This window comes from Hemicordylus capensis, chromosome 5 (genome assembly GCF_027244095.1).
Source record: "Hemicordylus capensis ecotype Gifberg chromosome 5, rHemCap1.1.pri, whole genome shotgun sequence".
Lineage (NCBI taxonomy): Eukaryota > Metazoa > Chordata > Lepidosauria > Squamata > Cordylidae > Hemicordylus > Hemicordylus capensis.
Genome location: NC_069661.1, coordinates 245,147,443 through 246,300,875, shown reverse-complemented (window position 1 = coordinate 246,300,875; position 1,153,433 = coordinate 245,147,443). Strand labels below are relative to the sequence as shown.

Below are 1,153,433 nucleotides of genomic sequence, written 5' to 3'. Positions count from 1 at the left end.
TTGATCAGAACATATTGCTGTCTACATTTCCCTCGGTTTGGTGGACTTTAACTACGGGAGAATGGTTCTTCAATGGCATTCATGAGTAAACACCAGTCATTTTGTTTAATGGTGTTGAATCGGAGGTGAAAATGTTACGCGCCAAGTTACCTCAGAGGCTAATTAGAGGGCTTTTACTTTTCCAGTTTTTATTAATGACCTGTCGGCACTGGATAGTTCATGAAACATTCTACACATTTACATGCTGATGATGTGACCTGGTACACAGCAAGAACACTGTAAGGTTATCAGACCTTGACTATTTTTACTAGAGATTTATGGAGCAATATTCATAATTTAAAGACAGTGTGTTTCCTGCCTCCCCTTCACTAGAAACCAGTTGACTGGCCACCTGATCCTATGTATGTTTACTCAGGAGGAGGCCTTGCTGGAGTAATGGGACTTCCCAGCTGCAGCCTTAAAATTTTTGAGGAGAAAGGGGGGAAAGCATGCAGGGACAATGACATAATTGCAAGAGGATTGGCTATGTTGAAAATATACTCTTCTCAACCAGTGCAGATAGCTATAAGATTCCTACCCCTTCAAAAGCCCAGTGGAAGAAATGTGCCTAGACAGAGTCAATACATGACATTCATGAACTTGGCAAGCACGCTTCTAGTTCCAGCTTCCTCCTCCAAGGTGCCTAGTAGCACGTCATACTCTTGTGACCACCTTGCTCTTAGCAGTCAATGATGTGGAGACAGGGCAGGATGCTATGACATCACTACCTGAGGAAGGTTCTACTAGAGGGTACAGTGTGGGAGGTGTATGGCTGATGCTTTGGGCAGCAAGCAGCTCCACATTGACCGCCACATCTAGAGCCAATTTTCACGATCAATGGAAAGCGGGCTAAGGAAGCTTAGCCTGCTGTCCACGGATCATGGGAACCACCGGGCTCGCAGGCTTTCATACCCCTCCCCTTAGCCCAGGTTAGCAGAGCGAGTGCTCTGCTAACCCGGGTTTTGTGGTCATGTATTGCCACGGCGCAGCTCTGCGCCACAGCAAAATATGAGAAGACCCCCGGCTGGGAGGCTGAAACAAGCCTCCCGGCCCTGGGGGTCTCTCCAGGGTGCCCCGCGTGCTCGCCCAGGGCTGCAGCAGTGCTTGTCTGTAGGGAGAGGGGGCTGAGCCTGCTCTCCTCGCAAACCTCATTTGGCGAGTCTCACTGATCATGAGACTCGCCTCCTAGTCTGACTTTTGCTACGGCTTACAGCACTTTAAACACCATAGGGGCATCGGAAGCTGTCTTACACCAAGTCCGACCATTGGTCAATCTAGCTTTGAGGAGCATAGGGGGGAAGGTGGGGGCACCTGGAGATGTCAGGGATTGAACCTGGGACCTTCTGCATAGGAAGCAGATGCTCTACCACTGAGCTACAGCCCCATCAATATAGCATAGACAAAGCTGGTTTTTTTTTAAATGGAGTAATTATGTGCATTTTTATCCTGCCTTTCCATGCTTTTTTTTTTAAAGCTCGTGTTAAAAACAAACAAGAAAACACATGATATATTTAAAACAGGGGGTGGGGGGAACCCAGCAGATATCATCATCATTATGTGTTGATAATAATCAGCAAACAAGAGTAAAATTCTCCAACCTGGGAGATGAAAGCTTGCTCAAAGATAAAGGTTTTCTGGTGGCCTGCATACTTACTAGCCTTGTAAAACAGACTATTTTGAAGTGTGGTGGTTGGGAAGGAGGAGAACAAAACAAAGTGGTAATTGTATAAATCCATAACAGAAAATTGTTCCTTTCGTTTGGTTGCAGATCAGCAGTTTCTTCAACAACCTTCCCTCTTCAGATGTTATAAAGATATTTTTTTATTAATTAATTTTTACATGTATATCTCACTTTTCCTCTGAGGAAGGAAGTGACATACATGGTCATGTTTATCTTCACAACAACCCTGTGAGGTAAGTTAGGCTAAGAGATGTGACTGGCCCAAGTCCTCTTCAGGTGTTATATCTTCGCCCTCCTGTAGCCATGTGCACCACCTCTTTCTCTCCCTTCACCCCGCTGTACATGGCAACAGTAGGGTGAAGCTATAACATCTGAAGCTGCCTCCAAAGCTACCCAGTGAGTTATATGGCTGAATGGGGATTTGAACTCAAGTCTTCCTGGTCCTAGTTCAACACGCAAAGCACTACACCATGAAACAAGCAGCAACTACCTTCATGAGGTCTAGTGAGTTATATATCACTAAATAATGTTGTGACTGTTTGCATCAACATATTCATTTCCTTCTACTTCCTGTTAGGGAGCTAACACTACTGAGGCAATGATCCACACAAACTGGGAAGTGGGGACTAAGTGCTACATGTTACGACCATGTGGATTATGTCATGCAGACACAGAGGTGATTCTCACAATCACCCAAAAGTGGGTTAGCCCACTTTGGGGTGGCCGTGTGTGGCAACGGGAGCTGCACAGCTCCCGGCAGCCAGCCCTCAAAAATACCCCTTCCCTAAGACGAGGTTAACGGAGCAAGCGTTCCATTAACCATGTCTTTTTGCTCATGTGTTGCTGTGGCGCATGGCGACACACGAGAAGACCCCTGAGCGGGGTCAGGATGCTCACGCGGGGCATCCTGGAACTTCCAGGGGCCACGTGGCCCCTGATCCCCGCAGCCCCTGCCGGCTCTGTGACGGAGTCGACAGTCATGTGGGCGGCCAATTTGTCTGCCCAGGGCTGCCTTTCAATCGTCTGTGGGGAAAGTGGGCTAAGCCCACTCTCCCCGCAAGCTCCCTTCCGGTGAGTTGCACTGATCATGAGACTCGCCTTAGTATGTAAAACATAGACCGGTCGGGTTCAGATGTAACTTGAATCCGGACGATGGAGAACCCACGGTTTCAATTCAAATCTGTAAATGGCATCACAGACCAAGGTCCAGCAACCCCCAGTTCCAGAAGAGGGGAGCTCTTCCCTGCTGCTCGGCTGCCGAGGCCGATCCCAGAAAGCTCCATGGCCAGACTTTGGGCAAAACACCAGCACACCAGTTGTGTGAACAATTGCCCACAATCTTGAAGGCAGCAGGCGGAGTGCAATCGTGCCTTTTCAGAGCAGTCCCCCCATCCTAGGCATGGAAAGGGCATTTAAATATATTCCAGTGCCATGCAATGCCAGCATATCTTCGGACAACGATGGCACTGCTGCCCCCCAAAGAGCCCTGTACCCAACTAGTCCTGTAAAAGCATGATTTGGGGGGCTGGGGTGCGCTATTTCCCTGTTATTCAGGGAAGAGAAGGAAACATGATAAACAGCAGGGGATATATAGATGAGGGGGAACAAAGGATGCTGGGAGTTCTGTCCTGCTGTAATCTAGGATGCTCTTGTGAGGGATCACTCTGGCATAGCAGTCCATGCAAACCAAACTGAACTCCAGCTCCACTGGCAGCTTGCTGCCAGTGGGCTAGCCCTGTCATGAGAGGGCCAGTCTACTGGGGAGGACCACGGGTGTGAGCCCTAGGTCTCCCTTATGACTGCATGCTCATGTGCTGAGCTAACCTACCAAAGGGCCCCCCGTCCGCTTATGTGGGGCTCCCAACTCTCCATGGTAAAAGATAGAACAGAATATTTGCAAACCCCACCCCGTGAAGTCTTGCATGCACCCAAAGGAGATTTTGATGCTCCAAGTGCCATAGCCTGGCCTCGTGCACGGATAGGGGAAACACCAAGTTCTGGGACGGACCTTTAAACACATTCAAAATTCTCAGATTTGGTCCGGCGTTGCACCATATGCAGATCCGCAGGTGCAGGGAATCGCAGGAGAGGGAAGCCCTGATTTCCAGTGACCCTTGCAGAGTGGGGTCACCATTTCAGGGCACAAGCAAGGGCACACATGTCCACATGGGCAGACAGGCTGGCGGGGGGCATGCTTTGACAACTACTTGGTGGCAGTCACCAAGACATGGAGAATAGTCACTGGGGTACCCATCCCTGTGGCTTTTCTTCATAGAGCAACCTAGCTCTATATAGAGCTCCAGTGTCCTGACACGCTTGTGAAGAGTGGTCCGTGGGAGAAGGAGTTGTTTTATAATCATGCATTGTTAACAATTGCTAATCTATGCCCCACCTTGTTCCCCACAGATGGTTCTACTCGTGAAATGTGAGGGGGTTTCACCATGGCCTGGTCTTCTTTTAAGCGAGTGCGGTCCACCTTGGATCAGCATACTCTGTCTTCATAGTAGTCGGCACTCTCCTTTGATAGGAGCACTACTGATCCAGGTGACCAGCCCTGCTCATGAGTAAGCCTAGGGAGCACAAACACACACACCCAATAGGAAGGGGCTGGGGACCCCTTCCCCAACCTTTCTGCGAATAAAATAGAACTTGGCCACTCCGGAATCCCTGCTTGGGGCTGCCTTTTAATCCTGACCCCAGGCAGCCCACCCCCCAGCTATTTTCTCCCCTCCCTGCAGTGTCTGTGCTTGTTCACATATAGTTGCTGCTTCATTCTCAGGGATCAAAACACTTAGTGCCCATCCTGTTGGATGTTCCTCTCCTGGACCTGTGATCAGGTGGTCTGCTTATGTTCCTTGCTGATGGTAGGCTATCCCTCTCATGAGAGGGCCAGTCTACTGGGGAGGACCATGGGGTGTTAGCCCTAGGTCTCCCTTCAGACTGCACAATCAAGAGTTGAGCTAGTATCTCAAAAGGGCCCCCAGCTTGTGTGGGGGCCCCCAACTCTCTATGTTAAAACACAGAACTGCCTCTCCACAGTTGCGGACGGGGCAACACTGGCTGCATGGATGGATCTTTAAACCCTTTCAAAGTTACCAGGTTTAGTCCAGAGTTGCACCATATGCAGATCTGCCAGCACGGGGATTTGTGGAAGAATGGAGCCTTGATTTTCAGCAACCCCTGGAGAGCGGGGTTGCCATTTTGAGGCACAAGCAAGGGCACACATTTCCACATGGGTGGACAGACTGGCAGAAGGAATGCTTTGACAACTACTTGGTGGCAGTCTCCAAGACAGGGAAAGCAGTCACCGGTGTACCCATCCCTGCAGCTTTCCTCCCTGGAGCAACCTGGCTCAATTTAGAGCCCCAATGGCCTGTCATTCTCATGAGAGAGCGGTCCATGGGAGAAGGGGATGTTTTGCTATCAGGCATCATGACTGAATTTGCTTGGGAATTCTCTTCCCTCCCCTCTGATGTCCCATGGCACGAGCTGTGAGGGAATGTCGCCATGGCCTGGCACTCTGTGAGTGAGCGGTCTGCCCCAAATCAGCATCCATTATCATCACATATGTTGAATGGCTCCTTTCACTGGGGCAATGCTGATCCTGCTGTCCGGCCCTTCATATGAATAAGCCTAGGGACTGCAAACCCCCAAAGGGGAAGGGGCTGCACTCCCCCCTTCCTGAATCTTTCTGTGAAAACAGTAGAACTTAGATGCTTGAGAATCCCTGGTTGTGGTTGCCTTTTAAACCTGGCCCCGGGCACCACCCACCCACAGCATTTCTGCTCCTGATGCTGTGATGGGGTGTCATGCTTATGTTGCCACCTGGAGTGTTTGTGTTTGTGCTTGTGAACATATATCATTGTTGCTACTCTCAGGGAGCAAAGCACGTTGTGCCCATCTAGTCATCCCATCCACTTTTCCTCCTGATTGCCAGGTGTAGGAAGTAAGGGACAGAGTGGGAAGAGGGAATGCCCATGTGTGATTGTGCCGCTTGACAGGCTGACAAGCCAGCGGCATCCCTATTGCTGGGCAACTCCATAACTGTGAAGGTGACAGGAGGGGCAGGGCTGATGCTCGGAGAGGTGGCCAGTGAGAAGTGCTGCAGGCATGGAGCAGCCACGATCCCAGGTGCATCTGAGCCACCGCCTCTATGATTGCGGTTTGAAACTTAGCACGAAACTGCATTTATGGCGGTATCTGGGTTTGTACATAATGCTTTGGCGGCCAAACCGGAGGTCTCAGCGGCACACCTTTGTGAAAACTGAAGGTTCTAATTGGAGTTTGGCAAGGCAAACCACAAATCACTTTCAGTCCAAAACCCGCCTTCCCGAATTTGGATGTACTGGAGTTCCAACTTCCTCCTCGTTTAACTCTGGTTTCATGTTGCGTCTGAACCCGGCCTCTATCTCTTAGGAATCACAGGTACTATAGATCTATATATTTTTGTTTGCCCAGAAAAAGATAGGTCCTAAATACCGTACAGCTGTAGACTTCAAAACTTGGTGTGTACAAGTAAAATGGTTAGCTCTAGAACCAAAGTAAGGAATTTGATATTATATTATCTGAGCAGAACTACGCTTGGGGGATATGTTGCAGTATTGGGTACAAAGAGGGTATTCAAAAGCAACTTGTACATATAGTGAGAAAACACATATCCTGGAGAGCTGTGTAAATGTAAAGAAAGCCAGTTCTGTCTAGAATTATACAGAGCAATAATTTAAAATACACTGGAAACATGTTCTTTGATTATGCAAAAAGGTCCTCTCTCCTAGTTCTTTTAGACTCACTAAATACTTGGTGGTTAATAGCAGGATCATGCTTAAATGCCTTTGATGGTTGGTAGCTACTACACTTGTGCAAATTCAGATTTGAAAATTTGGATTTTATCCAGAATTGCCCCAAACTGCTAAAAATCGGTAAAATCTAAATACGATTTTTAAAAATCAGACCAGTAACGTTGGAATTAATTCTGAAATATCAGAATTAATTTTGGAAATATTTTGAAATTAGCAAAATGGAATCGGATACTCCCAATAGAGGTGAATGGGAAAATTGAAAGGAATTAACTAAAAATCTGATTGGTCCTAGAGCCTTAAAGCTTGCCACACTTTTTAGTATTTGCAGAAAAGTACAAAAGGATTTAAAAAAAAAACAAAACAAAAAATTACAATTACAATAAACAGATAAAATTCAGCTCAGGAACAAATATGATACTTCCTTTTGGGGGAGATTATTTCTACTTCACTTAATAAATTTAAAATATTTTTAAATACAATTATAACATACAAATCATTTCCAATCTTTCAGCTCTTACCTATATTTGCTGTTTTTTAAAGTGTGGAATGTCATCCAACATTTCCAAAGTAAGTTGTGTTCCCAAAGTGTGGGTGTGCTACTGTAAATTTTGAATTCCATGAGTACTTCCTTAGGGGCCCACAGCAGCATGGGTGTCGCAGAACCCATGCCTGTTAAATGCCTGTTAAACAGGTGAAGGACACGCTCCTGCAGAATAAACAAATATACAGGTGGAGTGGAGCCCCTAATATGCAATGAGAGAAACAACTCAGGCAGTAACACTTGATATAAAAATAGGTGTCTTACAGGCAGGATCCTGTTTCCATCTGTGAAATATTGGAATGCATGTGGTGTTAGTTTGGGACCAGGATTGCTTGCCGAGTGATTGTTTCCTACCTGCTCAACCTGTAACAATGAACAGACACTGTCAATCTTCAGTTCTTGCTTTCTTCACAAGGAATCCAGTATTGTAGTAAAGTTGTGCCTGAAATGTCTTAGAGCTTAGGGAAGTGGGCACAGTGGCGTCTTACCCCCTGGACTTTTGGGCCAAAGTCCAGGGCCTACACACACACACACACACAAACACCTGCAATCCTCTTTTGTCTGTCCTGGGTGATGTGGTCACCACTGGCCTGCAATGTGCTGGGTGGCTGTGTGTGATTATGACCTGTGCTGGGTGCTCTAGGGACAGTGGGGAAAGAAATATGTGGAATGGTAATATGTTAAGTTATGTGTTCAAATGTTTCTGCTACTGCATATTTGCATAAATATATCTGTTTTATATTCTTACATTCTTGGAGTTCAGTTGCTGTTTGTGCCCTTTAGAATCCACATGTTAAAAATACTGTATTTGTCACGGTGTGTGTAGGGGTATGATGCTTAACTTGCAGTGGTGGGGGTGGGGTGGGAGGCGGGCTCCAAAGCTATTAGGTCCCGGCTCCAAAATTACCTAAGTACACCTCTGAGTGGGCAGCACAAAACAATACTTCAAAGGTCTAAGGTGGCTTTCAAGGAGAGTTGAGTACCACACTGAAAGGGCAAAATAAGGCCCAGTACACCTTTATAAGTTATAGGGAGTCCTTAAAAGAGTCCAGAGCCAATTAAATTGTTTTACACTCCTGCAGTACAAAGATGGCCAAAGAGATTTCACTGGAAACATATTTTTAAAAACAAACAAAAAAACTCCTGGCTTCCTGAATTAGAGCTTTTGTTTAGAAGCTGGAGCAGTCAGCAATGGCTGGGTGGTGAAATATTGCAAGCTTTCATAAAGAGGGTTCATAAAGAGAACACAAACTCAAGAGGAGAACCTCCACTCCATCAAAAATGAGATCAGTTTCTTCTTCTAAATGATATCTGTTATTGTCATTACAACTCCATTTCATAAACATGCAAGTACAATTGAACCAATGCAGAAAAGGTTAATATAAATTACAATGAGTAATTGCTGTGTATAATAAAAACTTACATTGATTAGTGGCATTATTCTTTCTAAGTGGCTGTAAGGATCTGAACCAATAACTATATAACAAACAATTGCCTTGCCTAGTTACAGCATTTCAAGTGTACTTACACTACAAATTGAATTAAATTAATGCATTAGGAATTAAATTGAGTTTGATTGTCATAGCTTCCCACATGGAATTCTGGGAATTGTAGTTTGGAAATTAATATTACCTACCTACCTACCTATCTAGAGGCACAATGCCTCTCAATACCAGTTGTAGGGGAGCAAAAGTAGGAGAGAGGGCATGCACATACCTCTCACCTGTGGGCTCCCCAGAGGCATCTGGTGGGCCACTGTGTGCAACAGGATGCTGGACTAGATGGGCCTTGTGCCTGATCCAGTAGGGCTGTTCTTATGTTCTTATCTATCTATCTATCTATCTATCTATCTATCTATCTATCTATCTAATTAGGTTTCAAACATAAACATACAGGTGAACAAAAAGGAAAAAGCCCAGCTGCCAGGATGAGGAAGTGGCAGTGGCGGGCCTGCTCCACCCTGCCCGCTGGAATGAGGAGGTGGTGGCGAGCTGGCCCAGCCTAGCTGCTGGGATGAGCAGGCAGTGGTGGCGAGGCCAGCCCGGCCACCGGGATGAGGAAGCAGTTGCGGCAGGCTTGGCCCAGCTGCCAGGATGAGGAGGCGGTGGCAGGCTGGCCCTGCCACTGGGATGAGGATGCAGCAGCGGCAGGCGTGGCCCAGCCGCTGGGATGAGGAGGTGGTGGTGGGCTGGCCCAGCCCGGCTGCCGGGATGAGGAGGTGGCAGTGGTAGGCCCGGCCCGGCCTCTGGGATGAGGAGGTGGCTGTGGTGGGCCCGGTCCAGCTGCCTGAATGAGGAGGCGGTGGTAGGCAGGCCCGGCTGCTGGGACGAGGAAGCAGTGGCGGTGTGCCCAGGGCTGCTTTTCGATTTGAAAATGCTTTCACAGCTTTCACCTCCTAATGAATTATCAGCATTTCCACTCAGACTTATATTCTCCAAATTACTTTGGTCCAAAAAGCCCCCAAACCCTAATACCCCCAAATCCTATAGCCCTTTAAAGATAGTTACGCTAACAAGCAGATAATGATGAGCAACCCCATACACCTATATAATGATGATATGAAATAAGAGCATCTCCTTCTTTGTTTGTTTTTTGGAAGATCCTGAAGACGTACCTATTTTCCCAGGCTTTTAACTGAAACCTCATTTTTAAATTTTAATGTGTTTTTATCTATCATGATTTTTATCTTTTTATGCATTTTAGATGTTTATATTCTGTATTATGTTTTTGATTTTGTAAACTGTCTTGAGATTTTATATTAGGCGTATTTTAAAAATCCAATTTAAAAACAAACAAATAATAAACAAACAAACAAACAGTAGCATACTTTTGTCTAAATGCTTATTCCAACATTCACCGTCTTTTTAAACAAGTAAGCGTAAAAGTATAGATTTAAAATGCAACCTCTTTAATATTGTGATAAGCTCCAAATCAAGATTATGCTACTAAATGCAATAGAGTAATCACTTCATAGGGATATACTAATATACTATTATGTATTAAATATATAAACAATAGCTAAAATATTAACAATATAATGCTATCAAAGACATAAAAGCAACCAATGGCTGACATCCAGAAAAAAAGAGTGATGATGGAGGCTGCTCTTAACGCACTAAGAGAAGAGAGCTGGTCTTGTGGTAGCAAGCATGACTTGTCCCCTTAAGCTAAGCAGGATCCTCCCTGGTTGAATACGAAAGAGAGACTAGAAGTGTGAGCACTGGAAGAGATTCCCCTCAGGGGATGGAGCCGCTCTGGGAAGAGCAGAAGGTTTTAAGTTCCCTCCCTGGCTTCTCCAAGATAAGGCTGAGAGAGATTCCTGCCTGCAACCTTGGAGAAGCTGCTGCCAGTCTGTATAGACAATTCTGAGCTAGAAGGTCCTATGGTCTGACTCAGTATATGGCAGCTTCCTATGTTCCTAAGAGACTTCCTCAGCAGTGGAGCATGTGCAAGGAGGGGGGAGCGTGCAGGGGTGGGGGAGCAGGGAGGAGGGAGAGTGTGCAGGGAGGAGACAGTGTGTGCAGGGATGGGTTGCACAACCCTCAGGGACATATTTTGGAAAGGGACAGAGCACTTCTGGAGGCAGGGAAGATCAGCAAAAATCGCCAAAAATTGCATGCACTCTGCTGCTAGTGAGGCCTCCGGCTGCAAGAACACAGCCTCTCACTGCATCAGCCGCAGTTTGGCAAGGGTGTCACAAATGCTTTGTGGGAGGTCCCCAGCCCCTTCACAGAATGACTGTTTGTAGGACTTGTGGGTTGGGAGTCATGATTGTTAAAATAGGTTTGAAGACAATTGAAATTTGAAGTAAACCCCTGCTAATTGAGCAAAGATGCACCTTTGGTGATTCTCTTATATTTAGCGGGGGGCGGGGGGGGGGGGGGGGCGGGAAGCAACTGGCCCTATCCACCCCCAGCACAGCATCCCTCCTGTGGCTGTTGCTGGTGTCTACCTTGTGTTTCTTTTTAGATTGTGAGCTCTTTAGGGACAGGGATCCATCTTATTTATGTATTGTTTATTTTCCTATGTAAACCGCTTTGAGAATTTTGTTGAAGAGTGGTATATAAACAGTAGTAGTACATGCATGGCCTTTCTATACATTTTGTGCTAATGCTAATCACTTCAGCAAGGGAAGAAAGCATGCCTTGTGATACTTAAAGTTAGAATATAGACATCTTCCTGCAAGTGAAAATATCTAATTGAATAATTTTCTCTTTCCCCCTTATGTGCCCAAAAAGCTGCTGAGGAAAAGTGTGAGATATGGCATGATGGATCAACAGAAATTGGAGGGTCTTCTTACATAGACAGACATGTCTTCTGCTCATATAACGGAATCTCTGGATCCCAGCAATTGTCCTTGCCTCTCTGTCTTTAGACTGTAAAACTCGAGCAGTCTGTCCCTCTGCTTAGGGATGGCTACCATAGCTTCCTGGTAGGGCACCTGCTTTGCATGCAGAAGGTCCCAGGTTCAGCACCTCCAGGTTGGGCTAGGAAAGATGCTAGTCTGAAACCCTGGGAAGTGCTGCCAGTCAGACAGTAGTGAGCAAGATGGACCAATGGTCTGACTCACTAGAAGGCAGCTTTTTCTGTTCTTGTTCTTGTAGCTCAGCCTGCAAACCTGTAAAGTGCCTTGTACATTAAGGAGGTCAGCAATAAATGCCAGCTCATAAAGAAAATGGTGTGCATCCAACTTGAGATGCACTTTCACTTGGATAAAATGATACAGCTTTTAAAAAAGCATCCAAGGTTTGTTTGTTTTACTTTGAAAAAAAATTCAGCATAAAACAATTCCAAAGGTATTAAAAAAGTGAAGAAATCATATGTCGGCTATACCTATATTTAGCGAACTGCATAAAAGTTAGTTACATTTTAACCTGATGAGAGGCACACTAAAAGCATATTCTCTCCTCTCCACTTGTTTGCAGAACTCTTTGCTTTTCTTCTCTGGCAATAATGAAATATGCCTCTACGCTTTTCCCTCTATTTGGTTATCAGTAAACCATTGTGCAGCTAACAATGGCTCCTGTTTTTTCCCTCCGCAACGCTTTGTAGAATAATGCTATTCATCCCCATGGAATCGCTGGTTCATAAAAAGGTATTGATGAAAGGTGGGGTAGATTTACTCAAGTTTTCAGTATAATAATCCTATTGTTCGCTCCTTGGGCTTGCCTAACGAAAGGGCCTTAATGTAAACAGCCGAGCCAGTATGCCTTGTGATTATAGACTGAGGGGTCTGTTTGAGGTGGGCATTCCTGCTTTCTTTGATATGACTCATTAAAGCCAAACCAGTGCGGGTATAGTTTACAGTTCTTGCTGTGTTACTTGGTGGCTTGTGTCTGAATTCTTGCGTGTACGCTGAACGGTATTTTGTCTACACTCAGAAGAAAGGGCCTCAGTGCAAAAGGCAGCCTTATGCTTTTCATTAGGTCCCACCTGTCAGCCTAACAAGACCAATGACCTTTAGTCTTTCAGGCCGGCTTGACTAGATGTCTCTTTTACAGAAAGCAAATGTGAAGACTCTTCCCTTTTCAGTTCCTTTGCTTTGCTTTCGGCTACTTTGCAATCACAGTGGAGGGAAATAACATGTACACCCATTATGGACAAGGGACGGGGTAGACTTTTAATGAGACAAGGTGAGATAGTCATCTCAGGTGGCAGATTATCGGGGCACCAGCAGGGTGATAAGATTGTTAAAATTTATTTTGCATATTTCTTTACCACCCAACATAACCATCTCTTTTATTTTTAAGAGAGATTAACTAACAATGTAGACTTTAAAACTTTTTAAACTCAAGGCCTGATCAAACAGGTAAGTCTTGCCACCGGAAGAGCTCCGAAATAAAGAATACATTGAGGTCATTCACACGACTGGGTGGATGGGGAGGCGGGTGGGCAGGAAGGCCTGGCTGCTCTGTCCCACAAGGCTCAGCCTTCTCCTATCACTGCAGAGGCAAAGGTGGCCTTTAGGCTCCCAAAATAAGCTTCATCATGGGAGTTGTAGTGCCAGAGTGCAATCTGCTATCCAACCTGCAGGGCTGAAGAAGACTGTTCTCTAGAGGTCTGCAACATGAAGCCAGCCTCTTCCTTGTGTGTGCACTGCAGTCAGTGACTGGTCTACCCTACAGTACTGAAAATATAGAACAAACTGTGTTCTTTATTCAAAGGTGCTCTTATGCCTGGACTTTGGGGCCAAAGTCCAGGGCCTCCACAGCCCCTGGGCCCCCCCAAATCCTCTTTAGTCTGTTCTGGGTGGTGTGGTCACCCAGTGGAGCATGATGATGCTTCCAACCAAACAAGACATGGAGGTGGACGTGGGGGCTCCAAAGGCCTTTAGGTCCAGGCTCCAAAATTACCTAGGTGCACCTCTGTCTTTATTAAGTTGAAAAAGAACGGGTACGTGTTAACGCGAAATAAAGAACGGTTCTTTGAAACAAATAAGGGGTGGCTGGCAAGCCTAGTCAGCAGTTTCTTAAAAGCAACCAGAGATGGGGAGGCTGCAGTTCTATTAGGGAGTGTGTTCCAAAACCATAGAGAAGGCCCAATTTTGGGTCACCATCAAATGAGTCCATGGCAACCTTCACTGGACACCCCCTGATTATCGCAAGAGGCGGCAGGGTTCATGCTGCCGGCCTATTAAGATGCCTCCTGCCATGGCTACTGGAGCAGCTCTTTGGGACCGATCTGACCTTTGCAGGTTTCCCGAGGAGCAGCTTTCCTCACACTCGCTGAGGAGCTTGCAAGAAGCACAAAGAGAGAAGAGGACGCTGCAAGCAGCCTTCCCTCTTCCCTGTCCCCCTCTGCACTGTTTTCAAAGCTTGCAAGGGGGGTGGGGGGTGGCGGCAAGAGTGGGGTGGCAAGAGGTCCTGGGGCAAAGCCGCATTGGGTGCCTTGCCTAAGGCGCTCCTTGGGCTGCCCCTGGATGAGAGACTTCTCGGGAGTAGCCCCGCTTCCTAGAGAAATCAAAATAGCTCCCTCACGCCCTGGTTGGCATCTAAAGCAACAGCACACTCGTGGAAGGAGCAGATGTGTGGAACACAGCATTGTTGTACTAAAAGCTGGGGAAGTGCAAGGACTTTGCTCTTGTGGAAAAGTTCCTATTAAAACAAATGAGGTGCGCTCCATTTGTGCAACTGCAAGCGTGTTTGTGGCAGTGCAGCAGTAGTCTGGAGTACAAACTTCAGACTTGGTGCACGTTTTGTGCTATGTAAACGTCCTTCCAAAATGCTCTGATGCTCTGGATGTCTGCAACTATTTTAAAAAAGAGCTTTAAAGCACTTTTAAAAAAATTCGCAGAGTGTTCTCTCTTTTTGTTTTCCAGGTTTCTATGAGCTTTAGCAGTTTGTTTTCTGTTTTGATTGTCTGTTGCATATCATTTGTTTTTAGGGACATTGTTTTATTGTGGGTTTTGCTCTGATGTTTTCTTTGTAAGCTGTTTTGAATGATGTTTTGTGTATGTATTTTAATGAAGAGTGGGATATAAATAGAGAAATAAATTAAATAGCCTTTTTTAAAATTTTACCTTTCCTAACATCTTAAAAAGAGTACTTTGTCATGCAACACATCATTCATGTACGGAGTTCACTGCCATTAAATGTGGTGAAGGGCACTGGTTTAGATGGCCTTAAAAGGGGTTACACAGATGTATGGAGGAGGAAAGGTGGCTATTGGTCGTGACGAGTTGGATCTAGCCCCTTAGAGCAGGGGTTTCTCAATCTGTGGTCCTCCAGATGTTGCCAAACTACAACTCCACAATAAATTGTCGCTGGGGGTGATGGGAGCTGTAGCTCAGCAACATCTGGAGGACCAGAGGTTGGGAAACCCTGCCTTAGAGGAAAGGACTCTAGTACTTTAGATTAGTACACTAGTACTTTCTAAGACTGTGGGTACTTTAGTACTTATAGTACTTCCTCCTTCTGGAAGCAACCCTATTTGGTGCACAGATTTTTTTAGCCTCATGGTATTCATTTCCACAACCCTAATCCCTGCCTCAAGGATACTTAGAAGCATGAGCAGGCCAATCTCTCTGTGACTTCCATTTTCCTGTGTCTTTTTCAATGGACACCCACATATTCCTTTTTAACTTCCTCTGCCCTCAATCATAGACTTCACTGATAGATTCACACAGCTTGACCAACTTCTGGTTTCTCTAGGCCCTTGCGTGTTTCTTTTTCCTCCCCTTTGGGGGTGGAATAAGAGCTGCTGTGGAAAATTATGGAGAAACCCAGGATTTTATTGTAGTGGTACATGGGCAGAAAAAGTGGGTTCCCTTCCTAATCCCTGCAGCAAATATATCAGAAAATATGGGAGTTTCCCCTATCCAGAGAATAAGATGAATTTTGCAAAAAAATTAATATCAACATGCCCTGAACATTCTAAAAAATCCTGATCTATGTGACTAGGAAGTCATATAGTTCCGGGAATCTCAGTGAGCCATTTGAGTTTTTAAAAGTCTTTTTTGTTCCAGTTTGCAAACATCGATTTCTGTGGCACCCCTAGTAGTTATGGCTATGTGAAATCCCCACATTCAGAAGCAGTATACTTCTGAATACCAGTTGCTGGTGGGTGGGCAGGTGGCAGGCAATAGCAAGGCAGGTTGATTGTTTTCATCTCCAGCTTGTGGGCTTCCCAGAGGCATCTGACATATCACAGTGAAACAGAATGCTGGTCTTGCTGGGCCTTTGGTCTGATGCCTCTTATGTTCTCATCTTCAAGAACTCTGATTGATTAACTATTGGTTTTTAATTCACCCAATCATTTAAACCTCATCTTGCCCTATCTCACTTGGCCATCTAAATCCATTTTGAACAAAAATTTCCTATGCTGCTTCTGAAAGACACCACAGAGGTGACCAAACAACCCGGGAGCAAGTTCTTCTGTTCCAAAGTAGCTTGGCCATCTCTATGAACTTGCTTAGAGGTAAAAGGAATATTTTTGCCAATCAGCTGCCGTTGTATGGGAACATGCATGTTGGACAGCATGGCAGAATGGTTTTCTGAATGTCTGACATGGGCATTAGCAAATCCCTAGGGGAGAAATTCTGGAGTTGCATGTAGCCATCAAGTGTAGCCCTCTGCGTGCCCTTGAGGCTCTGATGGTGCATAGATGGTAAACCTAAGCTGTCATTCCTTACTGATTTTAAAGATATATTGGAACACAGAGATGGAGGTGGTCTAAAATATGTTGTATCCAAGTACATTATTAGTATTATTAGTATTGTTGTTGCTATTTTATTTATTTAAAATATATACTGCTGTTCAACAAACAACCTGATGGAGCAGGTCACACTAGCTGCCTTTGTGCACAACACCAAACTGGAGGCAAATTCATCTCTGATTTGGCCCCTGTGTCATCTGAATTGCCCCGTAACCTGGGAATGAACCCTCAGTGTGTAGTGAGTTTCATTCACCCAACCGAGGGTCCATTCCAACCGCCGTGATGTCTGGATTCTGAATTAATTCCAAACCGGAGTTAAGGGAGGACGCTCATCCCTTGGACAGCGGCACTATTGGCTGGCGAGGTCTGTCCTTCCAGGCATGGAGGAAGTCCGCACAGCCAGTCCCGCCCTTGTTGCCAGCTCCCAGACTGGAATTTTGATCGTCTGGGAGCGTGGGGTGGGGTGGGGAGTGGGATGGAGGCAAAGTTTGATGTTAAGTATGAAGGCAGCCACTGTTTCACTTCTCCCTCCCATGCAAGCAGGTGGAATGAGTACTGATAGATTGGCTTTGTTGTTGAAAAAGTTTAAGAGCATTGGTAGAAGGTTTGCAATTTGAACCTCCACAACATAGTCGTTATCATTTTTAAAAGTTACCCTACCTTTTTTGAAATCCTCATTTCAAGCCTTGTCCGATCAGACATGACAGCTACATGATCTTCCCTTTACGTTGTTTACGGTTGCATGTTTTATTCCACATTACCCTACTTGGACTAAGTGTGCTGCTGCAATTCTAACCCAGAAGAAATCCCAGAGAAACAGAGCATATACCAAAAATATTGGGGGCCTGTTGTGTTCATAGCCAATCACAGCTCTTTTCTGACTAATGAGAGTTGTGCATATATGGAAGTGGGGGAAAGAGAGGCATCCTTTAGTTAACAGAGCCCTTAATATGTTTTAGTGAGCCAGTGCAGTGTTTTAAAATCTCAAAGCCCCAAGGAGGTAGGAAGGCATTTCTTGGCACTGATGAGGTAGATTCATTGCTTCAGAGTGGATAGCACTTCCTCCTCTTCCATTGGAAATGGATGCAAAAGTCCCAATCATTTACACTAATGAGGAGAAAGTAGGGAAGATGGATGCAAAACGGAAGCCAAATGAGCAAAAAAGAGTAAACCATTCAAGCTGTCAATTCATCACATATAAAACCATCCAGCTAAGAATGTATAAACATTTTATTTCTCTTTATAGGGGCAAATAGTTGTGTCTGCCTCTTGTCATGGGTCAACTTCCATGCCAGACTGATACCATGTCTTGTTTGGATGGAAGTAAAAATGTGAAAATCTCCCGATAAGCCAAAAGAATGAACACGCACACAAAAATATCCATATTTATATATAGTGATGTCAGGGGCATTATTTCTCTCCTTCCCCTCCCTGCCCCTATTATTAATATGATTATTGTTTAACCTTGGCTGGGTTATAATGCTGAACATATGTCTCCTTGGCCTTAATCACCTTGTCAAGTTAAACGATATACTCAACTTCATTTACATGACACACGATCTAATGTTCGAGAACAACAATGCTATTGTAGCACTAACTGAAACGTCTGAGCCGAGCGCCAGGAGAAACCACCAGGCTGATTGCTGAAAGTTCCTGGGAAAGGGGGTTATTCCCTCACCTGCAGTTGGACCATAACACCAACATTGTTACCAACATCTGGCTCTAATCAGCTCGGAGGCCCTGATATGTTACTCCTGTGGCACATAAATTTAGCATTATATTCTTTTTCAAGCATCCCCCCCGCCAACCCATGTCCCACTGCAGCCCATTCTTTTCCCCTTTCAGGTTTTTAAGGACAAGATAGATTCATGGCTCCACAGAGTCTAACAAAATGGAAACCGCAAACAGGCTAAGTTACTGCCAGCTTTCCTAGGCCGTATCTTGCTGGTACGTACCACTTAAATAATGGAATTTTATTATCAATCCCCTCTAGTTACTGTAGAAAGCAAAGGTTTTCTTTCCATGGTGGGGGGATGACGGCCCTATATTTAAAGTAAAACATAGCAAAAGCACTCAGCAGGAGCCAATTTACTGACTATTTACATATATCCCTGTGCAAATTCAAAATGGTGTAGAGTCAAAGACAGATCAGCTTCCAAAATAATGCGCCTATTTTGGGTTATTTTTAAAACACACGTTAGTGCTTTTAATTGAGTGTTTTATAATGGCACTGGCAAGCCTTTGACGAAGGCTGGATTGAAAGATAAATAAGCTGTTGCACAGTTGTGTCACAAGGGTACTATTTCATGCAGATGCAACCAGTTGTTATTATTTACAAAAAATGAAGGTTCATATTTTGCAAAGTGCAAAGCAATGTGGTCTGTGGATCCAGGACAAGCAATGTGGATCCAGGACCAGCAATGGGTTTTATTTATTTTATTTTATTATGTATCTAACATATTTTTATACTGCCCAAAACATACGTCTCTGGGCTGTTTACAACAAAATAAAAACAAAAAGTTTAAAACATTACAACCATTGAAATTTTTTAAAATACAATTTTAAAACAGCATTAAAACCATTAAAACCATATTAATTAAAAGCCTGGGTGAACAGATCCGTTGACTTTTTAAAAGCTGTCAGAGATGAGGAGGCTCTTATTTCAGTAGGAATCGCATTCCAAAGCCTTGGGGCAGCAGCGGAGAAGGCCCGTTCCTGAGTAGCCACCAGATGAGCCGGTTGCGACTGTAGACGGATGAGCCGGTGGCAACTGCAGATGGACCTCTCCTGATGGTCTCAATGAGCAGTGGGGGTCATGACAAAGAAGACATTCTCTTAAATACCCAGGGCCCAAGCCGTTTAGGGCCTTATAGGTTATAACCAACACCTTGTATTTTGCCCAGAAACATATCGGCAGCCAGTGTAGCTCCTTCAGTACGGGAGTAATATGGTCTTTCCGAGATGACCCAGAGACCAACCTCCGAGATGACCCAGAGACCATGTGCTGATGATCCAGATTTGTGTAAAAGAGCAAAATCTAGTCCTGGAATAGTTGAACCATGAGGATTCTCATGACCATTTAACCCTTTTGCCCCAAACTGCCATCATCCTGATAAGTGAAATGCACACATGCAAGGATTATACACTATTTATGCAGCAGTAAGATGTCCATGGCATCTTATTCAGGCATTTGAGAATGTCATGGACAACCAGGAAAACAAGCAAATGGGCCACAGAACAAATCAATCCAGAATTTTCTCTCCAGGCACAAATGACTAGGCTCAACCTATCATACTTCGGTCACATTAAACAAAAACCCAGCTCCCTTGAGAAGTCCAGAATGCTGGGAAAAGTTGAAGGAAAGAGAAGAAGAGGACGACCAGCAGTAAGGTGGATGAACTTAAATTACAACAGCAATTAATACACCACTGAGAGACCTTAAAGGCCAATTTGAAGACAGGTCATCCTGGAGAGAATCTATCTATGTGGTCGCTAAGAGTTGACACCGATATGACGGCACTTAAGCAAGCAAGCAAGCAAGCAAGCAAAGATGTCCAACCCTGATGTTGTGTAACTGCATGTGAAACCAAGATGTATGGAAGTCCCAACCCTCTGTGTTCCTTTTAATATTTGTCTAGGTTCTGCCCCACCTGCCGGCCATTTGACCACTGCTGCTTTACCCACCAGCTTGTCGGAGGCTGGAGAGATGCTCCTAAATGGCAGGACATGTAGAGGAAGCCCAGGGAAGCCACTTGCCTGCTAACATCATGGCTGGCTAGGCTTCCATTGTCAAGGCAATGGAACCACATGAGACATCGTCACAAGATCCAGAAGTCATGCATGAGCTGGTATTGCTACTGATTGTGTGTGTAGCTTGTATATTTAATAATTTAAAAATTGGGGAAGTGTTGGTTGACCTCCTTGCTAACCACGTGGGGAAAGAGGTATCCCTGTAGTGCAGGCCTGCTCAACTTAGACTCCCCAGCTGTTTCTGGACTACAACTCCCATAATCCCCAGTCACAGTGGCCAATAGCCAGGGATTATGGGAAATGTAGGCCAACATCTTCAGGAGGGCCAAAGTTGAGCAGCCCTGCATGTAGCGGATCGCTTCCCTAGCTCTGTAGAGCTGAATGCACAAGCGAGAGGGTGGTTTTTGCTGATCTTTTTTTCTCCTGGAAGTGCCCTGTGCCACCCAAAAATCTGTCCCTGACATTGTGCAGCCCTCAGGGAAATATTTTTGGGTGCCCTCCTTGTGCAGTCAGCTCTATCTAGCTAAAGTAATGAACCCAGCTGCTTATTAAGATCATCTGGGGAGGTCCGATTACGGTTGCCACCAGCTCGTTTGGTGGCACCTTGGGACTGGGCCTTCTCTGAGGCTGCCCAGGGCTTTGGAATACACACCCTGTCAAAATAAGGCTTTTTACTCAAATTAATTTAAAACTGTTTCTATTCTGTGAAATTGTTTTAACTGCTTTTTATTCTGTTTGTAGTTGTTGTATTTTGGATTATGTACACCACCTATAAGATACATATATCAAACGGTATATAAATATGATCAATAAATAAATCAAAGAAGCAATCCACTGCAAGGGCACTTCTCCTCCCTGTGAGTTAGAAGCCATGATTAGTGAAATTGTTGTGTTTCTGGTAAATCCATCCCTTGATCAAGACCAGGCAGGTTCTAGATCAGTTGCAGTTTTGGAGGCAGGGGAGAAAAACAACAAGTAGCAGGAGAATAGAAAGCAGTCTGCACTTGTCTTTCTGTAACCAAGACTTCTCTCGTTCAACGATCAATATTCTTAATTAGACTCCACCACAACTCTTTCCTCCGGATTCTACAGGAATGCCAGCCACTCACTCTCATGAATGGCACACAGATGTCTGACAATGCTGTTTGTGTATCCTTAAGACTGCAAAAGACATGATATAGTGCTGCATGGAGTGAAACCAACACTCAGAAACATCAGTGACTTTTAACTGTAGCAAGCAATTGGCAATATTGATAGCACAGCAATGCCAATGGAAGTAGATGAAATCTGAGCAAGTAGATGGATTTTCCATGCAAATCCACCACCTAGGGACCAGAAAGCTGAATGGAATTTCCTCCTGGGGTTTTGCACATGACTAGTTAGCTCTCAATCCATAGTGCCATATGCAAACCACAGTGATTTTTATAATGTACGTTGATTATCACACTCATAATATTCGTTGGCATAGCTTGTATTTCTCTGCTTTAGTAGATTTCAGTTTTGAAAATAATCTGGATAATCTCCACGTCCTGTATCACCTTTACAACATGGGGTTTTGAGATGCAATCTACCTCCCTTTGAAGGCAACGGCAAAACTCCCATTGATTGTAATGGGCCTGGATTGCACACTTTGTCAGTTAATAAATGCTAAGTACTGTGATTGTTCCTTATGACTTTATTCCCTGTGCTACCATTTTGCAGAGGTATTGTTATCTGAGTGGGAGATTGCTGGGACCCAAAATGATAATTTCTCTTTGAGTAGTCCCATTGTGGATTGCAGCCGTGGTTTGTGGCGCTCTGGAATCTCCTGCATAAATTACATGTTTTCAAACAGGAAGGTCGATTAAATGCGAAAAAGGCCATTATGAAATTGAACCTGCTGCATATTGCCTTTGCATTCTTTCCTAAATATAGACTTGTATTATGTATAAATAATGGCAAATCTATTCTATTGATAGCAAGAGAATAAAGCAAATGTTTCCTGATGATTATCATTTTTAAACATCTCGCTTGGCATACTCCTGAATTGGGGCTTTAGCTGTGATGGATTTTAGCAAACACTGAACACCAGAACAAGTGCTGCATAATGTTAACAATTTAACGTGTATCATCACTTTAATTACTACATTAAACAATGAAGTGCAGTGACTCCAAAACACTGCAGAATCTTCCCCTGAATTAATGTGGAGTCTGCAAAGCCTGGTAGAGATTTGAGAGCCCCCCATCTGTAATCAATCAGCATTCGTTTTGTGTTTGTGGATCCTTTCCTTGGTTATCACAACCAATTAGTACTTATTTCCAAAGGAAACACTTGTAAGAGGCATGACTATTATTATTGGCTAATATTATTTATACAGGTCCATCAATTCACATGGCATTTTATAATATTATAACAAAGAAACATGACCCTAGAGTTTACAGTCTATAGTTGGATGAAGAGGACAGAATGGAGGGAGTGGAAGGAGAGGAAGGTGTTGTATTCTAACCAGTTTCTTTAAGTTTTGTTGTTTAGACATTTGTCCCAGTGGGGATCCTATACAGAGTGTGGTGGGGTGGAGTCAGAAAGGAAAAGGGAGGGAAAGAAGGAGGAAGAAATGGAGTTGTTTTGATATAAACTAGTTAAATCTATATAAGATTACTTTGGGAGAGAAGGAGCTATAAAACAGAAGGGCCTTCTCAGTTGTGACTCCTCAGCTCTGGAATGTCCTCCCAGAAGAACTTCTCCATGCTCTCTCCCTCAGGGATTTTAAAAAAAATCATAAAATTAATTGGTTTAGAGAGGCTTTTTAAAACCTTGATGGGTTTTAATTTTTTTAAATCCAGTTTTAATTTGGTTTGTTTTAGTTGGCATTCTGTTTTAATGTTTTGCTTTTAACTTTAGGTTGTTTTATTGTTTCATCTGTTTATTCTGCTATTGTTGTAAACTGCCTCGAGCAGTATTGTGCCAGAGGGGTGGGAAACAACAACAACAACAACAATTTAAATACTGCTTTTCAACAAAAGTTTCCAAAGTGATTTACACAGAGAAATATTAAATAAATAAGATGGATCCCTGTCCCCAAAGGGGTCACAATCTAAACAAACAAGTAAACAAACAAGAAAGAAGGTAACAAGGCATGGGTATGAGCAAACGATTTTGCAGGTTCTTAGACATGGGGTGGGTTGGGGTGTAAAGTCTCTGTGAAGTGGTGTAGCAATGGTTTCATTGAGAAAGTGGGCTTTGAGGAGGGCTTTGAAGGAAGAGTGTACTGTAGATGTTCTGAGCAGCAAAAGGAGAATGAGTGGGATATTTTTTTCATTCAGCCCACCTAATGAGAAGCTTTTTTTCCACCTCAGTGTTAGAACATCTGCTTAGCATGCAGAAGGCCCAAGGTTCAATCCCCTGCATCTCCAGGTAGGGCTGAGAGAGGCTCCTGCCGGAAATCTTGGAGTGCCGCTCCGAGTCAGTATAGACAATCTGCGCTAGATGGACCAATGCTCTGACTCACTATAAGGCAGTTTCTAATGTGTTCAGTTTATTTGAGATGGAGCCATAGCTCGGTTGGTAGAGCATGTTTCTATGAAAAACGCTGCAGGTTCAGTCCCCAGCATCTTCATGTAGGACATCTCCATGTAGTGACTCTTGCCCAAGGCCTGTCATTGTGGACAATACTGAGCTATTGTAGGAGAAGAATGGCAGTACAGTCCCCAAATAGCAAAGCAAAACCCGTTGGGTGAGAAAGCTGCAAAGCAAGAGGGCTTGAGACAGTTCTTGCGTATTGAAGAACTATAAGGATTTATTTAAAGAAAACGTTACAAACAAATGTGAAAAAGCCTGCAGCTTAATTTCAGCTGTAGCTCACGGCTGAAGAGAGAGCTCAAAACAGCCATCTCTGGAAAGACAAAATGGAGACTTAAACTGGAAGAACAAAGAGGGGAGGAGTCCAGCACTTTTATCCATGATCCTAACCCCCCTGGTGGTCACTATGAGACATTGCAGCCGAGAGCTGATGCTTCCAGGGTCCTAGCTCCAACAGCTACCTGGACCACTGGAATGACTTGGTATAAGGCAGCTTCCAATATTCCTATGCTATGGGGATTTCTTCTGATCAAGCCTGAAGCCCATAGAAAGCTGCCACCTAGTGGAAGGTTAGCATATTCCAGCAGGCAAGCAATCCAAGAATGTTGGAATGTCATAGGAATTGGAGACAAGTAGCTAATCCAAGGGCTGTGAATTATGCATTAGGATAACAAGATCACAGTTTTCTTAGTCAATATCATCTTTTTGCAAGTTTAAAAAAATCCATAAATGAACCGATCACTTCAGTATGACCTATTGTTGTGTCTTTCTGTCATAGATGGAGCCATAGCTCAGTGGTGGAGCATCTGCTTCGCATGCTGACTGTTCTGGGTTCAAAATCTCCAGGCAAGGCTGGGTAAGATCCCTACCTGAAACCAGTCAGAGTAGATCATCCTGAGCTGGATGCACCAATGGTCTGACTTGGTATAAGGCAGCTTCCTGTGCTCCTATTATGTCATGGATTTGCAATTTTGCATGCTGGCGGCAGCAGGGAGGCAGCTAATGGAGCTACTGAATAAAAAAAAAATTCACCTGGCATCTGTTTCCAATTTATCTGAGAGTCAGTTGGACTGATAATTAAATAAACACATAGATGAACGGGACAAGGACAAGCCCTCCTATTCTGCGTATGGCAGTCTCAATTCAATCACCAAAGTCAGCAGGCAGCAAAAATCAGGGCCCAGGGTTCCATTGATTGTTCATCTGCTATCTCATCCATAGTATACACGCTCATTTCATTGTTTTAAGTCTTTTCCCTCTCATTAGAATGAAAGTAAAAGACCATCTGAATGCAGACGAAACATTGCATTTCCTTTTTAAAAAATTGTGCCTCCCCTCCTAATGCCCAGGGGTTCTCAGACTTATATCCACAGATGTTGTTGGACTACAACTACTCATATCATCCCCAGTGACAATGATGGCTGGGGAATGATGGGAATTGTAGTCCAAAAACATCTGGGGGCTCAAGTTTGAGAACCCCTTCAGTAATAGGAAACATAGGAAACATAGGAAACAGCCATATACTGAGTCAGACCATTGGTCCATCTAGCTCAGTATCCCTCAGTGAGGCGAGTCTCACGATCGGTGAGACTCGCCGAAATGGGGTTTGCGGGGAGACCACAGATGATCCTCAGAAAGCTCTGGGCAGCCGGATTGGCCGCCCACACGACTGCCGGCTCCGTCACGGAGCCAGCGCGGGCTGTAGGGATCAGGGGCTGCACGGCCCCCAGAAGTTCCAGGGTGCCTTGCACAAGTGCATGGGGCATCCTGGAGAGACCCTCAGGGCGGAGAGGCTTGTTTCAGCCTCCCGGCAGGGGTCTCTTTGTGTGTTGCCACAGTGCAGAGCCGTTCTGCGGCAATACATGATCAAATAGACGGGGTTAACGGAGCGCTCACTCCGCTAACCTCATCTAAGGGGAGGGTGAATTAGGAGGGTTTGCTGCTGGGAGCTGCGCAGCTTCCACTGCAGCAGACCATCAGCAAATAGCGGGCTAGGCTCCTTTAGACTGTTTTTTGCTGACCGTGAGAATCTCCTCAGTATGTTAGGGATCAAGCCTAGAACCTTCTTTATGCAAAGCAGATGCTCTACCATTGAGTTAAAGCCCCATTCCCAAAGGGAATCTATGAAGCTAGTTTATGCTGAGTCAGGACACTGGTCCTTCAAGCTAAATATTGAAGTCATTCACACAATCAAAATACTGAAGCCATTCTACCCCAGTTTGGGAGCTGTGTGTGCTCCCAATTTTCAGTTGTGTGGAAGCAAGGTAGGAAAGGTAGGAAAACCTGAGTAGAAGTGATTGTGTCGAAGCAAGGTACTTGGAAAAGCTACCCAGGTTTCCCTCCTACCTTGCCATCCTTTGGTATTCTTTAGAAGAGGGCTGCACAACATGAGCCCACAAGCTAAGTGAAACCCACCAGCCCAGGGGTCCCCAGATGGACACTATCCACAAGAAGTCCAACAGCATCAAGAGACTCTCTCTGCCCTATCTTGGAGATGCCAGGGAGGGGACTTCAAAATTTCTGCATGCATGCAGGTGCTTGCAGAGTGGCTCTATCCCCTGAGGGGAGCATCCTACAGTGCTCACACATGTCTCCCATTCAAATGCAAACAAGGGTGGACCCTGCTTAGCAAAGAGAACAATTCATGCTTGCTACCACAAGACAAGCCCTTCTACAGCTAATGGTTCTACTGCTACTACTACAAATATTTATATACTGCTTTTCAACAAAAATTTCCATAGTGGTTTACATAGAGAAATAATCAATCAATCAATCAGTCAGTCAGTCAGTCAGTCATTCAGTCAATAAGATAGATCCCTGTCCCCAACAGGTTCACAGTCTAAAAAGAAACATCAGACAGACACTAGCAACAGTCACTGGAGGGGTATCTTTCAGGGCTTACATATATCTCCCATTCAATGCAAACCAGGATGGACCCTGCTTAGCAAAGTACTCAATTCATGCTTGCTACCACAAGACCAACTCTCCTCCCATCTAGTACCAGCTGTAAGCTAGGGTAGACTAGATGGACCAAAGGATTTACTTAGTCTGCTTCATATGTAGGAGATCTGGCTATGTATCCCGTTCTCAAGCACAAAACAGCTTTTTCTCATGAAGTCATAATTGGAGTGGGATGCTAACTTAACAGGACACATATGCATGCATACTGGGAGAAAGGCTGGACTTCCCTATTCTATTTATATGGTTGAGTTCACCACTGGATTTTGTAATGGGTGTAACGCTAACCAAATTTCATTGTAGGGCAGGGAAGTCATATTGCTTTCCTGAGCACAGCCGGCCATAGCCACAAGACCTCTGCAGTTATGTCTGCAACTTTGGCAGCCAGTGCTTTTGCAAGGGAATTAAATTTGTTCTTCAACTGTTCATTATTTTAACAACCTCCCTGGCTTTCTTTCTGTGGCTTCAGCACTAGTAAAAAAAAAAAAGTACTCTACGTTCCTTCTGCTGAACATGAAATCGTAGACACCCTGTTAAAAGGATTACATCACTGAGCCTGCCTGTTTGGCGGCTGAAGTGAGAAAACAATTGTCAAGTGTATCGCTACGATGTGAGGAGATTTTTCACATTGCTTGTGTTAAATAATTAGGAAGTGAACATTTTCTTCCAAATGCTATCCCTTTGGTGGAGTGGTGCCAGAAATTGTATACTCACTTTCTGCTTTTAGGATACCGAAACAAGCCGTTTCACTTTATTGACAAAGGGACTACTAGAGGCAGTCCTAGGCCTAATGGGAGCCTGTGGGAAATATTAAAATGCTGCCCCTTTCACCAGAGACTCAATGGTGGTGGTGGTGGTGGTGGTGGTATCTATATATATCTTAGGTGTATCCGTAGCTAATCCCATGTGTGGCAGCTCTAGTGAGAGTTCGCAAGCAAGCTGCTGGCAGGGGGAGAGGAAAGCAGCGTCACCAGAGGTGAGGTGGGAAACAAAATGGTGGCAGTGGGGACAAAACGGTGGCAGTGCATGGGGGGCGGGCAGGAGAAAACGGCAGGGGGGTGGGGGGAGAAAACGGCAATGCCGGCAGCAGGCAGAGGAAGAAAACAGTAGTGCTGAGTGGGCAAGAAAATGGCGGTGGTGGGTGGGAGGGCAGGCGGGGGAAGAAAGTGGCACCAGGCGGGTGGGTGGAAACTAGAGGCACAGATGCTCTGTGTCCAGCCCAGCTAGTTCTGTAATATTTAGCAGTGGGGGTGAACCTTGAATGTAAACCACCTGGAGACACAAGTTTTGGGTGGTATAGAAATATTTTAAATAAATAATTTTTAAATTAACTAACTAACTAACTAATTAATTAATTAAAATAAATGTGGGTGTGTGTTCACGTGCTGAAGGATCAGATGTCTTTGAGTTTGTGTCAGACCCCAAAAGGGCTTGCCCCGATTTCTGCTCCTAGCCAGCCTTCCCTGCCACATCCTGCCCCCCCCCCCAATTAAAAAAACCCTTACCTTTGGAAAGAGGGAGGGGGTAACCAATGACAGGGACAACTTCCTAGGAACAGGAGAGGCCTTGTGGGACCTGACCTTAACTGAACAAGTCACTCCTGGAAAATGGACAGCGTTGCTTCCTGCTGGAGATGATGGAATTTGTCACTTGTAATTTTGAAAACTGTGATTACAAAATTGTAATTAGTAATTTTTTTGCATTGAATTGGGAGGCAGAGGAAACTAAAAATCCCATGCTCCTTGTGTATGTTTTCCTGTCATGGAAGCATTGGATTGTAGTTTTCTCTGCCTCTCAATTCAATATAGAGGGGAAAGTGTGTGTGTGTGTGTGTGTGTGTGTGTGTTGTTGTTGTTGTTGTTGGTGGTGGTGGTGGTGGTGGTGGTGAATCCCTAGCAGGAAATAATGTCATTTCCATCTAAGAACGGTGGGATTTAGATGGATGGAAATGCCGGCCCAATGGACCTGCAGTTTCACACCGGCAGGAGGACAGAAGGACAGCCTGCATAGCCAATTGGGCCAGAGTGAGGGAGGAGCTTCCTCCCTCAACTCTGGTCCTGTTGGGCCCAAACTGTGGTGCCATCATTAGAACAGCGGCAAAACTCCACTCTGACCAAAGGTTCAAAGTAGAGTTTGGAGAGGGAAATCACGGGTTGCTTTCCCCCCGCAAACTCCATTTCCCCAAGTTTGGACGTTAAGGTTAGGAAACCGGAGGTGAAGTGACCTCCGATTTCCTTTTTTGTCTGAACTTGTCCAAGATGTCCAGCAACACCTTGGACTTCTCCAGGGCTCTAGGGAACCTTTCCTGCCACTGGTTAACCACAGTGTTTATTTAAGGATTCTAGTGACCGGTAGAAGAAAACTCTGGTTGGCCCCAAATGAGTAGTGAATCTGGGTGGCTTTCTTTTTCCATTGACCCTTTTTGCTTGCGACCTGAAGTCAGTCAGCATGTTAATCAAACCTTGGCCTTGCATTTGTTGAAATTCCCATATGTAGGTCACTTGCAACTCTGAGTATCCTTTTTTCCCAAAGGCTCAAAAACATGGAAGGCACAATCTCTGTGATGCAGCATGAATTGCTAATTTATTTTCCCCCACAGAAATCTATATTCAGTGCATGAACTTGTAAGAAAGAAAGAGGCAAAATATACAGACGTTTCTCTGTGTGTTCTGACAAATATGCTCACACATGCAAAGAGCTACTAAGCTTCCCATAGTTAATAGGGCCCTTGGCGTTTTTTAAGTCTTAGCCTTGAAAAACTAATTTTGTTTTATTCTTCCTCTCTTTCTGTTGTCATTTGGTAAGTGCTGGGGTTTAGTTTAAGTGAAGTTCTTTGTGATCATTCTCCATGAAGGGCGCCACAGAAGTCTTGCAAGCTAATGGAGCCAACTGATTTCCTATGAGCCTCCATTCGGGACCGTTGAACTTACTATCGTTTGAAAAGCAGGGCCGTGTGTGGTTTTTCATCAAGTTTATTTAGAGCCTCCTTTGTTGGTGGTGGTGGCATTTTCCCCAACACTTTATTTGAAATATAAGAAGTGTTTCAAGCACTAAGCCATCACTGCCTTGTTCCTTGCTTTATTCTCCTTTGTGACTGGAACATAGGAAGCTGTCTTATACCTAGTCAGACCATTGCTCCATCTAGCACAATACTATCTAACTGGCAGTGGCTCTCCAAGGTTTCAGGTAGGAGTCTCTCCCAGCCCTACCTGAAAAGACAGCCAGGATCCCTCTGCATACAGGTTTCTTCTGCACGGAACCTTCTGCATACAGAACAGATGCTCTTCAATTGAGCTACAGCCCCATACCCTAAAGGGAATAGCTTACAGAACTCACATGTCATCACCCATCCAAATGCAAATAAGGGGAACCCTGCTTAGCAGAGGGGACAATTTATGCTTGCTATCACAAGACCAGCTCTCCTACACAATGCTCTACCCTTAGAGAAAAGAACTTCCATGTTCAGAAGCAGTATACCTTTGAATACCAGATGCTGGTAGCAGACAGTGATGTAGGTGTATTATATTCTTGTCCTGCTTGTGAGTTCCTGAAGGAGGAGTTTAAAGCCTTGGGTCCCAGATATTATTAGACTATAACTCCCATCATGGGAACATAGGAAGCTGCCATATACCAAGTCAGACCATTGGTCCATCTGGCTCAGTATCACCTACACAGACTGGAAGCGGCTTCTCCAAGGTTGCAGGCAGGAGTCTCTCTCAGCCCTACCTTGGAAATGCCAGGGAGGGAACTTGGAACCTAGATGCTCTTCCCAGAGTGGCTCCATCCCTTGAGGGGAATAACTTGCAGTGCTCACACATCAAGTCTCCCATTCATATGCAACCAGGGCAGACCCTGCTTAGCTAAGGGGACGAGTCATGCTTGCTACCACAAGACCATCATCCCCTTCAGCCAGAGTTTCCGAGAATTCTAGTAGCTTTAGTCCAGCAATATCTAGGGATCTAAGGTTAAGAACTCCTGCCCTGGAGGGATCTTGACTTTTGGGAACAGGAAGAACCCCTGGCAGGTTTCTGCTAATATTCTTATTTATGAATTTGTCTACTTGCCATTTTTCTCCTTCTACACTGGTTAGCCTGAGTGGGATAAAATCCAAGTGAGGGGCCTGGAAACCAAGCCCTATGAGGGATAGTTGAAGGGAGTTGGACATGCTCAGCCTGAAGATGAGGAGTCTAACGGAGATACCATATTTCCCATATTTGGCAAATGTAGACTTCTCTGAGGCTGAAACAATGGCTTCAGAAAAAACTGCAAATCCCAGAAAAACATCCACTACTCCCAGGATTCCAAGGAAAAGGGGGGAAAGTCATTTAAAAAGTCAAACTGTAGAAGATAGATGCCTGCTTTCTTACTGTTGAGAATTAAGATTGAAAGAAAGAGGCTTGTTTCTGGTGCTCTGCCAAAACCTGTAAGGAATTTTAGGGGTGGGGGTGGGGGGATGAAGGATGGGGGTGTTGAAGTGAAGCCTCAGGCGGGCCAAAGGGTTTGACTCAATTTGCTATGCTTCAGTCTCACTTCAGCTCCAACCAGAAAGCGTTTCACTCTGAGCCAAAGTGGGCGAATGCCGAAGAGGACCTGGAAGCTTCACACAATCCTATAAAATAATGCATACATGGACATTGAAAAATATGGCTATCCTACAGGTTCTCTCATAAGAAAGCCAGGAGTGGCTGCTGCTACCTGATGAATGTATACTTTGTGGCACAACTGGGCTTCCTACCAGATCACATATGGAAAGGCCCCAATGGCAAGTATAAGGAATTAATGGAGAAAATGGCCAGCGACACCAGATTTTATGTCAGAATGGTTAAGTGCAAGAGGGACCCTTGGAACTGGCAGAGCAGCCTCAAAGAGTTTTGTCCATCGGGTGTGGCTATCTTGCATCTGATGAGTCTGACGCTGAAAGGGGAGAAGACTTTGGCCATTTTCTCCCTACTTCTCATGTGATGGAAAAGCTGTAACTAGGGTGAAAAGTACTGGGTGTCAGCATAACTGAGAAGACACGGAGGCTGTGATGAAGCCACTGTACTTTTGTTTCTCTTTGGGGAAAGGGTGGGTGACATTTATAGAGTTTTGATTAGGTCAGCCTGCCAACTTGTGGAACATTTTGAAACTTCTTTCCTTCCAGACCATTGCCGAATGCATAACTGCTAAAAATATTAGCCTATTGTAATCTTGTAGTAGGCTGTGTTCAGATGCCAAATTATTTCCCCCTTGCTTTGTTCAGAGAAAGAAATCTTGTGGTGGGGCGTGGGTGTGTTCAATCAGCCAGGAAGGGCGAGGTGGGTTCCTTGTCTGGCTTATTTAATTGCTTCTCTGTATTGGTTTTGCATGGCCTTTCGGTCTGGAAGGGTGTGATTATTCCATATCCTCACCCATCTTAGTTTTGATAGCTCATATTTAGCAAAGTGTTACCCTTATTGTGTGTGCTGTTCTTCCATATTTAAGATCATTCCATAAACCTTGGTAGCATTCTGACCATTATGTTTTATTGTGTTTGTTGGGAGTATCAACAGATACAAGGTGGGGGTGGGGGGGGGAGGCCAGCTAGATATTGACAGAGGATGTTCTAAATGATGGATACTGGCTTGAACTTTGAGTCTTCAGCAACATTACTGAACTATTCTCTATGGGGTTACTGGAAGTTGACAGGTGTTCTATCAACGATTGCTGAGTTGAACAGCATTCTAGAGATTGCAGAAATGGTGAAACCAGTGGACATTATATGTAAGAAGAGAAGTTTTCCGCTTCCATATAAGCTTGTGAAAAATTGGACTCTGCTGATTAATTATTGGAACATTCATTGTGCGTGGATTAGATTAGGAAGACATGTTCTATAACTGTTTTAGAAATCTCAGATAAAAAGGTTCTCAAATTTGGATGTAGGGAATATCCCCAAGTCAAGAGAATGTGATGAAGCTTTCCTTACAACAGAGGACATAGGGTTATTCTCCACATGCACATTAAGCAGTGTGAGAGCCACACCATTGTGGTGCGACCCATGTTGTGTGAATGTTTGTGGGATGACATGGGTGGGGCTTATCATGTGGGCCTTTTCTATGTGTTGCCCCTTCACCCAGTGCAATAAATCCTTCAACTTTGTTACCTTACTTATATCCAGTGCTTTGGATCAGGGGCTGGGATTCTAACGCATTGTTGGTAAATTCTAAATTCAAGACAATGACGTCTTGTTCAGGGTGAAGAACCTATAGCAATATTGTTTGGATGTTCAAAAGAAGGTTTTTGGTCAGATGGAGAGCTCAATTCCTCTATTTTAGGATGATTAATTCTTTAACCCATCTGCTTATATAATGAGAATCCCTAAACATCTACACATAACATAGATTGGAACAGAGGAACATAGTAAGCTGCCATGTATTGAGTCAGACCGTTGGTCTATCTAGCTCTGTATTGTCTTCACAGACTGGCAGCAGTTTCTCCAAGGTTGCAGGCAGACATCTCTCTCAGCCCTGTCTTGGAGATGCTGCCAGGGAGGGAACTTGGAACCTTCTGCTCTTCCCAGAGTGGCTCCATCTCTTGAGGGCAATATCTTACAGTACTCACGCTTCTAGTCTCCCATTCATATGCAACCAGGGCAGACCCTGCTTAGCTAAGGCGATAAGTCATGCTTGCTACCACAAGACCAGCTCTCCCCTAGATGTCCACTATTAGAGAACAGGCCATCCCAAGAGAGGCGCGCTACGTTTGTGGCCCATTAGCAGCTGCCCACCAGCCATTTATTGTAGCTTGGTGGCTTTGCATGCTGAAAGTCTCAGGTTAAATCCTTGGCATCTCCAGTTAAAATGTCCTCAGGCAATTGAGCTGGGAAAGACTTTGGAGAGCATTTTCCAGCCAGAGTAGACAGTACTGGACTAGATGGACCCAGGGGTGGAGCTGTAATTGTGTGCACGGGGGTTCCAAAGACCCGTGTGCAGCTGCTGGTGGAGCCGCTGCACAGCACCCCTTCTCCCCTCCCCTCCCCTGCCGCTGCTGTGGACTATGTGGTGGTGGCAGCCTCCCTGGCAGAGCAGCCTGGGGTAGGCTGCCCTTCCCCGCCTGCTCAGCAGGCCACCACGCATGCACAGCCTCCAGTTGAGAGGTGGGGGCAAGGCAGCCTGCTCCGTCAGGGAGCTGCTGCCACCGCACATGCTCAGTGGAGATAGAAGGGGTGCTGCTTGGGGGGAGGGGCGTTCAAAGCATGGACTGTCTATGCCCTCCCTACGCCACTGGATGGACCAATGATCTGACTCATACTAGTTGCAGTCTGAGTTGTTTTCGAGTGATTTGTTTTTGCTGATGCGCCAGAATAAGCCGCATGATGACTCCTTGCACCAAGGAAGGTTGTTATTCAAGCAATGTTGGGCAATGTTCCATGATAAACCACTGCTTTTGTGCACCAGCTCAAGGCTTGCCTCTCCTTTTGTATTTTTAGGGTTTGGGCGCCGCCTCTTTTCCTTGCCAGGTTGCTGTATTCTATCTTGTTATCTTTCATGTTTTGTTGATTGGATGTTTGTCCCAGTGGGGATCCTGTGGAGAGTGCGAGGTGGGGTGGGGGGTGGAGTCAGAAAGGAAAAGGGAGGAGAAGGAGAAAATTGAGTTGTTGCTGAACAAACCTTTAGTTAAATCTACATAAGTTTTCTTTATGTATATGACAGAAGCAGCTATAAACACAGATCTTGACAGCTGCATTGATTTTGTAGACTCATATACATATATCCGGCTGGGGCAGGGGTTCTCAGACTTGGGTACCCAGAAGATGCTGTTGGGCTTCTAATGGATAGTGGGGTTTTTAGTCCAACAGCATCTGGGGACCAAAGTTTGAAAATCCCTGGGCTGGTGGGTTTCGCTCAGCTTGTGGGCTCATGTTGTACAGCCCTCTTCTAAAGAATGCCAAAGGATGGCAAGGTAGGAGGGAAACCTGGGTAGAAGTGTTTGTGTGGAAGCAAGGTGGGAGGAAAACCTGGATAGCTTTTCCAAGTACCTTGCTTCGACACAATCACTTCTACCCAGGTTTTCCTACCTTTCCCACCTTGCTTCCACACAACAGAAAATTGGGAGCACACAGAGCTCCCAAACCGGTGTAGAACACAGTTTTGATTGTGTGAATGACATAAGAACATAAGAACAGCCCTGCTGGATCAGGCCCAAGGCCCATCTAGTCCAGCATCCTGTTTTGCACTGTGGCCCACCAGATGCCACTAGAAGCCACAGGCAGGAGTTGAGGGTGTGCCCTCTCTCCTGCTGTTACTCCCTAGCAACTGGTACTATTCAGAGGCATCCTGTCTTTGAGGCTGGAGGTGACCTATAGCCTTCTGACTAGTAGCTGTTGATAGACCTCTTCTCCATGAAGTTATCCAAACCCCTCTTAAAGCCATCCAGGTTGTTGGCTTTCACCACATCTTGTGGCAGAGAATTCTACAAGTTGATTATGCATTGTGTGAAAAAGTACTTCCATTTGTTGGTCCTAAATTTCCTGGCAATCAATTTCATGGGATGACCCCTGGTTCTAGTGTTACGTGAGAGGGAGAAGCATTTCTTTCTATCCACTTTCTCCACACCATGCATGATTTTATAGACCTCTAACATGTCTCCCCTCAGTTGTCTTTTTTCTAAACTAAGTAGCCCCAGGTGTTGTAGCCTTGCCTCATAAGGAAGGTGCTCTAGGCTCCTGATCATCTTGGTTGCCCTCTTCTGCACCTTCAATGACTTCAAAATTTAGCTTGAAGGGCCAGTGTCGTGACTCAGCATAAACTAGCTTCATGGATTCCCTTTGGAGATGTGGCTTTAACTCAATGGTTGAACATCTGCTTTGCATAAAGACAGTTCTAGGTTTGTTCCCTAACATCTTCCAGAGCTGTCTGAGAGAAAACCCTCTCTGTCTGAAACCCTAGAGAGCCTTGGCCACTCAGTGTAGACCTAGATTGATCAATGGTCTGACTCAGTAGAAAGCAACTTCCTACGTATCCTTGGACTGATCCAGCAGGACTCTTCTAATGTTATTAAGCTGTTATGCTTGGGTTATAGACATTGGTGTAACATATAATAGTGGCTAGTTTTTTCTTTTTCTTTTTCCTAACACTGAAAAAGAAAATGAAAAGGCATGGTTGTTTTAATTTACCTCATGGTTATAAGCTCTAATTTTCCACTACTTCTGCCAGAAGTACTTTACAGAAAGGGCAATTTTTCAAATGAAGAAGTTGCATATGGGTGGGGGAGAAAAATCCTACATTGGCAAGACTGCATTCATATGGCATATGATAGTACAGCCAAATATGTATATGGATTTTACTGAAATGCCCAGAAGCTGAACAATGTGACAAAACTCTCACGACTTTAAAGGTGCAAATTGATCATTGGACATCTAGCCAATGAAGTTATTAATTGTACACTGGAGGTGAAAATTGGCAATTTAACTACAGTTATCCTTAAGTAGTAATAGTACAGAAATGCAGACTGAAAGCCACGGCTAAAAATATACCAATTCGTGAAAAAAGCGAATTGTACGTTTTGCAAGGATGCTGCTGTTTTCTGTCTGCCTCAGCGGGTCCAGGTTAGCATGGTGATGGCTGCAATATGCAAGGCATGATGAACACAAGCAACTCAGTGCCGGTGCAATGGCATGAGTAAGTGTGTGAGTGTGTTACACAAGTAGGCCTTTATGATGATGAAAAAGGGATGATTTCTGAGTGGTCAGTTGATCCTTCTGCCTATGCTTTACTGCACTGACCAGGAAGCGGTAGCTAGAATTGGTAACTGCATGGACGTGGGGCCAATAAACTGAAGTTCAGTCCAGACAAGACGTGAATGAGTCATTCATCAAGACAGGAAGGTGACTGGGGTTGCATTGCCCTTGAAAACATCAACCTCACAGTCTGGTGGTACTCCTAGATCCAACTTTGTCACTAGAGACCCAAGTGGTGTTTGTGCATCTTTCACCAGCTGTAGCCCCTCCTGGAAAAAAACAGCCTGGCCACAGTTGTCCAGGCTGTTGTGTGCTGCCAACCTCCAGGTTAGATTATTGCAGGGGTTCTCAAACTTGAATCTCCGGATGTTGTTGGTCTTGGAGATGGGGCTGTAGTTCAGTGGTAGAGCATCTCCTGTGCATCTTTTGCATGTAGAAGGCCCTGGGTTCACTCCCTGACATCTACAGAGAGGGCAGGGAAAGACTCCTGCCTGAAACCTTGGGGAAATCATTGCCAGTCAGTGCAGACAATACTGAGATAGATGGATGAGTGTTCGTACTCGGTACAAGGCAGCTTCCAGTGTTCCTGTGTACAACTCCCATTGTTTTACCATTGTGGAATTGTAGTCCAACATCTGGGGACCCAAGTTTGGGCATCCTTAGCCACACATTTTGGCCACACATGTAATGTGTGGTATGTGGAGTTACCCTTGTTTGGCAACTTGACTTAGTTAAAAATATGGCTGCTGTAGTCTTGACTGGAACCAGTCGGTGGGAGTGTATCTCACCATATAACTCAGCTTATGGCAGGAGAGCTGGTCTTGTGGTAGCAAGCATGACTTGTCCCCTTTGCTAAGCAAGCTCTGCCCTGGTTGCATATGAATGGGAGACTATATGTGTGAGCATTGTAAGATATTCCCCTTAGGGAATGGAGCTGCTCTGAGAAGAGCATCTAAAGTTCCAAGTTCCCTCCCTAGCATCTCCAAGAAAGGGCTGAGAGAGATTCCTGTCTGCAACCTTGGAGAAGCCACTGCCAATCTGTGTAGACAATACTGCGCTATATGGATCAATGGTCTGACTCAGTATATGGCAGCTTCCTATGTCCCTATGTCATGCTCAAGGCCTACCATGAATCCCTATTAAAAATGAGTTCCTGACCAAAACTCTACAGCTTATGCACTGTGGTTGGCAGTCCTTAGGCCACCTTTGAGCCCCACCTTTGCCAACCCCTCAACACCAGAGCTTATGCAGAGGAGGAGGAGCCACAACCATGGGATTTGCCAGCTGTCCACGGTGACTTGGAGTTAGTGGTCAGACTGTAGCTCACTACCATCTTCCCATTTTCAGCATGGTCCTCCAGTAAACGTATGTTTCAGCCAGGCTTATGTACTTTAGAGATCACCTCCTCCCCAATATATCAACCTGATATCTGACTAGGATCCCTGTGGAAGTGTCTGACCATATTGAATGTGTGTACCTAAGTTTGTGGACCAGGGATAGACTGGGACTTCTCTTGGTGTACCGATTGCCCTGCTGCCCAGTGGAGTCCCTAACTGAGCTGACGGACTTGGTCTTGGGTTTAGTGTTGGAGTCTCCCAGGTTTGTGGTGCTGGGGGACTTCAATGTCCGCTTTGGGACCAATTTGTCTGGGGCAGCTCAGGAGTTCATAGTGGCCATGACAACAATGGGCCTATCACAAAGGGTCTCGGGACTGATGCACATTGCATATCACATGCTTGATCTGGTCTTTCACTCTGATCTGGGTGGTGTTCCGTGGGTGGGGACTCCTGTGATTTCCCCATTGTCATGGACGGACCACCATCTGGTTAAGGCTGGACTCACAGTCACACCCCACCTTTGCAGGGGCGAGGGGCCCATTAGAATGGTCCACCCAAGAAGGTTATTGGATCCAGCAGGGTTCCAAGAAGCCTTGGAGGGATTTAGTGTTGGCTCTTCCAGTTATCCTGTTGATGCCCTGGTGGAGAACTGGAACAGCAAGTTCACCAGGGCAGTAGACATGATTGCACCTAAGCATTCTCTCTGACCCGCTTCAAAATTGGCCCTTTGGTATATGGAAGATCTACGGGGGCTGAAGCAGAGAGATAGATGATTGGAGCGCAAGTAGAGGAAGATTTGACTCGAATCTGACAGATTACAGCATAGAGCACATTTGAAGATCTATGCTCTGGCAATATGGGTGGCAAAGAAGCAATTCTTTTTGACCCGCATTGCATTCTCAAGTTCACATCCTGCGGAGTTGTCCAGGGTCGTGAGAGGGCTAGTGAGTGCTCCTCCTCCCTTGAATCAGAATTTGGAACCATCTATTACCCACTGTGACGTGTTTAATGATTTCTTTGTGGATAAAATGTCTCATATTCAGGCCGACTTGGATTTAGACCCCACAATTACAACAGTGTCTGAATCAGAGGTGTCCAGCAACTCCTCTTATGTGGTTAGGCTGGATGAGTTTCAGTTTGTGACTCGTGAGGATGTGGACAAGCTGCTTGGAGTGATGCAGCCTACCACCTGTTCTCTTGACCCTTGCCCAACATGGCTAATACTATCTGGCAGGGAGGTTGTTGTAGAAGGCCTGGTAGAGATCTTAAATCCTTCTCTGAGGGAGGGCAGGATGTTTTCTTGTCTTAAGGAGGCAATTATTAGACAACTTCTGAAGAAGCCTGACCTGGATTCCTCAGAGTTGAGCAACTATAGGCCTGTCTCCAACTTTCCATGCCTTGGCAAGGTAATTGACAAGATGGTGGCCTCCCAACTCCAACTCCAGTCAGCAGTCTTCTTCTTCTTCTTCTTCTTCTTCTTCTTCTTCTTCTTCTTCTTCTTCTTCTTCTTCTTCTTCTTCTTCTTCTTCTTCTTCTTCTTCTTCTTCTTCTTCTTCTTCTTCTTCTTCTTCCTCCTTGTTTACAGTCAGACAGGTGTTATTGACTGGTTTGTTTTATCCAGACATCGAGTCCTTCCCAAGGACCTGGGATGGTTGAATTTTATTATCAATGTTGTTGCTGCTGTTATAGATATTGTCGCAGAATATAGGCTGTTCCCAGTAAAGTTGCTTTTTGTAATTGGCTGATGGTGATTTCTGTGGCCCCTATGGTGTTGAGGTGCTCTTCAAGGTCTTTTGGAACTGCACCCAGGGCGCCAATTACCACTGGGATTATTTTGGTCTTCTTCTGCCACAGCCTTTCAATTTCAATTTGTAGATCTTTGTATTTGGTGATTTTTTTCTATTTCTTTTTCTTCTATTCTGCTATCCCCTGGTATTGCTATGTTGATTATTTTAACTTGTTTTTCTTTCGTCTCGACTACAGTTATATCTGGTGTATTTTGTGGCAGATGTTTGTTTGTAGTCGGAAGTCCCATAATATTTTTGCATCTTCATTTTCGACAACTTTTTCAATTTTATGGTCCCACCAATCTTTGGCTACAGCTAGCTTGTATTTTTTGCAGATATTCCAGTGTATCATCTCTGCTTTGTCATGCCTTTGTTTGTAGTCAGTCTGTGCGATCTTTTTACAACAGCTGATAAGGTGGTCCACGGTTTCATCTGCTTCTTTACAAAGGCGCCACTTGCTGTTTGTTGTTGATTTTTCTACTTTTGATCTTATTGCATTTGTTCTTAGTGCCTGTTCTTGTGCAGCCAGTATTAAACTCTCAGTTTCTTTCTTCAAGTTGCCATTCTTAAGCCATTGCCAGGTCTTGGTGATGTCTTTATTATTATTATTATTATTTCTTGTTTACACAGTCAGATAGGTGTTATTGACTGGTTTGTTTTATCCAGACATCGAGTCCTTCCCAAGGACCTGGGATGGCTTTATTTTATTGTCAATTGTTCTAGATATCATCGCAGAATATAGGCTGTTCCCAGTAAAGCTGCTTTTTGTAATTGGCTGATGGTGATTTCTGTGACCCCAATGGTGTTGAGGTGCTCTTCAAGGTCTTTTGGAACTGCACCCAGGGCGCCAATTACCACTGGGATTATTTTGGTCTTTTTCTGCCACAGCCTTTCAATTTCAATTTGTAGATCTTTGTATTTGGTGATTTTTTTCTATTTCTTTTTCTTCTATTCTGCTATCTCCTGGTATTGCTATGTCGATTATTTTGACTTGTTTTTCTTTCTTCTCGACTACAGTTATATCTGGTGTATTGTGTGGCAGATGTTTGTCGGTTTGTAGTTGGAAGTCCCATAATATTTTCACATTTTCGTTTTCTTCAACTTTTTCAATTTTATGGTCCCACCAATCTTTGGCTACAGGTAGCTTGTATTTTTTGCAGATGTTCCAGTGTATCATCCCTGCTACTTGGTCATGCCTTTGTTTGTAGTCAGTCTGTGCGATCTTTTTACAACAGCTGATTAGGTGGTCCACGGTTTCATCTGCTTCTTTACAAAGGCGGCACTCGCTCTTTGTGGTTGATTTTTCTACTTTTGCTCTTATTGCATTTGTTCTTAGTGCCTGTTCTTGTGCAGCCAGTATTAAACCCTCTGTTTCTTTCTTCAAGTTGCCATTGCCAGGTCTTGGTGATGTCTGATTTTCCACTTATATTGTGCAAATATTGACCATGCAGGGGCTTATTTTTCCATTTTTCTGCTCGGTTCTTGAATTGTTCTTTCTTGTAGGCCTGCTTTCTTTCATTGGTGTTGAATAGTTTCACATTATTGACCATTTGAAGTGCAAATTATTATTATTGTTATTACTATTATTATTATCTTGGATGAAACTGATTATCTAGTCCCGTTTCAGACCGGCTTTCGTGTGGGCTATGGGGTGGAGACTGCCTTGTTTGGCATGATGGATGATCTCCAATTGGTAATTGACAGAGGAAGTGTGACTCTGTTGGTCCTTTTGGACCTCTCGGTGGCTTTCTTTTTTAAAAAAAATTAAGATTTTTATTAATTTCTAATACAGAGAATACAAAAGACAAGGGAAAAAACTGAATCAAAAAGATAAAAGACATCTCTAAACTTCTATATGCTATGGTAAAATACAATTGATGAAATACAGATTTACTGTCAATACCATAAGAACTGATCGTGTGAAAGCAATCAGACTGGTTTATGTATTCTTTCCGATATCAAACCGATTTTCAACCAACAGACATTAAATAATTACTTCAATGCAGCTTTTCTTTAGTTAGTACATTCTAAAAAAGAGGGAGGGAGAGAGAGAAAAAAGAGGGAATCTTAAAATTATTATCTTAGAAAAGATTAACACGAATCTTTCAATACTATCGACCATAGTATCCTTCTGGAGCGTCTGAGGGGGTTAGGGGTGGGAGGCACGGCTTTGCACTGCTCCTACCTCACAGGCAGATTCCAGATGGTGTTGCTCGGGGATTGTTCTTCAAAAACTGAATTTCAGTATGGTGTCCCTCAGGGCTCCCTATTGTCTCCCATGTGGTTTAACATCTACATGAAACCACTGGGAGAGATCATCAGGAGATTTGGTGCAGGGTGCTCTCAGTATGCTGATGACACCCAAATCTTTTTCTCCATGTCAACATCATCAGGAGAAGGCTTAACCTCCCTAAATGCCTGCCTGGAGGCAGTGATGGGCTAGATGAAAGGTAACAGGCTGAGGCTGACTCCAGATAAGACAGAGGTACTTATTGTGTGGGGTCAGAACTCAGGAGATGATTTTGATCTGCCCATTCTGGATGGGGTCACACTTCCCCAGAAGGAACAGGTATGCAGTCTGGGGGTGCTTCTGGACCCAAATCTCTCTGGTGTCCCAGGTTGAGGCAGTGGCTAGAGGTGCCTTTTATCAGCTTCATCTAATACGCCAGCTGCGTCCATTTCTTGAGATAAATGACCTCAGAACAGTACTACATCAGCTGGTCACCTCCAGACCTGACTACTGCAATGTGCTCTTTGTGGAGCTGCTTTTGTATGTAGTTCAGAAACTGCAGTTAGTTCTGAATGCAGCAGCCAGGTTGGTCTCTGGGTCATCTCGGAGAGACCATATCACTCCTACCTTAAAAGATCTACACTGGCTGCTGATACGTTTCCGAGCAGAGTACAAGGTTTTGGTTATAACCTATAAAGCCCTAAACAGCCTGGTCCCTAGGTATTTAAGAGAATGTCTTCTTTGCTATGAACCACACTGCCCATTGAGATCATTGAGTGAGGTTTGTCTGCAGTTGCCACCGGCTTGTCTGATGGCTACTCAGGGATGGGCCTTCTCCATTGCTGCCCCGAGGCTTTGGAACACACTTCCTGCTGAAATAAGAGCCTCCCCATCTCTTACAACTTTTAAAAGGGCAGTCAAGATGCATTTGTTCACTCAGGCTTTTAATTAGATACTGTTTTAATTGTGTTTTAATTGTGTTTTAATAGTTTTAACTTTTTAAATTTTAATTGTTGAAGTGTTTTAATATTTTTATTGGTTGTTTTTATTGTCTTGTAAACTGCCAGAGAACTTGCATTTTGGGCAATAATAATAATAATAATAATAATGGGACTTCCGACTACAAACAAACATCTGCCACACAATACACCAGATATAACTGTAGTCGAGAAGAAAGAAAAACAAGTTAAAATAATCAACATAGCAATACCAGGGGATAGCAGAATAGAAGAAAAAGAAATAGAAAAAATCACGAAATACAAAGATCTACAACTTGAAATTGAAAGGCTGTGGCAGAAAAAGACCAAAATAATCCCAGCGGTAATTGGCGCCCTGGGTGCAGTTCCAAAAGACCTTAAAGAGCACCTCAACACCATAGGGGCCACAGAAATCACCATCAGCCAATTACAAAAAGCAACTTTACTGGGAACAGCCTATATTCTGCAACAATATCTATAACAGCAGCAACAACATTGACAATAAAATAAAGCCATCCCAGGTCCTTAGGAAGGACTCGATGTCTGGATAAAACAAACCAGTCAATAACACCTGTCTGACTGTGTAAATAAACAATAAAATAATTATATTAATATCTAAACTCAGTTTGGGGGAACTGGCTCATAAAACTGGGCCACAAGACAACATTTTTTAGGCATCATTCCATCTGCCTTTTGGGGGCTTGTGCTGAATGTTTTATATGAATACTACAAAGCAGCTAGTAAATGCAACTCTGTGTCATTCATCGCAGCAGTTGGATGAAACTCAGTGGTGATTGCAAGCTTAAGGAAAATCCAATACAGGTGGCAGAGGGTATTATTACAATATCATCACTTCCACCTCCTGTGAATGTCGTCAACTGTGTGTTATTGACAACTGTAACTAAACTTAAATTGCCAGAGCGACTCCAATACAATCCCCTTAGCATAGTACTTGAGAGAGGGTTTCCCCCCGTTTCAATGAGAAGAAGAATGTCTCAGTTGAAAAATGTATTCTCTATTGTGCTCCCATCATTAATATTAGAGCTGATAATCCAGAGTAAATAGATAAATTTGGTAGATGTCCCCTGGACTAGATCTTGAGAAGGTTAGGTTCTTAGATCCTTAGGCACAGCAGGCTTGAGGGAAATTTCTGGTAGCTCTTCTGGTCACCCCCATGAAACCTGTCATGTTATGGGAAGTCCTTTCCCATTCTTTGGCTGTATGTGCATGTAATGCAGAACTGCGGGTCTGATGGACCCATCCCCGCTCTCCTGTCTGCATTTGGATAAAACGGAGATCAGGCTCTCTGCAGTCAGGGAGGCTGCAGAAAGGAACTGGCTGTGCAGGCTTCCTTGGTGCTTGAAGGACAGCCCACACAGCCAATCATGGCTGAAAGAGGGAGGAGCTTCCTCCCTCAACTCCAGTTATAACGAATGGAGCCTCCAGTTCTGCATTTGCCTGTAATGCTCCCAAACTCAAACCTTGAGTATGAGCAGCAAACCTCACTACAAGTTGAGAGTTCAAACTGGAGTTTGTGGAGCACAACCTCAGGTCAATTTCCAAATGGGACCAGAGTTGCACGCATTTGGATGTAACAGTTTGGCAACCTCCCACCCTTTCAACTCTGGTTTCATATTAAATGAGAATGTGGCCTTCTTCCTCCTCGCTTGGTCCTCAGTCACATGTCCCCAGTTGCTCACACTACAGTGTGCACACCATGGTTTGCTTTAGGAGGTCAAGGTGTGTATAATCCATGCATCAGAATAAACTCAGGGACATTCACCTCAAATATATCTTTGATGCAATCTTCAACAGAAAAAAATCTGACAAACTACAGATAGTTTAATGACAAGTTGGTATAATTAAAGGCAAATGTACAGTAAGTAAGTGTAATGTTATTAAGCTGGGGGATATTAAGGTGTTGAGGATGGGTTCAGACATCACATGGAACCTCTGCTTAAGCCATGCTCCATGCAATCTCCCTTTGCCACAGGAGTGCACCCTCTCATCTCCCATCCCTGCATAAGCATCCATTTCTTTTCTAGGTTAGAGCTGGAGCTGGTTGTGATGTCTGAACCAACCAATCTCAGATTTTTATAACCCACTTGCTTCAGAGAACAAAGTGAGCTGAAGTGAATTTCAGATTCTGGGTTCTCTGAAGTAAGTAGGTTAGAAGAAGCTAAGATTGGCTGGTTCAGATGTCACAATCAATCTCAGCTTATCTTAATTTAGAAAGGAAGTAGATACTTGAGCTAGAATGGGGACGTTGTGCAGAGCTTGAGTAACAGAAGTTTCAAGTGACATCTCTTAACCCAACAATATTATTCTCTCCCCTCCCCCTCTCTCCTCCCCCTTCTCCTCACCTCCCCCCTCTCTGAAAAGAAAATCTTTTAAAATCTGTGGAGATAGGAACATAGGAAGCTGCCTTATACCGAGTCAGATGATGGGTCCATATGCCTCAGTATTATCTACATTGATTAGCACTGTCTCGCCAAGGTTACAGGCAGGAGACTTTCTCAGTCCTCTCTTGGAGATACCAGGGACAGAACTTGGAACCTTCTGCAAGCAGGCAGATGCTACATGTAGTCACCCATCCAAATGCAAACCAGGGACAAACCCTGCTTAGCCAAGGGGACAATTCATGCTTGCTATTGCAAGATCAGAGCGCCACAGCAAAGACTTTTTTTAATCACTGGCATAGCTAGTGAGGGGGAGGCCTGTGTCCCCCCTGGTGTGGGGCCCCACCAGTGGTGCACGCAAAGCCCCCACTCACCTGCAATAGCAGGGCCTACCCAACTTTGCCTGTCTCCGCTTTTCACTTGCCTCCACCTCCACCCACTGCTATCTCTCCACATCTCCTCCTCCTCCTCCTCCTCTGCCCACACAACATTTGGAAGTGCTCTCAAGCATCATGTGGACAGGAGAAGGAGAGGGGAAGAGGAGGAGACCAATAGATTGGAGGGGGAGGGGGAGCGGATGGGCACCTGGTGGGGATGGGCCTGTGCTCAAGGGACACCCTTGAACACGGCTAGCTCTGCCCCTGCTTTTTATCTGTCAACAGTTTGCCTCCAAAAATATATATTTGCTCCAGTTTACCTCAGTTTACATTGACTCTAATGCACTTGCCTCTCCCTTTTTGGAGGTTAAAAGGGCACTAAGGTTTTTGTGTGTGTTTACATCAGGATTAAATGCACCTCCTATCTATGCCTGTCTTTTTCCTTCTCTCTTGCCCAGGGCACTTGCTTTCAAGTTACTCCTGCTCTGGCTACGGCTGATACATTGAGATGTGGACAGACCCAAGATGGCATCACTGAGCTGTATGTAGATCCTCCCACATGGAGCAACTGTGTCCATGGTGGTGGTGTGTGCCTTATGCCCTCAGTATAAATAAATAAAGTAGTTTTGCTCAACAAAAGCTCTGTTTCACTCTAGCCACATTCTAACATGAAACCGGAGATCCCTTCACCTCCAATTTCTGAAGCTGTACGTCCGAATGCGGGCAACCATAGTTTTGACAAAAAACAGACCTGAAGTTTCCCTCCCTAAACTGTGAAATGAACCTTTGGTTATCATATGGTTTCACTGCCTCCAACTCTTATTACGCAGTGCCAGCATCACATCCGAATGCTGGCACCGCAGTTTCACCCCTCTGAAACTGGAGTTGAGCGAGGAAGCTCTTCCCTCACTCTAGCTCCTATTGGCTGTGTGGGCTGTCCTTCATGAAAGAAGGAAGCCCACTCAGCCAGATCTCCTGCATCTCTGCAGTCAGTGACACTACAGAAAATTAGCTCTCCATTTTGTCCAAATGCAGATGGGAATGCAGATGGGAGGGACTCAGAACCATGTCTGTAGGTGGCCAGTTGATGTCCTTGGTTAAAACTATGGAATGGTGTCTCTACATTATGTGTGTTATATCTCCTCAGAAGTTGAAACTTACCTAAGAGAGTGGAGGGAAACTTTACAGGCATTAGTGAATCACAAGCAATGTTTGAAATGTTATGTAAATGTAAAATATAGTCATTTAACAAACAAAAAAGAAATTGTCCTTTGATAAATTTGCTTCCTATTCTCCTTTAGACACACCTCAGACTATTTGTTTTAACATCTATAGGTTTTTGAAGGGATCTAAATGAGCTTGTAGTATTTGCGATATTTTGATTTATGCCCATTCCCAATCTGCTCTCAGCATTGTTATGTGACATGAGAACAGGGAATTATATATAACTAGTTTAACCCATGCAGAGCATCTGCACGTTAGTACTTGATTGCTCCCCTCACCCCCTGCCACAGCCCCCTCACCTCAGAGATCTCTCCACCCTCACCTGAGCCACACTCCTGCTCTTCCTCCTCCATCCAGTTGCTTCCATCCCCCTCACCCCTCTTGGTCACTCCTCCATCCCTTTACTCCATCCCCCTTACCTCTCTTGATCGTGGCTAGCACAGCATTGCTGGCACCTATTGGCCAAGCTGCAGCCTCCTATCCCCAAAGACCTCCCCACCCTCACCCGAGCCCCACTCCTGCTCCTCCCCACAGGAGCAGCAGCAGCAGTTGATCGGGTTGTTCCTTGCTGCCACCACTGCCATGGCTGCATGTTCCCCTCAGGCTGCTGACAGGCTCGGGCTCGTCCCTTGCCTGCCTGTCTCCCTCCGCCAATGGCCTAAACAGCAGCAGTAGCCCCAAACAGCAGCAGTGGTTGACTGGGTCCTTCCTTGCTGTCGCCACCATGGCTGCTCATTCCCCTCAGGCCACTGACAGGCTCAGGCAGAGGCGTATCTAGGGAAAATAGCACCTAGGGCAAACACTGAAATTGCGCCCCCCTGTCCAAGCGTCTGACACCCATCTTTCAGATAACTTTACCATAATATCAGCTGAAAAATACAAGTCGGGCTCGTTAATCTTTTAATATTTCAAAAACTATTTAGCAGTGGACTTAGCCAGCCCAAAAAATGCTGGAAAAACTACAAATTTCAGTACTGGGGCTCATGAAATACCCAAATACTATGTGGAGGTGTACTTGGAACTAAACAGAAGTGCCTGTCTAATTCCCTACTATGCATTGTAGCATCACTATTTCATAAGTTTTAAAATTTGGCTTTTCCCAGATACTCTGAAAATAATTAAAGGATATGCAGAGTAAACTGTGTCACTGCTTGGAATATATTCTAGTCTTTCAGAAAGACAGTTAAAATGAGAGAAGGAGAGCAAGAAACTCCCAGTGGGCCTTAATACTAAGGATTTCTAACTGATTCAAAGACGAACTCACCATTAATAGCCATTTTATTAAGACATCACATTTAACTCACTTATCACAAGAAGCAAATTAAGAGCAAATGAAAACAATCCTAGCTCATAAGTGTCAGCTCAGTATTCACAAGCCCTGATTCTCTGTACATAGTGCCAATCTGAATATGTGTACAGTGTCTTATATTATTATTATTTTTTTATTTTATTTTTACCTGTAGCCCCTATGGGGGGCTTCCTAAAGGCTAGGGGTTTTTTTTTGCAAAGGTTCCCCCTGACCCAGCTGGCCTCTAGGGCCTCGCAGGTACCATTTGAGCATGTGCAGTGGCCATTTTAAAAAATAATCTTTTTTTTTTTAAAGGCCACTGAAAACAAAATGGCCACCACGCATGCTCAAATGGCCTCTGCAAGGCCTGGCATGACCTAGGGCCTCACAGAGGCCATTTGAGCATGCACGGTGGCCATTTTGTTTTTGGCAGCCATTTTAAAAATTTTAATTTTTTGTTACAAAATGGCGCCCCCCTTCAAGTGGCGCCCAGGGCACATGCCCTGCCTGCCCTACCCTAGATACGCCTCTGGGCTCAGGCCCATCCCTCACCCTTCCTTCTTTCTCTTTTCCCCTTCCTTTCTCTCTCTTTTTCTCTCCTCCACTCATTTCCCCCTTCCTTCCTTCCTTCCTTCCTTCCTTCCTTCTTTCTTGCTCTTTCTCTGTCCCTTTCTGAGTAACATATCTTGTTCATCCTGTTTTCTCCTCTAATTCACACAACAGCAGCCTCCTGAACATCTTCCAGAGTTCTGATTAGTAACAGTTGCATTCCAACTGACCTTAACCAGCACAGGCTCCGCCTCCCTATCAGCATATGGAATCCCCACTGCCCAATCAGGTGCTTTTGCTTACTAACTCTCATGAGAACTGCCACAGATGGGATGAGCCACGGGCATACCTTAGAGAATTAAATATATAGAAGGAGATACTGTACTATTTTGTAGGAGAATGGAAAACTGAACATTCACTGTCATAGCTGAAAAGATTCTAAGTTTTGTTTTTTAAATCCATGTTTGAAATTCTCGTATATGTAGACAAGTGGCTTTAAGAGTGATACCATTAATTTTACATAATTAAAATATAATTACAAACTTTATATTGCATGGCTCTGTATTTGCTCCCCTCAATTGAGAAAAGGCATACCAGCCAAACAAAGGCCATATTCAATTTATACTATCTCCTCTTGGATAGTCAAAGATTTGGTTCTGATTCTGTAGTTTCTTGAGTTTCCTAAGTTGTAGATTCCCCCCCCCCCCTCAGCAACAGCTGTGGTGTAAAATATTCTGAGATAGAATTTTTTATCATAATTAATAATAGATGAAAATTTCTGCGTTTTTGAAGTTCTAAGCCCAATGCTGTTTGATTTACGATGTCCTTATAGTTGTTTTTCTTGCAATTCCATGCCTTTTCCCCCTGTTCGGAGATAGATAGATATATATGCCTTTTGGATTTTTAAATATTATCCTTAGAAGTCATCACTTATCTTTAATTAGGCCCCTTTTCACATTTCACCAACACCTATACCTTAAACAGTCCTGTGGAGTCCTAGAGCTTCATAGGATTTAGAGTACAGGGTTCCAGTTTTTTAAATGACAAGGCAATAATTACATCCAGTCCTCATTTGTGGCTGCTATGGTGGAGCAAACTCCCTCAGCTTTGGCACCTCCGTGTGGGGGCTATACCACATGGTTGTTGCAATTTGTGCACTCAGAATAGTAAGAAAAAGGGCTCCTGTGTGCATTCAGAACGTGGTAGGCCCTGTATGGAGACTCCTCGGCATGAGCATTGCCTGGCCATGAGCCCAGCCGACACAGGAGACTTCACTCTCATCTCCCAGCTTGAGAACTCCATTAAAACCTATCCTTTTAAAAAAAAAATTGACCTATCCTTTTAAAAAAAAAATTAGACCTATGGAAGTCTAATATAAGCTAGCTGGTTATTAGGTTGAGAAAAACTTCCTCCACTAGAGAACTCAGTTCAGAGTTGTTTCAGATATTCTCTGGTAAAGGCAGTGAGGCGTGTCTCATGATTAGTGAGACCCGCTTCGAGAGGATTAGTGGGAAGACCGGGCTTAGCTCTAAGCTCTTCCAGATCGGCCACCCACACGACTGCCAGCTCTGTCACGGAGCTGGTGTGGGATCAGGGGCTGCGTGGCCCCCAGAAGTTCCAGCATGCTTTGCGTCAGTGCGCATAGCATGCTGGAGAGACCCCTGAGCTGGGAGGCTGCTTTTTAGCCTCCTGGTCGGGGGTCTCCTCGTGAGTTGCTGTGGTGCGGAGCTGTGCCGCAGCAGCACATGATCCGGAAACCTTGGTTAGCGGAGCACTCGTTCCACTAACCTGGGCTAAGGGGAGGGCTGCAGAAGTGAGTTACCTGCTGTGAGGCAACCGGGCTTGCCTGGTGGTTCTCACAGTCCGCTAAAGCCGGGCTAGGCTCCCCTAGCCCCATTTTAACCGATTGTGAGAATACCCTCCGGTACAGCTAGAAATTTACTGGCCTGTGGGGCTTCCTGTTAAAATTGGTTTGCCCCATTCACACGTTAAGTTGAACAGTCGTACAACGAGTGTACAGTGTACACGGGTTGCTCACATGTTATGTTGGACATAGGTACAGCCGTGTGAGGAGTCTGTACCCAGGTTCACATTAAAATAAATGGAGGTTCAGTCATTCACACAAACCCTGCATCCAGATGGGATGTCCTGATGAGATTTGTTGGAACCATCAGAAGAATAACAAGTAGTTTTCTGAACCAAGAGCTACTTGATCAGGTGGGAGAGAGGGAGATGGAGAGAGAGGGAGAGAGAGGGGGATAGAGGGAGAGAGCGAGCTTTTAAAGGAAACTCTAGGACATAGTTTGGAAGACAAGGGGCAGGTGTGGATGATACTGTCCCTGCCCACATGCTTAGCAAGGGGATGTGCCTAGATCATGTCTGTCAGGACATCCTCTATGCATGTTCCTTTATTGCACGTGTGTGTGTGTGTGTGTGTATTCATCCAAATGGTCCTTCTACATGCAGTCCACATATTTGTTTAACCTTGAATTTGAAGTGTGTGTAGAGGGGCCATGCAGATGAACTCCCCTACACAATAAAGGGACATGCTAAGTCCTATGCATACCTCATAGGAACATAGGAAGCTGCCATATGCTGAATCAGACCATTGGTCTATCTAGCTCAGTATTGTCATCACAGACGGGCAGTGGCTTCTCCAAGGTTGCAGGCAGGAATCTCTCTCAGCCCTATCTTGGAAATGCTGCCAGGGAGGGAACTTGGAACCTATATGCTCTTCCCAGAGAGGCTCCATCCCCTAAGGGGAATATCTTCCAATGCTCACACATCAAGTCTCACATTCATAGGCAATCAGGGTGCTTAGCTAAGGGGACAAGTCATGCTTGCTACCACAAGACCAGCTCTCCTCTGTGATGTCCATAGAAAAAGAGCAGGATAATAAATGTAATGAGTAAAAAGAGATGTTTGAATCTTATTGTAGAGTCTGACCAGCTGAGAAAGGGGTGGTTTGTGAGACAAAAACATTTCCATTAAGCAGCTGGGGATGATGATAATTGTAGTTCAGCAACATCTGGAGTACCACAGGTTGGGAACCTAGAGAATAGAGAAATTGGCCTTCCCCCAATATTAGAGTCAGTCCTCCCTCCCTCCTTCCCTCCCTTCCATCCAAATTGAGGGAGCAGGCTATCTCTTGGCATGCCAATATAGATATGCAAATCAACTCTTATTTCACTTTGAGGGGCTACATCATGGCCCTTAAGAAAAACCAAGACCATAAGCCTTTTACTTTCCATATACAGTAACCCACCCACCCCCACCCTTCACACAGCTTCCTCTTTCATTGCTGTTCTTTCTGCCTTCATGGCATCCTTTTGTAATTCTGGGTCTTTTCAGCCCACTCCCATGGTTGCTCCTTTAATCGTCTCCAGTGTAATTGCTGGATATTTAGATCAGGCCCTTGTAGTTCCTTGGAGTTAGGCTGCTTTCATGTCGTCTTGGTGTGTGTGTGTGTGTGTGCACGCATTTATAGTTAGGAAGACAGAGCTGTGGAAAAGTTAAGCTGAGGAAGGGAGGAAGAAGTTTGTTGCTAGAGCTACATACACTGTGTCACGCAGCTGTCGGAGGTGGTGGTGTTCTTTTGATCTGCGAGATGCTAATAGGCTGTATTACAATACTGTTCCTGATTCAATAATATCTGTTCGGTTCTTCACACACACGCAAACACACACATACACACACACACTTCTTTGTTGTTCTGGAAGTGCTTTGAAGTTTGTTACCTTTGTAGCCTGTTTCATGCTTCAGGCCTATTACCCTTTTGCTCTTCAATGTTTTCCTCTGTGTTTTGTTATCTATTTATTTATTTATTTATTTGCCTCTGCGTTCCAGCCATTTGGTGGCTCTCTCTGCTTCTTATTGCGATGTTCTCTCTCCACACGGCATGTGCTTAGCAAGAAGAAGGGCTAATATGGCATGGAGGAAATGAATCACTCAATCTGTGTGATTTAGCTTGACTGAAAGCTGCCATCATATGGTAGTCTAATGTGTGATAGCGAGGAGGGTGTCATGGTGAGATTGTTGGACCTGGGAGCTTGGAGATCTGGGCTGGAATTCCCTCTCAGCCAGAGCGCTCACTAAGTGACCTTGTGCTTAGGGGTGCCTCTAGTTTCGGGGCCAACTGTAATGAAGCCAAAACAAAAGCAAGGGCAATCACAGGAATGCAACCAAGCAAAACAAAGAGGAAAGAACCCACCCATGACTAAGACGGAGATATATAAAAGTCGTATATTGCAAAAGACAATTAGGAATATGTACCCCAGGGGGAGAGTAACTGGCCCTATCCACCCTCAGCACAGTACTTCCAGTGACTGTTGCTGGTGTGTGTCTTATGTTTCTTTTTAGAATGTGAGCCCTTTGGGGACAGGGAGCCATCTTATTTGTTTGTTTCTCTTTGTAAACCGCCCTGAGCCATTTCTGGAAGGGTGGTATAGAAATCGATTTAATAAATAATAATAATTAATAAATAGAAAAATAGTAAGATAATTTCTTATTTCTTACAGTTGTAACAAAATTGATAATTGAGCCAAACATAACAATTCAAATTGCAACGCAAATAATAACATATATAATAATAATGATGGTCAAGACATCTGGAGGAGATATTCCTGAAACAAGGCAAAAGGGGCTTGCTCAAGACCTAGATGAAGTAGGTAGCCTCTCATTATTGCCGGACAATACCGAGAGGCTCTATCCAGCCTAAGGAGTGAGGTACTGGTATTATTGTTGGTAGAGGAGGCTGATGAAGCTATCTCCGCGAAATGGCTTATTTCCGGAAGAGCCGTACGACATATGCAGTTTTGATATATGAACTTTGCATTCATCTGTTATGGCATGTGGGGGCGTAGCCTGTGACTGATTATACCTACATTCTACTGTGGCTACACTGAGGCTACACTTGGCTGGACCTATTTTTGGAATCTGATACCTTCCAACTTCTGCACGGACTGTATTGAGAGCACATCATCCACGATTTCTTTTGGCAGCCGTGTTTCAGTCATCATCTTCCTGTGCCAGCTGAGAGTCATACCTACTTCATCTAAGTCTTGAGCAAGAAATAAGAAATTATCTTACTATTTTTCTATTGATTATTAATACATATTCCTAATTGTCTTTTGCAATATATGACTTTTATATATCTCCGTCTTAGTAACGGGTGGGTTCTTTCCTCTTTGTTTTGCTCTAGTTTTGGGGAACAAAGGGGTGGCAAAAAACGTTATTAGGGGAGTGAGAATTTGGCTATACATTAAATACTTTTAGAGCAGAGCTACTCAACTTTGGACCTCTTGCAGATGTTGGCCTACAACTCCCATAATCCCTAGCTATTGGCCCCTGAAGCTGGGGATTATGGGAGTTGTAGTCCAAAAAACAGCTGGGGGGGGCTAAGTTGAGCAGGCCTGTTTAAGGGTAAGGTAATTAATGTTATGAATTCATTAAGCTTATTAATGAAGCTTGTTTGACATTTTCAAACTTATTCAGAAATGGGCCAGACTCCTCTTAGATAATACTAAAGCTATTCTCTCAACTGGGAGGCAGGTAGGGCAGCTGGGCAGGGGAAAGGCTGCACAAAACCTACCTTCTCCCCAGATGGTCCTGCAAGGTGGTGGGAAGCAGGGACTGCACTCCCACGACCCGCACTGCTACACACAGCACGGATCTCTGGAAGCTGGGACAATGTGTCCAAGCTGCCATGCATCCCACAATGCACCATGTGATGAGTGAAGTGCGTTGGGGACCCCCCTCCCAGAAGGGTGCTCTAGGCACAGGGTGCTCTATCAGTGCACTTGGGCTGCACGTCAGTCCCAGGCCAGCTGAAATCTGCAGGGGAGATGACCCCGCACCCCTACCCTGCACACATGGTCTCACCCAACTCAGTTCCTATCCAGAAAGGAAGCTAAGGGGTTGGCCTGGCTCCTGGGAGGCTGCAGAGGTTGCCTAACTACCTGCTGCTTGTTCTGGGGTAGAAGAGCGAATGAATGAGGCTCCTTTAAACAATGGAGACTTTTAGAGATAAATAAAAGCAATGCTTCTCACTCATCAAGCTACAGAACCATAGTATACTGGGACATGTTGATAAATGGGTGAGTCACACAATCGTCCTGGGTGGGCTGGGAGGGTGCAGGGAGAAGGAGGCACTTAACCCACCTTCCCCCCAGATGACCAAACTTTCCTCCATCAGCTGGAGCAGGGCGGAGGGATCTGGGGCCAGAACTTGTTTTTCTGGCCTCCAGGCATCCCTCAATGCAACGCGCGGCACGTGTATTGCATTGGGGATTCCCCTATCAGACAGGCACTCTAGGCACCCATCTCTGTGACTCCTCGAGTTGCACACAGCCCAAGGAATCACTCCGTATGCGGTAGCCAGGGTAAGGGTGTGAGAGCACCCTTCTGCTAAAAGCCGGGTTTGTTAAGGGGGTTAGGCGGGGGGGGGAGTGGAGGGATTCGCAAGGATCCTGCCACTTCTCATGACCAGCCTAACTCTGCTTGGGGCAGTCCAGGCAGGATTAGGTTGGTCATCATGAGAACAGCCTCATAAAGTTGCTCTCTGAGAATAGGGAAGCAAGAGGGGGAGAGGGAAATATTTGGGGGAGAGTTGAATGGAGGCTCTGATCATCTTGTAGTTGTCCCTGCTTAGGCTGGTCACTGGCCTGGTTTAGACATAATGGCCAATCGTGGCATTACCAGCATAAGTTGGCACAGCAATTATAGCTTTACATTTTGGAAGCAAATTCTTACCCACCCCAGCTTATTTAATGTCTAATTCAGGGTCCATTTATGAGCAGGGTCCATAATCCTCTGGCTCAAGCACTCCCCCCCCCCACCTTCGCTTTGCATGCAAGGGAAAGAGATCTAAAGCTCTTCTTTCTGGTTTGTTTCCCCTTTCATCCAAACTCAAGAAACTGCAAGTTTGTACAACCACTTTTAGTCAACAAGCAAGATTATCAGTGATTTCATATCTTCACTTCTTAACTAAATTATTTTTAATCATTTTAACAATTTGTTTTCATCAGGGTTTTGTGCTGTTTTTATTGTGTCATGTATTTTAATCAGTTTTGACTTTTAAATATTTAAAATTTTGTACACCGCCTAGAGATGTGCATATCAGGTGATACAAAAATATGGTGAATAAATAAATAAAATAAAACCAGCTAGTATGTCAAAACCACAGTTTCACGAGTTTGATTAAAATGGGAAACTGTGGTTTGTTGGTTTGTTTATATATTTATATCCTGCTCTTGCTCCAAGGAGCCTAGAACAGAGTACATGTTTAAGTTTATCCTCACAACAACCCTGTGAGGTAGGTTAGGCTAAGAGATACATGACTGGCCCAGTGAGCTTCATGGCTGAATGGGGATTTGAACTTCTGTCTTCCCGGTTCTAGGCCAACACTCTAACCACTATAACTACCAGAAATAGAAGCTTTAAAACTCCTGCAGCGCACATGAAGAGGAAGGATGAGTATGCAGTTTTGAAGTTCATGGAAGTGCAGTTTTGTCCACATTTTCTAAAGAGTTGTGAAATCTGATTCTCAATTTGGGCAAAAGTCTTTGGTGGTTATTACTGGCCATACACAGCCTCTTTCATCAATTCTGTTGAATTCAGTGGAGGCATTGATGTCTCAGTTTGATTCAGCAGGGTGCTGTAATCTAAGCTGGAGAAAAATTCGGGGCTTTTAATACTCACATCTTCTTTGAGGTTGTTAAGCCTCTGGAGCTTTTTTCTGGGCTTATGCTGGTGAACTTTGTTGACATCTCTATTCACAACGCAATTTCTGAACGCCTGGGCTAATTAGGACAACAAACTTAAAAGATTCCAACAGAAACAATATTAATATATTTTTTTTCTTGAAAAGAGCTAGTGGCTTCTACACAGTGCAGTCTACCATCCGTCTAAGTGAGACGACCAAACCTTTGCTGCTGCCTGCAAACCCACAGCATTTCCGTGGCTCCTAAGCACAGCATCATCACTCCAGCAATGAAGCTTCCATTGGGAATCATGGGAGCTTCATTGTGCTTAGAAACAATGTGCTAAGCAATGTGCTTAGAAACCATAGAGGCTCTACATGAATTCAGTTGAGGTATTGACACAGGTGGGGTGGAGTGCTTTTCAGTAGAATGCTGTAGCCTATGGACATCTCTCACAGAAGAATGGTAGACTCAGAATGTGTGTGTGTGTGTGTATGTGTGTGTAAAGGTTTTTTTGTTATATTTAAATGTCTCTAAATCATTGTTCAAGATTCACTCAGCAATTCTTAAATAGTAGGACTAATTAGGAAAGAACTTCAATATTGCAATTTTATTCATTTTAAAAACTATCTTTCTTCATTACAGCTTTTGGTTACTGTTTTTGCACCCTTCCTCTCTTTTAAATACATTTCTTCAGTCTACTGAGGAGACTTCAGTTGTCAGAACCTTTTAACTTCAGCTCATTTAAATATATTTGCCAGTTCCAACACTTGATAATTATGAATACAATTAAGCTTATAGACGGCCTAACAAGCAACAGAAAAAGAGTTTTTGTTCTTATAAAGAGGAAAAACATTTTAAAAAATAGAGAGAGTGAATAATTGTGGGTGATTGTAAATATGACATTATTTATATATACAATTATGGGGCTATTCTCATGATCAGCAAAAATCAGGCTAGGAGAACCGAGCCCGATTTTGGCTGATTGTGTAAACCACTGGGCTTGCAGGCGAGCCCGGTGGCTTACAAGCGGCTAGCCCACTTTTTTAGCCCTCCCCTTAGCCCGGATTTGCAGAGCAAGCACTCCGCAAACCCAGGCTTTTCGATCGTGAGAAGCTGTGGTGTGGCTCCGCGCTGTGGCTACTCATGAGGAGATCCCCGGAGGGGAGGCAAAAAGCCGCATCCCTGCTCCGGGAGTCTCCCCAGTATGCCCTGCGCGCTCGTGCAGGGCATACTGGAGCTTCTGGGGGGCAGCGCGGCCCCCGAGCTCCCCAGCCCCCGCCGGCTCTGTCATGGAGCTAGCAATCGTGTGGGTGGCCGATTCGGCCGCCCAGGGCTCCCTCCCCGCTCACCCTGCTAAACCAGGTCTCACTGATTGTGAGACCCGGCTCCTTGTCTAATTTTACAAGTGCAACACGTTGTGACTCCAGTAAAAAAGTAACAAATGAAATAGCACAAGAGATAACACGATAAATTGTGACTGGGGAGGCTGGGAGTTGTAGTTCAACAACAGCTGGAGAACCTAGGTTGCCTTCCTTGCGCTAGTGCAGGGAATGCCAGACACACACCTCAGGGGCATGTGTTCTAGACTAGTGTGGTGCGAGGTTTTCCAGGGAACATTTGGGCACAGCTTCAAATGTCTCTGTGACTTCATGCAGCTACAGGACTGTCTTGCGCTAGCAGAACTTTGTTCATTGGGCAAGTGCAGCATTCAGTGGGGCACCTAGGCATTTTGGAGCCTGGGCCTACAGGACTTTGGTGGGGCCCCACAGCAACCCCACCACGAGGCCTCCCCGCCACACCATGAGGCCCCCCTGCCACCCCTCGGATGCTCCCTCCCACTGCCCTGCACTTCACACAGCAGCGTTGGCAACCCAGCCACTGGTCCCAGGTTGGGCCTGGCTGGCCACCCGTGACACTTGTGCCAGCACAATGTGACTCAAAATGTCGCAAGCATGTGACATCACGTATTTGCCTTGTGGTAGCAAGCATTACTTGCCCCCTTAGCTAAGCAGGGTCTGCCCTGGTTGCATCTGAATGGGAGACAAGAAGTGCGAGCACTGTAAGAGATTCTCCTCAGGAGATGAAGCCGCTCTGGGAAGAGCATCTAGGTTCCAAGTTCCTTCCCTGGCAGCATCTCCAAGATAGGGCTGAGAGAGCTTCCTGCCTGCAACCTTGGAGAAGCCGCTGCCAGTCTGGGTAGACAATACTGAGCTAGATAGACCAATGGTCTGACTCAGTATATGGCAGCTTCCTGTGTTCCTGTGTTGAATACTTTGTCTTGGAAGTCTGGTCCAAAAAGTGTCCATGGGCCAGCATTAGTCTGGATGTTGGCAGTTGATGGCATGCATTGTTCCCTTGGCAGGAGACATGGCAACAGGGGGATCTTGTTGACATTCCCAGCATTTTCAGTTGCAATGGCCTTTGCCTGGGGATTATGGGACTTGTAGTCAACAACGTCTGGGAATTCCTATTACAAGGAGCACTGCATGGCAGGATGGTGGTAGAGGCAAAGTTGCGTCTTCTGCCTTCTGTTGCAACACCTGTCTGTAAAAGTACCTGGGCCCTATTTTCTTAGTGACTTCTTTCTACATGCCTCATCCCCTTGCAAGAATATTTCACAATATTCTAGATCCTGATGTTGGGGCACGTCCATCGTGTGACACATTATTCTGTGTGTCTGACCACTGAGATTTTCCCCAGATCGTCAGCATGCAGTGAATAGTTGAGGGCAGGGAGGACACAGATGCAATCAAACTTCTGCTGAACAAAGATGTTGAGCAAGACTGACCTTGAGTAAGACATGCAAGTTCTGCACAAGGTTATGTGAATGTGTTGCATTGTATAATACACCAAAAATTTTTAAAAAAAGGGGGGGGAGGCCTCAAGGTCTCTTTCCTCTCCTAACTTCAAAGAAGGGATAATGTATTTTCATCTTGCAGCATTAAAAGTCCTTTTGCAGTCTTGGCAAAAGAGAGTGAATTGTCTCAGGACTCTGCTGCCACAGGAGGTCAAAGAGCCAAATGAGAGGTCAGAGAGTCAGACACTGCAGTGGGGCTTCAAAAACGAAAAGAATAATTCCATCCCATTAATTACATTTGTAGATACAGATGCTTAAGTAGCAGTGTAAGGGCACTGCTAAAGGGTAAAGGAAGGAACTCCAAATTAACCAGTGTTGGTCTTGTCCAAGACGCCAGCTAGATGATCGGTAGCGTAGGGCTGAGGGTCGACTCATACACACAATCCTTGGATGTATCATGGCAGCTTGAAATTGCTTTCTGTAGCCGGGGAAGAAGATTAAGAGGATATGTCCAAGGCCATATGGGAAAGATGGCTTTTGAGGAGGGATGTGAAGAGAGGCAGGCAAGTAACACCATGTACATGACATGTGCACTGACTGAGTTGTATAACTGAGGGATGGGCAACATAAATTTCTCCTCCTCCTAAAAGTTCTGGCAAAGAGTAGAATAGCTTAATTCATTCCTGGGAATGTCTCCAAGCAAGCTTCTCTAGACTTTGCATAGGGCTCCAGAAGAAATACATTCATACTCACCTTTACGTGCAGCCAAACAAACATGCTTCTTTCTGGCTGGGTAGAGCACACGTTAACACAGAAATTGTGAAGAACAAGGAAGATAAATCAGAGTAATAGGTTCTGATATTTAATGGCAGTTTTGCTACAGGGATTTCTGCTAGCTCCCACAGTCCATCTGGAGCTTTCACCAAATGGAATGAAGTCAGTCCTCTCTCTCAAACCTTTTGGTAAAGTTGTGCTTATCCTTCATGGAGATAGCCATTCGTAGCACAATACAAGGTGCCACCTCTCTCCCTGCCTTCACATCTCTCCCCAAACTCCATTTGCCTTTGGCTTATCCCTTTAATTCTCATTCCCAACCATAAACAAGCTTTAGGTACATGTACTTCAGTCAGACTTTTCCTTCCTTCCCCTTGTCTCTCCCTCCTTCTCTTCTCCCCCCCCCTCTCTATTTTAGATTGAAAGGTCCACGGATGAAGAAGATACCTGCCTATTCTGTTCATGTGGCTCTGTAAATGTGTTAGGTACAGCAGATGTCTTTGATACATAAGCAGACAAAAACAAAACATATTTAAAGGGCTCAAAACACTTCCTATAGAGTATTTCAGTAACCTCTAGAACAGCTCTGAGAGACGGACCAGCATTTTTATTTCTAGATATTTCAGATGTGGGGGCTGAGGTTCAGAGAATTTGAGTTTGCCGACGGCTAAGGCCAATATGCTACATCCTAGGACTGACATGATGAAGACAATTACTCAAAGTAGTTCCATCTAAAATTAAAAGGAATTGCCTAACTTGTCCTTTTAATTTCAGTTGGGACTTTGAGTAATTTTCCTCATCGTGTCAGCCAAGGTCTTTTCTATCACCATCTTGTATGCCCTTGATAGCCCACACATTCCTCCCAAAAACACCATTCTCTTGGAAAGGTGCCTCCAGGAGTCCTAAAAAATGCTCCCTAATTGTTCAGCACACCTGTTTCCAAATACCTGGGTTAAAAACTATTTCATTTTCTCCTGTGAGAAGACTATAGTACAAGTCCTGTTAAGCCTTTGACATCCAGCCAAAATAAACATCATTTATATAAATCTGAGTACTATGGACTCTATTCACAAAAAATGCAAAAAAAGGGTGGGGGATGGATATTTTGCACTCCTCCAGTTGAATTTTAAATGGGAATTGGAGTATATTAAAGACCATCTAGTTTGGCGATAACTATCGCAGCTTTGTTAAGTGGCCATAGGATGGAGAACAGAAACATGGGTGAGTGGTTTTGGTAAGCAAACATACAGTATGAAAATTCATTCCAGGGATAGGAGAGATTCTTAGTTACTTTTAAAATGCAAAGCAAATGCACAATTATGATAATGTCTGGCTGTGCAGGGGCCCAAAGGAGAGCAAGGACTTTGTTTGTTTTGCTCGTTACCAAGGGAATTGAGCCTGCAGGAGGTGCTCTTTCCCCAGAAATATTGCAGGACCTGTGATGCAGGGATGCAGGTAGACAGGACTTTGTGTGCCATACCTCAAAAGGGGTGAGCCCTAGAACCTGTAAGCCAGGGCTCAGGTTCATGCAAGCCCATGGAACATCTGAAGTAACTGAATTATCAGCAAACACTTAGTTGTTACTAGGTCTGGGCTTGACCTAAAAAGTTGGATTTCAACATGACATGACACAAAAGTGGCATTTTCAGAAGGGGCGATTTCAGCCCCCATCCCACCAATGTTGTGTGTGTCATGTTGAAGAGCTGAAATGTTTCCTGGAGCCCTCCTGGTGCCCTCTCCTCCCCCCCTCTTCCTCCCCTCTTCCTTCTCCTCCTCCACCACCACCACCTTTTACCAGGTGGGGGCAGACAACAGACCAGGGGCGTAGCAAGGTTGGAGTGGGCCCAGAGACAAGATTTTAAAATGCCCCCCCCCCCACTGAAGCTCAGCTCATGAAGTAAAGAAATCTTAAATGAGGCTGAATAGTGGTAACAAAAAGCATAGTAAAATTTATATCTAATCCATCCATCCATCCATCCATCCATCCATCCATCCATCCAATGTGCCGGAATAGAACATCATCCTAAATTATTTTTTAAAAGGTTTTGTAAATTGTGGGCAATGCAAGACATTTAATGGTACTAGAGAAAGACATCCAGGTCTTAACACTCACATCAATTTCGGAGGATGAATACAACTGAAGGAAGCCTGGGTGGGTGCGTGGCTGGGGGAGTCAGTCATGTGACTTGCCTCTGGGGGGGGGGCAAGGCAAAGGGGCCCCAGACAACTGTCTCCCCTTGCCCTATTATAGTTATGCCCCTGCAACAGACTGCATATTGCTTGATCTCTGCTCTGGAGCAAGGCTGGGGGAGCTGCCTTCTGTGGCTTTCTTTTTTCAAAATTCTAGGTCCTCTGAGGGGTGTGACTGGTGCTTCTGGGATTCATAGTTTTTTCTGAAGCACTTGTGCCATTCACAGGCCCTAGAAGAAAAACTTAAAAAGAAAGAAAGCAGCAGGTGGCACCTGTGTGTGTGTGTATGTGTGTGTTTTAAGGATATGCACAAACTGAGTTTTGCGATTCGATTCGAGTTGAAATAGAATCCACCTGATTCAATTTGAGCTCAAATCTGCTGCCTTGAATCTTGGGTAGATTCTATTCAAATGTATAAGAACAGACCTATTGGATCAGGCCCATTTAGTCCAGCATCCTGTTTCACACAGTGGCCAACCAGATGCCACTGGGAGCTTACAGGCAGGAGTTGAGGGAATGCCCTCTCTCCTGCTGTTATGGCTCTGCAACTAGTATTCAGAGGCATCCTGCCTCTGAGGCTGGAGGTGGCCTATAGCCCTCTGACAAGTAACCATCCTCTCAAAATAGACCTCTCCTCCATGAAGTTATCCAAACCCCTCTTAAAGCCATCCAGGTTGTTGGCTATCACCACATCTTGTGGCAAAGAATTCCACAAGTTTGGAATTTGATTCCATTCAAATTGTCAGCCTAATTTTTAAGGGCTAGGGGCACCATAGTGGGTTGGGTGGTAGGGCCGCATGGGTGCCAACTACCCCCCCAACCCCCCAAAGGAATTGGGCAAAGGGGTGAATTTTTAGGGATTTTTATGTGTATTGAATTTTTAGGAATTTTTATGTGTTGTGTATAGGGAATCCTTATGAAGAAGTTATTTCAAACAGAATCCACACCAAGAAGCAAGGGAGATCATATTATATAGCATATATACACTGATGGGGCATAACATGGCCTGTCTCCAAGAAAGAGGAGTTGTATTAGATAGTTCAATATTAAGAAAAAGGTTATTAAGACTATTAAGAAAAGGATTGAAAATAAAGCTGCCAGTAGTATACTCTATGGAAGGGGTTCCCAACCTTTTAAAATAAGTATATCCTTCCTATCACAAACCTTTAGCTCAAGTAAAACCAAAGAGATTTTGTGCCCTTTCTCACCAATTGGGCTACAGGGTCAGTGGGAGCAGGAAGCCTTAAAAAGCTTACCTCCCCTCAGACAATCCTCATTGATAGCCTGGGTGTGGAGATCACGCAACTAGACGTAAAGCTGCCTCCTCAGGCAGTGTGGAAATCAGGGTATGGGGAGGCATTGACCTACCTCCTGGAACCCCCCCCCCATAATCTATAAGTGTAATGCTTATACTCCCTTCCTTGAAGATGTGTAGAGTGCGCTGAACATGTGCAGAGTGCATCCCCCCATCAGTGTATGGTCACAGCCATTTCAACAGCTTTGGGAGTATCCATCAGGCCTCACAAGGTTGTGAGGCAGTTTTTATGGTGTATCTTCCATGAACGTGCACATGGTAGAAATTAACTACCAGAAAGATGCTGCTGATTCAGGCTGATCAAAACCAGCAAGGGATGTGCCAGAAAGATGCTTCTGCAGTTTAACCCACTTACCAATTACTCTTCCCCCAGCTTTTTGTTTACTTTTTTTTTTTTAACATACACAGCAGTAGTATTTCATTTTGCAGCCTCCTGATGTGATGCCATATAAAAAAAGCAAGGAAGAGTTTACATTGGCAGAGTCCCTGATCTTAGACAAACTGGGTGCCCAGGGGTATTGTAGGGGTTAAGTACCAGTCTGCAGCTACCCCCTTCAGCACCAGTAGGAACACAAGCTAATTACCTCCTAGTATTATTTAATTGCAGGAGTTATTAGTGGAGCAAAAGCAGAGCCAGGTTGCGCTGCATGTTAAATGGGTTTCTTAAATATATTTCTTTCTTTCCAGCGGGATTGAGCTCTCTCTCTCTTTCTCTCTCTGACATATTTTCGTGTTCCCCAAAGCTCACCTACTCTGGTGTGTGTGGTGCCTTTTAATACCTGATTTTACTCTAGGGTTTCTCACCATAGGAAAGGTAGGTGCAAGAACGCTTTTCCCTAAAGGCATTTTAAAAAATGCATGGAGCTCTTTCTTCTTTAAAGCCCAATAGCTTTCTCATGAGGACCAGTAAACACAAGCCCCCCATTCGCATTCAAAATTCTAAGCCCAAAGTGAGATGTGTGAGCAGTAGGGGTGTGCGAACTGGTTCGAATTCGAACCAGGGTGGTTCGGAGGTTCCAATTCGAACTGAACCAGCCATCAGGTTCGAGCTGCAGGTTTGAATTCGAACCGAACCAGGGGGTGGTTCGATTCGAACCAGTTCGGACACCCAAAAATTGGTAGGATGGTAGCTGGAACCCAGGGGTACCTGTCACCCAAACCCCAAAGCAATCAGACACTCGTACGATTTTTTAAATGAATTTTTGAAAATTATTTTTATTTTTTCCTCATAGGATATAATGGGACTCCAACCAGGCCATTATAACTTATTGTGGAGCACCCATGGGTGCCAACAACCACCCAAACCCTGAAGCAATACGACAGTCCTACGATTTGTAATGAATATTTGAAATATTTTTAATTATTTTTCTCATAGAGTATAATGGGACCCGAACCAGTCCATATCCCCTATTGTGGAGCACCTAGGGGCACAAAAGTGGGGTGGGTGGTAGACAGACAGGGGTTCCTACCACCCACAAAACCCCAAGGCAATTGGACACTCCTCTGATTATTGGTGAATTGTTAAAGTATTTTTGAATTCCTCATAGAGAATAATTAGGATTGCAGCAAATGTATAGCTTCACGTTGGGGGGAAAGGGGTGTCGTAGAGTGGAGTGTGGTGGGTGATAGTTCCTAGGGTGGGCAAGGAAGCTATCAGCATTATTTGAAAGGAATTGGGCAAAGGGATGATTTTTAAGTGATTTTTGAAGTTTACGTGTCTTTTAAGGTTTTTCTCCATAAAGAAGCATGGAGGTGTCAGCAAATGTATAGCTTCACGTTGGGGGCAAAGGGGTGGCCTAGAGCAGTGTGAGGTTGGTGGTAGTGCCAGGTAGGGGCAAGGAAGCTACCTGAATTTTTTCAAAGGATTTGGGCAGAGGGTTGATTTTTGGTGAATTGTTGAGGTATACGCGTCTTTAAGGTTTTTCCTCATAATAAGTTATAATGGAGCTTTCAGCAGCCCCATAAGTGCTCTTGGGGGGTGCTGGGGTGGCCCAGAGCGAGTGGTGGTGTAGTGCACATAGGGTGCCAACCACCCCCATGGGTTTCTAACCCATGGGGTACAGGGTTCTGTTGTTTTTGAGGTGTTGTGAGTGTGGATTCTATGATAGCAAATTAGAGTGGATTCATGGTATCTCACTGAAAATCTCATTTGCTATCATAGAATCCACACTCAGAATACCGACTCACAAAAGAGTAAAACAATAAAATAGAGAAAGTATTATAGGATTAATAAAATTCAGTTAAAAACAAGGCCCAGTTAAAATCAGATTTAAAGATTAAATTTGGGATGGAGTGTGACTTCATATGGGGCAGGGGGCATGCATGAACTCAAAATGTGAACTCTCCCTGCTCAAAACATCCAGCCCCATTTCAAACCAGGCCCAGCTCATGTTGAGCTGATTCTAGGGGCGGTCCTTTCATGAGGCAAGGTGAGACACTTGCCTTAGATAGTAGATTATTGGGGTACCCGCAAAGTAGCAAGATGTCACTGCTGTTGGAGTAGCTCTTCAGGACTGAACTGATCTTTGCAAGCTTGCCTAAGAGTGCTTCTCCTCATATTCCTTGCATTGCTTGAAAAAAGCACAAGGAGAGAGGAGGCGGCTGCTGGCAACCTCCCCTCCTCCCCACACCCACACCACTTTCAAAGCTTGCAAGGGCAAGCCACTGATGTGCAGCAAGGCAGGCTTTTGGTGCTGCAATGCCTTGGGCCACCCCTGGATGGGCGGACTCAAAATGGCATCCACAATTTTGCAGGACGGCTTGTTATGCAGACCATCCTGCTGCCCCCAACTCACCTTTCCTAAGCCAAAAAAAGCCTAGCCTTGGAAAATGGAGAGGCCATAATTGACAGTAGGAAGGACTCACTACAACACAAGAATAGCCCTGCAGGGGCTTTCTGTAGATGGAAATAATGTACCAAATGCCATTTTCTGTAGGAATCATGGGACTTGTAGTTTTTCAAAGCAAACATTTTAAAGAGTTAGTTACACAGTTATCTTTGTCTCCTTCCATCTATCAGAGAGGTGGCAGGGGTTGGCCTACTGATAGGAGTGCCCTTCTATTGAGGCTAGGCGAAAATTCACAAATGAGAATTTTTGGCCGAAACTGGGAGCAAATCTTTGTGTGAAAAGAAGTCCAAACCTACATTCCCCATGTTTTGAGGTGATAGTGGTGTTAGTGGCATCATGATGTAGCATTGTGCAGAGAAGCTGCCAGGGGAAGATGGCAGCTGCCAACTGGTGGTCACTAAGAGAACCATAACTGCCCTTGCTACCATAGTTCAATTCAAACATTGAAGCTGTTCACACAGCATGAGCTGCCTCGCATAACCCAGACAGGTTGTGTTGTCTGGAGCACCGAGAGCCCTTGGGTCCTAGTTGCTCCAGACCTGGGTAGCCCAGCCTCTGTACCCAGGTCTTTACTGAGGTAGAATGAAACTACCATTCATTCTACCTAAGTAGGTGATGACGTCTGCGAGCAAGCTAGGTAGCTGTGTTCCTGGCTGGCCGCCATTTTAGGCAGAAATCCAGGGGGAAGGGGTGGCCATGCAGAGTGGAGCAGCTCCAATACTGAAAGCAACAACTCAGCTGCTTCTGCATTTTAGTATGAGCTCCTGGAGAGAAGGGAGTGTGTGCATTCACACACCAGCCAAACATACCCCAAAGTCCCTTCAAGATCCTTGGAAGCACTCCTCTCACAAATCAGGCTTTGTCTTGCAAATCCTAGCTTATCTCGATGTATTTCCAGGTTTTTAAAATGCTGGTTTTCAGCTAGTTTTTCTGAAAACGCTGGAGCAAATAGAGAGAGGCACTGGGTAGAATCGTTAGCATGATATGAAGGATACTCTCTTTAGAAATGTGGATATAGCTCTTTAGTAATGTCTCCCCCCCCCCCGCCCCGCATTGGCTAGAAGGAAAACAGGGAGGCATGCCATGTGAACTTGCATCAAAACAAAACCTGAGAGCAGAGGAGAGGGGCTGCTTCCCTCAATGCCACGAGTGTGATTCAAAGTAGTTTCACTCAACATTTACCCCCGCAGGATGAAGCCATGTGCAAATAACTCCCTGGAGGATCCAGCATGATTTCCCCCCCTCTTGCTGGTGTTCTGGAGCTTGCTGCCTTGCTGCTAGTGTCGACATGTGAGCAGCAGAGCCCAGAGGTGGCTCGAGTCATCTGGAAGGTAGCCATTAGGAGCCTTCCTTTCCTTCATCTCCCATCTGTTTGGTTGTAAGAATGGCTTCATTATGTTGTACGAGTGTACAGATATTTGTACACTTGTACATGTGTTTGTGTGGATGATGGTAACTGTGTTCATTTGAAAATGAACCTGAAATGCATGATACAGATGCAGAGGCCCCTCAAATGCATGATACAAATCGGAAGTGTTCTTCTATACCTGCATTCAACACAACATGTGAATGATCATACCTGTGTACATGTACACTTGCTGTACGAGTGTTGATCATTGCGTATGAATGGGCCTCATGAACTGCCCTGAGCCATTCTGGAAGGGCAGTATACAAATCAAATAAATAAAAATAAAATGAGTATATTTAGAACCCAACAATTTGCCTTGCCTCACCAATCCCACAAAAGAGGGCTACAAAATGGGGGGGGGGGTGTTTTCACCCTAAATCTTTTTAATCAGTTGTTCATTGTGCCATGGAATACCTGATAAAACAATCTCTTTAGAGCTCTATTCACACATTCTTTTCAATGCATGTACAATCTGTGTACAATGTACACATGCACAGACTTGCACACATACTATTATTCATGAATGATGCTCAGTGAATGTAGAATAGTGCATTTCCAATATATACCTGGTCTTGGAGGGAGCCTATACTCAGTCTCCTGTCTAAAATGAATATATGCACTGTATAGTCAGTCACACGAAAGCATATACACATGTATAGATACCTGTACACATGTACAATATAATGTCTGAATAGGGCTTAGGTCAAGAGAACACTGTTCAACAAATATTCAAGTTGCAAATGGGGAGTTACAGTGGGTCTGTTTGCATCAGTCCATGCACCTACCCCAGACCCCATTCTCTTTCAGTTAACAGTAGAGTGGGATGGGGTTTGGAGTAGATGCATGAACTGCTACAATTACAGTAGATCCATCGTAATTCCTCATCTGTCCATGTGAATATTTGTCTAACAATGTCTTCTCAAGCTAGAGGATTGCTTGCCCACTCCTTCCACAGGTTAAATTTAGCATTTAGAACATCATAATTGTTTTCCTTCAGAAAGGGCAGAACACTAGAAATGCAGAAGTGCTGACTGTACACTGGGGAATCATATGACATCAATTCACAAGGAAGGTGCTTATCTTATAGTTTCATATTATAGTGATGGGGAAAACGCAAGCATCTCAGTTTGGAAGGAATGGGTTTCCCCAGAGCTTTATAGAAAAGTCTCCAAAACAGGATTGGACTTTTTCTGGGGTTCCTTAAAGCTCAGAAAGTATCAACCCCTATATAACCATTTGTTAATGTTACTAGATGTTCTTCTCCTGACTGGCTGATATAGGGGCCACCCATTCTGATATCCTGGGTGATACAGGGGTCATCCATTCTTTCCTCCTTTGCCACACATGGCGGTCATTCACACAGCCTGAAAACTGGGAAGGACAAGTGACCTACCTGGGTTTGGGAGCTGGATGGCTCCCAATTTTTGGTTGTGTGGGAGCAAGCAACTAGGTAGGAGGAGTGGAATCTACGTAGGAGGAAAATCTGGGTACAACCTAACTAGGTCTCCTAACCAGCTTTCATACCCAGCATTTGACCAAGGTAGCAATAGCACTTACATTTATATACTGCTCTATAGCTGGAAGCTCTCTAAGCGGTTTACAATGATTTAGCATATTGCCCCCCAACATTCTGGGTACTCATTTTACCGACCTCGGAAGGATGGAAGGCTGAGTCAACCTTGAGCCCCTTGGTCAGGATCGAACTTGTAACCTTCTGGTTACAGGGCGGCAGTTTTACCACTGCGCCACCAGGGGCTCTTTTATAGAGGTAGGAGGAAAAACTGTCCTAACCACAACTAAATATTCCCACAACTAAATATTGGGAGGACACACAGCTTCCAAATATGGATCGGACACTTATCCTACCCAGTTTTTGGTGATGTGAATGACCTCATTACCAAATTCACCAGCTCACATTCCACTCAATGCTCCATCTGTTCAGCAATGGAGTGTTTGCACAATTGCAAAACAGTGTGCTTATATAAGAGCTAGAACTGCATGCAGTGATGTTGCACAAGACACTAGAGTGGAGCAAACACAGACACTCCAGCACCTCCCTCCCCGTGGTGGTGGAGAGACAAAAGGAGGCCATTATTTCTTTTTTGGGGCCTCTATTGCACAGCTGCATCTGTATTAGGGATGTTCATGAACCGTAGTTCATGCACTGGTTCGAATACGAACCGCTTCATGGTTCAATGAACCAGTTCATCCCAGTTCAGCTGGCCCATGAACCGGTTTGGCGGTTTGAGTGGGGCACTGGGGCAGGGTGGGGGGATGCAGTAAGCATCAACTTAAAAAGTTAGTAACACAGTCCCTACCCGCATTTCCGCCACTCCATGCAGCTTCCTGCTGCGGTGACGCTCCACCCAGAAACCCATGTGCAACCCTGGCAGGCACATGGCCTCCACGCATGCACGGAGGCCATGGGCATGCCAGTACTGTGCGCGGGTTGCTGGGGGGAGTGCTGCCACAGCAGGAAGCTGCACAGAGCAGCAGAAACACAGGTAGAGACCTGCACTGCTCACTTTTAAAGGTGCCTCTCACCGCCCCCCTCCCCCGTGCCCCACTCGAACCACCAAACCAGTTCATGTGTTGGCTGAACTGGTTTGTCAAACCACGAACCGGTTCATATTTGAACCAGTGCATGAACTGTGATTCGTGCACATCCCTAATCTGTGCAATTCTACCATCATGTGCAAGAACGCTCCTTTGCAACTGCGCAAATGCTCCGTTGGTAGGCAGATGGAGCACTGCATGGTATTTGAATCATCAAGTTGAAAGGACATAGGGAAGAAGGAAATGGGCCACAGAGAGAGTTGGAGAAAACTGAGAGGAATATATATTTTTTAAACTGCAGTTCCCAGTCCCAAGTTCCTCTCATTAGTCTTCAATGTTTTCTCTACTTTAAGCCCAAACATGCATTCTGGAGCCCATGTCTTAATTTTCTACCATATATTTGTATGATGGTATGGCTGCTGGCTTTGGTCACCTTAAGATTAGACTTTTGCAATGCACTTTAAGTGCGACTGCTCTTGAAAACCATTCAGAAACTTCAGTGAGTGTAGAATGCAGCAGCTAGGCTGATAAGAGGGTCTGCCCCTTTGGGGCCATATGACACCAAGATTGCCGCAATGGCTTCCGATTCATTCCCAGTCTCAGTTAAAGGTGCTGGCTACCTTTAAAGCCCTAAACACAGGCTCTAATATACCAAACATATCAAAAAATACCTCCTCTCGTCATAGGAACCTTCCATGTCTTTGCAATAATCAAGGGAGGCCCTTCTGTGTGTTCTGCCATTAACAGAAGCATGGTTTATGAGCACTCAGGAGTGGGCCGTCTGCTAAACTAATCCCATAAAAGGAGTTGCTGGGCACCTCCACAGTAGACTCTGCAATAACCATGGAATCCAGCTCGGCCCGAATATGAGAAATTTTATCTGCAAAAAAGGTCATTTAAAATGTCACAGCGAGTAACTGATGATTCCAAGTTCAAGGGAGAAGGGTACAGACTAGTCTCCTCATACCCCTAGACAACTCAACTGGATGTGAGTTTGCATGAGCAATGCGGACAGAAAAGGATTGCTTCTTTGCCACCTGCACTGCCAGAGCATAGATCTTTAAATGTGCTCTGTGTTGCCCCCGATCAGATGTGCACCGAGTCTTCCTCCACTTGCACTCTAGTCATCTACCTTGCTGTTTCAGGTCTTGTAAACTCATCTGTCTTTAAAGCAGGTCGGAGAGGAAGCTTAGGAATGATTGTGTCTACTGCTCTAGTGAGTTCATCATTCCATGTTTGCACCAGAGCATCAACAGAATCACTAACAGAGCCAACCCTAAACCCCTCCCAGGCTTCTTGGAATCCTATTGGATCCAATAACCTCCTCGGGAGAACCAACCTAATAGGCCCTTCGCCCCTGCAGAGGTGGACCAAGGCTGTAAGTTCTACTTTATCCACATGGTGATCTGACCATGACAAAGGGGCAATGACAGAAGTTCCCACCCATGGAATACCACCCTGATCAGAGCAAAAGACTAAATCAAGCGTGTGACCAGCATCACGTGTTGGTCCAGAGACTAAATGGGATAGGCTCACAGTCGTCATGGGCGCTATGAACTCTTGGGCTGCTCCCGACAACCCAGTCCCAAAATAAACATTGAAGTCCCCCACCACCAACAACCTGATCCACTCCAATGCCAACTCATCAACCAGGTCCATCAGCTCAATTAGGGGCTCCACTGGGCAGTGGGGTGATCAGTACACCAGCAGAAGTCCCAATTTATCCCTGGTCCCTAGACTTAATATTTATTTATTTATTTGATTTCTATACTGCCCTTCAAAAAATGGCTCAGGGTGGTTTACACAGAGAAATAATAAATAAATAAGATGGACACAATAAGATTGTGACCCCAAAGGGCTCACAATTGAAAAAGAAACACAAGATAGATACCAGCAACAGTCACGGGAGGTCCTGTGCTGGGGCTGGATAGGGCCAGTTACTCTCCCCCTGCTAAATAAAAGAGAATCACCACGTTAAAAGGTGCCTCTTTGCCCAGTTAGCAGGGGTACACACATTCAATAAAGGCCAAATCCCTGACAGGGATCCTGGCAAGGGAGATGGTATTCTTATAGACCACAGCTACCCCACCTCCCCATCCACATCCTCTCACCTGCTCCACCATAGAGTAACTCTCTGGGAGAAGCTGGGACCAAGCCAGACCACTAGCTTCTCCTGACCAGGTCTCAGTAGTACATACCAAGTCAGCTCTTTATGTTCTTACGACACCATGCACAACCTGCAGGGAACAGTGCCTTGCAAGCGCTTGCCCAGCTCATGCACATCCCTGCCAGGGTTGTTAAATGCCCAAAAGCCAGCCTGTTTAGTTGTAGCCGTTACCATAACACCAAGTTGGAAAACACCACTCCTGTTTGGGTTAGGAAGCTGTTGTGACGTGCGGTGGTAGCAGAGCTTAGCAACCTTGGAGCGTCAGGCGGGAGGAGGCAAGGCAGCCCATGGCAGCCACTTGGATGAATGGAACAGTTCACACTGTTGTACATAGATATAGAGGTTAAACCCAAACACATGGGGGGGAAGTGGTGCTGGAAGCACTTGGGAACAGCTGGGTCTGATGAATAACTCAATTGGATGCCATGAGGAACAAATTAAACAAGTGACTGGAGACCAGGCTGCTCCTGTGACAGACACTTTAATCAGGAAGTCAAAGGCTGATTGACAAGATGAAAAGCTGGATGACATGAAAAATGGAAACAGAAGGAACAACACAAGAAAAGGGCACCCTGGGTCAGCATGCTGACAAAAATAATCAAGTACGACAGGCCATAATCCAATCTTTGAATGTTTGGCATGGGGCTAGTTATGAGAGTTTGCAGCCAAGAGGAAAGAAACTATTATTAAGTGAAAGGAACGGGCCGCCTTTCTGGGACTCGCACAGAGGCAACAAATCCACAGATGCCACCCTCCTCCTCCGAGCAAGAGGACAACAAAAAGCTCCTGTTGCATTGCAGAGAGCGACACTCTGATGCACCCGGATGAGCAAAAACAAACAAACAATCAAACAAAAAAAGGTGGAGAATAAGAAAAACGTTGCAGGACTTTGGAAAAAGTATAATGTTTTGAAAACCCAAGGCAGAGGGTGATGATGCTGAAAAGGGCACAAGCTACTCAAGCTACTCAAAGCACAAGCTACTCAAGTGATTAAAAAAAAAAGGTTCTGGCAGCTGCATCCAGTTATTCCTACCTATTCTTGATTTCAGAAATGGGAACAGCTGAGTCCTCCTCATGCAGCTCTCCATATGTCAGTTACTTGAGAGGTATCCCATTGACCCCCCCCATAAAGTAGAGCTGATCCGAAACCCACTCCACTTTTTGTCCTTTTGGTCCTTTTGGGAGGGCCTGGCATGAATTGGGGGGCATGAAGCTATGTCATAATGCTAACACTGTTGTGAGGAAGTTCAGTGGGGGGCGGGGGGGGCGATGGAACTGCTGGGACAGGAGTGCTATTGCTGCCGTACAGATAAAGTAAAGTGTGCCGTCAAGTTGATTTTGACTCCTGGCACCCACAGAGCCCTGTGGTTTTCTTTGGTAGAATACAGGACAGGTTTACCATTGCCTCTTCCTGCAGTGTGTGAGACGATGCCTTTCAGCATCTTCCTATATCTCTGCTGCCTGATATAGTACCAGCGGGGATTCGAACCGGCAACCTCCTGCTTGTTAGGTCAAGGATTTCCCCACTGCACCACTTAAGGGCAAAATAAGCTAAATCAGAGGGACTGGCTTTTGCCCTCTATTTATCCCTAACTTCCCCTAACTCTTTAAACCAAAGTTCTTAGATTAGAATTTTCAGCTCAGCCACAAATGAAACTGCATCCTGGAAATGGCCTCGAAAACTTTATTGGGGGTGGGGGCATGTTCCAGAATTCCTGTCAGTGCTGTCAGGGCCATGGGCATTCATTTCCAAATGTGCAGGATCCGAGCGCACGCTCAGACTCTCTGAGTTCACTCAGTGAAGCTAGAAACTGCAGCTAGGAAGGAGATACGGTTGCTGCACTGGTTGCCTGTTCGCTTCTGCGTCCAATTCAAAGTCCTGGTTCTCACCTACAAAACCCTTATGGACTTAGCACCTGTATATCTCTGGGATTGCCTCTCTCGGCTGGTTGTATCCCGTCCTGTGAGGTCTTCTCAGCTGGCCTTCATTAGTGTCTTGGGCCCTGGTGTAGTGTGTGGTACCTGGGCCCGTTGGAGGGCTGCCTTTGTGGCTACCCCTCTTCTTTGGAACACTCTTTCCCACCAGATTTGTTCAGCCCTCTCCTTAGTGGCTTTTAAGGCCCTTCCTAAGACCTACCTATTTGCCCTGTAATTTTTTTTTTTTTTTAGTTATTATTGGCATTGTTGTTGTTCACCACCTAGAGCAGGGATTCTTGAGCCAAGATTGCAGACTCCTGTTCCGTTCCATGTTACAGATTATTCGTTCAAGGCATAGACCTCTCTGGGTCAAGACCAACACTCTACCCCTATGCAGGCAGTGGCTGGCATACTGTGCATCAGCTCGTGAGCCTAGTAGCATTGCATTTACAAGTCACACAACTTGCTCAAATGCAAAATTTGCACAAAATGTATAACACAGGAGTAGGCCCATTATTTCCAACTGATTTGCTCTTGTGTAACACAATGTGTTCATAATGCCCTTATACAAATCTATGGTGCACTAATCTATGGTGTACTCCACATTTGGAGTACTGTGTACAGTTCTGGTCACCAAACATCAAAAAGGACATAGAACTGGAAAAGGTGGAGAAGAGGGCAACCAAGATGATCAGGGGCCTAGAGCACCCGCGGATGTAATTTCTGTTGCCATTTTTTTTTAAAAGGAGCCATTTTGTGGTCCATTTGTTTTTTTAAAAAACCACTATCCTTTCCCCAGTAAAAAATCACCACAAAATATGCGGATTTTGGACTTCGGAGATCGGGGTGCCCTAGTTTGCGAGAGACTAGGGAGACTACATGTCTGAGTGCTGTAAGATATTCCCCCGAGGGGATGGAGCCACTCTGGGAAGAGCATCTCCATGCTTGCATGCAGAAGATCCCAAGTTCCCTCCCTGGCATCTCCAGAAAGGGCTGAGAAAGACTCCTGCCTGCAACCTTGGAGAAGCCATTTGTAGTCTGGGTAAACAATATTGAGCTAGATGGACCAACTGTCTGACTCAGTAGAAGGCAGCTTCCTATGTTCCTACACACAGTCTGCTGTCTAAGTGCAGAGTTCTCAAGGCCCCTGCTTCTTAACTGTAAATTTGTCTCCTGGTTACATTTACCACACATATAGTCCCCTGTCCTCCTCCCCACAGGTCACCCAGCCTATTCTCCTCAGCCAGGCCAGCAATTTCACTTCTTGGTTCAAAGCAGAGCAGCCAGCTAGCTACAGAGCCAACCTCCTTGCATGCTGGCACAGTGGTGCATGCACAGTCTCCCGTGCGTTTGCTGTTCTCTATGACTACAAACATTTATAGACCACTTTTCAACAGAAGGTTTCACAGTGGTTCCCAAAGAATGGGTCTGGACAGTTGCTCTCCCCATGATAAATAAGAGAGATTTACCACTTAAAGAGCCATCTAATGGTGCAGCAGGGAAGTAATTTGCCTAGGGAGCAAGTGGTTGCAGGTTCGAATCCCTGCTGGTGTGTCCCCCAGACTATTGGGAAACACCTATATCGGGCAGCAGTGATATAAGAAGGTGCTGAAAGGCATCATCTCATACTGTGTGGGAGGCGGCAATGGGAGATCCCTCCTGTATTCTACCAAAGACAACCACATGGCTTTGAGGTCACTAGGAGTCGACACCAACTCGAGGGCACAACTCTACTTTACTACTTTAAAAGGTGCCTTTTTACTCAGCACGGGGAGCTGCTAATTTACTGCTAAATTAGTAAAGTCATATTTATTTATTTATTCTTATCAAATTTGTATACCGCCCCAAACTTTTGTCTCTGGGCAGTTTTAGCTAACTGATAACTGAGTAAAGAAGTTAGTTAGCGAACTGCTAACTTCTCACTGCCACCACCCCTGAAGGAAGGAAGCTGCACCTACTGGGCCCACCTATCCATGCTCCTGCATCACGTTGCTTTGCAACCTGCCACTGAAGTAGAATCTCCCCTCTGGCTTCCCCATTGAATGGATGGTCAGTAGGAAGGGGAAGGATACAGAGGAAGAGAAGCAGCTCATGAGAGCAAAGTGTTCTGAGCAAACAAAATGTTCCAGCTGCTCCCCAGAACTTTGGACAACACAACACATGCAAAACAAGTTGCTTGGTCCCCCAAATTGTTCCATGTCCTCTTATAGCCACCTAATGGGTGCAGCAGGGAAGCAACCTGCCTAGAGAGCAGGAGGCTGTTGGTTCAAATCCCCACTGGTGTGTTTCCCAGAATATAGGAAACTCCTATATTGGGCAGCAGTGATATCAGAAGGTGCTGAAATGCACCATCTCATACTGAGCAGGAGAAGGCAATGGTAAGCCATTCCTGTATTCTACCAAGAAAACCACAGGGCCCTGTGGTCACCAGGAGTCGACACGGACTCGATGACACAACCTTTCCTCTTATAGAGGCCCTAGCTGGCAACCCTACTTTGGTGATGGGGCCATTGCTCAGTGGTAGAACATCTGCCTTGCGTGCAGAAGATCCCAGGTTCAGTTCATGGCCTCTCTAAGATAGGATTGGTGGAGGTTCCTGCATGAAACCTTGGAGAGCCACTGTCAGTCAGTGCAGACGATACTGAGCCAGATGGCCCAATGGTCTGATTTGGTATGAGACAGCTTCTTATGTTTCTATATTCCTAACCTCTTCTATGAAAGAAAAACAAAAAACCCAAGGCAACATCCATGTTGTTAATTATGGCTAAGCCCCTGAAAATTAACAGGACTTAACGTTAGTCATAAGTGACTCTCTTATTGATTTCAATGCTGCTTAGTCATGTCTCATGCCAATGCTCCTTAGTTATGCTGCCCTTTGAGTTCTCATTGTGTCTGTCAAGTGTTCCCCTCCAGCAGAAGAGAATGGGAAGCACCTGCACATATGGAGCATATCAGAGCCACTGGATCATAGCCAATGCCACTAATGTGGCAATAGGTAGATGGAGGCCTAGGGCTGCCAGATGTCTCTTATTTGAACAGAATGTTACTCATTCCATAACAGGGGTTTATAACATTATGCATGGTGTGGATTGAATTCCAAAGTTCTGGGGAGCAGCTGGAACATTTTGTTTGCTCAGAACACTTTGCTCTCATGAGCTGCTTCTCTTCCTCTGTCCCCTTCCCCTTCCTACTGACCATCCATCCAGTGGGGGAGCCAGAAGGGAGGTTCTACTTCAGTGGCAGGTTGCAAAGCCACATGATGCAGGAGCATGGATAGGTGGGCCCAGCAGGTGCAGCTTGCTTCCTTCAGGGGGTGGTGGCACTGAGCAGTCTGCTAACTAACTTCTTTACTCAGTTATCAGTTAGCTAAATGACTTTACTCATTTAGCAGTAAATTAGCAGCTCCCCCTGCTGAGTAAAAAGGCACCTTTTAAAGTGGGTAAAGTAGAGTTGTGCCCTCGAGTCAGTGTCAACTCCTGGGGACCACAGAGTCATGTTGTTGTCTTTGGTAGAATAATTTGGTAAAAATGTCTCCCTCTTTCATAATACAGGAATTCAGAGTTACCCATTAAAATTGATGGACATTAGATTCAGGGCCAACAAGAGACAGGCCTTCTTCACACAGTGCATAATTAATGTAAGGAATTTGCTGCAACAACATGTGGTGGTAGCCACTGGCTTAGATGGCTTCGGGTGGATTAGACAAATTCATGGACAATAGGTGAGCCACAACTGAGTCACAATACCCAAGGAACTTTCTATCTAAAACAGACAGAGAAGCTGGGGGAGGGGGAGAGACAAGAGAGGGTGTGGCCAAATGCTAGTACATGTACCTAAAATCTGGTTATGGTCATGAATGTTGACTAAGAGGATAAACCAAAGGTCGTGTAGAAACAAGTTGTTCTGGTAAGAACTAATCTGCCTATTTTGCTTTCACTATCCCTACAACTAGACTAATTTTGGTCCAAATTGGTTAGACAGTCCAGAAGTTAGTCCGTTTGTGTCTCAAATGTTCATGTGTCCGCTATCTTGAACTGGGGTGGATGACATCATCACAAACTACACCGTTGAGGTTTCCCTATGTATCCCTACAGCGGTAGCAAATTTCGTTCAAATCGTTTAGACAGGTTCACAAGGTAGCCTCAAACGTTCACACATCCACCATCTTGAATCGGGGTGGATGACATCATTACAAACTATGCTTTTGAGCCATACATATGTGTCTCTACAGCTGTAGCAAATTTGGTTCAAATTGTTTAGGCAGTTCATAAGTTAGCCCACTTGTGCCTCAAAGTTCATGCATCCGCCATCTTGAATTGGGGTGGATGATATCATCATAAACTATGCCATTGAGGTGTCCCTATGTGTCCCTACAGCTGTACTCAGTTTGGTTCATATTGCTCCAGACATTGTGAAGTTGATGGGTGGGACACACACACACACACACACACACACACACACACACACACACACACACACTGCCGGGTGATCTTATAAGCTCATTTTCTTAGGCTAAAAAAATGGAATTTGGGGAGAGATATGAAGGAAGGTAGCACTGTGCACTGTGCTGTGAATGACTCTATATGAAGTATAAGCACAACTCATATGTTATGTAGAATCCAAGGGAAAGAGTTGTGGTATGCAAGGACAAGGCAATGGAGTGGAATCAGGAATACTAATAGTTTAATGAAATAGATGTTATGTAAAGAGAGGCAAGTACAGATTGTTTTTCCATGTTCTTGTTGCTGGCTGTTTTGTTAGCCTTGCCTCTACCGCAGGACTGGAATAGAAGTAACTAAAGCCCCATTCAAAAGCTAGTATGGAAAGGAATGTATTAACCAAAAACACCACAGGTTCTTCTCCAGAACGTTTTGGCAGAAGTGGATTGACTTCATTCCATTCAACAAGAACTCCAAATGGATTGTGGAAGCTGAAGATAATTCTTGTAGTAAAAGGACCATTGAAGAGTTAAATATTACAACTTTTATTTATGGGCTGGAGTTAGGCTTGAACTTTACCTCCCTGTTCTTCTCTGTTTCTGTGTTGGTTTCTGCTCTACCCAGCAATAAAGAACCATGTTTGTTTGTCTCCAAGTATACATAAGAATGTACTATATTTCTTTTGTTGTCTTCATGCCCTGCTTGTGGACTTCTTTGAAGTACCTGACTGGCCGTTGCTGGAAAAAGAATGCTGGACTAAATGGAGCTTTGGTCTGATCTAGAAGTGTTGGACTGGTGTGTGTGTGCGTGTCTGTGGAGAGAGAGAGAGAGCGAGATGCAAGTTTTAGGCGGTATAGAAATATTTTAAATAAATACATACATTTTAAATAAAATAAAAATATACTCCACTTTCCTTACTATTTTTCAAGGCTTACTACTGCTGCTGCTGTTGCCACCGCTGCTGCTGCTGCTGCTGATACTACTACTACTACAATAAAGAGGCATTCAATAGAACATTAGGGATGTCTCTACTTAGAAGTCTATAAAATTATGCATGGTGTGGAGAGAGTGGAGAGATAATTTTTTCTCCCTCTCTCATAACTCTTGAACCAGGGGTTTGTCATCCCATGAAACTGATGGCCAAGAAATTTAGGACTAACAAAAGGAAGTACTTTTTAACACAGTGCATAAATAACCTATGGAATTCTCTGCCACAGGATGTGGTGACAGCCACAAGCCTGGATGGCTTTAAAAAGGGCTTAGACAATTTCATACAGGACATATCTATCAATGGCTACTAGTCTGGGACTAGAAGCCACCTCTAGCCTCAGAGGAAAAATGCCTCTGAATACCATTACAGCGATAGCAACAGCAGGAGAGAGGGCATGCCCTCACCTCTTGCCTATGGGCTTCTCAGAGGCATCTGGTGGGCCACTGTGAGAAACAGGATGCTGGACTAGAAAGGCTTTGGGCCTGATCCAGTAGAGCTGTTCTTATGATGCAAAAAAAAAAAAAAAAGAGCAGATCCATCCTCTCTAAGTACTTAGTCAAAAGAGCTTTAGATGTGTTGCCCATTGAATCCTCACTAAAGTATAAGAACAAATTGGTAGTACTTGGTGGTCCATCGTTATAAAAATCTCCCGGATGACTGACACTTCTTTGCCACCACTGGGTGACATAATGCAATGTAGTTATCATGAAGAAGAAAAGTGGCAAAGAGGAAAACCTTTATATCATCTTCAATTTAGACTCCAGTTTTCATGTCACCAAAATGATAGGTTTGAAATGGTTGCTAAATTACTAGAAATTTGGTTTAAGTGAAGAACTTGGTTTTATGCTGGTTCCTTTTGATTGAATCTGTCCGTTGACACCACAGCCAATGAAGCAAGAACGACTGGTCAAAACTGTTGGCACAAGGTATCAACTGATGATAGGCATGGCCTCCTTGATTAGAGATGCGCCAGCTTCCCTACAGCGCCCTACCAAAGTTCCTAGCCATTGATGTGGAAGCATGCCATCCTCAGATCCAAGGAGTTCAGTCTCCATATGTGTCCATCATTGTGCTTTTGATCAAGGCTACCATCAAGAATGACAGTTGTTTTTAACGCCAACTGTGATGCAAACAATAGCAAATGAACTTTGAGAAGCAATTAATTTTTTCTAAGTCACCCAGGATTCATCAGATGGTGGTGAGCTTTTAAGCCACTTCTATTAACCAGTGAACTACAGGTGCAGATTCAGACAAAACACAACATACATCAGTGAGGGATGCCATATGGGTCATTCTGGCAAAAGCTGCCCTTCCTCCCTTCAGGCAAAGTGTCAACAGGAAATCTCAACATGGACAGCACCAGATGGAAACGTGGCCTTAAATGTCTAGGTTGGAGTCCTGGATTTATTGTAGAACTGAAAAGAAAGGGTTGACAGCCAGTCGGGGAACTTGATTCCACAGTGAACGCTTTCCGTTGTGTGTGCTGGTTATCGCTTCCCCATGGTGAATATGGGGCCTCCTCATGACACTGACAATCCCATTATGGTTGGGTAATAAGAGAAACTTTGTGTTTTGCTTTATACAAATTGGGACTGGATCAGATAAATATTGGCCTGGGCTCAGGAAGAAAGCACTGCTGACTCAAAAATGCCAGCATGAGAAGCTCCTTTGTATTGAGTCAGGCCACTGGGCTATCTAGCCCACTATATTATCGACTATGATTGGTGGTAAGTCTCCAGAGAGACAGGCGGAGGCCTTCTCCAGGTTCTGCTACCTGAATTCTTTTAACTGAGATGTCAGAGATTGTATTTAGGTCCTTCTGTAAATAAATAAGACTGTAGCTCTATATTACTATATAGTAGGGATTTGTGAACAGGCTCTATGTCGAACAGGTTCGACATCAAACTGGTTTGGTCCGATGGCTCGATATCGAACTGAACCCCCTCAGTTAGGTTTGCTATCGGACCAAACCCCCTGGATGTTTGGGTGTGTGTGTGTGTTGTGATTAAAAAGAAATGTTAAAAAAAAATTTAAGAATTAAATTTTACTTACTGCCACCCAGTCCGGGGGCTTAGATTCAGCCGCAGGGGGTCTCCTGAAATTCCCTCCCCCCTGGCTGTCCTCAATTTATGTCCAAATTGCCCAGTTTGGACAGTCTTCGCCCCATTCCGGGCTTGCCCTTTGTTGCCGTGGCCATTTTGGAAGCTGTCGCACATGCCCAGTGGGCCTCTGTGTGGCCTGGGCCATGACCTCTGGAGTGCTGCGCCACTTGCCACAGCATGGATCATGTGGGCGTCTGAGTGCTGTGGCTGCCCAGGAATGGGTGGTTGTGTTTTGGTAGGTAGGTACAATCCTGCCTTCCCCCGCCCTCTCTATCCCCAGCCCATGCAGTTGTATAAATGACCCTAATGTATAGTTTAGCCCTCAATCATGGTAAGTTACTAGCTGGCAGAATGCACTAGAGTATGTTAGCCTAGTAACATTGTGTTTGTGGAGTTTGTGAATTTTGCACATGTTGCATTACACAAGAGTAAGCCAACTAGAAATAATAGGCCTACTCTCACATAATGCAACTTGCACAAACACAGTGTTATGAGTCTGAGATACTCTTGTGAAGTATATCAGCCACTGTTAGCACTGGCATCCATGACAACTCCTCTCCCAATACAAGTAGCAGCTAGTGGGATTGATTTTTTGTCAGGAACGTGGTTTGGGTGGAAGCTGTGAAAACACCCTCCACTCATGCCACCCTTCTGATCCTGATTCAGCCTCATCCCCGGTCACTGCTATTTAAAGGGAAAACAAAAAATCAAGGCCCAGCTATGCATTGAAAGTGACAGGTAGTTTCACCTTAAGCATGTGAAAGTGAAATGATTACATGTACTTTCCATGTTTTCCTCTACTGCTATCTCCTTCCCCTTCTTCTGTTGGTTTTCCCTGCATTGGATTTTAGATTGAAAGCCTCTCAGGGCAGGTGCTTGTACTTTTAGACATGGGTGATATAGGCTAGACACAGCACATGGGTGAAGCTATGTAAAATAAAACAAAACTAGCTTATCCACACAGAGCATCTGCACGCTAGTACTTTCCCCTCATCCCCTGCCACAGCCCCCTCACCTCAGAGATCTCCCCACCCTTACCTGAGCAGCACTCCTGCTCCTCCTCCTCCATCCGGTTGCTTCCATCCCCCTCACCCCTCTTGGTCTCTCCGCCATCACTTTACTCCATCCCCCTCACCCATCTTGGTCGCGGCTGTAGTGTTGTTGGCGGGCGCCTATTGGCCAAGCTGTAGCCCCCTATCCCCAGAGACACCTGAGCCCTGCTCATGCTCCTCCCCACAGGAGCAGCGGCAGCAGTGGCTGACCAGGCCCTTCCTTGCTTCTGCCACTGTCATGGCCGCTCGTTTCCCTCAGGCCACTGACAGGCCCCGGCCCATCCCTTGCCTGCCTGCCTCCCTCTGCCAATTCCCTCAGTAGCCCCAAACAGCAGCAGTGGTTGACTGGGCCCTTCCCTGATGCCACCGCCATGGCTGCTTATTCCCCTCAGGCCACTGACAGGCTTGGGCCCGTCCCTCACACTTCCTTCTTTCTCTCTCCCTTCTTTTTCTCTCTTCTCCACTTGCTCTGTCCCTCTCTTTCTTCCCCTCCCTCCCTCTCTCCCTCTCTCCCCCACTTCCTGAGTTAACAGATCTTGTTCATCTTGTTTCGTCGTCTAATTCACACAACGGCAGCCTCCTCCTCCTGAAGGGGCTCTTTCCTCCCTCATGGCCCCTCTCTTTGCAGACCCCTGCCCACCACTATCATTCATATTCATATATATATATATATATATATATATATATATATATAGTCTCCTCTCCTCTACAATCAAGAACATCTTCCGACCAGTAACAGTTGCATTCCAACTGACCTTAACCATCACAGGCTCCTCCCCTTTATGTGCATATGGAATCCCCACTGCCTAATCACCATGGTGCCACAGGCTCCTCCTTCCTATCTGCATATGGAATCCCCACTACCCAATCCCCATGGTGCTTCTGCTCATAAACTCTCTCGAGAGCTGCCATGCATTGGATTAGCCATGGGTATGCCTTAGAGAACTATATATAGAGAATGGGCATGATAGAATATTAGCTGTTTCTAATGCCCTTTCTGGCTATGTGGCATTCTTTGACTGCTGTTGTTTTTATGATGTTGCTATTTCATGACCTTTCTATACTGCTGTTATGCTGTTTTATGGATTCTGAGGGACAGAAATGCCAAGTATAAATATTTTAAGTGAACAAACCAGGCTATGTTGTTGCAGTTCCTGACCCTGGACCCAGACTTAGTGATCAGGGGAAGTGCCTGCCGGGGTACAAGTTCAGTGGCACCCATCCCCTTTAATATTTCACAGAAGAAAATTGGGACATGCTTGTAACACGCTTATAACACCAAGGATCATTGGTAAGGTCTCCACCAATATTGAGCTACATTGAAGCCCCTGCTCTGTCCATTTTACCCTACATTAATTTATTCCGCAAAATCTAGTGGTCTGGATTTAAAAGCAAAATGGCATTGGTCAATTTTGCTGAAGACCAGTTAGCAAAATCTTGGGTGACATCCAGAGGTGTCTACCACTAGTGGTACTGTTGAAGATGTTGCTCTTTAAGCATCGGCTCTCTGCACCTGTTTGTCTTACTGACCACTTTAGGAGTAGAGTTACTGAGTAAAGGAATCCCTCTTGCTTCTGCTCTTTGTCTCTGCTCTGAGCCCACCTGACAGCTCAATTGATATTCTCAGGCTACTTCCTTCCTTCTCCTTCTCTCTCTCTTCCCTAGCACCATGATGTAGCTAAATGCAGGGACACAGACTTTCTGTCCTAGCATGTAATTGTACTAATAAACCATTTTTTACCTTAAACATCCATATCCAGGTATTCTTAACGAGCTGCTCTCTCCTCACACACACATCCTCTGCTGCATAAAACTTGTCCCTCCAACAGGTACTGCTCTTGAAGAAGCAGAAGAATGTTCTGTTAGGTTTTGCAGGGGACCTTTCTCAATCGTGCAAGAGCACAAAAGTGTAATTTTGAGCATCTCCGTGATGGAGCACAGCTATCCAATCTTCCTGCACTAGCACAACTTTGTTCGCTGCAAAAGGGCATTGGTCAGGATGTCAGCCAATGTAACCCCTATTCCGGAGTAGTCCTTTCACTAGTGAAAAACATTGCATACGTTCTTTCATAGGAACATAGGCAGCTGCCATATACTGAGTCAGACCATTGTTCCATCTAGCTCATTATTGTCTACACAGACTGGTGGCACCTTCTTCAAGGTTGCAGGCAGGAGTCTCTCTCTCAGCCCTATCTTGGAGATGCCAAGGAGGGAACTAGGGACCTTCTGCATGCAAGCATACAGGTGCTCTTCCCAGAGCAGCCCTATTCCCTAAGGGATTCCCTTATCTTACAGTGTTCATACATGTAGTATGCAAACCAGGGTGGACCCTGCTTAGCAAAGGGGGACAATTCATGATTGCTACCACAAGACAAGCCCTGTGAGAGCTAATGGTTCTACTACTACAAATATGTATATACCACTTTTCAACAAAAGTTCCCAAAGTGTTTTACAGAGTGGGAGGGAGGGAGGGAGAAATGAAATGGAAAAATAAATAAATAAGATGGATCCCTGTCCACAAAGGGCTCACAATCTAAAAAGAAACATAAAATAGATACAGGTTGAATATCCCTAATCTGGACATCCGAAATCCGAAATATTCCAAAATCCGGAAACCACCACAGCATGCGCCCGCAGCACCAACAAAACATTATTTTCACATGAAATCTGAATTTCATCTCCACCTAAAATGCCATGTTTGAGTCTAACATGACCAGCAACATTATTGTGTTGAAAATGTTCTCGCAATTAGTTTTCATTACATTTACAGCTACCTTTAGTGATCATAAATTCAATGCTTATTTGTTTTTATACTTTAAATAAAACCTAAAAAAATAAAATACAGTGTACAGTAACCTTTCATGTTTAGACTTGGATCCCATGCCCAAGATATCTCATTACATGCAAATATTCCAAAATCCGGAAAAGTCCAAAATCTGGAACACTTATGGTCCCAAGCAGTTAAGATAAGGGATACTCAACCTGTACCAGCAATAGTCAATGGAGGGGTATTGTGCTGGGGGTGGATAGGGCCAGTCGCTCTCCCCTTGCTAAATAAAGAGAATAATCACTTTTTAAAAGTGCCTCTTTGCCCAGTTAGTAGGGGTTCTTCTTCCACTAGCACAACTCTGCAGAGCATTGCCTCCATGAAGACTCCTTCTGCAAGTGACGCTGTGGATGCTACCCATTCTTGGTCAATGAACAATATGTTTTCAACAGTTCAAAAGACACCTCAGCAGCTGCAATGAAATAAGAACATTTGGAGTGTGTGGGTAACTGACCACAAGCCTAACTCCATAACGTTGGTTTCTCCTTTCTGAAATTCAGTGGCATCTTCCATACAAGTGGCTTCTTCTCCCTGCTTGTGTAGCAACTACTGCACCAATCCTTTCTGTGGAAAACAAACGGAAGGGAATTCCTTTGAATGTCTTTTAATAGAAGCCTTTAGTGGAAAATCTTAAACAGAGAGATGCATTTGAAGCTTGCCGTTAATAGCTGCCTGATCTCTAAGGCATGGTTAGTCTGGGGTTTTTGCTGCCCTCCAGGAATTAGGCCTCGATGCTGTATGAGGCCTTCTTATTCCAAAACTGTCTTCATTGTCAAGCAGGAGAAGAGAGTTAGAAACACAGCAGGCCCAAAATAGGTATTATATACAAACAAAAGAGGAAAGGCTAGCATCTCTACGGGTCTTCTTCTATTAAAATATTTCTCCTCTCATATTAAAAAGTTATTTTTCATGAGAAAAAAACCCCCTCATTCTCCTAACCCACCACTTCTTTTTTTTAAAATGATGCCTCCTAGATGAATGTGGAAGCCTTTAGAAGGACCTCCTGCAAAGTAAGCATAAAAGGAAGATTTTATGAGATTGTGTCGGACAAGCTCCTTAATAGGAGAGAAACACCATTGGACCGCAGGTTTAATGTTGGAACAAGAACTGTATGAGTGTCAGTTTAACACATTTTCCAGCCTCCTGGGGGATGAAGGCCCAAGCCTCAATAGATCAGTCAACAACTTTTATCCATTCACACTAGTTGCTTCCCCTTGGATGTCTCAAAATGGGTTCAGCATAAATGGGGCCGAGGATCAAATATTCCTATGAGTGAGATTTGTCTTGTTGTTAACGCACATCAATGACATAAAATATAATCACGTTTGAACCTGGGCTCCTTCAGGTTTCATGTTGATTGAAGAAAAAAAGAACCAGATGTTTCAGCAGCGGGAAATCACAGAGGCGAGATAAATATTCCACAGACCACGACATTTTACAGAAGCGCTTCCAAACAAAATCCATTCTTCCATTTAATATGGGGGGTGTTGTTCATGTAAAATATAATTGGCCCAGGTCAAACAGGACTGTAACCCAGAGAGCTGACTGGCTGTGCTTGCATAATGCTTTCCTCTGCCAAGTTGGTGGCTCCCTCTGGGAAAACGCCATCAGACAAATTAATGCGACCAAACCTCTCTATCAATTTTTTAAATGTAAAGCAATAAAAGCTCAGGAGGAAGAGTCTTTCCCCTTCTGCTGTTCCACAGTTTGCACTAAGAAGTAGCTCCAAGCAAGAACAGTTTAGTTGTAAATAACCATCCCATCAAAACCCACCTTATTGGACCTTCATTTTTCAGAAACTCATTTGCCCGAATCCACATAAGGACGATGCTCATCCTATCCCTGTTAAATGTGACATGCATGGTGTTGTGCACCTCTGTCCAGGGCAATGTTCCCTGTAGCAGGGATTCCCAATGTCGTTGACTACAACTCCCAGCATCTCCAGTGGCAATGGCCTTTGGCTGGCAATTACGGGAGTTGTAGTCAACAGCATCTGGGTATCGCTGATACAGGGAGCACTGGTCCAGGGCCACAGGACATAGTCCTCATTCAGACAAACTACAGGGGCCGGCACGCCATCCATGCACAAGGCCTTCCTCTCCACTATGCAGATAGAAGTGGGTGCTCCAGGGGTTTAGATAAATTCATGGAGGGCAGGTCTATCAATGGCTACTAGTCTGGTGGCTATAGGGCACTTCCAGCCTCAGAGGCAAGATGCCAGTTGCAGGGGAGCAATAGCAGGAGAGAGGGCATGCCCTCAACTCTCGCTTGTGGTCTTCTCAGAGGCATCTGGTGGGCCACTGTGTGAAACAGGATGCTGGACTAGATAGGCTTTGGGCCTGATCCAGCAGGGCTGTTCTTAAGTGTTTATGTTATATAAAACCCTTGTGTTTCACATCTGCTCCAGAAGTTCTGCCAACCTCAAGCACTTCTATTTCATCTCCTGCACTAGGCACTCACCCCAACTCCAAGAGTGGGAATGCACACCCGTGGCCTGGTCTAATCTCATGAGACATACTTGTGATTTCCAGTCCTTCATGGTTGGATATTTTAGAGTGTTCAATAAATTACATATTTTCCAGTTTTTACTTTGATTTTTGAAAAACTCTGTGAATTTTGTGTTGCAGGGAGAGAAGGTTGAGGTTCTACAGGACATCATGACTTGTTACAAGGGTTGTCTTACCAAAAAAGAAGGGGTTTTTTTTGGTGGGTGGGTGTTTAAAAAAAGAGTGGGGAATGCAGCACACTGGTTCTGTGTAACTCAAAAGCCCATCCTCACGGAAGTATTGCATCCCCACTGCAGTGACAATTCTCCCATCATTCCCAATGGAAGAATCACAGCTACAGCCATGACACGTTCCCTTAGGGCCATGAAACCTCTCTGCCTTTGCTAGCAGCCTGGACAGGAGGGATGTGTTAGCCGGCTCGATTTGAACTGTGGTTTGAATCGAACTGCCCTTGTCTGGACTGGTGTCCGAGTTCGAACCCTACCAGCCCTGGGTCTAAAAGAAGCCATCAGAACCAGTTTGGGGATATACTTATAAAAGGGAATCCGGCAAGGATTCCTCTTTACAAATATAGGGGCATTCCTTATAGTAAGGTGTGTGTGTGTAGGGGGAGGGTAATTATTACCTTGACTTTTCCAGTAGGGGGCAGCGGAGGTGGCCCCGGCAGTGACAGTGATGGCATCAGTGGGGGCTCCTCCAACCCCCCGGGCTTCCGGTGAGCAGCCCGGACCAGCTGTGGCCCGGTTCAGGCCTCCATGCATTGCAGCCAACCTGGGCTGCTCTTTGGGAGACAGGTGAGGGGTTTGGAGGAGCCCTCACAGTTGTCTCCACTGGAAAAATCAAGGTACTAAGTACCTTTTCTCTCACCCCTCGCCTTACTATCGGGAATGCCCCTATACTTGTAAAGGGGAATCCTTGCTGGATTCCCCTTTACGAGTATATCCCTGAACCGGCCTGCGAACTGGTTTGGCCCAGTTCGATGGCCGAACCAGACCAGACCCAGTTCAGCCAGACTCGAAAGCATATCGGGCTGGGTCAGTTCGAATCTGGTCCAGATTCGAACTGAACCAGCCAAACCAGTTCCATGCATACCTCTACTTGACAGGCTTTGTAACTGCACAGAACCAGTGCACATACCCTGCTCTTGGATTGGCAGGGCACTGCACAGAATGTAAGTCGCAGATTAGTGTGTCCTCCTCATTTCTCCTTCCAACAAATTGAATGGCATTTTCTGGCAGTTACCATTGGTTGTGTATATGGCAGAGATTCTCAGCCTTGGGTCCTCAGATGTTCTTGGACTACAATTCCCATCATCTCCAGCCACAGTGACTGAAGGCTGATGGGAGTTGTTGTCTAAACCACCCAGAGAACTTGCATTTTGGGCGGTTAAAAAAAATGTGTTCAATAAATAAATAAATAAATACATAAATAATAACAACATCTGAGGACTCAGGGTTAACACCCTCTGGTGTATGGGTGTGCACACTTACACATACAGGTGGTTATTGCATGCAAAGATCTGTGGATATAGCTAAAATATGTACACAAGTACATCCCAGTAATTGCATTAATGTATATTAACCATACCTTCCTTGTAAATGTAGGTTGTAGTCACTGAAAAATCATCATCATACAGGTGTTGACTGCAAATAATTAAAAAGAAATATTTATGTTATGTTTGTGAGTAGTAAACCACCTAACCATATGCCTTGTCAGCGTTTTGAATATGTCTTATTTTAATCAGTGAATTGTTTGGTACGCACCATATCACAACATAAAAATATAAATATCTGTTTGGAATTGATGCATACAGCTCAATTTAAGGGCTTCTTCCGTGATTATACATTATTATAACATGATAACTGATACCTGCTTGGATGTATAGATTCCCTCTGATCCATCTATAGATTAAGGTATGTGGATCAGCTTTCTATGCATATATTCCTAGCTTGGTGGCCAATAGCACATATGGCTCACCAGGTGACCTGCAACTGTTCAGAAAGCCCTATAAAATCAGCAGGAACCATGCCAATTAGTGATTGGATGGAACTGCCATTACTCACATTGCTTCCTTCTCCAGCTAATTGGTGCAATTGCAGTTAATTTGATTTATCACCTTTTTATTCCACCCTTTCTCCAACAGTTCAGGACACTGCACATGCTTCTCCCACCTCACAACAACCCTGCAAAGTAGGCTAGGCTGAAAGAAAATGACAAGGCCAAGGTCATCTAGTGAACATTCTGGCTAAAGGGAGATTTGATTTGAATCCAGTTCAAGTCCAACATAATCCACTACACCACATTGGCTCTTTAATTTACAGTACTATGCCAGAGCCAGTATCTAAAGCAGATTCCAGCTATTGATGGCTCATGTTTAGGTACTCTGTGATCGCAATATTTTTTGTTACCGTTTATTTACAAAAACCAACTTAGCAGCCACATTACATGAAATTCATATACACATTCAATGGTTTGTAATTTATTGTGAACTACTCATTGTCCTGGTTCAAACAAGCATTTGAATCTAGGTTTAATGTGGATTGCCGACATTCATGTGACTGTGAACCCATGCCAAGGTGGTTTATGACCCAAGATGAATCTAAGCAGGGTTTTCTCTAAGGCATGCTCATGTGCATGCACACACAAGGTTTTTGATGTCTGCTCAGTTAATGTTAGATCCCACGATTCCCACCTTCATGTGGGTTCACACAATCACGCTAATATCAGTAACCCACAGTAAACATAGATTCAAATGCTTGTGTGAACCAAACAATTGTCTTTTTCTAATACATTTTTTCATGGATTAGGGGCTGACAAAATGTGCAACATTATGCATGCAGTGGACCGTAGCATCTGCACAGTTCTGCAAGTGCAAAAACGAGCAAATTGAGATGAGTGACAGTGTATATAATGGCTTCAGTGTATAAGTTTAACCCAGAACTTTGGCAGACAGCCCCCTATTGATGGTAGGGACTTGTCGGGGCTGCTGTAGAACGTCAAAGGCATCCCCAACAGTGTAGCAATGAGGCTGCTGGGGAATGCTATCAAACTGCTTCTGGGCAGACATGTAGCCCTCCTTGGCATGGGAAACCATGGAAAGGAGTGTCTGGAAGATGTCTGAAGGCATCCTGTAGCAGCCTCCTCCGACAACACCAGGGCTGCATAACTTCAGCCCTCCAGCTGTTTTTGGACCACAGCTCCCATAATCCCTAGCCACAGTAACTAATAGTCAGGGGTTATGGGAGTTGTAGGCCAACATCTGCAGAAAGGCTGAAGTTGTGCAGCCCTGCACTACACCATTGGGACTGCCTTTCAAGTTGGATTGGTGAATGAGAATGAGAATAAGAGCTATGATCCATACTAATGCTGCACTGGTGCTATGGTTGGGGGGCAATTTTTGCTGATCTTCCCATCCCTCTGAAGCTCACTGTGCCTCCTGAAAATATGCCAGGCAACCCTCAGGGACATATTTTTAGGAGGCACAGTGGTCTTTAGAAGCAAAGAGACATTGAAGCCCTTCTCACAATCAGTGAGAAGGACTACAGGGCTAGCTGTGAGGAGGGCGGATTAAACTCACCCTCCCTGCAGGCGATTGCGCCCACAGATTGCTGGGCAGCTGGATTGGCCACCGAGATGATTACTGGCTCCTGCTTGGAGCCGGGAGGGAGCAGGAGGTTTGGGGGCACCCCAGAACTTCCAGAATGTGACACATGTGTGTGGTGCATTATGGGGAGCCTCCCAATGCTGGTCGGGAGGCTACTTGTGTTGAGAATTCTCTCTGGTAAGAGAAACCCTTTTTCATTATAGCAGAGTGCACAGAGGCACAATACAGCGGAATTTAGTTAGGCATGTGTGTATGCTGAGAGTAAAGTAACTTGGAGCCAGTTCATAGTTTCAAATCAATATAAGTAGCACTTATTAGAAAACATTCTAGATAGGAAAGTGAGGAGATGGGATCTCTAATCTATCTAGCTAGTTGGATGCAGATGGATTCTGCATCTCTGCACACATGGTGCAGGGGAGAGGAGCTTCCATGTTGCAAGGTTGTGTGCGTGAACAGCCTCATTGATTATCATTGCCCTTCCCCAGACACACGATCATTCAGCCTCATTTTTGGGTGCACTCGTGCCCCCAAACCGTGTTGAGCGGCAGGCTAATTAAGAGGGCTCACCACCATGATGCTGCTGGGAGCCATGTGGTTCTCACATGCAGCGAAAACCGGGCTGGGCTTCCCTAGCCCGGTTTTCGCTGCTCCTGAGAATATCTTCTTGATGTGACACAGAAGCATCAATATCATTAGATACATGTAAAGAGGGACATACACTATTTCAAGAGGCTGAAACTGTGTCCCAAATGGAAAGTGTTCGCTCTAGTGCTAGATGCCCACCAGATAATTTCCAACAGATTGTTCTAATGCTTTCCAAAGCAGCCTGGTACTTAAGGATAGAAATAATTGTGAAAATAATAGACTTGGCACTGGCATTATGCAAAATATCACCACTCATTTCTTAAGCGGCCCAAGAGCTGATAGACACATAAAGTGGGATAATTCTGCTGTTAATGTTGTGGCATATTATAAATATTAATTTGATCGCATTAGTCATTAGTTTCATTATTGCTGAGCCACTGTTTTCTCCTCTTCAAATTGCTCAATAATTGCTTATGTTAATGAAAGTACATATTAATGGAGAACGTTGAGCAGACAATGTAACCCAAAATGTCTCTGGCGCTAAATTCGATTGTGACAAAAGCCGGTTAACTAGATCCTTATTTCTCTATTACAGTTTGTGGTAAAATATTCCCATGGTAAGAAAATGACTGTTTTAAATTCAAAGACAATAGACATTCACAATAAGCACTTTTCAGTTCTATTCCGAAAGTTTTCCACAAGTCGTCTTTATTTTTTAATACTACATAGGAAGAGCACATCCCCAATAGTGCCAATAGCCCTTCAGGCTTGGACGAGATCTCGTGGAGGGCGGGGTGGGGAGGCAGTCTCTAATGCCGGTAACAAGGAGGACAATGGGCTCCATGCCTCCCCTCCACTTCAAAATTGAGTGCACATGCGCCAGTCTTAGGATCCTGAGAATGTGCTGAAAGGAGAGGCTCCAAGGTCTGCACTATTTGTGGGGCAAGGTAGATTAAGGTGTGAAGGGGTTGATCTAATGCTAGGGATGTGCATACCGGTTCGATACCGCAGCACCTTCAAGGCAGCTGCAGCTTCAGCCATTGTTGGCGGCAAGTCATTTATTTTAGACTATTTTTATGCCACCCTCGAACTGGGCCTGAACCAGCTTGAATTAGAGCTGAGCCGGGCTCCCTATCTGAAAGGGACAAAAACAAACATGCCCGGTCCGGTTGAAATCTGGTTTGGAATTCGAACCAAACTGGGCAGACCAGTTTTGTGCACATCCCTATCTACTGCCCTTTCCCTCTCATGCAACATTTTCACATTTTGTTTGGAGACAGTGGACTGGGTCTCACTATCCGTGAGACCCGGTTTGGGGAAGTGAGCGGGAAGAGTGGGCTAAGCCCGCTCTTCCTGCTCACGAGCGGGGAGGGAGCCCTGGGCAGCCAGATCGGCCGCCCACATGATTGTCGGCTCCGAGACAGAGCCAGTGGGGGCTGGGGAGCTCGGGGGCTGCGTGGCCACCAGAAGCCCCAGTATGCCCTGCACGAGCACGCAGGGCATACTGGGGATACCCCCAAGCCTGGAGGTTGCTTTTAAGCCTCCCGGCCAGGGGTCTACTCATGAGTAGCCGTGGTGCGGAGCCGCGGTATGTAGCTGCGCCGCGGCTACTCACGAGCAGAAAGCCCGGGTTTGCGGAGCACTCACTCCGCAAACCCGGGCTAAGGGGCGGGCTACAGGAGCGGGTTAGCCGCTCCAGAACCACCGGGCTCGGCTGCAAGCCCGGTGGTTCTTATGATCATTTTTGTGATCGTAAGAATAGCCCCTATAACTTGCACTCACTACACAAATCCAGCTTCAGCACTTCTTATGGACTTAGAGGAAGTCCTTAGAGCAACTAAGACTTAGAGGAACCCCCAGATCACCTGCATTTCCTAGAGCAAATCTCCATGGCTCCTTTTCATTGTGCTTTGAATGCAGATGGTCCCCAACTTACAAACTAGCTGCATTCCAAAAGTTTGTATGTAAGTTGGATGTTTATAACTCGGAACAGGTATAGTTCCTATGAGGGACAGCTTGTTTGTATGTGTAGGTTGCCATTTGTAAGTTGGGGAGTTTATTAATTTATTACATTATAGAGCTTTGTTTGTAGGTATGGGTTGTTTGTAAGTCAGGGAGTGCCTGTAGAATTATAATGTCCTGAGCAGGATCAGTGTCAGTGTTCTGCAGGAAATGTAGTTTCCCCAAGGGCTACTGACATCAGTGGATTTGGATTGGCTCAGAAATAAGTTAAGCTATTCCAAATTTTGTTTAGGTGGGGAGAGAAATAGCTTCGGTTATTCTGAGCCAATCCAATTTGAATGGCTCAAAAGTCTAGAATAGTCTAAAATAAATAATGACTTACCATCAGCAGCAGCAGCTGCAGCTGCCTTGAGGGCACTGCAGTATCAAACCAGTTTGCACATCCTTAGCATTAGATCAGCCCCTTCACACCTTAATCTGCCTTACCTCCTTGCCCCACAAATAGTGCAGACATTGGAGCCTCCCCTTTCAGCACATTCTCCCCCCCGCCCCCGGCCACAGAGATCCCTTCCAGGCCTGTAGGGCTATTTGCACTATTGGGAATGTGCTCTTCCTAGGTGGTATTAAATCATCTAGTGCCAATGCCATTCAAAAATGCTGTCCAGAGGCTTAAAAAATTACTTTGCTCTGCTTAGATGTATCTTTTAATTCCAGTGCTGGTGGAAGAGTATGGTAGACACTGGGTTGCCCTGCTCGAAAAAACCTGGGCTAGAGGGACTTGTGTGAGTTCTTGATCATGCAAAACAGGGTAACACAGCTCCTATCCTGATTTTAATGGTCGTGTGAACACGCTTATATCTACTGAACAGTATTAGCCTTTTAAAAATGAAGGGGGATTCAATCAGGAATCTCCTGCCATCTCATCAAGCTGCACCCTCAGTATGAGATAAGATTTTGAGATGGCCTCACCCATAGTGTGGATTAAGTATATGTATTACTGGTGTGATCAAGAACCAGACTGCCTCAAACCAGGCCGGTTCAAATGGTTCTATCATGAACCACTTTGAACCAGTTCAAGTTGGTTCATCGAACTGACCGGCCTAGCGGATCAGTTCAAATGAACCAGTTTGCATACCTATAGTTCAGTCAGAGGTTGGTTCAAATGGTCTGTGCTAGTATGGATTCTGTAGGGACCAACTTGGATGCTAACTTGGGCATCTTTACCCCTCGGATGCTGAATCTGAAATGTTACTACTGATGCCAGCAGTTTCTCTATCTGTAAAATAACATTGAAAGATGTTCATGCTGACCTTGTCTAGCATCAGTTTGCCTCAGAAATAAGCAGAGCATCCCCCCACCCCAAATCAGAAAATGGCTCAACTCTGAGGCAAATTTGAATTCAGCCTCCTCCTCACAAGCCATCCCTTCCACCTACCCTTGATTTCCTAATTTCCCTTTCGTCCTTTTCCTTTAATCAAAACTGGTCAGTGTGGTGGTATTGGTGGGTGTGGTGCTGGTGCTCTGGCCATGGGAAGGAGGGAGATCTGATCTTTCCCTCCCCTCTGTGACGTGAGCCACTATCCCTAGGGAACATTCAGTATGCTAAGTGGAGACTCTGCCCAAGAAAATTCTCCGATGTATTTCTATGGAAGAACTCTGAAATTCTTTTCAAATTCCTATGACAGCATCTGTCATAGGAAGACTCAGATGGCTCTTGGATAATGTAATTTTCCTGAGGGCTACTGTCTGCAATGGGAGGAGTTTAGAGGATCAGGGTGGATAAGCTAGCATTTTAAACCAGAGATTTGAACCAGATTGTAAACCATAGAAGTACTTGGTCACTTGCAATGCTTGCTCATCTCTCCTTTGAGGAGAGAGCCCTATAGGCACCCAAAGCTTATTTCTAGGCCCAAACCCAGTGAACATTGCTAACCTGACTACTTATATCACTGGTAAGAGTGGGGATGCTCTTTAGAGTGTCTGCTCTGTGGGCATGGCTATTTGGATGCCTGGGTATGCAACTGGTTCCATCAAGTCATGTGATCCAATTTGAGGAACTCGCTGCTGAGGGGGAGACCCGAGTTCAAATCCCCATTCAGCCATGAAACTAACTGGGTGACTCTGAGCCAGTCACTTCTCTCTCAGCCTAACCTACTTCACAGGGTTGTTGTGAAAGAGAAACTCAAGTATGTAGTATACCGCTCTGGGCTCCTTGGAGAAGGAGCGGGATGTAAATGTAAATAATAATAATAATAATAATAATAATAATAATAATAATAATAGCCTCACACATGGATACTAAAATGTTTAGAAACAACTGGTGTCAGCAAAAACATTCAGATATTTATTTAAAAAGCAATGAGCATGTGGAGTACACAGTTAACAATCAATGGCGAGACACTTGGACAGGTTAGCATTAGAAGAGGCATTTTCCAAGGGGACTCACTATCCCCTCTGTTGTTTGTAATCGCCATGACCCCACTTTCACAAATACTCAACAAAACAGGCCTCGGATACCAAACATCTAAAACATCAAGTAAAATCAACCATCTGCTGTACATGGATGATCTGAAGTTGTATGGAAAGTCCCAGTCAGAAATCAAATCACTGCTAAGCACTGTCCGTATATTCAGTAGCGATATAGCAATGGAGTTTGGACTAGACAAGTGTGCTGCATTAATAATGAACAGAGGAAAAATAAGAAAAACAGAAGGAATAGAACTGCCCAATGGAAGCAAGATCAAGAAACTGGAAGAGAAAGAACATTACAAATACCTGGGCATTCTCCAGGCTGATAACATCGCACACACTGAAGTTAAAAGAAAAATTGGAAGTGAATACATCAGGAAAGTTAGAAAAATCCTCAAGTCCAAACTCAATGGTGGGAACACCATACAAGCCATAAACACCTGGGCTATACCTGTTATCAGATACACTGCAGGAATAATAGACTGGACCCAAGCAGAGCTAGAGACGCTGCATCATAAGACCAGGAAAATCATGACCATCAATCATGCTCTGCACCCCCGCAGTGATGTCGATAGGCTATACCTCCCTCGCAGCTCAGGTGGAAGAGGAATGCTGCAAGTCCATCAAACAGTAGAGGAGGAGAAAAGAGGCCATGAAGAATATATCAAGGACAGTGAAGAAGATGCACTTAAAATGGTCAATAACGCAAAACTATTCAACACCAATGAAACAAAGCAGGCCGACAAGAAAGAACAAGTCAAGAACCGAGCAGAAAAAATGGAAAAATAAGCCCCTGCATGGTCAATATTTGCACAATATAAGTGGAAAATCAGACATCACCAAGACCTGGCAATGGCTTAAGAATGGCAACTTGAAGAAAGAAACTGAGGGTTTAATACTGGCTGCACAAGAACAGGCACTAAGAACAAATGCAATAAGAGCCAAAGTCGAAAAATCCACAACAAACAGCAAGTGCCGCCTTTGTAAAGAAGCAGATGAAACCGTGGACCACCTAATCAGCTGTTGTAAGAAGATCGCACAGACTGACTACAAACAAAGGCATGACAAGGTAGCAGGGATGATACACTGGAACATGTATAGAACATAGATACACTGGAACATGAACGACTACAAATAGACAAACATCTGCCACACAATACACCAGATATAACTGTAGTTGAGAAGAAAGAAAAACAAGTCAAAATAATCGACATAGCAATACCAGGGGATAGCAGAATAGAAGAAAAAGAAATAGAAAAAATCACCAAATACAAAGATCTACAAATTGAAATTGAAAGGCTGTGGCAGAAAAAGACCAGAATAATCCCAGTGGTCATTGGCGCCCTGGGTGCAGTTCCAAAAGACCTTGAAGAGCACCTCAACACCACAGGGGCCACAGAAATCACCATCAGCCAATTACAAAAAGCAGCTTTACTGGGAACAGCCTATATTCTGCGACGATATCTTTAACAACTGACAATAAAATTCAGCCATCCCAGGTCCTTGGGAAGGACTCAACCAGTCAGTAACACCTGTCTGACTGTGTAAACAAGAAATAATAATAATATTTTCAACTTGAAAAATGAGGACACTGTTCCCACCAGCATAAAAGGGGTGGGTGGGGAGGGGAAATGTTAAAAGCTATGGAGGCCAGGTCTACCAACTGACTTGAAAGGAGTAGCTGTGGCAGAGGCAGTAGACCTGGCTGCTAGAGCAATGGAGGCCAGGTCTACCCAGAGCCTCTTGCCTGCAGCAAGCAGACCTGGCCTCCCATGCCAGACAAGTCCCAGCCATGGGCATAAATGGCAGCCAGCTTTCTTTCTTGGACTGGTAGCCCTGGCCTCTGGGAACTGGTAGCCCTGACTGCGGGCTTGAAGAGAGCCAGGTCTGCCAGGTGGCTCACACGCGGGGGTGGGCACAGACCAGACAGATTGCCTTTCCTCAAGGACATTTCTCTTTTTCATGGTAATGAGGACATGACCAGGGGAAATGAGGACATATGGTAGCCCTACTCCAAAAAGACCGATTGTTCTGAGCAATTTTAGTACCTGTTGCTGAACAAACACAGAAACAAATAATGTATATTTCAAAATGGAAATTGAATATCATGAACATTGGACATAACCTTACTTAACACTTCCCCATTATCTTTGTTTTGCTTTCTTTCAGATAATTAAAGCTGGCTATTATGGTGCATATTTCTTTAAAAGGAGGACTATAGAGTCATGTTTGGAATATTAAAAGAAGTGCACAGGAACAAACCACTTAGGGGAAACATTTTCTGGGTGATGCATGGTAAGTTACCCTCATGTCATTTTTTAAAGATAATAGGAGCTGTACGACCAATTCCTCCTTACAGTACTCCCTGAAATCCTGCTTCTTTGTCTCTTAGAACAGATACAAATGTTTCTGGTTCATGACACCCCTGGCAAATGACCCATTCAGAATGGCATAAACTAGTCACCAAAAGGGCTCATAGATATCATTTATCTTTATGGAAGTTTCTATTTTGCCTGCTGCATCTGCGGTCCTTGTAATGTTTTACTAAAAGCTTCATAATGATTTGCAATCGAAGGCAAGAAACAAGCGTTGAACCGAAACTGCTCAGTTTTTCGGAAACCTTCAGCAGAGTCAAATAAGACTCCCCTTTGTGGACTTTTTTGGCACTCATATGCATTGCACTTCTTCATTTTCATCATCCTCTTTTTCTTTCACTTACATTGCATGATGTCACCACATTGCCAGATCTGACTGGTGAAGCAGCATTGCAGATATTTTGTACAGGTGTAGAAGAAACCAACAATAAAAAGGAGTTCATATTAGGTGTTTTTTTCAAATCAAAATTAGGACAAGGGAATCTGATTCTCTGTTCAGAAAACTCTTAGTTCTGCATATGGTTAAAGTACTCAACATGTGTATAATTTTATTTACACATTTCAGATTTTTTTTTTTTTTTACAGAACTTTGAATATTTTGGGAAGGATACTATGCTGGAGAGTAGTGAAGGAGGGGAAAGAGAAAGCAAAGAAAATTCCGAGGGTCCGGGACGTGTTTTTTCTGTAAGAGAGTATTTCCAGAGCATGCGAAGAGCTCCATAAGAGCGTCTGCTCTTCAGAAGTATGGAGACTAGAGTGGGGCTATCGCCGGATGTGTACTGTTGTCAAATACAGGGGGTTTCAGCCATGGGTACTTGAACCCCTGGGGGTACTTTGAAGCCTTGTAGGAGGTTCACAGAGAACTGCCTCCTGACTCACTTGCATGCTAGGATGATGGCTTCCTCTCCAGGAGGGGAAGGGGAGGAGTGTCAGGCAACATCCCTTCATCCTCCCCCCGCCATGTGATTGGCGGGCTAGGTGTTCAGGCTCCGCCCACTCCTCTTTCAACCTGACTGACAGGCTCGGCAGTGAGGGAAATGCTGGCTGATGGCTCAGTCTCAGTGTAGCCCTTGCTGCTGAGCTTGTCAGTCAGGCTGAAGGAAGGGTGGGCTGAGCCTGAGAACCTAGTCAGCCATTCATGTGGAAAAGAGGAGGCAGAGGTGGGGCCAGTGGTATGTTGTAGAGCAGGGATTCTCAACGTTGGGTCCCCAGATGTTATTGGACTTCAGCTCCCATAATTCCCAGCCACAGTGGTCTCTGGTTGGGAATTATGGGGGTTGAAGTCCAATAACATCTGGAGACCCAACGTTGAGAATCCCTGTTGTAGAGCACTAGCCATAAGGTTCCAGAGGACAGGAGAAGAAAGGAAGACTCAATGGAGAATTAGATGGTTAGGTTTTTATTTTTGCTTGATTCCAGTGAAGATTCACTTATTTTATTTCTCACCAACTTTGGTCCGATTTTCTTCTGGAGGGTCAAAATTCTTGGATGCCATACGGGGCTGAGTTGAAACGTTAAGGTTGTTCTCATGAGCAGCCTAATCCAGGTTGGGTTAGGCTGCTCGTGTTGAGTGCCAGAATCACTCCCAATCCTGGTGCTCCTGCCCAGCCCAACCCTGCTTTTTGCCCCGGCTCTTAGCTGAGGTTAAAGGCATGAGTGCACCCTTAACACATGGTGCCAGGATCGTATGTGTGCTCAAACTGCTTGCAGCCCAAGCAGACACAGAAACGGGTGTCTGGAACACCCACCTGATGGAGGAAATCCCCCAAAGCACTGAGCACGTTGTGCCTTGTGAGATATCCAGAGGCCGGGAAAATGAGTCCCGGCCTCAATTGATCCACGTTGCTGGGAGCATCGCCGTCCATGTGGGCATGTGGTGGAGTGCCCAAGGCATCACCAGTGATTGTCAGGGGGGGAAGGTAAGCTGGATCGTGCTTTCCCTCCCATACTCCCCATTGTTCACACATGCCTGTGTGAATAGACTTTTTTTTTAGATAGGAGTAACCTTGTTTAAAAAAGGTTGAAAACATCTGTAATACACACTTATTCTCCACTCATTTTCAGTGCAAGAAGGTGAACTAAATTGAGAATGTGGGTGCAAAAGTACTCATGTTGTCTTACCTGTAAAGTGCATTTGCACCCCCTTTCTGCCATACAACGTTGTTATACCATTAGCACACTCATAATGGGTATGGCAGTAGCTGACACAAGATCATGTGCAATGTTCAGAATCCGGATTTTCTCCTCCATACTTTGAAATATAACTTTTGAGATGCAAATTTCAACATGCAAAGGATTTCTCCTCCAAAATTCCTTTAAGATCTAATTAGAATGTTGGAGCAGAGAAAAACACGCTCATAAAATTATTAACCTCTTCTCTGTTCATCTTCTGAAATATTTCCTTTGAGTTCAAAAAGAAAATTAGAATGAGAATTCCAGTCCCACCCACCCCATCGCAGTCAGTTAAGACCACACAATAGCCCTCATCAGTCATTTTGTTGTCCCTGCTTTCAGGTGCCTGCAAACATGCACATAGGTCTATGTGAATGACTATACATGCATTCATTTTGAAAGTGATCTTGGGTGAACCTCTCAAATGCAGGTTACAGATAAGAAGTAAGAAGAAAAACCCTGCTGGATCAGGCCCAAGACCTATTTAGTCCAGCATCCTGTTTCCCACAGTGGCCCACCAGATGCCTCTGAGAGGCCCACAAGCAAAAGATGAAGGCATGCCCTCTCTCCTACTGTTATTCCCTGCATTTGGTATTTAGAGGCATCTTGCCTCTGAGGCTGGAGGTGGCCTACAGCCATCAGACTGTCCTCCATGAATTTGTCTAAGCCCCTTTTAAAGCCATCCAAGCATTAAAGCTCCCCTTTCCACATGCCACAGTCCCTACTCAGATCACCCTTCCTGCAGCACCTATTTAGAGTGGTGGGTGGGAGTCAGCTCTAATGATGTACTTATTGTAACTTGGAGGGCAGGTTCAGATGACACAACAAAAGATGAACTGCTTGTTCCCAGAGTTTGGTGGTAATCCCAAATTCCATTGAGGAGGAACAATGTGCCACCCTAGGTCATGTCATCTGAATCCACCAACTTCTGCCCTGCTTGCAGTTCTGAACCCAACATCTGTAACCAAAATATGAAGATGGTTACAGTTGGGAATCACCAGTAAAGCAGAAGATGCTGTGGCATTGGCAGGTTCAGAGGTAATAACCAATGTTGGCATATCACATACACACACATACACAGAAGCTGGGTTCACCACGAAACTCCGGGAACTGGCAATTTGGATTTTGCTGTGTCATCTGAACCGTCCATAGTTTGGTCCTTAGGTAACCACCCAAAGTGGAGTTGGCTGCTGAAACAGGTGCCCGAGTGCCATTTCACACATTACACAGCTGCTGACTTGTTTGTGCCACCAAGGGTTCACTTAACATAAAGGGAGCCCCTGGTGGTCCCAAGAAAATATAACCCATATAATACATGGGTTCGCAAATACGTAGATGTTGCATGTGTGCTTTTAAGTGCACGGCCCCCGGCAAAGCATAATGTGTGAAAGGATCCAGCCATGAGAGCCCAGGAGATGAAGGAAGACAGCACTTTTGCTGGGGGATAGACTAATGAGGACCCATAAACAAAGACCCCCAAACTGTGAGTCGGTCCACTTAGCAAACTGTTTTAGAAACCATGATGCCAGACAATAGTAATATTAATGGAAACAGGTGAGAATCATACCGGTTATACACTATTCCACTAGAACATACTGGAAATTTTAATTGCTGTGGTAAGCTGAATACACAATAACCAGCCATTATTTGGCCAAACCAAACAGTGAAATAAAGCAATAAATGGCACATTTAGTCATGCGAGGGGGGAATTGGGTAATATATCACCCCAGGGTGTTAGTAATAAAAACCATGACCCAAAACTTAGTCAGCTACATAATTTCACAAAACAAAACACATTAGCTAGCATTTCAATTTTCCTTTCAGATTTTGTTAATAAATTACTAGGTCCACCATAGAAACTTTAAAGGAAGGAAATGACAACACAGAGAACAACTCCCGCCGCCTGTCCGCCTCCCCCCACCCCGCCCCAGTGAATGTGTTCATAGTCTATTAGCCCACATGGCCAGGGAACAAAACCAACACCCTGGGCCTAAACAAATAAGTCACAGTGATGGCATACAGAGTGGCATGCACTGATGTTACCAGCAAGGCATTGTGGGCAGGGTAGCTGAAGGAGAGCTGCCTACAGGATAATGAAATGGTGCAGTTGTAGCTTTGCTCGATGCCTCCCCATGAATATATACCTTGAGTTTCCCACTGGCAGAGGCAGCCACAGCGACATCGGAGGCAGGGGCTCCTCCAACCTCCCCGCTGGCCTCTCAAATGACAGGCCTTGCATGGTGTGATCGGCGTGGTGATGCTGATGGCCTCTGTGCATGTGCAGAGGCCAGTCTAATGGCTTCTTCATGTGTGCAGAGGCCTGAACTGGGATGCAGCTGGTCCAGCCTGTCATTTGGGAGGCCGGTGAGGGGGTCGGAGGAGTCTCTGCCACCACCTCAGATGTCACTGCGGCCATAGCCGCCTCTGCCATCCCCACTGACAGGAAACTAAAGGGAAATATTCCCCTTTTGCCATCCCCTCTTTCTTAGTCTAAGGAATACCCCCTTACTTGTAAAGGGGAATCCTAGCCGGAGGAGGAGGAGGTCAGGAGGAGGAGGTCAGGAGGAGGTCAGGATTGAACTTGGACTGGCACCCCCTCCTTTGGGGGTCAAGCTGGTTTGAGCTTGGACCACCTGAACCGGGCTGGCTTGATGCTGAGCCTGGTTCAATTTGAGCCAGTTCTTACACTCCTAGTCCTGAGTCCCCACCTATTGGATCTCTGTTAGTGGCAGGGCCATGAGCAGGGCCTGGGATGCTGAGCAGACGGCCATGGCAGGTTCCTATCAGACTTACCTCCAAGTAGTGATGGTCAAACTTGCTCAGATACACTCCAGAAATACTCCAAGGAAGACAGATAATTTTGGTGACATCCATGAGATGTCTGAGATATAATCCAGGAGTGGATGAGGCCCCTAATGCACAGTGCACATGTTGACATCATCATTGTGCAAAGGGCCTAAGATTCTCAAGTTCAGTGGTTCCTGAGAGATCTCCTTCCTCTCCTTTCTCAAACTTACCGAGGAAAGGCGAGACAGTAGGGAAGGGAACATCCAGGGATGCCAATAACTGTGGGAGCCACATTTTCCATAATTCCTAGCATCTTCAGATGTTCAGCAAGTTCAGCCACCTCCAATGACTGGGACCACTATGGTCCATGTGAGCCCTCTCCATCACCTCTGCACTTCAATGTCTTTGGTGAAGGGGGCATCTGATAAATTGATCCATTTTGGTCAGAGCCTGAGCTCTAGAGGGACATAAGGCCCATTCATACATGTTTGTTCAGCACTCATAGGAACATGAGAAGTTGCCATATTCTGAGTCAGACCACTGGTCTTTCTAGCTCAGTATTGTTTACACAGACTGGCAGCAGCTTCTCCAAGGTTGCAGGCAGGAATCTCTCTCAACCCTCTTTTGGAGAAGCCAGAGAGGGAACTTGAAACCTTCTGCTCTTTCCAGAGCGGCTCCATCCCCTGAGGAGAATATCTTACAGCGCTCACATGTGGACTCCCATTCAAATGGAACCAGGGCAGACCCTGCTTAGCTAGGGAGTCATGCTTGCTACCACAAGACCAGTTCTCCTCTCAGGTTGCAGGTAGGAATCTTTCTCAGCCCTGTCTTGGAGATGTCAGAGAGGCAACGTGGACCCTTCAGCTCTTCCCAGAGTGGCTCCATCCCCTAAGGGGAATATCTTATAGTGCTCACACACCAAGTCTCCTATTCATATGCAAACAGGGCAGACCCGAGGAACATAGGGAACTGCCGTATACTGAGTCAGTTCATTGGTCTATCTAGCTCAGTATTGTCTACATAGACTGGCGGTGGCTTCTCCAAGGCTGCAGGCAAGAATCTTTCTCAGCCTTATCTTGGAGAAACCAGGGAGGGAACATGAAACCTGCTCTTCCCAGAGCAGTTCCATCCCCTGAGGGGAATATGTTACAGTGCTCACACATCAAGTCTCCTATTCATATGCAACCAGGGCTGACCCTGCTTAGCTAAGGGGACAGGTCATGCTTGCTACCACAAGACCAGCTCTCCTCTCCTGTCCAACAATTCTACAGTGTACACAAGTACAGATCTGTACACTCAGTCATTATGCTGAATGCAGGTATAGAAGTGCATGTCCTGTCTATCTGTACCATGAATTTGAAGGGCACGTATCCAGGTTCACTTTTAAAATGAACACAGGTACAGTCATTCACACATACACATGTACGTGTATAGACATCTGTACACTCATACAACATAATATCTGGATTGGGCTATAGCCCGATTAAGACATTATGCTGTATGGGTGTACAGAGGACTGTACACTTGTATGTGGGTTGGGTGTATGGCTGTTCTCGTGTTCAAGTGAACCTGGATACAGGCCCTTCAAATGCATGGTACAGATATAAAGCATACCTGTGTACCTGCATTCAACATAATTTGTGAATAACTTTACCTGTGTACGGATTTGTAGCTGTGTACACTATACACTCGTTGAACGAGTGCTGAACATAATGGACCTCTTATGTAAAATGGGTCAACAGCTGCCAATTGCCTTGGTTTTGGAAGCCACCCCATCACTATCTCAAAAAAACAAAAAACATTTAAAACAGTAACTAGGAGCCAGTGTTTTGTGCCCTTTGCCTTTTCTTTGCCTCATCAGCTTTGTTGTTGACGAAGATGGCTGTATGTTTTTCATCCGAGCGCTGGCCCTCCTCACACATCTGGAAAAGTGTGCCGCTCTTCATTCTGATCAATGTGTGTCGGTGATAGAAAGTGCGGCGCACACCTAACGTGGCTAACGATGCCCCTGACAAATGGGGAGGGAGTGTGGAGTTGCCCGTGCCTTCCCTTTCTTTATTTCCATTATCCATCAGGCCAGGCCGTAAGGGAATGCCTGGGAACTATGTAATAAGCCACGCTGCTAATGAGGCATAACAAATTTCGGAAGTATCATGTATAATCCTGATCCCTCATTGACACTATTATCGGTAGAGGTTTCAATCCCTCATTTGTTATGTGCTTAATGCAGATGGAAGCGGGTGGGGGGAGCTGTGTTATTCCTCCGTGGTCATTACATTTTTCAGGCACTTGTCATCTTCCAAGACAATAAAACTCTGTAGCAATGTGCTCTGTTTTGCCCCCGTTGTTTCTCAGCGGGACTTGCTGCTTGTTCTCCGAGGAGGTCAGCCAGATTTCTTTCTCACAGTTTCAGCTTCCTTGGGATTATGGCTCTCGCTTTCTCCGTGTGTGAGTGTGTCTGTGTGTGCATGTGTAGCATCAGTAGAACCCAAGATAAACAAATGGGCCCACTTGCTATGGCTCCAGGCCTTCTCTTGCCCTTCACAACACCAAATGGAAAACTGGAGTGGGGTGGAACATTTAATGAGTTGGATTCAGATGCTTGGATAATTGCAGAAAGCCTATTCCGGAATGAAGTGAGAATTCTAAATGGCATCAGCAATCTGATCCCGGACAGAGATCCATCCATGTGGGGAATGAGAGAGCACTTGCCTCTTACCTCTGCCATTTCTAGGGTTTTACAGCAAGGTTCCCAAATTTTTGATTCATGGCACACAACATGGATTCCATCCCCAGCCCCAGATTAAGATTGGAAGCCTTATTCATTTTTGCACTCAAACGTCTATTTTTCTCAAACTAGATGTGATACTATTGGAACTCCCAGTATCTATTTAAAGTGTGCTGTCAAGTCAGTTTTGACTCCTGGTGCCCACAGAGCCCTGTGGTTGTCTTTGGTAGACTACAGGAGGGGTTTACCATTGGCTCCTCCCACACAATATGAGAGGTATAGCCTATCTACATTACTGCAGGGGTGCAGAGCATGATTGATGGTCATTATTTTCCTGGTCTTACAATCTAGCGTCTCTAGCTCTGCCTGGGTCCAGTCTATTATTCCTGCATCTGATAACAGGTATAGCCCAGGTGTTTATGGCTTGTATGGTGTTCCCGCCGTTGAGTTTGGACTTGAGGATTTTTCTAACTCTCCTGATGTATTCACTTCAATTTTTTCTTTTAACTTCAGTATGTGCGATATTATCAGCCTGGAGAATGCCCACGTATATGTAATGTTCTTTTTCTTCCAGGTTCTTGGTGTTACTTCCATTGGGCACTTCTATTCCTTCTGTTTTTGTTATTTTTCCTCTGTTCATTATTAATGCAGCACATTTGTCTAGTCCAAACTCCATTGCTATATCGCTACTGAATATACGGACAGTGTTTAGCAGTGATTTGATTTCTGACTGGGACTTTCCATACAACTTCAAATCGTCCATGTAGAGCAGATGGTTTATTTTGCTTGATGTTAATAATAATAATAATAATAATAATGATGATGATGATGATGATGATGAAATAATAGCAGATGGAGTGATGCAACACTTATTAATTAACAAACAGCTTCCAGTTGAACAGAAAGGAAATTGCCCGAACACCAGAGGCACAAAAGACCAGCTGCTGATTGACAAAATGATTTTAGAAAATTGCAAGAGAAGAAGAAAAAATCAAAGTGCTGCATGGATTGACTACAAGAAAGCCTTCGATTCATTGCCTCACACATGGATACTAAAATGTTTAGAAACAACTGGTGTCAGCAAAAACATTCAGATATTTATATAAAAAAGCAATGAGCATGTGGAGTACACAGTTAACAATCAATGGCAAGACACTTGGACAGGATAGCATTAGAAGAGGCATTTTCCAAGGGGACTCACTATCCCCTCTGTTGTTTGTAATCGCCATGACCCCACTTTCACAAATACTAAACAAAACAGGCCTCAGATACCAAACTTCTAAAACATCGTACATGGACGATCTGAAGTTGTATGGAAAGTCCCAGTCAGAAATCGAATCACTGCTAAGCACTGTCCGTATATTCAGTAGCGATATAGCAATGGAGTTTGGACTAGACAAGTGTGCTGCATTAATAATGAAAAGAGGAAAAATAAGAAAAACAGAAGGAATAGAACTGCCCAATGGAAGCAAGATCAAGAACCTGGAAGAGAAAGAACATTACAAATACCTGGGCATTCTCCAGGCTGATAACATCGCACACACTGAAGTTAAAAGAAAAATTGGAAGTGAATACATCAGGAGAGTTAGAAAAATCCTCAAGTCCAAACTCAATGGCGGGAACACCATACAAGCCATAAACACCTGGGCTATACCTGTTATCAGATATACTGCAGGCATAATAGACTGGACCCAGGCAGAGCTAGAGACGCTAGATTGTAAGACCAGGAAAATCATGACCATCAATCATGCTCTGCATCCCCGCAGTGATGTCGATAGGCTCCCTCGCAGCTCAGGTGGAAGAGGAATGCTGCAAGTCCATCAAACAGTAGAGGTGGAGAAAAGAGGCCTTGAAGAATATATCAAGGACAGTGAAGAAGATGCACTTCAAATGGTCAATAACGCGAAACTATTCAACACCAATGAAACAAAGAAGGCCTACAAGAAAGAACAATTCAAGAACCGAGCAGAAAAATGGAAAAATAAGCCCCTGCATGGTCAATATTTGCACAATATAAGTGGAAAATCAGACATCACCAAGACCTGGCAATGGCTTAAGAATGGTTACTTGAAGAAAGAAACTGAGGGTTTAATACTGGCTGCGCAAGAACAGGCACTAAGAACAAATGCAATAAGAGCCAAAGTCGAAAAATCCACAACAAGCAGCAAGTGCCGCCTTTGTAAAGAAGCAGATGAAACAGTGGACCACCTAATCAGCTGTTGTAAAAAGATCGCACAGACTGACTACGAACAAAGGCATGACAAGGTAGCAGGGATGATACACTGGAACATCTGCAAAAAATACAAGCTACCTGTAGCCAAAAATTGGTGGGACCATAAAATGGAAAAAGTTGAAGAAAATGAAGATGTAAAAATATTATGGGACTTCCGACTACAAACAGACAAACATCTGCCACACAATACCCCAGATATAATTGTAGTTGAGAAGAAAGAAAAACAAGTGAAAATAATCGACATAGCAATACCAGGGGATAGCAGAATAGAAGAAAAAGAAATAGAAAAAATCACCAAATACAAAGATCTACAAATTGAAATTGAAAGGCTGTGGCAGAAGAAGACCAAAATAATCCCAGTGGTAATTGGTGCCCTGGGTGCAGTCCCAAAAGACCCTGAAGAGCACCTCAACACCATAGTGGCCACAGAAATCACCATCAGCCAATTACAAAAAGCAGCTTTACTGGGAACAGCCTATATTCTGTGAAAATATCTATAAGAATTGACAATAAAATTCTGGCATCCCAGGTCCTTGGGAAGGACTCGATGTCTGGATAAAACAAACCAGTCAATAACACCTGTCTGACTGTGTAAACAAGAAATAATAATAGACTTTATATACCGCCTAATATAGAAATCTCTAGGCAGTGAACAGTTATTTAAATTTAATAAATATTTAAACTGAAATATTTCAATAAATAAACTGTGGGACAGCCTAGTTATTGTTGCCTCCCAGTAGTTCCTACCATCGTAGGAACACAAGAAGTTGTCTTATACTGAGTCAAACCTTTGGTCAATCTAGCTCAGCATTGTCTACACTGACTGACAGCGGTTCTCCAAAGTTTCAGGCAGGAGTCTTTCCCAGACCTATCTGAAGATGCCAGGGATTGAACCTGGGACTTTCTACAGGCAAGGCAGATGCTCTGCCTCTGAGCTACAGCCCAAATCCCTTTGGCTAATCAATCAGGACTCATTCTCTTCAATTTATCACTCAAGGACAAACTGAGCTCTCAGGCTGCCTATCCTAACATACTTGGTTCTCTCTGAGCCTCAAGTTCACTAGCCTTGGCACCACAAAGTAAAAAAAAGTTGGACGAGCCATGTCAGTAGTATCCTGTACTACTGGAGGGGTGGGTGGGAAATGAGCCACGCTGCTCTGGTACTGGCAGTCCCAGCCAGGTTGTAACTGAGCCCTGCAGGCTGGTCATTCATCCAGTTGGAGATTTACCACTACCAGTTGACCAGCCTGCAGGGCTCAATTGCAGCTGGGGCAGGGCCAGAAGAGAGCAGCTGCTGGTACCATTTTCCACCCCTCCAGCTTGTTAGTACAGGCCACTACTGAGCTATGTATTATGGCCTAACAAGTGCTTAATAGGGGTGTGCACAAATTGTTTCTTGTGATTCGATTCAACCTCAAATCAAATGACAAAAAATGAATTGATTTATCAAACCAGCCAACCATAGCTGGCTGGTTCAACGAATCAAATCAGAGATTTGAAAAAAAAAATCATGAATCGCCTCGTAGGGATCAATGGGGAACCCCAGTCACCCTATTGCTCCTCATGGGTAGGTCCTAGGGACACCAAAATGGGTTGAGTGTTATGGCATGACCCAACCTACCTACTTCCCAACCCACAAAACAATCGGGCAATCAAGCAATTTTTAATGAAATTTAGAATTTTACCTGGGTCAGTAGATCAAAGACAGCCTCCTGGACATCTTGGTGTTTTATTTTGTTTTAAATTAAAGCCCTAACCTTGATGGGGGGTGAGGGTGGGGAGCAGCACCTTTAAGGGGGTGTGGGGTTGGGGGGTGGTCTATTTATGCTCTGTGTCCCACACACAGCACTATCTGTAGCACTGTGGGGCATGCAGAGAAGGTAGAAAAATTAAATCCCCCCCAATAAAGAAGCAGGTTTTATTGAGGTGTGGGGGGCTGGTTTTGGTGGGGACCAAGTAACAATGGGGAAAGTCCAAGGGAAGGGAAGGCAAAGAAGGGCAGGGGATTACTGTGGCCTCTCTCTATCCCACCCCTCCTGTCCTACAGCGCTGCAAACTAATCCTTCCTTTCCCCAGTTTAAAGGCTCTGTTTAAAGAACTGACCAAGGTGTGGTGAGGTGGTGGTGTCTCACCTATCTGGCATCTTCAGCTGGGGGTTTTCAGCATCATCATTGGCTGGAGACTGCCAGGTGTGGCTCTCAGGGGCACTTATGGTCTGAGCAGACATTCAAAAGCTGGGGTGAGGGCAGGTGGGCATCAGTCAGGTGCCCACCCACCCAAACAATTTTTTAAAAAACCTGAAAAAGGTAAAAAGAGGGAGCCCTGCAGGCTGGGCACGACACACCAGCCTATAAAACCCAAAATTTAATCAACCAGGCACAGGCAGGCAGCACACAGACAGCAGCAGAAAAGGCGACAGCAGGACTGCAAAATAATTTAAATACATACACACAGAGCACACCACAGTTATTGAGAACAAACAAATAAGCAAAGAATAAAATTCCAAGCAGTACCCAGTTAAAAGCCTGGGGGATGCTGGTACAAACTAAAAGAGAGAGAGAAAGAGGGGGGAAAGTTGGCACTGCAAATTAAAAGGATAAAGAATAATAACAGATAAGCCTCTGTTCCCCTCTCCACTTACAGTGTGGGGGCCAAACAGGCAGGAAGGCAGGCCCAGACCACCACCACCACCACTCTGTCCGCAATGCTGCTGCAGTCTCTGATGATCCTCTCCTGAAACACAAAAAGCAATGGCTTTCTCTGTCTCTAAGCAGCCGCTTATATACATTTTGAAACTCCCTCTTTTGGCCTCCTTGCTTCCGGCTCCCTCCCCCCAGCCAATGGGGGCACAGTTGACCATGCCAATACTTGATTTGAAAGATAATAAGCCAACCAAGAAGCAAGGAGATCTCAAGCCAATCTGAAGCCAGTGCCAGGAAACCAATCAATGATCTAAAAACATGGAGACAAAATGGCATCTGCTAATCAAATTGTATGAACCGATTCATGATGAACTGCTGGTGATTTGGTTTTCAGATGAACCAGCCCCTTTATTTAAGGGGTGGTTGAATTCATGAATGAATCTGTGAATCATCCCCAATTCACCATGAATCAATTCACTAGTAAATTGAATTGCACATCCCTAGTGCTTAATAATACCCCCCACCGCCATTTTGCAGCCCCCAAATTAAAGGTTTATTGAGTGGTTGGTAGATTGCAATTGGCATGGGTGCTGGTTAATTGAATAAACCTGTCCTATACAGTCTACGAAAACATACAATTCCCTCCTCCTCTATTCGCACATGCAAATTAGTAAATGTCTGTCAGTTAAAAGCCAGCCAGAAATCCTCCATTTTTCTGGAAATCATCAATCAAAGCCTTTGACTAAAAGGAAAAAAAGGTAGCAAGAATTAAATACATATCTATATGTACTTTTAACCTCTATACAGGCAGTGATCGAATGATGTTGCTCAATTTTCCTTTCACAGTGGAATTCCTCAAAGATATGATAAATCCACAGAAGAACAATGAGATGCCCTGACACCCTGGTATGTTTTTCTAAAATCACACAAAAATGAAGATGCAGAAGATATGCAGCTCAATCTCCATCTCAAAGCTTTGTTAGCTGTAGATGTCTGATGTCTGCCTTGAAGACTAAAAACCCTAAAATCCTAATCTCAGCCATATCTGCCCATATTCAGTGGTGCACCTAGGCAACTTTAGAGCCTGGCACTAAAGGTCTTTGGAGGCTGCCCCTCCTCCACCCCCTTTGTAAGACCCTCCACCCCCAACACCCACCCCCACTGCATAATAAGCTGCAATGCACACCAGAACATGTTTAAGGGAAGCAGGAAACCTTTTTTGTGTTATTATAGAAAGGATTCTGAAGAAGATACTTCCCACTGACCTGCACAGACATATCATATTTTGCATTGAGAGTCCTGGCACTTAAATCCTGGCCGATTAGTACTGGCCGAGTGCGCTACTCATCGCTACTGGTCTGGGCAGCAGCCGAGCGGGCTACTAGTCTGAGAGCAGCTGGCCAGCTTGCAGCCTGCTCACAACCAGCCCACCCACCACACCCACTGATCTCCTGTTGTGCGTGGCTGGGGGGTGGGGCCTGAGAGTCAAGCGGGTTGGCCTGCGGGCAGTCTGCAGCTGCCTGCCTCCATGGCAGTGGTTAAGGCACTGGGCCCAGGCTGAGCCTGGCCGGGACTGGCCGCTTGCCTGGACATTGGCGATGCTCGCAATTGCACAGTGTGCCTCGTCGCATGTGTCACAAATATGTGATGTCACATGCTTGCGGTGCTCACGAGCCGCACTGAGCAGGTGCAAGCATTGCAACATCCAGGCCAGGCCCAGTGGCTTAGCCACTGCCACAGAGAGAGGTGTCTATGGGCTGCCCACAGGCCTGCCTGCTCAGCTCTCAGGCCCAACCTCAGACTGCGCACAACAGGAGATTAAGGGGCGGCAGTGTTCCCTCTAACAGGGATTCCCAGATGTTGTTGATTACAACTCCCATAATCTCCAAGCAAAAGCCATGGCAGCTGGGGGTTCTGGGAGTTGTAGTCAACAACATCTGGGAATCCCTGTTAGAGGGAATATTGGTGGGTGGGCGTGGCAAGCTGTGAGTGGGCTGTGGGCTGGCCAACTGCACACATTTGGAGTCCTCACCAGGACATTTGGATGGCCCCCACGGTGCTGAGGACCGGACTTCAGCCCAGAAGCCCAGTCCAAAGATTGCCTCCGCCCATATTTTTAGGATTCTTTCAGGCTGCTCTAGTTTTCTGATGAATGAGAGGAAATCATGGGAATTAGTGGCTAATGGCGCTCACATGTATAGCACCACTCCAGATGCACATATTTTGGCAGAGGAATGGTCTCAGCAGTTGTCCTCACAGTGAGTTAACAATAGTTCACATAGAACATGATACACTACCAGAGTGGCCAGTTGTCACGATACAACTGTAAGCAGCTGATTTCTGCCTTGACCCCTGGAAAAGCTCCTGGAGAGTATATGGTAGCCCCTGAGGTATATAAACTAAACGTTTATTGGTGGGCCCCTATTCTGGCTAGACTTTTATCAGAAATTGATAATACATTTGTTATACCCTACAATTGGAAACAATTATATACCAAAACGCAGGGGCAGAGCCACCACTGGGTGAACGGGTTCAAAGAACCCAGGCTGCGCCCAGTCAGCAGCAGTGTCTTGTGGCCCCGACCCCCCCCCCCCGCATCTGACATCAGACACGGGGGTGCTGGTTTAGCTCCCAAGCGAGGGCCGCGTGGCCCCCATTCGGGAGTTAAATGGCCGGTGCTGCATTCACGGCACAGCCAGGAGCGGATCTTCCCTCCCTTAAGGCAGGGAAGATCCACTCCTGGCTGCACTGTGAATGCAGCGCCAGCCTCAGTCTATCTCCTGAAGGGGCTGCATGGCCCCTTCGGGAGTTAAATGGCCAGCACTGCGAAAACAGCACCGGTTTGACTCCCAACTCCCGAATAGAGCCGCGGGGCTCCATTCGGGAGCCAGACCACGCCCCCCGCATCTGACGTAAGACGTCGGGGTGGGGTGAGCGGGGCCGCAGCCAAGGCTGCACACAGGCCACTGGCGCTCAGGCTCCGTGCCTGCCGAAAGTTCAAAAAAAGTAATAGGAACCTTCCAACTATTGCCCAATTACTCTCTTAGACATCTCCTCCAAGCTATATGCTCACCTACTTTTGAAGAAGTTGGAAGAATGGAAGGATTCAATAAAACGTTTAAATCCAGAGCAGGCAGGATTCCGTAAAGGACAAAACACGATAGATCGCTGTGTCACCCTGAAGACCCTAATTCAAAAATACACCAATCGTCACAAATACCAACCTGATGTCACATTTATCGATCTTACCTTAGCCTTTGATTCAATCGATCGGTCGCAACTATAGAAGAAACTTGAGATATCTCAGGCATCTTCTTAGGCTATTAATCGAACTACACTCGGATGTCGAGGCTAAGGTGAGAGTGGGCTGACCAGAGTCTTTATCAGATCCCATTTTATTAGAGAGAGGTGTTAAAAAGGCCTGTTTATTTGCTCCATTTTTATTTAATTTTTATATTAATGATATTGTATTTGCCATCAAATCGCAAAATTTCTCCCCCCCCCCAGTGGGTGCAAAGTTTCCATTTTAATGCATGCTGAAGACATGACCCTCATTTCTTCTGCCAAGACTGGCCTCAGAAGAATGTTGGCCAGACTGGCTGATTATAGAGAAAGGGAGAAACTGATGATAGATTACGACAAAATGAAGGTAGTAGTCTTTCGTAGTAGTAACTCCAAACATAGGTGGTCATCAATGCCCAACAAACAGAGCAATGATTCTCCTTCAAATATCTGGGTGGTTTCTTCCATTAGTCCCTTGCATGGAAGACGCACCTTACCACTGGCTTAGCAACTGCTTGACATACAGTGGGGGCCATTCTGAAGTTCTTCTGCTCCAAAAGGAGGGCACCTAATAGCCCATGCACTTAAAATATTCCAGGGCAAGTTGATAGCACAGATGTTGTATGGTGTCATGGTCTAGGGGTGGGATGGGAAGGCCATTGCCCAGCTGGAAACAGTCTAGAACAGAGGTTCTCAACCTTGGGTCCCCAGATGTTGATGGACTTCAACTCCCATAATCCCCAACCCAAGGCTATTGAGGCTGGAGATTATGGGAGTTGAAGTCCAATAACATCTGGGGACCCAAGGTTGAGAATCTCTGGTCTAGAACAATTTCCTTAGGAAGATTTTTGGCCTTCCCCAGGGCATTTCTGCTGCCTATTTGAGAATGGAGGTAGGGCTGTCTTCAATCTCTGTCAGAGTCCATCAAGCATTGTTAAGGTACTTTAAGAAATCATTTAGCCACATCTTGTTATTTACACTATATGGGTGGGAATCAATGGACTAAACTTTTGTCTCACACCCTACAGTTGTACTCCTTGCCTCCTGTGGGGGAATTTAATTCTTGCAGCAGAAACAATATTAGAGATCGGTTCCTTGAACAGGACGGCAGTAAAGACACTGCTGTGGTACAGTCTTCAAAGTTCTCATCCTGATACCATCTTTATAAGAAACATAGAAGTCTCTCACAGTATCTGGATAATATTACCAGTGTACCACTGAGGAAGGCTTTTACAACTTCCTTTTTCCAGACTATGCCCTCAGCATATCTTTAAGGAAGATTTTGCAAATTCCCAATGGAACCGTGCCTTTGTCCTTGTGGCGCTGGTCAAGTGGAAGCCATCATCCACTACATCCTTTATTGCCCTATTTACAATGTGATCAAGGAAAACCCCCACTGATGATAGATAAACTTAAGGGGTCAGATGTAAAACATTTGACCTATCCTTTTGTGGATACGATTCCATATGTCAGCAGTCAAGTTGCCACCTTCGCTATCTTTCTAAAGAAATTTACATGTTCTAACGTGTAGTTTTGGTTTTGGTTCAGCCTAACTGATGTATCATGTAACTTTTCGGTATGTTGTATTCCCCCTCCCACCCATGTTATGTTATGTTATGACATGTGGTCAAAACAATAAACTTATTACTTACTAATACATGATGTCATGTGTTTGCGATGCTCACAAATTGCACTGAGTAGGTGCAAGCATCGCAAATGTCCAGGCGAGCAGCCAGGCCCGGACAGGCCCACTGCCTTAGCTGCTGCTATGGAGGCAGATGGCTGCGGGCTGGATGCAGGCAGGCCCGCTCGGCTCTCAGCCCCCACCCCCAGACTGCACACAACCGGAGTTAAGTGGGTGGGCAGCCACCCACATTTGGAGCCACCACCACCCCTCGTGCTGAGGACCGGACTTCTACCCAGAAGTCAAGTCCAAAGAGCGCCTCTGCCCATATTTTTAGGATTCGTTTGGGCTGCTCTAGTTTTCTGATGAGTCTAAGTCACCCAGTTTGTTCCAGTGGTTTTGGTACAAAGACAGCATTAGTTATGTTCTAAATGAAATGACTCTGCCCATTTCCCTTTGCTGCCCACTATATCTGGAATTGCCTCCTTGGCACGCATGGGGTGCCAGCTTTCTCCCTTTCCTGTCTGAATTCTTCCTCAAAACAGACATAACAACATCAGAAAAGTCTTGCTGGATCAGGCCCAAGGCCTATGTAATCCAGCATCCTGTTTCCCAAAGTGGCCCACCAGATGCCTCTGGGAAGCCACCCATCCAGGGGATGAAGGCATGCCCCCTCTCCTGCTATTGCTCCCCTGCAACTGGTATCTTGCTATGAGTTGGGAGGTCGTCTTTAGACATCAAGACTAGTACCCATTGATAGACCTGTCCCCCATGAATTTGTCTTCAAGCCTTCCAAGCTTGGATGTGGCCATCACCACATCCAATGGCAGAGAATTCCATAGATTCATTATGTGCTGTGTGAAAAAGTACTTCCTTACGCTGGTTTAAATTTCCTGGCAATCAGGGTGGCTCCTTTTCTGCATGCATCATGAACCTGGATCCTGGACACTGACCCCCACCCCCATAGCTGGGGGATGAGGCAGGAGCTTTAGGGGGTGGCATGATTTTTAGGAGAACAAACCCTTGATCCAGACCAGTGTTCCCTGTAACAGGGATTCCCAGATGTTGTTGACTACAACTCCCGTAATCCTTAGCCAAAGGCCACTGCAGCTAGGGATGCTGGGAGTTGTAGCCAACAACTGGGTGACCTTGTGCCACTGGGACTCCCACACCAGGAGAATCAGGGGAATTTGACCCAGCACTTCCACCATGGCCAAAGGACACAGATCTGCTTTTGTCCTCTGATTCGGAATTTGGAGGAGTCCCCCGAGGACCTTTCTATCTCAGGGGTGGGACGGGGGAGAGAGAGCGAGAGAGAGCACACCAGGGTGGAGCAAGAAGAGAGTGAATGGGAAGCAGCTGTATGAATGGGAAGAATATAGTGAATGGGAAGAATATAGCCACCCCCAACTCCCTGTTGTTATAAAAGCTCTCCCATCTCTAGCAGGTTTTAAAAGAACACTCAAGGCACATTTATTTCATCAAGCATTTGAGCAGCTGTACATTGGCTTTTATTGTTGTTCTGCCATTTAAAATTGTTGTTTTAAAATTTTAGCTAGTTTTAATACTGGTTTTATTGTTTATTTTGTAAACCACCATGAGAAGCTGGTATGACGAGTCAGCATAGAAATGTAACAAACAAACAAACAAACAAATAAATACATAAGAACATCATGTCTGATACCTCCTCAAAGAAAAAATAGAGGAGAAATGTGGTGTTTGGGGGTTAAAGCATCTGTTTTGTCCTCAGCGCAGCACCTCTTAAGGGAGGAGACAGAGAGGTGAGTCTCATGATCGGTGAGACCCGCCTTCAGAGGATTTGCGGAGAGAGCAGGCTTAGCCCGCTCTCCCTGCAGACGATCCCCAGACAGCCCAGGGTGGCCGGATTGGCTGCCCACATGACTGCCGGCTCCGTGATGGAGCTGGCAGGGGCCGCGGGGATTGGGGGCTGCGTGGCCCCCAGAAGTTCCAGGATGCCCTGTGCAAGCACACGGGGCATCCTGGAGAGACCCCCAGGGCCGGAAGGCTTGTTTCAGCCTCCCGGCGGGGCTCTCCTCATGTGTTGCTGTGGTGCGGAGCCGCACCATGGCAACACACGATCAAAAAGATGGGGTTAGCTGAGTGCTCGCTCCGCTAACCTCGGCTAAGGGGAAGGGGAATCAGGAGAGTTTGCTGCCGGGAGCTGCGTGACTCCCGTGGCAGCAGATGATCAGCAAAAAGCGGTCTAGGCTCCCTGAGCCCGCTTTTTGCTGTTCATGAGAATCTCCTCAGAGACAAGTACAGCAGAGGTGACCACCCACTGCCCAATCAAACAGGAGGCAGCTGATGAGATTTGGGGATCTGAGCCATCCATTGGGCAGCCAATCCCTATGGGCTACCCCCTAATGACATCCTTGGCGAAGTGCATTCAAAATTACCAACCCTCAGCCAGCCTAGCTCACTCCGGCATCCCGGAGATGATGACGATACAGCAAATGACGACTGCCAGAAAGTGATACAGTGCATATAAACCAAATCCGAGTGCTGCAAAACTGCAGTAAAACTGCATGAGGTCAGTAAAAAGGTAACGTATGCCGTCAAGTCGATTTTGACTCTTGGCGCCCACAGAGCCCTGTGGTTTTCTGGGGTAGAAGTAGCACTGCCAAAAAGTATTCTGTCCTAAAGCACTGCTGCTGAAAAGTGTGGTAAAATACAGCAGTTTCCTTTGTAAGCTGTGATCAGCCGAAGACAGATGTGTGGAAATTAGGACAGCTAGCTGAGGGATCAACCCATTCTGTTTTGTGAAAGGTGAGGCTGAGAAAGTTGGAAGTGAAATTAAGGGCTGGTGTGAAGCTGTGAGAGAAGAGTGCCTCATGCCCAGCAGGAGTAGACCCCATGATAGACATCACATGTAGCTACACTGATAGATCTTGCTCTACGCTTTCTCCGCAGTTCTTTTATTTTCACAAAGCTTCTCCAACTAATTACTCTTTTGGTCAAAGGCAAATGATAACAAAATGATAGCTTTTTATCTTTTGTCTTTGGAGTGCTCCATTGTCCTTGTGAAATGCAGAAAGCCTTGTTGATCTGGAAGCTGGGGAAGTGGAGGAAGAAAGAATTAGATGAGGTCACAGAACCCATGTTTTGCAACCTGACTTGGTGCTAACACCCATTTCTTGTGTTTTAAGCGCTCAGAATTCACACCGACTAATTAGTTTCTTTAATCTGGCAAACAGAAATAGCTCCCTCTTGACTCAGGCACTCTCTTACAGATACAACACCTTGAAGATCAGAGATCTTCATCAGGTATTGTAATATAATAAGCAAGTGAAATGACATTTAGATATTTCTGAGCTGAAAGCCGAGCTAGCGGCTTACATTTTTCTATTTAATCAATAGCTCACATGTGTCAGGGGTGTACTATGTATGTGCCAGTTCTAGGATTCTATTATTCTAGGGCAGAAAAGCTGCAGACTGTGGTATCAGGTGTTAAATTCAGCTTGCTGAAAATCTCAGCTTTCATCTTGGTTTTGTTTTAAACAGCAAGTTTCTAGTCCTCTTGGGTACCCTGATATCCATGAAAACCTGGAAGCAACCATGAAATCTCAGTCAGCAGGGAGACTGCTGAATAAGGTTTTCTGTGGTCAAAGGGTGGGGCTTTAGTGTCCCAGACAGCTCCTTCTTAATACCCATGACTAGCAAAAATAAAAATAAATAAATACATTATGCAACAACAATAGATATCATGCAAATACATTTTGCTGCCATAAGCAGAACACCAAATTATTATTATTGTTGTTGTTATTTGTTGTTTATTATTGGTGGCGGTAGTAGTAGTGTTGTCTGAATATTGATATACTGCTTTGCAACAACAAAAATCCTCAAAGCGGTCTACAGAGGAAAAGGGAATGAGAAGATATTGAGGTCATTCACACAGTCAAAAACTGTGTTCTACTTGGGTGTGGGTGCTCCCAATTTTTGGTTGTGTGGAAGCAAGGTAAGAGGAAAATCTGGGTAGAAGTGATTGTGTGGTAGGAGGAAAAGCTACCTAGTTTATCCTTCTACCTTACTTCCACACAAGCACTTCTACCCAGGTTTTCCTCCTACCTTGCTTCCACACAATCAAAAATTGGGAGCACACACAGCTCCCAAACCTAGGTAGAACACAGTTTTTGATTGTGTGAATGACCTCATTCCCTATCACAAAAGGGTTTAAGGAACACAACAGCAACCAGAAAGGACTTTAAGCTGGGAGGAATTGCCTTCCGCATTCTAAATACAGAGAGCGACAACTTTACAATGTGCCTCTTTCTCCTCTGTACTGTTTATAGTGTATCTCCCCCCTCCCCTCCCCCCTCCTCCTTTCTGTCAAAATCACTCTCCCATTTCCTGCCTTCTTTCAAATCTCCTTCCTTTCCTTCATTTTCTATCCCCACTTTCTTTATATCTCCTTAGGGGACCAATGTGAAACTAAGAGGTTGTTCACATGAGCAGGGGTGCAGGGCAGCGGGCATGTGTGGAGGGAGGCTGGTTTAACTCACCTCCCCGCCCCCCCCAGATGACTTCTCCAATGTTGCTGGGAGTGCCCAGATGATCCATGCTGCATGACTGCAGTGTGGAGCTCTAGAGATCCCACAATGCACCCTGTGACACACGCAATGCATTGAGGGATTTCCCCCAGGAGACAGATACTCTAGGCACCCATCTCTGTGTCTGCTGGGGCTAAACATACATGATCCTAGAACCAGGATAAGGGCTCGCTCAAGCCTTTAACCTTGGCTAAGAGCTGGGTCTGAAAGCAGGGCTAGGTGGTGGTGCACCTCCGGAATCAGGCCTAATCCTGGTGGTTCTCATGCACAGCCTAACCCAGACTGGGCTTCCCTAGTCTGGGTTAGGCTGCATGTGAGAATAACCTCTAAGAGTTTCCATTTGGTTCTTGCTCTACACACATGTAAGGATATGAAACAGGATACGAAGCAAGACCAGAGGGGGAAAATGAAGGAAGGGGCTCAGAAGGGACAAAGTATATCTCTGGGTGGGCAAGCTATGTCCCACACGTTAGAGTTCTGAAACAGAAATTGGGGCAGGGGGGAGCTGAGGAACAACTATTTTTTGGAGGGGGTACTTGCCCACCCTTGCGTCCCTTCTGGAGCCCCCTTTGGTAAATTCATGAACAATGGAGTAAGTATGCAAGTGTGACAAAAGCCCCCAAAATCTACAGCTTTGCTGCCTGAAGCAGCTGACTTCACCTCACTTCAGGACCCTGTTAATATGCTGATTCTGCAAACTTGGTTAATTTGCATACGATGGGAAAGAAAGCAACGAGCTCTCTTTAATATTTCGCATTTTACAGAGAGGACTCACAAGAAACTCCTCTTAAATTATGCTCCTTTGGGAAAGGCCAAATTAACTAGATTGGGCAGTCACATACACTGGACCGGGTCTCACGATCAGTGAGACCCGGTTTGGGGCAGTGAGCGGAAAGAGTGGGCTAAGCCCGATCTTCCCACTCACGAGTGCACAGGGAGCACTGGGCGGCCGGATCAGCCACCCACACGATGGCCAGCTCCGAGACGGAGCCAGTGGGGGGAGTGGAGGACGCACGGCCCCCGCAAGCCCCAGTTTGCCCTGCGTGAGTGCGCAGGGCATGCTGGGGAGACTGCTGGAGCCTTCAGCTTCTCGACTCCTGGATGGGGGTCTACTCGTGAGTAGGCACGGCGCAAAGGCGTGCCACGGCTATTCACGATCCTAAAAAACAGGTTTGCTGGAGCGCTCGCTCTGCAAATCTGCTTTTTAGCAGGGGTGCTCAAACGGGTTACCTGCTCAAGAACCACCGGGCTCGGCTGCAAGCCCGGTGGTTCTTACAGTCAACAAAAATCGGGCTAGCCTCTGATAGCCCAATTTTTGTTGACCGTGAGAATCGCCCCACTGTATGACTGTATGACATAGGAAGAATCGCCCCACTGTATGACTGTATGACATAGTGAGAATCGCCCCACTGTATGACATAGGAAGCAGCATGGTCTATTCTTTGCATGAAAAGGAGCATGTGTGTGTGTGGGCGGCGGGAAAGCAACCCTACCCTCCTCCCCTGCCCTACTTTGCTGTATTGCATTGTTCTGTTTATTTAAGAAACGTATATGCTGTCCTTCAGTTTGACAAACACCCAGGGAAGGCTATAGCACTTGTAAAAACAATACCAGAGTAAGAAAGAGACTTAACAATACCACAGTGAGAAAAGACTTCACCAGGAAAACATTACAGCTGAAATGTTGAAATGAAAAATCTGCCTTTGAAATGTGTAAGAACAGCCAAAGCAGTAAAAGAATCCACAATAAATCCAGCCAGGTCAGTCAATGGTTTGTCAACCGTGTTGAACAAACAGCCCAAATGACATGCAGGGAGACCAGGGCAAATAAAAAGTTCTGTGCCTGGAGCAAAAAAAGACCTCAAGTGCAGCATCAGGAGAGCCTCTCTGGGCAGGTCTTCCACACGAGGTGCCACAACGGAAAAGGTCTTCTCCCCAGCCATCGGCCACCTTAGATCAGAAAGCAGGGGGTACTCAGGACCAAATTAGATAGAGGTTTTCGAACAGATGCTGGATGGCCATCTGTTAGGGATACCGCTGCAGTTTCCTGCATTGAGCAAGGGGTTAGGAACATAGGAAGCTGCCATATACCAAGTCAAACCATTGGTCCATCTAGCTCAGTATTGTCTACACAGACTGGCAGCGGCTGCCTTCAAGGCTGCAGGCAGGAGTGTCTCTCAGCCCTACCTGGAGATGCCAGGGAGGGAACCTGGAAACTTCTGTATGCAAGCAGGCAGGTGCTCTTCCTAGAGCGGCCCCATCTCTGAAGGGGAATATCTTACAGTGCTCACACATGTAGTTTCCCAATCAAATGAAAAGCAGGGTGGATGGGGCCCTGCTTATCAAAAGGGGCAATTCATACTTGCTACCACAAGATCAGCTCTCCTCCCTAGGAGGAGAGAAGACCTCCAAGCCAAGGTCCCTTCCAACTCTAAGGCCCCATTCGGACATCATGCCAAACCAGAGGTAAATGTGCCAGAGATTGTGATCATCCTCAAGTGTGAAGCTGCAGTTTTGTCAGCCAATCATAATTCTGTTTTCGCTCCCAAACCTGGATTCGAACCCTTGGTTTGTAGTGGGTTTCCCTGCTGAAACCTAAGGTTGGAAGGTAGCATAGTATCATCTGAATTCTATAACCCGCTATAACCTCGGTTCTGCATGCAAACTTCTCCCTCCACCGTAGAGAGGCTGGCTCAGAGCAGCCGATAAATGTGTCAGTTGTAGGACCACTGCATTTCTTGCTGGCCACTTCTTGGAGCTGATGCCCTGCCTTTTGCTGTTCCCTTGCTCCTCCTGCCACTGCTTGGCAACAGGGATGATGTGTCCCTGCAGTTCCTACATTTAAAGGGATGGAACGGCATTGGGGAAAGCATGCTTTAAATAAAAGAAGGAGAAGAGACACACGTGCAAGGATCCCTAACACCCGATCTAGCCTCATTTCTGGGACTCTCAGATCTTGTTGATGGATTGTGGTTTCTTTGGCCTTAATGTACACAAAGGTGTGGGGCGGGGGGATGAGATAGAGGTACATGCACGAGAATCCTGGGGGAAGACACTGGACCACAGAAGGGAACAGGCTGCTCATCTGGTACTCCAGGAACAGATCCTATTGATTTCCTAGGAGAAGATATGTATATTAAGGCAGTCAAAGTTTCCTGGGTTTTGGTTCACTGTGACCAATGGTGCCACCAGGCTTGCAGACCCGAGCAAAGCAGTGAGAAACATCCAACACTCTCTCGTTCTCATGCTGGCTTGAGAGAGGGCCAGTCCATCAGCGAAAACAGATACACTAATGTCTTTCAGTTCTCCATTTGACTGCACTCTCATAAGGTAAACCTTCCAGCTATAGGGCCCCCCGCTGCTGTGGGATTCCTGGCACCACTGGTTAACAATAGAACTTATACTCCACCCCTTCCCCCCTTCCCCCCAACCCTTTAGGACTTAAAAGTGGTTCGGGCCACTTTGGGTGTTCAAGCGGTCCAAGGTTCAGTGGGCTGACAATGAAAGACTGGGGATGAATCCTACTTCCCAGGCTAATCAGTACTCTCTGGGTACAACACTCTGGTGGATGCAAACTGGCCACCACAGGACACTCTGGGATGTACACCCATGGATATGGACAGTTCCTGGCCAGTCAGGTGACTGTGAGCAGCAAAACAGAGTATGGAGATGTGTTGCGGGGAGACCAGATTCTTCTCAGGGGCATTTATATTCTTGGTTCCCGGCAGTCACTAAGACTGGCAGGAATGTTGCCGTGAGATCCTTCCTAGGGCTTTGGTGGAACTGTCAACCAGGCCAGGCAGTAAAAGCCCTCCAGCCCATATGCATGTCTCTATGGCCAGGCACTTTCATGAATGAGCGGTCTGCTCCAGAGCAGGAACCATCTTCCTTGCATAAGTGGAATCTCTTATGGATTTAATCCTGCAAAAGGAATGGAGCTTGCTGAGATGCAGGCTGGGTGGACCAGGAAGAGGTTCCTCTGCCCAGAAGCTGGAGGTAGCCAATCTGTAGCTGACCAATAGTCTTTGCTATGTCCTAATGGGGCCCAATATTCTACAATTTTATAGATGTGATGTGGGAGTTTTGCTATTAGAATTTTCAATATCCTTTTTTTTTCCTTTTTCAAAATGCAGGATTGAGGGGAGGCAGATTTAGAAAAGGGCCGTGGCGTGTGGCGGGAGGCAAATTGCCCCTGCACCGATTTCTTGACTTATACCACTTTCCGCCCAAAGCTGCTATCAGCCATGGAGTGGACAATTTATGGCCCAAACTGACACAGCTGACTACTGCTCCACTGCCCTACTTCCATCACCACTCACTCAGTCACCCGGGCAGGCAAGTGATCTGTGATGGCAAGAAACAGTCTAGATTCAGTGACCAACATGGAGTTTCAGTGTGGCAGTGTTACACTGCAGTCTAGAGGCTATTCACACTTGTAGAGGAAACCGGGCTAAGGGAACCCAACCCAGTTTCCTTCATACGTGTGAACCATTGGGAGCCGCACGACTCCCGGTGGTTATCCCGCTTAAGTGCCCTCTGTTAAACGAGGTTAGCAGAGTGAATGCTCCACTAACTGCATTTTGGCGATCGTGAGTCACCGCAGCACAGCTCTGCACCGTGGTGACTCATGAGTAGACCCCCCACCAGGAGGCTGCAGCAAACATCCTGGTGTCGGGGGTCTCCCCAGAATTTTCCATTCTGGGGGCATCCTGGGACTTCCGGGAGCCTGGTGACCCCCTATTCTCAACACCCCTACCAACTCCGTGATGGAGCTGGTAATCGTGTGGGAGGCCAATCCCACTGCCCAGGGCGAGCTCCCTGCAGAGCCCAGTTAGGCTCTACACATGGATTGTGTGTAGAGCCTCTAAAGATGTACTGGCACATGTGAGAGGGGAAACCATCTCCCCTTTATTCTCCAGCTGCCCAAGTCACTTGAAAATATATCCCTGATACTTATCTTTTTGGGTGATGCAGGCAGGTGCATTAGGAAAGGGAGATGGTTTTACTCTTCTCCCAAGTACATCAGGGCTCTTAATGCAGCACTGCTGTACTTGCCTTTCGTTAGTCAGGATGTTGGCCAGTGCGTGTAATGAGGGAATGAAGTTTCTACACCTCACTTGTATAATTTCAATCTCATCATGTAGAAGGTATCTTTTCCACTGGAAATGATGGGGATAATGCTATTACTGTGACGGGGACCGAATTGTTGTCCTGCCCTAGTGGCCGTATTGTGTCACGCCAATGCCAGATTGCTTTTGGCCATGTCAAGCAACTTAGGGCAGTTTGGGAAAGTCCAACAACTTGGGTCCCCAGATGTTGTTGGACTACAACCCACATCCCTTGTCACAATGGCCAAATGGCACATGCTCCGAGGAAAGTCCATTGCTTTCAGGAATCTTGAGAAATGTAGTTCCCAATGAGTGTTCAGCTTTTCTGTTGTCACCAGGAAGGATGATGGGAGTTGTTGTCCTATAATATCTGGGAACCCAAGTTTGAGAAACCATAACTTGGGGTATTCTGTCATGCTTTTGCCTTCCTGATGCCAAGGAAATGAAGCAGCTGACCCTCCTCCTCCTCCACCACACCTCCTCCTCCCCACCTTCCTCCTCCAAATTTCAAGCCACAGGGTGACACTGTTGGTTTCCTGCGGACTTCAGCAGATGGTGTCAACTGCAGTATCAGCTCTCAGGCAAAGCACTGGATTATAATTAACAGAAGTGAGTGAGGCAAAAGTCACATAAAAATTTAATGGCCAGCAGTAAATTATTTTGAAATACAAATTTGCTTTGGACCACTTGCTGCTGAGTCTGTGGTTGGGTGGAGTTCAAGTGCTGGCTGAGCACTGTAGAGAAAGGAATGTCAACTTGTCTCTTCACGTGTGGAAGATACTGGACTTTCTCCAGCAGACTAATACACAAGTCCAGAAGGGAAAGGCCTTAGGACCCAACTAGATGTGACAGAAATTCAAGAGTATTTTTTAACTTGCCTGCTCGATTTACATATGAAAGATGTTTGTGTCTTTCCATTGTTTATATGGTACGATGAAACCATCTCATGAGGTCAGGGGCGGAGCCACCATTGGGCTCAAAGAACCCAGGCCACTGACCAATCAGGGGCCGCAAGAGAGGCCCCGACACGCCCCCCGTGTCTGACGTCAGACGCAGGGGTGGTAGTTTAGCTCCCGAGCGGGGGCCGCACAGCCCCTTCGGGAGCTAAACTAAGGCTGGCACTGTGTTTGCAGTGCCAGCCAGGAGTGGCTTGTCCCTGCAAAGGCAGGGAAGAGTTGCTCCTGGCTGCGTGCTGCAAACGCAGCGCCAGCCTAACTAGCTCCTGAAGGGGCCGCGCGGCCCCTTCAGGAGCTAAAAGACTGGTGCTGCCTTCGCAATGCAGCCCAGGAGCGGCTCTTCCCTGCAGGGAAGAGCTGCTCCTGGGCTGCGATGCGAAGGCAGCGCCAGCCTTAGTTTAACTGCCGAAGGGGCCACGCGGCCCCTTCAGCAGTTAAACTGCAACTCCCGAACGGAGCCTCAAGGCTCCGTTCAGGAGCCAGACCACACACCCCACGTCTGACGTCAGATGCGGGGGCTGGGCTAGCGGGGCACCCGCCGCGGCTGCACACAGACTGCCGGCGAGCTGGCTACGCCCCTGCATGAGGTGATTAAAACACAGGCGGCTGGCCTCAAGGCCTAAACCCTCCCCCAAGCATGTGCAAGAATGTCCATTTATGTCAGAAAGCATAAGAAATGTAGTTCCCCATGGACTACATTTCTATCTTCTATGAAATGTAGAAGCTTGGATAAATTCATGGAGGACAAGTCAATCAGTGGCTACTAGTCTGACAGCTATAGGCCACCTCCAACCTAAGAGGCAAGATGTCTCTAAATACTAATTGCCGAGGAGCAAAAGCAGGAGAGAGGCATGGCCTCACCTCTTGCTTGTGTGGGCTTCCTAGAGGCATCTGGTAAGCCATCATGTGGAACTAAGATGCTGGACTAGATGGGCCTTGGGCTTGATCCAGCAGGGCTGTTCTTAATATTCAGTTTTTCTGTTGATACCAGGAAGCACTGGGCACTTTTGTTAATGGATGTTCATGCACATACCCTCATAAACATCCAGCCGTCAAACATTTTGGTCTCCACTGCCCTCAGGCCTTGCCAACATCCCCATTTCACCAATTTGGGAAAAGCCAACAATGTAGAAGGTGTGGGGCAGGTTTGGTGGAAGCAAATGGAGCCTTGGGATTTTGGCTCAATTCAGAAGGGGTGGGAACATAAGAAGATAGGAAGTGGCCTTATACTGAGGTATCATTATATTATAATGATACCATTGGTCCACCTTGCTCAGGACTGTCATCACTGGCTGCCAGTGTCTTTCCAGGGTTTCAGATGGGGGTCTTTCTCAGCCCTACCTGGAGATGTCAGGGACTGAAGCTAGGGCCTTCTGCATGCAAAGCAGATACTCTACCACTGAGCTACAACCCCATCCTGGAGCTCTCCCTGAATGGAATTTGCTGATCTGGGCCCCCTATTCATAAAATTCAATGCCATATGAATAATTTGTGCTGATCTAAAATATGCAAACCAACAGCAGCCCGTCCAACATGGCCTGCATCGCTGACTAGGCTGCTCATCTCTGCAAGGACAGAAGAAAAAAGAATCGAGTTCCTTTCACTGTTCTGGTTATGTATGGAAGCACTGAAAGAGTTAAAAGCTTGGTGCTGAGGAGGAAACACGGTTAAAAAACAAATCACCTTCATTTCATAATGGACATATGTTAGTGGAGGCCCTTGTTTAAAAAAAGAAAGAAAGAGATAATGCAACACGGAGACAAAAGCGAAGTTGCAGGTATCCTCTGTTTGGATTATGGAGATTAAAAGGCATTTGGAGCATTCTGTGTATTACAGTAATACACAAGGTCAGAAAGTACAGGGCTGAATATTCTGTCCTTGAATGGTTATGATGCTGAGGGAGCTGAACACATTCAGAGGTGACTGATTGACAGTTAATGGGTTAATATTAAGGAGGAAACAACGAAAAGGGATTAAAGGAAGAAATACAAGTCTGCTACAGCACTCGTGCAATACAACTAATACTGTAGTACAACCTTTTCTTTGATGGGGTCGCATTTGAAACCATGGGGCTTTGAGCAACAGCCAGGGCCACGTGGGGTGGGGTGGGGCTGATAATCTTCTCCGGGAGATGTAGGACCATCCCTACATTTTGCATTTCCATTGTTTTTAATTAATAATTTTTCAGGCAGGAGGGACAGTTTTAACAAACATACATTATGACAAAGGAACAAAAAAGTGATCAATTTTTTCACCTTTCAGCATAATACAATATTTCCCTTTCTCCACTTTAGATAGTGTGTATGTATGTATGTATTGTTAAATTTGTATACCACCTTTCATTAAAACAATCTCAAGACGGTCCACACAGAAAAATTAAAACAAGACTATAAAAACTACACAATTAAAATAAGCTAGAATATAAAAACATAGATCTGACTAAAAAGATTTAAAATACAAGCACAATATAACCATACAAAATACAAAGCAACAGCAGTAGAGACAATCATATAAAAGCCTGGGTAAAAAGCCAAGATTTCACATGCTTTCTAAAAACTGTGATGGAGACTGAGGAGCGAATAGCTACTGGGAGAGTGGCACTAGATAGATAGATAGATAGATAGATAGATAGATAGATAGACACACTCACACCCATCACATTCCTCAGAACCCTCCCCTTTAAACAAACAACACAAAAACAAACAAAACAAAAACAAACAACAATAACAACAACAACAATAATAATAATAAATAAAGAATCTAATCACAGTCACTCTGTTGGACTAAGACCAGGGAGACCTGAGTATGAATGTGCGAGCCGGCTAGAGGTCGAGCCAGCTCACACCCAAACCAGCACACTTCGAGGGCTCACCCCTGGTCCGGTTTGGGATTTCTTTCTTTCTTCCTTCCTTTTTAAAGGCGGACTTAACGGCTGCCGAGGACTTTTGTGGCCTCGGGGGGTGCTGCAGTTTCAGACCTCTCTGAGCTTGCAGTAGCCATTTTGGAGGCCACCACACATGCTCATGGGCCATGACTCAGCCATGCAAATGGCCCATACGCATGTGTGGCAGCCTCCAAAATGTCCGTCCAAGCTCAGAGAGGGCTGAAACAGCCCCCAAACAGGCCAAACTGGCATTTGGGAGACTGAAGGGAGGATGTTGGTAGGAGGGAGAATGGCTGGAGTCCCCCTGTGGCTGCTGCAGCACCCCCTGAGGCCACGGAACCCCTTGGTGGTGTAAGTCCACCATTTTTTATTTAAAAACTGAATGTCCCTGGCACCCCTGTACTGGGCCTGAACCAGTTTGAATTCGAATTGATCTGGGACCCCGATTCGGGGTGCAAAAACCAAACATGCCCAGTCTGGTTTGAGTCCAGTTTGGACGAACCAAACCAGGCAAACTGGCTCTGTGCACATCCCTAGACCTGAGTTCAAGTCCCCACTCAGCCATGAGACTCACATGACTGGGTGGGGAGGGTCCAACTCACCTTCCCCTCAGATTATTAAACAAATGCTGCTGGGAGCACAGCTCTCACTTTCAGATGATCCATGTTGCTCCAAGCTGTACAGATCTCTGGAGGCTGTGACACTGTATCCTCCTGGCCTCCGGATATCCCACAATGCACTACAGCGACAGACACGGTGCATTGGGGGATACCCCATGAGACAGACACTCTACGTGCCCATCTCTGTATATGGTCAAGGTGTGTGCAGCCTGAACATAAGTACTGTAGGCCATCTCCAGCCTCAGAGGCAAGATGCCTCTTATGGAATTCTTTGCCTTGGGATGTGGTGATGGTCACTAGCTTGGATGGCTTTAAAAGGGGCTTAGACATATCCATGGAGGACAGGTCTATCAATGGCTACTAGTCTGCTGGCTACAGGCCACTTCCAGCCTCAGAGGCACAATGCCTCTAAATACCAGTTGCAGGGGAGCAACAGCAGGAGGGAGGAGATGCCTTCATCTCTTAGCTGTGGACTTCTCATAGGCAACTGGTGGGCCACTGTGGGAAACAGGATGCTGGATTAGACAAGCTTTGGGCCTGATCCAGCAGGGCTGTTCTTATGTTCTTATGACCTCGTACCTGGGGTAAAGGGCTCACTCACACTCTTTAACCCAGGTAAAAGCCCGGGTATGGAACCTGGGCTTGCGGGGTAGGCAGCACCAGGATTGGGCTTCATCTCGGCACTGTACATGAGCAGCCCTACCCAGGTAGGGCTTCCCTAACTTGGATAGGGATGCTCATGTGGATAGCCTCACTGTGTAACTCTGCGCCGGTCTCTCAGCCTAACCTACCTCACAGTGTTTTGTGAAGATAACACAAACCATGTACACCACTCTGGGCTCTTTGGAAGAAAAGCAGGATATAAATTAGGCTTGTGCATTTCGATTTGGGTACAAAACATTTTGTGCCTGAAAATGGCAATTTCGGAGGTTTTGTAACCAAAACAAAATCAAGAATTAAAAAACAGAGGTTTTTGTTTCCAAATCAAAATGACTGTGTTTCGGACAGAATGCTTTGTTCTTCGGAAAAGCATTCCAATTGAATTTGACTTCTCTGACTCTCCCCACTCCAGCTGAGGCACTGAGTGATTAGCAGAAGATAAGATATGCAAAAAGCTCATGAATGGTTTAGTTAAGTATGTGTTGTATTCAGTGTGGTTGAAATGCAAACTGACCTTGCAAAGGGATTTGGAAGACAGCACTTTGAGACAGAAATACCCAAATATCTTTGGGAGCTCAATGCAATTCCAAAGCTCTTGCTAAAAGCCATGGTATAAATTCTGTGGAGAAGCTTTTTGAGAAGCTGGTTAGGAAAGTTCTGAAATTACACAGGTTTTTCTTTCCAAAGGTTTAGAAAGAATCTCTTGACTTGTTCAGGGGTCTTTTGGAGAGCTATTTTGTTTTTCTTCTGATTTTTATGAGTTATAGTGGTTTTGTTGCCCAAGTTGAGCAGTCTAATGAAATTTAGGCCACAATGTAATTTGGTGGGACATGATGTCTAAGCCAGTGGTTCACAACTTTTGCCATTGCAGGGACAGGTCATCCACATGGGACTACAGGAGACAAAAGGAGGGGGTGGGGAATACCCCTGTCAATCTATTGACATCCCCAGGAATCTTAGTTGCTTCTCTCTTTCTTGTAACCATGATCCATGGTTTTGCACTTTCTTAAATGCAGTGAGGATAAATCTCAACAATTCTGAACAGTAGGCTGATTTGTTTGGGCTACGGCTCACTCCACTTCAGTTAAATGAACATTTGAAGTTGTTCCATAGTACCAAGGCAGTTCATTGGTCTATCTTGCTATCTCAAATGACCTGTGGTCACTGTTCCATGGGGAGGGAGTGTTTTTATTGAAAGATTGCTTGAATCAACAAATGGGTTGTGCTGCTGTGCTAGTGTCACAGGGACAGGCTCACACCCGCTGCAAAATTCTCAAATAACTGTGCCAAAAAATTAAGTATCGTTGTTGTTCATCATTCTCTTCACTCTTTCAACTTGTTTATGTGGGGCTTCAGGGGCAAAACAGTGGGTTGGGTGGCAGTGCCCCAAGGGTGGTGCACCCACATTCCAAATAGGGCAAAGGGCTGATTTCTTAGGAATTTTTGAGGTTTACGCGTCTTTAAGATTTTTTCCCATAGGGAATCATGGAAGTTTCAGCAGCCTCATAACTCCACCTGGGGGGCACTGGGATGGCCTGAAGTGAGTGGTGGTGTAGTGCACAGAGGGTGCCAACCACCCCCCTGGATTGCTAACCCATTTGGGGTACTGGGCTTTATTGTTTCTGAGGTGATGAGTTTAGATTCTCTGGTAGCAAATGAGATTTTTAATGAAAAACCATGAATTCACTCTCATATGCTACTAGAGAATCTACTCTCAGAACACCTCTGGAACAACAAAACCCTGTACTTCATGGGCTGGCATTGGCAACCCATGTGGGTGGTTGGCACCCTATGTGCACTACACCGCCATGTGCTTTGGGCCACCCCAGTGCCCCTCAAGTGGAGTTATGGGACTGCAGAAACCTCCATTATAACCTACGAGGAAAATCTGAAAGATGCATAACTTCATTAATTCTTTAAAAATCAGCCCTTTGCCAAATTCCTCTGAAAAAATTGTGGTAGCTTGGCCTGGACCACGCCTAACCCCCCCCCCCCCCCCGTGAAGCTATACTTTTCCTGAAACCTCCATCATACCCTATGGGGAAAATCTGAAAGACACACAAACTTCAAAAATTCACCAAAAATCAGCAGTTTGCCCAATTCCTTTGAAATTTTTGTGGTAGCTTCCACTCATTGGTCACTATAACCCCCACCCACTCTTTTGACTATGTAACCCATTTTTTAATCTGAATTAATTCAGATTCAGATTCGGATTAATTTGGATGCAAAACAAAACTGGGGTGATTCGGAAGGCTTAATTTCAGACAAAATACAAAATGGGGTTGATTCGGATTTGGTACAAATCGAAACAGAAAAGATACAAAACACACAACCCTCTGGGTACCAGTTGCGGGGGAGTAACAGCAGGAGAGAGGGCATGCCCACAACTCCTGCCTTTGGCTTCCAGCAGCATCTGGTGGGCCACTGTGCGAAACGGGATGCTGGACTAGATGGGCCTTGGGCTGATCCAGCAGGGCTGTTCTTATGTTCTTATGTTCTTAGCAAACAGTGTTCACATGCCACCCATCCAAATGCCAACCAAGGCAAATGCTGCTTAGCAAAGGGGACAATTCATGCTTTCTGCCTCAAGACATGCTCTCCAGCCCTGGGAAATGGAGGTTGCAGTTAGCTATGGATAGCCATATCCTTCATGCATTTGTCTGATCCTTTTTAAAAGGCCAACTAAACTTAGTGGGACAGAAAGGTGGAGTAAGAAATATACAAATTGTATATTTTAATATACACACACTCATATTGGATATAAGCCCCATGAAAAAGCTTAAGTATGCTCCCTCCCATCCTTTCTTCCTCCTTCTCATGCAACACTGGCCAAAAGAAATGAAGAAATGGGCCTGAAATGATCAAATTATGGATTCTTTCCAAGACATCTCCAAGAGTTAAGAACATACCACAATGAACATTGCAAATGTATGCTGCAAAGATCAAAACAAAAGTTGTGGGTCAAGACCAACCACTAACAAATCATCATTGGTCTTTTGAGAAACAAAAAAGATCTTTGTTTATGCCACACTCATCTCAAGACTCAGACTGCTTTGTCTTGTTTTTCACCCACCTAATGCCTTTCTCATTGTTATTGTACAGCTTTTATCTCTGATAAACTCTTGCTTGTAACAAATGATGTGCATTTGCAATTCAGAATCCCTTTTGTCTGTGATCCAGCAGAGCATTCTGTCTTCTCCATGTGTGCTCAGACCTAGGAGCTATGAGTTACATGACAAGGCAAGGATTCAAGGAAACTGTGTCTCAGTTAGTTTGTGGGTTCTGCTGTCACTCCAATATCTCTTGTATTAATCAAGTAGATCAGCAATCTGAGATTCAAGTAGTTGAATTGATCTTGTTCTACTGATGGCTTCTCCATGTGACAATGGACATCTTAGCTTCATCATCTTCAGCCAGCAGGTCTCGATTCAATGGGAAAGGATGTAAAGATACAGAATAAGACCTGGAGAGAGAGTGTATGTGTCCATACTGGGCATTTTCCCTATAAGGTAAAAATATTACATGGGTTGTGGGGAGGAGAAAGCCTTGCCATTCAGGTCTTTAGATGAATCTCTGCATGCCATAATTGATGGTTGTCAATTAAGGAGTAAGTCATGGTTCTTTATTTTTTGCAATATCTTCTGAGGATCTTTGGCTCATGTGGCCTCAAGTTAAAACCCAAATTGTGGATAGGTAGATCTACTACTACTACTACTACTACTACTACTACCTCAAATATTTATATACCGCTTTTCAACAAACAAATTCACAAAGTGGTTTACATGGGAAAAGAAACAAGATGGGCCCCTTTCCCCAAAAGGCTAGCAATCTAAAAAGAAATATATTTTAGACCCCAACAACAGCCACTGGAGAAAACACTATGCTGAGGTTGGATAGGGACAGTTGCTCTCCCCCTGCTAAATATAAGAGTCACCATTTTAAAAGGTGCCTCTCTGCTCAGTTAGCAGGGATAATTAGCAGTTAGCCAGTGCGGTGCAGTGGTTAGAGTGTTGGACTAGTTCTGGGGAGACCTGAGTTCAAATCCTCATTCAGCCATGAAACTCACTGGGTGACTCTGGGCCAGTCATATCTATCTCAGCCTCACCTACCTCACAGGGTTGTTGTGAGGACAAACATAACCATGTACACCACTCTGGGTTCCTTGGGGGAAAAGCGGGATATAAATATAAAATAAATAAAAATAATTCAGGGAACAAGAAACAAGAATGGACTCAGTCCACCAGCAGAGAGAGGAAGTGAGCAAGAGAGCAGGAGAGACAAGTGATGGAGAGCCCATTCTCAAGACATAAGCTGCTTGGGTAGGAGAGAGTTAACCCAAGCAGCTTGTGTTGTCTGGGTGACCAGAAGCCCTCCCGATGCGGCTGCTCTAGACCCAGGTAGCCCAGATCCACTACCCGGGCACAAAGTGTGGCAGAAAGGCAACAGAGCTTGTCCTACCTAACTTTGTGGCCATCTGGAGCACTACCAGGGTTTAAATGGCTGTCAAGACTAGTGGCCATAGAGTCCAGAGTGCAGAGTGGTCAGGGAGAGGAGTACTGCCTCACTGCCGCAGGCTGCCTCTCCACTGCTCGCGTGGTGCATTGTGGGATACAGGAGGACTCCCTCCTCCCGATCCCACTTCAGGAGTCCACTGCAGTGCCAATTGTGTGAGTGTGCAAGCAGTGGAGCCCTGAAGAGGCTACGATCATATGGGGGAAGGTAGGTAGGATCCTGCTTTCCCCCCAGCCCAGCCCACTTTGGTCATGAGAATGACCTTAATGTCTTGTTTTATAAAGCAGAACTTCTGTTAAGAACTTCTGACTGACTCCTAACTAGTAGACATCACTGCCTGGAATAGCGCTATGACACTCTCCATTTATTGCCTCTAGGTAGTGGTGTTCAGAAGATGCGAAGACGTCCTCCACTGCCATAGCAGCACATGCCACTGTTTGATCCTTCCAGAAAGGGAGTACCTTCTGGTCTGTTACTGCTGTTTCTCATGGATATGAGTATGACAATAAGTTATGGAACCCAAGTTAGCAAAAGATTTTGGGCTGCATTCGCACATGACATGAAACCGGAGGTTGCTGGACTTGCGGTTAATTTTTCTAACCATAAATAACATTGCATACATTCATCAAACAGTGGTGTGGCAACCTCCATATTCAGGGCAGGGGAGCCCCTCCCTCTTTATGGTCTGCTAAGGCTGGATCCCAGTGAGCTCCGTTGTGCTAGCATCGCCAGACTGTGGGCAAGGTATCAGAATGTCTCCAGGGCGGCATTCATTGGCCACAATCTTCAAGGGGGCTTGCCAACCACAATTGTGCCTTTCTGGACTGGTCCGCCTGCCCTTGGCAAGGAAAAAGCATTTAAATCCCTTTAAATGCCATGCCATGCAAGCCCTTCTTCTGACGTGATTGCACTGCCACGTGATTCTGACGTGATTGCACTGCCACCTTCATAAGATCCCCACAAGAAAACTGTATTGGAAAAGAACAATGGGGGGGGATCTTGGGGGGCACTGTTTTCCTGTTACTCAGGAAAGTGAAGGGAACATGATGATTTCTTAGGAGGGGTGTGTATATTAAGGAGGGCAAGGGATCCTGGGATCTGGCCTGTTGTGACCAAGCAGGAGAGGATGCGCTTGTGAAGCCTCATCCCAGCACAGTTGTCAATGCAAACCAAACCACACTCCTGCCTCTGTGGCCACTTGCCGCCAGTGGACTAGCACTCACATGAGCAGGCCAGTCCACTGGAGAGGTCCATATGCTCATCAAAACCTTAGATCTTCCATTGGACTTCAAGGATATGAATTAAGCTAACCAACAAAGGGGCCCCCGATTGTGTGGGGCCCCTGCTCATGTGTCTGGGTGTTGTCTGGTGTGCAAATGGGAAGCATCAGGAGTGGGGACAGATCTTTACTCTCATTCAAAATTCCCAGGTTTGGTCTGGTGTGCCATATGCAGATCTGCCACCACAGGGAATCATGGGAGGGAGAAGCCCCACTTTCCTGCAACCTCAGGAGAGTGGGGTCACCATTCCATGCAAAAACAAAGGTGGACATGTTCAAACGGGCAGATGCGCTGACAAAGGCATATCGGGGTACCCATCCCCGTGGCTTGTTTGTATAGAGCAACCTGGCTGGGCGGCATCTGCCATTCGGCACCCATGGCCTGACACTCTTGTGAGAGAGTGGTCCATGGGATAAGGGAGATAGTTGTCACACATTATTAGTGATTCTGCCCAACACCCCTGTCCCAACAGACAGTTCTTCTCATGAGTTGTGAAAGGGTATCCCCATGGGGATACCCTTTCACTCTCATAAGTGAGCAGTCCGCTCAGGAACAGCATCCATCCTCTTCACATATGAAGATTTGCTCCTTTCACTGGGGCAATGCTGATCTTGCTGCCCGGCCCTTCTCATGAATCAACCTAGGAACCATACACATACTCCTAAGGGGAAAGGTCCAGAGCTCTAATGTGGTTGCCCTGCCAGTATCACCATCTCGAAGGGATATGCTTGCAAACATACATCATTGTCGCTTCATTTTCTGAGAGCAAAACACTTAGGCCTGCCTTGCCATCCCATCCCCTTTCTCTCCTAATTGCCATGAGGAGGAATCCTGGGTGGGACTGTGCCACCGTTTCTATGACTGCAGCTCCAGAAAGTGAATGGAACTGCGGTTATGGCGTTGTCCAAATTCAGACATAATTCTGCCACCAAAAAGCCTCATGTTATGTGGTGAAACTCACTACAAACTAAAGGTTTGAAACTGGAGTCTGGCAAGGCAAACCTTGGGTCGCTTTTGCCGCAAAACAACGGTTGCACACATTTGGACGTAATGGAGTTCCAACCTCTGCCCTGTTTAACTGCGGCTTCGTGTTATGTGCGAATGAGGCCTTTGTATTGTTGTCCCATCAGTTGTGCTGCCAACTGGGGAGTGACAGGTAGAAGACAAAGCCAACAAAGAGATGGAATAAAAGCTGCTTGATGGAAAGATATAAAGAGGAGAAAGAGAAATTACTAGCAAGATTTGCGGGGGGAAGTATTACATTGACTGGCAGGACAACTTCTTGAAAAACAAATCAAGTTGCAGTGGATATATGAAAGGAAAACAAGAAGGCTGCTCTCATGAGCAGCCTAACCCAGGCTAGGGCAGTCCAGCCTCTGTTAGGCTGCTCATGAGGAGTGCTGGGATCGTTCCCAATCCCGGTGTTCCTGCCCAGCCTGACCCTGCTTTTTGCCCTGGCTCTTAGCCGAGTTAAGGGCATGAGCATGCCCTTAACCCCAGTGCTGGGATCTATCTCCTGGAGATAGATCTGTTTCACAAGGGTATCCTCCAAGGCACTGTACTCATCACATGGTGCCTTGTGAGATATGTGGAGGCCAGGAAAATGACTCTGGGCCTCTAGTGATACATGCTTCCAGGAGCAGCATGGATCGTCTGAGCATGCAGAGGTGCACCGATGATTATACAGGCAATTTTCGGGGGGGGGGAGGTACATGAAATCCTGCCTCCCCCCACACATACACCTGTCGCAGTCCCCACCCCAGCGGGGAGTGTGTGCATAGCCTTAATGTGCTTTTTGACTATGTGTGTGCATGACTATGTGCTTTTTGATGGGGGCATGAGAAATGAAAAACCACTATCAAGGGTGATGGTCTTAGGTGTTTTTAATTCCTTTGGAGAGATAGGCAAGGGAAATGCATTTTTAGCCTACTTTCCAGTAGGCTTATGAGATCACCCAGCATTTCGTGTTTCTCTGTGTGTGTCCCCCTCTATCATAGGAACATAGGAAACTGCCATTTACTGAGTCAGACCATTGGTCTATTTAGCTCAGTATTGTCTTCACAGACTGGCAGCGGCTTCTCCAAGGTTGCAAATCAAATTCACAATGCCTGGACCAGTATGAATCAAATCAGGTACAGTTGTAGGGACACACAGTGACATCTCAATGATGTAGTTTGTGATGATGTCATCTACCCCGATCCAAGATGGCAGATGTGTGAACTATTGAGATGCAAGTGCACTAACTTATGGATTGTCCAACCAATTTAAACCATATTTGGTACAGTTGTAGTGAGTCACACACAGGGACACCTCAATGGTATAGTTTGTAATGATGTCATCCACCCCAATCCAAGATGGTAGATGCATGCCTTTTTTGTATACATGCCTCCAAGAACTCAGCAGCCTCTCCTCTCATGAGAAGCTCCCGAGCAAAGCAACAGGTGGTGAGTGTCAGGCAATCTTTGAAGGCAGCCAGTTGGAACACAACAACAGGCGGGCAGGCTGCCCTTCATCCGGGCTGGAAGATGGAGCTGAAGCTTCCAAAAAACAGAAGGGGCCAGCTGATAGATTCCAAGCAAGGCAGAGGAGCCAACAGAGTTCAAGTCCTCTTACCTTGCATACTTTTTGCATACTCTACCACTTCATTCACCTCTGTCATGAGGCAACAAGAGGCAGTGACCTCTGGAGACAAGTGTGCTATGGGGTGGCATGTTTGTGTATCTACAGCCCCATGATTCTCATGAGGCTGGGAATGATGCCCTGTGTGTCATTCGCAGGCAGGGAGAAGGCCCCACAAGGCATCTCCTGTACTGAAGGGTGTCTTCCGCCTATCTGCTGTCCGTTCCACAAGATAAGATTTTTTGTTGTAGTCACAGAAGATGAGAGGGCTGGCAGAAAAGGGGAATTCCAGTCAATTGTCCCTTTGGAACATGCCTGTCCTGATTTATGGAATGAGTTGTAGGGGGCTCACACATCTCTGCTCCCCACAATGAATGCAACTCCTCACATCCATGTTCCTGTGATAATTTATGGCTGGTCCTACACTTACAATAGCCACTTTTTGAACATGTATACTAATAAAAAGGAGTCACAAGTGTTCACTGTAATCGAAGTACATTAAAAAATAAGTTGAACATACCTGAAAAGGACAAGGTCAAGTTACGGCTTGAAAAATACTGTCCACAAATCTGAAACTCATAAAAAGCACCTCAATCTCAGTTATGCATTCAAGTCAAAGATGCTGTATTTTAATGAGGTGTATATTCAAAAGACTTAGCTTTGCAAGAGCAATAGATCTGCACCTGGAACTCCTGTGAGTTTATGAAATCCCATATCTATCTGTGACTGAGCACTTCAGAATGTACCAGATAATATCCCATATGTCTGACAGGCATACATTTAAATGTAGGCGTAGAACTTGGATTATTTGGAATTATGCGCCAGTGTTACTGTTACTACTACTACTACTACTACTACTACTACTACTACTACTACTACACTGCCTTTCAACAAAAAGTTCTCAAAGTGGTTTACTTAGAAAAAGAAGAAGATGGTGGTTCCCTATGGGCTCACAGTCTAAAAGAAACACAAGGTAGACACCAGCAACAACCACTGGAGGACACTGTGCTGGGGTTGAATAAGTCCAGTTGCTCTCCTGCTAAGGGTCAGTCCTATGTTTTTAGTGATGTAGGCAAAGTTTGACTTTGGTACTCCATGCCACCAGCCAAGAAGCACAGAGCCCCAGCTTTAACTTGAGCTGTTCATTTATGGAGACAAATGACCAGTTTGTGCTGTCTGAGGATACAGTGGGAGAGAGTTCCCAGTCTATTATAGGGTCAAAACTCTAACACTTCAGAGATGAAAAGATGCTGCTGTTAATTTGGAAATTCAGTCTGAGGCCATTTCTTTTTGGAACGGAATTAGAGACAAGCAAATCAATTTGAATTTAATAGAGCTGATTCAAGGGATTTGAACTTGAATCGAATCACCTTTAGGATAAAGGGGCTGATTTAAGTTCAGATTGAATCAACCCTGATTCGAGCTCAAATCAATTTGAGTGCCATTCTGGCTGACCTTCCCCCTCTTGCTGACTGTTTTTCTGGCACTGGCTTCCAGTCAGCTTGAGATCTCCGCACCTTTTGGTTGGCTTGTTATCATCCAAATCACGGGCAACTGTGCCCCCATTGGCTGGGTGGAGGGAGGAGGGAGGGGAACAAAAAAGGAGGAAATTTCAAAATGTTTTCAAAGGGCCTGGGGAGGGGAGGCAGAGAGAGAGAGCCCTTAGTGTGCCATTGAAGAGGATACATCAGGAGAGGAGGAATGAATCAAGGGATGTAGGTTTTATGGTTTTCTTTTCTCAGCACTGAGTATAATATGCTGTACTATTGCTGCTATATTATTAACTATCTGGTTTTGCTGGATCCTATGGTGGTTTTTTAGGAAAGATTTTAAAAAATTAAAAGTAACCCGCTTGTCCATTTCTTTTATGGGTTGGATGGTAGGCAGCACCTGCCCTACCACCCATCCCACTTTGGTGTCCCTAGGACCTACTCATGGGGAACAATGGGGCGATTCAAGTTCCCCATTGTCCCCTATGGCCAAATCACTTAAATTGATTTGATTCGTAAAAACAGCTGGCAATGGCCACTGTTTTGACTAATTGATTTGACTATTTTGCAATTTGATTTGCGCTCAAATCAAATAGCAAAATCCAATTCGTGCACATCTCTAGAAGGAATGCTGAGGCAGGCAATTCATTTTCAAGAGAGGGAGTGCAGCTTATGAACCTAGCTGTTTATTGGGGGATGAGGCACAATAAGCAAAGAGGATTGTGTATTTTGGGGTGCAGAATGTGCAAGCCCTGTGGGGAGCAGGGTGAGGTATTACATCTTACATTATTACACCACTGTGCCATACTTCAATGGTACAATACAAGAGGGAGAGAAAGAATAATGGGCAGTGCTATATTCTGGCACTATAATGTGCCCCCATTAATTGGTGTCCAAGGCAACCAACTAGGTATGCCTTGTGGATGGGTCAGCCCTGCTCCTACTGCTTAAAATAAAGAGAATCACCAATTGGAAAGATACCTCTTTGTCCAGTTAGCAGGGCAAAGTTCTCACTTCACCTTCCTAGTAAGATGTGAAAGTTGCAAGTATCACATGATTCTCCTTGTAACCTTTTATGTACAATACTTTCCTCCATTTATATGCCTGGATATGAGTCTGTCGATTCTGCCTGTATTTTGTATGAGCAGATACCAACCAAACTGCTACCAGAACTCCCTCAAATGCTAACCCTGTTCAGTCAGTAGGACCATAACAAAGCTGCACACAATTACAGTACATGTCCCACAAGAGAGAATGGAATTCCCACCCCCTGGTGTGTCACTCACCCTCCCGCCCATGCTTTCTATGGTTACAGGCATTCACCTGGAGAGCTGTGATCATGTGATGGTGCCCATTTCAGTGATTAGCAGGCTGGGGTGTGAGCATGCTTACAGCATTTGCCTCTTCAGACAAACGCCTGTAACCGTGAAGAGAACAGGTGGGAGGGTGAGTGACGAGCCTGGGGTGGGAATTCGGTTCCCGCTTTGGACCCCATAACCATGTACACCACTTTTTAAAATAGCTATCTGAACAGGGCTTAATTCAAGTGTGTGAGGGGGGAACACAGCTCTAACAGCCTATCATTATATCTCTCATTATTTGTGACTTGTCATACTCTGTGTTGAAGTGCTGGCATCTATTATGAGGTAATCCCCTGAGTTTTGTCTGACCTCAGCATTTCCTGAGGGATGTTGAGGGTTACTTTTCTTAGCTGCCACCATGATTCCTTCCATCCCATTGGAGGCTCCATAAATTAGTCCCAAGCCTTGCACGATTATTATGAGGTGCTAATTCATAAACTAGTACTGAACTGAAAATTCCCATCAAAGAATCTTTGGTCTCAAATTTTGGGTGGTGAGCAAAATGTGTGTGTGTGTGTGTGAACTAGGGAAAATTTTGAGGGGGGGGGCAGAGAAATGGCGCCCCATCCACTCCACTTCTGCCGCTCCTGCCAGGCCCAGCTGGGTACCCAAGCTGGTCTGCCGAGCTCGCCAACTAGCCCAAAACACATTGCTGTGCCCATAGATGAGTATCTGCAAAGGGAAAGGAGGCGCCCGACCATCTGCAAGACAAAATTGGGTGTTACTTCTGTGGGCCATCACTTCGGCAGTGGGCGTATGTAGCGGCGACATGCAGATGAATGCCATCTCCCTAAGTCCCGGATGCAGTTTTCGGGCAGCCCCGCCGCCGCCGCTGAAGATGCTGCCCCTATCCGAAAGGAGTGGGTGCCATAAACACATGTAAACACATGTTTTTCTGTGAATGACTACCTGTGTCAATTTTCAAAGCTGCCCACTCCCGGCAGATATTCTCAGTTTCAGCTCGCTGTTGGCCTTTAAGAGAGCCCTAAAAACCTACTTGTTTGGCCTGGCCTTCCAAGGTTTTAAAATTGTTTTAAAGTATTTTAATTGGTTTTAAAGGGTTTTGAATTGTTAAAACATTGTTTTTATATTGTTTTAAGCAGTATTAAATGGTGTTTTTAAAAATGTCTTTTTAAACATGTTGTGCACCTCTCAGAGCCTTTGGATGGGGTGGTCTATAAATGTAATAAATAAATAAATGTGAACCTGGGTACAAGTCCCTCAAATGCATGGTACAGTGTGCTTCCGTATCTGTATTCCATATAACAAGTGAATAACTGTACCTGTGCACATTCATTGTACAAGTGTTGAACATAATGTGTGAATAGGGCTCACAATGCAGCGTTATTCTGAGGGGGATTCTCAGGGGGGAAATGGCAGCCACCAGTGGGCTGAGAAATTTCGCAGAATTTCTCAACCCCCCCCCAAATAACCCAAACTGGCTTACCACTTTCCTTACCTATAAACAGGGCAGAAAAATGGGGAAGGGGGACATAATGAGGCTTCATTGTCTAGTGTCTAGCGTAGGGCTACACCACTTGGGCCCTGCAGCTGCTTTTGGACTACAGCTCCCATCATCCCTGACTATTGACCACTGAAGCTGGGGATGATGGGAGTTGTAGTCCAAAACCAGCTGGAGGGCCCAAGTTGTGCACATCTAGCTGGTCTAGCTGGTATGAAAATACTTGTCTCATATTATGGTATGCATAATATCCAGAGATACAGAGAAATGTCTCATTCTCAGATGTTTCTAGGGATCTTGAATTATGTGAACGCCACATATTTCATGTGGAAGTATTCTAAGAACTCTGAGACCCCTGGAATTGAGATCGTCAAGCCAGTTTCAAGCATTTTTATAGATATGTGATATCATAATTTCTTGGGTGCTTTCCTTTGTTCTGTACACTTCAGCAGTTTCCAAATATCTTCACTGTGTGCTTCTCAAACCCTTCAGTCTCAGGCAGTTGAGCCAGAATCGAGCAACCGGGAGTGGAAAGGAGCGTTTTGTCCCCCAAATACCTTAATTGATTTAGCAGCAGTTTTAAAACAAAGTTGAGTATTGTCAGGGATGTTCCTCTGTGGCACTAAATCAAGCTCCTCAAGATGGATTACACGCTATCCACATACTATCTAAAAATCTCAAGGGCTGTTTCTTGTTCAGCAATTTATGATTGCCTTGTTAGAGAATTGCATATCAGGCCCCTCCGGAGTCTAAAGAGAAACCTAGATGAATAGCATGCAGACTCCATCAAACAATTCATTGCATTGTAGAGGGGAGTCCCAAACATATCACGGATAGTCCGTTTTATATGTGCTGCCTTATAGGACAATAATCATTTTATAATATGCCTGATATTTAAATCATATTTATAATAACACAACTTAATGTAACATCCCCTCATAAAGTTATCGGGACATTTTAGAGGATGCATAAAGCACAGGAAAATAGGAAATACTCACTTACAGATTTGCCTACCCGAGAGTTCTGGAAGCAACCTAATGAGGCTGATATACCAAATTCTAAATAGACAGTTTAACTGTTTTAAGTCGTATCTATAATAATTCAAAGATGCGTAAAGAGCTTGTTCACTATGAAAACCTCTTTCTTTAACTAAATATTTGGTTGAGCTTGTAGTAGAAGGGCTCATTTTTAATTCATGGGTTTGTCGTGAGATCAGAACCTTTTAGGGTTTCTGCTCTGAAGGCCTTTCAAAGCATCCAGAGGGGTAAATGTAAGAACCAGTTTCCAGCTCTTCCTCCCCTGTTATTTTTCTATGGAGCAGTCATCACAAAAGAGGATGGGGCTGTAGCTGAGTGGTGGAGCATCTGTTCTGCATGCAGAAGGTCCCAGGTTCAATCCCCAACATCTCCAGGTAGGGCTGGCAAAGACTCCTGCCTGGGTCCTTGGAGAGCCACTGCCAGTCAGTGTGGCCAATATGGTCAGGGATGGTTTAGCATTTTCGTGCACGGAGCAGGAGGTTGGACTAGAAAGCCCCCAAGGTCCCTTCCAACTATAACATACTATGATTCTATGATTCCTTCTCTGCAGACAGACAGGCTCACTCCCTCATCTGGGAAGGAAGAAAAGGGGCCGTCTCTCCCCTCTTCTAGGAATGGAATTCAGCAGTGTGGTTTTCACCACCACATCCGTCCCCTCCTATTGCTGATGGGGCGGGAGGGGAACTGTCTGAAATCTCGTCACCAGGTTGTAGCCAAAGTCTGCAAGCTGGGAGACCCCAGACCAGCACTCTGAAGGAGCAGTTCCTTCTCCCTACTTCTGGTTTCCTTCTAGATGCCTCTGACCCACCATGGAGCAGCTTTCCACATTCTCGCCTTCCCCAACAACCATAGTCCAATGGGACTTCTCTGAAAGAGCCCTACATCATTGCCCATTGCCCAATGGGGAGGATGGGAAAAGGATGAGCTGCCATGGGAGTCTCTTGGCCATGAGACTTGCATGATAGATCCTCCTCCTCTTTCACTGGTCAATGGGAGTGTCCTCTAGAGGCCCTGTAATGACACAGGGGCTCTGGGGAATGCTCCAATTGGCTGATGGAGGGTGCCTGGTGAAGGCATCAGTGGTGTAAATCTCTTGGCCAACTCCTGCCACCAGTTCCATGGGGGTGCGTGAGTACTGTCATTTCAGAAGTTGGCTGCATGGGCTTCTGATGGGCATGGGCCCTCAGACCCAAAACCAACTGGCTGTCCTCAGACACTGCCCCGACCCTTGATGCCAATGTGTTTGGTGGCCATATCCTCCTAGCAATTGTGCACTCTTTCTCTGAAAAGGGCGGCATTGCACACACAAAGATTCCTCCATGGGATTCTCAAAACTGGCTGACCAGGGTTCCAATTTGCATAGAGGAAACTTCCACACATTTAGCACTGCCCGTTTCAGACAAAAGCAGAATATGAGGTCACATGGGGCTGGTGACAAGTGAATGCACCAATATCTGGGATGTAGTTAGTCTGCGAGCCTCTGCTCCCCACTCCCCTGCCATATTTTCATTTGACACATGGGATTTGTGGTCTGAAAAGAGTGAGGACATTGTGGCCTGGTCCACACAATCATTTGAATCTAGGTTTAATGTGGGTTATCAACATTAGTGTGATTGTGTGAACCCACATCAAGGCAGGAAGCTCAGATTCTTCTCAGGACATAAACCAGCTTACTGTAGGCTCACACATTCACACTAATGTCAGTAACAGACATTAAACCTAGATTCAAATGATTGTGTGAACCAGACCAGTGTGTTTCTCTGTCCCCTCCACATCACTGACTGGGGGTCAGGAAGCAGACAACATGCTGACATTGTTTGTGTGCCTGTGCATTATGGGGGGCAGGGGTGGAAATTCAACATGAAGGTGTGTTTTTAGTGGCACTATGATGTCCGTAAAGTATAGTGCTGCCCCCTCTATAAGTGCTTAGGACTGTAGTCTAAATTTGAATTTTCCTGGCGCAGAGCCTACCGAACTCAAAACATGGAAGCCAGCCTTTTGTTTTATGGGGCCGAGTTGATGCAAATATATATCCACTCAAAATCCTCTTTCAACATTTAATTCGAAGTTTTAAAATGAAGGTCTTTTTATCCCTCACAATAGAGCTAATGGTCAGGTTAAGAAAAAATGTTCCAAGGTGTTGGAAGGAATGGAGCTTGTACTTCCAGGTGCATGTTACTGTTGGGCCTTTGCAAGAGGGGATGCAGTATCCGCCTGTTGGATAATTAGAGAGACAGATGGGAGACACAACCAAACAGGGAATTGGGGAAAACTGATGGTAGGGAAAGAGGAGTTATTTTTTGACCAATAAAGTTATGCAGATCTAAGCTGGTTCTGGCTAGTTCTTTACTGTAATCATTTTTCATTGCTGCCAGCCCATTTTCTCTCGAGAGATAGCCAGGAGAATCACAACACCTCTGGGTTCCAGCTACAGTTCTTTTGGGATAGTGCCCCTCTGGCGGCCTCTTCATCATGTGTAGGGTTATTTAAATAGGGCTGCTGGGGACCCTTATTTCAAGGGAACGTTGCTAACTTCAGAGGAGCCATTTCGCACAGACTATAGGCGGGTCTTTTATTTCAGAACACAGCCCTGCTAATGATGGTGATCATATTGATATGACTTCACGTTCATTGAGCATAAAAGCAAGCTAGCCACAACTTCAGAGGGTTCCTAATGAGTTGGCAGTACCATGACTAGATAGCATTTTAACTCTCAGGGCAAGCTCTCAATATGATGCCTCTGCCTCTGGAAGTGACATTGGGGCAAGTTAAGATTGCTTGTGGACCTTTATGTGTCCTGCTACTGAAATTACAAGTCCTCACTGCTCAGACATACTACTCCTGCTCAGGAGCTCTTGTGCCAAAACCCTGCTGGCTGGTGCTGTCAGATGTCACATGTATTCCATGTTCTTCTTCACCATATACTGTATTCAGTATATGAATGTGCTTTCCTGTGTTAGACTGCATGTACAGAGTCAGTGAAAAGCTACAATGGTGATATCCTGCCCGGCTTGCTGTGCTCACTAAAGCCACGCGCCCACAAACACTTCTGGGAGTAAGCCCCATTGTATATTTCTGAGGGAAATTCATGCTTCTGAATAAATATGCATAAAAGTCCTGTCCTATCATGAAATCAGGAGCCCACAAGCTAAGGTGAGGAGAGGCAGGGCAGGGCAACTGGGTTGCAGCACCATGGATAGCTCCCAATGAGCAACTTTGTTCCAACACAGAAACACATGCTGACCACTCCAGATGGCGTCAGCATGTGCCATTCACGCCATTTACATGCTGATGCCACCCACAGGCTGCTGGGAACAGGGAACTTCCTGTTTCTAAGCAAGAAGCAGCTGCATGGCATGCCTTTTCAAAACAGACAGTGCAGCTGCTTAATACAAACAGCACCATGCTGGGGCGGTAAGGGATGGCAGAGGAGCAATGGAGGGGCAAGTAAGACCTGCCTTCCTCCTGTTAAAGTGACCCTCTTGCCCCCACCAAGCTGGGGCAGCTCAAAGTATTTCGGCACATCAAAATAGAGGCGCTGAAATGTTTCGTGCACATCCCTAACCAGATGTGCAATGAGATCTCCAAATACCTTCAGCTCAGAGTACTCCACCCAGGTTCCAATTTTCTGCCTGGAAAGCAGATAACTTTTAAAAAGCAGTCTTCTGACCCAGTTTTGTTCCTAGGGATGATGGGAGTTGTAGTCAAACAACATCTGGGGATCTAATGTTGGGAAGCCCTGGCATCCTTTCTTCAGAGTTCTTCAGTTTTCTTTTTCTGTCTGCTGCTAGCTTTCTGTTCCTTACCTTGTTATGAAATATCATGAAGTCAACCAAAAACTGTATCCTCCCCAGGTCTGGGAGCTGTATGTGGTCCCAGTTATCAGTTTGTGTGGGCACAAACAACTAGGTAGGAGGAGGGAGAAGTGATTGTGTGGAAGCAAGGTAGGAGGAAAAGCTGAGGAGTGGCAGCAGCAGCTATCACTGCCACCAGGCAAGGGAAGATGTGCTGGGCAAATGAGGCTGATATTACATCTTTCTGACTTCAGGTGCCAGCAGTGCATATATTTTGGGATCCTGGGGCTGTGCTGGATCAGAGCAGCTGACTTGTGGATTGCCTGTCTGTCATGGCTGTGCAGTCATGTTGATCTTACAGGCATGTCAGACCTGATGCCCTCCATCGGGCATTATCACAAGGAGTTCTACGACATGAGGGGCCCCTGACAGTTGGAACTCCAACTAAATTCCTACTTGTCATCGCAGAGCAGGTTCAGAATTCCAAAATCCCTGTTGGAGCCCACCACGCAGAAGAGAAACCACTTCTCAGCTGAGAGGCATCTTCCCTTTTGCCTGGCTGGGATTTGCCTGGCTGAGAAACCACTTCTCAGCTGAGAGGCATCTTCCCTTTTGCCTGGCTAGGGATGTGCATAAAACCGGTTCTCCCGGTTCGGTTCGGGTCCGAACCGGGTCCGGACCGGACCGGGGTGGTTCGGTTTTGGTTTTGCCAGACCACCCCCCCGGTCCGGTTCGGTTTCGAACCGGTTCGGATCCGAACCGAACCGGTTCGGATCACAAAAAGTGGCTGGTTTTGAAGGGGACATTGTGTTCTACCTGCCACCCAAATTTCAAGTCGATTGGACCTTCCTCTGATTTTTTACAATTTTTTTTCAAAAAATAAATTTTTGCCCATAACTCACAATGTGGAGCCCTTAGGGGCAAAAAAGCTGGGGTGGGTGGTAGCCACCCATGGGTGTCCTCCACCCCAAAAATCCCAAGGCAATTGGTGGCTCCTAGTATTATTGGTGAATTTCTGAAGAAAAATTTTTTTTCCATTGGCTAGAATGGGGGTTCGGGTCTGCCCCAGACCCACCTCTGTGGGGTGGCAGCACCCCCAAAGTGGGTCCGGGGCCATGGCAAAAATGCCCTCAGTCCCTCCCAGCAATCCCCGTAGAGATAGGAGTGATGGTTCTGTTGTTTTTCTGAGGTATTCTGAGTGTAGATTCTATGATAGCTTATGAGATTTCCAATGAGACACCATGAATCCACTCTCATTTGCTATCACAGAATCCACACTCACTCAGAACACCTCAGAAAAACAACAGAACCATCACTCCTATCTCTACGGGGATTGCTGGGAGGGACTGAGGGCATTTTTGCCATGGCCCCGGACCCACTTTGGGGGTGCTGCCACCCCACAGAGGCGGGTCTGGGGCAGCCCCGAACCCCCATTCTAGCCAATGGAAAAAAAATTTTTCTTCAGAAATTCACCAATAATACTAGGAGCAACCCAACAATTGCCACCCCATCTTTTTGGCGCCTCTCTCTGGGCGCCCTAACACGTAACACCTAGTCAGTCCATCTTAATGCCTACCTACTACCACCACTCCTATCCAAGCAAGTAAGAGGAGGACACTCAGAGAGACAACACCCACTCTCTGATCTAACAAAAAGGCCACAGCTGTGCTGCCTGCCAGCACAGCAGCAGCAGCGGAGCAGCACACTAAGCACAAGAGCAGCACACACAGAGAAGAAGCAGGAGGCGGAGCAGCAGAGCAGCAGACCTGCTGCTCCGCATGATGGGTGACGTGATGCCCAAAGGAACCACCGCCTCACTCAGTGCCTGCCACTGACTAGGCCCGACAGACAGAAGCCAGCCAACCTGCTCTGCTCTGCTCTGATGCTCCCCATGGATGATGCACACACACCCTACATCTGCATCCCAATGACCAGACCAGACCAGACCAAGTGCGCAGAGTCAGCACAGGCCAGCAGCCACCAGCCCAGCAACAACAACAGCTACTACTGCTACCACCACAGCCAGTGTTGCCGCTACAATAACATTCCCAGTCCAGTCACGCGCGCCACAGCCTGAGCCTAGCACACAGCCAACAGCTGCTGCCAGCCAGTGCCTGGCAAGCCCAGCCAACATGAGGAGGAGAGAGCTAACAAGTAGACGGCGCACGCACATCACCAACCCATCACGACGGCGCAACTGCAAGGGGAGAGGGCACAATTACAGGCAGGAGGAGGAGGAGGAGGAGGAGGAGGCGGGCGAGGCAATCCTAGCACAGATTTGAAAGTTTAAAATCCACCAGGACATCTTCTAGAATCTAGACTTCTGTTTTTTCTACCACCAGCTGTAGTGTCTAGTTAGTCAGTGTGCTGTGCAGCTGAGCTGAGCTGAGCTGAGCTGCATGTGAGGAAGGGTGACTGTAGCTAGTTCTTTAGTTTCAGCAGACTGAGCATTGAGCATGGGCAGTGGCCTTGGGAAGCAACACAATTACACGACACTCACCTGCTGCTGCTGGTTCTAGAAGTTGCCTCTTCTCGTCTTCACCTCTTCGTGTGTGTGTGTGTGTGTGTGTGTGTGCAGTGAGTGCATGCCTTTTGCCTTGCTGGAAAGAAATGCTTCTCTGGTCCACCACCACATATCTGCTCAAGGACACAGAGGCCCAAGGCAGAGGTGGTGGCACCAGTGTGAGTGCATGTGTGCTGGTGGTGTTTGCCACCACAGGTGTTTTGTGTGTGTATGTGTGCGCTGCTAGCTAGGAGGGGGGAGGGAGGCAGGGAGGGAGGCTGGGAGGCAGGGGGGAGGAAAGGGGAGGGGGAGAGGGATGTAGAGGGGATTGAAGGGGGGAGGGTCCGGCTCAGAGTTGGTCAGCCACATATTTGTGCACACACGTGCTCACGTGTGTGCTTCGGTGGGAGAGACCAGACTCTCATCATCTGCCAGACCGGGGTTGGGGGCAGTTGAGGCGGTGGTGGGCTGGAAGGGAGGGAGGATGGAAGGTGGTGAAGAGGAAGGGGAGAGGATGAGAGGGGAAGGATGGAGGGAGTTGGAGGGGGGAGGAAAAAAACATGTAGACAGACACACACCACACTACACACAGAAAGCATCCACACACAGAGACAGTGCTAGGCATCCATTCACACAGACAGACAGACAGACAGACACACAACAGGAAGAGACAGACTGAGCCTGCACCACACACACACACACACACAGACCCAATTCCCCCCCTGCACAGTTATCAATCAATATGTTGTGTTGGCAGCCAGTTCATTGCTATTCTGATGGTTTTGGGTTTTTTGCCATCAGCCAACATCAACAGTGACCACAATCAAGATGAACATAAGATGATAATAATTCATTCGTTTCATTTCAAAAAATCACCCAATCATTTTCTCCATGTAAACCAAGCCCCCCACACATGATTTCTGGTGACATTTTCAATAAAATCAATTCATTTGGCATTCATCATTTTGTTCTCCCTTTGTCACCTTTTTTTCTTTCTTTTGCATAATTTTGAGGCTTGATTTTGACATGGGGTTTTTAAAGAAAAAATTATTTACATGTTTATTTACATACAGTATTTACATATCTACACTGCATTTTTGAACGTATACCCGCCGCTGCCGCTAAGTCTAGTACTCCGTGGGCTGTGCTACTTTGGGGGGGTGTGCCGTGCCCACGCCAGGTCCCCAAATGCTGACAGGTGGATAGATAAAGGGCCTGTGCTGGTCAGCATTGGGTTTCTTTTTAGGTGGGCGTGGGCATTGTAAACATCTGGCCAGTCGCAGCACTACAACTACTACTACAACTGCATCTCTGTGTGGGCACACTACACGCTGCGACTGGCTGGCACGGCTCAGCATCTGTCACGTCAGCTCAGCTAGAGGTGGAAGGGGGGAGGGTAGGGATAAGCAGAGGTCGAGCCAGGCAGGTGACCAACCATGGGGCAACCCACGGTAATCACTCGCCCGTCTCAAACTCAAGCTTGGGGTAGCCCAACAAGGGGAGGTTCACCTTAAGGAAGACCAGCTGCTCCACCAGACCAGGGTCCAAGCGGGAGCGAGAGGGTGTCACCACGTCCCCGGCACGTGAAAACACCCGCTCGCTCTGGACACTGGTTGGGGGGCAGGAGAGGAGGCGCACAGCCACCACCGCCAGGTCCGGCCAGACTTGGCGGCGGCTCGCCCAGAACTGTGCGCAGTCCACGCCGTCTCCCTCCACAGGCTCCTCCAAGTACTGCGCAACGCATTGCTCAGCACTGGAGGGGGGCCTGGCAGGTCGAGCCTCCCGCATACCAGGCATGGCGCCATAGCAGAACCGCTGAAACCACTGGGCGGATCTCGAGTCGGTAGCAAATGGCTGCTGCGATGGCGCCGCCTGGGATGCCGCGCTGCTGGACTGGGAAGAGGGAGGGGAAGGGGAAGCTGACGCCGGCTGGCCGCCCATGCTGCTGCTGGGTGCGGGTTGGGCCGCGAGGGCTGCCCCCGCACCACTACCAACACCCTGGTCTCTGCGGGCCCTAGCGGCCTCCTCCTCCCTAACCTTCTCGACCAGGATGCCCTTCCACCTGGGCAAGTCGTCGGCACTCACGGCATTGCCCTTGAGGGCTGGGTGACAGAGACAAGCGAGGACATACTCCTCCCTGTCTCCCAGCACATCAACGAGCCGCTTGTCAACCCCAGACCTCAGCCTCCCAGCCAGAGCACGACCCTCTGGCGTGGTCAGAGAGATATGGAGTCCACCCATCAGCTTCTCGAGACCAACAGCTGTGGGCAGCGCCTGGCTCAAGGGAGTGGTGTCGCCACACAAGCCCTTCGTGGCAAGCTGGAAGGGCTCGAGTGCCGACACCGCCTCGGACATCTGCTTCCACTCTGCGTTCGAGAAGTCGCAGACATCCAAGGACTCGTCCCTCGCCAGGGCGACAAGGGCTCTCTCCTGCTCCAACAGGCGCTGGAACAGGAGGAAGGTGGAGTTCCACCGCGTCTCCACATCCGTAGGGATGAGATGGCGAGGAAGGCCAAGGTCATCCTGCTTCTGGCGAAGCAGTCTCCTGGACTTCTCGCTGCGGTGGAAGTGGGCGGCCAGCTTGCGGGACTTATCCACAAGCGTGGCCGTGGCAGCAACAGCACCTGCGATGGGGCGGGCCCCCTTCTCCTGGGACGCCCTCAGCTCCTTAAGGCCAAGGGCGTCCCTGACGGTCAGATGGAGCGTGTGTGCCATACACCGTATGTTCACACAGTCCATGACTGTCTCGACAGCGGCGGTAACGTTGGCTCCATTGTCGGTGACAATGAAGCCGCGGGAGAGGTGTGGACACCCGCCAATCCACTCCTCTATCTGGCGGTCGAGTACGGCCGCCACCTCCTCCGCGGTGTGCCTCGTGTCCATCGTCTCCACGTGCAGGACGGCCCACCTGTGCCGTAGTGCATCGGGAGCCGCGCCGGACCCGGAAGCATCGCCCGCGGAGGTCCCCTCACTCTCCGGTCCCCACCAGTGGGCAGTGAGGGCCAGGAAAGAAGCGTGCATCCCACTGACACTGGTCCAGAGGTCAGTCGTGAAATGCACGCTTGTCCCGGCCGGAGCTGCACGCAGCTCGGCCGACACGAGCTCCCTGCACCGGCGGTACAGGGAGGGGACCACGTTCCGGCTGAACGTCGTCCTTGAGGGGATGACGTATTCGGGAGCCAGGTATTGGAGAATACGGCGGAAGCCGTTGTTCTCGACCACCTGAAACGGCTGGTCATCGGTGGAAATCATCTCCCCTATGAGGCGGGTGAGGTGATGATGGTCCACGCGAACAATACGCTGGCTGCCCGAGGACTGCGTCCACCGCTGGACGGGCAGTGTAGCCTGCCTGCTGGCTGGCACACTGCCGCTGCCCGCCCTAGTGGCAGATGCACAAGGCGCACTAGCGCTGCCAGCCTGTCCCCTGAGACCTGGGTGGTGACGCTCTAGGTGTCTCCACATAGGCGTCGTACCCAGGTGCGCAGGGTCCCTTCCACGGCTGACAAGCATCCTGCAGTGGACACAGCGGGCGTGGAATGGGTCATCTTGAGGAACCTCAAAATGCACCCATGCACCACTGCCCTTGGCCTCCTGCGCCCTGGGCGCCGTCCTAGGCCGTTTCTCGCAGGGTGGCTGCAGTCCTAGGGGGGGGGGCGGCCGCCGCTGCCTGCCCACTGCTGCCACCCAACCCGCCCCTTCCGCCCTCCACAGCGGAGGAAGGGCCCGGCTGAACTGGCATCGGAGAGGCAGGCCTCTCCTCCACCACCTCGCCAGACCGCTCCCCACCAGAGTGTCGGGCTTCACGAGGGGGGGCCCCACTGAGCGGCGAAAGGATAGGGGGAAGGGGCCCCAGAGGGAGGGAGAACCTGGCTGCATCGCTGCCAGCCGCACGGTCCTCACCGCCCTCTACCTGCTCTTCCAACTCCACAGTCTCCTCCACCTCAACAACTGGCGGTAGCTCAGCAGCACCTGGTGCCGCCGGCGAGGAGGGACCCGCCACAGCCCTAACAGTGCCTCTGCCTCTGCCGCGATTGGCGGCAGCAGGCGTGGGGAACTGAATCCTGCGCACCAAAGATGGGGCCGGAGCAAAGAATTCTCCAATGGGGAGAACTGGGGTGTCCTCAGGCTCCCCGCGTCCTCTCCCTCCCCGTGCCGCAGGCGCACCCCGCACCTGGCCTCTCCCACCTCTGCCTGCCAGCCTTGAGCGAGCCCTGCCCGCCACACGGCGCTCAGACATGCTGCTAGGTCAGAAGGAGGGAGACTTTAGGAGGAAGGCCAGACAGGGTCAAAAAAATAATTTGGAGGGGCTTAGGGGCCAAAAAAAAGGCAGCTGATTTGGAGGCGGCGGGGGGGAAGTTTGTTTTGAAAAAAGGAAGCCAATGGGGGGGAAAGGAAGACTTTTTGATATGGGGGGGGAAGCCAATCGAAGTGAGGGGGAGGGTGTCCTTTTTGAATTTGGGAGTCAACCACCAAGCCAATTGGGGAGATGGGTCTGGGAGGGGTTTTTTTTAGAAAAATAGGGGGTTAAAGGGTGGAACCCCGGTGTGGGAGGGTGGCACGGGCAGTTGGGTGGAGTAGTTGTGGTGTGGGTGGCAAGTTTTTAGCTTTTTTGGGGGGGGGAGTGGATGGGGGGAGGGCACAGCACCTACCGGGGGTGGGGGAGGGATGCAGTCAACGCTTGGGAACCTGCAGATCAAAGGAGGAAACCCTTATTTAGTGAACTGGAACACAAAGTGTGGGTTCTGGGGGGTGGTTCAAACTCAATGCAGCCTATTTAGTGACTCTAAATTGCACACAACCAAAACCAGAACCCAGTCACACCAACACAGAGGTTGAACCCACCCACTCTGTGACTCTGCCTGCCCAATGCCATGGCAAGCAAGCAGCAGCAAACACTTGATGGCAGCCTCATGGATTGAACATCATGATCATCATCATGCGTGTGTATTGGCCCAGCATGTAGTGGCAGCATCAGAGCCCAGCCAGGACCCCACTCAGACTGCCCCAGAGGCAAGGAAGCACTCTGGCATGGCATGGGCCCAGCATGTAGTGGCAGCATCAGAGCCCAGCCAGGACCCCACTCAGACTGCCCCAGAGGCAAGGAAGCACTCTGGCATGGCATGGGCCCAGCATGTAGTGGCAGCATCAGAGACCAGCCAGGACCCCACTCAGACTGCCCCAGAGGCAAGGAAGCACTCTGGCATGGCATGGGCCCAGCAGTGGCAGCATCGCATCAGAACCCTGGACCCCACTCAGACTGCCCCAGAGGCAAGGAAGCACTCTGGAAGGCACCTGTTCAAAAACCACCTGCAAGACGCATGCAATGCAACGCAACACACAGCAGCAATTTCTTTACTGGGCATGGGCATGAAGACACAAGTTTTACAACAGTACATCTCCTCTCCAAGGTTCCCTCCCTCCTCCCCACACCCAAATGCATTTCAGAATAGGGGTGTCCCTATTTAAAACCGCCAGCTAGGGAGAGAAAGGGGCAACAAAAGGTGCACAATCGCACACGCACTAACCCCTCTTCTTCCGGTCCTTCTCCTGCCGCTCACTGCTGGTCACGGATTCGCCGCCGCCAGCCAGCCACCCTGGGCTGAGACACAGCAGGGCGGCCGCACGAGGCACACAGGCAACCGGGGTAGTTCAACAACGATGGAGGGGCAGAAGTGAGGAGACAACACTGTTTGTGTCGCTCAACTCACCCCCAAGCAGAGACAAAATCAACCAAAAACTATAAAAAGAAAAAAAAACCGATGGCAGCCGCCAGGTGGGTAGGCTACTGTGTGTGGCTGCAGCTGTGGGAGAGGAGGTGGAAAGTGAAGGGGAGCAGAGAGAGAAAAGACTAAGAGAGAGAGAAAAGAGAGGGGGGGCAGGGACAAAGAGAAAGAGAGGAGAGAGAGAGAAAAGAAAGAGAGAGAGAGGAGAAAGAGAGATGATAGAGAGAAAGAGGAGAGAGGAGAAGCGCAGCGCAGCAGGGAGGGGGGATTCAGGTGTGGGGGGAGGACACAGCAGTAGCAGCGGTCCAAAGAGGTGGGGGGAGCAGAGAGGGTGTGTGTGGTTGGGGCTAGTGTGTGGCAGGGGGCCTGGGGTAAGTGGAGAGAGTCGGGGGCAAGGAGGAAAAGAGGTGGGGTGGGGGGAGCAGAGAGGGTGTGTGTGGTTGGGGCTAGTGTGTGGCAGGGGGCCTGGGGTAAGTGGAGAGAGTCGGGGGCAAGGAGGAAAAGAGGTGGGGTGGGGGGAGCAGAGAGGGTGTGTGTGGTTGGGGCTAGTGTGTGGCAGGGGGCCTGGGGTAAGTGGAGAGAGTCGGGGGCAAGGAGAAAAAGAGGTGGGGTGGGGGGAGCAGAGAGGGTGTGTGTGGTTGGGGGCTAGTGTGTGGTAGGGGGCCTGGGGTAAGTGGAGAGAGTCAGGGGCAAGGAGGAAAAGAGGTGGGGTGGGGGGAGCAGAGAGGGTGTGTGTGGTTGGGGGCTAGTGTGTGGCAGGGGGCCTGGGGTAAGTGGAGAGAGTCGGGGGCAAGGAGGAAAAGAGGTGGGGTGGGGGGAGCAGAGAGGGTGTGTGTGGTTGGGGGCTAGTGTGTGGCAGGGGGCCTGGGGTAAGTGGAGAGAGTCGGGGGCAAGGAGGAAAAGAGGTGGGGTGGGGGAGCAGAGAGGGTGTGTGTGGTTGGGGCTAGTGTGTGGCAGGGGGCCTGGGGTGAGTGGAGAGAGTCGGGGGCAAGGAGGAAAAGAGGTGGGGTGGGGGGAGCAGAGAGGGTGTGTGTGGTTGGGGGCTAGTCTGTGGCAGGGGGCCTGGGGTAAAAAAAAAAAACAACACCTGGGAACAATGGGCAGAAAGTCTGGGGGGGGGGGAGAGGAACCAACAACAACCAGCAGGGAGGAATGGGACACACACACAGCAAAACCAGAACCAAAAGAAGCTAATTGATTTCACACAAAAACCCAAAGTAACTAAGACAGGACTCAACAGGCAGCAGCAGCAGCACCAGGGAGGATGGGGAACAACACTCAGTCTGGGTGGGAGGGGGCAGGCAGGGCAGGAGTGGAGGAGGAGGTGGCAGTGGGGGGAGTGGGTTTCTGGAGGGGAGGGAGGGGGGAAGCTAGGAGCAGGACCACAGGGGAACAATCAAATTTGAATCCAAACAATCTATACACAAAGTAAAAAAAAGGAAACCAAAGGGCAGCCAGAAAGTCTCAGGGCGGGGGGGGGGGTTTACAACTACCAGGGGGAGGGACTGGGGGAGTGGGTGACACACACAGGGAGCAAAACCAAAACCAGAACCTAATTCCACAAAGAAATCCAAAGAATGCAAGGCTCAACAGGCAGCAGCACAGGAGGGAAACAATCTTATCTGGGTGGGAGGGAGGGAGGGAGGGGGGAAGCTAGGAGCAGGGCCAGAGGGGAACAAATTAACAATCAAAATCAGAACACAAGGAATCAAATTGCAGCAATAATATAAACTAAATCCTCAGAAACACAACTCAGACAGGCAGCCAGCAATAACAATAGCTATTAATTAAAAACCAAAATCAGCAAATATATAAATTTACACAGAAGCAATAATTGAATGCAACTCAAAAAGTGGAACAAAAGTCAGGCAAGGCACAAAAACAGGAAAGCAATGCAGAAGAGGGGGGTGGGGGGGGGGGAAGGAGGGAAAGCCAAAACTTTGGAAGAAGGGTTGAGAGAGAAAGGGTGAAGAGAACAGAAAACACACAACAGGAAAAGTTGGAAAAAGTTGAGGGGAAAGTATTAAAGAGGTTTGGACAGAGACAGACAGAGGGCAGATGGACAAGGTGGCACACAACAACACACACAGAGAGCAGAGAGACAGACACACACTAATGTGACACACAGTCAGCAGGGACTCACAGCAGACACCAGCAGCAAAAGAGCAAGCAAGGTCTCAGAGATGATCCCACAACTGCAGCCAAGAGAAGTTTCCAGAGAAGAGGCTTGGGTTTATATAGGTTTGAAATTCCCTCCTTTGGGAGCCCCCACCTTTGCACTCCCCCACGGCCAACAGGGTGCCAGCTCTCAACAGTGCAACAGCCAAGCAGCCTACCAGACCAAAGGACTCATTCTGGCCAATCAAAGGATCAATAGCGCAGCCAATACAATGCCTGAAAATAGCATCACAAAATGGATGCTAGGAGCAAAAGTTTCAGGAATGAGCCACAAAATGGAGGACACACTTCAAACTTTAAAGGGACACTCCAGAGACTCAATTGAACTCCCGAACCGGTTCGGGAAACCCGAGCCGGTTCGGAGCCGAACCGACTCGGATTCGGTCCGGATCGGTCCCAGAAGGGCCCGATTCGGTCCGGGATCGAACCGCCGGATCCGGACCGGTTCGGGACGAACCGATCCGGATCCGGACCGAACCGCACATCACTATGCCTGGCTGTACCTTGTCCTGGCTGGAGAAGGTACAGAAGAGGGCAACCAAGATGATCAGGGACCTAGAGCACCTTTCTTATGAGGCAAGACTACAATACCTGGGTTTTTTTAGTTGAGAACAAAAGATGACTGCAGGGAGACATGATGAAGTTCTATAAAATCATGCATGGTGTGGAGAAAGTGGAGAGAGAGAAATTCTTTTCCCTCTCACACAACACTAGAACCAGGGGTCACTCCATGAAATTGATTGCCAGGAGGTCTAGGACCAACAAATGGAAGTACTTTTTCACACAACGTGTGATCCACTTGTGGAACTCTCTGCCACAGGATGTGGTGACAGCCAACAACCTGGATGGCTTTAAGAGGGGTTTGGATGACTTCATGGAAGAGGGGTCTATCAATGGCTACTAGTCGGAGGGCTGTGGGCCACTTCCAGCCTCAAAGGCAGGATGCCTCTGAGTACCAGTTGCAGGGGAGTAATGGCAGGAGAGAGGCATGCCCTCAATTCCTGTCTGTGGCTTCCAGCGGCATCTGGTGGGCCACTGTGCGAAACAGGATGCTGGACTAGATGGGCCTTGGGCCTGATCCAGCAGCACTGTTCTTATGTTCTTAAAAGTTAAATCCCCCCAAGCCTCCATTGTTATTGGCTGTGCTCTGTTGACTGACAGGAGGGAAGAACCCCTTCTCAGTCAGCAGAGCCCAGGAAGTGATCTGTGCTTGCTGTGAATATTCCATGGCTGCAAAGCACAAGGTATCTCTGTGGGTATTTTTTGGTTCTGGAGGGAGGTCCGGGCTTCCTCTCCAAACTAACATTTTTGGGTATGACTTGTGGTCCCTTTGAACACCACCAAATGTCCCCACCCACCCTTAATGGTAGCCCGAGGAGGCTCTATGCCTATCCATATGCTTCGTTAGCACACAATTTCTTAATAGATTAATATTAATATTATTTCAAGACATTCCCCACAAATTCTCAGCTTTGTGTCACAATTTTTTTCCCCATAGCATAGCGTGCATGCTGTTGAATTAACATTGTTTTACTAGAATTTTTCTTAGTGGAGCACATTTTCCCCATCAGATTTTCCTAAGCAGAATATCACCTCTATGCCATCTGCAACATGAGTCATGCTTTTCAGCCCACAGCACACAAATGAGTTGCCAATGTGGCAAAACATGCCAAGGGTTCACAGCCACCCCTGTTTTGTTACATGCTGCTCCAGTCCTCTTGCTGCTGGGTGGGGCACTTGTGGCTACCGAAAAGATTTCCAAATACATGTCTTAAATTCCATCCACTTTAAAAGAACTAATTCCTAGCCTAGATCTAAAATTAATATTTTGAACTTACTTGGGGTTTTTTGCATTTTCCATTGCAGAACTATACAGGTTACAACAATTGATCTTCAATATTCCTAGAGGCATTTAGGGACATGACCTCTTAATCCAATGATGATGATGATGATATTTACATACAGTCTACCAGATGTTATTGACTGGATTTGGTACTTTAATTATCAGGCCCTTTCCAAGGATCTAGGAAACTAAAGAAGAACTAAAGATAGTGTCGTAGTATTCATTCTGTCCCGAGTAGTGTGGCCTTCTGTAGTTGATGTGTTGTAATTTTAACAAAGCCCAAGGTTTCAAGATGGTGTTAAAGTTCTTTTGGTACTGCACCAAGGGCACCAACAACTATTGGCACCACCACTGTTTTCTTTTTCCGGAGGCACTCAATTTCAATCTGAAGGTATTTGTATTTAGTCATTTTCTCAAATTGTTTTTTGCCGACTCGTCTATCCCCTGGGATTGCAATATCAATGATCAGAACCTGATTCTTCTTGATGACTGTCAGATCTGTCATATTGTGCACTAAATGCCTATCAGTTTGTATTCTAAAATCACAAAGGATTTTTGCCTTGTCATTTTCTGTGACCTTCTCAATCGGATGATTCCACCAATTCTTGCTTGCCAGCAATTGGTAATTTGTATCATCATCATCATCATCATCACCATCATTTGTTATTAGTATCATTCTTCAACAAAAAAGTTCTCAAAGCAGTTTTGATAAAGAAATAAGATGGCTCCCTGTCCCAAAAGGGACAGTTAAAAACAACACCGCGCACGCACACACGCACACACATACACGCACGACACCAGCAGCAACCACTGGAGGGATGTTGTGTTGGGTCTGGATTGGGACAGTTGATCTCCCCCTTCTAAGTGCAAGAAAATGACAATTTTGAAAGCTGCCTCTGCTCATTTAGCAGGGATTAGACATGTTTATAGTAAAGTGTGATTCAGGTCTGAGGTATACGTTTGCTGGGTGGCATGAGAGCTACTTGCATTTGGTGGGTCCACAGATCACTACAGTAAGTTATAAGAAACCATGTGAGTTGGTTAACTGGCATGGTTCCTTCTCCTTACTGGCCTCCAGATGGGCAAAGACGGAGTGGGCTGAAACCACATCAGTAACCCAGCCTTCTAACAGATATTACTGGAGTGGCATGGGATTCATCCAACGGAAGTGTTCTCACCCTGTTAGGGTGACAAATGAATTGGCCATGGCCATGTACTAGGTGGGACACAATGTGAGAGTGAATGATTTGACACAGCACTGTGCCATCCCAGTGGTTCGATGTTGGATATAAGAAGATCCTTGCTGGATCAGACTAAAGGTCTACCTTGTACAGAATCCTGCATGTCACAGTAGCCACAAAGCTAACAGGCCTCTCCTGTTCTTTGTCCCCCAGCAACTAGTATTCAGAGATATACTGCCTCTTCACTTGGAGGTTCCATTTCACGAAAATTGATTTTATTCATTAGCCCGGTTCAGACATAATGTTATAGAAGTGTACAGATGTCTGTACATTTGTACATGTGTTGGTGTGAAATGACTGCACCTGTGTTCATTTTAAAAGTGAACCTGGATACAGGACCTTCAAATGCATGATACAGACAGGAAGTGTCCTGTATCTTCATTCAACATAACGAGGCTGTTCTCACGAGCAGCCTAGCCCAAGGTAGGGCAGCCTAGCCTGGCCTAGGCTGCTTGTGTGGAGCACTAGGATCTGCACATATCCTGGCACACCTGCCCAGTCTAACCCCAATCCTTAGCCCAGCTCTTAGGTGAGGTTAAAAGTGCAAGCATGCCCTTAACCTGGCTGCTGGGATAGTGTGTCTCTTCAGGCTTCACTCAGCCCAAGGAGACACAGAGTTGGGTGCCTAGAGCGCCCGTCTGATGGGGGTATCCCCCAAAGCACTGTGTTCATTGCGTGGTGGCTTGTGAGATGTCCAGAGGCCAGGTAAATGGGTCCTGGCCTCTGTTGATCCATTCTGCTCCTGGCAGTGAGGGTCATGTAGGCTGGCTCATGCACCAAAGAAACAAAGATCGATCATCTGGGGGAAGGTAGATTGAACCCTGCCTTCCCCCCTCCTACCCACCCAGTTGTGTGAATAGCCCCACATGTGAATGACTGTACTATGAAAAGATCTGTATCTGTGTACACTGTACACTCTTATGAGTGCTGAACATAATGTGTCAATGGGCCTATTGAGAGAGCTATTCTCCATGAATTTGTCTCTTTAAAAAAACACTGGTTTTAGATTATTAGCAATACACAGTAACTTCTAGCAGATGACAAACCAAGCACAAGTATATATCTCCTTCTCTTGATCGCCCCTCCATCATTGACCCCCCTTTCACACACCCCCATAATATGGCTTGATTTCCTTTCATTTCTTGCTTTCAATTTGGAGATATTTTATCTATAGTCATAGGAACATAGGAAGACGCCACATACTGGGGCTATTCTCATGATCGGGGGAAATCGGGCTAGGAAAGCCTAGCCCAATTTTTCCCGATCGTAAGAACCACCGGGCTTGGCTGCAAGCCCGGTGGTTCTTGAGTGGCTAACCCGCTCATGTAGCCCGCCCCTTAGCCCGGGTTTGCGGAGCGAGTGCTCCGCAAACCTGGGCTATCGAATCGTGAGTAGCCTTGGCACGGCTCTGTGCCGCAGCTCTGTGCTGCAGCTACTCACAAGGAGACCCCTGGAGGGGAGGTGAAAAACCTGGCTCCTGGCTCCGGGGGTCTCGCCAGCATGCCCTACACGCTCGCGCAGAGCATGCTAGAGCTTGCGGGGGCCAATTGGCCCCCGCTCCCCCCAGCCCTCGCCGGCTCCATCACAGAATCAGCAATTGTATGGGTGGCTGATCCGGCTGCCCAGGGCTCCCTCCCGCTCGTGTGTGGGGAGAGCGGGCTTAGCTCGCTCTCCCCACTCACTGGAAGAAACCGGGTCTCACTGATCGTGAGACCCAGTCCACTCTGTCAGACCATTGGTCCATCTAGCTCAGTATTGTCTTCACAGACTGGCAGAGGCTTCTCCAAGGTTGCAGGCAAGAATCTCTCTCAGCCCTATCTTGGAGAAGCCCGGAAGGGAACTTGGAACCTTCTGCTATTCCCAGAGAGGCTCCATCCCCTGAGGGGAATATCTTAGCGTGCTCACATGTGGTGTCCCATTCAAATGCAACCAGAGTGGACCCTGCTTAGCTAAGGGGACAAGTCATGCTTGCGACCACAAGACCAGCTGTCCTCTCCTCTCATTAGAGACCACACTTTTGTTAGCCGGTCTCTTTGAGCACCAAGCACTGAAACTCTCCGTCTTGTTTTGGAGGTGTCTAGCATTACCATACAAACACCTATAATTTCCTCTCTCCCCAAAAATCCTATTTAGGAACAATTTCTTCCAACTCAGAAGGACCTCGCACATGATCATGGGGGGTGGTTTGTGGGGGTAAAGTGCTCCTACCCTGGTCCCCACAGATGAGCAAGGCCTCTGTTGTGTTTGGAATTCTCTCTGGTAAGAGAAACCCTTTTTCATTATAGCAGAGTACACAGAGGCACAACACAGCGGAATTTAGTTAGGCATGCGTGTATGCTGAGAGTAAAATAATTTGGAGCCAGTTCGTAGTTTCAAATCAATATAAATGGTATTTATTAGAGAACTCCATTCTAGTTAGGGAAGTGAGGAGTTAGGATCTCTATTCTAGCTAGCTAGCTAGCTGGATGCAGATAGATTCTGCATCTCTGCACACATGGTGCAGGGGAGAGGAGCTTGCATGTTGCAAGGTAGAAGGAAGGGAAGAGAAGGGAAGAGGAAGGAAGTGGCTGGAGGGAAGGAAGTCCCTAGGATTAGCAATCTACATATGAAAGGGATAGTGTCAGAGGAGTAGAGAAGGGATGACCAATGTCTTGACCCTCTAGCCCTCTGACTCACTAGTCTGTCCTCCTATGTCATTGAGACAAGAGACAGCTTATAGTCCTTAACTTCCAACATGTTGGATCTGCAATCTCAGCACCCAGATGATCCAGGCAGCCACAGTCTCTATTTCAAAAATCAGGAGCTGGGTCCTCTGAGAATCAAAAGAGCTATTTGAGCATGTATCGCACTACCAGGAGACTGGTAACCCATATTTCATCAACTGACCCCTGATTGGCCATGAAGGGGCATGAGGCAGGACCAGGCCTACTGAAGACATTGCTAGCAAAGGACCATAGAGAGTGCTGTGCAGAGTGGCACATTCACAGATGTAGCCACAGTGTTATATTACGAACATGGCCGCTCACTCCCAGGGACTCCTAGTAACAGCAAATGCACCCACATAATCAACACTCTGCTATTTTTGTCTGACCTAGGTAAAGAATAAGGTACAGAATCAGGGCTACCCACACTGAGAGAGCTGGTTGGAAGGATTTGAATGGATTCTCACAAGCCTGCAAACCTGAGCTGCATGCCTCCTACCTTCATTTTGGTAATAACTTTAATAACCCCAGAGTATTTTTTTAAAAGCTGGCATTTATTTACTTACTGTGGGGGAATCTGGCAGGCAAGAGCGCAAAGCTGCGGGGATCAAGCGGCCATCCTTGGCGAATGCCAAGGTATGAGGTTGCCAACTCTTATCAGTCCCAACCTCAAGGGCAACCCTGCCCAGCCCAACCAGACCAGGCCCCTGCAGGAGAACAGCAAGACATCGCCAAGGAGCGGCGTAGTCTTGTGAGGAGTCGAAGACATCTTGGGAGATCTCAGGGAGATCTCACAAGATTTTGGCCTGAAATCTTGGCCTGAGCTGAGATCTCGTGAGATTTGCTCTGACTGACAGGGACTATTTAAAGGCCAGCCTGCCCATGGTGAGGGGTCAGTTCCTGAGGAGAGCTCAGCTCACTCTGGCAAGAGCTCAGTGACTCAGTCTGAGGCCTAGGGAAGCATTCTTCTCAGAGTGCTTTGTGAACTGAACAAGCCCCCATGGGAGAAGGCCCCATGTGAGAAAGGCGCACCCTCTCTCTAAATTACTCTGTGGCCTGGCTACGCCATTCCCAGCCCTGCCGACCCACATATGGAGGCAACCGAAGAGGAGCATGACACTTACATACTTGTCATACTTGTCAGATTCCATCTGCCTCACAGAATAAAACTAAACACACATACACACACACACACACACAGAGTGCACATTGGTTAAAAATACAGCATCAATAAAAATAGAATGAAAACAAGAAAACAATTTTAAATGGTAATTATGAGGCAGTATGATGAGTTGGCAAAATATGCCCACTCTGCCACTGAACTATGGCCCCTCCTCAGTGGCTAGAGCCCACTGTCTCTTCCCTGAACCAATGAAGTCTACAGACCATGCCCTCAATTGCCTTCAATGCTGCTTCCCAATCAACTAGGAAACTTGCAGCAGGGCCAGTTTGGTGCCAAAGCTACCAGGAGCAGTCAGCTGACCCCACAGCCTTCTCTTCTTCCCTGCGCTGGGTGGTGCTGAAGCAATCCAACCCAATGCTCACAGCAGGCCAGGACCCAAGACCTCTGTCATAATGAGTGGCCCCCAACAAAAGCTCATTCCCAAGTGGGATCAACAAACATGTATTTTGCCCAAGTCCCTGCATCTCTGCACACATTGTATCCAATCCAAAAGATTGTTTTGCGATGGGTTATCACAGACAATGAGTGTCAAATACGATGTTCCGCAGTGCATATGCACATACAGGGTAAAGTTCTTGGAACGACGCTGCTGGACCTCTTGTCTGTCAATTCATGTTTATTGTCACCAGGAGGCTAACTTTGAAAGGATTGTCTGCAGCACTTTTTGTGACATGAACGCATTCATGTCATTGACAAGGAAAAGAATGTGACACAACGGATGTCTCTGTATCTGAGGTGGCTTATGCCAACGTTCGTTTCTACACCTAAGGGGTGGAATATCTTTTCTGCTTGACGTGGTCTTCGCTTTGACAAATTTCAAGACTGGAGAAAGCATATTTTGGGAAGCTGTTAGCTGCAAAGGTAGGGTTTGGAGCAAGGCTCTTCACTTCTTTTCTATGTTTTAGCCTTTCTGGAGCTCCTGTCAGCCCATGTTCCATTCCCTGGACTTTACCCCCTCCTTATTGCCTTTGTTTTCGGATACATTGCTCAAATTTGTGCCTGGGCATGCTATTACTTCAGTTTGCATTTGAACCAAATACATATGCCCCCTCTTCAGTGGTTGGAATGCATGGTTTCTCCCCCTGAATCACCAAAGCTGGGTCTACAGAATATGCCCCACATTGTCTTCAAAGCTGCTATGCAGTCAGTTTGGAAACTTGCAGGAAACTTGCCTTATACCAAGTTAGTCCATTTGTCCATCATGTAGACCATTGTCTACATTGGCTGGTAGTGGCTCTCCAGGTTTTCTGGCAAGAGTTTTCCCCAACCCTACCTGCCGATGGCAAGGATTGAACCTGGGACCTTCTGCATGCAAAGCAAATGCTCTACTGCTGAGCTATGGTCCCGTCCCTGTTTGATGTATAGATGGCTGCCATGGGCTGCCTCACACAGGCCTGTTCTTCCCTTGAGCAATGCAGCCTCAAGCAGGCACGTACAGATGTACCATCATGGGTCAAACACCACAGACAGAGTGTTCACATTGCTTCATTTCACCAAAGACGGGATGCTTTTCAGAGGAGTAAGCTCACTCATTTATGTATTTTATTTATTATAATGTATTTATTACATTTCTATACCACCCAAAACTTGCATCTCTGGGCAGTTTACAATTAAAAGAATTTGAAACATCAAATCACTTAACCATTAAAAACATTTAAAACATCAAAATTTTTAAAAACAGTTAAAACCCAGTATTTTAAAAATAAATATATAATTTCTTTCTTTCTTTCTTTCTTTCTTTCTTTCTTTCTTTCTTTCTTTCTTTCTTTCTTTCTTTCTTTCTTTCTTTCTTTCTTAGAACCATAGATCTAATTAAAAGCCAAGGTGAATAAATGTGTCTTCAGTGCCTTTTTAAAAGTTGCCAGAGATGGAGAGGTTCATTTCAACAGGGAGTGCATTCCAAAGTCTAGAGGCAGCAACGGAGAAGGCTCATTCTCAAGTGGTCGCCAGACGAGTTGGCAGCACCTGCAGACGAACCTCTCCAGATGAGGTTCTGTTTAATTGGGGATCATCATATATTGAGGCACCAAGTGATGAGACATCAAGTGATAAACATGCACTTGTGACCCTGATCTGAATAATTCTGATACCGCCATGACCTGATCTCCATTATTGGCTAAAGGATCAAGGGACGCACTGGCACTGGCCCAGGAGAAGCTCCACCAGCAAGCAGTAGGGTAGAGTGACCTCACTCACTGGCAGAGGAGCAAGGGCTGCTGATAGGTTGCAAGCTGCCCCCCTCCTCACACCTGCAAAGGGAAGATCAGCTTGGCATTAGCCATTGGCCACAAGACAAACAGTCAGAGGGGCAAGGGAATTGCTTCCCCTTTCTTCCCACAAATATTGGTGTCAAAGTAGTTGTTTTGGGGTTATAGGACAGGGCTGGGCAAACTAGACTGTCTAGCTGTTGTTGGACGACAACTCCCATCACCCCCCAGCCACAAATTGTTTCTTATTCAGTAAATAACAGCCATGGTGGTGCCAGATTCAGATTGTAACCATTGTGTGGGAAGGAAAGGAGCTTGAACCCTATGACCCTGTCATGGACTTAGTCTGGTTTGGGACCCTCTTCAGTTGCTGCTCATTGAATAAGAAACAAGGGCTGACATCCAGCCTAATGCTGCACTAGCTGCACAACAACATTGCTTACATGCAAGAAATCTGTGCAGCCGTGAGAAGTCCCAGGAATGCTCACAGTCGCGCCCTTGTGCAAATGTTCCCTGCAATGTATAGGTACTGAGGAAGTGGTATGGCTTCCCAGCGAGAGGTGCACCACAGGTTATGCCCCTTGTGGTGTAAATGAAAGGACATCTGGAACCCAAGCTTCTGACACAGCACAACTATGGCACAACATTTGCACAAGTATTGATGTCATCCAGGCACTCTAGACCCAACCGTCATACTTCAGATAAGGTGGGTTTGATCCTGATGCAGGACCATGTATCAAGACCAAGGACAAGGGAAAGTTCTACTAACAAAATATCATTACGACATGTGTCCCACAGTGAAGTTTTGCTCATCTAACCCTGATGCTTTAATTTCCCATTGAAATTCCTACACTTTTTTTTTTAACCATCTATACTTGCTTTAAATATCTGTTTGGGCACCATTGGGTAGCAACACTTATGGAGCCCTGAGGAACTTGTCAAGAATGCCCTGGAAATGAAATGCTACTGGAAATTTAGTGAGAGGGTGGGATAATGTGTGTGGGCAGGAAATATATCAGGTCTGAGGGGAAAAAAGAAGCCTGTTAATAGGTGGCGGTAGAGGATGTGATAAGAGTGGCAGATGCCATGTGCCAGTTTGAATGGGAGCCATATTGAACCTATAACATTTTAACACTGTGGAGAGGGATATATAATCATGGGTAGACATCCGAAAGAGCTGGGGTTGATGTAGAAGAGCAAAGGCCGGAGATGAGCAATATATACCAAGGATTCCTGGCCAGCCTGTTCCTTTCATTGCCGCCAGTGTGAAAAAACCAGGCGCCATAAAAGTGGCTTCATTTATTTGTGTTCATTGGAGCCAATTCAGCATACAGAAAGCAATGGGATGGCTATCAGCAGAGCTATTTGACAGAATTCAGAAACAGATAAACAATGAATAGGAAAGCAATTGGGTCATTAGAATAAAAAAAATATCCAAACACAAAATATCGCTCTCCATTATCCTTTTTTGTTTGTTTGTTTGTTTTTAATGGATCTGGCCTTCTGCCTCCATTTTAGCTGGCAGAAGAGGGATATTGGATTCATAGCATCCAATGTGCACTGCACTGAATACTTCAGAAGAGGCCAGGATGATTACCTAGGGAAGAAGCAAGTTCAGCACAGAAAAGCAAGGCCAAAATAACCGGAAGGATGAACTGCAAGTCAACAAAACTATAAGCAATTCTGAGTTGAGCTTCTCCAGGGTTTAATATGGGCCCCAGTACTGTTACTTGAATCCAAGACTAGCCCCCCCACCGCAAATTCTTGGATGTTAGAAATTGGTAAAATTGGTAAAGGTAAAGTGTGCCGTTGAGTCAGTGTTGATTGTTGGAGCCCTGTGGTTGTCTTTGATAAAATACAGGAGGGGGTTTACCATTGCCATCTCCCGCGCAGTAGGAGATGATGCCTTTCAGCATCTTCCTATATCGCTGCTGCCCAATATAGGTGTTTCCCATAGTCTGGGAAACATATCCGCTAGGATTTGAACCAGCAACCTCTGGCTTGCTAGTCAAGCCATTTCCCCGCTGTGCCATTAGGTGGCTACGTTAGAAATGGGGGGGGGGGTAATCTTAATTTCAGGGTCCTCTTCCTTTTGGGTAAATAGTATAATCTATATTTAACCTATATTTTAAAGGAGGTTCATATTAAATTAAAGGTTGTCTTGTATTTTGATAAATTTGGTAGTATGTTATTTTATATAGAAATATGATCAGAGAGTAAAGATTGCATATAAATGGAGAACACAACTGTAGTCTTCACAACACATTTGCACTGTTGGAGTGGAACTGATATGTGGATCTGTTGCACACAGAAACAACTGTGTCCCCTCACATTCATCCTTTGTTATCTGTGCCTCTCTCCTCTCCCTCTGGTCTTATAAGTCTTTAGGCCTAGTTCTCACAAACAACACATAGATAGAACAACTTGTTTCTGGCCTTCACACTGTGGGCGGCACCTCACATAATGAAATGCTCCTCTATAGACACCCTCTGGTTTTTTGCTTGGAAGAGCAGTCGATCATTTGAGAACGCACCTGCACTCTAAAGTTGGACAAGCCAGAAACAGGTTCCCCTCTTTGTAAGGCCTAAAACCTAGGACCAACTACACCAGGGGTGGGCAAACTTGGCCCACCAGCTGTTGTTGAACTACAACTCCCATCATCCCCAGCCACAATTTATTGAGGTTTGGGATTATGGGAGTTGTATTCAGCATATAAATTAAATAAATAAGGAGAAGGTATACAGCCTTGTCTTACTCCTTTGCCGATCTGGAACCAGTCTGTTTCCCCATGTTCTGTCTGTACTGTGGCTTCCTGTACTGTGGATAGGTTTCTCATGAGAGCAATGAGAAGTTCTGGGATGCCCATTTTCCTAAGGATATTCCACAAGTTGACATGGTTGACTCAATCAAAGGCTTTTCTGTAGACAATAAAGCACATATTGACTTCCTTTTGGTATTGTTTGGCTTTCTCAATTATCCAGTGTGCATCAGCAATGATGTCTCTTGTTCCTCGGCCTTTTCTGAAGCCAGCTTGAACATCCAGCATTTCCCTTTCCACGTAGGGCTCTAATGTGGGACTTAATCAACCATTCAAAAAGTTCAACTACAGCAGGTGTGTGTGTGTGTGTGTGTGTGTGTGTGTGTGCGCAAATTTGCCCACCCATGTACTATACAGTGGTACCTTAAACTCATTATTGTCTCTGACACACTTCACTTTTGTCACACAGTAGTAGTGACTGGGAGTGATTTAAAATAGGACTATGTTGGAAGCAATCACGGGTGTAGGAAGCTTGGTGGTGCCCTCCCCCCACCTTTTACTGCCATCTTTGCACTTCCTGCTGTCACCATTGTGCCCTCTGCCCCTGTCTACCTGGGCTTGGTGCTCTGGTGGGGGAGGAGATTCTGGAGAGGGCAAGGGGTCTAGGCGGCCTCCCAGACACTGGCGGCCCAGAGACATTTCCTCCATTTCCAATGGCAGCTAAACCCCTGGACACAATGGATTAAAGGTCCATTAACTTCCAAGCTTGTCGAACTCTATTTGTTTAATTTATACCTCATCCATCCTAAAGTGGCTCAGGGTGGTTTGTATTAAACACGCACACAATAAAACAATTTATATCAAGAAACATTTAAACCATCTTAAAATTAAAACTAAAATGAGATATCATTAAAAGCCAGGGTAAAAGGATGGGTCTTTAAGGCTCTCCTGAAGGCCTCCAAGGAAGACAATCCTCTTATATCCATGGGGAGCGCATTCTACAACCCCAGGTCGCACCCGAAGATGGATGTAATGCACTCTACATGGAGCTGTCTTTGTTCATAGTCCAGAAACTACAGTTGATAATACACAGTGCGGTAACCAGACTGGTCTCCATGAGACCAAAGGGACCATATAACACCTATTCTAAAAGAACTGCACTGGCAGCCGATATGTTACTGAGCAAAATACAAAGTGCTAGTTATTACCTATAAAGCCTTCAATGGCTTGGGTCCAGGGTAATTAAGAGAGCGCTTTCTCTGTCATGAACCCCATTGCCTATTAAGATCATCTGGAAAGGTCTTGTTACAGTTGCCACCAATTCGTTGGGTGACGAATTGGGACTGGGCCTTCTCTGTGGCTCCCCTGGAGCTTTGGAATATGCTCCCTGTCAAAATAAGAGGATATCCTTCTCTGTTTGCTTTTAGGAAGAACTTCAAAACACAAGTTTTCTCAGGCTCTTAACTGAAATTGATTCTAAACTGTTTAATTGTTTTTATCCTATGAGATTTTTTTTTGTTATTCTGTGAAATTGTTTTAATTGTTTTTACTCTGTTTTATATTTGTTGTGTTTTAAAATGTGTACACCACCTAGAGATGCACATATAAGGCAGTATCTTTATATATATCTCCCTAAGGAGTACCCATCGCTAATCCCATGTGTGGCAGCTCTCGCAAGAGTTTGTGAGCAGCTGCAGATTAGTGATGGGGACAGGTGGAAAGAAATTGATGGCCAGGAGAATGGCCAAGCAGGCGGGGAGAAGAAGCAGCGGCCATGCCGGGTGGGGAGGAGAAGTGACAGCCCAGCTGGCTGCCTGCTGAGGGAGAACGAACTGGGGTTGAAGTGGGGGGAACGAAATGAAGATGGTGGGGGAGAGAAAGGGACAACTAGGGGTGCAGATGCTCTGTGCCAGGTCAGCTAGTATAAATATAATACATGAATATAGAAAGATGCTGAAAGGCATCATCTCATACTGCATGGGAGATGACATTGGCAAACCCCTCCTGTATTCTACCAAAGAGAAACACTGGGCTCTGTGGGCCCCAGGAGACTCGACAGCACACTTTACCTTTTACAACACAGTCCGATTCCAGAGTGTCCAGTGATCCAGACCCACAGTCGCTATGTAAGCAATAAAAGTTAAGCCCATCGGGTCTGATGATGCATTGAACAGAATGTGTAGCTTGGCTCTCACAGGACCTGATGATGAAAGAACCTGCAGAACACAAGAGACTCTGAACATAGGAAATGCCCTGATCTCACTTCTATTACTACTACAAATATTTATATCCTGATTTTTCGCAAAATTTCTCAAAAGTGGTTTACACACAAAAATAATTAAATAAATTAAGATGGCTCCCTGCCCTGAAAGGGGAACATAAGGTAGACCCCAGCAATATCCACTGGAGGGATGTTGTCCTGGGGTTGGATAGGGCCAGTTGCTCTCCCCCTGCTAAATAGAAGAGAATCACCACTTTGGAAGGTGCCTCTTTGCTCAGTTAACAGGGGTCAGGCTATTGCTCCATGTAATTCTCAGTGGCAACAGCTTTGCAGGGTTTCAGAAGAGTGGTCTTCTGGTCAGGACTGCTGGGGAGAAGCAGTTGGGCTGGATACTCCTGTATCGAAGACTGTTCGGCTGGATACTCCTGTATTGAGCCCAAAGGGGGCCCACCAGAGGAGGTGCCACCACTCCTGTCTGCAGTGGCCTATGCAATGCCTCACTTCCTCCTTGCCATTGCCACTGCAAGAAGGCCCGTGGAGTGCTGGGTTCAACTACAGAAGCCTTCATTGTTGCTTTTACATGCAGAATTCTAGGCTCATTGAAACAGGATAGCCAACCTTGCAAAATGACACCTCGTCACACTGTGGAATAGGCATCAGTGCAACTCTTCTACACGGCAGGCTTTCTATTCAGACTACATTCCATCTGCAGCATATTGGATGTATCGCCTTGACATCATTTTGCCTTTACCCATATACTGCGGAAATGCCATTCACAGTTTTATAGACTTCCACTGACAGCCTTTTGCCTTTCCTCCAATCACGACGTTGTGTACCCAGACATTTGTTGACATTGTTTCACTGTTCTTCTCTTTGTAGATAGGCAGAGATACTGCCGGGCATTATTTAGAGTTCAGGGTGGATTTGAAAAAAGGAAACTCTTAAAGATTCTGTAAAATTGTAAGAATAACTGTGGAATATAGGAAGCTGCCTTCTACCAAATCAGACCATCTGGTTCAGTATTGTCTACCCAGACTGGCAGCGGCTTCTCCAAGGTTACAGGCAGAAGTCTCTCTCAGTTCTATCTTGGAGATGCTGCCAGGGAGGGAACCTGGAACGTTCTGCATGCAAGCATGCAGACGCTCCTCCACTGACCTATGGCCCCATCCCCTAAGGGGAATATCTTGCCATGCTCACACGTGTAGTCTCCCATTCAAATGCAAACCAGGCTGGATCCTGCATAGCAAAGGGGACAATTCATGCTTGCTACCACAAGACCAGCTTTCCTCCCGTACACCATCCTCTCTGGTTTTCTAACACCTTGGGCATATATCCTTACATGCACATTATTCATTGGAGGATTACGCAGACAAACACAGATGAGGTTCCTTAAGTGTATTAACAGAACTGCACCTGAAAAAAATTGATTGAGTTTTTCACAATGCTATGCTGAAGAGGAACTGCCCTGGAGCACCACTCCATTGAGTGCCACTCCATCTCCTCCCACCGACCACTGCACAGTATGTGAGGATGTGACTTCAGGCGGAGTTCTTAGAAGCAGCAGACAGAGGTGAAACTTCATTTTGACTGCAGCTCTTCAGATGACAAGGGAGAGCTCGCATGATGGAATGATCCTTCCTGATAAAGCAGGGGTTCTTAAACTTGGGTCCCCAGATGTTGTTAGACTTCAACTCCCAGAATCCCCATCCACAATGGCTGACCATTGTGGCTGGGGATTATGGGAGCTGAAGTCCAGCAACGTCTGGGGACCCAAGTTTGATAACACCTGTGATAATGGATTCATGCTAGAAAAACTAGCATATCAGGGGAAAGGCTAGATTAGAAGCATTCTTAATGGCATGCCCGTCTATATATAAGGATATTTTTTTTTTGTATAGAGGAGCATTCAGTCATGTGAATCACCACCTGTTGTCCAAAGTGGTATGGTCCAGACACAGGTTGATCTGCTTCCATGCAAATTAGACCGCAGGCTGACACCCAAACTACATCTCAACATTAATTGCATTCTTGGCCCTGACATGCACCAATGTGAGTGTCTGTAGCTATAAAAAAGCTATAAGCTGTATTGGTTTTTCTGTAACTCTGCATTTTTCTCTCTGTTTCTGTTTCTCTTTGTTTTCCGGTCTCGGACCATAATAAACTTAATCTGAATCTGAATCTCCGAAAGCAAATAGCAGCGTGGCAAGGGGGATTCCAGACTGGGAGTGTGGTTGAGGCAAAGTGCTCTCCCCACACTATGGTTGTGATCAAAAGAAAAACTGATTTCATTTAAGCAAGAAGATAAAAGCAACCCAGGAGCAATAATTCAATTAAAACATCATCATCATCACTACCACCACCACCACCACCACCACCACCATCATCATCATTTGTTAGCCAACCCATAACAAATTGTTCTTTGTGTGGCTCACAACACAACATTAAAAAACATCCAACAACATCTACTTTGGTCTCAGTGGGATTTCCATCCATATCATCCCAGTCCAACGTTTTGTCCACCACAAAAAGGATGGCTAATTTCTGTGGCTGACATATAGAGCAACGAGTATAGGAACACAGCATGCTGTCTTATACTGAGCTAGACCGTTTAGCTCAGTATTGTCTACACTGACTGGCAGCAGCTTCTCCAAGGTTTCAGGCAGGAGCTTTTCCCAGCCCTTGCTGGAGATGCTAGGGATTGAACCTGGGACCTTCTGCATGCAAAGCAGATGCTCAACCACTGAGCTACAGCCCCAAGGAAGTGCCAGTCCAAAGAGCGAGAGCAGCATAACAGAACTTCCCAACCTTTCTGATGTAGTGGAGAAGTGGGCAATTTTTGACACCCTCCCTTCCCCTGGGAGCCCTCTGTACCCTGACAAATGCATAGCCTTCAGGGACATATTTTCAGGTGGCATAGAGGGCTTCCTCTGGAGGGAAGAGCAAAAATTTCCACTTTCCCACTGTACCAGTGCAGTTAGTTGGGAAGTTCTGTTAGGCTACTTTCTCACTGCACTGGTGTATCCATGCTCTGTATGTCTATGTAGGCTCTGTATGCCTGTATTCCCAGGGACAATATTCTGGGTGTCTCAGAAGTATATTGTGCCTCAGAAATTGATTTCCTTATGGAGTGGGCAGGCTCCATAATAAAGTTGGCACCATCTTTCAGCAAGTGTCAGAAATACATAGAGGATTTTAAAAATAATCTCCAAACCATCATTCCCTATATTAAAAATGTTGGGAATAAAACTGGAATAGCTTTTAATGCAAGCTGTGTTTACTAATATGAGCTAATAAAGTCACAGAATGTTGCTTCCTATTGGACTAATGGGTATTGCATTATACTTTATTAATGACACTATATATTTTTACAGTGTGTGCTGTCTAATGCCGAGTGAGAATAAGCATAGAAAAATATGAGGATTTGCTACTCTATTAGAGTAAGAAAAAGCTATAAAAGCAGAAATTTAACTGGAAAGAAAAATGCAAAAGGGATATTTTTAATGAAATGGGTTTCTGGGTGTAATTGAATCATGCTTTAACTACATTTAAGCTCAGCCTGTAGTTTGAAAGTGATAGAGTCTGCTTGCCCGGGATCTTGAAAATGGAAAAAAGAAATTTTAATGCTCTAAAGCAAGTGGAGAGCCAGGGTATTTTTCAGGAAGATTTTTTTTTTCTTGCCCTCATCTGTCTCCTTCTGCCAACATTATCCAAGAAGCTCTTTGCTGATTGGTTGTATAGTCATGACCACTGATGTAATGCTGCAGGGATGGGCAGGGATGCAGTCCCAGTACATTTTTTCCCCTACAGGGTCTCAGCCGGGATGCAAAGCCCATTGCTTTCTAAATGGAAATAATATGCTGCTCTTGCTTTCCCAACAGTTTGTTACATAACCGAATATTGGACTACAATTGATTTAATTACCATTCTTCCTGTCTTCTGTTACAAGGAATCTCCTCCATCCTTTGTGGTTTACAATCCAGACTGCTCTTCTAGCTGAATAACCACAGGAGGTTCAAGCTCTGCAGGATGAGGAAATTGTCTTTGACTTATTGTAAAAGAATCCTCCAAATTATTGCCTCTATGGAAGTGGGAGGCAGGGGCATAACTATAATAGGGCAGGGGGAGACAGTTGTTTGGGGGCCCACTGCCTTGGGGGGGCCCCAGAGGCAAGTCACATGACTGACTCCCCCAGCCACGCACCCACCTGGGCTTCCTTCAGGTGTATTCATCCTCCGAAATTGATGTGAGTGTTAAGACCTGGAGCTACCAGAACAGCATGTCTTTCTCTAGTACCATTAAATGACTTGCATCGTCTACAATTTACAAAATCTTTTTAGGATGATGTCCTGGTGTGGCACATAGGAGACAGATATATATAGCTTTTTGTTACCAATTTTCAGCCTCATTTAAGATTTCTTTACTTCATGAGCTGAGCTTCAGTGAGTGGGGGGGGGGGTGCATTTTAAAATCTTGTCTCTGGGCCCACTCCAACCTTGCTATGCCCCTGGTGGGAAGTGTGGCCATTAGGGTCGGTGTGGCTATGAGGGCAAGGCTACCAGGGTGGGCGTGGCTGTGGGGGCTGTCATGGAGAATGCCTGCATTTCTGATTTTGGGACTACACTACTGGTCACAATTCAGCAAATAGCCACTGTAAAACATCATTCCTCCTCCTCCTCCTCCTCGCAGAGGTGGCACCACCTGACTCAGTGATGCCCTCCCATGCCTCCCTCCTGAGCTACTGGTCTGGTTAAGAGAAGAGGGGTGGACCTCCTAATGGGCTGGCCCTGCTAGGGAGTAAGCAAAAAGCTGGTTATCAGCTTTGCCTGATGCCTAGTAAGGGTGGAAGTTCAGGAAGGGTGGCAGCTTGGCAGCTTCTCCTTGACTTTGTCTCTACAGCCTACCACTACAAAGGCCATTTGACTGCGGAGCACTGCAAACAGGGCAGGAAAAGGGAATCAGAGGATATTCTGGCAATTTCTTTCTATGTGGACGCATTCTGTGTGGATGCTGGGCATTCTCATGCTTAGACTCTGGAGTGGGATCTCCTTTGGGTGCAGAAGAAATTAGTTATGACTAGGATGGGGGAATCCCCATAATGCACTGTGCACTCGCTCAATGCATTATGGGAGTTCTGGGGGCTGAGACAAAGCATCCCAGCCCTCAATCCTCTGCACTGCCTGTGGCTGCCAGCAAGCATGTGGACGGGCAATCAGCCCATCTAGGGATCCAAGAGGAAGGTAAGTGCAAGCAGCCTTCCTCTCTACTCTCCGTCGAGCGCTTTCTCACCAATGGTGAGAAGGGGCTCTTAAACTGTTCGATTAGTAGTATTTAGTCTTTCTTCCTTTCTCTGGTCTGTGATCAAGAGAGAGCAATGTAAAGAAATAGCCTAACTTTAGTTCAAGGATTCCCAAAACATCATTGAAATAAAGGGGGTATTTTTTTTAAATAGTGCTGAACAGGTGAGAAAAAATTGAGTAGTTTTCGTTCAGCCCCTGTTATGATGCTTCTCTATAGAGTGGAGGACTTCTCTCGTTTACAAGAAATGTTGGGCCAGCTGGCACATGGAGGGAATCACTTGGCTTAAGGCTGTACAACTTTTCAGAACTTGTGGAATGAAGCAGCCCCCAGCCTAGAATTAGACCAATTAGGCTGAATGATTGTAATGCTGCAACAATTATCTGCCTTGAAAGTCAGCCAGAGGAGATTATACCTGTAAAACCTCGTGGAATGCACTGAAGGTGCCAACAGCCAAAAAGAAGAAATGCAGACCCATAAAACTCATGATTCAGTGTGCAGCAAAACAGGCCCTTTGGTGCAAGGTAAATTTAAAAAAAAATCCCACAAAACAGTGTAACTGACAGGGGTTGGCTTCATTCATAAGTTTTGTTCAAATCTTCTCCATGCATAGACAAAAAGTGTGAATGGAGATCTATAGCTATGCCTGCTAGCCCTGTGCCCTGGCATCTTTCTGCCCACTGGTTTAACCCCTGACCACTACGTTTCAACTGTACACTCATTGGCTCTTCCACACAATCAGGAATCCTGTCACAAATATCTGGGAACCCAAATCTGAGAATCGGAATTAGTAGAAGAACACAAGAAAAACCCCATGCATTATACCAGGGGTTCTCAAAGTTGGGTCTCCAGATGTTGTTGGACTGCAACTCTCATCATCCCCAACCACACTGTTAAAGGCCATTGTGGCTGGGAATGATTGGAGCTGTGGTGCAACAACATCTGGGGACCCAACTTTGAGAACCCCTGCCTCACCCCATTTCACATCCTTGTGGAATCCTCTATGTGTTAGGGCAGGGATTCTCAGCGTTGGGTCCCCAGATGTTATTGGACTTCAAATCCCATAATCCTCAGCCAAAGGCCACTGGGCCTGGGGATTATGGGAGTTGAAGTCCAATAACATCTGGGGACCCAACATTGAGAATCCCTGCTTTAGGATGACATGGTGCCTCCTGCCAAGTCAGACCATTGGCCCATCTAGCCTAGTACTATCCACTCTGAGTTCTCCAGGGTCCTTATTTGGATAGGATATACGAAGTAGGGGTTGGGGCTGTGGCTCAGTCATAGAGCATCTGCTCTGCATGCACAAGGTCCCAGGTTCAATCCCTGGCATCTCCAGGTAGGGCTGGGAAAGACTCCTGCTTGAAACCTCCGAGAAACCACTTCCAGGCTGTGCAGACAATACAGCGCTAGATGGACCAACGGTCTTACTTGGTGTAAGGCAGCTTTCTATGCCCCTAGGTTTGCATTATACTGAGCATGAACACTGATGGGCAGCAACTCTCCTCGTTTCCATATGGGTCTTTCTTTGCCCTACCTGGAGATACTAGGTTTGAACCTGAGACATTCTGCATAGAAAGCAGCTCCTCTCTGACTGAATGATGGTCCCTCCCCAAAGCTGGCCAATAAGGTATGCAATCCAACAGGGTGCAAATTTCATTCGTCCCACTATGTTCAGTGAGGCTTACTCTGAAGTAAACAGATAGTGGATTGCAACTGTATGTTCTAGGAGATAAGGATGGAATGTTAGGCTATGATCTCAGGAGCCTCTAATCCCAAGGGTGCAGAGCATCCAGAGGTCAGAGTTTGAGCCCAGTTCATGTCTGGTCCCAGGTTAAATCCCCAGCATTTCCAATTAAAAGGATAATGGATAGCAGAGCTGGACAAGATCATTGGCATAAGACCCTGGAGAGCCAGGGACGATCAGAATAGACAACAGACAGACGAGGGCTGCACAACTTTGACCCAGCAGCTATTGGACAACAAGGGCTTGTAATTGTAGAAAATTTGCTAGTACTTGAGTTTTGTTTGTTTGTTGTTTTGTTTTGTTGCCAGGGCTTGTTTTGGTGGTTGTGTGGCTTTCCGTTTCAGTGGGCTGCCAGATATCCCACAATGCACCATGTGAGCAGCATGGTGCACTGGGATGCCTCTCTGCTGCCAGGCTGCTCCTTCACCTGTCCCTTATGGCCAAGATGGCTGACGGCAGCCCAAGCACCTACACAACCAGCGAATGAGGTAAGAGGCACATGCTTGTCTTCCTATCTCACTGTAAGCCTGAGTTTAGAATCAGGGGCAGATTTGGGACAAACAAACTGAAGGAGGGGGAGGTTTTGTGGGGCTGGTAACTCTTTATGGGAGAAGTCCCAGTCTATGTTCTGTGTCTGTGTTTGGTTTTTGCCAGGGCTTGTTTTGGTGGCTGTGTGGCTTTCTGTTTTAGTTTCTCTTTTGTCAGGAGAGAGACAGTAGGGGGGGCCAGTTAGGGCTGAGCTGAGTTACACCTGGTTGGAGGGGTCACATTGCTGTTGAGCCTGGTTGCCTCAGTTTGAAGCATACTGTCTGCATAGTATGCAGATGGCCAGGGAACTTAGCGACCAGAACCTAGTGAACAGGAATTAACAAACAGGTATCATAGGAGTTTTGTGGGGAAGTGTGCAGGAGAGTTGGAAGAAGCCCTTCTTGATCACATGGAGCCCAGTGGGAAGATAAGATAAGGACTACTCCCTCTTTTATATTCTCGGGAAAGAATGTTTAAACTTTTGAATATCTAACAAATATTATCTTCTAGATGGACAGAAGGCATTGGTGTGTGCTCAATGCAAGGAGTAGGGCTGTGCACAAAATTGCTTGGCTTGGTTCGGTTTGAGTCTGGATCTGACTCAAACTGCACTGGGCATGTTAGGTTTTGCACACTCCCGAACACCCCCCTCCCTGGCTCAGCTCAGGTTTGAGCCAGTTTGGGGTTCTAAATGTGAATCTTTTAAAAAATACCTCACCGCTGAGTCTGGGTTCTCCAGTGGCCTCCAGAGGGTTTTGATATGATGGCAGGGGGGGTTCAGAAGGTTTCCCCTCCCACTCCTGGCCTCCACCAGTCTTCTTTGGGCCATTAAGGCCCATTTTGGGGCCTTTCCGGCCATCTCCCAACTTGCGGTGGCCATTTTGATGGCTGCTGTGCATGTGCACTGGCTATTTGTGTGCCTGGGTTGTGAAAGAGGCCCTGTTTAGCTCAAGGGCGAGCCATCAAACAGGCTCAATTTGATGGCAAACTGGCTCAACTTTGAACCGGTTCACACATCCCTAGCAAGTAGCTCCTGGCTCTTAGGAAATAAGTTTGTTCCTTCAAAGCCAAGGTGGCTGATCTGAAGAAGCTCAGAAAGTCAGAGAGATAGGTGGAAGAAACCTTTAGGAACGTGATAGAGGCATCCCATTCCCAGGTTGATGGCTCCTCTGCTGTCATGGAACTAGACTGCTGGCACTTAAAATCAAAAAGGTCACAGAGCAGCTTCTAAAATGAAACCTGGTGGATAGCTGACAGGAGCAGGGCAGTATCTGGCTCAGCAAATGCCATCCCTTAAGGTACAAGGTTGTAAATACTTTAGATAAACCAAAAGGTTACAGAGTAAAACCAGGAAAAGAGCAGACAGAAGGATGTGCTAGCTGTACAGAGATCAAATGGCCATAAGAAAGATAGCATACTCCAGGTAAGAGATTCAGGATACAGGTGTTTATATGCCAATGTCAGAGGTTTCTGAGCTAAGATGAGTGAGGTAGAGTGTTTGGTTACTAAAGAAAACATAGATGTCATGGAAACATGGTGGAACAGTGAGAACCAGTAGGATACTGTTATCCCTGGATATAAACTCTATAGAAAGGACAGGGTGGGATGTAGCACTGGAGTAGCACTGTATGTTAAAGAAGGGATAGAATCTAACAAGCTAGAAAACTAAGGAAGTCTGGAGTCCTCCACAGAAATTATGTGGGTGACAACACAAGGCCTGAAAGGAAATGTGCTACTAGGAATGTGCTATCACCATCCTGATCAAAATGCTGACAGTGACTGGGAGTTGCAGGAGGAAATCAGGGAGGCGTCAAAGAGAGACAGAGCTGTAATGATGGGTGACTTCAATTACCCACACATACTCGGTAAATTCAGATTCAAATAATGACAAAGAGGCCAAGTTTCTAGATACAATGAACAACTGCGCCCTAGAACAGTTAGTCATGGAACCAACCAGGTGACCTTGGACTTATCCTGAGTGGTGCCCAGGACCTGGTGTGAGATGTGAGTCTCGTGGAACCTTTAGGGAACAGTGACCATAGTGTGATCAAATTCAGCATATATGTGAGGAGAGAATCACCAAGGAAGTCTAACACAGACACTTTGAGCTTCAGATGCAGACACAACTCTAAAATGAGGAGTTTGATGAAAAGAAATCTGAAAGGGAAGATCAAGAGAGTCACTTTGCTGCAGAATGCATGGAGTTTATTTATGTAAAGCCACAACAATAGAATCCCAATTAAAATATATACCAAAAAGGAGGAAAGGTACCAACAAGTCCAGAAGAATGCCAGCATGGCTTACAAGTGAAGTCAAGGAAGTTGTAAAGCGGGGAGAAGAATTCTTTCAGAAATTGGAAGGCCTGCCCAAATGAACAGAACAGAAAGGAACACAAACTCTGGCAAAGGAGACAATAAAGAAGGTGAAAAGAGAGTTTGAGGAACATTTAGCTAAAAACATCAAGGGGGAAAACAAAAACTTCTTTAAATACTTAACAAGAAGCAGGAAACCTGCCAGGGAGGCAGTTGGACCATTAGATGATGAGGGAGTGAAAGGGATTATTATGGAGGATCTGGAAATTGCAGAGAAGCTAAATGGGTTCTTTGTATCTGTTTTCATGGCAGAGGATTATGAGTGTATACCTGTTCCTGAACTGAGTTTCTCAGGGACAGAGGTTAAAGAACTGAGTCAGATAGAGGTGATGAGATATGATGTTCTAAACTGTCTGAAAAAAATAAAAATTAACATCACCAGGACCAGATGGCATCCACCCAAGAGTTCTGAAGGAACTCAAATGTGAGATTGCCTATCTCCTTGCAAAAATATGTAACTTATCCCTACAATCAGGCTCTGTACCAGAGGACTGGAAAATAGCCATCATAATACTGATTTTCAAAAAGGGATCCAGGTGAGATCTGGGAAACTACAGGCCAGTTAGTTTAATGTCTGTGCTGGGAAAATTGATGGAGAGCATTCTCAAGGATAAAATTTATAGAAAAACAAGCCCTGCTGAAGGAGAACCAGCATGGCTTCTGCAAAGGTAAATCTTGCCTCACCAACCTTTTGGAGTTCATTGAGAGTGTCAACAGGCGGAGTGTCAACAGGATTAAGGTGATCCAGTTGACATAGTATACTTGGACTTTCAAAAAGCTTTCAACAAAGTTCCTCATCAGAGACCCTTGAGAAAACTCAGCAGTCATGGGATAAAGGTTCATGTATGGATTGGTAAATGGTTGAAGGACAGGAAAGAGAGGGTATGTATAAATTGACAGTTCTCTAAATAGAGGGAAGTAAGAAGTGGGGTCCCCCAGGGATCTGTACTTGGGACCAGTGCTTTTTAATTTATTAATAAATGATCTAGAAATTGGGGTAAGCATCGAGGTTGCAAAAGACACCAAACTATTTAGGGTAGTGAAATCCAAAACAGATTGCGAGGACCTCTAAAAGGATCTCTCCAAACTGGGGGAATGGGCAACAAAATGGCAGATGCGGTTTAATGTTAACAAGTGTAAAGTGATATTGGGGCAAACAATCCCAGCTTCATATATATGCTGATGGCATGTGAGCTGTCGGTGACTGACCAGGAGAGAGATCTTGGGATTGTGGTGGACAGCTCATTGAATGTGTCGACTCAATGTGTGGCAGCTGTGAATAAGGCCAATTCCATGCTTAGAATCATTAGGATGGGGATTGAAAATAGAACTGGTAATATCATAATGCCCTTATCTAAATCTATGGTGCAGCTATGTTTGGAGTACTGTGTACAGTTCTGACCACCATACCTTAGAAAGGACATTGTAGAACTGGAGAAGGTGTGGAAGTGGGCAACAAAGATGATCGGGGGCCTAGAGCATCTTCTTTACTAATTGAGGCTACAACACCTGGGGCTTTTTAGTCTAGCAAAATATATGACTGAGGGGCGACATAATAGAGGTCTATAAAATTATGCATGGTGTGGAGAGAGAGAAATTTTTCTCCCTCTTGCATAACTCTAGAATGAGGGGTCATCCCTTGAAACTGATTGCCAAGAAATTTAGGCTCGACAAAAGCAAGTACTTTTTCACACAATGCATAATCAACCTATGGAATTATCTGCCACAAGATATGGTGACAGCAGCCAGCCTGAATGGCTTTAAGAAGGGCTTAGATAAATTCATAGAGGACAGGTCTATCAATGGCTACTAGTTTGGTGGCTGGCTATAGGCTATTCTCAGCCTCAGAGGCAAGATGCCTCTAAATACCAGTTGCAGGGGAGCAACAGCAGGAGAGAGGGCATGCCCAGAGGCATCTGGCTTCCCAGAGGCATCTAGTGGACAACTGTTTGAAATGGGATGCTGGACTAGATAGGCCTTGGACCTCATCCATCAGGGCTGTTCTTATATGCCCATCATCCCCAGCCAGTGGTCTGTAGTTAGAGATGATGCTAATTGTAGTCCATCAACAGCTGGAAGGCCAAAGTTGGGCAGCCCTGAGGTACAACAATGGTGTGACTCAAGATAGAATAGTTTGAGATGTATTTTCTGTTTCTGCAATCTGTTCCCCTGTCAACATCATTCATGTTAGTTATTGAAGCTGGGACCTTCTGCATGGATGTAAGTGCTGTTCCCCTGAGGTCTTCTCTCCATCACCTCTTGCAGTTCATCCACAGGTTGAAAAGGTAAGTACTTTCATCTCCCAAGGGCAGGCTTTATAGCCCTTGTTATTTAAAAGCTTGCCTTTGGAAGACAAGCTCAAAATACACTTGCAAGAGGATTCTTTCCAGAAAAATATTATTATTTTGTAGTGGTAGCCAGAGATGTTCAGTTCTGGCTTCTAACCAATGAGAGAGAGAACTAAATTAATTTGAGAAGCAAAATGCATTGAGCAGGGGGGAGCTGACAGATAAGCAGTCATGGGAATCCATCTAGATAGAGGACAAATTAGAAGAACTTGACTTTCGTCTAACCCTTAATCTATTTATAGGAGGGAGAACCGGGGAATGAAGTACAGTACCTCTCAAAAGAAGTTTAAGTCAACAACTAAAATTAATTGCCTTCACCTTCAGGCTGTAGTGTTTGTGTGCCGGCAGCTTATGAACTTCTGCTGGTAGACTGCTAGAATTTGGGTTAAAAATATGGTGACAGAGCAGATTTTGCTTGATGAGCAGGAAACCAAACATGTTTTGCAGAACCTGCTTCATGAAATCAGGCCTGCCATGGTTGTGTCTTCTGCCAGCATTACCTTTGTCAGGCATTCTCCTCTATGCAATCATTGAACTCCTGGAGCGGGGAGTGGTACCCAGACCCTCAGTTTGAAACACTCTTTGGCTCCACCTCCTGACCACCATGTATTGGATGGAAGGTCTGAAAGGGATCTGGTGTGTGATCAGCTGAATGTGCTTGGTGTCCTTTCCATGCATCCAGGCAAATGCATGGATGTTGGGGCACATATCCTGGAAATGGACCAGGAACATGAAGAAAGGAAGGAACACTCAGTTGTATCTCTCTTTTTCATCAGATGCAGGTGAGGCGGTGACTACCCTGAATCAGTGCCTGGATGCAGTAATGGACTGGATGAGGGTGAACAAGCTGAGACTCAATCCAGACAAGACAGAAGTACTGCTGATCAGTGGTTCCTCTGCCCAGGTGAATGATGTTCAGCCTGTTCTAGATGGGGTTGTTCTAGATGGGGTTCCCACCGAAGGGCCAGGTTCTCAGTCTGGGGGGTGCTCATCGATCCAGCATTGTCAGTAGAGGCTCAAGTGGCCTCTGTGGCTCGGGGTGCTTTTTATCAGCTTCAGCTGATACGCCAACTGCGACCTTACCTGGACAGCGATAGCCTGGCCACAGTTACTCATGCTCTGGTAACCTCTCACTTAGATTCCTGCAATGTGTTGTACATGGGGCCGGAAACTGCAGCTGGTACAAAATAGGGCTGCAAGATTATTAACTGGGACTGGATATTTTGATCATATGACGCCAGCTGTACTGGCTCCTGGTCTTAACCTTTAAAGCCCTAAGTGGCTTGGGACCGGGTTACCTGAGAGAGGACCTTGTCCCATATGTCTGAACCAGGACCTTAAGACCTTTGGAGGTCCTCCTCCAAGTGCCCCTGTCAAATGAGGTGAGGTGGGTGGCTACTAGAGAGAGGGCTTTTTTGGTGGTTGCATCCCATTTATGGAATAGCCTCCACAGTGAGGTTAGCTTGGCTTCATCACTTTGTTCTTTTAGATGCCAGGTAAAGACCTTTTTGTTCACTGTCCGGCTTCATGTCCCTGTCCACTTTACCAAACCTGGCAAGGCTTACCGGCATCACTCTGTGCCTCCTCCATCCCAGGCTGCTTTCTCCTTGTGTCTGCTCCTCTCTGGGGGCCCCTGACACTCTCCACCCGCCAGCCTCTCATCCCCGGCCGGCTCCTTATATGCCTCCTCACAGGCTATGCATCGCCCGCCCCCAATTATGGGGCCACCGCCCCTCTTTATTCCCTGTAATTGCCTACCCTTTACAGCTGCTGCCAATGCATCTCCACCTCCTCCCTCCTCCTGCTCAGATCCCCTCCCTTCAGGAGGCATGCTGCTGAAGGCATCCTGCGCTTCTCCTTCGGCTCTTTCCAGGCTCTGCTCCTCCTCCACTGGAGTGGAGTCCCTGCCTGTTGACTGTCTTTCCTCCACTTCTCCCCAGCTGCCACCTGTCCCTGTCTCCTTGGGCCCCCTCACCATTCCATCCCCGGGGGTAAGGACAGAAAGGTGAGTGATCGTCTGTGGGGAAGGTTGGGAAAACCCGCTCTCCCTGCAGACCTCGGAAGAGCTCTTCTCACTGATTGGGATAAGAGCGCCAAGGTCTGATTCAGTACATGGTAGCTTTATATTTTTAAAAGGTTCCCTGAGTGGCAACCTTATCTGCAGACCTATAGAATAAATATTCTTTACCTTAAAAAAAAAAAAACCTACTAAAAGCATCTGGTTGCTATAACAACAGTATTGTCAAGGAGTTCATGGCTTCCTTAGTTGGTTGTTTCTTAATGGCTGAGCAGAATAGATTAGCTAATAATTCAACAAATAGATAAATTCCACACATTCTGATGCTATTGTGTGACTTTGACCCCATCCCACCCCCTAACCTGGTCTATACCCCAGGAGATCCCCCCCCCGCAACCTTCATTTTATTTGTATGGTTATTTAGTTTTATAGTCCACTTTATATGGGGGGCGGGGGAGATTACACCTTTTTATTCTATCAAAAGGAAGATGTGACCAATGTTCAATAGTGTTGACCTTTGTATCCAGATGTGGACTTCCAGATGAAAAGCACATTTCATTGGGGTATCCTTTTTGTGTGTAGAAGTCCAAAATTTGGGTTTGTGGGAAGGAGAGAAAATAATGCAGATGCCTAAACCTAATTTGCAAAATAGGTTCAGGGATATGGGCCTAAGACAGCCTGGCTGTACAATCAACAGAGTCAAATGGTAAAGCTTTTTCTGGTGTGTGCCACTTTAAACTGTGGGTTTGACTGTACCACTTCAAGCCACTACAAATTGTGGTGAAGGCCTCTAGCTAGTATATATGGCTTTTTCAAGGATTTAACAGATAGGTCTGTCAGTGATTATTAGCCATTAGCAATACATCAGGAATAATTAAGATCAACTCCCCTGTTAACTGAGCAAAGAGGCACATTTTAAAGTGGTGATTCTGTTGTATTTAGCAGGAGGATAGCAACTGCCCCTCTCAAACCCCAGCACGTCACTCCAGTGGCTGTTGCTGGTGTCTACTTTTTGGTTTTTTTAATAGATCATGAGCCCTTTTGGGAAGGGAACCAGCTTATTTATTTATTTTCTCTACGTAACGCACTTTGAGAACTTCGTTGAAAAGCAGTATATAAATATCTGCTGCTGTTGCAGCAGCAGCAGCAATTGGATTTATATACCCCTTTCCCATAACATACTCAAAGCAGCACAGAAGGTTTTAAAAAATGCAACAGAAACAATGCACACACGATTTAAAACAAGTAATGTTCATATATGTTCATGTGGCAGAAGGTGAAAAAGATATTTCGGACTCACACCTCCTGTTTGAGCAGCAGGTGGAAGCTACGGCCAGAAGTGCTTTTGCCCAGCTTCATCTGGTCCTCCAATTACGCCCTAACCTTGATCGGCAGGCATTAATGACAGTGACCCATGCCCTTGTTATCTCCCATTTAGACTATTGTAATGCTCTCTATCTAGGGTTACCTTTGAGGATGATCAGGAAGCTGGGAAGAGCAGAAGGTTTCAAGTTCCCTCTCTGGCTACTTCAAGATAGGGCTGAGAGAGACTCCTGCCTGCAACCTTGGAGAAGCCGCTGCCAGTCTGTGAAGACAATACTGAGCTAGATAGACCAAGGGTCTGACTCAGTATATGGCAGTTTCCTATGTTCCTATGAATGCAGTGGCTCGCCTACTCATGGGTGCCAGAAAACATGACAGGGTAACACCTCTCCGGCAGTCATTGCACTGGTTGCCTATTCGCTTCCGAGCTCAATTGAAGGTCCTGGTTCTGACCTTCAAAGCCTTGCGGGGCCTGGTGCCTGTCTACTTACAGACCCGCCTCTCCCATCCATTTACATCCCATCCAGTTAGATCATCTCAGATGGCCCTTTTGTCAGTCCCTGATTTCCAAGATGTTTGGGGCTCTAGGACCCGGAAAAGGACCTTTTTGGTTGCTGCCCTGCTCCTTTGGAACGCTCTCCCCCTCCAGATGCATTTAGCCCCTTCCTTACCGATCTTCAAATCGCTACTGAAGACTTTTCTTTTTCGCCAGGCTTTTGCCCTGTAGTTCATTTTTCTGTTCTTTGAGAGTTACTCTAGTTTTTAATTTAGAATGTAATTTTTAATGTTTCCTGTTTGCATGTTGTTGTGCACTGCCCGGAGTCTTCGGAGTGGGTGGTATATTAAATGTCGCTAATAAATAAATAAAACAAACAAACAAACAAACAAACAAACAAACAAACAAACAAACCCTCCCTGTACACAACTGTTCTGGGTGGGCTCACAGAACCTCTAAAAAGATTCTATCTATCTATCTATCTATCTATCTATCTATCTATCTATCTAATTAATTAAAATCAAGCCTCACTTAAAACCAAATTTAAAATTACAAGTTAAGAAGTTAAAATCCAGATAGATAGATAGATAGAAGCTGCAGCTAAAACATTAAAATAGAGAGATGGGTTTAAAGAGATGAGAGATTAAAAGAGATGGGTCTTCAGGAATTTCTTAAAAACCCTGAAGGATAGAGTTCTTCTGGGAGGGCATTCCAAGGCTATGGGCCACAACCAAAAAGGCCCTGTCTCTAGTCCCTGCCAACTGAATCAGTGGCAGAGCCATATGACAGCCATTTAGGGTTTTACAGGTAACTATCAGCACCTTGACTTGAGCCCAGAAACTAATCAAGAGCCAATACAGATGGAAAAGCAGGGGAGCCTGAGGGTCCTTCTACTGGATACCCGAAAGCAGCCTGGCCTCTGCTGCCTTTGCTCAGCGGTGGCTTTACAACCAGCTGTGCACTTTCCTACAGCCAAGTGGATCTGATCACTACTGTCCAGGTGTGACTATTGCAACTCGTTCTACATGGGGCTGACCAGCTGCAGTTTCCAAATGCTTCCCGTTTTAATTCTGGAAATGGCATTAATTGTGATCCGCTTTCAAATTGTGCCTATATGTATGTACGTGTTTATTTCTGCAGTGTTTATTGGAAGCCTTAAATTCCCCTCCCATTGTTTGTAAATATTCCCCACAACTTGTCTGTTTTTATGTATTAATATGTATCTGCTCATTTATTTTGGGTAGCAACCTGTTTTATAGCAATATTTTAATAAAAATCTGTGAAACAGGCGGGAAAAGTAAACCACAATACAAACAAACATGAGCTGTGTGGGGATGAAAAATGTAAGTGGAATTCCACTGCACGCTACACAGAAAAGAGGAAAACTTAAAGCATCAATGGGGGACACACAAGTTATTGAAGACTGACAGGGAAATGGCTGACATCCAGACAGTGATGCACAGGCTGAATAATGGTTTCCATTTGCAATGGCAAAGCAGCAATTCTCACCAATTCTCCCTTCTTTCTTCAGCCCTCTACGTATCCTGAAACATAAAGGGCTGCAGAAAATCCTCAGGAACGTATTTCCGTGAGGCACAAATTGCCAAAGAAGCAAGAGTGGAGCAGTGATTCTGTGCACACAGCCTTAGTCTGAGTATCAACCAATATTTATTTCTCCCTCCTAGCATCTGGCGGGAAATCATTGCATGCCCTATCTATCTATCTATCTATCTATTTATCATATTTTTATACTGCCTGATATGTACATCTCTAGGCAATGTACAAAGTTTAAAACAATATAAAAAGTCACTGATTAAAATCCACAAAAAACTATTTGTTTGTTTGTTTGTTTGTTTGTTTGATTTCTAGACCGCCCTTATATAATAGCTCAGGGCGGTTCACAAATATCATAAAACAGTTAAAATCAATCAATGATCAGGAATGAAAATTTTAAAATACAATAAAGCAGCTAAAAAATAAAACAATTCAAAACCTTATAAAAACCCGATACATTAAAAACCCTTTAAAACAATTTTAAAAGCCTGGAAGGCCAGGCCGAACAGGTAGGTCTTTAGGGCTCTCCTGAATTCTAATAAAGAATTAAAATTACAGATGTCTGCAGGGAGCGCATTCCACAATCTAGGAGCGGCTACAGAGAAGGCCCGTCTCTGGGTTGCCACCAGACGAGCTGATGGCAACTGGAGCCGGACCTCCTCAGATGATCTTAGCGTGCGTTGGGGATCAGACCGAAGAAGGCGCTCTCTAAGGTATCCTGGAACTAAGCCGTTCAGGGCTTTAAAGGTAATAACCAGCACTTTGTATTTTGCTCGGAAACATATCGGCAGCCAGTGCAGCTGTTTCGAAACAGGCATAATATGGTCTCTCCAAGTCTGATATTGTTTTCATTGTTGTGTTTAGAATATTGTTTTTAAAATTGTTTTTTTTTTAATTGTTGTGTTTTAAGTTTTGTTTTGTTTTGTTTTTAACTAACATTTTATGTTTGTTTTTATCTGATTATGAACCACCCAGAGACGTAAGTTTTGGGCGGTATAAAAATATGTTTAAATAAATAAATAAATAAATAAATAAAGGTTTCCCCTCCCCCCACCATCCTTCAAAATATGGGCCGTTCAGCCGTTCTTCAGCCCATTTGGGCCTTTCTATTATGGAGGCCACCATGCCTGCACAATGGGCCTCTGTGTGGCCTGCCTCCCTCCCCCAACCTCGGAGAACTCCCCGGAGGGGATAAGTTTAAAAATAAAATTTACAAAAAACATTCACAACCCCCCCTCCCCCCCAAAATGGGCCAGCGTGGCGGGGGGGGGGGGCGAACTTTTTTTAAAAAAATTTTTTTTTACTTCGAACTGGTTTGGTACCAAACCTGTTTGCACATCCCTAGCATAAAGCTGCCCACAGCCTTACCAATCTCTTCTTCAGAAGCCTCAGAAAATGGGAACAAGTAGCCCTGCCCAAAAGATGGTTTTAAAAATAAATTGTGCTTTTCCTTGACTTTTCATAGGATTTTAGAAAGTTTGTAAATGGTTTGAAACCTGCGAGGAGTTTAAGTACGAGAAAGACAGAGATGCCTGGAGAGTTATTAAAAGCAGGAAATAGCAGCCATTTAAAGAAAATAAGACACATTTGTAATGTCTAAGCACCAGAAAGCCCTGCCCCCTTGAAGCCCGCAACTACATTATCTCATGAGAAACATTTCCATTTGCCCTCCCCCTGTATTGTTCATTTCACTCGCTTGTTGTGTCTTTTTGTTAATCAGCTTTTAAGCACTCCAAGGCAAGGACTATCTTTTCCTCTGTCAGTGTGGGCAAGCATTTAGCACTACAGGGACCCAGTGGAGATTGGGCTGTTCTGAGACAGAAATAATAAAGTGGCATAAAGGTTGGAGGGAGCGGGGAGAGAAAGGGAAATGAACAATAAACTTGTTCATGAAAAAAGACCAACACTGTCACTCTGAAGCTATTCTCACGAGCAGCAGCAACCGGGCGAAGGGAGCCCAGCCCGGTTTCTGTTGCTGGTGTGCGCCAACAGGAGCTGCGTGGCTCCGGCAGCAGCTCAGCGGCAAACCCGCTTATGGAGCCTGCCGCTTCACCCGCGTTTGGGGTGCGAGTGCGGGGGAAAAACCAATGGATCATGTGTCTGCCACACACTCGGAGAGGGGGGAAGGGGGGGTCCCAGAAATGCACCGCTCACTTGCGTGGTGCATTACTGGGGCTCCAGGGGGTGTGGCGCTGCATGGTAGCTCTTCCTTTCACCCGACTCCTGGAGCTGCCAGGTGAGGCGTGGGCAGACAGCAGGAGAGCCACCACTCATCTGCACCGCCCATCCACCCGCCCACAGCCCTGGCTGTGATCATTTGAGGGGAGGTAAGCACTTTTGGGCTTCCTCCCCACAAAAGAGAGTAGCCTTCTCACGTAATTGTGAGAAGAGCTTCTTTGTCTTCCATGACACAGGTTTAAAGGTGAAAAATGACTTCCGAATTTGTTTCGTTCGGCAAATTGACTTCCAGATTCGCAAACCTGCATGCAAGATACAAGGTGGGTTCAGATGGCTGCCAGAACGTCAGGAAAGTCAGGTGGGTTCAGATGGCTGCCGGAACGTCAGGAAAGTCAGGTGGGTTCAGATGGCTGCCGGAATTATCAGTGACAATATCAGCAAGCAGGAGTCTGTGCTCTCGACAGGTGGGTTGTGTGAACCCACTCAAGGCCGCTTCCCTGGGCCCATTGTTCTCCAAACTTCTGCCTGACTCCATGATTTGAAGTTGGGTGGGGAACGTGGGGACAAGGTTGGGCAGAGGGCTAGAGAAATGGACTTGGGTGGGTTGGCATGAGGTGCCCTCTGAGAGCGTACGCTCCCAGTTCCCAAATTTTCTCTGCCCTCCTGACTTGCCAGCAGTCATCTGAACCCACCTACAGGATGTTTTCTTTGAAATTTTGAATATTCATAGAGCTGCAACGTTTAGTTTATTAATCAGGTTAGATGATTTTACAGGTTCTGAACTATTAAAACGGATAATCCCCAATTTATGGGGCAACAGGTTTCTGAATAAAAGATTTTCTTAAAAAATCTTTTTGAATAAAATATTTTTCTTAAATGGTAGGTACCATCTTAAAAAGAGGGGGAAAGAGAATAATGTTCTATTTCCAAAAGGTTTCGAGGTAGAACTTCTTCAAGGGAAAGTATGCCAAGGTCAAAAGACAAAAAACTTATGGAGAGATGTTTTATCTGAAAAAGTGCCTACAATGACAAGCACAACCCAAGCACACTTTACTTTCCCCCTTCAGAACCCTTGTTTTTATTCATACGCAAATGCATGCAACTTTCATTATTAATTATCAATTAAAACTCATAAGTTTAATCAACTGAGGCTGCACTAGTGAGTCAGTCCTGTTGAATTTAGGAGAACTTAACCAATTAACTGATGGGGCAACAAGTATGTTAGATCACTGGGGAACTGCTCATGTAACCCCTTGCATGCACAACTCATGATCCAAGTAGGGATTTGCCTGCAGGTCCCCACTTGGACCGGGGCCTTAGTGTTCCCTGCAGAACCCTAACTGGATTGGGGTCTTAGACTTTCACATCAAATCATAGAGGCTGATCTCATGCGTAGCCTAAACCAGGCCCAGCCTGGGTTAGACTGCGCATGAGAACCACCGGGATTGATCGGGCCTGATCTCAGTGGGGTCAGCACCATCTAGCTCGGATTTTTAGTCTGGCTCCTAGTTGGGGTGAAGGGAGCACGGACTCCCTTATCCTGGGCTTCCTAATCGTGTATCTCCTCAGGCTGTGTTCAGTTTGAGGAGACATAGAGACAAGTGCCTAGAGAGCCCATCCCCTGGAGGGAAATCCCCCAATGCATCTCGCTCGGTACAGTGTGGGATAACTGGAGGCCAGGACGCATCATACTGGTTCTCCAGAGATGGATCATGTGGGAATGCAGATGGCACTCCCAACACATTTCGTCAATCATCTTGAGTGGGGGGAGGTGAGTGAAGTGAAGCTTTTACCCCACCCACTTGTGTGGACGACCTCATCGAATACCAATACTATATATTTATACCTGATCCAGCATGGGGCTATCCCCAGGCATGCTGTCTCTTGCTGACTTTAAACTGTTTTAACAGTCATTTCCCCTCACCCCCACTGGAGAGTGTAGTTATGTGAAGGTAAGGATAGAGATCTCCAATGAAGAATTCCTATAACTCTCACTAAACTATAATTCCCAGGGTTGTGTGTGTGTTTTTTTAAGGAAGCTATTGTGTTGTCCGATGTGATGGTTTTATTTATAGGTTATGTATCCACAGAGGTGGTGTTTGTATTCATAGGGTTGATACAGCTCCCTGGCAGAGCTATTAATACAGCCTTACAGATGGATTTCTCCTAGGCCACGGGAAGAGAGGTCCAGGGTAGGTTGGAGATCGAGTGCAGAGTTAATTTACTGGGCCTGAATGCAACAGGGCAGAAGAGCTGGTCTTGTGGTCGTGGGCATGAATTGTCTCCTTTGCTAAGCAGGTCTTGCCCTGGTTTGCATTTGGATGGGTGACTACATGTGAGCATTGTCTGCTGGAAGAAATTCTGCTTAGTGGGTGGGGCCATTGCTCAGTGATAGAGCACCTGCTTGCATGCAGAAGATCTCCTAAGAGAACTGCCTTGGGGTGTTTGTTCAGCACCCCAATGTTCAGGCTTTGTGGAGGAATTAGCTCTAAAAGGGGGTCAGTTCCATATCAGTGTTAATTTGTGCAAATGATTGGACTCAGTATATGACTGGACTGAGACAAGATTTTTAGTTTCACAGTACAAAGAAGATTTTTATTGTAGGGAGGGGTACAAAGAAGAGAGAGAAATGTGGTTAAAGCAATATTACTATCAAAAATATGTTTCTAAATAAACCAACTACAATGAGGCGTTTTAGCTTAAAGTCTGAATTGAGTAAGTTCCCAGGTGGGCAAGAGAAAGAGGCTTGAGAGAAAGATGGGGGTAGCTTAGATCTAAGAAAGGGATAGAGTGAGCCTAGTTGCAGGGCAAACATTCACCTTCACCTGATCTGGACGACGGGACCTCACGACTCTGGGGAGGGTTGCAGAGTCTCGTTCCTCTGAGACAGTGTGATTGGAAGCGGGGGGTTGCAGAGATTATTTGAGGGAGAGGTGCCCACGGGGAGGGTACCTCCATGGGTCCAGCTTCCTATGGCGGCTAGGCGAGCTGGATGGATCGGCAGAAGGGCGGCAAGAAAAACTGGACACCCCCTGTTGCGTTGGCGGGTGGACAGCAGATCGCCCAAGCTGCTAGTGATTTCAAGCTCTTTGTTGGTTGCAAGAGAACACAAGGAGTGCTCAATGGAGTCCCAAGTAGAAAACCCAAGAAGATCGTAGGGAGCACCCAATGGAGTCCCAAGTGTAAAACACAAGGTAATACAGTGGATGATGGAAGTAGGGATACTTATATCCCAATTCCTAGCAGGATTCCTTCTGCTCTTGCTGTCATTATTAATCAGAAGTGCCAGGCTGGATCTTCACAGAATGCATTGTGTCTGATCACTCTTTCTTGGGTGTAAGAATGTGTGAATCACCGGGGCAAGCCATGGCTGATTGTTACGAACAGCAAGAGTACACAGGCATGCAAAAGAGTATCTGTTCCTGGACGGACTCTCCAGTAATCCAAAAACTAACTTCAATGGATACACCTTGAGGTCCACGTCACTGACTCATCCTCTTTTATGATGGGGACACCATTGCCTTATCTACCTTTTTCCTGCATGGTTTAATTGGCTCATTAGCATGTCATTTTCTCTTGCGAGAGGATGAGGGGAGTTAAGGCCCCTGAGTTCATAGTGGCCTTGAATGCGAGTTAACCCGCTGTAGTTAATTCTGGGGGCTGCTTAGCTGGGGCTTCCGCAAAGGGAGGGTGTGTGTGTGCATCTTGGTCCCAATTTGCTTTGTTTGAAGCCAAATCTAGGGGTTACTAGCCCATTGCCAGCTAAGTGACCTGTCTCCCATGTGTACCATAAACTGGAAGCTCATGTTGCTGTGAAGCTCCTGAGCATACCAAGAGTGCAATCTCCAAGCCTGGAGATGCAACTGCAAACAGTGAGGCCCTGGGAGCCTGGCAAAATAAGCATAGCTGGTAACAAATCCCAGTTTTAATCTCTGGTATCTCCAGGTAGGACTGGGAAAGACTCTTGCCTGAAACCTTGGAGAGCTGCTGCCAGTCAGTGCAGACATTCCCGAGGTAGATGGGCCAATGCTCTGACTCAGTATAAGGCAACTTCTTATATTCCTAACACAACTAGAACAGTTATACTGCAGGGAGACATGATAGAGGTCTATAAAATCTTGTGTGGTGTGGAGAACGTGGATAGAGAGAAATTCTTCTACCTCTCCCATAACACTAGAACCAGGGGTCATCTCATGTGGCAGGAAATCTAGGACCAACAAACGGAAGTACTTTTTCACACAATGCATAATCAACTTGTGGAATTCTCTGCCACAAGATGTGGTGACAGCCAACAACCTGGATGGCTTTAAGAGGAGTTTGGATAACTTCATGGAGGAGAGGTCTATCATCGGCTACTAGTTGGAGGGCTAAAGGCCACCTCCAGCCTCAAAGGCAGGATGCCTCTGAGTACCAGTTGCAGGGGAGTAACAGCAGGAGAGAGGACATGCCCTCAACTCCTGCCTGTGGCTTCCAGCGGCATCTTTCACTGTGTGAAACAGGATGCTGGACTAGATGGGCCTTCTTGGGCCTGATCCAGCAGAGCTGTTCTTATTTATTTTATTTTATTTATTTAATGCATTTTTATACCGCCCTAACCCAAGGTCTCAGGGTGGTGTACAACAAATAAAAACAAAACATTAAAATTAATTAAATATTAAAAACAGCTTAAAACAAATCAATAAATAATCCAGAAGTTAAAAAATTACAAAGTTAAAAAGCTAAAAGGCCTGGATAAAAAGATAAGTCTTTAGAGACTTTTAAAAAGCTGCTAGAGATGGGGAGACTCTTATTCCCACGGGAAGCACATTCCAAAGTCTCGGGGTGACAACAGAGAAGGCCCGTCCCTGGGTGGCCACCAGACGACATGAAGGTAGCCACAGACGAGCCTTCCCTGATGTACGCAGTGGACGATGGGGATCATGCAGAAGAAGATGCTCTCTTAAGTACCGTGGGCCTAAGCTGTTTAGGACTTTATAGGTTATTACCAGCACTTTGTATTTTGCCCGGAAACTTATTGGCAGCCAGTGCAACTCCCGTAATGTAGGAGTAATATGGTCTCTTCGGGAATGACCCGGAGACCAACCTGGCTGCTGCATTTTGTACTAATTGCAGTTTCCGGACTACGTACAAAGTCAGCCCCACATAGAGCGCATTGCAGTAATCAAGTCTGGAGGTTACCAACAAGTGTACTACTGTTTTGAGATCATGAACCTCAAGAAATGGACGCAGCTGGCGTATCAACCGAAGCTGATAGAAAGCGCTTCTAGCCACTGCCTCAACCTGGGGAACCAGGGAACAGGTGTGGCTCCAGAAGCACTCCCAAACTGCGTACCTGTTCCTTCTGAGGAAGTGTGACCCCATCTAGAACAGGTAGATCAATATCGCTTCCTGAGTAACGACCCCACACAATAAGTACCTCCGTCTTGTCTGGATTCAGTCTCAGTTTGTTATCCCCCATCCAGCATTCAGTCTCAGTTTGTTATCCCCCATCCTTCTCCTGATGATGTTGACATGGAGAAATAGATTTGGGTGTCATCAGCATACTGATAACACCCAGCACCAAATCTCTGGATGATCTCTCCCAACGTAGATATTGAAAAGCATTGGAGACAGTATGGAGCCCTGAGGGACCCCATATAAAAGCTCAGATTTTGAAGAGCAACAGTCTCCAAGCAACACCATCTGGGATCTGCCAGAAAGGTAGTAGCGGAACCACTGCAAAGCAGTGCCTCCCACCCCCAACTCCCTCAGATGTTCCAGAAGGATACTATGGTCGATAGTATCGAAAGCCACCGAGAGATCCAAAAGGACCAACAGAGTCATCCTTCCTCTGTCAAGTCCCAATTGGAGATCATCCATCAGGCTGACCAAGGCAGTCTCCACCCCATGGCCCGTCCGAAAACCAGTTTGAAATGGGTCTAGATAGTCAGTTTCCTCCAAGACCGCCTGGGGCTGAGAGGCCACCACCCTCTCAAACACCTTGCCCAACCATGGGAGGTTGGAGACAGGCCTGTAGCTACTAAACTCTGAGGGGTCCAAGGCAGGCTTCTTAAGGATAGGTCTAATAATTGCCTCCTTTAAACAAGGAGGCAACCTGCCCTCTCTCAGAGAGGTATTTATAATTGCCACTAGGCTCACCACAACAACCCTCTTGCTAGATAGTATAAGCCACTTTGGGCAAGAATCAAGCAGACAGGTGGTAGGACGCACCGTTCCGAGCAGCTTGTCCACATCCTCAGGAGTCACAAACTGAAATTGCTCCAGTCTAACCACACAAGAGGAGTTGTTGGATACCTCTGCATCTGACACTGTGATAACTGTGGAGTCTAAATCTAGATCGACCTGAATACGAGAGACTTTGTCCACAAAAAACTCATTAAAAGGGTTGCAGCGGGCAACTGATGGTTCCAAATTCGAATTCAGGGGAGCAGGGGGCCCTACTAGCCCCCTCACAACCCTGAACAGCTCCGCTGGACGAGAGCCTGCGGAAGAATATGGGCAGAAAAGAAACACTTCTTTGCTGCACGTATAGCCAGAGCATAGATCTTATGTTCTTATACTCGTATGAAGCCAGTGTGAGCTGGTGGTGCACATATGTCATAGTACTGGGCTATTCAAATCTCCCTCTCCCTCTCTGCAGCCTTTGTAGGCCGGTTTTGATTCTCCCAGCATCTGCTGCCATGTGTTTGGAAAGCAGATGCGATGCTAAATGCTTTTGGGCTGGCTGGCCTGAACCAACGCTGATGTGATTTATACGCCACCAAACAAGGTAGGTCCTCCCCTCTGCTTCACGGCGAAAGAATATGACGGTGCTGTCGCTGGTATGGCCTTCTGACTAGCTAAGCTTAATCGAGCTTCCCAATCAGGTCCCATTTATAAATACTTCATTATTAATAAAGCAGAGCAATTTGAAGCAAGGCTGAAAGATGATTTATGCTCACGTGCTAGGCAAGCCTATCAATTTAATAATATCGGCGCCTTCTAACGTGCCTTGTAACAGCTTGTCGCACCATCATCTGTTAAGCATTTCCTCTTAATGCATTTCATACTGGGCCTTGTAATAATTTGCTGGAGGATGCAGCTGCGTCTATTAAGCTTCCCCACCAATCAATATGAATAGCGCATTTTCTAAAATGGAAGCAGAAATTAAACGGTTTCTGGATCGTCTAACTAGAAACAGAGTTTGTCTCTCAGCTAGAGGGGAAATGCAGCTTTCGGAGAACATGACAGGAAGCGTTCGAAGAACCTTCAATATTTCACCACTGAAAATAGGGACCCGCCTGGAATTGTGTATGGGGTGTGGCCAAGCAACCTGGGAGGTGTGGTTTACAAGTCTGACTAGAAGCATGCCACAAATGGAAAGTAGGTAATAAAGTGCACACTGAGCACATTACTCCAGATTACCAAAGCAGATGAGCCCAGCCCAGCCCCTCCGACATTTTGCAGATGAAAACAGAGACACACTTGTAACATCCAAGACTCACACCAAGGATTGCTGTCCAAGTGCTGCCATCCACCCTATGCTGTGCAATGCATAGTATCGTAGCATTGTGTATCCGTAGGAATATAGGAAGCTGCCTTGCACCGAGTCAGACCATCGGTTCATCTATCTCAGCATTGTCTACACCAGGGATTCTCAATGTTGGGTCCCCAGATGTTATTGGACTTCAACTCCCATAATCCCCAGCCCCAGTGGCCTTTAGTTGGGGATTATGGGAGTTGGTCCAATAACATCTGGGGACCCAACATTGAGAATCCCTGGTCTACACTGACTGGCAGCAGCTTCTCCAAGGTTGCAGGCAGGAGTTTCTCCCAGCTCTACTTGGAGATGTGAAGGATTGGACCAGGGACCTTCTCCATGCAAAGGAGGTACTCTATCAGTGAGCTACAGCCAGAGGTGCACCTAGGTCATTTTGGAGTCTGGACCTAAAGGCCTTTGGAGGCCCTCCCCCTCCCTGCAACTTAAGCATCATCATACTCAGTTGGGTGACCACAACACCTGGAACAGAAAAAAGAGGATTTGGGGGGCCCCAGGGGCTGTGGAGGCCCTGGACTTTGGCCCCAAAGTCCAGGGGTAAGAGCACCTCTGTTCAGGATCAAAGCCAGATAGATGATAGATAGATAGATAGATAGATAGATAGATAGATAGATAGATAGATAGATAGATAGATATCCTTTGGACTTATAGCCTGACCTCATCACAAATGCACAGGCAGATAAACAGTCTGTCCCTAAATCTAAATGGAGAAACGATTTCACGGGTTCCCAACTCTGGATCCCCAAATGTTGTTGGATTACAGCTCCCATCATCTCCAACCACAATGGCCCTGGCCATTGTAGCTGGGGATGATGGGGGCTGTAGTCCAACAACTTCGGGAGACTCAAGGTTGGAGACTCTATATTAAATCATGAATTGCATAAAGGCCAATATCATTCAATGGTCAGAGTAGGGTCACCAGCAGTCCCTCATTAGCAGGGATGTCCCTCATTTGAGTCCAAAATTGTCTATCCCTTACAGGACACCATTTGTCCTTTATTTTTTATCTAATGGGAAGAACCTATGACTTAAGTCCAGGTGCAAGAGCGCCTTTGGCTACAGCCCCATTCCGTTTGCAAGTAAGTTTACTAGAGACACAATGCATCCACCTACCCACTTGGGGACTGAGTTTCTAGAGATTGGTGCAGGAGCTGAATTCTGAAGAATGACAGCTTTAGTTAACTATGAGCAAAATGGAACACGGCATCCCAAAAGACAAATCAGAACAACACAGAAACCCTGATTAACCAGGGACATTTTTTAAAAAGAAAACCAAAATAGCTGTCGCCGTGCAGGTGCACTGTTCTACAAATGCCTCACATTGTGCAAATGTGTTTGGAAATAATAGCCATTCACACGACCATGCATACGTGGGTACAGACTCTGACCTGGATATGCATGGTTGTATGAATGGTCATGTGTACACATGCATACCTGGTCGTGTGTACCATACATACCTGAGTACAAACTCTGACCTGGGTAGGCATGGTCATGTGAATGGGTGGGTGTACCATGCATATCCCATGAATAGTCATGTGTACTATGCATATGTGGGTGCAGACTCTGACCTGAATATACATGGTTGTGTGAGTGGGCATGTATACACATGCCCATTCACACAGCCATGCATACCCAGGTCAGAGAGCTGGTCTTATGGTAGCAAGCATGACTTGTCCCCTTAAGCTAAGCAGGATCTGCCCTGGTTGCATACGAAAGGGAGACTAGAAGTGTGAGAGCTGTAAGATATTCCCCTTAGGGGATGGAGCCGCTCTGGGAAGAGCAGAAGGTTCCAAGTCCCCTCCTTGGCAGCATCTCCAAATAAGGCTGAGAGAGATTCCTGCCTGCAACCTTGGAGAAGTTGCTTCCAGTCTGTGTAGACAATACTGAGCTAGATAGACCAATGGTCTGACTCAGTATATGGCAGCTTCCTATGTTCCTATGTTCCAGAGACTGTACCCAGGTATATATGGCTGTATGAATGGGGTGGCAGTGTCACACAATGGTGTTTGCACAATGTTAGGCATTTGTGGAACAGAGTTCTTGCACAACTGTATTGATTTTGTTTTTTTAAGCCAGCAGCAGTGTGGGCGATGCAGGAACTGTGGGGTGAAAAGGTAGCAGCCCTGAATCTGCATCTCCTCGGGCAGAAGGTGAGGTTGTACTCCTCTCCTGCTCCTCATTTGCCTGGCTTCCTTTTAAAAAAACTGTCTTCACAGTCCTCTTACATCTGCGATTTAATCTTAAAAAAAAAAAAAAAGCGGCACCCTGCAATGTTATTGGAGATTAAATTCTTAATTATAAATTTCCTTGCATTTGTGAGTTTGCCTCAGATCCTTAACATTTTTTAATGTCATTTTTATGTGAATTTCCATGCTATTTTAATTCATTAGTCACGGGCTATCATTTTTCGATGTAATTACTGTAATTTCATCAAGTGACATAATTACAGTAAATACTTGAAGCAATTGCCATTCGTATGGAAGGGAAAGAGAAAGATCTGGAGGTGTAATAATGTGATCTAATAAACTATTTACGATGTGGAAAGATAAATTATGATGACATATTTACTGCATGTAATGACATAACTGAGTTCTGTCAGCAGGCCGAGGGAGGCTGCGGATGACATACATGAAACAAGCAATGACATCATTGTCATTTTGGTAACTTTGAAAGAAAGTTGGATGGAGATGTGGTGATCCCATTTGTCATATTTCAAAGGCCTGGTCTTTACACCTCAGTTCTTCTGATCCAGGGATCCCTTGTGGTCCCTTGAGCTCCAGTGCTCATATGGAGCTGCCCCATCCAATGGAAGGACCACCAGCTGTGTGCATGTGAAAATATGCACATGTGCAGTGAAAACCATCCTTGATATGAATGAGGAAGCTAGCTCATCCAAGAACATCCTGCTTGCATCTCAGCAGATGGACAGAACTCTCTAGCAGACCCTGTCAGGATCCACCCTTACTAAGGATGTGGATCCAAGTAAGACTCCTCTGTGAAGGAGACTCCTCTGGAGACTCCTCTGTGAAGGAGGAGCTGCCCCCTGTGGGACCTTCCAGCACTGATGAGGAGCTTTTGGTGACCGCAGATCCTGAGGAACAACTGGTGTTGGAGTGGATGCTCCTTCCAAGCAACCTGAGCTCTTGGGTTGCCTAGTGCCGCACTGAGATCCCTGTTTCAGCTCTGGACCCTCCTCCATCACCCATGGAACTCAGGAGCAGTGGCAGTTACAAATCAGGGCTGTCCTTCCAATGGGCCTCCTCAAGAGGAGGAAGAAGCAAGATCTGATTAATCTCCTCAAGCAGGACCCTGAGAGGGTCTGAGGACTATAGGCCACCTCCAGCTTCGAAGGTAAGATGCTTCTGAATACCACTTCCAGGGGAGCAATAGCAGTGGGGAGGGCACACCTGCATCTCTTGCCTATGGGCTTCCTAGAAGGATCTGGTGGGCCACTGTGGGAAACAGGATGCTGGGCTAGATGGTCCTTGGGCCTGATTTACTAGGGCTGATCTTATGTTCTTAGAGAACCAGGAAAGGCTTCCTCCTATTATATACACTCTTCTGCTTCAGCCAGGCCTATGCTGGTGCAACAGCTCTACATTAGGTGTCCTACACAGAATCAGCTGTTCTCTGCTCCAGCGTCAGCCTCCCAGTCCAATCCCCTGCTTCACTATCTGGATTCCAATTTGCAACTTCAGCCCACCTCTTCTGTCCTCTGTACTGACTTTTGTTCCAGCCTAGATCCAAACTCCACATCTTGTGCCTCTTATGATTCTCTCTTAGCTTCCATTGGGCAATAAGTATGGATAGGCATATTGACCACAGAAACTGCTGACTTCCTGCAGTGTAGGGAGGCTGACGGCAGCCTATGTGCAGGGGCAGCTATAGCCCCCTGGCCCCACCCCCCATGTCTGATGTCAGATGCAGGGGCCCGGCTAGCCACGCCCCCACATCAGACGCAGGGGATGTGGTCTCCCTCCCAAATGGTTGCCAAATGGGGAGGAGCGTTGGACAGCGTGGGCCAGAGAGACTCTCCCTCCTTAAAGGGAGTGCTGCCAATGCAGCGTGTGGCCAGAGGCGTAACTAGGGAAAACGGCTCCCGGGGCAAGCACTGAAATGGCGCCCCCCGCCCCCCCGCCCCCCCAACATACTACATTATACTTAGGTTTTTCCTCACAAGCGCCCGCCGCCGCTGCCAAGCCAGGCCACTGACTGGCCGCCAGGCGCCAGCAAAGCAATGGGGGGGGGGTGCAGGTGGCGCGGAAGGGACCGCTCGTGGGGAAGGGGGCACCGATGCGCTCCCTTGACTGCTGCAGCGCTGCTGCACTGAGCAGGAAACATTTGTATTAACAAAAAAATATTTTTTTTTTTAAAAAAAATTGGTCATGGCGGTGCCCCCCACGTGACCAGAAAAGATGGCGCCCGGGGCACGTGCCCCCCCTGCCCCCCTATAGTTACGCCTCTGAGCGTGGCTGATCTCTCTCCTAAATGGGGCTGCATGGAGACCAGGAGCATGGTCTCCAGGAACGAGACCAGGAGCGTGGTCCAGCGAAACCAGGAGCATGGGCTTGGCACCAGGAGTGATGCCAAGGCAGCGTGAGCCAATTTCAGCTCCAAATGGGGCCGTATGGCCCCGTTTGGGACTGAAATAATGCCCCCTGCATCTGACATCAGACATGGGGGATGTGTCTGGGGCTGGGCTTGCGGCCCCCGATTGCTGGCAACCCAGGTTCTTTGAACCCCTTCACCCAATGGTGGTTCCGCCCCTGCTGACTTCTCAGCAGTACTGGCAGCAAGACTGCCCCCAATTTCTTATGCAGCCCAAACAGGAAATGGATGGAGGGATGGTTTACTGCTCCCTGAGATCAACCATTCATCAGAGTTTGAGGTCCTGATGAAGAAAAACGTAACACTTTCCATATACTTTCACTTGACCCCTCTTATAACTTGAGTTCAGCCAAGCCGGCTTGCAATATTGCATGATTGCATGGAATGGCATAGGAATATATTGTAGCAGAATTGCTTAAGGTCAATTCAGCTGGATGTGCATTAGCCAATCAAGTTATTTGGAGATCAACCAGGACATCGATTCCCAGAAACATTGCCCCTTGCTGGCTCTGTTGGAGTCCATTCAAGTAGTTGATCAGGAAGTCTCAGAACACAGCCTTGGTTGAAACTTCATGGAAATGATGGGAACTGGCACGGGGGAGGGGGTTTAAGGATCAAAGCTAAAAGCCACAGTCCTCAGCCCAATCCAGACCCTTGCCCTCAGAGACATAACAGGCAGCTGATTTCTTCCAGATTCACACTTGGCTTGTAATAACAGTCCAAGAAGGGAAGATGCCATAGACACCAAGAGAAGCTGACTTCCTGGGATTAGTAGTGGTTCTGGAGGTGCAACTTTTGTCAAGGTCTGTGGCACTGGAGAGAAGATTAGAGACTCCTTCTCCTGCATCATGGTCCCAAGCATATTTGCTCTTCCTGCATTTGCTGTTTAATTTAGAGTGGGGGTGGGAGATCCAGGAGCCCACACTATATGTTTAGCATAACATTTATTTTGTCAATGTTCTGAAGAGTGGGGTTTCCATTTTCTAAATACATCTTATATCTATGTCCAAAATAAATAGAAATGCTATGAACCTTATAGATGCATAACTGGGGGACCTGTGGGCCTGCACGGGTAACCTGCAGATAATCTGATATCACAAAAATCTCAAGGAAAAAAACCTCAGGAGACCAACCCCACAACCCCACCAAAACATGTTTCAAAGTAATGTAATGAAACAGAATTTTCAGACTCAGAGGGAAGTTAACAGGCAACCAGGTGAGTGGAGCTAATGGAACTCAGTGGTGAAGTGCCTGGGGGAGGAGAAGGGCTTGAACAAAAAGAGTGAGGAATTTCTCACCTTAAAAAATACTCCCTCAAGACAGTCACAACCCTTTCTGCTTCGGAGGGGGAAAGGGGTTTAAACCTTACACCTTGCTCAGGTGCACACTGCAACATTTTGTTGTGGGTTTATACTTGTAAAAAATAAATATGAATGTTGTAAATAAATAAATATATAAACAAACAATGTGCATCCCGTGGCCCCTACAAGACAAAAACAGCCAGTCAAATGTCACGTGGAGTCAGCTCTTAGTTTGGAGAGCTTTTGCTCAAATTAGTTTGCGATTCTTGCTCTTTTGCAGCTGCACTTTTTCCATTCTTGGTGGCTTGCAATATTTATTTTTTGTCCAAAAAGCAGCAAGCTGGGTGTCTTTTTACAGGAGGATAGATGATGTTGAACAATTTGCCAGCATGACAGACTAAATCAGTCTCCGAGAGCTAAACGAAGCCATGGGAAACCACATCCCCTTCCAAAGATGGCGCTTGTATTGCTCAGATGGTCAGAAGCGCACCCCTTGCCAGAGAAATGACAGAGAGTTACACTAATTCAAAGTGATTCAATCAAGAGAGATGAGGCTATCACCGGCTACTTTCAGTGCCCTAAATCTGACTGACAGATCATACTATTAGGCTGAATGAAGAGATTTTGCACATATTTCTCCCCCATCAAGAGCGATGGCTAGGGGTGACTGTGGTTAGCTGCAACAAAGACGCATGCCAGAGTCTTTAGAATGCAGCGGGGTTGCCAGCCATCTTGCGCTTGAAGGGTTGTCGAATGGCGGCCGGCAATTAAACAGCCCTGACATAAAATTGAAAGGTTTGGAGGAATGGCAAAATGCTCAGCCTTTCATCTCAATTTGCAACAAAAAGAGCACTAATGTGGATATTGCGCGGGCTCAATCAGCAGCATGGCCGCTTCCCAACGGTATTTTGAGAAGGGGTCAGAGTTTCCCACAGAAAATGTTGTCCATTTGTGATCCTTGCCAAAGCCGAGATTTGGATATCATGAAAGACTGAAAAACATCCAGAATGCACAAAGGGTTTATGTTTCAGCACCAGGGCTGTTGAACAAAAAAATGAGTTCAGAACAAACAAATATATGGACCTCAAAATAGCTGGGCCCATGAATCCATTTCTGAAGATTTCATCTTGTGTAGGCCTCCTTCCTGGCTCAGACTGCCTCTCTTCTACCAGTAGTACCAGGCATTGCCCTCCCATTCTAGGATCATGGCTTCCATCCACTTAAAACAAGGTTTTTGATTTATCATCCTGATTTTTGGGCTGGTGGCAGCTTGTATCTCTACATTCCTGCCCCGGTCCTGACCCAAGAATGATCTGTCTAGAGGTCACCACGAGATCCTACAACACATTTGGAGCCTTCGGCAGTGTTCCCTCTAACAGGGATTCCCAGATGTTGTGGACTACAACTCCCAGAATCTCCAGCTGCAATGGCTTTTGCTTGGGTATTATGGGAGTTGTAGGCAACAACATCTGGGAATCCCTGTTAGAGGGAACACTGGTCTTCAATTACTCTTGCTGCATTCATGGTCTTTCAAGGTGTGTTAGCTGGTCAATGAAATTTGCCTGCTGATGAGAGCTCCCCACACTTAGACAGGATATGGGTAATTTTTCGACTGTGGGCTTCTGTGCAAAGCCTTCACTTCAGGGGCGTAGCGATCATTGAGCAAGGGGAGACAACTGTTCCTAGGCCCCAAGGGTCTGGGGGACCCCCAAGGCTCCCCCCCCCTCAGCCATGACATCCTCTTGCCCCCTCCCGCACCCCCACCCGGTTTGAAACGCTGGCTGGGGAGGGATGGATGCTCCCATTGGGCATTGGCCCCTCCCCTACATATAATGTCAGATGCAAGGGGGCAGGGCCTGTGCCGAGAACATGACAGCCCCGGCAGAGTTTCATTTCCCCTGCCCACTCCCTTTCAGTGATTTCATCAACCACTGACAGAGGAAATACAACTCAGCCAGGGCTGTGACAGCCCTGTTCTAGGCACTGGCCCCACACCCCTTGGATCTAACATCAGACACAGGAGGTGTGGCTTGGGGCATGCACATGCTCTGTGCATGTGACGGAATGCCCCTGGGGTGAGGGTACCACTGTCAGACTTTGTCCCCCGGCCCCCACCAAGCTCCATACACCTCTGCTTCACCTTACAGCTTGCACTAAACAATTTCAGGGCCAGGTCTCAGCTCCCAAAAGTTATCTGGAAAGAAACCACTCAAGCACGTGCAGAGTTCCTTTCCTTTACTACTAACGCAGTCCCACTGTGCATTTTTAATCAGACAGAAATCTTACTGATGTCAATGAATGCAAAGTCAAGCAAGATGAGAGAATAGCGCTTTTAATCTGATCTCCTGCCCCTTTATATTTCTTTAAAAAGCACCTGTAGGCTGGAACAAGACTGTGAAGCTACAGCAGAAGAAGAGTTAATCCTTTCCTTGGTGTAGGGAACTCTACACCAAGAGTTCCCAACCTTAGGTTCCCAGCTCGCATTGGACTACAATTCCCATCATCCAAAGGGTATTGTCACTAGGGGTGATGGGAGTTGTAGTCAAACACCAGCTGGGGACCCAAGGTTGAGAACGGAAACAATTTCCCGCCAAATAAAGTGGTCCCTCAGCTGACATTTACCTCATTAGGGAAAACATATCTATGATTTCCCTAAGGGGGCGGGCCTTCCTGCCTTCCTTCCCCTCTCTCTTCCCCTCTCCCTCTCATTCAGTCATGAGTCTCCCAAAGCAGCTAACATAAAATACAAACCAAACCCACAGCAGATAAAATTATCGGCCCACCTGAAACGTTACCCATAAAAGAGAGATCCAGCTAACATCAAGCAAGCTTAAAGCCAAAGCCCTGCTGAAACCAAATCACTTCCAGATGGTAGCAGGATGCCAGTGACAAAGGAGCCAAGCAGTTCTTGAGGCAAGGAGTTCCAAAGGATGGATGCCACACCTGAGAAAATACACTCATGCATTGCCACCAATGGCACCTGGGAGGCAAGATGTCCAAGAGTGCCTCTCCCAATAACCTTTGTGGATGACCCAGATTATACAGGGAAAGGAAGCCCTTTCACAGCTCTTCCACAAGATGTACATCTACAACCAGTGTGAGATTTACATCATGAAAACAGTGCAAGGTGGGAGAAATCAATCTCCCTCTCCTGGCCTATGGTCCCAATCCCACTGGCCTCCCACAACTGCTTTTTAAAGCAATTTTAAAATGCAAGATCAAATCAAAAAATTAGAGTCCTTTCTCCCATGCAAGTGTCTTTACAGTTGTATTCTTTACCAGTTTTGAGGTCCCTGGCCTTTGCATGCACAATTTGTGTGCCAGAGTGCCTGGCTTGAGCAATAATATTTCCCTTAAAAAAAAAAAAAATTCCTTTTACAACTTTATCGACTAATGATGAGGGTTGTGCTTTCTTACAGCTGAAATGTTTAAAACTATTATCAACAGAAGAGCCTGCAACTTTCTCATGAGAGGAGAGCTGGTCTTGTGGTAGCCAGCCTGCAGTGTCCTCTTTGCTAAGCTGGGTCCACCCTGGTTTGCATTTGAATGGGAGATTGCATGTGTGAGCACTGTAAGAGATTCCCCTTGGGGATGGAGCTGCTCTGGGAAGAACATCAAGTTTCCAAGTTCCCTCCCTGGCATCTCCAAGATAGGGCGAGAGCAGAGGCATATCTAGGGAAAATAGCACCTAGGGCAAGCACTGAAATTGCGCCCCCTGTCCAAACATCTGACACCAATCTTTCAGATAACTTTACCATAATATCAGCTGAAAAATACAAGTCAAGCTCGTTAATCTTTTAATATTTCAAAAAACTATTTAGCAGTGGGCATAGCCAGACCAAAAAATGCTGGAGAACTACAAATTTCAGTATGCTGGGGCTCATGAAATACCCAAATACTATGTGGAGGTGTACTTGGAAAACTAAACAGAAGTGCCTGTCTAATTCTCTACTATGCCTTATAGCATCACTATTACATAAGTTTTAAAAATAAATGGAGAATTTGACTTTTCCCAGATACTCTGAAAATAATTAAAGGCTATGCAGAGTAAACTGTGTCATGGCTTGGAATATATTCTAGTCTTCCAGAAAGACAGTTGAAATGAAAGAAAGAGAGCAAGAAACTCCCAGTGGGCCTTAATACTCAGGATTTCACACTGATTCAAAGACAAACTCACCATTAATAGCCATATTATTAAGACATCACATTTAACTCACTTATCACAAGAAGCAAAGTAAGAGCAAATGAATACAATCCTAGCTCATAAGCTTCAGCTCAGTATTCACAAGCCCCAATTCTCTGTACATAGTGCCAAACTGAATATGTGTACATTAACTTATATTATATTAATTTTTTTAAAAAAGTTTACCTGTATCCCCTTTGGGGTGCTTCCTAAAGGCCATGGGGGGGGGTCTGCAAAGGTTCCCCCTCCCCCCGTTGGCCTCTAGGGCCTCGCAGGGACCATTTGAGCATATGCGGTAGCCATTTTTTTAAAAAAATTTGAAAACAGAATGGCTGCTGAAAACAAAATGGCCGCCATGCATGCTCAAATGGCTTCTGTGAGACCTGGCATGGCCTAGGGCTTCACAGAGGCCATTTGAGCATCCGTGGTGGCCTTTTTGTTTTCAGCAGCCATTTTTTTTTTAATTTTAAAAATGGTGCCCCCTTCAAGTGGCCCCCAGGGCACATGCCCTGCCTGCGCTACCCTAGATACGCCCCTGGGCAAGAGAGACTCCGGCCTGCAACTCTGGAGAAGCTGCTGCCAGTCTGCTTAGATAATACTGAGCTACATAGACCAATGGTCTGACTCAGTATATGGCAGCTTCCCATGTGAAGGAAACTTTAAGATGTAAAGCCAAATTATGGCAAAGTACATGAAAATGAGAGAGAGAGAGAGAGAGAGAGAGAGAGGTTTCAAGGCTGAAAGCTCCACAGTGCATCTTCATATTGTATTTCTCAGGGATCACCTTAACAAAATAAAGCGTTGGAAGGGAAATTGCACTCACAGACAGCTTGTTCCGGCTGTCTTATTGACAAACTGACTTATGATTTGATCAAATTGAATACAGATAGCATTTGTATCGCCCCTCCTCCACCCCCAAAGTAGCAGGCACCTGGAGAATAATGCATGAAGTCCATCAACAGCCTCCTTCAGCTGTCATTTAGACATTGATATGCCTGGAAGAAAAGAGAAGTTTGACATCTGTTTTGATCCTGCTGTCAGGATTGTCTTTATTGTCTGCTGGGGAGTTGCTGGTATAATTTGCTCCTCCCTGATATGATAATATAGATTGCCCTCTTGTATTCACTCGAAAGAATGTAGGTTACCTGCTCAGCCCACCTCCTACAGAAAATGTCTCATTTGTGCAGGCGAGAAACAAAGCTGTGGGGAGAATGCAGATCATTCATACTTCACTCCGACACTAATTCCTTTTCAGGGAAACTCAGAAACTCAATCAAGAACAAGCTTCCTCCAGAAGTTTGAAACTTCACAAGAAAGAAAGTCATTGCAGCTGCTTGTGGAAGCGGAGGTGTTTTTAAAAATCCCCATGAACACTCTTGGTTTTTTTTTTACAAGAGACTTTAAAAAATATATGTATGTGTAAATACCCCTTCTAACTGAACAAAGAGGCACCTTTTAAAGTGGTGGTTCTCTTATATTTAACAATAGGAGAGCAACTGGCCCTATCCAACCCCAACACAGCATCCTTCCAGTGGCTGTTACGGGTGTCTGCATTATGTTTCTTTCTCGAGTGTGAGTGAGCTCTTTGGGGACAGGGAACCATCCTATTTATTATCTGCTTTTCCGTGTAAACCACTTTGAGAATTGTTGTTGTTGTTGTTGCTGCTGCTGTTGTTATTATTATTGTTATTAATTCAATTTCTATACCGCCCTTCCAAAAATGGCTCAGGGCGGTTTACACAGAGAAATAATAAATAAATAAGATAAATAAGATGGATCCCTGTCCCCAAAAGGCTCACAATAAAAAAAGCAACGTAAGATAAGACACCAGCCAACAGTCACTGGAGGTACTGTGCTGGGGGTGGATAGGGCCAGTTACTCTCCCCCTGCTAAATAAAGAGAATCACCACGGTTTTTGAAATGCAATATATAGATATTTGATGTAGCAGTAATAGTAGTAAATAATTTAAAAAATCTCCCTTACAGGGTGATCCTAACCATGTTTATGCAGAAATAAGTTCCATTTAGTTCAAAGTTGCCTGGGATTTCAGCCTTGGGTTGATATGGAAGTATGTAATTGCTATTTATTTTATCCGGAGACCCAGTTTGGCCTCCGGGTCATCTTGAAGAGACCATATTATACCTATGTTAAAAGAACTACACTGACTACCAATATGTTCCCGGGCAAAATACAAAGTACTGGCTATAACCTATAAAGCCTTAAAGAGTTTAGGCCCAGGGTATTGAAGAGAATGCCTTCTCCATTATTTTATTTATTTATTATTTATTTAGCACATTTTCATACCGCCCTAACCCAAGGTCTCAGGGCGGTTCACAACAAACAAATACTAAAAACAATTTAAAACAAATAATAAACAATCAAAAGTTAAAAAAATTAAAAGTTAAAAAGCTAAAAAGCTTGAGTAAAAAGATAAGTCTTTAGATCCTTTCCCACGGGAAGTGTGTTCCAAAGCCTTGGGGCGACAACAGAGAAGGCCCGTCCCTGGTGGCCACCAGGTGACATGAAGGTAGCCACAGACGAGCCTCCCCTGATGAACGCAGTGGACGATGGGGATCATGCAGAAGAAGATGCTCTCTTAAGTACCGTGGGCCTAAGCTGTTTAGGGCTTTATAGGTTATAACCAGCACTTTGTATTTTGCCCGGAAACCTATCGGCAGCTAGTGCAACTCCTGTAATATAGGAGTAGCTAGTTTTGGGGTTAGTTGGGAGAATTTGTTTGGCTGGTCCTCCCACAGCTCTCTCACTCACTCTGTCCCCCCCACAACAGCTCTCTTGCTCGCTCTGCCCCCCCCCACACTGCCTCTCTTGCTCCCTCCTCTGTTTCCACCCCTCTCTCTCTTTTTCTCTCTCTCATTCGTGCTCCCACCCCGCCTCCGCTTTTTAGCCTGCTTGTGTTTTCCCTGCTGGCCGTTGCCGCATCCTCCTTCCTCCAGTCCCTGGTGTCGGGCCGCCAAGCATTTAGCCAGCTCCTTCCTGCAGCCCTCCCTCTAGAGAGCATCTTCCGAAGCGGCCAACTGTTTGTCTCTGCCCAGCCAGGCTCCCCCGCTTTCTCTCCCCTCCCTTCTGCCCCAGTCTGTTCAGTTCTCCTCTCCACTTGCCCACTTTCCTTCCTTCCTTTTCCTCCCCAAACGGCCACTTCCCTACGCGGCCAACCAGACAATCCGGTGCCTCCACTGCCCAGCCAATCCGCTGGGTTGCTGGGACACATCCCCACAGAGTCTACGATAATTAATATAATAGATATGGTCTCTTCGAGATGACCCGGAGACCAACCTGGCTGCCGCATTTTTTACTAATTGTAGTTTCTGGACTATGTACAAAGGCAGCCCCACATAGAGCGCATTGCAGTAATCAAGTGTGGAGGTTACCAACAAGTGTACTACTGTTTTGAGATCATGAACCTCAAGAAACGGACGCAGCTGGCGTATCAACCGAAGCTGATAGAAAGCGCTTCTGGCCACTGCCTCAACCTGGGAAACCAGGGAGAGGTGTGGATCCAGAAGCACTCCCAGACTGCATACCTGTTCCTTCTGAGGAAGTGTGACCCCATCTAGAACAGGTAGATCAATATCGCTTCCCAAGTGACGACCACGCACAATAAGTACCTCCGTCTTGTCTGGATTCAATCTCAGTTTGTTATCCCTCATCCATCCCATTACTGCTTCCAAGCAGGCATTCAGGGAGGATATGCCTTCTCCTGACGATGTTGACATGGAGAAATAGATTTGGGTGTCATCAGCATACTGATAACACCCAGCACCAAATCTCTGGATGATCTCTCCCAATGGTTTCATGTAGATATTAAAAAGCATTGGAGACAGTATGGAGCCCTGAGGGACACCATCCGAAAGTTCAGATTTTGAAGAACAAGAGTATCCAAGGGACACCATCTGGAATCTGTCCAAGAGGTAAGAGTGGAACCATCGCAAAGCAGGGCCTCCCATCCCCAACCCCCTCAGATGCTCCAGAAGGGTACTATTGTCAATAATACCCAAAGCCACCAAGAAATCCAAAAGGACTGACAGGGTCACCCTCTATCGTTCCATCAGGCTGACCAAGGCAGCCTCTGGTGCGGGATCTTCTTGTATGTCTTTTTCAGATAGTGAGCCCCTTTGGGACAGAAACCATCTTCTCATTCCTTTTGCTTTAGAATGCTTCTTATTCTTAACTGTTTTAAGAACATTTTGTAAACAAAGTATGCCAATAGCCATGCAGCTGAGAACAGAATTTTTTTCAGCAATTTGGAAGTGTGTGTGTGTGTGTGGAGGAATCATGGGTGAACTTACACACACACACACACAACCTCCTCAACTTGCTTTGGAGTACCTCAGAAATGGTACTTCTAGACTGCAGATCAGAAAATAGCTTGTCATTTCTGAAACAGCTTGTCTTATTTCTTATTTAAACTTTTAAAATTGAATTTGGCTTACACTGACCCCATCCCCATGAGCTTCCAACCCTGCCTGGCCCAGCCAGGGATGGTGCTCCAGGGGGAAACTTCTCTCCCTTCCTTCTCCCTGCATATTGTTGACACTGTCATCAGCTGCACCAGCCCAGGAAGTGAGGGGTGGATGGAGGTGGAGTGGGCTTGGGACACTTTTGAGTCCTACCTGGCTAGAAGAGGACATAATGTTCATGTTATAGTAGAGGCGTGTATTACAAAGCCGCCTCTCCTTTACCTGGGACAGCCTGGCCTGCTGTTCCACCACCGCCTTCCACCCCCAGCGGCCAGACCGGGCTTTGCTGCCACCGCTGTCGCCTCCCCCTTACCTGGGACAGCCCGGCCTAGCCAGGACGGCCCGCAACTGCCACCATCCTCCACCATTTTTTTTTGCCCCGAACTCTCTCGCCCAATGCCAGGAACTCTCGCAAGAGTTCTGCCACCAAATCCTGGGCACGCATGCCAGCTAAGAGAATTAAATATATAGATGGGTAGAATGATTCTCTGAACCATTCTTTCCTATGCTAAATCATGCAGGAGAATAGTCTTTTACAAGTCAAGTCATAATATAAGCACCATGCCGAGAATGCAGCCTCCCTGTCATCACTGGGGATGTGCTGACAAGTGCATGTAGAAAGGTAATTCAGATGAACACGCCTCTCACATGATTAATGGGTGTGCTGAGAGTGTGTTGCTATGTCCATTGGTAATGCCAGGATGGGTGTGTTCTTGCCAGAGCCCCAACATTATCATACATGCAGGGTTGTGTTGATCTGAACTGGCCCATTATGTTGTCTTGAGTGTACCATGTCTGTAAACACAGAAACATTTTTGTGGGAATGACCAGAGGCGCTGTGAGGCCTGGACCTTGGGGCACAAGTCCGAGGCTCCCGCCTCCCCACTACCCTGGAGGGCCCGCGCTCGGGATCGTCAGCAGCTGGCACGGGCTCTGCATAACCTCCCTTCCCTGAGAGTTTTCCCCTGGGTCCTGGCAGGCTGCTGCTGCTCCCCTCAACTGCTGATCCGCTGCTTGGTGGGTGAGTGAGGCTAGCACAGTGGCCTCTTCCTGCCTCATGGCTCTTCAGCAGCATGGGATGAGATGAAGGCTTCCCAGCAGCAGAGGGCTGGGCTTGGGAGGCAGGAGGCCAGTGCTGGCTGCCCCCAGACTTGAGCAAGCCCTCTGCTCTGCCGCCTCTGCCACTGCCTGCTTGTGTGCTGTGTCTGCCTCGTTGTGGGAGCCACCCAGAAGGTGCATGAGTGGGATTATATGGGACTTCTGTATGGATTATCTCTGCACCCCCCTTGTTTTTCTGAGATGCCTTGGCCTAGGGCTTAGAATAGATCGTAAAAGAATATTCTCCTGCATTATTTAGCACAGGAGGGAATATTTAAGAGAATTATTCTACTCACTCTATTAAGTGTATCAGAGAATATTCTTCTACAAGTCTGTCTTTGATATTCAGCACAGATGCAGGGCATAATGGAAGGGCTTTGTATATTTAATTTGAAGCAGATTGGTCAATTAATTTATTTTTAATGATTTTTTATTCCCCCCCCCAAAAACCTTTCAAAAAGTCATATAAGTGGCTTTTTTCATGGCAGAAAAATGGCAAAAAACTTCTTGAACTTAATTCTGCCTCCCCCGGACCATCATTCCACCCCCACATGGAGAAATCTGTCCTTTGCCTTTATAAAATAGAAAAAGGTGAAGCATCCCGCTTTTCTCTGCAACCCTTTAGATCTCCTGGAATGGCTTGGCCTAGGGCTTTGATACTGGGAGCGGTTGTATGGCAGAATGGGAGGGCTATGTATATTTAATCTGAAGTAGATCAGCCAATGTATTGATTTTTAATAATTTCTGGATGTTTTTTAAACAGTGGGAATTGCGTGCTCAATAATGCTGTGTGAAACCATGATATATGTGTTTGAGTGTGTGTGTGTGTGTGTGTGTGTGAGAGAGAGAGAGATCAGAGGTTTGGTTTGTGAGATAACTCAGTCAGACATTTTGGCATTAAGAACTTGCAAACAGAAGCACAGTCTAGGTAAAGAACACATTTGTTGTTTTTATTGGTGCCTTGCAGGGCAAATAATACTGAAAAAGGGAAATGAAAAAAAGAACCAACTCCCCACTCCCCCCAAACCAGGATTCTGGCAACCCACATCTTAGAATTTTTTAAAGAGTACATCAACTCATTTTTTTTTATTTACTGTGGCGTGAATGATAACATAAAACCAAAACATGAAAATATACAACTTATATTACACTATGTGTTATGAACAAAATATAAATCTATAACTCTATGTTATATTTACATAATTATTTTCTTTTTATTAAATTTCAAGTGAGATGGTAGGTTGCACACGTACTTTGTTTTAAGCTCCAAGCATTTGATTGTCTCTCTTTTTTTCTTTTTTCTGCATTTTTCTTCTTTTCGGCTTATAATTTTTTTTTTAAAAAAAAAGTTTGGAGAAATAAGCGCTTTAGAACCAACAGAGCTAGAGAAATATATATTCACCCTGATCTGAGAAGCGCTGCTCATGAATGGAAACAGGTGGCTTATATATTCTTAGATCTCTCCTAATGCCAATGCAAATGGGTATGTATGTAATGTTAATACACCTTGTATGCACTGATGGGTGATTGGTGCTGTCAATTACTGTTAAGCGTGTTGAGGGGATGAGGGTGCCAGGTTCAGTCTAGGGCTCTCTCATCCCTGCCTTCAACTCACTGCCTGACAGGTGGTAAGTGCTGTCAGTTGATAGTGCTGATTACTTGATTGGCCGAGGGAGAGGGAAAGCTCCACACGAGCAGGAGAGGACAACAGCTCCCTCTTCCACTCCAGATTCTTGGATCAAGGAGATTATCTCTAATGGAATATGTCATACAATAAGAGGATTGTGTGTGAGCTTAGCGACGGTGGGGGCTGCTCCACTGATTGCCTGGATCGAGGCCTCTATAAGACTTCTGTTCCACCCAAGTGAAAGGCATGAAGTCACTGTACAGTGTTTGGCAGATTGGCCCTTGTATCAGTAAGCTATTCTTTTTTAAAAGCTGGGAGGCCAGGGAGATAAACTGATCAGTGGACAAAACAAATTCTTGCAAATAAAATCCAGAAGAAAAGGTGCACATGTAGAAATGAAGCCGAACGCACACTTCTCAGGATGACCCATAATGGAAAATAGGTGCTGCCATTGAACATGATCTCAGTTTCCATTATGGTAAGAGTCTCCACTGGAGGATAATAATAATTTGTCCAGCCTTTGTTTGAAAACTTCTAGAAAAGGATCTCCTTCTTCTAGAGGTTGTCAAACAGAGGCTGGGCAGCCGTCCATCAGGGATGCTGCAGCAGTTTCCTGCACTAAACAGGGGGCTAAAGGAGAAGACCTCCAAGATCCCTTCCAGCTCTAACATTCTATGATCCCATTATGATAAGCTAAAGCATTTTTGTAAGGTGCATGTCTGTCTGGCTCCTTTCCAATGAACTACTTCAAAATTATCCACCGCTCAGAACTTGGTGGCTGTTCTCTCACCACACAGAGAGGAAACTAACCATTTCACAAACGTAAAGTCCTCATAGCTTGCTACATGGGAGTAGATGATTGACTGGAGGCAGGTTGCCAAAGCACACTTTTTAAAACACACACACAAATAACTCCTGATCATCACCAGACACACTCCACTATGTGGATATGGCTGCCAGCATTTCTCAGGACCCCTAGTGTTTCTGAAGAAATGCCTACACTACTGAGGAAATTGCATCCAGCCATATATGTGGCTTGCTTGATTGGTCAATCCACACAATACATTTCTCTGTGCTTGCCAAAGGATATGGGAGGAGCACCTGTGTGTTCCACTCGGGTTCTGACCCCGCTATTGCTAACCACGTTGAAGTCTATCTAAACCACTGGGCCTAGGAAATTCACTAATTTCAACAGAACTTAATGCAATTAACTTCTTCTGGGAGGTAGCCAAAGAGGTCGTGCAAACTGGCCCTGCATATCAGATTTCAAAGATGGTATTAGCGAGATGGGGTAAGGGGCCTATCACTGCTTCCCTGTGGGCACGTCTGAGGGCTGGACCCCATGATCAGTTTTATACTGGGGAAGTGATCCAAATGAATATTGTTGTGTGAGTTCTTTTTCTTCTCTGGGCAGCTGGTGAAATGGTTGGGCACATCTTGCAAAACATACCCGCATTTCACAGTCTGACCATGCTTGAGAGCTGAAACGCATTGTGGGTAGGTGGAGGGTTTCTTAAGTAAATTATTCTAGTTTAAAATGTCTTACAAAAATTCGCAACCCAGCGAAAATGAAGCACTTGCAAATTTTGTCCATTTCAGTGGGACACATTTAAACACATAACTCAACTCTTCACTTCATGCAATGGAATGTAAATGTTCATAACTTGGGCGGTATAGTGCTCCAAATGCATATTGTCTATATTTGTTTTTCCCCTCAGTACCCGCAGTTATGAACATTGTTGGATTCAGGACCTTTACAAAAGATATATCACCTAAAACAGTTGAAATTGGCATGACTTGAAATTTAAAGGCAGAATTGAGCCAAAGTTAAGCACCATTCGAAGTTCTATTGACTGTAACTGGGAGAATATTAAGCATATGTTTAACACAGTTAGTCATGGTTAACAAACCCCACTGGATTCAACAGGATTTAAGCATAACTGTATCTCTTTGAATTGGGACCAAAATTGTGTGGATCACAACTTGAGTGTTGGTAAAAGAGAGAGAAAGAGATTTGGGGGGGCACAGAATCTAATACAGCAATGCTTCAAGACTGTACTTTAAACTAGCACTACAAGAGTTCTGTGCTTTATGAGCTGAACACATTTGGATTCAAGCTTGGTGAATTGACTCAATCAGAAAGGAGAAACCAAACATTTCACCCTTATTAAACCATGTCTTTAAAGAGACGCTATTGTGTGGTTGCCATTAATTCTAGGGGATAAGTTTTTGCTAAGAGAAGCTTACGTTTGTACTGAGTGTAATTATTTTCAACTTTAGAAGAAACGTGATGTCAGAGACTTCTTTGGGAGAACAATAAGTGTTCATCTCCTTTGGATTATGTTACCAAGTGGGGGGGTGGGTGGGTTTGAAAATGTGTTGTAAGAAGGTTAAAGACAATTTCTTTTGTTAAAAAATAATTAATTGAAGGAAGTCTACTGCCAAAACCCAATCTCTGAAACATTGTCACCGAAGAAAGAATTCCCCCCTATCCATTCATTAATAAGAGGATTTGGTTACTCAACTAATTAAATACTGTAATAATAGTTAGTGTCCCCTTTGAGATTAATACAGCAGAACAGTTACAGAAAGATGTTAAATGCACTTAGCAATCCTATTTTGCCAATATAAAGCATGAACAATTTGTGTGTGTGTGTGTGTGTGTGTGTGTGTGTGTGAGGAAAGAATATATTTCATTGCACTTATAAGCTGATAATTTTGAAATATTTTCTTTCTCATTTTTGCCTGTGTTTATGTTATTCTACAAGATCATACAGTGTCAGGGAGGAGAAAGGTATTGCATTAAAAGACAAATGGCCAACATATAGACCAATTAACTGTATGTGGGAGGATGTTGTACTAGCTGTTGCAATGGCTACTAGTCTGAGGGCTACAGACTACCTCCAGCCTCAGAGGTAGGATGCCTGAGAGTACCAGTTGCAGGGGAGCAACAGCAGGAAAGAGGCATGCCCCTCGCCTGTGGGCTTCTTAGAGGCCTCTGGAAGGACACTGTGTGAAACAGGATGGTGGACTAGATGGGCCTTGGGCCTGATTCATCAAGGCTGTTCTTATGTTCATTAGCAGTTGCATTAGGTCTGGAGCTTGCATTGCAGACTAGTGTTGTTTGACTGCATCATGCCTCATTTATTTTAATGGGAATTTTTGTGAAAGAGCACTATAGCACAGGTGCACTCTTGTGAAAATCCCCCACTTTAGCACAACTAAGCCATCCTCTTGCACTAGCACAAGAGTGCTCGTTCCACATGTGGTTTTTTGTTCTGGATGTCGGACAATGGCCACAGTTCAGTTAAAGTTAACTATCACTAAGTTTCATTGAAAATGACGGGAATTAAGTTAATCCCACCTGTTCTCCTGATTTCAATGGGATTTTCAGTACAATTCTTCTAACCATATTTACACATTTAGTCATGATTAACTTTATCTGGATCAGGGCCACTAGGATAAAAATGTAAGACTTCAACCCCCACAAAACAATAATTTATAAGATTCTTAGCTGGACAGGAAGAGGTGGCTTGAAAATATATTGGGAGGATATTGGAGGGGTATGTCACCTTAAGTGGCACAGTGGGAAAATGCTTTACTAACAAGCAGAAGGTTGCCGGCTTGAAGCCCTGCTGGTACTATTTTGGGCAGCAGCGATCTAGGAAGATGCTGAAAGGCATCATCTCATACTGTGTGGGAGGAGGCAATGGTAAACCCCTCCTGTAGTCTACCCAAGGAAAACCACAGGGCTCTGTGGGCGCCAGGAGTTGAAATCAACTTGATGGCACACTTTACTTTTACCTTTATTGGAGGGGTACAAAACCAGTGGGTCTTAATGCTCAAGGATCAGACACAATCTAATCAGAATTAAGCCCTTTTTATTTCACTGATTTCCGTGGGGAGCTTGAAACATGTGCTAGCATGCTTGCTGTTAGCTAGATCATGCCTAATACTCCTAGTACTGATCTCAGAGCCAACCTGTTAAATTTGAGACTTGCTATCCTAGGATAAAATCTCCATATCTGCCCAGATCTACTTTCTTTCCTGTTCAGGCAAGCCAAGATGAATCTACCCATGCAACAGTTGACATGAGACTAAAGTTGAGACTGGTTGAATGGATCCACCCTTCATATTATTTCTTATGGCTACCTCATTAGGAAGTTTGAGTCCAAACCTTGAAAACTCTGCCTTACATACAGTGAATTGGCTTAATATAAAAGCACTTTCTCCCCCCATAAAAAAGCATGCTTTCCCCCATGAAATGGAGATCAGTACTATTCCAGTTACTCACAGAAGTGGTCCATGTTTACACAAGATTTTTCAACTGCTTAGACCCAGCTGAGCAAACGCTTGCAAGCACAGACCCACTGGAATCAATCTAGGACAGCCAATGCAGTAATAGAAGTCCAATGCAATTTTGAGTGGGGCAATCAGATCTACATTACGGAATAAAATCTCATTCCCTTTTGAAGCTTGCCTCAGTGGAGCGGGGGATGCAAGTAAGAGGTCTGCATGCATTTATAAGTGCTTGCATCACAGGAACACTCAAGAAGACATATTCCCCATAAGTAGTGTGTTTATGACTTGCTCCAACCATGCCTACCTTGGTGGAAGCAACCTGGAGCTAAAACAAAGTATTCATGTTGTCCAAAGTCACATAATTAACCCAGACTATAGAAGATGTTGGGAATTGTGTCCAGCAAATGTGAGGTTGAACCCACAAGAGTCAGGAATATTTTGTTCACAAAGACAGGGAACATCTGATTTAGTTTTTTGTCCTTTTAGAAAAAGATATATATATATTCTAAAATGTCATTAAATAACCCAAACCAAATAAGTATTGAATCAATTCCATTATTCACCTCACTGTAAGAAAAGTCTGAACTTGATGGGACAGTGGGCCCAACATTATTATTTTTTAAAAGGAATAGGGGGGGAAAGGGGGAAAAAGTTGTTGCTGTTCTCCTATTATATATCAAAAGGAAATGAAGAGGATACTTGGGTGGGAGGGGGACACACAAATCCTTAACAGCTGTACTTGTTGTCTGTGATAACTGCCAAATCAGAAATAATAACATATTGCAGAAAAAGAGAGGGCAATAAATTATGCATATTTTGCTATCTGGGAACAGCTGACCATTATTATTCTTATTATAAGTACCATTACAACACTAGCATGAAGAGGCAGTTCAACGGAAAAAAATTAAACCTCACAGTCATCAAATACAACCAATACAAAACAAGACATCTCTGACATAGCGGACATGATGCACTAACTCTGAACGTCAACCCAGAGCAAGTCTTTTGAGAGAGAGAGAGGGCGGGGGGATTGCTGAAGCAGAGGTGGAAATCATAAAAGCAAAGATGTTCATCATACAGGTGTGATTATAAGTGATATAACACGCATCTTATCTGTTCACCAAAGTATTGTCAAAACTCTTCAGTGACTCGGGGGAATTGTTTGGTTTGCCAGAAGTCTGCACAGGGAGCCCTGTGTTTGTCGAAACATTTTGACTTGATCAATGAGAGCACAATTCTTCAAAGGGTTACTAAGGATGGATGGAGACTGGCTGATCAGTTCCGAAACTGGTCTTTACCCTTGGAGTCCCTTCCCTACCAAGTCCAAGCCTAGATCACCCTCAGATCTAGACTTCACTTTGAATGTTCCAAGTACATGTTCTGTATCAATGCCAGGAGATCTGTAGGTGCCACCATTTTTGCAAATCTGAGGGCAAATAAAACAGTTGTACTATCAATATCTAATATTATACAAAATGATGGTAATGACTTCCAATGACAATATCACCACCTTGGAAACAATGTCCTGTGCCTGCAGGACTGTTGTCAGATATGGCTTGCCACCATATTGGACACACTCAGGCAAATACATTATAGTCACTGAATATGACCAGATATTTTCAAGAGTGTGTCGACCATGAGACACTCATTTTGTGCCAGCACCACCCATCTCATTGATCCCTACACAATTATTTTAAGAGTTCACACATACAAATGAGAAGTATCAATTGTTCAGTTATCACCTGATGGAAAATGTACAAGTGATGTATATTGCCTGTGTGACTTGCCAACATACGTACAGAGATGGAAGGAACCTCCAAGTCAACAAACCCGGCCCCAAATCTCAATAACTAAGTATCCCTTGAATGGTACTAATCCAGTCTGTCCTGGCAAAAGGAATGAGGATGATTCCACACCTGCTGTTAGTAATTTATTGCACTGAATCAACCCGTTCTTTCTCATTTAGGAATATTTCCTGAATTTCCGATGCTGGCTGCATTGGTAAATGAGGATGTAGGATAGGGCATCTTGACTGCTTGGCCTGTGTAAGAACACAGCCTTTTGAATTACACCAGTGTTGTGCAATGGTGTTACTACTGAAGGGTGTGGTGTCACATCTCGGGAAGAGAATTTCAACATCTGTCGGGTTTCTAGAGCACCTGATGCACCGCAGAAATGGTTGGAAAAGGGACATGCTGAAAACAGAGCGCAGACAGACGTAGGAATGCACCATGCTAAGCGGATTCTGGCTGTATCTGTGCTAAACCCCAGAATTCTGCATCAAGATAACCTGAATTCTGCAACCTATGTAAATGAGGCAGAGGAAGCAAACACCCAAATGCTCTCTTTCCCCACATAATTTATCCGGTGGCAGGCCAAAGAATGAGAATGAGCATTAAAGCCTCACTCCCAAACTGCTGGAAATGTTATTCGGCAACTCCTCTAAACGTCTGAGATTGCACCAGGCATTGCCCACTCAACACTCCAGGCTATCTGGGTGGAGATAAGGGATAGAAACTTGATTTTTAACATGTAAATGCTGGAGCATATGTGTGGCATTTTCTATGGAGAACTGCCATATACAATGCATAGGATTCATAGCAGCACACTGAATATAAGAATGAGCCTCTTCAATTTGCTTCACTTATGAGTCTCATGTATTTCTACATTAGAACACGCCACTCTGTGAATTGCTGCCACAATAGAGTTTCTTAAAGCAGAGGTGCCAGGCTGCCGTACAGAAACCACTTATTCTGAAATCGGGATGCCCATCACTGTGGTTGCCCGTGGTTCTGGACTGCCATCTGAAAGCCAGAATCACTGCTTATGCCAATGTACTTTGATTTAAGCTATTGTACTCCTATGGATTTCAGCTGGTTGACATGCTGGTCTTAAGAATATTACATGAGAATAAAGCACATGGATTTCATAGCTTTCACTTCCTCATTATGACAGGGAGCCAAGCTTACATAGATTCAGCTCATGGAGCACCATGAGAACAGCATTCTGTCTCATTCCCTCCAGCTTGGGAGAGAGCTCAACAGGGAGAATTCTCAATGGGATGGAATTGTGCATACTAAACATTCTCTGCATTGGAGCGAATAAGGCAATGTTGGACACTGGAGATCTAGATGCACATGTCTATGTGCAGGGCGGTATAGAAATTGAATTAATAATAATCAAATAATAATAATAGGGACTAATAGCCCAATCCTACACAGGTTTACTCAGAAGTGTCCCACTGTGTTCAGTGGGGCTTGTTCCTAGGAAAGTGTGGATTGGATTGCAGCCTAAATCAACTTAAATGTCAGTACCTGGATTTAGTTAGTTTGTGAATCAGAACCTATTTGTTTCTGTTGTCTATCTGCCATACAAAAATAATGTCTCAATGACATTGGGACAATGTCACGTATCACAGTGCTGGACTGATCTGGCCATTGCTATGTCTCATTCTAAGGCCCATTTCAGACACCTGGACCTGCTATAATGTATGTTGGATGGCAGAGGCTTCTGACTAGGCTTCAGAAGTGTGTGCCCTGATATTAGAAGCATGACATCTTAAGTAAAATGTCCCAACCAGTCTGCATAATCCTCTCACTCCTTTAAGGAAGATGAAGAGTTTACACATACTGGGTGAATCATGCCTGCATTTGTCCAGCTCATCCAAGATGCCATTTTTATGAGTTTGAACAGCTCTGCTTCTGACTTCAGTCACTGCCTGACACCTGAACGACAATGCTGTGGGTTCTGAATGTCTGAATGCAAGGCATTGACCAATCCTCACCCCTTTTATTCCAATATTAATATTAGAAGGGTAACCCTTTCTATTCCTCAGCACTGTATTTAATACATAAACAGTGGGCCATCTCCTTTTATATGCGGCAATTTGAAGTGTCAATTAAGGACATCATGTAGACTCAATCATTTCAAGAAGGTGGGACCATCATCCAGTAACTTATTTCCCCCCTAACAATTGCTGGGTCTTTATTCTTATTAGTACCATGAACACACACACACAAAAACGTACACGCATACACAAATCCAAGATCATAAAGTATTTTTTCTAAATATTGTTCTTATATTTATCTCTCTCTCTCTCTCCTTTTCTCTCTCTCGCTGTTTCACCTGAGAATGGCACCTACAGTTTCCTTTAGAGTAAAAAATAAAACTTAAAATTAAAAAAAAAAATCTAATTGCACCAGCTGCTGGTAATCAGGTTCTTCAAGAGATTGTCTAAGACTCAGCACTGCCCTAACTTAAGACTGAAGATGATATGTAAGAAAAGAAGAAACAATATCCAACTGAGGGAACAAAAACGTGAAATGGAAGTAGTTCAGCACATTAGTACAAATTTGGCACTTGCTCAGAGACTACATCTGGTGTGCAATTGGTGAAAAGATGCCCTGCCTAGAAAGAGAAGGACTGGTTGTGGAGATGGTAGCAACAGAAGTACATGATGTCCAGTTATAGTCCATATGGCAGTATATGCTCAGTTCCTGACCCTCACTGACCAGTAGAGATCAAGATAAGATGAGGGCACATGAATCCTCTAGGCGCTTTTTAGGTCAAGTGGCAACTGATGACCAGGGAACCCATCAATGATGGGTGTAGATCAAGGAGGAAGGGAGGCCAAATGCAGAGCCAAGTGATTGCATTATTTGGGACTAAATGGTGCATTTTTTTGGAGGGGAAGGACCAGAGTTCAGTAGTAGAGTGCATACCTTAAATGCAGATGATCTCAGGTAGAATCCTAAAGTTCAGACCTTTGGCTGAAACCTTGCGGACAACCTGGCAGCTGGAGAAGGCCACACACACATGGAGCAGTGATCCCGCTTCCCATGCCTGCATTCAGTGAACACAGGCAAAAGTAAAATAAGCTGAGGGCTAGTGTATGAGCTGTAACTCTATAAAACCATGCAGAAGCTTGTGCAATAATTAATAGAATTATCTGCACAATAATTCATAGAACCATAGAACAGAGTTGGAAGGGATCTTGGAGGGCTTCTAATCCAGCCCTCTGCTCAGTGCAGGAAACTGCTACAGCAGAGAACTGGACTAGAAGACCCTGAGGGACCTTCCAACTCTACAGCTGGTTTACACCAATGTAGACCTCTACAGGGCTTTGTACAGGTGTAGTACTGCAGCTCCAGTAGGATGTGCCCGGATCTCTTCCTTGCCACTGACCAGTATAGCAGTGAATTAGAACACACAATGCCACATGAACCAAAATGGGTTCTGTCCCCACATTCCAGCCAGACACATATGCGTCTTGAACACTCTCTCTGGAAAGGAGGAGGGAAAGAAGGTAGGAAAGTTGGAGGGGGAAGTATAAAGAATTTTTATCATCTCTTTTGTTTTCCCTGTCAGGTGCATTACCTCCCCCGTCCCCGACCGAAAGAAATATATTTTTTTTAAACTGTAGCACAAAACAACAGAACACATTCACAAGCCACTTGTTGGCACTGTGTACCTGAGTGAGAATTTTCTAGAACATTGTAGAACAAACAGCCATAAAGTTTATTTGGAAAAAAAATAATAATAAAAGGTTGAACGGGTAAGACTTCAGTGCTTGGGTATAGCAGCTGAATTACTGGCATTATTTTACCCATAGCTTATTTTCGTCCTTTTTGTTGTTGTTGTTGTTAGTTGTCTTCCTTGTCATGGTTTCTTCCTCTGAGCCTTGGTCTCTTTTTGAAACTTTTGTTTTGTTTAAAACAAAAAAATGTTTGTTTTAAAAAGTTTTCGATGCAGGCTGATCTCTATTAATCAGCAGACGTCCCAACTAGTTAAGACTAAGAGTTTAAGTAACAGTCAGTGTAGGAGGATGAAGTTCATGTGCTTGGCCACTGGGTAAGAAACCAGTTGGGGCTTTCCAATGAAGTCCTCCAAGGTCAATACCAAGAATTTAGACCCCTTATCAGTTGGCTTGTCCTGCAATGTGATTTTCACTGTCACTGCCATAGTCCACATCGGGGTCATCCTCCTCTTCGTCGTACTCATCATACATTTCACCGTTGATGTCGTCGGTCTGCATCTCCTCTTTGATGTGAGAAGTCTCCTCACTTTTGATGCCGTAAGTGCTCTGGATAACGGGCATGCCAGGCTCTGGGCTGCTGGACACACTCGAATGCTCCGAGGGCAGATGTGGGGAAGGCATTCCTGCCATCGTAATGGCTCCAGGATAGACAACACCGGCTGTAGCAATGGGAATCTGTGCTTGCTGTCTGTGGGCAGAAAGGGAGAACAATAAAGGAAAGAGTTACAAATGGGGAAGGGTATCTTCTCATCAGTGGTTCTTTTCATTTTTATGGACCCTCAGCTGTAATTTTGGGATCATAACCTGTTCCCAAGGGGGTATTACATTCCCCCTTACCTATGCCAATTTATACTCCATGTATTTTTCTGCAATCAGGACTGCTGTGAGGGATTGGCATGGTTGGGCCCCTGCTGAGACCAAGGCCCCTACAGGGGACCCATGACCAGAGACCCCCTGGTCACTCCTGACCACTACTGCCAATCCATTGCCCAGAGGTGCTGAATGAGTGGAAAACAGTGGTGAGAAGGAGGAGTTGCTGTCACCTGCTTGTGCCCCTGTTTGCCTATCCGCTTCCTACCTGGCAAATCAGCAGAGAATGCTGGTGAGGAGCAACAACAGAAGCCAGCAGTAGAGATGTGCAAACAGCACATCATGAAAACAGCATGAACGGTTTGGTTCGATGGTTCAGGGTCGAACCGAACCACCCGTTTGGTCCGGCCCTGGACTGAAACCACCCTTCCTGGCCCGTTTGGGTGGTTTGCGAGTTTCTTAAAAAATTTTTTTAAAAAACTTGCCCCCTCCGGGGTTATTCTCTACAGTGGTGGGGGAAGGGGGTCCATGGAGGTTTCCCCTCCCCCCCACCAGCCTCCCTTCTGTTCAAAACCGGCAGGTGGAGGCGGAAATCTCCGTGGACCCCCCGCCTCAGAGAACACCCCGGAGGGAAGGGGTAAGTTCAGCTAGTAAGAAAATAATTTCTTATTGAAATTAATGGGACAAGTTTACTTCAAATAGGATTAACTTCAAAATGTTTATTTCAGTGGGAGTACTCATGAGTACGTTAGTTTGGAGTAAGCCACTGCCTGGAGTAGCCTGTCTCATTACTGTAACATTCCAATTTGTATGTGGACATCCACTCACCCAGTCTCTATGGGGAGTTTGAGCTGAGAAGGGGTACACTTCTTTTAAAAGGCTGGGACCCGCTACTGTAGGGCATAGTGAGGAAAAAACATGGTGGCTGCCACAAGAACGTGGTGGCCAACATAATTTCCCCCACAATGCCCCACTGCACACCCAATGTCTGGGGCATTGGGTGGGGGAAACATAGTGGCTCCAGAAGCTCCTTTTAAAAACAGTTTAATAACATAGATCTATTTTTTAAAGTTCGTGAACCCCCCTGAACCGAACTGGGGGGGGGTTCAAGGGGGTGCTGGATCAAACTGGCCCAGTCCAGTTCGGACTCAAACCGAACCAGACCAACTGGTTCTGTGCACACACCTAGCCAACAGCAATAGCAGTGAGGAAACAGTAAGCCCACTGAAGAAGGCACCTTGATTTAGGTTATCTTGCTCGAGGGGCCCCCCGCCAACACCTGGAGCCAACACTGTCTAAAATAAAAGGGTTGAATGTTATGTGGTGTTTCTATTTTGTCTTCCCTATGCTTCCCAACATGTGGGTGTTCTGTCCACTTGGGGACAGATCATACCCAACACTGTCTCATATAGACAAATCTCATATACCAGATTTCGCTTTTATAAAAAATAATGCCAGCCGGGGTCTAACAGACTCCAATATTTTTAATTTTTTTTAAAAAAAAGTTTCTATAGGCACTGGTTGGCATCTTTTTCTTTCTTTTTAAAAATCTAAATAGGTTGTATGAGATTTGTCAAATATATGAGACAATGAATAGCTTCCAGGCTAACACTGCTCTTGCATTAGAAAATTTTGCATTTTCCAGATCCTCCCTTTCCTCTGATGCCCCTGATGCCCCTTGAAAATAAGTCCCTAGCTGGGGGGGGGGGGGGTGGCCCTCAGGGACATAAATCAGGGCAGCAGAGGGAAGGAGGAATTCAGAAAAATTGTTGCATGCGTGAAACATGAGGTCAGCATCTATCTGAATGCTGCTCAGTTTCTAGTTATGGAACAACAGAAATTGCATTAATGTTTATAGTATGGGATAAAACTATAATGTGCTGGTATCTGGGGGTCTATAAATTTTATGTTATTCATTTATTTATTTCTTATACCCAACACTATAAGCGAAGTCTTCAGGGTGGCCAAAAACAACAGTCAAAAAATTAATAAAACATAACCAGCCCAATAAACAATAGCATAAAAACAACAGGCTTAACACAGCAGAAAAATAAAACCACCAAATAAAACCAGCTCAGCTGACATTTAAGAAGGCCTGGGAAAATAAAAGGGCTGTTGCCTGGCACCCAAAAGAGAAGAGAGTGTTCACACTTTACTGGGGAAGCATGGGCTCCAGTCTTGAGGAAGTGGCAATTCTACCCACCGCCCCCCCTCAAGAACCAACAGAAAAGACAGAGGGCTTTGCATGGCACTGAAATCCCACACACGGGAGGTTTGGAGCTAAGTAAGAAGGACATCCTTTTCATGTACAAAGGTCTGGGATAACAAGGCTAGAAAAGACCGTTGTCCTTGAAGATTGATTGTGTCCCCCTGTTTGCTTTCCTGTTGTATGCCGTTGGGTGGCCATGGGGATTGGGCATTTAAATGTTGAAACCAGCATTTTATATTGAGACTGGAAATCCAGTTCTGTGCCAAGGAAGAGGGCAGCTGGGTAAGGGGGGGCTGCTCCTTGCTGCCAGCACTGCTCCTGCTGCCTCCTGCTCACTTGCTCAGCTGGATGAGCAGAGGGAGGAGCTGCTAGTCCTTCAAGTCACTTCTCACTTTTGGGTGAGGAGGAACTGAGGAAGATGAAGGGAACTGAGGAAGATGAACTTCCAAGATATGTTGCCAAGATCCCGCCCCACCCCCTCAAACTGGAACTGCTCCCACACTGAGAAAAAACTCCACTTGAGAAATAGGAGAGCTTCTGCCAATTAATGCAGACAAGTGGCCTAAGCTGGAAAAGGCCAGTTTCATATAACAACTTTATTTGTGCGGACACCCCATAACAAATTGTTTTCTGGGCAGTTCACAAAATAAAACAATAAAACAAAACATTCAGTGAAGAACATCTAAAAACAAAGACAAAAACTACCAATAACAAGAAACCAGATGTATTTTAAAACATTTTAAAAGCCTGGGTGAACAGAATGGTCTTCAGTTGGTGTCTAAAAGAGTGCAATGCTGGTGCCAGGTGAGCCCCACTGGGGAGGCTGTTCCATAAATGGGGTGCTACCACTGGAAAGGCTCCCTCCCTTATAGACATCCACTTCACCTCATTTGGTGAGGTCACTCGGAGCAGGGCTTCTGTCGAGGAAGATCTTAAAGCCCAAGTAAGGACATATGGGGGCAAGGTTCCCCTTCAAGTAACCTGGTCCCAAGCCATTTAGGGATTTAAATGTTAAAACCAGCATTTTAAATTGAGACCGGAAATACACCAGGAGCGAGTACAACTGACAAAGCACCAGCATAATGTGATCAAAACACCCAGTCCCAGTTATATATTAATAATCTTCATCCAACCATAGGGAAGCAGCATCCCTGTTGCTCTATCAATGTACGGATCAGACCTAAGGCAGCTTTTTAAAAAATCATATATCCTGATGTCTGGAAGCTCTACCCAGTCCTTGAGGAGTTCCCAAAGTATAAGGACAACTCTTGTTCTCATTTTCCTATGCAAGCATAAAGGGAGGACGTGCCCCACTCAATGCCTCTGCTTAAAATCCCCTTTTCAGCCTCTGAAGGCTTGGAAATACATGCAAACGTAATAAAAGCACTGAGTTATTTTAGGCCATCTAAATTCCTTTCCCAAATCTTGGAACGCCGGCTGTGTTTATATCCTCAAGAAGCTCCAGGGTCCCTGCAAGCCTAGCGGTTTAGCGCTGATGCTCCTTTTGTTGTCTTGCGACACAGACTAATTCAATTGCGATAATATTGTGCAGAACATGCTTCACATTGTAATGTCATCAGAGGTGTGTCCATCTGTACCGAAAAGCTTTGCCACAGGAGACAGGAGGGGAATCTCCAGAGAGGAGCATGCTTAATTGAGAGTGAAACCTTGCCCTGGTCCTTTACGCTGCACGTACAATAAGCCTCAGAATGATCCCGAAGGCCATGGCTGGCTCTGCACTCCTTGCTATATTTCTAAATCTCTTGCTTCTTGTTTTCAAAGAGAAGGAGTTCAGGCATGTAAATATTAGAAAAGCAGACTTATTTGGCACTGAGGGGACAGATTATCAGTTATTACCTTTTGTCCATCCCAAGAAGGGAGTATAGCACTAACTATCAGTTTGGGAGGAAGTTCTCCATGCACAGAAGTATGTGCAAAGATCTGTGAATCAGGGGCATTTTATTAGGACTGGGAACATACCCCAAAATTGGATCAGATCTGAATAAGATTTGATCGAGTTTTGAAAATATTGGAATTGGATTCTTGGGATCCTCGAGGTGTCAGATGTCAGAAATCCAACTTAACATTGGTTCATTCCCCATAGAGGTCAATGGGGAAATGAAAAAAGAAATATCAGGAAAAGCAAAAGGGGTCTAGGACTTCAAAATTCAGCACAAGTGAGGTACAGGCTGGAAGGACCCTGTGTATCGAATTTAAAGTGAACCCGACAATCCTGCAATTTTTAATTTTTTTTAATTTTTTTTTAGGTATTCTTGCACAAGTGCACCATTCTGGCACTGGTAGAATGCTGCTCTTTGTATGTAGTAAGAACACAACCCATTTGTAAGTTACATAGGAACATAGGAAGCTGCCATATACCGAGTCAGACTATTGGTCTATCTAGCTCAGTATTGTCTTCACAGGTTATGTTCCAAAAGTTAGTTTCTAAGTTGGATATTCATAACTTGGAAACATATAGGTCCCAGGAGCAAGGACTTGTTTGTATGTGCGGGTTCACATTTGTAAGTTGGGGACTTCCTTTATGTAATACATTATGGAGTTTTGTTTGTCTGTACAGATGTTTGTAACTCGGGAAGTGCCTGCACTGTGGCACTAGCCTTGATTCAGCATCAATAACCTAATAATTGTACAAACATAGCAAAGGAGTAGGGGTGTGCACAACACCAGCTTGGCCTGTTTGGTTCGAATTCGAACCCAATTTGAACCAAGTTGGGTAGGTTCGGTTTTGTTCAAACCGCCACCCACCACTCCAGTTCAAATTCAAACCCAACTTGAACTGGTTCTAAGAGGCTCTGCATAGGGTATAATGGAGACTCGAACCGGCCCATTATTCCCTCTGCAGAGCACCCAGGTTTTGTGCCCTTAGGTGCTCTGCATAGGGAATAATGGGCCAGTTTGAGTCCTCATTATTCCCTATGGGGAAAATGCAAACAATGTAAAAATCATTAAAAATCGCAGGAGTGTCCAATTGCTTTGGGGTTCTATGGGTTGTAGGTTCCTCCATGCTAAAAAAATTAATAAATCTGGCACATAGAACATTGGCAGCAGTGAGAGAAGGCAGAAGTGGAATCAACAGAGATTCCCAAAATCATTCCTGCCAGACATCCTGGGTCTTGACTACAAGTCCAGAATCCCAAGCAGGAAATGATGGTCCACACATTGCTTCCAGCCAAGGAAGAGGCACTGCAAACACCCATGGGGCATTGTTTCTAGGGTTGTGTGAAGCTTCATTGGCCAATCGATTTAAAGGAGACTCAGGTTGATTCAGTCACTGAAGTTTTGATTCTGAATTGAGCTGGCAGACCCACCAGTTTGGTTTGCATCAAAGCAACTATTCATGAACCGGGCTGATTCTCTTCTGAAGTGATGCTGCCACTTCAGCCTCTTCCCTCATCTTGCCACCCTCCCCTAACCTCTCTAGGTACTTAGTAGGCATGGGCTACTTTATTACAGGCTAGCATTATTTTTATTTTATAGCTGCCTTCAAATATCTGAAGGGTGTGTCACACAGAAGAAGGAGAGGACTTGTTCTCTGTTTCTCCTAAGGGCAGGAACAGAACCAATGAGCTGAAATTACAAGAAGCAAATTTAGGCAACACTAACTTTAAGAGCTGTTTGATAGTGGAACTGTCTGCCTCATGCAGCAGTAGGTTCTCTTTTACTGGAGGTTTCAAAACAGAGGCTAGATGGCCATCTGTCAGGGATTATAGTAGATTATTGCACTGAGCCAGGGATCGTATTAGATCAGGGCTGCAAAACGTCAGCCCTCTAGCTCTTGTCCAGGGGTGATGGGCATTGTAGTCCAAACCCATCACCCCTAGCCACAGTGGCCAATAGTCAGGAATGATGGGAGCTGTAGGAGGGTCAAAGTTGTGCAGCCCTGAACTAGGCAATCTCTCTACAGTCCTTTCCACCTCGAACATTCTATGATTCTACGACTGCAGCCTTCATAGCTGATTGTGACAGACCCAATGTCCTTCAGTCAGAGCATCCCAAATCAGATCCTGTTAGCTGTTCCTATTTAGTAAAACTCATTTGGGTACATCCTTCTGTTATGCCTGAAATGAAACTACCTCTAACTCACCCCCCCCCCCAAGAGAGTATCTGGCAGACTCAATAAGGAAGTTGAATAACATTTCAAATCTTGCAAGGTTAATTTCCCCCCTAACATTGTCAAGCATCGGTGTCGGCGAGATAAGTGGAATTTTTTGAGGCTTTGTTGCTGCCTATTCTTTCTCTGAAAGGTCCTCCCCTCTCTCTCTTTTTAATCTCCTGATGCCAAGGGTTGGCCGGCTTCCCTATGTTTGTTTCAGTGCTTACCAATGGGATCACCGGACTTGCCAACACCACAGGGTTAAGCGGCTCAGATTTCTGGGCTGAGCTGCTTATTATTACAATGCACACTGTAACTGTTTAAAAAACTGCCTGGTGACACTTAGCAGTAGCTGGACAGATTCATCTCTCTTCATCGTTCCTGACATCCATTAACCAGACTCAAGCAGCCGGCTCTTGCTCCAAAAACATTGGGTACCATCCAGCTGCAGCAAAGCATTTTTTAAGTCTCCTTGATTTCAGCAGGAGAGATTTAAACCTGCGCTTAATTCTCACATGGGGGGTGGGGGGAATCAATGAGTCTCAAAAGTGCTTAACTTTGACTAAATTCTGTATGTATTCAGATACTAGCTTAGGAAAAAGAAAGCTTTCTCGTGGTTGAGATGGACTTTGGCTGTGTGTGTGTGTGTGTGTGTGTGTGTGTGTTTAAATTTGCTAGCAAGATGTCAGTCATAATATTATACCCATTCTTCCTGGGAGGGGATGTGGGGAGGAAGTCTATTAATGCTGGAACCCTTGGTGGTGGGCATAGGCATTGCTGGGTATTAAAAGATCCAGTCCCCAGGCTCACAGTCTCCTTTTGAGCATTAAATTAAACCATATCTCCTCAAGAATAATTACATGTATTTTTTTTAAGGTATCTAATATAATACAGCACCTATGAAGGTGGAAGCAGCAGAGAGTTTGGTGAGGCCAGGAGCAGGTCCCTCCACTGCTGAACTTCCTTTCTGGAAGAGGTAAGAGAGGAGGCAGGTGGCTGATGAGATTTGGGGCTCTGAGCAATTCATGGGGGGCCCATGCCCCATGGGCCACCCCCTAATGATGACCTTGGTGGTGATGATCTAACGGGCTGTGCATGCTCTGCATTATAACTATGACTGGGTCAGACTTTCAGTGATTCTATCTAATTTGGTTGGGGGTTCAGCAATGAAGAGGGGGTGAAACAATGGCAGCCTCTTTGTATTTTGGGGGCTGGGGGTGTGATTTGGAGAGATGGGGTACAAAGGTCATCAGTGCCCCTCTTGGCGCTTAAGACTGGGTGCCACGATTTCCCCCCAGAATGCTCTTGAGAATGATGCTGTCATGATGCAGTGTTGTTCCAAGGCATTCATGGGGCGGGGGGATGGGTGGGGGGAGAAAGTAGCCAATGGCTAAAAGAACCAGGAGGAGCACTGGTGAGTTTTCACTCTGACTCCCTGAAAATCTCACTCCCTACCCCCAAAAACATCAAAATGGATTGGCCTCAAGGTCACAGCCTGTGAATGAGGTCATGAAACTGGTGGGTGGGTGGGACATTTTGGCTCAGCTTTAAATTTGCAGCTCAGATCTTTAACATGCCAGATGTGTTGCTTTATCATGGAATTACGGCCCCTCCTCAAGATGGTGCCAGAAGCCAAGTCATGAGCATGGAAGTTGATGCACACGGATTGAACCTAGGACCTTACGTATGCAGAGCAGATGCCCCACCACTGTGCTGCTGCCCCATTTCCTAAGGGGAACTTCTTACAGCAGACCGTGCTCACATGTAGTCTCCCATTCAAATGCAACCCAGGGCAGGCCCTTCTTAGCAAAGGGGACCATTCATGCTCACTACTGCCAGATCAGCTCTCATGCAGACAATTTGTTTCTCAGAGGCTTAAGGGAGGGTGGCCAGAGCTTTCTGTAAGGCTCCCATGTGCTGAAGTGGTTATGTAAGGAAGCCCTGAGTCAGGAAGAAAGGGATTCAAGAAGAATCTCCCAGAAAATCTTAAAGTAAAGTTGTGCCATCAAGTCGGTGTCAACCCCTGCAGACCACAGAGCCCTGTGGTTGTCTTTGGTTGAATACAGGAGGGGTTTACCATTGCCTCCTCCCATGCAGTCTGAGATGATGCCTTTCAGCACCTTCCTATATCACTGCTGCCTGACAGAGGTGCAACCTCTTGCTCCCTAGGCAAGTTACTTCCCCACTGCACCATTAGGAAAACCCTGGATTACACAGAGGCAGCAAAAGTCTTCTGTCAGGAGCTCCATTGCCCGACTCCGCTGACCTTCCCAGCCAAAGCTGATATCTCTGCTGACTCAGTACTGCTGCAGCTCCTGGAGCAGCTCTCTCCCATTGGTGCTGAGCCAGCCAGAAGCTGCTGCAATGAGCCACAAGGCATTCCTGGCCAAGCCCAGAGAAACAGCTGAACCTCTCACCACGCTTCAGGTGGGTTTGATCCTCTAGGGAGTGAAGGTGGGGGGAAACTCAGGGAGAGACACAAGGTGTGGGGGAGGGCTATTTAGTCAGGGGAAGAGTGAGGCAGTTAAGGAGGTGAGGAATGGCTGGCTTTTGACTTGGGGTTAGCAGCCAAAGGAAAGAAGCCATAACAGAAAAGGAGGAGGAAGAAGGAGGACAGGCCGATCAATGGCTACTAGTCTGATGGCTATAGACCATCTCCAGCCTCAGAGGCATGATGCCTCTCAATACCAGTTACAGGGGAGCAACAGCAGGAGAGAGGGCATGCCCTCACCTCTTGCCTGAGGCATCTTGTGGGCCACTGTGTGAATTAGGATGCTGGACTAGATGGGCTTTGTGCCTGATCCAGCAGGGCAGTTCTTATGTTTTTAAGGTAAAGAGAAACCTTCTACCCTCCATTTTTGAGGCCTTGGGGTTGGCGGTGGGGGGTGGAGCAAGAAAGGGGATCCAAGGGAGGCCATCCCTACCCTGATCCCTGACAACTTGCAATGCTGAAGCACACGATACCCCTCCCAGCAGAACAAATGTATCACGCCATGGAGGGCCCATACCCGACATTGAAATACTGCCTCATTTCTTGACGCCTGTTGCGCATGATTGCCTTATATTCGCCGATCCTCAACTTCTTCCCGTCCACTAAGCAAGTGCGCTTCGGCCTGGGCTTGTACTTGTAATCTGGGTACTTCTCCAGGTGCTGCTTGCTGAGGCGGGCCTGCTCCTCGTAGTATGGCTGTTTTTCAAGGTTCGTCATAGCTTTCCAGCGAGAGCCTGTCATGAGAAGAACGGCAATGAGATCTGGCTCTCCCAGAGTGTGTGCAGGACCATGGAAGCCCCCACCAGAAGAGCTTACCCATATCCTACTGCAATGTAAAACAGAAATAAATACCTAGGTATCCTGCCTCCACTGCTTTCCCTTTCTTCTCTTGTCTCCCCTGTGCCAAGTTTTAGATTACATACTTCTCAGGGCAGGGACCTGTCCTCTTGTGCTATGCAACTGCCATGCATATGGATGCTATCACCACTAACAATACTAATAATGCCATATATGTTCATAAGTGTGCAATCTCTACCATGGTTTAGAATCATATTTATATTTCTGTCTATAGGATACATTGTGTTGGTCCCTGAGAATGAATGACAGAAGTTACTGAAGTTATGTCTCTTATGGGAACAATTTATCCTGCTGTGAGAGAAACAGTGCCAAGGCAATGCTTTCTTAACATTTGGGAGAATAAAAATATTACAACTGGAAGAACAATATTCATTTGCCTTCCAGATTGCTGTGCCCAGTGGAGCTGGGTGGGGAGATGTTGTTCTTCAGAAATACTCATGATGCTCATAAATCTGGCTTGGAAGATCTGCGGGGGGTGGGTGCAGGAAAGAAAAGAAATGACCCAATGGGATATTACTCAGTCAAACCTCACAACATCCAGTCTTTTGGGAGAAACCAAGATGAGCCTGGCTCCAAAAGCAAAAGTTGGATGGAAAGTATTTCTGTGTTTCAGTGGGGAAAATGTCACAAGGACCTTGAGGGGGCTGAACAAGTCATAACTTGGTAGACAGTGTTTTCCTTCCCACTTGCTGTCTTTAGCTCATTCTGTTACTTGCACTATGTCTAGGTCATTGTACCCCATAGATAGCTTTTAATATACAAAAAGCTGACATCTCCTCTCTTTGCAAACACTCCTCCCTCCTCCCCCACAAATTCCAGAAAAATACTTAGGCTCTTGCAGGAAAGTCTCATTAGGGTAACAGGGAGTTGATCACTTGGTCATGCTAGGAATCTGGTGACCTTCCCTTCTGAGAGGGGCAAAGACACCCTGGAAGTCAAGCATGAATCTGGCAAGGGGAAGGCAATGCGCCTACATATAGAGACACATTTATTCCTTCTTCCTCCTATCAGGTGATGCGGAAGGCCAAGAGCATCAGCAGTTAGTACAACCAGCCATTGCCAACTGCATGATGGACAGGAATGAGCTCAGTTGCTGTAACATGAAGCCCAGGACAATCCTGCTCCTCCCTTGACCCATGGCAGTATGTATCTATCAATTCATGTGCTCTCTTTCCACATGCCATAGCAACAGCTGTCTGAGAGTTTGGTGTGTGCTGGCCACCACTAGCTCATTATAACAGGCAACTCCCTAGTTGACTGTCATCATCAACTCTGTAGCTCATTTCAGTGTACCAAGGATTTGCAGAGAACCCCATGAGGAATTTCATTCATTTTCTAGCTTCACATGGAGTGCTGGCCCAAGCCTGAGGTTGTTGTGAGCTGCTGCAGGCCTGCGTGCATGCACAAGCCCTGCTTCTGGTCTCAGTAATGACATGCCAAGGTTAGTGGGCTTGTACAACATGCCCAGTCTAGGCATATCCTGCTCGACTTGCAGCTTGGAACTGGAGACCTGCAACTTAGATGTGTTGCTCAGATACTGTAACAGATGTCTGGTTCCATGCCATGAGTAGGGCAGAATATACTGAGATTGGCGGGTTCATAAAACATGTCCAACCTTGGCATAGCATTACCAGGATTCAAGGGCTTGCATGCATGCTTGGGGCAGCAGCAGCTCTAGGCAACCTCAGGTTTGGCGCTGTGTGTGAAGCCAGCCACAGAAACCAAGAAGGGATCTGAATTCTTTCTCTTCCTCTCCCTTAACCATGCACCTTGTGTCTTAATTCAGTGATTATTATTTCTTACAAGTCTCTCCTGCCTCTCTTCCATAATAGAACTCAAGGCAACATACATACAATTCTCCCATCCAGGCACTTGACCAGACCCTGACCTGCTTAGCTTCAGCAAAGTTGTTGCATGGAGTGCCTTTAGACCATGCCCTAAGACTTACCCGCCTAATCTCTATTCCCAACTGACTCCAAACCTATGCAACTCAAATGAAATCCATGTGCGCATAAGAGCACTGGTTCTTATTCACCTCTTTTCACCTACATACTTCTCCTCCACTCCTCTCCCTTTGCTGAAATCTAGAATGTAACCTCCTTGGGGCAAGGACTGCTCCTTTTTTGTTATCTCACTCCACAAAGCACCACATATATTGCTAGTTCTGTGTAACAATAAATGAGGATGATGTGGATGGTGAAGAAAAACATGACATTATTATACCACACTACTTTTGCAAGAGTTGACTTATCCATATACTCTTCTCCCAGCCCTCCCAGCAATAAAAGCTTCCCTGTCCCACACTTTACCCTTTGTTATAAAAATCTCTGAGCGTGGAAAATTTATTTGTATTAAAATTAACTACATTAGAAATAAACAAAATCACAACAAGCAGAGTGGGAAAATGGAAAGGCGCAAGCACCTCAAAAACACATGACTAGGTATCTTCACAAGTTGTTTCTTCTCTTTTTTGCAAAAAATAAATAAAAATCGGGTACATTTTATGTAGAAAGGAACAGATGGATGACAATCATGTGCGCAGCTGACTTTGCTAACAAATCCATGCATCCATGGTATTTTTTTTTAAAGCTTAAATCCATAATACCACAGTGTCAAAAATCTAATCCCTGGAGTGTGGCAATGCCAGAAAGGGCACACTTCCTAATGTACTACCAAAGTCACACATGCGCGTGCACACACACACGTGCACGTGTAGTCGAGCAACCGCCTCATCAAAAGCACCGTCAATTACACTTCAGACATCCGACCCCAGTACAACGCTAGAAGAAATAAGCAGCCGGTGATGGTGAATTGAACAATCGTGGCTTCCTTGCAAAGAGACCCAACTACCTGGTTGAGCTGTGAGATTCTACTCACTCTCCTTCCCCAAGTTAATAGAGAGCTCCCTGCTGAGTTCAAAACCTGGCCTTTGACAATTCAGAAGGGACCTTTGCAACATTTCCATCAAGAAAGAGGAGAGCATCTCGCCCTCCTTTATTGCAGGGGAGGAAGAGATTTCCCCCTCTTCCTCTGATGTTTCAAAGAAAAATGATCTCTCTCTCTCACTCTCTCTTTCAAACCTCACTGCTCTCACAGCATAAGGAGTATGGGAGTGAAGCAGGACTGTCATCTCCACGAGAATCTGGAACGGATTTGCACGCTATACTCCACCTACTGTATTTTTAATCAGAAAAAGATGCCCCCGATACGCTAGCTGCCCTTCCCGGGCCACCCCCGCCCCCCGCGCACAGGCTCAGTCTAGTGCTAAACAGTAAAAGGTGATTCCTTATGTTAAAAATTTCAGCCGAAATGGCTTATTAAAACCAGATTTGGAGGGTATTATAAAATGCTTAGAAGCCCTTTAAAATGTCAACGCGGATCCCCCAGAGACTGAGTAAAATGTCAGCCCGGCTCAAGCGCCTATTTTAAGCGGAATGAATTAGCAGTGGGCTGTTGGAGGTTGTTATCCAAAAACAATCAGTTAAGACAGGGAAACATCTCGCTCCCTTTGTACTTTCTGTATGAAAGATGGGATGGGGAGTGTGTGTGTGTGTGTGTGTGTGTGTGTGTGTGTGTGTGTGTAGGGGGTGATCTGGCCAATTTCTGAAGATGGTTACTTAAAGGCAAGTTTAATCAGGACCACTCTGAAATCCAGAGGCTGAGCCAAACAGCTTGCATCGCAGACTCATATGCCTAATCTCACAGTTGTAACTGGCCTTAAATCCTTTCCACTGGTGTATATACATTTTATCAGCCCTGGAACAAATGTAGACTCCTTATCTCACTTCTTCTGACTAATCTAATCAATTCAGGTGCCCTACTAAAGCCGTCCTACCTGCCATCTATAACCAACAGTTAGCATGCGGGCCTCTGCGTGTCAGTTCCACAGGAAATCAATAGCAGTCGCTAATCCTGCTCTTTAGGGCAAATCTGCAGGTCCAATCAAGCCAATCTGCACATTATGCAGAAGGAGATGGGAGAGTTCTGGACTGCACCACTTTCAGAGTGAAAGAGGTGTGCATTATTTTTGGATGCTTCCTTATGTGTAAGAAAAACACCCCTCACTGCAAATAATGAACTAGAGAGAAAGATTAGCCCAACTCTCTTCTTGACATGCTAGTTTACTATTTACAAAGAGCTTTTCACATGGGGGTACATTCAAAAATGTCATCACTGGCTGACATCTTAACATGTGCAAATAAAGAAAGCAGTGCTTGTGAGGCAGCTTTGGGTTCTAGTCCCTGCTTTTCCATGGACTTACCAAAAGTCATTGGCTAGCATCTGCTACTGCAACATGTGCCAGCATAAGGCACCTCTTCCCTTTTTCCTCCCTACTGAAACTCTCTAATTCCCCCCAAAAGTAATTGTTGGGGGTCAGGAGATCTTTGGCAATGGTGTGTGATGTGATGTGGGGGGTTGTGAGGGGAAAGGGGGTACAAAAACTGCAAGGCACACTGCAAGCAGAGGCACCACTCCACTTGTGGTTTTGGGGTAGGCAATCCTCTTCCTGCAGCCCCTTGTGTACTGTATTCATGCCATTGCCAAAGGTCTCCTGATCCTCAGAGAGCTCCAGAGAGCACACCCCTGGAAGAGGTGGGAAAGCTACCTTGTGCTGATGCTTCAGCGGTACTTCAACTGTTGCCTACCAGCGTTCCCTCTGACAGAGATTCCCAAATGTTGACTACCGCCATTACTATGAATACTCATATGCTGGTCTTCAACCAAAGTTATCAAATCAGATAAATAAATAAAACATAAATAAGTCAGGATGGCATTCGGCTGGGAATGATGGGAGTTATAGTCAACAATATCCAGGATTCCCTGCTATAGGGAACACTGCTACTTACAACATCTTGCTGTCTCTGAAAACTGGACATTTTGTACTTGAGTAAAGGTGCCCAAATGCAGCACTCAAAAATGCTGCATCAGTTGAGAAAGGTGCACTGGTTTATTTATTAGGCACGCGTCTCTTCAGACTAGTCAGAAGTAGCAGCCTGGTCCTTTTTCAGTTGTGATGACCAAATGAAGAGGCCTTAAACTAAGGCTGCATCACCTGTGCATTCACAACATATGGATGGGGAGTGGAGCTGTGCTGGTCACCCCCACCCAGGCCTGCACTCCCACAAGCTCCACCTCCATGATCAGGATTCCTGATTACATGGAAGATTCTAGACACCACAATTCCACTTCACTTTGAAATTGAAGGGGACAGGGTGGAGCTTGAAGGAATGCAGCCACCGAGGACCAGATGGTGCATGCTACTCCTCTTCCATGGAGGGGGATGTGAGCATAGTCCTACTGAGTCAAATCCTTGGTCCACATTACTGTCTATTCTGACTGGCAGCAGCTGTACAAGGCTGTAAGCAGAGATCTTTTTAACTCCACTCCCTGAAGTTCTCTTAGGTGGAAATGCAGGGACTGAACTTGAGACCTTGGACATGCACAGTATGTGCTCTCCCACTGAACTATAGCCCCTCCCTGGTGCTACTTCCAAGTGTTTAACTAGGACTTCTTCTGACTTCTTTTATGCTTCCTTTCAATATGTTCTGGTTTCCCATCTCAAAAGAATTTAACATTAGTCCATTACATAAATATGGATGCATCTCAGGGAATCGGAGAATCATTGGTAATGCTGATTATTCCCAGATGAAGGGGGGCATGGGAAGGTCCCTTTGGCAGTCCCAAACCTACTTAATTTCTAGAGATGTGCACAAAACAAATTTTTGATTCATTTTGGATTCAAATCAAATTCTGAAAACTTGTTTAAAATTCAAATCAAAATTGAATCTGGTCCAAGAATCGATTCAAATTAAAATTGAATTTGAATCTTTCTGACATGTTTTGGTGCCTTTTTTAACCAATCAGGCGGCCTGAATGGTTTAAAAAAGGTACCAAATGGGTCTCAAATTGAATTCAAATCAAATTTCAAAAAATCAAATTGAATTTGAATCGAATTGCCCTTTTAAGTGGTAATTTGATTCAAATGCAAATCTTTTGAATCACTCAGATTCAAATAGATATGAATTCAAATCGAGTTGCACATCCCTGTTAATTTCTTTAAGCCAGCCTGATGATAAAGGCACAGCAGGCACAGCAAAAATAAAATGTGGCAACCCTCTGGGAAAAGGTGCTCCATAATAATTTGAGCAGGGATATGGTCATAAAGAAGGTCCTGAATGAAGAGGAAAGATGGATTCATGGAATAAAGAAGGCTAGGAAGCACTGGAAGAGAGTCTCCTTGTGTTTACTCTCCCTTGGATTTGGACTGGTGCCTAGGGAAAATATTTCCATGCCTAGTCAAAGAGCTCTGCTTCTGTTTGATTTCCTTACCCAGTATTTTGCTGATGTTGGAGTTGTGCATATCAGGGAAGGCCTGTAGGATCTTCCTTCGTTCGTCTTTGGCCCACACCATGAAGGCATTCATTGGGCGCTTGATATGGGGCTCATTGCTCCCACGACCTCTGGATTCCCGGTAAATCCGAGATTCTGAAACCCCTGCGCTTCCTAAAAAGTCAATGTAAAGTGGGGGGGGGGGAAGGAAAGGAAAATAGATTAATTCGGTATTTTTTAGCTGCCCTTCATACAAACTGGAAGACTCATTCATTTGAAATGGACTTTAAATGATTTTTCCGGATGGCTTCTCTTTAAAGCAAGCAGAGTAGAATCAAGAGAACAATCATCTCCATACTGGGCCCACAATGTCTTAGCATGGCAGAGGAGCAGGCATGCACCCCTCTACTCAACCACATGCAATATAAGCTTTGATGGTAGTTCACACTAAGGCTCAGATGCACAGAACCCCAGTTATTCGATCTTTCCTCTCTCTCTCTTTTTGAAAAAAAGAGGAAGAGTTGTACCAACTGAGCCTTCATGTGGACCATCTGCCACAGGTTATCTTTGTGCGCAGCAGACAGGAGGGAAACATGCCCATTCCTCCATCACATAAAAAGGATCACTGCCAAGGTAAGTGGAGGAAATGGGATATGGGCATATTCTCAGTTCTCACATCTGTCTCTGAGTGATGTAGTTTTGGAATGGCAATGCATGTTATCTTGAGAAAAATACATCAATTTTGGAATTGCTTCTGAAGTTTTGCTTTAGATTGGCCCGTGTCAATGCCTACAACACCAGCAAGTTGTGTATTTAGCATCACCAAAGAGTCATTCTGAAAACACATGGGTGGCAGGCAGTGCACCATCAGCATCATAAAGGTGCATTTGTGACGGTCTCTCCTATACATGCATTCTACATTCAGAGTTGCATGGGAACAGTAGTCCCTATGAAATCATTAACCCATGCTGGTGCTTGGAGGTCTCTACAGGATCCTGAAGATCTATAATCCTTGGCATCTCCAGGTAGGGCTGGAAAATAGTTCTTTTCTGAGAGCTGCTGCCACTCAATGTATATCGAGCTAGATGGAACAATGGTTGAACTCAGTTGCATATATACAGATTCTGAGAAGCCCTCCAAATTTGGGCAGCCTCTGGATCCTGTAGCCAAATGCGGGCACCAGAGTTTATCAGCAGAATTCCTCCTCCCAAATGTGACCCAAATTTGGAGGACCTCCTAGCTGTAAGAGAAATTCACTAGAAAATTGGATATTCAGGGAGGTTGAAGGATCAATTAACAGATCTGAAGATAAAGTTGAGACATCACCAGTTGGAATGGGTATCCTATACTTTACTTTGAGGCAGAGTGGTGGGCTGGATGATAGAAAAGATCCCGTCTAGTGCTAAAATTCTATCTACATGCACAAATGAAATTCCCAACATAGCACCCATGATTTTCAGTGACAGCAGAGATGCATTCCTCAGTGTCCCATTTATTGCAGTGTTATGAGACATTAATTTTTGATGGTAACGACCCATGGCCATCTTATAAATTATCTAAAGTGGCTGGATCTTTTAGGCCTTAATTAACAGAACTACCAAATTTTGGCCAGTGGAAATTTTCTCCCCTGTTGTTTGAAAGAAATTGGAAGAACCTTCCTTTCATCCTGCCTATTTCACAGCAAGAAAATGAACACCCAGTTCAGGTAAATGTTTCTCTTTGCAAGCACCCTCTATGCCAGGGCTGCTCAACTTCGGCCCTCTTGCAGATGTTGGCCTACAACTCCCATAATCTCATGGGAGGATCCTACAGCTCCGACTATTGGCCACTGTGGTTGGGGGTTATGGGAGCTGTAGTCCAAAACCAGCTGGAGGGCCAAAGTTGAGCAGCCCTGCGCACACCCAATATGGAGCCCCAGACAATTCTGTTCTAGTGAGTATATATGCAGGATATAATTACAGTATTTGGGAACAGAAGATTTTCCCCACATTGCTCATGCTGTGTGTGTGTGTGTGTGTGCGCGCGCGCGTGCGCACACGTGTGAAAGAAATGTGCTGTGTGTGAAAGAAATGTGCTATGTGAAAATGAGCACTTGCAGATTTGCTCTTATATTTTTGCAATGGTAGAGAAAGAAAATGTTTCAAAAAATTCCATTACATCCAAACAAGCTTCCAAAATCCCAGTGAAATTCTAATTCATAGGCTTTCCATCTGATCTGATCCCAAATCTATTTCTGTCTGAGTCTTTCTTCATCTCACCTTTACAGAGCCAAAGAGATGTTCTCTGCCCAACCTTGACAAATGTAGTTGACCAGAATTCAACACAGGCCTGCATCACCACACAAGATTCCACTTGACTACCAGCTCTTTTGACTGGGTGCTTCCTCCTTAAGCTTAAGTACCAGTGAGAGCAATGCCCTGTTCTCCACTGATGGTGGGTGCTCAGGCACAGCTGGAAATAAGGCAAGTGCTTCATTACTGACCGTCAGAGTCTCCGCTCATGTTGAAATCCATCATAGTGTGGCTAAACTTCCCGTCTTCATTCTGTTTCACTGCCAATTGTTGAGTCAGGTTCTCCAGTGTCGTTTTGTCCTGGGTGGGGTAAGAAGAGAGGGCACAAAGCAGTCTTTTTATTAACATGCAACTCAACTGCGAAGTTCATAGGTAATTTGAAAGATTCCCCAGAGAAAGAGGATTAGCAAATAAGAAAGAGGACTGTTAGTTGGAAAAGTAAATTAAAGGGAGGAAAGCACAATTATTTTGTGGGAAGTGTAATAAACTGGAAGTATTATGGCTTGAATATTCACCCCTTCGATTTAAAAGGATGGCTTATTAAGCAATGGTGCGTGAACTCCCCAAAACTTGTGAAATCCAGACTGGTTGGACATCTACTCATCAGAATGCCCGACTAGCATGTTTCTTAATCAGCTCCAATGTTTCTGCTAGAAATCACTGTACTGCTGAGGAATATTTAGTTCATTTTCTTACTCACCAAGCCACAGGGCCACTTAAGAGGTTAATTTTTCTGCCATATCAATTAATACTTGTCTTTGAAAAACCTTGTAAAACCTAATCGTGCAGCAATCCATGGAAAAGTAAGTGCATTCCAGGGCTATTTCTGATATTAGTTTTCCCCTATTCTCTGCTAAGATACAAGAAGGCTACTGGGGAAATGGCTGAAGTCTAAGGCTGAGTCAAAATTCTCTGTGGCTGTCCCAGGGCTTTGGAATATGCTCCCTGCTGAAATACGAGCATCTCCTTCTCTGTTTGTTTTCAGGAAGACCCTCAAGACTCTCCGGTTCTTGACAGCTTTTAATTAGTATTTTAATAATTTAATAATGATTTTTAAATAATAACTTATTTAATAACTGTTTTATACTGTTGTTTTTATTGTGTCTTGTGTATTTTAATCTGCGTTGATTTTTAAATATTTTAAATTTGGACACTGCCTAGAGATGTACATATCAGGCGGTATTAAAATATGATAAATAAACAGAATGGTCACTGTGGACATAGGCTGTGAATGGGACTCCCCTCCTCTGGTGCTTTCTCCGGGACTGAAAAAAAGGGGCAAAGAGTTTGCCCTACTATCACAATGCTGTTGCTGCTAGGCACTATGCTCTTTTCCCTCTACATTTTACTTGTAAGATGCCAAAGGGAGAGCAAGAACCATCCTCCTCATTTTCATTTGGCTTCATGATGATGCCGTTTAGCCAATGAGATTGGGCTCCATCTGGGCTGTACAGCTTTGGCCTTCCAGTTGTTGTCAGACTACAAGTCCTATCATCACTGACTATTAGCCACTGTGACTGGGGATGATGGGAGTCATCACTGACTAGTCATCACTGATAGTCATCACTGAGTATTAGCCACTGTGACTGGGGATGATGGGATGATGGTCCAACAACAGCTGGAGGGTGCAGTTGTGTAGTCCTGGGTTACATGATGACATCAGCCACAACAGAGGGCAGGCAATGCTCCCTGCCTTCATTCTGATCTGTGGTTGGAAAAAAGAAATAGAGAGAAAAAGAAAGGAAAGTAGAAGGAAACCGGATCAGCAGTAGAAGAAAACATGACCACCACTGTGATAAATGAGGTGAATACATCACCCCTTTGTTTACAGCATGCACCCAGTAACAGCTGACAGCATGTTCACTTTTAAGAGAACAAAAAGGCTGCGAAAGCTGGCAAAAAAGGTGAGTGGGGAATGGTCATCCACTCTCCTCAAAACCCCCTTTCAAGCCACAAAATTATGCTAGTAGGCTTTTGACTTGGCCCTAATGAAGACACAGGATGGGATTCAAAGAGTGCCTTCGGCTGATCCAGCAAAAAAACATGACCCACCAAACTGAATGGATCTCCACTACCCATTGATGATAACTCTTGCTGGACCACCATCCGTGGCGGATGGACTGAGTTTGGCTTGGTGGCTCACAAGTCCTGCAGGCCTGCTTCCGGCACAGGAAAGCACTTCTGTGTGGGCTCCAGCAGATTTCTTCTGCCAGCGGCAACTCCTTGCCCTGCATCCAAGGCTGTTCTCAAAGATCCCTCGAGTTTGGGGAGCGGGCTGTGCCTGGCATGGCAGCAGCTGGCAAGGCAGCCTCAGAGACCCTGTTGTGCACTCAGAGCTCTCTGGCATGTGCTCAGTGTGTGTTTACAAACACGTGTCTCCGAGGAGTCCCTCCTATGTCTGAAAACATTATGTGGCAATGATTAGCAATTGGATTTGGCTCGGGGAAGGAGGCATCCACTGCGAGGCCTCAGAAGAGACTTGGCAGGACGCGTGTCTTCCTCCACGCGAGGTGCCTGCACTAAACACTGCTGCAAAACCTTTTCTGGCATGGAGCACTGCCGCACCCCCAAAACCGCCATGCAGAAAGCAAAAGTGGCCCTCCATTTTGAAGTTGCTCAGCTTAACTTTGATGGCATTTCACTGCCTCCCTTTGCAGAATGCTGAAGCGAGAAAAGAGGGGGGGAATCGAGACTTCACTTCAGTGACAAGGTGACCCCCTAACCTCCCACTACTAAAACATGCAGTATAATAAAATAATTCAATTAGTCACCATAAAAAGGAAAGTTGAGATAAATTCTCAGAGGATGTCACTCCAAAACCGAGCAATGTCAAAACAGTCGGCAATGCTTTTGTTATGCCCCTTTGAGCCATGACTTAAGTGAACCTTCAGTCAATCTCTGTGCAGAGGAGAGGGAGAGGGATGGCATGTGGGAGCTGGCGGTGGGGCGGGGGAGGTGAACGATGAGTCACCAAAAAGCTTTAATTATAAAAGAGTGGAGCAGCCTCCAAGGCCAGAGCGGCCTAGCCATTGCACTCAATAAATCGTTGCTACTGAAGCAAGGAACAAAATAAGATGGCTGAAGGAAAACAAAAGCAAAACAAGAACACCCTGGTGAGCAAAAGAGGTTGTTTTATTTTAAAACAAAGGACACCACAATCCATAAATTACACGATAGGAATCAAGGAGGGGGCACTGTTCAATTAAAATCTCTGCCGGGACATAGTAGGGGCGAGAAGGGGAGAATGGGTGAGGTTTTTTTTTTTAAAGGAATGATTAATGAATGATATTTTGACTCTGTGGTGTGTGTTGCAAAGAGAGGATCACCAAAGCATTCTGAGAGGTTATATTAATTCCAACACCATTGTTTATGGACATTAGTCAAAACGATTGGGTGTGTGTGTGACCCATCACGAAAGCTGTTGGAAGGAGAAAAATGCACCTGTCCTACAATTAACTACATGCAAATGCCACATTATGAGTCAAAATATGTGGTGCAATGATAGCCCCTTATAAAATATGCATGTCCACCAACTGCATAAGTATCTGAAAAGTCACATTCATTTTAAGCAAGAGCCCACCACACAAGGTGCAATTTGTACCTGTATAGCTAAGTACACACACATGCACAGAATTTCACAGATCAAAGTATTTATCTATTCATTCATTCATTTTTCTTTCTATCAAGTTTGTATGCTGCCCCAAACTTCCATCCCTGGGTGACAATGAGAGCTGGTTTTGTGTAGTGGCTAACAGCTCTTGATCTGTGACTCAGTTTAGCTCCATTTCAACTCTTGTCTCCACCATGATTTTCCTAAGTAGCCTTATACAAACCTCTCTCTCTCTCTCTCTCTCTCTCTCTCTCTCTCTCTCTCTCAACCTCAGTCACCACTAAATCTGCAATTGACCTACCTTAGAGGGCCCAGACATATGGAACATATCTCTCTAGTCTTAACACACCTGCACCAACTCTCAGTCTTTTTTCAGGCCAATTCAAGATGGCTTGGGACCTAAATGACTTCGGACTATGGCTGTGCATAGACTGGTGCAGTCTGAATTTGAACCAAGTTTGGACTGAACCATGGGTATTCAAACTGGTTCAGCTGAACCGATTGGTTGGGCCAATCAGTCCAATGAACCAGCTTGAACCGGTTCAAAGTGATTCACCATAGAACTGCTTGAACTGGCCTGGTTTGCAGCGGTCCGGTTTGCGATTGAACTGGTTCTGCACATCCCTACTTGGGACCAGAATACCTCAGAACCGGCTGCTCCCACATGAACCTGCCCAGGTACAAAGATCCGCATCAAAGGCCCTTCTACAGGCCCTCCCACTGCTATCTGGTTAGCTGGGTGGTGACCCCTGTGAGGGCCTTCTTGGTTGTGGTGCCCCATCTTTGGAACACACCTGTAATTCCTCCTTTCATTCACATCTCTCCCCCTTTCTTCCATGTTAGAGAGAGAAGAAGAAAAGCAGAATAGTGCCATTTTGCTAATCGGCCCACCATCTGCCACCTGAAGGGGCCCACTTTACAGTCATTGTTCCAGTGGTTGTTGCTGGTGTCCACCATATTTCTTTTTCAGATCGTGAGCCCTTTGGGGACAGGGAGACATCGTTATTTACTTGCTTGCTTGCTTATTATTCTACATAAACCACTTTGAGAACTTTTGTTGAGAAGTAATATATACATCGTAGTAGTGGTGGTGGTGGTAATAATAAGAAAGCCATTATTGGCAAGAGAGCTCCATGTGTGCACTGGAGTTCTGCTAACTAAAAAAAAATTGTGGATCAGTTATTGAAGCCAATGACTATTCACTTTCACAGTAATAAATATCAACTACCACAGAGGTTCCCAACCTTGGGTTCCCAGTTGTTTCATAGGAAGCTCCCTTATGTTGAGTCAGACCATTGGTCCATCGAGTGGAGCTCAGTATTGTATACACCAACTCGCAATGACTCTCTGGGGTTTCATGCGGGAGTCTTTCCCACCTCTATTTCGAAATGCCAGGGATTTAAACTGGGACCTTCTGCATGAAAAGCAGATGCTCTACCATGGAGCTATGGTCCTTCCTTCTACATGTTCTAATGTTAGGAACATAGGAAGTTGCCATATACTGAGTCAGACCATTAGTCTATCAAGCTCAGTATTGTCTTCACAGACTGGCAGTGGCTTCTCCAAGGTTGCAGGCAGGAATCTCTCTCAGCCCTATTTTAGAGATGGCAGGGAAGGAACTTGGAACCTAGATGCTCTTCCCAGAGCGGCTCTATCCCCTGAGGGGAATATCTTACAGTGCTCACACTTCTAGTCTCCCATTCATATGCAACCAAGGCAGACCCTGTTTAGCTAAGGGGACAAGTCATGCTTGTTACCACAAGACCAGCTCTCCTCTCCAAGGATGATCAAGTTAGACTGCAACTCGATCATCCCCAATAGCCAAAGGTTGTGTCTAGGGACAATGATAGTTTTAGTCCAATAACATGTAGGGACCCAAGACTGGGAATCCCTGAGCTAGCATGTTTGACCAATGACTTGTTGGTTTTATATCCTGTTTTTCAACAACAACAAGTTCCTAAAGCAGTTACATAGCAAATGGAATAGGAATATGTTTCCCTGTTCCACAGTGGCTCACAGTCTAAAAAAGTCCAGAAGTCTAAAAATATCTGGCCACGTCCCATCATCATCCATTTTGTTCCTGTTTTCTTAAAACAATAGTAGCACAACAGACCAATCTAGAATTGGGAATTGCAGTGCAGAAACAGGGGGTGTTTAGGGATGTTGGTATAGCAGGGCTGCACAATTTTGACCCTCCTGAAGATGTTGGACAAATCTCTCATCATCCCTGACTATTGGTCACTGTGGCTGGGGATGATGGGAGTTGTAGCCAGCGTGGTGTAGTGGTTAGCGTGCTGGATTAGGATCGGGGAGACCCGAGTTCAAATCCTCATTCAGCCATGAAACTAGCTGGGTGACTCTGGGCCAGTCACTTCTCTCTCAGCCTAACCTACTTCACAGGGTTGTTGTGAAAGAGAAACTCAAGTATGTAGTACACCACTCTGGGCTCCTTGGAGGAAGAGCGGGATATAAATGTAAATAATGATGATGATGACGACAACAACAACAACAACAACAACAAACAACAACAGCTGGAGGGCCAGAGTTGTGCAGCCCTGTGGTACAGGCTCCCAAGAGTGCATTACTGATGGGATGCTGCCACCAACCTCTCCATTGTTCTTTTCCTAAAATAAACAACATAACCGTAGCTTTTGTGATGCACTCTGCACCACATGAGCACATAGTCCAGTTGAGGATTTCCGTTCCCTCTCAGCCCAATGCAGCAACAGGCATCAGTGCAAAGTGCAGCATGAAAGTGACAGTTATGCTGTTTACTTTTAGGAGAAGGAAAAACAAGAGGTGGGTGGCAATATCCCATCAGCTGGGCTATTTTGAGAGGGCATTTTCATTTTTGTTCATGACATCACTCAGGCGACAAAGGAAAAGGATACGCTTTCCCACTCCTTCCCACTCGCTAATTATCTGCAGCACACTTATAGAAGGACAACCCACCTTCATCTTGCAAAATCTATTTAGCAGTTCCAAATGGGAAAGCACAAAGGTTTCAGGTTTACACATCAAAATGCACCCATTAATCATGGCTGGCTTCATGGAGTGTAGCCAGTTTTGAAACATTAAACTAACTTTTCTTTTTTCTCAATATTATCACTGTACCCATTGGCAGAGGCGATACCATGGGTCTGTTATACAGTGGCATACATCAGCTCTGAAAGCCTGCTAAGGCATAGTGCAGGGTGTGAGGGCTAAACAATACATTAAGGGTGCATCCAATCGAGAACTGACCCATGGATTTGTCGCAGTGTAGATAGTGATATTCAGAACACAAGTTCTGTAGTTTCATTGAGTTTCCTTAGGAATTCCCTTGGAAACCTTTGAAGTTTCTAGTTTTCCTTGGAACTCTTCAGATGTTGTTGTTTTGTTGTTGTTGTTCCCTGGTCAGCAAATTCTCCTCAAAATCTCACTTCAGGCAAAATTAAGTGGCAGCTGCAACCCCAGACTTTATCAGTAGTGTGAAGTTTTCCCCCACTACTAGTTTCAGACTCCTGTGAGTGCATCCAGTGCTGGTGAAGAGCAATGGCACTCACAACACAGCTTGACTAACAAATTTTTCATTTTCGAAGGTAGGGATGTTTGGAACTTCCTCAAGAATGTTCACTATTCTATTTTATTTTATTTTTAAATCAAAACTCCCTTTTTGCTCCCTCAAAATTCCATGGATGTTTCACCCATGCCAAGACTTCTAACTTGTCTTGAAATTTTGATTTAGGTTGAATTTGGTGGTAAAGTGTAGACATACCCTTAGACTGGTTGGAGAGACTCCATGCCATTAGGCTGAACTATGTGAAAAGTATCTTCCAAATAGCACGGTTGACATGTGGCGCCTGGCCTCACACAAATTATTTTCAGCAGCCCCTGTGCCGAGGCCATAACATCTGAACTGGCCTTTAGTTCCCTAGTTTGTAGTTGAATTAATTGCATGTACACACAAATACTTCAGCCTAACTGGGTGATGGATCAAGCTTCAAGTGCAGGGGTTGTTTCCCCCCTTCTTGTAATGATCTACAGCGGGGTTGGGCCAAGTGAATACCAGGCCGACAGTGGCATTCCTCCTGTTGAGACGTCCTCTTGGCCAGGGTACTTGGCAAAATCCTAGAGAGCTGTGAACTCAGTGTGGGCCTCGGTTGCCAAAAAAGCTCTTCTCCAACTGCATAATTCAAGGTTAAAATTTCACTTCAGCTATCCACCCTCGATGCTGAGCTCACCGCCCCTCCCCTCTGCCTCAAAGACAGGAATACATTTCATTCACATTTGTTTCCTTGCTGAGTAAAAAAAAAAAAATTTTTTTTCACACTTATGGGGATGCAAGCCAGCCCAGAGTGCCAAGAAGCGCCGGCTTAGGCACAGCTCCCCAACCTCATGTTCTGCTCTGCTTCGTGCCAAATGCAGTGAGAGACCAAGCTAAGAAGGAGGGGGAGAAATCCTAGAGGTCTGGCAAAGCCTAACTCCCAATCTGCACACATGAAACTGTATTGCAAATTGCTCTTAAAACAGTCCTTGCCTCACTGGTGGGACTGAGAATGGGTGGATACAGGCTGCCATTTGCTGTGCTAACATACCACAGTGCACTCAGGGCCACTTGGTAAAGTGGCTGTCCCTTGGTAAGCTGGCTCATGCCTCTTCCCTTCCCTTTATCTCTGATCAAGCATGGCAGGGTGGTAAAATTCTCCTCATCAGTCGATATGATGATACAGATGGCTGGCTTCTCAAGGGGTTGCATTAAAATTTTACATATAGACTAGCTGGCCCAGCATCTGTGCACTAGTTCTCCCTGTCTTTCCTGCCCACTGCCAATCCGGCTCCTTGCGCCGCCTTCCCCTTGCCCCAGCCACCCCCTGCCATCCGGGATGGCAGCAGAAGTGGAAAAACCTCCACTGGTCCCCCAACAGTTGATTTAGCCCCCTGCCCTACCTCCCCCTACTGCCCCTTCGCCTTAAGCCACCCCATGGTGGCGGAGAGGATAGGTGACGACAGGGCACTGGCAGCAGAGATGGTGGTGAAAGCTCCTCCCATGGGCCTGCCTGCCACCCAGTTGACAGGCTGGGCCGTTTATGGGCCATTTCGGGGCTCTCTCAGAGAGCCCCGAAATGTGGGACCACAGAAGGAGCTTTCTCAGCCCCCTCCACCACCAGCGCCACGCCCTGTCGTAGCCATCTCTACCGCCATTCCCGCCTCAGACAGAGGTTGTATGTGTAAGCACTGCTCCCGCATTTTCATTGGATGTGGCGGGGACGTGAGTGGGGCTTGCCACGTACAACCTTAGTGTATTATATAGATCGATCGATGAATTTATGGGTGGTGTTGTGTGTGTGTGTGTGTGTGTGTGTGTGTGTGTGTGTGTGTGTGTGTGTAAACACTTATAACCTGCTCTTTCACCCAGTTTGGGCCCTCAGGATGGATTACACAGAATATTATCAATCAACTAAACCTGACCCCCTGCTAACTGAGCAAAGAGGAACCTTTAAAAGTGGTGATTCTCCTACATTTAGCAGGGGAAGAGAAAGTGGTCCTATCCATCCCCAGCACAGTATCCCATATCTGCCAACATGTCCCTATTTTCCCATTCACCTGATTGGGAAAATAGGGACATGTTAGCAGGTATGGTGTGGTGTTTTTGGTTAACTCATTCTTTGCAGCAGGCCAACATTTGAATGGGGCTTTAGTTACTTTTATTCCAGTCCTGGAGTGGAGGCGGGGCTAACAAACAGCGAGCAGCAAGAGCACGGAAAAACAGTCTGCACTTGCCTCTCTGTACATAATATCTAATTAAACTCATAATATTCCTGATTCTTCTCCACTGCCTTGTTCTTGCAAACGCCTTCCCTTGGATTCTACATAGGGTATCCCGCCAGTGGTTGTTACTGGTGTTTACCTTCTGTTTCTTTTTATATTGTGAGCCCTTTGGGGAAAGAGCCATCTTTATTTATTAACTATTATTTTTCTGTGTAAACTGCTTTGAGAACTTTTGCTGAAAAAAAGTATGTTAACATTCATAGCAGCAGCAGCAACAAAAACAACAACAACAACAAAGCACAAATATAACAGCCAACCACCATGGCAGTCAAAAGTAAAACAAACCCACAGCAAACTCATCAATAGGCAACAGCTAAAAATGCATAAACAGAGTTGCTTTTAATCACCTCTTAAACGCATTGGGAGCCCCTGGTAGCGCAGTAGTAAAACTGCTGCCCTGTAACCAGAAGGTTACAAGTTCGATCCTGACCAGGGGCTCAAGGTTGACTCAGCCTTCCATCCTTCCGAGGTCAGTAAAATGAGTACCCAGAATGTTGGGGGGCAATATGCTAAATCATTGTAAACCGCTTAGAGAGCTCCGGCTATAGAGCGGTATATAAATGTAAGTGCTATTGCTATTTGGTAAAAAGGTGAATCTCCAAAGCAAAGAATTCCATGGTCTGGGTGCTGCTATGGGAAAGGGGTTAACATAAGTCCCAGTTTTCTGCACCTTATGAGGCAAAGGAACTTGTCATGCAATTATGACATGTCCTTGCTGCTGACTGAAGCAGTGCAGGAAGGTTCGTGTGGGAGAAGATAGTCCTTCATATCCATGGTAGTTAGTTGCCACATTTCTTTATATTAATTAAAGATATATTCACCCCACCTTCCTGCCCCATCAACAGGACTCCCAAAGTGGCTAACAACCAAAGACTAAAAGCAGAGCAATGTAACAATGTTAATTAGAATTTCAAAACATTAGGCCTGTGCGCAGCCCAAAAACTTGGCTCTCAACTGACCCTGCTCCGAAAGTGGTACTACTGACCATGGCTGGAGCCTCAGAAAAGACTACCAATTCCAGAAGCACCTACGCTACACACAGGACCTAGAAGGGACTTTTTTTTTTTTACAGGGGGGAAGTTTCCTTTAATCTGAAGCTGTAGAAAGCAACTAACTGTATGTGTTCCCTCCAGATCAAAGATCAAGCAACATGCAGCCTGTCTCTTCTCCCCATGAAAAAGTGAAGGAGGAGGAGGAGGAGGAGGAGGAGGGCAGCAAGAGGAGGAGGGCAGCAAGAGGGAGGTCCAACAGACTTGTTGAATCTCTGAAGAATGTTCTCAATGACGGCAGGGAGCTTTCCGACAATTCTGACTGTTGGAGGCTCCTTGCTGTTATGACAGAACTCCCTCTGACAATTTCAGACAGAGGGCACGTTGTACAGTCCTGCAAAAAACTCTCTCTCTCTCTCTCTCTCTCTCTCTCTCTCTCTCTCTCTGTGTGTGTGTTTGTGTGTGTATAGTTTAGTTTTAGAGCCAGAGAGAAATAAGGAGAACTGGATTCAGTTATTGTCCAGGCCAAAAAGCACACTGGAACAGCATATGTTTATTTTGCACCTAAATGCCAACAGGGAGGGAGCCAAATGAGTTCCATACCCTGGGTGCCACCACCAAGAAGACTCTATCCTGGGTACCCAGCAGTTTCAGCTGGGAGTGGAAATGGAGCAAGGCCTTCATCAACAACTGAAGCAAGCAGGTAGAATACTATGGGGGGTGGGGGCTGGTCCTTTCAGAATTGGGCTCCAAAACCATTTGAGACTTGGAAAGAGTTTGCTGGCGAGGGGGACACATGATCCAGAAAAGATGCAGCAACATGGATTTGTACCAACTGAATCTCCTGAGTTGTTCACACAGGAAGCCCCAAACAATGTGTCTGGAGCCTAACCTGGATTAAACATGGCATATGTGACAATGGTGTTGGTGCACCTGACATCAGCCTGAGCTGTGCTAAAGCTATTTATTGATGTCTGAATTCACCCACGTAAATTGGCACTGTGGTTCTATTCCCTACCTCACCTGAGTGGTTTCCAGATAGCAAGCTTTACACTGCTGTAGTGACCAGCCTCTCTACCCTCTAGTTAACTGGAAGTGAACCCTTGACTGACAGGCTAGTGAACTCCAGGGCTCAGCCAATCAGCACACCAGGTGGGTGGGACCTAGAGAGCTGTTGCCAGGAAGAAGAGTGTTCTTTGTGAGAGGAGAAGGTAGGCTAGAGGTGCACAGGAGGACATGTGGCCATAGAGTCTGGCTGCAGGAGAATAACTGCAGATCCTTGAAATACAAGAGAGCAGGAAGATTGAATTCTCATCAGGAGTTTGGTGAGTTCAAGGAAAGGAGCCAGGGTTTATGGCTTTGGGAAGTTTAGCATAGGGATCAGTTTTTTTAGTCAGAATGGGCATTAGGGATGTTATATTGCTTTGTGTGTGTGTGCTCTGCATATTCTGGATACTGTTCTATTATAGTTTACCTGCAATGTAACTGAAATAAGAAACACTAGGTCAATAAACCTATGGTGTTGCAAAAGCCGCTGTAAACATTTAAGCATGCATTAAGACTACATATTCCTATTAAGTATTCTTAACTGTATCTAAAATCTGAGAAAGCATAAGATGGAAGCAATCTGTAGTAATTCAAGAAAACTGGGTTTTTTTAGTTCTTTCCTTTTTGCAAGCCTCTCCGAGTCAGTTTTTAACTCAGGAAAGGGGGCGGATTTCTCTGGTGCAAACATGTCCTCAAACTTTCAACAACTATCAGTTTTCTCACCACGTGTAGGCTTGCACGGGGAAGATTTTTGTACTTGTCCAAGAGCCAAATTAAGAGAGGTTTTTTCTGGATTATCCCACCCCAAGCCCAAATATTTTCTGTAAACTAAAGGGGTGGTGGTGGCAGCATTTTGAACCTACTGATAATACAGAATTGTTTTAGGAGAAGCCTAGCCAGGCAGCTCATCAGGGATGATTCAGCATTTCTTTCGCTCACATGGGCTTACTCCAAGACAAAGGCTTTAATCTGCTACAACCGCAAAAAGTGGTGTAAACTGCAACGTTTTGTGGTGCTGATTTAAAACTGCAGTTGAAATCCGTTGCCTCCTACAATGGGCAAATATGGCTTCTTCTTCTTCTTTTTGTAATGCAGATACGATGTTATAGGGCTGTAACGCAGCAATAAAAATGAAAGAAGGCATCAGAAATGTGAATGGCACCTTGTTTACAGCACAGGGACTGTGATGTCAAGACACAGGCAGTATGGAAGGACAACTAAGGGATATGTTGTGACACTGTGGCAGTGTGCAATCTTCAGTGTTTCTGTTGATTAATGGGAAGGGGGCATGGTGAAGAAATGGGGGAGGTGTGAGGCATGGCCACCCTGCACATTTTTTGTTCCCCTTTCTTAGCTTTGGGTTTTTCTCACAGGGTGAGTATGGGGATAGGGCTGTAGCTCAGTGGCAGAACATCTTCTTTGCATGCAGAAGGTTCCAGGTTCAATCTCTGGAATCTCCAGGTAGGACTGGGAAAGACTCTTGCCTGAAACCTTGGAGAAGCTGCTGCCAGTTGGCGCAGACAGTACTGAAGGAGATGGGTGATTGTTCTGACTTTCCTGGGTTTCCTGTGTTCCTATATATGATTATGCTAGTTACAGAACCATTCAGTCTGTCCCTTTAGGCTGTTCCAATGGTGGAGCTACAGCACTATCTCCCCTGCATCCCGGACTTTGTCCTGATAATGACAGTTACCAAGAGAAACATGTCATAAAACAAAAACACGATTAATTGTCGCAACAGGCTGTTCTGGGCTTAAATAGCATTTACAGAGCTGTAAAGCTCATACGTGAAATGATAAAATGGAGTGAGACTTTCAGATGTTGACTCAGTTATTGTTAAACCTCCTTCTGGCTGCCCTGTTTTATTGTCTTCTACTATACTGATGAAGAGGGAAACTGCAACAAAGAAGGGCTTTAACCTTTCTTATATAAACTCCCCGGACCACCAGAGTAGACGAAAGATTATTTATAATGTAACTAAGATTTATCAGTCGGGATTTTCTGCTTTTCTTGTTTGCATTGAAGCTAAAAATGAAGAAACAATGCATTCTCTACCCCACCCCCCTCAATCTCGCCCTTGCTTATCCAAGATCTCTGATGGGAACATAAAAATAAGTCACCCGTAGGAGCTAAAAGTAGAATTAAGGGAAAGAGAAAAAAGTAAAAAGTTATCAGCCTTATTTTAAGGCCCCTCTTTAGGGCTGGACTGTATGGCAGTTTTAAAGAGTTATTATCCAGTCTAACTCTGGGCTGGGAATCCTAAAGGTGTGAGTGGCTTTTAAAAGATCCATTCAAAAACCAGGATCCATTCAATGTTTAGCTGAGGGCAGGTTCTCATACCTCCAAAGCATAGTCAAGAATGATACATTGAAACTGGTTCTTATTCACACTGGGTCATGATCATTTCAAAACATTCATTCAGTAAACAAATATTTTGTAACATACACAGCCATTTTAAAATGTTAAGTACTTCAAAGCCTTTCATGAGTTTCGCCTTTACAACAACCCTATCAGTATTTAAGAGAACGTCTTCTTTGCTATGATTCCCACCTCCCATTAAGATCATCTGGAGAGGTTCATCTGCAGTTGCCACTGGCTCATTTGTTGGCTGCTCAGGGACGAGGCTTTGGAACACGCTCCCTGTTGAAATAAGAGTTACCCCATCTCTGACAATTTTTTAAAAGCCAATTAAGACACATTTGTTCACCCAAGCATTTAATTAGATTTACAGTTTTAATACTTTTAACTTGTTTTAAGTTTTAAATTGTTTTTAATGTTTAAATTTTGTTTTGATTATATTTTTTTTGTGAACCACCCAGAGACGTAAGTTTTGGGCAGTCTAGAAATCTGTTAGATGAATGAATGAATAAATAAAGTAGGTAGGTAGGTAGGTAAGTAAGGTAGGCCATTATTGGCCACTGGGGCTACTGTTGTGGTGAGGGCAAAATCTGCCTTTCAGTATGACATTAATTGAATTGCCCTCCATTGATCCCAAGGAGAGAAAGGAACACTGTGTCTCTCCATGCACAAATGCACAATTTCCAGGCATTTTATAATAATATAATAAGGATGTGCCCTGAGAGGAAGGAAGCACCCAGGCCAGGGGAGAGCATAACATTGGCTCCCATAGAGACCAGCTCTGGCCCGTGATGACTGTTGGGGCGGCCCCTCCCCAGCTTCCCAGGAGTACCGAAAGACCTCTGTGCCCGAAGAGCAAGGCGAGAAAGGAGGCACCCAGGTCTGGGGGCTCTTGTCCTTACCTCTTAAAAAAACCATCAAAAACCATCAATGGACTGAGATGATAACACTTTGTAAATCTTATATAACGTCTGGGTTTGTTGTTTAATATTGTAAACTGCTTTGGGTGCCTTTGTCAAGGCAGAAAAGCAGCATAAAAATTCAACAAATAATAAATGAATGAATGAATGGATGAATGAATGAATGTATAAAAGATGCAGTCCTCCCGCCACACACATCTGGCTTGGCACACATGACAGACAGACGGTTGTGCTAGAAAAAACAAAATGGTACACTCTGGTGTGGTGTTATACACACACTGATGTCCACTGAAATCGATGGGGACTGAATGTGCTGGATTTGAATCCTCTTTTGGTGCCTGTCTCCATGCATTTATATACAATGTGTGAAGGGGGATTGGACTGAGCCTCCCAGCCCCACCCCAATGTCTGTGCACCTTTTGTCTCCACCATCTGCAGACTGAGTGGAAAGTACAGCTGTGGGCACATAGAGGCACATCTCCAGACCAGCCGGAGCCCCGAATCACAGGGATGGAGTTGTAGCCCAGTGACAGAGCATTTGCTTTGCAAGCAGAAGGTCCCAGGTTCACTCCCTGGCAGCATCTCCACTTAGGGCAGAGAGAGACTCTTGGAGAGCCACTGCCAGTCAGAGTAGACAATATACTGAGCTAGATAGACCAATGGTATGATTCGGTTTAATACCATTTCCTGGCCTGGTTCGCACAATCATTTGAATCTAGGTTAGATGTGGGTTACTGACATCAGAATGATTCTGTGAACTCATGCCAAGGTAGTGTATGGCCCACAGTGAACCAGAGATTCCTGCCTTGGCATCAGTTCACACAATCATGCTTATGTCGGTAACCTACATTAAACTAGACTCTAATTATTGTGAACCAGGCCTCTGTGTATTGGGGTTCCCATTGGCGAGAAGAGCTTATGCTCATGCAGTTGAATTGTGCTTGGGCCCCCTTTGCCAACGTTCCAGCCCAAGCCTGGATATTGGGGGTAGAAGTGGGAGGTGCAATACCACTTCCCCCCACTGAATATATAGGCAAATCTAAGTAGAGAGATTCTATTATGCATTGTAATAAGTGGATACTGGTTGTGTGTGTGTGTGTGTGTTTGCTTAACAATTCCTGTAAAGTTTCCTCCTAGCGCCCTATAGCTTTCTTCCTAACTGGGGAGAACATGCAGAGGAATCCTTGCAATCAAGGGGTTAACCTTTCGATGAAAAGGGTGGCAAACCAAAAATGAAGAGAAATGAAAATCACAGCCCACACAGGATAGGGAGTAGCTGCCTTCATGTAAACAGAAAGTCGGGACACAGGCTGTGCTGTGCTGGTAATTGTTTACTAAACAATAGGGTGACTCAGTTACTTAGCAGTGCTGCATATGTATTAAGTGGCTCAGCCTCTGTTCTTTCAGCCACAGCTTCCCTGGGAATATATGAAAGAAACCATGAAGGCTCAATGCTTTCCCCATCATACTTCCATGCTTCAGAAGGGCCATAGCTTCCCATCCCAGTCAAGCACCTAAAAAGTACAGCAGTCACCCACTTAATGAAAATGTAGTCAACTAATAAAATGGGGTTTAATCAATCGATCGATTACATCTGTGCATTACTAAAAGAATAACTTTGAAGACGGAAAGCAAGCATGCTTCCTTTGTCCTTAGATAGTGCATGTACATGAGGAGAGGTATTCTCTCCTGTGTGAGTAAGAAGGGAGAAGGCCTCTTCTAGGATGGTGGCTTATATCTGCTATTTGTGTAAGTACTTTTAAAGGTCCTTTACCTTGTGTTGGCCAGTTAATCAGGACTGGATTTAGTCAGTTAAAAGGGGTTTTGATTGAATAATCCCACTAACGAGTTGATTAAAAGTTTCAGTCCTACATTAGATTTGTAATTTTTCTACCCTTTCAGAAAAATGCCTGGCTGGGCATGGTACAAATGTCTTGCATATGAACATATGTGGCTTGTTGCACTATATTTAGTGGAGGGAAAGAGGCAGTCAGGGAGGAGACCATTTAACTTGCCATATTATCTGCTCTGTCTTTTATTTGTGTTAGGATGATTTATTGTATTTTATTGTCTTTTACTCTTTTATTGTGGATTCTATCTATCTATCTATCTATCTATCTATCTATCTATCTATCTGACAAATTTCTATACTGCCTAAAACTCATGTCTCTGGGTGGTTTACATTAAAAATAAGATTAAAACAAAATTAAAACTTAAAAACAATATAAAATTTAAAATATGTTAAAAATGTTAACAATTAAAATTGTAAATCTAATTAAAAGCCTGGGTAAACAGATGAGTCTTGACTAACCTTTTAAAAGTGGTCAGAGACAAAGAGGCTCTTATTTCAACAGGGAGCGCATTCCAAAGCCTCAGGGCAGCAACGGAGAAGGCCTGTCCCTGAGTAGCCATCAGACGGGCCGGTGGCAACTGCAGATGGACCCCTCCAGATGATCTTAATGGGCGGTGGGGATCATGGCAAAGGAGACATTCTCTTAAATACCTTGGTCCTAGGCCGTTTAGGGCGTTATGCTTGAATTGCAAGTTGCCCTGAGCAGCAGTGTGCTGGAGGAGTGGGATATAAATAGTTTAAGTAAATAAATAAATTCTGAAGCCCTACTTGTGGCCGAGATGGGTACAGGATGGAGGAAAAACTTGTGGGATATGTAGACCCTCTCCCCTCCAGAAATGAAGATTAGGGAGGCTAAGAGGCTATTCTCACGATCGGCTAAAATTGGGCTAGGGGAGCCTAGCCTGATTTTAGCAGAACGTAAGAACCACTGGGCTTGCAGGCGAGCCCAGTTGCCTCAAAGTGGGTAACCTGCTTGCGACACCCTCCCCTTAGCCCAGGTTTGCGGAGCAAGCACTCCACTAACCAGGGTTTCCGGATCATGTGTTGCCACATTGCAGCTCCATGGCGTGGCAACTCACAAGGAGTCCCCGACCGAGAGGCTAAAAAGTAGCCTCCCAGCTTGGGGGTCTCTCCAGCATGCCCTGCGCACTTGCTCAGAGCATGCTGGAACTTCCGGGGGCTGTGCGGCCCCTGAACTCCCAAGCCCCTGCTGGCTCTGTGATGGAGTCAACAGTCGTGTGGGCAGCCAATCCAGTCGTCTGTGGGGAGAGCGGGCTAAGCTCTGGGCGAGTCTCACCAATCATGAGACTCGCCTCCAAGAGGAATTCAGAAGAGGGGCAGGAAGACCTCCCTCTGAGATCAAGGAAGGAGACATGGGGCAGGCACCAAACCCCCACAGCAGTTAAGCTTTTTGTGGATAACATGGGTGTCATGTGCATCATGATTCAGATCTACATCATACTACTAAGAGAGTGATGCTTAAGCTTTTGAATGAGGAATATCAGAAGCATGTAAGACAATTGCAGATAATCTATGTGCTGTGTGCAGCAATGCTCCAGAGCTGCATTGCAAACACTGCCTATTTGTTTTTGTGGACCAGGGTCCCAGTCTGAGATTGGGAAGGGAAAAAGAGTCATAGAAATAAAAGAGAAAGGTTTAGACACATTCCCAGGCCTGGCAGGTTTCCTTACAAGGATGCTAGATGTCGCCTGCCACTCAGTTACATTCTAGTGATGGCAGAAGGTGTCAGACTGACAGCTTGAGAAACAGGGGAAACCTAACCCTCTTCTCAGTGTAATTTGTATCAATTTCAGATCCATTGGCCTGCATGGATATGATGGGGGAAACAGACCAAGCTCTATTTAAAATCTGGCATCTTCTAAACCATCTTCTATTGGAAGAATGCACGATACCAAAGACAGCCAGACTGGGGAAGGTCTATGCGATAACAACCGTCTTTACTGCTGATAGGCCCAGAATATCGATATCAGCAATGTTTTTAGTTATCTTAAAGAATGTTGGGGGCAATATGCTAAAATCATTGTAAACCGCTTAGAGAGCTCCGGCTATAGAGCAGTATATAAATGTAAGTGCTATCTTAGAATGCACAGACCACTTTGGTACCCATTGGGGACTCGAGGCAATCCGCAGCAGTAACCACAAAACCAAACACAGAAGCAAAAACGCCAATGGAATAGAAAAGTCATTCATACCAAAATAAAATAATAATAATTATTATTCAATAAAGCGACAGTCTAAGCAATAGTACAATTAGGAGCAAAAACAACAGGCCACTCCACAAAACTATTACGGCAGGTCAAAGGCTCAAGGAAAGAGAGTAGTCTTGGCAGTCATTCTAAAACTGTTATCACTGGGATCCGTTGAGCCTCACCTCACGGGGGAGTTCCATAACCTGGGTATAGTGTCTTAGAAGGCCTTGTCCCGAAGGCCTTACCTCTAATTTTATGTATGTATTTATTTGTTTGTTTATTTGAGACATTTAATATACCGCCCACTCCGAAGACTCCAGGCAGTGCACAAAAACATGTAAACAAGGCAACATTGAAAATTACAATCTAAATTAAAAACTAAAGTAACTAACAAAAAACAAATAAAGTAAACTACAGGGCAAAAGCCTGGAGAAAAAGAAAAGTCTTCAATAGAGATCTGAAGACCAGTAAGGAAGGGGCTAGACTATCTGAACGTATCTAATGATGGTGGAATGTGGAGCAGGGCCTTTCCAGATGGTCTCCATGGGTGGGCAGTCTCATATGGGGACAACTGGCTCCTTAAATACCCTGGGCCCAAACCATTTAGGGCTTACAAGTTCATCACCGACAACATCCTTGGAAACGAACTGGGGGGCTAGTTAGGGCTGCAAACATTCTATCACCCAAATAGGGAATACAGGGGAACCAGCTGCTCTGTGCTCCTCTCCCATGCTGCTGCTGCTGCATTGCCTCTTGCCAGCTCCACCTCCTCTCCCTACAGCTGACTGGCAGGCGGGCACATCCTGGATGGGCGTGGCTTGATTATGCTGGATGTGGAGTTCCTCCAACTGTTGGCTCTCTCAGGGTGGTTGGAGCAGCCATGAGGCTCAATGGTGCCTCGTCTGAGGCTGATTGAGTAAACCTTGGACAAGGACACATGGAAATAGGGGACAAATGGCATCCCTTATAGGACAAATGAGTTTTTATTTAAATATGGGATGTCCTAGCTAATACAGGACTGTTGGCAACCCTAGGGGAAGGATAATATGGTCCCAATAATGCCACCATCCCGAGCAATGCAACACCTGCATTTTGTACCAACTGCAGTTCCTAAACAAATTTCAAGGGCAACTTCATATAGGGCATGTTGCAATTGTCCAGTTTGGATGTGACCAATAGCAAAATGGGCTCTCAGGTGAGGGCTGTGGAACTCTCTCCCTGCTTGTGACTTACCTCCCTGCAGCTTCTCCCCCGCCAGCTACTTTTCGCTCGTTCAGCTTCCCATAGCAGAAGTGTCTTTCAGAAATGTCAGCCTCTCTCCCCACCCACTCAACCATGCTAAAGATACTATAATTTTCCTTAATCTGGAAACTGTGAACAAATATGAGCTCCTTCACTGTCTGTTTTGCCTAGTAGATCTGCTGGCTTCTGTGCAAGTTAGTAGATAAGGTCCACAGAATCATGTTGGTGGTAGCAAAGTTCCTGGTAGTGGCAGAGAAGAGCAGAAGAAAGCCGGAGCAGACTAGAAGGTAACTGGTGAAGTGAGCTTGTTAGGATCTTAACTTCCAGTCACTTACATCTTGCTTTATCTTGGCTATATGCTGTATTGTTCTGTCCTGGTTTGTATGTTTCTGGATGCAAGGTGATTCCTTGGTGTATTTAACAGGGCAGGTTTCCACTGTTACTAGGAAGGTGTTTCTGGACACCGCATCAGACACTGCAGCAATTGTGGAGTCTGAATCAAAGTCGGTCCAAATACAAGATATTTTATCCACACATAACTCATTAAAAATGTCATGGCGGGTAACTGATGGTTCCAAATTCTGAATCAAGGGAGGAGGGGTATGTACTGGCCCTCTCACAACCCTGAACAGCTCCGCTGGACATGAGCCTGTGGATACAATATGGGCAGAAAAGCCAAACTTCTTTGCCGCCCGTATCACCTGAGCATAGGTCTTCAAATGTGCTCTATGTTGTAATCTGCCTTCACCCTGACATTTGTAACCTAAGACTGAAGTTGATTGGAGAAAGTCAGCCTGAAGTCAGTACGTCCAGCCACCAACCAAAGTCAGATCACATTCCCATCACCAATTCCCGAACAACATGCTGCAATCATGAGGTTGCATGACATGCCCCCCTCAAGATCATATACTTACCGGGAATTTCTGATTCCCAGCTTTATGCTGCCCTGAAACTCTGCAATACATTCCCTGCTGAAATAAGAGCCTCCCCATCTCTGACAACTTTTTCAAAGTCTCTAAAGATGTATTTTTTCACTTAAGCTTTTTAACTGGACTGTGGTTTTAAATTGTTTTAAGGTTTTCATTTTTAATCTGTTTTACGTTCTTGTAAACTGCCCAGAGACAGAATTTTGGGGGTCTACAAATCTGGAATAAACAAACAAACAAACAAATAATGTCCGGCTGCGAATTAGAAGTTGGCATGTTCAGACAACATGCCTGCCAGGAATGCCTGATCACCAGGAACCTCTGATTCCCAGCTTACTGACTTCCCAGTGATGGTGTGAACCCATCCACAGTCTGGTCTGTTGACCATTATAAATGGATGGATTGATTAATGGGATCATGTTCTTATTATAACAACTGACCTTCAATTTCCCCCCAGGTAAAGGAGATAACTCCCTTACAAGATATTAACTTGTCAAAGATGTTGCAGATTTTCAGAAATGTCAAAGGGAGGCAATTCTCTCTCTCTCAGTTTACTTTATAAAAATAAAGACATCCATGTGAAAATAGCGAGGAGGGGAAACATTCCCAAATCCATCTCATAATCAATCCCTACCATGCGTGGGCACTCGCTAGCTGTGAGCTGTGGCAGCATGACAAATATAGCAAAACCAAAAAGCAAGCTACAATGGAAGGGAGAAGGGGGAAAAAAAAATCTTTCGCTGACCATCTGTGAAAACAAGGCATGTGGCCATTAAATGCAGAGGCCATAAATACGCACAAATGCTAAGAACCAAATGGCAAAAAGAGAGAGTAAGCTCTAAGCTCGAATCAAATCAACAAAAGCGACAAAAGGGGCCATTTCAGGTGTGTTTGAAGAAAGACAGAGCACAGGGCCGGGCCGCTGTTGCTTAGTAAGGTTGGCGAAATGTTAATGGGTGACACAGAGAAGGCAGTACTGCTCCTGTTTTGCTTCTGTCTCCTCCCTGCAGGGGAGCTGAGTGCAACCTCACAAAAGCTGAGAGAATGGTAAGGGTCAGGACTGTGATTCAGAATTGACAATAGCCCTCTGCAGACGGGAATTTAAAAGGACAGTGTATACTGCCCAAAGCAGCAATGGAAGTTACCCACCACTGCCACTGGCACATGGATCATTCCCCTCACTCCCTGTCCCATGCCACTCATGCTTACAGCATTTTTCTGAAGAGGCGAGTGCTGTTTTAGCAGGTCGGCAGGTGCTTCCGTGTTCGGAGGCAATGTATGAGGAGAAGTTCCAGAAACTGGGTTCATAGAAACTATGAAGAGAAGTTATAGAAAACTGGGTATATTTCACCTGGAGAAGAGAAAGCTGAGGGGGACATGATAGCACTGTTCAAATATCTGAAGCACTGTCACATAGACTAAGGCAAAAAATTGCTCTCTGTTGCACGAGGGAGCAGGATTGGATCTAAAAGGCATAGGTTTCAGGAGGGTAGATTTGGGTTGAATATGAGAAACCTTTAGCAGAGCAGTTTGATCATTGCCTGAACTGCGGGTGGGGTGGGTGGGCTTTCCCTGGCTGGAGTTCTTCATACAGATTAACTGCCTCCAAGTTGTTGTCAACCTGGTTCCAGTGTCAAACTGCTCTTATCGTTAAGAAATTTCACTGAATGTTCAACTGAAATCTACCATCCCGAAACTCCATTAGCACTTCAAAAACTAGCCCAATGAGAGGATCCCCATCACTGCTGGGGATGTTCTTGGACTAGAAGGGCCGGCCAGTTCTATGATCCTGTGATTCTAAATTGAAATGTTTAAGGCTGGGTGAAAACCAAATTCACTTAGATGCTTAAGGCTGAGGAAAATTTAAATTCTATATCAGCCTGATATCTATTTCCATGATTTTTTTTAAAAAACGACAATAATAAAGGAATAAAGCTACCATGCAATGAGGTGAGGAGCAGGAATGACCCACCATAAATACATTCACTCAGGGGTCCTAGTTTTGGTTGCCCAGATGTTGTTGGACTACAACTCCCATCATGCACAACCACAATGGCTGAAGGGAGATCTACTATGTCAACATCTGAGGAATGAGGGTTGACAACCTCTGCAGAAACTCTTCAAATAAATAGTCACCCCATGAAAGCACCCCATGAAAGCTGCTGACCAGACCTAGTAACAGCATGATGTATGGGTGATGACGTAATACCTACACACCCTGTCGGCATGTTGTTGCAAGCTGTCTGGTCGCTGTTGATAGGATTGTGTAACGTCTCCCTCCAGTACACTACTGCTCGGGGCAGCTCACAACAATAAAACAGATAAGATGTAAAATAAAACTAAGAACATTAACCAAATTAAGTTAAACGTCCAGGCTAAAAACCACAATCAGAATTACCTTTGCTGTTTTATAAGTTCCAAATCAAAAGTTATTTTAAAAGCTAAAAGCTAAGAATTATAAACAATTTCAGGTAAGGCTCCCACTTGGGCAAAAGATCTGGTAGAGGAAGTTTGATATGGTTAGCAAGATTTCTCAGCAGGGGGGAGTGAGTTCATGCATCTCTGCTCTCAAGCTCTTTGCCGTGCAGAAAAAAGCAATTGAATACAGACTGTATCATTATTATTGGAATGTATCTCCCTGTCCTCAGGATGGGGTGTGTGTTTGCATACAGGAGGATCTCACTATTCACTGGACCAGCACTCACAGTTTCGGGTATCTGCAGTCGGGTAATTAGTACCTGACCTCGGTATACATGGGGGGAAATGTAGAAAAAAGGGTTAAACCCACATATCTGTGGGCTGGGGGTGGCCGGAAATGACCTTGGAGGTCATTTCCGGTCACCATTTTGACCGCCGGAGAGATTGGGAGCCATTTTATGGCCCGAACTGGAGACAAAACTTATGTTTTGGGGGTGATTTTGGGTCTTGTGGGTGAGGGTGTAGCACAGCAGGATATGGAAGAACACCTTGAGGGGCCATTTGGGGGTGATTGCAGGGAAAATGGGGCAAAATCTGCCATTTTCAGGCAATGTTTGGCATCAGGGAACCTACCCCGCCCCCCGCTGATTCTGATTGCCCTAATGTCCTGTTATTCGTAAATTCACTATCTGCCCCCTCCCGCTGTGGAATGGAACCCCCGTGAATAACAGGCTCCTCCTGTATTACTTTCTCTCTGCATGGGAGGCAGGGAAGGGGCACATGCAGTTGAGACTCTTACCAAATTCAGATCTCTCCCTTACAAATAATACTGAACATATACCTAGATACTTTCACCCATAATACCAAAGAGCTCTATACAAATCTATAGCCCTGTTCAGACATTACAATGTACTTGCATACAGATGTCTGTACAAAAGTATGTGATTTGTGTGAATGACTGCACCTGTGTTTCTTTTTAAAAGTAAGCCTGGATACGGCCCCCTTAAAATGTGATAGGAACTTCCTATTAGGAAGTGTCCTGCTGTATGTGAGTTGAATATAATGTGTGAACAACTAAATGTGAGCACACTGTGTACAGATAGTATATCAAGGCTTGACAAATCCCAGGTGCCAGGGAACCATGGTACCTAGAAATTTAACTGTGGTGCCTAGACCAGGATATTCGGAGGTAGAGTTGTTTAATAAAATTTTTACTTGTTTCAGGTAGCCCTGTTTCTGTTGTTTCTTGTAAAGTGGACAAAGAAATATGCATTTACTCTCCCCTTCACAGATTCCATCTCTAAGTTCAGAAATGGGAGGAGAGATGGTCTTGTGATGACGAGCATGAATTGTCCTTTTTTGCTAAGCAGGGTCTGCCCTGGCTTGCATTTGAATGGGAGACTACATGTCTGAGCACCGTGTAAGATATTCCCCTCAAGGGATGGAGCCGCTCTGGAAAGAGAACCTGCATGTAGAAGATTCCACGTTCCCTCCCTTGCATCTCCAAGGTAGGGCTGAGAGAGACTCCTACCTTCAATCTTAGAAAAGCTGCTGCCAGTCTGTGTAGACAATATGGAGTTAGCTGGACCAGTGGTCTGACTCAGTATAAGGCAGCTTCCTATGTTTCTAATCTTGTCATGTATACATTGTCTGGATCCCAAATTTTTGGGCTGGCTCCTAGACCCAATTTTTGTTGTTGTTGTCAAGGCCTGTAAGTACTGTGTTAACATCAGGGGAATAGCTATAACTGAACAAGTTGGGGCGGGAGCTTCCAGCTGGGGGTGCTAGAAGAAGGCAGGGAGGTGGGGGTGGGCAGGTGTCTATCTTTTGTGCCAGAGTCCACTCCAACCTTGTTACACATCTGCATAACATATGAACAGAACTTATGTTGTAGCCAACTCTACATAGGTTTAACATTCACATTCAAGATCAATTTTTTAAAAACAAAACAAAGTGATTTAAGCTTCACACACCCAGACTGCATGCAAAGAATAGCTGCTGATCAAAGAACAGTCAGCAAGATGGAATTAGCTGCCATCTGTTTCCTTGGCAGAGCAGAGGGAAGCTGCAGGTATACAATCCCCTCTCCTCTAACCTTCACCTACATGGTAGCGGCTGGCTTCTGAAGATTGATGGGAGAGGTGACACTACCTAGAGATCAAAGCCACACACACAACTCTTGGTGGAACATTCATGCAGGGACAGAGAGACCTGATGACTGGGTTGTGAATGCGAGACAAAATGACAATTCTGTGCCAAGGGAAACCAAGTCCTGCATCAAGAAGAAATGAATTCTGCAACCTTCATCTATTATGCAAATGAGCCTGTTTTTGCATATTCTGCTTCTACCAGTCACAAGGAAGGGCACATCCAGCTTCTCAAATATTCCATGAAAAAGGTCCTTTGAAATAGGAAGCTCCCAGGAATCCAGATATTCTCCTTCAATCACTTTCTGAGTCGCTTTTTTTTTTGCTCAAGAGCATCTTAAAGAGCTAACACTGCTCATCCCCATCCATCAGGCTGCCAGAGTAGCATCAGGAGAGCATGATGGATGTAAAATTATCACAGGGCTGCCACCCAATACACTTGGTGCCATTTGTAACTAGTGCTGGAACTGACACACTCCCCCCACCCTGCCCCGCATTATTAAACATCCACATTAAGTCAACACTGGTCTCTGTCATTTCAAGTCTGGTGCTCAGTTAAACTCAAGAGGAGAAAGTGGGAGATGTGGGAGTCTAGAGGAGATAAATTGAAAAGAGGAAAAGGTGGACTTGAGAGAGAAAAGAAGCCTGGATTGCATTCTCTCGAAGCTCCCAGAAATAAAACCTTGCTTTCATGTTGGAATAAATCCTTTTGGAAAAGGGGATGCAACATCTAGGTCAGCAATGCAAATAAAAAGGAGAACTGAGCTAAAAAATTAAGGAACAATTAAATAAGGATAGATTTGGGGATTTACTTTGGGGGTTGAATTCTGAGAGGGCAAGCTATACATTCTTTGCTCAGCCCTGTGCTCCAGCCAAAAATGGCATCCCTGTGTTGAGACCTTGCCCTCTCCCACATAACATTTAGGTTAACTGGTGTGATGCCATCATACTTTACATTTCCACATCACTTGCAGCTGCTGATGGGGAAGGAGGACTTGGAAACAGATAATATGATGGCATCAGAACATGGGGTTAAAGTGATGCTGATTTCAGTGGCAGCCCCATGTGGAGAAGAACATTGGTCCTGCCCTGAATGGACTTGTTTGTCACAGTGGAAGTTGTCTAAATATGTGTGTGGAAAAGAAACAGATGTACAGGTGAAACTCAGAAAATTAGAATATCGTGCAAAAGTCCATTAATTTCAGTAATGCAAATTCAAAGGTGAAACTGATATATGAGACAGACGCATTACATGCAAAGCAAGATAAGTCAAGCCTTAATTTGTTATAATTGTGATGATCATGGCATACAGCTCATGAAAACCCCAAATCCACAATCCCAGAAAATTAGAATATTACATGGAACCAAGAAGACAGGGATTGTAGAATAGAACAATATCGGACCTCTGAAAAGTATAAGCATGCATATGTATTCAGTACTTGGTTTGGGCCCCTTTTGCAGCAATTACTGCCTCAATGCGGCGTGGCATGGATGCTATCAGCCTGTGGCACTGATGAGGTATTATGGAAGACCAGGATGCTTCATTAGCGGCCTTCAGCTCTTCTGCATTGTTTGGTCTCATGTCTCTCATCCTTCTCTTGGCAATGCCCCATAGATTCTCTATGGGGTCAGGTCAGGCGAGTTTGCTGGCCAATCAAGCACAGTACACTGTATACTTTTCAGAGGTCCGATATTGTTCTATTCTACAATCCTTGTCTTCTTGGTTCCATGTAATATTCTAATTTTCTGGGATTGTGGATGTGGGGTTTTCATGAGCTGTACGCCATGATCATCACAATTATAACAAATTAAGGCTTGACTTATCTCGCTTTGCATGTAATGCGTCTGTCTCATATATCAGTTTCACCTTTTAATTTGCATTACTGAAATTAATGGACTTTTGCACGATATTCTAATTTTCCAAGTTTCACCTGTATTGTGTAGGAAGCTGTCTTATACTAAGATCATTCTCACGACCATTGAAGCCCAGAAGGGAGGGTGTGAGGGGAAGGCAAGATTGAGCTTACCTTCCCCCCAGATGACCTTCTTGTGGTTTTGGCTGTCTCCTGGCCGCAGGGCTATCTGGAGGCTGGGAAAATGTGTCCCAGCCTCCAGAGATCCCTAAACGCACTGTGCAACAAGTGCTGTGCATTGGGGGATTTCCCCTCAAGCTGGGCACGCTAGATGCCCGGCTTTGTACCTGCTCAGGATGCCTGCAGCCAGAGCATACACACGACCCTGAACCTGGGTAAAAGAGTGATTTACACAGGTAAAAGGCTGGGTAAAAATCCTGGGCTACCCAGCACTAGATCTGGCCTCAATTCTAGAGGCAGCACTAGAATTGCCCTCAATCCCAGCATTTCACACGAGCAACCCTACCAAGGTAGGGCTGCTCGTGTGAACAGCCTCACTGAGTCAGACCATTGATCCATCTGGCTCAGTACTGTCTACACAAGCGGGAGGCAATCTTTCAAAATGTCATTCCAAGAGGTGATTCTCACGATCACCAAAAAGCAGGCTAAGTGAGAATGATCCTGAGAGACCTTTTGCATGCAAGAAGATGCTCTTCTACTAAGCCATAGTCCTTCCCTTAGTGTTTTGCTGAGAGGGTATTTCTACCAGGGTTGCCTCTAGAGTTATCTGGGAGTGAGCCTTAGGCTCCTGTCTCCCTCCCTGACTTCTCCTCTGATCACAGGGGGAAAGTGTTGAGTGGGACAGCCTGTTTGTTTTCTGTGTAAGCACAAAAAATACATAACATTTAGTACAGGCCAGAGAGCCAGTGTGGTGTCGTGGTTACAGTCAGGGCCAGCCTACACACTGAGCCCATCCACATGAGCATGAAAAAAGAGGGTGGAAGGCAGCATTCATGGTTGTGCGATTCATGACTGTGCAATTCTGATTTTTATTTGAAGTGCAGTGTACATGCAGCCTTGATCACATACTGTACATATACTGTATATATACGGTTGGCGGGGACTAGAGACAGGGCCTTTTCGGTTGTGGCCCCTCGGCTTTGGAATGCCCTCCCTGAAGAGCTTCGCCATGCTCCCTCCATCAGTGTTTTTAAAAAACATCACAAAATGCACCTTTTTAAGGATACTTTTTAATGCTCTGTTATTGTTTTGTTATATCTGGTAGGGTCTTTAGCTTTTTCTAATTTTCAGTTTTAATTTGAATCTAATAATGGTGGTTTTTAATCTTACTTAAAAAAATAGTTAATTTTATTACTTTTATTAATAATAAATTTGATGAAATGTCAGGCTTTTAACTGAAATTTATTTCAACCTGTTTGTTTTTATCATCATGAAATTATTAACTTTTTATTCTGTGAAATTGTTTTGTTTTTACTCTTTTATAGTTGCTGTGTTTTAAACTGTGTACACCACCTAGAGATACACATATCTGGAGATATATATAAATCAGAGAGAGAGAGACTCCTGCATTGTGCCAGATTCTTCTTAAGGCAATGTGGAAAAGTAGATAATTCTCAACTATATGGAGGGCAAGGTTACATGTTTCTAAAGCTGTGCAAGCATGGCTCTCTCTGGATGTTAATCTGCACTATCGGAACAAGACTTTTTTTAAAGCTATTGTTTTGTAGATACAGCAAGTATCAAGTTATAATTAACTGGAGGTGACAATTATAAATACAACTGTGTCCCCAGGTTTCTAAGAAACCAGAAAAACACTAACCACGCACATGCTTCTTTCTTTGGTTGAACCTCTTCCAAGGAAAGTAAAGACATTTTAAAAATATGTTTTATTGCCTCTTTAATTAAACTATGTTTCAATCCAAGCTGCATTCATTATGTGCATGTATATAAAATGGCAAGAGTTGTTTTTTGTTTTGTTTTTTAAATAGGGCTAGCCATCACAAAGGGATCCAGCTTGAGACAAGTTAGACAACTCATTTACAGTTCTCTTCCGAAAAGGAATTATTTTGAGGCTGGCCACTGGCATTTCCAAAACCCTGGTCCTTACAGGATCTTTCTGCCAGATGCATGCCTTTTCTAGATAATTCCTTACTTACACAGCAGTGATGGTGGTGGTGGAGATTCATACAAAAGCAGATGTGGTGATAGTCAGGCTTGAGGGAGGTCTAGACCTCAATTAGAGTGGGCTTCTCCCAATAAGGAAGAAAGCCAGGGAGAATCAAATCCTTGTGGCCCAATCCAGAGTGAAGGGCAGGGTTTCGTGGACAACAGCCTTCAGGGGTGTAGGGGAGGGGTGTGTTGGAGTTCATTTCTTCCCTGGAGGCCTCTGGGTGAGCTCTGATCAGCAGCTACTGTAGGGAAAAGGGAGACAAACAGCCTTGGGCTGGGAATCAGCTGGGAGTTTTTTACCTGGTAGGAAAGATAGGGGCTAGTTTAGCTAGATGCGTCAGGGAATTTATTTTTCTTTAAGTGCTTGGATCTGACTTCATGGTACTTGTTTCTTGGGAAGGAATCATTTTATTTGAATGGAAGCAGCGATTGTTGATTTCCTTACCACCAAATTATTAATAAATTGTTGTTGTTGTTGTTATAGAGTGTCACTCCTTACTGCGTTCTGCCCTAGTCATACACTCTTGAAGGCCTAAGACTGCTCAAGCCTTCTTGTAAGGGAGGGATTTTCCACTTTACTCTCCCAGGATAGCCTCTTGGAAGAGTGAATCAGCTCATATAAAAAGTGGATGGTGGCTGCTACCCAGAACTCCTCACAGCTAGAGGATGGATTTCCTGTCCTTCATGAATTTGTCTAAGCCCCTTTTAACGCCATCCAAGCTAGTGGCCATCACCACATCCCATGGCAGAGAATTCCATAGATTAATTATGAGCGGTGTGGAAAAGTACTTCCTTTTGTTGGTCCTAAATTTACCGGCCTTCAGTTTCATGGGATAACCCCTGGTTCTATCCACTCTCTCTACTCTATGCATAATTTTATACACCTCTATCATGTATCTGCATAGTCACCTTTTTTCCAAACTAAAAAGCTCCAGATAATGTAGCTTTGCTTTGTAAGGAAGGTGCCCCAGGCCCAATAATCTTGGTTACCCTCTTCTTAACCTTTTCCAGTTCTACAGCGTCCTTAAGATGCAGTGATTAGAACTGTACATGGTACTCCAAATATGGCCACACCATAGATTTGTATAAGGGCATTATGATATTAGCAGTTTTATTTTCGACTCCCTTTCTAATGATCCCTAGCATGGAATTGACCTTTTTCACAGCTGCCGTGCACTGAGTCAACACTTTCAATGAGCTGCCCACCACAACTCCAAGATCTCTCTCCTAGACAGTCACTGACAGCTTGGACAAATTACACAAATGGAGTTGTGGCTGTACTGTTGCACAACTGCGCTTGGAAGGATTCTTCCTCTTTGCACAACTGCATAGACATTAGAATCATGACTCAAAGCCATGACCCTCCACCCATCCTGGAGGACTTCTCAGACAAAGAGGAGTTTGAGCTGCAGGAACCCAACATTCACAGCCAGGAACCTGCTACAGAGAACTCCTCAGAAGAGGAGGAAGACGGGGCCCGTGAATCCAAACCCCAGCCCTCTTGGACACTGCACTGCCCTCTGACTCTGAAGCATCTGCCAGTGAGATGAAGACCGTTAAGTCCTGGCAGGATCAGAGGCATAACTGAGATCCCTTTACCATACCTGTTCCTGGGAGAGGAGTTACATCCATCTAGACCAGGGGTTGTATTGTATCAGCCTAAGGCCTTTGTTAGAGCTCCCGTGGACTGGTGATTTTACCTGATTGTATTCCCAGCTTCAACCAGTCTGACCTCTCCTTGTTTCACCATGCTTCTGGCTAGCTCCATATATCTGTTGATTACTGGTTTGACCTTGGCCCGCTTGACCTTGCTTCTGTCTTGACTACTGTACCCACTTGACGACTGGTTTGATCTTGCCTCCTTGACTTCGTTTCTTCCTTGTCCTTTGCATATCTGGACTGTTGGTGAGACTTTGGCCTGCTTGATGCTGCTCCTGCCCTGACCTTGTACCAGCTGAGCTACAGCCTCATTTTAAGTACTGTGAATGTCCAGAGCAACTAATTGTGTGAAAGCGCAGCCATGATTTCCAATAGCCACACTATTGCTAGAATAAAATTTTAGACGAGAAGAGTTAAAACCACTTCAAATCCTGTTCATTAATGGTCATAGCAGAGAAGACCTGCCAGATGGGCGTAACTATAATAGGGCAAGGGGAGACATTTGTCTGGGGGCCCACTGCCTTGGCCCCCCCCAGAGGCAAGTCACATGACTGACTCCCCCAGCTGAGCACCCGCCCAGGCTTCCTTCAGTTGTATTCATCCTCCGAAACTGATGTGAGTATTAAGACCTGGAGCTACCAGAACAGCATGTCCTTCTCTAGTACCATTAAATGACTTGCATCATCCACAATTTACAAAACCTTTTAAAAAATAATTTAGGATGATGTTCTATTGTGGCACATAGGATATAGATATAGATATATATGCTTTTTGTTACCACTATTCAGCCTCATTTAAGATTGCTTTACTTCATGAGCTGAGCTTCAGTGAGGGGGGGCCATTTTAAAATCTTGTCTCTGGGCCCACTCCAACCTTGCTACGTCCCTGCTGCCAGAACAAAAATGTCTTTAGCAGGTGCCAGAAGGTCACTGAAGAGTGGGGAAGCCCAATCTCTCATGGAAAGGAGTAATGATGGGTGTCCAACTAGCCTGAGAACCTTTGCTGGTCTTTTGCACCAAATTTCTCCATGGAGTCATTGCAAGTCTCTCCTGAGGAGGAATTTCCAAATTTGAAGTTTCACCTTATAACAACATTTGGCAGTGACTCCAATCTTGGGTTTTGTCCTCTATAAGGAAAGTTGTTCCAAGAGTTCTGGTATCTCAACAGAACATCTGGAGGAGAAGTGTAGAAGCTCCCAGAAAATTTTCACTTGTCTTATAAAAACTTATGAGTGCCCCTGAGCTTTCTCATATGCTTCTCCTTGAGAGGAACCCTGACATTTGCTTTGGATTTTACCTTTTTGAAATGTCTGGGTCAACCCTAATGTGTTGAGAGGAAGATGACACCCAGCTCACAGTCTAACCACCTATGTTAATGTTTCTCTGGGATGCAGAGTTTGGGAGATATGAAGGGTATCTACAAACATCTGAAGGGCGGCCACACTGAAGGCAGACTGGACTAGTTCTCTGTTGCTCCAGAGAGCAGGACTAGAACCACTGGGTTGAAATGAGAAGGAAGCAAATTGAAGCTAGATATAAGGAAGAATTTCCTAACTGACAGTGGAACAGTCTCCCTCATTCAGTGGTAGACTCTCCTTCTCTACAGGTTTTCCTACAGAGACTGGGCGACGATCGGTGAGGGATGCTATAGCATTTTCCTGCCCTGAGCAGGAAGCCTTTCCAAGGGCCCTTCCAACTGGAAGGCTCTATGACTTTGTGATATGCAGAACCCATTGAGAAATTCTGCTAGCCTGGTTGAAATTGCTAGTGTTCTTCAACATTCTCCGGATATTTTTGCCTGAGTGGGAACCTCCACCTCGAGATTCTGCTGAGGGGGGAATCTGGTGGCAGCCCCATAAACAGCAACACTTCCTTTCCTGTGGTACAGAGCCTTGAAAGGAGATCTCTACCCCCTCTGAGACGAAGGCATGAAATGAGCCAGGGAGACAGGGGAGACGGGGCTTGACGATCGAAAAGCGGCAGACTAAAGTGAACACAGATGATGGCTCCTGTTACTTAATCAAAAACGCTGAAGCGGAGTCACCGGGGCCAGCACAAAGTCATGTGTTAGAACAACAGCTGATCTGTATTAAAGAAGATTAACTCACAGTGCCACGGCGGAGGGCCCTGGCTTGTTTTATGCACTTCCCCTGCCATACAAGCCGTCAGCACAATTACTGCCCTCCAAAGTGAATGACTGATCTGTAACCACAGCTAAACAGCAGGCTGCTTAGGGGCCTGGCCTGCTTCATGAAGATGAATTTCCATACCATCAAAGTGCTTTTAATGGGCTCCCTGATCCCAACCACACGGCCCCGCTTTGCAAGTATATAGAACTCGGGATGAAGGCTTCCTGTCCAAAAGGATTTGGTCGGTTGTCACTTGACAATTCCCAGCTTGCACAGGGGAGGAAAGGGAGGGGGAGAGATAGGTAGACTTGTCTCTGCTTTGGAGGATTAGAGAGAGAGAGAGAGAGAGAGAGAGAAGGGTACAGATGCTTTCTGAATGCAACTAACTGCTGTATCCACAGCTGAATTCAATGCGCTTAACAAATAACGGCAATTTAGCTATGCTTGCAAGGAGTAGCTTGAGTCACTTTGCATTAGCATCTGGCTGAGTGTTAAAGTCATTTCTACATGGGGAGCAGAGAAAAGGAATTTCTGCTCCGAGCATCCTTTCAAGAATGCTTAAATATTTGAATATAAATTCCTTTGTGCTTGTGATCACTTCGTCTTATATCTGACACTCCACTCTCTCCCCATGCGGTACCACTCTCCCCCTCCCCCTCTCCTTTTTGGTGCTCTTCAATCTGTAACACCATCAACATTCATCCTTCATCCCCCCCCCGGCTCCCCACTCCCTCCCTTGCAAAAATGCCCTTATTCCTCTAGAAGAGATCTTATGGAGTGACAGATACCTATCACACTGAGGACTTTTTGTCTTTCCAGTTCTCTCTGGAAAATGCCTGAAATTGCAGCAATTTCCCCGTATTTTACACTTGGGGATTATTCACAAAGTACATTCTACCCATTGGTCTCTGTATGGAGAGGTCACTGTTGAGCTGGCTGGAAGCAGAGTAAGAGGGAGCCATGGGCATGATGAGCCCCCTCTCTGAAATCAAGAGGAGACCGTCTCCCCCAAAGTGGGCCACACCACATTTATTCCCCAGTTTATATAATAAGAAGTGAGAGGGCTCAAAGTGGTCTGGAAGCTGCACTCTGCAACCTAGGTTAACTTCCCCCTCAATGCATGTGGGGTGGCTGTGGGTTATCCAGGGACAACCCAGATGTTATGATCAGTGTGTAGCTGCCTCCCAAAATGGCACCTCAACATTTCCCCCTCCCTCTGTAAAACCAAGCAGAATTTGCTTGATGTCACCATGGTGCGGGCTTCTGCATCTTTCCTGCCTCTCCCCAACCAATGGCAGCCAATGATGTGGGGTACGGAAAAGGAGCATGGGGTGATGTTGCAATATCAGGTAAATTCTACCAGATGTTAGGGAAGGGCAAAGGGGAATGGAAGGGCAGGGGGGGCTGGAACTCAAGAAGCCTTTTGCTGAGTCTGACCATTGGTCCGTCTAGCTCAGTATTGGCTGGGACCTTCTGTATGCAAGCAGATGCTCTACCACTGAGCTACATCCCCATCCCCTAAGGGGAATATCTTACAACAGACAGTGCTCATAAGTAGTCACACATCAAAATGCTAACCATGCTCATTACCACAAAACCAGCTTTCCTCCCCAACGCATAGGTGCCGTTTTCAGTAGATTACTGCAACCAGTATATGCCTAGAAGCATTCTGCTTTGGTGCTACTTTGCTTTTTGCAGATATGAGTTCTGGCACTGAAAACAGGTTCTGTGGCAAGCCCTGGTTCAAAGGCTACTGGTCCTTACACAAGCTACTGGCCCCCAAGACCAAGCTTTATGTCATTCCCCCCATCCAGTAACCCCATTAACAGGGATTCCCAGAGTGTTGTTGACTACCACTCTCAGCATCTACAGCTGCAACGGCCTTTGGTTGGGGATTATGGGAGTTGTAGTTAACAACATCTGGGAATCTCTGTTTTGGGGAACACTGCCTCTCATCTTTCCACCCTGAGCCAAAATTACATTAATTCTGGTCATGGGACAAAATAGGAAATACTGACAGGCAGGGGAGGAAACAGCATGTCAGCAAGAGGCTCTGCACTTGACCTCTGTGAATTCATTGGCTCTTCTGCACAGAGCCAATGAACATGTGGAGGTTGGGGTGGAGCCTGCTGTTGCCATCTCAGTCACCCCGTAGCTCAGTGGTAGAGCATCTACTCTGTATGCAGAAGGTCCCAGGTTCAATTCCTGGCATCTCCAGGTAGGGCTGGAAGAGACTCCTCCCGGAAACCTCAGAGAACTGCTGCCAGTCAGTGCAGACAGCACTGAGCTAGATGGACAAACATCAGTGCCTTGGTATCAGACAGTTTCATATTAGGGGTGTGCACAGAACCGTCTGGCCTGGTTTGGTTTGAGGCTGAACCAGCCTCAAACAGAACCGGGCCAGTTCGGTCTGGCCCCCATTGACCCCCCCACCCCGCATTCCAGTCCGGCAGGTCCACAAACTTAAAAAAATTTTTTTTTAATGAAAAGTAACTACCTGTAGCCCCTCAGGGGGCTTGCTGTAGCCGTGGGGGGAGGGGGGGCTGTGAGGGTTCCCTCTCCCCCCGCCGGCCTCCCTCATCACCTCCGCGGCTGGGTAAATATAGTCTTTTTGGCCCTTTCAGGCCTCCGTAAAGGCGAGTGGCAGCCATTCCAGATGGAACTGGGATGGAACCGGGTGCGTGTGTGTGTGTGTGTGTGTGTGTGTGTGTGTGTGTTTCAGTTCAATCACGAACCCCCGGACCGAGCCGTCGGACCGTGGACTGCTGGACCAGTTCTGCACATCCCTGGCTACCTGGTCTGATATGCAAACCTGGGACACTGCAGCAGAATAAAGAGTGCCAGTGTGAGTCCCAAGGTAAGCGCTACTCAGAACTGCAAATGTATCTCCCCCTCAATTATGCCAAAGAACAACTAGTGTGTCATCCTGCTGGGGGAAATCAAGCTAATATAGCAACATTGCCAATGGTCCAGGTTCTTTCCATTTTTTTTCCTGCCCCAGCTGGCAGAACTCCATTTCCCTTGTTATAAATATGGCAGAGAAAGGAAGCAGTGAGTCGATTCACACACTCAGCAAGGGGCAGAGAAATTCACAGGGGAGGCTCAAGACAAAGACCAAAAAAAAAAGGGGGGGGGGAGAAAACTCCAAGAAGTTACAGACTCTCCAATGCACTATCGTTTCATGGGGAGAAAGCAACATTTTGTCCGCTGGGACTTCCGTATGCCTGGGTTCAGATCCTTGCGCAGATATGAAGCTCAGAGGGTGGCCTTGGGCAAGTGGCCATCTCTCCTATGTCCTAGCACTGGAGTTGCTTTGATGGGGTGTGTCTTGGTCTTTTTCCAAAAGAAGACTTTTTAAAGGCAGAACTCTATGCTCTCTAGTGATGAGCAAGAGCCTCATGCCTTGTGTCAGATTTGCTCAGAAATACATCAAGCTACTTTTGTGGAGAAGTAACTTGGCTTATTTCTGAGCCAATCCAAAATATATATAAATGATGCTCACTCCCACTTCACAAACTGGGAAATATCCTGACTTATTTCTAAGCTAATCTGAATTCATCCCCGCATCTATCCAGTCCCATAGCTGCCATTCTGTAGCCAAAGGTGGTGGAGGCTTGCAAGACTCTGCAAATGTGAGCTTTGGGGCCAAGGAGAAGACCTGCCAATGGAGCACAAGCCCTTGCAGACGTTTCTAAAGGCAAGATGGTCTTCAGCAGTGTCCTCTTTGGAGACACCCTCCTTTCAGCTGAGCACTACTAAGTTGTCTCTGGGTCTGAGCCTGGCAAACCCTTCCGGCATCTCTAATGATCTCAGCTGAAAAATCTCAGTTTAGGTTCTATAAACCCCACTGGGACTGCTGCAATGCAGACAGGGGTAGCCCTTTCATAAGGCCAGGTGAGGCAGTCACCTTGGGTGGCAGATTATTGGGGTGTCAAGATGTCCCCATGCTGTCACGATTGGAGCAGCTCTTTGGGACTGAACTCACCCTTACAAACTTTTCAAGGAGTGCTTCTTCTCACACTCCTTCCAAAGCTTGAGGAATCACAAGGAGAGAAGATGAGTCTGCTGGCAACTTCACCTGCTTCCCATATACTTTCAAATCTTGCAAAGGTTGGTTTTGAAAGGGGCCTGGCTCCCACAGATGAGTGAGGCAAGGCAGCATTGTGTGCCTTGCTTCAGGCACCAATACCTTGGGTCACCCCTGGCTTCAGAGGACCGTGGTTAAAGGATCAGATGCCAGCCATAGGATTATACATTGTCCTCAACAGTTTTACTACCTTTATATTCTGTCCTCCCTCCAAGGAGCTCAGTGAGATATACATAAATATCTCCCTCTTTCTGTTTTGAAATTGGTTAGGCTGAGAGATGATGAATGGCCAGAAGTTATCCAGTGGGATAACTTCATGGGGATTTGAACTTGGATCTCCCAGCTGGAGTTTGACACTCAGACCTCTGGTTCTCCAGCTAAAGACTATAGGAGAGTGTGGTCCTATGGCCTTCTGCTGATCTCTTAACTACAGCAAAGAGATTTGGTGTTCTGTCTTTACCAGCCCTATATACCCTAACCATCTGCTTGCACTGTACTTTTGATTTCCTTTCTTCTCTGCCTATGCAAAGCTGGTGGGGGGGGGGATATTTACTTTGTCAGTTCCCGGGTGTTTCTGTTTCTGCTGAGTCATCTAACATGACTTGACAGAGCACCGTTGCAGTGGTTGCCAACCAGGCATGACAGCTTCAATTGCCCCATCACCAGAAGCTTAGCCCCAGTATCAGCAAAAGCTTTTGCTCCCAGAAAAGCTTGAATAATATGTTTCAAATCCAGCTCATCTCCCCAACACATGTAAGTATTTCCAAAAAAAGCACTTTTCCACTTGGACCCAGATACTTCAAGGATCACTCAGGCATAATGCGCATTGACAGCCTAGGATAGAGAATTAAAAATCTCCCAAGTTTTTGTTAGGTTCCCTCCCCCGCCAATAAAAGGGCTTAATAGTGATTTATTCTTTGCCATCTTCAAGTCTGTGGGTGGATTTTATTTAAAAAAAACTGGCAGAAACTGTTCATTACAGAAGAAATACATTGAATCCAAATAGTATTTGCTAAGCACCATACCAACAACTTAAACTGCCCCAGCTACTGAGGTAGGGGATGGAAACCTTTATTGATTCAGAGGTTATCAAAGATAATAAGGCCCTATCCACCCCCAGCACGGAATCTCCAGTGACTGTTGCTGGTGTCGATCTTATTTTTCTTTTTAGATTGTGAGCCCTTTGGGGACAGGGATCCATCTTATTTATTTATTATTTCTCTGTGTAAACTTCCCTGAGCCATTTTTGGAAGGGAGGTATAGAAATCCAATAAACAAACAAACAAACAAACAAACAAACAAACAAACAAACAAATAAACAAGCTCTTTCTGTCTATGCATGGACAAGGGCTCCAGAGAGTATTTCTGCAATGGGTCTTGTCCAGTGAGTCTTAGGTCACTGGCCTTCAGTTCACCCACCTCTACACATCCAAAATAGGAAAACATGCCAACACTTACATGCTTGATCATTTATTCTGGGAAGAAAAGGAAGCAAGTCACCAAGAAACCCAGGTTCTCCCCCTCTACCCAGTCATTTCAGCCTCTCAGTCTTAAGCCCTGAGGGGAAAGATCTCTCCCCATGTTCAGTGCTTGCTTCTCCTGACAAATGCTCAATGCGGCAAGCTGCAGGAAGCATGACCAAGGAGCATGTTCGCACAAAGGGTGGTGGGGCATGGCTATCTGGTGTGCTCCTATTTGCCCACTTCATGAGTTCACCGCCTGCAGGTGGTGAACGCCTGGACAGAATTGCACCTACACTGAGTAAAAGGAGCTTCAATCCCGGGTTACAGCCTTGAAAGCAGGTTTCTACTCTAAAAATGACTGTTAGCTTGGATCCGGAAGGACAGGATGAAAAGAAAATTCTATGCTAAAGTATACTCTGTGGCTCCATGGCTATAGAGTATAAGACATTTTCCTCCTTTGACAGCTTGGGCAAATACATCTACAGTAACAATTCATTCCACAAGCCCATCCTGTCACCACTACGAGTTCTGCCACGTGCAAAGATGATTCTTCCAAGCTACCGGTTACTGGATCATTAAGACTAGAGAGATATAGGCACGGTTAGAACATCAGAACAGCCCTGCTGGATCCGGCCCAATGCCCATCTGGTCCAGCATCCTGTTTCACACAGTGGCCCACCAGATGATGCTGGAAGCCTACAGGCAGGAGTTGAGGGCATGCCTTCCCTCCTGGTGTTACTCCCTTGCAACTGGTACTCAGAGGCATCCTGCCTTTGAGGCTGGAGGTGGCCTATAGTCCTCCAACTAGTAGCAGATGATAGACCTCCATGAAGTTAGGACCCCTCTTAAAGCCATCCAGGTTGTTGGCTGTCACCACATCTTGTGGCAGAGAATTCCACAAGTTGATTATGCATTGTGTGAAAAAATACTTCCATTCATTGGTCCTAAATTTCCTAGCAATCAATTTCATGGGATGACCCCTGGTTCTAGTGTTAGGGTTAGGGTTAGGGAATTTCTCTCTATCTAGTGTTAGGGTTAGGGTTAGGGAATTTCTCTCTATCCACTTTCTCCACACCATGCACGATTGTATAGACCTCTATCATTTCTCACCACAGCCGTCTTTTTTCTAAACTAAATAGCCCTAACCAAAATAGGTTGTGACATCATGTGATAAGGTCAACTTCTACCATGCTCCAAGTCACAGATCTGTTTAACAGAATTGAGTGCAGAGGGTATAGGCCCCTCCCCATACTTGAGGGCAGTTATCATGATCAACATTAGAATAGGGTAAGCCTCCTTCCCTAATTCAGGAGCAGGGTACACTCATGATTTTCAGTCATGTGTTAGATAAAACCAAGTTTGCAGGTGGGGAACTTGATCATCTGTCCAGTCTCAGATAGGCAGGCTGATTTTATGGCTTACCTCATTCAGAAGCTGGGGGCGGAATCTGGGTAGGACATGTTTATCCTATGCATATGGGGCTTGATGATGATGATGATTATTATTATATTATTATTATTATTAATTCAATTTTTATACCACCCTACCAAAGCTGACTCAGGGCGGTTTACAAATAAAACAAAGACAGTTAAAATCAATCAACAATTAAAAATATAAAATACCATAAAACAATTAAACAATAAAACAGTTTAAAACCCTGAAAAACCAGGTACATTAAAAACCCTTTACAACAATTAAAAAACCCTGGAAGGCCAGGCCAAACAGATAGGTCTTAAGGGCTCTCCTAAAAACCAATAAAGAGTTCTAATTATAGATTTCTGCAGGGAGCACATTCCACAGTCCAGGAGCGGCTACAGAGAAGATGATCACCAAGCTCCCCCAATCCAGCCTTGTTTTTATTTAACACATGATCAAAACCCGGGAGCATGCCCAGCTCCTGAAGTAGAAGGCTTCTCCTACCATGTGAATGGCTTTTTATCTTCTTAAGTTGTCCACCAGAGATGAATTAAGCATACCCCAAACGTGTAACATGTAATTATGACCAACATGAATTATGACCAACATGCAAACACATGCCTCATTTGTGGCCTCCTTCTCTTGGTGGTAAACTCAGCTTTGCTATTGCATAATGTGCAAAATGGCCCAAAGAGGTAAATGCCTATGCAACTCATAGATCATTATACCTAAATGGGCCTCCAGTTCAGCTATTCTGTGGAGTATTAGCATTATGGTTAATCCAGACCTGCTGAAATAAGTCAGTGGAGCTGCAGTTTCCTACAGTGAATCCACACTTGAGAAACTGGAACAGACAGCTGGAACCAAATTGCCAATAGTAACCCAAATGGGAATCTTGGGCACTGACCTTGTCTGTCCTGCAGTTATTCAGACCCAGATTATTTGCAACAGCGACCTTTCCATCAAGAACTTGTTGCTCCCTCCGTAGCTGTTCCTTCATCTGCCGGGCCTCCTGGATTGCCTTGGTAACAGCATCATGGTCGTTTAAGTAACCTGACGACGTGATAGAAGAAAGAATATCTAGAAAGAGGGTGAGGAGACAAGGCAGACAAACAGAATCAAGGTTACCAGGAAACGTACACCATGATCATCAAAACGTTCAGATGCCTTCCCGAATGGATGTCAGATGATGAACAAACTCATCAGCTGTTGTCAGTGCCTTGAACATGATTTGGGATGGATCATCCTGTTCATTTGCATAAACTGTCTCATATTTAATTCATTCAATCAGAGGACTAAAACAAACATTTGAGTATTACTACTACTACAAATATTTATATACCGCTTTTCAACAAACACTATCTCACTGTTATTGTGAGGCTATTTAAAGTTTGAGGATATTAAATATTTTTTTAACCAAATGGCACAAGCAAATTATGCACTGTTAGCAACAAATGATTAGCTGGGGTCCACATTAGATGTTTCAGTTTTCTTGGATTGGCAGCGAGCCACGGTTATTCGTGTTTTATAGAGAGAGGACTATGATCAAAATTAGTTATGTCTGACAATGAAGCACTCGTGCATCAGGAGAAGCACCAGAGCTTCTGAAAAGTTCCAAATTAACACTGCCGCAGTGCTTGTGTGTGTGTGTGTGTGGGGGGGTGAATTTCAGCAACCTCCTGTTCCCATGGAATCCCACAGTGTCACCCAAAAATATGTCCCCAAAGGCTGTGCAACCTTCAAGGACATATTTTCAGGAGGCACAGAGCATTTCCTGGAGAATTTGATTCCACCTGAATTAGTTGATTTTTTTCAGAAGCATGCTTTGAATTCCAAGAAGCTTTGAACTCTGCCTAAATAAAGGGATTCAGTTATATGTATTTTGGGACACCCCCCCCCCATAAATCCCAGGATCCTTTTGAGTTCTTTTTGGGGAGTTTTCTTAGCAACTCAAGATAGCTAAGCAGCTGGTTAAAGTAAACAGTGTTGTGACTTCTAAAATGGTTGGGGAGGGGAGTCCCTGGTACCTGATCTTTAACCCCTGTGACTGCTTAAGATATGATAGCAAGCAATTTGAAAGAAAGGACACCTGCTCCAAGTTTACCTCTGTAATCACTAATATCATGCATTCACTTAGTTATTGCAAACAATCCTGATAACACTGTTGTCCAATGGCTGCATTCCTGTGCTGTATGAAGTGCAATGTGGAACCACTATTCTAATGGTGCTCTCAGCTGATTGTGGGACAGCAAAGTCTCAGCAGCATGAAAGGGCCCTTGTGTGGAAGCAACCACTGAAGCCTCATCTACACATGAAGCAGGTGCTAGAAACCAGAGGCAGTAGAGTGGACTCTGTGGGTGTGTGATGCATTTTGTAACACTTCCGCCACCTCCCTGTAAGTAAAAACCTGTAGCATCAGAAAAAGAGATGCTATGCTAATTTCTGTTTCTGCAAAGATTTCTTTACACGGGGAGCATACAAAAATGTGACAAACCCCCCCCCCAGCAATCTGAAGTGGTATAATCCATTCCACTACCTTGTCACCTCATTCTGCTGTGTGTGAAGGCCTGGCCTCAAACAGTCCCTCAAAACCCTTCTGTTGAACAAAGCCATTCTTTGAGGACATTCACACAATCAAAAATTGTGTTCTATCCAAGGTTGGGAGCTGTGTGTGCTCCCAATTTTTGCTTGTATGGAAACAAGGTAGGAGAAAAACCTGGGTAGAAGTGATTGTGTGGAAGCAAGGTAGAAGGAAAACCTGGGTGGCTTTTCCTCCTACCTTGCTTCCATTCAACCAAAAATTGGGAGCACACACAGCTCCCAAACCTGGGAAGAACACAGTTTTTAATTGTATGATGACCTATACCTCTTTGAGTACCTAAACCACAGACCAACTATATGTACTATCTGTCACCTGACAGGACTCATATTCTGAGCAGTGAAACGTGGATAGGTCAGTACGCCTGTGCTGTTGTGGAATAGGGCTGTTCTGCTGTGACTTCCAACTGCACGATCACAGTTCTGCCACACCACATCCATTATTCCCAATGGATGTAGTGCCGTGATTGTGCAATTTTAGGTCGCTGTGGAACAGCCCTGTTCCGCAACAGGATGGGCAGGCACTCAACATGTAGTAATTCATGTATGAAATCTGTTGCATGATGTAAGGGCTATTCCTTTTAGGAAAGCAAAGCAAAGGAAACGACTCACATTGAGCAGGGGTCTCCAACCCTGGGCCCCCAGATTTGTCAACTACAACTCTCGTCATCCCTACAATGATGGGAGTTGTGGATTACAGTGATAGAAGTCATAGCCCAACAACATCTGGGTACCCAGGTCTGGAAACCCCTGATATAATGAATAGTACTAATAACGGGTATCAGCCACAGGCAGTATCTGAATGGAATCTCTGTATACCTCTGAATACTAGGGGATATAGAGACAACAACAGTGGACGACCATAACCTTCATGCCTGGCTTGGGGAGCTTCCCAAGAGGCACCTCACTGGCCACTAAAGGAGGACAAGACTGACTTTCATTCTAAACCCTCAAAGCAAACCGTGTGCTCTTAAAGCAGCCCTTTCCCCCTGCTCCACAATCCACCCCTTTGCCCACTGGGTAGGAATGAGATCAGACCCAGTCAACACCGAACACTGTACATTTTGTACCATGACGGCACTATATTAAATACAATGCCATCAAGTAGATAGTGGAAATATAATTACCCTTCCTAATGCAGATAGGGCAGGTTTATTAATCTGGGGCAGACGGAATTAAAATATCTCCCGCCTCCTTCCTTAAACCTCACAAAGACGTTAATAAACCACAGGTGGTGATGTTTTGCGATGCAATATGACGGCTGAGCAGATAAATCTCCTCCACAGAATGTCACCCCCCCACACTCCCACCCAGCCTCCACGCACCACCTGTCATTCAGAAATGCACAAGGAGCCACAGTGCTGCGGACTTGAGACGCCCACTCTACTAGTGCTAGGTTGGATGTTCACTCCTTGGTTGCAGTGTACACACATACACACACACACTCTCTATACCAACCTAGGCTTTAGCTGTAGTAGCAACTGGCACGACTCCCTTTTGAAACATTACAAGCATGCGCGAACGTCCTTTAAATTTCAAATATGTCATTTTGTCATTGGTTTTCTCTCGCCCCCCCTCAACTGCTCTAACGTCCCATAGATTATACTCATTACGATCTGCACGTGTTTTGCAGCTTGCAAGGTTGATGGGAAAATACTCCAGACCTATTTAGATGCGGGGGGCGGGGGGAGAAGCTAATATAAACCATTTTGCTACCTGTTTTCCTTGCCCTTCCCCACCCGCCCTGCCCCTTTGCTCACCTTTTAAATTAGGGCACGGAGATGGATTTTTAAAAATAAATAATAATGCCCAAAAGCCCTGGAACTGTAACATGAAATTGCCTGGAAAAAGGGCTTCTGTTTGTGACATGAGGCTAAATCTAACCAGATCTATTGGTGAATTGTAACAGATGGAGGGGCTGTGAGACAGAAGGCTGGCACTAATCACACGCAAAATGACCGGCTTGCCTCAACATGTTCCATGGATTCCAGCAAACTTTACACCCTAATCCATTTTTAGAACAAAAAACATCTGGGCCATAAATCCTCTAATCTGCCAAAACACGCTATTAAATCCCATGATTTGTTGAAAAACACTAAGATTAAAGAAAGGAAATATAAAATGGCTAACTGCCGCGTTAGGAAAGTGTTATTAATACTCTTTTCTTTTGTCTCAATTATGAATGTTCAGTTCCTAAAGAGCCTTGTCTAATCATGTCAGATTACACATCCTTGTTGTACTGTTTGCGCCTTCGATCTGATCTGCCGATTGCCCAAGAATGTACAATGTTATTGTCTTCTCTTGCACTCTCGGCTTTAAATCATTTCAGGGGAAAGAAGCTGATGTCAGATTAGTTCAGACTAGCACTGCTGGAAGGTTTCGGTTGTTTCTTTTCTTTTCTTTTTTTTAATACATGCCTTTAAAAATCATTTTAAAAGGAATGGAGTTGGCAATTCTGGCTTCCTTTGGAAATCGAAACCTTGGAGTTTGGGCAAGTTCCAACTCTGGCATGGGTGGAGAAGCCATGGTTAGAACTAGTCTATGCAGAACGAGGTGGTAAGATCCAGACCTCGTTGACACACAAAGCAAAACGAAGCAGTGGTGGAATCCTGCAGTGGCAGAGCGGGTAGTACTGTTTCAGACTGCAGATGCAGGGTGCATTTTTTAAATGCTTCCCCAGAATAAATTAACACCCCCTCTGCAAATAGAAAACTAGAACATCAGTGAAAAATGTTCCAGGCCACCCTGTTCCCTGCTCAGCTAGATTTTTACTTGTGGGAAAGGTTTTTTTTTTTTACATCAAACAGTGTGCCTCTTAGAAATGAAAAACATGATCAGGAGAATCATGTCATGTGGCTTTCGCTGGGTTGTACTATTTCAGATTACTGGGGAGAGATTGCATGTCTGAAGGTTCAGACATGAAGAAACAGCAGATCCTCCTTGCACACAGAAATATAGCATGTCACAGGGAAATGTTCTAGCCTAGCCCTTCCTTAACCTATCTGACTTCACAGAGATAGTGAGGTGCTTCACACAACATATGTGAAGCTCTTGACAGGGTTCTGCGAGGGAGAGCGGTCTTAGCCCACTCTCCCTGCAGATGAGCAGCCACCCATTGCTGGGTGGCCGCATTGGCCGCCCACACGGCTGTTGGCTCCGTCACGGAGCTGGCTGGGTCTGTGGGGATCGGGGGCCGCACAGCCACTGGAAGTTCCAGGATGCCCTGCACAAGCACAAGGGGCATCCTGGAGAGACCCCCGAGTCCAGGAGGCTCTTTACACCCTCCTGGTCAGGGGTCTACTCGTGTGCCATGGCAACACACGAGCAAAAAAACAAGGTTAACGGAGCGATCACTCTGTTAACCTCATTTAAGGGGAGGGGGACTTAATGAGGCTAGCTGCTGGGAGCCACATGGCTCCTGTTGCAGCGCACGATCACCCAAAAGCGGGCTGAGCTCCCTTAGCCCACTTTTGGGTGATCATGGGAATAGCCTCTGTGTATGTGTGTGTGTATCCATCCATCCATCCATCCATCCATCCATCCATCCATCCATCCATCCATCCATCCATAATATAGATAGATAGCTCCTGTCTGCCATCCTACACATACAGTCTGAAACAGATGTGGGGACAGGTGCTGGGCTCCTACATCTGTCTGGGAGGGTGCCACCTTCCTGCCTGCCTTCAAATTCTCAGGGAGGAAAGGGAATTTATCTTATTTATTCATTCGTTCGATTTCTATACCGCCCTTCCAAAAATGGTTCAGGGCAGTTTACACAGAGAAATAATAAATAAATAAGATGGCTCCCTGTCCCCAAAGGGCTCATAATCTAAAAAGAAACACAAGATAGACAACAGCAACAGCCACTGGAGGGATCCTGTGCTGGGATTGGAGAGGGCCAGTTACTCTCCCCCTGCTGAATAAAGAGAATCACCATATTAAAAGGTGCCTCTTTGCCCAGTTAGCAGGCGTGGCTAACTTTCAAGCACCTGGATCTTCCTCCTCCTGCTACCCCAGACTTTTGAGAGTCAGATAAGAGCTGTCTCCTCCTTGGCAGCCTCCCTCCTTCTGATCAATCCAGTGCAGCTAGCGACACATGTATGCAGGACGCTCCCAGTGTCTCTGGGGACATCCAGGGTGCTCTGAGAACACGTTGCTTTGGCAACCCATCTGCCAACACTTTCAGTGGCTGATGCAGCACTAGCCACTCTGTAGCTTTCTTTGGGGTACTTGGGGGCCTCTGCTCTTGGTGTCCCCCAATCCTAATTTCAATGGAGGAGGGTAAATCACAGATCTTGAGCCCCACAACAGAGGGAACAGGATCCACATTCCTGTCCTCAGCTCAGCAAAAATTGCACCCAGTGATTCTGCTGCTAACGTGGATGAGTTCTTGTATAGCCCTGGTGGTGTATCAGAAAATCGACATAGGATGTTTTCCTGAGAATGCAGAATAATCCTCACACTTTCAGACAATATAATATCCATATCCAACATGTTTTTAACACAGCTACTGAACAAATAGTTGCTCAGAAACCACCCAGTGCCCTCACTTAAAGCAGGTATGCTGCTTTTAAACTAAATTATCCCCCGCTTTCCAGAAGATTTTGCTTATGAACCAGAAGCCCTGCCCTCCTCCAGATTATTTGGGGTCCCCACCCCCACCCCAAGCACTGCTATCTTTGAAAGAGTTTGGCACCAGGCAGTGAAAAAAAGCAAGCAACCTGTATGTTTTTCAAAAGCTGCCAAGATGCTGGTGTGTAGGGAAATGATTAATATAGATGCCAGTGGAATGTAAATTATTATTTTTGCTTAGGGTTGGTGGCGAATCATTGACTGGAAAAGGAAATCGCATTACACAAAATGCATTTAGCGATGGAGATTGCCAAGTTGCATTTATAGATGGGGAAAATAATGCAGGAAGATGGGAGGTAGGCAGTTGAAGCTGATTTTGGTCATTATGGGTGTATAGGTAAATAAGTATACACTTGTACTTTCAAAACGTCTTGAGGCCCAATAAAGACTTCTTCTTTTTTTAATGTGCAACTGCACACAAAACATGAATTAAAAAAAAGAGGTGTAGTTCTAAAAGCCAGACTCCTCTAGAACCAAGATCCTGATCAATCGCACCTATTTCTTCTCCCCCTGCCAAAGATGCTGCCTGCAGACTCCATTTCTACTCCCCACAGAATCTTCACCAAAGAACTCTTCTCTAGTAGTTCTGTCAATGTTCTGAGGATTTCCCCCAGTTCTAAGTAGGCTTTTGCATGTCCTAGAATGTGACTCTAGGACACAAAGTATGTGTGTGTAGTCAACTAAAATGCAGGTGTGTGGTGTTGTGGTGCAGGCTATGCATGTGGATTACACTTACATACTATTGTACCATGGAATTATCCTTTTTAAAAGTCCTGGGGCCAACCATGATTTGTAGAGGAGAAGCATCAGGTTGGGGCATGTTTAACTCTTCCACTGCCTTGCACCTTTCCACTGCACCCATCCAAAGGTGCCCTCCCCCCCCACACCCCCCCCACAGCTAAGTGCATGTTTGTCAGATCAAGTGGGAAAGCAGCTTCTGGAGTGATCAGAGGGGAAAGTTAAGCATGACTACCTACTGCTTCTCCCCTGAAAATCACACCACCCTCCTTGATGCTCTGCAACACAGAAGTGGTGTGTGGGATGCATTGCTAGCTTGGTCTATCCACACCCATGCTTGCCCCTGAAAGAGTAGCTCATACTATAGATTTAGAGCAGTAATGGGAACTGGGGAGATGGTAATTGGTCAACTCATAGAAGAACTCAGCTGGATTTCTGCAAATCTCCACAACCAGACAATGGAACTTTACCAAGTACAATAATGCTATATATGCTATATATGCCCCATATGCTAACTGGGCAAAGAGGCACCTTTTACCATGGTGATTCTCTTTATTTAGCAGGGAGAGAGTAACTGGCCCTATCCACCCCCAGCACAGTACTTCCAGTGACTGTTGCTGGTGTGTGTCTTATGTTTCTTTTTAGAATGTGAGCCCTTTGGGGACAGGGAGCCATCTTATTTGTTTTATTTCTCTTTGTAAAGAGCCATTTTTGGAAGGGCGGTATAGAAATCGAATTAATAATAATAATAATAATAATAATAATAATAATAATAATGCAGTATTGATGATAAAATTCTGGCATCCCAGGTCCTTGGGAAGGACTCGATGTCTGGATAAAACAAACCAGTCAACAACACCTGTCTGACTGTGTAAACAAGAAATAATAAAGACTGGATTTTCATCAGTCCTGAGCCCTGTACAGAAATTATCCTGTGTCTACATTCAGATGTATGTACAAACATACATGTTTTCATGTGAATGACTGTACCTGCCTTCATTTTAAAAGTGAACCTGGTACAGGCCCTATGAAATGCAGGATGCAGGTCAGAAATGCGTTGCTGTACCGGCATTCAGCATAACATGTGAATAAGTGTACCTTTGTGCAAATTTGTACCTGTGTGCACTGTACATAGACTATGAGTATTGAACATAATGTGTGAATAGGGCTCTGGTCCCAACTCAATCTCAGTAAGATGGAGATGCAGTAGGTAGGTGGGTCAGTTGGGTTGGTGGCCGGCCTGTTTTGGATGGGGTGACACACCACTTAAAAGAAGAGCTTCATAGTCCCAGGTTGCTATTAGATCCAGCCCTATCACTGGAGGTCCAAGTGACTTCTGGGCTGATGGAGTACCTACAGACTCAGACAGACAGAGCCCGGTTTAAACTCATGCTTTAGTAACATCCTATTTGGATTACTGCAAACCATTGTACGTGAGGCTGCCCTTGAAGACAGTTCAGAAACTACCATTAGTACAAAATATAGCAGCTAGGTTACTAACTGGTACCAGATAGATGGATGCAACACTTTTCGCTGGATCATTTAGTGGCTCATTAGTGGCTCATGACAGTTCAGAAACTACCATTAGTACAAAATATAGCAGCTAGGTTGCTAACTGGTACCAGATAGATGGATGCAACACATTTAGTGGATCATTACAGTGGCTCTCTGTGAATTTCTTGTCCCAATTCAAAGTGCTTATCTCAACTTTAATGTTTTAAACAGATTTAGGCCAAGGTTCAGGGCTTTTTCAGTTGTGGTACCCCATCTCTGGAACTCTTTCTCCAGTGAGGCTTGCCAGACACCAAGTCCGTTAGCATTCTTTTTGGCACCAGCTAGAAACCTTTCTATTTTCCAGACTTTTTAGTTTCTGAGCTTTTATGTATTGTTTTGAACTGGATTTTATTGTTTTCTGCTGCTCCGGATGTATGCAGTTATTCTTTTATTGCTGTTTGACTATTTTAGACTTCTATTAGTGAATCCGAGAGACTACTGTCTGAAAAGCAGGTTAAATGTTCCTGAATAAACAAATAAAACAAAAAGACGTTGGAAGAAGCATCAAATCCTCCTGTTCAGGCTGGTGGCTGGGATTTAGCAAGGAAGTGTGTTATGATTCAATAGGTTTTATATACAGTACGTTGCTGATGTTGCAAATAGCTGAGTAGAGAGCAAGATCTGGACATCTACCATCCATGACTGTGTCTCCTCCTGCAAACTACCAGCCAAAGAGTCCCCTGCTTTAAAAGAATTAAAAAAGGCAGGCTCCATTATCCTAGACAGCACGCACAGCAATACTATTCTGTAACCTCAAAAAGTCCCTTCCTATATCTGTCGCGTGAAGATATACGGAGGCGAAGTCTATGTCATTAACAATAACTTAAGTATGTTATCTTTTGGTCCACAGTTTCCCATGGTTTATTAATGGTATAACACATTAATTCTCCTTACAAGAGTGACCTTTACAACTCCAGTCATCCTCACAGCTTTTATCCAATTACATTATCACTCATTACAGGTACAGCCTTTCAAAATCTACATTTCACCGAAAGAGAGGGGAGGAAATGGCAGGGATTCCAAATGCAGGAAAGAGACCAGAAAGTGGGAAAGAAAAGATTGTATCTGGAAAATTAAGAAGTGCATGCTGCAGCAACTCTGAGGCTGGCCAAAGCTGCTGAGGGCCAAACGACACATTATGTTAATTGCATTATTGGCCTTGACATGCTTGTTTTCCTTGCTGGAACAGAAGCTGCAGGTGGAGTCTAGGACCAGGATCCATCTGGATCAGGACCATGGCATGGGGGAGGGGGCTTTGCTCTTCCCACCATCTCATTTTGGATTGATGCCCATGGCTAGTATTTGCCCAGGAGGGAATGGCACCAATAGAACTTTGCCTCCCCGGGAAAACAATGTGTATGTGCACATTAGTTAGGATGTCTGCCACTGCCTTTAAGTGTTTTATGCTAATGATACATACCTCACTACTTGCTTTCCAGAGAGTGGTCAAAACTTGGCTTTTAAAGCCAGCCTTTTGGTGGCATTGATTGCGGTGTGGAGACTAAGAGTACACTGGGAGAGCGGGGCATGTATGTCAACATGGACAGTAGAGTTAAAAAGTTCCTTTTTTGGTGCTTGTATGTGTTTATGGTCTTAGTTGATTTTAATTTTTTAATGGAATTGTATTTTATTAACTGTTATAAACCACCTTGGGATAAGTTTTATGAAAAGCAGTATATAAATTAAATTAAATTAAATTAGATAGATAGATAGAGCATTTAAAACAACTTGCAAAAGGGGGATATTTATCTTTCGTTTCCCGCTGGTTGGGATGGCAGAGACGGCAGCCACGGCATCATGGGAGGCCTCCCAAATGTCAAGCCGGGCCGACTGTGGCCCGTTTGGGGCCTCTGTGCATGCACAGAGGCCATTTGCATCACCACACAAATTGCCTGTGCAGAGGAGCAAACCAGACTGCAGCCAGCCCGCCCTGTCATTTGGGAGGAGGAGCCCACACCATGGCCGCCTCAGCCACCGGGAAACTAAAGGTAAATATTCCCCTTTCGCTCCCCCCCTTCTTAGTCTAGGCAATCCCCCTTTACTTCTAAAGGGGAATCCTAGCCAGGTTCCACTTTACAAGTATACCCCCCAAGCTGGCTCTTTGAACTGGGAGGCAGTCCGGTTCGAATTCAGATTGTCACACACACCCCTTTGGGAGGCTGATCTATTTTGAACTTGGAGTGCCCGAACTGCGCCGGCTCAACGTCGAGCCCAGCTCGATACAAGCTGGCTCGCACATCCCTAAATACGTTCCAATTGTCCCAGTACCTTTGCATTCATCAGGGAGAACCCTGCAAGGCACAAGTAGTTTACTCTCCACTGATCAGCTGAGTGTAACATGGTCCACCCACCCACCCAGCATTCTTCCAGCTTTCTAAGATAAAGGGCTAGAGACCCATTTGTTCTATAGGAAAGCTGAGTGTTCAAGGAAGGACTTACCCTTACATAGGAACCTGCCTCATACTGAGTCAGACCATTGGTTCATCTTGCTCAGCATTGTTTACTCTGAGTGACAGCAGATCTCCAAGGTTCCAGGCAGCAGTCTTCCCTGCCCTACCCAGAGATGCCAGGGACATATCCTGCAACCTTTCACATGCCAAGCAGGTGTCCTAACACTGAGCTACAGCCTCATTTCCAGCCCTCCTGGGGGCTAATATGGCATGGACAACTATGCTCCCCTACCAAAACTGCAAGGATGAGAACTTACCTATTGTGTTGACTCTGGCGGAAGGACTCGCTAACGCTGCTGGCACAGAAGATTTGAGTGAGCTGCTCCCACTGTTTATTCTCAGTGCTGGCATATGAGGAGAGGTGGGTGATGTGGGAGACTTTCCATCAGCTGTCTTGGGCTTTGCCGAGAGGTTCAGCGGCTGGGCCACGTCATCCTGAAACAGGTGTAAGAAGATGAGACCGGTAAGACAAAATGCACAGGGGCTACTCCCTCCACGGCTCCAGACAAAGGCGGATGCATGGAGATATTCACTTATAGTTCATTAAGGGCATTAAAATATATCAGTGGGTGCAATGCCACTGAACTTCTTCTGATGGGGGAGGAAAATGCCTGTGAAGGCAGTAAGCAGAAATGGAACGAAGGGATGGTATATGTACATAGTGGAACATAGAAACATAGGAAGCTGCCATATACTGAGTTGGACCATTGGTCCATCTAGCTCAGTATTGTCGACACCAGGGATTCTCAATGTTGGGTCCCCAGATGTTATTGGACTTTAACTCCCATAATTCCCAACCAAAGGCCACTGGGGCTGGGGATTATGGGAGTTGAAGTCCAATAACATCTGGGGACCCAACATTGAGAATCCCTGGTCTACACAGGCTGGGAGTGGCTTCTCCAAGGTTGCAGGCAGGAATCTCTCTCAGCTCTATCTTGGAGATGCTGGCAGGGAGGGAACTTGGAACCTAGATGCTCTTCCCGGAGCGGCTCCATCCCCTAAGGGGAATCTCTTACAGCGCTCACACATCAATTCTCCCATTCATATGCAACCAGGGCAGACCCTGCTTAGCTAAGGGGTGAAGTCATGCCTGCTACCACAAGACCAGCTCTCCTCCCGCAAACATTTGCCAAATGTTAGCATAACATAGTGGAATGCCACCCATTCTTGGGTGTGGAGAGGCCTGGAAGGAGGCCTGAGCAACCACCATCAGGGGATGGAGGGAGGATTTGGACCCACCAGAATGGTGTCCCCAAGTTTAGTGCTTCACTTTCCCCCACAGAAGGGAATGGGAGCTGTGCATTCATGTCTGAAGAAGGAAAGGTGTGTACTCCGCTGGGCTTGGTGCTTGACTGGGGTGGGCAAACCTGGCCCTCCAACTGTTGTACTACAACTCCCCTCTAAAACCATCAAAGTACAATAATAGTTATACAATCTACCCATCATTTCTTTCTGATTGGCTTTTATCTTTCGCATTCAGTTTGAGACACTATGCTTGAGACCCCCGTGATATCAGAGGGTGCATTTGATCCAATACGGGGATGGGAACAATGATAGTGGTAGTGGTACTTTTACTCATTTAAAATAGTTATACCCTGCCCCTCGCAACATGAATGAAATAGACACAATGTACCAAAAAAGACCAATGAAGTTAAACAAGTTAACTTCATTAAGTCAACATGAACCAGTGGGAGGGCAGGACACGGAGTTGATGCCACATAAGTCAGGCCTTGGTGGCAGCTCATTTCCCCCCCCTCCCCATCAGCAATCAGCCAATGGGAGCACTACCCCCTTTTTGGAGGTGCTCCCATTGAAAAAGGCAGTGGTGACACAAGTCAACTGATCTCCTGCTGTCCACAGGCACAAAGTGGTCAGCTGGTCCCAGGTGGGCTCTTGTGTGGGGGTCTGTGGGTCAGTGTTCCCTCTAAGGCATGTGCACATGCGCACGTGCACATGCTCACAAGTATTTTGATGCCACCTCAGTTCATTATAGATCCCACTCAGGTCGAGTCAGGAAGGCCCCATTCTGAATGCATGTGCCCACATACTATCTTCATATTGCCACTCAGAACAGAATCCCTTCCGCACACAAATGAGAAAAATCAGAAAGAACACTGCTGGGGATCCTCACCTTTGGCCATGGCCACAGACCAGCAAGTAGGTGGGCAAAAAAGAGGAGGCCCTTTCCGCTTCTTTTTAATACTCTTGAACAAGCAAGCTTCTGAACCAGTCGCCTTTATTCTACATACATATACCTGATTTCTCTTTTTGTAACTGTCAACAGTTAAATCTCAATTTTAATGCAGAATAAACATGGCAATCAAGGAAGAGGTAGACTAAAAAGTGTCATCTTAAAAATGATGGTTAAGCTTCCTTAGACACAGCTGGTGCATAATAATTATAGTTATAATTATAATAAAGCCAGGGGAAACAGGGAAGGGTTTTATTCTCTCACACATGCAAGTATTAGAGATGTATTCCTGAGACAGGAGCAATCTTGAGAGTAGTCCAATTGACTGATAAAACCTTAATAGGTGCTGGTGGGAAAAGGGTATTATTAAAGATTAATAATTATTTATTATTATTTGTTATGCATATAGTGTTACCCTTATATATGAAGCCTGACAAAAGGTCTTAGCTGAAAGAGCAGTCCAGAAGATCGGTACCACTACCAAGCAGGCCCTGCTCCTGCTATAGGGAGAAGATGCATTGTAAGATCTATTTGCATGGCCAGGGGCTTCTACCATTACCCAACAGCATGGGAAGGAGTGCCATCAAAGTGTCATAAGAAACCAATTTTAATTATGCTATTTCCCCATTCCCTTTCTTTTCTTTCTAGTTTGCTTTCCCCCGGCTCAAGATAGAAGCAAGCTCTTCGGTATGGATCATTCGTCTCAATTAAGCATGGAGAATCTTCTTGAATATGGCTGTCTAGATTTATTGATGCATGTTCTACCACCGTTTTGAGAGCCTCTCTATCAAGATAGTTCAATGTTAGGATAAAGTCAATTTACACTGAATCAAAGCAACAGAACAGAGTAGGTTTGACTAAGTCAAACATTTACTTCCCTATCTGCTGAAAAGATAAACGCTTAGAGAGCAAAAGAAGTTATGACCCAGAATTTTAAAAAATAATCTAAACACAGATATAATGAAAACAAAATGTGATAAAGGATAAAGGTTGCAAACTGTTTTCTTTGAAAGATGGCATATTTGGTTAGCAAAGAAAACCCCTCACACACAGGCATACACAGAAAAATAATAATCTGGACATTAAACAGAAAGATTGCCAACAAGGCCACTTAAGCAAACATTTCTTTTGCTAGAATAGATTTAGCAGAACTAAGAGATGTAATTGAGATTTCAGGCTTGCCCACAGTAATAATCTCAGTGCAAACTCCTTCAAGCAACAATCACTGTTTTCACGGAGTAGTGAGAACTAAGCCATACCAGTACTGAGTCAAGGACCTGGCCAGCACATGCCACAGAATAAGCAATGAATGGCTGCATTCACATGTAAGAGGGAACTGGAGTTGCAGGGGCCTGAGGTATCCTTACTGTTATGTCCACACGCATTCAATTCCTGTCCCATCCATTCTGCAACCCGAGGTTTGGCTCTGGAGTCTCCAATTTACATAATTGTAAGAGTTTCTGCCTCTCCTGTCCAACTTCAACCTGCCCTGTGAAGTCGTCTCAGGTGGACGTTCTCAGAGTTCCAGGCCTGGGGGAGGTACGTGGGGCCCAGGCTTGTGGGAGGGCCTTCTCTGGTGCAGCCCCCTCCTTATGGAACACCTTGCCTCCTGAGATTTGTAATGCCTCCTCCCTTCTGTCCTTTAAGAAGCTTCTGAAAACTTATCTATTTGGCCAGGCTCTTAGTTTTTAGTGTGTGTGCTCCCTAACCCCCCCGCCCACACTTCGTCTTCGCTGTTGTTGTTTTAATTTATGTAAACTGCCTCGAGTCTAAGGAAGTCAGGAGGTCAATAAATTTGCTAAATAAAACAAACAAACAAACAAACAAACAAATAAAATTTGAGCCCTCGGTTTGTAGTGAGTTTCACTGCTCAAAACCAAGGGTCCACAGAGCCTCTGTTGTATCCAAATGCAGCACTGGAGGCTACATTGGGCTGGGCTGGAGTTGAGGGAGGAACCTCCTCCCTCTTTCCCTGTGTGATTGGCTATGTGGGTTGTCCATCAAGCAAGACTGGCACCCATCTCCAGTCGTCTGAAGGTGGACCATTCACCTTACAAGCACAGCAGCCTCCTACCTTGTTCTGCTGCCTTCTTTGGGAACAAAAGCCCCGAACCCAGAACTAATCTGGATTTGTGCCTTTATAACAAAAAAGATTTAGAACTCCTGGAAGGATTGGAAAGTTGCAGCCAGTGCCTTCTCAAGAACTGCTTGGCGGGGTTGGGGGGGATAGGTGGGTGACAATCCAGATCAGGACTGTGGCAGAATCAGAGCCTCCTCCCAGTGTTGCAGTCCTGATCTGGATCACCCTCCCCCTGCAACGGCTGTTTAGATCATGACAATTAAGCATCTCAGGGACAAGGATGTTATTCACATAAGGTATAGTTTGGCCCTGAGTGGACATAAGGTGATCGAAAAGCTATATCGGTGATGGCACATTCATACATCCTGCAGACATCATGCAATATGTTAACCAGCTCTACATTTCAGAGGTACAACCCACTTATTGGTCCCCTTGTCACAGGGCAGTTTGGAGAACTCCTGATTCAGATGTTAGCTTGCTAGCTATTAACTCTGCGTTAGTCACAGGAGGGAGAGGTGATTCTTAACACTCTCCCCTTCACTCTGAATCTGCTGAGGGCTATGCAATCCCCAGGGACCTATTTCTGGCAGGCACAGTGGGCTTTAGAATGAAGGCAGGATCAACAAAATCCCCCCTCCCCACTGGGGAGCCCAGTGCTAGCAGCATGAGCACTGCATCAGTCTGGATATCAGCCACTGTCAATCAATTTCATAGGAACGTAAGAGGCTGTTTCATATTGCGCCATTGGTCTCGGACCACTGGTCCATTTCGCTCAGTATTGTCAACACAGACTGGCAGTGGCTTCTCCAAGGTTACAGGCAGGAGTTTCTCTCAGCACTATTTGGAGATGCCAGGGAGGGAACTTGGGACCTTCTCCATGCAAGCATGCAGATGCTCTTCCCAGAGCAGCTCCATCCCATACGGGAATATCCTCCAGTACTCATACACGTGGAAGCTATTCTCACAATGGGGGAAAAACTGGACTAAAGAATCACAGCCCTCTCCCCGCACAAGCCCTACAGGCTCTCCACACTGCTTGTGTGGAGAGCGTCGTAGTCTCCCATTCAAATGCAAACCAAGGTGGGCCCTGCTTAACAAAGTGGACAAATTCAGGCTTGCTATCACAAGACCAGCTCCTCTCCCGGAACGATATGCCTATGTTTTGTAAGCTAAATATATTGGATGAGATGACGCGCAGCCTCCTGTCAGCAGTAAAGACCTGCTGGGGTTGTTCAAGCAACCCAGAGGGCACAGTGATGGGGTTGAGGAAGGACATTAAAACCACTTCTGGGCAGCAGTGCAGTGCTCCTTGACATGCGGAAACAAGGGAAGTAGCACTGAACGACTGCCCGGAAGCATCTTCCCTAGCAACCCTGTTGTGAACCTTTTAAGTTGCTCAGCGGCCCTGGAGGATCCCTAGCACCAACAGAGGGCTGCCTGTCTTGTTCGCTGCTGAGTTCTGTCAGACTTTAGCGGTACTCTTTGTTTCTGCTGAAAAGCCCCTCCATTTCAGCCACAAAGAGCCGTCAGGGGCAGTGTTCCCTCTAACAGGGATTCTCAGATGTTGTTGACTACAGCTCTCAGAATCCCCAGCCAAAGGCCACTGCAGCTGGGGATGCTGGAAGTTGTAGTACACAACATCTGGGAATGCGTTTTAGAGGGAACAGTGGTCAGGGGGCCTTGGCACGATCCTGCTGCAAATGGAAGGTGCCACTTAACCAGGGGCTTGCACAATCCAGGGACTTCGCTGAGCATCATGTGAATGAGAGCACTATTGAAATGACCTGGCAGAAGCGCAGCAGAGTCTGTTCTACTAAAGAGGCTTTTCATGACCTCTGGGAACACATCCAGTGCATATTGCAGCCTATCTGAATGACCTTGATGGGAAGAAATTACAGCCAAACCTAGATAGATACAAGGAAGCACAGAGGGAGGGTTAGTTTTTAAAGGAATGGACCCCTGCCGCTTTGGAAACAAAGCCCCAGACCCGCTCCCCCTCCCAGCTTATTTTTCCCCCTTTCATGGAGATCTTCATTTCATCAGAAATGCACAATATGGTGCATTTCCTGGCACATCTGGGGCCACAGACAATCGGGCCATTGTCATTCGCTGAACAATGCCGCCAGTCACTGGCTTATCTCAGTGGCTGGCAGCTTCCAAAAATGCCTGACCAGTAAATATATCAATAATGGACATCCAGTGGCAACTGGCACACAGAAGTATAGCCGTCCCCACCACAGCCTCCAGAGGTTGCCTGTGCGCGCACACACAAACACACACACACAAACACACACACACACACTGGTAGTTTTCTTCCCTCTCTCTGCTTTTCTGATCCCATAAGCGGTCCTGAAATTATCAGCAGAGATAAGAAGTGGAGAGCGAAAGGCAGTTGTGAAATATGTTGTGTAAATGAATTATGCTGCTGATATTATCCTCCCTGATGAAATAACTGCATTAAATTAAGCAGGGATGTTCACATGACAGGATGGCGGAATTAGATAATTCTCTTCAGCCCACCCTTCAGCTCCAGCACTTCCCCCCCTGCCTCCCCCCACCCCGTTCTTAAGTTCTGATTAAGAATAATGCATCCCTTTTCTCGAGGAGGGAATTGATGCATCTGTGGAAAAAAGAGGGGAAAGAAAGGACAGAAAGACATCTAAATTATAAATTTTAGCCAACATATAGGGGGAAATCCAAATCATTTTTAAAAAACCCTAGAAATGTACAGAATTGTCCTTGAACTGTTATTTCTTTGGTAACATTTTAAATGGGCAAAATACTTTGTGATGTTGATCAGCCACAAAGCAACCCTAGGAAGTAGGATGCTACCCTTTTCTGGCTTCCAAGTAGAGGAAAAGATGATGGCAAAACATAAGAACAGCCTTGTTGGATCAGAGCAAAAATCTTCTGGGCCAAGCAGATGCCTCTGAAAAACTCAAAACACAAAACATCATGGCAACAGCAATCCCATTTGCCTCCAGCCTCCTGTAGTCAGAAGTATGCTACATGTCCACAGAGATGGGATCATATCATATTTCACCACTGCAGATTGACCGATCTTCTATGAATTGTCTACACCTTTCAAAAAGCAATCTGAGCTAGTGACTATAATCATATCTTGTGATAATGAATTCCATAAGTGAACGATGCATTGTATGAAGATGTATTTCCTTTCGTCTGAAGGTTGCAGGTTCTCTCAGATCTTACTGCCAAGCCAATCCCATGACCCTAACTTGTACATGAAACCATTCTCTCTGTTCATTCAACATAATTTCGTTTGCATGCTTCTCTCTTCAGCAGCTGACTTATTCCATGTGCCTTTTAATGAAACGGCCACACTGTTGCACAAGAGCGCCTGTGTGCAAATGCAGGAACTTGGGCAAATGGAGTTGTGGGTTGGGCAACCATTAGAAAGATAGGCTCTCTATTGTGCAACACAATGTTTGTGTTTGCACAAGAGCACATTTGTGTAACTACATGCACGTTGCATTAAAAGGCACACAGAATGTTTCGCTGGATGTGAGCCATAGCCTTCTTCCTAAACTAAGAAAGACTCCAATCAGGGGCAGATTAAGATTTGCCACCCCAGTGGCAAGAAAGGAAGTAGGGGGGAGTTTAAATCATTTTTTTAATGTTTAAAGTATGCGCATATGCACAGAAAGGCCTTAACCCAGGCAATTGCAGTCATTTGGGAGGTGAGCGGGCCAACATATTCTTTGAACTCACCTGCTCTATTACAGCTCCACCCATGGGAAGATGTTCCAACTTCTCCATCATTTTGGCTACCTTCTCCTGCACCCTTCCCTGCTCTGCAATATAATTTTTTGGAGTTGGGGATGGGGACCCAAATCAAAACGTTCAGCTGGCAGAAGGTCCCATGTTCTCACTCAGAATGTGATAGAGCACATGATACTGCCACCTTCTTGATGCAGGCCTTGGTGTGGTCAGTGTCTAGGTGAGAGACCCATGCATGCCACTTTTGGGGATGGGGCCAAAGCTCAGCAGTAGAGCATCTGCGTTGCTCTACGTGCAGAAAGTCCCAGGTTCCATCCCTGGCATCATTCCCGGGTAGGGCTGAGGACAACTCCTGTCTGACACCCTCGAGAAGCTGCTGGAGACACGAATGAGCTAGATGGACCAATGGTTTGACTTGGAATGTTCCTAGGATGTTCCTAGGGTATCACACGAAATCCTACAAGAGACCTTACTAATATGATTCTTGCTGCCATAACACTTAAGTGATTACACTGTCAGGCATCTCATGCAAATCTTGTCCCTCAAATGCAAGGGCAGTGGAATTTGTTTATTTATTTATTCATTCCTTACATTTCTAGACCCACCCATACAAAAAAGTCCCTGGGCCATTTGCAATCTAAAATGTGTTGTGGAAGGTGTGGCGACTGCGCATCTCATACTAACATCTCTTGGAATGCACATGTGTGTGCAGCATTTAGACATATAGCAAATACACGGAAGCCGCCGTGCTGCATGCTCAGCACATGCAGTTTGCCATGTTGAGTAGATTAGCCTTGAAGTCTTTACATGGCACATTCCAAAGTGATTTGTATTTCTGACTAGTTCCTTTTGGAATATCAATGCAATTTAATGCGTTTGCTGCTTGACTGCACTTCTTCCTCTGCCTCTCAATACCAGCTGCAGGGGAGAAACAGCCGGAGAGAGGGCATGCCTTCAGCACTTGCCTGCGGACTTCTCAGGAGCATCTGGTAGGCCACTGTGTGAAGCAGGATGCTGGACTAGATGGACCTTGGGGCTGATCCAGCAGGACTGTTTTTATGTTCTTGATCCTTTTGCGGAAGGATATTTCTGTGTCTGGCTTTCAGGTTTTGCCATTCCACAACTTTTGCCTTGCACACACTGGAGGGTGGGAGCTGCAGTCCCCAAGAGCATTGAGCTCTTTGCAGTTATGCCAGCTCTAGAGATATGACTTAATCACTCTGCTTCCGCATCAGGTTCATCCCTCTTTTATAGTTTGCAGCTGGCTGTCAGGCAAACAACAAATGCGACTTTTAATTTTCTGTTTCAGTCACCTCCCCCATCCCTGCTCCCCTCCTTGCTCATCATCCTTTGTTTCCTTACCATGATGCCTTGCTGCTTCAATGAAAATATGGTATTTGGTTACAATGACCTGTTTGCTTGCCCAGAAGGCAAATGCTTGTCTATTCCATATGCTGTTTTGCTGAGATAGCGAGTCGGCATGTTTTCTTCCCCAATGCATTTGGCACGGTGGTTTCTCCGTGTTTTATACACAATTCATCAAGAGAGTAAAAAGGTGAAAATGGAGGAGGCAGAGGAACCTTTCTTGACAGCAATATGACCAGGGCACATCTGAATTGTCTGGAACCCACAAAATCTCACATCTCTGTTTTACAGAGACCTCTAGAACCCGCAGATGCAGGAATGCAAGGGACTCACCAGGATTCACCTGGCTAAATGCATCCTGCCTGTGTCTCAATAAGTCTCCTGTTTTTGCCAATTGCCAGAGACTCTCAAGCCCCTAGCAGGTAACCACACGTGCATTCATCCTGGTGGATCACGAGCTCTGCTTCTGACTGCCACTTCCCTCCTGTCTGTGCAGGCAGGCTCTCCCTTCAAGAGCATCTGCAAGTGCTAGTAAAGACAGCTTCCATTCTGTAGTCATAAACACATTCCTGGCTGCCAATGGAAGCCCCTCTCCAATGATTATTAAAGTGCGTACACCAAGAAGCCTCACACAGTCCTGTGGCATTCCCGACTGCTTCCTGAATGCCCCCTCTCCCTGCCATACAATTATTATTCAAGTGTGTGAAAACATGGAAGTTCCACATGTTCTTGGCTGCCACTGGAAATCCTCTCCTTCCTCGGCCTAAGGCTGGATCGAAACATACAGCATTACATTATGGAAATGAGGTGTTTGTTTATTTGGGGTGGGTTCACACTTAACGCAGAACCTAGGGTTGAAGTGAGTTTCAGGTCTAAGATTCCCTGAAGTAAAAGGGCAAGACTGATGGTTTTATGTGTCACAACCAATCACAGCATAGACTAACCTACACAGGAAGTAGGCGTACACACGGGAATGGGAGGGGGAGCGCATTCTCCCAGGGCGGAGAGACGTCACACGGACCTAACACATCCTAATCTAAAAGATGCTTATACCACCTTTTAGACCAAGATCTAACAAGGATGCTAATAATCACAGAAATGGAAAGCCAGCTTGGTGTAGTGGTTAGAGTGCTGGACTAGGACCGGGGAGACCCGAGTTCAAATCCCCATTCAGCCATGAGACTTGCTGGGTGACTCTGGGCCAGTCACTTCCCTCTCGGCCTAACCTACTTCACAGGGTTGTTGTGAGGTGAAACCTAAGTATGTAGTACACCGCTCTGGGCTCTGTGGAGGAAGAGCGGGATATAAAATGTAAATAAATAAATAGATACAGTAAATAAATAAAATTAATAAAATAACAGCGTAAAATCATACCCAGAGTAGTTATATAAAACAGCAGCAGTAAACACAGAGCAGTTCCTTGTGAAACGGGAATGTTTTAACAGCAACTTTAGAAGCATCCAGGGTGGCAGTCTTCCAGACTGCCCTGAAGAGAGAGTTCCACAGCTGGAGGTACCACCAGAGAAGAAACCAGGCCTGGTCACTAGGCCTGGGCAATTCTTCTGTTCCAAAGGATCAAAGCTGAATAAATCCTACTGTGTGCTTGGCCCTCTGTGAAGGCTGGAGGAGAGCGGGTCTTGTGGTAGCAAGCATGAAATGTCCCCCTTGCTAAGCAGGGTCTGCCCTGGTTTGCATATGAATGGGAGACTACGTGTGTGAGCACTGTAAGGTATTCCCCTTCGGGGATGGGGCTGCTCTGGGGAGAGCACCTGCCTGCTTGCATGCAGAAGTTTCCAAGTTCCCTCCCTGGCAGCATCTCCAAGATAGGGCTGCTGAGAGAGACTCCTGCCTGCAAACTTGGAGATGCTGCCGTCAGTCTGTGTAGACAATACTGAGCTAGATGGACCAGTGGTCTGACTCGGGAGAAGGCAGCTTCCTATGTTCTTCCAAATGACCATGGAAATTCCATGCATTACTATGGCCCATTAGAAGGAACCAGGGCTTTCGAGTGGGCATTTCCTGTCATTCATTTTAATATATTCCCTAGAGCATCTGCTTTGCATGCAGAAGGTTCCAAGTTTCTTCCCCACTGGCACCTCCAAGATAGGGCTGAGAAAGACTCCTGCCTGCAAACCTGAAGAAACAGTCAGTCAGTCTAGGTAGACAATACTGAGCTAGGTGGACCAACGGTTTGACTTGGTAGAAGCCTAGAAGGCAGCTTCCTATGTCTTCACATTCCTCAGACAGCAGGTCCTCCCGCTTAACTCTATGGAGAGTGATATCCGCAAGGCGCTGGCATGGGTAGCACTCTATGGGGAAATCTCTGGGAAGGACTATGCACTCCAGCATTTCACTTGTGGATGCCTGTGTGGGCATCACTGATAACATCATTGGAGCTGTGCTCCACTCCTAATGTTTTTAACACCCCATCCCAGCTCTGTACAGATACTGCTCTGCATGGAGGAAAGTGGGGGGCTGCTACCTTTGTGTAGGGGCATGCAGGTAGTGCAATTTATTTGGCTTCAATCTTTCAGGGAGGAATAGCTGCACCGGCTCCTGGACGCCACCAATCAAACAGAAGTCAATGGCAGGCCGGAGAGCAGTGCTTGTTAGGACAATTCAAGAGTGTGAAGGGGGAACTCCCATAACTCAGCATTCTACCCCAGCTGTGCCTTGCACTTTTTTTTTTTTTTTGAGAACTTGTTAGCTTGAGTGGTCTGTAAATATAAAGAACTCAATTGTCACTTTTATTTATGGTCATTAAACCAAACAGAGAATAAAAACTAGTAATACACACACACACACACACACACACACACACACACACACACACACACACAGAGTTTCCAATATTATCATCCTGTTTAACACGGCCAATGCTTTACTGTCTATTCCTAAAATTCCTGGGCTCTGTGTATCTCAGTAGGGAGCATCTTCTCCCATATGTTCCTCCCTGTTCTTTAGGGTTTCCTGATGCCGCCCTGTACTGTTTTCATTCATTTCCCAATTTTTGTTTTTTGGAAGCACAGACCAGGGTTTTCTTGAGGGTGAAACTCACCACATGTGGGACTCCCTAAAGTTGTTCACACGGCCGTTACTGAGGTGGGGAGGCAGGATCGAACCTATTTCCCCCCAGACGATCATTCATTTTCTGTGTGGCACACGGCCATACAATCCACACTGCCCTGAGCAGCACGGATCTCCAGAAGCCGGGAAAATGAAGCCTGGCCTCCAGATATCCCTAAACGCATCATGCGAGGAGTGTGGTGCATTGAGGGATTTCCCCTCTGACCAGATGCTCTAGGCGCCCACCAATTTTTTAATACTGGGTTTTAAATGATTTTAATTAAGTGATTTGATGTTTTAAATGATTGTCATTGTAAACTGCCCAGATACGCAAGTTTTGGGTGGTATAGAAATATTTCAAATAAATAAATAAATAAATAAAGTAAGTTCAGGAGAGCTGCTGCTAGTAGGAACGTGCACGGAACCAGGCGAGGTTCGATGGGGTGTGTGTGTGTGTGCCGCTTTAAGAGTGGGGGAGGGTGCACTTACCCTTCCCTTTGCTTTCCCCCTGCCAGCACTCTGGAAGTATCCAATGCACCTGTGTGCGCCGGGCATGGGCAGCACATTGCGTTGGATATTTCCAGTTGTATCTGGTAAATCAGGGCAATGGGGCGGCAGGGAGGTACGCTGCCATCCCAATGGACTTTAGAAAAAAGGAGTGCCAGTGGGGGAAGAGTGGAGGGAGAGGTAGGAGCACCCTCCCCCGCTTTTAAAGCAGGACACACACACACCCCTTCCACCAAACCGGCGGAACCGGCCGCTGTTCAAATCGGTTCCATTGACATCCCTAGCTGCTAGTTAGTACAGACATGCATTGAAAAAGATGGACCAATGGTCCGTTTCATTATAAGGCAGCTTCACGTACTGTATTCATCTGGCAGCCCCAAAGTAGAGTATTCTCTACTTTTATCCGATAAAGATGCTTTTGATTTCAAAAGGTCAGTGACTAAATTGAACATTAGTGCTGTGGGAGTAGGGTGCAATTTGGTTGATATTCATCATTTTGAAAGCATCCTGCTATTTTATATGATATTGGGATCTGGTATATTTCACTATATCGTTTAAGTGAAAGGTGTCATATTGTTGCCATTTTGCAGATGGGGAAGTGAAGTGGAGGAGTGGTTTAGGAACATAGGAAGCTGCCTTGTAGAGAGAGTCCAGTATTGTTCCAACTAGTGTTGACATTGGCTGACAATGTCAATGGCTTCTCCATTTCAGGCAGAAGTCTCTCCTAGCCTTACCTGGAGATGATGCCAGGGACTGAACCTGGGTCCTTCTTGTTCTACCACTGAGATATGGTCCTATCCTCTAAGGGGAATTATCTTACAGCAGACAGTGGTCACATGTAGTCACTGATCCAAATGCAAACCAGGGCTGACCCTGCTTAGCAAAGGGGACAAGATATGCTTGCGACCACAAGACCAGGTCTTCTCCCTGGGTTGTTCAAGGTCTGGGCCCACTGAGCTAAGGTGGAGCTTGAGGTGGAACTCAACCCTCTGCTTTGGTTCTATATCACTAGCTCATTGGCTTTATTTATATTTAGCAAAATTAAGATGTCATCTTTCCCAAGGAAGGTGCTGTCACTGAATTACTAGCAGAAGCCACAACTTCTGTTCTGTGGTTCTTTGTGGCAACCCTGTGAGTTTACTTATGAGCATCTCTTATGTGAGATATAGAATTGCAACAAGACCAGAAAAAACACATGAGATCACCACAGCCCATAGAATTACACTGCAGTGTAGGCTAACGAGGCACAGGCCTGTTAGGGCAGAACATAAGAAGGAACACCATGCCACGAAGAACAGTTTTGGAACAAGGGGAATGTGCTTGCAAGTCTGCAATATCACCCCAGTAAAATCCCACCAGTAAAATCAGGTAAAATCCCAAATAACTTCTCAACACTCCATAAAACAAAATAACAGGGCTTTTTAAAATGTGCAACCAGACACAAAAAGTGCAGTTCCGATTTTTTAAAAAAATATATATTTTTTAAAAGTGCAGTTCTAAAAGAACATTTGTGCAGTCCAACAATTCAAGCCATGAAAAAGTTCTATTAAGTTGGATCAGGGGTTTCCAACCTTGGCTTCCCAGATGTTGGTGAACCACAACTTCCATCATCCCTTTGGAACCACTGGGCCCAGGATGGAAAGCCCTGTGTTAGATGCTGTAAAAAGTGACTGATAACAATGAGAAAAGTCAAGTGAGTAGCAGACCCTGATCAATGATACACATTCCTCCCCCCACTGCCAAAGACACTTCCCACAGACTCCACTGCTACTTCTGACAGAGCCTTCACTAACAAATCGAACTCTTCTGCAACAGTGCTGTCAAATTCTAAATTTCCTGCAGAGAAGCCCTGCAAGGGAAGTTCTTCATACTCTGTTCCAGGCAAATGAGCACCAGCAACTCCTCTTTTAGAAACTCCCCATCACTGACTTTGGGGCATATTAAATGGCTCCTCCAGATAACTTTTAATAATTAGAGCATTGTTCAGCCGGGTTTCCCACACCACAGCTGCTTTGTTTCAGGGCTATCTAGCCCTTTGTTGCTCCCCTAGCAATTGCCATAAATAGGTTCAGGCTAGCTGCTAAACAGGAAATGTGTGTCTAAGCTACAGATCAGCAGGGATCAACACAGCATCTGCAAATCCCTAGGAGAGGCCAGGAGCCAATTCCTTACTTTGTCTATACAATACACAACATTTCCCCAAAGGTAAGTGTGTGAGAGTGAAAGATACACACAGAGAAATGATATTGAAACTAGAAGGGAGATTCCACCCCCTTCAATAGGAACTCTTCTCCTCCATGTTGAATAGGCAGCATTCGGTGCAAATAACAGTAATTGACAAAGCTCTATCAACACTCATTAATTAATTAACTCTAGAGCAACATCATTATCCCCACATTGAAAAGATGACCCAAGCACCCAGCTTAAGGAGTGACTTTCTCATTGCCACAAAGGAAATAAATTGCAGAATCAGACATGAGAGAATATAGGGAGAGTCGGACAGAATGAGGCAGGTGCTGCTACAGTATTCAGGATATGCAGGACAGAGTTACCACTGGGAACATTTTGAAGGCAAAAGTGATGCATATTGGGGAGAAAAACCCCAGCTTCACATATATGCTGATGAGATATGAGCTGTTGGTGACTGACCAGGAGAGGGATCTTGAGGTCATGGTGGACAGCTCATTCAAGGTTTTGACTCAATGTACGGCAGCTGTGAAAAATGCCAATTCTTTGCTAAGGATCATTAGGAAGGAGATTGAAAATAAAACTGCTAATGTTATAATGCCCTTATACAAAACTATGGTGCAGACACACTTGGAGTACTGTGTACAATTCTGATCACCATACCTATAGAAGGACATTGTAGAACTGGAAAAGGTGCAGAAGAGGGCAACCAAGATGATCAGCAGCCTAGAGTACCTTCCTTATGAGGCAAGAATACAACACCTGGGGCTTTTTAGTTTAGAAAAACAGATAACTGCGGAGAGACATGGTAGAGGTCTATAAAATCATGCATGGTGTAGAGAAAGTTAAGAGAAAGCATTTTTTCTCCCTCTCACATAACACTAGAATCAGGGGGTCATCCCATGAAATTGATTGCCAAGAAATTTAGGACCAGCAAATTGAAGTTTTCAATTTGTGCATTTTTCACACAATGCACAATCAACTTGTGGAATTCTCTGCCACAAGATGTGGTGACCGCCAACAACCTGGATGGCTTTAAGAGGGGTCTGGATAATTTCATGGTCTATCAACAGCTACTAGTGAGAAGGCTATAGGCCACCTCCAGCCTCAGAGGTAGGATGCCTCTCAATACCAGTTGCAAAGGAGTAACAGCAGGAGAGATGCTGTAGCCTCCCAGAGGGATCTGGTGGGCCACTGTGAAACAGGTTGTTTGACTAAATGGGCCTTGGGCCTGATCCAGCAGTGCTGTTCTTATGTTCTTATGAACATGAGCAAGAAAAGCTGGATAGACTGCCTTCTCTAGAACATTTCCTCCTTAATATGTCTTTTTAGAAGTCAGTGGCCAAAGACAAAAGGGAGGAGGAAGGAAGTGATCTATACAATATGAATATTCCAAAAGGAGCTGTCACTAGTTTTCCATTATCTCTCCAGCTCAGATTAGGAAACATGTTGACCATGGTGGTGGGGGGGGGAGGCACACTGAACATAATACAATAACAGTGATAATGTGCTCAAAGCACATCAGATATACTACTATCTACCACTAGATAATATATTACATATATTAGCTCAGTACTCTTTGAAAAACCATCTAAGTAAAGCCAATATTATTATTCCTGAGTTACATTGAAAATATGTGCCCCAGACCCTGACCCCATTCTGAAGAAGAGGAATACAAGCTTACTGTAGCTTCCATCAGATGCTTGGACCCTGAGGGACTGCCAGAAGATGCCCCTTCTAATGATCCCTGCCAGAGGATGCTATAGTACCGAGGGATCCACTGTCCCCTATTGGGATACCAACTCCAGTTCGAGACCATTCCTCACTATCCCTGAGGCCTCAGGAGCAACAATGACAACCCTGTCACTGACAATCCCTAGGATTCTGCATGGACCCACTATTGAACATGTTTTATTATTCTGCCTGTTCTATAAGGATATTCGTGAATCTTTCATCACACCCTTGCTTTGTAAATTTCCTGGTCGACAAGGAGCAATTTTATTGTTCCTTGTTGCTTTTGGACTCAGAGTTTGTAATTACATCTAATGTGGCTAAATTCTGTGCTGCTGCCATAAATATACGTCACCGGATGGTTAATAAGGACATATTATTGTTTTAATTTTTATTATCACTATGTTTCTGATTTTGTTAAAAATCTTAATTAATTTTAACTTTAACCTATTCTAATGATATATACTCTATTTACTGTTGTATAATTGTAACCTTTTTCTTTTGTTCTGGCTTGTGGCTGTAACATTAAAGAACTTGAACTTGAACTTGACAACAGGTCCATGAAGAATCCTAGAATGGCACCCAATGCAGCTTCCTTCCATCAGCCCTACATGGGAGGGGAGAGCAAGCTGAAGTGCCTATTTGGGATTAGGATCCTGCTGAGACCCAGGAAGAGGCAGAGCACCAGCTCAGCTACAAAACCCTCTAGTCTCTCCCTGTTTGCCACTGGTGCAACGGCTCCATGCTAACTGTGTCTCTGTTGAACCTGGAACTTTCTGGACAGCATCACAGTTGGTCCAGGCCTCCTTGACCACTACCTGCTCCTGTTGGTTGTGTGCTCATGCACAGTTTGGGCTTGGCAGAAATGAAGAGTGAGCTTCCATAAGCTATTTGGTTGGCCAGTATGTAGGAAACAGGATCCTGGATTAGATGGACTTTTGGTTTGCTCCAGTGGTGATTTTATGTTCCTTGTCCCCACAGATTCACTAAGGTCTTTCACATAATCAAAAACTGTGTTCGACCCGGGTTTGGGAGCTGTGTGTGCTCCCAATTTTCAGTTATGTGGAAGCAAGGTAAGAGGAAAACCTGGGTAGAAGCGATTGTGTGGAAGCAAAGTAGGAGAAAAAGCTATCCAGGTTCTCCTCCTACCTTGCTTCCACACAATCACTTCTACCCAGGTTTTCTTTTTACCTTGCTTTCACACAACTGAAAATTGGGAGCACACACAGCTCCCAAACCCGGGTAGAACACTATTTTTGGCTGTGTGAATGACTTCACTGTCTAAAAAGGAACACAAGGGATGCACCAGCACTGGAGGGATAAGGTTGGATCAGGACATTGAAAAGTGTCTCTTTGCCCAGTTAGCAGGGAAGGCAATATATAAACAGTATTTTGCATTCAAACTTGTCCTTGTTATTCTCCCCCCAAATTATAGGGTGTTTCATACAACCTAGCACTGAAAAAGAAAGAAAGAAAGAAAGAAAAGAAGGAAGGAAGGAAGGAAGGAAGGAAGGAGGGAGGGTGGGGGAAGGGCCACCTGAGATTTTCAGGAGAAGTGAAACAAGTTTCTTTAAGACAAGTGAAATTTCTCAGGGTTTTTTCCCTCCACATTCCTATTTTCATAAAAAGTAGGTTTTCTGAAATTAAAATTTATAAAATGTTTTTAATATCTAATTTCATTGTAAAACCCCACTTCCTGAAATACAACATACACACTTCCTCTTTCCCAGCAAACACAATCTTAGTAAAGGGCCAGGGACCAGAAAGATACAGTATATGCTCAAAATGCGAGGAAGGAGCCTGGGAAGAAACCAAACAAGGACCTGAAAAGCCACACAGCACCACACACGGCTACATTTTAAATGAACAACAAGAAAACAGAAGCCACGCTGATCAAAGTCTACCACCTCCTCTCTGCTGTGGATGACACCTATGCTGGAAGCATCCCACCACCTCAACCCCACTCCCACAAAAGGAATTAATTTCAAAAAGAAGGCAGACCAAAGCACATCGATATCAAAACAAATTAGCAGCAGACCCCTCGTCCTGCTGGGGTGGTATAAAAGAGAAACAAGCAAAGGTCCACAAAGCCCCAGATTCGAGGGGTATGAAAATAAGAGAGAAAGAGAGAGAGAGAGAGAGAAAGCTGCAGACAAGTCAAAGGAGCTTTAAAGGAACAAAAATTCAAACAGCTTGGACAACCCACAGAGGACAGAACACAGATTCCTTTTCAAAAACCAGCTGCGCTGCTCCTGACTTTGTGTCTCTCCCTATGTTGCCTACATAGACATGTGTCAATGCATGTATGCAGCACAGAACATGATGTGTGGCAATCCAAAGTGCAGTCCTGCATCCCCCACCCCGCCCACAAGCTTAAGTCAATTTATAGCCTGATCCTGTGTTTACTCAGCAGTAAATTCCACAGAGTTCAATGAGACTTGCTTCATAGAATGTGTGGTTAGCTTACAGCTCAAACCTATGCATGTTTGTTTGTGTATTTGATTTCTATACTGCCCTTCCAAAAATGGCTCATGGAGGTTTACATTAAAGCGACTGCATGTTTCAGCAGGAGCAAGTCCTTACTTGGGACTTTCTCCCAAGTAGGTGTGCATAGGATTACAGTCAGAGTCTCACTTTGATCATTGCAGGCTGTAACCTTAAGTACACTTACTAGGGAGTAAGCATGATTACTTATAAATATGCCCCACTGTGTTCAATCCTTAGTAAGTGTACACAGCCTGAAATGCTCAAGTTGAGACTAAGGCTATAATCTGATGTGCCCTTAAACATGCATAGAACTGGGCTGTCAGTGGGACACATCCCCTGATGTTAAGCATGTTTACTTGGAAGGTAAATCTGCTGAAAAAAATTAAAAACCTGCTTTCAGGAGCAAGTATAAAATCTTCTGTCTAAGGACTTTGGCTTAAAGGATAGAAGGACACACCCATGAGATATTCGGCTGGTCATAACAGCACCGCCTCCAAAGTCTTTAAATGTTTCTTTTGAAGAAGAACCTCTAAATTGCTTTAAATGAAACTCAGTGACCACCTTGGGATGCACAGATTGCAAAATGTTATCACTCTGACAAGATTGTCTAGAACACCCCAGAGATACTTATGGATTATGCCTCCCTTAATATTCTGGAAAACACACACACACAGTGCTTTGGTTAAACTTTAAAATAAAATAATCAAAAGATTCTTTTCGAAAGAGGGCAATTGTCTCTAAAACTATAGCATCATACATTTACAGTTCATCTATTCTTTTCAGAACTGAAGGAAATGTTGAAGACTTCCAACTACATTGCCATCACTTAGACAGAACACAGTCACCTCCCAGAAGCTTTAAAACCCCCTCAAGATATGAAAAACAGAAAGAAGATGCTAGGAGACCTTTAATCTTCCCCGTGGCTTGGCCAAAGGGTCCTAGTCCAGTCCCAGCCTGCTTCAAGTAGGCTGAACTGTGTCAGAAGCTACCTTTGGGCTATTTTTTGATGATTTATACTGACATCTTCAGATCGCCTTAAAAAAAAAAAGATAACCCCCAATGCAAAAATTAAGATTGTCATTGTCTTACTGGCAACATCCTAAGGGTAGCAGATGTCTTTTGAAACAAAACATCAATAAAGTTATTTGCCTCTTGATATACTGTGTCATTTAAGGACCGTTTGATGCCAGAAAAAAGTAGCTTAGCTTTTTCACGACTTTTCTTGGAGAGTCAGCCCTTTCTCATCTAAGGTACCGTAGACACTAGGATCCAACCTTTCAGTGATGGAGAGCTTATCTGTACCATGGACCTGAATTGGTTTTCTAGTTATTCCTTCTCCCTGAGAAAATCTGGGAACTGTAGTTCCCATCTGTAGTAGTCCCCATGGGATCTGTAGTTCCCATGGGATCTGAGCTGTCGGTGACTGACCAGGAGAGGGAACTTGGGGTCATGGTGGACAGACAGCTCATTGAAACTGTCGACGCAATGTGCGGCAGCTGTGAAAAAGGCCAATTCCATGCTAGGGATCATTAGGAAGGGGATTGAAAATAAAACTGATAATATTATAATGCCATTAAACAAACTATGGTGAGGCCATACCTGGAGTACTGCATACAATTCTGATCACCATACCTAAAGAAGGACATTGTAGAACTGGAAAAGGTGCAACCAAGATGATCAGGGGTCTAGAGCACATTTCTTATGAGTTAAGGCTACAACACCTGGGCCTATTTAGTTTAGAAAAAAGATGACTGTGGGGAGACATGATGGAGGTCTATAAAATCATGCATGGTGTGGAGAAAGTGGGTAGAGAAAAAGTCTTCTCCCTCTCACACAGCACTAGAACTAGGGATCATCCCATGAAATTGATTGCCAGAAAATCTAGTATCAGCAAATGGAAGTACTTTTTCACACAACGCATAATCAACTTGTGGAATTCTCTGCCACAAGATGTGGTGACAGCCAACAACCTGGATGGCTTTAAGAGGGGCTTGGATAACTTCATGGAGGAGAGCTCTATCAACGGCTACTAGTCGGAGGGCTACAGTCCACCTCCAGCCTCAAAGGCAAGATGCCTCTGCGTACCAGTTGCAGGGGAGTAACAGCAGGAGAGAGGGCACACCCTCAACTCCTGCCTGTGGCTTCCAGAGGCATCTGGTGGGCCACTGTGTGAAACAGGAAGCTGGACTAGATGGGCCTTGGGCCTGATCCAGCAGGGCTATTCTTATGTCCTTATGTTCCCATCTATGGGTGGTTGTCTTAGGCAGTGGATTATCAGGAGTGGTGGTGGTGGTGGAAACGGTGGCCGGAGCTGAAGCTGGGAGGGTTGCTTAAGGCTACCCAGTATGTAGTTACCCAGTGGGTGAGCTAACATTTGAACAAGGAGACTTCCAGCTCATGCTAAGAACATAAGAACAGTCCCTCTGGATCAGGTCCAAGGCTAATATAGTTTAGCATCCTCTTTCCCACAGTGGCCCACCAGATGCCACTGAGAAGCCCACGGGCCAGAGATGAAGGCAGGCCCCCACTCCTGCACTTGCTCCCCTGCAACTTGTATTCAGAGGCATCCTGCCTCAGAGCTTGGAAGTGGCCTATAGCCATCAGACTAGCAGCCATGGATAGACCAGTCCTCCATGAATTTGTCCAAGCCCCTTTTAAAGCCATCCAAGCGGGTGGCCATCTCCACATCCCGTGGCAGAGAATTCCATAGATTAATTATGCGCTGTGTGAAAAAGCACTTTCTTTGGTTGGTCATAAATTTCCTGGCCACCCGTTTCATAAGTAGTACGCTATACTAGCTCCCTGTTGCTAGTCAATGCCTTCACGTGCTAATCCCAATAAGCTTTGATTGCCCTCAGTGAAGGGAACAAGACAAGTGGGAGGCCATCTCCCAGAATATCACAACATTTCGTGTTTCCAATTATGAGCTGTAGCTTCTTGTCAGGTTGCGTCTTGCTTAACACATTTCCCTGCTCATTATTTCATGCTGAGCTACACTGTTCAAAAGCTGGTCCAACTCAGGCCTCTTTCCATAATAAACTGGAGCCAGCTACCATGCGGTACAGTGCTGACCTCCAAGACTGCAAATGAGATGTTGTCTAACAAGACAAGGTGAACCATCTCCCAGTCAAATGCTGCTATTTGTCAATATGTTGGATCCCAGGTATTCCTGCAAAGAGAAGTGTAATGTTGATGTTTAGGCCTGTCTGATCACTATACCACTGAAGCACTATACCACACTGACTCTCTCTAAAGCAGTGTTTCCCACCCTTTTCATCCCAGGGCACACTTAAATTAAAACAAACTGGGCCATACTCCATGATCTTATTTTATTTATGTGCCCTTCCTAACTGGGAGTCAGCTCCAAAAGTGGAGAGTTTAAATTCCTTGCTTTGGGAGCTGACTCACTTCCTTAATCACCAGGAGTGGTGTGCTTTTTCTGGTTCATTCTGGGATGAGTCTGCTCCCAAAGCAAGAAGTTTAAATCCCCTACTTTCAGAGCTGACTCAGAGCAAGTCAGAGTGGCACATCAGCCAGAGTCCTGCAGTACTTGAGTGTGCCATGGCATACCAGTTCGGAAATGCTGCTGTAATGAATGGAGAACACAATTTGGAAAGCAGAACTGGAGGGCAGAGGAGGTGTGCTTAGTCCCTTCTCCAACAACCCCTTCTTCTCCTGCACTCTCCTTCTGTAGCTGCCTCTACCCAACAAGAGTTTCCAGATGAATGTTTACAGCAGTTGGGAGAGAAATAGCCTGGGAAGAACACTTTGGGGAGATCACACCTCTTGTCCACCACTTTTCCTTCCCAACTCACCTAGTTTGGTGTCAGGGAATGCTTTGAAAAGGAATTAATTTCAAGAATCAAAATTCATTCAGCTCTTCTTTGTGGAGATGCATGACCATGGAAACCATCAAGTGGATGATGTTTACTCAAATGTTAAAAATATTCCTTTCCACACAGCACCTCCCTACATGCTGCACGCTGACTTTATGATGCCGCATTCCTCCATCCATCCCCCTGTTGACATATTTCTTTCCCCTGCGTAAAATATTTGTAAGTAGTTGGGGGAGAAAATCTCCAGAGATACTTGAGGGAGCTTTTTGTGCCAATTTTCCCATGGATATGTCATGTTGAGTCTCATCTGTCACTGCAACTCCAGTGGTGTCATCTTTGCACAAAATCATGCAATGCAACAGGACTGACAGATGTGTGATGTGGCTCGTCATTTTGCAGCATGTCAGCTGGAAGGCTGAGCAAACCCATTTGTTATAGATCTATTCTCCCCTCACCTCATCTTCACCTAGAACTCCACTGCAAAAATCACTGGCCCATGCAGCCCCATCACATCTCTACCCTGGCTTCCCACCTCCTTTACAGCCAGCAGAAACACCTTGTCTTTACCTTTAATGCTTCCCATGACCTTATCCCCCCTTACTTTTCTACTCTCATTCTCAAATACAGTATATTCCTCCCTGCTCTGCACTTCCTCCTCCAACTCTATTACCTTGAGCCGCAAAGACTGCCCATTTGCATGGATGGGGCTAATAGTGGTGGAGAATCTGTGCAGTGGTGGAGAATCTGCTTTGCATGCAGGAGGTCCCAGGTTCAACTGCTGGCAGCATCTCCAGGTAGGGCTGGGAAAGACTGCTGCGGAAAACTTGGAGTACTGCTGCTAGTCAGAGTAGAGAATACTGAGCTAGAGGAGCCAAGCCTCTGGCTTGGTATAAAACAATCTCCTATGTCCCTATCCCTTGCTGCCCATTATGTTCTCCCAGAACACCTACCTAGGGTTTGTTTCAGGACTAAGGGGTAATGCCCATGGCTGTTTTTCCAGGGGTGTGGGTGGCTGAAAGGAGAGAGAGAGAGAGAGAGAGGAGAGAGAGAGAGAGAGAGAGAGAGAGAGAGAGAGAGAGAGAGAGAGAGAGAGAGATGGCACAGTAATGGCAGCGAAAGACAACGATTGATGGTGCAGGATGCCTGTCGCCTGATATAGCAAGCAGCAGAGCCAGCTGGAGAACAGAGTGTTGTGTGCTGCGGAAGAGGCCACTGAGGGGCCAGATCAGCAGGCAATAGGCAATGAGCTACCTCTGCTCTGGGTCCCCCCTGCCCCACAAATACTTATATCCAATCACATTCATTCTTGGGAATGATGGAGAAAATGCAAAATTTGAAGCATATCCATTTGAATCTTTGCATGCTGAACTGAGATGGGGAAACCTGTTTAAGCATTTTTTTAAAACGACAAATTCATTTCCACTCTACAAAGAGTTAACATTGCTGGCAAAGGCCAAAGAACAACAAGCCTATCAGTTTTGTTTCAGATTTCATGCTGCCCTACAGTTACACTTTTATGACCCAGTTAGGAATTTCTGGCCAGATGGATGCAGCAATACTATTTGCGATCCTAATGGCTATAAAAGTTGTGAAGGTTTGGCTTGTTGTCCAATAGATATGCTATAAAATGATATTCTTCCTCTGGTTGCTTCATGCACAAAATAGTGTTTTGATGCCCGTCTCCCCCCCCTTCCCCTCTCTCTTTAGTGAGGCTCTACCTCCCACTCATCCCTGCATTCCAATATCCAGGGACTTTGGAGAAACAGTGGCTGACGTACAGAGCACCTGTGCAGTCAGAGAGCAGCCTAACAGAACTTCCCAACTAAACCAGTAAAGCAGTGAAACAGGAAAACCAGTGAAGAAGGGAAGCAACCATTTTAGAAATATGTCCCCAAGGGCTGCACAGCTCTCAGGCACATATTTTCATATAGCAGAGAGGGCTTCCTGGGAAAGGGGGGCATTAAAAAATAGTGGCCTCCCTGTTCATTGTTGCAGTTAGTTGAGAAGTTCTGTCAGGCTGCTCTCTCACTGCACATGTACATCCTTGCTCTGTATGCCAGTCTCTGAAACCAGGAAAGGAACAGGATGGTGTATATATCATTTCCATATCTGGCCAAGTCAAAGTGTTCTTAAGGATTTGAGTCAAATCTGGATATGTACTGCATATTTACCATGATGTATTTATCTATTTAAAAATCAATCAAATCAATCAATATAAATCAATCAAATAAAAAATAAATACATATTTGTCACTTTTGAATTCCACTATTTCTCCAAGGAGTTCAGAGCAGCAGGATCTGGACTTCTTTTTCTTCTCAGAACAAAGAAGAGGTGTGGTAGCTCAGGGACAGAGCACATACTTTTTATTCAGAAGGCTTCAGTTTCAGTCCCTGGCATCTCCAGTTACCACATAGGTTTTCAATATCGGGTCCTCAGATGTTGTTGGACTGCGTCTACCACCATCCAAGAACATCTGGACTCAAGCTTGAGAACCCCTTAGTTACAAGAATCTCAGGAAGCTGGTCAGGAAAAGTCATCCGACTGAGAACCTGGAGAGCTACTGCTCATAAGATACTGGATTAGATGAGAAGGAGAGCTGGTCTTGTGGTAGCAAGCATGACTTGTCCCCTTAGCTAAGCAGGGTCTGCCTTGGTTACATATGAATGCGAGACTTGATGTGTGAGCACTGTAAGATAATCCCCTTAGGTGGTAGAGCCGCTCTGGGAAGAGCATCTAGGTTCCAAGTTCCCTCCCTGGCAGCATCTCCAAGATAGGGCTGAGAGAGATTCCTGCCTGCAACCTTGGAGAAGCCGCTGCCAGTCTGTGTAGACAATACTGAGCTAGATGGACCAATGGTCTGACTCAGTGAGGCTATTCACACTATGGGAGAAAATCGGGCTAGCGGAGGCTAGCCCAATTTCCTCCCATTGTGAGAACCACCGGGCTTGGCTGTGAGCCCGGAGGTTCTTCAGCAGGTAACTCGCTAAAGTACCCCTGCCCTTAGAGCAGGTTTGTGGGGAGAGCGCTCCACAAACCCGGGTTTTTTAAATCATGTGTTGCCGCCAGCTCTGTAACGGAGCCAGCAGTCGTGTGGGCAGCCGATTCGGCCGCCCGGAGCAGGGTCGTCTGCGGGGAGAGTGGGCTAAGCCCGCTCTCCCTGCTAACCCTGCCGAGGCAGCTCCCACTGACCTGGGAACCGCCTCAGCATATGGCAGTTTCCTAAGTTCCTATTAGTCTGTTTCAATATGAGGCACCTTTGTTATCTATATAAAAAAACTCAATGAGTTAGACTTGTCTGAGAGATAGTGAATTGGCAAGCGTCGCCTAGCAAGGGGTTTGACACAGGATTTCCCACATTCACCTCCAACACGCTAGTTTCTATACCAGATTGAGTCTACTAAGTCCCCCTTGACATGCACCTCCAGATACATGCTACTTCCACTGCGGTTACTCTCACACTGTCCTGGTTCCAGGTGGAGCCCTTCATCTTTGCTACTATCCTGGAGGTGTACTTCAAAGTCCATGGAAGCAACACCCAGTCCTGGAAGATGTGCTGTTTACATGGTATGCTAATCATCGGCACTATGTGGTGAAACACAGAAGAGAATGTGAACAGCTAAAGAGGTCTTCCATTTATATCCTCTCTTATTCCAAAGGCTCAAGGGAAGTACTAGCTTTCTCTCCACTATATTCATCATTGTGACAGTCCTAAGAACTGCATCATTATTTGCAGTTTCAGAAATGGGGAATGGATGTAGACAGCTAATTAATTAGTCCAAAGCCAATGTCAGAGTTCCCTGTAGCTGGGACTCTGTTTCACACTGCCCCTTGTGGTGACTCATTGCACTACAGAAGCTTTCCAGTTTCTGTCTATGCCCTATGCTGGTCCTGCCCTGTGAAGCCTGTTATTGGCTGCCCTGGAGACAGGAAGGATGTAAGCGGCTTCCCATCTAAAACAGGCCTTGCTTCAAAGTCCCTTTGTTCTAGTGTGTTTGTCTTCTTGTGTCTCCTGTTGATACGGCTTCAACGAATGAATGCATTTCTTTATTACGGCCAGAGGCCAGCAAAAGATATGGCTTGACCTTTGGCTTGTTCCTGACTCCTGTTCTGACCCTGGTGCTCCTGACTGTCTACTGGGTTTGATTCCTGGCTCTTGGCTCCTATCTAGACCTTCTGACTCCTGACCATCTATCTCCATCAATCCACAGGGCAACTTTGACTTAGATGTTTTCCCCTAGTTGTCTTCATATGGGTTCAGCCCCCCTCTACAGAGACCAATGCAGTCCTGTTAGAATATATTGTATAGGAAATCAGGAGTGCCTAGCTTCAACACCCTGTCTTATTGGAACTCCAGTTTACAGTATCCAAAGCCAACAACTCTTTCTGGGCTGTTTCTGTCTCTAGTTAAAAGGCTGAAGTCTCTTTTATCATCCACAGTTCAGTCTGGTGATCAGAGAAGTTAAGATGAGAGAATAAAGCCCCCTTCTTTGCTTAAGGATTCAGACCAATGTCTGAGAGGCTACTGCTCTCAAAGATAACAAGATTTTGTAAGTCCAGCTGGTTAGCATCATTTGCAGTTTGCCCGAATCACATTTGCTTTTTCTTGTCACAATTCCCAGGTGCAACTGCTGAGCAAATAGTAACATCCCTACCCAAGAGTATTTGAAAAGAACAAAAAAAAAATGATTTGGACAATCTGTGTGCTGTCACTGTTGATGGGGACACTATTGTGACTTGGGCAAAAGGCTGGGTCATAATAAGGTTAAAAGGAAGACAGCCGGGAAATGGCGATTCTTGCTACGTTTCACACTGAACTGGCCGTTGTTTTCACAGAGGCTTCAGACAATGTGCTGTGCCTTGTCAACTACCAAGAGACATTTAGCCAGCTTCACAAGCTGTGCCAGAAATTCGCTTGAGCCCAGAGAAACCTTGAGAGGAAAATATAAAGGACCTTGATTTTTACACCTTACCGGTGGATAAATGCTGTCTGCATTTATGTGAGGTTAAAATAAAAAGAAGGAAGATTTCACACAGTGTAACACCACACAACTCCTACATTGTTCCTCTGTTCTGTGTTAAAAGGCATGACCCAACATCTATCAGTGCTAACAGGAGGCGACACACATAGCTATAAATGTACTTCCCCATCCTATGAACTCATCATCAGCTGCTACAGAGGAAACTACCGTTCACACTGTGGATGCAAAGACTGTGTTGTCCGTTGGCTACTGGTGTGTTTCGAGGAACAATGGAAAGAGCGCTGATTTATTGTTGACCTTCCAAAGCCCCAAGTGGCTTGTGACCAGGATACTTGGCAGACCACCTACTTTTCTAGGGACCAGTCTGCTCCAAAGGCTCTGTCCTGGGCGCCCCTGTGGATGTCAGCTGGCTAGTAGCCAGGAACAAAGACTTCTTGGAGATGGCAACCTGTCTGTGGAATATGCTTCCCAAACAGGTTGGGGAGGCATTAATACTCATGGCATTCACACATCAGGTTTAAGTCCTTTTAATTCCAGAGGCTTTTCGGTGAGTCACCTGCGAGTTGACCTGCTTTTTAATCTGCGGCTTTTATTTGATTTTATAATTATTAAATTGTTTTTATTGTTAGACAGTGTACGTTGCTTTGGAGAGTCATAGATAGATAAGAAGTTTTAACCCTCTTCCTCATTTCTATGCTCATTGTTTTGTTTTTGTTTTGTTTATTGAAAGCATCTATCTATCTACAAATCTCCAAAGCAACTTACAATGTTGTTAAATAACAATGCTATTTTAATACAATAAAAACAATAAAAACTCCATGCCTTGAGTCAAGAAGTTTTAACCCTCTTCCCCAGTTTCTAAGCTTATTGTTTTTGTTTTGTTTATTGAAAGCATCTATCTATCTATCTATCTATCTATCTATCTATCTATCTATCTATCTATCTATCTATCACATCGACTTTTCCCACCAGTCCTTTATCTGGGTGCCCACAGAATCCAGAGCCGCCTCCTCAACCTTCTGAGTCCCCTCTTGACTCTTGGCCACCTTACATAGTACAAAAGAAGCTGCTTTATACCAAGTCAGACCAGCGGCCCATCTTGCTCAGTACGGGCTTCTCGACTGGTAGGAGTTATCCACAGTTTCAGGCAGGCAGGCAGGCAGTTTTTCCCAGCCTTCCTTGAGGATGCTGGGGATTGGGGCCAGCTGCATGCAAAGCATATGTTCGCTCTTCCACTGAGATATGGACCCATCCCCTACTACCCTGCAGCCCATTCCTCTTCTTATTTGGCCCTTAGCCATCCCACTTCCATAAACAACGCTGTACAGTTCACATATGCTCTATACTGCACATACACATTTTGCCATATAGTGAATTCAGATTATTGGTCCATCTAACTTGGCACTGTCTACACCAGGGCTGCTCAACTTCGGCTGTCCTGCAGATGTTAGCTTACAACTCCCATAACCACTGGCTATTGGCCACTGTGGCTGAGGATTATGGTAGGTGTAGTCCAAAAACAGCTGGGGGGCTTAAGTTGAGCAGGCCTGGTCTACACTGACTGACAGAAGCTTACCAGGGTTCCAGACTGTTTTTCTCCCATTCGTACACTGGAGAGGCCATGGACTGTACCAGGGAGCTTCTGCATGCAAAATATGTACCCCTGAGCTTCAGCAATATACCCTGTGCCAGTCCCCCCAGTGTTGTGAAATGCTGTAGCAAGGTCCTGTTTGACAATCTCATGGAAGCACCAAGCACCAGTTCCTTAGCCACAGCGATTCATTCTCATTCTTCTGCTGCAGAATCTTCCAGCTTCCCTTTGCCCCTCCTATGAGTGTCCTGCCCCATCCCATCACATGTTTCTGATGTTTTGTTGTTGTTCTAAAGTGTATCTTAATTCGAACCATAAGCCCCTTGGTAGATCCTTTGGGCTAAAAGGCAAGGTAAAATGATTTTAATATAGCCATACATGAACAATGACATAATGGTTCAGCCAATAGCCACTCAGGGGGAAAGCCAAACTAAATGAGATGATGGAGAACTGTAATATGCTTACATTTGGTGGGTGGGGGAGCAACAGCAAAAATGAAATAATTCAGATCAGATGTGCTAGGGGAGAGTTTTTAAGCCATTCCCCATCCCATTTTAAAATGGAAATCACCCCTCCTCTGAAATGGCCTTTGTCCCTATTAGGGAAAACACAGAGGTAGTTTAAAATAGCAGCTTCGGAGGGGACAATTATCACTGGGGGAAAGGTACAGGGGAACGGGGATGAACACCCGCTTCTCCTTATGAGAATCTGAATCCGATCTGAACCAGGCCCTGCTTTTTATCAAATGTTAAAGAGATGGAAGATCTGGCCTGCATGAGCCCTGTTCAGACATTATGCTGAACCTGCATTCAGATGTCTGCGCACATGTACATGTGTTTGTGTGAATGACCTGTACCTGTGTTCATTTTAAAAGTGAACCTGGATACAGGCCCCCTGAAATGCAGGATAAAAATAGAAAGCGTACTGCCATACCTGTGTTCAGCATAACATGTGAGTAACTGCACCTGTGTACAGATCTACACCTGTGAACACTGTGCACTCATTGTCCAAAGCCCCATTCAGAGATTATGAGAGGAGGCTGTACAGCCCCTGAAAACGACGTGGAAGCCCCACCCACCATGCCAATCACTCTCCCCGGCCGAGCACACCTGTCACGTTTACAGCCTTCATCTGAAGAGGCAAAGGCTGTAAGGATGATGGAGGGGTGCTTTCATGATCAGGAGGCTCGGGCACCAATCATGCTGCCGTGACCAGGAGGCTAATTGGTTTAATGTTTAAATGATTTTAATTGTAAATCACCCAGAAACACAGGCTTTGGGCAGTAGAGAAATATGTTAAATAAAAATTCATAAAAATAAATAAAAATCATGTTTACAGCCTTTGTCTCTTCAGACGAAGGCTGTAAGTGTCATGGGAGAGGAGAGCTGGTCTTGTGGTCACAAGCATGACTTGTCTCCTTAGCTAAGCAGGGTCTGCCCTGGTTGTATTTGAATGGGAGACTTGGTGTGTGAGCACTGGAAGATCTTCCCTTTAGGGGATGGAGCTGCTCTGGGAAGAGCATCCTAGGTTCCGAGTTACCTCCCTGGTGGCTTCTCCAAGATAGGGCTGAGAGAGACTCCTGCCTGCAAACTTGAAGAAGCTGCTGCCAGTCTGTGTAGACAATACTGAGCTCGATAGACCAATGGTCAGACTCAGTATATGGCAGCTTCCTATGTTCCTATGGACCTGCCCAGCAGGGGAGAGTGATTGATGCGCCAGGCAAGACTCCCACCTCATTTTTGCAGGCTGTGCTCAAGTACAGCCTTCTCTCATAACATCTGAATGAGGCTCAAGTCTTGAACCTAGTGTGTAAATAAGACTGTTGTATCAACTCATTTGGCTTTCAGACACTTTATTATCATGCCTGGCCAATCCCGAGGGGCCCAAGTTGTATGGCAAACTATGCTGGAGAACAGAGTAGACCCAATAATACCAAGGCTAGACATCCCACTAAGGGAAGGACCATAGATCAGTGATAGAGCATCTGCTGGGCATGCAAAATGTCCCAGGTTCCATCCCTGCCAGCATCTCCAGATAGGGCTGGGAGAAATCCATCCCTGAAACCTTGGAGAGCTGCTGCCAGTCAGTGTGGACAATACTGAACGAGATGGACCAATGGTCTGGCTCGGTATAAGTCAGCTTCCTTTGTTCCTACTCAATATTCTGAAAGCCATGATGCTAGATGAGCAGAAGTGAAGTTGAATATTGAGGGTCATATCTGCAGAGGAGGAGGAAAAGGGCAACACAACAGCGTGAGTGGAAGACGCCAAGGACTCCTGCCTAGTCCAGTGTTCAAACAACTGGTGAAGACCACTGATAAACAGTTTGCCAGCATGGCAGCTTAAGGCGTTCCAGTGATGTGCTCAAGTCTTACGTAGATTTAAACGACGATCCTTGGCAGGTTCCCACAGAGGATTCTCAGCACTTCTAGGGCCAGCAGTCATTCCATCTGCTGCCGACGCTGACTTTGAACAATCCTTGCAGAAAAGCAACTGAGCTGTAACTCCCGAGGTTCTTCTCCAAGGAAGCTAGCAAGGAAAGAGACCTCTCCTTTCCCTCTGAGAGCCACTTGCCCAGACCTCCCAGTAACTGCAGGTGGAGACACCTTCCTTGGTAGAAAGACTTGGATGCTCCCCCCCCCCCCGCCCATTGTGCCAGCATAAACAGAGGCTTGCAGATGGGGATTCAGCAAAACAACAGCTTCTTGAAGGTCATCCGGGGAGGGGGGGGAGCCTGAACAGTTCCTGGATGGAAATGTGGCCTACTGTGATTTTATGAAATTTCCGCCATCTCACAGGAGTACCAAGATTCTTCATGGAGAGATTTAGGTTTGTGGGGTGGGGGGTGGGGGTGGGGGAGGATGTTGGTCTTTGCTGCTAAACAGCTAAAATACACCAGTAGACTGCACTACAATTCTGTCAGGTCTGATGTTGTACACATTGGTCTGGTTCATATGTAGCAAGTTATGGTGACAAAGTTATGCTTGTTACAAGCAGCAGCTGGCGTGAACCTAAGACTCAAGTACTCCCTGCTGCCCTTCAAGTGCAAGGGAGAGAAGACTGAAACCTTCAATTTGAAGTTGGTTGTAACCCACAGTGTTTCACCATGTCTGAGTCCAGGGAACTGTGGCGTGTTATAAATCATGAAAAGAAGCTTCCTATCTCCTCCCTACATTCATGAAGACGGGAAGGAAGGAAGGAAGGAAGGAGAGCTGGTCTTGTCCCCTTAGCTAAGCAGGGTCTGCCCTGGTTGCATTTGAATGGGAGACTACATGTGAGCACTGTAAGATATTCCCTTTAGGGGATGGAGCCGCTCTGGGAAGAATATCTAGGTTCCAAGTTCCCTCCTTGGCATCTCCAGGAATTCCTGCCTGCAACCTTGGAGGAGCCACTGCCAGTCTGTGTAGACAATACTGAGCTAGCTGGACCAATGGTCTGACGGTATATGGCAGCTTCCTATGTTACTCCTGTTTTGCTAAAGGCTATGATCCTAAGCGCATGTAATTCTGATGCCTACGATCAGTCTGCAAGCATTCATCCTATTAAATGTCCTTACTTTTTAACTGACCTTAATAAGTTACGATTGGCTTGCAGACACACACCCTGCTTCTGAAGCCAGTGCAGCAAAGGCACACTACATGAAAACCTACAGCCAAGAGAGAAGAACCAGTAGTTGCATGCAGTGAAGAGGGGGTAGCTCAGTCAGCAATCATAGGTGTGAGGACATGGAGGTTACATCCTTCTGTTTTCATCTATGAAACGTTAGAAGGTACAAGAACATAGCATCCATCTCATGGCATCTTAAGCAGGTGGAACCAACTGGCCAGCGTCTCTTTACAGCATGGGCCACAAGGAATTTGGGAGTACAGAGATCCAATGGAAAAAACAAGCAAATAAACTGATATCTCTCTTCCCCCCAACCTGCCAACACAGATGTATTGAGACCCACTGCTGTAAACTGCTTTGGCTGGCCCCGTTTTGTCCTCGGAGCTATCCTTGCAATCACCATTTTCTTCTGGGCCCCTTTCAAAAGGCTTCTTTTAATCAACATCAGAGACTCCCAGAAAAATGTCCCTTTGGCTCCCTTTGTATGATAAATAAATTGTGTTGCTGTGCTTTAGTTCAAAGCTCAGGACTATACTCACCCAACTCCACGGGAGGATCAGGTGACCTTTCTTCAATTCAGCTCCCCCCCTCCCCCCTTTCCTCTCCGTGTGTTGTGGAGGACAGACAAAGTGATATGTCTGTCATACGCCATTACCATTAGAACAGAATCTTGTTCTTTTATTACAACTGAACTCTGCCGGATTTCTCAGCAGGAATGCTAAGTGAAATCAATGTCTTGGATTTCCAGCTTGAGCTTGGAGGTCACAGCCACTCTATCATTTCTCAGCATTATCCCTTCCCTTCACCCCCCTCCTTCTCTCTCTGAGTCTCCAACTGGCACACAGCAGATTGAAAACAGCATGCTTCAGAGGGATCATGCTGCACAATTTTACAGCCTTTTGGAGGCCCCCTTCCTATATCTCCCCTTCCTATATATATCCCCAGGACCGCTCCCCCATTTGCATCTACATTCTGTTTGTGTCTGTTGACAGAACTATAAGACAAAAGGCACTGAAACACCTAAGAAAAGTGTGGTGGGTAGCTGGGGGAATAAAGAAGGAAAGAAGAGTGTGATTGCCGCAAGTAGGGAGTATGGTGTGTTTTTTTTTTGAAAGAAAGATGACAGGTAGGCCTTTGAATTAGCATGAGCGGTACAAATGCTGTGCTACCTAACAGGTATTCTGTTAGAGTTGATTTCTTTTGGCTCAATCCAATGCTGAGATGTTAAGGCCAGGGAATCTCTTTAACAAGCTGCTGAAAGCATACAGGAAACCCCTTGTAAGCAGCACACAAGGAAAAAGAGTTCTCTTGTTATTTGTGTGTGTGGTGGCAGCAGATTGCTATGAGCCCAGTGACTGACAGCTTTTCAGCGGCTTCCTGTAGTGAGGAAAGAACGCTAAAGTATTTTATGGGGGAATGGTGGAATTATGTACAGATCCATGCAAGTGCCTCTTCCAACTCAAAGTGAGTCTGGCACAACTAAATATATGAAGATGCTACATAATGGGTTAGGCTGCTGGTCCATCTCGCCCAGTACTGTTTAAACAGGATGTGAAGAAAACTGATCAAAAGAAAGTTTATCTCCCTCTTTCATAATATTAAAACTGACTGGCAGCAAATTCTGGGTAGACTTCAGAGAGGGGGAAGTACTTAATAATTTGAGAAATTCACTGCCGTGGGATGTGGAGACGGCCACTAGATTTTATGGACTTCAGAAGGGAGTTAGGGAAGTTCAAGAAAGACATCAGTGGCTCTGACTCCTGAAGGCTATATGAAAACATCAATGTTCAGAGGCAGCATGGCACTGAATCCCAATTGCTGAGAAGCAACAGTGGGAGAAGGCCAGTGTGGGGGAAAGAATGCTGGCCTAGGTGGACCTTTTGGTCTGAAACAAGAAGGCTTTCTCTGCTGAAAGAAGTCCAAGAGGCTATTTCCACGTGTGGCTAAAATCGGGCTAGGGACACCCAACCCAATTTTAGCCACGTGTGAGAACCAATAGGAGTCATGTGGCTCCCGACGGCGGCTCGGCGGCAAACCCTCCTGGGTAGCCCACCTCCTAACCCAGGTTTCGGGTGCGAGGTGATTGTGTGTTGTTGCAGCGCGGCTTCGCACCACACTGACTCAGTAGTAGGCCCCTGACAGGGTGGCTACAACAAGCCTCCCAGCATCGGGAGGCTCCCCAGAAGGCACCATGCACTTGCCGGGAGGCCCCCAAACCCTGCTGCTCACACCGGCTCTGTGATGACCGAGCAATTGTCTGCGGGGCGAGCGGGTCAAACCTGCGTGCGTCAATGTAACATATATTACATTTAATGTAACATATATTACATTAAATCCTGTGTGCTTTAATGTAACATGCATACTACATGCAGCTGTACAATGGTATGGCCAGGATTTCTAATAGCTGTAATATCACGCAACTCTGCATCACTATGTGATGGCTAGGGAAGGAATTTGTGCACCAGGGCAACTTGGCCGGGGAGGTTTCATCCACCCGTTGGCTGAAGAATTTGGCCAGTCTCACTCTAGCAGGTGTTGGGATCACAGGCCTAGATTGGCTCAGATGGCCTGGTTCTTTTTCTGCACACAAGATCACGTATGGCACATGAAGAATGCTCCGATGGTTTTTCATGTCCATCTTTCCCAACAGGACTTAGCTCCTCCACACTAGTCAATTTCATCTTGGGATAATATAGATCATTACATCAGTGACATTATATAATTGGATGGCTATTTTTAATCCGAGGCTCTCAAATGGTGGGCTAAAACAACCGGAGACACGTGTCAGTTCAAGGAATCCACTGTGATGTGATGAAAGAATGTGGACAGCAGGCTAGAGGACACAGAAGGAAGGGAAGATCATATTTTTGTCAGGCCTCATGACTTAACCATGAATGCTTTATACTTCAGCCCTATCTACAGTTGCTGAAAGCATGTCTCAGTATTCTGAAAGGAATGCACTGTCAACAATAGGTACAGCAAAAAAGAAGTGGGTAATAGTTAATTTTTAGAATGAGAGGTAATGGGGCTTAGGTTCATCTGGAAATCATGGCCCCCAAGCCTATTCCAAGCTCCCACATTGTACGGCAATCACATAGAAGACATGCAGACATGGTATTAACATATATGACAAAGCTGGGATGGCCCATCTTACAGTACCTTGCTTTTGGGTGGAGGGCTGTTTGTGCTCTTGTCGGTATGGATGCTGGTAGGCGATACTGCTGCACCAATGTTGGTTTGTGGGATGCCGGGTATTTTCCCACCTGGGGATACTTGCATCGCAGCAAGCTGGGCAGCATACAACTGCTGCAGGGGGAGAAAAGGGCAGAAAGTGAGGGAAAGAAGAAGAGGTCACCAGGGTTGGGAACCAACAGTAGTCGAAGAAACCCTCCTCCCTACCAGGATGCCCTCCCAAGTGAATGGTGACCAGCTACAAAGGAGGATGCAGTTCCTGTATGTTTAGTAGTTCTGTAGAAGGAGGAAAAATATGGAGGTGCATCTTGTTAGAAAGAAGTAAGAAAAGCTGCACCCACTAATATTATTTAAGGTATATCTTTATACACCATTTTTTATCCATGTGATCCAGTTTGATCCATGTTTTTTTTTTTTAAATACAAGGACGCTGACAATAGCATAAAATTGCCTCCTCCCATGTGAAGCTGCCAGATCTACTTCTGAGGCTCTGTTCCTCAAATCCTCTCCCTACCAAATTAGAAGTGCGGTGGGTGGGCATGAGAGACAGGGTCTCCCAAGGGACATCAATCTCTTCCCTTTGCTACTTTTTTTCAGTGGGTGGCCAATATTCTCTCTCTTTCTCTCTCTCTCCTAATTCACCACTCAAAATTCTATTTGCTGCTGTTGTTATATTCATCTCTAATTAATGTTATGTTTCTTTAGATTTGAGTTATTTTGAATTATGAATGCTTAATTTTATTTTTTGGACCATTGTTTAGTCACTTTGAATATTTATGATCAAGATTTCATCTTTACCTTCAAAACTCACTGTGGCCTTGCTTTCTCATATCTTAAAGTGGTATACAAGTTTGATAAATAAATAAGTAAATAAATAAATATCCCAGCACTTTCCTGTGACCTTCAGTTGTCCAGCTCTACCACCTTCAGGTGTTCAAAGGTCTACTCCTCCCTCAGAGGACTATGCTCTTCCTCCCTTGCTGCCTCCGATGCATGGAACTGCCTCCCAGAATGCCCATGTGATGCTGCCTCTCTTCCTTCAAAACCTTCTTCAAGTTTCCCCATGATGTCTTTGGCACAACCCCCTAGCAGCTTCCATGCCCTACTGTAACTAAGTACATGCAACTAAAATAATAGTACATTTCCCCCTTCTACCCATACTGACATTTCTCCCCCCTTCACCTGTTTGTTTGTTTTTTTAAACTTGGCTGATATTCTAACTATGTTACTCAACAGAAGTCCTACTGAAATTGCTATGTAGTCCTTTAGAGCAAGGGTTCTCAAATGGTGGTACTCCAAATGTTGCTAAACTACAACTCCCATCATCCCCTGTGGGGCTGGTGATGATGGGAGTTGTAGTTCAGCAACAGCTGGAGTACCACAGGTTGGTAGCCCCTGTTTACCCAATGGTTGGGTACCACTGGTTGGGAACCCCCTCAGTAACTCCTGAATAGGACTACTGAGTAACTTAACCTAGAAGTCAGCCTTTGCTGACCTATCTGTTTTCTAGATCATAAGCCCTTCTGGTAGGGACCTGGACCCTGTTTATATACATAAACTGTCATGTACCTATATAGATGGTGCATACCACTACTACTGCTACTAATGATAACAATAAATATAGTAATTCATAAGCAAAAATTCTCTATTAAAACATTTCACAAACACAACAGAAAAAGACAGTACAAATCAGCAACTACAGACAAAAGTCAACAAAATCAGTGGAGAACACCAGCAGCAATACTCAGGGCTACAATTCTTTTTAATGGTACTTAAAATGATTCTGAAAGAGCACAGCTGTAGGTTGGTCTCTAAAGCTCAGCAGGGATATAGCAGACTGTGTCTCCCTAAGGAAGGAAGGAAGGAATTGAAAAGTCTATAGGGCTATGCACATGATCTGAGTGCAGGTGGGCGGGTGGGGTGGAAGGCAGGGTCCAACTCACCTTCCCCCCAGACGATCCAGAGAATGGTTCATGCTCACAATTGTCTGGGAGTGTGGCTCACGCTCCCAGACAATCCACGCTGCTCCAAGCAGCGTAGGTCTTCGGAAACCAGGACGATGCACCCCAGCCTCCGGATATCCCACAATGCACTGCATCCATCTCCGTGTCTGCCCTAGCCTGAGTTAGGCTGCACATGTGATAGGCTCTTTGCCTTTTTAGCCACTCACTTGACTCTAGGGATGCTGGGAAAGTTATCTGAGCTCAGGCCTGAAATTCTTGGAGTTCAGAAAGCTCCCCTCCATCCTGCATGATGTCTCTGCTGATTCTCCCATTGCTCCAACAGCACCAAGACCAGTAAGGAAAGGTGAGGGGCTGATGAAGTGGCAGAGAACTCCTCCAAGCCACCCAGATTGGCTTGGCAAATGGTCTGAGTTCTTCCTGATTTGCAGGCGAAGAATTGAGATCCTCTCTCAGCCAGCCAGCGATGAGCTGAGGTGTACTTTCTGAATACTTTTCAAAGGCAACCATAAAACATATTGCAGTGATCTTGTCCTGATGTTCCGAGAGTATGCCTAACCACAGCCCAATCTTTCACATGTCAGCACAACTATTAAAGCCCTACCAGCATTGCTTTGATAGCATAAGGCACTTGCATGCTTTAGGCTGAAGGCAAGATCTCTCTCTCCTGTTCCCTTTCTCTGAGGCTCCATATTTTGTTCCATTATTTGGAACTAAATAGACACAATCTAAGAGGCACTCCAAAATCCTCATTTTTGTTCTACTCTCTTCAAGTGATATTAAGAGCCCCTGGTGGCGCAGTGGTAAAACTGCCGCCCTGTAACCAGAAGGTTACAAGTTCGATCCTGACCAGGGGCTCAAGGTTGACTCAGCCTTCCATCCTTCCGAGGTCGGTAAAATGAGTACCCAGAATGTTGGGGGTAATATGCTAAATCATTGTAAACCGCTTAGAGAGCTTCCAGCTATAGAGCGGTATATAAATGTAAGTGCTATTGCTATTGCTAAGTGCTATTATATTTCCCAAACTCCCCTTATTTTTCTACTTATTTAAATTTATATCCCAAATAAGATTTACTCAAAATCTGAACCCCAAAGGAATTTAGCTATTGCAAGCAGCTCTGCTGTAACCTAGGACCTCACTTTAAGAACCCTCAATAAAATGAATGCATTATACAGCAATCAACCTGGCTTTGCCAACGAGTATACCCTTGGAAAGGAGCTACAGACAACGTTGAGTCTCTGATTAATGTTCCTGTATACTACAGAGTCTTCAAACACCACTGTGTCACATATTCACATGTCTACATTTTTAGGAGCATACTTAAAAAATATTAAGTGTACACTTAAAAAACATGTAGAACTGGAAAAGGTGCAAAAGAAGGCAACCAAGATGATCAGGGACCTAGAGCAGGGTTTCTTAACCTTGGGCCCCCAGATATTCTTGGACTACAACCCCCAGAATCCCCAGACATGGCCTTTGTGGCTGGGGATTCTGGGAGTTGTAGTCCAACAACATATGGGGGCCCAAGGTTAAACTCTGGCCTAGAGCACCTTTCTTATGAGGCAAGGCTACAACGCCTGGGGTGATTTAGTTTAGAAAAAAGATGACTGAGGGGAGACATGATAGAGGTCTATAAAATTATGCATGGTGTGGAGAAAGCAGATAGAGAGAAATGCTTATCCCTCTCACATAACACTAGAACCAAGGGTCATCCCATGAAATTGATTGCCATGAAATTTAGGACCAGAAAACAGAAGTATTTTTTCACACAACACATAATCAACTTGAGGAATTCTCTGCCACAAGATGTGGTGACAGCCAACAACCTGGATGGCTTTAAGAGGGGCTTGGATAACTTCATGGAGAAGAGCTCTATCAATGGCTAATAGCCGGAGGGCTATAGGCCACCTCCAGCTCAAAGGCAAGATGCCTCTGAATAGTACCAGTTGCAGGGGAGTAACAGCAGGAGAGAGGGCATGCCCTCAGCTCCTGCCTGTAGGCTTCTAATGGCATCTGGTGGGCTACTGTGCGAAACAGGATGCTGGACTAGATGGGCCTTGGGCCTGATCCAGCAGCGCTGTTCTTATCTTCTTATGTAATGTGTGAAATGACCCTAAGGTGAAACTGTTCAGGAAAAAGAAAAAGAAAAAAAGAAATCAGAAGGGGAATGAAACGGGATGCAAACTAACTAAATAGTGGCAAGATATATAGTAAGTTGCTGCAGCCTGAAATACTCGTAGGGTAGGGTAATGGGTTAGAAAAATGGGCTATGTATCAGCAACATGCTTTAACCCATTATTTAAAGGACAAGGTGAACAATATTACACACATCTGCTGAAGAAGTTTACCATTGCAATGCTAAGTATAACCATGATGGGCAGGATAACAAACAGAGCAAGGACAAAGACACAGCCATACCATGATCAACGGTATGATCAGGTATTGTTGTGATTAGGTGATCTTCTTTTAACATTGACTGTTTACTTTAGCACAGCACTGAAGGTTTGAGGGCAGCAGGCTACGGAATGCTAAACACAGCATGTAAATTCCAAAAATGAGTCTGGAACAGCATTTCAAGGTGACCAGGGAGGATGCAAGACCCTCACAGATTTCCAATAACTTTCAAAGAAAGTGTGTGTGGGGTGGGTGGGGGGTGGGTGGGCTACATATGTGTTTCTCCCTCTGTGACACCTGTAACCCAGAGATGTCTTTCACCCCAGATGCCCTTAGTACAGTTCCTAGGACAGGTTAAAACCCAGGCTCCCGAGAGCCCCCAGGCAAGGTCATGAGCCCATAGCTCAGTGAAAGATTGCCTGCTTTGAATACAGAAAGACTCAGGTTCGGCCCACATCATTTCAATTTAAGAGGACAGCAGGACGAGAGAGAATTCAGCCTGAGATTCTGGAGAGCCAATAAGTTTATTCACATGACCGAAATCCCTGATGGCTAGGGAGGACTGGGATGGGAGGAAGGCAAAAGTATACCTACCTTCCCCCAAATGATCTTCCTGATCCCACCACCATGTAAATGATCACTGCTGTGGTGAGTGGCATGGTATTTTGGAGGCTGGGGAAATGCTGTCTGGCCTTCAGAAATCCCACAATGCACCTTGGTGCACTGGGGTTTCCCCCCTCAAGCTGGGCACTCCAGGCACCCAGCTTTGTGTCTGTTTGGGCTGTAGGCAGCCCAAGCAGATACACAACCAGGATCCGTGGTAGAAGAGCGTGCTCATGCCTTTCTACCTGGGTAATAACTCAGGGGGGATTTCTGGGCTACCCAGCAGGCAGCACCAGGAACGGCGACAATCCTGGAGCTTCACATGAGCAGCCTTACCAGGTAGGGCTGCTCGTGTGAACAGCCTCACTGTCTACTCTGAGTAGGCATATTGGGTTAGATCAGGGGTTCTTAGCCTAGAGCAGGGATCCTCAACATTAGGCCCCCCAATGTTCTTGGACTTCAACTCCCATAATCCCCAGCCAAAGGCCACTGGGCCTGGGGATTATGGGAGTTGAAGTCCAAGAACATCTGGGGGCCCAACGTTGAGGATCCCTGGCCTAGAGTACATGGGGCATTAATTTGCTTCCTGGTGAGTCAGAATAAAGTTCTTGAAAGTAACTATCCTGAGTGGGTTTTCCCCCACTCTATTTTTTTTACCAGAGCCTTATGGAAATATGCTAGCTACATGGGGTTGTGTGGGGGGGAGGTTCCCATGGTTTCCTTGTTCCACCAGGAAGCTGATAGTCACAGCAGCCTCACTCACCTGACTAGATTCAGCAACTGGCCCAAATAGACTAACACCCTTCTCTATTTTTCCTTTGGAGCATAATAAATGCATGGCTATTAAACTTCAGGCAGCCTAAGACTAGGGATGTGCCACAACCTTGTTCCCAGGTTCTAAATGGTCTTTCAGCTTCTCCCCGACCCCGCAAATTGCTTTGAACAACTCTTTTGGCAAAATTTTGGTGATCGCCTACCCAAGATGCTCCATTAGAAGTCCAACTCCCTGCACTCTCCCTCAGCACACACAAGGGCTTGTAAATTAGGTTGCTAACTTCTGATCTTGAAGACTCTGGTGCTAGGGCAGTGCCAGAGTGTGTGTGGATGAATGTGTGGGTCACTGTGTGGGGTGGATACAAGGAAGTGTGAGAGTACTCCCCACACCTGCCATTACCACCACCAAAACCAGCATCTGTCAGGCACTATGGGACTTCAGCTGGGAGGCCTGCTGACCAGACAGTGGCTCTCTGAGCAACAGGGGCTGCTGGTTGGAAGAGAGAACTACAACTACAGTCAAGTCTTTGACCAAGCAGATCATGGTCCTTTTAGTCTTTGAAATCCGGTGCTGCTGGACTCAATCAGATCCTTAGGAAGGATATGAAAACTTGCAGATCTGCTGACCACTCAATCTGGGCAATTTCTTGCTAGAGATGGGGCACCTGGTCCTACCTCTATACATCCAGATTTCTGCCCTCACACTTCCTGCTTGCCAACTTTCTCCCCCTTTGTCTCTGGCCTGTAGCTTCCTTTTAGCCTTCTTGCCCACAGTATCCAACTGACTTTGGCCTAGGAGCCTGATACCACCCACTCTGCCTTCCTCCACTGTACACAGCCTTTTGCTGATGGTGATGGAGGAATAGGTACATGCAATCTGCCATTTCAAATGGGGCCGAGTTCCACAACCTGGTGTCCTGGTATGCAAGCATCATTTACATCAGGCATCCCCAAACTGCGGCCCTCCAGATGTTGCTGAACTACAACTCCCAGCATCCCTAGCCACAATTTATTGTGTCTGGGTATGCTGGGAGTTGTAGTTCAGCAACATCTGGAGGGCCGCAGTTTGGGGATGCCTGATCTACATAGTTTAAGCATGCACACTATGTGAAAATGATGCAACTGGCTTTCACTTAAAATATTCTTGCAACCAAACCCAATTTCTGGCTTTCATGCAAAAAAAAAAAAAAAAAAAAGTGGCAAGAGGCCCAGAGGTCACAAAGCTGGCCAGGTTGGTTTTCTTCCCTAGTCAGCTGGCAACCCTCCTTGAAAGGCCTAAGGCTACCCAAGGATGAACTAGTTCCAAGATGTGACATCACTTGGATTGAATTGCCTGGGCTCATCCCTCCTTGTTTAGTCAATGACATTCTTCTTGCAGACCTGCCATGCCTTGTAACGCGGAATGAAATGTACAATATGCAGGATGGGGCGCAGCATGTTAATATTTTTAGACAAGATTGAACTTTGACATTATTGAATCTGTCTGTTCAAATTTAATCATTCCAGGGCAGGACAACGTCTGGCTCAAGACCAGGAAAGGACACTGGAATGACCGCATGCTGTGAATCAAGATGCTTAACTGACAACTATTTAGAGAATGAAAAGTTATGGCACCCTCAAGCAATCAAACAAAGGACCGTGTCTACTCAAAGGTCTATAATTGAGAGCTCCAAAATTTGGATTAATTCTATGCTCTAGGGATGCTGCCAACAGTCTCTATGGCAGAGCGATGCAGTGAAACACAAGCTGTATTTTGCCATCTTCCCATAAGTGTACGTTCTCCATGTCTTGAGTGCTTTTCCTAATGGCGAAGACAGAACTTGCAGTATTAAATAAGTAGATCTAGAGCCAATTTAATTTGCAACATTTGTTTCAAATGGCTGCTTGGCGGGGCGGGGAGAGGAAGGGCCGGACTGTTTTGTGATGCTGAGCGACACTGCCCAGAAATAGAATGCAAAGTCAGATGTTAAGCCAAGTCTTCATGAACATTTTAGTGGTCATCCTAACTCTTGGAAGACTCAGCTTACATATCTTATGTACATGTATAGTTGCCACCTCTTCTGTAGCTGCTCCCAAAGTACTACCGAAATGCATATCAAAGTACTATATGGATATGCATATAGTTACAAACAGCCTTGGTAATATTGGCTTCATTAGAACCCACCAATGTGATAACACCAAGCAGAACAAAGGTAGGACCTGTGACTGAAGTGTAATTCAGTCACAGGTCCCATCTTCGATATTCAACATAATTTATAAGGCAACTGATAGGGACTATCATAATCCCTGAAGTCAACTGATAATTAACATAATCCCTGGGAAAAGGCACACATATCATACACCACAGGTAGCAGAAACTTGAACATGATCTAGCTGGTGGACCAATGGCCAATTTACGGTGAACTATGTAAACCTGGTTGCTGGGATGGGATCCTAGGATTCTCTGAAAGAATCTAGAAACTTTATATCGAGTCAAACTCATTGATCTTAGGAGTGTGCACGGAATCAGTTTTGGTGGTTTGATTTGAATTTGAACTGAACCACCGGTCCACAAACTGGTTTGGTTGAACCGGTCAGTGGTTCAATTTGTCCATTCATTTGAACCGGTTTGAGGAGCTATGCTTGTAAAGGGGAATCTGGGAACACTTTTAAAAGTGTTCTAAGGGCAGCGGGGTAGGGGTGGGGGTGGAGAGAGGGGACTTACCAGTGGTGCTGGCAGAGCAGAAGTGGCTCCTCTATACTCTGCTGGTGGTACCTCCCAGCAGAATGGCCCACACAGCAGGCCGATTCCAGTCTCCACTGGGATGCTGCCCAGCCCGCTGTGTGGACCACACTGCTTGTGGGGTGGTGGTGGGAGTCAGCAGGAGTTAGAGGAGGTGCCGCTGCTAACGGGCCGTCTCTCCGCCCCTCCACTGCCCTTAGAACCCTTTTAAAGGCAAGATTTCCCTTTGCTGGTAGAGGGGAATCCTCACTGGATTCCCCTTTACAAGCATAGACCTTCAAACCAGGTCAAAATGGTCCATATTGGACCGGGCCCAGTTAGGTTCAAACTCAGACTGGCTGCCTTTTGTTGTTGTTGTTGTTAGTCCAGTTCAGTCTGAGTTCGAACTGGGCTGGTTTGAATCGAACTCTGTTTGATTTGAACCGGTTCTGCACACCCCTAGTGCATGTCGCTCAGTACTGTTGTCTACACTGACTGTCAGCACCTCTGCAGAGTTTCAGGCAGGGATCCTTTCCAGCTCTACCTGGAGTTGCCAAGGACTGAACAAGGGACCTGCTGCATGCAAAGCAGGTGATTTGCCACTAAGCAATAGCCTTCATGTCTAATCAGAAGCAAGTCTCATTGAATTTAATAGGACTTACTTCCAAGTAACTGTGTATAGAATTGCCGACTAGTTTTAATACACTCTTTAATCATAAGAATTCCAATGATGAAAGAAGTAAATAAAAAACTGAAGTACGTCTGTCCTAGGCATGCCAGTTTTTGTACCCTTCCTGTCGACTAATCTTCGTGCATATTATAAACTCAGAAAACCATTTTCCTTAAATGCAGAAGCCAGTGCTGTTCTAGTGATTTGTAAGAAAATGAACTGACACAAAATCCAACTTAATTCCATTCTCCTCTGCCATCAATATTCTCCATAGCACCATCAATATCCTTTTCCCCCAAGATGCCAGAGTGTTTTTTCTTTACCTTGTTATGCACAGCCCAACTATATGTTTAGTAAAGTAAGTGTGCTGTCGAGTCAGTGTCAACTCCTGGCACTCACAGAGCCCTGTGGTTGTCTTTGGTAGAATACAGGAGGGGTTTACCATTGCCATATCCCACGCAGTATGAGATTATGCCTTTCAGCATCTTCCAATATCGCTGCTGGCCAAAATAGGTGTTTCCCATAATCTGGGAAACATACCAGTGGGGATTCGAACCGGCAAACTCTGGCTTGATAATCAAGTCATTTCCCTGCTGTGCCATTAGGTGGCTATCTGTTTAGTACTTATTAGGGATGTGCAAAATGTTTTGGGCATAGAACGATCTGTGCCCGAAACAGCAAATTTCGGGTGATTCAGGGCCGAACCGAATCACCCACGAAAAGATCCAAGAAATTTCGGGCACGAGCCGAATCACCCGAAAATTCGGGTGATTCGGACCTCCATTTTTTTTGCCTTCTTTCCCCCCCTCCGTTTTGAGCTATAACATCTATTTGAATTTCCTGCCTTTTTGCATCCCATTGACACAAATGCAAAAAGGTCGGATGTGATGTCTGCTCGAATTTCGGGTGCCAGGGGCAAAATAGCGGGGTGGGTGGTAGTGCCCAATGGGTGGAGGTTACCACCCCAATTGCAGAGGGATTGGGCAAAGGGCTGCATTTTGGTGAATTTCTGAAGTTTTAGTGTCTTTGGGGCAGATAGGGGCATAACGTGGGATCTGTGCCAAAAGGGTGGGGTGGTTTGGTAGTGCCTAATGGGTGGAGGCTACCACCCCAATTTCAGAGTGATTGGGCAGAGGGCTGATTTTTGGTGAATTTCTGAAGTTTACGCGTCTTTAAGGTGTTCCCCATGAAGGGTGTATCGCTTTACATTGGGGGGAAAGGGGTGTCCTAGAGTGGGGTGGGGTTGGAGGTAGTGCCGGGTTGGGGCAAGGAAGCTACCTGAATTTTTTCAAAGGATTTGGGCAGAGGGCTGATTTTTGGTTAATTGTTGAAGTTTTTGCGTCTTTAAGGTTTTTCCTCATAATAAGTTATAATGGAGCTTTCATCAGCCCCATAAGTGCACTTAGGGGGTGCTGGGGTGGCCCAGAGCGAGTGGTGGTGTAGTGCACATAGGGTGCCAACCACCCCCATGGGTTTCTAACCCATGGGGTGCAGGGTTCTGTTGTTTCTGAGGTTTTCTGAGTGTGGATTCTATGATAGCAAATGAGATTTTCAATGAGACACCATGAATCCACTCTAATTTGCTATCATAGAATTCACACTCAGAAAACCTCTGAAACAACAGAACCCTGTACCCCATGGGTTAGAAACCAATGGGGGTGGTTGGCACCCTATGTGCACTACACCACCACTCGCTCTGGGCCACCCCAGCACCCCCCAAGTGCACTTATGGGGCTGCTGAAAGCTCCATTATAACTTATGAGGAAAAACCTTAAAGACGTGTGAACTTCAACAATTCGCCAAAAATCAGCCCTCTGCCCAAATCCTTTGAAAAAATTCAGGTAGATTCCTTGCCCCTACCCGGCACTACCACCAACCCCACCTGGCACTAGGACACCCCTTTCCCCCCGACATGAAGCAATAAACCCTTCATGGGGGAAAACCTTAAAGACGCATAAACTTCAGAAATTCACCAAAAATCAGCCCTTTGCCCAATACCTCTGCAATTGGGGTTGTAACCTCCACCTATTAGGCACTACCACCCCACCCCACTCTTTTGACCCAGATCCCACTTTATGCCCCCTATCTGCCCCAAAGACACTAAAACTTCAAAAATTCACCAAAAATCAGCCCTTTGACAAATCCCCCTGAAATCTGGATGGTAGCCTTGACCCATTGGGCACTACCACCCCACCCCACAATTTTGCTCCTGGGACCAGTTTTTTTACCCAAATCGATTCAGTTTGGGATTTAATCCGAATCTGAACCGAATCAGGGGTGATTCGGGTAGCCCATATTCGGGCACAGAACAGAACGGGGGTGATTCGGTTCGGGTCCCAAACCGAATCGCCGAAAACCCGAATTGCACACCCCTAATACTTATAGCCTTATAGCTCTCTTTTCAGATTCTCTGCTTGTATTCAAAATTACCTGCTTTATATCCTACAGGTGATAGAATCTGTGGAACAAAACTTAGGCTCTCAGTCCCCTAGTTCCTTTTGAAACCCAGTCATTTCCTGAAACCTGGTATGGGTTCCTGATAAATTATCATGATTTTGGAGGATGCTCACAACTGGACATTATGTTGGTTAACAGCTGCCTGCAACTTAGGTTTCCCTTGCTTCTCCCCTAGCTGCTAGACAACCTAGACCTGCTTTTCATGCCTTCAGCTGCAAGACCTTTCTGCCACATGATACAAATATTTGCAACTGCAAGCCATGCAGATAGCATCCAGATGGATCCTTACAATCATCCCTTATGAGATCCAGATGTCAGATCCAGAAATTCCACCTGTGTGGATATCTGTCTGATAATCAAATGCAGTCATTAACTTTGAATTTAAATTTTAAAAAATTAAAAACTTAACCCTGATCTGCTGAGTAGCACATGGGTGTAGCCCAGAAAAACCTGGAAAGTGATGAGCAGAGCCAGGGCAACATAAGGCAGATCAGGGATGGTGTCATGACAAAATTTGACAGCTATGTGTTGGAGTCATAGCAGAATGATTTGGTTAAGCCTGATCAGATCTGGTAGGTCAAGGGCAAAGCTCTGAAGAATCTGGAATGTTTCGATTTTCAGTCCCAAATAGTGGTTATTGATGGTATCTGGTGTTAATGGTCACACCAGGAACACGTGGGCTATTGAGCAACCCTATTATCTGAAAGGAATCCAAACTTTCCCCTAAAATGAGATGGTTACTATGGGTAGGTTCAGATGACAGCTGGGAAGTCCTGAAGCCAGGAAAATGTAGAATGTTGGGAACTGCAAGCATGCGTTCTCGGCGGACACATTGCGCAAACCTGCCCAAGTCCAGTTCCTGTGATGTCCGACCGACATTCTGCCAATTTCCTCCAGCCAACTACCTCCACCCAAATACACCCAACTGTATGTATTTTAATTTTTTTAATTAGATCTGTTTTTAGCATATTTTAATTGTGTAATTTTATAGTCTTGTTTTAACTTTTTCTATGTGAACCGCCTTATGATTGTTTTAATGAAAGGTGGTATATAAATTTAACAATTAATTAATTAATCAATCAATTAATTAATTAATTAACAGTTCCAAGTGGGAAGATGAAGTCAGGCAGAAGGTCAGGTGGACGGCATGGAAACCAGACCTGGGCAGTGAACCATGACACACCTGCCAGGAACATGCGTTCATGGTCCCAAACATTCTACTGACATCCTCCTGGCTTTGGGACTTGCCAGTGGTCATCTGAACTTGACACATGTATTCATATTAATTTATGTACTTACCACATTCCTATCCCATGGTTCTACCAAGGGGTTCAGGATGGTTATTAGTCCATATCAGTAGGCTACACGGGGAGGTGCTGAGTGGGGAATGGAATCCAGGTCTGCCCAGTGTAAGTCCAACACTCATCTTAAGAGCTCTCATTGGGTTAGAGGAAGAAATGGTTTATTTAATTTATATACCGCCTATCTCTGAGGTTCTAGGCAGTTCACAACAGTGAATCCATTTTAATAATGTCAATGATTTCCCATTTTGCTTGTCCCTGCACATGTGATGACCTCAGTTAGATGAGTTAATTTGACAGGGGCCCTGTCCCTTATCTATTGTTCCTCCCTTAGTTTTATGGTTTAAACTAGGTGCCTTCCACCGCTACTGTCATGTTATACATTTATGATTTTAGAACTATTACTAGAATGTTGACCTTCTGTACTTAAGGAAATGTTGTCAGTCCTGAGCCAGCACCTTAAACCATCTATAATCATCACCTGCATAATAAACAGCAATATTCTGCTAAACTCTCCAAAAGATTGTGAAACAGCTCTTGGGCTGATGGCACTGCAGTACATCAGAAGTTCAGCCAGGAGGTTAGGCTGCCTTTGAGATCTTTCCCCTGGGGCATTGTTATTATATGTTAACAATGCTCATTATGGCTTCGAGGCCACATTAAAGATGAATTCTTGTTCTATTAACAAGGGAAACGGGAATGTGGCATAATAGCTATTTTTAAATTATTTTGGGGGAAAATAATATTAGCTATTTTAACATTAAGTAGATATATGTGCTTCACACTACAACCATATTATTAAAAATCACTTTAAGAGCCAACAGGATTCATATTTGTAGGTGGGGGACAAGGGAGAATAAAACCAAATTGAAATTAAAAACAGCAATGGAAACATCGTGCCGTGATGGGCTCAATTTCGCCCTGGGTGTAAAAGCAACGACCTCCAACAGATTGACTCTATGGAACCAGGGACACATTTCAGTCTCTGAATCTATGAATTGTGTCAACATTCATATTCTATATCATTCACAGACCCGTCATTAAAAATACACACACGAGTGGGTCTTGTTCTGATTTGCTGGTATGCATTTCTACACTGCATAGGTCTGATTTGTTTACATAACTGAATAGAAATGCTATGGAGCTGGATCCTCCTGGTTTCAAAAGCATTAATGTAATCTTCTTCCATTTGCATGATTTTGTAAAGAAACTTATTTGTCAAGTGACACCACCATAAACACTAACTTTAAAAAAATGAAGATAGTCCAAAATAGGAGACACCCCTGCCAACAACTACTAGTAGTGTATGGCAAAACCATTGAGCAACATGGTGCTAAACCGAGAGAAGAAAACTTCAACAACACAGACTTGCTATCTCTGCAGAGAAATGTCAGTTTTGCACACACTTGCTGACATACTTGGGACACACAATATCTCAGAGTGGCATACATCCCCAAACAGACTTCGTGAAAGGTATTCGGGAAGTACCAGAGCCACACAACAAGGATGCACATCAATCATTTTGAAGACCATGAGTATTACTCTAAATTTGCTAGACAATTTGCCTCAAAAGTTGCTCAATTGCATTTTCTTTTAAAAAAGAATGTTGCATTTAACTGGGATACATCTTGAAAGGCTAGTTTTCAGACTACCAAATCGGCCATTGCTGACAGCCCTGCTCTCACTTCTTTTGACACCGACAGGCACACTATTGTAACCACTGATGCATCTGAATATGGTTTGGGTGCTGTCTTGACCCAGCAAAAAGGGGGACAGGGAAGTTACAGTTGCCTTTGCTTCCAGAGTGCTTACTGCATCTAAGAAAATGTAATCTGTCATTGAAAAGAAGCTCTAGCATGTTCCTGGGCAGAGAGACACTTCAGGATTTACTTGTGGGGCAGAAAATTCACTTTACGGTCAGACCTATCTGCTTTATTTACTACTTGGGCATAAAGCTGAGCAACCTCAATAGCAGCCAAATGGATCACTAGACATGGACTCTGATTTCCAAGTGGAATATCTGTCAGGTATTCAGAATACAACTGCAGATTGCTTATCTCGAGTACCACTTCCAGGCCAAGAGGAGATCCCAGGATGAAGGAGTAGGAATTGCACACATAGCTTCATCCACTCATGGACTGATCACGTCTTCTGAATGGAAAGTGGTCCTCAGTATTGACCAAGTGCTTACTGAATTTAAACCTTACTTAACTAACAGATGGCCATGCAAAAAGAGGATACTTGAACATCTTCAACCACACATGCACGTAGCGAGTGGCTTTCTCTTCTCAATGAGCTGGTACTGAGGACTGATTGTTTGGTGGTGCCAACCTTCTTACAAGCAAAAGTGATCAAAATGGCCCATAATGGTCACCTGGGCATGAGCTTGACTAAAAGGAGAATCGGAGGACATTTTTGGTGGCCAGGTATGGATAAACACATTGAAAATGTAATCAGGCACTGCATGGCTTGTGCTGTATGTGACAAATCACAAAATATTTTTACCACCCCTTTGACTCCAGCAGAGTATCCCAATGGTCCCTGGGGAAATCTTGCTTTGGATATAATGGGGCCTTTTGATAGCCACCCACAAAACAAAGATTTGTTACAGAGATGGGTGATTACTATTCCAGGTGGCCAGAAGTTTCATTTCCCAACAACATTACGGCAAACGAGGTGATCCAGTTCATGGCTGCAGTTTTTGAGAGGCAAGGTCTTCCTAAAGATCTAGTGATTGACAATGGGACACAGCTTACGTCATTTGAAATGGAGCAATACTTGCATAAACATGGGATAAAACACAAGATTCTTTCCATGTACCATCCTTGAGGGGATGGCTTAGTGGAATAAATGAACAGATTAGTGAAAGAAAGTTTACAACTGGCTACTATGCAACAACAACCCTGGAAAGAGGGAATTCTATTTGAAACTCTATTTGCTTATCAAACTACTCAGAGGTGCTCTTAGGACCAGGCCACAGAGATCTATCCTGGTCCTCCGCTGCCTGAGGGGCAGCTCTGAGTAGTGCTGGTAGCGGTGGTCATCTGCGCAGGCTGCCGCCGCAACAATGGACAGGGGACAGGTAGGAGTGGGGATGCCACACTGTGCAACTCCACCCTGCCGGAGTGGGACTTGGGAGTGGCTGCTGGGCTTGACCTCTCAGCCCAGCGGCCCCTGAGAACTGCAATGAGCTTCCTCGCAGTTCTTGTGAGGATGCTGTCCATTCTCACGAGTAATGGCGTCCCCATGAGAACTGTGAGGAAGCTCCTCGTAGTTCTCAAGGGCTGCTGGGCTGAGAGGTCAAGCCCAGCAACCACACCCAGTGGAGGAGCAGCCCAGCAGAGGAGCACTGCGTGGCATCCCCACTCCACATCCCCACTACCACCCGGCCCCCCACCTACAGGTGAAACTCGGAAAATTAGAATATTGTGCAAAAGTCCATTAATTTCAGTAATGCAAATTAAAAGGTGAAACTGATATATGAGACAGACGCATTACATGCAAAGCGAGATAAGTCAAGCCTTAATTTGTTATAATTGTGATGATCATGGCGTACAGCTCATGAAAACCCCAAATCCACAATCTCAGAAAATTAGAATATTACATGGAACCAAGAAGACAAGGATTGAAGAATAGAACAATATCGGACCTCTGAAAAGTATACAGTGTACTGTGCTTGATTGGACAGCAAACTCGCCTGACCTGACCCCATAGAGAATCTATGGGGCATTGCCAAGAGAAGGATGAGAGACATCAGACCAAACAATGCAGAATTGCTGAAGGCCGCTAATGAAGCATCCTGGTCTTCCATAATACCTCATCAGTGCCACAGGCTGATAGCATCCATGCCACGCCACACTGAGGCAGTAATTTCTGCAAAAGGGGCCCAAACCAAGTACTGAATACATTTTCAGAGGTCACGCAATAGTGCAGCCTTAATCTGGAACTCAGCCTTGCTGCACAAGCGCAGTGAGGGTCTGGATGCCGGTCCATAACAATAAAATCAAAATCACAGAAAGCAATTTTGAAGAATGGGTTTCTTCAACTTTCACGGTGAAAATCGAATAAATCAAGAGTGAAAACAATAAAATAAGTTAAAGCACCCATAGGAAACATTGTTGCTGGCACTGAAAGGTCTCTGTTCCAATTCGGTTTCAATCAAAATCTCAACCACAGAGGGGATGGAAAGACCACAATCCCTTGTTATTTCCTTCAACCATTTATATCAGTGCTCATCACTATTTTCCAAGCACTATTTTCCAAGCACTTTGGCAAAAAAGCTTCAATGTGAGGGCATTTCCCCCTGTGCTTTTCCCAGTGCTGGGAGGGCTCTTTAAGAAAGATGGAGTCCTGTCTTAAGAGCCCTAGGAGGAAAGCACTGGGAAGAGCTACACATACTAGTAAGTAAGTCCAGCCTGTGGGCTTCCAGAAGCATCTGGTGGGTCATTGCTGGACTAGATGGGCCTTGGGCCTGATTCAGCAGGCAGCAGGACTGTTCTTATGTTCAGTGCTCTGTGCACACCTTCCAAGATGGCGCAGGGGCTCAAAATGGCTCCATTTCCATTAAATGACTGGCGCTGGGCAAAGTGCAACACTGCATGGTGAGAATGGTCACCTCCACATGGTGATGGACTGTGCAGAATATGCAGCTTTGGCTGAAAATTCACACAGGGCCCCTCAAAAATTAATCAGGGGGCCACACTTAGGGTTGGTGGGAACTGCCACTGGCCCCCAGGACTTACACTGAAGAACACTGATTTATAGTAATGTTTATGTACTGTCATCCCTCACCAATTGTGGTTTCCCCAATTGTGGTTTGGAGTATCTGTGACTGGGAAATTGTGATCGGTCTTGCCAACTGAGAATCTGAGTATGTATGTATGTATGTATTATTTTTAAATATTTATACCACCTTTCATTAACACAATCCCAAGGCGGAGTATATATGATTGGTGAGATTTTTTAGTGATGGGGGAGGTTCTGATTTTTGTGGTTCAGAGGTTCAATTCTCTCATTCCTGTTGCTGACCCTGCCGACTCCTCATGATTTAAAGTACCTTTGAGTGATTTTGTGAGGTTCAAAAATTTCCAGAGGTTTAATCTGCTCATGCTGACTCTTGGCAATTTTAAGGGATTTTTGCTGATTTTCTAGTATTTTTTCTTTATTTTTAGGTATTTTCACAATCGCGATTCCCCTAACTCCCTGTTTCCCATTAGTTTTAATGCCTCGCCAAATACAAATTTGCCAATTGCAGGGTTTTCCAGGAATTGAACACTTGCAGTTGGTGAGGGATGAAATGAAAATGTATTTCATTTATATCCCACAGCATACTTTGGGTTTGCAGGCAGTTTCTCACACAGGCCTGATCTGCTCAGCTTCATCAAGGTGGCTGTACCACATGCCTACACCCTGGGATAGTCAGAGCCTTTACATGTGACATAGTCACATTCATTCAATCTATTGCCTGTTCAGTGCTATTCAGTTACCATGACTGCTTTGTAGAGTGCAATGTAGCATCTGAAGGAACTCTAAAGCCCAGACCTCATGGCTCCAGCTCCCTTCTGCTCTGACTGCAAGATCTCCTTCCATGTTGTTCACATGCAGGAACTTATCACTAGGCACTTCCTATCATCAGCTTATAAAATTTGTTACTCAGCTTCTGCGATAATGCATCACTGTGAAGTTAGCGGACCAGATTGCCTCTCCCTTTGCAAATTAAGAATAGCAAACTGGACGGTTGCCCAAATAAGTCACATATTTGTACATAACAATGTTCACGCCATGTGACAGTAATTGAAATGGAGTGAAAAGACTTGAAAGCTGGCCAGAAAGGAAATTTGATAGGGTCATCTGGGTAAACACTGTTGGCTGATACATTCCATATGAATGTGTTGTCCGATGTAAGCAATGTAAATGCTCCAAGTGAACAAAGAAAGCCACACCGTCAGATTATCCACAGTCTTATCTGGTGGCCTGAAATCTCAGTGCAGTTGAGCCCTGCTGTTTTTCCTAGGGAAACAGCTAAAAAGGGAGAAGGCACACATAAGCATGAATCAGTTTTTTGGTTTTTTTAAGGGCAGAAAAGGACATCGCTCTTTTGCACAGTACATGAACTTAAAGGAAGGCCCAATGGAAGCAATGTGCCAAAGCTTTCAGTGTCAGAAAAAGGAAAGCCTTTCTATAGCGTTAACAGGTATCCACTCTGATGACGAAGGCATACAGTTTTGTGCCTAACATATTTCTAAAACTTCTCAGGAGCTGGGATCAAGGGTTGGAATGCTCTGAAGTAGGGGTGTGCCCAAAACGGATTTTACATTTTGTTTCGAGCCTGAAACAATACTCAGACATCTGAAAGGTTTAAGCGAAACAGCCATCGATCCGGTTGTTTCGAGGGAACAGAACTTGAAGTGTTCCAAATGTTTCAACCATAGGGAACAATGGGGAAACTCAAAACACCCCATTGTTCTTCATGGGTAGTTCCTAGGGATATCAACGTGGGTGGTATGGCATGATAGGTTCTACTTACCACCCAACCGACAAAATAAATTGACAAGCAGGCAATTTTAATTTTTTTTTTTACCTTTCCCCCAAACACCCATAGGATTGAAAGCCAGTACAATCAGCAAGGGAAAAAAGAGGCCTCCAAAATGGTGAATGAAACAAAAAACGGTTTCAAATCGAAACAGGGTCATTTTGTTCTGAGATGAAAACAGGCCCTTTCTTTAAAGGGCACTGGGTGTGCATGGAACCAGTTTGGTCTGAATCTGGATCAAATTTGAACTGGCCCAGTCCGGTTCATGGGTATACTTCTAAAGGGGAATCCGGTGAGGATTCCCCTTTACAAGTAAAGGGGGATTCCTTATCGTTAGTATTGGGGGAGGGTGAGCGAAAGAGTCCTTAGTACCTTTTATTTTCAGGTGGAGGCAAGTCTCTGGGGACATTGGAGGTTGGAGTGGTGGGGGCTCCTCCAAGCCCCTCACCAGCCTCCTGAATGATAGGTCAGGCTGGCTGTGGCCCGGTTCAGACTTCGGCGCACAAGCATACCCCTGAAGTGTCCCATAGACCAGTTCTTAGACCCAGGGCCGGTCTAGTTCGAACGCAAACCAGCACTCCCCTTTGTGGGGTGGGACCAAACTCAGACCACCCAAAGAGGGCCTTAAATTTGCCACCACCAGTGGCTGCGGTGGTTGCTGGGGATGGCTTCAGAGCAGGAAGGGGGAGCCCTGCTGCCACCCCCAACCACTGCAGCTGCCACCAAATTTGAGGTAAAATTTTACTTTCCATTCACCCCAGCTCTTTTTATTTATGTCCTTTACTTGTTTGGCCTGGCCTTCCAAGGTTTTTAAATTGTTTTTAAGAATTTTAATTTGTTTTAAATGGCTCTGAATTGTTTTAAAATTGATTTTATATTGTTTTAAGCAGTGTGTTTTTTAAATGGTGTTTTTATCTTTTTAAAATTTGTTGTGCACCTCCCAAAGCCATTGGATGGGGTGGTCTAGAAATGCAATGCAATGCAATCAAGTTGCACAACTGCATCCACCTCACTTTTGCAGCTATGCAAGAGCACACTTGCACAACTGTGCACACATTTTGTTTCAGTGTGTGTGCAACATTGCACAATATGTCAGCCATAATGTCCTGCCTAGAGAAGCTTGCCTGACACTAACTCTGATGTCTTTTTGGTACCAGGTGAAGACTTTTTAAAAAATAGTCCAGGCATTTCAGCATGCTTTATACGTGGCTTTTATAGTTCTGTTGAACTGTGTTGATCTTATGCTTGCCATTTCTGCGATTATTCCATGGATTTTATGTTGAATTTTATGCATTTTATGTGGCTTTTAACTGCAAGTTACTCTGCGGATTTACATTGAAAGGTGGCCATTACATATATTAAATACAATAAAATATTGATCCCCTTTGTTTTACGTTCTAAAAACCATACTTATTGCCTCTGTTTGTTGCTTCTTGCTTGTTTGATATTGCTTTCTTATTACCTGATAGGCCCCTTTGGATTTTGCTTTTAACAAAAAGGAGGGCTAGAGATAATTTAAATAAATAAAATACGATACACAAACTTGCCCCCTCAAAATGAAAAACAAACAATTCTCCTTATGTAGAATAGAGGGCCTGTGAATATCTTCCTGTCACATCCTATTAAGCGCTTCTCAGAAAGACAAAAAGGACCCTTAGTACCACTCCTAGAAATGAGCCCAGCCTAAGGTCTTACTTGGAGGGAAAATGTATATTTTCTTCCCAAACTTAAATGTACCCCCACTCCCCCATCACCATTTCAACATTTCCCTTCCAAATTCATATCTGCCTTTTGCGGGTGCCCCTTCCCAGCACCTCATGTGGGGCTGTGAGCTCTCCGAGCTAACCCATAAGGCATACGTGTCAACCTCTTTCATCTCTGCCTGAACTGGAGGGGGAGAACCGATTGACTGTGCGTGCGCATGCACACACACTCCTCTGATGAACGAAGGCTGTGCAGAGAGCAATGAGTGTCTGTTGTCGTCACCATCACTGTCGCTTGTGCCTTTATCTGGATCAGTTGACTGACAGTAATGGAGAACCGAAAATGTGACACAGTTCACAGAACAAATTAAGCTTTTTGAACCAGCCAAGCAAATGCCAGCGAGTCCTCGGCTAACCACAGAGTGGGTTAATTTGTGAAGGATATTGGACTTTTCTTTAGGGCTAGTCTTAATTTTCATGATAAATATACCGAAACATTAAAAATTCAATTACAATACAAATTTGCAGTGATAAACTGTGGTCTTAAGTTTTCCAGTAAAAGTGCTAGATTTGACATGAGAGAGGAATTTTATATTTCACACACACACACACACACACACACACACACACACACACACACACACACACCATTCTTCTTTCTCTCTGTGTAATATATCCACACAAGATATGGCCTCCTGCAGAGAAAACTATTACAAAGGGTTCTGGCAGAAAATTAGCACCTGTCTCTTGCCTCTAGGACTGGATTAATTGACATGCAGAATGAGGAGGGTTGGATATAACCATGTTAAGTGATGCCCCATTTCATGACCCATATGGCGGCTTCTCCCCTCCACTTGCTTGCACACACAGACACACACACACACCCCACCATCACAACATTCTCTGATTTCCAAATCCAACATGCAAGCATATCACAACACTGAAAAGAATGACCATTTTACCCTACATGATGGTTAGTACACCTGGTTATAGTCAATCTTGTCTTCATAATTCTGCTACCTAAAGTATGAGTGACACAAAAATGAAAGGAACTACAAGCATCCAAGTGACATTGATAACTTAGGGAACTAAGGGATGAAATGAATGCTGCACTCTCTCTGTCACTTTCCCCTCGGCTGAGGTTCTGGACACATGCTTGCCACATTACCAGGTGTTAATGGTACATTAACATTAATTACATTACAGTAATTACATTAGCCAGCGTGGTGTAGTGGTTAGAGTGCTGGACTAGGACCGGGGAGACCCGAGTTAAAATCCCCATTCAGCCATGATACTAGCTGGGTGACTCTGGGCCAGTCACTTCTCTCTCAGCCTAACCTACTTCACAGGGTTGTTGTGAGGAAAAACTCAAGTATGTAGTACACCGCTCTGGGCTCCTTGGAGGAAGAGCGGGATATAAATGTAATAATAATGAATCAATGAAAAAACAACCTTGGAGGAGGAACAGTGTTGGGTGGAGAAAGGGTTAAGCACACAGCTACCTGCCTGTGGTTTCAAGCTGAATGCTGTCCTTTCAATTTGCTGCTCTCCATAAGAACATCAGAGCATAGGAAGCTGCCGTATACTGAGTCAAACTATTGCTGCATCTAGCTCAGTATTGTCGGCACTGACTGGCAGTAGCCTCTCCAAGGTTTCAGGCAGGAATCTTTCCCAGCCCTACTTGGAGATGCCAGGGATTGAACCTGAGGCTTTCTGCATGCTAAGCAGATGCTCTACCATTGAACTACAGTCCCACCCCCAGAAGAGCACTGCCGGATCAGACCAATGGTCTATCCAGTTGCCCAGAATCCTGCTTTCTACAGTAGCCAACCAGATTTGCCTCCATAAGCTATTAGTATCCACAGGCAGACCATGAGGCAATAGTCCTCTTCTGCTATTGGTCATCAGCAACCAGTGGCTAAAGTTGCCATTCTTGTGTTAAATGCAGGCACAACATAATGTCTGGATAGGTCTATAGTGATTTTGATTTCTGTGTATGTGAAAATACAACACAAGTTGGCTCAGAAGTCCTGCCCTTCCAACAATCTGCCCTTCCAACGATCCAAATTCCAGTCTGTCAGCCAAAATCCAACTTTGCTACTCACTGATATAACAGAGCAAACCAGGGCATTTTTTAAAAAAACAACCAAGAAATGTGTTGCATCTCCCAAGTTATTACAACGTCACCCCAAATCATTATAAACTGAAATTACTGTCCATATGTACAAGAGTTTTCAATTGCTAACAATGAGATTAATTAAGAAAGACCCTAATCCACATGCTAAAAATTAATTATTTGCAAATTTGCAGTTAACAGGAGGAGAGTAAGTAGAACAATTTTTAATAGGGTAAAAAACGTGTCTTATCTTTCTTGTATCAAAAGCAACACTAAAGCAGATATTAACAAACACCCTCCTCCCCACACCCACCCACACACACATTCTCCCAAGCTTCCAGTTGAAGATGTGACTGACGAGGGAACATGGAATTTTTCCAGCAGATAAAATGCAAAAACTCATATATAGTCACAACACCACAAACTACTTGCATGTCCCATCAGCTTCTTGGGTCTGATAAGAGGTTTAATGAGCAAGGGACGTGCTAAACGGGATGTACATGAAGAATGCCAAGGGAAAAGAAGTTGCTATAACAGACTAAAGTTTAGGAAAATCCAAAGAGATCCAAATATTGCTAGTCTTCCCAACTCATTAAATAGTTTTAGCCGATTAATCAGCTGCCTTTTAAACAATTAGGTAATTGATTACACTTATATAAATCTGCATTTTAATCAAAGCTTAGCATAGGTGTCTTTTTTATATTGAAGAAAGAGGGATATCAAATTGGGGGCGGAGGGAGACTGAAACCAAATGAGTCAGTCGAAGTCCCCATCTTATATATAATGCTGCCACTCCTTCATAACTTGTTTCTGGGTTGGGAGGTGCATTCTTTGCCCATGGACATTATGCTGTATGAGTGTAGAGATTCATGCACGTATTGTATGGATGACTGGACATTTTTAAAGCGAACCTGGATACAGGCCCTTCAAACAAATGGTATAGGTAGGAAGTGTACTTCTGTACCTGTGTTCAACATAACATGTGAATGACTGTACTGGTGTACAGATCTGTACCTTGTAAACGGTAAACCCGTCGTACAAGTGTTGAACGTAATGCATGAATGGGCCTGTGTTGATTGAAATTGGGTGCTGGGGTGTGGGTGTGTATATCAGTGTCTAGAGAGCCCCTCTTATGTTTGGTCAGAGTCCCGTGAATCCTCTTGGATGATTGTAGGCTCTTGCATATGAAAAGCACATGACCCTTAATCGTTAGTGCCACAAGTCTCTTTTATTTTAACTATTATGATTCTCAGCTAATCCTGTGCTTTATATCACAGGTGTAGAACATTTATTGCTAAGTATATCATGCTTTCGGCTGCCACAAAATTTCACCCATATTTGGGGTTCTCTCTTCAGGTGAAACATCTGTGGAGTTCCAAGGGAAGCCAGAGTGTCAAGGAAACTAGAGGAACTCCTTAGGGCACACCCCTGCACATCTCTTGTTATATTGCCTTTTTCTCTTTGTTAACTGCAGGGTTTGCCACACCAAGAATGAAATTTGCATTATCTGAGCAGCCACTGTACTTGGCATTTCTCCACCAAGCATGCCTAGTGCATTGTGACACTACAGCATTTTTTGCTGGTGCCTTAAGTATCAGATGTCCCCCTATTGTTCACAGAAGACAACGCTGGCTGACAGCAGGTTGGGGAGAGGGAGAGAAATTGCCACCGCTTTTCTTGTTCCCCATAAGCCATCTCCTTTTACTGAACAGCATTCCCATGCAATATGTTCCAACAGCTGACTCCCCATATGACATTCAGTCTTCTCTACTGAGTCTTGAGATGCTGTTCCAAGCAGTCACAAAGGATACACATTTTTCCAGTGTTTTCAGGTTATCAGTCAAGAAACAATTTCATTAGAATGTGTCAGTGGCCAGCATCTTATTAAAGCCGAAGTCCCGCATTAGAAGTGCAAGCTGAGCTCCAGACTAATGCAGCACCTGCATTCAAATGGGAGTGGTGGGTGGTGGACACATTTCAATGACTCCCCCTTCCCTCAGAAGACTTCTGTGCACTGTGCCACCCAAAAAATATGTCCTTGAGGAATGCATGACACTCAGGGACATATATTCGGGTGGCACAGAACATTTCTGGAGGAAAAGGAGGTCATCAAATCCTTCCACTTGCACAAACACTAGTGCTATGTTAGTCCAACCTATCAGCAGCACCAGCACATTTCAGATACCACTTATGCTTCATTAGTCAAGAAAATGGCCACAATAACTGGTAGCCTACCCTTCACTCTGACATGTTGGTTTCCTACATGCTCAATATTTTCATATATGGAAAGCATTGCAACCATACGAGTTCTCACATGCTTTGTAAAGTGCTACAGTCCACACACAGGCAAGAAGAAGTGGACAGTTTTCACAATGGAAGGAAGGAAGGAAGAAGTGGGGTCCCCCAGGGATCTCTACTGGGCCCAGTGCTCTTTAACTTGTTCATAAATTATCTAGAAGTGGGGCTAAGCAGCAAAGTGGCCAAATTTACATATGACACTAAACTATTTAGGATAGTGAAATCCAAAATAGATTGTGAGGAACTCCCAAAGGATCTCCCCAAACTGGGTGAATAGGTGACAAACTGGCAGATGAGGTTCAATGTAAGCAAGTGTGAAATGGTGCATATTGGGGCAAAAAAAAAACCCCAACTTAACACATGCACTGATGGGGTCTGAGCTGTCAGTGACTATAACCAGGAGAGAGATCTTGGGGTTGTGGTGGACAGCTCATTGAAAGTGTCAACTCAGTGTGCAGCAACTGTGGAAAAGGCCAATTCCATGCTAGGAATCATTTGGAAGGGGACTGAAAATAAAAAAGTTAATATTATAATGCCATTAGAATCTATCTGTGTGGTCGCTGAGAGTTGACACCGACCTGATGGCACTTAATCAATCAATCAGTCATACAAATCTATGGTGCGGCCACATTTGGAGTACTGAGTACAGTTCTGGTCACTGTATCTTAAGAAGGACATTGTAGAATGAGAAAAGGACCTCCTTCAGTGGCCCTGCTCCGAGTGCCCCTGCCAATAAATGATGATGATGATGATGATGATGATGATGATGATGATGATGATGATGATGCAGAAGAAGGCAACAAAGATGATCAGGGGCCTGGAGCGCCTTCCTTATGAGGCAAGGCTGCAATATCTGGGGCTTTTTAGTTTGGAAAAGAGCCGACTACAGGGAGACATGATAGAGGTATATAAAATTATGCATGGGGTAGAGAGAGTGGACAGAGAGACATTTTTCTCGCTCTCTCACAACACTAGAACCAGGGGTTATCCTATGAAACTGAAGGCCAGGACATTTAGGACCAACAAAGGATGTGCTTTCCCCACACAGCACATAATTAATCTATTGAATTCTCTGCCATGGGTTGTGATGACCACTAGCTTGTATGGTTTTAAAAGGGGCTTGGGCAAACACATGGAGAACAGGTCTATTGAGGGCTACTAGGCTGGTGGCTATAGGCCACCTCTAGCCACAGAGGCAAGATGCCTCTAAATATCAGTTGCAGAGGAGCAACAGCAAGAGAGAAGGCATGCCCTCCCCTCTTGCCTGTGGGCTTCTCAGAGGCATCTGGTGGGCCCCTGTGTGAAACAGGATGCTGGACTAGATAGGCCTTTGGCTTGATCCAGCAGGGCTGTTCTTATGTTCTTATTATCCAAGTCACTTCATTCAGTTATCTGGTCTGTGTGTGTCTGAGTACTCTGCCATTGAATTGCTGATAGTCTCTGGGACTAGTTTCTGCCTTGGGTTTCCCCATCTGTAAAAAGGGTAGATGTTTTCTGGAATGTCTCCATAATGCTTAATGGAAGTGAATGCTTCTCCTTGAAAAAACATCAGCATAGAAACCAAGCTGATCAGGGAGAAGGATAGGCTAGAACTTTTCTCTCCAATATCTGGTTTTCTGTGTGCAGGGAATTCATATGTGCCTCCACCTGCAGTCTATCTTGAACATATGAGCTCGTGCTTTTGAATTTGGAGTGTGTGGAAGAGGATTCACATGGTGAAAATAAAAACAGGGCAAACTATAAAGGACACTGAAGCTATTCTCACGACCAGCAGGAACCTGGCCCGCCCAGCGACAGGTACATGATCATCAGTGGGGAGAGTAGGTCAAAGCCACTCTCCCCACAAACCTCCTCCCGGCGCTTCACACTGCTCGTGTGAAGAGCCTCACTGTGTCTGAATTGTGTCCCACTGTGTCTGAGTTGTGTCTCACTGTGTCTGAGTTGTGGTCTACAACTCCCATCATCTCCAGCCACAATGGTCATCGTGGGACTTATGGGAACAAAGTCATTGCATCTGCCATCTACTGGGTGTCCTGGGAGTGAAAAAAAGATAAGCCATGTGTATATGTGGTTTGGGGGAAGCATAACATCCAGATTTTTGAGCCTAAAGTTCTCCGAAGAAAATGTCTGCCTCAACCTTATTAATAATATCAATCTACTTTACAGAGTTGCTCTAGGGATTACTAAAATAATCTGTGTGAAGAAGAATTTTGAGAATGTTCTAAAAGATGTATATCAACTATGATTAGTTTAAGGGGTTGTGGGGGACATATAGGTTGCAGATGCAATATCAACCTACTGAAGCAGAAATGGTATATAACAGAATCCTGCCCTCAGTACCAAAAAGTGGGGTCCAATCCACCCAGTTAAGCTTTTCCAAGTCACATTGATTCAAGCATTTGCATCCAGAGGGCTGGGAAAGTGCCTGGCTTTGACTGAATCGGGCCCTTCATTGAAAAGAAAAAGAGGAGATACTACTTTTGTGAGACTAATGTATGGGAGAAGCCGGAATGGGCAGTCCAGCATCATCCTTAAATAAGCCCGCAAGGCTGTTATCTGTTATCATTAGCTGACACGATACCAAAGACCTTGCCAGACGTACCGCCCCCTCCTCTCCTGACCATCCTCCCATCCATGTTAGCTTCTCTTCCAGATTCTGATGACTGCTTATGAGCTCAGCTGTCTTTCCTTCCCACTGGGGAAGGATCGATGGGATGCAGCAACCCCAACCTCGGTGACCTTTGAATGTGACAAGATTTTTGGTCAGGCCTACTAAATGGAAGCCATGGTGTATTGAGGACTGCCTCGGGGTGAAACTTCCAGTGAATTTATTATCTCCCAATGCCCTTTGGACTGCTTCCCACCATCAAACACCATGGCAGCCCTCGGAACAGGAAGAAATACATTAACTGGAATCTGATCGTTTTAAAAGGTTACAGATGCCCAAATATAATTTAATTTCATACTTGCCCTTTGAGGGTTTGGTGTATATTTTCATTTTATGACTGCAAATGATAAAGCTCTTAAGATTCCAGGCAATAAAAAGGGGAGGAGGGTGGAAGTATTTTAAGGGCTGGAACTCTGGTCTCGGTGCAGCCCATGAATGAAGTGATGAATCAGCTATTGTTTCTCTCTCTCTAAAATAAATAAATAAATAAAAATTTGAAATTTCACTCTGTTCATATTTGCCCCTCCTCTGTGTCATGTCCACAAGCTACAGTGCTACGTAGTGCCTGGGACCGAAGAAGCTCCTTTAAGTGTGACCAAGGATTTGGGTGTGCTCAGAGAGATTTTTGACCTTTTTTTAAAAAAAATGAACAATCTCATAGGATCAGAGGAAGCTGCCTTACATCAAGTCAGACCATTGGTGCAGTAAGCTCAGTAATATCTACTGAGCGCTATCATCACAGCTCTACCACTGAGCTCCACCCCCTTCTCCCCTCTTCCAGAATGTATATGTACATCGGACTATAAACACAGACGTTATTAGGGACACATACACAAAAGGAGACATGGTGATCCCATAAGCTTCCTTCCCTTCAGAAAGTAGATTAAAATAAAGTAACAGTTCATAGAAACAGAGGAAGCTGCCTTATACTGAGTCAGACCCTAGGTCCATCTAGCTCAGTATTGTCTACACAGACTGGCAGCGGCTTCTCCAAGGTTGCAGGCAGGAGTCTTTCTCAGCCCTGTCTTGGAAATGCTGCTATGGAGGGAACCTAGGACCTTCTGTATGCAAAGTAGATGCTCTGCCACTGGGCGAGGGTTGCGGCTCCTTTCCATGCCATATCACAACGTACTTCCCCAAATCCCTCATTTTCAAAAGCACTTTGCCATGCACTATTGAGAGCTGTTAGCGAAACACAAGCATGGGGACACAGAACTAGCTGTGCGGTTCTTTGGCACATGGTCAATCTAATCACTCATGGAACACCATATTTTGCCTTGAGGTATCATTTGCCTGGCACATCATAGCCCTGAGCCCCTTCCCGGAACACCTATGTTGGGCTATGGATGCTTTCAGAATTCTCCCCTATTCAAATCTCTCCCCAGATTTTGGAGTTTGGAACTACCTGATCATATTTTTGAACTAGAACCAATGCATTAGAAACCCTATCATTGTCAGAACTATTTCTGAAAGAACTGGAAATGTTATGATGCTTATGGATAGATACCCAGAGTGTCTGCAGGCAAGTGGGAGGTATTGACAGACGTGAAGTGACCAGCAGATATGTCAATGTTCAAAATTCTGAAGAAAAAAATGTAAGGGGGCAAAACAACAACAACCAAAAACCCACCCCAAACCCAAACCTGTCCCCATGTTAGTCAATGAGATGGAATGTTTTTCGGCTCAGTTAAGTTTAACAGACAAGCAAGTGGGTTGAGCTGATGGAACTCTGTGGCAAGGTGGTCGGGCGTGGGGGGGGGGGGCGGAACAAAAAGATGGGAAATTTCTTCACTTGAAGAACATTCCCTCAAGACAGTCGCAACCTCTTCTGCTTCTGGTGGGGGGGGGAGCTGCTGAAAACCTTCACCATCCTCAGGCACAGGTTCAGGTAACACATGCATAGCATGGAGATACTGTGGCATTTTGGTGAGGCTGCATACTTTTTTTTAAAGTTTTCCAAATATTGGGAGAGTGGTATGCATGCATAGTTTGCAACCGACTTCAGTTCCTTCATGACATTTGTGTCTTTCCTCCCCATGACAGACCAATGCACATAAGCCAGCGTGGTGTAGTGGTTAGAGTGGTGGACTAGGACCAGGGAGACCCAAGTTCAAATCCCCATTCAGCCATGAGACTTGCTGGGTGACTCTGGGCCAGTCACTTCTCTCTCAGCCTAACCTACTTCACAGGGTTGTTGTGAGGAGAAACTTGAGTATGTAGTATACCGTTCTGGGCTCCTTGGAGGAAGAGCGGGATATAAAATGTAAAAATGAAAAAATAATAAAAAAATAATAAAACTTTGCCAAAAGTTAACATGATGTGATTGCACGAGGGCCGTATCGATTCATTCTGTGTGGTATTTCACCACATCAGTAAAATACCACACAGACACAGACACACACACAATGTTGTTGCAGTCATACATATGATTAGATCAACATTGCTTCCTGCCCCTCCATCTTTTATCAATGCACATATTAACATCAGCTACATAGAGAGGGGAGATGAAAATGTACTTAAAAGAACTGGGAGTTACAGCAAAACGCTCATGCTCCAATTCAGGAATCAATTTGAGGAATTCTCCAAGTTACACAGGAATTCAGAAGTGGAATGCGGGACTGAGCAAGCCAGATGAACAATACAGAACAGAATGCGGGAAATCCTATCATCCCTATGATGGGGTCGCTTCTCTTTTCCTTCAAACCCTCTTTCAAAACCTGCCTTATCTGTGAAGCCTTTGGCTTAACCCCTTAATCCTGACCGCCAACTGCACCAGTGGTTGAACTGAACTTGGATGCTCTCCAGCTAAGGCTAAGCACTTCTGAGACCCATTTATTTCAATGGAAGCATTAAGAATGTTCTCACTCTCCCCCCACTGAAATCAATGGGATTTAAATGAGTTATCTTTGGCTTAATCATGTCTCGTGCTTTTATGCGATTCCCCGATTTTGCTTCCCACTGTGCTTTCGGCTTCAAATGCCATCCTCTTGGCTATTGCTATGTTGTTTCACTAGCCATCCTCCCCAACATTTTTCCTCTTCCCCTCTTGAGATCTTTACTGTTCCTCCACTATGTGGGAAATGGGATTTATTTATTTATTTATTTATTTGCTTTATAAGCAAATAAAATCCCATTCTCCACATACATAGCAGAAGAACAAGGAGGGAGGGGAGAAGAGAGAGAAAAGTGGGGAAGGGAGAAGAGGAGAGAAAAGAGGAGACAAATGAGAAAAGGTTATTTTATCCTCAACTGTGGCTAAAATTAAAACTTGGAAACTGCTAGCACTGAATGCAGAGGGCCAGATGCTCGTCTCCTCGAGCAGGTGTGCTGGGGGTGGGGGATGGAGAGCCCCCCTCTCACCACTGAGCACCTGCTTTGGAGGAATGTTAGCATCTCAGTGTTTAAGCTCTTGGAGCCAAAGGTTCAGAGAAGACTTAGGATTATTAGTAGCATTTTCTAACCCATTGAGGAGTGAAACATGGCTTCCCAAAGTGGCATGCACAAACTGGGCATCCGACAGTGGAGCAAGGGAGAAAAATTAAATGCACACAGGGGACAAAAAGAAGTCAGTCCATAATGTGCAGGAGATCTCTCTCTCTCTCTCTCTCTCTCTCTCTCTCTCATTCTCAGCATTTGTATTCCACAGACTTAAATTAATCGGATCAGCAGCAGCCCCAGAAAAATACTGGGGGGAGACAAATGGTACAACGTGCATTTCTGGAGTGGGGAAAGCTTTGTTAGATTGCTTAAAGAATAATAATGGTGCCTTTCACATTAATGCTTCCATCCTAAATATAAACAGATGTGAGCCCATGGGGAACTCCTCTTTATATATCGATATATCTATATATCAGTGCTGGATATGAATATTATAATAAAGGAAAAGACACTGGATATTTTAAAAGTGTCATTTCTTCAAGTTATCACAGGAGTTGTGCCAGGGAGTGAGTTCCTTCTTTAAGGGGGCACTTGCCACCTCCAGGTTTTATTGTCATTCCTTCTCCCCAGAGATTGCTGGGAAGTGTAATTCTAAAAGTGGAGAAGAGGGATCTCTAAAGAGATTTCTAAGCATCTTCAGACAGTACCAGGATTCATCGAGTGAAGTAATTATAGCTGAGCTGGTTTCAAAGCAAAATACAGGGTGCTAGAAGGCCGAAGCTCCTGAGATCCAGCCATCATTGGCCAGGCGTCTGAGCAACCCCACTGGAACAACGGAGGGATTCTTGGGATCAGAATTCCAAGTAGATGAGTCCCATGGCAATCTCAACACAGTATTTAGAATCTGAGCTCTGGATAAAATAGAGAGACCCAGTCAGAGGCATAGTGGAGTGTTCAGCTCTTGTGTTACAGAAAGAAGTACGGAGACAAGACTAATAAATGTTAGAGTCCCTTAGCCAGAAGTACACCATACTTTGGGGGAGAAAAGGAAAATTTTGCTGGCTACTGATGGCTTTTACTGTGTTATTTGTATTACTTAAATGATGTGTATTATTTAACTTTTGCTAGTTGGGGTAGGGAGGAGAAGTTCACAGTGCATTTTCAGGGAATACAAACTACTACTGTTAAGACAGCTGTAAAGCCTGATGCCAATTTAGTAATTGCAATGCGGCATACAACATTAGGCATGTCACATTGCTACTATTAACTTTTACAGCACGATCAACATACATGGTGTTTTGCAGAGTAATGGACGCAGGAAAGATAAGTCCCTGCCCATAGGAACCTAGGAAGCTGCCCTATACTGAGTCAGACCATAGGTCCATCTAGCTCAGTATTGTCCACACAGACTGGCAGCGGCTTCTCCAAGGTTGCAGGCAGGAATCTCTCTCAGCCCTATCTTGGAGAAGCCAGGGAGGGAACTTGGAGCAAAGAGCTTACAGTGTAGATTTTGATAGTGGGGGAAACAGCAGTAGGAAAGAAGGGAAGGAAAACGGGAGAACAATATTAGAACTCTAATTTCAAAACTGCACTGGGCTTGGGCTATGCCAATATCCCCTGAGAAACAAATTCATAAATCAATGTCTCCTGTGAGCCCAAAGTACCCATGGAAGGAGTTATTAATTATTTATCATCATCATCATCATTACATTTTATATCCTGCTCTTCCTCCAAGGAGCCCAGAGTGGTGTACTACATACTTAAGTTTCTCCTCACAACAACCATGTGAAGTAGGTTAGGCTGAGAGAGAAGTGACTGGCCCAGAGTCACCCAGCAAGTCTCATGGCTGAATGGGGATTTGAACTCAGGTCTCCCTGGTCCTAGTCCAGCATTCTAACCACTACACCCTGCTGGGGTCAGGTAAGCCCATTGCATTTCTCCACTGGAAGGTCATTCACATGACCAACAGGGCTGGGGGGGGGGGAGAGGAGCCTACCTTTCTTCCCCCACATGATCTGAGCCCACTGACTGGACCATTTATATGAACATATGATGCTGCCTTATCCTCAGTCAGACCAGTGATCCATCAAGTTCACTGCACTGAATAGCATCAGCCTTTTCGGATTTCGGGTGGATCCAGCCCTTCCTGGAGTTGCCAGGGTCCTTTTGGATGCAAAAACAGGTGTTCTACCATTGATCTAAAGCCCCTCCCCAAGGTGAAACTAGGACCTTTCTCTCTGACATTACATTTTCTACATAGAGGATTTTTCTTTTGTCTGGAGAAGCATTCAATAATGTGAGCTCCTGACAAAGTGATGTGACAGAATGTGTTGTCTTCAGAGAAAATCAGTGGGCTGCTGAGAGGGCAGGTGGTTCCCACCATTCTGAAAAGATGCATTTGTGTGGCCAGTAAGAGTGAAATATGTCTACTGTTTTAATTGAGAAAAGGCATTCGAAGTTTGGGGAGACAGTACACTAAAGGAATCAGAGACAGCAGAGAAAAGCCTGTGTTGATATCTCCTAGGATTCTGGAAGGAGGAATATACTGAGCACTAAATTCTTCAACATCTACAAACTTTCGCTTGTCTCCTAGAATAAAAGCAGCCTTTGAGATTCCCCCAAAGGGATGGATGCAATAATAGATTATCAAAGCAGATGTGATGACGAAAAGTCTCTATTCCCTGTTACATCCAATCTGTGCACTTTATTTTTATTTATTTTTTTCTGGTTAAAGGTTATGTTTAATAGACCCAAATGCTGAAAACAGAGGTCCATGTTGGGTGTGAGTCATCATATGACATGGTCTTCTTCACAGAGATTACAGGGATATTTGTCACATCACTACAGAACAAAAAGCTTTAATATATAATTGGCTGTTCCCAATTTTCCTCCATTTATGAATGCATTTGCCCTGTAACGGGACATCCGGATGAAGTGGAGACTGGCTCAATACAGCCGACAGAGTCTTCTGCTGCCTGCCACAGCTACTTAAGAGTGTCAGCCACTTAAGCAAGAGTCATCTAAATTTAATGCCTTATAAATAATCGAGGAATGTTCTGCTCTACTCTCTGCCTGCTTAACCTCAAAAAGTGGGGGGGGGAGTGTAACCATTCCCCCTGCCCACTTTCCTACAAGAAGAAAGAAATTAGAGATGGCCTGACCTCTTTGAGGCTGCTTGCCAGGCAGATACACACTTGTGCTTGCTTGCTTTTTGGCTCCTTGTCTCCAAAGATGCTCCAAATGGGTGCTGACTCAGTGTTGGTGTCAGGGCCAGGCCAAGGCTGTGGGCTGCCAGATACAAATGCGGCCCTGGAGGGGGAGCCTTTCCAGCCTAGGTTCTCTGCTGTCTCTTCCTGGAACCTCTTAACAATGGCTACTAGTCCTGGTGGCTATAGGCTAACTCTAGAGTCAGAGGCAGGATCTCTTTGAATGCCAGATGCAGGAGAGGGGATGCACCTTCATCTCTTGGTTGAGCGGCTTCCTGGAGTTATTTACTGAGCCACTGTGAGAAAGAGGATGCTGGACTAGATCAGGGATTCTCAACGTTGGGTCCCCAGATGCTATTGGACTTCAGCTCCCATAATCCTCAGCCTCTGTGGCCTTTGGTTGGGGATTATGGGAGTTGAAGTCCAATAACATCTGGGGACCCAACGTTGAGAATCCCTGGACTAGATGGACCTTAGGCCTTATCCAGCGAGGCTCTTCTTCTGTTCTTAACTGGGTGCAAGAGAGGTGTTGAGCAGAAGAAGGTTTTGTTCTGTTGACTAGGCTAGAGCAGAAAGCTACCTTCCTGCTATTTATACAGTGGCTGGACAGTCCAGAATGTCCATATTGCCTGCCAATCATAAAGGGCTGGTTTTGCCCAGCCCTATTTGCTTCCAGGGGCATAACTATAATATAATATAATAATAGGGCAAAGTGAGACAGTTGTCTGGGGGCCCACTGTCTTGGGGGCCCCCCAAAGGCAAGTCACATGTCTGACTCCCCCAGCCGCACACCCTCCCAGGCTTCCTTCAGTTGTATTCATCCTCCGAAACTGATGTGAGTGTTAAGTCCTGGAGCTACCAGAACAGCATGTCTTTCTCTGGTACCATTAAATGACTTGCATCATCCACAATTTACAAAACCCTTTTAAAAATAATTTAGGATGATGTTCTATTGTGGCACATAAGTTGTATATATATGTGTGTGTGTGTGTGTGTGTGTGTGTGTGCGCGCGCGCGCGCGCGCGTGCACGTATACACACACACACACACAATGCTTTTTGTCTTTTTGTTGCCACTATTCAGCCTCATTTAAGATGTCTTTACTTCATGAGCTGAGCTTCAGTGAGGGGGGTGCATTTTAAAATCTTGTGTTCTGGGCCCACTCCAACCTTGCTACGCCCCTGTTTCCTTCTGTGCCCGACAAAGGCTTTGAGCAAGACAGTCTGAGCCTAGCCTCAGTCCATGAGGCTCCTCTTTCCAGTCTCACAATCCCTGGCAACTGGCAGACCATGTAGAAGCCACTTTAAATGGCTTCCCTGAGGGCTGCTTGGGGTCTTCAGACTGCACGGTGGGAAATCCAAGTCATGTATTCCCTACGGGAAATGGGTCAGTGGCAAATACCACATTAGTGGCAAAAGCACTAAACTCCCCAGCCCGACTAAGGTTCTAGCTTCCTGCTGCAGTTAGGAAGGCTTGCCAACGGATCGGAAAACATCACAGCCGGGCTCTTCTGTTTTGTTTTCAGCTTCCAGGCCAATGGTCAGAATGGTCTGTGTAAATGGTAGAGTCTTGGGCTGGTTACCAGAACTGCTTGTGTAAAGCTGGAGCATTTGAGGAATAGGCAACAGCAACATTGTCATTCTGGGCCAGTTCTCACAATTAAATATGTAAAGGAAATAGTAAAGGAAAAGGATTTCCAGTAAAGGAAAATCCAAGATCCTGGCAGCTTGTGCTCCCATGGAGGGTGTGGTGAGAATCTAGGAAAAACCAGCAATCTCTGGTTGGCACTGCACCAACCTGGCATTCATCTGGGATCATTAATCTGAGGTTTAAACTATGGTTATTGGTCCTATGAAAATGCTGGGTAGGCTTGGTGCTGCTGACCAGAGAGTGGGTAAAATTTCCGGGTTCTCGTAACATGCTCACAGGAGCACGTCCACCACTGGGATCATGGGTTTTTGTTTACCAGCCATGGGAAACTGCAGCCTCTCCTCATTGGGCCAAACCCCTAGCCCCAGTCTGAGAAACACTGGCAAACATTCTGTGCAGGAGAATGTTGGCATTAGGCACCTGCTGGGACTCACGATGTTGCACAAGAGTTTTGTTGTGCAACAAAACATCATCCGTGCAATGCTACTGCCATGGTTTCCAGTGGAAGTAGTGCTGTGCAACTGTACAAATGCTATTTTAGGCCGCTGGGTGGCTGACCTCTTGTGCAACACGATGGGGTTGACTTCCATGAGTGCAGCCGCCTCAGTGGCTTATTGACACCTGCCTTTCAACACACGCAACATTGGCCATTGAAATCTGAATGTGATTACCGTAGCTATCGTGGGGTTTTTTTTTTGGGGGGGGGAATAAACATTGTTCAAGAAGACAGAGGAAAAGGGACAGATAGAAAAATGGAAACAATGTGTCTGCAAGACCAGATATTGGGGATAGCTTTGGACTGAAGCTATTTCATCATGGAATGAAGGTTGTCACGTTCAAGCTGAATGTTTGCCGATAGGAAAACAGCACCAAGAAGGGCCTTGCTTGTGCTGTTCTTATTGTCCAAATGTCAAACAGCTCCTGGGAAGCCTAGGGGTGGTAATAGCTGGGAAAGCAGCTCTTCACAGGTTCTTCCTGAAGGGGATTTTGGAGGGGCGGTGGAAGGAACGGCTGGCTTCTGAGATTCCTGCCTGCCAGGATTTGGGAAAGGCAGAGAGAAAACAGAACGCCTGCTCCATGGTTTCAGGCCTATTTGCATACATTCTTTAGTATTCCAAATGTCTTTTGATGTAATTGAATTGTTGTTTCTGCCTCTATTAATACATATGCAAATGAGCCAGCACTGCAGCTGTGCTGTATTAATCATATGTGTGCTTCTGTCTGTCTGCCCTGCAGGCTCAGGGTTGGGAAGAGGAGGGGGGAGAGAGGGAAATGCAAGCACTTTAACCTACAAGGAAGCTCACTCATGCAGACAGAGGTCTGCTAGCCAGATAGAGCAGAGAGGTCCCCTCTGCCTGCCTGACACCTCCCAGGATGGGGACATTCTGATGGAGGTGCAGAGTTAGGCACAAATGGCCATTAGCTTAGCAGCCGCTTCTCGCTTCCTGTGCAGATAGCCAAGTACAAAAGATGTGGGCTTATTGTAAGTTTGAAGGGATGCACATGGAACATTGGCTGCATGTCCCTGGAAACTGCTTGGACATGGTAGCACAAAAGAAGAGGAGAAATGCCTTCTTGGATCAGGCAAGGGTGGTTCTTTCATGAGGCAAAGTGAGGCATTCGCCTCAGGTGGCAGATTATTGGGGCACCAGCTGCCATTCTCTTCCAAATTTCTCCCATGGGCCCCCACATCTAAATATTTCGAAGGAACATTCCAAATTTAACACACATAGGCTCTTCACATTTGGCTCGGCTTGGACTTCTATGTTTCTATCTACTTGGGTATCCCTATACAAGCATAGAATTTAAAGGAAGAATCAGGCCCTAGAATAAAATAAAACAGGTATATATATTTCAGGTGAAGAGAAGTCAGGGCTTGTGGCCTTACAGTGGGTGTCATGATATGACCTACTAAAGAATTTTTGAAAAGTTAATCTCACTATCCCATATATTACCAGCAACTAAACCCAAATATCAAAATAGTCAGCATTTAAAAAATTCAGTGGATAATTAGCAAACATGCAGGATGCAGTTTTCAAGAAAGACAGCTGGTAGCGTGCCAGCAAAATGAGAAAGTGTGCAGGGAAGCACCAGGATTAGCCACAAATCTAGTTCGCATCAACTGAACAAAGTGCAAAAAGGTACAGTTAAAACTATGCAGGTGATAACGTATTTTCCTCAAATCTGGGGGTGGAATCTCATTTAGATTGGAGTTTCACATGGAGGCCTCCAAGAAGTCCTTCCCTCTGGCAATGATTCATGTGTGTGTGGGTGTAACATTTAAAAGTCCCTTACCCTATGCTCCACCCCATCATGTGCAAACTATGTATGCCAACAACAGTGTTGACAGGAATGTAACACCTTTCAAACAACCATGTCCTACACGGCTGGCTGACTCTTCTGCAAAAGAAAGCTATGCACAGGCATGCACATTGGATCCTTGTGCATCTATTTCACCCTAGCTTCCTGCTGTCATGAACATATGAGGCTGCCTCATACTGAATCAGACCACTGGCCCATCTAGCTTAGTATTATCTCTATCAGGGCTTTCCAGCCTTGAGCTTGAATTACAACTCCCAACATCTCCAGCAACAATGGCCTGATGCCTTTAGGGAATGCGGCCCAAGCTTGGTGGGGAAGCATCTGATTTGAGTGCAGAAGGTTCCAGGTTCAATTCTGGGCATCTCCAGACAGGGCTGAGAAAGACCCGGGCCTGGAACCTTGGAGAGTTACTGGCAGTCCCTGTAGACCAGAGTTGCACAACTCAAATGCTTTGGTGGGCTGGATCCAACCATGACTTTGGCTGCAGGGGCCAAGGTCAATTTCCAACACATTATTACACTAAAATGAATTATTAAAAATGTTGTTAATGGTTGGAGTCCGGGGGTGGGGGTGGGGGAGAGGGATGGTGTGGTGTCAGTGAACTCAGGCTGAGGGGCAGAGGACATCTAGACACATAGGAACATAGGAAGTTGCCATATACCGAGTCACACCATAAGTCCATCTAGCTCACTTTTGTCTACACAGACTGGCAACGACTTCTCCAAGGTTGCAGGCAGGAGTTTCTCTCAGCCCTATCTTGGAGACGCTGCCAGGGAGGGAACTTGGAATTTTCTGCTCCTTCCAGAGCAGCTCCATCTCCTAATGGGGATGTGCTCACACATCAAATCTCCCATTCATATGCAACCAGGGTGGACCCTGCTTAGCTAAGAGGACAAGTCATGCTCGCTACCAGAAGACCAGCTCCCCACTAGTGGCCAGTTGCATTGAGCCACTGCCCAAGTGCTTATCATGGCTTCTGCTGTTGTTGCAGGATTTCCCTACTTGTGGACAAAGGAAAAAGTCACTGTGGGCTGGATCTGGCCCCTGGACCTTATGTTGTGCAGATCTGCTGTAGACAGTACTGAGCGAGATGGACCAATGATCTGACTCAGTATAAGGTAGTCCTGGTGAAAGGAGAGCTGGCCTTGTGGTAACAAGCATGACTTGTCCCCTTAGCTAAGCAGGGTCCCTCCCTGGTTGCATATGAATGGGAGACTAAAAGTGTGAGCACTGTAAGATATTCCCCTCAGGGGAGCGAGCCACTCTGGGAAGAGCAGAAGGTTCCAAGTTCTCTCCTTGGCTTCTCCAAGATAGGACTGAGAGAGATTCCTGCCTGCAACCTTGGAGAAGTCGCTGCCAGCCTGTGAAGACAATACTGAGCTAGATAGACCTATAGACTCAGTATATGGCAGCTTCCTATGTTCCTATGTGTCCCTATGGCTGGGGATGGTGGGAACTGTAGTCCAACAGCATCTTGGGACTCAAGGTTGGGAAACCCAGGTTGGGAACCCCTGGTCTACGTTAACTTGCAGTAGCTCTCAAGATGACAGATGGGGACCTTTCCCACCCTAGCTAGAGATGCCAAGGATTGAATGCAAGTTCTCTTGCATACAAGGCTGTGCTACTGAGCCACGATCTCAACATGGTGTGCACATTGTTTTCCCACACACAAATTCTTCCCATGTGATGCATTAAGAGGCTAAGATATAGAAATCCCCCCACCCCACCTCTTGTTTCTGTCTGCTTTTGAAGAATATACTGGGTTTACCTGCAAAACTGCACAGCACTCTATCAAAGGCAGGCATGAGTTTCTCTGCTGGCAACTGCAAAGTACATTTTATCCACCATGAAAAGAAAAAGGATTTATTGCAGCTGATAGGTTTGGTGGATCATTCCTTCATGCAATCTATCATTGTCTCAAGCCCCCAGCAGGTGTTTTTCATCATAAGGACTAGCAACATTCCAGAGTCAGAAAAGACTTTTCTTAGAAGGGCTAATCTGGTTATGTTATTCATTAGACTCCTTTTTACAAATGGCAGCTGACAAGAACTTATGTGCCTGCATAGGGAAATTATATCACCCATACATACACAACTAGGGATATCGCCTTACTGTCCTGTTTAAAGGGACAGGGTGCTGGAGATCCAGGCGAGGGTGAATAAGGGAGTGGGGAAGTTGGAGTCCAGTGGACTGGTCTCCTCCCTCCATCACTGAGAAGCAAGGTAGGAGAAAGGCCAGAAGTTAGGGTGAGCCAACAAGCCAGCCCCCATACTCCCTATTCTTCATCTTCAGCTTTCTGGGCATACAACATGAGGATGGGCCATTTAGCTCTATGGTAGAGCACATGCTTGGTATCCTGGCATCTCGAGTGAAAAGGGTCAGGAAGCAGGTGGAAGAAAAGAACCCTCCACCTGAGACTTTTGGGAGGGGCTGCCAGTCGATGTAGGTAAGAATGGGCTAGGCAGATAGGTGGACCAAAGGCCCGCCCAGACAAGGCAGATTCATATATTCAGCTTTATGGCTGGTTCTCTACCTTGAATGACACACGTTCTATCATGCATGATGCTTCTTCATGCTCCTGGCAAGAGTGTCCAACTTGGGATGACCCATGCTCTAGTACAGGAGTTTCCAACCAGATGCTGTTGGACAACTGTCTGGTGAGGCCAGCTGTCCTTACTTCCGAGGACAGAGTGGTGAGGGGGCCCAAGGTGACAGGGATGGGTGGAGGCTGGGGAGAAGCGGAGGAAAGACTGCCAACGGGCAGGGACTCTGCTCCAGTGGAGGAGGAGCAGAGCCCTGAAAAGGCCAAAGGGGAGGTGTGCGAGGATAACATCAGCAGCACAATTCCCAAAGGGAGGGGGTCTGAGCAGGATGAGGGAGAAGCGGGAGGGGCATTGGCAACATCTGCAAAGGGTGGACAATAACAGGGAATAAAGAGGGGCGTTGGCCCCATAATTGGGGTGGGTGATGCATAGCCTGTGAGGAGGCATAAAAGGAGCCGGCCAGGGATGAGAGGCTGCGGGTGGAGTGTCAGGGGCCTCTGGAGAGGGGCAGACACAAGGAGCAAGCAGCCTGGGATGGAGGAGGCACAGTGTAGGTGAGATCTAACACTAAAGAGAATGCATCCTACTCTTTTCCTCACATGGCACACCCATATGAAACTGCCAGGGACCTCTATTCCACATCTCAGACCTTGCTTGTGGCCCCACCACCGACTGAGATCCGGCTGGCAGGGCCTAGTGACAGGGCCTTTTCGGTAGTGGCCCCTCGGCTTTGGAATGCTCTCCCCTATGAACTTCATCATGTTCCCTCCCTTTGAGTTATTAAGGAACACTTAGCTTCATCTTTTTAGAGACTCTTTTTAGTTTTTATTCTTCAGTGGTTTTTTAAAATCGGTAAATCTGGTTTTAACTGGGTCTAGTTTTTGAACTGAATTTTATTAATTTTATATTGTTTTACCTGTGTTGTTTTCTTTGTGAGCTGCCTGAGGCAATACTGTAGTAGAGGGGTGAAATACAGATATTTAAAATCAATAAATAATAATACATAAATCTATTGATGCCCATCTCTCGTGATGGTGGATGACCAATGGTCATTGACTCACAAGAATGTATCTGGGAGTATATGAAATGTGTACTCCTTCCACAAACCTCTGCAGCACTGCATACTTGCTTTCTATGGGAATCCCTGGACTTCAGAAGAGAAGCCGGTTCCTCATATTTGCAGCTGTAGTAGCAAGAGGTGAACACATTAATTAGCATTAATATTGCATTATTTAACAAGGACACCTAAAAGGGGTAGAATTTGTTCACCAATGCTAGGGCTAAATCCTCAGCTGCTGTTTATGGGCATCAATCCATTAGTGCCAATGGAAGGGCATCTATTCTCTGCAGCTGGAGAACTGGCCCTTGATCTCCACCAATCCCTTATAAAATGGGCATTTTGGCTACCCCTTGGGCAGAACAGGTGGTGAGTATCTTGCAGCCAACGCACCTAAATATAGCAGCAGAGATAAATGGGGGGTGCAATGCCCAATCTAGGTTAATATCATACATTTGAGACCAATTTTAGGGTCTAGCCAACAGGAAATATTCATACTATGCTGCCTTATTAACTCATCGTCATTATCATCTTCGGCATTTGTGATGTCCATCAAGAAATGTGCATATTAATATTAAAGGAATCTAGTGAGCTAATGGCGGATGGATGGCTGCCATCTTTCCGCAATGCTAATCTGAAACACTGCAGTACGAGGACTTGTTATTTTCCATTTACATTGCCCAGATGTTTATTCTCGGACTGGAAATCCAGTTTTGCTTTGATTTTCCCCAAGCGTAAGTGGACTGTGGCGGTTCTCTAATATAGCAATTAAACCATGCATTAATGATTCATTCTCCTGCAAATTAAGACATTTAAAGAGAGCAGGTAGAGAAGCAGCAAAGAAAACAGAGAAAGCTCAGTTGGCCCCAGTTATTTCAGATTCAATGCTTAGCTGGTACTTTATTTAAAGCTGTGTCCTGGCTACTGAATATATCTCTGTCTAGAAAATTCTTGATCTTCTTGCAGAAATAATATTGGGTTTATTAATAGCCATGTAGTACACCTTAAGTGGCGCAGCGGGGAAATGCTTGTCTAACAAGCAGAAGGTTGCTGATTCGAATCCCCACTGGTACTATATCAGGCAGCAGTGATATAGGTAGATGCTGAAAGACATCATCTCATACTACACAGGAGTAGGCAATGGTAAACCACAGGGCTCTGTGGGCACCAGGAGTCAAAATCGACTTGATGGCACACTTTACTTTGCATGGCTATTAGCCAACAGCATGACATGAAGAGTGCATTTAGCATACTACGTTGGCTCTCTCTGTCCTATGACAATAAAACTCTCCACGTCCTGAGGGGGATGGAGTAAGGACTGCACAGGCAGGCACCAGGTCATCCAACTGCAATTGTGCAGCAACTCACCTGGGACATACTTGCCACACCTGGCTCCTCCTCCTCTCTCCTGGCTCTGTAACAGGACCTGCAGTCCTGAGAAGGAGAGAGTAAAGAAAATGCCACCAGGCAGGCAACAGAGCACTCGATGGATTATGCCAGCAGTTGTGAAAATGAGATAAGTTGAAAGATGATGAGAACAGACACAATACTTTGGCGTCGGGAGGTGGGAGGAAATGTCACCTTGAGTAATAAGCATTGGAGTGGGCAGAAGCAGACTCCATTTAATTGTGTTTTATTCTTCCACACAAGTTGCCCCAGGGGTTCTTCTGGACTGAGAATGAAATCAAATAAAATTCAACCACCTTTTGGCTACATTACGGCCCACACCACCCTTATATTCACTGCACTGCCCCAAATACCAGCTCAATAATGCTTTCATATCCATAGACTTCCATAGAGAAATGGTCAGCATCCTAGCCAGAAAGTTAATACTAGGGAAGCAATCTTTATGATAGTTACGATTAATTCACAGTAGTAACTGGGCAAAGCAGGATTCCAGACATTTGGATGGGAGCAGAGGGACATTTAGGTAACTTCGGAGCCTGGACCTAAAGGTCTTTGGAAGGCCCCCCACCCCCCCTGCAAGTTAAGCATCATCACACACACACACACACACACACACACACACACACACACACACACACACACACACACCATGATGCATGCAGTATTTTTTAACGTGTGGGTTCTTGAGGGCACAAACATCAACTAAACTCACAAGAATGTAAGACTACAAAACAGGCATATTTATGCAAATATGCATTAGCAAAAACATTTCAACACACAACTGAACATCTTCCCATCCCACATATTTCTTCCTCCACTCCCTCTCTGTCTCTAAAGCCGAGGTCACCCCTAGGCTGCTCAGCATAGCACATGCTGGCGGCGTGGCATGGCAACCACTGCACCTGGGACTAAAGAGGATTTGGTGGCCTCCAGGGGGCGTGGAGGCCCCGGACTTCTGCCCAGAGGTCCAGGGGCAAGAGCACCTCTGGAGCGGGGGGAGGCAGACTTCAGGGCAGGATCCAGATCTAAGAGAGTCTTTGGCAAGATGACCTCTCCTACCCATTTGGACCTCCATGTCCTTAATATGTTGGGGGATGCAAGCTTATTTCATTTTTACCCAGTGAGTGGCAGTAACACTGTTTTTGGCAGTGGTTGTCACCGGCCATGATTTCCTCCCACAAAAGGCATGCCCAGAGCGCTGGAAAGTGTGGTCCTTCCCAAGGCTGACATAAGAACATAAGAACAGCCCTGCTGGATCAGGCCCAAGGCCCATCTAGTCCAGCATCCTGTTTCGCACAGTGGCCCACCAGATGCCTCTGGGAAGCCCACAGGCAAGAGGTGAGAGCATGCCATCTCTCCTGTTGTTACTCCCCTGCAACTGGTACTCAGAGTCATCCTGCCTTTGAGGCTGGAGGTCGCCCACAGCCCACTGACTAGAAGCCGTTGATAGACCTCTTCTCCATGTAGTTATCAAAACCCCACTTAAAGCCATCCAGGTTGTTGGCTGTCACCACATCTCGTGGCAGAGAATTCCACAAGTTGATGATGCGTTGTGTGAAAAAGTCCTTCCGTTTGTTGGTCCTAGATTTCCCGGCAATCAGTTTCATGAGAAGACCCCTGGTTCTTGTGTTATGGGAGAGTGAGAAGATATTCTCTATCCACTTTCTCCACACCGTGCATGGTTTTATAGACCTCTATCATGTCTCCCCGCAGTGGTCTTTTTTCTAAACTAAAAAGCCCCAGGTGTTGTAGTCTTGCCTCATAAGAAAGGTGCTCTAGGCCCCTGATCATCTTGGTTGCCCTCTTCTGCACTTTTTCCAGTTTAACAATGTCCTTTTTTAGATGTGGCAACCAGAATTGTACGCAGTACTCCAGGTGTGGCCGCACCATAGTTTTTTATAAGGGCATTATAATATTATCAGTTTTATTTTCAATCCCCTTCCTAATGATCCCTAGCATGGAATTTGCCTTTTTCACAGCTGCCACACATTGAGTTGACACTTTCAACGGGCTTTATTCATAAAGCTCTATGGAGAAAGTACTGGGAAGTAGGGATGTGTGAAACGTTTCAGGTACAGAACGATGCAAATGAGATTTTCAATGAGACACCATGAATCCACTCTCATTTGCTATCATAGAATCTACACTCAGAACACCTCAGAAACAACAGAACCCTGTACCCCGTGGGTTAGAAACCCATGGGGTTGGTTGGCACCCTATGTGCACTACACCACCACTCGCTCTGGGCCACCCCAGCACCCCCCAAGTGCACTTAAGGGGCTGCTGAAAGCTCCATTATGCCTTATGAGGAAAAACCTTAAAGACACGTAAACTTCAACAATTCACCAAAAATCAGCCCTCTGCCCAAATCCTTTGAAAAAATTCAGGTAGCTTCCTTGCCCCTACCTTGCACTACTACCAACCCCACACTGCTCTAGGCCACCCCTTTCCCCCTGATGTGAAGCGATAACCCTCCATTATACCTAATGGGGGAAACCTTAAAGATGGGTAAACTTCAACAATTCACCAAAAATCAGCCCTTTGCCCAATCACTCTGAAATTGGGGTGGTAGCCTCGACCCATTGGGCACTACCACCCCACCCCACTCTTTTGTCCCCAGGACCCATTTTTTAATCTGAATTGTTTCAGATTCGGATTCGGATTAATTCGGATCCGAATCGAATCGGGGGTGATTCGGAAGGGCCAGATTCGGATCCAAAATGAATCGGGGGTGTTTCAATTCGGATCCGAATTGAAACACCAAAAATCCGAATTGCACACCCCTACTGGGAAGGACTACACTTCCCTTTGCCCCACCAAGTGTGCCTTCCCAGATGTTACTATGGCTCAATAGGGTTTTGTTTCTTTTCACACACACCCTTGCCCCACTCCCACCCCCCAGTGCTGTGTGGAGGTCAGTGCAGTGGGTAATGACTCCCACAGTGACGGTTTTCGGCTGAAGTTGCCCCTGCTTGAAAAATCGTGAAGCCCTAGTCCTGCAGGCGAACAGCTTGCAGCAGCCATGAAGGTCCCCGGTAAGACGTGTGGACACACCCACACCCTCCTGAGAAATATTTCTAGTAGAACCAAATCTCTGGTTGCTTCTCTCAAATTTCCTTGGATGTTCCAACCAGGGAAGAGCCTTTCAAATTTGCCTCAAACCTTCAGTTTAGGAAAGATTTGGTGCCATCTCTCCCAAACATGTGACCTTACGGCCGACGCAAGTTCGAGCAAAGAGTGCCTTTGAAAGCACTGCGGGAGCCAGTGACCAGGACAGCGATTAGCTTCATTGCTGCAAAGAACGCTGACAAAGTCTCCCCTTTATCCAGCCCAAAGAAGTTCAAATACAGATGGTCTGAATGCCAACTCCTCTCACACGGCAAGCTCCATTCAGCTCAGAGTCTCCACTGCTACAAACAGGGAGGGCAGTTCAATGTACCTGCTCATCCAGTCATTAGCCGCTTGGCAGGCAGTGCCAATGAGGGCAACCAATTAGCACTAACTGTGACAGGTAGGACATCGCAGTGGGGGACTCCTGGAGAGAAGAAGGAGAGGAAGGGCTTCAAAACACATGTCCTCTCAAAGCAGGGCTGGCAGGGGTCTTTCAATGCGGAGAGCATGTGTCAGCCTCTGCTCAGAAGTGACAAGGTTGTCATTTTCTCTTTTTCATCACCTCGCCACACAAACCTGCCTTGCTTTTGCTGCCGACACACAAAGATTTGGAAAGGACTAAAAGAGCAAAGTGTGTGTGTGGGGTGGGGTGGGGTGGGGGATCAAGGGAGAGAGAACATGGGCATGCAGCCCCAACACGATACTTTTCATGGCACTGCCTGTATGCAAAGCCCCTCTTGCCACTCAGCGGTCGTGTGAGAGAAAAGCCAAATAGACAACAAAAGATGTATTCCACATCAGTTACACAGAACTGCCTGCCTGAATCTGTCTCATGTCACAAATAACTCTTCTGGCTCAAAAGTATGCATCGTGCTTCTTTCACACCAGCAGTCAATCCAATGATAAGACAACGCATTCTGCAGTCTTGCGCATGCTTTTCTCCTGATCAGCAACAGTTCTGAAAGACTGAAGCATGGAATAATAGGCAGTGATATAGTCTCACACGAACAGTGTAACTGAAATCACTTAATTTCGAATACTTTATCGCATGCTTTAGTGGGGGTCGGCCGGGCCCAGGGTCACAATGGCGTCAGAATGGCCACATCTCTCAGCCAAATTTGCTACCATGCTCACAGGTCACTCTGCCACTGCCTCCTCTATCCCATTGCATCCACAGAGGGAAATTCCCCCCTAGAGGCCTCTGCAATGAAGCAGGAGCCTTCTGGGTAAGCCACCATTTTTGAGTGGAAGGGCTCTGGGAGGAGACCACAACAAACTGGTTTGCAGTCTTTTTAGGCCTATTGATGCCAAAAAAGAGACACACACTGCACACACAATAAGTCTTGGGAAGCCCACCCAGATATGAGGGAGCCCGTGGATAGCCATTTGCCAAAGGGCTCCACAAACCTGCAGGGCTTTGCTCTTTATCATGTCAGTCAAAGTAATTCATGGGTGAACTGTTTCCGTCTTCTGTGCCCTCTCTCTGGGTGTCCCCTGACATGTAGACCACACTCAACTGACTGACCATTGTCCACCAGGCCAACCTTTGGGCCGCTACTCATGCACAGTGTCCCTATCAGTGAGATGTTGGAGGGAACCCCACTCTAAACCATAACTTTGTATTTGTTCTTGGACTTTCCAATGTGGCCATTTTCCCACTGACCAGTTTCATTGTTTTAATTTTCTCACAGTAGTTGCCAGTTTGAATCCCCGCTGGTATGTTCCCCAGACTATGGGAAACACCTATATGGGGCAGCAGTGATATAGGAAGATGATGAAAGGCATCATCTCATACTGCACGGGAGATGGCAATGGTAAACCCCTCCTGTATTCTACCAAAGACAAACCACAGGGCTCTGTGGTCGACTTGCCAGGAGTCGACACCGACTCGACGGCACAACTTTACCTTTAGCTGGGCCTTTGGTTTGCCCAGCCAGGTCTAGAAAAACAGGCAGATCCTGCCCATTCCTTGTATTGCTAGTCATCAAGCTCTGGTCAGAGCTCCTCTTTTGCTTTGTGTCTCTGTCTTCCAGTCTTTGCATTTGGTGTGATTATTTGCAGGACTTTATGAGGACTGAAGGTTATCCCCCAGAAACGAATCCGGGAGGAAGACAGATATATACAGCACTGCTTCTATGGCCCCTGTGACTCTCGCACTGCCCATGGTATTTGTATCCCATACAATCAGAGGCTAAACCACAGCATCACTTTTCATATAAAGACACAATAGGGGCGAATATATTAACCTCGGCAAGCGTACACATTGACAGTGCTTTCTCTGGTGCTCAGCTGACTAAACTCCAGAAGAGCTCCATCTTAATTGTCTTCCATCCTCTCCCCTGCTCATTAAGAGTGACTTATTATGCTGATCTTATGTCATGCACAGCTCACAGCAGTGCTGGGATTCTCAGACTCTCTCACCGTGACGGGGTCATCCCATCCACCAGACAGACAGGGCGACCAGCAGGCAAGATCTAGCAACCAGCTCCTAAAAAGGCAGATCCAGTTCACAGGACCAATTTTTACATGGTGAGTTGGTCTTGCAAAGTCTCTGATAGGCTGAAATAATAATTTATCATGCCTTGGCAAGCTTATAAAAATCCTACCGATTTTTTTTTAAAAAAGATTTCCGAGGATGTGGCAAGCTGTGATCTGGAAGTGTTGGGAAATTCACAAGATTGGTTCATTATATTGAAATTTTCCAAGAAGGTCATCTCACAATGATTCTGAATAATAGTTGTATCACTGGGTTGGGATGGCGGGGGGTGGGTGGGGGGACTTGCAGACAGGGAATATGGTATGGTGGAAATGAGGATTCACGAACTGGCACTGGAATTTGCTGTGGATCAAGCTGGCAGTCATATTAAACTAATCATAGGTGGAACACAAGCATTAAGTATCTATGGCCAATAGCTTTCCATGAAAAGTCCCTGGAACTGAAGACATCTTTCAAAATCCCTTGAGAGCCTGAAGGTAATACCCTGCATTTCAGGATTAAAACCTATGAGTCTCCTTTAAAATCCAGCTGCTAAGCCTTAGGCTTCCTTGCCTCTCTGTGACATCAGTTCAGCAATGGCAACCGGCATAACCATAACACATTGGCCTACCGACCCCAACTGGGATGTCAGAGCAGCGTCTCACTCCTGGAAGAGACTCAATTTTTGTGTGTGTGTGAATGTCTTAACTTTTATAATATAGGTAAGGCAGGGATCTTCTTCATCACCAGTAAAAATTGCCATGGGTTCAGATTGATGAACTATCTGATTCAGCACTGTCTTCAGCAGTAGGTTCTCCTGGAGGTTTTCCACACGGGGCTTTTAAAGCCCTTTAACTTGCATCTCCTCCGAAATAGAGGGGGTGCATTCACATATCAGCTAGATTTACCCCAAAGTCCCTGAGAGTTATCAGGGAGCAGCTCACACACAATTCGAGCTTTTCACTGTGCGTTAGAGTACAGCTCGATTTATATCCAGAGTAAAAAAAATCCACTATTTGCATCTGGGTTTTTTTGGGATGAGTTCACAGTAAAGCCTCCAAGTAAACTTGTGGTAAAGCCTGCTGTGTAGAAGTCCCAAGAAAGCTACAAAACCACCAGCCGGTGCATTCAGCCACAGGTGGCACCAGCCCCACCTTCAACACAGAGACTGGCTGCACTGTGACCCAAGTCCTACCCTGTATACATCTTGAACTCCGTGATGGAAGGGAGGCGGGATATAAATGTAACAAATGAATATCAAAAGGAAATAGCCATTGAGAGACCCCTCTTTTGTGAGGGGTCTTACAAAGCCACGGATGTCACCAGATCTTGTGGTAACACATAAACGAAGCATGTGTTGTGTGAAGAGGCACTGCCTTCCATCCCTCCTAAACTTAACCAACTGCCCAGCAGTTTCACTGAATGGCTTCAAGTTCCAGTATTCTGAGAAGGAGTCGATCATTCCTCCCTGCTTTGCAACGTGCTGCTGTGACTCCAAGTCTTTACTCAGAACCATGGGAGAGAAAGAAAAGGACAAATGTGTGTACTACTACTATTATTATTATTTTTGCTTGCTAAGCCAAAAGCATCACAATTAACGCTGGTGTGGGAACAACATTTGCAAAATCCTCCCTCTCCCAGGTGAAAAGAAAGCCATCTCCAGATGTAGATTTGTAAATGAAAAGGGGGTGTGCCAAAAAGGAAAGAAAGAAAGCACATTGTGGATTTGGTGGGGTTCGAATGGGAGAGAAAACTGTTTTCCATATTTATTTAACCTTTGCCTCTTCCGGCATTGTCTCCAGACTTACCTGCAGTTGGAGCGGGCCTAAGCCGGGGGTTGCCGCGGCAGCAGCTGCCATGGTTGTTGGGATCAGCTGAACAGGGTAAGGGTCACCTAAGTAAGAGAATAATAGAGGCGTCAGCACCTTTTATCTACTCTCCACCTGCAAATTAAACTCCTGCATTCACTCCTTCCAAAAGCCTTCTTTTGTGTGCCTTGCTGAGGCCTAATGAAAAGCTCCATTGTGAAGCCTTTTACTAACACTCTTCACAATTCTGGCTGAGAGAGGAATGTGAATAAAAGGCACAGGCAATTAAGGCGGAAACCTCATCCTTTTTCATGATGTATTTAGGGAAATGGGGAGGGGGGGAGTACACACTGATCAGAAGGCTGAGCTTCCAAAAAGAAAGAAGAAGAAAGAACACACGAAGGGGAAAGGAAAGGAAAGGAAAACAGAACAACCTTGATAAGATCACAGCATCAGATGGGGACAAATTTAAAGGGCTGTCCAGAGTGGAAAGTTAACCAAACAGAGCTCATGGAGGGTAAAGCAAGCATCCTGGAGACTTAACACATAACCCCAATGTTTCACAGATGAAAATAGGAATGCTCTTATGCATTTTTAACGCCTCATGCTCAGGATCATTGCTTAAGGCTGTAGTCCCAAACACATTTACCTAGGAGTAAGTCCTGGTGAGCACAATGGGACATACTTCTGAATAAACATGCATAGGTTCCCTACTACGTAATACTGAATACGTAATACTTTTCTGCCGGTTGTATGTTGTACTGATTTACTCTGCACTGGCTTCTGAAGTAGCTGCCGTACAGAAATGGATCATAACAATTTCTTTAAAAAAATGTTTTAATTTCACCGGGGATCTGGCTGGGCTTTGTTTGAGGTCTCAAACCTAATTAATCTCTCAAACCTGATTAATTTCTGCAGGCAGAAAACTCCAAAGATGTGAGGACACTCCAAAAAGTTCATATACCATTTTGATGGGCTTTTAACAGTGGGTAGGGCCTTTTTGGAGTGGCTCCACATCTTTGGAACTTGCTGCCAGCAGAGATTAATCAGGTTAGAGAGCTCGCCTCTGTTAGCTGAGCTCAGCTAGCAGCTGAGCAGACAATCAAGAATAGCATTTCCTAAACAGATGGGAGACTATTTGGCTAATTTCTGAGCCCATCCAAATTTGGCCGGACACCCCCCCCATTAAGTCCCCAAACTGTCCCCTCTCTCTTACACCTCACTGCCTTCCAACCCAACTCATGTCAGAAACTCCTGCCCCTTTCTTCTAAACTTTGCCCACTGGTTCAATCAGTGAGGGAAGAGGTTATTCTATCCCTCCTTACCCTCTCTAGCCAGCATCTGATATGCTGTGGAGACTCTGATTGCCCCTAGGAAATGTAGTTTTCACAGGGTTACCGACATTACATTTTTCAAAGGCTTCTCTATGCAGCATGCTAATACCAGCTGGAAAAGGGAGGGAGGGAGGGAGAGACCTCCCCTTCCCACTGTAGCTGAAAGCTTTCCCAAGTGAGGGAGGGACAGATTGCCCATCTCTACAGATTACTGGGCCCATTTAATTTGTTGACTGAGTCCTCGATAGCTTGTCAAAGGCACAAATGCCTTTGCTTGGAAAAAGGTAACTCTTTATCTTGTGAGCATAGCATATAATTATTGTTAGGCCTAAATCCAGGAAATAACTACAACAAATGTTCCTGAAAACACACTGAGTAGCACCGAGACTAACCGTGCCCTCACATTAGAACATTTTGAATGTGCAGTGATTTTTGTCAGCACCCCCTTCCCACTGATGTCCCAGAATGCCCCCTGAAAATGTTCCTGAGGGCTGGAGGATCCTCAGGGACATGCATGTGTGTGTGTAGCGGGGAGGGGGAGTAGCACAGGAGGTTTGCAAAAAATTGTTGCACAAGTGAAACCTTCTAATGGAACATTTGTAAAGCAGCATTATTTTGGATGCCCCCCCTTTTTTTTTGCATTTTAAATATATTCAAGAAAAAGATCTTGTCTCCTCTTTCCCCCTGCCCCCCAAATCTGAAATCATATCCATTGCTATTTTTTTGCAGAAAACAATGAAGCAAGCCATTAAAGTATAGAGATGCAGTTAGCACAGATGTGCTGTGCCTTATATATTCCTGCTCCCTCCAAATGACAAAATGTTTAAAATGCTTTCCACTCCATTAGCAAAGCCCATTGGAGCATTTGTGCATGGCCCACCAATGTGCGGAAAGAAATTACTACCCGGCAAAATCTTTGGAAACAAGACTTACAATGGCACACATATGTTAGGAAGGCGCAATGGAAGGCCATGGCACATTTGATTGAACGGGCACAATAAGTTTCCCTTCAGTATCTGCTTTTTTAGCAAAGAAAGCAAAGGCGTCATTTTTTAAAAGGCCACATTGCAACACCACATTGTATCATTGTTAGTGATCGGTGTGAAATGTTTCCCATGACCTCACGTTGAAAGGAGCAGGAGGATGACACCATTCCAAATGGTTCTGTACATCTGCTTTCATGGAAGTGACTGATATTTCAATTTTCCTGTGTTATGGTCCGGTTCACACCTGCACCATCATCTGATGATGACAGCATCAACAGATGATTTGCATGTGTGAATGGCCCATTACAGACAGAGCAGCACAAACCGAATAGGAACATAGGAAGCTGCCATATACTGAGTCAGACCATTGGTGTATCTAGCTCAGGATTGTCTTCACAGACTGGCAGCAGCTTCTCCAAGGTTGCAGGCAGGAATCTCTCTCAACCCTATCATGGAGATGCCAGGGAGGGAACTTGAAACCTTCTGCTCTTTCCAGAGTGGCTCCATCCCCCGAGGGGAATATCTTACAGTGCCCACACTTCCTAGTCTCCCTTTCATATGCAACCAGGGTGGACCCTGCTTAACTAAGGGGACAAGTCATGCTTGCTACAACAAGACTAGCTCTCTTCCATATCTTTTCTCACACAGTGCTTTTAAGCAAAGACTGTCCATCCATTCAGTTGCCGGTGATCAAGTCTAGTTAACTCAAGTCAGGTATATGCATATACCAGGCGTACAACTCCCACAGCCACAGGGTCAAAGGGTGCCTTCTCATATTGAGGCTATTCTGAGTGGGGCGGGGGGGGGGGGAACCCGACAGCACAATTTTAACCCCATATTAATCAGCATGATTTTTAACCATCCTGAACTAGAACATTTTTTAACCCAATGTTGATGTTGTCTTAAGTAAGGCTGCTTGCTGATTAAAGGATTTTGAATTGATTAATCACCTGCCTTTTAACCAATTCATATTTAAATATGTTTTCAAGTCACCAACTCCTCATTGGTGAGGCCTTTTTTGAGTACAGAAAGCAAGATAATAACAGCTTATTGTTTAATAAACATACAACTCATGGATAGAAGGGAAAGCCATCTTATCTGTATGATGTTATGAGCTGATGTAGTGAAATAGCAAAGATAACTGGGATGTAAGAATCGATTTGTTGCTGAATCGATGTGACTCAAATCTAGGTGATTGAGTGATTCAACCTCGAATCGAATCACCCTTGAAGATGCTTACCAGATTCAAAGTCAAATCGAATCACCTTCGATTTGAGCTCGAATCAGTTTGGTGATCAGTGCCTCCATTTTGTCACCAGCAATCTCCATTTTGTCCCCTCCAAGCTTCTGCCATAACTGCCAGGGGTGCATTTTTAGGAATTTTAATGTGGATTCTTGGTTGTGAAATGACTTCTTAATAGGGATTCCCTATCAAGAAGTCATTTCACAGCTGAGAATCCAAAACACATAACAATTCATAAAAATTCACCCCTTTAACCAATTCCTTTGTGGGTTGGGTAGCACTTGTCACCCATGGGGCCCTGCCACCCAATCTGCTTTGGTGCCCCCTAAAACATTCAGGCAAATTGATTCAAATTAGAATAGAATCAAATTAGAATAGAATCAACCCAGATTCGAGGGCAGCAGATTTGAGCTTGAATCGAATCAGGCTGATTCAATTCAAACTCTAATTGAATCACAAAAATCAATTTGTGCACATTCCTAAAAGAGACTAAGTTATGAATCAAGACGTTCTGAGTAAGAATCTCATCTTTATCCATGAACTCACTACATGGCTTTAAGCAAAGCACGTTTATGAGCTTCAGCCTCAAATTCGCAATATGGGGAGAATAATATTTAACTACCTTCCAGGATTGTTGTAAGGATTCAACAAGATAATATGTATGCAATACTTTGACCACTATAAAAGCATTTATAAACACTTGACAACAGCAACAATTTATATTATATTTTTCAGTTTGTAACTCCTACAATCAAGTAGCCCCTAAAGGTGAACAAGGATGCCCCAAATGTTTGGCTGAGTGCCCCAAACTCTTGCCTGCCTAACTAGTCTCTACGCCCCTAACTAGTCCCTCCAACCCACCCCCCACTGACCTTGTTTGGAAAAAGCAGGGGATGGTGATAAGGAGGCATGCTTTGGACTGGAATTTTAAAAAAAATTCCAGCCAAGCAGGTGGTCCCTGTCACTATCTCTTCCATTGTTAAGCCTCTGTACCCCTCTCTCTGAGGGAAGGATGAAGCACCACATTTCCTTCTCATTCCCTGTTCCTTTCTTTTCCGTTTGTGTGCAACAAGGAGAGGAAGGTGTTTGTGCTGGGGTCTGGCTCTTCTGGTCCATGGTTGTTGGGCCCAATGGATGGGGCAGTAGCCAGTAGGGATGTGTAAAACATTTCGAGCTTTAATTTATTCAAACTCAAAACGGGCCGAGTGTTTCGGACTCAAAATGAAACACCCTTAAAATAAAGGGCCTGATTTGAGCTTGAATTGAAATGACCCTATTTCGAGCTCGAATTGGTTCGAGTGTTTCAAGTGCCATTTTGCTGATTACCCCCACCCCCACTCCACTTGCTGATTGGTTTTCTGGCACTGGCTTCTTATTGGTTTGAGATCTCCTTGCTTCTTGGTTGGCTTGTTATCATTCATATCAAGTGTTATCATGGGCAACTGGGTCCACATTGGCTGGGGGGCAGGAGGTGGGAGGCCAAAGAAGGGTGTTTCATATGTGTTTAAACCGGGATTCCAGTCTAGAGTGAGCACTTAGGGTGTCTGTCTCTTCAAGAGGATAATACATCGGGCTGGATTGCTGGATCAGAGACTGCAGCAACACTGAGAGCTGAGTGGTGGTAGACTGGTGGACTGGGCCTCAGAGACAGAGAGTGCCTACTGACCTCCCCCCCCCTTGATTCCTTTCCTTTTGCAGTGCCAATAACTGCTTTTCTCTTCTTTTTCTACTTTTATTTTAATTGCACCAGAAGCCCCAGAGGCTTTAATTGGGTGCTGCTTTGAATGTTTTCTTCTTCTGTTGATTTCTCCTTCTTCTTGCTACTAGCCAGTCTCCAGTGGCTTTAATAACTGGGGTGCTGTGCTAGTTCCCCCCACTTCCCTTTGCAGCCCCAGGCTGTGCCTCCTGGTGGATATTGCACTTCATTTTTTGTTTTTGTAGGCTGGTGTGTTGTGACTTCTGTCTGGTGCCCAGTCTGCCAGGATCTCTCTGTTTCCCTTTCCTTTTTATCTTTATTTTATATTTGGGGTAAGTAGTGCGCACATACCCTTCCCCAGCTGTTTAGTACCGGTGTCTGCTCAGCCCAAGATTAACACCTGGTGGCCAGACTCCAGCAGAAGATGCTGGAATGTAAGCCTCCACAACCCCCTTGGTCAAGTTATTAGAGAAATTAGAGCTCTTTAAATAGGACCTAGTTTGGGGAAGGGATTAGGTGGGTACCAAGCAGGCCCTAGTACTGTAGGAAAGGAGGGGTGGGTGAACTTAGGAGAGGCCACAGTAATCCCCTCTCCCTTCCCTTCCCTTCAACTTACCCCATTATTGCTCACTCAGTAATTTATTACGGGGCAGTTAACAAATAAGGTTTACTACTACGACTACGACTACTACTACTTTATTACTCCAGCACCTGCAGGAGATGGTCACTCATGCCATGGCAAGGAGGTGTGGCTTGGAAGTGTGTAACCTATCCAACGAGAACTGGGTGCTCAATTCCGAGATTGTTCAGCACTTGAGCCATTCTTTGTTGCCACCAAGAGCTTGTGTGCCAAGACAGCAACGCTGAGCCAGGCTTTGCCCACTGCTCTTCTCCTCAAGAAGCTGATGGGTGAGCTCCGGACCATGCTGACCACTGAGGAAGCAATCGCCTTAGCAGGTTGGCAGAGGACTGGAGTGTTGGATTGTCTCAAGACACCGTTGGATGCATCAGCAGCACATGTTTTGTCCTGCCTATTTGCCCCAAGGATGAAGGGCAAAGCCTTCACCCTTGATGAGCTGCCCAGGTGCAGGGACCTCCTAGCTGAAGAGGTTAGGTGAGCCTAGAAGAGGATGCTGGGCACAACCAGGAGGAGGGTGCTGGAGCGCCTACTGCTAGTGCATACTCCACCGCTGCTTCCTGGTCCAGCAGCACGATGTCCCCAACAGTGCCAAGTGAACCAGTAGTTCTGCCTCAGTGTTCCACCCAGTTGTTCACAGAGGGCTTCCTTGGTGGGCTTCCTTCCTTGGGAGGAGCCTAGTGAGCCTGGTAGCAGTGCTGTGCAGTGTGTTCTGCAGTACTTGCAGGAGCCAGTGGCAGGCCGGGGCATGGAACCGATCCAGTTTTGGGCAATGTGTCATCAAGTCTGGTTGGATTGGTAGCGGTTTGCCAAAAAGTGCAAAGAGTGAGAGGGTGTGCTCAGTGGCTGGGGATGTGGTGACATCCCATTGTGCATGCTGGATGTTGACCTAGTGGAGCACCTGGTCTTCCTGAAGGCCAACCTCCCACTGCTGGGCTATCCAGAGCTGGCCATGGAGGGCGAGTAACATGGTCACCCCCAACCACTGCAACACCACTGGGTGATTTTTAAGAAGTGGGCAATGTTTAACTAATTTTAACCTTTTCCCAAACCCCCATAGGAGCTTATGGGGTGTTTTTTGTGAATGGTTTAAAAAAATTAAAAATCACTCACTTGCCCATTTCTTTTGTGGGTTGGGTGGTAGGTAGCACCCATCACGCCCTACCAACCACTTTGGTGTCCCTAGGAGATACCCATGGGGAACAAGTTCCTCACTATTCCCTAAGGCTGAAAAACTCAAAACGCTCAAATCGTTTTGAGGTTTTCATCGAAACAGCTGGCTTAATTTTGTTTATTTATTGTTAAATTTATATACCACCTTTCATTAAAATAATCACAGGGCCTGGCCACTGATTTGTCCAATTGTTTCAAGGATTTTGCAATTCATTTTGAGCTCAAAACAAATTGCAGAATACATTTTGTGCACATCCTTAGTAGGCAGCCCTCATGCCTCACTGGTTCAATGACCCAGGAGACCCCCCCCCCCAAAAAAAAACTTCATTTTTAAAAAATAGTACAGCTTCAAAGTTGTTGTAAAGAGGGAGAGGGAAAGGAAGAGGGGAAGGAAGGAAGGAAGGAAGGAAGGAAGGAAGGAAGGAAGGAAGGAAGGAAGGAAGGAAGGAAGGAGTGAGATACTAATGCATAATAATCCCTCACCAAATTTCATGTAGTGGTATGAAATTTGAAAATAAAGATGTATCCGGTCCTACAAGAACCCTAGCAGCAACCATGACCAAAACATGCAAGATACAGCAAGGAAGTATTGGTGAGCAATGGCTTCAAAACCTGGAAGAGAGTGTTGGATTTCTTCAGAGAGATTTAATTATTAAATTAACAGATTTAATTATCAACATGGAAGAGGCAAAGGTCCTTTGCCAGGCCCTGTGAGCCCAGGCCCCAAGCCCTTTAAGGATCTATATGCCTTAAGCACCTAGCTACTGCCCCTGTTGCTCATGTTCACTTCCACACTCAGTATCTGGAGAGCAGTAGCCCCAGAGAGCACCAGATTCATGACTAGTATTACTGGGAGGTGAAAGGGCTGGAGTTTGGTGGACTTTCTTGGAGTGTCAAGGCAATCTTGCTATGGCACATGGGACTCTGGTTCAGGGGTACCCCAAGGTATCGCAGTGCCTAAGATGAGGTGAGAAGTTCTGCTTTGCTCCATGCCCCTGGTGGGGACCAGCCCCTGGTGGGGACCAGCCTCCTTTCAGAATCAACCTTTGTAAGTCTTGAAGGTGGCACAGAGAGTAAAGGAGGGAAGAGTTAAGGGAGTTTAAGAGAGGAGAGGTGGTCTAAAGGAGGAGAGCTGGTCTTGTGGTAGCAAGCATGATTTGACCCCTTAGCTAAGCTGGGTCCATCCTGGTTGCATATGAATAGGAGACTTGAGGTGTGAGCATGGTAAGATATTTCCCTTAGGAGACTGGGCTGCTCTGGGAAGAGCATCTAGGTTCCAAGTCCCTTCCCTGGCATCTCCAAGATAGGGCTGAGAGAGATTCCTGCCTGCAACCTTGGAGAAGCCGCTGCCAGTCTGTGTATACAATACTGTGCTAAATGGACCTATGATCTGACTCAGTATATGTCAGGTTCCTATGTTCCTATGAAGGTTGCCACTAGCCTCTTCTTCTCTGCTTGTACTTAGTACAAGTTTTGGAAGGAGCATGAGGAGAGGCGCTCTTTGCAAAACTTGCAAGGGTCAGATCAGTTCAAATATCTGCTCTGATGGCAGTGATGGGAGACATTTTGCCAGCTGGCTGCTGCCCCAATAATCTGTCACCTGAGAGAACTGCCTCACTTTGCCTCATGAAAGCGCCACCCTGGTCTAGTTGCAGCACAGTGGTAACGCATGTGGAAATCCCGAGATCAGTGAAAAACCTCACATTTTGAATCCAAGAAGAAGCAGGTTTGAATCCACTCATTGTGTATTCTACCATCTGCAGTGTATATGGCCTGCCCTGTCCTGCTTGGTCTCTCCTATCATGCTTTCTCAAAACATGCCTGTACAGATCTGGTTATGGGTAACCTTCTACCCTTATGAAGAGATACCAAACATGCCCTCTGCCAAGGCTGACTATATTGACAGTGTGGTACACTACATAATAAAACAGTCTTATTTCTCGTCTCCCTCTCCCCATCAGGGTTTGGCAGTTGTTAATGACCTGAGCATCAGCTGACAGTACTTAAATTGGGGCGGTGGGTGGGGGGGAATTAGCCAAGAGCCTTTTTGAAGCCCTGCCTTTGGACTTTGTGTACAAGAGGCAGTATAATACAGCCCACATGATACCCCATTAAACAATGAAACATGTGACAAACTAAAAAACAGAGATACATCAGCAAATGTGCCCAGGGAAGTTTATGGTATTTAAATCCTAAACATTAATTTTATTGTCCTGTACGAGAAACCAATTAACTGAGAGTTTCATATTTTTTTTTAATTGGATGTAGAGGATATTGTTCAGAAACCCGACAAACGGTAAATTCAGCATATTTTAATTTTATTAGCCTTGGCTTTTCCACCCTCATACCCGTTTGTGCCAAGTTTAAAGAGTAATTAGATATTTCATCAATAACTGTGTTGGGGCTTTTTGTAAATTTAGTTTTTTTAAAAAATGTTTCCATCCACAGAGAATTGATATGTAAGGATGACACAATGTCGCTATTGTCTAATCAACTCCCCTCCAATTAGATATGGCTTGAACAGGGACCAAAATACTGCTTCCACGAAGTCCAAACTGATGACATCTGACTCAGCATACAAATGATCTAGCCAAAGCTCAGTCTTTTTAATCCCCACAGATTTCAGTGGGAGAGATGTAAGCAAATGTCTAACTCTCCCATGTAAATAAATGGGACTGAAATGTGATTAACTTTGGATGGTCCAAGCCAAACATCATGTGTGACCATGCATATTTGTTCACAATGGGCAAATATTCCTCACATGGGGTTAAGTGGCATAGGTAGGGCAAGGGTCATGGCTCAATGATAGAGGACATGATTTGTATACAGGTAGAGGTTCATTTAGCCACAGACTTTGGGGAAGAGGTCCGTGGCCTCCTGCTTCCTGGAGGGTCTCCAAATGCTCTGGGGCCCTCCCCAAGGCCCCACGGCTCCTGCCCTGCTATGTCTGCTATGGAGAGGCCTCCAGATCATTTGGAGGCCCCCCCCCAGGAGGAAGGAGCAATAGCGGGGGGAGGTATAGTCTCTTTTTACAAAATTGAGGGGGGGCCTCACAGCAGGGTGGGGGCCTCGCAGCGGGGGACCCTCCGAAGCCTTTCAGGTCTGGGCTCCAAAATTACCTAGGTGTGCCACTGTATACAGGAAGTCCCAGGTTGGCCAATTCAAACAGGCCGTATTCTTAAAAAAATGTAAGCACAACTTGAACTTTATTTGGTTTAATAATCAAATCAAGTGCTCATGGGACAGGGCCTTCTCAGTTATTGCCCCCATACTTTGGAATGCTCTCCTGGTGGGCACCTGCTCCTCAGTCTCCATCACAGCTTTTTTCCAAGCTTTTTTACCCAAGCTTTTATATGACTGTTTTGTTGCTACTGCTTTGTATCATATGGTTATATTGTACATGTTTTTTAAATGTTTTAATTAGATTTGTATTTTTATATTCCAATTTAATTTTTATTGTGCACGCAGTTTTTATTGTTTCATATTGTTTTAACTGTCTTGTAAAGTGCCTTGAGATTATTTTAATGAAAGGCTATACAAAATTATACAAAATTAACAATAAATACATAAAAAAAATTTAGAAAATTGATTCCTTGTTTTTTTTTTTAAAAAAAGGCAGAAGAACTAAAGAAACAACTTTAGGGACTGCGAGGAGGGGTATATGATGCAACACAGGCCCACTCAGTGTAATACAACCTTAATCTCTGCCTCCAACACAGAACTGGTTTTTGTGTCCCGACAGAAGGTTATATTGATGAATATGATCATCCTGAGAACGAACTGTATAGATGAATGAAATGAATGTTTTTCAACCAGCAGCTATGTTTTAATTCACCGGTAGTTCATTAATAGCCAAAGACCTTGTACTCCCCACCACCACCAGCTTGCCCCAGTGCTCTAATGCAGCAGTTTTCAAATCCTGTGTTCCAAGGAAACCTGGAGGTTCCTCAGAAAATTATGAATGGTTGTTCAAGAAGAAGGTCAGTAAGGATGATCTGCAAGCTCTAGTAATGAAAGTCAAGGAGCACAGTGAAAAAATGGGGCTACAACAAAATGTAAAGAAGACTAAACTAATGACGACGGGTACAGCAACCAGCCTCAGAACTGACAATGAAGACACTGAAGTGGTGGATAGCTTCTGCCTTTTAGGATTGAACATCAACAGTAAAGGAACCAGCAGTCAAGAAATATGCTGCAGACTAGCACTTGGTAGCGTTGCAATGAAGGCCTTGGAAAGGATATTTTGATGCTGTGACATGTCTACACCTACAAAGATTAGAATCGTTCAGACCATGATTTTTCCTGTGGCACTCTACGGATGCGAAAGCTGGACTTTGAAGAAGCAAGATCGAAAAAGCATTGACGCTTTTGAACTTTGGTGTGGGAGAAGACTTTTGAGGATACCATGGACAGCCAGGAAAACAAACGAATGGATCACAGAACAAATCAATCCAGAATTTTCACTCGAGGCACAAATGACCAGGCTCAAACTAGCATACTTCGGACACATGATGCCAAAACCCAGCTCCCTTGAGAAGTCCATAATGCTGGGAAAAGTTGAAGAAAAGAGAAGAAGAGGATGACCAGCAGCAACGTGGATGGACTCGATCATGACAGCAATGAATGCACCACTGAGAGACCTTAAAGGCCAAATTGAAGACAGATCATCCTGGAGAAAATCTATCTATGTGGTAGCTAGGAGTCAATACCAACTTGATGGCAGTTAATCAATCAATCAAATGGTGGCCAAGATTTCCTATCAATTCCATCAATTGATAGAATAGCTAAATGTCTGTCCATGCAAATGTGTGGAGTGCCTTGTTCAAATAATACCTGCCCCTTGTAATTCATGTACAGTCATGTTGGGAATCCAAGCGTCTTCCTTCAAAATAAGATTTGTATTGCAAGAGAATTTAATTTTTGAATGAAAGTTATGCAAATGTGAAAAATAAAGAAGTTATTAGTATGTATGTTTTTGTGTGTGTTTACAAATAATGTATATTATATTGAAATGTTAAGGAGGCCCCGCACATGCTGATTCGCCCCCAGTCCCACGCCTTCATAGGGACAGCCCTGCAATTACTGCTAGGGAATCTCAAGAAAGTGTATGCTTCATGTTTCTTTGCTTACTGGATTCAGCAAGGAGACACCAAGAACTGTTTCCCAAGCTCCCCCAAGAGCAAGACTCTTCTGGGCATGCTCATAAAGAATCTAGGAGGCAGTTCTCATGACCAAATGGTGGTGGGCTGGAGAGAAGTTAGGATCCTACCTTCCTGCTCCCAGATGACCAGAGCCTCCTTTTGGCTCTGCAGCTCACATGCCCACATGAACGCCACAGTGGCGCTCTCCGTAGCTGAAATCGGGAGCTGGGACCTCCAGGTATTCCACAATGCATTGCATGAGCAGCCCTTAGTGCAACAGCTATCCTCTTCCTGGACCAGCTTTCCACCCAACTCCATGGTTAACATGGCCACTGGCAGCGAGGGAACAGCTTAAAATGCGCCAGCTGCACAGACAACCGAAACAAAATGTAGGCCAGGCTCCAATTTTGTCCTACCTCACTTTTAACCTGGATAGCAGATCTGGGCTACCCAGGTTTTGAACCACTGGGTCAGGAGGACTCTTGCTGCCCCAAATGACCACCGGTTCCTGGGTTAACGCTTTCCTACCCAGGATTCCGTGGTTGTGAGAATAGGTTCTAGGAGTAAGCTGAATTCAAATAAGACATCTAGGTCACCACTCAACCCGACACACGCCAGCCCTAACTGTCAGCTCTCCAACTTTCCCAGCAGTGTTCCCTCTAATTTTTATCATCGGTGAGTTTTGTTCTGGGCAGCAGTATCAAGGCAATGTGTGCGTGTGACTCTCTCCCCCCCCCACACACATGGAAAGAATTGATGCATTTTTAAATCTCCCCCCCCCCCGCCCCCAGGCCCCCACCTTGACATTTTGCCAGCACCCTGTTTCCTCCTCTCCCTGGCCAGGAAGCATTGCCCCATTTCTCACTCTCCCCAACCGGGCTGCTACCGCCACCTCCCTCCCCTCCCCCACAGCCGGACACAGTGGGCTTTGCCCCCTTTTTATATCTTCTGAAAGCCCGCTGCGCAGTGTGGTGGGATTGTGGGGGGGGGTGGCGGCGACGGGCTCCTTCCACCTCCCCTCCTCTCAAGTGACTGCACAGGCTCTTCTGACTGCAGCCCGTTTCCGGCTTTCCAAGCCCGTGCTGCAGTCACTGGAGAGGAGAGGAGGGGGAAGGGAGCTTGCCACCACCCACTATCTCGCCACACTGCACAGTGGGCTTTCAGAGGTTAAAAAAGGGGGCAAAGCCCACTGTGCCCAGCCGGAGGGGAGGGAGAGAGGTGGCAGTCCAGCTGGGGAGAGGGGGAAACAGGGTGCCGGGCAGTTGGGCGGCAGTGGCAGAGACTGGGCGCCTGCCAGAAATTGCTGCGCAGGGGCCTGGAGGTTTGTGTGTTGGTGCGCACGTGCACCTTAGAGGGAACAGTGCTTGCCAGGATACATTTTGAGAAAGGATGGGGTTGGAAGAGAACCAGCAGAAAGGACTGAGTGCTGGCTCCTGAAAGTTTGCTCTTTTCTAACTTCTTTTAAAAGTTTCCAAAACCCGAGCTTTTCCTGAACATTCTCCGAGGAAGCTGAGAAAAACTGAACAAATTATTGTTCAATCATGGCATTCACCCATCCTAATTTCTGGTGGCTGCCCCACAACCTCCGAGATCCATCAAAGCCTCCACCTGAGTGTCTTTTTAAACAATTGTAACACCATTTTGTTCAGAATTGACCTTTGGTGATTGGACTTTTAATTCTTGTTATATTTCATTATTTTGCTAATTTGAATTGGTTAGCGTGCAAATGTGTGCGTGCATGTGTGTGTTAGGAATATAGGAAGCTGCCATATACCAAGTCAGACCACTGGTCCATCTAGCTCAGAATTGTCCACACAGACTGGCAGCGGCTTCTCCAAGGTTGCAGGCAGGAATCTCTCTCAGCCCTATTTTGGAGATGCTGCCAGGGAGGGAACTTGGAAACCTCTGCATGCAAGCAGGCAGATGTTCTTCCCAGAGTGGCCCCATCCCCTGAAAGGAATATCGTACAGTGCTTACAAATGTTGTCTCCCATTCATCTAAGCAAAATCAAATCAATTTCATTTTCCAAAACCACCCTAAAGCCTGGGAGTATGATGCGCTAAAACAAATACATCTGTCACCTAAGCACAGCTTTTAAAACTCAGTAGCAGAGCACCTGGGTTTGGCCTGCAGAGAGGGTCCCTGCCAGCATCTCCAGGTAGGGTTGGGGGAAAACCCATCTTGGACCTGGAAAGGCATTGCCAGTCAGTGTAGAAAATATTGAGCTAAAGCAGTTCATATACAGAAAAGAAATACATGATGTCAAACTTCTCCCTGACATGCAGCTATTAAATGCCTAAAGGCATCCTTTGGGCATAAGGAAAGCCTAGTTCAGTTTTCTTTTTCATGGACATAAAAAACCACCCCTGTGATGACATGCGACTCTCATGGATGTGATGTGCTGCGCAATTGCCCTGCTGTTAATATACTAGCAGCTGAAAAGCAAACACACATATGTAGCGTCACACTATGTTAAACATGGGATGAATTGAATCTGCCTGATATGTTTAATGGGATGCATTCTTGACCTTTTCCAGGCCCACAAATATAGCCACAGTGATATTCAACAAGGCTTTAAGTTACACGTTTTCCAACATGAATCACTGCCTCTCCCCTTTGAGGAAGAAAGGGTACAAAAACACTATGGATACTACTGGATGAAGTAAAGAACATTGATTCCTAGTCTGCACCTAGTCCGAAGAAAGGAAGATCTGTTCATTGTGGTCAATTTTGTATGTATTCATAAAAAGCCACAGCCAATCCAGGGCAAGCCACTGTCTGGGGACAAACTGATCTGAACTGCACTCTGACAGTGGGTGAACACAGATGTTCATTTTACCGAGTGGTAACTTACTATGGTTTGTTTTTATATATAATTACATTGTAAGCTATTTGTGAAAACCTTCCTCACTCTTCTGTTGCCTCAGATTTCTCATGAGGTTTGAAAATATGGTAAAATTATTCTCAGTATTTGGCAGGGAAATCTTACCAAGTGGTTTTCTATGGAAAGTTACCTCTTGTTCAATGACTGCCTGTATTCACCCTCTGCGAGCACTATGAAACACTACACCATGACTCAGCCCTTGCAAAATGTTTTCCACAAGCATTTTTCACAATGTAAAAAAACACACCAAAAAACACCATCATCACTTTTGCAGCACTCCTTGCAAAAATGTGTGCACTTATTTACACTGCCTTCACTCTCAATTGTCTTTACTCACCCTCAGTGGCATCATCATGTAGTCAAATCTGACTGGCTATGTAGTTCTGTGGTGTCGAACTGTGTGATTCCCGATTGGGTGGGATTGCCCATATGACTTTGGGCAAAAAACATAGCATAGTTTTTGAACTTGTAAGTAGATTTGTATTTTTATGTTTCATTTTAATGTTTTCATTGCTTAATTTTTATAGTCTTATATTGTTTTAAATGTTTTGTAAACTGCCTTGAGATTGTTTGTAATGAAAGGTGGTATAAAAATTTAACAATAAATAAAAATAAATACATAAACGACTGATCCACCAAGGAGAAAGCAGCAGCATCCAGAAGGGGGTGAAATGGTGCTGAAGCAGCATCAGACATGGGTGAGTGGGGGGTGGCATAGAACAGAGTGTTTGCACAATATGGATTTTTGGGGGGATATCTCTTTGCCACTAAAATTGTTAATTTTTATCCCAAACTGGGGAATATTTCATGCAGCTCTAGTATTATATGCCCTTATGTCCCCAGGTAATCCTTGCCATTTCCTGTTCAGCCAAGAGGTGTATATAGAATTACCCTATAGCTCTCTATATTATGTTTATGAAGTTCAGAAAGAATATATTCAACCTTGAAGATTAACACTTTAGAATAGACTTATCATCAGCTCAGTCCTTGTGCCTTGGAAATGAATTCAACTGCTCCTTGCGCGAGTACCGGGCTAACAAAAAACAATTGACGAATTCATGAGTTAGTCAATGATACACTGATGTGAACATAATAAAGCCAAACAGAGGGACCAAAGACGGAGGTTCCCACAGAACAAGAGGGCCTCAGATAGCTAGATAGGAAACTGATGTCAGCAGAGTTAGATAAGCGGAAATGAATGCAACCAGTTTTATGAAATTCATGATGAAGATAAATCTATTTGCTGAAATGAAGACATTTCAGATCCCTCCTTTTTTAGATAGATAGATAGATAGATAGATAGATAGATAGATAGATAGATAGATAGATAGATAGATAGATAGCTTGCTTGCCCATGTCAGTGGCAGGCACACACAAAGTTCTAAATAAAGCTTAAATAAAATTGTCCAAAATGACAGACATAAACATGCACACAAACACGGACTTCTTTGCAAGAAATGCCTTCAAGGATTAATCTGCTACAGTTTTCAACCTTAGACTGTTATAAAGATACTCATGCTTTGTGTTAGCCCATAAATTGAGAGGCATATGCTACCCTTGATCTATGCACAGAACTCCTGTTGAGATTCATGAGACTTGCATGTTGTTTGGAATTTGCTTGCAAAAAGGGCAAATTAAACCTCTTCATTAAGTAGGGAACAGGCTGTTTTAGAGGAAAATCTTATTTTGCCTACAACAGTGTTAAGATATTTGGGGGGGTTGAGTGTGTGTGGGGGAGGGGAGGGGAGAAGAGGAATCATTTCAAACAATGGATGCTTTCCGACGATGATAAGCATGTATTTCAAAGGTATCCGATCAATTTGTTTGGGTTTTATGCTTCCAAATGTCATTACCCCTTGGGGGGGAAATCACACACACACACAGATACACACACACACACACACGAAATAAACAACATAAAATGAAGCCACAAAGTCTTCTCCTCTGTATCATGTGGTGAGGGTGAAGAGAGCGTTCTCATAGGAATCATGTGCGACTCCATCATTGGGCTGTTTCTACAGGAACAGTGAACTACCATATTTTATGGACTATAAGACTCACTTTTTTCCTCGAAAAATATCTGCCAAAATTCAGGAGCGTCTTATGTTTTAACAGTTTAATATGTTAAAACTCTGAAAAACTGGATTAAAATTAAGGTGCGTCTTATAGTCTGTAGTATCTTATAGTCCGTAAAATACGGTATTGCCTAGCCGGCAGCCTCCCTCTGGTAGCCCTGGGACAAATGTCACACCTTGTCCTGTTGCAGGACTGCATAACTGCCGCCCACCTGCAGATGTTGGACTAAAACTCCCCTCACCCCTGGCTTTTCTGCTATTGTGGCTGAGGATTATGGGAAGTGTAGTCCAGAAACAGCCAGAGGGGTGAGGTTGTGCAGCACTATCTGGTGTAACTACCACCCCACCCGCTGCTATACTTCTTTGAGGGTGTGTACATGGGCCCCTGTACAAACAAAACCTTGAATGCATGGAGGTCAGGGTGGGGCGAGTAGGCCTGAATTTGATCTCTCTCCTTGCTAAGCAATTCTTTGTCCTATACAGAAAATGAGCAGGAGAGGAGAGCTGGTCTTGTGGTAGCAAGCATGATTGTCCCCTTACCTAAGCAGGGTCTGCCCTGGTTGTGTATGAAAGGGAGACTAGAAGTGTGAGCACTGTAAGATATTCCCCTCAGGGGATGGAGCCGCTCTGTGAAGAGCATCTAGATTCCAAGTTCCCTCCCTGGCATCTCCAAGATAGGGCTGAGAGAGATTCCTGCCTGCAACCTTGAAGAAGCCACTGCCAGTCTGTGAAGACAATACTGAGATATACCAGTGGTGTGATTCAATATATGGCAGCTTCCTATGTTCCTATGAGCATCTGCACAGCGTTCTGCTGAATTTGTAGTTGAGATGAGACCGGGAACCTCACGAGACGCTTTCTTTCTTTCTTTCTTTCTTTCTTTCTTTCTTTCTTTCTTTCTTTCTTTCTTTCTTTCTTTCTTTCTTTCTTTCTTTTTTGGCCTAGGCCAGCTCTTGCTCTGCCTAGTTTGAAAATATGTTTCACATCATCCAAGATGGGGGCAGGGGGAGGGGGAAGCAAAAAGCAAACATAGACTGGACTTACTGCAACCTGCTTTGTAGCTGAAACCGGGAGGAAGGAGAAATCCTTGCTGGGCTGCTGCTGCTAGAGTTCGCTGATCTGGAGGGAATACTGGGATCATTAATGGCGGCAACTGACCTTGGACCTGCTGAACAGGAGAAGCAAAATCAAACCAGGAATCATGGCCCTCCCTTGGTGTCAAGTTTGTATAGTCTTGTGGATGCATTTATGCTGGGGAGGATCAGATCATTTCCAGGTTACCATTCCAATGCAGGGCTCAGGATGTGCACTGATCCATGATGGAACGGTTGCGCATGGGCACATACATGTGCACACAAAGACACACAAGCTTCCCTATTCCTTTCACTGCAAGGGGGAGCTCCACACACATTCTTTTCAACACCTGGAGTTGACCCCCATCCATTGACATGACTGTAAGCTCTTGAATGTGACTTCCTGTAAACACGGGCTCTCATCCAAAGGTTCATTTGCAGCCCCAGAAGAAATATGGCACATTATGGGACAACTTGTGACCTTCCAAGTCAATTTCACCCTACCAGCTATGTATGGTGCCTCATCAGGGCTTGAGAGATCTTCTGCGGTGTGCCTACCTGGGACCACAAGCAAACTAAAAACGGGCAGTGTGCCCTGCTCGGCAGCCTTGCATCTTGCTGCCCCTTGTGGCAGCCTGCTATATTATAGGTTTCTATGAGTTTCTATATGAGTATAGAAACTCATAGGTTTCTGAAGCCCTGGGCCAGTCCTGTTCTAGGGAATTCCCCTGTAGCAGGAAGTATCAGCTAGCTGAGGCAGGCCTTGCCTCAGTATCAAGGTGTGCTTGTGATCTACTTGTGATCACAGATGTTGTTGACTACAACTCCCAGAATCCCCAGCTGCAGTGGATTTTGCTTGGGTATTATGGGAGTTGTAATCAACAACATCTTGGAATCTTTCTTAGAGGGAACACTGCTTGTGATAGTCTTGCTGTTTCTTCTGACTGCTCCTTGGCTTGACCTTTGGTGTGCTCCTGGCCAGCCTTTTGATTCCTGGCAACCACTTGCTTTGACCCTTCGTGTGTTTCTGGCTCCTGACTTCTGTTTGACTCTCAGTGTCTTCCTGGCTCGTGGCTTCTGTCTTAATCCTCCGGGTCCCAGTGGGCTGCCAAGTATCACCTCTGGTGAGCTCCTGACTCTCCCGGGTCTGGCTTTGGACTTGCATCCCCTGGCAGTCAGGTTCTCCATGGCTTACATTCATTGGCTCAGAAATAAGCCAAGCCACTTTACCCCTTGCCAAAAATGTGTTTTTTTAAAGCTTGACTTATTTTTGAGTCAATGCAAATTGAGAAATAAACTGTTCCCACTCTGTGAGCCCCCAAATCCTTTGCCTCCCCTTCCCTCTGTGCCAGCAATAGGCTCTTCCCCTCCCCATCCTCTTCCCCTATCCACTCCTCTGTGATGTGCGGCCTCTAACGTCCCCTGGGAAATGTAGATTTCTCAAAGGTTACTGACATTACTGTTGCTAATGTGGAATATCCAGACCAGAATATCACGCAGGCACATCCTAGATTCATCAGTGGTATGCATGCCAGTGATTGGCACTTGTAGGGGTCTACAGATACACATTCAGTTACACATAAAATACATAAGAGATACACCTACAGCACTAACACAACACGGACCCGTATTTATTCATTGTGGTTTACTAATAACCTTCCCCCACTTCTTGACAAAAATTCCCATTTACATTTTTTAAAGTCACACACACAGTTCAAAAATAACAGTCGTACATGCATCTCATGCCATTCGCGAAGTGAACTTTTAACACCTACAGCGGCTCTTGTGAGATTCCCCCACCACCCGAGGACTAGAATCTTTGCCTAAAATATCTCACTAGCCAGGGATTCATGCCAATAATTCAAACAGACCAGGAAACTAGCAGCTTCCACTATTCTGCTTGCTATTCTGCTTGCTCCATATGTGGAGTGATTCCACTGAAGTATCCGGGGGTGTATTCTCCCCACCCGAAGCACCACTGTTCTACTCGTGTGCTAAATTCTGGCTAGAGCTCGAGGGAGACTCTGGTCACACTTTAGCACTCTGGAACATGCTTCTTCCAAGGCTTCTTGTGCACAGGCCACATTTGGTAGAAGCAGAGAAACAGCATAACAGTCCAGAGCTTGGGGAGGCATGTGATATCACACATTGATATCACAGCATTGATGGCTGGATGCCCAAACAGCATGGTAGGGGAGAGAAGGACTATGCCAGCCAAAAATAGAGCTGCTTCATGACCAGAGATAGCAAGGTTGCACCTCCAGTTTCTAACATGACTGACCTCTGCCATCCCTCCTTATCTTTTTTTTATTTTTATTATTATTATTATTATTATTATTATTAATTCAATTTCTATACCGCCCTTCCAAAAATGGCTCGGGGCGGTTTACATAGAGAAATAATAAATAAATAAGATAGCTCCCTGTCCCCAAGGGCTCACAAGCCAAAAAGAAACATAAGATAGACACCAGCAACAGTCAAGGGAGGTACTATGCTGGGGGTGGACAGGGTCAGTTAATCTCCCCCTGAGAAAGTCTGGGGTAGTGTACAAATTTGGAGCAGTGTACGAAAGTTTGGGGCAGTGTAAAAATTTGATAAATAAATAAATAAATAAATAAATAAATAAATAAAGTAAAGTAAAGAGAATCACCACGTTAAAAGGTGCCCCTTTGCCAAGTTAGCATTCTCACCGAGTTAACTGACACTGTACTCCGGGTTCGCCACTTAACCACCCTGGAATAATCCCATTTCTGCCTCCATGTGATGTTCTTTTCTTTCTTTTTTAAATGACAAAGAAACTCCTTTCTCCTTTTAGAACAAAAATGAACAGCCGAGTGGAATTTTTGCATCGTATTCTTCGGCAACAAGCCATGGAACTTAAAAAAAAAAAAAGGGTTCCAAGGATGAAAGTGACTTTGCCAAGCAAAGAAGCTTCAAAACAGAACTCAAAACACTAATAGAGAGACAGATGGTTCCACTGAAGGCTTTGCTGCCAAAAGAAAAAAAATATATACAAAAAAAAGAGTGATGTTATTGAAGCTGACTGGAAAGTTCTCTGATGACTGCAAATACAGTACTCTGGTCCCATTTCAAGTGTTAACTCTGCCTCCAGGGCTAATATAAACTAAAGCAACACACACACGCACACACACTGATGCACAGTCTCTGCCAAGCCCATAAGGTAGCACAAGTCCACACTTGATTTCAAGTGACTTCTGGATCTCCTAGCAAAACAAGCATTGCACTCCTGAGGTCCCATTTGGGAGAGAAGCCACAAGGAAAACAACCTTTGCCAAAAAAAAAAAAAAAAGCATTGTCACATTTTCTCATACAAATTTCCCACCTCCAGTCTAAATACAAAGAGGGCTTCACAAAATAAAAATTAAAAAACCCATCTTGGCATCAGATGACAAAACTCTGCAGAGTAATGGAGGTAGGGAAAGAAGAAAGGTGAGGATGGTTTGCATGGAGACCAAAATAACTCAGTCAAAACAATGTAATTTTCATTCCAAGCTGGAACGCAGGGAGTGGGAAAGGGAGAGCTTTAATACCTGTGCTCCATTTCCTTTCTAAAGTAAATAAGTGCCAAGGTAATTTCATTGTTATCAAAATATTACAGGAGGATGAAATGTGAAGCAAAGGCTGGTTTCGCCCTAAATGCCCTAAATATTTTTGAGGGAAACTTTCGACAAGATTTGTTTACCCAGACTTGTTGCTAGGTTACAGATATGAAAAAAATGAAGCCCAATCCTTACCCCCATTTCTTAGACGATAATTATTTTAACTCTGTTTTATAGAAAATCACATTGACGCAAAATTCCTTGTCTCTCCCTCCCACACGCGCACCCCCAAAATATCCCCTAGTAACTTGTTGATCCTAGATTTAGAGTTTTTAGGACTACTTAGGACTTGTAATCAGGGCTCATTTCAGACCCTGCCATATGGTCTACCAATGTATGTCCACCAGAAAAAAGAGATCTGTGTACGCAGATATAAATAGTTATCAATAGTAGAACATTTGTATCGTCAACGTACAGTCTTGGGGCAGAGCAGTACGAAACAGAGACTCATTCCCACATCCCAACACACTCACAGTGGGAGAGCTGACAGTAGGGACTGGTTTACTAGTGTCCAGGATGGGCTTTCCTATCATTGCAACGGTATCACCCAATGCAATGCTTTGCCCATAGAAGCAAATTGCAATTTATTGTGTATAACAGGGATTCTCAACATTGGGTCCCCAGATGTTATTGGACCTCAACTCCCATAATTCCCAGCTACAGTGGCCTTTGGCTAGGGATTATGGGAGCTGAAGTCCAATAACATCTGGGGACCCAACGTTGAGAATCCCTGGTGTATAATGAAGAAAGCAGAGGTAGGCTTTCGGGAATGCAGCTGGAGTCGAAACTAAACTTGCTCTTGATATCTGGCATGTGGAAAGGATTGTCCCCTCTTCCTAGACTGCATTTCTTCTTACGTTAAGCCATTTTCAGAAATTATTCGCATTTAGTTGTCCGTTGGGATGTGTGAGTTGGCTCGCTTTGATCCAGGCTTGACATCAAGCCGGCTTAGTTCGACCAGTCCGAGTTTGAACTGGACTGGCCCCCAGTTCGAAGAACCACTTCGTGGGCCAGCTCAGGGTATACTTGTAAAGGGAGTCCTTAAGGATTCCCCTTGATAAGTAAAGGAGCATCCCTAATCTGAACTTAAAGGTGTGTGTATGGGGGGGGGGGTTGAGAGAAAGTGGCCTCTGTACCTTTAGCAGATGCTGCAAGAGAGGTGGCATAGGAGGTGGCCAGACAGCAGTGAAGCATCATTGGCGGGTGGTGGTGTGGTGGTGCCAGGGCCCCTCAAGGCCCCTACCAGCCTCCCAAATGACAGCTTGGGCCAGCTGCAGCCCAGTTGGGCCTCTGTGCATGAACAGAGGCCATTTGCATCAGCATGTGCACTGCTCCGAGGCCATCCCGGCCTCTGGGTATCCCACAGTATACCACAGTCAGTGGTGTAGAGGATCCTGAGGTGGACCAATGGCCTGACTCGGTATAAGGCAGCTTCCTATGTTCATGTTTACAACTGCAGAGGAAGTAGGACTGTGGATCTTCCTGGTCAGGGGGAAGAGAACCTGAGGAGAAAGTATACGGTAGGGACAGCTCTCTTTCCATTGGCTGAGGACAAGGGGCCCCAAGGCTAGCGCAAGCACATTTCACTAAATCTGGAGCTTGTGTTCCAGATGAGTGTTGCACTTGCACAGCAAGGTATTTTATTATTATTATTTTTACATTTATATCCCGCTCTTCCTCCAAGGATCCCACAACCTGTGGCATGCCTCCTGTGTTTTTCAAGGAACTTTGCGCAAGAGCGCCATTCAAAAAATCCCTGTGATTTAGCGGGGTTCCATATAATCATCTCCAGTCCAATGCAGATTCAATTTCAGAATTCCCCATCACCAGCAATGATCTGGTTATGTTCAGGGACACCAGCTATCAGTGGCAACTTGAATCCCAGGTCTTCCCTACTTTTCTCACAGCATGAAGAGTTTCTTACCAACCCCAAGGTGTGATTCAGTGTTGCTGAGAAACAAATGACACCCATGATGTGGCTTGGCTAACAACCAGTATTCACATTTTCTCTGGGAACCCAGGTCATGATATGGAGCATCCCTTAAGGAATTTTGCTTAGTTTCCCCAACACTCTTTTTGTTTCTTTTGCAATCCCTTGTTTCTCCCAAGCAGGAATCTCAAAGTGTCATGACACTGAGGTGAAATGTGATGTTCACTCTACTCATGAGAGTACCAAACACAGGGACATGGGTGACAGGGATGCCAAATGACCAGAAAAATACAAATGGCCTACTCCTTTGCATTTAACACAAGAGTGGTTTGTGGAAAGTCAGTGAGTGAAGCCTTTATAAGAACTATGCTGGATCAGGCCCAAGGCTTATCTAGTCTAGCATCCTGTTTCTCACAGTGGCGCACCAGATGCGTCTGAGGAGCTCACAGGCAAAAGATGAAGGCATGACCTCTCTTCCACTGTTGCTCCCCTGCAAATGGTATTCAAAGGCATCCTGCCTCTGAGCCTGGAGGTAGCCTATAGACATCAAGGCTAGTAGCCATTGGTAGCCCTGTTCCCTATGAATTCGTCTAAGCCCCTTTGGAGCCAAGCATTATCACCTGCTAATTGTTACAGACCAAATGTAAATGACATTGGAACAGGGGTCAATTAAAAAAAACTGGGAATCCTGTAATAGGCAGATCTTAAAACATGGCTTATCAACTGTTCACTATTAAAAGTGAGAATACTAAAGCATTGCTCTTAGTACCACAGTAACTTCTTTTAGCCACTAGAGGCAGGATGAGTTGTTAATAGGTCTGTCTTTGTCAGTTTGAACTGCTCAGTTGTTGTTGAAGGCTAGTACCTGTTTGGATACGTTGTTCAATAGCTCTCTCTTAGTATGTGATGTTTAGTTTCTCAATAATGGCTTTTTAAAAAACTCAAGCTTATGTTAAGGGAGGAGATCTGGTCTACGGGAGGAGAGCTGGTCTTGTGGTAGCAAGCATGAATTGTCGCCTTTGCTAAGCAGGGTCCACCCTGGTTGCATTTGAAGGGGAGACCACATGTGAGCATCGTAATATATTCCCCTTAGGGGATGGAGCTGCTCCGGGAAGAGCATCTGCCTACTTGCATGCAGAATGTCCCAAGTTCCCTCCCAGGCAGCATCTCCAAGATAGGGCTGAGAGAGACTCCTGCCTGCAACCTGGGAGAAGGCGCCCCCAGTCTGTGTAGACAATACTGAGCTAGATGGACCAAGGGTGTGACTCAGTATATGACAGCTGCCTATGTTCCTATGTCTCCAGATAATCTCTTGGGCTGAATTTCTTTACTGCCAGAGCATGCTCCGCTGCGTGAGGACTTTAAAGCATCCCCTCAACACTCACTATATAACTGAGTCCCTCCTCGTACACATAAAGACTATTGTCATGTTAAAACAAAAATGTCGCTTTTTGCACACGGTGGTTCTAGAAGTGGATAAGAAGGGTTTGCTCCCAAATATAGCTGTTATTGCAGCAAGAAAGTGACTGTGCAATGTCACTCCTCTGGAAATGGGGTGGGGGGAGAAACCCTGCAATCGTTTCATTAATAACTAATGTCTCCTCACAGCATACGATGGAACGTACAACTTCCAGATGCTTGTTTAATGCGGCAACTGATAAGCTTCGGCCCTGTGCGGGGCACCTCAGCAGTAAGCAGCTCAGGGAAACATTTGTCAGTGAAAGGAAAACAGGTGTGGGTGGCTTGACGGCGAGCGCTTTCCCTGCCCATGGATAACTTGGAGGATAATTCCTCAAGCTGCAAAGGCAGCCGAATGCCTCTGTGCCACATTGCTTCAGTTCTTAAGACGCTGGGAAGAATTTGGCATTCATGTGGCAAATAAATTATTTACATTAGAAGAAATAACTGCAGAGATTGTGAAACTCTTCCACATCTGCAGAGAGAAATAAAACCGTTTTATTTCCAAAGCCTTCGATTACAGTTCTCAAATGTGGACCAACAGAATGGCAATCAGGACGAAAGGATGCCCAGTGTTCTTCCCATAGAAGTAAATTTACTCCCACAGAAGGAAATAAATAAATAAATAAATAAATAAATAAATAAATTCTGCACCCGGCCATCCTGACGTGCACTGGGAGCCCATGTGGAATGCTTTTCTTCCCCCATGTGCTGGAGGGGTTGGAAAACTGGCCAGAGGCATAGCCAGGTTGAATGGGCCCTGGGACAAGAAGTGAAGATGGGGCCCTGGACTCTTCTCCACCATGTCTTTGCTGCAGAACTATGAACATGGTGAACAACAAAAGGTTCATGCTGCGTCTTTTTGCTCACTGCTGCAAATAGAGCCAGCGTGGTGTAGTGGTTAGAGTGCTGGCCTAGGACCGGGGAGACCCGAGTTCAAATCCTCATTCAGCCATGAAACTAGCTGGGTGACTCTGGGCCAGTCACTTCTCTCTCAGCCTAACCTACTTCACAGGGTTGTTGTCAAAGAGAAACTCAAGTATGTAGTACACCGCTCTGGGCTCCTTGGAGGAAGAGCGGGATATAAATGTAAAAATAATAATAATATCAGAAAGTCCCCACACTCCAATCAGGAGCCAGCAGCTTATCAATGAGGCAGGAGGGGAAGAGTGAAGAATGGGCTTCTGCCCTGCCAGTGGCATCCAGTCCATCATGCGCCCAGGGATATTTGTCGTTCCCTTGTTCAATTATAGTGATGCACTGGGAAAGGCCATGTGTGAGTCCGAGACTACCCCTCAGGGAGAAGAGCTGGTTTGGGAAGGAGAGCTGGTCTTGTGGTAGTGAGCATGCATGGATCCACCCTGGTTTGCAATTTGATTGGTGACTACATGTGAGTGCTGTGTGCTACATGTGATATCTCCCCCAGAGGATGGAGCCATAGTTTAGTGGTAGAATATCTGCTTCCCCTCCCTCAGAGGCTCAGGGACATTGACCCCCCCACCACATTCAATTATAGCCACACCTCTGGTATAGGGACAAACACTACAGAAATGATAAACAGCTAAATTTCTTAGAGATCATAGTATTTTATATTTACAGTAAGATTTTGTGACTTAACATAACTCAGTCTTAATGGTGCAGCTGTTCTCACAACTATAAAAACTGGGCTGGAAAAAGCAAACACAGGTGTCTGGGGTTTTTTTGGTCTCCACTGGGACTTGTACGTCATCCAAACTGAGGTAGTACATAAAGAGCTCCTGTCCTACCTCAGAGTTCGGTTGTGAGGGTGCTTGGCCATTTTCAGAGCCTCCTGGATGTTGGTGGCCATTTTTATCTTTAAGTCCTATATTGAGGTACCACAGAAAATCTCCTCTGCCTGGCCCCTCTAGCTGCAGTACTCTATGATAAAGATGGCCACTGGCAGACTCAGCTTTGTTTTCCTTTCCTGGAGCCCCAAGTGCCATGGTCATCTGTGGGGTGAGTTGCCATAGACACACAGAGCCTCTGCTGTGTGTCGGGATTGCAGAAGCCGATTTTCCCTTCCCCAGACCACCCGTGGACAATTGTGTATATGATCTCATGGTATTGTAGGTTTAAGGAACATTTTCTTTTCAAAATTCTCCTTTTAAATCTACCCGATAATAAAGTATATTAAAAAATGATAAACAGCTAAGGTCACATTCCACCAGGAAGTCAGCCTGTGCAAACCTCACTAAAATTGAACTATATATTACTATGTTCTTGAATAATTACAATAAGAAAACAGTAACAATAATTACAAGAACAAGAGTATTAAACAAACCAATGTGTTTAATTAATTTGGTGGTTTTTGATACCATCAACCATGATAACCTTCTGGGTTGCTCGAGAGAGGTGGGATTAGGTGGCACTGTGGTTCTGTTCCTACCTCTCAGGTGGATTCCAGATGGTGTCACTAGGAGACTGCTGTTCTGCAATGTGAGAGTTACTGTATGGAGTTCCACAAGACTCCAAACTGTCCCCAATACTCTTGAACATCTACACGAAACTGCTGGCAGAGATTATCAGAAGATTTGGTGCACGGTGTTATAATATGCTGATGACACCCAAATCTATTCCTACCTATTAACTTCCTTGGGAAATGGCATAACTTCCTCAAATGCCTGCCTGGAGGTGGTAATGGGCTGGATGGGTGGGGTGGGTGGGGTTCAAGACCCAAGAAACAGTTTAGATCAGCCTGTTCTGGATGAGGTTAGACTCCCCCTAAAATATCAGGTATGTAGCTTGGGAGTGCTCCTGGATCCAAAACTCTCTCAGGTTTCTCAGATTGAGGGAGTGACCAGAAGTGTTTTTATCATCTTCGGCCGATATATCACCTATGCCCATTTCTGGAGGTAAATGACCTTAAAGCAATGGTGCATATGCTGGTAACCTATAGGCTTGACTACTGTAATGCCCTCTACATGGGGCTGCCTTTGTACATAGTCTGGAAACTACAACTGGTAGAGAATGCACCAGCCAGGTTGGTCTCTGGGACAACATGAAGGGACCATATTACACCAATTCTGAAAGAATTTCACTGGCTGACTATTTGTTTCTGAGTGAAATACAAAGTGCTGGTCATTACCTATAAAGCCCTGAACAGCTGAGGTCTAGATTACTTAAGAGAGCATCTTCTTTGTCATGAACCTATTAAGGTCATCTGGGGAGGTCTGGAACCAAGAAGACAAGGATTGAAGAATAGAACAATATCGGACCTCTGAAAAGTATAAGCATGCATATGTATTCAGTACTTGGTTTGGGCCCCTTTTGCAGCAATTACTGCCTCAATGCGGCGTGGCATGGATGCTATCAGCCTGTGGCACTGATGAGGTATTATGGAAGACCAGGATGCTTCATTAGCGGCCTTCAGCTCTTCTGCATTGTTTGGTCTCATGTCTCTCATCCTTCTCTTGGCAATGCCCCATAGATTCTCTATGGGGTCAGGTCAGGCGAGTTTGACCTGACCCCATAGAGATCAAGCACAGTACACTGTCAAGCACAGTACACTGTATACTTTTCAGAGGTCCGATATTGTTCTATTCTTCAATCCTTGTCTTCTTGGTTCCATGTAATATTCTAATTTTCTGAGATTGTGGATTTGGGGTTTTCATGAGCTGTACGCCATGATCATCACAATTATAACAAATTAAGGCTTGACTTATCTCGCTTTGCATGTAATGCGTCTGTCTCATATATCAGTTTCACCTTTTAATTTGCATTACTGAAATTAATGGACTTTTGCACGATATTCTAATTTTCCGAGTTTCACCTGTAGGTCTGGGTCTGGTTGGTGACTGGATGAGAAACCCTATGTATGCCCCCTTGAGCTCCATCTTGGAAGAAAGGTAGGGCAAAAATAAATAACCCCCCATCCATTTCTGTGGGACAACAGCAGGTGGTACTGCAGAATGAACACCTCTCCCCATAACAGCAACCGAAGAAGCTTGAATAAGAATCCAAAAGTTATTCCCTCAGCCACTTATTTCATCTATACAGATTGTGTGCACAGCAAAGTCTGCTTAGTGATATAAAACTTTACTCTGCAGATTCACATATTATGTATATGGGTTTGTACCTTTCTTTTCGCTTCCCATTTCTTTTCCATGTCAATAACAGCACATATATTCTTTCCTAATTTCTGACCAATAACATTGTTATATCTTTCAGAAAGGAGCCTAATGTTGTTCTGTTGGTTTTTTGAAAATATGTTTTTCTCTTCTTTCAGTATCTTTTTCCCCCTGACAAGTAGTTATCTCGTTAAGATAGCAGTGTTTGCTTTAATTAATGTGTAGGCGGGTGGGCAAGAATGAGAGGTTATCTAATAGTATGCAGTGGGCAGCAATTCAAAGCTAGCTCTGTTTTTGCATGATGTATTGGCACTGACACAAAGAAAAGTCTACAGCAAGTCACTCACTTTAAGTGATATCCATCCATCTATCGAGAAAGAAAAATAAAGTTGATTTTGGAGGCTGAGCTGAATTTAATCTTGTATGAAACACCGATGCTTGAGTTCAGTAGCTGGGCAAGGATCCTAAGTCCAACCCAACCAGGTTCATGATCCCAAGAGGATTCGGAGGTTGTGTGTATCAAAAAGACACATGGCCAGCTGCTTTTGAAAGTGAGGGGAGTTTCAAAAGCAGCTTCTGATACAGCATGGAGTTTGATGTTCAAAGGGGAGAAATGGTCAAAAGCTCCATTGCACACACATGCATGGGCACACAAACGCATGCCCATTCACACAAATCTTTGGACAGGCCTGAGTAGCTCTTAGATTCCTGCCTCAATCTTTTGCTGAGCTTTAGAACTGCTGCACATGGAATAGCTACTGAAAATGGGATGTTTCTCATCAGTCGTAGTGCACTGTTTTTCATTGTAAGGCCCAGAGGCCAGTGGTGACTCCCGTCAACACTGAATGTGGCTCCCAGAGACTACAGGATTTATTGGGCATGAGTGAAGCTCTGGCCCAAACAGAACACTCTGCACAATCTGCCCCCCACTACCCCTGGAACTATGTGGAGGTGACCATTCTTATCATGTCTTGATGCCCTTTCCCCAGTGTTGGGAGGGGCTCCTTTAAGGGAAACGAAGCCCTCTTGAGCCACTGTGCCATCTCGGAAGGTGTCAACAGATTGTTGGGAAGTGTCGTGCTGTTAAGAGAGGGCGCCATCTCTCTTAAAGGGCCCTGCCAGCAAAGAGAAGAGTACATCACTGCTCAGAGATCAGCACAATGGAAAATAGCTCTCACACTGAAAGCTCTTTTGTCAGAGTGGATCCTGATTGAAAAACAGCCAAGATCACTGCTGTAGAAGCTGCCTCCACATGGCAAGATTTCGCCCTATGCTCATTTCTTTTCAGCCTTCTCAGGTCTGGGATCCCCCTTTAAGCCCAGCTTGCAAAATGGAACCCATTGCACTTGTCCACAATTTGTCCATTGTTCTACTCTGTCTGGCATGACCCAATGCAAAGGAGGACAAGCCTCTCCTCTCTTTAAGAGTCATAAAAAAGAAGTGGTGCCATAGCTGTGGAACATCCTTTCCTGGAAGCCTCACCAAACCTCATCAATGTGCTAACCCCATCACCCCTGCTAACTGGGCAAAGAGGCACCTTTTACTGTGGTGATTCTCTTTATTTAGCAGGGGGAGAGTAACTGGCCCTATCCACCCCCAGCACAGGACCTCCAGTGACTGTTGCTGGTGTCTATCTTGTGTTTCTTTTTAGAATGTGAGCCCTTTGGGGACAGGGATCCATCTTATTTGTTTGTTATTTCTCTGTGTAAACCGCCCTGAGCCATTTTTGGAAGGGCGGTATAGAAATTGAATTGTTGTTGTTGTTGTTGTTGTTGTTGTTGTTATTATTATTATTATTAATGTGAACCTCTGTCTGTTTGGTGAAAGCATGGCTTCTGGTGATAGGTGATGACTGCTTATGTTGATTATCTAGAACAGGGTTTCTCAACGTGTGGGCCCCCAGATGTTATTGGACTTCAACTCCCATAATCCCCAGCCCCAGTGGCCTTTGGTTGGAAATTATGGGAGTTGAAGTCCAATTACATCTGGGGACCCACACGTTGAGAACCCCTGATCTAGATTGCTGCTAAGATTAGGTGCTTTTTGTTGGTTGCGTTTTTGGTTAAAAGGGATTTTGTTTGATATTTTAAAATGATTTTATTTTTTGTATCATAAGAACAGCCCTGCTGGATCAGGCCCAAGGCTATCTAGTCCAGCATCCTGTTTCACATATTGGCCCACCAGATGCTTTTAGATTGCCCACAGGCAAGAGGCGAGGGCATGCCTTTTCTCCTGCTGTGGATCCCCTGCAACTGGTATTTGGAGGCATCTTGCCTCTTAGGCTGTAGGTGGCCTGTAGCCACCAGGCTAGAAGCCATTGATAATCCTGACCTCTGTGAATTTATCTGTTTTGAAGCCACCCAAGCTTGTGGCCATCAGCATATTCCATGGCAGATAGTCCCATAGATTAATTATGCACTGTTTGAAAAAGTACTTCCTTTTGTTTATCCTAAATTTCCTGGCCCTCAGTTTCATGGGATGACCCCTGGTTCTAGTGTTGTGAGAGAGGGAGAAAAGTTTTTCTCTCTCCACTATCTCTAATCCATGCACAATTTTATACACCTCTATCAGGTCTTTTATACACCTCCAGCAGTTGCCTCTGTTCAAAACTAAAAGGTCCCAGGTGTTGTAGTCTCACCTTATAAGGAAGGTGCTGTAGGCCCCTGATCATCTTGGTTGCCCTCTTCTGCACTTTTTCCAGTTCAACAATGTCCTTTTTTAGATGTGGCGACCAGAACTGTACGCAGTACTCCAGGTGTGGCCACACCATAGTTTTGTATAAGGGCATTATAATATTAGCTGTTTTATTTTCAACCCCCTTCCTAATGATCCCTAGCATGGAATTGGCCTTTTTCACAGCTGCCGCACATTGAGTTGACACTATCAACGGGCTGTCCACCATGACCCCAACATCTCTCTACTGGTCATTCACTGACAGCTCAGACCCCATCAGTGCATGTGTGAAGTTTTGGAGGTGGGTTGCCCCAATATGAACCACTTTACACTTCCTTACATTGAGCCACATTTGCCATTTTGTCACCTGCTCACCCAGTTTGGAGATATCCCTTTGGAGCTCCTCACAATCTGTTTTAGATTTCACTAAACAGTTTAGTGTCATCTACAAATTTGGCCAATTTGTTGCTTACCCCCATTTCTAGATCATGTATGAACAAATTAAAGAGCACTTGTCCCAGTACAGGTCTCTGGGGAATCCCACTTCTTATTTCCCTCCATTGTGAAAACTGTTCATTTATTATTTATTTATTTATTTATTTATTTATTTATTTAATGCATTTTTATACTGCCCTCACCCAAGGTCTCAGGGCGGTGTACAACAAATAAAAACAAAACATTAAAATCAATTAAATATTAAAAACATCTTAAAACAAATCAATAAATAATATTCAAGACCATGTATGAACAAATTAAAGAGCACTTGTCTTTATTCATACATAATCTAGAACATTTATTTCTACCTTCAATTTCCTGTCCTTCAACCAGTTACCAATCTACACATGAATCTGCCATTAGGTGCCTTTCAGCTTTCTTTCAAAAAAAAAAAAAAAAAAAAGGTGGAACAGCATTCCTCCCCCACCTCCCATATATATTAGTGAAGTCGATATTTTAGCAGGTGCAAGTTGTCATGCTGGGGTACAAAATTATCCCAGCTGAACTTGCGCCTCCTACATCATTCTTAAAGGTAAAGGAGTTCTGGCGCTCTCTTGTATCGTTGTCTTCTCTCCACCTCCATTTTTTCTCTTGAATGAAGACCAATGCTGCACATCTCTTTAAAAAGTTTGCAGCAGAGTGGAGAAAATCCACCAGTCCACGTGATGACTTGAGATATAGCAACATATTTAAATGGCAAAGTTGACACATGGCGCCATTCATTGTGAATGACGCACATGGGTTTCAGTGGCCGAGTTTTTCGACAAGGAACACACCAATCCTTTCCTGATTTTTGCTTCTGTACTACTTATGAGGAAACTGTTTAAATGTGTGTGCACCATTCCTATCTGAGAATGATAACCATGCATTTTCCCATTTCACCCTGGCTACTCTTGATAGCTAAGATCAAAATCTAATGTGTGAGACAGTTCTAATGCAATGTAGGGGAGGAAATGTGTTAGTGGGCTAACCAGGCTTGATTTGGGGCCAATCTGGTCAATACAGGAAAACTCTAAGGTCACAATATAGCAACAGAAGGTGATGGAAGAGACCATTTCCTGCCTGGGACCCTGAAGAGCTGCTGCCAGTCAGAGCAGACAATGCTGAACTAGATGGGCCATTGACCTGACTCAGTATAAGACAGATTCAAATGTTAAACTATACTTCTATCACCATGTGCTGAACAGGGACACCCACCTCCTGCTACCCAAAATGGGAAGCCACCTTTCAAACTCTGAGAACCTTCCAGAGCAAGTTACATATGGGGCTGCTATTCTAGGGAAACATGTTGTCATTCCATTAGGCATGTCTGAAAGAGCTCTCTGGATTGTGGCTGATTACTGAAGCCTAGTGGTAGGTTCCTCTAATCAAATCAGACATGACTGAGTGTACGGGTAGCTTGCAATGACATCAGTTTTCACAGCTTTAGTTGCTACAACAGTTTAATGTCATCCTTTCCTCAAGATGACACATTTTGTAATTATTTTATATTGAATATTATCGCTCCAATATGATTGTTTGTAAAAATGATTCCACAGTTAACCATGATGGACAAATGGCGAAAGGAAACCAAAATCAATGGGAAGGAAACTCTCTTTGGTGCACATACTACAAGTCACTTTTATCCTGCTCTACCTCCAAGAAGCTCGGGTTGGTGTAAAGCAGGGCTGCACAAGTTCGGCCCTCCAGTTGTGTTTTTGGACTACAACTCCCATAATCCCCATACACAGTGACCAACATCAGGAATTATGGTAGGCCAACAACTGCAGGAGGACCAAAGTTGTGCAGCCCTGGTGTGACGGTTACTTCCCACCCGATTTTATACATACAACAATCCTGTGAGGTAGGATGGACTACAAGAGACTGAGTGGCCCAAGGATATTCAGTGGACTTCATAGCTGAATGGAGATTATAACTTCGATTTCCCTGTTTATAATCCATCACTCTAAGCCAGTGGTTCCCAACCTGGGTTCCTCCAGATGTTGCTGCACTACAACTCCCAGCACCCCCAACCATGATAAATTGTAGCTGGGAATGATGGGAGTTGTAGTTCAGCAACATCTGGAGGAATCTTGGTTAGGAGCCACTGCTCTAACCACTACATCTTACTGTTTTGTTTTGTTTATAAATACAAATATACGTACTCATGATACTTTTAAAGACTGGCGATATATATGTTCCCAGTTATGAAAAAAGCCTCCAATTGCTGTCCAGAGACTGGCATGATGAGAACATGTTTTTGTTCTTTCAGCTGTTTGGGCTTGCATCTGATCACCACCAAGGGAACTATTCAGAAACAGAGTTTCATTTCACAGTTAACAATTCAGTTTTGTAAACAAAGCACAGAACAGTTAGAGCAGGTTTGTTCTCCAAGTGTTCACCATCCATCTCAAGTCCTTAAGTGTCCTCAAGATGAGGAGAGGGCCATAGCTCAATGGCAGAGTAGCTGTTTTGCATACAGAAGGCCCCAGGTTCAGGCCTCAGATACAGCTGGGAAAGGCTCCTCTCTGAAGCCTGGGAAAGTGCTCCAGTCAGTGGAAATCAAGGACAGCTAGATGGACTTGAGCCAGCAGCGCACTGCAGCCCCTAAAAAAGCCAACGCAGTCTTGGGCTGCGTCAACAGAGGCAGAGTGTCCAGATCATGAGAAGAAATCAGCCTGATTCGGACATTACGCTGCATGCGTGTACACTCATACAAGTGGACACGTGTGTCGGTACACTCATACATGTGTTTGTGTGAATGATTGTACCTGCATTCATGTTAAAAGTGGATCTGGGTACAGGCCCCTCAAATACACGGCACAAATGGGGAGTGTAGGGCTGTACCTGTGTGCAACGTAACATGTGAATAGCTGAACCTGCGTACAGATCTGTACCTGGGTACACTGTGTCCTCATTACAGGAGTGTTGAGCATAACGCATGAATTGGGCTATAGTTTCACTCTATTTTGTGCTGGTCAGACCTCACTTAGAATACTGCCCAACATGCTTTATGAATTTCTCAAATTTACGACTACATTTCAATAGGATTTCCTCCAGTAAATTTAGTCAGGATGTCAATCACTGTGTCCAGTTCTGTGGATCAAATTTTTCAAAGGACAATGATAAACTGGAATGGATTCAGAGGAGGTTCTGGAAACCAAATCCTATGATGGATGGTTAAAGGAACTAGGTACACTTAACCTGGAAAAGAGAAGACCAAGGGGAAATATGACAGCTGTGGTAAAATATCTGAAAGGCTGTCGCCTAGTAGAAGTGGAATTGTTCTCTATTGCATCTGAAGGCAGGACTAGAACCAATGACAGAGGCAGATGTAGGGCTGACATTAGAATGGATTTCCTAACCATAATAGGAACTTCGCACTGAGGAGATTCTCACGATCAGCAAAAAGCGGGCTAAGGGAGCCTAACCCGCTTTTTGCTGATTGTCTGCTGCCAGGGGAGCCACGCAGCACCCGGCAGCAAACTCTCCGAATTCCCCCTCCCCTTAGCCAAGGTTAGCAGAGCGAGCACTCTGCTAACCCCGACTTTCTGATCGTGTATTGCCACAGCAACACACAAGGAGACCCCCGCTGGGAGGCTGAAACAAGCCTCCCGATCTTGGGGGTCTCTCCAGGATGCCCCGCGCATTCACGCGGGGCATCCCGGAACTTCCAGGGGCCACGTGGCCCCCGATCCCTGCAGCCCCCGCCAGCTCCATGATGGAGCCGGCAGTTGTGTGGGTGGCCGATCCGGCCGCCCAGGGCTGCCAGCTTGATTGTCTGCTGGGAGAGCAGGCAAAGCCTGGCAAGTCTCACCGATTGTGAGACTCGCCTCACTCTTTGAGAAGTGAGCCAGTCTGCCTCATGCAGAGGTGGGCTCTCTTCTGCTAGATAACCATCTGTTAGGGATGCTGCAGCAGAAACTGAGACTAGGAGTCCGCTAAGTTCCCTTCCAGCTCTATAAGTCTCTGATTCTGACCCATAGATGGACTCTGTAGGCAGCAACTTCATATGATGCAAAGAAATGTAGGGCAGAGGAGCCTGGGAATTGTTCTCCAGCTCGGGTATTAATCCAAGCCAGAGCTCATCTGAGAGGGCTCTGCTCCAGGTGCTGACAATGAGGGAGGCTCAGCTGTCATGCCCACAGGACAGGGCCTTCTCTGTTGCTGCCCCCAGACTCTGCAATGCTCTCCTTCGTTCTTCAGTCTCCATCACAGTTTTTAGAAAGCGTGTTAAATCGAGGCTTTTTACTCAGGCTTTTACATGTTGGTCTCTTCTGCTGTTGCTTTGTATTTTGTTTGATTATATTGTCTTTGCATTTTAAATATTTTTAGTCAAATCTATGTTTTTTAAAATATTTTTAGCTTAATATTTTAATTGTTGTATTTTTTATAGTCTTGTTTTAATTTTTCTATGTGAACTGCCTTGAGATTGTTTTAATGAAAGGTGGTATAGACATTCAACAATAAATAAAAATAAATAAGAATGTGGGTGCTCCTGATGCACACATCTTCTTTCAGGTGAGCATTATGAGCCCCTGAAGCTCATTTCTGGGCCATGCCTAGTGAAAACATAAAATGTGAAGGGGATGAAAGTCACAGAAAAAGGGGCAAGAGAAAAGCATGATCCCTACGAGTCTCTGCAACAGGTTTTGCAGTACCTGTGGCCCTCTATACCTCATTCTTCACCTACTTCACAGGGTAGTTGTGAGGAGAAACTCAAGTATGTAGTACTCCGCTCTGGGCTCCTTGGAGGAGGAGCGGGATATCAGTGTGAAAATAAATAAATAAATTCCGTGAAGCCACCATTCCTGCAACATATTTTATATGCTCTGCAGGTTAGTGTGATGTGGTCCAGTGGCCATGAATAAGAGCTTCAAAGTCCCATGTTCAAAGCTCACCTGTGCCATGAATTCCCTTAGACAGCCTGAGCAAAGGCACTGCCTCGCGGCTTCAATGCCCCATCTGCCACATGGGAATAAGAATGCTGACCTATCTTACAGAGAGGTTGTAAGCATTGCAAATACTGTTGTAAGTAGTACAACATGGATATTGCTTTGAATATGTAAAAAAGGACTGTATACATGCTCAATATCTTCAGACACAGGAACTGAAAAAAAGGAAACCATTTTGCTGTGCAAGAGCTGTCCCAATAGATCTGCACAAGACTTTGGACCAAATTTTTAAATAAGAAACAATTTAAGGGGTGTTTTTTTAGTACGTTATTATGGCAGAGAACTTCAGATGCAATTAATTGCAGGTGCAAATGATAGGGTTTCAGAATCTGGCTACCTGCTTCCCCCCTCCACCTCAGTGCAAATCAGGTTATTAGCCATAAAAATCCTATTATTCATGACTGCCTTTAATTGCAAGCACAAAAATTAGGGACTGCCTCAAACCTTATTTGGGCTATTTTCTCAGTGGCCCGTCCTCCCCTTTTCCTCCTCCTCCTCCTCCACTTCCTTTCCCTGTTGGCAATACCAGGACAACAAAGGCACAAAGAGAACAACGAAACAGAGTTTGTTTCATGTGTCCTTTTCCGTCAGGACTATCAAATCATCTTTCAAGCAAGGGGAATTATCATTATACCATCATTTAAAAACAAAAACAAAAGACAACTGGATTCAGGAAATCTTGTCAAATGTTTGCAGCCTGCATCCTTCTCCAGTAGCTCGCTGTGAATTTGGCTCAGTCCAGAATCTAGTTTGCGAGTGGGAGTGAATTCCGCTTTAGAACTCTCAGACAATATCTGATTGGTATGCAGTGGGGGAGGGAATGGGTGGAGGATCTCACACACACACACACCACACACAAACCCACACCTGCAACAGCAGAGAGGAAATAAGAGAAAAGACAATATAATGAAGTTAAGACTCTTTGGGTATTGATATTTTCTTCTGAAAACGGAAATAGTTCTTGGAATGTATGACTGGTTTTTCTTTCCCCCCAGATTGCTGGTCTTTAAATACACAGCGATTGCACTTCTAGCTCCATTTCTAAGCAGCTATAGGTATTAGAGGATAATTTACATGCAATTTGCATTTTTTTTGTGCCTGTGGTTTTGGTAAGTCTTCCAAACCTAATGACTGTTCCTTTTGGCCAGCAACATAAATGCTGTAATCACACAATTATTGTGCTGGGAACAGTTTAATTCAGCATTTTGTCCTCAACCACAGAACAATTACTCAACAATTTTGGTTAACCGTATGAGCTTTTGCAGCCTGGAGAGGAAGCCGCGTATTCACAAGATCTATTGTCTTACACAAAGGTGCAGCTACCCTTGATTCTTATCTGCTCCAACTTCCAGCGTCACTCAGCTCTTTAGGGGGACTTCCACGTCCTCTCCAGCTAATGAAAATGAATGACTCCAAGACTTGCTTTATTAGCTTATTCATCTCTATCTGCTGAACACTTTTAATTACTCATTTGCTTATCAAGAGAAAGGTTTTTCGTGCACGTGTCTGAGAAGCAAGGAAAAATGTCCAAAAATTAGTTTAACCCTCTGTTTCCAGCATCAATCAAGGACGTTTAAAATTCAGGACAACCCCGGCTTTCCAAAAGCAAAGAGAAAGCTGCTGTTTCCTTACTCGTAAAACAGCAGAGGTGCTAGATCTGAACATAGATAACAAACTGAACAGATTTTTAACACTATATTAAACATGTTTACTCAGAAATAAGTCCCAATGACTACTATAGGACTTACTCTCCAGTAGATACACTTAGGAGTTCAGTCTTAAAGTTTCATGCTGGTTAGGAAAATTGATATTCCATAGCCAATGTGGACTCACTGCCTTACTGAGTGGGGTCCCCACCACAACATCATAGACAATTGAAGGTATTTCACAGTGTACATTGCCTATCCTCTTTAACCTTTACAGCTTTTGAATAAGCTGATGAACGTATGTTTGACATCCTTACAGGATGTTTCTGGAATACCTGGATGGGAAATCCCCTGGCTATTATGAAGCTGGAAAGATGTATTTAGTTTGGCCACTAAAACTATCCATTTAAATTAGAAGCCCACTCCTTCACTAAGGCTTGGGATGGATAAGAAATAATAGGAAACATGCATACAGAGTATAGATCAGGGGTGACCAGGGGCAGTTGCTAGACTACAATTACCATCCAACCTGGTCCAACTACAAGTACAACCTGGTCCTACAACTACCATCCAACCAACCTACAACTGCAACCTGGTCCTACAACTACCATCCACATCCTCCAGGCTGGACTACAATGACCATTAGCTACCAACTCCACAATAAATAGGCAGCTGGGAATTATGGGAATTGTAGTCCAGCAATGCCTGGATAGCCTCTGGTTGGCCACTCCTGCTACAGATCCAGTCTTGAGGTCATCATTGGTTGATGCATTGGTGGGAACCTCATTGTTGACGGGAAGCTTAAGATGCAAATTATCAAAACATCATGCATTTGCTGCTGATCAAACAACATTTGCTGCTCATGCTCATCCTAACTTGACCCCGTCTCTCCCTCCCAACCCCTTTGTCCTTACTCCTCATCTAAATTTAGATGGGGGGGGTTTCCATCCAAGGCGAGTAGCAGTGGGATCCAGCTGCCTTATTCTCTGTGCTTTTGTGGGTCTTACCAGAGGAAGGAGCTGCTGGCCTGCTTTCCCCTGCACATCAGCTCCACCCCTGTTGATGGCAAGAGGGTGGTACTGCAACTACCAGCTCAGCAGAGGACAAGGGACACAAGAGACCAACAAGGTACCACTTTATCCCACTTTATCTCCTAAAGCGCAAACTGAGCTGTTCTCAACTGCCTGGCCTGGCTGGCTCAACTGCCAGCTCACCCACCATCAGCCCCAGCAGACTGTACGTATGCTCCAATGCAAAACCACTGACTGTGCAGGAACAGTGATACAGGGTTATCCCCTGCTAACTGAGCAACGAGGCACCTTTTTAAAGTGATGATTCTCTTTATTTAGCAGGGGGAGAGGAACTGGCCCCCATCCATCCCCAGCACAGCATCCCTCCAGTGGCTGTCGGTGGTGTCTATCTAATGTTTCTTTTTAGACTGTGAGCCCGCTAGGGACGAGGAGCCATTTTATTTACTTCTTTATAGCTATCATCGTATATAAATATTCATCGTATCGTATTATGCTGCAGGATTCCAAGTTAAGGAAGTTGCCACCAGCTCCTGTTCTTCTAAGGCAGGGGTAGGCAACCTAAGGTCTCCATTTTTTGCTCAACTACAACTCCCATCATCCCCAGCTACAACAAATTGTGGCTGCACATGATGGGAATTGTACTTTAACAACATCTGGAGAGCCAAGGTTGCCTACCTCTGTTCTAAGGCCTATTTAGTGAGCAATCATAGCTAGGTACAGGGAGTCCCAACCTTGGGTCCCTAGATGTTGTTGGACTACAAATCCCGTCATCGCCATCCACAGTGGGCAACATGGCCGGGGATGCTGGGAGTTGTAGTTGTAGGGAGTTGTAGAGGGCCCAAGGTTGGGAACGCCTGGTTTAGAAGCAGACCACAGGCTTTGCATGCAGAAGGCTCCAGGTTCCATCCCTGCAGCCCCCAGGTCCTCAAGTCATAGGGCTTGGATAGAGTGCCTCTGTCCTGGAAACCTGCACGACTCCAAGTAGAGAATACTGGCAAGATGGTCTCTCAACAGAAGGCAGCTTCGTGTGGTCCTCTCATAAGGCAAAGCTTTGCCCCGACTGTTCGTTCCATCCAGGACACAGCCGGCCCTGTATCTTCTAAGTCACAAAACCAAGGCAGCGGACATGGCACAGGAATCCTCCGCAGACCACACCAGAAGACGTAACAGACCAGTAATGATGCCTTTCACCTGGTCCCACCTCCGCTCCCAATCCACAAGAAGGGGCTGACAAACCACAGGTAGCCCGCAGCCCGAAGCGGTCCACCCCCGCTCAAAGAATTATTACATCAGATTTTTTGCTGAAGACGACTGCATTAAACCGCAGTGCAGCTGTTTTACAGGCCCCAGAAACTCTTTCCATCTCCCCCCCCCCAGAATGCAGGAAAGCAAACTTGCAGCAATGTTACCTAGCCGCAAGTCGTGCCTGTGTGTGGCCGTGGTTAATGAAAAACAGCTGCGCTACAGGCACACAATTTGGACTAAAACAATTAAAGGGGTCTTTGGCTTCTGGCTTGGGGGTGAGGCGGAGAGGAAGCTATATTTACCTAATTGACTGACTTCCTTAGAAGCACAGCTACTTGTTATGTGTGCAAGAATGTAGCAGTTGATACTTTCAGCTTCTATAAAAAGTTGACAACTAGAACAAAAGGGTTTTTTAAAAAAATTAAACCCTCTCTCTTTACATCTGACAGCATGCCCTTGGATTTATTTAATTGCCCTTGGATTTAAATATTTATTAAAAAGTCAGTCCGTTTTTCCAGCCAAGTTTATGTATGTGAACAAAACCTCCTCCGAAAGAATGGTTTGTATTCTTTCTTTCTTTCTTTCTTTCTTTTATTGTTTCAGAGTCTACAGTTCCAACAAGTGGTGGTAAGAAGTTTCAGGGCAGCCTTTCACAGGGTCAGTTTACTTGTGAGGAGAACGTGCTGGAGACACATGGAACTTTTTGTACTAAATGGCTTATTTGCAAATATACAGGCTGTAAACACGATGCCGCTACTACCACTCTCCTTACTCCGAACGTTTTCCTTTTTCCCGCCCACTTTCCAACTGTAGAGCTTGTTTCTTTCAGGCCTCACCCAGGCAGGCGAGGTGGGGCACACATTCCGGAGGCTTGGAGCAGCCACCAGTCATCAAATGCTATTAACCAGGACCCTATTGCACACCACGTGCCAGGCTGTTGTTATACAAAAATGAGAGGGTGGGTTATGGGGATGGGGTCGTAGCTCAGTGGAAGAGCATCTGCTTTGCATCCAGGAGGCCCCAGGTTCAAACTCTGGCATCTCCAGGTAGAGCGGGGAAAGGCCCCGGTTTGACACCTTGGAGAGCTGCTGCCAGTCTGTGCAGACAATAGTGAGCTAGATGGACTATTAGCCTGACTCGATATAAGGCAGCTTCCTATGTTCACTATTCTATAAAGATTTTCTAACATATACTACCCTTTGGCTTCAAGGCTGAATGAACATAAATGAGCTTACACAGGCTAATTTATCCTTCTGCCCACACAAATTTTATATGTGTGTATATTTGTGTATATGTGTGTATGTGTGTGTGAGTGTTTATTTTTCCTATACCGCCCTTCCAAAAATGGCTCAGGGTGGTTTATAAATAACATGGGTTTGGGGGAACCACCTCAGCCAACAACCTGGGATGATCATAATGCCTGAACACCACGTGTGCACACTCTTATCCACTATACTAGATCAGACAGAAAGATGATAGACCAGTCAGACCCATACCAACCAATCAATGAAGCAGGTACTTAAGAAAGAAAGATTGCAGTAAGTAGTAAACTACTACCAGGGGTGTAGCTAGGGGATGGGGGCCTGTGTTCACCTGTCTCCCTGGCAGACCTTTGGAGGGAGGGAGAAAATAGGAAAATAGGGAGGGGTGGAGCTGGGGAGTCCTTAGAAGAGAGGAAACCCTTCAAAAGGGCAGTTTGGAGGGGATCCTTACCTGCTTTTTAAGAGATCTGCTCCCTGCCGGCTGCCCCGAGCCATTCATTCACATCCCTAGGCTGTTCCTCCCATTAAAGTCATCTAGGCTAGTGGCCATCACCACAATTCGTGACAATAAATCCTGTATACTAATCATGTGCTGTGTACACACTTCCTGCTGAAATAAGAGCCTCCCCATCTCTTACAACTTTTAAAAGGGCAGTCAAGAGGCATTTGTTCATCCAGGCTTTTCATTAGATACTGTTTTAATTGTGTTTTAATTGTGTTTTAATAGTTTTAACTTTTAATTTTATTTGTTGAAATGTTTTAATCTCTTATTGGCTGTTTTTATTGTTTTGTAAACTGCCCAGAGAACTTGCTTTTTGGGCAGAATAGAAATGTATGAGAGAGAGAGAGAGAGAGAGAGAGAGAGAGAGAGAGAGAGAGAGAGAGAGAGAGAGAGAGAGAGACCATTCTGCTGCCTGTCCTGATTTGAGTGCCAATTTTAGTGGATGGCCCCATTCTGTCCCCCCAACCCACAAACACATAATCATGTAAGCCCCTGTCATGGACCACCCAGACATTTTTTCCTAAACTAAAATGCCCCAAATGCCTTAGTCTTACCTTGTAGGAATGAGGTTCCAACCCAGGGGCATAGCTACAACTGAACAGGGGTGGGAGGGTACAAATGTCCTTGCACCCCAAGGGAGGGGGCTGCACTGGCTGTGTGAAATCTTGCTTTTTACTCTTCTTCTCATGCCCCTCTGAAGAAGAACAAGGCAGTGAGGCAGGCAGAGGCACCTCTTCACCTTTTGCCCCAGGGCCCACTCCAATGTTGCTACGCCCTCGCTCCAACCCTCTGATCATTCTGATTTCTGCATCCTGATCCACTGGCTGTTATTGCCACTCTAATGAATGCTTCCTACTGCACACAGAAAACGGCATGTATCAGGGATCTAGCCTAGCCTGCCTGAATGCTAGCTTTCTGTGGAGAGGGAAATGGCTTGAATATAGCAGCATTCGTGTGAGCATCTGTCTGAAGTCGGAAGCAGTACAGCCCAGTCAGCTTTGCCTCCTCTATTAGAAGAGCTAGACCAGGCTCTCCAACCTATCAGGAAGAAACACAAAAACAGCTGCCCACACCACACACCAGCCGTGATATCTGTAACATGCCTATTAACCATGAAAGGAAGTTTTAGGGAAACTATTTCCTCTGCCTCGTCATCATTGGGGATATTTTTTTATTTTCTTCCCACCCCATCCTTTGGGGGAGAAGAGCAAAAGGATTGTGTTTTCTCTCTCTCCCCCCTCTCTCTTCCCCCCTTTTCTCTTTCCAATCAGTGCTCTGCCGATCATCCTTCACATTTTAGCCTCTGCCCTAGAATACTCTCTGGACAATAGTATTGGTTCCATCTGTGCTCTCCATTAAACCCTGCTAATCCTTCTAGGAACAGCTGGACATTGTGGATTCTCTACACACAGAAAAGTCTTTTTGTGGAAACCGTTGGCTACAATTACGCTGAGGCTGCGTATTCCCACTTCATGCCTGCAAAAGTCTTTTGTTGGGGCGAAAGCCTTAGAATGTTGTCCTAATAAGCGAATGGAACAATGCATTAAAAGTGAAAGTGGGCAACCCATGTCTAAGTGGAAAGTTTTTGACCTTTACATACTCAAGTTTCTCCCCATAATGATGAGAGCTAGAACCTTTTAAAAAAAAGCCCAAGGTTCTAGCTGGCTTTGAGGTACTTCTAGTCGTGCCTCCAGAATCTCAGTTGCTCAAACATGGTTGGTATCATTTGGGCATCCGGTATCCAGAAGTGCCTCCAGTATCTTGGTTATAAACCTCTGAGGCAGTGTTCTTCACTATTTTTCAAGCAAAAATAGTGACGAAAACCCATCAATGTGAGAGATGTTTCCCACTGTGCTGAACTCTGCATGGTATCGCACTTTTCTCAATGTTAGGAGGGCCCTTTAAGAGAGACGGAGGCCTCTCTTAAGAGCTCTAGGAAGAAAGCACTAGGGAGGACTACATTTCCCAGCACTCTGTGCATGCTTTCCAAGATGGAGCAGGAGCTCAAAAGGGCTCTGTTTCCCTTTAGAGCACCCAGCACTGGGCAAAGCACAGCACTGCACAATAAGAACGGTCATCTCCACATGGTGCCAGGGGGACTGTGCAGAATATGCAGCTTTGGCCAAAGCTTGACACAGGTCCAATAAATGATTAGTCAAGGGCCCACGTTTAGAATTGATGAGGGACTGGCTGGGCCTTGCAATGAAGAACTCTGCCCTAAGGTATCATTTGTGGGATGAAGAGGCTGCCGAAGGGTGGTACTTGTGGTAGAGGGGACATAGGAACATAGGAACCTGCCATATACTGAGTCAGACCATTGGTTTATCTCAGGGTTTCTTAACCTTGAGCCCCCAGATGTTGTTGGACTACAACTCCCATCATCCACAGACATGGCCTTTGTGGCTCGGGATGATGGGAGCTGTAGTCCAACAACATCTGGGGGCTCAAAGTTAAGTTAAGAAACCCTGGTCTATCTAGCTCAGTATTGCCTTCACAGACTGGCAGGGGCTTCTCCAAGGTTGCAGGCAGGAATCTCTCTCAGCCCTATCTTGGCGATGCTGCCAGGGAGGGAACTTGGAACCTAAATGCTCTTCCCAGAGCAGCTCCATCCCCTGAGGGGAAGATCTTCCAGTGCTCACACTTCTTCCGGTGCTCACACTTATAGTCTCCCATTCATATGCAACCAGGGTGGACCCTGCTTAGCTAAGGGGACAAGTCATGCTTGCTACCACAAGACCAGCTCTCCTCCTTTTACAGAGAGGACACTTTACAGGCAGCACACTTGGAGAGCCAGTGTGGCGTAGTAGATTATTGGCAGCACTAGATGGGCACCTGCATGTGAATGGAAAGTCACAGACAGGTCCCGCCCCACAGTAGCAGCTACCCCAGTAGCTAATGAGTCAGGGGGGCACCAAAGGGGTTGCGCTTCTCCCCCCCCCCGCCCCTGCATCACGCTGCCTGCTGGCTGGCCATTTGTCAGGTAGAGCCACACAGTTAACCGTGCAGCTCTACCTGACAAATGACTAGCCCACGGGCAGTGTGGCCTTCAGGTGGGGTGGGAGGGGGAGAGAGGAGCAACCTGAGCTGCCAGAAAGCAGAGGCATCTGCATGTCCGTTGGCATCCCCTGGACCATTAGGATGAGCCACGACTGCAGTACCCAATGCACAGTGCATTTTAGGGGAGTCAGTTCACAGCCATCCAGTGTTGAGTGTGCGCACATGCAGAGAAGTCAAGTGAGGTGTGTGCATTCAACAACAACAACAACAACAACAACAACAATAACAGTGTCCACAGCGGTGTACATAGAGAAATAACAAATAAATAAGATGGCTCCCTGTCCCCAAAGGGCTCACAATCTAAAAAGAAACATAAGATAGACACCAGCAACAGCTAAAGGAGGGGTGCTGTGGTGGGGCTGGATAGGGCCAGTTGCTCTCCCCCTGCTCAATAAAGAGAACCACCACATTGAAAAGGTGCCTCTTTGCCCAGTTAGCAGGGGTAGCTAACACTATCCACATGCAAGGCTGGCTTCAGGGCCCTTCGGCACATAGCTCTCCACATGCCCCCTTCATCTCGCGGGAGTGGCCACAAGACAGTTGACCTACTTCCAGCATGCCAAGGATAAGGACACAGAAGTGGCCCCAGGGATCAGCACTGGGGCTTTCTGAGGATCCTGTGCCCATAGAAATGGCCCAGTAATGCCGACCCCTACTGCTGCCCATGCGCATGTAGAAAACAGTCCCACCCCGCCAAAATCAGCTGGCCTGTAGTGAAGCACTCAACTTACTAGGAGCAAATAACAGTACCCTGTTAATGGTACCACCTGTGCGCTGTGCCAGAGGACCAAAGTTCCCTGCCCTGAGCTGCTTACGGTCTAGATTTTGACAGTCACAAGGGAGACAACAGATGAAGGGGAGGTGGGAATAAATAAGAGAGGGAAATGCATATGTTAGTTACATTCATGGAATTGCGCCTAGTGATAGTACAGAACAGAGCAGCCTTATAATCTGCCTAATCCTATCCATGCTTATTCAGAAATAAGTCCCACTAAGTTGTATGTATGTATGTATGTATGTATTTGATTTCTATACCGCCTTTCCAAAAAATGGCTCAGGGTGGTTTACACAGAGAAATAATAAATAAATAAGAAGGATCCCTGTCCCCAAAGGGCTCGCAATCTAAAAAGAAACACAAGATAGACCCCAGCAATAGTCACAGTTCCCAGCTAGGTTTGCCCAGGCTGCACTTGACGGCATTCCCTAATTGAATTCCATGAGTTCTATCGTTTTTACTTTGGCCAGTTACTGTTTCTTAGATTTCTTTCCCTTTTTGCATTCTGCTGTATGCACACTTGCGATAAACCTGTTTTATCAATGCGGAATGTGATCGGCTTTGTGATAGCAGATGTGATGGCCTCTTGTTACTGCTGCCTGTTTGAACTGCAAAAAAACAGAAGGTTGTTGTACATGACTGCTGGGCTGTTTGGGGCCTGGTGAGCGAGAAGTTGTGAAGACTAAGTGCCCCACAGGCATCCCCAGTGGTGTTGCATGTGCTTTTACTTGCGCTTATTGCATTGCCTTGGGATGACTTGACCCCTTAGCTTGACCCCTTAGCATGACTTGACCTCTTAGCTAAGCAGGGTCTGCCCTGGTTGCATCTGAATGGGAGACCACATATGAGACTACATATGAGCACCGTAAGATATTCCTCTTAGGAGATGAAGCCGCTCTGGGAAGAGCATCTAGGTTCCTGACATCTCCAAGATAGGGCTGAGAGAGAGTCCTGCCTGCAGCCTTGGAGAAGCCGCTGCCAGTCTGTGAAGACAATACTGAGCTAGATAGACCAATGGTCTGACTCAGTATATGGCAGCTTCCTATGTTCCTGTCATCAGATGGAGGAACTATGGCACATCCTGATGAACTGAATGTCATCATTCAGGTCATGTCCTGGTGACTTGAAACCCCAGCTCACCCTCACCTTGAAAACTTCCAGGGTCCCTGCCTATAATAATGTGTCCATGGAGGCTGACTCACTAATGTGAGCAACTCTCACTCAGGAAACAAGTTAGGATCTGAGTCTTAGCTTCATTTCAGCCATGATACTCATCCTGAGGAGTGACTCTGAATCAGATCCTGATTCAGAATAGAAATCCTGAACAGAGATCAGATAGATAGATAGATAGATAGATAGATAGATAGATAGACCCTGAGGAGTTCAAGCAGTTAGGAACATAGGAACATAGGAAACTGCCATATACTGAGTCAGACCATTGGTCTCTCTAGCTCAGTATTGTCTTCACAGACTGGCAGTGGCTTCTCCAAGGTTGCAAGCAGGAATCTCTCTCAGCCCTATCTTGGAGAAGCCAGGGAGGGAACTTAAAACCTTCTGCTCTTCCCAGAGCGGCTTCATCCCCTGAGGGGAATATCTTGCAGTGCTCACGCTTCTAGTCTCCTTTCAGATGCAACCAGGGCAGACCCTGCTTAGCTATGGGGACAAGTCATGCTTGCTACCACAAGATCAGCTCTCCTCCCCTTCAACAGTTCAACAGTAGCAGAGTTGTGATGAGGTATTCTCTGTTTAAAAGGCTTTATGAACATAATAAAAAGAGATATCCCCCCCAAAAAACAAACAAACAAACACCAACTTCCCATCAAATTTTAAACTATGCAATAAACATACATATTTGTGGGGAAACTCTGGGAGGTATGAACTGCTTTCCCTAAAACAAGCTCATATTCTGGAGCTTCCTTGGGCTCCCATAGCTTATTTCTTAGGATCAAGAGTCAAGTGTGGGCGAACCGACTGCAGCTAGACTTGGCTTGGAAGGGGTGGGTCCCAATCCCAGCTCCACCACAGACAATATGAGGAAAGGTGTGTTCGCTCATCTGCATCCCATAGTTACAAGGTTGGATAAGGGTCAAGTCACACGAGAGATGTTGTATCTATGCAGGTGTAGAGAAGTAACTAATGTCAGATACAGAGGTCACGTGTGTATTTTTCTGCAGATACACACATTATGACTGTTATTATTACTACTATTACTATTATTTATATATTTATAGAACAATGGACCCACTGCCCATTGCTGCTTCTCAAACTCACCCCACTGCTTCTCTTGCTGCATTGATGTGGTAAAAGAGAAAACACACTCTATTCCCACACATGGTACTGTAGGGACTGTACAAAACCCCTGCTGAGGAATTCCACAAGTCTTGTTGCAATGTTCTAAGGGTCTCCTGAAATTCCTCAGGTGGTGTGTCTGAGACAGAACCTCCAAATCTCACCTCAGACTTTGCTCTAGGCAGAATTCAGGAACAATCATAGATTTGGGGAGGGGAAAAGAGCCTGTGAAGCATTCTGGAGTCTTATCAAAACTCTTCCAGCTGCCCTTAAAATTCTTCTGATTAAGTAAGCTGGAGCCTTCATCACTGCCTTAAATTTCATTTTAGGTGGCATTCAGTGGCAACTGCATTTCCCTCTCTACACCCAAGGGCACCCATTTATATATACAGATATTGTTTGTAAAGATAGCATCCAATGTCAGCTGAAGTGAAATCTGAGATAAACTAGGAAAACTTTCCTAAGATGGAACATATCCTATGTAGGGATTTCAAAGAAAATACAGGAAAGGGAGACCATGAAAGCTAAATGGTTAGGAGAGGAGAGCTGATCTTGTGGAAGTGATCTTGTGGAAGAGCTGGTCTTGTGGAAGAGCCCCTGGTGGCGCAGTGGTAAAACTGCCACCCTGTAACCAGAAGGTTACAAGTTTGATTCTGACCAGGGGCTCAAGGTTGACTCAGCCTTCCATCCTTCCGAGGTCGGTAAAATGAGTACCCAGAATGTTGGGGGCAATATGCTAAATCATTGTAAACTGCTTAGAGAGCTCCGGCTATAGAGCGGTATATAAATGTAAGTGCTATTGCTATTGCTAAGTGGGCATGAAATGTCCCCTTTGCTAAACAAGGTCAGCCCTGGTTTGCAATTGGATGGGAGACTTCATGCGATCACCTTAAGATACTCCCCTTAGGGGATGGTGCTGCATGGGAAGAGAATTTGTTTATTTTATTTTATTTTATTTTATTTTATTTTTTACATTTTATATCCCACTCTTCCTCCAAGGAGCCCAGAGCGGTGTACTACATACTTAGGTTTCTCCTCACAATAACCCTGTGAAGTAGGTTAGGCTGAGAGAGAAGTGACTGGCCCAGAGTCACCCAGCAAGTCTCATGGCTGAACTGGGATTTGAACTCGGGTCTCCCCGGTCCTAGTCCAGCACTCTAACCACTACACCATGCTGGCTTGCATACAGAAGGTCCCAAATCTGCCTCCCCACCGCCGCCAGCATCTCCAAGATACGGCTGAGAGAAACTCCTGCCTCTAACCTTGGAGAAGCCATTGCCAGTCTGTAGACAATACTGAGCTAGATGGACCAAAGGTCTGACTTGGTATAAGTCAGCTTCCTATGTTCCTATTGCTATAAGAGTAACACAGTCTGGGCGTTGGATGTGGATGATGCATCGCTGTCAGTGATGAACAGACCTAAGATAAGGTTTGTGGAACATATTAAGGCTGCAGTCCTAAACACACTATGGAGAAAGCCCATTGAACACAGTGGGATGCACTTCTGAGAAAACATGAGCAGCCATGCACTGAAAAAGTGTTGTATCAACGGTTAGCTCTTATGAAAACCAGACACATCTTGTTAGAGCCATGTCCTTGCTTGGGGATAAACGAATATACACTCAGCTTCTCAAAAACCAAATCTTGTTAAGATAATAAGATGATCCCGTAGTAAAAGTTTTAATGACTTTAGTTTAAAAAAAGAGAAAGAGAGAGAGGGAGGGAGGAAGAGGGGTGGGAAAGGTGGAACTTTGCAGCCAGCTGGTTCCATACTGAAAGCCAGGCTGCACAGCTTGAACTTAAAGCTATCTTAACATAATGAATAAGTGCCAATAATTAGCATATGTAGTGTGAACAGGTTTGCTGGCACAAGCAAGTGAAAAACTCCAAGGTAAAGTTATTATTAGGGAGTAATTAGCTCTGTGAAGTAAATGAGTGAAACAATAGCTGCCAGCACTGACAATATGGCTAACATCTGACTATGTGGAAGATAACATTGTAAAGTATTGCTCCCTGAGCTAGAATCTGTTAATAACCATATGTTAGTGTAATTAATGCAGAGTCTTCCTGACCTGTTGTCACATAAGAACAATACTTTCTTGGAAACATTCAAACAGGCAGCCCTTCTCTCCTGCATGGCAAGAAATAGTTTGCAATGTACGTGCAAAATACCTGTATCATTTCCTTCTGCATTTCCATATGGAACAAGCCAAGAACTAGTATCTAGGAGAATGGGAATGGTAATTTGATAAAACAATTATACCACTTGAGCTGGGATTAATTGCTGGTTTTTAAATGATTAACTTTCTTCTACTGCAGACAGATATAGTATAATATAATATAATATAATATAATATAATATAATATAATATAATATAATATAATAATTATTGTTATTGTTTTACAAAAATATGGTAGGTGTCTTACAAAATGCAAAAATTAATGAAGGCATTTGGAAAGTGTGTAGTCCTCCTTCAGTTGCAGTCTAGGGTACAATTCAGAATTTTACTATCTCCATCTACAGCCTCATTATATATTGATCTTATAGGGTTCATCTCTGGGCGGTTAACATAAAACAATTAAAACACGTATAAAAAGTCAATACAATTCAACAATTTAAAATCCACCATAAAATTTAAAAAGACAATTTTTAAAAGCTGAGAATGCTTGGGTGAAAAGATGGGTTTTCAGATGTTTTTAAAAATTTTCCAGAGATGGGGAGGATCGTATATATCCCACTTTTACAACAACAAAGTTTTCAAAGCGGGGTGCAGGGTGATATGGTTCCCTGTTCCAAAAGGGCTCATGGTCTAAAAAAGAAACATAAGGTGGACACCAACAACAGCCTCTAGAAGGACGCTGTGCTGGGGCTGAAAAGTGCCAGTTGCTCTTCCCCTGCTAAATATAAGAGAACTACCCCTTTGAAAGGTGACTCTTTATCCAGTTAGCAGGGATTAATTTCAATGGGACTACTCTGAGTAATTGTCAGCCAGAGTATTTGGTATAAATTCATATGAGCAAAGACTCAGGACAAAGGTGGTAGTACTGGTGGTGGAGAGTGAATGAGAAGATATTTGATACAATATTTGTTTCCAGTATTTTGAAATGATTAAATATCAGTTTCAATCTCAGTGCCCAGTTACAGAATCGTTATGAATTAGTTGTTTATGAGAGGAGAGTCAAAAGGCAGTTAATTCTTCCATGCACTTGGGGAGTGAGTCAACATGAAAACTTTTATAGAAAAGTTACTACAAGCTGGGTTTCCCTAACAAAACTATAAGGCATGAGAAGGGGTCCCATGCAAGTTCAACCAGATGATGCTGATTTTTATGATGTTCCAAATTTACAACCCAAATCCAAACATTTTTGCTCATAATTAAGCCCCAGATTTTTATAATTCAGCCCCAGTTATTACAGAGGTGTAGGCTAACATCTGTGTACTTTATGGTCACTTGACATCAGATAAAGTCATATTGAATCCAGGCTGAAACAGATGAGTCCTGAATGTGATGGGAGAAGGTGGAGGGCAGACTAAAAATTCTAAGTAAAATAGTAAGACAGGAAGAAAGGCAGGCAGGCAGGCACATTCAGAAGACTACTAAAATTGTGGGGGAAACCACTATCGTGACTTTCAAGTTAGGAAAAACTGAGGTTCCATGAACTGACTCTAACATAAATGGACAAGAGAGAAATTGAGGGATAGGGCATGGAGCAAGGCCTTTTTGGTGGTGGCACTTGAAGTTTGGAATAGGGATGTGCAGAACATTTTGACAGGAAAATGTTTCTACTAGAAATGAGCCATTTCAAATGTTTTAGGCCTGAAACAGAACATCCTTTAAACCTGTTTAAAGCTAAAAAATAATAAATAAATAAAAAAATTAATTGAAACATTTTGACATTTTGTGCACCATTTTGGAGGCCTATTTTCGCCTTGCTTATTGGTTTTCTGGCACTGGCTTCCAATTGGACTGTGATCTCCTTGCTTCTTGGTTGGCCTGTTATCATACAAATCAAGTGTTGTCATGGGTAACTGTGCCCCCATTGGTTGGGGAAAGGGAGGAGGGAGAGGAGAACACAAAGGGAGAGAATTTCAAATTCAAATGTATTCAAAGGGACTGAGAGGCAGAGAGAGCCCTTATGCCTCTCTTGAAGAGGATACATCAGGAGAGGCAGAAAGAAAGTTTGATTTTGTGGTTTTCTTTTCTCAGCACTAATCGTAAGATGCTGTACTGTTGCTTCTATAACTATCTGGTTTTGCTGGATCTCAGATTGACAAAAGCAGAACTTGGGTGCCTGTCTTCCTTGAGTTGTGGTTTGTTTTGTTTATGAGATGGTGCTGTGGCAAGAAATGGACAGTGGCAGAGGGGTGTGTGTGTGTGTGTGTGTGTGTGTGTGTGTGTGTGTGTGTGTGTGTAATATTTCTTGGTGATTGTTGTGATGAGCTCCATGTCTGGCCTTGAGATTAACTTGTTTGTCTGTTCTGCCATCTGTATTGCAAGGTGTACTTAGTCAAAACGTGGCTCAAGTTGCTCTAGTTGAGCTTATGGCATGATTGCTGGTAAATAAGAGTGCTTCTGTGCCAACTGTTGCGATACTAGGAAGTAATGCAAGGAGTCATAATTGTGTGTGAGAAAGCCAATTGTGCCAATGATGTTACTGCAGCACAGGCAGTGTGCCTGGCAGTGGATTCTGGGTCAGTGATTCTTTTTTTGGGGGTGGTGGTGGCATTTTTTGACTGTGTTTGAAATGTGTGTTCATTGTTAGGAGGGACAGATTCCCTTTTACTGTGTGCTTCTGCAGTGTTTTTCAAGGCGGGTTGCAAAATTTAGGGATGTGCGAACCGGCTTGCCCTCAAGCCAAATTGCCATCAAGCCAGCCCAGCTCAAGGGCTCGCCCTCAAGCCAGACACCCCCCACCCAATTTGTGCTCAACGTCGAGCCAACCCCCCCTGGACTAGGTCTGGGCCAGTTTGGGGGTTCTACATGACAAGAAATGTTCTAATATTTCTTAGAACTTACTACCTCCAGCAGCCTCAGGGGGTGCTGCCGCAACCGTGGGGGGATCTCTGACAGGATCCCCTCCCCCACCAGTCTCCCCCAATATTAGAAATGCCATTTCGGGGTCTTTTCGGCCCTTTCTGCACTTGTAGTGACCATTTTAGAGGCTACCACGCATGCACACTGGCCATTTGCATGGCCGGGTCATCTCCTCCCTCAAGCTGGGCCTGAACTAGTTTGGACTCGAGCCAGACCAGGGCCCGGCTCAACATGCACGACTGGGCCCAGTTCGGTTTGGGTCTGGTTCAACTTGAACCAAACCGAGTTTTCCGGTTTTGTGCCCTCAAGCTGGGCCTGAACTAGTTTGGACTCGAGCCAGACCAGGGCCTGGCTCAACATGCACGACGGGGCCCAGTTCGGTTTGGGTCTGGTTCAACTTGAACCAAACTGAGTTTTCCGGTTTTGTGCACACCCCTAGCAAAATTTGCAAAGCAAAACTTGTGTGCACTCTGAGTGCAGCTTGTTCCGGCCACAGGAAACAATGGGGAAACTTGAAACACCCCATTGTTCTCCATAGGTAGCTCTTAGGAACACCAAAGTGTGTTGTGTGGTAGGTGTGCTACATACCACCCAACCCACAAAAGAAATGGGCAAGCGGATGAATTTTAGCAAATGTTTAACCCCCATTGGATCCTATTTAAAATTGATTTGGCTTGCTTGTGGATTTTATCAAAGCCCCTTCATGCATTCTCCTCATAATTTGATCACTCGATAGACCAACAGTCTGACTCAGTATATGGCAGCTTCATATGTTCATATGAAATTGTTTCTCAAAAAAAAAAAAAGCATTTGGTTAAATGTAATCATTTTTATGCTGCTGATTAGGTTTGATTTGATTTGATTGCTGTTACTTTTTTTAAAATGTTTTGCAAGTGCTTTATTGCTTTATACTGTAAAGTGGTTTGAGGGCCTGATTCTAAACCAGAAGGTGTGATTAAAAAACATCATAAACAAACAATAATGATTTGATTAAAGGATACTAAGGATCTAGGAGGTTAATTGGAAGCAGAAAGCACTACATCCTGAGACCATAGGTGCCCAGGGAAGGCTCAGAGGGAGAAATGGTTTCAAGGCTAAACTGAAACTGGCTTGATGGATGGGGAAGGTGAGCCTGTTCCCAGCACACCAAGTGACATGGCAGAAGGCATTTGGGAAGACGTCTTATCTAGCCAATTAGTTGATTAATTAGCCAATTAAAATAAATATGGCATGATCACTCCAAGAAGGGTATTTAATAAAAATAAAAAACTTTCTCTTGTAAATAACACACAAGAAAGTCATTTATTGGGTGCCCCCCCCACACTCAAAAAGTTAAATGCATTGCCAGAATTAAGAATAAAATATCTCAATTGCTTCTATAGACCTTGGCTATAATCATGCCCCACTTTCAAAAGGTACAGAGGCGGACTGAAATCCAATTTAAAATCCACATTTTTAAACTTGCAGTTTATTAATGAACACATTAATTGCACAGAGTAATTAATGCTTTCAAGCTTAGCTTGAGTACAAATGCTATAATGGATGGCAGAGAGGCCAATGCTTTTTCTATACGCTGCAGCTGAATAGAAACAAAATTAGAAGCCATGTACAAAAATCACAAAGGCTAAGAGAAGTCCAAAACACTCCTGTACGAGGACTTCAGTTCCTGCTGCCACCAGTGCCCACCACTCAGACAGAGCCCAGACAGTGGTGGGCTCAGGAAAAGACTCAGATTTCCAATTCCCCCAACAAAAAGTGATCCTCCTCTCACCTGCCAGCAGTTTATGTGATAGGATTCACAAGGAACTGGTAATTTCTTTAGTGAACGTTTACACTTGGGCTGGCCTCAACAACCACCACGCATAGAGCAAGAAAGCAATTTGAACATTTGGGAAATCAGTAATAGAAACATCCGGAGTTCTTGGGGCCCTTTTACTAATTTAATATTCTGTTTCCTAATAATATGCCTTTTTTAAAAAATGGAATATATAAGATTTGCAGATTTTCTAGCCTGCAGTTTTCTTCCATGGCTGCACATCATATTCACAAGTTTAAATCTCTGACCCCAAAATAGCAGCTAGCATCAAGAGTAATGCTATGCTAGCGCAACCATCACTGTCATGCACATAGAAGGAGGCTGCATAGTTGCACTGATGTTCACAATTGTGCAGTCCCTTGTGCTCTTGCTCAAGTTGCACAAGTACAGGTGAAACTCGGAAAATTAGAATATTGTGCAAAAGTCCATTAATTTCAGTAATGCAAATTAAAAGGTGAAACTGATATATGAGACAGACGCATTACATGCAAAGCAAGATAAGTCAAGCCTTAATTTGTTATAATTGTGATGATCATGGCGTACAACTCATGAAAACCCCAAATCCACAATCTCAGAAAATTAGAATATTTCATGGAACCAAGAAGACAAGGATTGAAGAATAGAACAATATCGGACCTCTGAAAAGTATAAGCATGCATATGTATTCAGTACTTGGTTTGGGCCCCTTTTGCAGCAATTACTGCCTCAATGCGGCGTGGCATGGATGCTATCAGCCTGTGGCACTGATGAGGTATTATGGAAGACCAGGATGCTTCATTAGCGGCCTTCAGCAATTCTGCATTGTTTGGTCTCATGTCTCTCATCCTTCTCTTGGCAATGCCCCATAGATTCTCTATGGGGTCAGGTCAGGCGAGTTTGCTGGCCAGTCAAGCACAGTACACTGTATACTTTTCAGAGGTCCGATATTGTTCTATTCTTCAATCCTTGTCTTCTTGGTTCCATGTAATATTCTAATTTTCTGAGATTGTGGATTTGGGGTTTTCATGAGCTGTACGCCATGATCATCACAATGATAACAAATTAAGGCTTGACTTATCTCGCTTTGCATGTAATGCGTCTGTCTCATATATCAGTTTCACCTTTTAATTTGCATTACTGAGATTAATGGACTTTTGCACGATATTCTAATTTTCCGAGTTTCACCTGTACTGTGCTTGTGCAACATGCAGAGCCGAACACGATGAAGGCATCTGCGTCTTGTTGACAGTGCAACACTAATCTGGAACACAAGTTCCCAACTTAGTACAACTAGCTACTGTTAACAGCCATGCACAAAATATTTATGCAAGTGCTGTGGCAGTCTGGATGTCAGCCACTGATTTCAACTGCGCTAACTTTTTGTCCTGAAAAATACTTTGATAGAATAGTCAACTTTCCCCAGTGTTATTCAGGATCATTGCTTTCCCTGCTGCTGCTTTGGTGTCATTTTTTTCTGTCTGCTGCCTCTTTTCCCTTCTTGGATTAGTAACACTGGTGATTCCAGACAATCAGGGATCAACAATCAGGGATCACATCATTATTATGACGTGTAAACAATCAGACTTGGTTACATAATGGTATAACTGAAAGCAAGCAAAGCCAATACCAATGTACAGTAAGTGAGGGTAACTTAGATGAATACGCAAACATTTTCATGAGTGCTGAACAACTGCAGAAAGGAGAGTTTTTTGGCAGTTCTGGCAATGTTCAGAAAAATGAGGATAGGTTTTTTTTAGCTAAGTTTTATTGGAAAGTTATCGAGTATTCCAATTTTCTAATTTTAAAATGGATAGGAATTCTGAAGTTATCTTCCCTTCTGTCCTCAGAGAAGAATAGTCAGTTAAAGAGGAATACCTAATAGTATCTATGGGATGGCTCTCATAGTTATTATGTTTCTTGACATAATCTGTTTCTTGAGATAAACATCCTCAGAACAGTGATACACTTGCTGGTAACCTCCAGACTTAACTACTGCAATGCGCACTATGCGGGGATGCCTTTATACGTAATCTGGAAACTGCAAAAGTTTAGGGCGGTCTACCAATTAGATAGATAGATAGACAGATAGATAGATAGATAGATAGATAGATAGACAGACAGACAGACAGACAGATAGATTATTATGGCATGTACTGTAAGCACTTGATAACATTCCTAAGAGAATAGCCCAGTTCAAACATTATGCTTTAGGAGAGGAAAGCTGGTCTTGTGGTAGCAAGCATGACTTGTCCCCCTAGCCCTGGTTGCATTTGAATGGGAGACCACATGTGAGCACTGTACGATATTCCCCTGCGGGGGGGGGGGGGGGATGCAGCTGCTCTGGGAAGAGCAGAAGGTTTCAAGTTTCCTCTCTGGCTTCTCCAAGATAGGGCTGAGAGAGACTCCTGCCTGCAACCTTGAAGAAGCCACTGCCAGTCTGTGTAAACAATACTGAGCTAGATAGACCAATAGTCTGACTCAGTATACAGCAGCTTCCTATGATATTCCGATACGAATGTACAGACATTATGCTATATGAGTATACAGATGTCTGTACACTTGTACATGTATTTGTGTAAATGACTCTACATGTGTTTGTACAAATGACTGTACCTGGGTTCATTTCAAAAGTGTACCTGGATACAGGCCCTTCAAATGCATGGTACAGACAGGAAGTGAATTTCTGTACCTGCGTTCAACATAACATGTGAATGACTGTACCAGAGTACAGATCTGCACATATACTGCACACTTGTACAAGGTTTGGAAATAACATGTGAATGGGCCTAATATGATACTGAAATGAATCTGCTGGTTAATATTCTCCTGACAGACAAATTTCATGCCATTTGAAAACATCCATAAGATGGTTTCTGGCACCACGCCCATAATGGGGCAGAGAAAAAACACATGAATATATTTAACCAAAGTGGCCTAGACATATGCAGCTTTTGGGATCTCAAACTTTGGCCTCTCAAGAAATTCAGTTGCTATACAGTCAATTCAATAAGTGGATCCAGAAAATAGAGAGATGGTTCTGCATAGCCAGGAGATTAGGTGATCGGCAGGCAGCAAAAACATCCTCATACTGGACATCAAGATTTCCAAGATCAAGATGAGTTCAAAGACTGCAGGCTTGAGGTGGTATAAGTTTTCTCTCTCAATCAGGTCCATGGCCTTGGGCTAGACAATAATGACAGCCAAATGGGCACTAGTAAGGGTAGATATGGCAAATGATCTGATATACAGAGGCTGTTTTCTTGAGCAGGCAAGACCTGAGCAAGCTAAGCCTGGGCTTGGCTGCCCATGAGAACCGCTGGGGTACGCTTGCCTCGGCGGCAAACCTGGCTAAGAAGCCAGGATCTTAAACCCTTCTCAATTGACCGTATGTCAGTGCAGGCTGGTTTCAGCCAGTGCTAAAACACTGAAGGGCACCCGCCCGTCACTGGGAGGCGGGGGATCCCCACAATGTACCATGCACTCATTCAGTGCATTGTGGGATTTACAGGGACTGGGGTAATATGTCCTGACACCCACACCTCCATGCAGCCCATGTTATCTGTGGACCATCTGGGCATGCCATTCGCATGCCCGGCAACTCCAAGTTGCTCGTCTGTGGGGAAGGCGAGCTTACGCTGCCTTCCCCGCCGCCCTCCCTCAAGCCCTCTCACTCAGTCATGAGAAAGGGCTCATGTGTAAAAGAGCAAGGTCAGAAGCTGAGTAGCAAATCAGATGGATAAATTCACAAGCAAAGAGTGAGTGAAGGAAAGGCAGTCTGGACAAGGCCATACAGGGACTACAGAACTAAGAACTAGAACTGTGGGGTCACCCCATGAAACTGAAGGTCGGGAAATTTAGGCCCGACAAGCGGAAGTACTTCTTCACACAACACATAATTAATCGATGGAATTCCTTGCCTTGGGATGTGGTGATGGCCACCAGCTTGGATGGCTTTAAAAGGGGCTTAGACAGATTCAAGGAGGACAGGTCTATCAATGGCTACTGATGTGATGATGGCTGTGGGCCATCTCCAGCCTCAGAGGCACGATGCCTCTCAGTACCAGTTGCAGGGGAGCAACAGCAGGAGAGAGGGCATGCACAGACCTCTTGCCTGTGGGCTCCCCAGTGGCATCTGGTGAGCCACTGCGTGAAACAGGATGCTGGACTAGATGGGCCTTGTCCCTGATCCAGCAGGACTGTTCTTATGTTCTTATGTTAAGGAAAATGCAATTTAAGAACCTGGTATTTGTCTGAGAAACCTGGCGATCCAATTTACAGCCAAAGGATCTGTCTGATATTCATCTTAAGTACTTGCAGCAAGTTGCTCAATCTGGAAAGTGACAAATATCTAGGAAATTATTACAGGGGAGACTTGCACATTATTCTTTTCTGTGGACCACCAAACTTTCCTGACTATGCAAAAACATAGTTTGCATCAGAATAAGGAATACTAGCTTTGCTCCTTATGCATCTCACAGAATTATGTAGTGGGAGAAGGCGAAAGCCCAGAAGGTACCAGACAGAGTGACCATTACTAATGGTGGTGGCCACTAGCTTGGAAGACTTTCAAAGGGGCTTGAACAAATTCCTGGGCGACAGGTCTATCAATGGCTATTAGTTTGGTAGCTATAGGCCATCTCCAGCCTCAAAGGCAAGAGGCCTCTAAATACCAGTTGCAGGGGAACAACGACAGGAGAGAGGGCATGCCCTCACCTCTTGCCTGTGGGCTTCTTAGAAGCATCTGGAAAGACACTGTGTGAAACAGGATGGTGGACTAGATGGGCCATGGGCCTGATCCAGCAGGGCTGTTATGTTCTTACTCATTGTCCGAGTTAGAGAGGACTGCCCCCGTTTTCTTTTTTATGCCTGTATCTCTGCTTTAAGTCTTTTGCTGTTGGTAGACTGATACTCTTAGGACATGTCCTGCTTTGTTCTCCCTGTTCCTTCTTCTTCCTCCCACCATGAGATCACTAGTGCAGGGTGCTTTCTATCTAAATTTGCCACTTCTTAAAATAAACCTTTACTTGCTTTAGCCCTTAAGCAATTGTCCCCAGATCTCCTCTGTGAGCTCATCAAACTGGGCATCTCTGCAAAACAAGCGGTTGACTCAAATTCTCCCCTACATGTCCCACTCCTGAGTGTCAGATTATACTCATCCCATCTCTCCAGGCCCAGAATACACCTTTGACCCACACTGGTGGTGACTGGAGACCCACTTTTAATTTTGCATAATAATTTCCTTGTATATCTAACTAGATCATAGCTGCACAAGGCACAAAGCGAAATGCGGCCCACTTGCTGGGCACTGCAGCCTGCCACATGCGTCACCACCACCCTCCTTTTGCAGTCCGAGGCCGGCAGCAAACACAGAAGGCGTACTGAGCCCTTGGCAGGCTACAAACATGGCTATTGGGTGGCATTTGCTGTGTAAGCCTGGTCTAAATCAAGCTCTCCTCTCCCCCACACTCCGCAGCCTTCCTTTCTCTTTCAAAAGTTTGGCACGATGTTAGCATGACTCGCTTTGGGTAAGAGCACAAACCAGTTGTACAGGTGAAACTTGGAAAATTAGAATATCGTGCAAAAGTCCATTAATTTCAGTAATGCAAATTAAAAGGTGAAACTGATATATGAGACAGACGCATTACATGCAAAGCGAGATAAGTCAAGCCTTAATTTGTTATAATTGTGATGATCATGGCGTACAGCTCATGAAAACCCCAAATCCACAATCCCAGAAAATTAGAATATTACATGGAACCAAGAAGACAAGGATTGAAGAATAGAACAATATCGGACCTCTGAAAAGTATACAGTGTACTGTGCTTGATTGGCCAGCAAACTCGCCTGACCTGACCCCACAGAGAATCTATGGGGCATTGCCAAGAGAAGGATGAGAGACATGAGACCAAACAATGCAGAAGAGCTAAAGGCCGCTAATGAAGCATCCTGGTCTTCCATAATACCTCATCAGTGCCACAGGCTGATAGCATCCATGCCACGCTGCATTGAGGCAGTAACTGCTGCAAAAGGGGCCCAAACCAAGTACTGAATACATATGCATGCTTATACTTTTCAGAGGTCCGATATTGTTCTATTCTTCAATCCTTGTCTTCTTGGTTCCATGTAATATTCTAATTTTCTGAGATTGTGGATTTGGGGTTTTCATGAGCTGTACGCCATGATCATCACAATTATAACAAATTAAGGCTTGACTTATCTCGCTTTGCATGTAATGCGTCTGTCTCATATATCAGTTTCACCTTTTAATTTGCATTACTGAAATTAATGGACTTTTGCACGATATTCTAATTTTCCGAGTTTCACCTGTAGATCGTGGCCCATCAGCAGAAAATTAATGCTCTCCACAGCCCACAAGGTAGATCATTGCCCAAAAAACTATGCAACTTTGAACCCCTGTTGTCAGGGGCATAGCAAGGTTGGAGTGGGCCCAGAGACAAGATTTTAATATGCCCCCCCCCCCACTCACTGAAGCTCAGCTTCAGTAGAGAAATCAAGGTTTTGTAAATTGTGGGCGATGCAAGTCATTTAATGGTACTAGAGAAAGACATGCTGTTCTGGTAGCTCCAGGTCTTAACACTCACATCAATTTTGGAGGATGAATAGAACTGAAGGAAGCCCGGGCGGGTGCGCGGCTGGGGGAGTCAGTCATGTAACTTGCCTTTGGGGGGGGGCCCCAAGGCAGTGGGCCCCCAGACAACTGTCTCCCCTTGCCCTATTATAGTTATGCCCCTGCTTGTTACTTTGGGGGTGATCTACCCCAAGCACTGCACCATAGTGCAGGAAGCTATCCTGTGATATAAGTGTCACATTTAGTGAATATTTAGTGTTCACACAGTCACATTTAGTGAATAGTGACTCTGTGTGTGTGTGTGTGTGTGTGTGTGTGTCTGTGTGTGTATCTATATATATATCTCCATCCCTATTACCTTTTTGCTTAAACAATGTAGGGTTTTTAAAGGCCTCTTTTGTGTGACAGCTTCCCAGGCTATAATAGTCAGGCGACAGAACCCTACCTGCTTGAGACCTCGGCCATTCATTTTCTCACTAAATATCCATTTAAGGCTTTGTGTGATCTACCTGTCAGTTCCAGTGATCCAGAAAGCATTTGAACCTCCTGCCACAATCCTCGGGGCTCGTTTGATCAGAGTCTGTGCACAGTAATCACCCCCCTTTGTCTTGTCTGATGCTAGGGGGAGAAACGGAGAAAAAGCCAGAGCGAAGCTGCCGGCACAACCCAACCTCACAGCAATTAATCTTCCCACGAAGGAACCCGAGGGATGGAGATCACAGAGCAACCTTCAGGACCATCTTGTGAATGGAATTGCCAGTACGTTTGCTTAAGAACAAGGAGACCAATCAACAGGAGGCTGACAGGAGGGTTTTTTCCTGTTTAATTGCACAAGGAGCAATGGAAATGCATCCCTTTGTAAGCTCCCTTTGCAAAGAGGCCCACTGCTACCTTGATTTTCCTTTTGTCACTTACAAACATATTGACAGTGACCGAACTCCCAAAAAGGGACTGCTCTGTTAGGCAGTCATTACCTAACTCAAGCCGCCACATGAACACTCACATGTGCACATCCACACAGCACACATATAAGCCTTATCCACACTTACATTTAACACTCATGCAGTCCCGCCATATTCAGACATTATGTTGTACCTGTGTTCTGATGCCTGTGCACACGTACAAGTTTCTGAATGAATGGCTACATCGTTTTAAAAGTGAACCTGTGTAAACGCCCCCTGAAAGATACAGGGGGTAGTGCTGTGCTATGGGGTAGTGCTGTACAATGTACTTGTAGTGTAGTGCTGTACCTGTGTTCAGCTTAACATGTGAATAACTGTACATACCTTGGAGGTAGAGTAGCACTGTACGTTAAAGAAGGGATCGAATCTAACAAGGTAGAAAACCTAGGTAGACTGGAGTCCTCCACAGAAACCCTGTGGGTGACAATACAAGGACTGATAGGAAACGTGCTACTGGGGAAGTGCTATCGCCCTCCAGATCAAAATGCTGACAGTGACTGGGACGTCCAGCAGGAAATCAGGGAGGCATCACAGAGAGACAGGGCTATAATAATGGGTGACTTCAATTACCCACACATAGACTGGGTAAATTCACAGTCAGGTAATGACAGAGAGGTCAAATTTCTAGATACGTTGAATTGACTGTGCCCTAGAACAGTTGGTCTTGGAACCAACCAGAGAGAAGGCAACCTTGGACTTAATCCTGAGTGGCACCCAGGAACTGGTGTGTGATGTCAGTGTCATCGACCCTTTAGGGAACAGTGACCATAGTGAGATCAAATTCAGCATGCATGTGGGGAGAGAATCACCAAGGGAGTCTAACAAGGATATTTTGAATTTCAGAAGAGGAAACTTCTCCAAAATGAGGAGTATGGTGAAAAGAAAGCTGAAAGGGGAAATCAGGAGAGTCACTTCGCTCCAGAATGCATGGAGTTTACTCAAAACCACGATACTAGAAGCCCAGTTAGATTGCATACCCCAAAGGAGGAAAGGTACCACTAAGTCCAGGAGGATGCCAGCATGGATAACAGCTAAAGTCAAGGAAGCCATAAAAGGGAAGAAGACTTCCATCCGAAATTGGAAGGCCTGTCCAAATGAAGAGAACAGAACAGAACACAAACTCTGGCAAAAGAAATGCAAGGTGACCTCCTTGCTAAAATATATAACTTGTTATCCCTGCAATCAGGCTCTGTACCGGAGGACTAGAAAGTAGCAAATGTAACATTGATTTTCAAAAAGGGATCCAGGAGTGATCCCAGAAATTACAGGCCGGTAAGCTTAACATAAGTTCCAGGCAAACTGATGGAAAGCATCCTCAAGGATAAAACCGTAAAGCACATAGAAGAACAGGCCCTGCTGGAAGAGAACCAGCATGGCTTTTGCAAAAGTAAATCTTGCCTCACAAACCTTTTGGATATCTTTGAGAGTGTCAACAAGTGTGTGGATCAAGGTGATCCAGTTAACATAGTATACCCGGACTTCCAAAAAGCTTTTGACAAAGTTCCTCATCAAAGGCTCCTGAGGAAACTTAGCAGTCATGGGATAAGGCGACAAGTACATATGTGGATTGCTAACTGGTTGAAAGACAGGAAACAGAGGGTAGGGATAAATGGAGAGTTTTCACAATGGAGGGAAGTAAGAAGTGGGGTCCCCCAGGGATATGTCCTGGGACTGGTGCTTTTTAATTGATTCATAAATGATCTAGAAGCAAGATTAAGCAGGGAGGTGGCCAAATTTGCAGATGATACCAAACTCTTTCGGGTAGTGAAATCCAAAACGGATTATGAGGAGCTCCAAAAAAATCTCTCCAAACTAGGGGAGTGGGCAACAAAATGGCAAATGTGGTTCAGTGTTGGCAAGTGTAAACTGATGCACATTGGGACAAAAAACCCCAACTTCAAGCATACATTGATGGGATCTGAGCTGTAGGTGACTGACCAGGAGAGGGATCTTGGGGTCATGCGGGATAGCTTGTTGAAAGAGTCCACTCAATGTGCGGCAGCTGTGAAAAAGGCCAATTCCATGCTAGGGATCTTTAGGAAGGAAAATGAAAATAAAACTGCTAATATTATAATGGCCTTATACAAAACGATGGTGCGGCCACACCTGGAGTACTGTGTACAATTCTGGTCACCACATCTAAAAAAGTACATTGTAGAACTGGAGAAGATACAGAAGAGGGCAACCAAGATGATCAGGGCCCTCTCACATAACACTAGAACCAGGGGTCATCCCGCGAAATTGATTGCCAGGAAATCAAGGACCAGCAAACTGTAGTACTTTTTCACATAATGCATAATCAACTTGTGGAATTTTCTGCCACAAGATGTGGTGACAGCCAACAACCTGGATGGCTTTAAGAGGGGTTTGGATAACTTCATGGAGGAGAGGTCTATCAATGGCTACTGGTTGGAGGGCTATAGGACACCTTGAGCCTCAAAAGCAGGATGCCTCTGAGTACCAGTTGTAGGGGAGTAACATCAGGAGGGAGGGCCTGCCCTCAACTCCTGCCTGTAGGCTTCCAGTGGCATCTGGTGGGCCACTGTGTGAAACAGGATGCTGGACTAGATGGGCCTTGGTCCTGATCCAGCAGGGTTGTGCTTATGTTCTTATGCAAACAGATCTCAGTGTATGAGTATTCAGCCTAATGGGTGAACATGGCTTCTGAGTACAGTGTAGAAAGGTACAGATATGTACACAACATGTTATGTTGAACGCAGGTACAGCAGTGCACCTCCTATCTGTATCCTGCATTTAAGCAGGCCTGTAAATGAACACAGGTTCAGTCATTCATACAAAAACATGTACATGTGCGCAGATATATGGATGCAGGTACAACATAATGTCTGAAGAGGGTTACATAACCTTTGCAGACTTTTAAAAGTATCACTTTCATGCATTTTCCTCCTTGCCACTCTTTGCCGGTAGGGGTGTGCATGGAACTGCTGGTGGTGGTTCGGGTTGTGTTCAACTGAATTCAAACCAAACTGCCTGGTCTGCAAGCCAATTCATTAGAACCAGCTGGTGGTTTGGTTTGTGCCTAGAATGAGGCTGAACTAGTTCCTAGAATCGGGTCAAACCTGTTCTAGTGCTTGCATCGGGGGAACCCTACAGGGCTGAAAAAGGGGGAAGGGTGGGAGGTCACCCTATGCGCTGTGGTGGTGGTGCGGATCCTCAGTGGTTGGGCCAGCAATGGTTCCTCTAGGCCCCACCTGTGCTCCCCCCTTCTGTGGGGGCTGGCGGGGGCCCAATTCAGGCCTCTTCACAAGTGCAGAGGTCATTAGAGTGACCTCTGTGCATGTGCAGAGGCCAATTACATCAAAATGCAAATTTGTGCGGAGGTCACTCTGGCAGGGCCTAGGGGAGCTGCTGCTTAAACCCCGTAGGTTTACCCCGATGCTTGTAAAGGGGAATCCTTACCATATTCCTCTTTGCAAGCACTAGAACTGGTTGGACTGGGCTGAACCAGTTCATTCCAAACTGGGCCCAGTTTGGCTTGAAATGGCACTGGCCCCCCTTTTTGGAAGGCCAGTCTGATTCAAGGGGGAGCCAGTCAAACGGGGCCAGTTTGAATCAAACCCAGCTCAGTTCAAGTCAGTTCACACACCCCTGTTTGCCTGTATGTTTTTAGGAAGTGCATGATACAGACTGGGACCCATGCATACTGCTTCACTTCAGAATCACACAGGGCTGTTCTGCATGTTGGAACCAAGCCAATTTATTTGAGCAGATTTGTAGCTGAAAATCCCCCTACTGCTTCCCACGTGGAAACTCTGTGCAACTACTAAATTTGGGCAGTAGAAAGGAATTTCTCTCTAGAGGATGGGATGTGTGGCTGTTTCCCTTCTAGCACAGGCCTGCTCAAGTTCCCCCCCTCTCAAATGCTTTTGGACTAAAACTCCCATAATCCTCAGCCACAGTGGCCAATAGCCAGGGATTATGAGAGTTATAGGCCAAGATCTTCAGGAGGGCCCAAGTTGAGTAGTCCTACTCTAGCATGAGCCTTGTGGGGAGTCATCCGGGTCTTTCTGCTCTAACAGCAGAGACAGACTCTAGATGCACTAAACATATATTGTGTACTGAAAAGGTCCAGCACATTCCAAGAAGACTCTTTTTCAGGATCACGAAAAGCTCCTACACCCAACATCAAACAGAGCAAGCTTCTATGTTCCCTGCAAGTTATGTAGCAAAATACAGAATGCATTATATATTTGCAATGCAGCTAGACATTTGCTCTCCTATTGTTGCTGCTTTGGTGCCTTTCCTCTTTCTCTTCCATTCCCACCCCGCCCCCGCTTTCGCTCTGCAAGCACATCTTCTTTGATGCACTTGTAGGTGGTCCCAGCTCTGGACAGGAGAAAACCTAAATGCCTTTGGCCTTGCTCAACTTTATGATTCGAGGCCCAGTTTACACATTTCCTGTTGGACATGGTGGATGTCGCACAAGATGTTCACTCCTGGTAAGAGCAACACACATGGGCAGTTTCACTATGCTTACAATGGAGGAATGCTTCAAGATGGCTATGAAAGAAATAGATGCCATCAGCTATGTTTGGAGCAGGGGAAAAGGCCATGACTGAATATGGAGGAACGGCACAAGTTGTGAATGAGGGGAAAGCAAAGGGAGGAAACTCATTAATTGTGAATAACTGGAAGTCAGCTTGTTTCCTGGTTGTTGCTGATATGGTCGTGACAAAGGGCAAGTTTTGATGTGAAGTTTGGATTTAGTATAATATAGGGCTCAATGAGTCTGTATGATTAACTATGCTGCACAATCCAAAGTCAAGGTGTGGGGTGCAGAACTGGGTGATGCATCTACAAGCACTTGAACATTTAGAAACATTAAAAAAACTTCCGCAAGGGGCCATAGTTCAGTGACAGAACAATGTCACTGCTTTGCATTGAGAACGTCCCAGGTTCAGTCCCCAGTATCTCCAGTTAAAAGGACCAGTAGCAACTGAAGGGCCCCTCTCTGCCAGAGACCCTAGAGCCATTGCATATCAGAGTAGACAATATTGGCTAGATAAGTCAATAGACGCTGGCTGACATACAGAACAAGGCTGCACTGGTGCAGTAAGATGGACAAAATCTGTCCCCAAGGGCTAAGCAACTCTCAGGGACTTATTTTGGGATGGCAGAGAGGGCTTCCTGGGGAAGGAGAGAGGGTAAAAAATGTCCACTTCCCTGCTGCACTAGTGCAGTTAGTTGGAAAGTTCTGTCAGGCTGCCTTCTTACTGCACTGGTGCATCCTTGTTCTGTATGTCAGCCGTTATTTATACTGGGACAAATCATTTCGTACATCTGGCCAATTAATGCTTGTTCCAAGTAGAATAAGTGACTCTTATGTCCCTGGCCCAGCTACTTGAGATCTTTCTTTTAACAGGAGATGTGAGGGGTTGAACCTGTGATCCTTTACATACAAGCTCTGCCAAGAAACTATGGCCTTTTTAGTTCTCATGAATACATAACAATCCACAGAAAAGGTTTAGGAAGCATCCGATTTCTATCCTACCTTTCTTCATATCATAACTACAAGGTGGATTACAATTTCAAAAAGGCAGGCTACCAAAAAGAACAATAAACATAATATGGAAAGGGTACCATTGCAATACAGATGAAAAAAGCATAACTTGGCTTTGCATACTTGTTGAAACAGAAATGTCTTCACGGTTCTTCAAAAGATGGCCAAAGAATGGGCTCAGTGAACCTCCTGTGGGTGGGGGTTCCTAAGGGCTTGGATATTAAAATATTCAAAACTGGATGTCCTTGGATGGGGCTCCTGGTGGGGAGGAGTGGCTCTAGAACAACTAGTTTGGGGGAGTAAAGGGGCAGCAAAGACTGCTATTGGGGAGCAAGGATTTTGCTACACATTAAATGCTTATAGGGATAAGGTGATGAATGTTAGATTATTTACCTTGTTAATGAAGCTTGCTTGACATTTTCAGACTTATTCAGAAAACAGGCCCGATTCCTCTTAGAAAACAATGAGGTCGTGCATATTTCTTTATTTTATTTCTTTATCAGATTTGTACACCGCCCCAAACTTTAGTCTCTGGGTGGTTTACAATAACATAACACCAGTTAAAAATATATATACAAAAACGTAAAAACAATTTAACAATTTAAAAATAAACCAGAGATTAAAACCCAAAAATATTAGGACGCTGAGAAACCTTGGGCGAAAAAGTGGGTTTTCAGGTGTTTTTTGAAAATTGCCAGAGACCATATATGACCCTAACTGCTGCCAATGGGTGGGAAGGCTTGTGGAGAGGCAGGCTCCTGCCTACCTCCTGGCACACAATCTCCCTCCTCATTTCACTCTGCTGCTCACCATGGCACATGAGCGGCGTCATGGCAAGCAGCAGAGCAGGGAGCTGGAGGAGGAAGTCCTCCACCATCCTTCAATGCCCCGCAGCAGGAGCAGTGCTGGGATCAGGCTGGGCTGCTTATGAGAATATTATTACTACTATTTATTTACACAGTCAGACCGGTGTTATTGACTGGTTTGTTTTATCCAGACATCGAGTCCTTCCCAAGGACCTGGGATGGCTGAATTTTATTGTCAATGTTGTTGCTGTTGTTATAGATATCGTCGATATTATTATCGTTGAAATTATTATTATTATTATTATTATTATTATTGCTACAAAGTCAGACAGGTATTATTGACTGGTTTGTTTTATCTAGACATCGAGTCCTTCCCAAGGACCTGGGATGGCTGAATTTTATTGTCAATGTTGTTACTGTTGTTATAGATATCGTCGCAGAATATAGGCTGTTCCCAGTAAAGCTGCTTTTTGTAATTGGCTGATGGTGATTTCTGTGGCCCCTATGGTGTTGAGGTGCTCTTCAAGGTCTTTTGGAACTGCACCCAGGGCGCCAATTACCACTGGGATTATTTGGGTCTTTTTCTGCCACAGCCTTTCAATTTCAATTTGTAGATCTTTGTATATGGTGATTTTTTTCTGTTTCTTTTTCTTCTATTCTGCTATCCCCTGGTATTGCTATGTTGATTATTTTGACTTGTTTTTCTTTCTTCTCAACTAGTTATATCTGGTGTATTGTGAGGCAGATGTTTGTCTCTTTGTAGTCGGAAGCCCCATAATATTTTTGCATCTTCGTTTTCTACAACTTTTTCCATTTTATGGTCCCACCAATTTTTGGCTACAGGTAGCTTGTATTTTTTGCAGATGTTCCAGTGTATCATCATCATCATCATCATCATGATTTATTCAATTTCTATATCGCCCTTCCAAAAATGGCTCAGGGCAGTTTACACAGAGAAATAACAAACAAATAAGATGGATCCCTGTCCCCAAAGGGCTCGTGATCTATAAAGAAACATAAAATAGACACCAGCATCAGTCACTGGAGGTACTGTGCTGGGGGTGGATAGGGCCAGTTACTCTCCCTCTGCTAAATAAAGAGAATCACCATGTTAAAAGGTGCCTCTTTGCCCAGTTAGCAGCCTTACTGTCTTTTGCAGTAAGTTAGCAGCCTTTTGCTAACTTTTGCAAGTTAGCAGCCTTACTGTCTTTGAATAGCCTTACTATCTTTTTTAAAAAAATTAAGCCAGACTTCCTAGTTGCTAGCCAGGGAGGAAGCTAAGGGGCTGTCCTGGTTCCAGGGAGGCTGGAGGAGTCTCCCACCTACTTGGCTGCACTAGCTTCTGAGGAGTGGGGGTGGATGAAGCTTCTTTAAACGAGGCCTTTTAAAATAATTAATACAAGCTATAGGACCATTACATGTGGGGGAGCAAAAGGGGAATGGGAAATATGCCTCCTACCCCTTGCAACCCCTTGGAAGCATGCCTGCTGGTGGCCAAAGGATGAGAAGCCTAGATGCACATGATGCAAGTTCATCTGAGGCCTTCAGAGCTGCGTGAGATGGCTTTCACCATAATAATGCAGAATGTGGGGAGTGGTGAGGGGTTGGGAGGAAAGATAAGGAGTTCATCTGAGGTTGGCACCTTTAATTAAGAGTGATCTTAGCCAGAGATTAAGGCACACAAATCACCCCTATCTGATCGTGGTTTCTTATTGATGCAGGTCATGGGGGTACACATGAAGCCCCATATTTCCACCTCCTATGGGAAGGCTGACATCTAATTGTCTCTCAAGGGCATCTCTTGGTTTCAGCAAGGAAGATCTTCATGTCAAGATTCAGATAAACCCTCTCCTAGATGCCTTTATACTCTGAAGCCTTGCTTTGATCACACAACGCTGAGGACAGGGCTAAACTGTTATCTCATCCCATTTGGTTTAAGTCTAAATCTCATTGAGTAATTAAGGACCCAAAGGGGTATGAGAGTCTGTCGGAAGATGTAGCAGGCTATAAATACTACCTTGAGACACAGAGAGAATTACAATTAAAGAGTTTGGTTGTTTGTGTTTTAAAACCAATAAACAATCTCAAATGGAATTACAGTAAAGGACAGAACCGAGTGTGACTGAAGGTCATTTTGGGTGCCCATCTCCACTAGACAATATTTCATTTTTGATTTCAGTTTTCTAAATTGCTTTTAGTGGCCAGAGTGGCTTGGGATGGAACTAAACAGGACGCGGAGTGGCTATTGTGGAAAATATCAACCACAACTGGCTTCCCTGCATCTTCCTGTGCCACTTTGGAAAGCAAACCTAGGATGTGATATCATCACACACTCCCTCACCCAGAGGCAGCAATTATTGTGGTGCAGGTGTGGGAACACATATGATGTCATGACACCGCACTGCGTGTTTCCTTTATGAAGGATTCTTTCTTCTCTCTTTCTTCTCATCTCACAAATATTGCACAAGAGAGCCTGCTCATCGACTTCTATGCTCCAACTATCCCTGTTTACTAGGGGCAATCTCTAGTCCCTGGTTCTGACAAAATGTACAGCATTATAGAGCTGTAATGCTGTGCCATGGAGCGGCTGCGAGCCCCTAAGGGAGCTAAGCATCGGCAGTAATGCAAGCATCACCTCCATGGTTTCCCCATTCATGACAATGGGGGAAATTGAGGTAGTGCTGCTTGAGCAACAGCCCATTCTTAACAATGTCGGGGCTGTCTTCCGCGTGAAAGCAGCTCCAGGGCACGACATTGCAGCTCTGCAACACTGCACATCATGTCAGCCACTGTCCCCATTTTTGCCTCTTGAGGATACCTTGTTAAAATCATGTTAACATGAGATGCTAAATTTATTATTCTTTATTTATTTATTACATCACCTTTCAGGGTTCAGACCCCTCTATTGGCCTCTACTATTTAAATTTCTGAGTAGGGTGGTGGTGGTGGTGGTGATGGAATACCTTGTCTCCAGAGCACACACACATTCATTTGTGTGCATGAACAGTAAGGCACTGTGCAGCACACAGCTTATTATTTCATAGATTGCAGCTGCTGAAGTTTATTTTGAACTGTGGATAACATACCGTAGGGCAGTGGTCTTCATTGTAAGGCCCTAGGGCCAGTGGCAGCCCCCATCATCAACCCTAAGTGCAGCGCCCGGAGTAATTGTTTATTTGGCCTGTGTGGAGCTTCAGCCAAAGCTGAATATTTATTCATTCATTTATTCATTTATTTGATTTCTATGCCACCCTACATAGGAACATAGGAAACTGCCATATACTGAGTCAGACCATTGGTCTATCTAGCTCAGTATTGTTTTCACAGACTGGCAGTGGCTTCTCCAAGGTGGCAGGCAGGAATCTCTCTCAGCCCTATCTTGCAGATGCTGCCATGGAGGGAACCTGGGACCTTCTGCTCTTCCCAGAGCGGCTTCATCCCCTCAGGGGAATATCTTACAGTGCTCACACTTCTAGTCTCCCATTCACATGCAACCAGGGCAGACCCTGATAAGCTATGGGGACAAGTCATGCTTGCTACCACAAGACCAGCTCTCCTCTCCTCTTCCAAAAATGGCTCAGGGCAGTTAACATTAAAATAAATCTAAAATCAATTAACTGTTAAAATAAAATAAAAAAACCCTATAAAAACATAAAACCATTATTAAAATGTTTAAAACGATTTTTAAAACCCTGGAAAACCAGGCCAAACCTTTACAGTTCAAAAATGGTTTTAAAACCCTGGAAGGCCAGGCCAAACAGAGAGGTCTTAAGGGCTCTCCAGAGAGGCCTTCTCCTGAATGCCCTGCAGAGTCACCCTGGCACCACGTGAAGAGGACCATTCCCACCGTGCAGTGCTGTGCTTTGCCCAATGCTGGGGGCGGGGGAGAGGTGTGCTGCTTTAAGTGAAATGGAGCCCTTTGGAGCCCCTGCACCATTTTGGAAAGCATGCACAGAGTGCTGGGAAGTATAGCCCTTCTCAGTGACTTCCTCCTAGAGCTCTTATGAGAGGGTCCTGTCTCTCCTAAAGGGCCCTCCTGGCACTGAGAAATGTGCAATACTCTGCAGTGAGAAACGGCTCTCACATTGAACCTTTCCCTCCACAAAGTGGCCCTTGCTTGAAAAACAGTGATGATCATTGCTGTATGGCAATGCTGTTTTTCTAATACGTCTTTGTCCAAAAACCCCCCAATGCCATTTGTGCTTTTACACCCAAGCAACTGGATTTCACAGAGTAAATGAACATAGCAGACAAGAGAGAAATTGGAAACTTCATTAATGTCTAGTCGTAGTAGTGGGGAATTTCTCAGTGATCCTTAGAACAGGGTATTTACAAACATGTCTGTTTTCCCTTTGTTGTTGCTGTTAGCTGTTGAAAGTCAAGCTAGATTGTTAATCATGTTCCCTCCTGGACCAGAAACACTCATTAATAGTTGTCCCCAATTTAGAGGTTTTCCAGATGTCCATCTGCCATTGTGATCAAGGATCTGCTCTTTGCAAACCATAGGATGATCGCCATTGATTAGGCAGGCATGGGGGAGGGGGAACTAGAGAGGAGACTCATAAGCAGAAATGTATTTCTGGTTGTGGATCAACCTTGCTGGATCGTGGTGAGAAACTGAACATACGGCTACATTATAAAATCCCTGGTTTGCCTCTGAAGAGCCCTTCGTATTTCCTGGAAACCTGACATGTATTTTATTTCATTGCCTTTCAACAGCTTATCGTCAGATAGGTGTTTAATTAACTCATAGTGGCAGTTTCAGTGTCTAGCCTGAAGGAGGGCAAGAAGAAAAGTATCCGAAGAGCATTGCACTTGCAGATTTAGAGTGTATATAAAAAGAGAGAGAGTTGTTAATTACAAAATGGAGAGAATGATATCACACACATACACACCAACGGCATATCCAATCACACAAAGTTTTGGCTCCCAAAGGAACTATTTTGGTTGGGGGGTGGGGACAATCCAGAGCTACACAGATGTGTATCCTCAGAATTCAATGGTGCTGAAATCCATTTCTCCACACAAAGGCTCAGAAACATAAATCTGCAGCCAAAACTCTTTGAAGTTGCCCAGAACGTTCATCAAAACATAGGTGGTAAGGTTAGGGGTGCTCCCAGGTAATGTTGCAGCCTGGACCAAAAGGCCTTTGGAGCCCCCACCCCCACCAGCTGCAAGTTAAGCACCATCCCCCTACACACACCGTAACACATGCACTATTTTTAAAACGTGGGTTCTTGAAGGCACAAACAGCAACAAGACTCACAAGAATGTAAGAATACAAAACAGGTCTATTTATGCAAATATGCATTAGCGGAAACATTTCAACACGCAACTTAACATATGTGCATCCTAAATATTTCTTTCCCCACTCCCCCTTTGGTTTCTAAAACACCTGGCACAGGTCATAATCACACCTGGCTGCCCAGCGCAGTGTGGGCCAGCAGCGACCACACCACCAAGGACAGATTTGGGGGCCCCAAGGGAGTGTGGAGGCCCTGGACTTTGGCTCCAAAGTCCAGGGATAAGAGTGCCTAGTCTGGGTAAGGTACATCTTCATCCACACTATGCAGAGCACTTGGGAATGTATTGGGGAATGCATTAGACCAGTGATGGGCCGTCTTCAGGCTTGCAGTATCTCCCCCCCCTTCTAGATCTTTGAATTCCATCAGTTTGAACCAGATGCAAATTAATGGCTTGGTGTGAAACTAGTTGCAAGACTGTGGCAAAAGGGGTGTTGCCAATGATCTGCTGAACTCCAGGAGATTATGTGTATACATAAGTACACATCTAGACTTGAGTTGCCACAATTTAGGGATTCTAACACAAAATTAAAACTGGCTGGCAGAGTTCCACAAAGACCTGGTCAAAGGGAACCAATTCAGATTCATATTTCATAAGTAAGACCACTGAGTCTGAAAGAGAAGCAACCAGCTCAAAGCCAGCCATGGCAGATCTTCTTCTTCTTCTTCGCTTGCAGTTGTACTTACTATTTGTTAAACACTTGGGAGTCTGAAACACTTGAAGAAACCTAGAGATGTACCAGAAGTTCCGCATCTACCTCATGCCCTCCTCTACATTAGACTATTGGTCTTCAAAGTATTGAATCATGTTCCACCCTTTGGTCTTCAGATGCTGACAGACTACAGTGCCCATCATGCCCTGCCACAATGGCCAAAGGCAACATCTGGGGACAAGGTTGGGAACTCCTCCCTACTCTAATAGGGTTGCACCAATGTCATCACCATGTTCCCTTTCTTCATTTAGGGTTTAAGTGAAGCAGAAACATGGGGAGGAGAGAAAGAAGAAAGTATAAGAAAAAAGAAGAAAATAGAGAGGGGGGAAATAAAAGCAGGTGCCATGTTGCAGATTTGGTTGGGTCTCCATTCTGAAAAGACTGAAGGCAATTGCTAATAATTATACAATGCATACCTGAATGCATATGCAAACAATATTTCCATAAACCTGTGCCTGCCTGCCTCCGTGCTTTATTGACAAGCAGTGGAATCCAACTTCTGACCCGTGAGTCTGGTATGCAGATCTTTGGATCTGCCCATTCTGCTCATAGCTAGCAGAATGCATCCAGTGCAGGGTTGCTTATGTGGAGCAAATCCCCAACATACAGACTGAGAACTGGACTGTGGCATTTATCATGTTAAAAAGCGTCATACCAAGTCCAAAGTGCCCAGCACCCCTCCTTGCATGTACTTTGACTTCATGTAGATGTTCAAGAGAGCCACATACTGTAGATCTCCCCTCTAGACTCCATAGCTTGGTTCACACATTATTATCAATGCACACACAATCTGTGTAGAGTATAATGTGGTGGCTGATCTATAAGGGTATACAGTGATCCATGTGTTACATTCAACAGTTGTACAAGCAATATGTGCAATCTGTAATCTACATTTTTTAGGAGTCTAGCCACCACACTGACTTTTAAAATGAGCCCAAGTACAGTCATTCACACATATTGCACATGCATGTACAAACCACACACAAGTGTGTACAATAAAATGTGTGAAGAGTCCTTATGTGTGTTCACACACCCTGAAGATGTCATGAGAATAGGGCTATTGATTCTGCCTCATTAAAAAAAATTGTGTTAGTGGCCTAGAGGTGATCGTGTGCTTATCTCTTTGCTGTCTCCTCATTATCACACCATTAAATGAAAAATGGAAGAAGGGAAAAATAAAGAGGCAAAATGGGCAAGTCAGAAGCACATCCGCTTGCATTTGTTAAGGACATGCTGAGCTTACGCAAGCCGAGTATTGAGTTTCTTTCTCCCCAGCACTTTCCCTTTTTATGAGAGCAGGTAAGTCAGTTTCCAGAACGCAACAGAAAGCAAGGGCTCTCAGAGCTGGAGCAGATCAATCTGGATCAACAATGTGGGCCGGTCTCCTGCTGACATTTAGCAGGGCTTAACGCAGCCGGCGCTGAAGAAAAGCGGAACAATGGTCAAGGTGAGCTGAGGGCAGGAGATAATGAACCAAGCAGGGCACTCCATGAGCAGGCTTTGCAGAGGAAAGGAAGGAGACATCCATGGTGAACAAAGTGAAAAGAGGAAGGGAAAACTCTTCACTGAGAAACACAGTTGTGTTTCATGTGGGGGGCGGTGGCAGAAATTGGTACATTGTTATTGGAGAAATTGAAATGGAGAGAGTGTGGTAACATCCCTCACCCCACGAAACTGTTCTAGTCTTATAGAGAATTTTCAGGGTCACCAAAAAAACAATAGACATATTGCCACATCTCGTGGAACATCCTGTGCTGTTGCCACATCCTGTGGCAGAAAATTCCATAGATTCATTATGCACTGTGAAAAAGTACTTCCTTTTATAGGTCCTAAATTTCCTAGCCACCACTTTCATCGGATGACCCCGGTTCTAGTGTTGTGAGAGAGGGAGAAAAATTTCTCTCTGTCTGCTCTCCCTACTCTGCATAATTTTATACACCTCTATCATGTCTCCCTGTAGTCTTCTCTTTTCCATACTAAAGGCAAGTATGTCTATGATGCTTTAATGCTGCTGCTTTTCAATGGTTGTTGCTGGTTTTATTTTATTGATTTGTTAGTTTGATGACTAAATTTTAATCACAAGTTAATCATATCAGATTTTTCTAATTTTGTAAGCCATCTTGAAAGCCTATTGGGCTGACTGGCAGGAAGAAAGATTATAGAGGGAGAGTACAAATTCACCCACTGTAAGAGTGATTATTTTGTCATTGATAGTTCTGGGCCTCACCTCAGCTGTACCATGGCCCTTATGTGATGCATTTAATTTTGTTAATTAACTCAGAGTGGTCTCAGACTTGTGTCTTGATGGGAGTTGTAGTCCAACAACACCTGAGGACCCAAGTTTGAGAATCCTTAGACAAAGTAATAAAGCAATGTTTTGATCATTTGATAAGCAGTACAAATATATTAAACACCCATATAACTCTTTAACACCCTTTCCTCACTGCCAGCACTATAACATCTCCATCAATTACCACCCCTTCCTCTTAAGGCCCTCAGTACACGATGCCATAGGCTGAGAACTATGTACAGTTCTGGTCACCATACTGCAGAAATGACATTATAGAACTGGAGAAGGAGCAGAAGAAGGCCAAATGATCAGGGGCTTAGAATATCTTCCTTGTAAGGCAAGGTGACAACAGCTGGGGCCTTTTAGTTCATAAAAAAGATGACTGAGGGGAAACTAGTTGACAGAGAAAAGTTTTTTCTCTCTCTCGCATAACACTAGGACTAGGGTCATCCCATGAAACTGATTGCCAAGAAATTTAGGATCGACAAAAGGAATTCCTTTCTCACACAATGCCTCTAATACCAGATGCAGGGGAGCAACAGCAGGAGAGAGGGCATGCCCTCACCTCTTGCCTGTGGACTTCTCAGAGGCATCTGGTGGGCCACTGTGTGAAGCAGGATGCTGGACTGGATGGGCCTTGCGCCTGACCCAGCAGGGCTGCTCTTATGAGAAACTGTAGGCAAAAAGCTTCACTGTTCAAAGAGAACCCAAGCCAACTCCCATTTATATGTAAATTTATAAAGGTATACTCTACTAAACTAAGAAAATGGTTGCTCTAATGGTACCAGTATTCAGATTGGAAGCAAATGGAAGCATTCTCCCAGGCAAATGTCTCTCTCACCTAGGGAGAACAAACACACACACACACACACACACACACACACACACACACACACACACACACACTTTTCTGCCCCACGTGCAGGTGGTGAAATGTGAGGGGCATTTTGGAAAATTTCGAGAAACATCAGGGGGTAAATCAAAGAGAAATCAAAGGGACCCTGAGCCAGCAGCTGTTTTGTCCCATCCCACCTTGATGCTGCATCATCATGACGTAGCATAGTTCTGAGGGGATTTCAGGGGGGAAATGTCTGAGAGGAGCATCACAGCTGTGAACCTGTGAAGGAAGGGAGGGGGGAGAGATCAAACATACACTTGGGAAGGAATGGTGGACTCCATCTCACCCCTGCCTCAACCCCAAATTCTAGTCCATAATTCTCAGTTAAAACTGTCAGCTCACTATCCTTCAAAGTGGAGATGCCAGAAATGGGGCCTTACTTATGCCTCTGTTAATGCAGCCCCAGACAGCATTGACTTTTCTAGCAGCAACGTCACATTGCCAGATCATGTCCAATTAGCTTTGCATGGCTTCTGCTGACTGGCACACTTTCCAGGGCTTCAGAGAGTAGTTTCCCCCAGCCTTTTCTGGGGATTGAACCTTGGGCGTTTCGCGTGCAGAAAACATGCTTTGCCACCGAGCGATGGGATCTCCCTAAATAGGAGAAGAGGGAAGCTCTGCAGAGAGGGCAAGGACACAAGGGATTTGGGTGGCACGTCTGTGCTTGAAAACTATTACAATATCAGAGCAATGCATGAGCAGAGTTAGGCTTCAGCATTGCCTTTTGACGCAGCCATAGAACATGAGTGGCCAGTCTATAATATGGGTGCCAATAGTGGCAGAAGCACATGCGTTCCTGATCACCAGACCATTGGTCCATCTGTTCCGGTATTGTCTACTGTGACTAGCAAAAGCTCTGCAAGGTCTCAACGAGAGATCCTTTCAATCCCTGTTGTGTCGGCTCCTTTTAACCGTGGATGCCAGGAAATGAACCTGGGATATTTATTCTGCTTGCAAAACACATGCTCTACCACTGTGCCATGGCTCGAGGAGGGTGGGGTGCTGCTCTTGGATTAGAGCATGAAGAACGGTCGACCTAGTCAGGCTGGTATTCCTCCTGTGCTGCACTCCTGCAAGGTTCCTTGAGCAGTAGATGAGAGGGCAAACCACATCAAGGCACAGGGGGATGCGTACGAGTTGAAAAGCACACTACAATGGCACGCTTCCTGGTTTGGGACTTGACTTGCCGCAAACGTTGGCCATCAGTTTTGCGGGAGATTCCAAAGTACACTTTTTGGCTTGTCTGCGGCATCAGCAATACTGAAACCAGTGTACAAATCCCAAGAATACTCATCGAGATGATTCCCCTCAGCCACCTTGTCACTGGCAGAAAAAGGCAAAAGCCCAGAAGTGCAGTTGCAATGTAAAAAATATTCCCCAGTCAGTTTGATAGAGCAGCTGTGTGTCTGACCAACAGAATGATAGAGAAGGAGATACAGCTTTGTGCCTATGTAATTGTTGAACAATTTTCCCTGACAAAGATATTCAAAATACATTGGGAGCTATATATTGCATTGCAGCTGCAATCCATTGACTTGGCCTGTTGCATTCTTCCTGCTATGGACAGGTGAAGCCTTCTCCTTTTTGCACCTCATTGGTAGGTCACATATAAAGAGGGTGAAGATGATGTCTGGCCAGACACAAAAACACATGGAGCCACATTATTGAAACCTGCAGGCCCATATCATGTATAGGCATGTCTGGTTTATTGTTGGACAGACAATATGAGGAACTGCACATATTGTATACCACAATATGGTATACCACAACATGAGCAGCTGTTTAAGCTAACCTGAAATAAAGGCTTAATTGTAAACACACAAATGTTGAGTTCCAATCTGATGCAATCTGGCCCGACAGTGAGCTTGTGAGGAGGAGTCATGTCAACCTCTCCCAACTGTTGAGTTGGGTATGCTGGGTTAGGGCTGGTTGGAGACCTGGAAGGTCTGTCTGAGTGCTTCCTACACAGAATGAAGAGGACATCACAGAGCCAAGTCTGAGTCAGACATTATACCATATGAGTATATAGATGTCTGTACACTTGTACACATGTTTGTGTGAATGACTGTACCTGGGTTCATTTTTAAAGTGAACCTGGATACTGGCTCTTAGGAACATTGGGAGCTGCCGTATACTGAGTCAGACCATTGGTCTATCTAGCTCAGTATTGTCTACACAGATTGGCAGCAGCTTCTCCAAGGTTGCAGGCAGGAATCTCTCTCAGCCCTATCTTGGAGAAGCCAGGGATGGAATTTGGAATCTTCTGCTCTTCTCAGAGAGGCTCCATCCCCTAAGGGGAATCTCTTCCAGTGCTCATACTTCTAGTCTCTCTTTCAAATGCAACCAGGGTGGACCCTGCTTAGCTAAGGAGACAAATCATGCTTGCTACCACAAGACCAGCTCTCCTCTCTTAGACCAGCAATCCTCTCTTCAAATGCATGGTACAGGTAGGAAGTGTTCTTCTGCATCTACATTCAGCATAAACTGTGAATGACTACTGTGCCTGTGTAGAGATATGTACCTGTGTACACTGTACACTTGTTGTATGAGTGTTGAATGTAACATTAATGGGCCTCCTGCCTCCACCTGGGTCCCAGGGAAAGGACAGGGAAGAGGAGAGTGTAGGAGAGAACAAGTTAGGGCAAGGCAGGTCTGACAGACATGTGGGAATCCAAGGAGAGCCACTCGGCAGCAGGGGGGCTTGCAATCTGTCAGAGGCTCCCTGTGGTCACAACAGAACTCCCTCTAACAATGCCCGACAGAGGACATGTCGGTCCAACATGTCTGTCAGACCAACACAACTGCACAGCCCTAGTCAACACTCAATAACCGTCTTCACATGGTCAGTTTGTGCAGACTGAGGGCCAAATTAAATGTGACACCTATCGTTTTTCATATATTTATATTTTTTATATACACCTATAAATGCATGGCTCCCCATCCAGATTAGACCACAAGAGGGGAAGGGGGGCTTCAACCCATTTCTCCCACTGAAGTCCAAATTCTTATTGCCTGTCTCCCCCTCATGGCTACTCCACTCAGAAAGGAAAGCTTTTGCGTGCTGAAAAGACAGAATGAAAATCTATCAAATAAACTCAATAAGCTGCCTAACCCATGCATTACATAATGTCCATATTTTTAGGACCCATTCCAGCGAGTCGGTCTCTTGAAAACCCCATTGTTATGAATGGGAAGTGCATGAGAACAGTGGGATTTCTTGCCGGTTTGTATCTTAAGCAAAAATTTGTATATTGAAAGTATTTTATTGAAAGGAAGAGTAAAAATGTTTTAAATGAATATGTTTAAAGCTCAAGGCAAAAAAAGAAGATGCAACATGCAAATGTAAAGAAACAAGTACATGTTTAGGCTCTATATAAATCAAAATAAGGATGAAGAATATGAAACATGAAGCTATATTATTCATTTTCTCCTCTATAGTGGTGTTTTATGCAACACCAGTGTCTGAATTCCTCTCCTTTTTGAAGAATTGTTTTTGCGGGTTGTTTACCTTCTGTTCCCGTCACACAGATTAAGCCAAATTATCTAGTGATGTAACTCCACTGGCTGCAAATTATTTTAATGCCAACACTCTTGTTCAGTATTGCCAACCTCTTAGTGTTTATTATCCATGAGTCAGGAAAACAACATTTAGTGCGATTGGCTTGAAACTTATGCAGACTGTTTTTAATAGTCCAAAAAAGCATAGAATATTTTTAAATTTAGATTTTGGTTTCCAGTCCTCCATATTGTATTCAGGAAATATCTTTTAGGATTTCTTCCCTCTCTCTTTCTCTCAACAATGGAAGCTAGAAAGTTACACTTCAACAAGCAGTTTTCATTATTTCGGCAGCAGGAGATTTTAAGAATAATAGCACATTAGTGTGAGATTTGCATGCGAGAACGTCATAAAATCATGAGTGTTGGCAGCCAACAGACTGGTGAGGTTCCATGCCAACTATGTACAATTTATTGTCACTTCCCGCTTCTTCCTTCCTTGGAGCGTTATACGCACCCATGATCTAAAATATGCAGAAATTGCACAGCACAAACACAAACGTACAAATTCATGCACGTTTTCATCATCAAAGATTCACAGACGTGGGTTGATATAAATGAATAAGGATAAAGTCATATTTGTAGTATGAAGAAATAAACTGATAAATTCATTTCATATCCATGGGAATGGATTTGGAATAACAGAGCAAAACAATGTCAGCAAATGTGAAGAGAAGCATTTAGAAAAATAAAGAATTAATTTAGAACTTCCAGGTTCAATATTGAAATTATTTTAATGTAGGCTCAACGCTGGAATTATTTCAATGCATATTCCTGGTTCAATACTGAAATTATTTTAGTGTATATGGGATTATAATTTTTGTATACAGAAATTTGTAGGACTTGCTATGTAGAGCCTGAAATCTATAAATAAAGTCATATTTTGAAAAGAAAAAACACAGTTGTGGTATCTCACTCCATTTATAGCCCACCCTTCCATATAAAGGCATTTTCAGGGATGCTTTAAAGAAGCTTAGAATAGAAACTATTCTTAGAATAGAAACCCCTCTGATCTACTCATACCTACTAGTGCAATGGTGAGTATCCCTTCTCCTCTTCCCTCCCTCCCCTTCTGCTTTCTTTCTCCCTCTTACTCTTTCCATCTCTCCTTTCTTTTCTCATCTCCCCCCAACCAGTGCTGAAAGGGGAAGGGGAAGTTGGGCTCAGGGGTGGGGTAAACTGGGAAAGACATTGTAAAATACAAAATGTCAAAAAAAAATAATTAAACATATATATATGAAAAAGAAGAAGAAGAAAAATCTAAAATAGCAACAAACACTACAAATAACAGCTGACATCCTGCCTTAGAAGTGGGGGAGGTACTTCTAAGGTACATCCCACGCTTGTGCCCATGCTTCTGAAAAGCGGGTACTCTTGCACAAGAGCACAAATACTTCTGGAGCTCACCCGCACATCAGAACTGCTCTCTTAGAGGAGACACACATTGCTGAAGGTCAAGCAACATGCTTCTGTTCTAACAGAGTGTTTCTGGAGCCCGAGCAAGCTCTGAAAGTATTTGCACTATTGCACAAGAGCACCCATGTTTCAGGAGTACAGGGATGAGCATGAGGGCTGGTGTGGTGTTGGTGCTGATGTCAGAAGTGCCATGCATGGTAGCAAGCATGACTTGTCCCCTTTCATAAGCAGGGTCTGCCATATTCTCGATAGTGGATATTCCCCACAGTAGATGGGGCCGCTCTGGGAAGAGCATCTGCATGCTTGCATGCAAAAGGTACCAAGTTCCCTCCCTGGCATCTCCGAGATATGGCTGAGAGAGACACATGTCTGCAACCTTGGAGAAGTTTCTTTGGAGAGCTGGAGACGAGAGCAGGTTGAGAGAGGAGAGCTGGTCTTGTGGTAGCAAGCATGACTTGTCCCCTTAGCTAAGCAGGGTCCGCCCTGGTTGCATATGAAACGGAGACTAGAAGTGTGAGCACTGTAAGATATTCCCCTTAGGGGATGGACCCGCTCTGGAAAGAGCATCTTGGTTCCAAGTTCCCTCCCTGGCTTCTCCAAGATACGGCTGAGAGAGATTCCTGCCTGCAACCTTGGAGAAGCCACTGCCAGTCTGTGAAGACAATACTGAGCTAGATAGACCAATGGTCTGACTCAGTATATGGCAGCTTCCTATGTTCCTATGTAAGTTGCTGGCAGTCTGTGTAGACATACTGAGCTAGATGGACCAATGGTCTGACTCCTATGTTTCTAACAAGGAGAAAAGGACTAGACAAAGAAAGAAAGAGGCACCCAGAGTCCCAAACATCAAGTATATCATGAGACCTCACCTGAAGGCCAGGGGGCCTGGATAAAGATGCTGAAAATGCAACAAATTTTGAATCACATCATTTTCTTTGTCAGCTCTATGCTTATTTTATGAACTTTTATATAGGGTGACATGCAAGGAAATGCCAGGCTACTAAAATGAGCAAACAGCAAAGAGGCAAAGAAATGATAGGAGAACATATTCAAGTTGAGAGCTGAAATCCATAAGGCTGGAGGGTAGGGGGAATAAAAAGATTAAGTTTCTTAGGCATACTGAGACATATAAAATGAAGGAAGCGGGGCATTGTGGGAAATCCATATTGCTGAAGCTTTCTTCCATAATCTAGGTGAAGACCAATCAGGAGTTCAAGGAAGTGTCCTTCATATAAGCATTTCACTTACCTTCTGAAGCTGTAAGAACCTTAGAGATAAGGACCAAACTTCCTACCCTAATCTGTATTTCGAGGGGGGAAAGGGGGATTTGGACAAATAAGCTCAGAATCTTAAGGTCCATTTTTCACAAGGACTGAAGATAATTAGATCTGAGTAGGTTTATCTCCATTGAACTTGGGTAAGTGCAGTTTCCACCCCACAAAAAAACAAATCCATATTTTAACCAGTACCGTTAAATCCCTTCTTTTCCTGTGAAAACTCAGATAAGTTTGTGCCTCTTTGCTGTCTCCATTTTCCAGGTATTATGTCATTGCACATTAGGATGTGTCAACACACCGTGACTTGGTCCCCTGCTAATGCAAGAGCTCAGAAAACACAGAGCCTGACAGATAATTTCAGAGCATTTTCTTTTCTCATTTTACTGTAACCAGGCATTTATCCTTCCTTGGTTTTGACATTTTCATTGAGAGACAGTCCCAACATGAGGAAAATCGGCCTTTCAAATGCAAAAACCTCCTCAAAGCAGAGCACAGTCGTGAAGCTGCTTTTCAGGGCAGGTGGGCTTCAAGTGTCACTCATGTGGCTTCCCGGTCTAGCCAAATCCATGTATAGGCTTGATAAGTTTCTGGGGCTCCACCACCAACCAGTTCCCCTTCATCGCCAGTGATGGCTAATCCCAGCACCACATGAGGTGCTGATAATATGACTGGGGAAAGCACAGCAAGAGAGAAGGGAAAGAAGAAGAGAAGGACATCTAAGCCACAAAAGCTACTTGCAGGAGAAGCTGGCTTGTTTCTTTGGGGGGGCGGGATTGACCTCCTGCTGTGGTCAGAGATATTATGGGCTGGTTGACAGATGCAAACCAGCTGAAGGTTTGGGTTTGTTTGTATGTTTTGTGTTTAAGATTGCCACAAATCCCTGCCACATGGGTGATCGCATGGAGAAGTCTTAATCTGAGCTAGCCTGAACATAGATTCTGGCTGGAATGATACATGACCGTCCAGGGATGGAAGGAGGTCTGCAAGAAGCCTTTGGCATCCCTGCTTTGAAGGCTTCTTTGCGCAGTGGTCCAGGTGTGGAGTGGGGAGTGATTTTCATGTTTTCAGGAACAGATGTACACACGTGAAAAGGTCTTTAGGAGGGAGGGGAGAGACACAAAAATCACTCGTTACTCCCCTTCGGAGCTCAAACCACTGCACAAAGAAGCCTCAGCACAGGAACACTGAAGGCTTCTTGAGGACTGGTGGACCTCCTTCATTGCCAAAGGGCTGCAGATCATGTCAGCCACTGTGTTCAGGCATTTCTATGTTCATGGTAACCAGGGGCAGCCCTTCCATGAGGCAAAATGGGTGGGTTGCCTCAAGTAGCAGCTTACTGGGTGCCAGCACCAAGATGCCCTCCTGTCCCCCAATTTTAAAAAAGGGAAAGAGGGCTAGGAGTGTGCACGGGGGGAGGGGGCACTTGGAGCCCTGTCTCCAACTGCCAGTGTGGTGTAGTAGTTAGAGTGCTGGACTAGGGCCGGGGAGACCTGAGTTCGAATCCCCATTCAGCCATCAAACTAGCTGGGTGACCCTGGGCCAGTCACTTCTCTCTCAGCCAAACCTACTTCACAGGGTTGTTGTGAAAGAGAAACTCAAGTATGTAGTACACTGCTCTGGGCTCCTTGGAGGAAAAGCGGGATATAAATGTAAAAATAACAACAACAACAACAACAACAGCTGTGATCAAGGAAATGGTTGCAAGCTGGACTTGTTTACAACCTGGTTCAAATTGATCCCACACACAGAAGGAACTGCATGGCAAGGAGAAAGAAAAGTGAAAGGCCAATAAGGGACAATGATTGATTGATTAATTAATAATTAATTAGTAAGTAAGTAAGTAAGTACATTTATATCCCGCTCTTCCTCCAGAGAGCCCAGAGTGGTGTACTACATACTTGAGTTTCTTCTCACAACAACCCTGTGAAGTAGGTTAGGCTGAGAGAGAAGTGACTGGCCCAGAGTCACCCAGCAAGTCTCGCGGCTAAATGAGGATTGGAACTCGTGTCTCCCGGTCCTAGTCCAGCTGCCTTTGTCAGAAATGTAGAAGCAGTTAGCTAGTCCCAAAATTGCATTTTCTAATACAAGGAGCTGATCTCCAAACATCCTTACTATCAGTTGACGTGAGTGGCAGCCAAGAGAAAGAATGGTGTCCTTGAAGACTAATTCAGACTAAAAACATAGGCACAAAAATGGGTTCTACTTGCACAACAAAATATGGGAAGCATTATAACATCACGACCAATGGTTTAGCAGATAGCTACAAATGGGGAGAAGACCTGAAGATGCAGAAAAAGGTCAAGACAACTACAGTATTGCAACTCTTCACGGGGGTGGCAAATTCAGTTTTTTCAAGGAGAGAATGAAATTGCCCTCCACACCACCTCAAAACAATCATTATTTGATGCCTTCCAGGGCCCTATTGCCCCCTGCCAGCTGTTGCCACTTCTCAGTGCCATTATCTTTCTTCCTTGCCCTAATTCTCCTTGGCCCAATTTGACAACAACTCTACCATTTAATCAGATTGTCTGCGGTAACTAATACAATTTTGTTTATAACATCTGCGACATTGTGTTGCGATGACATCTCAATGTGTCGTAGCCAGTCTGAGTTGACTGTGTGCTGAAGCCATCGAGGGCAAATGCAGACAGGCCATCGTGGACTGGTCACATGGCAGACACTAGCCAATCAGAAACCATATAGTGAACAGATAATGTCACGGAGAACCAACAAAGCCATTCAGAGCAAAGCTTCCTGAATAGGGGTTCACTTCCATTGCAATCACAGCTATCCGACTGCCCCCACCCCCCCATGTCCACCCCCACCCCCAAAAAAAGAAAAAAGGGGCAACTTTTGACATTAAAATTTCCACAAAAACGGCCTCCTCGTTTTGCTCAGTCCTTATATGTTACATCCATTTTCAATAACACAATTTGTCTTAAATCTTCGCGTTAATCTTATAGAGCAGGCATTGGAACCACCTTGTAAATATCTTATTTCTAACTACAAAACAGAAATCCAGTTTTAAAGAACTAAAATCGTAAGAATCAAGGGAGTAGACTGGCAGCCTGGCTGAGGTCTAGAAGCCATGGTGCCTGCCTGCAGCTTCAGTTAGCAAGAGGCACAGCGAATGTAGGGAAGAAGGAGAGAGAGAGACTTGAGCAAGGAGGCTGAATGAAGAAATGGAAGGCATTTGTGTACACACAGATTCTCTGTGCAACTTGGCACAGCTACCACAAAGAAGAGTTTAATCAAAAGTCTCCAAGGAACCACCACAAAGGAAGCCCTTGTGTTGCCAGCTTTGGTGTAGTGAAAGAAACACCTGCTATGCACAACAAAAACGAAAAGCAGACAATCGGTAGAGAAGAAAAACCTGCCCCAAACAATGGGACCTGGAGCAGTCACACGCGCGCGCACACACACACACTCTCTCTCTCTCTCTCCCTAAGCTGCAATCCACAACCTACTTACACTAAAGTATTCCCACTGGCAGCAATCAAATTACTTTGGAGTAAGTTATTCCAGACTTTTTGCAAATAAACGTGAGGGAAAATTGAGAATTCTAATAGCTGTAGGGAAACCCTTTGTAAAAATACAATATATCCAACACTGTTGCCAGAGATTCTGGGTTCTGGAGTCTTAGGTCCAAGGGCAGAAGCTACCGATACTCAGTCCCTGGAGGAGGCCTAAGGAACTCCAGAATCTGTTTAGCTTTCACAATCCTTACATTTATTTCTCAGGCCTCAAGAGGCTCCCAAGCCTGGCCTCCTTCAGTAGAGTTTGTTTTAGAATTTTTTTGCTGCCACATTTTCAGATATGGTTGTAAAGAATTTGAAAGTATGTTAAACCCATGAGGATTAGAAAAGTTTAAAAAGCTGGAAATCTTAGAAATATATTCCAGTGTCCATGGAGGGCACAAAAGCTGCTCCAGAAATAGATGGCTTATATCTTCCCCACCAATGGTTTAGCACAGTGGTTCCCAACCTTGGGCCCTCAGATGTTGGGTGATGGCACAACTCACATCATCCCCAGCCACAATGGTCAAAGGCCATTGGGGCTGGGGATGATGGGAGCTGGAGTCCAACAACACCTGGAGAAGTGTTGTATATATATAAAAAACACAAAATACTTCTCCAGTCAGTGGATCATTGCCTGGAGAAAAAAGTGCTCGTCAAGAATGGAGAACTTGACCATAGACAATGCCTTATTCTCACCACTTCCAGCATTGGCTTTGAAGAGCCGTCTTGGTCTCAAGAACAAAAACCAACAACACCTGGGGGGACCAAGTCTGGGAAGCCCGGTTTAGCTTATTGCAGTTCAGTGCCTGTTTCGGACACTCAGACAGCCGTCCTGTAAACCAGGGGTTCCCAACCTGTGGTCCTCCATGAGGTGCTTCACACAAGCAAAGCAAAGCACCTCGAGGTGGTTCGCAGGGATAGCAGGCTTAGCCAGCTCTCCCTACACATGAGCAGGGGAGCCATCCCTGGGCAGCTGGGTCAGCTGCCCACACGATTACTGGCTCCATCACAGAGCCGGTAGGGGAGGCGGGTATCAGGGGTTGCCTGGCCTCCAGAGGTCCCACGATGTCCCATGCAAGTGCGCAGGGCATTCTAGGGAGACGCCTGAGGCTGGGAGGCTTGCTGCAGCCTCCCAGTGGGGGGGGGTCTCCTCATGAGTCACCACAGTGACTCACAATCACCAAAACAGGGTTAGCGGAGCGAGCCTAGTTTAAGGGGAGGGGTGTTTTTTATATATATATCCCCACTCTTCCTCCAAGGAGCCCAGTACGACATACTTAGGTTTCTCCTCACAACAACCCTGAGAAGTAGGTTAGGCTGAGAGAGAAGTGACTGGCCCAGAGTCACCCAGCAAGTCTCATGGCTGAATGGGGATTTGAACCCGGGTCTCCCCAGTCCTAGTCCAGCACTCTAACCACTACACCATGCTGGCAAACCACTTTGGGAGGTTTGCCATGTGGCTCCCATTGTAGTACACGACTGCAGGGAAGCGGGCTGAGCTCCGTTAGCCCGCTTATGGGAGGTCGTGAGAATAGCCTCCATATGTTGCTGAATGACAACTCCCCTTATCCCCAGTTAACATTTATTATGGAAGGGTTGATGGGAGTTGTATGTAGTTCAGCAACATCTGGAGTACCACCAGTTGGGAAGCCCTGCTATAAACACTTCCCTGGGAGCAAGTTCCATTGAACGCAATAGAACATCGTTCTGAAAGGCATGCATGGAATTGTGTTGCCAAGCCATTAAAAGAGTGTGCACCTCCATGTAGCGGTAAACGTACAGCCACTGCAACGTGTGTCAACATTTTTTTAACTTGCTACCATCACACAAATTATAGCAGCCATGGGGCACCATGTGTGGAGGCTTTAGTCCTTGCAAGAAATGGTAGCAGCCCCTTTATGATGTGGCCCATAACAGTTCCATTGGTGGTCACATGGAGACTGCTGAATGACTGCACCAGGCCAAAGCTGACTTGTTGAAAAGGATGCATGTGGAAGAAAGCTAATCCTTTCCAGGCAACATGAGATCAATAATTGAAGCAGCATCTTCACTTTCAGATCCGAAAGTCTACTGTCTATATGCATAATGCTGAATCCAAAGCATTATAATGCCGTATTGTTACTATTTCTGCAAAGCTTAAAGGATCTCAGATACAGCTGCAAATGTACAATAAAACTCAACACAACTCATAGGAAAAAGAAACCCAACCCTCACGCTGTTCCAATTAGCCTCCATATAGACGGACGGGCATTACCACCTCAACTGTTAATCCAATTACATCTCATAAACAGAGCAGCAATGGGCACAACCCATCTTTAGAGGAATGCTATGTAAGGGGAAACCCACAATGATGCACTCAGCAGTGCTGATGACTCAGTAGGTGGTACCAATACATTTCTGATGAGTCACTGTGGAGAGCTTCTCCTAGTATTTTGTTAGGAATTAGGTTTTTGTTCTTGAGACCAAGATGGCTCTACAAAGCCAATGCTGGAAGTGGTGAGAATAAGGCATTGTCTATGGTCAAGTTCTCCATTCTTGACGAGCACTTTTTTCTCCAGGCAATGATCCACTGACTGGAGAAGTATTTTGTGACACAAAAGGACCACCACATAGATGGCGAGGCTCTGTTCAGCACCAACTACTGCTGCCTACACAGACTGCTGCCAGTCTGTGTAGACAATACTGAGCTAGATAGATTAATGGTCTGACTCAGTATACAACAGCTTCCTATGTTCCTATGTACTCCCAGGGCATGACCCAAGGGCATGTGATGTTGCTACCTTGGTGAAGCTAAGAAGCCTAGATTTATTATTATTATTTATTTACACAGTCAGACAGGTGTTATTGACTGGTTTGTTTTAACAAGACATCGAGTCCTTCCCAAGGACCTGGGATGGTTGAATTTTATTATCAATGTTGTTGCTGTTATTATAGATATGGTTGCAGAATATAGGCTGTTCCCTGTAAAGTTGCTTTTTGTAATCGGGTGATGGTGATGGTGGTGATGATGATGATGATGATGATGATGATTTACATTTTATATCCTGCTCTTCCTCCAAGGAGCCTAGAGCAGTGTACTACATACTTAAGTTTCTCCTCACAACAACCCTGTGAAGTAGGTTAGGCTGAGAGAGAAGTGACTGGCCCAGAGTCACCCAGCAAGTCTCATGGGGATTTGAGCTCGGGTCTCCCCAGTCCTAGTCCAGCAGTCTAACCACCTGGAAACTCCATGTATGCTCCCTTGAGTTCCATGATAGAACAAAAGGTTTAATAAGAAATAAAAGGTTCAATAATGATATAATAAATATTAATCAAATGTTACAAGAAGAGTTTCACAGTTTTGGAGGAGGGCATGCACTTCTGCATATCGAGGGCATCACATATGAAATTAAAAAAGAAATGTAACAAAATATGATATACAGCCACCAAAATGTCAAAGAAGAGAAATCCAAAGGAAATCTCAAGGTTTCTCCCAAGACAAAACATCTGAGACTTTTCAGGGAAAGCAAAATGAGTTTCTATAAGAAAAATGAAATTTCTCATAGGGCTTTCTGCACATCTCTAAGTAGGGATGTGCACGGAACTGGCTGGGGATTCAGGTTCGATGTCAAACCGGTTCAGGTCAATAGTTCCAGGATAGAACCGAACACACACACCTCCAGTTCAGTCCAACCTTGGACCGAACACCCCCCCCCCACGGTTCAGGAGGTTAATCAAGTTTAGAGGTTTTTTTTAATCCTTTTTTTTAACCTCTAGACCCTTCGGGGGGCTTCCTCTAGGCTTCGGGGGGGGGTCCACGAAGGTTCCCCCTCCTCCCACCAGCCTCGTTTATCACCGCCACGGCTTGTTTTAAGCCCTTTTTTGGCCCTTTTGGGCCTTGGTAAGCTGGCGCAGTGGCCATGTTGCCTGCTGTTGCGCATGCGCAAATGGCCTTTGCGAGGCCCCCACAGAGGCCATTTGCGCATGTGCGGCGGTGGGCAACATGGCCACCGCACCAGCTTACCAAGCCCCAAGCACCACCACCACTTGCAGCCTAGAGGAAGCCCTCCAATGGGGCTATAGGTTAAAAATTTTTTTTAAAAAAAACTTTGCGAACCCCCCCCCGACCGAACTGAACGGCAAGAGGGGGTTTCTAAGGGGTTCCGGCCCAAATTGGTCCAGTCAGATTCAAGTCCAGTCTGGACTCGAACCGAACCAGGCCAGCCGGTTCCGTGCACATCCCTATCTCTAAGAGGATAAACCAGAGAGAGACTAGTGCCAATGCCTTGGGTTCAGGGTTGGCCCAATTATTAGGAGCATCTATGGTGCCTAAGAGCATTAGGGGCACCTATGCTCCCATTGTGCTCCTCATGGTAACTGATGGAAGCTCATGGCAGTACACTCAACATAGGGCAAGCCACCAAGCTCAGTGCCCCATTCCAACAGCCACCCTCGGAGACCGCCTGCATTGTCCATCCCCAAGACCTGCCTGAGCTCCTTGCAAGAAGGGCGCTACAACACTAGGTTGGATAGAGGACCCTCTTGCTTTGTAACAGGTTTGCCCCAAGTCCAACGAACAAGGGAGAAGCCAGCAGAGCACAATGGGAGAGACTCTGACCCACAGCCAAGCCCATGGAATGCCCCAGGAATACCACAAAGCCTTGTCGCCATCATTATCTGATGCTACAGAACTGCCACTTTTAATCGAGCTGGTCTTGCGGAATTCTCCCCTTTGCTAAGCAGGCTCTGCCCTGGTTTGTATTTGGATGGGTGACTACACATGAGCCCTGTCTGCTGAAAGATAGGGGCTGTAGATCGGCGATAAGGCTTCTGTTTGCATGCACAAGGTGTCTCAGGTTCACTCCCAGGCATTTCCAGAAAGAGCCAAGAAAGAATGCTTCCTGTAACTGCTGCCAGTCAGTGTAGACACTACTGAGCTAGATGGGCCAATGGCCGACTCAGTATAAGGCAGCTTCCTATACATTTTCAAAATTAAGTTGTTTGGCGTGTGTGGGGTGGGGGGCGCGGCTTGACCCGCCAAAGGTTCTCCAACCCTGTAGACAATCGCAGTCATCTTGCAGAAACCCGTGACGGTTATAATGATGTTCTCCTTTCGGGAAACGGCGCAATGCTGCACGGCGATTTGTCTGTTAAATTGAATCTTTGCCTCCAGATAGCGAGATAGATAGATACAAAGTTTATTTTGAAATGTCTCCCTAGTGCCTCGCGAGCCTGACTGATGTGAGATGTTATTTTGAACATGCCAGCGCATCTGAATGGCTCAGAGTCCTTTTTCTTTTCGGCGCACATTCCTTGATAAGTGGCAGAGCTTCCCACTTATCAGTCACTCAAAGTGACTGCGGCTGTCAGTTGTGTACAAAGCGCAATCAGTTTGGAAGCACAGACACCGGCATTTTTCTTCTCAGCTTGAAGCAAACACGTTTTGACTGCTAGTCATTCAATTTTAAAGCATCGTCAATTAGGGGCGGACGGAGATATAAAGAAAACACATCCTAAACACCTCCACCACCCAGCAGTAAAAAAATTTATTGTTATCTTGCCTGAATCTTTTCATTTCCCCCCCAAGCTTCCCACAGCAGAAGCTGCCGTTTTTGGCTGCCAAACAAAAGTGCTCATGACTCCACATTCTCCACATGGATGAGGCGGTGATCATATGGCGTACTAATGTTCCCCTTAGTAGGTCAGTTCAATGGACAAGGATGCTTTTCTCTCTCCCTTTGGCACCGTTGGCTTCATGCTGTGCCTTTCCATATGTACAAGCACACGGTAGCAAAAAGGCATTCTTAGAAAAACAATCTCTCTCTCTCTCGCTCTCTCTCTCACCTCCCCCCTCCCACACACACACTTCTCATCCTTCTCCACAGTCACTCACATTGATTGTCTTGCAAAAATGGCCATACTTGTCTAAAATCGCACACAGGAATTCAAAGGCCATCTGGGCCGACCCCCTTCGCCCCCCAAAGGCAGAATTTATCACTGCTCCACTTGCACAAATAAATATGTGAAATGTGGGGCTAGATGCAGAGATGTCCCACACAAAGAAAGGGCATACTGAGAGGTTCCTGGAGAAAGGGTGGGGAAACAAATGCAATAATTATCTGGGCACCAGGCAGGATATGAACAAGTCACTTTGCGGTCATTGTCGAAGAGGCCCGTAGCTCAGTGGGCAGAGCATCTACTTTGAATGCAGAAGGTCCCAGGTTCAATCCTTAGCATCTCTAGGTAGGGCTGGGAAAGACCTCTGCCTGAAATCTTGGAGAGCCTCAGCCAGACAATGTATACCAGGGATGCTCAACGTTGGGTCCCCAGACGTTATTGGGCTTCAGCTCCCTTAATCCCCAGCCAAAGGCCACTGTAGCTGGGAATTATGGGAGTTGAAGTCCAATAACATCTGGGGACCCAACGCTGAGAATCCCCGATGTAGACAATACTAAGCTAGATGGACCAATTGTCTGACTCAGTATAAGGCAGCATCAGGGGTGGCCCTGTCATGAGGCAAGGTGAGACCGTTGCTTCAGGTGGCAGATTATAGCAGGGAAACAAGATCCCTCCATGATCCTCCACAGTGACTACTGGAGCAGCTCTTTGGGAATTATCTGACCTTAGCCATTTTTTCCAGGAGCACTTCTCCTCATGCAAAGACTGCAAGACTCACGAGGAGAGAAGATGAGGCTGCTCCCCTCATGCTTCTTGAAATGTTGAAAGAAGGCATGGGGCAAGGCAGCATTACATTTTAGTCTGCAATATATAGGGCAGCTACCAGATCTGCAGGCTGGAGGAGGGTTCTGCTGGCAAGTTCAGACTGGGATGCTAACTCCACAAGCTAGAGTCCCCCTGACTATGAGATCTGGGTATTCACAGAGAGTCAATACATGCCACTGCTTTCAAGATTTGCTCAGTCCTGGGAAATCGTCACTGTGACAAGCAATTAGCCAATCTCTTTGTGCTTCCAGAATGCTTGACTGCCTGGTGTTTGACTGTTCTACAGGTGGAGGAGGGCTAGATCTGACTGTTACCTGGACCTGGGCACATGATGATGATAAATTCCTAAAGAACATGTATTTCTTGGATGGTTTACACTGACTGTCTTAGAGCAGCTTCCACATGGTTCCAAGACAGTCTCCCATTTATGCAGGACTATGGCTCAGCGAGGAAATGCTTGACTAACAAGCAGAAGGTTGCCAGTTCGAATCCCCGCTGGTATGTTTCCCTAGACTATGGGAAACTCCGATATCGGGCAGAAGCAATATAGGAAGATGCTGAGAGGCATCAGTTCATTCTGCATGGGAGGAGGTAATGGTAAACTCTTCCTGTATTCTACCAAAAGAAAACCACAGGGGTCTGTGGGCGCCAGGAGTTGAAATAGACTAGACACACTTATGGGCCAAGCTATTTAACAGCAGCAATAAAACTACAGGCACTTTCCTGAGACAATTAAAATCAAATATGAGGCAACCTGTTGCTATTTGGTTAACATGTGGATTTTTAAAATAAGTAGTCGTTGTAGTAGTAGTAGTAGTAGTAGTAATACAAGGAAGAATGTAGGAGTTGATGATACTGCCCCTCAGATGCTTCTAGACCAAGGATTTTCAACCTTGGGTCCCGAGATACTACTGGACTTCAGCTCCCATAATCTTCAGCCCCAATGGCCTTGTGTTGGAAATTATGGGAGCTGAAGTCCAACAACATCTGGGGAGGGGACTCAAGGTTGAGAAGCCATGTGCTAGACTACAGCTCCCATCATCATCAGCCTTGGGCCACTGCAGCTAGGGATGGTGGAAGTTGTAGTCCAACAATATCAGAGTAGCCAAGTTTGGGAACCCCTGTTCTAGCCAAGGCAGCTCTAGCTATGGCATTACACAAGGCAATAGTGCAAAAAGCACATAGGAAGCTGCCATATACTGAGTCAGACCATTGGTCTGTCTAGCTCAGTATTGTCTACAAAGACTGGCAGCGGCTTCTCCAAGGTTGCAGGCAGGAATCTCTCTCAGCCCTATCTTGGAGAAGCCACCAGGGAGGGAACTTGGAACCTTCTGCTCTTCCCAGAGCAGCTCCATCCCCTGAGGGGAATATCTTACAGTGCTCACACATCCGGGATTCTGTGCTGGGGATGGATAGGGCCAGTTGCTCTCCCCCTGCTAAATAAAGAGAATCACCACTTTCAAATGGTGTCTCTTTGCTCAGTTAACAGGGGTACTGCTAACTGGTACAAGCCAGCCTGTCAAGCCAGCCTCTCAAACTACATGACACAAAGAAAACAAACCCCCCAAAAGCCAAAAAAAACCCCATAAAATTTGTTGAGGTCAGTTAAATCTCAGAGACAATAACTTCCTAATACCAAATATACCAGTTAGGCTCAGGGGATGGGATTATCACTGAGATTTTGAAAAGAAGTTAGCAGCGGCAGGGTTGGTACCTTGCGTTATACGGAAGATGCGTTGCTGGGTACAGGTGTCAACCCATAGTGGACAGTATTGGACACCACAATTTAAATATGCCTTCTGCATGCAAAACATGTGCTTTAACACTAAACTATCCATTCCCAGAAGACCATATGCATCCCCAGCACAGCATCCCTCCAGTGGCTGTTTTTGGTATCTGGCATATGTTTCTTTTTAGACTGTGAGCCCTTTGGGGCCAGGGAAACATCTTATTTATTTTTCTATGGAAACCACGTTGCAAACTTTTGTTGAAAAGTAGTATATAAATAGTTGTGTTGTAGCTGTTATGCACTCTCCTTGTAAGCTGCCTTGATTTCGTTTTATGGAGAAAGGCAAGTTAGAGTTTCTCATAAAAATCCATAAACAAATATAAATAATAAAACCCAGTGGTCCGAGAATACAGAAATATATGCAGGGAGCACCAGCTGAAAATTAATTTTAGAGCCGATGTAACATCATGGCAAAGGAACACAGCTATGAATCCGAAAATCTCTGGTCTGAATTTCACCACAGCCAAGAACTTGCTGTACAGCCTTACACAAACCACATTCTTTCAGCTTCACATCCCTATCTGGATTGTAAGAAGAGCAATCGCTTACTATATGGATTGTAAAGATAATAATAGATTATTTTCTGTAAGGATTGCAACAAAATAATATATGTGAAGTTATTTGAATACTCTAAAGCAGGAGATCCCAAGGCTGGGTCTGCAATTGATACTGGACTACAAATCCCATCATCCCCAGCCACAATGGCCAAAGGTTGGGCATGATGGGAATTGTGGTCGAACAACATCTGAGGATCCAAGGTTGGGAACGCCACTCTAAAGTGCTATACAAATGGCATAATAACTAAATGGGTCCTCCATGTACAAGAGCAGTATACTTATAAATACACTGTGGGCTTGCTGAGACTTGATGCCTTGATTGCAACTCTCCAGCAGTGTCTGGTAAGTCTGTGCAGCCAAAAAATGCTGGATCCAATCCTATCCAAGCCAACAAGAAAAACGTTGGGAGGGTTGACATGCCTCCACCCCCCAAATTATCAGATAGGGTCATGTCGCATTGGAAACATTTCCCAACAGCCGAGAAACAGCTTTCTGATCATTTAACTTGGTCCAACAGGAATGCAGGAACAGGATTTAACTCGGCCCAACAGGAATGCTTTTTCTTTATTACTACTGTGTTCCATTTCTTGGGGAAAGCCACACTGGCAATCCTAGCCCATCACAGATAAGGAGGCTCTTCTCACGATTGGTGAGAAGAGCCTGGATGGGGTTTGCGGGGAAAGCGGGCTTAGCCTACTCTCCCCGCACACGAGCAGCAGTCTGCTCTGGGCGGCCGCAGCGGCCACCCACACAACTGCTGGCTCCACCCACACAACTGCTGGCACCCACACAACTGCTGGCTCTGCTCTGGGCGGCCGCAGCGGCCACCCACACAACTGCTGGCTCCTGCACAAGTGCTCTGGGCATGCTGGAGAGACCCCCGAACCGGGATGCTGATTTTCAGCCTCCCGGTAGGGGGTCTACTCATGAGTTGTGGGTCTACTCCCGATAGGGGGTCTACTCGTGAGTTGCCACGGCGTGGAGCCGTGCCGCAGCAACTCACGATGGGAAAGCCCGGGTTAGCGGACCGCTCACTCCGCTAACCTGGGCTTAGGGGAGGGCTACTTAAGCGGGTAACCCGCTTAAGAACCACTGGGCTTGCAGCCGGGCCCGGTGGTTTGCAGGATGATAGAAAATCGGGCTAGCGGAGGCTATCCTGATTTTCTACCATCGTGTGAATAGCCTCCAAGTGGTGTGACATCACAGCATGATGAGGTCGTGCACACGACCTTGCCAGGGAGGGCGGGCGGGCTGTGGGGAAGGAAGGAGCTCACCTGGCTTCCCCAGCAGATGAGCAACCGCCATCCTCACCTCTGCTGCACCATACGCCCAGACGACTGGGACTGGGGAGTTTGGGGGCCGCGCGGAAGCTCCAGTATGCCCTGCGCAAGTGTGCAGTGCATGCTGGAGAGACCCCTGAACCGGGAGGCTGTTTTTCAGCCGCCCAGTTAGGGGGTCTACTCGTGAGTCATGGGTCTACTCCCGGTAGATAATTTCTACTCAGAGATTACTCTAGTAGTCGTGGGTCTACTCCCGGTAGCAGGATGATTTCCTCCTCCCATTTCCCAGGGTGCTCTGGGACATGAGCACAGCACCTGCTCTGGTGGCTTGGCACGGCCTCTCCTTCTCCCCCAACTCGGTGCTGGAAATGGTGGTGGGCCGGGGGAAGCTGTTTAACCCAGCAGCAAATGCCCAGGTTTGCTTAACCTCAGCTAAATGCCAGGTATGAAAGTGGGGCTTGGTGAGGGTGCAGCGATAGGTGTGACCTCACTCCTGGCGCTTCACACACGCAGACAAATCCAGGCTGGGCTGCGCATGTGAATACCCTAATATTTCCTTCTATAGTTTCTCTTCTTTCTCTCAGTAATGAGTCTTTTCTTTACTTTTTTTTTTTTTTTTTGTAACCAGCAGGGCAGGGCCTGTGTTATTTTTAATTTCTGTACAGCAGCTAGCAATTTTAGGTGTTTTATAAATAAATACATACACACATAAAATGTAAAACTGTCAAATCTGGCTACATGTCAGCGGTGCCAAGGAAAACCAAAATCCATCTATTTGAGGGCAACGTCTTTTTGCATGGATTAAGGAATGAAAAACCACTTATTTCATGCTATTTGTATAAAACGTGATCTTGGTAGATAAATCAATGATTAAAAAAGAAACTAGAAATACTTGTCCAGTAAAGAATGATTCAGGCAGGTTTGGGAAGTTGCAGCAATGGTTAAGTGGACTCATTAGATAAAAGAACGGAAAGGTCCCACTTCTTAAAGACTCCTCTCCCAATGGTTTCATTGGGGCTAGAAAGATACTTTACCAAAGCAAGTCACGATTCCCAGGTTGATATTTCTGCAGCAGATATGAGATTTCACATGGTAGTTGCATGGCAGACTAAATAAACAGGTGCATACAATCATACCCATAGTTCCAATGTGGTAGGCCATGTTTTCGGATCTGAAAACCGACATCAGGCTACCCATACTTAGATACATTTATCTACATAAAAATGGCAATTAATCATCGCATTGGAGGTGATGGAAAAGGCATGAAAAAGAGAGAACATGATGGATAGATATCTGATCTCTGACCTGGATCTGCTGCTGAAGAAGGTTGATTTTGTGCTGTTGCTGAAGAAGCTGCTGCTGTTGTCTTGCAATCTGTGGGGTGAACATACGACGAGACTGAAAAGCTACCGGATCATACCCATCGTCCTCTTTGAATTTAAAAGGCAGATCCCCCCCCTCCATTCCACTTTGATCTTTGCCCTCATTTCTCCCCGTAGAAAATGGGGAGAAATTTTAGTCCTCCCTCAATAAAGACACTTCCACTCTTCAGGTTCGAACTTTTGAAGGTAGTTGCTGGAATCAGGGGCGGAGCTATATTTGGGTAGACGGGTTCGAAGAACCCAGCCGCCCAGCTCCTGGAAGCCACCTGGCCCCCACCCTTCCCCTGAGCCTCATTCCCAGCCGGCTTTGTTATAGGCTGGGTATTTTCTTTGTTCTTTCCCTTACTCTGAGCATGGGAAAGAAGGAAGAAAATAACTAGCTGACAATGAAGTCGGCTTGGAAATGAGCTGTGGCCCTTCCGGGTGCTGGCCACACCCCCTGGAAGTGATGTCACACACAGGGAGCATGGCTGGCATGTGCAAGGGGCTGCTGGGAAGAACCACATGAGCCCATTCTCCTCGAGCTACGTGCTTGGCCGGAAGGCACGCAAGAGGAATACATTTTACAATTCAAATGTGAGGAAAGCCTAATTTAGATATTCTATGAATACACGAGGAAGTCGTCTTGGAGAGGGAGAGTGTGTGCACTTGACCTATTTGCATTTGTGACACGGACTGAAAAAAGCCTTGTGTGTATAAGTGCTTGTATAAGAGGGAGCTGTGCAGAAGCAGAGGACTGATAGCATGGAAGGAAACCTTTGCACAAGAGCATTGGGTGCATATCTATCTATCTATCTATCTATCTATCAGATTTGTACACTACCCCAAACTTTCATCTCTGGGCAGTTAACAATAGCACAAAACAAGTTAAAATATATACAAAACCTTAGGACAATTTAACAATTTAAAAATCACCCACAAATTAAAACCTTGAAATTTTAAAGAACTGAAAAAGCTTGGGTGAAGAGGTAGGTTTTCAAATGCTTTCTAAAAATGGTCAGAGATGGAGAAGATCGTATCTCAGTAGGGAGGGCATTCCACAGTCTCGGGGCAGCAACCGAGAAAGCCCGTCCCCGTGTGGCCATCAGCCGAGCTCTCAGTGGTGGCCACACGGGGACGGGCTTCACTCCCCGCTCTGTACATTAATATAGTAGCTTCATGCAGACACCCCCATATCCACTGAATATGTGTGAGGGAGAAGCAGGAATTTGCCTGCTAGCCCCTCCCCTGAATGGCCACACCCTGAATTCCAGGGTGCTCACTGGTCCAACGTTAACAGGGCCACTGGTTTTCCTCCCCCTCTCAGAGTCCGTTTTGTTGAATTGATTACCAGGAGGTTCAGGACAGGCCAAAGGGGAACATTTCTTCAGGCAGTGCAGAACTGATTCATGGAATTCACTACCATGGGTGCTGATGGCCTCCAGCTTAAGGTGGCTTTAAAAATGGACTAGATGCATGTATGAGCCACACATTTATCTGCTCTTTAAACATGCTTGTGTGCATCGATCCATCAAAATGTGAGAAGTTAAAAAGGACTTAGGGGGGCGGGGGGGCCCTTTAATGAGGCAAGGTGAGGCAGCAGCCTCAGGTGGCAAACTGCAAGGTGCTTTCTGCTGTCACCATCAGAGCAGAATCTGACCCCTACAAACTTTGCAAGTAGCATAGGGGGAGAAAAGGAGGCTGCAAGCAACCGCCCCTCCCCCCGCACTTTCAGAGCTTGCTAGGGTTGGTTTTGAAAGGGGGCTGGCCCCCACCACTGCATGGGCCAAGGTGGCATTTTGCACCTTGCCACAGGCCCAGCAACACCTTGGGATGCCCCTGACTGTTGCTAGCAAGGTATCATGCTTAAAGTCGCTACTCCCTCTGCTGCCTACTAAAGTAATATGTAGAAGTTCATATAATTCTACCCCCTGCAAGAGAGAGAGAGAGACAGACAGACAGACAGCAGGGCTGAGACCCTGAAATATTCCACACTTCCTAAAACCAAGTTATGTTAATGGTGTGTTAATAACACCTCGCTCTCAAATAAAAGAGTGGAGCTAGATGAAAAGTCCCCTTAATAATCACTCACCTGTTCTTGCTGCTGCTTGGCCAGCTCCATTTGCTGGCGCTGCTTTTCAATTTGTGAGGCTGCCAGCTTCTTCTGCTCGTCGTGAGCTGCCAGCAGCTGCTCCCGCAAACTGGTCAGCTGATTGATCATGCCCATAAGCTGCCTCTCTTTCTCAGCTAGGCTCTCTGGAGTCCCTGAGCATCATATGGTGACAAAAGGTACAGGGGGAGGGGGGGAAGAAAGAACGAGAAACTGAGAACTGGGTACTCTTCCAACTGCACAGTCGCTATATGCCAGAGCGGGGGCGGGGGGCAGGATGCAGCTTGCAGTACAGTGTATCAGAAACCTTAATTATTGACTTGCTTGCTTACTTAAATATTTCCGTCCCATTTTAGTTGGAGAGGCAAGGGCCCTGATCCGCACATTGCTTGGGCAGGTATGAGCTCCCCGCAGGATGCTGAGGGCACATATCTGCCAGCCATTCCACAGATGGCTGCTGCTGCCGCCAACTTGGACAGGGCTGATCAAGTGTTTGGGAGAGATGGGAGGCTTGAATATCAGGCTGGCACCAGGGGCGGGTTAAGCTTTTTGCCGCCCATCAGCAAAAAGGCTTTTGCCACCCTTTTACCTCAAACAAAAAAGGTTTGCCTTTTTAATATATAAGGTAAAGGGGGAGGACTATCTCCTCGCCCACTCCACCCTTACTGCAGCCACCGCTGCGCACAGAGAGGGCTGGCAAAATTTGAAGGGCAAGATTTGCTGCTCCTCAAATTTTGCCACCATAGACACATGCCTACTCTGCCTCTCCGTTAATCCAGCACCAGCTGGCACCAGATTTTGAGAGGTGCTGAGCAAGAAGCCATCCCCTTCCCTCTGAGCTAGCCAGCACAGTACCAAAGAGTCAAGAGAGGCCCAATCCACTCAGTAGGGCCCAAACCCACCCCTGACCAGGGAGAAAGAGAACACAGTGATGGTGGCTCTTGCTGAGAAGCGGCAGGTCCAGCAAAAGCAGCGGGCCCTCCTACATCTGAGCCTTTGGCAGTTGCAGATGGATGCCGATCTGTGGTGCCAGCCCTGCTCGGATCCAACTCCTTCTTCCCTTCCATGTCTCTGCATCTCCTACATGCAGAGCAAACCTGTACTGGTAGCATCCAGACTAATGTGGCACTAGTTTGTGGAACAAAGAGACACGTACCCAAGAAGGCCACGGAGCTGAGTGGACCCTCAAAGTTGCTCGGTCTCTTGGTCCATCTGTGCAAGCATTGCACTTGAGCAACACGGGCAGTGGATAGCTTTGCATCATTCCCTGGAGCATACATGGACTATAAGAACGTAAGAACAGCCCTGCTGGATCAGGCCCAAGACCCATCTAGTCCAGCATCCTGTTTCGCACAGTGGCCCACCAGATGCCACTGGAAGCCACAGGCAGGAGTTGAGGGCATGCCCTCTCTCCTGCTGTTACTCCCCTGCAACTGGTACTCAGAACCATCCTGCCTTTGAGGCTGGAGGTGGCCTACAGCCCTCCAACTAGTAGCCGTTGATATACCTCTCCTCCATGAAGTTATCCAAACCCCTCTCAAAGCCATCCAGGTTGTTGGCTGTCACCACATCTTGTGGCAGAGAATTCCCCAAGTTGATCATACGTTGTGTGAAAAAGTACTTTTGTTTGTTGGTCCTAGATTTCCTGGCAATCAATTTCATGAGATGACCCCTGGTTCTAGTGTTATGGGAGAGGGAGAAGAATTTCTCTCTATCCACTTTCTCCATACCATGCATGATTTTATAGACCTCTATCATGTCTCCCCGTACTGCGGAAGAGGATTCACAGCAGGAGGCATGCTGCAGGATGTGCACGCGCACCCTGTAGCACCAGCACAATGCTAGATCCCAACTTAGCACAACTAGCTAGCACAACATCCTTGCACCACTGCAGCATTTGTTTGGATGTCGGCCATTTCCTATGGGGAGCAGCATCCCTGTGTTAAATTTTCCCCCACCCCTACTGACCATATTCTTCAGTATAGTTCCCCACCAGAGTTGGGACCAGCATGGAGTGAGTTTTTACAGCACTGTAGGCAACCACTCTTGCCACAGACGTACAGATGGAGAAATTCATCATGTGATACTGACGCTGGAGCCGACCCAGGACCCATCCAGACAACTATCTGGAAGTCCCTGAGCAGGGAGCAGTTTCTAATAACGCTAATTTTTTGTGCAGAGATTTCAAGTATTGAAAACTTCATTAAAAGATACAGTAGTAGCGGACAGGTCCTGCAGCATAGTGTGGATGGTTCTGAACCAGCCATGTCACTGCAGGCATCTAACACACTATAGATGCCATCTCCATCCACAGAGGCAGGATGCCTATCAAAACCAGTTGCAGGGGAGCAACCTCAGGAGAAAGGGCATGCCCTCAGCTCTTGCCTGTGGGCTTCTCAGAGGCGTCTGGTGGGAGACTGTGTGGAAAAGGATGCTGGACTAGATGGGCCTTGAGCGTGATCCAGCAGGGCTGTTCTTAACACACTTTGCTTATGTACTGTTGCACTATTTCCAATGCAAGTCACGCTGTGACTGGCAATTGCATGTCACAATGTGACTTGCATTGGGAATAACATAAGGCGCGATGCCATGTGCAATGATAAGTAGCCACACAACAGCCCCCTTGCGCAGCCACATGGCTCAAGGTGGTTCAGAATTGCCTGTGATGTGTTGCGGGACATGTCAGCCAGTAAAGAAATTCTCTTGAGTATCAAGAGAATATTTAAGCATTTGTTAAGTATTACTTTTAAGGACGAACAATCTCTATAAATATAAGAAATATTCCAAGAAGAAAGCATTTGGAAGGACAGAAAAAGCAGCACCAGCAATGACACCTCAAATACTATTCAAAATGATCCACCTCTTTATTGTGAGAGAAAAATATTTCCCTGGAACACTCTGCTGTATTTAATGTTCTACCCTGGGAAAGCAAATTGAACGGAAGGGGTTTAACTGGATGAACAGCAGGACCCTTGGTTATCCCATCGTCACTCAATTTCTATATTTTATTTTAAGAGGAAAAAAGAAAATATAAGAATATTACCAAAAACACCTATCTGTGATCATTCATCACTAGTATTTTGCTTATCTGATGCTGTCTGTGTTAAGGTACATAAGTGATACACTGAGGATCTACTCTGCGTTTTGTGACTGGCATTCTGCACCAGTGCCAGGCAAATAACAATAATATTAATAAATAATAATCATTAGGGTGGCAATTGTGTGATTTGTCAGGGAGATGAACTGATTAATAATATTTTTATTAAATAAGCAAGTGGCCTTGATTAATCAGTCAGCAATTAATAGGTTTGGGTCCAGAGCAGTGCAAACACAGCTCCACTCATGCACATCTGCTCCTGAGGCTCAGAGAAGGCCTCTAGAATGGCACATGGAGGGTTGTAGAAGGAAGGGGAAATCAGCTGAAGAGAGGATACCTACCTTGTGTGAGCAGGTGTTTCTTTACACTCACACAAGGCATCTTGGGATCCTCCCTCCCTCCCTCTGTGTGTGTGTGTGTGATCAGAATGCATCAGATCTGGAGCTGACAAGCCTTATTTTAAAAGAGGAATTCCTTCAGAGAGAGAGAGAGAGAGAGAACAGGGGAATGCCTCTTCTATGCCAGCTGCAATTCATGCATGCATCATCTGAAGATAAAGTATGCTATCCTTTAGAATTATTGTTCCCGTATGCAAATAATATATTAAGTAAGTAAACAAACTACATTATTGACCCTTGTGTTGTGCACTATTTCTCCCCTAAATAGCAGCCACTGGAGGCCTCCATTTGGATTGGGAACACAGTGGAAGAAGAGGAAAGTTAACCCTTTGCCCCACCACAGACATGATTGGGATGCTCCCCATGGCTAATGTTTGGGGGTGAGGAGGGAGGACAGGAGCACCCAAGAACCAACATACGCATTTCATTTATTGATTTTTCTATGTAAACCGCTTTGGGAACCTTTGTTGAAAAGCGGTATATAAATAGCAGTAGTAGTAGTCTGGCCTCCAATATTCCTTTCAAGTAGGTCAGTGGTATTATTCCCCTCACATTAGTGGGAGCAATCTGAGGCAGAAAGAGTAGCTTGCCTTCCATTTCTCAGCGAAATCATGCCTGAGGTAAGATCTGAACAGAGGATGTCTCAGCTCACGTTCATGCTTTTAATAATTACATTACAGCAGCTGAAATGAACACCATTCTTCAAAAAGGAAATCCTTCTCAAATGTTCATGGAAAAATACAAAATATATGTGTATATAAAATTAATACTAAACATATAGAAATACAAGAAGCTGCTGTGTACTGAATCAGACTGCTGGTCCATCTAGTTCAGTATGGTCTACCCCAGGCTGCACATCTTTGGCCCACCAATGTTGTTAGACTACAACTCCCATCATCCCCAGCAGCTAGTAAATAGTCAATGATGATAGGAGTTGTAGTCCAACAACAGCTGGTGGGTCAAAGTTGTGCTGCCCTGGTCTACATTGACTAGTAGTGGATCTCCAAGCTTTCAGGCACGAGTCTTTCCCAGCCCTACCTGGAGATGCTGCCAGAGATTGAACCTGGGACCTTCTGCATGTAAAACAGGTGCTCTGCCACTGAGCTATAGCCCCATCCCGAAATGATCCAAGGAGCAACGTCATTACTTTTGTGAGTCCTAGGAGTCTTTCGGCTTATTTTCTTCTCAACAAACAGCACCATGCCCACATGAAAAGCTGCTCTGGAAACTCAAAGAAGCTTCAGAAAGAGTCTGTGATATGACATGGGTAGGCCTAGCTTTTTGTAGAAAAGACATCAAACATTCCACTGGGCTAGCTCAAGACCTTTCCATGAGCCAAAGCAGCTCTTTGGATCTCAGCCATCGTCTCCCCTCACTCTCTGTCAAAAAGCCTGGAGGAAAGGAAGAAGCCTTCTGTCTCAAACACTCATCTTAAAATAGTCTGCTTTGGGGATAGACCCAGTGCACATGCTCCTCTCCAACAGGAGCAACGTTCTCCTGCCAACATCCTCCGGGTTCTCCAAGTTTAAAAAAGAAAAACTGGCGACAAGGCTCAACCAGCTTATAGATAACAATCAGTCAGGGATGGGGGAAATCTAGGGGTAATAATAGCTCCTTTAATCATCCCTTCTTGCCAGGATGAGAGCATTCCCTGTGATATATTTGCTAAAGCTTTTCTAGGCTGGAATTCAGCACCTCACACAGAGAGGTGTCTCTTGCTACCCTGGGAACAAATTGCCTGCAGTCTAATAGATGCCAGCGTTCGTCATACATTCTCTATGACGTCTGGCCGGATTGTATGAATTCTATCCTGTTCTTCACGGTGACATCTTTCTTCTAATGCCATCTTCATCAGTCTTTCAAATGCAAGCACATGAGCCAATGATGAAGGCAGAGGCCGAGTGTAGAAATATGTAGTGATCTTGCATTTGAGCTGATCCTTGAGGTCAGGAGGAGGAGGAGGAGGAGGAGGAGGAGGAGGGAGAAATGGGTGACGGCTGAACCACAGAGTGGGTGTTAAGTTGTGTGCATACTTCATAAGTATCTAGAACAAGTGCAAACACACACTCTCTCTCATTTACTTCAATACTGACTTTTGGTGGAATACGTCCTCATCAGCCCAACAATATAAAAATAATAATAAAAAGGCGTAAAATTAAAACAGGCTAAAACCAGTAGGAGTGTGAATCCCTCCCAGGGCATTTGAAGTGTCCCCCCTCATATTTACTGACCTCCGCCCACTAAACCCATATCTCCCCTTCAAAAAGTGTATTTACTTTGCCCAAAACAATTTAAGTGAGGAGATGCTCCTCAAGCTTTCCCTGGGTCGGCACCCCTGAACATTACAACCTCCCAAGCAGAAAACACACACAGATACAATTACAAACTCAAGGCTCTCCAGCAATTCATTGTGGCTGGGAATGATAAGAGTTGTAGTCCAATGTCATCTGGAGAGCCTCAGGTTGGACACCCATGCAGTAAACCATCTCCAGGTTTGATGGATACAGATGTCTATCTTATGTTTCTTTTTAGATTGTGAGCCCTTTGGGGACAGGGATCCATCTTATTTATTTATTATTTCTCTGTGTAAACCACTCTCAGCCATTTCTGGAAGCGCGGTATAGAAATTGAATACATACATACATACATGCATGCCTTGAGGCAACTCTTAAGATATCATGTCATTGTTCTGACCAGTGATGTAGTCACAAATTGAGAAGTGCAGGCGCTCTCCATGACAGCCCCCACAGCTACACCCACCCTAACAGCCACACCCCCATGGCCACGCCCCTTGCAATGGCCACCCTCTCACTTAGATAGATGCAATAATTTGTGCAGTTCTGTTACAAGAAGATGAAGATCATGTAGACGTTAAGAGAATCTATATTATTAATTCTCCTGGGTGTGCCTTAGAATTTGCATCCCGGCACCCAACTAATTGGCTGGGCAGCGGAGGCGCCTGATTGGCTGAGGCTCACCCAAGAGGATTGGTCTCCGCGGTGGGCCCGGACACAGAGGCCAGAGGTGGCGGCGGGCCCAGCCCAGCCGCGGAGGCAAGTGGTGGCAGGCCTGGCCTGGCCGCGGAGACAAGTGGCGGTGGCCCCGGCCCCAGAGACATGTGGCAGCGGCGGGCCCAGTCCGGCCACAGAGACAGGTGGCAGCGGCAGGCCCGGCCCGGCCACGGAGACAGGTGGTGGTGGTGAGCCTGGCCCGGCCCAGCCATGGAGACAGGTGGCGGTGGCGGGCCCAGCCCGGCTGCAGAGGCCAGGTGGCGGCGGGCCCAGCTGTGGAGGCCAGGCGGTGGCGGGCCCAGCCACAGAGTTGAGGCGGGGGGAGGAGGGAGGGAGGGCAAGAGAGTGGGGTGGGAGGGAGGGGAGAACAGCCGGCCACAAAGAGCGCACAGATGCTCTGTGCAGGTCGGCTAGTGTACTAGAATAAATGACAGGGAATGCCCACTGAAATGCACTGGTTCCTTCCAAATGGCCATAGGAATGCATGGAGTTTCTGACTGGCCAAATTCAATGCATTCCATGACCATTTGGAAGGAAGCAAAGCATTTCAGTGGGCACTCCCTGTCATTCATTTTAGGATGTGTTCCACCATAGTCCACCATAGGATTTCCACCACTAGTTCACCATAGGATTTCCATGCTGACAGTCCCAGGTTCAAACCCGCTACCAGTCAGTGTAGCCAAAACTGAGCTAGCTGGACCAAGGGTCTGACTCAGTATAAGGCAACTTCCTATGTTCCTAAGACAGGAAGCATGGTACTAAACAGTTGGAATAGCAAGAGCATCACATTATTTCCATGTATTTTCTATTTCCATGTACAAAGCCAACGGCTTTGTGTCCCTGCTGAGACCCTGGAGGGGGGAAAGTACCTGCAGCAGTACACCACTGGTTCTGACACTTACCTTCTGATCTAGCTGCCTGGATACCTTTGTTGGCAAAAAGGTGGGGTATAAGTTTTAGGGCTGGCATGGGATGCTCCCCCTCCATTTTCACAGTTCCATGGACAGGCAGTGAAAATGGGACATTTCAGTGGGACTTTGGGAGGGGTGTGTGTGTGGTGGGGAGGAAATTCATTCGAAGTAGCAGCAAGAGCAAAGGGTGTGAGTAGTTCCTTCTCTCCTTTTGCCTCTGAGCTCTGCCCTCACAAAATCCAGCCTAGCCTCAATTTAAGTAGATGCCACAAAACTTTGACACATTTATGTCGTCCCATGAAAATTGTTCTGGGGAGCCAACAGCTATCTGGTCTTCCCACAGCGCCTGCCACTTGCGATACACGCAAAATTCATAGGATTTCCAACAGGCAGGCCACTTTTGTGTCAGAAATCCACCCTGCCTTGTCCAAAGCAGCGCTTGTGACGTCTCACTTCAGTGAAGGCATTCTGTTCTGTGAAGCTGGCTAGAAATGTGATTGAAGCCATGAAATTATAGTGTTTGCTACAGTTCTGCCAAGCCTTGTGTGAGACAGAATGGCAGCTTATGGTAAAATATTAAGAGTTAGGGAGGAAACCCTTCTAATTTACAGTTTTCACTTCAAACACCATCAGAGAACAAGGAAGCGTTTGAGTAATGCGCTTGCCACCTGGACACGCAATTAGTCAGAAGTGTCTGTTACCAGCCTGCACATCCAAAGAGTTGTTTTGCAAAAGGAATTAGCGGCGTCCCCCTCCTCAAATGGTACATCTGGAATCCTCCTAAAAGGGCAAATCCTCAACTGCAAGATCAGCTGTGTGAGAAGCATTTTACACCATTGGTTATGGTATAATAAAAATGCTTGGGTTTTTTAATGAGAACTTGGACAAATAGCTAAGCTACGTGGAACCCTAGGTAGAATGGAGATACAGACATTTCCAGAGGGAGGAAATGAGGAATTCCAGCCACAAGTCATGACACCAATAACTAGCAGATACTGAGATGTGCAGAAACCATCTCAACAATTGTCCAGTATTGCTTTTGAAAGGAACCCTGACCTAATAACCTATATCTCCCTCCCAAAAGTGTCTTTCCTCCACACTTCCCCAAAACCTAACAACATTTAAGTGAGGAGTTGCTCCACAAGTTTCCCCTCTGTCTGCACAGTTGCTCCTTGGGAGAAACTCTGGAAATCTCCTTCAGATTTTCAGAAAATCTCCTTCCATGCATATGTAATGCAGCAAGTAAGCATGGGAGAGCCATCAATTGCCACTGAGCATGTGATCCCACAACTGCCACCATTTACATGATGTGTGAAACCAGAACTGTCAGGTGGAGCATGTGGGTTACCCACCTCAACCCAGTATTGTCAAGACAACTACTTCAAAGGTTGGTTACACTTGTCGGGCTGGGGTGGGTAGCCCACATTCTCTGCCCAACATTCACCGGTTTCCCACATCATGAAGAGGATGGAGGTAGGGGGAGTGTGTACCCAGCAGCGACTGACTGATCCCCAGCACTTCCTCGCCATATCACACATGAAGCTTTCTCCTTGAGGAACCTGGGAGAACCCCAACATCCACTTTCAGATTTCTGACTGGAGTCATTTGGGTCCCAAACGTACACTCTACAGCTTTGGAGATGAAGTGTCCCCACTCCACCCAAAACAAAAACAAGAAACCATTTGCTTTCTTGGTGTGCAATAGCTGCATGTTCTTGAAGAATAAACATGCAATACAATATCTGCCCAGAATTAGCCTTTCAAACGTTGTGATATGGAGTCCATCCATTGGAGGGCCCATAGCTCAGAGGCAGGAGATGTGCTTTCCTTGGAGGAGACTCCAGGATGAGTTCCCAGCATCCCTGGTTAAAAGGGGGCTCCAACTAAGAAAGGCACCTCTGCCAGAGTCCTTGGAGAGCTGTTGCCAGAGAGTGAGGACAATACTGGATTAGTAGTCTGAGGGCCAAACTAGATGTGATCTTTGATTGTCACTCCCAATCTCCATTTCTTTTTCAAAAGGCAGCTGTGGGGCTCCTGATTTGGACTGAGAGTACAGCATGGACAACAGTGGAAATAAAGAAGCACCCTGCTGGCAAAGGAAATTCCCGCATTCCGGGAGAGGGGCTGGTAGGGCTGTACTCTAATGCCGGCCATGTTTTCTGTGTCAACGTGCTGATGCCCATGCAAGGGGTGTGGCCGGACTGAAACCTAGAAGTGCTGCCGGTCACTCTCCCCAGCAGGGGGGTGGGTGGGCAGGTGGCAGCAGTGCTCCTATTGCTGGTAGGGACTGCCATCAATCTTTCAATGCCCCTGGGGGTAGAGGGAATTTCCATCAATCTCCCCTTCCCTCTGAAGCCATGACCCCCGAAAATGTGGCCTTCCCTTCAGAGGGAAGGGGACAAACACTTCCTTAGTCAGCTGCACAACTTCCCAGCTGCACAAACACTTCCTTAGTCAGGAAAATCAGCCATTTTTTTTTTTAAAAAAAAATGTTTTTAACATATCAGAAAAATCAATATCATCCCTTTCCTCCCCTTGTAATTTCTATTTTTAAAAAACCCAGCAAAGTGAAGAGGCATATCAAATCTGAAAGACAGAAAAAAGCACCCAAACTTCTTTTAATGTCAAGTTGAAATTGGAGGGTGCTCTTTAATTATCCAAGCTTGCTGGTAAAACACCACATTATAGGGGGGAAATACCCTCCAGTATGAATAACTACCAAAATTAGACTGTAATTTTAACTGAAACAGGGAGGAAATGCTGGGGCTTAATAGATTTGCAGCCAACCTTTTGATTGGCAGGTTGTCACAGTATGAAATGCCTCTGTCTGATCGTGTTGCCAACAGAAGAAAACTGGGGTTTGCTGCTTTTCTTCCTCTCTTGTCTCAAGGCTGAAGAAGGAGCCCACGACAGCCTTGATGAGCTCAAATATAATACCTCCGAACATACCCCTCAAGTTACTGTAATTGACAGGGACATCCCTGGTTTGAACCTAAGCTTTTAAGCTGTCCCTCAGTCCCTCATTATCCTTGCAATACCTCCTGATTTTTTCACCATGTGTTCCTGTTCTTCTGAACATGCTGGCAGCATCTCTTAAAGACTAAGACTCTAGGAAAGCCACCATTTCAAGTCTAGCCTCTGCACAAGGTGATCTGAAGCAAGCTACTCTTCTCTCAACTTCCACCCGCCTCATCCACAATATGGGGATACTAATAAGACTGAACCACCTTGCAGGGTTGTTCTAAGAATGACTGAGATAATATTTGTAAAGTGCCATGAACACACTTAATGGCTCTGTATGACCAGCAGGAGGTCCCTGGGAACCTGAGGCAGGGAGACCAGGCAGGGAGACCAGAGTTGCCATGCTCCCCGAAATTTCGGGTTTCACCCAGATTTTAAGCACCTTACCCAGATTGCTTAGCCCACCCAGATTTCCTTCCTTCCTTCCTTCCTTCCTTCCTTCCTTCCTTCCTTCCTTCCTTCCTTCTAAAAGCTAAGCTCTAGCCCTTGTAGAAGCGGAGTTATGGAGCAAAATGTGGTCACTATTCTGATCAAAAATTATTTTCAAGCTAAATTACATAATATGCAAGTTAGGCACCCGGATTTGGAAACCCAGAATGTGGCAACCCTACCAGTCTGCCTACTGCTGGGCTCAGCAGATTCTACCCTTCTTGCAGTTCCAAACCCAATATCTGTAACTGACTTCAAATCTAGGTTACAGATGTTGGGTTCAGAACTGCAGGTAGGATAGGATGTGCTTATACTGCCAGTTTCACACAACAGGCCCAATGTCAATATGGCCATCCTAACACAGGAAACAGGGCTCAGATATGTGCTCCAGGAACTGGAAGTTCAGCCAAGGCACTGCTTCACTGTGACATGAGAAGTCGCCCAGAGAGAGTTTTTCCAGTCCTAGACAAGCAGCAATTTGGAAAAGAATATTTGCCAATGCATTAATTATAATTGGGGATAATATTTTGGAGAATTATTCTATCCATTCTATTAAATGCATTGGCGAATATTCTTTTCCAAGTCATGACTGCTGGGTCTCAAGTTGTTTAAAGCTTGACTTATCACCTATTCATGAGACAGACAGGGCACAACTACAGGTCTGCTTTTAAACAAGATGCCTCCCTGCCTCTCTAATCAGGATGTACATAATATAAATGCTGCTTCTTAGTAAAATCTTAAGGGGAAAAATTGATTCTAAGAATAAAATAAGGAAAAACAACGAAATACATCTATATTTATATATTCACTGCTCATTCAACCCCCTATTGCTAGATTTCAACAATGTTATTTTGCATTTAGACTTTGTTATTTTAGGATTTTTAAAAATGGGTTTGCAAGGGAAGACAGTTGCTAGGTTTACAAACCCAGGGAATTAAAAATGTAATTTTTTGCCCTATCTTGCAGAATTCAAAGTGCCTAACACCCTGATCCAAGGAGTATTTAGTTGGAATAAAGCCTTAACTAAAAATTAGGGCGGTGCATCACATCAAACTGATTATAAGGTCTGAGACAATGCAAGCCCTATTGGAGCATTTTTCACCAGAAATGATTCTGATGGAACATGCTTCCAGTATTGGTGCACTATTTGATATTATACTGCATCTTACTGGTTTGGAATTATTGAACAGGATCTGAGAGTGCGTTTGGTGCTTACCTGTATTGAAGAGCTGGCTTCTCTGAAGAAATAGGTTGTCTTCTGGGCAGCGATAGTGGTGGTATTTCAAATCACCACCTTTCCTTGCCTGGTCTCACTCTATAATGTACCAGGGAAAGAAGCAACATTATGACGTTGCCTCCGTTTCCAGGTGCATTGCTTGGCAAAAAACACCCAGGCCCTGTAACGATAGGACATGGCAATTTCCCCCAAGCAATGCACCAGGGGAAAGATGCAACAATGCTTCCTTTCCTGGTGCATTATAGGGCAAGAATAGGAAAGGAAAGGTGGCAATTTGAAACGCTGCCACAGCTGCCCAGAAGGCAGCCTAATTCTTCAGAGGTATGGCCCCACCCTGCAGCCCGATGAATCAGCATGATGCAGTTCTGGCCACCCCGGGGATGGAGTGCCCAGTTTGCTCATTACTGGGATCCGGACGATACTGACAGACAGGCACAGCCCTCATAAAAATCACATTGCTACAAGTTTATATAGCTCATATAGTTCGCATTTTCATCAGTACAAAAAACAGGCTGCAACCCTGCTTCTCCCCATCCTGAGTACTTGGAAAAACCAATTGTAGAGTGGATCCTCATAGAAATCAAGGAAACCCCTTTCTTCTTCCTCTGCCCAAGGTGAGCCTAAGGGCTGTCCTTCATGTTGGATCATCCACAGTACACTACACCTCAGGCACCTGATGCACACACTGCTCTCAGCCAAAGCCATGGACAGAGCCATAGTTGGGATCTGTAGAGAAAATGAGCTACCAAATAGTGATGGGGAGGCACAAGAGGGCCTGTGACATCTAGCACACCACCTCACCGGCGACTACTCTTCCTCAACTGTTCACTGGTCCCGGAATTTAAAAATACTTAACAATACTCAACTTGAGCTGCTTCATGCCATGGTAATATTCAATCTGCTGCTCCACACAGACACAGAGAACAGTTAAAAATGCCTTGGAGTCACTTCACTGCCAGAGTAATGAACTAAATAGCTTTGAAATTGTTATTGTCTATCGTTCAGAGAAGCATCAGATAATACACAGTGCTATTAGATACCTAGGCAGACAAAATAATATTCTATTAAAACCATGATATAGAACAGAGTGTTTCAGGAGACATATATGCAGGGATTGTTTATTTGTTGAAAATGTAAATAATGTTTGCACAATCTCCATGCTAAAATATGCTATAAAACTTGAGAGATATGTATTTATAAAAGCAGTGGGTTATTCATTTCAATCTGGTCCCTCAGTAATGCTCTGTTCAAGGCTGTGCCAAATATTCCCTGCTTTTGATATTCACTTTGAAAATAGCACATTTGAACAGCCAAACAGCAGCAACAACAACAACAATACTGAAGAGTGGGAGAAAGGCTTTACCTTTATGTCCACCCAGCTTCTCTCTTAGTGGTTCCACCAATATAGCTTTGTGGTATATTTATTTAAAATATTTATACCCTACCCCTCTAGTACACTACTGCTCGGGGCAGTTCACAGCAACAAAGTAGATACAACGTAAAATAAAACGAAAACAATTAACCACATTAAGTAAAAAAAAAGTTAAAAGTCCAGGCTAAAACCACCATCAGGATTAAAAGTTATTTTAAAGCTAAAAATTGAGAATTATAAAAACTAAAAAACCTACCAGATATAACCAAAGATGGAGCATTAAAAGGCCTCTTTTAAAAGATATGTTTTTAGTTGTTGTTTTTAAAAACACTGAGGGAGGGAGCATGGTGAAGCTCTTCAGGGAGGGCGTTCCAAAGCCGAGGGGACACAACCGAAAAGTCCCTGTCTCTAGTCCCTGCCAACCGGATCTCTGTTCGTGGTGGGGCCATGATCAGGGCCTGAGATGATGAGTGGAAGGCCCTGGTAAGTTGATATGGGCGAATGCGGTCCGACAGGTACCCCGGCCCCAAGCTGTGTAGAGCTTTAAAGGTCCAGACCGGCACCTTGAAAGGTCAAGACCAGTGCTAGCCTGGAAGTGGACTGGTAACCAAAGAAGATGTCGCATAATATAATAATACCACATTATCTATTGTAGGCATTCCCAAACTCGGGTGCCCAGATATTTTTGGACTGCAACTCCCATCAGTACCAGCTTAGAAAAACTCCTAATACAATAAAATTATGAAAAAGAGTTCCAACTCTACACAATGGGCTAGTTCACATGATTAAAATTCAGGCAGGGGGAACACCCAGCCAGGGTAGGAAAGCCAGGCAGGCGTGCTCTCAGTTGGCAGATGTGTAAACTCCAAGATCAAGGTAGGAGGAGGGGAGAGTGACTGTGTGGGAGGTGGGTAGGATGGTTTTCCCTCCACCCTCAGTAAAATGCTGGGGGGGAAATCTGGATAGGGTGCACCCATCTGACCCAGCTCCTACCTCCCACGTGGTCACTCTCCCCTCCTTCTACCTTGATCTTGGAGTTTACATGACTTCCAATCAGGAGCACACCCAGCTCTCCTCTCCTGGGTGGGTGTTCCTCCTCCCTGGATTTCAACTGTGTGATGTAGCCTAGTGTCTAAAGCACAGAAGCTAGACTTGCCTCCATCCCTTTCTAGCAGCCCATGAACCTTCCTAAATACAAAATAAGGTGTTGGCCAGCCTTCTAAGACAGGGCTTCTCCATCTTTGATCCCCAGATGTTTCTGGATTATAACTTCCATCATCCGCTGCCACAACCGGGCACAATGTGCCTTTGCTTTTGATATTCATTTATTTCAATTTATATACCGTGTTTCATTAAAATAATTTCAAAGTGGTTTACAATATAATTAAAACACAAAAGGTACAGGTGAGCTCAAAAATTAAAATACATAATACAAAAGTACAGATAATATAAATATAAAAATAATCTCTCTATAAAAATTTAATAACCCATAAAATAATTATAATACATAACACAAAGCAGCAGCAGTTAAAAAGAAACCAAAACAATACTCTAAAATGAATCATTACTTTGTCTTCAAAAGCCTGGGTCAAGAACCATGTCTTTACTTTCATCCCTGAAAAACTGTCATGGAGATGGAGAAGTGGATTTCAGCCGGGAGAGCATTCCAAAGCCTGGATGTCACTTAGGAAAACCCATAATAATACAATGAACTCGTGAAAAAGTTCCAGTTCTGCACAGTGTCTAAAGCACAGAAGCTAGACTTGCCTCAGTCCCTCTCCAGCAGCCTATGTACCTTCCTAAAGGACAAACATGAACTTCCCTAAAGAACAAAAAACAAGGTCTTGGCCAGCCTTCTAAGACAAACCTTCTCTAGCTTGGGTCCTCAGATCTTGTGGGGCCACAGGAGAGTTGGTCTTGTGGTAGCAAACATGACTTGTCCCCTTAGCTAAGCAGGTTCCACCCTGGTTGCATTTGAATGGGAGACCACATGTGAGCACTGTAAGATATTCCCCTCAGGGTATGGAGCTGCTCTGGGAAGAGCAGAAGGTTTCAAGTTCCCTCTTCTCCAAGACAGGGCTGAGAGAGATTCCTGCCTGCAACCTTGGAGAAGCCGCTGCCAATCTGTGTAGACAATACTGAGCTAGTTAGACCAATGGTCTGACTCAGTATATGGCAGCTTCCTATGTTCCTATATTCCTATGTCCCACCCCCTGCTACAACAGCCAAAGGATTGTGGCTGGAGATGATGAGAGTTGACATCCTACATCATTTGGGGGACTAAATTGGAGAACTTCTGTTTCAAAAATCAGGTGACAAGGTGGGCTTCCCAAGATGGGAAGTTCTGGAAACTGGGCCTTTTCTACAGTGGCACCCTTAATTGTACATACAGCAAGGCCTCATCTGAGGACAGCAAAGCAGAAGTGGGAACTGTAGGGGAAGAATGGCAGTCCAATCCCCAAATAACAGAGCAAAACCAGTTTGGTGAGAAAGCAGCCAAGCAAGAGGTCTTGAGACAGTTCTTTAGTACTGACGAACTACAAGGATCTATTTAAAGAAAGGGTTACAAATGAATATGAAAAGGCCTGCAGCTTAATTTCTGCTGTAGCTCATGGCTGAAGAGAGAGACCAAAACAAAAGGCCATCTCTGGAGAGACAAACTGGAGACTAAGACTGGAAGAACAGAGAGGGGAGGAGTCCAGCACTTACTTACTTACTTACTTACTTACTTACTTACTTACTTATTCTTTCTTTCTTTCTTTCTTTCTTTCTTTCTTTCTTTCTTTCTTTCTTTCTTTCTTTCTTTCTTTATACCACCCTTACGAAATGGCTCAGGGCGGTTTACAATTAAAAACAGAAACCATTAAAACCAATAACAATTAAACAACCCATGATCCTTAAAAACCCCAGTGGTCACTATGAGACACTGCAGTCAAGAACTGATGCTGCCAGGGTCCTAGCTCCAACAGGAATTGGTGGGAGGGGAAAATGTATGTCCTAGTTGTACCTTCCTAGTCTTGCCCAGGCTGCCAGCTTGCTTGCTCCTCCATCTCCCAGCATGCCTTTCTGCCTACTCCTCACTCCTGCCCCACCCCTTCAGATAGACTGCTCAGCTCAGATCCTAGCCTGCATTTGCCTCTGTCTGTGAGTTGACCCCCTTGTGGATTTGCCCCAGCACTCCTGTCAGTTGTGATTCAAATTCTGTTGGTAACACTTACTTCAACTCCCATTCACCTGAATGGGAAAATGGGGACACGTTGGCCGATATGGGACTGCTTACTGCTGAGCACTGGCTTGTCTGTATGAAGCCAGAGAGCAACAGATAACATTCTGTTCATCCTTAGCTTCTCCAAAATCTGCTCAGACCTTTCTCAAAGCATCAGTTCCCTTATGAGGAACTGTGAAGGGACATTTTTCTGATGTCCCTTCACATGCCCTTACGTTCCTGACACTCTGGAATAGTCTTCAGAGGCCAGAGCTCTCTATTGGCAGAGATCTGCTCTTACCATCTCCAAACACATTAAGAAGAAGCCAAAACAGGGGGAGGGGAGCAAACCAGCCAGGGTTGCAATGAACACTGAGTGCATCATGACAAGTGGCAAATAATCACATGTATCGTACCTCCTTTGTTTAAGATTCCCTCTGCCCCTCCTCCTCCTCTCCCCCATTCCAAAAACAAAGCTATCATTAAAAGAAACCCCAGTTTTTCTTACACATCTGGCAAAAATATGCAACTGGGGGTGGGGTGGGGAATTACAAAAAATAAATAAAATGTACACAGCCACTAAGAGGGCATGCTGCTTCCAGATATCTCCTGGGGAATCTGAGCTTTATTAACTAAAGGTTTAAAAAAATCAGTGTTTGTCCTACTGAGTAATCTCCTTACCATTCCTTCCTTCCTCCTCCTCCTCCCCCAAAGAAAAACATGCTGGGCCCTTTAGCTTTCTTGACTTGACTTTCCCAATTACAAGATCCAGAGTGTCACATAGTGGATTACTGTTCAAAATCAGAGCACTGTGATTACTGTTCAAAATTGGAGCCCCCGCACCCCACCGTCCTTGTCTTCCAACTTGTCCAGTGTTACTTAAATGGAATTATCCACCCCAATCCAAAGACTGAATCTGCCTAGCCCACTTATCTCAAGATTCTGTATGTCACCTAACAGATTATCCTTTTTAATCCATACATTGAATCTACATAACATATGTCTTTAATTCATGGGCTCTGATGAGCTATAGTATCACTGAATGGATTATTTCTCTTAATCCATTATTGGCAGCCCTAAGAGTGTGCTCTGAAGAGAACCCCCTGCCCCATCTTGGTGACACACACATATGGGGCTTTCCTTGTCAGCAAACAGAGGCCTGTCATATGTCAGACACAGTTTGATTTAAGTACCTGTTACTGATGTCCTCTGTGCTCTATGACACTGAGCTAGGTCTTTCAAAGAAATGTCTCTTTCAGGCCAGTCGGATTTAATGAACTAAGCTTAGGCATGTGGGGACCACAGTTTCTGATTTCACTTGTTTGTGTTCCCTTAAATCTGGAGTTACTACGGTGACATTATTCAAATAAAAAACTGGGTGAGAATGAGGGTATGCTTTGCCCTACCGACATGAAGCCAGCGAGATTGTGGCTTCCTGGGAACTCAAAGCGTAGGTAGACCTCAGGCCAAACTAGTTGTTGCATAGGGAATCTCTGATAGGATCTCTTGACTGAAAAAGCAAAAAACCCTTAATGAGGCAATTCTCACGACCGCGGGAAAGCGGGCGAAGGGAGCCAAGCCGGCTTTCCCGCAGTTGTGTGCTGCCACAGGAACTGTGTGGCTCCCGGCAGCAAACCACAGTAAGTACCCGCCCTTGAAACGAGGTGAGTGGTGTGAGTGCTCCGCTAACCCCCTTTTGGGGATTGTGAGTTGCCACGGTGCTGCTCCACACTGTGGCGACTCACAAGGAGACCCCTGCCTAGGGGGCTCCAACAAGCCCCCCAGCCTCAGGGGTCTCCCTAGGATGCCCCGCGCATTCGCTTACCAGCTCCGTGATAAAGCCAGTAATCAGGTGGGCAGCTGATACCACTCTCCCCGCAGATGCCCTGCAGGCTCTACACACGGATCGCGTGTAGAGCCTCAGTGTGTGTGTGGTTTGAGTCAGATCAGGACAGTGGCACAGTGAGAAAGGGTCAACTCCTTCCCCTGCACTGCTTTCCCCCGCAGCTGAAATTAGCTCCACTGGGGCTGAGGGAGAGACAGGCATCTGCACAGTGGTTCTGAAGTGCCTTGCAAGATCAAAGTAATGTCCACGTGGTCCAGGATTCACAGCAATCTGCCGGCAAAAGTGCTGTGCCAGAAATTGGCCAGTGGTGCACTGGTGAACCGCAGTTTCCCTTCTGCCCACTTCTGCACTAGCCTACCTTTCTCCAAGGCAGGTAAAAGTTACAAAGTCAAAATAATGCAAGTTGAAAACTATTAAGGCTGTGTTGAATTTTCACAATTGACTATATTCTGGCAGAAAGAGAGGGTTTGGGGGGGCAGAATGTTCCAGGAACTCCATCTCTTTCTCTCTTTGAGCCTTTTGCAGCATAAAAAACAGATCCCCTGATGCCATTTTTAAAAGTTGATTTGTTCTTCTTCTTAGGATTTGTTCTTCTTCTTAGGAACAGCAGTGAGTGATTAGCAACACAAATTCATCATAATTCCAAGGAAGAGGACCCATTTGGGGGAAAAGAAACAGTGCCCAAAGAGCAGTTCATCAGGGCTGTGAAGAGGATCGCTTTTGAGCACCACAGACTGGGTGACTGTAATCAAAGAGGTAAACATTGCCTGAAAGTATTTCTGCCCCCTTTAAGTCCCCCTCCCAAATCACAAAAGGGGAACACTTTTTGCTGGGGCTAAAACTATTGGCACAGCGGGAAAATGACTTGAATAGCAAGCCAGAGGTTGCCGGTTTGAATCCCTGCTGGTATGTTTCCCAGAGTATGGGAAACACCAATATCGGGCAGCAACGATATAGGAAGGTGCTGAAAGGCATCATCTCATACTGCGCGGGAGATAGCAATGGTAAACCCCTCCTGCATTCTACCAAAGACCACCAGGTCACCAGGAGTTGACACCGACTTGACAGCACACTTTACTTTAAAACTATTCACAGAAATCATATACACCCCACATTTCAACATGAGAAATCAGGGGTGGCTCCATGAATTGTGGCATCCGAGGCAAAATGCAAAATGCTGCCTTGCCTCATATTCCTGGTGGGGTCCAGCCCCCTTTAAAAATTGACCCTTGCAAGCTTTGGAAGTGGCACACTGGACAGGGAGAAGGAAAGATTGCCAGCAACCTCCTCTTCTCTCCTTGTGCTTCCTGCAAGCTTTGCAAGTAATGGAGGAGAGGAATTCCTTGCAAAGTTCTCAAAAGTAAAATCTGTACCAAAGAGGTGGCATTTACCACCCTGCTGGTGCCCTAATAATCTGCTGCCTGAGGGGACTGCCTCATCTCGCCTCATGAAAGGGCCGTCTATGAGAAAAACACCATACAAGGAGTTCTGGTAAGCGCTAATCTGCCTACTTTCCATTCACTATAATCTTCACTGATAACCACCATCTTCACAACTTAGCCACTTGTGCCTCAAACATTCATGCGTCCACCAACCTGAACTGGGGTGTATGACATCATCACAAAAGACGCTGTTGAGGTGGGTGGCATTTGGGTCTGATTCTGTTGTGTGTGTTAAGTCTATTTCCAGATGTTTTTCACCATTAAGGTTACCAAGGCTTGTTAACGTCACTTTTATCTTCGCTGCTACTATTTGTTTGTTATTTAAGTCCCTGTAACGCTTAGGCTTTCTTCTCCTGGTAGCGTGACTTTGCAGTCGTGGGGATGGTTGTTGACAGCAATCACTCAGAGGTGTTTCAAGCAAACAAAGCATAAAATGATATTAAAGATGCGTTCTGGGGTTTGTGTACACTACTATTAAGTAGGGCTGTTAACTTGCTTGGTTACAGTATTGAGGTTGTTTCTTTTTACAGAGCATGATTGCATTTCACTCAGTACTTAACACTTTGACCCAGTTCCTTCCTAGAACTGTCCTTTTTACCCAATCACAGACTGTCATTCACCCAGTCTTTGTCACAGACAGCCTTATTCCCAATCTTTTTCACTTTATAAGTGACTTTATCACTTATTCCCAATCTTTTAATCCTTTGAGTCTAAAGCATCTCCTTCTGAGACTGCTTTTCACCAGACTCAAAAATCCACTCCTCTTCTCTCCATCACAAGGTGTCCCTATGTGTCCCTAAAGCTGTATCAAATTTGGTCCAAATTGGTTAGGTGGTTCACAAGTTAGCCCACTTGTGCCTCAAATCTTCATGCATCTACCATCTTGGATTGGAGTAGATGACATCATCACAAACTACGCCATTGAGGTGTTCCTATGTGTCCCTACAACTGTACCAAATTTGGTCCATAATGGATCTAGGCATTGCAAAATTGATAAGAACACACAAACACAAACATCTGCATGGTCTCATAGACTTATTTTACTCACGGAAAGCAAGCTAAAAATACAGCAATCAAAATAGTACTGATCACCAATTAAGGCCAATCTCAGGTAGCTCCAAAATTATTTTGAAAAAAAATGCTCAAATTGGGGAGTTTCACAACTGCGATGACACCACTGAAAAGGGGTTGCCATTGAAATATGGTGACATGGGATATTAATGCACTTGCATTGACACCTTCTGCTAAAGAAAGACTACCTCTAAGCCGGGAGCAGTGTTTTCCTGACACTGCAACTCCTGTTCTACAGGAATGTAGAACACTGGCAGATCTCCACCTGGCAAAGGGGGCACAGCACAACAGCATGATAGGTTTATATGCCCATTATTGCTGGCACGGCCTGGAACAGCTTCATTGATTTTCCAGTGATGGGAAAGAAAAAGTGAGACAATGATTTCTGGAGAGGCATCAGACATGTAGATACAGCCAGGGGGAATACATAAGGCACATCAAGTAAGTTTGATACCTTGTCAGACTGAAATAGCAAGAGTTCATTCATAAATTTAGAATACATTCTTGAATATGAATTCTTAGTTTATGGATCTGTGGAATTCATCACATGCAATGTTTACAGTGATCTTTCCATTCACCTGTTTTACACAGATATCCAGAGGCAGGTTAGTACAGATGACAGATACATTTGCTATAACCATCATAAGCGTTTTGCTGCCTTATAAATGATTGAAGGTGCAATTCAATGCACATTTTCCTGGCTGCATTCAACGCAGCAAGATTTACATCTGAGTAAACATACAGCAAGATTTACAGCTGAGTAAATACACAGAGCACTGGGCTACATAATGCTTATCACCATGGCAGCAAAAAGAAAAAAGAAAGAAATATTTGTAATATATTTCAATAACTGTTTTAATTTTCTAATTGCTGTAAAAGATTAGTCAATGGTAAAGACAAAAATCCGGGCAATAACTCTGCAGAAGTGAGAGCCCATTCCCACAACAATCTTTCCCCATTCCAACCAGGGTATTCTTTTGCAAATGTATTCATACCAACCAGTGTGCTATACGCCAACAACTTTGGGAACGGAAACAAATGCTGGAATTCTGCTCCAGAAAATCTTGGCAGCATCCACACGACATATTTTCACAGGAATCATCACAGAAACAAGAGAACCACGCTAGAAACGGAAAGCATGCCGTTTCTATCCGTAAGCCCAATAAGGTTCTTCACCTCATGGTCCGAGCTACCTAAGTCTGTATTTGCACGTATGATGTGTAAAGATTGATACTGCTGATGGCTGGCCCAGAATTGTACCCTCTCCCACTAACTGGGCAATGAAGACACTTTTAAAAGTAGGGGCTCTTTTACATTTAACAGCGGGGAGTACAACTGCTCCTAACCAACCCCAGCACAGCCTCTTTTCAGTGACTGTTGCTGGTGGCTATCCACTGGGAGGAACTACATTTCCCAGATGCCCTTGTGCATCCTCTCAACTTCCCTTTTGCTGCCTCCCAACATCTCCCCTTGCCCTCCCAGGATTCCCTTCACTTACTCCTGGCCAGCATCAGGTGTCTTTACTTCCAGTAAAAAGCCCTTCCATGGGAACTGGAAACAGAAAGTACAGGAGGCCCTCTGTTTATGGGGGTTCCATTCCTGCCTTTTTCTGAGGATAACGAAACTGAGAATAAAGAGAACATAACCCTATGGGGATTTGTGGGGTTAGGTTCCTAAACACACTGAAGTGTGCTGAAAATCACAAGAAAAGGCAGGGAGGAGCAGAAATAAGCAAGGCACTTTGCTCTCAGCTCTCCAGCAATGCCCCCCAAACTCTGATTTTTGTTCTTTTTTGAGCGGGGTTTTTTTTTTTAAAAAAATTGTTGTTTTAAGAAAAGAGGCTTAGCATTACAAAATGGCGCCAGAACTGCAGAGAGGTGGGGGGGGAAACCCCTATTTTCACCCCACAATTTTTTTAAAAAATGTATCTATCTATGTAAACCGCTTTGGGGACTTTTGTTGAAAAGCGGTATATAAATATTTGTCGTATTTGTCTCTATGACCCAACCATGGATACATGAAAGCGTAGGTGCCGGGACCATGGATAATGGGGTTACCTGTGGATAATGAGGGCTACCTGTACTGCAGAGGGAGGGCCATGGGGGAAGCACCCTCCTCTCTTGGCACTGGAGGTTGCTACAAATTCATTGGAATATGACCTTCAAATGCACAGCCCCACTATATACATACATGCAATAGACAACCGATTTAAAGGCACAGATCTGCTTGTGTGGCCAACTGTTAATATTCTAGAATGAAAGAAAACTGAACCACGACTATGTCACAGAAAGCCTGTGGAGTGCCATAGATATCCCTGCTTCTCTAAGCAACTCTGCACTCATAATTTGAAAACCAAAAACCAAAAGAGCAGTTGGGGAACCAGATGCAAGACTGGTGTGTGAGTGTCGTCGTTTGACATGTTGCTGGTTGCTTTCTCTACAATTTACATTTTCAGTGCTAGTTTTGTATTGCCCTCTGCCCACCAGGGAGATAAAATTGAGAAAGGGTTCCCCTTGTCACTGCCACTTCTATAGCGACAAGCTTCTCCTGCTTCGCTGTACAGGGGGCTTTCCAGATTAGACCCTGCAACAGGGTCATGGTGGATCTCGGAAGTGTGCACTTCCTGCGTTGTGACACTGCAGTCCCTATGCAGACAGCAGTATGCCGTTCACATTTCCAATGCCATGTTTCAAATATAATTGCTGTGATATAGGGCTAGGATGTCATATATCTGGCGTAAGAAAGCTGCTGTTTTTTCAGGTTATTAGTTTCCGCGAGACTGCTCCCCCTGCTGTTTACGTTTTGAATGCAACTTGCCTGAACTGAGGCATTTTGCTGCTGTTGAGTAGCTTGGCTGGAAAGTGCCCAGGTGGGGAGGAAGTGTCTCAGCTTCAGTACTGCTACCTGGAGACTTGCTCACAGGTCTTTCCGCTTATGCAAGAAGTTGTACATCCACATGGAATGCTTTGTTTCTCTGACCAGCATGTGCAAGAGTTGCATGTCCAATCGTCCTGATCCCACCCGCAACCCCCGCCCAGCAAACAGATATTAAATCCAGGAGACCATGATATGAGGAGGGTCTGGCATATTTATCTGCAACAGCAGAATTATAATATGCACATTGGAAATCAAAACAAGTGAAAGCCTGGATCACTTTCTGAGGTTGGGGATAATGTGGCATTTTGGCTGGGGATTATGGGAGTTGTAGTTCAACAACATCTGGGAACTCAAGGCTGGGAATCCCTGTTCTAGGCAAATCTCAGCCATAGCTGTAATCCAGAGATCTCAATGCTTGTTGTTGAGTTCCAGCAACACTATTGTGGCCAAGAGGAACAGTTTCATCATTAGCTCATGGACAGAGCGACCGTTTTCTGGAAGCTGTTGTGACTGGCGCAAACCTTCCCTATCTAGGAACAAGGCACTGTAGGGACCACAGACACCTGCTAATACTATCAATCATTCTTTGGGACGACCTTATTGTACCGGAAAAGAGCTGTTTCAGCAACCCCTGGCCAGTTTCTGGGTTGGTCCCCAGTTAAGGCGATATTTTGTTAGGGATGGGAATGCTAATTTTTTGTTTGTTTGTTTTTTATCTCTAATAAATAATATTTTTTTAATCTCAACCTGCAGTTGAAATGATGAACTATTCCCCCCATAGGATGGGGGGGGGGAATAGTAGTAATAGTAGTTGCAGTTTTAGAACCACCACTTGCAGGAGCATTAGCATCAGTAGTATTTATATTCATATTTATCATTATACACTAGGAACACAGAACATAGGAAGCCGCCTTATACCAAGTCAGACCATTGGTCAATCTAGCTCAATATTGTCTACACAGAGTGGCTCTCCCAGATTGCATGCGGGAGTCTCTCTCAGCCCTATCTTGGAGATGCTAGAGAAGTGTTCTACATGCAAGCAGGCAGATGCTGTTCCCAGAATGGGCCCATCCTCTATGCAGAATATCTTACAGTGCTCACACATGCAGTCTCCCATTTAAATGCAAACCAGGGTAAATCCTGCTTGGCAAAGGGGACAATTCATGCTTGCTACCACAGGAAAACCACCTTAAGTGGTGCAGTGGGAAAATGCTTGACTAACAAGCAGAAGGTTGCTGGTTCGAATCCCCACTGCTATGTCTCCCAGACTATATTGGGCAGCAGTGATAGAGGAAGATGCTGAAAAGTATCATCTCATACTGCACAGGAGATGACAATGGTAAACCCCTCCTGTATTCTACCAAAGAAAACCACAGGGCTCTGAGGCCACCAGGAGTCAGAATCGACTTGACGGCACACTTTACTTTACTTTACTTTGCCACAAGATGAGCTCTCCTCCCCAGACCATTGTGACAGCAAACATAGCAGTTGCAAAGCCATATATAGTGCTATTGCTAATTATATGCACAAAACCACTGATTTTAGAAAAATTCTTGGAAAGATGCTGGTGAAATTATATAATTGTAAATGATAAAACAAAACACAACCTCAGCTCTGAAGTGGGAGATGTCAAAGGGGCCACAGGGTGCAAGGCACCCCCAAGTTCTAGCAAAGAGAGTGATCTCATTTTCCCCCAGACTCTGTCCCTATCTTTCTGCCTCAGTCTTCTAACAACCTGGAGGTAGATTAGGAGACAGATGTGGGAGCAAGTGTGGGTCTATTTATTGGGAGGGGCAATATGTCCACACACAAGACTTTTGAACTCTAGCACAGTGCGCGTTCCAGGAGAAAGAAATAGCAAAACCCGAGGTGTCTGGTGCCTATTTTTCCAAAACCACTGCTGCCAAAACTAATATATCAAGGAATTAATTAAAACTTTAGAGCGGGAACGCTCTTAATAACCTCATATTCATGGCTAAAGAATGATGCTTGCCTTCTTTCCCGGACATGTGCGAGTGCACGCAAACACCACACACACCTTCCATGTTGTTTCAACAAATACAGCTGCAATGAGGCTTGACCTTTTGTTTGTTGGCAGTGGCAAGGCTGCCACATACCAGGGCCCCAAAGAGTTAACCCGGCTGCTTCCCCCTCTGCAAAAAGAAACCACGGGACAAACGCACGCACACACCTGCCACAAAGTCAGTGTTCTGTCATCCTCGCCCTTCTTGTCCTTTACAAACCATGAACAATAGTTTCAACTGCCATGCCAATCACTTTGAAATTACAAAAAAAAAAAAAACAACACACACACACACAAAACAAACCACCAGTTATAAACACCAGTGTGTTTTTTAACCTTTAAATACCAGTATGTCAAATATCCCAGGTTCAAAATATTTGGGTTGTGAGAAGCTCCAATGGCTTATTAGGATCCAGATCACTTCAACCTCCAAAGCAAAGTTCTGTCAGGGTGTCAGGGTGGTGGTGCTGGTGGTTAGCTTGGGACTGAAGTGCAGCAAACCAGGCCAAGCCCTTTGGTCTCCCCGCCCCTAAAACTACGTACCATGACTAGGAGAAAAGCCTCTATACTTCCTCTTTGCTCCTTGCCATAAGGGAGCAAGAAGGGGCATAGCCACCACTAGGGTGACCGGGTTCAAAGAACCCAGTTTGCCGCCCCTCAGAGGTCACGCCTTGTGGCCCCAACACCTCCCCCACGTCTGACATCAGATGCGAGCGGGGGGCTGGTTTAGCTCTCGAGTGGGGCCGCAGGGCCCCATTCAGGTGTTAAATGGTCAGTGCTGCATTCACAGCATGGCCAGGAGTGGCTCACCCTCAGGGAGAGCTACTTCTGGCTGTGCTGCGAACACAGTGCTGGACCCGATCCAGCTCCTGAAAGGGGCTATGTGGCCCCGTTCGGGAGTCAGACCACACACCCTCCGTCTGATGTCAGTTGTGGGGGCGTGGCTATCCCCCGCATCTGATGTCAGACGTAGGGGGTGGGGTGAGCGGGGCCACCACGGCGGCTGGATATGGGCTGCCGCTGGCCAGGATCCACTACGGGGAGCAAGCACTCACCTTCTGCGACTCGAAATTTAAAACGGCTTTTTAAATCCTTTCCCATGAAGTCCCAGGAATGATGTGGATGCTTCTGGGATTTTTAGTCTTTTCTGAAGCTACATCCATTGCTGCAGCCTCAGAAAAGACTACAAATCCCAGGAGCAACTGCACCATTTCCTGGACTTGAAGGGGAGAAAAAAAAAGTTTTAAAACTCAAGCACAATTCGGCACATGCAGTAGGGACATGCCAAATCGCTTTGGCACAACCCACCAAATCATTTCAGCAGGGCAGGGCGCAGGACCTTACAGCACAAGAAAAGCAGGTCCTTACCCCGCCACATTTCCTGCTGTGGCACGGTGCTGACCAGAATTCTGCATGCAGCTGCTGCGCTGCATCCAGTAGCCTGTGGGCGGCAGCCATTTGTGTGGTCAGCATGGTATTGCTGACCACGCACATGGTGGCTGCGCATGCACGATGGCTATTTGCGTCCTGCCACCGCATGCAGGCTGCTGGGTGCAGCGCAGCAGCCAGGCACAGACTTCTGAGTGGCACAGCGCCACAGCAAGATATGCAGTGGGGTGGCAGAGAAGCAGCTATGGACCTGATTTTGTCGTGCTTAAAGGCCCTGCTCCCCTCCATACCAAAACAATTTGTGTACATCCCTACCGTGAAAGCAGGGGAAGTATAGAGGCTATTTTCCTGGTCCCTATCAGTTCTGGTAAGTTTCCGGTCCCTATAAGTTCTGGTAAGTTTGTGGGGGGTGAAGCTTCAAGTGGCCAACGGATTCAGCTTGTGGGGGTGGGGGACACTCTCTTGAAGTGGGGCTGAAGAGGGCTGAGGTGAATAGGCTAGGAGACCCTTTGGAAGCTCTGAAGCAGTCCCTGGAGGGAAGCAGGACTGCTTCATGAAGGCCTACAAAACATACCCATCTATCACAACAGTTGACCACTGAGATTAAAGATTCCCTACAAAGCCATAGTTAGCGGTAATTTTTTTTTTTTACAAGTAACTCAGGTTGTATTCAAACACAGAAGACTTAACACACATAAAACAAAAGAAAAACAAATAAGCAGGTACGAGTCGATGGGTCTTTGAGGCTGTGGCTTCCCCTCTCCAGCTTCCTCCAGGCAAGGCCAAAAGCACTGATAATATATTTATTTCATGTTAGCAGCTCACAGCAGCATCCACTTTCAAGTTTAACTTGTGAAAGGGAACAAGCCAAAGAAAAGGAAGAAAAGAAAAGATTGCCCTCCAACAGAACAAGATCACAGGGACTCAGAATAGATTACCGTCTCTTCGGCAACAGACACTTGTCAGTAGCCAGCACTGGCAACATCTCTTTTATACATTTATTTCTCAAAAAAATAAATAAATCATACTCTAACACCCCAAAATGAAGGAGAGTGTGTCATTTGAAAGCTCCCTTGCAGTTGGCTCAAGAAAAGGCAGCCTCAGGGATGCCACAGAGTCATGGGGTAGGCACTTTAGAGTTTTTTTTTAAAAAAAAAATGGCGACCATCCACAGCTGCTGATAGCAACAGCAGTAACTCTGCCTGGCTTTCAACCTCCATGCCCAAGAGGCCCCAGCTGCAATGCCCCCCACATATATAGGATATATACATGGCGGGGTACAGTTATGAGCCTCATGTTTGTTTGTTTGTTTATTTATTTATTAAATATATAATAATATTTATTATTTATAATATTATTTATAATAATATAATAATATTTATAATAAATATAATAACATATTTAATATATATTAAATAATATTTAAATATTAAATATATAAATATTTGCACCCTCCTCCAAAATCACACATAGAATTAATGTGAATCAAAGGTGCTTAAATTCCTATGCAAGTAGGCCCACTTATCTCTGCTAAAACGAAATAATCTATTTCTGCCAGCATCTTTCCAGATGTTGCTACTCCTACTCCATATAGAGAGACAAACTGCAATAAGGAAAAATGTTATTCTGTATAGGTTGTTCATCAGCCAGAGACATGCATTATATATTTATGTGGGCAAGATAATGTCCAGTCATTCAGAATTTTTTCCAATTCTTCTAATCCATATTGTTTTAGACTGTGAGCCTTTGTGGGGCAGGGATCCATCTTATTTATTTATTATTTCTCTGTGCAAACTGCTTTGGAAACTTTGGTTGAAAAGTGGTATATAAATATTTGTAGTTGTAGATGTCATTTTTTAGACTGATGGCTTGCTAATAGTCCAGGATAACTGCTAGATGTTTTATCAATGGGAGCTTATGACAGGAGATGTTTTCTCGATAGCTGGGAATTTCTCACCAGCTTTTGGAATGTAATACCTGTCCAAGTTTGGAAGGTGACACTTTGCAGCTATCGGAGAGAGCAGAGAAACAGTTTGGAGATAGTTCCAAAGACTGAACTGGAGAAAAGGAGAGGGATCAGAGTTTCTAGCTGTTATTAGCTGGAAACTGGGTTGCAAAATTTGGGGGCTGCACAAGTTCATCTCTGAGAATTCAGTTCATGGTTTTCCAGCTGTGCTGCTCTGTTATCTCTCTACTTGCATATTTATAAATGAAACAAATATTACAAAGATACCTTAAATCTGCAGTGTTTACTCTTATCCAAAGGGAATTTAATAACTCCTGCTTTGGGGAAGTAAGGAGTCTAACAACACATCCTAGATAAGAGGTCTAATCCTGCACCCTGGGCTCAAGGGGGCAGAGGGTAGAGCAACTCGCACAGTGCCCAATTCTCTCTTTCACCAGCTGACTCTGGGTTTAGTGTGCCCAAATGCAGCCACGGCCCTCTGGCAAGTTGCAGCCTGTTCCTTAGGTCCTCATGCTCCTCATTCTGCTAACAGCAGTGCCAAATATGGACCCACAACAAAATGTTGCAGTATTTCCCTGATGTGCACCACCCAAGATGTGGTGACAGCCAACAACCTGGATGGCTTTAAGAGGGGTTCGGATAACTTCATGGAGGAGAGCTCTATCAACGGCTACTAGTTGGAGGGCTATAAGGCCACCTCCAGCCTCAAAGGCAGGATGCCTCTGAGTACCAGTTGCAGGGGAGTAACAGCAGGAGAGAGGGCATGCTCTCAACTCCTGCCTGTGGCTTCCAGCGGCATCTGGTGGGCCACTGTATGAAACAGGATGCTGGACTAGATGGGCCTTGGGCCTGATCCAGCAGGGCTGTTCTTATGTTCTTAACCATAGCAAGGGAAAAGAACCAAAATCCCCAACACAGTGATATCACCCCACATGCAGGGGCAGAATGACTATTGGACAATCATGTTCAGTAAACATGGCCCACACAATGGGACTGGGGCAGGGAGCTACTCAGTGAAGGTCAGAGCACTGGGGCCAGGCACCGCCTGCCACCCATTCCCCCTCCCTCGTCGGCACTGGCAAAGAGCTGCCATGCATGAGGCCATGGCTGGGGAAGCTGCCGGTCCTCTCTGCTCTCTCCTGCCCCCCTCGTCAGCTTTTCCAGAGCTGATGAGGGCTAAGGACATCACTGCCCAGCGCGTGTCGTCAGGCAGTGGCATCATCAGCCCACATGAGGATGGAGGGAAAGAGGGAGGTCGGCAAGCTGAAGAGGTAGGCGGTGCACGGCTCCCCTGGTCCTGGACCCACAGGCACTGTTTCTTTGCCTGCCCCAACAAACAATGGAAGGAGGAGCAAATCAGCCAGCTGGCCGCGGAGACTGACAGCAGCCGTGGGGGTGGGGGAGGTGTCGAAAGAAAAAAGAGCTGCAGGCCACCACCCACCTGGCCACGCTCCTGCCCACATGGCCATTATTTACTAAGAAGAGGCTGGGCCAGCCAACAGGTCTGAAGTCGTGCCTCGTGTGGCTGGCTTAAGGCTGCAGTCCCAAGGGTCATGGTCAAGCGACAGGTGATCAATCAAACCCCTTGTTGGTGGATGGGGCTTGATCAGGAAATGGACTGGAAGCAGACCCGCGGGTTCAAGCAAGCATCCACAAGAGCAGGGATGGCCCGAGCACTTGTGGCACCTGAGGCTGTCCTGCCCCATGACCTACTGGATGGTCAGCCCTCTTTCCAAACTGACGCTTGGGAGTTTTAAAAGTGGCACCACGGGCGGGGAGGCGGGCAAGGCCTCCTCTTCTCTCCTTGTGCTCCCTGCAGCTTTTGCAAGGAGTCTGAAGAGAGGGTCTCCTTAAAAAAAGCGTTACAAGGAGAAAGGAAAGATTGTGCCATCGACTCCCGGTGACCACAGAGCCCTGTGGTTGTCTTTGGTAGAATACAGGAGAAGTTTACCATTGCCTCCTCCCATGCAGTAGGAGATGATGCCTTTCAGCCTCTTCCTCTATCGCTGCTGCCCGATATAGGCCGTTCCCATAGTCTGGGAAACATACTCGCTGGGATTCGAACTAACAGCCTCTTGCTCCCTAGGCAAATTGCTCCCCCGCTGCAATTGGTCCCAAATTCCTACTGCTATGCAGTGGCATCTTGATACTCTGCTGGTCCCCTATAATCTGCCGCCTGAGGTGACTGTCTCACCATGCCTCCTGAAAGGGCCATCCCTGTACAGGACTCCCTATGCAGCAAAGCGGGGCTATCACTTTCCTCCCCACTGTTCTCATGCCAGGCATCACCCCACTGGAATGGTTCTTTGACCCCAGAATGGCTACTTGCAACAACTGACCACTTCAGAGGCAAACAGCCACTTGGAAAGGGGAAATTATTTTCAGGGGGGAAATTGATGATGGGGCAAATGTTTCCTCCCCCTGAGCCATCATGGGCTGGATTGTGAACCCCCATAGTGCTGCTTTTTAAATATTACAGTCACTTCCTGGTTAAGCATGTAAATAAAAAGCAGGTTTAATGTCACATGGAATTTAGCCTTCAGGAGAGCAGGACTGGCCCCTAAGACATAATTCACCTCTCCAGTGAGAAAGGGTAAAATGGAAAGAGCAATAAAAAAGGTGCACTTCATTAGCATTAATTGAAACTGCATGTGTATTACCATTTTAAAAAACAAACACACAAGGCATCTCTTTAATTGATAAAAAGAAGGTTACCTTTTATTTCTCCAAAGTTCCCTGATCCCATGGCAAGAAGCTTGTCTTTCCAATCTTTTGATAGTAGCTTTTCAATACTGGGGGTTTCTAAATGAAGGGGAAAGAGAGAGAGAGAGAGAGAGAGAGAGACTGAAATAAAATGTAAGTGTGAATCAACATGACTGACTGCACAATAGAACTCATTAAAAGTCTATCTGCTAAAAATAAGAGCTACCCTATCCTGGACCCCAGTTCATAATGACTTCATCAACAAACTGATAAGAGGGGAGAGAAAGGAAAAAAGAATGTGTTTTGTCACCTGCTGTTTCAAAATCATTAGCTTTTTCCTCTCGCGGAACAAAGCCATTCCATATGACAATGGGCACACAGAAACCTGCCGCTCATTGTTTTTCAATTTAGAGAACAAGTTTCTGCTCATAATGGATGCTTGTCAATTTCAGGGTGTTAGTCTGCAGTCAAAAAAAAAATTATAATTATGTTGATAAAATGCAGAGTGGGAAGGGGAAAAAAATAAAAGGCGAAGAATTAGCGCCTAAATCTGCTACATGTAATTATATCCCTCAGTGTGTTTACAATTACATCCACTTTACAATGTGTTTAAACATAGTGTGGTGGTAAGCACGCTGTGGCAAGATTTCTCCAGTCATACACACTTTGCAAACAAATAATAACAATGAGAAAAAGTTCAGGAGGATAAATGCTGTGCAAAGATTGCAGAAACTGTGGAGCGGAGCAAAAGGAGACCTACGGGGGGAAAAGAACATTAAAAAATGGATCAGACCAGAGCTCCATATCGCACTGCCACATGGTTCCCACAGGTGCAGATTTGGCGCTTCTGGGAAGGCCACAAACAGGCACATAAATAAGAGCCTCCCCCCACTCAAAGCTCAGAGGTAGGACAGAGGCTTTGTATCAGGAGGTCCCAGCAGAGGTGCTCTTACCCCTGGACTTTGGGTCCGAGGTCCAGGGCCTCCACACCCCCTGGGGGTCCCCAAATCTTCTTTAGTCTGTCCTGGGTGGTGTGGTTTGTGCCCTCAAGAACCTATGTGTTTAAAAATGATGCTTAACTTGCAGTGGGGGGCCTCCAAAGGCCTTTAGGTCCAGGCTCCCAAATTCCCTAAGTGTTCCTCTGGGTCCCAGGTTCAATAGGCAGGTCCAGATGATCTGCCAAAAGTCCGGAAGCCAAGAAGCCCTGGTTCCCAGTTGGCATGTGCTCTTGGTGGGCATACCATCCAAACCTGCCAGCCTCCAGTTTGCAGGCAGACTTAATGACCTCAGCCCCACTTTCTCCCCCTGAAACCTCAAACTGGCCCAGTTCTTCAGCCTCCAAGTCTGAGAAGCTCAATTCTGGAGCGGGTATATGGTCAGTACCTCTGCCATAAAGACAGATGCAAAGAACTCATTCAGCTTCTCTGCAGTCTCCTTATCCTCCTTAATAATCCCTTCCATACCCTGATCATCTTAAGGGTCCAACCACCTCCATGACAGGTTCTCTGCTTCTGATATATTTAAAGACGTTTTTGTTACTCCCCTTGACATTTGTAGTGATATGTTCCTCAAACTCTTTTTGCATCTGCATTTCTTTTGTCAGAGTTTATGTTCCTTTCTGTTCTCTTCATTTGAGCATGACTTCCATTTTCTTCTTCCCTGTTATAGCTTCCCTGACTCTACTTGTTAGCCACGCTGGTGTCCTCCTGAACTTGGTGATACCTTTCCTCCTTGGTATTAGGGATGTGCATGGAACCGGCTGGCCCGGTTCGGTCCAAGTCCAAGCTGCACTCAAACCCAACTGGGCCAGTTCAGTCCAGCACACCATTGAAACCCACCGGCTCAGTTTGGGGGTGGGGTTTGCTAATGTTTTTTGGTTTAAAGGAAAAAAATTAATCTCACTCCCTTCCCAGGAGTTGCTGGAGGCGGCAGGAGGTTCCATGGAGGTCCCCCCCCCCCACAATGGCTTTCCTTATTTCCCCCGGCCATTTTTCAGCCTTCTCTGCTCAGCGTGGCAGCCTTTTTTGGAGGCCACGTGCCTGCACGATTGCCCCCTGCATGGCCTAGGCCATGAAACCCCAAACCCCAAACAAGTTTTTAAACCAAAAAATGTTTGTGAACCCCCCAAACATTCGGGGAGTGTACGGTCTGGGGTCGGACTGAACAGGAGGTGGTTCGGTTTGACCCCAAACTGTTGAACTGAAGCAGTTCACCACTGAACTGGCTCAACGTCGAGCCGGTTTCCACATCACTACTTGGTATACATTCCAACTGAGCTTCTATTATTGTGATTTTAAGTAAGTTCCACACTTTCTGGAATCATTTGACCCTCCTGACTTTCTCTTTCAACTTCCTTTTTGCCAGTCCCCTCACTTTTTAGAAATTTTATCTTCTGAAGTCCAATGCATTTGTGTTGGACTTCCTTGGCAATGCTCCACTTGCATATAAGGTGAACTGGATCACACTATGTTCACTGTTCCCCAATGGTTCTACAACACTGACATCTCACACCAGGTCCTGGGCACCACTCAGGAGTAAGTCTAAGGTCGTCTTCTCTCTGGTTGGTTCTGTGATCGTCTGTTCTAAGGCACAGTCACTTAGCCTGTCTATAAATTCGCCCTCTCTGTCAATACCTGCACATGAATTTGCCCAATCTATATGAGAGTAATTGAAGTCACCCATTATTATAACTCTGACACTTCTCTGATTGGCTTCTCCAACTCCAGATCACTCTCAGAATTTTGATCCAGAGAGTAATAGCACATGCCTAGTAACACATTTCATTTTGCTCCTCATATCACCCATATTGATTCTGTAAAGGATTCCAGTCCTTTTAGGTTTTCTAAGTTGTTGGATTCTGTCCCTTCTTTCACATACAGTGCTACTCCACCCTCAATCTGCCCCTCCCTGTCCTTTCTGTAGAGTTTGTATCCAGGAATAACAGTGTACCACTGGTTCTCACCATTCCACCAGGTTTCCGTTATGCCCACTATATCTATGTTTTCATTAGCAACCAAGCACTCCAGTTCACCCATATTGGCTCAGAGGCTTCTGGCACTGGTATATATACACCTATACGCCAAGTCTCTTACCTGGTGTTGGTACATGCTATCTCCCTTACAGTCATTGACCTTTTTGACCAACTGCCATGTGCTTCCATCTGCTCTACTACTGGTTCTACTCTGTCCCCTTCGGGTTTATCCGAAACGTTTGCAACCTCACACCTTGGCGAACCAGATACCATCCAGTTCCTGTCGGCAAGCCCCCAGGTGTTTACTCCTGAAACTGGAAAATCTATATATATAGCCATCATGGCTAATAGCCACTGACTGACATACTGACTAATGAAGTGAGGATGCAGCAGGAATTATGTCCTCGTTGTAGGGGGCTGCTTTTAATGTGGCTGGAGACTTCGCAACTACTGGAGCGCTGGGGAGGGGTAATTTTTGCTGATCTTCTCTGCCTCCAGAAGTGCCCTGTACCATTCAAAAATATGTCCTGGAGTGCTACACAACCTTCAGGGAGGTATTTTTAGAAGACACAGAGTATTTCTGGAGCTAGGGAAAATCAGCAAAACATCACCTCACTCTATGTCTTTGCTTTGGTAGTGAGGATGTCAGCCATGACAGACCTCTCCTCTGCCCCGGATGTGTCTAATCCCTCTTTCAAGCCATCTAAGCTAGTGGACATCACCACACATTCTTGCAACAAATTACATAACTTAATTATGAGTTGACTAAAATGAGCAACCCAGCTGCATCAAAGCCAGGGTCCATCTAGTCCAGCAACCTAACTGATGCCAGCTAGATGCTTCTGGGAAGCCCCCACTCAGGGAACCCATTATTCATTAGATTTCCGTATATACATTTTCAGGATTTTCAGGGGAGAAAACTATAAATAAGGAGGGTGTGGATGGTTCAATATTTAGGCCTCTTGCATTCTGACCTTGGTTTTTGTGTCAATGTTTAATGCATAAGTAAATGCAAATGCTAATACTACCCGCAAAACGTTAAACTCCGGCTCCAAACAACGTAATTGTATATTCTTGTCAGCATTTAGAAGGGTGCACAATTACAATAGCTTTCAATTCCGCGATTAGCGCTGCATTCAGTTCGAAAATGGAGCGTACTAAAAGATAAGTGCTCCAGTATGTTCCATCTAAATAACAATGCCCACACTTACTATCTCGATCTAAGACATATAACTGCTATTCTCTACATTTGTGCTTATGTGTCTTTGCTCCGGCATTTGTTTACCCCCTACTAGGAACTGAAAGAGAGTACATGTTAACTTTTCAAAGGGACCGTCTGGCCTAGAGACCAGGCAATTATTAGCAACTGGTTAATTTCCTTCACAGACATAAAAAGGCATGACAAGGAACCTTCATTATCTTGGTTGACTAATTTTGCTGAAGTTTTTGTGTCTCCCTGTCCCCGCCAGCTAAATGCTCTTGGAAATCTGGAGCACGCCGAATCTTGACATAGACTAGAAACCAGCATCCGGAGCTCCCCAAGGTTCATTTGTACACCCACCCAAGCTGGCAATGTGTTAAGATCGCAGCTTCAGCAGGCTAACCTGCTTTCTGCTGGGTAAAATGGTTGTCTTACCTATCCCGATGCTGTCTGCTCTCTCCCAGACTTACTGCCAAAGATACTAGGGATTGGATCTGGGCCATGTTGGCCCCTCCCAACCCTTGTCTCGTGTGTTTTGGTTTCATGATCTGACAGGTCAGTTGCACCTGTGGTAGCCCATTCTATTTCTCCTCCCCTCCCCTCCCTCTCCTTTAACTTGGACTATGGGGGAAGGGGACAGGCTTCAACTGGGAATGATGGAAGTAGTGCACAATGTGCAAGCATGCAAGAGGTCAGTATTCCCAGTACTGTCCCCTCACACAGCACCATTGCTGCCTGTGTTAGAGCCCTGCAGTAGTGCGGGCAGGTCTGCCACACCCACATTATTCTGCGGGATATGTCAGCCATTGTCTGAATAGAGCTACTGTGGTGCAAAGATGATGCAAATAAGTAAAAAGGGTTTAGGGATGGCGGAGTGGGAAAATGACTTGATTATCAAGCCAGAGGTTGCCAGTTCGAATCCCTCCTGAAACACCTGTATCGGGCAGCAGCAATATAGGAAGCTGCTGAAAGGCATCACCTCATACTGCACGGGAGGAGGCAATGGTCAACCCCTCCTATGTTCTACCAAAGAAAAACCACAGGGCTCTGTGGGAGCCAGGATTTAAAACTGACTTGACAGCACACTTTACTTTAGCACATGAGAATTTCAAAGGGTAACCAGCTTTTGGCACGGCAGATTATATTGTTTGATGAAACTATGTTGGTTGGTTGTGCCGTCGAGTCAGTGTCGACTCCTGCTGACCACAGAGCCATGTGGTTGGTAGCCATGTGGTTGGTAGAATACAGGAGGGGTTTACCATTGACATCTCCCGTGCAGTATGAAATGATGCCTTTTAGCACCTCCCTATATTGCTGCTGCCTGATATAAGTGTTTCCCATATTCTGGGAAATATTCCCATATTCTGGGAAACACACCAGTGGGGATTCGAACTAACAGCCTCCTGCTCTCTAGGCAGGTTGCTTCCCTGCTGCGCCATAATCCCAGTCTCATAGAGATTCCGCATATCTTGAGCGTCAAAAGCACCCCAAGTCATCCAGGAGTGCTTCTAAATAGCAACAAATATTTATATACCGCTTTTCAACAAAAGTTTCCAAAGCTGTTTACACAGAGAAATAATTAATAATGAAAGAACTAAATAAATAAATAAGGAACCATTTAATCCCTCACATACCCAACATCCACAGCTTTCTTACAATAGGAAGCCATACATGTTGCAAAGCTGTAATACATCATGGGATTTGCAGTGGACGAGATGTTCTAAATGTAACTAGTTCTTGGTACAAATATTATATAGAGGATTGTAAAGCTGGCACAGACATTACAAAAAAGTGAAACATCTGGTAATTTTTGAGGCATGCCAAATGAGTTTCTTACACACAATAACTTTCTCAGGGGGTTCTGAACATCCCTAATATTGTGTTATCCCATGGCGCAGCGGTGAAATGCTTGACTAACAAGCAGAAGGTTGCCGGTTCGAATCCCTGCAAGTACTATATCTGGCAGCAGTGATATAGAGAATCAAAAGAACTCTGTGTATTTAATTTCAAATACATCCGCCCATCCATTGTTTTTTTAATTAATTTTTAAAAGTAACCCGTAAATTGTACTCACATCCAAGAATGGTGGCAAACAATAATGTCACATCCAAGAATCACAAGGATTCTGTAAATTTAATTTTGAATACATCTGCCCATGTATTGATTTTTAATTAATTTTTAAAAATAACCTTGAAACTGTATTCACATCCGAGGCTCGCAGCAAAAATTCTTGGATGTCACATCCAAGAATCACAAGGGAAGTGATTATCATCTGAGAATCTACCACTTGATTTTTAAATTAAAGATCAACTAAATAAAAAAAGAAATGCATGGGCAAGCAGGCAGACAGATGACAGAAAATGGTTCCCCCACCCACAAGCATACTCTGGGCACTATTTTGTAATTCCAAGAAATTCCAAATGATTTCCAATATTATTTCCAAAATTGCAACATGAATTCTGATCTGATATCAGGAATGCAATATACTGAACTGGAATTCCACTTATTTTTACTGATGTTACCAATATGTGATTTGTACTGACATTGGAATTTTGACTTTGTGCAGGTCTATGAGTTAGTATAAGTTTTCCATGGCATAGGTGCATCTCACATAGCACACATGCAGTTTTAGTCAGGATGTCAACCAGTATGAGCACAATTGAAACCTCCTGCCTTTTTTTTTTGTTTTTTGGGTTTTTTTGCAGACTTCAAGTGTGGCACATTCAAAGATAGCATGGATAATTCAGGTATGGCTGCCAGAACTTTCAGAGGAAGAGTCAACGTTTCTAGACCAAAATATTCATCCCCAGTTTCGTTCTTGACAAATTTTGGCTACAGTTGTAATTGGAATGCACTTTAAGCATAGTGCTATACGCTCAGTCTTTGGAACAAAAGGAATTCATATTGTGGTGCGTTGGACAGAATATTGGGTATGGATGCTGGAGATCCTGATTTTAATCTCCACCTTGAAATGTAGGAAGGTAAATTTCCTTAGGAACCTTGACTTACACCATCTAGCTCAGTACGGACTCCAAGGCTCCGTAACGGTAAGCCCGCTTTCCCCGCTCACCCTCCCCAGGTGGGTCTCTCTGATCGTGAGACCCACCTCAGTTTATCATGTGGACCTATCCAAATGCAAACCAGGGCATACCCTGATTAGCAAAGTGGACCATTTATGCTCACTACTGCAAGACCAGCTCTCAGGGGCATAGCTATAATTGAACGAAAGGGTTCAAAGAACACGGGCCCCCAGCTCCTGAGGGCCCTCCAGCTCCATCCCTCCCTATTTTCTTCATTGTCTCCCTCACTCTGGGGGGCCGCCAGAGAGAGGGATGAACACGGGCCCCCTCTCCCCTAGCTACGCCCCTGCCAGCTCTCCTCCCTGCAAATTACTGAGTAGTCCTGGACAAACTATTCCACACCTAACCTGCCTGAAGACTGTTATCATGATAATGTCCTGCTCCTAAATCCATTTACCCAAGCTCAGTGATTTAACTTCCTCAAGCTTCCAAGCGGGTTTAGAATCCAGCATAACTGAAACATGGAATTCATAACATTGTCCACAGAAAATTACTACCAAAATTATTAATAATCACACAACAGGAGGGTTCTGGTCCACCTGTTAGTTATTTACGGAGCTAAAATAGACTAAACCAAAAAAAAAAAAAAATCCAGACAAATAAAACCGCTTGTAAATGAAAGTTTTTCTGACTTTAAAAGTTCATTGATTGTCTTATTAAGTTATGCAGCACCATCAAAGAACATGGTGTTTTACAGAAGAAATGATCACAGTTACGAATGTATATATCACTTCTGTTCTAAGGAAAACCTCATGGTAGACACAGCCTGCCTATGGGTGGCTTCACACATCACAGGCGCTAGTAATAGAAAATTGCTGGTTCCCAGAGTGAGTGCAGGCTCCCAGCACTGCTGCCCCTTCCATGTTGTGTGAACCTGCCAATGTGGGGTGAAGAATGTCAGATCCCCACTGATGGTTGACACTCCCTGTCCGGCTCCAGATGTTGGTTACAAACGGGTGGCACTACATTCTCCACCCGATGTTGGCAATTTCACATGACACACTCACCAGGAGCCAATGGCGGCTGGTGCGGGTGCCACTGGGGGACGGGTGTGGCAGGAGACATCTTTAACTGTAAACAAGTAGGTGCTTACCTCTCCTCCCACCACACCTGAAAGCTGTACAGAGCAGTGGTGCGCCACCCAGTAGCTGCTGTGGAGGAGGATAGATCTGCACATGCGTTTAGGCCAGCTGAGTGGCAGAGCTGATCCTCGGCCGCAGCGGGTGCTGGTCACTGCGGCACTGCTCTGTCTGAACAACTTTCAGGGTTGGTGGGAGGAGAGGTAAGCACCTAGCAATTTAGAGTCAAAGGTGCCTCCCACCATCCCACCGGCCGCTGCTGCCAGGAGCCAGTGATTTTCGCCAGCTTACTTGCCCCCATGATGTGTGAAGCTGCCCTTTCTTGTCTCAATGTGCAGGGTGCTTTAATGTAAGCATTCTCAACCTTGGACTCCAAGACGATTTTGCACTACAACTCCTATCATCCCCAGCCTTTGGCCATTGTGTCTGGAGATAATGGGAGTTGTAGCCTAGCAACATCTGGAAACTCAAGGTTGGGGACCTCTGCTTTAATGAATAAAGGGAAGATTATGTATTTATCATTAGATTATTTATAACCCAACTACTGTCTTTAGAAAAATATCTCCAAGGCTACCATCTTCAACACTAACACACCATTAAATAAAATGAAGGAAAGAGTACAGGTACATCTGGAGCCAACATTTCTCCAGTGCAAAATTTGAAAGAGGATTTCAGGGTTCCTCTGAAGGAGAAACACTGGATAACTTTCCCATTTTTTGATCATCCCTGCAGCACAGCAGAAAGCCATCATAATCTAGCAACATATATATCCCACTTTCCTTCCACCATGGAATCAAGAAGGGATTTACATATTAGTAAAGATTAGTTGATTATATTTATATTGCTACATTAGGAACAATTACTGTCAAAGAGTCCCCCCCACATTATTATTGTTGTTGTTGTTGTTGTTTATTGTTGTTGTTGTTGTTGTTATACTATAAAGTAGTACATCAGTCTAGTGACAATGCACTTGTGCAATCTGCCCAAATTCTGCATGTTGTGCAAACACAAATTGTGTCACACAAAAGTAAACCCATCATTTCTCTTGTGTAACACAAATTGCACAACATACAAAAATGCATATGCTTGCACAGTATGTTAGTCATTATTATTATTAAGAACCTTTATATACCACTTTCCAACCAAACAAGTTCTCAAAAAGATTAACAAAGAACCAAGAATTTCCCCAAAGAGATTAAAACAAACAAAAAAAAGGAAATACAAGTTTAGACAACAGCTACGGGAAAGATGATGTGCTGGGGTTGGATAGGGCCAGTTGCTCTCCCGCTGCTAAATACAAGAGAGCTCAGCCACCACTTAAAAGATGCCTCTTTGCTCTGCAAGAGAGCCATGTTTGTACTGTATGGCAGAACGCCAGTAATGAAAGAGCCAATTGGACCTTTCTTGGGAGGGCATTTTGTCGCACTGCCAATAAGGAAGATCTATTCCACGTGTTCACCTGCAATACCTCAGATCTCAGGGTGAGATGGAGAAGGCCCTGAAATGTTGATCCAAGTGCCCAGGTGTGTATATGGGTCATGGTCAGTGTTCCCTGTAACAGGGATTCCCAGATACTGTTGATTACAACTCCCAGCATCCCCAGCTGAAATGGGCTTTGGCTGGCGGTTATGGGAGTTGTAGTCAACAACATCTGGGAATGCCTGTTACAGGGAACTCTGGTCGTGAGCCCCTTTTGCCTCACCAACTACTACAAGCACACACAAGATTAGAATTTTCCTCAGGAGCTTTTTTTTTTAAAGCATCAAAACTCTAACGATCCTGAATAGGTCACATAAACATTGCTATTTTCTTTTTTCCTTTCTGCTTTTCCTAAAAAATAGAAGAGAAAAATCCTTGAGTAGTAAGTAAACAGGCCAGAATACCTTGGTATTTGCAGTAGAAGACTGTCAGTCATTAAAAGCTAACAAACCTTTGCAAAGCAGGAATGCAGCAAGAGAAATCCATTGTGAACTAACAATAGACTACAGAACCTCCAGGCACCAAAAGCAGACCATTTTACTTCTAAGTCTATTGTCAGCAAAGTCCGTGACAAAGCTTTTCCCCTGCAGCTAGACAAAATATTCACCCTGGTGCTCTCCTAAAGAAACAGAAGACTTCTGTGTAACTTGCAGAGTTAAAGCAACAGTAGCCTGGTTTGGGATGTCAATAGAAACAGGCAGGGCTCCTTGGCTGCTGTTGCCACTGCACAAAACGGTCGGTTAGGTACTCCTAATGTCCTTGAAACAAATAGGCCTGTAAAACACAGAGCTTGTGAAAGCTAATGTTGGATGGAGCTACATAGAAAAAACATGCTTAAAAAACCAGGGAGTTTTTCACACAGGACTTTTAGGAACATAGGAAGCTGCCATATACTGAGTCAGACCATTGGTCTATCTAGCTCAGTATTGTCTTCACAGACTGGCAGCCGCTTCTCCAAGGTTGCAGGCAGGAATCTCTCTCAGCCCTATCTTGGAGAAGCCAGGGAGGGAACTTGAAACCTTCTGCTCTTCCCAGAGCGGCTTCATCCCCTGAGGGGAATATCTTGCAGTGCTCACATATCAAGTCTCCCATCCATATGCAACCAGGGCAGACCCTGCTTAGCTAAGGGGACAAGTCATGCTTGCTACCACAAGACCAGCTCTCCTCTCCAACTTTTAAAGCCCTTTAGCTTCATTCTCCAGAATGAAGGGTCTGCATTCACATAGCGGGCAGAATGTACCCCGAAGTCCCTGTGAGCTATCGTGGAGCACTCCAGACACAATTTGGGTTTTTTCATTGTGCATTAAGGAGTAACCCGATTTATGTCCGGGGTAAAACAAAATCCACTTTTTGCAGTGGTTTGGGGAGGACAACTTTGAGTTTGCAGTAAAGCCGAGTAGAAAATCTACGTTAAAGGCTGCTGTGTGAATAACTCCCTGGATGCTCAAGCCCAGAAGGACACCCCTCTCAAGTATGGTGCCCCCACCTCCATAAGATCCATGAGAGTGTTTAAGGAGTACCACTGGGCGTTTGCTTGTGGAGGGGCCATGTGGGGCGAAGAGCCAGTCTTGCGGCAGCAACCATGAATTGTCCCATCTGCTAAGCAGGATTTACCTTGGTTAGGAACATAGGAAGCTGCCATATACTAAGTCAGACCATTGGTCCATCTAGCTCAGCATTGTCTACACAGACTGGCAGCAGATTCTCCAAGTCTGCAGGCAGGAAGCTCTCTCAGCCCTATCTTGGAGATGCCAGAGAGGGAGCTTGGAGCCTAGATGCTCTTCCCAGAGCAGCTCCATCCCCTGAGGGGAATATCTTATTGTGTTCATACATCAGGTCTCCCATTCAAATGCAACCAGAGCAGACCCTGAATGGGTGGCTACATGTGAGTGCTATCTGCTGTTAAAACATCCCCTCAAGGAATAGGGCTGTAGCTTGGTGGAGAAGCAGCTGCTTTGCATGTGGGAGGTCTCAGGTTCAGTCCCTGGAATCTCCAGGTACGGCTGGGTATGATTCCTGCCTGAAACCTTGGAGAGCCACTGCCAGTCAAAGTAAACAGTACTGAGCTAGGTAGACCAATGGTCTGACTCAGTATAAGACAGCATCCTGTGTAACTGGCACCCCCATATTGGGGCTGTGTCCAGGGGCAGCCTTTACATATGGCAAGGTGGGGTGATTGCCTCAGGTGGCAGATTCCTGGGGCACCAGCAGGGCAGAGAAATGCTCCCTCACCTCAGGCACTACAATACCTTCGCCCACCCTGAGCGGTGGTCACCTTGATTTGTGTGAGTGAGTCAGCCTTTTGTTTGCACTCACACAAATTGCTGCATCTACCCTGTGTTGTGGTGTAGTGGTTAGAGTGTTGGGGCTAGAACTGAGGCGAGGCGAGTTCAAAACCCCATTCAGCCATGAAACTCACTGGGTGACTCTGGGCCAGTCACCTATCTCTCAGCCTAACCCACCTCACAGGGTTGTTGTGAGGATAAACGTAACCACATGTGCCACTCTGCACTCCTCAGAGGAAGAGTGGAATATAAATGGATAAATAGATCAATAAGCAAGCAAGCTGCTACATGACAGCTGCCAAAGGCAGAATCTCACCCCCACATCTCCTGCAGGGAGTTTGGCGGTTCTCACAAGTGACCATTCGGTGTGATCATTGCTTGGTTGTGAGTCCGGCAGTCCCACCACACACTCCAGAAAGTGTTGCGTGGAAGCTGTCCCGAGGATGTACTGGCTAGGGATGTGCGAAACGTTTCGGATACAAAATGTTTTGTACCCAAAACAGCTTGTTTCGGGAGTTTTGTAGATAAAACAAAACACCCATTTTCCAGATCCAAAAGTTTTGTATACAAAACAAAACGTCCCTTTTTCGGCTACAAAATGTTTTGTTGTTTCGGACCTCCATTTTGTGTTTGACATCTCTTTGAATTTCCCACCCTTCCAGCCTTCTGATCGGTGACCTAAATCATGGGCTGACCTGCTGACAATTCCCTCCTTGTTCCGCATTGGCTCTTTTGCTTCTTGCCACTCTTTACTGACCCCACATTGGCCAAGGGGAGGATTGCTAACCCATGGGGTGCTGGGGTCTGTTGATTCTGTGATGTTCTGAGTGTAGATTTTCTGGTAGCATATGAGAGTGGATTCTTGGTTTTCACTGAAAATCTCATATGCTACCAGAGAATCTACAATGAACACCTCAGAAACAACAAAACCCAGTACCCCACGGGCTTGTGGGTATGGGGGTGGTTGGCACCCAATGTGCACTACACAACCCCTCACTCTGGGCAACCCCAGTGCCCCCCAAGTGGAATTATGGGGCTGCTGAAACCTAAACCTCCATTATTCCCTATGGGAGAAATCTTAGACACGTAAACTTCAACAAATCACAAAAGATCAGCCCTTTGCCCAATTTCTTTGAAATAATTCTTGAAGTTTCCTTGCCCCCATTGGGCACTACCACCCACCACACTCCGCTCTGGGTCATCCCTTTCCCCTTGATTTGAAGCGATACATTTGCTGGAATCTCCATTATTCCCTATGGGAAAATTCTTAAAGATGTGTAAACTTAAAAAATTCACAAAAAATCAGCCGTTTGCCTAATTCCTTTGAAATTTGGCTGCTAGCTTCCACCCATAGGACGCTACCACCACCACCCACTCTTTTTGCCCTGGGACCCTTTTTAAAAATCCAAATAGATTCTGATTCGGAAAATTCGGCTTCAAAACAAAACAGGGCTGATTCGGATTCAGAAAATTTGGGTACAAAACAAAATGGGGGTGTTTTGATTCGGATACAAATCAAAACAAGAAAATTCCAAAATGCACACCCCTAGTACTGGCCCCCCTGGATGCAGGAGTGGTGGGAGGAAAGAATCTTTGCCTACCAAAGATGGTACTGTGGTTAACAGTGCTTTGAAAGTAGTGCTGAATTAGAGTTGCCATGTCCCCCCAAAATTCCGGGTTCCACACAGATTTTGAGCATCTCACCCAGCTTGCTTAGTCCACCCAGATTCTCCTGAATTTCAGCTTTTATTTAATAAAGAAAAAGAAAAAGCTAAGCTCTAGCCCTTGTAGAAGCAGAGTTATGGAGCAAAACATGCAGGCAGTCACTATTCTACTCAGAAATTATTTTCCAGCCAGTTTACATAAGATGCAAATTAGGCACCCAGATTTGGAAAGCCAGAATATGGCAACCCTAAGCAGAATGCAAAAATCTAATTGAAGTACTTTGGGGCTTGAAAGTGCAGTGACAAAAAGATTTTTTTTCCCCCTTGGGGTGCGGGGGGGGGGCAGGTGGGATCGGGCAGTTCCAAGCAGTATCCAGAGAAATTATGAGAACATTTCAGGGGCAGCTTATGGCTGGTTGGCAGCAGGTGATTGTCTTTTAAAAGAAGTCCCTTGCCCCCGCTGCTGCTTTTATTTCCCCCAGAATGCCACAGGAACAATGCTATATCAAGACTTAAGCCCCATTCAGACATTATGTTGTATGAGTGCACAGATATCTGTACACTTGTACATGTCTTTGTGTGAATGGCTGTACCTGCGATCATTTAAAAACTGAACCGGGATACCGACCTCTCAAATGCATGGCACAAACAAGAAGTGAACTGCTGTTCCTGTGTTCAGCATAATGTGTGAATCACCGTACCTGTGTACAGATCTGTTCCTGGGTACACTGTACACTTATTGCACGAGCGTTGAACATAACATGTCATTTTGAGGGCCATCTGGGCGGCGGGGAGATGGCAGTTGCGCATGGACAATTTTTCAGCCCCCTGAGAAAAATCACAAAAATTGACCCCTCCGCCTATTTTCTCTACCTTAAAACAGGTTGTAAAATGGGGGGAGGCATTTGGGATCTGTTTTGTTTAAAATGAAACAATATCATGGGACCGACCCAACAATAAGTCACAGAGCTGCCTTGCACAAAAGATTCTGGACACCATTGAAGGGTAGCAAGCAGCCACGTATTATTCACTTTGTGAGAGGGGGAAAGGTTCAGTATTTCCCTTCTTTCATTTAATGTGTGATTTTATGCTGGTCTCTGACCGTCATAAAGGCTTATGGTATGGTATGGTATGGTATGGTATGGTATGCTATGCTATGCTATGCTATGCTATGCTATGCTATGCTATGCTATGCTATTTCCCTGAACAAAACAAGGTCTTTTCCGGGTTTCTTGATATTAGAAATAGGGAGGCCATCTTAAATTCAGAGTCGTCTTCAATTTGGGTAAATAAGGGTATTTGAATGTCTGGTCTCTGATCCGGCATGTCTTGGGGGAGCCCCAAACTGTCCCACAGTTAACTGGTATAAAAACCACAACTTTGATCCTACTGATAGTCCTTAACAAATTCATTTACTACATTTATATCCTATTTTTCCTCCAAGGAGCCCAGAGTGGTGTACATGGTTATGTTTATCCTCACAACAACCCTGCGAAGTAGGTTAGCTAAGAGAGAAGTGACTGGCCCAGAGTTATCCAGTGAGTTTCATGGCCAAATTGAGATTTATGTTATCTCTTTATTCATTTGTCACATTAACGAGACATCCCCATATAAAATCTCAGGGTGGTTTACAATCCGAACAACAACCAAAACCTACAAATCAAAGCAAAAATCAAAGCAAAAATGCACATGTTGTTAGGATTCATTTCAGTAGAGGATTAGGCCAAAGTTTCACAGAAGAGGTAAGCTTTGAAAAAAAAAAGAAAGTGGTACTATGTCTATTTGTGGGGAGCAAATTCTCAAGATAAAGTTTAGGCCAAAAAAAAAGTTTGGCTGACTTGCCCAGTGGTGGTCACTGGTGCATCAGTGACCATTGCATCAGTGGTGGTCCATGGTGGTCCATGATCAGATTTCCAGAAACTTTGCTAACTGAGCAAAGAGACGCCTTTTAAAGTGGTGATTCTCTTATATTTAGAAGGGGGAGAGCAACTGGCCTTCTCCAGCCCCAGCACAGTATTCTTCCAGTGGCTGCTGCTGGTACCTGCCTTATGTTTCTTTTTAGACTGTGAGCCCTTTAGGGACAGGGGGCCATCTTATTTCCATATTATTTATTTTTCTATGTAAACTGCTTTGCAAACTTTGGTTGATGAACGTGGTGATGATGATGATGATGATGATATCATAACAACAACAACAACAACAACAACAACAACAAGTTAAAATAATCGATATAGCAATACCAGGGGATAACAGAATAGAAGAAAAAGAAATAGAAACAATAACAAAATACAAAGATCTACAAATTGAAATTGAAAGGCTGTGGCAGAAAAAGACCAAAATCATCCCAGTGGTCATTGGCACCCTGGGTGCAGTTCCAAAAGACCTTGAAGAGCACCTCAACACCATAGGGGCCACAGAAATCGCCATCAGCCAATTACAAAAAGCAACTTTACTGGGAACAGCCTATATTCTGTGACGATATCTATAACAACAGCAACAACACTGACAATAAAATTCAGCCATCCCAGGTCCTTGGGAAGGACTCGATGTCTGGATAAAACAAAGCAGTCAATAACACCTGTCTGACTGTGTAAATAAATAATAATAATATAATAATAGCACCTCAACACCATAGGGGCCACAGAAATCACCATCAGTCAACTACAAAAAACAACTTTACTGGGAACAGCCTACATTTTGCGGCGATACCTATAACAACAATAATACTGATAACAAAATTCTGGTCCCAGGCCTTGGGAAGGACTCAATGTCCGAATAAAACAAACCGGTCAATAACACCTGTTTGACTGTGCAAACAAGAAATAATAATAATAATAATAAATTAAAAACAGTAGTAGTAGTAGTAGTAAAAATCGTAGCAGAGGTGGAGGTGATCTGCATGGAAGTGATGTGGATCAGACTGCTTTAGGACAGTCCCGAAACCCTCACTTAAATGCTCCCCCTGCCAAGCTGCTGCTAGCAGAGGGGGAAATATACACATACACCTTGGGTACCGATATACCCACCACCAGCAGCTCTGCTGCTAATGTATGCTTGGAGCCATTTAAGTCAGAGGGAAAGCACAGGGCTCCACCTCCTCCCAGCACTGTGGTTGTGGTTCAGCTCCATCACATATACAGAGACACCCTGCCTTTAATAACGACGACAAAAGACACTGGGGGATCTGGTCAGGGGTCTCCCACGTCATGTGCCGTTTGACCCCAAGCTGCAGGGAAGAGCAGGAAGCCGAACCGGGGACACCCACTCCCGGTCCCAGCACCCACCCTGGCTGGCAATGACATGTCTGAAAAGAGTTCCTCACCACAGCATGCTCTTGTCATGGCTCAGGGAGGAGGAGGGATGAGCAGAGAAGGAGAAGTTTCATCGTCTTTACATCCAGACGCGAAATCTCCAGTGGCCGCTGTGTTGCCCAAGCATACGTTGTCTGGACTAATCAGGGGCCTGTTCCCCCTTGGCGTCCTCCCTCCAGTCACCCTTCTCTCTCCCACTCCCCCGCTCTCTTTGACAGCTGTCTTCCCATCATCCCAACAGGTGCTATTAGGCCCTGAACAAAGGCTAAGGCTTTTAAGCCACTGGCTGTTGACAAGTGAAAAAGAAACAACAAATGGCCCAGCACTGCTCTTCTCCCTGGGTCACTCAGCCAACGGTAATCGCTATTATTTTTATTTATTAGTTCTACGGCACTGTCCTCTAACCTGCCTTCACCCGCCTGCCTCCCCTCCCTTCATTCCGTGACAGCCGGGAGCATTTTAACTTTTAATAAAAAAGGAGAGAGCGCAGCACAGCTCCTGAGCAAGCTCTTTCAGTAAAGTGCCTGGCTAATGAATGTTGTCCATTTAGATCTGGATAATTTATGATGTCAGCAAAGTGTGGGTGGGGAGGGGAGCTGGAACCAGAAGCCAGCCATTAGTTGTGTGGCGAGCACTGAAAGAACGGGAGGAGAAGGGGGGGGGGAGAAAAAGGAGCAGAGGAGAGAGAGAGAGAGTAGGGCATTTTTTAAAAATGCAAGGTTTGCTAATTAAAGTGTTCTGTCTGTGGGTAGGGATGTGCAGAACCATTTCGCTCGCAAACCAGATCACCGCGAACCAGGCCATTTAGAGAGGTTCCATTGCGAACCGCTTCGAACTGGTTCGTCGAACCGACTGGCCCAGCTGATCAGTTCGACTGAATCGGTTTGGTTTGGTTTGGCTTGGTTTGAATTTGAACTGAATTTGGACTGAACCACGGCAAACAGTCCATGCACACACACCTATCTGTGGGTTTCAAACCTTCAAGGAACCTTTTCCATACCTGGTGGTGTGCAACAGACCTGTAGCCACTGCCTATGTATCTGAGGAATATTCTAAACGAGGGGTTCTTAGACTTTGCTCCCCAGATGTTCTGGACTACAGCTCACATAATCCCCAGCCACAATGGCCTTAGGCTGTATAAAGAATGGCCTTTGGCCTTAGTGGCTGAGGATGATGGGAGCTGTAGTTCAACAATGGAGCATGCAAGTCTGAGAACTCCTGTTCTAATCCAAAGCACCCACTTTAAAATACTCAACAAGGAGTAAGCTCAGGACTCAATGCTGTATGGGGCATGGTGGGTCTGGATTGGCCTGTGTGTCAGCTAAAATATTCAGGCTGGTCTTGCACCCCAAGGGCACCCGTCATCCATATACTTCATATAGAAAATAGATTTACATTGAGTCAAGCCACAGGTCTGTCTAGCTCAGTATTGTCAACACTGACTGGCAGTGGTGCTCCAGGGTTTCAGGCAGGGGTCTTTCTCAGCCATATGTGGTGATGTCAGGGATTGAACCTGGGACTTCCTGCATGCAAAGCAGATGCTCTGACACTGAGTTGCAGCCCCATCCTTAGTCCAGTCTGTTAGGCTTGCTATGGAACCAGAGAGGTAGTGGTGCAAGAGATAAATGAGCAAAGAGGCACCATTTTAATGTGGTGATTCTCTTTCTTTGGCAGGGGGAGAGCAACTGGCCCTCTCCATCCCCAGCACAGCATCCCTCCAGTGGCTGTTGCTGGTGTCTATCTTATGTTTCTTGCGAGCCCTTTGGGGACAGGGGGCCTTTTTATTTGATTTTATTTATTTATGTATTTATTTACTTATTTATATCTGTGTAAACCGTTTGGGGGGCCATTTGTTGAAAAGTGGTATATAAATATTGGTTGTATATTTGTATAAGGCACTGAAGGCGGGCTCTGGAAGTCCAGGTCACAGACCACCTCCCCTGCAGAGGCGTAACTATAGGGGGGGCAGGGGGGGCACGTGCCCCGGGCGCCATCTTTTCTGGTCACATGGGGGGCGCCGACATGACAAAAAAAAATTTTAAATTTTTTTTTTTAAATTTTTTGTTAATACAAATGTTTCCTGCTCAGTGCAGCAGCGCTGCAGCAGTCAAGGGAGCGCATAGGCAGCCCATCCCCCACGAGCGGTCCCTTCCACGCCGCCCGCGCCCCCCCCCATTGCTTTGCTGGCGCCTGGCGGCCAGTCAGTGGCCTGGCTTGGCGGCTGCAGCGGGCGCTTGTGAGGAAAAACCTAAGTATAATGTCGTATGTTGTGGCGCGGGGGGCGCCATTTCAGTGCTTGCCCCGGGCGCCATTTTCCCTAGTTACGCCTCTGCTCCCCTGTACCTGCCAAATATGCATATACGGAGTTTGGCATGGTATAATTTAGTTATTAGAAACACTATACTCAGTTGTGTGTTGCTGTGACTGTTGATAGTGAAATGTAATAACAATATGAGGGCTTTTCTTTTTGTTTTTGCAGATTGGTTAATAAAATTGATTTTGAAAAGTAAAGAGTACTTTTTTTAAAAGCCAAGAACAGAAGGCTAAAATAATCAAGAAGCACACACCAGGATGAAACGCTTTCTAGTCTTCTTGAAAATACGACAGAATGTTTTGCCACTGGAAGTGAGAATTGAACCACACATGCCTGATGCTAAACAACTCCACATCCTGAACTCCTCTTGCATAACATATGTGAAAACAAAATCGCAATCTTTATTGTGCCAGATGCCGGAAAAGATGAACAATTAAAGAAACTCATGTCTTCCATAAATCAGATCTAGTGAGAAGCAAGGTAGTTTCACAGTAAATCAGGATCTTTTAAAAAAAATGTAGATGGTATTTGCATGAAATAATAATGTCAAATTAAGTAGAAATTATTGTAGCAAATGTCAGCTTTGAATGTGCTTGAGTGGGGAAAAAATCTTAGAAGATTTGCTCATGAGCTTCTCCACCAAAGTACAGCGTTCCATTTGCTTTGGCAACTTGTTCCTTTCGTCCACACTTGTCTCCATTCATGGATTATTAGAGTACATCTCTTTGCCCTGCGTTATTTCCGGTGCAGATAATGAAGGAATATATAGTGGCTATTCTCCTTTGAGGAGCATGACGACCCAAGGAGGGACAAAAATAGGCACAAATAAGGCAGTCCCAGGAACCTTTGCAACAAGTTATCTCAAACCAAATGAACAGAAATCATTATGTACGCTACACATAAACATAGGATTTATGCCACAGGACAGAGAGAGGCGCGAGAGTGAGGACTGAAGTACATGTCGCATTTCCAAGCATCTTTTTTTTAGATTTGATCTGGACACATGGAGGGGAGCAGAATTGCTTGCATCTGATGCCCACACGTTCAGTATAATATCTGAAAGAAATAAGCCTTGTGTACAACTGTATGCATGGAGAGGTCTGGCTGGTCAGGAATCCTGGAAACGCAGCTGAGCTCCCAGGCATGCCTTGCACCCCATCCCAGCTACTTAACGAAGCACGGGGCATCTGGGGCAAGCTAATTGGCTGGGAACCCAGATAAGCAGAGTTTAATAATCATGTTGGCTCTCGCCTGCCCAGGTTCTGAGTCAGTATTTGAGGGGCAACTCTTCCCACCCACCCAGGAGCATCGTCTGTGTTTTACCCGGTGGCCCTTTGGGGGCCAGATAGGAATTTCTCGGCCTTCATTGCATTGACCAATATATAACGCCATGTCTTTTTTTGCCTACCTCACACTCTTCTCCATAGTTAGCTAAGTTCATTATCTATCTATCTATCTCTGCAAAATATTTATATCCCATCCCTCCACTACAATACTGCTCAGGGTAGCTCACAACAGTAGAACAATACAAGTAATAAAAAGATTAAAACAGTAAAACAAATAAAAGCCAGTGTAGAATACAATCAGTTAAAACAGACCCAATTAAAAATTAAAAACCCATCCAACTGTAGTAAAAATAATAATTAAAAAGCCTCTCTAAACAAGTAGATTTGAAGATCTTTTTTAAAAACCCTAAGCCACAATTTCCTGGCCATAATTGTCATTTCGGTGCAGGATATGGGACTTTAAGAGAGTGAGGCTGTTCTCACAAGCTGCCTAACCCGGGCGAGGCTGCTCGTGTGGAGCGCCGGGATCGACACGGATCGCAGTGCTCCTGCCAGGCCTCATCTGACTCCCAAGCCTGGCTGTAAGCCAAGCAGGGGCTCCCTTAACCCAGCTGCTTGGCTCATGCGTCTTCTCAGGTTCCATAGAGCCTGGAGAGACCAAGAGATGGGGAGACAACAGGGATGCCTAGAGCGCCCGACGGATGGGGGAATCCCATCAATGCACCATGCCCGTGGCACCGTGCATCATGGGATCTCTGGAAGCTGGGATGCTCTGAGCCACAGCATGATCACCTAGCGTGATGTAGGTTTGGGACTCGCATCTAAGGTGGTGAATCATCACTTCCTGCACTGCAGGGAGTGGATAGCCAATCCCTTTGTTCTTGTTTGATCTGGCTGTTAATGGAATAATGTTGTGGCCTTTTCCTACAATTTAAGCTTTGTGTCTTCATTGGTGGATGCAAAGCAGGGCTCCTAATCCTGTGGCCAGAGTCCTCTGCATATAAGGTTATATGCAGTGATTATATGCCTCTCCACACCATCTATTCAGACGGGGTGAACCTATGTGGCTGGGGAGTGTGGGGGGGGGTGAGCCGAGCAGGCCTCCCCCACTCCCGTGGTGGTGGCACTGGGTGTAGCGGGGGCTTGACTCTTGGGTCCACCCCAGCAGCCCTTGAGAACTGCGAGGCGCTCTAGCGCACCTGCGCAGTTGGAATAGAGTGTCGCAAGCCCTGATGTCACACACTTGAGACACTCTATTCCAACTGTGCAAGCGCACTGGAGCGCCTCGCAGTTCTCAAGGGCCGCTAGGCTCAACGGTACGGTCCAGTGGCCGCTCCTGCTCTGCCCCCTGCCGCCACCATCATGGGAGTGGGGGAGGCCTACTCGGCTCACCCCCCCCCACACACACACACACCCCAGCCGTGCACATGGCAGCTAGAATTATTGAAGTTTTGGGAACCGCAGTTTGGCGCCACGGGGCAGCGGCGGGGTGGGTATAAGATGGGGTGGTGGAAGGAGGCCCCCCTGGACCATGGAGGCCATGGACTGGGGCCTCAAGGTCCAAGGGTAAGAACCCCTCTGTATTCAGATAACATACATGCACAGAGAGACAAGAAATGTTGCCACAATGAAAACCTTTGGGCTTCCCCTGGAATTTTTTTTTTTTTTTTTTGAGCATGAACATCCTCACAATTGGCTCTGAATTTCATTTGATACAAAATGTCATTAGCAATTTATCACACTCGTTTACCTCCTCTAGAAATTCTCAGAGATGCACAGAACTCTCTACACTTGCCATGAATGTTCACTTTAGGTGAACACTTAATGCACTCCACAATCAGCGTGGTGACACCAGAGCATTTGCCTGATTTTTATACCTGTGGCAAGAATCAGAGTGTCTAGATAGTGTTTAGCCCTTTCCATAACACAGAACGTGTGCTCCTAGCATCTATATAGCATCTAGAAATTTGATGCATTTCACATACACATTGCTGAGATAACGTGAACAGGAGCCCTATAAGGAAGGGCAATATTATTATTATGTAGCTTGGGAGTACTCCTGGATCCCAAACTCCCTGGTTTCTCATAGGCAGTGGCAAGGAGTGCTTTTTTATCAGCTTTGGTTTGTATGTCAGCTACGTCCATTTGTAGAGGTGCATATGGTGGTAATCTCCAGGCTGACTACTGTAATGTGTTCTACGTGGAGCTGCCTTTGTACGTCGAATGCGGCACCCAAATTGGTCTCTGGGACATCCCTAAGGGACCATATAACACCAGTTTAAAAGAACTGCACTGGCTGCCGATATGTTTCCAGGTGAAATACAAAGTGCTGGTTATTACCCATAAAGCTCTTAACGGCTTTGGTCCAGGACACTTAAGAGATCGCCTTCTTCATAAACCCTGTCACTTATTACACCCTTCTGGAGAGATCCACTTATGGGTGCCGCCATCCCGTTTGGTGGTGACTTGGGACTGGGTTTTTTCTATGGCTGCCCCGGGGGCTCTGAAACAAACTCCCTGCTGAAATAAGAGCATCTCCTTCTCTGTTTGCTTTTAGGAAGACCCTCAAGACTCACCTGTTTTCGCCATTTTAAACTGTTTGGTTTTTATCAGACTGTTTTTATTGTATTTTGTAATTTTTTTACTGCTTTTACTCTATTTTATATTGTGTTTTAAACTTTGTGCACTGCCTAGAGATGTACATATCAGGTGGTATAAAAATATGATGAATGAATGAATGAATGAATGAATGAAATTATCTCTGTATCGCATCTGGAGGGCTGAGGCTAAGAATTAGGGGTGTAAACGGACCGTTTGGCACAGTTCAGTCCATGAACTGTGGACTGAATGTGCCTAAGTGAACCTGTTTGGTTGAACTGATCAGCTGGGCCACTCGGTTCAAGTGACCAGCTCGAACCAGTTCAAAGCAGTTCACAATCAAACTGCTTGAACCGTCCCAGTTCACGGTGGTCCAGTTCGTGAGCAAACTGGTTCTACACACCCGTACTAAGAATCAGTGGCTTGCTTAAAGCTGCCTACTAAGTTCTACCACATGGCAGAAAGATTCAAGATCCTCCGACATGAATCTGCTTGCCCAACATATCTTACAGAGAGAGTCTCTTGCATATGCTATCTCCAGTGGAGATCCATCTGGCAGCCATACAAAAAAGGTCCTTTCCTATGGTGGCCGCTTCCCTTCGAAACTTCTACCTCCAAAACATCCATTTGGCTCCCTTCTGGTTTAGCTCTCGGTGGTTGCTGAAGATGCATTTGTTTCAGTTAGCTTTTCCTCCATATTTGCAAGACCTGCTGCTGTAGTCCTGCGTGGTGTAGTGGTTAGAGTGCTGGACTAGGACCAGGGAGACCCGAGTTCAAATCCCCATTCAGCCATGAGACTTGCTGGGTGACTCTGAGCCAGTCACTTCTCTCTCAGCCTAACCTACTTCACAGGGTTGTTGTGAGGAGCAACTTAAGTAAGTAGTACACTGCTCTGGGCTCCTTGGACGAAGCGCGGGATATAAAGTGTAAATAATAATAATAATAGTCACTTTCTTCTCAGTCTGACATGCTGTTGTTTTAAAATAATGGCTGACATGAAAGGCAGTGATCCACTGGCATGGGGGATCAGCCAAGGCTGCTGCACAACTTGAAAGTAGTGTGATGGGGCTGCTGAGGAATGACTTAAAACCATTTCTGGTTTTAACCATTTCTGCACAGTGGCAGGAGGCAGGGGTGGGTCCACAAAGGTGGCTGATCCACCCCCCTCTGCCAATGCACCACTTGAGGTGACTACCTCACCTCGCCTCATTAGTGAGGTAGCCCTGCCTCTTCTGCAAAAGGACTGTCATTTGGAAATACCCAAAGTTTACACAGCATCATAGCACTGGAACTCTGGATCAAACAGGAACAGAATTCCATAGCGCTATACAATTTGAGCCTCTGTTCCATCCGGGTTCCTGAAAATCGGAAATATTTTTCGATCAATCTATTGAAGATCTCTCTCTCTCTCTCTCTCTCTCTCTCTCTCTCTCTCTCTCTCTCTCTCTCTCTCACACACACACACACACACACACACACACACACACACACACACACAGTCTGAAGAGCAAGCAGAAAAGGGCTCCTGCAACTGTTTATCAAGTGACAAGGACAAATTATTGGATTTGGGCAAGAGGAGTGCTAAGTAAAGAACAGAATGCTGTGATTGTGTAACAAGGAATTCAACACTTGAGATAAATCTGAATGGGACAAAATCATTGAAAACTATCTGGAATCTTTCCGGAAAACATCAGGATAATAATAATAATTAAAAAATTGACATTCTAGGAAGGATGCAAAAGCATACAACAGGGGTGGACAACTTTGACCCTCCAGTTCTTTTCAGACTACAACTCCCATAATCTGCAGTTACAGAGGCCAATAGTCAGAGATTATGGGAACTGTAGTCCAACAACACCTGGAGGGTCAAAGTTGTACAGCCCTAGCATACAATAATAAAGCAATATAGCCAGGGATGCTGACAAAAAGAGAAATGCAACAGCATGATTTTCTACCTCCCATAAACCTTACATGCCATTATATCTTCAAAATTCTGGGCAATTTTCACAAGCAGCACTCATTTAAACTAGGTTTTGCTGTTCCTGTGTCTTTGCTATGGTGCCACACAAGCTGGTGTGACCTCATTTCAAAAATAAACACTGTCCAAATATTTATTTATTTGATTTGATTGATTGATTGATTGATTGATTCCTGCACCGCCCTTCCAAAAATGACTCAGGGCGGATTACATTAAAACAACACTATATATGGGTGCTATATCTAGAATATAGCAACCAAGCAGCGCTCAAGTGCTGTGATTTTTAAAATAGGTAAATAAGATGGAAATCAGATATTGATATTATAACTTTATTAATCAGCAGTGACAAGACCAAGACAATGTGCAAGATCGATTGAAATAAATTGCTACATTTCTGATTACTCATTGAGTAATGGAGCTTAGCCCGCTTTCTGTGGATAGTGGGAACCACCGGGCTCACAAGTGACCCCGGTGCTCCCAAGGCAGCTAGCCCACCAAAACACCCTCCCCTTAAATAAGGTTAACTGAGCAAGTGCTCTATTAACCTCATTTTGTTGCTTGTGTGTTGCCGTGGTGCATGGCGACACATGAGTAGACCACTGGCTGGGAGCCTGCAAACAGCCTCCTGGGCTTTGGGGTCTCTCCAGGATGCCGCACACACTTGTGTGGGGCATCCTAGAACTTCCAGGGGCCGTGCAGCCCCCCATCCACGCAGCCCCCGCCAGCTCCATGATGGAGCCGGCAGCCATGTGGGCGGCCAATTCAGCTGGCCAGCTACAAGCAGCTGCTCGTCTGCAGGGAGAGCAGGCTAAGCCCTCTCTCCCCAAAGACCCGGAAGAAGCTCTTCTCACGGATCGTAAGAAGAGCCTCATTGTCTACATTTTAAAAAAGCTCCATGCCACTTCAATCACATTCTCAAGTTCCAAACAACAAAATAATTGCCCACAAATAAGAAGTCTTACAAGTTGGTAGACACGGGATATGAGCCCATCAATTAGAAAGCACCTAAACTATTATTATTTAGAACTAATAGTATATTTAAGAAAGCACCTAAATTTGCTTGGCGCTGTGCAAACTTTGGGACCTCAAACTTTGGGGCAGATAATCCCTGGGAACAGGGGAGCCATGTCATTCCATGAGCCATCACAAAAGGTCCAGATTGTTTTGGTATAGTGGTCCAACCCAACAGAAACTGAAATCTTGAACAAAATCTCACTATAGGGTGGGTTCATGCGACAAATAAAAAGCTGAAACTCTGGTTTCTAGAGTCTGGCAGTGAGCCCAACTTTTGGTGGGGGTGGGAAGCTGGCATTGACTGCATTGTTGGAACTTGCCTATGTCAACTCCATCAGCCCTACTTACAGTTCCAAAACCAACTTCTGTGATCAAGAATGAAGTTGGTTACAGATGTCGGTTCTAGAACTGTAAGTAGGCTGATGGAGCCAACATTGACAGGATTGGATGACGTGACCAATGTTGGCTTCCCAGCTCCTCCACTGGAAACTGGGCTTGCTGCTGAATTCTTGGAACTGGAGTTTCAGCTTCTTAGGTGTCATGCGAATTGCGAATTCACCCTATGTGGTAGGGATGTGCTGAAACATGATTTGGCACAATCCCTTCTTAACTGAGGGCTTCTACAGCCCATTTAACATGGAGGAGAGCAGGTCCATGGAGGTGTAGCCATAGAGCGCATGTTACCTTGCCTTTCCTAAGCTCCTCCCCCTTCTCCAACACTACAACCGTTGGCAACCTGACCTTGACTACATACCTGCCTCTGCCCTCTTCCACCCCCAGAAGAGCACTGGACCTCAACCTGCATGACCTGACAGATTTATATGCCTCCAGCCCCTCAGATCCCTGTCTGCTTGCTCAGCAATCTGACCTAAACCCAACTGCTTGCTTCTGACCACAGCTGAGGCTTGATGGTATCTACCCCTGACTCACAGCCCTATTCAGACATTACATTGTACATATGTTTGTATGGATGATTGTAGTCCGTTCATTTCAAAGTGAACCTGGGTTCATGTTCCTTCCAATATAGGAATTGTACTACTGTACATACGTTGAATGTAATGTGTGAATAGCTGTACATGTCTATTAGCTGTACATGTCTATCATATAATGGCCAACATGATGCACAGTTCTTAGGGACATGAAGTGACTTTGGAGCTGTTGCTGCAGAGAAGAAAGCAGCAGTGTGGTTGGAGAGATCAGGCAGTGGTACCAGAAGAGTTACTATAGTTCTTCCTATTGTTGTGAATGGGGGAAAGTGTGGTGCCACTTCTAGCATTGCCACCTGATCTCTCCAGCCTTCCACTTCTCTCCAACAGCAGATCCACAAGCTCTACCATCTACATAGGGCTTGCATATAATGTCAGCCACTCAGGGGCAGAGCTATAATAGTGAAGTCAAAGTTCCTGTCTCTGGGGGCCAGGAAGTCTTTGGGAGGAGCTGCTGAGCTCTCCCCTCCCCCAGGTTCAGGCTCCCGTTGCTGCTGCCACTGCCGGGCTGCCACTGCTAGCTTCCTCCTTTGGCCAAGCTTGCCTGACTGCACCCATCCTCCTTCCATTGGCCAGCCGGCCTGAATGTGTGTGCCACCACAGGGAACACCACTGCGAGTGGGAGGGCTGCCTGTGTTCTGAACACAGACCCCCTCACTATGCCCCTGCAGCCACTGAACACACATTGTGCATGCGCTGAACACAACATGTGAATTGGGCTTGTATCCTCATAAACATTCACTGTGCAAAGGATGGAAGCATTCGGCATAATCTTCAAAGAGGAGAAGAGATGCTAAATCTATATTGTAACACAGAAAGCGATTTGGCAGTGGTGAAGACAAACCCTCTGGCAGTGACCGGCTGTGCTGTTCCAATGTCACAGAGAGGTGGAACAGGCAGAATTGTCTGTGGATGCCACTGTTGCTGTTTTATTTATTTGCATCAACCACAGGCCATTGCAAATTCCTTCAAAGGAAGGCGGCATTTCACAACACAGAATTTCCCCCCTAAAATACAATGCAGTTACATCCACTGGCCTACAGCTCTCAGCTGCTCCTCTCCAGGTTCCTCAGTAGCTCTAACAAACTGTCCTCTGATGTCCTTATGTTTTCACATGTATATCCTGCTTTGCTATGTGTTTTTTAAAAAAATCTGCAGAACGATAATACATTCATAAAAATGAATAACAACCCCTAAAATATAAAAAGCAATAAAATGAATACAAAACAAAAATAGGAATTTAGTCCCAAAGTAATACGCTTGTGATAAAAGTAAAGTAAAGTTGTGCCGTCGAGTCAGTGTCGACCCCTGGAGACCATAGAGCCATGTGGTTTTCTTTGGCAGAACACAGGAGGGGGTTACCACTGCCATCTCCCCAAGCAGTATGAGATGATGCCCTTCGGCATCTTCCTATATCGCTGTTGCCCAATATAGGGGCTTCCCATAGTCTGGGAAACACATCAGCGGAGATTCGAACAAGCAACCTCTTGCTCACTTGGCAAGTCATTTCCCCGCAGTGCCATTAGGTGGATACACTTGTGATATAACATCTTTCAAAATAGTTTTAGATCAGACTGCTGATGTCCCAGATGCTCATTGCAATAGGTAGGCTGTCACTGCATACGTCTGGTAAGCAGGGGTGTCCCTTTCACGAGGCAAGGTGAGGCAATGGCCTCAGGTGGCAGATTCCTGGCCTGCCAGCAAGGAGGCACAATACCCCCTACCTCTGAGCAACTCTAGGCAGCAGAGAAGCTCTCAAACTTTGCAAGAAGCATCTCTCCTCACTTCCCTTGCAAAGCTTGCAAGAAGCATGAGGAGATTGCCAGCAACCTTCTTTCCTGCCTGCCACCCATGCACTTGCAGAACTGGCAAAAGTTGGTTTTGAAAGGGGGGCGCCCCTCATCAGGGGTATGGGGCAAGTCAGCATTTCACACTTTGCCTCGTATGCCACAATATCTTGGGCCACCTCTGTTGGCAAACTAACTATACTGCTAAGCAGGTAACAAATCTTGAGGCTATAGACTCAGTTGCTCAGATCCTAGAGTATCAGAGGGCCAAGACCTGGGCTAGAACTGCAGTAGAATGTTTTCTTAAAGGACTCTCTCCCTGATTTTTATGTAGCCTAGCTTGACATGGTGGCGGAAAACAGAATCCACACTTCATACAGCTTTGTTTGCATGTTTCCTGAGACTGAAGATTTAATGGGTATGGCTTGAGAGACCGGGGCAGGAGTTTTGAATAATGAAAATGATCCAACAGTGGCCCACAAAATTCCACATTAAGTGAAATAGATCCAGACAAAGAGGCTATTCCCACAATGGAGAGAAACTGGGCTAAGGGAGCCCAGCCCAGTTTCCCTCCATTGTGAGAACCAATGGCATCTAGCCTGCCTAAGAATCCCTCCCCTAAAATGAGGTTAGCGGAGCGCTTGCCCCACTAACCCCGTTTTACGGATCATGGGCCGCCGCAGCACAGCTCCGCTCCACGGTGGCACACGAGTAGACCCCCGGCGGGAAGGCTACAACAAGCCTCTCAGCCTCTGGGGTCTCCACAGAATGCCCCACGCACTAGCGCAGGGCATCCTGGAAGGGGCCAGGTGGCCTCAAATCCCCATCATGCCTACTGGCTTCATGACGGAGCCGGTAGTCGTGTGGGCAGCCTATCTGGCCGCCCAGGCATGGCTCTCTGCTCGTGTGCCGGGAGAGCCCAGTTAGGCTCCACACATTGATCATGTGTAGAGGCTCAAAGGCAGGCCCATAACTAGTCTAAAGGTTCAGGGGAAGCCAACAAAAATGTAGGGTGTGAGGGTGTGCAGACAGCTTCTGATATGGATCACCCATAAGTATTTGTTTTATCTATCAAATGTGATAGAGATCAGACTTAGGGAAAATTTTTCACTGGCTAGAGCTCATGTTTTACCATCCACTGTGTTCATAGGCCGTATGGCTGGAATCCCTATTGCAGAACACCTGTGTCCATGTGGGTCTGCGGAAGTGAAAGACCTGATCCATTTTTGTTGTTGTAACTCCTATAATAGTTTGTGTCATCTGTTTATTTGGCCATTGCTTATGGTTTAGCCTGGAAAGTCTTTGGGGTTCTATGCAAATGTTTGTTTGTTTGTTACATGTATATGCCCCTGAGGCATATAAGAGGCACCTTTTTAACATGGTGATTCTCTTTATTTAGCAGGGGGAGAGTAACTGGTCCTATCCACCCCCAGCACAGTACCACCAGTGACTGTTGCTGGTGTCTATCTTATGTTTCTTTTTAGATTGTGAGCCCTTTGAGGACAGGGATCCATCTTACTTACTTACATACTTACTTACTTATTATTTCTCTACATAATCCACTTTGGACACTGTTGTTGACAAACTGTATATAAATAGTTGTTGTTATTCCGCTCTTCCTCCAAGAAGCCCAGAGCAGTGCACATAGTTAAGTTTCTCCTCACAACAACTCTTGTGAAGTAGGTTAGGCCGAAAGAGAAGTGACTGGCCCAGAGTCACCCAGCAAGTATCATGGCTGAATAGGGATTTGAACTCTGATCTCCCTAGTCTTAGTCCAGCACTCTAACTACTACACCATGATGGCTCCAGGCCCCATATTACAAGAAAGGTAGCCAGTTTTTCAGTTTTTATCATCAAAATACGTGGCAAGCTGATATTACTGATTAGCTGGTGTACTGAATTATTCTGAGCCAATCTTGGCATTTTTTAAAGTGTCCTGTGACTTTCTTATATTGTTTTAACTACCAAAGTTTTGAATCAAACATTTTTGGCAAGGCTACGGCAAAACAAATAAACTGTTTGAAATAAACTGATTGATCGACATACTTGTTAAACATTTAATGGGTGTCAGAGGAAAATTTAGGGGCAGGGGTTGGACCTGCCGTAGGTATCCCCCACCAGCTATAGGCCAAGACAAAGGGAATGAAGAAATTTAGAAACAAGAATAACCAGGGACTAGATATTTTTAGATAGAATATGATACTGTTCATATGATGAAACAGAAAGGATGCTGGGCAGGTTTTTTCACTGCAGCTACCCAGACAATATAAGTGAGCTACAAATTTGTATTCCACAACTGTATTTCTCAAGAGGTTTCAGGCAGACCAAGGTCTTCACATGCAGTTCTTGAAAGTGGTGGCTATAGACCCAACTCTTTCTATGTGAAAGTCAATAGGAAGAGAGCTGGAGTTGGGCCTGGGAGATCTTTCTCCAAATCCATAGTGACTTCTCTGCCACTATGTCAAAATGTGCTTTTGGCCACCTGACCTCCACTATGAAAAGTCAGGACCAGTCAATTGAGCCAGCAATCCAAGCAGCTATTTGGGGCAGCAATATTTTAAGGGGTGCCAATGATGCTGCTGCAGGTACTCTGAGAGGCACACTCCAGGATCCCTTCCTGCATTACAAGGGATGCTGGGACACAGTCCCAAAATAATCTGGAGCAGTACATGATACATTGCTGCAATCCTGACAATCCTCTGCAACACTGCATGAGATTCAGGTTGGGTGAACCTCATGAATCACACGGTGCTGCTGTTTGGGATGGCAAGATGTCTTGAACCAAGCATGGCCCAAACCAGGCATTTGAGTTGGACTGCTAAGGAAAACCTCAGGACTCTGTGGGCTCCGGTTAGGGTTAGGGTTAGTCGACTTGAAATCGACTTGACGGCACACTTTACCTTACCTTACTTCTTGATGCCCTGGAGGTGGGGCAATTTTGCATTTTTTGGTTACTTGCCCTGAAAGGTCCAGATGGGGCCAATTAAGAAAACAGATCCAATTAATTAAATAAATACGAGGGGGGGATTAATTCCATATAAACATGTATCAGAACAGAGTTCCACTATTTTACATATTTGTCACAATATAGGCAATATCTCAGCTATTTCGTTCTTCTAATTCCTGGATGGCATACACAGAAAGGTGCTTATATTGCTGACCTGAGAAAGCAGCGAGATTAAACAATTCAGATGAGAAAAACAAAGAGGAGGAGAATGGGGAGAAAGGAGTTTCCTTTAACTCATTAGAATCACATTCAGAGAGTTCTCCGTGGGACTAGTGCAAAATCCCTTAAGCTCTGCTAGCCTCTTAGCTACATTAAATTAATGAGGCATCTTAAAAATTCATTCTTCAGCAGCTGCCTGTCCCCGCTCTCTCTAGCCGGACATCCACAATTCACTAAATTAGAAAGCCTGACCTAAGGGAGGCAACATTACTCCAGAATACAATATTGCATTGTAATGTAAAGAAAGAGAATATTGGGGGTAGAAATGAGAGGCGGAATCAGAGAAGCAAATTGATTATATATATCTAAGTGTTCATTTGAAACAGCAACTGTGTTACTGAGAAAGGCAGAAGCCAATGCGTTTAACTAAAACACTGTTAGCCTCTCTCTGGTCATGCATTTGTTTTTTTATTATTTTCTAAACTATTCTATTCAACCATATCCATTGTCATGGGGGAGTGTGCGTGTGTGTGTGTGTGCGCGCACGCACGCACGCACGCATGGACCTACGTGTGTGCATGCACACATATCTACATATTTTAATAGGCATTTTGCATGATCAATACAGACAATTTTTTCTGTGATGCTTATCCATACCTCTTTGGCCACTACATCTTGCAAATTTTAACACTCAGCCATATGATAACCACATATAACATTTAACGTCCTTCACAAGAATCTCATTAAGGATCATTGCCTGTAACACTTTGCTCCCACCAGCTGTACTTTTTTTTAATGAGATGGCAAAATGCATCTTCCATTAAAGCCCTCTGATGAAGTTTCTTTCCCCTGCTCGCATATCACAAGTTCAATATTTCCCCCCATATTTGCTTAATATTAACCAGCATTTCCAAGCGATTAATTTTCTGTTTCAAAACAATGTGTCCTTTCACCGTCTTCAACCTCTTTTCCTGAGACAAAACCATATTCATTTCACTTTTGTAAGCCATGGAAGTGATGTGTGGAAATAAAAAGGAAAAACTTGTCCCGTGACATCATCATGAAACGCTTCCACCTTGGTTTATGGCAGGAGGAGCGACGCAGATTGCCTTGAGAAGTTACCCTCGTAAATAACAACAAAACAGCACTGAATTATCAAGGCTGTAACTCAGGCAAAAGGTGCTACATCCATTTATATTATATGACCCCAGTGCAACACCTTAATTGAATTGCAGCCACTCATTTAATCAGCTGCTTGGCAATATTTCCCACACTGCGATGGCAAAAAGATTGCTCCTGTCCACTCACCAGCTCTGGGAAGCTGAACTGCTACAGCTCTCTACGCAGAAACTTGTCATTTGTACACTGCTAGGAAGCCGTCAAATGCGGAAAACGAATGTGGATTTTGACTGGGGGGGGGACCAAAATCAGATAACATGGAGGGGAGTTTTCAGTTGGAAAGTGCAATGTTCACCTCTAAAACAATGTTCCAGATGTCAGTGAACACACCAGTCCTTCCACCTCCTGAACGGCTTTACTGGGATGTGCAGAAAAGGAACCATCAGGAAGATGAATGGGGTGGTCATCTTGCCTAACACATCATGCTTGGAGAATCTGGGAACTTTCAGCTGAGACAGAGAGCCACAAATCTACCACACCACCACCCCCTATATAGTAACATAGGAAGCTGCCTTTTATTGAGTCAGACATTGGTCCATCTAGCTCAGTACTGCCTACACTGACTGGCAGCGGCTCTCCAAGATTCCAGGCAGGCTTCTCTCCCAGCCTTACCTGGAGATGCCAGGGATTGAAGCTGGGACTTTTTGCATGCTCTGCCACAAAGCTGCAGCCCCACCCCCTAGAAACAGCACTAAGAACAAGCCTCTACCGATGAAGAGTTAACAGTCATCAGTAGACTCATCCTCACCCTCTGCCCATTTGAACGGTTCAAACTCACAATGAAAAACTGGGCCATAGTGCAGAATCCAAACATTCTCACCATTGGGTGGGCAGTTTGCTAGTGCATTCATAAGATCTTCTACAAACCCAACAGTGAGCATATACGTGGGCAGCATGGCAGGGGGAAAGCTGAGCACATAAAACTTAGATTATCATATACAAGTTCATAAACGGACGTTAATCACTTGGTGACTGCAACAGGAAGCGATTCCTTGCATGTATGGAACAGCCATGACAGGTAGCGCAGACATTCAGCACATCAGGGAATTGAAAAGCAAACATTTACAGAGATTGTTCTCATGAGCATCCAAGACCGGGCTAGGGAAGCTAAGCCCGGGCGTGCCCTTAACTCGGCCTAACTGCTCATGTGCGAGCCCTGCTGCTCCCAGCTGGCGCTGGCACAAAACAGGCTCCCAGACAGCACTGAGGCTCCCAGACAGCACAACCTAGAACCCGTGCAGTGCATTGTGGGATTTCCGGGGGCTGGGACAACAGGTCCCAGCCCTGCATGCCCTGACCCACCCAGACCTAGCAGCCAGATTGTCTGCGGGGAAGGCAAGCTTCTGCTACCTTCCCTGCTGCCCGCCCTCCAGCCCTCTCACACGATTGTGAGAAAGGGCTCATAGTATGCTGAGGCACCACAGTCTGCATACGACTGCCCTGGTTCACAATCTTGATGCATAGCCTTCTGCTTTTCCTTCTCTGTGGGCTGTGTCACACATTGCACAGCAACAAACTCCTGGCCGCTACCAGCTGTATGCTCAACAGGGAGCCTCAACCAATTCCGTACTGATAAGTGTACCAGAAGGAAACACATTTCCAAATAATTGTTTGCCACAGTCACACTCGTACAATGTACGTTTTAATCATCTTGGGTGTTCACCTAAAAACTGGAACATCTTTCCCATTCATCTAAGGGACTGGTTATATGAACTGCCTTTTGGGCTTGTATATTATTGCTTTTCACAGCATAGAAGACCCTGGAAAGTCTCCAGTGTAAAGAGAAATTTGAGGTGAATTTAGAGTGTTCTGCTAAAGTGAATCATGTGTGGGATTTTTAAGAGAACTGGGGTGGGGGGTGTCCAATAATAATTAGCAGAAATGCTCAGCAGCGAGTTTTTACACACCTCTAATCCGCTCTAAATTTCACCTGCAGCAAAATGGAGTTCAATTTGGAGGGTCCTGATAAGGTGACACATTTATTCATTGTACGTATTTTAAACCTATTTTTATGGTCTGTCCAAAGGCTGCTTACATTAAAAAAAAAACACCCAACCCTATAATTTAAACAATAAAATGACTAAAACCCAACAAAACCCAATACCTCCATGAAATGCATTAGAATTGCAAGGAGAGCTAAAGCATTCCTGAAAAACAAACATAAAAGTAAGAACTGCACCATCTATGGCAGCTGACAGAAAAGCATTGAAGACACACCTGTTCAGCCAGGCTTTTAGCTGGGTTTTTAAAAACCCAATTTTAAATTTTAATTTATTGTTTATTTATTATTTAATGTATTTCTATCCCGCCCCAAACTACCATCTCTGGTTTACAATTTATCTGTTTTATCTGTTGATTTTCAAGCGTATAGATATTTTAATCCATTGTAAACCACCTTGAGACCTGGTTACAGGCAGTATATAGAAATGTATTAGATAGATAGATAGATAGATAGATAGATAGATAGATAGATAGATTGATTGATTGATTGATTGATTGATTGATTGATTGATTTCTTAGCGGGGGAGCATGAGGCACAATTCTGAAGCTGTGCCTGCAAAAAACGTAATTTGAGGGTAGGCCCTGAGAGACGACCTCCACCGAAAGCATAAATTAGAAGCTATTCATCACTACTTTTGATGGAACCCTTTCACTCCGCCGAGGGCTGAAAAAGAGGAAGCGCTAAAACAATGGCTTTAAGTCTGGGCGAACAATCTCCGTTTTCAAGAGAGCTCTCGCTCTCTCCCTCGCCGCTTCCACTGTGCGCTGGGACATCATGGCGCTCTTTCTTATCGTCCACTGTAACTTTTCCTATCACGCCCAGCTCTCCTTTCTCCTTAGACCACTACCTCCTTTTCAATACCTCCACAGTGTCAGAGAAAAGCTACACTAAGCCTCTCTTTCCCCCACCTCCTCCTCTCCCCCCTCCTATTTTCTTATATTTGTGTAGCTGTTAGACATTTTGCAAAGGAGGGGAGTACCAGCCTGCCTTTCACAACAAAAGAGCTACTGTCACTCCGCCAGTCCCAGACATGGTGGAAACCAGCCCACAGGAAAAGGCCTGGCTCCAGTGTTAGGCCCCGGCCGAGCACAGTCACCGCATTCACTCAAATTGGCAACAGGCCTCAGTGTTCCTGGCTTTGAGCTGTGAACAAGGGTCGGGATTGAATAACCAATTATACAACCGCTGACTGAGTTTATCCAAGGTTTGCAAACTGCTATAATAGCCCAGTATTCAACTGACTGTTTTATCCTCTTCCAGATATAGTGTCATATCTCCCCTTGTGCTCCATTTACATGTCATTTTATTACATACATCTATTAAAAAAGGTTAATACAATGTCACAGTCAGTGCTTAAATGATGCTATTCAGTATCCATACCCCTGGCTGGTGCAATTCGTGCAAGCACCTCTCTTTCTCGCATACGCACATATAACGCTTCTATATCCACACGGATTCTTTCCTGGAGCGACTTGAAACATTGCAAGCCCAAATGTACAGTCCTATATGAACAACTCCAAACATAACATGCAATCCAGAGGGGGAAACAAAACCAACTCGAAATGCGAATGGATAGGTGGATCTTGAAAATCCTATTTAAGGTTGAAACAAGTTAAGTGTTATGTTCTGAATCCATGTTCAGTTGGAGAGGTGGGTAGATTTCAGCTTTGGCAAGGCTAGTGGAGATCAGTCAACAAGAATCTGGTGGCAGCAATGTCAACTCTTCAAGAAGATTTTTAAACCTCAGCTACATCATTTCTCTACTTATAGGGCCCTGTTTGTCGTACAGCTGTGATGTGAAATATATCATGACAGCTTCATTTCCCTCCTAAAGTTAAATAGGAACCACTGGTGTGAGTGGGGATCAGGATCGGGGCCACGGTGTGAGGGGATTTAACCCCTTCCCTCTGTGTACCTTTTAAAGTGGTGATTCTCTTAAATTTAGCATGGGGGTGTAAGCCACTGAACCTAAGATACAAGCACTGAAATTTGTACACAGGGATACCAAGTTTGTCTTTGTTCATATGAAAGCATCAGGATCTACCTGGACTCTAACCCAGAGGGACTCTCCCAGAGGAGGAGCACACCCCAAGTGAGATCCCCTATCCCAAAAAGCCCACCCAAGCAAGATCCATCAGACTCTGAGAAGTTAGACTGCACTGCATCTCTTTCCAGATTAGACCCTACAATGGGGTCATGGTGGATCTCGAAAGTGTGTTTCCACACTTCCTGTGTTGTGACACCGCAGTCTCTGCACTGACAGCAGGGTGCCATTCATATTTCCAATGCTTTGTTTTGAATTTAACCGCTACAATATAGTGCTATGATGTCGTATACCTGGCATTAAAAAGTTGCTGGTTTTTCGGGTTGTTCGTTTTTGCGAGACTGCTCCCCCTGCTGGGTGCTTTGCTCTTTACGTTTTGAATGCCATTTGCCTGAACGGAAGCATTTTGCTGCTGTTGAGAGGCAGCTGGAAAGCGCCCTGGAGAAGCTCCCCCTCCCTATGGGGCTATTGCCTTGTGCCTAGAACTGCCTCTATTGCCCCTGGGACAATAGGAGCAAAGACGACGACATGCCAGGGCCAGGTCCCAGCCCCAGAGACGTGTCTGCTTGTCTGCTTGGGGTCTCCCTTCCAAAGGGTCTACTCAAGAGAAGAGGAAGGACAGCTTGGGTGCCGGCTTCATATTAGGTCCAACCTGAGACCCAGAAAGGGCAGGGTCCCCAGTTACTATGTAACCCCTCCATTTGAAGTTAGCCTTTACTGGCTCAACAGCTACTTAACCTAGTGACTGCCTTGTGGGACCCAGGCATGGACAGAAATCTGATGCACCACCATAATTTTGTGGCCTTCTGGAACTCTGTGGGGTAGAGAAACCCTGAATTTCTATTTTGCACTCAGTCTCATACAGCTGTCGGAAGAATGGAGCCTACGTGTAGGACTACAAACTATACCACTGTCCCCCCCGCAATTTGCTCCAGAATGTTTATATGTCAGATACGTATGACTCCAGATTCCAGAATTATTTCTCATCCCTCCTTAGATCATTAAGCGCTCTCATTCTTTCCGCACAAACAAAGCACACACCGCGATAAACCACATTGCTTCCTTCTCATGCTAGAGGAGGGGATTAATGGAATATCTTAAATATGTGAAGAAGGCTGATGTTTCAGCTACAATGTAGACAGCAGTCTAGTACCATTTACCTTCTGTCAGGCCCTAGCCCAACTACAAAGCGAAAGGGCAGAAAAATAATGAGGGGAGAAAGTAGAAAGAACATGAGAAATATTTGGGATTCTCTCTCTGACATGTAAAGAAGACCATGCCACAATAAAAGGAGGAATGGCATACCTCAAGCACCTACTTCTTTGAAAGTTTTACCCAGCATGCATACATATGAGTGGGCCTTTTCTTCTCACTAGATGATGCAAACAGCTACATCATCATGTAAAGAAAAGTTAGGGTGAATGCCGGGGGGGGGGGGGGTATGGGCACAGGTCAAGTGTGGAGACCCTCTGAGAGAAGTTAAAACTTGCATTTTATGATTTTTTAAAAAATACATCTCTGTGATACAGTTTCCATTGTAGCTATCTCTGGGCTGGTTCATTTCTGCCACATGTGCTAGTGTACCTGCTCATATGATCACCTGGAGGGAAATTGTGACTTGTTGCGGGTGTGAATTGTTGTGTGTGTGTGTGTGTGTGTGTGTGTGTGTGTGTGTGTGTGCGTGTATGCGCTTCTAACTAAGGATGTGAGAAACCACCTGGGAAAATCGACTGGTCGCAAAGAAACATGTTCAGCTTCCCTTTGGATATTTGTAGATAATTTCCTTGGGAGGAACCATGACATTTGCTTCAAATTCCACTTTTTCAAAATGTTAATGCCACACCTGGTGTTGTGTGCATGCAGGCACGTGTCTACAGAGAGGAATGTAGACCAGAACTCTGCAATGATGAGAGTTAAATTCAAAAAGCTGACCATTAGGAAAATGTTATTTCACAAGTCACGCAGATCAATTGATTACTTGTAGTAATGGGCAAGCTCCCAATAGCTTACATGGAACTCACGTGGAAATGAGCTACAAAGAAGGGAATATTGCTCAGGGGCAGAGCATCTGATTTGCATGCAGAAGGTTCCAGATTCAGACCCTGGTATCTCCAAGTATTATTATTTATTATTATTATTATTATTATTATTATTATTATTATTATTATTATTATTATTTCTTGTTTACACAGTCAGACAGGTGTTATTGACTGGTTTGTTGATCCAGACATCGAGTCCTTCCCAAGGACCTGGGATGCCAGAATTTTATTGTCAATTGTTATAGATATCGTCACAGAATATAGGCTGTTCCCAGTAAAGCTGCTTTTTGTAATTGGCTGATGGTGATTTCTGTGGCCCCTATGGTGCTGTTGTTGTTGTTGTTGTTATTATTATTATTATTAATAATACTGTCTGTCTGTTTTAATCTTAATCATCATCATCATCATTGCTGCTGTTGTTCTTATTATTCCACTTTCAACAGAAATTCTCAAAGTGGTTTACAAAGAATAAGGTCACTTGTAATGACTAGGAAAGCTTCCTGCCTAAAACACTGGAGAGTTGTTGCCAGTCAGTGTAGACAGCTATGAGCTAGATGGAACAATGGACTGATTCTGGAAAAAGGGCAGCTTCCGATGTACATAAGCATTTTTCAAATAATCAGGGGGGAAACTAGGCTTATTTCTCAGTCAATCCAAATTCAGCCCCTTAACCTTTCAGCCCACCTGCCATTTGTAGAACATAGGAACATAGGAAGCTGCTACATTCTGAGTCAGACCATTGGTCCATCTCCCTCAGTTTTGCCTACCCAGACTGGCAGCAACTTCTGCAAGGTTACAGGCAAGAGTCCCTCTCAGAACGTACTGTATGCTTTGGTAGTTTGTTGGTTCAATTAAAAAAATCTTGTCCTGTATTTAAAAAAAAAACAAACTCTTGTCCTATCTTGGAGATGCCAGGGAGGAAGCTTGGAACCTTCTGCATGCAAGCATGCAAATGCTCTTCCCAGGGTACCCCCATCCCCTCAGGGGAATAGTCAACTGTGCTCACTCCCATTGTAGTCTCCCTTTCAAATGCAAAGCAATGTGGATCCTGCTTAGCAAAGAGGACAATTCCTGCTTGCCACCACAAGACCAGCTCCTACTGTGAAACACCCTCTTGTCTGTGCATCCTGGTCCCAGCCTGTATTAGGATCCACACAGCCTTTGTTTTGCTTTAAAAACAAGTCTTTAACTAGACAGTGATGTATTTAAAGTCCTCTTTAGTTTGGCCCTAAACATCTGAAAGAACTAGTTGGTTGGCCAAGCAATGTGTTGTCTGAACCACATTTCCCATTCTATAGAACAACCCTCCTGATCTCCTCTTCCTAAGAGAAATCCAGGGCTGGGTGTTCTGTGACCACCTGGAATGGATTCTTGCCATGCTGCTTTAGGATTAAAGGGATTGTGAGATTAAAGAAAGAGGTGTCTGAATGGAACAAATCCTATGATCACTCTATAAAAGTACCACTCATAATTATGCTTTCGGCTCTGACACGGTATTGTTGTGCCCCTGAAAAGACTCCTCGGAAAGGATAGATGCTGGTGATGGGGAAGGAACAGCGAACAAACAAAACCCTTAGGAAGCATGTAGCAAATGAAATAACTTTTCTCAAGATATAGAAATTCCCAAAACTGACAGCATTTTTGCAAAGCCAAACATTGCCTATAAATATAGAAGGATCACCTTTTAAAGTGGTGGCTCCTTTATATTTAGAAGGGGGAGAGCAACTGGACATATCCAACCCCAGCACAGCATCCCTCCAGTGGCTGTTGCTGGTGCCCCCTTGTGCTTCTTCTTAGACTGTGAGCCCTTTGGGGATGCAGACCATCTGATTTATTTATTTTTCTGTGTAAAACCACTTTGAGAACTTTTGTTGAAAAGTGGTGTATAAATATTCATAGTGGTGGTAGTATTAGGTGACCAAAATATGCATCTGATTCAGGCACAGAAAGGTCACTGTGGACCAATAAATCATGAAGATCTGTATTCAGATCTCAGCCCACTTAGAATGGTCATGGCACTGTATGCAAAGCACTGAGGCATCTAAGGCATCTTTTGTTCTCGAGGATGCTACGCAGTGAAAACATGAGCTCAGTGTCTCCAATTCAAAGTAGTTCCACCACCACCACCACCACCCCACCACCATGGGCATACAGGTGAAACTCGGAAAATTAGAATATCGTGCAAAAGTCCATTAATGCAGTAATCAGTAATGCAAATTAAAAGGTGAAACTGATATATGAGACAGACGCATTACATGCAAAGCGAGATACGTCAAGCCTTAATTTGTTATAATTGTGATGATCATGGCGTACAGCTCATGAAAACCCCAAATCCACAATCCCAGAAAATTAGAATATTACATGGAACCAAGAAGACAAGGATTGTAGAATAGAACAATATCGGACCTCTGAAAAGTATAAGCATGCATATGTATTCAGTACTTGGTTTGGGCCCCTTTTGCAGCAATTACTGCCTCAATGCGGCGTGGCATGGATGCTATCAGCCTGTGGCACTGATGAGGTGTTATGGAAGACCAGGATGCTTCATTAGCGGCCTTCAGCTCTTCTGCATTGTTTGGTCTCATGTCTCTCATCCTTCTCTTGGCAATGCCCCATAGATTCTCTATGGGGTCAGGTCGGGCGAGTTTGCTGGCCAATCAAGCACAGTACACTGTATACTTTTCAGAGGTCCGATATTGTTCTATTCTTCAATCCTTGTCTTCTTGGTTCCATGTAATATTCTAATTTTCTGGGATTGTGGATTTGGGGTTTTCATGAGCTGTACGCCATGCTCATCACAATTATAACAAATTAAGGCTTGACTTATCTCGCTTTGCATGTAATGCGTCTGTCTCATATATCAGTTTCACCTTTTAATTTGCATTACTGAAATTAATGGACTTTTGCATGATATTATAATTTTCCGACTTTCACCTGTAATATGGGAATGATTATATTGATCTACCTTATTAGGCTGTCATAGCGCTTGGAGAAATGAGGCACTTCGGATAAACAAAATTCCATATTTTTTTAAATATGCTCCAAATAGTGAGGCTATTCTCACAACCTCACAGGGTGGGTGGTGGGTGGGGGAGGCAGCATTCAACCTACCTTCCCCCAGATAACTGCTCTCTGAGCCTGGGTGGCATGCAAGCCATGCACCACAGGACCAGTGCTGCCACGAGCAGTGTGGGTGACTGCACTGCTCCTGGCACTGTGTGTGTACACAGAGAATCCCACAGTGAACCGCGCACCGAACACAGTTCACCGGGGATTCCCCCAGGGAATGGACACTCTAGGCACCTGTCTCTGTGTCAGCACAAGCTGCAAGCAGCTCACGCTGACTTATGATCCCAGAGCCAAGGTGAAGGGCATTACGAGCTGGGCTTCGGCGCTGGGTTTTGTGCTGCAGCACCTCTGGGATCCATGGAGATCCTGGGGGTTCTCCCAGGCAGCCAAGCCTAGACTTGGCTTCTTAAGCCTGGGTTTGGCTGCTTGTGAGAACAGCCTCAGTATATATCAAATAGTTGTAGCAATCAAGACTGCAAGACAATTCCTTAATGCTTGGTCTTTCGCCACACAGATTGATATTCTGGGCCCCGGCCATTTCAGAATGCTTTAAAAGAAAAAAGGGGAAAGGGAAAAGGCCTATTGATGATAAAATTAACACACTGAAAAGTTATGAGAAAAATCAGACAGGCACGTTTTCCCAAAGATGACCACTTTTTATTTTGCTTTGGAATGACAAATTTCAAGATAGCGTTCAGCCATATGTGCTCTATTTTTTGCCATGATAATGCATATTTGATAATGTCGTCGTTGTAACTGTTAGTGACTGGAAATGTCATCTCTTAGTATGTCTTGCACCTTGCATTAAATATTATCAAGAAACTACTCCTGTTTCTCTTTCCCTCTCCTCATACTTTCAGATCCACACTGGGGAAACTGTTTTAATCTTTCCTGATTGAAGGTGTTAACTGAATGGCAATCCCTCTGCCGAACAAGCAAACAGACTAGGACGATTTAATGTGGTTTCATTTATTTATTTATTTACTTACTTACTTCCATCTCTGCTGGCGGCCATATTTCTTTCCTCGGGGCTTTCTCCAGACCCCAGCGAGCGGCTATAAACCTTAAAGGATTTTGGAAACTATCGCTGGGTGGTGGCCCATAGAAAGTAGGAGCCAATCACTGTCCAAAAGGAAGCTGCCTTACCTAAACAAACCATTATCGGCTCATCTCGTGTCTTTGTACTTTTTTTTTGCTATTACCTCACGGGATTAACTTTTATCTCTAATCTCTGCTCTGGCCAACTGTCAGGGAGCCTAAAAGCCTCCTGGTTTCTAATCTGTGTGTAATAATACTGCTGTTACTAACAGATAACTGTGAAGCGACAATGAAGGGAGGGTAACTTGCTCACAATGGCAAACAGCTGCGTCAGGTTCTTACCTGAGAGGAGGAAGGGATGAGTGAGCAGCACACTGCTCATATTTCCATATATGCAGTCTAGTTGTCCCCTCCACAACCTGTTGCCTTTCACGGGGGAGGCACGTTGGTATAAGTAATTTGACATAAGTTGCCTCGAGTCAAGCTAGGACTGCAAGTGGCAATTGGCTCCTTTGAGAATCATATTCATGTTTGGGCATCGATGTCTGTGCAAACAAATCTGCAACTTCCTCTTAACTGGTTAAATGGGAAGATGCCAAATCTGCCCCCCTCACCGCAAAAGAAGGGGTACAAGGCAGACTGGCTTCTGGCAACTGGTGTGGTGCTCTTATCTGACACTTCTCTCAACTCTGTGGTAAACAGTTTGGATAAGGGGGTGGCTCTTGCTTATCAGTGCCACCCTCCAAAAAAATCCCCCCCCCGCACAAATCCTCTTAGGATAGAACTTTACAGAGAACAAGTGTATTAATACATGGAAGAAGGGGGAGTTGAATGATCATCAGGGGGTTTGGAGCCGGGTGTTGCCAGTACGCTGATGACACCCAGATCTACTTCTCCAGGAGCTGGCATATCCTCTCTAAATGCCTGTCTGAAAGCAGTAATGGGCTGGATGAGGGAGAATAAACTGATGCTGAATTCCGATAAGACGGAGGTACTTATTGTGCAGGGTCAGAACTCCAGAGACGAACTTGATCTGCCTGTTCTAGATGGGGTCACACTTCCCCAAAAGGAACAGGTTCGCAGTCTGGGAGTACTTCTGGATCCACACCTCTCCTTGATTTCTCAGGTTGAGGCGGTGGCCAGAGGGGCTTTCTATCAGCTTCGGCTGATATGCCAGCTGTGCCTTTGTTTTGGCCACTGGCTGTAAATAAAGTATCTATCCAGCTGTGCCCATTTCTCGGGATCAATGACCTCAGAACAGTGGTACATTTGTTGGTAACCTCCAGACTTGACTTTTGTAATGCGCTCTACATGGGGCTGCCTTTGTACGTAGTCTGGAAACTCCAGTTGGTTCAGAATACCACTGAGTGCTTCAAATACCGCTGGGTTCTACACTACAAATGAAACTGGATGTGATTTGGAACGAGCCTGAGCGGAGACAAAAACTGCCCTCTTGCCCCCAGACACAGAGGTTGCCTAGGCAGGCCAACCAGATGCCTCTGGGAAGTCCACAGGCTGGGGACAAAGGCAAGAGTCCTGGCCCATTGCTCCTCTCCAGAGACTGATACTTAGTAACAGGTGACCTCTGAACATGGAGGTTCCACATAGCCATCATGACTAACAGCCGGTCATAGTTCAATCCCCCATGACTTTATCTGATCTCCTTTTGAAGCCTTTTGCTTGTGGATTTGTTTGTGCAAAATATTTATATATTTATTTACTTATTTATTTATCAAATTTATACCCTGCCCAAACTTACGTCTCTGGGCAGCTAACAACAATTAAAACACATATAAAAGTTAAAACAGTTCAACATATAACAACACATATAAAACATAAAACAATACAATAATTTAAAAACCATAAAATTAAACAAACAGTATTTAAAAAAAACAAACCTGAGAAAGCTTGGGTAAAAAAAATGGGTTTTCAAATGTTTGTTTGTTTGTTTAAATGCCAGAGATGGGGAGGATCGTAACTCATAAGGGAGCTCATTCCACAATCTCGGGGCAGCAACCGAGAAGGCCGTCTCTGTGTGACCACCAGACGAGCTGGCAGTAACTGGAGACGGACCTCCTCAGATGACCTCAATGGGTGGTGGGGTTCATAGCGAAGTGTAAATTAAAGTTACACATCCCGATTACCTACAGGTACCAAATTTTGTATAAACAATCCTGCCATGTAAATAAGGTGAATGCACTACTTTTTACACCAGAATATGCGTGCGTGCGTGCGTGTGTGTGTGTGTGTGTGTGTGTGTGTGTAACTGTAAATAACGTTTTTAAAAAGCAAAATGACTTTGTTCAGTCAACGGCAGGTCTCACCTACTAGTTACTTACATACACACTGCTTTTCAACAGCAAAAATTCTCAGAGCAGTTAATACAGAAAAAGAATGTCCCCAAAGGGTTCAAAATGTAAAAAAGAAACGCAATCTAGACACCAGCAACAGCCACTGCAGGGATGCTGTACTGGGGCCGAATAGGGCCAGTTCCTCTCGTCCTGCTAAATGTAAGAGAATCACCACTTCGAAATGTGTCTCTTTGCCAAGTTAGCAGGGACCACAAATTCTTCCCCCGTTTACCCCAGTCTCCACTTGACTCATCTTTCACTGTCATCTCTGCTGTGTTGAATTTTAGATTTGAAGCTCCTTGGGACAGAGCCCCATCCTTTTATACTCTCTAAAGCACTATGCACATTGATGGTGCTATAGAAGAATAAATAACAAACATCTAAAGGAAAAAGAGCCACATGCAAAATGGTAGGGAGAACTTCAAACCGGGTTTCGTTGGTGTGGTTGTATCCGATATTTACAATCTGAGAAAAATGAAACATTTTCAAACTGACATGCAAAGGGGTTTATTATTGTTCTCATACCTGACAAACTCTACAACAGAGTTTCCTGTCAAATTATCACTCAGGGACCTAAGATTGCATGCCATTCCCACATCAGACACTGGAGATGAATGAGCGACCTGCATGAGCTGAACTTGTGAAAAAGAGGTGTAATTGCCCTATATTCAATTCAGTGACCTCCTCTTTAAATTAGGGGAAGGGGGGAACCAACCAACTGACAAAACACTGCCACCTGAAAGCAAAATAATTATACAAAACACTACTTCTCTCACTTGGAAAACCAGAACAGCAACAAATGAAACCGAGTCATTCATAAATATGGAATGCTGATCTCAATAATCGAATGCATTACTGTGGCAGCATTTCTCACTAGCTGGCTGTTGATCTGTTGGGGTTTTATGCTCTTCGTTATCGTAAAGAGCATCATGCAGCAGTGTTCCCCTCAGCACCCGCGAGTGCTAGGCTCGTTCACACAATCCAGGGGGCCTAGCTAGGGGAGAGAGGACCTGTGTTCACCCCTCTCTCTAGTGGCCCCTCAAAGTGAGGGAGATATTTAAGAAAATAGGGAGGGGTGGAGCTCGGGGGGGCCTCAGGAGCTGGGGGCCCGGGTTCTTTGAACCCTTTTGCTAAATTATAGCTACACCCCTGATCCCTCAGCTGTGTAGGAGGTGCCATCAGCCGGGGTTGGACTGCTGAGCAAGCTTCCAAATCCATGGTCACGTGAATGGCTGTGTGAACTCAGAAGGAAAGTAGGCTGGGGGAGTGATAGTGTGGGAGATGGATAGGATGGCTTTTTATCCACCCTTAGTAAAATGCTGGGGGTGGGATGTGGGTAACATGTGCCTATCCTACCCAGCTTCCACATGATGACTCTCCCCTCTTCCTTCTTTGCCTTGAGTTCACAACTGCATATTGAGAATGTGCCTGGCTCTTACCCTGGCTCACAGCAACTTCTACCCTGATGAGGATCATCTTTATAGAGTGTGTGTGTGTGTGTGTGTGTGTGTGTGTGTGTGTGTGTGTGTTTTAGGGTTAATGTGAGCAAAGCAGTGAATGTTAATAAACATAAATGATCATGCATATTCTCATAAGGTGTGAAGACAGTGCATAAATCAACAGTGTCAATAAGAGGTTTTGCTCTATTCCGTAAGGATAATCACTAATCTGGGTTGCCTTATGCTGAGTCCAACCATTAGTCCATCTAAATCAGTATCATCTACACTGAATGGCAGTGAAATTCTAGGGTTTTAGACAGAGATCTTGCCTAACTCTACCTGGAGACATCAGATTGAACCCTGGGCCTTCTGCATGTCATATATGCAATGGCAGTCCCAGAGGAAAAGATGAGAGGAGCACAGAAGGGGCAATGTGCATTTATGTCTGGATGAGCTGTGTCCTACATATCAGATTTCTGAAACAGAAGGGGGAACATGTTTTGGGAGGGCACTCACCCCCCATGCCCCCCGATTGGAGCCAGCCTTGCATGCATGTGCTAATATTGAGCTACATCCCCTCCCACTATATCAAACGGGTGATTCTGAGTCAGACCATCTAGTTCAGTATTGTCTCTGAACTGACTGATCATGACTCTTCAGGGTCTCAGGCATGGGTTTCCCCACCACCATGTAACTGAAGATGTCATAGGAACATAGGAAGCTGCCATATACTGAGTCAGACCACTGGTCCATCTAGCTCAGTATTCTCCACAGAGACTGGCAGTGGCTTCTCCAAGGCTGCAGGCAGGAATCTCTCTCTCAGCCGTCTTGGAGAAGCCAGGGAAGGAACTTGGAACCTAGATGCTCTTCCCAGAGCAGCTCCATCCCTTAAGGGGAATCTCTTAGTGTGCTCACACATCAAGTTATCCATTCAAATGCAACCAGGGTGGACCCTGCTTAGCTAAGGGGACAGGTCATGCTTGCTACCACAAGACCACCTCTCCTCTCCTCCTTAATATCAGTTATTGAACCTGAGGTTTTTTTGCAGGTCGAGCTTCTCTCTATCCCTGAGCCATGGCCCTTCCCACCCCAGTGGGAGAGCAGAGGATAAAACTGGATCAGAGATGCTGTATCCATTGCCCAGTTAATATGCACATCCTCCCTGCCAATGGTGTACACTGCCTGAACAATATGCAGAGTCCCCAAGCAGAGAATACATAAAACTGAATGGGCAACATGCACACTACTCAGCTGACACAGCCCAAAGTGCACACTCTCCAGCATCACTTGAATATTACACATGTCAGCCCAGCCATGTGACATTCTCCATCCATGCTGTCTGTCTGCACATTCTGCATACCTTTAAGTCAATGGCTGACAGTCAGACTAACAAAGCAGTTGCACAAACATGTTGCGTTAGCTAGTTGTGCTAAGGCATGAGTTGCATTTCAGACAAGTGACGCACTAGTACAATAAGGGGCACAACCTTTAATATGCTTCATAAGTTCTGCAAGGGAACTTGTTGTAAACCGCCCAGGGACGTAAGTTTTTGGGCAGTATAAAATATGTTAAATAAATAAATAATAAACAAACAAACTTGGGGGCAAGAGCACAATTAAAAAAAAAATAAATCCCATGATTTCACTCGGCATGTGATTTTGCACTAGCACAATTTTGTTCATTGTGCAAACACTTGGTTAGCCTGCATGTCAGCCACTGTGCACAATCACCGAAGTGTTTATGTACATTCTCCACTGAACTCACATTAACTGCTGTGTATGCGTGCGTGTGCATGCGCATGTCTATACTCTCTCTCTCACACTCTCTCCTCACATATTAGTTTGTTTTTATTCAGTGTAAAACTAACAATAAGGAGATTTTAAAATCCAAACAAACAAACAAATTTAGTTCCACTGAAACCCATCTGGGTTTTGAATCTGGTTCTCTTTCTGCTCAGCATCTGGTTCTTTATTAAGAGTTCTTTATATCCATATGCTAGCATGTGTCTCATGCAGTGAAGGACAATTAGCACCCAGAAAGATTCATAAGGAAGAATACAATGGAATAATCATTCACCCAGAGCTCTGAAGTATACTTACATTGATTCCATACTATCACATTTTTCCCCCAGTGTTGAAAATCACAGGTTAATTTAGCTACAGAGGCCATCAACTTTCCAAAGACCCAAGAAAGAAAATCATATTTACAAATATGCCAGGTTCAATTTCAAGGCCTACAAGAAGATTGCTGTGGGGGGGGGGTGTAATAAAACATGAAATCGCTTTTTTCCTCCCCTTCTTTGAACACATCCAACAAATCAAATCTTTCAGATCCAAACAGTGCCATAGATATGTATGAGAATGAAAATAGGAAAGATAACTACATACACAAAAGTCCAGATAAAAATCATCTCATGTATTACCATAGTTTGGAGGCATAATAATAATTTTAAAAGAGCAAGGATGAGGCATTACCCTCCATCCCTATCATACTCACTGCTACATGTCACTGTTGAAGGGGAAAATAACTATGGGGTCCTGCAGCTCTTTTGTCTGCAGTGGTGGAAGGGGAGTCCTCTATGCTGCCCAATGGGGTCCAGAGACTGGTTGACACACCCAGCCACTGGGGATGCAGGTACTGCACGTGGTGGGGAGTGGGAACAAGCCCCAGCTTCATGTACCCTTACAATAGGAAGATGCTCAGACCTGCTTATTTAGTTTGGAACAAAGCCATATGAGGAGTTCCAGCATTCACCGTTCCCCATTTACACTGTCCCTGTGGTTTTTGGGAGGATCCATCACATCACGGCCCTCTTCCATCTGCCCTTCGTTGGTGTCTAGACCAATTGGCTTCTCTCATACTTGGGGCACGGGGCTAGCTTAGCTCTGCCCCTACGAAGGCATTCGGTGACCTCTCGTTGCAACCGGTCCACAGCCTCCTTGCTCTTTGAGGACTCCTCCCTCCACAGTGGCCTTCACAGACAGAGGCACACAGTGGGCAGAACCTCAGCTCCTCCAGTAGGCTTCCATGGGCTCCTTGCAGGAAGAGTGGGATATAAATACAAAGAAATAAATGAGCTGACGCACCTGTGGTCTCTCTGGCTGGATAGAGCCAGAGTCTACAAAGACTCTGGGTACAAATGTCTGCATAAGGAGGCACCACTCATGGGATCCTGTCCTTCCCTGTTTCAGAATGCCTACAGAAGAAGGCACAAGCACAGTATGCCTACAAGAAGACATGGCATGCCAACACAACAAGGCAAAACGCATGGGAGCCTGTCAGGGGTATACTCATGAGTCAAATGGGCCGTAACCCCAAATTTGGCTTTAAAAAAACCAAATCTGGCAACAGAGGTCCCTGTCCCACTGAGACCCACAAATCTCTGCTGATTTCTGGGAGGTTGCATTAGCCATGCAAAAAAAGAACACAAGAGGATGTCTTATCTCAAGTGCTTGGAGCCGAGACACTTAGGGCCAGATATTTACACCAGATACTCAGAGATAAACCAAACCAACGACAAATATGTTGGAGTCTGCCTTACTAGCAGTGTGAAATTTCCCCCTCCCTGCTTGGCAGCTGGGGGTGGGATGTTGATCTGAATTGGGACTGTGCCAGTGGCTAAGATTAAAGCCACCTCCCCTGCCCCACGGTTCTAATCTAAAAGTGCCAATCCAGATGCTAGTTGTAAAGGAAAATTAAAGCCCAGCAGCGCTGGCTGGCATAATGTAACATTTAGTTTGGCCCAGGGAAAACAATAAAAGCAGATTTTTAGACCGCATGGGGTAGATCTCTTTGTTGCTCAGCTGTATAGCACATTCTAGGCATGTGCACAGAACCGACGACTACCAGTCTGGAAGTGAGTGGGGATAGCTTTCAGGACTGGGGAGGGTGCTCTTCCCCCGACTCCCGCATTTCCCCCACGGGCGCTGTGGTTCAAAATGGCCCTGCAGGGCAGCAGTGTACCTCCTTGCTGCCTTGGTGCACGTCAGACCGAAGTGCCCGGTGCACATGCACACATGGTGCAAATGTCACGCACATCACACACGCGCACACCACAACATGTGCATGCGCACCAGGAACTTCCAGGTACTTCTGCTTTGACGTGCACCAGAGTGACAGGGAGGTAGGTATGCTGCCGCCCCACGGGACCGGTTTAAAACACAGCACTGGCAGGGGAAACATGGTGTTGGTGGGGGGATAAGAGCAGCCTCCCCGGTCCTTAAAGCTATCCCCCCCACCTACTAACCATGAGCCAGCGTGGTGTAGTGGTTAGAGTGCCGGACTAGGACCGGGGAGACTCGAGTTCCAATCCCCATTCAGCCATGAGACTTGCTGGGTGACTCTGGGCCAGTCACTTCTCTCTCAACCTAGCCTACTTCACAGGGTTGTTGTGAGGAGAAACTCAAGTATGTAGTACACCGCTCTGGGCTCCTTGGAGGAAAAGCGCGATATACAATGTAATAAATAAATAAATAAATAAATAAATAAATAAATAAATAAATAACCGGCCGAACTGCTGGACGTTCAAACCGGTTTGGAGGTCCATAAAAGGGCCTCCGAACTTGGTCATGCACATCCCTACCACATTCATGTGTAAAATGCGGGCATTGGGGATAGGAGAATGGAAAGCTCTCTTTCCTCTCCCTGTTTTGCTCCCCTGTGGCCCATCGCTTTGGGCAATTTCTCTTAGCTGACTTTGATACTGGATGTGAGCACACCCTTCAGTAACACACGCCTTTATGTTTTATACTTTCACAGTATATAAAATTACACTGTTAGCGAGCATGAATTGCCCTCTTTGCTAAGCAGGGTCTGCCCTGGTTTGCATTTGAATAGAAGATTACATATGAGCCCTGTAAGATATTGCCCTTCAGGGATGGGGCCACTCTGGGAAAAGCACCTGTATGCTTGCATGCAGAAGGTTCCACTTTCCCTCCCTGGCATCAGCAAGATAGGGCTGGGAGAGACTCCTGCCTGCAACCTTGGAGAAGCTGCTGCCAGTCTGTGCAGACAATACTGAGCTAGATGGACCAATGGCCAGACTAAATATATGCAAGCTTCCTGTGTTCCTGTCCTTTATACATGGCTACACAGAAAATTGCCTCATACGAGATCAGATCATTGGTCCATCCAGCTCAGTATTGTCTATACCAGGGTTGAACTACACTGGCCTTCCAGCTGTTTTTGGACTACAACTCCCATCATCCCCAGCCACACTGGCCAATAGTCAGGGTTGATAGGAGTTTTAGTCCAAAAACAACAGATGAGCAGGCCTGGTCTACACTAGGCTTGTTCATAGGACTGCTGTCAGGGTAGGGGAGATGCCCAGCCTGAAGAGCAGAAGCGGGCACACTCCTGATTTCCATTCCTGTGTTTTCAAATACTGAGGCAGGAGGCAAGGAGAATGATTGTGCGAGAGGTGGCAGCTGCGTAGTAGTAGTAGTAATAATAATAATTCCAATTTTTATTTTAACTTCAGTGTCTCCAGACTGATAACATTGCACACACTGAAGTAAAAAGAAAAATTGGAAGTGAATACATCAGGAGAGTTAGAAAAATCCTCAAGTTCAAACTCAATGGTGGGAACACCATACAAGCCATAAACACCTGGGCTATACCTATTATCAGATATACTGCAGGAATAATAGACTGGACCCAGGCAGAGCTAGAGACGCTAGATCGTAAGACCAGGAAAATCATGACCATCAGTCATGCTCTGCACCCCCGCAGTGATGTCAATAGGCTATACCTCCCTCGCAGCTCAGGTGGAAGAGAAATGCTGCAAGTCCATCAAACACTAGAGGAGGAGAAAAGAAGCCTTGAAGAATATATAAAGGACAGTGAAGAAGGTGCACTTAAAAATGGTCAAGAACGAAATAATAATTACCAAAATAATCCCAGTATTGATTGGCGCCCTAGGTGCAATTCCAAGACACCTTGAAGAGCACCTCAACACCATAGGGGCCACAGAAATCACCATCAACCAATTACAAAAAGCAACTTTACTGGGAACAGCCTATATTCTGCGATGATATCTATAGTAATAACAACAACAATATTGATAATAAAATTCAGCCATCCCAGGTCCTTGGGAAGGATTCGATGTCTGGATAAAACAAACCAGTCAATAACACCTGTTGTTGTTCTTATTGTTGCTGTTGTTGTTGCTGCTGCTGCTGCTGTTATTATTATTTTCTTTAGTTATCTTAGTCCCTTGGAAAGGGCCTGATAATTAAAGTACCAAATCCAGTCCATAACATCTGGTAGTGTAAATAGCATAATAATAATAACAACAACAACAACAACAACATCGCACACACTGAAGTTAAAAGAAAAATTGGAAGTAAATACATCAGGAGAGTCAGAAAAATCCTCAAGTCCAAACTCAATGGCGGGAACATCATACAAGCCATAAACACCTGGGCTATACCTGTTATTAGATACACTGCAGGAATAATAGACTGGACCCAGGCAGAGCTAGAGACGCTAGATCGTAAGACCAGGAAAATCATGACCATCAATCATGCTCTGCACCCCCGCAGTGATGTCGATAGGCTCTACCTCCCTCGCAGCTCAGGTGGAAGAGGAATGCTGCAAGTCCATCAAACAGTAGAGGAGGAGAAAAGAGGCCTTGAAGAATATATAAGGGACAGTGAAGAAGATACACTTCAAATGGTCAAAAACGCGAAACTATTCAACACCAATGAAACAAAACAGGCCTACAAGAAAGAACAAGTCAAGAACCGAGCAGAAAAATGGAGAAATAAGCCCCTGCATGGTCAATATTTACACAATATAAGTGGAAAATCAGACATCACCAAGACCTGGCAATGGCTTAAGAATGGCAACTTGAAGAAAGAAACAGAGGGTTTAATACTGGCTGCACAAGAACAGGCACTAAGAACAAATGCAATAAGAGCAAAAGTCGAAAAATCCACAATAAACAGCAAGTGCCGCCTTTGTAAAGAAGCAGATGAAACCGTGGACCACCTGATCAGCTGTTGTAAGAAGATCGCACAGACTGACTACAAACAAAGGCATGACAAGGTAGCAGGGAAGATACACTGGAACATCTGCAAAAAATACAAACTACCTGTAGCCAAACATTGGTGGGACCATAAAATTGAAAAAGTTGAAGAAAATGAAGATGTAAAAATATTATGGGACTTCCAACTACAAACAGACAAACATCTGCCACACAATACACCAGATATAAGTGTAGTCGAGAAGAAAGAAAAACAAGTTAAAATAATCGACATAGCAATACCAGGGGATAGCAGAATAGAAGAAAAAGAAATAGAAAAAATCACCAAATACAAAGATCTACAAATTGAAATTGAAAGGCTGTGGCAGAAGAAGACCCAAATAATCCCAGTGGTCATTGGCGCCCTGGGTGCAGTTCCAAAAGACCTTGGAGAGCACCTCAACACCATAGGGGCCACAGAAATCACCATCAGCCAATTACAAAAAGCAGCTTTACTGGGAACAGCCTATATTCTGTGACGATATCTATAACAACAGCAACAACATTGACAATAAAATTCTGGCATCCCAGGTTCTTGGGAAGGACTCGATGTCTGGATAAAACAAACCAGTCAATAACACCTGTCTGACTGTGTAAAATAACAATAATCATAATAATAGATAAGACCCACAAAGAGAGTAAGAGTCAGTTATGCAAGGAAGTGGATGAGACGGTTAAGCACCTTGTATGTTATTGTAAGAAAATTGTGCAGACTGATAATAAGGAAAGAAACAATAAAGTTGCTGCAATGATTCACTGGAACTTTTGCAAGAAGTACAAACTGCCAGCAAGCAAGAATTGGTGGAATCATCCGATTGAGAAGGTCACAGAAAATGAAGAGGCAAAAATCCTTTGGGATTTTTGAATACAAACTGATAGGCATTTAGCGCACAACACGCCTGATCTGACAGTCATAGAGAAGAATCGAGTTCTGATAATTTATATTCCAATCCCACGGGATAGACAAGTCGACAAAAAACAACTGGAGAAAATAACTAAATACAAGGACCTTCAGACTGAACGCTCTAGAAAAAGAAAATAATAGTGGTACCAATTGTTGTTGGTGCCCTTGGTGCAGTACCAAAAGAACTTGCACACCATCTTGACACCTTGGGCATCGATAAAATTAAAAAACATCATCTACAGAAGGTCACACTACTCGGGAAAGCACGAACACTATGACTAATTCTTCTTTAGTTATCCTAGACGCTTGGAAAGGGCCCAATAATTAAAGTACCAAATCCAGTTCATAACATCTGGTAGACTCTGTAAATATCATCATCATCACCACCACCACCACCACCAGAGCTAAAACAGTGGACGACCTAATCAGCTGTTGTAAAAAGATCGCACAGACTGACTACAAACAAAGGCATGACAAGGTAGCAGGGATTATACACTGGAACATCTGCAAAAAATACTAGCTACCTGTAGCCAAAAATTGGTGGGACCATAAAATTGAAAAAGTTGGAAGAAAATGAAGATGCAAAAATATTAGGGGACTTCCGATTACAAACAGACAAACATCTGCCACACAATACACCACATATAACTGTAGTCGTGAACAAAGAAAAACAAGTTAAAATAATCAACATAGCAATACCAGGGGATAGCAGAATAGAAGAAATAGAAATAGAAAAAATCACCAAATACAAAGGTCTACAAATTGAAATTGAAAGGCTGTGGCAGAAGAAGACCAAAATAATTCCAGTGGTAATTGGCGCCCTGGGTGCAATTCCAAAAGACCTTGAAGAGCACCTCAGAACCATAGGGGCCAGAGAAATCACCATCAGCCAATTACAAAAAGCAGCTTCACTGGGAACAGCCTATATTCTACGACGATATCTATAATAATAACAACGATATTGATAATAAAATTCTGGCATCCCAGGTCCTTGGGAAGGACTTGGTGTCTGGATAAAACAAACCAGTCAATAGCACCTGTCAGATTGTGTAAACAAGATGATGATGATGATGATGATGATGATATTGAAAAAGTATTTGTTAGCCATCCCAAAACAAATTGTTCTTTGGGTGGCTCACAACAGAGGATTAAAACATACAGTAAAAACACACAACACATTAAATAATAACAGACAAAAAAGGTGAAAAGAAAATGCAAAATACAACACAAAGCAACCTAAAAACTCATTCTAAAATTAGTTAATAATCAGATCAAATCTGAAAATCAGAATTTAAAAGGTCTCTGTGAACAAAAAGGTCTTTGTCCAAAAGATCAAAGCGATGAAGCCAAGCGAACCTCACTAGGGAGGCTATTCCATAAATGGGGGTGTGACCACCAAAAAGGCCCTCTGCCTACTAGCCACCCGCCTCACCTTGTCTGGTAGGACAGCTTTCCCTCCTACCTTGGTAAAATCCTGGGGACAGAATCTGGGGAGGGCAAGATCATTCTCCCCACCTCCTACTTTAATTATCTGATTAGCTCACAGCCAGTGTACCCTGCTAGCCACCGTGTGAACAACGCGTATCTCCAGCCCTATCTGGAGACTCCAGGGACTGAAACTGGGACCGTCATCCTTCCACAGGTCCATTGCAGCCCACTGAGTTATGGCTAGAGGGAAAGTATTTTCCTTCACAGAGGAACATGGGAAGCATGTGTACACAAACAAGGCTCAGGGTCACCACAACAATTTCACTTTGCCCCCTGTTCCCGCATCTATGAGCAAGAATGGAAGATAAAATTTAGGGCGAAGTTAGGCGGGGTGGGGAAAGAAATTTGCTTTCTCTAAATAATAAGCCTGTCAAGATTTCTCAGTTTTCCTATTTATAATATTTTCAGCAAAGATAAAAATATCAGAACATAGTTGGAAGAGTTTTTTACCCCCTTTTGTCACCTCTCATGAAAACTTGGTTAATTAGTATCGCATTGAGTGATGGCCTTAGTGTACATGTGACAATATCCGCCCACACAACAGCTCACTGTGCCACATTAGAACTTAATTAGAAATGGGCCTGTGACTGCCAAGTCCTAACACTGATCCAGACATCTCTAAAATTATTGGATGAGGTTTCGGTTTGGGAAGTTGTGTAAGATCGAGGAAGATAGTACGAAGCAGAGACAGGATTTACTGGAAAGTGTTCCCGAATGAATGTCAGAATCCACATACATTGTAGAAAAAGCCAACTGCATCACCTTTCTGGGGTCTTGAGCATTATAATCAGATGGGGCCATAGCTCAGTGGGAGAGCATCTGCTCAGCATGCAGAAGGGCCCAGGCTCAATCCCTGGCAGCATCTCCAGGTCGGCCTGGGAGAAACTTCTGCCTGAAATCTCGGAGAGTGTGGATGAAACTGGACTATATGGACCAATGGCTTCCTATGAGAGGAGAGCTGGCCTTGTGGTAGCAAGCATGAATTGTCCTCTTTGCTAAGCAGGGTCCACCCTGCTTTGCATTTGCATGGGATACTACATGTAAACACTACAAGCACGGGCGGAGCCACCATTGGGTGAACGGGTTCAAAGAACCCGGGCCACCACCAATCAGGGGCTGCGAGCGAGGCCCCAAACACGCCCCCCACATCTGACGTCAGATGCAGGGGACACTATTTTGGTCCCAAACGGGGCCACATGGCCCCATTTGGAGACAAAATTGACCCGTGCTACCTTGGCAGTGCAGCCAGAACGACTCTCCCTTCCTTAAAGGCAAGGAGAGCTGCTCCTGGTCAATCGATCTCCCCCCACAAACAGGTCCACGCGGCCCCGTTTAGGAGAGAGATCGGCCCATGCTGCATTGGCAGCGCGGCCGGAATGGCTCTCCCTGCCTTTAAGGCAGGGAGAGTTGCTCCGGCCCACACTGCCCAATGTAGCACGGGCCGGTCTACCTTCCAAACTGGGCCGCACAGCCCTATTTACAAAGGAGACCATATCCCCTGCATCTGACGTCAGTTGTGGTGGCGTGGCCAGCTTCCCTACACTGCTGACTGTAAGATATTTCTCTTATGGGATGGGGCCGCTCTGGGAACAGTACCTGTGTGCTCACATGCAGAAGGCTCCAAGTTCCCTCCCTGGCATTTCCAGACAGAACTGAGAGAGACTCCTCCCTGTAACCTGGGAGAAGCTGCTGCCAGTCTGTGTATATAATACTGAGCTAGATGGACTAATGATGACTCAGTAACACAGAGTTAGGCACACCTACCAGTCTGAAGAACGAAAGGTGGAAAACCACTGACATAATCAAGTGGTTTGATGATGCTTCCCACTTCTTAAATCCAAAATGGTTCCTCTAGAGTAGTGGGCCACAATCCAACAAAGAATTAAGAGTGCTTAAGCTGCTTAATGTTCCTAACTCTGTGTTGCACTGTAGCAATGGTGTATATGAAACCAAAAATAATATTCTGGAGTCGCAGCAGGACAGCACGAGTAGGAGGATATAATTTAATAGTCTGTACCAGTCTTGTAAGCAGCCACATGAAAGGGAAACTTGGAAACCCTAAAGTGTTACCTAGCAGAATCCATAGAGCCACCAAATCCTTTTAAGTACCACTCATTTCAGCCAGAATTATTTGAAAGCCACAATTAATCCATGCTGTTTACAAGTTACTTAGATTGCACACAGTCATTTTACCCCCAAGGTTTTTGTGCTAGCTCTTGCCTGGTTCAGGATCTGCATCTGTTTCACGGGTTAAATCCTAGCAGGGGTGGGAACTGTGTTTCAAGGGCAAACGGGAATGCTGATAAGCAATACTACTGATCATACTAGGTACAATTCTGCAACAGTTTATACATGCATGAGTCCAAAGTAGTCAATGGGTAACAACTGGGTAGAGAACAGCCTTAGTGACCAAAGTTTCATGGATGAAAATAGGGAGATGCTTATTCTCACACTGTTCTCACACCCTGTTCTCATACTCAGAATCATAGGAAAACAGGAATCTGCCTTATACTGAGTCAGACCATTGGTCCATCTAGCTCATTACTGCCCACATGGACTGCCAGCAGTTCTCTAAAGTTTTAGGCAAGAGTCTCTCCCAGCCCTACTCAGAGATACCAGGCAGGGGCGTAACCACCATTGTGCGAACAGGTTCAAAGAACACTGGCCACCAATGAAAGGGGCTGCCAAAGCCTCCAGAGAGGGAGAGAAAGAGGGAAATGTCTATCGGGCAGCCAGCACTGCCTGAAATAACAAACAGAGAGTTCGCTTGGGTTCTCAGCGGCCGGAGCATGGGAGGGGGGAATTTGCTCTGGGCTCCTCTGAGTCTGAGCCACACCCGCATACATGTGACATTATGCACACAGGTGTATCTGGAGGGGGCCACTGAGCGGGGCTGGACCCAGGCCGCCGTTCGGCTGGCTCCGCTGCTGATACCAGGGATCGAACCTGGGACCTTCCATGTCCAAAGCAGATGCTCTACTGCTGAGCTACCGCCCCATCTCCATTTTGCAAGTCCTTCCCCCTCTACCAACAAATTGCTGGGTACTTGTCGCTCCCTGCTGCATCCCGCATTTTCTTGCTCTGCAATTGCCTGTCTTCTACCCGTTTAAAAGCTAAGATGGGGATCTGTTCTCTTGGTTATAGATATACTAGAAAAACACAACTCTCCTACAATATGCCACCAACTGCTCAACATGTATGCCAGTAGCAGCAGTGTGCGTGAAATGATAGGTTGCGCATGGATTGGTGCCATGGTGTTCATGCCCATGGACACATTTATTTATTTATTTTATTTCACATATTTTTAACCTGCTTTTCTGGGCAGTTTACAATCTAACATTAAGATCATTATCATTAAAATCATTTACTGTAAAACCAACATTAAAAACCATAAATTTAATTAAAAGCCTGGGTGAATAAAAGGGTCTTCAGTGCCTTTTTTAAAGTTGCCAGAGATGGGGAGGCTTTTATTTCAACAGGAAGTGCATTCCAAGGTCCAGGGGCAGCAACAGAGAAGGCCCGTTCCCGAGCAGCTGCCAAACCTGGAACCCAAGCTCTCCCTGGTTTCTCAGGTTGAGGCGGTAGCCAGGAGCACTTTTTATCAGCTTTGGCTGATACAGGTGAAACTCGGAAAATTAGAATATCGTGCAAAAGTCCATTAATTTCAGTAATGCAAATTAGAAGGTGGAACTGATATATGAGACAGACGCATTACATGCAAAGCGAGATAAGTCAAGCCTTAATTTGTTATCATTGTGATGATCATGGCGTACAGCTCATGAAAACCCCAAATCCACAATCTCAGAAAATTAGAATATTGCATGGAACCAAGAAGACAAGGATTGTAGAATAGAACAATATCGGACCTCTGAAAAGTATACAGTGTAATATGCTTGATTGGCCAGCAATCTCGCCTGACCTGACCCCATAGAGAATCTATGGGGCATTGCCAAGAGAAGGATGAGAGACAATGCAGAATTGCTGAAGGCCACTAATGAAGCATCCTGGTCTTCCATAACACCTCATCAGTGCCACAGGCTGATAGCATCCATGCCACACCGCATTGAGGCAGTAATTGCTGCAAAAGGGGCCCAAACCAAGTACTGAATACATATGCATGCTTATACTTTTCAGAGGTCCGATATTGTTCTATTCTACAATCCTTGTCTTCTTGGTTCCATGTAATATTCTAATTTTCTGGGATTGTGGATTTGGGGTTTTCATGAGCTGTACGCCATGATCATCACAATTATAAAAAATTAAGGCTTGACTTATCTCACTTTGCATGTAATGCGTCTGTCTCATATATCAGTTTCACCTTTTAATTTGCATTACTGAAATTAATGGACTTTTGCACGATATTCTAATTTTCCGAGTTTCACCTGTACGTCAGCTACGTCCATTTCTAGAGGCGAATGACCTTAAAATAGTGGTGCATATGCTGGTAACCTCCAGGCTTGACTACTGTAATGTGCTCTACATGGGCCTGCCTTTGTACAGAGTCTGGAAACTACGATTGGTACAGAATGTGGCAGCCAGATTGGTCTCTGGGACAACACAAAGGGAACACATAACACCACTTTTGAAAGAACTGCACTGGCTGCCAATATGTTTCTGGGGAAAATACAAAGTGCTGGTTATTACCTATAAAGCCCTTCTTAGGTCCAGGCAATTTAAGAGAGCACCTCCTTTGTCATAAACCCTGCCGCGTTTCATTGTCTTCAGGAGAGGTCCAGTTACAGATGCCTCCGGCTCGTTTGGTGGCGACCCATGACCAGGCTTTCTCTGTGGCTGCCCCAGGCCTTTGGAATATGCTCCCTACTGAAGTAAGAGCATCTCCTTCTCTGTTTGTTTTCAGGAAGAAACTCAAGACTCTTCTGTTTTTGCAGGCTTTTAATTATAATTAATTTTAATAATTTTAAACTTGTTTGTATGTATGTATGTAAGTATGTATATGTGTGTGTGTGTGTACTGTTTTTATTATGTATTTTAATTTATAACTTAAAATATTTTAAATTTTGTACACCGCCTAGAGATGAGGCGGTATAGAAATATGATAAACAAACAAACAAACAAACGGGTTGGTGGCAACCACAGTGCTCCGTTGACCTCATCTGGTTGCTCGTGTGTCACTGGAGCGCACGGCGATACATGAGTAGACCCCTGACCCCGGGAGGCCCTCATGTGGGGCATCCTGGAGCTTTCGGGTGCCACACGGCCCCCGCAACCCCCGCTGGCTCCATGACAGAGTCGTCAGTCGTGTGGGCAGCTGATCCAGACGCCCAGGGCTGCCTTTTGATCGTCTGCAGGGAGAGTGGGCAGACCTTGAAGAAGCTAATCTCACCGATCGTGAGAAGAGCTTTAAAGACATGTTGCTAATCTTAACGAAACTTTTCAGGCTTCCTTCAAAACAATTTCCAGAAAGGAATCCCCACAAAACGTATTTGAATTTCACTGTAGATGCAATAGCAGTGGCAACACTAAATGGCCTGCCTGTGCACTCAGCAACTATAACCACAGAGCTGAAGCACTCCTCGAATGCTAGTTTAATTTTTTAAGAGATCAAAAAGCTCCACCACTATAAACACCATATCCAGAACTCTTCATCTGAACAGCCTGACACCAACAATGTCTACAATAATAGCTACCACCATACCGCTTTCATACCTTAGTTTTTAGATTCCAACTGGCAACAAGCATTTCTCTCTTTAACAAAGGAAATCAACTTCACATGAGAGTTAACCAAATCAGATTTAACAGGTAATTCTCATAAGATTTATGAGTGGAAAACAGAAAAATAAACAAAGCTGCCATTTTAAAAGAATAATTCCATCACTCCCAATTGGCTTAGATATGTGCCTAAGCATAGTTATGAAGATGAAAAGTCCACTGAAATCATTGGGACTTTTTCAGAAAGTACATGTATTAAAGCACTGAAATGCCAGCTGGCCAGAATCTTAACTTCAAAGGGCAAGAATGAGATTTTGTACACAACTTCTTAGTAAAATAACATCCTAAAAGAGATTTTCTGGAGATTCTGAGACACTGAGCTGAAGGAGGCATAACGGAAAAACTGAATTTAACCACTGTTAAGAGATCAGGAGCAAGCCAGAGAGACTCTGCTTCTCCCAACAATGGAATGAATTCCCACCCCGCCAGCCTCAGCTGTAGCTAAATGTTACAGCTAACCAAGGTTTACATTGACCAAGATTCAAAACTGATTATTTTTACTTCTATGGAAACAAGAACCCTAGATAGCTTTAACCATGGTCAGTATTGTTCCTGATGTAGCGCATAACTGCAGTTAAAATGATGGGGATTCACTGAGGAACGGGCTGCAGGACAACACACACAAATGCACAAGACATTCTTGATATCTTCTGTCTGATTAATAACAGCCCCCTCAGTTTTTCCCCTCATGATGAATCTGGAGGCCATCCCAGTGGGATAAAAAGCAGGCAGGCAGGCAGTGAGGAGCTTCACACGATTGCTGTGAAACGCCTCAATGAAGTCTCTCTGCAGACAATCAGCAGTGGAGCCCTGGGCGGCTGAATCGGCCACCCACACAACTGCCAGCTCCGTCATGGAGCTGGCGAGGGCTGTGGGGATCAGGGGCCGCATGGCCCCCAGAAGTCCCAGGATGCCCGAGCCTAGGAGGCTGCTTGTAGTGTCCCGGACGGGGGTCAACTCATGTGTCGCCGCACGCCGCAGTGGCACACGAGCAACAAAATGAGGTTAATGGAACGCTTGCTTGCTCCGTTAACCTCATTTAAGGGGAGGGTGGTTTAGGCGGGCTAGTCGCCTTGGGAGCACCAGGCTCTCCCGCAAGTCCTATGGTTCCCACAAGCACTGGAAAGTGGGCTAAGCTCCCTTAGCCCGCTTTCCAGTGCTCATGGGAATAGTCTCAGTGTCAGGCGGAGTTTATAGTCTACTTTGGTCTCCCCTTCCCTGTGATGGTCCTCAGAGTTGCAGCAGAGTGGTTCAGACACACTGTCCCTGAAAAGGCTCTCTCTCTCTGTAGCATCCCTAAATGGTTTAACACTCTTCAGACCTGTCCCTTTCCTGGGGAATGTTAGACCTTGACTGCTGCCTCCGGGGCTTCATCATCACTACCTGCCCTTTTAAATAGCCTTTGACAGGCTAGCAATCTCACATTTTGAGAGGTGCTTCCATCTTGTCAGTGTTCCTCTTCCTATGAGATCATGTTTTCTCCCATCTCCAACTCCTCCAGTGCTGGTGCCCACACACCAGATCTATGAGTACCTGGGTCCACCTACTGACCTCCCGCTAACTGGGGGGCCTGCAAATTTAGAAGCAGTAGCCCTCCCAGACACCAGCTTTGTCCCCTCATTCCCCAACAGATGGGTAGGGAGAAAGACAGACAAAATGTTTGCAATGGCTCCCTGAGAGCCTAAGAAGAGAATGAACATAATGAGTCGTTCATCTTCGTTTACCATGAAAGCCATCCCCCGCTGTATTAAAAGCCCCTGCTTACTAAACTCCTTTGGGCAGGAAGGCCTTGTTTCACAGCCAATCAGCTCAACAAATTAGATCTGTTAGAGTGCAGAATAGGGCCTTCTCAGTACCAACACCACAGCTTGGGAGTAATCTTCCCTGGGAGATCTGACAGGCTCTTTAATTGCATAGCTTTTGGGTGCTCTCCACTGGGGAAAAAATGAAAAGTTCTACCAGGCATTTAACCCATGAGAGTGGCAGGACAGATGAAGGGTACTCTTAGGCCTCATAGCTATGGGAATACGCAGGATGTCAGTAGACAGTGGACCATGAGGCTCAAGCCACCAATGAATGACTTAGAGCCCCAAACTTCATCAGCCACCTCCTTCTCAAATTGGGGTGGGCAGTTATCTGTGACACTGAAGCTCCAGCCACAAGGATCACTTCTTGCTAGGGATGTGCACAAATTAAATTTTAAATTTGTGCACTGATTCGAAGCACAGACTGGGCACCTTTAAAAGTGAGGAGAGCAGGTCCTCCTGCTCCTCCTCCACTCCACTCAGCTTTCTGTTGTGGCGGTGTTCCCCACAAGCACCCCTCGCATGGGGGAAGCAAGCGGATGGCCACCACACATGCATGGAAGCTATGTGTATGCTGCTGCTGCCGCGCCACCAGCACACGAGGGGTCCCGGAGGCCCGCTGTGTGGAAACAGCATGGAGTGGCGGAGGAGCATGTACAGTCCTGCTCGCTTCACTTTTAAAGGTGCCCAATTTGAATCAGTGTACGAATCTCAATTTGGGCACATCGCTACTTCTTCTCTTTGTATCCTCCCTAAAAGGTGCTGTGCTGAGTACAAAACAGATGCTTTATCCCCCAATACAGCACTTGCTTCCTCCAGTTTCCCTTTGGGGATGAGTCAGACATAATTATTCTTGGGAGGGCATGACTGAGTTTAATCATCAAAAGCGGGGCTTTGGGCCCAGGCCCCAGTGCCTAGCAATGCCATTGGGAGTATGTTTTGCTGCAACAATTAATTGCTGTTGTAGTGTTTCTCTGAGGGTGTCTTTTATTTTGTTTTATTTCTCTTGCTACTTTTAATATAATTTTTAATGCACATTTATTTGAGCATGTTTTTTGCAGATTGCCTGTAGATATATCTTTCAAAATAAAATACGTTAATTCACAAAGTGCCAATTGCCCTCCAGGTTCTACATACACAACTCAGACGTGTTACAGGCCCAGCCCAGAGGAAAAGCAAAAGGAAAGCACACGGTCCATGTTAGCTGACTAGGAGTGGGTCTGCTAGACACATTTCCGTTGCTGGCCTGTAAAATGCATTTCAGCCACTGTTTCCAGTTTGGGATGAAACACAGAGCTGCAGTTCAACAAGCTAAGATGCTTCTGACACGGCCTTGTCCCAACAGGAGGAGAAAAAGGCAGGAGGGAGTCAGCACTTGTTCTGGTTGCATTTCTAGGTTTTAAAAAACCTATGTGAAGGGCTCCTATGTCACAACCTCAGCCCCGGATGTGTCCACTTCAAGGCGGGTGCCTCTGACAGAGCCAATAACCTCCTGGCAAATGATAAAGAACATATTTGACCACACATCAGATGAGGGGCAGCGTGACCACCAGGGACCTACTTCTGGGTTGCAGAGAGCACGTCTGGGGGAAGGGATTTTGGCAAGAGTCCCCACCACAGGAGCACCTGCATTTCAGAAGCACAGGTGATAGCACTATGTACATGCTTTCTTTGCTTGCACAGGTACAGTGTCAGTTAGGATGTCAGCCACTAAATGGAAACACCAATCTCCTGAGAGATGTCTTTCAACCACCAATTTGAATTTCTCCCCTGGTATCCCTCCAGCTCACCTTGACTCCAGCTGCATTTTCCAGTAGGGCTTTGAAAAAATAACCCACCCACCCACCCCAAAAAAACACCTTGGAGTCACTGAAGGGGTAAGGGATAGAGCTGCAGGTTATGTCAAACTCTACATCAATACTGCAAAGAACCACCAGTTTCCCCAGGGTATCAGGTATCAGTTGTAACCTGAATGTTTCCTCGGGTCTAGTTTTTGGTCATTTGACTTTGAGGCTACTTGGGACTTAAAAACATCAAAAAGAGAAGTCACTCAAGAAGTCAGAAGATGTGACAATACCCCCAAATCTGAAATACGCATCTGAACAAGCTTTAAGAAAGCATCCATAACAACAAAATAATAATAAACTTTATTCATATGGCCATCCCATAAAAAAATTTCCCTGGGCACCTCACGAAATAAAGCAATATTTAGTAAAACTGAATTAAAACTAAAAACCAATAATATTTAAGACAGTTCTAAAAGCATTTTAAATATCTGGGTGAACAAAGAGGTCTTCACCTGGCGTCTAAAAGAATACAGTGATGACTCCAGGCAAGCCTTTCTGGGATGGCTATTCCATAAATGGGGTGCCACCTTTGAAAAGGCCCTCTCCTTAGTAGCCACCTGCCCCATGGCACCTACCCCATGGCAAGGCCTCTGGAGAAGATGTAAACATCTGGGTAGGGGCATATGGGGCAAGGTGTGCTTTCATGTGATCTGGTCCCAAACCATTTAAGAAGACTTAAGCCTGACTGTTGTTCTTATTTATTTATTTATTTATTTCCACAGCATCATCAATATACATAATGCGCAACACCATAAGCAAACGGAAGGAAAGAAGAACCCAGGACTGGTGGGGTGGGGGTCACTGCTTTAGAGAACTTAATCTATCAAACTCAAAGCCCTTTTTCACAATTTGTGAGAAAGGGCTTGAAGGGGCAGAGGAGGGAGCCTCAGAAAGCTCACCTCCGCTGCAGAGGACCCTCGCTGTTTGTGGAGATTGCGGGCTCAGACTTGCAGCTGCCTTGCAGACTTGCAGCTGCAGCGCAGAGGGTTCGTGGGCCGGGATGCATCCGCCTGGCCCCAGAACTCCTATAATGCACTGTGCAAGTGTGTGGGGCATTGTGGGGATTCCCTGGATGCCAGCCAGGAGCCCTGCAGTCTCCCAGCCCCGGCTGGCTGGCAGACAATTAAAAAAAAATGGGGCTCTTAACCTCATTTAAGAGGGTGGGTGGCTTAGTGGTTCGCGGCAGAGGTGCCGCCGGGATCAGGCACAATCCTGGCGGTTCTCACACATGGCCAAGAGCAGGCTTGGCTTCATTAGCCCAGTTCTGCCTGAACATGAGGACAGCCTCTTAGAGTTGATAGTAGGGAGAGAACAGAGAAACCAAGAGACAGAAAGACAAGGATAACACAGAGTTCCTCTTAATAAGATCAGATAGCATTAACCTACAGCCCAATTCTAGATACATTTATTCAGAATTAATTGGGAGTTTCTCTCAAGTAAGCATGCATAGGATTGCATCCCTAATTTTATTATTTCAGGGTCTTACTACATGTGACATTAAGGTGTCCTTTTCCTTAATTTTTTTAAACAGCAGCTGCAGGGGGAGACCTGATTAGAATTGTGATCATAGCACAGGAAGTGGTTTTTTATTTTTAAAAAACCCTTTCCCCTTGTGCCAGGGTTGTCTTCCTCCCTGCAGCTCCCTGTGGCTGCTCTTCTTCAAAAAGACATTAATTAAAAGAATGGCACTTACAACATCATCTATTCTACCTGCAGTAGAACAGAATGGAGGGAGAATACCTAGAAGACACAAGCATTATTTCAGGCACGCCTCCCCCACTGCCAAAGTTAACCAAGCTCTTTGATTCATTTCATGTACATCTTTTTTTTAAAAAAGCAAGTGCATAAAACATAAAACTAAACACAAAAGTAGACGAATGCACACAGTGCTACACACAAATCCTTCACTTCAAAATCTGGACTGAAGTTACTGGAAATTGATTTGAAAATAGCTGGAAATGCACATTTCTCTTTAAAATGCACACTCACACACACACACACACACACACACACACACACACACACACACAAGCATTTACAAAAAGATCCACAATGCAGCCTCAGAAAACTTGGCAACCTGTAAAAGTGCCCAGTCGAAAATTACTAACAGCTGGAGATGACAGTTGTTTTAACAGCTGAGCTGACAGGATTAATTTAAATGCACTGAAATCAAAAGTAGATAACACCTGTTTAGTCTTCCAGGGCCATTCGACAAGGTAGGCCAAAGGGGGTGGAGGGAGAGTAACAGAGCCAGAATACTGTGTGTGTGTGTAAGCGCACATGTTCGAAGGACAGAGGGACTTCAGAAAAGAATGTCATACCTCCTGAAAGAGGAAAAGAGCTGGGGAGGGGAGGGATGTTGCAGAATAACAAAGCCTCCTACCTCCATTGGCTTTGAACATCTGGTTCCCATTGTGCTCCTCCCCTTCCACCTTGTCCAAGGTCTTTGACCCAAACCCAAGAATGGCTAGAGATCAATGGATTTCAAAGCCGGGCTTTCTCACTCTAGCATTGCAGCAATCCTCCTGGGTTAATTAATGTATTCTCTTTGAGCTTTTAGTCATTCAAGCTTGCCTCCGTTCCACGCTCATTCACTCACTCCTTTCTCACCAGAAACGAAAAGGAGATCCAGTCCTTAAGGTGCGTTTTAAAAGTGGCTCCCTGACATTTTTCAAATTGCAACAGATCATCAAAACTATTTCTTAGGAGAGATTTCTGTCGTTGAGGAGGAGATCACCATGATCTTCACAGCAATGTTAAAAATGAAGGCAAGCAAGTAGTAACCTTCAGCAACCTTAGGCATCTCAACAACACATTAACGGAGGGGAGAGAATAACAACATTTCATTTGCTTACTTCTGTCCTGGGTCCAGCGCTAGCACTATCCGACCCCAAAGGTGCCATTTCAGATTCCAAGGGGGATGAGGGTGATAATTGCAGCAAAGTTCAAAGGCAAAATCATGGTGTTCTCAAGATTGGATTGTGAATACAAAACACACCAAAATGGCAGTGTGTTTATTTTAAGAGCATTTGTTATTAACTTGTAATGAGGGTACCAACGTTATCAGCACAGGTCAGTCACCATTTTCTTATTGTTTTTAAGTAAAAAGATTGTGTCGTTGGCATGCATATCCCATACTTAGGCTCGGTGAGTTGTACATAACAATAACAGTCACTCAGCAGGTGACTTGGACAGAGATAAAGGTGTTTCTAAGATATAATTACCTATGGGCTGGAACACAGAATGGCTGGGAAAGACTGTGGTGCCCCAGCCATCCAAAAATGACCTAACTATGTGTAGCATCCTTGCTAAAGTGGATGGTACCATGCTGTGCGATGGGGAAACTGCCTGCTCCCCTTAAAAAAAACACCCAAAACCCAGTTCTGTACTACAGTCCTGTGAAGAAAGGCAGGGCTCAGAATTAGGCGTCCAATCAGTAACTTCACAGTCTTACAGAGTATTGCAGGACACTGTGCATATGCATGCGTTGTGCGCAAGACACTAAATAACATTTATTCTGTAGACTAGCTGGTGACTCTTGATTTTGGGGGTGCTGGAAGACAGTCTTATACCAAGACAGACCATCCATCTAGCTCAGTATTGTCTACACAGTCTGGCAGTGGCTTCTCCCAGGTTGCAGGCAGGAGTCTCTCTCAGCACTACCTTGGAGTTGCCTTGCAGGGAACTTGGGACTTTCTGGATGCAAGCATGCAGATGCTCTTCCCAGAGCAGCCCCATCGCCTAAGGGCAATATCTTACAGTGCTCACACATGTGGTCTCCCATTCAAATGAAAATCAGGGTGGACCCTGCTTAGCAAAGGGGACAATTCATGCTTGCTATCGCAAGACCAGCTCTCCTGCCCTGCTGCCATGGCCAGGAGCTGTGGTTTCACCCTCTCCCCACCCAGAAGTCACAAGCCCTCCATGCCTTGTTCCCAGCCTGCCTGAAACAATTCATAACTGCTGAGGGAAAGGGGTTAGATATACTAGTGGTGTCCAGGATTTTCCTAATCCTAGATGTTTAGTAAGAGAATGTTACTCTATTGGTGCCCTCATTCTATTGCTGCATGGAAATACCACTGAATAAGCCCGTGTGGTACAGTGGTTAGAGTGCTGGACTAGGCCTGGGGAGACCTGAGTTCAAATCCCCATTCAGCCATGAAACTCACTGGGTGAACCTGGTCCAGTCACTTTTCGCTCAGCCTAACCTACCTCACAGGGTTGTTATGAGGACAAACCTAACCATATACACCGCTCTGGGCGCCTTAGAGGAAGAGCAGGATATAAATGAAATAAATAAAATAAAATAAAATAAAATAAAATAATCATCAAGTCTGTCCAGAGTGAGTGCAGTACTTCCTTGTGGTGGGAAACGGAACCTGACAGCAACCAGAAACAAGATCACCACCCAGAATATGGATCAGGGGAGGGAACGAGGGGAAAGGAGCGAGAGGGCAGTTTCTTGAAACCTATTCCCCTCCTTAATCCTCCACTTTTGACAGAAAGTTTGGAGTAGAACTTTTGGCTCAGTTCCAGTATTAAACACCTTTCAACCTTTTCTTTCATGTATGTGAGGGCGGGGGAATTTCCACCTGAGAAATGGGATTCAAGGAGGCTATTCACACAAGCAAGCAAAACCAGGTTAAGGGAGCCCAGCCTGGTTTGGCTTGCTCATGTGAATCACCGGGATTGCACCCGATCCCGGAGGCCACACGGCGGCAAACCCACCTATGTAGCCTCCAAATTAAATTAGGTGAAGGGAGTAAGCCCTCATTTTTTTGATCGTGTGTCTGCAGGGGGGGGCCAAGTAATGCACTGTGCATTCACATGGTCCATTATTGGGGCTCCAGAGCTGCCATTCATCTGGGTGGGCGATTCGCCCGCCCAGGAAAAGGTAATCAATCGTTTGCGGGGAGAGCCGGGCAAACCCGCTCTCCCTGCAGAGCTCCTTCTGGTGCTTCACACTCACTGCTCATGTGCCTCAATATTTAGAAGACTGAGTTAGTGAATTTGTGGTCCGAAGGTGTGTGGAACTTATGGACATAGGAAGGTGCCTTATACCAAGTGGGGCCATTGGTCCATTTAGCTCAGTATTGTCTATTCTGACTGGCAGTGCCTTTCCAAGGTTTCGGGCAGGAATCCCTCCCAGCCTTACATGGAGATGCCAGGGACTGAAACTGGGGATCTTCTGCATGCAAAGCAGATGCTCTACCACTGAGCTTCAGTTCTTCCCTGATTACTTCTTGAAATAATCTTATATGCACTGTGTGCCTGTACAAGGGATTCCGTTAAGCATCTTCCATCTCCATTATTCTTATTTCACTACTTCAGGAATACAAAAAGAAAATGAGCATAATAAGCCTACACAAAAACATAACGAGGTGTGTTCAAGAGGTATGTGATTAGTTATTAACACCCACTAAAACATAAGGGTTTTATCTTCTTAATGCCTCTCCCCCAACGAAACAAAAAATGTGGCTCTATCCTAAAGTACTGTAAGAATAGACATTACTTGTCTTTAGTGGTTTGAGGGTGGGAGGGAAGGAGAGGACGGAAAACCGAACTGATGTGTCTGGGTCAAGCCCTGACATCTGGCATGTCTACTTTGGAGATCAAAGGTCACAGGCCAATGCAGGTCACTTGAAGCAAAGCATAAGGTGAGTAACTCACACCACATGTCCAATAAAAAGCAGCAGCTTGTATCGCTATGGTTAAAACAGCATCCTAGCCTGCTTATGACGCTGCCTTTGATGGCGTCAGACCATTAGTGCATCTCTCCTGGCATCATCTACTCTGACTGGCAGTAGACCTCCAAGATTACAAGCGTCGTCTTTCCAGTCCTACCATTTGAGGTCTTAGGAACTGAACCTGGAATCTTTGGCCTGCAAAACAGGTGCTCCACTAGAGAGGTACAGCCACTTACTGAGCCGGGTCTCGCGATCAGTGAGACCCAGTTTTGGAGAGTGAGCTAAGCTCGCTCTCCCCGCACACGAGCAGGGCAGGAGCCCTGGGTGGCTGGATCGGCAGCCCACACGATTGCCGGCTCCGTGATGGAGCCAATGGGTGCTGGGGGGAGCAGGGGCCAATCGGCCCCCAGAAGCTCCAGCATGCCCTGCACGAGCGCGCATTTGAGGTACAGCTACTTGCATGAGCATGTAATGAAATTTGTGAGTCAAGCGTTCATGAAACTAAACTGTGGCATCTTCTACAATGTCAGTGTACCAAGACGTTCCTACTTAGAAGTTGCCATGCCTCTGTGTGCTTGCAGCTCATAGGTTATGTTTCTTATATACATCTCTCTTGAACAAAAAATGTGATGTGGCCTAATGCAACCAATCAACTGGGCTACATTTATATCTATCAATCTGTCGTGTATATCTCTAGGCGGTGTACAAATTAGTTAACACAACAAATCTAAAAAATATATTAAAACAGTTTAAATCGACAAAATAAAACAATCTCTTAAGATAAAAACATTTTAAATAGTTTTTAAAATCCAGTTAAAAGTCTGAGAAAACAGGTACATCTTGAGGGACTTCCTAAAAGCAAACAGAGAAGGAGATGCTCTTATCTCAACAGGAAGCATATTCAAAAGCCCTGGGAAGCCACAGAGAAGGCCGGGTCCCAAGTCTCCAATAAATGAGCCGGTGGCAACCATAGATGGACCTAATAGCTGGACCTTAATGGATGCCTTAAGTGGTGCAGTAGGAAATGCTTGACTAACAAGCAGAAGGTTGCCGGTTCGAGTCCCCACTGGTACTATATCGGGCAGCAGCGATATAGGAAGATGCTGAAAGGCATCATCTCAGACTGCGTGGGAGGAGGCAATGGTAAACCCCTCCTGTATTCTACCAAAGAAAACCACAGGGTTCTATGGGTGCCAGGAGTTGGAATCGACTTGATGGCACACTTTACCTTTAATGGATGATCCTAATAGGCAACAGGGTTCATGTTGGACCCAAGCCATTAAGGGCTTTCTAGGTAATAGCCAACACTTTGTATTTGGCTTGGAAACATATCGGCAGCCAGTGCAATTCTTTTCAAGATTAGTGTTACATGGTCCCTTCAAGTTGTCCCAGAGAGCAGTCTAGCTGCATCATTCTGTACCAATTGTAGTTTCCAGACTATGTACAAAGGCAGCCCCACGTAGAGTGCATTACTGTAGTCAAGCCTAAAAGTTACCAGCATATGCACTACTGTTTTAAGGTCATTCACCTCCAGAAATGGATGCAGCTGATATATCAGCCGAAGCTGATAAAAAGTACTCCTGGCCACTGCCTCAACCTGAGAAACCAGAGAGATCATTTACAGCTAACGTTTTTAATCCAGGTACACACAAGTAGAGATCTTGTAAGCAAATCAGTCAGAGGAGATGTGAGCAGTATCAGGGCAAACACTACCCTGGTCACAAAGTAGGAGAGCATAAGTGTTCAAGGCTAGGTTCACCCTGATCTTGGGAGCCCCCAATTTTGTTACCTCCCTTTCCAATGAGACCCAGAAATTTCCCTTGGGGCTGTGGGAAGGTGGAAGCGATGGTGGATGTCCCGGGCTCCAGCATTGGCCAAGAGTCTTTTCCATTCCAGGGTTGGAATGGAAATCTACCCCATCCCCTCATGAGAAGACGGTGCTTTGCTAGCCTTTTCCAGCAAAGGGAAATTACTCTGGGGGCCTTCCCCTTTGGGGGGAAAGTGTGCAGAGAGTCATTTCCCTGCAGAGGCTGCTGAGACTTGGGAGTCTCTGTCCAATCCCAGTGTGGAAAAGACTTGCTTCTGGGGCTTGGAACACTCACTGAGGTTGCTTCCTCCCGCTTGCCACCCCAAGATAGGTTTCTGGGTGTCCTGCAGCAAAGGAAAAAGGAAGTGGTAATGGAGGAAGGCCTCGGAACACCTACAGCTGCCACCTCCACTACCTTCCCCCTCCTCAAGGCAAACGTCTAGGTACCTTGGGGCAGGGATGGTGGCAGAGGAGGCAGCAGAGGAGGGTGATTTTGAGTGCTTTGCAGGCCACCACCTCAGTCGCTCTCAAAGCCTCAAGGATTTGCTCACATTCCCTTGGATTGTGCACTCAAATCATTCTACACACAAGGTTGTGCCACTCACTGGTGCTGAAAGGGGCTGCAAAAGACACAACGATGCCACAATTCAACCTCTGCCCATCAGAGCTGATGCAAACGCTACCTAAAAGAACTGGGAACATCTGAAGTCATAGCGTCACTGAAGCTAAGCACTATAGACCCAAGTAATGCCTGGATACAGGGCTAGCCTGAGCCGTACCTTTCTCTGGCCACGCCCCCTGATGCAGACACCAGTGTGAAGGGGCTGGGCTAGATGGGCCAGCTCCACCCCACCTATCACATGCTCTCCTCCCTTTCTCTCTTTGTGTGTGTTGTGGAAGAAGGAGGGAGCCATCCAGTTGGCAAAGCAGAGAGACAGAAGTCAAACTGCCACTCCATGCTAAAAGCACCTCCTCTCTGCAGCCACTGAGGTAAGCAGCCAGGAGAAGGGGAAGGCAGCAGGTGACACAGGCAGGTTAGGCAATGCCCACAGTGGTGGTGGTGGACATTTGCCACCCTGCGGAACAGGTGCCACCTGAGGCCATCGCCTCACCTTGCCTCCTTAGCAAGCCGCCCCTGCCTGGATGGAAGGCCATCAAGAGCTCCATGGCAGCTTCCCTAAGCTTCCTAAAGGAAGAGCAAGATATAGCAATAATTTTTTGAAGCTGCACTTCTGCAGTCCTTCACCATTAGGCAATTCTCCAGATCTTCCAAGCAAGACGAGCACTGCTCCATCCATTGGACCACAACAAACAATGGCTACAAAATGAACCACAGGGTTAAAAGGGAAATGGCCCAACATCTGCTATTAACAACTTTGGTGATAGCTTGTTGACTTCATCATTTTTTAAACCATTATGAAAATTTCTGATATTACCAAGAGGCCTGGAAAGATAACAGGGGAAATGCAATTCAGTTTTTAACAGCAATCTAATTGTGTCTCAAATGTGATTAATTTCCAAGTTCAAATGATAAAACCTCTTCTAGCGGCCACTGTCCAGATTTTTTTTTTTTTAAAGCTTGCCTATAAGGCACGAACAGATGGCTACTGTATGCTAGAAAAGCCATTTCCTATTCTGCACAATAGGTGACTTTCAGTATTTGCACACAGAGGAAATGACTGGTCTCACATTTGCTTTGAGTAGAAACTATGGGTCTGATCCAGCCAAAGTTAAGCACACTGAGGTCCCATTGATTTCACTGGGGGAGTTAAACACTTTGCTGTAGAAAAATCAATGGGATCTCACTGCTTAACTTGGGCTGGATCACGCTTCACATTTGCAACCTTGCACACACGTCAGCATTTTAAATCCAGCTTATTTTTTCAGTGGGGTTTAAGCAGTCTAGCTGTGTGCAGGATTGCAGCCCAAATCATATTTCCAACCTGAGCTACAAAGCTACTTTGCTAGCTGTTATGTGCTTGTTTTAAGATGCCCTCACAAGAGAGATTAAGATTACTGGCTTTCTAGAGAGAGAGATTTTCCTTGTTCCTTTTCATTTTACTGCAGGGATGGTATTATTTACCACGCTTTTATGTCATTGTCAATAGCTAGCCACAGAGACCAAACACGTTGTGGGATCAAGGCTTTGCCATGCGTATCTTCTGACAGAAAATGTCTTAGACATTTTGCAGACATTAAAAATGGCAGAGCAGAGATTTAAAGCCCCAGTATCCCTGGCACAATTCTGATCCACGAATGGGGGAGCCTGCTATTTTGTCTGCTATTTTCCAAGGAAAGTTAAACTCCAGCACTGAGAGGCTTAATTTGGCCCACAGTGGTGAGGACTTTACTGCTTGCCGAAAGTGTATGTTGCCACTGGAATGGTAGTTGTGTGCTCCTGATCAGGAATACTGGTAGCCTCTCTGATGGATGGAAAAATAGATAGATGCTGTATGAATCACTGACTTGGAGCAAATTCAGTTAATTACAACCTGGGCCTCCTTTCTTTGATTAGGCAGGAATCATCACATCTTCCTTAGACAAGAAGCTTTTGTTCCTCACCAGTCCGTATATCCCTGCAGATATCCACCAACTGACAAGCCGCAGTTGCTGGCATAAATTGTTTCCAGTGCTCTGGATTTTACAGTGATTTTTGATATTAGTTGGTATAACTGGCTTTGAAGGTCCTTGTGGTGGAAAGGTCCCCAGTACATTTAAATAAATAGGTTTCTTCTCCTTCTTCTTCCAGGCGTGTAGCCCCATTGGGCAACTGGGTTCAAAGAGCCTGGGCCACTGCCCCTCAGGGGCTGTGCCTCACAGCCCCGACAACCCCCCCATGTCTGGCATCAGACACGGGGGCAGGGACTGGTTTAGCTCCCGAACGGGGCTGTGCGGCCCCATTTGGAAGTTAAATGGCCAGCACTGCGTTCACAGCGTGGCCAGAAGCGGCTCTCCCTCAGGGAAAGCTGCTTCAGACCACGCTGTGAACGCAGCACTGGCCTTGATCTAGCTCCCAAACAGAGCTATGCAGCCCCGTTCAGGAGTTAGATGGCCAGCACTGCATTTGCAGCACGCCTAGGAGCAGCTCTCCCTGTGCCAGGGAGAGCTGCTCCTGACCACGTTTGCCTGGATCTAACTCCTAAATGAGGCCGCGCAGCCCCGTTTGGGAGCTCGGCCATGCCCCCCTGCATCTGACATCAGACATGGAGGTGTGGCTAACCCCTGCGTCTGACATCAGATGCAGGGGGTGGGGCGAGTGGGGCCGCCACTGGCCTGGCTCCAGACACAGGCCGCCGCTGGCCTGACTCCACTAGTGTCTTCTTCTTCTTCTTCTTCTTCTTCTTCTTCTTCTTCTTCTTCTTCTTCTTCTTCTTCTTCGGAATTCCCTCTTGCTGCCTGTATCTAGAAGAGGCGTAAATGAGATTTGCTGCTCTTCCTTGTATCACTAATTGCTCAATGCACAGATCATTTAATTTCGGCTTTGAAGGAGATCCTCTCTTAAATCCAGCTGTCCTGATTTCCTTTTCATGAGTCCTTCCTCCTACGTTCACCATAGCACATAATATTTCAAGTGTCCTCCACTCAACTCACCCTACCACTCCAAAAAAGTGTCCCTTCTATGACCACAAAAATGGCTTCTAGGAGGTTGCTAGTCTATGTTGATAGATAGTGATGGGAATTATCAACTCTTCCTAGTACAGGCACACATTTACAGCTTGGTAAGCTGGGAGTAGCTATCCAGGATGAAGCCAAAGCCCAGTTCACAAGGGTATGGATTTTTAGCCTACTTCCTAGTAGGCTTATGAGATCCTCTGGCATTCTGTGTATGTATCCATCTATATGTGAGTCTCCCACTATCAACTTTGCAAAGCCTGGACCAATATGAACCAAATCGGGTACAGTTGTAGGGACACCTCAATGGCATAGTTTGTGATGATGTCATCCACCCCAATTCAAGATGGCGGTCACATAAATATTTGAGGCACAAGTGGGCTAACCTGTGGGCCGCCTAACCAATTTAAACCAAATTTTTTACAGTTGTAGGGACACATAGGGACATTTCAATGGTGTCGTTTGTGATAATGTCATCCACCCCAATTCAAGATGGCGGACACATAAACATAAACAGTGCCTTCCCAGAGGAGGCACTGGACTGGCTCGTGCACATTCCTACTTGTGAACCGCCTAACTGATTTGAACCAAATTTGCTACAAGTGTAGGGACACATAGGGATAGCTCAAAGACAATGTTTGTAATGATGTCATCCACCCTGGTTCAAGATGGTGGACATATGAACATTTGATGTGCAAGTGGGAACAGATTTGGACCAAATTTGGTACAGTTATAGGGACACATACGGACACCTCAAATGCATCATTTGTGATGGTGTCATCCAGCCCAATTCAAGATGGTGGATGCATGAACGTTTGAGGCACAACCGGGCTAACTTGTGAACTGCCTAACCAATTTGGACCAAATTTAGTCCAGCTGTAGGGATAGTGGGGAAAAAGGAAACAGATTAGTTCTTACTCAAACAAGTTATTCTTATTCTGACATGCTGAAGCAGTGTTGTGAACACTGCCAACATGGACCTAGTTATGAGTATTATTACATGTATTATTATATTGTAATTTTAATGGGGATATTCATAATAATTATATTATTCTACTTTTAACAAATTCCCCAGTTCGATTTGATGAATTTTATATTTGTTACTTTCTTTCAGATCAGGATGCTGAGACGATATTTAAAGTGGCCAGGTTTTGCCTCATAGCTAAGAGGATTTGCCAGGAGATGGTTGCTAACAAATAATTGCATGATAGTATTTTGATGATGGTACTGATTAGTGGGCGATAAGATGTTAAGTAAAATGGCATTTTTAAAAGACTGGTTATTATCTAGCTATATATTTATTTCTCTAAGGGGTGCCCATGGCTAATCCCATGCGTGGCAGCTCTCACAAGAGTTCGCGATCGAGCTGCCGATTAGCGACGGGGATGGCGCAGGGGAGAAAAGTGGCGGCCCAGGGAATGGCCGGACATCGGGGGGGGGGAGACGCGACGGACCGGCGAACGGCCAGCGGCGGGGGAGGAGAGAAGTGGCAGTTGTTTCTTTCCCGGCCACTGGGGAGGACAGGACGAAATGGGGCTTAAGTGTGGGGGACACAAATTGGGGCTGAAGGGGGGGGAGACAGGGAGAACTAGGGGTGTAGATGCTCTGCACCAGGTCAGCTAGTTATATATTATTTTGCTATTATTATTTTATCTATTTTTTAAAATGTACACACCCTGTTTTGAATATATTTCTACTGGTCTGTGACCATAATAAAAGTGAGTCATAACCTAGTTATGAAGCACAACCTAGTTATGACACACCGGTTCCTGAAAATGTTTCCAAAATTTGTTTGAAGAAAACATGACAGTTCATGATCTCATGGCTGTGGAACCAGCTTCCGAGCACCGTGCCACTGACTGTGAGCTTGCCCCTTTTAAGTGGGCCGCTTGTCTTCACTTTATACAACTGGTGTTGTGTTTGTTGTTTTAATGTTGGCTCTTGATGTAATTTTGTTGTTCTGTTTGTATTTTTATTTGCATTCTTAACATCTTTTGTTTGTACCCTGCTTGGGGAATCTGAAAGCAATGGCGGGGGGGAACTAGTCCAAAGCAGGGGTTCTTAAGCTGGGGTCCAGGTAGGTCTAGGTGGTAGGAAATCCTTGCGGCATTGAATTTAATTTGCTTCCTGTTGAGTCAGAACAAAGATCTTAAAATTAACCATCCTGAGTACTTAATTCCCCGCTCTAATTTTTACAGGAGTTCAGGGGCATAGCAAGGTTGACAGCGCCCTGGGTCATGATTTGAGGATGGGGACCACCACCCCTGCCTGCATTCAAAGCTCCCACTACTGCCACCATCACCACCTGCGATGGCACTCCCCAATGCCAGCATGAGAACAGGCCAGTCTTAAAAGTGGCCATGGGTTCTGGTTAGGATGGGGCACTCCTGCACAGGTGCAGTGAGTGGTGAAGTGAGGAGCAAGCGGTGAGTGCAGGGGGCAGGAGGGGGCAGGAGGGAGCCTCCAGAGATCCACAGCGGGGGGTTGTAGGTGTGGGGGGTTGTAGGTGCAAAAAGGTTAATAGCCCCGGTCCTAAATATAAATAATAAATTAGCACGAGATGTTGGCACATTCACATGACTTCCTCAACATGTAAACATCCACTAAACAAGTCAACCTAGGTTGACTTCATTGTGCAAGAAAAGACTATGAGCCAGGTCTCACGATCAGTGAGACCCAGTTTGGGAACCTCAGCAGGGAGAGTGGGTTAAGCCCGCTCTCCCCGCAGACAATCAGGGTGGGAGCCCTGGGCGGCCGAATTGGCCGCCCACACGATTGCCGGCTCTGTGATGAAGCCGGCGGGGGCTGGGGAGTTTGGGGGCCGTGCACCCCCCGGAAGCACCAGTATGCCCTGCGTGAGCACGCAGGGCATACTGGGGAGACCCCCGAGCCAGGAGGCTGCTTTTCAGCCTCCCGCTGGGGGTCTACTCGTCAGTAACTACACTGCGGCTACTCACAATAAAAAAAACCGGGTTTGCGGAGCACTCGCTCCGCAAACCCGATTTAAGGGGTGGGCTTCTTGAGCAGGTTACACGCTCAAGAACCACCGGGCTCGCAGCTGAGCCCGGTGGTTCTCATGGTTGTAGAAAATCGGGCTAGCAGAGGCTAGCTCGATTTTCTACAATCGTGTGAATAGCCCCTATGTGAATCAGACCCACGTTTGATCTGAACCCACAACTTTGAAAGGCATAATCAAATAACTGCTTTGCTACTGCGAGGGTACCCCTGAATCCCCATCATTCAATTCCCCGAATTCTCTCTCTTGATATTTCATTCTAATCTGAATGTCATCTAACTTCATTTCAAAACCACTCCTTCCTGTGAAAACCTCTCTTCTCTTCACTTAACTTTTTAAAGGAAAAAAACTAGAGCTGCTATTTCAAAGTTCTCAGTCAATTGGGCTCACAACAATAATTGTGGTTCTGTTTTGCCTAATCATAGATTCTTCCCCATGGAAGAGGCAGTTTATTCCCTTCTTTAAAAAAAAAATTCTTTACACAACTCGGAGGCTCAAATAAGATAATTACAAACAATGCCTGAAGAATGGATCAGTTAATGTTAATTTATACAACAAACTAATTACTACCAAATGGTAAAAAAAAAAAAAAATCACATGTGGAAGTTCCTCTCTCCCACGCACACAACTAAACCAGCAGCCATCTGTCTCAGCTTTGGAGTGCTCAGTGACAACCGAGGGTGGAATTGGATGCCGTAGCTTTAGTCTTCCAACATGAATTCTTATGTACTTAAAAGCCAGGTTCCATACAGCCAATGTGGGCACTAGAGTAATTGTGTGTGTGTGTGTGTGTGTGTGTGTGTGTGTGTGTGTGTGTGTGTGTGTTTAAAGATGCGAACACTTGGTAATGTCTAAATCTTCAGTGAGAGAGAGATTGAGAGAGAGAGAGAGAGAGATTCAAGCATCTCTTTGTCATCAATTTTAATTCTTCCCTCTGGTCATTTTGAGACAATGTTCTTCTTTTGATCTGGTCCAACATCTTTCTCTCACTCTCTCTCTGAAATATTACCCAAAGCCCCCCCACCCCGTCCCGCCGTGAACTGGTATAAAAGTAAGGTGTGCCATTGAGTCGATTTCAACTCCTGGCGCCCACAGAGCTCTGTGGTTTTCTTTGGTAGAATGCAGGAGGGGTTTACCATTGCCAACTCCCATGCAGTATGAGATGAAGCCTTTGATGATGCTGCGATGGCTTTTGCTTGGGGGTTATGGGAGTTGTAGTCAACAACATCTGGGAATTCCTGTTAGAGGGAACACTGATAAACTGTTCACAACAATTTATTGTTAGACACAGGGGCTATTCTCACAATTAGAAAAAATCGGGCTAGGAGAGCCTAGCTCGATTTTTGCTAAACCTAAGAACCACCAGGCTCGGCTGCGAGCCCGATGGTTCTAGAGCAGGTAACCCGCTTTGGTAGCCCTCCTCTTAGCCCAGGTTTGCGGAGCAAGCACTCCACAAACCCGGGCTATCTGGTCATGAGTTGCCGCGGTGTGGCTCCGCGCCCCGGCTACTCACGAAGAGACCCCCAGAAGGGAGGCGAAAAGCCGCCTCCTGGCTCCAGGGGTCTTGCTAGCATGCCCTGCGCTCTTGTGCAGGGCATGCTGGAGCTTGCGGAGGCCGATCGGCCCCCCACTCCTCCCAGCCCCCGCCGGCTCCGTCACGGAGCCGGCAATCGTGTGCTACATGCTACTGCCCTGATCGTCTGTGGGGATACTCCCCACAGTATCATCAAAAGCGGGTCTCACTGATCGTGAGACCCGCCTCACAATAAATTGTGGCTGAGGATGACAGGAGTTGTAGTTCAACAACAGTTGGAAGGCCAAGTTTGCCCACCCCTGTTCTACAAGCATGCAGACGTTTTTCCACTAAGCTACAGCCCCATCCCCTAAGGGAAATGTCTTACAGAACTCACACATAGTTTCCCATCCAAATGCAAACCAATGGGGAGCCTGCTTAACAAAGGGGAAAATTCACACTTGCAACTGCAGGACCAGTTCTTCTCCCCACTGCTGTGATGCACAGCTTAGTGTGCATGAAGCAGCCCACATCTCTGCTAGCAACTGGCTTGCAAGCAACCCATGTGCCTCCCTCTTCCATGGACAGCATGCTGTGTGGTATGTAAACCGCTATTATCAATGAACTTATGTATCTAATAAGTTGAAATAAGAGCCTCCCCATCTCTGGCCACTTTAAAAAAGGCACTAAAGACACATTTATTCATCCAAGCTTTTGATTAGATTTATAGTTTTAATATTTTTAACATTGGGTTTTTAATGATTTTCATGTTAATGATTTTATCGTTTAAATGATTTTAATTGTTTAATTGGTTTAATGTTTAAATGATTTTAATTGTAAAACACCCAGAAATGCAAGTTTGGGGCAGTACAGAAATATATTAGATAAATAAATAAAATAAATATAATGACATCAGTATGGACAAAAGGGTTACAGAATATAAGACACAACCCTGCTCTGACACAGAGCAGGACACATCCCTGCCCTCAGGACTTCATAATCTAAAATTAAACCATAAAGGAAGGTGAAGGGAGTGGAGGGTAAAATGGAAGGGGTGTTGTTGTTGCACCAATGGGAGCTTTTTCAGGGTAAACAGCAGCCAGACTGTGGCCTCCATGGATCAGGACCACTGAAGGGGGGACGGTTAAAGCTTCGCTCCCCTCTGCCATGGTCTCAGCCCATGAAGCCTTCAATCCAGCCACTGAGGCCATTCACACAATCAAAAACTGTGTTTTACTTGGGTTTGGGTACTGTGTGTGCTCCCAATTTCCAGTTGTGTGGAAGCAAGGTAAGAGGGAAACCTGGGTAGAAGTGACTGTGTGGAAGCAAGGTAGGAGGAAAAGCTACCCAGTTTATCCTCCTACCTTACTTCCACACAAGCACTCCTACCTTGCTTCCACACAACCAAAAATTGGGAGCACACACAGCTCCCAAACCTAGGTAGAACACAGTTTTTGATTGTGTGAATGACCTCACTGTAGACTAAAGGGAAACTGAGTCCACTGGGGGTAATCGTGTTTTAAATAATGTGCAGTTCTGCTCCCAGGTTTAATTACGGTAGAGCAGGGCTGCACAACTTTGACCACAAAGTTGTTGGACCACAACTTCCACCATCCTTATTGGACATAGTGGCTAATAGGGGTGATAGGAGTTGTAGTCCAACAACAGCTGGAGGGCCAGATCTGCAGCCCTGAGGTAGAGGATGGGGACTTCATGGGAAAGGGTTTTGAAGAGGGATTTGAAGTAAGTAAGAGAGGAGGCATCCTGCAAGTTTTCTGGGATGCAGTTCCAGGAATGCAAACTAAAAGGTACCTTAGCTCTAGAAGCCTTTGTTTATTTATTATTATTTTCTACACCTGCATCTTAGGTCTACAGAATCCTCATCAGGAAGTTAGCAGTTTTGCAACCACATTTTAAAAGGAGGATCCTTAAACGATCTTTTGTTAAAAAGAGGATCCTTAAATGATCCTTCGGTTTTTTTGCCTAAGTAGAGACTTTACTCCTGAAATGTTTACTGGGAAGCACAATTCCAACATTTTGAATGTTAATTATTCTCTGATGAGCTTTCAGGCTGAAAAGCTAAAGGCAAAAAATAATCCGCACTCTGCAGTCTTGACTCCGATATTCTCCTCTGTCTATGAACTCAGAACTCCTATGGTCATCAAAGAGAGCACAGCGTGGAGAAGGGAACTGACAATTTGAGTTTAGAGTCACCGTGTAGCTTTAAGAGGAGAATTTAGCCTTAAGATCAGCCACCTACCGTCCTCTGTATATCCCTGAGGCTGGACAAAATTCTTTTTCTGGAATTCATGCGATACATTTGGAATGATGCAGGCACAGAAATCCCCATATCAGCAAGTTGTCACACATAAATCAGTGTTTCCCAGTTGCTAGATGTGACTCAAATCATGGCATTGTCTTTCTCTCAGACAAGCAAGAACCCTAAAGCCTATGCCCCAGGCATGCAGCAAACTGGTCTGGACCAGGACCACAGCGGGGAGAAGGGTTTAGGATGGCATTAACCCTATAGAGGAGCAGAGGAATTCATTCAAAATGAGTTGTCCTAAGTGAAAAATAATGCTTAACCTTTCCACACTCCCCAATTATAGCCAAGAAAAGAAACAGGTCTTGTCATAGATGTGGAGGCAGACCCACCAAAGGGAAAGAGAGGAGATCTGAGTCAGTTTAAAGAAGGCAAAAATGGCTTTCCTATTGGGCTCCACCAATGTGAATCAACATAAGTGGTAGCTCACATAGGACTGGTTTACACAATCGCCAAGATGTCCATTTGGCATGCCTCTGACATCTTGCTGCTCTCGGGGTGGTGGTGTGAAAAACCTGACATGACGCTGAGATTGGAAATCTTAGATTTGAGCTTGGTTTGGCAATCCCAGCTTCATGTTCGGCTACCTGTTCGGCCTGGCCTTCCAGTGCTCTTAAATTGTTTTAAAGGGTCTTTGATGTTTGTGAATCGCCCTGAGCTATTTTGTAAGGGCGGTCTAAAAATCGAACAAACAAACAAACAAACAAATAATAAATGTTGGGTTTTTCACGGCACCCTCCCCCCCCCAAAAAAATTGGTGAGATGTTCTGGGTTCTCACAATTGCTAAACAGGGGCACACATGCCATAAGAATCCCTGTATTCCCACCAAACAGACATTGCAGTGATTGTATGGACCACCCCTTAGCCTTTCATTCATGTTGCACTGTTTGGAAAAGAGGATTAGAAATTATTCATCCCGCCAAGACTTGCAGAAAAATTAAAATGGGAGGAATGAGAGAGAGTGGGTTGCATGCACCCAGCCCTAACCAGAAACTACCTAAATCCCTTATGTTGGTGGTGTGTGTGTGTGTGGGGGGGTCCATTTGGAAATGACAGCACCTGGTGTGGAGGCAGATAATGTGACCAGCTAACTGACAGATCCATTTATGTAAACCTTTTGTTTTGTTGACCTTCAAACGTGGGTGCTTGGGCTTTTCATATATTTCATTCATTCATTCATGACCCAACTTGGTTCATTGCATAACTTGCTCGGATTCAGTCTATTCCCATTTGCCCTACCTTATATGGCTGCGAGTAACAGCTGAATTCCATCTTCTTGCCATGCCCCATTTTTAAATATTTGAATGGGTATTGTCTTGTTCACCAGTCTTTTCTTAAGTCTGACTAATGCTAACTAAAAAGGGACTTGCCTCTGATGTCAAATGCATTGGTATTTTTAGAAGCACAGTTTTTCTCCACCTTCTCCTGCCTTTCACATGATGACTGGGTTTTAAACCCCTGCTCCCACACATTCACTGCTGCCTCTGTGTCCGTCCCTTGATACCTGGAAAGTTCCTGCGGTAGGGGACCCCTGGATACAACAAGACCTAAGGGAAACATTCCACTTGCTTTCCCTAATTATGTCATAACTCTTTGTTCTTTATACAGTCTCTAAGTAAACCCAGGGGTCCATATAATCAATATCTGTTTGTCCAAAATAGAGGATGTTCAGCACAATTTCACAGTATGATTTTACCTTTTTTAATAGGAAACAGGCACGGAGGAAGTTATAAGGTGCTGTGTTAACCGAAATCACCAGATAAAGACACATGAGACAGGAGTCACGATGTGCCCATAAGGATGGGCCGTTGGTCAATTTAGCTCAGCACTATTTAGTCCAAGTGGCAGTCATTCTCCAACGTCTCAGGCAAGGATCAGGGGCCAGAAAGGGCCAGAGCTCAGCATGCAGAAAGTGCCAGGTTCAATCCCTAGCTTCGCCAGTTAGGGCTGGAAAAGGCCCCCATCTTCAATCCAGGAAAGCTGCTGCGTGTCACAATATTGGCTCTCCCATGCAATATTGGCTCTCCCATGAGGCAGCCCCCTCAAGCAGTGGATTTTGAGGCCATTTGGGGGCAGGAGGATGTCCTCCACTCCCATCCGCGCCATGGCAGACTCAGCTGCACCAGTCTCTCAAGGCTCGGAGGCCCGCCCGCTTGGTGTGTGCATAACATCTGGCCATCCAGCAGTGTCCTCAACTCCTCCACTAGAGCTGGGGTGGTAGACTGGTCACTTGCTCCTGCCTTGCTCACCTCCTCTTCTTCCTTGTGCTTGTCCATGTCCATTGCCTGGACAGAAGTTAGAAGGAGGTGATGAGCAGGATGGGAGCAGTCAGTCAGAAGATGCACCAAGAAGGGATAGAGGAGGAAAGTGGCATGGTGGCAGAGGGCTATGGCCCAGGGGTTGGGAACAGCAAGACAGCACTTTGTGCCTTCTCTCAGGTGTTCATTGACTCTGAACTGGCACTGAATACTAGGCTAGATGGACTAGTGATTGACTCAACATAAGGCATTTTCATATATTTTAACACTGCTATGCCAGGGACTACAAAAGCAACAGAAATGACCAAATGGGGATGTTTAAGCTATCAAAAACCATTACTGTCAAAGCCAATGGAATGTCATATGCTGAAGGGGGAAGAGAATCAAAAGGTGGGCTCCTTTTAAAATTAAACATGTGGCTTAAAAGAGGGAAAGGTTCTTCCCCCCTTGGTGTATCCATCATTGCAAGAAGAAAACTCAGGGCAGCACACATGCTTATCTGATCCATCTTATCCCCGCTAACTGGGCAAAGAGGCACCTTTTAACGTGGTGATTCTCTTTATTTAGCAGGGGGAGAGTAACTGGCCCTATCCACCCCCAGCACAGGACCTCCAGTGACTGTTGCTGGTGTCTATCTTGTGTTTCTTTTTAGATTGTGAGCCCTTTGTTATGTTAAGAACTTTGGCTTGATTGCTTTTAAACAAGGAAAGAGTTGCATCATGTCGCTTCAGCACGAAAGATGCAATATAAAAAGAAGGGTCATAAAGTGCATCTTGGGCACCAAAAATGCTCAGCTTGTGGGGATGATTTGCCCATCCGGCAGCCCTTGAGCTTGTAACTGACATCCTAGTCCCTCCCCCTCACTTGCCCTGCACAGCCTGAAGCAGATCTCACAGCCAAAAGTCTGCCTCTAATTTTAGTTCCTGCTTCTTGCATATGTCATGTCCTAGATCACCGTGAGCCTTGCAGTAATTCACTAAGACTCGGTATTAAGCCAGGGAACTGGCAGCTTTATTGGATGCAACCGGCTTGGCAGGGCAGTCTACCTGGAACTGCTTACAGATCTCTGTTGCCTGATCTTGTTTAAAAATAAAATCTGGGGGAAATCGCTCATTCGAAGTGTGCTGAGACAGTCAGGCATTCTAACCACAGCAGTTTTTCAGATCCTGCTGTGCATCCTATTACAACTTCATCACATATGGATGGAATCCCATGTGAGTCAGGCCCCTGCTTGTGAAGGCGAAGGCAGGGCAAGCAAAGGAGTGGGATGGTGGAGGCCAAGCCAGTCCATACGGTTATTTGCACGAGCAGCCTAACCCAGACCAGGGCAGATCTGTGCTGCTCCAAGCAGGGCAGATCATGTGGGAGTGTGAGCCGCACGTCCCACCAAAGTGAAAGGATCGTCTGCGGGGGAGGCCATCCCCACCCCCACCCCCGCGGTCATGTGCATAGCCTTCGTATCTAGCAAGGAGCAATGAGTGCAGAGATCTCGGGTTGCTCAGATCAAGCAGCAAACCTGTCCTGGAAACCTCTGTAAGAAGTTTGAGCACCTGTTTTGTAGGGAAAATGTCCCAGTTTCAGTCTCCAGTTAGGTGACTGGGAGAGACCCCTTTTAGGCACCCCAGAGAGTCACTGGCAGGGTAAACAATACTGAAGTGTGAGGATTAAGGGTCTGCCTAGGCAGCATCACAGATTCCTATGCCAGGGAGTATCACCTAGCCGGTTCTGGTCTCTGGCTGCAAGGAAACTTCATTGGCTGGAGGGACTGGACTTTTGACCAGAGCTGGGTACTAGCACTCAGGCTGTATCGTTGAGCCCATTCACACCAGAGGGCGGATGGCAGGGCAGGTGGCCAGAGGGGAAGGCAGGGTTCAACCTACCCCCCCCCCCCCCCACACACACACAAATGATCCCTCCTTAGCCTTCTGGTGCACAAGCTGTGCTCCCACACAACCTGCTCTGCCAGGACTAGCACGGATGACTATCCACACTGCTCCTGGCAGCACAGAGCAAAAGAAGCCAGGACTCGTTTTCCCGGCCTCCACATATCCCACAAGGCACCGTGTGACAAACACGGTGCTTTGGAGGATTCCCCCATTGGGAGGGCACTCTAGGCACCTGTCTCTGTATCTCCTTGGCTCCATGGAGTTGAGGAGACACATGAGCCTGGCAGCCAGGCAGATTAAGGGAGCACGTGAGTGTGGTTAGGCTGGGCACGAGCACTGGATTCAGTGCAGAACCCGGCACTCCACATGAGCAGATGACCCAAGCCTGGGATAGACTGCTCATGTGAACAGCCTCTTTGTTACCTCTCAGGACACCTGTTCAAGACCTCCTGCTGTGGCCTTGATTTCCAGCACTACATACATTAAGCTCAGGGCATGATCACACGACACATTACACTACTGCCTATAGCCACACAGATTCTGTTATTATGAGTGCTGTCCTCAGATGAGAGTGTGTGCAAAGTTCTCTTCTGATTTGAGTTCTCTGCGACATCAGCCACTGTGGTGTAGTGGATGGTGCTGGACACGGACCAGAGAAGAAACTTGTGTTCAAATCATGGCTCAGTCTAGAAACACGCGGGGTGGTCTTGAGCCAGCCCCCCAGCCTTAACCTACAGTGCTAGGGCAGTTGTCAATGAAATGGCATCATGAATGCCACCCTGACTGAGCTCCTTGAAGGATGGTCAGAAGACAAGGGCAAGAAACCATTTTCAACAAACCACCCTTCCCCTCTCCTGATTTATTTGCACACACCTCATGGCAGGAAAGAAAAGGGGCTTTCTAGTCACTACAAACTCATGTTTGACACGGATACTTGTCTTGAGTAGGAAGTGGAGAATTATGGGACTATTGACTACAACCTTCTTGATTAAAACTTGACCCTTCTGCTCTTTTGTTCAGGGTCATCCCCCATTAGCCAGGGATAAAGAAAAATGCAGGGTTTTGGTTCTGTTTTTAACAACAAAACAGTTTTTCCCCCTTTGGAAGGGGCTACAGGTATTCTCAATTGCTAACAAAGGCAACTAAGAATGTGTATTGCCAATTTATGGGAGGGTGAGCTCTGTCCCACATATTAGATTTCTGAAACAGAAATTGGGGGGGGGACTTGCCTCCCATGCCCCCCGCCCTCGAAGCTGCCCTTGCTGGGTAGAGAAAGCTTCTACTCAACTTTGGGAGCTGTGTGCACTCCTGATTTGTGTCCGAGTGTGTAAAAAGCAAGGTAGAAGGTGGGGAACATGATCAACTGCTAAGCATCAGCTAGGGAGAAGGAGCATGCCCCACCCAGATTCCACCTCCAGCTGTTGAATGTGGGGGGGGGAACCCACCCTAACCATCTGATGCTTAGCAAATTATCACCCCCCACCTTGCTTTTTATTGGCACACAAGAAAGAATTGGGAGCAGTGTTCCCTGTAACAGGTAATCCCCGATGTTGCTGACCTCAGCTCCCCGCATCTCCAATCAAAAGCCGTTGCAGGTGGGGATGCTGGGAGTTGTGGTCACCAACATCTGGGATTCCTTGTTACAAGGAACATTGATTGGGAGCACACACAGCTCTTGAAGTTCAGTAGCACGTTTGCTCAACACAGTTAACATTCATGTGGCCAAGCCTATGGTCTCCCAGAAGCAGCTACCTTACAGAGTAACTCAAGAGAACCACCTTTCAAAGAGCAACCAGAGAACATGCTAAGCCATTGTATCATGCTTTTGTTCATCTCAAGAAGGCCCCAGACATTGACAGCAAGGTGGACTTGTACAAGATCCTGGAGAAGACTGGCTTTCTCTCAAAGCTTCTTAGTCTCATCTGATCCTCTGATGACAAAATGCATAATATTATGCCACTGGATGAACACACGATAGCATTTGCATTAAGAACCAAGTGAAGCACAGCTGCATCGTCATGTCAGATCCCCTTGGCATTTTTTAACGTATGCCTTAACTAAACTGGAACTCTGCACACTTAGTCAGATGGCAAACCATGGAACCTTGCTCATCTATAAGCTAAAACTCATGGGTGGCATGTTTTGATTAGGAAAGTGCTGTTTGCAACGGATGCCATGCTCCTGACCCACAAAAGCAAACAGCTACAACAACCTGACAGACCATCTTTCAGACCTGGAATCCACGTCCTTCCCCGTGATTAGCAGTACAAAAACAGCAGTCACACACATACACACACACCTGTGATCATCCTACCCAACATTCTTCTGGGGCTAGTTATATTCCATTACTTGGCTCTACAATGACAGATAGCCTGTCATTTAAAGAGGAACTAAGTGCACCAGGAAAGCAACCACCACTTTTGGAAAACCTTTCAATGCATAGCAAAGCTCAAAAAATCTTAGAGCACATCAGATATATAGCCTATACCAGTATTGCTATATTTCTGTGTACTAGGATATGTACAGAAAAACTCAGTAGCAGGTCTTCCTTGTGTTTAGAAGGCTTATTTATTTAGTTAGTTAGTTAGTATATTTATATATTGCCCCATACATGTATATACTGCCCCATACAAAAAAAGTCCCTGGGCGGTTCACAACCATTAAAACAATAATATAATTAAAACAATTTAAAATACAATGAAAACTCATATGCTTGGAATAATTTCAAATGAAGATCGAGTTCATAGACACCAAATAGATGATGATTCTCTACATAAAATGGCTAACAAGATGCACATTTTTATACACAATTTCTAGAATCCTGACTTAGAGGGAGTCCTGAAGGGTTGGATCAAAATATGCTGATGCCCTAAGCTAGGACAAGCTTAAAAAGTCTCATAGTATTACTACTACTACTACTACTACTACTACTACTACTACTACTACTACTTCTTTTAAAAAGGCATTCTAATGAAGGATAATGAAAAGAGAAATAATAAAACTTAACTTTTACTCGTCAAAGATGCAACGAAAAACTAATATTGATCCTTGATCCCTCCAACCTGGACAACCATATACCTGTTTCTAACCTTCCCTTTTTGGGCAAGGTGATAGAGCGTGTGGTGGCGTCCCAGCTGCAGAGGGTCTTGGCTGCCCTTGAAGAATATTCGGAAACTGCAGCTAGTGCAAAATTTGGCAGCTAGGATTTTATCTGGAGCTGCCTGCTGGGATAACATCACACCCATTTTGAAAGAGCTGCACTGGCTACCAGTTTGTTTCTGGGTCCAATTCAAGGTGCTGTTTTTGACCTTTAAAGTCCTTAACGGTTTGGGCCCTGGATACCTGAGGGACTGCTGGCTCCCAAGAGTTGCTGCCTACTTGACAGGGGGCTCTGCTCCAGGAGCTGACAATGAGGGAATCTAGGCTGTCGTGCACGCGGGACAGGGCCTTCTCTGTTGGTGCCCCCAGACTCTGGAATGCTCTCCCGGTGGCTATTTGCTCCTCAGTCTCCATCACAGTTTTTAGAAAGTGTGTGAAATCTTGGCTTTTTACCCAGGCTTTTATATGATTGTCTCTACTGCTGCTTCTTTGTATATTTTATTTTGTATGGTTATTTTATGCTTGTATTTTCAATCTTTTTAGTCAGATTCATGTTTTTATATTTTAGCTTAATATTTTAATTGTGTGTTTTTATAGTCTTGATTTATGTTTTCTGTGTGAACCACCTTGGGATTGTTTTAATGAAAGGCAGTATATACATTTAACAATTAATAATTTTATTTATTTATTTATTCAATTTTATTTATTCAGTTGTAAATTGCCCTTCCAAAATGGCTCAGGGTGGATTACAATTAAATGAATATTTAATATTTTAAATATTAAATATTTTATTTTAAATGAATAAAATAATAATCTGAGAAAAACAGTTAACTTGCAATAAACCTGTTTGAAAGATAACTTTAAATGAAAACACATGAAGGTCGTGGACACGAGCAATGCAGTCCATTTAGGGATTGCCCCATGAGTCGGGTACTCTAGGTGTCCGGCTCTTTGTCTCCTCAGGCTGCATGAAGCCCACGCAAACTCATGACCCCGAACCTGAGGTAAAAGGCATGCTCGGGTAAACCCAAACAGGGAGGCAACGCCGGGATCGGCCTGAATTACATGGGCAGCCAAACCCAGCCTGAGTTTGGCTGCTCACGTGAACAGCCTTTTTATGTTAAACTTGCAATTTAGTCATTGGTTGCAGCGGGGAAATGACTTGATTAGCAAGCCAGCGGTTGCCAGTTCGAATCCCCATTGGTCTGTTTCCCAGAATATGGGGAACACCTATATCTAACCCCTGCTAACTGGGCAAAGAGGCACCTTTTAATGTGGTGATTCTCTGTATTTAGCAGGGGGAGTGTGCTAAATGAATCCACCTATCCACACACAGCACATTACCTTCAGTGACTGTTGCTGGTGTCTGTCTTATGTTTCTTTTTAGATTGTGAGCCCTTTGGGGACAGAGATCCATCTTATTTATTTATTATTTCTCTGTGTAAACCTCCTTGAGCCATTTTTAAAAGGGCGGTATAGAAATAGAATAAATAAATAAATAAATCGGGCAGAGATAAAGGAAGAGACTGAAAGGCATCATCTCATACTGTGTGGGAGGAGGCAATGGTAAACCCCTCCTGTATTCTACCAAAGACACCCAGAGGGTTCTGTGGTCGCTAGGAGTTGACACCGACTCAACGGCACACTTTACCTTACCTTGTTTTGAGAGGCCCCTTATAATCTGAGGCCCTAAACTCAGACGATAGCATCAACCAGACCTGATTTTTCTTATGTCCCCCAAACATATTTTCTCACCCCAAAAGTCTCTTCCACCACCAACCCCAATTTAAGTGAAGAGTTGTTCCTCAAGCTTTCCATCCATCTACGTGCAACTCTATGTATAACACATGCTCCCATCTCCACATGCTGTCACCACATTCTTCTGCCTGTGGAATAATTTAGCACTCTGTAGTCCTTACAACAGCCTTGCAGGTAGATCAGATTGAATCTGCATTGGGGGGCCTGATATGGATACACAGATTGTGCTTAAATCCAGTACTGGAGTGCTGCATGACGTGAAGTCATTTCACAGCAGTCCCACCCCACTACACCATCAAGTTGTGCAGGAACCCCCGTGAGTCCCTAACATCGACAGAGGGCTTCCCGTCAGCTTGGCCAGTAGGTACAGTCACAGATTGCACCCCCTTCATGTCATGGCAATTTAGCTCCACACTTTTCTTCTATATTCAGCTGTATCCTACCCTTCTTCCATCATGGAACTCTGGGTGGCAAACAGGAGGTTCTCAGGTGTTCTCCCATACAAGCAATAACCGGAACTAGACCTACTTAGCTTCAGCTAGGTGGCTATATCATATCCACTGGCAATGCGCCCCCCCCCCCCCCCCCGCCTTTTTCTGTAAATTACTGAAATTTCTTCATTGCCGTTATTTTAACATATAAGAACTGAACTGAAAGAGAAGAATTAGAACTAAAGTTAGAACAAAAACTTAACAGATGTTTTGTCCCTTTGGGAGTACAAAGCTATTGGGGGAAAGAGAGGTTTTTAATAATTAAATTATGTCCCTGTTGTTACAGACTTGCGCCTTTACAGAGTTGTTGAAAATCTTCTGTTTTCAATCAGATAAGGAACAAGGTAGGAGCTAAATGTGAAACAGGAGGGAGAAGGCAGGAGATAAGACTGCATGCATCTGATGAAGTGGGGTTTAGTCCATGACAGCTTATGCCACAATAAATCTGTTAGCCTTTAAGGCACCACAAGATTCTTTGCTGTTTTATTATCATAACACTTAACATTTATAGGGCGCTTTTAGAATATTCAAAGTGCTCTACATATAGCCTCTCAGGTCTGGTTCTATGCAGGCAGAAAAATGAGGTATAGAATACTGAGAGGGTAGAGTGGGTTGTACCACTTCAGAATACAGGGGGAGGGAGTCCCAGTTTTGAATGCTCCAATATAAAAAAGAAAAAAAAGGAAAACTCTAGAACAGGAAAGAGAAAGATGCTAGTCCATTCTGCTTTCTGTTGTACTCATTTTCAACTGGTTGGGCGGGTTTCCTGTTCATAAATACGAACCTCTAACTAAAGTCTGAAGTGGTAAAGCCAGGGGTGCAGATCCTCCCTAAGCATTTGCGGAGTTCCCCCCTCATGTTACTGAACTCCCCTCCCCAATATATCTTCTCACCCCAAAAGTCTCTTCCAACCCCCCCATTTAAGTTAGGAGTTGTTCCTCATGCTTCCCCTCTCAGGTCAGACTGAATCTGCATTTAGGAGGATCTTATATGGACCCACAGCCCTACTGCAGACAGAGAGGCTATTCACACGATGGGGCGAAATTGGGGTAGTGGAGGCTAGCCCAATTTTGCCCCATCGTGTGAACCACCGGGCTCAGCGGTGAGCCTGGTGGTTCCTAGGCGGGTAACCCGCCTAACTACCCCGTCCTAAAACCAGGTTTGCAGAGCGAGTGCTCCGCAAACCTGGTTTTAAAGATCGTGAGTCGGCACGGCCCCACACCGCGGTTACTCATGAGTAGACCCCTGACCAGGAGGCAAAAAGCCACCTCCCAGCTCCGGGGGTCTCCCCAGTATGCCCTGTGCGCTTGCGCAGGGCATACTGCAGCTTCCGGGGGCCGCGCAGCCCCCGAGCTCCCCAGCCCTCACCGGCTCCGTCAAGGAGCCGGCAATCATGTGGGCGGCCAATCCAGCCACCGAGGGCTCCCACTCTGCTCGTGTGCGGGAAGAGCGGGCTTAGCACGCTCTCCCTGCTCACCCTTCCAAACTGGGTCTCACTGATCGTGAGACCCGGCTCAGAGAATTGCTGACATGCTGTATGACCGCCACTAAAAAGGAGTTCGTTCATCTACCTGACCTGCCACTGAAATGGAACCTCCCCTCCAGTGTTCCCTCTAAGGCATGTGCACGTGTGCGTGCTCACAAGTTTTTGGATGTCCACTCAGTTCATTTTTGGTCCTTCTCAGGTTGAATCAGGAAGGACCCACCCTGAATACATGTGCGCACACACTGCCTTGATACTGCCACCCAGAACAAAACTCATTCCGTAAACAGATAAAAAAAATTAGAGGGACCACTGCTCCCCTCTGGCTTCCCCATAGGATGGACGGTCAGTAGGAAGGGGAAAGAGAGAGCTGCTCATGGGTGCAAGGTGTTCCGAGGGAACAAAATGTTCCAGCTCCTCCCCAGAACTTCGGACACCACAACACATGCAAAACAAATTATTCATTCCCTAAAAGAGTCTCTATTCCTCCTAATGAAAAAAAAAAGTTATTTGGTCCCCCAAATAATTGCATCTCCTCTATAAAAGTCCCTAGTTGGCAGCCCTAGCACCTGCAAATATGATTTAAGAGAGTTTGGCATCAAAAAGTAGGAAATTGATAGCACATTGATGGAACACACAACCATGGAGATAAATGCTTCTGGAACTTCAAAACTGTGAGCATAAGAAACAGAGGATCAGTCTCATTAGGTACCTAATCGCTACTAACGGAACAAAGAGGAACCTTTTTAAAGTGGTGATTCTCTTATATTTAACAGGGGAAGAGCAACAATACCTCTTCAACCCCAATCAGTGTCCCTCCAGCAGAGGCGATCTTGCCCCTGGGCTTCGGGTCCAAAGTCCAGGGCCTCCACACTCCCTGGGTCCCCATAAATCCTCTTTAGTCTGTCTGGGTGGTGTGGGTTGTTCCCTCAAGAACCTATGTGTTAAAAAATGATGCTTAACCTGCAGGGGTTGGTGGGGGAGGGCTCCAAAGGCCTTTAGGTCCAGGAAGCAAAATTACCTAGGTGCACATCCGCCCTTCAGGGGTTGCTCCTGGTGTCTAGTTTATTTTTATTCTGTGAGCCCCTTGGGAACAGGGAACCATCTTATTTAGTTATTATTTATTTTGCTATATAAACCACTTTGAGAACTTTCATTGAAAAGCGATATATAAATATTCACAGTTATATTGGTTAGAGATGGGCTGGTTGTTGACTCTATCCTGGCAGGCTAACAAGATATTTATCCATAAACTTACAAAATACCACCCCCAGCCTTTAAGGATCACCAAGTATTTTATAATGCAGTACTAAAAATCCTGTAGTCACTCATGCAACACTCTAATTCTCTGTCAGATAGATTTGGGGGGGGGACTCAATCAATCTGTTTCAAAGACCCCATTTGGATGTCCTTCTCCCAACATGGTTGCTGATGCCCTCACAGTCACTATTATCAGTGAAAGCTAGATGAAACCCCCATGTTCAAAGGCAGTATACCTGGGGATAAACAACATAGAAAGACTATCACCTTCCTGCCATGCTTGTAGGCTTCCCAGAGGTATCTGGGAACAGGATGATGATGGGAGCAGGATGCTACACTAGGAGGCTATTCTCATGAGCACCCTAACCCAGGCTAGGGAAGCACAGCCTCGGTTAGGCTCATGTGAGAACCACTGGGATTGGGCCCCATCCTGAGCGAGCACTTAACCCAGACTCTGGGATCATGTGTTCGCTGGGGCTATGCCTAGACCCAACGGACACAGACACAAGTACCTAGTGCACCTGCCTCCTGGGGGAATCCCCCAGTGCTTCGTGCATGTTGTAAAGTGCATTGTGGGATATTCAGAGACGGGGCGCGTCATCCCGGCCTCTGGAGGTCTGCACTGCAGTATGCAGTGCAGATCATCTGGGAGTGTGGTTTGCACTCCCAGAAAGAGATCAGCAGTCATCTGGGGGACAGGTGAGTTTAACCAGTCTTCCCCACTGCCGATCACCCACCCAGTCAAGTGAATGGCCTCATTAGGAATCTTTGGTCTGATCTAGCAGTGCTACTCTTATGTCCTTAAGGCTGGTTTCACACAGTCACAAGATCCTGGTTAAAAGGTAAATCAGGATTAGTGAGCCCAATGGAGTTGACGATGAGAACCCAGAATTTCCAGGCAATCCTGGTCAAACTGCTCCAACTCTGCCCTAGTTATCTATCCTGGCTAAATTCTGGTTGATCCGAATGGTTTGGCCAGGATTGCTCTGCAATTTTGGGCCCCACAGTCCTAATGAGCTATGGAGCTCATTAATCCTGATTAACTTTTTAACCAAGATCCTTGTGGTTGTGTGAACCCAGCCTAAGAATGGCAAAAGCAGTTATCTCTGCTGCTTTAAGGCATGCATAGTCAGAGCCCGTACCATCTTTGCTTTCTTTAGAATTCATTGGTTTTTTGGTGTGGAGCAGGGTGAGGTTCTCCCCCTCACCACCTCATTCCCTGAACACACTGTGGCATGACCACTCCTCTGTACACGATGCTGTGCTAACCTTGCTCCCTGTCACTCAAAGTTCCATTCCTGAGTTAGAAAAGACAGAAGGAGAGAAAAGAAGTGGGCGGAGGCGGAGGGAGGAAAACTAGGTTTGCTACACTGGGATTTTTTGGGGGGTGGGGGGGGGAGGTGGAATCCAGGAAGGAATGGAAGAAAGAGAGCAAGAAAGAGAGAGATGAGATTAGAAGGCAAGAAAACTAGAAAGGGAGATAAATAGAACTCCAAAGAAAAATCTCTTTTGTTCACGTAAAAGGCTTTCCGCTCTCCAACCCTCCACATGACTAATGCCACACTGTGGTGGATAAAACCTCTCGGGCACATTATACAAACAAAGCATAACTCGGCCACAGCAAACAAAGGCCTAAGTAACAGTGATTGAATCCATCTTAAAACAACAAATCAATTCTTCCCTATTAATGCCCTAAATACCGGCATAGGAGCACTGTCCTGTTGTAATAAACAGCCATGTGTTCAATTACCGTCTGTTTTCCCCAACTACTGCTCTCTTCTGTAATTACGGCGCGCAATGCATTCTACACTGACATTATATTAATGCGCTGGGAGGGGAGACCTTAAATACGAATTAAATCAAGGCTAAACATTTCAGAGAGCCATGCACTGTGTCTCACAAGCGCTAACAGCACATTATTTAGAAGGAGGCACAGAGGGGGTTTTCTGTTCTAGCGGATGGCGTTTTCCTTCGCTGATTAAATAAAAAAAGCGGGGGGGGAGGGGAAAAAGCATGGGGGAAGGGGGGGAAGCGGGGGGGGGGGGGATGACAAGAAGCTGGTATGAAAATAGAATCAACTAAAACAAAACAAAAAAGCCGTCCACAGCAGTATAGCACTGCCCTGGAAGCAGAGTGAAGTTAACCTTACCCATTAGATCCCTGGATGTTGTTTTTATCTGACAGAGAGGGGACACTTGTCAATAGCATTTCAGAAATACAAGCACATGTCAAATCAGTTCTGATGAACCGTGCTAATAATAAAGGAAGGGGAGGGGAAACCTTCATGCAAGAGGCAGGTAGAGATAAAAACAACACAGCAAACAGAAAACTTTTGTTTTTGTTCCAGGACAAAAGCAGAAGGATGCAAGTTCAAGAAAAGGTCCCTTGCCCTCTGAGAAACATGCAAAGTCTCTCTCTTTCTCTCTTTTTTAGCAGAATATTGAATAGCACCTAGTAAACAAACTGAACAATAGCTATGATGAAAGCTGTGTTGACTTGCAAAAGGGAATTTTTCATTCCCCCACCACCCCCCACCCCTGTTTCATTCCCCCTTTCTTCTGTCCCTTTCTTTTCTTTTCAGAGGCATCCGCTCTGCAAAGTTTGTGTGGTGAAAAGCAAACAGCAACCTAGGTGAAAGAATGGAAAGGAGAGGCACCAGCCATGCTACTTGATCCTGCTCCTAGAAGGTGTCCACACCCCACCCCAGTCTCAGACGCAATGATTTTCTGCCTGGTCCCCATAAGCCCCAGGACATCTGTGTTGACTGGACCTGATATGACCCCTTAACTAGTCCACAATAATGACTGGAAGAATCCTGGGATCATTCAGGAGAGAGAGACCACGGAAACAGGCCACAGATCAAATGGCACCCCAGGTGAAGAGTATTTTTGATGCCCTCTTCATTTCTCCAGATTTTGAATGGATCAATGTCCATTGCATTTGTAGTGCCTTTGGTGATACTGATGCAAGATCTACATACACTTGCACAAATGGATCTGGAATTCCACGTTTGTTAGGCCATCTATAATGAGACAAGCCCTTTCTGCCAGGAAGCTGATATATGCATTTGATACATAAATACAGTAAATGCACATGTAAGTAGAAGTAAGGAAGTCTAAACAAAAAGAAAGAAATCTAAACAAATTTATTTCTTCCAATCTTATAGAACCTTTTTAATTCAGAAAGTAATTAAATGCTTGGTGCCACTCAAAAGCAGAACCACACGAGGTCATCTGGGTCTCCTGCCACGTGCATGGGAAGAGTTTGCTGGCTCAGTATAGCTAGCACAACAGCTGGAAGCAAAGAGAATGTTTTCTGGGGCTCTGGGGCCAATAAGGGGCTGATTGAAAAGGCTGAACCTTCAAACAGATGCACCCCGTGGTCTTTGCTTTTATCTTAGTCTTAACTGAGCTTGCCATTAACTATTGCTATTAACATTTGAAGGTTCAGAACTATGATACTCAGAGGCTCGTGATGATCATCTCAACTATGAGGAATGTACTATAGTCCCTGAAATCCTCTCTGGCTTATATTTTAATCTGTATCAGAGAAGCATTTCCCTCTTACCCCGTACCCCTTCCTTCTGGTGGCAGTGGTGGCAAGTTGCAGTAAATGGGAGGAATGGAGGTAAGAAGAGCTCTCCTTCCAGCCTCCCTCGCTCAAATCACATTAAAGTAAAGTGTGCCGTCAAGTCAGTTTCAACTCCTGGCACCCACAGAGCCCTGTGGTTTTATTTCGGTAGAATACAGGAGGGGTTTACCATTGCCTCCTCCTGCGCAGTATAAGATTATGCCTTTCAGCATACTCCTGTATCACTGCTGCCCAGTACAGGTGTTTCTGGGAAACATACCAGCAGGGACTAAACCAGCAGCCTTCTGCTTGTTAGTCAAGTATTTCCCCGCTACACCACTTAAGGTGACTCAAATCACATTGGCTTGACAATAATCCAGTTACTTCCCCAAAAGGGGAAATAGATTGGTTTATTTCTGACTCAATCCAAATTTGCAAGTAATTCTTGGACTAATCCAAATTTGTAACTAAATCTTGGCAAACGTTGTCTGTAGATCTTGGGAAAACCACAATTCTCAGAGGTTACTTGTATGAAATATACATTGCATTCTTAGTCCTGCTCCAATATGCTGTCACTGACTGCAGTCAGGAAAGGGGAGTGGAAACACTACCTACGGTAGGAGCTAGGGACACCCACCCACCAGCAACTGATGAAAGGCTGAAGCTACAAAATGGCAGCATTAATGCATGAACGTGCATTAATTATTTGCAGGTATTTCTAAGTACACAAACTATATTGATCTACGAACAAATAGAACTCTGTGTTATAAACAGTAGAGAACTGTCCCAACCTGAGGTTAGCACCCCTAATCAATTGAGAGTCCAGTCTGCAGCTGGAGCTCCGACATAAACAAGTTTCCTTGTTCACTTCAATGGAAAGAGGAAGGATTATGTACACAGAGTTCCTCAATCCACTGAACTGAACAGGGAAGCATTGGCAAGCAGAGGCCTCTGGGTGTGACCTGGAACAACTTCAAGCACAAAAAATCATTGGATGAAAGTGAGCTGGATTACACCTACACATCCATTACAGCTATCATCACACCTAGCCACAAACACAGTGTTTTTCAGTTGAGTCGGGAGAGAAACAATGATGCCTGTGCATTTCCGGGTCCAATTCAAGGTGCTAGTTTTGACCTTTAAACCCCTTAATGGTTTGGGCCCAGGATATCTGAGGGACTGCCTGCTCCCAAGAGTTGCTGCCCGCTTGACAAGGACATCTGAGGGGACCCTGCTCCAGGTGCCGACAATGAGGGAGGCTTGGTTGTCGTGCACGCGGGACAGGGCCTTCTCTGTTGCTGCCCCCAGATTTTGGAATGCTCTCCCAGTGGCCATTCGCTCCTCAGACTCCATCACAGTTTTTAGAAAGCTGGTTAAATCTTGGCTTTTTATCCAGGCCTATACATGATTGTTTTATTGCTGCTTCTGTGTGCTTTCATCCATGTATAGTTTTCTGTGTTTGTATATTATATATTTTAAATCAGATTTGTTTTTATATTTTCAACTGTCATTTTTATTATATGTGTTTTAACTTTTGTAAACCGCCTTGGGATTGTTTTCAATGAAAGGCGGTATATAAATTTAACAATAAATAAATAAATGTCCAAGCCCCCAGGAGCATTTGGACCTTTTGAGCATTTCTGTTAAAACACTCTCTAAGGTTATTTCAAGCACTCAACTGCAGCATTCAAAAAGCCCAAAGGGGTGCCTAAGAAAACACCTCACAGCTTGTGGAGCCTGTCCTGGATGGCAGTGAGCCCTTGCTACCCAGGGGCAGAGCCACCATTGGGCCAAGGGGTTCAAAGCACCCAGGCCAGTGACCAATCAGGAACTGCGAGAGCCGCCCCGACATGACTCCCCACATCTGACGTCAGACACGGTGGTGGTAGTTTAGCTCCTGAGCGGGGCCACGCGGCCCCTTCGGGAACTAAACTAAGGCTGGTGCTGCGTTTGGGGGGAAGAGCGGCCCCTTTGGGAACTAAGGGCCCACGCTTCGGGAACTAAGGGCCCCTTCGGGAACTAAGGGCCCACGCGGCCCCTTTGGGAACTAAACTAAGGCTTGGTACTGCGTTTGCGTAAGGCAGGGAAGAGTCGCTCCTGGCTGCATGCTGCAAACGCAGCGCCAGCCTAACTAGCTCCTGAAGGGGCCGCGCGGCCCCTTCAGGAGCTAAGACTGGTGCTGCGTTCGCAACACAGACCAGGAGCGGCTCTTCCCTGCAGGGAAGAGCCACTCCTGGGCTGTGCTGCAAAAGCAGCACCAACCTTCTTCTAACTGCCAAAGGGGCTACGCGGCCCCTTCAGCAGTTACAACTGAGCTGACTCCCGAGTCCCGAACGGAGCCTCAAGGCTCCGTTCGGGAGCCAGGCCACGCCCCCGCATCTGATGTCAGATGCGGGGGCGTGGCTATCCCCTGCGTCTGATATCAGACGCAGGGGCGGGGCTATTGGGGCGCCCGCCGCAGCCACACACGGGCCGCCGGCGGGCTAGCTACAACCCTGTTGCTACCCCTTTCCCCTTCCTCAAGACTTTTTTTCAGCTCTGGGAAGATGGAAGTATTAGGTGGAGGGCAGGGAATAGCAGATGAAGGGTGTGGACTCCATTTGGGGCTAGACCCAGCTCAAAGTGTGGTGGTACCCAACTCAAAACAGAGCCAGACCTTTGCAGCAGAGAGGACGTTCACATTTTAAGTTGCCCTCAGTGTACACCAACCTTACACCATCCCCAAGGAGACATTCAGTCCTGACTCATCAAGAAATGACGAGACATCTTATGCGAGTGCAAAAAACTAGTCCTGCCGTGTTCCTAAACCAAACATGGGATGAGCAGAATAACAACCTTTGCTCAAGTAGGAACCTTCTCACCCTCCCAGTATATAAGAGGCAGCAGCCTGTGAGAAGCCCAGTGGAGCAGACTTGGCTCTGAAGCCACGTCCACACAGGACGGCATCTTAATGAACATCAAACAAGCCAGTCCAAATGCTCGCTCCAGCTCTTAGCCCTCACTCATCTCCCCTCTCACTTACGGGGCCGTAATTTCCCTCCACTTATCACTCCCAAACAGGTCAGTTAGGAGAGAACCCGGGGAGCTCTCTAGCCCTCGGCACTGTGGGCACAGGTGGCCAAGAAAACTTACAAGTGAGTCCTCCACCCACTCGAGTGCCGTGCGTGCCTCCTCCACGAGCATCTCCTATTAGGGAAAGAAGAGACCAAGCACCCACTAGAGCTAAACCAAGCAGGCCTATTTAATTAGGGCAAGCGCTTGATATCCACTTCTTCCTGTTGAAAACACACAGCCATGCAGGCCTGGGAGGTCTGATTAATTTTAATATGCACGGTCATGACAATCGCCTTGGGTGGAAAGGAGGAAACGAGGAGAGAGAGAGAGAGAGAGAGAGAGTGTGTGTGTGTGTCTGTGTGTCTGTGTTTGTGTGTGTGTGTGTGTGTGTGTGTGTGTGTGTGTAGGGGTCTGTGCTTGCTTGCTGATGGATAGACCATGGATAAATGTTGCCCAGATGAGAGGGTTACTATGCACAGAGGGTCTCAACCTTTGAATAGGCAGGACAAGAGGCCTGGGAAAAACAGGTGGCCAGCTCTTCACTTGGAATAAATGGCATCCCCCTGAAAGCTGTAGAGAGGGCAGGGAAGGCTGGCACCATCTGTGGCATAGATTGGCACATTAACATGCTGGGTCAGAGGCGTCTCAGAAGACAACCTGGAAGTGAGGCTGAGAAAGCTGACAGTTTCTGTCAAAAGGCACTCGGTGAGGAAGGAGCCAACCAAGGTCACTGCTGGGAACGTCGAAAGATACTCATTGGCATACGCACTTGGGAGGAAAGCACTGAGACACCCTCCGGATGTCTCTAATCCTTGGGGTTGGATGTCCCCTCTAACCCCAAGGATCCGGGGGGCTAGAAAATGGGCAGGTCTAAAATGGCTGCCTCCTGATATCAGCCCACTCTTGGCCCACCCCCCACCCTCATGCAGGGCATGGGCCATAGCTCAGTGGTAGAGCGTCTGCTTTGCAGATGGAGAATGTCCCGGGTTCAATCTCTGGAATCTCCAGGTAGAGCTGGGAAAGACTCCTGCCTGAAACCTTGGAGAGCCACTTCCAGAAGACAGTCCTGATCTAGATGGACCAATGGACTGACTCGGTATAAGGCAGCTCCCTATGCCCCATGCTAATTCATATTAAATACAGAAATAGTCTGGAGCCAGGAGGTATCTCAGAAGCTACTTTTTCCATTACAAACTTGCCTGAGCACTCCGATTATCTATGGCGGCCCTCCTCTCTGTGCCCCTTCCACTGGAGGTGTGGATGGGGGTGAGACAGGGCAGGGCCTTCCAATTAAAATTATGCCTTTGTCACCTTAAGTGACGCAGTGGAGAAATGCTTGACTAACAAGCAGAAGGTTGCGGGTTCAAATCCCCACTGGTATTATATCAGGCAGCAGCGATATAGAAAGATGCTGAAAGGCCATAATCTCATACTGCATGGGAGGAGACAATGGTAATCTCCTCCTGTATTCTACCAAAGACAACCACAGGGCTCTGTGGGCGCCAGGAGTAGAAATTGACTTGATGGCACACTTTACTTTACTCACTGACTATAACTTTTTAAATGGGGATGTGTCAAAACTGTCCCTTTACCGAGTTTTCTATTTTTTATCCCCATGGTCTTAGAACGATATTTATTTATTTTATTTATTTTATTTATATACCGCCCTTCCAAAGTGGCTCAGGGCGGTTTACAATTAAAACAAGCCACTAAAACAATAAAGAGCTAAAACAAATTAAAAACAATATAACAACAATTAACAATTTAAAACATTTTAAAACAACAATTAAACAATTACAGTGATTAAAAGCCCCAACATCGGGTTAGAATATTAAAGCAGATTTTAAAACCCTGGAAAGCCAGGCCAAACAAATATGTTTCCGATACCCACGGAAACACCACAAAGTGTCTGGTGCCCTTGCTTATAGGAACTGCAGTGTAAGCTGGACACATAACAGTGAAGGGCAGTAAGCTGGAGGCAGAGCACACGATTTCATAGCTGAAGGTCCCAAGCTCAATCCTTAGTGTCTCCACAATGGACCTCAAGTAACAGGGGACCAGTGTTTGACTGACTATAAATCAGATTCCATATGTTCAAATGAGGACCCTGTCCTCTACTTCCAGTGGGATGTAAATTCCAAAATGCAGACAGTTTTCTGTGTGAACCCAAGTCAGGCTGGATGCATGAGCTCTAATTGAGGCGGTTGAACCCGTGAAGATCTGGCAACAAATGTGGCCCCACCCATTCTTGAACTCCAAGGGCAGCCCTTCTCCCAAGTAGACCTCATCAGATGGGAGACCCTAAACTGCCAGGCATGTGCTTTGCTTTGGGAACTGGAGTTCTGGCCTGGCCCAGCATTGTTTCTGCTCCTGGGGATCTGGGGACGAAGGAGGGCAGAACCCCACCAGGGAGCATGGGGTCTTCAGTGCTCCAGGACTCCTCTGGGCAAGTGGCTGCCTCTGGCTATTATGGTTCAGGGGCTGTCATCAGAGACAGGAACCCAGGCTAGAACAGACTCCCCTTATTCCTTTGATTTGGTCTCCCATCATGAGTTGGTATCCAGGTGAACCCCAACACTTTCCAATGGGAGGAGAGCTAGTTTTGTGATACCGAGCATTAACTGCCCCCTTTGCTAAGCAGGACCCCCCTTGGTTTGCATTTGGATGGGTGACAACATGTGAACACTTTCAAGATATTCCTCTTAAAGGGATGGGGCCACAGCTCCGTGGTGGAGCATCTGCTTGCATGCAATTCCTGACTGCATCCCCAGGGCAAGGAGAGACTCCTGCCTGAAATCTTGGAGAGCTGCTGCCAGTCAGTGTCGACAATACTGAGCTGGAAAGAGCAATGGTCTGACTCAGCATAAGGCAGCTTCCTACATTCCTAGGGATCCACTTTTCATTGCATGCCGCCGCCACCGCCACCACCACCCCCGCAAGCTTGCATGAGAATGTATGCATCCAGCAGCCACAGATATATGTGGGTTTTTTTCCCCCACCAGACAGAAAATAAATCAGACAGAACTGGACAGAAGGTGGATTCAGAATAACTGTTAGCATCACTGGGACCAAAATAGCCAGGTTGGAAACTAAACCTGATGATTACTATACATCGTTAATTAGTATGATATTACAATTAATAAGACTGAAATCTGAATGATGAATTAGTTAATCCACCAAAACAATTTATAATGTACTAATAGTGTGCTCTGATTAATCAATCACACAGGAGTTTTTTTTAATGTATTATTTTAAATACAATCATTTACAAATACTGCATTTTAGAAGCCGCATTCCCCCTCACACATAAGAGCTTCTTCTAAGATGATGCCTGCTAGAAGCTACACATGCATCCCTGAAAAAACAAAGTAAACGTCAGGCTCCAACGCTACTGCCTTCCCTCATATGCAAATGTTATTTATTTGACATATTTGTATGCTACCCAAAACTTGCACCTGTGGGCAGTTTACGTTAAAATAATACAAATTACAACAAAATTAAAAGGTTACAAGAATTAAAAATTTAAAACAATGTTAAAAATATTAAAACAGGCTAAATAAAAGCCTGGGTGAACAAATGCGTCTTAACTGCCTTTGTAAAAGTTGTCAGAGATGGGGAGGCTCTTATTTCAGCAGGTAGCGCATTCCAACGTCTCGGGGCAGCAACAGGGTAGCCCCGTCCCTGAGTAGCCACCAGATAAGCTGGTGGCAACTGCAGACGAACCTCAACCTAACTGAATTTAGCATTCATTTATTGCATTTCTATTCTACCCTTCCTCCAAGGTGCCGACAATGTCATACAGGTTTTTCCCCTGCCAATGCTATCTTCACAAAAACCCTGTAAGGCAGGCTCTGACTGGCCCACAGGGCAGCAGGGCATATGCCCAGTGCGCCCCACCCACGGGGCGCCTCTGTGCCCCGCTGCACTCGGCAGTAATGAATGCTCCCACCCTTTAGTACCCATTCTGCTCAAAACCCGGCGCCCTCTCCACATACATTCCACCGCCCTCTCAGTGCCCCCAGACCAGCCCTGCTGTAAAGTAGGTTAGGATGAGAGACAGCAACTGGCCTAGCTTCATGGCAGAGTGGGGATTCAAATCAGGGTCTTCGTAGTACTGGTCCAGCACTTTAATCACTCCATCATATGGGCTATGAATCACCTAAATTTCATACAACTAATCTGTTAAGGATGAAACTGTACACAATGGCACTTTAATCACTCCATCATATGGGCTATGAATCACCTAAATTTCATACAACTAATCTGTTGAAACTGTACACAATGGCATTTGGGTAGGAGAAAACACTGACACTAATTCAGAACCCATGTGCACTCCTGACTGGCCATCGTAAGGATCCCACAAGCAAGGCAGGATGAGGAGGGGCAAATGCACGTCTGTGAGCTGGGTACAGAGGCAAGGGGCCGTGGTGAGCCCAGAGCTTGTACCCAGCTCCAGGATGAGGGTAGAGGAAAAGCACGCCTCGCACCTCTCTACCCAGCCTGCAGACAATCATTTCGGCCACTCCCCTGCCTTGCTTGTGGAAATGTCGCGATGGCCAATCAGGAGCGCCCACTTCTTCCGAACTAGTGTCGGAGGTAAGAACAGCCCTATTGTGTGAAGCATGCACTATGCAGCTGCATCCCTTGTTTAATAATTGTTATGGAGGGGAAATCTGGATTGGGCCCATACTGGGGGCAAAGCCACCCTCCTGCAGTCCTGATCAGATCAGAACCCCACTCCCAAAGAAAAACCAAGAATGGAGTGGCACCGCACATGCTTCACATAATGCAGAGTCTGACCCTGAGGTTTATTCCACTGGGTGGAAACCCTAGTCATTAAAATACCTAATTCAATTATGTCATTCAGAGGAAAAGAGGTGAAGGGAAACAACAGCCTTTTTGCTATAGCAAAGTTTGACTGCAAACTCTCTCCCATGACCACTTGAGTTACTTTTTTTGTGATTAGGGTGCTGTATCAGCATCTTAGATGTCTTTTATCAACCAACCCCCCCCCCCCCCCCGGGAAAAAACAACCCCTCCCAGAACACTCAGAGCTACTACCAACCTTTGAGGATGTAAAGCGAGAACGATTTGGAAAGGATTCTAAGCTATTTTTCTAGCTGAAACACATACACACAGCCACCATCCACTGAAATCAACTTTACTATCAGGATTAGATTATTAAGAGGGGGAGGAACCCCTGGAGGTGACAAATGAGCAAAGCACTTTGAGCACGGAAGAACTGGCACCACTTCAAACCACACGGCCGTCTATTCGACCGTCAAAAGTCTCCGCAACAAAGATTTCTGCCACGGCAGCATTTAAGGGCTTCCTTTCACACAGCCACGTTTCACGTCCTGCTAGCTTCCTTTCTGGTTCCTTTCTTCCCCTCCCCTCCTTTTTAATCATCGGTTGCGTGTTTGTGCATCTCCATATGGTGGTGCTTTTGAAAGGAGTGCTTGGAGGTGAGGTTCTGGCTTGCTCGACAAGAAGAGACATGGCTGTTGTTGTTTCTGGGGACAGACAGCACAGAGGGACATGTTGCCGTGGCATACTGGGAGCATCCTTCCCAGCAGCGGGCGGGGGGGGGGCACTTAAAAGCCCTCCACAGCAAAGCACCCTTGTTTGCCCTTCAGTCGAAAAAGCATTACAAAGCCTCTTTAGTGCAGACGTCATCAAAGGGGACAGTGCGGATCCAAGACTCAAACCTCAGCCAATTAGAGTATCCTGAGGCTTTTCTTCAGGTTCTGATCACTTTATTCCCACTCTCTCCCTTCTTCCTTCTCCTCTACCTCATCAGATCTGCTTTAAAAAAGAAACAGAACACCGAGAGCCTGCAATTTCAAAGAGCCTTCACTTGGCGTGCCCATTAATGATCTCCTTTGGAAGGCGGATAGTTTATGGAAGAGGTAGACCTCTTGATTCCCTAACAAGAGATGGTGATTAAAAAGTTTGATAGTATTAGAGGATTTGTGCAGTTCACATTTCAACCCAGCGTGTCCAAATCCAATATGGCTCTTTATTATGTAGGGTTCTTGTTTTCCAACAGGTTTGAGAATGCGCAAATAAAGTTTCTTTCAGCATTTTGACTGATAACGAGAACTTAAGCATTAAATGGAACTATGCTGTGAAGGATATTAAGAAAGAGAAAGAGGAGGTCCCTGGGGCCTTCATCTTCTCCAGAAAATGATTGTACATCCACAAATCAGTATAACAGAAAAATAAAGTGTTTGCAGCACTCAAGAGAGTCTCATAAATTTCTGTCCTCATAATGATTTGAGATGGACCATAACTCAGTGGTACTCGTCATGCAGAAAGTCCCAGTTTCAACTCTCACCTTAAAAGAAGACCAGTTGATGGGAAAGACCTCTGCCTAGGACCCTGGGAAGCTACTGCCAATTGGAGGAGATGGACCCATGGTCTGATTCAGTGTAAGGCAGGCTCAGGTCTCCTTAAAGGCTGCATTTCTATATGATCTCCCTCTTGGCATGTTTGTAAGCACCTTAACAGGAAGGAAGGTATGCTTCTGAATCAAGAAGGTAAAACTACTCAATCTTTAGGCAAGTGCCTGGCTCTGCAGAGCAGGAATTCATGTCTTGAGGCTATGAGATAGAGATAGGAGAAGCAATTGGGAGGAAAAATTCACTTCAAGTATTTCACAGGCCCTGATCAGTTTCCAAAACAGCGTTCCAATTGGCTGAGGGTTCTATCTATGAATTCCTGGGCTCAGATTGGCTGTCTGTTCCTGTATATTCTGCAGTGGGATCAGCTGCCAGCCAACCGGGACTGCCTCTGTACCTTCAGTGGGGTCATGGGGGCCCGTGAGCACTCGTTTAATTGAAAAGTGGGATAGAAGTATATTAAATGAATAAAGAGGCATGAAGTTGGTATTGGATAATTGTAAAACGCCCAGAGATGCAAGTTTTGGGCGGTATAGAAATATTTTAAATAAAATAAATAAATAATCGGGTATCACTGGAGGATATCATTACACGGCTGACAAAAATAAAGTTGTAACCCTGAACAATATAGAGATGGACATGCCCATAATTTTGCATTGTACAAATGAGATGGGAACAGGGAATCACCGGATGGGTTAGAAATACAGAGGAATATAGTCTAATGTCAGTTGGGATAAAGACCAATTATGATAGAGATTATGCGAACAAGAGTGTGTATCACTGTGGGAGGTTCCACACCTCCCTGAAAACTTAAGCCATTTAGAGATTTAGGAAATAATATTCACCAATGCATTTAATACAATGGATAGAATAATTCTCCAAAATATTATCTTCAATTATAATTAATGCACCGGCAAATGTTCTTTTGGAAGTCTAATCCTAGCCCTATTTATATCTTAACACTCACAGAAGTATTCCATGTACGTAAGTACATTTATCCACACATTATGCTGAACACAGGTACAGCAGTATACTCCACATCTCTATCCTGCTTTTCAAGGAGCCTATACCCAGCTTCACTTTTAAAATGAATGCAGGTACAGTCAATCCACAATCCATACATCTGACTGATTGTACAACATAATGTCCAAATAGGGCTACTAAAACTGCACAGTTTTCTGAATGCTCTGTAAAACAGACCTCTGATGCTGAACATAGGTAGCATGCCACGATGCCCCAGTGATAGTGACAAAAGCCCTTTATAACAATAACCTGAGGAGAAGGAGAAATGAATTAAAAAATCCCAGAACAGACCAAGTACAGAATAATTCTTAGTACCTTTAACACAAAGAAACCTTAATTCAACCTAGTTAGGAAGTGTGACAGTAAATATATGTTTTAATTTACAATGCTTCAAATTATTTTTTTTGCAAGAGCTAAAATACAAATTAAAAGAATTCCTCCTGAATATATTTAACTCTCTCTGGAGATTACAGACCAACCAGCCGCCTGTTCCGTGTTTCCGTGGCCGGGTCTTAGAGAGTAGTTTCCTTATCCACAGGTAGTAAAATGCGCCGTTTTTTTCCTATCTGAGGTTTCTGGGCCACTGGAAGTGACTTCCAGTGGCATTTCCCTTCCAGAGGAAGCACAGAGCCATTTTGTGGCATGTGTGTGTATGTATGTGTGTGTGTGTGTGTGTGTGTGTGTATATATATATATATATATATATATATATATATATATATATATATATGAAAAATAGGAGGATTTGGAGGCATTGCTGGAGAGCGATATACAGTGCTTTATTCCTCTGATTTCTCCCCCCCACTTTTTTGAATGGTTTTTTTTTGGGGGGGAGGGGTCAGGAACCCAGCTCCTGAATTCCAATGGCGTACAGTTTCTTTATTCGCAGTTTCCATATTAGCAGTACGAAACCTTGACAAATAAAGAGGGCCTCCTGTATTTCATAAACTTGGCTATGCCCAGTGTTTTCAGAGAGATTGCTGGCTCCCTTCTAGGGCCAGAGAGAACACCCTTCTAGGGCCAGAGAGAACACAGCCTAAGACATCCTTGGATATCTTTAAAAAAAAAAAATAGGAGAAAAGAAAACATATCTCATCCTGCTAATTATTTTAGCTGCAAGAGGAATGCCGCAGTGAACAGGCAACCCTCAGCGTAAAGGCTGGAGGTCTGTCACAGCCTGTAAGACTTCTCCAAACCCACTCTATTATCTTCATTATTGTACACCAGAAATAGAAGGGGACTGACTCTTCCCCTGAAATCTAAGTTGGAAAGGAGATAATGTTTCATATACAATAACAATGAGTGACTTTGGTAAAAGATTTATGCCTTGGGGGGTATGTAAGCTAAAGTAGCATAGATGTATAATGCATCAGCAATAAGTCAAACTTCCCAGATTCTGTATTCATAAAAACACTTGGCTGAAATGGTTCATATTTGTACCATCTAGTTGCATTAAGCAAGAACCAAACAATGAGAGGAAAAGATTAGGAACAAGCGAGTGGGGATGCCAGAGTCATGTAACTTAGATCTCAGGAGAAACCACAAAATAGGAAGTTGTCATTCGAAGAAGAAAAAAGTCATATGAAGAGGGATTTTTTTAAAAAAAGAAATCTCTAAACGTAGACAAGAAATAATGACAGTAATGGCTTTCCAAGCAGTTAACTTCATTCTATCCAAAATGTAAAGCCTGACTTACAAGTTGTGTTGGTCGCTAGCCACCAATGAGATAAAAGGCATTATTCTGAACAGCTAGCAGTTTGCGGGAAGCAGTACCCACAGAATTTGGGTCAATTCTGGGGAGGGATAAGAGCACAGGCTTTGCACGCAGAAGATCCCAAATTGAGTCCCTGGTAACCCCCAGGTAAAAGGATCTCAGATGGTCCTAAGGCTGAGAAAGGCCCCTGTCTTCAACCCTGCCATAGTAAAAAAAAAAATACTGGGCTAGATGGTCTGACTCAATACGAATATGAGGAAGAACAAATCCAGCAGCATCTTGTTGTAGAATGTTGATGAAGTAGTTTGGTAGTCCTATACAGTATGGACATACCACTACAGTTGAGGAATGCTCCACCATGCAAACACAAATCCCCGAAAACAGAAAAAAGCACACCCAAGAGCAAGGTCCTAGACCAGGGCTGCACAAAAATGGCCCTCCTGCAGATGTTGGACTACAACTTCCATCATCCCTGACTACTGAACACTGTGGCTGGAGATGATGGGAACAGCTGGAGGGCTGAAGTTGTGCAGTCCTGGTCTAGGACCTTGCTCTCAGGTGTGCTTTTTTCTATTTTCAGGCATTTGTTTTTGCATGGTGGAGCATTCCTCAACTGTAGTGCATCATTCCTTTGCCTGCTGTGCTGCTTTCCATTTATTCTCCTTATGCATTGACAGGGTCAACATCCCTCTTGATCAAGCACATAGCCTTTATTTTCTCTCTCTCCTTCAGTCCCCAAATTCAGTTCATTGACAAATCACATCGCTTCTCCCTTTACAGAACTGCAAAAATGCAACCATTCAACTTTGTCCCTTAGGCAAAAACTCTGGTCATCTCTCAGCTCAGTTACTATAACCTGCTCTTCTGGTTTCCTGTTGTCTCACTTCAATCCCATCACTTATGTCCAGCACACTGCTGCAAAAATTATTTATTTCCCTCTCTGAGCTGACCACGTCACTCCCTCCCCTTAAATCCCTAAATGTATCCATTTAAAACGTTTATATCCCACCCCTCCAGTAAAGTACTGCTCAGGACAACTAACAAAAAGCAAGCTGCCCCAAGTAGTATCATGATACAACATAATAAAACATGGCAAAGCGTAATAAAGCAACATAAGATTGATAGAACAATCATAACTAAAAACAGGACCCAGTTAAAACCAGAATGAAAGTTAAAAAGCTTCCTACTCACCAGGAGCATTGCTAGATGTTTAAAAAGATCAAAAGCCCAGGCCCATGGTCTCCTTAACACTTGATGATTAAATTGAATCATGCCCCTGGAAGAATAATCTATCCTCTATAATAAAGAGCTAAAGCGTGATCCCGTGTCCCTGCCCGTGTCTTTCTCGGCTGTTCTGGGCATGCGCGGAGCGCATGCCCAGAACGTCCGAGAAAGATACGGCCACAGGGACACGGCGGCCATGTTGAGGGAGCAGCGGGCCAAGAAGGAACTATGGGGAGGGAGAAGCTGGGATTGGGGAGGGCCGAGGCGGCGGCAGCGGGTATGGCCAAGCGGCTGCGAGACTGGGCCTGCTGGCGGCCGGGGAACTGAGCCCACTGGCGGCGATGGCCACTGCAGGGCAACTGGGGCCAATGGCAGCGGCGGCAGCGGGGAGTGGACTGGGCCTGTCCCGCTGGCGGCAGACTGGGCCCACTGGCGGCGGCGGCCACACTCGGCCCCGCCAGAGACGGAGGGAAAGGGAGGCAAAGCCGGGTGGGGGAAAGAGGACCGGCGGGGTGACGATGGGCGGCGGCGTGGGAGGAGGAAGTGGGTGGCGGGGAGAGAGGGAACCCACCACGGCCGGCCATGGAGGTCCTGGGAGCAGGCAACGGCCAGAGGAGCTAAAAGCGCGCCCGAAAGGAGGAAGCGCAGCAGGCAGACTGATGATGAAGCGGGCGGCCCAAGAGAGAAAGCCAATGGGCAGGTGGGGAGAGAAAGCGGCTGGGGGTGGAGAAAAAGCAGCACCCAGGGGAGAGGAAAGTGGCGGAGAAGATAAGGCCAACAGGCAGGGAGAGAAAGCCACCGGGCGGGCGGCAAAAAGTGGCACCTGGGGGAGGGGGAGACGAAAGCGGTGGCGGGGGGTGGAGAGAAAGCAGCCAGGGGCCGAGAACGAGGGAGAACTAGAGACTCAGATGTTCTGTACCTGAGCTAGCTAGTTACATATTATTATTTTTTAAAAGTCTCAAATATTATAATTCATATAAAGTGTACTTCTATGAATACCTGAAGGTGGGAGCAGCAGAGAGCCAGGTGAGGCTAGAAGCGCTCTCTCACGCTCTGCTCACTGCTGCACTTCCTTTCTGGAAGAGGCCATGGAGGTTGGCGATGAGTTTCGGGGCTCTGAGCAATTCATTGAGGCCCCTTGCCACAAGGGCCACTCTCTAATGATGCCCCTGCAACCAATTGCTCAGAGCCCTGAATATCTCACCACCAACTTCCATGGCCTCTTCCAGAAAGGAAGTGCAGCAGTGGAACAATAAGAGGGGTGACTCCATCCATACCAGCCATGAGACTTGCTGGCTGACTCTGGGCCAGTCACTTCTCTCTCAGCCTAACCTACTTCACAGGGTTGTTGTGAGAAGAAACTTAAGTATGTGGTACACTGCTCTGGGCTCCTTGGAGGAACAGCAGGATATAAAATGTAAAACAATAACAACATGATAATAATAATAATCCCACCAGGGGCTGTTGCTGGTGTTTATCTTATGTTTCTTTTTTAGTTAGTGAGCCCTTTGGGGACAGGGAGCCTATCTATCTATCTATCTATCTGTCTATCTATACTGTTTTGGAGACTTTGGTTGAAAAGTGGTATATACAGGTGAAACTCAGAAAATTAGAATATTGTGCAAAAGTCCATTAATTTCAGTAATGCAAATTAAAAGGTGAAACTGATATATGAGACAGACGCATTACATGCAAAGCGAAATAAGTCAAGCCTTAATTTGTTATAATTGTGATGATCATGGCGTACAGCTCATGAAAACCCCAAATCCACAATCTCAGAAAATTAGAATATTACATGGAACCAAGAAGACAAGGATTGAAGAATAGAACAATATCGGACCTCTGAAAAGTATACAGTGTACTGTGCTTGATTGGCCAGCAAACTCGCCTGACCTGACCCCATAGAGAATCTATGGGGCATTGCCAAGAGAAGGAGGAGAGACATGAGACCAAACAATGCAGAATTGCTGAAGGCCGCTAATGAAGCATCCTGGTCTTCCATAACACCTCATCAGTGCCACAGGCTGATAGCATCCATGCCACGCCGCATTGAGGCAGTAATTGCTGCAAAAGGGGCCCAAACCAAGTACTGAATACATATGCATGCTTATACTTTTCAGAGGTCCGATATTGTTCTATTCTTCAGTCCTTGTCTTCTTCAATAAATATGTTACAAGAGCCCCTGGTGGCGCAGTGGTAAAACTGCTGCCCTGTAACCAGAAGGTTACAAGTTCAATCCTGACCAGGGGCTCAAGGTTGACTCAGCCTTCCATCCTTCCGAGGTCGGTAAAATGAGTACCCAGAATGTTGGGGGGCAATATGCTAAATCATTGTAAACCACTTAGAGAGCTTTGGCTATAAAGCGGTATATAAATGTAAGTGCTATTGCTATTGCTATTCTTGGTTCCATGTAATATTCTAATTTTCTGAGATTGTGGATTTGGGGTTTTCATGAGCTGTACGCCATGATCATCACAATTATAACAAATTAAGGCTTGACTTATCTCGCTTTGCATGTAATGCGTCTGTCTCATAAATCAGTTTCACCTTTTAGTTTGCATTACTGAAATTAATGGACTTTTGCACGATATTCTAATTTTCCGAGTTTCACCTGTATGCTACAGCCCCAACCTTTCTCAGACTGCCCCACCAGCAAGAAGTTCTTCAGTTCTGTCCTCCTTGAACTCTTTCTCCAGCTTCCTTCGGGACTCTAAGCTCACGCGGCAGCTCTTCAGCTTTGACTGCCCTCTTCAGTTCTCCAGACTGCACTTCGCACTGACTGCAGCTCTCCTGAAGGCAGAGCCCCTTAAATACTCTTCTTCCCTCAGCCATTTTTAAAACAAACCAATCAACGCAACGTACGTTCCCTCCTTTTCTCAAAACATGACCAATAAGATCAAAACTCCCCTTCCCTCCATAACATCTAATTGTCAAACTGAAACTGCAGCACAGCCGCCATGAACTTTTGACCCGGTCAGCTTTCTTAATACAGAGACTAGCAAGGCCATTTATACAATCCTCTTTACAAAAGGAAGAGGTTTAGGCCTCATTCCTCCACAGAAGGTGTCCAGCCACACTGAAGGGCAGCCCTTTCTCCCCTGCTGCCTCTTATGCTGGGTGCTGCCTCCCAGAATGCCTTTGTGATGGCCCTTCTCTTATTTCCTTTAATTCCCTCTTTAAAACCCACCTCCTCCATAAAGCCTTTAGCTCCTCTGTGAAGCCTTTTGCTCATGCTACACCATAAGGAAGCCTAAAGAAGAGGCACCTTTCAAAGTGGCCATTATTTGATATTTAGCAGGGGAAGAGCAACGGGGCCCTGATCAGCCTCAGCATAGGAGCCCTCCAGTGGCTGTTGCTGGTGTCTCCCTTGTCCTTCTTCTTAGACTGTGAGCAGTGTTCTCTCTAACTTTTTTCATCTGTGTGCAGCATGAGTTTGGTTCCGGGTGGCCGTATCAAGGCAGTAAGGCTCTACACATGATCAGAGTGTAGAGCCGAAAGGGGTACTGCAGGGAGAGAGGGCTTGACCCACTCTCCCCGCAGACGACCATGGAACCCGCCTCAGGCGGGCGGATCCCCAGCTCAGATGAGCGGCGACTTTGCTCCGGCGGCCCCGTGCCCGGCTGCAGCTCGCCCAGCAGCTCCAGGGGTCTGGTGAAGGGAAGCGCCGATGTGTGGTGCCCTGCCACCCAGAGCCCCAGTAATGCACCATGCAAGTGCACGGTGCATTCCTGGGATCCCCTCTCTCCTAGTGTGTCCACCGAGGCAGATGACCAAGAAAACGGGGTTGACGCAGCCAGGGGTGTAGCTATAATTGACCAAAAGGGTTCAAAGAACATGGGCCCCCAGATCCTGAGGGCCCTCCAGCTCTACCCCTCCCTATTTTCTGCATTATCTCCCTCACACTGGGGGGGGGGGGCGCCAGAGAGAGTGCTGAACACGGGCCTCCTCTCCCCTAGCTATGCCCCTGACCGCAGCACTTGCTCCGTTAACCTTGAGCCGGGTCTCACGATCCGGAAGGTAAGCGGGGAGAGTGGGCTAAGCTGAGCACGGCGAGAGCCCTGGGCGGCCCTATCGGCCACCCACACGACTGCCGGCTCCATGACGGAGGCAGTGGGGACTGGGAAGATTAGGGGCTGCGTGGCCCCCAGAAGCTCCAGTATGCCCTGCGCAAGCCAGTTGGACAAGCCCGCTCTCCCCGCAGATGAGCATGGCAGGAGCCCTGGGTGGCCAGATCAGCCGCCCACACAACTGCCATCTCTGTCACGGAGCCGGCAGGGGCTGAGAGGATCGGGGGCCGCGCGGCACCTGGAAGCTCCAGTATGCCCTGTGTGAGTGCGCAGGGCATACTGGGAAAACCCCTGAGCCGAGAGGCTGATTTTCATCCTCCTGCCAGGGGTCTACTCATGAGTAGCCACGGCATGGAGCCTCGCCACAGCTACTCACGATCCCAAAAACCTTGTTTGCAGCGCGCTCACGCCGCAAACCCAGTTTAAGGGGCGGGCTACTTGAGCGGGTTACCCGCTCAGGAACCACCAGGCTCGCAGCCAAGCCCGGTGGTTCTCACGGTTGTAGAAAATCGGGCTAGAGGAGACAAGCCCAATTTTCTGCAATCGTGTGAATAGCCTCCTTGTTGGTGGGGGAGGGTATTGAGGCAGGCTTGCTGCTGAGCTGCCACTGGGAACCGTTGTGGCACACAAGCAGCAGAAACCAGGCTGGGCCCCCTTAGCCCGGTTTCTGCTGCTCGTGAGAATCGCCTCAGTGTGTGCACACATGCATTTCAAGTGGGGCCTTCCTGATTCAAACTGAGCATTATCTAAAATTAACTGAGCTGACATTTAAAAAAAACTTGTAAGCACGCACACATGTACACTCCTTAGAGGGAACACTGACTGCAAGCCCTTTGGGGACAGGGAACCACCTCATTAATATTATTCTTTTCATATGTAAACTGCTTTGAGAGCTTTCTCAGGGAAAGGTGGCCTATAAATAACAGTAGCAGTAGTAGTAGCAGCAGCAGCAGTATTATTGCACATGAAATAATTGCATTTTCTTCCCCAGTCTTGTCCTGCTCCCACTTCCTCTCCCTTCCTTATGTCTTTTTATGATTGTGAAACTTCGGTGGGGAGAAAGAACTGTCTTCTTTCTATGCAAAAGCACCCTATGCATGGAGGGTGCCAATTCAAAAATGTGTTTCCTCTGCCTCCAGTCTGAAGTAGTGGAGTTAAATCTAGCACTTCAAGCATCCTTCCAATTCATGCTGCATAGGTAGACCAGGCCTAAGGCAGCTCCATATGTTCATATGTAAGTCTAACTATGCCAGGGAATGTGAGCATGACGTGAGTCTCAGTCTTACACTTTGAAGAGCATCAAATCATAAAAAGTACAGCTCTTCAATCCAAGAAGGAAAAGTACTAAGAGGAAACCAAACCATATGGATATGCAAAAGACAGTATTCATTTTAGTATTACTGATTATTTATCTAGGAATTTTAAAGTACTTCAGAATATTTTTTTTTCTATCATGCTTTCCCTCACAATATGCCTACAAATCAATATAAAAGAGTCTGAAATATTTCCCATGCTTTACCTAGCATGGTTGAGTAAGGATGGGAAACCACATCTCCCTGGTACAAATATTAGTTGTCAGATAGTATCATAATCTCCAATTGGACCTATTTTTCACTATTGGTAAATATATACATTAGCAGTTTTGCCACTGTTCTATACATAATACTGGAGGATATTCTCTCAGCACACCTCTTAGGCTGGTAAAATACTACTTTCTTAATGGAGTACAACTTTGCTGCTCTAAACTGAGCTTTGAAATACTGAAAATTATAGTATTTGGGAGCCAGACACATTGGGGGGAAAGGTACTGATGTGTAGTAGCTAAAAGCAGAAATTTGTAGTTTCTGGATGGCAAAGAAATCCACATTTTAATGTACAGGTTTAAGACAGCACTAGATACGATTCAGACTACAGGGACACCATAGAAAATGTCAATCTCCAATCTGACTTCCCTTTCTTTCCCCATAATACTAAGTTAGGAAAGCATGTGATGTACATCACTATATCATGGTGTCCACGTCATGGTTTTTCCTAATGATGACAGAAGTTGCCATTTTTGGTTGCAACCTTCCTCATCTGCTTCACATCTGCTTCCCAACTTCATGGGGCATGCTACTGACATAGCCTATGGAAATGGTTTGCTATCATGGCTTAGGCTATGAGGAACGTTTCTTTCACGAAGCCTGAATTAAGTGTCCCCAATTTCACCTGATACATCTCAGAAGCTATAATGCAACACAATCACATTGCCACATGCTCCAGTTCTCATTTTAGGGTACATGGACATTTCAGCGTTCCATTGTCCACCAACTCATGAAAGCCTTGAAAGAGGAAAACTATAAGAAGGCTCAAGGAGGATTTTAAAATATATATATATTCTAAGGAACAGGAGGTTTTTAGAACAGATTAATGAAAACAATGAATACCTTGATTATCACCAATGAATTATGAGACTTCCAGGTACCATAACAGTCGCAGGTCCTACAGCAGAGTGGTCCTCAGTAGGACCTGCGGCATAGCAACTGCCAGTCGTCAGCAAGGAAAGACTTGCTTCCACCAAAGATTGACTGAACTGCAGCTGCCCAAACTTGACTCCTTGCCTTAGGACGTCCTCAGCAGGAATGGTAGCCTGGAAGGCTATGAGGATGAAGAGTAACACCCAATGGTGGCGACCAGGGAAGACCAATATAAAGGCAGGAAATCCTGCTTGAATAACTCTGACACTATGTGGAAACCTCATGCTTCCTCTTCCTGATGCTAGAATTTAATGTAACTTTATTCTGAAGATATTTTGTAAGCTGCTTTCACAGCCCCTTGGGACTATAAAATGGGATTAAAAAAATAAGATATGGAGTCCATATCTACATGAATGCTATTTGGAGTGGAATCCTTCTGAGATTATTTTTTATATATACCAGGAATCCTATGCAATCTGTACAGTCTTGTGTGGTGAGTCACCAGGTCTGCAGTATGGACCACCTTCCTGGCAGCAAAGTGTTCTCAGGTTCAGGAGTGGCCACACCCGCCCAGGCTGGTCATTGGCTCCTCCTGGGTAAAAATAACTATAAAAGGGTTCTTGTTTGGGGCAGAACTTGACCTGGTCAATAGTTTTCTCCTGGCTCTGATGTATTGTTGTTTGTCCCTCAGCGTCTTCCTTGGCATTGACTCCTGATCTGACACACACAGGGCAGCTTCATATGACTGCCAGTAAGTCCAGTGCCCGGGAAAATGTTTGAAACAGGCTCCATGTTCTGCTAGCAGGCATGTAACATGAACCCATCCAAGACCAGCTCCTGAGCCAACCCAACGTTCTACCAACATTTGCCACCCACTTGGAACCAGGATTTGAATCTGGGCAAAGAAAGTTGGTGGAATGTTGGGTGGACAGCTTGGAAACTGGACTTGGGCAAGCTGACATGACCTTCCTGCAAGGAGTGTTTGCTTCCTGTTCCTGACATTTTCCTGGACAACGGACTCATCTGAGGTCATATGAAGACACTCACACTCCCAGCACAACCCCTGGTTTCCTAGCTGTACTCTGCTGCCTGTGGCTTTTAAACTGCTATTTTTTAAAAAATAATTTATGTTTCATGAATTGAGAGACATTGCCATTTTCATAACTCAACAGTGTCTCCCCCTTTGTGGGGGGGAGTGAGATTTAGAAAAGGTAAACCAAAGCAGCCTCTTCCTCCCCTCAGCTGCTGCCCTTGTCAAACTAACAACTGAGATTGTTTTCTCTTTCCGTCCCTCAGAAGGGGGAATTTTAAATTAGCCTAAGAGAAGGGAGAAATATCATTCAGCGACACAGATGGGAAAGCATCCTCTAACACCAATATCTCCCCGTTTACCACTTTTAATTCCTCCCCAACAGGTGTGCCAATCAGGTCTCCTTTCTTAAGACACCCTATTTTCTTCACTCTTACAACTTCCAAACTTTTGTTATTAGTTTGTATTTGGGGAGGGGGAGAGGAGGAGGAGGAGGTGAAGGTGGGATAAAATCCACCTCATTTTCTATTCAGGTTTTTTTCCTCCTCTCTCCTCGATGGGAAAGAACCGAGGCATGAATGTGGCACCCTCATAATGATTTAACTAGAGCTTAATGAAATTTTCATCACAACCTGCTGTTCATTTTAATGGCCTTTGAAAGACAATAGAACAATGGCTAGAGGGAAGAAAAGACTTTCTGTTGCATACATTTGTTTAAAAGCCCCAGTGTTCTGTGGTTCTCTCCCCCCCCCCCCCAACACCACCTCTTTCCTCATCTCTTCACAAAGCTGTAGGTCTTTTGTTTGCACTATACATTTTCATTTTAACGGAGCTGAGATAATGCATAAGCTCTGTTACCATTCTTATGTCTAACTGTAACCTTTGCTTAATGGAGTCTCTGGAGCACGCATGGCCTCCCACTCAACACTGTATTTGTACAGCCCACCCCCCTCCAACATCCCTCCCCCACCACCTACTCTAGAGACATTACATGGGCCTCATCCCTGGAAGGTCCTTTCCAGTCAAAGCTATGAAACAGGCCTTAACGATGAGGCCATCATATCTGCGTCAATGCAAACAAGAATGCTCCAATCTGTTTAATATGTACCTCCATGGGGGGGAGGGAATGGAGGATAAATGGCCATTAAACAAAGCCGTTGTTTTCAAGCAGACTCTTATTGTGGGCTTCATTCAATAGCAACAGGCTAATTTACAATCACATCACACACGTGTGTGGGTACAAGGGCATGAGCAGGCCTGCATTTGCTGGTTCCCGTCAACTAGTATTTCTCAGCAAACTTTGGTGCAATGAAAATTTCTCTTGTATAGAAACCATTCACACAAAAGTGAACACAGAATGTCAATTACTCAGGCTTGGATTTCTTTTCACTTCTAAACTGTAGCTTAAGAAGAAGAAAAATACCTAGAGGCTGTTCACACAAGCAGTCCTACCTGGGAGGGCCTGCTTGTGTAAAGTGCCAGGATTGAGGCCACTCTTGGCACTACCTCCCTGGGTAGTCCAGGAATTCCCCCCAGGCTTGTAACCAGGTCTGGGGCCATGTGTATGCGCAGGTTGTAAGCAGCCCAAGCAGACAGAGAGCCGGGCACCTAGAGTGCCCGGCTTGAGGGGAAATTCCTCAATACACCACACTCCTCCCATCAGGGATTTAGGATATCCGGAAGTCAGGTTTCATTTTCCAGACCTCCAGAGATCAGCACTGCGCATGCCACACGCTGTAAAAGCGTCATACAGAAAATGAATGATCACCTGGGAGGAAGGTAGGTTCGACCCTGCCTCCACCTCGCCCTCCCCACCCCAGTAATAGTCATTTGAAAAACCTTCTCGTTTAGCAAGCCAACCCACAAACAAAAAGCAAAATAATCTAGCATTTGGGGTGTGTTCAGTCCTTAAAATTTCAGCCATCAGACTGGTGTGAGTAGGCTATATTTCCTATCTTTTTTTTCTCCTTCCTGTGTTTTCTGCTCTATATAAGCCCATCTATACTACTAGAGCATCGTGGCTTTAGCCAGATTCAAGGTCCTGGTTCAAATCTTGTTTCTTCCATGTATGCACAAGGTGGCCTTGGTGAGAGCCAATGTGGTGTGCGCTAGACACACCATAATAAAAGTTATTTCACAACCGAGAACCCACAAAAAATAAAAATTCCTATAAATTCATCCCTTTGTGGCGACACACAAGCAAAAAAAAGAATAAGGTTAACGGAGCACTCGCTCCGTTAACCTCATTTAAGGGGAAGCGGAATAAGGTGGGCTAGCCGCCTTGGGAGCACCGGGCTTGCCCACGAGCCTGCTGGTTCCCACGATCCCTGGAAAGTGGGCTACGCTTCCTTAGCTCTCTTTCCAGTGATCATGAGAATAGCCTCATTGTCTGCCTAAATGTTGGGTCAGTGCCATAGCTCAGTGGCAGAGCACCTGCTTTGCATGCTGAAGGCCCAAGTTTCAATCCTTGGTCTCCCAAAGTAAGGAAAGAAAATACCCCTGCCCGAAAACCCGGAAAGCTGCTACCAGGCAGTCCAGACGATGGTGAGCTAGATGGACCAATGGTGTCGCTCAGCAGAACTCAGTTTCCTATGGAGACTTCGTCACAAGCAGGCAAGTTTTAGAATATTTTTTTAAACTCTACCTTAGAATCCTTACACAATCCTAACCATGTTCACCCAGAAGACACGCCTATTTATTTCCATGGGACCTACTTCCTAGTAAGTGTGCTCAGGACTGTCACAGTCTTGGAACTTGTTGGAGGGGAAACAACCTCATTTGAATCTTGAACATTGCCTAGAACTAGGTGCAAAAAAGAAGGGTTGTTGAACTGTGTGGGAACAGCCGCTGACATACCACACAACAGAACATCAGCCTAGTAACACTGTATGCACACAAGTTGCACAGCTTGCACAAACACCCAAATTGTGCCAGTGGTACAAAAAGTAAGCCCACTGGAAATAATGGGCTTACTTTCCTGCTTCTGTTTATCTTTTTTATGATTGTGTGTGTGTGTGATTTTATGGTTGTGTGTGTGTGGTTTTATGGTTTTTACTATTTAACTGACTTTAAGGTTTTAAATGTTATTGTAATGAAATTTTATTGCATTTTAACTTTTGTAAACCGCATCAGGATGCCTTATGAAAGGCAGTATAAAAACTGAATAATAAAGAAAGGACTTACTCTTGTGTAATACCACTCATGAAGTTGCACAACTTGCACAACTTGTGTTCATGCAACATTGCCAGACTGATCTAATATTGTGCAGTATGTCAGCCAATGACTGTAATGCTACGTGTGTGTGTGTGTGTGTGTGTGTGTGTGTGTGTGTGTGTGTGTGTGAAGTTGCCCAGGGAGCCCAACACAGTCACATTAAATTTCAAAAGAGGAAGTTGCTTAAAAATGAGGGAATTATTTAAAAGAAAGTTGAATGGTAAAAGTCAGTAGGGTCATGTCTCTTCAGGATGCTTGGAAGTTATTTTAAACCAAAATAATAGAAGCTCAAAGAAAATGTATTCCACAGATTAGGAAGGTACAAACAAGTCCAAGAGGATGCCAGCATGGTTAACAAGCGGAATGAAGGAAGCTATAAAAGGCAAGAAAGCGTTTTTCAAAAAAACAGAAGTCTTGTGGTGGAAGAAAAGAGCAGAGCCTTGGTCAAAACAAATGTGAGCTGACAATAGGGCAAATGATAAAATAATCGGAGGAACACATTGCTAAGTAGATAGAGACAAAAGATAGAAATAATTCCTTAAATAACTTGTTTTAAATAATTTTAAAACAGCATAAGCAAGATACGTCCCAGAGCATGGGAAGCAATTGGACACTAAAGGTGTGAAAGGATTACTGAATGAGCACAGGGAGAATGCAGGGAAGCAGAGTTCTTTACATCTGTCCACCTCAAATGTTGGCTAGATATCTATGACTGACTGAGATTTTCAGATGCAGATTCCAAAGAACTAAGCCAAGTGAAAGCAACAAGAGATTAATTCTAGAGCTGACATGTTACAAATTAACCAGTTAACAGGTTCAGATACCATACATCTGAGAGATCTTGAAGAGTTCAAACGTGAAATTGTTGACATTCTAACAAAAATATGCAACCAAAATATTACTGGAGGACTGGAAGGTAGTCAATGCAATGCTAATTTTTAGAAATGAATTTCCCAAGGAACCAGGAAATTGCAGACCTGTTAGGTTACCTCCTGTCCCGGGGGTGGTGGTGCTAAAAAACTTTCTTAACATACAGAAAAACATGTCTTTCCAAAGAAGAATCAGGATGGAACATCCTGTCTCACCAAATTTTTATAATTCTTTGACAGTATCAACAAACACATAAACAGGGGTGATACAGTAGATATTAAGGCTACTAAATTTAGGACAGAAAAGAGGAAGTACTTCTTCACACAGCACATAATTAATCTATGGAATTCTTTGCCATGGGATGTGGTGATGGCCACCAGTTGCAGGGGAGCAATAGCAGGAGAGAGGCATGCGCATACCTCTTGCCTGTGGGCTCCCCAGAGGCATCTGGTGGGCCACTGTGCGAAACAGGATGCTGGACTAGATGGGCCTTCTTGGGCCCGATCCAGCATGGCTGTTCTTATGTTCTTAAGACAGTTCTCACAAGGAGCCTAAGCCAGGCTAGAGCAACCGAGCTTGAGTTCTGCTGCTTGTGTGCAGCACCGGGATCTGCATGGATCCTGGCACTGCCCGCCTGCCTAACCCCACTTTGAAGCCTGGCCTTTAGCCAAGGTTAAGGACACGAGTGCACCCTTAAACCTGGTGCCTGGATTTTTTGTGTGCTCAGGCTGCTAGCAACCCAAGCAGACACAGAGGTGGGCACCTAGAGCGCCAGTCTCATGGGGCTATCCAACAATGTACCATGCTCATTGCATGGTGCATTAAGGGATATCTGGAGGCTAGGGGAAAAAGTTCTGGCCTCCAACGATCCTCACTGCACAGAGCAGCACGGATCATCTGAGCACGCGGTGGTGTTCTGAAGACTCAGATAAGGATCATCTGGGGGGATGGTAGGTGATGCCCTGCCTTCCCACCACCATCCTCCCCTCCCCAGCAGGGATCGTGTGAATGTCCTCACTATCTACTTGGGTCTCTACAAAACTTTTGGCAAAGTATCTCAGCAAAGGTTCCTGAATAAATTGAGCAGTTAGGGGGTTTTGGGGGGTTGAGAACAAGGTGAGGAACAGGAAAGAAGAGCGTAGGAATAAATGGATCGTTTGTTACAACAGAGGATGGCAAGTGGTGGGGTCCCCCAGGGATCTCTACTGGGAATGATGCTATTTATTTAACTTGTTCATAAATTATCTGCAGTGAGGGGGGAGCAATGATGTGGTCAAATTTCTGGGTGACCAGGGGTGTAACTATAATAGGGCAAGGGGAGACAGTTGTCTGGGGGCCCACTGCCTTGCCCCCCCCCGAGGCAAGTCACATGATTGACTCCCCCAGCTGCGCACCTGCCTGGGCTTCCTTCAGGTGTATTCATCCTTTGAAACTGATGTGAGTGTTAAGACCTGGCACTACCAGAACAGCATGTCTTTCTCTAGTACCATTAAATCCACAATGCAATTTAAATCCTTGCATCGTCCACAATTAACAAAACCTTTAAAAAAATAATTTAAGATGATGTTCTAGTGTGGTGGCACATAGGGGTGTGTGTGTGTGTGTGTGTGTGTGTGTGTGTGTATGCTTTTTGTTACCACTATTCAGCCTCATTTAAGATTTGTTTGCTTCATGAGCTGAGCTTTAGTGAGGGGGGACCCATTTTAAAATCTTGTCTCTGGGCCCACTCCAACCTTGCTGTGCCCCTGTGGGTGACACCAAACTATTCAAGGTAGAGAAAAAGCCAAGCAGACAGTGAAGAATGGCTCCAAATAGATAAATTCAATCACGATTTTCAGCCTCAAAATTGAAAAACGATTATTCAGTGCAGCCCTAGATCCAAAACCACCCATTCCATCTCTTGGAGTTGGGCCATGTTATATCATGATAGGATGTGTGTGGGCAAGTTAGCCTGGCACTATATACAGGAAATCTATATTGCATTTGCCTTATAATAACCTGTAGTTAAACAGACGGCTACATTTGATGGAAAATAGAATATGCCGATATTTTGTGGGGGAAAGTTGAGACAGAAATGATGAAAGACTATCACACTTGGCAAACTCACTCCAGCAATGGTACTTTTCATGCCATAATGGCATTCCTCATCAAAATCTGTCACTGTCCACACAAAGAAGAACAGAGATTCAGCTTTTTATAACAAATACTGTGCGGATTTAGATGATGCCTGTAAGTACTTACCAAGTAGGAAAGAGAGGAGCCAGGAAGCATGAGAAGCATGAGCTTCCATCGGGACTGTCATCTGAACCCACCCAAATCGAGTTACTAAGATTCTCCACCCCACATTTTACCAACTTCATCCCCAAGATCTTGAAGTCAGGCAGAGAATCTTGGTAAAATGTTGAGCAGAAAATCTTAGTAACTCGATTTGGCAGGTTCAGATGACATACCGTACAGGAGAGCACTTACCAGTTACTCTCAGTCCTACTTGATAAGTACTTACAGACAATCGTCTGAACCCACCCACTGTATGACAAATAATGGCTCTCAGCCCATGACTTCACATTGCTCAGTTGGCCATTCCTTTTTCTCTCCATCCAGATGGTAACTAAAGCTCAGTCTTGATCACCTGACCTCTCCACCATCAGAAACAGACCCCATTGTTATCACCATGTTTTCTTCCTCATAAGTTTCAACAAGGTTAATAACCCAAGAGGATGTGGGCAGGAAGCAATCTCCACTGCTCCAGTCACCATGGTGATTAGTCTTCTCTGAAAAAATGTAGATGATCCAAGTAGCTGACAAATACTGCTGGGTTCCAGCCAAAGCTTACAAGGGATGAAGCTGGACTGGTGTTAACAATGGTGTGAAAAATTCTAAAATACTTTAGGGTCTGTTTTTTGTTTAATTCACAATCCATCATCCATTGTAATGGAACTACAGTTTCTCTAGGCTCATTTTCTCACAACTACTGTGGGCAAAAACGTTGGTTCCTCACTTCCTCTTACAACTTTTCTTTTCTTTTCCAGAACACCAAGAAAAAGGAAAGTATGAGGTGAACATTACAAAACAGCAGCTTCCTACTCAAAAGCAGAGGTTTTCAAATGGTCAAAATGACCCTTCTCAAGGCAAACAACTCTCCCCAACTCTCGTTGTCCATAAGTGTAACTGAAGCGTTAACGTGACATTCAAATATATGGAGAATCTGTTGTGACCTAGCCCAGAGAACTCTCAGATAATGTCCTTGAGTCCAGCTCATCTTGAGGGTCTACAATCCTTAAATCAGCTCAAGGATGAACTCTCCTTTTATGGGAAGGAATGTGACAATGTCAAGTTACTGTACTCCAAACCTGAGAATGGCAACTCAGAGGAATCAGCTCTCCTCAGAACTTGTCTAGAGTGAGGAAAGGAAAGTGTCCTTCAAGAAGGACAGCTTACTGGAACACAAAATTAAATCCTACCTGCTATACTATATTAGTTCCTATTAAACACCCCAACACTGGAAACTCTCTACAGTTCCCTAAAGATGTCTGTCTATAAATGCATGAACACTGGGACAGCTACACCAAAGCCAGCTCTGTAGAAGGCTAGGATCGTCGAATCATTGAATTTTAGAGGTGGAAGGGACCTTGGAGGACTCTTAGCCTAGTCTTCTAGTTATAGGATAGTTTACACCAGTTATCTTAGACTTATAATAAAACAGTTTAATGTGAAGACCACCTCTGGTTTAATTGATCTAAGTTCAGCCAACTATTACATGGCACAAGGAGTGATATGTCACTCCAAAAAAAAACCACTGATTCAACACCTTGGGCACAACCCACCTGACCTGCCTCTACTGTTCCCCTGCTGGTGCCTCAGAATGGAGGCAAGAGGGTTTGTATTCACCCAAGTCGTCATCCTCCTGCTCCTCCTCCTCCTCCCAATGTCTCCTCCTGTAACTCTTGCTCCTCTCTGGTAGCAAAGGCTGCTGTTCCAGACATAACTGTCTCTGCCTTGTCACCACCCAGCTCTGAGCTAAATATTCTTGTACACTCCTGACAATCTCATGAGAAAGCCAGTGGCTCCCAGGAAAGTGAGCATAGACCTTGTGCACCTGTCTCTTGGTCAGATGAGATGGCACAGCTATGTATCTTTGCAACTGCGCCCAGCCTGGAAATGCTGGGCACTATGCCATGTCTCAGCAGACTTCTGGGCTATGGCAGGGCTGCCAATTGCAGGTTGTCCACCTGCTGTTTCCTGCCATAGGAGCTGCCAGGAACAAGTAAGTGTGACTGCTAGAGGCTGTGGGCAGCCCTTCGCTTATGTTCTGCTGGGTCAGTACCCCGACAGGAAGTTTACTAGGAAAAGTATGGGAATCTGCTGAAATGGAGTATCTGAAGGCCTGTAAAAAACCTAAAGCTTTTGGATAAGGCTGCAGGATCTTCTAAGTTGTAACACATGAATGAAGGCAGCTGGTTATGTTGAGAAAGATGATGCAAAAAAAGCAGCTCTGGTTTTTGAATATTGCAGAATCAGAAGCAGCTGAGTTGATCTTTTTAACGGCATGTACTGAAACGAGGCTGAAAGGGCAAGCTATGGAACAGCTAGCAGAAATTTGAAGAACGCTGTGTTCCAAATAAACGTGAAACATTTGAGAAAGAGGAGTTAGAGGGGAGGCAAGTTATCTAAAAAATTTAACGGCTGGAAATGATAACCAGATACCTGGGTTTATAATGATTGTACAACAATTATACACATCCTTTGGAAATGCTGTATGGTTCTGCATTGATTGGTCTCCAAATGTATGAAGGCTGGGGGAGGAAAAGGAGCAATAGCTAAACCAAAACCTGGCCAAACCTTCAGTCTGAATGTCACACAGAGATGACTTCTGGACATTAGATTCATAGTGGTGCTGCTGGCATAGTGAGCCTACATGAGGACTTCCTGAGCACTGAGTGCAGAAGTGGGACAACTCTCATATCATTTCCATGTTGGAGGATAACACTAGAATTGATGCAGGTCCGTGGGATGTGGTCCTTCTGTATTTTCAAGGTGGCTCTGCTGCAGTTAGTTTCAAAATTATCTAATTTATCTAATATTTATGGATTGTATGAATTGTCTCTTAGCCCAAAGACATCCAAGATAAGGTACAGTATTAAAAACCAAATATACAATTCCATTCAAACTAAGTTTGCTCCTAAAAGCCCATGAAAACCTACCACCCAAATCAGCAATGGTAGAAATAGAAGTCTGTTAATAAAAAAACTGATGCATCTTTTCCTCGTTTGACACAAGGAATCAATGGATATATGTCTTATGATCCATCAACTTAGTGTAATGGGGGAATGATGGAGTATTGTAGGATGAATCTGGACATGCAATGAAGTTATTGTTTGCTTCTGTATTTGGAAGACAAAGTAATAAACTATGAGGGGATTCTCATGCACAGGCAAAACTGGACTAAGGAAGCCCAGCCTGGTTTTGCCTGTGCTTGAGAATCACCGGGAACTACTAGGCTCCTGGCGGCAGGGTGGTGGCAAACCTATCTCCAGAGCCCACCTTCAACACTAGGTTAAGGGAGCAAGCACTCCCTTAACTGGTTTCTCCAACTGTCTGCTGGCCCTGGTTGCTTGCAGTTGGGGCTATGAGACTGTGAGGCTCCCAGCTGGAATGGGGGGGGATCCCCATAATGGGAGTTCCTGGGGTCTCCCGACCCCCACAAACCTCCCTGCTGCCAGCAGAAGCCAGCAATTGTCTGGGCGGGAAATCCACCCACCCAGCAAGGTGCTGAAGATCGTCTGCAGGGAGGTAAGCATTTTAAGGCTTTGGCCCTGCTCTCCCTTGAGCGCTTTCTCTGCAATCATGAGAAAGGGCTCTATAAATGGAGTGGGGGGAGGTGGGGAGGTGGGAATTTCAAGGCTCACAGCAGCCTTGTCTGCTTTGAAGCTAGAGAAGCCCAGCTAAAGCACGAAAACAGGTACGTTCCAGACTACAGTGTGCCTGGCGGCAATCAGTCCCCTTGCAAAGCCAGTCCTTGCAAGCATTGAAAATTGGGCAAAGGGCAGGGAGGAGCAAAGCTTGTCAACAGCCTCTTTTTCTCACTTTATGCTTCTTGCAAACTTCCCAAGGAGTATGAAGAGAGGAGCTCCTTGAAACTTTTGCAAGTGGCATATTAGTCCCTACAAACTGCTCCAAGGGCAATACTGGGGAGGACATCTCGCCATGGCCACCCTGCTGGTGTCCCAACGACCTGCTGCCTGAGGCAAATGCCTCACCTTGCCTCATGAAAAGACAGCCCCTGACAGGCAAGCAGAACATGTCAACCCATGGTCCAAGGTCTTACCTTCTGGTTCATTCTTGATCAGCTCCTCCATTTTCCTCTGTTTTAGAGTGTCCACAACATCCGCTAAGCTGCCTTTCCGCCTTTCAGGGGTTCCCAGAGCTGTACTGGAGAAGGACTCTCCGCTTTGACGCCCACCTTCTTCTGCCTTCGAGGGTGAGGTAGATGAGTTGTGCAGGGCAAATGAAGACATCACCTTATTGCCATCAACTTCCTGAAAGAGAAACGAGACCAGATGAAAGACCTCTTAAAGATCCCCCACACAGGTGCACACAAAGGAAGGAAGAAATAACCATCCTTTGTGCTTGGAGTTCATTGTTGTTTGTTCCTCTGTCAAAACCTTTATTTAATAGTGGGGGGGAGAGAAAAAGAGGAAAAGAAATATAGCTTCAAAAACACAGAGAACAAAGACTTTCCATCAAGGATAAACTAAGATTACAGGCTGAAGTGAGAAAAGATTAGCGTTCAGGGGAGAAACATTATATATTTTTTCCCTCCAAATGAGAACTGTTAATGTTCACAGGTTTTCCAATAACAACTGTATGGATTACCTTTAATTGTTTGCTCCTTTGCAGCAGTTTATGTCCAACCTCCCACCCCCCGCCTTGCAAAAAAAATATACCAATTTCCTATTTCCCCCCTAAACGGCTTAATGCCAGGATAGTTAGTGGCTCTTGAAAATGAAACAATAATAAGATTCTAAGTGCCCCGCACCACAAGATGGTGTGACATTATTCCCAAACTTACATTTCAAGTAACTATCTTTTCTCTGTTTATCAGAGAATTTAGATGCTCCTAATTTATTCTCCTTCCATTCCTTCCATCTCTCTACCCACTTTTTAAAAAAGAGACTCTTTTAAAGACAAGGCATCTGACACAAAGGTGGCCCTAATGATGTTCACAGATGACAGGCCCCGTGACACAAATACACGCTTTCCTCCCGCAAAGGTGAGATCCAGGTTTCATTAATGTCCCCACGAATACTCTCACCTATTTTAATGGATTTGACTCTTAACAGCCATGTTTTGGTCTGTCCTGATGAGACCATCCTCTTTCTCACTTCCTGGTATTTCAAACATCTCTTTCCCTCTGCGTGAACACACACACACATCTCTGGGCCACTCTGCCTGCTTTTTTCCTCCTTTGGAAATTCTCTTTTAATTTATTGATGTTTGTGCCTCTGAAACCCTCTCTTCTGCTACTGTGCTGCAATTGTACTGAGCACATGAATCTGAGGAAGCGGGCACTTCATAGGAACACTGGAAGCTGTCATATACCAAGACAGACCATTGGTCCATCTAGCTCAGTATTGTCTTCACAGACTGGCAGCGACTTCTCCAAGGTTGCCCACAGGAGTCTCTCCCTGCCCTATCTTGGAGATGCTGCCAGGGAGGGAGCTTGGAACCTAGATTCTCTTCCCGGAGTGGCTCCATCCCTCATTGCATAAGGGAGGCATGGTAGCATGCCTGTTGCTTGGTGGAGAAGAAATCTGATAAAATTAAAAACCCTTGGAGCTTCCACACTTCCAAGATACAACGTGACCCCGTTGCAGTGGTGACCCATTGCTTCCACACTTCCTGTGTTGTGACACCACAGTCCCCACATGGACAGCAGGGTGCCATTCATATTTCCAATGCCTTGTTTTGAATTTAATCACTGCCAGATAGAGCTAGGACATCATATATCCAGCGTAAAGAAGTTGCTGTTTTTTCTTGCAGTTTCTGCAAGACTGCTCCCCCTGCTGTTTATGTTTTGAATGCAGCTTGCCTGAATGGAGGTATTTTGCTGCTGTTGAGCAGCTAGTCTGGAAAGTGCCCATATGATAGCTGACATCACTGTTTTCCCCGCCCTCTATTCTCTATCTCTAAAATAACAATTTAAAACAAGATTCCTGAAAAGGGATTAGAGACCAAGCTAAATAATGCACCTGCTGTGTAATTGAGGTCTGCATGCTTGAGTTTTCAAAGGTAAATAACAGAGCTTGAATCTGGGCTGGGAGCACTTTAACCCTTCGTTCCCCCGGTCTCAATCCAGATCCCCCCTCCCTCCAATTGCACTACTGGGTACTTTTGCTCCTGGGACAAATAGCAGCCATGGGGATCCCATTCCAGCTTGGGCACCATGGGGTAAAAGCTCCTCTCACAAAAGCACTGGCCCCCAATCCAAAACAAGGTTCAACAGTAGCTATTTACATATGAAAAATCAAGTACAAGTTGACAAATCAAGTTGCAAACCAATTTTGCAATAGGCTTCTTGTCTTGTTTGCCCTAAGACTTCAATGTGGTTTGCAGTCTAGAAATTGTTCCTTACAGGATGTGACCCTCAACCCCACTGTGCTGGGCTGACATGACTCTGTCCCCATCCGGTGTCAGAGGAGACACCTGAGCTCAGCACACCTTTGATGAACCAAGGATCCAGGATATGATTTGACTCAATACTGAGTGGGTATAAATCAGGGGTTCTGCAACTGTGGTCAGAGGCACTCTTACCCCTGGACTTGGGGGCCACGTTCCAGGGCCTCCACACCCCCTGGGGTCCCCAAATCACCTTTAGTCTATCCTGGGTGGTGTGGTTTGTGCCCTCAAGATCCTACATGTTAAAAAAAAATGATGCTCAACTTGCAGCATGGGGGCCCTCCAAAGGCCTTTCAATCCAGCACAAGTGCAGGGCATGCTGGGACTTTCGGAGGCCAGGCGGTCCCCGATTCCCACCACCCTAACCTGCTCCGTGATGGAGCCAGTTATCGTGTGGGTGGCCAATCTGGCTGCCCAGGGAGGGCTACATGATCCCCATCAAACACTGCTCGTGTCGAGAGCCTCAATATTTTGAATAAGTAGTTCACGTCTTAGTGACAGTGCTATATTGCCAGGAAATTCTGTATAACTGGAAAAATCACACGAGCTTATACCAACATCAAAGAGACAGCCATTCTTGTTTTGTATTTCTTCAACAGGTGTTGAAGAACCTGACATTCAGACAGCAGAACGATCGAAAGACTCTCAAAGGTATGCATGCAGGGATAAATCTGGCAGGAGGAAGAGCAGGACTCTTCAGTGGCCTCCCATCTCTAGGCATATATTAGGTTTATTTAGCACGAATTAGTCACATTTAAATGCAGCCACCTTTTGAAGTCTCAATCAGGGTAGTTAAATCACAATGGAATGATTTTGCTCCACTCTCAATTATTTCTCTGAACTCCTCTGGCTTATCAGAAAAACAGGGGTTCTAACTCAGGTTTGCTATTTTCTGAATTAATTAGCCAGAGGAAAGAGTTTGATATTTTGTGTATATGGTTGCTGTTGTTGTTAATATGAAAATTTATATACTGCTTTTCAGAAGAAGAAAAAAGTTTCCAAAGGAGTTTACATAGAAAAGGGAATAAAATAGTTCCCTGCCCCAACGGGCTCCCAATCCAGAGAGAAACTCAAGGTAAATACCAGCAACAGCCACTGGAATAACACTGTGCTGGGGTTGGACAGGGGTTGCTGTTTGCCCCCTGCTAATTGCCTCCTCACCATTTGCCCCCTCACCATTTTAGAAGTTGCTTCTTGCTCATTTAGTAGAGTAACCATTTCATTTCTTTTTGTATGTAAACCACACTGTGAACTTTTAATATGTGTGTATGCATATTATTACTAATACGAATACTGCTATTAAGAATTGTGACTAACAGCTCTAAAAATCAAGTGAAATTGGTTCCAAAGCTTTCTAATGTTTACCCAAAGAAACATATCCTGCATACAAGCAAGTGTTCCTAGGAAGCTGGGCTGAAGCATGGTTGGAGTGGGCCCTGGGACAAAAAGTGAAGATGCACCCATGGCCCCCCTCCACCTCATCTCCCCTGAACCCCATGCCTTTGCTGCTGCAGGACTGTGAGGTCATGGTGAAAAACAAAACATTCTCAACGCAGCCTTTCTCTCCTTCCTATGCCGACAACATCACACACTCCACACGCACGCAGAGACATTCTCTCACACATACATACACACACATATACATTCCATTGGCTCAGAAACATCTTAAGCATAGATACAGTCTCATCAAAAGTGTTGGGGAACCCTCCGCCCCAAAAAACCTAAAAAAAACCTCCACAAGTAACTTGTACAGGAGCATCAGTGATGTCGAATGAATGGGAGGGGGAGATTTTTCTAAGACTCAACAGACTGCAGGAACCTGGCCCCATGGTGAATAACATGGCCCTGCCTCCCTCCCTGCTCACTTTTAGCAATAGGCTTCTCTCTCTGCTAGGGATCCATTCACCTGTTCAAGTTTGATTACATTTCAGCCTCTGGCCGTGTTAATCCTTCTAACAGTTTTACAAGGTTAGCAGCTGTTTCCAGGCACCGGGACTTGGGGTTGCTCATTTGCCTCGTGATTCCCGTGCTAACGGATGCTACAGCAACATAAAATTTAAAACAAACAAATAATTATTTGTTTTCAAAAAACAAAAAACAAATAGCAGCTACCTAACAGTCTCTTTCCCCCCCTCTTGTGAACTGGCTCTGTACTTACCACAATACCTTGATGCGATTTCTCGTTTCCTCACTTCAAAGGGCAGCAGGGAATTCACTTAGATCCTGTTGTAGGGGGCAATCATGGCTTCCTTTCCCCCTCCTACCCCCCCCACTAAGAATAAAAGAGATTGACCCCAGAATGGAGTCCATCCAGAGCTAATCACAGCAGAAGTTGCTATTCTAATTGCCAAACAGGTTTTCCACCAATGACAGCACATCCCTCTTCCAAGGTTTAATGATAAAACAGGCTTCTGCCCTTTCAGGATGAGGTCAATAATCTTCCTTTGTTAATCTTGATGAAGCTTTGCTTAATCTAGCCCCCTTGTCACCTTTGTGATTGACAGGTAAAGTCATGTCACTGGACAATGGACTTTATCCTCGCTCTGGACAGTGTCTCCTTTTCAAGATTAGTCAGCGTTCCCATTTCTCTCTTAAAGAGTGCAATCATTTTACGAGACTTCAACTCTTATTTATTTCAGCTGGTTTGTTTGTGTTTGCTTGTTTGTTTGTTTGTTTCCAAGGTCTACCATATTCTGGATGGAAGATGAATTCCCCACTCTGTGTTTCAGGAAACAAAGTTAACGTATAATTTCCCACGAAACTGGAGATTGGCTGACACTCTAATGTTACACTTGTACAAGGAGCAAAGTTCTGCTAGTGTAAGAAGATCATGCAACTACACTAATTCCTGGGGATTTTAGGAATTGCTCTTCAGTATTGCAGCAGCTCTGCTCTGCCTGGCCCTGCTTTCCACGAGAACTCTATGGTAAGCAAGGCTGCCGGAAGACCGGGAACAGTTTAAATCATGCCAGTGCTACAGAGAACCCAAACAGAATGGTAGGATGGCTGCCTTTGGCTCCTACTGACTTTTAACCTGGGTAGCAGATCTGACCTAGCCAGGTTTGGAGCTGTTGGGCTGGGAGGTCTCCCAGTTCCCCAGACAACCACAGATTCCTGGGTTAACCTCATCCTACCCCGGAATCTGTAGTCCTGAGAACAGCCTCTGTTACTTTAGGCTGACTCACATTGACAATCATCCCTCAATCCCCTTTTTTAAACCAAAAAGGAAATTCAAGCAGATGGCAAGAATGGATGAAATATTAAATACTTTACACTCAAAGTGGAGGGGAAGTGTTGGGCCTGGGTTCTGGCTTTATCTGAAGCAAAGACGCATACTCCCTATTTCTGTTCTACCAGGACAGTCAACATATTTATAGAATCAGACAGCAGGTTCATCCAGCCCATGTTTCCTCCTCGGAGTACGGAAGGGCCACAGCTCAGTGGTGGAGTATCCATTTTTATTTTTTAATTTTGCATTTCAAGGATCCGGGAGTTAATCCCTGACAGCTAAAAAGATTCGCAGGTAGCAGGACTGGGGAAGGCTTCTTTCTGCCTGAGACCCTGGAGAGCTCCAGCTGGCCACTGGAATAGACAACACTGGTCTAAATGGATCAATGGTGTAAGGCATGCTCGTATGACTGGAAATGGCTCTTTGAAGTTCCAAGCACGGATATGACCCAGACCTGATATCCTTTAAACTGGAGATGCCGGGGATTGAATTGGGGATGTTCTGCATGCAGAGCACGTGCTGTGCCACTGAGCTATGCGTGACTCCTCTCCTGCCTGTATGGAGTTCCCTTGCACTGAGTCAAACCACTGCCCCCTCCCCAACCCAGAAGTGTCTGGTTGGCAGCATCTCTCTAACAACTCAGGTCTTTCTCAGACTTGCAACCTGAGATCCTTTAATGGGAGATGTTAGGGGCTGAAACTGGGGCCTTCTGCATGCAAAACCTCTACTTTGCTACTGAAAATTGTTGTTGTTGTTATTGTTTACACAGTCAGACAGGTGTTATTGACTGGTTTGTTTTATCCAGACATCAAGTCCTTCCCAAGGACCTTGGATGGCTGAATTTTATTATCAATGTTGTTGCTGTTATTATTATAGATATCATCGCAGAATATAGGCTGTTCCCTATAAAAAGTAAAAAGTAAAGTTGCTTTTTGTAATTGGCTGATGGTGATTTCTGTGGCCCCTATGGTGTTGAGGTGCTCTTCAAGGTCTTTTGGAACTCCACCCAGGGCACCAATTACCACTGGGATGATTTTGGTCTTTTTCTGCCACAGCCTTTCAATTTCAATTTGTAGATCTTTGTATTTGGTTATTTTTTTCTATTTCTTTTTCTTCTGTTCTGCTATCCCCTGGTATTGCTATGTCGATTATTTTGACTTGTTTTTCTTTCTTCTCGACTACAGTTAGATGATGATGATGATGATGATGATGATGAAGAATTCAATTTCTATACCACCCTTCCAAAAATGGCTCAGGGCAGTTTACACAGAGAAATAACAAATAAATAAGATGGATCCCTGTCCCCAGAGGGCTCACAATCTAAAAAGAAACACAAGATAGACACCAGCAACAGTCACTGGAGATGTCTGGCCGCTCCGCCTCATGCTTCTGGAAGCTGAAGCACACTTTTAAATTAAACAACTGGATTAAAATGAGCGGTTTGCTATCCCCTTGCACCTGAAAAGCCTGACTGTTAGCATGTTTAAAGGGAAGAAGCACCAACTGTCAGATGAGCCCCCTCTCTGTGTTGGATCATCAACTAGAAATGCCTCTTGATTTGGAGGCGGAGCAGGAGCAGGAGGAAAAGTCCAGCACAGCAACCCATACAAAAACAGAATGGGCAGCCTCCCCGGGGAGGGGGGGGGGGAGATTTTGTTGTGTCTCTGGATCTTTCCCTCACTCTTCATACACTCACATGTAAAACAGAGATGCACCGGAATTATGAGCCCTCAGTGGAAGTTGATTAGAAAGACACAAAGTCAGAACAGTATTACTACAAAAATTAATCAATTTTCAGCAGCAACAACAAAGTTCCCAGAGTGGTTTAAAAAGAAATAAAATGGTTCCAAAATGGTCCACGATCTAAAAAGAAACACAAGAGAAGCACCAGAAACAACTGCTTGGAGGGGGGAGGTGTGCGTGCTAGGGTTGAATAGGTTCTGTTGCTCTCCTCCTGCTAAATACAAGCGAATCACCACTTTAAAAGCTGCCTTATTGCTCAGTTAGCAGAGCAAATCATGCAGAGACCCAATGGGCAGCCTCCTTATGTAGGTGGGTACTTTACTTTCATGCTGTTTAACTAACGTATTTTTCATAACACACCCAGCTTTGGAAGTACTGATAGGAACATGTAAAATTCACCTGAGCAATTTCATTTGTCTTACAGAAATTCATTTGACCTCACTTGGAATTTTTCAGGTGGTTCCCTTTGGGAGAAATCCTGAAATTCACTCCATTTCCCACCCAAATTTTCAGTGCCAACACTATTAAGGAACAGTATCTCCACCTCTTCCCTCCCCCAATGCAACAACCCATGCTCATCAGTGGCATATCGCCTCTAATCTGGCTGTTCCATACAGCCATCATGACTAGTAGCCATTGATAGACCTGTGCTCCATGAATTTGTCTAGCCCTGTTTCAAAGCTACCTAATTTGTTTGTTTGTTTATTTATTCAATTTCTATACCGCCCTTCCAAAAATGGCTCAGGGTGGTTTACACAGAGAAATAGTAAATAAATAAGAAGGCTCCCTGTCCCCAAAGGGCTCACATTCTAAAAAGAAACATAAGACAGACACCAGCAACAGTCACTGGAGGTACTGTGCTGGGGGTGGATAGGGCCAGTTACTCTCCCCCTGCTAAATAAAAGAGAATCACCAGGTTAAAAGGTGCCTCTTTGCCAAGTTAGCAGGGGTTTGCCAAGTGACATCCTAAGCCTAACCTAAGCCAGTGACATCCAGTGGCAATGAATTCCACAGGTTGTGTGCTGTGTAAAGAAGTATTTTAGCTTCAAGATAAGTGGAAATGCTGAGATACAGCTGAAATAGAAGTCAACACAGAAACTGTTCTGTGGGGTTCATGGTGGAGGTCTCCCTGTGCTGATGGTTGTCTAGTCTTGATAAAGAAGGCTTCAGGCCCAACCTCTGCTCACTGAAAGGGAATATCACTAGAACAGGATGCTGCTTGCGGGCTGCAGAGGCAAAGAGCGGTGGTCTACTAAAATTTCAGCTTTACAACCAGGTGGTCGAACACAGTTGCTTAATATGAATGAAGTTCAGCAGATGTCTACTAAGAACACGGGCCTTTTCAGAAGAAGCACACAACTCAGAGTGGAGGAACTTGAGGTTCCTCTCATGCAAATGCAAAAGTCATGAAGGCTCTTTGACTCTTTTTGAGCTTTGTAGTTGTACATCAACATAGAATTTGGCTCTGAATCCAGTCCCTGTACATGGGTGATGCCTCAAGTGTTTGTATTTCCATGGCAAGGACTGTGGACTTTAACAGGCAGAATGTCTCATAGATATTTCCTTTCCCATTTATGATCACATCACACCTCCCAGTTTACGTCAAGCACAGTAATGGTTTATTCGGAAAAAATAATAATATGAGAGCATAGAATGCTTGGCTCTTAGTCATGTTGTGTGCAATTTGTGTCCTGTTCAACACAGACTGGAAACAGGAGACCTCGCCCCCCCCCACGATGGTATGACAGAACCGTATTCTCTGTGGTCTGCACATTTATTTTTGTCTGTCTGACTACTGTCTCACTGACAGTCTTTTCTGGAGAAACATGCCTTGCGGTATTTCAAAAACCTGCGGGATCTGTTTGGTCAAAGTAAGTAACAGCGCAAAACTCATGAACATGTACACCAAAGTCAACAAGGTTCCTCTCATGCCACATTGAATTCTCTGGCTGACACCCTGACCAACAAAGTTCTTGCTCTGACAAAAGCTGTACAAGTGCAGCAAGATGGTGTAGTTGTGCTTTAAAAAAAAGGTGGGGATTTGTGGAATTCAACAGTGCTATCATACCCTTGTACAACAGTTCCCATTTTAAAAATGAGGAATGCGGCAGTTGCATAATAGCTGCACAAGTGTGCTTGAGGAACTCAAGTTCTCAACACAGTGCAGCAACTTTGCGTCCATGCAACATACTGCTTCAAGCATTTTGTTACTCAGGATGTTAGCCTCTGGAAACAGCTTTCAATCTACAGAAAGAGTTGAGTGCATTGGCTAGCACTACTGCATTTCCCATAATTTCCTTGGATTGCATATGTGTATGTCATATTGTAGAATATGCAAAAATAATAATAATACATAAAAAGTATGGCATTTAAACCCCACATCACCCACAGTATCAAATGTTACTTCTTTAGATGCAAACTGGAAGCAAGTAAATGAATGCATGAAGGTTGCTAACTTCCACTCCGAAGACCACCAGCAAACACTTTATGGACCACAAATTACAGTTTGAGAACCGCCACTGACTTCAGAACAAGCTGCATTTCTCCTCCCCGTGCTGTCCTGCCGTCACCTTCCCACAGACTGAGCCCTAAATTGTTCACTGACCTGAGCTAATTCAGCCGCCTGTTTGGGGGTAATTACAAGCCAGAATATGATGAACATAACTGCTTATCTGAGGACAGTAATGAATGGATAAGCAGGGTTGTGGATGCAATCTTGGAGGTCTTCACTGGAAAAAAATAATAATCTTAGAATGGGTTTTCCATTTATGATGATCAGCAAATGAGTTAAGTGATTTGTTTTGTTCTTTAAACCCAAATTGTTCCATCAATTGTTTAGTTAGCTAGATTTCTTCATACAACCAGGCAGTAGTGTGGTGGGGCCGTAGCGCAGTGGCAGAGTGTCCGCTTTGCATGCAGAGGGTCCCAGGTTCAATCCCTGGCAGCATCTCCAGGTAGGGCTGGGAGAGACTCCTGCCTGAAACCTTGGACAGCCACTGCCAGTCAGTGTAGACAACACTGAGCTAGATGGACCAAGGGTCTGACTCAGTAAAAGTAAGCTTCCTATGTTTCTATCTGATGACTGCTCTAAGCCCCATTGTGTGAAGATGTATGGTTGCTTGGGGCAAACCAGTTCCTGCATTTGTAGCTGTCCACATTGGAATCTCCAGTCCAAAATCTCCTTTTGATTTGTCTAGCTGGGGAAGAGAAGCAACTAACTGCTAGATTAGTGGCTTTGGACACTTCCTCTCTGGCAAAACTGACAAAGAGTGTGCATCAGTTTCACTGCCACCAGTTTCTTTTTTAAAATATTACATACACATCAAAGTTGATGCATATATGCCCTATTGTAACATCTTCTAAAAGTCTGTATTTGACCAGATGGATTGGTTAACTGGTATGGAGGCTGTTCTCACAAGCAACCAAGCCTGGGCTGGGCTGCCCATGAGAACCACCTTGATCCATGCGGGTCCCGGCGGTGATGCAGTGCTAAACTGCAGCGATGCAAATGCACCCTAAACCTCATCTCCAGGATCACATGGCAGCAGCTCACGCTGACACAGAGATGGGCGCCTAGAGCATCCTAGGCATTGGGGGAATCCTCCAGTGCACTGCACTCACTGTGCAATGCATTGTGGGATTCTCAGAGGCCGGGACAAGTCACGGCCACAGAGCGATCCGCCCTGCTCTGCCCTACATGGAGCAGGGCTGATCGTGTGGGAGCACAATCCCACCAATCAACAAAGACTCATCTGGGGCAAGGTTTAGGAAGCCTTCGCCTCACCTACCCAGCCAGTAGGTCATGTGAATGGCCCCATAGTCTTTTCTGCCTGTAATCAAGCCATTGGTGATCCTCCTGGTCAGTTGAAAGCTATCTGCAAATCACATCCAAGTAAATGTGCACATAGAACAACAACTACAACAACAAATATTTATATACCGCTCTTCAACAAAAGTTTCCAAAGCAGTTTACATAGCGAAATAACAAATGGATGGATAGATGAATAAATAAATAAGAAAGATGGCTCCCTGTCCCCAAAGAGCTCACAATCTAGAAAGTAACCACAAGGTAGACACCAGCAACAGTCACTGGAAGTACTGTACTGGGGGTGGATAGGGCCAGTTGCTCTCCCCCTGCTAAATAAAGAGAATCACCACATTAAAAAGGCGCCCCGTTGCCCAATTAGCAATCCTGACATAGGATAGGATTGCAATCCTGGTCAGTTTCATTTTAGGCTTCTCTGTGGTTTATTTAAAAGGCAAGTTTGTGCTTCCTTGTTCCAGTAGTAGTGTATATTCCTGCCTGTTTGATGGGGGAAAGCAATGCCATAGGTTTAGAGAGCATTTAGTGTGCCCCTCCCAATTGTTTTAAACAATAAATTCTCCTCTGTGTGTGTAAGCTGAACACATTATCACCTTCTTTTAAGTGGGGCCCAGATGAATATTATGATGCAGAAAGAATACACATCTTACTAGGAAGGACAAAACAAACCAACAAAACAAAACACACACACTGAAAGAATAGAAAGCTATGGCACAAACTGCTCATGTGCCAATTCCAAAAACAGTATTAAAAAATTAGAAAACAGACAGAGTAGGTGTAGCCCATGGAAGACTCGAGGAACAGAATGGAGGAAATCCATCCAGCTCTTGTACATCGAAAAATAAATGTGATGGAAAAGGGGAGCTGGTACAGTTTGAGGACTTGCAAGGTGGCTATTAGTGAGACTTATTTATTGCATGGTAAAAGCTTTTTTGGTTAATGATATTATTGCTATGAACAAAGAATGCATGAAATAAACATAATGAGGTCATTCACACAATCGAAAAATGTGTTCTACCCAGGTTTGGGAGCAAGGTAGGAGGAAAACCTCGGCAGAAGGGATTGTGTGGAAGCAAGGTAGGAGGAAAACCTGGGTAGCCTTTCCTCCTACCCTGCTTCCACACAAGCAAAAAATTAAGAGCACACACACAGCTCCCACACCTGGGTAGAACACAGTTTTTGATTGTATGAATGATCTCAATGAATGGCTGACATTCTGAGGCTCTAGGGGATTTGTGGGGAGAGCGGGCTTAGCCCACTCTCCCCGCATACGAGCAGCAGCCTGCTCTAGATGGCCGCAGCAGCCGCCCACACGACTGCTGGCTCCGTCATGGATCTGGCCGGGGCTGGGGAGTTCAGGGGCCACGTGGCCCCCGGAAGCTCCAGCATGCCCTGTGCAAGTGCGCAGGGCATGCTGGAGAAACCCTCTGAGCCGGGAGGCTGCTTTTCAGCCTCCTGGCCGGGGGGGCTACTCATGAGTAGCCACGGCGTGGAGCCACACCACAGCAACACACAATCGGGAAGCCCGGGTTAGAGGAGCACTCACTCCGCTAACCCTGGCTTAGGGGAGGGCTACTTAAGCGGGTGACCTGCTTAAGAACCACCAGGCTTGCAGCCGAGCCCGGTGGTTCTCACGATGGGATGAAATTGGGCTAGCAGAGGCTAGCCCAATTTTGTCCCATTGTGTGAATAGCCTCCTAGAGTAAAGAAGTGCTAGTATACAGGTGAAACTCGGAAAATTAGAATATCGTGCAAAAGTCCATTGATTTCAGTAATGCAAATTAAAAGGTGAAACTGATATATGAGACAGACGCATTACATGCAAAGTGAGATAAGTCAAGCCTTAATTTGTTATCATTGTGATGATCATGGCGTACAGCTCATGAAAACCCCAAATCCACAATCTCAGAAAATTAGAATATTACATGGAACCAAGAAGACAAGGATTGAAGAATAGAACAATATCGGACCTCTGAAAAGTATACAGTTTACTGTGCTTGATTGGCCAGCAAACTCGCCTGACCTGACCCCATAGAGAATCTATGGGGCATTGCCAAGAGAAGGATGAGAGACATGAGACCAAACAATGCAGAATTGCTGAAGGCCACTAATGAAGCATCCTGGTCTTCCATAATACCTCATCAGTGCCACAGGCTGATAGCATCCATGCCACGCCGCACTGAGGCAGTAATTGCTGCAAAAGGGGCCCAAACCAAGTACTGAATACATATGCATGCTTATACTTTTCAGAGGTCCGATATTGTTCTATTCTTCAATCCTTGTCTTCTTGGTTCCATGTAATACTCTAATTTTCTGAGATTGTGGATTTGGGGTTTTCATGAGCTGTACGCCATGATCATCACAATTATAACAAATTAAGGCTTGACTTATCTCACTTTGCATGTAATGCGTCTGTCTCATATATCAGTTTCACCTTTTAATTTGCATTACTGAAATTAATGGACTTTTGCACAATATTCTAATTTTCCGAGTTTCACCTGTAGCACTAAATTGGCTTCAGAGACATCTTTTTGGGTAGTGCAGGCCACTGCAGAAGGAAATGGAGATCATTTCTCCTTAGTCCGAAATGCAACACTGCTGCACCAGCACTTCATCACTCAGGATATCAGTCAGCATTCAGAAGACTTTGGATAAAAACTAACTGCCCTTTTCTTCCGTTGCTTACACTCTCTCCCTCTTGTGTCTCACTGTCAGCCACCCTCCATTTTATAATCCCCTCCTTTCATTCACAAGGAGCAACAAGCTGTGATCCACTACACCATCCCCCTGACCCCATTTATTTGGTTTTTTAAAAACATCCATTATAACTTCAAGGCAACTTTAAACCTTTAATAAAAACAATAGAATTCAAATGTATAAAGGACAAATACATGGAAATATGAACAACAAAGGCTGGGTTCTCACAATGATGAGAACAATGGCAAGTTATGACTGCAATTTTGCGCACTCCTGCGGAGCGTGATGTGGATCTGATCCAAGTTATCTATGCTGGATAAATGTGGCTTCACTGCAGCAGCTTGACTGAGATTGCCCATAAATTCCAGGTTCTCACATCACACTCAGCAATTGCACCTAACTCCTTAGCAGTGCTCATCATGGTCATGAGGGCATGGGCAAAGCATAGTAAAACAAAGCTCAAAGGTAGTGTCAACCAAGTGTACATTGATGCCTGGGCAAACAGAAAGCCCTTTGAGTCTGGCACCTAAAACCTAATGATCACCTGGAAGAAAGCATATTAAACCTGGGGTGTCACCACTGTAAATTCAATTTCCTCAGTCTCTTCCAACCCCACTTAGGATAGTGGGGGCACCCTGAGAAGGCTCAGATAAGGGACTCCTAAAGATCAACAGGTTCAGGAGGGAGAAGATGATCTTTTTAAATTATGTATGTGTATTACAAGCCATATAGATTACACCAGTCCTTGGAAGTGTGCTCAGAATTGGACAGGAAGACAATGAAACCTTTTTACAACTAGGGAGACAGGTTCTGACCAATTAGTCCCAGTTAGCAATCTTGTTGCTGAATTCTGAACCAGCCACAGTTTCCAAGAAGTCTTCAAAGGCAGCCCCACTCACAATCCATTGCAGTAGTCTATCTTCAATGTTACCAAGTTCCATCAGCTACTCTGTTCCCACACCACCAGTTCTCCTCCTCTAAAGCTGTGTCACTTCTCTTAAAAAAATAGGTATAAAGGCTCCAACCCGCCCTTTAATTTGGGGGGAGGTCTACAACATTCATGAAGGCTGTGGGCTCCTTGGACCCATAGATTTACAGCAGCACCCCACGCCAATTACTATCAAGGCTGCTGCTATAAAGGCAAAAGTAGGAGAAAACGCTTTGCCCCCTTGTAAATAATGTTCCTCGAATTGATTTGATGCTGTGCTGCTCCTCTTAACCACCCCAACCCGCCAGCTCTGTCCCCCCTCCTTAGTGTCTGTGCAAGTTGACATCCTTTTAGATAGTTATCCCACCACATTTAGCCCGTCTGTATACATATTTAGCTCTTTCAATCTTCTTCCACAAATGAGTTCCTATGGCCCTTTCATCATTTCTGTTGCTCGCATCTGAAATCCTTCCAATTTGTTGACATCTTTTGAGGTGCCTGGGACTGAACACAATATTTTACATGTAATCTGACCAGAAGCTATGAAGAGCAGGACAATTACCTTCCTGTTACCTCCTTTTCTCCCTCCCAGGCCTCAGACGAAGCTCACATCTAATTTGCTCTGTCACACCTAAATCTTTTTCACCATTACTCCTTCTCCAAGTGCTTTCTTCCCCTTGATTATCTGTGTTTTGCATCATTTTTTTCTGTCTGTATTAAACAGTAATTTTACAAGCACAGCCTCATTTCATAATTCCCACTGATAACGTATTTTAACCTCTCTCCCTATTATTTCTCTCTTCTGACTGATGCTGAATTTGAAATGTAACTAATCCTTTTTATTCATTGCTTTCCAAAAGGAAAACAGCAGTCTCCCATACAATGTCCAGAGTACGTATTCTATGCATTTTTAAGCCTCTATCCCTACACAATGGGTTTTTTCTCCTCCCTCAAGAGCATCAGCGATGAGAAATGATTGTCATTTAATGAATGCACAGTCCAGCACTACAGTCCTAAAGAACCTTTACATCCTTGTAACCTGAGATAAATTTACATATTATGAATGAGACATTCAATACTCCCTAATAAAACATTATTACCTAAAAATTGCAAGGTTAAAGATCAAGTTTATGGACACATTCCATAGAAACAAAAGAGAAGAGAAGAAACCTCAAAAGAGTCCTTGACAATTTTTAAGACCCTCATAATTTCAAACATTTAAGTGTATATTTAAAGGTATTTTAAAGATATACCTTTTAAAAATTGTACAGTTTTGACCCATAAAAACAGCTTGCAAAAGAATTCACTTCCATAAGTGAATATAGAATATAGTGACTCTTCTTCACTCATGAAGAAGAGTCACTGACTCAAAATGCATTTGGACAAATAAAATAAAATTTCCATTGTACCTTTGAAGTCTATTTTGTTACTATTTTCTGCATTGGTGCCCTCCCTCTTTTCCTGCTGTAGTTCATATTCAAGAGGAGTAATTTATACACTGCACACAGTGGGTGGGGTCTCACAATTCCCATGATGTTAATTGAATGGGAATATGAGATTCCTGAGGGGCACAGGCACTCTGGCAGAACATGTTGTGAGAGCCTGGAAATTAGAGGGAATATACTTTTTCTTCCAACATTGAAAAGATGACATTACCACACTGGAGTAGCAAACAAAACTGAGATAATATATATGAGAAGTGCCTTGAACACACTGAAGTGCTAAATGCATGTGGTGTAATGCTTAGCGTTTCAGACTAGGATTTGGGAGATCAAGGTTCAAATCTCTACTCATCCATGAAACCCTTTGGATTGCCTTGGGCCAGTCATTCTCTTTTAATCTAACCTACCTCACAGGGCTGTTGTGAGAAATATGGGGGGCATGTATATCACTCTGAGTTCCTTGGAAGAGTGAGTAAAATGTAAAAAAATTATTACAGATGGTCCTCGTTATCTGCAGATTCCATATCTACGGATTCGCATATCCACGGTCAGGAAAAAGACATCTGATCTCGGCATACAAGAAAACTAAAGAATTTTTTTTTCAAATGCCGACCTCACATATCTGTGGGTTGTAGATGGCCGGAAATGACTACAGAGGTCATTTCCAGCCGCCAATTTCTTTGACGGAGCCACAGAATGGCTCCCTTCTCTGTGAAAAAATGGGGGGGACACCAATTTTTGGCTGATTTGGGGCCACAGCACAACTCAGGGGGAGAAGCAGAGCAAGGTAAGAAGCTCCCTCCCACATGAAATTTGGCCAATTTTCAGCCATTTTTGGCCAACTTACAGCCGACCAGGAACCAAACCCTCGCGATCCCATAGGTTCCCTTAATTCAATATTCACGGTTTCCATATCCACGGCTGCAGCTAGGAATGAAATTCCCGCAAATATCGAGGGAATTATTAGAAGAAATTAGGAGGTGCAGGGCTTGGCCTCATCTGGCTTCAGCGAAGGAAGCATATTACTGTTCTGTTTCTCTGTAACTCCTCATTCTCTCTCACTAAGCCTTGGGTCCCAAACTGTGGCCCTCCAGCTGCTGTTGGACTACAAATATCATGGTACCAGCCACAATGACCAGTAGCCAGGGATGATGGGAAATGTAGGCCAATCTGCAGGAGACTCCTGCGGTAACCAAAGAGAGCTTTCCTCTTTGGTTTCCTTCTTCCTTTCACACCCACCTCCTCCCTCCATTGCCTTGCTCCTAAGGAGGTCCATATTCTCAAAGAGACTATCACTCATGAGGCAAGAACCCTCTGGCTCCAGGCACATGGCCATCAAGGGGAAGGGGGACTCGCCCTCCAGATTCAGTGCCTCCTCTTCTTCTGTCTTTCCTGATATTTCTGAAACTTTGAAAAGGTGGAGGTGAACCACGTGATAATTCTTGGTTGTAAGAACAACTGCTGTCCTGTTCAGACATTATGCTGAACACTTGTACAACAAGTGTACAATGTACCCAAGAATCCTATTCACACGTTATGTTCAACACATTTACAATTTGTGTACTAAAGTACAGATTTGTACACAGGTACAGCTATTCATATTATGTCGAACGCAGGTACCGCAGTTATGCTTTCTATCTGTACTGAGTATTTGAGGGACCTGTACCCAGGTTCATTTTTAAAATGAATCAATGACCTTTTGAGTCTTTCACACAAAAATATGTACACATATACACACATCTGAATACAGGTAACAGGTAATGTCTGAATAGGGCTAGGGACAGATCTGTACAAATGCACAGCTATTCAGAAGTTATGTTGCACAGAGCTACAGCAGTACACATCCTATCTGTGTCCTGCATTGAAGAGGCCTGTCAGGTTCACTTTTAAAATGAATGCAGGTGCAGTAACTCACACAAAAACTTATACGTATATACAGACATCTACACCTGCATACAACATAATGTCTGAACAGGGCTGATGTTATGAAATAAGCTTTGACAGACCATTAGAAGCCAAATGGGAAAAACTGTGTGTTGTTTTCTCCATTTACTAGCCCAAAAGAAAGAACGAAAGCATGTTGCTGTGACAGAGACATATCATTTGACTAATAGAGCCTGGCTTTAAACAATCTGGTGCTTCAGGTCTTCAGATCTATAAAGAGCAATTCCCATGGTATGATCCAGCCAGGTATCGCTGTGCCTAACAGTACTGAACTGATACGCATCAAGGGTTCTACAAAAACCCCTCCAAAATCCATTCATTATACTTAGCAACATCAAACAGAGAAAAATAATTAAAAAGCTCCTATCGAGCACCTAGAGACCTTGAGCACAGACAGGGGGTGGACACAAAGGCAGAGTGTTTGGTTACAAGAGTCACACTTCATCTTTTTAATTATTAGTTTATGGCAGATTTGGTGATCTCTCCGAGATTTTCACCCCTGCCTAGCTTTTGCTTTTAATGGCTGTGCACTGAACATACATGATGAACACATGTGAAAAGAGCTACAGTGGGCAGGTAGACATAAAAGAAAACTGACCATGCCTTAGATGTACCCAAGTGCCGATGCTCATTTTTCATTTACAAATAATAATTGCCTGAATAAATCAAATTATCCAGAAGAGCCACAGAGAGAACATGCAAATGATCATATAACCAGAATCTACTCTTCTCCAAGTGATGCTCAGATGAAAAATATTATTGGATATTATAGCTTTTCCAGACACATGAGCTGCTAGTTTGCTCCCAGGACCAGATCAAAGTGCTGGGCTTAAGCTTTAAGGCTGCAGTCCTGATTTATTTGTTTGTTTGTTTATTTAATTTTATATCCCGCTCTTCCTCCAAGGAGCCCAGAGCGGTGTACTACATACTTGAGTTTCTCTTTCACAACAACCCTGTGAAGCAGGTTAGGCTGAGAGATAAGTGACTGGCCCAGAGTCATCCAGCTAGTTTCATGGCTGAATGGGGATTTGAACTCGGGTCTCCCCAGTCCTAGTCCAGCACTCTAACCACTACACCACGCAGGCTCTGGTGGTGATGACGATGACCAATATTTATCTACCACTCTTCAACAAACAGTCCCCAAAGCAATTTACATATAAACAAACAAACAAATAAAATGGTTCCCTGTCCCCAAAGGGCCCACAATCTAAAAAAGAAACCTAAGACACCAGCAACAGCCACTGAAAGGATGCTGTGCTGGGGATGGATTGGGCCAGTTGCTCAATAAAGAGAATCACCACCTCTCTGCCAAGTTAGCGGGGGGGGGGGGGCTGTGTGCATGTCCCTTGAATTAAGACTTCCTGCTGAATAAACATTCATGGGATTACCTTGCAAGGCCCCAAAGGATCTGGGACCAGGATGCCTTTCCTTATGAACTTGTTTGGGTGCTTCATTCAGAAACGGAGGGCCTCTTGACTGTCCCCATGCCCTCTGAAGTAGAGCTGTTGAGGATGCATAGCAGGGTCTTTTCAGTGTGGATGGTCAGGGGCCAGGATGCATCGTCCTGGGGCCCCTAGAAATCCCACAATGCATTGTGTAAATGCGCAGTGCATTGTGGGGATTACCCCAGTGCCAGCTGAGAGCCCCACAGTCTCCCAGCAGCAGCTTAAAGCAGCCAGCAGTGACAGACAATTAGAAAAACTGGGTGAAGGGAGTGTTCCCTCCCTTAACCCTGTTTAAGTGGCGGGCTCTGTTTGCCGCCAAAGCACCACCAGGATCAGGTGCAACCCATCAGGTCTTATGATCAGCCAAGACCAGGCTTAGCCTTCTTAGCTCAATTTTGGCTGCTTGTAAGAACGGCCTCTCTATGTAGAATGTCCCCCTCAAAGACGTCCACATATCTACTTAGGCACTAACTTTTTGGCAAATGGCCCAAACCTGCATTTTAAAGAAAGCCTTCCAATTAAACTAGCAGTGTTGCTGTAAACTTTTGGCTATTGTGATTTGTCGTTTCATTGGCCTTTTTTAAACTGCCTTTGTTTTTCACTGATGGGCTGTTTTTAAATGTTGTTCTTGTGAGCTGCCTTGAGGGTCATTGACAGAAAAGCTGGCTATGTGCATTTAAATTATCATCCAAGGAGATGAAGTTCTTTCAGATGGGCTCCTAACCACTTTCAGAAATCATTGCAAACTGTATGAGTCATGCCACAGAAATGTGGGCTGTGCAGGTGCACTGACGTATTGCACTAGCAGCTTCACTTTTGCCCTGGAGCAACAATGAGATCTTTTGACTAGAAGTGTCAGTTCCATCCACTGGCCCCTGGGAACATGGATGTTCAGAGACGGGATGAGGTGCAGCAGGGGAACAGTCAGGCGAAGAGAAATTAAGCATCGATCTGCACTGATATAACTCCTTTACATTACGTTAGCCAATTGCACCAGTGCAAAGCTGCTTAAGACAGTTGTTAGCCCTTCTCTCTTCATGAAAATCAGCCTTAGGGTGATCCTGCATCCACAAATATGAATGAACGGGACACCAGCCTTTTACAGGTAGAACTGGAACTGAAATTTCTCCAATGTGAAGTCTGAGAGAGAATTTCAGGGTTCCTCCAAGGAGAAACATTGGAAATTTTTATCAGCCACTTCCTCCACACTCTTGCCTATAGGAAGAAGAGCTAATCACTACACATGGGATGTTGCCAGCTTTCAGACAATGATAGGTCCCCAAAGGATCTAACCCCAGATTTCTTAACTCAGAACTCTGAAACAAAGCCTGTCATATGGGAAATGTTACCTGACATACTGTGCAACGTCGCACCTGTGGTGGAACATAACGCGAACACCGTTGCACAAAAGCACTGTTGCACAAGCACAAGAATTGGAGTTGTGCAACAGCGCAGCCTTTAATGCCTGCACTGTTGCACAACTCATTTTGCACCATTAATGGCTGTCCTGTTGCACAACTCCATTTGCACAATTTGGGGGCTTGCACAGTTGTGCAAATGTTACGTTCCACCACATGTGTAATGTTATACAGTGTGTCAGCCAATGAAAGAATGATACCTGCAGCATCTTTTTCCGCAGGGACCTTCCTTGGTTGCTGCGGCTTTTAAACCACCCAGTTCCCTCCTGTCTGGACTTCTGCCCAGAATACTTATGTGGTGCCACTTCTCATCCTTTCTCCAAATCCCTTCTCAAAACCTGTCCCCACCCCCCACAAAAAACCCCTTCAGCATAACCCTTGAAATCTCACCTCCTACAGAAACCCAGCCTATGTATGTAGGAATGTCCTTCTGTATATTCCTCTCCCATCATTTTTGTCTCTGTCTTTCCCCTTCCTCTCCTGCTGTTTCCCCCATATAGACATTTAGATTGTAAATTCCATGGGGCAGAAGGAATGTTTATCCTATCTTCAGCACAGAAGCTTTCAGGGCAGTTAAAAAATCCAAAAAATGACAAAACAATGCAACCATAAAATTAGTTTACAATGAAATAACAATACAGGATGCATAAAATATATGCCTGTCAGATTAAAACAAACAAATGAAACATCATCACCTACAGATTAAAAAGGCCCCTCCAAATTAACAAAGGCCAGAAGTGCCTCCCTTGTAAAATACCAGAAGTGCCCGGGAGTGAATTCCAAAGGAGGGTCAGCACAGTGGAAAACCCTTTTTTGCAGATGCCAGCCTCCTAACTTGGCATTTGGAGAAGGGCTGTTTTGTGTATGGACAGATCCATGCAGAAAAAGTCGGTACTTGGGCCCCAAGCTGCAAAGGGCTTTAAAGTCGAACCTCAGAACTTTGGGTTGTATCTGGAAATGCATCCAGGGAATCTGAGGAAGAACTGACAAGAGATTTGGCTGATCATAATCAGTAACCCAGCAGCTACCATCCTGGAGATCATGCAGTCCCATCCATGTGAATTCTGGCCTTCCAAAATCTCTGCACAGGGCAGCAAGCCAATTAGCCAGCTCACAAGAGAGCCCAATCCTCAAGGCTGCCTGTTTCCACTCATCCTCAGAGATCAGCTATGTCATCACACTTGGGCTTGCTTGGCTCCAGTTCCTGAATTTTTCACAGTCACAGGGTCAGTTCAGATTATACATCCACATGCCTCTTCACATCACGTGGGAGAGAAAGTGTGCACACACATCTTCCCCTCTAACGCACCATCCGACCACTGCACCCCACCACTACATCTAGGGAATTAAATTGCATATAATGTGTGCACTGAGGGGCAGTTGGGTCAAACCACCCTCATGCCATTAGGCAGCAGTGGGATGCCAGAAGGGGTGACTGAGAGATCACATGATCTCGAGGGGCTGGCGGCCGTTGTGTTTGAAGTGGCTCACACACTACAAAGATGAAGCCGAACCCAGAATAAGGTTGTGCACGTGAAGGGAGGAGCTATGCACAAGAAGGGAGGAGCTATGCACAAGAAGGGAGGAGCTATGCAAACGGAATAAGCATTTCAGCTATTGCTCACACATCCTCAATCCATCTTTCAGGGTACTTTGTGGTTGTGTGCTTGACCCTTAATTGATTTCTATTTCCAACATATTTTTATTTATCTAAAGGAGTTGGGGGGGATGAAGAGGCACAGCTCAATTTTCAGAGCCTGGGTTCAGTTTGCAGACAGAGGCAATTAAACATGTTTGTGTGATCCTTCCTCTATGTGAGCATATTTGGTCTGACCCTATAGTGGCATATTTGCCTTAATTGTTCTGACAATAACCACCCGTTAAAGTGTTGAGGTCAACTGGTCATGAAGAATGAGCTCGACTCTTCTGACATGAGAGTAAATAAAGAGAGCGACATTCCATTAACCTTCACAACTACTGTTATTTATCAAAACAGATAAAACAGATGAGAGAGAGAGAGAGAGAGAGAGAGAGAGAGAGAGAGAAATCTGGAGAGGGTAATCAAATTAAGTGATCCTCATTCGCAAGCCAGTAGTCCATTAAACTTGCCAGAATCTTCCAGTTCTATTAGATGTCCTTTTAGCCTTCCATCACTTAACAAAGGCCACGTGCTCACCCTACCCGCTTCCTTAAACAAATCTGCCTGGGTGAAGATCCTTGGAATTATTTACAATATATAATTACATATGCAACCATAGCCAAATTTGCACCAGGGCATGTGAAGAGGGATGTATTTGTGCATTTACATTGAATTAATACAGCCACATTTCCCCCTACAAGGGAGACCCACCTCACTGCCCTCCCTGGAATCTTACCTGAATCGTCCTAGGCTGGTAAGCTATCACTGATTATGTGCTAAAGTATAGAAGAATGAAAGTGAAAGGAGTATGAGACCGATGGGCAATATGGAGCTCCTGGGTTCTCCAGGCCTGGCATCAATAGAAGGAGTCTGGCCTTCTGCCTTTGGCTGTTGCTGTATCTTCTACTTGCTGAACTGCAGTTTCCTTTGGTGCTCCTGGCCTGAGGGTCCCAAAGCTAGAGCCTGATCATCATCAGTCTTCAAGGCTATTCTCACAACCTCCCCAAACCAGGCTAAGGGAGCCTAGCCCAGTTTGGGGAGGTTGTGTACTGCACCGGGAGCTACGTGGCTCCTGGCTGCTAGCCCTCCAATTTTAGCTTGTTGTCTGTATTAGTCTGATCTTTGGGTTTTAAGCCTGGCTTTAATTGGGACGCTAGTTGTTAGCCTGTTTTTTAATAATGCTTTCCTGCCTGTTTATATTTATTTTATGCTGTTTTATCTTGATATGCTGCTGCCAGACACCCTGAACTGCATTGTGCTGGAGTAGTGAGGTGCAAATATTTTAAATAAGTAAATAACATATAAATAAACCTGAAGAAGCTTTACAGCCTCAACTACATATGAAGCTCCTTATGTAGAGTCAGACTATTGGTCCATCTAGCTCAGTACTGTCTACACTGACTGGCAACAGCTCTCCAAGGTTTCAGGCAGGAGCCTTTTCCAGCCTTGCCTGGAAGGAACTGGGACCTTCTGCATGCAAAGCGGATACGCTGCCGTTGAGCCATAGCCCCATCTCCTAAGGCAGGTATTGTAATCATACAATGCTCACAAATACTCCTCTATCCAAATGCAAGCCAGGGCAGACCCTGCTTAGCAAAGGAGACCGTTCGTGCTCAAAGAGAAGAGTCTTTCATAGCTCTGAAATCCGCTTTTCACTGGAGATGCTGGGAACTGAACTTCATGCAAAGCATGTGCCTTGACCAGTGAGCTGCGGCCCCTCCCATACTATCGTTAAAGGTACAACACTCTACTTTCCGCTTCACAAAGGGCAATAACCAGCAGCCTCCTGAACGTGCGAGTCAAGCTGTCCATCATGAACTCAACCAGCTCTTTTTCAGCTCAGCGGCATCCCATTGTTAAACACATCAGGCAGATGCACATGTACTTGAGAAATCAACGAACAACAAATGCCAAGAAAGACTCCTGTTGCACACCCAGGAACATTTCACAGGTGAAAACAGAACTCTCTTCATAACACCTCCATACTTCTATTCAGGACCACTGCCCAAACTACCACCACTCCTGACTGCAGATTACTCAAGACTCTGCTTTCTCTTCCGCAATCGTTCACTCTCCAATAGTTATCCATTCTAAAGACAATAAGAGCTTTGCTCCTTAGGTTGACCCAAAAGGTTCGATCCAAAAGGTGCTTAGTGGGAGTGGAAAGGCACTTCTGCTCATGCAAGTCACCCTCAATTTTTGCCAATTCACTTTTACACTGCAGGCCCTGGTGCTCAATCTCACATTGTTCGGAGGACTCCCCAACCCTCAAGAGCAGGTTTTTCTGGACAGTACAGGTGGCTGCATTGGAGAGGAAAGGGTTGCATGAGTGGAAATTCCACTTGCTCTGGATCCAACCCATAATAGAAAAACTTAAAATATACACTAGGTTATCAACAGGGCAAATATGCTGTGCATTTCATGGTATCTTAGTGCTCATGTGCATGCATTTACACATGCACATGCACACTAGAGACATGCATGCACCCACTCACTATCCAGAGATTTAATTTCTAGGAACCCTGGGGTAGGAGGTGAATCCTGATGGATGGCAATGCTAGCAATTCACAGTGACGGTGTGTAAACTCTTCATTCCGAAAAGGCAAAAAGACATATTAAATAGGGATAGTGATTTATTTTGGGTAGGGATTAGAACATAGGATTGTCCCTGGCACAAAGGGACAGTTTGACTATTTGAAAGGATAATGCTGGAAGAAGCTGCTAGAACACGGAAGCTGTGAAGTCACTCAGCTAGCCAAGAAAGGGTCAGGGTACTTCAAAGCCAGCAACAACCATAAGTCACATTAATTCCAAGCAAACCCAAAACTATATTTGAATGGTTTTGACTCAGCCCTACTAAAAAAAAAGACAACAGCAACAACAACAATATATAAATGAGGCACTTGGAAAGTTGGTATGATTTTGCTGGGGAGAAAATCATATCCATAATCATCTGCAGAAATAGACACGCACACTTATCTCTGCAATGTTGGATCATTTGCTTTCTTTGCTTTCTTTGCAGAGATGTTTCATGGGATCCAGACAATTCCTGCTTAATTTCAAGCAAGATAGCTCAACTCTGTAGGAGGTAGTTAAAAAAAAATTATTTCCTTTTCCTCCCTCACAGTTTCCTTTTTTATGTTTTTAAAAAGAGATTCTTGCCGGCTTTTTAATTTAAAAAAAACACAAAAAAACCCTGCAAAAACCATCTGGAATTCGTTTGCCAAAGATTTGATATTTTAAATATCATTCTCTCCCTTATCTTATATATGTAAAAAAGATAATTAGAAAGTAAATATGGTGCCTTACAGCCCTAGAAACAAAACTCTGCCACCATCAAGGCTGGAAATAGCTAACATATCCTTCAGCTCTTTGCCGATGCGTCTCTCTTCCTGTATTGAAAAACTCTTACAGAAATGTGATCTGTTTACTTAAAATGCTGCAGTCATGGGTTACTTGTTGTTTTGGGACTACGGCTCCCATCATCTCTAGCCTTTGGCTATTGTGGATGGGAATGATGTGATTTGTTGTCCAAAAACAGCAAGTTACCCAAGACAGCATAGAAATCCCAACCTGATATCACACAAAAAGACCCTTAAGGTAAAGGTTATAGGCCACCTCCCGCCTCAAAGGCAGGATGCCTCTGAGTACCAGTTGCAGGTGAGTAACAGCAGGAGAGAGGGCATGCCCCCAACTCCTGCCTGTAGGCTTCCAGTGGCATCTGGTGGGCCACTGTGCGAAACAGGATGCTGGACTAGATGGGCCTTGGGCCTGATCCAGCAGCGCTGTTCTTATGAAACAACTCTTGAGTATCGTACAACCCTGGGCTTCTCAAACCATGGGGAAATGAGGGGCATTGCTATAACTGAAAAAGTTGTAGGGTGGGGGCAGGGGCGGGGACAAATATCCCTAACCTGTGAAGGAAACAGATCAGTCTTCACTTCCCCCTCCTCAATTCCCCAACTCACTGGCACACTGTTGGCTTCTGATTGGAGGACGCATCTCCACTTCAAACAAGACCAGCCTCTCCAGGAGGTGTACATGTAGGCTGTAAGTACATGTGTTTAAAAAATTCTGAGCCGGGGGAATGTGCATGTGCAAGTGCATGTGTGAATCTGTCCACATGCATGGGTCGTGTGAGATATTATTTGGAAAGGAGCGAAAGAAAGGGAATGCTTAGAATGTTTTGTTTTCCACCACACCATTGCCATTCCTCTGTGGCCAAGAGAGCAGTGGGGTGGGGAAGAGATGAAGGTGTGAGGGCAGGGGCCTGTATTCCCTCTAACAGATATCCACAGTGGGGGAATGGCTTGACTACCAAGGCAGAGGTTGCCAGTTCGAATCCCCACTGGTATGTTTCCCAGACTATGGGAAACACCTGTATCAGGCAGCAATGATATAGGAAGATTCTGAAAGGCATCATCTCACACTGTGTGGGAGGAGGCCATGGTCAACCCCTCCTGCATTCTACCAAAGACAACCACAGGGCTCTGTAGGCGCCAGGAGTCAACACTGACTTGATGGCACACTTCACCTTTTCTTTAAGGCAGGGGTAAGGAACCTTGGCCCTCCAGCTGTTTTTGAACTACAACTCCCACCATCCCCAGCTGTGGCTGGGGTGGGTGGGAGTTGTAGTTCAAAAACAGCTGCAGGGCCAAGGTTCCCCACCCCTGCTTTAAGGAAAGCCAACTTCACTAACTGATGTTGAAGTCCTCTTCCCTCAGAACAGTTATGTTTCTGGCACCAAGAAATACTCTTTCAGTAGAAACAGCCCCCCACCCACCCACCCACACACACACACTTTATATTACAGTCTCATCAACCTCCATATTTTTCCAGTTTCAATATGAGAAACCATCTATCATGTTTTTGTGTGCTAAGTCTCTGAAAAAAAAAGTTTATGAATAAATAAAATCTTCATCATAGGAAAGTAAAAAAAAAAAAGTTAATAGAAAATAAAGCATTAAGGAGACCCTGAACACAGAATGGCAGAGCCACAAGTAATTAGCATATTCTAATTACATATAATTCATTTGCCCACCAACATGTTGTGCCTATTCTGCCATGCTCCCTGTTACCGAAAGGTGACTTCACAATGGAGCCACTCATGTGTGAAATGTAAAAGAGATTTCTCGGGGCCTGTTCTCCAGCCAGGTCAACCTTCCAGTTGGTGGGGTCGGATGCAGTGAGAAGAAAACTTTCAGAAAAGCAGTTCAAGCTGTCTGTGGCTTGATGCTGATAGATGCTTATTGGCTGGGTGTGGGAAGACATAAGGAGGAGCCAAGGGCAGCCCTTCCATGAGGCAAGGAGAGGCAGTGGCCTTAGGCGGCAGATGGCTGGGGGCGCCAGCAGGATAGCAAGATGCTCCCTGCCATCATCATAGGAGCAGATTGCTGGGGCCAGTTGGAGGGGAGTAACAGCAGGAGAGAGGGCATGCCTTCAACTCCTGCCTGTAGGCTTTTGGTGGCATCTGGTGGCAGGGGCGTATCTAGGGTGGGGCAGGCAGGACACGTGCCCCGGGCACCACTTGAAGGGGGGCATCATTTTTTAAAATGAAAAAAAAAAAATTAAATGGCCACTGAAAACAAAATGGCCACCACACATACTCAAATGGCCTCTGAAAGACTCTAGTATCTGGGAAAAGTCAAATTCTCCATTTATTTTTAAAGCTTATGTAATAGTGATGCTACAATGCATAGTAGAGAATTAGACAGGCACTTCTGTTTAGTTTTCTAAGTACACCTCCACATAGTATTTGGGTATTTCATGAGCCCCAGTATACTGAAATTTGTAGTTTTCAAGCATTTTTTCATCTGGCTATGTCCACTGCTAAATAGTTTTTGAAATATTAAAAGATTGACAAGCTTGACTTGTATTTTTGAGCTGATATTATGGTAAAGTTATATGAAAGATGGGTGTTAGATGTTTGGACAGGGGGCGCAATTTCAGTGCTTGCCCTAGGCGCTATTTTTCCTAGATACACCTCTGTCTGGTGGGACACTGTGTGAAACAGGATGCTGGACTGGATGGCCTTGGGCCTAATCCAGCAGGGCTATTCTTATGGGCCCTGGCAGGATCTACAGGGAGCATTTCTCCTCACACTCCTTGTCTCTACAGGACCTGTTTGATTTATATAAGCACCAGGAAAAAAGAGGAGGCTGCTGGCAACCTCCCACCCCTGTGTGACTTTCATGTTTGCAAGTTGGTTTTGAAAGTGGGGCTGGCCCTCACCAGGGGCATGGGGTGGGGTTTTTTTGCGCCTCGCCTCAGGCACTGCTATACCTGGAGCCACCCCAGGCAGGCGCCATAGCTCAGTGGTAGGGTGCATGCTTTGCTCGCTCAGGGTCCTAGCATCTCCAGTGAAAGCATTTTAGGGGACAGGGCTGGGAAGCAGGCCTGCCTCTGTGATCTTGGAGAGTCACGGAGAGTCAGATTTGACCCTATCGAGTTAGATGAATCATTATTCCGGTTCGTCTTGTGTAACAGGAAAGCCCCGTTCGTGCAGGGGCTCCACGCACATACAGTTTCTGGGCTAAGGTATTATATTCATAAATGCTGAATCGGGACAGAAAGCTGTCTTATAGTCTCTCAGACCTTTTGTCCACCGAGCTTATTATTGTCCACACCAGCTGGCAGCAACTCTCCAATGTTTCAGACAGATTTTTCCCAGCTCCAGCTGGAAGTGCTAGGGATCTAACCTAGGCCCTTTGGCGGGCCAAGCAGATGCTCTCCCACTGAGCTATGACCCCTCCCCATACATCTATAATCATCTTCATTTTTATATACACACATACAATGAAGAGACTTTAAACAGCCTTGAGTCTACCCATGGAGTCTATCCATTCTACCCAGCAACTGAGAGACAGGAAAACAGAGAGGGAGATGCACACCCAGTTGTGTCTGATGGATCAGTGCTTTGCTGTCAGAGCAAACTGTACACAAACACACTAGAAAGAAAGGCAGAAACAGGACCTGCACAATATTGTTGTTTGGGGCTACCCAGGAGGACGCATCATCTCTATAACATTGTCCAAACAAAAGCTTAATATCCTGGCTCACTGTAGCTAATAAACAAAGGCCCAATTAGCACCTAGCGCTTTCAATTTTAATGTTTAAAACATCCCTTTCCACTCCTCTTGTTCGTTCACTGCCCTTTTCTCCCCTCGAATGCTGCAAGAACCCTACCCCAAAATGCCTCCAGTCCCTGTAAGTGGTGATGGCGGGGAGAGGAATGAGAAAGAGAAACACACACACACACACAGAGTGAGAGAGTCTTAAATACTATCTTTCCTCTAGGCAGCAATTTCCACAGATGAAGAGGTCACCACTGTTTAACAGTGTGCTGCCACGTTAATTTAGTATGACAAGATAAAGCAGTAATCTCTGCTCGAAGAGGCTGTAAACCGCCTGCTATCCAGGGACATGCTCCAGTCGATTTGTACTGTATATCACTTTATACAATTGCCATGACAAAGCCCCCTGAGTTCTCTCATGTAAATCTCTCCCGCTCTCTCGCTCTCAACTTCACTGCCAGTCAGACAGCAGCGGATCGGCATTATAAGCTATGCAAACTTAGTGTCTTATGCATGCCAACGTGCCCCAAGCCCCCCACTCCTCCGGAGAAGATGTTTAGGACTTTGATAATCCATTGATCCTGCTTCCATATCGGCTTGTATTTTTCAATCTGTCATGTTAAGTTGTCAGAAGGGGCGATTATACCGATGTTTCATGTTTCGAGATTTGCGTTCCCGAGAACGATAGTTTTCAAAAGCCTTTCTTGCGAGGGTGCTGCCGAAAGATTATCCCTAAGAAAGCTGATGCGAATATTATTACTGGCATAAACCTGGTAATAAAAACCGTAAAGTGTTTTAGGTAAAGACATTTTGAGAGATATTCAGGGTTATAAACATAAGAGTTTAAAGCTGGATAGAATTCTGATTTTATTTTTTTTTTAAACCTGTCAGCTGCATAGGCTTCCAACATGAAGTTAAAACAAACCAAAAACCATGGAGATGTGGCGGGGGATATTTCTGTCCATTTAAAATAATTGTTTAAAAAAACCTACAGAAATGCAGAACAGCATATAAGGGAACACTGAAGTGGAGGAAACATGCATTGAGCACCAGGGTGAAATACATCATATTTTCACCATCAGGGCAAAAGATGATAAATAATACATACGGCACAACTCTCAACATTGTTTGTGGGGCTTCAAACTTTAATTAATTAATTGGCTAGATTAATAGGTTTATAAGCTTTATAACTGACTGCAAATGCATCCCCAATTAATTCGGCAACACCTTATTTAGAAAATGTAAATTATGTTTAATATAAGTCCTTATAAAAAGCAGATAGGAACTCACAAATAGAGGAAGCTGCCTTATACTGAGTCAGACCTTTGGTCCATCTAGCACAGTATTGTCTACACTGATTGGCAGACACTCTCCAAGGTTTCAGGCAGGAGTTCTTTCTAGTCCTACATGGAGCATTTTCAGTAATTCAGGCTTTACCACAGCATTACTGCAAGTTCAAATTTGCCCAAAAGAACCGACGCAAAAGCTGGTTTTTTTTTACCCCAGATATAAATCGGGTTACATTCCAATGACTAATGAAAAACCTAAATTGTGTGTGAAGGGTTCCCCAATAGCTCACAGGAACTTCAGGGTAAATCTGGCCAATATGTGAATGCACATTCTACATTCCAGAGAAAAGGTGAGCTAAAAGCCCCATCTGGAAATGCTCCTGGAGATGCCAAGGTTTGAGCCTAGGATCTTTTGCATCCACAGCAGGTGCTCTTTCACTGAGTTTACAGCCCCATCCCCTGAGCAGGTACCATCTTAAAAGATAGCAGGCACCATCTTCATTCTTACACAGGAGGGAAGCCTTCTTTGTAGGTTGGTTGCCTGCTGCTTTGAACTATCATTGGACAAACTTCCTTCACACTATTGTTTGTACGCAAATGTATGCAGATTTGACTACAGTAATCAACTTAATTGGGTGGCAGCCCCAACTGTATACTCCAAAGTAAATCCTACTGAGTTTAGGAAAGAGGGCCAAAGATCAGTGGCTGAGAGCACATGTTTCCCCAGGTTCCATCATGGACATCTCGAGTGAAAAGGGCCACATAAAAGGTGTTGGGGGAAATTCTCTGCTAAGAATGGGTGGTATTACTAGCAGCGCTTCCAAATTTTTCTCCATTGTTTTGAATGGAGAAATTGTGGAAGCACTAACTGCTCAACTGCCCATTCTTAAAGGAGTTAGGGCTGACGTCGGACTCCGCAGAAGCCCCAGGGTGCAGTGCTATGGCTCTGTAATGCTGCACATCATGTGGGACATCATATCTGATTTCTGGATGGGAAACCACAGGAAACCCTGTGTATGCCACCTTATGTTCCACCTTGGGGCGAAGAAAGGCAAGATATAAATGTAATTAGGGCTGTGCAATTGTATAGGTCCAACAGAATATCAGACCAATATGAACACTATCAGGCATTATCTGAAGGTTTTCCGAAATGACAGCAGGGAGTCCCAATAGCCAGACCCTGCTGTCCTGTCAAAATTCCTTCCACTTCCAATAGTAATATTGGGACAAAACCAGGCAGTCCCCCTGCTTGGAGAGAATTTGTCTCGAAATTCAGGACTGGTTGTAAAGGACTCAGTGGTGGTTTTTTAGGACTGTGATTCTTAAATCTCCCTGAGGGGATATACCGCCCTGAGGGGATACTGTCCCCCCCTCCCCACCCCCAATTTCAGGAGTGAGGTGCTTAAAAATCAGGTTGAGAGCCAGCTTGGAAACAAAGTCTCTCCAAGCGGCTTTAGACCTGTTTTTTAAGCACTGTGCCTGTGTAACTAAGGGGTAGGGAACAAGATAACTCCCCAGGAAGCACTTCAATTTTATGGGTGCAGCACTTAAAAACCGAAGCCAGTTTGGAGGCAAAGTGTCCACTAGCCAGCTCCCAACCTGGATTTAAGTGCTGCACCCCTGAAACTGAGGGGTGGGGAGGCCAAGGTAACCCCCAGCAAGCACCCACTGAGTCAGTGGGTCCCCCCCAGCCCAATTTCATGGGTGCATAACTTGAGAATTGAGTCTGGAGCTGGCTTGGAGACAAAGCATCTCCAAGCTCACTTCCAACTAGGATTTTAAGCATTGCACCCGTGAAATCAGCGTACGTGGGGGACTCAGTGGGGGCTTCCTGGGGGTTATCTTAGGGCCCCCACCCCTTGATTACATGAGTGAATCAGGAGCTGGCTTGGAGAGACTTTCTCTTCAAGTATCAATGGGTTAATGCCCACCTGATACAGATAACAATAGTGTTAGGGAGGACCTTTTGACCTATAAAATATTTTTCTTCCATATTGTTATCCACTTGGCATTGATCCAATATTTCTGCTGTGGCAAAGGTCTACATATAGTACATAACAATGATGCTTGACACAAGGCTACCATTTTCAGCTGCAAGCTGAGTTTCTTATTATTTATTTATTTATTTATAATGTTTAGTTACAACCTCCATAAGACTTATATAAACCCTGCAAAGTAGATCAGTGTTATTTTCCCCATATTTATCCTGTTCTGAAATGAGCCAAGGTCTCAACTGAGACAGGGATCCAGAAAGGATGCAGACCTTGGACAGCTCTGCAGGCAAAGGAGTCAGGACTTTGGATAGCTCCAAGCAGGAACACAGAAGTGTTTGATATAGCAGCGTAACAGGGATGTTGGTCCAGCAACTGCTTGGAGCAGACTGCCAGTTTTTATGGCTGCTGCCCATGAAGAGTAGATTGGTCCCATCCTTTCCCTGGGGAAGCTTCTGTTGTTTAAAGGGGCCTTCCCTGGTTTTCTAAGCATTGGCTCTAGTGGCACTAGAGAAACTCTACTTGGTCTGGCAAGTCCTTGAGGGACTTCTCAAAGGATGAAAGCAGGACTGGGTCCTCAGGTCACAATGGGAGTTCTGGCTTGGATCCCCTAGTTCTCCAGATGTGGGGGGTCCTAGCAACACAGAGTGGCCTTCCCACACTGTTTCATCCCTGAACTGTCTTCCTTGTCCCTCAGTTGGGGGATGGATTCTGCAATGATGCAGGATGACAATACTGGAGATGAGGATGGATGCTGAGAGAAAAGTGAATTAAAGTGAAATCTGAACCAGAGACTTTTTATAGCCACAGCTCAGGGGTAGACCATGTTACGTACAAGCAAAAGGTCGCAGATAAAATCCCTGGCAACTTTAGGGTTTTTTTTGGGGGGGGGGGATCAGGTAGCTGGCAGTGAGAAAGACATCTGCCGGAAACCCTGCAGAGCTGCTGCCATTCAGAAAAACAACAACATCTGCCTAGGTTGACCACTGGTCTGACTCAGTTTAAGGCTAATTCATATTGAGACCTACCAAGTAACTGAGGTCTCAACACAACACTTGACCAATAAGAAAGACTGTAGCACTTTCCCCCCCCGCCCCACCTCAGATTTAGATGATGCATGTTCTCTGTGTCACCTCTTATTTGCATCTTCCCCCTGTACTCCAACGGCTGATGATAAAACACACAGGGCATCATGCCAAAAGGTAAACCATTGCAACAGCGTGTCGGGCCAAGACACAAAGCTAGATATACACAGAGACAGCCTGCATGTTGGGATTAAACACAGATCACGAAATAAGCTGGAATTAAAGCAAGAATACTGACTGTGTGATTTAAGTATGACAGCTTCATTTACAGTCCACTCTTTGTGCTGGCACATACACATACATACACACACAACTACACACAGATGGGTGCACATTCACATGCACGTATGCACACACACACACACACAGAGATCGATGAAAACATATCTGATGTCGTTTTCAAACTTGCACACTATATAGCCTGCAGTTCTATCAAGAGCAAGTGCATTTACTTCCAAGTAAATGCATCTAGCAGCAGCATGGCAATAAGATAAAGTGGTGAGGGTAAAATCAGTTCATGCAGTTTTGTATGAGGTACATGGAGTCTTTTGCTCATATTCAGCTTAGCTGGAATTTGGCCCAGAAGAGGAGCTGCACCTCTGGCAAGATCACCTGCGGCTAATGACACTACACAAGCACATGGCCACAAGGGAGGACCACCAAGGTAAGAATTGAGTACAAGGCCAGATAGGGAAATAGTAAATACTAAATAGGCTGGAGCGGGAGAGTGTGGATTAGGATCATGGCAAGTGGGGAGGGGGCCTTTAATTCTTGGCCTGCACCATGATGACAGTCTGGATTGGGGGCCCTATTGCTATCACTAATATTTATATACTGCTTTCAACAACAACAGTTCTCAAAACAATTCACTGGGGGGGGGGCGGAATAAGGAAATGGCTCCCTGCCCTCAAAGGGTTCACAGTCTAAAAAGAAATGCAAGGTAAACACTAGCAATAGTCATGGGAGGGATGCTGTTCTGGGACTGCTAAGGGACAGCTGCTCTCCCCCTGCTAAATACAAAGATAATCTTTCCATTCAGCGGGTTGAAAGGTGCCTCTTTGCTCTGTTAGCAGGGGCAACTATTTGCCATGGGTGGGAAGATACTACTGGTGCCAATGGGAGGTTCCTTCTCGGGGCAAATAGCCACTGAGGCTCTCCACACAAGCAATGTGGAAGCAGTCCGCCCTCCCTAGGCGGCTGGATCGGCCACCCACATGATCAATCTCCGTCATGGAGCCGGTTGGGGTGGTGAGGTTCGGAGGCTGCCAAGCCCCTGGAATTGCCAGCATGCCCTGCACAAGTACCCAGGGCATTATGGGGGGACCCCCAACACCGGGAGGCTTGTTGTAGCCTCCTGGTCAGGAATCTACTTGTGTGTTGCCGTGGTGTGGAGCCACACCACAGTGACACAGGATCACCAAAACGGGGTTAGTGGAGCACTCACTCCGCTAACCTTGTTTAAGGGGAGGGGCATTTAGGCGGGCTAGCCACCACTGAACCAACAGGTGAGCCTGTGAGCCCGGTGGTTCTCACGACCACTGGAAAGTGGGCAGTGCTCCCTTAGCGGTCATGAGAATAGCCTCACGGTGTGGGCTGATCTGGATTAAAACCAGGGTGGAGGCAAAAGGTTAAAGCCTTCTTTCCCCTCCCCACCACTATGCTGCAGTCTTGAACCAAATCAGGCCCCCTCCATGGCTGCTATTTAAGAGAGAAAAAGCATGTCAGGATCAATCCTGTTGTTAATATAACATGCAGCTTCAGCCCTTGGAAAGAATATTAAAATGTTGGGGATGGGGTGTTATTGCTCTTAATACAATTTGATGCTGCTGTTTATCTGATTTTTTTACTTGACTTTGTGGCTTATTGCTCAATTTATTGTGGTTTTAAGGTCAATTAAGAACTCTACACACACACACACACGCGCGATGTGAGTCACCCTGTGAAAGGCAGCATAAATAATACAGTCAGTCAATAACAAGGCAAACCAGTCTACCTTACAAGGCTGTTTTAAGTATTGCTATGATAATGTAGATCTGTGACCCTTTAGGGACAGGGAATCATTTTCTTATACCATTTGCTATCTATCTATCTATCTATCTATCTATCTATCTGTCTGTCTGTCTGTCTATCTATCATCTTAAACGTATCCATTGCTAATCCTATGTGTGGCAGCTCTCGTGAGAGTTCGTGAGTAGCTGCCAGATAGTGATGGGGACGGGAGGATGGAGGAAAAGACACTGCTGGCCAGGAGAACAGCCTGAGCCAAGTGGCAGCCATCGGGCAGGGAGGGCGAGAGGAAAGCTGAGAAGAGAACTAGAGGCGCAGATGCCCTGTGCCTGGTTCAGCTAGTTGAGAGTATTTTTGTTGAAAAGCAGAATTCATAAAATAATAAAATAATAATAATAATAATAATAATAATAATAATAATAATAAATACTCCTTAAAAGACCTTCTTTACTGTGTATATATAAGAAGGAATATTAATCCAAAAGGTTTCTATAAAAGCAAACGTTTCGACATTAACCCGCCATCATCTGTGCTCGATGTTTCACTCTTTGAACAGACGTTCTTATATAGTAAGCTCTTCCAGTCAAACACCTGAAGTTAAGACATGGCACGGGAGAGGGGAAGAGGCAGGGGGAAGAAAGATAACAGAACTTTTCCAACTCAGCGCTGACATGGAGAAGGGAGGGGGAAGAAGCAAGCATTAAGGAGGAACTGAGATAAATTTTGGAGTATATTGGCCATTAAAGGCTATATTGCTGAACTTGCTTCTTCCCCCTCCCTTCTCCTTGTCAGCACTAAGTTGGAAAAGGTCTGTTATCTTCCTTCCCCCTCCCTCTTCCCCAATCCCATGCTATGTCTTAACTTCAGGTGTTTGACTGGAAGAGCTTACTATATAAGAACGTCTGTTCAAAGAGTGAAACATCGAGCACAGATGATGGCGGGTTAATGTCGAAACGTTTGCTTTTACAGAAACCTTTTGGGTTAGTTTTTCTTCTTATATATAAGCAGTAAAGAAGGTCTTTTAAGGAGAATTGTTGCAGGTTTGTCATTATGCGTATTTCATCACCACTATACCAGCACATTTGAAATAATAATAATAATAATAATAATAATAATAATAATAATCAGATGAAACAGTGGACCACCTAATCAGCTGTTGTAAAAAGATTGCACAGACTGACTACAAACAAAGGCATGACAAGGCAGCAGGGATGGTACACTGGAACATCTGCAAAAAATACAAGCTACCTGTAGCCAAAAATTGGTGGGACGATAAAATTGAAAAAGTTGAAGGAAATGAAGATGTAAAAATATTATGGGACTTTTGACTACAAACAGACAAAAGTCTGCCACACAATACACCAGATATAACTGTAGTCGAGAAGAAAGAAAAACAAGTCAAAATAATCGTCATAGCAATACCAGGGGATAGCAGAATAGAAGAAAAAGAAATAGAAAAAAAGATCTACAAATTGAAATTGAAAGGCTGTGGCAGAAAAAGACCAAAGTAATCCCAGTAGTAATTGATGCCCTAGGTGCAGTTCCAAAAGACCTTGAAGAGCACCTCAACGCCATAGGGGCCACAGAAATCACCATCAGCCAATTACAAAAAGCAGCTTTACTGGGAACAGCCTATATTCTGCGACGATATCTATAATAATAACAGCAACAGCACTGATAATAAAATTCAGCCATCCCAGGTCCTTGGGAAGGACTCGATGTCTGCATAAAACAAACCAGTCAATAACACCTGTCTGACTGTGTAAACAAGAAATAATAATAATAAATAATGTAGTCGAGAAGAAAGAAAAACAAGTTAAAATAATTGACATAGCAATACCAGGGGATAGCAGAATAGAAGAAAAAGAAATAGAAAAAATCACAAACTACAAAGACCTACAAATTGAAATTGAAAGGCTGTGGCAGAAAAAGACCCAAATAATCCCAGTAGTAATTGGCGCCCTAGGTGCAATTCCAAGACACCTTGAAGAGCACCTCAACAGCATAGGGGCCACAGAAATCACCTTCAGCCAATTACAAAAAGCAGCTTTACTGGGAACAACCTATATTCTGCGACGATATCTATAATAATAACACCAACAACACTGATAATAGAATTCAGCCATCTCAGGTCCTTGGGAAGGACTCGATGTCTGGATTAAACAAACCAGTCAATGACACCTGTCTGACTGTGTAAACAAGAAATAATAATAATAATAATAATAATAATAATAATAATAATAATAATAATAATATAGCACTTTGAACCCTCAAAGAGCTACTCTAGAAGTATTATCATCATCCTCTCAGCCAGGGGATGCCATTTAGAATCACAGAATTTTACAGTGGGAAGGCATCTTTGAGGCCTTCTAGCCCAGGGATTCTCAACGTCAGGTCCCCAGATGTTATTGGACTTCAACTCCCATAATCCCCAGCTCCAGTGGCCTTTGGCTGGGAATTATGGGAGCTGAAGTCCAATAACATCTGGGGACCCACACACTGAGAAATCCTGTTCGAGTCCAACCCCCTGCTCAGTGCAGGAATCTGAGTGGAGGAATCCTCCTGCTACTGCAAGGTTTCTCAAGCTTGGGTCTCTGGGGGTTGTTGGATTACAGCTCCCATTACCCCCTGCCACAACTGCCAAAGGCCATTCAGTATCCCTAATAGATGGCTATCCATCCAGCTTTTGACTGAAAAACTCTAGTGAAGGAGAGCCCGCACAGCTTTTTAGCATGCCTGAAAAGTCAATGATATATTTCCCAGTGGGTTTAGTGGGTGGAGATTTAACCAGTGGAACACATCCACCTGATGCAGAGACTGGGTTGGGTCCAGTCAGCATATCTGATCCCTGCCGTCTTCATGTGGCAGGGGCTTCAGCCTGTGATGCTCTGTTCCCAGGGCTGATGGGGGAAAGTGCAGACTCGAGTGGTGGGGGTTATGTAGCTGGCATCTCAAGCAGCCCGACATTGATTGGTAAGAAGGTTCCCCCTACTCCTTTTCCAGGGATGCCACCTGTCCATCTGGCTGCATGCAGCCGCATTGAATCGGGCCCATGAATAGCTGCAGCATGAATTGCAACCTAAGCCTTGGCTTCAAGCCCAGCACTTCCATTTACCTGGATTGTGGATCAGGCTCCAAGGGAGGGAGGAAGTCTCTTTTTCATCCTCACCACACATAATACACCTTGATTGTATTTCAAAAGATACGATTAATTATTAACAGGATTATAATGTTGAATAATCAAAGGGATATCATGTCACCGGAGTAATAGAAACAATTATTGGATGCAAAGCTTTTTAATTGGCTCTTGTTCCAAATTATCAGCAAGCATTCACTTTGACTTTCGTTCTATATCCTATCTGCAGCTTGCAAACAGATAATCCTGTTTCCAGAGCTCTTTCCCCCTTAGGGCTAGCTTGAGTTTTTCAAAGCGCAGAGAAGGGATGTTGAAGCAAAAACCCTCCTCCCACAGATAATGATAGCATTGTTTAGGGATCTGTAGCAAAGTCATCCCCAGTTAATTTAGACACAAACTCTAGTCAATTGCTTTATCTTGTGATGTTAGCTTCAGAGGGTTCGCGGAGGTTGTTGGCCTTACTTAACATGAGGGGATGCCTCATCTCCTCACATGGCATGCCACACTTTACTGGCGGAGCATTGAACTTCGCAGCAATGTTGATGCATGAGGGGGGGAAGGAATAAGAACAGTTTTTGAAAACTCTTAATTGGCTGCATGAAGCAAACTATTTCTTTTTCCCAAAGGTCTCCTCGTTAGTATAGGAAGGGGGCAGTCAATTAAATGTCAAGAAGGCCTGAAGCACTGCAACAGCAGCCTGGGTTTTGGGGAAGGGCAGAGACAGAATCTGCAACAAATACACCGGTGTTATGTGAACTCATCCTCTTAGTTCACATAAATGGATGGGAAATAACCATCGGGTCCTCTGCTCACAAACAAAGGGGCAGAGCAAAGTTGGAGTGGGCCCTGAGACAAAATAATAATAATGAAGATCCTCCCCACCACATCTTATTGGGAAAGGCAGTGGGGGGAGAGAGCACAAAGAGAAAGATGTGACTCAGTTGACAGGACTTTTCCCTCAGGGGCCCAGAGGTATTTGTCCCTACAACCCTTGTTCAATTAGAACTATGGCCCTGCACAAACACTATTGAAAATCCCTTCTCAGTAGGGGTGTGCACAAACAGTTGGTCCCGAAATGGTTCGCCTCGAACTGGGGCCGGTTCGGAGGTTTGATTATGGACCAAACTGAGGGTGGTTCGGTCTGTGATCAAACTGAAGCGGGCCCAGTTCAGAAGAACTGGTTCGGGATGAAAAGGGGTGGCTGGGCAGCTCTTTTGCCAAGAGGGAAAAGAAGCTGCTTACCCCGGCCGGCCAGCATGGATGCCACTGCACACCACTGCTGGCCCTCCTTTCGCGGCAAGTGCACTCCCCCCCTCCTTTGCCAAGCTACTGGCTCAGCGGCAGCTCGGTTGTGACCTCCACACATGTACGGAGGCTATAACTGAGCCGGTGGCTCGGTAGAGGCGGGGGGAGCATGCTTGCCATGCTGGGAGGGCGAGTGGTGAGCGGTGGTGCCGGCAGCCATGGCGGCCCCAGTAAATAGCCTTTTCCCCCTTTTGCAGCTGCCTAGGGAATGCCCCTTTACTTGTAAATAAGAATCCTCGCCAGATTCCCTTTACAAGTACATCCCCCAAACTGGTTCGGCCCAGTTGGGTGGTCAAACCGGGCTGGACCCAGTTTGGGCAGACAAGGAACTGGACCGGGCTAGGTCAGTTCATGTCTGGTTTGGATTCAAACCAAACTGGCTAAACCAATTCCATGCACACCCCTACTTCTCAGAAAGCTGATAAACCCACTGGGAATTTCCCAGGGCTATGTGGCTCACTGAAGGAGACTAGGACCACACTGCTTTAAAGAAGGACTACAAGCTGAGAGTTTGTCCATCTTAGCTCTGATCAGCATACAAGGTACATTGAAAGAGTGGTGACCATGTTACTAGCTTGGTCAAAACATGGCTCAGATATCTAATAGCTAGATTCAAATCCTAGTCTGGACAGATACAGACAACCATTTACTAAATGCTAATTTATCACAGTGTGTATGTACTAAGCTTATTTTTTTTGGTTAATTCCAAAGAAATTAAATGGAAAGAACTGATGTAGCTTACAGCAAAGTTATATTTTATGCGTGCTGATGCCCAAAGCAGTGTGATGTGGTGATGGATAGAAGCTTAGATGGCTTCTGGCCAAATTCATGGAAGATAAGTCTACTAATAGCTGTTTAGTCATGACGGCTGTATGAAATGTCTGTGTTCAGAGGCAGGGTACCTCTGAATACCTGTTGCTAGGAAGCAACAGTGGGGCAGGCAACTGCCTTTATGTCCTCTTTCTGGGGTTCCTGGAAGCATCTGGCTTGGCAACATGGAGAGCAGGTTGCTGAACAAGATGAACCTTTGATCTTTCCCAAAGATCTTTCTTATTTTTGTGTCAGGTTCCCCCTACCTTCCTGTAACATTCACCCTGTAGAAATCCAGTAGGATTTCTAATTTAGAAACCACTGGTAGGTGCAGTGTCACTTTGGAAGAAATAAATGTGAGTAATAACTAAAAATTTCTAACCCTTTGAGTTAACATAATTTGTTGAAGGTATTTTTTTTGTTAAAATGATACATGTGTTATTGTGTATTCAGCTCACTTCTCCTGATGAAGTCCTGCTCAAGCAGGAGGAAACAGGTAAAAATTACCTAAGATACCTGTTGGGTATTATCTGGACAAGGAGCATCTATCAGAAGGAGCAACATTTGTACAAGGAGCTACCATTAGAATAAGAACTTGCAAGGAAAAAGATCTGGAAGAATTTTGAATAACATTTGGAGTAACAACTTGAACAAGAACCAGCAAGAGAAAAGATCTGGAAGGACTATATATCCACATGCAATAGGACCATGGGCATAATTGACTTTCAGCCATACTTTTTGGGGTCTAGAACACAGGCAATTTCTTTAGTAATTGTGTGTTTCATAATATATGTTTAATTTATCCTTGTTTTATGTAAGTTGTGTGTGTGAATAGACTCTTATACACGGTTTATATACTACCCAGTATATGTTTTATTCTCTTGGAAACATTATGACAGAAGATGTGGAGAAGTATTGTGTGTGAGGTGGCAGCTGGGTAGGAAAGCTTTCCCTCCTACCTCAGTCATGTGCTGGGGATGGAATGTGGGTAGGACACTCTCATGCTACCCATCTGCGGCCTCACACACAAACATTCTCTCCTCTTCCTACCCTAATGTTTGCAAGCACATGACTGAAAATTGGGAACGCTCCCAGGTCTCCTGCCCAGGATGAGCGCTTGTCCTACCCAGTTGCGTAAACAAGCTGACTATGTGATGATGTCATGATATGGGCTTGACATGGAGTTGCCATTTTCTCCAGCAGCTTTGTGTTGAACCCAGTATCTGGATCTGCCCATAGACTCATACTGTTACATTGGTAAAGGTAAAGTGTGCTGTCAAGTCAGTGTCGACTCCTGGCAACCACAGAGCCCTGTGGTTGTCTTTGGTAGAATATAGGAGGGGTTGACCATTGCCAACTCCCGTGCAGTTTGAGATGATGCCTTTTAGCATCTTCCTATATCACTGCTGTCTGATATAGGTGTTTCCCATAGTCTGGGAAACATACCAGCAGGGATTTGAACCGGCAACCTCTGGCTTGCTAGTCAAGTCATTTCCCTACCGTGCCATTAGGTGGCTGGCCTGTCACACTGACCCACAGCCATTTCCACAATGTGGGCCAGGACAGCATCCATCTGCATTCCATGACCCATTTCCAAATTCTTCCCACTGATGTTCCCCAGTCAGCCAAAAAAGGAATAAGTGAACTGCCACAACATTTGCGACTGAAATACTCCGATAGACTTGCAAGCGCATGTTTCCACCTTGTTGCTTTGCACACAGTCTCCCAGCTGCCCAACAGAACCGGGCGTTTGCCTCGTATTGACACGAGAGGCTCCAACGCAAATATTTTCTGGTATGAGGTCATCCAATTGTCCCTCTAGGTGTGCGCCTGTATGGCTGGAAACAATGGAAAATATATGGTTCCCAGCACATTTATAAAACAAGGTGTTTGCTTTGCAGGTGATTATTTTCTGCTTAGCTGATTCCAAATGAGCCTCTCCAAAGAAGCCAGCACTTCACACAGAGCTGCTTCTCAACAGCCAGCTGCCAGCCAACCCCACCCTCACTCTCCAGTGCATTTGCCCTTGTGGACTCTGAGCTTCTCAGTCATCCCTAACGTGACACTGCAGGGGCCTGTCAAGGCTCGTCCAAGGCATTGAAACTGTATTGTTTTAAGTGCATCATTATGTCCCTTCTTTAAAGATGAATGTCCAACATATTGCATCATGAAGAACTCCTGACCTACCAAGTCACAATGGGCCGGTGATTTGGAGATGCATCATAAGAGCCAGTCCAGGGCTGTAAGTGGGTGGCTGTACCCAGATCTAGATCTGGAGTGGGGGTGCTCCACCACCAGAAACCCAAGGTCCATGGCTTACACTGGATGTTGGAGCCTGCCCAGAAAGCATAGCTCTGGTTTGCCAAGCCAAGCTCCTAGTGTTTCTCAAAGGCCTGGATCAATCAACAACATGTACTGAGCGCGTCCGGGAACTTCCGGTCCGACGTACACCAGGGTGTCAAGGAGGTATGCTTTTGCCCTGTGGGACCATTTTTAGACAAAGCGATGGCAGGGAAAATGCAGCAGGGGCCCTCCTCGGTCCTTAAAGCTATCCCCTCCACCTTCAAACCGACTGAACAGCTGGACCTTTGAACCAGTTTGGAGGTCTGTAAAAGGGCTTCTGAACCGGTTTGTGCACATCCCTACTAGGTAGGAGGAGGGAGAAGTGACTGTGGGAGACAATAGAGCTGAGTAGGACAGCACCATCCTACCCAGCTTTCATACCTAGGATTTGACCAAAGTAGGAGGAAAAGTTGTCCTATCCAGCTCCTGCCTCCAGACGATCACTTCTCCCTACTCCTACCTAGTTGTTTGCTTCCACACCACCAAAAATTGGGAGCGTGCACAGCTCTCAAATCTGAGTAAGACACTTGTCCTTCCCAGTTTTCAGTTGTGTGAATAACCTCAATGCTAAGCATATGCATTGCATCAATAAGGAGGAGAGGAGAGCTGATCATGTGGTAGCAAGCATGACTTGTCCCCTTAGCTAAGCAGGCTCTGCCCTGGTTGCATATGAATGGGAAACTAGAAGTGTGAGCACAGAAAGATATTTCCCTCAGGGGATGGAGCCCCTCTAAGTTCCAAGTTCCTAGGTTCCTAGCATCTCCAGGATGGGGCTGAGAGAGATTCCTACCTGCAACCTTGGACAAGCCACTGCCAGTCTGTGACGACAATACTGAGCTAGATAGACCAATGGTCTGACTCAGTATATGGCAGCTTCCTATGTTCCTAAGGCGTCTCTCACAAGGCAAGTAGCAGCCATGGAGGGATGGAAACTGGACTGGGAAGGATGCGGGGCGAAGGGTTAAAGCCTCCGCCTCCGTGCCACAGTCCCCACCCAGTTAGATTTCTTTTAAAAACATGCATCTCAGCACATGATCAATAGATGCTACATTCTGAACCTGAGGTACCTGGTTTAAGGCTCAGTAGCCCAGACACATTGTATTCATTCTCTCAATGGTGCATGAGACAGCTGGTGCTTCAAGATGTCTGTAATAACACGAGATCTGCCGAAGTCTTTTATGTTTTCCCTCAGTACATTTCCCCCCCATGACTCATCCAGCCATTGCAAACCCTGCCCATGTTATGGATCAACACAGTTCTGACTAGGAACACTTCATTTCACCGTTTAATTTTTGTGGAAGCAGAAAGACTCACTTCAGAGGTGAGTATCTCTTCCAGAATCAGTAGCCCAATGCTAGGGAAGAGCAGATTCAGTTTGACCTGTGCCACCATGGCTATTTATAGGAACCTCTGGAAAATAACATAATTGTTTCAGCAAGATAGAGCAGATGACTCTTGGAAATCAGCAGGGCAATGCCCATGGGACCAGAGATGGGAGAAGAAACTAGGGAGTTAACATAAGAACATAAGAACAGCCCTGCTGGATCAGGCCCAAGGAGGCCCATCTAGTCCAGCATCCTGTTTTACACAGTGGTCCACCAGATGCCACTGGAAGCCTACAGCATGAGTTGAGGGCATGCCCTCTCTCTTGCCCTTGCTCCCCTGCAACTGGTACTCAGAGGCATCCTGCCTTGGAGGCTGGAAGTGGCCTATAGCCCTCCGACTAGTAGCCGATGATAGACCTCTCCTCCATGAAGTTATCCAAACCCCTCTTAAAGCCATCCAAGTTGTTGGCTGTCACCACATCTTGTGGCAGAGAATTCCACAAGTGGATTATGCGTTGTGTGAAAATGTACCTCGGTTTGCTGGTCCTAGATTTCCTGGCAATCCACTTCATGGGATGACCCCTGGTTCTAGTGTTATGTGAGAGGGAGAAGAATTTCTCTCTATCCACTTTCTCCACTCCATGCATGATTTAATAGACCTCTATCATGTCTCCCTGCAGTTGTCTTTTTTCTAAACTAAATAGCCCTAGGTGTTGTAGCCTTGCCTCTAGTGAACTCTAGGTACTCTAGTGAACTACATAGGTGGCCTTAGGTAAACCAGTCTTCTGAAAGCATCAGTTCCCCCTGCTCCAAATCTGCAATAGGGATTTCATCTCAGAGGGCATCGTTTTCTATGAAGAGAGTCCCTGATCCAGCCCATGGCATTTCAAGTTTAAAAGTAGCAAGTAGCAAGGCAGGGGGAAACCACGCCCCAGGCCCTGGAGAACCAGCATAGGCAGAATAGGCTGGGGTTCCCAGTCCTGGTCCCCGATATGTTGTTAGTCTACAACTCCTATCATCCCTAGGCACTAGGGATGTGCACAGAACTGAATTTCCCAGTTCAGCTCAAATCTGGACTGGATTCAAGCTGTCTTGGGCAGCTCTGGCTCGATAGAGCTGGGGCAGATTCCGGTCCAGGCATTGAGCCCTGCCCAGTGAGTGCACAAGCCAGCTGGAAGGGTATACTTGCAAAGGGGAATCCAGCCAATCCCTTTACAAGTATACCCCTTCAGCGCCTTAAACGGGCCAGTGAGCCAGTTCTTTGAGCTGGGCTGGGCTCGACTCAAGCTTGGACTGGCTTCACTCTTTATGTGGCCAGTCCGGCTCGAGCACAAGCCTTCAAGCTGAGCCAACTTGAACTCAAGCTTGGTTCGATTCGGGCTGTCTCGCACACCCCAACTAGCCACAATGACAAAGGTTGTGGTGGCTGGGGATGGTGGGAGTTGCAATCCAATAACACCTGGGGAGCCAGGACTGGGAACCCCTGGAGAGGAGAGTCCTGGGCTAAGGGAACAATGGTCTGTCTCCGGATAAGCAGCTCCATTTGTTCTTATGGCTACATCCAGAGTCAACGCCGAGCTAGATGGACCAATGATTTCACTCAGTATAAAGGCAGCAGCTGCACACATGTATCATGGTTAGGGTTCCTCAATGGCATAGAGCATGCAGAAGGCCCCAGTGGGATTTCTGGATCAGGGCTGTGGAAGATTGTATGGAGCTGCTACCAGTTGGGGTAGAGGAATACTGGGCTGAACAGCCCAGTGGTTGGAATCACTATAAGGCCATCTCTTATACATCAACGAAAGGATAATAACAGCAAATTGTGAAGGTGCACTACGTAATTTCAGCACTTGATGTACTCAGACTGCCTTGTTTATTCAGAAAGCCCTGGGGGCAATTTCATAAAACAATGCAAGTGCATAGACTGAAAGAAAAGACAGAAATATCAAACTCCCGTTTTCCAGCCTGAAATTATATGTATGGAAACAGCTTTCAAGTGCTACTCTGGTGATGACATTTAGTGCACAAATGTTTGCAACAATATAATTCCATTATAAGATAAATATCAATTTGGCAGGGGAAAAAGACATTGAAACAAGACAATTGCAAACTTTTAGCACCATTTGTTTTGTTTGCTTCATTTTAACCGAACTAGCCTCGTTTGGGAAAGCTCGTCCGCCTCTTACAGAAACAACAGCTTATAGCTTAAACTGTGAAATTGTGTGTGCGTGTGTGTATGCCGGAGTGCATAATTATGCTCCATACTAACTATTTCTTATTGCCATTCTGCACATATGGCATCTAAGCAAGCTATATCTGAATCTATGCAAATCTATTCGCCGTGCTATTTAAGCGGAGCACATTCCACATCGTTCAAAAGTAATTACACTTTTGTCTAGAGTGTAGGAGACGGCTTTCCCCAAACAATGAAAATTCTCATTATTAGAGCTGGCACAATAACTACACTGGTGTTCACAACACTCCGCATTGTCCCATCACAATTAAAACAGAAAGGGAAAAAAGCCTATCCTAAACTAGATGCACAAAAGGTACGCTGGAAATCTACATTCCACCCCCTAACTGTTCTCTATTAAAAAGCTCTATTAGGTATGCTGAGAGCTGGTAGAACTGGGTGGCGAAGATATGGAACCAGGAAATGTCCCCCTACACCCCCAGACTGACTTTCACTTCTGCCATGAATTTGTAAGTGGGCTACGGCAAGCCTCTTGCTTGCATTCAGCCCCCTCTCCACATGATGGGGGTAATAATACTGACCTACTTTATAGGGTTTTTGCATGGACTATAAAGGAGGAGAAATATGTGAAGTACTCTGAATACTCAAATAGGTCCAGGAATTTTGAAATTTAGAATCAATAATTTAAAAATGACACATGATAGATAGATAGATAGATAGATAGATAGATAGATAGATAGATAGATAGATAGATAGACAGATAGATATCCTGTCCTCAGAAGTGTAGTGTGGCTGCCGCCATGCCCACTGGCCCTGCCCCCACATCTGACATCAGATGCAGGGGGGCCGGCTAGCCACACCCCCACGTCTAACGCAGGGGCATGGTCTCCTTCCCAAACGGGGCTGCGCGGCCCCGTTTGGAAGGGAGGTTGGCCCGCGGTGTGTTGGGCAGTGTGGGCCGGAGCGACTCTCTCTGCCTTAAAGGCAGGGAGAGCCGTTCTAGCTATGCTGCCAGCACAGCATGGCCTGATCTCCCTCCCAAACGGGGCTGCACGGCTCCATTAGGGAGGGAGATTGATCGGCCCCACTGCATTGGCAGCGAGACCAGGAGTGGCTCTCCCTGCCTTTAAGGCAGAGAGAGTCACTCCGTCTGCACTGCCCAATGCACCATGGGCCAATTTTGGTTCCATGGGGCCCCATTTGGGAACAAAATAACATCCCCTGCATCTGATGTTAGACGCAAGCGGGGGCATGTCTGGGGTGCACTCACAGCCCCTGATTGGTGGCAGTCCCGTTTTTTTTTAACCAGTTTGCCCAATGATGGCTCCACCCCTGCCTGTCCTGCTCCCTGTAAAGCAGTCTATAAAGGTAAATACATAGGGACATAAGAAGTTGTCTTAAACCGAGTTACACCGAATCACGCCTTTGGTCCATCTAGCTCAGTATTGTCTACCCAGACTGGCAGCAGCTTCTCCAAGGATTCAGGCAGGAGTCTCTCTCTGCCCTATCTTGGAGATGCCAAGAAGGGAACTTGAAACCTTCTGCTCTTCCCAGAGCAGCTCCATCCCCTGAGGGGAAGATCTTCCAGTGCTCACACATCTAGTCTCCCATGCAAATGCAAACCAGGGTGGACCTGCTTAGCCAAGGGGACAATTCATGCTTGCTACCACAAGACCAGCTCTCCTCCAATGCGATACACTCCATTAGGAAAGGTAATTTCATACTGGCTAGAAAGTTGAAACAGAAATTTCTGAGTATAAGTTTCCGAGTATACTTTCCAATATAAATGAGTAAACGAAGGCTTGGGCTGGAAGTTGTTGGGGGTGAGGGGAGAGTTCCCGCAGAGCCCAGCAACCCAGATCTCTGCTCTCAAAATGCAAGCTGAATTTACGAGTAATGCACGCACTTGGACGATATATTCAATCCTGTGACTACAGAGTCTCTTTTATCCCCTCAGCTTCCATGCATTCTCTTTCATTACAGGATAAATCAACACACGCATACTCTTTCGCACACACCCTTAGCCACCTGGCAGGTTATTCTTCTCAAAAGGTACTTCACCCAAGAAAGAAGATTATAGGCACTACATATTGCTCTGAAGTGGGAAACAGCATGATTTAACCCGTTGTTATGTGCACACACAAAAAGCAGGGAGGAGGGAAGCCCCACATTGTGTAAACCATTCAGTATTTTTTTTCTGACTTAACTGTGAGTCCCCCCACAAAAATCTAAAATAAACAATACTTGGGGGCGGGGGGAGGAACTAGTTAAGACATTGGCAAAGGAGTGCACTTGTAAACATTTTGGGTGTCATGAAACCACGACATTGTTAATTGTTACCTCTGGGCACTTTCGCACATGAGACTTAAAACCAAAAACCAACTGGCTAACTTCCAATCTAACTACCAAATAGTACTACTCAGGGTGTGGGCTAAAGGACTACTTGATTTCGGTAGGACTACTCAGAGCTAATTTACTCTGGATGTCAGCCACTGATATGGGAGATCCTGTGATGTGATGTGATCTTCAAATAACTGTTGTATTTTTAAGCAGATACAGGGGTTTTGATTTAAATCAGAGTAGCACTCGGGGGCGTGGGGAGGATTGAGCCATAGCTCAGTGACAAAGTATCAGCTCTGCATGAAGAAAGAGCTAGGTTCAGTCTCTGGCATCTCCGAGAAGGACTGGGAAAGACTCCTGTCTGAAACCTTGAAAAGTCACTACCAGTCCAGGCTACTGGCCCAGTCAAAATCAGAGCCCCACCCCACCCCCCACCCCCTGGTGCTGCTGTTACATAAAATAAAAGGAAGTGGGAGATCAGACCACCACATCCATTTTAAACGTGTTTTAAAATGGATGACCCCACATCTGCAATGCAAACCTTACCCAAGACCTGCATTAGTTAGACTGTACATGTGATTTAGAAATGCCCCCATTCTGTTTTCTATATTATTCCATATTAACAACATCCACACATCTGCTCAAATAGCGAGAAAGAGAGGCTCAGAAAGGCTTTTAGCGCTGTATGTGAAAATGCTCTTACAGTTCCACCTTCAGATAAAAGTTGCCGTTTTTCATCCTAACAGGAAGCTCTGCACCTTTAGAAGCAGCACACGGGCAGAAATCCACTGGGATGGCTTCCCCCATCAGGAAAAGTGTCAGCTCTTGAATTTCTGCTCATTATGCATCTGCTGAAGGCATGGAGTCCCTTGACACAGAAAAAACTTAAGTCGCAACTGTGCTTTGGATCTCGCTGAGATTGTGAACTCAGGTATCCCCTGTCCCAGTCAAGGTAAGCCTGCTTCCAATCCTACATGGCATGTGGTGTGGAGTTTCAACCTTATCTCCTGCATGTGGGTCATCCACATAGACAATGGCCATGGATGGGTGTCTATGCCTGAACCAGCCCAGAACCTCATGCACCAAATGGAAGTCTAGAGAAATTATAGAAGGGAGGTTTAGGAAGCCCTAGCTACATTGCAAACCTATATTGATTGATTGCCATTTTAGCCGTGATGGCTTTGCCTATATAATGCTGGCTGATATCCAGACTAATGCAGCATTAGTGTGCTGGTACGAGGAAGGGTGATTTTCTCTGATCTCCTTTTCCCTCTGAAGCCCACTGTGCTTCCCAAAAATATGTCCCTGAGGGTTGCACAGCATCGGTAGCACCAGTGGCAGTGTTAAAGAACCAGAGCTGTATCTGTCTAGTTGTCAATTTTTAATTGTTTTAGCTTGCCGAGATGCAGAAAGATATTGTTTCAAGACCCCTGCCACCACAGAACTACCAGGGTTTTATATACTGAACCATCTTTAGTTTGGATATGGTTTCACTAGGATATGTTGGCTGGTAAAAAGCAGCCGAGCACTGAATTGTGGTTGCTGAGGACTTTTAAGACTGCTCCGACACTGTAGGGAATGGGTGGCTGTGGAAGCAGTGATACCACAGTTTCCCCCATTGTCATGAATGGCAGAGCTGCTTGAACAACCACCCCTTATCTCCAGAGTTGGGCCTGCCTTACGAGTCTCCATCAGCCCTGATGTGGTGTGCAGTGACTCAATAACACTCAGTTACATCTAGAATATTAATAGCTCAGTTTTCTTCCACTATGGTGATAGGCATACAGGTTCCAGGTGGCCTTCCATGAAGGCATTGACCAGACCCAGGCCTGCTTAGCTTTGCACTCTTGTTGCATCACGTGCCTTCAGGACACGCTAAGCATAGTGAGGTGCTTAGGCTAAGTGTCCTAATACCTAAGATATGCCTAGAATACTCAGGGATGCAGCATGGATGACAGGCCACTGATTATTTTATGAGAACCCTGAATTGTTAAAAACTACCAGAAGCCACTGGCTTTGGATACTGTTGATGGCAACTATGGTTGACCACTTTTGAACCAGATTTACAGCTGTGAGAAATGGGTTGATCTGCAGGAATCAACAGGTTGTTCTTCTTTCCATGCCATGAAAAGCTTCACTTGATGATTTCTGCATGCTGAATTAGCAGTTAATGGCACAACAACAGCAGTTAATGGCACAACAACAAGCTAGTCTGTCTTTTTCCCGGCCGCTGGCAACCCTAGCTCCAAACTGACACATGGGGATTGTTTTTAGAGGCCGTTAGTCTATTCCTTCCACCCACTGGACAGGAGTGTTTCCTACCAAGATGATAAAAATTGGGAAATGGAAGAACAAGAGCGAGGTCTCCCTAGGACTATAAGGGAGCAGGGCAGGATGGGCTGGTTGAGTGTGAGGGCTCCCTTAGCTGAACCTCCAGCACTGCCTACCACCAAAGCAGTCAACTGGGGCATTGCAAGAATCAGTTGCACCTCTGCCTACCTGCAGAAAAATCTAATATGCAAATTGCAGTCAGGTTCATGCACTCCCAGGTTCATTTTAGATCCACTTGTGGGTGAGATCACTGTCTTAGTTATTCACACGCATTGCATCTGTTTTGGTAAGGAAGCAGCAGGTGATGTGATTTTGTTGTTGTTGTTGTTGTTGTTGTTATCACCCAGAGGGGGGAAAGGGTTATTTTCAGTGCATTTGTTTATTTAAGGATTTATCATTTGCTTTTCAACTCAATGGGATGTTGAAAACTGGAGATAAATTGGAGGCCTGACAAGGTAATGTTTTGGTCTTTGATGGAATGATTCGCTGTTGGAAGAAGGGGTGCCAGAAGGAAAGGAGTCCAGTTAGGTCAAAGTTTTCCCATTATTGTGATGTGTTCTGTACATGTGATGGCGAAACTGCACAATGTACAAAAGGAGAGGTCTTTAGATGCCAAGCTATTGTGGAGGCACAAGAGTAAGCACAATTGAGCCTGGAGGAGACCTACCATTGTGTTTTGCTGAGAGGTGGGAGTCCTATGGCCGCAAGGTTCTTGCGTCAGCAGAGAAACTGGCTGAAATTCCTCAGAATGAGGCTTGTTGGGAAAACTCACATGCAAAGGAAGGTGAAAGGCTTGGAGCCCGTCACTCTCCTCTTCTTCCACTTTCTGTCTGCCTGTCGCTATGGCTACCTCTCCATCTGCTTCCCCATACGGAGAGGCTGGTCGCTTGGAAGACATCCTGGAAGGAACAAAAGAGGAGAAAATAATGAAACCTCCACATAAATCCTTAATGCCGTCATTGTGTGGTTAGGGGCCATTGTAACAGAAATGCCTTTTTTGTGCTGGCGGAGAGCAGGAAACCATCCAAATACCACTGCAAAGCATACACAATCAGGAACAATGGCCAAGCAGGTAGCAACAGAACAGTGCCTGTTTGTTGTGAGAATAATACGCTAATATAGCACTCTCTTGTATTCTGGCTTCTTAAACACATTCAGGGGAAAAAATACCTAAGAGCACGACATAATGAAATGCAATTCCATATTTTTTTTAAGAGGGGCAAAAATAGTGGGTTCTTTTTTAACACTTTGCAAGAGCTTGCAAAAGACCTATCCAGTTTACGCTGCTGTTGACTTACTCCTTTATTTCCTCTTTAGAAAACAGCACATGTTCCATTTACTCATGGAAGAAAAGCAGAAAGCTGTGAGGCTCAAACTTCTGGGCCACGGAAAGTTAGTAGCAGCTCTAGTTGCATGTCTGTGCACACAGAATACATGCGTTTTAAGCCTCACAGATTACAGCAGAAACAAAAATATCAATTCACACATGGAAGCTCATCACTTGCTGACAGAAGCATCAACTCATTATGAATACCACATCTTAAGACCCAAAGCTCAAAGAGAAAGGTGCTGAGGAAAGGTTAAATGTGCACACAAAAAATGTTGTCTGTATGGGCTCTGTGACTTGTATAGGGTTTAGATAGGGCCAGTTGCTCTCCCCCTGCTAAATATAAGACAACCACCACTTTAAAAGGTGCCTCTTTGCTCAGTTAGCAATCAGGTTGCCAATTCTGACTGAAGCCAGAGTGGGGGGGGCAGGGTGCGGGGGGAGACACCTTTGGGGACATCTATCGGTGATTATGTTTGGTAGGGGGAGTTCAGTAAAATGTGAGTCGGGGAAATCCTGAAATGCTTAGCGGGGGGGATCTACACCCCTGACTGAAAGTATTCCTGAATATTTTTCATTTCCCCAACAATGGATATTTTCACAGTATTAAGACCTCCAGGATTGCTTTCAATAGTCACCTAGAGATTGATGCTGATTCCTGGATGCTCAGCCATGGTGAGAGGTGATTTTAGCTGATCTCTCCTTACCTGAGAAGTGCTCAGTGATTCATGAAAATATGTCCCTGAAGGTCATACAGCCTTCAGGGAAATATTTTCACATGTTAAAGAACACTACTGGGGGAACAAGAGATTGGTGAAAATCACATCATCCCTGCCCCCCACTGAGCGTCCATGCAGTGGGATTCAGGAATATTAATAAGCACTTGGCATGTAGCACTTCCACAGTATTAGTCAGGATGCTGACTACTAACAATGATGCCAGGCAAATGCAAAGAGAGAATCCCATAGAAAGGGCTCAAACACAGAGAAGATCCTACCATCAGCATTACTTTTAAAGGCAGGGCATTAGGAACATAGGAAGCTGCCATATACTGAGTGAGATCATTGGTCCATCTAGCTCAGTCTTGTCTTCACAGACTGGGAGCGGCTTTTCCAAGGCTGCAGGCAGGAGTCTCTCTCAGCCCTATCTTGGTAATGCCAGGGAGGGAAATTGGAACCTTCTGTCTGCAAGCATGAAGGTGCTCTTCCCAGAGCGACCCCATCCCTAATGGAGAACATCTTAAAGTGCTCGCACATGTTGTGAGCACTTCTCCCATTCAAATGCAAACCAGGGCAGACCCTGCTTAGCAAAGGGCACAATTTATGCTTGCTACCAAAATACAAGCTCTTCTCCCTCCCTCTCGCCTCCATTCAAAGGAGACTCTCTAATGAGAACTGTTCAGAGATGGAAGTTTGGGGCAGTATAAAATAATAATAATAATAATAATAATAATAATAATAATAGTATAAATATTAATAATTATTAGTATAAATATTAATTATAATTAATAATAATAATAATAATAATTAATAAATAAAATCTTAGAACCTTCAAATTCACTGGTCCCAGCAGCTTAATTGCTATTCTAAATTCCTTGAAGGGGAATATGATGGTTTATATGGATTTATAGACAGGCATGCCATTGAAGCTACAAGGCTTGAACGCTAACACTGCCCTACATTAATAGGCTTCAGTGATCCCACTTTAGAGCAAGTGATCAGAGACCCACAAAAACAGCCATTCCTGAAAGCCAAGATCATTGCCTATAGAAAAGTGCAGCCCTCCTTACAGAAAGAAGCAAAAAGAAAAGAAAACCTAGCATTCACAAAATTCTAATTACAGCAACTTTGATTTTCCACTTCAGTCTCAAAGCTCAGTCTCAAAAGGCCAGCACCTTCTCGAGCCAAGCAGTGGAGAAGGGCAGTGGGGGGATTCTGTGATGTGGAGCATGTCCATACAATGTGGCATATTGAGCATGAAATAGCAGTCAACCAGGCCCCAAAACAAACAGTACCTTTAAACAGCCCTTTGTACAGGCTTATTTCATCTCTAATGATCTGATCTGGAGTGGCTCTAGTCTAAGCTGAACTGAAATACACGAGGAAAGTAAAGGTGAAAAATTAAACATATTTTATGAATGTCCCTTTCTTATTTGCATGCCTATTATCTATGGTCTAAAAGGAGAAAACCGTTTGACCACTGGGCTTCCTGCAACAGCTAAATGCACTTCAATTCTCCCTCACCCTCCACACACACACTTTTGTGCTTTTTTGCGGGGGGTGGGTGGGGGGGTGGGGGGTGGAGTAGATAGAAAGGAAGGACAGGGAATGTTGTTGTTTTCAATGCAGTGCCATGAATGTACATGGTGTTGTATGAACTAACACTTTTTAAAAAGGTCCCCAACACAAATAGCTTACAATCCTAAACTTTGATAGCCACGGAAACAGGAAAGGAAAGGAAGGAACAAACAAACAAGGAATGAAGCTGAACAGCTGCAGCCATGCACTTTTAGGTGCTGGGGTGAGATCTAAATGGTTAAGTTAACCCACCTCTTCCCCCAAGCTTTTTCAGCTTTTTAAATTTTTAAGTTTTCATCTGTTTTGGACAAAACACACACACTTTTGAGACCTGAAACTTCCCCCTCACCATCCCACCAATTGTCTAAATTGTTTTAAGACGGTTGTACATGTTTTAACTTGTTTTATGTTACTGTTAACTGCCCAGAGACAAAGGTTTGCATCAGTGTACAAATCTGACAACTAAAATAAAATGAAATAAAATAAAATAAAATAAAATAAAATAAAAATAGACAAATAATAAATAAGTCAACAGTTTCACAGAAAAGCTGGGTTTGGGGGAGAAGGATGAAGGAAAATCTTCCAATGAAGAGTGACAAAGTCCAGTAATAAAGGGTAGAAAGGGGGAGGGGGCAGAGGCTGTTAGTATCTCTACACACCTTCCCCGACTGCTGAGCAACAACCATATCCAAACAGCTGGTTACATGAAAGTTCCGTGGCTCACACCCCAATTAAGAAAGCGTAAGGGCGACAGGATGCAGCACTGGTGTTCACATGGGGAGGGGGGTGATTTCAGCGACCTCCCCTTCCTCCCCAAAATGCTCTCCGCCACACAAAGATAGATCCCTAAGTGTTGTGTGGCACTCAGGGATATATTTTCAGGGGGCACCGAGTGCTTCTGGGGAAGGGAAAGTTGCTGGGTTTTGCTCCCTGCTTCCCGTACCATTAATGGTGCTGCTTTATCTGAGAACTCAGCACCACCACCAGCACTTCTCATGTAGCACCTGTGCTTCGTAGTCAGGAGGCCAGCGACTGTATAGTGGCCACGCATTAGACTGCTTACCAAACTTTAGGAGGAAAGGCAATATTTGCTTTGTATATTGCGGTGGGGGGAGGTATCTGTTACTTTAAAATCTTCTGCTAAAAATTCTGGGAGTCACTGTGAAATCAAATATGCTTTTAAGAAATCCACTTTAAATTATTCCTGCTTATATGAAGAAGTACTATGTATTCGCCTAAGAACTGCATTCTCGTGAAATTTCTTCTTTTTTAAGTTTCACTATGTTTAGTGCAGCAAGGTTTATTCTGTTAAAGTAATAGATCACTCAGTTAAAGGTTTCGTGGGAGTCAATTTTAATGGGTAAGGGCACATTCTAGCTGATTAAATTGAGAGTGCAGGGGACACTGGTTTATTTCAAGGGGGCTATTTAATTCTTGTGTGCTAATGTAATAAGGACTGGGGGAGGGGATCCATTAAATATATCCTTTTCTTGTAATAATGAAAGGTAGTCTTCATTTAAAAGGTAAAGTGTGCCGTTGAGTCGGTGTCGACTCCTGGCGCCCACAGAGCCTGTGGTTTTCTTTGGTAAAATACAGAAGGGGTTTACCATTGCCTCCTCCCGTGCAGTAGGAGATGATGCTTTTCAGCATCTTCCTATATATTGCTGCTGCCCAATACAGGTGTTTCCCATAGTCTGGGAAACATACCAGCAGGGATTCGAACCAGCAACCTCTGGCTTGCTAGTCAAATCATTTCCCGCTGCACCATTAGGTGGCTCAGCCTTCATTTACTTAACTGTAAATTATCTCACACTTCCTACGATATTTCAATGGCACCTGTACTGAGATTCTGGCAGCATGCATATCTATTTAACTTTCACTGATTAAATAATCATTTAAAAGGCAGCTGATTCATTAACTAAGCATTTCCATCCATTCATACCATAGGCAGCTTGTGCTGGCATGGGCAGCTCCCTACCCTGGCGGCGGCAACGTCCGTGATGGCGCTGGCAGCAGCAGGTGCCAGCTTCCTCACCCCAGTGGTGGCATACTCTTACCCCATGCAGCACTGCTGACGATGGGCAGGAAGCAGCGGTGGGCTGGAGGAGCATGCTGCTTGGTACAGCGTAGAGCGCCATGGGGAGAAACACTCTGCCAGTGGGCAGGCAGCAACCCCAGGGACAAGCGAGGCAGCCGGAAGGCAGGGTTGTGCAGGTTCTTTATACCCTATTACAGCTCCCCCTGCCCACCTGTGTGTCCATATGAAAACATGAAGCTGCCTTCTCTTGAGTCAGACCATTGGTCCATCTAGCTCAGTATTCTCTACTATAGCGGTAGCTCTCCAGGGCTTCAGACAGGAGTCTTTCTCAGTCCTACCTGGAGATGGCCAGGACTGAACCTGGGACCTTCTGTAGCTCTTCCACTGAGCTACAGCTCCACAACCAGCTTGTAACCTAGCAAGCCGAACTCAGCCTGCTAGTCAGATATCAGAACCTACCCACACTCTTGATGTCGAGCAGGAGGAGCACGCCTTCGCCGAGATTCCCAATCCTGATTAAAAAACCCTTCATTTGAAGACCCTGAGCAGCCTCCTAGATCTGAGACCTAGAGCAGCAGCAGGAGGCTCTGTCTTGTCCTCAGAGACTCCTCCATTGCCACAGGACCACCAGAGCAGAGGCAATGACATGCCAGGGCTGAATTCCTCCCTCCTGATGGGCTTACTTGGGAGGAGGGAGAGGCCAGCTCAGCACAGGCACTAGTTTTGGATAAGGACCATCCTGAGCTCCTTGAAGGGGTGGGGCCCCTGGCTCCATTTGCAGCCACTAGCTCGGCAGTTCCTTCTTTGAACTGTGCCTCCTTGCTGCTACCTTGCTACCCTACGAGACACAGGTATGGGCACCAGGTCAGGTGCCCTACCAGAGGTTAGCTTAGTCCAGGGCTGGAGAACTTCAACTCTCCTGCAGATGTAGAGCAACTGTCCCTATCCAGCCCCAGCACAGCATTTTTCCAGTGGTTGTTGCTTGTGCCTACCTTACATTTCCTTTTAGATTGTGAGCCATTTTGGGATAAGAAAGCCATCTTCATTTATTTATTGTTAAGCAAACCACTTTGAGAAAATATATCATTTTTTTCTTGAAAAAGATATATAAATGTCAGTAGTAGTAGTAGTAGATGTTTAACTACACCCACCATCATCCCTACTATTGCCCACTGTGGCTGGGGAGGGTGGAAGTTGTAGTCCAAAATCAGCTGGAAGGCCACAGTTGCGCAGCCCTGGCTTAATCTGATTTTGCTACTCATCTAGGCCTGCAAAAACAGGGAGGTTGCCAAGCATCTGGCAGCCGCAAAGCATAGCTAGTGAGCCAATTCTGACTTGGTGGATGACAAATTGTGAAAACCTGATATATGGATACAATCAACCCAGGACTTTTCCAAACAAAGCTGCGCTGAAACGAATGAGCAGCTTCAACAGGGCTTGCACAGTAGATATTCCCAGTGGATTGTGGCCTTCACAAATCCTTGTGCCTTGAAACCAAATTCCACTTGAGAACCTCCTGCTGCTTTTGACTTGATTCATTCACTTGGAGATGATCTGATTTGCAACTTCTCATCCTCAGTCATACACAAAGTGCCCCATATTCAGAAGGGTGTTGTCATCTCACACACAGCCAACTTCATTCCCAGCTCAACTGCTTATACCATAAAATTATGAAACTCTAATCTTGTTACATTCAGCAAAATGCTCCAGAAATATTTCAAGAAATCCACAAAGGCGCTTTCAAAGGGGGAGGGGGGGAGGGAATGGCTTATCCATGTCTTTAAAAGTGACAAACACCGATGTGTCAGGAGAAAAAGATATGGGGCTATAAATCGTAACTTGTTGGGGAATTAATTAAGGGATTCATCAATCATTACACAGCTAACACCACATCTATATGTATATACAGCAGAAATCCCATCATCTGCCACAACCTTCCAGCAATCCACAGGTTCACAACTCCCAAAGTCCTTCTCTTCTGACTATTTATAAATGATTTTGTATAATCTAGCATTAAGACCTGTAATTATAAAACAGCATTAAAAACAGGCCTGCAAAGTTGTGGATAATTATAGTTGGTACAGTTAGGAGGAGAAAAAGCCCAACAGAAATAGAAAGCATTTTCATTCAAACACAGGCTTTGCCTCTTTGACAGCCCCAAGTCTACATGAGGTAACAAGATGGTTTAAACTGTATGCCTAAAGGAGGAGGAGGAGAGGAGGAGGAGGAACGAGGCCTTTCCCCCTCCTTGTATGGGCAAACCTAGTTTCTCACCAATCCTTATGAAGCATGACTAGAAGCAAACCACCATTGTTGAGATCAAAGTGAAACATCCTTGGCTCCTAAGATCCACCAGCTGTTGGAAGCTCAGTCTTTCTAATGAGTCAATACCCAGGTCCCATTTATGCAGAAGGATTGCCCAACATACACCATATGGAGATTGTCCTCCTTCTCTCAATATATTAGAACTCAGAGTCACCCAATGAAGCTGATTGGCTGGCAATAGATTCAGGATAGACATAAATAAGTAATTCTTCATGCAATATCCAATTCACTTGCAGAATTCACTGCCAGAAGAAGTTGTGATGGTTGCATGGCTAAGACTGGGAAGATTAATGGAGGATGGAAAAGAGATACAGATCTCATAAAAATGGAAGAAGAAGAGGCAGTAACATCTGGCAATCATTTGGATATAGGAGAAGAAGTTGGAGAAGTCACAGATGTCTCCAAACGGGAACATATCTGAGAGAGGAAAGATCTCCAATTGTGACAAGATAAGTTGTGGGAAGGAGTGTTTGGGTGAAGTCCTGTCTTTGCTGTTCATAGCACACAGGGCTGAATCACACAGGAACATACATTTTTCAGCGTCTCACAAACAGTGCAGTATGCCGCCCATGGAAGAGCAGAATGCATGCAATGGCTCCATGCTTCCCTAATGATGCTCTCTACCAAGCTCACAGAGGTTTCATCGCTACTAACGACTGTATCATCGCTGCAGTGAAAAACCTCCCTTTCCTCCCAATGCCATTCTTCCTAATGCGAAGCTCATCACTGAGGCGGTGGTGCAATTCTTAGGAACCATGGGGCCTCCGTGAGCTCAGAAGAAATGAGGACATGGTTTGGACTCATCGCGAGCCAGTGCATGCACCCTGCTCTTCTATAGGTGGCGCACTGCACTGTATGTAAGCCATTTAATCAACATTTGATAAAGGGTGAACTGACTCCACTGAGAAGTGCTGTGATTAGGGATGTGCACGGAACTGCCTGGCCCAGTTTGGCTTGAATCCAGATCAGATCTGAGCTGTCCCAGCTATACTTGTAAAGGGGAATTCGGCAAGGATTCCCCTTTACAAGTAAAGCAGGGGAAGGAAAAATTCAGGGGTGTAACTATAATAGGGCAAGGAGAGATAGCTGTCTGGGGGCCCACTGCCTTGGGGGCCCCCCAAAGGCAAGTCACATGACTGACTCCCCCAGCCACACACCGCCCAGGCTTCCTTCAGTTGTATTCATCCTCTGAAATTGATGTGAGTGTTAAGACCTGGAGCTACCAGAACAGCATGTCTTTCTCTAGTACCATTAAACGACTTGCATCATCCACAATTTACAAAACCTTTAAAAAAATAATTTAGGATGATCTATTGTGGCTCATAGGTTCTATCTATCTATCTATCTATCTATCTATCTATCTATCTATCTATCTATCTATGCTTTTTGTTGCCACTATTCAGCCTCATTTAAGATTTCTTTACTTCATGAGCTGAGCTTCGGAGTGGAGGGAGGGCATTTTAAAATCTTGACTCTGGGCCCACTCCAACCTTGCTATGCCCCTGGAAAAATTCTAAAGTTTCTTACCTTTAAAAAGTGCCCCTGCGTGGCAAGATGGCGTTGAGGGGGTGATGGAAAAGTTTCGGGTCTCTAAAGTGTGTGTGTTTTGTGTATTTACCTCTAAAAGGTGCCGCTGGGCAGCAGGATGGCGGTGGGGGGTGGTGGATGGAAGATCATTGTTACCTTTTAAAAGTGCCACCGTGGCTGAGGGGATGGCAGCCATGTGGGCTGTTTCCACCCTCCCTCCTGCCTCCCAAATGACAACCTGCTTCAGCTGCGGCCCATTTTGGGCCTCTCTGCATGCGTGTGCATGCACAAAGCAGCCCAAAAGGTGCTGCAGCTAGCCAGGCTGTCATTTGGGGGGCAGGAGGGAGGGTGGAAGGAGCCCTTGCTGCCACCATTACCCTAAGCAGTCAAAATGAACACTTTAAAGACCTTTCCCTCCCCTGCCCTCCCATCCCTCCACGCAGCAACCCTTTTTAAAGGTTTTACAAAACAAAACACACACACTTTAGAGACCTGGAACTTTTTCCTTGCCCCTCCCACCACCGCCATCCTGCTTTAAAAAAGGAAATGCCTTAGAACTCCCCCACCCGACCCCACTACAGCCCTTAAATTGTAAAGGGGAATTCTTGCCGGGTCCCCCTTCACAAGTGTACTGTAGAGCTGGCTCGCAAGGTGGGAGTTTGGCTCGACTCTCCCTCAGACCTCCCGTCTCCCTTCAGCTCGAGTGCAAACCGGCTCGGTTTCAACCCTAACCGGCCCCTGCCACAAGCCTTGTGACTCCCCTGCAGGTAATGCCCACCCACTGTTTCTCTAGGCAAAACTGAAACTGAAACCAAAACTGAACCTGTCCTGTCAACAACAAACCCTTTAGAAGGCAGAAATCAAACCCTAGAAAAGACTAGCCCTAACAAACGTACTTTGTCCTTTCCCCCTATTTTTCTTGCTTGCTTTTTTAGGAAGGAAAACAAGTTTGCCGCCGTCCCTGGTTTGAGCCTTGTCTTGACAAGAGCTGCTTCCAAACTGAGCCACCTCAGGAATGTGATGTTTTTGCTAATCATTTTTTTTTTAAATCATGAGACTAAATAAATAAAAATTGTGTCTCACTTGTCAATCATTGCGGGACATAATAATCTGTAAATTATTAGTTTCTAGGAACACATCAATCATCCACCTTTTTCATATGCATACATGTTATATAAAAAAAGAAAGGAAAAATAACAGTCAAAGAGGAACAATGGAATGGTTAACACCTTTGAAGTGTAAAGGAAAAAAATCTTTGTCAACCAGCACCTCAACAATAGATACCTGTGTGTAATTCATATTCAAGTAAAGGTGCTTTACACTCAAGCTCAGTGAATGAAAATCAAAGTAAATTATGTTATGATGGTTTTTGCACATGGACAGGGGTTACCATAATATTACTCACACAAGATGCCAAGACGCACATCCCACAGTTCGGGAAAGTGAATATACATTAATGGAGTATCAACAGACACACAACAACTCTGAAAGCAGCCTGACATGTGGGTTAACACATGTTAGCACATTGGCATGTGTTAAACTCGGCCAGGATGCTGGGAAACTGTAACTGAATCCAGGCTGGGAAGATATGCTTTCTGCTGCCTAGGATTCTTGACATCAGGGACAGGATCTAGGAATCTGAAGGGGCTTAAGTTGGAAGCAGGGGAAGCTAGAAGCTTGCCCAAAGTGCATAAGAGAGAGCCAGCATGGTATATTGGTTAGATTGTTGGACTAGGACTGGGGAGACCAGTTCAAATTCACATTCAGGCATGAAACTAACTGGGCTAATCACCTATCTCTCAGTCTAACCTACCTCACTGGGTTGTTGTGAGGATAAACACAACCATGTACACTGTTTGGGACTCCTTGGAGGAAGGGCAGGATATAAATAGACCCATGTTTGAGAATCTCTGGCAGAAGGCGAAAAAGTGGAAATTCAGGCTCCTAGTACTAATATCTGGTCTGGCCAATCCAGAGGCTTCACACTACCTGCTGATCACAGAAGCTGATTTTAACCATCTCTGCTCACTTCTGTGCAATAGTACATGAAGCAATATACACAAAGTATATTGCTTGGCTAGATTCCTACCTCAGGTCTAGAGTCAGAATCCTCAACAGCTGGTAGGTAGTGGTCAGTGTTCCCTCTAGCAGGGATTCCTAGATGTTGTTCACTTCAACTCCCAGCATCCCCAGGTGCAATGGCCTTTGGCTGGGGATTATGGGAATTGTAGTCCACAACATTTGGGAATTCCTGTTAGAGGGAACACTGGTTGGTATTCAGCCAATTTTTCTATATGGGCGGACATTTTTCTGCATTACTACACCACCATCAATACAGGGATAAAGAGGGAATTGTGGGGGTCACAATTCAAAGAAACAACAGGAAGGTGATGGTCACTAGAGGGAAAACAGAAGCTAGGGCTGAGGAAGAGAAGGCAAATGGAGCAATAGGGTAGTAATGGCTGCGCCCAGTGGCCACCATCTGCAAAGAGGCTCAACCAGACATGGAAGGAATTACATATGGCTCCCATCCAAGTAGAAGACTGGGCTGGAAGCCAATCAGGGCAGAGAAAAGTAGGGCACAATTTGCTAGTCCTTTCAGAAGTGCTAAGCTTCTAGACCTAAAAGACCACAGATTTCACACACACACACACACACACACACACACACACACACACGGAGCTTGCATCTTATTATTATAATGCCTGGAGAGAAAAATACATGTACAACATAATATGTTTGTCATTCTTATAGCCAAGCAGTGTTAGGTAAAAGTCCAAAATGTCCACTGAGAAAAAAAATCTTTGGGCATTTATTGGCCAGCAAATAAAATGTCAGTTTTCCGTACCCTGCAGGACAAGCAGAAGACCAATTCCAAAGAGGAGGAAAGATCCGTTTACTCCTTAATGCAGTATAAACTTTCCAGTCAAACATCAGTTACAATTAACAAATTTGATTTCTCATTACAAAATCTGATGCTGAATATTCTCCATATACTTTCAGTATTTTCAAATACTTGCTGAACATCCACCAATTATTTGATATCTCTATTTGACACCCTATGAGATTTAATTTCAATATCGATATGTAATGGCTGATAGTATCTGCTAGTTGATATGAAATTGTATTTAATAAGTGACAGATATCAGTAGCTGACATGCAATAGTATTCAGCATGGGTTGAAGATATATTGTACAGCAATTTTGCAGAAGCTAGGCTGGTCTGGGATGAGTCAGTACCTTTATAGGAGACTGTCTGGCAACCCTATGCACACCACCTTGAGTGGAAGAAAAGGAGGGGTATAAATGTAATGGACAATAAATATCATATAGAGTGGTGCTTGATTGTTAGAATGCAACAGTATTTCATATACAATAGCCAAAATGCATGATGAGGATGATTCTGTCTAACATACATCCCGAGGCGGTTGATGTAAAAAATAAAATACAGCAGAAATTAAAAGCAAACAGCAGCAAAACCATTTAAAACAAAATAATATTTGATAGTTCACCTATAATAGTATTTTGGATCTGATAACAATTGACAGATGGCACGCAATGGCATTTGAACATAGGAAGCCGATATCTAGCTCAGTACAGTACAGTACCTGCACTGACTGGAAGTGGTTTGCCAGGGTTTCAGAAAGGGGTCTTTCCCAGGCCTACTTGGAGATGCTGCCAGGGATTGAACCAGGGATCTTCTGCATGCAAAGCAGGTGCCCCACCACCGAGCTACAGCCATATCCCCAGCTCCAAATTTAGTATTTTACAGCAAATGGATTATTATTTCATATTTGATGACTGCCAGAACAATCAAGCACTTGAATTTCAAGGTAAAATGTTGTATTAGAAATGAACATTTGAATCTGGAATTTGAAATTTCACTTTGACACTGGAGGGGTAAAATGGAATTCCGCAAGTACGATGAAAATGGAATTCTGAGAATATTTAAAATACTTCTGCCAGTCCTAAAAGCAAGGCAACTTTTCAACACAAAGCCTCAAAGTCAACCCACGGAGTCATCGGCCAAAATCCTGGCAAATGTTGTACTTGTGCAATGAGTAAAAGCTTGCTACTGCAAGAAAACCACATAGCTCTGCTAGATCACAGGTATTTTAGGAATTATGTTATTGTGCTAAAGTTTCCTGAAAAACGTAAAAGGCTTGTGACAGGTTGCTCACCTTGATGTGTTAGTGCAATCATGCTGGTGTCAGCACAACACTAGTTTGAATTACACAAGCTCCCGACTTAGCGCAACTGCCCTGTGCTAGCACCAATGTCCTCACACAAATGCAGAAGTAGGATGTCGGCCACTATTTTGGAAGATGAAGGGCTGTAGAAAAAGTTTGGCCTGACTACACAAGTGTGAGCTCTGTCATATGTAAGGGATTCTGGTTCATAACATATTTTGGCCTTGTGTGCCAAAAAGGTTGCCCATTTTGCTCCCACCTTTTCAAGACCTAGCAGCAAGAAAGCTGCTGGCCCCAGGGAACATTCCAGCATAAGGATGCTATGTCAAACACAATGGGCATCTATCAGCACAAATTTGGAAACAGCAGGACGCAGCCATTGTTGATGTTTCGAGGAAGCCGAGCCTGATCGGTGACTTCTCTCATGCAAAAGGCCTCTGCTTGACTGGGCTTGAATTAAATCTGCAAGCTCATTTATTTGCTCAAAACTCCTCTAGGTTAGTCCCTTTCCAATTTTTATTTCACTACTAAGTATCCTGCTACAAGAACTTAGTGAAGTAATTTTGGTCTTTAGCAGTTCATTAAGGCTTCAACAACAGGGGAAATCTTCACACCACATTTATTTACAGGGTTTATTTTCAATTATATGTATTGTTTCTCCTGGAAATATTTGGAAAAAGGCTAAGAACTGGCAGAAACCTAGAGAAAGTTAAGGAGGGGCAGCACTGAATCAGAGGCATATCTAGAGAAAATAGTGCCTTGGGCAAACACTGAGATTGCGCCCCCCTGTCCAAACATCTGACACCCATCTTTCAGATAACTTTAACATAATATCAGCTCAAAAATACAAGTCAAGCTCATTAATCTTTTAATCTTTCAAAAACTATTTAGCAGTGGATGTAGCCAGACCAAAAAATGCTGGAAAACTACAAATTTCAGTATGCTGGGGCTCATGAAATACCCCAAAACTATGTGGATGTATACTTGCAAAACTAAACAGAAGAGTCTGTCTAATTCTCTACTATGCATCGTTGCATCACTATTACATAAATTTTAAAAATAAATGGAGAATTTGACTTTCCCAGATACTCTGAAAATAATTAAAGGATATGCAGAGTAAACTGTGTCACTGCTTGGAATATATTCTAGTATTTCAGAAAGACAGTTAAAATGAGAGAAAGAGAGCAAGAAACTCTCAGTGGGCCTTAATACCAAGGATTTCACACTGATTCAAAGACAAACTCATCATTAATAGCCATATTATTAAGACATCACATTTAACTCACTTATCACAAGAAGCAAAGTAAGAGCAAATGAATACAATCCTAGCTCATAAGCTTCAGCTCAGTATTCACAAGCCCTGATTCTCTGTACATAGTGCCAAACTAAATATGTGTACACTGACATAGTATATTATTTTTTTAAAAAAATAAATTTACCTGTAGCCCCTTCAGGGGGCTTCCTAAAGGCTGGTTGGGGGGAGTCCTGCAAATGTTCCCCCTCCCCCCACTGGCCTCTAGGGCCTTGCAGGGACCATTTGAGCATGTGCAGTGGCCATTTTTTAGATTTTTTAAAAAATGGCCACTAAAAACAAAATAGCCACCACACATGCTCAAATGGCTTCTGCGAGGCCTGGCATGGCCTAGGGCCTCACAGAGGCCATTTGAGCATGCACGGTGGCCATTTTGTTTTCAGCAGCCTTTAAAAATTTTTTTTTTAAAAAAATGGCGCCCACCTTAGAGTGGCGCCCAGGGCACGTGCCCTGCCTGCCCCACCCTAGATACGCCCCCTGCACTGAATACTGTCGGGACACAGCTGATGGTATATTCTTGAACACCATAAGCTATACAAATTAGAAATAATTATCTCCTCATTTTTTTCAGTTTCTCTAGTGTTTCTGTTCTAACATAAAATAACAAAATTAAAAAGTTATTCATTTTCAGAATTTGTCTGCCCCTCTTCAGCTAGAAAGTTTCCAGAGTACCTAACAAAGAGTAAAAAACGCAATCAGCACAGCTGAAGCCATTTGCAGCCCAGCCGGCAAAGGGGAAGGGGACGGCAGGGAGTTCTCCTGCAGTCCTCTTGCAATGGGGAGACATTTAGCAAGAAGGGGGTGGCAGGGGTCTTCTTAGGGGCTGCAGGGGGCTTGAAGGGGGCGGCCACCAGCCGAGCGGGGCTTAGTTTGAAGGGGGCAGCAGGGACTGGGAGCTATCCTGCCGCCCAATTATGTATACAAAAGGAGGAGCTGCGCCGCGCCGAGCGGGGATTGAAGCGGGCGGCAGGGAGATATCCTGCCACCCAATTGCTCAATGAAATACAGCGCCGTTGTTAGGAGGGGTGAGTAAAGCCCCCCCTGTCTTTATTGGAACCCCCCACAAAATCTATCCAAACCGGAACCACCCTGTGTCCGGACCGGTCTGGAGGCCTTTAGAATGGCCTCCGAACCGGTCCGTGCACATGACTAGTTTGGAGCAGGAAAGCCCCTAAAGGGCCCTTCCTGATTCCCACTGGCCCAGAGCTGGCTGGGAATGCAAGATGTGCATGCACCCTGATGCATGTATGTCTTACATTCCCAGTAGGGATGTGCACGAAATACATTTTACATTCTGTTCCGAGCTCAGAATGGAATACAAAATGCAAAGAACATTCCATCGGAGCAACCGGTCAAGTTGGTTGTTCCAACGGAACAATCCCATTCTGTCAGAACATTCTGACCCATTTCGAGTGCCATTTTGGATTCCAAAATGGTGCTCTTCTGTCCTCTGTGTATGCACAGCAGCCATTTGCATGGTGGTGCTAATCACACAAGTGGCAGCCGTGCGTGTGCAGAGGCCAGAAGAGAAGAGTGTCATTTTGGATTCCAAAATAGCACTCGGAACGGGTCAGAATGTTCTTCCTCAGAACAAGTCATGCTGCTCCGAGCTCGAAACAGCCCCCCTTTTTTAAAGGTGTCCTGTTTTCAGGTTGGGACACTTGAAATGGCCCATTGCTAAGCGGAACCTTCTGACTGTGGAACGTTCTGCACATCCCTAATGCCCAGCCAGCTCTGGGCTGGTGGAAAGCAGGAAGGGCCTGTTTGGAGCTTCTCTGCTTCCCAACTGCCCGGGAGAAGCCTGCTGAGTCGGCAGCAAGGGGGTGGCAAGTGAGCGAGCAGGTGGTGAGTGGCGGGAGCGGCTGGCAGCCAGCTCTCTGGGGGTGAGGGGGAGGCAAGCAAAGTGGCTTCTGGATACAGGGCGACTCATGTCCTTAGGAAGCACCTGCCCAATTATAGCTCCACCCCTGCCCTGTCTCAAAACCAGGAGAGCCGCTGCCAGAGTAGGCAATATTGAGCTAGATGGACCATTGGACTTCCTCTACTTCCAACCCCTCTCTGAGTTGGACATTACAAAGAGTGGTCATTTTGACTGAGAGCGCTGTATCTCTTATCACCACTCCTCAAACTTTTGAATGTGGTGGTGCTTGAAGGAGAAACCCTTTTCTCTCTCCATACATCTGGATCCAGAAACCTCATTCTCTCCCATGCATGGCAAGTACATGAATCCTGAAGGCACATACTTCACTTGATTGACTCAGCATTGGAGTAATCATGGTAAGATGTACACATCTCTGCGAGTGGTGTTGTGACAGTGGTCTCTACTCTCCTGCCCTTTATTATAAAGCCTGAAAAGTCCTTGCTTGTGCAGCTGTACACTTTTCCAGGGTTCCAAAATCCATAGAAAAGAGCCTTCCACTTCCGCAGTACATGCAGGTCCCTTTTCACACCTTACAATGAATGTGTGTGGGTCAGGGGCAGAGTTTGCTGTTGTAATGCAGCTCCCCTTCTACACATGGATTAATGGATTAAGAGGGCTTTTAAAGCCTGGAGCTGGATGTGACAACTGACTTCACCAGAAAGTGTTGTATTTGAAGTGACATGAGATACAGACACTCTTCGAGGCTATTCTCATGATCAATGGAAAGTGGGCTAAGGGAGCTTAGCCCGCTTTCTGTGGAGCATGGGAACCACCTGGCTCATGGGCAAGCCCGGTGCTCCCAAGGTGGCTAGCCCGCCTAGAACAACCTCACCATAAATGAGGTTAAGGGAGCAAGACTCCATTAACCTCATTTCTTTGCTTGTGTGTCGTTGCGGTGCAGTGACACATGAGTAGACCCCCAACTGGGAGGCTCCCAGGCTCGGGGGTCTCTCCAGGACTCCCCATGCACTTTTGCAGGGCATCCTGGAACTTCCGGGGCCGCACAGCCCCCAATCCCTGCAGCCCCTGCCAGCTCCATGACGGAGCCAGCAGTCATGTGGGCGGCCGATCCGGCCTCCCAGGGCTGCACTCTGATTATTATTATTTATTATTATTGTTGTTGTTGTTGTTGTTTACACAGTCAGATGGGTGTTATTGACTGGTTTGTTTTATCCAGACATTGAGTCCTTCCCAAGGACCTGGGATGGCTGAATTTTATTATCAATGTTGTTGCTGTTATTATTATAGATATCGTCGCAGAATATAGGCTGTTCCCTATAAAAAGTAAAAAGTAAAGTTGCTTTTTGTAATTGGCTGATGGTGATTTCTGTGGCCCCTATGGTGTTGAGGTGCTCTTCAAGGTCTTCTGGAATTGCACCTAGGGTGCCAATTACCACGGGGATTATTTTGGTCATTTTCTGCCACGGCCTTTCAGTTTCAATTTGTAGATCTTTGTATTTTGTGATTTTTTCTATTTCTTTTTCTTCTGTTCTGCTATCCCCTGGTATTGCTGTGTCGATTATTGTAACTTGTTTTTCTTTCTTCTCAACTACAGTTATATCTGGTGTACTGTGTGGCAGATGTTTGTCTGTTTGTAGTTGCAAGTCCCATAATATTTTTGTGGAACTTCTTCTTCTTCTTCTTCTTCTTCTTCTTCTTATTATTATTATTATTATTATTATTATTATTATTATTATTACATTTATATCCCGCTCTTCCTCCAAGGAGCCCTGAGCAGTGTGCTACATACTTAAGTTTCTCCTCACAACAATCCCGTGAAGTAGGTTAGGCTGAGAGAGAAGTGACTGGCCCAGAGTCACCTAGCAAGTATCATGGCTGAATGGGGATTTGAACTCAGGTCTCCCTGGTCCTAGTCCAGCACTCTGCGGAGAGAGCAGGCTTTGCTATGTCTCTCTCTCTCTCCCCCCGCCTTCCCACTCTCATATTCACTCAAAGTGGCTAACATAATTTCAAACAAGAAATCCAAAGGCAATAAAAGATAAAATGAAATAATGATGAAGAATGTGTATCTGAGCATATATATTTTGCTCAATGCTGAATTACCACAGCCTGACCTAATATATTTCATGAACATATGAAACGTTATTTACTGAGTCAGATCCCCTAGCTCAGTAGCATCTACACGGACTGGTAGAGGCTCTCAGGTATTTCAGGAGCACTGCTTCCAGGGCAGATGCTACATTTTGATCTGGGCATGAGTGCTGGATACCGATTCTCTCATTTGATCCCAGACATTAACCTAGTTCTCAGCTACTAACATCACAAACCACCAGAGGTTTGATTGCCCACAAAGTGATTGACAAAACTTCATCAGTCAGTCTCCAGATTCACACAATACAAGGAAGAATCAAGGTTCATATTGCCAAAAATGAATTTTAAATCATTTCACTACTGTTTTTAAACTGAATAGAAGACAAACCTGAATTGAAGACCATCCTCTTTAAAAATATGGGTTGAATATATGTTATACCATTTACCCCAAAGGAAGAGGACTCTCAATTTAAGATGAACACCCACCCACCCACCACTCACTCACTCCCATTTCTAACATCAAAGAACTTGGGAGAAACCAAGTCTTATATGCAGGCAAATACAGCAATACAGATTAGGGCTGCTAATTCAAAATATTGAGGGGTGGGGGGGGGAGGAATTATAGCATCTGAAAAAATGGGGCATCCAGAATTTGTTATGCAAAAGAAGACAATCTATTACCTAAGGAACATCTGTAACTCTGCCTACTCCTAGCATTGCTTTGCTATTAGGCTCATACCTGGAGGTGGGAATGGGGAACTGAGGACCAGTATTGCCCTCCTACTGTACGTAATTGTTCTGGGGGGAAATAAGAAGATGCATTTCAGATCTTCCTTGTCTTCCACTTCTCTTAGCTGAAGAAATATTTTATTGCTTCATCCAATTATTTTCTAAATGAGAAACTAAAAGTTGTTCTAATAAAATGTGTTCAGTTAAACCGTCATGCACATTTCTTATTTAAGAGGAGAGAAATCGAGTCCTTGGCGGGGGGGACGGGACATCTGACTGAGACTGACTTTTGAGACAATAAATTAACATCTAAATGCAAGGACAATTTATTCCACCTTTCCCTGCTCACATCCTAGCTACTAGGGGGTTGTGGATGCCATTACCCATATTAACAATAACAGCCATACAGGTTTATAGCTGTACATTGCAGCACAACTGATTTGTAGCCAAACTGCAGCTAAAAGTTTTCACATCGATAGCTTTTTAAAAAAACTCATTCTACTCTGTGCTTATTACAACCAACTCCTCTGCAAACACAGCATTAAGGAGAGTAATAATTTCAGTTCCAGTTAACATAACAACAATAATTCTTTCCAACCAGAAGCTCTGATTTTGTTGCATCGAGCCATTTTTTTCCTACCCCCAAAGCCAGCAGCTAGAATGGGCAGCTCCCTGACTGCTCTGTGTATTCAGACCCAGGAATCCATCATTTTATACAATCACTTTCACCAAAAAGAGTTCCTCGGCATTGATTCCACCCCCTTTCCCTTTTACCCCCTGAAAAAATACACAGCAGGACTTTCTTTTTCTTTTCTTTTTTACTGTTTGTATTTTGTTTTGAAAGCTATTTCTTTTCTTCTCTAAGCAGAAGCTCAGGCAGAAAGAAAAACAACTGGCAAATTTGAATTTCCCAAAGCGGATCTGAAATTTGGGCCCCCACCACAAAACAACATCTATCTGGAATTTCACGACATTCAAGTTCAAAATAAACATCTCTGCTGAAGTGTGTGTGTGTGTGTGTGTGCGCGCGCGTGCGTAATGATCAACATGAACCTAACATACACAAATTCCATCCCAAAATCTGATTCTGTATTACACAACACTGATTAACATTTAGGCACTTTTTAAAAGGTGTCAACATGCTTATTTTAGAGAAATAGAGCAGAGTGACATATTTTAGTGCATATTTTAGTAATGTGTACATCTCTACATATGCCTTAAGGACAACATTTGCTTATGCATTTACATGCATCTATTTTGAAGAATTAAATATATAGACAGTGAAACATCAATTCAAAAAAGTATCAATATTCAAATGCAAGAAAGAATAGTTAATTTTTTAAATTCCCTGTTACCTAATTAAATAAACCTTAGTCAGTTAATGGTATGGATTTTAGCTGATTAATCAATTCAGTTTGCATGTGAGTTAAATAAATGTTCTAAAGAAAAAAACTACTCGCTGACATGAAGACTAATGAAGCATTTGCACAATGAACAAAGCTGTATTAGTGTAAGAAAATTGTGCAGTTCTGCTAAACTCCAGGGATTTTCAGAATCGTGCTACTGCTCTCTTGTGCAAAAGTTCCCTGCAAAACATATGAGCCATAGGCTGCATACTTTGTTGCACAAGCACAAACATGTTTCCACTAGCGCAACACTAGTCTGAAACTCAAGCTCCAAACTGAGTGCAAGTAGGTAGCACAATGCCTTGCTCTAGTGCAGGGTTGCACAACTTCGAGCCTCCTGAAGATGTTGGCCTACAACTCCCATCATCCCTGACTATTGGCCATGATGACTGGGGACAATGGGAGTGGTAGTCCACCACAGCCAGAGGGCCAAAGTTGTGCAGCATCCCTGGTCAAGCGCAGCATTAGCATATCAGCCACTTACTTTGTTTGTAGGTGATGCATGCATGTGTCATAGCAGACATCATCTAAAAGAGGTATACAGTATGAAGAGAAAGGGGAACGTCTCTTAAGACCAAGCTGCCCCTCTATGGTTTTTATAGGGACTTTTGTGCTCAGGAGTGCTCCACCTCCCAATACCAGAAGGAGCCTAGACAAAGTACCCAGAACAGGCCACCCGGGGGGATGCAGCAAACAAAACACAGGGTGCACTCTTGTCATGAAGAATGGCAGTGGCTGAAGGTAACTGGCTTGTGTTGAAGCAGCACTCTGCAATGTCAAGGCAGGTGATGGCCACATGGCCGACCACGAGGTGGGGAGGTCATGCAAGAGCCAGGACAGCTCTCATAAGAGGGCAGAAACTCTCCAGTGGCTGTTGCTGAAAAGCAGTATATAAATATTTGTTGTCTATATAGGTTGTAAAGCCCTATATAGAGGGGAGGAGGAGGAGACTCTTATGTTCTAATGGGATGCCAGGAGATGGCTGATGGTCTGAATTTCCATAGAGGAATGGACCATAGGAGAAGACTCCCACAGAGGAGGAGGAAGACAAGGGTGGATAAGACAAGCCAGGCTGGTGGAACCTAGGGACACTGGTCTCCAGCTCTGAAGATGGGGCTGACATGACATGCAGCGTATGAGGGCAGAGCAAGAGCTCCATTCTTGCAAACTGTCTAAAAATGAGGTGCAGGTGAGGCTTGTCTCACAGGTGCAGGGAGGTGGGGGTGGGGTGATTTCCATGTATTTCTGGCAACAAAAAGGTTTTCGTGGGGAGGGGAAAGGAGTGAAAAATGCCTCCCCACCCACGCCCATTGCACTGCACTTGTGAGTCAAGCTTTGCCCGCTTTGGCCACGTTGTCTAAGCTTTGGCCACATTTTCCAAGCTTTGGCTGCATTGTCCAAGCTCTGGCCGCATTGCCCCCATTGGCCAAGCTTTGTCCGCATTTTCAGGCTACCTGTGAGGAGAGAACTCTTGATCCACCCTTGTAAGGCTAAGTATCATGTCAGCCAGAGTTACCAAGGTGGTGGAGCACTACAGCATGTGTGTGTGCACATGTGTATGTATGTGTGTGTGAGAGAGAATATGTATCTGATTAATTGGAGCACCTTTGTAGTTGATTACAAGTTTTTAAAATCAATTAATCTGTGATCAATTTGTCAATTTAAAAGTTGAAACCATAATAGATATAGATAAAGCACACACACACACACACTCACTCAAACACTAAGGCTGTTCTCACGAGGAGCTGCAGCAGGGCAGGAGTGGGAAAATCTGGGTTGCAATGGAGCCTCGGAACCCACTCCCACCCCGCTGCTCCAGAGCAGGGCTACCCTTTTCTTAGCCTACCCTTTAACCATGGTTTAAGGGCCAAAGCCCCATCTAACCTTGCAAGTCCTGATTGTGTGTGTGATCGGGGCTGTGTTCTGCAGCTCTCAGCAGCCCAGTTCCCTGAGGATCAGAGTGCCACTTAAAGAGTGGCCAGGAAGCCGGGAGCTGCAGCATTGCCGTGGGAAGCCTCTCGGCTTCCCATGCAATGCATTGTGGGGTACTGGAGGACTTCCTCCTCCAGATCCCCTATGTAATCAGCTCTGCTGCGCTGGCCGTGTGGCTGCGTGGCACGGCGGAGCTCTAGCAACCGTCTACTTCTACCTCCCCCGCCAGCCCTCCCCAGCCACCTGGGATTTTGATCGTGGGAATAGCCTCATACTCTGTTATCACCTTTCCTAAATCTGCCTTAAATGTCACAAATTCTAATGAAATTTTGTGAACCAGCAGTCCACAAGAATGTGAATGTGAAGAAAATAGCAGCCATTGAATAGTTGTTCTTTGGCATATACCCATTTTGGAATCCAAAATAGTAACAGGCTTTCTTTGCTGGCTTTGCCTGGGGTTAAGATCATTTACATCACGTTGTATCTGCTTTCTAACACACATATCACATGTAAAGGGAGGCAGAGATCAGCCACTTATGGATGATATAGCCTGGATTCCCAAAGCGGGAGAACAGCTGCATGATGGGTGCGGGCACGAGAAAGGTTGGAATCCTGGAAACAGTGATTCAGAGTGAGCCAAAACAGTTAAGCCAAAAGATGGAGTTGTGCAGCTTGGTCTCATGCAACTTAACTTGGAAGTGACTCCAAATGAACTCAGTACACACACTTAGGATCTTGCTGATTTCAGGCCCTGTAGAAAGAGCTGTATGATCAACATCCATAACAAAGAGCCCTGTGGCACCTCAAAGATGAAGCGGGCACTGGCCCATGAATGCTTATGCCACAATAAATCTGTTAGCCTTTAAGGCACTGCAAGACTCTTTGTTGCTGTGACAGATTCACCCTCTAGCATTATCAGCACAGAACCCTGAGGGTCCCGAGGGACCACGTATGGCAGGATATACACACTCCAAAATAAATATGGGGAAATAAAGCAATATTTAGAAAGTGCAAAGCATTGCATCCCAATAGTTGGATTTATTTAAATGTCGTTGAAATATTTAATATACCACCCTTCAGCCTGGCAACTGTCAGGGCAGCTCACAGTCAGTAATTAAAAACAAAAATAACAATGTTTTATTTTTATGTTTTATTAAACATGTGTAATAAAAAAGCATGGGGGTGGGGTGGGGCAGGGGTGAGATTTACATAATAAACATTAACTAACCAAACAACCAAATATATGATCAAAACAGCAGGGAATTAGAACAAATAAGCAAGATAAACCAAATGAAACCACAGAATTAAAAGGCCTGGACAACAACGACAACAACAACAAAAGTCTTTTGTTGACACCAAAATGCATAAGATTCAGTGCCAGGGAAGCCACTTTGGGAAGAGTGTTTCGCAAACAACCAAAAAGGTGCTTTCAAAGGATTTGAACTCAGGTCTCCCCGGTCCTAGTCCAGCACTCTAACCACTACACCACGCTGGCTCTCTCTTCCCATCTGTTCTCAGGTCTGTTCCACCCCATGTCACTGGTACAAGCAAGGTTGGTTGTGTGTGTGTGTTTTTTTTAAGGAAGAAATAGTTCTACAACACCTCTAGCAAACATACAATATAGGAATTTCTGCATTAATGTATATTCACTAACTAGGCTTAGCTCACTTGAGCTGCTCTGAAGACACATTTAGCTCACTTGAGCTGCTCACCAGCCACAGACTGTAGTACTGGTATCTTGTGGGGAGGGAATAACAAATTGAGGTTTCCCTTCTGCTTTTATGCGTCAAATTTAAATAATACCCCCCCCCCGCCCAAAAAAACACCTCACAAATATGGAAGTTTGAATCTCACCATGTAAACTTCCATTGATGTAAATCTGCTGCTTGGATGAATCTACTCCACATAATCCCCAAATAGGTTATTTTCTCTATTGTGAGGGTTCAGACATTATAGACATTCTTTCCCAGCCCACCTTATCATTCAGAAAAAAAGTAACAAAAGCAACACAGAAAGTATAACACTGGGTGATAGAACATAAAAAATACATTGTAATTCATATGCCCAAGAATCAAAATGTCGCTTGTACACATGATCCTCCTTGTGCAACTTTCTGGCTTCCGACTGTTTTGCTTTGCAGCCAAAGTGGCAAACTTCACTGGTTTAATATCTCTGGCTCCACCAAGTGCTGCCACTGAACCACACACACAAAAAAATGCATCCTATTTAGAAAGAAGGCACGATCCAGCTAAGCTTCAGCACAGAGGGAGAGATGCTTAACTCTCCCACTGGAATCAATAGAAATTGACATTGCTTATTTTTGACAGTATCATGTGAAATGTTTTAAAGAAGCTGCCTTCTACTACCCAATCAGGCTGCAGGGTTGTGTGAATGCTAGACAAGTGTAGACATCTAAGGGTCAAAAGCAGACAGAAGCCCATTTCTTTCCTACAATTATATACAAACAGTTCTTTTCTTTGCACTGCAGATTCTATATATGATCTTGTTTGCAAGGATGATAGTTGCCACCTTCATGCTAAATTTCAGTTTTCAAAAAAATAATGGGCAACTTCCAATACTGGGCAAAATTCATGGAACTTAAGTTAGTCATGACTAACTATTCTTCAGGTTTATTTTTATGGAAGAAAAGCCTGTGCAACAGGTACATAGCCGAGGTTTGCTTCCAGCATTTGAATTAGAAGGGGGAGCAGAAATGCCAGCCACTCTTACCTTTTACATTGCCCTCCTTAGCTATTTTCTTTAAAAGGCTATGGGGGAGGGGGTGGCAGCAAGGTTTACCTGACAATGGAGGCATCAGAGGGTGGATCTTGTGGATTTCATTAAGTCTCCCCACGGTTTTCCCCCAGAATCCAAGCACAGCACCTCTGAAAGCCTAATCTGTATCGTCTCTTCAAATTCTCACTGTCATGCATCATATACACATACACTTTGTGCACACACACACATACGCATGCACACGTCCCACATAAAATTTACTCTAAAAGTATGGACTCTTATGAAACATGAATACCCACTATAGACATGCCTTTGAGGTACTGCGTGTGTGCACGAAATAAAGAAACCTGGACACCTTTAAGCACAAAAGCAAATTAGCTGCAGAATTTACAAATCTGTTTAAAGCGATGTCTCACCAAGCAAGGACTAACTGTAAGTTGCTAATCATATAACTCTTGCTCAAAAGCCACCCATTGCATATATCTCATAGATACAAAATTATTCGCCATTTCACTGGTGAGACACACTTTTTGCCACTTACCTCAAGCCTTCAGTGAAATTCTCTCCCTCTTGTACCCAAACACGGAGCAATACACATTGTATGAAAAGCCGGTCCCTTGAAAATCACAGGGCATAGAGACAAGGGCTAGGGGTGTGTGTGAGGTGACCACATCTATTTCTCACTCCAGGGAACCATGAAGCAAGCCTGCCAGTCCTCACTGCATAGGTACTTTGTCTACCTTCATGTCTGTTGTTCTATAGCAATTCCCATAAAGCTCCACAAAGACCCAGCTGTACAAACCAAGGCTGTCAAAGGAGGGATGGATAAACCAGGGAGGGGTGTCTAACAAGTTGACCACTGACTGAGCACACTAGGATAAAGGAGCCTTGATGAAGAGAAATAATCACCCATTGCTGTTTGTTTATTTAAACTCTTCTACCACAGCCTGGAAACTTTCCCCCTCTTTTTGCTTGCTTGCTTGCTTGCTTGCTTCTCCCCACCCCCACCCTCCGCCCCACATACCCATTAGCGTCCCCCCACTGAGAGACCTTTGTGATCTAAAAAGCGTCTGCACCCCTCTGTTTCTTAACACTGACAATCTTATAGTGAGATCCATAACATGTCTTAAAATAACTACTTGGCACCTTTCACGGCATCAGACTGTCCGCCTTCTGAAATCCAAAACACTTTCCTTTTTAAAGCCAGCAGAGAGGAGAAAAATCATGAGTGTCAGGGGCAGATCAGACCACCACTGTTTTCCCCACTGAGAGAAAACCGCTGCAGCCTTGGAGATCTAGTTCATGCATGCATACATATGTTGCTGGGCTTCTCAACATTTGATGACAGGAAGCTGTAAGGGGAACTGACTCCATCAACAAACATTGTGATGAAGGTGACGTGGACATTCAGCCTGGGGTGTTTTATCTGTGATGGGTCACTCACACATGCAAGTCATCAGTGGATGTTATAGACATCGATGACGAACACACATGTGAACCAGTCCTCAGTTATGGCAATCTGGTGGAACAAATGGTCTGAACAAATGGAGTGGAGCCACTGCAGTGGTATCTGGGCTCCCAGCACACAGTGCTTGGGTGGGGGACCTCTTGGGACTCCTATACCACCTTCTGCTCCACCTTCTGCTCCACCATGGAAGAAAGGTGAGATATATACTTAATTTCCACTATAATTTGGATCAACTACCAAAAGTCACTAAGAGTGAAAACTAAGTGGAAGAAACAGTTCTAGCTGACACTGGACAGAGATCCCTTAAATGGTCACTCCTTCACCACTGAACCAGATAGAGTGAGCTTTGCCTTTTCATCATCCAAGGAATTGTCCCATCTGGGATGTGGATAGCAAGCCCTTCCATCCCTATGATCTTGCCCAGGTTAACTCATCCTTCAGGGTTTTACCTATAGTAGGGCACACTTCCTTCAACACAGATACCACTGGCCCAAACACCCCAAACACACAAGTCATAACTACAGACTCCAGTTGCTGATGGGTGGCAGCATTTCAAAATGCAGACAGACATAGAATAATCTATGTATGAAACAGTGGGAAGTAATCACATTGCTGTCACCTAATTAAGAATGCATGTGCGCTAACTGAGATAGACTTGTGTGGTGAAAGGCTTCTACTACTGCAGCTATGAGGATCAAGTGGAGGGTGATTTTCACTGATCTCCCCTTCTCTCAAAAATGCCCTACATCCTCTGGAAATATGTCCCTGAAGGTCACACAGCCCTCAGGGACATGTATTCAGGCACGGCAGGGGACTTCCAGGAGAATGGGAAATCAGTGAAATCCTTCTCCCCATGCAAGCACCAGCACTGTGGTAATCAGGAAGTCTTCTGCAGCAAAGGTACTTTTTCCTGCTGCAGGCACAGAGCCTTAGTCAGGATATGAGTCACAGACTCATTCTAAATACTCACTCCATATTTTGGCATGCGTCTAAGACTGGGTGAGAGCTGACCCCTCTGGACCAATGGTAAGGTAACCAACTGCTACTCTAACACACATCTATCTGCTTGTAGTGTTGCAGGGAAGTCACTGGTGCATCCACAACCCGCCAGCAGGCTAAAGTCACTGAAGCAATGGCTGCCCTGATGCTGGCATACTCAGCATTGTTCCTAAAACAAACCCTAAATAACCAATGAAGCCAATACCATTCACTGCCACTAAAATGAGAAAACATGCCCCTAGATCCCACAGCTCTTAGGCAAACACAGAAGAAAGCAGGCAATCTGATAGAATACCAGTGATGCCGGGGGATTCTTGGAACACAGGAAGCTGCCTTATATCGAGTCAGGTAATTGGTCCATCTAGCTCAGGATTGTCTACACTAACTGTAGTGGCTCTCTGAGGTTTCAGGCAGGAGGCTTTCCCAGCCCTACCTGGAGATGCTGCCAGGGACTGAACCTGGGACCTTCTGCATGCATGCAGATGCTCAACCTCTAAGCAACAGTCTCATCGCCTAAGGGGAATAACTTACAGCAGACAGTTCTCACATGGAGTCCCCATTCAAATGCAAATAACGGCAGACCCTGCTTAGCAAAGAAGACAATTCATGCTCACTACCACAAGACCAGCTCTCCACCCTAAATATGAGAGCGAGGAACTTGAATGTTTTGATCTTACTTGCCTATGTTTTAGGTATGTAATATTAGTTATGGACAATTTGAATGGCCTTGCAAACAGAAAGCCCCAGACTTGACCATTAACATCTTCAGGCAGGGCTGAGAAAGCTCTGGCCAGTCTGTAGAGAATACTGAACTAGATAGACCGAAGGTGTGGACTCAATAGAAGGCAGTTCATTGTACATGGGATAGGCCACAAGTAGGGCAGGCGCTGAAGTTCAGTGGCAGAGCATTGCCTTCCATGCAGAAGGTCCCTGACTCAACTGCTGATGTTCAAAGCTGACTCTGGGGAAATCACAGCCCACCCACCCCTGTCAGATACCTCTCTGTGAAATGGTAATAATCATGACTTCTGTCACAGAGTTGCTGCACAGAGACAAGCAGCTAAAAGACTGAAAAGTACTTTGCCACTTTAACAACCCTCTATCTATTACTATTTATAACAAGAGGGAAACATGCTTAATCTTTTAAACACATGGGGCCTAGCAAGCAGGCACAGGAGCATATAACTGGAGAGCATCATGCTGAGGTATTTCACCTTTTAAAAGATAGTCATCTGTCAAATGTACACATGGCAGGGCAGATTTTGACACAGACTATGTTCTCTTTGACTTTTTGCATTACTGCCAGGAACCTACACCGGGAACTAGACGGGGGAGTGCGTCCCTGTTGGTTCTGCTGGACCTCTCGGCGGCATTCAGTACCATCAACCATGGTATCCTTCTGGGCCGCCTCTCGAGTATGGGAGTCGGAGGTACTGCGTTGCAGTGGTTCCAGTCCTTTATTGAGGTAAGGGTCCAGAAGGTGGTGCTAGGGGACTACTGCTCGGTTCTGTGGCCACTGGCCTGTGGGGTCCCGCAGGGTTCGGTCTTGTCCCCCATGCTGTTTAACATCTACATGAAACTGCTGGGAGAGGTCATCCGGGGACTTAGACTGAGTTGTCAGCAATATGCGGATGACACTCAGCTCTATCTCTCCTTGTCATCTGATCCTAGGGAGGCGGTGGATGTCCTGAATCGGGGGGCTGGAGGCCATGATGGGTTGGATGTGGGCTAATATTGAATCTGGACAAGACAGAGGTACTATTGGTCAGTAGGAGAGCCAATCGGGATGAAGAGATTTTACCGGTTCTGGATGGGGTTGCACTCCCCTTGAAAGAGCAAGTATGCAGCTTGGAGGTATTACTGGACCCGGCTCTACTTTTAGAAGCTCAGGCGGAGGTGGTGGCCAGGGGTGCCTTTTCATGGCTTCAGCTAGTGTGCCAGCTGCATCCCTTTCTCGAGAAGGCAGATCTGGCCACGGTTACCCACACCTTAGTCACGTCACGGCTGGATTACTGTAACGCGCTCTACGTGGGGCTGCCCTTGAAAAATATTCGGAAACTGCAGCTAGTGCAAAATGTGGCAGCGAGGGTTTTATCCGGAGCTGCCCGATGGGAGCACATCACACCCATTTTGAAAGAGCTGCACTGGCTACCAGTTTGTTGCCGGGTCCAATTCAAGGTGCTGGTTTTGACCTTTAAAGCCCTTAACGGTTTGGGCCCGGAGTACCTGAGGGACCGCCTGCTCCCAAGGGTTGCTGCCTGCTTGACAAGGTCATCTGAGGGGGCTCTGCTCTGGGTGCTGACAACGAGGGAGGCTCGGCTGTCGTGCACTCGGGACAGGGCCTTCTCTGTTGCTGCCCGCAGACTTTGGAATGCTCTCCCAGTGGCCATTCACTCCTCGGACTCCATCACAGTTTTTAGAAAGCTTGTTAAATCTTGGCTTTTTATCCAGGCTTTTACATGATTGTTTTCATTGCTGCTTCTATGTGTTTTTACCCATGTATAGTTTTTACGCTTGTATTTTATAGATTTTGAATTTGGTTTGTTTTTATATTTTTAGCTTAATATTTTTATTGTCATTTTATTGTATTTTTTTTAACTTTTGTAAACCGCCTTGAGATTGTTTTTAATGAAAGGTGGTATATAAATTAAACAATAAACAAACAAACAAACAAACAAACAAACAATGTTGCTAACTGCAATAGAGCTGGTGGAGATCTAAAATGAACTCCAAAACAATCACATACTAGTTCCCCCTCCAAAACTGTGGAATAACAGGCAAGTACCTACAGGAAAGGCAAGAAATAGAATATTCTAGCTTTGGGCCTTGTCTAGTTCCAGTTCTGTGCAACTGCTGTATACAGGTCTAGAATTCTGTGAGTGTACCATGTTCATGAATAATTTGGTACTGGGTGGAGATTACATGTTTCTAGCCCTGAAAGAGGCAAAGATAGACCCCCCCACAAATGCATGGGCAATGTCTACGGAAGTCTCAGAAACTGGAGGATGAGAGGATTCCCAAACACCTGTTGAATATCATTTTAGCAATAGCAATAGCAATAGCACTTACATTTATATACCGCTTTATAGCCGGAGCTCTCTAAGCGGTTTACAATGATTTAGCATATTGCCCCCAACATTCTGGGTACTCATTTTACCGACCTCGGAAGGATGGAAGGCTGAGTCAACCTTGAGCCCCTGGTCAGGATCAAACTTACAACCTTCTGGTTACAGGGCGGCAGTTTTACCACTGCGCCACCAGGGGCTCAGTTTTGCACCTAACACAAAGCTCCTCTGTGCTGACCAACTTGCATTCACCTCCAGTTCATATGTGCCATTTGTATGCATGTGCCATTTATGTGTGTGTGGCATTTACCAGTGAAACACCTCCTTTCCCTTTGCCTGTTCTGACAAATATTCTACAATGTTGTCCTTAAGCAACAAGTGAAGCCACTACCCAACATTAAGACAAAACAGATTCAAAGCTAAGTAAAGGTTGCTCCTAAGCCAACCCCCCTAAAGAATTTCAAGGGAGTTTGATAAGATTAGCAAAAAATATCTTGCTGTAGGGTAGGACAGGAAAGCTCAGCCTCATTTTCAAGAATGTCAGATATTCAAGACAGACACATATACATGCAAAAGGTATCATGGGAATGGAGCTCCTTTGTTGTTGCTATATTCCTCAAAGTTGGCTTTTGGCATATTTAAAGACTTCACATGGGGCCGGAAGAACACACACCAATGAAAAAAATTGTGTGAGCGCAGAACAACAGCAACAACAACAATTTATATACCGCTTTTCAACAAAGGTTTCCAAAGTGGTTTACATAGAGAAATAATAAATAAATAAGATGGCTTCCTGTCCCCAAAGGACTCACTATCTAAAAAGAAACATAAGATAAACACCAGCAACAATAACTGGAAGTATTGTGCTGGGAGTGGATAGGGCCGGTGTTCTCTCTAATTTTGTTTCATCTGTGTATGGAATGAGTTTTGTTCTCAGTGGCAGTAACAAGGCAGTGTGTGCACACGTGCATTCCGGGTGAGGCCTTCCTGATTCAACCTGAGCGGGATCTAAAATTAACTGAGCGGACATCCAAAAATGTGTGAGTGCGTAAACATGCGCATGCATTAGAGGGAACACTGATCACCACATTAAAAAGGTGCTTCTTTGCCCAGTTAGCAGGGGTTAGGTTTAGAATGAATTCACTAATTTGACTATTCATGTCATGATTAACTGCAGTTACCCTCACAACTGGTTTGTGTGAAACCTCCTGCTGCTCTCAGTCATGGCATGTGATAAGGCATCACAGGTCTGCTTCTTGTCACTTCAGGCAATTGCCCATAAAACAGGAGCCAAGCTGGGAGATGACATGCCTATCCTAATGTAATGTCTGTCACCTAAACTGAACTCGGGAACTGATTCCAAGGTAATCTACTATTGGCCTAATATGATAGTCCATAGTGTGCATAGGATTCATAGCTATTTACATACATTTATTGATAAAAATGCTTAAGGTAAAGCCTATGAGTGATAATTAACAAAAGCTAGTCTTCATCCTGATAATAAAGCATTACCCCTCTTCTGCAGTATATGAGTGTTTCCATAAATGGATGTTGCCTCCTTAATATAACATGAATGCTAGTAAAGGATACCATTGCTGTAGACAGGAATGTCGGCTTAAATGGATGAGAAAAAGGAGGAGGAGGAGGAGCAAGAGGGAGGAAGTAACGTATGCTGCTGCTTATATCCTTTTTCACTTAAGACATGACAAGCAGGAATAGAAACTAGCTGTTATCGACTATTCTTTACAAATTATTATTTCTCAGGAGGAATCGAAACAAGATCTACTGAAAGAGCTTGCAAATAATGAAGGAGCAAATGATGCACCGAAGATACGCCAGTTCTGCAGATTCGCCGGAGCCTCTCTTGTGCCACAAGAACAAACACAGTCTCCTCTTGTGAGTGGTATGACATGGGAGCCATGATCTTGCGTGAGAATGCAACTCGTCTTCCATCAAAAATAAAACTGTAGTGTATTTCTTTTCAGTAAAGTGGAGTCATGATCTTGTGTGAGTCTATGGTACTCACATTATACTGTGCATAAAATTAGACCTCAAGCAAGCACCAGCCGATCTGAATTTTGACTGGCAAAACTCTAGACCAAAGGTGGGCAAACTTAGCCCTCTAGCTGTTGTTGAACTACAACTCTCAACATCCCCAGCCACAATAAATTGATGGGAGTTGTAGTTCAAGAACAGCTGGAGGGCCAAGTTTGCCCATCCCTTCTCTAGATAATGAGACAAGGAACGAGTCTTCTAGTGCTTATTTTTATTTATTTATTTATTTATTTATTTATATTTATTTTACATTTTATATCCCGCTCTTCCTCCAAGGAGCCCAGAGCAGTGTACTACATACTTGAGTTTCTCTTTCACAACAACCCTGTGAAGTAGGTTAGGCTGAGAGAGAAGTGACTGGCCCAGAGTCACCCAGCTAGTTTTATGGCTGAATGGGGATTTGAACTCGGGTCTCCTCGGTACTAGTCCAGCACTCTAGCCACTACACTACACTGGCTCCTACTTATTTACTGTAGCAGAAGGATGGCAGACCTCCAGTTCAGCTTTTGATTGTTGTTTTTGATACCATATCTTCAATAAACAACAACTCTACCTAAATCCGAACCCTCATTCAGAAATAGGACTTCTCCAAATTGATGGTTTCAAATACTTGGAATTATTATTATATTATTTAGAATATACACCACGTTTCAACAAAAGAACTCTCAGAGCAATTCACATAGCACAGGAAATGAACCAATGGTTCTGTGTTCCAGTGGATCTCACAACTGAAAAACAAAAAAAGCCAAAAAGGACACACCAGTACACAGCCACTGGAAAAAATATGCTGGGATGAAATAGGAGCAATTGCCCTCATCGCCCAGTTAGCAGGGGTGTGGTTTTAATGGTCAGACCAGTAAAATAATGAGTGATTAACAATCCAGTTTTGGACCAATCCAGAAGAAGTGGTTTGTGTACTTCACACCACTGCAATAAAGTTTCGGTATAAAGGGAGTTCTTTAATGTGGGCATTCCTTGAGGTCGCATTATGAAGGTAATGAGGCCCTATGGGTGCCAGAAAGGTGACACACATAACATTGAAAATGAAAATAATCTAAGCTTGTGAACACTGGAAATAAAAATAATGTAAAGCTGCAATCCTATGCACACGTAACGGAGGTGGGGGGAATCCAATGGAACTCAATATGGAACTCAGTAGAACTTAATTCTGAGCAGACATGCATAGAATTGCACTGTAAATATACAATAGTAAATCTGATGGTAAGTAGCACCCTAGAACTAGGTTTTCTTGTTCAGAGATCATGGCAAGGAAGACTTCCTGTAGAGTTATAATCTACTTTTCAAAAATAAGACTTATCGGGGTTTTGCCTAAGGTTTAGGTATAGCATGTCCTGATTTATGGTAGCATGTCCCAATCCACTGCATTTGCATCTCTTCTTGCCTGGAGTGCATTCAACAGATCAATGGCCCCCGCCCTCCAGTAGCAATTGCCTATCTCAGGACTGGACCAGACAGCATAACCTCTCTCTAAGTCTGGGGTTTTAAAATTATGCTTTTAACAGTTAGCAATGCAAACAGGGGCGAGAGCCATGGAAAGGAGTGGGAGGGGCAGCCCTCCCTCCCTTTTCTGTTGCACCTCTGTCAAAATCCCCTCTTTGTTCGACATGCCATACAGCCTTACCTACCAGCTAGAGAAATGCTGGAGCCAGCGAAATGCGGTATTGAAGAAAGTGACGGAAAGTTGGAATGGAAAACAGCTCCCTGCCACAACCTTTCTTTAGGGAAACTAATCTGACAGTGTGAAAGAAGGCTATTATGTACAGATCTCAAACCTACCTCAGTTACCAATGACTCTGGTGGATTGTTAAAACAGTGGCCTCTGGTCTGCGCCCCCCACCCAGAAAAAAAGCTTATGTGTTTTATTGAAAATGCTACCCCTTGAGGTTCACAATCGGCCATTTCGGCATAAGTCCACCAAGACACATAGCCATGCATTTTCCCTCTCAATTTTTTTTGTCCTATCAATACAAACATGCCTGAACTGTACAGACCGCCGCCCTGCCCCCCGCCCTCACTAAATTTAAACCATAATCTAAAGTCTTAAATATTTAGGAGGATTCCCTAGTGAAGTGTTTTCAGCATTGCAGTGTGATTCCAGTTGTGTAAATCTATCTGCAAGGCAGACAGAAATACAGAGATTTATAGCTGTGGGTCCCTACAGACCACTTTAGGATGACAGCTTCAAGATTATAGGAATCCTTCTATTAAAGAGAGTCTGTATAAAAACTGAAGGGTGGAGAGAGTTAAGAGAAAAGTTGGAAAGCAGCTCAGTACACGGAGTTTACCACAATTCTCTCTCTTTTCTCATCACATGTTGGCCTAGGTGCAAAACTATTATTTCCTGATAGCTTTATGTTATATACATTATTTTCTTCACTACTTCTACATGTCATTTCTTCATATTTCCAAAAAAAAAAAAAAAAAATCATCCAAACAGCTCACACATTTTGCAGATGTGCAAAGTGACAGGAAGGGGTGTTTTAGGCCTTTCCCCAAACAATGAGAGTGCAATGTAGCTGACATTTTAAAAGAATATTTTCACAAAGCCTCTTCTTGTTCCTACAGGATTATCAGCCTCATCCTTCAAGGGCAGTGGTTCCCAACAGGGGTAACTGGTACCCCTAGGGGTACTTGGAGGCCTCCTACCCACCTCCAATAGTCACACTATCCCACCCCAACCCCCATTTGAGAATTGCTAGCTTGAAGCTGACACATCCTAAGTGATATGTCCACGGCAGAAAGGGAGGGAGGAGAGTGAAGACCCTCCTCCTCTGCTCCTAATTGGCTGGCTACATGCTGAAGCTCAGCATACCCTTCCCCTCAGCCTGACTGACAGGCTTCAGAAATTTAGCACTGAGTACTCCCATTGACATTTGTAGGACAAGTAAAATTGTCCCATTAATTTCAATGAGACTGCTTATGAGTAATTTAGTGTAGATGACTGTTGTAGCCTTCCTTCCTTCCTTCCTTCCTTATTTATTGTTAAATTTGTATACCACCTTTCATTAAAACAATCCCTAGGTGGTTCACACAGAAAAATTAAAACAAGACTATAAAAATTACACAATTAAAATATTAAGCTAGAATATAAAACCAATGTTCTGACTAAAAATATTTAAAATAAAAGCACAATATAAGCATACAAAATACAAAGAAGCAGCAGTAGAGGCAGTCATATAAAGGCCTGGGTAAAAAGCCAAGATTTCACATGCTTTCTAAAAACTGTGATAGAGACTGAGGAGCAGATACCCACCAGGAGAGCATTCCAGAGTCCGGGAGCAGCAACAGAGAAGGCCCTGTCCTGCGTGCACGACAACCGAGCCTCCCTCATTGTCGGCACCGGAGCAGAGCCGCCTCAGATGATCTCGTTGAGCGGGCAGCAACCCTTAGGAGCAGGCGTTCCTGCATCTAAGGGTTGCTTAAAACCCTTAAAAAAATAAAAACACATTACATTTGTGTTTTTATGTATATATGTTACCCGCACACAATTTTAAATGTAACGGTTATTAGATGTGCGACTCCAGTCACGGGCTTACATCCAGATTAAGTTACTCATAAGCAGTTTTATTGAAATTAAAGACCCCTTTCAATGCCCCATCAACATACTACCATTGTCCATGAGCATATCTGAGAGGACAACACATGCCGTACAACTTCTTGTGTGCTTTCTTAAATGGGTAACACACACAGCTTCCAAATATCTTAAACTTCCGTTCTGTGTGTGTATGTGTGTGTGTTTTCCTCCCAACTGGCTGGAGACCTGTGCACAGATAGGATGCTTCAGTTAAATCCCATTGACTTTGGTAGGATTTAAACAGCTTTAGTGTGCACAGGATTATGGCCCAAATGTATTGCAGGCTCAGCATTAAAAAAAAGAGAGAGAAATTCTACAAGGAAGCAACACAAAGTTTCAGTTTCTGTATCTTCTGTTCATTCACTCCCTATTGTTTGAAAATGCTCCATAGGTTATCAAGGGTGAAACTACATATGACCCTCAGTAATGCAAATGTAATCTGCAACACCCTTTTTTTAAACCCATGGTAGCTGCAGGGAGCTGAAATTTGGAGCAGAAATACTCACAGGGGAAGGATGCTTATTTCTTTACCTGCTAGTTAGAATCAGGGGGTGTTTGGGGGGTGCAAAAAAAATTACCATGCCCAGTCTGGTTGAAGTCCGGTTCGGACTCGGACCAAAATGGGCAAACTGGTTTTGTGTCCCTCTTCCCTGCAAATGATGGCCATCAGAAGAAAAACAGGAGGTGGTTCGCTTGCACTAGCCCTCAGGAGGTTGTTGGCTTGTACTAGCCCCCAGGAAAGCTATATTCTCCCATTGATCGCCTGTCCCTACCAGCTTTCCACCTGGCTGCTACTCAATGTACCAGGGAGATGGAGAGAGGAAAGGAATGAGACACATCTTCCTCTGATCCTCTTCCCATGCACCAGTGCTGCTACTTCAACCACTGCCACAACTGGCCAAGTAACAAAAGGGAAGGGAGGAGGGAGGCAGGAATTCTTCTCCTGGATTTTGATCAGAGCCAGAAAAAAGCTTGGAGTGGCACCTTCACATACTATAAAGGACTAGAAGAAAAAGGGCCCATGGGGGAAAAGATAAGCACCTCTTCTCCCCACTATGCAAACATCAGCTCCAATTTGCAGTTTCCCACAGCTATTTGGGAAAAAATAAAACTCAGGGAAAACATTCACATGACTTGTGTCACATGTAGTTTGACCCTGAGACAGTCTGAAAACTCCACTTTGGAGTTCAATGAACACTTATTTTTCCATTTAGTTAACAGAAGCAAAAAGCAAAGTCTCGGGGAGGTCACTTAACTTCTAAAATATCCAAATACATTTCTAAAAAATAAAATAAACACTTGGTAAAGCTTTTGTGGGATGATGCACTCCACATTTGATAATTAAATATCAGCTACTTTGAGTACCACTTCCACTGATAGCAGTCTCTTATCCCAGACTGATCCCAAAAGGATGACCATGTTACAGAAAAAGCAACAAACGAAAATATGGAAAAGACACAGGACCGGGTCTCACAATCTGTGAGACCTGGTTTAGGGAAGTTAGTGGGAAGAGCGAGCTAAGCCCGCTCTCCCTGCTCACGAGTGGGGAGGGAGCCCTGGGCGGCCAGATCGGCCGCCCACATGATTTACGGCTCCGAGAAGGAGACGGCGGGGGCTGGGGAGCTTGGGGGCCGTGCAGCCCCCGGAAGCCCCAGTATGCCCTGCGCGAGTGTGCAGGGCATACTGGGGAGACCTCTGAGCCGGGAGGCTTTTAAGCCTCCCAGCCAGGGGTCTACTCATGAGTAGCCACGGCGCGGAGCCACGCTGCAGCTACTCACGAGCAGATAGCCCGGGTTTGCCAGCAAAGGGGTGGGCTACAGGAGCGGGTTAGCCACTCCAGAACCACCAGGCTCGGCTGTGAGCCCGGTGGTTCTTACGATCACAAAAATTGGGCTAGGATTTTCCTAGCCCGATTTTTGTGATTGTAAGAATAGCCCCACAAAGTGGCAAAGACACACATTTATTAGGACATAAAATTTGTGTGGGCCAGATGCATCGGGTGAAGTTGGTTTTGTCCCACTAAACCAGGGGTGGGGAACCTTGGCCATCCAGCTGTTTTTTAACTACAACTCCCACCATCCCCGGCCACAAGTTGTAGTTCAAAAACAGCTGGAGGGCCAAGGTTCCCCACCCCTGCACTAAACATATGCCTCCATACATTTATTAGCCTTTAAGGTGCCATAAGATTCCTCCTTGTTATTGATGACAATGTGGGATTAATTTATTCTGTACAAAGTCAACTTTTGTCAGTGTTGCAAGTCTGTGATGTAAATCAACCATTATGATGATATGTATTCCGTGAATGTACAAACCTGCCTTTTCTAACAGCTGTGGTTGACTCCCCAATGAAGTTTTGCTTCTCTTCTTTACTAGTTGCAGTGGGTGCTATACTGCCATGCCTCAGATGTTTTCTGAAGCCACATGCTAAAACTAAGCAGGCCTGGCCAATGTCTGGATGGGACATCACCTCAGAACCTTGTGGTAGGGAGTATGAATTGCTAAGCAAGGTCTGCCTTGATTTGCATTTGGATGGGTAACTACACATGAGTGCTATGAAATAGCTGAGTGGCCATAGCTGAGTGGAAGAGTATCTGCATACTTGCATGAAGAATGTCCCTGGTTCAATCCCTGGCATCTCCAGGTGAGGCTGGGAGAGACTCCTGCTTGAAATCTTGTTGTCTTGCTGCCAATCAGTGCTATAGACAATACTGTGCTAGATGGACCAATCATCTGACTTGGTCTAAGGCAGCTTCCTATGTTCCGAACTATCTTCAAGTTGAAGATACAGAACAAGAGGTGTCCTATATTCCCTTGCATTGAATAAGGGAATATGGAAACAGCAAGCTTTAAAAAGAGCATCCTACCCAACTATTTCCTCCGTTTTTCTATTCAATATAGTTAATTAGCCAAATATCCAAAAGATTTTGACGAGAAAACAGACATTCCAGTACAGGGGGTTGCGGGGGAAGTATGTCAGTGTGGTAAATACAAAAATACTTACATATGCAATAGAGATGGTTTCAGTTTAAAAGGTATATATAAATCATAATCATTTGTAAGTAAAATATATATGAAATAATTGACTTACTATCAATTACACTAAACTCAATACTTTTAATCTCACATTTTCCTCAGGGCATTTTTTTTGTTCTAGTAGCTAATAAAACAGGTCCACTGCCTCAGAACATTCTCATGTGCATTTTGCTGTCCCACTCAGTTCTCTGTCCCTCACTCACGCTTATTTCTGTCCAGGGCAGGGGTGTAGCTATAATTGAGCAGATGGGTTCAAGGAACCCGGGGGGCCCCCAGCTCCCGAGTGCCCCCCAGCTCCATCTTTCCCTATTTTCTTCATTATCTCCCTCACTCCAAGGGGCCACTGGGGAGAGGGGTGCACACTGACCCCCTCTCCCCTAGCTACACCCCTGGTCCAGGGCATATCCATTCATCACACATATCCGCTTTATACCAATTTAACTGCTATGTTATCCCCCAAGGCATCCAATGTAGTGTCATTTGGTAGGATGCCAAGAATTCTCTATGGTTGCCTGAGAGGGCTTGAGGGCAGGTGGCGGAGAAGGGTGCATGGCTCATACACCCAGACAGTCTTGGGAAGTGTGGTGGTCAAGATACATCCTGGCCCCCCAAATCCCACAATATAGAAATCTCTAGCCAGTGTACAGATTAAAACAATATGAAATATAAAACATTTAAAATTCATAAAAGAGATAAAAATCGCAATAGATAAAAAGACATTAAAATTTTAAAAATTAGATTTCAGTTTAAAACCTGGGAAAATAGGTACATCTTCAGGGTCCTCCTAAAAACAAACAGAGAAGGAGATGCTCTTATTTCAGCAGGGAGCATATTCCAAAGCCCTGGGGCAGCCACAGAGAAAGCCCGGTCCCGAGTTGCCACCAAACGAGTTGGCAGCAACTGTAACCGAGTTGGCAGCAACTCTCCAGATGGTCTTAATAGGCAACAGGGTTCACGACAGAGAAGGCGCTCTCTTAAGCAAGGGCTCTGTGCATGGTGGGGATTTCCCCAGTGACAGGTGGGTGGACACCCATCAGTGTTTCAGCGCTGGCTGCAAGCACCCAGCACTGATACATAGTCAGGTAAACAGGGTTAAGGGAGTGCTCACTCCCTTAACCTTGTTTAGGAGCCCAGCTCTTAGCCAGGTTTGCCATCGAGGTGCTGCATGGAGCTGTTAGCCGCCCTAGCCCAGTCTTGGCTGCTCATGAGAATAGCCTCAGGAAATCAAACCAGTTCGGACTGTTCCAGTTTGGGAATATTAGACGTTTGGTCCAGTTTTCACTTCAAAGTTTGGTTTGACTTCCACCTGAACAAAAAGCATGACTAAACTGTTATTTCTTCCGGGATTTGAGTAGAACCTCGATCATGATCTGCAAGCTTACCTTGAGCCAGTTTGGCTCTGATCACAATTACTAGCAACCTTTCAAAGAACTACAATTCTTAGAGAAGAGAAAAATATTTCTCAAAGCAGTTTGTAGCACAGACATGCCAAGTAGTCATGCCAAGTGGTCAAGATGAGGTCAGTGGTGATCTGATTGGGCAAGAATTCCAAGTAGTCAATTGGCCTATTTTTAGAGATCTCACTAGACCTTCGATAGAAGGTGACTGTGGTAAGCGGGATCCACTGTGTGATCCAAGAGCTTCTGCCTGAGATCCCTTGTGATGTCCCTTGTACAACTCATGAGTTGCCTATATGATCCAAGAGGTGCCTCTCCGTTACATGATCCAGCTGCATGATACCACCCCCTCCCACTTTACAGGATCCCTTGAAATGCCACAGATATCATTATACTAGACTGCTACTTGAGCTCACCCAATCAAACTGGTGAGCAGTAGTTTCAGCCCAGATAAAAGGAAGCAGTTATTTGCAGTATACATAGTTTACACAGGAATTCACTGGCACAAGATGTGGCAATGGCCGCCAGTTTAGATGGTTTTTAAAACTGATTGGTTGATTGATTAAAAGCTGTCAAGTCAGTGTCGACTCTTAGCGACTACATAGATAATTTCTTTTTAAAAGAATCTTTTTTAAAAAATTTAAAATTTAAAAGCATTAGACAAGTTCATTTGACAGTTCTACTCAAATTATATTGGCTCCCCTCAATTTTCCTAAGAAATCTCACCACTGGAGGAAGCTCCAAATTTTGTTTTAAATGTCACTTTGGCAAACAAACTCCCATTTTTTATCTATGTCCCAAATTGCATAGAGAAGATAAGCAGGCTAGCTATTTGAATAAAAACAATGACTTTGATGCCCATTCCATTGCTTCTTTTAAACTTGGTGCTATATTTTTCCAGAGTAGCTTGAGCAGAGCAGGTTTTCCAGACCTGCCAGCACTACACTGAACACAATTATTAGTAACTCCACATCAGCACCTTTGAGAATTATTTAAATACCTCCCATTCCCAGAGTTGATCATGCTTAGTATGTTCATTCCCTAGTATGTTCTATACATTCCCTAGTATGTTCTATATGCATAGATGTACAAATCTGTGTGCATGTACAATTCTTCACACATTATGTTCCGAACAAGTGGAGTACTACACTTCCTATCTGTACTCTGCATTTATGGGAGCCTGTATGAATCCCTTAACACACATATAACATAATGCCTGGACAGGACTATCGTACTGTCATTTTTTAGATTGTGAGCCCTTTGGGGACAGAGAACCATTTCATTTATTTATTTGCCTTATTTCTAGGTAAACCACTTCAGGAAACTTTTGTTGAAAAGCGGTATATAAATATTTGTTGTATTGTTTTATTGTATTGAAAAGACGAAATATAAATATTTCAAATTAATAAAAAAAATCCCAAGGGTTGAATAAGCCATGTATGTATTATAGACAGATCTATGTTCCATATAAACATACTCACTTATTTGTTACAGAGCTCGAGAAAGTGCAATAAGTATTTTCCTCTCATTCCCTTCCTGCCGAATTCAACTCTTCAGGCTCATTTTATCCTTCTCCACAGTATGATAGTGGATTAGCAGAATATTACTTACTGTTACAGCCATACATATTAAGAAGTGATTAATTAGGACTTCCCTGCCCTTGCCATTTCTAAAGATGTTAAGTTCATCCAGAAAAATAAACTTGACTTTAGTCAAGCTGACAGCCTCAAAAGGTCAAGGCTCAGAAAATGGTTTTATCCATGTAGTAGAACTGTTTCCCTCAACACTTTTGGCTTTTAAGGGAGAGTACCAAGCTGCTGATGAGGAAAAACAAACCATTGCCCACTTGGGGCTATAAACCTCTTCCTCTTTGTAAGCGAGTCGGCTGCTGACACCTTGAGGCTGTCTCATTTTCCCCTTTGGCAGTTGCTGCCAGGGACAAGCCAGGCCTCAGAACTCCTGGCCCTAGCTCTCTCCTTAAGCAGGCCGGTTACTTTACAAGACCCACTTCACGGGGATCTTCTCCCTTTATTCTCAGAGCAGGGTAGGGGTCACTGGGCTCTGCTACTCCTGGAGCCCTCCTGCCTTCCCCCTTCTGCTGGCCCATCATCAACGGCCAGCGTTATATAGTCCCTGACAATCTCGGTACTTCTCACAAGATCTCAGATCTGACCAAACTCTCATCTCTTGTGAGAATGATGCGAGATCTCGCAGGACTGTGCCTTGAGCATGCGAGATGCTCCCCGGGCATTCCAAGGCCTGCAAGAGGCTAGGGAGCATCTTGTCCACTTGCCCTGAGGGCCAACATGGAGTTTTGCAGCACGGGGGCCATGGCACCGCCAGACGTCCCCTGTTGCAGTCTAGGCTCTCTGTCAGCCTGTCCCTGGGTGCCATCGGGGTGATTCCCCAACACTGTGCCATGACACAGATGAGGAACACCTGCAAAAGAGATACAGTCAGGGACTGCTCAAGTGGAACAAGACAATACCAACAAAAGCCCTTGGCTTGGACACAGGTTAGCACAGCAAGTGGTAGAGAGACCATGCTGAGCATGATCATGGGAAATCCAGTTCAAATATGGAACTTACTGAGTGTCCTTATGCCTAAATCTTTGCCTAGCCTACCCTCATAGAGTTGTTTTGAAGCTAGACAGGATAACCCTTAGAGACACCATCCTGGAGAAGGGGAGCATCACAAATGTAAATATTATCATGCTATTTATCATATTTTCAGCATACATGTACATTTCAGAATTACATAGGCAGTACTGGGTGGCTTCACACATAATGTGGCGAATAAGGTTGCCGCAAACTGGCAGTTCTAGGGCATGCATGGTACTTGACTTCTGGTGTTGGGGTGGCTATGTTAATATAAGAACAGCCCCTACTGGATCAGGCCCAATGCCCATCTAGTCCAGCATCCTGTTTCACACAGTGGCCCATCAGATGCCACTGGGAAGTCCACAGGCAAGAATTGAGGGCATGCCCTCTCTCCTGCTGTTATTCCCCTGCAACTGGTATTCAGAGGCATCCTGAATAGCAGAGGCAATGTTTGTGTCGCCCAAACCCCGGAATGTCAAAATATCCCACTGTACTTGTGGTCCAAAAGTCAATATCTATAACCAATTTCAAATCTAAATTATTGATGTTGGTTTCCATACTGCAAGTAGGGTGGAACATGCTGTCACTGGGGTTTTGGGATGACATGCCCAATGTCAGCATAGCCATCCCAACATTCCGTGAGCACTCCTTACTTGCTGTGTCATGTGTGAAGTCAACCACAGTTAGATCCCTGCTCCCAAAGGGCTTACAATCTGAAATGGTCAATGGGGAAACAACAAAATGAGGGGAAAACAAGGATAGGGTATTTAACACATACTTAAAATTTGGTTAGAGCTGGAAGTGGGGATTAAGGGGATATACCAAAAGCCATGCCAGATGAGGGAAAGAAGGGATAATAAGGGGAAGTTAGAAAAGATATAATCATGGTGAAGAGTTAAAACGTAAGAGAGTCGGAGTCAGAGTGGAAATTACGCGTTTCTATCACAGACTTTTGAATGAAGTGCTGGTTTGCTTTACAAAGTAAGGGGTTGCCCTGTACTGCAAGCATGTCAACAAAGCCATTCAGATATTAGGAAGTACTACATTTTTCAGTCTTCTCACCTCTGCCAGTCTATTATTTGCACTTTACTAATGAGAGGAACATTCCAAATTGCCGACCACTACCATCTCAATTATTATTACAAGAAAAGCAAATCGCACCATGAAATGCAACCAGCTTAAACACAACTATGACTGAACAAGCTCAGGAAAGGACGGAATCAAATGAAGAACTCCTTCTGGTCTGCCTTCTCTCCTGTTCCCACAGTCAGTACATCTAGACTTGAGCAGTCTCTGCCAAGATTACAGTGATATTTGTTAGACCTTCTCCTTCTTTTCTCCATCACAATTCCTTGCCTTTTCTCTAACTCTCCATCTCTGGTTTTCTTGATGCAAGCCAAGCACCCAGTTTGAAATGGTGAGAGAAGGGAATATGATGATGATGATGATGATGATGATGATGATGATGATGAGTTATTCGATTTCTATACCGCCCTTCCAAAAATGGCTCAGAGCGGTTTACACAGAGAAATAATAAATAAATAAGATGGATCCCTGTCCACAAAGGGCTCACAATCTAAGGAAAGATCAAAGGAAAAACAGAATGCTGACTTGCTGCTATCAAGTGCCAATGAACCAACATTAGATCAAGGAGATAAATTTACTACTAGAAACTCATATCTTGTGCAAAGCCTGCATTAGAGCCCACACTGATGTGGGCAGTTCAGACCCATCCAGATTGCCTTGTGCAATATGTGAGACAATCAACCCATTCAAACAACTATGCACACTTGGGTACAGCCTCTGACCTGTGTTTGTATGGTCATGTGAATGGTCATATTCATGTGTACCCACACGTCCATCTACACAACCATGCATACACAGGTCAGAGACTGCACCCAGCAATGCACGGCTGTGTGAATGGGGAGAGTGTTTTCTATTTATCTACTAGCTTCTTCACTCTCTCCAGCAATCTTGCTGGCAGATATTTCACAGCTAGAGAGTTAAATACCCAACTGGCATTCCACAAGTGTAAGAGAGGAGGCCATATTGTATTATATTAAAATAAGTCTTATAGGGTTGCCACTTTCTAACTAATTACATTCCTTCACATTACTGAGGCAAAACAAAGATGACAACAAAAGGCTAAGTCTTCTTCGAACACTCACCAAGGCCAGCACTCAATCTGCATGTTAGAAGAGATTTTCTTTTTCATGCTATCTTTGCATACTGCTTATTTGCCAGTGCACTCAAGGCAGTATACAATTTGAAATAATGGCCTGCAATCTAATAGAAACCATGCACAAGAAAAGAAAGGAACAAAGAGGGAGGGGGGAGAATGCAGATTTAGGTACTGACTCTTACATTCACTGGACTTATTCTCTCACATCATTCTGAGGCACAATGCGCCCGGGTTCATACCAGGACTGGCATTTGGTTTGTGTGGTTGAACAGCCGTATGATATCATCATACAGAGAAGAGAGCTGGTCTTGTGGTAGCAAGCATGGCTTGTCCCCTTAGCTAAGCAGGGTCTGCCCTGGTTACATATGCATGGGAGACTAGAAGTGTGAGCACTGGAAGATATTCCCCTCAGGGGATGGAGCCACTCTGGGAAGAGCAGAAAGTTCCAAGTTCCCTCCCTGGCATCTCCAAGATAGGGCTGAGAGAGATTCTTGCCTGCAACCTTGGAGAAGCCGCTGCCCGTCTGTGAAGACAATACTGAGCTAGAGAGACCAATGGTCTGACTCAGTATATGGCAGCTTCCTATGTTCCTGTTCCTATCTTGTGTGAGGTGGGTAATCCGTGCAGAGATTCACATGCATGATGCCCTAATTCACATGGTTCTTCCCTCTCAAAAAATTGAGGGGGAGGGATAATGTAAATTAATTTGTTGCATCAAAGTGCCATCACATCTAGTGCCCACTTCATAGGGTGTTCTCTGTGCGGTGGAAAGGAAGAGTTCCCACAACCTTCCTACAATGGACGAAAACACCAATCCCGTCATTGTATGAATCAGAGCTTATTGTGTCCACCGTATGGTCATGGATCATGTCCATTAAAAAATTTAATATGGAGGTGAAAAATTATTAGTTAGGGAGTCAACATAATTAATTTGATATGTGCTTCTGTGTAGACATAGGAAGCTGCCTTGTACCAAGTCAGACAATTGGTCCATCTAGCTCAGTATTGTCTACACTGACTGGCAGTGGTTCCTCTGAGGTTTCTGATAAAAAGATTATCAACTGGGGCCCAGCTTCTTGCCACAAGTACATTGACAAAGGGGGAGTATTTAAAGGTAGTAAGTAAACAAAAGAATTCAATCCACGTGACAAATCCAAGAGATAAGGAATTAATCCACATGAGGTTGTTGTTGTTTTTAACAAAAAGTAATCCTTGACAATAAAAATCATGGATACATTTATCTCCATAATAAATCTTCTACTTATTGTATTGTGCGGCAGCTGTGAAAAAGGCAAATTCCATGCTAGGGATCATTAGGAAGTGGATTGAAAATAAAAATGTCAGTATTATAATGCCCTTATTCTAATCTATGGTGCGTCCACATTTGGAATATTGTATTCAGTTCTGGTTACCATATCTTAAGAAGGACATTGTAGAACTGGAAAAGGTGCAGAAGAGGCAACCAAGATGATCAGGGGCCTGAAGCACCTTCCTTATGAGGCAAGGCTACAACATCTGGGGCTCTTGAGTTTGGAAAAGAGGTAATTATGCAGATACATGATAGAAGCGTATAAAATTATGCATGGAGTAAAAAGAGTTGATGGCGAGAAATTTTTCACCCTCTCTCACAACACTGGAACCAGGGGTCACCCCATGAAACAGAAGGTCAGGAAATTCAGGACCAACAAAAGGACGTACTTTTCCACACAGAGCATAATTAACCTATGGAATTCTCTGCCAAAGGATGTGGTGATGGCCACTAGCTTGGATGGCTTTGAAAGGGGCTAAGACAAAGACATGGAGGGACAGGTCTATCAATGGCTACTAATCTGGTGGCTACTGGTCATCTCAGCCTCAGAGGCAAGATGCCGCTGAATACCAGTTGCAGAGGAGCAACAGCAAGAGAGAGGGCATGCCCTCAACCACTGCCTGTGGGCTTCTCACAGGCATCTGTTGGGTCACAGGATGCTGAACTAGATCGGCCTTGGGCCTGATCCAGCAGGGCTGTTCTTATGCTGGTATGTAAAGCTTCCTATTTCTCAGCAATAAGTAAAAATAGTGAGCAGCTAGTAACTCTGAACTCAACCTGGCATCGTGGTTAGAGAACTGGCCCCGGCCTATACTTCCCCCAAATCCATTTCATCCTCCATGGATGCACGTCCCCAGGAATGATTACAGAGTGAGGGAAAGGATACACATACAAACATAGCCCCCACATTAATCTAGACATGAATCTTGGGGGGAGGATTACCCCCACCATCACCTTGGACCCCCATGCATTCATGCCCTGCAGACCACTCAGATGTGGGATCTGAGCAGCAAGAAATACAGCATTTATTGCTCCTCTTCCATAAAATCATGGCCACCCCCGAAGTCTTATTGTTTATACAATGGGTTTAAAGTAAATAGCTTCTTTGGACCATGCCTTATTTGACCCCCATCCCTATCTCTGTTCCTGCCATGCTACAAGTTCTTGCCTAGATTTTCATAAAGTGGTAAATCTGTCTCTCAGCTGTACTGTACCTAGCTGTACTAGGTCAGAGAGGAGAGCAGGTCCTGTGGTAGCAAGCATGACTTGTCCCCTTAGCTAAGCAAGGTCCCCCCAGGTTGCATATAAAAGGGAGACTAGAAGTGTGAGCACTGTAATTTATTTCCCCTCAGGGGATGGAGCCGCTCTGGGAAGAGCAGAAGGTTCCAAGTTCCCTCCCTGGCTTCTCCAAGATAGGGCTGAGAGAGATTCCTGTCTGCAACCTTGGAGGAGCCTCTGCCAGTCTGTGAAGACAATACTGAGCTAGATGGACCAATGGTCTGACTCAGTATATGGCAACTTCCTAATGTACCACTGATTTGTAAGAAAATTCCCTCAAAACTTGCCCAGCAGCCCAGGGGCGTAACAAGGCTGGAGTGGGCCCAGAGCCAAAATTTTAAAATGGGCCCCTCGCTGATACACACACACTCACTTCACATTTGACTTGCCTTTGGGGGCCCCCTCGAGGCATGGGGGCCCCCAGGCAGCTGCCTCCCCTTGCCTAATGGTAGTTACGCCCCTGCAGCAGCCCCTGGAAGGGTAGTACTTCATAATGCCAAGAGATAAACTGTGTCAAGCTCCTTCCTCTTCAGAAAGAGAACATGATTACCTAACTGCTGAGGGAATCACAGAGTTTCAGCACTTTCCTCTTTGGAGACTACAGTTTTCCTCCTCAGAAGCAGTAGGGCTTATGGCTGTATTGAGGGGGTATTATTCAAGCTGAGAAATTGCCTGGTCTTTTTGCTGAAGCCATCCTCTTCCCCCACCCGCTGCCACCTCCACTACCACTAAGATCCATTTGTCCCACTCATCTGCTTAACCATCTGAGCTCATAAAACATACCATTGACAAGAATGGAGGCAGGTAGGGGTGGGATTTTGGCCCCCTTAGGGCTTTTAAAAACAGATTTTTGTGAAACTGACATATCTGCGGGTCACCCCGAGTCTGCTAGTACTTCCCCCCACACCTGCAGGCATTCCGGTTCTCTATCCATAAGAATCATAACATCTCCGCCTCCTTCAGACATTGTATATTGATAAAAAGGATGCCTATATCCCGACTAGCAGTGTGCTTGTTTAATGCTATTGCGGGAGGATATTGCACAATGCCTTTGCACCTAGAAAGGAACACGTGTTCTAGACAAGTTCTTGCACTAGCGGAAGATATTGACAAGTTGCACAGTGTGTTGCACAACCCTGCATGTGCCTCAGAGAAGGTCCTGCACTGGCAATTGTGCAACATGACGGAGCACTGCAACATCACATACTGTAGCTATGCAAACCTCTTTAATGAGTGTAACCTCTTTTTTTGCATTAGCACAACACCAGCCTGGATGCCAGCCATTAATAGTAATCTTTGCTCCCACCTTACACCCACAGGATTGAGGAAATCCCTCCAACTATGAGTCTCCCAAGTCCCATTGACCACACACTTACATATAGATAATATAGAGACTGTGGTAGCCACCCAGTTGAAAAATGGGCCATGTTTGATTTGAATCTAAACCACTGAGAAAGACTCCCTAATCCTTTGGTACCAGGCTAAAGCTGCTCTTTCTCCCAAGAATTCTACAGGAGCACACACCCCCCACCATGTGCTGAGTGAAAAAGTGTATATGTTATGATCCTAGCTGACGTTATACAGTTCCATCTGGATTTCCTAGATTCAGTCTGCACACTGCAGTGTATTTTCCATGTTTCAGTCCAATAAAATATCACAAATATACCATTATTTATTTGGGTTGCTGTTTTTCAGCAATGATATAACAAAACAATGTTTCTCTGACATCACCACCAAGCACAGCTATGACCTCATACACTGTTGAGGCATCATAGTATAAACAGTGGAAACAACTCTCCAAGCAATTCGGAAAAGAATGTTTGAGAGTCTGTTTCTCCACCATCTACAAACAGGGATATACGAATTGCTCTGTTACATTTAGCTCACGTAAATTTAACCCCATTCTGTGGGAGAACACCCCTACACACACACACACACACACACACACACACACACACACACACACACACCACCTTGTTGAGTGAAAAAGTGCATATGTTATGATCCTAGCTGCCCACTTAAAATGGACATGATCCTATCTGCCTACTCCTATCTTAGCCCACTTAAAATGCCAACAGAGAATTACAACATCAGGTATTTAGTGTTTGAGCATATGTACAGGATCACTGATGAATAAGGCATAACCCACCAATGTGAGTCCTAGATATAGAGGTCATTCACACAACTGGGTGGGCAGGGCAGCAGGCAGCAGCAGGTGGGTAGGTGGGTGGGGCTAGTTTAACTCACCTTCCCCCCAGATGACTGTTCCCATGTTGCTGGGCGTGTGGAGCAATCTCAGTAGTCCTCACCTACAGCCTAACCCAGGCTGGGCTTCCCTAGCGTGGGTTAGGCTGGGCATGAGAACAGCCTCTTAATATGCTAACACGATTCAGGACTCTGGCAAAAACTGTGAGCCAGGGAACCCTGGGGTTCCTTGGAAGCTCATCAGGGGACCCTTAATGAGAAGAACAGTAATGGCAGACAAACATCCCTGACATTCAACTTATTTATTTCTACAGATCTCCCACTGCGATGTGCAGTTGCAGGAGAGTGTTGGGTGCGTTCTTAAGATGTACTCTCAGTGTAGACACAGCAGCAGCAAGCTCAAAACTGACCAGGCCAAGGAGCTGCGTGAACTGACTATGAACAAATCCCAGAATCCTCTGTATTCCTAAAAGTAGCACATGTGAAAACCACTGGTTTGGAATGCCTGTGTGATAGAAGTTCAAGAGAAAACCAGTTCAGCCACTATAGCCATTAAACTCACTGGATAACCCTGGGTCAGTCACTAGGCCAGTTCAGACAATCATTTTGATTGTGAAATAATCTGTACCCCCACAAGTTTCCCTCTCCCCTTTCTTGCCTGACACATCAAAGGAGGAAACTGGAAGTTTTTGAGGAGATTCTCAAGATGCACCAAAATTGGGCTAAGGGAGCCTAGCCCGTTTTTTGGCGGTCGTGTGCTGCAACGGGAGCGGTGTGGCTCCCAGCAGCAAACCCCGCTGATTTCCCCTTCCCTTAGCCCAGGTTAGCGGAGCGAGCACTCCGCTAACCTGGGTTTTTTGGTCACAGCATGGCTCTGTGCCACGGTAACACATGAAGAGACCTCCAGGCTCGGGGGTCTCTCCAGGATGCCCCGCACACTCGCTCAGGGCATCCTGGAACTTCTGGGGGCCACGTGGCTCCCGATCGACGGAGCCGGCAGTTGTGTGTGCGGCCAATCTGGCCACCCAGGGCTGCTCCAGTGATCATCTGTGGGGAGAGTGGGCTAAGCCCGCTCTCCCCACAAACCCCCTAGAAGCGGGTCTAACTGATCATGAGACTCGCCTCTCTGTCTCTCTCAGCCTAACCTACCTCACAAGATTGTTATGAGGATAAAATGGGGAGGGTGAGAGAAACCATGTAAGCAACCTGAACTCCTTGAAGGAAGGGTGAGATAAACACAGAATAAAGAAAATATATATAATAAATGTAGAAAACCCACGCCAAACACATGCGCATTGAAAAAGTAGGAAAAATCCATCCTGTTGCCACACATTGGTCAACCTGATAGTCAGTGTACAAATAACTTTACATTATTTATTATTGCAAATGATCCACCAGCATGGGTGCATTAAGAAGAAACATTGCCAGATACCCGGTTTACCTGTAATAAGATATTCACTGACTCTGGAATATCTCTCTTCGGTTTCTTGTTGGCTTACACTCACATGTGGCATTCTAAACCACATGGGACATGGTTAGCTCTTCAGGAAAAAAAATATCAAGTCTCACAAGATCACACTTCAAGTCATCCATATGTCTGGTTTGGATAACTTCTGCTTTTTAAAAATATCATATTTGCAACTGCAAGCTTGTGAGTGCTCACAACTTTATCAAAATTCTGGGTTGGCCAAGCAAATTCAAAGCCATAAACTTTCCAATATGCAAACCCTCACAGTTACAAACATAGAACTGTGATGTGCAATCATACACTACCTGAAAAACTGGTTGGGAAAGTAAAATTCAGAAGCAAAAAATAACTGTCTTCCTGTGTATTAATTTTTAAATTGTGTTATTTGTTGTAGAGATGATTCACTCTAATTCGTGACTGCACCTGTTCTTTTCCATTTTTTATTTTCTATTATGGAGATAAGTAAGATTTTTCTAGCAAATATGTAGGGCTGTGCCATCACATGAAATATTACAGAGAAATGAGACCACATATTTCTGCTTTTGAGGCAGAAGAACTAAGCAAAGAAGCAGCTTGATGAGTGAAGGGGGAAATGGACATGAGGGTATCTCAGAGATAATGAAAATATGAAGCCGGAAGGGTTCTGCATACATACAACTTAAGCACCCAGTTGGACGGAGAGAGAGGATATTCACACGGTCCACTGAAATCGGGCTAGGGGAGCTTAGCCTGATTTCGGTGGACCGTGAGAACCACCGGTGTCCTCCAGGTGGTTAACCCGCCAAACTAGCCCTCCCCTTAAACCAGGTTTGCGGAGAGAGCGTTCCACAAACCCGTTTTTTTAAAATCGTGAGTTGCCATGGTGCAGTTCCACACCACAGCAACTAACGAGGAGACCCCTGACCAGGAGGCTGAAAAGTAGCCTCCCAGCTCGGGGGTCTCTCCAGCATGCCCTGCATGCTCGTGCAGGGCATGATGGAGCTTCCAGGGGCTGCATTGGCCCCCTAACTCCCCGCTCGTCTGCGGGGAGAGGGGGCTTAACCTGCTCTCCTTGCAAACTCCCTTCTTCACTGATTGTGAGAAGAGCCTCAGACTCTGAGCCTATTCCCACAATCACTGGAAAGCAGGCCAAGGGAGCCTAGCACGCTTTCCAGTGCTCAGCGGAACCACCGGGCTCACAGGTGAGCCCAGTGGTTCCAAGGCGGCTAGCCTGCCTAAATCCTCCTCCCCTTAAATGAGGTTAACGGAGCACTTACTCTGTTAACCTTGTTTTTTTGCTTGTGTGCCGCTGGGGCACGTGGTGACACACGATTAGACTCCTGAATGGGAGGCTACAAGCAGCCTCCCAGTCTCAGAGGTCTCCCCAGAATGCCCTAGGTGCTTCCATGGGGCATCCTGGGACTTCCCCGATCCCCGCAGCCCCCACTGGCTTTGTGATGGATTTGGTAGTCATGTGGGCGGCCAATCCAGCTGCCCAGGGCTGCAGGCCTGATCCTTTTCAGGGAGAGCAGGCTAATCATGTGAAGCCCCCCCCCCCTCAAATATGTATATGTAGTGAGAGCTCTCACCCTATTAAACAACACTTGGTCACTTAAGCACATACATTTTAAGTTAATTAATCAATATATCAATATTAATTAATTAATTAATTAATTAATATATCAATAAGTAAGATATGATAACTGATATCAATATATCACTTAAACAGCTGACTATATAAAATCATGAATCAATACAACACGTTAAAACAAAACAAAAAAAGGACTATTGTGGAGTGAGTCAAAGGTGCATTTCCCTCAAGGGCAGCATTGCAATGAGAATTGAGATCTCCCATGTTACAAGGTTCATAGTCCTAGATCTCACAAACAGCCAATGAAGAGCCAAACCTGTGTTTCAACTATGAGCCCTTTCTCACAATCATGTGCGAGGGCTTGAGAGCAGGCAGCCGGGAAGGCAGCAGAAGCTCAGCTTCCCTGCAGATGATCCTCATGGGAGTCATTTGGATCGCACATCCAGTTTGTCCATGGCTGTCCTGAGCAGCACGGAGGTGCGGGGGTCAGGACATGTCATCTCAGCCCCCAGAAATCCCACAATGCACCACGTAAGTGTGTGGTGTATTTGGGGTATCTCCCCAGCAATAGGTAGGTGCCATCAGTGCTTCAGCACTGACTGAAAGCAGCAGACATTTAAACCTCATTTTAAACCTCATTTAAGTACCTGGTTTCTTAGCCATGTTTGCCGCTGAGGTGCTACAGGGAGCCAATTGGCTCCTGGCGGTTTCCATGGGCAGCCAAACCCGGGCTTAACTGCCCTAGCCCGGTCTTGGCTGCTCGTGAGAACAGTCTCTATACCATTTCAGAGTGGGGAGAGGGAGTTCATGTGATTGAATGTGTCTTCATACAAAACAATGCAGTGCCTATGGAAAAAAGCAGGTCAGGGAGAAGGCTAGGCATGACACAAGTAGGGGATGGAGCTATAGCTCAGTGGTGGTGCACCTGCAGAAGATCCGAGGTTCAAACCCTGTTAGCTCCAGAAAAGGGTTCAAACTTTGGAGAGCTACTGCTAGTAAGTCCAGGTAGCCCTCACTGAGGCAGGTCTCACGATCAAAGAGACCTACCTGGGGAGGGTGAGAGGGGAGAGCCGGCTTAGACCGCTCTCCCCGCAGACAACCAGCTGGTCTGCTCTCGGCGGCTGCAGTGGCCGCCCACACAACTGCTGGCTCCGTCACAGAGCCAGCCAGGGCTGGGGAGTTGGGGGCCGCGTGGCACCCGGAAGCTCCAGTATGCCCTGCGTGAGCGTGCAGGGCATACTGGAGAGGCCCCCGAGCCGGGAGGCTGCTTTTAACCCTCCCAGCCTTGGATCTGCTTGTGAGTAGTCATGCCATGGCAACTCACAAGCAAAAAAAAGGGGGGTTGTGAAGTGCTCACTCTGCAAACCCGGTTTAAGGAGAGGGTTACTTGAGCGGGTTACCCGCTCAGGAACCACCAGGCTCGCAGCCAAGCCCGGTGGTTCACAAGGTTGTAGAAAATCGGGCTAGCAGAGGCTAGCCTGATTTTCTACAATCGTGTGAATAGCCTCATTATTTTCACCTATCCACAGTTCCTGAGTGGCCTGAAATAACTTCTGACATCATTTCCTGACACCATTTTGTAGTGCTGAGCTATTTTGTCATCTTTTCTGCAAAGCAAAAAAACAAACAAGCCCGCTCAAAAAAGAACAAATATCGAAGGATTTGGAAGTTTGTGGGGCATTGCGGGAGAGCTGGAGAGCAAGGTACTGTGCCTATTTCTGCTCCCCCTGCTTTGTTCTTGTGAGTTTCAGCACACCAGTGTGCTTAGGAACCTAACCCCCCCCCACCAATCCCCATAGGGTTAAGGTCTCTTTATTCAGTTTAGTTATCCGCGGAAACAGGTGGGAACCAGGGTTCCCTCTAACAGGGGTTCCCAGATGTTGTTGACTACAACTCCTATAATCCCCAGCTACAATGACTTTTGCTTGGGGATTCTGGGAGTTGTAGTCAACAACATCTGGGAATCCCTGTTAGAGGGAACACTGGTGGGAACAGAACCCCTGTGAATAAAGAGGAGCTGCCATATGAACAATACTGAGCTGGATGGGGAAAGGACCAGACCCGCTGGCTGACATACAGCGCAAAGCACCACTTGTAGAATGAGCAAATTTGTGCTAGCACAAGAAATTAGTTTTAGCTACCCTAAAAAGGGGGAGGGGATGGGCAGAATTGCACTATTGCACTGTGCAAATCTCCCCATCAAAAAAAGATGAAGCATTAGAGCAACTATTGCACCAAGGTATGCTTGCAGTAGCAAATGCTCCAAACTTGGTGCAACTAGCTAGCACAACTGGTTTGCACTAGCACAACTTCCTTCCGCAAGCAGTTTGTTGATCAGGATCAGTCATTCTTCTTAGCTGCTGCTTAGATTCTGACATCTACCTCTCTTTATGAACATCTCTCCCCTCTTCTCTCTACTCCTCTTCCAGTGTTCTTTTTAAAGCTAACTCTCGAAAACCAGCTTTAAACAGGGTCGGGAGAACACAATGTGGCAGCCTGTTTTCAGGCAAGTGATGCATTTAGACATTTCGTGGTAGGTATGTACAGCGAGAGCGAGAGAGAGAGAGAGCGAGAGAGAGAGAGAGGGCTGCTTGTTCCCACTTCATCAATGGTCTTAGGCAACTGAGGCTGAGCAGTGTAAATCAAATCAAATAGCCCAAGGATCTGGCTAGAACCTTAAGCCTTTAATAGGAAAAAAGGACAATTGGCAGGTTGTTTCAACTCTAAACTCCCTAGCTCCAAGTTTCTCTTCATCCCACCACCCCCTCCCCACACTGACGCCACCAGTGGCCTTCTCAGATTTAACCCGTCATGTCCGTGCTTTGAAATCCCATTCAAACCACAGTGGCCTGGAGGCCTCTACAAAGAAAGTGTACAAATACTGTTACCTATAATGCATGCAGAGACATTCTTTTTTTAAAAAAAGAGCTAAATGTTGACACTGATCAAGTATGCCGTCCTCTCTAAAGTTTCCAAGAACACTGTGGTAAAACTTTTTCAGCTTTGATTTTTTGAAGGAGCTGGATTCCACCTTCCCCAGATCTCCGTGCTCTCAGATGGGCTGATTCCTATGCATGTATTTTATGGGCAGGCAGATAAGCTGTTATTTCCTGCTCATGAAGCAACTCTGTTCATCGTACGGAACATGAAGAATTGTTCTGCCAATAAGCCAGTTAAATAATATCAGCTCAGTTACTAAGGGAAGGCATTGCAATGTGTTGGATGAATAAACTAGCACTTTTGCTCTCCCTCCCTCTCCATTAGGACTACAGTTTATCTGGCATCAGGATTTTTATATTTCTGGTCACTCTGTCTGATATGGCTGCCTCCAGCCATTCCAACCAAACTAGAAATTAATTTCACCTCATTTGTGTAGTAACTGGGGGAGAGAGAGAGATTCTACACTCACCATGACAGAAAAGAATAACTCTACTTGTAGTTCAAGCTTAGGCAAGTCTTACTATGCTCAGTGGGGCTTATTCTAAGCAAGTGTCATAGGATTTCAACCTTAGGGATATAATCAGGGCCCAGGGATGTTTTGTTTTATTTGTGAATACGAGACAATGAATGCAGTGAATATATCACTTTTCAACAAAAGTTCCCAAAGCAGTTTACATAGATATAAATAAAATAAATAAATACATTTATACACTAAGCCCTTTCTGACAAGCAATTCTGGCCATTTTGCGGGGAAGAAGCCAGAAAGTGCTTTCCTCCCCGCAGACAATCGTTCCGCCGTCCCTGAGGGTTGGGGTGCCGGGATACGCCGCTCCGCGAGAGCGCATTATGGGGACACCCCTCCCCTCCCCAACAGCCATGGCTGCTTGCAGCCACGGCTGACACACGATTAAAAAAAACCCAGAGTTAGGAGAGCGCTCACCCTTCTAACCCCATTTTGAAGGGTGGCTCTGTAGGCGGGTTTGCTGCTGTGGTGCTGTCAAGATCGGGCCCAATCCCGGTAGTTTACACATGCCTACAAAACTGGGATAGGCTCCCTTAGCCCAGTTTTGCACATGCATGTGAATAGCCTCACTGCCTTCAAGAACATAGGCTTGGGTTCAGAGGCCATTGCACATGCAGAACACATAGGAACGGGTCTCATGATCAGTGAGACCCGGGGCCTAGTCACACGATTAGCAAAAATTGGGCTAGGAGAGCCTAGCCCGATTTTTGCTAATCGTAAGAACAATTGGGCTCGGCTGCGAGCCCGATGGTTCTTGAGCAGCGAACCCGCTCAAGTAGCCCGCCCCTCAGCCCAGATTTGCAGAGCGAGTGCTCCGCAAACCTGGGCTATTGGATTGTGAGTAGCCACGCTGTGGCTCTGCGCCGTGGCTACTCACGAGGAGACCCCTGGAGGGGAGGCAAAAAGCCGCCTCCCAGCTCCGGGGGTCTCGCCAGCATGCCCTGTGCACTTGCGCAGGGCATGCTGGAGCTTGTGGGGGCCGATCAGCCCCCGCTCCCCCAAACCCCCACCGGCTCTGTCACGGAGCCAGCAATTGTTGGGGCGCACGATCCGGCCGCCCAGGGGTCCCTGCCCTATCGTCTGCGGGGAGAGCGGGGAGGGAGCCCTGGGTGGCTGGACCAGCTGCCCACATGATTGCCGGATCCATGACAGAGCAGGTGGAGGCTGGGGAGCTTGGGGGCCATGTGGCCCCCGGAAGCTCCAGTATGTCCTGCGCAAGCGCGCAGGGCATGCCGGCGAGACCCCCGGAGCCGGGAAGCGGCTTTTCGCCTCCCCTCCAGGGGTCTACTTGTGAGGAGCCGCGCCGTGGCTACTCACGATCAGATAGCCCGGGTTTGCGAGCGCTCGCTCCGCAAACCCGGGCTAAGGGGAGGGGTACTTGAGACGGTTACCTGCTCTAGAACCACCAGGCTCGCAGCCGATTTTTGCTGATCGTGAGAATAGCCCCAGTCTCACACTTGGGAGCGACTGCCATCTATTCCCCCTTTCACGGAACTGGATCTCCTGGTCTGTGTGTGTTTTCTCAAGACTTTAAAGTGATTGAGGAATGGGGTCTGAGGAGTGGTGCTCAGAAAAGGGGTATTTAACCCTTTACCTCATGCTGTTCTCTGTAACTAAATTTCCAGCTCCCCCAACACTATTATTAACCTTGTGGGGGAGAAAAACACAAGTGTTGTTTATACTTGTCTTGTTTCTTCAGTGGGTCTAAGAGGAGCTTGAAGAAGGGGTGATTTAGATCAGGAAAGCAGCCCAGATAGAAAAGGTTAAATTGTGAAATAGCCCACTTTCATCGTCTGCGAAAGAAGTCATCAAATTGGTGGGGGCATCTCAGACCAACCTGACTTGGGAGACTGTGAGGCTCTTCTCACAATTAGTGAGAAGAGCCTCTAGGGGGTTTGCAGGGAGAGTGGGCATAGCCCGCTCTCCCCACACACGAGCAGACAGTGTGCTCTGGGTGACCGCAGCGGCCGCCCACATGGCTGCCAGCTCCGTCATGGAGCTGGCGGGGGTTGGGGAGTACGGTGGTTGTGCGGCCCCCCGAAAGCTCCGGCATGCCCTGCGCGAGTGAGCAGGGCATGCTGGAGAGACGCCCAAGCCAGGAGGCTGCTTTTCAGCCACCCGGTCGGGGGTCTCCTCATGAGTAGCCATGGCATGGAACCGCACCACGGCTACTCATGATTTTAAAAACCAGGCTTGCAGAGTGCTCGCTCCGCAAACCCGGTTTAAGGGGAGGGGTAGCTTGGCAGGTTAACCGCCTGGAGGCCACTGGGCCCACCTGCGAGCCTGGTGGTTCTCACAGTCAGGAGAAATCGGGCTAGGCTCCCCTAGCCCTATTTCTCCTGATCGTGGGAATAGCCTCAGTGTGTAAGGTAAGGCGAAGCCACTGGATCGATGCAAGTGCTTTGTAATGGTTTTGAGGCTGGAGGGAAATTTGAAAGAAGCTGCTCCATCTGTTACATAAAGACACTGATTCAATGTCCATTTGTTCACATTCTAAGACTTAGTCTAAGGGCCTGACATTGTTTGAAATTCCGCAATTGGAACCCTTGAGCATCCTTTTTCTTTTTCAAAAGTGAGATACAGAAACCCCTGGTTTGGATTGGGACCATGGTGCAGGAAAGAAAATGTTAGACCGTATTGGGGGGCCCTTACAGCTACCATTTGAAAAAGAAAAGGACACCAGGAGGCTATTCACACGCACAGAGGAAACCGGGCTAAGGGAGCCGAGCCTGGTTTCCCACGTACGTGTGAATCGCCAGGAGCTATGTGACTCCCAGTGGTTATCCCCCTTAATTGCCCCCCACCCACAAGGTTAGCGGAGCAAGCACTCTGCTAACCCTGTTCAGTTGATCATGAGTCACCACGGCACAGCTCTGCACCACGGCAACTCACAAGTAGAACGACACTGATCATGTGTAGAGCCTCCAGGAGTTCCAAGCAGTTGGCCATTTCATCACATCTAGTTTGCTCAGGACAACAAAAGATAATTTGCAGGTTCCAGTTGATTTAAAATTGTGCCATCTTTCCATTACTGGACCATGAAACAGAAAATGTCGCTTCACATTTTACAATGTAATCATGGATGCCTTAACGACAGCAGAGTTGCAGTAAACATGAAAAGTGCAATGGCCCTGGAGAGGCATAGCCAGTCATGGTAATCCAGAGGTCTCAAACTGAAGCCCTCTTGCAGATTTTGGCCTACAATTCCCAACATCCCTGGGCTACTGTCCATTGTGACTGGGATGATGGGAGTTTGGAGATCTGTTGGGATACACAATATTGGAGATCTGAATTTGGGACACTGAATTTGGAGATCTGTTGGGATACACAATACTGTGTTAGATGGGCCAACAGTCTGATTCAGTATACAAAGCAATTTCATATGTTCACATGCCCCTGAGTGTTTAAGAACACAGATCTGCTCTTCCTCCTTCCTGAGTTTATTGAGGGCAACTGTAGACCCAGCCCACACTGTAGACCCAGCCCACACAACTGTCACATACAAATGAAGCATCTCCAAGCTAAAACAATTGCCATTGGTGTATAATGTGTATATACCATCAATCTTTTGTCAGTAAAGCAGTTCTGTCAGTAAAGCAAGAAGAGTGCCCTGATTTAATGCTGTATATTTAGCTCAAATGGGAAAGTGTTAAATCTCAGTGTGTTTTTGGTCCATTAACTTCCATTCTGGTTTAACACACTCCATAATGCTCAGGCAACAGACACTGCTATACAACTTATTCCTAAGCAAACAGTGTTTTGTTTCCATAAACCATCTGGGGTGGTAAGGGCCACTTGCCTGGAGTAGCTTAATACACTTGGCCATTTTAAGACAGAGAACTAAGAAACTTTTCTTCATTGCAGGAAAAAAAAATTGCCCATTTTTTGGCGGGTGGAAGGAGACCGCCATCGAAGGAGGAAGAGAATTCTTGGCCCTGATAGTTGTTTTCATTATTCAGTTGAAGAAAAACCATTGGCTATCCAAGGTTTTATTAAAACACACACCTATGGGTTTCCCCCCCCTAAAGGTACCAACAAAAGTGATACCATTCATAAACTTGGACAGTGCGCTCTTTCATATGCACAGGGCCTCTCTGAGTGGCTCAAGCAAAGTACCAAGAAAATGGATGGAGTTTGTATAAATTGTGAGAGTATGCATGTGCATTGCAAACAGCCTTCTTGTGTTCGCACAAAGGTGCCTACATTTTAGCCTTCAAAACGCAGGCATTGAAACAGTCATTTGCAGCATCTGAAATTAAACGATTAAGGTATTCAAGCCTTCCCTCAAAATATTCCACTAATCTCTCCCAGATGTATAATTAAAGCAGAAAAAAAGAACCACTGCAAATAGTGAACTGAACTTCAGAAAGGAGCCACTTCACACATTACATGGCAAGAAACCAGGGTTTGACACTAACAGCGGGTTCACAATTAATGCAGATGTGTGACCTCTCTCAGCCATGTGAACACACGCTCTTGCCTCCCATTCCCATGTGAATGCCTACTTCCTTTGTGAGTTGAGATGGGTCACGATGTCTGAACCCATCCATCTCGGAGAGCCAGCGTGGTGTAGAGGCTAGAGGTCCGGACTAGGACTGGGGAGACCCGAGTTCAAACCTCCATTCAGCCATGATACTAGCTGGGTGACTCTGAGCCAGTCACTTCTCCCTCAGCCTAACCTACTTCACAGGGTTGTTGTGCGGAGAAACTCAAGTATGTAGTACACCACTCTGGGCTCCTTGGAGTAAGAGTGGGATATAAATATAATAATAATAACAACAACAACAATAATAATATCCTAACCTACTTGCTCCAAGGAAGCCAAGATCTGAAACTAATCTCAGCCCTCGGGTTCAGATTATGGGTGCCCTGGAGCATGTAGGTTAGCATATGTTGAAATTGGTGGGTTCAGGCTTCATGGCCAATCTTGGCATATCCTAAACTACAAAGGAAGTCAGCATGTCCATGGGGATGGGAGAAGAAGCACATGCTCCTGGAGCTAAGAGAGGCCATGCAAACCTCAGGTTCCATGTCCAGTGTGAACCCCATCCTAAGTGTGCATCAACCAGGACTGACAGCCAAACCCAACTTTGCAATTTCTGTGTCACAGCTACACTTTGCCTTTTTAGCAGTACACTGAAAATATTCCAGATCTATTTCTTAAAAAGTGTGATGGACGGCAAATGGTCTTCTTAGGGTTGCAACCTCCTTTGACACGCTCTCCCCAGGAAGGCTCACCTGGCACCTAATCTGTTATATTTTCAACACTAGACAAAGACGAAGGGGCAGGTCTCACGCTCCATGAGCCCCGCTTTTGCTGAAACTGCTGTAAAGACGATCTCTGCAAAAGCCTTGGGCGGCTGTATCGGCCACCGACACGATTGCCAGCTCTGTGACGGAGCCAGCGGGGGCTGGGGAGCTCGGGGGCGGCGCGGCCCCCAGAAGCCCCAGTATGCCCTGCACGAACACGCAGGGCATACTGAGGAGACCCCGGAGCTAAGAGGTAGCTTTTCGCCTCCCAGTCAGGGGTCTGCTCGCAAGTAGCTGCGGTGCGGAGTCGCACTGCAGGTACTCACGATCAAGGAGCCCGGTTTTGTGGAGCACTTGCTCCGCAAACCTGGGCTAAGGGCAGGGGCACTTAGGAGGGTTACCTGCCTAGGAACCACCGGGCTCACAGCCGAGCCCAGTGGTTCCCACAATTGGGAAAAATCGAGCTAGGCTTTCCTAGCCCGATTTTTCCGGATCGTGAGAATAGCCCCAAAGCCAAAGAGCCAGCGTGGTGTAGTGGTTAGAGTGCTGGACTAGGACCGGGGAGACCCGAGTTCAAATCCCCATTCAGCCATGAAACTAGCTGAGTGACTCTGGGCCAGTCACTTCTCTCTCAGCCAAACCTACTTCACAGGGTTGTTGTGAAAGAGAAACTCAAGTATGTAGTACACCGCTCTGGGCTCCTTGGAGCAAGAGCGGGATATAAATGAAAAAACAACAAACAACAATTTGAGGAGGGAAATCTATTTCTTGCTCTGGAAGCTTCTGTGGGTGTGCTACTGAATATGGGTTCAAAAATCCTTGACCTGTCTGAACAGAGCAACTCCACTGGAAGCCAAAGTGGCACAACTCCATTGGGAGCCTTGCTCTTCCCCAACACCCTTCTTAGATGCCCACTCACCAGCACTCAGAGCTGGTGATCAGAGTATTCCTACGAAGTGTGGCCTTCCTACACCTTGCACTGAAGCCTTCACCAGCCCTCTTCTCCCTCAGCTCCGAAACATGATGCCAATCCTTGAATTATGAGTGGAAAGGTAGGCAGGTCCTTCATGACATTAATTCAATTGATCATGAGTCACCACGGCACAGCTCTGCATCACAGCGACTCACAAGTAGATCCACACTGATCATATGTAGAGCCTCCAGGAGTTCCAAGCAGTTGGCCATTTCATCACATCTAGTTTGCTCAGGACAACAATGGATAATTTGCTGGTTCTCAGTTGATTTAAAATTGAGCCACCTTTCCATTACTGGACAATGAAACAGAAAATGTTGCTTCACATTTTACATTGTAATCATGTATGCCTTAAGTCTCACCTGCTGACTCTGCAAAAATTTAGCTCCCACATCTATCTAATAACCTTCTAAAAAAGATTAGGGGGGCAGGACCCACTTTAACTAGAACACTGCATGGTGCTACTCCTACTCCCACCAAGTATAGTGCATCCATCAGGGGCCCAGAACGGGGTGGCATATTCAGTATTTCAAAGTGAGCTACAGAAAGTGAACGATGTGACTTGTAGTGAACGATGTGGCTGCCTTGCAATGCTAGAGGAGAGTTGTGGTGGCTGGGCACTAAGGCAGCCTGGCAGAAGAGGGAGGTCCACACTGGCTGCCAGTGCCCTGTTTCTTGCTCACAGAGTAAGCAGAATTGCACCCTAGAGGATGCAATATTGCACCAATATTGCAAACCCCACCAGATTTTTTAATTTTTATTTGAAATGGATGAATGAAAATTTGACAGGACCAAATGAGTTGGTTCCAGCAGAACGAATGGGCAATATTGCAATATCTTATGTATCTTCTCAGTTACAGCATCTCACTCTTGGGGGAACATAAGAACAGCCCTGCTGGATCAAGCCCAAGGCCCATCTTGTCCAGCATCCCGTTTCACACAGTGGCCCAACAGATGCCGCTGTAAGCCACAGGCAGGAGTTGAGGGCGTGCCCTCTCTCCTGCTGTTACTCCCCTGCAACTGGTATTCAGAGGCATCCTGCCTCTGAGGCTGGAGGTAGCCTGGTGATACCCTGGGTGACATCCAAACTAACAAAGCACCAATACTTCAAGAGTAATATAGCTCTGTTGCTTGTGTAGGGGGAATGTTCACCTATCTCCCCTTGTCTCTGAAGCACTCTGTACAGAAATATGTCCCTGAGGACTGTGTGACCCATAGGGACAATATTTCTTGGTTGCACAGAGCACTTCTGGGGAAGTGGGGATTGGCAAAAATATTAGTCCAGAATGCTGCTGCAGCCCCTATGCTTCCTACAAAACTCTCACAAAGCATGTTAAACCCTGCCTTGGCCCCCACTTGGATCTTCTTTTGCCATCAATTTAAAACTATTTGGTTTTTTTAAAATGTTGACAGGCCTTTTGCCTCAATGATGCCTGCCATTTGATACAGCTGCTTCCCTCCTCTGCTCTTGATCCTGGATTTTTAATTGGTGGCTATCTCTTTTGGTTTTATTAAGTTGCTGGAATCCTATATATCCTATTATGGTAAATATGCCATTTGGCCTGGGCATGTTCAGTTTATTTCAGCTATGGGTGGTGGGTAGCCCAATCCAGATCTTTATCATTTATTATAATGTTAGTTTATTATAATATTATTATAATATATTGAAAAGGCCCACTATCTATCAAGAAAACTCTTTCAGGAGCCCAGGAGCCTCAGACACACTGCAAAGACAGAAACTTCTATTACAGGTTGCAATAAACTATTCTGAAGAAACAACTAAAACAACCTTCTTCATTTGACTATAACCAAGTATTTCAGTAAATCCTCTATTTTCAGTACACTTGAGATTCTCTCTGCTATTGTTGCCGGCTTTTTCTTACACATTTTTACACCCAATGTAAAAAACACACTCTGTTTTATTTAAATTTACCAACGTATCTGTTGCTTTTCTACTTGCACCAATCACCCAAGGTTATTTGAAGCCCACGATAAATAACAATTAAATCTAATATGAAATGTCAATTAAAATAAGATATCAAACACATAGTTAGTTAGTTGTTTATTTACGATCTTAGATCAAACAACAATAGAAACAGAATATACTCAGCAAAGAGAGAAAACAAAAACGAAAACAAAATCTAAAATATTATCAGATACATAAAATCAAGAACCTTTGACAGTAACCGATTGCTGTGCTCTAGCCTCTCTTAGTTTGATCAATGTATAACAGAATTTGGCAACCGCCAAGGATATTGTTGGGTCCCTATCTTCTAATAAACATGTAAGAATCGTCTCTGCTGAGTGGCTTTTGAGACCTTTCAGGTACTGGGATAAAAATAAATCTCTTTCATCGGTATAAAGTGGGCAATATAACAGTGAATGCATCAATGTTTCGGGAGCAGATCCGCAAGGGCATAGTCTCTCCTCATAGGGTTTTCTCTCAAATTTCCCTGATAAGATTGCTGAGGGTAGAGCATTCAGGCGAGCTCTTATAAACGCCCAGCGAAGTTTTGGTGGATAGATTGTATAAAAATAAGAGGCTATGACCCAATCTTTCTTGGTGCTTAGGAGTTGTAGGGGCCTATTTGTAGAGGCCCTTTCCTCCTGGAAGTTTGTTTGTTTAACTAGGCATCTTGCCATTGACTCGCCATACTCTAACAGTTGTGCTGGGCAAAAGCCCATCTTCCGGAGTCTCTCCTCAACCGCCTTACACCAACGGGGTTGTGGGGTAGCGGCAAGGAGGTGAGGTATAAGTCCTACCGGGTAAAGATAAGTCTTGATCCAATACAGGATAATAAGAAGCCAGGCCCTGGTCTCCAATTTCAATAGCCCAGTCTCCAGCTGTATTAAGGAGTTTGGGACGCATTTTGGTACCCCCAACAGTGATCTCAGAAAGCCCGATTGGACTTTTTCTAAAGCTTGTAAGTCTTTTGGTGGTCTAACCTGAATCCCATATAGCAGCTGAGGTATCACTTTAGCCTGAAAGGCTTTATTTGCTGCCGGAATGTAGCTACCACCTTGTGCCCAGAAAAATTTCCTAATTGCCATAGAAGATCGGGTGGCATTCAATCTATCAAACACATATAAAACCTACTAAACCCACTAAAATGAAAGACTAAGAAGCAGAAGTGAAAACATAAATATGCATACACCCCCATCAGTGGGGGAAAGCACTAAAAAAAGAAAAAGAACGGAAATCTTCACTGGCTAGAGAAAACACCAAGGAGAGGGAAGCTGATGGATCTCTCTGGGCAAGCAACTCCACGGCACAGGCACAAAACCAGAGGGAACTCAGCCTTAAACCCCAACAGATTTAACTTCTGTAAATGAGAGGATATAGATCTAGTTCATCTAAGGAGATGGGAAAGGAACATATGGAGCCGAGAGGTAGCTGAACTCAGAGAGAGAGAGAGAGAGAGAGAGAGAGAGAGAGAGAGAGAGCAACAGCAAACTCACACATAGTCACACACTGCAAAGGAGAGGAGGGGTTGCAACTCAGGGAACTCCTTGAGGAGAGGCTGGTCGAGCATCTGCCTAGTATGAAAAGGTTTCAGGTTCAACAATGCTCAGCATCTCCAGGTAGAACTGGGGGGGGGGGGGGACCGGGCCTGAAATCCTGGAAAGAAGTCCTTCATATGAAGACTTTCAGTGACTTACTGCCCAATCCTGCTCAAGTCTATTTGTGAGTAAATCCAGCTGTATTCAGTGGGGTTCACTCATGGGCTACTGTGCAGAAAATTGTAGCCTAGAGTCCTCACTGTAAAGGAATACAGCCTGTGAGAAACTGGAGATAGACATAACTCTGTCTGAACTTTGCATGATTCCCTTTGATTTACAACTCTCTTCCACTTAAAAAAGGCCCCTGGATTTTCTTCTGCTAAGAACAAAATAAATAAATTTATATTGCTTTCACATATGTTCACATCTTTCCCACCCAAACTTCTGGATAATGTATTGCCAAATACACATGTAAATATGTATTTTAATGCAAATGTATGGCATGCTAGAAACTGTCAACATTCTCCATGTCTTATCTGATCTGATCTGCTGAGCAGTGGGTGAGGTCCAGAACCACAAGTTTTATCACCAGTCTTGGCAACAGAACAAGTTGGTAACAATTGTACCAGAAAGTAGGGGCAACTGATATTTCCAGAAACACACACCCGCTCAGCATCTCTTTTTCCTGGTAGGCAAAATATCCTGCAATAGACATGACCCACGTTACAAAGAACACCTTGCTTTCCCAGCCTTTCAAGAGTGCCTTGCTGGATTCTCTCCTATTTGCGTCCCTGCTGGAAGATGATGCAGCAGCAATTTCTTCCAACCGAGTCCTATCCTTAGTATCAGACTTCCCAATCTTCAGCCAAATCGTTAAGGCTGCTTGCCTGACTTTCTTTTAACAGATCCATAGCTTGTCAGAAACATGCTGCTTTTTTATTTCACATATCGGCAATTTTCCTGACTATGCAATTTTCAGTTAAAATTGAAAACTTTGTTACCCACCTTTTGTTACCCCATTGAACTGTACCAACAGATGGGGGGGGCTATTGCAGTAATTTTTGCAGGGGCAACTATCCCCCACCCCAAGAATGCTCCTCTGAGCAAAGTTACCTGTTGAAAGGAGTGTTGGATTGCAAAAAAAAAACCAAAAAAAACCAACAACACATGGGCAGCAATGGCAAAGACAAGAAAAAGGGGGTGGATTTGCCCCTCTTTTGCCCCCAAGTCCCCCACCCCACCAGCACTGGCCAAACCTTTATTTAAGCCCAGCCTAATTTTCACTTCTAGAATTGAAAGCCAGATATTCATGGCTTTCCATTCAATATCCCTGCCTCTTTGGGGATATTGCTTAAAGCTAACTTCTCAGTTGCTTTAAGTCCAAATACGTTTATCACATGCTCAGATCATCAGCCATAGCAGAGGCTATATTTTCACCTCCATCAAGGCAGCAGGGGAAAAAAAGGAGTATCAGAAGCTGTAAATATCCCTGAACCTATCATTATTAATGATATTCCAAAGCCCCCTACTTTACATATTTAAGTAATTTAAGTATTATATTTCATCCTGCCAGAGCGAGACCTTTAGAGATTGTAATTGGACTGCTAGAAATCTGTAATTTGCAGTTCCTCGAAACTTAAAATGGAGAATATGGCAAAGGGCGGTCTACAGGATAAAAGACACAGAACCGGATGCTAGAAGATGTGATTTTCATTCCCAGCTGCAAACTTTGAACAGGTTTTTAAATATATAAAATTTAAAGTTATCTTTTTATTAAATTCTTCCTCTAAGGAACTCAGGGTAACAAGTTTCTCTTCCTGCACCTTATCCTCACAATAACCCTATAAAATAAGTTAGGCTTAGAGATAGCACTCAGGTCACCAAGTAAGCTGAGAGGGGATTTGAACCCATTTCTTCCAAGTCCTAGGCAAAAACTCTAGACACCACACCTCTATAGCTCTCAATTTATTCCTCAGTTTTCTTGGGTGTAATTGTGGTACTTTTTAAAAACCACAGAAAAGTAATGTTGAAGTTCTAATGTGGGCTGCACTGGCCAGTTGACGAAACATAGATCAATACATTAGATTCCAATTTGGTTTCTTTTTTTAAAGTAAATAACTGAACATTTGAAAACATTTGAACAACTCAGGATCTAACTGCATTTATTTATTTATTTATTTATTTATTTAGACATATTTGTATACTGCCCTAACAGAAGTCTCTGGACAGTTTACAACAAAACAATAAAAACAACCAGTAAAAAGGTTAAAAAAATATTAGAAGTGACTTCCATAAAACAGACGTATACCTAACAACACACATTTGTGCCAACCCAAAAAATAAATTCAGAGCCCAAACTCTGAATATTCACAATAATTACAATCATTGTCATAACAAAACAAATCCAGATTATTCACGGGAGTCACAATAAATTCATAAGGACTGAATTTTGCTGTCCGTGTTGTGCATAGCTTCTCACGCCCACATGTGTTTTAATGCTGTGCGAAATTATGTAATAAGCTCACAATTACATAATAATATAAAGGCAGAAGAAAGAAGGCGTAGAAACATAGAAATACCTGGGGCCAAATCGGACCCATCTTTGGAGCTATATATAAACACTATCTCGGCATACTGGATAAATTGGCAGTGTTAACTGGGAAGATTGTGACCAAGATTATGGATATGGATATACCATATGACTTAGATACACACAATACCTCTGTGTCCTCAGTGATCCTGTCACTGCTATGATTAGAATATTTTTAATCTGAATAAATGTACAGTATTCTATCTAAGATTATTGTCTGAGTGGAAAACAAATTAAATTAATAGCAATCAAGTTTAATATATTCTCTCTTCTCTCCCCCCCCCCCCCGCCTCTCTCTGATTATCTTTCTGTATCAATGCTTTCATAAAGTAAAACAATTCTCAGTCAAACTGGAAATTCAAACTACCGAATGGACTAAACCTTACCATGTCAAGTCAATACAAACTATCTTTGAGGAAAGTAACCCAATATAGTCCTATATGTTTATTTCACAGATGATTGCAAAAGAAATTAAAAGTTGCAGTCTTCAGGCTGCCAACTCTAGAGTAAGCCTACTGAGGTCTGCTCAAAACAGAAGCGGCATGAGAACAGCAATGGGGATCACAAAAGGAAATATTAAGAGATGATTTACTAAAAAGAGATTCAGAAGGGGAGAGGAAACCATTAAATCTGTTCATTTAAAAATAAAACTATTATGGTCCTCTCCCTCATGCCCCCAACAACTTTGAAAGAAAAATCCTTCTGTTCTTTTGAATAGGGAATGCATAACAGCGACACTGTTACAACCCAATTTCCCCACGGAATCACTTTTCCACACTGCATAAAGATGCAAAGAAACAAAGTGTCTGTAAAAGCGCATGGGCACTTTCTTCTGAGCGCATTAATTCATTCTCTGCCCCCTTTTTCAGACTCATAGACCTGGAGGTGATCTGAAACTGGTGGCCGTTTAATCCAACTCCCCGCTCTAAGGCTAGATATTCCACACATTAACCCTTCTAGAGATTAACCCACATTATCCAGATTAAAACGTGCAGCAAGCAGGCTGCAGAAGCCGACAACTTGAGCTAATAGCTTATGCTTCTTCCCGACCCTGGAGATCAACTAAGAATGCTTCCCTGACTGTACAAGTCAAGTTCAAGAAGTCTGAACAGAATGGTACTTAGAGGGGAATATTTGGTGGCCACCCCTCACTTGTGGAGGCCCCTTCACAAGCCACCTAAGGCTTGGTCCAGATATAAAGGTGGACCCTGCATTTGTGCTCAGGAGGCTTGGTGACCCAGTAGCACTCAAACTGAGTCACCGTTTGTGAGAAACAGTGCCTCTGTGTCAGGCTGTTCACATGGCCACTGCAATTTTCGGGAAGTAGTGGTTCTGGAAATGGCCTCTGTGACTTTGTGAATAGTGTTGGATGCACAGATGCCCCCTATGCATAAATGCCAGCTCTCACAAACCGCGCCCCTTGTAGGAGTACTGCAGGGCTATCAGCTGGGGGTGTGTGTGTGTGTTTAATCAAGCATATTGTTCTTACTATTCATTTTTCTTTTCTTTTTTTAAAGGAAGAGGTGGAATAGAAATAAAAGTGTGTGTGTGTGTGTGTGTGCGCGCGCACACACACACACACACACACACACATGATAGATCCCTGTTCAGGCATCCCTAATCAAGGAACAGTTTATTTCAGCATCCCAGATGGCTCAGTCTAGTGAGCCAAGCCATATACAACAGGCAGCCCTGAATTATAAACAAACACACAAAGGCCTAGGGTTCCCAGGCAAGCAGAGGTGGGGGTGCACAGAGAGAGAGAGATCGAGTTGGCATCCAAAACATGACAGCCAGTGAGACTCTGCTTATGCTGAGTGAGATTGAGAGAGAGAGAAATTTTTCTGGAGCCTTTAGCATCGACCAAACCTACTCATCCCTCCATCTCATGTGTCAATTCCTGATGCCTTAGAAAGCCTTCTGGATCAGCTAATGAGCAATACACTTCAGTTTAATATTGCCACAAAGTGCCTTCCTAAAAGCACACCACTTAACTTATTTCTTACATACAGCATCACTGCTATAAAGCCAGGAACCTTTCGGCGGCAGCACTCTTACTGTGGCACTGACAATTAGCCTCGATTTGCCGGTAGCCATATTAGCTCTGTCCTATAGTGAGAGGCCCTCACAGTGGCAGTCAGGCACGCTAACATATCCTCAGCTCTGTATCCACCGAGAAACTGATGTTTGCAACCACACACTGCTGAATTGGTTACAGAAAGGCCAGTGGGGTGGGGTGGGGGGAGCGTTCTGCTTTACACTGGAAAGTTTAACTTTTAGCCCAGGACACACATGTTCAACAATTATATTAGACAGAGATGATGATCCTACAGCCTAGAAAATCCTGCTAAAGCCCAGTTATGTCAAAATACTTGGATGGAGTCCCGCGGAAAGCAACAGCTTGAAACTGACATCCGCTTACTTCTTAGTAAGATAATCTAGCATTTTATCTTGCACTGTGAATGTGCAAAGTACTTCACAATAAGAACATAAGAAGAGCCCAACTGGATCAGACCGAGGGTTGGTCTAGTCCAGCACCTCTGTTGCCAGCAGGAGACACTCAGGAACATGGCATGAATGAAGAAGCCACCCCCGGCTATTTGTTCCTGGAATCTAGTATTCAGAGGCAGACAGATCCTGAATGCAGAGGCTAGCACTGTGCTTGCACAAACATGTGCTAGATAGTTGAGTAAAGTTGGGAGTTTGCATTCCAGACTAGTGCTGAGCTAGTGCAACAAGGCGCAGAAGCAATTGTCCAGTCGTCCACATAACATTCTGCTATAACTGTGCAAGGGATTGTGCAACTATGAGTATCTGTGCAGCTGCACAGCCTTCATGCATGTGCATAATTTTGTTCAGTGTGCAGCATTAGTCTGGATGTCAGCCAGAACTCTATAAAACTATCACAGAAAACTGGTGGATCTATATCCTCCATGAATTTGTCTGACCCCTTTGTAAAGCAATCTGAGCTGGTTGATTGACTGATTGATTGATTAAGTGCCATCAAGTCGGTGTCGACTCTTAGCGACCACATAGATTCTCTCCAGGATGATCTGTCTTCAACTTGGCCTTGGAGGTCTCTCAGTGGTGCATTCATTGTTGTCGTATATCGAGTCCCATTATCATTGCTATATCTGGTAGCAGCCAATTCCACCAGCATTGTGTGTTCTTTCTTTTAAGAATGAGGAAGCTTAATTTGGCCAGGACCCCAAGATTCCACAGAAGAGACTGGATTTGAACTCAGCTCCTAATTCTGAGCCAAACAAGCTATTTACTAAGCTACCCTGGCTCTAAAATACAGCCACTCTTTGGATTGTGGATCAGCTAGCCCACCATGCAAATGCATACATAAGTTTAACCATCCAGTACAAACACACACACACACACACGGCCAGAACACTTCAGTACTCAATATGAACTAAACACATTTCTGCTCAAGACACTTTGCAAGGCATCAGAATTAGAGAATGTATGTTAAAGATGAGATGACAAAAAAAAATTAAGGGATGGCAATTAATCCACCCCCCATAAAAGACAGTAAATGTAGCATTTCACAACACAGCAAATAACTATATTGCATCTTTTTAACACAAGAAAACTCACACCACATAGGCAGGATTTATGTGAATATTTTCAGGAAATGAGGTAAAAAAAACATTAGCTCATAAATTTGAAAATGTAAGACCCCTTCCTTAAAAGAATGATGAATACATATACATTCGATGTTTGCCATGGGGAAAAAAACCAAGAGTAGAAAATAAAAGAGGATTCCTATATATCCATTACAATATAAATGGATCTCACCACTTGGCACCTTTATGTGTTATTTATCACGTTTGAATAATCTGTGAAAATGAACTAGGTCCTATGAAACAAAGTCCCATCAAAAGAATGGGGTGCAATAATTGCTGTAAGCCATGAGTGTTGAAAGCCAACCCAGGGCTTCACACTTCAATGTCTTAGTGTTACAATATCGGCAAAGAGCCGAGTTCTTATCTGCAGATACAGAGCTGTTCTGTGCAACAGAATCAGTGTGTGATGGCACCGGGACTAGATGCCGTGCCCTACAGGCATTTCTGCCCACTACAGGAGCCTCTGCACCAGAGCACATCTCTACATACCTGAGGTTTGGCAATCGCCTTTCCTAATGGGTTGTCATACTTCTGTGGTGGCATTTTGGGAAAACTAAGAACCTTTGGGGTACACGTATTAAGATAATGGAGGAAATCTGAGGTGTAGGACCAGCACATAGTCCTTGGAACTAGTCACTGAAAACAAACTCGGATCAAGTCCTGTAAACAAATGCACCCAGAGATGTAGTATTTAACCTGATTGTAGCTATCAGGATACTGTTTGCTAGACATCGGAAATCACAGATGGTCCCACCGAAAGAAGAACAGCTCTGAAAAAATATGAGGTATAATGAAGAAGCTAGAATGCTTATTTGGATTTAAGATACAAGTCTATAAAAGATCAATGGAGAGATATCTTAATAAACTACCACTAGAGAAGTACAAGTTCATCCCTAAACCATTTATCCCAAGTGAAAAATCAGCAAGGTAATATGATCTTTTTGAATACAGTTTCAAGTTAAACAAAGCTTGCAAATGTGATTTGTAATTTATTAGAAAACAGAGGTAGAGATATCCAAAGTGCAGCAGTTTTATTTCAACAGGAAAACATTTTTACTCCCAATTTTCTTTAAATTATTGTGTTTTGGATGGACCATGTCTTGGTACTATATCTCACAATCCAGTCCTATATATTTCTTTGTGATATTTTTGAGCAGGGCAATTGTATTTAACAATGGATGGAAGCAATCCGAATACGGAAAAACGTAACAGGATTCCAATGAGATGATGGGGTAGCAAAATGGACTTGATCTGCTCACCGTGTACAGCACAAGCCATCCTATGCAGTATCAGAGCTACACACTATCTATTAGACTGGGATGCCAGTTCCCTCCTCCTCTTTCCTCCCTAGCAGGTGCCATACTGATTTCCAAGGTGTAAAAGTAGCCTCTGCTTCTGCCGTGCATTTGTGCTATGCTTTGTATATTTATAATTATTGTACTCATTCTAATAAATTAGTTAGCAAATACAGTGGCCAAAGAACATGGAAGCCAGAAATGTCAAGCACACTAGAAAACAAACCTACAGACAAAACACTGTCAACAAATTTCGCATCTCATTCTCAAAAGATTAAGCTTTGATACTCATGGTGGTCAGAGCTTGGTTCATTTCATTATGTCTTAATCCACTAACAACAGTGGAAAAACACACTTCCATGTAATTCCCCCTTGTTAATGGCACAATTCACTCACTATGGACTTCAAGTTTTAGCATGTCCTTTGAAAAACTCAGCATTGGAGATCTACATAATCACAAACTTCTCTCACACCAATTCCTCTGCAAACTGATTTGTTGCAGAACAATGATAAGCCAGTCTGGAAACACAACTTTTGAGCAGAAGCAGCTACTCAACCTGGAGAAGGTTAGAAACAGAGTACTGTGGAGGTGAGATGCTTGTTCTTTGGAATAAAAGGTGCTGTGTACTGTGCTCTCAAATAACCCCCTAGTGGTTGGCTTGGATTAGGCATTGTACGATCTCCGGAGAAGAAGCGAGACATAGAAAATGGGCTTTGGAACAGGCAGATTTGGAGGAGGAACACACCAAAATTGAACTAACTGAACTCTGAATGGAACCAAACTCTGAAATAAACTCATACCTTTATGAAGCAACTACTTCAAATAATGCAGAAGGGCTCCCAAAGTATCTCCGACATCCAACTGCAGTCACACTATTTAAAATATCTAGCAGAAATTCACATTAAAAATTGGCACAATTTAATATCTTGCTTTTCTACAGCCTCGTTCACAACACACTTCATCTAGAATTTTAGGAAAGGAACTAATTTCAGCCACATTAACTAAAGAACACATTTTCAGGATAGGGAGAAGAAGTTTCAACAGTTCTTTAACCTAATAGTTGCTTCAAGTTGATTTTATTCAATTTTGCTATGCAATTTTAAAAAAACAACATGCCAATTTATCCTCATTCTGAATACCAGAAATTGCAGAATTTTTCAAATGTATTACAGATTTTTGTTTCTAATTTGTCCTCTGCTAAGCATCTACTTCCTTAACAAAATTCTTCCCATGAGTGCCAAAATATTACAACTATCGAGAAGGCTCTTCTGCAATTACCATGTCATCAAGAGATACTCTGTGTTGATGTGACCTGTAGTTGGAGAAGAGGTCCCTCCTGTGCCTTTATAATTATGATGGCATTATTACCAAGGAAATCATAAGTGGGAGGGAAACATCGAAACATCAGTAACTTCAACTTCACTAAAGTGTAGGGGCTTTTCTTTTGTATGCAGTAGGCTTTAAAAGAAAAAATGTGAAAATCACCCCAAGTGATGTTTTTTGTCAATTATTCACTTTGTCATCACTGGGTATCTATTTGCAGATGTTCTAGGTAAATCAGAATAGCCTGATCAAAAGCAAAATATAGATTTCCTAGGGAGCCAACTGAAACTTATTCAATCCCTATCAAAAAGCACCATGGCTAAAACAACAAGACAGGTTGTCACATTTTTAATAAGGCTCTGACACAGATATAGCTGCTAGTTAAAAGCTCCCTAAGAAGCTGTAAATACCTCATGCATTCATTATGCTTAATGTCTCTGGACAACATGAAAAAAAAAGGGAAACCAGGCCTTTCAGCTTGTGAAGATAGCAAGCATATCCACTGTACGCACAAGCAAACATTTTAAAGTCGCAGGGTTTGAAGGGGGTGCACAGACCTGCCGCCCACCCCTCTCCCTGTCACTTTTCAAATTAACCCCTTGAGGGCCGATGACAAGCTAGCCACCCAGAATCTGCTCGTGTTAAATTCCTTGTTTGGTTCAAGTGCCACAAAGCTCTTTCCACCAAATGAATCACTGCTCAGAGTTCTTTCGGCCCTGCTTCCCAATGCTAGGAACAGGCTAAATTCTTACAACATTCATTCAAATCTACAGGCTTCAAACGGAAAATGAGCATGCAAGTTATGGTCAACATGTTTCCTAGAGATCCTAAAATGAAGCGTGTTATATCACTTCGAAATAATTTCAGAAACACACACTGAAAATACATTATTCTTCCTGACTTAGCACAGGGAGTTGCATCAACAGGCCAAATTTTGTTTGGCCAAAATGGATGTTTGAACTATTTTCGAGTCATGGGTACAAATCAGCACACTGATCTAGAAAACAGGAAAACACAGGCGTTGTGGTAATATGGAGATTAAATGAACCCATATACCAAATGTCGGTACTCTTAAGAAAAGAAAAGAAAAGAAAAGAAAAGAAAAGAAAAATGATATTACATTCATTTTAGAATAGCACTGCAGCCTGTCATTCTAACCAGGCCCATGGACCGAAGGGTGTAAATTTTTCCATAGACATAAATATGAAGCAAAGGGGGAGGGAGTAGAGGTGTTTTTTTCCCCATCTAGGAAACTTTAGCCTACAACACACAATTACAATATAGGAAAAAGAGTTTGTCATTTGGTAGTGTTGGAAGAACCTCAAAATAAATGTGATGGGAGGCTGAGAAGGCATGAGTGACACAATTCTGAATATTGCTGTTGTCCCAGCTGGAACTTTTTTTTTTTAACCACCTTGTGCATTGCTTGTCAACTGCTGTTCTAAGATCCCTCCCCTAATTTTTAGAGCAAGTGAAACAAATTATTAACTTTTTCCTCTATGAAGCGTCAATTTCTTTCCCCACTCTTTTGTTCTTCATTAAGAAAACAATCCACCCTTCACCACGAAGGCACATGAAGATGTACACTTCTCTGTTGTCTTTTGATGCCTTCAGCATCTATTTTGTGCATCTGCAGAGAAATGTCAACATGCACTAGCTACTTTAAGTATAACCGCATCCCACATACCAGGAACACTGTCAGGCATCCCCCTTATCTATTTTTCACTTACATGATTTTATGAATACATTCAAAGCTTATGCTGGGCATTTTGAGCTCTTAATTGTTCTTGTAAATTCCACCACGAAGTCTGTGGTGTTGGACTTACAGATCTCTTCCGTCTGTTTCTTGTGAACGACAAACTTCTTTAAGTGTCAGCTATACCTGACTAACGTAGGTCATGTCATGATTTTTCAAAAAAGAAACCCAGTGTTGTTTTTCTAGGAGTATCATAGTATCAAAATTGTGCTGTACAAGTACCTCATCAAAACCTCATCAAAATAACTGCAGAGAAATAGGAAGCTTGTTAAAATAGCTCAGGACTTTTTAATCTTGAAGTTTCACATGCAAAATTTGAGCTGTCTGGAGTTTCTTTCATTTATTTGATAAAACCCATCATGATTTATTTATTTTTAAAAAGCTGAGGGGGGATGAATTCTCTGAACATGTTAAATGTGTTCAGAGTCTGAACTCATAAACTGCACATGTTAATTCACGGAAGCTAGCGGGCATTAATATTGCTAATCATTCATTCCTGCTTTTCTTTCAGATGCTATGTATAGTTTTCATTTCAGATCTCTGTATTACTAAAATTAAGAGCAAGAGGTGGGGAGGAAATGGGTACACAGACTACAACAAAGCAGGATCAGTTCCGATTCTATGAAAACCATCAGCTTTCGTATAAAATTGAGGTGAAGTTCTGAAAGTTTCAGAATAAATCAAAGTGTTAGAAAAGGCACTGAGAGACATCTCCTTCCTTGAAGCGTATGTGAGAACGCAGTAAACTGAGAACTGAACCCTCACCAAAATTCCTTGGAATCAATCTCCTTACTATTCCTTGTAGTCTGTATCAAATGGGCCTTGTTACACATTAGTTAACAGTGTAGTTTGGAGTCTGACAGGTGGCTCCAGTGTGATTTCAGTAAAATGTACAAAATGCACCAGGAATTTTGGGAGTTTGGAGGGCAGATTAGAACTATCCATCTATACAATATAGATTTGCATGCAAATTCTACATGTCCTGCTGTAACTAAAGTGTACAACCTGGACAGTTCTCCATGTGTGTGTAACTACAGTCAAACACAGCGAATGTAAACAAATGGTAATGATTAACCGAGGTATTGGTTTGTATTACTAGCTAAAACCACAGATGGAAAATGGTAAATAAAAAGAATTACATGGCGAGGTTTCCTTTTTCCCCTTTTAATCACTTCTGTCGATATACCTGGATGGCCACATGTCTGCTAAGGCTGGCTAACATATGGATTATTTAGCCAGTGCTTTTAAAAGAGCAAAATTCTGCAAACCCACCTCTTGGGGTGGGGGTGAGCGCAGATAAAAATAGAGACAAGCTAGTTCATTTATCAACTCAAAAGTTAGTTTCAAAATGAAAATGAAACTAGATCTTTAAAACAAGACATACACAAAAGGTTCACTGATAAGACACACACAGTGCCGCTTACACTCCTGTATTCCTGGGAGTGCGGAAAAGTTAAAAGAAAAACAAACAGCCAGGTTGCTTATATATTTGTACATATGTTTTTGGTGTTTAGACATAATACTTTATAACTGTTGGGTACTTCTTCAAGAAGAAGCAAAGCTAACTCGGATTTTATTGATATACAGTTAACTTCTCCCAGGTACATTGGCATCACAATATTAAAAGAACGGTGGGGGGAGAGAGAAATGTCAGTGATTTTAAACAAAGGAGAGAAATTAATTGGATCAAATAAAACCTTGGAAGCAGTTCATGAACTCCTGCCCAAGGTGTTTTCTGTGAAGGCAGAGTTTTAAGTTACAAAATGCAGCAGGAGTTTTTTAACTCCTTTTGCTGGTTTCACTTGCCTTATTTATTTCAAATAAATATATCTATATGTACATGTACAATTAGACATACATACAAACATACACTCACATACACTATATATTTTATAAACCACACACATACATAAGTGTGTATATATGTGTGTGTGTGTATCACACAAACACACACTCATAAGCAAGCCTAGCGAGTCTTTACTCCACTTTTTATATCAATCTAAGCGTCTTGCACTGTATACATGCCTTCTTCTGTCTTCTTAAGATGTTTGAGGGGTATTTCCCCCCTGTGCCTTTTACTATCAAATTCAGCAGTTTGAACGCTGAACAGCTTGACTTAGCATATTTTTTACCAGCTGGTCTATCACCTAGCTTGCATTACATAGTCAGATGCAACCAAATGTTTATGCAGAAGGTAGCTTTCATGAAACTTGGGGAGGGGAAGCTAAGAACACACATCCTGGCAAAAAGAAAGAAAGAAAGAAAGAAAGAAAGAAAGAAAGAAAGAAAGAAAGAAAAGTTTGACAATCCAGCCAAAGAAGAGCTATTTACAAGATTAAATGGTTTGGTTTGGTTTTTTAAATGAAGCTGGAGAGGAAGAATCCTGGCTCAAAAGAAGAAACTGTGTACAAATGGCTGAGAGGAAACGTCAAACATATTTAGAGAAAGTCAGATTTATGTGAAATAAACAGTGCAGGGCAGGAGATTAGAAGCCTTGGCAACTCCAAAGACTTTCAGGACTCTAAACTTTAGCAAGTGTGTGCCTGTAACGGAGGTGCTGGGGAAGAGCATGGCAAACCAAATAAGCCATAAATCAAAATATCAGTTGTGACACATAGCCAAAGAGCTACGCTAGTAAACTCTGAAAGCAGATTTCACTTTTCTGTCCTGGTGCAGTTTCTTCCCCTTCCTTTTTATCCACGCCTGGCATTGAGATTAAGCTGCCCCCTCCACGACAAGCACTCTTATTAGACCAAGGAAAAGGTCATGTGCTTCCTAGAAACTTTTATGGAAGGATGAAATTGAAAGTTTAAAACCAACGCCGCCCCCCCCCCCCCGCGCGCTTCCATTCATCCCAGGAAGTATTTTCTCAAACGACAGCCACTGATATTTAAAAATCAGAGAAAATCTATCTTAAGACATTGTTGCCTCTCATTATGTAGAAGATTAATTCAAAGAAGATGCGGAGAAAAACAGGAGCAGGGAATTGAAAAGAGATGGTCGGGGGTGCGGGGGGGGGGAGAGATACAGTCGTGATGATGTTCACTGAAATCTCTAGCACGGAGCTAAACCAAATCCGAAAGGCATCTCTCTCTGTCGAAGTAGGTTACAGGACTTTGGGTGATCCCTTTCAATCCAGTTCAGGGGAGGAGCGGGGCGGTGGGGAGAGAAGCGAAAATAAGCCAGCAAACACACAAATCAGTTGCGATCTGACATTACAGCACGCGGGGAGGGAGAGAAAGTGCCTCTTCTGCTCCCACTGATCCCAGACCCGGTGTTGGGTTTTCTTTCGGATGATACAGACACGCATTCAAGGAAAGTTGCATCTTAAGTAGAGATGCGAAGCTCTACGACAATAATCATCACTATGGGGGGAAAAACCATTAAGAACACACACACACACACAGAGAGACAACCATACAGAAAGGCATGGGCATCACACTCGGGTCTCCTCCTGCACTCACCTTTCAAACTCCTGAGGTAAATCAGGGTCAGTTAGCATGCTGGAGAAAAAGCAGAAATGTTCCCTTTGTCACAGTAGCCACCTAGGATCGCCTCCAACTGAACCTGTCAAGTGAATCCAAACCTCCTAAACCGGATTGATTTTTTTTCCCCCTCCCTCGCTCTCTCCCCTCGCGCGCGCTCTCTCTCTCCCTCTCCCTCTCTGAGCGAGGACTACTTGACCAGTCTCTTAAAGGGGTAGCACACTTTAGCTGGAGTAGACGGTGTGGAGCAAGCTCCCCCCACAGCTGCGCCGCATGGCTGTGGACGCGCAGGCAGCGGCAGCAGCAGCCAACCTCCGGGGTGCCTGTCCTGCTGCCTTGACGGTCGCTCCCCTCCTCGCAGACACCCCCCACCCCCGCTGCAAAGTCATGCCATCATCATTACCACCGCTGCTGCTGTCACACACACACACACACACCCCTATCTCAGGTCTCACCCAGAGGGGTCGTGGACAGTGTTAAATCCCCTCCCCAAATCCCCTGCTGCTCCCCATATAATCAACCCCACCCCGCACTTTCCCCAGTCTGCTCAGGACGGGGGAGGAGGTGGGTGGGCAAGGCAGAGAGGAGGACCCGGGGGCAGATCTCTCGATCTGCTCTGGATTATCCCACAAATGGAGAGTAAATAGAAACACACGTGCTGTTTTAGAAAAAAAAGAAATAGAAAAAGAGAGAGAAAGTCCTACCCGATCTCCTTCGCAAGGGTCCACCTCTCTCCCCTGCCCCAGTGTGCTTGGGGTATGTGACAAAATAAATGGATAGATCTATCTTCCACCACACACCAGCCCCCTCCTCTCTCTCACTCACACACACACACACACACACACACACACACACACACACACTCTCTCTCTCTCTCTATTGAAATATCCCAGCTTCATGATTTGGGGTAGGGAGAGAGAAATCAGTTGCAAAAATGTCTGTGTGTGTTGTGTGTATGTGTGTGTGTAAGTTCACAAAAGCCAGGGAGTTCACACAAACCCATGTGCACCACACAATCACTTGTTTAGAGCCTGCTGTCTAGTTCAACTAACCAGATCCAATCCCTCGCCCCAACCTTTGCTTTCGCCAATATGTTGCAGGGAGGAAGGCATCAGTACTAGAATTGTGTGTATTTATTTAATCTTTTTAATATGCTTCTGTATTTGTGGCTTAATATATCTGTATTAGAGACAGGGAGTAAACACACACAGGCATGCACTTGCAGCATTGGGGGGGGGGGGAGGCGGCTACCAGATTCTGTTAACCAGGATTATCTAACACACAAGCCACACACCCATCACTTCACCCTTTGTATAGGTGAAGGGATGAGGAGGGGGGCACAAGGGGGGGGGAGATCAGTGGCCAAAGGAACTTAAACAAGGACTGCCTGATTAAAACAGAAAGCACTTAGCAACTCATTCAGGGGAGTTAGAGAGAGAAGGGAGGGGACCTAAAACAATGTTTTCCAAGGTCATTTGTCTTGCAAGAGTTGTCCAATGTGCATATTATTTACCATATATTTGTACCGATTTAAATGTGTGTATTAGTTCTTTCTCCTTCTCACCTCCTCTTTCTTTCTCTCTCTTTCTTTTTTAATTTTTCTCACTCTGTGCAGGGGGAAGGAGGGCGGGGGGAAGCCCTACACAACAATCAAGCATTGTTCTGAGGAAAGAAAAGCAACTTTGACAGATTGAAATATACCAGAGGCCCCTTCAAGGAAACCTGTAAACAACTTGTCAGTCACTCTGTCGGTTTCACTGCGTTGCCCACAAAGTGCTACGAAGCGGCCTGGCAACAACACCACCAGCACCACAAACAAGAGGAGGAGGAGAAAAACCCTTAGATCCCCACCCCCCACCCCCATACACCTAAAAAAGTTCGCTTAGTTCCAAACTCCATCAAAGAGCTGTACAGAAAAGGAAGCGACTGGAAGAAAGCTATGTATAAAATTAATAAATAAAATCCATCATCAAGTCAGTCACACAATCTCTCTCTCTCTCTCTCTCTCTCTCTCTCTCTCCCTCCCTCTCTCTCTCTCTCTCTCTCTTTCTCTCTCAAGCTATTCTCACGATCACTGGAAAGCAGACTAAGGGAGCTTAGCCCACTTTCCAGGGATCGTGAGAACCACCAGGCTTGCAGGTGAGCCCAGTGCTCCCAGGGAGGCTAGCCCACCTAACTACCCCTCCCCTAAGACAAGATTGACAGAGCAAGTACTCCGTTAACCACATCTTTTTGCTCGTGTGTTGCCACGGCACGCGGTGACACACAAGTAGACCCCCGGCCGGGAGACTGCAAGCAGCCTCCCAGGTGCCCTGTGCATTTGCACGGGGCATCCTGGAACTTCCAGGGTCCACACAGACCCCGATCCCCGCCGCCCCTGCCAGCAGCTCTTCTCACTCATCGTGAGAAGAGCTTCTCTGTCTCTCTCTCTGTCTCTCTCTCTCTCACACACACACACACACAGCTTCATAACCTAATAGGGAGGGGACTATCAAGAGGCCAGGTCACTGCAACATCTGTATATACTGCCCCGCTACATCCAGAAACACACAGCTCTATAAACTGGAATCAATCTTATATTGCTCACAATCACACATAGTCGGAAGGACTGATCCCAGGATCATAATCCACTGATAGGATTCAAATAGTGTGTGCGCGCGCACACACGCACACACACACACGTTACATGAGGGAGCCCACTCCCAGTAGTAAGGGAAAGAGGGAGTGGAAGTGCGGCAGAAGCCCTCTATGGTCAAGTGGGCAGGATGCTTGATCTGATTTGTTGGGAACAAATCCTTAGGGAAATTCCCTCATCAAAGAGAAAGTGATTAAATGTAAGTGTGTGGGGTGGGGGTGGGGGGTATTCTGGAAATGGAGCAGACAATGGAATCACACCTTGGTTGGAACAGAACTCGCTAAAAGAAATAAGAAGAGAAATATGGCCATGATTGTGGTGTTTTTGGTTAATCAATTCCTTGATCCAGGCCAGCTTTTGAATGGGGCTTTAGTTACTTGTATTCCAGTCCTAGAGGAGAGGTGGGTCTAACAAACAGCCAGCAGCAAGAGCCCAGAAAAGCAGTCTGCACTTGCCTCTCTGTACATGAGCCATCAACTCATCTTTGACCTATGAGGATGAGGTCGTAGCTCAGTGGTAAAGCATCTGCTTGCATGCAGAAGATCCCAGGCTCAATCCCTGGCATCCCCTCCAAGTAGGGCTGGGAAAGACTCCTGCCTGAAACCTTGGAGAGCCACAGCCAGTCAGTGTAGACTATGAGGCTACTCACATGATGGGAGAAAATCGGGCTAGTGGAGGATAGCCCAATTTTCTCCCATCGTGAGAGCCACCGAGATCGGCTGGGAGCCCAGTGGTTCCTAAGCAGGTAACCCGCTAAACTACCCCTGCCCTAAAACCAGGTTTGCGGAGTGAGTGCTCCACAAACCCGTTTTTTTTATTATTGTGTTTTGCCGTGGTGCGGCTCCGTGCCACAGCAGCTCATGAGTAGACCCCTGACTGGGAAACTTAAAAGCAGCCTCTCGGCTTGGGGGTCTCTCCATCATGCCCTGCGCGCTCACACAGGGCATGCTGGAGCTTCCAAGGGCGGCACGGCCCCTGATCCTCCTAGCCCCTGCTGGCTCCACAACAGAGCCGGCAGTTGTGTGGGTGGCCACTTCGGCCGCCCCAGGCAGACTGCCTGCTCATGCGCTAACCCTCCCCAGGCGGCTCCCACTGATCGTGGGAACCGCCTCAGTATTGAGTTAAATGGAGCAATGGTCTGACTTAATATAAGACACATTCCTTTGTTCCTAACCAAAAGCTTGCTCCCTCCCACACTGCATTTACAATACCAGGCAGCCAGAACTAGCAGGTTTTAGTGAGCTGCTACTGGACCACCATACAGGGCTGATGGGCTGAGTTGGGTTTGATAGGTCACAAGTAGGGGTGTGCACGGACCACGGAGGCATGGTCCGACGCCAAGGGGGTGTTGCTTTAAGGGCAGGGGGGGTTATACTTACCCCTCCCACCACTTTCCCCCCTCCGGCGCTCCATTTGTGAGTAGAAATTTCGGGGAGGCAGCATTCCTCCCTGCCCCCTTGTTGTCTGCCCAAAACACGAAAGTAACTGCCGCACATGCGCATGTCGGTGGTGTGCGCATGCGCGGCAGATACTTTCGTGTTTTGGGCAGACAACCAGGGGGCAGGGGCGGCAGGGAGGAACACTGCTGCCTCGGAATTTTTACTCACAAATGGAGCGCCGGAGGAGGAAAAGCAGCAGGAAGGGTAAGTACAACCCCCCCCCCCCGCCGCCGCCTTTAAAGCAACACCCCCCAGCATTAAACCACAGGACCGGGCCATGCGCGAACTGGTCCACAGGCCTCTAACATGGCCTGCGGACCGGTTCGCGCACATTTCTAGTCACAAGGCGTGCACATTCGCTGAAGGTTGGCCAGATGCACAGGAAGGACTCAGCTTTTGCATGCTCAGTATTTAAATAGAAGAGGGAAGCCTCGCAGGTGGAGCTTAAGAAAGGATGCATCTGGAGAACTATTCCTCTTGTCTACCTGTGTAGCTAGTCACCCTGCATTTGTCTACCACAAACAGCTTTTCACAGGAAAAATCATTTCAGAGAAACATACATAGAGATAACACACCGTTGGGGGAAAAACAGAACCAGATTAAAACTATGGGTGGGTTTGGATGATTTTCCAAACCATTGTGAACAGAGGTGCACCAAGGTAATTTTGGAGCCTGGATCTAAAGGCCTTTGGAGGCCACCCCCCACCCCCACACACTGCAAGTTAAGCATCATTTTTTAACACATTGAGCCGAGTCTCATGATCAGTGTGACTCGGTTTCTGCAGCAGAGCAGGAGCTCTGAGTGGCCGGATCGGCTGCCCACACAATTGCCAGCTCTGTGATGGAGTCGGTGGGGGCTGGGGAGCTCGGGAGCCGCACGGGCCCTGGAAGCTCCAGTATGCCCTGAGCGAGTGCGCAGGGCATACTGGGGAGACCCCCAGAGCCGGGAGGTGGTTTTCGCCTCCCCTCCGGGGGTCTACCTATGAGTAGCGGCGCCACGGCTACTCACAATCAGGAAGCACTTGCTCCACAAACCCAGGCTTAGGGGAGGGCTACAAAAGCAGCCTAGCCACTTGTAAGCCACCAGGCTCGCCTGCGAGCCCGGTGGTTTACATGAGCAGCAAAAATCGGGCAAGGGTCTCCTAGCCCGATTTTTGCTGCTCGTGAGAATAGCCCCATTGGGTCTTGAAGGCACATACCACACCACCCAGGACAGACTAATGAGGATTTGGTGGTGTGGAGTCCCCAAAATCCAGGGGTAAGAGCGCCTCTGATTGTGAATGACGCTGGGACAACCATGGGCCAGCACACTTCCCTTCCCTTCCCTTCCTCCTTCATGAGATCAAAAATATCTGCTTTAAATTTCAAACTTACCACAACACCACATGTCAGTGGAGAAATGAGGTCAGTTTTTACTATGGTTTGTTCAGAAATCAGGTTCTGAAATTTTGGTCCTGGTTTGTACAAAGGATAGTTAAAACTATCCACAGTTCCATGACTTCGAGTTCAGATGGCACGTAGAGTTGTGTTTAGTCTGGAATTGAAAGTTGAAGTTTGCAGTCCCGTTCTCTCATAAAGCAGGAGGAGCGCCCACGCTTCTGCCAAACCTGCCTGTGATAAACTAAACCGTGATTAGATTATTGTGTGAACCTACCATAAAAATTGTACTGATGATTCATCTCCTTTCAATGCATGTAGCCCAAAATATGGGACTCTTACCCTGCCCATCACCACACATACACATTGAAATGACATTTCACTAGCACACCTTCCTTGACCATTCCAATTTCATAATAGGCAGGAAGATTTACACACAGGGGTTTTTGAAGCCCTTTGACTCACATCTCCTCCGGAATGGAGGGGGTGCATTCACATATCAGCTAGATTTACCCCGAAGTCCCTGTGAGTTATCAGGGAGCAGTTCACACACATTGGGTTATCCACTGTGCATTAGAGTGTAGCCCAGTTTACATCTGGGTTTTAAAAAATTGACTCTTTGTGTCGTTTTTTGGGGAAAACTTTGAGTTTGCATTAAAGCTTCCCATAAACTTGTGGTAAAACCTGCTATGCATAAAAGCCCCAGCTGAAGCAGAGAGTACAAGTTCCCCCTTTTTTGGTAACTACTCCTAGTCCTGCTTTCTTCTGTCTCACTAAGCATATCATAGAACATGGTTTTGAGCCATGAGGACCAGAAGAGAATAAGGAAACAGAACCTTATTACTGAGGAAGGCTGAACACAGACCAAACAGCTGGGAAGTGGGATGAAAGGGAGGAAAGAGGAAACTCGTGCAAATTATTTTGATATACCTAGTTCTCTTGGCTTCACATCCCTTTACGAGTATTGGAGGAGATGGCTATTGCCTTTGAGCCTTCCTTGTGGGCTTGCTGGAAGCAGCTAGTTGGAAACCAGGATGTTGGACTAGTCAACCTTTGGTATGATCCTGCAAGAGCCTTCTTAGGTTCCTATTTTTATTTTATTATTTACTATTAACTGTTTATACCACCAAAACGCTTGGAGGCTATTCACACGATGGGAGAAAATAGGGCTAGTTGAGGACAGCCCGACTTCCTCCCATCATGAGAACCACCAGGCTTGGCTGCGAGCCCAGTGGTTCCTAAGCGGGTAACCCACTAAACTACCGCAAACACGGTTTTTTTAACCGCGTGTTGCTGCGCTGCAGCGACTCATGAGTAGACCCCTGGCTGGGAGGCTTAAAAGCAGCCTCCCGCCTCGGGGGTCTCTCCAGCATGTCCTGCACGCTCACCCAGGGCATGCTGGAGCTTCCGGGGGCCATGTGGCCCCCGATCCTCCCAGCCCCCTCGGGCTCCGTGACAGAGCCGGCAGTCGTGTGGGCGGCTGCTTCGGTCACCTGGAGCAGACTGCCTGCTCATGTGCAGGGAGAGGGGGCTAAGCCCGCTCTCCTCGCTAACCCTCCCCAGGCAGCTCCCACTGATCGTGGGAACCGCTTCTTGGTCTCCAGGTGGTGTACAATAAAACCAGAATTCAAAAATGTGAAAATTAAAATTTAAAATAATTTAACCTGTTAAAGACAACCAAATGCCCGCATAAACAAAGGCATCCAAGACTCTCCTGAAGGCAGACAAGAAAGTCAAACCCTGCATCTCGGCGGTGAATGTCTTCCAAAGCTCAGGAGCGGCTATCAAAAAGACCCGATCCTGAGTGGCTGCCGGGTGAACGGCTAGCATCTGCAGTCGGGCCTCTTCAGATGACCTTAATGAGCCATGGGGTCTGTATAGAAGGAGAGACTCTCTTAAATACCCCAGATGAAAGCCATTTAGGACTTTCTAGGTAACTACCAGCACTAAGTGGCACAGGGGGGAAATGCTTGACTAAGAAGCAGAAGGTCCCTAAGAAGCAGAAGGTTGCCGCTTCAAATCCCCGCTGGAATTATATCAGACAGCTGCAATATAGGAAGATGTTGAAAGGCATCATCTCATACTGCGCAGGAGGAGGCAATGGTAAACCCCTCCTGTATTCTACCAAAGACAACCACGGGGTTCTGTGGGCACCAGGAGTCAAAATCGACTTGATGGCACACTTTACTTTTTAATAGCACTCTGTATTTCCCCCCCCCCCCAAAAAAAAACTTACTGGTAGCTGTTGGAACATTTTTTAAACTGGTGAAATAAGGTCTCTTTGAATTGTTCCCGAAACCATCCAGGCTGTTAAATTGTGTACTAATGTAAGAGTGTCTGGACTAAATACAGAGACAGCCCTATGTAGAAAGCTTTGGATTAGTCAAACTTAAATGTTATCGCCATGTGCACTGTTTTGTGGTCATTTTCACACAGATACAGACGAAGTTGGCGTTATCAGCCGAAGCTGATAGAAGAAAAAATACTCCTGGCCATAACCTTGGGAAGCATGGGTCTGCAAGTACTCCCAAACTGCAAAACCGTTCTTTTTGAGAGAGTATAACATTATCCAGAACAGGGAGATTTACCATGTTTCCAGAATTATTATCCTATTCCAAATCTCTTAATGAACTAACTAATTAATTAACTCGTTCATCTGCTTATTGATTGATTGATTGATTGATTTGATTTGATTTGATTTGATTTGATTTTTATACCGCCCTTCCAAAAATGGCTCAGGGCAGTTTCTTCCTTATGATGTTCACTTGTGGTTCCCTCATCAAGAGTAACCTCTTTTCTGGGGGCTTTCATACATGCTTTGTTCAAATCCGGTCAACAAGACACTCTAGACCTGAGGCAGCCATTCACACCGAACTCCCACAATGTGTCTACTACAGCTGCAAACCTTGGATGCTTCATTTCCTGTAAAGTGGCCTTTAGAGTGAAGAACTAAAACCAAGGCCAACAAGCTAATGTGGCCACACAGAGTTACAATCTTAGTGTAGTTGCTCTCAGTGCTTTCAACATGAGGAAAGCAGTGTTCCAGCAGGCCTTTCCAGCAGTCCCTGTGGGCTTGACTTAGAGACACACCCCACTAGTGTTGGAAATGACAGGTACTGAGTGGAGCTGGACACATTAGCAGCTCCTACCTCTATACAGCGCAGGTAGCGATAGGTATTTCTTGGAATCAGACATACAGGCCTAGCGGACAGTGATTCTTGAGAAGGGGCAAGCATGCATCTCTGTATGCTACACACAGAGAAATGAATTGCTTCCTTCGGCTCTCAGTCACACTCTGACTTCTGATGTGAAAATTCAGTGGACAAAAGAGTGAAACTGACTTGTCCAACATGCAAACTAGCATTTATATACAAATATGACTTACTATATCTGAAAAGTTTAGTTGATAAATCAATTTAGATCAACCAGTTAAAATCTTTTGATTGTTACAAAGTGCCCAATGAAGCAGATAGATAGATAGATAGATAGATAGATAGATAGATAGATAGATAGATAGATAGATAATGCAATTGCTTAATAAAAACTGCAGATGGCAGGGGATGGACAGATCTTTCAGCTTCTGTTCAAAATGCCAGAAACCAACAGAATCACAACCATCCTTAAGTCTTTCCAAGCAGGTCAGTTTTCATCAGGCACCCAGAAGCCAGCAGCAAAGAGGCCTGGCAGATGTTACGTAGGAACACAGAAGCTGCCTTCTACCGAGTCTACATATTGTCTACATAGACTGGAAGCAGCTTTCCAAGTTTACAAGCAGGAGTCTCTCCCAGCCCTATCTTGGAGATGCCAGGGAGGGAACTTGGAACCTTCTGCAGGCAAAACTTGCAGATGATCTTCCCAGAGTGGCTCCATCCCCTAAGAAGAATATCTTACACTGTTCACACTTATAGTCAGGTTACAATGCAAACCAAGGTGGATCCTGCTTAGCAAAGGGGACAATTCATGTTTGCTACCACAAGACCAGCTCTCCTCCCTAAGGAGGAATATTCCTAAGGAGGACGTTCCAGAGAACAGAGGCTACCACTGAAAAAGTCCTGCATCTTGTAGCTGCCAGCATGATTCTCAGAAAAATGCTCAGAAGATTATTTAGGCACACAGCAGGATGCAGGTGCTCATATCAGAAAAGGTGCTCCTTGAGGTAGCTTGCTCTTCAGGACATTAAAGGTGTTGGGTTTGGAGGTATATGCCTGGTACTTGGCTGGCCTCAAGTGTCTGAGTTCAGAGGAGTAGGTTACAGTCATCCTCTTCTTCCTCCTGAAAAGTAGCATGTTCACAGGTCTGGCTCCTCACTGGGAGCCCATGTCTTCCCTTGCTTTATGCCCTCCCTCACTGTCAGTGTCAGACTGCCTAAGTACACTTCTGCATTCCACTCACCCCCTAAACTGCCTTCTGGCCTCATCCCCAAACACTGCCCCCTCCCATAATGTTCTGACTTCTCACTCTTGCCTCCACATCCCTCCCTGATCAGCTGTCATGCTCGGGCAACATCCTCCCAGTCTGGAAGCTCCACTCTCTCTTTTCCAGCTTGTGCCAACACTGTGGCTTGGACCAAGCAGCCATTGGAAGGATCTTCCACTGCGACACCAGCGCCCAGTAAGCCTGGCACTGCAGGACACCCCCCCCCCAAAAGGCAAGAAAAGGCCCTGTGACCACCTAATCCCAAATGTATGGTGACTGGCCATGTTTACTACACCAGCCATCTCTCTGTACACACACAGAAAGCATCTCATTACTTCACATGTTCCAAGGCTGAAACTTGGGGTTAACAGAAGAAGCTCTGGAGCTGATATGGTGAGCCCTCACTCACACAAAGCCCTCTTCTAAAAGTCACTTTGCTGTAGTGTTAAGGCTTGTAAGCTGAGAGCTGTCACAACATGTTCACAACAAATCTGAGGGAGCAGGATCCACTAGAGAGTAGAGCAAGAAAAGAGTTCCCAAAGGATGTCAGTTTCAAGTTCCTAAATTTCTCTGGCGCATAATACAGAAGCACACACCTTCTGTGCCCGAGAACACCCTGCCCAATGCCCCAAGCAGTGATATCCACCCCACCGCAAAGCAGAACGAAAAGAAAAACAACAACTCCTGCATAAGCCCAATTAATGTATTTGCTAAGAGATGTTGATTTGCATTTCGTTCATTGAAAAAAGTCTGTGTTCCAGCCATTATTCATCAGAGATTTTTACAAGGCTGAAATTGATTCTGAAGTGTATTGTTTAGATCAGGCCTGCTCAACTTAGGCCACCACACACACACACACACACACACACACACACACACACACACACCACCCCCAGCTGTTTTTGGACTAAATCTCCCATAACACAATACAATACAACTGATATTTATAGACTGCTTCGCAACTAAAGTTTCCAAAGCAGTTTACGCAGATATATATATATATATATATATATATATATATATATATATATAAAGGCTCCCTGTCCCAAAGGGCTCACTATCTAAAAAGAAACAAAGAAACATACAATAGACACCAGCAACAGCCACTGGAGGGATAATCGCCAGCCACAGTGGCCAATAGTCAGGGGTTCTGGGAATTGTAGGCCAACATCTGCAGGAGGACCAAAGTTGAGCAGCCCTGGTTTAGACATTACTGATCACTAGACATAGATGAACAAAATGGAAACCAAATGGGGTGGTTTCCCCTAGAATGAATGAAAAGCAAACTCAGCAGGGCACCCGGTCTTCCTGGTTCAAGTCCCTCACTTGATCCAAAACAGCACAGAGTCTCTCAGTCTACTCTATGTGACCTCCTAATATCCCTATGAGGAAGCACACTATATTCCCCATTTTGGAGATGGGAACTGTCTTTGATTGAAATAAATAAATAAATTGGCCAGCATCCTGTCTAAATAAAGCATTGGCCAGCATCTTGTCTAATGGTGTGCAGATCATTAGTGACTTCCTCAAGTCAAGGCATTAAATCTATAGTAGAGAAGTTCCCCAACATCACATCAGCAGTGCCCAACCAGGAAAATAATCTTGGGGTTGTGATGGACCGCTAAGTGAAAATGTAAACCCAGTGTGCAGCTGCTACAAGAAGGCTAATTCCATGCTAGGGATCATTAGGAAAGGGTCTGGCCACCACACCTTAAAAAGAGCTGGAGAAAGCCAACCCAAATGATCAGGGAGCAGAAGAGGCTCCCAGGAAGAAAGACTCTAACATAAAAGACTTACAACATATGGGACATCTTAGCTTAGAAAGAAGGCAGGTAAGGGGGGCCATATATGTGTTAAAGGATATAAAATTGTGCACAGTGTGGATACACTTACACTGTGGATAAAGAGAGAACATTTTTACTCCATCTCTCATAATTGAAACCCAGGGTCATCCATTGCAGTTAAATTAATAATAATAATAATAATAATAATAATAATAATAATAATAATAATTATTATTATTATTATTATTATTATTATTATTATTATTATTAATTTGATTTCTATACCGCCCTTCCAAAAATGGCTCAGGGTGGTTTACACAGAGAGATAATAAATAAATAAGATGGCTCCCTATCCCCAAAGGGCTCACATTCTAAAAAAAACACCACAAGATAGACACCAGCAACAGTCACTGGAGGTACTGTGCTGGAGGTGGATAGGGCCAGTTACTCTCCCCCTGCTAAATAAAGAGAATCACCATGGTAAAAGGTGCCTCTTTGCCCAGTTAGCAGGGTTAATTATTATTATTATTATTTTACACAGTCAGACAGGTGTTATTGACTGGTTTGTTTTATCCAGACATCAAGTCCTTCCCAAGGACCTGGGATGGCTGCATTTTATTGTCAATGGTTATAGATATCGTCGCAGAATATAGGCTGTTCCCAGTAAAGCTGCTTTTTGTAATTGGCTGATGATGATTTCTGTGGCCCCTATGGTGTTGAGGTGCTCTTCAAGGTCTTTTGGAACTGCACCCAGGGCACTAATTACCACTGGGATTATTTGGGTCTTTTTCTGCCACAGCCTTTCAATTTCAATTTGTAGATCTTTGTATTTGGTGATTTTTTCTATTTCTTTTTCTTCTATTCTGCTATCCCCTGGTATTGCTATGTCGATTATTTTGACTTGTTTTTCTTTCTTCTCAACTACAGTTATATCTGGTGTATTGTGTGGCAGATGTTTGTCTGTTTGTAGTTGGAAGTCCCATAATCTTTTTACATCTTCATTTTCTTCAACTTTTTCAATTTTATGGTCCCACCAATTTTTGGCTACAGGTAGCTTGTATTTTTTGCAGATGTTCCAGTGTATCTTCCCTGCTACCTTGTCATGCCTTTGTTTGTAGTCAGTCTGTGCGATCTTTTTACAACAGCTGATTAGGTGGTCTATGGTTTCATCTGCTTCTTTACAAAGGCGGCACTTGCTGTTTGTGGTTGATTTTTTGACTTTTGCTCTTATTGCATTTGTTCTTAGTGCCTGTTCTTGTGCAGCCAGTATTAAACCCTCTGTTTCTTTCTTCAAGTTGCCATTCTTAAGCCATTGCCAGGTCTTGCTGATGTCTGATTTTCCACTTATATTGTGCAAATATTGACCACGCAGTGGCTTATTTTACCATTTTTCTGCTCGGTTATTGACTTGTTCTTTCTTGTAGGCCTGCTTTCTTTCATTGGTGTTGAATAGTTTCGCATTATTGACCATTTGAAGTGCATCTTCTTCACTGTCCTTGATATGTTCTTCAAGGCCTCTTTTCTCCTCCTCTACTGTTTGATGGACTTGCAGCATTCCTCTTCCACCTGAGCTGCAAGGGAGGTAGAGCCTATCGACATCACTGCGGGGGTGCAGAGCATGTTTGATGGTCATTATTTTCCTGGTCTTACGATCCAGAGTCTCTAGCTCTGCCTGGGTCCAGTCTATTATTCCTGCAGTGTATCTGATAATAGGTATAGCCCAGGTGTTGATGGCTTGTATGGTGTCCCCGCCATTGAGTTTGGACTTGAGGATTTTTCTGGCTCTCCTGATGTATTCATTTCCCATTTTTCTTTTAACTTCAGTGTGTGCGATGTTATCAGTCTGGAGAATGCCCAAGTATTTGTAAGGTTTTTTCTCTTCCAGGTTCTTGATCTTGCTTCCATTGGGCAGTTCTATTCCTTCTGTTTTTGTTATTTCCCCTCTGTTCATTATTAATGCAGCACACTTGTCTAGTCCAAACTCCATTGCTATATCACTACTGAATATACGGACAGTGTTTAGCAGTGATTCGATTTCTGACTGGGACTTTCCATACAACTTCAGATCGTCCATTTACAGCAGATGGTTGATTTTACTGGATGTTTTAGATGTTTGGTATCCGAGGCCTGTTTTGTTTAGTATTTGTGAAAGTGGGGTCATGGCAATTACAAACAACAGAAGGGATAGTGAGTCCCCTTGGAAAATGCCTCTTCTAATGCTAACCTGTCCAAGTGTCTCGCCATTGATTGTTAACTGTGTACTCCACATGCTCATTGCTTTTTTAATAAATATCTGAATGTTTTTGCTGACACCAGTTGTTTCTAAACATTTTAGTATCCATGTGTGAGGCAATGAATCGAAGGCTTTCTTGTAGTCAATCCATGCAACACTTAGATTGGTTTTTCTTCTCTTGCAATTTTAATTTATTGTTTATTAAATTTATTAATTTTAATAATTAATAATAATAATAATAATAATAATTATTATTATTATTATTATTATTATTATTATTATTATTATTAATTCAATTTCTATACTGCCCTTTCAAAAATGGCTCAGGGCAGTTTACAGAGAGAAATAACAAATAAATAAGATGGCTCCCTGTCTCCAAAGGGCTCATAATCTAAAAAGAAATGAAAGATAGAAACCAGCAACAGTCACTGGAAATACTGTGCTGGGGGTGGACAGGGCCAGTTACTCTCCCCCTGCTAAATAAAGAGAATCATCACGTTAAAAGGTGCCTCTTTGCCAAGTTAGCAGGGGTTAAATGCTGGGAAATTCAGGACAGAAAAAAATCAAGCACTTCTTTACACAACAAGGTTGTTCACACTACCTTTAAGTGGGGCAGGAAAGACAAAATAGCACTTACCTCCCTCCGCCCCCGCCTGGATGATCTCCATTCTGCTCCTTGCCACGCGGTTTACGCCCCACATGAGCGGCTCTGCCAGGAGCCGCATGGCCATCTGAAGGCTGGGGAAACACAGAGAAATCCCACAATGCACCATGCAAGAAGCATGGTACATTGGGGGATTTCCCCAGAGCTGGGTGCTCTAACGGCAGCCAGGCAGCCCAAGCAGACACATGACTGTGGCGAGGGAGGACCCAGGGAGAAGGGTGAACTCACACCCTTCTACCAGGGTAAAAGACCTAGTGGGGGGGGGGAGCCTCGGACTATCCTGAGGGGCAGCACCGGGATGGGCTGTGATTCCAGGGCTTCACATGAACAGCCCTACCCCGGTAGGATTGCGCAAGCCTGGGTAGGGCTGCTCGTGTGAACAGCCTTAATGTGTAGTTAAACTACGGAATTTGCTGCCACCAGATATAATGATGATCACCAATCTAGATGGCTTTAAAAGGGGATTCGACAGATTCATGGAGGAATCTGTTTTCCTGCAAATGATTGTGGGGCAGTGGGGGGATAAAAATGCCCCCAGGAGTGATATGTTACTGAAACAATGATGGGTTATAGTTAATGGCCCTGATCCAGGGTTTGGGTCAAAAGACAGCAAGCTATGAGCCCATCTCCGCTCTCTCATTCCACCAAAGCCAAGAATCAGCGTTGACGATTTGGGCAGTACTGATGACCTGTGAAGGAGGAAGGGAGCAGCTCAGACCACCCTTCATGGCCGTCTCATTAAACCGGACAAATGAACAATGCTATCAGACAATGCAGCGAATCTCTGTCTATGTATGCAGAGTCTACGTAGCTTAGGAGCATTGCTGGTGCCTCCCAGGCTCTTGGATTCTCCACTTTCCTCTGCACCACCATTGGATGCTTGCCACAGCGTATGCCTGTAAGCAGAAACCTGCTTCTCTGCTTGCGTATGTTTCTTGCCGGGTCCAGGCAAACATGCTGGCATTGACTTATGATGTTATTTCAAGAGAAGTGAGGGTGCTGTAACTTTGGTGATCAGTGACCCTTATTTGTATTCTTTGAGAATGCTAAATATAAACACTCTAATCCAGCTGGGCGGAGCAGGGAGGCATATTTCCACACAAAAATCCCTAGCTGAATGCATGCAATTGGGTGCTGGGTGGGGGATTCCTCCCCGATCTAGCTGACGGGGCTGCTTGCTGCTCAGCGACCTGTTTGAAAATAGGTGAGTGTACCGCTACTCTGGACAGCGAGCGAGGCAAGACTGGATTCTCCAACCTCCCCAGCAAGAAACTGTGTAGTGCGGTTGATTGCCAGTTGTTTGGCAGGGTGATGTTTCTGCAGCCCCAACTGCTTTCCTGGGTGTAGAGCTGAACTGGGGTCAAGGAGTCTGTATTTGTGGGCAATCTGTAAACTCTGTGTGCCATGGGAGATGGGGACACCTGTTTTTCAATGTATAAAAGCCGCTGCTGGGTAGGAGGTGGGATGAATTGGTCCCGGGAAGCGGTGATGGGAGGCTGCGTGTTTATGCCATATTCCTCACTGGAACGGCCCACCTTCAGCTGTTGATGGACTGGGTGGGGGGGGATACTGGTATAAATACGGGTACTTGTCTTTATCAAGTACATCAGGGCTAATGGAAGCTTTGGAGGGGAGCGATTTTGATTGGACTGCTGGTGTCAGCAGAGATGTTGACGGAAGCATCCCCTTGTATGGGGCTGACTGAGACAGCCCCAGCCTGTACTGTCACCTCTCAGCAGGGGTGCAGCTAGGTGATTTAGGACACTGGACCTAATGAGGTTACCGTGGGGGGGTTACTGCATAGTAAGCATCCTCCCTGTATATTTAAATTTCACCACAAACCCACAGGTCTGGGCCAGTGTACATTTGCTGGCCGGGGACCGGGAAGACTATACAACCCTCAAAGGATCCATACATCTTGTTCATTCACCACAAACTCACAGTTCGGAGCCAGAGTGCATTTGCAAAAAAGAAAAAGACTACACAAGCCCTAATGGATTCACATAGCTTGGTGACCATTTACAAACTAACTGGGACACAACTTGTGTCCCTTGCTCCACAATTCAATAACAAAACCAACTTGGATATATAGCACATTTGTTGTTGGTGGTGGGGAATTAAAACCATAACACATGCCCCTTGCTTCACAGTTCTCATGCAGACCTTTACGATCACAAACCAACTTGAGCACCGTGCAGTTGTTGTTGTTGTTTAAAGTTTTGTTTATTCAGAAGTAACAGTTCCACTTTCACTAGGTGAGAAGTACTCTATGGATAGAGATAACTCTTTATGTACTCTGTGGATACAGCTTTAGTGTAGGGGCAGAAATTCATGAAAAATCACAGGATTGACCAATTTCTTTGAAATAAAAATACACAGAGTCCCGCCATCTTGGACTACACGTGTGCCCAGTTTCAGAACTGGCCCCCAGGTCCATGTTTAACAGCACCCCTACCTCCCAACACTTAAAAGCAAAGATGGATATTCCCACCCCCACTTCTCATTTGTACACTGTGGCTGCTGGTGGTTTTTCCAAGGCAGACTGGCTCACCAGTCACTGCTGCTTGGGAATGTCCCAAAACATGATGCTAATGATAGACCGGCCCTAGGATAAATAGTGGCTTGGGTGAGGAGTGCCTTTAGTAACCCTCCATTAGTTTATCTGTGTTGTCAAGTTGTGTGGCTTGTGCAGGTTTGCAAAACCTAGTAATGAAACAGGCCCCACCAGGTCTTTAGCAGCAACGTCCATGAAAAGGGCCTAGAGATGCCTCTCAGTTATCTGCTTCTTTGCTTCCAGTGATCTTCTCTTCCAATTCTGGAATCACACTCTAGTCTCACCAGTTTTCTGTAGCTTCTTCCCTCTTTCTCCCTAGCTCAATGCAGATAATACACTCAACAGAAAGGAAGCCAGTGTCCCCTTCAGGTGGGCCCCTTTGGTGATTGCCCGGCCCGCTCACCTCTAAGGCTGGCCCTGTGCTAATGCAAGGTACAGTTTGCTGATGGCTATTCTGCTTCAGGAGAGCTGCACTGCTGCTTGCAAAAGCTGATGCTATTTTTATAATTAGTCAATTTGAAATGGTGCTAATAAATAAATACGTTTAAATATTCCAGGCTTGGATTAATGCAGCTATCCAAACATATTTGAAAAGATGATGTGATCACTACTTGTTACACAAACATTTTTCAGGTTCTCTCATGGGCTGGGAAATGGAAATAAAATGCATAAACATGTGAACAGCAATAAGATGTATGCACAAAACAGAAGGAATGAAGGTCCAAAGTATAACCAGGTGGCTAAGTCATGCAAGCATGAAGGGGAAGCAGAGGTATTTCACCTGGGCCTGGTGCTCCAGGGGAGTCCAGACAAGGCTGAATCCTACTCGCCATGAGGCTAAATTGAAGATCATGCTTCAGGAAGCTTGTGCAGATATATTTCCCATTATTCCGCAGGCATTTTGCACACTGCCAATGCTGCTACATTTTCCAGATACAAATTGTGCTAGAGCACACGTGTGCAAATGACAAAATCATGCTCCAAGAACACTGCATGGTATGTCAGCCACAGGTAACAAGCTCGAACAGGAAATTCTAGGACTTATACGTAGAATCATAGAGTTTTAGAGTCAAAGGTCTTCTAGTCCAAACAATTCCTACCCACAAGGAGCTTTTCCAAACGGAGCCTGAATGCAGCTTTACTACATTTAGGCTGCGATGGGAGTTCATATGAGGGAACCATTCACAGCAATGTCAGGATGGCAACCGAAGGTGCCATGCATACATCCAATGGCATTGTTCAGCTTTGCTCCTCACGATTCATAGTTACTGCACATTATATGCATCCTAAAAAAGTGGCACTTTGGTGTAGTGTTCAAAATGGCTTAACTTTAGGCACTTCCTGCTGCAGTAAAGCCATCCACCTGGGAGAGCTCAAGCAGGAAGAACCAACAGGATGTGGCAGTAAACGGGCAGCAGGAGGCGGGGCATCAAGCACAATAATAATCAGGTAAGTTGAAATCCCAGGGGTCATCGGGAGCCAGTGCTGTTGATAGGATTTACAGGCCCAAGAATTTATGTGAGCAAATGGGTTAGGCATATGGTCTTCAGAGTGCAATTAAGAGCTGATACTAGATCCTAGGGACAGAGAACAGTGTTTAAAGGCATCTGTCACTCACATATAATTCAGATATCACACTGTATCGATGCACAAATGCCTGCACTCATGTCCAAATTTTTGTATGAATGACGATACAGGCATTTATTTTAAAAGTGAATCTAAGTACAGACCCCCTTAAATGCAGAGAGCAGGTAGGAAGTGTCCTATTGTACATGTGTCAGACATAATGTATGACTGGGGTATAATTAATATACCATGCCAGCAGCAATACAAATTGAGCAATCAAAACAGCAACCCGCTGAAACAATAGGGACCCAAAGAATACTAAGGGATCTCAAGGATACCAAAAATCAATCTTCCAGTTTTTCCAGACACACAAGAAGGCTCTACACACGAGCAGGGTGGAGAGCCTAAGAGGGTTCTACGGGGAAAGCGGGCTTGACCTGCTCTCCCACAGACGAGCAGAACGCCTGCCCTGGGTGGCCAGATCTGCCGCCCACACGATTACTGGCTCCGTCATGGAGCTGATTGAGGCGGTGGGGCTTGGGGGCCTTCTGGCCCCTAGAAGTCCCAGAATGCCCTGCATGAGTACATGGAGCATTCTGGGGAGCCCCCCCCCCAATGCCAGGAGGCTTGTTGTAGCCTTCTTAGTGGGGGGGCTACTCATGAGTGGCCATGGCACAGAGCTGCGCCGCGGCAACACATGACCAGGGAAACGGGGTTAGTGGAGCGCACAAATGCACTCGTTTGCATGGGGAATTAAGCTGGGCGGCTCCCACCGGTTCACATGTGCAGTGGAAACTGTGCTGGCCCCCCTTAGTCCAGGATCCACTGCGCATGAGAATAGCCTCAAGGCTTTTTATTGGGGTGGGGAGAGGGGTAGCAAACAGTCTGTGCTGCAGTTTTGTCCTGGTAAGTTGTGTTTCAGCACTGGAAGGCAGACAACCACATTTCATTGAATGCCAAACGGAGGGAAAATTATCACGTTTGTAACACCTGAACAAATGTCAAGCACATTTAAAAGGAGCTTCAGTAATAGTAGCCACAGTTTCAGAATGTGCATCTTTAGCGTTTCCACTGAATAACAACCCCCTAACTTGATATCCCCCATGAATCTGAGGAGGAGGATGCTCAGGCAAAACATCTTTATGAAATTTCGAAAAGACTTAAGTTAAAAGAAATTGTATATGATAGGCATCCCACACACCCTGCCCCCGCCGCCAGAATTATTTTATACATGTTTAGAAAGAAGTATATTGCTTAAAATAGTGGTCAACAGTATTTCAGTGGAGTGTCACACAGGCCGATTCTGCACACAACTATGTGGGGCGGGAAGCCCAGTACTTTTAAGGGCTTATTTTATCCACTGTTAACCTGTAATAGAGAAATGTCAAAAGAAATGTAAGAAGTTCCACAGAATGAAATGCCTGGCTATGATACAGTTTGGAAGGTATATTTAGGAACCCCCACCCCTGCTGGAAATAGTATGCAGAGCTGTCATTTTCATTAATGGGAATTTAGTATGTGTGTCGAGTTGAGATGTTAGTGTTTTTAGTAATACAACTGATTTATGCTTTTTGAAATATATAAATGCAAGGTGTTTATGTGGGGCTGAGGAAACCGAGCTTCAAAGGAAGCAAAAATAAGAGAACTGGTAAAGAAAAGCATTATGCAATGTGTTTATTTTTTTTAATAGACTCAATAAATTTGAAAATTAAATTCCAGTCTTTAGAGCAATTCATAACTTAAAATATGCCATTATTTACTATTCAGATGTTAATGAGGGTTAGGCTGAACTTCTCACAATTTTTTGGCAGTAATGAAGACTATCCCCCTCTTTTACTACTTTCTCAGCAATGCTCGCAAAAAGGGACATTTTATATATTTTTCTCTCTGTCTCTTGGCTTCATTTGCCATCACTAGCACCATCACAAAGCCAAATCAGATTGGTTGTATAGTGCAGTGACATCATCTTGTTTACTAAGTAATCCCTGATTGGCTGGTATCACCCATGTGACTAATCCAGAAAGAAGCAACAGTGGATAGGAAAGAAACTGAAGCTGAAGTAGCAGCATAGGAGAAACAATGGCACTGAAAAGGATTGGGAAAATGTGAATAGTCTCATGAAGATGAAGATGAAGAAGAAGAAGAAGAAGAAGAAGAAGAAGAAGAAGAAGAAGAAGAAGAAGAAGTTTGATTTGTTAGCTGTTCTATAACATATTGTTCTCTGGGTAGCTCACAACAACACACTTTAAAAAATCAAACAACAGTACACAAAACATAACAAACAAATTATAACACAAAATAAAAAATAAAATACAAAACATTTTAAACAATTTAAACATTAAACAAAAATAATTTTAAAAGCCTGAGTGTCTTCACCTGGCATCTAAAAGAATGAAGTGATGACGCCAGGCAAGCCTCACTATTCCATAGATGGGGGTGTCACCACAGAAAAGTAGTAGCCACCCTCACCCTCTCAGAGAGGAGAGCTGGTCTTGTAGTAGCAAGCATGACTTGTCCCCTTAGCTAAGAAGGATCTTCCCTGGTTGCATATGAAAGGGAGACTAGAAGTGTGAGTACTATAAGATATTCCCCTCAGGGGATGGAGCAGCTCTGGGAAGAGCAGAAGGTTTCAAGTTCCCTCCCTGGCTTCTCCAAGACAGGACAAGATTTTTTTTAATTGAACCAACAAACTACCAAAGCATACAGTACGTTGCCAAAGCACAATTATATACAAAGTGGTTGTTTGTACATCATATATCTACAAAGATTTACACACAAGGATTTGGAAATCCACAGGATTATAAAGTATATGCAGGCAGTACTGTAACTCAGGGATGGGGGATTACAAGGTACATCAGGTAATCGGGGTGTGTGTGTGTATGTACAACGTCCATTTCCATAATTTGTCCCATTGCTGTTTAGAAGAGATACTCATTATATTACACATAACCATACAAACTTTTCCAGAAGAGATTTACTATCTGCGTGAACCTCTTGGTCGCGTCTTCCCTCCCTATTCCTATGCAGGAGCATTGCATAAATGACATACAGGTTTACTAACCTGATTACGAGAAGGGGAACGTTCCAATTCCCTAGTATGGGGGCACCCGTTCCGTCCCATTTCCTTGAAGGTTTCTTTCTGGGACCTCGAAAGGAGGTTCTATCACTCAAACCCGAGGTTAGTTCTTCCCAAGTCTATTTTTCCAAATCAGGCCACTCTAACAGCTTGCTTACTCCCTGCCACACTCTTTTGGCTACCGCACACTCTTTTAAGAAATGTGAATGGGTTTCCCTGAATGTTTTGCCTAGCTCACTAGCTTTCTGTTTGCAGGTGATTTTAGGATACTCTTGCTGGTTCTCTGGGAGCCATGGCTTAGCCGCATTAAGCCGTAGTACTTGGTGGTATAAATGCCACCTCGTTTCCCATAAATGGAAAGGGACTTTTTTCTCTTTAAAGAGAGCGATCGGGTAATCGGGTTGCAACAAGTACTGTGAAGTGTGGTGTTTGTAGCGTTTACGTTCTAAATAGGGGTGTGCAATTGGGGTTTTTGGGTGATTCGGCTCGGACCCGAGCCAAATCACCCCCGTTCTGTTTTGTGCCCGAATCTGGGTCACCCGAATCACCCTTGATTTGGTTCGGATTCGGATTTAATCCGAATCCGAATCTGAATCAATTTGGGGGGTAAAAAGGGGCCCAGGGGCAAAATTTTGGGGTGGGGTGGTATTTCATAATGGGTAGAGTCTACCACCCCAATTTCAGGGGGATTGGGCAAAGTCCTGATTTTTTGTGAATTTTTAAAGTTTTAGTGACTTTGGGGCAGTTCGGGGGCATAGCATGGGATTTGGGCAAAAGGAGTGGGGTGGGGTGGTATTGCCTAATGGGTGCAGGCTACCACCCCAATTTCAGGGGGATTGGGCAAAGGGCTGATTTTTGGTAAATTTCTGAAATTTTCATGTCTTTGGGGCAGATTGGGGCATATTGGGGCAGAAAGTGGGGCCTGGGGCAGAATAGTGGGGTGGGGTGGTAGTGCCTAATGCGTGCAGGCTACCACCCCAATTTCAGGGGGTTTGGACAAAGGGGTGATTTTTTGAGAATTTTTGAAGTTTTGGTGACTTTGGGGCAGTTTGGGGGCAGAAAGTGGATCTGCCCCAAAATAGTGGGGTGGAGTGGTAGTGCCTAATGGGTGGAGGCTACCACACCAATTTCAGGGGGATTGGGCAGAGGGCTGATTTTTTGAGAATTTTTGAAGTTTGGGTGTCTTTGGGGCAGATTGGGGGCAGAAAGTGGATCTGCCCCAAAGGAGTGGGGTGGGCTGGTAGATAGTGCCTAATGGCTGGAGGCTACCACCCATCCCCAATTTAAGAGTGATTGGGCAGAGGGGGGAATTTTGGTGAATTTATTTTTATGAGGTTTGTCTTCATAAGGTGAAGTGTGCTAAATTGATTACTTCCTCATATTATTCATAGTAAAGGAAAGTGTGAAAAAGTGAAAGTGGGGTCATGAGAGTTGTTTAATTGAAAAAAATCTCATTTGCTATGATAGAATGAGAATTCACACCTCAGAAGTTTTTTCTGAGGTGTGAATTCTCATTCTATCATAGCAAATGAGATTTTTTTCAATTAAACAACTCTCATGACCCCACTTTCACTTTTTCACACTTTCCTTTACTATGAATAATATGAGGAAGTAATCAATTTAGCACACTTCACCTTATGAAGACAAACCTCATACAAATAAATTCACCAAAATTCACCCCCTGCCCAATCACTCTTAAATTGGGGATGGGTGGTAGCCTCCACCCATTAGACACTATCTAGCAGCCCACCCCACTCCTTTGGGGCAGATCCACTTTCTGCCCCCAATCTGCCCCAAAGACACCCAAACTTCAAAAATTCTCAAAAAATCAGCCCTCTGGCCAATCCCCCTGAAATTGGGGTGGTAGCCTCCACCCATTAGGCACTACCACTCCACCCCACTCTTTTGGGGCAGATCCACTTTCTGCCCCCAAACTGCCCCAAAGTCACCAAAACTTCAAAAATTCTCAAAAAATCACCCCTTTGTCCAAACCCCCTGAAATTGGGGTGGTAGCCTGCACCCATTAGGCACTACCACCCCACCCCACTATTCTGCCGCAGGCCCCACTTTCTGCCCCAATATGCCCCAAAGACATGAAAATTTCAGAAATTTACCAAAAATCAGCCCTTTGCCCAATCCCCCTGAAATTGGGGTGGTAGCCTGCACCCATTAGGCACTACCACCCCACCCCACTCCTTTTGCCCAAATCCCATGCTATGCCCCCAAACTGCCCCAAAGTCACTAAAACTTTAAAAAATCGCCAAAAATCAACCATGAACCGAATCACCCGAATTTTTTGTGCCCGAAATTCGGGTGATTCGGCTCATGCCCGAAAAAATTCAGGGGACATCGGGGGTGATTCGGTTCGGCCCCGAATCACCCGAAATTGTTCATTTCGGGCACAGATCGTTCTGTGCCCGAAATTTTTTGCACATCCCTAGTTCTAAATCAGGTTTTAAGAAACCCACTTCTAGAATCTCTCCATAAATTGTTTTCCTTAGCTGCTTAACTGAGGAGGATCCTTTAAATAGATCCAGTTCAACCTTCCATTTTTTAAGTGTGAATAACAAATCTCTCAAGTAGTCCGGGTGTTGTGTGATATTGCTGTTGAAAGAGATTCCTGCCTGCAACCTTGGAGAAACTGCTGCCCGTCTGTGAAGACAATACTGAGTGAGATGGACCAATGGTCTGATTCAGTATATGGCAGCTTCTTATGTTCCTATGTTCCACCCGCCTCACCTCATTGGGCAGGGGCACTTGAAGCAGGGTCTCTACTCCAGATCACAATCAAAGTGTTTTCCTGGAAATATTTCTAGTCACTCTGAAATTCCATTTGTTTGGCCTGAAAACATTCTTATTTATTTATTTTGATTTATTTAATATATTTCTATACCACCCAAAACTCACATCTCTAGGTGTTTTACAAGAAACAATCAAACAAACAAAAAGTTAAAACATTAATTAAAATAAATAACCAAAACTTAAAACAGTAGTTAAAACATAATAAATGATATAGTAAAAGTTAAACCATTACAACAATTTACATTTTAAAACAACATTTTAAAACGATGTTAAAACTGTTAAAACAATATTTAATTAAAAGCCTGGGTGAATGGGTGCGTCTTTAAAGACTTTTTAAAAAGTTGTCAGAGATGGGGAGGAACATGAAAGAGAATATTTAGAATAGCTCTAATTTAAACACCTCACAGCAAAGAGTAGTATTTTGTAGATTTGAGTTTGCCCCTGTCTAGTCCAACTTAGCACTTTTAAATATATTGCATTAAGTGCAAGAGAATAAAGCACATAGTGCTCACACTTCCATTGAAATCAATAGGGTTTAAATATGCTTAACCTTTTCTAGTTCACATGCTAAACATCTTAATACTAAGTAGTAGCAGTATCACAAAGCTCATACAAGAAGTTATGTGCAGAAGAAGAACAATTGTTTACTGAAATTAGAATTATTGTTTAACTGGCATTTTTGCTCACTCCCCATGAAATCTAAAATGGCAGTAAAATGCTGATTGTATGATAAATGGGAGCCAGTATACACAGAGTGAACACATAATTGTGTATTGTGTAGTGGAAACAGAATGCTTGCTCTGGAAAGATTTGATTCATTGCACCTACATTCATAAAATGCTGTTATGAAGAGGATAGAAACCAATTGTTCTCCATGGAGACTGATGGTAGGACAGGAGGTAATGGGATCTTATTGCAGGAAGAAAGTGGAAGGTTAAATATCAGGAATTTTCACCAACAATTAGCATAATCAGACAATAGGGAAAATAGAACCCTATGGGGCTGTGCTGTAGATGTTTCAGGCAGGTGAAATAAGCAGCAGAGATGGATAAATTAAATGCAATTTGTGCCTGGTCTGTGTGTTTGTGTGTGTGAGGGTGGGGGGAGTGGGTGGTGGCTAGACTTTCTGACCACTTTTAAAAATGTTTATGATAGTTTATTTATATATTTATATTTATTGTTCAATTTCTATACCACCTTTCATAAGGCACCCCAAGGAGGTTTACAAAAATCACATGAAAACATTAAAATAAGTTAAAACAATAAACATAAAATGTTCAACCCCCCCCAAAAAAAACCCCACCAACAACCATAGCAGAAAAGCTAAGGAACCTGGTAGCTCCTAAGGAATAAAAGGCTGAACAAATAAAAAGCAGCCACAGATGTCAAGGAGTGTACACTCACTGGGAGAGCATTCCAGAGCCTGGGAGCTACAACAGAGGAGGCCCTGTCCCACATGCATGACAATTTAGCATGTGGATCAAAGTCCCCTCTGACGACCTTGTTGGGTGGGCAGAAACCCTTGGGAGGAAGCAACCCTTCAGCTACCCAGGGTTAAAACTGTTAAGGGCTTTAAAGCCAGCACCTTGAAATGGATCTGGGAACAAACTGGCAGCCTGTGCAGCTCTTTCAAATAGGTGTAATATGCTCTGAGCGAGAACTTCCAGAGAGAACCCTGGCAGCTGCATTCTGCACCGAGAAGTTTCCAAATATTCTTCAAGGGCAGCATAATGTAAAGCACATTGCAGTAATCCATCTGTAAAGTGACTAAGGCATGGATAACTGTGGCCAAATCTGCCTTCTTGAGAAAGGAACACAGCTAGTCACACTTCATTTTTACTTTTGTTAGCTTCCTAACAACATCAAAAAGATCCCAGCTTGATCAGACTAAAAAACAAATCTAGTCTATCTTGTTCTCTCCCAATGGTGGCCAACCAGATAATTCTAGGAAGCCAAGAAGCAAGGTTGAAGGCAACAAACCTTTCCCATTGTTTCTCTACTGCAGCTGGTATTCAGAGGTACACTGCCTCTGAACAGAGAGGTTTGATTTAGCTATCATGACTAATAGACTCATAGAGGCGAGTCTCACGATCAGTGAGACTTGCCAGAATGCGGTTTGAGGGGAGAGTGGGCTTAGCCCGCTCTCCCCGCAGACAAGCATTCCTGCAGCTCTGGGCGGCCGGATCAGCTGCCCACATGACTGCTGGCTCCATCAGGGGCATGCTGGAGAGACCCCTGAGCCTGCTTGCAGCCTCCCAGCCGGGGGTCTCCTTGTGTGTTGCCGTGGTGCGGAGCCGTAGTGCAGCAATAGCCAATCAGAAAGCCCGGGTTAGCAGAGTGCTCGCTCCACAAACCTGGTCTATGGGGAAGGCTACTTTGGTGGGCTAGCCACCAGGGAACCACCAGGCTCACCTGTCAGCCCGCTGGTTCTCACGATGACTGGAAAGCGGACTAAGCTCCCTTAGCCTGCTTTCCAGTGATCTTGAGAATACCCTCGTAGTCATTGATAGCTCTTGCATGAAGGATGATCTATCAGGTGATAATCCTAAAACAAAACTTGGCCAAAGCATACCAAATGTAGATTTGGGTTGTAGTCCACAATCCATTGATTCTGGATTTATGGTGTTACCCAACTACACACTGTGACTGCTTTAGTGTAAGTAGATTGAGGACTACAGGCTTTGTCAGGTTAAATTTATGGGGCTATTCTCACGATTAGCAAAAATCAGCCCGGTTTTTGCTAATCGTAAGAACCACCATCGTAAGAACCACATCGGCTGCGAGCCTGGTGGTTTTAGAGCGGGTAACTCGCTTTGGTAGCCCTCCTCTTAGCCTGGGTTTGCAGAGCGAGCACTCCGCAAACCCAGGCTATCTGGTCGTGAGCAGGCATGGCGCGGCTCCGTGCCATGGCTACTCACGAGGAGACCCCTGGAGGGGAGGCGAAAAGTCACCTCCCGGCTCCGGGGGTCTTGCCAGCATGCCCTGCACACTCATGCAGGGCATGCTGGAGCTTGCAGGGGCCGATTGGCCCCTGTTCCCCCCAGCCCCCGCTGGCTCTGTCACAGATCCGGCAATCATGTGGGTGGCCAATCTGACCGCACAGGGCTACTGCCCCGATCGTCTGCGGGCTGATTGTGAGACCCGCCTCTATGTCTTTTGTTTTTAAGAAGTGAATTACTTGGGCAGATGGAAAACCTGGAGGAACTCATGCAGTTTTGACAAGTCCTCTTCATGTTTTAGGGTTGGTGGTTTGTTTTTTGCTTTTAAAAATTCTTTTTAGTTACACTGAGAATATTTATATCGATGCCAGTATTCTGCCTCAGGGGACACTTTTTGGAGTATGTGAAATGTAAGCAAAGTAAAAATGGTTCCTGAATGCTCGAGGTTTATGAAGGTAGTCCACAATTTTAAAAAAGCAGAGCTCATTTCGGGGATGACCTTGCTCTCGCAATCTGGCAAGGAAAACAGAATGAATAGCCCATGAGCTACAACACGATGGGACACCAATTCAGATTGCAGTAAGAGCAGGAAAAGACATTTATGGGGAAGGTGCAGGTTCTCAGCAATGTTCAAAGAGCCACCAAATTGCAGAAAAGCAAAGTATGTTAAGAGCATTTATTGTGTTACTTTTCTTAAGCCCCCACAATAACTATAGCAATGTCATCAATGTGGGTCAAACATTCACCTTTTAAAAAGGGGTGGATGGTGTGATTAATGGCTTTGACATGGATAGTAGATGGTTTATAACGGTGTAGGACTATTTAACTGGCTAGTATAGTGGGTGCTTCTGATGCAGGGGTGTCCTTAGGGCATGGCAAGCAGGGCAACCGCCCTAGGCCCCACTCTTTTAACCCCCATTAGAATTAACTGGCAGTGGGTCCCACACTGACTGATTTGCCCTGGGCCCAACACCCCTCCAGGGGTCTCTAAGGACAGCCCTGTTCTGATGCATATCCCAGTGGCCTGAAACTTAGAGGAAGGCAGCTGTCCTCTCAATAGAACTACACGTGAGGGTCAGTTTCAGTTATATATGATCCAAAAGATTCTGCACACACACTTGATTTTTGTACTGAGCTTTAAAAAAAAAATCCCCATGTTTTGGAGTATTTTCATCAGAGAATTCCAAATAGGAAAGCTGGGAACCCTTTTGAAAAAACCTTCACAATAAATCCCTATGGGATGGTAAAATCCTGCAGAAGTGGGTCCAGGGGAGTGGGGACAATGGAGTAAAGGGGGGGGGAAACAGTTCCTGGGCTGCCGAAGGTTGGGGGCACCCACCAAGACACTCACCTTGCCCTTGCCCAGGGCATCCCCTTGCCCCCTTCTATATACCCCCTCCTGGCTGAGAGTGTGAGGAATGACCCTGTCCTTCCCATAAGCAGTTTCACTGACACACTGACTAGCCTGAGGCTTTTTCCCCTGCCTGGCTCCCAGCGAGGATCAGGAGAGGGTCTGAAAGGACCCTTTTCCCAGTGGTGGCCACACACCTTGTCTCAATGTCAGAAGCAGGGGGCTCAGATGCCAGTGCCAGGTCACTCTGTCCTGCTGCAGAGTCTCCCCAGCCAAATCAACAAACTGCTGACTGGGGCGACTCCACGGCAAGGCCAAGTGCCCAGGGGCATAACTATCATAGGGCAAGGGGAGACAGTTGTCTGGGGGCCCACTGCCTTGCCCCCCCCGAGGCAAGTCACATGACTGACTCCCCCAGCTGCACACCTGCCTGGGCTTCCTTTGTTTGTATCCATCCTCCAAAATTGATGTGAGGGTTAAGACCTGGAGCTACCAGAACAGCATGTCTGTTAAATCACTTGCATTAAATGACTTGCATCACCCACAATTTACAAAACCTTTTAAAAAAATAATTTAGGATGATGTTGTTGGGGTGTGTGTGTGTGTGTGTGTGTGTGTGTGTGTGTGTGTAAATTGTACTATGCTTTTTGTTACCACTATTCAGCCTCATTTAAGATTTCTTTACTTCATCAACTGAGCTTCAGTGAGGGGGGGCATTTTAAAATCTTGTCTCTGGGCCCACTTCAACCTTGCTACGCCCCTGCAAGTGCCCCAGCACTGGCCACACCCCCTGCACCTGATATTGATGCAGAGGCTGTGGTTTGTTTATGCACACACAGTAGCACACATAAAAACATGTCTAAACGGGAGCCACCGACAGCATCTTATCCCTGGCCACCAACCAGCTCCCTACGCCCCTGGGTGGGTCCTTGCATCAGTGATGCAGATTGGCCAGTGGAGGCAGTTGGATGGAGGAGGTGAAGGAGACCCCCCTTGTTCCCCAATGCTGGGAGGAACATCTGCAGGGGACGTCCTGACAGGTGCACTCTCAGTACATTTCCTTCCCAATCCTGTGGGCAAGGCAGGGACAGTATCGTCCATACCAGTTCCATCTCAAGAAGCACAATTGTGGGGTCATACCTTAAGCGATAAGCAATTGGCTTCCCTCAAAATTCCTTGGATGTTTTGACAAAGCAGGAATTTCCAAATTCACCTCAGCCTTTAACTTTGGGCAAAATGTGGTGACAGCATTACTCTAGTCAGCAGGTCCCACTGACTCCCATAATATAGCTCTTATAAGCTGAATGAGTAGCAAGGTTACAATATATGTTGACCTTCAAAGCAAAATCCCACTTCATGACTGAACTGAAACTTTTTGTCTCTAGGTTTGCCAAGAATTGTAGTTAATCCCAAATCTGAACCCATTTTTGTTCCAAAACTTTTCTCTATTTTCCTTCCTCTATGAGAGACTGTCCTTATTTCTGATTCTTTCAAAAGTTCAGTTTCTCTCTCGTTCTCACTCGTTGTTGATGTATTTCCCTTTTGTTATTATTTCAGCGCTGTGTAAAAGTCATTAGTGACATCATGCCAAAGAAAGGCTGAGTCTCCTGAGTGAGTGAAGGATTTTGATGCACTGGAAACAGAGTCAATAATTTACCTAATCGTGTACAAAATGACCCCACCCATTTAGCAAAATCCTCAAGCACAGGACAACATGCTCAATACCACAACCTTGTTATCTGCCACTCAACCCATAGCAATGGTCTCTCGGCCACCCGGTGAACAGCTTTGCTAACAGAACTGCCAGGAGTAGACAGCTCCATCCCAGGGAACACACAATGCCTTCCAGGCCAGACCCTTAATTCTTAAGTGGCGCAGCAGGGAAATGCTTGACTAACAAGCAAGAAGGTTGCCGGTTCTAATCCCTGCTGGTACTATATTGGGCTGCAGCGATATAGGAAGATGCATCATCTCATACTGCATGGAAGGAGGCAATGGTAAACTCCTCCTATATTCTACCAAAAAAGCCCACAGGGCTCAATGGGTGCTAGCATACATTACTTTACTTTAGAGACATTACTGAAATGTGGCTTTACATCTAAATTCAAAGCAAATGTATTGATTTAACTAAAACATTTCCTGAACTGGATTTGTTTCTAAGTGTATGTTGCATGGCTCTTCGGATCCTGATTAACATTTTATATAATCATTATAATGGGAAATGACATTTTTCTTTCAGTTCGTGCCAAATATTCCTATATGATCAGGAGTGGGAGGAGTGAACCCTATCTTACTATTAATAGCATTAAATAGCTTCACCTTCTATAGATTCAACTGTTTTAACAGGGTTTTAACTTTATCTGTATAACTTCTCTTGAAAGTTTGGATTATAGTATGAGACATGCAGCCCTGCTAGATGAAGCAATTCAGTGGAATAAGAATGTATTAATGCTTGGAAGCAGATATACCATATTATTTTTTAAAAACCAAACAAATCTATACTACTATTGTTATTATTATGCATTCCAGAGCCTTTATTATATGCTCCTGAGCCTTTCAGTCTTTTTGCATAGCTGATTTAAGAGGGATGAAAACCAACTGGAATATTCTGTGGAGAGCTAAAAGCTTTTGGGACATAAAACATAACAGTATACAAGATGTAGGGACACATTTCAGAAAGAAAGAAAGATTAAGTAGTAGGTGGGGCATTCAGGAAAGCCAGTGCACAGTAGAGAAAACAGGGACCTTATCCTAGAGCAGGGATTCCCAACCTTGGGTCTTCAGATGTTGTTGAGACTACATCTCCCTCCTCAAGAGAGCTGGTCTTGTGGTAGCAAGCATGATTTGTCCCCTTAGCTAAGCAGGGTCTGCCCTGGTTGCATAATAAAGAGAGACTAGAAGTGTGAGCAATGTAAGATATTCCCCTTAGAGGATGGAGCTGCTCTGGGAGGAGCATGTAGTTTCCAAGTTCCCTCCCTAGCATCTTCAAGATAGGGCTGAGAGAGATTCCTGCCTGCAACTTTGGAGAACCTGCTGGCAGTCTGTGTAGACCAGGCCTGCTCAACTTAGTCTTCGGCCCTCCTGCAGATGTTGGCCTACAATTCCCATAATTCCTGGCTATTGGCTGCTGTGGCTGAGAATTATGGGAGTTGTAGTCCAAAAACAGCTGGGGGGCCTAAGTTGAGCAGGCCTGGTGTAGACAATATCGAGCTAGATGGAGCCATGGTCTGACTCAGTATATGGCAGCTTCCTATGTTCCTGTCACAGACACATTGGACAAAGGCACATGTCCACTGTGAAGGGAGTTGTAATCCAAAAAAATTTGGAGGCACAGGGTTGGCAACCCCTATCCTAGAAGCATGGGAACAGGAATGGGATCATTGCCACCGTGGCCCAGACTGAAGCCCTGTTGGTGAGCATCAGGACTCTAGTGTTTTATGCTGTACTCATAAAAAAGGATATTGGGGAAGGGAGGGAATTTTGGCTGCTGTGGAAAAGAGTATATTTCTCCTCTGTTTCTGGTGCCACAGGGGCTTTAGCCATTCCTCTTGTCAGAGACTGAATAATTGAAAACCCTTATGGGCTGAGCACATGTATATCTCCGGGATTGCCTCTCTTGGCCATTTGTATCCCATGCTGTGAGGTCTTCTCAGCTGGCCCTCCTTAGTGTCCCGGGCCCTGGTGTAGAGCATGGTGCCTGGGCCCGTAGGAGGGCCTTCTCTGTGGCTGCTACCTGTTTCACCAGGCATTTGCCCTATATTTTATTTTGTAATTTTTTAAAAAAATCATGATTGGTATTGTTGTTGTCCACTGCCTAGAATCTTTGGAGGGGGCGGTATATAAGAAAACTTTAATAAACAAACAAACTGAAGGCTTTAGCTATGGATCCCAGGGAGGGCTGACTGTACTCAGGAAAGCAAGACAATGACCATGTTGTTGGCCAGATCTCCTGATCTGGAGTAGCTGGGCAGTCTGAAGATGTTTTCATACAATACCTGGAGTGTTTTGGGTCATGGAAAACTAAAGGTTGTGGCTATTGATTCATTAAGGCTGTGACAGGAAGACATTACAGCTATTTTCAGACATCTAACAGGTTGCTGTGAGGGAGCTAGTCATAGAGTCCATTGGAAATAATTAAGGATAAGGATCTCTTGCTTCTCACCATGGCTAGAATGTTTTAAATCCATATATGCTAAATAAAAGCATTTTCCTGCTCTGCAACATCCATTACTGAGGAAAACATTTACTTCCTTGAAGTTTCCATCTCTGTCCAAAAAGGTCCCAGGGATGTTGCACACCTTTGAGTTCTGAACTTTCCAGATGTGTTTGCAACAGGGGAGAAACAGAAGATCGGCCTTGTTATTTACTGCATTGGCTATTATATAAAGAAGTTGCAAAGTTAAGCTTGAATGCAGTACTGAGCTGAATTATTTTAAGGATCTTGATTACAGCCTTAAAGGTTGTTTTTCTTTTTTAAAAAAAGCTCATAAGAATGTTGCATTAAACTGCTGTAATATCTAGTTTGGCTCTTAGGGTGAGGAGCCAGTCCAGAGTCAGCTGTTCCAAAAGGGCCAAATGGGATCTCACTTGTACCTCAGGTCACTGATCCCTGCTGGCCTAAAAGTTGCAGTACACCCTCTGACCTGAAGCAGCAGTGGTGCTGCAGTGCCACAACATTAATGCCAGACCCTCTATTTCCTTGCAAGTTGCCCCAGAACCATGACATGCTCCACACCGCCAACTCTTTAGTTCAAATTTCCTGAGATCTTACAGTAGCAGCTGAGAACTAGGTCTGCGAAAGTTGGAAATCACTGGCCTACGACAAAAAGCTACTGAATTAGTAAGATATATGCAACTGTGCCTTTCGAGTGCATCAGCTGTGTCTCACAAAAACCTGGCCTCTTAAAGACGCTCCAGAAAAACAGAGAAGGCAAATTAGCTGGATAGTGAATGAAGTGGGGAGAGAGTAGATTAAATTCCACTTGCTGCGCACAAATGTTGCAAACACTTTCCCCTTCAAGTGTAGAGCATGTTCCACATATTGAAGACATCTAATACTTCAAGGTGGATTTTCTCCACACCACAAGGCAAAGCAAGGCATGTTGTTCACTCTGTAACTCTAGATGGCAATTTAATGCAGGCCAAGTGAGTTTACAGTGCCACTAATTCTTGCAGCAGTGTAAATGAAGCTCTTGTTCCAGGTTGCTAATCTCGGAATTCTTATTAAAAATGGATGATTACATGTACTCGCCAACAGCCAAGGCTCTAGGTATTGATTTACTCAGCGTGTAAGGGCTGCTCCCGATGTATTCCTACCAGCTCTTTATCAAGAGGAAAAGGTGAAAACGTAAGTGAGGGTAAAGATGGTCAATTGATCAGTGCTCTCTTCTTTTCCCTTCGATACAAAAAGAACCGAAGGAATCATTCAGCCAGAGTGGCAAAGGATGGTCTCTGTTCCTGACCTGCTGTTTCCTAGGGAAGATAGAGGGCATGGCTGTACAAGCTGTTTTTGGACTAGAACTTCCAGCCACAGTGGCCAAGAGTCAGGGATTATCTGCAGGAGGGCTGGAGTTGTGTAGCCCTGATATAGGGACATCCCTCATAATGAGGGCTTACATGCCTCACCTCAGTCCCCAAGATAACTAGATATGCACATGTGCCTATTTTGTCCCTGCTGTTTTTCTGTCAGATTTATTTAAAATAAATAACCTGCCTTTCCAAGCTATGCTTGCTTGGAATGATTCAGTAAAACAATAAAACCATAAAACAGAATAAAGAGGATTAAAAGAGACCAAAAGGGGGGGGCAAAAACACAGGAAGCTGCCTTATACTGGGTCACACCATTGGTTCGTCTAGCTCAGTACTGTCTGCTTTAACTGGCCGTGGCTCTCTCAGGTTTCAGGCAGGAGTCTCTCACAGCCCTACTTGGAGATGCCAGGGAGGGAACCTGGGACCTCAGATGCTCTTCCACTGAGCTACGGCCACATCCCCTAAGGGGAATATCTTACTACAGCATCATGTGAGTCTTTCATCCGAATGCAAACCAAGGCTTAGCAAATGGGACAATTCTTGCTCGCAACTACCGTTTACAGACTGATCAAGACGGCACATCAAAGGCCACTTTATACAAATGGGTCTTCAACTGGCAGCAGAAGCAGCAAATTGAGGGGGCGAGCCAGATCTTTCAGGGCAGGGAGATGAGCTAATGAGCAAACCCTCTATCATGTCCTCACAACTACCTCTCAGAAAGAGGTTGAACTCACAGAATTTTGTGACAAAGGTTCTGGAGGAACATCTGGAGTAAAGCAATGACGTGGAGGCAGGGCTAGACAAACCCCCACCACGCTGCTTCTCAGTTCTTTCAATCATCCCCTGCCCCAGAAGAGGCATTTCCTATTTAAAAATGTGAACAGGATAATGATACATCTGTATATAACATCCAAATTGGCCTTAAAACAACATTATCAAGGGCTACATTTAACAGCTTTATTTGAAGAAATGATGGTCAAATAAATTGAACAGGAAAAGCCACAAATATTGCACTGATGATTTTAAAGAAAAGCCCAAAAGACCAGGGTTCATGCACTAGACACAGAACCAGAAACCAGACATTATGCTTAAAGAGTAACCCTGAAATTATCTGTATGGAAGAGATGTGTAATTGGTTGATCACCGACACATTGCTAAGCTCTTCTCATTGTCAGGACACTGGGGAAAAGCACATATACACAGAAAAGACACGGAAGCATTTATTTATTTATTTATTTATTTATTTATTTATTTATTTATTTATTTATTTGCTGACTGAAGGTGAGATCAGAGTAGTTACCACCGGTAAGTGGTAACAGAGAGGTTAAAGTCAGTGGTTACCCTCTCCCCATCTCCAATATTTCGGACTCCATGCAGTTCCTCTTCAGGAGAAGAGTGTTACCACTGGTTCGTCTGGTGGTGACTCAGAGGCAGGCCTTCTCTGTAGCTACTCCTGGGCTATGGAATGCACTCCTGGCAGAAATCCGTAATTTGAGTTCATTACTGTCTTTCAGGAGAGCCCTTAAAACCTATCTGTTTGGCCTGGCCTTCCAGGGTTTTTAAACTGCTGTAAACTGTTTTAAACTGTTTTAAATGTTTGCCCTGGTTTTCCAGGATGTTTAGCTGTTTGGATGTTTAATTGGTTTTATTCTGTTTTTATAGTTTTGATTTTAATTGTTAACTAGTTTTATTTGTTTTTATTCTGTTGTAAACTGCCTTGAGCCATTTTGGAAAGGCGGTATATACATCTAATAAATAAATGAATAAATGAATATTGGGACATATTCTAGGAGGCGCACACAGATCAAATTACTTACTCACCAGGCCTACTTTGCTTTCAGAAGGTCTCAGGCTGAGAAAGACTCCTGTCTGAAACCCTGGAGAGTCTCTACCAGTCAGTAATGACCAGGCGTGTCCAATTTCAGCCTTTCAGCTGTTGTTGAACTATAACTCTTCTCACTCCTCCAGGTAGTCAATAGCTAGGGATGATGGGAGATGGTAGGCCAACATCTGCAGGAGGGCTGAAGCTGGACATCCCTGATGTATTAACTACTGGGCTAGATAGACTAATGGTCTTACCCCGTGTAAGCTTCATATGTCCACACAGTAACAGAGTTCATTCTAGTATACCTAATACTCTTGTGTGGCTGCAAGTTACAGGGGAATTTCAATCATGATGGGCAAGCTGTCTTTGGCGGAAACTTTCCTCCCATTACTGATCTTTCCCTTGAGGAACTCTTAATGAATTTAAAAGGCAACTTAGAAACACAGTTAAAACTGTGTAAACTTTCCACTCTGTGTAAACTTTCCACATTTTGTTAATATTTTAACTTAAACCATCAGTATTCTCGTGATATTTTAATCCAAGCCATCTTTATTTTACCAGGTCATGCTTACATAAACTGGCCACTGCAGAGTCCACCATGTTTATGTTCCTTCTCCCAATCTTGACAGTTGCCTGACAGAGGCTTCTTTAAGACTCACTGAGATCCACCACGAAGGGCCAGAAATTTGGGGGCCAGCAAGGAAGGTTGATTCAGAGAAGATAAAAGCAATAAGAGGATTGTCAAGGCACTCAGCCTATCCTTGCTTTAATCATCACCACTGCCGCCACTACCACCCTTTTCTACATGCAGATTTTCCTTCATTTCTACCCCCATATATCAGGAGGAGTCCACTAACAATGACAAAAAGCTTGAATTAAAAAGGCGTCACAGATTTGTGAATAAGCCGGAGACCAAATAAAATTGTCAACTGTTTTCAGACATAGGAAGTGGATGTGATTTGCCGCGTGGCCAGCACTCCAAACCCCCAAGAGGAAACAATCTGGAATCAGTGAAGAACTTGTTTTCTTTTATGACAGCAGCAACCATTTCAATATCCATCTTAGAAATAACCCATTTGTTTTAAGTGCACCAGGCCCAAGCTAAAAGTAGCAGATTTACTCCCCTGATACAGAGTTCTTTTTCTTTTCTCAAGCAAAACTGCCAGGAAGGTAAATACTGTCAGATCAGACGGGGTTCCAAACTGCCACAATGACAGCTTCATCTCAGTATGTCAACACACCAAGTATTTCTCCTAGATACCTCTGAGGGCTGGACTCAGTGCTTTTCTCCCGACATACTCCTCTCCAGCCCCCAGTAGCCATGGCGTACTTTGTTGCCCTAAGCAGCTGCTTCTGCTTGCTAAATTAAAAAACAAAACAAAAAGAGAAGGAATTGTTCCTCAGAGAAAATAAGATAGGGTGAAATGAGCACAAAAAACCAGTGAGGTAAGAGGAAGAGGAGAGTAGTTAAAGTCAGTGGTTACCTTCTCCCCATCTCCAATATTTTGGACACCATGCAGTTCCTCTTCAGGAGAAGCTTATCTCTGCTTATTGGACACAGGGATTCCCAAGATTGGTCCCCAGATGTTGTTGGACTACAATTCTCATCACCTCAATGCCATTGTGCCTGGGGATGATGGGAACTGTAATCCAACAACATCTGGGGACCCAAGTTTTGGAGCCTGTTGCTATAGCTCAGTAAGCATCTGCAAGCACAGCCCTGCAAGCACAGAATATCTGGAGCATCTGCTTTGCATGCAGAAGGTTCCAGGTTCAATTCCTGGCATCTCCAGATAGGGCTGGGAAGTCTGAAACTTGGGAGAGCTGCTTCCACTTAGACAATACTGAGTTAGGTGGACCAATGATCTGGCTTATTATAAGACAGCTTCCTACATTCCTAAGATATAAAAAAGCACAACAAAAGCACACAATGAGGCTATTCACATGCATGTTCAAAACCAGGCTAAGGGAGCCCAGCCCAGTTTTGCACGTCTGTGAGAACCGCTGCGATAGGGCTGAGTCCAGCGGCACCATGGCGGCAAATCCACCTAAGAAGCTTCACTTGAAAATGGGGTTAGGAGAGCGAGCAAACTCCTAACCCTGTTTTCCTGTTTGCATGTCAGCTGCAGCTGCTTGCAGCCATGGCTGGCACACTCTGGGAGGGGGGGATCTCCATTATGCACCACACACCTGTGCAGTGCATTATTGGAGCTTGGGGGGGTGGCAGGGAAGTGTGTCCCGGCACCCCAACCCTCGGAGCTGGTGGCAGCAGTGCTCAAGTGGTGCTCGTGTGGGCAGGCAATCTGCCCACCCAAGGATGTCTGAGCAATCGTCTATGGGGAGGTAAGCACTTTCAGGCTTCCTCCCCACAAAACGGGTAGCCCTTTCTCACTGGTCATGGGGAAGCGCTCGATATTTTGCCATTTCACCAAAATAACACAAAAGAGCACATCTTTGAATCCTTCCTCCTTATACAGACACACTGAAATCTGAAATAGAGCCCATGGTTAAAAATAAAAAGTGAGAGATATGCCATTATTTATTGCTTTCCTTTAAATAAAATCAAAGCAGTTCATAGCATCAAAACCATTTATATAATCAGTAAGAACAATTTTAAAGGTCCACAGAGGGTAAGACAATCAACTGTGTTGCTGGAGAAAGCAGGTTTTAACTATCCCTGAAAGATCCCCAATGATATAAACACCTGAGCTTCTGTAGGCAGGTAATTCTATAGCACCCAAGCCAAGAGAGAAAGGGAGATGGACAATAAAAGAAAAAAATAGTTTTAATTAACATGAAGTCTTGTAAAAAACGTGACTTCTGAACAATGTGGCCCATACTCTATGGGTCTGCAGACTATCATATGTTTCTCAGCCACTCAAAGAATCTGAGAGTTCTCTCTCATAGGACTTCTCCTGATATGCATTTGTAAGACTTTTATAGAGGAGTGACCAGAAGATGTACACCTTTGTAGCTAGTGAATAGTCAGGCACATGCCTCAGACATGTTTTTGGATGGCAGCTTCTGCAACCAGCTGCCAAGTCCTAGCCTCACATGTGGAGCATATCTTTCTTATTGTGTTTGACCTTCACTGGCTCCCACAAATTTGTTTGTGGGTGCAAATCAAAGTGCTGGCACTACCTTTAAAGCCCTACATATTTGGGGTTCAAGTTATCCAGAGGCCCAGCTATTCCCATTTGAAACTACCTACCTGCTAAGATAATTGGAAGAGGGACTCCATGTCAATGCCTTCCAGAGTTCTCTTGGCAAGGACATGGGGCTTCATAGCCACACCTAGACTTTTGAGAGTTACCTACTGTAAGAGCTTCATATTGCCTTGTCTCTCAGAAAGCTCCAAGCTTTCAGAACTGAATGGTGTTGGGCGTTCCCTTAGCCGTGGCTGTTTTATTCTCAATAGGCTTTTTAATAATCCATTTTAGGGGTGTGCAGAACCAGTTCAAATTCAAACGGGACTGGCCTTTCAAAAAGGTGGCCAGTCCAAGTTCGAACTGGACTGGGCCCATTCTGATGCATATTGATTCAACCCAGTTTGAGGGCTATGCTTGTAAAGAGGAATTCAGTGAGGGATCCAGGGGTGATGCGGGAAATTACAGGCTGGTTAGCTTAACGTCCGTTCCAGGCAAATTGATGGAAAGCATCCTCAAGGATAAAATTGTAAAGCACATAGAAGAATAGGCCCTGCTGGGAAAGAACCAGCATGGCTTTTGTAAAGGTAAATTTTGCCTCACAAATCTTTTGGAGTTCTTTGAGAGTGTCAACAAGTGTGTGGATAAGGGTGATCCAGTTGACAAAGTATACTGTACCTGGACTTCCAAAAAGCTTTCAACAAAGTTACTCATCAAAGACTCCTGAGGAAACTTAGCAGTCATGGGATAAGGGGACACGTACATATGTGGATTGCTAACTGGTTGAAGGATAGGAAACAGGGTAGAGATAAATGGAGAGTTTTCACAATGGAGAGAAGTAAGAAGTGGGGTCCCCCAGGGATCTGTACTGGGACTGGTGCTTTTTAAATTATTCATAAATGATCTAGAAGTAGAGGTGAGCAGCAAGGTGGCCAGATTTGCAGATGATACCAAACTCTTTCGGGTAGTGAAATCCAAAAGGGATTGTGAGGAGCTCCAAAAGGATCTATCCAAATTAGGGGAGTGGGTGACAAAATGGCAAATGTGTTTCAATGTTGGCAAGTGTAGAGTGATGCACACTGGGATAAAAAAAACCCAACTTCAAGTATACATTGATGTATCTGAGCTGTCGGTGACTGATCAAGAGAGGGATCTTGGGGTCATGGTGGACAGCTCGTTGAAAGTGTCGACACAATGTGCGGCAGCTGTAAAAAAGGCCAGTTCCATGCTAGGGATCATTAGGAAGGGGATTGAAAATAAAACTGCTAATATAATAATGCCCTTATACAAAATTATGGTGCAGCCATACTTGGAGTACTGTGTACAATTCTGGTCACCACATCTAAAAAAGGACATTGTAGATCTGGAAAAGGTGCAGAAGAGGGCAACCAAGATGATCATGGCCTAGAGCACCTTTCATATGAGGCTAGGCTACAACACCTGGGGCTATTTAGTTTAGAAAAAAGATGACTGCGGGGAGACATTATAGAGGTCTATAAAATCATGCATGGAGTGGAGAAAGTGGATAGAGAGAAATTCTTCTCCCTCTCAAATAACACTAGAACCAGGGGGGTCATCCCATGAAATTGATTGCCAGGAAGTCTAGGACCAACAAACAGAAGTACTTTTTCACACAACGTGTGATCCACTTGTGGAACTCTCTGCCACAGGATGTGGTGACAGCCAACAACCTGGATGGCTTTAAGAGGGGTTTGGATGACTTCATGGAGGAGAGGTCTATCATTGGCTACTAGTTGGAGGGCTATAGTCCACCTCCAGCCTCAAAGACAGGATGCATCAGAGTACCAGTTGCAGGGGAGTAATGGCAGGAGAGAGGGCACACCCTCAACTCCTGCCTGTGGCTTCCAGTGGCATCTGGTGGAACACTATGCAAAAGAGGATGCTGGACTAGATGGGCATTCTTGGGCCTGATCCAGCAGGGCTTTTTTATGTTCTTACAAGCAAAGGGGTAGGGGGATCCTTTAAAAGTCTTCTAAAGGCAGCTGGTGGGGGACAGCAGCAGCCCCACTGTTCCGCTGTTTTGACCAAACTGGCTCGGGGACTGACGGTTCAATATGAATTCAAACAAAACTGCCAAATCTGGTTCCATGCACACCCCTAATCTATTTTATTGTATTTCTGTTTTTAGCTATGTTGTCAACCATTATGAGCCCTTTGCAAAAAAAAAAAAGCCTTCTATTTTTAGATAGATAGATAGATAGATAGATAGATAGATAGACCAATACAGTGCAATTTTCCTTTACCAACTCAGAGGTGGAAGCAACACAATGAGGAGATTCTCACAATCACAAAAAGCGGGCTAAGGTTGCCTAGCCCGCTTTTTGCCGATCGTCTGCTGCCATCGGAGCTGCACATCTCCTGGCAGCAAACCTCCCAAAGTACCCCTTCCCTTAGTCAAGGTCAACTGAGTGAGTGCTCCATTAACCTCGTTGTTCTGATCATGTATTGCCGTGGCACAGCTCCACGCCACGGCAATACATGAGGAGCCCCCCGCCGGGAAGCTGAAAGAAGCCTCCTGGCCCTGAAAGAAGCCTCCCAGCACTCACGCGGGGCATCCTAGAACTTCTGGGGGCTGCGCGACCCCCGACCCCCGCAGCCCTCGCAGGCTCCATGATGGAGATGGCAGTCATGTGGGCAGCCGATCCGGCCGCTCAGGGCTGCACGAATGATTGTCTGCGGGGAGAGCGGGCTAAACCCCATTCAGGCAAGTCTCACTGATCGTGAGACTCTCCTCAATATGTTGACACTGGGATGATTTAATAGCCCCTCATTATTGTAAGTAACTTCTACTATTTAAGCCCAGATTTCACCAAGGGAAAGTACTATATATATCCTGCATCCCTATTGCCTTCATCCCCCCCCCAAGCAATTTAAGCTTATTGGTGGGGGGGACAAGAAGGAGAAGCTTGCATGAACAGAGGGATTGCCATAAGACTGGTTGGAGCTCTCCCTCCTTCCTGATCCTCACTGAACAGGTAATGGCTAGAATGCTCCAGTTTCCCCATTAAGCCCTCCTTCTCAATCCAGGGTCCACCCAGGCATTTACTTCAGATCTAAGTAAATTCCCAGTTGGAGCTTGGTGCTGGAGAAGAATTGCTAGATGGGGAAAGAGGGATCATGTTGGTCTTGCATTCTGAGCAATGGCCAGTGTGCAAGCTAAGAATAGGGAGGCTATTGGGCCCCAAAGAAGTTCCTTTCACTCATCAGTTAGGATTGTGTGCTACATGTTTTTCTCTCTCTGGCATCCTTACAATGCCCCTCCTAATGTTGCCATTTGTATACATGGAGCCTTAAGAGGTGCCTTTGCTCCTCTTCTTGATTTTGAAAGCCCTTCTCCATGGGGTGAAAGGAAAAGTGCTGTCAGTCAATTGTCAGATGCAATGGATTGTCCCCTGAAGGAAGCACTGTGCAAAGCCTGATGCTCTCCTCATGATCATCATTTGCTGCCAGCTCTGGGCTCTTTTCAAAAAGCTCTGGCTCCAACCTATGCCTCTCAGGGCTTTGCCATTTCGTTAAATCCATAGCTTCCAACAGTCATTCCTTATTAACTCTCCAACCCACCCCAGGAGGGTGCATGCTTGAAGGAATGGAAGAAACCATCTTAATACTCCCACCTGTAGCCGGAGGTGCTTTCATAAGGTACAGTGAAATGGATGGGAATATATGCTCATTTTTGGTCAACAACATGAACAAAGCCAGTGATTTTGATCAATAAAAGAGCTCAGGCTTTCCATGTGTTATGGCTATGGAAAGGCTTGAATGATCAAAAGCCATTTGGGTTTGTTTGCTTGAGATCCAAGGGGACATGCTGTTATTTTATCGCTCTGTGTATAGGCTCCTAGTTTGATGGACAAAATGTCTAGAACAATTGGACCACAAAGTGATATATATCCCCAAAGAACACCACACACAGACACTACCTACAGTATGTCGAAAATCAGACCTTGGGTGGGTGATTGCAGTGGTGACCTGAAATCTTTTAATGTGTTTTCCTATAATAAGTTCCCAGCCATAGCTGTAGCCTTGCAGTATATGTGTGTGGGGAGGAGAAACTGGTAACATTTTATTTGTACCAGTATAAATTGATCAGGGAAAACGTACTCTCTTTTCCCCCTCTTATGACAATGAATATCCATTAAGATATTAGTTGGCTACAGACATAATTTAATATGGGTGTGATGCTAATGTACAGAAGGGAAGGTTACTACTAAAAGGAAAGGAGACCTGGCACCTGACAGGTTCTTAAGTATAAACAAACTCTGGAATAAATAAACTCTCGGTTTCAAGCCACAGCCCCAAAACACCTTAATGTTTTGCATATGAAATATTTGCATATGAAATATTTAAATTGGTTTTGTATTTCTTCTCATGGAACCATCACTGGTGATGGATTAACTCTCTTCAGCTCAAAAGGGAAATCAGCTCAGCAAAGCAAGCTATTTCCTTCCCAAATAGGTCATTTTTTCCTGAGCTCAATTCTGAAGTACATAGGTTGCAGCCTAGTACTGAGTCAGACTACCAGTCCATCTAGGTCAGCACCCCTACAGGGTTTCAGAAGGCTATTTACCCAGAAGCTCTTCCTTCCATTATCACACTACCTTACCAGCACAGACTCCCATTCTCAATGGGAGGACGAAATAATCTGATGACCCTGCTGTGGCCATTTGTGTGATGCAAATGGCCTCCATGCACCCAAAGAGGCTGGAACCATGCCACCGTGGGTGGGCCGTGCTGCTAGGGAGAGTGTCAGGATTTATAGGAGCCACTGGCATGGCCGGTAAGGTGCCCTCTTGTCACCCCCCCCCCAAAAAAAAACCCTTAGAAAGCTTTTAAAGGTAGGATTCACCTTTGTTCACTGGATTCCCCTTTACAAGCATAGCCCCTCAAACTGTCGGACCATCAAAGCAGGTCAAACCGGTCTATAATAGACTGGGGCCCGGTTCAGTTCAAATTGGTCTTTTTTGAGGCTGGTTCAGATCAAGTTTGAACCGGTTGAACTGCACCTGTTCAAATTGAACCTGGTTCAGTTCAAACAATTTCTGCACACCTCTACCCTGCTGCCCCTTTTACTTCCTTCAACTCTACCTTGAAATACAAGTTGGAGAAGGACCTTTGAGGGGAATTGCATTTTGTTATGCACCCAAGCATTTCAAGCTGGGCAAATTCAAATTCTGAAGCAAGAATATGAATTTTGGCAGCATCATTAACCATCGCCTGGGAACTATAGCTCAGTGGCAGAAGTCATGCTTTGGGCATATAGAGGATCCAGGCTCTATCCCTGGTTTCTTCAGTTTAAAAGGATCTCAAGTTGAAGGGCTGGGAAAGATCCAGGGTTGATAAAAATCAACGATTGATTGATTGATTAACTAACTATACAAACAAACAAACAAAGGATTTTAAAATGTTGTTTAAATCAGATTTTAAAAAGCAATTTATAAAAAAAGAACCTAGGTCAAAGATATCATCATGAATATTAATCATAACTTCTAATAACATTATATGAATATATTAACAGCAGTAAATGGGGATGAGAGATAACAGACTTAGTCAATCCTATTCTGTAGGTAGTATACATGCAGCACACACCAAGCCCTTGCCCCTCCCCTCAAATGCAAATACATTCGGCCCTTTCACACATTATATTCAACACTCGTACAATGAGTGTACAGTGTACTGATCTGTACATAGGTACAGTTATTCACATGTTATGCTGAACACAAATACAGCAGCATACTTCCTATCTGTACCATGCATTTGAAGGGCTTGCATCAAGGTTCACTTTAAAAATGAACCAGATACAATCATTCACATAAACATGTAAACTAGCGTGCAGACATCTGTACACTCATACAGCATGATATCTGAATCAGACTAAAGAAGGCCAAGAAATGAATAGAGGATGGAGTAGATCTGAGCAAGGAGGAGTCGTCTGGATATAAATGCAAGGGACAGGGGAGGGGAACAAAAAAACCAAAACCAAAAATGAACAGAACATATTCATGTAGTCCTGAGGAAACCTTTTCCGAGTGCATCCTCCATTGTAGAATGGAAACACCAATCATGGCAGCAGGCCCTAAACATTGAACCAGGCTGGCTCGAGGGCTAGCCCTTGAGCCACACCAGTCCGGTTTGGCTTGAGGCCAGTTGAGGGTTCTAAAGGGTTTTTAAAAATAATTTTAAACTTATCAATGGATCTGATGACCTCCAGGAGGTGCTGCCACAGCCGGGGGATTCTCCCTCCACCTGCCAGCCTCCCTCGGTCTTCTTTGGGCCACTGCAGCCCTTTCTGTGGTGGCAGCAGCCATTTCGGTGGCCACCGCGAATGTGCCCTGGTCATTTGTGTGGCCTGGGTCATGACCGGCCCATAGAAGACCAGAGAGGGGCCAATGGGGGAGGGGGAATCTCCAGAGACCCCCTGCAGCTGAGGCAGCACCCCCAGAGGCCACCAGACTTGGTGGTATGTTTTTTTTTAAAAAAAAGTTTTGTTTTCCTTTTAGAACGCCGAAATGGCTCAAATTCGAGCCGAGATGGGTTTATAGTTCAAGGGCACAGAACAGAACATGCTCAGTCTGGCTTGGACTGGAACCAAACCAGGCAAACCCGTTCTGTGCACACCCCTATGTCAGATAATATTGGCTAGAGAGAGCAATTTTCTTACTCACTATAAGACAGTCTTTTATGTTTCTTTTTCTTCTTAATTCATTGATGTACCACTGTTTCGAGGTCATTGATCTCGAGAAACGGGCGCAGCTGGTGTATCAGCCGAAGCTGATAGAAAGCACCCCTGGCCACCGCCTCCACCTGAGAAACCAAGGAGAGATGTGGATCCAGGAGTACTCCCAGACTGAGGACCTGCTCCTTTTGGGGAACCTTTTTGGGGACCTGCTCCTTTTGTGACCCCATCCAGAACAGGTAGGTCAAAATCATCTCTGGAGTTCTGACCCTGCATAATAAGTACCTCCATCTTATTTGGATTCAGCTTCAGCTTATTCTCCCTCAACCAGCCCATTACTGCTTCCAGGCAGGCATTTAGGGAGGATATGCCATCTCCTGAAGAAGTTGACACCACTTAGATGTTGTGTGTTGTCCCATGTTCAGCAATGTCCAGCAGCAGAACACTTCCCCACTGGAACAGGTTGGGGGGCGGGATGCGATAGAACAGGCCTTTGTTTGGCTTAAAAACACATTCCAGTTTCATATCAGAACTTCCCTCAATTCCAAAAGCCACAGCTTTTGTGGATTTATTGTCTCTCACTTGTTTGTCAGGAATTGTCCTATTCGGAAAACTCTACCTTGAGGGAGAAACATTAAGCTTTTGATTGTCTTGTCTATCTCCAAGAGGGGATAGTTAACCTCTCAAGTTAGGGGATGGGAGGCACTCTTGGTTGCTGTTTCCAATATGCTACTTTGGCGTTAGTTTAGCTTTGTTAGCTGAGAGCAGATTGCATGGTTCCTGGGAATGTGCAGACTTCACCATGATGCAAACTGTTGTTCTCAGAACTGCAATTTGAGCAGAGGCGTTATCTAGAGAAAATAGGGCCTAGGGCAAACACTGAAATTGCGCCCCCCTGTCCAAACATCTGACACCCATCTTTCAGATAACTTTACCATAATATCAGCTGAAAAATACAAGTCAAGCTCATTAATCTTTTAATCTTTCAAAAACTATTTAGCAGTGAATGTAGCCAGATGAAAAAATGCTGGAAAACTACAAATTTCAGTATGCTGGGGCTCATGAAATACCCAAAGACTATGTGGAGCTTTACTTGGAAAACTAAACAGAAGTGCCTGTCTAATTCTCTACTATGCATTGTAGCATCACTATTACATAAGTTTTAAAAATAAATGGAGAATTTGACTTTTCCGAGATACTCTGAAAATAATTAAAGGATATGCAGAGTAAACTGTGTCACTGCTTGGAATATATTCTAGTATTTCAGAAAGACAGTTAAAATGAGAGAAAGAGAGCAAGAAACTCTCAGTGGGCCTTAATACCAAGGATTTCACGCTGATTCAAAGACAAACTCATCATTAATAGCCATATTATTAAGACATCACATTTAACTCACTTATCACAAGAAGCAAAGTAAGAGCAAATTAACACAATCCTAGCTCATAAGCTTCAGCTCAGTATTCACAAGCCCTGATTCTCTGTACATAGTGCCAAACTAAATATGTGTACACTGACTTTTATTATATTATTATTTTTAAAAACTTAAATTTACCTGTAGCCCCTTTGGGGGGCTTCCTAAAGGCCAGTGGGGTGGTGTCCTGCAAAGGTTCCCCCTCCCCCCACTGGCCTCTAGGGCCTTGCAGGGACCATTTGAGCATGTGCAGTGGCCAAAATAGCCACCACACGTGCTCAAATGGCCTCTGTGAGGCCTGGCATGGCCTAGGACCTCACAGAGGCCATTTGAGCATGCACAGTGGTCATTTTGTTTTTTGCGGCCATTTTTTTTAAAAAATTAATTTTAAAAAATGGCCCCCCTTAGAGTGGTGCCCAGGGCACGTGCCCTGCCTGCCCCACCCTAGATATGCCCCTGAATTTGAGACCTAATTGCTACCAAGCCTCCTGTCTATCACCAGATAGGAAGAAAGGTAGCAGTGTGCCCGAACCGGTCCGGCGGCCATTCCAAAGAATGGCCGAACTGCCGGACCAGTCCGGCCCTGCCTGGTTCGGGTCCGGGTGGGGGGTATGCCTTTAAGGGCGGGAGGGCTTGCTTAGCCCTCCCGCCTCCTTGCCCCCGCCAGCGCCCGTATTGAACAGTATAGGGGCGCTGGAAACCAGCCGCCCCCCCCCCGCTGCCGCGGCGGCGGCGGCGAAATAACCCCCAAGGTCAGCCAGCCCTCCCTCCCTCCCAGCTAGCTGCCCTCCCACCCACCCACCCACCCGCTCGCTCACCCGCTCGAACACTGTATAAAAAACGAGAGGAGCTCCGGCACAGAGCTCCTCTCGTTCGGAAGGCCTCCTGAAGAATGGCGGCTTGCGCGCGCACGCATGCGCGTGCCGCAAAGCACGCCGTTCTCCGGAGGCCCGGTCTACCCAGCGGGAAAGGGCCGGGTAGACCGGGCCTCCGATCGCTGAGTAGACCGGGCCTCCGATCGCTGATTCCCTTTCCTGCCGGGTAGACCGGGCCTCCGATCGCTGGGTAGACCGGGCCTCCGGCGATCGGCGGCCCGGTCTACCCGGCCCTTTCCCGCCGGGTAGACCGGGCCTCCGGAGAACGGCGTGCTTTGCGGCGCGCGCATGCGCGCGCGTGCAAGCCGCCATTGTTCAGGAGGCCTTCCGAACGAGAGGAGCTCTGTGCCGGAGCTCCTCTCGTTTTTTATACAGTGTTCGAGCGGGTGAGCGAGCGGGTGGGTGGGTGGGTGGGTGGGAGGGCAGCTAGCTGGGAGGGAGGGAGGGCTGGCTGACCTTGGGGATTATTTCGCCGCGGCGGGGGGGGCGGCTGGTTTCCAGCGCCCCTATACTGTTCAATACGGGCGCTGGCGGGGGCAAGGAGGCGGGAGGGCTAAGCAAGCCCTCCCCGCCCTAGAAACAAGGCCCCCCTTCGGTGCCGGTCCGGACTTCTCCGGACCGTGCACATCACTAAAGAAAGGCATCTCGCTTGTGCATTTTTACCATTTTGCTTTGGTTGCCTGTGAGCTGTCCTACTTCTTATATCTACTTAAATAAACTAACTTTTTATTGTTTTAAACTTGATCCGGCTGGAAGCGTGCTCCATTCTGCCTTCCTATGTACCTGATCTGCCTACATGCTCCAAAGAGGTTTTAAAGCATTTTGGCTATATTTTGAGTTCACCCTGGTTCTAGATAGAACAGGGAAAGTTTTGATGTTAGTTTTGACTTATAGGAGACTGGTGGCAGCAATACCAGAGGATTCATTTAATTCATGTAAAACGTTACTTGATTTTCATTTTAGATTGTGGGCTTCAATTTACTGTGTGAAAAGTATACTCAATTTTTAAAACTATGGGATCAATTGTTGATGTAGAGTGATTTCTAGAACTATAAATAATGAATACATATAGATGATTACACCTGTGCCTGTCCTGGGGACTGGGTTTAGCCACAGGAACATAGGAAGCTGCCCTATACTGAGTTAAACCCTTGGTCCATCTAGCTCAGTATTTTTTACACAGACTGGCAGCACGTTGTCCAGTTTTTGCAGGACAAATTCAAGCACATTAGTATGTTGGGTGGGTATCCCATTGTCCGATGGCTATTTTTTGGATATCATACTAGTCTAACATCAAGTGGTCATGTAGAATGGTTGTTTTCCTTTGCTGGGATGATTCACAGCCCTAGGAGGCACAACTTGAGTGATCTAATCTTTGAAAAACTTGTATTGCTTAAAGGAAATGGAAACAAGTTTGGATAAGTAACAAACATCTCAAAATTGTTTCCTTTTTTCAGGCATTGTATTTTAAGATGTATTTTAAAATACTATTTTGTATTTTGATTGGTTGTTTACCAAGTATATGGTCTTTTATATCTAAAATACTTTTTCTGAGTATTTTCCCCATCTCTGAAGAGGATCCACACTCACGCTGGCTGTACAGGGCATCTGCATGGTGTCTGTCTGTGGGACTTTAAAAGCAGTGCTACGAATGGAGTAGCAGGGAGGGGGGGAGGGACTGGAAGTAACGGAGGGCCCTTGCCGCTCATCCCACCACTTATCACACCTAGAATCTGTGTGGCCAGAGTGTAATCGCTGCCAGGCCAGAGATGGCTGGCAGGTGGTGGTTGTGGTGGCGGGGGTCACACCACAAAGGTGGGCAGTGGCAGGGCGGGACACAAAGGCAGGCTTCACTCCAGGGTCGCCTTCAACCTCACTACACCCCTGGCAGGAGGGAAAGCATCTCCAAGAGGGTGCCAAGTGGGGATTCTAAAGAAGTGGGAGAAGTCAAGCAGCTCTGTAGACGTGTCAAGCAAAATATTTCAACCAAGAGGCGGTTTTGCAGGGCCTCCTGTTTCCGTGCATTCTTGTCTTTAAAAATCTCTTTCCACAACCAATTGGAATCTCAGTGTTTCTCTATGCTCCAGCATTACTTGAAGGAAAACAGGACAGATCTGCCACTCAGAAGTGATGTTACATGTCCAAACTTGAGGTGACATAACTGTAATTCAAGCCATTCCGAAGGGCACAGATTCCAAATTAGCTCGGTATGGTGCATTGGGGGCTTTAACGGTGAAACACTCATTATGAGCGCCAGTTCTGTGGCCCAAGTCCGAACCACGGAAAAAGGTTGCTTTGCTATACTTCCTGCTCCCCATCCGTGATCCACGTTGACAGCTCTGTCATCAAAAGGAGCATTATGTCAGCCTGCCAGACAATTCTTGAAGCTGTCAACAACACTTAGAGTCAAGCCCTCCAAACTTTTTAAAACTTAATCATTTTTATTCTGGATGCATAAAAGTTGAATGCCACCGACCCGCGCACAAGCTTCATACAGGGCATTTTATCGACTTTGCTGGCCAGAGGCATCATCAGGGTTCTGAAACATTAACAGAGTACAAAGCACTTTCTCCACAGAAAGCGTGTTCTTGAAGGCAGAAGTACACCTGAGGTGGCAAAAACAGAGGGCTTTTTTGGTTGTTGTTGAGGAAGCAAACGCAGTGACCTACAATGGACTTGTTAAGGTATCCTCCTACTAATATATAAGAGCATCATCTTTCAGCAACTTTGCACTGTTTTATATATAGGACAAATCTTAAATACATTCTGCCGCACCCTCTTTTATTTCCTACTCAAGTATGCCATGAAAGACTTCCAGCCCCTCTAGTCCCCTATTTATTATTTTCAAAAACAGGTGATGTAAGGAGAAGTGTATTGACTACCTAGAAATGCTCACCTGAGTCCAGGTATTTTGTGTAGGCAGATAAATTCTGACCCACACACAGAGCACTGCCACATATCGATTTTTCAGTCATTTCATAAAAAGAAAAGAAAAGAGTCGATCTGTAGATGTTTGTTACTATCTGGGTCATATCCTTGCACAAGTCAAAGCCTGCAACAAAGTTCTGGATGCTTCTGACCATGGCAGTTACTGTTCCCACAATGGCTTCAGTGACCTGCAATCTGCTCATCATGGATTGAGCCTTCGCTATTGACTCCACCAAGGAGTTGCTTGGTAGAGCGAGGGTGAAAGGTGGAGATGCATGCAATTCACGCCACACCAGCCAGAGCTTGCACACAAACCTCCTGACACATTGATCAGTTCTGTCACTGGCCAGCACCTAGAGGCTCCTTTGTAGACAGGAATCAGGCCATCCCTTCTTTTTCATTTCTCTGACCCAAATAGCTGGATTTCCCATGCAAATCCACTGCCCTAGGGGCCAACTGGGCAGCTCCGCACAGAACTCTTCTATGCTATGCTGCTTAAGTGCATAAGTGCTTAAATATTATGTAATGCTTCAGTGCTTAAATAGCCGCTTTTTATTTTATTTATTAGATTTTTATACCGCCTCACCCAGATGGCTCTAGGTGGTTCACAAATATAAAACCAGACAAAACCAAATAAAAAACTCATTAAAACAAAATTAAAACCATTTTAAAATCATTTCAGTACTCACTAAAGGCCAGGCTTAAAAGATATGCTTTGTGGGGCTCTTTTAAAGGCTGCTTACTCTCTTAAGCCTCTAATAGCCACAGGGGGTGCAGCCCATGGATCAGGAGCAGCTGCAGAGAAGGCCAATCCTGAGTCGCACCCAGATGAGCTGGTGGCAGCTGGAGACAGACCTCTCCCAATGACCTTAAAGTGTGGTGGAGATCATGCTGAAGGAGGCGCTCTCCCAGGTAACCCGGTCCTAAGCTGTTTAGGGCTTTAAAGGTAATTACCAGCACTTTCTATTTTGCTGGAATCATACTGGCAGCCAGTGCAACTGTTTTACAGCAGGCAAAATATGGTAGATGGCATATGGGATAGTTTGACCTGTAACTAATATAGTCTTGGTAGGGTTGCCAATATTTCATTGCCAGAATGAGGGACACAAGTTTGTGGGGACTGGCTGCGGGTGGGTTGGGCTGGGAGGTGTATGCAGTGGTAATCAAGAGCATCATGAGTATCATTGAATCTATCTATCTATCTATCTATCTAATAATAATAATAATAATAATAATTTGATTTCTATACCGCCCTTCCAAAAATGGCTCAGGGCGGTTTCCAAAGAGAGATAACAAACAAATAAGATGGCTCCCTGTCCCCAAAGGGCTCACATTCTAAAAAGAAACACAAGACACACACCAGCAACAGTCACTGGAAGTACTGTGCTGGGGATGGATAGGACCAGTTACTCTTCCCCTGCTAAATAAAGAGAATCACCACCATAAAAGGTGCCTCTTTGCCCAGTTAGCAGGGCAATCCCAACAGTCCCAAGGCAGTTTACAGCAAAGATTTAAACACAAGATGGTAAAAAAGACACAATTAAAATATTAAGTGAAAAATATTAAACAAAACTGATTAAAAATTTAAAACAAAAGCATAAAAGCAATACAGAGTATGAAGAGCAGCAGCAGAGAATCAAATAAATGCCTGGGCAAAAAGCCAAGATTTTACACTCTTTCTAAAAGCTGTGATGGAGACTGAGGAGCCTGTGATGGAGACTGAAGAATAGCCACCAGGAGAGCATTCCAGAGTCTGGGGGCAGCAACAGAGAAGGCCCCGTCCCATGTGCACAACAACCGAGCCTCCCTCATTGTCGGTACCTGGAGCAGAGCCCCCTCAGATTACCTCTACTGATGTATACGTATTGAGTTATATGCAGAGGTGGATCCAGAATGGGGCAGCCAGGGCACGTGCCCTGGGCACCACCTGAAGGGGGTGCAATTTCCATGCCCCACCACCACAAAATTGAGCCAGCGGGTGCCACCAGGTGGTCCTGGCATCTCTGGCTCCCGGGCAGCTGTCGGGCAGACCGGTGGCACCTGCACCCCCCCAACTCACCTGCACAGGTGCAGGCTGCAGCAGTGCACTTGCGTGAGTCAAAAGATCTCCGGGCGGCATGCGGCAGGCAGGCGCGTGCTCCCATTGAATGGCAGAGAGCGCATGCTTTATATGCTATTGAATAAATGAGGGATAAATGTTGTCCCTATAGGGACCAACATTTCATCCTTGAAATGAGGGACATCCTGCATAATGGACAGTTGGCAACCCTAACTGGGGGTTAGTTAGCCCAACTCTAACTGGAGGGAAAGTTGGCAACCCTAAGTCTTGGGAAACACTACCCATCAAGTGCTGGCACCTCTGTGGTGAGCTCCCCACACTCCTGGCTTATTGTGAAGGAGAACACATCAGGGCCATCACTTTGCATGTTTCCTTGCCTTGGATCCTTCTCCGTGGCTGCCCAGTGGGAATGGGAAGACTTTCTACATGTTGACCCAGATTCGCATGTTAGGTTCTGATTCATGAAGCAGCTGGGAGATGGTGAACTCACTACTGGGATGCTGATCAAAGTAGCGGGTAGGTGAGCTTTTTGTCTAGAACGCAGAGATGTTGAAGCTTCAGTCTAAAGCTGATCTCACTGGGACTCCTTTGCAAGTGGATGTCTTTAGAAATGTAATGTGAAAAGTGTGTGTGTTCACACAAGAATGTCAAGGGAAACTGGGATGCATGCCTCAAGAAGTAGGGGGAAACAATGGGCAGAAACAGAGCAGACACATTAGGCGGAGGGCGGGGGAACAGAGATTGTTCTTTGTTGGTTTAACTAGGCTCTTCCATTTGCCAATCCACTGACATGTGTTTTGGTCTAGTGAGGGATTAGAACACACAGCTGGTGCGTATCTGGCACACAGGTGTCTCTCTCTCTCTTTCTCTGTCTAGTTAACAACAGATGGCTTTGTGCATACGTGTATGTGTGCAAGAGAGCACGTAAGGGGAAATCCTTTCGAGTGGTGTTAAAGAGAGAGCTCAATATTAACAACTCTGTTTCACTCCCCATGCAGTTAGAATAAAATTAAAGGAAGCACAGCATTTACCTCATTGAGCCGTCAAGTCAGCTGCTTGAAGAGCACAGTGAATCTGGTATGTTTTGTCGAAAGGGCCCACATGTTGCCTTTGTCAACCGGAGCATGGTTGCACATCAGCAATCCTCACCCTGAGTTCTGATGGGGTGATTCAGAAGACAGAACCTCTGCTCTGTTGCATCCACCCAGCGCTTGAGGGAATCATGGTCTACGACGGCTAGCACAGCCAGGCCAGGCTAAGGGCAGTGGACAGCTGGACTTTGAACCAGACCTAAAGTGGATGTTCCTTAATCCAGAGCCCTTGAGGCCAGTTGCTGGAGCAGAGGGGGTTCAAGCTGAAGCCAGCACTGTTTGAACTTGTATGGCAGCTGTGAAAATGGTGAAATGCATACCAGGAATCATTAGGAAAGAGACTGAAAATAAAACTGCCAACATCATCATACCCTTATACACATCTGTGGTGCAGCCACACTTCAGATATGGTGTACGGTTCTGGTCCCAAAGGAAACTATAGGCAGGGAGCATGATAGATGTTTATACAAGTATGCATGGTGTGGAGAAAGTGGATGAAGAGAAGTTTTTCTTCTTCTACTACTACTACTACTATACTGCATTTCAGTGAAAAGCTCTCAAAGCGGAATAATAATAATATGGCTCCCTATCTCCCAAGGGCTCACAGTACAGACCGCAAGGGAGAGAAAAGCAACAGCCCACTGGAGGGACGCTGTGCTGGGGTTGGAAAAGATCCAGTTGATTTCCTGCTGCTTCTCTGGCTAGAAACCAGAGTCAGCCAGTTCAGTACAGACACAAGCAAGAACTTCTCTACACAGTGCATTAATCAACATAAGGAATTCACTGCCACCAAGTGACGGCCACTAGCTTAGATGACTTTAAAAGTAGTTTAGGATAGGATGAATTGCCATTAATGTTTAAAGTTTATCCATCTATTTTGTATTGCTGGTTGGAGACCGAAATAAAACTCAACTGACTTTAAAAGGGGATTAGAGAAATTCATGGAGGACAAGTCTCTCAGTGGCTACTAGTCATGGTGGCTATCTGCTATCTCCAGGTTCAGAAGAAGCATGGCTCTGACTTCCAGCTGCTGGAAAGCAACAATGGAAGGCGAACATTCTGCCCTATATAATGTCAAAACCTGTATGGGTTTCCAGAGCCATTTGGTTGGCCACTGTGGGTACCAGGATACTGGCCTGGATGGAGCTATGGTGGCTTCACAATGCCTACCAGTAACAGGAGGAAATGTCACAAGCGGCTGAAGAGGGTTTGCATTTGAAGAGTGTTCTTGGGCCTGAGCGCGTTCCACTCCCAGGTAGCTCACTGGGCTGGAGCTGAGCTTCCGGCCAGGTTTTGGGAGCATCAGAGATCTTCACACAAAAGAAGATCTCTTCTTGGCATGGTGCCTTGTTGGCAGTGGCATGGTGCCTTGTTGGAATGATGAGTTTTGGCCTTCCTTTGTTTTGGCTTACTTTTGTGATGATATGAAATATGAAGACACGCCTTATATGGAGCCAGACCATCTGTTCACTGAGCCCAATCCTGGGCACTCTGTTATATCCATCCATCCATCCATCCATCCATCCATCCATCCATCCATCTATCTATTTGATTTGCAAACCACCTAACAGGCAGTTTACATAAAACTCAAAATACCTAAAAACAACCAGCAACTAAAACAAATAAAACAATTAAGGCAGTTAAAACAGCTAAAAACAATATATAGGAAAAAAAATTCATTAACAGCCTGGAGAAACAGGTGCATCCTGAGTGCTTTCGTAAAGGCAGCCAGAGATGGGGAGGCTCTTATTCTGACAGGGAGTGCATTACAACATCCCAGGGCGGCCATAGAGAAGTCCCGGTTCCAAGTCACCACCAAACGGGCCAGTGGTAACTGCAACCAGACCTCTCCAGTACTCTAATGGGCAGAAACTAATCCCTTCCCTTCTAACAATCGCCTTTCCCCCTACTTTAATTGGAGATGACAGAGATTGAACCTAGGACCTTATGCTTGCAAAGCTTGAGTTACGGACCCTCCTTCCTTCTGCTTTTTGCTCAGTAAACACCTTTCTGCAATGTACCTGCTGTCTCTTTGTGGCTTTGTGTTCTACATTTGCAGGTAGGGGGGTGGAAAGGGGACAGCGGCTCTGCCTTGCAGCAGGGGGTCATCCCTGCTGATTCTTTGGTTCCTCTGAGCTCCCCAATTCGTGTTCTTCATCTTTGTCTTTGGTCTTGTTTTCTGCGTTTCCATTTTTGCACTAAGGTGCAAAGCAAGCTCCCATGCATGGATGCTTCATGTGCAGCCTTTTGGCTCCATGCCAATGACTAAAAGCAAACCAACAAACCAGGAATAGCCAGATTGGCAGGCCATGGGGAGATCTGACCCCCCTGGCTAAATGTTACTACACCTTCATCAAGATATGGTTTGACCAAAGTATGACCAAAGTTTTGAGTTATAAGACACAGAGATATTCCAAATGTTAAAGCTACACCTCTTTTGTACATAATAAGCAAATGTGCATGCTATTCTATATTATAGCATGTTACATGGCAGCATGACCATGCCATGCCTATAGCAGAGCACTGTATGGGATGCTATGAGTGAGCACACATAGACCATTCATGACCAGCTTTACCTGGACTAGCACAGCCCTACCCGTGTGGAGCTGGTCATAAGAACTGGCAGGATTGGTCCCAATCCTGGCTCTCCTCTACCCGGGCTAAAAGTGAGGTACAAGAGCATGTGTGTGTCCTTCTATCTCACCACCCAGTTGTATGGATGCTCAGGCTGCCAGCAGGAGCACAAATAGTGGCCTGGCAGGAAAGTTCCTCAATGCATCACACTGCCAGCGCAGTGCATTGTGGGCTTCCTGGAGGCCAGGCGTCCTTCCCCTACGCTATCTCTCACCGTGCCGCCAGTCGCCCTGGTGCTCATGTGGGTGTGTGAGCAGTGGAGCCCTAGTTGGGCTCCAGATCATGTCGGGGGAAGGCAGGTAGTCTTCTTCCTTCCACTCAGCCCTCCCCAGGACAGGTAAGAACTGTGGAATTTTTAGTCCTAGATTGTACGCGGCTTGATTGTGAAGCCCAACTACTTCTGAGGAGATATATTATTGTGACAAAATACACTTCTGAACCCTGGGCCACAGTCTGGAGAACAAAGTGCCCTGAGGCCCAAACAACTTATGATGGCAACAAACCTCTGCATCATTTGTGATTCACAGGACTGCATGGTCCAGGGTCTATAGGTCAGTGGAAGAGCACTTGCTTTGCATCCCAGGTTAAATCCTTGGTATCTCCAGTTTGAGGATCTGGGGTAGCAGATACTGAGGGGGGGGGGACTCCAGACATCAACCCCCAGTAGCTATAAATGACTACTACCCTAGATGGCTGTATATTTCCATCGGGATCAGAGGGAGCATGCCCCCGCCACAACACTAGGTGCTAGAGAACACTAATGGGAGGGAGCACATCCTTCTTTCTCCCACTTGTGGGCTTCCCAGATGTACCATCTGCGTGAATTAGAATGTCGGACCAGATGGGCCTTTGGCCTGATCCAACAGGGCTTTTCTTATATGCACATGTCCTAGCCTTTGCAAGTATCCCCAGAGAGCCATTACCACTCAGAGTAGACAACAGTGGGCTAGGCGACCCAATAAGGCAGCTTCATATGTTGCATGAGGAGATTTGCCATCCCCCACATCTGGTGCCTTTTCTCCACAGGTGTTTTTCATACAGCTGGGCTCACTTCTTATATTGAACCCAAAAGGGGGGAGAAGGGACTCAAGGCAACAAATTATGGGGACTAACAAGCAGTGGGCAGGGAAAGGGTTTCTCTCTCACTCACACACACCGACACACACACACTCCTTTGATATTTGAAATCATAATTTCTGCATTAGATTATGAGAGCTGACCTTGTGGTAGCAAGCATGAATTGTCCCCATTGCTAAGCAGGGTCCACCCTGGTTTGCATTTGAATAGGAGACTACATGTGTGAGCACTGTATGATATTCCCCTTAGGGGGTGGGGCTGCTCTGGGAAGAGAACCAGCATGCTTCTATGCTGAAGGTTCGAAGTTCCCTCCCTGGCAGCTCAAAGACAGGGCTGAGAGAGACTCCTGGCTGCAACCTTGGAGAAGCCGCTGCCAGTCTGGGTAGACAATGGACATTGCTCTGAGATCCTTGGAGGAAAAGTGGGATATAAATGTAAATAATAAAATCCTGACTCGGTAGAAGGCAGCTTCCCATGTCCCCATGTGATGGGGCAGATCCATATTTAAAGACCGTCAGCTGCAGCTGGAGCCTAAGGTGAAGCTTGCTCTTCCTGGCATGAACCTTTGCCTCTCTTGTCATGTCATGCCCTCCACTCCAAGAGTTAGAATAATTACAAGGCCAACGTATTAAATTCACCTAAATGTTGAGAACCCATTGAAAAATCATGACAATCCTGGTTTCTTAGCATTTTTATGTGGAAATTCAGTTCAGTGAAGTCAATTTGACTTCCTCCCAAGTAAGGTGTTTAGGATCAGGCTGTGGTCCTCTTAGGGCTTATCTTCCCTTCCGATTGGTTTTATCACTAAAGGAAGTAAGAGGTGTGTTTTTTTAAAAGGAACAGGGTGGGTTTGGGACCACCCTGTACCAGGTCCACCCCTACCCTCCACGAGGGATGACATCCGGTTCCCATGATGCAGTGCAACGGTGCAGGTGCATCATGGTCCTCATGTCTGCATTTGGGGGTGTCCTCAGATTCAATCCACAAAGATTCCCTTTGTCACTTGCAAAGTTAGTTGGCAGCTTTCCCAGAAAAAATAGTCACATGTGGAAATGCCCTTAGACCCACATTTCATGCATGATTTATTCATGTCTCTTGCCAACCAGCTGTGCCATTTTACTAAGTTTCTGCACTCCAAAAATGGGTGTGTATGTTTTAGAGCAGGAGTTAGTGACTTTGGCCCCCAGCTGTTATTGAGCTACACCTTCCATTATCCCCTGCCACACGGTCAAAGGCCACTGTGGTACGGTATGATGGCAATTGTAGTCTTTTACTATTGTGGCTAGGGATGATGAGAGTTGTAGTTCAACAACATCTGGAGACCAAGCATTTTAGAATGCAGCAACTGTGGTTCTTTGCCATCTACACTGTCCTTATTACTTGGAACAGGAAATAAAAGCCAGTGGTTTGATGCCACAGAATGCAAAACGTGATCAAGAACATTCACCTGAAACTTCTGATCTGATCAGTGCATTTCCTTGTTGGGAAAGCTCAGATAAGCAAACCTTCGTAATTTCTAGATTTTTGTGACTTTACGTCATTGTTCATAGCAGGACCAAAGAGCAAGCTGTTATCCACAAAGGCATAACACCTGGAGAAACCATAATGCTTATCAAGAGAATGCGGGTTTAGTCAATTCCTTTTGTGAACTCGTGAGTCCTTGTGAACCTTTTAGCCAGGCTTGGTCTGCTTTGATTAGAGCCTCCACTCTTTCCTCAGTAGAAAGCTACATATATAAGGAGCGTGAAACGGCTGGTGCGCTTTCTACAATGCATGCTTTGGAACATCCCGGTACTTCAATGCACGAGAGCAAGCATGAACGTCCCTTTTCCAATTAAAACAACATCTAAGAGCATTGAAGGATAAATCTGGGGTTAAAAGCACTACACATGTGTACATGTACCGGACAGACTTTGTGCACAAAAACTGTCAAAACCAGAAAAAGATGCATTCACATTTTGTGGAAGGGGGGAAAAGTTGCAACCACTGTTAGAGGGGGGTGGGAATTACCCATCCAAGCCTCAAGTCACTGAATGTTCATGTCAGAAGTTTTAAATGACTCTTTAAATTCACTATCTCGGGGGCCTTGCTGCTTAATAAAGACTACGGGGTGTTGAGAAGCACAGTATATTATTTCATTAAGTGCTTTTCGGGAGAAGGGGATTTAGAAGTAAAACTGCTGGCTTTGTGTGGCAAGGTCACAACCTTTGACAACTTCGGAGCTTATCTCTTTCATCTTCCCACTCCCCTGAGACCCCAAACTTGCAGAGGAATCGAAGCCGGTAAGCTGGGGCTAGACAGAATTCAGCATTGTTATGGGGCTAGGTTCTCTCTCTCTCTCTCTCCCTCTCTCTCTCCCTCACTCTTCTCTCTCTCTCTCTCCCCCTCTAAACAAAACAGATCTGAACTGAGCCAAGGAAACAAAAATGTATTGTTCCTCGCAGATGGAAGCGAGAGTCGCCTAGGTAACCAGATTAATCTCCTTTTTCTCTCCCTTCCTCTCTTGTAGTGCGGTAATCGGTGGGTTCTCTTTTCACAAAAAGCCAGCCTCAAAGCTGGGGCTCTAACTAGGTTCCTAATTAGCTGCAATTTACAATGAAGACAACATGATGAGATAATAGAAATTTGCAAAATAATGACATACCTCAGCAAAATATTCCTCCTCCTAAGAACCATTTTTATACAAAAACAATAAAAGAGGGGGCCCTTCTAAAGCAAAGCTGGAAAATGGTGGTGCATTATGTGACACAGAACATTATTGTTCGCCTCTTGTTCTCCCAATCAACAGCTTATTGTTTGGCATCTTAAATAAAAATGACTCAAATACAGGCCACATAATGATCTCCATTGCGCTAATACACTGTATATACAGAGTAGTAAAAAAAAAAAAATGTGCCCAAGCCAAAGCCAGTGGGGCTTATAAAGAAGCAGGGCCCAGAAAGGTTATTTACAATGCAATACAATGAGGTGGGGGGGGGAGTATTATTACAGGGTCTTAATCACACATATATTTGTGATTCCTGTCAGGATGGAGCACGGACATCCAAAAGGGCAGCTGTACAGGAGAGTGACTAGTTAATGAAATATGATGGATTGCATTTGCTGTCCCATGGTGGTGAGCCCCAACCTTCCAGATTGGTAGCCAACAGAATTCGCTTGTGTGACATCAAAGGCCACCATGCAGTTAGGAGGAGGGAGAAGAAATAAAAGGTGGTGGTGGAAAGAGAGGAGGGGTGGGGAATGGAATTTGCAGGGAGACAATGCAAAAGGGAGGAGCTTTGGAAATCGAAAAAGGATCATTAATAGCGTTCTTTCCCTTATGCCCAGAATTTGAAATGCGGGGAAAGAGAGAACACATAAGAACAGGAGTGATTCACACATACACTCCACCATTTGACTGCACATAATTAAGACTGGCAATTGAACTAACTAACTCCCTTGAAAAGCCGGCGATATGCATGCTCTGTTTGTGATGGATGGCCTACCAGAAGTCAACACTTGACTTTAGGCTCATTCATCAGATTCATTCATAGGATTGAAAACTGGGTAGAGCAAGTGTCCCACCCAGTTTTGGGAGCTTTGTGCCCTCCTGCTTTGTGAGTGTATGTGAGGGGGAAACAAGGTAGGAGGCACTGGCAGTGACCATCAGCTAGCACCCCACTGGATAGGGTTCCCCCTCTTACCTCATTCAGCAGCTGGGTGCAGCTGCTTGGTAGGATGGAGTCATCCTACCCAGCAGAAGACTAATTGCCAGAGCCGCCAGCCTTGTTCCCCCACCCCACCGCACACAATCACAAAGCAGGAGCATACACAGCTCCCAAAACTGGGTAGGACACTTTTCCTACCCAGTTGTCAGCCATGTGAACGAGTCTTTTGTCTGCTCATGCAGGTATGAACCAGCCAATCCAGACTTGCATCCAGACATACCCAAACTAACACCAGTGGATGTATCTTGTACCACCAATACATCAGTGACCTTTCTGAATGTGCTCCCTGCCATTGCTGCTTGGACTGACAATAGGATGGTTTAGCTGATACTTTGTTCACCAGCCCAACTCCATGGATTAAGGACATGTGCATACCCTGAGTTTGCATGTCCTTCTCCCTTCTGGGCTGCAGGGGCACTACTCATTAATCAGGAGTGGGGGTTCATCTGAACCACTCATCTACACATAGCCCAAATACTAATTTAAGCTACTATTTGGGCCAGGTATAGAGAAGCGGTTCAGATGAACCACTCCACATGGAAAGATGCCCCTGCACAGCAGGAGGGAACGAGGACATGCACACTCACAGCACACACATATCCTCATCCCATGGAGTCAGGCCAGTGGAGGAAGTACCTTTCGAACTGGTCCAGTAACAGAAAATCAGCCCTGAAACAAAAATGACTTATTAAAAATAGTATTTCCTGTTCCAGAGGAAAAGGAAAGACCTAACCAACGATAGCTGTTATTTAGCCTCCTTGATAATGCCCACCCTGCTAGTCTACATGCTAGGTTTCGGTGGAAATTGAATACTATGTAAAGAACATTTCCATTTATCCCAGTCTCTGATGATAAACATTTTAGATGTGGCTCAGATAACATGGAACAACCAGGGGGAGAGCAACTGGCCCTATCCGTCCATAGCACAGCATCCCTCCAGTGGGTGTTGCTAGTGTCTGGCATGTTTCTTTTGTAGATTGTGAGCCTCTGGGGGACAAGGAGCCATTTTATTTATTTATATCTATGCAAACCGCTTTGGGAACTTTTGTTGAAAAGTGGTATATAAATATCCACTGTATTCGTATTTGTATGGAATAACTAGACTTGCACAGCCTGACATGAATATGCTGTATAATTCTACTACATGCTGTAAAACAGCAGGTTGTTTTTGTTTTTGAGAGAGGGTATTGTGAATCGGTCTGTATACAAACACAAATTTTGGGATTGGGTCTGACCCAATCTAATCCGACCCCGCAAACGTCAGTTCAGAGTCTTTGGGACCTTTCTGACGTCAGGGTCAGGATCGGACCAACCTTAAAACTGTTTTTAAAGTAAACAAGATACTAACTGAGGCACTTCACACAATCGGTGTGAAACGCCAGGGGGGTTCTGTGGGGAGAGCGGGCTTAGCTTGCTCTCCCCACAGATGATCAAATGGCAGCCCTGGGCAGCAGGACTGGCCACCCACATGACTGCTGGCTTCGTCACGGAGCCGGCAGGGGCTGCAGGGATCGGGGGCCACGCATCCTGGAGAGATCCCTGAGCCCGGGAGGCTGCTTGCAGTCTCCCGGCCGGGGGTCTACTTGTGTGTCGCTGTGCGCCATGGCAACATGCGAGCGAAAAGATGAGGTTAACGGAGCGCTCGCTGTGTTAACCTCGTCTAAGGGGAGCGGTAATTAGGCAGGCTAGCTGCCTTGGGAGCACTGGGCTCGCCTGCGAGCTTGGTGGTTCCCACGATCCCTGGAAAGCGGCCTAAGCTCCCTTAGCCCACTTTCCAGGGATCGTGAGAATAGCTTCACTGTGAAGCCAGAAGAAAAGTAACTTAACAGTAGAGAATTGCAGGGGAAATGATGTTACATCAGAAAATTGTAGGAGAAACCAGTGGCGTAACTAGGGAAAATGGCGCCCAGGGCAAGCACTGAAATTGCGCCCGCCCCCCCCCCGCCACCCCCCCCAACATACATCTGACAGAGACACACATGTTTCAGAAAACTTTTATTTAAAAAAATTAAAAAATTACAAAAATTACCAATATCATACATGTGGTCAAGCTCCTATCTACCACTTCAGATTTATTTTTTAAAACTATCCAAATTGTGGGGCTATCATTAATTTGTTTGGATAGCTCAGGTTAAAATGCTGGAAAACGACAAATTTCAGTATGCTGGGGCTCATGAAATCCCCAAATATTATGCGGAGTTGTACTTGGAAAAACTAAAAGAAGTGCCTGTCTAATTTTCTGCTATGCATTGTAGCATCATGATTACATAAGTTTTAAAAATAAATGGAGAATTTGACTTTTCCCAGATACTCTGAAAATAATTAAAGGATATGCAGAGTAAACTGTGTCACCGCTTGGAATATATTCTAGTATTTCAGAAAGACAGTAAAAATGAGAGAAAGAGCAAGAAACTCCCAGTGGGCCTTAATACTAAGGATTTCACATTGATTCAAAGACAAACTGACCATTAATAGCCATATTAGCAAGACATCACATTTAACTCACTTATCACAAGAAGCAAAGTAAGAGCAAATGGATACAATCTTAGCTCATAAACTTCAGCTCAGTATTCACAAGCCCTTATTCTCTGTACATAGTGCCAATCTGAATGTGTGTACAGTGACATATTATATTAAGTTTAAAAAAAATTATCTGTAGCCCCTTTGGGGGACATCTTAAAGGCTGTGGGGGGTCTGCAAAGTTTCCCCCTCCTCCCACTGGCCTCTAGGGCCTCACAGGCACCATTTGAGCATCTGCGGTGGTCATTTAAAAAAAATTTTTTTTTTTAAAAAAAAGTCAGCTGAAAACAAAATGGCCACTGTGCATGCTCAAATTGCCTCTGTGAGGCATGGCATGCCCTAGGGCCTCACAGAGGCCATTTGAGCATGCCCAGTGGCCATTTTGTTTTTGGTGGCCATTTTTTAAAAATTATTTAATTTTAAGAAATTGCGCCCCCTTCAAGTGGCGCCCGGGGCATGTGCCCCCCCTGCCCCCGCTATAGATACGCCCCTGGGAGAAACCCAGACCATTGGTCTATCTAGCTTAGTATTGTCTATACAGACTGGCAGCGGCTTTTCCAAGGTTGCAAGCAGGAGTCTCTCTCTCAGCCCTATCTTGGAGAAGCCAGAGAGGGAACTTGAAACCTGCTCTTCCCAGAGCGGCTCCATCCCCTGAGGGGAATATCTTACAGTGCTCTCATGTGGTCTTCCATTCAAATGCAACCAGGGTAGACCCTGCTTAGCTAAGGGGTAGCAAGTCATGCTTGTTATCACAAGAAGAGCCAAAGTCCTAACCTAGAACATAAGAATGGAAGATGACATGCTGCATCAGACCAATGTTCTCCATACAATATTATCCTTTCTGAATGTACTGACCAGCTGGATGCCACAGGGAGTTGCATAGAAGCCAAGAACTCTGCCTCTTCCTAGAGCTCTGGCTGGCCCTGATCCAAAACAGGTGCCCTCTATTTACTCCTGAGTAAGACCTTTGGAAAGGAGGCCTCGAGCAGCCAGGCGAGCACTTTGCCTCCAAGTTCAGCCTTAGCACAATATCATCTGTGCTCCTGGAGTCCCAGGGGGCTCTAGCAAAGGATCGGGGGCCCCGTGTGCACAACAGCTTCGAAGCCACTCTGCACAAGAGAGTGCAAGAGGGGCAACAAACTAAGTTTGTTTGGGCCCAGGTGGTCTCCGCTGGGGTATGTTCCTCCTCCTCCTCTAAGAGCGTCTCCTCATAGTCAGAATCTGGGTGGGTCCTGACACACTAGGCTAGTACTGAGAAGGCCACACCATCACTGATATCCCTCAATGCTATTTATTAAAGCCATTCTCATGACCTGTCGTTCCCGGGTAGGGCAGTACAAACCCGAGTAGGGCTGGTCATGAGAACCACCGTGATCGCTCCTGATCCCAGCACTCCTCTGCAGAGTAGCCCGCGTCTTGTACCCGGGCTAAATGTGAGGTCAGACAGCATATGCACGACCTCCTACCTCACCTCCTGGTCATGTAGAAGCTCACTTCCATAGAACCAGGGGAAGGACTGGCCAGCCAGCATGGAGCTCCCCCAATGCACTGCACTCCTTGTGTAGTGCATTGTGGGATACCAGAGGACGCAGCCTGGTTTTCCCGCTCCCCTGCACCACTCCAGCATTGCTCAAATGCTGCTCGTGTAGATCTGCAAGCTGCAGCAGTGGAGCAGGCTTGGGACATGATCACAATTGGGTTGTCTGGGGGTGGGGAAGGCAAGCACCTCCCTCCCTTCCCCCAGACAACCCAGTTTTGATCATGTGAACAGCCTATTTATTTATTTATTAAATAATTTTATTCCCCTTTTCTCTTACAAAATCCCAAAGTGGCTAAAACCAAGTGGCATGCACACAAATCAATATCATACAGCAAAAATACATCAAACAATATCATATATCATACAACAAAATGAAACCCATAAATCAATGAATCCATGATACATAAATACAACAAAATATTAAAATAGCAACAACTAATCAACCAATATTAAAAGCTTTCTTTAACAGCAGTGTTTTGGCCTGTTTGTCATGATCCACCCAGGCACACCCGAGACAGACTCGGAAGAGGAGCCGGATACTGTGGAATCCTCGTTGTAGCCCCCCTGTAAGGGGGACAGGTTATTGGATGAACAGGACAGCACACTGCCAGAAGCAGCAGGTACCACTAGGACGTTGGGGGGGATCTCCAGCCCCCAACACCCCACAAAGAACCCCAGGACAAAAGCAGAGACTCCAAGATGTTTCTGGGCAAAATATAAAGAGCTGGTTATCACCTTTAAAGCCCTGAACGGCTTAGGTCTGGGTTACCTTCGAGAGTGCCTTCTTCTGTATGATACCCATCGCTTGTTGAGGTCATCTGGAGAGGTCCATCTCCAGTTACCACCAGTATGTCTGGTGGTGACTCGGAGCCAGGCCTTCTCTGTAGCTGCTCCTGGCCTATGGAATGCACTCCTGGCAGATATTTGTAGTTTGGACTCATTGTTGGCCTTCAAGAGAGTGCTAAGAACTTGCTTGTTTGACCTGGCCTGCCAAGGTTTTTAAATTGTTCCTAAATAAATTTTAATTGGTTTTAAATGGCTTTGAACTGTTTTAAATTTGTTTTTATATTGTTTTAAGCAGTTTGTTTAAAATGGTGTTTGTTTTTATTTTTCACTTGTTGTACACCACCCAGAGCCTTTGGATGGGGCGGTATAGAAATGCAATAAATGAATGAATGCATAAAATTACCCACTGTACCTGTTAAAAAGACAACCTGACACATTTGCACAATGTATGTTCTGTTATACAAATGCACCATCACTTGCATATTTAGGTAGACCATCCACTTTTCTCCATATCGAAGCCACTTCCATTTTTATTCATAGCAGCCTTGCAAAGCAGACCACTATTAGAACAGATGGCGAACCTGAGGCTGAGAAATAATCACTTAGTGTTCATTCTGTAGGTTGTCTTGGCTAACTGAAGAGTTGCCACCCAGGCTACCTAAGTCCAAGTCCAGTAAATCCTAAAATCAAATCCAGGTTACCCAAGATCTAGTCCAGGAATTAACTTTTAGAAATGTCATTTGCATTCAATACTTTCCCTTTTGCTTCGCCTATTTTGAGGCCTTATCACTGCTTTCTTAGCAGACTCTCTATGAAAGGATGACAGCATGTTTGGGGAAAGTACCATTCTGTCTAGACTGCAGGACTAACCTCTAGATACAATTCTTAACAATCAACATTGACATGCTTCCCTTGACCACTTTTTTTTTAAATGCAAGAACATTATAGGCTCGTAGTCATTATCTGAACTTGGGTAGAGGAAGCCTCCTATGCAAGTTTGGGAACTTTGTGCACTCTCATTTTCTGATTGTGTGTGAATTAAAACAAAAGTAGGAGGCAGGGAACTTAATCGTTTGCTAAACCTCAGCTGGGAATGATGATTTCCCCTCCTACCTCATTCTGAAGCGGGTGATGGGATCCGGGTAGGGTGTGCTCATCCTACCCAGCTGGGGCTTTGCACACGATCAAGCTCCCTGCCTCGCACCATTTTTTAAACTCACACACAATCAGAAAACAGGAGTGTGTGCAGCTCCAGAACTTGGTCAGGAGGCTCCTCCTACAAGTTCTAATCATGAGCACCAAGTGAGTATCCTACAAAATTTAAAATTTAATCTATAAAAATTAAAATTATAAAAAAATACATCTTTGATCCTGAATGATTTTATTTAGTAAAAATTATCACTATAGAATTATATGCTTATCATTTTAATATAACTTATAACGGTTTAATATAACTTATATCCGTTGAAATCAGTGGGAGGAATACCTACCTACACATAAAACACATAAAACAATAGAGTCTTTGATCATATAATCTAACCAAGAATTCATTTTTCTGATATAGAGGCCACCGGTCAAGACTCAAGCCTACAGCAGGTGTTGAACTGGTGACCTGATGAATGTCCAACAGAAATTCAACTAGATTCCTTTCATCCAAATTTATCCTTAGATCTTAAAGTTTAGAGTTGTTGTTGTTGTTGTTGTTGTTGATGATGATGATGATGATGCAAAGTGATTTATAAATGATCTTTGTAATTATATTATAACCGCCTTGGGGTTATCTTTTTAACGAAAGGCGGTATATAAATGCAAAAATAAATAAATAAAATAAATTATTATTATCATTATTTCTTCTTCTTCTACTACTACTATTACGACTACTAGGTCTTGTTTCTAACCTCAGCTGGAGAGACAAGCATTCTTTCTGGGTTCACCCAAACGCCAAGCCAGAGGAGACTCCATCAGAGGAGGAAAAGGAGGAGCCCATGCCAGGCTGGATTTAAGGGCCTAGTAACCCCACCCTACTTCAGGGCTGGAACACACAGATTCAATTGTCCCTTCAGAAGAGCCCTGGAGTACTGCAGAACCTGTACCCCGCCCCGCCCCCCAATTAGGGCTCCTGCCCTTTCTCCATTGCCCCCCAAGTCCCTGAGAGCAGAGGCGGAAGAGCAGCAGGGCAGAACCCCACCTCTGAGCAGTCAGAGTGCTCACCTGGTGCTCAAGCCCTCCAGGAGGAGAGGGAGGGAGGCTTTGGTGCCTCCTATGTCCTGATCCAGGAAGAGGTGGGTCTTACACAAGCTACATAAGCCCTCAGTCAGCACCAGCCTTTTGCTGCTTCTTTAGTGCTCGTTGCTTTGCTTGACCTGAGTTTGGACATACTGCAGGGAGGTAAGCGGCAGGAGTGTGAAGGTTCTGCACTCCTTAGTCCCATGCCACCTTCACTGTTAAAAATGTAACTGCCACACACTGTATCGACACAATTGGGGCAGATCCATGTTTTAAACACACGGACCTGCCATTGTTACCTCTAGTTCAGCCCTCACTCATTCAAAAGGCTCCATTAAAACGAGTTATAAAAAAAAATCTGAATGAATCCTACACCAAAAAAGTTACACTAAAAACTAGGCCTGGACATTTGTTTGGGGGACAAATGAAAAGTGAACCAAATGGGTTTAAAAAACAAAACAAAACAAAAAAGCCTTGTTCCAAACAGGATGGACACATTAACAAACAGGTATCCATAACTGTGAGGAAAGCACCTGAAAATCATGTCCCTGTAATTTTTTAGCCAGTGAGTAGCCACAGTGTACACAGGGGCGGAGCCACCATTGGGCGAACGGGTTCAAAGAACCCGGGCCATGCCCAATCAGGGACCGTGAGCGTGGCCCCAGACACAACCCCCGCATCTGACGTCAGATGTGGGGGTGTTATTTCAGTCCCATATGGGGCCCACGGCCCCATTTGGCGCCAAAATCAGCCCGCGTTGCATTGGCAGCGTGGCCGGAGCTACTCTCCCTGCCTTAAAGGTCCTGGTCCTGGTGCCAAGGCAACAGGGCCGATCGATCTCCCTTCCAAACGGGGCCGCGCAGGCCCCTTTTCGGAGAGAGATCGGCCTGCGCTGCATTTGCAGTGTGGCCGGAATGGTTCTCCCTGCCTTTAAGGCAGGGAGAGTCATTCTGACCCGCTCTGCTCAAAGCAGCATGGGCTGATCTCCTTTCCAAATGGGGCCCTGTTTGGAAGCGAGACTATGCCCCTGCATCTGATGTCTGATGCGGGCGCATGGCTAGCCGAGCGCGTCTGATGTCAGAAGTGGGGGGCGGGGCTAGAGGGCTGCAGTGGCGGCTGCACATGGCCCACAGCCACCCTGGCTCCGCTCCTGAGTGTGCATGACCTTCCCTGGACAGGATATGTCTTTTGGTACCTTGGAAAAGAGGTGACTAAGGGGAGACATGATCGAAGTGTATAAGATTATGCAGAGTGGAGAGGGTACAAGAAATATAACACAAAACCCGTGAGCAATGGGCAAGGCAAAAAATGCAGAGACACAATACAGGGTAAAGCAATACTCCACGTATAATACGTGTTCCCCTATTTTTCTTCTTGGTTATGAGTGGAGAGGGTAGACAGAGAAATTTGGAGGTTGGGAAATTTAGGACCAACAAGTGGAAGTACTTTTTCACACGGTGCATAATTAATCTATGGAATTCCTTGCCATGGGATGTGGTGGTGTCCACCAGCTTGGATGGCTTTAAAAGGGGCTTAGACAGATTCATGGAGGACAGGTCTATCAATGACTACTAGTCTGATGGCTATGGGCCACCTCCAGCCTCAGAGGCATGATGCCTCTCAATACCAGTTGCAGGGGAGCAATAGCAGGAGAGAGGGCATGCACAGACCTCTTGCCTGTTGGCTCCCCCGAGGCATCTGGTGGGCCACTGTGTGAAACAGGATGCTGGACGAGATGGGCCTTGTGCCTGATCCAGCAGGGCTGTTCTTATATTCTTATGTACATCACAACAAAGGTATTTGTGGCAAATGGTGGCACACATACATAATGGGCTAACCACTGGCTGGGAACTGGCACATGCAACATTTTCTTTTGGACACTATGCTCCAATATGCACATGTTGCATGGGCAGTGAAGCATCAGTTCTACATTAATACTGCTGTCTGGCCTAGCATTCTTTCATATTTGACACCATTAGCAATTCCGCAATAAAGGAAGCAACACAAAGCAGAGGCAAGGTGAGTGTGTGTGTGTGTGTGTGTGTGTGTGTGTGTGTGTGTGTGTGTGTGAATCCCACTACAAACAAATCCATGTGGCTAAATAAAGTTTAAATGTCCAACCATTTGTTTTCTTCCCTCTGACATCCTGTTCTGCCAACCCTGCACTCCTGCGATAGAGGAGGGATGCTTTAAATCAGTGACTTAAGGTCATCCGTTTTATAAACCCTTCAGCCATTAGGGCTCAAAATCCACAATGTAACAGTCCCAACCTTCCCTCAGCCTGAGACAAAGACAAACACACGAGTAATAAAGGAAATACTTGGCTAGCCCTGGGATTCGCCATGTTCGCTCCATGCTCTTTTACTTAAAAGGAAGGAGAAAACAATTACATGGAACCTTGAAGTAATCTCACACTGCTTATTTAGCCTCTTCATCCCTCAATGTGTGGCGGGTAAGTGCTGCAATCAGGGGGCTGCGGCCTGCTATCATTCGGCCTTAATTAAAAAAGACACAAGCAGTGGAGCTGTGAATTAAAAGGGGGGGGGGCCTGCAACAACGCACTACCCCTGATTAATTCGAGGCTCATGTTGGATTAATAACGCCAAACAAAGAACAAAAGGAAATTGTTATGTGAATTGCAGCCCTCCCAGGCCAGACAAAGGTCAAATCACAGGATTTCAATTTCATCCGGACTCGCTTAATCAACTCCCTCGGAAGGAAGACCATATGCAGTTCTCAAAGCTGCCCATTGTAGCTGCAGCATCGCTGGACCTGGGAGACTGAACAGTGATAATCCCAACTATTCCCAATCTTCTGCCTTCCCCCGCGACCCCTGCATCCCTCTTTTATCTGGAAAAAGACAAAAAGAACCTAATTATGGGCTAATGGCCAAAGGATAAGACCCCCCATGCAAGAGAAAGCAGTCTTTATGGTTGCTGGTCCATGGAAGCAAGCTGCCCCCTCCCCGCTCCTGATGCAGCTGCAGGGACAGGCCCTTACTCCGTTGGGGTGCTTCTCTCTCCGCAGAGTTGTCAGGAGGGAGTTATTGTGTGGCTGCCTGTGATTGTCCCAGAGGCATTGTACTGTGGGGAGACAAAGTAGGAAGGACAGGTTGTGCAGAGGCGCGGCACTGCCTGACTTCTAATGCAAGGGCCTGATGTTCAGCCTGACATTCGTAGGAGTTTAAAGGGGACCACAGGCCAGGGCGAGTTCCTTCCTTGCCTGATAGTTAGGAGATGGAAAGGAGAGCAGAGATTCCGGAGCATCATTTACTCCACTGACCAGGAAGATAAAAACTTGGACGGTCAAAACAATCAGAAAGTTCATGGAGGGTCTGTTAAAAACATCACATAATAGGAGGAGACAATTTACTAAGAATTAAGAGACAGGAATGGGTGGGCTCTTGCCCAGGAAAGGCTTTACATAGGAAGCTGCCTTATACCAAGTCAGACTATCTAGTTCAGTATTGTCTACACTGACTGGCAGCAGCATTCCAAGGTTTCAGACAAGAGTCTCTCCCAACCCTACCTGGAGGAGCCAGTCATTGCATGTTCGGCATGTAAAGCAGATGCTCTGCCACCAGCCTATGGATCCAAGAAGTTGCCCACCCCTGTCGCTGCGAAGTTGTGCACAAATGTCAGTATGAAGGCCATGATCTACACAGTCACAAATGCAGGCAACTACAGAATGCTTTCCCCCTACCCAATTCCTCCGAATGTCATAGGTTCCCACCACTGGGAATCAAATAATCTCAAACCACCTTCAGATTACTTTGAGGAAAGGCGGTATACAAATTTAACAATAAAAATAAAAAGACTGTGGCCCAGCCACTTCAGACACCCTGAATCAGCCCAGCCTGCCTGCCTGCTTGAGAGAAAAGAGAACTCTGTGGTACAGTCACTGCACCCTGTAGCAAGGCAGCCATCCCTGCAAATATAAAACTTCCAACTGAAAATGCATCTTATTGGAGAAAAGAGATGGGAATCAGCCAACTTTCTTCTGATCTACAAAAATCAATGAGATGGAATAGACTTTGCTTTATAGCAGGCCTTGGAGATAGAAGCATATTTCAGAAGGTAGCCAAGTGCATGGAGGGAGAGGGGAAGCATTCACAATGTCCCCAACTTCCATGCATTCAGTGAAAAGTCTGGTGTGTGGGGGATCCACATACAGCTGGATGCACAGAGGGATTTCCATGCAGTGGAAACAATGCTTCAGGTCCAGCACCAGCCAGAATCGAGCACCCTTGGGCAGCTGCTGGGACACCAGGGCCTACTGCTGACATCTTGGAACTGGACAAAGATACGGCATTCGGATGAAGGCTCTCCTATGAATAAGAAGGGCAGAGCAACTGCCCCTATTAAACCAAGAATAGATAGCATCCCTCGGGTGGCTGTTGCTGGTGTCTGCCTTCTGTCTCTTTTTTAGATTTGGAGTCACTTTGGAACATGGAACCATTCTCTTACCATTCCTTTAACCATGTAAACCACATTGAGAACTATTTTTTTAAAAAAATGAAGAGTGATCTAAAAATGTTAATTGCAGCCGAAAACCATCAGCCCTCAGATCCCCCAGGGGAAGATTGGGTTCTATCACAATTTTCTTTTTCACAATGCCCCCAATGGTGCCATTCTGGGCATTATGGGGGAGAATGACACCACCCGCTACAAAATGGTGGCCAATATGGCACTACTTTGTTTCCACAATGCCTCCAAACAATGTGTGAAGGAGAATGCTATGAGAGAGAGAGAGAGAGAGAGAGAGAGAGAGAGAGAGAGAGAGAGAGCGCCACCAAGGTAAATCCACTTAGGGGACACACATACATAGAAAGGGCCCTGCTGACGTTCTCTTTCCAGGGGGCTCCTTCCAACCTGGAGATGCGTTTTCAAGGTTCTCATTTGCTTGGAGGAAGCCCTCCATGTGTAGCACTATACATGTGTTTTTGTGTGGTGAGGAGTGTTCCCTCTGACAGGGATTCCCAGACGTTGTTGGGAATTCCCAGACGTTGTTGACTACAACTCCCTGAATCCCCAGATTAAATGGCTTTTGCATGGGGATTATGGGAGTTGTAGTCAACAACATCCGGGAATCCCTGTTAGCGGGAACACTGCTGGTGGGAGATTTCCTGTTTATTTTGTATCACTTTTCTGCCTTTAAAAGGCATTCAAGGTGGTGCACAACAAACAATCGTGTTTTTTTTAAAAAGAGGAGCAGTGTAAAACCCAAATCAAATGTGTGGAGAATGGAGACACTCAATCCTGCTTCCCTCTTCCTCCATGCATTTGGACTAGCTTCTAAAAAGTGCTTCAGTCTGAATCAGGATTGCCCAGAACCTGCCTGAGAAATTACGCTAGTCGAACAAAACTGTCTTTGCTCAAAATCCTTTCACTTGGGGAAGACCCCTCCATTTTGCTGCACATTTTGCTTTAGGTGAAAGCCGATGGAGACCGTCAGACACTGCCTCCCCTTCACTGGGAAATTGTGCACGTCTTCTGGAAATTCAAAGAAGCCCCAAATTCACTCTGCATTTCACATAAAGCAAAATTTCTGTGCAGCTCTGCCCAGAATACAGCAGCTGCAGCATATGGAAGTGAAGCTGTGGTGAGGTGCTGAGCTTGCTTAAAGCTTGCATCCCCCTCTCCAGCTTCTGTGCTACTTCCTGCTGGGGACTTCTCCCCTGGAAAGGTCATCCCGACATGTAGTTGGCATCTGTTGCAGACATCCATCGCTCTCGCCCTCTCTTTGAGGAAATATGTTCTTTTAGATCCGTCTCCAAACAATGTACTTGCAGGGCCAGTGCGCAAGTTAAAAGTTCCAGTCTGAAAAATGATTCTGATGCATGTCCATGGACATGTATTGTGCAAATATATTGTAGTCTTTGGAATGAACACAGATGCCAGACCCATTTCCTAAGAATGGGAAAGTGACAACACTATTTGGGGCGGATGCTTGCCAAAGGAGTGTTGAGGAGCGCAGGTACGAGGTGCTAGTCTGGATTCATTTATTTATGTATTTATGTGACTGATATACTGCTCTTCCCAAAGTGGCCCAGGGTGGTTTACACTAAAAACAGAAATACGTAAGTATTAAAATCAGATTAATTGCACTATTTACATATTGTGGAAGTAGTGCAGGCTAGGATTTGTGATTTCCATAGTTGGGACCCTGACTATGTTCAGTCAACTGCAGGGCTTTGTGGATTTTGCTGAATATTCACTACAGTACAGAGGACATAAGTTCTCCATTCTGAGTGGCTACTACCATTCCACATTGGTATAAGGAAGGAGTGAAAGATGGAAGGAAACCTTTCCATGTGGATAGATCATGGCAGTGGTACTGACATCCCAGGGAGATATAACATAGGACTTTTAAATATATGCATGATGGTTCCAGGGGATTTTGCAGTTCATGATTCCATTTGTGTCAGTTTGAAATGGGTAGAATTCATCCCCTTTGAAATGTCACTCCAAGTTAAAAGTCTGTGAAGTACTAAGCAGAGAAACAAAACTATTTCCCCCCAGTTCAATGGTGACTACATCACTGCATGTAGCACATTCAACCTCTGGAAAAACCCTGTGCCTATAAGCACTTAGGCTTGAAGAACCAAAGTTCAGCAGCAAACACAGAATTCTCAGTTCTGTGTTTACCTCCAATCTGCAAAGTGGGGAGGTGGGGGGAGATTCCAGGGATACATGGTGGGAACAGGGCTTAACTCTAACAACTTCTCTTCTGCAGCTGTTTCCCCAGCAGACTTTCTTGTTCCCTGACACAGAGATCAGGTTCTCTGGTCAAGTGGAGAAAGGCAGCTATGGGGAGGGATTGAGGAGGAAAACTGGTGGGTAAGGAAAGGGTTAAGCATCCTTCCCAGCTTCCCACCACTTCTCCCCTACAAATGGCCCCTTCTCTTCTTTAAGGACATTCACATGACCAGCCCTACCCAGGCAGATCTGGTTGTGTAGAGCGCTGGGATCTGGACCAATCCCAATGCTCCTCCACTGGGTAGCCCGGGTTATCTACCCAGGGTAAAAGTGAGGTAGAAAGGTGTCTATGTCTCCCCTGGTCATGTGGATGCTTGGTTTGCCTGCAGCCCAAGCATCCATACATCCGGGCAGAAGGAGTGCCCAGCAGTGGGGAAATCCCCCAGTGTACCACACTCTTTGCATGGTGCCTCCTTCCTAGACCTCCCCAGTGCTAGGTCAGATGGTTGTGTAAACCAGGGATTCTCAATGTTGGGTCCCCAGATGTTATTGGTCTTCAACTCCCATAATCCCCAACCAAAGGCCACTCCAATAACTTCTGGAGTCCCAACGTCGAGAATCCCTGGTGTAACCATCTGACCTAGTGTCTTAACCAGGGCTTAACCAGGTATCTTAACCAGGGCTACACAGCTCTGGCACTCCAGCTTTTGTTAGACCACAACTCCCATCATCCTTTACTACTGGCCATTGCAGCTGGGAATAGCGGGAGTTGTAGTTTAACAACAGTTGGAGGGGCAAAGTTGTGCTGCCCTGCCCTAGATAAACACAGAACTGAGAATCCCATGTTTAACTTCTACTTATGCCCTTAGTTAATAGCAGCAAGCCACTACACTGGTATAATATGGTAATTAGAAGACCTTAGTCTTTAAACAATGAGGAGAACAAAAAAATGCTTTCGTTTTTTCTGGATTACCTTTAGAACTGAAATCAGAGAGCACTAAATGAATGATAATGTGTGTGCCTCCTGTGAATGATTGAAGATTGAATCAAACTTTAACTAGATTCTATTTTGTAAATCCCTCAGGATGACATAATTACAATTCAACACATACATTAATTAGCAGTACACATCTATTTCATAGAGTTTAGCAAGTTTAAAACAGCTTTCATTGTCTGCCGAGCGTATGTTCCTTCCCCATTAAAAAGGAAACAAGCCTGATATTTGAAATTGGAAGAATTAAACTGGCTTCATTAGACTGACAAATTTCCTTTACATTAATATCCGCCGAGTTGGAAGCCCCAAGGTCAAACCCATACAAGGGTGCACCCAGTTAAGAACTTCCAGATCAATAGAAGGTATATAGTGCCTGGAGAAGAGAGGTCTTAGGAAGATTTCCCTCCCAGTTAGTCTTCTTTGACTGACAGTCATTCTGAGGTAGGGATGGAGGACAATTTCAGAAGGGGGAGGGTTGGAAATAAACTCCTTCATTAGAAATCCTCAGTCGTCGTGAGTTGAGCCCAACCCCATTTCAAATGTCATCTCAACTCATAATGCACACCTCCCATCTGCTGCTATGCCTCCTTCTCCCCTTCCTACACTTCCACACAGGAGCGTAGCAAGGTTTGAGTGGGCCCAGAGACAAGATTTTAAAATGCCGCCCCCTCACTGAAGCTCAGCTCATGAAGTAAATAAATCTTAAATGAGGCTGAATAGTGGTAACAAAAAGCATAGTAAAATTACACACACACACACACACACAACTAACCTATGTGCCACAATAGAATATCTTCCTAAATTGTGGATGATGCAAGTCATTTAATGGTACTAGAGAAAAACATGCTGTTCTGGTAGCTCCAGGTCTTAACACACATCAATTTCGGAGGATGAATACAACTGAAGGAAGCCCGGGCGGGTGCGCAGCTGGGGGAGTCAGTCATGTGATTTGCCTCTGGGGGGGCAAGGCAGTGGGCCCGCAGACAACTGTCTCCCCTTGCCCTATTATAGTTACGCCCCTGCTTCCACAAACCTATCAAATTGTGGCAGGAGAGGAAAGTATCCAGCAAGGCTAATGCTTAGGTTGCTTCTAAGTTGTACCTGTAGTCAGGATCTTAGAAGCAGAAGAAGATTATGTACACATTGACTAGATAGGCTTTTTTTTTTAATGTTCTCAAAAGTTAAACCTAGGCATTGCTATTTAAAAGATCTGGAACTCAGGACTAGAAAGTCTGGCTCATGCTCACAGCTGCTCTCCACCAATCATTATATCTTCTTGTGCTCTCTAAAAGAACTGAACACTCTCTTCCAATCTTTGAGGCCATTAATCACCAATACGGGCAGCGTGGAGGACTGGGGCACTAAAAACCTGACCTGGAGCAAGTGCTCCAGTGGCCCAGTACTATCAGTGTTCCTGTGTAGGGCTATTTCTTCTAAATAATTTATCACCCTGTACTGAAGGCTTCTGAGTATGTGCAGAGGCTATATTTCTAATTGGGAGGCATGTAGTTTTAAAAAACATTTTTGATGCTGCTGGTCATCATGGGTGACAGAAAGAGGGGCCTGCTCCCCAAGTCGTCCCCACTGCTGCATAGACTCACCTATCCGTAAGAGCCTGGTCTCATAGTGCAGCTGCCTGTGGTGGTTGAAGTAGAATTGGGGATGTGTGTTTTCCATTGTCAGGGAAGAAGCTCTTCCTGTGGCAGCAGAGGTGAAAGTGCTGTTGGGTGCTAGCCCAGCCAGATTGCACTCACCATCATCCTCCCAAATCCCTGCTGGCAGTGTGACACACACACCGCTAAGGGGTGCAATTGATGGGAAAGTGGTGTGGTTGCCCAAAACCTCATCTCATCACCCACTTCCTAAAAGATCACCATAGGATCATATGGGGGTTTGGGAGATAAAATCGCTTGCTTGCCCATTTATTTTTAGGGTTGGGTGGTAGGTAGCACCTATCATGCCCTACCACCCAACCAGGTTTGGTGTGGCAAATGGCTGCTGTTTCAATTAATCAGTCCAAGTATTTGCTATTCAATTCGAACTTGAATTGCAAAATCTGATTTTTGCATATCTCTAATTTGTTGCTATTGTGGCTATCTTTCTGAATTATTCCATGCTGAAAGGCTTAATAAGTGGTGATGAGCCACAATCCTGGCATGTTCGACATGTTTCAGAGCATAAAGAAGAATGGAATCTTGTGCAGCCAGGTCAGGTCATGGTGGCTGCATTATGTTATGTCAGAATGTATGAACAGCTCATGGTCAAACAAGAAGAAAACCAAAAGGAAGTTTCCCCTATACTTCTATAAGCTCAGGTCCAACCGCTGCCCATCTTGAAGCAAAGACAGTTTCAGCTGAAGGTGATGTGGTCAGTTATTTGTGCCTTCTATGTAGCCTTCTTCAAGGGTGTCAAAATTCCTACACTTCCATGAGGGAATTAGCATCCAACTTGCTCACAGATTTTCAGGTTTGTTGGTGGTATGGAACATCTTTAACTTAACATCACCATGGTGATATGTCTGTTCTCATAGAACTATTCACATCAATAGTGGTGTTTTTATTTTATTTTATTTTAAATATTTGCATGCCTCTTTTTTTCTTGCAGCCTCAAAGCAGCTTACATAATTTTATCTATGTATAAATACTTCAAATGTTGGGCAGTCCACACATCTTTAAGCCATCACAGAATTTCATCTAAGTGACATACAAAATGAATTGGGAGATTCTCACTTGGAGAAATGAGGAGTTTTGAGGGAGCTAGCAAAATCTTACTTTAGAAAAAATAATTGAAGATTGCCCTTTTAATCCAGGCTTTTGACCAATGAGCTGTCCTTTGCTCTTTTTAAATGTTTAGCTGTGTTTGTTCTGGTTTTTAAATTGTTTTTATCTTGTTGTTAACCACCCTGTGGTCTTAGGATGAATAGTAGTATATAAATATAAATATATATCAATCAAGCAATCAATTTCTCAGGATGGATTTTCACATCTCTGATTAGTAGATACACTATGTATGTACTTTTATCATGTTTGCTTCAGCTTGAGAAAAGTGTTAATTTGGTTTTTTTTTTTCTGGATTAAGTTAAAGGATGACCAAGTTCCTTTTATCTCCTGGCAGATCCAGCCAGCCTTATTTAAGACAGTGGAATGAATTTTTTCATTTTAATCTGGTCTGACAGCTCCAAAGCCTTATCAATATGTTGTGAGTCTACATGTTCACTGAAAGTGCTCTCACCACCCTGAGATAGCCAGTAGGGGCAGCAGTTGCTAGTTCCTTGGTCCCAGATAATTTTGCCCTTGTTTGGCAGAAGAATAGGTCACTGATAGCTATAAAAATATCCTTTCACTGGGCCTGTTTTTTTGTGTTTCCCGAGGAAGGAACAGAAGACAAGGCATTCCATTCAGCCAACAGGGAACTGAGTGCATCAAAAAAGCAGCCAGGGTTTCCCCCTCCATTCCTGCCCTCCCCAACACAATAGCTCAGAAAACAAAAGGCAGATTATTAGGTTTAAGTATGTTAGCCTGTTCTTCAAATGCCCCCCTTCTCCCTCCCTCCTGTCCAGCACATCTGGCGACCATGTGTGGCAAGCGCTAATGAAGACTTTCCTAAGTGAGCTACAATTAGTTCCGACTGCTGTTTAGCTCTCCCGGGCCGTACCAAGGAAATAAAACAAAATCTTTCCTTTACCGTTACTGAAACCTCCCAGCTTCCCCCCTCCCACCCTGCCACAAGCCCTAGGGATTCTCCCTCATCATCACGCTGCTGAAATTAAAACAAAAAAGTGTAAGCAAATACTTTAAGGCTCTCTTCCGCCTGATTTACACACACACTCCTTTTAAGGGGGGGGTGGAAATCAACATTTTATTCATTTTGATTGAGTGCAACAGGCAGGCAACAGTGTCTCTATGATCCCTTCAACAAAAGGGAATTGTTAAACAGATGTCCGTATTCTACAGCCGCCCCCCCCACCTTGCTTTGCCTGACAATGTTACAATATTAGGCATAGCAGTTTTATCTACTCGAGCAAATTGTGTGTGTGTAATGGAGAGGCAGTCATCAAAATTAGCAGAACAAACCGTGCAGAGAGAAGCTGCAGGCTGCATGCAATTATGATTCTCCCTCGGACCACACATTTTTATTTACCTTCAGCCATTTCTGCCTTTCTCAGATCAAATTCCTTAGTAGTTTCAACTTGTTGTTTGAAGTTTCAACAACAGCCATGTTATTTTATTATTATTTTATTATTTATCTAAACATTAAGCTTGCCTTGTCCCTAAAAGCCCAGCGTAACAATACCGAAAAGCAAGAACACAAGACCAAAGGTTAGAATACAACCAACAGGTAAAGCCTTTTTTGCCTCCTTGATTCCACTGGTAGAGTTAGGCATGTGTGGATAAATCTCTCACACTTAAATTAATAGAACATACAAGGTGCTTAACTTTGACATTTTTCCTCAACATAGTCCGCCACAAAGGCCAGAATTGCAGGCAATGTGGCCAAGTCACATTTCTAAACCATGGGGACTGAAAGACAGCATTGAGAAGAGTTGTTTTCAGAGAAGTGGTCAGAGAAGGGCCCAACTCTTCCCTCATGCACGTTGTTATTATTATTATTATTAAAAAATATTTGTATTCTGAGCCTGCTGTACAGCACTGCTCCAATACAAAACTAATTGTTATGTTGTTTAAAAGTAAACTGCCTAGCTTTCACCCTTGTAAACCTTGATGGGGGAAATCTGGCAGGGGGGTGGATGGTGGACAGACAGGTTACATGCATCTCCTCCCACCTGCTGCTTGCTTCCCCCTACAGATCTTGTCCTTCTGATGCTACTTTGCAGTGGGGAAGCATCCCCTTTAAAATATTAACACATCATAAACTAAAAGCCTGATGAAACAAGTGTGTTTTCAAAAGTTGTTTAAGAACAACCAGAGATGGGCAGATTCTAACTTCATTTGGGAGTGTATTCCAGAGCCTCCGGGCAACTCTAGAGAAGGCATGGTTTCGGATTACCACCAAGCGAGCCAGGGGCAATCACAACTGGACCTCCTCTGGTTAATCTTAATAGGTGGTGGGGTTCATGAAGAAGAAGGCAGCACTCTCCTAAAAACCCTGGGCCCAAGCCATTCAGGGTTTTATAGGTAATAATCAGCACTTTGTATTTTGTCTGGACACTAATTGACAGCCAGTGTAGTTCTTTTAAAATAGGAGTAATGTGGTCTCAATGAGTGGCCCTGGAGACCAGCCTGGCTGCTGCATTCTACATCAGTTAAGTAGCCCGGTACTTAAACCAGGTTTGCGGAATGAGCGCTCCACAAACCCGGTTTAAGCAATTGTGAATTGCTGCGCTGCGGCTCCATGCCGTGGCAACTCATGAGGAGGCCCCCGGACAGGAGGTGAGAAGCCACCTCCCGGCTCTGAGGTCTCTCCAGCATGCCCTGCGCTGGAGAGACCGATCGGCCCCCACTCCCCCCAGCACCCGCTGGCTCCGTAACGGAGCCGGCAGTCATGTGGGTGGCCGCTTCAGCTGCCCAGAGCAGACTGTCTGCTTGTGTGTGGGGAGAGCGGGCTAAGCCCACTCTCCCTAGGCTGGTCTCTGTGATCGTGAGACCAGCCTCTGTGTGTGGTAAACCTAAGCAGGAGATGAATTTACAGTGAAGAAACAGGGGCCTTCAGAACTCTGCACCTAGACAGCAGGCTGAGCAGACATACAGCTCACCTGGACATCAGCTTCACAGTGGTGAGCTGTACTTATTCTCAAATTATCCAATTTTAATCAAAATATGCATATATAATACCAATACACATATGCAAATTTTACGCAAAGTGTAGACTTTTTGGATACTTTCTTGATGAAAAGAGTCCTCTATTTTCACTTTTTTGTGATGGATATTGATTTTCCCCCACCACCATTTGGACCTGGCAACCCTAGCTGTAGCCCAACAACATCTGGGAGCCCAAGTTTGAGAACCCCTGCCATAAAGCATACAAAAGAAAAGCAAAGTGACACCCACTTCTGCCACCAAGCTATGGTAAACCATCTTCCTCAAAACTTTCAAAACGTGTTCAGAAATCCCACCTCCCAGCATGGCCCTGTTTCTTCCTGAAAACCTTCAGTACCTTCAGATTGCACCAAAACTGTTTCTGAGAGATATTCCGTATCAGATGTAGAGGCCATTCTCACACCAGCCCGACCCGGGTAGGGCAGGGCTAGCCTGGGTAGGGTTGGAAGTGAGAAGCACCGGGATTGCTTCCAATCCTGCTGCTCCTCCACCGAGTAGTCCCACTTTTCAACCCGGGCATCAGTGAGGATGCACATGCGTTTCGTACCACACTCGCTGGTCATGTGGGTGAGCGTGCTGCTGGCAGCTGCTCCTGGGGTGCTGACAGCCATCTTACCCATAGAGCCCGTGGGAAGGAGCAGTCCAACTGCAGGGAGGTATCTCAGTGCGTCACGCTGCTTAGGCAGTGCATTGTGGGACACCCAGTGGCCCAGCTTCCTTCCCCGCCCCCTGGCATCCTGATTGCCACCAGGCTCACTGCAACACCCAGGAGTGGCAGAGATTATGTGGGGGAAGGTAGAAAGGCTCCTGCTTTCCCCCCAGTGTTAGTGCCGATGGTCATGTGAACAAGCTTGTAATATGACTATATTTAAATGTACAGACACACACATTTTCTGAATGATTTGATTTCTGTGAGGTGCTGGAGTACTGGGCAAAGGACATCTTTTTAAATAATGACTGAGATGAAGGCAATGTACGGCAATTATTCTCCCTCTAAGCTCACACCACAAAGGGAATAAGACAAACTCATGGAGGACAGGGCTATCAATGGCTATTAGCCTGAAAAGTGGTATATTTCCATCGTACGCCCTTGGACACCCGGTGCTAGGGAACACCAACAGGAGGGGGTGTTTGCTTTCCTTTGCTATCTTCCAGGCTTCTCTGATGTACCTAGTTGGCCACAGCATGAAGCAGGATGTTGAACTAGAAGGTTCTTGGCCTATCCAGCAGGGCTTTTCTTTTCTTATGTAACTTCCATGTCTTAAAGCAGCATGCCCTTGAACACCAGTTGCTGGGGGGAAACAGCGGGGAGGCTGCTCACCTTCATGCCCTGTTTGTCAGCTCTCTAGGGGCATCTAGTTGGTCATTGTGGGAAACGGGACGCTAGACTAGATGGGCCTTTGACCTCATCTAGCAAGGTTCTTCTTACATTCTTAACTGCTTGTGCTTCAAATGATCAGTAATACGTTAGCAGTAACTGTTGATAAGCTTTGTATGTTGTTTCTGTTGCACACAGCAAGTATCTCTTTCAGGATCACTGTGGGAAAACCAGGAGACACACACCAAGGCCACATTCGTACCTGTGCTCTCAAACACAGATAGTATACTATGAGGCTCTGGCGAGGAGAGTGGGCTTGGTCCACTTTCCCCACAGGCGATCATGCTGCTAGCCCTGGGTGGCTGAATCAGCCACCCACACAATAACTGGCTCTGTCACAGAGCCAGTAGAGGCGGCAGGGATCGGGGGCTGCCCAGCGCCCGGAAGTCCAAGAATGCTCCACACGAGTGCGTGGGACATTCTGGGGAGCCTCCTGACACCGGGAGGCTTGTTGTAGCCTCCCAGTTGAGAGGCTCCTCATAAGTCGCCATGCTGTGGAGCCGTGCCACAGCGTCTCACCATGGAAAACACAGGGTTAGCGGAGCACTCGGTCGGCTAACTTCAGCCATTGAACCACTGGGCTTGCCCACGAGCCCAGTGGTTCTCATGATGGTGGTGGGGAACCACACTGGCTTAGGGTTTCCCCCATTGTGAGAACAGCCTCTATGAGTAGCGACATCAGCAGCAAACAGGGGCATCCCAAGGTATTGTGGTGCCTGAGGCAAGGTGCCATATGCTGCCTTACCCCATTACCCTGTTGGGGGTCAGCCCCCTTTCAAAACTGACCCTTGCAAGGGAAAGTTGCCAGCAGCCTCCTTGTGCTTCTTGTAATCATGGTAACGAGCATGAGAAGAGGTACTTCAGGCAAAGTTTTCAAGAGTGCAGTGGCAGCGGGCATCTTGCCATCCTGCTGGCACTCCAACAATGTGCTGCCTGAAGTGACTGCCTCACCTCACCTCATGAAAGGATCGCCCCTGGAAGTAGAGTATGTCACTTTCACACTGTTGTCCCTGCCAGTTCAGCTGGGAGGAACCTCCTTTGGCAGTGCAGGCAACCCAGAACTGCAGTGCTTTACTGCTGCAGTGAAGTACTTCTCCATGAGTGCATTAATGCAAATGTACCTCTGAAAGACATCACACAGCAAGCAGTTTTCAAAGTAATTATTCTTTAGTACATTATTGTGATTATTACATTATTTTTCAAATTGAGTTGCATTCTGCATGAATGTACCCTTCTAAGAGAAACAAACACACACACCACAATTTACTCACACATTTTTCCGTTAAATTTCAAAACTACATAACAGTTGAGGATTTAATTTCATTTTTTCCCCTGTCAAATACAAACTTTGCCTAAAGCTAATTTTATTTATGATGAACACGATCAACTTACTTTCACGAGTCATTGGTGTACGAACCTGAAGGAAGAGCTGGCGCTAATATGTGAATAATTGTTGACACAATTAAGCACCCAGCACTATGCCTGTTAAACAGCTTCCAGCAGTAAAATTCTCCAGTATTTTAAAGGGATAGTCCATTCATTCCAAAGTGCAGAGGGAACCCTTTTATCAATAGGATGTTTCTGGGGTTCTGAATGGGTGCATATTTAGTACCCAGATCCTTCATGGCTGATAATTTGGGTCTCACGGAGGATAATGGCCAGACGATTACCATTTACAGACTCAGTAAACAGTAAGCTCACCCTTTGACCTTCCTTCATAGAGACTGTCTGGTTCATAACCTGCTAGGGACTTCCGTCTGCCTAATGACCTCTTGTGAATTGGTGGGATTGCTCTAAATTAGTCTACTTTCCGATTGCCCTGCAAAAGACAGGAATAAGCAACCTAGTTTGAAGTGGGACTCGAAGGGGTGGAGGGCGATGGGGCGGGGGGAGATGCTGGAAATAAATCCTCTTGATTTAAATGAGAAGTCAGCATTCAAAGTTCATAAAAAGTTACTGAGTGTCTCATTTCTGCTCCAGCCTATGGGGTTATATTTCAAAAGTGGACACATAACACTCTTCCCTCATTGGTAACAGAAGGAATTTTTACAAGGTGAACAGATGCGCCATTCCAGCCCGTCACAATCTCCTCCCACACATTCCTTGCTTATTGCCTGACAGGTTCAACAGAATCACTAGGTAATCACAATGCGCAATGTCCACTGAAAAGCTATAGAAATGCCAAATTGTATGTGAAGAACCCTCTACGCAGCAGGGAGATACCTCCGAATCAGGGGCCATAGATTCTTGCAATCATTCCAGTTAGAACACGTGTAATAGCCAGTCCTCTGCATGTCCTCTCTTTGTCAGGCCCTGAAAAGCCCTAGATTCTGTCAACCACACCAAGAAATAGAACCTAAGGTGGTTTCCATCAATACAGCTAATACAATGTACTCACAAAGGCCCCTGAAATAGAGCCATGCATCCCCTCCATACACTCACATATAGCCCCGGCATTGTCCGTTAGTTTCAGGAAAGTATAGTGGCAGCTTTCCTGTGCAACTTGTAGCCTTCTGGAGGCTAAGATGACACACGTCAGCATGGTCCATGGCTACATTTGCTCCACAGCCCCCATCTGCAGATGCCCATCAAAGCAGAGCTGCCGCGTCAGTTCTGAAATGAAATGCCAATGCTGGAACTATGGCCAAAGCACCATGGTGCCAACCTGTGACTCAACTCACGGATTCTCTGAGATTTGTTGCCAACACAAAGGGCCATTGGATCCAGTAAATATGCCTTCCATTCCTAATAATTGCCCTCATAGTAGAGGGTGCATCTTTCACTGCAGTTCAAAACCAGGACCCACACCATCCTAAATACTCAGCTAAGAGAGTACTAGGAAGCAAAATCACAGTCATCCTTCCAAAGGTAAGCAGGGCAGATCCATCAATGAGGCTGAATGAGGTTGTCATCTCAACCAGTGCATTGGTGGGGTGGGGGTGGGTATCCTGTGCCCTCTCATGTCTACTAACCACCTCCAATTGGTCACCACCCGGTGCCTTCACTTACCCAGTGGTGTGCTAGTCAGCAGGGCAACGATCATCCCCCCTCCTCTTCATTGCAATCCCAGTCCCTGGATTTCTGCTCAGCCTATTTCTGCTCAGAAGAAGAGGGAGTAGAGTAGAATAACAAGTGTGGAGGAGAGTAGTGCGGTGGGTTAGAGCAGAGATGCTCAAGCCGATAACTCTACTTCCCCCCTCACTTCCCCTTCTGCTCTGTTCCCCTCTTCCTTCTTGAAATTCAGAGAGCAGGAGGAGCAGCAAGAGGAGGAGCAGGGTAGGAGGAGAGTGCGTCACCAAGGAAGGGAGAATTGTGAGGAGGGGGAGGAGGAGGAGGAGGAATCTGGATGTGAGCACATGATTGGGAAAGTGCGGGAGCATGTCTCCAGGTAAGGGCGAGCACAGGAGGAGCAGGAGCAGCAGTGGAGGCAGGATACGAGGAGGAGTGCCAGGTAGCATTTAGTGCCCTAAACTGCACAGGGCAGGGGGCAACACCTCAGCATGCCACTTCAGGCATCAGGAGGTGGCCTTAGGCTGGCCTTGGGGAGAAAGAGGATTCATATCACACATGCACTCCTGAGCAGGGGCAAATATAATTAAACTTTGACCTGCCACAAAGTAATGTTTTAGTGTTATTCCCAGGTGACATATGAAATAAAAATGGCAACCGTCAGACACCAAGATGGGAATTGCTGACTTGGGTCCACATTACACACACACACACACACACACACCGAAATGCCTTCTTAATTTGGCCATCTGTGAATGGGGCAGCCCAACTGAGGGAGCCATTTCCTCTTACATACCTATTCAAAAAACTTTAAAAAGCCAAAACAAACAAACAAACAAATAAACAAAACAAAAAACCCAGCTTAATGCCCCTTTGGTTCTGAATGCTGACCAGGAAAAAACACATTGCATGCATTATGCTGGGGTTCTCACATCTGGGTCCTCAGATGTTGTTGGATTGCCACTCTTATCATTCCTAGCCACAATGGCCAAACACCATTGTGGCTTGGGATTATAGGAATTGTAGTCCAACAACATCTAGTGACCCAATTTAGAGAATCCCTGGATTATGCAATATCAAAATCACAGAGCACCTTTTCCTCTTCCATTCCATTACCCTCATCCTGTAAACATGCGAAGTAACGTTTTCTCCAAGACATCTTTTTACAAAACCTCATTACCTGTGGTTTTATTTTCTCCCCCTTTTTAACTGTGACGATGGAATGTCTGATGAGGAGTACCACTCTGTCCAAATACACTTCTTGCTGCTTTCTTCTGATCCGTCACTGGAGACAGCAGCTGTGGCATGAGCAGCCCAGGAAAAGCAGACAAGACTGACGGAAATCCCACACAGAGTATGAACTCTCCACAGACGAGCAATAGTTGCTTCTCTTGTCAAGTCAGGGCCCTGCTAACCCCAGGGCCTGTCCTTTTCTTTTCTGTAACAAATCAAATTTTGCAACCCAACGTTGCCACATCATTTGAGTGTATTGACACAATGGGGACTTCAACCCCAATTTTGCTTTGTGTTTTTCAAGCAGGGTTTACATAACTAGAGAACAAGATAAAGCACGCACAATACATTTGGGGCCCTGGCTGGTGAACAGCGAACTCCATGGGCTTTCGACCCAGCAAGCAGATATGTAGCTGTCTTCAACCTGCTAGCAACTCCAAGGGTGTGTTTTTTCAGGGTTTTTGCAGAGGTTGCTACCCTGAACAGCAACCTTATTTTGGCTTTGTTTGCAGCTTCCTGTTCCATGGCATCATAGATGATGGAGCTTTGCCTCTGAGACTGACCTCTCATCTTCCTTGAAACTTCTTAATTTATTGGAACAACTGCAAGAGGCAAACTCAAACCAATGAAAACACTTTCCTTGGGCCATATGAGAAAAAAGTGGTGGAAACACTATTGGGGGCACTTTGAATTTTGGATAGGCCTCTGATTTCAATTAAAATTTGTGCAAGTGTCTAGATCTGGAGAGGTCTGCAGTTGCCACTGGATTAGCTGCTGTCAACTTGGCATCAAACTCTCTCTATAGCCATCTTTGGAACATGCTTCCTGCCCATGTAAGAGGTTTAACATCTTTAGTGGCCTTCAGGAAGTCTTTAAAGACACATCTGTTTAACCAGGATTTTGGTTGATGTTTTAACTGTTTTTAACCTTTTTAAGTGTTCTATTAAATGATGCATTGAGCCGGGTCTCACAATCAGTGAGACCCTTGTTTTGGAGAGTGAGCAGGGAGAGTGGGCTAAGCCTGCTCTCCTCGCACACAAGCAGGGCAGGAGCCCTGGTTGGCCAGATAGGCCACCCACACGATTGCTGGCTCTGTGATGGAGTCGGCATGGGCTGGGGGGAGCGGGGGCTGATCGGCCCCCGGAAGCTCCAGCATGCCCTGCACGAGGGCGCAGGGCATGCTGGCGAGACCCCTGGAGCCGGGAGGCGGCTTTTTGCCTACCCTCCGGGGGTCTCCTTATGACTGGCTGCAGTGCAGAGCCGTGGTGTGGCAACTCATGATAAAATGAAACTGGGTTTGCGGAGTGCTCGCTCTGCAAACCCGGTTTTAGGAGAGGGGTACTTAGGCGGGTTAACCACCTGCGAGCCTGGTGGCTCCTTTGATCAGGCATAATCGGGCTAGCCTCCCCTAGCCCGATTTTGCCTGATCGTGGGAATAGCCTCATTGTTTTAAACTCCTTGATTGGTTTTAATTGCTTTAGTTGTTTTAATTATCTGTCCCCCCATTTTCTATAAACAATGAAATTTTATCATTTGGCAGTATAAAAATGAAATCAATCAATCAACTCATCAATATAAATAGCTGAAGAGATAACCAGTCTTTTAGAACAGGATTACCAGGTAACAGCCCAGAGATATGCATTATGCCTCTGTAATCCTTGATGGAAAATCTGAGACAAGGCAGCCACAGTCACACAAATTTTGTGCCCAGTCCTTTATTTGTTCCTTCTTTCCCTTTGATTATAGTGAACAAGACTACACAGAAGGCAGGGAAATAAGGATGGAAGAAAGATTATAAGATCAGCTCTGCTGAATCAGAACAAAGACCCATCTAGCTCAGCATCCTGCTTCCACAATGGCCAATCCCATACCTCTGGGCAGAGCACAAGCCCAGTGGCCAGCCAGATGCCTTTGGGAAACCCTCTGGGGTTAGCCTTCAGCCCCTGCAACACCCTTCTCCCACTGTTTGCCCTTCCCCCAACAACTGGCATTCATATTGCCTTTGAACAGAGGTGCATCTAGGTAATTTTGGAGCCTGGACCTAAAGGCCTTTGGAGCCCCCCTCCCCCCCCCCGCGCAAGTTAAGTATCACCCCCCTACACACACACAGACACACACACACACACACACACCATGAGACACGCAGTATTTTTAACACATGGGTTCTTGAGGCACAAACAGCAACTGAATTCACAAGTATGTAAGAATATAAAACAGGTATATTTATGCAAATATGCATTAGCAGAAACATTTCAACACACAACTTAACATATTCCCATCCCACATATTTCTTTCCCCACTCCCCCCTCTGTCTCTAGAGCGGATTTGAGGGCCTCCCAGGGATAGTGGAGGCCCTAGACTTTGACCTAGAAGTCCAGGGGTAAGAGCACCTCTGCCTTTGAGTATGTAAGGCTCCAAAGAGCCTTCCTGACCATATCAGGATTGAAAGATCCATCCTATGTATATGTGACTGATTACCCCTATAAAAGCCATCTACAAGCTAGTGCCCATCACCACATTTTGTGGCAATGAATTCCACAGATCAATTATCTGTGATAATTGAGGCAGATAGGAAAAGTAGTAAAGAATAAGAAACTCAGGGTTGCAACCTGTAGCTCCTATCTGCACAGCTGTTGTTGTGATCTACCAGTCCTACCTGCACACTCAGCAACCCCACCTTTTTTGTATACCCTTCCAATTTTGTATCCCTCCAGCAACCTAGTCAGCCTCCAATAAGTCATCTGTGAATTCAGTTGGCCTATCAGCATGCAATGGAATGTGTAAAATATTCAACTTCCTTCTGTCACACATCAATACAAAAACTGAATGAGAGGCTGAGCCTGGCTGTAGGAAGTCATCCCTTAAGGTAGAAGGAAGCTGCACAAAGAGATCTTGACAAGGCTCTGTTTGGAATGCCATTTAGTTATTAGGGAACTCGGAACATCTGGTCACTCAGGGGTGAAGTTAGAACCTAGATGAAACTAGTGGTGTCTTGGCCCAATATAGCAGGTTAATGGGGGATCATAGCAGAATCTTGAGTATATTGTCTTTTAAGCCTCTAGACCATATTAGGTCTAAAACATCAATTCTGAGCTCTAGACCTCAAAACTGGTTACCTAACAGGACAAAGTTTAACTGATCTGCCCAGTATTATACTGGCTCATTCCAACCCTATTATTGGCACTAACAATGTCACTATTTGAGAGAATGATCTGGTCACACCCATGTAGGGGAAAAAAAACAAAGAGCAAATCTGATTTGAAGTCTGATCATGCCAAATTCAGGAAGGAGGAGTTCCAATTGCATGCTGTTTTTCTGCAGGCTTTTATAAAGGGAAAACATGAAAAAAACAGATGATACGTCTGTGTTTGGCATTTGAGCTGTTAGAGCCCAAGTGGAATTTTCATCATGTTGATCAGTGGAAATGGTTTAAGGAGATTTCAACCAAGATGGGAGGGAAAGAGAGAATGATGATGACCCCAGATTTCATCTGAATGTCTAAATCCCTCTGCAACAGAAACTCAAGAGTGTTGTTTAAAGGACACCATTGACCACGTCCTTGCACATTTGCACCACATTAGCGCATACTAAATGTTTTTCAGTACCATTTCATCCTTTAGAGAGTGCCAACTTGACATTTCACTGCAGAAGAGGTGCTTCATTTAGGATCAGGAAACCACATTATAAAGGTTACACATATATTTCCTTTGGATGAGGTTGCTTCTAATGACAAATACAAAAGTCAGAAGATCCTTGCATTATGTGGAAATTCTGAGACTCCTTAACCTCCACAAGTCACATGTATCCAAAGGTAAAAATGGCAATTCCTGGCAAGTTCAATAACTCAACAAGTGGGGATACTGCTCCTTTTAATGTACATGCTCTAATAGAACTGAATTGATAAGTTATAAAGGAACAAAAAAGATTTTGTTTATATTTATATCTCCAAACACGTAAAGCCTTCAAAAAGGCATACAACATGGAATTAACACATAAAAATAAAATAGTCAAAAGCATTACATTATAAATTGACATATACAATTAAAAATAATCAGCACTACACATAAGATCTGACCAGCAAAACACAAGACACACCAGCAGCATAATTTCATAACAAAAACCCAAGGAAAGAAACTCTCCCACCCCCAAAGCTCAAGGAAACAAAACTGCTAACTGGGCAACGAGCCACCTTTCAAAATGGTGGTTGTCTTTCTGTTCAGCAGGTAGAGAGCAACTGGCCCATCCCACTCTAGGACAGCATCCCATGAATGGCTGTTGCAGGTGTTTCTTTTTAGATCAGTTTAGATTTCTTTAGAGGCACCTAGGCCTCTTGGGTGTTCTCTCAGCTCCCATGTGCTGCTTAGCTCCCTGTCCACATCTATGCCTTTGCCTCCTTCCCTTTGACGGCTATGAAACCCTTGTAGGTCATGCTTCCCAAAGGCAGAAGTTATTCTTGCCCTCCTGATCATTGTTATTCAAGGAGAAAGACAGGCACTATGTGCAGACTAAGCCAGGTCAGCCTTAGTATGATTTTGGCTCAAAATGTTGGCAAACGTCTACAAGCACTGCACTTGACTAGGGAGTGTCACACTGCTAATACATCCAACACTCTGACAGGGTCTCAGGGAGCAGAAATCGGCCAACATGTTGCACAAGGCAACACCAGTGTGTCTGATCTGTTGCGCACGTGAAAGCCAGCCCCACTGGTGTTGCACAAGTGGGTACTTAAAACAGCATGAGGCACTTGTGTTCCATGTCTGCCTACCTCATTTAGAAGCTGGGGACAGAATCTGGGTAGGGCACGCTCGTCCTATTCAGCTGGGGCATAGCAGATTATATCAAGCATCCTACTTCCTATCTGAAAATCGGGAGTGTGCACAGGCTTCTCTTACCCTAATGATGATCACGTGAACTGCCCTACTGTCTGCTATAATATATCATTGGTTTTCAAGCTGTTTTCCTTGGAATGAAGAGGTCATTACCTCCACATCTGTGCAGAGACCCGAAATGGGCCTGAAACAGGCCCAAACCAGCCCTACCTACTCATGGGGAGGCTGGAGGAGTGGGGGGAGTCACTGCCGCCCCACCCCCACTGCCGCTGGCAGTGGCACTTTTAAGGTGATTTCTTACTCTTTTCCCACCCCATCCACCTTTGGGAGAGCCCCTTGCCCCCCACCCCTTTGCTGGTAAAGGGGAATCTTCACCAGATTGCCCTTTACCAGTAGAGTTCCAAGCCAGCTTGGGTCGAACTGGGCCCTGTTCAGTTCAAACTCAGACCGGCCAAGGCCAGTCCAGTTCAACCCCGAACCCGTTGAGCCCGGGCTTGACCCAAGCTGGCTCCCACACACCTAGTTGATGGGGAGGTATACTACTGTCCCATCTGAACTGAATGCATACCTTAAGACAAGACCCAGAATCCTGCCATGCCCAGGGATTGTGTGTGTGGCAAAAGGTTTCATGTCAGATGTTGATGTGGAAAATGTCCCCTGAAGCAAGAATATTTGACAACTGCTATGATATACCATTGGGTATCAGCTATCAGTACTGTCAAACATTGTTGCAAATCAGTCAGCAAATACCAACTGTCAGATATCAGTTACAGAAAACAAATATAATTTGATGTCAAATGCAGTTATTCAGCGTCTGAGGAATATTCAGAGAAAATTCAAGCTATGAAAAAATAACTGGAGAATCTTCAAATCAACATTCACAATGGAGAATTCTGAGTGGATTTGTCTTTTGGGCAAATTAGTTTCACCTCTACACTCGATTGCTTAGGAGCAGGGTCCTTATGAAGACTCCAGCCCACAGTGCACTAGTTACACCAGGTTTGGCAGTAACTGGCCAGGAGACAAGTGCCCACTTTGCATATACTTATCTATACCTAGTAGCACCCCACCACCCCCAAGGCTAGTTTTTGCCATCAGCAAAATCCAGTGGTAAAACCTTTCCTAAACTAAACAACTTCAAACTAAAGAGAAGTAAATGTCTGAATATTCTCCTGCTCCCAAAACCCCTGTTCACAGAAAATAAGCATATCAGAGAGGTGGACAGTTTAGAACAACTTGCCTTCATGCTAATTTTCTACATGCTGGGAGTAGTGCATGTGTGTGTGTGTGTGTGTGTTGTTAATAGGAGAGTACAAGGAGAGTACAAGTATAACATGTTGCAGGATATCCCTAGTGTGCCTGTGTTACCTGAGCATGGTGAAAGTTTTAGGCACCTTTCCCCCTCAGAAGTAGAAGGGGTTGTAACTGACCTGAGGGAGTATTCTTCAAGCTGAGAAATTTCTCTTTTTGTTCAAGCCCTCCTTCCCCTCTTCTCATCAATGAGTTCCATTAGCTCTGCCCACTTGGTTGTCTGTAACTGTCCTCTGAGTTCATTAACATTCCACTCCACTTAGTTCCACTGGGGTAGTCTTAGAGATTTCTTGCCCTCTCAGGTGGTTTCTTCTTCAGATTTTTAGTATCTGTGGGCTACCTCAAGTCTGCCAGTACCTCCGTCTCATCCACAGGCACTCCAGTTGTGTGTTCATAAGAATCACAACATTGCCAGCTCTTTTGGAAACAGATAAATTATTCAAACATATGAAACCCACACATGTGGCTTGAAATGATCCAGTCTATCAAAAGCTTGACCACTTGATTTTGCTGACTATATAAGCTATATAAACTGTTCCTTATAAATGTACGCACTTAGAACTGGAGCCTTCAATATAATCTAAATCTACCTGACAATTCATCTGGCTGCTTCTGGGTTTTCTCTCTATTGTGGTCTCTTGGCCAGTGTTCAACTCACAACAAGACTCTGCCGCGCGCCCTAGGGTTACCGGGTTTCCTAAACAACCTCCTACGAAAGGACTTAACACAAAGCGATTTCGACATCTAAATAAATCACAGCCAGAGCTTCTCTTCATCCCACTATTTTGCTACGGCTTTCTAAGAAGAAGAAAAAACAATTCTAATTAGTTGGTGTTTGTACAATGCTTTGAAGATGAAACGCACTACTGTGTTTGAGTATTATTATTGTAATGCCTGGGGCGTCATCTTCAATTTGCTTCTCAGAAAACTGAATATGATCCAACACCAGCTCACGCTAGAGCCAGCTCAGGGAATCTCAATTACTACCTCAACGCTGTCAGGAAACCATATGGGTAAGCTAGGACTACAAATAGACAAGTATTACTCCTCAACATCTGGGTGGCAATTCATTTTTAACAGAGGCCATGTCTGTCTGTCTGTCTATCTATCTATCTATCTATCTATCTATCTATCTATCTATCTATCTATCACATTTTGGCACCACCAAATAATAGAGTCTCAAGGCAGTTAACAAAAAATGAAATGAAGAGCCAGACTGAGTGCCACCAGGAATTTCAGAGGATGCCGCAGCCTGCAAAGAGCACCCCTAAGTGATGTCATTCCCTACCCATTAAAAGATCTACAAAATCCATGGGGGATCAACAAAGACCAACATGGCATCCTCCCATCAACCCTGGGCTTAAACACCTAGCTAGACGATGAGATGGAAAGAGGGAAAGACATCCCATAAGAGCAGCCCTGCTGGATCAGGCCCCTATCTTGTCCTGCCCCACCCAATGCCTCTGTACCCCACCCAATGCCTCTGAGAAGCCCATAGGCATGAGGTGAGGTCATGCCTTCTCTCCTACTGATACTCCTCTGCAACTATTTAGAGGCATCTTGCCTCTGAGGCTGGAGGTGGCCTATAGCCCTCAGACTTGTAGCCATTGCTAGACCTGTCCTCCGTGAATTTGTCTAAGCCCCTTTTAAAGCCATTCAAGCTGGTGGCCATCACCACATCACATGGCAAAGAATTCCATAGATTAAGTATGTGCTGTGTGAAAAAGTACTTCCTCTTGTGAGTCCTAAATTTTCCAACCTTTAGTTTCATGGGATGACCCCTGGTTCTGGTGTTGTGAGAGAGGGAGAAAAGGTTCTCTCTGTCCACCTCCTCCACTCCATGCATAATTTTATACACTTTGATCATGTCTCCTCTTAGTCGCCTCTTTTCCAAGGTAAAGAGCCCCTGATGCTGTTGCTTTGCCCCATAAAGAAGGTGCTCCAGACCCCTGATCATCTTGGTTGCCCTCTTCTGCACCTTTTCCAGGCCTACAATGTCCTTCTTAAGATATGGTGACCAGAAGTGTACGCACTACTCCAAATGTGGCCGCACCATAGAGCTGTATAAGAGCATTATAATATTAGCATTTTTGTTTTCAATCCTCCTTCCTAATGGTCCCTAGCATATAATTTGCCTTTTTCACAGCTGCCATGCACTGAGTCGACACTTTCAACAAGTTGTCCACCATAACCCAAAGATTTCTCTTCTGGTCACTCACTGACAGCTCAGATCCCATCAGTATTATGTTAAGTTGGGGTTTTTTGCCCCAACATACAAAGCCGTACACTTCCTTGCATTGAACTGCATTTGCCTTTTTGTCGTCCACTCACCCAGTTGGAAAAGATCCTTTTGGAGCTCCTCACAATCCCATTTGGATTCCACTAGTGTTCCCCCTAAATAGTTTAGTGTCATCTGCATATCTGGCCACTTTGCTGCTTACCCCCAACTTCTAGATCGTTTAGGGATAAGTTAAAGAGCACTGGTCCAAGTATAGACCCCTGGGGTACCCCACCCCTGTAGGCATCATTTTAAAAGCGGCTCTGTGACCTTTTTGATTTTAAGCGCCAGCAGTCTGGTTCCACCTTGCTTCATGAAGCCCGTCCCTTTTGTACAGGCTTCGCTTGCCCCAAAATTTATCCCAGTGCCTACCAAATCTAAACCTGTCCTCCAGGCACCACCGTCTCATCCACACATTGAGACCCTTCAGCTTCACCTGTCTCACTGGCCCTGCACATGGAACAGGTAAGCGCTTCAGAGAACGCTACCTGGTGGTGTGTGTGGGGGGGGAGGTGTTGAATGGCTGAATGCCTGCCTTCCTTCCTTCCTTCCTTCCTTCCTTCCTTCCTTCCTTCCTTCCTTCCTTTTATTTTTACTTCAAATATCTGTATCCTACCATTCTGTGTTTCTTTAAGGCCTTAAATCTATGAAATGATTATCATAAAAGTATAGACCAGGGATTCTCAACGTTGGGTCCCCAGATGTTATTGGACTTCAACTCCCATAATTCCCAACCAACGGCCACTGGGGCAGGGGATTATGGGAGTTGAAGTCCAATAACATCTGGGGACCCACCGTTGAGAACCGCCGGTATAGACCATACTAGATAAATTTAACTCAGGAAAAAAAACCCATAAGGAATATAATGCAAAAGCACTCATATCAAACAAGTAACAACTGTACATAATATTCATCACTCCGCCCCCACCCACCCCAAAAAACGTTATCTCGCACTGGATCATTTGGGTCCCTCTCCTGAAAAAGAGGAATAAGAAAGTTCCATAGCCTATATAGACCACCACTAAACAGGGTCTTTCTCTAGTAGCCGGCTGGCTGGTCTCTGATAGAGGTGGAATATACAACAGGACCTCGGGTGATGACATAAGCAAATTAGCAGGTATCTAGAGGATTACCTCCCTCTTCTGAAATTGCCCATCCTCTACAGTCAGCTGATGAGGCCTTTTTGCATGTTCTACCTCCACCAGAGGGTCGCTGGATGGTGGCAGATGAGAAGACCTTTTCTGTAGTGGCAAATGATTTGTGGAACTCCCTGCCACAGGAGTAACAATCACTTCCTCATTGCCCATGTTCTGCCAGCAGTTAGGAACTCCTGTCAAGCTTTTATTGTGTTCTCCATTTCTTGGCTCTTGTTTAATTGGACTATTGATTGGCTGCTGACTTTTAAAAATTAATACATTACATTCATGTGGAATGCTGGGGTGCCACGGCACTCTGAATAGGGGGAGCATCTCTCCACATGTACAGTGCTAGTCTCTGTAGATAAACAGTGTAAGCATGAAGAGCAGGATGGAGGGCTTGTTGGAGATGTGGCCCCATGAGCATCAGCTCTCAGCACCAATAATTCCTATTGGCCACTAGAGACATTAGGAGTTAAGGCAGGGGGCACAAGAGTGCTCCCTTGTTCTTTTGTATCTCTGCTCTCCATCTCTTCTAACTGGGAGGCCAATACTCTTAGGACACTCCTTTCTCCTTTGTTCTTTCTGTTCCTCCAACTGCCTTCCACTCATGCGCAGTACAGGGTGCAGGCTCTCTATCTAAGTTTGTAACTTCTTCAAATTTACCTTTACATGTTTTAGCCCTTAAGCAATTATCTCCAGATCTCTTCTGTAAGCGTTGTTCTCATCAAACTGGGTTACTCTGCTAAATACTGGGATTATTCAAATTCTCTCTTACAGGGCCTACAAATTCTTCTGGGGGATGCTGTACCAGACTATAGTGTCCCCAGTTTCCATAATGCCTGAACAGGGCGCTTTCCAGACTAGCTGCTCAACAGCAGCAAAATGCCACCATTCGGGAAAGTCGCATTCAAAACGTAAACAGCAGGGGGAGCAGTCGCTCAGCAATTAACAACCCAAAAAACCAGCAACTTCTTTACGCCAGATATACGACGCCCTAGCTTTATATCACAGCGATTAAATTCGAGACAAGCCATTGGCAGTGTGAACGCCACCCTGCTGTCCGTGTAGGGACTGCAGTGTCACAACGCAGGAAGTGTGGAAGCACACTTCTGAGATCCGATGTGACCCTGTTGCAGGGTCTAATCTGAAAAGCACCCGGGGCTATATAAAATTACAGATTACATACAGGTTACATACAAAAAAGGAAGACTCAAAGTATGGAATCTTTCCGTTTCTTACAACCTGACAACAGTTTCTTTTCTTTTCCTCCCAAGCAGACAACCTTTTATTACACCTCAATTAAAATTTGGGAGGCTTCCAAAAACTGGATGAAACTACCTCAGGAGCTGGATGAAACTGTCTCAGGGGAGGGCACACCACCCTTTGTCCATCCCTGTGTTATAGTTTTTAAAAAGGCTCTCTCTGCTTAGCAACTTGGTAACATTTCCACAAAAATACAAATCTTTCCACTTTACCTTATTTTTGCAGACAAGCAGACACACTGCAATGCTCTTCAATGGGAGGAAAGCCAGAAAAATTATCCGGCACGTGTTGTGCTCCGAGTTTTGAGCCTGGCAACAATCCCCGTGTTATGAATTTTTTGGTTTCTTCTCCTGACTCTTTCCCTGTCACTACAGTCAGTTTGTTTTCATTTTGTGTTTTCAAGCATGGGTTGTGGTCATGTCTGTCCCATGTCTCTCCCTCTGTGTGTGTGTGTGCGTTTTTGAGTGGCGCGGCTCGCTCCCTGTGTCTCATCATTGTTTTTGGCCCAGTCTCCTAGCAGGAAATGCAAGATTTATTTTATCTGGCCTGAACTACATTGTTCCTTCCTGACTACTGGTGTTACTTCACTCTGAATAACATGACTTGGTGCTCACAGCCCGCCTAAGGTCAAAGCCTGAGGGTAATAGGCATATTTAAGAGCAGTGGGAGGTGAGAAAAGAGAAAGCATTGGAAAGCAGGGGTGGGTGGGTGGGGGAGGCTGGGGAGAGGGGAGTAGCAAAGATGTGATTACAGGGAGCATTCTCTCACAGGCGTAAATTTGCTGCAAGCAGGACAACATGGTGCAGTGGTTCTTCCGACAACCCAACCTTGTCAGAAGCCGGTTCCATTGAGTTCAAAGGTGTTGATTGCAGAGGAGAGCTGGTCTTGTGGTAGCAAGCATGACTTGTCCCCTTAGCTAAGCAGGGTCTGCTCTGGTTGCATATGCATGGGAGACTTGATGTGTGAGCACTGGAAGATATTCTCCTTAGGGGATGAAGCCGCCCTGGGAAGAGCAGAAGGTTCCAAGTTCCCTCCCTGGCAGCATCTCCAAGATAGGGCTGAGAGAGATTCCTGCCTGCAACCTTGGAGAAGCGGTTGCCAGTCTGTGTAGACAACACTGAGCTAGATGGACCAATGGTCTGACTCAGTATAAGGCAGCTTCCTATCTTCCTTTGTTCCTTTGACTGCCACCTCAGAGTGTGAGGTATAAAAGGGGAGCAAGAGAGAGAGTATTTGGACTCACACAGATGTTAAGAAAAGTTAGTTGAAATTACTCCAACATGTAGGATATGAGAACCAGAGCTGGCAATGTAATTTCAAAAGTATGAATTTCAGGGTTCCTCACCAGTTTCAGGGTTCTTCTCATTTTAATGTTTTTCCCCAAGGGGAGTCAAACAGATTTCTGAATGGCAATGAAATTTCTCCAAGAGTTTTAAGTACACATATCCCTAGTAAAACTCTTCTTCAGGTGAAACAATTCTTGAGGCACTATACCATTAAAGAAATACATGAGGCCCTCATTTTTATTTTTATTTTTTTGCAGGATTTATGTTCCTGCATACAACCGCAAATGCCGAAACTGTAATACTGTAAATTTTGGTCTTATGGAAATCTTGGGGTAAGGTTCCTCAGCACATTTTAGTGCTAAAAATCACCCAAAAAAAGTGGGGGAGAACATAAATAAGAGGAGTACAACACAGTACCTTGAACCCTCCAGCTCTCCAGCCTCTTCAGCAATGGCCCCAGACCTCCCACGCCCAGTCCTCTAAATATTGGCAAAAAAACCCCACCGCAAATCCTCTAAATATTGGGGGGCAGGGAGGGAAGCCTCAACATGGCTCCACACTGCATCCAAGCTGCAAATGACACCAAAAATGACACCAGAATTGTGAAATGCATGCACAGGAGTTGCAAATAGGTGAAAATCACCGCCTCAGTAATGGAAACTGGGTGTCTATAGCCCATCCGTAAATAGCCGAAAACACAATGGGAAACCTGCAGAAAATGAAGGTCTCCTGTATAAGTGAGTTGAAGAATGATTTGTACCCAAAGAGTGTTGGAGTCATTTCAGTGAAGCATCTCCTAGCATGTTGTCTGTTAAGCCTTTACTGCTGAATTCAAGCTCCATACATATGTTGGTAAACTAATTGATTTTTTGGCAAACTCTACCCTGACCTGCACAGCTTTTTTCCTAGTCGAGGGCTGCAAAACCTGAGCCCTCTAGCTGTTTTTAGATGACAACCTCCATCCTCCCTATTGGCCACTGTGGATGGGGATGATGGGAGTTGTTGTTCAACAACAGCTGGAGGGCCAATGTTGTGCAGACCTGTCCTAGTCCCAAAGGGTGTTTGTGAAGGTTGTGTTGTTCTTAAGCAGACAGTATACACTTAATTAACTGTGCTGAATACAACACACTTATCACCTGCTTTGGCTCCTGTGCCTTCTGTTTCTGTTTGTTTTTTGTTGGTTGGTTGGTACTGCCCTCCATTTTTCCCCCTTCTAGAGCAGAGGTTCTTGATCTTGGGTTCCCCGGTGTTGTTGGATTACAACTTCCATCAGTCCCACCTACAGTGGCCAAAAGGCATTGTGGTTATGGATGGTGGGATTTATATATTCTAACATCCGGAGACCCAAGATTGGGAACTTCTGCTCTAGAGCATTAGATCTGGCTGCGAGAAATCTGGTTTTGAAACCCCATGCAGCATTCCCATATAAAAGATCAAAGTATCCTGCGGCAGATGCTCATCCAAAGGTAGTTTGGCTGTTCTTCTGCCAAGTAGAAAAGAAGATAGGAAAATAGGAAGCTGCCTTCTACCGTCAGGCCATTGGTCCATTTAGCTCAGTTTTGTCTACACTGACTGGCAACGGCTCTCCAAGGTTACAGGCAGGAATTTCTCTCTCAGCCCCACCTCAAGATGCCAAGGAGTGAACCTGGAACCTTCTGATGCTCTTGCACTGAGCTATGGCAAGAGACTACATGTGGTCTTACAGAACTCAGATGCAGTATCCCATCCAAATGTTAACAAAGGCAGAACCTGCTTAGCAAAAGGGGCAATTCATGCCTGCTACCACAAGACCAACTTCCATCTTCTACCAGCCTTCAAGTATGTGTGAAGTCCATGCTTATCAGCATGGGATACTGCTTTCAGCCTAAACAATCTCATAAGTCTTAGGTTTGAGTGAGAGATTATGAGGCTATTCTCACGACCAGCAAAAATCGGGCTAGGCTCTCCAAGCTCGGTTTTTCCTGGTCATGTAAACCACCGGCCTCACAGGCGAGCCCGATGGTTTACAAGTGGCTAACCTGCTTGAGCAGCCCTCCCCTTAGCCCAGGTTAGTGGAGAAAGAGCTCCACTAACCGGGGTTAATGGATCATGTGCTGCCATGGTGTGGCTCCATGCCATGGCAACTCACGAGGAGAACCCCAACCAGGAGAGTAAAAAGTAGCCTCCCTGCTCGGGGGTCTCTCCAGCAGGCCCTGGGTGCTCACGCAGGGCATGCTGGAGCTTCTGGGGGCCACGCGGCCGCCAATCCCCCCAGCCCCCACCTGCTCCATAATGGAGCCAGCAGTTGTGTGGGCAGCCGATCCAGCCACCCAGGTCTGCCTCCCAGTTCGTCTTCGGGGAGAGCGGGCTAAGTCCACTCTCCCCGCTAACCCTCTCGAGGCGGGTCTTACTGACCGTGAAACCCGCCCCCATGAATTGCCACAGAGAGAGGGCAGGATGCAAATACAGGAGGACCTCGATGTTCACAGGGTTCTGTTCCCGACTGCAACCTTGGATATGGAAACCATGAATATCGAGGCATTGGGAGCTATAGGATCGCATGGGTTAAGTTCCCAGCCATTGGGAAAATGGCCTAGAATTGCTGAAAATTGAACAAATTTGGGGGGGAAACATGGGGGAAAGCTCCTCACCATGCTTTGCTGCTCCCTCCAAGTCATGCTATGCCCTGGGATGCCTCCAAATTGCCCTCAAATTGGCCAAACAACACTGGGTTTAAAAAACCAGAGCCAATTTGAGGCTCCAGAAACAAAATGGTAGCCAGAAATGACCTCCATGGTTATTTCCAGCCACCCACAACCCATGGATATATAAGGTAAATGTGGTCCCCCCCCCCGCCCATGTATGCTGAGGTCAGGTGTCTTTTTCCCAACCATGGATACACGAATCTGTGGATAATGAATCCACGGACAATGAGGTTTCCCTATATAACAAATTAGGTGCAGTGATGTCAGAGTACTTTCAGGTGAATATTTTGCTTTGAGCTGGTGCAGTCCAATGGAAAACTGTACAAGGTGCCCAGCTCAATATTTCAAGTCACATCCAATTATTCCATAGGAAGATATTCTCCTCTACCCAGCTGGCTGGTTCTGCACACAGAGTGCCTAAAGTTCTGAACAATGCAATAGATCCTACATCCCAGATGCACATGTGTTAGGACCTACTTGGACTCCAGCCATAAGGAAAACTTTTTGGATGAGGAAGATGAGCACACTCTAGTCAAGACCCTGAGCCCCGATGAAAGCACCCTAGATTTCTGCAAACCCTGAGGAGCCAGAGCTTGCCCCTCTCCTGCTTTCACCCTCTTGGAGCAGCCCTGTTGCCCCCTGCAGGGCTGTTGTCCTTTCTTCAAAACTCCCTCCATCACCTCTGGGATCACAGCAGCAAAAGCAATGCAGTGCCAGGAGTGAACTCCAACACTGGAGGCAATGTGCTCACCTGACAACTTGGGGTCTCCCCCTTGGGTGGAGGCAGGCACCTGTTTTGAATCAGGGCCAGTCTGAATCCCAGAAAGAGGCAGAGACTCATCTCTACTCTGCTCTACACTGATGATGCAGCAATTCTATTTAGGATCCACGTAGGTCTCAGAAGGGCTCCGAGGTCCCATGTCCAGTACAGTGAAGAAGGCTATTTGGAAATCAACTATCACTAAACCAAAAGCATAGCCTTTCCTAAGAGATGCAAGATATGCTCCTGGCATATAAATGGGTACAAAATTGAGCAGGTCTCATGCTTTAAATACCTGGGGATGGTCTTCCATGCCTCTGGCACCAGAAAAGCTCACGGCTCTCACACTGCCCAAAACACACAGAGGAGCACTGCTGCCATCCTGAAATTCTTTCAGTCAATGGGAAGCCACTACATACCTGCAGCCTTTAAACTGTTTGAAGCCAAGCTGCTGGCCCAACTCCTTCATAGCGCCCAACTGGGCCCTTTCCCCAACTTCGCCCGATTGACGTTTGAACAGTCCCAATTCCTAAGAACAGTTTTCCAAGTACCACACTACGTCTGGAGGCAGGTCTGTTGAAAGTGGAGGTCAGAGTTTGGATGGCTATACAAAACTACTTGTTAAAATTATCCCTCATCCCACTGGGTCTAGCCCCACTAACACTACACTTCCAGTCCACCTGGAAACAAACACTTTGGACAAAATTTGTCATCCCGGGGGCTCTCCCCTCCCCTCCCACTTCCCATGGGCTATGAACAGGCAAAAACACTCATCAATCAGTGCATAACGGACCCCTGCTAATTGAGCAAAGAGGCACCTTTTAAAAGTGGTGATTCTCTTTATTTAGCAGGGGGAGAGAAACTGGCCCTATCCATCCCCAGCACAGCATCCCTCCAGTGGCTGTTGCTGGTGTCTATCTCATATTTATTTTTTAGATTGTGAGCTCTTTGGGGACAGGGAGTCATTTTATTTATCTATTTATATCTATGTGAACCACTTTGGGAACTTTGTTGAAAAGCGGTATATAAATATTCATCACATATTTTTCACAGAGCGCCAAACCACCTTAGGCAGGGTCCCGAACTTCCTCATCAATGAAAGACTAAGATACATTGCATCTGCTGCTCTATATATCATGCAGTTGGAAGCCCAACAAGATAGAAGGGCCTTCACCCTAGCCAGATGTGATGCCCTTCCTTCAGCTGTACTAGAAGGCAGATAAAGGAAGACCCCCTTCTCGGAATGCCTGTGCCCCTGTGATTCTGGGCAAGTTGAAACAACAGAGCATGTCCCCCTCCATTACCCATTCTACAGAGATATTCATATCACCCTCATCCTTCCACTATTAATCAAGTCCCCAGGCCGCTCAACCCAATTCTGCATCTCTCTCCTGCTCTCTGACTCCAACCCTGTTATCACACATAACGTTGCCAAGTCCTGTGCGGCAGCATGTAAAATTCATTGGGCCCTGACAGACAGCAAGAACTAAGCAGGCCCAACCCAGCACATGATTACACACTTTAGTCTTAAACCCCATAGCATTTTATAGTTGTATAGATTGATTTAAAGATTTAAACCACTTCGCCACTTCAAGCTTTTATATGATGCCACCCATTTTATTCTTTTTAATCTTACCTGTTTCAACCACAGTTAATCAATAGCTGTATGACAGTGTATCGCTTTGGGCCTCTCCACTCACAGTTCCGGGCATAGCCTGTTTTAATGATATTTGAATGTAATCTACTCTATGCTGGTCAAAGACTGTAATAAACATTGATTGATTGATTGACCCCTCCATCTGAAGTTGATTCAATCTCTTACCTCCAGCTCCTGCTTGGTAGACTTGGCTATGGACATTATGCATGCCCAAAACACAAGCCCTTATGCTTTTTTTGGTAAAAGGGTGACTGACCTATGTTTATAACACTGTCGTAGTTTGTATGGAGTATAAGAAGTAATAGTAAGGCTGGATGCAGTGCCCCCATTTTGAAATTGATATTTGAGGCATGTTTAGAGGTTTGGGGGTGAAACTCACTAGCATCAGCCATGTTCCTTTGGGGGGCCAATAACTTGAGGGGTGCCTTTTAAAAAAATCAGAACCTCCCTAGAATGCTACATGGTGATACAGCACCACACTGATGAGAACTTCTGGGTAAAACATGGTGGCCCGTCAGCCAATGCTGAAAGGCACCATTATTTACCCAGAAACCCCTGTCACAGTGATGCTATGTTGTGACAGCTATTCATTTTAGGGAGATTCTAGCTAAAAAGAAAATGGCAGTTGCCAACTGCTAGGAAGGGAACTGCTGATGCCAGAGACGTTCACCCCATTGCAATTTCACCCCCTCATTCCAGAAAAATTGACAGTGTTTTCAACCTCACAACTTCACACACACATCCCAAAATAATATAACTGTTATATCAGCCCTTCTAAAAATGCACCATTTTGTCTTGTTTGCAGTTATGACCTTGAAAGTGTGGATCTCTCAATCTCGGTAAAACTCTGACGTCCCCACAAATGGTGCCTGTGGTCCGTCCTTTAATGTTCCTTTATCTGATCCCCAACAGAGCATTTCCATGATTTGGCCATCATCTTGTGGATGCCTACTCTACACCGAAGGACATCACAGAGTCCACATTATTCTCCACATTTTCTAAGCATAGGGAAGAAAAACAGCTAGACTGCAGTATCCTAGTGTGTGTCTGTTGTGTTTCGTCATGATGGAAGCCACGCCAGTGCAATTTGCCCATGTTTTACTAAGAGCCATCTGGCAACATGCAAATCTGCACAGGACCCCTTATTTTCTTTCTTTTTTAAAACAGCACACTGGACAGCTAAAGAGATCACCAGGCTGCTAGGATGACTGCCAGATGGTAGTCAGGTATGTTTATGAGTTTAAGATTCTTATTTTTATGTCAGTGGTTTTGCATGCTGTTCTTCTAGAGACCAGAAACATGAAAAGAACATAGGGGAGGGAAAAGGACATCAGAAAAAGAAAGGCAGAAACCTTAACTAGACTACAGTTGTTTAAAACAAGGGTGGGCCGATGGGCAGTTGACAGATATGATTTGCCCAGTCACACTGATGATCTGCATCACATATTTAAACAAGTCAGGAAAATATACCCACAGCAGCTAATATCCTGTGATATCCTGCACTTTATGCTAGTGCTAGTGCAGAAGCACCGATGCTGCTGTATTCCTACACAGCTCTGGCAATTGCATAGAAGGGGGATTTCCCTGTGACCTCCTCTTCCCCTGAAAGCACTCTGTGCTATGCAAGCATGTGTCCCTGAGGGTCATGCAGCCCTCGGGAATATATTTTGTGTGGCAGAGATAACTTTTGAGGGAAGAGGAGGTCATAAAAAATTAACAAACACACCCATGTGAACATCTAAACTGCGCTATCTTCAAAGTCAGCAGTAGCACCAGTGCTTTCTCCACTATCATTAACTCTTCGTAACTAAGGAGCATAAGATGCTGCCATATACCAAGTCAGACCATTGGTCTATCTAGCTCAGTAATGTCTACACAGACTGGCAGCGGCTTCTCGTAGGTTACAGGCAGGGGTCTCTCTCAGCCTTATCTGGAGATTCCAGGGAGGGAACTTGCAGGTGCTCTGGCAAAAGCATGCAGGTGTTCTTCCCAGAGTGGCCCCATCCCCGAAGGGGGATATCTTACAGTCAGGAACTGGGTTTAATTTGAGGCAATGGCCCACCCCTTAAACTATATCATAGCCCCTGCCCGAGCTGGCAGTCTGCTGCGCCAAGCAGTTCAAATCGGCAGTTCGAGACCAGGGCACTCTGTACATGAGCTACAAGTTGGTAAGATGGAGGAGCCAGCACAGAGACCCAAACGCGGCTATGATCAAGTTACATTCACTTGGTCCCTTTTGTGTTATCTGACAACTGCAGTACTAAATGCTGCAGTACCACCCTCTAGCCATCCATGGTGAAGGTGCTCAAGTTTGGCCATTGTGACAGGGGATGATAGGAGTTGTAGTCCAGCAACACCTGGGAAGCTAAGTTTGAGAACCCCTGCTATATTGTGGACCTTACACAAGAGTTGAGCATTTATACCTGGACCATTTCCCGAAGAAAAACATGCCTCTTTTCCCTTCTTTTACATTCAAAACACTCCTGTTCCATATAATTTATATCCTTCACTCTATACAGCCTTATGGAGCAGACAAGCTAAAGTCTATGAACAGTCAGTTCTTCCAAAGACAAGCCAAAGGCCCAACACTCTCCATGACATTAAGGCTTCATTTCCTGCCTCCAGTTTCCTTCCAGTGGTCCGCCAAAGGCCAGAGTTTTATTATGAGAAGGTCAAAAATACACACATTTGGAAGAAAACTGCTTTGTCAATTCTGCAAGCAAAACCAACACACCACTTAAAAAAATAAAAAATTTTAAAAAATTTAAAGGCCACTTGTAGTTCTGACTCCTATTGGAAACTGGCATGTGATTATGACTGGAGTGGACGGGGGAGGGAAGAGTGCTGTTAACATGTCTCATTCAAGCACACACACGGGGATTTTGCTCGGAGTTTTTTCTCCTCTCTCTTCACTTTAGGTAAGGTAATTATTATGGAAACTGTCAGCTGGGTTATTAATTAAACAGCCATGAAGATGACACACACCACACATTCTCCCCCCATAAGTCTTGGCAAAAGGGCAAACAGAAAATGTTGGCAGGAGGTGGCGAGTGGAATAGGCTATAAAGCCTAGCCATGCCCAGGCCCTCTTGACACAGAAGGGTTTTCCCTTCACTCTGCCAATGCCTTGTTCAACGCCAGCTCGGCTGCATACCCACTTCCAACAATGGCTCTCCTCCATATTGGCAACCAGAGCCACACAGAAGAAAATATGAAATTACTCTTGGAAAAATGTAAGTGGAAGGATGAGCACAGAGCCAAGAAAGAAGGCTCCAAATGTAAGCTCCCACACTACTAAATGTCACTCGGAAATATCACACACACACACACACACACACACACACAGCAAGCTTTGTCCACAATTAAATGTGGATATGTGAGACATTACAACTGGATGCTAGATAATAAAATACTTAGAACTATTTTTTTTAAAATTATTATTTCTGTAGCTCTTCCAAACATGCTTTATCACTTTTATCTTGTTTGTTCTAAATGTAGAATTGTTACCTTTTACAGATTGATATACTGGGACTTTATATCAATCCATAAAGGATCTGCACAACAGGCAGAAATCAGCAGTTGGAACTTTTCTACACAGCAATGGAAACAATGGTGAGAAAAGCTCCACTTGCTTAATTTTGAGTGGGGAAACTTCACCTGTTGGGTTGTGCCTCTTCTGCAGCTGTTAAAAGCTCAGAGCCTTAGACTGTTGAAGGGTAACAGTCAAGAGTAGACAAGGCCATACCTCAAAATTCCAGAGGAAATTCCAGCACACTCAATACAGTGTGTCAAGTCCACCTTTTCAGAGCCTCTAAACTCCAGCATATTGGGCGGATTCATGCAGAATCATGGATTATTTTGTCTAACTGTGGTTAGTCTATACATCTGAACCCACATTTTATTGGCTGTTTTTATTGTCCTGTAAACCGCCCAGATAACTTGCGTTTTGGGCGGTAAATAAACGTATTAAATAATAATAAATAATCTGGTGGGCCACTGTGTGAAACAGGATGCTGGACTGGATGGGCCTTGGGCCTGATCCAGCAGGGCTGTTCTTATGTTCTTAAGGTCAAACACCACATTCCACAGGAGACTTATCATTGGATCTCACCATATTTTTGTTTTTACTTTCATGTGCCTATAGGGACTCTGGATCTGATTGTAGCACTGCTGGGGTGGGAAGGGGTGTTGCAACTTTCACCCCTGTGCTGGTTTCCCATACCAATCTGAGCACTACCTGCTCTCACCTGAACCTGCCTGATTGCTACACACATATTTAAAGGTCTTGTCTCAGCTCCCCTGCTGCTATCAAAGGTCTCAGGTCATGGTCAGAGGGTCCTGCCACTTTGAGGAAGCTAAGTAGGTATAGTTCTGGTCAGTGCCTGGATAGCTAACAGCCTAGAAACTCCATGAGGTCATTCTCATGACCAGCCCTGCCCAGGATAGTGCAGCCCTACCTGGGTAGAGCTGGTCGGGAGGACCACCAGGATCGGTCCCAATCCTGGTGCTCCTAAAAGTTAGGTAGAAGGGTGCACATGTGCCCTCCTTCCCCACCAGGTGCATGGGCTGCCAGCAGCTCCATTCAGGCTGCTGGCAGCCATTGCGACCATAGAGGCTGGGGAAAGAGCAACCCAGCCTCAAGAATTTCCATAATGCCTTGTGCTGCCCACACAAGGCATTGTGGGATATCTGGAGTCTGGGCATCGTTCCCCACTTGCTGCAGCACAAATTGTGTGGGTGTGCAAGCAGCACAGCTGGCCAGAACCCCACGTCACGTGGGGGAAGGTAGGAACTATCCTGCCTCCCCAACCCCAGCCTCCCTGAAGTGGTCAAGTGAACAACTCTTATTTATGCTGTCCTGAGTTCCACCGTGGAAGAAAAACAGGGTATCAATCCCAAGATACATAGAAGAAAGAAAAGGTTGCAAGCATCCTTGAAAATGCCTGGGGTTATTTAAAAGTGGGCTATACATTTTTAAATGAACAAATCACCCCTTCTCAAGGTGGTGTTAGCCTTTCAGGGGGGAAATACATTTTTTTAACAAAATCTTTTTGTTAAACAAATCTTTTTGTTTAACAGCAGCATTGCAGCAGGTAGTGGGTGCCTGCAGGGCGGGCTGGGTGGTTAAACATGGCCTCCCCCAGTTCTACTGCTCCCATAAAATCTAGACCCCTCAGAACTGCATTAATTTTTTTTTAAAGGTATCGAGATCCATTCACAGATCCCCTGTATAGCATATCGTTTTGGTCCATAGGTAGAGTCAAGGCAGAGGTGTGTTCAGGTTAGAAATTCATTTCTGAAGAACAGCAAGGTTGTAGCTATCGTGAATGCAGAGAACAACATAATACAACACGCCAGAATTGCTTGCAGCCTGAGCCCACACAGAGACGGGCACCTAGAGCACCTATCTCATAGGGGTATCCCCCACCGTATCGTACAATGCATTGTGGGATACATGGAGGCCTGAAATCATCATGTGGGAGGGCAGTCCGAGCTCCCATCAATGTTGCAGGATCATCGGCGGGTGGGGGGGGAGAGGTAAGTTTTGCACAGCTTCCCCCCATCCCCCATCCCCCGTCCCCCACTGCCCATTTTCCCCACCTCGTGACCATCTGAATAGCCTTAATATCTTATAGTAGACATTGAGCTTGACAGGTAGAAATTCAATGTGTCAATTTTCTTTGCACAGAGGTACAGTGACTGATTTTATTGGTGCCTGTTATGAAGGTGTCCATGGGTGCGCTACAGGAAAATAAGGTGACAACCCAGTTGTTTGGCATTTTTATGATTCACAAAGCATTCATAAACATTTTAAAAGGAAAGGTTCAGTCATGGAATGTTGAAAATCAGAACAGACACTGTAGGGAGCGAAGAATCTATTTGCCTGTGAGAAACCGGATATTAATTTCGAGACTATGGTCATTGCTGAATGCTATGACTTAGACATGGGAGGGTGTGTAAGAAGGGAGATGGGAGAATAGCACTCAAAATCTAGGGAAAGAAGGTTGGATATTATAGACGAAAACACAAGAATGATTGATTGAACCACATGATGATTCAAATTAATTTGGGGTAACTTTGCATTTTTTATTCCAGAGTGATTCTTGTGGTTTCTTGCTTTTTTAAAGTCACTGGCTGATATGATGAGGAAAATTACTCAAAGTAATCCCACTGAAATTAAAAGGACAAGTTAGGTAATGCTTAACTTGACCTTTTAATTTTAATGGGACTACTTTGTGTTATGCTCCTCATCATGTAGGCCACTGTAACCTACCTAGAGTGTTAGTGAAATCCAAACAAACAAATAGGTTATGCAATTTGCATCATCAGCTCACAATAGATTAAACTTAGAATCCATCCTGTTCCAAACATGTGTAAGGTACACCAGATTTTCTGATTGGTCAGCAATGGCTGTGCTCACTTTACTTATAACTTGACACAGCAGCTAGCACTGAAACCCATGTTTTAAACATTACCTACCTTCTCTGGCTTATTCAGAGTGCTTCTAGGTTTAATTTCTTCTCAGTCGGGCTCTTTCCAACTTAGGAAAAATTCGCAAGTATGAAAGTGTACATGACGCAAAAGCCCCACCCTTCGGTCAGCCGCGTGCTACTGGCACCCAAATGCAGCTCATCTTGGACATTCCGGGGAGGCCTTGGAAAATGGAAAAGCAGCCCTGGGATTTTCATTAGCTGGATGTCTCTCTTTCTCTCCCCCACATGGTCACACCCAAGCCATGGTACAGTACTAAGAGTCAGCAGGGCGAGTGCAGATAGCATAAGAAGCTATAACAAGCCACCTTTAAATCATCCACATTCTCAGAATTGTTTTTGCAAAGAAAGACAAACCATGGGGGTGGGGGGAAGGAAGCGACCCTGTGTTTTTCTCCTTGATCCACACAGCCTTCGGTGCTCCAGAGCAAATGCTGCCGAACAGGAGAAGTGCATTATGCTAACTATTCCTTTGCAACTCTGCAATGCTAAGGTAAGATATAACACAGTGCAGCTTTTATCCACCAGGATTCCCCTCAGGCAGCCTCTGTAAAAGGGTTAATGACAGATGTTTCCATTAAATCTGACCTACCTCTTAATTTCGCGGCAGCCTGGCAATATCCCTGCCTTTGTGCTTATTTGCATGGGCAAATAGAGTCGCTCCATGACAAGTTGCACACAGCACACGTGCAGGCACCCAAATGTCAATTCATTTAAAAACTGATGTGTATAGTGTTGATCTGCACATCTGTTCCCAAAAAAAGGGAAGAACTCTCCAAATGTGCCTATTCACATACAATGCAAAAGCTCTATATGCCCCCAAAGGCCTGGCCCCTGTCATTGCTGTCATCATCAATCATCATCATCATCATCATCATCATCATCATCATCATCATCATCATCATCATCATCTTTTTAAAAGGACTCACAGGGTTTGTATATCCTCTCAAGTACCCTGTGGGCAGCAATATTAAATAGCGGGTTGGGAAAGGAAGAGTTTGGGCCTTGTAGCCCCTCTCACTCCATGAATCAGAGGGAATGAAGTATCATGGGTAGATCAGAGGTTCCCAGCCTAGGGTCCTCAGATGATGTTGGGTTGCAACTCCCATCATCCCCAGCCACAATGACCTTTGGGGATGATGGATAGTATCAAGGGACCCAAGGTTAGGAACCCTTGGGTTAGATATCCGGCTGAGACTGAGATGACCCACCCAGGTTCAAATTCTTGGGACCCTCCTTCAGCCATCACTATCTCTCAGCCCAACCTAGAATAATAGAGACATAGAATTTCTGAGTCGGAAGGGACCTTTTTGATTGATTGATTTGATTGATTGATTGCTGTCAAGTCGGTGTTGACTCTTAGAGACCACATAAATAGATTATCTCCAGGAGGATCTGTCTTCAGCTTGACGCCTTCTAATCCACTCCCCTGCTCGGCACCAGTACCTACTCGCATCTCTGAAAACTGCTGTCCAATCTTTGTTTGAAACTCTCCAGCAGAGAGCCTACCACTGCAGAAGGCTAACTGTTCCACTGTCAAGCGGCTCTCGCACTTAGGAGGAATTTCTTAACGCCAAGCCATAATCGGCTTACTTTCAATCCTTTGGCTATTTTCCTCAGGAGCAACAGAGCAGAAGTCCACTCCATCTTCTATGTGATAACCTTTCAGATATTTGAAGGGAAGGCTATCATACCTCCCATCTTCTTTTCTGCACAAGCCTCCTTCACAGGACGGTTTTGGTGGGGGAGGAAACTAGGCCATCCTGAACTCACTGGAGGAAGGGTCAGATGAACATGTAAATAGCACAGTTGTAGCAATGACACCACCATCCAGTCGCTCCCACTTTTGGCCATGCTCCTTTTCTAGTGCTGCTTCCACGATGTGTGTGTGTGTCCTTGGGCCGCCCAACCTGGAAGAGGTTGAGTATGCACCTTATTTCATGCAGCCTCTGTCCATTTTTTGCTGACAATTTTTTTGAAGGTGTTTGTAAATTGTATTTGGGGGAGGAGAGCTACTCTCTCCTTCTCCTGTGCTGTCGCCACAGCTCCCATCACTGAACCCAGGAGGTGGGCTGTTACTGAGCAAGAGGGGTGCCTGCCTCGTGGAGTCCCTTCATGGGTTGCTGCTGGGTATGTGGGACACCTACCATCCTCTTCATTAAACCCAGTGGCATTAAGTCCAGTGACAGCCAACATGGTGTAGTGGTTAGAGTGTTGGACTAGGGCCAGGGAGACCTGAGTTCAAATGTCTGTTCAGCCATGAAACTCACTGAGTGACTCTGGGCCAGTTACTTAACTCACAGCTTAATCTACCACACAGGGTTGTTCTGAGAATGCATACGAGTTGGGGCTCCTTAGGAGGGACAGAAATGTAAACATCACAATCATAAGACTGAGGGCCCTACTACATCCCAAAAGAGTCAGCCCTCAATGCAACCCTCCCCCGCCCCTCTCCTCCCTTTTGCATGTCAATAAAAGTTGAAGGAACAAAGAGTGGAAGAGGAAATTGGGAGAAGGGACTCTGCTCCATCCTTCCCCCTTTCCATTACAACACATGGAATGGAGAGGGAAGAGGTTCGGTGAAAGAGGAGGCAGTGATGGAGAGTGCAGCTGGACAGGATTTTTTAATTCCAGCCCAGAGCATGTCCTCTCGGCCCCTGCTTTGTGAAAACAAGGTTCCTGTATGCTCAAACAGCAACATAATTCACTCCAGAAATGATGCTCTATAATCATGTTTGAAATGCACTCAGACAAAAGCCTGAGGCTTCAAACTACATCTAGTAGTTTGCCTGCCTTTTGCATGGTTGCGGACTGTGCTTTTCCAAAAAGTGAACAAAAGCTGTGTGGGCTCTCAATCCAAATCAAGAATGCAGCAGGGGAGAAGGGACATTTACCCTTTGCTCCCACTGTTTTCCCAATCCAGAGCAGAAACCACCACCACCCATCACCATCACCACCACCACCACTCAGTTTCTGTCTGCTCTGGGTGGAGCCTCCAACCACTAATTCCCCCCACTCTTGTATTACTTTTAACACCTGCAAAAGTTGACTGTGGCAGAAAGAAGGCGGTGGGGGTGGTATCCTATTAACAGTTCTCAAGTCAGACTGTTGCATTTACTGAGCTAAAGAGCAGAGCATCATAGACACTCAGGTGCATTTCCAACTCATGCCTGTCTGAGTAAATAAAATACAACATGGAATCTAGGAGAAGTTATGGTGCCCATGAACATGACTGACCCCTAGAGGGGCTGAGATGAACTGGCTCACCATCCACAACCAGTTGAAAAGGTAAATGATGTTAGAGGGCGGAAATCTCTGCATATACAACATGAATATCCTCCCACAAAGTATTGGAAGAAGAAATGTTTACCCACAAGTGGAAAAAATAGGTAGTTGATAGGTACTAGTCAGTTTGATTAAAGTCTGATTCAGTTTGATTAAAGTTTTAAAATGTTTTGTATTGTATTTTCTCTTTTCTCTTCTAATTGGTTTGTTTTGTGTTATGTGTTTTAATTAGATGTTTTTACTTTTAATTGTTCTTTACTAACAGAACAATTTGTTATGTTGTGGCTAACAAATAAAGATCATTATTGTTATTGTTGTTGTTATTGATGGCATGCATGATGTTCTAAAAGCAAGTTCAGTCCCTAGATAACACCAGCAGAATATAAAGCACACTGAGTGGATCAGAAATCTCCTGGAAGTTCTTCACACCCAGCTGTTAGTTCGCATCTCCTCCGGAATGGAGGTGTACATTCACATAATCCACCAAATTTACCCCTGGGAACTATCAGGGAGCACTTCACACAGAATTCAGGTTTTTCATCTCGTGTTAGAGTGTAGCCAGATTTATATCCACAGTTTTTAAAAAAATAAATCCACTTTTTGTGTTGTTGGGGGGCAACTTCGAATTTGCAGTAAAGCCTCGCAAAAAAAACCCTTCTGGTAAAGCCTGCTGTCTGGGAACGTTCCTGGAGCCTAAGAACACTTTTAAGAACTCTGCCCAGACCCTTTTGGATGGGGAGGTATACCAATGTAATTAATTAATTAATTAAGCAAGCAAGCCCTTGGATGCCAAAGCATTCCCCTGCTCAGCCTTCACAAGGCCTGATGATTTGTGCACTGTCCAAGTGAACCCAGACAAATCCTTGAGACTTTAGCCCCATTATTGTTATGTTTTGCGAATGCACAATCTATGCAGATACAGTTATTCACACTGTTGAACACATGCATACTAGTACACTTCCCATCTGTACTTTTGAGGTTCCCCCAATCCTCAGGGATATTTTCAGGGGGCTGCAGGGGGAAAAGATCAGTGAAAATTGCCTCTAATGCAAGCGGGACATCTTCCACTCACAGAACTAGTAGTCAGGATGCTGTCCATGCCCTTCACTGCCTGCTGTATGATGCTTTTGTCGACTCTGTAGCAGCCTGTCCTCAGCTGACTTTAATGCCAAGAGGGTGATTGTTCTTTTGGTAAAGACATACTAGAAAAGCATAATTATCCGACAATATGTAATCAACAAATTCAATCTATATACCACACAACGTCTGCAGTGTGTGAAATGTCAGGCAAGGCATGGCTTGGTGCCTCAGCATGCATTTACGTTTATGTGCAACACATACAAACAACATTTTTAAAACAGGGACAAAATAAGGACAGTGATTCTGCTAGCGACAGGGAGCAGAAAACAGTGATTAGCCTTGATAAATAGGGACAGCTAAAATCCCTATCTTGTCTATAATTCCATGACATAGGACAAGATTATCCCTTTTCTATAGATGGGAAACTGAGATTTAGAGACAGTGATGGGGGCAGTCCTAGCCATATTGATTATATTTTTTTATTATTATTTGTATCACACTTTAACTTTACCCCTTTCAATAGCTCAGGGGAGATAGATACAGTACTGTAGGTCTTTATTACAATAAATGACCAGCCTTAGTTACACTGCAACTAATACAACACAGGACTATAGAAAACAATATAAAATAAAATTGCCAATAATTATTAGATCAAGCAGTCATCTAGAATTTAAGCACACTGATTAATTAAATTACATTAGATACACTGGTTACATTGATGTTGTAGGAAGTATTATTTAACCACTGTCATATGCTGCAGGCTGCTGCACAAAACCTAGCCACGTTATACAAGGGGTTGGGGTTCTGGTCAGAAAAGAGGAGCAAAACATAAAACTCTTGTGATCTACCTGGATACTTCACTTAAAAAAACAAAATTAGTTTGTGTCTTATGTCATAAGAACACAAGAACAGCCCAGCTGGATCAGGCACAAGGCCCATCTAGTCCAGCATCTTGTTTCACGTAGTGGTCTACCAGATGCCTCTGGGAAGCCCACAAGCAAGAGCTGTGGGCATGCCCTCTCTCCTGCTTTTACTCCCCTGCAGCTGGTATTTAGAGACGTCTTGCCTCTGAGGCTGGAGGTGGCCCATAGCCACCAGACTAGTAGCCATTGATAGGCCTCTCCTCCATAACATGGATAAAATTGACAGTGCAGGAGTGCATGTCCCACAGTCTCAACCTCTAAAGCTTCACAGGGGCATACTCAGGGTAGCCTATCTTGCCCCCCACTTTTATCCTCCCAACCATCCTGTGAGGCAGGCTAGGTTGAGAGATCATGACTGGCCCAAAATCGCTCAGTAAACTTGCAAGCTGATGTGAAGCCCAATAAAATCACATTACTGTACCAGGAAAAGGTAAATATTATCAGAGGTGAAGGCTTTCTTGAGCTACCAGGGATGCCTCCACCTCCCTCATTTGCTACGAGCCTAGTCACGGTAAAGATCTGCTACCTCCCTGGCTGGCCCCTCCTCCCCCCCCCGCTCCCCACAAGTGCCATTACAATTCTATCAAAGTGCAAATGACTGAAGACAGTATTCTGTTAAGCACTGCAAGCTGTGACTTGGCATAGAAAGGGATAACGAGTGAAGACAGCAGCAAGTATCCCGTAACAGATTAGCGTGTGTGCGCGAAGGGAAAAGCCCTGATTTAGACAACCCAGCAGGAGCTCCCCCGTCATGTTACATGTTAATTCAGCAAACTGGAACTCCTTGATGATTCCTTGGCGATTAAGGGGAGGAGGAGGAGGGAAGCACCCTAATGCCTTGACAGATGCGAACATCTCCCACTCACTTCTAGCCTGAGCCTCTCTCTCTCCACTCCCCTTGTCAAGATTTTTCATAATACATGCACAGAAAGCCTCATAGGCTTTACTCATGAATCCTAGGAAAAGAAAAGCCCAGTTCACACTGTATGTTCAGTGGCAGACATCCAGACTAACAAAGCATTTAAAATCACAAGTGCATTATTGTATGTGTGTACAGATCTGTATGTGCGTACACTGTCTTACATTCAAACTAATGCCGCACCAGTGCAACATGTTTTCCATTGCACAAGGCAGAGTACAATTATTATTTATTTATTTACACAGTGTCAGACAGGTGTTATTGACGGGTTTGTTTTATACAGACATCGAGTCCTTCCCAAGGACCTGGGATGGCTGAATTTTATTATCAATGTTGTTGCTGTTATTATAGATATCGTTGCAGAATATAGGCTGTTCCCAGTAAAGTTGCTTTTTGTAATTGGCTGATGGTGATTTCTGTGGCCCCTATGGTGTTGTTGTTGTTGTTGTTTTGTTGTTGTTGTTGTTACATTTATATCCTGCTCTTCCTCCAAGGAGCCCAGAGCGGTGCACTACATACTTGAGTTTCTCTTTCACAACAACCATGTGAAGTAGATTAGGCTGAGAGAGAAGTGACTGGTGTTGAGGTGCTCTTCAAGTTGTTTTGGGATTGCACCTAGGGCGCCAATCACCACTGGGATTATTTTGGTCTTCTTCTGCCACAGCCTTTTAATTTCAGTTTGTAGATCTTTGTATTTTGTTATTTTTTCTATTTCTTTTTCTTCTATTCTGCTATCCCCTGGTATTGCTATGTCGATTATTTTAACTTGTTTTTCTTTCTTCTCGACTACAGTTATATCTGGTGTATTGTGTGGCAGATGTTTGTCTGTTTGTAGTTATTATTATAAACAGACAAACTTATTATTCCTTGTCTACACAGTCAGACAGGTGTTATTGACTGGTTTGTTTTATCCAGACATCGAGTCCTTCCCAAGGACCTGGGATGCCAGAATTTTATTGTCAATGGTTATAGATATCGTCGTAGAATATAGGCTGTTCCCAGTAAAGCTGCTTTTTGTAATTGGCTGATGGTGATTTCTGTGGCCCCTATGGTGTTGAGGTGCTCTTCAAGGTCTTTTGGAACTGCACCCAGGGCGCCAATTACCACTGGGATTATTTGGGTCTTTTTCTGCCACAGCCTTTCCATTTCAATTTGTAGATCTTTGTATTTGGTGATTTTTTCTATTTCTTTTTCTTCTATTCTGCTATCCCCTGGTATTGCTATGTCGATTATTTTGACTTGTTTTTCTTTCTTCTCGACTACAGTGATATCTGGTGTATTGTATGGCAGATGTTTGTCTGTTTGTAGTCGGAAGTCCCATAATATTTTTACATCTTCATTTTCTTCAACTTTTTCAATTTTATGGTCCCACCAATTCTTGGCTACAGGTAGCTTGTATTTTTTGCAGATGTTCCAGTGTATCATCCCTGCTACTTCATCATGTCTTTGTTTGTAGTCAGTTTGTGCGATCTTCTTACAACAGCTGATCAGGTGGTCCACGGTTTCATCTGCTTCTTTACAAAGGCGGCACTTGCTGTTTGTTGTGGATTTTTCGACTTTTGCTCTTATTGCATTTGTTCTTAGTGCTTGTTCTTGTGCAGCCAGTATTAAACCCTCTGTTTCTTTCTTCAAATTGCCATTCTTAAGCCATTGCCAGGTCTTGCTGATGTCTGATTTTCCACTTATATTGTGTAAATATTGACCATGCAGGGGCTTATTTCTCCATTTTTCTGCTCGGTTCTTGACTTTTTCTTTCTTGTAGGCCTGTTTTGTTTCATTGGTGTTGAATAGTTTTGCGTTCTTGACCATTTGAAGTGCATCTTCTTCACTGTCCCTTATATATTCTTCAAGGCCTCTTTTCTCCTCCTCTACTGTTTGATGGACTTGCAGCATTCCTCTTCCACCTGAGCTGCAAGGGAGGTAGAGCCTATCTACATCACTGCGGGGGTGCAGAGCATGATTGATGGTCATGATTTTCCTGGTCTTACGATCTAGCGTCTCTAGCTCTGCCTGGGTCCAGTCTATTATCCCTGCAGTGTATCTAATAACAGGTATAGCCCAGGTGTTTATGGCTTGTATGATGTTCCCGCCATTGAGTTTGGACTTGAGGATTTTTTGAACTCTCCTGATGTATTCACTTCCAATTTTTCTTTTAACTTCAGTGTGTGCGATGTTATCAGTCTGGAGAATGCCCAAGTATTTGTAAGGTTCTTTCTCTTCCAGGTTCTTGATGTTGCTTCCATTGGGCAGTTCTATTCCTTCTGTTTTTGTTATTTTCCCTCTGTTCATTATTAATGCAGCACACTTGTCTAGTCCAAACTCCATTGCTATATCGCTACTGAATATATGGACAGTGTTTAGCAGTGATTCGATTTCTGACTGGGACTTTCCATACAACTTCAGATCGTCCATGTACAGCAGATGGTTGATTTTACTGGATGTTTTAGATGTTTGGTATCCGAGGCTTGTTTTGTTTAGTATTTGTGAAAGTGGGGTCATGGTGATAACAAACAATAGAGGGGATAGTGAGTCCCCTTGGAAAATGCCTCTTCTAATGCTAACCTGTCCAAGTGCCCTGCCATTGATTGTTAACTGTGTACTCCACATACTCATTGCTTTTTTAATAAATATCTGAATGTTTTTGCTGACATCAGTTGTTTCTAAACATTTTAGTATCCATGTGTGAGGCAATGAATCGAAGGCTTTCTTGTAGTCAATCCATGCAGCACTTAGATTTGTTTTTCTTCTCTTGCAGTTTTCTAAAATCATTTTGTCAATCAGCAGCTGATCTTTTGTGCCTCTGGTGTTCGGGCAATTTCCTTTCTGTTCAACTGGAAGCTTTTTGTTAGTTAATAAGTGTTGCATCACTTCATCTGCTATTATTCCAGTTAATAATTTGAACATGGTTGGCAGGCAGGTTATCGGTCTATAATTACTTGGAACTGCACCTTTTGCTGGGTCTTTCATAATGAGATGAGTTTTCCCAGTTGTTAGCCATTGTTCAATATCACCGCCTTTCATAATGTGATTGAACTGTTTTGATAGTTGTTTATGAAGGCTTGTTAGGTGTTTAAGCCAAAAGCCATGCAGTTCATCGTCGCCTGGCGCAGTCCAATTTTTAATTTTCTTTGCTCTTTCACTTATTAATTCTGGTGTTATTATTAGATCTTGCATTTGTTAGTTACATTTTTTGACCTCTTTCATCCAGCCTGCTTTTTTATTATAATCTATTGGATTGTCTCATAATTTCCCCCAGAATTGCACTGTTTCTTCTTTATTTGGTGTTTCTACGTTTCTTGCCATTTCTCCTTCTATGCTTTGGTAGAAACGTCTCCGATTCGACTGGAATTGGAGATTCTGCCTGTGTTGTGTAGTTCTGACTTCATATCTGCTAATCTTCTTTGACACTGCTGTTATTTGCTGCTTTATTATTTCCAGGACTTCTCTAATTTTCCTTGAATCTAGGTGGTATTTTTGGATCAGATACTGTTTGGTGTTTTCATTCTTCAGCTTCTTGTCTTTCATATCTTTCAATTTACTAGCATCTGATCTAAGCCTGGAGATTTTATTTTCTAATCTAATCTTCCATTTAGGTGATGTACTGCTTTCTTTTTTTACAGGTCCACTGATCTTATATCCGAGCTCTTGTGTTGTTATTGTTGCTGCACTGTACATTAGTTGGTTTGTTTCTTGCAAATTATTGGTTGTTATTTCTGCAAGTGCAGCATTGACATCTTTTAATGCCTGAGCAAGTTGTTTTTTGGCAACTGTTTTTAGAGCGGGAAGTTGAACCCTGGTGGTTGTTTGGTTCATGTGCTCAGTTATTTTTTGCTTTAGTTCTTGTTGCTTCTCTGTTAAACGGCATTTAGGTTTTTGAGATGAAGGCAAAGGGGAGGTTGCCTGGTTTTGATTTTGAAACAGTTCAGCAACGGTGGTATCCTCTATTTCCAACACCTCCTCCATCTGCGCCTGAGCAACTGCTTCAGTTGGTGGTAATTCTTCTTCCATATCTTGAGCCTGTGTTGCTCTTTGCAGTTCTTCCAGCTCAACTCCTGTGAATACTTTATTTCTTATTATGTATCTTCTCTGGTCTGATAGCCTTTGTTCTGTTATTTCTGTATCTGGATGCTTCTCTTTCCAAATTTGGTACATTCTTTTTAAATAACCTCTTCTAGTTGGACTAGACTTGTAATAGCAGATCATTATTTCCTTGTTGGCATTTTTTGTATATTTTTTTCGGTTAAGCAACGTTTCTTCCAGTAGCTTTGCTGTCTCCAGCCCTGGTTGCTCAACTGAAGATCCTGAGTCCTGTAGCCCACTTGCCATCAGATGTCCAGGGACTATAGCACCTGGCGCGGTCCTTGTTGACCCGGGAGACAACCGATCCGGTATAGATTTATTAAAGTTACGTCTCACCATATTGTTGATGGGAGAGGCACTCTTTGTCTGGCTCCTCTGGTGAGACCTGTCCAGTATGGTTGGACCTCTGGCATAGCTCTCACCTTCATCAGAGCACACAAGCCCCACAACCACGCCAAGGTAGTGCCTCACTGGGGGATGATGATGATGATGATGATGATGATGATGATGATGATGATTTACATTCAATCCCGCTCTTCCTCCATGGAGCCCAGAGTGGTACTACATACTTAAGTTTCTCTTTCACAACAACCCTGTGAAGTAGATTAGGCTGAGAGAGAAGTGACTGGCTCAGAGTCACCCAGCAAATCTAATGGCTGAATGGGGATTTCAACTCTGGTCTCCCCGGTCCTAATCCAGCACTCTAACCACTATACCACGCTGGTTCTCAATTCCCAGTTATCCCCTAAGGGACAAGAGGCCCATTCACACGTTATGTTCAACATTCATACAATGAGTGTACAGTGTACACAGGAACAGATCTGTACACAGGTACGATCATTCACATGTTGTGTTGAATGCAGGTACACTTCCTATCTGTATCATGCATTTGAAGGACCTGTATCCAGGTTCACTTTTAAAGTGAACACAGGTACAGGTCATTCACACAAACACATGCACAATTGTACAGACATCTGTACACTCATACAGCATAATGTCTGAATCAGGCTTATAAATCAGGAACTCCCTTGTTTAAGATTTGTACAGGACAAACCAAAGGATGTTCTTTTTCACACAATTCACATATGAAATTTGTTGCCTCAGAGTGTGGTGGCTAGATGGGAGGAGAGGCGGTCTTGTGGTAGCAAGCATGAATGGTCCCCTTTGCTAAGCAGGGCACACTCTGGTTTGCATTTAATGGGAGATTACATGTGAGCACTATAAGATATTCACCCTAAGGGATGGGGCCACTCTGAGAAGAGCATCTGCATGCTTGCATTCAGAAGGTTCCAAGTTCCCTGGGATCTCCAGATAGGGCTGAGAGAGACTCCAGCTGGTAGCCTTGGAGAAGCCACTGTCTGTCCATGTAGACAATACTGAACTAGATGGACCAAGGGTCTGACCCAGTATAAGGCAGCTTCCTATGTTCCTACATACATGGAGGAGAGATCTATTGATGCATTAGCCAGATGCATTAGCCTTCAAGCATTAGCCAGAAGGACTGCATAGAACCTTCAGGTTCTGAGGCAGTATACCACTGAATACAACTGTTAAGCCTTTTATGCCCTTTATACCTTTTATGCCTTTTTATATCTTTTGTGATTTTTATAGTTTTTACTGATGGTAACTATCACCTGCACTTAACGCTGGTCTATGACCATTAATAATAATAATAATAATAATAATAATAATAATAATAAGAAGAAGAAGAAGAAGAAGAAGAAGAAGAAGAAGAAGAAATAGAATCACTGCCAAACACTGTCCATATATTCAGTAGCGATATAGCAATGGAGTTTGGACTAGACAAGTGTGCTGCATTAATAATGAACAGAGGGAAAATAACAAAAACAGAAGGAACAGAACTGCCCAATGGAAGCAATATCAAGAACCTGGAAGAGAAAGAACCTTACAAATACCTGGGCATTCTCCAGACTGATAACATCGCACACACTGAAGTTAAAAGAAAAATTGGAAGTGAATACATCAGGAGAGTTCAAAAAATCCTCAAGTCCAAACTCAATGGCGGGAACATCATACAAGCCATAAACACCTGGGCTATACTTGTTATCAGATACACTGCAGGAATAATAGACTGGACCCAGGCAGAGCTAGAGACGCTAGATCGTAAGACCAGGAAAATCATGACCATCAATCATGCTCTGCACCCCCGCAGTGATGTAGATAGGCTCTACCTCCCTTGCAGCTCAGGTGGAAGAGGAATGCTGCAAGTCCATCAAACAGTAGAGGAGGAGAAAAGAGGCCTTGAAGAATATATAAGGGACAGTGAAGAAGATGCACTTCAAATGGTCAAGAACGCAAAACTATTCAACACCAATGAAACAAAACAGGCCTACAAGAAAGAACAAGTCAAGAACCGAGCAGAAAAATGGAGAAATAAGCCCCTGCATGGTCAATATTTACACAATATAAGTGGAAAATCAGACATCAGCAAGACCTGGCAATGGCTTAAGAATGGCAATTTGAAGAAAGAAACAGAGGGTTTAATACTGGCTGCACAAGAACAAGCACTAAGAACAAATGCAATAAGAGCAAAAGTCAAAAAATCCACAACAAACAGCAAGTGCCACCTTTGTAAAGAAGCAGATGAAACCGTGGACCACCTCATCAGCTGTTGTAAAAAGATCACACAGACTGACTACAAACAAAGACATGATGAAGTAGCAGGGATGATACACTGGAACATCTGCAAAAAATACAAGCTACCTGTAGCCAAGAATTGGTGGGACCATAAAATTGAAAAAGTTGAAGAAAATGAAGATGTAAAAATATTATGGGACTTCCGACTACAAACAGACAAACATCTGCCACACAATATACCAGATATCACTGTAGTCGAGAAGAAAGAAAAACAAGTCAAAATAATCGACATAGCAATACCAGGGGATAGCAGAATAGAAGAAAAAGAAATAGAAAAAAATCACCAAATACAAAGATCTACAAATTGAAATCGAAAGGCTATGGCAGAAAAAGACAGAAATAATCCCAGTGGTAATTGGCGCCCTGTAACTATGTTGAAGAAGCAAGATAGAAAAAGTATTGCCACTTTTGAACTTTGACACTTTTGAACTTGGGTGCTGGAGAAGACTTTTGGGGATACCATGGACAGCCAAGAAAACAAGCAAATGGATCACAGAACAAATCAATCCAGAATCCTCACTCGAGGTGCAAATGACCAGGCGTAAACTATCATAATTTGGACAAATTATGCAAAGACCGAGCTCCCTCGAGAAGTCCATAATACTGGACTTCTCTTACTAAAGTTGAAGGAAAGAGAAGGACGACCAACAGCAAGGTGGATAGACTTGATTACGACAGCAATAAATGCACCACTGAGAGACCTTAAAGGCCAAGCTGAAGACATATTAATCTGGATAGAATCTATCTATGTGGTCGCTAAGAGTTGACAGCACTTAATCAATCAATCAATCAATCAATCAATCAATGCTGTGACTTGACAGCTTCCACTCACCTAACAATTAGCAGCAGTGTCTCCCACACAGAGCATGCAGGGTAAGCATACACTGTGCAGAAAGGAGAAGTGGAAGGGAACTCCTCTCTGAAATCCTGAAGAGCTGTTGCAATGGATAGTAGACAGCCACACCAGGGAAAGACCTCTGCCCAAGACTTGGGAGAGCCACTATGAGGAAGGCAACACGGAGCTTGATGGACCAGTAGTCCAACTCAGGAGATGATAGCTTCATATGTTCAAAAGACAAGTTATATCACAAATGAGCCATTCGTAGTGAACCAAAGTGATCAGAGTCACAGCCAGTGTGCCAGTATTTGAAAGCTGCCCAAATACAGGATGCCTGTATCGGGTGAGCAGACTTCCTAGGAGCTACTTCTTTGTTTGCCAGAGCCTTGGGGTTACCAGTACAAAATAGCAGCTTAGAGAGGTGGAGCTAGTCACAAAATGGCAGCTTGTACAAGATTGCACACAAACTGCTCAACTTTGGCCCTCCTGAAGATGTTGGCCTACAATTCCCATAATCTCTGGCTATTGGACACTATGGCTGGGGATTATGGGAGTTGTATTCCAAAAACAAGTGGGGCGGGGGGCGCTAGTTGAGCAGGCCTGATTTACACAGATTGAATAAAAGATTCTGACATCAAAAATTTTGCTTCAGGACAGGAAGGAAGCAAGAGTGGCTGCTTTGTAGGGGAAGAAACTGGAGAGAAATTAATAGGAGAAAAACTAAAAACAACTCTGAGAGATTAAACATGGTGTGGCCATGCCCTTGCTCAGCCAGCCAATCAGCTTTGCAATCGGGCCTGAGAGGGAGGGAGAAGCAGGGACGTATCTAGTGTGGGGCGGGCAGGGCACATGCCCTGGGTGCCACTTGAAGGGGGGTGCCATTTTTAAAAATTTTTAAATTTTTAAAAATGGCTGCCGGAAACAAAATGGTCACCACGCATGCTCAAATGACCTCTGTGAAGCCCTAATCCATGCCAGGCCTCACAGAGGCCATTTGAGTATGCATGGTGGCCATTTTGTTTTCAGCAGCCACTTTTTTAAACATAATGTATTTTTTAAGAAGGCCACCACACATGCTCAAATGTCCCTGCGAGGCCATAGAGACCAGCAGGGGAGGGGGAACCTTTGCAGACCCGCCACACACGGTCTTTAGGAAGCCCCCCGAAGGGGCTACAGGTTAAAAAATAATTAAGTCACTGTACACATATTTAGTTTGGCACTATGTATAGAGAATCAGGGCTTGTAAATACTGAGCTGAAGCTTATGAGCTAGGACTGTATTCATTTGCTCTTACTTTGCTTCTTGTGATAAGTGAGTTAAATGTGATGTCTTGATAATATGGCTATTAATGGTGAGTTTGTCTTTGAATCAGTGTGAAATCCTTCGTATTAAGGCCCACTGGGAGTTTCTTGCTCTCTTTCTCTCATTTTAACTGTCTTTCTGAAATTCTAGAATATATTTCAAGCAGTGATACAGTTTACTCTGCATATCCTTTAATTATTTTCAGAGTATCTGAGAAAAGTCAAATACTCCATTTATTTTTAAAACTTATGTAATAGTGATGCTACAATGCATAGTAGAGAATTAGACAGGCACTTCTGTTTAGTTTTCCAAGTACACCTCCACATAGTATTTGGGTATTTCATGAGCTCCAGTATACTGAAATTTGTAGTTTTCAAGCATTTTTTGGTCTAGCTACGTCCACTGCTAAATAGTTTTTGAAATATTAAAATATTAACGAGCTTGACTTGTATTTTTCATCTGATATTATGGTAAAGTTATCTGAAAGATGGGTGTCAGATGTTTGGACAGGGGGCACAATTTCAGTGCTTGTCCTAGGTGCTATTTTCCCTAGATACGCCTCTGGGGAGAAGCAACTCTGAACACCTGGAAAGCTACTTCAGATCAGCCTAGGAATCACCTAATGTCCACCCCTGGTTGATATGAGACTTCTGACAACTTATATGTAATTCAGCAAGTGATGTTATGCTTTTTGGTTGTCAGCTGCTCTTAAGACACACCTGTCTCTTCAGACATTTGGTTAATTTTTTACATTGTTTTAACAGTTTTAATTTGTTTCAATTATTTTAATTGTTGCTTGTTTTAAATTTTCTGAAATTTATGTAAACTGCCTAGAGATTATTATTTTTTAATCAGGCCACTTATAAATCTAACAAAGCAAGCAAGCAAGCAAGCAAGCAAGCAAGCAAGAAAGAAACTGTCCCAAGTCTTCTAGGTGGGGTAGGGTAAACAGATTAGTTAACTTGTATTTCGGCAGGGGAAGGTAACAAACATCTTATTAAATGGAAGTGTTTTTTTTAAAATAGGGTGTTCAAGAAAGGCTTCCAAACTCTGTAAAGAAAGATTTTCTTCATAAACCTAAGCAGTAGACAAGTCATGTCATCAGGTAAACCCACAGGGCACACTTCATCTCAAGCAAAACAAATGAATTCGGGATATCCAGCTGTTTCTGCATTGAAAACGGTGCTATTTATTCTGAAGGAGCAAATACAAAATGCGGTGCAGTGGCATAGACTTCATTTCTCTACAATACATTAAAAATCCCCATGACTGTGTAAAACAACATTTTTAAAGAAAAATAAATAAAAGCACCCAAACTTGGGCAGCCCAAAATTTCAAGCAATCATTTATCCCAAGGCAAAAAACAAGGCAAAACAAGAACGCAAGAAGGAATGGTGGTGAAACTCTTGGTGAGATGGGGAGCTGGAGAGCAGGAGGGCTAGAGAGAAAAAGGGAGCAGCAGGGAGAGAACCTGGAAAACTGGGAGTGGAGGAAGGCTAGAGGAGGACAATAAGAGGACTCCTCTTGGAAGGGAGGGAGGGAGGCTAACAAAAGGGACAAAGGTGATGCATAATGCCAAAAACTGTCCCCTGTTATTTTTTATTACCTTCAAATAGTTGCCACATAATTCATCAATCAATCAATCAATCATCTTTATTACAGTCAGAGACCAGCACAGGATAAAGTACAGATACAATATAATAAGACTCATGCTAAATAAAATATAACTCTAGAAGCTTAGCTAAGGATGATTATAATAGTAAAATACAACTCTAAAAACTGTATGGAATTAATAAAATAAAATGCTACCGGCTAAGCCTAAAAACCTGTAGGAAGATTAATTGAGTAAACAAATAGCTATCCTTAAAAGTATGGCAACTAAAAGTATAAAATTGTTAGGATAATATATACAAGCTACATAAAAGCAATATAAAAGCAGTGAAGTAAAAGGCAAATTAAAATTACTATACAATCAAGCAAATAAAATGCTCACGAGTCAGACATCTGCTGTCAGGGATATTAATTGGTGGTCAGTACACTGCGGATCTTACACGCTTCCCCACAGAACCTGGCAACTTTGTACGTGAAGGACTGATTGTCATCTAAGAGAAGCATCCTGGTGTAGACTTGACTAGAGTGGCCGGGGTATTTAAGAAACAGGGCAGATAAGAACCCTGTCCTGACTGTCTTTATAAAAGGGACACGTAAGGAGCACATGGTCTATGGTTTCCACCTCCCCAGAGTCACAAGGACAGAGCCTTTCCATGAATGGGATCTTCTTGTATTTGCCTTCCAGAATGGCAGAGGGAAGGGCATGACCCCAGGCAAGGGTGAATGCCCTTCTATGGCTTGATATTTCCAATGGTGCCAAATATGCAGAGGGGGAGATGGTGAACCTACGACTGTCAGGGGCCAGAAAGCCTGTCGCCTTACTTAGATCTGCCTGGCGTTCCATGTCCAGAATCCTCTGTTTGATAGGCGTTTTCACCTTGTCCCAGCCCATTGTAAGCAAAATGGATGGAGAGAAGCCCAGCTGTGCCACTTTGTCAGAGACTGCCCATTTCCATGAGGACTGAAAGTTGTCTTGCAGGGTTAGCGGGGCCAAACCCCATGGGCAAAGGGCTAGTTTGAGCCAGTGGTTGAGAACTGTCATCCAAACCTTCACCTCAACTTTTTTCATGCCAGTTTCCAGCCGTAGGGTGGCATTGGAGACACAGCAAGGCATTGTCTTGCAATTCATCTATATGTCTTAAGATTAAGATTCAATTTTAAAATGTCACTCAAAGTTGACTTTTTAAAAAGAAATCTGAAAGTGTTTCAAAAGCTGGTCAAATTTAAAACCTGAAATTTGAAAACGAATATGAATTTTCATGTAAGTTCTAATTGTACTCTTTCATTTTAGAGAAACCACACTGCCTAGAGATGCACTTATTGGGTGGTATAGAAATCTGACAAATAAATAAAACTAAAAATAAAATTTTGTGTTAAATATTTGGGGATTGAACACTATAAGTCACAATGGCCTGAGCATGGGACCCAAGCAAACTAGTTTTATACCCCCATCTGATCTGTGTGTGTGTGGGGGTGTGTGTGTGCGGGTCCATGTCTCTCTTGCTGAGATATCTTGGGAATGTTCTTCATCAATTTACAATGTCATTTAACACATGGAGCCTGCCAAGTTTTCATGTTGTTATGTCAGGAAAATCTCCCTGGAGGACAAGCAAAGGGAAAGAGGTCATCTTTCATCTATGGAAGAGTGAGCAACACTTTCTTGGGGACCAAGTAGGTCTTAATTTAAATGACCACATTCTTCCTCCTGTCAGTATATTGATGCTTATTTGAAAATTGTAACAGGCCAGGCTAGAATTTTGTGAAAGCAAAGGGACAGAGAACACTCACAGGTAAGTCATATAGTAAAACCCATCTTTCCTTGATCTGGGTGTTTGTGTGTGGGTTGTGTGTCTTCAGGGATGGTGAAACATTTCACCATCCACAATATTTACTTATTTACTGTCCTTCATCCTAGGACCCCAGGAAGCTGAACAATAATTCAAAAACAGCAGATAAAACAATCATTAAAAATTAATTTAAAATACACTAAAAGTAACAAACAGCTACAATCATCAGGGAAACAGAGGAGCTGTTCATTAACCAATGGCCTGAGCAAAAAGGGCAGTCTCCAGTCTCCTCCAAAGGATTGGGAGTAAGGGAGCCGTGTGAATTTCCTCTGTATGAATTACAAAGCATGGGGGTAACCACCAAGAAGGCCCTGTCTTGCATGCTCAGCAAACGAGCTTTAGCAGGTGTCTGCACATGAAGCAGTACCCTCCTAGCTAACCTAGTCAGGTGGGTAAATTCAGCTGATTCATTATGTTTACATGATTACATTGCCTCTAAAGAAACATCCATTTGAGAGCTGGATGAATAGGAATGTAGGTGGGTGCAGTTCAGTGACACAGCACATAATTTGATTGCAGAAGGTGCCAGTTTCCATTCCTGGCATCTTCAAGTAGGGCTGGAGAAGATTCCTCTCTGAAGTCCTGGAAAGCCACTACCATTCCTGAGCCTGATGGACCACTGAATTGATTCAGTAAGACAGCTTTGTGCGTCCACGTAAAGGCAGGCAAACACTCAACCAGCTAAAAGCACCAGGCTTACACAGTGGGGCACACTGGGAATTTCAGTTATTCTTAAAAGTAAAGACATTTTAATAAGATTAGAGGATTTTATTTTTTATGATTTTATTCCTTTTTTTAAATGAAAAAAATACGTTTCATTTGTTTACACATGGCATGAATGAATGAATGAATGAATGAATACAGATTTAGCAGCCCATGCATGCAAACCTATCAACTCCTGTGACAGAGATATCATACAGATCATGCATCAAAGTCATGAATTGCGGTGACAAATCCAATTAAAAAACAAGGCACCCAAAAGCCAAATCAATGGAAGCAGCAGTGAAAATGCTCTTTGCTTGGGGCACTATTTGGTCTGGGCGAGTGGATGGATGCATGGGTATAAGCACAGCCAGGAAGCAGCATAGTCGTGACTCAGGTAACTAGTAGCTCAGACTGAGGAGCCAGGCAAGTCTTTCCCTATGCCAGTCTCTCCTTATGCAAGTCAAGTGCATAGGGAGAGGTGATGTCTCATAGGCTCCTTGCATCACCTGGCACCTGCTGAGTTGTGAGCTGCAGTACCACCTTCTGGCCTGCAACCATGGAGCTGATGAAGCACAGCAGGGTGCAGGCCATGAGCTCCCTCTTCTGGCAAGCTGCCATGAATGCACGGAGGCTATGGCAGCTGGTCTGGTTGCAGATTCTCATAAGAACATAGGAAGCTGCCTTATACTGATTCAGACCACTGGTCCAGCTAGTTCAATATTGTCTACACTGACTGGCAGCAGCTGACCCTGAGCACCTTTCAACGTGTTATACACATCACATAGTGGCCAGTGGGAATGGCCTCTCCATGATGATTGCCCCAACCACAGACACCAGCCCGGTTCATTCTTGCATCCGACATAGAGAGCTTCCATCATTTCTACCACTCCAAGGAGAAGCTGACAGTGCTCGGGAATCCGTCTGCATCAACGGCCAGCATTCTGGGACAAGTATTATGGCCACAAATGTCACCACGCAGAGGCCATTTCCAGGAGTCTGCAAGTGTCACGTGTGCTGCGGTTCCAAGACAGCTATTTCTCTAAACCAAGATTGAATGCCTGGCAAAGTTTTGTTCACATTTGCAAGAAAATTCCTCTGACATTCCAAGCCACTCTGTAGAACCCATTTCAGCAAACAAATCCTAGAGTGAGATTTTGAGCAAGAGAAGCAAATGTCACAAAGCATATGATCTGACTGCTGTTTAAAATGGCATCTGAGGAAGTCTGCTCTTACCTATGAAATGCCTCCATGCACCATGATTTTATGTTACAGTTAGTTTCTAAGAGAAACCCAGGTCCCCCTGGCTGTCTAAATCTAATGGGTATTTCCATGACATCAGGAAGTCTGATGCCCTGTCATCTTGAATAGGGGTGTAGCTAGAGGAGAGGGGGCCAGTGTTCACCCCTCTCTCTGGCGGCCCCGCAGAGTGAGGGAGATAATAAAGAAAATAGGGAGGGGTGGAGCTGGGGGGACCTCAGGAGCTGGGGGCCCATGTTCTTTGAATCCTTTCACTCAATTATAGCTATGCCCCCGAACTTCAACTTCCCCTTGATCCCATCAGTTCTTACACCATCCAAATAATCTGTGGTCCACCCTTTGCAGGATAGATATATCCTGGTTGTTAAAATATAACATGTAAAATCCTTTGGTCCAGAACCTATATTCCTGACCACACTTTTAAGGAACTATCATTCAACATGAACTATGATGGTAAAAAAAGAACCATGACAAATAACTAACCAAAACCTACAGGCAGTCTTGATCTCCCTGCTATCTGCAAGCTGTTTTTGAGTGCAGTCCATCACACACACACACTCACACACACACACACACACACACACACACACACACACACAATCTGGCAGGCACAGAATGCTCTCACATTCACACTTGGTATAAGCTAGTCTCCTGACAATTTCGAAAAAATTCCAAATCAGACAATTATCACAAAATCCAAACAGGACCCTGTACACAGTGATAATACCATCTGCTTTAATACATATATTTGCTTCCATGCCACACTACAATACAGCACATTGTTTTGGCTTCATCACAGCCATTCCCAAATTACTAGCATTAGAAGATAGCATAGTTCAGTGGCAAAGCCCAAGAGCAGAAAACCCTCAGTCTCCAGGACATCAGGCAGTGAAGCTGGGAGTGGAGTGTATTTATCTATCACATGTTTATCCTTTTATTATTCCAACAAAGTGTACATGGTACCCCCCCCCAAACACCCATTTTATCTTCAGAACAACCTTGTGAGGTAGATTAGGCTGAGAAAATTTGATTGGCCCAAAGTCATCCTGTTAATTTTGTGGCTACATGGGGATTTGAACCCCTTCTGAGTTTTAGTTTGCCACTCTAACTACTGCATCATACTGAGTTGTCAATTACTCCAGAAGATTTAGCTTCCTTCTTGGGGTTTCCAGGGGAAAGCGTTATACAAAAAGGTGGAGACCAAGAAGTAAGGAAGAAAGCTGTTTTCCACTGGGCCCATTCCTCAGCCTTCTCCCTCATTCTAAAGTTTAAACCTCCACTCCTTTCTAGCATGAAGCCTAACCTACTTCACAGGGTTGTTGTGAGGAGAAACACAAGTATGTAGTACACTGCTCTGGGCTCCTTGGAGGAAGAGCTGGATATAAATATAAAATAAATAAACAAATACACAAATAAATAAATAAATAAATGTTCTTGTGGCTGCATTTGCATTTAATGTGGAACTGAGGGTCCATTGGCTTTAAAAACTCATTCGTGGTTAATTTTTGATATATCGTTAGCTTTACATGGTATTTACAATTTAGAATTGTTTTTATACCTTTTATATTATGACATAAGTGTATGAGTTTTAAAGGCCCACTAACATTGATTATGAATTTAACATTTGGTTAGAGAATATATTGTGTTGTGATTGATTTTATCCTTACATGATCGTGTTCTTATTTCGATACCTTTAACTTTTATAATCATCATACTACATATAAACCTTTTGTAATATCCTGTATAATGCTTTTTAGAATTGCCTCTGAGGAAGAGCATTTCAGCTCAAAACATGTAAGGAAATACTGAACTTATTCATTGAGATGCATTGGTAACAAGATATATTAAATAAATTCATTGAAATGCACCAGCACCTTTGGGAGTTCTCCCACCCCCACCCCCTTTCATTTTCAGTTGCTGGTACGGCGTGATTTTGCTCCTCCCTCCCTCTTTGTTCTGTTTCAGATTGGAGTCCCAATCCTGAAGCCTCAGTTTTGTCGCCATGCCCAACTGCGGCTCCCTGCATTCCAACATAAGGTCCATGGAACCGCAGGCCCATTCAACTGCGGTTCTGCATTACATGCGAATGCGGCCAGTGTCTTTCAGTGGAGAAAGTGAATGAGAGATGGAAACTGATGCAGCCGTAATTAATATATTATGAAATACATAGGAAAGAATGCAATAATACTAATCCTGCACCGGAGAACCATAAATGCTTGTGAGCTCTTTAAAATTACTGTCAGGTTATGCTCCCTGGGACAAGAGATGGATGGAAAGGAGAGCTGGTCTTGAGGTAGCAAGCATGACTTGTCCCCTTAGCTAAGCAGAGTCCACCCTGATTGCATTGGAATGGGAGACTAGAAGTGTGAGCACTGTAAGATATTCCCCTCAGGGGATGGAGCTGCTCTGGGAAGAGCAGAAGGTTCCAAGTTCCCTCTCTGGCTTCTCCAAGATAGGGCTGAGAGAGATTCCTGCCTGCCACCTTGGAGAAGCAGCTACCAGTCTGTGAAGACAATACCGAGCTAGATGGACCAATGGTCTGACTCAGTATATGGCAGCTTTCTATGTTCCTAAGAGGAGCTACCCTAGAGGCCCTTGCTCCCTCCACCTCAGTCCCATGTAGGGATGTGCACGAACTGGTTCGGAAGTCCAGCATTTGAGATGGTTTGGAGGTGGGGGTTCCCTTTAAGGAGCAGCGAGAGTGGCCTCCTCCCGCCACCTTTCCCCCACCAGCATTGTCCCCTCAAATGCTGGTGCCCGGTCAGTGTCGTACCGGAAGTGGCATGTGCATGTGTGCATGGCACGCACATGCACTGGCCACTTTGGGGTATGACGCTTACCAGGTCTACAAGGAGGTACGCAGCAGCCCTGCACCAGAAATTTGGGGAACAGTGCCAGCGGGGTAAAGGCAGCAGGGGTGGGTGGGTAAGGGCACCCTCCCTGCTCCTTAAATGTAACCTCCCCACCTCCCAGGAGTGCACGAACCCATTCGTGCACATCCCTAGTCCTAATCCATGGGAGAGGAGAGCTGGTCTTGTGGTAGCAAGCATTACTTGTCCCCTTAGCTAAGCAGGGTCTCCCTGTTTGCATATGAATGGGAGACTAGAAGTGTGGGCACTGTAAGATATTCCCCTTAGGGGATGGAGCCACTCTGAGAAGAGCATCTAGGTTCCAAGTTCCCTCCCTGGCTTCTCCAAGATAGGGCTGAGAGAGATTCCTGCCTGCAACCTTGGAGGAGCCGCTGCCAGTCTGTGAAGACAATACTGAGCTAGATAGACCAATGTTCTGACTCAGTATATGGCAGTTTCCTATGTTCCATGTTCTGAGTCTTACAAGGCCTGCCAACCTTACTTGGGAACCTCAGTGCCATAGATCTGGTCTCTGCCATGATTCCTATGGGCTGGCCTACTTGACATTACTAGCTTCCCTTTTAACAGGGCAATCTCCATCTTAACAACCAGGAAAACAGCTTCAGGCATGCATGCATTTCTGGTTTTTCCTTACAAGGAAGCAGAGATCCTCCTGCCTTCCCTTGTATTACCCAATCAGCTTTAAATCTCTGTAAATTTTTTACAGGGAACAAGACAGACTGCCTTTTCTTTCCTACAGTTCTCAGTTTAAATTAGAATTCACATTCGTTCTATTCAGACATTATCTTGTACCTGCATTGAGATGTCTGTACACATCATGTTATTTTGTGAATGACTGTACCTGTGTTTGTTTTAAAAATGAACCTGCGTACAGGCACCCTGAAATGCAGGGTACAGATAGGAAGTGCACTGCATTCAGCATACCATGTGAGCAACTGTACCTGTGCACACATCTGTTTCTGTCTACACTGTGCACAGATTGTATGAGTGTCATACCTAATGAGGCTATTCTCACAAGCAGCCTAGCCTGCTCATGTAAAGCACCGGGATCTGCACAGATCCTGGTGCTTCTGCCCAGCCTAGTCCCAATCCCAAGCCCAGCTCTTAGCTGAGGTTAAGAGAGAAAGTGCTCAGGATCACGTGTCTCCTCCGTACAGAAGGAGACACAGAGACTGTCTCCTAGAGCACCCATCTGATGGGGGAATCCCCCAAGGCATTGCACTCATCATGCGGTGCCTTGTGGGATATCCAGAGACTAGGAAAATGAGTCCCAGCCTCTGTTGATCCGTGCTTCCAGGAGCAGTGTGAATAGTAATCAGTGCTGCTCCCGGCAGTGCGAGTCATGTGGGTGCACAACTCATGTGCCTAAACAACAAACATTGATCATCTGGGGGACGGTTGGTTGAACCCTGCCTTTCCCTTTGCCTGCCCACCAACCCGCCCGCCCGCCCGTGTGAATAGCCCCAATGTGTGCATAGGGCTCTTGTTGCCAGGCAAATTAGTTTACCCTGCTCTGAAGCATGACATAATTCATGCCAGCACTAAACTGGCTTTTCACAAGCACTGTCTCTTTCAATCTTGTGCAATAATGATTGGTTTACTTTATAGGAATGGAGGTTGCCCTTATGCAGTCCTCCTGAAGATTTTGGCCTGTTAAAAGGTGGAACAGGGATAGCAAACAGGATGTTGGAGTTTTGCAGGAGTTTAGTGGGAAGTGTGCGGGGGAGCCTGGAACAAGCCCCTGCGATCACAAGGAGCACAAGGAGCCTGGTGGAGAAGAGAACGTAAGTACATATCCCTCCCTCGTATCCCTCATATTCTTGGGTAAGGCTGTTTGGACAGTTAAATAGCTGACCATTACAGCTGAGACCTATCCTAGTAAACTATCTAATAATCGGACAATAAGCTCCCTAAATACTGTAAAGAGCCAACTAAAACAGTATGAAGATAGAAGGTCAGCAGGGGAAGGGGCACTTCCCAGTGTATTGCACAGAGTGCCACATGTACGACTATTTGCCCCATGGGCAGAAGTCATGGGTGTGTGCTTGGTGCAAGGAGCTCCTGGCTCTCAGGGAACAAATCCGTTCCCTCGAGACCAAGGTGGCGGATCTGGAGAAGCTCAGAGAGACAGAGAGGCATGTGGACGAGACTTTCAGGGATGTGATAGAGGCATCCCACTCCAGGGCTGGTAGCTCCTCTGCTGTCAGGGAGAATGAAGGTCTTGGGCGAGGAGGACATCGGTCTGAGGAAGAGGGAAATGCTCCTTTAGAAGGGACCCCTTCCGTGGATGATGAGCCCATATCCTCTCGCACAGGGGATACTCCTCTGGGGGGTGGGGGCCTCCTTGTAGTGGGTGATTCGATCATTAGGGGGATAGAGAGATGGGTTTGTGACCCGCGTGTTGACCGCACAGTGACTTGCCTGCCTGGTGCGAAGTTTGCGGACATTACGCAATGTCTAGACAGGCTCCTAGGCAGTGCTGGGGAGGAGACAGCTGTCGTTGTGCACATCAGCACCAACGATGTGGGGAAATGCAGTCGGGAGGTCCTGGAAGCCAAATTTAGGCTGATAGGTAGCATTTTGAAGTCCAGGACCCCCAAGGTAGCATTCTCAGAAATGCTACCTGTTCCACACGCAAGTACAGTGAGACAGGCAGAGCTGAGGGGTTTCAATGCGTGGATGAGACGTTGGTGCCAGGAGGAGGGGTTTAGATTTGTTAGGCACTGGGACACATTTTGGGGCAAGCAAGGCCTGTACAAAAGGGACGGGCTGCACTTGAACCAAGATGGAACCAGACTGCTGGCACTTAAAATAAAAAAGGTTGCCGAACAGCTTTTAAAATGACACCTGGGGAACAGCTGATGGGAGCTGGGCAGTATCCCGTTTGGCAAAAGCCATCCTTTAAAGTGTGAGGCTGCAAAGAATTCAAATAAAACAGAAGGGGACGGAGCAGAACCGCATAAAGAGCAGACGGGAGCCTGTGCCAGCAGGTCAAAGAGTCAAAAGAATAGCATACATCAGGGGAGAGATTCAGTGTATAGGTGCTTATATGCCAATGCCAGAAGCCTCCGAGCCAAGATGGGTGAGCTGGAGTGCTTGGTTGCTAACGCAGAAATAGACATAGTGGGCATAACAAAAACATGGTGGAACAGTGAGAACTGGTGGGACACTCTTATCCCTGGGTATAAACTCTATAGAAAGGACAGGGAGGGGCGCCTTGGAGGAGGGGTAGCACTGTATGTTAAAGAAGGGATAGAATCTAACAAGCTAGAAAACCTAAGTGGACTGGAGTCCTCCACAGAAACCCTGTGGGTGACGATACAAGGCCGGAAAGGAATCGTGCTACTGGGGACGTGCTATCGCCCTCTGGATCAAAATGCCGACAGTGACTGGGAGATGCAGGAGGAAATCAGGGAGGCGTCAAGGAGAGGTAATTATGGGTGATTTCAACTACCCACACATAGACTGGGTAAATTCACATTCAAGTCAGGACAAAGAGGTCAAATTTCTAGATATGCTAAATGACTGTGCCCTAGAACAGTTGGTCATGGAACTGACCAGAAAGAAGGCGACCTTGGATCTAATTCTGAGTGACACCCAGGACCTGGTGCGTGATGTCAGTGTCATTGACTCTTTAGGGAACAGTGACCACAGTGCCATCAAATTCAGCATACATGCGGGGAGAGAATCACCAAGGATGTCAAACACAGACATTTTGAATTTCAGAAGAGGAAACTTCTCCAAAATGAGGAGTATGGTGAAAAGAAAGCTGAGGGGGGAAATCAGGAGAGTCACTTCGCTCCAGAATGCATGGAGTTTACTCAAAACCACAATACTAGAAGCCCAGTCAGCTTGTATACCCAAAAGGAGGAAAGGTACCACTAAGTCCAGGAGGATGCCAGAGTGGCTAACGGGTACTGTCAAAGAAGCCATAAAAGGGAAGAAGACTTCCTTCCGAAATTGGAAGGCCTGTCCAAATGAAGAGAACAGAAAGGAACACAAACTCTGGCAAAAGAAATGCAAGGTGACAATAAGGGAGGCAAAAAGAGAGTTTGAGGAACATTTAGCCAAAAGTACCAAGGGGAATAACAAAAACTTCTTTAGGTACATCAGAAGCAGGAAACCTGCCAGGGATGCAGTTGGGCCATTAGACAATGAGGGAGTGGAAGGGATTATTAAGGAAGTTGCAGAGAAACTGAATGAGTTCTTTGCGTCTGTCTTCACGGCAGAGGATACTGAGCATATGCCTGTTCCTGAACCAGGCTTTTTAGGGATGGAGGCTAGAGAGCTGAGTCAGATGGAAGTGACAAGGGATCACGTTCTAAACTGTCGGGAAAAATGGAAAGCTAACAAATCACCAGGGCCGGATGGCATCCATCCAAGAGTCCTCAAAGAACTCAAATGTGAAATTGCCGACCTCCTTGCTAAAATATTTAACTTATCCCTGAAATCGGGCTCTGTACCAAATGACTGGAGAGTAGCAAATGTAACACTGATTTTCAAAAAGGGATCTAGGGGTGATCTGGGAAATTACAGGCCGGTTAGCCTAATGTCCGTTCCGGGCAAATTGATGGAAAGCATCCTCAAGGATAAAATTGTAAAGCACCTAGAAGAACAGGCCCTGCTGGGAGTGAGCCAGCACGGCTTCCGCAAAGTTAAATCTTGCCTCACCAACCTTTTGGACTTCTTTGAGAGTGTCAATGAGTGTGTGGATCAAGGTGATCCATTTGACATAGTCTACCTGGACTTCCAAAAAGCTTTTGATAAAGTTCCTCATCAAAGACTCCTGAGGAAACTTAGCGGTCATGGGATAAGGGGACAAGTACATGTGTGGATTGCTAACTGGTTGAAAGACAGGAAACAGAGGGTAGGTATAAATGGAGAGTTTTCACAATGGAGGGAAGTAAGAAGTGGGGGCCCCCAGGGATCTGTACTGGGACCGGTGCTTTTTAATTTATTCATAAATGATCTAGAAGCAGGGGTAAGCAGCGATGTGGCCAAATTTGCAGATGATACCAAACTCTTCCGTGTAGTGAAATCCGAAACGGATTGTGAGCAGCTCCAAAAGGATCTCTCCAAACTGGGGGAGTGAGCGACAAAATGGCAAATGCGGTTCAGTGTTAGCAAGTGTAAAGTGATGCACATTGGGACAAAAAAACCCAACTTCAAGTATACGCTGATGGGATCCGAGCTGTCGGTGACGGCCCAGGGAGGGATCTTGGGGTTGTGGTTGACAGCTCGTTGAAAGTGTCGACTCAATGTGCGGCAGCTGTGGAAAAGGCAAATTCCATGCTAGGGATCATTAGAAAGGGGATTGAAAATAAAACGGCTAACATTATAATGCCCTTATACAAAACTATGGTGCGACCACACTTGGAGTACTGCGTACAATTCTGGTCACCACATCTTAAAAAGGACATTGTTGAACTGGAGAAGGTACAGAAGAGGGCAACCAAGATGATCAGGGGCCTAGAGCACCTTTCTTATGAGGCAAGACTACAACACCTGGGGCTTTTTAGTTTAGAAAAAAGACGTCTGCGGGGAGACATGATAGAGGTCTATAAAATCATGCATGACATAGAGAAAGTGGAGAGAGAGAGATTCTTTTCCCTCTCACACAACACTAGAACCAGGGGTCACTCCATGAAATTGATTGCCAGGAGGTCTAGGACCAACAAACGGAAGTACTTTTTCACACAACGCGTGATCCACTTATGGAACTCTCTGCCACAGGGTGTGGTGACAGCCAACAACCTGGATGGCTTTAAGAGGGGTTTGGATGACTTCATGGAGGAGAGGTCTATCAATGGCTACTAGTCAGAGGGCTGTGGGCCACCTCCAGCCTCAAGTGCAGGGTGCCTCTGAGTACCAGTTGCAGGGGAGTAATGGCAGGAGAGAGGGCATGCCCTCAACTTCTGTCTGTGGCTTCCAGCGGCATCTGGTGGGCCACTGTGTGAAACAGGATGCTGGGCTAGATGGGCCGTGGGCCTGATCCAGCAGGGCTGTTCTTATGTTCTTAACTCTAGTTCCTTGGTAGATTCAGATTTCACTTGAAGATCCAGTTTCAGTTGGAACATCATGCTATGAGGGATGGGGTAACAGCTGACACAATGCACAAATTTCCACAGGTGTTATAATGCAGTTACAATATGCATTACAATATGCATGCAGTTATGCAAGTGAACTCTTGCACAAATGCAAAAATCCTGCAAATGCAGTGGTGCAATCATAAGAACATAAGAACAGCCCTGCTGGATCAGGCCCAAGGCCCATCTAGTCCAGCATCCTGTTTCGCCCACCAGATGCTGCTGGAAGCCACAGACAGGAGTTTAGGGCGTGCCATCTCTCCTGCCATTACTCCCCTGCAACTGGTACTCAGAGGCATCCTGCCTTTGAGGCTGGAGTTGGCCTCAGTCGTACAACCATTATTTCCAAATCCCTGTCTTGGTCCTAGTTCTCCCACACTGAGAATCTGGAGAGCTCTTGCCAGTCAAAGAGGCATCGCTGGGCAAGACAGACCAGTGGTCTTAATCAGTACAAGGCAGTCCCTTATATCTCACTTGAATTCCAGCCAATTCACAGCTCAGTCCTATTACACCACCACATAAATTGCATGGCATCAAAAACTACACCAGCACATCATTAGTAAACGCAATTGTTTTACTTTTGCACCACATCACCCTGAGGTTGCCAGTCTACACAGAAAGGAAGGGGTGGGGGAGAGGTCACATTGTTCTCCCAGGCCAACCAGCAACTCCTGCTTCCTTCCTTCCCCCCCCCTTCCAGTTTTCGATCACCTCCCAAATGCCACAGTGTGGGAAAGGAGGGGTTAGCATGTACTGAGGTCCTCCTCCTTCCAGTGTGCCTAAGTGTTTGCTCAGGATGCAGGTTTAGGAACCACTGGAGACTTCATTTCTGAAAAACAGAGCCCTTCAATATGCATCTCTGTTACCAATACCTTGGTATTCTGATTAAAAACACAAGTAAGAAGGTATGTAACATTTAACCACTGGAGACTGGGCAAGTCGGAATCTCCCTCATCACTTTGGAAACATAAGCCTTCAATTTTATTGAATGAAACAATCAATTTTTTTTAAAAAAACAACAACACCTTGCAAGTGTCCAAAGCAATGGAGGTGCTAGCAATTCAGTTCAGGATCTGAACTCTGTAGCTCTACTAATAAAGAGCATATTGATTCATGTCAGTGTTTACAACAAATCTTCGGCAGCACCACTGAAAATCCTAATTACAGAATCAACAAAAAATTACCGCACAATAGTTTCCACCAGGAACTCTGAGCCAATTAATTAACCACTTCTCTCCAATAATCTCATCAGCTTTCCCCAAACTCTTTCCGCCTCAGCCACCATAGATTTGAGGATCACAGAGGTTAGGCCTCGGCATCCCTTCTCCCTGTTAAAAAAAATGCCATACGTCTGCTAAAAACCTGACTTCATTTGATTTACTTTCCAGGGCTGTTTTTCTTTTATTAAAATATGTTTGACTGCTATTTCTAATTAAATGTCGAATTAATTTTGGCAAACTAACCACAGATGCAGTTTATGCTCAATTTTATCAGACAGATTTATTTATAAGCTGTCAGGCTTCTTGAAAAGATTTCATTTTGGAGCAGCCTTAAATTGCTAACAGTAGCTGTAAATGGGGCTACTGTTCTCTCCGAGACCAAAGAAGTGTGCTATAAACGTCCATTCCATCTGTGAAGAATCATAAAACAATCACATTCCTTTATCCCCCCTCCCCCCTTTCTTAGGCCCCTTATTAAATTAGTTCAACTCAATTAAAAATAACTTCAAAAACATTTCAGGGTCCTTTTGTTTCACGGAATACTTGGAACCCTCAGCACGAAACGTCACCCTTTTAACTAATCCCTTTTGCTAAATGGAAGAGAATAGTGGTATTGTGACTTCAGACAGTGCTTTCAAGGGTCTCTACTGTACCGAATTGAGGTCACTCCAAGACAATGCCCAACACCCAATAGCCATTCAAACATTCTTCACAACTCTATCAAGTGCGCCTTTCTTTCCCCCTTCTCGCTTTTCTCTTGTGGCAAAGTCATCGGACAATGGAAAAAAGCCTCCAGCACCATTTATGGGCACCATATTTGCACATGACAAAGACTATTCTTTCTGGTTTGCCAATTCTCTGTTTAAAAAAAAGAAGAAGAATGAACCCTGGATAGATTTTCCCACCACTACAGTTGTTGAAACATCGCTTAGACTTCAACAAAGTGCCCTTTGAGAACATGTAGTTCCTGCGATTAGTTACCTAAAAAGCTTGGCGTGTGGGGGGGGGAGTACGGAATGCATGATTATATATGCCATGTTACAAGCAACATATGCATGACTAACTGTACAACTTGGTGCGAAACCGAGACAAACAATAAAATGGGGGCCATTATCCCTCATCTGGCATTAACAATGTTATAAAACTTATTGTTTCCCTGAACAATAATGTGTGAACTTCCTCACCATGATGGAGGCTTTGGCCCTGCTTGTAAGCTATTAACGGTGTCAGCATCCAATAAAAAGAAAAATCAATTTTGAACACATTTGTGTTCGCCAGAGCTGGTCTTTCAAAAGGGGCATTTCTCCTTCCCCCGCCCTCTCCTTTCTACACAATGGAATGAACAGAAAAGTCAGAAAAGAAGGGAAAGGACAAGCAGACTATATGTTCTGCAGATGGGGGCAAAGCTCTGTCTTGGTTTAAATCAAAATGTAATTGGCAAACTGATTAACTGCATTGGGATTAGGGATGTGCATGAATGGTGATTCGTGCACAGATTCGAAGAAGAGATCGGGCACCTTTAAAAGTGAGGACAACTGGTCCGAACCTGTTCCTCTGCCGCTCCACACAGCTTCCTGTTGCAGCAGCACACACACCCCTCCAGCACTCCCCACATGATGGCACTCAAATGGCCACTGTGCATGCATGGAGGCCATATACCTGCCGCCAACGTGCAAGGGGTGTTGTGGGGGGGGGGGTGTGCTACCGCAGCAAAAATTTTTGTGGAGCAGCAAAGAAGCAGGTACAGACCTGCTCTCCTCACTTTTAAAGGTGCCCGATTTGTTCTTCGAATCTATGAACGAATCATGATCCGTGCACATCCCTAATTGGGAAACCTGCACCTTCAGAGAAAAATGCTCTGCCCGGAGATGTAGCCCCACAGGAATGGATTCAGAAGTATCCAGTGTGTGCTGCCACAGTCCCTCCCACTGCTTGTAGAAGAAGAAGAAACAGCCCTGCTGCTTTTTCTAGAATTGGTCATAAATATGTATGGGATGCCACACACAGAACACATCTGTGGACATTCTAGCACTTAGGTAAAATGACATTATGAGCTAGGCCACTGGTCCATCTAACTCAGTATTGTCTGCACTGACTGGTAGCAGTTCTCCAAGGTTGCAGGCAGGAGTCTCTCCCAGCCCTGCCTGAAGATGCTAGAGACTGAACCTGGGACATTCTGCATGCAGAAAAGATGCTCTGCTATTAAGCTATGGCCCCATCCCTGAAAGGGAATATCTTACAGCAGACAGTGCTCATATGTAGTGATTCATCCAGATGCACACCAAGGTTAACCTTTCTTAGCAAAGGGGACAATTCATGCCTGGTACCCCAAAACTGGCTCTCCACCCAAGGCTAATGCATCATGCACTGTACAAAGACCATATTGTTTGTAAATGCAACAACATACTAGCTTGCACCATGGCAACATTCCCATCATCATGGAGAGCTGGTCTTGTGGTAGCAATCATGACTTGTCCCCATAGCTAAGCAGAGTCTGCCCTGGTTGCATCTGAATGGGAGACTTGATGTGTGAGCACTGCAAGATATTCCCCTCAGGGGATGAAGCCACTCTGGGAGGAGCAGAAGGTTTCAAGTTCCCTCTCTGGCTTCTCCAAGATAGGGCTGAGAGAGATTCCTGCCTGCAACCCTGGAGAAGCCACTGCCAGTCTGTGAAGACAATACTGAGCTAGATAGACCAATGGTCTGACTCAGTATATGGCAGTTTCCTATGTTCCTATGTTCCTATCAGAACTTTCACATCATCACAATACACAATCAGTGTATTGTAACTGACCAGCTTAAACCCTATTTCCTGTGCTTTCTTACACCTTTTGTTGTAGCTCAATCCCCTCCTCCCAAATTTAAAATTCTAATGGTCCTGAGAAACCCCTGGCACCAAAGCCATCCCAACTTTGGAGCCCCATTAACTTTGGAGCCCCATTAACTTTGGTGCAGCACACTGACCCTTGAACTGCATGGCATTGAATTGTGGAAGAAGTGCAGAACTTCTATTAAATTCCTGGTGAGGTATTGTAAAGCATCATGATGATCTTTATTACTTGGTCCTGAGCAATGCAGATCCACACGGCCAGAAGCAAGATCAAATGGGGCCCCATGTGAGGAGGGGCTTCAGCACTAAGACCAGCAACCAGACCTGCTGCCATATTCTCTGTGCAATCATGGCACCTTGCCAGAAGAGGGAGCTCATGGCCTGCACCCTGCTGTGCTTCATCAGCTCCATGGTTGCAGGCCAGAAGGTGGTACCTGCAACTCACAACTTGCCAGGTGACTCAAGAAGTCCATGAGGCATCACCTCTCCCTGTGCACCCTCAGACTTGGGCCTGGCTCCTCAGTCTCAGTTGCCACTATGCTGCTTCCTGGCTGTGCTTACCCATGCATCCATCCACTCAACCAGACCAAATAATTCTCCAAGCAAGGAGTGTCTTTACCGCTGCCTCCATTTGATCAACTTTAGAATGCCCTTTTTAAAAAATGCATTTGTAGCCCCCTTTCCTGACTTTGATGCATGACCTGCATTATATCTCCCTCATACGAGATGATGAATTTGCATCCATGGACTGGTGAATCTGGTTTTATTCATGCCACATATAAGCAAATAAAAACTCAATTGTTTCCTCTAGTTCTACAAAAGCTTTTTAGTTTTCAAGAATAAAGTAACATACTTGGTGACCTCCTCAGCCTGATACCCCATGTGACTGCCCGGATCGCCTGCCCCTAAATCCAGCCCTGGCCACAAGTCTTCATGCCATGGAGCAGGCTTGGCTTTCGACAAGGAGCAACCTCAATCACGTGACCCTTCCAGCCTCTCTACCACGACCCTGCTGGTCAGGACAGGCTTCAGGCATACCCACCTACCATACCATCCTTGCCCAGCAAACACATGTACACATAACCAGTTTCAAACAGCTTGAATTTTATTTAATTACAAGCATGAATTACAGCAGTCAAGAAATACGCCACAGACTAGCACTTGGGAGGGTTGCAGTGAAGGCCTTGGAAAGGATGTTTGGATGCCGTGACATGTCTATACCTACAAAGATTAGAATCGTTCAGACACTGGTTTTCCCTGTGACACTCTATGGATGTGAAAGCTGGACTTTGAAGAAGCAAGAGAGAAAAAGCATTGATGCTTTTGAACTATGGTGCTGGAGAAGACTTTTGAGGACACCATGGACAGACAGGAAAACAAACAAATGGATCATAGAACAAATCAATCCAGAATTCTCACTCGAGGCACAAATGACCAGGCTCAAACTATCATACTTCGAATACATTATGCGAAGATCCAGCTCCCTTGAGAGGTCCATAATGCTGGGAAAGGTTGAAGGAAAGAGAAGAGGATGACCAGCAACAAGGTGGATGAACTTGATTACAACAGCAATGAATACACCACTGAGAGACCTTAAAGGCCAAATTGAAGACAGATCATCTTGGAGAGAATCTATCTATGTGGTCGCTAAGAGTCGACACCGACTTGACGGCACTTAATCAATCAATCAATCTATCAATCAATTTGTTTTATTACACTGCTCATCCTGCAAGGAGCTCAGAGCAATGTACATGGTTAAGTTTATCCCCACATCAAGGTTTCAGGGGGAGGGCTAGGCTATGAGATAAGTGACAGGCCCAGAGTCACCCTGTAAATTTCAGGGCTGAATGGGTATTTGAACTCGGGTCTCCACAGTCCTAATCCTACAGTCTAGCCACTACACCATTGCTGCCTCAGTGGCAGGAGAGGATTCCTCCCTATGCATTGGGCCCTACAAATCTCATATTTGCCTCAAGTGAAAACAACACTTAAGAGGCCAAAAGCCTCCACACTGTCTCTTGTTCTACTGAAAGGGGTACTGTTTGGGTAATGGTTTTTCTTATCTTCGTGTTTTAGCACCAGCCATGCAATTTTTGAAGAACTTTTTTACATTTCCAAGAATGTCTCTAGGGTTTCACTTCTGAACAAAGTAAATTTATGTGATTGTCCCCTAGAGAAAATCTCCCTTTATGAATGCAAATGGGACATGAATATAAAAATGCCTGTATGCATTTGTAGCGTTTGGGGTTTTTATGAGATGCAGTTAGGGTTTTCTGTCCCTATCATCTCAGAGAGAGAGAGAGAGAGAGAGAGAGAGAGAGAGAGAGAGAGAGAGAGAGAGAGGTCATATGCTTTCAGAAGAGCTGATATTTTGCTTTAGGCATCATATCTCATAGCAAATCTCAAAAGTTAGGAAACTGACATTTAGAGAGAGAATAAATTAAACAACACTGAAGCACCCAAATTCACCTACATCTTTATCATTTTTTATGTCATTTCAAACACAGGCTAACACCCAGACTAACGCTGCACTAGTGCTAGGAGGATGGAGTGATTTCCGCTGCTCTCCTCTTCCCTCTGAAGCCCATGGGATATATATCAAAATATATCCCAGAGGGTCACACAGTAAATGTTTTCAGGAGGTGCAGTGGACTTCAGAGGGAAAGAGAAATCGGCAAAAAAAGTCCTCCAGGGCGAGCAGACTTCTTTTATGTCCGTTATTTTTTCTGATCCAAATGATGAAATCTCAGGAAATGTAGCTAATTTTTGTCCGATCACAAGCTAAGTTTGGCGGGAGACGATCACACAGTTCTGAATTAGCTGATTCAGAAAGAATTTCTTTCTGTATTCAGCACACTTCAGTAGGTACAGTCATATATACGCCAGTGGGTTTTCTTTTGGCTAGGATAGTTTTGTGTCACTTAATGAATACTCTTACCCATACTGTACTTATGATGTACTATTATGAATATGTACATTTTTAAATTTATTTGCTGTTTTGTGCTTTGTTTGCTTTGTTCTTTTCCTGGTCAGAGACTGTAATAAAGATGATTCTGAAGAATGCCCGTCCCTTGTCATGCCAGCTCAGCGTTTGTTTGGATGTCATTCGGTCTATGTCAGTGCACACATTCAGCTTCCAATATTCAAGCATTCAGTAATTAGGTGAAAAGAAATCAAGTAATGTAGCAGATGGGGCCATAGAGCATCTGCTTTGCTTGCAGAAAGTCTAGTTTTAATCCCTGCCATCTCCATGAGAAGCTAGGTAGGTGGGGAGCTTCTGAAAAGCTGCTGCCAGTCAGAGTGGACACTACTGAGCTAAATGGACCAATGCATTGTGTTAGTATAAGGCAGCTTCCTATGTACCACAGTCACTCAAACAGAAGGCAACTCTGACTGTAAGATGATGCCTTAAAAGATAACGTGGTTATTCACACAATTCAAAACTCTGTTCTACCCGGATTTGGGAGCTGTGTGTGCTCCCAAATTTCGGTTGTGCAGAAGAAAGGTAAGAGGAAAACCTGGGTAGGAGTGATTGTATGGAAGCAAGGTTGGAGGAAAAGCTACCCAGGTTTTCCTCCTACCTTGCTTCCACACAATCACTTCTACCCAGGAGGTCCTCTTACCTTGCCTCCACACAACCAAAACTTGAGAGCACACACAGCTCCCAGATCCGGGTAGAAAACAGTTCTTGATTGTGTGAATGACCTTGGAGGTTAAATACTTGTATTTACCCAAAAGGAAAAGGACTCTAAGACGGACACCCCTCCCCTGCAATATTTAACAGGAAAGAACTGGGGGGAAACCTCGCCATAGATTTGGGTAAATACAGTACAAATGGACCTCAGGGGCAGGCTGTGAAGCTCTTCTCATGATCATGAAGAGCTTCTGGCAGGTCTGAGGGGAGAGCGGGCTTAGCCAGTCGAGCAGCCAGTCGGGGGTCTACTCATGTGTCACCGCACTGCGGTGAGACACAAGCAAAACAATGAGGTTAACAGAGGACTCACTCCGTTAACCTCATTTAAGGGGAGGGGGAATTAGGTGGGCTAGCTGCCTTGGAACCACTGGGCTCACCTGCGAGCCCAGTGGTTCCACCGATCAGTAGAAAGCAGGCTAGGTTCCCTTAGCCCACTTTCTACTGATCGTGGGAATAGCTTCCTTGAGTACTGAGAAAGCTTTGCAGTCTTCAGTGCCATTCTGACACATCTTCCTGAGCTTGAGCCCCCAAATGAACAGGCCCTGCCCACACCAGCACCCTTGTTCTCCCTTGTGCACACACACCAGTGGCAACAGCAGGACAGGAAGGAGATGGTGGAGAGGAGAAAGTATGCAAGGTAAAGTTAATCCATTTAGCATTCTTTGAGGAATGTCTGCACTCATATTCCCCCACATGGGTTGTCTTATGGTGTGCTTTCCTTAACCAGCTTTGCTTCTGAGCTAATATGATTTTGCCGCATGACTCTGGCCACATAAAAGTGTCAGCTGTTCTGAATGTATATTTTGCTAAATTTCATCAAGATATTTATGTCTGGTAATTCAGTGTGTCTGGCCTGTTTAGTTCATTAAGTTTCCATGAAGCTGCATCTTACAAAACTTATAGGAACACAGAAGCTGCCATATACCAAGTTGGACCATTGGTCCATCTAGCTCAGTATTGTCTACACTGAATGGCAGTGGCTTCTCCAGGGTTGCTGGCAGAGGTCTCTCTCAGCACGATCCGGGAAATGCTAGGGAGGGAACTTGAAACCTTCTGCATGCAAGCATGCAGGTGCTCTTCCCAGAGCAGCACCATTCCTTAAGGGAAATATCTTGCAATGCTCATATGTGGTCTCCCATTCAAATGCTACCTGGGCAGACCATGCTTAGCAAAGATGACAAGTCATGCTTGCTACTTCAAGACCAGCTCTCCTCCCAGTGACAAAAATCACACACAAACACAAACACACCTCTCACATAATCAAAGAGGATTGCCATTGAGTTTGGGCTATTCCATTTAGCCAAATTTAACAAAAGAGACAAACTTAGCAGGGGCTATTCAACATAATCATAATTTAAGCAAAGGGCATAATATTCATTTTCCCTCCTGTTCAACCATTTCAATGAATTCTACAGTGTCATTTTGTATTTTTAATCTATCTCAACAATCAAGAGAACAGTGTTCAAAGACATATAGCAAAAGTGGTCAACCTGAGGCTCTCCAGCATTTGTTGAACTACAACTCCCATCATCCCCAACAACAATAAACTGAGATTAGGGATCATGGAAGTTATGGTCCAGCAACTGCTGGAGAACCTCATGTTGGCCACCACTAAAATTTAGCTAAACTGAACAATTAAGATGTGTCACCAACTTTCCCTGCTGCTGAAGATACTACAGTTAATACTACATCCTCCATTTGTGCTATCCTTCTTCTTCAGAGTACATCCAATTCCACAGTTCATTCTTCACATAAATCTTGATGTCAAACCACTGGCTGTCAAACCACCACCACCACGATCACCTCCACCCCTCTCTCATATGTAGGGCTCCAGAGATCATTGGGGACCACGGCCACCAACTTGCTTTTTCCTATCAATTTCTTCTTTCTTTTTCATTATGTAAAGGAGTTTAAATGAGGTTTGTTCCAGGCTATTAACCTAAACCGGGTGACTACAGAGATAAGATTTCATCCTCAAAGAGAACAAAGCAATTGCATGGGTGTGGAAATTGCAATGACAAGGCTGTCTGGATAGATTGGGATGTAATGGAATGAAATATCTGACAAATGTATCTTGAAAACATAGATCGGGTGATAGGAACAAGCCACTTGATGGAGCTAATATGAACTATACTCAGGAACTGCTTAAGGCATCTTACATAGCTCTTTCACACTTATAGGTGAGCCCAAACATTCTATTAAAGGTTATCCATCATGTGGAAGGTGATGGCCTGCTTGTGATGAAATCAGAACCCCCCTATTGTTGGGAATTGTCTGTTTCTTTCATGACCAGCTTGTAAGCTTCCCAGAAGCAACTGGCCAGCCATTGTTGGAAACAGCATGATGGACAACATCTTGGTACCATCCAGCATGTGATAACCAACTTCCTTGATGACCCACTGTGTGATGATACAAGTGGTACACATTCAGACATTTTTAGAGGTGTGCATAACCGGTTTGAACTGAAACTGGTTCCATTTGATCTGGCCCGGTTCGACTGATTCAAACTCTAACTGAACTGGCCTCAAAAAAAAAAAAAAAAAAAAAAAAAAAGATGGCTGGTCCGAGTCATAACCAAACCGGGCCCAGTGCATGATGGACTGGTTCGACCTGGTTCAACAGGCTATGGTGGCACAGAGCCCCTGGTGGCGCAGTGGTAAAACTGCCACCCTGTAACCAGAAGGTTACAAGTTCAATCCTGACCAGGGGCTCAAGGTTGACTCAGCCTTCCATCCTTCCGAGGTCGGTAAAATGAGTACCCAGAATGTTGGGGGCAATATGCTAAAATCATTGTAAACCGCTTAGAGAGCTCCGGCTATAGAGCGGTATATAAATGTAAGTGCTATTGCTATTGCTATGCTTGTAAAGGGGAATCCAGTGGTGCAGTTCCATCCTCTGCATATGTGTGGAGGTCACGCAAATGGTGCCACTGGCAGTAAGGTACCCTCTCACTGCCCTTCCAGCCGCCCTAGGAGCCTTTTAAAGGCAGGATTCCCCCTGGGGGAATCCTGCCTTTAAAGAGGAATTCTGCCTTTAAAATGCTTCTAAGGGTGGCTGGAAGGGCAGCAAGAGGGCACCTTACTGCCGGTGGCACCATTTGCATGACGTTCGGGCAGTGCAGAGGATGGAACTGCACCACTGCCAAATGGATCACACTTCTGGGGGGAGCACCAGGTTTAAAGGAGCTGCACCAGCAGCAGTAAGGTGCCCTCTCACCTAGAATCCAAAGGCAGGATTCCCTTTTGCTTGTAAAACAGAATCCTCACTGGATTTGCCTTTGCAACCATAGCCCGTCAAACCACTTTGACCCAGTTTGATTGAACAGCCTGAACCACTGGTTGGTTCAACTGAACCAAAAAATGGTTCTGTGCACACCGAATTCAAGCCAGTTCAGGGGTCCTAAGGTGTGGTTGTTGGTTAAAAAAAAAAAAAAAAGGACCCACCACTGTATCCAGTGGTGCTGCCACAGCTGCAGATCAATCTCTGCCATCTCCCCCTGCCATTTGTGTGGCCTGGGTGCCAGGGCGTATGCACGACAGCCTCCAAAATGGCCACTGCCACCAGAGGAAGGGCCGGAAGGGCCTGAAAAGGGCCAAAGTGGCCCTTTGGCGAATGGGGGAAGGCCAGTGGGGGGAGAGGAAGATAACAAATGTCCCCCCCCCATGGCTATACCCCACTCAACGGTGAGTCCAAAAAAATTTTTTTTTTAACCAAAACCTTAGAACCCCTGAACCAGCTTTGAGCTGGTCCGGGGTTTCGGCTCAAGGTCGAGCTGAACCAGGTCCAGTCCAGCTCGAGGACAAGCCCTCGAGCCGTCCTAGTTTGATGGTGAGCCAGCTTGACTTTTATCCCTTTTTATGCCTTTTATGTCTTGTATGCCTTTTAATGCCTTTTTAATGCTATTTTATGCTCTCTTATGCTTTTAAATGCTTTTAAATATTTCCTTATGCCTTTCAGTGTTTTGTTAGGTACTATACTTTGCACCATTTAATCACCGCCTGCACTTTATGTTTGTCTATGGTCGTAATAAAGATGATTGATTGACTGGATCTCAAAGTGGTTTACAGAATAGGTATGAAAAACTGGTTCCCTGTCCCCAATGGGCTCAACCACTGGAGGAATGCTCTGCTGGGATGAATAGGGATGGTTGCTTTCCCCCTGCAAATATAAAAGCTACTACTTTAAAACATGCCTCTTAGTCGAGTTAAGCACGTTATAATGCTTTTCAACCTGTGAGATTCCACCTCACACACACTGCAAATGCTTATGAGATTTCTCCTGGCTAGGCTTCAAGGGGAGGAGTCAGGGTGTTCGTATTAGAATTACAGTTGTCCCTCACCAAGCGCGGGTTTCCCAATCGCGAATTTGAGTAACTGTGACTGGGAAATTGTGGCAGATCTCACCAACCGCGACCTGAGGATCCACAGTTTGGTGCGATGTTTTGGAAATGGGTGTTGGGGTTCTATCTTATTTGTTTGTTATTTCTCTGTGTAAAACACCCTGAGCCATTTTTGGAAGGGTGGTATAGAAATCAATCGGATGGATGGATGGATGGATGGATGGATGGATGGATGGGGGGAATTTCAGGGGTCAGGAGGTAACTTCTGGAGGTCCGCGGGTCATTTCTGGGGGTCATGGGGTGATTTATGGGGGTCAGGGGCAGATTTTTTCCTATTTTAACTCTTTTTTCCAGTCTTTTTGCAACTGCAATTCCCCTAAACCCCTGTTTCCCATTAGTTTCAATGCCTTGTCAACCACAAATTCACTAAACGTGAGGTTTTACAGGAATGGAACCCTCACGGTTGGCGAGGGATGGCTATATACTGCTGAAGGGGAAATCCTGTACATTTCCCTCCTCCAGAACTCCCACAGATATGTATGGAGCTGTGGTTATGTATGGATATGTATGCAGTTGTGTGCATAAGTCCTGGGCAGTCTAACTGAGCCACATAGTATAGAAGAACTGATATAGCATAGAGGTTAGAGTGTTGGACAAGGATTTGGGAGAGCCAGGAAGACTACCCACGTTTGGCCTTGGGCCAGTATCCCTCACCCTAACTTACCTCATAAGGTTGTTCTGAGGATACAGTGTGGGACACATACCACGCATGTTGTCCTGAGCTCTTTGGAGGAAGTGCAGAATAGTAAGAAATTGTCACTGGAAGTATTCTGATTATATTTTATTTTTAGTAAGTACTATGTTAGCAGGCCAACTCAAGACAAACCAACACAACATATTTTGCTGAAATTAATATGGTGCCCACGTTCCACAACTTGTTGTGTTTTGTTTGTTTATGGGGGAGATTTGTCTTTTCCCCACAAAAGCTTCCCTGACTACACAAAAGTTTTCCACAAAGGTTTCCCTCTTCTCTGCTCTGTAAGAAAGTGAGTTTCTCCATTTAATTGTGCAGAGGGAAAAGGCTGCATTCAGAAGAAAGGAATAAGAAACACAAATGCCCTCCCCCATCCCACATACACACACACACACGCACACACACACTATGCCATGTTATCCCAAGGTTTGGGATAACAATATATATTTGACAACGTAGATGTACCTTGATGCACTGAATCTTACCATGTCCAACATCTTCTTCCTTGGTGTTTAAATTTGTCATAAGGCTGCTGTTGATGATTGTTTATGATGCCTGTTGCTTTAAAGACAATGGTGTGAGCTATCAAAGATGGAGTAACCTTCTCCAAGCAGTTGTCAATACCACCTCTTGGGATGGGCCCGACTCAGGAAAATACTACTCTATGACACAGTGCAGCATCCGGACTAAAAAACAACAACAACCCTAATGGTTTTGAGGCCGTTGCTTGATACTTCTATGTCCCTTAACCAGCTATTCTCAAACCTGGATCTCTAAACCAGGGGTGTCAAAGTGAGGGCCTCCAGCTGTTGTTGGCCTACAACTCCCATCATCTCCAGTCACAATGGCCAGTAGCCAGGAAATATGGGAGTTGTAGGCCAGCAACAGCTGGATGCCTGCAGTTTGACACCCCTGTCCTAGATACTGTTGGACTACAACTTCTATCATGCCCTAACCTTGTTGGTCCTGATGCATGGGCACAGTCCATTGAGATCCAAAAGGCTAATGGTGCTGAGGCCCCACTTGATACTTCTATGTCCCATATACTACGTTTTCTTATACCTGGATCCCTAGATGCTGTTGGAATACAACAAACATTGTGGCTGGGAATGATTGGCTTTGTAGTCCAACATCTGGGGACCCACGTTTGAGAAGCCCTGCTTTACTCCATCATATCCAGATGCTGAGCAACTAAAAGAGTCAGTTTAGTGACATAAGGGAATTGTCCTCTGGCTTTATCCTCACTCTATTTTCCCATTAATTCCCTAGTGCTTCATGACGTAAAATATCCTGGATCAAATTATTTGCGGGGGGGGGAGGGGAGGACCTCCAAACAGGCAGTGAAAGCCACCGCTGTCAATGGAGGAGGGAGGCATGCCCTTTCAGATACGTATCCTCCAAAGAGGCTTAGACTGGATGAGCTCCGATTAAGGCAATGCATACAGGTCTATCTTGAGCCCTGAGTCCCAACACAGCAGTTGGGTCTTACGTTCCTCACTTTAATACAACACAGAGCAGTTCACCGTGAGAGCTTGTTCATGCCGTAAATTAAGTCACGCACTCTATTGTTTTAACATATTTAATCCCATTAAAGCTTGACTGCATTATTATAATTATTAGTGATAAAAACAGAGTTTTTAAAAGGATTATCTGCAATTCACTAGCTAGAAACCCTAAACTAGAATCCTCCGTCTGCTGTCTGAAGGAATATGAAAGCTTGCCTGCCAATGGCAGGTCAATATTTTCTCAGGGGGGCCAATTATTTTATTCCTTGTTAACCTGGGGCTTGAAATTGTGATATCCTCACTACTAGGAGATTGGATACTTAAGAATTAATAAATATTGGGCTTTGATTCACATCAGTGTTTGGGCTGGTCCACCCCTCTAGTGTTAATCCCTTGATGGCCTAGTGGTGAGAAGCATGAGCGAATGATGGGGCCAGAACTCAGTGGCAGAGCATTTGCTTTGCATGCAGAAGGTCCCAGCTTCAGTCCTGGCTGAAGGTAGGGCTGAGATAGTCCAGGTAGGGCTGAGATAGACTCCTGCCTGAAGCCCTGGAAAACTGCTGCCAGTCAGCGTAAACAATACTGAGCTAGGTGGACCAATGGTCTGACTCAGTATAAACCAGCTTCCTATGTTCCTATGAGTCACCACAAATCAAGAACCAGAGATGGAACTTCCATATCACCTCAAATACAGCCACTTCTCAGTTTGAGGCCGTCAAAGCAACTGAAAACATAAAATGATACGTATGTGTTAAAAGGAAATTGAATGCTTAGAGAAGTGTGGCAGCTTTTACTGAACAACCAACTTACAAAGTCATACCAAAGGTCCACCTATTTCAGTATCCCAAATTCAACAGTAGCCACTGAGATTTCTTGCTTTTGGTTTTTGGAACATCCAGATATTATATGCTGCTTGACCAAGCTTTTCATTTCCTAGGACCTGTGTTATTTCTGATATTTTGCTAAATGGAAGGACATAAAAGAAGGTGTTTTGAGAAGTAGTCTCATCTTGCAAATCACAAAGGGAAGCATTCAGAGGAGTAGCTGCCTCTTTAATCTAAAACGGGCCAAGATACAATGGAAGGACAAAGCTAACTCTGCTGAGGAGAGAAAAGAAATTGAAAACAATTAGTGCGTTGATGTCAGCTTAAAGGGGGTCACAGCAAGATCAACCTTTTCAGCATCTGTTCTTTAATTTAAAGAAAGCGGGAGGAGAAGACAGTGTCCACTACTCATTGCTATGGCAACATTTAAATACTGTGCAACCTGGACTAGCTGCCCCCTTGGTGCCACAAGAGATCAGAAGGACTGCAAAGAAGTGCCAAAAGTTCAACTGAAAGTTGCCAAAGCTCATCAAACTTCAAGGAAAGCATGAGGGGGGAAAGGTGTTTCCCATTTTCCCACCATGACTAGAGAAAAACAAAGCTTCTTTCAGTGTTTCCGCCAGTGCTAGGACCAGTCGTTTCTGCACGCAGGATAGCTGTGACCTGGGTGCTTTGACCACACGTAACCAAAATGTGAAGCTGTGTGGTTTGATCTCCAGCTCCAGTGTCCAAAGACAGGATGGCTTGGCATGTGCTGCAGCATGGGACTCATTGACACTCTTAGCATTATGTCCAGGACAAGAACCTTGTCCCCCCCTCCCAAACCACTCTCATCCCAGAAAGGCTTCCTATATACCAGATAGCTTGATGTAGTGGTATCTGCATCAAGATCTCTATTCAGATGCAATGCTCCCTGGACAATAACAATGGGTGAAACCAGTCCACCTCCACGCCCACCCCCAGGGAAGCTCTAGGTCTGGATTTCCTTCATCAAGCAGGAAGCTGGACTAGATGACCTATGAGATCCCACCAACCCTATGATTCTATATGTTATGCCCAATACAGGGTTGCTGCTGAAAACTACATTCTTCTGCCTAGATCCCTCCCCACTAATGTATAGAGAATATCTATAGATACATTGATTGCACTGAGAAAACTAAATTTTCCTGTATTCCCACCATGTAGCCATAGTAGCATGCCAGGCATCAGAGAGGGAAAGGAGGGGAGTGAGTTTTTGTATGTATGTGCGTATGTGTATGTATGTATGTATGTATGTAACATATTTTCACCCTGTCTTCCATTCCACTGCTGTCGCTGCTGGAGAAACACAAAAGGTAGCAAAAGAGAGAGATTGGGTGGTGGGCACAGGGATTGGTAATTCACTCTGGGGGAGAGGCTGGTGAATGGTTCAGTCACTGAGGCTATTCTCACGACCGCAGGAAAGTGGGCTAAAGGAGCAAGCTTAAGTCCCCCCCCCTTACATGATTTTGGCGATTGTGAGTCACCATGGCGTGGCTCTGCGCTGCAGTGACTTATGAGGAGACCCCTGCCAGGAGGCTAAAACAAGCCTCCCAGTCTCTCCAGGTTGCCCCGCGCACTCACATGGGGCATTCTGGGACTTCCCCAGAGGCTATTGCAGCCCCCGATCCCCACAGGCCCTACCAGCTCTGTGATGGAGCCGGTAATCATGTGGGCAGCCGATCCGGCCACCCAGGGCTCCGTGGGTGCTCATGTGCGTGGAGAGGGGGCTTGGCTTGCTCTCCCCGCCTAACCCCATCCAGCTCTCCATACTGCTCATGTGGAGAGCCTCACTGTTTTACCCCCAATGACATCACTGGGGATGTGCCAGGTCCAAACTAGATTTGGAACAGACTGAAAATAAAAAACCACCTTCTCTCATAGGACTGTTCTTGTCCTTTGAAAATGTCTCAGAAAGTCCTCTTGCATGGGACTTCCACTTCAGGGGGTAACTGGGAGACCATGTGAGTAAGGGCCTTTTTAGTGACTGCCCCACTCTGAGAAACAGCATTTCCTGGGAGCTATGACTGGCTCCATCTTTAGTGATGTTTGGGTGGCTAGCCAAGACCCAATTATCTCAGCTGACTTTCCCCCAATTTGTTTGAAACTTTCTGTAATTTGTTTTCCTGTATATTTCTTCTTTAGATTTTATATTTTCCTTTTTTTTTTTTCGTTTTGATGTAATCTGCCTTGAGTGGCTTTGAAATATTTAAAATAGAGAAATAGAAATAAAAAAAAGTTTTTTGCAAATAGCTTGGCTGTTCCCAACTCAGTTCTGAGTCTAGCTTGGGGAAGTTCGCCCCATCGATGAAAATGATATTGTAAATGGAGGAAGATTGCAAGGATTAGCATAGCCATGCCATGTAGAGAGGAAGGTGGAACAAAGAGATGGAGATGAGATTAAATGAGTCTTCAACCAATTTCCTTGGGTGCTGGTCAGCTGCCTTTAATCATCAGAACTCTTGGAACTGTGTTTGCAATAACTATTTGAAGTCTTTAGGACTGAGGAGATGCGGTTTCATATATATGTATCAGAGTGCTGCTGTTTTTGTTTTGCTAACTTATTTTTCACTTGTTCCAATAACAGAGAAGCTATTTATTCCCCTAGTTAATTGCAGCTTTTCCTGCCCCAGCCCTCTTCTGTTTCCTGCTTCCCCTCAAAATACTTGTTTTTGCCATCTCAGCATTATCATCATGGGAATCTTACCCATAGAAAGATGTAGACATTTGGGGGGGGGGGGTGTTGTTCCTCCTGTCCCCATTGTCCCTCAATAATTATTTATTCATAAATGGGTGTTTGTTCTTTTCAGTTGTAGTTGTAGTGTATCCAATATGTGCATGAAATTCATTCACAATACCACCTGCTCCCAAGTAGGTGGTGGCTTACATATCCCAGAATGTCCCATGCCAGAGCACCAGCAAGAGAGTACAAATTGGCAATATAAATAATTCCCACTAAATGGCCTCTCTGGCAGGTGAACTTGTCTGCTTGGCGGATGATGGATGTCACTATCAGCAGTGTCAATTTTGCCCATTACTGAATGTGCGGAAGTCAAAATTAGGGCTTAGTTCTCACAAACTGCAGATGAGGCAGCGAACTTGCATCTCAATTCTACTATTTCAGACTGCAGGGAGGGGAGGAGTTTCACATGATAGACGGACACCCCCAGAAAATAAATCCCTTTCAATTTAGCAAATGAAGAGCCTGGATGAAAAGGAGAATCCTGCTCCTGAAACAGACAAGAAACTTTTTGTCAAGACTCTCAGAGCAGCACACATTAAAATAAAATAAAATGCCTAAAATTGCAAGTAAAACAGAATACTGAAAGCCCGTGGAACCAACATGAAACCTTGAATGAAAACCAGCTCTACAAGGCATTGAAATCCCTAGGCAAATATAACAGCATTCATCTGGCACTGAACAGATAATATTGGTGCCTGGAAAGCTTCTCTAGGGAAGGCACTCTACACATGGGGTGCCACAATGGAGAAGACCTTCTCTACATTTCCTACCTGTCTCACCTGAGAAGGTGGAAGAATTTGGACAGCAGCCTCTGATAGAGAATGCAGTGATTGGGCAGGGTCATATGGAGAGAGGTTGCCCTTCAATTTTGTATCTGTGTCCACAGATATGCATGTAACAATAATTGTCTGAAATTTGGTGAACAGCAATCCCGGGCAACTCAGAGACTTAACAGTGAGCACTGACAGTTATCTACATGTGATGATAATCATAATATGCACGTGCAGATGCCCAAGAAGTCAGTATATATGAGTATTATTCACAAAATACATCTGAGATGTCACAAAAAGCAAAACAGAAACAATGTGCTCTCCTCTTGAATTATATTAGACTAACGGAGAATTCTCACAAGACATTTTGCACTCTGCTACTGACATCCAAGTACAAATTATATGCATGCCTTGCTCTTTGAACTTGCCACACCAAACATTCCTGGATAATATGAGATTAACCCTTCTTCCCATTCCTGGGCCATCTCATAATCCACATGGGCTTTTGAAAACCTAAAGAACCTCAAGGATTCCTGTCCCCCAAACATTTTAGAGCAAGACTTTAAAAACTCAAATGGTTGTAGATAAAACTGCAGGCCCTGTGAATTGGGGAAATGCTGCTCCGGAGTGGGGCAGTTTATGGGTGCAAAGAGGAGAAAACAGGCCACCTTTTCCTCTCCTCTGTCACTACCACTAGTTTTGTGGTGCTGGTGGTGGTAGTGGTACTGTTCATAGTTGCCTTTCCCCCCTTCAATGCCCTTTAAAACAATGCTAGACCATCAGTGCCATTGTTCCAAGTGGAATTGTGAGTTGAAACATGGTGGCCACCACCCAGCAACTACCAGGAAATCACTGCAAGGATTAGCCTAACTTTCACTCTTCTTTTGCCCCCTATCACTGCCCACTGAAAATCACTAAGATGCCCTCACACTGAGCCTAAACCAACAGCCACAAGCACCTTGAGCTGGGACCCTAGAGACAGTAGACCTCAAACTGGACTAATCCAAGAGACCTACACCAAGGGCCAGATGGTGCCCTGTGACTTCCCAATGCAAGCAACACACCTGGTGGGAGGAAACGGAAATACAACTGAGTGCTAGGTTGGAGGCCAGAGGACTATCCCTTTATCTGCACTAATCAGGAATGGGCCAGTGCCTAGAAATAAGGTCCATGGAGGATATATGGACTCAGGTGAACCTAGGAACAAGTTGTCTGCTCCCTGGGATCTGCCCAGGGCACTGAACAGTCTGCCTCTTGTGCCCTTTGGCCTGTCCCCTTTGATTTTGGGCTGGATGCAGTCCTTGCTTTTTTAGTTACTGCAGGTACCACAGTTCGAAATCACTCACTGGATCTGCTTCTACCGAGTCCTTCTGTCAGCTGAGAAAGGACGCATTGGATAAGAATGTGCAAGAATCATTTGCTTGCTTCATTATTCCATTAGTTTTCATCATTAAACCCTCATTCGTTTAGTTATTCATTAAAATCCCATTCGTTGCACAAGGAAACACTGTCCATTCTCATTACCCCCAGTTGTTTGTTTCACCTGCAGTGTGGCAGACTGGTGAGTTGTTGTGTTGCTTTCATTTTAAATATTTAAAATTTAGAAAGATTGATAGATCTCATTTTGGCAGTTGCCTTTCTTCTCTACAATGCCTAGGACACAGAATGGTTTGGGGCACTGTGGGGGGAAATGGCAGCTGCCAATGGAGGCCACCATGTTTTTGTGGTGGCCATTCTCCCCTCCACCACCACAGTGCTCAGGAACCATGCTACATCCAGTGAATTGTTTCGGGGGGAAACATTTTCCCCTTGAAGAAGCCATCAATAGAAGCTCTGCTGTTCCTTGTAAACTTTAAATAGTTTTAAAAAGAAAACAAGTCAACTGTTCTTACCACAGATAATCCCCCCTTATGGAAATGAATGGAGATAATGAATGAAATAAACTATATAACATCATTAGTTTCATTCAGAACCCCCTGGCATGCATTTCATGCCAGGGAACTTGATTGGGTCCAATTCTGTTCAATTTGTCTTTGGTCCCAGCATGGATGGACGCTTTTACCCATTGTCCCATCAAAACAAAAGGCAATAATCCGTTGAAAATAGAACAAGTTACTAGCCCCAATGTCAGTCCAGCATTCCTACAGTATACATACATGGCATTCCCCTCATATTACACCGCAGGAAGGTGGCTCCCAGACATCTGAATGTGCAAGTGAAGAGGACCAAACGTGCCAGGACAGGTAAGAGCTACTGGTGAGGTCTACCTATAGCAGTTTGGGACATATGAAACTCGCTTATACTGAGTGGGCTATTGGCAACAGGTTCATTTAGCCTAGTGCAGTCAGCTCTGTGTATTAGTGCTCTTCACAATAATGAGAGGTCTTTCCTATCCTTACTACATGAGATTCTATTAACTGGAGGTGTCAGTGATTGAACATAAGACATTCAGTATTCTAAGCATGTGCTCAACCACTGAGTCATCACTTTCCCCTCATAATCCAATAAGGAGGGATACATATATCCAGCCCTTCGTGTTTAGGTGCAGGCATTTACCAAGGAAGCTACCTATACACAATCTAATAGTTTGTGGGAGTCCCAGTCTAGACAGTGTCTTAGCACATGGATTTCATCCTCATTGGACTGTGGAAAAAATACTTTTGGTTCTAGTTAATTCTACAAACACCACCAAAAGGATGTTATTTTACTTTCACAGAAAAAGAAATTCTACTGAATTTTAAGATTATGTCAGACTTGTGGTTGTCCTGTCCCTTTCTGCAGGCAAGAGCTCACGACTCTGTAAAGCAATGAGGCAAGATAAGAACATAAAGAACATAAGAACAGATCTGCTGGATCAGGCCCAAGGCCCATCTAGTCCAGCATCCTGTTTCGCACCGTGGCCCACCAGATGCAGCTGGAAGCTTACAGGCAGGAGTTGGGGGCATGCCCTCTCTCCTGCTGTTAGTCCTCTGCAACTGGTACTCAGAGGCATCCCGACTTTGAGGCTGGAGGTGGCCTATAGCCCTCGGACTAGTAGCCATTGATAGACCTCTCCTCCATGAAGTTATCCAAACCCCTCTTAAAGCCATCCAGGTTGTTGGCTGTCAACACATTTTGTGGCAGAGAATTCCACAAGCTGATCATGCGTTGTGTGAGAAAGTACTTCCATTTGTTGGTCCTAGATTTCCTGGCAATCAATTTCATGGGATGACCCCTGGTTCTAGTGTTATGGGAGAGGGAGAAGAATTGGCCTTTTTCACAGTTGCCACACATTGAGTCGACACTTTCAATTAGCTGTCCACCATAACCCCAAGATCCCTCTCCTAGTCAGTCACCGACAGCTCAGATCCCATCAATGTATACTTTAAGTTGGGACTTTTTGTCCCAATGTGCATCATTTTACACTTGCCAACATTGAACTGCATTTGCCATTTCGTTGCCCACTCACCCAGTTTGGAGAGATCCTTTTGGAACTGCTCACAATCTGTTTTGGATTACACTACCTGAAAGAGTTTGGTATCATCTGCAAATTTGTCCACCTCACTGCTTACCCCTACTTCTAGATCACTTAAAATTAAAAAGCAGCGGTCCCAGTACAGATCCCTGGGGGACCCCACTTCTTACTTCCCTCCATTGTGAAAAATGAGTTTCAGCACCATGGACAGCTCCATAGAACAAGTTGTTCCCAAAGCAGTAAGAGGTAGATTGTGCTCTTAAATACATCTGGGCTCAGGGTACCCAACCTGGGCTTCACGTCCCTGCTTGGAGACTAGATGCTTTAACACGGCAGCCCTCTGGCCTGAGGTCTGGCACTCCTTCTCCTCTGTGGCAGATCCATTAAAGCTTCTAGTCTGTTGTTCATACAAATGTGCAGGTATCGATGAGTACAATAGTATGGAAAGGGACAGCTCTTCGTGGCATTCAGGTTCTAAGAGTGTTGCTTCAGGGGATTCCAATTCTGAAGTACTGTCAGGCTCTGGCTCAGTTTCAGGACTCAGGACTGTGTCTAGTGCTGGTCCTGCCTGCTCAGCATCAGAGTTACTACTCAGAGCAGCGGTCATGACACTGGTTTTGCATAAATCAAAACGATCTCTTGACCAATAAAGTCTTGACAGTGTTGGCCTATTGGCAGCTTACTGCAGGATGGTTCAGAATTCAAAGATGGGACTAGGAAGGGCTGAACAAGAAATGAGGAACAAGGGAGCAAACTAGAACCAAGGAGTGAGCCAGGAGTCAGAGATGTAGCCAAACACATGACCAGGAATCAGGAGCTTGAAGCAAACTGGAATCAAGGGGAATTGGAATCAGAAGACCAGCCAAGAGACAAAGACAAGGGCCTGTAACTTGCAATTGCAAACAACACATTAGGAACAAAGATGACCTTGGTACTGAGATAAAGCCTTGCTCCCACAGGAAGCCATTATACACTTCTCTTGTATAGCTGCTTCCTTCATAGACACAAAACATAGATTTAACTAAAGGTTTATTCAGCAACAACTCCATTTTCTCCTTCTCCTTTCTCTCCCTTTTCCTTTCTGACTCCTCCCCCACACTCTCTACAGGATCCCCCACTGCAACAAACATCCAAACAACTAAATACAAAAGATTTACTGGATACAATACAACACCTTCCTGTTCTGGAAGGGTCTAATAATGATCCTGGCTGGTCAGGGCCAGTCTAAGGCTTGAGAGCTGCATGATAGGCTCTGGTAATTCAGTGTCCTGCCACACAGGGCAGCAGCATGCAGTGTGTGATCTTTTCTGCCTCAATCCAGGCAGCTCTTAAACTGAGATTGGTTTAGCAAGGGACTTGGTTAGGATGTGGCAACCATGACTTTCATAGGGGAGATGACCTCCGAGGCTTCTTGAGAGAGGATTTGGATCCCCACAGTTGTGCACATTCCAAAGGCTCAATCACAGCTGCCTACCTACTTTGCCAGCTGTGACCCATTGGGGTTACATCCTTGTCCAGTAACACAACTATAACCACAAAAACCTCAACCAGCTCCTAATACTGCCTCTCAGTGCTTTAAGTTCTCCATCCTTTCTTTGCCCACTGCTGTTTGAGACCAGGAGAACTGGAACATAGCAACACAGGAAGCTGCCATATACTGAGTCAGACCATAGGTCCATCTAGCTCAGTATCATCTATACAGACTGGCAGCTGCTTCTCCAAGGTTGCAGGCAGGAATCTTTCTCAGCTCTGTCTTGAAGATGCCAGGGAGGGAACTTGGAACCTTCTGCTCTTCCCAGAGTGGCTCCATCCCCTGAGGGGAATATCTTACAGTGCTCACACTTCTAGTCTCCCATTCATAAGCAACCAGTGCAGACCCTGCTTAGCTAAGGGGACAAGTCATGCTTGCTACCACAAGACCAGCTCTCCTCTCCTGTATGCTAAAGCTATTGTGATGGGGAATGCTGCCATGCACAAAAAGGCAGTGCGGCAGACTCCGACTGCTGCCCAGCAATGAGAGCAGCCCTCTGCTCCATTCTCTTCAGCTTTGAAAGAATTTATGTCTGAGCCTATAATGTTGCCACATGTGTGTAGTCTTTCCATTATTGCTCCTCTCCAATGGATACGGCCGGTGGGGAGGATGGCACATGTATCTGCTCTGTTGTCTGGGGTTCCTCTAAGACTCCTGTTCATTTTGCCTCTCAGATCCAGGGAAATATTCCTGGCTTTCTCCAACATGCCCCCAACCCAGATCTAATTCTGGAATTCCAACATATATTTGTATATTGCCATATAGATAGTCTTGTGGTATTGATTCATCTCATGCCATACTTCCCATGGAAACAGACCACTAGATGGAGACAGCTTAATATGAACACTCTGTAAGGAATGTGGATGGACAGGATATGGCTAGCTCCTCCTGGGCACTTGGTTAATCTTATGAAAGACACGGTAATAGGCAACCTGCAAGGCAAGATCAAATGATCCCCCTCTCTCCTTCTCTCTCTGTCTCATTCATCCAGAGACAGAAATGCAGTTTTGAGAACATCCAATCAGTCACAAGTCTACTGCAGCAATCAGTGAATTTGATTTCAATGTGTATATGCATGTACAACCAGATGCATCATGCATCCAGCCATGGGTAAAGCAACATTGTTTGGGGAGAAAACAGGTTTTGAAGTCAATGTCCTTTTAAAAGAATAATCACTAACAGAAAGAATGAACTTGTAAAAGCCATAAGATCTTAAGAGCTCGGCCTGATCAGACTAAATATCCATGAAGTCCAGTAATCTGTTTCTCACAATTGCCAATGAGATGCCTCTGGACAGCCCAAGAGCATAGCCTGCCCTGAAGGTAATAGCCCTCCCCTGCTGTGGGCCCCCAGCAACTGGTTTTCTGTGAAATACTGCCTCTGAACCTCAATCTAGAGTGACTAGACATTTGATGCCTTTATTTGGATCATGTCCAGTGTGTATGCAGTGTTTTCATGACTCAAAAAGTGCAGGTTTCCTGAGTCACATTCAAAGTGCTAGATATTGGGGCTGTGCATCAGATAAGATCTGACAGATATGTCGGAACAAATATGGCTAACATCAGGGATTACTAGAATGAGTTCTGCAACAACAGGAGGGACCTCCAACAATAGGAATCTCAACAAAATCCACACCTGTCATTGTGGAACTCTGTTGGAGTTCTGACACACCTGTCAAACCTCCCCCACAATAGTGACCTGTCCCCATCCCTTAACTGGGACTCCAATAGGTGCAGCATCTTGGTGAGTTCAAGAGACAGAAGGCACAATGTTCTCTTCAATCTTCCCAGCAGCACTGGAGCCACCTGCCTTTTTCTGCAGCTTCTACTTTAAAATATATCATTATATCCTTTAAGCTCCTTGTAGATCCCAAATCAGCATAGGGGATTGCAGAAATCATAATTCTAAAATAATTGTAGTTCTAGCCTCAAGCAGCAAATTACTGGAACTCTAGTGGGGCAGCAAGCCTCCTCCACTGCCCCTGTCATCTCACTTGACCCCCTCTGCTGCCCTCCACCATCTGAACAGATCTTGGCCAAGCTCGGTTCAACCGCTGCTCAGCAAAAAGCCACTCCTCTCCTCCTAAACACCTCCTCCTTTTTACTGCTGCTGCCTCCCCACAGAACCCTCTCAGGCGCTTCACACTGATTGTGTGAAGCACCTCATTGATCGATATTTTTACTTGAAGAGAGGGAGGGGTGGCATTTGGCATTCCACCTCAGGTGCAAAGAGGTCTTAGGCTGCAACTGTTCCTGAATGATGGTTTATCACTCTGCTGCTTTACCTCACTGCTCTCAATCTATGCTGTTATTTTAGGATGCTTAGAAAGTATGCATGTTACTTGCTTTAATAAAATATTTGATTTGATTATTGAGATTATTAAGAGGGAGCTGGTGTAGCACTAGGGCTAAGAGACTAAAATGAGAATTCAGACTTCCCTGGTTCAAATCTTGTCTCTCCATGAGTCCACTAGTGCTTAGGCAAGTCACGCCCTCTTAGCTGCTATATGGGGACAACAGCACTTATGTACCTTACAGGGTTGCTGTAAGAATTAGATAGATAATACTGGTGAAGTGTTGCACACTCAAAAACTGCTGAGTATGCAAAGTTTTGTTTTGACATTTTCAGTATATTGATTTTTGTTGAAAAACTGACTACAATTTTTAACACATACATGAAAGGGGCTGATGTGCCGCAGAGCTTCACACAGGCATTGTTAGCACCACAGGAGCTACTGTGTGCTCCTTTAAAAGTGTTTGAAAGAGCACTCTTGTTCAAATGCTGTTGTGCAATGTATGGCCACTGGAAACAGTGATTGTACATCATACAAATGTGCGCAATTTCAGCGCTTGCACAAGAGCACTGTTGTGGAATTGTATGAGTGCTTTTTTAAAGAGCATGCAGCATCCCCGGTAGTGCTAACACCACCCACAAGAATGTCAGCCAGTAGAATCTTCTGTATGAATTCACATGTTCTGGTATTTACATTAAGATATTGAACAAGTTGTTCTGGTAAGAACTAATGTGCCTACTTTCCTTTCACTATAATCTTAATAGATAATCACCATCTTCATAAGTTAGCCTACTTCAGCCGTAAACATTCACACATCCACCATCCTGAATTGGGGTGGATGACATCATAACAAACTACGCAGTTGAGGTGTGCCCATGTATCACTCACTACTACTGTACCAAATTTGGTCCAGATCGGTTAGGTGGTCTACAAGTTAGTCCACTTGTGCCTAAAATGTTCATGCCTCTGCCATCTTTAATTGGAATGGATGACATCATCACAAACTCTGCCACTGAGGTGTCCCTATGTGTCCCTACAGCTGTAGCAAATTTGGTTCAAATTGGTTAGGCAGTTCACAAGTTAACTTCCTTGTACACCAATGCTTATGTATATGCCATAAACAAATGTTTATGCATTATGTTTTTTAATGTATTTGAACTGGGGTGGGTGACATCATCACAAACTGAGGGGTCCCTACCTAGCAAATCAGTTAGGCGGTTCACAAGTTAGCCCACTTAGACCTCAAACATTTATGTGTCCACCATATTGAACTGCGGAGGATGACATCATCACAAACTACACCGATGAGGTGTCTCTATGTGTCCCTTACAATTGTATCCAATTTAATATTGGTCCAGGCCTTGCAAAATTGATATGGGGACACACACAGACACACGATGCCGGGTAATCTCATAAACTTACTTTCCTAAAGGAAATTAGGCTTAAAATGGTTAAGATACTTCTTTGCTTTCCTTCCATCATGGGCCAACTATTTGGGAGGCAGGTAAACCTTTCCATGTGAGGAAAGTGTTTAATTTCCCCTCTTGGGGGGGGTTTATAGAAGCAGTCATCTACGGAAATCCACAGTGTTGCATGGAAAACAGCTAGCACAGACAAGACTTGCAAAGCATTCTTCCTGCTCCTTTGAGATACTAGATGTGCTCAGTGGGGATACAGCAGCAAGGTCTGACCCTTTGGAAACATCTCAGGTGGTCCTGACCTCTCCCAGCACATCCCACTGGTGGAAGGCCAGGAACAATGTGTCTCTACATTGAAAGGCAGAAATCAAGCATGTGCCTATCTACATTAAGGCACATGAGTTTTCTGTATATCAAGAAGGTTTTTAAAATCAGATTAATTTCCACGCAATTAACAAGGCTGTTGAAAGATCTGTTTTACAGCTGCTGCTGCCACCGGGAGATGATGACAAGAAAGGAAATGAAAATCAAAGGAGGAAACAATTACAACAATACTCACTGCCACTATTTACTTATATTAATAAGACGCAGGAAAAAAACACATAATTGAGAGAGTGCATTTTATTGCTGATTAAGATAATATTTAATTTAGGTTTTCTCTTAAAGTTCCATTAAATAATCAATTACAGTCTTTTCATTTCCAGCAGGAGCGGAGAATCTTGCATGTTCCGGTTGTGATCACAGGGAATGAGAAGTTCTCCAAAAGGAAAGAAGACTCCATACAGGGAGGGGCCCATGGTCTCAGGCTGCAAAGGCAGTCAGTCCAGCCCAGACCAGGGCAGTCCTCACCAGGACTCTTCTGAGTTGTGAGGGCTTCCTTTTCCCTGAAGGTATTTTCTGAAGAAGCCACCACCCACTGGTAGAGCACATGTTCTGCATGCAGAAGGTCCCTGCATCTCCAGGTATGGTTAGGAAAGTCATTTTTCTGAAACCTTGAAGAGCTGCTGCCAGTTAGCATAGACCATTTTCAGCTAAACATACTAATGGTCTCAGTACAAGGTAGCTTCAAGTGGTTTTTCTTCCTCCTTGGGGAAGAAGCAGGCAGCCTGAGTGGGTAAGGTACAGCAGCTTTGGGGGAAAGGAGAATTAGGCTATCCGACTGTTCAAAGTCAAAGAGTGAAAAACGTAAACTGAGTCCCACCCCCACCGACCAGATGTTCGACTTGAATAGTTGGGTAGCCCAGTTTACTTATGGACCCAGCAAGCAGGTGTTAGAAGATCCTAAAGAACCCATATCATAAAAATTGCATGGTTAGGATGGGAGGTACTTGCTGATGTAGCAATGAAGAGCACAGGTAGACGCATCTTTCTAAGAGTGGATCAAGTAGGTTCAAATAGGCAGCTTGAGAAGGAAACAGGAGAGCACTCCTGCTAAAAAAAAAGTTTAATGTCTGACATGAGGAAAATTACTCAAACTATTGACACTGAAATGCCTAAATTGTCCTTTTAATTTCAGTGAGACTACTTGGAGTAATTTCCCTCATGTCAGCCACTATCCCTTGGGCCTGATCCACAGATTCTCACATGCAGCAACAAAATGTACACAACTGTTCATGAAGTTCAGAACACTTCAAGTTCAGGACTGATGCCAGGGGTTGGTATCATTGATGTTCTCTGAGACCACCTCTGGGCCCACAGCCGTCATGTGGTGGCAATGAAGTAACTTCCCTCAGGGCCTGAAGGGGTGTGCGAACCAGCTTGGTTTGAGCCAAGCTTGGAGTCGAACCAGGCCTAGTTCGCACCAAGCTGGCTCAGAACTCTACTGGTAAAGGGGAATCCAGTGAGGATTGCCCTTTACAAGTAAAGGGGGCTGCCCTAAGTATAGAGGGGGCAGAAGTAAATAAGTACTCACAAGTGCCACCACCGCTGGCTGTGGCGGCAGTGGTTCCTCCCCTGCTGGCCTCCCACAGAGTAATCCAAGCCAGTAGCAGCCCAGTACGAGCCTCTGCATATGCATGGAGGCCTGAACTGGATTGAGGAATTCCCAAACCATGCCACTGCAGGCCCGGGCTACTCTGGGAAAGGCCGGCAAGGGGGAAGCCACCCTCCTGCCCCCTCTGCACTTAGGACAGTCCCCCTGTCCCTTTACTGGTAAAGGGGAATCCTCACTGGATTCCCCTTTACCAGTAGGGCTCCAAGCTGGTTGAACTGGCTCAGTTCGAACTCAAACCAGCTCCAGTTCTATCAGGGGCAAAATCAAACTGGGCCAGGTTGGCTCGAATCCAACCCAGATTCGAGCCGAACTGGCAAAACTGGTTTTATGCACACCCCTACTGAAAACCTATCAAAAGGATGCTTTGCACTGGGTTGGGGGAAGGGTGGTCTGGAAGAAGATTAATCTTAGAAGTAGATGAGTCAAGGGGGTGGGGGGAAATGTAAATATCACTGTAAGACCAAAAAGGCAAAAAACTCAAGTATACACAAATTGATTAAGCTGAGTTGCGCAGGAAAGGCTGAATGTCTCCAGAACACAGGGGAAGTATGGAAGTGATTGGTGAAGGTTTGAATGTAGAACCAGCCTGGAGCAAGCAACTTTAGAAAGAACGAGTCTCAAAACCCACATGTGCTGTAACAAAATTATATGCTATACATTTGATGAGACACTCACAAATGATTTAGTAAGGGGAGTTTCGAAATTATGCCAATGCTTTTTAGCAATAAAAGTTTTGTTGTTGTTGTTCATTTTGGTTTTTTAAAAAAGGAAGTGCTCAAACAGAAGGGGACCAGGTTACGAAAGCTGAGTTTCTTGGTCAAAAGATAATAGAGGTAATTGCAAGCTAACAACATTTTAAAATGTGAATAATTTGAGTGTGTGTGTGTGTGTGTGTATTTGTTTCTAAAATATTCCCCTTGACTTTAGCATAGGTACACCAGCTGACTGCAACAAATGAGTGAACACCACAATGAGTTGACCATAGCTCTATTCAGACATTCCATTGTACCGGTGTTCAGATGTCTGTACACACATACATGATTCTGCATGAATGACTGTGCCTGTCCTCATTTTAGAAGTGAACCTGGGTACAGGCCCCCTTAAATGCAGGTTACAGATAGGAAGTGCATTGTTGCATCTGCACTGTTCTGCATACAGCTCTGTCCTTGCGTACACAGTACACAGATTTCAGACATAACTCGTACAATGAGTACACAGGTACAGATCTGCAAACCACCCAGAGATTTGTATATGGGGAGGTATATAAATAAGAGAAAACAAAACCCTGTGTGGATTCAGCAATATAAGCAAGCTTTAACAGGGAATCCAAGTATCATTTACTGATATTTTAATAGAATCTTATGCGTTATAATAATACTGGAATAAAAATAGATCTTTATATATCAATAAAAGACTCTGTCAAGTCTTCTTCAGTGAAAGAAGGGCTGAAGGGAGAAGCTATCAGCTCAATCCTCATGGTGGGTAGAGACCATGAATAGAAAGGGATTCTCCAGAAAGCTGCCATTGAAGAAGACTTGACAGAATCAAAATGCATTTGGCTAGAATACAGGACTCATCAGAAAGCATTTCATGAGATTTTACCTCGGGAATGTCCACTTATGCTTCTCCTGTTTTACCAGCAATATATCTTCAATATGAACTATTGGATCCATTCTTTTAAATTGGATATAGATTAGAGACTATTTTAATGATATTTTGTATAAAGTTTATTGATATACACACATCTATTTTTATTCCAGTATTATAACACATAAGATTTTATTAAAATATCCATACATGATACTTGGATTCTCTGTTAATGCTTGAAGTATATAAATGCCATAAATACATACACAGGTACAGTTATTCATACATTATGTTGAACACAGGCACAGCAGTATGCTTCCTGTTTGTACCATGCATTTTAGCAGTCTGTTCCACTTTTAAAATGAACACAGGTATGAAGTAATTCATACAAAAACATGTATGACTGTGCAGACATCTGTACATGTATACATCACAAGGCTGAATAGGCCTGGAGCATATGAGTATTGAATGTAATATGTGAATAGAACTAATATGGGATGGTCAGATACAGGGTTTTACGGTGCGTATAGAAGGGCGATTCATTCACGCCTTACATGAAAGTAAAAGATGTGCCGAGAATGCATTGGCACATCTGTGAATGACATTAAGGACATGTTCATTTGTGCCTTATCATGCGTAGGAGCAGTAGCAGGCTGAGGTTCCTCTGGTGTAGTGGTTAGAGTGCTGGACTAGGACTGGGGAGACCCAAGTTCAAATCCCCATTCAGACATAATACTTGCTGGGTTACTCTGGACCAGTCACTTCTCTTTCAGCTTAACCTACTTCACAGGGTTGTTGTAAGGAGAAACCTAAGTATGTAGTACACCACTCTGGGCTCCTTGGAGGAAGAGCAGGATATAAAATGTAAATAATAATAATAATTGTTCCTGTAGTACAAGGGATTAACCTCCCATCTAGACACAGAGACTGAAGATGTCATCAATAAGGGATGGTCTTGCACATGATCTTCACACACACACACACACACACACACACACACACACACACACACAGAGACACACTTCCCAAGCCACTCTTCTACTGACATCATCCAAACCATTCTTGTCCATGGACCTACAAAAGCAGCTTGTGATGCAACACAGGGGTGTGCGTGTGCATCTCCTGTTTGGGAAACACAACAACCAAGGCCCTTTTGCTCAATTATATCTGTGCATATAAACGGCCTCTTTAGGTTGCAGTCAGTGGCCAATATTCTGACTAAACTATGCAATAGTATTACTCAGGACTTACTCTATAGGACAGCAAAATAGCAATAGGACTTCCCTCTAGTAAATTTAGTCAGGATATCAACCTGTGTATTCATTGGGAACTTCTGAAAAAAGAAACAAGAATTAACTTGCTTTCTGTTTAAAAACAAACACAGAATAAAATCCTGACATCCATGTTTCTGTCATATTCAATTCAAAATCCCTAAAGCCACTTTTCACTCCCACCCCTCGCAATATTCAGGGAGGCAGCCAACGCCAAAATTTAGTACAATTGTCCTGAACTCAAATCGGCCTAAAAAACAGAGAACAAACTGGAACTTTCATCTCATTGCAACCAGGGGATGTGTTGCTCTAGGAAAAGGAACCAAGCGCCAGGGAACACGCTCAAATACGAAGATGCTTTTGTTGGGTCAGGACAATTGTGAGAAGTAATTAGCACTCCGGCGCTGGGCCTTGCTGCTCTGAGGAAACGGATCACTCTCTTCGCTCCGTTCCCTAGGGAGAGACTAAAACCATCAAATAAAATTGAGGGGGAAAGGGAAGGGAAGCTCACAACCTGCACATGTGGTTGAAGGGAATAGAAGGGCTTTTTATAATATCTTATTTTAACAAAGAACAATTGTTTCATTAACTGTGCCACTGGGAGTGCGGGAGAGAAATGTTATCCGGTGGATGACCCTCCGGCAGGCATCTCAAGATAGTCCGGGTCCCCTGAACTCCCACCCTCTGCTGCAGCTCTGTGGGAGAAGGCGGCAGCCAGCCATGGAGCCAAATCAGGAGGAATAAGGAACTGGCTCCCCCCTTTTAAAGAAAAGCGTCAATTAAACCCAAGGGAAGCGGGTGCAGTTTACTAGTTAATTAGTCCAGGGATGTGCTCCTTTCATGTGTAATTCAGAACAGGAACACCTGGAGTGCGGCACTTCAAAGCACAGGGGAGGGGGCGGGCCAAACAATGCAAGATAGGTCACAAAAGAAAGCAGCAGCACAAGAACAGAATGGGGGGAAAAACTTTTTATATCTCTCTGACCTTCACCCCGCAGTAAATAAAGCAAAGCAACAGAGCCCCCTCCTCTGGCCTTGGGGAGAACAAACAGCTTGGATCCGCTGGGGGAGCCTGAGGCTTAAAAAAAAAAGCAGCTAGTGGTAACTAATTGTTTGACAACCTAATTAAAAAGAACACAGAGAGCAAGTTACAGATAGGGCTATAATGATGACAACCACGTTTTTTGAAATGGAGCTCAAAGAACAGAAGGGAAGGGAAGGAGGCCGGGGCAAACTTGATGGGTTCTGCCTACAGTGAGCAACTTTTAATTTCAAAAATAGTAGCCCAACCGGCCTGGCCTCAGTCCCGAAAGAACTGAGAGTGCACCCTGGAACATGCTCCAGGACCTGGAAGCAGGACTGGTGGTGGGCAAGATGTACAACCCAGAAGGATCTGGAAAGTCAGGAACAGAGCCAAGTTACAAATTCAACTGGACATGGGTGAAGAGTGGAAGAATGGGAAATTACTAGCTTTTTTGGACCCCAACACCGGTAACTTGACAGAATGCAGTTTTATTGGTTGCACCAAAGAATCCTGGCTGATTGGCAACTGATACAGTGAAAAAAAAAAAAAAACCAGCTTGAGAAAGAAATTGATTCATGGGGAAATTACAGTCTAAGCACACTAGAGCAAGGGTCCCCAACCTTGGGTTCCCAGACACTGCTGGACAACCCCCATAATACCTGCCAATATGGCCAAAGGCTTTGCCCAGTCCAACTAGGGTAGGTGTTCTCAACCTTGGAGCCCCAGATGTTATTGGACTACAACCCCCATCACTCCCAGCCACAATGGCTAGTGGCTGGGGGTGATGGGAGCTGTAGTCCAACAATACCGGGGGACCCAAGGTTGAGAATCCGTGCACTAGAGTATTCTTTAAATGGCATCAACATAGTCAAGGAACAGGGAAGCAGGATCATTGGGGCAAATCCTGCCCCTGACTTGTATGCGTGTTTTACTGGATGCCTGCATAGATCTTAAGTAAGTGCAAACCGTAGACATAGAGGCTATTCTCATGATTGCAGAAAATCGGGCTAGCCTCCGCTAGCCCAATTTTCTGTAATCGTGAGAACCACTGGGCTCGGCTGCGGGTCCGGTGGTTTCAGAGCGGGTAACCCGCTCAAGTACCCCTCCCCTAAAACCAGGTTTGCGGAGCAAGCGCTCCACAAACCCAGGCTATCTAATTGTGAGTAGCCACAGCTACTCATGAGTAGACCCCTGGAGGGAAGGCAAAAAGCCACCTCCCGGCTCCAGGGGTCTCCCCAGTATGCCCTGCGCACTCGTGCAGGGCATATTGGAGCTTCCCGGGGCCATGTGGCCCCCGAGCTCCCCAGCCCCCGCCAGCTCCATCACAGAGCCAGCAATCGTGTGGGTGGCCGATCCGGCCACCCAGGGCTCCCGCTTGCTCGTGTGCGGGGAGAGCAGGCACTCTCCCCGCTCAACTTCACAAACTGGGTCTCACTGATCGTGAGACCCAGCTCATAGTCAGGAAACAATCAAACCAGAGGGTTCCCATTGTACAGACAAACCTATGCGCATGTGGACAGTTTGTATATGCATAGGATCTGTTCAGACAACCAACCGGAAATGTGTAGGGCGATGACAAAGTCTGCTGCAGCAATTCTGCTCTCTTGTCTATGCAATCCATATATTTAATCCCCGTAGACGTGCCTCTGTGGGGATGTGTCCCAGCAACCCAGCAGATTGGCTGGGCAGCGGAGGTGCCGGATTAGCTGGGTGGCGGGAGCCGTTGGGATTGGCTGAGCGAGCGGCAGGACAGAAGGCCGTTGAGTTGAGCTGCAGCTGTGGGGGAAAATGGCGGTGGCCACGGTGAGGAGATGGTGGCGGCCGCCGCGGGCTGTTGTAGGGAGGCAGCGGCAGCCACAGCCCTAGCCCAACCATCGCAGCTGCGGCCTGGGCTGGGAGGAGGCGGGAGGCAGCGGGACAATTGGCCCTGGAGGTGCCTGCAGGGGTGATTGGGGAACGGGCGGTGGGGCACAGCCCCCTCACCTGTTGCAGCCTGGGGCGGGAAGGAATCGGGCGGTGGGGCTTCCCTGTTCGCCGTTGGAGAGGAGGAGCGGTTTGGGGGCCCTTTTGGGCCACCTGCAGCCTGGTGAGGCTCTATGTGGGGGGAGGGGGGAGGAACGGAAGGGAAGGAGGGCAAGAGAGCGTGGGCCTGGAGGGAGGGGGGAGAGAGGAGAGGTGGGGGCAGGAGGGAGAGGGAGTGGAAAACAGCCAGCCCCAAAGCACACAGATGCTCTGTGCGGGTCAGCTAGTTTCCTTGTATTTCTTGAAAAAAATTTCTTTCTCAAAGAGGAACCAAGTTGATTTCTAAAATTGCCTCTAACTAATAGTTAGGCCTTCTCCCAAAGGGATGTGTAGGCTTGTTAAAGCGAAGCAAGGGGAAGGTTGAATTATTTGGATTGTACTCCACCAACTACTGAAGCAGTCAATCAAGCTAAAATAATTGAATTTAAGATGGCCCATAGAAATCAAAAGCAAGTACATATGGCTTCACACAACCATTATTTTAGGTTGAAGTCAACAGAAATTTATCATTCCAATCAATGTGTGTGTTGAATTAGATGCCGGAATGGTCTGAATGGTTCACTGTAGCCTTTTACAATTTGTGGTCCTCCATGCCAAACACAGTCCACCAGACATGTATGGTGTCCTGTGGCATTCCTGGTGACCCTTCTGCATGCAAGCATAAGGATGCTCTTCTCAGAGAGGCTCCATCCCTTACAGTGCTCACACATGTAGAATCTATTCACACGTGCATGCAAAACTGGGCGAAGGAAGCCCAGGCCTGATCCTGGCAGCAAACCCACCTATGGAGCCTCCCTCTAAAACAAGGTTAAGAGAGCAAACAATCTCCTAATCCCGTTGTTTCAACCGTCTGCCAGCTGTGTCTGCTTGCAGGCATGGCTGGCCGATTGTGGAGCTCCTGGTTGGCTCCAGGGAGGGGAGGTTAAAGGGGATCCCCATAATGCAGAACACACTCACGCAGTGCATTATGGGGGCTCGGGGTGTGTGTGTGAAGCTTCTAGCACCTCGACCCTTGGAGCAACCAGCAGCAGCTGGTAATCATCTGGGCGGGTGATCTGCCAGCCCAGGGGAAAGGACCTGCTCATCTGCAGGGAGGTACGCTTTTTGAGACTTCTTCCACGCTAACCCTCTTGCCCTTTCTCATTGATCGTGAGAAGGGGCTCATAGTCTCCCATTCAAATGCAAACCAGGGCAGACCCAGCTTAGCAAAGGGAACAATTCATGCTTGCTACCACAAGACCAGCTCTCCTTGTGAACCATTTCAGTGCAGGTCATGCTGTAAAGTAGGGATTCCCAACCTTGGATCCCCAGATATTGCTGGCCGATAAATTCCATCATCTTTGAGGCTGGGGTTGGTGCCCAAGGTTGAGACTCCTGCTTTAGAGTAATGTAGATGTATTCTATAAAAAAAACCTGTAAAATCCTACAGTGTAGCAGAAACTCAAAGTAGAACCATACATCCTATGTTTTTATGAGTTGTTCAACCCTTTGTATAAGCTCTTGTGTAGAATTTATACAGAATAGGAACATAAGAAGCTGCTTTATACAGAGTCAGACCATTGGTCCATCTAGCTCAGTATTGTCTACACAGGCTGGCAGTGGCTTCTCCCGAGTCTCTCTCAGCCCTTTCTTGGAGATGCCAGGGAGGGCGCTTGGAACCTTCTGCATGCAAGCATGTGGATGAACTTCCCAGAGCAGCCCCATCCCCTAAGGGGAACATCTTACAGTGCTCACACATGTAGTCTCCAATTCAAATGCAAACCAGGGCAGACCCTGCTTAGCAAAGGGAGCAATTCATGCTTCCTACCAAAAGACCAGCTCTCCTCCCTCCAGGTAGATGCAAAGCTCTTAAAGCATTTTAATTGAACAACACACACACTAAGTAAAGACAGCAGATACAACACCTTGGCAGATTCAGCAGATTCAAGTAGCGTGAAACCTAACCGCAGATTCACTAAGCAATTCAAACATATCTAACATTTAGATCTCTCACTGGCCATTTGGCAAGAGCTCAGAATAAATGTGATTCTTTTTAGGGTGCACTCAGGAAGGTTCAAGGCAGGCAGCCAGGAACACACGAGGCTGCCTTGTACAGTGAGTGCCAGACTTTTGAGATACTTTTGGCTGTAGACACCAGGGATTTTACCTGGCAGCTTCTGCTTGCAAAGTGTGTCCACCAGTACTGAGCCCCAGCTCCAGCCTCAAGCATATGGAGCTATCTTATATTGAGTAAGGCTATTGGTCCAGCTAATTCAGTATCATCTACACTGACTGGCAGTGTCTCTTCGGGGCTTTGGACCAGATTCCTTCCAGCAGAGGCATAACTAGGGAAAATGGCGCCCGGGGTAAGCACTGAAATTGCGCCCCCCCCCCGCCGCCCCCCCAACATACATCTGACTGACACACATGTTTCAGAAAACTTTTATTTTAAAAATTTTAAAAATTACAAAAATTACCAAAAATTTCAAAATGCACTACATACTTAGGTTTTTCCTCACAACATCCCTGTGAAGTTGGCTTGTATCTCAAACATCAGAATTATGATGCAATGATGATACATACTACATTATAGTTAGGTTTTTCCTCACAACAACCCTGTGAAGTTGGCTTGTATCTCAAACATCAGAATTATGATGCAATGATGATTATTATGATTATGATGCCCCTCCCTCACGCCCTGGTTCTGTTCCTGACTTTCCCTTGTGAGTGACTGTATTTTAACAAAACGAAAACCAAGGACTCCAAAGTAATTCGAGCGACTAGGGTGATAGTGCTAAAGACTCCTTATTCTCCCGCTGTTAAAGAAAGACTCCCCTTTTCCAAAACCGCGCGCTATTTACACCAGAAAAGGTTTCAAATGGAGGAGGAAGCATTTATGCATTTATGCTTTGTTTTATGTTACGATTTCAAAGTTAGAAAAACTATAAAAGGGCCATTTTAGAGAAGATATGCACTGCCTTAGTTGCAAATCCTGCTTTTTTGAGATTCCCTGCAATTGAATAAAGCAATAATATACACCTTTGCTATTTAAATTGGTTGGAGAGTATTTATGACAATAAAAAATGAAATGGCATTTCAGATGCAACATTGGTTGCCTAAGACCACTCAGATTTAACTAATCTTCATCACATTGTCAAAAAGAGCAATTAAAATTAAAATCCATGACTAAAACCAAACCACTTTGGGGTTGTTTTTAATGAAAGGTGGTATATAAATTTAACAATAAATGTTTAGAAGTATATACTTTCACCCCCTGCCCAACCGACAATTAATTCCAGCTTATTTTCAAAGGGCTTCAAGTTTTATTTACAAATTGCTTGGCAGCACCAATGTTTAAGTAATCACTAATTGCTCCTAATGATAGTTTTACTTATTGTTAAATTTATATACCACCTTTCATTAAAACATTCTCTGTTCTTCTGATTTTCAGTCTGGTTAATTAAATCGGTAGAGGTTTAGACTTTCCTGATGGGCTGAAACAGCTAATCCATTTTGATGATGACATATAATTAAATTAGCTTGCATTACATAATGAAAAAGTCCAGGAAGGGAGAGAAGGGGGGATGTGGAACCCAAGGTTCCACATCCCCCCATCTCCCCCTCCCTGAACCTTTTCAGTTAAAATGTGGTTAGATTATAGGGGAGGAAGGACTTGAATGAGCAAAAAGGGGAACTGGTTCGGGCGTTCAGGAAGTTGTTCAGAAGAGGGAGTTGTTCAGGAAGTTTGCTCTGGTGCGTGTTCTCCTCTCGACGCATGCGCGACTGGTGGCGGGGCGGCGGGGCGTGCCAGGGAGTGAGAGTCAGAGACTTGGACTACAAAGATGCCACGGCGCCCAGTGCTGGATGAGCAATGCCAATGGGGGGGGGCCGCCGGGACCGGGGGAGGGGGACTGCTCTGCAAAAAAAAAAAAATCAAAAAAAATTTTTTTTCTGGCAAATCGGCGGGGGCACCCAGGGCACGTGCCCCCCCCGTCCCCCCTATAGTTATGCCTATGCCTTCCAGCCTTTCTTTCCCAATGTTACCTGGAGATGCTGGGGTCTGAATCTGGGAATTTCTGCATGTAAAGCAGTGCTTTACGGTGAAGCTACAGCCCTTTCACATGCATGAATACAGAATGGTTCTTCAAGATGCTACTTTTACTTTAACCAGTAATTAAAGGTAAGAGTTCCCCCCACTTTTAATGAAAGGAACCCCCCACACACACACACACAAAGAAAATGGGGTTACAAAAATGAATTGAGTCTCTAAACAAACAAGGGTGGGCTTGAATTGACCCATGACCAAAGTGAGCCTTGAAAATGAACAGGGCTCTGAAACTAAGATGTTGGGATCACACACCCCTTTATTAGGCGCATTATTCTCCACGCCTTCTGGTGACTTGCCAGAAGGATCTGATGGCTTGGAATGGAGCTAGCTACTGGGGGGAACTGCAAGGTCTGACTTAACATGAACTAGCTGATCCCGCACAGAGCATGTGCGGCAGTACACTCCCCCCCACCTTCTGCCCTACTCCCCTCCCCCAAGGCTTCCGCCCCAGTCCCCCCCCCAGCCTTCAGCCCCAGTCTGCTTTCCCCCCAAGCCTTCTGCCCTAGTCCGCTCCCCTCCAACCTTCTGCCCCAATCCACTTCCCCCAAGCCTTCTGCCCCAGCTTGCTCCCTCCTCCGTTTCCCCCTCTTTCTCTCTCTCTCATTTGTGCTCCGCTCCCCGCCGCTTTTTAGCCTGCTTGTGTTTCCCCCCACTGGCTGTTGCTGCCTCCTCCTTCCTCCAGTCCCTGGTGTTGGGTGACCAAGCGTTCAGCCAGCTCCTTCCTGCATGGCCTTCTCTCAGTGAACGTCTTCCGAAGCGGCCCGCCATTTGTCTCTGCCCAGTCAGGCTCCGCCACGTTCTCTCCCCACAGCTCCCCCCTCTTCTGCCCCAGTCCATTCAGTTCTCCTCTCTGCTTGCCCACTTTTCTTCCTTTCCTCCCCAAGCGGCCACTTCCCTACGCAGCCAACCGCTGCCCAGCCAATCCAGCACCTCCACCGCCCAGCCAATCCGCTGGGTTGCCAGGACACATCCCCCCAGAGGCACGTCTACGAGAATTAATATAACGGATAGGCCTCAGACTCTTGTCTGGCCCTGTATAGAGCCTCAGACTCCCCCCATATTTGCTGGTTCACTGTTAGGAGCTGCTCAGCCTAGAACCAGGAACCCTCAGCTCTGTGCACAGCTGCCCTTTGCTGGAGAGCGGCTAAGATTGAGGATTGCCATATCTGCCTCCAGGTCCTGGAGTGGCTCCATCAACCCAGGCTATCCAATGGTTCTCTCCAATAGGGTGAGCTCTGAATATTTTCTGCTCAGCCTGGGACTGTAGCCTGGACAGTAACTGTCTTCTCTAGTAGGGATGTGCACAAATCATTTTTTAAAATTTGATTTGTGTCCAAATCTGTCCTTCCGAATCACTCCAGATTCGATTTGGATTTGGTTTGATTCAGTTCTGGATAGATCCAGACACTTTCCTCTATAAAGGTCCTAGGAGCACCAGATTTGGGTGGTGGGAAGGTGCCCATGCGGTGGTGGGTAGGTACCCAAATTTTAAGGCAGTGGGGCACTTAGTTGATTTTTAATGATTTTATTTAGTTTTTACTGGTTTTGTATTTTTCTGCCATAAGAAATAATGTAGATTCGAAGCTGCCCTATCCTAACCCTAACATGGATCCCCAGCTTTCATTTTTTTTAAGCTAATCTCTAGCCCTTATAAAGTGGAGTTATGGAGCAAAATGTGCAGTCACTATTTTTCCAAGTGTTTGGATTCTTTGGTGTATAATAACTTTTCCTCATAATGAAACCCTATGAGGATTCATTGAACACCTTCATTTCTTCTGTTCATTTTGACTGTCAATGTACAGTGCCAACTGTCAACTGCCATGTGTCAACTACACAACACACACACACACACACACACACACACACACACACACACACTGGGGTACTCCGTTTTTTGAAGTGTTTCAGTTCTTTGGTATCTTCATTACACACCTTCATTTCTTCTGTTCATTTTGACCCTACGGCTTTGCGGGTGGGGGTGGGGAATTAGTGGCAACCCCTGTGCCAACTACCCCCAAAACCACAAGCCACTAGGTACTCAGTTTATATTTTAGGAATTTTTGACTCCAATTCTACAAGGGCTAGAGCTTAGCATTTATTTATTTTTTAAATCTTATTTTATATGTATTTATTATTTCTCAGTGTAAACCACCCTGAGCCATTTTTGGAAGGGCGGTATAGAAATTGAATGAACGAATGAATGAATGTATGAATGAATGAATGAATAAATAAATAAATAAAATGAAAGCTGGGAATCTGGGGGAATTAATAGGAGGAACCCGAATCTCAAATAGATTTGAATCGAATCTGATGCAATTCAATTTGGACTTGAATCTAGCCCATGGACCAGATCACCTGAATCAGCTAGATTTGGGTACAAATCGATTTGTACCCAAATCAGTTCATGCATCCCTATTCTCTAGCTCTGTTTTTGCCTTGTTGTGACTCCTGGCTCTGACCCCTGGCGTAACTCATGGCTCCTACTCAGTGGATGCCTACAGTTCAGCCCTGACACCCACTCAGCACTTGTTTCGCATCCAGACCACTAGCTCTAACAGCCCCGCCCCGATGCACACAATTACAGCTAGTAGTGTAGGTGAAATCAAAGCCTACAGAAAAGATGTCGTGTTATTTTCAACTTTTATTAATTTCCAAAAGGATCCAGACGATCTCTTCATGAGTTTCAGATGCATGGAAATAATCCTCTTCCCGCACAAAGCCCCCATCAACTGTAAGTCGCATGTTTCAGGGAGTAGAACAGATTATGTCCCCCCACCTCCTGCCTTTAAAGGACACCCTGATAATATGCAAGGCTAAAATGTCAGAAGCTATTAGAAACTCTCAGGCACACAATATATGTCCATCTCAGCAGCTCTCCCTCCTTCCGCTCCTCTCCCTTCGCACCGTGCAAGCAACAAGACAACAGGCATGTGAACTGCTCAGCTGCAACAGCTCCAAGTCGAATAATTACAACTTGTCAGAAAGAATTAATTTTCCCATTTCTCATAAAGATGTGTAAAAATTACCATGTTATTATACACTGACACTCTCTGGAGGCAGACACAAAATTTAATTTTGAATTCTTTCCGCATATTAAATTAAATCCATAAATAAGAGTTTAGGCATTCACTCGGAAGCATATGTTCATCGGGAGCGAAAGCCAACACGAGCCCGGCTGTAATGGCTGTTGTAATGTTTTAATAGCTCGCTTCTTCTAAGCACCAATAAATTTACATGATCATAACAGTCGTAGGCATACGAGCAGCCCATTACTGCCTGGGCAAAGGCAGCCACGTTAACAGGATGGAAAAACAGGAAAACTGGGGTTGGGGGTAGGGGGTGGGGAGAGGACTCTTAAATAAAATTAGGCAGCCACACTAGTCAGCTGCTCCATGATTGAATTTTTAATATTGTGGTCAATTGGTCAAAACAAATAATGGGATAAAATATTTTAATGTATTTAGAACCCGCTTCTCTGGTTAACACACAGCTGAAAAGCTAGATGCTGTTATGCTCACAGGAGCTTTGAGGCTGTAGATAGAGATGCAAGTGAAAGTTTGGACTTGGGTTGGCCGGGGGAGAAGAAAAATCACAACCTCGTGAGAATTTGGCCCAACTGAAAGGCATTTTGGGGAGGAAGCATGGCAATGGATGGGAGCACAGGAAGCTGCTTTAAAACAAGTCAGATCATCAGTCCATCTAGCTTGGTATTGTCTACAATGATGAGCAGATGCTCTCCAAGGTTTCATAGGGGCCTATTTCTCAGCCCTACATGAAGATACACTCCAATATGTATCTGATTTCCACATGTAACTCCTAAAGGCAAGTGTGTTCAAGACATCTTGTGGAGTTTCTATGAATATGTGGTGTAATGGTTAGATTGTTGGACTAGGATTGGGAAGACCTGAGTTCAAATCCACATTCAGCCATGAAACTCACTGGCTGATTCTGGGCCAGTCACATATCTCTCAGCCTAACCTCCCTCACAGGGTTGTTGTGAGGATAAACATAACCAGCTGCGCCATGTACACTGCTCTGGGCTCCTTGGAGAAAGAGCGGGATATAAATGTAATAAATAAAAATAAATGATAAATATTTGAAGCCATGAGGGCTTCAGATACATATTGGAGTGCATAGACAAAAGTACCATGTGTGTATGCTTGCTTTGCTTTCAGTGGGGTATTCATTTGGATGTACATTTTGATGCAAATCCACATTGGAAGCACTCCCTCCCGCCAGCTATCTTGGGCAAAAATTTGTGAATCCAGCTACCATTATTTTTCCCAATGGAACTTAAATTGGATAGGATTGGACAGAAGGTGGGCTGGGATGATTTTCTGCACTAGCAGAATAACAATTTCCATATTTGTATGTTGAACATTTTGATTTCCCTAATACAGGAATGCTCTGGTACTTTAAACAGCTTTGCATATACTGATTGACCTCTGCTAGAAATTTGATGCCCACTGCAAAAGAATGTGGGTGTCAAACCTGCATACTAACTGAAAGCCATAGTCTTCTTTGTCTGTGGCCACAGTGCTTAAAAATATATACATCTTCACTAGAAGAATGGTCCAGTGGAATCCATGAAGAAGCCCCCAGGTTATTGGAGCAGGCATCAGTTCTGACAGCTGCTACAATGGTAGCTCAGTGCATCTGCTTAGCATGCAGAAAGCCCCAGGTTCAACCCCTGGCATCTCCAGGTCGGGCTAAGAAAAAATCCTGCTTGAAGTCTTGGAGAGCTGCTGCTAGTCAGAGTAGACAGTACTTAGCTAGATGAACCAGTTCTCTGACTCAGCAAACAGTGGCTTTCTGCATTCTATATATGATCAGGTCAAGGTCAAATGAAGGAGGAAGGAACAGCAGCAAAGTGGAAGAGAAGGAGGAGGTGCTGGGGATGGTAGGGGGATGGCAGGCATAGGCAGGTGAGGCAGCAAGCCTCCCCCTGTTGGCACCCCAATAATTCATGGGATAATTCAAGTAGCTCAGGGGTGGAGCATGTGCTTTGCATGCAGAAGGTCACGGTATCAATCCTTGGCATCTCCAGGGAGGGCTGCTTGAGATTCATGCCAGAAACACCAGAGAGCCACTGTCAGTCAGTGTAGACATTACTGAGCTATGATGGACCAATGGCCTGACTCTTTCTGTGTTCCTACCACCCATGAATAGGGATGTGCAGAACCAGTTCGCTCATGAACCTGACTGCCACAAACTGGGCCAGTTCAAGTGGTTCGATTGTGAACCACTCTGAACCAGTTCAAGCTGGTTCATCGAACCAACTGGCCCAGCTGATCGGTTTGACTGAACCGGATCGCTTTAGCTCGGTTCGGTCGGACCAAATTCAGTCTGAACCATGACAAATAGTCCATGCACGCCCCTACCCATGAAGAATCCCCTTCCATCCTTTTCTCAGTAGTGCTGTCACCACTACGCTTCTGCTAATGCTGGCAGCGCTTGGATTTTCTCCTTATTTATCACAACAAACCAACAAAATCGGTTAGGCAGAAAGACAGAGGCTGGCCCATGATCACCTACATATTTCTCAGTTGCAGGGGAATCCGATTTCTGGTCTCAACAGTACATGGTCAGCACACTCCCTGCAAAACTACATGGGCTCTTAATACACATCAGATTGTGCATGGCAGTCCATGAGGGGCTGCCATTATAGGAGAATGTGTTGCAATTGTAGCAGAGAGATACAGGAAACTTTGCTATAGTTCAGAACAGCAACCCTTTGTCCATTAATCTAGCAAGATCCCATCAGCACAGCAGTATCCTTGCAGATACTACTATCTCTTGGAAACACGACAGAGGCAGAAGTAGGTGATCAGAACTGTCATTCTCCACAAAAGTGCCTGCTGTGTGGACAGCAAATTACATTTTATTTGCTTGTTACTTACTTGTGCGTCTAAATCACATAATCTCAATATGCTATGAAGTCCTCAACAACAACAAAAATGCCAGGAATGGTTTCCAGTGCAAAGAATTAACAGGAGTTGGGCTGAAGTTTGCATTGTTTGCCAAAGTGTGGCAGTAGCTTTTTAAATATGTCAGTTAGCAGCAGAAAAAGCCTTGCTCGCTGAATGCGACGATTAAAAAAAAAAAAAAAATCTCGCTCTTTGCCATCAACTAATAGGCCTGTGTTCACACAATCATAAAAATCAAGGTAGAAGGCATTCTACCCTGGTGCGTGACTGTTGGCCTTTGAGGCACAGAATGACACCTTCATCAGCTTTGGATTTGCTGCCGTTCTGTTGCCATGGTCCAAACTCTTTTCCTATATCGCATGTTAGAAGCTCTGAAGACAGGGAATGAGGGATGACCCTTCTTGAATCCCTAATGCATTTATCCTTACCTGTGACCAAGGAGGAAGCAATGGGCCTTCGAAATGGGATGTTTTTATGCTTATATCCTGAAGCCTCAAACAGTTTGACACACCACACTTTTCTACGGTAAGCAACTATCATTTATTCCTTTCTGTTCCCAAAGCCACAAGTCACACATTTGCACAAGTACGGATAAGTGTTCCAAATAAAACAATACTGTACATTCCTTTTAATACATGAAGAGGGGGATTGAAAAGAAACATAATGGTGATGATGTTGCATAATTAAGTCACTTGCACAGATAGGGAAGAATGCACAATAGGCCAGTCCTCTATTCAACAGCCCAGCACCATGTACAACAGGTGAGCACTTAGAATGAGGTACAATGCACAGGCATGCTAATGCGCTAACTGAGCTTTTTTTTTTTTTTTTTTAAGGTGTGGGGGGGAGGGGGCTACTCTTGTGAAGAAAGCATATCCAGATTTGCAACAAAGGGTCCTACACATTCAAGCGTTCCCCCACCCACCACTTCTTTATTTTATTTTATTTTATTTTATTTACTTACTTACTTATTTAGAATATTTCTATACTGCCCAAAACTTGTATCTCTGGGTGGTTTACAATTACTTCTGGAAAGTAATTTGGATAGAACTGAACAGAAGATGAGTTTGGAATAATTATCCATACCAGGGAAGCTATACGATTTGGGTACACTATTTGTGAAATATGGGTGGCAAATCTGCATGCTGTCTGAGAACCATGGGGCTGTTTGCTTTTAAAATATCCACTTAATCTAAACAGAATGGTCAAGTTCACCCTGGAGTCCAAAGAAGTGGAAATAATATAGGAGATATTAAACATATTACCATACACAAAATTAATAATAGGGAAATTATACATTTTCCTCTGTTTTATGGGATTGATATGAACGTATGACGAGCCCTTCTGGATCTAATCAAAGGAAGTTCCAGTGCAGTGAACGTGCAACATGCACTTTGGGAAAGGGGTGATTTTGTCAGTCTCTCCTTCACTCTGAAAGTACATTCCTGAGAATCAGGCAGTCCTTAGGATCATATTTTTAAAAGTCACTGTCAGCTTCAGAGCGAAGGGGAGCAGTGTTCCCTCTAACAGGGATTCCCAGATGTTGTGGACTACAACTCCCAGAATCCCCAGCTGCAATGGTTTTTGATTGGGGATTTTGGGAGTTGTAGGCCACAACATCTGGGAAAACTGGTTAGAGCAGGGATTCTCAACGTGTGAGTTCCCAGATGTAATTGGACTTCAACTCCCAGAATTTCCAACCAAAGGCCACTGGGGCTGGGGATTAGGGGAGTTGAAGTCCAATAACATCTGGGGACCCACACGTTGAGAAACCCTGGGTTAGAGGGAACACTGAAGGGGACACTGATGAAAACTGACCATCCCCTGAAGTGCCTGTTGCGCATTCTGGCGCTTACTTAGTCTGGCTGTCAGCCAGGATGTTTACAAGCAGGACAAGATGGCAACCACCCTCCACTCTTGATGTTCACATTTTGGGAGAGGATTTTACTCATTTTAAGCAAAAATTGTGGGTAGACATATTTAGTTGTCCTTTCAAAAGGCGAAGTGGGGTAGTTACCTCAAGTCACAGATCACTGGGGCACTAATGCCATCCACCAGCCACCTAATGGCACAGCGGGGAAATGACTTATCAAGCCAGAGGTTGCCGGTTTGAATCCCTGCTGGTGTGTTTCCCAGAAACACCCGTATCAGATAGCAGCGACATAGGAAGATACTGAAAAGCATAATCTCATACTGCGCGGGAGATGGCAATGGTAAACCCCTCCTGTATTCTTCCAAAGACAACCACAGGACTCTGTGGTTGCCAGGAGTCAACACCAACTCAACGGCACACTTTACCTTTAATGCTATCCACCACCTCAAAAAGGAGGAGGAGGAGGAGGAGGAGGAGGAGGCACATGGAGGAGGAGAGGAGGAGAGGTGAGAAAGCGGCACATGGAGGAGGAGGAGGAGGAGGAGGCGGCACATGGAGGAGGAGGAGGAGAGGAGGAGGAGGCGGCACATGGAGGAGGAGGAGGAGGAGGAGGAGGAGGCGGCACATGGAGGAGAGGAGGAGGAGGAGGAGGCACATGGAGGAGGAGGAGGAGGAGAGGTGAGAAGGCGGCACATGGAGGAGGAGGAGGAGGCGGCACATGGAGGAGGAGGAGGAGAGGAGGAGGAGGCGGCACATGGAGGAGAAGGAGGAGGAGGAGGAGAGGAGGAGAGGAGGAGAGGTGAGAAGGCGGCACATGGAGGAGGAGGAGGAGGAGGAGGAGGAGGAGGAGGAGGAGGAGGAGGCACATGGAGGAGGAGGAGGAGGAGAGGAGGAGAGGTGAGAAGGCGGCACATGGAGGAGGAGGAGGAGGAGGAGGCGGCACATGGAGGAGGAGGAGGAGAGGAGGAGGAGGCAGCACATGGAGGAGGCACATGGGGGAGGAGGCCTTTGGTGCCCTGTCTCAGGCACACTAAGGTCTGGGGCCACCAGTGGGCCATTTTGTTTGTTTGTTTGTTTGTTGTTCAATTTCTATACCACATTTCATAAAACTCATCCCAAGGCAGTTTACAAAAATTAAAATACAATAAACATCACACTAAAACATTGAAATCAGTTAAAATGATAAAAGCGACATTTATCATTGACCAACAGCCATTAAAAAGACAGAATAGCTGAAATTTATCTTTTCTTTGGGAGTCAGATCTGGCCCACAGACCATCAATTGTCCATTTCTAACTTGAGTGAAGGCCAAGGTAAGTACATGTGTATCTGGACATAATATTTTTAAGGAATGGGGAATAAATTTCAGCTGCCTGATAATTTTGCAGTATATGCAACACAGAAGGCACGTATGAAAGAAAAGCCTTGATGTGTAGCAAAGTCCTGAGGCATCTGAACAGTCATTTGATAAGACAGCTTCTTCTAACCAACCACTCAAACAACAAAATGAACACAACATGCTCTCCAGCTAGAACAATGCCCTTTAGCTTGAGTCGGGACATCTCATTGAAAGCTACTTAAATTAGAACTGCAAAGAAGCAGCTGGAATGAAAACTTGCTAAGGATTTTAATATTCCACTTAGCCGACATTCGTGGCTGGATTAATCAGGAGTTTCAATATGCTATATTGCTTTATCAGTCCTTGCTATCCTGCCTTTCATCCCAAAAACCTCAGCATGGCCAGCAGGGCTTATCTCATTTTATAACAATCCTAGGAAGTAGGTTTGACTGGGAGATGCTGATTTCTTTGAAAACTCCTCAGTCAACTTTATAGCTGCCTTGCCCCCCCACCCCGTCCACCCTCCCCACGGCCAGGTACATCATGTGAATAACCTTTCCATCTACCATGCCATTTTGCCTATTCCGAATCCTCAATTTAAGTGACTTTTTTGAGGATATTGGATGGCTATACAAGATAACAGTACTTAATCAACCAAAACTATCATTCACTGACTGACATCCTAATTAACACAGCCGCAGAATACGGGGGAATGCTTTGGTGCTGCAGAGAGCTTTCTTAGCTACACAGCTTCAAGTGACCTGGGGTGGGGCAGATAATCTCTGCTTGCCCTGGAAGTGCCTTGCATCATCCTACCAATATGTCCCTGAGAGCTGAGCAGCCTCCAGGGACATATTTTCAGGTAGTACATGGCACTTCTGGTGGAAGCAGAAATCATCCAAATTCCTGCCCTCTGTTGCGCACCCAAAGCTGTGTAGCATGTACTTGTCTTCCTAGCATTCTGCCACTGTTAGTTAGGATGTCAGCCACTGTTAAGATTTTCTCTCCCATTCACTATTATTGTAGAGAGGAAAAATTGCCAGAGGGAAAATGGCTTCAAAGGATTTTCCATTTAATTTCAAGACATCTATTCAAATTTGACCCTGATTATTCAATGAAAAGTTCAGTTGATCAATTTACTGATCAAATCAACTAATACTAGCAGCCAAACTTAGTCTACAGTTTCCAGAACTGAATCCTGGTAGTGCAGAGGCTTTGGGTCTAAAATCAGATGAGCCCTTACTTGGAGAAAGACTTGGGATGCCCTGCTGTGTTCACCCTTCATCAGAGAGTAATGCATACAGGTCAATGAGAATCGTGACCCCTGCTAACTGGTCAAAGAGGCACCTTTTTAATGCGGTGATTCTCTTTATTTAGCAGAGGGAGAGTAACTGGCCCTCTCCACTCCCAGCACAGTACCTCCAGTGACTGTTGCTGGTGTCTATCTTATGTTTCTTTTTAGAATGTGAACCCTTTGGGGACAGAGATCCATCTTATTTGTTTATTATTTCTCTATGTAAACTGCTTTGGAAACTTTTGTTGAAAAACAGTATATAAATATTTGTTGTTGTTAACAAGTCTTTGATTTTAGGGAAATCTTCACCAGTTTTTGTTCATGACATTTGATATTTATTATTATTTAAATATTTATATCCTGCCTCTCCAGTACACTGCTTCTTGGGGTGGCTCACAATGTGAAGTAAAAGATTAATAAAATTAAACAAGTTAAAAGACCAAATTAAACCACATTTAAAATTACAAATTTTAAAAGTTTCAAATTAAAAGTTATTAGTAAAAAGCCAAAAAATGAGATTTAAAAAAAAACAAACACCAACCAGATATAAGCAGCAGATAAAACATTAAAAAGTGTCTTTAAAAATAAATAAATAAATAAAATAAACCTCTTTAAAAATAAATAAATAGATTATGTGTTTTAGTTGTTTTTTAAGAACAATGAGAGAAGGAGCATGGCGAAGCTCTTTGGGGAGGGCATTCCAGGGGAGGGCATTCCATAGCCAAGGGGCCACAACTGAAAAGGCCCTGTACATGATATATGTACACTGTACACATGTACACATGAGCACACATTTTTTCTGGATTAAAACTGCATACACCTTAGATTAATGGTGTCACAGGAAAATGGACCCACAGCAGAATCTTGTAGTTTATCCCTGGTGTACAAGTATTAACCATGCTCAGCCACAGGCTCAGGTGTCTGTCAACTATTAATAGACAACCTCCTGCTTGGCTGTTAACCGTTAAACTGTCTGAGCTCAGAAACATTCCATCTAATTGGCTAATCTGGCGGCAGTTGGGGTTGCTTGTTTTTTGACACCCTTAAGGTTTTTTCCTTTCTTTCAGATTTTTTTGAACTCCAACATGTCTGTGGGTCACCACAAGTCTTCCAGTATCTCCCACTTGCCTGCAGGCATTCTGGTTTTCCAAATTTCAGCACTTTCAGAAATAGTATCTACTATAGATTAGTAGAGGCTGATATCCAGACTAACTTTGTGCGCGCCACAAAATTTTTTGTGTGTGTAACACTTCCGTTGGCCGTCTGAGGAAATTCTGAAGTCATAACCCTGAGGGTCCTTCAGCCATGAGTCCTTTCCAGTCCAAACCTTGGCCCAGGTATGGGGTGGAAACTGCCTTGGTTGCCCTCGTGGATGGCCTACACTGAGAGAGAGACAGAAAGACTGCAACCCTGTGGATTATTCTGGACCTCTCAATGGCCTTTGATGCCATCAGGCATGGCATACCTCTGGGTTGGGACTCATGGACACCACTTCAGGGTGGCTCTGGTCCTACATGGAGAGTCATACCTGGAGGGTGGTGCTGGGAGACGCCTGCTCCACCCCCTGGCTATTGGCCTACGGGTTGCCACAGGGTTCTATTCTGTCCCCTGTGGTGTTCAACGTAACTGCAGCCTGACTCTTGCCTGCACCAAAGGCCCAGGTAAATGAGGGGGAGAAGGAGACGGCAGCAGGGTGAAGACAGGATAGGGCCATTGATATCCATGGAGTTCTGGTACGACAACAGGAGACTTGTGATAGCTCTGGCTGTCTTGACAGAGCCCCCTCAGGCAACGCCCAACACAGGGCATGTTGGTCTGATATGCTTGTAGGACTGTACAGCCCTAACAAATACAGTAGCTTGATACTCCAAGGTGCACCCCAGCTCCTCCAGGCACACTCCTGGGGTCAAGCAGTGCAGTTTAGGAACCAATGAGTAGGGCGAGCCACCATGAAAAGGTTTGAGAGCATCCAATCCAATGCCCACCCCCTTCTTTACCAATGCTACATTTGCTTCCTATGCGATCATCTTTCATTACGCTGCCTTACTCAAGCGATGACTCTCCTGTGCCTTTCCCAAAGGAAAATGCTGAACACCTGTGATTCTAATATATATTAGATAGTTGATTAAGGATCTCCCCCCTCCCTCAGTTTATTTACAGGACAAGGGGAGACAGAGAGAGAGAGAGAGAGAGAGAGAGAGAGAGAGAGAGAGAGAGAGAGAGAGAGAGAGAGAGAGAGGGGATCTATTATTAACCCAGAGAAGGCAAACACTCTTTGAAACCGTTTCAGCAGAGAAACCAATCAAGAAGCTTTTTATTCCCCCCCTTTCCTGTGCAATTTCGCACAGGCATAAGGAAGGAGAACTGTAATCATATCTAATTAGAGTTAAAATAATGTTTCCCTTTGAAATCTTTAATTAGCTGTGTTTTATTACATAAACATTTTTGACACAGAGCACAGTATGTGCAAGGATACGGGCGACGTTAAGCAGTGTAAAGTTCTCGGGCGCCCAGTGTGTGGGCGAGAACCTGACAAGGAGTGGCTGTTGTTACCAGATGTCCGGGACTATCAGCAGATCCATGATGCTAGCTGCAAAGCAGCAGGCTGGCGTTTCAACCTTTGTTGCTTCTATTGAAGCTTCCCATCGAGCTTTCAATTTAACAGCATCACAAAGAGACAAAAGAAGTTCCTTACAATATGCCTCCGAGTTCAGAGACAAATCTCATTTAAACTTGCTCAGCCTCTCATAACGTATTAGCTATTCTTGCCAGACCGCGTGTCCTCTGGCAACACACATTACTGGTTTGCAGGGAGGGGAAAGGGTTGTCTTTACCCCCTTTTCTGTTGTTATTATGATTCCTCTTTTTTTCCCCTTTTGCCCTTCAGTTTGATAAAATAAGAGACCAGATTTACTGGCAAACGTACAGCCGGCTTGTCAGAAGCTCGCAGCACAATTTAATTAACCTTATTATAAATATGGTTTTCTTGAAGATTACATCACAATCTGCTTTTTCACGTTGCCTGCTGCTGATTCAACGGATTCCAAGCCTGGGAGAATATGTTCATTTTTTAAAAGAAAGGTCAAGGTGTTAAAATATCTAAAAGTTTTTTTCTTGATTTATTTCATAGCTCTTTTCACACGTTTGCAGTATATCAGTATTCCTTATCTCTTGCACCGGCTGTTCTCTTGCTTCTGACCAACTGTGGACCACAACAGTGGCACATATTATGATGGTAAGTCTACCCAAAAGCAGAATTTGGGGGAATTTGGAGGGGAGTGCTCAGGTGAAACACACGCAGGAATTTCAGATGCAGTTAAAAGGGTTCCAGTAATATTAACAGAATCACTCAAAGGGATGGTGGGATTTGCACATCAAAGTTGAAGCTAGATTTTGCCTAGCTGAAGTGACATGTTGGGCAACTTTTGGAGTTCCAGATGGAACACAATGAAGACAAAGCTGAAAGTTCTCATTTGAGAACTCTGGTTCAAATCTTGAGGGTTGTGGGTGTGAAATGGGCAAATAAAATGCAAAGAAAGCCTTTTTGGTAAAGGAAAAACAAAGGGAACCTCAAAATGCTGGGAAGGTAGTCTTTTTATTGTAAAGCATTCCAATAAACGTGATACGCCTGACATGTTTTGAGCAATACGGTTCTTCCTCAAAGAGAAGGGAAGAAAATGGAATAGCCTCATGCACTAAAAAGTGGTTTCTTTGCAGATGGAAGAATTAGATATGTTAAAATTAAAGGACACGGGGCAGCTTTGAGACTAGTTAGTCATGACTAGGAACATAGGAAGCTGCTTTATATCAAGTTAGACCATGGGTCCATCTAGCTCAGTATTGTCTACGCAGACTGGCAGCAGCAGCTTCAAGGTTACAGGCAGAAGTCTTTCTCAGCCCTATCTTGGAGATGCCAGGGAGGGAACTTGGAACCTTCTGCATGAATTAGGCACAACTGAAATCAATGTACCAAGTTAGTCATAATTAACTTAGTCTGCATGCTGCCCATTATTTTCTTTGAAGAGTTACATTACTTGAAATGTATCAGGGGAAAACTCATTTATTGTTTTGCAAGATGGTGGGTATGTCTGAACTGGATCTCCAAGCTATTTGACTTGGAGAACTATTGAACCTCCCTTCCCTTCCTGCCAGTACTGCAAATCTGATTGGCTGGCTGAATGGCGGGTTATATAAGCACACCAATTTTATCCTCTCTCTTTGAGTGCTCAGGGTTGTTTTTAATTTATCTCCAATATCTTCCCCCACAAAGCAGCCTCTCTTGTTCCCCTTCTGTCCTGCAACACAATTCTCCTGGGATTCAGGGACTCTGATGTTGAAATCCCTTATTCTGTTGATGTAAATGTTTGTACAAGCTGTTATTCTGTAACTGGATCCACCTCCCCAAGCTGCCATTTTGGATTTGTGGCTCCCAAGGTTCTGGCAAAAACCTTAAGTCTTTCCTCCCCCCTTTTACAATAAATAGCACATTGCGGGGTCACTGCCAGTTTTCTTGGTCCAAATGGGTTCTGCCTCCCCTCCTATGTCTTTGCTTATCTTTTGCTTTTATCTTTTGCAGTTCTACAGTGGTGGTGTTGGCAGCAGGGCTCCTCCAGGCATCTACGCTTTTCTTTCCCAGAGACCCTTTTGTGCAGTGCTACAAGAGCACTGCAGCAACCACCATCATAGGTGCCCCACCCCCATTCCATGCCCCTGTCTCTGAAAAGGCTGTGAGAATGGCCTCCCACGTTTTCAGCCTGCAAGTCACAGGACGGTAAAGTGGTCTATAAATATTATTAATAATACTTAATATTAAGAAAGTGATCTGCAAATCATGCCTTCCCCAGTGTGAATTTTCAAAATGGACTCATACAAAAAATATAGTACGGATCTTAGATTCTTTAAGAAAGGAGGATAATGAGAATTTAGTTATTCCACAGGGGATCAACGGATACATTTTCTAAAGATACTGATTCCAGCTGAATGAATAATAATATGAGTTAGCATTTTATAGCACCTTTTGAGTGTGCAAAGCATTTCATGTGTGTTGTCCCTGTGTGAACATTACAACCATCATATAAAGTAAATATTATTATACCCATATTACAGCTGGAGAATTCTTAGGGGAAGTGACTTGCCTAAGGCTACTGAGTACATTCATGGAAGAGGTGAGATTCTATTTGCCCAGATGACCCTTGGGAGGTGGTGTATGTCATGTGCTGTCACTGGCTGAAGCTTGGTTGATATATACGTGGGACAGGGCCTTTTTACTGGTGACCCAAGGCTTTGAAATTCCCTCTCACAAGAGGTTCTGGTTATCTACCCTGAATCCTGGTTAAATGCAGGTCAACCAAAGCAGTTTGATGAAGATTGTTCTGAAATTCTGGGTCCACACAATCAGCTTTGATGGGCTCACTAATCCTGATTAACTTCTTAAACCCGGATTACTGTAATTGTGAGAACACAGCCAAAGTAAACAAATAAATGTTGTAAATCTAACCCATCCTGTTAGTTACATTTTTGAATGAACCAGAAGGCACAAGGCACTTTAGCCTCCCCACCCCACCCCCCACCCAGAAGGTGTTTTCAATCCTTTCAACTTTTTGGTTGTACCTTTTCCAGTTCACCATATCTATTTTGTGACAGAGAGTTAAGCAATGCACCCAAAATTCTATTCCACTGAAAACTGCAATGAAATCAAGCAGTTTTCAGAAATCAAAAATCAAGCAGAAATCAGTTTAACACCTCAGTAATTCCACTGCAGAATGGAATACATATGCCAAAAAAAAAATCAGCATAAATTTTGCAAGGCCTTTCCACAGAAACTGCAGGTGGATGCATGGAATTATGCATAAACATGGATACACATTTTGAGGATCTTAATAGAAATGCACCGAATGTGAGCAAAAAAAAAGACCAACCAGAACACGTCCACAAGACAATCTATGAACAAAGAATGGAATGAGGGCTGTCTCGTATCTAAATGTGGACACACCAGATATTTCTATGATGGCATAATGCATTTTGCTTTCAGTTCCTCTCCTAATAATTCCAAAAATTGTGCTTTTTAAAAAACACTATAGCACACAGAGCTGATGCATTCATTGACCCCAAGTTCTCTTCCCTGGCTAATCACAACCAGTTTGGACATCATCAGTGTATATATGTGGTTAAAAATGAAAAGGACAATTGAGGAGAAAAATGGGAATACTTCTACCACAGGTCGAGATTAATTATTTTTTCTTCCACCACCAGGAAAAAAACAAAAGTCACAACATTTAGATGGTTGAATCCTTTTAAGTACTTTTGCTGAATTTAATTAATAGGGAGGTCACATATGGAAGCAACCAATACAATCAAACTAGGAAATCATTTCAAAACAGAGCAAAAGACCTTGATCCTCTAGGAATCTACACATAACTCATTTGTCTTTTGGGGGAAAAAATCAAGTAATTGTTTTGCATATCACTGGAGAAATTCTCTTGGAAGCTTGAACCAGGTCACCATATAATTGCAGAGAGATAGCAGTTACCGTGTGTTTAAGGTCTTCCTGTTCCCTCCCCCCATAAATTGTTCATAAAATCTGGCTTTGAAGATATTGCTTAGCATAGGGTTGCACAGCTTGTGACCGGTCAAGACAAATGCAGCCTACCAACCATATATGACAGCCCCACATGGGCTCAATACACTTCACAGAAAAAGAAGCCTTCAAGGTTCATAAAGCATGCCTCATATACTAGGCAAGCATTACATCCCCTGAATTCTTCTCTGGCTCAGATTTACTCAGAGCTGGAGAAGAATTACACTCCTTCTCACCTCTCATGATCCTCCATACAACCTCCCCACTTTGCTGGCTGCCTCTGATGCTCTGAACTTGGCATGCAAGAAGGGAGGAAGGGAGAGTGGGCATCATACCAGATGCAAGTATAGGGGAGATAGGGATATTCCAGTGTTCCCACTTTATTCTAAGGGCTATGGACATTTCAAAACTCTTGGGAAACTAAATTTCCAGCAGCTACTTGTTCCTGGTGTGCTATGTAGTAGCATGCCAGGTACCAGAAGGGGGAGAGACTCTCCCTCCTCCTGACCACCATCAGTGCACCAGCAGCAGCCTGGTGAATGGAGGGAGTCTGGGGGCTCAGTCGGATGGGGTTTTGGTGTCTGCCTAGAACAGGGGGCATTGTTAAGCATTTGGCAGATCATGGTTAGTAACCTACATTTGGCCTGGTAGGTCACACTTTTTATTGACTGGTTTGCATCTATAAATACATACACAGACCTGGGTGAGCACCCCAAGAGCTGTCTATGAATATGCCACTGACCCCATGTTGCAATCCTTCACGATTCCCCAAAAAACACTTTGAAAATGTGAGGGATCTTCCAGACCAGCCTCTAAAGACCTTCAAGAGAGCCCTCAAACCCCATCTGCTTGGCCTGGCCTTTCAGGGTTTTTAATTAGTTTTAATTGTTTTAATGTTAACCTGGTTTTCAGGGTTTTAATTGTTATGATAGTTTAATTGTTTTTAAGATGTTTTTAATTGGTGTTAATATTTATATCTCTGTTTTAATTGTTATTGGTTTTAATGGTTTCTGTTTTTAATTGTAAACCGCCCTGAGCCATCTCGGAAGGGCGGTATAAAAATCGAATAAATAAATAATAAATAAAGCAGCATGAGAAAAGAAATCTGGTAAGTCCTGATGCACATGCAGGAGCACTTGGACAAACATATGGGATTCTTTGGATCCCTAGTTTTAGATCCCTTAACCCTAGTTTTGCATAGGGTGATATATTCTTAAGATTCTACCTTTGTTAGCATATGCTCAGAAGCATTGAAGCAATTATTCTAAATATGTTTTATAGTAAAGCCCCATTCAGATGAGGATCCTTGCCTTAGAGAAGTCATTATTAAAGAATGTGGCCCACCATTAAGAACTGCAGGCTTGAAAGGAAATGAAAGGCCAAGACTTAATCTTCCATTGTATGGACATCAGCTTCCAACTGGTCAATATATGCATTCAAGACAACTCCATGTGATAACTAGATCCTTTCAGTATGTAATATGGTTCAGGTCCAATAAGGTCAATAAGGACCTTACTATTGGCAATGTATGAGGTAACCTACAGGACACACATGTAAACACAGTGACTGAGACCTACACGTAGTTAACATAGTTCTAAATTTTCTTTCAGGAGCAAAAGAGGAGTTCCAGAGTTGACATGCATATTTTTATTTTGAAGTGAACTAAATTTTGTTACTGCTCCAATTAAAAAAAAAACAGCAGGAAATGGGATGTTTTACAGCATCCAGCTCTCTTATCAGAATCCTCCAGGGACAAAACACCTGTTTGTGCTGGCACTGAAAGAAGAAATTGTGAGCCAGAAGCTCGGGCATCTTGTTGGGTTTGGGCTGCTACACAGCTTTGCAGCAAATTGGTGGCCTAGGATCAGATTTTGTTTAGAGGCTCTGAATTGTGGTTTAATAGCAACTGGACGTACAAGCAAAAATGCAAAGAAACAGGACAAGTGCATGCTGATATTCACATGCAAATACTGACAATCCCAAATGAATTTTGTGAATGTCTGAACATCACTACCTATTTTCCCATTTTTGAGATGTACACTAGTGGATGCCAACAATAAGGGGACTATAATAATAATGCCAACAATAAAGGGATGATGATGATAATAATATTAATAATTTTCTTTGGTTATCCTAGACCCTTGGAAAGGGCCCGATAATTAAAGTACCGAATCCAGTCAATAACATCTGGTAGACTATGTGTAAACAGCATAATAATAATCTCATTTTTGCAGCCCAGGAACAATCACTACGAACAAATGTTATAAAAGCAAAAATTGATAAGACCCAGAAAGACAGTAAGTGTCAATGACGCAAGGAAGCAGATGAGACGGTTGAGCACCTTGTATGTTGTTGTAAGAAAATCATGCAGACTGATTATAAGGAAAGACACAACAAAGTTGTTGCAATGATCCACTGGAACTTTTGCAAGAATTACAAATTGCCAGCAAGCAAGAATCGGTGGAACCATCCGATTGAGAAGGTCACAAATGACGAGGCAAAAATCCTTTGGGATTTTTGAATACAAACTGATAAGCATTTAGCGCACAATACACCTGATCTGACAGTCATCGAGAAGAATCCCTTGGTGCAGTACCAAAAGAACTTGAACATCAATAAAATTACAACACATCAACTACAGAAGGCCACACTACTCGGGACAGCACAAAGACTATGACACTGTCTTTAGTTCTTCTTTAAGTTATCCTAGACACTTTGAAAGGGCCCGATAATTAAAGTTCCAAATCCAGTCCAAACATCTGGTAGACTGTGTGTAAATAGCATAATAGTAATACACACACAGACACAGACACACACACACGATATGAAGATGATGTATATATTGCTTTCCCACAAACAGTTCTCAATGTGGTTATACAGAAAAAAAGATAATATGGTTCCCTGTCCGGAAAGACCTCACAGTCCAAAAAGAAGCACAAAGTAGACACAAGCAACAGTCACTGGGGTGGTGAGGGGGAATGTGATGAAGTTAGATAGGGCCAATTTCTCTCCCTCACTGCTAAATATAAGAGTCACCACTTTAAAAGGTGCTTCTTTGCTTTGTCAGTAGGGTCATTTTGGACATTCACTGTACCATAAACATACCTCAGTACAGAACCACAGAGTTGCAAGTCATCTAATTCAACTCACTCCTTGATGCAGGAAATCCAGAACTAGACCATCCCCAGCAGACAGCTGTCCAGCCTGCTTAAAGACTGATACCAAGGGAGAGTTCAGCCCCCTTAGCTAACTGGTTTCATTATTGAAATGGTCTTACGGATTACAAGTTTCTCTTAATGTTAAGAAATCTACCCTCTGAAATCTACCCTCCCATAACTTAAGCCTTTTAGATCCAGCCCTGCCCTCTAGGGCAGCGGAGAACAAATCTGTGCCCTCTTCTGTTTGACAACCCTTCAGGTATTGGAAGACTGCTACCCCCTGTTCCCCTTCAGTCATCTCTTCTTCAGGCTAAACATACCCAGCTCCTTCATCCTTTCCTCATGGGGCTTGTCTTTCAAACTCCTAACAATCCTCATTGCCCTTCTTTGAAGTTACCACAGTTTGTGTACAAGTGCATGACCAGAACTGAGCACAGTACTGCAGATGAGGTCCGGTTAGTGCAGAATTTTACTTCTTAGAACTTGGAAACTATTCTTCAGTTCATATCATATCATATCATATATCATATATTACTTCTTAGAACTTGGAAACTATTCTTCAGTTAATGCAGCCTAAAACTGCATTATCTTTTTTGGGAGATGCATCACACCCCTGACTGATCTTCAGCTTTTGATCGGCTGCAATCCTGAGGTCCTTTTTGCATGTACTACTGTAGATTGCTGGCAGGGAATGCCATTTCTGAGTGGCCCTGAACATGAAGACTCTCTGCCAAAATGAAAATGATGGGATTTGTAGTCTAACAGCAGCTGGAGGGCTGACATTGTCCAGCCCTGCGCTACCACATCCCTGATAGACAGCTATTCAAGCTCTGTTTGAAAACCTTCAGCAAAGAAGGACGCAACACTGCACAAGGCAGATGGGAAATATCCCAGTGCACAGACCATTAGCTGATTTCGACTTGTTTTATCCCACAAGGGAGAATTCAAAAAAGTCATCATGCATCTTGAAGTGATTTCACATCTCATTCTGCTGCATGTTTAGACCAATAATCTTCACAACAGCCTTGTATCACAGTAAGTCAGTATGATGATCCCCAAATGGTAGACCTATGACCACAGCTGAGAAAGTGACTTGCTTGGGGCGACCTAGTAAGTGATGTCAATTGGGAAATTCCTGGTTTTCAGCAAGCATGCTTCACCAACAGGCCTGGGCAACTTGTGATGCACCAACTCAAACACAGACCACATACAAGGACCGATGGCCCACCACAGAGTCAATCTGGAAAGCAGCCTCTAGATCAGGGATTCTCAACGTGTGGGTCCCCAGATGTAATTGGACTCCAGCTCCCATAATTCCCAACCAAAGGCCACTGGGGCAGGGGATTATGGGAGCTGAAGTCCAATAACATCTGGAGACCCAACGTTGAGAACCCCTGCTCTAGATAGTGCAGGACTCAAAACTGGGACCAGGAAAGCAACTCAGGCAAACAGCATGAAGCAGAGGGCAGGAGCACAGGTGAGTCTTGTAGGTGATTAAGAACCAGAATCAAGCAATGAGTCAAGAATGGAGTCAAGGGTCAAGCCAAGCTGACAAATCAGGAACGAAAGGTCAAGTAGCAAGCTGGAGAGCAGGAACAGGACTAAGGGTTAAACTGTGTATATGAGACAGTGGCCAGGATTTCAGCAATAAAATGGACATCAGGAACAGATTCAAGGGTCAAAAACCAAATAGTCAGGCCAGGAGGAGCAGACACAATTCATTGGGACCAAGGAGATTTTGGAAATTAAGTAAAGCTTGCTCTAGATACTGATCTTTGATCAGTGTTCTTCATTGTTAGGCCCAGGGGCCAGTAGCAGCCCCCAACAACCCTAAGTGTGCCCCTTAACTAATTGCTTAATGGGCCTGTGTGAAGCTTCAGCCCAAGCTGAATACTCTGCATGGTCCCCTTGGCAGCATGTGGACACAATCAATCTGACTGTGCAGTCCTACACTTTGCTCAGCACTGCGGAGGCTCCTTTAAGGGAAATGGAGCCTTCTTGATACCCGGCACCATCTTGGGAGGCATGCACAGAATCATGGCTTCCCAGTGCTTTCTCCTAGAACCCTCAAGGGAGGGCTCTGTCTCTCTTAAAGGTTCCTCCCAGGACTGTGAAAACCACAGTGTTGTGTGGAGGTAAGCACAAGGGGAAATGGCTCTAACATTGAGGTATTGCACCCAAGTGGTCCCTGCTTGAAAAATAGTGGTGAACACGTCTTAGATCCTTTCTGTTGTAAGGAGAGCCAATGACAGGCCCCACAGGGCAAGACCAGCCTAGGGCCTCCCCAGAGATTCGAGAGCTGCTGCAGTGCAGCAAATCACCAAAAGGGGCACTGTTAATCAGAGTTTCAGCCTCAAGTCCCTGTGAATTCTGGCAGAGAGCCTCAATAAACCTTCTGGTTTTGTTGTTGCTTGTTTGTGACTGCAGAACAAAGATCTTTCAAGTACCTGTCAGACCATAATACGTGACTGCTGGGCTATTTGCCTTTCTGGGTTGCAAGTTATACAAATTCTGTTTTAATGTGTTAATATATATAATATAATTGCAAACTTTCTTTGCCAATCAAGCATTTTCTGGCTTGAAATGTGGTGCTGTTTGGACACAAGTGATGGCTAAATTATTTTGGATATATTTACCATTTCAAATAAACTACCTTTCATTTTTTAAAAACTACCTTTCATTTAAAAAAATGGTTTTGGCAATTGCTTGACTGGGCCTGTTGCAGAAGCCACATTTCTGTCGAGCCAGAGAATAGGGAAGACAGCAAAATGCACCTTTCACAAACCAATTAGCATCCCCTGGTGGGCGGCTCATGGCAAGTTCCAACATCATCATTCAAACACCTGTTTGTGCTGGCTTGGGCTGGGCATCAGGGACGCAAGATGAAAAGGCTCTGGTCAGCTAGATGCCTCCTTTGGTTGGTTAATGTAACAAACCGTCGCATGAGAAAAGAGAGAAGTTCAGAAGCAATGCAAACAATTGCAATCCCATCTGGGGAATCCTCTGGCTGAAACTAGACCTCAGGTGTGAATAAGGGGGAAATAGCTGCTCATTTTTAAAACTTGCAGTTGTGTGCTGAGCCGTATCTATGGAAGATATGCTTTTCAAGGTGGCTATCTTTTATTCTCTCTCCCTACTTTCTGATATAACCAGTTGCACCCAAGGAACCAAAATGTGTTACTCCTCCCAACATGTCAGAGAAGAAGAGCTGGTCAATACTGAGCTAGATGGACCAATGGTCTGACTCAGTATAAGGCAGCTTCCTATGTTCTTACCACAGAGAAGTGGAAACTGTTCCCCAATGGCCCAGTCCCCAAACAGTGATATCTATAGAAAGGATTCAGGTGAATGAAAAAGCCACACTAGAGTTAACCTCTTTTAGGACCAGCCATGCTGGTACAGAAGGACATGGGAATAAGGGAAGTCTTGACCTGAGGTTTCCAACTGCTTCCTCCAGCAAAGCCAAGTAGAACTAGAAAGGATTGCCATCACCTACCGTGACATTTTAACAATTAGGACCAGTACTCCCAATATGATGAACACAGAGGGCCACTGGTATGGTCTCCCTGTAGCAAATGCTCCATATGACAAATTAACATACAGGGTTTCACATTTTAAAAAATCCACATGAATTTCCAAAGCCTTGGAGGAAATGATGGCAATTAATGTGACAAGTTGCCTATACCATGGGTCTCAAACTGCAGCCCTCCTGCAATTCCCATCATCCCTAGCTACTGGCTATTGTGACTAACATTTGTTGTGTTGTAGTCCAACAACAGCTAGGTGGCCACAGTTTGAGATTCCTGCTCTATGCATCACAACTGCAGTCCGGAGGCAGTTTTTTGTTTTTTTTTAAGGGCAGGCTGTTTTATGTAGCCTCATTGTGAAGTGCCACACAGCTGTGGATCTTCTGGCACCTCCACACACACCTAGGACTTCCACATAAGAGGTAGGTAGAACATACACACAAAAGGTATGTTTTTTTAAAGAACATTTGTAATTTAAAAAATTGAAATGTTTTGTATTGCATTTTTTAAAAATGTGTTGTAATTTGTTTGTTGTCTTTTATTTGTTTTTATTTGATGTTTTTTAATGTTGTGTTTTTGTGAGCTGCCCAGAGAACAATTTGTTATAGGGCTTCTAACAAATAAAGTTACTATTAATAATTAATATTTAAATAATCATGGTGGGATGATGGGAGTTGTTGTCCAACAACAGCTGGAGGGTCAACATTGTGCAGCCCTGATCTAGCCAGAAAAGGGTTCCCAAGTAAAATGCCAAAAAAAAGAGAAAAGGGTTCCCAAGTGATAGAGTGGCTTGGCCCATATAAAGTGGTAATGGGCTCCCTACAAGAGGAAGGACTTGAGGTTTCCTAATGAGGATGGAACTTTGCTTGGTCAGCGCTGGTCTTTTCTGCCTCTGGCTCTTGGTGTGTTTTGACTCTTGGCTTGTGTCTGGTTCTAACTTCCCAGTTTTGGATTCCTGACTTGATCCCTGGTTCTCACTCAGCTGCTGCACATAAAACTTAGCTTCAACACAAGCAATGGGTTGTCAAGCACATATCTTCAGGACAGCACTAATGCTAATAAACCCATTTGTGCTTCTTTTGCTGCCCAGCTTTCAAACTCAAAACCTACAACTAAACCTAATTTGCTCAAATATGAGGATGCTTTGATCAACAAGACTTGCTCCACTGATCTCTGAGCTGGTCTCTAACTTCTCCAAGGACTGACTAACCCAGATAATGGGAATCGCCACTCTCGACCTCCTATAGCTCAAGAATTATTTTTAGAGGTTTCCTCCCCTTTCTAATGTAAGCAAATGAGCTCTGAAAATATTCACCAGTGTCAGGCATGCTGTGAGCATCCTCTTAATGAGACTATAAGAATGCAAACAGGAAGAGCTATTTCAGCGGGTCTAAGAAGGTAATAGCCAACATTCAGGGTTCTTAATTTCACCTAAGTGTGAGTTGGAGGAAAGCTAACAGCTGAAAGCCCATTCAGGTGGAGGTAGAGGAGCTCAGACCCACCAGCCATTTCATGAACAAGACAGCTTTTGAAAGTAGCCCAAACCAAGTGGGAAAAGTATTCCCAAACTGTACATTTGGCATTCTGGAACTATGTCATTCTCAAGCACTTTGTCTTTAAAATATTTATCACTGCTAAACAAACATCATTATTTATCCCAATCCCATCTGCTAGGAGCCACACTGAAAGGTTAAGAGGTTTAGAAGAAAATAAAATGTAAATCAATGGCAAGCTTTCACAGCACTTTTAAAAAAAAATAAGTTGCTGTTTGGCTATCCTAATTTGCAGAAATGTAGGGTCAAACTAGAAGTTATACTAAACATGTAGTTTGGCCCTGCATGCTTGCCTTTTGTAACTTAAGTACAGCACTGTCCCTTGTGGGGTGCAGGGTGACATCAGCAGTGTCTGATGTCAGATGCAGCAAGGGGCGTGGCCTCTCTCTAAAACAGGGCCCCGCTTGCTGTTTCAGAGCAAATGCCGGCCAGCGCTGCATATGCAGTGCAGCACTGCCAGTATTTGCTTTGAAACGGAGAATGGAGCATGCAGCCCCATTTCAGAGCAGAACTGTGCCCCCTGTGTCAGGTGCAGGGAGTGCGGGGCTTGCTTCCCCCCTCCCCCAGTCAAGCACACATGGTGGCAGCGGGCAGTTGCAGCGGCTGCGGCACGCATCACCGCCAGGATCCGAGCACGTGGGAAGTCTGCGAGGCTGCCCGCCACTTGCTGGCACAGTGGGGCGCCTCAAATGCAGGGCCCGGGGCTCCTACCCCAGTCACCCCACCCTAAGGTCGGGCTTGCTTAAGTAGGAGCTTTGGAGGGTGGGAGGAAGAGCAGGACAACACACACACACACACACACACACACACACACACACACACACACACTTTCCCTATTTGCCTCAGAAAGAGAGATAAGATAGCAAGGCCCACTCTCCATTAGCTCAGCTGAGATCAACTACCATACAGCTCATCCTCTTCCATAATGGCCTTCATCAGTGGCCATTTTTCCTGACCACTCCAAAGGGAGAGAGAGAGACTCATCCATTTTTTCGGCTGGGACCAGCAGCAATTTGGCTTTTCCTTGCCTATAACTGTTTCTTGCAGTTCAGTTAAGTAACTTCATTATGAAAGAGTAAATACCTAAATTTGCTTGTTTTCCTGTTCCTTCCCCATCCTTTTTTCCTTTTACAGTATATTGTGTCTCTGGGTGTCATATTAAATTGTAAACTGCCTTGAGTGCTTTGGCAAAAAGGCATTATGTAAACACAGCCAATAAATACAGTTTCTGAGACCATCCCCCTGCCCCCGATCTGGTCTGACAAGGGGGGTGGGGAAGGCCAACATCCAGATATATGCCACACTGGAAGAACAATATTTTATGTCATGTGAGGGAGAAAGGTGATTCCTCCCTTCCCTCTGCAGTCACCTGTACCTCTCAAAAATATGTCCCTGAAGATCTCAGAACCCTCAGGGCAATTTTTCCCCCAGAGGCATAGAAGATTGCACAGAAAAGGAATCATTGTAGTCAGAAATCATCCCCCTTCCTCATGTGAGGGACAATATTCCTCCCCAGCATGGTCTAGATGTTGGCCACTATTTCTGACAAGAGCTACCTAAGTTGTGTGGCTTTCATTCACTTCTGTTTTCTTTTCACAAGAAATTTGAGCCACTATCACATGGATTTGTTCAGTTGCTGCTCAGATTAAGTGGGCGGGGGGGGGGAAGAGTTGGTCGATTAGGTCTAGATTTAAAAGCTCTAAAGTTCAGCCACAACAATAACTAATCTTATTGCTGTCTTTCCAGTAATATGTCTGGTCCTCTCCCTTCCCCCCTTAATACTCTGTCACCAGCCCCACCACAACTTCACTCACACACACAAGCTTTGAGCTATAAATCTTGCAAAGTCAGTGAACTGGCATCCTGATAACATGAAAGAGGTGTCTGCGAACAAGATGGCTTCAACCATGGCTGCTGACCCTGAACAAATCAGAGCCCAGTTCTCTTCGCAGCCTACGATTCTCCCCTTCAGTCTCTTAACCGGCTAGATTGATGTGACTGCTCCAAAACAGACTGAGCCACATGACACACACTCACTCTCTCAATCTCTGTTCTCCCCTCCCTCATATTATCAAGTTAGTCTGCTCAAATAGGGTTAAGCATCTTGCCTTTAGACAAACATCTGTGTCTGAGGGAGAAAGAGTTGCAGCTTACTGACAAAGAGTCCTAGAAAAGGTATTTGAAATTCCTAGGCACTAGCCTCAAATGTGGTGGTATCAGAACTGTATTTATAAACACCACATTGGGCTGGTTCAAACGATACTGTTGGTAGTACACATGAAGGAGGCTGTGTGCCGAGAGTACACCCATCCTGACGTTCTTCCAGCATGTCCCTTGGTCACATGAGAGGGCTGCTCATCTGAATTTTCCCTAAACACATACTCCAATACTTGTTTTAAACAAGTATTTGGAGTGGATATTTAGAGGACATTCAGATTAACAGCCCACAAACGTGTTCAAGAGACCTGCTGTGAGGGCATCAGAATGTTCTCCATGGAAGATCCAACAGGGAGCTGTATTGGTACACTTCCTCCTTCTTTATATGTGCTGCCACGACTATTGTTTGCATTGGTGGACTAATTGGATTCTGACTTTCTCCGACCTTACTATGCCCTCCCCTCAAACACAAATACAAACTGGCATGCCATTTTATTTATCATTAAAATATTTCTGCCCTCATTCAATGCAGCGTACCAGTTTCACTGCAGTGGTCTATAATAGCCAGACATAGGTGCATATGGACATAGGGCATTTCACACAACACACAATTAATCTATGGAATTCCTTGCCATGGGATGTGGTGATGACCACCAGCTTGGATGGCTTTGAAAGGGGGTTAGACAGATTCATGAAGGACAGGTCTATCAATGGCTACTAGTCTGATGGCTGTGGGCCATCTCCAGCCTCAGAAGCATGATGCCTCTCAATACCAATTGCAGGGGGCAGGCAACAGCAGGAGAGAGGGCATGCACATACCTCTTGCCTGTTGGCTCCCCAGAGGCATCTGGTGGGCCACTGTGTGAAACAGGATGCTGGACTAGATGGGCCTTGGGCCTGATCCAGCAGGGCTGATCTTATGTAGGATACTACCTACATAACCATCTTATCCATCTTATTTATTTATTATTTCTCTGTGTAAACTGCCCTGAGCCATTTTTGGAAGGGCGGTATAGAATAGAATAGAATAGAATAGAATAGAATAGAATAGAATACCACCTTCTAGTGTGTCAGATCATTGGTCCATCTAGCTCAGTATTGTCTATTATTATTATTATTATTTTTACATTTATATCCCGCTCTTCCTCCAAGGAGTCCAGAGCGGTGTACTACATACTTGAGTTTCTCTTTCACAACAACCCTGTGAAGTAGGTTAGGCTGAGAGAGAAGTGACTGGCCAGAGTCACCCAGCTAGTTTCATGGCTGAATGGGGATTTGAACTCGGGTCTCCCCGGTCCTAGTCCAGCACTCTAACCACTACACCACACTGGCTCTACTTGTCTACACTAACTGGCAGTGGTTTCTCCAAGGTTACAGGCAGGAGTCTTTCCTAATCCTACCTGTAGATGCCAGGGATTGAAGCTGGGGCCTCCTGTGGGCAAACAGATACTCTGTCACGGAACTACAGTGTGTTACCAAGCATATTTACCCAGAAGTAGATTCCACTGAGTTCAATGATACTTTATCTCCAATAAGGGTATTTTGCAGTACAAACTCTTTAGTAATGTTTCTGTCGAATCAGCAGCATGATGTGGTACACTAACAGTCCAATCCTATGCACATTTACACAGAAGTAAGTCCCACAAGTTCAATGGGACTCACTCTCAAGTCAGCATATTTAGGGTTTCAATCTAAGTGGGGCAAACTGTGAAGAAAAAAAGGATCAAATCAGCGATACTACATACAGCTGTGGTGGGAAGGAAAATACAGCATGCTTTATTTTGTGTGTATAATCATTCTGCTCATTTGTCATTTCAAGTATATAAGTCAGGTGACTCTTTTTCAAGGGAAGCCTTAAAAAATGGGATATTCCTGTTTTAAGTCCTGATATAGATATTAACTTTTATCTGCCACTTCCTATGAATAGACCTTCTACATCAAGGCCAGCCAAATATTTATGCATGAGAATGATCCAGTTGCTGCATGGTCCTAAAACTTCCAATCCCAGGATGCAGAGGGAATCTATCTAGATTAGGAATATTCTCCAATTCACTTAGCAGAATGGTAGCATTCTTGCTTTGATAGCCGATCTAACAATAATAATGGTGGCAATGAAAGATAAGATTGGTGGAGGTATTCCCAGAAAGCTTTAGTTCTTACAAGTGAGGGCATGACAGAAAATCTATGTCAGATAATCACCTTTTAAAACCAGAAAATAACATTTTTTAATTCACATGAGCAAAGCTACTGTGTATGGATAGTGACTGAAACAATAGTCTTCGTGTTAACGTGAACATATAGTGCTTGTGCAAACACTCACTGAACAAATCCAAACTGCAAAAGGCTTACAAAGAACTAACAGCTTCTCTTGGGTCTCATTTCTAGCCCACTGTGACCCTAAATTATTAGAGATGCCAGCAATGTTTGCCAGGCTCAGATCTGGAAACACGCTTCTGGCAGTCACAATGCTCAGCTACAAAAGAGATAATTTTGCAAACACCAGAACCCGTCTGCATCTTGGATTAAAATCTTAATCACTTTTGTGTAATTATTCACAAAGTTGTTATAACCTACTCTCACAGGATGCAGTATCAATGCAGTGACGAACTTGTGATTATCTACACTGTGACAGTTATTGGAAGCAACCCTCACAAAGTTTTATATAAAAAAGAAATCACGCATATACTTTATCAGACCACATCCTTGTATTTCATGAACAGTTCCATGAACTCCATCCTTGGAGACTATTTTCATTTCAAAAATGCCTTTTAGGAAACTTTGCAGCAAACCTCCATTCCCCCAGTGCTTCCTTTAGCTATATCTTCAAGGCTGTCTTCACATGGAAGTTGGGGAGGAACAAAATCTGTCATCCTAAAACCTCCAGTTTCCCCCAGAGAAGGGCCTCCATAGCTGAACCAGTTGCTCAGCTGGGCAGTCAACAATGGAACATAGTGGGTTGGGGTGGGTTTTTTTTTAACGTAACAATGCTCTCCACAGAAATCAAATAACTAAAAGAGCAGTGGTCTTATCACAGTTCTAAAAATCCAAGTTCAGTGAATATGATGCTATCCTTTAAGAGCGAGTTTACAGGGAATGTTTAGGGAACAAGAGATTGCAGCTAGATCTGTTACAAAGCTTTGAAAAATTACTGAGTGGCTTTGGATGTCAAACAAAAGAACTTCAAACACTCCCTTGTGCACACATAACATGGAAATTGTTCATCTATGGCCTTAGTGAAAAAGGCAGTTTGCACATTTCACTGTCTGTCTGTACAGTAAGTACCTGTAATCACCTGACCAATGGTATGCCTTAGTTCTTTCAGAGGTGGTGTGGGAACCAATTTTCCTTGGGTTCATTCTACGGCGTGGATGTAAAGTTTTAGAAGCTTACTGCTAGCAATGCTGAGAAAATTCGCAAACAGTGAGCTCATAATACGAATTTTCACTGGTCATAATACTCATTTTTAGGAGTTACCCAGAAACTCATACTCCAATGTTAATTAATAATGAGATGCATTTTGCAGCTGCATAGGCTGCATTCACATCAGACCAGGCCAGTGAGATTGTTAAATACTATTGGTGCATGTGCAGAACTATATTATTTTAACACTATACTCCACCTCGTTCTTTCTTGAGAGCTGCATCTGGGTCCAGTTTTAGTATACCCTTTGCTGGGCGGGAGGGAAGGGTTTGCAATCCAAACCTTTGGAGTCTTAAATCCTGCTGCCCACCTCCACCATTCCTACTGCATCTCTTATTGGCATCTGGCTCCACTTCCAGATGGGGAGGGGGGAAGTGGAGGATGTATGCCACCAGAACAAATGCCTGCTTAAGAGTATCAGTTGCCTTCACTTGGCAGGCAATATTGCCACTACTGATGCCATCAATACAACTGGAAGTACCAATGCCACACCATTTTCCAGCAGCCAATCAGAGGCCTGCATTTTGGGACTTGAGGCATATGATAAACAGAAATATCATGCAGTTGCTTAGGCAAAACAGTTTCTTAGTTTCATCCCAATCATTGCTTCAGTGTTATTTCAATATTGCAGATGTGTGTCTGAGAGTGAGAGGGAGTGGCTTTGCCCAAGGGCATTAGTGGGTAGCTTAGTTTGCATTCTGAACAGGCTTAGATAGTACCAATGATGAATTCTTTCCAGTGAGCCTTTAGTGCATGTGCATATGTGTTTTTATGCAGTGTGATAATCTCTTCTCTGTGCATGTGGTCATGAAGTAAGGGGAGTGAGTACACTTCCAAGACTGTTGCAAGGCTGAAATTTTTGCATGCAGATTAAATATGGGAATAAGCCCCCTAACAACTAGGGGGCTTGTTCCCAAAGGGGTACTTTTTTTTTGCTGCCCATGCCAACTATGTTTATGACCTTGCCCAAAGGAGTACGAAGCATTCTAAGGTATCATCATATCCAAGGAAATACCTTTCTGCCTGCCGCTATTAAACTTTATCTGTCAAAGTCATTGGTGTAACATTTATATGGGGCACCACTGGGCCCATATACCAACTTTGGGCCACTTGAAGGTGTTCAATCTAGGATTCATAGGTAGCTTTTTAACACTCCTAAGTGTGTTGCCAATGTTGAACTAAGGCTCAAGGCGGTCTTGCCAGAATAAAGACCAGACTAGGGGTTGCTGCAGTCAATTATTGGCAGAGGCCGAATTGTTCTCCTATGGGGCTGGCCCCTCTTACCCTGAGCCATAATTTTCACTCTAGGTGGCGGGAATGTACTGTCCACAAAATGTTTAGAAATTATTGTGCAACAATTCTTAGACTTAGAGCTCCAGTTTAATCTGAGCCACATACCTACCTTTTGCAGGACACCAAGTGAGACTGATGGGAGAATCATGGCTACTTACCTTTCTCCACTCACGTACTGCAGTTATCACTAGGGTATTACAAGAGCATGATTTAACGCCCTCCCTTCAGTGCTCCAGGAGGGCATATACTGCAAAATCCCCACTGCAATCATTTGTGTCCTTGTGGTGCGGAAGAAATTGAATCGATAATGCATGTGATTTTATATTGTAGATTTTATTCTGACTTGCACTCTACGCTAATATCTCCTTTCTTATTGGGATTTCCGGGTCACTCTGATGATTTTTATGTATCTTTTTATTAGCAGATCATAAGTATCAGGTTACCTATAATGTTGCCAAGTTCTGTTTCTTGGCCTCAAGGTTGTGGCAGTCCATGGTAGCAATTTGATTACTTACATTTCAGCTTGATCTATTATTTTACTAGTTACTGTCAAGTGTGCTTTCTTGCTTTCTTTTTTCTGGCCTTCGGCTGTAATAAAGAAATTCTATTCTATTTTCTTGGAGGCAAGTCCCACTGATTTCAATGGGGCTTATTTCCAAGGAAATCCAAGGACAAGAATTGTAACTTGGACAGTATGCAACTGCAGCAAGAAACAAGCCCTACAGTTTTTATGGTGCACCTTTTGCTTTCGTATCACAAAACCTTATCAGAGATTGAATTGCAACCCTCGCTGACTGACTGAGACTGAGACTTAGCCAAGCAAGCTACCTTGGATGCTCAAGCCTCCACTCCATTTCCAAAATCTTAGGTTTTAGTGCAAGTGATCTGAAAAATGCATCCCTCGTCTATATTCAGGTATGTCTACCCACATCTTGCATCTGAAGCTGCCCACAGCTTCAACCTACTATCAATCAATTACTGCTTGGTAGATAACCCCTTCCCTGTGTCCTTTTAAAGTCTTGAGAGTTCAAGAGAGATTATGTGCAAAAGGACAACATTATGGAGAAAGTGCATTAGGGCAATGAGAGAACCATACAAAGAAAGAGCATGAAAGGAAGACCCAGAATCTTGAGACAAAGTGGAGAGACTGGCTAAAACACGTACACCAAGTATAGCTTGCCTGGAAGACAATTTTTCAAATGGCTTCAGACTGGGATGGCCTATTTGAAGCTTTGAACTTATTTAATAACATTAAGCAAGAACACTTAACTATCTAAAAGAAGGATCAGCAACATAAATCAGACATCATTTCACATATTTCAGGATCAAAGCTGTAAAGCAAAATGATTTGTGAAGACGTTTGAACAGCTCCAATATATCACAGGTCCTTTCGGAGGATACTTAGGCATATTACTTGCCCAAACGATGATTTCTTTGAGTGGCTGTAGCCAAAAGTAAAGAAAATGGGAACTTTTTTTTTCCATTTCACAAGTTGGTTTCTCCATAATCATGATTTATGAAGAATATTAAAGGAAACAAATGTGGGGTTCCATGAATTTGAATTACCAAAATTAAAACCAGGAGAGGAAATGACCAAAGACAAAGCATGTCTCTCTAAAGGCACTTCCTCTGCTTCTCCCTTTTGAGGCTGTCATGCTAACCAGAACTGTCCATAAAGAAGTAGACATTATGTGCTATCAAATTATCTCAGGGCTGTGTGTTTGCTGCAATCCCACTGAAGGACAGAAAAAAATGCAGAATGTGATATTAGACGTGGAATTCAGCTTCCGTTCATAGCTTCACAAAGCAAGTTACTAGGTCTTATGGAGGCAAACGCTACACTTGTCCACACAACTGGTGGCAGCATAGGAGAAGCACCAAGTCTGGGTAAGAAAGCCAGGTGCACTCTCAATTTTCTGTCATATGCTTGCAACTATTAAAGTAGGAGGAAGAGAGAATGAAGATGAGAGGTAGCAGCTAGGTAGGATGGCTTTTCCTCTACCTCGGTAAAAAGATGGGGACAGAATCTGGGTGGGGTGCACTAATTCTATCCAGGTGCCACCTTCAACACGATCACTCTTGCCACGTTCTAGCTTAAAGTTTACAAAGACACATTTGCAAGTCAGGGGTACCTTAACATTTGCAAGCCAGGTGTAAATGGACAGGTTGGTTTCCATTAGACAATAAGTGAGCTTGATGGGCTTATGGAGGTTCCGGGAAGAGAGCTGGGCACTTCTGCATATCGGGAGCCAGATGCCAGTGGATTCCAGTGCAGGGCCATTCAATTTGAATAAAGATAAAAATAGATAAAAAGTTAACACACGTCTCAGCTTAAGATGCCTAGTTAAGCTGAGATGGGTGTTAAATTTTAACTCCCACTCAAACTACCTGGTTTATTCAATAAAGAACAACAGGCGCATCCAATTCAACATTCTGCCTCTTGTAGTGGCCAGCCAGATGGAACTGGGAAGCAAGGGTGGGGGAGAAGGCAACCGCCCCCTTTCTAGCACCTGGTGTTGGGGGGCATGCCCCTCCTCATACAATGGTTAATAACTATTGATAGCCCTACCCTCCATGAATTTGTCTAATCCCCTTTTAAAACCACCTAGGTCAGCGGCCATTTCCATATCCAGCAGCAGCAAATTCCACAGTTGAACTTCACGTTGTGTAAAGAAGTACTTTTTTTGTCTTGTCTTGAATCTCCCAGCATTTAGCTTTCACAGATGACCTGGGGTCTAATATTTATTTATTTATCATATTTATTCATATCATGAGAGAGGGAGAAAAACTTCTCTCTACTCACTTTATCCACACTCTACATAATTTTGTGCCATCGAGTCGGTGTCAACTCCTGGCAACCACAGAGGCATGTGGTTTTCTTTGGTAGAATACAGGAGCGGTTTACCATTGCCATCTCCTGCCACAGTATGGGATGATGCCTTTCAGCATATTCCTAAATCCTATATCGCTGCTGCCCAATATAGGTGTTTCCCATAGTCTGGGAAACATACCAGCAGGGACTCGAACCAGCAGCCTCTTGCTCCCTAGGCAAGTTACTTCCCCACTGTGCCATTAGGTGGCTATACACCTACACAGAACGTACAAATTGCATACACCTGCTAACTGAGCAAAGAGACACCATTTAAAGTGGTGATTCTCTTATATTTAGCAGTGGGAGAGTAACTGGCCCTATCCACCCGCAGCACAGCATCACTCCCATGGCTGTTGCTAGTATTTGCCTTATGTTTCTTTTTAGATTGTGAGTCCTTAGGGGACAGGGGACCTTCTTATTTCTGTATTATTTATTTTTCTATGTAAACTGCTTTGAGAACTTTGGTTGAAAAGTGGTATATAAATATTTGTAGTAGTAATAGTAGCAGCAGCAAAGAGCCCTGCAAGAGGTGTCTGTGGGCCACCTCCAGCCTCAAAGGCAGGATGCCTCTGAGTACCAGTTGCAGGGGAGTAACAGCAAGAGAGAGGGCATGTCCTCAACTCCTGCCTGTGGCTTCCAGCGGCATCTGGTGGGCCACTGTGCGAATCAGGATGCTGGACTAGATGGGCTTTCTTGTGCCTGATCCAGCAGGGCTGTTCTTATGTTCTTATGGATCAAATCAAAGACCTATCTAGTCCAGCATCCTGCCCCCCATCTATTGTCCAACAGATGCCTTTTGGGAAGCCTACAAGCAGGTCATAGAGGCAATAGCCCCTCCCTGATGGTGCCCCACAGCAACTAGTATTTAGAGGTATACTGCCTCTATATATGGAGGCTCCATTTAGCTATCCAGGCTAACAGCCAGTGATAAACCTATTCTTCATAGATGTGTCTAATTCCCTTCTAAAACCATCTTTAAAAAATTACCTGATATCAGTTTTGAGGCAAAAATTCTAAATAGAATGTGCAGGTAAAACACTAAACAGCTGGCGATCTTATATATGGAATCACTGAGAATGAAGGGTCCAGCGTAAAGCAGCTCTTTAGAGAGATGCACACATTGACAGTAAGCACTTCTCCTCCCATGAGCAACCTCACTCAGTGGGCCTGTTGATAACATTAGGACTCCATTGAAGAAAGCATTCCTATTCAATACGTTAATGGGCTTTTGTGGCATTAAAGACACATAGAGTTTGAGTGCATTTGGCTCATTATCCTCAATAATGCTTAGCAGCAAGATTTAATGTAAAATCTTTTAGGAGGGAAAAATCTTTACCAGGAAAAAAAAGAGGAAGAAATATGTAAGTTGGGCTGTTTCTGAGGATCTTAATTGATTTTTAATCTGCTGATGGTAGACTATAAATAAATGCTTAAAGCACACACAAGTGCAAGTCAATAGGAACTTTTATTAGCTTGCTTTCAGAGAATTATAGCAAAGATCGAAGAACTCCGATTCACTCACAGGCCTAGTGGTTGAATGGTTTTCTCTTCTCTGCATGAGTTACTTAAACGGTGATGCTACAAACATACACACACAAAAACCTGATTTGGAGAGAATTTACATTTGGCATCTACACTGAAGAAGCTCTGAATGGTCTCAAAAAGGACATTCGTTTGTTCCTCCCCCCACCCCCCACCCCGGTTCCAATTTATCAGAAAAGGTATCCCTCTACAAAAAAAGAGCCTCATTCTGTAAACAAGTAGCAAGGTGTTTATGAAACGGATTATCTAGTCATAAAGAGGCAAAAGTCAGATGAAAGAAAGGAGACCTTTGGAATATAAAAAGTTCTATTAGATCTAGATCTGCAATGCTGTGTTTCCTGGGGGAAACAATCTAAGAGCAATACACTTCCCCAGGACTGAACAGAAAGAGAGGTCCCAGTTCATCAAGAACCTTAAAAAAAACCTAGATGTTAGTTTGCAAAATGTGTTGTATTCAGGCACAATGAATTAATCCTCCTAAACACATCCCCGTCTCCAGACCAGACCAGAGGTACAGCTATAATTGAGCGGATGGGTTCAAAAAACCCGGGACTCCAACTCCTGAGGGCCCGCCAGATCCACCCCTCCCTATTTTCTTCATTATCTCTGAGGGGCTGCCAGAGAGAGGGGGGAACACGGGCCCCATCTCCCCTAGCTATGCCCCTGCTCCAGACTCCGTCCACCCTTGGTCTAGGACAGGGTTGCACAACTTAAGCCCTCCAGCTGTTGTGGGACTACAGCTCCCATCATCCACAGCCATAGCGGCAAATAGTCAAAAGTGATAGGGGTCCAAAAGTTGGAGAGCTGAAGTTGTACAACCCTGGTCTAGGAGAAACCCTGCTGCAGATTTACATTAAGAGCTTAATCAGTTTAGCACTTGCAAATCAAGGTAGCTTGCACACTCTCAGTTTTCATACATCTATAAAATATCATTAACTGAATTGCTCTTTCACTTTGGATACAGTATATACACACAAACAGATGATCTAACAGCTCTTGCCTGTGGGCTTCTCAGAGGCATCTGGTGGGCCACTGTATGAAGCAGGATGCTGGACTAGATGGGCCTTGGGCCTGATCCAGCAGGGCTGTTCTTATGTTCAACATCTATTATTTGTTTGATTTGCATCTAAATGCTTTTGTATCTTTTTTCCAAACAAAAATCAGAGGTAAAACCAGAAACATCTGGGTTCCAATGAAGAGGTGTCCATACGGAGCAAGGTGTTATGATCAGTAATGTGCGGGCAATGACCATGTACAGAGGGCACAGATAGGAGATGGAGATATACCTTCCTGTCTGCATCAGAAGATGGAGGGAAAGGAACACTTCTACCCAGATGGTGCCATGTTGATGATGACAGCTGAATACACTTCAGAGCATGCACCTGGTATGTGATGCCCATGCTGTGAAATCTCCTTCTCCAAAAGTACTAAAATCCAGGTTGGAAAGCAACTCCCTAGGATACTTTAGGCCTAGGGAGGTTCCCAGCCTTGGATCTCCAAACGCTGGACTAAAGGTAAGGTAAAGTGTGCCGTCAAGTCAATTTCGACTCCTGGAGCCCATAGAGCCCCGTGGTTTTCTTTGGTAGAATACAGGAGGGGTTTACCATTGCCTCCTTCCGTGCAGTATGAGATGATGCCTTTCAGCATCTTCCTATATTGCTGCTGCCCAATACAGTACCAGTGGGGATTTGAACTGGCAACCTTCTGCTTGTTAGTCAAGCATTTCCCCGCTGCACCACTTAAGGGGACACTACAACTCCCATAATTCCCAGACTCAATGGCTAAAGAGCAAGCCTTGGACATTCTGTTGTCCGCAGCTATGGTGCCACCACCAAGAAAGCCTTGTCTCTGGTATCCACCAACCAATTACCCAATAAAGATGGACAAAGACAATCTCAGAATGGGCAGGTTTGTATCGACAAAGATGGTCCTTAAGGTAGCGTTATAGCACAGAGCCTTGGCTGTATTTCTTCCTGTTCATCCACATTGCACTGCTGCCTTCTTCTCTTCAGCTCAGTAGATCAGAGGCAAAACCATCCAAGAGGTGGGCACGCATGTCGTGAGTAAGTGGTTTGTGTGTTAGAACAGGGTTCAAACTGCCACCCAGCCATGAAGCTTAAACCATTGTTTCTTATGACCAAATCACTTAAATCAGCTGACTCGGGGGTTCTAAGTAAAAAAGAAAATTAAGGCTTACCCAGCTTCCAGGGGGTTCTGCTGCGACCACTGGAACATCTCAGAAGGTTCCCCCTCCCCCAATGGCCTCTTTGAGCCATTAAGGTCTGTTTTGTGGCCTTTCCGGCCCTCTTCCAGCTCATGGTGGCCATTTTGAAGGCTGTCATGCATGTGTAGTGGCCATTTGTGTGTCCAGACCCACGTATGCAGATAGCCACTACGCACGTGCAGCAGCCTTCAAAATGGCTGCTGTGAGCCAGGAGAGGGCTGAAAAGTCCCCCAAATGGGCTTTAACAGCCCGAAGAATACTGGAGGAAGGCCAGCAGGGGAAGGGGGAACCTTCTGAGATTCCTTGCAGCGGCAGCAGCACCCCCTGGAGGCCGTGTAAGCCTTAAATATTTTTTAAACTCAGAACTCCTTAACCAGCTCAAACTTGAACTGAGCCAGGTTACTAGGTTGGGGTGCCTAAACTGAACATGCCTGCAAGCATAGCCATAAACTCAACTAGAATAACGTCTTCAGCTCTGCAATGTACACCTTGCAATGCAGAATGCAAAGCAGACCAGAGCAGTGATTGAAGCACAAGTTAGTCTCAAAACCAGATATGGGGCTCATCTTACAGCAATCACCAAGAAAATATCACAGACACAGCTGAGCACCACACTGTCCATTTCTCACCACAACACCATCTCACAAACAGACCAAATCACAACTCAAGGAAGGCAGACGGGCACCCAAGTTCTGCCTTTGTCAGTCTCAGATCCAGCAAAACCAGATAGTTAATATATAGGTACAATAGCACAGCATATTAGTGCTGGGAGGGGAAAAACCCTACAAAACCAAACCTTCCTTGATTCTTTAATTCCTCCTCTCATGATGTACCCTCTTCAAAGGCACACTAAAGGCTCTCCCTGCCCTCCTACCCCAGGCTCTTTGAAAACATTTTCAAATTCTCTCCTTTTTCCCCTCTCCCCCACACCCCTCAGCCAATGGTGGCACAGTTGACTATCAGAACACTTGATTTGAATGATAACAAGCCAACCAAGAAGCTAGGAGATCTGAAGCCAATCAGAAACCAGTCAGAAAACCGATCAGCAATGGGGGAAAGCCCACCAGAATGGTGCTCAAATCACTCAAATTTATTTGAGCGTGAATCAGGGTCATTTCGATTTGAAATTGAATCAGGCTTTTTATTTTAAGGGTGTTTTGTTTTGAGTTTGAATTACTTGAAATGGTCTGATTGGAGCTCGAATGAATTTGAACTCGAATCGATTTGACATCTCTACTGGGGGGGCCCTCACAACCATTGCGATTGCAGTAGCTTCTTTCCAGTAGCCCTTTGGTTCCCTCCCAACTCTCCATTTCTAACCTTTGGGATCCCATCTATGTCACTGAAGCCATGGCTTTTGTCATTCTTATAAAATAAGTGGTTACAATCTCCAGTCACTGACTTACAAAGCAAATGGTTGAAATAATTAGTCCAAATATATTAATAGGATACAGGGTCTCACCATTAATTGTTTAATCCTTAGCTACATAATACTGTACCAAATTATTCCCCCCTCCCTTTCCCCCCTGCTAAGAACTGAGACAAGTACAATAATTAAAATAAATTTCAACACTGCCATTGGGAAAATTGCCAACATTTTTCAAGAACTTATAATTTTCCTCGCTTTTTTACATACAAAAATATAGAGTTTTGACATCTTGGCATAAAACAGTGACTAACTGTTACGTTAAACTGAAGGCAAATCACTGTTTTAATCATGACCTTTCAGCTGCCCTTGATTGGGATGGGGGAGGGGAGAGGGGGTCGAGTGGAAATTGGCCACTTACAGAAACAATGGCTGATTGATGGCCTCATGTGGCTGAACATATTCAGAGTTGCAAATAAGAACCGCCCCCACCCCAAATGCCAGGAGCTTATCCACCATCAGAACACGTGCTGGAAGCTAATGTGGACTGTAGCTGAGATAGAAAACATGACCTTTGCGATGGATGATAAACGCAACCTTTTTCACATTGTCTGTTCCGGGTCACACTTCTTCTTGTCCTCGATTACGCCAAGGGCATTTGTCAGAAAAGCTAGCCTTTATTTATTCTCCAAGTAATGCCTGGTGATAAACTGTACTAAACTTGCTATTTGTATTCTTCCACTGCATTGTTGCAGCCATGAATCATTCTAATACAAATTAAATTTAAGGAACAGTGTAAACCCTAATGTATGCTTCAGGATCGAATTAAAGTTAATACAATGCGTATTGGCAATATCTCCCACAGGGGCAGCGAGGTTATTAGTTGCAAAGAGGTTTCTAAGCGAGATATATATGTGAGATGTAATTGAGTCTTCAGCATCCTCACCGTAAAAAGGACACGTCAAATTTGTATTCATTGGCCTTGTTACAAGAACAATAAAAATTATGTAAAATAAGTTACATGTGGAGGACTCCAGGCAAAGTTTTCCTCCATCAGTACACAAACAACCATTGAGCTGTTTTGCGTATCATTGTTAAATAACAAAATGCCCACCATCATCAGAGGGAGAGAGGGGCATGTGTGTGTGTGTGCGCGCGCGCGTGTGAGAGAGAGAGAACGCAGCCTGTATATTGAAGGAACGGTCATAAGTTTTCCCCCTGCTACAAACTTGGCATTAGTTACAGTAAGAATAATAGGATTTAGTTATGTGATTCTAAGTTTGGGGAAGCCAGGTTCAAGAATCTGGCCACGTGTGTGAGGAGGCCATTTAAGGGGATAGCCCTTTTTTGCTAGAACAGTGGTGTTTTTGCAAAATAAACACTGGTGTTCTGACTAAACGAACACCAGGCTATCCCTTTAAATGGCCTCCCTATGCATGTGCAGAGGCCATTTCAAGTGTCAGCCTGGTGTGAGCAGCCGGCCTAACGGGCTACAGGAGGGAATGGTGGGTATTCCCACAGGATATTCACTTCCTAGCCTCATTTGCAGATCTGTCGATGTGCAAAAGTGTGCCCATGCTATCACACACTGAGGCGTGTGTGGAACTGATCGTGGGAACCGCCAGATGGGGTTAAGTGGGGATAGCAGGCTTAGCCCGTTCTCCCCGCAGACAAACCTGCAGTCTGCCCTGGGCAGCCGGATCAGCCACACTGCTGGCTCTGTTACGGAGCCGGCGGGGACTTGCGGGTTCAGGGGCCGCATGGCCCCCACAAGTTCCAGCATGCTCTGTGTGAGCGTGCAGAGCATGCTGGAGGGATCCCTGAGCCAGGAGGCTGGTTTTTAGGTTAAGGCACATGTGTGCTCTTAACTCAGGCTAACTGCTCATGTGGAAGTGTCAACTGCTTCCAGCTGGTGCTGGCACAGGGCCATCACTAGAGGGATCTCCACAATGCAATGCACACTCATATAGTGCATTGTGGGATTTCTGGGACGATGCATTCGACCCTCATAACTCCATGATGCCTGGGGCAGCAGCAGACCATCTGGGTGTGCAATTTGCGTGCCTAGCAATGCCTTGGTAATCATCTACAGGGGAGGTAAGGTTATGCAGCCTTCCTCCCCACCCACCTACGCTCCCAAACGGTCGTCTGAATGGGTCCAATATCCAGCATCCAGAATAACACTACACATACACAAACATGTTGTGCTGTTGTGCTGGCCCACACCACTACATCAGGAACTACATCAGAAAGTTCTTAAGAACATAAGAACAGCCCTGCTGGATCAGGCCCAAGGCCCATCTAGTCCAGCATCCTGTTTCACACAGTGGCCCTCCAGATGCCACTGGGAGCCTACAGACAGGAGTTGAGGGCATGCCCTCCCTCCTGCTGTTACTCCCCTGCAACTGGTACTCAGAGACATCCTGCCTTTGAGGCTGGAGGTGGCCTATATCCCTCAGACTAGTAGCCGATGATAGACCTCTCCTCCATGAAGTTATCCAAACCCTTCTTAAAGCCATCCAGGTTGTTAGCTGTCACCACATCTTGTGGCAGAGAATTCCTCAAGTTGATTATGTGTTGTGGAAAAGTACCTCTGTTTGCTGGTCCTAAGTTTCCTGGCAATCAATTTCATGGGGTGACCCCTGGTTCTAGTGTTATGTGAGAGGGAGAAGAATTTCTCTCTCTCCACTTTCTCCACACCATGCATGATTTTATAGACCTCTACCATGTCTCCTCACAGTTGTCTTTTTTCTAAACTAAATAGCCCCAGGTGTTGTAGCCTTGCCTCATAAGAAAGGTGCTCTAGGCCCCTGATCATCTTGGTTGCCCTCTTCTGCACCTTTTCCAGTTCTACAATGTCCTTTTTTAGATGTGGTGACTAGAATTGTATGCAGTACTCCAGGTGTGGCCACAGTCTGTTTATATTGCAGGGAACATTTGCGCAAGAGCATAGCTTTGAACATCCCTGCAGCTTTGTGCAGCTATGCACAACCTTCTTGTGGGCGTGCAACTTGGTTGTGTAAGCATAGCGTTTTAACCTGGAGATCAGCTGATATTTTAAATGGAGAGAGAGAGAGAGAGAGAGAGAATCTACTGAAGTCATTCACAAAACCAAAAACTGGGTATTTTTTATTGTGTGGGAGAAACAACAATGTAGCAGCGGGGAGAAGTGACTGTGTGGAATCAAGGTAGGAGGAAATGCTGGGTAGGACAGCTTGTCCTTCTACCTCGGTCAAATGCTGCATATGAAAACTGGGTGGGACAGTGCTGTCCTACCCAGCTTTTCCTCCTACCTGGATTCCACACAATCACTTCTCCCTTCTCCTACGTAGTTGTTTGCTCCCACACAACCGAAACCTTGGAACACACACAGCTCCCAAACCTGAGTAGAATACTTGCTCTACCCAGTTTTTGGTTGTGTGAATGATCTCATTGTCTGTTTGACCATCGAGCATATAAATTCCCTCATTAAAGATCTCCCCCACCCCGCAAGTGGATTTGACTACAATATAAAATTCTTTAAATCATTTTTTAAAAATTCAGCCTGAAAGTTGCTATACTTGTACTGCATGAAAAATAAAATAAAAATAAAAAGATGTTCTTTGGCCAACAGTTTTCCAGTGGACCCATAAATCAGCTCTTAAGGTTTATGAAACTACCATCATTACATTACAATAAAAAGACTGGGAAACAGAACAGTGCTCACAAGAATTTAACAGCCAAACGATGTTTAAATGTGTATTCAGGTCCTATTTAGCCTTACATTTGACATAAATGAAAATAAAACAGCCATTTTAAGCTCCTCGAAATGACAATATCATGTTATCTAGAGAAGCAACACAAAACCATTATTGAAATTCTGATAGCATTTGCTTTACTGGTGGAGGGAAATTACCTGTAATACATAGTTTAAATAATTACTTTTAAACAAAAGCTTCTTTTCTGCATTGCTTATTTATCTTTTGAGGCCAACTCGGCAGGGCTATGTATTTTATTAAAATTGCCTTCAGACTGCTAATGGCGGGGCGTACGTTAGAACAGGAGAAGTGACGGCAGTTTGACTCCTATTCCTAATATTGGGAGCTAGTCCAGACACTTAAGAGCCAGGAGTCTGCTGTGCATTTGACTGGTGTTATCAACACTTTACTTGCTAATGATACTGGTGGCAGCATGTCTTTCTGATGGGTCAGATTTAAGCAAGAAAGCTTATAATTGTGTTCACAATAGATGTTTTCTTTTTTTTAAAAAAATACTGAAATTTCTTCAGTTGGCGTTAAGCCTTATGACTTGGGGAATTAGACTGTCAACTCTTGTTCAATGCAAAAACACTCTGGCTGACATGCTGTGCAACATTACGTGCATGTTGCAATGTAACGTTCACACAGTTGTGCATGTCTGCTCTTGTGCAAGCACAAAAATTGTTTTAATGGAGTTGCATCACAGTACAGCCACTGGGCATAATGGCCATACTTTCCCATAGCAGCCAGTCCCAGTAGTTACTTTAGCACAATTTTTGTTCTTGCACAAAAATGCACTTGCACAGCTGCATGAACATTACGTTGCAACGTGCACATAACATTGCACAGGATTTCTCTCATATATACAAACTCTTTGATGGCCCAGAATGAAATTTCAGTATGCTCTGACATACCTTTCAACACTTACTATGGACAGAATTACCTGTTAAAGGCACAAGGCTGCTACCAAAAATGGCAGTCTCATGTCAGGTTGCTCCACCCTGCATAATGTGTCATTCAACTTATCCCATGTAGAAGAGAGCCAGCATGGTGTAGTGGTTAGAGTGCTAGACTAGGACCAGGGAGACTTGAGTTCAAATCCCCATTCAGCCATGAGACTTGCTGGGTGACTCTGGGCCAGTCACTTCTCTCTCAGCCTAACCTACATCACAGGGTTGTTGTGAGGAGAAACTTAAGTATGTAGTTCACTGCTCTGGGCTCCTTGGCGGAAGAGCGGGATATAAAATGTAAATAAAATAAAATAAAATAAAGTCCTGATGTCGTTCTGAGGAGCTATTTTCCTACCTCCTAGGAACATAGGAATCTGCCTTATACCAGGTCAGACCATTAGTCCATCCAGTCTAGCTGAGTATTATTTACATCGACTGGCAGTGACTTTCCAAGGTTGCAGTCTCAGCAGACTCTCCCAGCCCTACCTGGAGTTGCCAGGGATTGAACCTGTGACCTTCTGTATGCAAAGCCGATGCTCTACCACTGAGCCATGAACCCGTCCCCTCCTATTCCACATAACTTCTTGCTGGTGTAGCCAAAAAGCTTTATTTTGGGGTAGCAGACAACACCCCACTATTCCACATATTTCCTTCTGGATACTTGAGTTTGTGGGATTACGAACTCTGCACTTGCCCATATGTGGCAAGCCTTGCAAATGGTTGTTTAACATAACCAAGACATGGGGCACCACTACCCCGAGGTCATAACAACATAGACTGAGAGGGAGTCGTCTCCATTAAAAAGGACATTTCTTTGTTCCTCTGTCAAAGAGAAGGAAGTAGCAAAGTAGACCCCAGGTCAAAAGCATCCACTCAGAGGAGAGTAAAGAAATCCCTTTTTACAAGAGATATTGCTCCACTAATCTTCTCCACAATAACTCAGATAAACATAGTAACTCCCCACCCCACCATCAACAGCTAATGAGCTGGCAAAGACTAGAAGGAGAGAACTCATTAAAATTATCTTTGCACCTGGAAAGACATCTCATTTTCCAGATAAGCATTAAAAGGTCACTGATTCAGAACTCCATGTACCCTTCTCCTAAGCCATTCCAGCTTTTCGCTTGGTGAGTTCACACCCAAGTCAACCAGTTCATGCAACTATGAACTTCATTGTTCAGCATGAGTTTCAACCCCTCCAGGGAGGGAGCGTGAGCATGCATTGCCCCTGGTCATGTTTCGGAGTACAAGTACTCCTGGCCCTGCCACATGGCCTCAGAATTCGAAACGGAATCAAGATCTGTATGGAAGTCTACCTAGATGTACACCATACCGGTTCTTAAGCTTGCAAGTGGTAACTCTGCACCACTTGCTCTTTCTTTCCCCTGCTTTTCTGCTGCCTTCCCCCTGTGAGGAGATCTGTCCATGTGCCCATCTCCAAATGCACCTATGGATGATAGGCAATAACCACCTTCTGTCCCTCTAAATCTCCTTGTCTCCTTTCCTTTCTTCCTTATTTCTGCATTTTTAGCCCTTTCTATTGCAAGCCTTAAGCTGGTTTATCTGCAGTTTGGACCTTAAGCTAAAATTCCTCTAAGTGAGATTCTTGCAGAGACTGTTAATTAAGATCTTGTTGCCAATTTTTGCTAACCAATTTTTGCTTTCCTGTACCCCATCTTCATCACTAAATAAATCTGTTGTATTGCGCTTATACTTCATCGTTGTTTCTGGACTGAAACTTTGCTCAGATAAATTTATGAATAGACTGCTCCCCCATAGCCAAGCTGATTCCCCACGATAACTCAAAAGCATAGTCGGAGTCTCCAGCCAAGCACTCTGGAACAGATCTATTAACACTGGTGCTGGTAGAGAAACACATACCTAGCTGTTATCCTGACATGAGGAAAGGTGAACTAGACATAACAAGAAAAGCAGGGACTTGGTAGGGTTGATCCTCTCTATGGACATTGCACATGTTGTTTCCTATTTTTCCTAATTTTGGTTTGTTTGTTTTTTAACTTCAAGCTTGAAGAATTGTTCTGATGAATTTTAAGTTTGCTCACTACTTTGTGATGTGTTATCTGGGTCCTAGTAAAGGTTTTATGCCTTTGGGTTTTACTTACGTATTTAGTTATTATGAGGTATAATAAGGAATGGCAAGAGATGCTCTGAAAAGTCATGGTGGGTTTGCATTTTAGACCAGAATATATCCAAGAACAGGCTTTGAACCTTGCTATGAATCCTCCCCTCCTGCCACTGAAATATGATTATGATTAAGAATACTTATATACTGCTAAGTGGTTTACACAGCAAAAGGTATGAGAAAAAGAATGTGAAGATGGTCCCCTGTCCCAAAGAGGTTCGTAATCTACTAGAAGCACAAGAGAAACAGCACCAACTGTCACTGTGTGAGGGATGCTATACTAGACTGAAATATCTTTGTCATTCCTCCCAAAAACCTGGAATCGAACCCTTGCAGGCTACTCCTAGAGGGTCTATGTTTCCTCCCTATCATTTTGCATTTCTGCCCCAAATATTGCTCAAAACTAACGTAACAAAGCTAGAATAAGTAGAATGTAGAGCTCTTTGACTTCATCATCTGGATTTCAAATATATATATTTAAAATGTTCTAACAATGAGGATACCCATGTGGCGTGTGTGGGGTGAGGGAGAGGAGTAGAATCAGAAATAGTGGAGGATTTTTTCCCATGCCCAAAGAGTAAGCTGATCTCTAGAGTTGACCAGCTAGACACTTAAAAAAAAAAAAGCAGCAGAAGTTATTAAAAATATGAAGGATCATCCTCTAAGCAGGCAAAGATTTGCCAGAGGGAAAAAGGACAGGAAGAGTCTGACCTTAACTTCAAAGGAAATAACAGTGTAACTTATATATTAAAATTAGCTCTCCAGTCATTTGAATGGAAAGTAAGATTATCACCAATAGGGCTATAAAATTCAAGTTAAAGAGAAAGTTATTCCAAGTTTTTTAAAAAGTATGTGTGTGTGCGGGTAAGAGAGAGATAACATTTCATTTGCTTCTCGATATATGCATACCTCCTTTCTATACAGCCATTGGCATGAGTAGTAGAACCTATTTTAGGCTGTGTGGACTGTGGTAATGGAAAAAGTAAAAGCTAAAGTGTGCCATCGAATCGATGTCGATTCCTGGTGACCACAGAGCCCTGTTGTTGTCTTTGGTAGAATACAGGAGGGATTTACCATTGCCTCTTCCTGCACAGTATGAGATGATGCCTTTCAGCATCTTCCTATATCACTGATACCCATAGTCTGGGAAACATACCAGCAGGGATTCTAACTGGCAATCTCTGGTTTGCTAGTCAAGTCATTTCCCCGCTGCGCCATTAGGTGGCTGTTCATGGGAAAAATACAGATATGGTATAATCCAACCAGTGATGAATCAGTGGTGTTCACCTGCCATCATGTGCAGATCTGGTGCAAGAATACATGCTCTGCTAACAGGGCAAAAAGACACCTTTAAAAGTGGTGATTCCCTTATATTGAGCAGGAGGAAAGCAACTGTTCCTGTGTGGCCCAGCACGGTCTCTCTCCAGTGGCTGTTTGCTGATGTTCCGCCTTGTGCCCTGTTTTGGGCTCTTCCAGGGCCTCTACCAAAGAAGAGATGCCAAAGTGCCACAGACCTTAAACAGTTCCGAGTGCAGATATGGCTAATCATGGCCAGATCTAGCTTCTCAAGAAAGAGGGGCACCTGGCACACCAGACAAAGCTGTGCAAAGGTACGCCTGGCCGCCACCTCCACCTGAACGCACAGCCAGTTACAGCAGTGACCACGGCACAGCTGCTCTTTCAAGGGGAGTGCAAAGGTTGGTCAAAACCAGTCAGATGTTATTGGCTACGACTCCCAACATCCCCAGCTGAAATGGCCTTTGGCTGGGGATTATGGGAGTTGTAGTCAACGTCTGAGAATCCCCATTACAGGGAACACTGGTCAAAAGCCCCTCGGCTTGACTGGCTCTCTTACTGGCCAATAGCACCTCCATCTTGTCTCAATTCAACCTCAGTCTACTATAATATACAACTATTTATTACTATGATAATAATATAGAAGGAGGTGGGACAGAAGTGATCTAGAAGAAGAAAGGGAAATAAACGATAGCTTAGTTTATGTTTTCCTGTCAAAATTAAGGAGTAATATATTACCGCTTGCAAAAATAGAAATAAAAAAAGGGTTGGATTAACCATTATGCAAAGTATGCTGTAGTGTAGCATTGTCCCAGCCATATGGTAAACCTTTGGGTGAGATTTAAAGCAGCTGTGGATAAAACTATCATCCGCTAGGCACCAGCTGCTTCTGATCCTCACAGAAGCATCTTAGCACAGGCCATTCAGCAGTGGTAATCCTCTTCTTTCGATGCAACAAGCATTGATACAGCTCCCCTACAGATTTCTAGGCGAGAACCCAGTGCAAAACAGGAAAAAGAGTCACTGATGCAAAACCTTGCTTAAGAAATTCAACACGGTGCAGCAAGTAAACATTGTACAGAAACAGAGTTTCCCTTGCACTCACAAAAAATCCATGCAAACGTTTTGTTGCTGATTGATAAGACCCAAGATCCTAGGAGATTGCTGCAATTGTTAGAGAAGGATTGAAAATGGGATGGCCCCTGCTCAGATGAGGCTCTGACTGAGCACTGGAACCCCTTCATGCCCACTGTATTTTATATTGTTACTACGAAAATGCCCCTTCTTACAGCAACTGAGTGGGCGGTGTAGAGCAGGGCTGCTCAGCTTCAGCCTTCCAGCTGTTGTTGGCCTACAACTCCGATCATCCCTGATTATTGCCCACCGTGGCTGGAGATTATGGGCGTTGTAGTCCAACAACAGGTGGAGGGTCAAAGTTGCGCAATCAAGATGTAGAGAGAGGGCACGCATATTATATTGCAAAGACTTGTGTGCCTGTGCACACATGAGGAGGTCGTGTAGCGCCTGACTATCTATCCACTGTGTCTGTGAAGACGGGCAGGTGTTGTCATCATCAGGAAAGTGTCTGCAGCTCAGTGGCAATCAATGGTGAAACTGCTGCCGACTGCTGTATGGTGATCAGAGGGAAAGAGGAATGCCCACCTTTACTGTTAGGCACCCATAGGGAGCAGTGCAACAGCCAGAATTCTGGAGGTGGCTGGAGGAAGGTCAATGCGCCACCATGGTAAAGGTAAAGTGTGCCATCAAGTTGATGTTGACTCCTGGTGCTCACAGAGCCCTGTGGTTGTCTTTTGGTAGAATACAGGAGGGGTTTACCGTTGCCTCCTCTCGCGCAGTATGAGATGATGCCTTTCAGCATCTTCCTATATCGCTGCTGCCAATGTTTCCCATAGTCTGGTAAACATACCAGCGGGGATTTGAACCGGCAACCTTCGGCTTGCATTTCCCCGCTGCGCCACTTAAGGTGACTCCAGCTGCCACTATATTTCCTGCAGTCTGCCTTGCCACCTCCAACACCCTGAAAGGGCAATCTAAGGATCTCTGGCAAGTACGCTACCAAGCAAATTCCTAAGAGAGCCTCCTCTCCATGCTCTTCTAAAGATCTCGAAGGTAGCTGGGAGGCTTTGAGCAGGTTAAAGAGCCCCCACTTTCAGTTGAGCAGCAAGGATAGAATACTTCACTGCTTCTACAGCCCTGGCTCCTCTAAATTTCAAATTCCCAAAATGGGTTTATACCCACTGATGCTGCTCCCAGATTGTGTTCATCAGCTGAGCTTCTGCCCTGCCTAGAAACCTCTGACAGACACTCTGAGTGGTCTGGGACTTCAGGTTTTTCCTCTCTTGAAAACCTGCTTGGTATCTCTCAACATACTCTGGGTTATGTTGAGAGATGGGTATGTTAGCATATTAACATACATTAGTAAACTGTTACCTGGCATGCTGTCTATCTGTTTCCTTGGAACTTGCCAGCTTTGCTTCAAATGGGCATATTTAGAACTCACATATGCCCTGAGCCATTTCTGGAAGGGTGGTATAGAAACTGAATGAATAAATGAATGGATGGATGAATGAATGAATGAATAAATAAATAAATCTATAATAATAACAACAATATTGATAATAAAATTCAGCCATCCTAGGTCCTTGAGAAGGACTCAATGTCTGGATAAAACAAACCAGTCAATAACAGCAGCCTTACTGTGTAAACAAGGAAGAAGAAGAAGAAGAAGAAGAAGAAGAAGAAGAAGAAGAAGAAGAAGAAGAAGAAGAAGAAGAAGAAGAAGAAGAAGAAGTAGAAGAAGAAGAAGAAGAAGAAGAAATATTATGGGACTTCCGACTACAAACAGACAAACATCTGCCACACAATACACCAGATAAAACCGTAGTCGAGAAGAAAGAAAAACAAGTCAAAATAATCAACACAGCAATACCAGGGGATAGCAGAATAGAAGAAAAAGAAATAGAAAAAATCACCAAATACAAAGATCTACAAATTGAAATTGAAAGGCTATGGCAGAAAAAGACCCAAATAATCCCAGTGGTAATTGGCGCCCTGGGTGCAGTTCCAAAAGACCTTGAAGAGCACCTCAACACCATAGGGGCCACAGAAATCACCATCAGCCAATTACAAAAAGCAGCTTTACTGGGAACAGCCTATATTCTGCGACGATATCTATAACAGCAGCAACAACATTGACAATAAAATTCTGGCACCCCAGGTCCTTGGGAAGGACTCGATGTCTGGATAAAACAAACCAGTCAATAACACCTGTCTGACTGTGTAAACAAGAAATAATAATAGAGTTAGAAAAATCCTCAAGTCCAAACTCAATGGCGGGAACACCATACAAGCCATAAACACCTGGGCTATACCTGTTATCAGATACACTGCAGGAATAATAGACTGGACCCAGGCAGAGCTAGAGACGCTAGATCATAAGACCAGGAAAATCATGACCATCAATCATGCTCTGCACCCCTGCAGTGATGTCAATAGGCTATACCTCCCTCGCAGCTCAGGTGGAAGAGGAATGCTGCAAGTCCATCAAACAGTAGAGGAAGAGAAAAGAGGCCTTGAAGAATATATCAAGGACAGTGAAGAAGATGCACTTCAAATGGTCAATAATGCGAAACTATTCAACACCAATGAAAGAAAGCAGGCCTACAAGAAAGAACAAGTCAAGAACCGAGCAGAAAAATGGAAAAATAAGCCACTGCATGGTCAATATTTGCACAATATAACTGGAAAATCAGACATCACCAAGACCTGGCAATGGCTTAAGAATGGCAACTTGAAGAAAGAAACAGAGGGTTTAATACTGGCTGCACAAGAACAGGCACTAAGAACAAATGCAATAAGAGCAAAAGTCGAAAAATCCACCACAAACAGCAAGTGCCACCTTCGTAAAGAAGCAGATGAAACTGTGGACCACCTAATCAGCTGTTGTCAAAAGATCGCACAGACTGACTACAAACAAAGGCATGACAAAGTAGCAGGGATGATACACTGGAACATCTGCAAAAAATACAAGCTACCTGTAGCCAAACATTGGTGGGACCATAAAATTGAAAAAGTTGAAGAAAATGAAGATGTAAAAATATTATGGGACTTCCGACTACAAACAGACAAACATCTGCCACACAATATACCAGATATAACTGTAGTCGAGAAGAAAGAAAAACAAGTCAAAATAATCGACATAGCAATACCAGGGGATAGCAGAATAGAAGAAAAAGAAATAGAAAAAATCACAAAATACAGAGATCTACATATTGAAATTGAAAGGCTGTGGCAGAAAAAGACCCAAATAATCCCAGTGGTAATTGGCGCCCTGGGTGCAGTTCCAAAAGACCTTGAAGAGCACCTCAACACCATAGGGGCCACAGAAATCACCATCAGCCAATTACAAAAAGCAGCTTTACTGGGAACAGCCTATATTCTGCGACGATATCTATAACAACAGCAACAACACTGACAATAAAATTCAGCCATCCCAGGTCCTTGGGAAGGACTCGATGTCTGGATAAAACAAACCAGTTAATAACACCTGTCTGACTGTGTAAATAAATAAATAAATAAATAAATAATATTTATACTAATCCAAAAAATCGTAGCCACATTAGTGTTTGCTTCCTGGCTCCTCTGGCAATTCAGCCAATGGTCAGGGAGTACTCACCAAATGATGTGGAAATGATATCCTGCACTTTTCTCAGTAAAATTAGTAGCTGACATACAGAGAAAGGTAGTAACATGCAATGAGGAGAGCAGTGAGGGCAGTGCAAAGAGGGGAGCATTCTAATAGCACTTCCCAGCTAATTGCAGCACTGCAATGGGGAAGGGGCATTTTTTGGTGACCTCCCATTCCCTAGGAAACTGTGCAGCTCCCAGGCACATATTTCCGGGTGGCACAGAGTACTTTCTGGAGAAGGGGAGGGCATCATAAATTACTGCTTCGCCACTGCACCAGTCCAATTTAGTTGTGAAGTGCTGTTAGTCTTCTGCTTTTGCTCCACCGGTGCTTCCTTGCTCTGTATGTCAGCCAGTCATTGTTAAAATTCATCATGTTCTTGGTAGGGGTGTGCACGGAACCAGCTGGTCCAGTTCGGTTCAGGTCCAGATTGGACCCGAACATTACCGGGCCAGTTCGGTCTGGTACCCCCTCAACCCCCCCATTCGGTTTAGTCGGGTATATATTTTTACTTACCTTTACCTCCCTTTATGCTGCCACCGTCTGTTCGGCTGGCTCTTTGGCCCATTTGGGCCTTTCCCCTCCAATGTGGCAGCCATTTTGGAGGCCGCCACACCTGCACAATTGGCCTCTGCGTGCCCCGGGCCAAACAGCTGGTGGTGGCATAAAGGGAGGCCAGCAGGGGGAGGAGGAACTCTTGCAGACCCCCCGCCGCCACCTCCAACAACTCTTTCAAAGGGGGTAAGTTAAAAAATATATTATTATTTATTTATTTTAATTGTTCACGAACCCCGCCGGGGGGTTTTCGGTCCGGGGTCAGACTGCACACATTTGACATCGAACCTGTTTGCACATCACTAGTTCTTGGTACCTTTTTCATAATTTATAGACAGTATGTGTCCTAAAATGGCATGCACACAGTGGGAAAGAAAGAGTAAGATAGAAAATCACATATGGATAAGCAAAAGAAAACAAGAAAGTGTGTGTGTGTGGGTATATCTTATCTGAAGGTGGGGAACATTCTCCTCCTTAAGAGTGTGTGTGTGTGTGTGTGTGTGTGTGTGTGTGTGTGTGTGTGTGAAAACTCCAGCCTTTGCCTTGTTGATGAAAAAGACGTGCAGTCTCTTTCTGTCACATGGGTCAAAACCCCTGGAGATAAAAGTCATTTTTAATGTCATTAAAAAATAAACCACTGTCTCAGCTTAATACGACAAAGGAACAAATTAGAAGCTTAATTGCAGATTATGGGTTTATAGAACATTATATATGTTAGAGATAGTATTCTTCTCTGCTTGCACACACAGAAGTTGAAAAAGAATTGATGCATGGGTAAAACATTAAGAAACTGCCATGATTTTAGTGATCACTGGAGATCACAGTCATAATGGAGCAACAGCAAGAGAGAGAGCATGCCCTCACCTCTTGCCTGTGGGCTTCCCAGAGGCCTCTCGTGGGCCACTGTGTGAAACAGGATGCTGGACTAGATAGGCCTTGGGCCTGATCCAGCAGGGTTGTTCTTATGTTCTAATGGTACTTTTCACAATTATTCTAAATATTCTTCAAATTGTTCTGCATAGGTTTGCTGCTAGAGAAGACAGTCAACAGTCTTCTACTACTCAATGAGCCAGTTCAGATGTCATATGGAACCATGGTTAAACCTTGGTTCCATGCAGCATATCTGAAACTTAGGATCAAAGGTTCCCCTCCAACCTTGCCTGCCTGTGAGTTGGAAGAATTCTACTTCCAACTGTGGTTCCAAAAAAACCAAGATCAGTCATGAAGTCTGAACTGACCAATCTTGGTTTATTCTAACCAAATTGCATGGAATAATCCAAGATCTGAAACCAACAGCAGACCGTGGATTCAGATCTTTGTTTATTTCAAGCAATTTGATTAGAATAAATTAAGATCAGTCAGTTCAAATGTCATGACTATCTTGGTTAGTTGGAGTTGAATTGGAAGTTGTGCAGGGGAGGGAAGGAAGCAATGTGCACTCCTGAGAGACACTGTGGCTTAGAGCCATGATACAAAACCAAACTTTAACCACAGTTCTGTGACACATCTGAACCAGCTCCTTGCACCATCAGTCACAGCTTCCTCTACATATAACAACCATTGGAAAGACACTGCAAAGAGATGCTGCAGAGAAAACCTGCGTATTTTGCAACACATGCAGATGTAAACAGGACAGATTCATAAGCAAAACTTGTTCCTAATCTTAAAGCTTACATAACCACCCAGCTGTACAATCATTATTAAATGAAATTAAAGACCAAGATTGATGGCTAGCTGGCTGGCTGGCATAAAAGGATCCCCATTATCAACTCCAAAACAGCATTCCCTTCTCAGAATAGATTGATGTCTCAAATTAGGAGACCATGAGTAAATGTGAAGGTTACACATGTGTTGCTGCTTCTAAAAAGGGAGTGGCACCTATAGATCTGTATGAGATCACACACAAGTGGTACCACATTTATTTAATTTATTTATTTATTGTTACATTTATATACCGTCTTTCATTAAAACAATCCCAAGGTGGTTTACAGCAAAAATTTAAACACAAGATGGTAAAAAAGACACAATTAAAATATTAAGTGTATTACCCATTACTTTATGAGGCCATCCCCATCAATAACCAATTGATTTCCCATGATAGCTGAATCAAATACTGAACTAATTTCTCAGCTATAATGAACTGAGGCAGGTACAACAATCATGTGCCCACTGGCACCTATACATTACACCCAATACGTGCTTTGCATAGCCAACAGATAACCTAGTCAACAGGTAAGCCAAATTTTGAAATTAAAATAAAGCCAACATACAAGTTTTCAACTTTCAACAACCATAATCTTTCATTTTTAAAAAGAATTTCAGAAACCATGCTGGAATGTAGCTATTCAATCAGGACAAAATCTCGGAAAAATTCACAATCTGTTGCAAGTTCTCTAGATGAAGGACAGTCTTGTAATCAAATACAGAATGGAGGCCTATCACCTGGTCATTTCTGTCACCATTTTAAACCAGCTTGATTGGGTTTTTCAAATACCCTGATGGGTATTTTCATTGCTAGACAAGGGGTGGTATTCCACATAAATAGGAAGTTTTAAAAAGCTGGATTTTCTCCACTTAGCAAGGCGGCATCCCTCTTGGAGACTTTCTCACTAGGTGCAAATTAAGTTTTTATTTCATGCATGAAAGCAGCAAATCACTCCATTTTATAAAAGGCTTACCTGTTGAGGTTCCCAGCTTAACCACTCACTCTTAACCACTCCACCACTCTTGTTCTTTATATCCGCTGACTCTGAAGAGGAAGCAGAAGGAAGTGATGTCAGGGCTGAATTGTCACTCACAAGTCAAATTATCTCAAAGCATCTTACAAATGTTTAATTTTATAAAAGTATATTCTGCATTTCCCCTCCAGCAGCTGGTGCCTCAAATGGTCACAGACACATACGGTAGGCGCCTTCTAGAGAGAAGGTGGCTTAATGAGGCTGCTGTGAGGGAATAAGTATGGGTGCCCAAGGATGACACAGCCCACGTTTCTCTTTCTTTTCCCCATCCCCATCTGAGTTCTGAACAAAAAATATGAAGGTTTTTTTTTAAAAAATACTATGAACTGGGCCGATCTGGTACTCCTTCGAAACCACCACCACCCCATTTGGTTCAGGTTCAGGGGGTTCGCAGACCGCAAATGTTTTTATTTATTTATTTATTTAACCTTCTACTCTCCTCGGGAGTTCTGCCGGGCGGAGGGGGAACCTCCACGGACACACACACATACACCCCGCTGGCCTTCTAAATCACCCCCTTGCCCCATTTCAGACACTCTTTGGCTGGTTTTCGGCATTCACACGGCAGCCGGCAGCCATGTTGGGGGCTGGGCACCTGCACACATGGCCTCTGTGTGGCCTGGGCCATGCAGAGGCCATGTGTGAAGGTGCACAGGCCCCAACATGGCTGCTGGGCAGCCGGGTGAAGGCCGAAAACTGGCCAAAGAGTGTCTGAAATGGGGCAAGTGGGTGATTTAGAAGGCCGGCGGGGGGGGGGGGAGGGGAACCTTCACCGGCACACATACACACCCCGCTGCCTCCAGGAACTCTCCTGAGGTTAATTGTGTTTTTAACATTTGCTGTCCGCAAACCCCCCAATTTCAGTGGAGGTTTGGTCCAGGTCCGGACCGAACTGGGGGGGGGGTTGGTTCAAGGGTCAAACCATCAAACCCCCAAACCAAAACCTCGAACCCCAGAACCTGTTTGCACATCCCTTTGTGAAAGCCCTTCAGATATTTGAAGATGACTATCATCTCTCCCCTCAGACTTCTCTTCTCCAGACTGAATGTACTCAACTTCTTCAACCATTCTTCACAGGACTTGGTTTCCAGACCCCTCACCATCTTCATTGCTCTCTTCTGAACCCATTCCAACTTATCAATCGCCTTCTTAAAATGCTGAGCTTAACCAAATATGAGAGAAGAGAGTTTGAAAAGAAACATTGGGTCTATCCCTCAAACATGCTGTAGTATTCTATCTAGCAATCTTTTGTGTTTTGTTAATCAGAAGTTTTTCCCTGTGGGGATCCTGTAGAGAGTTCGGGGGGTGTAGTCAGAAAGAAAAGGGAGGGGAAAGGATAAGGAGAAACAGGGAGTTGTTTCTAAATAAAGCTTAGGTAAACCAAAATAAGATTGCTTTGCATTTACGAGGGAAGTTGCTATAAAACATGCATAAACTAGTGGTGGATATTCCAGGAAAACTGTTAACTACCTTCAACAGTTTCTGGGGAGGCAAACTGAAAACATAAACAGAGATGGACAAAGACACCCTATGTCACATGGCACTTTGACTAGCTGGGTTTGGTGGGTTTTTTTAATGCTTTCCCTCCTCCTCAAGAACTCTGAGGATGAGACTGAAACCACCAAAGAGTTAAACCCAAAGCCATTTATACCAGAAACTGTGCACTATTTTTTCCTGGATGAACAATTGAGACTTTCTTTACACTTCGCTTGTAGGCACATCATGAGTTTTGCGGATGACAGTGTGAAAGTAGCAGTTTCTTTTCAACAGTTTCACGCTTTCATAAACAAAGACGAAATACACCCCCCTTTCTTTTTTTCCCTTTTTCAAAAGAGCTTTTTTTTCTAATGCATTGTTGCCATTTCTGACATTGTGTATCATGTATTTTCTTCTTTTTATGAAATAGAAGCTATATTCAAATTAAGAAAAAGGCAATGATAGTGTTATGTTTCCTTGGATAGTCTTATGTTTCCTTTTCAAAAATTGTTCATGCTTTGGACTTGTTTTCAGGGAAAGAGAGACTCATCTTGTTTCAATGCCATCTTTCCCATGTTTATGATCTTGGCTAATGCTTGCTTTGTCCCATGTCTATGAATGGCTCTGTGTTCAGAGACTGTTGCAATAAGTGTTTAGGGGTGGGTGGGTAAAGCACTCACTAGCATATGGAAGACCTTATACCTAATATAGCAGAGGCTAGTCTTTTAGAAATTCTTTTAAATATTTATTGTATCTTGCTTCCTAACTGGGATTTTTCCTGGTCTCCAGTCACAAATCAGATCCACACATTCTCAGACTCTGAAAGGCTACCATAGCAGCCAACTTTGCCATATAATTCACTGCTCCCAATTCCATTCAGCATTTCCCTAACATTTTCTGGCCCCTCATTCAGCTTTCCCCTATCATTTCATCCAGCTTTTCCTTATCATTCACTGGGCCCCATTTCATCCATCTTCTTCATTAGAAGATGACGTACGTCACTACTTAAGTCTTAAGAGAATAGAATCCCTCTAAACAATTGGCAACACTCCTTTTAAAATGCTAATATCAAAAGATTACATAAGCCTCTTTTGATACTGCCACCAGCCAGATAGAGTGCATGGGATTATTCTATGCCACCCCAAACCTACACCTTTCCTCAGTTTTGAGATACTGGATTTTGGTAGGTCATCTTAACGTCTCATTACAAATTTCTATTCCCTCAAAATATCACAATTCGCTTGGGAGGTTGAACCAAACAAAATTTCCAACCAAGTCAAATTATTTATGCCAAACAAATTGTTACATTTTTGCATACAAGTTTGCACTGTGCCAGTTTTCTGTAGAAATAAAGAGGGTGTGGCAGAACGAGATTATTATTTACTTGCAAAATGCTCACCCCATAATGGTCATTTTTGGAATCTGCAGGATGCCCCAGCTTACCATTCATAGTTCAGAATTGTCAAGCATGCAAATAAAGGAGAAGGCTTCAACATTCAACAGGCATATGGATAAAGGTGATCCGGTTGACATCGTATACTTGGACTCAGAGGCGTATCTAGGGAAAATAGCGCCTAGGGCAAACACTGAAATTGCGCCCCCTGTCCAAACATCTGACACCCATCTTTGAGATAACTTTACCATAATATCAGCTGAAAAATACAAGTCAGGCTCGTTAATCTTTTAATCTTTCAAAAACTATTTTAGCAGTGGACTTAGCCAGACCAAAAAATGCTGGAAAACTACAAATTTCAGTATGCTGGGGCTCATGAAATACCCAAATACTATGTGGAGGTGTACTTGGAAAACTAAACAGACGTGCCTGTCTAATTCTCTACTATGTATTGTAGCATCACCATTACATAAGTTTTAAAAATAAATGGAGAATTTGACTTTTCCCAGATACTCTGAAAATAATTAAAGGATATGCAGAGTAAAATGTGTCACTGCTTGGAATATATTCTAGTATTTCAGAAAGACAGTTAAAATGAGAGAAAGAGAGCAAGAAACTCCCAGTGGGTTTTAATATTAACGATTTCACACTGATTCAAAGACAAATTCACCATTAATAGCCATATTAGCAAGACATCACATTTAACTCACTTATTACAAGAAGCAAAGTAAGAGCAAATGAATACAATCCTAGCTCATAAGCATCAGCTCAGTATTCACAAGCCCTGATTCTCTGTACATAGTGCCAATCTGAATATGTGTACAGTGACATACATACATACATACATACATACATATATACATACATACATACATATATATATATATATATATATATATATATATATATATATATATATCTGTAGCCCCTTCGGGGGGCTTCCTAAAGGCTGGGGTTTTTTTTTTTTGGTTTTTTTTGCAAAGGTTCCTCCTCCCCCCACTGGCCTCTAGGGCCTCGCAGGGACCATTTGAGCATGTGCAGAGGCCATTTTTAAAAATCTTTTTTTAAAAAAAATGGCCACTGAAAACAAAATGGCCACCACGCATGCTCAAATGGCCTCTGCAAGGCCTGGCATGACCTAGGGCCTCACAGAGGCCATTTGAGCATGCACGGTGGCCATTCTGTTTTTGGCAGCCATTTTTTTAAAAAAAAATAATTTTACAAAATGGCGCCCCCCTTCAAGTGGCACCCAGGGCACGTGCCCTGCCTGCCCTACCCCTAGATACGCCCCTGCTTGGACTTCCAAAAAGATTTTGATAAAGTTTCCCACCAAAAGCTCTTGAGTAAACTTAGCAGTCATGGAATAAGGGGACAGGTTCATATGTGGATCGGTAACTGGTAGAAGGACAGGAAACAGAGGATAGGAATAAATGGACAGTTTTCACAATGGAGGGAGGTAGGAAGTGGGGTTCACCAGGGATTGGTACTGGGACCAGTACTCTTTAACTTGTTCAAACTATCTAGAAGTTGGGGTGACCAGCAAAGTGACCAAATTTGCAGATGACACTAAATTATTTAGGGTAGTTGCCAGATTTGGCTTAAAATAAGCCAAATTCTGGGTTACAGCCCATTTGACCCATGTGTATACCCCTTGGGTTCTGGTATCTCTCCAAATTGGGGGAGTGGGTGACAAAATGGCAAACGCGGTTCAATGTAAGCAAGTGTAAAGTGATGCACATTGGAGCAGAAAAACCCCAACTTCACATATACGGCATGCTGATGGGATCTGAGTTGTCGGTGACTGACTAGGAGAGAGATCTTGGGGTCATAATGAACAGCTCATTGAAAGTGTTGACTCAGTTCACGGCAACTGTGGAAAATGCTAATTCTATGCTAGGAATAATTAGGAAGGGGATTGAAAGCAAAAATGCTAATATTATAATGCCCTTATACAAATCTATGGTGCAGCCACATCTGGATTATTATGTACAGTTTTGGTCACCATATCTTAAAAAGGATATTGTAGAACTGGAAAAGGTGCAGAAGAGGGCAACCAAGATGATCGGGGCCTGGAGCAGTTCCTAATGGGGCAAAGCTACAGCATCTGGGGCTCTTGACTTTGGAAAAGAGGAAACTAAGGGGAGACATGATCGAGGTGTATACAACTATACATGAAGTGGAGAGGGTGGACAGAGAGAAATTTCTCTCTCTCTCTCTCTCTCAACTCTAGAACCAGGGGTCACCCCATGAAATTGAAGCTCGGGAAATTTAGGACTGACAAGAGGAACTACTTTTTCACATAATTAATCTATGGAATTCTTTGCCATGGGATGGCTGCCAGCTTGGATGGCTTTAAAAGAGGCTTAGAGAAATTCATGGAGAACAGGTCTATCAATTGCTACCAGTCTGGTGGCTATGGGCCACCTCCAGCCTCAGAGACATGATGCCTCTTAAATCCAGTTGCAGGGGAGCAACAGCAGGAGAGAGGGCATGCACATACCTCTTGCCTGTGGGCTCCCCAGAAGCATCTGGCGGACAAGCGGGTGAAACAGGATGCTGGACTAGTTGGGCCTTGTGCCTGATCCAGCAGGGCTCTTCTTAGGGGAGAAGATTGGTGTATAAGCTACTGATGTCACAAGGGGCCTTGCTTCTGCATTGAAAATGCCTTTTGTTTATCACTCTTCTAGGGCATTATCTTCCAAATAGGGCATCACAAGCTCCCTATAGATAATCTATTATCTTCTCCTCCCTCTCATTTTGTCATGTTGCTTCTCTTCTCTGTCTGTCCCACTGAAGCAGCTGAGGATTCAAAAACTGGATAGACTCACTTGCAGATATCTGAACCGTTATTACAGAGATCTGAGTCTGCTCGGGAAGCTCAATGCTATCTCACATATGCCTACCTTATATTTGCCTGCCCTCTAGAGACAAGTTTGAATCACATCCCCCTCCATGAAGAAGCTCCACTTTATATGAATAGCTATTTATTTGCCATGAAGAGGTGCCAAACAGAACCAAAGAATTCCCTGAACCATGGAATTCCATTCTCTAACCCATGTTAAATCCAAAATCTGTGGTTTGTCTGATCGGAGACTGTCATTTTGAGAATTACTTATGAAATCTAAAGCAAGGAGTCTTGTATCTAAACAACAGATCAAAATTTTGGGAGTTTGATGCAACCATTTAGGCTGCTAAGACATTCATACTATCTTCATAGGTGTGCTGCATTTATTTTTCACCTAATAAGGAATAAATGAAAACCACTGGCCCATGGTAAGTTAAAAAGATATTGAACACTATTACTAGGAAATTATGGCAGAATTTCCTTGGAATCAAGAGTCTGGAATAAATGAACAGTGTGTTGTATTCTATCTAGCAGTCCTTTATGTTTTGTTGATTAGAGGTTTGTCCCAATGGTGATCCAGTAGAGATTGTGGAGGGTGGAGCCAGAAAGAAAAGAGAGGAAAGGAGGAGGAGGAAAAATTTAGTAGTTTCAGGAATAAGGTCTTAGCTAAACAAACATAGGATCACTTTGTATTTACGAGGGAAGCAGCTATCAAACACAGGCAGCCTTCAGACATAATGCCAAACTGGAGGCAAATGTGCCAGAGGTTCGTGTTTGTGGTCATCTGAATGCGTGAAACCGCAGTCTCATCACCCAACCGCGGGTCTGTTTTCAAATTTGAATTGAATTTGAACCTTTGGTTTGTACTGAGTTAAGCTCCTGAAACCTCAGGTTTGAAGGCCTCATCATGTTGTCCTAATTCTGCCGCTGCTGTAACCTGGGTTTCATGAGCATGCTCATCCTGCTACCATTGAGAGGCCAGCTCAGAGCAGCCCAGAAATGCATCAGTTCTAGGGTGGCCACAGTTCTTGCTGGCCGCCTCTCAGAGCTGATGTCCCATCCTCTGCCATCTCCGCACTCCTCCTGCTGTTGCCTGGCAACAGGGACGCCACATCCCTGGCCTCAATGCATTTAAAGGGGGAGAACCATATAGGAGAAAGCCTGCTTTCCACTGCATCTTATGATCCTTCTCTTGTCAATCTACACAAAAAGGATAGGACAAGACAGATGCAGCAAGAGAGGTCTGCAGCAATTCAGGACTGCAGAAATACTTGCACAACGACATAGAATCCTAATGACACCGGAAAAAGGGCAACTCTGTTGCTTCCCGGCAAAGGATACCACATCACTTAGCAGAAATACCAATGTGCTGACCCCATGCATAAACCTGTGGAAATCCCAGACATGGAAACCATCCTGTTGTCCATTCATACAAAGAAAGAGACAACACGTATTTCCACAAATCTGATGTCTATACATTTGCTTGGATTACGTAAACAAGCTGAAACACACACCTTGGTGCATTGCCTGGCATTCAGAATCTTTAATTGGAATCACCATACCAAACATTTTGATAGCTTCCATCCAGGGAAGGGAAGGGGAGGGGGCACACACACACACAAGGAACCCTTTCAGTAATAACACAACTGATCAAGTGTGGCTGCCCAACAAGGCATCCTTTCAAAGTGTGAAATGCACCCCTTGCATGTGCTGTCTGGTTGGGCAGCAGAGCATTGATTTCCCTGGGTGCCTGGACAGTCTTTGTATTTTAAGGATTCCCGTGGACAGTGCTGCTCCCTCCAACTGCATAGAGGGGTGCCCTCAACTCTCTCTCTCTCTGTGTACACAAATATTCAGCCTGCCCAACCTGCCCCCGCCCACCGCTTTGAGGTCCCCCAGCCTAGTGTGGAATCATGCATCCCAGCAAAGAAAAATATACCATGACCGGCATAAGCCAAAGCTTGAGTTAAAGGAAAGCTACTAGGCTGCTTCAGCGGTTCTATTCTACTTTTTGTACCAGTTTGTAGGGGAAGGTGTCCCCAGTTCCTCACCCTTGGGTGCAAGTATGCCATCTCGGCCATAACACATGAGCAGAACCTTCCAAAGAGAATCAGAGATGGGCTCGAGAGGGCAGTGTGACAACACCACATGCAATAGATATACTTTCCCTTCTCCCACAGACCACTCTATCATGAGTATGCCTGGCCATTGAGACATGCATGCGGGCTGTGGGGCTGTAGCTGCCCAGCATGGTTACTAGATCCATGCAAGCCACAGGGAAGGGTACCCCAGTAACACATTTCCCAGTCCCAGCGACTGCTACAAAGCAGGAGTCCAAGCGCCACATCCAAATGAGTCCCCCCCAACTCACCCCAGATTCAATTTGGATTTGATTTTATTCAGATTTGGATTTATTCAAACCACTTGTAAAGGTCATAGAAGCACCATATTTGGTTGGTGGGTAAGTCATTTTTAATGATAATTAATTTTTACTGATTTTGTATATTTCCACCATAGGAAATAATGGGGATTTGAAATTGCCCTATCTTAACACTAACATAGATCCCCAACTTTAATTTAAAAGGAAAAAAAAGCTAACTCTAGCCCTTGAAGAAGTGGAGTTATGGAGCAAAATGTGCAGTCACTATTTTTCAAGTGTTTGGATTCTTTGGTGTATAATAAACTTTCCTTATAATGAATCCCTATAAGGATTCATTGCACACCTTCATTTCTTCTGTTCATTTTGATGGTCATTGGACAGTGCCAACTGTCAACTGCCTTGTGCCAATGACACACACCCCACCTACTAGGCAGTGGGGTACTCAATTTATTTTTTAGGAATATTGAAGTGTCTATATTCTTTGGTGTCTAATAACTTTTCCTCATAATGAATCTTTATGAGGATTCATTAAACACTTTCATTTCTTCTGTTCATTTTGACTGGCATTGGACAGTGTCAACTGTCAACTGCATATGTCAACTACAACCCACCCACACACAACATACACACTGGGGTACTCAGTTTATTTTTTAGGAATTTTTGAAGTGTTCAGATTCTTTAGTGTCTTCATTACACTTTCATTTCTTCTGTTCATTTTGACCCCACTGCTTTGCGGGTGGGGATGAGGAATTAGTGGCATCCCATGTGCCAACTACCCACCAACCCACAAGGAATTTGGAGGTATTTAGACTCTTTGGTGTGTAATGAATCCTCATTGGGATTCATTCTGAGGAAAGGTTATTAGACACCAAAGAGTCTAAACACTTGAAAAAAATCCTAGAACATAAATTGAGTAGTACCCCACTACCTAGCGGGTGGGAGGGGGGTATAGTTGGCCCATGGCAGATGACAGTTGGCACTGTCCAAAGACAGTTGAAATGAATAGACGAAATGAAGGTGTGTAATGAATCCTCACAGGGATTCATTGAGGAAAAGTTATTATACACGAAAGAATCCAAACACTTGAAAAATAGTGACCACACATTTTGCTCCATAACTCCACTTCTACAAGGGCTAGAGCTTAGCTTTTTTTTTTTTTAAATGAAAGTTAGGAATCTGAGGAAATTGATAGGAGGAAACCAAATCTCGAATAGAGAAGTGCCATCAGCAGCAGCTGTGGGGGTGGGGGTGACTCCACCAGCCTTCCTCAGGAACATAGGAAGCTGCCATATACTGAGTCAAACCATTGGTCTATCTAGCTCAGCATTGTCTTCACAGACTGGTAGCGCTTCTCCAAGGTTGCAGGCAAGAATCTCTCTCAGCCCTATCTTGGAGAAGACAGGGAGGGAACTTGAAACCAGAGCGGCTCCATCCCCTGAGGGGAATATCTTCCAGTGCTTGAAGATCAAGTCTCCCATTCATATGCAACCAGGGCGGACCCTGCTTAGTTAAGGGGACAAGTCATGCTTGCTACCACAAGACCAGCTCTTGTCTCTAGAGTAGGCAGGCCCGGTTCTGGCCACTGTGCAGGTGTGGAGATCACTAAAATGGCTTCCACACATGCGCAGAGGACATTTGCGTGTTCACACCTGCACAGTGGTCTGAACTGGCCCTGCTTACCCTGGGGGAGGCCGGCAGGGGTGGAGGAGCCCCCCTTCCCTCCCCATGGCTGCTGCCACCAGCACTCATAAGTACTTTTTTACTCTCCTCTCACCTGCTCTGTCTTTAGGGAACCCCCCCCCCCCTTGCCCTTTATTGGTAAAGGGGAATCCTCACTGGATTCCCCTTTACCAGTAGAGCTCTGAGCCCTTTTGAGCTGGCTGATTTCGAGCTCGAACTGGGTCTGGCTCGATGATACACAAAACCGGATGGGGGCGTCTCGAATTTGGTTTGCATTCAAGCCGAACTGGCAAAACTGGTTTTGTGCAAATCCCTAACTGACACTTGATAATATATATATAACTCATTTAGTATTATAGGTGAAGAAATCCCTCAGCTGATAAAACTTGGAGTTGACTCGATTTGTTTTGAGTGTTTTGATTGTTTTGAGTTTCCTGCAGTTAATGCACACTGTGCCATTCCCACAGGTGAACTGCCCTATTGGCATATGGCCATCTAAAGTGCCACTGATAGGCCTGAGAGAGGTCTGCATATCACAATGTCATGTAAATTCATGTTCGGTTTGTGTGCAAACATGGGTTTATTTCTGTATCTAGGTATGCCTTTCAACACATACCAATATTTACTGATGATTTATTTTATCCCATGAGAGTAGGTATCATATGTAATCAGGATAATCATTCTATTTCTAGTCCCCCAGTCTTACAAGATGAAAGCAAGAGATGCCTACTCGTCGATTTTGCTTTATAGTAGTCCTGTTTTACCATCCATTTGGGATATCCCCTTTCCTGTAATTGTCCCTTCAGAACTCCTGCTTGTTTGTAAAAAAAACTGTTAATGAACTACTGTTTCTACATAACCTCAGGATCAATGAATATGGGAGGTTCCTTTTGAATAGCATAGGATGATAGCTGTCATATTTTAATAAGACGATACACCAGCAATGAAATATGCATTGCACTGCTCCAAAGACATACTCCAAATGAACTCTTTAAAGTGTAAAAGATATTAAAAGGTATTAAAATATCTTACAGATTTTTCCACAAAACAGGGAAGCTAAAACAAAACCGAACAACTGTCTGGATTTAACACACCATCCTTAGTGCTCCATTTAGCATGCCAGCTGAAGTCACTTGAATACAGAACCGGAGAACCAAAAGCAACAAACAGATAATCAAAAACACATGAGGGAGGAGAGAGCAGACCTTTTGCCAAGAAGATATTAAGTCTTTCAGTGACCGATGGATCTCATGGCTTCTTTCATCTCATCCTTAACATTAATATTAGGTTTCATTTGTTCTATGAACACTGCTTCCTTGGTCATGTTTTATTAAATTCCCTTCAGCAGCCAATATTGACACTTTGGAGGAGCTCAATAGACTAGGGAGTATAGGATTAATGAGGGAACAACCTAATGTTGATGGAACATCCCTGAGGGAACAGGGATGGTTATCATTTTTAGATACTGAAATCAAAATCTGTGGGGGCTACATAGAAACTAGGTGGTATAGGAAGCCCATGAAAAAGGAGATTTTAATGAATAGTAATTCAGCACATCCCAGAATTGTAAAGGAACAGATAATTAAGAATGTAATCCAAAGGGCTATAGGTATGTCCTCTAGTGAACACATTGTAACATCTAAGGAAAAGGCTGAAAGGTTATTGTTTATTATTATTATTATTATTATTATTATTATTATTAATTATTGATTCAGGGTTGATGAAGGGTTGATTCAGATTAATGGTTATAAACTTCCATTATGTAGGAGTAGGTGTGTAAATTTTGTGAAAGGATGTCTGGCTGTAAAAATACCTTTTGTAACAGATAGGTAAGCATGTCAGGTAGAAAAAACTTTTTGTGAAGGACCTCCATGTCTACTAAATAAAAAAATTGTATTCTACCCGGGTTTGGGAGCTGTGTGCTCCCAATTTTTGGTTGAGTATGGAAGCAAGATAGGAGGAAAACCTGGGGAGCTTTTCCTCCTACCTTCCTTCCACAATCACTTCTACCCAGGTTTTCCTCCTACCTTGTTTCTATACTCAGTGGAAAATTGGTAGCACACATAGTTCCTAAACCCAGGTAGAACACAGTTTTTGATTGTGTGAATGGCCTCATGGCTAATGTTGTTTGTATGTCACCTAAAACTTTAAAACAACATTTAGTTAAATCCCAGTTACATGATAATAGATATGAAGGGATTGTTCTGTCTGTGAGGAGGATGAGGGCTGGTGTAAGGTGAGGGGGGTTGTGTATAAAATTGAATGTGTGGAATGTGCAGCGTTCGATACTGGAGAAAAGGGAAGACCACTAATGAAAAGATATAAAGAACATCTGGCTGATATGCAGCATAATAAAAGTCGAACTAACCCGTGGGCGATACATATAAAAGAACACCACAATGGGAAAGGGACCAAGATAATGGTATCAATATTGACTGTTGAAGGGAATTTAATAAGACGAAAGATCAAGGAAGCAAGGTTCATAGAACAATTGAAACCTAATATTAATGTGAAGGATGAGATGGAAAAAAGTCATAATATACCTTGGTCACTGAAAGAGTTAATATCTTCTCCGCAAAAGATTAAGGATGTGCATGAATCGAGATTTGAAGCTGAACTGGTTCATCAGGCTGCTGTACAGCTTCAACTGGTGGAGGGCGGGGCGGGGCGGTGAGCGACACCTTTAAAAGTGAGGACAGCAAGTATTTACCTGCTCCTTTGCTACTCCATGCAGCTTCCTACTGCAGTGCCACACGTCCCACCCCCCAGCAGCCCACATGCACTGGCGGTGCTCCCCCCAGCAACTATCATGCAGCGGCGGCAGCATGCACATGGACACAGCGTGTGGTGAAGGCCATGTGCATGCGGCAGCTGCTGGTGGGGGTGCCACTGTTGCACGTGGACTGGGAGAGGGCATGCCACTGCAGCAGGAAGCTACGTGGAGCAGTCAAGGAGCCAGTAGGAATACATAAGAACATCTTTTCAGTTCTGGACAGAACAATTATGTCAGGTTGTGGATCACTATTGGAACCTACTTCAATGTATTTAGAAACATTTTAAAGACCATTTGTTCCAAATGTTCCCACATATTTGAGAGATACCACAGATTTCCTTAATTTTATAGGGAAACTTCAGCTGAGGCCTGAACCCTATTTGTTGGTCACTATAGATGTTATATCTCTTTACACCCACATCCCTCAAGATTAAGCACTGGACATTACAGAAAGAACATTGAATTAGATAACCTTTTTGGAGCCTCCAACTTCATTCTTGAAGGTACTGGCCAACATAGCCCTCAGATTTCTCTCTCTCGCTTTTCATTTTATGAACAAATGCTTCTGGCAGGTTTCAGGAGTGGCAATGGGCTGTAGATTCGCCCAGAATTAGCCAATCTCTATAAAGATTATTTCTAGCAGTCATTTATCCTCAGTAATAATCCATATGTCAGTTTTATTCAAGGATACAAAAGTTTTTTGGATGGTATTCTTTCTTGTCTGGGTGGGCTCAGAAGAGGAATTGTTGAGATTCAGACATTTTCTCAATACTATACATCCAACCATCAAATTTAAGTTATCTTATGGAAAGTATAAGATCAGTTTTTTGGATATATAAGTGGGGGGAACACAGAGGGCCTTCTCTCTGCAGATTTGTATAGGAAACCCACGGATGTCAACTCTATATTAAAATATGACAAACTTCAGATTACCTTTTCAATGCTTGAAATATATTAAAATAACTTACAGATCTTTTCCACAAAACATGTAAGCTAAAACAAAACTGAGCAAAGGTTTTGGTGTAATACACCATCCTTAGTGCTCCATTTAGCACGCCAGCTGAAGGCACTTAAATACAGAAGCTGAGAACTGAAAGCAGCAAACGGATAGTAGATAACACCTGAGATAGGAGAGAGCAGACCTTTTGTCTAGATTCATGTAGGGACTCGAAGCTGAACTGGTTTGTGGGACTGCTGAACTGATTCAACTGATGGAGAATGGGGCAGGAAGGGGCACCTTTTAAAAAAAAGTGAGGACAGCAGGTCCTTACCTGCTCTTCCGCTGCTCCACACAGCTTTCTGCTGCGTGGGCGTGTCACTATTTAAAATAATTAAAGCTCCCCCCTTGTCAGCTGGTTTAAAAACAATGTCTCATTTTAAATTTATTATTTTATGTATTTATTTATTTATTTGATTTCTATACCACCCTTCCAAAAATGGCTCAGGGCAGTTTACATTAAAAACAACACTAAAATCAATTAACTGTTAAAATCAAAAACTGTAAAAAAAAACACCCCATAAAACCATTATTGAAACAGTTTTTAAAACCCTGGAAAACCAGGCCAAACCTTTATGGTTTAAACAAAAGCTTAAAAACCCTGGAAGGCCAGGCCAGACAGATAGGTCTTAAGCGCTCTCCAGAAGGCCAATAATGAACTCAGATTACAGATTATTAGTGCCTGTTGCTCACTGTGGGTGAAATTATGGCAGGTATCAATATCCTGTCCTAGTTCTTGCACCTCCTTCAACACCCATTCCTGAAATACCTTGATGAAGGGATTATTTGATAGAGTGCTGAAGTTAGATTTACGTTTGAAAATAATGTTCTTCATCATGTTGTCTTGTGTACTGGCCTTGAAATCTTATTTTCTGAAATAATTGATGCAATTCAAGCATGCTATTAAATGTATTGTGTCTGGCTGTGGGCACAAAGGACAACCCTTTCACCAAAACTTTCAATTCTGTATCAGAATGGTAGCCTGATAAACTGATTGCCGTGTTGTTCTGGGAAACCTTCTCAATATTCCATCAAACTGCCTTTCTTCCCTTGGTCCCAATTATGGTCTGGCTTTTTAAAAAAGGCTTATGTTCCCTGTTGCTCATGACAGAAGTAGTGGATATAGCGGAGGGAGATGCAGGATCTGAATGTATCTCTGTGGTATCTGTAGAGTCATCTATTTCTAAACTAGTATTAAGAATAAGATCAAAGGATACAGATTCAGAATCTGATCTGGAGCCATTTTTGTAATTGTGATTATCCCTCCAGGAGTAAACCTTGTTATCCTCATAATATTTTAAGTCTCTTTGAAATTTACAGAGTTTGACTTCCTTGAGCTCTTTGTATGGTATTTGTAATTCCTTATCCAATGCTTGAGATTTCTCATAAAACAGCCTATCTCCTAATTTAGTGCTTAGGTCCAAATTATCTTAGAGAGCACCTTCTTCTGCATGATCCCCACCGCACATTAAGGTCATCTGAGGAGGTCCGTTTCCAGTTACCACCAACTCGTCTCTTGGTGACTCAGAGGCAGACCTTCTCTGTAGCTGCTCCTGGGCTATGGAATGCACTCCCAGCAGAAATCCATAATAGGAGTTCATTATTGTCTTTCAGGAAAGCCCTTAAAACCTATCTGTTTGGCCTGGCCTTCCAGGGTTTTTAACTGTATGAATGTTTAATTGTTTTTATTCTGTCGTAAACCGCCCTGAGCCATTTTTTGGAAGGGCTGTCTATCAATCGAAAATAAAATAAAATAAAATAAAATAAAAGAAATGAAATGAAATGAAATGAAATGAAATGGAAGAACTCCTGCTTCAGCATTGCAATTTCCTTGTTAATATGTTTGATTTCTAATTCAGAAGTCTCAATAAGTTTTTAAAAATCCAAAAAGAAAGATACAAGATCAAACTGGACTATCATGGTCTTTTAGAACTTTGAAAACATTATTACTGTTCCTTACAAGTGATACTAAAGACATATAATTACTACATCTTGATTCAATTTTAGGTAGGCCACCAGGAGCCTGCCTAACAACTTTGCAATGCCTGGACCAGTATGAACCAAATTGGGTACAGTTGTAGGGACACCTCAGTGGAATAGTTTGTGATGATTATTTTCAATTATATTTCTATACCGCCCCATCCAAAGGTTCTGGTGTACAAAAAATGTCATCCATCCCATTCAAGATGGCAGATGCATGAATGTTTGAGGTGTAACTGGGCTAATTTATGAACCACTTAACCGATTTGAACTAAATTTGCTACGACTGTAGGGACACCTCAATGGCATAGATTGTGATTATGTCATCCACCCCCAATTCAAGATGGTGGATGTGTGAATGTTTAAGGCTGAAGTGTGTTAACCTTTGAGGATGGTAATTATCAATTAAGATTATAGTAAAAGGAAAGTAGGCAGATTAGTTCTTACCGGAACAACTTGTTAAGCAATGTGCTAGTCACATTGAACTGTGGATATCATCTGCCTCTCATCACCATTAGGCGATTACTAAATTACTCCTGAATAGTTCTATTTAAATTAAGTAGTTCTTTAGAGCATTATTCTTCACAGTTCTCCAGTGATGACCCTCATCAATCCTAAATGCAACTTCGTGACTAATTGTTTGTTGGACCCGTGTAAAGCTTCAGCCAAAGCTGAATATTTTTCATAGTGCCAGGGAGACTGTGAAAAGACGACCATTTTCACTGTGCTGTGCTGCACTTCACTCAGTCCCAAGGGGATCCTTTAAGGGAAATTGAACCCTCTTGAACCCCCTGGACCATCTTGGAAGGCATGCACAGATTGCTGGGACTTATAGCTCATCCCAGCACTTGCCTCTTAGACCTCTTAAGAGAGGGCTCAGTCTCTCTTAAAGGCCTCCACCCACCAATGCAGTGCTGTGTGGAGGTCAGCACAGTGGAAAATGGCTCTCGCATGGAAGGTGTTCTGGCTCCTACTTGAAACTTAGTGATAATCACTGCTTTAGAGCAACTCATGGATAAAACTATTGAGTAGCTTAGTCTGGATATCAGTCTCAGTCTCTGCACAGTGGTTGCCACCAATATGGCCTGGGACTAGAATAGCCAAATTTCACTTAAAGCAAAATTTCAAGGTGAATTTGGAGATTCCTAATCAGAAGAAACATCCATGGAGTTCTGAGTGAAGGAGAGAGAGAGAGACTGTTTTAATAAGAAGGGTAAAATTTCTCAGAGGGGGTTGCACATTTCTAGACTAGATACATTTCCTTCCACTACTCTGTTTTTTTTAATGTGCCCCACAGAAGGAAGGGCCAATCTCCTTGTTGGTAAATCAACTCTGTCCCTTTGAATAGTAACAGAAGCAGCAGGAGCAGGCCCTGGCTCTGGCTTACTTAGATTGTGTTAATTATAGTGTTTTACTTTCTACATCTTTTATTGTTAAGTTGGCAAAGTGCTGTGGAGATCCCTTTGGGGATGTGAGGCACTATAGGAACACAAGCTATTATTATTAAATAAAAATCACCTGGAGTTTAAATTATACAATAGCCATCTGATTACATTTAGCACTCCAGGTGTAATAAAAAAATAATTGCAGGCAATATAAATTAAAGATGTGTTTACCCAAGTTCAAGAAAGTTCAGGTGCTTTGGAATAATCACAGAGGTGTCGGGAGAGACTTTTGATATGTTCATCAGTCAAGCTGTTTCAGTATAAATTGAATTTGAGCAGATGTGCAAGACAGAAGCTGAGGCCATCAAATGCATGGCAATTTGGAGAACCAGGCTCAAGTATGTCCACATGTAGAAAGAATTAGGGCAAAGGCAAAGCAATACCAAAGGATAAATGATGGAACATTTACACAACAAAAATCAATAACAAAACAAAATGGTAGGATTCATAGAAGTTTTTCACATAGGGCTTTTAAAGTCCATTAGCTCACATTTCCTCTGGAATGGAAGGTATGCATTCACATATTGGGCAGATTTACCCTGAAGTCCCTGCAAGCTATCAGGGAGCACTTCACACACAATTCAAGTTTTTCACCGCACATTAAAGTGCAGCCTGATTTATATCTGGGGTTAAAAAAAAAATCCACTTTCTGCATCAAGTTTTTGGGATAAGCTTTGCAGAAAATTCATGGTAAAGCTTGCTGTGTGGAGAATTCCATAAATATTCACTGATAGAGATCTCCAAGATGAACAGAGTGGCTGTAGGATTTCCAGGGTCCAGAGAAGCTCCCAAAATCTGGATTACCAAATATTGAAAATGTCCAAATAAAGAATATTTATGCAGATATACCAAATTTGTTCCAGATGCACATTTTTTCAATGTCAGCCATTCTGACAATAACTAAGCAAGAGTTTCAATCCAGCATAGAGACAAGTGTCTTTAAATGCACATAAATTTGTGTTGGATCATGGAAATTGTTGTGTGTAGTCACCATTCTTCCTTAAAATGGATGGAACTCTCTCCAAAGAGAAAAAGAACATCCCAATGTGCTGACATAGAAACCTAGGAAGCTGCCTTGTTCAGAGTCAGACCACTGGTCCATCTAGTTTGGGATTGTCTACACTGTCTGGGAGCAGTTCTCCAGGTTTCCGGCAGGAGTCTTTCCCAGGCCTACCTGGAGATCCCAGGGATTGAACCTGGGACTTTTGGCATGCAAAACAGATGTTCTACCACTGAGTAAAGGCCCCATAAGCCACAATTTAAAATGAATAGGCAAATGATCTCCCAAAACTCTATAGCAGTTCTGAAAATTCATCAGGAGCATGGACAACAGATGGACAAGAAAACAGCTTCCTTGAAGTCTGATATGAAAGCAGTTCAAAAATGAACACATATTTCTGATCAGAAAAGCATCCAGGCCCTTGAAAAGACTAGCTGTGTAGTTAGACACGGATCTCTTTGGACTGTGTCAGTGGAAGTGCACTGCATAGACTCTGTCAGTCAAGCTATAACATATCCTGACACTCCTTTTAGCAGAGAGCAGCTCTAAGGCTCAGTTAGGATGATGTCTTCAGCGATGGACTGGATCCGGGAGGAGGGGAGGAAGGCAGTGAGGGTGTATGCGAGGAGCAGTATTTGTTCCATATTGTTGTTCCACTAGAAGGACACAGTGTGTCATAACAAATTACCATTAATTTGCACCAGCGGTACAGTTAGATTAAGACCGGCAAGCGATGATGACAAATAGAACTTGCAAGATCGCATAACGAGAGGGCAAGACTGCTTTGCCGGAGACGCTTCTCTCAATTAGTGGACAAGGCTTTTAATGCTTCCATGCACAACCAAAGTAATTGTGATTACTCAAAGCTAAGCCTTCATTTAGCAGGATTCAGAAGCTGAAATGCATCTCACTCCCCCACTGCCACTTCTCCTTTTAAAATATAATTTATTTACAGGGCGTTGATATATGAACATTTGGAGTGTTCTAAAAGACCTGATACTGAACCCCTCTAGTCCAGTGAGCTTCAACCTGCTGGTCGTGACCCACAACTGGGTCATAGCTCACTCAATTCTGCCATGAGCATCGTTCAGAAAGAACATGTGAAAGAAAGAAAAAGGCCAAGAGAGAGAGCGAGAAAAGAAAGAGAGACAGTGACAAACTGATCTAGATCGTTCAAGTTCTAGGAAAAACTGGAAGCTGGCATGAAAAGTGGCCCTTGGATCTAGAACGGTGAAAGGCCATTTCTACAGTCCAGTCCAATGTCCTGAGAGACAAACTTTTCTGCCCCATCTCAGCACAACCTTTAATCACATACGAGGGGCGATCATCCCATGAGGTGAAGTGAGATTGTCGCCTCAAGCACTGGGTTGTTAGGGTCAGCAGGGTGGCAAGATGGCCTCCATCACCTCACCTGCCTCTCTCACCTGACACCAGGATCTTTAAAAGGCTCTGAGGAAACACATCACCAAAGCAGAGGGCAAAAGAGGAAACACATTTGCATCTGCTAATTTAGATTATAGATGCAGATTTTGAAAAGATTGCTATTTAAATTATCATAGTGGGGAAGACTGTGACCAAGTAAGTGGGGTACCTCCTTGGTTTGCTGTCCAGGTGCTAACTGTTAGGAACATAGGAAGCTGCCATATACGGAGTTGGACCATTGGTCTATCTAGCTCAGTATTGTCTTCACAGACTGGCAGTGGCTTCTCCAAAGTTGCAAGCACGAATCTTTCTCAGCCCTATCTTGGAGATGCCAAGGAGGGAACTTTGAAACCTTCTGCTCTTCCCAGAGTGGCTCCATCCCCTGAGACGGGAATATCTTACAGAGCTCACACTTCTAGTCTCCCATTCACATACAACCAGGGCAGTTGTACTATTTAGATAAGGGGACAAGTCATGCTTGGCACCACAAGACCAGCTCCCCTCTCTTAAAGCTGAATGTTTGTCTGTCTGTCTGTTCCCTATACATTCCCATACCACAGGAACATAGGAAGCTGCCATATACTGAGTCAAACCATGGGTCCATCTAGCTCAGTATTGTCTACACAGACTGGCAGCGGCTTCTCCAAGGTTGCAGGCAGGAATCTCTCTCAGCCCTATCTTGGAGATGCCAGGGAGGGAACTTGGAACCTTTTGCTCTTCCCAGAACAGTTCCACCACCTAAGGGGAATATCTTCCAGTGCTCACACATCAAGTCTCCCATTCATATGCAACCAGGGCAGACCCTACTTAGCTAAGTGGACAAGTCCTGCTTGCTACCACAAGACCAGCTCTCCTCTCCTCTCTGTTGTACTTCTCTAGGCCCCTGTTCTCCCTCCTTGGAGCTTTTGTCTTAAATGCAGATAAACTTGAAGTGCATGCAAAACAAAAACTACATGGACCCATTTCTCTGCCATTTCGAATGCTGAAATCCTTCCCAAGGGACTGTTGGACTTTCATTCAATTTAGACAAGAGATGACAACACTATTGACTTTTAATTCCTCACCCACTGAAGAAGTGGTGATTATCTTTGACCTGTGATTACTGATCAGGCCCAAGACCTATAGAGTCCAGCATCCTGTTTCACACAGTGGCCCATCAGATGCCTCTGAGAAGCCCAAAGGCAAGAGGTGAGGGCATGGCCTCTCTCCTGCTGTTGCTCCCCTGCAAGTAGTAGTTAGAAGCATCTTGTATCTGAGACTGAAGGTGCTCTATAGCTCTCAGACTAGTAGCCACTGATATAACTTCCCTCCATGAATTTGTCTAAGTCCCTTTTAAAGCCATCCAAGCTAGTGGCCATCACCACATCCCTTGGCTGAGAATTCCATAGAATAATTATGCACTGTGTCAGGGGCACAGCTATAATTGAGTGGATGGGTTCAAAGAACCTGCCCCCCCCCAGCACCTGAGCCCCCCCACCAAGTTCCACCTCTCCCTTATTATCTTCACTATCTCTCTCACTCCAAGGGGCCACTTGGGAGAGGAGCGAACACAGGCCCCTTCTCCCCTAGCTATGTCCCTGCATTGTGTGAAAAAGTACTTCCTTTTGTGGGTCCTAAATTTCCTAGCCTTCAGTTTCATGGGATCTATGGTTCTAGTGTTGCGAGAGAGGGATAAAAATTTCTCTGTCCACTCTCACTACTCCATGCATAATTTAATTCACCTCTATCATGTTTCCCTGTAGTTGCCTCTTTCCCCCAGATGCTGTTGCCTTGCCTCATAAGGAAGGTGCTCCAGGCCCCTGATCATCTTGGTTGACCTCGCCGTTTAGAGATCAACAGTGTGGAACTGGATACGGTGACCATAACTCCAGATGTGGCCGTACCATAGATTTGTATAAGGGTATTATAATATTAAGTATTTTTATTTTCAACCCCCTTCCCCTTAATCATGTACATCTCTCTGGCCTCCTTGGAGGAAGTGCAGGTTATAAATATAAAAATTAATAAATTTCTGAATCTACTCATGACAGTTGCCAACACTAATTTTGTTTTTAAAAGGCAGAACTTTAATTGGGAGAAATAAACTTCAACTTGGTAAGGGGAAAATCAGTTCATATATTTATATTTGTAGACCGCTTTTCATCAATTAACTTCAAGGCAGCATACTGTACAAGTGTAAGAACTTCATTGAACCACAACAAAAAAGCAATAATTAAAACAAAAAAATTACATAACTGCAGCAGCAAAACAACCAGCACCTGCTTTTTTTAAAAAGTACAAAATAAGAAGCATGGTCTCAGATGCCTATGAAAGGAGAATGGGTGGATCTTCCTAGGAAGAATATTCCATAGTCTAGAGCAGGGCTACCCAACTTTGGGCCCTACAGTTGTTTTTGGACTACAATTCCCATCATACCCAGCCACAGAGGCCAATTGTCAGTCAGGGATGATGAAGGCTGTAGTCTGACATTTGCAGGTCAGCCAAAGTTGTGTAGCCCTGATCTAGAGGCAACCGCCAAGAAGGCCCTGACTTGTAGACATGACAACCAAGCCGTAGCAGGCACAGGCACCCAGGGTAGGGCTCCAGAAGACCTTTTTGGGTGGGGAATTTTTACTTGAGAGAAAACAGTCCTGAAGATTCCTGGGATCAAATCCATGAAGGGCATTGGAAATAATAACCACCAATTTGAACTGGACCTGGAAACAAATCAGCAGCCAGTGCAGTTCTTTCACAGCAAGGGCAATGTCATCAGTGAACCATGGGGCACATATGAAAGAGGCTATCGTGATTCTTACATTTATAGTCTGGAGACCACCAAAATGGTTTCAGGTGGTCCATGAGATCATGACAAAAACAATGGAAAATCCCTACAGATGTTTTAACAAGTGATGTCACTACCAACTCATTTATTATCCAGAATTCCTTTGCCAGATGACATCAAATATTGCAGAACAAGTGTGATCAGCTGGATCCCATTCACTTTAGAAGCCAAACTGAAAAGCAAGCATACAAACAAGCCTATTTCAATAACAAAAAATGACTTTGAAGCTGTAACTCAACTGTATTCTCTTTTCCATTGCCTGTAAAACTCAGCAAAATTGGCCAAGCATAATTCTGCATGTTCAGATAGCTTTTGGTTATTATAAAGCAGAAAATTTCAAAAGGCCAATATGCTGACATTTAAGAACTGGCCATAGGGCAACAGTGGGAGGATTTTCATAAAAAAGTGAAATGTGAGCATTTCGAGTCTGTTCCTGCTGAGCTAGAAATGTAAATAATGTGTATTCCATAAAGGTGTTCTGGAGCCATGGTGCCAACATGTGTTTATATTTGCCTTGTGTTGTATTTTCTGGCAAAAACAAAACCCAACCAATTAAATTATTAGCAGCATATTTTGCAATTCCATTCAAGAAAAAGCACAATACTTTATATTCAGGTAAAAATCCTGCACCTTGAAAATCTCTATTATCATTTTTAAAGCAAGTTTCTAGTCCTCATGGACTAGTCCTTATGGATTGTGGCTGGCAGTGGATTCTGGGTCAGCGATTCTTCTTTCAGTCATTTTTGGATTGTGTTTGAAAAAATATGTCTTGTTCTGTGTTGCGGGGGATAGATTCCTTTAATGGTGTGCTTCTAATCTGCAGTGTCCTGCAAGGCAGGGACACAAAATGCATTGCAATGCAAAACTGCAATGCAAATTGCAATGCAAAACTGCAATGCAAAACTTGTGTACACTCTGTGAGTGCAGTTTGTTTCAGCCATAGGGAACAATGTGCAACTCGAAACACCCCATTGTTCCCCATGGGCAGCTCCTAGGGACACCCAAGTGGGCTGGGTGGTATGGCGCGATGGGTGCTACCTACCACCCAACTCACAAAAGAAATGGGCAAGTGGGTGATTTTTTAAAGAATGTGTTAACCTTTCCCCCAAACCCCCATAGGATCCTGCTCCTTACCTCCACTCAACCTGAAAAACCACAAGGTCTAGAAACATTATTTTTAAAAAGCAGAATGATAGCTTGAGTGGGTTCTATCAGGAGCATGCAGGCCACACATAAATGGCACAAAGAAGAATTGTCTTTAATATGCATTTATTACTGTGCTTTTATCTGGATTAGAACATGTTACACCAAAATGTTCCTTTTAATTCCGCTGATGACAACAAACCCAGAAAAATGGACACGGGGGTCACCATAACTCACAAACAGAAACATGCATGCAGTACACCTGCACACCCCATACGCTGCCTATACGGCACACAGCAGGCTCTCTAACATCACTAAGAAGGGCAGCGACTCCACCTAACAAATGTAACTTTAACAACAGTAAAACAACCTAATAGCTTAGCGTGCCAGGGGGTTAATGTGGCGGACCATTTAACGCTGAGCTAAATAGCCCTGGTTTGCTTCTCAATGCCAAGTGTCGAACTGAGAATTGCAATTGCAGGAGCAGTTCCTAATTCATTAGTTAAAGGGGGTCATTGCTCATGGGGTGGGGGAGAAGGGGAAGGGAGAAGAAGGGGGAAAATAGCAGGAAAGATGGAGATATTCAAAGTCAGCACAAGGTTGAGCTCCTACAATGTGCTCTGTTTGATCACAAGGCTCCACAGGTGGGGAAAGTGGCCAAGTGTTTTCTACACAATGATACTCCGTAGTCTGGATTACAAATGTGGTGCCAATGAGGGAGTATTTTAACATCACTTCTGAATGTGCCCCACTTTCACTTTTTCTATTTTCAATGTTTAAATTTATTTTATAGCAAGCATACGATGCAAATAAAGTGGGGTGGGAAGAGGCCCACGTTGACCAATCAAGTGGCCCCCAGTGGAAATCCCAAGCAAATTCAAGCAACCTCTTCACATTTCAGAATCCTCTTCCCCAGTTCACAACTATGCAGATTGGCTCCAGGTTTTAGGGAAACCTCAGCACATTATCTTCTGATGGGCCTCCTCCTAGACAAGACCCCTCATTGACTGGCACCCTACTACTCATGGGGGAGGCTTTCCTTGTTGATGTCCCCAATTTAGCATCATCTCCGGGCATTGTGGGAATAAAGGCCGCCATTTCCCCTCAAGGTTTCCAGAAATGGGAGTGGCCCTTTCATGAGGCAAGGTGAGGCAGTCACCTCAGGCGGCAAATTATTGGGGGTGCCAGTAGGATGGTGAGACGCACCCTGCTGCTGTTAGAATAGCTGAATAGATGACAACCTTCGCTCCCTGTCAACCATACTACTTTCAAAGCTTCCAGAGGTCACATTTGGGGAGGGCTTCTACCAGGGTCATGGGACAAGGTAGCCTTTGGCACTGCACCTCCGGTGCTGCAATACCTTCTGCCACCCCTGCCCAAAAACGATGCTACATGACCATGGCACTTTGAGAAAAACCAGGATTGAGTTCAGTCACCAGTCAAAGTATAACTGGGCCCAATTCTACTAGGAGGATGGGAGGACAGCATCAGCAGTGGGCTCTCTCAAGGTGCTAGGACTTTGGCAATTGCCATGGGTGTCACCCACTCACATCCTGCCTAACACTTTCACCTTTTAGACTGCTGTGCTTTGTATGGAATATCATTTTATTGCTTAATCATTTATATTGTAAGATACCCTGTACATATATTGCACTGAGGAAAGACAGGATATAAACCATTAATAGATTAAAACTATGCAATAATGAGTATCATTTTTATAAGATTAAAATACAAAACATACTTCAGAAGCGAAAGCGGGGAAAACCGATTCTTGGAAGAAGTGGAGGAGATCTGATCTTGTGGTAACACAAGCATGAATTGTCCCTTTTGCTAAACAGGTCCACCTTGGTTTGCATTTGACTGGGAGACTACATGTATGAGCACTCTAAGATGTGCTCCCCACCTTTAGGGATGGGGCCGCTTTGGGAAGAGCACCTGCATGCTTGCAGTTCCCTCCCTGGCATCTCCCAGACAGGGCTGAGAGAAACTCCTGCCTGTAACTTTGGAGAAGCTGCTGCCAATCTGTGTAGAAAATATTGAGCTTGATTAACCAATGGTCTGACTCAGTATACAGCAGCTTCCTCCTATGTCCTTAAGGGTAAATGGATGAGGGAGAGTGGAGGAGAAGGAAACAGACAAGGATACAATGCTCTGGCCTAGCTGTGCCACAAAATTAAGTGGTAGAGTGCTGCGGTGGCAAAATATACTGTGCCACTTCAGAATGTGGGGGAGGGTGTTGCTTTTTAAAAAAATATTTACATTCCTTTACAACAGAAGCTCTTTACAAATAGAAAACCAGCAAGCAAAAGATAGTCATAGAACACACCTCTCTCTCTCTCTCTCCCCCCCAAGCTAGTTTTCTGTTTGCAAAATTTAGGTGTGTACTTTTTTAAAACACAGAACATTCAAAACTGAAATCACCCCACCTACAGCCTGAACACCACCTCAACATTTATCTTCTTATTCCCATTGCAAGAGGTGTCCTATGGGCAGCATCTGGGGAAGGTAAGGGGAGGCAGTTCTCCTCCCCAGATTGAGCCAGTCCCATTGAATTCAGTGGGGCTTACTCTCAGGTAAGTGGGTATAGGATTGTAGTCGTTGACCCTCCCACCCTCCCCAAAAGAGTCCTGCCAATGCCCATGTCGCTTAGCATTATACTGCTGAACACACTAGGGAACTGTTGCAACATTAAGTCATCTTTATCAGGTGAAACATGGCTACCCCTATTTATTTTTTAAAATAAACATTCAAATCCATTTTTAAAACTAACATCACGTCATCTTCATCACAAGCTTGGCCAAGCACATGCAGAATCAATATGTAAACAAAAACACACATCTCTAAACCATCTCACTGTCTTTTGTGCACAGCCCTCCTTCGCAGTTGCCACTATGGGGAGCAAGCAAGAATGTGGGGGATGGGGGGGGGAGTTGAAAATAATAGACCAAAATGGACTATAGCAGAATACGACGTTTCAATTAGACCTTGGCAAAGGAGGAGGCTTTCTTCCTGAACATTAACCCCCCCGAAACAAGCGATTTCTCTAATTCCTGCCATCACTCAGACTGGCCTTGAATTACCTCCTGATAGGCCTCCCATGCGCTTGCAGATGAGAGAGTGTAATGGGGATCTGTTAATTAACTAGAAGCAAAGTTGCACGGTGGGGATCAAACACTGGATGCGTCCTAAAACTCCCACAGAGAAGATGAAATGCAGCGCAAACTTTAAAGACTTCCCGTCATTAGCCAAGACCTTGGCTGCTCCTGGCCCAGACCCCTCCTGTTCCTGAGAACAATGAAGACAATGAGGGCAGAAATGAAATGGTGCAGCAAGGAACAAAGGAATTAGCTATTTACCCACAGAGAATGAAAGAAACGCTGGAACAAGGATTGGTGGGGAGGGAGGGGAACCAAGCTTGCTTTTCCGATGGTTCCTGTCTACTTTTAATTAACGTATGGCTGCCAGGGACCTGCACACAGAGCCTGCCCAAAGACATTGTGTTGGGAGTGTAGTGCTAATAATACCCTGTAACATCTACTGTTTACTCCTAGGCAGAATAACAAAGTTGCTGGGGGCATTGTGCGGGGGGGGGGAGAGGAGGTCAGCTGATGAGGAAGGGAAATGCTTTCCCTTTGAAAGAATGGGAAGGAGAAGACTGAAATGTCAGAGTGATCTTTCTCTCCTTAAGGACAAATTTCCCTTTCAAGACATGTGCCCCCCCCCACCAAGGAAAAACATTTTTAGACACAAGCGATCACATTAGGTAAAGCAACCCCCATGGTTCAAGCTACAAATTACAATTGGTCTTTAGTTATGTGACGGCACTCAGCTGATGTTTTTGCTTTGGTTTCAGGCAACCAAAATTTGGCCCTCTAATGCACAACTCACCATGCTATCATCCAATTGTTACATCACATGTCCAAATTTAGGCCACTAATTGCGTGCATGCAGTGAGGGGGAAGTTAGACAAGCCCATAATGGGCCAAAAATCATTGGGTCCCATGACAGAGCAATCTGCCGGCAATCTGTGATGTCAGTATCAGATTTTTGTGCGAAGTGAATCTGCCCTGAGATTCAGTTCACACACTGTGCAGCGTCATGTCGGTAGAATATCAGCAAGGCCAGAGATGAAAGTTTGGGGCGGTATACAAATTTGATAAATAAATAAGTAAATGCCCCCCACACCATACATATAACCTTCCATATGAATTGGGGCCAATGTGCAATCTTATAACTTGCTTTTCATGGTGGACAGGTTGCATGAGTGGAGTCTGTTCATGGAAGCAATGTTGATTTTGACCACACTGCACATACCACAGACTCAATGAGCATAAAAAGCAAGCATGGGAGCACAAGCATCTGCACGGGCCTGTCAGGCACCATGGGTCTCACAGGTTCCTCCTCCCTATTCTACCAGGGCTGCTGGTTGAAGGAAGGCGCTGCAGATGGGTCAAGCCAGGATACTAACACTAGAATCCTCCTAATCTTGTAAATCTGAAGATCTAAGAGTGTCTGTTCCCATCTATTCTGAGCCGTGCAAGAGACAGAACAGGACACGAGTGGCTGACCTGCTCCAGGTTGGGATGTTTTTGCTATGGATACATGAAAGAATGCTTAACCTCTGTTTTTGGATGCAAAGACCACTAATTTCATCATGGAAATTTGTTCCCAGAACTACAGCCATTGCTTCTGCATTCATTATTTAATAGGGCTACCTCAGCTGAGAAACACACCCAAGCATGGGATGGGACTACTCAAGTCGGAACTTTCCTGAACAAATACAAGATGCAATGAGATTATATTCTTTTGATTAGCAGCTTTACAACCTAGTCAAGCCCTAGAGCCAAAGTTATCTGGTTGCATTAAATGGAAATCACATGCAAAGCTCACAGTGAATGAGCCCTGGAGCATAAGAACAGTCATTCTGGATCAGGTCAAAGATCCATCAAGTCTAGCATCCTTTTTTGCACGGGGCCAACCAGATGCTTCCAGGAAGTCTACAGGCAGAATATGAAGGCCATCACCCCATCTTACTGTTGCTCCTGAACAACTGGTATTCAGAAGCACACTGTCTCTGAACTTGGAGAGAACACATGGCCGTCATGATTAGTAGCCACTGACAGGCCAAGAACACAAGCAGGGGTACTACTCATGTGATCCATATGACTCCAAGTGATGATGGGGTCATATGCAATGTCATTTTCATTGATGCAAGTGTGCCCATTCCCAAGGACTGGAGAGCCAGTCTTGTGGTAGTAGATAGGCATGTGCACGGAACTGGAAAACCCAGTTCAATTCAAATCCAACCTGACTTGAACTACACCCAGTTTGGTTCCATGCATCTTGAGCCATGCCCCAGTTCGGGCCCAGCTCAAAGGGGGGGGGGTGTCTATAGGTTGTTTTATTTAAAAATGTAACTTATGGCTGCATCCAGCAGACTCCAGGAAGTTCTCCAAATGTTCCTCCTCCCCCCGCTGGCCTCTCCCCAGACTTCTTCAGGTCTTGTTGGCCATCTCCAGGTCACAGTGGCCATTTTAAAGGCCGCCGCACATGTGCACTGGCTATTTGCGTGCCAGGGTCGTGATGCAAAAGATGGGAGGCCAGGAGCCTGGCTAGGGGAGGGGAAACCTTCAGAGACACCCCCCCCCCATGGCTGCACCCCCCCAGAGGCCACCAGACCCAGCCATACATTTAAATTTAAAAAACACTTATCGAATCCTCGAGCTGACCTGGGAGGTTCAGCTCAAAGTTGAATTGAACCAAACCAAACTGGGCCCTGCTTGGCTCGATGACAAGCCATCAAACAGGTCCGTTTCGATGGTGAACGGGCTCAACCTCAAGCCAGTTCGCACATCCCTAGTAGCAAGTATGAATGGCCCCCTTTGCTAAGTAGGGTTCACTTTGGTTTGCATTTGAGCACTGTCTGCTGTAACATATTCCTCTTAGAGGATGGAACCATAGATCAGTGGTAGAGCATCTGCTTTCATGTAGAAGGTTTCAGGTTCAATCCCAGGCAGTAACTCCAAATAGAGCTGGGAAAGACTCCTGCCTGAAACCTTGGAGAGCCACTGTCAGTCAGTGTAGAAAATACTGAGCTAGATGGACCAATGGTCTGACTTGGCATAAAGCAGCTTCCTATTTTCTTATATAAGCAGTTCCTTCCTTGACTGCCATTTCATCCCGCACTGGTGAGAAAGACAGTTCCAAACTCTTCTTGAAATCACTGAACTGGAGTCACCACGAACAACTGTATTCAGTTGATGGAGGAGCTAACGCTCAACATGTATCATCAAGTATTTATTTATTTATTTAACGTATTTTTATACCGCCCAAAACACAAGTTCTCTGGGTAGTTTACAGATGTAGCAGACGAAGGCAGTGTGGGCTACTGAGTCTTCCCTCCCATAGGAATCTTTGGTGAGGTGAATATTGCTGAGCATGGTTCTTGCCTCCAGTCTTTGTCACACATTGAAGCTATTCTCACGATCGCCCAAAAGCGAGCTAAGGGAGCCTAGCCGGCTTTAGGGTGATCATGTGCTGCAACGGGAGCCACATGGCTCCCAGCAGCTAGCCTCCATAAATACCCCTCCCCTTAGACAAGTATAACGGAGCGAGCACTCAGTTAACCTCGTTGTTTTGCTCGTGTATTGCCACGGCGCACAGCAATACGTAAGTAGACCTCTGACTGGGGCAGCCTCCCAGGCTCGGAGGTCTCTCCAGGATGCCCCATGCACTCATGCGGGACATCCTGGAACTTCTGGGGGCCATGTGGCCCCCAATCCCCACAGCCCCCACTGGCTCCGTGATGGAGCCGGCAGTCATGTGGGCGGCCGATCTGGCCGCCCAGGGCTGCCATTTGATCATCTGTGGGGAGAGCAGGCTAAGCCCACTCTCCCTGCAAACCCCCTCACAGCCCTTCACACTAATTGTATGAAAAGCCTCTCTGTATTACCAAAACCTTCCTCTGATCACAGCTTGTCTGAGTGCTGGGCAACAAAGCAGCTCCTTTTAAGCTGATCTTTGCCCCCAAGTAGGAACCCATTCAGGTGCACTATTGCAGTAGAGAACACCTTTTGTGTTACTGAACACATACATGGAGATCATTCACACAACTGAAAACCAGATAGGACATGTTTCCTACCCAGCTTTTGGAGCTGTGTGCCCTCCCAATTTTCAGTTGTGTGGGAGAAAGCAATGAGGTAGGAGGAGGGAGAAGTGATTATGTGGAATTTCGTTAGGAGGAAAAGCTGGATAGGACAGCCTTTCCTTCTACTTTGATCAAAATGCTTACCTTGGTCAAATGCTGTATATGAATCCTGAGTGGGATAGCACTGTCCTACCTAGTTTTTCCTTCTAACTCAATTCCACACAATCACTTCTCCCTCCTCCTACCTAGTTGTTTGCTCCCACCCAACTGAAAACTGGGAGCACACACAGCTTCCAAACCTTCCAAATTCTTGGTTGTGTGAATGATCTCCATGTATGTGTTCAGTAACACAAAAGGTGTAACACAAAAGGTTGTGCTGTGAGCAACTGTCCTTCTTCAGGCCAGCACAGAGTTCCTCCAATGGCAACCATCTAGAGTCAGGTGGTATATAAATCAAATGAATTAATGAATAAAACAAACAAAATTGCTGGGGTCTCTGTCTGTTTAGGTTGTGAGCCACAGGGGAATCAACTACCATTGCTAACTGGACAAAGAGGCACCTTTCAAATAGTTACTCTTTTATTATTTATTTATTTATTTATTTATTATTAAAAAATTTATACCGCCCTTCCAAAAGGCTCATGGCGGTTTACATTAAAACACCATTAAAATCAATTAACAAAACAAAAATGATAAACTACATAAAATAATAATTAACAATCAAAACATCATAAAATCAAAACCAATTAAATAGCCCAAACAATTTAAAAACAAGTTTTTAAAAAAACTTGTATAAAAAAACTTTTTATATTTAGCAGGAGAAGACCAACTGGCCCTATTCGATCCAGCCATGTGGCTCCCTTGTGTCTCTTTTTGGATTGAGAGCCACTTTGAGATAGGGAGTCATCTTTTCATTTCAATTTGCTATGCAAACCACTTTGGAGCTTTTGTAGGATGAAAAGTGGTATATAAATATTTATTATGATAGCAGTAATGTATGCTGCCCTGAGTTCTTTGAATTAAATGGGGGCAGGGGGATGTTAAGAATAATCCACACTGGTATCTCCTACATACTTCAGCATCAGTCATTTAAGGACATCAGGCAAGAACAATTTACAGGCTTCATACTCAGTCTGAAAAACCATGGTTTTTAATATGTGGCACATACGAAATTATTAGCCAGCACTTCCCACCCCCCTCCCCAATTAAAAAAAAATACATTTCATTTTACAGGTAATTGTAGCCTTAGGCAACTGTAACTTGCAATCACTCGTGGAGAAGATTTGCTTTGGTGAATTAAAAATCTTATGAGTTATTTCACTAGAAAGAGAAGAACACATAAAGAAGCTCAAAAGCTTAATAAGTGTGCATCTTGCCTCCTTAAAAAACATTAATTTGATGACATAAAAGCCTGAACTTTTTTTCTCTAAGTCAAATGTGATTTGTTAGGCTCATGTGATTCTGCTTTTGTTCCAGAAGTACTGAATTGCGAAGAAAAGGAGAAAAGTGAACTGAATTCTGTTTCTGTGTAAAAGAAAGGAGCAGGGGAAAGTTGACCATTACCCGAGGTCTCTCGGTTCCAGCCGAGTGGCTGTTATTACAGAAGCAAAGGTGCTCCACACGATCAAATCATAGCACTAAACCTTGTTACAAGGCCTTTTACAGCTCCAATATCTGGGTTACATGGAAACACGCCAGAGAGCCTCCATGTACGATGAAGTAAATGTCATTCCGACTGGCATCCTCTCTTCCAGCGAGTAATTTCTCTCTGCTGATAAATCGATACCGCAAAAACAAATGAGGGAAGCACAATGGGCACATTGAGGATTACATTTTTATTCATTTCAGAACCCCTGCAGCAGAACATTTTTTTAAAAAACATACACGCGCACATACAGAAGGCAGAAAATGATGCACTTGACTTTACCAAAAAAAGAAGAAGAAAGCACAACACAGAGAAAAGAAGGAAGGCTGGAAGATGAAAAGGATACAGATTTCAGATTCAGGAAATCTGAATATCTTGTGATATTTTGGGTGGGGGAGAGGTTAATCACAGATATTGATTTAAATTAATCTTCAAGCAGGGGTGTAGCTATAATTGGGTGGATGGGTACAGAGAACCCAGGCCCCCCAGCTTCACCCCTCCCTATTTTCTTAATTATCTCCCTCACTCCAAGGGGCCGCTGGGGAAAGGGCAAACATGGGCCCCCTTTCCCCTAGCTATGCCCCTGTTTCCAAGTTAAATGCAACATGAACAAAATCAAACTCTGAGAACATAAGACCCCTGTTGGATCAGACGCTGGGCCAATAGAGGGAAAATAGAACTGAAGAGAATACAGTATATCCACTGGGCCAAGATATATTCTCATCTTCATACAGCCTCTGCTGAAGACACTGGAGATTGCTGTTATCCCACATTATCTCCACCAGTATGCCAAAAGGCGTACTCCACCAGTATGCCATTCTCTCCACCAGTACACCAAATCACCTTCTATGCAGCACCAGATTGCAGGACCCCAGAGGAGAGCTGGTCTTGAGGTAGCAAGCATGACTTGTCCCCTTAGCTAAGCAGGGTCCACCCTGACTGCATATGAATGGGAGACTAAAAGTGTGAGCACTGGAAGATATTCCCCTCAGGGGATGAAGTTGCCCTGGGAAGAGCAGAAGGCTTCAAAGATCCCTCCCTGACTTCTCCAGGATAGGGCTGAGAGAGATTCCTGCCTGCAGCCTTGGAGAAGCTGCTGCCAGTCTGTGAAGACAATACTGAGCTAGATAGACCAATGTTTTGACTCAGTCTATGGCAGCTTCCTATGACCTCGCACAACTTTCAAGCAATAAGTAAGAAAGAAGCAACTACTTCTCCCTCAGTTGAGAAAGAAGTAAGGACTGAGCAAGATGTAAGAGGATGTACAGCAAGGATGTTGTGGTGGTGACCTGCAATGTCTGTGCTATGTTTTCTTGCTTGAAAACTTCAAACCATACCTATAGCAATTGTAAGCTAGAAAAGAAGGCAAGATGACTGGCAGGAATGAGGCTCTGTACCAGAGGACTGGAAAGTAGCTAATGTAGCTCTGATTTTCAAAAAGGGATATAATGGGGATACAGGAAACCACAGGCCAGTTAGCATAACACCTGTGCCAGGTAAATTGATGGAAAGCATACATAAGGAGAAAATTGTTAAACATATATAAGAAGAGGCCTTGCTGAGGGAGAACCAGCATGGCTTCTGCAAGAGCAAGTCTTGCCTCACTAATCTTTTGGAGTTCTTTGAGAGTGTCAACAGGCATGTGGATAAAGGTGATCCAGTTGACATAGTATACTAGGACTTCCAAAAACCTATTGATCAAGTTCCCCACCAAAGGTCCTTGACTAAACTTAGCAGTCATGGGATAAGGGGATAGGTTCATGTGTGGATTGGTAACTGGTTGAAGGTCAGGAAACAGAGGGTAGGAATAAATGGTTGGTTTTCACAATGGAGGGAACTAAGAAGTGGGGTCCCCCAGGGACCTGTACTGGGTCCAGTGCTCTCTAACTTGTTCATAAATGAGCTAGAAGTTGGGGTAAGCAGCAAAGTGGCAAAATTTTCAGATGACACCAAACTATTTAGGGTAGTGAAATCCAAAACAGATTGTGAGGAGCTCCAAATGGATCTCTCCAAACTGGGTGAGTTGGCAATAAAATGGCAAATGCAGTTCAATGTTAGCAAGTGTAAAGTAATGCATATTGGGGCAAAGAATCCCAACTTCACATATACATTGATTGGGTTTAAGCTGTTGATGACTGACCAGAAGAGAGATCTTGGGGTTGTGGTGGAGAGATCTTGGGGGTGTGGATCTTAGCGTTGTATTGATCCAGTGCGTAGCAGCTATGGAAAAGGCCAATTCCATGCTAGAGATAATTAGGAAGGGGGTTGAAAAAATGCTAATATAATAATGCCCTATATCACATCATAATATCACATTTCTATGATGTGGACACATCTGGAGTACTGTGTACAGTTCTGGTCACCATACCTCAAAAAGGACATTATAGAACTAGAGAAGGTGCAGAAGAGGGCAACCAAGATGATCAGGGCACCTTCTTTATGAGGCAAGGCTACAACTCCTGAGTTTTTTAGTTTAGAAAAAAAGACTACTGGGGGGGTGACATGATAGAAGTCTATAAAATTTCTCTCTCTCCACACTCACACTCTCTCTCCACACCAGGAGACATTTTCTTCCTCTCTCATAACACCAGATCCAGGGGTCATCCCATGAAACTGATTGTCAAGAACTTTAGGACCGACAAAAAGTAACACTTTTTCACACAAGGCATAATTAACCTATAGAATTCTCTGCCATGGGATGTGGTGTCATTCACCAGTCTAGATGGGTTTAAGAGGGGTTTAGATAAATTTATGGAGAACAGGTCTATCAATGGCTACTAGTCTGAAGCCTATAGGCCACCTCCAGCCTAAGACGCACAATACCTCTAAATTCCAGTTGCGGGGGAGCAACAGCAGGAGAGAAGGCATGCCCTCAACCCCCTTGCCTGTGGGCTTCCCAGAGGCATCTGGTGGGCCACTGTGTGAAACAGGATGCTGGATTAGATAGGCCTTGGGCTTGATCCAGTAGGGCTGTTCTTATGTTCTTAGTGTCTATTCCGCATCTCTTTAGAAGGGTTACGTTCTTGGGCAGATACCTGGCTCAGACACAACAACATGAAACAGCTCTGAGGGAGGAAGATATATGTAAGGGGAAGGAAACTGCACAGGAGAGAGAGATTTTGTTAGAAGCAGGAGAATCAGAAGGCATTTTGAACCAGTGGAACTACACCATCGCTTTTGGTACTTTTCCAATCAGAATGACTGAATATCTCATTGGAGGACAGCTACAGCAGGTTACATTAGGTGGGAGGGCAAGCTTTCAACTCTATAAGGGCAGAAGTGAATCCTCTGCCAGCTGCAGGAAATTGAGGATAAGAGTTGTGGTGGTTGATGAGAAATGCAGCAGCACTTGTGTACTGACCAGATCACTTAGCTTGTAAGTGTGCTTGTAAGTGTGCCATCTCCCCAATGTGAAGATCTCAGATGCAATACACAGGTTGCCAAGACCTATCAAAGCCACTGATGAACTTCCTTGTTCGTTCACAGGGGAACAAATGACATTGCCAGGCACAGCTATGAATGGACTGCATCTGACTACAAGGCTCTGGGAGGAGTGGAGCGTGGGCGGGGTGGGGGGGGGGGGAGAAGGTGAAAGACCTGGAGCTCAAGTGGTGTTCTCGTCAATTCTTTCTGTAAAAGGTGGAGAATTACAAAGCAAGAGAAGAATAGTGCAGCTGTGATGAGAGCCAGCATGGTGTAGTGGTTAGAGTACTGGACTAGGACCAGGGAGACCCGGGTTCAAATCCCCATTCAGCCATGGCACTTGCTGGGTGACTCTGGGCCAGTCACTTCTCTCTCAGCCTCACCTACTTCACAGGGTTGTTGTCAGGAGAAACCTAAGTATGTAGTACACCACTCTGAGCTCCTTGGAGGAAGAGCGGGATATAGAATGTAAATACATACATACATACATACATACATACATGTAATGCAGCTAGTGCCAACAAGAAAGATTTGGCTTCTGGGCCTATGGCCAAAACTTCCTTAATGAAGGACTACTTGCAGGAGATGGGCTGCACCTCACGAGCCTGGGAAAAATGAATTTGACAGGAGCCAAGGTAAATACGAAGTAAGTACTGAAGATAGAGCTTTGGGTGCTACAGAAGAAACTGGAGTGTGTGTTGGGGATATCTAGCAAACCAAGAGAAACACTGGAACTTAATGGCCATAGCTTGCAATGTTTATACACTAATGCAGGAAGTATGGTCAATAAGCAAGATGAGCCTGAATTCCTAATACAAGAAGGTAAATATGACTTGATAGGTATATCTTCGGCCGACGAAGTTGGCAGGTGGGATCTCAAAGTCATGGTCTGTAACTTTTGAGAATGACCACAGAACATGATTGTTTTGTTGTTATTTAATAGTACATCAAATTGTTTCTTTTGTTTGTTGTTTTTAATGCTGTATTTTGGGTCTTTTGACTGTAATAAACTGACTGACTGACTGATGGAGGTGGGACTGGAGATGAGCAAACATTGTTCCTGTCTTCAAAGGGGGGAAATGTGGATTGGGAGATGACAGTTTAGTCAACTTGATGTCCATACCATTATAAAGCAGTTTGTGAGCCCTTAGAAAATAATGCAGTGATTACAGGGCAGTCCTTAGTGCATGGCAAGCAGGGCAACTGCCCCGGGCCCCACTCTTTTAAACCCCATTAGAATTAATTGGAAGGGGGCCCCGCAATGGCTGATTTGCCCTGGGCCCCGCACCCCTCCAGGGCTCTCTAAGGACAGCCCTGAGTGATTAGCAGGACCCAGCATGAGTTTGTCATGAACACGATTTGCCAGACTAATATTATCTCCATTTTTGATCAAGTTACTAGTTTAAAAGATCATCAAAGTGTCATGGCCATAACGTATCTTGATTTCAGCAGTGTATTTGATACAGCTCCCCATTAAATCCTTGTTAAGATTCCAAATAAGGGGCTAAAATGTCAGCTAATGATACTAGGTGGATTCTAATGGTATTGGGTTGAACACTCATACCCAATGAGTGCATATCAATGGCTCCATATCAACTTAGAACAGGAATCAGCAACCTCTGGCATTCCAGCTGTTGCTGAACTACAACTCCCATAATCCCCAGCCACAATTTATTGTGACTGGAGATGGTGGGAGTTGTAGTTCAGCAACAGCTCAAGGACCAAAAAGTTGCCTTTCCCTGACCTAGAGAGAAGTATTGAATAGAGTGTTACAGGCTCTGACTTTTATTTGGAGGCCTCATTTATATCTATAAAATCAAAGATTCCATAAATATGGTCATTCCTTTGGCATTTACACTGAGATACAAACCAAATTCACAGCACATAGGAGAGTGTCCTAGGGGACCACATTAGGAATATTTATTTGATGATTTGTCACCTGGTTCCAAGATGGAGGACACCCCAGGCATAGACAACATCCCTTTGTAACTTATGTACTGACCACAGATACAAACCAAATCCACAGTACATGGGAGAGGATCCTAGCGAAGAGTTACCACATTACAAGCAGTGGAAAGTAGTAGGGATATGCAAACAGGTTCGATGTCGAATGGGTTCAGTGTCAAACCGGTTCGGTTCGACAGCTGGGGGTTGAACCGAATGATCCCCTGTTCAGTCTGGCTCTGGACCGAACCCGACTCGCTGCTCGGGGGACTTCATAAATCGTGACCCAGGCCACACAGAGGCCCATTGTGCACACAGGCGGCCTCCAAGATGGTCACCGAAAGGAGGGAAGGCCTGGAAAGGGTTGAAGAATGCCCAAACCAGGCAATTTTTGCCACAAAGAAGACTGCCGGGGGGAGGGGGAACCTCCATGAACTCTCCATGGCATCGGAGAAGACCCCCAGAGGGGATAAGTACTAAAACTTTTTTTAAAAAATTGACTCTAGAACACACACCCCAAACTGAACCAAACCCAGAGGTTGGGGTGTTCGATGGGGGGCAAAACTGAACTGGCCTAGTCCTGTTCAGGTCTGATTCAGACTCAAACTGAACCAGCCAGTTTTGTGCACACCCCTAGAAAGTAGGCTCCTTTCATTTTTCTTAGAACTACTTGTTCCATAGAAATTGAATTCTCTGAGCAAGAAATCGTGGTCTTATAAAATCCTGTGAATACTTACTACTGCTGCTTTTATTATTGCTTCATTTATATACTGCTCATCCACAAATACCTCAGGATGGTGCACAGTAGGGATGTGCATGAAATGCATTTTGCATTCTGTTTCAAGCTTGAAATGAAATGCAAACAGCTGAAATGTTTCATCACACAAAGTCAAAATGTTTTGACCATAGGGAACAATGAGGAAATTTGATAACACCCCATTGTTCCCCTAGAGCTCCTAGGGACACCAAAGTGTGTTTTGTGGTAGGATATGATGGGCAAATGATTTTAAACAAGTTCTAACCTTTCCCTCAAACCCTTGGGGGGAGGTTACGAATTTGCTTAAAAGTCACCTGCTTGCCCATTTATTTTGTGGGTTGGGTGGTAGGTAGCCCTACCACACAACCAGCTTTGGTGTCTCTAGGAGCTACCCATGGGGATCAATGGGGTGTTTCAAGTTCCCCATTGTTTCCTATGGCCAGACAGAGACGCACTAACTCCCGGACCTTGGGGACCAGGTCTGGTCCTCCAAGGTCTGGGACAGGCTTCAAATGGTCAGGGCCGGGGGCCTCTGGCAGCTGCCCCACACCCACCAAAGCTCTTCTTAAAAAAAAAAAATGCTTACTGCAGCTGAGTGGTGGCTGCGGAAGGGGGAAGCAGAGCAGACCTTCTCCCTCCCACCCCTCCATCTGGTGGCGGCAACCAGGAAAGACGCTGGACCCATCTGTTTGGGCCAGCGTCTTTAAGCAACGCCTCACAGTTTTTTTAAAGATGCTGGCCCAAACGGATGGGTCCAGCGTCTCTCCTGGTTGCCACCACCAGGGAAGGGGGGGAGGGAGAAGGATTGCTCAGCTCCCCCCACCAGCCACCCCTCGGCCGTGGTAAGCATTTTTTTTAAAATGGAGCTTTGGAGGGGCGGGTCCCCCAAAGGAGATTTGGGGGGGTGAAGCAGGGGGGGCTCACGTGCAGCGGGAGGCGCTTGTGGCTGGGCAGCCCAGGCACCCAAATTACTTTGGTGCACCCTTGTGGCCAGAACAATTCACCAAGTGCATGCACACAAGTTTTACATTGCAATTTTCAATGCATTTTGCAAACTTGCCATGAAAAATAGTGCAGAAGCACACAGTAAAAGGAAATCTGTCCCTCCGAACACAGAACACACATTTCAAACATGGTCCCAAAATGGCAAAAAAGGATCACTGACCCAGAATCCACTGCCAGCCACGATGCCTTCACAACAGTAATATCATTGGCACAAGTTGCTCTCTCTCACATAATTATGATTCCTTATGTTACTTCCTAGCATTGAAACAGCTGCCACAGCAGCACCCTTACTTAGCAGCAAGCATAGTTATATGCTCAACTAGAGCAACTTCAGCCACATTTTGACTGAGTACACCTTGCAATGCAGATTGCAGAGCAGAGCAGATCAGTGAGTGAGGCACAGATTAGTCTCAAGACCAGACATGGAGCTCATCACAGCAATCACCAAGAAAACATTAGAGAGAAAGAGAGCACTGCCACTGTCCATTTCTCACCACAACACTATCTTAGAAACAAAACAGAACACAACTCAAGGAAGGAAGGAAGGCACCCAAGTCCTTCCTTTGTCAATCTGAGATCCAGCAGAACCAGATAGTTATAGCAGCCATAGCACAGCATATTATACTCAGTGCCGAGAAAATAAAACCACAAAATCAAACTTTCTTTCCTCCTCCTCTCCTGTCTTCAAGAGAGGCTTAAGGGCTCTCTCTGCCTCCCAGTCTCTCTGCCTCCCATATCCCTTTGAAAACATTTTGAATTTGAAATTCCCTCCCTTTATGTTCCCCCTCCCTCCCCCCAGCCAATGGGGCACAGTTGCCCATGACAACTCTTGATTTGTATGACAACAAGCCAACCAAGAAGCAAGGAGATTGCAAGCCAATTGCAAGAAAACCAATGAAGTTGAGTGAAAAATGGGCCTCCAAAATGGTGCTCCAAAACATCAGAACGGGGTTGTTCTGCTCCACGCTCGAAACAAGCCCTTTATTTAAAGGGTGTTCTGTTTCAAGTTTGAAACACTCAAAACAGCCTGTTTCAAATCATTCAAGCTTGAAACGTTCTGCACCTCTCTAGTGCACAGTCAGAAATAAAACCATTTAAAATACTCAAATCAATATGTCCTTTTAATGCCCACAGCACTGTTAATTTCTCAATAGGTATATATTGATCATTATCCATCATGTGCCTTGAACTCCCTCTCAGAACACTAAGAAGATGCTGCTGCTCTTATTTTCCTTCAAGTCCCTCCCCAAAACTCCGTTTTCCCATGGAACTTTTGATGCAACTTCATCCCATAATAAAACTGTGGGATATAGCCTAAGTATAGATTAAACTCCTCAGATCTGGGACCTGTCTTTGTTGTTGTTGTTATTCTATATAGTGCAATACAGATTGGCTGTGCTATGTTACACATTGCCACTACCATCATCATGAAAAAGTCCACATCCCTATCAATATCATGTTTCTTCCATAACAAACTTTCCTTACATACCAGTGACATTAAAATCTAAATATTGAAATTACTGGAGCTACACGTTACTTAGAGAGACTTAACCTGTTTTTTTTCATTTATCTCATATATTATTTGTATTTATTATCATAATTTGCCACTATAAAATGTTTTCCATATTTGGATGAAAATTTTCACTTTATTCTCAGTAAATCCTGCATATCGGAAGAACATATTTATATATTTTTTTCATAATGCTTATCCAGTTGCAATCCCAACTTCTGCTGGATTACTTTTTCCTTCGGTTAGCCACAGAACTGCATTTTGCAGACTAAACAAGTTTAATATTTGATATTACAAACCTGGTGATCTTTTTCTCATCCTGTTTTGTAACTTCTTTGAACCAACAATAATGTTTCAGAGACATCATATTAATTGATAGCTTTCAAATTCTTAACTGAGACTCCTCTAATCACTTTGTCAAGATGGCGGGGGAGGTTTAACTGTGGCAAAACTATCATTTAAACAGCATTCTGGTACCTGGATATCTCATGCCTCACCACCTCCAGGGGCGGAACCATCACTGTGGAAGAGGGTATACAGGGGGCGTGGTGAGGGTAACTAGGGGCCGCAACCGGTGGGCTGCTCCTGCACTGCCGCCAGCTTCCTGTGTGCCTGAACACCTCTCATATGAACCTATCTGCTCAGGTCATCTAGATTAGATCATTTCTCAGCAGTAGGACTGAGATTGTGGAAAATGCTCCCCAGTGAGATTTGGCTTGCACCTCCTCTGTTGGTTTTCAGGTGTTCCATCTTTCAGCGCGTGTTTGGGATTCACTGTTACAATTTTGCGTTTACCCACTGGTTGTACCTGTTGGAGCTTTCTTTGGGGGTTTTGTTGCTTTGTACATCAGCAATAATTAAACAAATTAATTATTTTTTGTAAGTCACTTTGACCCAAATAAGTAAAAAAAAGCAGGAAAAAAAATATTTTCAACAAACCAAAATTCACATTTGAATTTAATCCATTTCAGTTCTATACTTACGCTATTTTCCTCAGTAGTTTTCTAAGATATTTTATTTTTGTTTTTCACTTATTTAAAAAAAACTGTACCACAGGCTTTTTACTCAGTTGACCTAGATCTTGCTCTACTTTTTTGAAATGATTATGCAAACTACATAATTACATATCTATCGTGTTGGCTTTGTCTTTATTCGTTTTAAAACCAGCCAGACAAAAATATTCAAATAAAATTTCCTCCAATGCTCTGATGGATTTCACAGGAGCAGCCAGTGGGTGGGTTCAGATGACCTGCAGAAAGTAAGTAGGAGGGAACCAGAATGTGCATTCCTGGTCTGAACTGGGACTTCCAGCCGTTTCCATGTCATCTGAACCTGGAAATGTTGGATAGACCATGTCGGATCCCCTTCACCACCCAATATTCACTTGACATCTGTAACTAAGAGTTGAAGTTGGACAGAGAATGTTGGGCTGCAAAGAAAACACGACACTGTTCACCTGACACTTAGGTAAACCAAGTGTCAGAATGGGCAGAAATACCAAATGGCAAAATAAATCAGCTCATGCCAGAAGTGCACACTCACTGGGAACCTCTGATTCACTCCAACTTATTTGCATCTTCTGAGCCCACCCATTAAAAAAAAAAAAAAAAGCACCAAACAGACCACTTCCATATAAAGCGAATTGTCCACTCTTATTTCAATTGCAACACTTTCATTTCAAGACATTTTTTGAATTGTCATTGCTAAACCCTCTAAACGAATAGTAAATTGTGCCAAAGACTAACATTTGTATTTCCCATACCTAAACAGAACAAATTACAAGTTTGGCCATTAGTCATAACTTTTGCATTTGGTCTTATAAACTGCTTCAATCCATCAGAAAAATTTTTCTAGAGTGGTAGACTTTCTAAATACTACTCAGTATTATCAAATGCTTTTTGGTTTCCGAATAGTACAGTACAGGAATAGATCTTGTATTTTTAATACAAATTGAATTAATTCAGTTTACAGTATTAATTTCACTGTGGCTGCATTTTACACAATCATGAGGCTCCTGGCTAAAAAAATTAATCAGAATTAGTGAGTCCTGTGGAGTGGATTGTGAGAACTCAGAATTCCTGGTCAAATTGTTCTGGCTAACTAGCATTTAACCAGGATAGACTTGATAGGTTTTAAGAATTATTGCTAAATTTTATTTATTCCATGACAGGCACACTTTTTGTTCCTAAAATTTCATTAAACTGCATGTTAGAAGGTCTACCCTATCTCTCAATGGTGGTTTTGCACTAAGAAATTGAATAATCCAGTTCCAGTGCTTTCTGAGTCTTAACTATTGCCAATATTTAATGACTTTTAAAATTTTAATCTACTTCTAATTGTTTAGGTATATTAAGAGAGTCAATGGCGGACATCCAGAGCAATGGAGTGAGGATACAAGGGGAGCTGTGGCCTCACAGCTGATGACTGTGTCAGCCCAGCTGGTGGTTTCCTCACTGCTGCTGAATCCCATGGCCCAATATGAGGGAGCTATTTTGGGTGAACCTCTTGCCTTCGGAAAACCTCTACACCTTCTAAAACTATGTCCCTAAGGATCGCGCAGAGGGTTGCTGTGGATTTTCAGCCAGTAAGAACTTATTTTTTCCAGATTTGGTTGCTCAGATTTGTGTAAAATACCAGAGCATCTTTCAGTTCTGTCATATTACACTGAAAACAAGTGTGGGAATTACAGCGGTCAGTAGCAGCCTGTACTAACCATCTGGAGGGGCAGAAAAAGAGCCCGAGCTGCTTGAGTGCTGGCAGCGGCTCTCTCACTGGCTTCTGGCCCTGCCCTGGCTGTAACAGAGCCAAGTGGGCTCGTCATTCATCTAGTAAGGCAAAGGTAAAGTGTGCCGTCAAGTCAATTTCAACTCCGGGCGCCCACAGAGCCCTGTGGGTTTCTTTGGCAGAATACAGGAGCGGTTTACCATTGCCTCCTCTTGTGAGGTATGAGATGATGACCTTTCAGCATCTTCCTATATCGCTGCTGCCCGGTATAGTACCAGTGGGGATTCGAACCCACAACCTCCTGCTTGTTAGTCAAGTATTTCCCCACTGCGCCACTTAAGGCAACGGCCATTCATCCAGTGGGGAGTAAAATCCCCAACCCTGACCATTTGCCCAGTTGGGGATTTCCCTCCCCTACCGAATGAATGACCAGCACGTAGCTCAATTCTGGGTGGGGCCAGAAGGCAGTGAGAGAGCAGTTTCTGGTACCCAAGCATTTGGAGCTCGTTTTTCACCCCTCCAGATTGTTAGTACAAGCTGCTACTGAGATTGGGGTTTCTAAATGAAACACAGAAGGTTGGATTCAGAAAGCATTTCTGCTCATCAAAGGAGGGGGGCATGATTTACATGAATTCTTTTATCTTGCTAAAGTCCTTTGTGTCACATCACATGCCATTTCCTCAACTGTCAGGAGTGGCTTGCAGAGAGATTCGAGGTCTGCAATGAAAAAGGGAGGAAGGAAAGCCCCACCACATGAGCGGAAGTCCAATTGTGGTTTGTTGTATCCAAGTCAGAATGATGCATTACACACCAGCATTCATTCCTGAATCTCAGCCTTCAAGGCTTTGTGTTTTGGCATTTCACTCCCTTAGTTGAAAAGAAATGTGGTGGTTGAGCTGGTATTCAAACTTGAAACTTGGATCTGTGCCCTGATCATGTGGACCAAGTTTAATGTGTTATTATCTCAGTTTACAAAAGATTTATTGAGGCTGTTCACATGACCAGCCCTATCTGGGCTTGCACAGCCCTACCTGATACAGGCAGTGCCCCACAATGTTGTCCAAGTTTGTTTCCTGGGCTTTTACTGGGGTAGAAGTGTGCAAGCACATCCTTCTAACCCAGTCCTCGGTCATGTGCACACTCATGCTGCCTGTAGCCCAAGCATGCACAAAGTTGGGTAGCAAGAGCACCCAGCAGTGGGGAAATCCCACGGTGCATTACAGAATGCTGGAGGACTTCCTCCTTCAGCTCCCAGCTCTACTGCTTGCCACGGCTCGGCTCATGTGCCACAGCGTGCGGTAGAGCTGTAAGGTAAGAGAGATCATGTGCGGGGAGGCCCCTGCCCGCCCTTCCCAACAAGGTTGTGTGCACAACCTCATTGTGTTACAACCAAGCTCAGAACAACTTACAAATAAAATGCCAAATAAGCAAGTTAAATCAGAGGCATCACTTTGCTCATCCAAATATCTGTAGAATATCAGTTTTGACATTTTTGTACAGTTGAAATTTCAACCACCGAATATGAACACAAACTCAAGTCTAATACTCTAAAACCTTAAGTTTAGTAGTGATGTGCATGGAACTGCGGAGGCACAGTTCGACGCCGGCGGGGGTCTCCCTTTGTGGGGGGGTTGGGTTGCACTTATCCCTCCTGCCGTTTTTTCCCCACGGGCGCTCCATTTTTAAAAAACATTTTTGGGGTGGCAGCGTTCCTCCCTGCCACCCCTGCCCCTGTTGTTGCCCAGAAATACAGGAAGTATGGGCTGCATGTATGCTCATGGCCGTGCGCACGCACCCGCCGCACATTGCTTGTGCACATCACACACACAACATGCATATGCAACGTGCGATGTGTGCAGCAGGCGCATGCACAGTCCATACTTCCTGCATTTCTGGACAACAACGGGGGCAGGGGTGACAAGGAGGAACGCTGCTGCCCCCAAAACCTTTTTTTAAAACAGAGCACCGGTGGAGGAAAAGCGGCGGGAGGGAACAAAGATTTGGACTTGGGTGGACAAAGTCCAGAAGAATCTCGGTAGCGTGTTGTGGGATTTGGACTTGGATTGCTTCATGCAACATGCCCACCAGAAGTGGTCCCAGGTCTCATTATGTTAATGAAATCCCCAGCTTCCTTACCTGATCTCACCCACATTGACTGGGAGGCGGGTTTCACAATCAAGGAGAGCAGTCTCGGGAGGGTTAGCGGAGAAAGTGGGCTCAGCCTACTCTCCCTGCACACAAGCAGTCAGTCTGCTCTGGGATGCCGAACTGGCCGCTCACACGACTGCTGGCTCCGTTACGGAGCCGCTGGGGGCTGGGAGGATTGAAAGCCGTGCGGCCCCTGGAAGGTCTAGCATGCCCTGTGTGAGCGCGCAGGGCATGCTGGAGAGACCCCCGAGCCGGGAGGCTGCTTTTGAGCCTCCCAGACAGGGGTCTACATGTGAGTTGCCATGGCAACACACGATTAGTAAAACCGGGTTTGTGGAGCGCTCGCTCCACAAACTCAGTTTAAGGGCAGGGCTACTTAAGCAGGTGACCCGCTTAAGAACCACTGGGCTTGTAGCCGAGCCCGGTGGTTCTCACAAACGGGAGAAAGTTGGGCTAGCCTCCACTAGCCTGATTTTCTCCCTCACTGGCTTTTATGGCTGATTTTTTTTTTAACTTTTTATTGTAGATTGTATGGACACAACTTCATAAAACATAAGTAAAGTAAAATTTGACTTATGTCTTCTCAAAAGCAGCACCCTGTAAAAGAACAAGTCCCCACCTAGTACTGCTTCAGTGCCTTGCTCAGGTCCCTAGCTGTGGGCATTCAAAAGACAGCTGAGCCGAAATTTTGCAAGCGTCAATTTCTGTGCTGAAATGTGAATATTTTTCGGCAAACAGGTATGATATAGGACGCTGTCTTATACTGAATCAGACCATTGGCCCATCTAACTCCATATTGCTCACACTGACTGGCAGCGGCTCTCCGAGGTTTCAGACAGGTGACTCTCTCAGCTCTACCTGGAGATGCCAGTGATTGAACCTGGGACCTTCTGCATGCAAAATAAATGCTCTATTACTGAGCGGCAGCCTTATCCCCACAGCATCTGTGGTTAATTTTTTTGCAGTCATGCCCTGGAATGAAAGTACTGCTCACAGAGGGTTGTATAGGAATCCCCCAAACTCTGGCTTCCTCCCTCCCTTAAGGCTTGAGGGACCCGTGTGGACCTTGAGCTAGTCCTTAAAGGAGGAATTTTTCAGTCTGACCATGAAACACCTCAGTCCCTCTCCCTTTCTCTATCCTGGGTAAAAACCCTTGCCCGCACATGTGACTGTGTACAGGGCCAGTGGCATGAAGAAGAAGAATACTCTGTGCTCAGCGTTCCTTGCTGAGCACAGAGACTGCTAGGAGAGATAAGCAATGCATGCCTGGTCAACCTAAACAAACACAATATCTATATATGCCTTCATGTGAAATTAACTTATGCAAAAGGCATTTTTTAAAACAAAACAAAACATAGATCCCATTAGACCTCAGAATGGAAGTGCCATATTTCCTTTTCACCCAATTTTCATTTAATTCACTGCTGACTATATCAGAGTCTAAAAGGGATTGCGGGGGGGGGGGGAATACTCTCTAATTTCTCCCCACTCCTGTCTCCTCTTTCATGAGCTGACCAAGGAGATGAAATCTGGGTACTTTAATTACCATTCTGAGTCAACTGCCTGGCCTTTGATATGGAAATACCACTTCAACTCTGGCTCTGCTGCTGCCTTTGCGTGTCCCCTTCCCCTTGCAGCCTTCTAAGATGAATTTTAAGCAGCCTTGTCAACACCTGATCCGAGGAGCTAGCGAGAGTCTGGGCAAGGAGTAACTTTCTGGCGCTGTGATGTTGGTCGTCTTCTCTAGGAAGGAAGGGGTTGGTGGGCTGGAGGGAGGGATACCGATCTGTCCTACCTAAGTGACTGGCTCACATCTTCTCCACCCCCACCCCCTGCTGTCAGCATTTCTTGTCGGCCTCAGCTCACATTAAAGAAAAGAGAGAGAGCGCAAAGGAAGTTGGGTGGGGAGAAGAGAGGCAGCTGAAGAATGGATAAAAGCTGTCATGTATGGTTACCCTGTTATTGTCATCTGCCTACTGCATGACTCCCGGCTCTGCTATAATTATTAATTGCACTTGTCAACTGTCATTAATTCCTCTTTAGCATCCCTGTCTTGGAGTAATTAGACAGAACAGCCTCACTGCACTCATTGTTTGGAGAGGCCCCTGAAAAGAGCCCAGTGGGCTTTGTTGGAGAGAAACCCTCACTAATACAATAGAAATACCTTGGATTTAACCCTTCTGAAGAGAAGCAGGAAGAGAGTAGTGTCTTTTTTTAAAAAATGATTGACTGAGCCAGTCCTTTGGGCAAGCTATCAATTCCTCTGACTGTTCTTTGTTGAAGAACAGCACAAGGATCCTACAGAGGGACAAAATGATTGATTAAAGACTATGGTTGGAGAATATAGTCTACACTTACTTGTAGTCCCACTACAGGGGAAATGAGGTCCTGAGGCAGGCGAACACTGTACCACAGAGGTTCTCCAACCTGGGTCCTCAAGTGTCGCTGGACTACAACTCCCATAATCCCTAGGCACAATGCCCAAAGGCTGGAGATTAATCCCAACTACATCTGGAGACCCAAGGTTGGGAACCTATACCACATCATACAGCAGGTCCAGGGGTGTCACACTGTGAAACAAAACACCCTAACAGCAGGTATAACTAGCAACATTTCCACAATATTTCTTCTTTTCTAGTTTGTGTGCATCTTTTAGCTTGTAGAAACATTTTTTTTAAAAGCAGGGGGGCATTCAGAAATTGCATCCCTCATCTGACGTGGCACAGTCCGCTCTGAGATTCTACCACCTTATTTTGTTGCATATTTAAGACCAGGACTCAGTCCTTGCATATCAGGAATAGGCTGGCTTTGAAGCCATAGCTCAGAACTGCTTCCAGAATGAAGCCCAAGGAATGTGGGCAAATCCTGATATTTCCAAGCAACTTCAATAGTCTTTGCAGCATCATATTCCAGGAACACTAGGAATCCATCAAGCTAGAATCAGTCTGATAACAACAATTCTAGTTCTCCAAGCAGGTCAGACAGGATCTCTTCCATGACTACCAACTGTATTACCAATATGTGCTTCGGTCCCTTTAACAATTGGACTGCAGATAACAGGAAGTGATGGTGCTTGTGTCCAGGAGTGGCCCATGTTTTTATGGTGCCTGAGATGAGGTGCCTCATGATGCAAGTGGGGGCCAGCCCCTTTTCAAAACAGACCCCTGGAAGCTTTCAAAGTGGTACCGAAGGTGGGGAGGGGGGAGGCTAAGGTTGCCAGCAGCCTCCTTTTTTCTCCTCATGCTTCTTGCAAGCTTCATAAGGAGTGTCTCCTGCGGTGATCTTTACAAAGGTCTGTTGGGTCCTGAAGAACTGCTCCAATGGTAATAGCAGGCGGCAAGGTGTTTAGGTGAGGAGACATCTGGGTAATAAAAGATGGCGGCAACCAGAAGCTATTGGAAGAGCTACCACTGCAAAGAAAAGTGTGCTGATAAGGATGAGATGGGGTGATTTTGTGAGACTTTTTGCCCACCCATACTCTCCCTTGCAAAAATTTGAGCTCCCTTACAAAAATTTTGGGCTTTGTTCTAAGGATATATATGGGTTCAGTTTTGCGTACACAGAATTATCCACAATGACTGAACAATTTGAAGCACACTAAATCTCTCTTGAGTGATTCAACAGAAATTTAAAGAATATTTTGCATATGATTCGTTTAAACATTAACTGTCACAGGATCATCGCATTAGTGGCACTGCAGCCAGCGTTACATAAATGAAGTTTCTGAATGGAGAATCACTTTTGCTGACATTAGTGCCTTGCATTCATGGCCAAAATTTCCCCTTCCCCACTCAGTTTCCTAGCAAACCACCACATTGGGCACCACTGCTTCCATCTGGCCATTTGCTGGCAACGTCTGGAAACAATGCTGATTAGACAGAGGCTGATCACACGAGCAGTCTTGCCCGGGCTTGCACAGCCCTACTGTCATAAGTCTGTTAGCTCAGCTAACCCAACAGGATTTAGAACCCCTTCAGCAATCTCCCTGTGAGTTAAACAGAAAGTAGCAGCGAAGCTGCACGAAGGAAAACAAAGACCCACAAAGAAAAATAGTAGTAAATGAATCAAGTCCCCTGAACTAAACTAGGTACCCTGCTCTACGATAACTGAGTAACAACTGAAAAGAAAACAACAGAGCAAGGAATGGATAGAACAAAGGATACCAGAGCAAGGAATTAATGGAGCAAGAAACAACAGAGCAGGAATGAACAGAACAAGGGCAAACTGGAGCTTGAAAGGTTGAGGAATTCTAAATAGGAACACGGTCTGTGGTAAGCGAAAGTTGCTGACAGCAATCTGTGCAACTAACAGACTGCTTAATATAGGGCTCAAGATAACCGGCAGCCAATCAGGCTTTCTTGAATCAGCACTTCTATTTCCTCTCCTGTGATATCCTGCGCCTGTGTGTCTCTCACTGAGCCTTCCTCTTGAGACATCTTCTCAAGACAGGCAAAATCCCCGCCTCCTCCTGATCAGCTTCCTCAGCTCTCATGTCTGGCAGCTGTCCCGATTCCTCAGCTCCAGCGTCTGTTCTCCCTGCCAAATCCTGTTGCTGTGCCTCTGAGCCTGCACTCCCAACCAAGTCCTCCCGTTCCTCCTCTGACTCTTCTGAGTCAGAGGTCTGAGTCATGCCACCTACCTGGGTAGGGCTGCTGGTGTGGAGTATCGGGATCCGGGCCAATCCTGGCATTGCCTCACTGGGTAGCCAGAGGTTCCCCCTCCCCTGGATATTACCCAGCTAGACAGGCATGAGTGTGCCCTTCTACATAGGATCCCAGTCATGTCCCAGTCACAGCCAGGCTACTTAAGACAGAGCCGGGTGCCTAGTGTGCCCAGCCTGCAGCCAGGAATCCCACAATGAGGGATATTGAGGGATATCTGGAGGCCGGGCTGCGTTCCCCCAGCCTCCAGAATGCCATGCTGCCAGGAGCCACACAGCTCATGCAGACACGTGAGCCGCATGAACCACTGAAGAGCTAAAATCATTGCGGGGGAAAGGTAAGATCGATCCTGCCTTCCCCCTGCACCCTCCCCATCCTGCTCACAGGTTGTGAGAACAAACTTTAAGTCTTATGAACTTCTATGATGTCAAACTTGCTATCTAGCCTTTTATGCTTGTCTCCATCTAACTAACGAAAAGTGAAATACAGTGAACTTCAGTACATACTTAGCCAAAAGTCAGTCACAAACACATTTAGGGTTAGAGTTGTAGGTTTTGAGGGGGCGGGGTTAAGCAAATCCCTGGCATTTTATCATTCCCACTGGCTGAATACCTTATACAATTCCTCTGAAGGAAGTAATTCGTACAACTTAATTGTATCAGATCAATCGGGTTTGCCAGTGATCACTGCTTATGAGGTCCTAGAAGGTGTGTTGTCTCAAAAGATTTCTAATTTTCATTCTCAATGCATGTACAATGAGAAACGATCACTTCCACTGACAAAATTAATATTATTAATACCAATACAATATAATAAAATAAGAATAATTAATTTTGTCCAGTGGTCTCCAATCAGGGCTACTTAAGTTTAAGTGATGATGAACTGCTATGTTATTAGCTTGGTATAGATGATAATGCTTGAGAAGTCCATGATACTGGGAAAGGTTGAAGAAAACAGAAGAAGAAGATGACCATCAGCAAGGTGGATGGACTCGATTATGACAGCACTGAATGCACCACTGAGAGACCTTAAAGGCCAAGCTGAAGACAGATCATCCTTGAGAGAATCTATCTATGTGGTTGCTAAGAGTCGGCACTGACTTGATGGCACTTAATCAATCAATCAATAGATGATATTTGCCCAAGACAAGCAGAAGAGAAGGATTAAAAAAAAATTAAGCTTTTCCCAAAGTGATTAAAAAGCTAGTTAAGAGACCATCATGGAGGTCATTGCAGCAATAACAAACAAAGGAGGTGGAGCCAAGGTGGCAATGCAGCAGTAGTCTTTGTGCTGAGCTCTTCAGCCTGATAATTATTTTATCCTTTTTTCCTCTTCCCTGTGTTATTTGAAGCTCCAGAATTCAATAATATACAAACACATATATATTTAACTCAGACAGGCTCTTTCTAAAGGGTTACTTTGATACTTTACATTTTGAGTTAAAATATTTTTTAAAAATATTGATTCCACTAGTTAAGCAGCTATACCTTAACTAAGCTGTCACCTCCACGACCAATTGGAATTTAAGAAGGTTTCCCCCTCTCCTCTCCAAGTAGTATGATGGGCCAAAGTTCTTTCTCAGAAACCATTTTAGGTCGGAGTTATTAGGTTGGAAAACAGCTCCTAGGCAAATGATGCTATTCACAAACCTTTTACACCAGAAATAATAGTTGGATTATTTCTGCCTCACAAGTAGTCTTGAGGTCTCATTTCCTTTTATATTTTTGGAGCTCCTACACAAAAGGCAACATTCCTTGCTGTTGAAGAATAATACTGAACAGTTTAAAGGTGAAAAGAACCTCAACACTGAATAGATTGTTGCTAAAGTTACAAAAAGAGGTAATGAGAGTTAGTTGTTTTGCACTGGGAGGGAAACAATCCTAATTATTTTTCCATAGATTTATTTTTTTGACTGCTACTTCCCTCCTTCCTCACATTGCTCTTCTCTGCTTCTAAGGATGCCTGACTGTCTTGACATTTTCAAAATCCTGTTAGACACCTTGGACGTCACCCCACCTTTTTGCAATGCTACAAATGGAGAACAATTTTGACTGGGATACCCTCAGTTTCTAGCTGAAGTAATAAAGACTGTATAAAACTGAAGTATAATCAAACAGAGGTTCCCAGAATTGGGTCCCCAGATGATGTAGGACTATAACTTCTATCATCCCTGGCTGGGATGATGGGAGTCGTAGTCCAACAATATCTGGAGACTCAAGTTTAATAACCCCTTGCATAAGGGGAAGCTGGCCATACTTCCACCCCCATGCCACCATGCCAGTGTGCCTCCTGGCCATAACCCCTGGCATCTGCACATTCAGCATCAGTGGTGCCCATAGTCATACATACAGGGATGCCTGGGCATTTGACCAGTAGTAATTGAGCAAGGGCTTGCTTTAGTGGGCTCAACTGTCAGCAGGAGGGAGGAATGAGTGAACAGCCTCATGTGAATAAAAAAAATATGTGTTTGGTCTCTCATCTACAGACACACAACTAGGATATTCACTGGCCAACATACTGTACTATGTAACACCAGCATTAAAAAATGTGTTGCGGATGTTGCACATTGTAAAAGAGAACGTCTCAGTGTTCTTGTGGAGACAGGAAATTGTGCAATGACCTAAAACCATGTGTGAACACTCCCACAATAGGGTGTACAAGCTGGCCATTTGGCCGGCTCAGTTTGAATGCGGGCCTGGCTTTAGGGGTATACTTGTAGAGGGGAATCCGGTTAGGATTCCCCTTTACAAGTAAAGGCAGGTTCTCTAGACTAAGAAGAATATTGAAGAATATAGACTAAGACTAATATTTCCCACTGGTGGAGGTGGTTGCAGCGACATCGGAGGTGGTGGCGGAGGTTCCTCCAACACCCCCACTGGCCTCCCCAATGACAGGCCAGACCCTAACCATCCCTGCCATCGGGAAACTAAAGGGTAAATATTCCCTTTTCACCACCACCCACTTTTTAGTCTAGGGAATCCCCCTTTACTTGCAAAGGAGAATCTTAGCCAGATTCCCCTTTACAAGTATACTCCCTGAGCTGACCTACAAACCGGTTCTTCAAACTGGGGGGTGGTCCAGTTCAAACTTGGACTGGCATCCCCCTTGGGGGGGGGGGGTTGCAGGCCAGTTCAAACTCAGAACACCCAAACCAGGCTGGCTCAATGTCAAGCCCAGCTTGATGCATGCTGGCTTGCATATTCCTATCCCACAGCTCTAATTCATTAGTCCTGACCTCAATCACTCATGCACTGGAAACATCTAGATTAGATTACTGCAGTGCATTCTATGAGAGTTGCCCTTGAAGATGGGTTAGAAGCTTCAGCTGGTCCAGAACTACTACTACTATTCATATACTGCTGCCACAAGGATGCTTGTGGACACGAGTTGCTTTCCAAATGTTACACTCATCTTGCAGCAGCTTCACAGGTTACCAGTCTGTTTCTGGCCTAGATTCAATGTGCTGGTCTGGACCTTTACACAGCTTTGGGCTGGGCTATCTGTCAAACTGCATTAACTCATATGAACCTGCCTGGGCCATTTGTTCAGCATCTTGGGCCCTGCTCGCAGCCTCACTCCTGAGTGAGATTCATTTGGTGGGGACAGGAGACAGGACCTTTTCACTTGTGGCCCCTCTGTTTTGAAACACCTTACCAGAAGAGGTTCCTCTCTTCCTTAATGTTTTAAAAGGCATTGGAAAACCCATCTTTTAAAAGAGGCCTTTAAGTGTATCTGCAGCTATACCTCGTGGGTTTTTAATTCATTAACTTTTAAACTTTCAACCTTATATTTGTTTTACCATTTTTGTGAATCGCTCCCAACACACATGCACGAATCATCAAGCCCTTTTTGGGCTGAGCACGGGAAAGCTTGTAAACCCCTAGTGATATGGGAAGAGAGCTGGTCTTGTGGTAGCAAGCATGACTTGTCCCCTTAAGTTAAGCAGGATCCACCCTGGTTGCATACGAAAGGGAGACTAGAAGTGTGAGAGCTGTAAGATATTCCCCTCAGGGAATGGAGCTGCTCTGGGAAGAGCATCTAGGTTCCAAGTCCCCTCCCTGGCAGCATCTCCAAGATAGGGCTAAGAGAGATTCCTGCCTGCAACCTTGGAGAAGCCGCTGCCAGTCTGTGTAGACAATACTGAGCGAGATGGACCTATGGTCTGACTCAGTATATGGCAGCTTCCTATGTTCCTATGATATGACGATAGTTGCCAGAAAGCTATGTTTTGGGACCATGCTGCAAAGCACCTCTCTATCAGATGCCTTAACAGCACTGAGTCATGGGATTATGATCCTTTGTGAACTAGGGATGGGTCCGGACTGGTCCGGAGGCCATTCTAAAGGCCTCCAGACTGTCCGGACCAGTTCGGAACTGGACGGTTCGGTTCAGGTGGGGTGGGTTCTTTTAAGGGCGGGGGAGGGTTTACTTACCCCTCCCGCCGCTTTCCCCCCTCCAGAGCGCATATTCTTTGTAGTAATTGGGGCGGCAGGATGCCTCCCTGCCACCCCTTCTCCCTCTTGAGTGCTTGCCGGAGCCTTTTGCGAACGCGCACATTGTGCGCGAGCTTCACGTCTCCCTGACGTTTTATACACAGACTCGCAGCGGCTTCTCCAAAGTTGCAGGCAGGAATCTCTCTCAGCCCTATCTTGGAGTTGCTGCCAGGGAGGGAACTTGAAACCTTCTGCTCTTCCCAGAGTGGCTTCATCCCCTGAGGGGAATATCTCAGAGTGCTCACACATCAAGTCTCCCATTCAGATGCAACCAGGGTGGACCCAGCTTAGCTAAGGGGACAAGTCATGCTTGCTACCACAAGACCAGGAGGTTATTCACACGATGGGAGAAAATTGGGCTAGTGGAGGCTAGCCCGTTTTCCTCCCATCGTGTGAACCACCGGGCTCGGCTGTGAGCCTGGTGGTTCCTAAGCAGGTATCCTGCTACAGTGCCCATGCCCTTAGACCAGGTTTGCGGAGCAAGTGCTCCGCAAACCTGGTTTTTTTTTTACTCATGTGTTGCCACAGCGCGGCATGAGTAGACCCCCAGCCGGGAGGCTCAAAACCAGCCTCCTGGCTCGGGGGTCTCTACAGCATGCCCTGCACGCTCACGCAGGGCATGCTGGAGCTTCTGGGGGCCACACAGCCCCCAAACTCAGCAGTCCCAGCCGGCTCCATGATGGAGCCAGCAGTTGTGTGGGCGGCTGCTGCAGCCGTCCAGAGTAGACTGGTGCTCGTTTGCGGGGAGAGCAGGCTAAGCATGCTTTCCCCGCAAACCCCCTAGAGGCTCTTCTCACTAACTGTGAGAAGAGCCTCCAGCTCTCCTCTCCTGCCTCTACAATACCCATGTATTTAAAAAAGAATAAATGTTTTTTCATCACCCCTTACTGAGAGTGAGTATGATATCGTGGCTTGTGTTGCACTTGGATGGGGGGGGGGAACTCTAGTTCAAATCCTTGCTCAGATTAGAAGCTCACAGGGTGCTGTTAACAAGGCAGGAATGTGGGTTTGCCACCAGATTTACACTTAATACTGCATTCACTCCTGATTTGCTTATTGTTAAATTTATATAGTTAGTGCCTTTCATTAAAAATAATCCCAAAGTGGTTCCAAACTCCAGATTTGGGGGTGCAGCCACAGAGCTCAATGGTAGAACATCGGCTTTGCATGCAGAAGGTCCCAGGTTCAGTCCCTGGCAACATTTTGAGGTTGGTCTGCAAAAGACTCATGCCTGCAACCTTGGAGAGCTGTTGCCAGTCAGCATAGACAGCTTTCTAATAGTCCCCAGTGGGTTTCCACTCTGGGCAAAGGTGCTGCAACCAATCCCAGCTCCCCGAGGAACACAATATTAGCATTGATAACATTCACATTTTAGGTGTAAATTTAAAACATGTGTATCCAAAAATGAGCAATGCTCCCTGGCTGGTCTTGGACCAGTCCGTTTCTCTTGACCTAACCTGTTGCTGACCCCAAGGTGATTGTAAAGACAATCCCAGGTCCCTTCTCCTGATCTGCTTGAAGGAATCTACATGTGATCAAAAACAAAACCCTTGGTGATTCATATTTAAATGGATATTCCTCAAATTGTTGATCAGAACAAGGATATCTTTTGTCCCTAGATTACAAAAAACACTATTTAAAAGAAAACAAAGGGAAATGTAACAATGTAGCTAAGCAGTTCAAATTTTCTAATTTATGTAGAATGGATTATTACTTAGACAACTTGACCCCAGGCAAGAGTTCCTCAGCTGAGAAGATTTACAATCTAATTATGCAGCAAGTTTTGCAGTGACAGTTTGGGTCGTCCATTCCATTCCATTAGATTAGCTAAAAGAGCGGCTTCTTCACTCGTTTGGTGTTCCAGGCCCCACAACAGGGGGGAAAAATCCCTTGTTGTTCCCATCTTTTATATCTTTGTACCAATTCCTCTGCTTTGGTTAGAAGCACTGACACCTTATTACAAACAGCAGCAGTGGGATTAGATCTTTGATACTTTCCATGTACTGTAATTTAAGGAACTTGCTCTTAGCTGAAGTAGCTAACTTACTTTAAAGGACCATCAAAGTATTTTTCATAATTTTTTCAATGATTGTTTGGGTCTTTCCCCCCTCCTTTCCAGAAATAGCTCTATGAAAAGCCTGAAGCTAAAATCTGTTTTATTCCCCAGAATTCACCCTCACATGCACATTAGCTTACAATGGGTGCAGCAAAACTGAAATTTTCATTGCTGCATGGATAGTAGAGTATTCAAATTAGACAGAGGAAACTGCCTTATACGGAGTCAGAGCATCAGTCCATCTAGCTTAGATCCTAGATCCTTAGAGAATGGGGTCGTAGCTCAGTGGTCCATCATCTACTTTGCAGGCAGAAGGTCCCAGGTTCAACCCCTGGCATCTCCATGTAGGGCTGGGAAAGTCTCCTGCCTGAAACCAAGGAGAGGTGCTACCAGTCAGTGTAGACAGTACTGAGCAAGATGGAACAATGTTCTGGCTTGATATAAGGCAGTTTCCTATGTTCCTAGCCAGATACCATCTCTACTGTAACCGGAGTGGTTCCCTATAAGGTCTCCCAGAAGAGCTCTTTCCTAGCTCTGCTACCTAGTAGGGATACTAAGTAGCAGTATCGTGTGCATGTGTGTGTGTGCGTGCGTGCATGTCGTGCACACTCATATCGGCCATTTGTGTGGCAATGCTGAATGGGGCTGCAAGGAGGAATGCTGAAGCCCTGCACCCGTCTTTTTGGGAGAATGCCAGTAGGGGGGAAGCAGTGGAGCAGGGGCTGGCAGGTAGGCAGCACCATCCCTGCCCCTTAAAGTTAACCCCCAGCCTTCTTAACTGATTCGAATGACGGTCGACGAAACCGGTCGACAGAACCAGAAAAGGAGTGCCGAAGCAGTTCCATGCATATCCCTACTACCCAGTATCCTAATAACAATTTAAATGCCCGACCAAAGAGAAATGTTTTCTGTCTCCATTTAAAAACTGGCAAGAAGAGAACCAATCAGATTTCAGTTTCACAGCTATGGTGCCACCACCAGAAAGGCCCAGTCTCCAGGACCTGCTAAACAGATTTCTCTGGGAAGGGAACCCAAGAGTAGAAAGCAGTCTCGGAAACTCAGAAAGCAGTCTCGGGATTTAGAAAACTTTGTTTTGTCAACTGTTTGCAGAAAGAGTGGGGATGACCATAGCTCTGATTACACAGCAAATACAAGATATCCTGCAAGCCCCAGGGGCTGTTACTATGGCGTATTAAGTATCATCCCTGATGGAAAAAAGAAGCTCCACCAAGTATCCCTCACCAGCTCCACCAAGTATCCCTCACCAACTCACCAACTCCACCACTTTTGCTTTCCCCAAGGTAAGTTTCAGATGGCTTGGGGCAAGGGGAAAGGCAGGGTGGGGGTGGGGGGCTTTCACTGCCATTGTCAACTTCTCCCTGCCGCAAAGCAAGCTTCTGGGTGGCAGTGCCAAAGGGGACTTGGAGCACCCACAGCTGTTGCCTTCACTGTCATCACTGCCTTTCCCCTCCCAAGGTTCTGGGTACCTTCGGGCAGGGGGAAGGGCGAGGAGGCCTATAGTGCCCATAATGCTTCTGCCTACTTTCTGCACCACAAATGATTCTGGGTGCCCAGCAGGGGAGGTGGTGAAAAAGAAAGGTGCTGTTGAGCCCTATCAAGCAATCACATTGATGGATTTATGAATTTACACATCTTGAGAATTTGTGTGCATTCTCTTGGAACACATGCAAATCACTGAGTGCTTTGTGGTACTGTCCCTGAAAGAGGAATGGTTCCCATAGGCCACGGGATCATTCCTCTCTCACCTCATTTTTTTTCAGCACAGGCTCCAGAACACAACAGCATGCAGGGGTGTAGCAAGGTTGGAGTGGGCCCTGGGACGAGAAGTCAATATGGGCTTCAGGGGCTCCTTCCCTCTTCTCCTGACTCTTATACCTTGGCAGGAGAAGAACTGCAAGGACTTGGTGAAAAACAGAACATCCTCAGCATGACCCTTCTTTTGTTCCTATGTAAATAACATCACACACAACCCACACAAACACAGACACTTCCACATACATGCTTGCAGGCATGCATTCCCCGGGCTCGGAAACTTTTGTATTTACTACCATACATATCTATTTACTACAATCAACTCAAACATTACAACACCAACAGTGAAGACTGAAGAGCGAGCTGTCACCCAGACACCAGGCACCCTCCCTGTGGCTGAGGAACATTCTCCCTCTCCCCCCACCATTCAATTATAGTCATGCCCCTGACAGCATGTAGAGAGCAGGTTAGGGACACATGCATAGACCACCCTCCTCCACCACCCTTACAATACCCTGGGCATGATACCTACCACTGCATTAGGAAGCACCATCCCTCAAGAATTTAAGAAATCCAGAGGGGAAAATTCTGACATTTACCAATAAATGCTAAAGCCATTCAGGTGCTTTCAATAAATGTCCATGTATCATCTTCACTGCCATCATTTAAGAGATAAAGACCGTGTCCATGTCAGAGGAAAATATCAAAACAAGCCTCAACACCAAAAATTCCAGACACTTCCTGTCAGGCTTCCTAAAATGTTAAGAATAACTGGTAAATGACAACATTCACCAACTTATTGTTTATATGTTGGAACACAATTGTAAAAGATTTGTCACCCATGGATAAAAATATGCATTATTAGTCCTAGAAATTACCAAGCTAGAAGGCCATGGTTCACATATATATTTATGTTGGCTGGTATCATGGAAATCAAGGAGTCAGCAGCTCCAAGTTCTAATTAACAGTGTTTGATTTAGACAGTCGATACATCAAGAATAAACAAGAAGTGGTTCATTCCCAAAGGCTGGTGACCTCTGTCACACCAAAGGCCTTAAAGTCAAACTTAAAGTCACCCATTATGCTGTGACCCTTAATTATTCAGAAATAATTCAGCAACTCATAGAAGGATTTTATCTTCCCTATAAAGCAGACATTTTGCTGTCTAGATTCCTGACCCCACTGATGGGTGAAAGTGATTTCTTGTTTGATAAACTCACTTAGAAGTGAAGGCTGATAAATTGCAGTTAGGAGTCAAAGGTGAATCACAAAGCTGCAGCAAATAAAAAGAAACCTTTTATATAAGCTGATGTATTCAAAAATATAATGTTATAAAACACTGCTCTGGAATTGTAAATAAAAAAGGGGCACAATGTCCTTCAGACCTCAGTCCAAACACTTTTGATTATGTAATTTTTATGCTATTTTTCTTTAGGTTCCCTAGATAAAGCCTGGTTGACACATTATGAGGTGGAATGAGATGGTCCAGTCTCAAGGTGGCAGAGGGGACTGTTCCACTTTGGACTGGAATCAGAGGATACCATGTTTAAATATTCCCTCTGACATTAAATATTCCCTCTTTAACATAAAATATGTTGAAACAAAATCCCTGCCAAATGAAAGCTAGGAAAACAGCGGGGTGAGGGGAGGACTGTATTAGAACCTGTCTGCTATGCAAGATTTCTACTAACAGGGAGTTGTTTTTAAAATAGAGCAGCACTAAAACACACAATTATGCACCCCCTGTCAGGAGTGATGCAATTCTTTCTCTCCACTCATTCTGCTACATGTGCAACCTAGTCTAAGCCCTAGTTTTGAGGTGGTAAAGCTAGGTTCTGGCCTGTTCAGGTGTTTGAAGATACGAACTTTCCCCATAATATTCACTGCTATCAAATAAACTTGGATTTATGCCTCAAAAGATTCTTGTAGAGCATCGGTGTCAGGGGTCAGTGGGCTGCTGCTCACAGCCCCTAGAAGCATTCTCTGTACCCCCCACTTTGTGTGGGGGTGGTAGAGCAACTCCCTTGTCCAGAAGAGTCACTCGGTCGTAACACCTTCTCTTTCATTCCATCTTGCAAGATAAGCCACACCAGGGGTGCAGCTACAATTGAGCAGATGGGTTCAAAGAACCTGGGGCCCCCAGCTGCACCCCTCCCTATTTTCTTCATTATCTCCCTCACTCTGAGGGGCTGCCAGGGAGAGGGGTGAATATGGGGTCCCTCTCCCCTAGCTACACCCCTGAGCCCCAACTAGGGTTGCCACTAGAGAAGAGGATGCTCTCTCTGTCCATATACTCCACAGCTAAACCCAGAGGCCCACTACTACTCTTGCTAATCTAGAGATGATCCAGAAGGCAGCGGAAGGGGTTTACTGAGCCATATATAGAAAGCCAACCTAGCAGCAATGGTGTCAGAGAAACAGTATAACTATGGGACTTTCAACACTGACACCTTGTAGCTATAATGCCACCAGAAAAACGGGTGAAATTCATTAAAGCAATCTTCCTGCTCAAATTCCTACCGGTTTAAGAAGAGTGGTGACTCTAAACTGGACATCTCAGAAGACCCATTAACCTGTTACAGTCAATGCATGCACCATGTGTATTCAATAGCGGCACATATTTATTTATTTATTTATTTGATTACATATTGCATTTATTCTTACACATATAGATCTGAATACACATTCACTTGTTCACACATTATGCTCAACAGTGGTGCACTTCCCATTTGTATCCTGCATCTGAAAGGCTGAGCACCTAAATGGACTGGGAAAAAGGTGCCATCAGTCATATAACGTTTAGAGTTGGATGGAACCTCAGAGGTCTTCCAGCCCCTGCTCAGTGCAGGAAACTGCTGTACAACATCCCTGACAAGTGGCCATGCAGTCTCTATTTGAGTCATGTAGGCGGAGTTTGCAAGGGCACTTTGTGGGGTACCTCTCACCTGGGGTCCACACATTTAAGATTAACTCACTAGCTAGCCATTATTTGTGCTCACCATCAATCCCCTCTTCCCCCAAACCCTTTCTGGTACAAAGACAGAGGGCTTAGAAGAGAAGAGGGTCTTCTTTCATTTTCACTGGGATATGAAGACAGTAAGACACAGGGGAAGCCTCTCCTACTTATCAAAAGGGGTTCCTGCTGTTTCTTCTCAAAAAATGGCAGTGGAAATGAGACCTGTGGGAATACATCTCCCAGGTGTCCAGGTGTTTCCTGCTTCCCAAAGTGGAGCTTGCCTCTCACTGTGGAAGTCCTTTCAAGAGAGACCCACCTCAGCCCAACATAGCAAGTCATCAAGGAAAAAGTAGAGTCTTCTTTTGGGGGAGGCTTTTGTAAATCTGTGAGATCATTCACACAGTCAAAAACTGTGTTCTGCCCAGGTTTGGGAACTGTGTGTGCTCCCAGTTTTCAGTTGTGTGGAAGCAAGGTAGGAGGAAAACCTGGGTAGCTTTTCCTCCCATCTTGCTTCCACACAATCACTTCTACCCTGGTTTTCCTCCTACCTTGCTTCCACACAACTGAAAACTGGGAGCACACACGGCTCCCAAACCCAGGTAGAAAACCATTTTTGATTGTGTGAATGACCCCTGCATGTTATTTGGGGGATTATAAAAGGAGAGGAGCCCGACTGACTTCTCTCTGAATCCAACTGCTTGTTGGGTCATGCCCAGTTGATCTGCCCTGCCCTGCCCTGCCTAGTCTAGAACAGGGATTCTCAGCGTTTAGTCCCCAGATGTTATTGGACTTCAGCTCCCATAATCCCTAACCAAAGGCCACTGGGGCTGGGGATTATGGGAGCTGAAGTCCAATAACATCTGGGGACCCAACGTTGAGAATCCCTGGTCTAGAACACCCCAGAAGAAGTAGTTGAGTATGTGAGAGGGAGGACATGGGCAGAAGCCTTCCCTTCTCCAGCTCCAAAATGACCTCTGCCCTGGCCATGAAGTTTCACAGAGCCTGTCCATGTATAACATTTATAAGTAAAAATGTTAAAAGAACAACTTTAAATGGAGACCATTCTCTGCACTGCCAAAATGTTTAGCAATAAGTTTCTTCTTCCGTTCAGTCTAAGCGAGGGGCAGGAGAGACTATAGTCTGGAGGGGGCCAGAGGAGGCTTGCAATCTATTTCCCAACCTGAGTCATTTATCCCCTATTAGATAAAAGTATAATATACTATACCAAAAGGGTCAGTGCCCTTCCATTTAATGATATTGCCAGCACCCATCTACGTTTTTCTGCAGCATCCCACAACATAGAATAAATGGCTGATCTCTTCACAATAACAGCTGATTTCTATTTATTAAGCTAAAAAAGGTCACCATTTTCTACGGCTGGGCCGCCCCGCACTATTGATAATTTTATGCATAAACAAATGGCAAATTTGTGCCACATAAATATGCATTAGCAATTACTTTTTCCTCGGGCAACGCTTGCTGCATGCAAATATGTCCCTCATAGGGCTGGGTGGCTTTTGTTTTAGCTCTTGAACAGCCAAACAAAACAGGGCAATAAACAGGTTTTTTTTTAAAAAAAAATGGCCAATCAATAGGAAATGCTAATGCAAAGGTAAATGGCAAGAAATGCACTTGAAGCAAACAAAAAGAAAACAGGGGAGGGGGACAAAACCAAATGAAAACAAAAGAAACAATAAAAGGGAGAATACTGCATATGGGTGCTTCCCATTTTACACCATTTTCTTCTTTTTAAAAAGAGATCCTGAAATGGCTAAATTACTCTTGAAATGGCAACAGACAGGCTGGTATAAAACCAGAGACCAGAGACCAGACAGAGAGAGTAGAAAATACACATGTAAAGTAAACACCAAGTAGGGGAAATACACACACAGAGAGAGAGAAATTTCAAGAAATGAACAGCAGATGTGCATTCAGAGTTTTAAAGGCAACTCGTGGTCCTCTCTTATTTCTCTCCTCTTGGAATGTTCAATTTCATTGCTCTTTCTGGATATTTCTTTTAATTGAAGCATTAAGAACTCACTGGACAACAACATCCATAGCATCAAACTTCATGTGGGGTGAGTATTGTGGTGCTAGTGCAAGAGGAAGTCTTAGTTGTGCTAAAAATTGTGCAAGAGCGCTACTGAGCTCTTGTGTAAAAACTTCCAATTAAATAAAATTAGGCACACCCCTGTTGCACAACACATTCTGGAGTACAAGCACGTAGCACATTTAGCTAGTGCAGCATCCTCCCACATGCAGTACACTGCTTTGGTTGTTAACTGCTGTTAGGAAAGTAATTGACTTTACACAATTGGTTGAAATGACATGGCAGTCTTATCCCCAGACACCTTACTGGTGTCTTGTGCTGAACTAGCCCAAATTGTCAGGAAGCAAGATCCCTCATTCCGGATCAAACTGAGACCAAGCAGTTCCAACTTGTTGACTCCAAAGCAGAATCCCACTGCAGTCTTCCCAATTTTCTTTTGAAACTTATGAGAATAGTGAAACCATATTTCCCAAGTATAAAACTGGATAAAACCATTGTCCGATTTTTAGGATGACAGTCTCTGAAGCATCATAAATTCTTCGAGAAGTTCAGTGCTGTTTTGTTAATTGGTATTTGATCAAAAAGATTCATCAAATGGCACTAAGGCCCCCCAAGGTCAATCAGAACAAAAAAACACACACACAAAGAGGCATGAACAGGTATGCTAAAGAGAGATCAAGTAAATTGTCTGAATGTCACAAATCTCACGAAAATTCCAACAGCAGATCTAACTTCATTTAGCGTGGTTAGAATCCCTGTAACAAGAGGGCAATTGCGATCACATGGTAAAGCAGCACTGAAAAGAAGAAATGCTAATCAATCGGCTAATGCCAATACTGTTTGCATCCAACTTTGGAATAAAGAGTGGAAGAAGTAGTGTTAAGTCATGTTCACAAGCAGATCCTCCCCAGAATGCAATTTGATCTTACACGACATCTCTTTTATTATGTTAGCAGTGAAAGCAGTCAAGGTTTTGCCTTCAAGCTAAAACCCGAAGAAGAGGTGTGCAGAGGATGTTTGACGTTGAAAAACTTGTACCGAAGCAGTTTGGGGGCAAAGCTGAATGTAAATCAGGAGAAGAGATAGGAATACAATGATCGGCATTGTTATCTTTGTCTCTTAGCCTCCAACTTCAATGCCATGCTGCTGTATTTCTGGGTAACAGTTCAAAGAAGTCTGTTTTTAGAAGTTGCCGAACCACTCTACATTTTATTGCAGAATGCATTTCAATGTCAGGGTTGGGGTATGGTGCTCCCCCCACCCCATTCAGTGATAAGAATTACCTAAAAAGCCATCTTAAGAGTTACAACCGCCAGATAAAAGTGTCCTATTTCTTCCCAGATTCCAGCCTCCAGAGCTATTATCATCTGAAACAGTAATCCTACAGCAGACTGACAGAGCTGTCATTGATAGAGAGTCTAAATACAGTGTTTAGGTAGTTTTATATGGCGCACATAAGGAAGCGGGGGGGGGGGGATCTGACAAATAATTGATAATGCAGATGCTAGCACATTTGCATGATTGACTTTCAAGACAATTGAATCTTTCCTGGATGGCTTCCACAACCTGTTAAGTTATGTCACGTTGTAAGAAGTTTAGCTCTCCAAGCTGAAACAAAGAGATCCCCCCCCCATCACACACACACCCTTTGCTCATCAATATGATATTCATGTTTTGAAAACCTAACTTCTGAGATCCTACTTGGGCATTTTTGCACCGTGCTGGATGCAAGTTCTAAGAATGGTTGAGGGAAGCACGGCACCAACACAGGTGCCAACTACGCTGCTGAGCCAGTTTAAGATGCCAATTATGGGATCAGAGTGGGTGTTCCATTCATATTTTCAGAGTTTCCCACTGTGCCAGTGGATTAAGTAGTAGGGGTGTGCATGGAACCGTTTGTATTTATTTATTTATTGTTAAATTTGTATACTGCCTTTCATTAAAACAATCCCAAGGTGGTTCACGCAAAAATTAAAAACAAGACTATAAAAATGACACAATTAAAATATTACGCTAAAGTATAAAACAAATCTGACTAAAAAGATTTAAAATACAAACATAAGAACTGTACAAAATACAAAGCAGCAGCAATAGAGATCATCATATAAAAGCCTGGGTAAAAAGCCAAGAGCTGACATGCTTTCTACAAAACTGTGATGGAGACCGAGGAGCGAATAGCCACTGGGAGAGCATTCCACATTTGAATTCGAACCCAACCGCCAATCTGCTAACCAGTTGAGTTGAACCGGCCAGAAGTCTGTTCAGTCAAACCGTGTAGAACCAGTTCAACCCACTTCGAGGGGATATGCTTGTCAAGGGGAATCCATTTAGGACCCCCCTTTACAATCAAAGGGGAACCCTACCTTTAAGAGTTTCTAAGTGCGGGGGGGCAGTGAGAGGGCACCTTTCTGCCGCTAGCAGTGGCTCCTGTAAACCCCAGCACTGCCCCCCCAGCAGTGTGACCCGAGTGGCGACAGGGTGGTTCCAGCCTCCGCAGATGCGTGGTCGTCACACAAATGGCTTCTGCGCATCCGTAGAGTCCACAACCATAACATCACCACACGGGCTGCACTGCTGGGGGAAGTGCCGGGGTTTAGAGGAGCCACCAGCACCAGTAAGGTGCCCTCTTGCTGCCACCACCACCACCACCCCGGCTGCCCTTAGAAACCTTTTAAAGGCAGGAATCCCTTTTGAGTGTATAGGGGAATCCACACCAGATTCCCTCAAACTGTCAAATGGGGTCAAACCAGTCTGAAATGGTCCGGGGGCAACTCAATTCAAACTAAGACTGGCCACCTTTTTTTGAGACCAGTTTGGTTCAAATTCAAACCAGTCCCATTCGAATCGAATCCGGTTTGATTCGAAACAGTTCTGCACACCCTTATTAAATAGCAGCAGGGCAAGCAGTAGCATAATCAGAGTCGGGCAATATGTTCTCTTGCCTAGTATGCAGCCAAAAGCACAAGAAAGTAAAAATTAAGTATGCTGGATCAGAACAAGTCCATGGCCAACCAGATGCCCTTGGGAAGGGCACAATAAAAGCAAAGTGAAGAAAGCAATCAGCTGCCACTTGCCACATGATCATCTGGTAATTTGTGGCATATCTTTTTCTAAATAAGGAAGGAATTCAAGACCAATCTCTTTATGTATCAAACAGTGAAACTCATGTGCTCTTTGGTATAAATAGCCCAAACACAATTTAGGAAGACAGAAACATAGGAAACTGCCTTCTACCAAGTCAGACCATTGGTCCACCTAGCTCAGTATTGACTACCCAGACTGGCAGCAGCATCTCCAAGGTTACAAGCAGGGGTCTCTCTCAGCCCTATCTTGGAGATGCCAGGGAGGAAACCTGGGACCTCCTGCATGCAAGCATGCAGATGCTCTTCCCAGAGAGGCCCCATCAGCTAAGGGGAATATCTTAAAGTGCTCACATGTAGTCTCCCATTCAAATGTAAACCAGTGCAGACCCCATTTAGCAAAGGGGATGATTCATGCTTGCTATCCCAAGACCAGCCTTCCTCTCAGGGTTAGGGAAATGCCCCTCCTTTCTTGGGCATTATGTTCTTTTCTGTGCTGGTAATGTTTGAAGTGTATCCACTATGAGGGAGAAATATGTGACGTGGTTACTTTTCAATTCCAGGAGGTCTGCACAAGTTTGAGAAGGAAACAAATTATAGACAGAGCCCTCTCACATGGCTTTTCTTTGAACAGGACCAGCGGAAAGTGGAATCAATGCAGCTTAGTTAACATAAAAATAAGGGATGTGTGCAAAACCGGCTGGCCTGGTTTGGTTCAAGTCTGAACCAGACCCAAACAGGACTGGGCCAATTCGTTTTTGCCACCCATCAAACACCCCACCCCCCAGTTCAGTTCGGGTGCATTTTTAATTTTAATGCATTTTTACATTAAAAAATATTTTTATTCTTAGTACTTATCCCCTCTAGGGTGCTTCTCTGAGGCCATGAGGTGGGGTCTGTGGAGGCCCCCCCCCCCGGTCCTCTGTTTTGGCAAAAACCTCCCAGTTCAGGCATTCTCTGGCCTGTTCTGGATCTTCCCCCTCACGGAAGCCATTTTTGAGGTTGCACATGAGCAATAGGCCTCTGCGTGGCCTGGGTCATGACCTACTCATGCAGGGGCCCATTGTACATGCACGGCGGCCTCCAAAATTATTATTATTAATAATAATATTATTATTTTACATTGATATCCCGCTCTTCCTCCAAGAAGCCCAGAGCGGTGCACTACATACTTGAGTTTCTCTTTCACAACAACCCTGTGAATTAGGTTAGGCTGAGAGAGAAGTGACTGGCCCAGAGTCACCCAGCTAGTGTCATGGCTGAATGGGGATTTGAACTCGGATCTCCCCAGTCCTAGTCTAGCACTCTAACCACTACACCACGCTGGCTCTCAAAATGGCCACCATGATGGAGGAAAGGCCTGGAACAGGCCAAAGAATGCCCAATTTTTTGCCCAAACAGAGGCTGGTGGTTGGAGGGGGAACCTCTGTGGACACCCCCCCCCACACACACACAGCCTCAGAGAAGCCCCCCACAGGGGGTAAGTACTAAAAAAAATTGTAATATAAAAAAGACTCGTGAACCCCTCGAATGCCTGGGAGGGTGGGTTCGGTCCAGGGTTGAGCTCAACTAGGGCTGGTTCGGCTCAACCCCAAACCCGTTTGCATATCCCTATTAACAATATCCTGCAGATATTCAAGAGTGGCGGCAGAGGTCTTTTTGGCTGCCAGCTGGCGCTCTTTCACATGTGCATGCTCATTTTTTCAAAATGCTGGCACTCAGGAGACAGAGAGCCCACCAGTCAGCACAAACAGAGAGACCTCCACCACTGATCCTGCTGCCTAATACAGCAAGCAGTGGAACACCAACCTGAAGCAGGCAGCAGGCATCCTAGCAGATGGTCCTCCTAGCAGTTGGGGTGTCACTCAAAATCATTTTGCAGACACATCATTTGGCACACTCCTAGACAGGGGTGGAGTTAGCGGTGTTCCAGGGCATCCAAGGAACATGGGCCCCCATTGCAAGCTCCTCACCAACCTCTGCTGCACCATGCTCCTGTTGCATGCATATTGTGCATTCCTGTGCTCCTGATGCACTCCACCATGCTCCTGCCACCCAGGTTCTGATCCCGAGCCACTTGGGAATGGAGGGGCATGTGCACTCTCCATTCTCAGCCAACCTGGGGTGAGAAATTGCTTATGACTTGATCAGCTGTCAAGTGGTGGCGCTGCCAGGGATGGAGATGGGGAATGAAGTGTACCATTGAGGACGGAGAGCACAGTGAACTGCCAGCAGGGGCCGCAGCTGTGAGGTGGGGAGGCAGGCTGCTGCCACTGGAGGGAGGTGCCTGTGTCAACACAGGCTCACTTTCCCCTTACTACACCACCACCCCTAGAGTAAGTTCTACAGTAATGTGTAATGGTGGTGGAACCCATCATTACATATGAGACCTATCCCGTGATCCTTGGCATGAGAATAGAGGCATTGGTTGTGTATCCTTGTTTTCAACTGCAAAATATTTGAAGGGCATGTTCTGATGCCTGAAGGAGTTTCCCCCTCTCTGTCCAGGGAAAGACAGCATCAGCACTTCCCACCCTCAAATTCTGCCTTCAGAGCAGCTCTCTCTTGGTTCTCACCTGATTTCACTTCCTCATTAGTGATCAAGGCTGGTCTCCAGAGAAGCTAAACCTGGCTTGAAATGTGTTAGTGGATTTCTAATTAGATCTAACCAAAATCTTAGCAAAAGGTATCCATTCATTTGCATCCATAAGGAATATGCATGCTTGCATTACTTAATCTTGTCTCAAAATTCTGGCTTCATTGGCAAGAAATACATTTTTTTCTTTGTTGTAAAAACCTCAAAATACCATACTGAGGAAAGATCCTAAGAACATTATTAGTTGGGCATGTCTGCCTTTCCCCCACCTGATGACTTTGCCTGAATCCTTAACATTAATATCAACTCATATTCAGAACTGGGAAACGGGGAAAGCAGTGTTCTTTCTGAGACAGCTTTTAAATGCTTCATTTCCATCTCTTGAGCCGGCAGAGGACTATTTCATAAGCAAATCTGAACACCTCCAAGCAACTGGTAATGGAAGTGTCTAGGATCAAATTAGCTCACCAGCTTCACTCAAAACTGGTATAGGGCAAATTCCATTTCTGGGATATGGCCCATAATATCAGAGTACAAAAGGTTTGACTGAATATCTTTCTGCTAGACATAGCTGTCCCAACACATCTCTGATGTAATTATCTTTTGTAGTTCCTTTTATTGGCTGATGTGGCTACATTCTTCTCAGAATGACTGTGACGTTACTGCCATAACATTCATAGTTATCCTTACACGCCAATTCTAACTGCTTCTTTGACTAGGTCAACTGAGTGAAGCTTTTGTAGGGTTTTGCTTATTCTCACCCTAAAAATTGCCCCTTTGAGGTGGTAGAACATTTTGACAAAGAGACATCCAATAATTATCACTTTTCTAAATCTACCCTCTAGGTTTTAAACTGCACGTTTAAACTGGCCTGAAATCTCAACCTACAGCTTTAGCTAGCTGCACTTTAGGCTTAAAAATTGTGAGCTAGAGACTAACAGCTTACATTTAGATTTATAAACAGAGTTCCTCTAGCTAAATCTACACTGTGTGGTCCTTCTCAATCCATCAGTTTCAGGCTGAGGTTCAAGCCTTACCTGCTACAACAGAGCTGAAAAGTGTAGGTTTCTAAAGAATTGCTTTCCTAGGATTAAGTTCTCAATCTGTAGTGCCCCCTCCTTGCTGTTTCGGTGGCAGTTAATTAAATAAATGGTAGCACTTGCATTCTGCTTGCAGAAGTGCTTAAATGCTTGCACAGGTGCTTCCTGTTACTGAGGTTGGGATGCTGTCATGGGGCTCCCTTGCAAGCTTGTTTTTACATGCATACCCTGGTCAGTGACCACTTAGTAAATGGTCATGTATATTCAACCACATATGGATACACCATCATAGCAATAGACTAGCGTTGTGTTATATATATATATTATTATTCACACAACTTTTGATGTGACTTTGGAAAAGGTGTTTGTAATATTCAGTTTGCTCTTCTGTCCTCAGGGAGGACAGCTGGTCTTGTGGTAGCAAGCATGAATAGCTGGTCTTGTGGTAGCAAGCATGAATCACCCTTAGCTAAGCAGGGTCTGCCCTGGTTGCATATGAATGGGAGACTACATGTGAGCACTGTAAGATATTCCCCGTAGGGGATGGAGCCGCTCTGGGAAGAGCAAAAAGTTCCAAGTTCCTTCCCTGACAACTCCAAGACAGGGCTGAGGGAGATTCCTGCCTGCAACCTTGGAGAAGCCGCTGCCAGTCTGTGTAGACAATACTGAGCTAGATGGACCAATGGTCTGACTCAGTATATGGCAGCTTCCTATGTTCCTTCAAGCAGAGTAAAATTTAGGGATGTAAATTTTACTCTGTAAAGGATGTAAAGGGGTGATTAGAGTAAATTTGAATCTAATCCCCCCTTAGAAGGAAAATTTGATTCAAATTTGATCAGATCTTTGAAATTCAATTTGAATTTGATTCAAGGGCCATTTGGCACCTTTTAAAAATCATCCAGGCCCCTGATAGTTTAAAAAAAGATGCCAAAACAAGCTAAAATTCAGATTTGAATTGAAAAATACAATTTGTGCACATCCTTTGTAAAATTTATTCCATATAGGTGACCTGAAGAGGTATAGATAGACATTTTGAAATACCCTATTAACCGAGTTTTGCTGCTGGATTGGACCCAAAGATAATCTATCCCAACACTAGCCAGCAAGTGAGACAAAAGTTATATTCATCCCCACTGTTTGCTCCCAAGATAGGAGAATCAGAGGTGTACTGCTCCAGAAGGTTCTATTTTTTGGGTAGCATTGCCTGCAACATTTTTATTTAGTACATTTACCCAAGTTTGTTGCCCCCATTAAAATATCTGGTATCCTCCTGCAGCTTCCAGGTGCTTTCAGCTACGTGCCTAATAACCATTGATAGAATTCTTCTCTGTGAATTTGTCAAATTCTATTAAAACAGTCATCTGTGTTGGTGGTGACAAACCTATTCTCACCGCAATACTATAGTGCTGGAAAGTATAATGCTAACTACCTATACACTATAACAAAGTAATATTGTTTTCAGTTTGTAACTCAAACACTGAGCCAAATCAGGATTTAATGTCCTATTTTAATAATGTTGGCCTATTTGTCCTCATTACAGTTAAGCACTATTTTTTGGCTTAGTTCGCTAAAGTGCCGATGGATCTTCATGGATTACAATTGGATTTCGTGAGCATCCCAAGCTGTAAACAAGCATCCTGGATTATAAATGAGAAAGCAAGGTAGCAAATATGTTTTATCATTTCCTGCCTCGTATACCTCTATGTTATTACGCTCATCTACTTTATTTATGTGGCTGTAGGAGGCTAAACTACTCCATTAAATGTACAGAGTCATTCCAAAAGTATTAAATCAGAATCAGTATTTTATGCTGCTAAAATAAGTGCCTCCATGTCAACAGCCCGAGTATGGTCGGACTGGCAGGTTCAAGCTGATCTGTAAGTCACAATGAGTGTTGAGTTCAAAGGGACGGCCAGTTCCATGAAAAGCTTCATAAGAGTCAAAGCCCCACCACCACCACACATGCACACATTGGAGGGCATTTGTGGGTGTGTGGCATGGGTGGGTGGGATTCTTCCAAAATATCTAAGAAGCTGTTCTGCTCATAAAGTGGGTCTGCAAAACATTGGTCCTCCTGCAGATGTTGGATGACAAGAGAGCCAGCGTGGTGTAGTGGTTAGAGTGCTGGACTAGGACCGGGGAGACCCGAGTTCAAATCCCCATTCAGCCGTGAAACTAGCTGGGTGACTCTGGGCCAGTCACTTCTCTCTCAGCCTAACCTACTTCACAGGGTTGTTGTGAAAGAGAAACTCAAGTATGTAGTATACCGCTCTGGGCTCCTTGGAGGAAGAGCGGGATATACTGTAAATGTAATAATAATAATAATAATAATAATAATGGGAACATCCTATATTTTGCGACGATATCTATAATAACCAACAGTATTGATGATAAAATTCAGCCATCCCAGGTCCTTGGGAAGGACTCGATGTCTGGATAAAACAAACCAGTCAATAACACCAGTTGTGTCACAACCTAGGGGTGGCTGCCAGGGGGTGAGCTAAGCAGTCCTCCCCCCGCCCGCAGCGGTGGTGACTGCCGGAGCAACTGCTGGGCCTGTCCATTCACCTCTTGCAGACTGCGAGGTGCACCTGTGCAGTTGGGAGAGATCATCACAAGCTCGTGAATGTCACAGGCTTGGGATGATCTCCTTCAACTGCGCAGGCGCGCCTCACAGTTAGCAAGAGCCACTAGGCCAAACGGACAGGCCCAGTGATTGCTGCAGCCACCACCGCTGGTGGGTGAGGAGGACTGCTCAGCTCACCCCTCCCCCGGCAGCCACCCCATGGCCACACAGTGGCTGAAATTTAAAAAAAACGAAACTGGAGGTCTGGCACGGCAGGAGGTGGGGGGGTCTCACGGTGGGGGGCTCCAGGTGCCAAAATTACCTAGGTGCACCCCTGTGTACCTCTCAAGATGGTTGTGAATATAAAAAGGAATTACCCCATGCATTCTGCCTGAACAACTTTCTGGAAGTGTGGGATACAAGTATAATGAAGAAATAACAGTCACAAACAGAAGATGGTAATGAGAGGCCAAGCCCTGCACTGGCAAAGAGAACTATCTGGTTGCAGTTGCCACCAGCTCAGTTGATGGCAACCGAAAACTGGGCCTTTTCCAGGGTTGCCCTGGGACTTTGTAATGCACTCCCTAACAAAATTAGAGCTTCCCCTTCTCTGGATGTTTTTAAGAAAAATCCGAAAATATACCTGCTTAAAGCAGGCCTTTAGGAACATAGGAAGCTGCCATATACTGAGTCAGACCATGGGTCCATCTAGCTCAGTATTGTCTTCACAGGCAGGCAGCGGCTTCTCCAAGGTTGCAGGCAGGAATCTCTCTCAGCCCTATCTTGAAGAAGCCAGGGAGGGAACTTGAAACCTTCTGCTCTTCCCAGAGTGGCTCCATCCCCTGAGGGGAATATCTTAGAGCGCTCACACTTCTAGTCTCCCTTTCATATGCAACCAGGGCACACCCTGCTTAGCTAAGGGGACAAGTCATGCTTGCTACCACAAGACCAGCTCTCCTCTCCTATAACCTAATTTATAGTTCTAAAGTTTTTGAGTTTCTATCTATATTTTAAATTGTTTTAATGTTTTAATTATTGTCTTTTAAATTGTAAACTGCCCAGAGATGTTCATATGGGGCGGCATAGAAATGTGCTCAATGAAATAAAACATAAAACAGAAGATGGTAAACCAGAGCACATTCTCTGAGACCTCCAGTTTTCTTGACAATTCCAAATAAAAAATTTTGGGTGGTTGGAAAAGGTGTCCACCAAGCCACTGACAGCACCAAGGACTAGCAGCCTGACTTGGTAGAAGTTCTTACAAAGTGTCTGGTGAGGTGGCCAACCTGAGGCTCTCCTGCTGTTGTTGGACTACAACTCCCATCATCCTCAGCTGCAATTTATTAGCTGACCAGTCTGTGATTTTCAAGTTTCCTTCCCTCAGGGAACCCCTTTCCCATTGCCTGCTAAAGAACCTCTGTGCTCATTGAAAAGAATTCCAGAGCACATTCAGGCTGACCACTCATAGGAACATAGGCAGCTGCCTTATACTGGGTCAGACCATTGGTTGGTCTAACTCAGTATTGTCTACACCAGGGATTCTCAACGTTGGGTCCTCAGATGTTATTGGACTTCAACACCCATAATCCCCAGCCCCAGTGGCCTTTGGTTGGGGATTATGGGAGTTGAAGTCCAATTACATCTGGGGACCCAACGTTGAGAATCCCTGAGTCTATACAGACTGGCAGTGGCAGGTTGCAGGCAGGAGTCTTTCTCAGCCCTCTCTTGGAGATGCTGCCAAGGAGGGCACTTGGAACCTTCTGAATGCAAGCATTCAGGTGATCTTCCCAGAGTGGCCCCATCCCCTAAGGGGAATATCTTACAGTGCTCACACATGTAGTCTCCCATTCAAATGCAAACCAGGGCAGACCCTGCTTAGCAAAGGCGACAATGCATGCTTTCTACCACAAGACCAGCTCTCCTCTTTCCCTCCTCCTTGCAACATAAGCAGGGAATGTATGAGTAGGGAATGGAATGGCAGCAAGAACACTGAAAAGCAGTCTGCACTTGCCTCTCTATACATTATATCTATTTCATTTAACTATCAATATTCCTGATTCAACCCACTGTTTTGTCCTTGCATACCACAACTCTGGATTCTACACTGGCCGCTCCCTGAAAGTAGGGCATCCCCTCCCCGGGCAAGCAGGATTCCTAAATAGCACTTACATTTATATACCGCTCTATAGCTGGAAGCTCTCTAAGCGGTTTACAATGATTTAGCATATTGCCCCCAACATTCTGGGTACTCATTTTACCGACCTCGGAAGGATGGAAGGCTGAGTCAACCTTGAGCCCCTGGTCAGGATCAAACTTGCAACCTTCTGGTTACAGGGCGGCAGTTTTACCACTGCACCACCAGGGGCTCTTTTGCCCCTCTAAATGCATAGAGAAGCCTTATACATGTGCAGCTCTTTTGCACTATTGTTCAAAGTGTAGACACCAGAGGTGTGGCTATCACATGCCCCAGTGCTGGGACTTATGGCCAGCAAACATGGCACTAGCAGAGGGAGGCCAGCAGCAGCCCGTATCAGGCTGCTGCCGCAGCCTCCCCTCACCCTGCCCCCTATGTCTGATGCAGACAGTAAGCCACACCCCCGCGTCTGACATCAGATGCGGGGCCGTGGTCTAACTCCTGAAGGGGGCCATGCAGCCAACACTGAGTTCACAGCGTGGCCAGGAGTGGTTCTCTCTGCCTTCAAAGAACCTGGAATGCTGCCTCTCAGGGGCTGCGCCTCGTGGCCCTGACACCCCCCCCCCCCGCGTCTGACGTCAGACATGGAGGGCATGTTTTTCGCTCCCGAACGGGGCCACATGGCCCCCTTAAGGAGCCAGATTGGAGCCAGCGCTGCATTTGCAGTGCGGCCAGAAGTGGCTATCCCTGCCTTAGGTCATGCTGTGAATGTAGCGCTGGCCCTTTAATTCCTGAATGGGGCCATGGGGCCCCATTCAGGAGCTAAACCATGTCCCCCCGCGTCTGATGTCAGATGCGGGGGGGGGGGCGTCTCGAGGCATGGCCCCTGAGGCGCAACAACCTTGGTTCTTTGAACCCTGTCGCCCAACGGTGGCTACACCCCTGACACATGGTTCTGTTTCCTTTTCACATGCTGCCTGCACATGAGGGGACGGTGCCAAGGGAGTGGCCCTATCTGATTCTTGAAAAGTACCCATTGGGCCTGCTGGGTCTAGTTTTCATGACTCATTGACTCAGGGATAGGACACTGGAAAAAAAAGATATTTACCATATTTACCCAAATAAAAAACAGCTCTGAATTTAACATGACCCCCTTTAAAAAACAACAACAACAAACAAAAAAACAGGTTAAATACAGGTTATACCTGTTTTTACTCAAAAGGAAGAGGACACTGGAATTTAAGTCAACCGCCCCCCGCCAATTTCCAACATCAAAGAACTTGCGGGTGGGGGGACTAGTCTTGGATTCAGATAAATACAGTAGTAGAAGTTTGTGTGTGCAATCCTGCCCTTGCCCCCTCTCAAGGGACAGAACACAGTCTTCCTCTCCAGGAAGTGTCCCTATGCCAGATTCTGCTTTTGAGCTGGGCATGCTGCAATGCGCCAGAATACTATAGCTACCCAGCAATATTGGAGGGTTTACTTAATATTCTAGGCATAAGAAGATGGTTCCCGGTGAATACTTAACTCAGAACCCTGAAGGGGAGAATTAGTTGAACCCTGAAACCAATCTCTAGAAATTAACAATAAACAAGATATAGGAGTCAACATACTATGCTAGGACATATCTAAAGCTATTATATGGCCAAAAAAAAAAAAAAAAAAGTCCAAGATAGTAGCTGCTCAGAGGGGGGACATAAAAATCCTGATTCTACATATATTCCACAGGAGGGAAATATGATTACTGATGGATTGGAAACATTTCAATTGGAGGGTGCTCTGAGATTTATTTGAAACCAGAGGGGGAAATGATGGAGGGAAATGAACAAGCAGAACCGCATGCAAGCAAAAGCATTAAAAATCTTCTAGCTAACTTTGCTGAGAACATGCATACTTCCAGACTCCAGGGAATCAATGAAGAAATGTCAGCTCCCTAGTTCCAACCTGATCTCTTGTGCACTGTGTGTCAGGGTCAGTCCAGGGCCATGGGCAGCTGCACATTTCTGGGGTAGAAGCCCTGAGATTCTGCTGTTCATTACAAGAACTGGCAATTTGTTAAGGCCTCAGGAGTAGGATTGTACTAACAGGTTTGAGTTAGAACCGGTTCGAATTCGAACCGGTTTGGTTCAATGGTTTAAACTTGAACCAAACACCCTTTCAATTTTTTAGAACTGGTTCTAGATCGAACCGGTTAGAAAGTTCTAACCTCCATTTTAGGTGCTGGTGGGCATTTTGTGGCACTTGTGTCACTTGATTTGATTGGCTGAACTCCTGCTTTCCTGATTGGCCACATGTGTCTGGCCCTTTGGTAGGCTTTGCAGTGTTGCCAGACAGGGAGAACCCTATTGGCCAAAGGGGAGGGGAAAGGGTGGTGGGGCTCCAAAGGAGGGAAATTGCACTTGTACTTAAAGGCAAGCCCTGGCCTTGCAAAATTACTCTGCGTCAGCGGGAGAGAGAGAGAGAAAGAGAGACCACTGCTGCTGCTTGCTGCCGCCGCCGATGCCGCCACTGCTGCCTTGCTGGCTGTGGAAAGTCTTCTCTGTTGCTTTTTCCAGGTCTGTCCTGCCTGCCCCATGTTGGTTTTTTGTCATTTCCCATCCTCCCCCCTTTTGATTTGATTTTTCCCTGGCTGGCTGCTGCTTCTTGTTTGCACAGGTCCCCTTAGTTCCCCCCCCCTTGTGTATTTTGTTGTTGTTGTTATTGGGTGGTGTGGGTGGGTAGGTATTTAAGTTAGATTTTTTGGATTAGGGTTTTTTTTTAGGAGATTTAAAAATAAATAAATTAAAGCCCCTGGGAACTTGGGAAGATGTCTGAGCGCTGAATCCACAGTGTGGGGGTTCTTGGTTGCTTTGTAAGTTATTTTTCATAGGAATTCATTGAGAGAACTGTCATACAGGCCAATTTTTTTTAAAAAAAAAAAATAATTTAAAAACCCATATACCCACCACCCTGGGGATGGGGGGGGAGTTTTTGCCCTATGTGCCTCACCCCCAAACCTGCTTTGGGGAGCCTGTGCACACCCAAGGGGGAATTGGGGCCACCTCAAATCTGCATTATTCCCTATGGCAGAAATTATGAAAATTTAAAAATCTTTTAATGATGAAAATTTAAAAATCTTTTAATGATGAAAATTTAAAAATCACTAAAGATCACAGGAGTGTCTGATAGTTTTAGGGTTTGGCTGGTGGTTAGCACCCATGGGTGCCTCCCACCCATCCCGGTTTTGTTCCCCTAGGTGCTCTGCATAGGGAATAACAGGCCAGTTCGAATCCCAGTTATACCCTATGTAGAACCTTTTAGAACCAGTTCAAGTTGGGTTTGAATTTGAACAGAACTGGGGGGCGGGGGTTGAGCAATGCCAGAACTGTACTTGTCTGCCCTGGTTCAAGTTCAGTTCAAATTTGAACTGAACCACCAAACCGGTTTTGTGCCCACCCCTACTCAGGAGTTGAAGTACAGAAGCCAGAAGCTACTGCTCATTACCATGAGGCTTTTTACTGCCTGCCAGTTGTAAGGTCCAATATTGCACACTCATAGGAACATAGTAAGCTGCCTTATACTGTGTCAGACCATTGGTCCATCTAGCTCAGTATTGACTACCCAGACTGGCAGTGGCTTCTCCAAGGTTACAGTCAGGAGTCTCTCTGAGCCCTATCTTGGAAATGCCAGGGAAGGAACTTGGAACCTAGATGTTCTTCCCAGAGCAGACCCATCCCCAAAGGTGAATATCATAGTCTCCCATTCAAATGCTCACATGTAGTCTCCCATGAAAATGCAAACCAGGGCAGAGCCTGCTTAGCAAAGGGGACAATTCATTCTTCTTACCACAAGACCAGCTCTCCTCCTATTTCTTGATATGGTTAAACAGGGCTTGGAGGCTTGAGCACCCCAAAATCCAAAGTAGTTCACCAGACTTGAGTTCAACTGCTAGAGTCTCTATCCTATCTCTACCTGGCTCTCAAGAGCCATGGCCCAATGCAGCATTGTCCTGGGTGCAGGGGCACAGCATAAGACACCAAAATATCTGAGGTGAGGTATTAAATGCTGCCTTTCATGCCCCGAGTGTGGGCCAGCCCCCTTTCCAAACCAATCCTTGCAAGCTTTGAAAGTGGCATGGGAGGGGAGGAAGGGAGGTTGCCAACAGCCTCCTCTTCTCTCCTCGTGCTTCCTGCAAGTTTTGCAAGGAGTGTGAGGAGAGGCATTCCTTGCAAAGTTTGCAAGGGTCAGATTGATGGGTCCTAAGGAACTGCTCCCATGGCGAAGGCAGGGGCAGCTGGCCACTCTGCTGGCACTCCAATAATCTACTGCTTCACCTTGCCTCCTGAAAGGACCACTCAGAGGCATAACTATAGGGGGGGCAGGGGGGCACGTGCCCCGGGCGCCATCTTTTCTGGTCATGTGGGGGGCGCCGCCATGACCAATTTTTATTTATTTATTTATTTATTTTTTGTTAATACAAATGTTTCCTGCTCAGTGCAGCAGCGCTGCAGCAGTCAAGGGAGCGCGTTGGTGCCCCCTTTTCCCTTCCGCGCCGCCTGCACCCCCCCCCCATTGCTTTGCTGGCGCCTGGCAGCCAGTCAGTAGCCTGGCTTGGCGGCGGCGGCGGGCGCTTGTGAGGAAAAACCTAAGTATAATGTAGTATGTTGGGGGAGCGGTGGGGGGGCGCGGTGGGGGGAGCGCCATTTCAGTGCTTGCCCCGGGCGCTGTTTTCCCTAGTCACGCCTCTGGGACCACTCCTGCATGCGTGTGTGAATCAGGTAATTCTAATGTGCATATGGAATTGCCCTGCCCACATGTGCAGAGGGTTGGGTGCAGAGATTCCTACCATCCCAGAAAAACAGCAATGCATCCTGTCATACTGTGGATGTACAAGGCCCTGATGTCTTGTGTGCACTTGCTACTCCTGCCATTACTGGGTGCGGAACACAACGGGCGCTGTGCTGCTTGCTGCCTGAGAGGAGGAGGAGGAGCAGCAGCAACAGCAAAGCAGGTGCCCAGAGATCTGGGTGATGAAAGGGTTAAAGGTGCTGGGCCAGCCTTCCCTTCTCTTCCCAATACCTCCCACTTAGCAACAGAGGCTACAGTACCAGAGTGGCAAAGAGAGGAAGGAAGAGCAGGCCAACCCTAATTACGCTACCCACTTAGCCCTGTAATTTATTCCACCAAGCCCTCCACATATACTGGGCAGGACTGCATACTAGGGCTCCTCCAGTCACTTAAAGTCAGCCTGGAAGCTACAGAAACATGGAAGTATATGCATGAAGAGCAGCCCCTTTGCTGAAGGGAAAAGGGACTGGTCGCACATGCATGAGCTGTAAGACATTGGGATTTACTCACTGAAGAATTATCTGTATTAGATTTCTCTCTTCTTTCCCCTCGACTTTCTTTCTTTGGGAATCTTCATCTGGAACTCAAGCTACCAGCTTTTCATTGCCGCCTGATTATCAATTTGCACCTCTGTAAAGAAAGGCTGAAGGATTCCATTGTTTTGTTAATTGTCAATTTGCATCTCTGAAAGGTGTTGCAATTTTTTTCTTTTTCTTGGCAGGTTAAGACTAATTCCACTTATACATGAACATATGCACACACACATAGACACACATTCCAGTCCTCCGAGATATAGTTTACCAAAAGTACATCTTTTCTATTCTTGGGTTTATTTTTCACTTTATCTCTCAGAAAATCTACTACAATTTTTCAAAGCTATTAGAAATTGTTCTCATTAAAGACTACTACTATGACTACTACTAATTTATTATTATTATTATTATTATTATTATTATTATTATTATTATTATTATTATTTCTTGTTTACACAGTCAGACAGGTGTTATTGATGGGTTTGTTTTATCCAGACATTGAGTCCTTCCCAAGCACCTGGGATGGCTGAATTTTGTTATCAATATTGTTGTTGTTATTATAGATATCGTCACAAAATATAGGCTGTTCCCAGTAAAGTTGCTTTTTGTAATTGGCTGATGGTGATTTTTGTGGCCCCTATGGTGCTGAGGTGCTCTTCAAGCTATATTGGAATTGCACCTAGGGCACCAATTACTACTGGGATTATTTTGGTCTTCTTCTGCCACAGCCTTTCAATTTATTGTTGTTGTTATATTTACACACACTCTACCAGATGTTATTGACTGGATTTGGTACTTTAATTATCGGGCCCTTTCCAAGGGTCTAGGATAACTAAAGATAAATTAAAGATATCTTCGTAGTATTCATGCTGTCCTGAGTAGTGTGGCCTTCTGTAGTTGATATGTTGTGATTTTATTGATGCCCAAGGTGTTGAGATGGTGTTCAAGTTCTTTTGGTACTGCACCAAGGGCACCATTGGCACCACTATTGTTTTCTTTTTCCAGAGCCACTCAATTTCAATCTGAAGGTCATTGTATTTAGTTATTTTCTCCACCTCCAGCCTCGGGGGCAGGGTGCCTCTGAGTAGCAGTTGCAGGGGAGTAACAGCAGGAGAGAGGGCACACCCTCAACTCCTGCCTGTGGCTTACAGTGGCATCTGGTGGGCCACTGTGTGAAATGGGATGCTGGACTAGATGGGCCTTGGGCCTGATCCAGCAGGGCTGTTCTTATGTTAACTGTTTTTCGTCGACTCATCTATCCCCTAGGATTGCAATCTCAAATATCAGAACCCAATTCTTCTCGATGACTGTCAGATCAGGCGTTTTGTGCGCTAATATTATTATTATTGCATTTCTATACTGCCTAACAAAAAGACCTATAGAAAACAAAACAGTTAAAATACCAAAATTAAAATGAAACTAACTTTTAAAACAACCATCAAAAAGCCTGGCTAAAAAGATGCTAAAAGATGTATAAGAATTGCTCTTTTAAGTAAACATTTAACTAACCAGTAATAAAACTGCTTGCCAAATACAACAAGAAAAGGAGGGAACTATGATGTTAAAATGAAGTTTGAATTACCATTATCACATTTTGGCAGAAATGTTGTCACTTTTGCTTTATGGGGGTTTTGTGATGGAAATGAGTTTGAAAAAATGGTGTGTATACAATATACAGAATATGGATATAACTATTAAACTTGCCTTCACAACTTGCAAAACAAGTCTTCACAAACAGAGCCTACCAGATATGTATAACCTCCTTGGGATTGTTTTAATGAAAGGTGGTATACAAAGTTAACAATCTATATTATTAATTCTCCAAGATGGGCCATGAGTGGGGACGTGGCAGAAAGGAGGCGATTGGCTGACAGATGGGGAGGAGGTGATTGGCTGACAGAAGGGGAGAGAGTTCTGGAGCAGCAGGGAGTTTTGCAGGGCAGCTGGAAAGTAGTTTGAAAGCTGGCCTGGGGTCACCATGAAGCGGGAGGGAGCTCGGAGGCTGGGGGTGGCTTCGGGAGCTGGACAGTTGGTTCTGGGGGTGGCATACAGTTGGCTGAGCTGTGCTGTGAAGCGGCAGGGAGCTCAGAGGCTGTCAAGTGAGCGGGCGACAGTCCCTGGCAGTGGCAGGGGGGAAGCAATACTGCGAGACAGAGATAGAAAGATGGAGGACAAAGTTAGAGATGTGGGGAGAGCGGGCAAGAGAGTTGTGGAGGGGAGAGAGCGAGTGAAGTTGTGGAGGGAGAGAATGAGCAAGAGAGTTGGGGAGCAGAGCATTGTGGGGGTGGCGAGAGTTGTGGGGTGCGGCGAGAGAGTTGTGGAGGCAGTGAGAGCAAGTGAGAGAGTTGGGGGTAGCGAGAGAGAGTGAGAGAGTTGGGGGGGGATGGCACAGGCTCAATTCATGACTGCACAGATGCTCTGTGCAGGGTCAGCTAGTAAATAAATAAAACAATAAAATATGATTGGATTAGGCCCAAGGTCTATCTAGTCCAGCATCCTGTTTTACACAGTGATCCACCAGATGCCTCTGGGGAGCCCACAGGCAAGAGGTGAGGGCATGCCCTCTCTCCTGCTGTTGTTCCCATGCAACTGGCATTTAAAGGCATCTTGCCTCTGAGGCTGGAGGTGGCCTGTAGCCACCAGATTAGTAGCCATTGATAGACCCATCCTCCATGAATTTGTCTAAGCCCTTTTAAAATCTATTGAAGCTAATGGCCATCAACACATCCCAATGACAAGAATTCCATAGATTAATTATGCACTGTGTGGAAAAGTATTTCCTTTTGTTGGTCCTAAATTTCCAGGCCTTTAGTTTCATGGGATAACCTCATGATCAGTATTGGTATGTCAAAAGTATTTGATGACATACCAAATATTTGAAGAGAGAGGAGGAGGCACTAATAGAAAACAATAGGAGAGGAAATCTCTAAGGTGCACTAGAAATGGCCCAATGCATTTCAAGAAAACACTCTTCCTTGAGAATGCCATGTTCTACATTCTGTGTGGCAAAATAATTATCTTTTGAGCACCTGCCTAAATGCAAGAATAGAGGTTCTCAATTCATACCGTACTCACTGTATTTCATCTGGTCCCATATGTTAGTTTTTGAGGGTGTGAAACAAGGCTCATGAAGCAGCTCCGCTTTGATTTGGGGACCCCCTTGGCACTTCAGAAGGGTTCTTGACTTCACTTCGGGGCTTTGGAGGAGTGTGCTACTTCACTTCAGGCTGAAGTCTTTGGCTTTTCCCCCCACCCCTAAAATGCTTACAGGACTGGGCAGGGGGCAAGAGACAAGCCACTTTCCTATATCTTCATTTCTGGCGTTTGCCATGGTTTCTGTTTAAAATCATTTCCCCTTTACTTTGCTGGAGACCTAGAAATGCCACAAGTGCTAGTGGGAGTTGTAGTTTTTTCTGAGGCTGTCACCATTGCTGCAGACTACAACTCCAAGGAGCATCTGTGCCACTCCCAGGATTCTAGGGAAAGTATAGGGGAAAGGGTAATTTTAAAATACAAACTGAGGAAGATACTTCCTCCTCCCTCACTCTGAGGAGTGAAGATATAGGAACACAGTCTGTCTCCTGCTCCCCACCTAGTTCTATAAGTAGTAGTTTAATGTGTGAGGGCTAGGGACCAAAAGCCAAGCTTTGGAGGCCAAGGGATTAGTCTAGTTTGCTTTGCTTCTGCCTGACTTCAGTCCCAACCAGATGGAACTTCACTTTGGGCCAAAGCTGAACAGACTCTCAAAGCTTCACACAGCCCTGGTATTTACAGACAGCCATTTATGACGCAGCTTGCCACAGTAAACACTGTAACTACTTGGTAAGCTAGTAATCTGTAACATCAGGCTAAGCAGTGAGGAACACTTTACCATATCTGGAACCAATCAAAAATCCAGCAGGAGAAACAGAAGAATAGCAGAGAGAGGAAGCTACAAGCAACAGGCTTGTTGATGGGTTACATTCATTCAGACCACTTGATGAAGCATTATCTTTATTCAGATTTCCATCCATACATGCAGCAGAAAAGCTGCGAGTGCCTTCACGTATTGGGTAGATGAAGACAAACACTTATTTAATGTTGTTTATCAACTGCTTTTTATGCAAATGTATTCAAAGTGTTGCACAGACAATAAAAGTTTTTTAAAAATATATTAAAACAGATTAATTTAAAATAGCCAGCACTGCAGTCAATACAAACAAACACTGAAGAGGCAGTAAGAATAGCAATCGGAAACAGACTTGCTGTTTTAATAAAAACTAGCTGACCTGGTGCAGAGCATCTGTACCGTCCACTAGTTCTCCCTGTTTCCCCACCACTTCAGCCCCAGTTTGTTCTTCTCCCTTCCCCAGCTCATTCTTCCCCACCACCAGCTCATTTTCCCTCTGAGGCTGGTCGGCCTGGCAGCCGCTTCCCTTCTGTAGCTGGCCGGCCAACCTGTCCGCTGCAGTCGGGCTGCTGCTTTCCCTCCATGGCTGGCCGGGCCGCTGTCACTTCCCTTCTGCGGCCGGCCAGCTGGGCCGCTGCCGCCTCCATCTTCCCTCCATGGCCAGCCGGCCAGCTGGGCCACCACAGCCACTTTCCCTCTGTGGCCAGTGCCATTTCCCCACTGGCCAGCTGGCCTCCACCACTGATTTTTTCCCCCCAGCCGGCCGGCGGCACCATTTGCTTCCCTCCCACCCATGGCTATCCAGCAGCTCTCCGAACTCTCACAAGAGCTACCACACATGGGATTAGCCACGGGTATTCTTAGAGAATTAAATATATAGATGTCCTAGCAGACCACCTCAGGGTGGAAAGAGAGGAGGGCTATCTCTTTTTTTGTGTATGTTCCTGACCTAAATTCTCATCTAGTTAAATTCAGCTTAAACTAGTGTTTTTAGCAAGCTGACACCTCTTTTATGTACTGAATTGTTGCACAAATGCTCTCTGTGTTATACTTCCACAGCAAGAACCTAGTAGGGGCCACCACCGAATGTATCATTTTATAATGTCTGATGCCCTCCAACATTTCTCAGTTAAAGATAGGGACTGGTTGTGCATGAACTCCAGCAACCCAGTGCCATGGCCTGGTAGAGAAACACCGTCCAAACTCAACTGTGACACACTGGATGTAGAACAGGAACTAAATCTACAAGCCAGAGGATGGTTGCAGGTGACAAACGCACTGAGGCAAACCACAAAGCACATGGCAGGACAAAGAGTCAAGCTAAACATTAGTTCTTGCCAACATGAACACACATTCCAGTGGGAGATTTTACAGGGTGTCTACACAACATTTAAACACTTTGCATAATTTCTTAGCGCCATCTGTTGGCAAACTGTGGAAAACCCATGCCTTTCTCAAGCCAGAATAAAAATAGTATTGAAAAGGCACAGATTTTTCTCCCCGCTTGTCAGCAGATAGTCAGTAGATGGCGCTAAGAAATTACACATGTATTAGCATCATGTATTACACATGTATTAGCATCATGTAGACTCCCACTAAATTCTTCCATTGGGATTTTGTTCATGTTGGAATAAATTGCCATCTAGGTAAACCCAAATACATGCACACACTGATGCTGGGTTTCATTTGTTCCACGTAGAAGAGAGTGGTCCAGCACTTAAACTGTGAAAGGAGGGTAGGATCACAGAATCAGATAATATCAGTGGCGTACACAACCTTGGATGTCTTCTAGTCTAGCTCTATGTGTTCAGTGCAGGAATCTATTACAGATTCTATCCCTGACAAAAGGCTATCTATTTAGGGTCAATCCTTCCAAAAGGCTATCTATTTAGGGTCAATCCTTCCAAGGTGAGGTGGTCACACTGGATGCTGGCAAGGTCTCAGGGAGCAGCTAATGCCAGGCTCCTGCCATCACGGGTGCCACCTTGCTGTCCACTTCCTAGCCACATTGGGGCATAGTGCATTTTCCCCACCTTGCCTGCTGGTATGCATTTCTCCCTCCACCCCAGCAAACTGGACTAGGAACACCCCTGCCACCTCTTCTAGGCTTGGTGGCTCTCTGAGAATTTTGTCACATTGTCATAGGAACATAGAAAGCAGCCATATACAGTGTCAGACCATTGGTTCATCTAGCTCAGTATTGTCTACACAGCCTGGCAGCGGCCTTTCCAAGGCTGCAGGCAGGAGTCTCTCTTGGCCCTATCTTGGAGATGCCAGGGAAAGAACTGGGAACCTTCTGCATGTAAGCATGCAGATCACCACAACTGCCTTGGCAGCGTGGCTTGAGAAGGCTAAGCACCCCCCTGAAGATGCGGGGGAATCATATCAAAATATCTGGGACCAACCCTGCACCTAGCCTCTGTTGTACACCTAAGTAGTAGGGATGTGCAAATCAATTCAAATTCAAATCAAATGACTTGAATCTGGGTGAATGATTTGAATTCGAGTCAAATCACCCCTTAAAAGGGCAATTTGATTCAAATTAAAATGATTCAAATTTGAATCAAATTTCCAAAATTCAAATCAAATTCAATTTGAGAGCCATTTTGTACCTTAAAAAAAAAACCCATCCAGACCCCCTGATTAGTTTAAAAAAATGCACCAAAAAGGGTCGAATGGATTCAAATTTGAATCAAATTTGAATCAAATTTTTAGAGCAGATTTTATTTTAATTTAAAATAATTTTTGGAATTAGATCTGAATTTGAAATGACCCCAAAAATTTGTTTTGTGCACATCTCCACTAGGTAGGGGTTCCCTTAATGGAATCCACAAGCTACAAACCCTGACTTCTCCACATTTGAGCCCCATCATGGGTCTTTCTAGTCTTGTAACAACAATAGCTAAGGGGGCCATCACAAAGCCTAAGGGGCTTGAGTCCCCTATCTACCCCACTTTAATCTGACCACTAAATTCATTGTGTTTTATTACCCAGGAACTCCAGGCACAGCTACCAGCCCATCAGTGAATCCCTGGCAGATAATTTTTAAGCAGAAATAAAAATTAATGATAACATTAGCTCTGGCCACAAGTAGAATGCTTTTTCATGAATGATTGAAGAACTGCACCCTCCCCACAAACTTAAAATTAATAAGTAGGGCTTACAGAGTTATAACGTATTCTAAACAGGTTAAAACCCACTATATCTCTTATCAGAAGGTAAACACTGACCTCACCTCTGTTGTAAGCAAACTACATCCAGACATAGATTCTGTTCCCCTACACGCAACAAGCCACTCTTCATTTTCCTTCCTCCAGAAACTCTTCACAGAAACAGGCTCTTTCTTTTCTTTCTTACATATATCCCACAACAATCTTTGCCCCACTCTCTCCAGATTTAATTTGTGCCAAAAACTCACACACACTTAACCTAGGATGTTGTTTTCAGTAGCAGGGTTGAACTCTGAAATTGTTAATCTGCAATTTAACCATAAAATAAAAATAATGATTGCCTCTACTGCTGCTTCTTTGTATTTTGTACAGTTCCTTTGCTTGTATTTTAAATTTTTTCAGTCGGCATTGTTTTTCTATTTTAGCTTAATATTTTAATTGTGTCATTTTTATAGTCTTTTTGTTTAATTTTTATGTGAACCGCCTTGGGATTGTTTTAATGATAGGTGGTATACACATTTAACAATAAATAAATAAATAAAATTAAACAAGCTCTAGAATAGAAGAGGACCTCTGAGGATATGCAGAGCAAGATTGCCTTTCCTTCATCTGTGCAAGCCCCTGCCTCCCCACAGTAAGTTGCTTCTGAGCATACAATGAGGCAGGATTTTATGACTAGCATTGTGAGCCCACCGTTCTTTCCCTCCACTCCAAATCTGTTCTAGAAGCCCAAAGAGATGTCTCTTTGATCTTTGGAAGATCAACCTTTGATCAGTGGAAGAAGGCAATTTTCATGGCTGTAAATGAAGCATCTTCATGTTGCAGGGTGTGTAAGGTTGAAGGAGCATTTCTCATAAATTAAAATATCCCTCCTGCCTGTCATCCCCCTCTCCCTTCACTTTGGTAGCACAGGGGAAAGTAACTGCTCTATGCCAGGGGTTCTCGAACTTGGGTCCTTAGATGTTGTTGGACTCTGACTGCCATCATGCCCAACTGCAGTGGCCAAAGGCCACTGATTTGGCAACCCAACATGATCTGGCGATCCAAGTTTGAGAACTTCTGCTCTATGTCATTTATGGGGAAGGAGCACTGTGTGTGTGTGTCGGTGGGGGTGTTTCTCCTAGATCAGTGGTTCCAAATCTGGGGGCCTCCAGATGTTGCTGAACTACAATTCCCATCATTCCCAGTCACAATAAATCATAGCCGGGGCTGATGGGAGCTGTAGTTCAGCCACATTTGGAGGAACCCAGGTTGGGACAGTTGGGACAGTGGTTGGGAACCACTGTCCTAGATGAAAAGGGAGAGAGCTTTCCTAAATACATTCTGTCACTTTTCCTTCCCTCTCAGGTTTCTGATTATCCCATTCCTGCTCTAGTGGACAAAACAATATAGGACGGGGAAAGCACACAGGCAGATTAACAGATATGCAGGAAATTATACAGATTATCATTTAGCTAAATATTATAAAAAGAAGAGGTGTGGCCAAAGGCCAGGATTAGGAGGGGAATCTCGCTTTTAAAAATCTCTCTTTTTGGAAGCCATTGACCCTGCCTTCTACATTTCCTCCAGTTGGAGTTATCTTAAAGTATGTGCTTGAGAGGATATGTTCTGCAGCAGTTCTTCCAAAGAACAATCACCTCTAGCAATTGTATTAAAATAGTATTAATGTTTTCAAATCCGCTTCCTATTTTTCCTACTGGAAAACCCTGCCAAGTGCACTCTTCAGCAGACACTAAAATAATTTAGACAGTTGACATGCTGTCCAAAATTTTCAGTGGAAAATTGCCAGAATTGACATCTGTGAGAAAGTGGGCAATTTTTTATTATCCACAGAGAGCATATACTCCGGCCGATATTTTTCTACCTCCACGCGCCGCCTCCTAGAGAAACCACTCTGTTGTTCTATGTGGGCTAGCCAGCTGCCAGGAACTATTTAACCCCTTCCTTGCTGCCAGAATCCGTGCCTGTGCAGATGGTTTCATTGGCACACTTCATTATAATAGGCTATTTTGAGAAGTAATTCATGCCAATAAGTCAATTCACTTCAAATTGCTACAAACACCTTGTCGAATTGAAGACAAAGGATATTTAATATTCTGATTCACTAGGTAACAATCAAGGTATGTTGATATGACCTAAGAATTTTTAGTCCAATTTTGTAATACTCTGCTGCCTCTCTACTTTTATTTTGCTTGACTGTGATTATTTTGTGATCAGTGTGCTGGAGGGATGGGATATCGGTATTTAAAAATTAAAAACTGAAGACCCTTCAGTTTGATCCCAATATTATTATTAGTGTTTTGTATACTAACTTTCAGGCTAGGCTTCTCAAAGCAGTTTAGATACAATTAAAGAAAAACAAAAAGGATTGCTGGTCTTGTGGTAGCAAGCATGACTTGTCCTCTTTGCTAAGCATGGTCCACCCTGCTTGCATATGAATGGGAGACCACATGTGTGAGCACTGTATGATATTCCCCTTAGGGGATGGAGCCACTCTGGGAAGAGCATCTGCATGCTTGTGTGCAGAAAGTCCCAGGTTCCTTCCCTGGCATCTCCAAGATAGGGCTGAGAGAGATTCCTGCCTGCAACCTTGGAGTAGCCGCTGCCAATCTGTGCAGACAATATTCAGCTAGATGGACTCATGGTCTGACTCCGTATATGGCAGCTTCCTATGTTCCTAAATGAACAGGTTTCTGGCTGCAGCTGCTGACAGTTCTTAAAGCTGCATAAGGCCCAGGGATGGATAATTGAGGCGAAGGCAAATTGCTGCCCCACCTCTCTTGCTGGCCCTGGCCCTGTGCCCGGAGCCACTCCCACCCCCACCCAGAAAAGAATGGATAAGACAGTATCTAAGGTATCCAGAAAAGAATGGATTCTACCTTTGATTATTTGTTTGTTTATTTATTAGATTTATATACCACCCTTCCAAAATGGCTCAGGGCAGTTTACAACAATGTAAAAACAATTAAAACAAGTTAACAGTTAAAATCAAACTATAAAAACAGAATAAAACCAATTAAACAACTCAAACAGCTAAAAAAACCCTAGAAAATCAGGGCAGCAATTTAAAACAGTTTCTTGATCATTTAAAAACTCTGGAAGGCCAGGCCAAACAGATAGGTTTTAAGGGCTCTCCTGAAGGACAGTAAAGATCTCAAATTGCAGTTTTCTGCCGGGAGTGCATTCCACAGCCCAGGAGCAGCTACAGAGACGGCCCGCCTCTGAGTCGCCACCAGATGAACCAGTGGTAACTGGAGACGGACCTCCTCAGATGACCTTAACGTGCGGTGGGGATCATGCAGAAAAAGGTGCTCTCTAAAATAACTTGGACCTAAACACTAAATTAGGAGATAGGCTGTTTTATGAGAAATCTCAAACGCCGGATAAGGAATTACAAATACAATAAAAAGAGCTATGGTTTGTTTGGCTTGTTCTATACAAAATTCAGGTTTTGTTGCACAGGAAGAACACTTTGGCTAGGGTCAGACAATACCTCCCCCTGATCTGGCCCATATGCTTTGAGTGAGCGCACCCTGGCCTTATCACCTGGCATGTTTGCTCTTGACCAACATCTCTGGATGCCAAAGCATAATGTCTTCATAAAGCCTACACCATAAAATTTAAACTTTGTCAGCCTGGATCACACTGTTGAATTTTGGGTGGTGGTGGGGGATCCATAGAAATATAGGGAGCTGCCTTATATTTTATACTGAGTCAGACCATTGGTCCAACTAACTCAGTACTATCTACACTGACTGGAGTGAATCTCCAGGGCTTCAGGCAGGAGTCTCTCTCAGCCCTATCTTGGAGATGTCTGGGATTGAACCTGGGACCTTCTGTATGCAAGCCAATATTTTACCCGAGCTAGATGGACCAATGGTCTGACCCAGTATAAGGCAGCTTTCCATGTTCCTGTGTAAGTGAGAGTTGGCTTGTGGTGGCAACCTTGGAGAAGCTGTTGCCAGTGTGTGTAGACAGTACTGAGATAGATGGACCAATGGTCTGACCTGGTATGATCCCATCCCCTGTGGGGAATATCTTACAGCAAACACTGCTCATGTGTAGTCAATGTAAATGAGGGCAGATCCTGCTTAGCAAAAAAGACAATCCATGCTTGCAATCCATGCTTGCTCCTCCCAGGAGGAGCTGTGTGATCTGGGCCTATGTACATAGGGACAGTGGTTTCTGGACCATTGTGATGATCCTGGGATTCCCACACACCTATCACCTGTAGTGTGGAGGAATTCTGGCAAGTCTTTATTTCTCCCTTGGGATGATTTCACTGTCCATATATTGGCAAATGGGAGGGGGCAATGCTGTCCTTGCGTCCTCACTCTGATTGTCATGAAGTCATTGATGCATGCAAAATGGCAACTTCCATTTTCAAAGCACATTTCAGTCTCTCTTGTGGCACACTGCCCCAAAACACAGTATGATAGTTACTTTACAGCAGGGCTGCACAACTTTGATCCTCCTGCAGATGTGGAAGTACAACCTCCATCATCCCCGACTATTGGCCACTGTTGCTGGGGACCATGGGAGTTATACTTCAACAGTAGCTGGAGGGCTATATGTGTGCAGCCTTGCTCTACAGAATCAAGAACAGAGTTGTGTATTTTGCATGCAAACATAGGATAATGTCCTAGGATAATGTCCTAAATTTCCTACTGAATTGCAGCAGTTAAGAGGAGCCATAGCTCATTGGAAGAATGCTTTGTATGCATAGGTTCCCTAGATCAATTATTAGCATCTCCAGTTGTAGGGTCCAGGGTAGACAGCACTGGGTTAGATGGACCAATGGTCTGATTCTGTATAAAGGAGCTTCAGATGTTCATAACTCAAGTTATCTGGACTTCATCTCTTTCCTGAACAAACTGCTTTGTACAAACGTGATTGGACAACATCCACCATCCAGGAAAGAACTTTTAAGACCAGTTACTCCCAATCAAGGTGTTTATTAAAGTAGTGAAAACACAATGTCTTTGATAAGAAAAGCAATTGTACTTGTTTGTACATATTATCCTCTTCAAATAGTTCTCTAACAAAATGCTCTTTGATGTGTATTTTAAAAAATGTTCCCACTGTTCTATGCACGGGGAATTTCTTGGCAAGACTTCTATGAATACTGAACTTGGCTAAAGTCAGCATCCACATACTGGTAACCAGTGTCTCAAGGCAGTTCACAACAAAGTTAAAACATTCATACATATAAAACCAGCAGTTAAAAACTATTTAAAATCAAGTGAAATTTAACTTAAAGCCTGGTTAAACAGGTGCATCTTTGAGGTTTTGCTAAAGGTCATCAGAGATGGTGCAGCTTTTCTTTCGACCGTGTGTTCAACCTGGGAGCTACTATAGAAAAGGCTCTGAGTCACCACCAGATGATCTGGAAGCATGCAGAAGGTTCCAGGTTAAATCCCATGCATCTCCAGTTGGGGCTGAGAAAAAATCCCATCTGAAGCCCTGGGAGGCCACTGATCGTCAGAGTAGACAACAGTGCTACCATGATAGCCTGTTTGGGGGCTCTCTGCAGCACCCCTACACCTGATTTGGAGCTACAGGCTTGCAGTTTCCATTTTGGACTCTGAACTCACGGGATCATGGGCTCACCAGTTGCTTACATAGGCTGCCTCCTGAGGTTAAGTTGCTTGGGAGGTAGCATGAGGAAGGTAACCCCAGGTCAAGCTTAACACATGAATGAAAGTGGGGGCTAGACCCCATGCTCTCCTCCACTGTTCCCTCTAAGGTGTGTGCATGTGTGCATGCTCACAAGTTTTCTGATGTCCATTCAGTTCATTTTAGATCCTGCTCAGGTCGAATCAGGAAGGCCCCACTCTGAATGCAGGTGTGCACACACTGCCTTGATACTGCTGCCCAGGACAAAATTCATTCCGCACAGAGATGAAAAAAATCAGAGGGACCACTGCTCTCCTCTCTGTTTAAGATCAGGTGAGGATGCTGAAGCAGACACGAGTTAATGGAGAGTAATTACTCAAAGAGGAATAGCAAAGTACTCCCTTCTGTGGACACATCAGAGTCGCCTCCCAGCTTATCACAGGAAGAACAGAGAAGAGGTAACAGGCTCATCTCTCTAACAAGAAGCATTAATGGTTGGCTTGAGAACTGCACTTGTTAACACATGCCAGCACCTATCAAGGTCCTTCCTGGATATGAGATAAGCTCTAATGCATCCATTTTGCTCCATCCTGCACAGGTTTCTCAAACCTGTTCACTCTATTGTGCTGTTAGAGCACACCCACTGAAGTTCAAACAGGCCAAAATGTATTATTTTGTCTATCATAGATGTCACCCTTTTCAGCAGAAAAGTGTGGTCAACATCCCGCTCCCCACCCCTGCCTGGCAAAATGTTGCCTATTTCTGTCCCCAAGACCACCAAGCAGTTTTTTCACTTCTCTGGATTCACCTGTTGCATGTATGTGCATCTGGGCACCAGCTATACCATCTTGCTGTGCCTTAGCTCTCATGCCCATCCCACTTTTCACCTCCAGATTGGCCCTGCTTCCAGGCCCAATCTGTGCAGCACACTTGGCTGCACTGAGAGACTGGTCCCCTAAAACCAGACCTCCTTTGGACATTTACTTGCTTCCTGACCCGTAAGTAGCGCACGGGTCCCTGCTCTTGCATCCCGCTTCCCTGCTTCTTCCGGGAGAGAGAGGTCCCTCAGTATCAACCAAGCAACACACCACCAGAAAGGAATTAGGTATATTAACCCCTGCTCTAAAATCTCTTCCTCTCCTCTCTTCCTGTTCGCTTTAAAGTCTCAAGGTGTTCTTGAAGACAATTTCTCTGGTCAGCCTTGAGTAGATTTAATTCGGATCTGAAGCTAAAATGCCTCTTCATGAGTTTCAATTTAGTACTATTGATATTATTAGCCTGGTTAGTTTTGCTAGTTAATATTGTGTTGCTTGCTAATCAAGATTTCCTTTCTGTACCCCTAAACCCTAAATAAACCTGATTGCATTTGACTTCAACTCTCTGTCAGCCATTTCCAAGACCAAAGCTTTGCACCAATTTATTCTGAAATGAGCTGCTCACTTTAAGATTCGCTGGTTCCACACACAAGCCCAACAATTAGGCAGGGGAGGTTTGCCAATACCCCAAGAGCAATTTCATTAACAGCAGTGTGACAGATGGGCCAATGGTCTGACTCAGTAGACAGCAACTTCCTACGTGCACTATTTCACATGTGATATTTGGCTGATTCAGCGATTAATGCAGAACCAGGATTAAATTCTGACTCCAGTGTCCCCAAGTCTCAGCTTCAGATTCTGGTTCATGCCAGAACTCTGAATAGAAAAAGTTTGGTTCAGATGTAATGAGCAATCCTTGCTTGTTCCTAACCGGAATCAGAAGTAGAACTCTGCCAACATATGCACGGGAGCAGGGAGCATGCACTTCTGAGGCTTGAGGAACTTGCACAAACCAAAGATTTAATCATGGCTCTGTGTTATGTCTGAACCAGCCCACTGCACCATGCCTAGCTGCTCCCTACAGGCAGAGGGGTGTATTATGGGTAGTGACACAGCCACATTGTGATGTGGCAATGATACACATCATTGATAGCACTTTTTAAAAAAAAGATAGCACTTTAAAAAAAATATGAAAAGGCCGTGCAGCACTGCTTAAACAATGTTAAAAGAAAAAGCATATCAGTTCTGCCATTATCAATAAAGGTAATTGCCCCCATGCTGAAAGTGGATGAAAATTGTGATCTCCCCCCAAATTGCCCCTGTTTGCCCCTCCCTTCTGAGCCCCAAAGCCACAAACCTCACTAAAACAATGGCCAACATTCTCCACTGCCCTACAAGGGTGAAGCAAGAACCCTGCTCTCGCAGGTAGCTGAGATATTACCTATGCTGGAGGCTTGCTTCACAGTGCATGGCAAGGGGAAGGGAGTGAGGTTTTCACTTCTCTCCCCTCCCCTTCCCGCAAAAGCTGTATTTGCTGCCATGAATATGTCTCTGAGGGATTTTCAGAGACATATTCTGCCAGCAAACTGGCCTGAAGCACAGGTATTATCCAGACTCCCTGCGAGGGCAGAGCTCTTGCTTGCCCTCATAGGCTTGCAGAGAATAACAGCTAACAAGCTTCTTGGGATCAGCTCTAAACCCACATAGACATAAAAATGACACCATCTGGTTCAAATGTGTCTTCCACAGTGAGAGGGAATGCAGTAACTCAGAACCCCCTAGGGATGTGCAAATTGATTCAGGTACAAATCAATTTGTACTTGAATCTAGCTGATTCGGGTGATTTGGAGACAAAACATATCACCCCTGTGGTCCATTGGCTAGATTTGGGTACAAATCTAATTGCACCTGATTTGATTTGAATTGATTTGAGATTCAGATCCCTCCTATTAATTCCTCCAGATTCCCAGCTTTCATTTAAAAAAAAAAAAGCTAAGCTCTAGCCCTTGAAGAAGTGGAGTTATGGAGCAAAATGTGTGGTCACTATTTTTCAAGTGTTTGGATTCTTTGGTGTATAATAACTTCCCCTCAATGAATCCCTATTTGGATTTATTACACACCTTCATTTCTTCTATTCATTTTGACTGTCTTTTTGACAGTGCCAACTGTCAACTGCCATGTGCCAACTACACCCCACTCCCACCCGCAAGGCAGTGGGGTACTACTCAGTTTATGTTCTAGGATGTTTTTCAAGTGTTTAGGCTCTTTTTTATTATTATTATTATTATTATTATTATTATTATTATTATTATCATTATTATTATTATTATTATTCATTATGTATTTAACATATTTTTATACCACCCAAAACTCACGTCTCTGGGCGGTTTACAACAAAATAAAAACAGAAAATAAAACATTAGTTAAAAACACAAACAAGAAATTTAAAACACAACAATTTAAAAATTTTACAACAATATTCTAAAATAACATTAAAACAATTAAATCAATATTATTTAAAAGCCTGGGTGAACTGATGTCTAATGTCTAGTTTAGATGTCTAAACAGATGCCTTTGGTATCTCATAACCTTTCCTCATAATGAATCCCTATGAGGATTCATTATAAACCAAAGAGTCTAAACACCTCAAAAATTCCTAAAATATAAACTGAGTACCCAGTGGCTTGTGGGGTAGTTGGAACATGGGATGCCACTAATTCCTCACCCTCACCTGCAAAGCAGTGAGGTCAAAAAGAACAGAAGAAATGAAAGTGTGTAATGAAGACACCAAAGAATCTAAACACTTCAAAAATACCTAAAAAATAAACTGAGTACCCCAGTGTGTGTGTGGGGGGGGGTGTAGTTGACACATGGCAGTTGACAGTTGGCATTGTCCAATGATAGTCAAAATGAACAGAAGAAATGGAGGTGTATAATGAATCCTCGTAGGAATTCATTATGAGGGAAAGTTATTAGACACCAAAGAATCTAAACATTTCAATATTCAAATATGAAGCCCCTGGGAGAGGTCATCTGTAGGTGTGGGCTGCGGTGCCATCAATATGCTGATGACACCCAGCTCTACCTATATTTTAAGTCAGCAGACACCAGGGAAACAGTGGATGCTCTGAACCAGGGCTTGGAAGCTGTTCTGGACTGGATGGGGGCAAACAAGCTGAACTAAATCCAGATAAAACGGAAGTGCTCTGGGTTAGTAGAACTGATCAACTGAGTAAGGAGGTATATCTGGTCTTGGAAGGGGTCACGCTCCCTCTGAAAGACAAAGTCTGCAGCTTGGGGGTGTTCCTGGACCCAACATTGGAGGGTTGGAAGGTGCAGGTGGCGGTGGTGTGCAAAAGCGCCTTTTACCAACTACGACTGGCATGCCAGCTGTGACCCTACTTGGAGAAGTCGGACCTTAACTCAATCACTCATGCATTGGTAACATCCAGATTGGACTACTGCAATGTGCTCTGTGTGGGGCTGCTCTTGAAGACTGTCTGGAAGCTTCAGCTGGTTCAGAACACTGCCGCAAGGATGCTTGTGGGTGCAAGTCGCTTCAATAATATTACACCATCCTGCGTCAGTTTCGCTGCCTACTGGTCTGCTTCCAGGCTAGATTCAAGGTGCTGGTATTGACCTTTAAAGCCCTACATGGCTTGGGGCCGGGGTACCTGTAGGACCACAGTCGTCCATATGAATCTGCCAGGGCCCTCCGCTCATCATCTCAGGCCCTGCTCATGATCCTGCCACTAACAGAGATCCGGTTAGCGGGGACTAGAGACAAGGCCTTTTGGGTTGTGGCCCCTCGGCTTTGAAATGCCCTCCCTGAAGAGCTTCGCCATGCTCCCTCCCTCAGTGTTTTTAAAAAACATCTCAAAACACACCTTTTTAAGGAAGCTTTTTAATGATCCATTATTGTTTTGTTATATCTGGTAGGTTCTTTAGCTTTTTATAATTTTTAGTTTTAGTTTGAACCTAATAATTGTGGCTTTTAATCTGACTTTAAAAAAAAATAGTTAGTTTTATTACTTTTATTGTAACTGTGTCTATCTTATTGTTGTGAGCCACCCTGAGCAATAGTGCACTGGAGAAGTGGGGTATAAATATTTTAAATAAATAAATAATAAATAAATATTTCTAAAAATTAAAATGAGTACCCCACTGCCTTGCAGGTGGTGGGAGGTATAGTTGGCACATGGCAGTTGACAGTTGGCACTGTCCATGACAGTCAAAATGATCAGAAGAAATGAAGGCGTGCAAAGAATCTTCATAGGGATTCATTAAGAGGAAGTTATTATGCACCAAAGAATCCAAACACTTAAAGAATAATGACTACACATTTTGCTTCATAACTCCACTTCTAAAAGGGCTAAAGCTTAACTTTTTTAAAAAAATGAAAGTTGGGGAGCCATGTTAGGGTTAGGATATGGTAACTTTGAATCCCCATTGTTTCCTATGGCAAAAATGTTCAAAATCTGTAAAAACTAAAAAGTTAATTAAAAGTCAACCAAGTGTCCCACTGCCTTGAAATTTGGGTGGTAGGTGGCACCCATGGGGACCTACCCATCACCCAAATATGGTGCCCCTAGGACCTTGTTAAGTGGTCTGAATTGGTCCAACTCTGAATCAAATCAAAATCTGGGGTGATTTGGGGGGGTAGATTTGGACAAAAAAATCAGGGGTGATTTGTTTGGGGCACAAATCGAATTAAAAAATCAATTTGTGCACATCTCTAGAATCCACTCCTTCTGTTACCACCTTGATTTTTTATGTCGGCAATCATCATCCAAAAAGGTCCAGAGTCACCATGAAGGAATAAGCCAGTGCTGGTTATAACCTATAAAGCCCTAAATGGCTTAAAGTAAAATTGTGCTGTCAAGTCGGTGTCGACTCCTGGCGACCATAGAGCCCTGTGAATGTCTTGGTAGAATATAGGAGGGGTTGACCATTGCCATCTCCCGCACGATATGAGATGATGCCTTTCAGCACCTTCCTATATTGCTGCTGCCTGATATAGGTGTTTCCCATAGTCTGAGAAACATACTAATACCAGTGGGGATTCAAACCAACAACCTCTTGCTCCCTAGGCAAGTTATTTCCCCCCTGCACCATTAGGCGGCTCCTAAACGGCTTAGACCCTGGGTATTTAAGACAATGTCTTCTTCGCCAAGACCCCCACTGTCCTTTGAGACAACGTCTTCTTTGCCAAGATCCCCACTGTCCTACAGTTGGCACCGGCTTGTCTGGTGGCTAGCTACTCAGGGACGGGCCTTCTCTATTGCTGGGCCTTCTTCGTTGCTGCCCCAAGGCTTTGCTCCCTGTCTCCCCATCTCTGACACATTTTTAAAAGTTAGTTAAGACATATTTGTTCACTCAGGCTTTTAATTAGATTTATAGTTATAAATAGTTTTTAACAGTTATAACCTTGTGCTAAATTGTAAATGGTTTTAATGTTTTAATTCTGTTTTAAGTTGTACTGTTTTTATTGCAAACCACCCAGACACACACATTTTGGGTAGTATATACATTTGTTAAATAAAGGAAACCAAACATTTCCATGCAAGTGGCCATTAGGATTCAGTGCCCCGTAAATATTTTCTTCCTCTCCTACTTATTTTTGGCTCTTAAAACAAATAATAAAAAAATCAGTACCTTTGTTTCCCTCCATTGCTTCTTCTCCCCCCTCATCACTCCCTCTCTCTTGGTGGCCATTAACTACGCTGACAGCTTGTCAGGCTGAAATAAGGAAATAAAACACTTAAACATTGTTTCCTGATGTATGCATTCATCTCTCCTGCCAAATACAGATATTGAGGAGATGCTTCACTCCTGTCAGCTCGCAAAATTATACCCCAAGCTCACATAGCAACACAACAGTCAAACCTTTTCATGTTCAGCTGGTCGGTCTTCCCCCTTTGCCGATCAGCAAAGCACTATTCACAGGGAAGCCTCATGCACTTAGAGGTCTAATAGGCCACTTCCACCTGGTTCTTCTGGTGGTTTAATTTTTATTTTAAAATATAGCAGCTTAGAAAAAGGACCTTGAACAACTTATCTTTTATATATATATATATATATATATATATATATATATATATATATATATATTTCACAACCTTTCACAACCTCATTCACAGGTGGTGAAAGCTGTGGGTGTTGATTATATTTTTTCGGGGGGGGGGGACTTGCCTGTGGGCCTCTCGGAGGCATCTGGTGGGCCACTGCGGGAAACAGGATGCTGGACTAGATAGGCCTTGGGCCGATCCAGCAGAGCTGTTCTTATTTTCAAGGTTGAGGTAAACTTACCCTCAGCACTGCACTGGGTCCTCTTGGCAACCACCCATTGGTAGCCACCATATTTCCCCCAGAATGCTCCTCCAAGCATTTGTGGGGAGGTCAGGATGACAGCACAGCTGCCCATAATGCCAGACTAGCTCTGACACATCCATCCCTTGTTAATATTGCCTCCTGCACCACCTATCTGTGGCTCTAGCCTTTTCCTTTTTTTGCCTTTCCTCAGTCTTCTCTTGTTCATCAAAATCTAGATTGTAAATTCCTGTCCTTTTTTTGACTCACGAAACTCTGAAAAGCACCACATGCACTGATGTCCCTGAATTAACAAACATAGATCCAGGCGTTCCTCAGTTCATGTAAAACAAGGTAGTGGTTGTTTTCAGAAACTGAACAATCCACTCCTGTCATGGTCTTCTGCAGTTCACTCATATCACAGAGGTCGGGCAGAAGAAATTCCTAGATTGCTGGTGATGACCAGGTGGTATGATGTGAGACTGTCAGGAGCAGGGATTCTGACCCTGAATAGTGGGGTCAGGGGAACAAGACCCAGTCTTAGCCCCAAACCCTGTGCCTACCATCTGGAAGACCCAAGAACTGGGTACCCCAGAATCAGCACTCACTAATCCTGAACTCCCTCCCCCAATGAACTCTACCACTCCACTCTTCCACATTATGCTTCCCCAAGTCTGCAAACCAGCACCGGCAACAAGCCAGGATGGAGCAGAGGAGAAGTGCCAGATGCCAGGTCAGAGGACTGCCCCTTTAAATCTCTTTACTCTCTGGGCAGGGAGGCGGAGCCTGGGAGGGGCAGTCTCATCTTGGAGGTTCCACCTTTGTCCCTTTTCAGAGCAGATACTCCTTGGAGCTCATTGGGATGCCGCAACTCTCATAGCTTTGCCTTGCACGTTTCTGGTTGTGAGAAAAGACAGACACTAGTTTCCTACCAACTGAACTAGCTGCCCAGTTAGTTCCAGGCCCAGTTTAAAGTCCTGGTGCTGATGTTTAGAACATTGTATGGTCCAAGGCCAGCTTACTTTAGGGACCATCTTTGCCACGAGCCTACACAGGTTTTAAGATCAGCCTCTAAATTGCTGCTCTCTGACCCATCTTTAACAAAAGCTTGATTGGTGAATAGCAGGGACTGGGCTTTTTCAGTGGTGGCTCCACAGCTTTGCAATTCTCTCCCTAGCAAAGTCTGTCAAACTTCCACCCTTTAAACAGGTAGAAGAAAAACTTTATTAAATCTTCGCAAAACTTTTTAACAGAGTATTTTTTGTCTGTAATGTATCTGATCGCTGTCTGTTTTTACTGGTGTTTTTTATTGTTATGATGATTGTACATTACTTGGTTTATATTATGCTTTTTAGCCAGAGGACAGAAGTGTCTTATATGACACTTCTATTCTGTGGCTTAAAAGCATAATATCAATAAAGACAGATGGAAATCACAACAGTTAAAAACATAGAAAGATAATCTACTACCTTTTAACTTTTTTGCATTTAGCTTAAAAAAAAATCAGCTCACTTTGACAGGGTTTAGGGGTTAAGGGTTAAGAATATTTGTTTTTAAATATTCCCGTGCAATGCTTTCAGACAGCAAAACACAGTCTGCCTAATGATACCAGCATCCACACTGGATTCAGAGTGGCTTAGAATATTATTTATACTGTATTGGCCACTAGCCAGGACTTTCTCTAGAACTCTCGTCCATGGGGAAGTGAAGAGATTCAGTCACTGCTGGTTGCCTCCAGTGGGTGTTGCTGTGAACAAACTTACAGGAAGAACCATGAGGCGAGATGAATGTAGAGAGATGGTTATAATACGTTTTGCAGAGCGGAAATTTGCTTTATAGAAGCAATTAAGAAGTCACCACAGTCAGGCTTGAAAGCAATAATTATCTTTCATCTTGTCGCTTTGTCTTTTTTCTTCCTCTCACTTATCTGTTCAATATAAAGTACAACACATCTATATTTTGTTATAATTGTTCTCTGCCCTTAGACTAGGATGGGCATGTAACACAGGTTACATTAGTAACATATGAATCCACTGTTGTGCGGTCAACAAAGCAGAGCTTTTAGGGAGCGACCACTATGCTACAAATAGGAAGGAAGAGAGCACACACAGATATTCATGGGGGCTCTTCCCCACCTTAGGAACTCCCACCATCTTGAAATTTATCAGTACTAAGATGAATATCTCTCAGAGATGGGGCCAGTGTTCCCTCTAAGAGGGATTCTCAGATGTTGTTGACTACAGCTCCCATAATCCCCAAGCAAAAACCATTGCAGCTGGGGATACTGGGAGTTGTAATCAACAACATCTGGGAATCCCTGTTAGATGGAACACTGGTTGGGGCAAGTCTAGGAATGTATAGAACCATAAAATTTGGTTTGAGTTGGAAGGGACCTTGGAGGTCTTCTAGTCCATTCTTCTACTCAGACCAGGAAACCGCGACAGCAGGGCTGCTCAACCTCGCCCCTCCTGCAGATTGTTTGTTTGTTTGTTTGTTTAAAAATTCTTGTATACCACCTCCTCCAAAGACTCTAGGGGAGTATTCAAAGTCCCCAAGTATTCAGAGTGCTTCACATACAGGTGAAACTCGGAAAATTAGAATATCGTGCAAAAGTCCATTAATTTCAGTAATGCAAATTAAAAGGTGAAACTGATATATGAGACAGACGCATTACATGCAAAGCGAGATAAGTCAAGCCTTAATTTGTTATAATTGTGATGATCATGGCGTACAGCTCATGAAAACCCCAAATCCACAATCTCAGAAAATTAGAATATTACATGGAACCAAGAAGACAAGGATTGAAGAATAGAACAATATCGGACCTCTGAAAAGTATACAGTGTACTGTGCTTGATTGGCCAGCAAACTCGCCTGACCTGACCCCATAGAGAATCTATGGGGCATTGCCAAGAGAAGGATGAGAGACATGAGACCAAACAATGCAGAATTGCTGAAGGTCGGTAATGAAGCATCCTGGTCTTCCATAATACCTCATCAGTGCCACAGGCTGATAGCATCCATGCCACGCCGCATTGAGGCAGTAATTGCTGCAAAAGGGGCCCAAACCAAGTACTGAATACATATGCATGCTTATACTTTTCAGAGGTCCGATATTGTTCTATTCTTCAATCCTTGTCTTCTTGGTTCCATGTAATATTCTAATTTTCTGAGATTGTGGATTTGGGGTTTTCATGAGCTGTACGCCATGATCATCACAATTATAACAAATTAAGGCTTGACTTATCTCGCTTTGCATGTAATGCGTCTGTCTCATATATCAGTTTCACCTTTTAGTTTGCATTACTGAAATTAATGGACTTTTGCACGATATTCTAATTTTCCGAGTTTCACCTGTACATTCCCTTTAGGGTAGGCCATTACAAACTTCTGCAACTCCTGCTAACTGGGTAAGGAAGGACCTTTTTAAAGTGGTGACATTTTTATATTTAATATAAAGAGAGCAAATGTACCTGCTCTTGGTGTGATTGAGAGTCCTTTTGGGATAGGAAACCATCTTTGGATTGAGAGACCTTTTGGGATAGGAAACCATCTCATGCACGTTGCTTTGTAAATCAGGTTGCTTTGTAAATGAGAATTATTTTTTTGTTGAAAAGTGGCATAGATCTATATTCTAAGATGCTGCTGCCGTGGCTGAGATGATAATGATGTTATGATATTACCTTTGATGATTATATTAACTTTGATGGTGATGATATTACCATATCATCTGAAAGACAGCAAATTGCATAAGTCCGTTCAGTTATTTCATGGCTGATTTGAGAGTTGAACCAAAGACACAGCTCATCTTTTTAACCACTACACTGCCCTTTAAGTAGCAGCTGGCATTTACCACAAGCTGGTAAGCGAAAGTTGTAAATAGCTGCTCTCACCATGTGAAATCCCACATGAAAATAACCTTTAGCACACCAGAAACAAGCCATAGGAACTGAGCTGAACAGCCCTTGCTTAGAGTCGATCTGGATATGAAGGGACAGGTGGGTTATATATGCATTACACTTTAATAAATATATTCTGCATTTTCTGAATGACCTCAAGGCAGTGTCGTTTAGACTGTCCCAGCAGAACTGCTCAATAACCCTGTCAGAGAGAAGATACCAAGAGATGGTGGTTGACATGTTCTGCAGAATAATGTGGACAGTTCTGAACTACCCATACCACTGTAGGCGTCTAAAACACATGCCCACAGTGCTGCACAAAAGGACAGTTCTGCTGCTACTTGTCATTGCACAATCATACGTGGTAATGTGAACTGCATTTGAAAGAATGCAAGTTGTACTGCAATATGTGATTGCACAGTGTTAAGTACTGTGCAAGAACTACTGGAGGCAGTAATGGGCTGGATGAGGGATAACAAACTGAGTCTGAATCCAGATAAGACAGAGGTACTTATTGTGCAGGGTGGGAACTCAGGAGACTATTTTGATCTGCCAGTTCAGGATGGGGTCATGCTCCCCCAGAAAGAACAGGGACACAGTCTGGAGGTGCTTCTGGATTCAAACCTCTCCCTGGTGTCTCAGGTTGAGGTGCTGGCCAGAGGTGCTTTTTATCAGCTTCAGCTGATACGCCAGCTGCATCCATTTCTTGAGATAAACAACCTCAAAATTGTGGTACATATGCTGGTAACCTCCAGGCTGGATTACTACAATGCACTCTATGTGGGGCTGCCTTTGTATGTAATCCAGAAACTGCAGTTGGTTCAGAATGCGGTGGCCAGGTTGGTCTCTGGGTTATCTAGGAGAGACCATATTACTCCTGTGTTGAAAGAACTACACTGGCTGCCGATATGTTTCCAGGCAAAATACAAATTGGTAGTTATTACCTATAAAGCCCTAAACAGCTTAGGTCCTGGGTATTTAAGAGAACGTCTTTTTCACCATGAGCCCCACTGCCTATTAAGATCATCTGGAGAGGTTTGTCTCTGGTTGCCCCCAACTCATTTGGCGGCTACTCAGAAACGGGCCTTCTCCATTGCTGCCCCTGGACTTTGGAATGTGCTCCCTGTTGAAATAAGAGCCTCCCCATCTCTGGCAACTTTTTAAAAGGCACTGAAGACATATTTATTCACCCAAGCTTTTAATTAGATTTATGGTTTTAGAATTGTAATGTTGGGTTTTTAAATGATTTTAATGTTAATGATTTTAATGTTTAATGTTTAATGTTTAAATTATTTCAGTTGTTTAACTGATTTGATGTTTTGATGTTTTTTAACTGTAAACTGCCCAGAGATGCAGGTTGTGGGTGGTATAAAAATACGCTAAATAAATAAAATAAAATAAGTAGCAATGAAACAGCCATGTTGGGCAGCAGCACTGTGTGTGTATGTGTTTTAGAAGCCTGCAGCAGCATGGGTAGTTCAGAACCACCTGCATTATGCTGAGGGACATATCAACCAGTGACTGCCTGAAGACACCCAATGAGCTATATAGCTAAGCTCATATATTCAACCCAATCATGATATTAACAATATGGGGGGCAGACTCTCTAGTTCTAATTTTGACCCACCTAAATTTGGTACTAGATGGCTGTCCCTGCTCCTTTACGTGGCACTGCTGTCTTTGTCCCTGGTAGGGATAGGGTTGCCAAGTGTCCCTCATTACACAGGGCATTACTCATTTCAGGGATGAAACGTTGGTCCCTATAGGGACAGCATTTGTCCCTCATTTTGGTGGCCAGGCGAGCAGCTTCTTATTGGTTGAAAAGTGCTATAACTTGAATATGTTCTAAATCATAACAATGCTGGCCCTATTCAATAGCATATAATTCAATTGAATATACATCAATGATACTCAGGCTCTTGATTACCACTGCATACACCCTCTGGACCACACAGCCAGCCCAGCCAAACATATGTCCCTCATTCTGGCAATGAAATGTTGGCAACCCTGGGTAAAGATGAGGAGAATGTTAAGATCTCTGGCTGACTAATGTCAAGAAAACTTGTTGACCATCAACTATCAGAAGACAACGGTTGCAATGTTGGCCAGAAGGCCTATTATGCATAAATGGCAAATAAATGGGGTCAGTATTGAGCAAACAATGCAGTATAGGTATTTGGGGATTATTTTTCAGGCGACAGGTACTTGGAAAGAGCATATTAATTTTGCTGTGACAAATACCCAGTGATCTGCTACTGTAATTTTGATATTCTTCTTCTCTTCAGGGGGCAAACACACTCTTGCTGCTATTAGGGTTTTTCAGTCTAAGCTGTTATCACAGTTTCTGTTGTTCTCAAATCTGTATGTACAGTGATTATTGTTTATATGAGAGGGTTCAGTCTAGATTTCTTAGGCCTAGCTTTTCAACTCATCATTGTGTATCCAATATTAAGTTGCGGTTGGAGGAAGGCCTGCCTGGGTTGGAGATGTGTGTATGGATCTATTCTTTTAATTTTTGGCTGAAATTGACTTTTCCCCCACAATGGGATTTGCTCCCTTGATCTTTAGTGATGAATATTCCTCTGACTAGACCAATGCTGTTACTGTAAAACTGAAGACATATGGAATGCCACAGGAATATTTATTCCCATAAGGCTATGGAAATGCTAAATCAATTATTAGGAAGCATGTGACTGATATGAAATAGCAAAAAGATTTAAGTCTGGAACCTAGATTTGTGTGGATTGGTGATGCTCGGATTGTTTACAAATCAGCTATTTGTATAATCTGGTATTACTAACTCATAGAAGGGCCCTGACACTTGCACGGTTAGCTGTCTTGCCTTCAACGATGTTAGAGGGTAGGTTCCACCCCATATTTGGGGTATTTGTGCCTTTGTGGAAATGAATCAATTGGTCATGTACTTTTATATTGCTCATTTTAGTGAGATTTGCATCTTATTTGTAATGCAAATAAACTATGGGGCAGTTCAGACATCACACAGAGGGGTCATTCACACAATCAAAAACTGTGTTCTACCTGGGTTTGGGAGCTGTGTGTGCTCCCAGTTTTTGGTTGTGTGGAGGCAAGGTAAGAGGAAAACCTGGGTAGAAGTGATTGTGTGGAAGCAAGGTAGGAGGAAAAGCTACCCAGGTTTTCCACCTACCTGGCTTCCACACAACCGAAAACACACAGCTTCCAAACCTGGGCAGAACACAGTTTTTGATTGTGTGAATGACCTCAAATAACTGTTCTCGGGGTGAGATTCTCCTCACAACTGAGAATATGGCTTTCATCGTGATTGAACAGGAAACGTGTTTACACACTTTTTAATTTTTTGGTGTCTTTTTGTTTTTATTAAACAGTTTGCTGTGGTTTACTGTTTAAAATGGTTAGCCACCCTGTATTCACTTCAAAGAAAGGCAATATGTGTACTCTCAAATTAGCAGAATAGACACTTGATCGTGGGCGGATCGCTTGCCCAGACAGTTGACGAGTGCTACTGGCAGCTGGGAGGTTTGGGGGCCAGGAGGCCCCCAGAACTCCCATAATAGGAACCTTGGAAGCTGACATATACTGAGTCAGATCATTCATCCATCTAACTCAGTATTGTCTACACAGATTGTCAGTGGCTTCTCCAAGGTTGCAGGCAGGAATCTCTCTCAGCCCTATCTTGGAGAAACCAGGGAGGGAACTTGGAACCTTCTGCTCTTCCCAGTGCGGCTTCATCCCCTGAGGGGAATATCTGGCAGTGCTCACACATCAAGTCTCCCATTCATATGCAACCAGTGCAGACGCTGCTTATCTAAGGGTACAAGACATGCTTGCTACCACAAGACCAGCTCTCCTCTCTGGTCTTGTGGTAACGCATGAGTGAGTACTGCACGAGTGAGCACTGCACTCGCACGAGTGAGCGGTGCATTATGGGGAGCTTCCCAACACAGGCCAGGACGCTACTTGTGTATAGGTGCCATGCAAAGCTGTACAGCACTGACACATGATCATTTAGTCCGCTTTCTGGGCACCCTCACACACAAAACCTGGGCTAAGCAGCAGGCTCCCTAAGCGGGTTTGCCTCCGTGGCACCTCTGGGGGCTGCACGGCTCCCAGAAGTACACATGTGCAACCAAAACTGGGCTGGGCTTGCTTAGTCCGGTTTTGGTTGTGCGTGTGAATAGCTTCCTTATTTATCACAGCTTATTTTCTTGCTTTATGCTCCACCTTCAATGACGCAAAATTGTCAGCTAAATAGCTGGAACAAGCTCTAAAGTTCCTTGTTTTTGTTGAGAGCGGTTGTTATTCTGAGATTAAAACTCTGGGTTAGTGACCTCTGGATCTTGTTTGTATGAAAAAGCCCTTATGAGTTTAACATCAGGCATAGTAAGAAGCCTGGAAGAATAAATTTATTAGGACATCCAAGATTAATAAGAATTTGTGAGGACAAATAAGGGTGCATTAATCCTCTGATGATTATAAAGAAGGAATTAACTTTAGCACATATTTCTCAATTTAATACATATAGATGGCTGTTATTAGCATATATTTAGTGGCAATCAGAAAAACAGGTTAAACACTTTAGGCATGAGATTCTTATGCACACCCTCCCCACCATCCGGGAAATTTAGCCAGGTCTTGCTGAAATGTTTCACTAAAGTTTAAACCTCAGAATCTATCCCAAAATCTCAGTTTAGTCAAAATGTGGTGGCAAGTGTAGGCTAGAGCGGGGTAGCATCAGGAGTCAGCATGGGCCCACACCAATGGAAGGGTCCACCCAGCTGACTTGTGGAGTTCCTGGAAGATCTGCTGCTGCCACTGCTGCTTGCCACTATCCAGTAAGCCTTCCCATTGTACCCTGGCTTACCAGGCAATGGTAGGCAGCAGTGATAGCAGTGGTCTACTCCTTGTTTTAAATGGCATCATTTAAAAACTTGCATGTGCCATCTCCCATGATGTAGCCGCCACCCAGCCTGCTGCTACAACCTGCCTGCCCCCATTTCCCCAATGTCCCTCCCCATTCTGATAAGCTGGGGGGAACTGGAGTGCCTTGGTTGGATGGAGCGCCATCAGGACCCACTGGACGGCTTTGCCTCAGAGCCCCAGTAGCCTGGGATCACCCCTAGGTCATCTAACACTGCAAAAAAGACTGCAAAAGACTGCAAAAAAAGTTGCAGACATCATCGAGTATCCCTGCAGGCCTGAACAATACAGGAGCCTTTTTAGTAGGCCCATGCCAAAATATATGTGATATAAACTGAGTGCTACAATATAGCGACATTTTGTATGCTCTAACTGCTGTTGGGCATTCCAGGTTATTTACTTAATGATTTTGTTTACTTAACCATTTACTTAACCGTGCAATCCTGCGCATGTTTACCTGAACGTACATTTCACTGAACGTACGTTTCACTGGCCAGCATCCTCACTAATGGTGTGGATGTGCTTCATGCAAAGCACCTCCACAACATTTGCTAATCCATAGTCTCACTACTTAGGTAGGGGGCAATAGTCACTGATCTCTCCTTCCAGCAGAACTGTTTTTTGACACCCCGAAATATGTCCCTGAGGGCTGCACAGCCTGTGAGGACATATTTAGAAGTGTTAGAGAGTGCTTCTGGGGGAAGAAAGAATCAGCAAAAATTACTACTCCCTGCCTAAGCAACAAGGCTTCAGATTACTAAATGCAGTAGAAGCATTTTGCACACAGTGCCTCTGTACCATTAGTGAGGATGTCTTCCAGCAGAGCTTACTCCCAAATAAGCAAGGATAGCAGTGAAACCTTAATTACTTAAAAACTCTATAATATGGTTTAAAAGAGAAAATTTAGTGCTGGGTGTCTGGGAATAGTTAGTTCTGAGCCCAGTAGATGGGACTTAGAAAATAAAGGTATTCTTATACCAACTTCTAAAGGTTTTCTCTTATTTGTTAATATGAGCCTTACTCACATGTAACATTCAACACACATACAATCTGTGTACCGCATATGCCCATAAAGGCCTGTATTCACATTATGTTCAGTGCATGTACGGCAGTACACTCCCTATATGTATCCTGCCTTCCCACAGGTTCACTTTTAAAGGAAATACGTGTTCACACAAACACACTTGTTCACATTTGTACAGACACCTGTCTGCATGTACATCTGAATTAGGGCTATAGTTATGTGTGGTAGCCAATAGTGGGAAGGTTCTGCAGAATTATAGATACAAAGGTACAGAAAGGCAATCAGAAAGGTCCTGCTAGATAAAATAGCAGGCCAGGCCAAGCAACACATGACATTCCCAACTCATTCCTAAGAGGGATGCTAGTCTTTAAAAATGTATGAGCCTAAACAGACACCCAGCAAACTCATACTCCACTCTCAGGAGTCAGACAAGAGTCATTCCTTCCGAGTATGGAACAGTCTACATTATTGATTTAATTCAATATAATGCAATAAAGGTTCATGTTAATGCAATTATTATAAGATGGGGTGTAAATCTTATGTGATCTGTTGGTTCACCCAGGTAAATCAGCTTCCAGTTGATTTGCCCCTAGGTACTGGGGTGTACTGTCCAAACAAGAGCAAGGTTCAGCCAATCTAGCTACATGAGAAAGAATATATAGCTGACTGCCAAATTTCTAACCATAATATTTACATATTGCGTTACTCCAAGAACAATCTACACTTATGAAGTGCCTGTGGTGTATATAAAGGAATAATCATTTGTCTTGAACATTAAACAATGTCCCGGGGTGCAATAAAACTTTCCTGAGGGGTTCAGAATCATAATGAGCTTTTAAGGGCAACAAGGGATGGTATGAAAGCGCCTCCGAATCCTGCCATGTGCCTAGGTAGGCAACATGCTATAAAATGTTGTCTGTGACAAGACTATACGAGAGGAATCCCTTCCATTATGCATCTACCAATTCATTTGCCAGATGGCCATTGGCAAGTGGCCCCAGCCCTCTGGCAAAGAGGACACCTAGCACAACACAGATCTCCTCAGCAGAGATTCCCTTGCCACTGCCATTTTAGAGAAGGTAAGAAACAGCAGGGATCCTTTCTGAGCAGTCGGAGAGAGCTCCCAGGGTTCCTTAACTTCTGCTTGGAATTGTGCCTCTTACTGGGGAATAAGACTTGCACATGCAAGTTTTTAAATGATGCCATTTAAAATAAAGAACAGACCACTCCTATCACTGCTGCCTACCGTTGCCTGGCAAGCCGGGGTACAATGGGAAGGCAACTTGGGGCAAAACCTATAGGAAGTTGTCTTGTATGAAGGCAGGTCTTTGGTCCATCTACTCAGTACTGCTGACTCTGACTGGCAACAGCTCTCTGATCCCACTGAGCTAGGTGAGCTAATCGTCTGATTTGGAACAACACAGTTTCGTATGCTAACCTTGATCAACCGATCTAAACAGAGTATACACACTCTCTCTCTCTCTTACAAAGTAGCCTTACAAAGAATGGAAAATTTCAGCAAATTTTGAATAGTTATAAATATTTATTTATTTGCCATATTTATATACTGCCTACTGCTAGTGCCTCAAAGCAGTCCACAATTCATTTCAGTTCTAGGATGAGCAAGTCCAGAGCAAGAAAAGGGGTAGGTTGCAGACCCTGAGGCGCTTCACGTGATGACTGTGAAGTGCCTTGATGAGGTCTGCGGGGAGAGCAGGCTTAGCCCGCTCTCCCCACAGATGTCCATGCCCAGAGCCCTGGGAGGCCGGATCGGCCGCCCACATGACTACCGGCACTGTCGTGGAGCCAGTGGGGGCTGCAGAGATTGGGGGCCACCTGGCCCCTGGAAGTCCCAGAATGCCCCATGCGCATGCACAGGGCATTCTGGGGAGACCCCCGAGCCCAGGAGGCTGCTTGCAGCCTCCCGGTTGGGGGTCTACTCATGTGTCACCGCATGCCACGGAAGCACACGAGCAATAAAATGAGGTTAACGGAGCACTCGCATCGTTAACCTCATTTAATGGGAGGGTGAATTGGGTAGTGAATCCCACGATCGGTAGAAAGTGGGCTAGGCTCCCTTAGCCCGCTTTCTACTGATCATGGGAATAGCTTCACTACATGTGCAAGATCCTGAAGGCTTTCAAAGCTACCTCCTCCCCAGATCCACAGCATGCACATTCAAATCTTAATGGAATGCAGCTGACCTCTTGCACAACTTATCTTCCTTAGTTCACATAGGAAATGTTGGTGATACTTTAAAAATTAATTGCAAACATAAACAAATCAAGCATATATTTTCCAGCCTGTCCTTTTAAAGAAAATTGATCAGAGCAGCATTAGCAGTCATTCTGATGTGCAGTCTAGACAGCATTAAGACTGTTACTAAATATACTCAAACAAATGCTATTAAGACAGCAAAGCATCAGTGTCAGCCAGTTGGCATTAGGAAAACCTCTGGTGAAAATGTAACTGATAGCAAAGGGCCTCTTTTGCTTTTATTGCCTGGGATTGGCTCAGTGCTGAGAATTATTAAAGAGACAGAGAAAACTTGGGAAGGCCTTCAGGTTTGCATTGATAATAATCTTGAGCAGATGTACTGGATTACCTGTGTTTTTATTATTTGAGGAAGACCAGCTGCAGGATATTTGGTATGAATTGAATGGATGGAATAGCCATGGATAGGTCTGTCCAAATATTCAGCTTCAAAAACTCAGAGCCAAAAGCTCTGCCCAGTCCCCTGGCATTGTGTGAAGGCAACAGTTCCCAAAACTCACCTGGTGAAAAAACAACAGCTTTCCAAGCCCCAGCAGCATCTGGAAAAGTGTACAGGGAATACTGGGAAATGGATTCCTCTCCAGCGCTTTCCCTACAGAGCTCTGTGGAGAAAGTGCCATCCTTCCCAGCACTCTGTGCATCCCATTCAAGATGGCGCTGGGAATCAAGAAAGCTCCATTTCTCTGAAAGGAGCCTCACTGGTATTGAGCAAAGCACAGCATTGCGCAGTGGAAACGGTCACCTCCATGCAGTGCTGGGAGGGTTCTGCAGGTTATTTGGCTTTGGGTATGTGAAGCCTAATATTTGCACAGCCCCAGCTACGGGGACAGCGGAATTCCGGCTGCCCCTGTCAAGCCCACCTCTGCCAACCTATCACCACCCAAGCCACACCCCCTGCACATCTGACATCAGACATGCAGGGGGTGGGGTCACGTCTATACACATGGGTGTGTGGCCCTGTTTGCAAGTAAATAGTAAATTTAAACCAGCACCACAGCTGCTGGAGCGCCGTTCCCTAATTGTAAGGGCAGGGAGACGTGTTTCCAGCCAGGCTGGGAGCACAATGTTGGCTGAAGCAGCTAAAAAATGGGGCTGTGTGGCCCCATTTTTTAGCCACTTCAGCCAACGCTGGGGTCCCAGCCTGGCTAGGAATGCAGATCCCAGCATGACCAGGAACGCATTTCCCTGCCTTTAGAATTAGGGAAAGGCACTCTGGCAGTCACAATGCTGGCTTTAATGTACTACTTACTTGCAAATGAGGCCCCACGGCCCCATCTGCAGATGTGTGTCCATGCCCTCTGCACGTCTGATGTCAGATGCAGGGGCATGGCTGTGTGCCAGGTGTGGCCCCTGAGTGAGGCAGCCCGGATTCTTTAAACCCCACCCCCACACAATGGTGGCTCCACCCCTGTATGGGGACTTATCACCTTTCCTTTTCCAGGCTAAATAACACCAGTGTTGCAGGCATTTATCATATTGTCTTGAACATTCTATAGCTGCTAAACTGATAATGAACCCAAAGCATAAACACTTCACCAGCCTATTTATTACATTTTTGCAGTATTTATTTCCAGGTAACTAACATGTACTCTAGTGTACTCTCAATTCTAGTCTTCCACACTGCATTCTAGAAAGATGAAATTAACACCTGGCATACTCTCACCTCCAACCCAGTAAATATCTCTTCCCACCTTTTGGAACAAGATTTGTAGCTAATTGATTTGAAATATTTATTCCCAAATGCTCAACACAGCTTACATAGCAAACTTTAAACATACAAAAAATGCTTAACGTTATAGTAGCGCAGCTGATGTAATGAGGAAAAATTACTCAGAGTAGTCTAAAAAGGACAAGTTATGCATTGCCTAACATCCATTTAATTTTAGTGATTAACATATTATGCAACTTTATGCACGGAGTGAAACACAACATTTGCACAATTGCACAAGAGTGCTATTGTGTGTGCACAATAAATTGCGCAAATGGAGTTGTGCAATAGTGAAACCATAATAGCTTCACTGTCATAAAACTCTATGCAAGTTTTGAGCTTGCGCAATAGCACTTATGCAATTGTTATGTTCCACCATATGCATGAGGTTGTGTAGTATGTCAGCCAATGCAACAGCAGTACTTCAAATGGTTTCCTTCATCATGTCAGCCAGTGACATCAAACAAACCCTACCACTACTAACCATCCTAAGCCCTCTTCAGATGACCACTGAACACATCAGACACTGAAGAGGTTGTATGCTCACAGGCTTCATACAGGAACTCAGATGACTGCACAGAGGTTGGGCAAGAACAGCCCACTTGATCCTAACCCACCACCTCACAAGGTGCTCAGTGTTTGTCTGAACAGCGCTCATGTCACAGTCCATCAAGAATTTACAGCTCCTCAGTGCTCAACTGAGTATAAGGCAGTTTCATTTGCTTTGGTTAACAGCTGCACGCATGTGGTTGCATCACTCCACATGGAATGATCCCTCAGCTATGCGAAAGAACGTGACCAAAAAGACTGTGCCCCACAGAGTTGTACACAGGATCAGAGGAAGCTGCCTTCTACCAAGTCAGACTATTAGTCCACCTAGTTCAGTATTGTCTACACAGACTGGCAGTAGCTTCTACAAGGATGCAGGCAGGAGTCTCTCTCAGCCTTTTTATCTGGAGATGCCAAGGAGGGAACTTGGAACCTTCCGCTCTTCCCAGAGCAGCCCTACCCCCTAATGGGGAAATCTTACAGTGCTCACACAGGTGGTCTCCCATTCAAATGCAATTAGGGTGGACCCTTCTCAGCAAAGGGGACAATTTATGCTTGCTACTTGCATATTCATTCTGGTACTCATATTGATTTGGGGTTTTTTAAATGGTCTTATTTGATTTTGAAGTTTAAAGGGTGAAATTCCACTCCCCCTTTCTTGTTATTATGACCTCGGTAGTTCTAAATAAACTTATCTACTTGCTAGTTAAGTATTCTTACTAGTCTAATATTTGGGTACATTATGTGGTGGGTGGGGGACACAGAAGTCAATTTATCCATACACAAGTTACTTGATTTACACACATACCTAGAGCTTTCCTGCCTCTAAAGGGGAAAACTCACAAAATGGAGAATTGAAATAAAAATCTGTTATTTGCATAATAATATTGTTTTCTCCAGGAAAGTCTCAGATCTGTAAACCACCCCCACTCCCTACACCCAGACCACCTGAAGGGGAGGAAGAGGAAGAAAAGGAGCAGAAGGGGTGAGATGACAGTAAACCAACTTCATCACCCTATTTACATTTTTTTTTTAAATAATAGGGCTATGATGAATCTCCTTCCGTTTGACTCCTATTCTGAGCTGTGATATTTTAATCTTCCCTGTTCTTGCTGGAGCTGGAGAGATGAATGTGCCGGGTGACAGAGCTCAGAGGAAACAGTATAAATAAAGCAAAGTGGAGCTCTGACATCTCAAATTTTATAGCCTTTTTTATTGTAGCCTAAGCATAAACTGAGCGCAGCTGTGTTGTACTCGGGCTCTGAGTGCTCCCTTAGTTACAGCCCCCTGCTGCTTTTAGGGATCACACACACACCCTTGACTACAGACACTGCTTCCCATCAAGAGCTATGGGTCTAACTACAAGATGCATTAAATGCACTTTTAGAGCGGATACGGTATGCTTACTTTTTGTTCGCTAAATAGGAACATAAGAAGTTGCCTTCTACTGAGTCAGACCCTTGGTTCATCTAGCTCAGTGTTGTCTGCACTAACTGGCAGCGGCTCTCCAAGGTTCCAGGCAGAAATCTCCCTGAGCCCTATCTGGAGATGCTGCCAGGCAGGGGACCTGGGACCTTCTGCATGAAAAGCAGATGTTTTACCGCTGAGCAACAGCCCCTTCACATTCGTATCCCCTATGCTCTCACCCAACTCTTGCCCTCGTTCTCCCAGGACTCTCATTCTGGCTCCTTATATACTCGGCCAGGGCCAGGCAACAGCACATATAAGCCAACTTGAGATCCAGCCCAGACAGCACCACTGCTGATACCTGCCTTAGCCCCTCAGGGCAGATTGGGCCCTACCAACAACAGACCTCCCTTCCTCTTACTTCCCTAGCAGAGGCAAAATTCTTTCATTCTCAGCAGCAAAAGTAGCATTCTAGCCTGAGGCTGATGCCCGCTATGTCCCCCACCCCAGCACACACACTGAGGCAGTTCCCACGATCACTGGGAACTACCAGATGGGGTTAAGTGGGGAGAGCCGGCTTAGCCTTCTCTCCCCGCAGATGAGTGCCCACAGAGCCCTGGGCAGCCGGATCAGCCGCCTACACAACTGCCGGCTCTGTCATGGAGCCGGCAGGGGCTGCGGGGATCGGGGGCTGCATGGCCCCCGGAAGTTCCACCATGCCCTGCACGAGCACGCAGGGCATGCTGGAGAAACCCCCGACCCAGGAGGCTGCTTTTTAACCTCCCAGTCGGGGGTCTACTCATGAGTTGCCATGGCGCGGAGCCATGCCGTGGCAACACACAATCCGAAAGCCCGGGTCAGCAGAGTGCTTGCTCCGCTGACCTGGGCTTAGGGGAGGGTAACTTTAGCGGGTTACCTGCTTTGGTGAGACCGGGCTTGGCTGCGAGCCTGGTGGTTTTCACGCATGGGTGAAATCGGCTAGGCTCCCTTAGCCCAATTTCACCCGATTGTGAAAATTGCCTCGCTGCCTAACTGCATGTTACACTGACGGTGCTCCAAGGGTCATTGTGCAGAAGTGGAAAACATGACAGGCACCAACTGCTGGCCAGAATATTGTTGCAGCTATATTCTGCTGCCAGCCATTGAGAATGAAAGAAAGCGGCACCCAGCGCCTAGTAAGGGGAGAGGGTGCCACCAGTGCTTTCCACCTTTCCAAGGATACCTCAGACTCAGGGCTAATGAGAAGGGGGAAAGAGGGGCTTGTGTCTCAGGCCCCCAAAGTAGCAGAGACCAGTGTTCCCTCTAACAGGGATTCCCAGATGTTGTTGACTACAACTTCCAGCACCCCCAGATGCAATAGCCTTTGCTTGGGGACTATGGGAGTTGTAGTCAACAACATCTGGGAATCCCTGTTAGAGGGAACACTGGCAGGGGGGCCCATTTGGTTGCACGGTCCTGGCCCGCGGGCTGCTGCACCAGAGTCCCAACCACAGAGAATGAAAAATGGAACCGATGACAGGTAACATCTGAAAGGTGTTCGCATCAAGTGCGCTTCAGCAGTGACCTGTCCTCTGCTCCATTTTCTTTTCTCTGTCTGTAGCTGGGACTCCAGTTCTGCGGTCTGGGAGCAGGGCCAAACATCTCCCGCCACCGCCCCAAAGCCTGAGTTGCCCTGCTGGGCCAGCAGAAATGAAAATTTCACCCAGGCTTTTTAAATGCTTTTAAGTGTTATTGATTTGGTTGTTTAGTTTTAATATGTTTTTAACCATGTTTTATTTTACTGTTTATTGTTTCATTTTGTGAACTGCCCAGAGAAGAATTCTTACTGGGCGACCATACAAATAAAGTGTATTAATGATTATTTTTTATTTTATTTTATTTTAAATTATTTATATCCCACCCCTCCAGCACACTGCTGCTTGGGGCAGCTTATGATAAAAGAGTAAAAACATAATATCTGCAATAAAAGAGAACAAAACACAATAAAGCAACATCACAAAACACAATAAAAGATAACAGGCCACATTGCTTCTGGGGTGCTTTGGCTGGTCTTCTCCTTGCATAACACTGCTGAGTGAGTGTGTTTGATGCTGGTTGCCTCCTGACCCCGCACCTGCTCAGATGATCACTCCTGCTAGGGGTGCAGGAGAACATAAGAAGAACAGCCCTGCTGGATCAGACTCAAAGCCCATCTAGTCCAGCAGCCTGTTTCACACAGTGGCCCACCAGATGCCTCTGGGAAGCCCAAAGGCAAGGGGTGAGAGCATGCCCTCTCTCCTGCTGTCTCTCCCAACACCAATATTTAGAAGCATCTTGCCTGCTCTGAGGATAGCCCCAGTACTAGGTCTTGTCCCAGGCCCCAGGTTACCTCTTTGCAGCCTTGTTCAAATCTGGAGCTAACCTTGTACTGAGCTGCCAAAGATACACACCGACTCACTCTTTCCCGCTCACACACTAACCATCAGTCCTAAGCAAGAATCTGTGCCACACACATGGCCTCTCTTTTTTTCTGCAAGAGTATTAATGAAACTCCTTGGTTTTGATGTTGGATTATCAAACTGCATCCTTAAGGAGGTATGTGACCTCATCCAGCTTCATGGAGCTGTTCCCTTGTGATTGACTTGAATTCTGCTCCATTTGTGCAATCTGTAATTTCATAAAGGCACTTCTGTCAAAACACACCACTACTCAGAATGTGATGGGTTTAAGGAAGCACATTTGTAATGTAAATAACCTCTGAAGTCTCTTAAAATATATTAAGAGACTTTGGAGGTTATTTACATTACACATGTAAACATGTTCAGCAGGAGAACAGGAGGAGCAGACACAGGAACTATACTCTCCTCCAAAATGGAGATGGGTGAAGTGTCCTTACCCCAAAGGACCACACAACTGATGCTTGCTCTTAATGGATTCCCCCACCCACTACAACAATTTTGCAATTTTTGAAGTTCCGTTTGTGGGAAGACATGAGCAAGTCTTTTCAGTTGCAGCCCTCTCTCTGGAACTTCCTGCCACCTGTTCTTTGTGTGACATCTCCCCTAGCAATTTTTTAAAAGAATCAGAATACACTCCTTCAGCACACCTTCCCCAATGTTTATTTATTTATTCGATTTATATACCGCCCCTCCAAAAATGGCTCAGAGCAGTTTACACAGAGAAATAACAAACAAATAAGATGGATCCCTGTCCCCGAAGGGCTCACAGTCTAAAAAGAAACATAAGATAGACACCAGCAACAGTCACTGGAGGTACTGGGCTGAGGGTGGAGAGGGCCAGTTACTCTCCCCCTGCTCAATAAAGAGAATCACCATGTTAAAAGGTGCCTCTTGGCCAAGTTAGCAGGGGTAACTGCCCTGGTTATCCCCTGGTTTTTATCCCCTGGGTTTTCTCCGTTGCTGGTTTCTTCTTAGTGGTTTCTTCCCACTATGTTTTTCAATGTCACCTTTATGCTGTTTTTTTTTTTATTAATGTATTTTTATTTTTTTTGTTAGCCACCTTGAGCCTGTGGAGAAAGAAGGCAGGGGCAACACTTCCATGAGGGAGGGTAAAGCAGTTGCCTCCGGCAGCAGATTACTGGGGCATCAGTGAAGAAGCAAGATTCCCCACCACCACAACAGGGGCATTGGAACTATTGAGCAAGGAAGGGTGTCCGTCCCCCAGCTGTCAGAGTCCAGAGGGTGCGCCAAGATACCCCTTCACCCAGAGGGTACCCCCTTGCCCTTCCCATACCCAGCTGGTGAAAGTAGTGCTCGCTGTCTGGGAGTGTGAGGTACATTCCTTTCCTCTCCAGCTGGTGTTCACTGAAACACTGGCTGGGCTGGAGAAAAAAGCCCAGCCAACGAGCGTTTCCATGAAACACTGACCGAGGAGGATGGGAGAGGGTCTGAATGGACCCTCTCCCAGGCAGTGGCCATGCCCCCTGCATCTGACAATGGAAGCAGGAGCTGTGGCCATTATCGGGGACGAGGACAGTCGGTCCCTACAGAGCTTCCCCAATCAGTGGTTCATTGAATAACTGACTGACAGCTCATTTCCCTGCAATGGAGCTCCCTGTCATCTATTCAATGAACTGCCAACTGGGGAAGTTCTGCAGGGACCCACTAGTCACGTCCTCAGTACTGACCACACACCCTGCACCTGACATCAGATGCAGGGGGCGTGGCTTGGGGCACTTGCTTGCTTGACAGTTACAGCAGGCGGGGGAGCCATCGGCCAGACTACATCCTCCGGCTGCCCAAGTGTTCCTTATGCGCTTACCCCATGCATTAAAGAAGGAAAAGGGAGTATTGTGCATACATTACTGAGCTAGATGTATCAAGAGTTTGATTTGGCAGAAGGCAATGTCCTATGTGCCCGCCACAGTCAGTCAAAATGATTAGACTGTTTTTGCAATAAAGCCCGCACTGTCCTTTTATCTTGACCGTCTGAAAATCAGAATGCAACTCTACCTAAGCAGTACCTCTATCCATTTCACATTCCCAGGAAGCCCATACAAGGGCCAGAAATGGATACTCCTCCTTCAGCATAGATGAGGCTAAATAAAACCAGCATGGTGTGCAGTTAGACTGCTGGAGTAAGATTGGGAGATATAGGTTCAAATTCTTGCTCAGCCATGAAGTTCTTTGGGTGACTTTGGACCTTCTCTCACCATACCTTACTTAATGGGGGTGGCTGGGAGGATAAAACAGGGGAGACATGCATGCAGTCCTGAGCTTCTCAGAAGAATTGCACCACATCCATGAAATTAAAAAAATCCAGTACTGGAGGAGGGCATAGGACTGGCTGTTCAATTGTGAGCAGCAAAAGATGATGAACTTGACTCTTTCTTGCGTTTCAGGTAATAGGAAAACACAGAACCATATTTCTTCCCTCTCCCCCCCCCCTTTATCTTCTTTCCACCTTTTTATCATGAGACTGCTCCCTTTGGCATTTAATCATTCATAGCAGCCTTTTATTGCTTCCTATACGATGCCACAACGAACATAATCCCTTAGTTAAGTGCCAATTAATTATTAAAAAAACACTCATTGGGGATTAGCAATCATGAAATAGATACTGTTCTATTAGTTGCTAATCCTCCATAAATCTACTTGTAATAGATAGTCAAGTATGAGAGCTGGTCTAAGTTAATCTAATTTTTATATGTTAGTGAGATGGTTATTGTATGTTCAATAAGTGCACTCCAAGGTTTAATGTGCTAGTGATTAGTAACCATATAATAAAGACCCTCTTATAGAAAGAATCTTAGTTATAGACAGAACTGTCATTTGCAACTACTTATTTCAGTATTGACACCTAAACTCATAATCGTAAATGGCAAAGTGCAACATTGCATTTGATTATAATGGTCAAAGGCCATTGTGACTGGGGATGATGAGAATTGTAGTCCAATAACATCTGAAGACCCAAGCTGAGAACCCCCGGGTTAGGCTATAGCGATTTCCAAAGTTCACATTTAAAGTCAACATTTGAAAATATAAGAATTGAAGCTCTGATTTGTTGAATCAGACCAAGGGGACCATCTAATGCAGCATCCTCTTTACAAAGAAAGCTAGCCAGATACCTCTGAGCATGTACTAGCAAGTCTTGAAGGTGAAGTCCTTCCCCCTTTTCATCACCTGACCTTCAGAGACATTCTGTACAGAGGTTCCATTTAGCTGAAATGGTTAACAGCCACAATATTTCTCTCTTCTGTGAATTTGTCTAACCCTCTTTTGAAGTCATCTCTGGTATTGACAAGTTGCATTTTGTGCCCATCAATTCTTTGAGTTTATCGTGCATTCTGTGGAGAAGTGCTTTGTGTCAGCCCTGAACCCTACCACCAAGCCAGCTTTCCTGGGTTCTGAGATTCATCTCTACAAAGATGTCTTCTAGACTATTAGAGCTGAAACATCTCCCCAGCTACTTTTCTCCCCATCAAGAAAAATATATGGAGGTCCATATATGCCCCACCAGCGTTAACTCTAAGGTGTGTGCAGGTGCACGCACTCACGCCTTTTTTTTTTTAATGTTCACTCAGTTCATTTTAGATCCCACTCAGGTTGAATCAGGAAGGCCCCACTCTGACTGCAGGTGCACACACACTGCCTTGATACTTGGCAAAGTAAGATACTTAGTGCACACACTGCCTCTGCTAACTTGGCAAAGAGACACCTTTTAATGTGGTGATACTCTTTATTTAGCAAGGGGAGAGTAACTGGCCCTATCCAGCCCCAGCACAGGACTTCCAGTGACTGTTGCTGGTGTATATCTTATGTTTCTTTTTAGATTGTGAGCCCTTTGGGGACAGGGATCCATCTTATTTATTTATTATTTCTCTGTGTAAACTGTCCTGAGCCATTTTTGGAAGGGTGATATAGAAATTGAATGAATGAATGAATACTGCCGCCCAGAACAAAACTTATTCCACGCACAAATGGGGGGGGGGGGAATAGAGAGAGAACACTGTTCCCCAGCCCATACGTTTCCCTCTTTCTTACCGATCGTAAGAAAGGGCGCATAGATTAGATTAAAAATGGTGCAGCTATGTCTCCTCTCAGCCAGCCAATCAGATTTGCAGCACTAGCTGGAACGGAAGGCCAGAGAAGCAAGTCCAAATCCCTGGAGAACTACTTAACTTCCTCCACAGATGTATTCTTTCCAAACAGAAGGCATTCTCCAACTTGTGTTGAAGCTCCCCTTGCCACCTGCCTAGCTCTAATCAGAAGAGAACCTCTGCAACTTCCCATCCTCTATCAGAATGTCTATACATTGCAACAATCACTAAAGTACCTAAATGACTACCTCCCGACATATGAATCTGCACATCAGCCAAGATCAGCTGATTAGTCCCTTTTGTGTGTCTTGCTACCTTCTGAAGTTTGATTGGTGAGGATTCATGGGAAGCCTTTTCAGTTATGGTACCTAGAATGTCTTGGGGGGGGGGTTGCTTGGCCACCTCTTTGCCAGTGTTTTGTCTCCAATTAAAGATGCTACACTTTCAACATCTGTTTGATCTCTCTGCTTCTTTTGTTGTTTATTAGTCACTAGTTGTTTCATTCCACTGCTTTGCAGCTTGTTTACTGTTTTTCATCATTGATTAGTGATTGCTTATACTGTCTTATTGTGTAATGCATTTGTTGTGAAGGCCACCCTGAGAGTTTCCTTTTGGAAGTGGAAATGAGGGGTAAAAATTATTGTGTAAATAAACAGATGTGTTTTTTGGTGTGAGGAACATGACACACATCCAAGCTAACTGAAGATAAGAAACTGCATGCAATGCACAGTAATTATTTGGTATGCATTGTGAAAATAGCTTTTGCAGATAAGTGTCCCCAACAGCTTTTTTTTAGATAAGTGTCCCAAACAATGTCAGCATGATGGAAAGTAAAAATAGGTAGTGAGTGAAAACAGTTGATTAATGTTACATCAGAGCTGACCAGTAGGGAATTGTCTCATTACACAAATGCAAACTCTAAATGAGCTTAAACAAATTTTTAGGCACAACACAGACTGCAAATGTTTCAATCTGTGGAAATCTTAGTCCCTGCTAAATGGAATTTCCTTTTTAATGCAAAGAGAGAGAAGGTCTTGACTATACAGAATGTGGAGATGGCCTTTCTAGGGTTTTTGTCCAGCTAATAGCTGTGTTTTTACAGCTAATAGCTAAAAGATGTATGCTTACATTATCAGTTATATATATTTTTTACAGCAGGTGTGATGATTAGACATAGTTACCCGCTTCGGCAGGGAAGTGAAGGAGTTTATTAGACTGAAATGTAGATTGCAGGGGAGAAACAAGTCTGAGTTCTGTGCATGCTGCTTTCTTTTGGGAAACTGTAACTGCTTTGAAGACTAGCACTGTCTGTCTGAGAACTTGCCAGCCCCCCCTTGATCAAATGGTATACTTTATTATCTTCTATAATTTGAAGAGTTTGTTTTTTTGTGAATTTGTGCAAAATTAAGTCATACTTCCCAATGACCTACAGATACCAAATTTTGCATAAACAATGCAGCCACCTAAATTTGCTTAATGCACTACTTTTTACACCAGGATATGATGGGTGAAACATTTAATTATTATTGTTGTATTTTTAGAAGAAATTATGAATATACAATCATATTTTAGCTGTTATTGTTCTCAACAGATTTTTAACACTCAGCAATCAGATCAATAATTCAACAAGTAGTTCTAGTAAGAACCAATCATTTCCTTTCACTGTATCTACAACTGGACTAAATTTGGTTCAAATCAAGGTCCACAAGTTAGATTTCTTGCACCTCAAATGTTCATGTGTCCACCATCTTGGATCGGGGTGCATGACATCATTACAAACTACACCACCACTGAAGTGTCCCTGTGTGTCACTCACTACAACTGTACCAAATTTGGTTCATATCAGTTAGACAGTCCCCAAGTTAGTGCACTTATGCCTCAAATGTTCTCACATCCACCATATTGGATTGAGGTGGATGACATCATCACAAATGACACCATTGAGGCATCCGAATGTGTTCATACAAATTTGGTTCAAATCGGTAAGACTGTCCACAAGTTAGCCCAGTTGCACCTCAAAAGTTTACATGTCTGCCATCCTGAACTGGGGTGGATGACATCACCACAAACTACGTCACTGAGGTGTCCTTATGTGTCCCTACAGCTGTAGCAAATTTGATTCAAATCAGTTAAGCGGTTCACAAGTTAGCCCACTCGCGCCTCAAAAGTTTACATGTCCACCATCTTGGAGTGGGGTGGGGGATATCATCACAAACTACGTCCTTGAGATGTCCCTATGTGTCCCTAAAACTGTACTCAATTTGGTTCATATTGGTCCAGGTGATATGAAGTTGATGTGGGGGGCATACGGACAGACAGACAGACAGACACACACACACACAGAGAGAGAGAGAGAGAGAAAGCCGGGTGATCTCATAAGCCTACTAGAAAGTAGGCTAACAAAAATTATATTACATATATTTACTTTCTTGAACTCTCCTAGCAGTGTAATCTATGCCAAATGACTTTGCCCAGTCAACAACAGGCCTCACATACTAGACTCTCAGTAAATTGCTCTCACACCAAAAAACCTTACATTATAAGTCTCCAATACTACCTCCTAAACATGAATGGAACTTTAGTCCTCTCTTCGTGAATGAACCTCCTCCTTATTGGTTCCCAACCTGGGGGCCTCCAGATGTTGCTGAACTACAACTCCCATCAGCCCCAGCTACAATTTATTGTGGTGGGGGCTTATGGGAGTTGTAGTTCAAAAGCATCTGGAGGCCCCCCAGGTTGGGAACTATTGTACTACATGTCTGATCTTCATTTGCAGGAGATCTTCATATGCATACTGGTTGGCCTCGCCTCTAGCCTTTGATGTTGAAGCAAAGACGAGAATTGTGTTTACATGCTATCAGTGAATCCAGTTCTCACCTTCACCTCACCACACAAAGGTCGGTGAGGCAGGACCAGTGGGTGTGATCCTGTGCCCCCTCCACATAAGAACAGCCCTGCTGGATCAGGCCCAAGGCCCATCCAATCCAGCATCCTGTTTCACACAGTGGCCCACCAGATGCCTCTGGGGAGCCCACAGGCAAGAGGTATGTGCATGCCCTCTCTCCTGCTGCTGCTCCCCTGCAACTGGTATTGAGAGGCATTGTGCTTCTGAGGCTGGAGATGGGCAGATGGTCCACAGCCATCAAACTAGTAGCCATTGATAGACCTGTCCTCCATGAATCTTTTAAAGCCATCCAAGCTGGTGACCATCATCACATCACATGGCACGGAATTCCATAGATTAATGATGCGCTGTGTAAAAAAGTACTTCCTCCTGTCAGTCCTAAATTTCCCAACCTTCAGCTTCATGGGGTGACCCCTGGTTCTAGTGTTGTGAGAGAGGGAGAAAAAATTCTGTCTACCCTCTCCGCTCCATGCATAATTATTGTTCAATTTATACCACCTTTCATAAGACATCCCAAGGCAGTTTACAACAGTTAAAATACAATAAAGCTCCATAAAAATCACATTTAAACCCTAAATATCAGTTAAGCAGTAAAACCAAACACACACACAAAAAACCCATAAAAAAGAAGCAGGAAAGCTGAGAGCCCCGGCAGCCCCTAAGGGGTAAAAGCCTGAACAAATAAAAATGTCTTTCGTTGTTTTTAAAAGCAGCCACAGAGGTCAAAGAGGGACATTCACTGGGAGAAAATTCCTGAGCCTGGGGACAACAACAGAGGAGGCCCTGTCCCACATGCACAACAATTTAGCCCCTCTCAGTAGCACATGGAGCAAAGGCCACTCTGACAACCTTGTTGGGTAACCCTTGTTACATATGGTAAGTGACATGTATGTAATGGGCCACTAGAAGTGCCCATTGTTCAGGGCACTTATTCTCCCTACAAATGGGAGAATAAGTCCCCTCAAAGCAGGATGGGGTGTCTCGAGGAGAAAAATTATCAGTTACAGCTGTTGGAAAATCTCCCCTAATTGCAGCCAGGCCCAAGGATCTTACTTCTTATGTCATGCAAAGTAGGAAACCAGGTCAGACATAATGCATTTGCTTAAGTGTTGAACATGAAAAGGTTCTATTTTTCTCTGAAATGACACAGCCGTTCCAGGAAGCGAGGTTAGCAATGCAAAGTTCCCCTCGCATTCAAACGTGTCAGGGATGTGCCCTCCAAGAGTCAGGCTTTCATTTGCCTCTGTTAATTCTCTGCTGCCATCCTTCATTGTAAGGCTTGTGTCTTCACTGGGCACGCTCCTGATTCGCTGCTGTAGCCAGACACTCCATGTAAATAGTGTTTATGTTAAGGAAGTCATGTTCTGTGTGACTGGTGCACATGGAAACTGATGTTGTTGTCACTTTAGATTAAGATCTCGGTCTAGCAAAGGAAGCAATTGGAGCAGGCAGCCGAGTGGCCGGATGAAATATTCAGTTCATTTCATTTAAAGCTGCCCTTGTCTCTATTGTTCCAGGCTAGCACGGCTGGTTAACCCTTGTTGGTGCCTGTACTATAGATTCTGTCTCTCCCTCCGCCCGCCCTACCACAATGAATGTTACAGTCAAACTGCATTTCATGGAGATGCAAGAATCAAGGCAAACAACGGAACCACCAACATCAGAGAAAAGGACTACCTAGAACAGCGATCTTCACTATTTTTTTAAGCAGGGGGACACTTTGGCAAAAAAGCTTTAAGTATGAAAGCCATTTCCCATTGTGCTGACCTTTGCACAGTACTGCACCTTTCTCAGTGCTGGGAGGGCCCTTTAAGAGAGATGGAGCCCTCTCTTAAAAGGGGGGAAATTGTGGAAAGGGCTAGACCCACCCACCCCAGCACTCTGTGCATGCCTTCCAAGATAGTGCAGGGGCTCAAGTGGCCTCTGTTTCCCTTAAAGGAGTCCTTTGAGGTGGGGCAAAGTGCAACACGGCATTGTGAGAATGGCCATTTCCACATGGTGCTGGGAGGACCATGCAGAGTATTCAGCTTTGGCCGACGCTTCACACATGTCCAATAAACATAGGGTTCATTGGGCATGTGTGACTAATACTGGAGAGGAGAGCTGGTCTTGTAGTAGCAAGCATGACTTGTCCCCTTAGCTAAGGAGGGTCCACCCTGGTTGCATATGAATGGGAGACTAAAAGTGTGAGCACTGGAAGAGATTCCCCTCAGGGGATGGAGTTGCTCTGGGAAGAGCAGAAGATTCCAAAGTTCCCTCCTTGGCTTCTCCAAGATAGGACTGAGAGAAATTCCTGCCTGCAACCTTGGAGAAGCCACTGTCAGTCTGTGAAGACAATACTGAGCTAGATAGAGCAATGGTCTGAGTCAGTATATGGCAGCTTCCTATGTTCCTAATACGGTTGTTGCGGGCTGCTACTGGCCCCCGGGCCTTACAGTGAACAACACTGATCTAGAACATTTTCAGATTTTAAACTTCTGGGTTCTATTCATCTAGCTGAATCAGATATTACATATGCAAACTACAGTTCAAAACTATTGAGATAAAAAAAGGTCCAATGAAACAGTTGAACTGGAGAATGTAACACATAGACTGGGTGATCACAGATGTCGAGGTCATTCACACAACCACAAGGTAGATGGGCTGGAGGGAAGGCAGGAGCCTACCTACCTTCCCCCAAATAACCTAAGCCCAATTAGAGCTCTGCTGACATCACACCCACATGACTGGCATGGTGGCTAGCCCAATGATAATCAGGAGGGGGGAAAGGCAGCTGTGGCTGCCAGGTACCCCACAATGCACCACACAAGCAGCACAATGTATTGGGGAAGCTCTACACTGCCTAGCTGCTCCTTCTCCCTGGCTCTATGGCTAAGATGGCTGCCAGCAGACCAGGAGCAGCTGCCAGCAGCATGGAACTCCAGATGACCGGCGAGTGATGTAGGAGGCTCCCGCTTGTTCCCCTAGCTCACTTTTAGCCCGAGTAGCAGATCAAGGCCAACCAGGGTAGGAACAGCAGGTTCGGGAGTGATCCCGGGGCTTCCCATGAGCAGTCCTATCTTGGCTTGCACTGTCCTATGCTTGCCCTGTCCCAGGTAGGGCTGGTCATGAGAACAACCTCATTGGCTTGGTGACAAGACTCAAAATTGCAGCTGGAAAAGATAGAAAGACCACTAGAACTAGCCTACTTATGCATCTATGTGAACAGCAGTTGCTTTGGGGAGCATTCTAGAAAGGACATAATACTCCCCATATTGGATCAACACCAGCCCAAAGCGAAGGAGAGGGAAGTCATCTTGAGTTTTTGCTTCAGGTACAAAAATACCCAATGCCTGCATTGAATGCTACCATACCATCCATATTATATTGTCTTCTCATCCTCCCTCCAAAGAGCTCAGGGACACATGGTTTCCTTCCACGCTCCTTCCAGTTTTATCCTCATAGATATCCTGTGAAGTAAGTTAGAATGATAGGGAAAGTGACAGGCTCAAGGTAATGCAGTGAGTGTCATGGCTGAGCGAAGAATTAAACACAGGTCTGCACAGCCTTAGGATCAGTTCAGATGCAATAAACCTGATCCAACAAACCATGTTTTGTTTTACTGGGAATCAGCCATGTTTCCTTAGGATCAATATTAGCAATTTTGCACTGAAATGATAAATGCAAAATGCTGCCAATAGGGGCTGTATACAATAGAGACCAATTCAGTGCACAGCCCTACTATCTGCTTCTTGCCGCTGGAGATCTTCCACTCCAGGCCAGCCCCTTTCGACTTGGTCAATGAGCTACAGGTTCACAGTCTGGAACAGGGCTGCTATGGAGAGACATGTCCTTGGACATGGGTGACTGGGAATGAGCAAAGGTGTTGGCCCATCACAGTTCTACAGCACATGCACTTACCCTCAGTGCCTTCAGTCTTAGCTGCAGGTATAAATGGCTCCAGCATTTCCCTGTGTTCACCAGCAAGGAGAGTCAAGAAAATCAAGAATCAAGAGGCTGCCTCACCAATGCAGCTATCAAAGATGGTGAGGAAGATTTATGTGTTCCTCCATAGCTACAGCAAATTTTTGCAAAAAATAAATGCTATACAGAAATAATACATTTATTAATAGTGGCTAGGAGGATTCCCCCATTCTCTCTGCCCTGCAATTCACTCTTTCTGAATTCCAATTTTAACTAGGAGAATTTCTAAAATTAATTTCTAAATTGAAATAAGCAATTTTGCCATAGCTTTCATTTCGTTTCACTCATTGGTATCTTTTCTTCCCCAACCCCATACTATCAAGGTGCATATGCATGTTTATAAAACTCTGGACCAGTGTTCCTTCTAACAGGGATTCCCAGACATTGTTGACTACAACTCCCATAACTCCCAAGCGAAAGTCATTGCAGCTGGAGATTCTGGGAGCTGTAGTCAACTTGATATCAATATTCACAACTACACATAGTGCAGCCCTTGACACATTTTCTTTGGCTCTAGGAGCCCACTGTTGCTGGAGTAAAACACCTATCATCTCCAGCCACTATGGTCTTTGGGAATGATGGAATTGTAGTTAGGGGTGTGAACAAACCCAAAATTGTTGTTCAGTTCGAATTTGAGCCAAACCACCTGCCCTCATTTTGGTCGAACTGACCACCCAGTCCGGTCCGTTTGACCAAACCAGTTTGGTGGTTTGAGGGCCTATAAGTATAAAGGGGAATCCAGTGAGGATTCCCCTTTCACAAATAAAGGAGTGGGGGTATCCTTTTGTGCTCTAAAGGGCAGCCGGAGTGGTGGTGAGAGAAGTAGTTTAATGTACTTACTGGCCTGCGGTGGCCGCTGGCACCAGCACTTGCTCCCCTCATGCAACCCAAGCACATAGCGCTCCTCTGCAACAACCCACCTACTTGGCGGCATCGTGGTTCTGGCCTCCGTGGATGCGTGGAGGCTGGAACCGTGCCACCTCTGCACAGGTGGCTTGCTGCAGAGGGAGCACCGTGTGCTTGGGTTGTGCCGGGGGTGGGGGGCAAGCACCAGTGGCTGCTGCTGAGCTGGTAAGAACATTAAACTACTTCTCACCACCACCACCCCAGCCATCCTTTTGATCCAAAACTAGTCTGCCTGAAC

The 1,153,433-nt window shown here is 45.0% G+C and overlaps 1 protein-coding gene and 1 non-coding gene across 19 annotated transcripts; both read right to left on the bottom strand.

Moving 5' to 3' along the window:
* Window positions 1–1,351: 1,351 nt before the first annotated feature.
* Window positions 1,352–1,423, bottom strand: TRNAR-CCU (transfer RNA arginine (anticodon CCU)). The gene has a single exon. It is a non-coding gene; the product is annotated as a tRNA-Arg (tRNA).
* Window positions 1,424–217,298: 215,875 nt separating this feature from the next.
* Window positions 217,299–1,093,330, bottom strand: SOX5 (SRY-box transcription factor 5). 18 transcript variants are annotated; one of them, XM_053255253.1, is made up of 16 exons: window positions 1,093,245–1,093,330; window positions 1,022,825–1,022,895; window positions 705,510–705,741; window positions 652,955–653,165; window positions 521,668–521,754; window positions 489,641–489,813; window positions 487,493–487,561; window positions 405,147–405,270; window positions 386,934–387,019; window positions 335,764–335,910; window positions 299,499–299,676; window positions 288,177–288,349; window positions 247,135–247,243; window positions 244,653–244,826; window positions 237,982–238,198; window positions 217,299–228,528 (listed from the first exon to the last, which is right to left on the bottom strand). In XM_053255253.1, the coding sequence occupies exons 3-16, from the start codon at window positions 705,738–705,740 to the stop codon at window positions 228,222–228,224; spliced, it is 2,286 nt and encodes a 761-aa protein (XP_053111228.1). In that variant the 5' UTR covers window position 705,741; window positions 1,022,825–1,022,895; window positions 1,093,245–1,093,330; the 3' UTR covers window positions 217,299–228,221. The 18 variants fall into 18 exon arrangements, with proteins under 18 accessions (XP_053111228.1, XP_053111232.1, XP_053111230.1 ...); XM_053255257.1 differs by lacking the exons at window positions 1,022,825–1,022,895; window positions 1,093,245–1,093,330 and adding an exon at window positions 874,047–874,065; XM_053255255.1 differs by lacking the exons at window positions 1,022,825–1,022,895; window positions 1,093,245–1,093,330 and adding an exon at window positions 786,831–786,881.
* Window positions 1,093,331–1,153,433: the final 60,103 nt, after the last annotated feature.

Bases quoted from the DNA above. Each gene is read 5' to 3' on its own strand.
- SOX5 (XM_053255251.1), bottom strand. From the start codon at position 786,143: ATGCTAACTGACCCTGATTTACCTCAGGAGTTTGAAAG. The intron at 489,814-521,667 runs GTAACCTTCTTT...TATGATGCTCAG, and splicing joins GAACTTTGGAGAAATAAAAG to GGACTCCAGAGAGCCTAGCT. The intron at 238,199-244,652 runs GTAAGGAAATCA...TTCTCATGACAG, and splicing joins CAACATCAGCAAAATACTGG to GCTCTCGCTGGAAAGCTATG.